This window comes from Pristis pectinata, chromosome 21 (assembly GCF_009764475.1).
Source record: "Pristis pectinata isolate sPriPec2 chromosome 21, sPriPec2.1.pri, whole genome shotgun sequence".
Lineage (NCBI taxonomy): Eukaryota > Metazoa > Chordata > Chondrichthyes > Rhinopristiformes > Pristidae > Pristis > Pristis pectinata.
In genome coordinates, this window is record NC_067425.1 from 15,468,269 (window position 1) to 16,390,334 (window position 922,066).

General features: G+C 40.7%; 3 protein-coding genes and 1 long non-coding RNA gene across 9 annotated transcripts; all 4 read left to right on the plus strand.

Annotated features, from left to right (window-relative positions):
* Positions 1-79,535: 79,535 nt before the first annotated feature.
* On the plus strand, positions 79,536-757,384 carry sez6b (seizure related 6 homolog b). Its single transcript, XM_052035955.1, is given in 19 exon segments — positions 79,536-79,919; positions 384,221-385,063; positions 396,248-396,381; positions 501,499-501,583; positions 501,586-501,690; positions 625,702-625,887; positions 639,701-639,869; positions 640,380-640,546; positions 651,133-651,327; positions 653,307-653,472; positions 660,200-660,337; positions 700,484-700,680; positions 710,518-710,712; positions 728,480-728,671; positions 733,790-733,984; positions 735,178-735,216; positions 738,294-738,411; positions 740,915-741,017; positions 754,651-757,384. Coding segments are annotated over 19 exon segments (3,345 nt in total). The 5' UTR covers positions 79,536-79,831; the 3' UTR covers positions 754,681-757,384.
* A 28,462-nt stretch (positions 757,385-785,846) lies between these two features.
* On the plus strand, positions 785,847-853,710 carry phf12b (PHD finger protein 12b). Its single transcript, XM_052035814.1, has 15 exons — positions 785,847-786,481; positions 786,818-786,999; positions 811,091-811,163; positions 811,675-812,092; positions 817,863-817,983; positions 827,513-827,645; positions 828,569-828,733; positions 830,968-831,126; positions 831,816-832,656; positions 837,106-837,240; positions 840,410-840,559; positions 845,020-845,118; positions 846,243-846,325; positions 850,819-850,957; positions 852,599-853,710. The coding sequence occupies exons 1-15, from the start codon at positions 786,416-786,418 to the stop codon at positions 852,925-852,927; spliced, it is 3,093 nt and encodes a 1,030-aa protein (XP_051891774.1). The 5' UTR covers positions 785,847-786,415; the 3' UTR covers positions 852,928-853,710.
* A 7,445-nt stretch (positions 853,711-861,155) lies between these two features.
* Positions 861,156-886,795, plus strand: LOC127581291 (dehydrogenase/reductase SDR family member 13-like). 4 transcript variants are annotated; one of them, XM_052035538.1, is made up of 6 exons: positions 861,156-861,387; positions 874,184-874,325; positions 874,563-874,681; positions 877,596-877,719; positions 881,510-881,821; positions 885,360-886,795. In XM_052035538.1, the coding sequence occupies exons 2-6, from the start codon at positions 874,199-874,201 to the stop codon at positions 885,623-885,625; spliced, it is 948 nt and encodes a 315-aa protein (XP_051891498.1). In that variant the 5' UTR covers positions 861,156-861,387; positions 874,184-874,198; the 3' UTR covers positions 885,626-886,795. The 4 variants fall into 4 exon arrangements, with proteins under 4 accessions (XP_051891498.1, XP_051891499.1, XP_051891501.1 ...); XM_052035539.1 differs by lacking the exon at positions 861,156-861,387 and adding an exon at positions 863,151-863,228; XM_052035541.1 differs by lacking the exon at positions 861,156-861,387 and having other exon boundaries at positions 874,065-874,325; positions 885,360-885,660; positions 886,560-886,795.
* Positions 886,796-895,393: 8,598 nt separating this feature from the next.
* LOC127581352 (uncharacterized) lies at positions 895,394-916,320 on the plus strand. 3 transcript variants are annotated; one of them, XR_007957936.1, is made up of 7 exons: positions 898,370-898,483; positions 900,212-900,380; positions 904,553-904,602; positions 906,366-906,508; positions 907,889-908,003; positions 911,531-911,643; positions 914,244-916,320. It is a non-coding gene; the product is annotated as an uncharacterized LOC127581352 (long non-coding RNA). The 3 variants fall into 3 exon arrangements; XR_007957937.1 differs by lacking the exons at positions 898,370-898,483; positions 904,553-904,602 and adding an exon at positions 895,394-895,463; XR_007957938.1 differs by lacking the exons at positions 898,370-898,483; positions 904,553-904,602 and adding an exon at positions 895,513-895,851.
* Positions 916,321-922,066: the final 5,746 nt, after the last annotated feature.

Below are 922,066 nucleotides of genomic sequence, written 5' to 3' on the forward strand. Positions count from 1 at the left end.
CTTGGGGCTCCTCGCTGTTCTTCACGCTCTCCCCCAGACTCTTACAAGAAGTTTCTGTGTAGCAGCGATAGAAAGTTTAGAAGTAACCCTTCAGTGTTTTGGAGACTGCAAATACTGGGGATGTCAGCTCAGGAAAGGGCAGTTTAGTATCAAGCGTTGGACCCATTTTCTACATACCATATTTGTGGTTATATTCCAACACCTTTGGCGTTCATTTAGTTTGAAAGCCCTTAACTAAATCTCAAAGCATTTGCCAATCTGGGGACTTTTTAAAAAGTAATTATCTTTACAATCCAATTTCTATAGAGTAGTTTCAGCTTTAATAAAGGGGAGCTCTCACCGGAGACCTGGCTCCGTCATATCGGTATTGTTAGTTTAAAAATGTTTACAGTCTGCTGCTGGCAGAGGAACATCTTGAACAAACTGAAGGGAAAATTCTGGCTTGGAATCCCCTGCATTCCTAACCTCTGGCCAGGGGTTCAGAGGCTCCTGCAGTTTTCCTCTCTGGAATATACTGCAAACCTTGGATGTTACTTATTTTTTAACTCAAAATATTAAGTCCAAACAAATTCCATTGTTCGGTTTATTGTACTTGCCAAGTTGGCCTTTCACTCCGTCGGCATGTTCCCCCCTCTGCTTCAGACCTACTGACAGTGAGCTTCAGAGCGATTCTGAATGTACACCAGAAGGAATTTGCTGAGGATCGCTGGAGAAATGGACACAACAGTAACCTGCTGACTGAATGAGGAGTGTGTAGATTTAAATTTGTTGGTAAGGTTTAATGAGCGAATGGTCGCTTGGGTCGGCCTTGTGAAGTCAATTTACAAGCATTTGATAATAAAAGAACCAAAATAATTGACTGATTTGGAAAGAATATTCTTCAGTAACAGATCCAACTGATTTCTGTATTTTGTTTAGTCTCACATTCAATGAGTGTGGTGACTTGATTAAGATCTCGGACAAAACCAAGAATCTAACATCTGACAATACTGGAAAAACTTAGGAAAATAGTAGGAGCAAGTCACCTGGCACCTCAAGCCTGCCCCAGGTCTCCTCATCAGTGCTAGTTCCACATGGTCCTCAATTCCCTCAGCTTCCAAAATATTACCTCCCTTTTCTTCAAGTAAAGTGGTTAGAACTTTAAGTATCCACAGTGATGAATAAGATACAGGTGAATGGGACTGCTTTGCTGGGAACCACTGGACTGCGTGGGCTTCCTCTGTTGTAGTAAGTAATTGTTCCACAACTTAAGAAAGAATTGGCCCGTCCAGGTTTCTATTTATTTTTGTGCCCAACTATAGGATTACATTTTGCTTGTATCCAGAATGCTAACAAATATGGCAAAAGAGTTAAGTGGCTCGTATCATTGCTAGCTTCCAATTCACTTTCGCTAATTTGTTCAGATCAGGAAACTAATTATTTTAAGTGATATTGCAGGCTTGGAGAATGATCCATTATGAAAGAACTGGTTGCTTTATCCAGTTCAAAGGTAGTGATTGATTTTTTAATCCATAATCATGCCAGAATAAGATATTTTATTGCTGTGTTTTCACATTTTTTCTAATTCTGTTGGTACAGGTTTCTCCTCTTGTGGATTCCTCATTCTTTTGTACAGTCATTCTTGATCAATCTATATTCCAAACACCTTTTGATGCACGTAATTGATTTACTGTACATATGTCATCTTCCCAATTCCCTTCAATCCTTCCATAACTTGAATCTGTTTTTTGGAATTTTAGCACTAGCCCATCAGTTGCAGTAGCTCATTCAATCAGGTATCTGCTCCCCACCTCTTTCCCATATCTCTGCAACTTTTCCTCCTTCAAGTATTTATCCAATTCCATTTAAAAACCTATTTTTGAACATGTATCCACCACCCTTTCAGCCCGTGCATTTCAAATCTGAACCAATCATTATTTTAAAAAACATCCTTTTACTCCTGCCATTTCTATAGATGGACATTCATCACTGATGTTTTGGAAGACTTACACCTTTAACCCAGAGGAAGGCAAGGTAATGTTTGACCTGTCAGTTTGTAAACTTGTGGTGGAATAAACTTGCCACTGTAGAATAGATTGGTTATCTGATGCTGCTAATCTGTCAATTAACCTAGGAGGCAATTTCTAAATTACTCTGACCAATTTGCATAGGTCATATGTAAATTACGCAGGTGGTAATCGTTAATGTGGATTCTTGCAATGCAACTGAACTACCTTTGTAATCCTTAATGTTTGTCAATGAATTATTGGTATTCATTATGTTTAGGGTGCTACCAATGATTCAGAAATGAACAAAATAATTCAGGAGCTTCTGTCTTTTGTAAATTTCACATGCAGGTCTTAATGGGAGCTCAGTGATTGCAAATGGTAATATTATTCCAATCTCTCTGCCTGAGCAAAATTTGGTTAATTCAATTCTTGGCAACAAAATGAGGGGTAAAACCCAAGAAGTTCCTTGATGGTGTGTACAGTGAAAATGTTAAAGATCCAGTTCTGGTGAATATTAAATTGTTTGTAATTAGATCTACAGGACCATTGCTTCTTCTGGAGATTTTATGGCAGGTCAGTGAAGAAGGAGTAGATTGGGGTTGGGAATGTATTGAATTTGCGTCATGGCAGTACTAAACTGGATTCAGTGGTTGATCCTTCTTCCTTCTATCACAGAGCCAGAAAATTATACAGCATGGAAACAGGCCATTTGGTCCACATTTCTGTCTATTTTTAATTCACCATTAGTTGGCATATTGTAAAAAGACTGTGGCCTAGCCCATTCGAATTTCATCCTCAAAACCAGCCTAATGTTCAAAGATCTAGCTGTACTAGATTTTTTTAAACTTTTCATGATCTTAAGAGCTATTGTTCCCTTAAAGTACAGTAAAAGCAAAAAACTTACAATTGTTGAGATGACATACAAGAACTAAATGTCAGTTTTCTAGTTATACTGAAGATGATGACACCCAGATGTAGCACTCAGGTACATTAGAAGATTCTTTTGTCTGGAACACTTGTGAGGATTAAATGAAGGAAATGAAAGTGAAATGGGTGCAAAAGGGCATTCATTGTGGATTAAAAATAAACATGAAGCTGAGGTGAAGTGGCATATTTTGTGAAGATAGTAATATATGCAAAGTCTAGTGAAACTGGGACTTAATCAAAAATCTTACACTAATCTGTGTTAAGGTGAGAGTTATTGATGTCAGGTTTCTGTTTCTTTTTCAGTTATTTGTACTCCTAGCAAATGCAATTTTTCACGTTTTTGTTTATGCAGTCTGGAGTTCACCTTTAGCTTTAGTTTTCAGACTGCTGAATGGATGCTGATAAAAGCCATAGTTAATGCTGAAAGCTAAATTCATTAGAAGGTATTGGAAAGATCCGTGATTACATTTGCCCTGAATACATTGATACTCAATCCAAAGGTGATTTGCCCATAAATTTCTTGTACGATATCCTTAACCTCTCAGTAGAAGCACTTACAATATTTCTTTTTATTTTATCAATCAGAAACATAATTTAGGCCTTTTATTAGTAGGAATTTGAACTCCGAAAGCAAAGAAAAATTAAGTTAGAAGCTTTTACCATTGGCTTCTATTTACAACTACAATGAGCAGTTGTAATCAGTTATCACACATAGCAACTTCCCAGAACTTGTCTTTGACTGGAATATTTTCAGCAACACATGTTCATAGCGTTGAACCTTATCCATTTATACAATTCAATTATTGACTGCTATCACCAGTGACAGGCTTTCCTACTAATGAAGTGAAGATCTAATGAATAAAAAACACCAAATACTAGTCCACTGTTAGTTAAATGATTGCACTCAGTGCTTAATTTAACAAGAATGACTTGTATTTTTGTATAATTTACTCTCTTTAACTTGAGTTTGCCCTTCTGCTAGAAATAACAGCAATCCATGCAACAATGTTTATCTTCTATCTCTGGACCAGATTTTATCATATCTAGGCCAAAGTTACAGATTTTGCTAAGCATAACGAGAAAGCAAACTCTGTGCTAACAAATTTGTTTCTATCTTACACAGTGATTATTTTTACCCTCCAAATATAGGGAATTAACATAACTTGGATGCTTAAGAGAAGCTAATTTAGCTTCATGTAGAAGTCACAGGTGAAGGCTTTATTCTTTCTCTTGTACACACGCAATTGTGTCAACCGGAGCTCAATGCACAAGTAACACTGCCTCCCTCTAGGCAGAACCATAACAGTTCCTTATTGATAGACCTGACATTGAAAGGCACATCAAGGCATGATGTTGCTGCCTTTCTGTGTTAGCTTCCTCATAAACATGACAAGTTTAGTCAGGGCTAATGTATTCAGGTGTAAGTTAACTTTTAAGGGTGTGAGAGTCATATTATTCCCAAACAACCCTTGACTGCTAAGTAGAGGGTCAGCTTCCTACAGGATTTATTTTTAACTCTTTCTTTTCCATATCTCTTAATCCCCTCTTTATTACTGACTCTCAATTTTGTTTTCTGCATGTGGTTTAAATCTTATTTGTACCTCTGGGTTTGTGTATCTGGATTTAGATTCAGTTTGAGGGGGCAGAAGGTTGGGAATTTAATGGGTTGGGTTAGATTGGCAAAATGGAAAGCATTCTAGAAGGCTCAGACCAAGCTCATTCCCAACCCAGCAACCTTTGGATTTAATAGAGCTGAGGTGGGAGATGGCAGCAACTGTCCCATTCACATGAGAGAGGGTTGTCATTTGGAATTGGAATTGGTTTATTACTTTCACATGTACCAAGGTAAAGTGAAAAACTGTATTGCACACCGTTCATACAGATCAATTCATTACTCTGTGCATTGAGGTAGTACAGGGTAAAACAATAACAGAATGCGGAATAAAGTGTAACATCTACAGAAAAAGTGCAGTTCAGGTAGACAATAAGGTGCGAGGTTGTGTGCCTAAGATCTGCCAGCTTTAACCCAGGCTAAGTAAGCATAGTGAAAAGGGAAGGTACCTTTAAAGTGCCATTTATAGGTCAAAAGAGGAACAGGCTTTTTTCATCCATTGCAACTTACCTGATCCTGCACCAGCCAACCAAATCTATGATCCAAAGACCCCTTTTCTGCAATCAAAGTCAAAGTGGAGTTTATTGTCATATGCACAAGAACATGCATGCACAGGTGCAAATGAGAAACTTCATCATCACAGGCACATAGCATCAGATAAGCAGGATTCAGACTCTGCCCAGGGAATTGTAGATGGAATCTCCTTGTGTCCTTGGGGATTGGCGGATCAGAAGCACACCCTGGGATCAGAGATTGTTGGCCTCACTCCCAACCCCTCATTCCTGGAATTGGATGTTGTGCCCCTCATCCCTTGCCCCCGGGATTGGAGAGTAGACCTCGCCACTTTCCAACACTGGGAGTCACCCCACCCCAAGACCCAGACCTCCCTCACTAAAGGAGATCTAACCCCGCTCCATATTTACTCCCAGCCTACTCTTATGGAGTGTTCACTGCCTGATCTGTGAATTGCTGCCTTTTTTGTGACAAAAATGTGGGCAAAATACAGATGGACACTGCAGCATTAAGACCACAATTCTTTTCTTTTCCCCTGAGCCCTGCCCCTTAGAATTCTAAACCCTTTCATGCAAATCATGGTGTCTCCTTGCCTCAGTGAGGATTGATTGGGGCCATGATGTTTTGTTTTAATCCTGTTTACAAACCCAGCAGATCCTATGTAGAGGGTATGGGGAGCGACAAGATGCCACTTAACAGTAAATCTCTACTTGGGCACCTCTGGCTGCTGTTGAATTAACAGAAAGGTCATTGACCTGACACATTAACTCTGTTTCTCGCTCCACAGATGCTGTCTGACTTCCTGATGATTTCTAGCATCTTCTGTTTTTATTTTAGAGTTCCAGTATCTGCAGTACTTTTATTAAAGGCTTCAGTTGTGTTCCTTATACGCTGTGTGGAAATTGGGACTAGCTAGGTGGACAACATGGTCAGAATGGACTCGTTGGGCCGTAGGGCCTGTATCTGTACTTCATTGCTCTATGACTCTATAACTCAATGCATAGTTAGTGTTGATCCTAAGCACTTAACAAATGCTGTAATGTCTCAGCTATGCGCTATTTGTCAATTGTGGTGAGATCTGATTACAGTTGTTTAGATTGCCCAACCATTCCGATACTCACCCCTATTATTTATTGTGTGCTGGAAACATATAGGTCATTTCCCCAGCACCTCCATTTAGCTTGTTAATAGAACTGTTGAAAAGCAAAGCCCCTAAAACTATTCCTTATGGAATCATGAGCTTTCAAGCATATCTTAATATGAACTCTTTGGTCTACAGGCTGGCAATTCTTGATCTGCTTGGAGCTTTCCAAAAAGTGTCTACTAATCTACTATGAGGTTCTTTATGACATAATTTCTGAAAATACCAATAACTAATGATCTGTCAAAATGACTCACAGAGCATACAACCTGTCTCTTTATGATGCTCCAGATGGGCAAATGGGTGAGAACCTGGCAAATAGAGTTTCAAGTGGGGAAGAATGAGGTCAAGCTCTTCAGTAACAAGAATCAAAGGATGGATTATTATCTAAATGGAAAGAGACTGCAAATGAGGGACATTCAGAGAGATCTAGGTGTTCTAGTGCATGAGTAACAAAATGTTAGTTGGCAGGTCCAATGAGCAGTTAAGAAGGCAAACAGCATTTGGGGCTTTATTGTAAAGGGATTGGAGTTTAAGAATAGGGAGGTTTCTTTACAGTCTGTTGTGAAGGCCTCACCTGGAATACTGCACACAGTCTAGGTCCCCTTGCCTAAAAAAGGATAAAGTAGCCTCAGAAACCATCCAAAGTAGATTCACCAGGCTAATTCCTGGGATGAGAGGGTTATCCTATTATCTTGAATTTATTCAAACGTACACAATCCTAAGGGGGCTTGACTGTGTAGATGTTGAAATGTTTTCACTAGTGGGAGAGTCACAAACAAGGGAACATAGCTACAAAATAATTTCTTCTCAGCGGGTAGTGAATCTCAGGGATTCTCTGCCCCTTTGGGTGGCAGAGGCCAGATCATTAGATAAACTTAAGATGGAGATTAAGATTGATAAACATTTGAAAGATCGAGGAATTGAGGGTTAAGGGGAACTGGCACAGAAAAAGAGTTGAAGCCAGCGGAGGTCAGCTGTGATCATATTGAATGGTGGGGCAGGCTTGAAAGGTCTGGTGAATTACTACTTCTCCTATGTCCTGTGTTCTTGTGACATCATTAAGGGCATATCACTGACTGCAGTGAAGATAACCATACAGTTCTGGATGTAGATAGTAATTTATAATCTGGAGGGGCAAAGAGAGGGGGAGTGCTTGCTTGAACACCCCAACAAGAAATAATTCAACCACCAACTCTCCCAATCAAAGGCATGACTGTTGTTGAATCTCCAACATCCAGGGGCTCACCATTGACAACTGGACCACGTACATACTGTGGCTCAAAGAGCAGTTCAGAGAGCATGGATACTCTGTGGTGAGAAACTCATCTTCTGACTGCCAAAAAGCTTTCCGCCATCTACAAGGTGTGACTCAGGAATGTGATCAAATAATTTACATTTGCCCGGATGAGTGAGCTCCCAAGAAAATCCAGGAAACTGTAGCCAATTGTTTGGCATGCCATCTATCACCATAAACTGTCAGGTGTCAACTCACCAAGGCATATTCAAAAGCATCTCCTAAAGCCATGACCTTCATTGGCCAGAAGACAAGAGGAGCAGGTGCATGGAAGGAACACCACCTGCAGGTTGTCCTTCAAGTCACAGGCCATCATAACTGAGATTTTGTCATTTCTTTGTCATCCTTGGGTGAAGATTCGGGAGCTCTCAATGAAACACACAGACTGCAATGTTTTATCATCACCTGTCAGGGCAGACATGAATGGGCAATGATTGCTGGTCTCACCACTCATGGAGTGAAAGAGAATTCTCCACTATCCTGGTCACTTTCCATCATCATTTGCAAGGAGGGAGATTAGTATTCCATGTTTTCCCATTGCTCTCACTGTTTTACATTGGCATCAGAACTGTGGTTGTTCAAGGACATTACTCTCTATCTCCTCAAGGGCATGCATTTGATTTAAGAGCAGATGATATTGATTCATGCTCTTGTAGATGTTGATCTTCTGGATCTACTTGGAACTGAGTAGATTTCAAACAAAGAAATTCAGTGTGTACGTGGATAGTTCATTGTGTACATGGGTCATAATGCACGAATCATGAACCCTGTGAAAAATATGGCCTACGACAAGTGGCCCATACTCCTGCGACCCACATTCATTCTGTACCTTCAAATACATTTGAACGCCTCTTACAATTCCCCATGACCACGCATTTTAGGGGGACACAGGAGACTGTAGATGCTGTAATCTGAAGCAACAAACAAGAAACTGGAGGAACTCAGTGGGTCAGGCAGCATCTGTGAAGGGAAATGGACAGTCAGCATTTTGGGTCGAGACCCTTCATCTGGATCATGTATTTTATTTGCAAACCCTTCAATTTCTTCATCTGACCAGTTCCGTCATTTTTGGAAAAACTAAATGTTGACCACAACACTGGATTCTGATTATCAAAAGGTAAGTACAGTGATTACCAAGTTGACTTTATAATTGCAGGAAGGTATGTGCTATTCAGACTACACACTATGTTCACCACCCTCTTAAAAACATGAACCAAAAAACCATTCAAATTAACTTTGTAGTTACATTTTTTGTGTATTTCTGATCAAATAAGTCAAATATAATTGGATCAGTAAGCATGTGCTACCATTTTTGACCTCTTGATGGCTCACTTCTTCCAGACAGCAGTGAGCACAGGCATTATCAGAACGGCTATCTGCTATGTGTTCAAGAGCTCCAGGGCCTATCTGTTCAAACAACAGCATATTTAAAACCACTGGAGCACAGAAAATTAGTGTATAATTATGTGAAAGTATAAAAATTTATGATGGGGCTTATCAAATCTACTTTGTAATTAGCACAATCAATGAGAAGAACTGAATATTCTCCCACTGTAATTCTTATTGATATCAATATAAATACAAAGTGAAGCTATGTGATAGGGAAGATATAAAAGAGCATTCATTTGGATAAACATGATGCCAAGTACCTGGACTCTATAATTACTGTTTTGTTCTTATGCGAGAGGAGGGATCATTCAATGAGGGTACTGATAAAAGGGATATTAAAGCGTTAATCTGCTGTTAAAAAAAAAGACAAGGCACTTCCTGGGAAATTAATCCAAAAATAGCCTCTGCCTTCATACCTAGAAGATTATTGTAAGGACTGATGAGTTGGGCAAACTGATTAAGATTTATATTCCATGTAGGTCTTCCATTGCAGGAATCTAAACTTCCATTTAGGCTTATCAGCATACGTTTACAATTAGGTCATAGCTTGAGTGTTTCAAAAGAGGTTGGGTGATTATGTGTAATGGTTTCCTTATAGGGAGATTAAGGGCGGACAAAATTACTGAGCCAGACATGGTGGAAGCTCGTTTTAGAAACAGGAGAATCAGCAGTGAATGAAACTGACAAAGGAATTAAATTCTTCAAGCACAGAAGAAAGTCATTAACACTGAAAGTGGTCTGATTTAGTTATGAAACCAAGCACAAATGCAGCAAGTTGTGCTGTGATTTTTCTTTGTTTGTTTAAAACATTTTCCTTCATTGATTAACTTCACGGAATCATGTCTGTGCCAATCAACAAAGAAGCACTACCCAGCCTAATTCCACCTGAGGTCCTGCAAGTCAAGATTCTTCAAGAACTCATCCAAGTACTTTTTAAATGTGCTGAGTTGTTCTGTCTCTACCACCCTTTATGGCAGTGAGTTCCAGCCCTCTAACACATCTGTTGAAATAATATTTCATCATTTCCCTTCTAATTGTTCGATAAATCACTTTAAATATATGTCTCCAGTTTACAACCTTCCTGCTCAAGGAAATAGGTACTTCTTATCTACTCTGTCCAGGCTCATTGTAATTTTATATACTTTAATTAAGTCTCCCTTTAGTCTTCTCTGTTCCAAGGAGAACAACCCAAGTTTATCTAATCCTTGCTCTTAGCTACGGTTTTCCAGTGCTGGGAACGTCTTCCAAATTTCCTCTGCCCCTTCTTCAGTACAACCACACCATGGTGTGGTGACTTGAACGGTACACAGTACGCAAGCCATGACCTACTAAGTGTGGCAGATTTTTCTAGCGTAACTTGCCTACTTTTATAGTCCAAACCTTGGCTATTTAAGGAAAATGTCCCATATACTTTTCTAACCATCTTATCGATCAGTCCTGTTACCTTTAGGGGTCTGTGGAGGTATAGCCTCAGGATCCACTGTTCTTCTGCACCACTTAATAACTTCCCATTTATTGCATATCCCCTAGTCTTAATGCACCTCCTCAAATGCTTTACTTCACACTCCTCTGGATTAAATTACATTTGCCAGTTTTCCATGTAACGGACCAGACCATCCATACCTTCCTGCTGCCTAAATCTTTTTTCCTCATAGTTTAATTTTTGTATCATCTGAAAACTTCTTTATCATGCATGTATGTCCAAATCATCAATATGTTTGCACTGAGTCCTTCAGAATCCATTGATAACATGCTTTGATAACAAAACATTCTTTGCTTCCTCCTATGGAGCTATGTTATGATCCAATTTGTTTCTTTCCTTTGGATCCCACGGGGTTTTGCTTTTCTTAACCAGCTTGTTCTGTGGGACTTTGTCAAAAGCTTGCCTAAATCCATGCAGGATACATTAAATATACAAGTCAGACATGAATTTCCCTTAAGAAATCTATGCTGACTCTTGCTGAACTTGTGTCTCACCTGGACAATTTTTCACACTCTTTGCAAGAACAGGCAAATTTGTCTCTTGTCACTCAGAACATGGGATGTAGCTAGGTTCACAGTACTTGTGAAGAACAAATCATTGACAACCAATAGGTAATAAACTGTAAACACAAGAGACTGCAGATGCTGGAATCCGAAGCAACCAAAAATATGCTCCAGATTCCAGCATCTGCAGTCTCTTGTGTTGCTACCTGACCCGCTGAGTTCCTCCAGCACCATATTTGTTGCTCCAAGTAATGAACTGTGGTTTAATTCTCATGGAGAAACGTCATACAAGAATCAAAGGTTAAGTGGCTGAAGCCATACTTCAAGTAAAACATTCCATGTTATCTCAGTTGATGCACTCCAGGGTTTGAACTGGGCTCCAAAATGGATTTAAGTATGGGAATTAAATGTAGGAATAGAGAGACCTGGATAAAGGAAAAACAGAGGCTGGCCACCCAAAAATAAGCAATGTCATTAACTCTTGTAACCAGAAATAGTTATCTTGAGTAAAAAAAAGTATCTTCTGTAATGAATATGGCATTGGGTGCCGAAATACTATGGTTATATTTCTGGATTAGAAAGCAAGATACCTGACTTAGTAATTCAGAGAATTTAAGTCTATATTCTGCTGTGGTAGTTTCAGAATTTGAATTCAGTTCCAAATTTCTTTTTAAAACGAAAAAGTAACAGAGAAAAAAGAATAGAAAATGCTGGAAAGACTCAGCAAGTCAGGCATCATCTATAGTTAGAGATACAGTTAACATTTCAGGTCTGAGACCCTTTGTCAGAACTTTAGAAGAGAGAAAACAAGTTAATTTTCAGTAGCAGAGAAGGTAGGGAATAGTTATGGAATAGGTCAGTGGACTTTCAGGAAAGTACATGCTTTAAATCATAGTACTGCAGTAAACATGGAAGAAAAGATTATTCTGATGTAGGAAGCAAATCTGTTCTTGGACAGTAAGTTAATACTTATTGTTGAACAGGATGGAGGAGCTTCTGATATACTATACCTGACCAAGGAGCTGGCAGAAGCTGCTTATAGTAGATAAATGCTCTGTTTTCCAGAACTGACATCCCTCACCTTCACAAAAGAAAATGGATATTAAAATCACATTAAGGGAATATTTAAGTCACCTCCCCACCAGATGTTTCTGATATGAGCTGTGATAGTTGGTGGGAAAATTGGCTAATCAGTAGAAGTTTGGCCATTTACCAATGTACAGATAATAGCCCATATACACGGCTATTATAGCCTAGAACAATTAATATTTATATTGGTAGAGGATTGTGTTCCCTAGATTTGCTGACTTTCTCTTGGAAGCACAAGCCAGGCTGAAGTACATTGATTAATTACTACTGTGCAAGTGCATTTATATTCATTTACGTGTACCATTGATAGTAATTTTCTAGGGGTATACCATATGACCATAAGACATAGGATCAGAATTAGGCCACTTGGCCCTTCGAGTCTGCTCCACCATTCGATCATGGCTGATTTATTTTTCCCTCTCAACCCTATTCTCCTGCCTTCTCCCCATAATACATGGAGAGAGTTCCCTCTTTTCCAAGCTCAACCCACATTGAATAAAATGAATCTTGGGGAGCCCTTCACTTCATGTTTTATTCTTTTTATCAATAGCTGTTTAAAAGCAAAAATGATTATTGACCTGCATCTCTCTGTGTTCATTTAATGATCCAGCTGGTTGCTAAATTTAATTCAGGGTGTAAACATCCCTCAGTGCAGGCAGATTTGTGTACAGGAACCATTCTGTTTAGCCTCCCCTGTATATAGGTTCACTTTCAATAGCTAGGATTTATTTTAAAAAATCCTTCTGAGTATCATTCTGAACACATCCTTTATATTCACTTTGGGAGGCAATGAATACCAGCAGTGTTTTAGTGAGTGAGAGGACCACAAAATTGACATTCCAGTCAGGTGCTGGGCTTTTTTTTAAAAAACCTGCCCACTTGTGCAGATTTGTTACATTTATTTGGAAATTACCTTGCACATAACTCTGAAGTCTGGAGGCAGTATTTATACAGTGATTGGCAGTTCATTTGAAAATGGACGGAGTTCTGGAATAAATGGAGCAAAAACCATAAAATGGAACTTGAACAATGGTTCACTTCTTGCCAGCAGAGATTTGTGAGAAATCCATCAACTGTACCATTATGACAAAATAACCCATTTGCATCAAATATATCAAACAGATTTTTAGATTTACATAAACTGCATTTTTTATTTTGATTGGTATACCAGCTGCTCGCCCATCAGAAGGGATGGATTAATGAGTAAAGAAGGTAAAGAAATTTTACAAATGAGAATTACTTTAAATTATGAATAATGGTTTGCTCTTTTATCAATTTGCATGATCCCAAGATTCCACTTGCAATGTTTTCTTATTCCTGGATCTCTGCATAATTCTTAGGTAGCTTGAAGGTATGAAATTAAACATGATTTGCCGAATTACTTAAAGTGGCGTGGGATTTTATTTTTGCAGAAGAGTGGTGTTGTCCTGTTAGAAGCAAGAATATAACTTCTCTTCTTCTTCCTACATTCCAATTACATTATCCCACATACTCTTCCTTACTGTGTTCAATCAAGATTCATTCAGCTTCTGATCTGAGTCAATTACTCTAAACTGGAACCCTATCTTTCTTTTTCAGTTTATTCTTCAATCCTGCAAGCCTTTACCTCCCAGCTTACATCATCTAGTCACTATATCTTGATTTAATGTAATTCTCCCTCCTCCTGCTTTTCCTCTTAGGGGTGAGCACACAATAAATTTTTCACTTTCTTTTGAAGTACCTCTACTTTAAAAAAAACAGGATCACCCCAGGTTGGAAATTCTTCAAGATGTTGGAATACATGTTGAAGTGACACAGCAAGGAGAAACTGCTGTTTGTTTTTGAGGATGCAGGGAGTGACATTCTAATCTGGACAATTTAGAATCCATTATGCTTGTTAAACTTGTGAAACCATGGGCTCATGCAGATAATCGTGCATAAACTGCATTAAGCCAACAGCGTAAATCATTGCTGCTACAGGAAAGAATTTTATAGTGACAATCCTTCTTATTCCATTATTGGAACAAATGACTGAAACTAAACAATCAAAAATTTGGTAGGGGAGTAAGTTATATTGGGATCAAAATAATAACTTAGCTGTATTCTGGTGGAAGCCAGTCTACTGTTAAAATTTACTAAAAGCATCATCAATCACATGAAATATCTGAGGTGAATTGGACAGAATAGAAATGGAGGGCTTCTGCACTGAGAAAGGAGAGGGTGAGATTAGATGATGGGATGCTTTACTTTGCCCAGAGAAAAATCAACTTTCAGAACAAGATTCTGAAAGTAGTAAAGTTAAGTTATGCTTCATATCCTTCAATTAGATGCTTGACACGTTTTTGGAAAACAAGTTGATTCTGAAACTCATATTAATTATTTTGCTAAATAAGGATCAAGGATCAATAAGAATTAATGTCTTCAGCTCATGGAAATGTGAAGACAACAATAAGATCTCTGGCATAGCAGTTAGTGTAACGCTATTACAGCGCCAGTGACCTGGGTTCAATTCTGGCCGCTGTCTGTAAGGAGTTTGTACATGCTCTCCGTGTCTGCGTGGGTTTCCTCCGGATGCTCCGGTTTCCCCCCACATTCCAAAGATGTACGGGTTAGGAAGTTGTGGGCATGCCATGTTGGCGCTGGAAGCTTGGTGACACTTGGGGACTGCCCCCAGAACACTCCACGAAAAGATGCATTTCACTGTGTGTTTCGATGTACATGTGACTAATAAAGATATAGGCTTGTGAACAGACTTAAACCAATTTCTATCCTAATACAATTTTACTGATTTGCACATGAAGCCATTCATCAATGGAAATCTTTAACAGCATTGTTAATGATTAAGATCCTGCTGACCTGGTCCCACTGCCTGGAGCCAACACCCTCCACCTTCACATGTCCGTGCTTAGCTGGTTCAGATTTGGAAAGAATATTCATTTTTGAGATCTCGCCATCACCAACAAGGACAGCATTTATTGCCCATCCCTAATTATCTTTGAGAAGGTGGTGCCGAGCTGCCTAGTTGAACTGCTACAGTCCTTTTGGTGAAGGTTTGTCACATTGTTGTTGGGGAGGGTGCTCCAGTATTTAGCCACAGAAATGATGAAGGACTGATGATAGATCTCCAAGTCAGGATGGCGTAAGACTTGAAGGGGAACTTGCAAGTCCGCTGCCCTTATCCTTCTTGGTGATAGAGGTCAAGAGTTTGGGAGATTATGTCTTAAACTCTGGGCAACAGACTGCAGTGTTTTTTGTAGAGGGTACACACTGAAGCCACTGTGGGCCAGCGGTGAAGGGAATAAATGCTTAAGTTGCTGGATGGAGTGTCAGACAAGTGGCTGCATTGTCTTTGATGATGGTGAACTTCTTGAGGTTGTTGGTGCTGCACACGTCCAGGCAGGTGGAGAGTATTTCATCATGCTCCTGATCTGTGCCTTGTAAATGGTGGAAAGGCTTTCAAGAGGTATCATTCTCAGCAGGGTACTCGGTCTCTGACCTGCTCTTGCAGACATGGTACCTCAACTGTGTTTCTGATCAATGGTGACCTCCAGGATATTGATGGCAGGGACTCAGAGATACTAATGCCATTGAATGTCATCAGCTTATGCCTGAATGTGGTGCAGGTCTTGCTGCACGCAGGCATGGGCTGCTTCATTTGCTGAGGAGTTGCAAATGGAATTGAACATTCATCATTCATTGGGGAATGTCCTTACTTCTGACCTTCTGAGGGAAGGAAGGACATTGATAAGCAGCACTGGCTAACCCAAAGTATCAAGGAATCTAGGGTGTGGTCTGAACAGAGACAAGGCCTCCAGCAGCACAGAAGAGTTCCCACCCCTGAAATTATCCTGGAAGCCTTCACAGATGGCAAAATCCCACGCCAGTTTTAGCAGCTGCAAGATGTCTGAGTGATCTCAATGGTTTTTAAATATCCCTGACATTCAAATACATTTTAACACTGTTAAAATTGAAGAAAGCAAACATTTCAATAATTAAATGTATTCTAAAAGTTTAAAAACTGTTGGCTTAGAGACATATAATTAAAAAACATTAAACTAAAATGAAATCATTAAACAAAAATAAGGTTTCTTCTCCTTTGCTACATAATCCACAGCCCTACAATCCCCAGGGAAGACAGTGGCATCTTCGATTCTGTGTCATGCCTTCCCAGTGTAAAGCTGAGGAGTCCCAGCAAGACTGAGCTTTTTTTATCTGGACTTTCTGGATTACATTGAGGACATCTAAACGGTATTTATAATCATAAAATCACAGACTTGGACTTTGCTTCTTGCACCAAAATTAAGGTGTTTTTCATTGATTTTAAAGTAACCCACTTGTAAAACTTCATAAGTCACTCTGGCACTCAGTCCACTGCCAGTCGCAATCAAACCAGGTGTGGTGTCCAGAAGCAGTGATGACATCAAGCTGGGTGAGCAGCCTATTAGCATGAAGAATTCTCACAAATTCTGGGGAAACCTGGGGAAAATAAAGTTCTAATTTTTAATTACTTTTGAAACTGTTTGCAGGGAACAAAAGTAATTATTGAGACACACAATAAAGAGGGTAAAAAAAAACTCAAAAATGAAAAACTCTAAATGTTTAAAATGTTAAAATCCGAGAATATTTAAAAAACTCATTCTTCTGAGGAAATAACTGACTATATATAAAATTAAATATCAGGCTTGAGGGTTTTTTTCAGCAGTAACTATAACATATTGCGCCATTAAAAACTCAGTTATACCTCATTCAGTAAGGCACAATTAATTCCTTTTTACAGCAAGGATAATTCATGAATTGTTTAAGTACTCTTCAATTTGCTACATTTGCATTGATTTCTTGGCTGAAAACTGCAAAAGTGCATTTTACAGTGGTGAAGAAATTAGTGACAATGTTACTGAATGTTTGCATTTAACTGTGCAGGTGCACACTCAAACTTGCAGTCAGATTTCCATTTTATAATGGTGAGTGTTGGTAGCCTCTTCAATAAATTCATTATTAATTCTATATCCTTAAATATTACATGCCTATCCCTTTACCATTTAAGATTGTTATATCATGTTCACCATTAGCTCTTAGTTACAAGTCACAATGTTTTTTTTTTATTAATCAGTTTAACAAACTTTTATTTGGCTGGGAAATTGCTCTGTTATGAATTCATTTTTACTCTTGCCTTCCTTCCCCTTTTCCATTACCAAATACTTCCAATTTCAGGTGGAGTATTTTTTTGTAGTAAGGGAGTTATGGATGAAGGGACTAGAATTGGATACAACTAAGCAGGACTATACAATTCTCCACTTGGAACATGGTATGGTTAATGTACATTGTGTATTGTAGCTGATGGTGTAAGATGTGTAGGGTGCAGATGTGTGTTTCCTCCTGCAGTCCAAACCATTTTTGTAAAGCTGCTTTTGCTGTGGTGATGACTATGCTCTGGCCAATGGGTTTCTTTACCGATCATGAGATCTGAGTTATTTACAGACTAATTCTGAAAAGCACAAGGACTAGCTGTCTTTGAATGTGGTCTGCTTCATGATTCAACTGATGGGGAAGTTTGATTCCAATCTACCCTTGATGTTAATCTGCAAGGTAGCTTGCAGTCTGTCAACCTTGGCTCAGTCGCAGCACTCAGGCCTCTGAATCTGAATGATTAGACTTCAACCCCTTTGGAGATCCAAAGATAATGCAGGCCAACACTTCACTGCAGAGCTAAGTGAGGCTGTAGAGGAGTCACACTCCTTCACATGGATCTTAAAGTGAGACCTGATTTGCTGTCTCACATGGACATAACAACCCTTTGGCATCATTTGGAGAAGAGCAAGGAACACTTCTGTTGTCCTCACCAACATTTATTCCTCAACCAAGCCCACTAAAACAGATCACTTGGTCATTCATGGATTGCTGTTTGTTAGACCATACCTTGAACAATAGCAACCACCATCACAGTAATGACAACACTTCAAAAATACTTCAGTGCCTGTAAAACACATTGGAATGTTCTGGGGGTCATGAAAGGTGCTGTAAAAATATATATTCTTCATACCCATGAGATCTCAATCATGCAACCCTTATCCTGATGACCCACTGATGGAATGGTTCAGAGTGAGGAGAAGAATTTTTAACCTACGTAGTTGAGGTAACGTAGTCAGCTGGATTGATCAGACGGAGTTCTCAATAGAAAATGAATTGTGTTTACTTCTAGATTGATGGTGGTAGCATATTAGGGACGCAATCGCAACTGCCCAGAATACTTGATAAAAGATGCATCTTCCATAATAGAACTGGTCCTGAAGTGGAACGATGCTCTATTGAAAACTTATTAAATTAAACCAGCTGGAAAATGAACTTCATGAGACAGAAACACTAACTACGTAAGATTTATAGCACACAACCCCTTTGGCTAATTAATGTAATAGCACTAAATATTGTACCTTGTCTTTGTCATTATATTTTGTGGGTTTGATATGGTTTGTTCAAATTTTCTTCAAATGTTATTGTTAATAACTTTGTTTCTGTGTACTCTGGTTAAGATTTAAGACAATGAGTGAAAATTACCTTCATTATGTTTTCGTTCTTTTCCTCCATTGTTTAATGGTGAAAATTTTAACAGGGATTGAGGTGAAGTATGAAATATAACCCTTGTCATTACGTCCTTGAGGTTGGAGCAGAGCTGATGTGAGTGCAATCCAGATACATTGAATCTTGCACATGCATGCAGGACAAATGCCGGACTGTGGAAAACTGGTCAACACTAGACAGCTGTGTGTTTTACCAGTGAACTTCAGATGCAAATCACTGCCTTGGAGGCAGCTCACCAGTTACAGAGGCGATGAAGGGTATTGGGAAGCAAGTATACAGTGACAGAAGTCTATAGTTTTAATGTGGAACCAGGAGAACTTTCCCATTACTCCCGGTATCCCAATGAGTCAAATATAAAGTTTTGTATTTACATCTATGGCACAACCTCCAGCACAGTCATTAAGAACCATAGGTTCAGCTGCTATGAGCCTAAGGATGCTTCCTTGTAAATTGTGTTGTGTTAGGAACCATTTTGATAAACTGGGCCTAAAACAGACCCTTGAATCACACAGGCAGAGGACCTATCACATACTTTACATGATCACCCTGGAGACTACAGGGCTCCTGAACAAACTGGCTTTGTGCAGACTGAATAGCAGTATCCCGTGCACAAAATTGGAGCCTACGGGTACCCTTTTCTTGCCACAAAACTTTACTTCCAGGCTGATATGTCTACTGGTTTTCAGTTTGAAAACTGATTTCTTCAGACTTCAATATTTGTTCCACTTTTCATTGGGTTTGCTATTTCCTATTGGGTATCTTCCTGCATCAGATTTGCCTTGAATGCCCCAGTCACTGCCAGACCTTCTTCATGTGTTGGCTGCTGAAACAGCTTCACTTTCAGTGATGGTTTCAACCTCCTCCCCAAAACACAAATATTGATGTTGCTTTTTGAATGGCTAGATTATGCAGCATTGCGTTTATCAAAAGATATTTTGTTCAGTCCTTGCATTCTGCAGAGCACCTCCTGATCTATCCCCATTCCAGAATAATAGCTTCAGTGTCTCAATGGTTTTTCAGAAGTTGCCCTTTCAGCTGCATTGTGTCACATTAATCTGATGCTGTGCAAATGTTTGCTCACAACAGTGGTACTATGAGCTGGAATCCACACTGGGAAAAAAATGAAACACATCATCACTCACAAACACAGTGCACACTGAAGTAAGACTGATACAAAATACCTTGGCCTGAATCAAAAACCTAGAGTCTTAAAATGTAATTATAAAGGCTTTATCCATCACCTGCGTTTACGGAATATTATGCTGGTAATGTGCAATGGTATACTTATCCCCCTGGCTACAGGACACCCAGTCTGGGAGATCCTTCAGAACTGATGACGTTTGAACAGCTACTTGGCACCCCTCAGATTCTTGAAAATGAATAGATTGGGAAGTTCCCATAATCAGTGCAGCTGTGCAAGGTTCAGGTTTGTAAGAAACAAAATGCCAGAACAATCAATCCCTGGTGTCTTTAAACAAATCTTTTGCTTAAAATTCATAGCTGCAGTTAGCGTCACAGCTTCAGATAAAGTAGTAGCTATTAGTAAGATGATTCTAGGTCAGCACTTAGCTCTTAACAGAATCAATCAGAACACATCTTCACTGAGGTGAAAGTCACACAACTATTGCGCCACTGTCAATGCCAAGTAGTTTACTCATGGCTACTGGATAATATAGAAATGAGAATCAGTCTACTGTCAGAGTCTCGTTCTTTCTCTCCTCTCTCCTTTGTTTGCTCCCTACCGCTGTGAAGCACTGATGGTCAAAGTGAATACACTTCTCACTTAGGTCATGAATAAAGTTGTCATCACTAAAGGAGTCATTTTGTCCTTGTGCCATTCAAAGGCTTTTCAGTTGTGACTTATAATGTGGAGTTCAATGCAAAATGCTACAGGTTATGGTTTAGTTAGATTTGCCCACGTATAAATTGATATTTCCAGTAAAAGAAACATATTGTGCTAAATACTAAGGATAGAAAGAATTGGACATGGAGAATTCAGTCTACATAGCCAACCCATCCAGTATTTCTAAATTCAGCAACATTGTGCCTTTAAATCTCTCACTCACTGAAAAAATGAAGAGCTCAGTGGAAGTGGTGACAGCTTAGAGTACAAATAGGGTAAGGAAAATAAATTGTTGCTTGTAAGAAATTTGTGACATTTAGATTGATTGATAACAGCAAACATAACTTAGCCTGTAGTGTCCTGAGCTCTTACTGAGTACGTGTCAGGGGAGGTGGTAGAAGCAGATATGATAGCAACTTTTAAGATGCATTTAGACAGACACATGTACAGGCAGTGAATAGATGGATATAGACCATGTGCACGCAGATGGGATTAGTTTAGATTGGCATCATGATAGACACAGACATGGTGGATTGAAGGGCCTGTTCCTGTGCTCTATTTTTCTATGTTCTATGTACTATAATGTTGGTATTAATTTCAGCAAAATGATATCAATTTACATGGGGAGCTTGTGGATGGGGCAAACCTTTCAAGATTTTTGCCGTTCATTGTTCCACAAACCACAGTCAAAACCTTGGACTGCTCTTCAAGCAAAGTTCTCAAAACCATGAAAATGAAAAAAACCCTACAGATGCTGGAAATCTGAAATAAACCGAGAAAATGTTGGTAGCACCCAGCAGTTGTGACAAAAGATCTTCAATCTGAAGTGTTAACTCTGCTTCTGTTCCCAGATGCTGCCTGACCTGCTGAGTGGTTCCAGCATTTTCTTTTCATTCTCAAAGTTGCTCCTCCCCACCTCAACCCTGAATATAAGCAGGCACATCCAAACATGATTATTCCTGCATTGTTTCTGGGGAAAAGTCTTGGAAATCCCAATTTAATAGCAGTACCTAAATATCCTGAGGGAACACCTAACTTACACTTTAGTGACTGTAGCAGTTTAAGGTGGCTCGAAAGCAGGTACGGGTAGGCAATAAATCTTGGTTGTAGCTGCAATGCCCACATCCCAAGAATGACTTTAAAAAAATCATTTTGTTAAAATAGTCTTAGATGTGCCATACGTAAACAAATTGCCATTCAATTTTACACTTCATCAAGCAAGCTCCTGACAGGTGAGGAGATCTGAGCTCTTGACAGTTATACACTGAAATAGAGTGTCTGTATTTTAAATTAAAACAGTGAGACAAAAGAATGTAAGGAGTATTTTGAATTTTAAACTGTAATTTTTGATATAAATTTATTGCTTGTACTTTAATATTCCATCTCAATGAGCCAGATGAAAGTGATTCTTCAAATTTAAAACATGTTCAAATAAGTAGACACACTAATGTTCTGTATTCAGTGCAGACAAAATACTGAGCTGCTTGTGTTAGTCATAGAGTCACACAGCACAGAAACAGGCCCTATGGTCCTTCAAATCATGCCAACCATCAATCACCCATTGACACTAATCCTACACTAATCCCGTTTTATTCTTTCATACAATAAAAGTCTCGGAGACGAAACTGTCAGTGCACCAAGGCAGCTCAGCATCCATCCTGTCTCCAGTTCCTTCTGGCCATTCTTTTTGGGTGGTACAGTGGTGCAACGAGTCAAGTTGCTGCCTCACAGCTCAGAGACCCGGGTTTGATCGTAACCTCCGGTGTTGTCTGTGTGGAGGTTGCATGTGCTTGTGACTGCGTGGGTTTCCCCTGGGTGCTCCAGTTTCCTCCCATATTCCAAAGACATACTGGTTAGTAGGATAGAGAAACAAAGGACTGCAGATGCTGGAATCTAGATGAAAAACACTATGATGCTGGAGGAACTCAGCAGGCCAGGCAGCATCCATGGAGAAAAGCAGGCGGTCAGTGTCTTGGGTCAGGACCCTTCTTCAGGACTGAGGATAGGAAAAGGGGAAGCCCAATATATAGGAGGGAAAAGCAGAGCAGTGATAGGTGGACAAAAGAGGGGAGGCGGGGTGGGCACAGGGAGGTGATAGGTAGATGCAGGTAAGAGATAGTGATAGACTCCCCCTCCTCTCCCGCACCTGCCTATCACTATCTCTTACCTGCATCTACCCATCACCACCTTGTGCCCGCCCCACCTCCACTCTTTTGTCCATGTATCACTGCTCCGCTTTTCCCTCGTATATATTGGGCTTCCCCTTTCCCTATCTTCAGTCCTGAAGAAGGGTCCTGACCCGAAACGTTGACCGCCTGCTTTTCTCCATGGATGCCGCCTGACCTGCTGAGTTCCTCCAGTATCATCGTGTTTTCTGGTTAGTAGGATAAGTGGCTACTATAAATTTCTCTTGCTGTTAGTGGCTGACAAGAGAATCAGGTAGGAGTTGATAGGCATGTGAGAGAGAATAAACTACGGGGCAATATGAGCGATGTTGCAGTTGCTGTCTGAGTTGATGTATTGAGGAATCAGTCCCTTTTCGCACAGTTAAAAATATTTTTGAATTTATGAGTGCCTAGGCCTGTGCTGAGGTCCATTTCCCAAGTGGAAATGTAAAAGTGGCTGTATTGCTTAAATGGAAGGGAACTACTCCCCCCACTCATGCTCAGTGGTTATGGGATGTTATGTCATATCTAAATTTAGAGAAGATTCGTTGCTGTATTTCTGGATCTATTCTGAACTTTCAAATATTATGGGGACCTTTTTTGAATTACTTTCAAAACCACTGATTCAGTGCTTAAAGTACAGATATTGGCCAATACTACTATGTCTTTAGGATGTTACTAAACAGCTTCGGTTTTGGTAGTGGGGTTAGATTTTTTTATATAATAAAATTATTCCAACTTATCAATACTAGTTAGTTATCATTTTTGTTTATTAATATGAAGCATTGTGATTTTTGGTGTGATTCAATACTATCTATTTTGTAACATTTTGTTTTTTTCCTTTGTTTCATGTACTTTGTACTTTTTATTTGGAATTAATAAAAATATTGAAAAAGAAAAGAAGGAAATGTAATAGGCAGGGAGGGAAGTCAGGAGGGGAGTCTGTGTGCTGTCTCTCTGACAGTCCCTCCTATACACTGGATGTACCTGCTGATATTCAGGCTTGAGGTGAGGTGAGGTGAATGGATTTTACTGGGCTTCTGGGAAAAGGGCAGGATTGAAGGCGTGGCAATTGTCTGAATCAAGAGGGAATATCTTGTCACTTGAATTACTCCCATACCTCATGGCAGCTAGTGGAAGTGTTGGCACCTTTGAGCAGAAAGAAATCCGCCAGAGGTTTTTGGAAGTTAATTCTAGAGGGAAATGCATTGGAGAGAGAAATTTTAATCAAGTGCCTCATTCTGCTGGAACTGCAAGTTTACACTTATATGCACTTCACTATCAATATGCAAATAATGATCAGAAATTTAAAGAAAAGGAATTAGTTAAACTATTAAGATTTTTTTCGCAATTATTGTCAAAATTGGAGGTGTTTAACACAATATTTCTTAAGAGAAGTTCAGCCATTCAGGGAGGAGCATTTTGATTATTTTAACAAAAATATCATCTCTCTCATGGTTTGTCTATGGTGTTCTCATGACAGACGGACATAACCAGGGGAATACCTAGTGGACACCAGTGCAATGTAACCTGCTGGCTGCCTGTCGCATTGTTCACAGGTAATCCGGAAGCTGTTTATGTCTGACTGCTGGAATTGAGATGGATGAACTTATTCCTTTAAAGGCATCACTCAATTATTTCATGTGGGAGATGGTCTAATTAGGCAAATTCAGGGGTCAGATTGATGTTAATTATTTATGTAGATTGGCAAGTAGTTGGACTAGCCCAGCACCTGCACAGGGAAACAGCTAAGTATCCAAGTCATGAAAAATTAAGAAGGAATGATTGACCTTCCTTCTCTTTTATTTCTATGTTTGATTCTCTAAATGTATGTTAATACAAGGTTTATAGCTATAATACATTAAAAGAAAATCTGAAAGTAGCTCCTGCCAATTTCTTTATCCATTTTAAACTCCCACTTCCTCTGTAATAGTGGAAACTACCTGTGCAAACCTGTCACACTGTAATTACACCCTGCAGCAGTGGGCCTAATGCAAGAGATTATCACCAAGAGGCATACGGCTGAGCAGAGGCATTGGAGCTGGCTGGTGTCAAAGGTTGCAGAAAGGTTGTGAAGTATCTGTGTCTGTTTTACATCTATGCAATTATGTTATTTCTGAACAATCACTATTCTAACCATCTATTCATTTTTTTCTTTGGTGTGTAATTGAGCTGCTCGTGTTAAAACAGTTCTGATCCACAATATAATGCTGTACCAGGCCTATTGTTTGGCCTCAACATCATTGTTATCCACCCATGCAGAATTATCTGTCCTTCTATACATGGAAACAAGCCCACACCGTACAGCAAAGAAGCAGATTGGGCTCCGAGCAGCGGCTAGTCTTTAGTTAGCAGGTACCAAGGCACTGTCCCGGCAACCTCTGACAGCTTGCCACTGCCAAAGGCTTTTGATTATACGTTCTGATTAGTTCAGTCTACTTGAATAGGTTTTTCATGGCCCTGATAGGTCGAGACATATAAAATTATTCAAATGCATCTGAGCTGATATCCACTGCAAGTTGCTGATAGTTGGCTGTTCCTTACAGAAACCTCTCTTCTCAGTCAGCTCGATTTGACCCATTGTTCATGTTTTTTTAGTAAAACAAAGGACTGCAGATGCTGGAATCTGGATGAAAAACACCATGAGGTTGGAGGAACTCAGCAGGCCAGGCAGCATCCGTGGAGAAAAGCAGGTCAGGTCAGGACCCTTCCTCAGGACTGAAGACAGGAAAAGGGGAAGCCCAATATGTAGGAGGGAAAAGCAGAGCAGTGATAGGTGGACAAAAGAGGGGAGGCGGAGTGGGCACAGGGAGGTGATAGGTAGATGCAGGTAAGAGATATTGATAGACAGGTGCATGGGAGGAGGAGGAGGCTATCACTATCTCTTACCTGCATCTACCTATCACCACCCTGTGCCCACCCCACCTCCCCTCTTTTGTCCACCTATCACTGCTCTGCTTTTCCCTCCTATGTATTGGGCTTCCCCTTTCCCTATCTTCATTCCTGAAGAAGGGTCCTGACCCAAAATGTTGACCGCCTGCTTTTCTCCACGGATGCTGCCTGGCCTGCTGAGGTCCTCCAGCATCATCGTGTTTTTCATCGTTCATGTTTCTTACTAAGGCTTTAGCTTGGCCTGATTTACCTCTCTGGCTGCAACACACCTTTATCACCAGTAGACCACAGAGAATGTGGATTGCCTGTGCACAAACTACTGGCTGTGGAACCTTGAATCAGATATCCCCAGCAATTTGTCAGAGAATGGATCAGTTTCCCTTTTGTTCTTCTCCACTGCAGACAAGAGCAAGGTCTCTATTTTGTCCTTGCTTATGCTGAAGAGGCTGAAACTGGGAACTCGGTAGCTTGAAGGATCAAATTGCTTTTTAGCCTCTGTAGTGATGCTTAATTGGCTCTGCCTGGATACATTGAAATTATAATTTGTCCCCAGCTTCTTATGAGATCAAAGCCTATCCAAATCTGTAAAGAAGCAAGAATTATTTTAAACTGCTTGACCAAATAAGTCTTCTTTCTATTAAAATACATATCTTCGTTAAAACATTCTCTCAAGTGTCCTTTAGCAATGTACAGTCTTTGCTAATGAAAAACTTACCTAAGACAATTCCTTAATAATACTCAATAATCTCCTTAAAGCATTTTTATACAGCTCTCTAATACAATGCAATTAATTGGATCTACTATATATGATGCATTAATAAATTGGATTTCAAATAATTTAGTCTTCTTTATAGAATCCAACTGCAGTGCAACTAAATGTACTTTATCAATCTTTTGCATTGCCATTCCTCAGCATACCGCCAATATTAGAGTGTTTACTGTGCATCATTTCTATGTTGTCAAACTCATCATAAACCTATTATTACTAACAAGAGTGTTTCAAAGACTTCAAGGGAAACTTAGGGTTCTTTACGTAGAGTTATATTGGATAAAATTACAGTTGACTGATTTATTGGAGTTCTTTGAAGAAGTAAAATGCGCTATGGATAAGGGGGGGACTAGTAGTTGTACTATACTTAGATTTTCATAAGGCATTTTTAAAGATGCTGAATCAAATATTTTTGCAAAAAATGAAAGCTCCTGGTATAAGAGGTAACATATTGGTGTGAATCAAAGATTATCTGGTTAACAGGAAATAGAGAGTCGGCATAAATAGTTTGCTTTCTCATTGGCAAGGTGTAACAAATGGTGCATCATACAGGAAACCAACTTTTTACAGTTTGTGTAAATGACTTGGATGGAAAGACCAAAGGTATATTGACACAAAGATGGATAGGGAAACAAGTTGCAAAGAGGACATAAGGAGGCTTCAAATTAATATAGAAGAGTGAGCTGGCAAAATTTGGCAAATGGAGTATAACATGGGGAAATGTGCAATTTTGGCAGAAAAATGAAGCATCTTATCTAACTGGCGAGAGATTGCAGAATTCTGAGGTGTAGATTCATGTAAGGCTAGTTGGCAGGAACATCAAGTAATTAGGAAAGCTAGCAGAATTGTCACGAACCAGCAACAAAAGAAACACACTGAGCATGATTCAGTGTTAAAACTATTTTATTAATCACTACTTATGATAATACGTAAAATAAAAGTAAAAAAAAAAGTTAGTATGTTAGAATTCAAGAATGTTAAACCTCGAACGTTAACCCCAAAACTAAACTCTTCGTGTGTGTGTGTGACAAAGTCCAAAACTCCCAGTTCCTGAATGGTTCTTAAAGTTCAGTTCCGCAAGCCATAAGGTGAAACATGAGCAAGGGCTTCTTCAACAACCACCATTGTCTGAAGATAAGATGTAGATGTAGAAAACATAGAGAGAGTACATACGAAATCCAAATGTTCCACGATGGAACCCAAACGACACTTCAGTGTTTACTCGGTAGTGACTTCCTCACCCCGAAAAGCATCCGAACCGTGGTCGTCCACACACAAATACCTGTTTCCTTCTACAGGTCAGCAACAAAGTGAACTCCACCGGATTACTTCCAACTTCCATACATGGATTTCAGTGGCAAACACAGTTATTGTTTCTCATCCATCGATAGAGAAAACAAGCAGGCTGGTGTCTCTCTCCCTTCTCTCTCTCTCTCCTTCTTCTTCTAACTTCTTCAACAACGTCATTACGTCCTTTATCTTCTATTGACGTAAGCACGCCCCACACACACATACACACACACTCTCTATCTTAAAGGGACTTTCACTGAGTCCGTAACACCTCCCACCTAAAAAAAAAATTTTCCCAAGAAAATTTTAACCGCGCATAGAGTTAGTAATGTTAATAATTATCATGCTACACAACTACAGACTATCAGATTAGTACAGATACATGTTTCCCATTTAACATCGGGAAAGACAATCAGCAATCACATTATCTTTGCCTTTAATGTGAGTTATCATGAGATCAAACTCTTGCAAAATTAAACTCCAATTTAACAGCCTTCTGTTCTTGTTTTTGACTCGGCTCAGAAACACCAGTGGGTTATGATCTGTATACACAGTCAATGGTTTCTGAGCGGTGCAAACATATACACTGAAATGTTGCAAGGCTAAAACAAGTGACAGTAATTCTTTCTCTATGGTGGAATAATTCTTTTGATGCTCATTAAATTTCTTTGAAAAGTAAGCTACAGGATGGTCAATATCATCAAGGTCACCCTTCTGCAACAACACAGCTCCTGCAGCTTCATCACTGGCATCTACTGCTAATGAAAATGGCTTTTCAAAGTCAGGTGTTCTGAGCACAGGATGGTAGCATAAAATGGCTTTCAGCTTCTCAAATGTTTCTTGACAAGAATCTGTCCAAACAAACTTTACTCCCTTCTTCAGAAGATTAGTTAGGGGAAGAGCAATATCAGCAAAACTTTTACAAAATTTTCGATAATATCCATTGCTGCTGGTTTCCACACACACAAGCCAATTCAAAAGAATTTATCAGACCTCCCTCAAAAATCTTTGGATTGAATCTCGAATAAATCTCGTCAATCTGGGGAACGATCCCAGATGACACTCGTTAACCTTGGGAACAATCCCGGACGAGCCCCCAATTTTGTCACGAACCAGCAACAAAAGAAACACACTGAGCATGATTCAGTGTTAAAACTATTTTATTAATCACTACTTATGATAATACGTAAAATAAAAGTAAAAAAAAAATGTTAGTATGTTAGAATTCAAGAATGTTAAACCTCGAACGTTAACCCCAAAACTAAACTCTTCGTGTGTGTGTGTGACAAAGTCCAAAACTCCCAGTTCCTGAATGGTTCTTAAAGTTCAGTTCCGCAAGCCATAAGGTGAAACATGAGCAAGGGCTTCTTCAACAACCACCATTGTCTGAAGATAAGATGTAGATGTAGAAAACATAGAGAGAGTACATACGAAATCCAAATGTTCCACGATGGAACCCAAACGACACTTCAGTGTTTACTCGGTAGTGACTTCCTCACCCCGAAAAGCATCCGAACCGTGGTCGTCCACACACAAATACCTGTTTCCTTCTACAGGTCAGCAACAAAGTGAACTCCACCGGATTACTTCCAACTTCCATACATGGATTTCAGTGGCAAACACAGTTATTGTTTCTCATCCATCGATAGAGAAAACAAGCAGGCTGGTGTCTCTCTCCCTTCTCTCTCTCTCTCCTTCTTCTTCTAACTTCTTCAACAACGTCATTACGTCCTTTATCTTCTATTGTCGTAAGCACGCCCCACACACACATACACACACACTCTCTATCTTAAAGGGACTTTCACTGAGTCCGTAACAGAATGTTCTTGTTTATTCCTGAGGGGACTGAATACAGAAGTAGGAAGGTTATAGTTCAGTTTTGTAGAGCATAGGTGAGACCATAGTATACTTATTCCTTGGTCCTTAGTTAAAATGTTTCAGGTCAAAGTCTCTTTCCCTGATGCTGTTAGACCTCTTGAGTATTTCTAGCACTTCGTATTCTATTTCAGATTTCTGGCATCTGCAGGGTTTTTTTTAAATTTTCATTTATTAGTCTAATGCCTGTCTTTTGAGGAAAGGTTGGACAGGCTGGGCTTACATCTGCTGAAGTTGAGAAGGGAGGGGATGTGATTGACACATGTAAATTCCTGTAGTGGGAGCCTTGTTAGGGTGGATGTGGAGAGCATGTTTCTTCTTGTGGGTGAATTCAGAACTAGAGGTCACAGTTTAAAAATATGGAACCATCCACTTAACACTGAGCTGAGACTTATTTTTTCCTCTCAGGGGTGATGAGTCCTTGGAACTTTCCTTCTCAAAGAGCAGGGAAAATAATATGTTTAAGGCAGTTTAAGACAATATTCTTCATTATAAAGGGATTGAAAGGTTACCATGTGTAAATGGGAATGTGAATTTGAGTTTGGCCTAATTGTATCAAATGGCAGAGCAGACTTGAGTGTTTGAGTGGCCTAGCCCTGCTCCTGATTCGTATGTTTTGATGAATGGTAGAGAAACAGGCCATTTGACTCAACCATTTACACTCCACTCAAACATTCTGCTGTATTTCCTAATCTAAAAGTATCAGTGCAACCCCCCATTTCTTTTTGCCTCATCTACTTATACAGCATCCTCTTAAATCCATCTATATATTTGTATCAACAATTCCCCTTGATAGCGTTTATCCACATTCTCACTACTTTTGGGTAAAGAAGTTTATAAATTCCCAGTTGGATATCTTGGTGATTTTCTTACATTGATAGCCTCCTTTTATTCTCCCTATATCCTCTCTATGAAAATCTCGCATAATTTCATCCCTTCCTTATACATATACCCTTACATTTCTGGTATCATCTATGTAAATCTCACCTTCTAACACATTGAGTTTTTATACTCTTTAGGTACAAAGATAATAACTAGTGATCAAATACACCTCAAATGTTTTGCATATGTACAGTTGGTTTCACAGAATTATATATTTATAATGGGAGCACATCCAAAATGCTAAGACCAAATTTGAATGTTGAAAAAACCTTTGTTGAGACAAGGTAGTTCACTATGGTATTCTAAAAGCTTCTGAGGACAAAGCCCAGGTATGCAAAATGTCCTGCATTTACTTCAGTATTCTGAGGGGTGGTTCTCTGGATATATAACACCCCCAGTACCAATTGACAGAGCAAATATGATATTGACCATGTTTGAGGTGATAAGTGTGCAAGTAGCTAGTCTGGAACATCGCTCCGTGTCATTCCAGGGTTGCAGACCCCCTTTATCTATTGTTTCCCTTAAAGATGAATGTAATACTTCCCTCTCAGTCGATGTGGCTGGGATTCTAATGTAATCCAATTAAACCAGCCCTGTTGTCTGTACATTTGGCCAGCGCATATGAAAATGTCTCATGATCATGTCACATTTTCTTTGCCTCAACATTTATCAGCTATCTTTATGCATATATCTGTTGAGAGATCAAGTATTGTCTAGTGATTTTCCAAAGCATATCTCTTAAGTGGCCTCCCACTGTGAGCCAGTAGCCTGTTCCATTCACAGATAACCATGTTTGTTAATGCGGCTGTTCTTGTAATTTCAAAACTGATTACTGCCTGTAAGTTACATTTGAAAGTAGCATGAAGCCTGGTATTAAGGAAATCATATATTTATACCTTCTGACCATGGAACACTTCAACTCCTTTGTATAACTGTATGCACGCACTACAAGCGTGGTCAAACCATGGATCGAAACAAGTTTAATGTAATGTCACTCCTTTGCAATCCTATACCTAAAGAAATAAGCTCTTGTGATTAGTTTACATCTTTCTGGCCTTGGTAACCCATGACATAATTTTTAGCGATTGTGTTTCAAGATCCTTTTGTTCCTCTATCTCACCTTCCAAGTAATAAGTCCCCTCCCTATTCTACCAGTACCAGTGTTTACATGTACTACTGGACATAATGTTGGACAGTATAAAATGATGTAAAAATACTGGAAAACACTTCTGCAAAAGACTGGTGAAAGAATGATCAGAAAACATAGAGCTAACAAGTGCAAAATTCAGAAAATATCTTCACAAAATTCCCTATGAGCAGAACACTTGATTTAGCTTGGGGCGAAATCTCTCAAAACAAAAGTGAGTGACCTTGCATGCCTATGAAGATAAAAAGATTGGCAGATATCCAAAGTGGAATAACAACCTTTCCAAAGCTAATCTTAGGGAGAACCTTTTCTTTCTTTTTGTCAGCCCAGTTCCTTTAGTCAGGGTACATCTTCATATATATGCACCCTCATCGATGAAATGGATGATGAATAATTTAACATGATTTTATTGTCTTCAGTTGATCCCTTGGAAACTTAATAAACAAATAATTCATATTAATATTTTTCTTGCCCTTGGCGAGGCTAGTTTTATGCAAATATATGTTTAGTTAGTCTCTTTGCTCCTGTGGACATCACTATTAACTGTAAAGAGTTTGTATGTTCTCTCCGTGTCTGCGTGGGTTTCCTCCGGGTGCTCTGGTTTCCCCCCACATTCCAAAGACATATGGATTAGGAAGTTGTGGGCATGCTATGTTGGTGCAGGAGGCGTGACAACACTTGCAGGCTGCCCCCACCCCGAATACTCTCCACAAAAAGATGCATTTCACTGTGTGTTTCGATGTACATGTGACTAATAAAGATATCTTATCTTATTACAGTTTTTTTTAATATGTGGGCAAATTTTTTGTTCAAACTGGCATAACCATAAATGAAAATTGTCATCGAATTATGACTAAAACACATATATGCATCCATACACAGACATGCAGACACACACTTGCTTCCATTCACTCTTGAACAATCTGGAGCATCTTCCAAAGTGTCCGTTCTGAATTTATTCAAAGTTAATATTTCTCTTCGGTGCAAGAAACAAAAACAAAATCACGGTACTGCAAAAGAACCAAATGACCAGCAGAAGTATGAATGAAAAAGTATATTCAAGAAATCAAATGATGTTGCTGTCTTCTGTGTTTGTTGGATCACCCTGGTTTCCTAACATTACTAATACACTGAAAGCAAAATACTGCAGTTACTGGAAACTGAAATAAAAACAAAGAACGTTGGAAATATTCATTAGATTGGGCAGCATCTGTGAAGAGAGATACAGAATTAACATTTCAGGCTAATGACCTTTCACTGTACTGGAAAAGTTAGAAATGAAATTTGTCTTAAGCTAGAAGCGAAGGTCTGTGATAGAGTGGAGTCCAGATTCAATAACAAAGTGATGGTATACAGGTATAGGGTTCTCCTGCCCTTGCCTTCTATCTCACCAGCTATCATATTTAAAGTTTTGCCCTCCACAATCTCAGATATCCCTGGCACGATTCCACCATCAGACATATATTTCCCTCCCTCTACATCTAGCATTCTCGCACTCTTTCAGCTCCACCAGTATTCACTTCCCTTCTCACAGCACCTTACCATACCAGGAGAGGCAACATCTGCCCTTTTGCCTCCTCACTTCTCATTGTTTAGGTCACAAACAGTTCTTTCCAGCTGAAGAAGCTGTTCACTTGCACTTCTTCCAATTTAACATACTGTGCTCGGTGGTCATTATGTGATTTCTCTGCATTGAAAAAACCAAACACAGATTGGGTGACTGTTCTAGTGCATCCACAAGGGTGGCCCTAGGCTTCTAGTTACTTTAGTGTTCCATAGCACTCCCACACTGACTTCCTTGTCTTTAGCCTCCTACACTATTCCTATAGAGCCCAACATGGCTTGAGGAACTGCTCTTCATCCTCTGATTAGGCATATTGCAGCCTTTCTGAATTGACTATTTAAATAATGAGCCATTCTAGTGCTTATTTATCTCCCTTCCTTTCTGTTAACTTCAAATGTCATTCATCGTCTTCTGTTTACACCTCCCATTTATATATTTCTATTATTTGCTAGCCTTCATTACCCTTTTTCAATTGACACCACACCAACTGTGTCATTTAATTTCTCCAGGTCTCTACCCTAAGGCACAGCTTCACTTTTCTCTCCACTCTTCCAGCCTTCCTCTGCAATTGGTTGGTTTTATTTCTAACTTTTCCCAGTCCTGACCAAAGGTCATGAACCTGAAATGTCAACTCTGCTTCCTTCTCCACAGATGTTGCCTTGCCTGCTTAGTATATTTAGCATTTCCCATTTTTTTGACAGATGTGTTGTCTGCTGCAGAGGAATGTGATGGAGAGACTGCTTCTTTGCCATAATTTGTGAACCTATTGCTAAAACCAATGGGGTCAGAATACTCTTCACTGTTTCAATTAGTTGGAAAAAAAATGAACCTCTTCCTATTTTGCATATGGATGATGAAAATAGATGTTCAATTAAGCCTAATTAGTTAGATCATTACCTAATTGAATCTGATAGGCATTTAGCACGTATCAATTTAATTTTACTGCATTGTACAACTAGGAAATGTAGCTCACCATTAAATATGCATAACAAAGTACTTTCCATGCTATATTTACTCATGTGGATCTGCAGTTTAATCTACTTCTTTAGTATCAAAATAAAATATCCAGTGCATCCTGATGGAAACTCTTATCATGGAGGATGCAGTATAATGAGACAAGGATCATGTAGGATCAAGGAAAGACCACAGTGAACATTCCTCTGTCATAATAACTAGATAATATTAGGCAAGCTATGTATCTTCCCAAAAGCTGATTTAGCTGACTGAGAAATTTGTTTTCCTTTCATTGAACTGTATTTTCACACTGAAACTTAAGGTGATTTTCCCCCCACCAATTTTCACAGTAGCTGACTTCTGTCAATCAACTGAAGTGGACCAATAAACAGAACTGCACTGGCTTCAGAACGAGTGCAGTGCTCTGCCCTTATGGGAAATCAGAAACCAGCAGCATCAATTTTATGAAATGACTTACCGCCCATTGGCTCTGACATCCACCATCATGAAGTGCTTTGAGAGGGTGGTACGCAATAACCCCAGCCTCCCAGACAACCTCGACCCACTGTAATTCACCTACTGCTGTAACAGGTCTACAGTGGACACCGTCTCCCTGGCCCTACGTTCATCTCTGGAGTATCTGTACAGTAGACACATACGTTAGACTATTGTTTATTCACTACAGCTCTGCCTTCAATACTATAATTCCAAGCAAATTCATCACCAAACTCCGAGACCTAGGAGTCAACACCTCCCTCTGCAACTGGATCCTTGACTTTCTGACCAACAGACCGCAATCATGAGGATAGGCAGCAACACCTTCACCATGCTTATTCTCAACACTGGTGCCCCACAAAGCTGCATCCTCAGCTCTCTACTCTACTCCCTATATCTCATGACAGCGTGACCAGATTCTGCTCTAATTCCATCTACAAGTTTACAGATGATACCACCGTTGTGGGCCGTATCTCAAACAATGATGAGTCGGAGTACAAGAAGGAACAGAGAGCATAATGACATGGTGTCATGACGACAACCTTTCCCTCAATGTCAGCAAAACAAAAGAACTGGTCATTGACTTCAGGAAAGGGAGGGGATTCTTAGGAGTGAACATCACCAATAGCCTGTCTTGGTCCAACCATGTAGACGCCACTGCCAAGCAAGCTCACCAGTGCCTCTAATTCCTCAGGAGGCTAAAGAAATTTGGTATGTCCCCGTCGACCCTTACCAATTTTTATTGATGCACCATAGAAAGCATCCTATCTGGATACATCATGGCTTGGTATGCCAACTGCTCTGCCCATGACCGCAAAAAAACTGCAGAGAGTTGTGGACACAGCTCAGCACATCACGGAAACCAGCCTTCTCTCCATGGACTCTGTCTATACTTCTCACTGCCTCAGTAAAGCAGCTAGCATAATCAAAAACCCACCCACCCTGGACATTCTCTCTTTTCCCCTCTCCCATTGGGCAGAAGATACAAAAGCCTGAAAGCACGTACCACCAGGCTCAATGACAGTTTCTATCCCACTGTTATAAGACTACTGATGGTTCCCTAGTATGATGAGATGGACTCTTGACCTCACAATCTACCTCGTTATGACCTTGCACTTTATTGTCGACCTGCACCACACTTTCTCTGTAGCTGTTACACTTTATTCTGCATTCCTTTATTGTTTTACCTTGTACTACCTCAACGCACTGTGTAATGAATTGATCTGTATGAACGGTGTGCAAGATAAGCTTTTCACTGTACCTCAGTATATGTGACAATAGTAAACCAATACCAATACCAATAATGTGTATCGAGTAATTTGTTCAAGACAAAATGAAATGGTTTCTAACCTAATGTCACTGCTTTGGTAAAACATAAGAATCCCAAAGTTGGACTTCACAGTCATCAGAGTCACAGATGTCAGCACACCCTTTGCTCTGCCCTGCTACTGGATTCTGCATGGAGTCCTGTGGTGGAGCCCTGGTTTGCTCCATTCTCAGCTTTGCCTCTTGTCAAAGGCTGTCACAGTGTTCTGGGTATGGAGCCTCAGGATGACACCACCTGAGGCCCCGCCACACTTGGCTGTCCACCGCTCCACTGCATGTTGTCAGTGGAATCAGCCCTCCACATCTGGACCAGGTGAGCATGGGCAGGTGGATGGAAGGGCAGTGACTTTGTCTGCCATCTGGCTCCAGCAAGATCCAACCCATTGTAAATGCAGTGAACTGCTCTTGATAGTGAAAAAAAAGCCAAAGATACCCAAAGGTTACTGAAGGGGTGAAGAACAAAACTCAGCCAAGACAACTGAAAAGACACGTGCAATCACACATTAACCAGAAATATAATGCTTCCACAGGTAAAGGAAAACAGCTTACTGAGAAAGATAACATGATTCATTAAAGCCTAACCGTTACACCAGCTGGAGAACAATAAGAAAGACTGTTGATAATTGCAAAGATTTTGTGCACAACATGGTGGATTTAAAAAAAAGTAATTCAAGTAATTTAAGTGTGGATTGTCACTTGCATGCAGACTACTAATGACATGCAGTTCGTCTTGTGCAAAACTGTACCATGTATGTGTGGCCTGTATGCAACATAGTTCTTAATTACTGAGGAAGGACTAAACTGGAGGGTTGAAGTGATCTTACCTGGGCCTTGCCAGGGAGCTCAAGGTGTCTCTCTTCTTGCAGGTCTTCATAGTTACCATCTACCCCTGCGCTACCCTTCTCCTCTTTGCCAAGGTCCTCAGACCCTTCATCCTGATTATCTCTCCAAGTGAATGTTCATCTCTACCATCTCCAAAGCTAGGTAGCCTTTCCAATTGTCCCTGTAGCAGAACCATCCATATTGAAACAACCATCTTCACAGAACGATCCTTTGCCCTCCTCCCTTATTGTTTGACAGCCAAGCATCCTCCCCAATAGTTTTCACACTGGGAAGCTTACTCCTCTCTCACTGGTCTCCCATCTTCTGCCAGCCACCTTCCCCAACAATCCTTGTGATCCTCTCCCCAGGTCCTGGACCTCACCTACCCCTCCACCAAGCATATCCCCTCTCTCATCTCCAATCTGATGCCAAGTTGGGGCATGAGGTCACAGGTGATGGCTTTTAGTTGAAGTAAAGGGAATTCTTTTTCGTGGAGACAATTACTGTGTGCATTCACATTAGGATTCCACTGCATTGCAAAATAACTCTTTTATTAAGAGGCTATTGGGTAAATCTTGAATATACTTTCTTTTGCTTTGAAATATTTAGAAATGTTAGTAGAGAATGGCTGACAAAACTGATCAAACAACCAAATGGTTAAAGTTTTTGGTTTGTGTAACAAGCTTAGTGAGCTATTTGTAACATTTCAATATTTAGAACTGCATGAACTAATAAAATTAAATTTAGTGCTACTAATTAGTTGCTGTTGAATATAAAATTAATTAATCTTCAGATGATAATATCCACTGCTCTCCATAAATATATAAGCATGTAAGGAAGCCAGCAAACTAAAATTGCAAACTAAATTGCAAACTAAAATATATGGAATCTGTAATAAGCTAATTAGTTATATGTTTTGATTACTTGTTTCCTCTTTTATGATTTTCTGGTTTCATCCTTACATCCCTTACAAGTAAGTTGCAAGCAGCTGCTGTCTTGATCATTATCTTCCTGAATGAGCCTGAGCAGCCAGTATCAAGGTTACTTTGACTGTGGGAACCCCGCAGGCAAAATCCAGACGTGCATTTTAGCAGGAGCTATTCAATGGTTTTACATTGTTTCTTCCCCTGCCCAGGTATTCTGATGCCAAATATCAGGAATCTATAACAAGCGTTACAAAAAGTGCTTTCATGAGACTAGATAATGTTAACAGGAAAAACATTTATTTTAAACCTTTATAAATCACAGTGAAAGAGTTTATAAAATAATAGAAATCTTGCAAGCAATTATTACTAATAACACAGTCTAATGATAATAGCAAAAGCAGATAATTCCAAGGCCAAGACCATTACCATAGAGAAATACTTAATGACATTGTGCTCTACTGTAACAGATAGTGCCTTTAGTGTAGACAAACAGATGATGTGGCTTTTTACCATGACTTGTATATGCTTACAGCTTAAATGGAGGTAACATTATTCTTAAGATTTGGCTCACTCATTTATCAAACCAACATCATTTTTTTTAAATTTTGGTGTTCTTTTGTGAGACCAATCAAGAGAAAATTGCATTGCTGTTGGGAGTTTGTGTGTCTTACAGCTGGCATTCAAATCAAGCAAGTCGTTTTGGTAATATAGAGGATAGTGGCTCCTGTCAGTGAATTGCAATCAATACAGTATTCAAGTAGTTCAGATGACTTCATAAGCAGTAAATAAAGCTGGAGTGGTTCATGTTAGTCGTCTGAATCCTAGGATTAGATTATTGTCTTAAATTCATTGAAACTGGTCCTTTTATTACTTGTACAAGCTACAAATTCTCTTTTTAACCTTTATGCTGCTGCATTTCCATTACTGCTTAAAGATTAAAGCAATGTCATGTGACATGGGGCAAATGCTGTTATTGATTTTCTGAAATGAAGGCTTGAAGGTATTTTGTAATAGTGACATAGGATGTGAAAGTGCAGCAAATTTATCAAGAGACCCACAATATAACCAGCTTATTTTCATGTCTACACTGAGTTCTCCGATAGTGCACAACCTTCTATATATTATACTTTGATTAGCAATGATACAAATCTATGTCCCTGCAACTCAGCTTAATGCCAATTCCAGTAAACATTTTCACCTTTGATACAAAATGCACATTTGTTTCTATTTTACCTTTTGTATTGCAAACAGCTGCTTGTAATCTTCTCTAGCTGAGCTTTTTTTTTACTGACTCTCGACCTCTCTGCTTCCAATGCCAATGGAATGACATGGTAAATTTTTTTTATATGGTGGAACTGGGCAAGATGACAGAGCTTTTCTCCATATCCTTGTGATGAAACACTTGATTACCTCAGCATGACAGCATGTTTTTGTGTTGCCATTCAGTATAAAATGAGTCACACTGAGCCTGCTTTTGTATCAGTTGGTAAATATAAAATCTCTATTAAAATTCTTCAGTTTGAATGTATTTCCTGTTGTCATCTGTTCTTCCATTGTAGATTCCTATTTTCACATTATAGAACATAGAACATAGAACACTACAGCACAGTACAGGCCCTTCGGCCCACAATGTTGAGCCGACATTTTATCCTGCTCTAAGATCTATCTAACCCTTCCCTCTCACATAGCCCTCCATTTTTCTATCATTCATGTGTCTATCTAAGAGTCTTTTAAATGTCCCTAGTGTATCTGCCCCCACAACCTCTGTCGGCAGTGTGTTCCATGCACCCACCACTCGCTGTGTAAAAAAAACTTACCCCTGACATCTCCTTTATACCTTCCTCCAATCACCTTAAAATTATCTCCCCTTGTGTTAGCCATTGTCGCCCTGGAAAAAAGTCTCTGACTGTCCACTCGATCTATGCCTCTTATCATCTTGTACATAATAAAAAGTGCAATGTAAACAGAGCATGCTTATAACTATACTCTCCTGTCAGTGATGGTACTGCAGAATGTCACGTTTACATTTATCTCCTTAACCTCTATTGTCAAATTCCAGTACTTGAACTAATTTAATAATTCTTCTCAAATGTCTATCTTTTGCTATTCATCTATAAATTATCATCTGAAGTGAATCATCCAAGCTTACATCTGGGAACTCTGTTCCACTTATCCAGGGTCCTTTAACTCTACCTGATGATATCTCTTGGTGTTAATCACTATAATCATTGCCCTCTTCCAGCCTCCCCTGCCCCACAGCCACAACCTGTTTAAACCATCGGAGAGGTTTTAACAGATAAATAAAATAATAGACTCTAATTCAGGTGTGCTTTACTTCATACATTTTGCTTACTTGGTACTATCAGAGTCCATAAGAATGTAATGCAGTTGACATATGTTATATTTAATTTCAAAAGGCATTCAGCAAACTACCACATAATAGATTGCATAGCAAGAGTAAAGCCTATGAGATTAAAATGAGAGAGATAACAGATACAAAATTGGCTAAAGGGCATGAAGTAGAGATTAATGGTAAAGTGTTTATCAGACTAAAGGCAAATGTACCGTGGTGTTTCACAGGTATCAGTGTTTTCTGTGATATATTAATAACCTGGACATTGGGACATAAGGCATAATTTCAAATAATATGAAGTTCAGGAATTAAATATAAGAAATAAGGAGTTTGAATCAATTTTCAGAAGGATATGGACTTGTGAAATGGACAATTACATGACAGATGGGCTTTACTGAGGAGAAGAGTGAGCTGATCTACTTTGGTAGTTGGAATGAGAGGCAATGTGAACCAAAATAGTACAATTTTGACAAGGGTGCAGGAGCTAAAGTAATTAAGGTGTAAGTAAAACACACCTTTAGTGTGCCAGTATGAGGTTTGGAGACTGTTTCTTTAAAAAAAAAGACCTTAGATATATTAACAGAGGAATAGGTTCACAATCAGACCTCTATAAAAGAATAATTAGGCCACAACTGGAGTATTGTGTTCACTTCTGGACAAGAGCAGTTGGCTCCAAAGTGGTATTAACCACTACTTCATCACATTTGCCACTTATGCTACAGAACAGTAACTTTAAGAAGAGAACTGTAAAACTGCCTGGAATGGAAAAAATAACACTGACAGAAATTGAAGGCTTATGGAAAAAGAGCAGCGGAAATTTATATTAATCAGTAGGTCTATCAATCATAGATTTGATTGGCCAAATGGATTCCTTCTGGCTGTATTCAACATCAGTGTATTTGCATTATAAAATGGTTCTGCAGGGAAAATCAAATTCTACTTTTTTATTTACTCCAATGGGCATTCTAGTATAATCAACATGACAAACTAAGTATGAATTTCGTTTTTTAATCATTTCAATTTCCTGCAACTGAACTCTGAAAATGAGCCTGGAATCCTCAACCTTATTTCACTTTTGAAATGAAACATGATTATGGCTGATCTTTTTGACTACGGATTGAAACTTAAGGTTCCCCTTTTATCTTGTGGCAATATCTTTTTTATAGTGCTATCATATTAATCTCTGGTTTGTGCAGCTATCTTGTGTAACTGCAGGGCATCAACAATAATTTTACACTTCATTTTGGAGCCAGATAATTGGATCTTGGGTGGTAGAGTGTATCACCATGATAACTCCTTCATGTTTATGGATTGCATATCAAGTTGTTATGTGTTGCATAGTCTGTACCTGAGGTTCTGAACTTCCACTTGACTATCAGCTGTCCACATCTTCGATGATTAATGTGGAGGTAAATTACATTAACGTATTTGGGAGGTCAAAGCTAGGAACATTCTGTGTCGAGTCTTTCACACGGTCTATATTTGTTCGTTCCATTCAACTTTCCAAACTTCACTAGGTTTGAAGCTGCCTCACTGGATATTGAGTGCATCGATTCAGGAGGACTTGCATGACTCTGGATGCTTGTTGGGAGTGGGGTGGTGGTGAGGAGAGGGGGGCTGGTGGAGGGAATTGCATTGTTGAATGGGACAGTGCCACCAAATTTTGTCAATTGGTTGGATTTCATGGAGGATTGCTGTGTCGTGCAGAATGAAGAGTGATGTTTGCCAACCCTGGCAACCACAGCCAGGGTACAGAAGCAGGCTTACATATTCCAGTAGCATTCCACCATTACAGCGTCAAGATTGTTATAGTGGCATCATGCCCACAATGGTGCACCATACTCAGCAACTGAGTGTGCAAGGACCATGACTAATGTCCTTAGCACTAATGCAGGTGCTCTCCTGCTTGTGCTTGTTAGCTTCTGGGTCTGGTTAACCCTGCAGATGATTTTGTTGATGACCTCCTTTGGCTGGTCCTTAAGGTCATGATATGGGCTAGCATCACTTCAAAACAACCAGAGTGGGGTCTTCTTTCAACGTTACTGCAAAAGGTCTCATTTCAGATTTATTTAGGACTTCTAGTATCAAGCTGAGAAGCAATGACTGTTGATTTCTGAGTATTTGCCTTACGCCTCCAGTTCTGATGATACTCTTCCTGGATATTTATGTCCCTGTTTAGGGTGAACCCAACAATGTTAGTGTTTATGCTTCTAAAGTGAGGATCTGTATTAATAAAGACAACTGTGGCTTCTGGAATTGTTTCTGTACCTCTGTATTCTCTTCAGAGTGCAATAGGCCAAGATCTAAATTCCATGTAGCAGGTGGTAAATCAGTTTCAATTTTTGTGTACTGGACCAATATTTAGCTAGAAATAGAACATAGAACAGTGCAGCACAGTACGGGCCCTTCGGCCCACGATGTTGTGCAACCTACATAAAACTTATTCCCATTCAATCTATCCCCCTCTGTACTTCACCGCCCATAACACCATCATGGACTTTATCAGCAAGTGTGTGGAGGACTGTGTACCAAAGAGGACAATCCGGGTGTTCCCAAACCAGAAACCATGGATGAACTGGGAGATCCACTCCCTACTGAAGTCGAGGACTGCCGCATTCAAATCAAGTGACCCTGACCTTTACAAGAAATCGAGATATGACCTCCGTAAAGCTATCAGAGATGCTAAGAGACAATACCAGTCCAAAATTGAGTTCCAGACCAGCTGTTAGTTGTGGCAGGGCTTACGTGCAATAACGGGCCACAAAACAAAGATGGGGCAGCATCGCCGACAACAGAGTATCCTTTCCCGATAAGCTTAATTCATTCTATACTCGTTTTAAACAGAAGGGGATTGGCTTGTCACCACCCACCCTGACAGTCTCCAATGCACCTGAACCCGTGGTCACTGTTGAGGACGTAAGATCGGTCTTCCAGAGAGTGAACCCGAGGAAAGCATCTGGCCCAGATGGTGTCCCTGGCCGTGTCCTCAGATATTGTGCTGATCAACTGGCGGGGGTATTTGCTGACATATTTAACTTCTCCCTGCTTCAATCTGAGGTTCCCACCTGTTTTAAGAAGACCACTATCATCCTGGTACTTAAGAAAAACAAGGTAACATGCTTTAATGACCACCGACTAGTGGCTCTGACATCCAGCATCATGAAGTGCTTTGAGAGGCTGGTCATGGCACTCATTAACTCCAGCCTCCCAGAAAACCTTGACCCACTACAATTTGCCTACCGTCGGAACAGGTCTACAGTGAATGCCATCTCCCTGGCCCTACACTCATCTCTGGAGCATCTGGACACTAAAGACACCTACGTTAGACTATTATTTATTGACTACAGCTCCGCCTTCAATACTATAATTCCGAGCAAACTCACCACCAAACTCTGAGACCTGGGACTCAACACCTCCCTCTGCAACTGGATCCTTAACTTTCTGACCAACAGACCACAAACAGTGAGGATAGACAGCAACACCTCCAGCACAGTTGTTCTCAACACTGGTGCCTCACAAGGCTGGGTCCTCAGCCCTCTGCTGTACTCCCTATATACTCGTGGATGCATGGCCAGATTCTGCTCTAACTCCATCTACAAGTTGGCAGATGATTCCACCGAAGTGGGCCATATCTCAAATAATAATGAGTCGGAATACAGGAAGGAGATAGAGAGCTTAGTGACATGGTGTCATGACAACAACCTTTCCCTCAATGTCAGTAAAACAATAGAGCCGGTCATTGACTTCGGGAAGGGGGGCGGTGCACATGCAGCTGTCTACATCAATGATACTGAGGTCGAGAGGGTTGAGAGCTTCAAGTTTGTAGGAGTAAACATCACCGATAGCCTGTCCTGGTCCAACCATGTAGACACCATGGTCAAGAAAGCTCACCAGCATCTCTACTCCCTCAGGAGGCTAAAGAAATTTGGCATGTCCCCTTTGACACCAACTTTTATCAATGCACCATAGAAAATATCCTATCTGAATACATCACAGCTTGGGACGGCAACTGCTCTGCCCTGGACTGCAAGAAACTGCAGAGAGTTGTGGACAGAGCCTAGCACATCACGGAAACCAGCCTCCCCTCCATGGACTCTGTCTACACTTCTTGCTGCCTCTGTGAAATTCAAAGACCCTGCCCACCTGGGAAATTCTCTCTTCTCCCCCTCCCATCAGGCAGAAGATACAGGAGCCTGAGGGCGCATACCACCAGACTGAAGGACAGCTTCTATCCTGCTGTTATAAGACTATTGAACTGTTCCCTTATATGATAAGATGGACTCTTCACCTCACAATCTACCTCGTCATAACATTGCACCTTATTGTCTACCTGCACTGCACTTCCTCTGTAGCTGTGACACTACTCTGTATTCTGTTATTGTTTTACCCTGTACTACCTCAATGCACTATGTAATGAATTGATCTGTATGAACGGTATGCAAGACAAGTTTTTCACTGTAGCTTGGTACAAGTGACAATAATAAACCAATACCAATACCAATAACCCTCTATTTTTCTTTTGTCCATGTGCCTATCTAATAGTCTCTTAAATGACCCTATCGTATCGGCCCTATCACCACCCCTGGCAGTGCATTCCAGCACCCACCATAAAATGGCATCAATCTCATTACAATTAGCTCTAATGCTATCTAAAACTGCACTTTAGAAAATGAATGGGGTTGGAGTAGAAACTTGCAAATGTGGTAGATTTCAGAACTTCAGGCAGTGGATCAGTACTCTAGATGGCTGAGTCACCACATTGTGGCAAATCTCTAAACTAATTGCCTCACGTACATCTCTTTGTTTACCTGACATGAATGTCTAAGGCTCCTGTCAGGATCCATTCTCTACCTCACTGGACAGAACATCATGAGAAGCACTTGGGTCGTTCTTCTTGAGCATTTTGCTTTTAAAAAACTGGGCATCTTTTTGGATACTTTCACGTTGAGCTTTAAAATAAAATCTATGAGTAATCAAGCCTGCCCTGCACATAGAATATTCTTTCAGTTTCAACAGTTAGTACCTGAAACACGATTTTCAGAATGCGACGTTTTCAGTGGTGGTGATATTAGGAGATGAATTCCTGATGTATCCATAGAGTATACCTGTCTCTGTTGTATTTAAATAAAATGCATTGATATTTATACAGGTTGAAACTCTTTAGTGCAGCACCCTTGGGACTTGAGTGATTCCGAACCACAGAAAATCTGGACCACTAATTTCATCCCCAATCATCTCCCTCTGAACAGGAGAACTGTTCTTTCTAAGTGTGGACACTCCCCAGATTACGCAAGGGTTCAGAGAACTATGTATAACCTAAAGTTTCCTTGAGTCAGAAACGCTGTCAGCTGAGATCACAAAAGTTGCACTGGTGGGTTAACTGGCTACAGATTAGTGCAGATCTTAGTTAATGTTAGATCTTAGCTAGTAATTAGAAATATTTAATTAGTATAGATCTATGTATATTAGTATATATCGACACATGAATGATAGAAAAATAGGGGGCTATGTGGGAGGGAAGGGTTAGATAGATCTTAGAGCAGGATAAAATGTTGGCACAACATTGTGGGCTGAAGGGCCTGTACTGTGCGGTAGTGTTCTATGTTCTATACAACAGACTCAAAACATGCCAGACCATGGGAGTTGCTGGACTAGAGAATTTCAACCTGTACTTAAAAAGCAGGTAGAAGTAATGTCAAGACTAGGCTACTAATACCACTAGGCTTTAGTTAATAGATGAGAATGGTACAATATGATCTTTCATGCACTGTTAACCATGAGCTTCCTTTAAGTGCATTGAAGTATTCATATTTGGCTTTGTTAAGTGATACACGGCCATACCTGTGAACACTCTGTTTGTCCCAGCCCTGATCAGAGAAATGGATGTTAGCTTTCATCTAAAGGCTCTACTATATATGGTAGAAGTAAGATGCTGAATAAGTGAAATACATGAAGGCTTGAATGATTTTTTTTCCCCATTGCTTGGTGGGCCTGGTTTTTACAACCCTGATTGAAGAGCAGGATTATGCCTTTCACAGGAAAGTATTCCTGTTCTAACTACATGTGTAAGACAAGTGCCCTTGTCATATCAGATACATTTCCTGTTGTTGTGCCTGTTGTGAGTGACATGAAATAAAAAATATATTTCTTCACTTGATATCTAATTTAAGCTCCGAAATATTGAAACAAAAATGTTGATTGATGAATTGGCTACCAAACCGCAGCAGTTTTGTGTTTCATCGATCTTTATTCTGTCCTAATGGGTGATATTATGTGAACAATGCAAGAAGTGTTGCACTAAAATATTTTTCAGACCCATTTCAGGAATTTAATATAATAGTTGATGCTTTAAAAAAAATTACAGAAAACTGGTCAAATCCTAATTGCCTAGCTTTTGTTTATGAAGTATCTTTGATAACTCAAAGAATTTTGCCATTGTTTGGATGCAATGTATACCTTAAAGATGTGGTGGCATTAAATACTAATACAATCAGCAGTACTTAAGTGTATATCTAATGGTAATGCATGCTGCCATAAAAAATGATACTTTAAAAATCACTTTCCAAGACCCAGCCTCAAGTAATGCAACTGCAGCATTTGCCAATGTTGAGTTTCAATTCATCACCTGGACCAGTGACTGATGACATCGGACTGTCAAGAAACTGACTGACAAGCTAATTTTTTTAAAACACTCTGGGCACCCTGGTATGATTGACAGTGATTGAATCTCAAGGACAGCTCATAATGCAGCAGACGGCAATAAAGAAAAATAACTGGAGCTGCAACATAGCTGCGGGTTTGGATTAAATTTAAAAAATAATAATTTGCACGCAGGCATAGCACTGTGTGGAAGCACACTGCTAATTTTCTATTTGTACCCTGATCTTTTTTTAACCTTGTTTATTTCCAATAATTAAAAGCAAGCTATTCTCTGTGTTGCATAAGCCACATATATAAATTAATAAAGGCTGAAGTGACAGAGTGCACCTTCCTAGCCCCCTCCAGGCACTAATACTGTTGCACATGGAGATACCACAATGCTAAATTTGATAGTTTCATCATTTAAGAAGTATTGTTAATCCGGGTGAAATGAAATTGCAATATTTCAGTCATAATTTTACATTAAATGCATCTTGTCAAAAGCCCCACTATGCTTTCATGTTAGCAAGTCATTTGTTAAATTCCTTTCCTGTTGATATGGCTTTTAATCATCATTAGAGGAACAAAACAGTGAATAGACTAAGTTGAGCTTTATGCCCCAGAAGATAGCCTTATAATTAATAATCTTCATCAATGTAGAGTCTTGGGACCATCTGTGCAAGACTGAAGGAAAAAAAAACTGCATGTTCAACAGCAAATGTGTCGAAAGGCAACAGGGAAATACTGAAACGAAACTAAGAAATAGACAACCTTCTGTGTTAGAAAAGATGAGGTTGTCAGTAGCAGCTCAATAATTATGTACTAAGAATAAATGCAAGATTTTATTTTAAATGTATCTACAAAGCAGGGAAATAAATCAATAAATATGTGTATTAGAAAGTTAACAGGTTGAAGTTTAACATTAAAACGGTTATGATTGCCATCAAAGCTACTTGTAAATCTTTTCATCTTCATTAAACAACTTCTACAGTGCTATGGTTCCAGCAATGGTTTCCCATAATATCCGTACACAGTTCCTTGATAAAATAGTGAAGGTCGGTGTCGATTTGAATGCCCAGGATTGGGATGAGTTGGCAACAAGCAGGTCATGGGATTAAATCCTGTCATGGCAAATTCTCAGATGAAATTCAATTATTTTGGTAATATGCAAATTGGCACCAAGGAGAACCTTTGACCTGAAGAGATGCAAAAGTGTTGTAAAACTCAAATGATTCAGTAATATCACTCCAACCCAGAATGATCTACTCATTAATATTAAGGTCTTTTATCCTAATCCTTCACTCATCCCCATGTTGGCTGGTTGAAAGTTAAACATTTTAAATTGCGAAGTGCCTTTCCCACCCCCATACACAATAAAACTCCAATAATCTGCTGTAGGATTATTTGGAAATCTGGATATTTTGGCATCTGGCTCAACAGGTAATGTTTTCTGTGCTTCCTTTACACTCACAAGGGCCCTGGTTCCCACACTCTCTGTCCATTCACTGGGGCCCTGGTTCCCACACTCCCTATCCACTCACTGGGGCCCTGGTTCCCACACTCCCTATCCACTCACTGGGGCCCTGCTTCCTACACTCCCTATCCACTCACTGGGGCCCTGCTTCCCACACTCCCTATCCACTCACTGGGGCCCTGCTTCCCACACTCCCTATCCATTCACTGGGTCCCTGGTTCCCACACTCCCTATCCACTCACTGGGGCCCTGCTTCCTACACTCCCTATCCACTCACTGGGGCCCTGCTTCCCACACTCCCTATCCATTCATTGGCGCCCTGGTTCCCACACTCCCTATCGACTCACTGGGGCCCTGGTTCCCACTCTCCTTCTATCAGTGTGAGGCCTCATTTCCTACTCTCCTTGTAACACAATGGGGTCCTGTTTCCTGCACTCGTTCTAACACACTGGTGCCCCAATTCCCTCTCTCCTTTTAAGACCTTGGGGCTACATTTCCCACTCTCCTAACACATTGGGGTCCCACTCCCCTTTCCACTCACCCAGGTTGCAGTTCCTGTGCTCCCTTTCAGCTAAGTTGATGCACTGGAACATTTAGTATCACTCTGTGCAGCATCTAAAAAAAGTGAATTCTGCAGGTCAGCAACATGTGATCCATCTGACCACTCCAAGGAAGAAATGTTATTACCTCACTGCCTATCATGGCGAGTGACAACAGAGACGATTGATACAAGCAGACCACTTTGGTTTTCTTATTTTCCCATTATCCCAATTCAGGCTGAAATAGGAATCTGTCACAGGCAACCATTAGTTTAAATATGAAACCAAAATGGTTTAGCACTTCATAAATTCACATTTTCTCTGCCTCTTTTTTAAAGTCTTTTCACAATCTCCGCATTATCAAGGCAAGGGGAACAAGAGCAAGCTTCAGATCTCTGCTGATACATTTGTGTTATGTTCAGCTTGAAGTTCGTGAAGGTTTCAATTAATGTTTATGCATTCAAGAGATATGGGCATCATTAGCAAAGTCCTTGAACAGAATGGTGTGCTAGAATGTTTCAAAGGCAGTTAAGAGACAATCACATTGTTGTACATCTGGTGTCACATGCAGGCTCAAACAGGTAATGATGGGAGATTTCCTTGTTTAAGGGACGTTAGTGAACTGGATTAATTTTTAGAGACACAAGAGACTGCAAATGCCAGATTCTGGAGCAACAAACAATCTGCTGGAGGAACTCAGTGGGTCAAGCAGTATCTGTTGGGGGAGAGGAACTGTCGACATTTCGGATTTAAACCTTGCGTCAGGACTAGGGGTGGTGTGGGAAGATAGCCAGTATAAAGAGGAGTGGAGCAGGGGTGAGATAGGGGCCAGAGGGTGATTGGTGGACCAAGGAGGGGTGAAGGATGATGGGCAGATGGGCAGATGGAGTCATATAGGGGAGGGGGAGGGGTGGAGTTGGGAGACGGAGGCAGGCAGATGATAGATGGAGGCAGACAAGAAAAAAAGCTCCACCTGCCCCTCTCCTCTCTATACTGGCTTTCTTCCCACACCACCTGATGCAGGGTTTCGACCTGAAACATCGACAATTCCTCTCTCCCGATGGATGGATTAATTTTTATACTAATCAGTATTTTCTTGGTCACCATTATTTATATTAGTATTGTATTTGAGAATTTAAATCTGATCAACAAATTTAATTTCTCCAGGTACCATGGTCGGATCTGAACTCCTGCCTCCAGGCTTTTTGATACCAGCCCATAACGACTGCGCTACCAATATATAAAGAAAAAGTTATTTAAAATAGAGCATCATCTTATGTGTTACTGAAATTGTCTTGAGCAACTTCAACCACAAATATCTAGCTGTGTAATTAAATCAGTAATTTAAAGTCCAGATTCTCTGATGACCATTTACTGTCTTGTTTAATGGCATCATTAGAACCTCTTAATTAAATTTCATTCTGTTATCTCACCTCCTGTCACCTAGCATTATACCTCTAAAGGTTACTTCCCTTTGAGACCCTGCAGAGACTAGGCCACTTTGCAACATGTTGAATGGTGGTAATCCCCATGAACTTGTGTGTGGCATATGGCATTGGTCAAGTCTAACCTGAGACAATGAGATTACACTTGGCCTGAGAAAATTTGTACATTTCAGAGAAAACAAACAAGAGCATAACATCAATCAGTGACCTTAATAGATTAGTTAGTGGTCAGAAAGTCGTAAAGAGTCACTGAAACTGCTTAAGGCTGCCAGATATTATATTCCCCTTACCTTCCCATCCACTGAATAAACCATTAAATAAATCGATTAACAGTCACTGTCATTGTAAAAACACTGCTTTTTGTTTGTGAATTTTCTGACAGCACTTTTTATTTTGTATTAGAGAGGGATTGAGAATCAGAATAAAAATCAGCCTTCAACCAGAATACAAAATTTCTACATTTTGAAACCACAGCACACCACTGGTCAGCCACAATCTTTTCAATTTGATTTGAAAAGCTCAAACAGCAACAACTTGCATTTATATAGTATCTTTAACATAATAAAATAGACTTGTGTAGAATCTGTTGATGGCGAGGTGCTGCTATTCAAATATTCAACATCCTTTCATTGAAAGGACTGTGATGAGCTCCATACCCTGTTAGGTATAGCTCATTTGTTCACATAAGCTTAGTGACAGCGGCTCTTCAAGTACATTATTTCCTGAGTTACCCACTTACATCTCCCAGGCCTCTGGCTCATTTTTCATGTTGGAACTCCTCGGCTGTTATTAAGATTGCTTATAGATGTTTAATCCCCAGCAGAACCCTGCAGTTCGCGTACCACGGCTGTTTGATTTCAGAGTAATCAGTAGTAATTTGTGCCGATTGGCCAGTGACAGAAACAATTCTCAGTTTAGGATTTCAGAAGTGACCAGCTCAAAAGGGAGGTTAGGGATCTGAGGAACAAAAGAAAATCTGAAAATTCATCATAGTTTTGTTTAGATTTTATCTTTAAATGCCAAAGTCATTATTTCTCAAAGGATCAACAATACATCACAATACATCACAATACATCACAACCAGTCCAGGGAAACCTTGGGCTATTAGTTCAATGAAGCATGCTACATAGAAGATCTTACTGATGCTTATCTACACTGTTTCAGAGCTTACCATCAGCAATTTGATTATCAAGGTCAGAATAGTTAACAAAGGAACCTAGAAGAAGAAATTCATTTGCTTATCTTCAGGCATAAAGATCAATGTTTGATATTGAAACCTTATTATTGCCACAGTTGAAATGCACCAGGCCTCATTTTAAATTGTCCAGAATGTCTCCTGAAATGGTATTTAATATCTTGAAAATAAAATGTGCAGTTCTATACTGATTGTAGCATTTGTTAAGCATTTGACAAGTGACACAAGAAAATTTCTGCATTTGTTTTATGAGTCCAGGACATGCAGGAGTGTTCCTTCTAGGCCCAGGAAGCAAAATTAAGCCCATTGCTGGTTCTTTAAAGACCACTCCACAATTACCACCATGCTTTCTTCACACCACCCCATCAATGAAGGCAACTCAATTCCCCACTCAACCAACTGGTGGGCTTTGAATTAATAGAGCTGTAAATCTTACGGAAAGTATGAGTAAGGAATTCCAAGCTTGCAATACATTGTTGTGATGGAAGCTGAGACCTAGCCTTTGGGTGACATTCACAATCAAGCGTCTTATCAATTTCAGTATGTCATCAGATACAGTCCTGATATCAGACTCTCTAACTTCAATGGCAATCCTATGTACTAAATGACAAACCCTACTTTCTCTACTTCAAAGACCGTTAAGGAAAGAACTAAAGAGGTGGATTTAAGAGTCTCTGCTGCAGACTTCTTACTGAGAATAACTATGCTATTACTTACAGCTTTTGAGATGTACAATGTTTTTACCTATCAGGTTCTTTCACTATTGATAACCTATTTGGGTGGAATACATTGCTTTAAGACTCAGGCAACTGAACTTCTTTATATGATGAAGAAAAGAAGGAAAGTTCTCTTTGCATTCTGTGTCTGTTGAGAAATCAGAATTTAGCTGCCGTAGAACTGGCAGACAGCTGATTAATTTAAAGCCTCTTATGATTTTCCTTCATTCATTTATAGGATTTGTGTGTCACTGGCAAGGCCAGCATTAATTACCCATGTCAAATATATCTGATGGAGTGAAAATCAAAACATTGCACTTGCTGGAAATCAGAAATAAAAACAAAAAGTGCTGGAATACATTCAGCAGGTTAGTAAGTAACTGTGGAAAGGGAACAGAGTCAACGTTTCAGGTTGAAGACCCCTTCATCAGAATTTGAGAAAGTGATGGTTAACCATCCTCTTGAAACCCTGTACAACATGTGATGAAAGTGCTGTTGTTGGCAGTTTTAGGATTTTAACCCAGTATTTCTGCATGAATAGAGTTGTATTTCCAAATGAGGATATTGTGTTATTTGGAGGAGGTTGCATCTCCATACACCAACAACCCTCACCCTTTTAGATATCCAAGAATGCTGATTTCGAAGGGGAGGACAAGACTTCTAAGACTTTTCTCTGTTTCTACATTTTCCAAGCTAGTTATATGATACCCAGTAGTGAATAAGCAAAGATTTTCTCCAACAATAAGAAGGCCAACTCTGTCACAGACTCTGAGCTCAGTCCATCATCTCCATTGTTTGCCCAGGCCACTGTACGACACTGAAACTGAAACAGGTGTTTGGAAATTTGGTGTCGTGTTTGACCCTGAGTTGAGCTTATCGACTTTAACGTCACTTTACTCCGCCCTGCCTCAGATCATGTGCTGTTGAAGCTGTGCTGTCTCCATTTCTGGCTGGCCTTCCTCATTCTCACCTCCAAAACCTTCGGGTCATTCAAATCTTTATTGTCCTTGTCCCAACTTGCATTGTTGTATTTACCCATCACCATCACCTTATGAGCCTCTGAGAAATCTGGGTTTCTCTCATTTTGGCCTCATGTTCATCCCTGAACTTAACTGCCCCACTATTAGCAACCATGCCTTTAGCTGCCAAAGTCTTAAGCTCAAGGAATTTTCTCCATGAACCTCTGTGCCAAGCTACCTCTCTTTCTTTTAAGACACTCTGTAAAATCTGCCTCTCTCACCAAGCGTCAGTCACCTGTCCTACTCTATGTTTTGATCACAGTTTTCATTTTCTCATGAAGCACACACTAAATGTGGTATGTAAATGAAATTTGTTCCTATTGAAGAAGCTTTGGAAAGTTAATGCAGTCCATCTTGTAAATAGTACATGATGGATGAGGTGCCAATCAGGCAAGTGGCTTTATCCCAAATGGCTTGGAGCTTCTTGGGTTTTCGCAACAGTACTCACGCAAGCAAGTAAAGAGCACGCCATCACACTCTTGGCACATGTGGATAGTGAAAAGGATTTAGAGGTCAAGAGATGTGTCACTCTCTAGCCTCTGACAAACCTTTGCAGCCACTGTATCTTTGTCACCAATAGAATCAATATCTGGTCAATATTGACCTCCAGGATTTTGATGGTGAGGGATATGATTACGTTAATGCTATCGGATGGCAAGATGATATTGTTATCTTTCCTATTGTTGGGGATAATCATTACCTACCACTTCTGAAGTGTGGATTTTAGTTTCTGCTTAGGAACCCAAGCCTGAATGTTGGTCAGGTCTTGCTGTACGCAGGCAGAGACTGCTACATTATATGAGGAGTTATTAATGGAAGTAAACACATGGTAGTCATTAGTGAACATGTTTCCTTCTGCTGTAGATGTCTGGAGCTAGGATACTGCCCAAAGGAACTCCTAGAGCAAAGCCCTGGGGTTGTGATGATTGCCCTCCAACAGCATCTTCCTTTGTGCCAGGAATGACACATGCCAGTGGAGAGTTCTCCCTTTGATCCTCATAGACAGCTCTTGATGTCAAATATGGTGAAATCCTACCAAGGGTAGTCACTTTCACCTGGCCTCTCTAATTCAGCTCTTCATTCATGTTTGGATCAGGGAGTAATTAGGCATTTGTGTGTAATGAGGCAGTACTACTTGAAAGCCCTGTCAATGACACCTCCTCATTTTAATTAATTCATACTCAAGTTTATTGAATTATCTATAGGCAAACAAAATAAAATCATTGCATTACATTATTGTTATCAGGACAGTGGAACCCTATGCAAATATTTGTGGCTTCCTTTAGGGCAACAATCATATTTGTATCCGTCTTTGATAGATTATCTTCACATGTTAATGTAACATAAGAACATATAAGAAATTGGAGCAGGAGTGGGCCACTGGTCCCCTTCTAGAAGACATGGCTAACCTCATTCTTGGATTCAGCTCCAACGATCCTGGTAACTCTCAGCTCTCAGCTCCCTTGTTAGCATTTCCTCATGCATTGTCCTGGTGCAGGGACTCAAACCGAAATGTCGACAATTCCTTTCCTCCCACAGATGCTGCTCAACCCGCTGATTTCCTCCAAAAGGTTGTTTGTTGCTTAATGTTTCCTCACTTTGTATTCCATCTGACATCTTTATGCCCACTCACTTCACATGGACGGAGTCCTTTCAAGGCTCTTCATGTCCTCCTCACAATTTATTTTTTCACCTATCTTTGTATCATCAGCGTCTTGGATACAGTACCCTCAGTCTCATTATATCTATCATTAAGATGAGATTGTAAATAGCTGATATCCCAGTACTGATCCCTGAGGCACCCCACTTGCTACATCTGACCATCTTGAAAATGAATCCAAACGCAGACTAGGTGACCATTTCGCAGAACACCTGTGCTTTGTCCATAACCACGATCTGCATCTCCCCGTTGCCAGTCACTTCAACTCCCACACTATCACTGAGATGTCCGTCCTCGGCCTCCTCCACTGCCAAGAGAATTCCAAGTGCAAACTGGAGGAACAGCACCTCATTTTCCATCTTGGAAACTTGCAGCCAAAGAGCATGAACAATGAATTCTCCCACTTTAAGTAATCCCCACCCACCTTCCCCACAACCACCCCCCCACCATACTTCTTTTCTTCTTCCCTTTCCTAGCCTATCTCTCTTTTTTCTAACCCCTTTTTTTCCTTTCTCTCCTTACCTTTGACCCCCCTGGTGGATCTGCTCTCCCCTCCTCCCCCGCACCTGCCTACCACTATCTCTTACCTGCATCTACCTATCACTACCCTGTGCCCGCCCCGCCTCCCCTCTTTTGTCCACCTATCACTATTCTGCTTTTCCCTCCTATATATTGGGCTTCGCCTTTTCCTATCTTCAGTCCTGAAGAAGGGTCCTGACCTGAAATGTTGACCGCCTGCTTTTCTCCACGGATGCTGCCTGGCCTGCTGAGTTCCTCCAGCATCATTGTGTTTTACATTGAAAATGAATCATTCATCCTCACTCTATTTTCCATCTGTTAACCAATCTCCATCCATGTTAATGTATCCTCAATCCCATGATCTTTTACAATAACCTTTTATGTAGCAATTTCCTGAATGCCTTCTGGAAATTCAAAAACTTACATCTATACTGCTGGTTACAACCTCAAAGAATGCTCATAAGTTCATTAAACACAATTTCCCTTCCATGAAACCACATTGACTCTGTCTAGTTATGCTTTTCTAAATGCTCAGTATCAGTCCCCTAAGAGTTGGTTCCAACATTCCCTGACAATTGGTGTTAACTGGCCATAGTTCTCTGTTTCCTCCCTCCTTCCTTTCTTGATTAGCAGCATTTTCCAGTCTGCTGGGACCTTTCCAGAGTCCAGGCAATTTTGAAAGATGACAGCCAATTCATCCACTCTCTGTAGTTTCTGTTTTTCAGTAGTTGGAGTGCAGGTCATTTAGTCCAGGGGATTCATCAGCCCTTTGTCCCTTAATTACCCTAGTACTTAGTCTCTGGTGATGTTAATTGTTTCAAGTTCTTCAATGTCTTTTGTCCCTTGGTTCCTTATTATTTTTGGGTTGCATTCAGTGCCTTCTACTGCAAAGACAGACACAGAATATACATATAACTTCCTTGCTATTTTATTACTCCCCTGTCTCAGCTTCTAAGGGACCAATGATTAATTTTTCTTCCCCTTTTTTACATACTTTTAGAAGCTCTCATAATCTGAGTTCTATGTTTCTTGCTAGTTTACAATTATTTTTAATTTTCTCTGTGATTATCCATTTTTTTTACTCATCCTTTACTTGTTTCTAAAATTCTCCCAATATTCAGACCCACATATATTCATTGTACTGTAACTTAGTAAGCCTTTTCTTTCAATGTTATCCCATCCCTAATTTCAGGATGGATCCATTTTCTCACTGAATCTTTAAGCAGAATTGAACTTGTTTTGGCTTGCACCTTGATTTGTCCAAACTCTCTCTGTGGCTGTACGAACCTGATATTTGACGTCCTGAACCTAAGGATCCTGAAACTGAGTGACAGAGTATAATAAGGTCTCTATAGTGAGTAGACCTCAACCTGTATACAACTGAGCTCTGTCTCCAGAATACAATGATATCCTTTATCAGGAGGCAAAGATGAGGTGGAGCCAGCCTCATCTCAAGTATTAAAGGTGTTGCAAGAATTTTCTAAATATCTCTGATGTACATTTATATTTAAAATTATTACAATTATCTCAAATAATGAAAAAGTATTCATTTTTCCTTTTTTAAAAACAGTACTTAGTAAAACTTTAATAAACAGTTGAGAACATAAAAATAAAACAAAAGAAATAAAATATAAATAACTGATCTTATTTTTCTCTTCCTAATTTCCAGATTGAGCATCACCTTGCAAATGATCCAGGACTTAGCTCTGAAAGAGGTTTGACTGGTGTGGGATGAGAGAGGTAGATTTCCCAGTGTGTTCTAAGGAATCCCAATGGGATTGCACCCTGCAACTGGACTTCTGTGGAATTTAGCTTGGGAGCTGAGGGATGAATGCCTCTAATTCTGGCACCAGGTGGTCAACACAGCCTTCAGGACTCAGACTTGGGGCTGCAGAGGCAGTAGTTATCTCCCATGGTTATGCTGTCTCTTCTCATTCCCACATCCGTTCTCATTTCTCTCTCCTGAATGGTCTGCTATACCATGGTGCCACAGTCAGATTGTCCATCCTCCCCACAGTCTTTGCTCACACTCCCTGAGGTAGCATGTATCTTGCATCTAACGGACAAGTTTAATGGCTGAGGCCACCCAATCACTACATCCTGAATCTCCTTACTTATCCAACTCACAGTCACATCCTTCAGTCTTTGACCATGGTCCAAATCCAGGCTACTACCAAACTTAAGGAGTATGACAGCCTCCTGGATCAAACTGTTCAGGTAGTTCTCCTTCCATGAGCAGTATCATGTAAGCAGCTCAGACTCCAGCTCACCGACACTGATTCAAGCTTCCTAAAGAGAAACTGCACCATTGTTTCTGGGATCTCCGCTAACGTGAACATGTAACGGCAACATCACTTACCTCCCTCCCACCTTTATCAAATCTTGTTTTATATATTCAATTAGTTCAGGTTTCAATTTAATTTTAACTGATATTTTAATTATTTTTTCCTATTAAAATTAATTTGTCTATGCTATATTTACCTACCTTTCAGTCTCTTATTATTTCTAACTAAAATGCATTAATTTATATTAAACACCAGATAAACTTTAAATACTTCCCACCTGCAGTGAGAACCACCATGAGTTCCTAAAGCACAAGCTGGCCGCTCCTTCCCCTTTGCACCAAATTCCCACACAGACCAAATTCATCACTTGCACTCTGTTCTGGCTGAGCCACACTTTATGCAATTTGCATCAGTGTCAAGAGAATGGAAATCATTCAGCCTTGGTTAATTTATTGATCATGTTACCTATAGATTACGTAAAGGCAATTAACCTGTTTAACTCTGCCATTGATCATTGATCTCCATCCTTCAGCCATCATCAATATCACTTATTTCTATCTTCCTAAGACTACCTGCTTCTGCCTCAATATCATCAAAATCTTTCTCCATGCTTTTGTTAGCTCAAAGACTTGACATTCTCCCACAGTGAATTTCCCCCACAAGCACAATGGTGCTTACCACACGAACTTGAACCTGTCTAAATATCTACATCCTATTTCACATTATATTCAGCCTCACTCCAACCTCATTGACTTTAACTGACTCCTTGCTTTCCAATGAACTGAATTTAAAATCTTTGAAGGTAATTTTAAACTAAACTCTTTGGCAGGAAACTGGCTTGATCAGATTGGTCATTGATGTTACTTCCTACATGCTTTTATTTTTCGTTGAAGTCAGTAAGATGAGGTGTCAAAATTGGTAGCTGATCAGATCCCACCTTTCCTATTTCCATAGTTTGGGTTAAAATGACTTCCTTGCTCATACCTTCATAACTTCCTGCCTCTCTGCCTCTTTCAGGATTAGGTTATGTGCAGACACAAGAGACTGCAGATGCTGGAATCTGGAGCAAAAAACAAACTGCTGGAGGAACTCAGCAGGTCAGGAGGGAATTGGCAGTCGACATTTCAGGTTGAGACACTTCACCTGGACTGCTGAAGGAAGGTTTTGACCTGAAATGTCAACTATCCATTTCCCTCCACAGATACTGCCTGACCTGCTGAGTCTCTCCAACAGTTTTTAGGCTAAATGCAATATCTTTCAGTTTTTAATTGATATTCTGTTCATGTGCATATATTTAGTTTAAAAATACTGTACTTGTTTGGTGTAGAAAGAATTTCATTCAAATGGTCCTCAGATAGATTCCTTCTGTTTCTTCCGAAGGATATAGTTCTCCATTGGCAGTTTAATGCAGTTTTGTGTATCTTGCTGAGTGAGTCTGCACATGACTTAAACATTGCACCCTGTAGACTGAGAATTTACAAGTCTTCTCCAAGTGTATTACATCACTAATATTTACATCCATTGCCAATAAAAGGGTGTCAAAATTATTGATGATGGTTTGGGCATCACTGCACTCCTTCTTATTTATGTCTGCTTCCTTATTACTGGTGCCTTACATCTGATTAAAAGTTCAATTAAAGGTGGAGAATGAAACAGAACATTTATTTTCATAATAAAATTGTGTCTTCGTTGCTTAAGCTCTGTTCCATTGATAACTCAGCGATTTTCTTATCGAGTAGGTGTTCTCATAAATGCAAGCCTTTCTTTCTTTTTCTCTTGAAGATGATTAAATTAACGATGGTGAAGGCACTCCAGACTGACTCTTTAAAACCGACAGGAACAAGGGAGCTCCATTAATGAGATCAACATTCTTTTCTTACTGGTTTCTTGTCTTCAAACTCTCCAGGCCTATAAGGATAGGCCAATAAAAAGGGCTGATCAGGAAGGAATGTATTACCACAATACACATGTGGTCTTCTACCAAATAAGAAACATTGGAAGTGCAACTTAATTTGGCATGAGAATGACTACTATAGAAGTTAAACTGGAATGTTTCTGAGAATAGATGTAAACCAAATGTCGAGGGTTCATCCTGAGCGTAACCATTTTAAAATGTGATTATTGTATTTGTTAAACAGGTGATGCAATGAGACCAGGAAACTCAAGATAATCAAATTTCTGCAGCCCAGTGGGATTGACTTGTAAAATGGAAAACATGTTGACAGATAAGTGTGGAAACACATCATCTGTTTTGCCATATGAAGTGGATCTAAATCTATAAGGCATGTGCTGCTTTGATTTAAACCAAAATAAACTACACCTAGTCCCTTTAGAAACAGTCAAAGCTTGTTTCTTTCTCATATTAATATGTTTTAATTAGGCCTACTTTTTTATTACTTTCCATGTCTCATTTGTATGCTTTAACATATCAATTTAACTCTCTTTATGGGATGAAGCAGCTAATGAGGTCTTTGTTTCTTCAATTTTATTTTTGCATGTTTTCATATAGGTATCTTGAAAGGTGCTTAGAAGGTCCTTCAAGGCCACATCTCAATTTTGATTTAGTCATGCTAAAAATTAGTCATATTAAGAAATAAGAAAAATTCACATTTTTCCAGTACTGCAGAATGAATGAAAATTTTTGGATTTTGCTTCAAAATCAAACCAAATGCAGAAATAGTAATAACATTCTGCATTACCGACCTTTTTGCTAACAGTGTTGCTTAGGTGTCCATGTGTAGCCTGATTTATTTTCCAATCAATTTTTTGTTCTTTAAGTGCACTGGCCCTATGTCACAAATCTAAAATATAATGAGTGCCTGGAAATCTAATGTTTCTCATCCCCAGCAGAGGCCAGATGTTGAATGAATTACAGTGACACTTGCAATTGGTGACCTTTGATCCTACAGGGGGATTATATCCTTGGGAAAAAAATAAAATATTGTATACATGGAAAAAATATTGGAAGAATATGATAATTTGAATGTGCATACCCATTGCAATTGGTGCTATTTCATGTTAGAGGTACTAAATGTTGCAAGAAATTTTGTTGAACTTAATATCTTTTTCCATATGCTATTCATTTCACTAATTGGAGGAGATTCTATAATTGGTCGCATAAACCTAATAATAAACCACATTATCATGCTATTTTAGCATAAACATACTTATTATAATAGGTCTGATATATCTCAACAGTGGTAAATGTAAATATTCAGAACATTGAATGTTAGCTTTTAAATATGAGTTACAGCATCATTACCATTTCCCATGGTATGACTAATGCATGGGATGCTGTAATAATTTAAATGATTTGGAAGATAAATGCTTATAAAATACTACAAGAATTCTTTTAATGCAGCACTAAAATAAAATTTTGCTTTGCTATGTAAATTTCCAACAGCTTTTCATCTGGCTCAAAAAATCATTACTACAAACTGCAGTTGTATGCATTAGACTCATGTGCATTTTTGTCAGGATCCTTTTCAATCTTGAATGGGTGGATTTCAGAATGTAGATAGGACGAGAATATGTAATAAGGAAAATGAGGCAGAGACGGCTAAGCAGTTGTGCTTGGATGCTGATCATTTTTCACAAAGAAAATGCATTGGCTTAAATTAAAATAAATCTTGAATCTCTGTGCTTCATTTGTCCTAGGACTGTACAAGATTAATTAAAGCAGAGAAGCGTGTGAGAATTCAGGCAGCAGTTAGTTTCTCATCTGAACTCTGCATTTGAAAGCAATAAGCTGTCTGCAAGCATCAGTTAACAGTGGCTTCTTGCTTTTTCCTGCATTCGGTGCATTTTATTTTGCAGAACGTAGCCACTGCAATAAAATGGTCGTCTTGAAAAATGGACACTGTTTTCAGAAAAAACAAATAACGAAAGAAGAAAAATCATTGCAATCTCGTCTTTAGCCTAAAGTCAATGAATTGTATCCAATTCACTTAAAATAAAACAAACCTGTATTGGTTTTCTTTTCTTAAGAAAAGATGGTACCACTACAGCACATATTCTATTGGTTGTGTTAAATGCTTAAACTAATGACAAGGCAATGTGTATAGCTTTGGGAGGAAACATTATATTGAGTAGATGTCTTCTAGTTTAATTTATGGGCCAGCTAGGTCTTCTGAATGATTGGTCTCTCTTTAAAAGGGAATGCTGAGACTTTCAGTTAATGACTGCCAATGCAAAGCCAAGGGAAATGTAATTTATTGGGATTAACAATTTGTTATATGCGGTTGTGGACCCTCTTCTGTTTTTCCATTGCCCTCATCTTTGCCACCCACTCAACTGCAACATTTGGTCATAGATGCAAATCCAGCACAGTTCAAGTTGGGAACTTGCCATTATTGGAATCCAGAAAGAAGCCTCAATGACTTTTTCCTGACAAAAGCAAGTTAAAGGACTATAGTCCTTGTACAGTAGTCTACCAAAACTGAAAAAGGAAGTTAAAATAATGAAGGAAACAAGATTAGACATGTATTATAACTAATAGCGATTGAAATCAGTGTAATATATGTACCTTATGAAATATTGGGTGTGTACCCTTTAGGAATTGAACCATAACCAGCTGCTCTGTGTGGATAGATTGTTACATTGTGAGTACTGAACTGACACAAATTGTTTGCCTGTCACACTAGAAAAGAAATGTTCCTCCCCTCTCTGTAAGTTCTTTTGATTAATAAAGCATTTTGTTAGTTTAACTTATTCGATGTCCTTAGAGAGAATACATGCAGATCTTCACTTGCAAGTTCACCTTCCAGTTGCTTGTCTGATATCTCATTCAACCTGTTTACATAATTATAACAATCACAGAGCTGAAGTGGATCCTGGATAAACCCAGTTGTTTTTGTTCCTCTACAACCTTGCTTTAAATAACTGTTGATGTCACATTTCAACTGCGATCATTTTAAGTTCCATAAAACCCTGTGTGTAAACAAAATGCCTCGATAATGCCTAAACAAACCTTCTGATGTCTGCTATCATCTCCACTTTATGATCCTTTAACCTTTCTGTTCTAGTAGCGTATTCAACTCTTGGACTGCTAATCAATTCTCCTTCATTTGGCTACTCATGAATTTATTTACTCTATCATGCATGAATAATTACTTTATGGTGGGGAAAAAAATGTATCTTTTAGGTGTTACTATTCTCTTGTGAGCAACAGAACTGCTTCTTTCCTGGGGCTGGTGTGTGTGATGCAAAGATCTCTTATCTTGTTAACAGCTTAAAAGCCTAAAGCTTCTTGTTTCTGTATTTTAAAACACAGACTTGACCAGATTTTACCTATCATTCCTTTTTCCGTTCATTTTAACTCTATTGTTGCCTCAGTTCATATTCCTGCTAAACCATTCCCCAATCCAAGGATTGACTTAATTTATTCAACCATTTTATTGCAATGTTTTTGTAGGGATTCAACAACATATAATTTAAAATTAATATCCAGTTACCAAATTATTAATAAAAACTCAAAACATTTTTTAATATTGTTGGTAGAAAATATTTCCAGATATTAATTCACCAAAGCTATTACTTATCTTAGCTTTTAAGTAAAATATTTTTTCACATTGGTGATTTCGCATTGGAAGGAAAGAACTGTGAAACATTTTGTTTAAGAATCTATTTCTCATATGAATGCTTAAAAATGGGTCTATTAAAAGAGGAGTGAAAAGATTTTGATCTGTTGGAGACTGTATATCAGAACCCTGCACAATATTTTTCAGGCTCATTTCATCTTGTAAGTGTCTTGTGCCTATTGGAAGTATGCGATCTGATGGATTTCATTGACCTAACCATCACTTTCATGAGAATGTTTAAGAAATTGTCAATATTTAATTTGCATTTTATCCGTAGAGCTATTCTATATATAAAAAAAATGTGACTTTTAAAATATCAGACTACATGACCATAAACTGGTTATCCACAATTTTTACTCTACACGACAGTTGACAATGAATGGCAAGATAATATTGCATTTGACAAAAAAAAAGCTAATGCTTTGGTTTACAATAATATATTTAATTATATTACATTAACTATAACTAATGTTGACAATACTGCATATCTCTTCAGAAGTAAATTAGAATGACTTAGTAGTCTTGAGACAGCTCACTTAATAGGATGGTGTATGAGCTTATCTGAACTGTAAAATTATTAATTTTGATTGAAACATAACATTAATTAACCTCACATCCATGGTCACTTTCTTTTTACCATAGATTGAAGTATTAATGCATTGGTTCAGATCTGACAATATTGCTCTGCAGTTTCTAAGCACATTAATGGATAGGTATTACAAGGACAAATTAATGACATACGGTGTTACCTATTGTCCAAAGAAAAACAAAATTCAGAATTAACAAATGAAGTTTATAAGACAAGATATCTTTATTAGTCACATGTACATCGAAACACACAGTGGAATGCATCTTTTTGCATAGAGCGTTCTGGGGGCAGCCCACAAGTGTCACCATGCTTCTGGCGCCAACATAGCATGCCCACAACTTCCTGACCCGTATGTCTTTGGAGGAAACCCACGCAGACATGGGGAGAACGTACAAACTCCTTACAGACAGCGGCCGGAATTGAACCCGGGTCACTGGTGCTGTAAAGCATTGGACTAACCGCTACACTACCGTGCCTGGCAATTGGAAATCAAGATTTAGGCATCACTCAATCAATAATTACATAATATTAAAAGGACTGCAGCTATGATTATTATTTGTCAAATATATTTTTACCTACCTTGTTGAAGCTGCAATATAGCTTACCCAATTTAGAAATTACTGAATCTTTGATTGTGATATTGATCCTTTCCACCAATGAAAATGTTGATGGCTATCAGTATAAACCTGGCTCTATTTCACCCACTTAGTTTAAGCAGTGTAGATAGTTCTCCCCTACACCTATTTTTTGTGATGACCCTGAACTTGTTGGGTAAAAGTAGTCAACACTGACAAAACAACACAATCCAGTAGTGTTAAAACTAAGTAAACTCTACAACTAATATAAAGCAACACAACCAAATATTACAATAAACTACGAAAGAATTTTGTGATATAAAATGCTACAAAATATGTGCACTGATAATCTGATAATTTTACACAGCTCCAACTCTTAATCATAATTTCAGCTCATATATATATATAGTTCTTTCTGATTCTGAATATGATTGCAATTCACTATGACGATCACTCAAATAAAGACATAAAAATTGCAGCTGCTTGAATCTGGTATAAAAACAAACTGATGAAGGGTCTTGAACTGAAACATCAACAATTCCTTTCCCCCCACAGAAGCTGCTCGTCCTGCAATGTTCCTCTAGCAGTTCGTTTTATCACTCACATTAGTTTGATCTCAACTGCACCGGTGATGAATCTTGTCCACAGTCCCTTGAAAGTTGCTCTAAGCTTACCTCAAACAACTCTTTTTAAAATACAGAAATGAGAATTGATTGATGCAAACCTCTCACTTTTGATTGTACCATTTGTGTCTGGTTTATTCCTGATAAGTCTGTGCATTGCTTGATTTAACAAGTTGTTGTCATCAGTTTTTACAGGAAAGTTGCTTTGACAGGGAAGAACAATTAGTTCAGTAGCACCTTGAAAAGTTCTTACTCTAGTGAATGTTCATGAACATTCGGTGGACTATCATACCACAGAAGTCCTGTGGAGCAAGCAGATAAGCAAAGAGTGACTGACAAAGAGTCATTGACTTGAAATGTCAATGCTGCTTCTCTCTCCACAGATGCTGCCTGACCTGCTGAGTGTTTCCAACATTTCTGTTTGTATATAAATGATTCATTTCACAGATGCTTCAGCTTGAGGTCTGTTTTAAACACAACTGTACAGGTGACAAATCTTGTCCACAGTCCCTTGAAAGTTACTCTGAGCTTACCCCAAACAACCCTTTTTATAATACAAAAATCATATAAATCACAAAAATCAAAAACCTGTTTTATCACAGTTCTCCATTGTACATTTGGGTAGCAATTTTGGCCAATTTTTGGTCAGAGTTGGTTTACCATGAGTTAAATTTTATTAGATATCACATATTGTTACCTACCTCGTTAATTCTGCTTTATAACTTGCTCGATTTAGAAGTTACTGACTCTCTAACTGTGATATTGATCCTTTCCACTAACGAAAGCCTTGATTGCTATCAGCATAAACCTGGCTCTGTTTTACTTATTGAGTTTAAACAGTGGAGATAATTTTCTCTTTATGCCTATTCTCTGAGATTGACCTGAGGTAAACATAGCCAAGATTTACAAAGGAGCACGATCCAAGAATCTTGCAAACGAGTTAAGTGCATTTGTGATGAAGATTTGGTCTATCTCCACAAATAAAGACCTTCTGGTGCTTTGTCTGTCGAAGAAAGGAATATTGCATTTTTCATAATTGACATTATTTTGAAATTAAGAATGCTTTAGGAATTTAACAAGGGAGGCTGACAAAGTGAGCATTGGAAAAGGCAAGTCTGGAGGTGGCAGAAGTTGAATCAGAATCAGAAACAGATTTATTATCACTGACTTATATGATGTGAAATTAGTTGTTTTGCAACAGCAATACAGTACAAAGACATAAATTTATTATAAATTACAAAAATAAAAGTGCTAAAAAAGGAATAACAAGGTAGTGTTCATGGGTTCATGGACTGTTCAGAAATCTGATGGCGGAGGGGAAGAAGCTGTTTCTGAATCATTGAGTGTGGGTCTTCAGGCTCCTGTACCACCTCCTTGATGGCAGTAATGACAAGAGGGCATGTCCTAGATGGTGTGGGTCCTTAGTAATAAATGTCGCCTTCTTGAGGGCGACATTTATGAGCGACTGTGATAAGACTATTGAACAGTTCCCTTATACAATGAGATGGACTATGACCTCACGATCTACCTTGTTGTGATCTCGCACCTTATTGCACTGCATTTTCTCTGTAGCTGTGACACTTTACTCTGTACTGTTATTGTTTTTACCTGTACTACATCAATGCACCCTGTACTGACTCAATGTAACTGCACTGTGTAATGAATTGGCCTGTACGATCAGTATGCAAGACAAGTTTTTCACTGTACCTCGGCACAAGTGACAATAATAAACCAATACCAATACCAATAGTAAGTGAAGGTAGGGACTGAAGTGATTCATGGAACTGGGAGTCCGTTGTGAAACAGAGGATAAGATTTTGATAGTACGGTGCAGGAATAAACAGACAAGACACAGAAGCTATACCATTAGGTTCAGCTGTGGTCAGGAAGAGAGGCTGGGAATAGATGGTGAAATTATTGGCAAGGCTACATAATTGCATATTCCAGACTCAACAATGTGATGGACAATTTCAGCATTCCCAGCTATTTCTGTTTTTATTTTGGATTCCCATCACCTCCACTGTTTGCCCTTTGTAAATTCAGATGATGGTCCAGAATCTGCAGTCAGCACATGCTGATGACCTCACTTTGCATGGTTCTCCCAGCAGAAACCTGCAAACAGAAACTGGCTGCACCCTCTGTAGTGAGGTCCTGCACAATGACAGGGACTCCTGCAGTGTTAAGACCAGTATGTAGCGGAGGGGCTGAGAGTGGGACAGTGAGGGCAAAACAAGTCCTGTCTACAAAGCAATCAAAGAAAACTTTCACAAGCAGCTGTCAAAAGCTTTCAATATGAGATATCAGAAGAAGTTTTTTTACCCAGAGAGTGGTTGGGACATGGAATGAGCTGCCTGGGGTGGTGGTGGAGGCAGGTACGTTGGTCAAATTCAAGAGATTACTAGATAGGCATATGGAGGAATTTAAAATAGAGGGATATGTGGGAGGAAGGGGTTAGATAGTCTTAGGCAAGTGAGGTTTAAAGGTCGGCTCAACATTGTGGGCCGAAGGGCCTGTATTGTGCTGTACTGTTCTATGTTCTATGTTTATGATGCTAAGAAAAACCAAAAAGTATTTAAATTATTCAAGCTATTAAAAATATAAAGAGCATTTAAAAATAATTGAAATAAATTCATGCTATTTAACAGTCTAAAACTGTTGATCTTTAGCCAACCCCTTGCACTGGTTCCACTCCCTTGAAGTCAATGGGGAAGCAATCCCTGAGCCAAGCCCACTTTGATTCACCTTATTCAAGCGGATGTGCCACTACATTTGGTAGAGAGTTGCCACAACCACGCTGGCACGTCTGATGGTGAGCAGTTTGGTGTCGGAGCATGGTTGTGAAAAATACCATGAGTTTTGGGACAAAATAGAATTTTGGGACCTTCATGTTATCTGCAAATTCCACGCCAATGATTCTGTTTTTCCAACGTGCCTTTTCTAGACTGATTTGTTGTTTTTTTTTACTTGTTCCATTACTGCTCTCTGTCGTCTCCCACTCCTATCCCTTATTCCATTTAAGTTCCCCTGCCATCTGCACTGTCACTAACCTTTCCTGTTAGCTTTTCCTTCCCTTCTCCCTTCCTCTGTGTCTTAACACTTCGCCCAACTCTGATGCAAGTCCATTGACCTGAAACGTTAGCTTCTCTTCTCTCTCCACAGACGCTGTTGATCTACTGAAGATTTCCAGCATTTTTTATTTTTACATCAGATTTGCAACATCTGTAATATTTTCCACATGTAGTTTATAGAAAGGGTTGAAAACAATTGTTTTGATTCCATCCATCATGGACACAATTTAAGAGGAACTGGCAGGTAATTTTTGAGGTTGGGGGTTTTGGCAGGTGACTTCCTTCTTTCTTAATCCTCTGAATTGACTCAGAACAAGTGATAAAAAGTCCAGTACAGTTAAATATGGAGAGGGGAAGCTTCCCATCCCATCCCCACACTTAAAAATGTCCTACCCACACTTGAAACTCCTACCATGTAATGGAAAACTACCAGAGCTTGCTCCAGTGACTCGTTGTCCTCCTTTGTCAGACCTGTTTCACTTCTTTGGGACAATGTGTGTGCTGAAGAGGTGCTAAAAGGCTCCTGGCCTGGGAAATGAGACAGCAAGAGTGAAACTTCAGGTGCTTGTGTTCTTCTGCTGCTTCCCATCTGACCCCAACTGGCTGACTTAAAAGAGTGTTTGGCTTTGAAAGGTTCTGTGTTTTATTTGATTCCTTGCCAACCCCCAAAAGCAGCTGCTCAGTGTAGTGTTGCATTTGCAAAGGGTATCCTCAATAGTCAGTGGCAGACAACCCAACTGAAGATGCACCTAGTCTGGGCGCCTGTCATGAATCTATAATTAACCTCATCCCAGGAAAACAGAACAGGATCATAGTGGAATTAGACGAGCAATAGAAGTCCCATCCTGTTCCACTTCTAGTGGGAACCCGAGACACTGCAAAGTTTTTAAAAACAAGTTATAACTCCATTCCCATCCTTTGAAGTTTGTCCATTATCCATAAATATCTGTAGATTATATTTTCCACATAGTGCCTATTGTAGGAAAACAGAAGAGCAGGTGTCCCTCTAAACCGAGAGTTCCTTTACTCATTGCACTTGGGTATCTTTTAATGAAAGGAAAATAGAAAAAAAGTCAGCAACGTGGCAACTGCAGTTCATTAAGCATTCACATTGTTTTCATAAGATTAATGAATAAGGCCAGACCTCCATACCATCAGGATGAAAAGAACCCTTTTCTTGGCAGGATGATGAGTTCCGTGCTGTAACGAAGGATCTGTCAAATCAATCACTTGCCTTTTAGACTCAATTTGACAGCCATTTTTAGAATTTCTCCTGAGGTGCACAGTGGTTAACATGACAGTATTAAAAAAATCCTGCATTTTATAATAATCAAATTCTTGAAACTTTCTATAATAATAATTCAGAACCAGCTACCTGATCTCACCAGTTAAACAATGATTCAGTCCTGGAGAGGAACTTGAAGCTGTGGCCTTATGCCTCAGGTGGCAGAGTTCTGCCCACTAAACATTTATATATCCATTAAGTAGATGGATACGATCTGTTGCAAGCACTTGAATAAGCATGTAGGTCAGGGAGGTTACCTGATTGAATTTTATAAAGTATGTCTGACCAAGTAAGCAGCTCCTGAGGTCTGGTAATTTAACTCTCTTTGCACTTTATTTTTTTGTTGCTGATTTCACATGCTTGAATTTTGTAAAAGGAGGTTTGTAAAAGGTTATTGATAGTGCTGATGCCACACTGGTGTATTTTTTTCAAAATCACATTATAGCAAATTAGTACAATTTAAACTTCCTGTGTGGTCTCAGGGGCTCCAAAGCAGCAACATAAGTGGATGATGGGAGGAAAAGCTTCGACACACCTGCTATAAATCACACAAGCCAGATCCGGCCGCCTATCTCCACTGCTTGTAAATTATTTCACTACTCTACCACTGGCAGAATGACATGTGCCATGTAGAAGAATCTGGTAATTTTCTTTCTATCCATCTGTTTATCAATTCCATATTAGAAATGGTAGAGTGGAATCTATTGATGTCACTGTCCACATGTTATATTCAATGCATTACTCTTTGTTATAGATGTGGAACAATATTAAGATGAGTATTTTTGATCTTCAGCCTGAGACAGCTCTCTGTTCAAACAACAATTAAATCCAAAGGCATGTCCTTGCATTTACTTCATAACCTTCAAATGCTGTGAACTTAGCAGAATAATATATCATGCATTGTAGAACATATTAGGTTACAACGAGCAAAGGTGCCTGAGGTTTCCCAATATTCTTAAAGACAGAAAGGGACATATTGGCTTCAATATTACTGGCATAATTGAAATATTGAAATTGGTATTGGTTTATTATTGTCACTTGTACCGAGGTACAGTGAAAAACTTGTCTTGCATACTGATCGTACAGGTCAATTCATTACACAGTGCAGTTACATTGAGTTAGTACAGAGTGCATTGATGTAGTACAGGTAAAAACAATAACAGTACAGAGTAAAGTGTCACAGCTACAGAGAAAGTGCAGTGCAATAAGGTGTGAGGTCACAACAAGGTAGATCGTGAGGTCATAGTCTATCTCATTGTATAAGGGAACTGTTCAATAGTCTTATCACAGTGGGGTAGAAGCTGTCCTTAAGTCTGGTGGTGTGTGCCTTCAGGCTCCTGTATCTTCTACCCAGTGGAAGAGGAGAGAAGTGAGAATGTCCCAGGTGAGTGGGGTCTTTGATTATGCTGGCTGCTTTGCCAAGACAGTGAGAGGTAAAGACAGAGTCCAAGGAGGGGAGGCTGGTGTCCGTGATGCGCTGCACAGGTGTTCCTTAAAAATGAACTCAACTGACATTAATAAAAATGAAAGATGTTGCACAATGTCAGAAAACTTCAATGCACCAATGTGCATGAAGTGTTTTCCAAGTATAGTCATTTTTGTAAAGTAGCAAATCTCATGCAGCAATGAGATAAACCACATCCTAAGTCAGTGTTCTTCGTTAACTGCTCTCTTATTCTTTAATAAGTGATTTTTATATTCAGCTGAGGAGGAAAATAGACCCTTTGTTTAATGCTTAATTCAAAATACACCACCTCCTGCGGTTAATTCTTCCTGTGCAGTGCATTCAAGCATTAGCCTAGATAAAGTGTTTCAGTTACAACAAGTGGATCAATATTTTCTGCTCAGAATAAAATAAAAGTGGTATATATTTAACACAGTCAACTTGATAACTGATAAAGTTATATATCGTTCTCTAATTATGACAAGAGTATTTATCAGGCAACTTTTTTTTAAGATGTTTATGTTGATGGTGAAGAAACATGCAAAGTTGAATGTGCTATGATGTTATCGTGATACCAAACATAAGAATATTTTTGCATCATTCCGGCAACTTCATTGACACTAATAAGGTCACCCTATGACTTTTTTTTGCTTCTACCCATTTTTGCCTTCCCACTCCACACCAATCTACATAATCTATGAATCTATAAGTGTTTGCTTAGTTCAATGGTAATCCCATTTTTTTACAACTTTCCTCTGGACAATGTGTGAGACATACCTCTTCTTAACACAGGTCTCTGTGCCCACATATGCTTTGCAAATGGAATTTCTCAATCTGCACATGAACATTTAGTATGTTCCTCCTTATGTGAATTTAAAAAGTGCTGCTATTTTTGTTGTTATTTAAAGTGAAAAGAAACTTCTTTTTGAAAGTTGGCTTCCATGCTTAATTTGGACCCTTAAAGTAAAAAGTATTAATGGTGAAATGGGAACTTGCTCACTTTTGATTTGAATGGCAACATCAAGTATGGGAACATTAGCAGTCCTGATGTGGGGCACAGCTTATTGTACTTGTGTCCTAATACTAAGGTGAACAGCCTTACTGAAGTATTTCTTTTTATATTTAACATTGTCTTCTTTTTTGGCAAAAACATTGAATGTGACAGCAAATGAATAAGATCAAAATAGGGATCATTCAAGACAAATTTGACAACCAGAAAAAATGGAGTGAGGATTGCAATGCATGAGTGTATTTATTAGCCAGTCAGGATAATGCATGCGGGCTGTTCATCAATTATAATGAGTGTGGTTGCCCAGCCAATAGTAACCACTCCATTTTTGGCTGTACACTTCAATAGAGGCTTCATATCATGAGGGACTACCACAAGTTAAAGCCAGCCTCCACTCTTAATGTCAGTATGTTTCTCTTAATTAGAAGGTGTGTTATGGCTGGAGCAGAACCTGCTGGGTGTTCCACGATGAAACTTATGCAGCAAGGAATGGCATAACGAAAGGTGCAAAATTAACAGGTTGTTATCATGGGAGACTTCACTTCCCAATATTGATTGTCACCTGCTTAGTACCAAAGGTTTAGACAGGGCAAACTTTGTTTAGTGTGTCCAGAATGGATTCCTGTCACAGTATGTTGACAGGCCGACTAGAGGGAATGCCATATTAGATCTAGTATTAGGTAATGAACCAGGTCAGATGACAGTGGGTGAGCATTTGGGGGACAGTGACCACCGCTCTCTAACATTTAGCATTGTCATGGACAAGGATAGGAGCAAAGAGGACAGGAAATATTTAATTGGGGAAGGGCAGATTATAAGGCTATAAGGTTAGAACTTGCGAGTGTGAATTGGATGACATTTTGAAGGGAATGTACTATAGAGATGTGGTCATTGTTCAGGGATCTCTTGCAGGATGTTAGGGATAAATTTGTCCTGGTGAGACAGAGAAAGAATGGCAGGGTGAGGGAACCATGGTTACAGAGAGGTGGAACAACTAGTTAGGAGAAGAAGCCAGCATACATAAGGTTTAGGAAGCAAGGATCAGATAGGTCTCTTGAGGAATATAAGGGTAGCAAGGAAGGAACTTAAGAAGGGGCTGAGGAGAGCAAGAAGGGGGACATGAAAAGGTCTTGGCAAGTAGGGTTAAGGAAAACCCCAAGGCATTTTTCACTTATGTGAAGAGCAGAAGGACGACGGGAGTAAAGGTAGGACCGATTAGGGATAAAGGTGGGAAGATGTGCCTGGAAGCTGTGGAAGTGGGTGAGGTCCTCAGTGAATACTTCTCTTCAGTATTCACCAAGGAGAGGGAACTTGATGATGCTGAGAACAGTGTTGGTAAGATTAATGTTCTAGAGCATGTTGATATCAAGAGAGAGGATGTGTTGGAGCTGTTAGAAAATATTAGGACAGTTAAGTCCCCGGGCCCGGACAGAATATTCCCCAGGCTGTTCTGCAAGGCAAGGGAGGAGATTGCTGAGCCTTTGGCTAGGATCTTTGAGTCCTTGTTGTCTACGGGAATAGTATTGGAGGATTGGAGGGTGGCAAATGTTGTCCCCCTTATTCAAAAAAGGTAGTAGGGATAGTCCAGGGAATTACAGACCATTGAGCCTTACATCTGTGGTGGGCAAGCTGCTGGAAAGGATTCTTAGAGGTAGGATCTATGGGCATTTAGAGAATCATGGTCTGATCAGGGACAGCCAGCATGGCTTTGTGAAGGGCAGATCATGTCTCACAAACCTGATGGTGTTCTTTGAAGAGGTGACCAGACAGATTGATGAGGGTAGTGCAGTAGATGTGGTCTACATGTATTTTAGTAAGGCATTTGACAAGGTTCCACACGGTAGGCTTCTTCAGAAGGTCAAAGGGCATGGGATCCAGGGAAGCTCAGCCGTGTGGATTCAGAATTGGCTTGCCTGTGGAAGGCAGAGGGTTGTGGTGGAGGGAGTGCATTCAGATTGGAGGACCGTGACTAGCAGTGTCCCACAAGGATCGGTTCTGGGACCTCTGCTTTTTGTGATTTTTATTAACGACTTGGATGAGGGGGTAGAAGAGTGGGTTGGCAAGTTTGCAGATGACACAAAGGTTGGTGGATAGTGTAGAGAATTGTCGAAGATTGCAGAGGGACATTGATAGGATGCAGAGCTGGGCTGAGAAATGGCAGATGGAGTTCAATCCGGAGAAGTGTGAGGTGGTACACTTTGGAAGGACAAACTCCAAGGCAGAGGACAAAGTTAATGGCAGGATTCTTGGTAGTGTGGAGGAGCAGAGGGATCTGGGGGTCCATATCCACAGATCCCTGAAAGTTGCCTCACACGTGGATAGGGTAGTTAAAAAAGCTTATGGGATGTTAGCTTTCATAAGTTGAGGGATCGAGTTTAAGAGCTGCGAGGTAATGATGCAGCTCTATAAAACTCTGGTTAGACCACATTTAGAGTACTGTGTCCTCATTATAGGAAGGATGTGGAAGCGTTGGAAAAGGTGCAGAGGAGATTTACCAGGATGCTGCCTGGTTTAGAGAGTATGTATTATGAGGAGAGACTAAGGGAGCTGGGTCTTTACTATTTGGAGAGAAGGAGGATGAGAGGAGACATGATAGAGGTGTACAAAATATTAAGAGGAATAGATAGAATGGACAGTAAGTGCCTCTTTCCCAGGGCACCAATGCTCAATACAAGAGGGCATGGCTTTAAATTAATGGGTGGGAAATTCAAGGGAGATATCAGAGGAAGGTTTTTTACCCAGAGAGTGGTTGGGGCATGGAATGCGCTGCCTGGGGCGGTGGTGGAGGCAGGTACATTGGTCAAATTCAAGAGATTACTAAATAAGCATATGGAGGAAGTTAAAAATAGAGGGAATATGTGGGAGGAAGTGGTTAGATAGTCTTAGGTGAGGTTTAAAGGTCAGCACAACATTGTGGGCTGAAGGTCCTTATTGTGCTGTACTGTTCTATGTTCTATGTCTATAACAATGAAGATAGGGTGTGCTATGGCTTTCATTTATTTACTCCCCACTACTGCAGGCTGAGGAATGGAGGATGGAGTTTCATTGAGATAAATGTGAGGTGTTGCATTTTGGTAAGACAAACCAGGGCAGGACTTACACAGTGAATGGTAGCGCCCTGAACGATGTTGTAGAACAGAGAGAACTACTGGTGCAGGTACATAGTTCCTTGAAAGTGGTGACACAGAAGGTGTTTAGTACGCCTGCCTTCATTGATCAGGATATTGTGTCGAGGAGTTAGGATGCCACGTTACAGTTGTACAAAACATTGGTAAGGTTACATTTAGAGTATTGCATACAGTTCTGGTTGCCCTGCTATAGGAAGGATGTCATTAAACTGGAAAGGGTGCAAAAAAGATTTAGGAGGGTGTAACCGGGACTGGAAGGTTTAAGTTAGAAGGAGAGGCTAGACAGGCTGGGGCTTTTTTGCCTGGAGGTTAGGAGGCTGAGGAGTGACCTTAGGTTTATAACATCTTGAGGGGCAGAGATAAGGTGAATGGCCACAGTTTTTTCACCAGGGTAGGGGTGTCTAAAGCTAGAGGTTTAAAGTGAGAGGGGGAAAGATTTAAGAGAGACCTGTGGGGCAACCTTTTACACACAGGGGGTTGTGCGTAAATGGATCAAGCTGCCAGAGGATGTGGTAGAGGCAGGTACAATTATGACATTTAAAAGACATTTGGAGAGTAACATGGATAGGAAAGGTTGAGAGGGATATGGGCCAAACACAGGCAAATTGAACAAGCTCAGTTAAGCAACTTGGCTGGCATGGATGAGTTGGGCTGAAAGGCCTGTTTTCCATGCTGTATAGCACCATGGCCTGTATCCACATCCAACAGCTTGCATATGCTGTCACGTATTCACTCGTGACAGACAGATAACCCAAACACTTTGCATGACACTCACTGACATACTTCCCCCTTCTCTAGGACAAGATGGTGCACAACCAGAGCTAGCAACAAACCAAAGGAGGAAGTTGAACCGACATGTGCTCATCCCAGGGAAGAGTCAGTGCTGTCCATCATTAGGAAACATGTTGCTCAGGATGAGGCTGAAGCAGAGCTGAAAGCATTGGTGATGACAGTATCCTCATGTCTAAAAGCACAGGCACCGAGTGTAGTTAGTTTATAGACACGTGGTAGCTGTACTGAATTGTAAATTTACTTTGGAGTGAATATTCTGTGCTGGCTTTTCCTTCTTATTGTGGGCATGGTCATTGTTTGAGACAATGGCAAAGAGGAGATGTAGTCTGGGACTGTTAGTGAAGAGGGGATTAGAGTTGAGGTTACTGGAATCGCACTCCCGCAAGTCCTGCAGACAGCTCAGATAAAATGGGTTGCCTCCTTCCTTTCTTTAAATCAGTTACTTCTTTCTCAGTATTTTCCCCTTCAGCCTCCTATTCCTGCTCCTTAGCTGTTCACTGCAGAGTCACCAGCTGTGGCCTCATGATGAAATGTTGTGCGGCATGCAGTAGGTCACAATGAAGCACATCATCCACTCTGCAAAGTAGTGAAAGGTTCCTCCTAAGTGGCCAAGGTAGTGGGGACATTGTTTCAACATGTCACTGACTAACCCTATCAGACTTCATGTGCAGGTAACTTTCATTGTACGCCTGCTACCTTTGTGCGAGTAGGTTATGCAGTGGAAACATCAGCCCTTTTGTCAGCGGATAGCCCTTTACCATCAGTAATGATCTTTAGGTTTGTGGTGGTGGCTCTAAAGCAGCTGGAAGAGCATGCTGCTGCAGAATTCAGGCAGTGTTTTCTGTTGCCTGGGTAATGGACAATGATCGGAAGGATTCACAGTCTATCACCAGATACCTGCTGCATATTGAGGAAGTGGAATCACTTTCATTTCTGGCACATGGCAGATTTGGCGTGGAGCACCCATAAAATGATGTGCATGCAGCCAATGACATAGTGCACCACAAGAGAGCCTGAAATCCTATTGGTCCTTGGCAAGAGAAAATGAAGGGTGACTCCTTGCATAGAGAGTGCCAAAGGCTTTCCTTGCACAACAGCAGACAAGCAGACCATGTGATTGTGTAAGTGTCTCCAGTGCTGGCTGGGAATGAGCCAGAGCCATAAATTTTAATTTCCATGATCATCCTACTTTTCTGTGGAGTGGTGGAGGGTGAGGGGAGACCTGATAGAAGTTTATAACATTATGAGAGGCATAGAGTAGACAGCCAGTATCTTTTTCCCCAGGGTCAAAATGTCTAATACTAGAGAGCATGCATTTAAGGTGAGAGGAGGCAAGTTTTTTTTACACAGAGTGTTTAGGGTGCCTGGAATGCACTGCCAGGGATGGTGGTGGAGGCTGATATGATAGAGGCATTTAAGAGGCTCTTAGATAGGCACATGGATATGCAGAGAATGGAGGGGTATGGATCATGTGCAGGCAGAAGGGATTAGGAGTCATTTGCTTAATTAGTTCGGCACAACATTGTGGGCTGAAGAATCTGTTCCTGTGCTGTACTGTTCTTTGTTCTATGCTCCAGGAATGTGGGCCTTATCCTGCTCTGAGCTTACACTTGCTGGTGTATCAGGTGAGAAAGTAGATATGGGCCCAGGATTAATTTTGATCTTTTTGAATATAGAACAAGCTTGAGGTGCTCTAAGGTCTATTCCAGCTCTTATTTCTTTTGGAGTTATTTGAGTGAGAGCTTCCTTACAGAAGTGCAGAGTTCTCCCCGTGCCTGCATGGGTTTCCTCCGAGTGCTCTGGTTTCCTCCCACATTCCAAAGATGTATGGGTTAGGAAGTTGTGGACATGCTATATTGGCGCTGGAAGCGTGGCGACACTTGTGGGCTGCCCCCAGAACACTCTACGCAAAAGATGCATTTCACTGTGTGTTTTGACTACATGCGACTAATAAAGATATCATCATATCTCACAGGTTGCTCCAGGTTGACGTTCAGGTAGGAGAACTGCTTGCAGAACACTTTGGGCAAATGTAACTGCTAAGGACTCTTCTTGTTCTCCTCTTCCTTCTTGCAGCTTGACCTGCCCTGTGGATCACTTGCTGTGTCTCCCAGTTAAACTCTGTTTGAAATGGAATTCGTATTTAACATGCCTATGCCTGAGTGCAAGTGGTTTGTGCACTACCTTGAAGTTAGCAAAAAGTCCTTTAGCAGCTGTCACACCACTCCCTGTAGACTTCCTGCAACTTGAAACTACTATAAAAAGCACCAAACACCTAAAATCCCAACAGCAGTTGGAGGAAGAAATCAATCAGGAGCCAATCTGTAAATTACTTCATGTTCCCTTAAAAAAGGCTGGTAGAGATGGGGTTTGGGGGCCTTTTCTGCTGAACAACATGTGTTCAACTATGTGTATTTAAAAGAGGACATTTATGGAGGATCTTCCTTCAAAATTGCAATATCCATGTCAAGTTAATTGAAAGTTGATTCATAGAATGTAATACTCTACATCTACAATATCGTACTGTATATGCCTCTCGCTGGAGTTCAATGTATATGGTGTAACCTCAATACATGGGTTTGACAGCACCCAGCCTACTATGGTGCCTCATCCAAACACTCAGCATCCACATAACGGGTGTCATCTCATCGGCTCAATATTAAATTCCGAAATATGTTCCTGTATAAATGGATGCATTCTATTTCCTTCACAAATATTAAAGGTTCGTGACAGAGTAGCTACCTCTTTCATGGCCAGGGAAATAATAATTAGATAAAATGCGATGAATAGAAGTTTTTCGCCTTTAGTTCAAACATGATAATAAAACCAAGAGGATAGGAGAAATAGAGATAGGAGCCCCAATGTTCTTTTAGGTACACACACCAGAATAAATGGGGAACAGTGCCCATTCTGTTTATAGTTGTATACATTATTCTGCTTTCATTTTAATGTATATTTTCTGGTTTTGACGAGCGGTTTAGTACTCTAAATCGATAAAGCGATGTGCCATTTCCCACTGAAATTTGTCGTTATGCCAACTTGATCATTTTATTTTAAGACCTTCTTTACAACATGATTTTATTGTAATGATTTATTTACACAAGATGCTGCATCCAAAATAGGCTCCGGAGAAAGTTGGTGATTAATCACCTGTTCTTTGCTTTCAATATCATAAAATTCCGATAAATAAACAAGCGCGTTTGTGTGCGAGTGGCAACGTGCATTTGCGGGGCCGTTACAACTTTTCTGAAATACATTTTGCGTGTTTGTGTGTATGTGTGTGTGTGTGTGTGTGTATGTATGTATGTATGGGGGGGGGGGGGTGATGTTCGATTTCAGTCCATAGTTTGCAAAGATGTTCCGATTTCCAAAGATTAGGGGGGCACTTTCTCGAGTATACCCACGATGTTAAACTCTGATGTTAGGCCCGGGAAATTTGCCGCTTATAATCAGCAGGCATTTGGTGACGAGGAAAGGAGAGGCTTCCTTTTAAAGGCGTCCAAGTTAATTTGAGAGGTGTTTTGCCTTGACGCTCTTGAGAGTAAATATTTATCTTGTTAACCAACCGTTTTCACGGGAAATAGAGGAGCTCGAGCCGCCTGCGACCTCGGAGCCCAACATCCTTCTGGAACCCAGATGTAAACAATGGACTGAAGCGAAAGCATCCAACCTTACCTGCACAGGGAACATGTTGATTGCAACGGGGAACAAAAACGGAGGTCCAGGAGGAATAATGGAAAATATGAATGTACAGACATGTTTAGATGTACTAGATTCAGGAGGTTCGAGCGGGGCATAAACCATTGGGGAGGAATGCCCCGTGATATAAATTCTTTATGTAGTTGCTGCCTGTGTATGCAGTTTAGGAAAATATAACCAGGGCCAGCACTAACCTCGGGTTAAGTCAAATACAGATTATTTAGTCTGGTGAAAGATGTATTAAAAAAAACATCAACTGCCACCTTAGTTGCGGGCGAGAAGATTGAGTGAGAAGTCGGTGATAAATGGAGGAGGGAAGGATCACGGTGCATTGCAACTTTAAACAGCAAGGGAAGGGGCTGCCGCTGGGTCAGTTTCAGCGGCGGCGGCACGTCACGGTACACGTGGTCGGCGGCAGGAGCTGGAGCTGTCCGCGGTGCTGACGGCAGCAGGAGCAGCGGCGACCCGCTCCCAGAGCAGCCCGAATAACAGTCTCCCGCTCGCCCTGGTGCCTCTCGCAGGCTCGATCAGCGTGTCTGCTCTGTCCTCTTCCCCCACTCCCACTCCGCCTCCCCACCCCCCTTCTCTCAACAAAGCCGTCTGTTCGAATTAAGACAAAAAAAGAAAATCTAACCACTTCTTTCGACGTCTCCGGTCTTGCTTCGAGGAGTGGAGGGCTCCGTCTCAAATAGCTCGGAAAGAAGTTGGAAGAGCAGATAGAAAGAAGCGACTCCCTGGCAACCTCTGGAATGAATAGAAGCGCGTTCTCTCGCTATCGATTAGAGATGAATGCGATGTACTTGCTCCTAGCTTTTCTACTGAAGGTCCACGGTCGAGGTAAGAGTTTGGTGGCGAGAGGAAATCTCCAAAAATGCTAACCTGTGTCTATTTAACAAAAACATCTCGAATGTGCTGATATTAGAGTGGACGCCTGAAGCTTCACGTGGACAGCATCGAAAAACAAATTGAGAGTATTTACCTTCCTACCCTCCATTTAAAGTACTTCCACGTAGTTATGTTGGATTTTGGTTGCACATGCAGGTAGACCCTGATCAAAGAAATTGTCGTGGTAGAGTCATTCGTTGAGCGAAGGTTATTGCCCTCCGTAGGTGCCCACAGCGGGCAAAAAGTGTCGAGTTGTTGGAAACTGTCAATAAACCCCAATTGTGAATTTACTTTCTTGTACTCCAGATTTCGTTTTTTTAACATTCGATGTTGTTTAAAGTGTTGGTGGACTAACTATTTGCTATTATATAATGTATTTGTATGCAAACACTAGTGTGACAAATAACCTGTTAACAAAATTCCGAGGAGCTCCCACCAAAGCAATTCCAACCCTATTGTTTCTCCCTTTTCACGAGTTTGATTAATTAGCATCAGATAATGAGACTAATTGTTAATTGTGTGAATTAGTCTTCTGTACTTGGATTCAGAGACAAGTTGCTGGTTTGGTGAGTGTTAAACGTTCTACCTTCAGAGAGCAAAATATTAAGTGGGAATTTATAACACGTAGAAGCAATTTTTCTGGAGTTTCCTTATCCCATGTAGTCTGCGATTGTCGATGATTTTAATGCGAAATTTTGATCAAGGGAACGTGTAATGTTGGAAGATTCAGTTTGGTAAAACGTTAAAGGCACAGTTTCTTTCTCTACCTTCACAAAAGAACGGCTGTTAGCTTGACATGAGCTTTGTGTCGAGGCAGGTGCCACCTGAGTAGCGAGCGGTTGTAATGAGAGATGGCTTGCTACCGCTGGCGCAATGTGGTCTAATTTCCTCTTCGCAAGTGCGCCCTCCACTGTGTAAACCGACTTATCAAGAATGTTTTGCCCAGCACCTTCTCAACCAGGCTTTCAAAATAGCACTGTACTTACTATGTAGAATAGTAAATGGACACCATATGGGACAATATCTATTTGTCACAATGCCGGCACAAGGGAAGCCATGTCGCTTTTGTGTTAGGACTGTTTGCTGTGGCCTTTAAACTGCCTGCTGAATGTGCCTGATTCATTGTTTAGCCTCCTTGTTGTCACAAGGACGTGTGCAGTCTTCTACAATCACTGGCAGGAACAATGGTTGAACGGAACAAACCAAAGAAAGAATATTAGTCCCATTACTTCCCTTACTGTTCTGCTCTTTCAAACATGCCGCATACAATCGCTTGGCTAGCAGTTTCATACTTGACACAAGTAGCTAAGTAACGGCGAGTCTCAACTCTGCAAACTCTATATTTGTGACTTCTGATTCCATTCAACCTCTCACTTGTCTTATAAAGCTTGAATTCTCCACTAACAGTTTGACATTCTTATGGAAGTTCTTAACTGCTTCATCTTAAAGTAATTTTTGAAGTTCCTTTGTAGGCTGTCTCAATCCCAGAACAAACAGAACTAGAAATAGTTAGTTTTGATTTACAGATCCTTGGAAAATCTCTCCGATGGATGTTACAAAAATGTATTTGTGCCATGAAGCTCAGTGTTTCTCAAAAACTTTCCATCTGATTTTTATATTTTGGTTTTGGCTGATAAACCTTAATGTTCTTATCTTCAATGCATTTTTTTGGACTGGGTCTCAAGCATTGTTGGTGAAATGCATTTAATTTATACATAGTTATTGTCATGAAAACATTTTTTGAGCTTCAATTTAGGAACATTTAATTACATACATTTGTTTAAATAACACGTGTGTGTGTGTGGATGGGGCAAATATTTTTGCAAGAGGGTGTTCCTGAATGCATACATCCTGAAGTAACATTGAATATATCAAACCAATACCAATAAATTCTGATTATTTTTAAAGTAAGGTTGTAGTCTTTGACCATTGAGAACACTAAAGGTATATGTTGTTAGACTGGTTTTGTCTTTAAGACTCAGAGAATCCCCTTTGCAAAAGAAGGCAGTTTACCTCAGCCTCTATTCCATTATATGGTTACAATTAATTCCAATGAGATTTCCACACTTTTTCTTTCATTGTAAATCCATTGTATTAAAGTGACAGGTGAGCACTGTAGAACTGGACAGGAGTTGCTGGAGCCAGGCAGATGCTAGTTATGTTTTATCACTGTAGCCACAACCTGCTACTTTTCTCTTTGTTTGTGAATTTGCTCTACAGTGTGATCCCTGCTGTACAAACAAGACTGGTTCCATCAAAAGATTGCACTTCTGAATGCTAAAAGATGAAATTTTCAGCTCTGGTCTCCAAGTGTAGACAAATGTGTCTGCTCTGAAGAACTGATAATATGCATGATCAATTATCTGTGGGCGACATAGCAGCCCTTCTGGCTCACATCTTTCTTATAACTAGCCATTAAGAATATTTCTTTTGCTCTTGCTTGCAAGGTCATTATTCACTCACTGGTCAAGAACATTTAAGTAATAGCAATAGCTCTCTGTCTGCAATGATGCTCCTATTCTAACTGCCAGGATTCTGCTGAAAACATTTAGCTTAAACTGTTCTAAATTGACTGGAGTTTCTGAAGGGACCATTGAGGTATTAATTCTTAAATTGTTCTAAATTGACTGGACTTTCTGAATGAGACTACTGAGATAAAAGTAAATAAATCTGAGTCCAATTAGTTTTGCAGCCTTAAGGTCTCAGGATCCCTGCATCTCATCAGGTTTTTTTTGTTCAAAATTGCTTTTCACTTGTATTAATGTTTGATTGCTTCTGTTTGATTTTGAATGCATTCCATGTACCAGGTGATAATTAGAGATAGTTAGCTAGTGCTAGAAATGGCTGATAAGGATTTTTTTCTCCGCACTGGGTTCAGGAACAATCCAAATTGCAGACAAATGCAAAAGAATCCAATCAGTCAGCCAAACCTGTTTGACTCGCTGATGTGCTTCTGGTAATGATATTTGCTCTGCTTACATGGCCTGTTCTATATATCACTCCAGACAAACAAGAAATGAAAAATCAAAAAAACAGTAGTTGCTTGAAATCTGTAGTAAAAGCTAACTGCGAGAAATACTCAGCAGATCAGGCAGAACCTGTGGAAAGAGAACCCAAGTTAATATTTCATGTCAGGACACTGATGAATTTCTGACCTGAAGCATTAACTACATTTTTCTTTATATAAATACTGCCTGATCTTCTGAGCATTTCTAGCATTTTCTGTTTTTATTTCAAACTAACAGCCATGTAGCTGACTATTAATTGTCCTTTGCTCAACGAGCTACTAGACTAAAACAAAACGCATGGGGAGAACATTTAAATAAGTTACCACCATCAATACAGATAGTGAACTTGGAAATGACAAAGGTACACCTGCAACAGTCAACTCTCAAGTTGTTGTTGTTGTCACCTTCTCCCTCCCCTTCCTCTCAAAACTCTAGTGACTTGTGTCTAAATTTGAAGAGCCTGACAAAGTATTCATAGAGTGGTACCTTTTATCCAATGTGCCAGAATGCTATGACCATCTCTGGGGTTATGCCTTGTCCCACAGGGCATAGTTTACACAATAGGAAGGACTGGCCCTGAGATGAAACATAAAACAGTAGAGCACAGGAACAGGCCCTTTGGCCCACAATGTTGTGCCGAACTAATTAAACTAGTAATTAAATGTTTATCTAAACTAATCCCTTCTGCCTACACAAGGTCCATATCCCTCCATTCTCAGCACATTCATGTGCCTATCTAAGAGTCTCTCAAACACCTCTACTGTATTTGCCTCCACTACCACCCCTGGCAGCGCAACATTACTGAGATGACTCAGCACAACGTTGTGGGCTGAAGGGCCTGTTCCTGTGCTGTACTGTTCCATGTTCTATGACTCAATATTGATACCAGACTCCAAGAAGTCTTCGAGCATGAAGTCAAACAGTGGTAAGATAACTTCCTGGTTGCCATCTGTCTCCTTAATGTTGAACATCATTTGAAAGGAACATTGAAGGTAGAAAAATACACTGAGTGGGGAGTTCTGTCATTCATCACCGAGAACAGTTTGATATCACTATCTCTGACTGAACTGGATGAATCCTGAAGAATATGGTGGCTGGTTTGGTTATATCACCATTAGCTGTAGGCTCAATGTGAAGGGAAAATCTACTTGCCGTATTCTCATTAATCTATTCATCACAGATGCATCTATGACAACATTGATAGGATTAACCACTGCACCATCCTTGCAGAGATTAACCTATCTCCCCACTGTGAATGTCTCCTGAGTAACACTACCATTAGTTGAATGGAATAGTTGGAACAGATCCAGGAGTTCAAAACTGGGCATGCACAAGCCACTGTGGGCCAGCAGCAGCAGGATTGTCTTCCACCTCAAAACCTCATGTGTCCCTCACTTCACTGTGAAGCCAGGGACCAACTCTAGTTCAGTAAAGATCATTGACCTGAACACCAGCCCAGAATGGAAAGGTGTGCTGAGTGCAGCTCCAGGTTTATCTAAAATGAAGTTGCCATGGAAGTTACAACATATGACTATATGCATGCTAAACAATGGAAATACCATAGGTTCAGGCAGAGCTAAACAATCCTTCAACCAATACATCAAGAATATCTCTCCTGTCCTGCCATATCCAGCTATGAATGATGAGGTTCAAGTAAACCACTAATGGGTGGATGTGGCTCCGTTTAACATTACCATTGATAATAGTGCAACCCATCATGTGAGAGCAAAAAAAAATGACACTTGCAATCAAACAGAATGGATCATCTATCCTGGCTTCTTCCAAAGGTTCCTGCCAAGACCTGATTTGATTTGTACCACCCAATATCACGTGGCTGAGTGGAATGGGAAATGTTGTGCGATTCAGCAGTATTCCCTTTGGAGCACTTAAAATTTTCACTCCAGAACTACCCTTGCCTTTCGTCCCGCTGTTACTGTACAGCTATCCACCTAACTATGTGGGAAGTTTCTGAAATGTGTTCTATTTAGTAGAGTAGACAGCCAGCACCTCTTTCCCAGGGCACCAATGCTCAATACAAGAGGGCATGGCTTTAAAGTAATGGGTGGGAAGTTCGAGGGAGATATCAGAGGGAGGTTTTTTACCCAGAGAGTGGTTGGGGCATGGAATGCACTGCCTGGGGCGGTGGTGGAGGCAGGCACATTGGTCAAATTCAAGAGTTTGCTAGATAAGCATATGGAGGAATTTAAAATAGAGGGATATGTGGGAGGAAGGGGTTAAATAGTCTTAGGTGAGGTTTAAAGGTTGGCACAGCATTGTGGGCCAAAGGGCCTGTACTGTGCTGTACTGTTTTATGATTCTATGATATTATCTATTTAAAAGCAGGACAAATCCATTCTGATCAATTATCAATCTAATTTCAGTCATTAGCAAAGTGATGGAAGGTCTCATGAACAATGCTATCAAGAGACACTTGCTCACCAATAACCTGTTCACTACCTAGTTTGGAAAAATGGCTCATTACAGTCTTTGCATAAAAATAGACAAAAATACCAATTTCCAGATCATGAGTACGTGCCCTTTAAATCAAGGCATAATTAGACTTTGTGTGGGATAAAGGAACCCAAGTAAGTCAATGGACATAAAGCAAAGACCCATACGGTGGCTGGAGTCCTAACTTGCACGATGGAAGATGGTTGACTGTTGAAGGCTAATTGTCTCCACCCTAGGACATTATTGCAAGACTTCCATAGGTCATTCTCCTAGGCCCAACCATCTTCAGATGCTTCATCAATGACCTCCTTTCCATCAAAAGGTCAGAAGAATTTCTTCAGTGATGGCATTGTGTTCAGTTTCATCTGGAACTGCTTGTCTAATGAAATGCTCTGCCCCTGAAAAGCAGCAAAACATTGAGACGTGGGCTGGTAGGTGGCCAGTAACGGATGCACAACACAAGTGCCAGGCAGCAACCATAACCAACATGAGAGAACAAAGCCATCTGGTCAAGACATTCAAAGGCATTACCATCAGTAACTTCCACACACCTCTGTAAATGACATACTGAAAGGGTCACCATTAACCAGGAATTTTGCTGGACTAGCCACATGTGTAATTTAGATACAGGAATGGGTCAGATGGTGTTCTGTGGTTGACAACATATCTATCAAAGAGTTTCATCTGTAAGGCACCCATCATGGATTTGATGGAATTCTCTCATTTACCTGGATGTGTAATGCTCCAGCAGCACTAGAGAAGCTCAATGACACTCAGACAGAATTGGCTGGCTTGCTCAGTACCCCATTCTCCACTACAAACATCTGTTGCCACTAGCGTACCATGCCTGCAGTGTATGCCATCTTCAAAATGCATGTCATCCTGCCAGGGCTTCTCTGATAGCATTTTGTGACATCTACCATCTCGAAAGTAAGGGATATCAAAATGCATAAGAATGCCACTGCCTGCAAGTCTTCCTCCAAGCCTGAACTGGAAATATATTGATATATATTCATTGTTTAAATCCTGAACTCCCTGCTCAACATCATTTTGGGAGCAGCTTCAACACATGGAATGCAGCAGTTCTAGATGGCAGCTCAGCACCACTTTATACAGGGCAGTTGGGAATAGTCAGTAAATGCTGGTGTTGTAACAACATCCCACATTTTTAAAATCTCAATTCTACTTTTTCCTTTTTTATATTGAATTGCTTTACTAAATTAGTATATTTGAGAATTATGCATTACTAAATACCAGGTGGCCCATCTAAACCTGACCAAAACTGCCTTATTGCAATGTAAGCACACCATAAATTGTCTATTTGTGGGGGCCCTGCCCCTGATTTTATGACAGTCCCCTGTCCCCTTCTGCCACTAATTTGACCCATCTGTAAATATTACAGAAAATTATTTAAGGAAAACAAAAGTGGAGCCAATTTTGGACTCCTGACTGTGATTAACAATTTCCTCCAACTACCCCCGGACTGCATAATAACCGCCTACTATTTTGTGTACAGAGTTGTTGCTCTTGTTCAGGAACTTGTCTTTTAAATCTTCTTGCAGTGAATCCACACTCAGTAAGCTGTGCTTAAAAGGTCAATTGCCTACTTATTTCTATGCTTTCCTAACTTTGGTGTTCTCCGAGTCTCCCAGTTCTATCTGGTGTAAATCGTCCAACTACATGAACCAGAACCAAGCCTTTCCTTGTATTAAAGAACTTAAACCTCAGAAGACTATTTACTTGTTTTAAAAAGCTTTGGTTCTCTAAATCAATCATGGTAACTGACGGTCTTTATTTTCCAATGTCTTTGAGGTCCTCTCTGATCCACCCCGAAGATCTCCTTTAGCACTGTGCATAACTGTAATTGGATGCAGTGTTATAACTGACACAAAATAAAATAGTATTCATTCTGTGGCTGATTTTCTGACAGGTTACTGGAAATGTATAATAATGGGAAAAAAAATCTATAAGTTATAAATACTGAGGGCTGCATTCTACTTGTGAAACCCAGATCTTTTGAATATGCACTGTGTACGCATGAGTAGACTTGCCTCTGTCTTAGTGCCAAATCATAGACAAAGATGATGAGGCCAAAACCCCAATGATGACTTTTGCAGGAGTCTCCGTGCAGAATGGTTGATGTGAGTAGACCTCGTCTCAGTAAATACCCATTCCTTTTTCAATAACTAAACCTTCAATATCTGTACTTATTTTGAAGCTTCTTGGTGCAGTATACACTTCCTCAACTTGTAAATCTGTATTATAATAGGAAAGTGCACTTCTCCCAGCAGAAATAAAGACCATCACTAGCTTTAGTTGTTTGTACCTTATATTTTGGTACCATGTATATTGCTGTAGAAACCAAATAGTAGCAGTCATGCACCACCTAAAGGACTGCTGTCACAGCACACAACTATTACAGTCTTACTGATGCTGGCAGTGAACAAGATGTTCAACTTGCTGCTGCTTGACTATTGTGACTCCAGGCTACTGTTTTAAGAATTTTCTTGCAACTAATGGAAAAACTCCAACACTGTTATTTTCCCATTTTTTTAAACTGGGGATTGGGGAGGGGAGGCGAGGAAGGCAACTGACTTTACTCACTACTTTGCTCTGCCCAAACCCCCCACTTTGGCAGTTGAATTATAGAACTCTGTGCATCAATGACCAAAAATAATAACTCAGTAAAGGTGTACAGCTACCAGTTTTAAAAGTAAATTGGACTACCACGCTCCTATTGAGAAGATATGCCATCTGCTATTATGATCTTCCCTCTCCCACCATCTGGCCAAAACTTCACATTCTCAGTCAAACTAGGATGAGCAGTAAATGCACTGAGAATTTAAACAAGCTCTGACTGTGCTTGAAGACATTGGCTCCATGGGTTTGGATGTTGTCCATGGGTTTGGTGAGCTTTGCTTTCATAGTTTAAAATATCCTTCAATTCCCAAAAGTGTATTTACTAAACAGTCATACCTGATAGATATTACCTAACAGTATCGTTGGATTGGTCATGAAAATGTTGAAAGAGTCATCATGATACAGCAGGCAAAAAGCACCAACATTACATGATGACTATTATTGAAGAGTAACATGATAAAATTATATTCCCTCCTCATGCTGTTGTTGAATTGGCAAAGCAGCTCATTCTAGCTGTCCTCAATGACAGAACACTTACATGCACTGGTCAGTTAAACTTTAAGTGGATGTTTCCTGTTCGTTACTGCAGTAGATCTATTGTGTATCATGTGTGTATGTATGTTAAAGAAAACCTAACATTTGGAAAAAGTTAATTTGTTTCAGCTGATGTAACGTTGAAATGGAATTAGTATTTTAAGATCCTTAACAATAACCAGTCCATCTCCCTTGGCTCTGATATCATTAACGTTCTGCAAAGAGGATAGGCTAAAGGTCAGTCCCAAAGGATATGAAGGTTGAATCCTCTGAATCTCAATGCAAATGCTTCTATGCTTTCAAGCATGTTGTGCAATTGAGTCACTCCTTACCATGTTGTTCTGAAGAATGCTCAATTGAATTAACCTTGTGTGTAGCTAGTTATTAGTGTTCAATTTAGCAAAGTTGTTGGGCAATCAACCTTCATCTACTTTTGCTCAATATCCCTTTTCTGAGAGCTTCAGCTAATGCTTTCCATCACAATATTACATTGGTGAACTTAGTTGGTAGAACTGCCAGAGATTTTTGTGGGAGAGTTTAAAATGTCCACTGTTTGTTGGAATGAATCTGAATAGCACCTTCACAAATATTTCCAGTACAAGAGTCAATCAGATCAACCCTGCTCAAATAAGGGCAACAGCTGTCCTTACTGAAACAACATAGACTTGTAGTAGTGGGGAGGGGTGCACAATGGGATGAGACCATTCTGTTACTTGGAAGCCAAGTAAAGATTTATTAGAGTAGCACATTACTAGATTTTCATTTAAGTAGTCTGCATGAAGATGAATCATCTTTTGTTTTAAGTATTGCGATATGTTGTGTGTGTGTGTGTGTGTTTATGGCTGTAAGGGAGGGAGTTAAAGATTCTAATTCAATATCAAGATTTAGCTGACATTCACAAACCACACAACCTGTGCTGTTAGTTTTATAATGTAATCAGATCTCTTCAATTATGTTGCATCCTTGAAGCTCCCTTTCAGTAACCTATTATTCTGTATGTATGACAATGCACTCCAGAATGGCAATTTACTTGTGTGTCCTCGCTTGCCTGTGAGTTTTTTTTTAAAGAAAGATATGTCCCTTTTAGTTTGTCTTAAAGGCAGAGCCATTCAGTTCTACTGCAACCAAAGTGCATCCATTAATATGAGTACTGTAATACATCACCATTTCATGAAATGAATAATTCTGAAATAATGCAATAATAATTTATTGCTACAGGGTTGCATTGAATTTACAATGCTTGCAGTTGGCTTGCTTCAGTGGGCAGTAAACCTCTGACCTACATATACCTATGGGTTTTATTGCAATTATTCCATGATCTACCAAATAGTAATGAATCACTGGCATTCAGCTAATCTTTATTAATATTTTCCTAAACTACTCGCATCAGCTTCTTATCTGGGTACTGAGGGGAAATGTGAACCAGCACACATAATGTGTCCCAATGTGGCACAAATATCAATGTGTTGTCTTTGAAGTTATAGGAGATGGGTTCAGACAGTTACCCTTGGGAGCAAAATTAAACACTGAGGGCAAGTGAACAAGATTAAAGATGTTGTCAATCATTATTTATCAGGGTTGATTTTGACTACATGAATACAAGTACTCCCAAGTGAATGCACATTTACATTTGTGTCTGACAAGCAAACGTAATAAATTGTCTGCTTGTCAAAATGCATTCTCTTGTAAATTTTTATATTGGAGCTCGAAGAGTAAACTGCATCATGTGGTTTGATTAGCAAATGTGTTACGAGCCTTCTATAACTCCTTTGACATGGTATATTGATTTCCAAAATTTTCAGCAGCCATGTTTTAGAAGAGCCTATTACCAAAGAGCAAAGCTGGCTGATTCTTTGAATTGTGTTTGTTGCAGGCTATATTGAATCTATTATAAATCACTGTGTTACTGCTTACCCAATCAAGGGGAATGTATAGCTATATGAAAGGACCCTATAAAATGCTGTTATAGATGCCAAGAGCTTTTACTGTCAAACAATTGGCAACTGTTGTCTGCAAGGAACCATTCCTTCTCAGTGAAGGACAGACAATTTTCTTAAATGTCAATATAAAAGGCAGACTTTTAAAATTGTTTTGATCATTTTATTTTCAAACATTAAGTTTATGGGACTTTCATAAAGTCTCCAAGCATTAGTTGTACACTATCTTTACTCAGAAAGTGATCACCTTCCAGAACTTGTCATCCAAATCCTTAGTTTTGCATGTGGGAGAGAGTTTAAATAAAACACTACAAATGGAAGCATTCAGTTGAAACCCTGCATTCCTTTTCCCCAAAGTGCATGGATTAAGAATCTGATTCCTTCAGAGGTTGAAACATTTGAGTTTGGACTCTGGCTTAGTTGAGTGAGGAATCTTTCCTCCACACTTTTGTTTTTTTATTTGTTTGTATGGCCAATGTTCCCTTCTGTTTCTGTTTAGTTTAATACCTGGAGATTGTCCCCATATTTTCAGTCAATGTACTTTGCTCCCTAGCCACTTGACTTCCCTTTGTGCCATCTCCCTCTGATCTTAAAATGTTCTGTTTTAATTTATCATTGTAAACTTTATATACTGCAACAGAGTGCCTTTATGTTCAAAATTTCTTCAAGCTTTCACCACTTTTTTTTTGAAATTTCAATGTAAGTCACGTTTATTTTTGTTCATTAATTCATGGCAGCGCACCTTACATTTGAACTATAATTCGTTTATCCTCCAAAGTACATTAAAACTGTTCACCTTCAAGTAATGGAAAATCACGTGGAAGTATCTGTTTTAATAGCTTTTGCTCATTGAACCCTCTTTCTAGGGATGTGACTTTCACAGTTCTATGAAGATTGCAAATGTCAACCAGTTTTCAGTTTCCCCCTCATCCAACACTGTTGCACTCCTGAGGGAAAAGTTCCTTGCGTCCTTTATTTTGAACTAGCTGTTGGCTCAGTTGGAAGCTATGGTGCTTCCTTAGTTTTGAATCTGGCTTGAGTGAAGATTTGTTGATACAAGTCTAGCAGCACAGTACTTCCACTACCAAATTAATTTTGCAGTGTCAAATAGCAGCACAATCGTAGGCAAAATCAGCAGCACACTTCTGCAAATACCACAAACTTGAATCTGGAGATTAATTATATGTCATTGTGTCACCTCCTTTTTCTCCATATCAAAACAATGTCATTTCTTGCTCTGACGTTTCCAAGAGAAATAGGGCATTACTTCAAGAGCTTAGTTAATGCACAGAGACATTACAATGTCTCTGTGTATTAAGTAAGTTCTTGAAGTGAATGTATCATTTTTTTATATTGTATTCTCTAGACTGGACCAACATTTAGTCTCCATTGCACAAAAGTATGCACTATGCACTTACTCTAGTTATAATTAAAACATATATAATAAAAAATATAATTTAAAAAAAGCATCATTAAAAGGGGTGCTTCATCAAGCAATCATTTTAAACTGATTGTGTTTATCTCACTGGAAGTTGATCTGATAAGTAGGATGACCAGCAAAACTAGCCTTAGACATTTTATGAATGAGAAATAATCTGTATAGTTCCAAAATGGAAGAGCAAGTTGTTTTTGCAATGTGAATATGTTGAGATTTTCAAAAGATATTTCAGGCATTCCTCACATATGCATATTTCAGCAAATTAGCAAAATTTCTATCAATAATTTCTGTTTACATAAAATTTACTGCACATCACAGAGTAATTATGTAAAGTGCCCAAAGATGTTTCACTGCGAAGGGATTTATACAAGTGCAAATATTATTAATTAGCTGTATGTGTCTAGAAATATGATGGCTATAAAAGTCGAGTATTGGTTTCTTGATGGATGATCTGGATGGTTTAGTGTTTAGACTTCCTCTAAGGGATTATTTGTTATTTTGTTAGTCCCAGCCAAGTTGGAGGATGTAAATTTGGTTTTGTGGGTGATAAAATGCTGGGGAGGAGGATGATGAAAATACCTTAATGTAATATTACTCTTGACAGCTTGACCAAAAGCAGTATTGATGCCCAGTAAAAATGTTGAAAGTGTCCAGTTAGAAACAAGCAGGCAAACTTGACAACTACTATTTTGAATAAGGGGGTTAGTAAAACAACCCTTGGGGGTTGGTGAATGGAAGGATGTGAAGAAACAGGGGCGAGAGGTGGTAACAAGTGATAGAATTCTTTCCCGGCAAAGCATTTAATTGTATGCAATATCTATTTTAGTCACATAATTTTGAGTTTTGCAAATCAAGTATAATTTATCTTGTAAAATTTATTCGCTAAGGTTTAGTAGGTGATTATTATTTTTTTCCCCTGAAAAACTAATGAGTGTTTAATCAGAAAAGTGTATTTTGCTGCCTTAGGCTCTTAATTTGTAAACTGAAACACCATCCAGGTAAGTAGCAACATCCTAGACTAAAGAGAAAAATAGCAAATCCATTACGATTAAGCATTGTAAGCTCCAGCACAGTCCATGCCTATCCTTTTCATTTGTAATGCCACATTTTATCTAGAAGGTAGTTCATCTAAAAATGCTGCAGTAAGTTCTCTTCATTTGCAGTTCAGAAACGGACTAGGTAATGACCTGAATGATATGTTTAGGGTTGTTGTGTGCATGTGTATGAGTTATTGTCTATCCAAAGTCGGCCATTCAGCCAATATACCTAACTTAATAATTTTGTTTTTGGACGCCAAAGTTATAGTAATTTAAGTAGGTCACGAGAAGGGTAACAAACTAATTGTGTAATTTCCTGTTTAAACACAGGATGGATGCCTGTAATTCCAAGCCAGTAATTACTAGGCTGTTAATTTAACATAATTGAGTGCTTTTAGAGCCAATGTCATTTTGTAGCTTTCAAAATGTATTATAAAACATTATATTCTGTTTGATTGAATGCATTTTTAAAAAAACAAATTCTGCAAGAAAGATGCAGACAAAATAGTCAGTTTCTCCAACATGGCATGTCTGTGTGAAGCATCTCCAAGTCAATTGTAATGAATTAGTTGCATAGTACACAAGCTTTAGCAGTACACAGTGAACCTTAATAATGACTCCTACTGGTCCAGCGTGATGCATCAGTTTGGTAGCTCGGGCTTCTTTTATGATTTTACCAGTTAGGGGTTTTATGGCTCCTTTGCAAGTAGTAACTTAATCTGCCTGGCAACCATTTGTCATCTTTTTAACCTTCATTATGCTGGACTTTTTGGGAGTGGATTTGTGCATTGTTACTTAAAATTTTCAGATCATAATGTTACATTCTGAAATCATGGGAGTTTTTCCATACAAGGTCTGCTGTGGTTACAGCGGCATAGTAGCAGAAAAATTGTTATACGTTTGTAACTCCTGTCATTTGCGATATTGATTATTCAAAAGGGAAAAATTGCAATGGTCAATGATTAGTCCATGATTAGATACCTTTTTAGAAGGTATCACTTGACATCAGTGTAAGGTCAGAGGAGGAGAGTTTGGCAGAGATGTCAGAGGTAGGTTTTTTTACACAGACAGTGTTGGGTACTAGGAATGTGCTGCCAGGGGTGGTGGTAGAGGCTAATACAATAGGGTCATTTAAAAGACTCTTAGATAGGCACATGGATGTAAGAAAAATGGAGGGTTATGTGCTGTGTAGGAGGGAAGGATTAGATTGATCAGGGAGTAAGTGTTTATATAGGTCGGTACAACACTGTGGGCCGAAGGCCCCATACTGTGTTGTACTGTTCTATGTTCTATGTTTATTTCATATCAGACAGTTGCACAATTTTTGAGATATTGTATTTGTGGTTTAACTTTTCCTAATAAAATTGTATTCTTACTGCTGATTTATTTTAATTTGGTGATTATGAAAATAAACATGAATATTTCCAAATATTGATTTTAAAATATTGACTAGTAAAGTAAACTCAGCATTTCGATCAGGTAGTGTATCAGAGATAAGGGGTGGTGGAACTGTATAACTTCATCATTTGGTGGGTAATGTCAGGTTTCCTGCCCAATCACCTTGCACTTGATTAACCTTGATCAAAAGAGGAAACGGAGAAGATGTTTAAAGGGTGACTAAACAAGTTTTGCCAATTTTACACTCGCCAGTCGTCAATTAGTGAATTGAATAAAATGGTGGTGGAGTTGTCACATTACCTGTTTAGTAACCTAGAGGCCTGGATGAACCATCCAGAGATCAGAGTTCAAATCCCACTATGACAAGTGTTGCAATTTTAAATTCAGTTAATAATCTGGATTTTAAAAGAAAATTAATGGGAGTGTTGACCACAAACTAGTAGATTGTCATTCAAAAATATACCCTGCCCCCAGGTGTCCTTCATGGAAGTAAATCTGTGCTCCTTACCAAAAGAAATAGGAGCAGGTACAGGCCATTCTGTGTCTTCTGAATGCTCCAATAAGATCATGACTCACACTTTCCTACACTAAACCCACATCCTTAATTCCCTTAATATCTGAAAATCTATTGATCTTGAATATACACAGTAACTGGTTGATATATTCCAAGGATTCACTATCCCCTGTGTGAAGAAACATCAGCTCCACGTCTACCTGTCAAGCCCCTTGAGAATTTTATACCTTTTCTTAATGAGAAAACTCTTGTTATTCTAAGCCATCCCAGAATTCCAGTGAACATTTACTGCACTTCCTCTATTGCAAGTATATCTTTCCTTGGGTAGGGAGACTAGACACGTACACAATATTCCAGGTGTGATCTCATCAGGGCCCAAAATAATTGGGTCCTGATGCAGAGTCTTGGCTGGAAATGTCAACTGTTCATTTCCCTCCACAGATGCTGTCTGACCCACTGAGTTCCTTCAGCATTTTGTGTGTGTTGCTTCTGATTTCCAGCATTTGCTGTCTCTCTTGTATCTCCAATATAATTGGAGCAAGTTGTCTCTACATTTGTACCCAAATCCTCTTGCACTAAAGGCAAGCATACAGTTTGTCTCCCTAATTACTTTACCTGCAAAGCAGTTATTAGTGTATGCGGGTGCCCTCTAGATCCCAACACATTTCAATACTTCACATTTTCCATTAGGGGAAAAAAGCCCTTTCAATTTTTTTCAATCAAAGCCTGGTGTTTTTGCAGATGGCATTCCATCCACAACATCCTTGCCCATTCATTGACATCCCCTGAAACCTCTCTCCGAATTTTTCTCAAGGCTTGCACTGCAACCTAGTTTTGTATCATCACCAGATTTGGAGATATTAAACATGATTCCCTGTTGCAAGTTATTGATATGGATTGTGAATAGTTGGATCCCTGTCACTAATCTCTGTGGCACCCCACTAGTTATAGCCTCCCAACCTCACAACGACCAATTTATTCCTACTCTGGAGGTTGTTTTCTGTTCATTGAAACAATTCACTCCAATGTATTACCCCCAATTATCACGTGCCCAAGTTTTGTTCAATAATGTCTTATGTGGCACTTCAACAAAGACCGCCTTAAAGTCTAAATATACCACATCAACCAATTCACCTTTATCTATTCTGTGAGTAACGACTTGAAAAAATGCCAATGCATTTGTCAAATACGATTTCCCTTTCACAAATCCATGTACACTCTGCCCAATCCTATTATGTTCTAAGTGCTCTATTATCACTCACTCAATAATTTCTAGGCTGACCTACAGGTGACCCCACATCCACCAATGTGGTTGACTAATATGGCCTCTGAAATGGCCTAGCAAGCCACTCTATTCAAGAGCTATTAGGAGTGGGCAATAAATGCCAGGAAAGCCCAGATCCTGAAAAAATGATACTGGGGTCCTGCTTGGTCACAATGCAAGAAGTATTTCGGACAATAACTCCACACTTTCAAATTTATTGTCTGCGTTTTGCTGGAAATTTCCAACTGCCTTCCACCTTTTTACTCTGCATGGTGGAGCAAGAATTTGCTGAGGTTCCATGCGTTTATGCTGGGGAATCTGCTCCCAGAACCCGTGCCAAGCTTCCACAAACATATTCATTTAACTGCAAGGGAGAAAGGGCAAGAACAAAACAAGTTGTATCTTTTAATTGTGTTTAGATTTAATTTTTGTGTGTGGTTTTTAATCTGTTTCTTTTAATATTTTTTTAAATTATTTCACCTTTTTGAAAGGGTTCAGATGGTTTTTGAATGTCAGAGAAATTCAGTAGCTCTGGAAAAATTGATAATTAATTTGAAGCACAGCTTTACCATCTGCTAAGAGGTTGCAGATAAATTTTCTTCCAGTTCTGGTTCACCCATGCTACCTGATTTTGAGGCCCTTTTGCTGCTCAGAATCTTGTCACCTGCTCTGAGAACTTCTCGGCTAGGGAAATCAACATTCTGGATCCAGGAAAGGTAAGTTCAGGAAGCTTTGGTGGCTGGTTCCACTCTAGAGATTCTGGGTTATTATGCTAGTTGGTGCCACACTCGTATGGGACTTCACTCTCATGAGCTTCGTCAACATTCAAACCCAAGACCTGGGGAACAAATGCTACTCTAACAAATCCCAATCTCCTGCAGCCTTCACAATTTCTCTAGTTTCAGTGCTCAATATGAGAAGGTAGAATACAGGCACAGATTTTTCTTTGTGATTCATATTTTTTCTTTAAAAGATGTTTACTATTCATGGAATTATAAAGCAAACTAAATAATATCACTTTTGTGGAGCTTTAAACATTGGAACATGGGAACTTTTGATCCACTTGGAGTATACAACACCCAGTAATTTATAACACAAAATTCCTTTTTAATTACAGTGCCGAATATGCTTTGTTAGACTTGTGTGAATGCAAGTCAAGAAAGGTTTCCAAGTTTACCATGTAAAGAAGGTATTTTTCTTTTGATGATCTAAATTTTTCATTTGTCTGTACTACGATGGAGTTTTAATAGTTTTTATACTGTTTGCTGAGTATATAAGGTGCTCCTAATTAAAAGCGAGACAAAAGACTGCAGATGCTGGAATCTGGAGCAACAAACAATCTGCTGGAGGAACTCAGCGGGTCGAGCAGCATCTGTGGGGGGGGGATGGGATTGTTGACATTTCGGGTCAAAACCCGATGCAGGGTTTCGACCTGAAACGTCAATGATTCCTGTCCCCCCACAGAAACTGCTCGACCCACTGAGTTCCTCCAGTAGAAAGTTTGTTACCCCTAATTAAAAGTTCTGTATTTAAGCATTTACTTGGTCCCAGGCAACAGAATCATAATTTTCATTGCAAAAGATTAAAAGCGATTTGCTGCATGCTTTTTCTTATCAATGGAATTTCAAACCCATTAGACTGTTAATAAGAGCCAAATATATTTGTTGTAGAAGGTTTTTTTTAACCGGCTGGCTTTCTGCATGAGTACTTTTATATGTTTATGCATTGGAAATGACAATTTTCTCCTGCCTTAAGGCGGAATATAATTTACCTGAAGACTATTTCACTATTCAGCATCTCCTTTGTTACAGCAATGGGATATATGTATGGCAGCTGCCTAACCAGTTATCATGAATGCTTTAAGATAAATATGCATTCTCATCGAAGACAAGATTTAGTTAACTATTTCTGGAAATGCCTTGTAGATCAGGCTGCATCTACAGAAAGAGAAATATAGTTAATGATCTGGGTCTAAAGCTCTTAAATAAAACAAATTGAAATTAATTTTTCCCTCCCCAGATGCTACCTGACCTGCTGAGCATTTCTAGCATTTTGCTTTTTACTTCAGTTTTCCAGCAGCTGCGTATTTTTATTATTATTAACTATTAATCACTTTCTTGACGGCTTCTAAAATTTGAAGACTTTTTGTTTTCGTTATTGTTACTTCTTTGGATCACTTGATACCTTATTTTTTGCCTTTCCTCTTCAAGGGCACTTTTATCAAACTGCAGTGTGTTTTTCCTTGGGGAATGATTGCATGTATAATTTAAAATCAGTAACAGAATTCCCCTTTTGTGATGGAAAAATATTCTCACCAGCAGGGTCTTAGAAACCAAGGTTCAAATGTCTTAATCCCTTTCCATAGGGTCATTACCTGTTAGCAGCAACTCCTCTTCCTTCTCCCCTAATGATTTCTGTAGAAGAGAGTGCAGGTTATTTAGGTCTATTTTTATCCACTGTGTAAAATTGTCCAGTCTCACGAGAGGAATGGAAGTAGATGGTTCAGCCTGTACATTTGAAATATCAAGTGACTTCATAGCTTTGTGTTGTATTGGATTTTTGTCTTGCGGGGAAAAAAATTGAATAATTTTTCTTTGCATAGTAGTCAGAGGTATTACATTGGTTCTACAAAGGAGGCTCAATGTGGCTGACAAAACTGAGGATAGTGCATGTAAGAAAAGCCTTCCTCTCCCCACTTCTGTATAAAGCAGGTTTATCCTTTTGCTCGAGTGGAGACGTCTTTGTCCAATGTATCCTAATCATTACCCTAATAATGCTCAACAGGTTGCTATTTAGACTTTTTTTTCCTGTTGGATTTTTGTAATCTTGGGAATGAAGTTGAGGATGAAAATAGTTAACCAGTTTTCACTTTTGAAGGCACGTAGTTAATGTAAATTGATTCGGCTGAGTATTGCATTTCCAAACCAGGACTTTATTTTGTTCTTTTTAGCTTTACATCATTCTCATCATTGTTGATATCTTTCCTCAGATCCTGGGAGCTGGAACTATATTTTGCCTACCTAAGGGAAGTAGTTATAGCTCAATGGGGTTCCAGTGTTACAGTTGTTATGTTACTGGATTAGTAATCAGAAGCCTGTAGTCCTGATCTGGAGACCTAATGAAAAACTAGACATGGAATTCAGCTCTGTGGTCCAGAGGTGAAGTAAGAATGATGGCCCGTGACATCAAGGCAGCATTTCAGTGCGGTCAAGGAGCTCTGGTAAAACTGAAATCAATGGGCATTAAAGGTGAGACTCTCCAATGTTCGGAGTCCATGCTCACCCGAAGGAAGATGGTTGTGCTTGTCAGAGATCACTCCTCCTAGGCTCGGGACATCACTGCAGGAGTTCCTCGGGGCTATGTCCCAGGCCCAACCATCTTCGCGTACTTCCTCAATGACCAACCTTCCATCATGAGGTCTGGAGGAGAGGTGTTAGCTGATTGTACAAATGTTCTATTCCTCAAGAAGTGAAGTAGTATATACTTGCATGCAGCAAGATCTAAACGGTTAGCCATGGGATAATAGATGGCAAGTAACATTCCCACCACAAAGGTGCCAGGCAATAATTATTTCTAGCAAGAGAGATGCCCACCTAACCACTTATTTCTGAAGTTCAATGGCCATTAATATCCTGGTGTCACCATGGACTAGAAACTCACTGGTCTAACCACATACATACCCTGAGTATAAGAATGGGACAGGTTGGGTATTCTGTGGAGAGTGATCAATGTTGTGGTGCCCCAAGGCCTTTCCACCATCTACAAGACAATGGCTAGATGACCAGCTGCAACAACGTTCAAGAAGCTCAACACCATCCTGAACAAAGCAGCCCACTTTATCAGTACTCATCAACCACTCTGAAGATGCATTTCCCTCATTGCTGGTGCACAGTGGCTGCAGGGTGTATCATCTACAAAATGCACTGTAGTAGCTTGCTCAGTCTACTCAGACGGCACCTCCCAAACTCACAACACCTCTTACTAAGGATGACAAGAGCAGGGGGTGCATGGGAACACCAGCAAATGCAAATTCCCCTCCACGTAGCACACTGTCTAAACTTGGAAATACATTGAAATTCCTTCATTGTTGTTGGATCTAAATCCTGAATCTCCCCGTTCAACAACACCATGGGAATGCCTTCACCAGGTTCAAGCTGGTGGCTCACTACCACCTTCTCCAAGGCGATGATGGACGGGCAGTAAACGTCGGCCTTGCCTAGGTCCTGAAAATGAATAATCACACCACCTGGTATGTTTTGAGACCAGCACTTTTAGTAAGACTCCTTTCTTAGTATTTTGATATATTTTTCCTACATAAGCTTTTGGTCAATAATGAAAGAAACACTAGTTCTGAATTATTCATTAATAACACTATTATATTTTTAAAAAATTATTGTTTCAAGTAAAGCTCTGTAAAATATGAACCAATGTGAAAATAAAGGCATCAATAAGAAGTGTGTTGAAATACATACATTTAATCTAACAAGCCTAATTTTATCAGACATCTCAGCAGTATGCAAGTCCCTTATCTTGCTCCCGTTTAAAAACATAAGGAAAGTTGACATACACCAATTTTTGGAGTAACTTTAATCCCAGCATGGCAGCTAGGAAATTGGCTTCAGCTAATTAAATAAATCTGATCATGAAAATCTTGGATTGTTGTGAAAAACCATCTGGTTCTCTTGCTTCTCACAGTGAAGTAAGTCTATTCTTTTTCGTTCTGGTTATGCATGACTTCAGGCCCACAAATTGTGGGTTACTTTTAACTATTCGGATTAAGGACAATTAGTGGGTGGTTAATAAAGTGCTGCCTTGTCAGTGACACCCACGTGTATGAATACAAATAATAGGAAGCCACTGGTAATGTCTAGTTTAAGGATAAATGTTAAGTTGTTTTATGAAATGTCTGTTCCCTTATTCATGGACTTACTCAAAGCATTGAAATATATAAATGATTGATTACAGAGGGAGTGAGATTACAGTGGCAATAAGGCAGGACCTAAACCATAAGAGAAGTTGGATGAGTTTGAAAACTAGGCTTTGATTAACACAATGTCTCATCTCCGCTAAATTTAGAAATGGTCTTTCTTGGCTTCTTTTACTCTAGAATGAAAATAACTATGTTGTGCTCTAGATTTCTATGTATAAATTTTAACAGTAAAGGTGACATTGGAATCAGTGTTGTTCATTCTCAATGTTGGAGGGTGTGTTTCACATTTCTTTGCTAATACTTGTGCTTTTTCCTTTAAACAATGAATTCTGCCATTTAAGGCCAGACTATCTATTAGCCAAAGCTGGCCTCTTGCTGCCTTTTTTTTACAAAAGTGTTTTTCTTGATGGATTAACAAAAGCATTGTAGCCAAGGTTTGCTACAGATAACCCAAAGGTTAGGAGTTTCACCAACAGAGTGCAGGAGTCCTTGGAAAGGAAAAGCAAAGACTATTAAGATGCTGTTCAACCATGTAGTGGACAGAGAACTACAAAGTATGATGACAAAACAGAACACACAAACAGAATGCAATAACTTCTGGTAATTTGCTTACTCTGTCTGATCATTTCTGATGTAAATCATTATCCTTGAAAATAAAAAAAACAATTAAGATGCTGGAAATCTGAAGTAAAAACAAAACACCATCTGGGCCATGCCATCTTCTCGCAGCTACCATCTGACAGGAAGTACAGAAGCCTGAAGTCCCACACCACCAGGTTCAAGAACAGTGACTTCCCTTCAACAATTTGGTTCTTGAACCAACCGGCACAGCCCTAATCACTAGAGTTTAGCAACACTTTGATCACTTTGCACTAAAATGGAGTTTGTTATTTTTGTTCTAATTGTGTTCTTTCTTGTAAAAATTGTGTATAATTTATGTTTTTATTGTGAACGCTGCTTATGTGCCTGTGATGCTGCTGCAAGGAAGTTTTTTCATTGCACCTGTGCATATACGTACTTGTGCATACGGCAATAAATTTGACTTTGATTTTGACCTCGAAGACGCTGGAAACACTCAGTAGGACAGTTGGCATCTGTGAAGAGAGAAGCATTTCAGGCTGAAGATCCTTCAGAACTGTAAAAAAGAAAACTTGCTTGAAATGCCATCTTTCCACAGATGTCCAGCCCATACTGACAACTAGAAATGTGCTATTATTCAGTGCCTATAACTAAAGTAAACAGGTAATCAGTTGCTGGGTTGCTCAAGTTGTCTCGTCTATTAAGTGGGCCTAAAACTGTCAAAGGTAACATGGCAGCAAAAGGCGATATCAATGGATCATTCCATTGGAAAGGAAAGTTGTACTATATTGGCATTTATTTACAGGTTGCTTTTTTAAAGCAAGCAACTCTGTAATCTCAAATTAATGGTTTTCATAATAGTACTAGCAGCCTGAACATTAACTTTCAGTGAACTTGACGCATAGCCCTAATTTCTGATAAATCCTTAAATCCTTTGTGTAGAAAATAGCCAGTAAAGAATGTGCATTCATTTTAAAAATTAAGAATTCTACCAATGTTGCATTGCTGTTGGGTTAACAGTCACCGAAGAAAGTGTGCAGTATGCTGATGCACATAATTCCTTCATTTTTTCCCCTTTTTGCATAATTTCAGTTAATGTGCGGCATAAAACTAAAATCTTCAATTCTTTTAAAGACTCAGCTGTTGGGGGGGGGGTGTGGCGGGGAAGATGCAAAGATTGCAAATCTGTGTTCCATTTAACCATGTTGGAGTTAATGTAATCAAAGCAGGCATGATGTGAATGTTAATACAGTTGACTCCACATAAAATTGTATCTGACCTGAGCACAGAATTCTAATGCAGCAAGCCACTTGTTTATGTGAATTCTTGCTTTAAGCATAACAGTTAACAACGAAATTTCAGTTGAAGTGCTACATATTTTGCTTTTCTTTTGTAGATGCTGAAAAGATTGAACATAATAAATTAAATAAAATTTTAAAATTCAAATGCCCCACTGGAGTGCAGGAAAAGTTTTACTGTGCATTAAGTGAATGATTTCAAACAAAAGGCTTGCAAAGACGTTTTCAAATGGACTACTTTTATCTGTGTTCACAGAAGTAGTGATCTGGGTATAATCCTAGATTAGTTTTGTGCTCAGTTGAATTTGAATGCACATGATGTGCTTGTCCTTCTGCACAATAACTCTTTGGGGTCATTACTTGGGTTCCCAAGGTTTGCAGTTTTTGACACAATGACCTAGCACTTGATGTCATTAAATAGCAAAACCATTGGCATTTGCCATATTACTCTGTGGAATGTATAACATTGTAAGTGTGCAGTTAAACAGATATTGCTGTTGATATATCCCTGCACCTCCATTGAATGGTCAATTGATGTCTTCACCAAGGCTGTTGACAAAGAAATGGTGAATTAATGGGAAACTTTCTGCATTCTATTCTCTTTCTTAAAACAAACATTGGAATTGCATAATTGCATTATTGTCTTATTGTGTATGAGTTGCCTTATTGTATGAGCAGCAGTTGAAATTTAACTGTATGCTGTGACATAATTACTGCTTACCAACACTGCTGGCCCAGAAAAACTAATTTTGTGTGTGGTGTCCTATTCCTTCAATGACCACTTTAAATTTGCATGAAGTTTCCAGACTGCTTCCAGTGCGTACCTGGCTATAGTAATGAGTTCATTCTGTTTTGGGAGGTCTACATATTGCAACTGGCTTCTGTTCCAGCATCACTTTGGTTTGTATCTTATACCATTTCTAATAGATGGTCTGCAATTTCTAATAGATGAATCTTTTAAGGTGCACACATCAAAAAAATTATATTATTGCCAAAAATTGGTAAATTGGTTTATTATTGTCACATGTACCGAGGCACAGTTAAAAAAAAATACTGTTTTGTATGTCACCCATACAGATCATTTTACATCAGTACGTCAAGGTAGTATGAGGGAAAAGCAATAACAGAATATAGAATATAGTGTTACAGTTGCAGAGAAAGTGTAGTGTAGGTAAACAATAAGGTGCAAGGCCATGATGAAGTAGATTGTGAGATCAAGAGTCCATCTTATTGTACAGGAGGTCTGTTCAATAGTCTTATAACAGTGGGATCCTCAATTTTAAAGTTTTGATATGACCACAGTGAGCTTAATATCAGCTATAATTACTCAACAATATTGGCCTAGATTTCCTAGTCTGTGATGAACTTTCACTTTAGCCCTTTATGCATGTATTAATTTTTATTTCATTCTCCCATAAAATGTTTGAAAAGTCATAAACACTCTGAGCATTTTACTTCCCAAGCTGTTGTTTGTCAAAGTGTTGTCCTTCAATGTGAACGTCTGGCCACGTAATATCAGTGTTACTGATCACTGGAGATTCCTTGCAGAAGGTGATTGACGATGATCCCTATATGGATAAAGGAAAATCAATTCCAGAAGACCTGTTGAAGTTTTGTGGGCTGCTTTATTTAAGAGAAATAAGGGAGGCCACCCATTCATCACTGACTGGAAAGTGCCGCTTTTTAAGCAGTTTCATTGATATTCTGCTTGAAGCTCTCATGTCTTATGACCAACAATTGTTGTATATTTACTCATTGTGAATTTATAAAACATAATTGACTCTGAGCACTATGTATACTACTTAATATTATAACCTTTTTCTAATGTGATTTTAACATTTGCACCATAGAAATGACAAAGTCACTGATTACAAAGCAAAATACTGCTTTGAGATTATACATCTGCAGAAACATTGTGATCTCAGTACTGAAACCAGACACACAGGTGGAATAAGCAAACTTCAAGGATTGCCTTTCAGAATAGGGTAATATTAAAAAAAAGTAGCAATGGGTGTGTGATGTACAACAGCTCTCAGTTCCAGTTCAACTATTAAAGTCAGACCAATTACTGTGGCTCAGCATATCAAGCAGTGAGGATCTAGGTCATGAGTATGGACAAGCTTGATGTTAGGCAATTGGGGTTGGAGAAGGACTCTATCATGAGGGGTGTAGAGGTGCTAGTTCATTGTATTTCCAAAAACAGGATTACGTTGCAGATGCATTCACCGTACTCTCCATCTTGATCAGCTGGGTAAATAGGCCGAGGAATGGCAAATGAAGTTTAATTCAGATAAGTGTGAAGTGTTGCACTTTGGGAAGACAAATGAGAGTTGGATTTTGACAGTGAACGGTAGGGCCCTGGGGAGTGTTGTGGAACAGAGGGACGAGGAGTTACAAGTACATGGTTCACTGAAAGCAGCGTCGCAGGTAGACAGGATGGTGAAGAAGGCTTTCGGCACGCTGGCCTTCATCAGTCAGGGCACTGAGCAGAGAAGTTGGGATGTTATGCTGCAGTTGTACAAGACATCAGTGAGGCTACATTTGGAATATTGGGTTCAGTTTTTGTCATTAAGCTGGAAAGAGTGTACAGGAGATTTATGAGGATGTTGCCAGGGGTCGAGGGACTGAGTTATGGAGAGAGGTTGAGCAGGTTGGGACATTTTGCATTGGAACGTAGGAACATGAGGGGTGATCTTATAGAAGTGTATAAAATCATGAGGGGCATAGATAGGGTGAATGCATGCAGTCTTTTTCCCAGGGTTGGGGACTCAAGAACTAGAGGGCATGTGTTTAAGGTGAACAGGGAGAGATTTAATAGGAACCTGAGGGGCAACTTTTTCACCCAGAGGGTGGTCCGCATATGGATGAGATAAGAAATTTACTTATTAGTTACGTGCACATTGAAACACACAGTAAAATACATCTTCTTGCGTTACTGAAAATGTGCTGGAGGCAGCCAGCAAGTGTCGCCACGCTTCCGGCACCAACGTAGCACACCCACAACTTCCTAACCCGTACATCTTTGGAACGTGGGAGGAAACCAGAACACCTGGAGGAAACCCACGCGGACACTGGGAGAAAGTACAAACTCCTTACAGACAACGGCGGGAATTGAACCCGGGTAGCTGGCGCTGTAATAGTGTTACACTAACCGCTACACTACTGAGCTGCCAGAGGAAGTGGTTGAGGCAGGTGCATTAATGACATTTAAAAGGCACTTGGGCAGGTACATGGATAGGAACATTTTAGAGTGATATGGGCCAAACATGGGAAATGGGACTAGCTTAGATGGGAATCTTGGTTGGCACGGACCAACTGGGCTGCAGGGCCTGTTTCTGTGCTGTATGATCCTATTTCCTTCCTTGTTAATAATTTTTCCCAGCCTGTGAACACCACAAAAGGATCTCCAAGCCAACCTTTGGTAACACCAGTTACAGCTTCAGCACCCCTTCCTTATCTAGCTCTTCCTCATGGCTTGACATTTGGCCTGAAAGTGTAATTATCAATTTTATCTTTGAATTAAATATGTATCTGAATCTGATATTAAGACCATGAGTGGAGGGTGATACAGTGTTCATTATTTTCTGTTCTTTGGCAAGATATCAACACAGGTATAAAGTGCTGAATATTATCTTTCTGCATTGTAAAATTCTGTGATCCTGTTATTTAGCTTCAATAACAGTGAGGCAATAACAAATGCATGCTAGACACTTGCCTTAGAATCAGGAATCATCAAAATAGAGTTGGCCATTCAGGAGTGAGATGGGAAGAAATAACTCAGAGGATGATGAATCTTTGGGATTTGCTATCCAAGAGGGGTGTGGGGATGGCTGAGTATATTTAAAACTATGATTTGATGGATTTTTTAGATATTAAGGGAACTGAGTGATTGTGGGGAAAATAGTGCAGGAAAATAGCTCTGAAGTAAAAGATCATCCATGATCTTATTGAATGGTGAAGTAGGTGTAATGAGATATTTCTAATGTTCTGAAGTGACTAGATATTTAATTGCTGTGCTGGTTTTTGCAATTGGAAAATTTAGCTAGGGTCAAATCATGCCAGTTATGAAATTTGACCAAGTGCATCTGGTTGTAAATCATTGTTGTGAACCCCTGTGTGATTATCACATTAGTGATGCATGTGATGATGTTATGCCTCATGAAAAGCTTCAAGGTATTGGGGGGAGGGCCACTGGACCACATTGTCCCAGAAGACTGACAGGAGAACCTGGTCTTAATCTTGTGGGACTGACCTGAGAGAACTGCAGGTAAGAAATACCACCTAAATTTAGCAGGCGAGTGAAAGAGAAACAGTTAATCTTTCAGGTATAAAACCTTCATCAGAACTGATGGAATTTTCCTCTACAGATGCTGCCTGACGTGTTGAGTGTTGACAGCATTTTTGCTTTTATTTCAGATGTGCAGCATCTGCAGTATTTTGATTTTCTACCTAAATTGTTGCTCTTCCAGCTACAATTTGCATGTGTCCACACCCCCCCCTCCCCTAGCCTGTAACTCCTCCCTACCCTCGTCCACACACCATTCTCTGAGTCCACATCGGCAGCAGTGTATGTCGCTGCCTCATTGTCCTGCCTTGTGTGCTGAGTGATGCCAAAAACATTTCATTGCATTATTGCCATTTCCAGCACACTACCCTTTCAGTGCACTAGCATTTTCTTGCACATGCAGTGTGTGTTTAGCTCACAAGCACCGCTCCGATTCACATCTGTTGCACACTCGGAAGGAAGGGGATCCCAAGGGTTGGAAGTTAACTGGGTGAATAAATTGAGTCTTTTTAAAAAAAAACAAACAGTCCAAATTCTTCATACTTGTGATTCTAACCTAAGATTTACCTGTGTGTATGTCCAGTCTGTAACTGGTTACACAGGCAGGTATGCATGAAATGTAGCTGAGTTAAAGAAACTGTTTGTGTTTAATTGATTCACTTCCTGACAGTTCAGCAAAGACCGACCGTTTTAGTTGCACCTTCCTGTTAGGAGTCCCATCCATTAGGTCGAATCAAGCTGACTGGGTCAAGTAAATCTCGGACCAACACAGGACGATTGCCGTTGCTGGAGATACTGAATGGGAAGAGAGAAATTGTGTTACTTCAAATTGGATTGTAATTATTCCTTAGTGTTTAATTACTGTTTAGTTTAAAATAAATTTCACTTTGTAAATATCAGAGACATTCTAAAAACAGTTGCAAAGCCTCTCTGGTTTTGGCAGGGCTCCAAGCTCAACCTCGCCTCTTGTCAAAGGCTGTCAGTGTGCATCCTGCCCAGGTAAGTGAGGACAGGATCCGTGGGCGAATCCAACTCCATTCAGTTTATAAACGCACTCCGTCCTGTGAGTAACAGATTTACAGTCACAGTACAGGCACGGTAGTGTAGTGATTAGCGTAACGCTATTACAGCTCTAGCGACCCGGGTTCAATTCCAGCCACTGTCTGTAAGGAGTTTGTACGTTCTCCCCGTGGACTGCGTGGGTTTCCTCCCACATTCCAAAGACGTATGGGTTAGGAAGCTGTGGGCATGCTATGCTGGCGCCGGAAGCATGGCGCCACCTGCAGGCTACCCCCCAGAGCATTCTACGCAAAGATGCATTTCACTGCATGTTTCAATGTACATGTGACTAATAAAGAAATCTTATCTAATTTGTTCTTCTTTTTGCTATCATCCGTCAGGAGTTGTGAAGAAGCTTATTCCGCTGCAACAGCCAGGAACCTCCCAGTCGCCAGCCACTTCAATTCCACATCCCACTCCCACACTGACATGTCTATCCACAGCCACCTCTACTGCCACATTGAGGCCAACTCAGGTTGGAGGAACAACACCTCGTATTCTGTCTTGTAAGTCTCCAACCTGATGGCCTCAACATCAATTTCTCGAACTTCCAGTAACCCCCACCCCTTCTTTTTCTCCCCCCCCCCACTCCTTTGTCTTCCCTTATTCCTGTGTTTCCCTTCCCCCGCCTTGATGACCTGCCCATGTTCTCTCCTCCCCTCCTTTATTCCATGGGCCACTGCCATCTCCTATCAGATTCCTCTGTCTTCAGCCCTTCTATCACCTCTCAGCTTATTACATCTTCCTCCTCCTCCTCCCCTGCCCACCTACCTTCCCCCTCTCACCTGGACTTGCCTATCACCTGAACTCACGTATCCCCTGCCTGCGTGTGCTGCTCCCCCTCCCCCCACCTTCTTATTCTGACTTCTGCCCTCTTCCTTTCCAGTCCTGATGAAGGGTCTTGGCCTGAAACACCGACTGTTTATTTCCCTCCATAGATGCTGCCTGACCTGCTGAGTTCCTCCAGAACTTTTTGTATATTGCTCCAGATTCCAACATCTGCAGAATTTCTAGTGTCTCATTTTGCCTATTTCTGTTCTAGCTTGTCACGTTCCCTGAAGATTTTGTCACAATTGTACTTACTTCAGTGCACCTCTTGTGTTTGGAGCTGGTTACCTGTTTCATAATGACTTAACTCTATACGTGAAGGTTGTTGTATTGTAGAAAGACTGATGTATTTTCAAAATACATGGTTTTCATAAGACGACTTCAAAGTGTTTCTATGCCTCAGACACCAGTGAATAATAAAATTTGCTGCTGACAGACAAAAAATGACAAGATTACTACTTTAAACTGAAACTGGAAACATTAGTCTGATACTTGGGCATGGGAACAATGGATTACAAACTATAAGTTTGATTGTAAAAAGAAATCTTTTATGCACTGAAGATTTCCTTTTGAAATATTTATTTGCATGTGCATTTGAAATTGTGAACACTGAAATATTGCCATGTTGTACTGATTGTGTAGAAACTTAAAAAAAATCTACCTATTGCTTAGTTTTTTACCTTTTACTTAGTTTTGCCATTTTATTCTCTCTCTCATTTATTAATTGGATGTTCTTTTATTAACTCACTTTCCCTCCTATCTTAAAGCTATTATTACATTACAACTCTCTTGGTTCTGCTTTTCTGCTGATTAGACTACAAATCAGTCCTTAACTAGTGCAGCAAGGAATAATTATCAGTTTTATTTCCTCTTGTCCAGTAGTATTATCATATAGCTAGAAGCAAGTAAAGAAATTCCTGTATCATATCCTCATGAAAAAGGGATGTGTACTCAATTAAGTAAGACCCCTAATTAAAACTGATGTTCAGAACAACACAAAGAATATTGGTTAGTTTTGAATCTGATCATTTCTGTGTGCTTCTGTTTAGACTACATTATCTCCTGATAAACAAATGATATTGATTAACATCAGAATGCATTTTCTTTCTGCACTGATTTTCTGGCTGGTCACCTCTGAATCTATCCAATTGGTTACTGACTGGTCATTAGAGTCACGAATAAGAAGCAAGTCATTGCTAGAAATGCATGCAACTATGGATATCTAGGAGATCAATGGCAATACTCTTGAAGAGAGAACTGAGATTTATCTACGCATTGGATGAACAGGATTTATGCAGTTTTATTCCAGCAATATAATAATTTTTAGATTTAGAGATTTATTGGCAGAATGCAAGGGGAGCATTGGATTATCTACACTTCAGGTTGATCGTTGATGAATTAGAAATTAACCCAGGTAGAAGTACAAGGTACAAAGACCTGAAACATTATCTGCTGCATGTTTTTATTGTCAGCAACCAGGATATTTTGCTTGTGGTTGGCATATTTTTAAAAACATTTTTTTTTTGTTGTATTCCTGCATAGAATTTTCCTTTTGAGCAATATAATTACATGAAATAAGCATCATAAATTTGTTGTAGGATATTAAATCATTTTAATATTTTTAATAAATTTGGAAGCAAAATATAACCTGAATTTTGCTTATAGAAGCAGAAAATGTCAGCAACACACAGCAGGCAAGGTGGAGTGGCACAATTATATAGCTAGTAGAGCTATTCCCTCTCATTGCAGCGACCCAGGTTCAATCTGACCTTGGGTACTATTTGTATGGAGTTTCCATGTTCTCCTTCTGACTGCAAGGGTTTTCTCCCAGTGCTCTGCTCTGGTTTCCCATCATATTGAAGACATGTGGCTTGGTGAGTGGTATAATCTGGGAGGAGATGTGGCGAGAATAAAACTGGATTGGTTTAGGATTGTGGTAAATTGGTGCCTAATATTTGGTGTGTGGGCCGAAGGGCCTGTTTTGATGCTCCATGACGATGAGAAAGAGAGTTAGTATTTTGTTAGGATTTCATAACAAGAATTTATTGCTACATTTGGTAGATTTAATCAAAAACAGTATCCGCACAGGACTTAGCAGATTGAAAGGCAGTATTACCCAACATTCTGGACTGCAGTTCTGTGTATAAAGTTTTTGTTAATAAATTTGGGTTTCATTCTGCAAAAGCTGATATGGGCATTTGAGATTGGCAGTGAGTGCAAATGGCTCATCGCTGGCAGGAAACTTGGCTCATTGCCTTAACACTATTTGCCTGAGTTAGATATGACATTGCCTCTAAGCTAATGGTTCTCAGCCTGGCTGCACAAGCTGCTTTCTCCATGAAAAATATATTTACATAATTAAATGTAGAAGTGAATGTGAATGAAATGTTCTACTTGTGGGTTCCGTACTATGATCAGTATTGGTGTGCTGACAGAGTAATGGATGTAAGCAGAAAATTGGTGGTGTGGAAGTACTGAATATTATAGTTCTGAGAAGGCATACAGGGATGAGTCAGTTTATACAATATCTGACAGTTGTTTGTCACATACTGTTTAAACACATGGACACTACAGGGGAAGGATGATGATTCCTTCCAATGCATTCCATGTATTAGTGCCACAGTTGGGAATAATGTGATCTACTGACCACTGAGTACAGTGATTAGGTCTGAACCTCCCTAGATATATTATGCTTTGAAATAAGATCATTCTGGTGCAAAAAAGCAAACTGCTGGAGGAGGTCAGTGGGTCCTGGTGTTGCAAATGGTGGTAAAAATGCAAAATGTGCAGTAAGATTAGACGGAAGTCAATGAAGCCTATGTTTCCTGATAATATACGATGCTAACTGCTGCCATACAACTCCCAGATATGCAAGGCTGTGGATCTTTGCTCTGGAATCCTTCAATGCTTTTGTGCACAGTTGCGCTGTACAACAGTTCACAAGAACGTACAAGTTAATTTATCTCTATGGCAACATATCTATAATATGCCACAAGAAAATAGTTGTTTGCTGATGTGTAACTCTTTGAAATATCAGAAATCCCTCTCCTGGCAGAGTTGAGTTTCTTAAAAAAAACATAGCTTTTTAATGCTATAGACTAATGAATCGTCATCTTAATGATGCAGGACTCTATTGAAGCATTTAAAACAAAACATTTTCCTTTAATCTTGGGGCTTCATTTATGGTTTTGAATTGCAAGTGTGGCTTTTATGTTTCTATGTCACATGTTGAAGATGCTCTGACTGGGTGTTCATCTTGGATGAATTTTATATGTATTGAATTTTAAATACCATGTTAATCCTGTAAGCCGTTACTCCACAGCAGATGCTGGTGAAGTCTCATTAATGGATGCCCCATAGGACAGATAGAGACAAAGTAATAACATTTTTCTGTAAAGCAGTTTGAATTTACATGATTAGATTTACGTATAGGTGGGGAATGAAAAATAGTGTATTAAAAGTTTTAAAATGTAAGATTTGATTGGAAGTTGGCTATTATCAAGTGCATTTGGGAATTGACTGCAGCCTGGAGAATGGAAACGTTCAGAGAATTATAAGACAGCAACTGAATAAAGGATTGCAGAATGATGAATTACAAAGTGTGATTTTGTGAGTGTCATGTGAATGCTGGGATCAGTGGAAAGTGAAATAGTAAGTGGTCTATTTCCCTTTCCGCCTCTGTTAATCTATTGGTTTTACTGATGTGTAAGGCTCTGGTTCATTCAAGCTTCATTGATAACTGTAAATCCTCTGTGGCATTCTTCATATGAAGCTGAATGTTGGCAGGTATGTTGACTGTAAGGTGTTGCAACAACCATACATCTTCCTCCCCCCACACCCCCACCTCTTCAGATACAAAACAGTAAAAGCAATCAGGAGTGCGAATCAGGCCACATGTTTTGTCCCCCTTCCTGTCACGGAGCAGAGACCATTTGTAGTTCCCTACAAATCCACTGAGGCAGTCCTTTCTGCTGTTTAAACTGGAGGTGTTTGAGGCCTATATATCATAGGTAGTCACTGCTGGAATCGGATTAGCCGACATAGGAGCTTACAACTGCGCTTTATAGTTGTGTGTATTTACTTGTTCAAATTTATTTTTAATAATAATATAGAGGTGCAGTAATGCACTGTAGCCAGAATCCTGTCATCCTCAGTAAGGTGTTGGTAGATGTAGATTTTCTGATCAGCAATGAAGGTCTGATGATGCTGACAAATCAGGTTCTGTGGGGTGAGTTCTGCTTGTTGGATGCAAATCGTAATCGAAGACCAGCTCTAAGGTAGCAGTGGCATCCAGTATCGGTGATATTATCAAGAAGACAAGGTAACCAATCAGTGCAAGAATTCTTACCTGGCAAACCAGAAAGCAAGAAGTGTTGGGAATTCTCTTTAGACTTGCTTGAATTGTTCCTGGGGTTCAAGATTAAGTGTATTGAATAAATGTAGGTTTATTACCCAAATATCTAAAGAACAGCAACCTCTGTGGTTGTACTATAGACTCCTGCAGCTTGGCCTTCTGCAGAACTAAGGTCACCAAAGTTGGTATCCTTAGTAGTTGGACTTCTGAATGTCCTGAGAGCTCTTCTCCAGAAGACTCTATTTGTGTTAAGTTTGCACTAAGTTCCCAGACTTTTTGAGGCCAAGACGATGAATGAAATGGGATTTCTCTTGACTAACACCACCCACCCACCCCCCCACCCCCGCCCCCACCCCCACCCAAACTATCTTGATTTATAACAAAGAAATAGGAGACATCTTGTCCTGCTTTTGGTCAACCAATCAGGTAATCTGTACCTTTTCCACCATCATTTAACAGTCAAGCTGGCAAAGTTCATGCCCATTCTTATCTGATCACGTCTCAGTAATATTGGTATTGGTTTATTATTGGTCACTTGTACGAGGTACAGTGAAAAGCTTATCTTACAAACCGATCGTACAGGTCAATTCATTACACAGTGCAGTTACATTGAGTTAGTACAGAGTGCATTGATGTAGTACAGGTAAAAACAGTAACAGTACAGAGTAAAGTGTCACAGCTACAGAGAAAGTGCAGTGCAATAAGGTGCAAGGTCACAACAAGGTAGATCGTGAGGTCATAGTCCATCTCATTGTATAAGGGAACAGTTCAATAGTCTTATCACAGTGGGCTGGAAGCTGTCCTTAAGTCTAGTGGTACGTGCCTTCAGGCTCCTGTATCTTCTAGCCGATGGAAGAGGAGAGAAGAGAGAATGTCCAGGTTGGGTGGGGTCTTTGATTATGCTGGCTGCTACACCAAGACCACAAGAGGTAAAGATAGAGTCCAAGGAGGGGATGCTGGTGTCTGTGATGCGCTGGGCTGTGTCCATAACTCTCTGCAGCTTCTTGCAGTCCTGGGCAGAGCAATTTTTAAAAAATTTTTACAGCGTGGTAACAGGCCCTTCCAGCCCAACGAGTCCACACCGCCCATTTTAAACCCAAATTAACCTACCCGTACGTTTTTTTGCAATGTGTGAGGAAACCGGTGCACTCGGAGGAAACCCACGCAGACACGGGAGAACGTACAAACTCCTTACAGACAGCGACGGGAATCGAACCCCGATCGCTGGCGCTGTAATAGCATTGCTCTAACCACTACGCTACTGTGCCGCTTGCCATAGCAAGCCATGATACATCCAGATAGGATACTTTCTAGGGTGCATTGGTAAAAGTTGGTGAGAGTCAAAGGGAACAAACCAAATTTCTTTAGCCTCCTGAGGAAGTAGAGGCACTGGTGAGCTTTCTTGGCCATGGCATCTACGTGATTTGACCAGGACAGGCTGTTGGTGATTTTCACTCCCAGGAACTTGAAGCTCTCAACCCTCTTGACCTCAGCACCATTGATGTAGACAGATGCATGTACACTGCCCCCTTTCCTGAAGTCAATGACCAGCTCTTTTGTTTTGTTGACATTGAGGGAAAGGTTGTTGTCATGACACCATTCCACTAAGCTCTCTATCTCCTTCCTGTACTCTGACTCATCGCTGTTTGAGATATGGCCTACAACGGTGGTATCATCTGCAAACTTGTAGATAGAGTTAGAGCAGAATCTGGCCACACAGCCCTGAGTGTATAGGGAGTAGAGTAGAGGGCTGAGGACGCAGCCTTGTGGGGCACCAGTGTTGAGAATAATCGTGCCAGAGGTATTGCTGCCTATCCTCACTGATTGCGGTCTGTTTGTTAGAAAGTCAAGGATCCAGTTACAGAGGGAGGTGTTGAGTCCTAGGTCTCGAAGTTTGGCGACAAGCTTGCTTGGAATTATTGTATTGAAGGCAGAGCTGTAGTCAATAAACAATAGTCTAATGCTTGTGTCTTTACTGTCCAGATGCTCTAGAGCTGAGTGTAGGGCCAGGGAGATGGCATCCGCTGTAGACCTGTTTCGTCGATAGGCGAATTGCAATGGGTCCAGGTTGTTTGGTAGGCTGGAGTTGGTGCGTGCCATGACCAACCTCTCAAAGCACTTCATAGTGGATGTCAGAGCCATCCAGAAACACTCAGAATTTTAAATACGATGAGGAAGTAACAATATACACATTAAATATATAATATACATTAAATATATTAAAATGTTAAATATATAATCTTTTCAAGATCAAGGTTTTTCTGCAGTAATTTTGTCTCTAAAGCCTCAGTTACCACATTTAGTAAGACTTTACATATTGTTGTAATATAGAAAAACTATAAATGTTAAGAGAGAACATTCACATCATATCATTGATTCCATATTTTAAACTGTTTTAAACTGTGCACACTTCAACAATGCAGCCTGTAGAACATTATACTCCCAACAACAGCCTGGGTTTCTGTGTTTTAACAGAACATGAGCAGACACCAAAAGTTTCTATTAGTTTTATAATGTCAACAAATGCTGACAGTTCTATTATTTTAATGCTAATTCTCTGCCATTTTAATGTTGTGCTGTAATATTCTAAAGAATATGCCATCATGCTACTCAGAGAAGGATATAGAGTTATATCCCATGATGAATTTAGACCAATTTATTTTACCCATGCACGTGCCTAATTGATCTTACAATGTTTAAAAAAATGCACTTATCATGACACATCTCAAAACTACTAATCCAAGGATCAGTCATTCAAGAGTTGTAAAATAACCGTAAGCTTGTACTTGTCCTATTATGTTCTGACATTGATACATGTAATACAAGACTGGTATTCTCATCTATTGCCATTTAGAATCAAGTATTGTCTCCTTGTATTGAAATGACCTATGAATTTGAAATGGAGACACAAGAGACTGCGGATGCTGTAATCTAGAGCAACAAGCAAACTGCTGGAGGAACTTAACGGGTCAAGCAGCATCTGTGGAGGCAGAGGGATGGTCTGTGTTTTGGGTGCAAGGTCTCGACCTGAAACGTTGACCATCCCTCTGCCTCCATAGATGCTGCCTGACCCGCTGAGTTCCTCCAGCAGTTTTTGTTTTGGTATGTATGTAAAACAATTGGCTTGTTTCTTCTGGCTGATAACTTGCATTCATTAATGAAAACCATGAACAGCACAATTATCCAATGCAGTTGGCTTACAGTGCTGGGAAGTAATGTTGCAGGTAGTTTGCAAAAACCCAATTTGAGCCCAATTAGGTTTATTTAAAATTTAGATTTTCTTTGTAAAAAGAAAACTTGGGTCTGCCATTTTAAGGAAGTGTTGAATCCTCAGTCAGATTTAATAGCTTCACAATGTCTTGGGTCTGAACTACAGTGTTGTGCAGGGTTTAAGCTGCAAAATTGTTGTGTTGATGGAAATTGTGCATCATTGAGAACTACACATTGCAATAGATATTGGCTGGAGTGGCAAATAGCAGGAGAAGTGTATTGTTTATATAAAAAATGCATTCATTGACCCTTTAACCACTTTGCTCTGGTTTATTTGACCTTTCATAGTTTAGTTAACGATGCAGTGGAATCTGCTGTGTTTCTTCAATTAGAAATAACCTCTATGGCAAAATTACCTTATGTCTATTATGTTGCTAAGAAATTGGAGTTGAGAGCACCAGCCCAACGTCCCCTTTGACTTGAGCACTATTTCAAAAACTGAGCTCTCTTTGAACAACTGAACAATGTGTGGGAAATAGAAATGCAGCCTGCTTATACAATTAAAAACTGATTTATTCCTTGGCAGCAATGCCCTCGTCAACCCCTCTGTAAAATATAGCTGAAATTTTGAGCATTAAGGTTAAAATCAAACTTCCTCATAAGGGAGCAATTAAAGCATTTCCATTGAACTGTTATCTGATCCTAGTTCAATAAATGTAAAGAAAGTTATTGAGTGTTTTTCTTTTGTGTGGGTTTTATTTTCAGCCAACTCCTATTGAGCAAATAAGATGGATGGAGGAGAAATCACTCAGCAGAGAGGCAGTCCCTCTCCTTGTGCTTTTATACTTCAATGAACTGACTGAAGTCAAAAGCTCTGTATATGGGGAATTGCTGATATCAGGCTTATGCCATTCTGTCAAACAAGAATTTGGAACAGCTATTTGTGGTTTAATTTTTACTGTTGTGTTTTCCTCTGTCATTCAAAGATCATTTATTGCTCTCCTTGAGTACTGATACGAAAAATTCAAAATGTTGTCTCCTGGTGAGAGCAATTTTAGTTAATGGCAACATTTTTGCTTGAAAACCCCACTTCTCTTTTGTAATTTTCAAAGGCAGAGTCATCACAATGAACATTCTAATAGACAGGACCATGTTTCCCCCTCTTACGTCTCCATTATTGCCATCAGTATTTTTTGGATTGCTAATAAGTTTATAGGACATGGTGTGTTCGTGAAATATTGTCGTGAAAAGGAAGATTGTAGAGAAATAATTTAAACAGTTATGTCTGAAGTGATGTAATTTGGCAGAAAGAATGTGGAACGTATAGGGTAAATGGCACAATTCTAAAGGATGTGCAGGAACAGATGGACCTTTGAGTATTTGTGCATAAATTTTTGAACATGGCGGGATACATTGAAGGAGCAATTAATAAAGCATGTGGGATTCAAGGCTTCATAAATAGAGGCAAAGAGAGTAAAGCAGGATAGGTTGAACCTGTATATAAAAAAAACTGTTTAGGCCACAACAGTATAGCATCCAATTTTGGTCACCACAGGGGTAACACAGTGACACAGTAGAGCCACAGCCTCACAGTACAAGACACCAAGGTTCATTCCTGACCTTGAGTGCTGTCTGTATGGAGTTTACACGTTTTACCCTGCAACCACATTGGCTCCCTCCAGATGTTCTGGTGTCCTCCCACATCCCAAGGATGTGCAGGTTGGACTTTGTAGGTTGCCCTTTGTGTGCAGGTTAGTGGTAGAACCTGAGGGGAGTTGATGAGAATGTGTGTGAATGTTGGATTAGTGTAAATGGATGGTTGGTGAACTGAAGGGCTTATGTCTGTGCTGTATCCCTCTGTGACAGTATGACACAATGTAGCTCCGAGAGAAGGTGCAGAAAAGAGTTCACTGGAAATGGGTCTGGGAATGAGGGATTTCATCCATGAGATTAGACCAGAGAAATTATGGTTCTCCTTGGAGCCAAGATGCTTGAGAAGATGTTTGATGGGGTTGTAAAAGATCTTTATGGGTTTAGACAGAAAAATAAATAGAAGCTCTTTCCATTAGCAGATGGTCTGACGGCCAGGCCACACAATTTAAGATGATGGAGAAAACAGGGGAGGATGTGAGGAAAATCTTTTTAACACAAAATAATGATCCAGAACTTGCCATTTTTGTTTTGAGGTTGGTGGAAGTGGAAACAATTGGGGCTTTCAAAATGGAGTTGGATTGAGGGAAAATAATTGGCTTGCTTTTTTAGAGAAAGAATGGAGGAACAGAATTGAGTAGATTACCCTTCAGGGGACTGGCCTGGCTTTGATGGGCTAAATGAATTCTTTCTCCGTAGTGATTCTGTTTCAGTGGAAAACCAAGCTTCTGAAAGATGATTTGAACACTTGCCATGGGCATATTGCATCCAGACTGAAAGAGATCATATAAAATGTGCTTAAAATGGGAAGTGAAGTTATTTTTTGAGAATTAGATAGATCCAACTACCCTACTCCCTTGCTGTAATGTGCTGCAATACACAACATTCCTTGCCTGCAGACTTGGACCCTGCCTCTGGCTTGGTATCCAAAATCAGGGAATTTAATTAAATCTAAGGGAAGAGGTGCTGGAGGAGAGGTGCTGCAGATGCTGGAACCTGGAGCCATAAACAAGATGCTGCAGGAACTCAGCAGGTCAGGCAACATCTGCGGAGGGAAATGGATAGTTGACATTTTGGGAGCCATTTCCTTCCTCTGATGCTATCTGACCTGCTCAGTTCCTCATGCATCTTTATTTGTTGCTAGAAAGAGCCCACTGCTGATGTGAGCAAGCAAGCTGCAATGCTTGGTGACTATGTTCTGAGTTCACAATGCAGAGACCAAAAAGAGATTATACTTAGCGTCTTTCAAGTTGATCCTGGCCTGCTGTAGGTGACAAATGTTAGTCCAACCATTTTATAGTATTTTTTTCTGTGTTCCAAACACATTAACCACAAAATCCTTTGGCCTCACACTTCTCCTTCTCATTTTCCAGGGTGTCCCATGGGGTAAAGATTTTGCTTCCATCCTGCTCCATGTTTGGCTTTTAGTGATGAAGTTCCCCGACCATCTACTTGCCCCCACGTTTCTTATGGGATTGGCTGGTGATTCTTCTGGGTGGAGATGTGTATTAGTAGTTCCTGATCAGTTTGTTACCATCTCACCCTCTTATTAAACCCTTTGTATATCAGAGGTTTTTGCATGGCCTCAAAGGTAGGTGGTTAGCCGAGTTGTGGATCAGTGAAAATTTATGGAATGAAGTTGGGAGACACCACATTCAGTTTGGAGAGCAATGGTGGATTGGAGGTAGGGTGGTTATAAGGGTTTGGGGGGGGGGGGGGGGATTACTCTTTGGAGAAAATGGCCGGTGAGGGGAGAGCATCGCAAAAGAAGCATTTATGAGTGTGCGAGCATGTGGAGTAGGAAGGGAATTGGATATACAATATTTTAGTATGAATAGGTTCAGGGGAGTGGGAAGTTGGGATACGAGGGCAAGGTGAGCTTAAAGGTCATGGGGTGGTTTTATTAGGAAAGTAACAGGACATGGGTATGTTTCAGTGCTAGGGCAAGGTGAACCTTGATTTGTGTTTGTGTATGAGAGGACTGGGAGAGGGAGGTCCTGAAGATAATGGAATGGGTGGTCCGGATGTTGGCGATAAAGTTGTAGCTCTTGGCATTTGGAGGTGAGGGGTGTTCAAGGGCACAGTTGATTCAGGAGATAGAAACCAGGAGCTCTCCATGCATTCCAGGGTGATTCTGGAGCAGAGGGTATCTTTCTGAGGAGAGTGGGCCCAGCAACACTTGAAGATGCTGTCCAGCTGCATCTAAGGGACCTGTGGCCATATCCACTGTCGGGTGTTGTCAGATTCACATTCTTTTCCTTTTAGGAAGCAGAAATAATGCCACCTTCCATTAAGTTGAATATGTCCTGCCTCAAGGCAACAGCTGAAAATAACAAAAAGAAGTGCGCAGAGTCAGCTGCTTACAATCAAACTTTGCCTGAGCACAAAGTCATTAGTTGGTCAAACAGATCCTTGAGAAGAGGGAATGGGAACCTATCTTGGTTACCTCGGCAACACTGTGTACCTTGGAGAGCAAGAGTTCACACCAATATCCCTCAACTCGAAGCACATTTAAAGCTTTATGAAGGAAACCGTGCCATATAATGACCCAACTAAACTGCAACATGGTGTATTGAAACAAACTAAATCTATTCTTTAAACATTAATTAGTAGTTTTGAATAGCAGAATGGGATCAAAGTTGTCTTTTCTCATCTTATTCATTGTGACTTCCCTGGACAAAAGATGATAGAGTATCCATTTGAAAGGGATGAATAACTAATGCAGGTTGTAACCAGGTAAATTTAATTATTTAATGCTAGTTTGGAAGAATTGTTGAACTTCCTCGCTAATGGAGGAATGTGGCTCTGAGAACTCTTTTCAAAAATACATTACAATCCATGTAACTGAAAACATTCTTCATAACAAATAATCAACCCAGCAAATCCCATCCCCAACAAAAGGGAACAGGGAATGATCACAGCTCAGCCAATTCCAGAAGATGTAGTCTGGAGTGGTTAAAAAGTCAAAATAAAAATAGAGAAACAAAGTAATTTCCATTGAGCAGTGTTGGAACAAATTATGTTAACGGGTACTACTTTGTTTTCCTGTTGAGAGCCTTGTGACTGTGTTTACTGAAGATAGAGCTCTTCAATGAGAGCACAGTTTTACTTTGAGTTCTAAATGTGAAAACTTAATTACTTGTGGAGTTGTGTGTTTGAGGGGTATTGTAGAGCTGGGATAGTGCTCAACATGGATGAGCAGTGGTAGGTCAAGTGGCAATCAAAAAACCTGCAGATGCTGGAAATCTGAAAGAAAGACAGAAAATGCTAGAAACTCTCAACAGGTCAGGCAGGATCCACGGTAAGAGAAACAGTGAACATTATGAGTTGGAGACCTTGTGAGAACTGGAGAAGAGAAAAGACAAGTTAGACTTAGGTTGCAGGGAAGGGGCAATGCATAGGAGAAAGGGAATATTTTTGAAAGGGTGATAGGGTCAGATTGTATCTACTGGGCATTTTCTACAGCACTGACTTGCATTTCACATATTTAACATTTTCTCTCTCTCACTCTCTCGTTATCCTCATTAATCTACTAACCAGATGGCTTCAACAATGACTTATAACTGTGGTAACCCTGGCCCGACCCTATCAGAGAGATTTCCTTTGTACTATTCATTTCTCCCTCTTTCTCTCTGGAAGTTAGAACAACCTTTTCTCCCTTTCCCAATTCCAATGAATGGTCTTCAACCTGAAATATTAACTTCGTTTCTCTTTTCACCAACCTGCTGAGTGTTTCTCACATTTTCTGTTTTATATAAGGCCAAATAGAATGTGTGTGGGGAATTTCTTTTCCTAAAGGTGAAGATATTCCAGAAAGCAGTACTGCTAAAAGTTCAGGATATTCCTTTCTCCGATTCGAACACTTTAGGAGGAATTTCAGAGAATATAACAAAGTTGTTTGGAAACACATGGAAGAATTTTGCTAGCACTGGAGGAAATGATAAGTCATTCAGGGTTGGAGTTATGGACAAGATAAGCTGGATGTGTTTGGCATAATACTAAGAAAAAGTATGAACCATTAATATTTCTAAGTGTGTATTGAACAAATAAAGAACAAATTTTTGCCTTTCTTAAGCACTCTACAGAATTCAACCAGCCAATGTGGATTATTTTTCTCTTTTTGAATAGAAGACGAATATAGTATTGGGAACACAAAACAATTGCTGCAGTGGAATTAATTGTATGGTAAATCTGTTCCTTGAAAACTGTCCCTTGCAATTATTGAGATTTGACATTTATTCTTACTGGTAAATGGTTTTCACTGCTCACTAATACGGGATAAAATATTGATTAGAACTGTTTTATTCTGTTGAATAAAATTAATTAAATTTCATATGCAATTTTTAAAAAATGAATTGTTGCTGCTTGTTCACCTGTGGAAACAATGGGAGTCATTGACCTTATATACAATTGCCAAGTGGAGGATTGTAGCTGAGTGCGTTGGATTTAAAACCTAGGGAAATATTCAGTTAAATTTGCACAATGCCCGTGAGGAGCTTTTCAGCATGGGGACAGATTTTCCATTTGATGAAATAGATATAAAATGGCTGGGCAATCTGGCAGCAATCAATTTCACTGGCTTCCCACGGGGATCACTATCCTGAAAGAGGCTGTTGTCCTCCAAGATGGTTATAAAATGCTCATACACAAAGTTTCAAAATTTTGTGATCTTATTTGATTAAGTGAAAGAAGTGTTTGTGCTGTTTCCTATCCTTTCCCAAGGGATTTCACAGTGAATGCAACCTTTCTGTGTACAGCAGCGTTAATAGAAGTTCCTGAAGAAAATTGGCATTCATTTTTGATTTAATTTGGGTGTTATTTTTCCCGAGAAAACAAGAAAAATTTTAAAAAATGCAGATCTTGGAAAACTGAAATTAGAACAGAATGATGGAAACAGATCAGGCAGCATCTGTAGAAAGAGAAACAAAGATCCTGGACCTGAAATGTTAACTGTTTCTACTTCCACAGATGCTGCCTGGCCTTTGGAGTATTTCCAGTAATTTTTCAAAAAATAATATCGATCTTTTTAAATTGTGAATGAGCCTTTGCTAGCAAGAAACAAAATTGAGGACAATTACTAATGTGAGCATCTCGCCCTTCAGTTTGAACTTGCTACAACTCTTTGTTAGCCACCACCAATTAGGAGTTGTATGGATGCCAGGTTTGTAGCTTGGAGCAATGATATAACTCAGGGCAATTGAAACACAGACTCTTAACAGCATATGTGCCAGGAAAGGGGAAAAAAAAACATACAATCAAATAAGGGTTGAAAAAAAAATCTTAACAGTTAGAATAGTTTTTCCAGTTTCTGAATGTTCACTCCCACATAGCAAAAAAAAAACCTTCAAGAATAAATGGCAAATGTAGGGTCTGGGTCTTCCCAGATATCAGAGTCAAAGAATCAAAGAGTTTAGAAGGAGTTGGAAGGCTAGGGGGGATTTTGGTCGCATGAAACTCTGAGGAATTGAAGGGGTTTGAAGACCAGCATAGCAAATTTTAAATTGGAGGCTTTGTGCCACTTGGGAGTCGGTTTGACTTGGCTGAATGCATAAGCAGCAGTTTCTCTATAATAGGCCAAGAACAGCAGAACTTTGGATGATCTGAGGTTTATGGAAGGGAAGTTGAAAAATAGATAATAAGTTAGAGAGGAGAAGACTGTAACAATTAAATCCTGTATTGAATGGGGGGATGGGGGACAAGGTTGGAATGGCCTGGTTGCCGGTTAACATGGGCTGAAGGGAGGCTGTCAGACACGTCGTCTTTGACAAGGAGTTGATGTGAAGGCCTACTCAGTAAAATGGGACACAGAAGATGCAAGCAGCTGGGCGATGGTGATGGCAAGGTGGATAATAGGCTCAATACCAAGGGTATATTCCAGGTTGTCAGAATTTTTCTGAAATATAAACATGATAAATAGGAGCAGGAAGAGGCCAGGCAGCCTTTTGAACCTGCTCTGCCATTCGGTATGGAAATGGTGATCAGACAATTTTCTGTCTGATCACCATAGCCTTGATTCCTCATGGCCCAAAAATCAGTCCTCTTGGCTTTGAATACACTTAAAATCACAGCACCTACAGCTCTTGTGGCAGTAGATTTAAACTGCTCTGAGAGAAGAAATTGCTTCTCATCCAGGCTTCTATCCAACCCTTCATCGTAAGACTGTGCCCCTTAGTTTTAGATTCCATCACTAAGAGGAACCTCCTCATAGCATCTGCATTTTCAGGACCACTTTCATTCCAGGAATTTAAGAAATTTGGTCAGGCTTAAAAATAAATGCACAAACAAGAACAGGAAATATTTTCACTGCAGAGTAATCTAAATGCTGGTCGAGGTGGCGACCTCAGTACAAGTGACAATAATAAACCAATGCCAATAGCAAATGCCTTTCCCTGCTTTTTATGGAAGACCTGTACAGCTGCTTAAAGTGATGCATTCCTAACAATGCAAAAGCCCCAAGGTAAATGACAAGAAATGAATATTCATGGTTAAATATGTGAAATGTTTGTTGCAAAAATATATTTTGGATAAACCTTGAAGGTTTGATATGAATTACTCTTCGGAACTTTTCTCTAAATATTATAGAGTGCTGTATAACATTTTTGTTGCTATTGTTAGAATTAAATATTCATGGCTAGAAAGTGGTAGACTGTAAACACAAGATGCTGGACATATTTGGCAAGTCAGGTAGCATCTGTGAGGAGAGAAGCAGAGTTAATGTTTCCGGTCAATGATCTTTTATCAGAACTGAGAGTTGCCTGATGTGAGGATTTTCAGCTGCTTCTACTTTCATATCAGATCAACAGTTTCTTTTTTACTTTTCGATATAAAGTGGCAAACCCTGTCCTTAGGATGAGGTGTTTAACCAAGGCACTCCCTGATTGTAGAACAGGACATAAATATCTTATTGCCTGTTTGAAGGGGAGTGGGAATCCTAACCTTGCCTCAGCTACTGTTTACTTCTCTGCAACCAAAAGCAGACTTGCTGCAGGCAAATAGTCTACATAACAACAATATCAATTTAATTGACTAAAAGTGCATCTTGGAATGTTCTGAGCTCTTGATAATATGCTTTATAAATAGTGTAATTTTATTTCTCCCTCTCCTAGTTGCTGCTGAAAAATGAGCAGAAAACAGATATACCCACACGTGAATACTTATCTGGTTTTTAACTAAGATTAAGTGAGAAAGTAGCATTGTAGTGCCAGACAGACAGTAATATTTGGAGTATTTTGCTGTTACTGACATTGTTGTCCCCTGACCTATCTCACAGAAGTCATCCTCTGACCTATCTCACAGAAGTCATCCTCATCAGGGAAACTACATAGACGGCCAGAAATGAACTTTTTATGGTTCTTTGTTCAGCCAATGTACATTCCAATGTATCACCAGCTTTTTTAAGATCTTTTTTAAGATCTGTCAATGCTTGGATAGTTTTATAGAACTATGAACAAAAGTCACTTCACAGTTGATGTTAATGGGTAGCCCAGTGTTTACTTTTTGACCAAGAACTTAACGTGCCAATTTTGACAGTATTGTGTTTTATTAAGCAGCAATAATGTGAAATCTTGAGTACATGCCCGTTTGGTAGAATGGTCCAACATGTCATTCTACATTTTAGGTTGACGTTTTTATTCTTGAAGGAGCTTGTAATAATGGAGTAAGTTGCAACTTTTGAACTCTTATCCTGATGTACAATTGAATGATTTTCTACTATTGTATGTGCGCTGAACAAGTTTTCAAGTTAGTTTGTGCTTTACTGGGAGATCAGCTTTATAGTGTGCACATTTTCCTTGGCTCCTATTTAAATAATTGAAATTTTGTTTGCTTCACTTATTTTCTATGGCAGGTGGATTCATTAAAGTCACATTCAGCAAAACACCTTAAATTCTGTTTAACTTTGCAAGGTCAAGGGTGGAGAGAAATGAGATTTTTTTTCCATTTTCACAATTTGCCAATTGTCAGAGATTTAGTTGTATCTTTTTGAGTTGCTTGATTTGCATCTTACTATCAGACCATTGCACTGTTAATGGTCTGTCAATGTGCAGGAAGAGATGCAGTTAATTTTCTGGATTGTACTTTTTTTCTGGTTAACCTATTTTAAGTTTAAAGAAATAAAAATATACTCTGCAATTTAGCAGAGAAAGGAATATAACTCTGTTTTAAGAACTCTCAAGAACATAGGAGGACTGCTTCACATCACAGCACAATAAGGCAGAATGATGAATGTGAATCAAATTTTGTCAGGATTCTTGTACCACTCATCATGTAATAAAAGAAGAGCCATGCAACTCGTTGAATGCTGCCTCAAATTCTCTTTGGCTGTTGAAGGTATTAATAAACCTCCCCTGTTCTTTACTGTTATTTCTAACTTTGGAGAATCAACATGAGCTTGTGTTGGGTTGAACTGGGGATACATACTGCATTCTTCAGTCAAGTGAATTGTAGCATGGTTATTGTGCAGAAAGAGGCCATTCAGCCCATCATGTCCCAATCTAATCAGCGTTGCAAATCCTTCTCTATATTTATCCATTTCCTTTCAGGCCACAATAGAACCTGCCTTCACTACGTCTGCAATCACTGCATTTCAGATACCAAACACATGCTATGTCTTAAATAAAGTTTTTCCTTGATGTCACTCTTAATTCTCTTCCCCTATATTTTATACCTGTGACTACTAATCCTTAACCCCTTCATCAGAGGGACCAGTCTATCACTAGCCACTGTTCATATCCCACAATGTTTTGAATACTTCTATCAAATCTTCCCTTGGCCTTCTCCAGAGAAAAGAATCCCAGCCTCTCTAATCCATTCCAGTACCTGTATCCCCTATCTCAGGATCCATCTTTGTGAGTCTTTACTGTACCCCTCTAATGGCTTCATACCATTCCTGTGGCACCCAGAATCGAGTGCAATACTCCATTTGTTGATGGATCTGTGTTTAATAAAAGTTCAACGTGGCTTTCCAGCTTTTATGTTCTACATCCTTCTGGGGTGGGGTTGGGGGTGACAGAATTACATTAGTTAGAATTGTTTAACCTACCTGTCACTTTCAGGTCTGGGGCAGGGTTTCGACCCGAAACGTTGACAATTTCTCTCCTCCCACAGATGCTGCATGACCCGGTGACTTCATCCAGCACATTGTTTGACACTCCCAGGTCCCCCTGCTCCTGCATATCCTTTGGAAACATATCCTTTTATTCTCTGTTGTCTCCCCTCATTCTTCTACTAATGTGTACTTTACACCTTTCTCTGCATTAAACTTCATCAGCATACATCAGCCCACTTTCCAGCCTATCCTGCTGCAGCATATCCTACTCCTCTTTGCAGACACAGAACTACCCAAGTTGTGTATCTGAAAATTTACAATTTCTGGTTTGCATCCCTAATTCTGGGTCTATAATATAGATGTGACATAACTAATTGCCTTTCTTTTGAGAGCTGTAATGTTTTTATTTAAGTTTACTTTCAGTGATTTTTAATTGCTTTCTGTGAAAGATTTTCACCAACATTTGGTGGCCCCCATTACACTGACAACTTTGCCTGAGAGTTTTTTCGGGAAGGGTTGGCAGTGGGAGTAGAGTGGGGCCATGCCAGCTCTCAAAGCTGTTCTGCGAGTGCAGCTGGCTGCCTTCACTGAGATGGACCTGCTTTGGACTGGAGCACTCAGTACTGGGATAATCAGCATGGCATAAGGAGAGCTACAAGCAATTTTGGGTAATGTTGTGCTGTTTGGGGTATAAGTTCAGTCAAACCCTGGTGTTGGTGAGAAGGGAGGCCCATATTGTGGAGTGATGAGAAAGTAGTGCTTTATTTAAACCCAGCCTGAACCGCCTCACCCGCAGTAAATCCGAACCAGAGTATAATTTTCCTTGCACACAATCTAATCCGGTGTGGGGTGCAAGGAGCTGAAGACTTGCTGCGATGCACGTATACTTACTGACCCAGGATACAGGCAGCAATACGAAGCAACTTATCCTGACCCAGATAAAGTACAGTACTGAGTCAGGTTGACACAGCCTAACCCAACTCAAACCCAGATGTTCCATCAGAAAACAGTACACCCTCAAACACAGCACACTTAGTCAGATCCTGTTGATCTTGGGTCAGGTAGCCAGGCTCTAAACCTCTGTTTGAAGAACTGATGATTCTCAGAAATGTATTAAAATACCACTTAAGTAGTTTACTCCACAAGATTTTACATAAACAATCGGAAATTCATAGTTAAAATGTAATTAGGGCACAATTATGTCTTTCCTTGGACCAGATTGATTACTTTTGGGACTGATTTTTGACTTTGACTCTTGGAAAGAGACCTGGCAATGATAAAGGGACTAGTTTTAGTCATGTAACAAATAACACACAAGCTGTACATAATTGATTGTACCACTTTGTAAATCTTAGAATGAGCAGCTTTGTTAAACATTAATATCAATTGCCTTGCCTAAGCAGTTATGTTAACATACACTGCAGTGAATAGTTGGTGGTTGTCATTCATAAGTGTCACTTGTAAACATTTGTGTTGTTAACTAGTCCCTGCTCACCAGTAGGTTTTGCAGAGGAATGGGAATTTCTTGCAGGTAGTCCGATATTGGTGAGGAAAGTTGGATCTCAGTATCTATTGTTCTCATTGTATAATCACATGGTGCCAACCGAGCACTCCTTTCCATGATCTGCATTCTACGGTCACAGTTGATAAGATAAGATATCTTTATTAGTCACCTGTGCATCAAAATACACAGTGAAATGCATCTTTTGCGTAGAGTGTTCTGGGGGGCAGCCCGCAAGTGTCGCCACACTTCCGGCGCCAACATAGCATGCCCACAACTTCCTAATCTGTATGTCTTTGAAATGTGGGAGGAAACGGAAGCACCCGGAGGAAACCCACGCAGACACGGGGAGAACGTACAAACTCCTTACAGACAGTGGCTGGAATTGAACCAGGGTCTCTGGCACTGTAATAGTGTTATGCTAACTGCTACATGAAATGATGTGCTATCACAGCTGAAAATCATAACATACTTCTTTCTGAAATAAAACTCAGATCGCGGAATTATCCAGACAATCAAAAAATCAGATGAATAAGGTTTATTATGTTCAGCACATCATGTGAACCCTTGAGAAATGAGCTCTGTTCAGGTTAATGAATATAATAACTTTTATTAACCCCAGTGGCTCGGCAATGTTAGCCCATGAAAACGGGCAAGGTATTGCTCTGGTTATACTGCTGCACTTAATTCAGTAGTTCAGAGGCCTGTGATCCAAATCCAGGGAATGAAGTTTTGAAGCAAAAAACAAATTGCTGGAGGAACTCTCGCTGAGATCTTCCATTGGATTGTTTGTTGCTCCAGACTTCAACATCTGCAGTATCTTGTGTCTCCTGCTGGAGGACCACAGCAGGTCGAGCAGCATCTGTGTGGGTTAAAGGAATCGTCGACGTTTCGGGTTGAGACCCTCCATCAGGACTTATGCAGTGTTCTGACGCAGGGTCATGACCCAAAACGTTGATAATTCCTTTCCTCCCACTGATGCTGCTCGACCCACTCTGAGTTCCTCCAGCAGATTGTTCATTGCTCCAGATTCCAGCATCTGCAGTCCCTTGCATCTCCAATGAGGATTTGAATACTTCTGTGGGAATTTGAGATTTTTAACTGAGTTCGCATAAGAAATCTATAGTTTTAAAAAAAATCTAAGAATCACAATTCAACAAGTAAACAATCCCCTTCAATGATCTTTCCTTCCTTATCCGACTGAGCCCATAGAATGAATATTGATGGTGCAGTAGATTGTACCACTGCTCACAGCTCCAGCAGTCTAGGTTTGACCTGACCTCTGGTGCTGCCTAAGTGGAATTTGCACGTTCTCTCTCTGACTGTGAGGGTTTCCCCGAGGTGCTCCAGTTTCCAAATGCATGCTGGTTGGTAGGTTAATTACCTATTCTAAATTGCCTCTAGTGTGTGTGTGGGTGGTAGGAGAATTGGGTGTGGGGGAGGGAGAGCTTCTGAAGAAACCTTTGAATCCATGCCAGCTGGCTGCATTAACATTGAATTTTCACTGCCCTCTGAAGCAAAAGCAAAGTAGTTTAGCTGCTGGAAATTTTAACAAACACATGGTAAGTAACTCAGCTACATCAGAATTCCTGCTGAGAATTGACAGCATCAGGCAAAGAAGGTGATGACTGGTCACCACCTCCTTGGGGATGGGTGATAAGGACTGGTCTTGTCACTACTGTCTACAGATTTTGAATAAATTCAAAATAAAATTGAAACATTGGGATTAGGAAGGTACTATGCTTGATGATGTGCGTATGGAACTGGGAATACACTTGCTCTGGTAGCCTGCACATTAACAATTAGCTGAAGTTTTCCTCACTCTGCCCACTGATCTTTTAAGAGAGCAGGGATCACCAAATCACACCGATGAAAGGATTATAGCAGTCACTGTATTTAAACATTCATTTAATATCTGAAGTGCAAAGATGGTTCAACTAAGTTGTAGTTTCTACAGATAATATTTTGACCTTGATAATGGCTGATGAATATTGGAGGCCAAGGGAAACGTTCTGTACCTTTCAGGAGAGGAGAAATTTGGTGAAATTTCAAAATTGCATTCTGTGTACAGATTAATGTGACAATTCAATGGGACATAACTGATATCAAACATGTTTATAGATGCTTGAAACATGAGATTAGAAGGAAATATTATTCTATTTGTAATTGTAGAAACTGTATTTTAAAATTTGGACATAGATAGTCATCCAGCAAGGAAATAGGCCCTTTAGCCCACAAAGTCCATGCCAACCATTATATACCCATTCACACTAACCCCATTTTATTCTCTCCACGTTCTGCTATACACTAGGGCAATTTACAATTGACAATTAACCTATGAATTTGTACATCTTTGAGACATGGAAGGAACTAGGAGCACATGTTGTATCAAGTAAAATATCTATGATACTAAATTACATATTTGTTGATTTCAGAAACATCCCCTGTACATACATGCGTGAAAAATTATTGTTTTTTTTACATGTAAAAAAAACAATAATTCTTCCAAGGCAAATTGGGAGGGAGGGATTAACCAACGTCATGTTAATCCAGTTCATGGTCACTTACCTTTTTTAAAAACTGACAAGTCTTTCATGGAGCTGAGATCATATCTCACAACTGTTTGGTGCTTGGAGAATGATGGTGAGGAAAATGTTGGTTGGAAAGATGAAAAGTAATCTCGTTGGTGTGTCTGAACTTTTATTCAAAGTTGTTAACTTCTTGTGTGAGTTTCTTAGCAAATGCACCCTCTGTTTAACAGTAATATAGGACTCTCTCTTCAAAGCCAACGTTTAGTTTTCTGAAGCTGTTGGGCAAAGCAAAGGAGAAAGTTTTTGTATTTGTATTCAGGAGATTAGAAACGGAGTTTGGTCTTGAATGAAACTTGGTGCCATTTAACACCTGGGTGTCCCTTTGTAGAAGTCTAATATTTTTAAAAAATATCCAATCCCAATTTTTTTTACAAACTCTGGACTTACTTGCTGCAGGATTGCAGTGCTGTAGTGACCTGGCTTGGACCTGGCAGGCAGTGAGGAAGTGTCAGTGTTTTTGTGGAATGTTCGACATAGATCTGGAATTTCAGTGTGTGGATTTCACTTTTTCCAACCTCTGTTGCTGTCAGACACTGGCTTTAGGGAATCGCTGGCTTTAGGCACTTGTGCTATCAATAGGTAGGCTGAGCATCCAATCACATTCAAGAATTCTCAAAAGACAGCAAAACAATGAGGAAGCAGCCATAATTTTTAACAGACCTTTTAACTGTTTTTCCAAGAGCAAAATGAAGATCAGGATATGAAATGGAAGCAGATGTTGAAATATGAATTTAGAAGCAATAAAAAATTAAAATGTTTTTGGTAGTTTTTGGAAATCTGAAATAATTGAGGAACCAGGATTGACAATCCATATGTACCATTGTCTTTCACAGACCCAGACAAGTTGTGATGCAATAATCATGGTTTAGTGATTCTATAAAATCTCAGTAAAACTTTGTGCGATGAGGTGTAACATTTTCAGTGTAAATTGTTGACCTTCACATCAGTCTCCCCAGCATTTCTGTTTTAAGATTTACAGCATCTGGAGTTTTTGTTTTGCTGTTCATTCATATCAGTCTACTGGTTCCTGTAAAAGACCAAGAAATCGCTGACATTTTCTGGAGTTCTGTATTTCAAGTGTGCTTGTGCATATTCCAGAAGTTGCTGTCATGTTTTCCTTGTTCCAACGGTAAGCCTTGCTGCTTTTCTTTCCCCTGTCATCATAAATTCCAGGCCAGTATGTTTACTGATGGTGTTTGTTCACAAGCGATGTGCATGTTGTCTGATAAACCTAGGGGAGAGTGGGAATGGAAAGCTTTGATTGGATACTTATCAAAGGTATACAGATCACCAAGGCCTGATTCAGGTTTGTACCCTGCAGGCCTTTGTTTCTTTCTATGTGTATAGAACTGATTGTTATCACCAGTGGACAAAGACACATATTGAAGTATCATCAGTATTTTCTATGTTGTATTAAATTAAGTATTTGGTAATATTGATCTTTTGGCTGGGTTTGTCATTGTTGATGGGAGTAAAAACTACAACTTCCAAAGCAGAAACTGGATAGTAAAAATCCAGCTCTTAAAACCATAAGAAAGAAGGAACATGGATTTTTATCAATCCTTATTACATCCTCAATCCTTAATAATCCTTATTACATAGCCCAAGGTATTTACAAAAGAATTCATTATCTTTGAAATTCAGTCATCATTGTTACAAAAGCAAATACAACAGACAGTTTGTGCGCAGTCAGACAATTCAAATGAATGAAAGACAACTCAAAATCTTCCTGGTTCTAGGGAACTGTCAACCAGTGGGAAAAAAAAACTCTCTTCTTCCCTGAGATGATAGTTTACAATGATGTGGGATTAATGAGGACCTTTTAAATTTTGCTGATCCCCTGGTTGAAGAACAGTTGATGTCAGATTGGCCGTTTATTGTACAGCTCTCTGACTTCTTCTCCACTGACTTTCAATGATAGAATGCAAGGAAAGAGCAGAAAAGAAGGAAGAATTTGAATAAATCCCATATTGATTGCTAATGCTGATCATGTTCATATGGATTATAACCCAAACCTCATACACAGGAAATCTATCTGTTCCAACAAAGTGCACAAAATTCTGGTGTCCTTTAAAGTTCAGATCTTGGTTCCCTCTTATTTTTCTTCTTGAAGCTGCTCGTTAGTGACATCTTCTAAAAGCAGCCCGTCAATGTCCATGTGTGGCTGCCGATACTGAACTCTACCTCCCTCAGACCCCTTATTGTCTCTAAATTCTCTGGCATCCAGCACTTGATAACTAGCAATTTCCTCCAGCTAAATATTGGGATGGTCAAAAGGACCCATTGTACTCCCATTCTATAACACTGGCTCCATCCCTTTCCTTGGCAATTGTCCAAGATCAAACAAGATTATTCATAACCTTGGTGTCATATCTGACCTTGTGATGAACCTCAGGTAGTGCATTACTAAAGATCACCTATTTCTACACCTATAACATTGCTTGTCTTTCACCCCTGCCTCAGCTCTAATTGTGCTGAAATCTTTATCCCTGATTATTCCAGTGGATCCCTGGCCAACTCACTCATTCTACATTTGTGAAGGAGAGGGAGTCCAAATTTTCCAGTCCTTATACAAAGTCATTACCCATCCTGTTTACCCATTGCCACTGTTCTCCCCAACCTACAGTGGGTCCCAGTTAAGCCATCCATTTTGTTTTCAATTGTTAGTCCTTGATTAGGAATATCCCCATGGCCTTGCTCCTCCCTGCCTTTGGAGGTTTGTGGGGCTGATGAAAGTTACTAAATATCTGGGTTTCTCAAATTCTGATCTCTTTTTTCCCATCCCTAAGTTTAATTATTCCACCATATTGTTGGTGCCTTTGCTGATCAATGTCCTCGGGTATGGAATTCTCTCTAACCTTCTTTCCTCCTTGGGGCACTTCTTAAAACAATTTGGCCCCATGCAAGCTAAATACATAGTTAATGTAAAATCAGAGAACAGTGGAAATGCTCAACAAATTGGGCAGTATCTGTGAAGAGAGTATTAGAGTTAACATTTCAGGTCAATGACCTTTTCTCAAAACTGATGTTGCTAAGTATTTTCAGTATTCCATTTTGATTTCACTTGTTCGTAGCATGTACAGTTTTTGTCAAGTAGTTGGGTGTTTTAATTGCTCTTCTTAAAAAAAAACCTGCTACTTAATAATTCTTTGCCCCTTTTGAACTTGTTAGGTTAAGCAAGATGAAAGCAGAAAAATCCCACGCGGCAGCTGATGCACTTTACCTTATTAATTACAGCATCGTATCTCCTGCACATGGAAATTCAGTTTTCCTTATCCATGATCTTTACAAAGCTCTTTTCTCTGCTCTTTGATCATTTGTACACAATTCTCTTCCCAAAATATTCTCTGTTCGTTCTTAGTTATAAGACTAGGAGACTTTTGAAAATGACTTTTCTCTTGAGGAAACAGCAAAATGTTAACATGAGGATCATTTCTGATGGTGAATCTTGGATTTCAAATTCTCAAAATTTTAACATATGACACTTAAAACAAAAAATATATATTGTTCTGCCATTCATTCTTGCATCATAAAAATGCTGAATAGTTCCACTGTATTGTCAGATGCAGTGGGAGTTACAGAAAAAACATGTAATAATGATAATGCATTGCTTAAGCTATGGTAATCTGTACGACGAAGTAAGTTCTTAACTCTGTGCTGAAAGAACTTAATTATAGCTTCAACATATTGTATAAACCACATAGGGTTTTCAAAGCCAAATTGCAGGGCAGTTTTACTGCCTGCCTTTTATAGGGCAGTTCTAGGTTCCTGGAAGTTCAGGAACTTGAGCAAGCATTTCTCATTGGGCTGCAGAAGGGCAAGACAATGGGAAGAGAACTGCTTGAAAATCTGCAGCCCAGGGAAGGGCAGAAAGGAATCTTTACAGAGCAAAGAGAAATAAATGGAGAAAAATCTAGTGAAAGCTGGGAAATGGATTAAATTCCAAATGAGAAAAGCTAATAACTCGAATGGAGTTGACTTCTGGAGATTCAGCGCAGGGGCTGAGTTGAATGCGTTCACTGGCTATTCTTTGAGTGCTGTGTTCTGAAACCAGTGGCCGAGAGTGGGAGATCCAGCTGCGAGTGCGCATCAGATCAGAGCGCAGAAGTGATGGGTAGAGTTGAGAGACAATGAAGTGGAACAGGAGTCATAGTTGAAGAAGACATGCGGGAGAATGACCAAATAGTAATGTGTGAAGAGCACCTGAACCAATGAAAATGAACAGCCCCTGAATCTGGAACCTGGTTGTAGCTGCATTACCAATGATTAAGCAGGAAAAGAATACTTCCATTGTTCAAAACAGTGATCCTAGATTTATTAGCTTATAATATTACTTTGAACTTGTGAAACAAGTTGACAGTATTACTGTGTGTCGCATTAATCAGAGTGTTCACAGTTACCGCTGTGTCAACTTGATGTCAATAACTGCCTTATAAATCGGGACTGGTCTCTGAAAGAGGGAATCTTCATTCCAGAGTACTTTCAAGGCCTGTTTCCACATTTAAACAGTAACCACCTAGTACTAGGATGAAACATTTTTGAAATGCAGTCATAATTTTTATATGCAACAACTTTGCAAATAGCAGTGAAGATACGTCTGGCCCGAAGTGTTGTCCCTTTTGTTTTCTCTGCCGATGATTATTGACCTTCTGAGTGCTTCCTACATTTTCTGTTTTTGTTTCGGACTGCTTGTGTCTGCAGTTTCCATCCATCCATCAGTAAATGTCAATATTACTGTTTACAGAATGTTTAGAATGAATTATCATGGGTTACATAATAAAAGTATAAACCAAGTGCCTACTTAATCCATCATGTGTGCACAAGGCTTTCCACTGATACACTTTGTGCCACTACCTGGTAATCTCTATTTTGATAGTATGCAGCATTTATTTAATCTGGGCCTAGCACTCCTCTACAATGCATTACGCTGAAGATGTGGGTTAATTTCGATAATGTTCCATTTAATGCTGATTCACTATTTTTTCTTTCCGCAGTGGCTAAACAAAGCAACTTGGGCACACTTTTAATTAGCTTTTCAGGGTTCCTGTTTTAGTAATGTTTGGACACTACCGAGAGAAGACATTAAGACTTTTGATGTGCTCTTTGTCAGCAGAAAACAATTACATTCTTAAATTACATGGAACAGTTGACGTAAACGCTGGCCAACGAAAAACAACTTTGTGTAGAACGTTGTTGTGTGTTACTGACCAGTGACAAAAGTTGCCATTGTTTATGATGTGTATAAATTCCTTCAGGAAGAAATTCAAAGTGCATTTTTGCTGATTAGTATTGAAATGCTTCTTTATGCAGAGTGTTCTATTTCTTATTAGAAACACAGTGAGCCTTTATAGCAGATGCACACTGTGCTGTAAATCTGAATGGGAACAGAGCAGTAGGAGCAGATTAACCTATCGAGCACTGACTTTAATCTGCTGCCAATCTGTCACCCTGCTGTGCAATAAACCCCTGACTAAGTGAGGGCGATAGACTGGATATCTCATTTATTATTCTATTTTTCTGCCATTTATTTTCCGAGGATGTGTTCAATCGTTCCTCTTGGCCCAACCATTTAAGTCCTTGGATCATGAACGACTGACAGGAGAGTAATGTAGCCTGGGATACAGATACTTCTCCTATGTTGTTGCTTCAATCAGCTGTGCAGGGATAATGCATTGGGATTAAGGTTTTTTTTAATTAAACCTTGCAATTTTTATTGGCAATGTCCAGTTTAGATTTCTGAATCTCCCCGTATATCTCAATTAAAATCATGGCTTGACCACTGGAAGTGTATTGGTCAAGCACTAGGTAGCTCTTAATTTTCAAGGAACTGAGGGCAGAAAAGGCTACATTTTAATGTAGTGCCAACGTAGCTTTATTTTACTATGTCTACCTCGTAAATTGAGTGACAGTGTAACAGCTTGCATCAAATTAATTGCCTTATAAAGTTGCTGTAGGAAGGATGGAATCAGCAGGATACTTTGAACTATAGTGGTGATATAATGAGTATACACACACATGGCTTTGGAATTAAAATAACACTGTACCAACATTCAATTTCATGTTGCATAGCAAAGCTGTTCACTTTTGAGGATTAAATACAGTGAGAACTGCTACTGCTTTCCTAGCAGTACAGCAAAGAAGCAGGAAACTTAAAGAACCATTATGTATTTATATGTGGGTGATTTACTCTTTAAAAATATCCATCCTCTGTTATTCATTGATAATTTAACAGCCACAATAAAATAATGCTTTTCCCTCCAGAGGTAGAGAGCTGATTCAGAAGACATATTCTTGGAACCAGATTCCAAGATTCCAGATTCTTGGAATCCTTCTGCTCTCTTCCTGGTTCTAGTTAACACCCTACAAATACTTGATAATGGCAATTTTCCAAATTTAAGGAGAGTATCAACCCATTAGAGGACTTGTCATAACATCCGGTCCACATCACCCTCGAATCAGTCCTGATCAGACCATTTCCCTGCCTGCCGTACGATGTAAGTAAAATACCTCCCATCGCAGTGCGTTCTACCTTTGCATCAAACTGAAGTTGCTGGACTACCTACACATCATGATGCTTCCCGTCCTATAACATGAACTAGGTTGAGTTAAACCTAAACTATTGAAAACACTTTAAACTTCTCTCCAACCGTGGCCTTCCACCTTCTGAAATTAAAGACAAAGACTAGCTGTTTGTATATGTTAGTATAAGGATTAAAGAATAACTTAAAACCACCCGATGTATGAATTTCTGAAAGCATCACTAAGTGTTTAAACATAAGTTCAGATATGCACTTGTTTAATATTAGCAGAGACTCTTGTACTTAGGCTATTATTCAGCCAAATGGAAAGATTCAGCTTGGTTGAATGTTGTGCTTTGACTTTAAGGTTTGTATTTATTTTGTTGATGAGATTTTAGTATTAAAATACTTTTAGGTTAGTATTGGTTTAGATACAACTTGTGTTGGTCAGAAGTTTCAGTTTAACTGGGAAGGACTGAGATCTGTCCCTCTTCATCCCAGCAAAAAATTGACTCTGGTAAAGACTTGATGTGTGAAATGGATGAAAATTGAATTTGCTCCTCAGAATTGCAGTGATTCAATTAGCAACCACTATGACAAATTGGGGGAACTGTGGATTGATCCTGTCCTGCAGATGTGAAAAAAAATGGTTTTTGTAGATAAAATGACTGTAATAGGGTAATAAAAATAACGCAAATTTTGTGAGATGGAGTAGTTGGAAGTAATAAAAACTTCGTTGTGCTGAGTTCCCATGTGGGGGCAATATGGAGTTGATGTGTTGTGTCACCTACCCCCCACCCCCGAATATTTTCTAATGTCCTGGTGAAAAACTCTTCACTTCATTTTCCTTCCACAATTTTGATGGAACAGGAGCTAATCCTAAAGTGTGAAAGCAATTCTTAGTGGCTGAGGATCATGTCAATTGAAGAACATCAAAAGGAAAAGATAATTTGGAAGAAAATCAATAATGCCATCGTAACACTTTTTAGAATGTGTGAGCCATGTAAGTTTAGTAGACAAATCCCCTGTTCAGTTATTGTCTCGGCAACAGGATTTTGTGGCATGAAGGAATTTGTGTAATCCCAAAGAGACCAACACCTTGCCTTCCAAACTAGTTGATAAGAATGGAGAGATGGAAGGATCAAAGATCACTTCAAAGAATTGTTCTTGTGGCAGAATGGGTGTTCAGGGATTGGGTGTGGTCCTTTAAACTAATTTAAATTCTCAAGGGGACGGAAAGAATGGAAGATCCCTGAGAACTCGTTCCCAAAAAGAAGTTTGAGAGGCCTTGTCCAATAAACTGATCAATGGAGAGTTTAATGAACTGGAAGGAGAGGAAATCTCCTCCTCTGTACCAGAGTCATAAGTAATCTTTTCACACTTTTTTAATAACTTGAGAATGACGGCCAGTAATTTTAAAAACAAAGGTTTATAAAAGAACCTATGCTAAATTTAGAGGCCTTCTGAGATAGACCTTTTATGGTAAGTTTTATCAGCAATACAGAAGAGTTGGTCCAATGCTTGAGTGGGGACAGAGCCAATTTTATATACGTATGCCTCGTATGTACATCCCTCTTTTAATAATGAAAACAAGGGAAAAGAAACAAACAAATAGCTGCCCAATCTTTGTGCTTTACTTTGCACAAAGTCCTCCATACAATCTTTCATGGAGCACGTTGCCAAATTAGGGTGAGCAATGCAAACAGTCGACAAGGAGAGCTTAGAGGTGGTCTTGTTCTCTTGTATCACAAGCAGTCATGAATATATTATAATAACAAAAAACTTGAAACAGCAAAAATAACTTTCCATTTATATGCAAAAATGCAATGAATCATTGTAAATTTCTTGCATTTCGATTTTTTTTAAACAACCTAGAAGGAGGCAATTCAGCCCACTGAGTCTATTGCTGGCTCTCTGAGTATTCCCTTTGGTCCCATTCCCCTGTTCACTTCCCTGTAACCAGTTTGATCACTCCACTCCTCCCTGACTCTCCAGCCACCCACCCATACAAGGGGCAATCCACTGTAGCCAATCAATTTACTGGCATGTGTTTGACACGTAATTGGAGCACCTGGGGACCCTACACAGCCCTGGGTGAATGCAAGACCTCCCCAAAGCACTGGAGGTCAGGACTGAACCTCGGTTGCTGGAGCCATGGGGCAACAGTACTACCTGCTGCGCCACTGTGCTGCCCTTGTTTTGTTTTTTACGAGATTTAATTTGTTTTTACGGAAAGACTAGCAATCTTTCTGTAGATCTGGAAATTTATTTTGATTTTGTTTTATTTAATTTATGAATTATTTTTTTTAATGAATTAATCATTTTTCTTATTCACAAGAATCACAAAGAATTGGAATTGAACATGTGTATTAGCGTAGATGGGCATCTTGGTTGGCACTGACAAGTTGGGCTGAAGGGCCTGTTTCCCTGCTGTGTAACTCTATGAAAATACAGGTCTGTCTGGCTCATTGATCGGTGCTTTGTTGCTTTATGATTTACATTGACTTATTTTTTCAAGCTACCCTTCTACTGAATATTGTTCCATTGACCCATTCAGATGGCAAGAGTGGCACTTACACTCCATCCACCTGGAGAAGAATGGAGGGATTGTGTACTTTGTTTACTTGGAAAATCTTACCTTTTTGTGACTACTTCCTGGCTTGTCTGTCTATAGCAAGAGAACTACCCTATCCCTGTATAGCAAAGTTTGGGTTCAGTGTGTTATTGAACCAATAGATCCTCATGTATCATTATGGTGGTTTGTATGTTGAGTCATTAATACATTTCCTTCCATTCTCAGAAATTGTGCTAGTTGCAGAAATCCATCATTTTTACATGACAGAACAGCTATAAAGTAAGCGAGATTTGTTGCACTCGTTTAAAATGTCTCTGACCTTCCTAAAACTCGAGGTGTACTGCAACCTACAATCTCCCCTGTTGGCAATAAAAGCTTCCCAAGAGGTTTCATTGGACAAGTCACAGTAATAAATGAGGTTTTACTCTTGAGTGTGTGTCCTCCAATCTGTATCATACACTGCTGAGTGGGTACATAGAGTTTCTCTACCCAGTTGCTTTCTTGCCAAGCCACATTTAAAACTGCACAGCAATGTTACTTCTGCTAGAGATGCTTCACAGGCACGCAGTAAACGGTTACACTTAGCACAGAAATAGGAAGATGAATTGCAGTAGGTAAGTCAAGTTAACATACTTCATAATGTTTTCAAAATAGAATTACCTTCAGCCAGAAAGCTGGGCTTCTGAAGATCTTGTTGAAGTTCTGAAGATGGTTACTTATCCTTCATGATTAAAAGACAATTGTTGTACAGAACACTTCCTCCTGCTTGAAAAGATTCTCAATGGGATCTTTTGCAGCCTCACAAAAGTCTAAGTGAGGCATTGGTTCAGCATCTCAACCAAAGCTGTTGTCCCCAACAGTGAAATGGGCAAATTGCACACAGTCCATTTGAGTTTATGTGACTTAGATTACATTTAAAGTTTCTACTAAAATTCATTTCAATGATCACAAATGTGAAATCCTGCATCAACCAGTGCGATTCAGCAGCATGATATAAAATCTTCTATAACAAAAGATCTTCCTTAATGCATTTATAACTGGTAGCCTGGTGTGGATGTATTAATACAGCTGAAAATTGATTTATCACTAAAATTAAACATTCCTATTGATGTTCAATCCTACACCTATGAGTAGTCAAATTTTAACCACTGAAAATTAGTTCCTTAATTTTGGTGGTTGAATTGTCATGGCTCTAGTGTCCACAATTTGATATGATCTCTTTGTGATCACTCTTTAATCACATACTGTAGTATTGGTCTGAGAATGGTAAGGACCATTTGTGGGTAGGCAATGGCCTGTTAATTTGTGCTCTGTCTGATTTTGCTCATCGTTAATCAAAACCCCAGCGCACTAGCTTTTGATAACCCGGTTGCCTCAATCATTCAGCTGTTGCTTTGTATTGGTTCTCCCCATGTTATGGCAGGCTTCTGTTCCTGTGAACTGTTCATAACCTGGACGGTTTGCAAGTCGGAAATGCGGCAAGGAACTGAATTCCTACACAGCAGAAGATGCCTGCAACCCCACAGTAGCCGGCAAATCTACCCTGCTGGTCTCCCAAGTGCTTGTTTGTATGTACAGGGTGTACATAAATTCAGGCCTTCATAATCTGGGGAGTAACTATACTCCTTCCAGTACAGAAACTGTCTCTGAGTGACTACAAAATTGTGAATCTATAATTTTCAATAGAGTATAGAAGCAAAGAGATAACAGGAAACCTGCATCCTGTCTGAGGCACTGTACTTCAGAAAAAATGTCAACTTTGTGTTGAAATACAAGAAGAAAATCATTGAGCTGAAAATGAGAGCCCTTTCCATGAGAAGTTTGAGGATCTGTTTATTAGAAGCCTGGAACCTTTCATTATAAGGTTGAGGTGAACAATTATGCTTGACAAAAGACTGTTTAGGCTAGGTTTTTTTTGGCTTTGCCACAAAGGAGAATAGGGGAAGATTTGATTGAAGTTGTGAAATGTGGGAGACCAGGGCAGGTTAATCAGGATCTATTTTCCACCATTAATAACTCATTGCACAAGTTTAGTAGCTTCATATGCTGAGAACTGTTCTCATTCCGCCATTTTGACTCATCCTATCACTTCCTTTGTTCTATACAACCTTTCCTCCTACTGAAAGCCTCCTTGCATCTCTCTTTTAACCAGTCCTGACAAAAGGTCACAGACCTGAAACATTGACAATGCTGCCTGCCTTGCTGAGTTTTTCCAGCATTTTCTGTGCTTTTATCAATTTCTCTTAGCAGAGAGGTCAATGATTAGAGGGCACAGATTAATTAATCAATCAATGGATTAGAAGGGAATTAAAAACATAGTCAGAGGGCTTGGGGATCTGGAACTCACTGCCTGCATGTGAGGTGGAGGCAGCAAACTTTAATTTAAAAATGTAACGGGATGAGCACTTGATGATCCAAAATCTGAGGGAGTGTGGATCAATGATCAGGAGTGACATTAATCTGAAGTCCCTTTTTATCCAGCACGGAGAGTGGGCCAAACAGCTTCTTTGTTGCTACAGATTTGTACGATTCTGGCTCAAACCAATCTCAACAGAGGTGGTGGCTTGAATTGGGAAATGTTCTTTGCACTGGTGACTTTTCAAAAAAAAATGTATTCATTCTTCAGGGAGTGGACATTGCTGCCATTTGTAGCCTCTGCCTAAATGCCATTGAGGGGATGTTGGTGAGCCACTTTCATGAACTACTGCAGTCTTTATATGAAGGTCCTCTTGCAATGGTTTTGGGAAGGGAGTTCCATTGGTTAGGACCAGCAGCGATGAAGGACTGGCAGTACATTTCCAAGTCAGTATGGTGCAAAACTTGCAGTTTCACTCCAACTGCTGCCCTTATTCTTATTGGTGGTATGGGAGCAAATAACTGCAATGCACTGCAGCCACATACTTGTGCTTTGTAAGTGGTAGAAAGATTTTGGGATGTCAAGTTGTTAGTCATTCATATCAAAAGAACCTGAGTGCACTCGTAGCCACAGTATTTATGTTGCTGGTCCTGTTGAGCAGTATTAAGCAACGAACAATCACTTGTGTGTGACCCCAAGGATGTTGCTGGTGGCTGACTCAGTGATGACAATGTTATATCATTATCACTAACAGAATGAAGTAAGGGGTTAAGAGAGTTTCCTCCTGTAGAATGATTGAGATATGAAATTCTTTACAATGGTGGAACGGAATCACTGAGGTTGTTTGATGAGATTGGGTAATTGACCATTTGGAATTTTGATTGACAATGGGAAAAGAGCAAGGGAATTGGGCTAAGTGTTCACCTCTCTCAAAAAGCTGGAAATCAATTTTTTCTGTTGCAAACTTCAGTGATTCCACACCCTGGCTCAAAGTCCATTCTAACTGATGACCACTTTATAAATGCTGACAGACTTGGTTTGTCAGTTTGATCATTTTCCACTTTTCTGTTTTCTCACTTACAGTATTATGTTTTCTCTGACACTTTTCAAATTACATTGTGTATCTTTTTATAAGGTTGCTTCTGTTCAATGTTTTTGTTTGTTGCAGAACAACTTGATTGGACGATCTGATGCATTCTGACGTGAAATCTTGTTTTATTGGCCCGGTTTGTTTTGTCAGTCCTTGGTCTGTGGAAATCAAACTTGGCAGGTCTTTAATATATTGAAACTCTGATTCATTTTTAATATCTGCCTTAGTTGCTTTCAAAACAATCTGAAGACTGCATGCCAACAAGTTTGTCCTTCAGTGATTACCACTTTTTATGCTTACTGATAATTATGGTTTATTTTCTAATTAGCAGAGGCTAACTTCAAAGAATGTTGCACCCATTAATCCAGCAATCTCTGTAGTGAGAACCTCCCCATTTCTGCTATCAGATGTCAGTTCTAAAGGATCTCAGACACCCAGCAGCTGCGGTGTTGGTTCTCTAATGCACCAAGTCTGGAAGAAAAAAACACACGCATGCATGATTAAGGTTGAGGATAAAAATCATGAACATTTATAGGAAGTGAAAATTTGAATCATTTTCACCTCTTATTTATCTATACAATTTTTATCTAAGGGAATTCCAAAGTTATTTTGGAAAGCAGCAGTTACACCTTTCAATGTCATTGAATGACTTGCTTAAGCACGTCTTCAGATAATTTTAGTGCGAGCTGTTCCTTAGCAGCTGAAGTTCCCATCAATTCAGCTGATTTCCCTTGATTCCGATGGTGAGGACTACAAACTAAAGTCTACAAAGGAGAGTGCAATTGCTGACAGCAACTTCAAGATTTCTACATTAATCACCAGACAAACAGTTGTCCCCAAGTTGTTGTCAATTTTACTGGGTAATGTCAGTGAACAACAATACTTTCTCCATTACTACAATTGCAAAACCTGGCACAATATTTTGTCTGCCTCTGAAACACCAATTGCATTGTTTATCCCATCTATTTTGCAAGTGATTGAAGTGATGTCTCAAATTCAGCCAGTTCTGTAACCCTCTGAAGATGGCTGTGTTCTATTAACTTTCTACAGTGGAGAATGTTGGATTAGCCTGCTTCAGAGGCAGAGCTGCTGTTGCTGATCTCAAAGTCTGAGATTTTTAAATAGTTGTCAAACCATAATACAGCTGTAATGTTTTTGATTCTCTTCATTGGCAAAACTGACAAACCATCTTAAACCCGGTTTAGTTTCCTCATGTCTAATATTACAGGCAGTTTAGCTGGAAGCCCTTGCAAAGTGAAAGACAAAGTTAGTTCTTTATTTCATGCTACATTTAATCTTGGGCAGATAGAACATTTAAATCTCAGGGAGCATTGAGAGGAGTGAGGGAGAGTGCACATGGCAAGGTGCTTCAGAAAATTGTAATGCATGTACTGTGATTAGGTTTTATTTCATGCTACATTTACGATGTTTTTGTTGTATTTTTTTTATTTTGAAGGATTGGGAGCTCAGTGCACAATTCCAGAGCTGTGAGGAAGCACCATAAGGTGCCGTTCTTTTTAGGTAGCTTAATTATTAGATATCTCAAATTGACATTCACAATGCATAGTTAAGGAAGGAACTTGGCACAGCCCTTTTGTTTTAAATTTTCGTTGGACTTGTGGAGGGTATATAATACTTCTGTCATCATTCACTTCCAGCTATAGGTTCCCTGATTCCAAAACATTGAGTCAGTTACTTGTGGTCATAGAAACTGTTGAAGAGAACATGTGCCCTGAAATTAATCTCTTTTAGTATCTGTCAGGAGACATGTTCATTTAAAATACACTGTCCACCATTTTAATGGAAGTATTAATCCATTTTTAAGTGGGTTTAAATTCTTTGTTGAACAAAGGGAAGGCATTTTCTACAGACATGTTAAGCACATATGTACACAGATATTCAAGAATCCTAATTTCAAGGCAAATATGTACTCACACCCTGATGCTCAGACTTGACAGAGTCTGCTAACAGATCCAACATGTGTGGCCATAAGATTTCATTCAGGAGTGCTCCATTTTAGGGCAGCAAGGCTTGAACTCAAAAGTAAAGCACTGCTCACAAGTGTCCCATGGAGGTCAATAAAATGCGATGGTTATGTATTATTATATTGGAATCTCTCCTGTTGCTTGGATACATGATTCAGATGTACATCAGAGGAGCATTTTGCAGTGATCTTTGGCCTCTTCACTTTTTAATGTGCTTACTTTTGGCTTTTGGATTAAAACACTGGTACTTAGAAATCCTGGGATTTATTTCAGACAGAATCTGCTTGTTCAGGCCAAGACTTGAAACTCATTCTAATGACAATGCAGCTATCTTTTTAAAAAAAGAGCCATGCATGTATGGGTTTGGTGTGATCTGTATGGAGATTGCACATTCTCTCTGTGACTGCATAGGTTTCCTCTGCATGCTCTGGTTTTCTCCCACATCCCAAACCCATATAGATTGGTAGGTTAATTGGCCACTGTAAATTATCTTGAATGTATAAGTGAGTGGTAGAATCTGGAGCGGTTAATGAGAACATTAGGAGAATAAAAATAGCATTTGTCTAAATGGCTGTTTCATGGTTGGAATGATCTTCTTGGGCTGAAGAACCTGTTTCCGTGCTGTCTCTCGCCATGAATCTTATAGATTCATAATTCAGAAAGATAATGCACTTACACCATTGTTATTGATTGGATTTTACTTGTTGCAAGATCGTACACAAGGAGCTATTTGTATGACCTGGCCTTAGTTTATGCATAGCTATTTTGCACAGATTTTCTCTGGAAGGAGCATTGTAACTAATTATGAATTTGTATTCCAGCTACATTTTGTCAACTGTTAATTATACCTAATTATCTGAGATTTATACTTGGAGCCACGAGTGCAGGAAGGAGTAGCTGAGATAAAAGAAAGAATGGAATCATTCACTTTTGATGGTTTTACTTTTAGGACTCATTTTATTCCTCTGCCTCTAAAGGCTTCCCAGGTTATGCACCATTCATTGGCTAAATGGCTTGGCAGGTGGTCAGCCCTGCTAATGCTGCTGTATAAGGATTTATTTGCAGATTCACAGTATTACAATACTTCATGTCAAAGGTTTGACAGGATTTTCCACAGCCCCTCTCCTGGATCCCTTGGAATTTTGCATTGGTACTTGCATCTTTTTTCAGGTCTATATGCAAATAAGGGCCTTGTAGACAAAATGGTAAATCGCAAACAACAGTCTAAATCTCTCCTCTGCCTAGGCAATGCTGATTTATGGTTCTTTGAACAGACATATGTTATGCACAGCTTCTTGTGTGCTGCCTCAATAAAAACACCTGGTATACATCATCAACAATGTTTTTGAAAATAAAATGCCCCAAGACCTTTTGTTGGAATGTTATCAAATATAATTCAACACTCAGCTGCATTTTGGGGCAGGTAACCAAAAGCTTGGCGAAAGAAGTAGGTTTTGAGGAGTGTTTTTAAGGAAGTGAGAAAGGCAGGGAGGTTTGGAGGCTTCCAGAGCTTAGATTCTTGTCACTGGAAGGCATGGCCACCAATGATGGAATAGGTAATTTTGGGCTTGATCAAAAGCTATGAAGTGAAGGGATGCAGATACCACAGAGGGCAATAGATTTGCGGAGTTTAGAAAGTAGCAGGAGTGAGACTATGGAGATTTGAAGATGATTTTGAGAAAACAGGCTCTTTGTCCCACATTGTCCTTCTGATCAAGAAGTACCCATCCTTTGGCACTGTCTGTGTGGAGATTGCATCTTCACACTGCAACTGTGTGGATTTCTTCTAAGTGTTCTGGATTCCCTCCATATCCCAAAGGCATGCTGCTTAGTAAAGTTAGGGTTAGCTTGTTGTAAAGGGGTAGGGTGAAAAGCTTGTTGTAAATTACCCAAGGTGTAATTGGATGGTGGAAGAATTCCAGGTGGAATTAATGGTTGTGTGAGAGAGAATGTTACAGGAAAACATTGGGAGAATTGAATTGGTGGGAATGCATTGAGAGCTAGCATAGACTTAATGGGCCAAAGGTCTCCTGGTTATAAGAAAATATCAGAATAATTACACTGCTGCCGCAACCTTTCTTTTTCCTTACAGTAACAACAGTCATTGCTGAATTAGCCTGGTAGGTTTTGCTTTGGAGGGACTGTTCACCAGTTTGCAGTTAATTTGAAAAATCTGGCAGTGACAGACCTTCTGAATTAGTTTCCAAGGGTTGTTTGGTTAGTGGTCGTAAATATTTGTTGTGTTCTTGGAGATCAGCTAGAGAAACAGCAGGAGAACTCCTGCCCAATTCAAGAAGAACTTGGAAGTAAAGGGTTGTCATGTTCTTTTGTTTTGTTACAGGGTTCTGGAAGTCCATTTAAATCAAATTAATAATGAACTCTAAATTCACCACCAAAACAAAAGTGTGGAGGATTGTGGAAGCAGCTTATCAAATTGAAAAGGGCGTGGTCTCACTTCCAGGGTAACTCCATCCCTTCATGGAGACTGCACATTTAGACATGGTGGAGACAGTCCCATTCATAGGGGAATGTTAATTTTGGGTTCCTGTGTTATACTGTTATTGGTTAGATATGGGTGAGTTGTATCCCAAAAACAGCAAGATATTCAAAGCAGTGACTGGTGCTATGGAATCCAGTCAAATCATTATGGCAGACCCAAATCTGTAAAATGCTGAACTCTTTTTGACAGTGACACTGACATTGACAACATGGGTGAACAGACTTCCAATATCTCCATTGTGTCAAAAGAATAATTTGTTTCTCAGGAATCCTAAGGAAAGGAACAAGAAAAAAAATTAAAATTTTAAGGTTGTAAATGTTGTAGCATAGTATGCCTAATAACTGTGAACAATTTGTTCTCTCTGGAGTTTGCTCATTTACTTCTGTAGCTAAAGGTCTCTTTCTCCCTGAAGACTCTTCTGACACATTTATATCATAGCTGTTTCCAATAGCAACATACCAATTTTGACCTCTTTTAACAGCACTGCAAAGCAAAGAGCATCCATATGATGTGAAGTACACAATGTGACGTTAATGACCTTTAGTGATTTCCCTGCATCTGACCATTTACTCTCTGCTTTTTGCTTTGTGAAGATTTGACTTGACAAAGAAATGGTGGTGGCTCATTCCCATGTGCATTAAATTCTGGTTTTTCAATAAACTTTGCAGATTGGTTTATAATTACACTAATCTTTAAATGCTGTTTGCTATTTTATACTTTTTGGAGAGATTTCCTGTTTCCGTGATGTATGACTCTATGGATATGGTAGGCAATGCAGATAAATATTCTGTATTCTTCTGCACTCCACACATTTATAACACTCAAAAATAAAGACGATCATTATTTACTTGTGTGTTAATTTCAAAATCTCAATTATTTTTATGAATTAACCTGAAATAAAATTAACTCCATTTAAAATGTGAAGTAACACAATGCATCTTTTAGAGTGGTGGACGATGAAACGTGTGCAAGCATTTGATCATTTCTGTCATAAACACAGTCTTGGTCTTGTCCTGATGTATTCCACAAAGTCTGGCTACAGTGCTGTAGTCCCAGCTCCTACCCATACTCCCAGTGGGGATACTACATGGAGCATGCGATTGTTTAATTACTTCTAACATGGTCTTGCACAAAGCTGGCATTTCTAATTCACATAATCACAGATAATGTTGTCTTAATACCTTTGTTTTCCAAATGTCCTTGGAAGAGTCTGCTGTTAATATGCTTTTGGGTTTAATGAAGCTTTTATGTTAATTACCCTTCTCTTGGTAAATGGACCTCTTATCAACTGAATGTTTTGACACTGGCATTCTGTGTTGCATATCTTGTTTTGTACCTCTCACTAGGTTATAAGACATACCCTAGGAACTGGCTGAAAGACTTTTGAAGGTGCAGAGGTTCAAGGTAGGAAATTTAGAGTTGGGCTGAGCTGTTTGCAGAGTTTGCCATAATGAAAACCAGAGTTCTCAAAGGCCAAGAGTGAGAATTATGAGACAGGAGGCAAGGAGCATGGCAGAAAATGATCTGAAGGCATGGCCAATGACAGGGAGCCAATGGGAGTGTTGAACAAATTGGGCAAAGTATCTGCAGCTGAATCCTGGATAGTTCAGGGAAGTTTATAACGTTTAGGAAGTTGTCCAACAAGATATTCATTGCAAAGGAGCAAAGGGAGAGGTTAGGTTTTCTTTAGCATTGTAGGTAAGCTGAATGTAAAAAGAACAATGCTGCAGAGATGGAAAGAATTATTTTGGTGATGAGTAGGAAATGGTGTTTGAAACTTGGATGTGAACAAGTGTTTTGCATTGAATGGTTCAGTGCTATCATATGACTGTGGAGGGGAATGCTGGCAAGGGAGCAATGTTAGTGGGATGATTCACTTTAACTTACAGCAAGCAGTCCAGCTGCAAACGATACCTAGCTGTCCTTGGTGCCCAGTGTTGCTTAGATGGCAGATTCCAGAAAAAATAACTTTGCATCTCAATTTACAATGGCAGCAATGAGTGCTGCCAGGAATCCAGTGTTTGAGCAACTATTTTGCCACCGTGCCAAGTGAACCTTTCCAAAGTTGCAAAGAATATTCCAAGGCAAGAAAATTGTTAGTGGTCAGGAGGATATTACTGTGTCAGGCAAAATGGTTAAGCATTTCTTGCAGCCCCTAGTTTGAGGAAATGGGTGAATATATGCTGACTTGCTATCCTCAGATATATATGGATACAGTAGCTATGGTATGGCTTTGAAATTTTACTAAATGGCTCTCCTGTTTTCTATTCAAACTGTTGATAAATAGCTGTAATTCATGCATTGCAATGATTTGATATGTGAAGCTGTTCTAAGATGTGATTGGGGCAGGTCTGAAGTTTGTAAGCTGCATTGTAAATATAGAAGCAGAAAAAGTAGGAGCAGGAGTAAACCTTTTGGCCTTCAGTATAATTATGTCAGATCCTCTACCTCAATACTACATTCCTGCTCTCTCCCTTGATGTCTTTGTGTCTGAAAATAAATCTATCTCCCACCTCAAATATATTGAGTGATTTGCTGTGGACCCTCCAGCCAGGGCAAACATTCTTCCTGCATTGAGTCCGTCTATCCCTGTCAGAATTGTGTACCTTTCAATGAGATCCTCTCGTTCTTTTAAACATGAGAGAATACAGAACTATCTGATTCAATCTCTCCTCATTTGTCTGTCCTACCATCTCAGGAATCAGTATGGTGAAAGTTTAATGCAGTCCTGCAATGATTATATATCTTCTTTCTTAGGTAAGGAGACTAAAACTGCATACAATCCTTTGGTGAGACCACACCTGCCTGCATAATCATAATAAGATATCCTTACTACTGTACCCTTGCAATGAAGGCCAAGTTACCAATTACCTGCTTAAGTGTTGATGTACCTGCATGTCTGCTTTCAGTGATTTGTGTACAAGGACACCAAGGACCCTTTGTACATCAACATATCTCCATCTATCACTGTTTAAACAGTACTCTGCCGTTCTGTTTTTCCTACCAAGGTGGATAACTTCACATTTATCCATGTTATATTGCATTTGTTGTGCATTTGCACACTCACTCAACGTGTCCAGATCACCTTGAAGACTTGTTGCGCCCTCGTGACAACTTGCATTTCCATCCAGTTTTGTGTTATCAGCAAACCTAGAAATACTACATTTTAGTTTGGTATAAATTGTGAATAGCCAATTGTGAAATTGTCTCTAGCATCTTCCCTACTACTGTCTGTAGTTCCCTGTTTTTGTTCTCCCTCTTTTTTTTTAAATGGTGGTGTCAAATTTGCCACCCTCTTAACTGCTGGAACCTATGGAATTTTGGAAGATGGCAGTCAATGCATCCACTATTTCCACAGCTATCTCTTTTAATACTTTGGGATGTAGATCATCTGGCTGAGAGCGGCTCATTGGCTTTCAGTTCCATTAACTTCTCCTGCACTCTTTTATTTTTAAATACCAAATTCCTTTAATTATTTTTTCTTATTTTATTTCTGGTTTCCCAGCATTTCTGGAAAGTCATCTGTGTCCTCTTCCACAAAGAAGAAGGAACTTGTTTAATTGCTTTACTGTTTCTTTGTTGCTCATCGTCAATTCTCATATTTCTGATGTTAGACCTGTATTTGTAAAAAGACAAAAATTACTGAAGACAATAACAAGTTATTTAACAGTCCATTTTATTCTCCTTGTACGCTTTCTTATTTTCTATTTTTCTCTCTCAGTCAAACTCTTGGTCTTTTCATTTTGCCGAATTCTAAACTGCTTCCAATTCTTGGACCTTCTGCTTTTTCTGGCAGTGTTGTATGCCTCATCTTTAAATGGTTGTTTTCAAGGATAAGATAAGGATACACAGGGCTGCAGTCAAAGACTTTAATCTGAGCAAATAGTTGGAATGAATTGTAAACGTGGAAGGTTTATGGGTGACATTTGCTGTGTGCTGTTTTGTGCTCTCTGATGCATGGTTCTGTTCCATTGCCAGATTCCCTGTTCTCTTGCACCTGTTCTCAGCTCCTGCAGGAATTGGAAACCAGATTCATTGTGGTTGCTGCCTCCTGCTAGATATGATGTCCTGGGAAAGATATCATGGAGTGTACCCACCTCATTTCACCAGCTGCTTATAAAGCTGATCTAATCTGTTATGCAGCTACACATTAGGTTTGCCTTGTTTTTGCCAGATGCCACACTTCTCTCAACTGCTTTCCTTTGCTGCACAGCCCTTTGCATTTGAAACATTTAAGTCTTTGCATTTCGTATCCGGTGATCATATCACTTCAGGTTTACTTTGCAAGCTGCATTTTAAGCCAACAAGTTGGGAAAGACTAGAATAATTTTGTAAAAGAAAATTGCTTTAAATACTTTCTGAAGTGTCCCAGTCAAGCGCTAAAGGTTTTCATTTTAAAAAGCTGGCTTTGAATTCACCCGGCAATTTTGTAAAGGCATTTAGCATACAAGTATTTTTCACATTTTTAGATAAATTTATTGCATGAGGTAAGAGGCTGGTAGCAAGTTTTGAAATTTGCTGAAATGAGTGGTTTTTGCACTGATTAGTAAAATCGTCCATTCACACAACGTGCATTCCCAGGATTTGAAATGACTTCAATTTGACATCACACTTTTGATTGCAAAATCAGCTTTTGAGCATTGTAGCCATTTGGATCCCTGGTGTCAGTGAAACTGGACGATCTGTATGGTGGGGGAAATACTGTGGGGTTTGCAGGGTCAATGACAATGACTTTCCTGGGCTTGGTTTTACCTACGCATTTCGTTTGAACTCTAGGCTCAAACAAGACTTAGAGGTGGGATAGGAAATTGTACCTTTCGGGAGTGGCTCGGTAAAGCTAATGGGAGTGGCAGAAAACATAAGTGATCGCATGTGGGCAGGATATAACAAAAATCAGATCTTTTAAGAATGCTGTCTATTCCCAAGCAAGCCAACTGTGTTCAGAACGACAGCAGTCTGTGAGGGCAGGTCCACAGATGATGAGCAGAGGAGACTGCCATGGGCTACAACATCAAATGCAGCAGTTTCTCTCCATTGTTTTTCTTTAATTATTCCTTTGTGGGATCACATTGGTTTATTATTGTGACTTGTACTGAGGTACAGTGAAAAACCTGCCTTGCATACCGATTGTACAGGTCAATTCATTACACAATGCAGTTACATTGAGTTAGTACAGAGTGCATTGAGGTAAAAACAATAACAGTACAGAGTAAAGTGTCACAGCTACAGAGAAAGTGCAGTGCAATGTCACAACAAGGTAGATCGTGAGGTCAGAGTCCACATGCAAGGTCAGTGCTGATTGTTCATCCTTACTTGCAAACTTGTTTATTTCAGAAGACATTTAAGAGTCAACCACATTGATGTGGGTGTGGAGTCAGACTGGAAAAGGATGGCAGGTTTTCAGGGTCTCAACCCAAAACGTCGATTATCCCTCTGCCTCCACAAATGTTACTTGACCCACTGAGTTCCTCCAGCAGTTTGTTTTGTGCTCCAGATTCTAGCATCTGCAGTTTCTTGTGATTCCATTTTCTTTCTTGTAGGTGCTTTCACAATTACTAATGATACCAGCTAGCTTTACGATCCATTCATTCAGATTTCCTGGCAGTGTGGTGGAATTTGAATTGGTGTTTTCTGATAATCCAGGTATTGGGACTACTATTCCCATAACATAACCACTGCAATAAATTTAAGGAGTATGATAGCTTAATGTTTACATTGAAGTAAAATGCCTGGATTTTACAATTGCTGATGACCTGCAGAAATGTCCATCCTTGTCTTGTGCAGATTTCCTCTGAGCAACCCCCAGTGGTGAGGTCACACAGAGCAAGTGAGTCTTGTGGACATTCAAGGCATCACATGATGCAGCAGAATAGGTCCTGCCTGTTAAACGGCTTAAAAAAAATCTTTGATACTTGTGAAGCCAAACCCTCTGGCTCAACCAGCTGTCAAACGTGATGAATATTTCACTAACATTCAAGAACAAGTCTAACAAAAAATTCCAACAATTTTAAAAAAAAAGCTATTCATTCCTAAAATATGGAAGAACACTAAATACTTACCTATACTTTATCATTGTAAGATATTTAAAGTTTTTAAGTGTACAAGTGACCTGATAGAGGTATATAAGATCATGAGGGGCATAGACAGGGTGAAAGCACATAGTCTCTTTCCCAGGGAGAGGGTACTAAAAACAAGAGTGCATAAGCTTAAGATCAGAGGTAAGAGATTTAAAAGGGACATCCGGGGCAGCTTCTTCACGCAAAGGGTGATGTGTATTTGGAATAAGCTGCCAAAAATAGTGGTCGAAGTGGGCACATTAGCAACATTTAAAAGCCATCTAGATAAGTACATGGATAGGAGAGGCTTAGAGGGCCAAACATGGGCAAATGGGACTAGCTCACTGGGCAACACAGTCAGTGTGGATGAGTTGGGCCGAAGGGCCTGTTTCCATGCTGTATGACTTTAAGTGATTTTTTTTTAAGTGCTGTAACTTAACTAAAACCAAACTTTGTCCTTTGTTCCATAAATGGCACTGGTTATTTGGGTGAGTTCCCCAGAGCAAGTCCGGAGGAATTGACACTGATGGCCTCTATGAGGAGCCCAGTGTCAGAGTACATTTTTGAAAAACACTATAAATGGCTGGAAGCTACTTCTGCATTGATGCAGAAGCCCAAAGTTACTGTCAGTTTGGTAAGGAACTGTCAGTAGTTATTTCCCTGCAAGATAGACCTTTTAAATTTTGTCTTTTTCCAAGAGCGTGATCTCTTTAAACCAAAATAGAATCAGCTACTTTAGCACAAAAAAATCTGCTCAGCCTAAAACTAATGCAAACTGGAGTTATCTGGATTCTCTCATCTGCTTATCTCCCCCCCTAAGCTTGGAAGCCTAAATATCTATTTCACCAGACCCTACCAAATATATGAAGGAAAATCAAAAGAAGTCAAGGCAGGAATACAGAAGCACTGAATAAGAATCGCAATATAATATGATAGAATATTGGACTTTATATTTCTGACCTAGTGTTAATGGTTTTTCTTGTAATTTGTCTTCTTTTTGGATTGTGGAATTGTGAAGATTGCATCAGTTTTACTTAATTTCAGTGGAATAAATACACCAAATAAGACAATACAAACATCTTCATTGCTGTTAATATTAATGAAGAAAAGTGCCAATAAAGGAAAGGTATGAATATAATCTTTAAATTGAATATGCATGGACATAATTCTAGGAATGACATCGCACTTGGAATGTATAGCTACAAGGTGCAACCAACAATGGTGCAATTTCAACATTTACAAAGGAAGTAGCCTTGGCAAGTATTGTCTTAAGTACACAGAACCAATGTGGGGCCAAGTTAAAAATTTGTCCATGCAGATTTGGATTTAACTGTGTGATCGGAATAGATTGAATGGTTTGAGGTACCTACTCATGCCACTTCATTATAATGTGGCCATCAGGATGACTGCAGGTTGCTATCAGCAGAACAGCAGGACTACTTTGTAGTTAATATGAAGGTGAGTAAATACCAGACACAGTCAAACCTTCATTATTCTCCTTCCTTGTATGTTGTCTCCTGACATCACTATTTCAAGAAATCTTTGTCAGGAACTGAGGTTGGGTGTTAGGGGCCATGGGGCTTTTTAATGATGTTCAAGCAATCCCAGTCAGGCGTGTAGTCATCAGTCTCTCAGAATGCTGACAAGATGCTGATTTCAGTATTAAAATGATCAGCTGCTGAGCAAAGCTCATGTATTTCTGGCTTTGCTTGAGACGTTCACAGTACAAGTGGCCATACTCATTCAACCATTTCAGAAAATAACAAAGGGACTTTCAAGCTGCACTCTCCAGAGTAAATGATATAAACAGCCCAACATTGGAAAGGCTTATATTGAAATTGTTCTTCATGTATTTGCCCTTTTCTAAAAAAAATACCAGGAGACATTCTGTAACTTGTGCTTGCTTCTACACTTGATGAAGATAAGGTACCTAGAAAAGGCTGGTGAGGGTACATTGTTCATTAGGTTAGGTCACATCATATTGGTCACTACACTGAGTTTCACATCTCTGACAAGGACTTTACGGCATTGTGGGAGTAGTACTGCTGGGCATCAGCAGGGGTTTGTGGTCCTTGATTCCAGATGCAGACATATCATCTGTAGTATTAATCATGACCCAGAGATACATGGGTCAAGAAAACCCTTGGCGTGTTTGGAATAAAACTGCCAAATAGTTGATGTTCCTGGAGATAATGAGAAGGCGCAGTGAATGCTGCAGGATTCCCTTGAGTTAAGAAGTACTTAGGCCTATTCCTATATTTTGAGACAACACCTAGTAAAGGCAACTCTTAGGTACTTTCCAAATCTGGCTGTGTATCACTACAACTGAGCACATGCGATGATGAGGATCAAAGTACAGCAAACAGTGGAGAACTTATAGCAAAGCTTTTGGCCTTTAATTGATCAGGATACAATCCTGTGAAAGTTTTGCACACCATCACTATGCACAGCTCTACAGCAAGGCATTCACAGGCACGTGTGGTAGGGCCAGACTCCAATATGCCAGGATGTTCATGAAGAAGCCTGGTACAGTCTCTCATAGGTCACATAATTAATTAAGTACCTCTCAGCACTCAATTTGTAGCATTCATCTATCCTATAGAATAGGCAACTGGAGCATTAGGTTTGCTTTCTCTTGGATGTTCTTTTGCATACAGAGGTGCTCGTCACTCCTGAAGGTGGTATAATGCTTTTCATCTTGGAGTATGTCCAGGCTACCCAATCACTCAAACTTTGGCCCACTCCTTCTCATGTTCCAAATGACAGAGAAACCACATGATATAAGAACAAGAAGCCCTTGTAATCCAAACATAATATTGGGTATTTTGAAAATGCCTACTTAATGCACCTCTCCAATCTTTGCCAAAGAAGATTGGTGAGATGGGGTTTAGTAAGTTGCTTTACACTTCAAAAGGAGTACATAGAGGAGTAACAGTGAAAATGTCCACAACTCTGTATTCCATTTCTCTTCTAAAATATCTGGATAAAATAATAAACTGCATGCCCTTTTGATTCTGTGGTTTGTCTTGATTTTGGCATTGCCTTTCTTTTGAACTACATCCAAATGTGAAAACTGTCCTGTATTTGTCATTTTTCAGTACCTCTCTCCTGCTTAAGTATTGCTGGACTAAGATTCTGATTTACCTCTCGTGGTGATTTGTCAATGAAACATCATCCTGGTCGAAGACAAATGACCCTTATAGTATCTGCGTGAAGCAGATTGTAAACTGTGACATTTAACAAACCAGCCTGGCTGGAATCAATCCACCTCTTTTATGGCTAGCCAATAGTCGTCTTTTGTTCTGAATCTGTCATGGTACACATACAAAATACAACACATGAAGAAAATATAATCCCAATATTCTTTCTGCTGGGGGGAAGAAACTTGATTAGTAGTACCAAATTGTAACACATACCCTTTACAACGATTCCCAAGGCTGAATCTCGATACTCATGTATTCCTTCACATCAGAAAAATCATTGCAAGATAATGAAGCATGCTTGCTGATCATGCTGAGAGTGCTTGCTGATCATGTTGTCGCTGAGTAGCTACCAACTACTTGTACATTGTCATAGTTTCTATGTAGACATGAGACTGCAGATGCTGGAATCTGGAGCAACGCTCAAAGCACTGTAGGAACTCTGGTCAGGCAGCATCCATGGAGGAAAATGGACAGATGATGTTTCGTGTCGAGACCCTTCATCTGGGCCCATCTGTCCAGATGAAGGGTCTCGACCCAAAATGTCAATGTCAATGTCCATTTCCCTCCATAGATACTACCTGACCCGTTGAGTTCCTCCAGCCTTTTGTGTGTTGCTCCAGAGTTTCTCTGTGCTATACATGAACCTGCCTAACTCAGCTTAATCTGTTGTGCCCTTATGAGCTAAAATTGTGAAAGTGGCAATGCTTGAGTGTGAGTCAGAGCCTGAGGTGGATGTTATACCTTTGAGCTGGATCATGGGAAAACCCTATTAGCAGACTACATCAGAGTTGCAGAAGCTGCGCAATAGTCTGCATGTGTACAGTTGCTGAAGGCAGATTGCAGGGAGTTTCTGCACGTGGAGATGTTCAGGAAAGCCCCAGCCTTGTTCTTGGTAGCTTCAGCCAGGACCTTACTTGATCATCTGGGTACCTGATGTCACCAGTGAATTCTGTCACTGCTTTGGTGATCAACCTAAAAATTGATGAGATTGTGTTGTTACGGAGGTCAAGACTTCAGTCAAGTGCACTCTATGACGGGTACCTACTTTTGTGTTTCAGGTTTATCTGGTAACTGCTGCTTTTCTCTTCTCCCAATTACTTTAACATCTTGCTTCCTTTTATAAAAAGCCTAGTATTTATAAAATGATATATGCTTCTTATGTGTAGATTTTATGTCCAGATATAGTTTCCTCAGTTACAGGTTGCTCTTAAGAATCTCTGTCAGTCTCCTTGCTTGCTTCCCTCAGTATCCTGAGATAGATTCCATCACGCCCTGGGGTCTTATCCACCTTAATGTTTTTCAAGAAATCCAACACCACTTCATCCTAAATATTGACAGGCCCCAGAATAGCATGTACCCCTTCCTGATCTTACTATCATCCATGTCTTTTTCCTTGGTGAATACTGCTGTGAAGTACTTATTTAGGATCCCGCCTCTTCCTCTGGCTCCTCTCTGTCCTTTGAGTGTACCTACCTTTTCCATAGCTACTCTTTTGCTCCTAATATATGTGTAAAATGCTTTGGGAGTCTCCTTACAGAAAACTAGTAACTAGAACAAGTAACTTTTGGCCCTTTTGAATATTAGTCCCAAAATGTCTTAGCACATTATTTGTTTTTAATTATCTTAGGGGTCACAACATGTGGGGTAGGTGAGGCCTTATTAAGCAGCCATGTTACTATATATAAAATGCAAATGTTGGATATTCTGCCATTCCAAGTGCTGTTCACTGTGAATGGAAGTTGGTGGTTTTGCAGTAGGTTTTTACTTCAGGAGTATGTACTGGATTGTGTGTGTCAGTGAAGGATTAATTATTTGGTCACGAAAGCACAGTTACTATAAATCGTCAGCATAAATCAATGGAATCTCCTTTCAGTTCATATTTGTCGCATCTTTCTTGTAGTGCAAATTAAAATCAGCTCTTTTATTCTACAGAAACATAATCTTGCCAAACCAACATTGTCAGACACTCAATTTGTTTACCTTTTATAAATGTCTGGTGCAAAGTGACATCTTATCAGTTGTGTTTTGATTCGTACCAACCTTGAGCCTTGACCACACTGACACTGTTCCAAAGCATGTGTGCACTGTGATTGGTCAGTCAGGTTTTATATATATAATGTGCCTATTTGCTAAAGGCTTTTTTAAAATTTTTGAAACCTGAGCATTACTGCGAAGGCCAGCATTTATTAACCATCCCTATTTGCCCTTGAGAAGGCAGTAGTGAGCAGCCTTCCTGAAGAAGTGGAATCCTTCTTGGTGAAGGTACACCCGCAGTGCTGTTAAGAAGTGAGTTTCAGGATTTAGACCCAGTGATAATGAAGGACCAGTGATTACGTTTCCAAGCCAGGACGGAGCGTGACTTGGAGGGAAACCTGTAAGTACTGCTGTTCCCATCCTCCTGCTTCCCTTGTCATGCTTGGTGGTTGCGGCTGCAGGTTTTGGAGTACAGCAAGTAACTGCCGTGTGTTTTTTTTAAAAATGATACACATTGTGGCCACTGTGGACCAATGGTGGCGGAAATGTTAGCCTGATTGATGAGGTGAAAATCAAATGGACTGCTTTGACGAGAGGGCATGGCTTTAAGGCTCAAGATGAGAGGGCATGTCTTTAAGGTTATGGGTGGAAGGTTCAGGGGAGATGTCAGGGGGAGGTTTTTCACCCAAAGAGTGGTTGGTGCATGGAATGCACTGCGTGGGGTGGTGGTGGAGGTAGATACATTGAACAGGTTCAAGAGCTTGTTGGATAGGCATAAGGAGGAGTGTGGGATGGGGGGATATGCGGGAGGAAGGGGTTAGGTAGTGTGAGGGTGGTTTGATGGACAGCACAACATGGTGGGCCAAAGGGCCTGTTTTGTGCTGTATGGTTCTATGGTCATTGATGGTGCTTAGCTTTTTGGGATTTGTTGGAGGTGCAATCATCCAGACAAGTAGAGAGAATTCTGTCACGTTCCTGACTTGTGTCTTGTAGATGGTGTAAAGGCCTTGAGATGTCTGGACTTGAGTCACTCACTGCAGGATACCCAGCCTCTGACCTGCTGTTGTCATCACTGTATTTTTGTGACTGGTTCAGCTGAGTTTCTGATCAATGATGAACCATAGGATATTGATGGTTGGGCATTCAGCAATGGGGATGCCACTGAATGTCAGATGTGAGTGGAAAGACTATCTGTTATCGGAGTTGGCCTTTCCTGTATGTGAATGGTGAACCTTGTGCTCCTCAAATTTTGTAATGGGTTCAGTGTGATCTCTGAGCCCATTAGTGAGAGCTGTTTTGTATACTTGACTGATTGCTACTATTAGTAGAGCCTGGTAAGAAAAAAAGGGTTTGTGGACACCAATCATGGAGGAGGGGTCAGTGAGGGTGGACATTAGACAAACATTGAGCCTGAATTCCAAATGCAAAGGGGCTAGATCTGGCTTAGCGCTTGGCTAAAGGACACAGTGACTCTATCCAATATAATGGGTAGTGCATTTCCAGGTAGACGTCTGCCCGTCTGTCCTGACCTATTTCCAGACCTGCTTCCCCTATTGCAGATTATCTGGTGAGTCTCTTCATGAAATTTCTGATTTCTGCAAATGAATATGACACATCCCAGTGATCATTTTTGCTAAAATTCCCTCCCAGCCTTCTGATTTTTGCAAAGCATATTTGATGAGAAAAGATAGCATGGAAGGTTAGCTCCTTTCCTGTCAACCACGTTCTTTTCTTCAGAACACCAGGGACACTTATTTCTGCTGCTCCATCAGAGAGAAAATAAGGCCTCGATGAAAGAACAGACAATCTTTCAGTAATTTTATGTGCCTGGTGAGGTTGCTTTCTATAACTGCACATTGAAAATTGCTCTCTGCAATTATTGCTCCATTAAATTAATGGATTGAAAAGTCACGTGAAGCTGGCTCCCAATTTCTTGATGTGTGCTCCTTGTGGGTGAGTGTCCTCATTGGAAGCACAGTTTTATAAATCAGACAGAAATGTATTACTGACTTATTTCCACATTACATTTGGAAAATTCTCTTTTCTATGGCACTTCCTACCCAAAGTGGGACTAGTAACCCATTCTGAAAACTGCTTTTCCCTGTCACCATTCACAGGACAGCTCTGTGACTATTCTAGATAACTATAGTGTAATTGAGCTAAATATTCAAATGGTTGACTATGGAAGGCTGGGAGGGAACTTTAGCAAGAAATGATCACTGGGATGTATCATACTCATTTTTTTTCAAGCATTCATTTAAGTGTATAGGAAATTTTACAGAATGCTTTAATGCCCCTGCAATTTCACTTTCACCTCTTGAGCACTAAGATCCAGATTGAGTGAGAGATTTGTATACCATGATGATATCCTAGAAATGAGGGATAACCTTCTGACAAACATTAAAAAATACAGTATCTATTTCACCATGGTTTACTTTAGTGAAGGACAAAATAGAGGAAAGGCTGCAAGAATGTCATATTTTTCTTGTGTAATTCAGGTTGTTTACAAGTCTGTGACAACATAGAATTAACCATTATGGTTCAGAAAGTAATCATGACGATTTTGCATAATCAGGAATAATGATAAGGTATAGTCTCTGTTATATATTTTCGGCTTCAGTGTTTCCTATCTGTAATACTAAAGCATGTTGCATTCATCACAAGCACAGAATTAAATCCAAACCTCAGCATTTCTTATTTTGAATCTTAGCTTTCAGGATGCTGTATATTGTAGATTAACTGATTGATAGGTTGAAGTCCTGTCCCAAAGAATTGAGCACAAAAATGTTTGCTGACACTTCAGTGTAGTAGTGAGGAAATGTACTGTTGGCCAAGCTTTTAACCCAAGGCCCTATCTGTTTGCTCCAATGAGAACACGAGAACGTAAGAAACGGGCAGCTACAAGCCAAATGGCTTCTTGAGTCTGCTTCACCACTCAACACAATTGTGGTCAATCCAATCTTAGCTTCCCAGCTCTTTCTCACTTCCATTCCACACCCATTCAATCTCTTAGAGTTAAAATGTTTGTTGAAATCTTACTTAAAAGTATTCAATGACTTTAATACTGCTGTCTGGGGTCAAGGATTCCGTAGATTTGGAACCCTCTGCGAGGAGTGGTTACTCCTCAACTCCTATTTGAAATGAGTAATCCCTTATTCAGAAACCCTGCCCCCTAGTTCTAGGTATCCCTATTAGGGAAAACTTCCTTGAGCATCTACCCTGTCTCCCCCTCTGAATCTTAAATGTTTCATTACAGTCACCTCTTATTCTTCTATAATAAGAACATGCTCAACCTTCCTTCATGCATTAACTGCTTTATGCCAGGGATCAACCTGGTGAAAATCTTAAAAAAAAATCTGCGGATGCTGGAAATCTAACATAAAAACAGAAAATGCTGGAGGTACTTAGCAGGTCGGGCTGTATCTGTGGGAAGAGAAACAGAGTTGGTATTTAACCAGAAATGTTCGCTCTGTTTCTCTTCCCACAGATGTAGCCTGATTTGCTGAGTATTTCCAGCATTTTCTATTGTTTATTATCAAGCTAATGAAACTTTTCTGCACTGCCTGCAATGTAAGTGTATCCTTCTTTAAATATGGAAACAAAAATTACGCAATACCTCAGGTAGCCTCACCTGTGCCCTGTAAAGTTGCATCAAGACATCCCCATTTTTCTACTCTATACAACTTGCAATAAAGGCCAACATTCCACTTACCTTCTTAATCACTTGCCGTTCCTGCATGCTAACATCTCATGTTTCATGCACTAGGACCTCCAGATCCCTTTGTACCACAACATTTTATAGTCTCATTACATTTAATTAATAATTTCTGGTCCCCTTCTTCTTTCCAAGATATCAAGATATTTATTTATTAGTCACATGTAGGTTAATTTGGGTGTTCAAAATGGGCAGCGCGGACTTGTTGGGCCGAAAGGGCCTGTTACCAAGCTGTAAATAAAAATTAATTTATGTACATCGAAACACACAGTGAAATACGTCTTTTTATCTTACTGAGAATGTGCTGGGGGAGGCCCGCATGTGTCGCCACTCTTCTGGCGCCAACATAGCATGCCCACAACTCCTAATCTGTACGTCTTTGGAATGTGGGAGGAAACCGGAGCACCTGGAGGAAACCCACGCAGACATGGGGAGAACATACAAACTCCTTACAGACAGCAGTGATAATTGAACCCAGGTCACTGGTGCTGTAATAGCATTACGTGAACCACTATGCTACCGTGCCACCCTGTGCAAAATGGATAAACTCACATTTTCCCACAGGTTCTTTGTCTCACACTTGCTAACCCACCTATCTTTATATCATTCACAAAGAAACAGATGGAAGTGAAAGTCACATTCCACTGTTTTGAAGGGCAGAGGAAACATCCCCATTTCTGTTCAGTATTAACAACTCAAACAACAATGAAAGAACAGATTATCAGCTCATTTTTTTTAGGAGGTTACTACATTGATTGGCATTCTCCTGAACAAAATGATGGCACTTTAACATGACTTCCTAGGCTGTGAAGCACTTGGGGATGTCCTGAGGTTCTGAGAAATGCCGTGTAAATGCCAGTCTGCTGCTTATTTTCTTACTCCTTTCTTCCATCTTCATTTCCTTCTACTTTCTAATTCATTTGTGAAATATCTGCACGCTAATTCATGAAAAAAACAAGTTGTGTAATTTTGCAGTTGTAACAACAATGTCAAAATTGTTGCTTTTCTAAATGATTGGGCTTGAGTGTTCGTTCCACTGACCTCGACAAGGCACAATAGTTGTATTCTCCAAAGATTTGATATAAAGGCCATTTTTTCTTTTTTGAAAATGTCCTTAAAATTGTGACCTAATCATTATTGCTATGTTTCAGTATGTGCCTGAAAATCTTGTGGCACAGCCATGCATCTCAGGGTATCTTGATATGCTGGTCTGAGCTGCGATGGTTGATCAAAAATCTTAGGTGCCCGAACCATTGAACTTATAAATTGTAAGTAAGTAAAAAGCAACAACAGGATCAACAAATATTCAGAGTAGACTCAGGGCGGGAGATCAAAAGGACAACAAAGATCTTTGAATGAGGAATTTGACAGCAAAATAATCACTTCAACTCTCCATTGGTTGCATTGTGATGATGCAGTTCTAGGCAAACGTTACTTCCTAAAACAATACTGTCCTCTTGGAAAAGGTAGCAAATCTGAATAATGCATACAAGAAGCCTGATACGAGAGACTAATCAATCGACAGAGTCCATTTCAATGAAGAAGGATGGCTGCATGAGAGAGAGAGATATGTTTAGGGTAACTTACATTTATTTAATTCAATTGAGTTTGATAATTCAGTTAATTTTGATTTTATACAAATTAGTTTTTTAAAAAAGAACTTTGAATGTTTGCAAATATTGATAACAATCAAGCAGTTTGACTACTAGTTCAGCCAGGGGGCATGGCTTAATCTACTTTAATGACATTCCTGTGAGATTGATCAGTGAGTGGTTGAGCTACTCACAGCATTGATGGTCTGGTCAGAGCTACCGTTTTGCTGATGTTTGCGCTGTACAATCAGGTTTAGCGGGCAGGCTGGCACCTACTGTGGATGGAGCAATTTTTTTTTAAATTTATGATTGTTGTTTGAATGATCACCCAGAATGCTGTTAAATCTGACCAGTTTTTTTTTAACCAAAGGCACGAAGCTCATACAGGGGAAGTATATTTGTGAAGAAGGCAGAGTATTAATAGTAAATGATGAAGTTATAGAAATGGTTAGTTGAGAAAAGGAAAAAGAAGTTCAACCTCCTACCTTCTGACACTTCTTAGCTTCCATCTGGCATGCAGTGTGCAACTGCTGATCATGTGTTTTGGCAATTTGGAAGAAGAAAAATTACTTTTGCATGACAATTTATTTCAGGATTACAATTTACATATTGTACTTCAGTATTGAGCAAAAGGTAATTGGAATAGTGGTGACAGAACTGCATTGAATTTGCATAACAATGGGAAGTAATCTGAAACTCCTATTGATTGGGTTGAAATATTGCACATTATTACGCAATACCAGTCATCTTTTCACTTGGTTCACTGAATTTTAATAAAAAGTTAGTCCTAATTATTTTTTACCTTTCTGCCCTTCAATTTATCCATTTACTTAAAAGGAAATAAATTCTGCAATGCACTGACACTCTCCCCCACCCCCCTCAACGCCAACGCAATTATTTTGACTGTTCAAACATTGAAGCATCTTGATTCAAAGGCTGAAAGTGAGAGGTCCAACAAGGTCAAGATCCTTCATTTCTCTGCTGGATGTTTGGTATTCCTCATAATTCCAAATGAAGACCAAGTGTCTGATGAAGGCAGTGCCTTTTGTAAGCACACAAAGAAAGGAAGGAAGGAAGCAATGTCTTGCATGCAAATATTTCTTGCTACATTAAGGAGAACATTTCCTCTAAGGGCTTGGGGTTGATTTCTGATCAAACTTACTTACAAAACACCACACTAGAGCAATGCAGAGAAATCAGGCAGCTGCTACAGAATATTTAATCTGGTGGTAGGTTTAAATTAATCTTCACAAAATTGTTATTAAAAGGAAAATTTTGAGATGCTGGAACTTAAACGTAATTTGGATTTTTCAGTCATACTGCACTCTATGCATTAATGACTATCAAAATAATTATGTTTTTAAAATACTTCAGGAAAGGTTTAGCAGAAATGTTAAATGTAACTTTTAATAGAGTGATGCTACAATGGTAATTCAGATTTCACTAAATGAAATCCAGAGATAGATTACAAGCTCTGTTGAACTGTTATGAATGATTATTGTGACTTTTAAACCCTGGCTTTTCTTCCTGACCTCTGCTTCCAACCATGAGTATGCAGGAGCCCGTGTATCAGACCAACATCAGTTGGTGTGCCTCAGACATCTCGTGTAACTGCATTGGTCCTGCAAACCCTGTGCAGTCTGTACTCAAACAACCCATTGCTGATTTGATAAAATATTGGGGACCATATTTCTTCCTGTTCTCTTCTAACTTTTCTTAAAGGAACTGACTGTGAACTTGGATGTGACCAAAATGAAAGACAAGTGAATCTGGAGGGACTTGGATCTTGTTTTCACTGATCCACATACATGTGTATTTTGCAGTAGCAGATGTTAGAGTGACTGCCCTGGACATCAAGCAGAGTGTAGCTTCAAAAAGAACCCCAGTGAAATTGAACTTAATAGACATTGAAGGGAATCAGTAGTTGCAGTCACAGTTTGCTCAAAGGATGGTGGACTTGGATGTTGGAGGTCAATCATCCCAGCCCCAGGACATCACAGAATGAGTTCTTGGGGTGGTGTCATGGGTCCAACTACCTTCAGCTACTTCATCAATGAAAGAACTTCCATCAGAAGGTTGTTTATAGCATGTTTATTCATAGAAACACTGAATCAAGACTGTTGCTGCTGTGTTTTTCTGGCTTACAGAACAAGTAAATTGTCACTAGTGTTAGTTTTCTTTGTAGAAGGATACTTGAGAATAAATTAGTGATAAATGTTCAACTCGGTGGAGTTTGTTGCTAAGTAGCAAATAATATTCATCCCATGGGACTGCCAGATACTGACCATCCCTAACGAGAAGGAGTCCAACCAACGACCATAGACATCCAGTAGCATTACGATTGTAGAGACCCTCACCATAAATATTCTGGAGCCATCATTGACCAGAAGTTCAAGACCAGCCACAAATACTGTGGCTGCAGGAGCAAGTCAGAGTGACTCGCTTTTTGACACTCAAAGGCCTTTTCACCATCTACAAGGGGCAAATCAGGAACATGGGATATTGTTCACTTGTCCGGATGAATGCAGTGCCAACACTCAAGAAAATCAACAGGATCCAGGACCAAGCAGCCTGCTTAACTAGCACCTCACTAACTACCCTAAATGTACATTCTTCCATCTTGGCAGAGTGTACTTTTTACAAATGCACCGCAGTTACTTACCCAGTCTACCCTAGCGTCACCTCCCAAACGTGCAAGGAGAAAGGAACATTACGATCCACAGGTTTCCCTCCAAGTTGTACACTATCCTTATTTGGAAATGCATCACTGTTCATCGTCACTTTGTTTAAATCATAGAATTCCCTGCACAACAACACTGTGGGAGTACTTCTGCCAGAAGAGCTACATTGGATCAAGAAAATGACTCACCAACACCTGCTAGTGGGCAATTGGGGATGGAAAATAGCTGCCAATGATGCAGAGATCCCACTTTAAATATGCTGGGTGGTAGACAGATGATCCTCCACTTTTCCTTCCTATCCTGGATACATACAACAAGTACATTGCTTGGACAGCTACCCCTACATGGAATTGGATCTCGTTTTGCATATCCATGTACTCAGGGCACATCGGGTGGGGGAATTCTGTTGTCAGCTCAGTAACACATAATATTCTTCTATTATAGCATTTTTATTCATAGAAACACTGAATCAATACTGTTGCTGCTGAGTTTTTCTGGGATACAGAACAAATAACGAGTCACATGTATTATTTTTCTTTGTAGAAGGATACTTGAGAATAAATTAGTGATAAATGTTCAACTTGGCAGCCAGGAATGATTTTTAAAATTGTTAGATTTGAACATAGACTTGGGAGGTAAGTGTGCTTTTATTGACATCCACTGTATTTTAATGATTAGACTAACTGATGCTGAATACTGTCTGTGCTGTATGGAAGAAATTGTTGTATTTTACTCTATATGACCTTCTATATGTCATACCATTTATATTTCCCATAATTAAACTAGTGGGACTTTGTAACTTAATTATTTGAATATGTTGTGTTTTATTTAAACTGAGATGGTGCCCAAGGATTTTGAACACACTGTGCAGTTAACTACTTATAGAGACTGCAGAATGATTTGAGAATACTTTGATTGTTTCTGGCAATGTTCAGTGAAAAGGTGAATGGCTGCCTGGTGATTTACTTTGGACTATTAAAGAGCAGAAGCTTTGTGGATTTATCATTCTTGGTGGAATGATAAGCAGAAGGTGGGGGGATCCCTGAAGTTCCTATCACTCAGCAACATAAAACCTAAACTCTGAGGGATTTGTTGTGTCTCACGCACTGGTAATCTTTAGCTGAGTATCCAGGCAATTATATTTGTGTTTCAGTGATAGCAGTGGAAGTAGATAACCAAACAGTCTTTTAAATGTCAATAAAGCCCAAAGAACACTGCAATTAGAGGAAAGTGAACTTTCTGTTCACATTACTATCATGCCATATTAAACATGTGTGCTCATTCTGTGTGTGTGTATCAAGAAGAATGAGTGCAGTCTTAAAATACTGCTGGACACACACAGGAGCTGAATGCCAGTGGTGGAATGGAAGGGGGTGGCATGTGATGGGGGTGGCTGTGATAGGGTGTGGGGATAAAATGGTTGAGGATGAACTTGGGGAAATTACATTAATTCTGCATTTCATAGTCTTATTCATTTATTCATTTTCATGTTTTTATTTTTAAGAAAGTTAATTGTGTGGCCTGGTATTTGCACAGTATCAACACTTGCTGTTAGAACAGAGGAAATTTGACAGCAACTTCTAGAGCAAAGACGCATGGAGTAAAACGTGAAGACCAAAAGTTACTGTCTGCAGTAATCAGTTGCTGAACTTTGTAGCTCTTTGTTGTAATTTGTATGTGCATTAGTAAATGGACAGAAAATTCCATAATTTGCAGACTGTTCTTGCAGCAAAAAAATTGAAAATGTTAAGTCTTGTTGAATGAGTTGAATTCAACTGCTATTCTTAATGGACCATAAATACTGTTGTAAAATCTAGTGGAGGCTAATTCCTCTTGAATATTAATTTCAAAATTCCATATTGTCTGAAGTAATGGCAAATTATTTGTTTTGTTCAAGGCTTTTCAATGTCTTCCTTAATGCCCTATAAGCTTCAATCTTGTGGCTCCCTCTCTGTAAAAGGTTTAAAACATTGGCTAAAAAATAAGAACATTTATCCTCCCACTTTGCTATCTGCAGGGGTTCTGCATTCTGATTGGCCTCTCAGCCAAGTTAATGACTTGACTGTTGGTGATGTCTCAGATCTTGTTCAGGAGAGTCTTGAACAGATCAGTGTCAGGAAAGTGGGAAATCCGCACAGCAGTACCCACAAGCACTTTGTGAGGGAGATTTCTTCACGGCCAGCAGCAAACAAAGCCCCTCAGAGAATCCTGGTCCTGATGTTATTGCTTTATGTTATAGCTAAGTATCAAAACTTGGCAGTTTGGGAAATGGAGAGTCAGAGCTGATTGGAGCAGTGGAGATGTATAGCAGGTGAAGACAAAAAAATAAAATGCAGTACAGTGACCACTAGCAGGGCAAATGCCATGCAACATCCAACTGTGGAAATTCCTATTATAAATATGGATGTGGGAATTTGTTGGAGAAAGTTGACAATTTAACACCAGCCAATGGTTCAGTTGCTGAATTTTGAATGTTATTTTCTGCCTCTCAAATATCCCAATCTGTTATAAAATAAATCCGTAAACAGTCATTGAAATCTTGAGAATAGTTTTCTCCATTTCTGTCTTTTTGGCAAATTTGGATTTCTTCGGTTAAAGCTAGTTATGTTTATTTTCCTACTTAGTTTATTCTCATCAAGGGTTGTTGTTGGATACATGAAAGTGGTGCCATGTTACTGGACTAGTAACCTGGAGGCTTGGACTGATGATCCAGAGACTTCTGTTCACATCCCACAATGGAAGATGCGGAATTTAAATTAAGTTACTTTAAATAATTTAGAGTTAAAATGATGAACAATGAATTATTTACAATTATATTAATATATTCTCTGTGGAAAAACAGCAGCCAGTTTATGCACAGCAAGCTCTCAAAAACAACAGATAATCTTCAGTTATTGCAGATCCAGGGGGTAACCATCAGCTGGGCCCCTAGAGTTAACTCCCTGCTCTTTTTCAAAATAGTGTCATCTGATCTTTCGTCTCTACTCCAGGTAGCAAACAGGGCCTTCATTCAGCTTCTCATCTAATAGTAATCTCCCACTGTATCATGCTCCTTTCATACAATACTAAAGCAACAACCTAAATTTTTGTTCTTGAGTCTCCTACCCCACTGCCTTTGGGACAAGAAAGCTACCACCTGAGCCATTGGTAACTGATGAAGGTTATACATCAGGAGAATACAGTAAAATTCCAATAATCCAGTACACTCAGGACATTGGTGCCAGATGAGTGAATTTTTGGACTATTGGGTGTAATTCCTACCTCCAACTCATTTTTTAAATTCACTTTTTTATATGTTACATGGTATTAGAATAAACTTCACGGTTAACTCAGTAAGTTTAAAGGGATAGTGGGAACTGGGGCCCATTGTATGTCAGACAAGAATGAGGGAACCAGAGGCCCAGGTGAGTTGAAAGCAAACAACAGCAAACATTACCTGGTGAGCCAGATGCCAAACCATTAGGATTTCTGAATAATCAGATATGCTTCATCAGAGCTTTACTGCAATGTTAATGCTGTTAAATACTGCTTCACAAGAATATGGTGGTGGAATATCTTGGAAACCAGTTGCTACTGACTGTATCCCTCTTTTGTTTTTGGAAGACATGGTTTCAATCAAATTATTTGTAGCAAAGAAAAAAGTGCTCATGAATTAAACAACAGTCTAGATTTAAGTTCAGAGAGATAGCAAAGCTGCAATCCAAGGTACTGCAGCTTTCCTTTAAAGTAAGCAGGCAAGAGATTTTAAATGGCTTAAGTTCATCCAAACGAGAGGAAAAGCTTAGCTCTTGATCTTACCCACTGATGTGGACAATATTTTGATTTTGAGACTTTTTTTTTCCATCAATTTCTCTCTTTTGAATACCACTAAACCAGTATATTCCAAGGAGAAATTTAGCATTCATTAGTGCGAATGATGGTCTGTACTATTGACCCTATTGCTGATAATTATGGGTTCTATTACAGCACTCGTGCACAAGCGAGGTAACTTGTGTGGTTGCCTCTGGAAGGAAAGGTAAAGACCTTGGTCTGTAAGTATTTATTCATGTAATAATAATGTCAGGTCTGACAAATGAGGCTCTACTTTTTGCTGATGTTCTTCTAAAATAAGATTGGAAAGACTTGAACTGCTGCAGTATTCCATGACATGCGCTTATCTTCCTTGTTACCGCAATTCCATAGAACGTAGAACAGTACAGAGCAGGAACAGGCCATTCAGCCCACCATGTCTGCACTGACCATCATCTGCTTCTGATGGTCCATATGCTTATTTGTGTGTCTGTTTAACTGCCTTTTAAACATCATTATTACCGGCGTGTTCCAGGCACCTACATTTTCTGTGTGTGTGTATATATATATATAAAAAAAAATTGCCTCTCGCATCTCCTAAAACCTTCCCCCCTCACCTTAAATCTATGCCCTATTTGACCTTTCCACAGAAAAAGACTCTGTCTACCCTATCTATGCTTCACATCATTTTATAAACTTCTATCAGGTCACCCTTCAGCCTCTGACATTCCAGAGAAAACAATCCAAGTTTATCCAACTCTCCTTTATAGCTCATACACTCCATTCTAGGCAACATCCTGGTAAACAACATCTGCACCCCGTCCAAAGCCTCCACATCCTTTCTATAATGTGGTAACCAGATCTGTACACAATACTCCAAATGTAGCCTAACCAAAGTTTTATACAGCTGCAACATGACTTGCCAACTTTTATACTCAATGAAGGCAAGCATGCTGTATGCCTTTTTTACCACCCTATCCACTTATGTTGCCCCTTTTGGGGAGCTATGGACTTGCACCCTAAGATCCCTCTGTACATCATGTTTCTGAGGGCCCTGCCATTTACCATATATATAAATATATATATATAGACACACCATTCTCTGATATTTGACCTCCCAAAGTGCAATGCTTGTCCAGATTAAGCTCCATCTGCCATTTCACCTCAGGCAGTGCATTCAGATTCCAACCACCCTCTGCTTGAAAAAAATCTTCCTCAAATCCCTTTAAATCTCCTACTCCTTATCCAAAGCCTGTGTCTTTAGCCATAGATGCCTCTGCTAAGGGGAAACGTTTCTCGTTATCTATCCTGTCTGTGCCTCTCATAATTTTTAAATTTTTCTTTAAATTTTATTTACAGCGTGGTAACAGGCCCTTCCAGCCCAAAGAGTCCGTGCAGCCCATTTTTCAAACCCAAATTAACCTACCAGTCCGTCTTTGGAATGTGGGAGGAAACTGGAGCTCCCGGAGGAAACCCACGCAGACACGGGAGAACGTACAAACTCCTTACAGACAGCGACGGGAATTGAACCCCGATCGCTGGCGCTGTAATAGCGTCGCGCTAACCGCTATGCTACCGTGTCGCCCCTCAATCAACTCCCCCCTCAGCATTCTCTTCTCCAAGGAAAACAAACCCAGCCTATCAAGTCTATCCCTACAGCTGAAATGCTGCATCCCAGGCAACATCCCTCTGAATCTCCTTGTCACACCTTCCAGTGTAATTACAGCCTTTACAAAAATTATAATATTGTGACCAGGACTGCGTGCATAACTTCAGCTGTGGGTTAACTCGTGTTTTATTTCGTTGTATCATAATCTCTCAGTTCTTGGATTCTGTGGCCAAGTTAATGAAGGCAATTTAGCCACTTTATCTTGTGTTGCTGCTGTTTGGGGTCCTAGGACATGTTACGCCAAGGTCCCCCAATAATGGATGCTCAGTCCTTGAGTCTATTTGTCTGAAATTGATGGAGTTTTAGGCAGTAATGGAATGAAGAGAACTGGGGAATTGGGCAAGAGCGTGGAGTTGAGATGGAGGATCTGGCATCACCTAATTGGATGTGAAGCAGGTTTCGCAAGGTGCATGGCCCACTGCAACTTTTTCTTATGTTCTATATTGTTATATCAGGGCTGTTGATAAATGACTAGCTGTCTTATGCCTTGGCTTCCAAATTTATTGCTGTAAAGCTTGTTTCTTTCAATACAGAAATTGACAGTGGCAAATTCTGTGAAATCCCACTGAAGCTCCAGTACATTTCCCTTGCACTTTCTCCCAGCAATGGTCAGCAAAATTGCTCTTGCATGAGATGTTCTATGTTTGATGGCTCTTTGTAAATTTCATGTGCCAGCTGTGTCAAATGGAAATGGCTTAGAACAGTAAAACATGACACAGAAGGGAGCCATTTGGTCCATTACCTGTAGTATTTCTTTGTTGAAATAATCTTAAGTACCCAATAGCCCTCTTCTATTCTACCGGTGCAATTTATTTCAGATCTCTTAACTCTTAACTTCTTCCTGAGTCAGAATAGCCTGCACTTTGTGTAGAATCCAGGGTTAGGTGTGTGGTTCCAAATTTTGCTCTCTTGTGGGGGGAAAGTACTGTGATGACTCAATTCCATATACCCACATGCATGGTCAAACAAACCACTTATTAATAAAGCCTCTGATGAAATAAATCTCCATCAGTTCTTTTCACCATTGATGTTATATTAAAATAAATTCCTCTTGAGATTGTCTGTTTTAACTAACAAAATTGATGATATTAGCATTTCAGTGCCACCAGAATTAATCAATGTTGATTGGATAAATAGATTTTGCTATGTTTTATTTCAAAATTGGCCTCTGTCTTGGAAATCTCATTAGAGGGCAGCCAAATAAGGTTTGAAGCAGTCATTTGGTTATCTTTGAATGTAGGAAAGGTCTGCAGTGATTGAAGATGTGAAGATGGTATGGAATTAAGCTTTGCTGTACAATTACAAAATATTGTTTGCTGTCCTTTGTAGTTGCAATGATTTGGCGCATTTTCAAACCTTCATAAATATACAATGGTGCTCAACTCTCCCAATGGGCATGACAAATATTTGCTTAATTCTATGCTAGAAAGATTGAAGAGCGTTGAAGAACGTTGCCCAGATTAGTCGTTAATGATTATAATGTCTTTGCCACAGAAAAATTTACTTCACTTTCATTAAGACTCCATTTCCAGAAATTATTGTGAAGGCTTCTTTTTCTGGCAGGAGTGATGGTGATGTTGCCAGCAATGCTGCAAAGCTTATTTCCTGCCCCTTGCTGATTAAACTGGCTGCTTATCTATTTCGAGAAGTTTCTATTTGCCCTTTCAAGGAAAGAAGTGGGGAAGAAATATCTGTAACCTGAGATTTTGTATGAAATGATTTTGAAAAATATTGGAAAAAGGTGGGCTGAAAGCTGTGCAGCGGACTCGGCTTGGGACAAAAAAAGTTGTCACTGACAGATGGTAACTGTCCTTGAGTGAAATTAATAGTGTCCCTGCATTTCTCCATAGGCATCAATCTGCAGCATGAATCTGCCCCCAAGTTCAGTATATTTGGCTCTAATTTAGCTCTCCTTATTCCAAGCCACCAAGAGGATAGAAATGGAGGTGAGAATATCTTTACGTGTGTTTTATTGGTCAGAGCATAAACTGAAGCCAACATAGGCTATGACATTTCGATAATAATAAGAATATGGAGAAATCAGATGGAAAGTGTATACATCATCTGCCAGCTGCTTTTAACTACTTTACCCTGACCTTCCATCATAAGGGGAGATGCTGTCTAAACAATTCCATTGAATTTTTTGAGAAGTTGATTAAGTGTGCCAATGAGAGTAATGCAGTTAGTGTAGTCAACATGGACTTCATTGAGGTCTTTGATAAGATCCTATGTGGGACACTGATCCAAAAGATTAGAACTCGAGTTCTGGGGCAATTTGGCAAATTAGCTTGGTGATGGGAGACAGAGGATGATAGTTAAGAGTTGTCTTTACAATTGAAAGCCTTTGATCAGTGGTGTATGACAGGGATTAGTACTTGGACACTTGCTCATTGTTATATACATTAATGATCTGGATGTGAACAGAGGAGGTATGATTAGTAAATTCACAGATTATATGAAAATTGGTGGTGGTGTTCATGATGAGAAGAGTATCCTAAGGCTATGGTACAATGATACAACTGTTAGTTAGGCTACACCTGGAGAACTGTGAGCGGTTCTGGCTACTGCACTGTTACAATGGCAAGGATGCAGAAGAGATTCACCAGGATGTTGCCAGGATGGACCATTTCAGCTATGGAGAGAGAATGGATAGGCTGGGTTTGTTTTCACTGGAGCAAGAAGGCCGAGGGTGAACCTGACCTGCATACAAAATTATGAGGGACATCGGGTAAATAGTGGGAAGTATTTCCCCTGAGCAGAGGTGTATGTGGCCAGAGTATACGTTTTAAAATGGGAGGTAAGAGATCTGAGGGGATTTGAGAGGGAAATTTTTCACCTGGAGGGTGATTGGAATTCTGGAGAGTGACTTGCCTCCTGACGCACCAAAATCTTTCTGTCAACAAGGCGTAGGTCTGGATTATAATAGAATACTCTCTGCTTGCCTGAATGATCACGGTTCCAACTACTTTCCAGAAGCTCAACACCATTCAGAACACAGCAACTTGCTTAACAGGAACCCTTTCCACCATCCAGAACATTCATTCTCTCCAACACTGGCACACACAGAATGCAGTGTTTACCATCGACAAAATGCACAGCAGTTACTCACCTAGGCTACTTTAATAGAACTTAGCAAACCCACAACTTCTACCACCAAGAAGGACAAGGGAAGCAGGCATGTGGAAACACCACCACCTGCAATTTTCTCTCCAAGTCGCACATCACCTTGACCTGGAAATATACTGTTGTTCCTTCATTGTCAGTGGATCAATACACTGGAACTCCCTCCTCAATAGCACTGTGAAAGTACCTTCACCAGGACTGCAGTGGGAGGGAGGGATTTCTCCCTAAATCCCTGAGGGATCCCTCCCTTCTTGAGGGATTTCTCACCACTCCCCTTCTCCTCTTTGTACCGGTCATCTCCCCATTGCATTCTCAGCACTGATGCAGGGTTTCAACCCAAAACGTAGACAATTCCTTTCTTCCCAGAAGGTACAGCTCAACCTGCTGAGTTCCTCCAGCAGATTTTTTTTGTTGCAATAAATAAAGAAAGCTTGCTAAGCATGATAAAAGGCATCATAACTATTAAAATGATCACCAAAGTTGATCTGAAAATGAAAATGACCATAATTGTTATTTTGGAAGAAGTTAGTCTTCTGAAGAGAAAGCAAGATTTTGCAAATATACTACCTCCAACAGCATCAAGGTGAATTATTTTTATAGTAGTTGCCATTTTTCAAATAAACACAGCAGCCAACTTGTCATTGTGAGGTCTTGGAAATGAGATGTGTGACTAGTATTGGTATTGGTTTATTATTGTCACTTGTACCGAGGTGCGGTGAAAATCTTGTCTTGTATACCCATCGTACAGGTCAATTCATTACACAGTGCAGTTACATTGAGTTAGTACAGAATGCATTGAGGTAGTAGAGGTAAAAACAATAACAGTACAGAGTAAAGTGTCACAGCTACAGAGGGAGTGCAGTGCAATAAGGTGCAAGGTCACAACAAGGTAGATCGTGAGGTTATTGTCCATCTCGTTGTATGAGGGAACCGTTCAATAGTCTTATCACAGTGGGGTAGAAGCTGTCCTTAAGCCTGGTGGTACGTGCCCTCAGGCTCCTGATGTCTTGGCAATGGTGTTACAGTGCAGTCTGAATAATGCCATGGGGTCTTTTATGTTCAGTTCTAGAACTGGGATGACACACTTATTTGACATTAAACTGAGGATATCCTAAATGGGATGAATTCAGAACAGATCTGGCAGCTATAAACTGGACATCTGTGAGACTCTCTGGGTCTGGACCTTCAGCATTGGCAGAAATATACACCAGCACATCTGTAACCTCACAACCTAGTACATCCTATACTCTACCATGACAATCAAGCCAGGAGATGGGCACTCAGTGTTAGCCTCCACAGCGATTCCCACATTCTACAAAAAAAAGCATAAAGTTGGCAAAGCTCCCATGACCTTGAGTCCGATGTTTCCAAAGAACATGCAATCCTTTTCATAGTATTTGTCTAGAATACATTTTCTGAGTAACCTTTTTAAAAAAATAATTAGCTTTATGAATCAAGGATAGAAGCTTTCATGGAATTGTGAAGTAGTACAGCATACAGGAAGACCATTCAGCCCATTGAGTCTGCACTGACTTTGGAAGAGCAATCCAGTTTGTCCAACTCCCTTGTTTTTCCTGTAATGCAGCAACTGCTTCTCCTTCAGGAATTTGTATACAATTCCCTTTTAAAGGCAAAAATTAAGTCTGCAGCTACCAGTCCATTGAAAATTACGTTAGCCACTTATTTCCTCATGTCTCGTCTGATCCTTTCATAAAGCATTTTGAAACTGTGCCATTTGGTTAGCAACCATTTGGCTTTTGGAAACATTTTCCCTTTGTTTTTTTTATAAATTAATCCTTTGTGATTTTAACCATCTTTATAAGTTATTTTAGCCTTATCTTTATTAAGGAGAACAATTCCAATTTCTCTGGAATATCCACATAACCATGATCTGTTATTTCTGGAGCTATTTCAGTAAATCCCCTCAGTACCCTCTGCACGGCCTTAACATCTGTCCAAACTGCCGAGTCCAGTGTTGAACACTCGTTCAGCTTCAGCTGGAGTATTGTGTAGGTTCAGTATAACTCATTGATTTCTCCACTTTATGCCTCAAGTCTATCCTGCCATTTAATAAGATCCTGTTTCTCAAGCCTGCTTCCTGGCTCGATCATTATATCCCTTGGTTGTTTTAACATTCAAAGTCCTTGGGTATACTTAATGGGGGAATTCACATGGTCCTCTGAGTCAAAATTCCAAAGTTTTGCAACCTACTGACCAAAGATTTTAGTCAAATTCTCTTTATCTTGGAGCTTTGCTGCCTAGTTCTAGGGGGCATAATTTTAAAGTGATTGGAGGAAGGTACAAGGGAGATGTCAGAGGTATGTTTTTTACACAGAGAGTGGTAGGTGTGTGGAATGCACTGCCGACAGAGATTGTAGGGGCAGATACATTAGGGACATTTAAGAGACTCATAGATAGCCACATGAATGATAGAGAAATGGGAGGGAAGGGTTAGATAGAGCAGGATAAAATGTCAGCACAACATGGTGGGCCGAAGGGCCTGTACTGTGCTGTAGTGTTCTATGTTCTAGATTTCCAAGCTGGAGGAAATAGTCTTTCATCATCCAGCCTATGAATTCTTTTCAGAATCTTCAATATCTCTCACCTGCCTTACCTTCAATGTCTTTATGGCAACCTTACATAATCTTTAAACTTCTAATATTCATGCTCAAGTATATCCAGGTCTCTGTTCTTACAAAATGTAATTGCAGCGTTTAGCTTGTATGATCTATTGTTTTTTTTTAGTAACAGTAATGTTATCTTTTCAATTTCTGAATTGACATTTTTCCACAGTGTTGACCCGACTTCAAATCTTGTGCCTTTGCCATTTTCCCCTATAACCCCAAGACCAAGTCAAAAAAAGCCATGAACTTTGTTCCCCAAGGTATAATTGGTGTCAATCACTCTCTGGCCCATGGAACAGGCATTTAGCTCCACTGTTATTATCACCTTGGCTAAACTTGTACTGGTACTATTATCGTACTCCTTATCCCATTGGCAACCTTGCTAAAAAAAAAGCTCAATAAGTGGTAGCAAAAAGCAAACCACTGGAGGAACTCAGGAGGTCAAACAGTATCTGTGGAGGGAGATGGATAGTCAATGCTTTGGGTCAAGACCCTTCATCTGGTACTGAAGTAAATTGAAGTGTAATTGTTTCTGGAGGTTTACATCTTGTTATAAATATTTGACCCTGCCTTGCCTCAGAAGTTGCTATTAACTAAGAGTGGGAGTAAAGTTGATGGGACAACTTTTCAGGAATCTGCTCTAGCTTCAATAAAGCCTGTTATGTGGCTATGAATTTCAATTATGTCACATTTAACACACAGAATTGTAATTATAACATGTATCAAGGGTAGTGCTCTACTGCAGTATTGTTGGGGTAATACACTGGGGGAGATTAAACATCAAACCATATCAATCTGTTGAAGTGGATATAGCATACAGTATGTGTGTTCAAATAGAGATTAGTCTTTTAGCCAAAATTTATCCTTCTACAAGTATAACCAAAATCTGGGTGAAATTGCCATTTATCACATTTGCTATTTTCAGGTGTTGCCTACATCTGATTTGACTACTGTATTTTATTGCACAGCTGCTCGTCAAAAATAGTTTATCTCCTGTGAAACATTGGACCTTCCTGAGATTGTGAAAAGTATAGTGAATGTCTTTCTTTGAATTCTGAAAAGTAAAGTCAATGAAGGTATTTAAAGTGACTATTTGGGAGTTGGCTCAATGAACGACCTACAGTTAGATTGTCCAACAAATTTTTAGTGAGGTATCTCTTCAATATGGATTGTCTTCTTCAGTTGCATGGTGTCCTTAAAAAGTACAGGTGGTGAACACTTCCCAGAGCCACCATCACCATCTGCAAGGATACCTATTTACCTATTCAGAAACTTTATTCTTTAAATCAAACAGTGGCAGGAAAGGCTTGTCCAGGAATGTGAGCTGCAGTGCCTATGAAAAATTCCCTCTTCCAACCACCTTTGGACATAAGGCATCCTGATGACTGCCACTTGAATAGCCAAATTCTGTGGATTAGGATGCATTTAAACAGATGATCAGTCAATAATAAAAAAAATCTTATTCCCTTTTTATCAAAAACTGAAAATTAGCATTTGACTTCATTAGATCTTCTAAAGTGTGAAGAGGTATAAGAGTGACAAATTAAGTTAACTGTAATTTTCAATGCAGATTGTCCACAATGTTCTGTATCTACATGGGTTTACTGCTGGTGATTTGAAAAGTCAGAGGGTGATTATTTGCATAGGAGAAAAAAAATTCAGTTCCAATAATTGTCCTTTGTGTCAGCCTTCCAAAATCCAGAGTTGTCAGTGACTTGAGCAGAATTTTACCCCTTTTGCTTTGTTTCCTTTCCTGTTTTGCAGCACTTGAACATCAATGGTCCTCAATTGACTGGTTAAGTGGTTAATTCACTTGAAGCATGAGTTGCAATTTACATGGGTGAATCCCAAATGGCAAATTTCTGTCAGTACGGGTAGGGACATGGACTGACTGGTACCACAGAACACTGAAAATGCTTTGTGTTATGGTAAGATAAATAAATTTAATAGACTTGTTTCTAATCCATCAATGCAATCTGGTAATTTCCAATGAACAATAAAACCAAAAGTAATGATCATCTAGTTTGTTACTAAGAAGAGCAGCACCCACCGCAAATTAAGTATGTTAATAGCATATTAGTAGATAAGACCTAATTTAGCCATGTCCTTCCACAGATCTTTAAAATTGCTTTAAAAATCCAATGGTGCATAGTTGTGTTATTTACACACACAAAACAAAAGGGTGAGTCAGAAGGTATTAAATTACCCAGACATAGCTGTGAATTAACCCTGCCTTTCTTTCCACTGACCATTGTGGGGAACTGTTGAATCTGGTAGGACCTTACATGTTGAGGCCTGTCAAGGAAATGCCAATGGGATTTGTTGAGAAAGCACTGATAACATCTGTAAATATTCCACACAGGCCTTTTTGACAGGTTTTGCTTCATCAAGTAAATGCGATGTCAAAATCTTTCTGCCAAATCAGTAGAGTCATTTTAATGTGCTTCAGACAATAGTTTCTATGTACACAGGAGAATGAGCCATTTCTCTTGTCTGATTTCAAGAGAGGAGCAGAAATACTCCAATAAATCCATAATGCACATTTAGCCCACACTTTTATTTTCAAAATAATTTTTGAGAGAATAGGAAGAATTTCAGACGTCAAAGCAACAATAAAAATATTGTTGAATGTAAAACTAATCTCACTTATTGACCTTGTATGGTAATATTTCTGCAATAATAAATCCGACATTCACCCAGATAATTGAATATATATTTTTTCAAAGCTTTTATTGTCTGGGGAAGGCATTTAATTATTAAAACAGAAAACTAAAAGTATTCAGAAAAAAATATTGTTAGACCTCTTGTGAAGCAAGAAATAGTGTTGCTTCTGTGCCTGTGGCCAAACGTCTGGTGAAGTCATTGCATTGGGAATTTGTTAAACATTGATGTTAAACATAGGGATTCCTATTCCTTGCTTTTGCATAATGATTCTGAGCCTGGTTGTGCAGCTGAGAAGATTCATCTGAGTAGATCAGGTATTTGTTTTCTGTTGAACAGTTACAGGTGTTGATAATGTACAAAACTATAACATACAACATGGTATATGTATTTCCAAACTTTTGGAAGGTCTGGAAGTACATATACCATATTTTCTGGAAGGGATGGCCATTTTCGACCACCCAAAAAAAACCTTCAGATCCAAATGGTGACACATTAAAATGGTGTGTTTACCGATGAATAGTCAAGGTATAGCTAAAGCTTTTTGTAGCATTAGTTTCAGATTTAGTTTGTGCTGTTGGAAAGTTTCCATTAAGAAGGATTCTAAAGCAGTACTAGAGAATGAAACTCCTTCCTCTTGGATCATATTGACATTGAGAGGTCCCAAGTCTGTGCAAAGTTGACAGAAAATTCCATTTGCACTGTCTCAGCAATATCTCTTTACTTTGGCTTCATGAGAATTCTCACTCGTAAATGTCATGCAAGAAGCTATCAAGAGGATGTCACTTGCATGAAATTATCAAGAAGGTGCCACTTTATGCTTTGATTTAAAGAGTGGGGCATCCAGATGTACTGAAACTTCCTTGGGAATAATGAATGTGCAATGGGAAGTATTCATCCTCAGCCTCGATTACTACACACGCTGATGCAGCCTGTGCCAGACAACCTCAAGTTGAGGCCAAGCTTGTATATATGCAAATCCTTTGTTCCTTTAAAATATTTGTTTAGCAAATAGAGCCCTGCTTCATTGCACAGCATTTCAATATTTTGTGATGAAAAGTTAATCCGAATAAAAATAAAACACATCCATCATTGTTACATTTCATTCCTTTGAAATATTGCAAAGCACTTATTATTTTTAATAAATTTAATTTATAAAATATTAGTAACCCTACAGAGATTTGCTGGCAAGAAGGAACAATAAAAGACAATCAGCTGGAATCGGCTACAAAACTACTGGGAGACCAACAACACTTTAGAGTTGCTTTGTGAGGTTATATGCAATCATAAATTACAAATGCTTTTGTTAAGTGGTGTTTAGGAACAATTAGACATTATAATACCTGATTAATTGGCAGAATTTGTCAGTTTGGATTTCAGATTTTTAATAAACTTGGTTGTTTTGGGAATTTTAGCTTCCAGTATAATTTTCAAAGACTAGTTTAATTTGGTTTATTTTATAGAAAAGACAAATCTAGATGCATCTCCTTGTCAGAAAACAAATTTATACTTGGTTAAAGACTGGAATAAATCTAACTCTGTGTTCAAAATGAGCAGGCTATAGGAGAAAGCACTTGTTGGAATGTGCAACGTTGATTTACATATTCAGATTTTAGGATTTGGTGAAGAAATGTTTGTTCTGGGGTAATAAGGTTTTAATACCTAATTATTAGTTGCATGCTATTTTAGTCTCATTGTATATGCCTTTCCCTATTTGCTAAGAGTTTGGGTAATAAATGTTCAAGGCAGCCAGCAATCGCTTGGAATCGATCATGTGACAATCTGACGAGTTAATCCTGACACATCACCTCACGTTAGCCCTCTCATGAATACTCATTCACCATTGGTAGAGGGATTTTTCAGTGTTTCCCTCTAAATTTTCAAAAGAATTTGACTGTTTTACAGAAGAGCCCACATATCGTTATGAGGAGATTCATGAGGATATTGCCGGGGCTGAAGAGTTTTAGCCCTGGTGCGGTTGCTTCCTTTGGAATGAATGAAGCTGAAGGGGGATTTAATCAAGCAGTGTAAAACTGAAAACTCAAGACATGTGATCAAGAGGTAGATTTTTCAGGTCAATAACCTGATTTAATGTGAGTGGTAGATTTAAGAGGTGTTGAAGGAAACATTTTTCACCTGAAAAATGTGGGCTTCTGGAGCCAGCTACCTAAAATAGTGGCAGAGGCAGAGCCCTAAATACATTTAAATCATGCCTCAATGACTATTTGGTGCTGTAACCTGCAAGGCTGCACACCTGCAGCTGGAAGATAGGATGACTAGAATGGCTCCTTTGTTGTTTGAAAATCAAAAACCTGCAGATGTTGGAAATCTGAAATAAAAACAGAAAATGCTAGAAACACTCAGCAGCCCAGGCAGCATCTGTAGAAAGAGAAACAGAGTTATTGTCTCAGGTTGAAGACCCCACAGCTCCTTTTATTTTGTTGTCAAATAGCCATCATGAATAATATGGAAGACCCTTTGCAAAATCTGCTTTATTAAATAGTGGAAAATAATATTCTAATTAGTGGGGAAGGTAAACCAGGAAAAAAGTTGATAAAAATTATTTCTTGAAGAAAGGATTTTTTTTTTCTGTTCACAAGGTAAAGGCAAATAAGATCATTGCTTCCTGCATTTTTCCCTTCAAGTCCTTTGGCTTGGAAGTACATTGCCATTCTTTCATTGCAGTTGGGTATGAATCCTGGAATGCCCCAGCTGACAGCACTGTTGGGGGTACATTGACCAGGAGGACTGCAGCAGTTCCAGTAAGTAGCTCACCACCACAATCTCGAGGACAATTGAGTATGGGCAATAAATGTTGGACTTGTCAGCAATGCACAGATACTGAAAAATGGATTAAAATAAAATTTCAAACCTTTAAACTGCAAAGGAGCCACCAGATGGTGAGATTCTGGGGAATTTATCCTGGCCAAACTGTACCCAGTGAACTGGGTCTTCAACTGGTTCTGGGCTGAACGATTTCATTGAAGTTGACCTTTTAGGAGAGGTTTGCAATGAGTGCGCTTCCATTGAAAGGGTTGAAAGCTTGCTCTTTGTCAGTCATCAGTTCCTTTGGTGCAGGCTTGGCTCAGCCAGTCCCATTCCTGCTTCTGATTCAAAACATTCTGCATCTACCTTCACCTTCTTATGTTGCTGTCTTAGACAACTGCTTTTTTCTCTGTGCTATCATCCTGCAGATGAGCATCAAATGGCTGGATGTTAAAATTTCAATGTTTAAAGGAGGGCAGGAATTCTCCCAGTTCCTCACCATAGTGATAGCTGTGTGCCTGTGATGCTGCTACAAGTAAGATTTTCATTGCACTTGTGCATACATGTACTTATGCACATGACAATAAACTCGACTTTGTCTTTGACTTTAGTGAGTACTTTTGGTTTAAAAAAAATCATGTGCATGGTATTCTGTATTAAGACATCTCATACGTGAAACAATGGGATATTTCTGACCAATGGGATAAAATACTGAAGAAGTTCATTTAAAAAAATCTTTTCATTGATTCTTTATAATATGGTATAGAATTCATTTTGTGTTCTTAATAACTTCCTAGAATAGGGCATCAAAAGTATTTGTTTTCTTTACAAAAAAATGTTGTTTTCTGTGCAAACTGCGTTTCACATCCTGTACTTTATCTGCTATTGATTTTCTTTCTTGTACTTTTTCCACTGTATGTACACTTTCATCTCTATGATTCATTTAAAGAAAAATCTTAGCATTTACTCCTCGGCAACAGTGTTACAAAATCTGGATTTTGGTGATCACTGTATAGGCATGGCATAAGACATTAATTGAATAGGAGACAGTGAAGGTCATTGCTTTATATTACTGCAACAGAAACTTTTGTTACAACATAGGTGCAATCGATCATTCTTCTGCCACATTACCTGTCAAGCCTTTCTTTGGTTTTTGATGTGCAGTATTGTGATGTGTGTAATTGAATATCAAGTTTACTTTAGATTTGTAATTTAACAACTTTTTTGTAAAAATTATAATTGTTTAAGAATTGAGAGGCTTGGAGGGCCTTTCAAGAAGGTTGAAATTGAAACGTGTGTTTAAATTGTAAAAATTTGTTGCTTTCGATGCTTTCCAGAAGCATCATGAGGGGAACCGTTCTGGTGGACTGACTCGGGTGCAATGTGCTAAGTGCGGCAAGGTGGACAATGTAATAGCCTGTCATTATACAGAGTGCAAGGTCAATACTGTTAGTGAAGTTAGGAACGACTTGGAACCAGGGGAACCGGGTTCTTCCCACGTTCTCAGTGCAGGATAGGGTTTCCCTCAAAAACAGGGCAAGGTCAGCACGAGCAGCACAGATACATTGTTTTACTCATTCTGAAAGGGGGATGAGTAGAGGTCCCTGCAGGGAAGATGGTACAATCAAGGGAAAGGGTTGGCCCCTGTCCCTTTGGACTGAGGGTGAACCAGCTAGGCTCTTGGAGCTGGAAAGACAGTTTGCTGGCAAAAAAAAAGTCTCCAATTGCTGTTGAACTCAAGACAAAGACATATAAGCAGTTGCCGAAATGTTGCACAGCTGACTACATTAGGAGGCATGTGGCACTTGAAGTGAGATCTCGTTTGTTGGTTAGCGTTGTGGAAACCACATTAGAAAGGATAGTGGTGCAGAAGATGATGCAAGTACTCCAGCTGCAGATGTTCACAGTGTTGTTATGCATTCTGATATGATTTTGGGCAGTATGGGTCCTCCCCAGGTTACGAAGGCCCAACTAATAGACACCCTATATATACGAGCGAGTGTTTGGGAGACCAGTGGGATGGATGGGGATGGATCTGCTGGTTGCTGTAGGGCTACAGGCATCTTCTGCCAGGTGAGAACAGGACATTTCCATGTGCCTTCTCCCCCCTCCTCCCCGAACTGCAACAACTGGGGGTTAGGTGGAGCCAAGCAGAGCTGGGAAGGCTGAGCAGACTCAGTTGCTCACTCACTGGGTCAGAGAGGCCAGCTGACAGCCACCCTTCCCACACCTGTTCACTCTCCCATCATAACCGTTTCTGTGATTCTCTCCCACACAATTTCAGTTCATTTCTGACTTACTAATAGTTCGGGTTATGAACATTTCTCAGGAACAGAACCTTGTTGTATCCCAGGGACTGCCTGTATCAGCATTAACATTAGAGTGTCAAGAATTAAGAGTGTCCCCTTTGAGACTTACCAACTTTTATCGATGCACCATAGAAAGCATCTTATCTGGATGCATCATGGCTTGGTATGGCAACTGCTCTGCCCTGGACTGCAAGAAATCGCAGAGAGTTGTGGACACAGCTCAGCACATCACGGAAACCAGCCTCCCCTCTCTGGACTCTGTCTATACTTGCTGCCTTGGTAAAGCAGCCAGCATAATCAAAGACCCCACCCATCCCAGATATTCTTTCTTCTCCCCCCTTCCATCGGGCAGAAGATACAAAAGCCTGAAAGCACGTACCACCATGCTCAAGGACAGCTTCTATCCCACTGTTATAAGACTATTGAATGGTTCCCTAATATGATAAGATGGACTCCTGACCTCGCAACCTATCTTGTTATGACCTTGCACCTTATTGTCTACCTGCACTGCACTTTCTCTGTAACTGTAACACTTTATTCTGCACTCTATATTGTTTTAACTTGTATTACCTCAATGCACCGTGTAATGAATAGATCTGTATAAACAGTATGCAAGACAAGTTTTTCACTGTACCTCAATACAAGTGACAATAATAAACCAGTTCCAACAATAAACCTATTCCAATTCCTATGTGAACAATAAGAATAATAGCTCTAGTATGGGTATCACTAGTGAACAACAGAAATTCTGTTGTTCAGCTTCTGAATGCGATGGTTGCTCTATGCGATAAGAGATGTAGGCAGCAAACAATAGTGTGTAGCCTTGCTCTCCAGAATCACAGGCATGCAAATGAAGTGGCCAATGACAACAATAAGTAAGAAGAGGCCTGATATGGGCATTTGTTTGCACGTTGATGGAGAGAGAGACAGACAGAAGTTTAATAAAAGTGGAAATTCAGTAGAACTCCATTGTGTCTTTGTGAGACAATGCAGTGTTAAAGCAATGCATGGGAAATGAGATGAAAAACAGGGTGCAGAGAACAAGTGAAATAAATAAGACTGGTGAAAAAGACAGAAGTTAACAAATGAGGCACTGCTTTAGCAACTTGTTGGTGTTTAATGCTGGATCTAAATTCTTCTCAAAGAGAGAAACAGAGTTTACATTGCAGTCAAGGGTAGACCTGCTGATTTTTCACAGTATTTTGTGTGTTAGTTTTGGATTTCCAGCATCTGCAGCATTTTGCATTTTTAAGTTGTTTATTTTAGTGATTTGATTTTTGCAAATGAAGAAAAAAAAAATTTTTTATTTAATACTTGAAACAACATGTTGTTATTAATATGAGAATTTAACGGAAGTGTGGCAGCCTATATGTTTGAATGTTTTGTGTAGTCACACATTCTGTCACTTTCTCCACTCTGGTGTTCCATTTCATTCTCTTGCTTTCTGAAACTGATGACTTTGGATGCTGCTCGTATCCTAAGCTCTGCTTTAGTGTGGTGACAGAGCCTGAGATGTTTGCATAAGTGCATTGCTTGATATATAGAAATTGAGCTGCATTACTGTCACTTTGTCACCCACACAGCCATTTAAAAGAAATCAGGTTTCAATGATCATTTAATTTATAGTAAAGAATATAGATTCAACAGCACTGGAGACTTGTTATGCTGGAGCATAAAAATACATCCATTTCAGTGATTGCTTTCTATCATTTTGAATAAATGGTTACAATTGGTCAGTAAACATTGATCCATGTTCTGAGCCTTCCACTTTTTCACTGGAGTCCATGCTTTTTTGTAAGGTGCTTAGGTTTCCTTGAATGCAAGTCCCATGAAAGAATTTTATACCTTGGTATTTTGGAGTGGAAAGGTGGAATTGGTCAATTCAATAGTTCACAGTGAACAGGTGTCAGCAAAGTAATGAGGTGAACTCGAGATCAAGAGTCATGTTCCCTCACCAGTGTACATAAACCAAGACTTGCACAGCACCCTAATGTTGTTTAAGGTTCAGATGACAAAGTGATTATCATGCTAGCAGAACAGAACTGCATAATTCCTGAGCTACATAATGACCCATTGTGTGATGGGTTCAATATTTTCTCCAGTTAGATGAATTACTCAACTGTTCAAACCACAGTGATTAGTCCTAATGCAAGATGCTTTGTGTCTAAGCTTGTGACTTTGCCTATCCTTCATGTCTATGCAGCACTCATTTCATATGTCAGCATGTGGACTGTATTGTTTTTTTAAACTTTCTCTGCCCTTCAGTTTATAGCCATTTCACACTATGTAACCTGCTGGAAAGTCATCAGCTACTGATTATCTGTTGTGTGGAATCAGCAGCAATAAAGTTCCTTCTGTGCCAAACCACAAGGTGAAATGCCTGAGTACTTCAAGGACCCCAGATCTTGCAGCTTCAGGAACTTGTAGCAAAAACACGGGTCAAGGCAAACTAGGAGGAAATTTTGAATCCTGGGGTGTGGAGAAAAGCAAAACCCTTTGAGATTAAGTACTTGATGTGTGTGAATACCTGTAATAATTAGCCTTAATCTCTGTGTTTGGCCCATTGTAGTTGGTGGCTTTTTCAAGGTAATGCATGTGATTGGTTCGGAGAAGGTGAGCTTTTATTGGATGATTGACATAAAATACAATCTCCTTCCTCACTACATAAACTTGTGATTTATTAAATTCCACTGGTGCTACTTCAATTTTTGTTGGCTGAGTGAGTGCTCCAAAAGAAAACCTTGTGAAGAGAAAAACATATGAACATGAGAGCAGGAATAGGCCATGTGAGGCACCATGAGCCTGCTATAACATTTAATAAGTTCATTTCTGATCTGGTCTTGACCTGCACTCCACCTTCCCACCTGTCATCATGCGCGGCTCTTCTATGGACCAACAATCTGTCCACCTCAGCTTGAATATATTCAGTGAATTGGCTTCCACAGTTCTAAGGGTCAGAAAATCCCAAAGGTTCACAACCTTCCAATAGGAAATCCTGCCTTATCTTCAACTTTAAATGGTTGGTCATTATTCTGACATTCTGCTTCTTGTTTCTTGACTCTTCCATAAGGGAATACAATGATACAGTTCCACCAAGTTACTTCGATCTAGGACTGCCTTCCACTTTTAACACAAACTGTATTTGTGCAGGCTTGTTTCAGGTTTTAAATTGTTACTTTTGGTGTGAGATATTGGTCACAAATTGGGAGCATGCTGGTGCAAGAAATCTGAAAAGCAAAAAACTGCAGATGCTGGAAATTTGAAATGAAACCGGAAAATCATGAGGGTACTCAATGGGCCAGGCAGCATCTGTGGAGAGAGAAACTGAATTGACGTTTCAGGCCAATGAACACTGAGGCATCATTGGCCTGAGGTATTAACTCTTGTTTTTTTTAATTTGGGTTTTTGGGTAATTTATTTTGCAGCCAATTATATCAGAAGTATTGCATAAGATAATTATTGTTGTGCTCTGAAAAAAAGATAGACTCACTAGCCTGTGATTCATAATCCATAATTTATTGTATATATTCATTTTGTGTCATGTTACTTATCTTATTCTTTATCTTATTAAATGACTTCATTCTCCCCTCCAGTAACCAAATTTATTTTCGAATCCACAGGTTCTTTCAGGAGTCCAGGAATGAGTTGAAAACAACTTGGTGCTTCACAAAGTTTTATTGGAAAGTTTAAAACAAAGAAACAGTCACAGAGCACATGGCACTAGCTTTGATGAGCCAAGACAAAGGGAACAAAAGATGAGCTCAGGCCAGGGGAGACGAACAAGAGAGAGATTAACAAAAAGTGACACCTTTTATACCTGAGATAAGAGATGCTCCTTAGCTAACAATAGTCCAATCAGGAAACCTATTAGATACTTGTAGCCAAACCAACCAATGAAAAAAACCACATATTCACCTGATGGACGAACCAATAAGCTAGTAAGCGGCCATTCCTTGTGCTGCCACTTGAGGTGTATTAAACATAATAATGTTAAAAAGCTAATTAAAAACGGTCGAATCCAACACAGCTCAATGGAAATTCTTAAAGTCCTCCTTGACGAAACTCAAACCCAGATTGGATTATCAAGGCCTTTGTTCAGAGTCCAATCTACACTCTGAGGTTTACATGAGGGTTTTTGATGTAACACGGGCAGCTTTTATTTTTATTGTCATGATTGCACCTCAGATGATGTGTGAAAAATCTTAAAGGATGAGATGAAGGTTCTTTATTTGCACCCCAAAAAAAAGTTATTTGGGAGGTAATTCCAATTACAGAAGAGCTGTCATTAGATGCTTTGGAGAGATTGTCATTAGATGCCACAAGCTGTATATCTGGGAAACTGTGTTGGAAAATTAGCTATCAAATGGGAAAGTTTTATTTGGGGTTTCGGGTAATTTATTTTGTACCCAATTATATCAGAAGTATTGCATAAGATAATTATTGTTGTGCTCTAGAAAAAAAAGATAGAATCACTAGCCTGTGATTCATAATCCATAATTCATTGTATATATTCCTTTTGCATCATGTTAATTATCTTATTCTATCTCCTGTCATTTTCCTGTGCCTGCTATTAACTTTGCCAGATTTGACCAATTAGAACATAGAACAGTGCAGCACAGGAACAGGCCCTTCTGCCCATGACGTTGTGCTGAACTAATTAATCTAGAAATTAAATGCCTAACTAAACTAATCCCTTCTGCCTGCACAATGTCCATATCCCTCCATTCTCTGCACATTCATGTGCCTACCTAAGAGCCTCTTAAGCACCTCTATCGTACTTGCCATAGCAATGCATTCCAGGTACCCAACACTCTCTGTGTAATGAAAAAAATGTGCCCCATACATCTCCTCTGAATTTACCCCCTAATTAGCGTCCAAAGACCTAGGAGGTGTTCACAATAACAATGTACATTAGTGGGGTACTTAATGGAATAAAATGGCCCAAGGTACTTTGGAGCATCAGATAAAATTGACACTAGACACCAAGAACCATTAGGCAGGTGACCAAAGGCCAGTCACAGTTCTGAGGGCCTTGTTAAAGGACCAAAGAGAGGGGTAGGGGTTTAGGCAGAGAATCCTGGTGCTTTGGCCCTTGACAGCTGAAAGCATGGGGGTACTGAGGTAATAATTACAACTGAGAGAGGTCCAGAGGGCAGAAATGGAAGAGTGCAGGTACCTCAGAGGGTTGCAATGCTGAAATTCTTCTTTACTTGTGTGCAAGTGATGTACAACTGTAATCACTGTGCAATTACTAGGTGTGAAACAATTAATCATGGGCTTCTTAAGGTGCACTCTTGTTCTTATATCTCTTCTCCCTCTCTATCCCAAAGCCCTTACATGCGCGATTTGAAAGCAAGGTATTTGGCTAACCCAATCTCCCAGCTCCCAGAAAATCAGGTCAGACATTATATTTGCCCACTTGTATTGCAAGTGAAATTCTATGAATTCCTTGTATAATCAAATAAATAACTTAAGGCAAGATACCTTAAAAGTAATCCCACTGACTGCAGGCTTTGTAACATGGCAACTTTGTTGATGGCCTCAGCTATAATGTTCTCTTTACTGATTGCATCAGCCATGATTATGATCTGATTGAGGAGAAAGATACTAACCAAATTGTTGCTGAAACTGTAAACATAATTGAACTGTTCTAAACAAATGGGTGTACAACTTTCAGTACTGAGAAGATAGAATCAATAATCATGACAAAGATTGACCATGATTATGCCTGCTCACTTTTATTCAGTGAGGTTTGAGACTTTCTTTGGCAGCAAAAGCAGTTAAGGCCTCGGATTAGTATTGGCATTTGATCCAACCCACACTGCATCACAAGAGTGATGAGAATGTCTGGAGGAGCTGGTGTATATGAAGCAATTCTGGAGAAACCATTGACTCATTTCTCACTGTGAGAGTTCAATGCTGTTAAATTTCTAGCCAGGTTATTGGCATATGTTCAGCAGTGTCTTTTGGTGTTTGTGGCACTCTCCCAATCAGTGAACCTGCTGACAATAAGGGGATCTATTTTGTCCATCTGACTGAGGCACTACAACATTACTATTTCGCTGCTGTACTTAGTTTGACATTGCCTGGAAGTATTCACACACAATCTGTGTGCCACTTGTCTTAATCTCTGGTGTCCTTTGTTTATCTTTCCATACCATTATCTGTCTCTTTTCCCCTCTCATATGGGATTTGCAAGCAAGGGACAGGTCTAACCCAGCATCCACAATGATCAATTAATTTAATCAGCAACATCAACAATCCAAAAGCTTCCCTCGCCCCCCCAACACCCCCCACGTAAAACATTAGTAGAAATGGCTTTTGCCCTGGACATTCTCAGACTGGTCCTTCCCTATCCCTCTGCAACAGACCTCTCAGTTGCAGAATCAAGAACACACTGGAGCTCATGTTATTTTGGGATAGCTGATCTCATTAATACACTGGTACAATTTCTCTGCAGCTTTCTGTGTTTTTTTTCTGCAGTCACCACAATCTTGATGCCCCTGTAAATTTACTATAGTGAAGACCCACTAATTAATCCCTGGTGTACTAGAGGAACTCTGCTTTCTGTGTTACTGTAGTAATAAATGGAATAAATCTTGAGCTAATGAATGCTCGCTAGTTGTTTGTCTCTGGAGTCTCCATCAATTATCTTAAGGATAATTTCTGCATAAGTAGGTTGAAGCATTTATAGCTACAGGTTTCTTTGCCTTCAGCAGACATTCATAATTATAAAACCAATGGAAAATTTACCTTGCTTACAAAAGCAATGTACCATAGATATTAAAAATTTGAGGTAAAAGTTCAGATGATAGATCATTGACCTGAAATATTAACTCTTTCTCCCTCCCCTGAAGCTGCCTCGCCTGACTTGCTGAGTATTTCCAGCATTTTCAAGCTTTATTTCTCCTCAATCCAGGTCATTGGAGTTTAAATAAAACTTGCTGTGGGACTTGTATGGGAATTGCTCTGGGTAGTCTGCACTTCAGATTATCTCAACAAACTATTGGTGCACCAAATGGATTCTACTGTTTGCTAGAACAGGATTAGTCCTATCATAAAACATAAGAGACTGCAGACCACACTCTTGTAGTGTGGGATGTTTATCCTCAACCGCTTGAGCAGTCCAAACTTGGACACCAGGAATTCTTGAGTCTGAAATTGTCTTGTTTCAAAAAATTTAATGGGAAATTGTTACAATTAATTTTAAAGGCACTTTTTAGTTGTGATTAAGATCACAAACAATACTTCAAACAATAAATTGCAGCTGTTTCATTGCTGGATACTTTAAATCTTTAAATCACGTTGCTGCTAAATCACTGATGCTGTTAATTACCAGTGTAGGTGACAAGTGGAAGAGAAAAGAGTGCTTTTGGGCAATTGGATATTGTCATTGATTTTACTGGGACTATCGTTTTAGTGAGGGTAGAAGTAGATTGGCATAAGTTCTGGGGAAATGGTGAGTGGCATGAGTAATTATGGAAGCTACTTGTTTCATCATTTACTTTCTTTCACTATATAAAGCATTCAGCAAATGTGTCAGAAGCCTCCTGAAAATCTTGGTCATTCAGAGTCTTCTCCTTGTTTGCTGATATTTTAAAACTATTTCAGGGAATAAGAAAGAAGGCCAATGAAGGGAAAGTGCAGGACCAAAACAGAAGGAATGTGATTTTCCATGACAGCAACTCAGCTGGACCATCCGATATCAAACTGGGCATTGGAACTGATTGTTCAAAGGGCAAAACTATTTAACTTATAGAATTCCTTTCATGACCTTGGAATGTTCAACAACACTTTACATCACAGAAGTACTTCAATGGTTGTAATTGTTCCTATAACATGGAAAACACAGCAGACGGTTTATGCACAGAGTGCTGCCACAAATGGTAAAAAATGATCAGATCATTAATTTAGATGTTAACTGAGGGGAAATATAAGCTCAAACACTAGAGAGAATGCTCTTTCTGCAGCAATTTCAAGGAACTCTCCAGAAATGACCAAGAGTCTCTGGAGCTTGGGATAATCTCTAAATTTGGTGTCCCTCTCGTCTTCCCTTGCATTTCTTCTGTAGCAGGCAAAGAGGATCCAGATGCAGTGAGTGGTGGATTTTGTGGTCTCCATTTTTAAACAAGCATAGCATCAATCATTTGGTTACTCTCAGAAGACCCTAAACGTTTGGAAATCAAGAGATGAAGAAAGCTCTTGTGCTGATCATAAGCAGAGTCATAGAGTAATACAACATGGAAACAGGCCCTTCAGCCCAACTGGTCCATGCTGACCAAGATTCCCATCTAAGCTACGTCCCATTAGTCTGCGTTTGGCCCTTGTCCAAGTGTCTTAATTGTTGTCATTGTACCTGCCTCAACCACTCCTGGCAGCTCGTTCCATTTAGGCAACACCCTCTGCATGAAGAAGTTGCCCCTCAGGTCCCTTTTAAATCTTTCTCCTCTCACTTTAAACCTATGACCTCTAGTTTTAGATTCCCTTTCCCTTGGAAAAGGAGTGTGTGGTCACCCCTCAGTCTCCTATGCTCCAAGGAATAAAGTCTTAGCCTACCCAACCTCTCCCTATAACTCAGGCCCTCGAAACCTGGCAATGTTTGCGTAAAGTAATTGGAAAGCAGGAAAAATGTTCAGTATTTTTGTTTAATTGTTCAGGCATTATACTTAAACTATAATTATCATAATTATAGTTTAGGTTTTGCACTTAATATAAGACTTAATTTTTTACTCTAAAATATATAAAATAGGAAATGCATTGATTTCAGTGGAACTAAGAATGTGGAATGAATACCACCTGTTTGAAGTTGGAAACTAATAGTCACCTTCTTTCCATTTCCTAATTTAAACTTTACAACCTATGGCAGAGATCAGAGCATCATCACCTCCTCAACCACACGCCCTCCCCTCCCCTCTTCTCCACCCCCACAACATTTACAGTGTTTGTGAACTCTTGTCAGTTTCCACCAAAAGTGAAACAAACAACAAAGGTTGTTTCCCCCACAGTAGGTACTTAAATGTACAATTCTATTTGATCTTGACGATTTTATTACAGTTGCCCCCATCTTCCTCGCCCTTGCACTTAAAGAAGCAATAGGTTTCCAGACCTTTGCCAATGCATCAATTGGCATAATGAGGAACTTGCCTCTGAGACATTCAAGGTGCCATTTTGCTTGTAAAATGGTAATTTTTGCTTAAAATTAAAGTTAGTTGTTGATTGCTCTTTGGATTGCAATGTTGTTGTAGTACTTTCCAGAATCAATCTGGAGGAACCTTTGGAATAAGTAGTGATGCTTTTCAGATCCCTTGGGTCTTGCTGAGTTTATCTGCAGTTATGAAGTGTTGAACAGTTGTTGAAACTGAAGCATGCAAACTGAAGGGTCATTTAAATGTTAGAGTTTGCACTTAGAACTTTTGTGTCCTCCTCAGTGAAGGGATGGGGCCTCAGTATAATTCCTCATCTGGGTTACCCCTAACAGTTCAGCACTTTCTCAGCATTGCATAAGGTATTATTCTGTGTGCAAGCCTCTGATGTAATTCTTGATCCCGCCCCACATCCTCACTGTTAGACAGCTACAAAGTAAGCCACAGGCACACGAGAGATTTTTAGCCAGCTCACTGTTATGTGACTTAGCTACTGTTACAGAGAAGCATTGGCAAAGGTCTGGAAACCAATTGCTTCATTGGGTGCAAGGTGACCAACATGTAATAGAATCAACAACATCGAGCACAATTGCACATTTAAGTTCCTTGTCGAGGGCAAATAGCTGGTGTCATTTTTGGTCCCACTTCTCTGCCAGCTGTTATTGTTGTAAACTGCAAACACAATACCTTCCAGGAGTCATTCAACTTACTGAAGGCTGAGATGGATAGCCCTTTGAAGTACAGGTGAATTGAGCTGACCAGCTAAGAATGTGAAGTTCTGGCCAAGATGAGATTAGTTATAAACTTAGTAAACGATGGACCAAGCTTGAGGGGCCATGTGACCTATTTTTGCACCTATTTATTACATACTTATTTCCTTTCTTTTGTTTTATAATTCCTGTTAAATGCCGTTAGATATTTTTCCTGTATTCAGGGTGTTAACTTGAATTTGGTGTATTTGGTTGTTCTCTGTAAACTCCTGACACACAGATGCAAAGTCTGGTTGCTAAGTGGTGTTGCAAAGCAGGTTTCTGTCATCACTGCTGAACTGGTGGGCCGAAGGGCCTGTTTTGTGCTGTATGTGCTGTATGGTTCTATGGTTCCCTTAATCTGGCATTGCAAGCAACCACTCACTATCATCAATGTGGATACTTCATTTGTTCTAAAGCATTACTATGAAGGGGCTTTCATGAACTCTTTAAATATCATACAATAAATGCTTATATTGAAACTTGAGCTTTGCACAGTAAAGGACAATGTGTGTATAATCATCTGAATTGCTGTATATGATGTGAACTGAAATTAATCATTCTGGTATTGATGGAAATTGGGTATTTGAAGTAACATAGATTTCTGAGAAGAGTTGAGTGTCCTTGTTTAGTAAGGGTGACTGCAGATCATGTGTTCCTCCGGGAACTCAGCTGCTAATGGAGTGACGGCTCTAAAAAGGAGTTAATAAGCTTGCCAAATTTTGGAAATCAAAAGAAGCGCAGAGAAAATAACCCTTTATAGTGACTATATTAGCCCTGTGGCTGGAGCAGTTAGTAATCTTGCTGCATGGAGGTCAGAAGTTCAATTCCTGCTAAATGAGTTACATCTTTGATAATGAGGGAAAAAAAGGTCTGGCAGTTTTATTATCAAGTACTAGAAGCAGTTTGCACACATCTTTACAATTACCGTCCCCAATGGCTGCTAAGTGATGCTAGAAGTGTTTTATATCAGTGACTCAATATTTCTTCTGTCAGTTATAATTTTGTACTTTAATAGAAATGCAAAATTATGTCAGTGGAAGTAAATGAATAGTTTACTTCAGTCACATTTATTCATTTGTGGGATATGGGCATTGCTGGCCAGGCCATCATTCGTTGTCCATCACCAGCTGCCCTTGTGAAGGTGCTGGTGAGTTATCACTGTGAACTATTGCCTTTCATGTATTAAAGGTGGTATTGGGCAGTCAGGATGGTGCATAACTTGGAAGGAAGCTTGCAGGTAGTGGGTTCCCAAGCACGCAGTTCCCTTGCCCGTCTAGATGGCAGAGGTGCAGCATCTTCAGCATGTAACGATTCAGCTTTCTGTTTAAGCTCTTAATTATATGATAGATTCATCCTCAAGTTTGACTGCATTGAGTTGGTGAAGGTCTCCATATAGCTAACTCTTTGTTGATTACAACAATCAGTAGATAATGCAAGAGTCGATGTGGGCAAAATTATTTTTGGAAGATATACAAAATCACTTCAAACATATTGTATAATGTATACACCACCCCATAGTGTCTGTGTTGCTGCAAACATTTCTCCATATATCTCGTTTATGACTCAAGCCTATGAGAATGTATTATTTCTTCCATTATTTACCAAATTTGCAGTCATCTATGACTGTTATTGCAGTGAACTGAGCTTTTTAAAAAGATGATGCTATTTCAAAAATCACGATTTTTAAGTATCAAAATTGCTCTAGATCACTGTGACTCTTCAGGTAAAGCAAAAGTTATTTTGAGAATATTTTCCTTGGGACGAGGCTGAGAGAGTGGAAAGATTTTTTTTATTTACAGCCCTGCATATTCCCACGTATATGTGGTTTGATTTAAAGGCATTAATTCCCCTTCTATCAGTTGTGGCCATAGAGCAGGCAGACAAACTCAGCACTGTATATTCCCACACTGGAGGTTAAATGGACAGGTTTTGCAGTTTCCTGTTTTGCTTTCCCCTCCATTCCTTAAAAGTAACAAAGGCATGATTCCTGAATCTTGACATCGGGGAAAATGGTGGCCCACTTCCATCTAATGTCAATTAATGCCCCATGCTAGGTCCTAGGGATTTGTTTTGAAGTCCTATTTTTATTAGATTTACCTTTTCTTCCCCCAAAATATATCTATTAGTTTCCTTATGTCAAACTATTTTTGGGTTTCATTGCATGCCTGGTATTTGTCCACTTCCTTCACTGTGAAGCTGGACGTCAATTGTTAATCCAAAACGTTTTTCCAATTAATTACTTGCTGAGGTTCAGGACATATTCCTGGGGGATACAACTTTTTCACATCCTGCCAATCAGACTACAGTTCCTTTTATCTGTCCTACCTTTCAACTATTTACTACCCTTTTCACAAGCTTACCTTCAATTCCATGTGCTTTTGTTTCATTTTATGTGGAACCTTTTCAAATGTCTCCTGGGAGTCTATATAAGTGGATTCAAAGATTTAACGAGGTTAATCAGGGATGGCCACCATGTACACTTCCTGTTCACCCCATTTAATCAATTCATATTTATTCAAGTGTTCAGTCACACTATCACCGGTGATACATTCAAGGTTAATAATGGGATTAGGTTGCATGGAGATATGTGGGTCAGGGGGACTGTTGGATGTGCTCTGAGAGACAGCATAGTGTGTCATGAGTACATATGAAACTTACCTAAAATGATGTTAAATTAATGGGTCTCCAGTTTCTTAAATAACATGCCTTTTGTAGTTTTCTGATCCAAATACACAGTCCCCAAATCTAAAGAGCCTTGCAAAATTTACACAGCTCATCCCCATTCCCTCACATATTTCTCTTAATACCCTTGATAGCTCAAGGGGCTGAATGACTTACTCCTGTAGTAATGTTCCCGCTCGAAGAAAAAATCACGGTTGAAAAAAACATTGCAGTCTAAAGTGTACAAAACTGAATTAACGAATTATAAAATGAATCTTAGTACCATTTTAAAGTTCTGAAGTTTCAAGCAGAAGATGCAAAGGGATATGAGGGTAATTTTGTTTTTAATCTGAGTGGTTACGATCCGGAATTCAATCCCTGGGGTGGTAGCAATAGTTATCTGAGGCTTTTGAAAAGGAATGCATTAAAGGAAGGGAAGACAGTTTACAGGATTATACTGTATGTAAAGCAGCAGTGCAATGGGACTGAAGGGATTGTTGTACCTGCAGCCAGCAGACTCGATGGGCTGAATGATCCTCAGTGCTGTAATAACTTTCTGCTAGTTTATGTGATGCTATGAGGGTAAGTGTGCTAGGAATTTGAGCCAATTAACAAATGATTGCACCACTTAATCATTACAGCTAATGGAACCGTTGAACCCTGCAATCATTTCTCATTATGACAGAGTGAATCACAACAAAAGAGAACCAGCACTGGGAATAAGGTAGCCTTAGCACCTAATACTTTGCATCAGATGGATATTGGTAACGCTAGTGCTCTAGTTTGAGGACTCTATTTAACAGTAGTGGCAGGCAAGTTCCATCTCTTTATCTTGACAATTTTCTCTCTGCTTTTCCTCCAATTCCTTGTTGGAGGGAGTAGCTGTCTGTCAAAGAAGACATAAAAGTGGGGCGGCATGGTAGCGTAGTGGTTAGTGCGACACTTACAGCGCCAGCGATCGGGTTTCGATTCCCATTGCTGTCTGTAAGGAATTTGTACGTTCTCCTGTGTCTGCGTGGGTTTCCACTGGGTGCCCCGGTTTCCTCCCACATTGCAAAAGACGTACGGGTAGGTTAATTTGGGTTTAAAATGGGCGGCGCGGACTCATTGGGCCGGAAGGGCCTGTTACCACACTGTAAATAAAATTTAAAATTTAATTTAAAAAAGAAGAAAGACGAGCAATGTATATATGGTTAATGTTTCCCCTTTCCTGAAAGTACTATTGCCCAGTGTGCTGTTTCCAGTTTAATGAGTCAGACATTTATATTTTCCCATGCTGTTTTAAGACTTGCTATAGCTTTTACGGCAAGTCAAAAGAAAGGTGAGAGGAAATGGGGGTCAGCTGGAGAGGTTGTGAGTGAAGAGATTTGCAAGCCTATACTACCAAGTACACAATCTAACCCTCTTGTTCTTTCTGCCATTGAATATTGAAATATCTGGATGAAGTGTTGACTAATGTAAAATATTATCCTTGGTTCTCACCCTATCCAAGGAAGAGAAAAATAGGGAGTGATTTTTTTTCTCTGCCAAATATTTTTGCTTAGTTTGAAGAATCATTGGGAATGCCAGCATCATATAATTTGTCCACCGACTCGGGTATTCAGAGAATTGAATCGATACTTATTTAGTGATTCATTCAATTTTGACTTTATTAGAGCAGAAAATTACAGGGGCAAAAGTGCAAAATTTTTCAGAAAAATGATTAAAGTCATAAATATGCTGATGAATTTAAATGAAAGTCTGACTGGACTTGGTGTTTGATCATTAATGATATATCATCCCCGTAAAGCTTCATTTGGCAAGCTCTCTGTTTTGTTTGTTGGACGCTTATGGGTTGGTACAGAGCAAAGCTTCATGTTTCATTTCTGTAGTTGCACAAATGCTGCAAGATTTGCTAAATTTACAGTTTTTGAGTGTGTGTGATAACTGGACCACACATCCTTGATCTTAAAACCACCATTCTAGTGGGACGCAATCAGTTGCAAGTAATGAATCATGAAATGTCCTCCCACCACACTATTGATCTTTATTTAATGGTGGTAGATTTTGAGATATCTGTGCACGTAATTAAAATAAGGCTCCAATAGTACACTGGTACTGTACCAGCCTCTCCCTGTTCCTACTGACCCCTCAGCCTCCCTAAATGGTGACCCTTCCTTCTCCCACCATTCTCCATCCCAGCTGATCACAGCCTGTATTTTTCCTGCTCCCTATGTCTCTTTCCCACATTCCAATTACAAGGCAACTTCACAAAAGATCTCCAGCTGTAGCCACATCCATCTGATATTCAGTCCCACCTACCATTCCATAAGACATTGGAGCAGAATAGGGCCATTTGGCCCATCAAGTCCGCTCCATCATGGCTGATTAATTTTTCCCTCTCAACCCCATTCTCCTGCCTTCTCCCCGTAACCTTTGACACCTTTACTAATCAAGAACCATCAACCTCCGCTTTAAATATACCCAATGACTTGGCCTCCACAGCCATCAGTGGCAATGGATTCCACAGATTTACCACCTTCTGGCTGAAGAAATTCTTCCTCATCTCAATTCTAAAAGGACGTCCTTTTATTCTGAGGCTGTGCCCTCTGGTCCTAGACTCTCCCACTACTGGGAACATTCTCTCCACGTCCAAATCTGTCCAGGCCTTTAACTATTCAGTAGGTTTCAATGAGATCCTCCCCTCATCCTTCTAAACTCCAGTGAGTACAGGTCCAGAGCCATCACTTGCATTCAGAATGTCCAGGATGGGAAACTGAACTTAAACAAAATGGGTATTAAATTCATCAGGTTCCACCAGGTTTCACAGCCTTCCCAAACTGTCCATAAATATCAGTGGCTCTTATCACTGCTGTGCCATTATTTATTGGGAGCAGGAACCTTTTCCAAGTGCATGTGTACCTATGACAGCATATATTTTCTTTTGGTAGTATTGCACCATTATATGGAAGTGATTTTAATAGCTTCATAACTGGAAGTGAGTCAGTCAAGGTAGATGCACATAGCTTTGTCCAAATGTAATGAGATGAAAAGTGTTTTTTTTAATGTGTCAAGTTTTGGTTTGACACCTGGCTTCTGTTCACAGAAAAATGGCACCTAGGGAAATTGGTTAAATCTGTATATTTTGTAAGAACAAATTCTCAGTTTGCTTCCTGCAGTTCATGATTCTTCAAGATTCATCTATTCTGATTTATCTTCCATTAACTTAACAGCCTTGTTCTTAGAACTAAACATGAAGGGGAGATTAGAAAAGAATTGTTTGGCAGTCTTCTGAGAGCTTTGTTAGGTCATAAAGTATTCCTTAATTTCCCTCTTGTCATTTAATTTTCACACTTTTATTTGTAGATCTGGCACTAAACCATTGTCCTCCACTAGAGTGGACTTAGATGTGGCCTTAAGGCTCAAACAGTGCTCTCTCCTAGCCAGCCACTTGGGTCGATTTCAGTTGTTGGCTCTTGTCAGGCCTCGATGTGGGAGAGCATGAGAGGTTAGTGCCTGTACTTTGGGTTCGCAGGGTAGTGGGATCATGGGATCAGAGGATTAGGCATGGCAGGAAATTCAGAGGCTTGGAGTGATAGTGAAGACAGAGGATGCAAAGCGTGGTGCAGTGTTTAGGGGAGTGGGCCAGAAGGAATGAAAGTTAAGTAAGGGATTTGCCTGAGAGGGTTCCTAATTCGTTCCTAAGGGTGTCGGGATGACCGAGTTATCCCAGTAGTCTCTGGCAATGGACTAAAATCGCAACAGCCACATGGAGACTTGACAAGAGTCTATGCTGATACTCCAACACAGTACTGAAGGAGTTCTGCACAGCCAGAGCTGCTGTTTATCAGGCAGCATGTTGAACAGAGATCTAGTTTGGGTTTGAAAGATCCTGCAGCATTGGCTTTGAGAGGGGTAAGGAAATGCTCCCTTTGTCCTGCCCAATAGGTGTACCTTGATCAACATCACACAAACAGGATATCTAGTCATTATCACATGGCTTTTTGTGGGAGCTTGCTGTGCACAAATTGACTGTCACTTTCACAGTGAACAGACATTAAAACTTTTGGATGTCCAGAGATGGGCAATCTGGAATTTGCATGATATTTTTCACAAAAAAAACTGGCAGCAATGCAAAGATAAACATCTTTATTCAGTGCGTGGTCAGGATTTGGAAATGCACTGTACACATAGTGTGATGGAAGCTAATGTAGTTTATGGCTTTCAAAAGAAAAGCTAATACATCTGAATAAAGGAATGCAGAAATCAGTGGAAAGAGCAGGATGGTGGGACTGACTGAATTGGTCTTTGACAGAGCCAGCATTGATTTGATGGGCGGAATAGTTGCTTCCTGTGCTGTAACGTGCCAAAATTCTGTCAACCTTTCCTGTGATATTTCTGGCAGGCGACAGTCATTTCTTCACAGTTAGCTCCAAATGACAACAAAGGGTAATCTGAAAGGAAAATGTCCCCTTCTGTGTAACAGAATGAGTTCTTCTAAAGCAGAGGTTTAGGTTGCTTTGTAAGAATGTGCTGAGTTGTCCAAGAGTGATAAAAGCCAGAGTAGCATCAGTGGAAATCAAACTGAAATAATCTTCCATTATTCAATGTATTCACTCTTTTCATTGAGCTGAACATAAATGTATCTGAATTGTGAAATCACAAAAGTTGTGCTTCTATCATCCCATCTGGAATTGCCTTGATCCAGTTGAAGAAAATGAAGTCTTTGAACTACAAGGATTAGTGAGAATTAACCACTAGAATTCCAAAGCAGAGACAAGATCAAATTTAGCTTTCTATTAGTAAGCAGGAAATCAGGCTCTTTTCAGAAGGGGATTTTTAAAAACTTTTTGAGGAAATAATTTGGCCTTCCCACGAGAACAAAATGAACACGTTTAATCATTATGCCTGATTTTCTTCAACTTGAAAGGAAAATTGCATGTGCTGTAAAAAGTGGTGTCAATTTGCAGTCAGCAGTAACAGTGAAATCTGTTTTCGCCCTTGTAATCTTTAATGCAGATACTACAGGAATTTCCATTGTCCAAAGTAACTATCAGCAAAATCAACTCTACTGAAAGTGAAAGTTATTTATTGTTGCAAGTCAGAAATCACTGATTTTTGTTTTGAATCACCGATATTTGATTCATAACCCAAGCAAAAACACTTTGCCGCACACTTCATTCCCCAGCTATTTCTAAGTTGTGATGGAACTAAGCCATTACACGTAACACCCAATAGTATCTGAACATTACCATAAATGATGACAACAGACTGAAGTTTGAGCCCATCAAAGCTCATAAGTTCTACCAGCAATTAAATGCAGTGTTATTTCTGTAGATATTCAGCTTAGTATAATTATCATCTCATTGTGTCTCAATTAAATGGTCCCAACATTGCACATAATTAAGGCAAGGTGTAAGTAATGCTGTAACTTGCTAGTATCTGTTGTAGATGCACCATTGCTATGGTGTAAAGTTTTAGGAAATTGGAAGATTGAGTTAGTTCAATCGAATTGGTGATATTTCAGATTTTGTTGGTTCTAGAAGGAACCTTGACATCCCAGAGCCATTAGTCATTGCTCAAATGGCTACTGAATGGCCTTAAACTCAGTTTCTGATATTAATCCTCCGTACTTCATGTAAACCTTCCCCTGGATAAAGAGTGGAAGATATTCTCTTTTCATTTTGAAGTGGAATTTATATTGTGAATGCTTAACTCAGCATTTTTATGAGTCTTTAACCAAATACTCATGATGTACAGGCTATAAATGACAAATTAAAGTCAATTTTATCATGGTCCATTGATGAGGTAGTGAAAAATGTTTGGTATCGTACATTGACACCTAAAACTGTAATTAAATTTTTGAATGTGCTAAATAATGCAAAACAGCAACATTCAGTGACCTATATCTTTGAAGAATGCATTGGCATGAACTTGGTACTGATTGTTTTGCGAAGAGTGAATCTTTCAACATGTTATTCTCCTGTCATCCAAAAATAAGGGAGTTGGTTTGTCTGCTGAACATGTTATTTATCTCAAGTGGAGTTGAGGAAAAAGTTTTCTGAATGAACATGCAATAAGTTCATGCATACTCTAATTTTCACAAACAGAATTACTGAAAACAGAGGGAACAATATTTTAAATAGCTGAATTTTAAATTGGCTAACAATGTAGAAGTTCCTGTCACTTCACATGCAACCACATATTTAAAAAGTTCAACTGTACTATAATTATCACTTATAGCATTAACTATGAATGGTTGCCCTGTGTGTGAAGTGGAAAGAGTCAATCAAGGCTTTCAAAAGGGAATTGGATAGGCACTTATGGAAAATTATTTGCGGGGCTATAGGGAATGAGTCGTGGAACGAGACTGATGGAACAGCCCTTTGAGGAGCTGGCATGGACTTGAAGGGCAGAATGGCCTCTGAATATGCCATTATGGGTTTGCAACAACAGGTTCTTTATCTTAATTGCAGGAATTGGTGCAACTTGTAGAATCTGCCTAAGGTTATTGATAACAAAGGATAACCATAGTTATACTTCAACCAAGTCATCTTCTTAATTCATGTGTTTGAATGTCCCTGGCATGAGCTGCATTTCTTGCCCATTCCTAATTGCCATGAAAAGATGACGATGCTGCTTTCATGACTGGCTGCAATCCATCCAATTGACGTTCTTCATGAGAGTTATTTTCTGTACATCAGCGTTTTAATCCAACAAAGCCAATCATGTCCCAACCGGTTGATAAAACTCACTTGCAATCAATGAATATAAATATGAATGAAAACTTCTGCTTCTGGTAAAATTTGATATCTGTGCAATAGATTTCCCTTGGACACAACCTGATGCTCATGTGGGTCCAGAGGTTGTGGAGGAAAACAGGAACTGGTGAGGTTTTTTTAAGGACTTTCTTTTGTCAGCAGCCCCTTAAGGTTTGCTGGTTGGGCCACAGAAGAACTGGAAAAAATGGAGTGGAGTAAGTGTTCAGTTTCTGCAGAATTTGGAAGTGAATTAAGCCCTTTAAACAATTTCTAAAATAATGTGATAAATTGAAGGTGGATGGCTTTGTTTGCTTTGAAGCAGCGGAGATGAACAAATTGAATTTTTTTTAAGAGCTTGAAGGAAGCTGATGAAATGGTTACTGCCAATTTATTCTCTGCAGTGAAGGTTCAAATAGAGGATTCATCGTGATAGTATAGAATGTCAGAGCAGGCTCGAAGGGCCAAATGGCCTACTCCTGCTCCTATTTTTTTTATGCCTCAATCTAAATAGGTAACGTGGCAGATTTTAAAAATTTCTAACCTGCAGTGAGAAAGCAGGTTAGGCTTAATTTTTCATTCTGAAGTCAAGAGACAATTACTTGAGTTTTTGAAATGAGTGAATTGTTGCTTGTAGTTTTTTTTTAATATCAAAAATGGCCAATGTTTGATGGTCCATCAGCTGCTTCCAAAAATGTTCCTGTTCTTGGCTCCAAGCTGTTGTAACTCTTAAGTATGTGAATCGGAGGCAGTGCAGAGTGCATGTAAAATGAATTATACTGAAAAAAAATCCTGAATAAATGTTCTGCATAAGGTGCACAGGGATTAATTGCATTTTGCAAGTAAAAATTGCATATTAAAGCCACAACTGGTATATTCAATTCGCAGTACTTGAAGATTAATGTTGTACTTTGTAATGTTCCAGTTCTAACCAGAAATTATAAAAGATGCTATGGAACTGCAAGTCTATTTTTTCTCTCTGCTGTCCTTCATGGTAATTTTATTTTGCGTATCACTTCTACTAAAAAAAATATACATATCAGTCAGTGGCATAACTTTGGCAAGTTCAACATAATCAGAAATTGTAACTGAGATAGGAAAAATATTTTATTTTTCTTGGCAATTTATATTTAATGCCCATTCACATTCTTCCCATGTAGGAGAACTATTTGTGTTTTTTGTTAAATGAAAATTTCACTGTTAACTGGAGTTTTATTAACCTGATTTTTTTTTCTTAGAGAAATGAAAGGTTCAGTAAATTCTACAACAACCTTTTCACTAGAATTGATTGAAAAGAATACACTAGAATCTCTACATTTCATAATCTTAAATTGATAGTTTCACATAGTATTGTACAGCAAAAGAGAATTGAACATTATTTTTCATTGCACATTATAATTTCCATCAAGACTTGCATTGTCTGCCATAACCAGTTCAACCAAGTCAAAGGCTGAATTAATCATTTAATTTTACCAATAAAAAAATGTGCACAATCTTGTTACCACTGTAACTGTATAAACAGTGCACTATATTACACACAAAAATGAGCAATGCAGACATTTTACATGGTAACTCATGAGAGTCAATAGGCTGTGAAGTCTGTAATGTGATACTTGTGATCATCAATAACTTTAAGGATGTCATACATCTCTGTAGTTTCATCATAACCCAGATATTGTGATTATGTTGCAGAAGGCTGCATGTCAGTTTCCTCTTTGACATTTTTTTGGATCTTTTGGAACACAAATCCTGTTAAATGACTGTTAGCAGTGGCAGTTGTAGCTTAGTTGGTAGAACAATTGCCTCTGCAGATTCGAAGTTTAATTCCATTCCAGTGACTTGAACTGCAAACTCTAGCCTGGCGCTCCAGTACAGAACCAAGAGAGTGCTGCAGAGTCAGAGGTGCCTTCTTTCAGCCAAAATGCCAAACAAAGAACTTTTCTCACAGGTTACCATAAAAGATCCCAGAATACTATTTGAAAGAAGAGCAGCCAAGCTCTCCCCAGTGTTGTAGCCCATAATTACTCCTTGCTGAATATTAAAACAAATAATCATTTTCTTATCGTGTTGCTGTTTGTCAGATCTTGCTGTGTGCAAACTGGCTCCGGCATTAGGCATTACGGCAGTGAATACACTTCAACAAGTTGCTGTGTTAGCAAGAGAATACTTCAGCCTACTTCAACTTAAAGAAGTAAATCTATTTTAATTACAGCAAAATGATATTCAGTGTTGGCATCAGATAAAAGATAAAAGTTCTGTCTGAATCCTTTCCATCAATTAGCGGTCAGTGCATTGCACCAGCACTGGCCCTACTGTCTTTTCTAAGTTCCAGTATTGAATTGATTTTCTGAACAGCTGAGAACCTCCCTGCTGGGAAGGGATTGGCCACCTTCTTTAAATATACATGTAGTGATATTTCATACATACTTTACCCATTTGGATGCAAGTTCCAGATTTGCTGTCGACCAAAGAGTCATCTCTAAGGCCAGCCTTGAATGGTGTCTGCTGTAGTTTGCAAGCTTTATGGCTCCAGATCCAGTCATTTTATTTAACCCAGGTCAATACATTTGGAGCTTATCAAATTTTCCATGATAAGGCACAAGTTCACCATTCAGTTTACCACTATATTAACTGGTTTGATTAATACCAGAAAGGTCATGGATGAGAAGAGGCCGTTCATGCCATTAATACTTCAATTCTTCCAGCACACTATGCAATTATAGTCGGTGTATTGCTGAAAGCTGCATTACTGCCATCATACATTGGAGATGTTTCTATCCTTTTGTGTTCATTGCAACACTCATTGGTGCATCTTTCCTGGTACTAGGGTAGATGCAGTAACCTCAGAAATATCACTAGTTTTACTCTAGATAATTGCTGCAAATTTCAACACAACACGAAAAGCAGCACAAAGAAAAATGCTTGCTCACTCCTTGGTGAATAATCTTGGAGACACCAAGATTGGTAGAAAAGTTTGCAAAAATTGAATCAGAGCAAGTACTGTATTATAAATAATATATTATTTTTGGTATATTCAACACTAATATTCTTCAAAATATTGTGGAAGTTAAGTGCTTGATTGTCCTTCACGTTCAGTTCAGGGTACTTAAGTGGGATCAGATGCTCTCCCAATGATACGCGAGACTCAATTGTTGGATTCAACCAAAAAAATTAGAAAGTATTGTGGGGAAAAGAGCTAGAAGCAGCATTAAATACATTTCTGTCAATATTTAGAGTAAATATACTTACTTTTAACATTTGGAAAGATAAAGGTGCATGAATTCATACATTACAACTGGAAGAAATAATTTGATGCATTAATCGATCAATTCCCTTCTTTAACTTTTCTATCCTTCGTTCCAATTGGCTACACTAATGAATGCCAATTATTATATCAATTAATAAGGAACATTAAAAGATCACCGTTTAATAGATTTTAAATGTGTTGCTTTTGTACTTGATGAAAAGGGAGGTACATAATTGTAAAGAGAGCTTTAAACAGACAAAACAAATCTTGAATAAATGTATTAGGCTCATCACAGTAAAATAAAGAAATAGGCCTTCAGTGTGCTTTTAGGATGCTAATGAGGTTGTTCTTATTGCTTATCTGTAGTTTCCGTGAGAAGGTTACCTCTCAAGTGCCATTAAAGATTTCCATATGATGGAGAAGGTTTGGTGTATCATATGGTGTTGCAATTTGCATTATACGTACCTGAAGGAGATAGTAGTTCTTTAAAATGTTGCTCTTGACCTCTGTGTTAGTGGTTTGCCTGGAGATGCTCGAATTGAAAATTAACCTCCAGGACACTTAGAGGTGACCTACAATGGAAACCAAACTGACTTTAAATAAATAATCTATATTCATTTTGCATATTAGTCATTAAAAATGGTTTAGCTGGGAAACAACAAATTTGACTGAAGTTCAAAAAACCTTCAGTTGAATAGTGAAGAATCTTTGCACTTTTCATTAGTAATAACATTGGACAACTAATGGATAGGTTGGGGTGGGGTCTGGTGTTATAGAATTTGGGGAGAAGTTTACAACATGAAACATTCAGGAATTCATCCAGCAAGAGTTGACAACAGTCTTGGGAGAAGTTGGAGTAAATCAGGTGCTTTGTCTAATATGTGGTGGTGCACCAGCATTTAGAACTGAAGAGGATATATGGAGATTACATCCTCTAACTTTGCCAGAATAGTTTGTCATATTACTTTTGTATCTGATCCAAACCTATCACTTTCTGGCATTACTTTGGGGAATAAATCTAGCCGAGAGGTAACTGGATATAAAGATATGCAAATGGTGGTTGACTCTAAATTGACAAGGGGAATTCAGCCATGTAATATGGTAGTCCTTTCGGAAACGTAATGTCCGTGCCAATACATGAATTGTATTTGATCTGTCAAACAATAATGGTCATGACACAATAAACCAAAACTTTATGGCAAACTAATAGTGAGTTTAACACATATCCCCTTTTAAGCATGCAAATTCCCCAGCAAATATTTGGCGAGGAAAAGCTAATTTCCCAGAAACTTGTACGGAAAGCACTGCAGAGGGGCAGGAGTGAGTTGTGCTTTGCCTCTGAAATTAATTCCAGTCAAGCCAAAGAAAAAATAGCTGTGTCAGAATACAATATTTGTGTCATAATACAATGTACTGCTATTCCTAAACAGCACATTTGGTATACCAGCTGGGGACAGAGTTGCCATCAGCATGAATATCTGAATACTTTGCTTCTATTAACCTCAAAACACAAACTTTTAGTTAGGCACTTTGAGTTTTAGGAAATCATTGCATTTGTGTCATTGAGCTAATACAACATCCCATAGAATATTAGTGTCGGTACGTAACATTGTTGGAACCACTTTAATTACAAGATTCGTTATCTTTCAATGCCGCTTGATCTCTGAGACCCAGAAGGAGAACAGCTGGAGTTTTGTGCATGTTTTGACCTAGATTTTGCAGTTCCCCTGTGACTATACTGTGGAGATTTCTGGGCAAATGTAGAAGTGTTGCTGTGATCAGGAGTTCACAGTAATTTTTGCCAATTGCTCTCTGGTGTTGAAGTCCTCCTGGAGGCCATGAATTCTGCACAGACAACACATCAACGTGCTTAAACCTTGTGCGGGATAGTCTCTGCTGATTGCTAGGGGAGAGGTTAATTTACATTTAATTTTTATTTTATAGATAATTTATATTTTTAAATCGTTTGACTTCTTTATTCTTCTAATAATTTGGATATTTTTTAATAGTTTGGAATGTTTTTGAATGTCACGGACATTGTGTAAAGCTACATTTCTGTATGTTGAGATTCATTTGAAATAAAAGTAAAATGGAAAGGAAATTGGGGAGCTTGTGGACTGACTATGAGTTCCACACTTGAATATCTGTGCGCAGAAGTCCATGGGTAAAATTCCCGGAAGAGGCATACAACACATGCTGTTGCTTGCCTCTTCCAGGACTTCTGTTCATGCATGTGTGGTTCATGGTGACTATTACAGGACACGTGAGCTATGCTTCGTTGTCATGCTCTGTGGGGATGATTGAGCAGGGCCTTGGACATGGAGCCTGGTGCTGGTAGTTCATTTAGGGTAGATTGCCCTTGAGTATTTCACTGACTTGGCTTCATTTTGGTTTCCTCCACTCACATCACCTCTACCCTCCCCAGCCTTAGTCGTGAAGCTCCAACAGCTCAGAATCTAAGCCTTAATCACAACCTCCCCCACCCCCATCAATAATCAGTTACTGATCTCCATATCCACCATCCCTCAAACACTCTGGCCAACCTTCCAAACTTTTGCTTCCCTGACATCCATTTTTCCAGTTCCTGGTCATCTCCCACCTGTGACTCCCACTTCTGGCAAACCCTAGCCTTGGCTCCAGACTTAAGTCGTTTTCTTCACACACCCTACCATGGCACGGGAGAGAAGCTTTTCATTGGGCTTGGTCTTTTAAGTAGCACATGACACATTGAGCCTTCCAGGCATAAGACAAGTTGAAGCATCTAAACAGGCACCATTCAATCTTGAGGCACCTGCAGTTTGACTGCTTTGATATTTGGCAAAGGTGGTGGTAGTTGGTTGGGTCAGGGGTGTGGGTGTAACTAACTTGCATTACCATAGACTGTGGGTTCTGCTTGACCTGGGTACAAACGAAGAAAGCATTTCCGTCTTCAGTAATGTCGCAACCTTCTTGCTAGCGAAATGCCATGGAGCTTGTATTTGGTCTCCATGAGTGTTAAATTAGTTTTTCTTTTACAAATCAAATCTTAATCTACACACACAGCTCTCTCTAATATGTAGCTACATTTGATTCAAAAAACCAAAATGCATAATTACTTTTGCAATAAAATGTTTTGAACTCTTGGGTCATTTATTACTGAGAGCAAAGACAACATTTGGAGTAATGATTAGAAGTTCACAAGGTTATTGATTTTCCTATGAAAATATGCTTTAAGCAAATGAAGGTGAAACACTCACTAAGTTTCCTTTTACCTCTATTAAGGAAGTTGAATTGTAATCTAGAAATGGAATTGAAATAAAATAGCTATATTTCTTCAATTTCATCTGAACATGAATATAATTTTTATAACTGGTGGGACTTTTTTTACTCCTACCAGCTCCTCTTTATTTCTCAAGTCTTCTCACAGTTAAGTTGACCAACTATCAGTGGTCCACTTCATGGTGTCCAGCAGGAAGTAGACCAAACTCTCTGATCATCTATTGGTGTGAAAATTTCTCTTTAAATGAGTCCTGAATGAGTGGTCTAGCAGCGCAAACTGCAATATGATAGGTCATTGCGGTGAATTTTTTTAAGATTGTATGATAACTAGTTGCTGGGGAAGGGAGAATGAAACAAGGTGAATTGTTTTTGCACTGTGGCACGTACACTATTTGAAGAGCTGCTCAATCCTACCAACTGAGTCTCTGCTTGAAGCATGTATGATTCCAATAAATTGCCTGGAGTCCAGCACATTGTTTTCTCATTTCCACTCTTCTGCTTCCATCGTTATGAAGTATCAATTGTTAGAGCCAGCCTCTCATGAATTAAAAATAACCTTCTAGGCCTAGGGCATGATGTAGTATAGTACGCTGGCTGGGTCGGCATGCCACCAGAGAAAAAGGAATTGATTGTACGTGAATCATTTTAAAATATCCTGAAGCATTTGTTAAGACTCTATTTAATTGCAGGTTTGTTTATTCGTTTATTTCTGTGTGTTGTTCAGCCATCTGTTTCTGGCTCAAATCCAGCCTCTTTGGGATAAAAGTCTTACATCTCTGCCAGACTTCTGTGTGAGTAGAGTGATTGGGCTTGACCCAGACTGGCAGTCTCATCAAGAGAATCATAAGGATGGCAAATGTGGGAAGTGGAAGAAACCTGTGACAACTTGCTCAAAGCCAAACAAAAGTGCAGCATCCTCCTGCATTAATACATCTCACTTGGAGAGACAATGACATCACTGGAAAGCATCATTTTAAAATAACTTTGGACTCGTTACCAATGGAGTTAAGATGCTAACATATCAAAGAATCCAGCTTTCCAGTATCCAAGGTGAAACCATAAACCAAACTGTAATCACACTGTAAACATTCATTCACTCTTTTAATCTCATTCTTGAATGAGATTAAAAGAGTGAATGAAACTCCCACCATTGTACAGCCTCTGTTCCATTCCTAGACATTGACTTTAGGTGATTGTATCAAAACGCTTTTCCTTCACTGATAATTCTCCAGATAACTTAAACAGCAATACAATGATTGTATTCCACAATTAACTGGGACTCAGGCGGCATAAGCAAGATTCAAAAATTAGCATCGATGTTCTCTGCACACACCAGCTCCAATGTATAAGCACCTCAAATTCATCAGCACTTTGCCAATTGACTATCCACTGGGCTATCATTAAATACCTACCTACTAACTTTGATAATCATGTTGCACAGTCTCAATTTGTTTTATTGCAAGAGGCTTCTAATCTCTTGAGACCTTGATTCTAATATTAGCAATAGGTGAATGCTATGAAAAACGACTTCTTAGCAGGTTTCACTTCAAGTGAGAACTTTTAATATGCCTTGATTCTTGGGAATGAAGCAATTCATCAGAACTAATGGGATGGCCTCTGGTACAGAGAGATTGAGTTTTCAGCCATGCTGTAGGACATCATTTTAATGGAACACTGACCTTAACCTCAAAAGGGCACCATGTTCTACATCAAGTTACAATTTCTGTCATCCATAATCTCACACAATCATCGCTCTTCATGTGCAACATATGCCTTTCAGTTCTACTCTACACTAGGGTTGCTCTGTACTGACAAGTTAATCTTCCAGAACAATTGGAAAACGTGTTTCAAGAGGTTTTTTATTGTTAAATGCATGATTTGGCACTCGTCCTAATCTGATACATTGTTAATTCTAATGTCTGAATTCTGTATAGTTTGATGGTGTACAGATAATTTAATTCTCTAGTCCACTTTGCATTTTGAATTGCTAATTCACATTTCCCACCAAGTCAAATAGTGACAATGCACTTCTCTGAGCAGTACATTGGTAGAAGCAGTAAGAGTGACTGGTTCAACATTGAGTGACATACCATTTATTCCTGGATAATATACTGCTGTTTGAGTATAGAAAGCAGGGTATAGGGATTATGGTACAGGACCAAGCTCCTGGATACTTAAATCCAAATTCCACTGTACGAGGCTGTGAAATTTATTGAAAAGAATTTGTTGATTGCTGACTGGCACCAAAAAGCTGAAGAAAAGAATAGTACTGCTGTTAAAGCCCCCAGATGGTTCATTGGCCTTGAGTACAAAGGTCTTCTCAGGAGGAAACCTTCTGCCCTTAACCTGTTCTAGCCTACACGTGATTGCCAATCATACACTCACAAATTTGACTCTGGAATAATCTGTCCATTTGTACAAACACTAGCCGCTTCACGAGTGTGACCTGATAAGGATAAGCAGAAACTAGGGATGTAGAACCAGAGTGATTACAGAACAAAAGGACGCTATTCAACTCATTCACTGCAAATCTCTCCAGAGCAATACAACTAATGCCATGGTTCCTCTCTATGCCTGGAGCCCTACAAGTTTATTTCCCTCAAGAGCCTATCCAATTTCCTTTTGAAGATCATTGATCATCTTCACTTCCACCATTCTCAGTTCAGCGGGTTCCAAGTCATTATAACTCGCTGCTGTAAAAAAAGATATTCCTCCTCAAGTTCCTCTATATGTCTTGCCCCAAACCGTAATCCTTCTATCTCCTTGGGAGCAACTTGGCCTACTTTAAAAATAACTGCCATAATCTTGTACACTTTCCATCAAATTTCCTTTAAGATTCCTGATTGTCCTCCAAGAGAACAATTCTGCCTTCTCCAACCTATCCTAAATAAAATCTTGCATCCTTGAAACCATTCTGGTAAATCTCCTCTGTGCCTTCTCGAGGACCTCCACATCCTCTTTAAAGTGTGATACCAAGAACTGAATGCAGAAGACTAATTGTGGCCTAACCAAAGCTTTATAAACGTTTATAATGGTGAGGTTCCAGCCTAGTGAGACTGACAGGATAACTTGGAGGTGAACAAAAATATCATGAAATAGACAGAGCCAAGCAATCAAACAATCGACAGATCAGATCAAAGTTCTGCAGTCTTCCCGCATCTATCCTTGGCAATAGTGGGTAATGAAACAGCTAATGGGAGGAGGAGACTCCAAGAACATCGCCATCTTCAACACTGACAGGGCTCGGCACGCAAGTACCATCACCAAGTCTCCCCCAATCAATAACCCAGGGGCACTGTTCTCCAGAAACTCAACTAAATGCCACATAAATGCAGTGCTCACAAGAATGAGTCAGGAGCTAGGTATCCTGCAGTGAGTAGAGTGACTTGCCTCCTATTACCCAATGCTTCCCTGCCATCTACAATGCACATGTCAGGAGCATGGTGAAATATTTTCCACTTGCCTGGAGAGTGCAGCTCTAACAACATGCAAGAAGCTTAACTCTACACAGGACAAAGCAGTCCACTTGATTGGCTCCCTACAATCAACATTAACTACATTAACGTATTGTTTTTCTGTTCAGTACCTCTGTTTATGAAGCCCAAGACCATATGCCCTTCGCCAGCTACACTCTCAGTATGTCTTGTTGCCTTCAAAGATTTCTCCACACGAATCCTCAGGTTCTTTGTTTCATCATCCTCTTTTGAATTGCACAGTTAGGACTTTACTACCTTTCCCCATCCCTTCTTCCAAAACACAGCACCTCACACCTGTCTGCATTAAATTCCATCTGCTGCTTGTCTGCCCATTCTGCTGCCCATCTGTGTCTTGCTTTTAGTTAATCTGCATTATTTTCACTGTTTGCTGGACCTCCAAGTTTGATACCATGGGAAACATTTGAAATTTTACCTTGTATTCCAATATCCATTCATAGATTTGAAAGTAGCATTGGGAGCTCCACCATCCGAGAAACAACCGTTCACTAGAGCTGTCATTTTCTATCCTGTGATCGTTTTTTTAAATCTAAGTTGATGTTGATTCTTTTATCCTCTTGATCCATGAGCTTCAATTATGTTAATCAGCCATTTTATATGATACTTTGTTACACACACACACACACACACACACACACACACATATAGATAGATAGATATATATAGGCCATATTCACTACTCTCCCTTTCTCAACCGTCTCTGCTACTTGCATCAAAAAAATTCAATTAGCTTAGTCATGTTGGGCCGGAGGGGCCTGTTACCACACTGTAAATAAAATTTAAAAATTTAAAAAATTTAAGTCTGTGCTGATCATCAACCACCTACTTACACTAACCCTACATTAATCCCATTTTTATTCTCCCCATATCCTCTCAGCTTCTCCCTGACTCTATCACTCACCAACACCCTGTGGACAACTTATAATGACTAATTAACCTACCAACCTGCATGCCTTTACATCCTGGTTCTCTTAAATTAACTCTAACCTCTCCAGGAGTCTTTTTTTTCCCCCTCTGTGTTGTTGCCAGAACGTTACCCACCACTGATGTTAAACTAACCAGCCTGTAGTTAATAGCAATGTTCTTTTACTCCTTTTTGAACAAAGGTGTTATTTTTGCCATTTTCCAATCCTCCCAACATGTGACCCTAACACAGCTAGCCACATCTTAGCCAGAAGTAGTGCAAGGAAGGATCATATTGACTGCACTGAAGTAACATCTCAGTGTAGCCTTGAAGAGATGATGTACATCAGCTTTTCATGTAACTATTGTCAATGCAATTGGAGTCTCAAAGTGTTAAAAGGAGGAAAACCGAGGTATGTAGAGTGGGAAATCAGTGAGATAGGTAAAACATGCTTCCTATTAATATCTTCCTGAAACACGTTTCATGTTTCCTAAACATTGAGAAAATAGGAAAACAAAGACCTGAGTGGTGCAGGGATGTTTGGGTATTGACTTTTCATTGTAACGTCCTGGGAAACAGATGGAATTAAAAAAAATACATTCTTTGATGCACTTGGTTCAAAGGAGTTTTCAGAAGTTTGACCCAGTTGTTAGTGGGCATGAGTTTACATTACAAAGCTTCCCACAACATCCCTAAGCAGCAATATGTTCAGACTGCTCCAGGGATAGTTATTCAAATAACCCAATGAGCTGTAATTGTTGAGAGCTTTGTGCAAGAACTGGGTAAAAAATATAAAACTTCCTATCATCAACATTGACATTGCTAATTTCTTAAAGGATGATGACAATCATCAAAATTACTTGAGAGCGAAAAGCACAATGTGAAGGCTCTGGGCAGCAGCTCTGCTTCCTTATGGATAGGCCATACACAGAAGTTGAAGCTGCCACCAATCCTTTTTAAAGTGATAGGCCAGAAAATGCATCTTGGTGTCAATTCCATGTAACATTATTGCCATCTACCTGTTTAAGTAGTTTAATAGTGAAAGTATATAAAGAAAATTTAAAAACCTGCAGATGCAGGAAATCTGACAAATTGGAAAATGTTCAGCAGGTTGGGTAGCATCTGTGGAAAGAGAAATAGAAATCAAAACCGTTGCCACAGATGCTGCCTGGTCTGTTGACTGTGTCAATAGAAGTTAATAACATCAGTTATTAATCTCCATTGTCATTTATAAGCAAAAATACAGCAAACTTATAACACTGAGATACAGTATCTTAATGAAAATTGTATGAGTTGTGCTTGATATGGGGGGGATTTGTTCTACCTTTATTTGCAATGTAACTCATTTTCAGCAGCGTTTAATAATGTCATACCCCTCAGTTCGACCTTCCTGTGGTTTTGAGGTTATTTCTGGGATTTTTTTTTTCTGTTGATTTGGATAAAAACTTTTGTTTCTTGCCTTTCTGGTTTTCAGTTCCATTCATTCAACGTCATCCTTGCTTTGGAGAAGGCAAATAGCTCAGGTTGAATTTCTTGGTTGTGACCTTTCAGAGATTTGGTGAAAGGTCACAGAACTGAAAGGTTGGGTTAATCATTTTGCTTTCTTCACAGGTGCTGGTGACTTCCTGAGTGCTCGAGCGCCCTCTCGTTTGGTTCCAACCTTAAACATTTGTAGTATTTTGCTTCTGTTGTCATTCTTCCTTTGTCAGTGTCCGTGTAAGGATGCTGAGCACCACCATGCCCTAAAGCTATGGATTATTTCAGATAGTTGAATGGCAGCTTGCCATTCTGAGTCTTAGTTTTGGCTATTTCTGTAATCACACATTTTATGGAATCCTCTTGCTGTGTATGTCAAATGAGCTCACTACTTTCCCCTGGGATATGAATTCACACCAACAAAAATCTTTGATAAAGTTATTCCCTTTCGAGAGAATGGAAAGTATTTCATTGTCTGTGAGAAATTGTCTTTAAAATTTGAATAAACTTTAAATCCATTTCATTAATATCAGAAGTAGTTTGCTGTTTACTTCTATTAAATGCGAAAAAAAAAGGCCAGTTAGATTGTGGCTATTAGGCTGGGTTTTATGTCTGTGCATTGAGCATAAGAATTTTTTTGTGACTGTGCTATACAGTATACTGCTGACAATCTGATTGAGGATACCTGATGTGTGGGGTGGATGAGATGTACATTTCCTGTGGTACACAGCATAGAAGCCTGCAACAGACATGAAACGGTGAGCTTGTCCCAGTGGGGGCAATCAGTACAAAAAAGACAAGGGGCTGAACATATCTGGGTGCAAAGCTATCTGTGTCTCCAAAGAAGTATTAGAATTCTGTGGGCTGACCCATAATGCATAGGCCATTTTATAATAGTGTGAAAAGTGTGCACAAAATTAACACCAATTTGATCTGTAATTTGCAGTCAAGTCATTAATGTAATTTTCTGTTGCTTTGTGCACACTTTTCACACTGTTGTAAAATGGCCTATGTGTTATGGGTCAGCCCACAGAATGCATCAGCACCTGAATTAAGTCAGTGTCATCCTACTGGCCCCTGAAGGTTAATCGAATAAACGCTCTACAGAACATTAGCAGCAAATTCTCACCTGACAGTTCTTGTGCTGATTGAACACCAACCCGGCATCATCACTTTCCTTTATATGTAGTATTACATTGGTATCAAGGTGATGTTCATATAAAGGTGAGCTAGGGATGCTGGAATTTGCTCCAGTAAAGTGTCACAAAGATCTAAGTCATTCTGTTTGGTTCCAATCTCAATCTCTGTTTGCTAGCAAGAAGTTTCTTGCTCCCTTTCTGGTCATAACCGTGCTGTCGCCTCTTAACACCAAGATGAGCTTTGGTCTACACCACATTAAAATTGCCTGCGAAACACAGGATGCTGGAGGAACTCAGCAGGTCAGGGAGCATCTGTGGAGGGAAATGGACAGTCGACATTTCAGCTCGAGACTTTTCACCTGAACTGTAGATGAAGATGACCTCCATCGATGCTGCCTGGCCTGCTGAGTTCCTCCAGTATCTTGTGTGTTGCTCCAGATTCCAGCATCTGCAGTCTCTTGTGTCTCCATTAAAACCGCCTATTTCCACCTCCATAACTGCATGATTCCAGCCCTGCCTCCGCATCTGGTCTTGACACCTCTAGACCTGTCTATTCTAATCCATTCCTGGCTGGCATATCTTGTTCAACTTTTTGTAAATTGGAAGTCATCCAAAACTCGGCTGCCTGTGTGATGATTCTCATTGTCTTCTCCCCACACTTATGTTTATCGGCACACAACATTTCCTGGTTAAGCTATGCCTTCGGGTTTAAAATTCTTACCCCTGTTTTAAATCTGTCGATGACATCGCCAACTCCTACCTTTTGTCCCTCGACATTTCAATATCTGCGCTCCTACAATTCCGGTGACCTTAATCACATCCAAATTTGATTGCACCAGCACTGACAGTGATGCCTTCTGCCACAGAGGTCCTAAACTCTGGAATTCCCTCCCTGAATCTCTCCATCTGTGTCCTTAAAACCAACCTCTTCTCATCTGCCCAAATACTGTGTGGCTCGTGAAACATTATGAATGTATTGTTGGTGGTGTGACGGGGAAATTTGTTGCTGCTGTTGTTATTGGAAAACATAACAGGTCTTTAAAAAAGTGATATGATAAGATGCTGTATGAATATAAATCTTAATTAGCTTGGGTTGTGCACTATTGCTACCTAAATTCTGCCTGTAACTATCAGGGAGAGATGATTGTTGAAGTGTACCAGAATTAGCAAAAGAAAGGGAATATTTTAATCATCTTGGTCATATTAGTGTTTGTGCTCTATTTAGTTGATTTGAAATATTTTCAATGGTTCCCTGTAAATCATTGGAAAAGTTCATTTCACCAGCTTTGGAGCCTTCTACTTATGTACAAAACAGCAGAAATGTCACCTCCAATGGGCAGATCACTTCCCTTTTCATCTCCTTGTTCTATTGCTGACAAGAAAGCCGCTTTCAGCCTTTGACCTTCCAATCCTCATAAATAATGCTACCATGCTCTTTGATAATCACTGAAGACCTGGCAACACAATTTTAAAGCTGAGAACTTTAAAAAATTAATGTGAGTGTGCATGTGGCCAGGATACCTGAGGGGAATGCAGAGCACAAGTACAGACTTCTCTTCCAAGATTCAAGGTTAGCTCAAATGATTTGAAATATTACACTTAAAGTGACATCAATGGGAGCAAATGGGAGATAACTTCCTTCCCCATTTCTGTCTTTAGAATAAGTGTTACTATTAGGATGAGCCCTCATGATGTTCAGTTTTATCGGACTTGACAGCACCTCTGGTATTCTTGCTTCTTTTCATTGTTTTACCTGTATCTGTACCGAACAAATGCCAAGTGGTGTTAAAGATAACTCTGAGTATTAAAAATTGATGCTGTTTGTAAGTCTGTTTGTGCTTCCTTGTTACTAAAATTCCTATATACGAAATGGAATTTAAGGCAGAGGAAAGAGACAGGCCATTCAGCCCATTGAGGGTTAATGTTGTCCCACCTTCAATTATCTGTAAACATGTCCTTCTATTCCTCCTCCCTTCAAGTCAAAGGCATGTGTTGGATTTTAAGTTTAACTTCTGGTGGAAACTACCTGAAATATCCATAAATAATACTCCTACATCTCACTGTGGATAATGAGGATTTAAGAAGGGAGCATTCCCCTGCAGGTACACCATTTTATCTTGATCCAGGTTCCCCTTAAATGACATCTATTATTCACCTCAGTCACTCCAGGTCACAGAATCGTAGAACTGAAATTGAAAAAAAAACCTTCAGATGCCGGCTTTCTGAAATAAAAACAGGAATTCTGGAAATATTCGGCAGGTCAGGCAGTATCTGTGGTAAGAAAAACAGAGGTAATCAACTCCAAAGGAAGCCATTCACCTCATTAAGCCTTTGTTAGTATGTGATTCCTGTATTAACTGCCTTTAGGATTTATTTCATCACCGCTTTGTTCTGATATTATCTTAAATACATTGCAATTTGTCCACAGAATGTATTGGAGAAAACTGACGTTCTCAGCACTTTGTTTATGAATAAAGTCAGTTAACCAGGGTTTCCCTTATTGAATGTATTGAAGTAATCTCCACACCCACCGATTTTCTTCAGTTTTCTGAAAACATTGGGCTTTATTTAAATCTGGCTCTATACCAGTAGTCACCTTTTTCATGGTCCTGAGGTCACATTGGCCCATGAACCTAGTCTAGGGTTTTTACTCTGGCTTCTGTACAAATATATAATGGCATATAAGTCATATTATAACTTCCAGTATGTGTATTTTTATCAGAGATACACAAGTTCCACTTCAATTCAGGTGCCATTGGAGACTTTATAGTGCCTAATAGAAAATGGCTTGGGTTTGCATTAATGTTACTCAGCACCAGATAAAAAACTGAGGCAAATTGTAGGTGTTGATTCCACCCCACCCATCAACAGAGCTGATGCTTAAACCACTTTCCCAACCCACCCCTCCAGCTTGTTGCTCTCCTTAAGAATATCTTGCATGTAATGTAGCTAAGCTCCTATATCTCTGATGTCCAAGAGGGTTTTAGGAGAATCTTCCCTCAAAACATGGATGTGCTGCTGTGAAACAAGTATCACTTCCATTAGAAGTTAAATTATGCTTACTTTTCTGCAGGCTTTATTATGAATTGACCGGATGATATTGATCATTTGACTAATGTACTTCTGATTCAAGATTCAACTGGGGAGTTGTTCGACATATATGTTAGATCTTCAGGACACTGAGAAAAATTAAGAGATAATCCTTTGTGCAGCATAATTGTCCACTTTCTTTGCTTTTTTTCAATTTGAATTTCATTGTCTTGTAATAAATTGTTCATATCTAATTCCTGTTAATTTGAAGCTGCTTTGTGTGCAGAAACATTTGAATTATTATACATTAAATGAGCAATTTAAGTCACACTGAAGTGGGAATATAATGTTGTAATTTAGTGGTATCATATTATTTGAGTCCAAGAGTCAGGATTGTATTGATTGTATAGTGATATTACAGTTAATGAAAATTAAATACATTTTACTTATTCATAGTTAAGAGTCTGCCAAGGCTGGAGAGAACAGCACTGATCTGCAACTAGCAGTGGTGACAGTACAGTCAGCATAAAATAACAAGTGTCGAATGAAATTTCCGTGTATTACTGATGAATTAAGATTTCCTTGGAAGGAATGGTTCCAGGACTTGCCTTTTCTTTGAAAGTTAGCTGCCATTTGCTGCCCTGCTGTAAATATAGTATGTCTCCAGTAAATGAAAGGTGACATTGCTAATTTAGGTGTTAACCCTCTGAAGACTCCAGGATGTAGTAACAACAAAACCAAGAGGTAGCAGTTTTATGCACATTTGCATCTGTGAATTTTTATCAAAGGCTTCAGGGCAGTTCTGGAATTGTGACCAGAACAAGCTACATCATGATAAAATCTTGAAACTTGCATTTGCTGGGACAGTATCTATTCACATTAGTTTTATTTGTGGTAGCTTGCAATGTCATTATTGAAGCAAGTTCTTGACACAGCATGGTATGGTAGTGTAGCGGTTAGCGTAATGCTATTACAGCGCCAGCGACCTGGGTTAATTCTGGCCACTGTCTGTAAGGAGTTTGTACGTTCTCCCTGTGACTGCGTGGGTTTTCTCCGGGTGCTTCGGTTTCCTCCCACATTCCAAAGATGTACAGGTTAGGAAGTTGTGGGCATGCTATGTTGGCACCGGAAGCATGATGACACTTGCGGGCTGCCCCCAGAACACTACGCAATGATACATTTCACTGTGTGTTTGGATGTACATGTGACTAATAAAGATATCTTGAAACTGAATACAGTGTAGTCTTCTTCCTGGTCAGTTGCTCGGGATTGAGAAGGACATGCTTCCACTTAGATTTTGAGTTCTGAGGAGACTACTAAGCCCATTGTGGGAACTGCAGACTCATCTGGTTGGGGGTGTGGGGTGCAAATTAGTATGAGGTTGTGGGTTGCTCCCTCTGCTGACGCAGGGCTTCCGTGTGCGTGGTCTTGAGGTTCTCAATAACTTTCCCAATGCTGCTGCTACAGTCTAAGAAGTCACGGGCCAGAGGTTCCTTGGAATCATTGGGGATGTTGCACCTTTTCTGGGGAGCTTTGAGCACATCCTCTGTCTGCCTGATGATCTCCTACCTTGACAGAACTCCAAATAGTTTGTTTCGGGAGTCTGGTGTTGGGCATAGGAATGATGTGGCCTGCCCAATGTAGCTGGCTGAGGGTAGCTAAGATGTAAATGCTGGGCGTGTTGACCCCGAACTGATTTTGGTTCGGGTATCCTTCCAGTGAATTTGAAAGATTTTGCAGTGGTGTTAGTGGTATTTTTGATTCAATGCCTTCAGCTGCCTGGAGGAGGGCAGTGATCACTGCTACCCATGTGGATCCTAGTTTGGTGCCACCTCTGAGGTCTTGAGTTGTATCATACCTAAACTTGGCAACAATACGGGAAGAGATTGTTTGGCCTAACCAGGCTTTGCTGGTTCTTTGTATTCCACAACATTTGTAACCTTAATTCTACCCTGTCATCAGACACTTGTCTTAAATATTTTTAAACATAATCTGCAATTCCAGTCGTGTAACTTTCACAATGTTACATGTAATAAAATCACCACCCTAAGCGTGATGTCCTTGTTTCTACCACAGTTTGTGCCCTTCCTATTCTCTTCCCAATAACTCTTTGCAATTTTTGATCCTCAGCATTATTTGTTTTGCCTTTATGTTTTAGGCACACCCCCTTTTAGCCTTGTATCCAGATCACTGGTGCATGCACTCAGTGAACAAAAGCAATCCCAAAGCAGGGGCATGTATGACACTGCACCCCACCTCTGACTGTTCTAAGCCAGTAGCTACTGCTCTTAAATTTTATCTTCTAACCAGCTTTTTTTGTACTAGTTTTGTGACTGAAATTCTAAGAAATACTTTAGAAGTAGAAGTTGGCCCTTCAGCCCCTCGTGCCTCTCCTGTCATTCATGAAGATCATGCCTGATCTTTGATTTTATTGTCACTTTCTTGCATTAACCCCACATCTCTTGATTCCCTCAAAATCGAAACATTTATCACTCTGTCTTGAATCTGCTCAGCAACTGAGCCTCCACAGTCCCCTAGGGGAGAGATTTCCAAAGATTCCCTACCTGCTGGGTAGAGAAACCTGCTTCTCGTTAGTCCTGAATGGCTAATCTTTTATTCTCAGAATGCAATCCCTGGTTTGAGAAACCCTAGCCAAAGGAAACATCATCCTTACATCTACCTTATCATACTTCTTGAGAATTTTATATGTTTCCATGCCATACTTATAAACTGGAGAATGTAGGACCAAATAAAAGCAGAATATGTTGGAAAGAGAAAGAGATTTAACTTTTCAGGTCGAAGATCCTTCATCAGACAGAGTTTTCAATCTGAAATGTTAATTGTTCGTCTCTCCACAGATGTTGCCTGAACTGTTGAGTGTTTTCAGTATTTTCTGTTTTTTATTTCAGCTTCCCAGCATCTGCAATTATTTTTTTGTTTTCAGAGTATGGAAATAGTGTGTTTAATCTCTCCTTGTATAACAAACCAACCACATGGTGAACCTTCGCTGCACTTCCTCTGTTGCAAATATATCCTTCCAGAGGTAGGGAGACGAACTTTGCACAACATTCCAGGTGCTGTCTCACCAGAGCCTTGTATAATTGGAGAAGGATGTATCTCATACTTGAGTCCTCTTGCAATGAATGCCGAAGTATGGTTAGTATTCCTAAATGCATGCTGTACCTGCATGTCAACTTTGTGATTCATAAATGAGAACATATTGGTCCCTCTGAAAACCAATATCATTCAATCTCTCAGCATTTACAAACAAAAAATTCCAGTTTTCTATTTTATACACCAAAATGAATGATCTCTCACTCTTCCACATTGTATTCCATCTGTCATGTCCTCTTCCTTCACTTAATGTCTGTACTTCTCTGAAACCCCTCTACATCTAGCTCAGAGCCCACACTTCCACAATGCTTTGGAAATTTTCCCAACCCTCTGGCTTGCTGCTTTCCTTTACAATTTTGTATGCCATTAACTTTGAGCTAAGGCTGTCTTTAAGTTCTCTTCTAGCCATGGCCAGAGCTCATTTCCTATTGAGCTTTATTTTTGTCTTAAGCTTGCAAATTATGAATTAATTCTTGAAATACTAACCATTGCTTGTTTACTGTTGTACAGTTTTAATGTAGTTTTCCCGTCTGCTGTAACCAATTCATAGCCCATGCTTTCAGAGTTTCCATTTTTCATATTTAAGATGCTAGTTTCAGATGCTCTTTAATCCCCCCTGGTGTGGAGACTGTTTTCTCCTCATCTAAGCATTTAGCGCTTTAATCTTCAATTCAAGATTTCAAAATTTATTCCTCCAAAGGCGGTAAACCAACTATCCTGGAAATAGCAGAAGAACCCGGGGAGAAAGAAATAACAGTTGTGCAGAATATTTGTTTAAGGGGCTTTAGAACAATCAATTTGTGAATGTTTTTGTAATAGGAAAACCAGGTGACTAGGATAACAATTCTCCCCATCCAATAAACTATCTCCAAATAGCAAGGGTCCAAAATTGAAAAAAAAGTTCTACTTATTCAACGAAATGTTTTATTAATTCTACTTTGATTAATTGATTACAATTACTTCTGTCGTTACTCCATGCGAGGTAGAGTTCTGTAAGCCGAGAATGCCTTCCAGTGTTTGAAGAGTTACAGGCACTAAAATATGCACTTATGCAGTTATGCACTAAAATATTGTGTCTGCTGGGAGCTGGATTAAGCTGCCTAAACCACAGTAAATTCCCTTTTGAACCATGTTAGGAGGATGAGACTTTAAACATGCTCTCTGAGTCAGTCCAACAATGGATTGTCGGAAAATGATAGGGATAGTGCCTCTCAGCTTTCAAATGCACAGTGTAATTGCTCCAGTTCTGCATAAAATCACTGAATTTGGTTTCCATTCAAGGCACCGATGACAATTAGCATTAAAAGGCAGCCAGACTCTTGAGATTTTGCACTGTAGTGATAATCAGCATATGGTGTACAATAGCATAATGTTCAAATTACTAGACCAGTAAACAGAGCTCTGGATCACTGGTTCAAGCAGAGGAGTTTGAATGCCACATAGACAACTGGAGACTTTTAATTTAAGTAAATATGAATTAAAAAAATAGATTCAGTGCTGGTAACCATGAAACCATAAAATACTCGCAAAACCAAATCTAAGGGAGTCCATCAATCCCCTAGAAAGTTTCTGTCCTTGCCTGAGCTGGCCTATCTGTGACTCTACAGCCCCAGCGACCCGGTTCAATTCCTGCCGCTGTCTGTAAGGAGTTTGTACGTTCTCCCTGCGTGGGTTTCCTCCGGGTGCTCCGGTTTCCTCCCATATTCCAAAGATGTACGGGTTAGGAGCTGTGGGCATGCTATGTTGGTGCTGGAAGAGTAGCGACACTTGCGGGCTGCCCCCAGCACATTCTCAGTAACACAAAAAGATGCATTTCACTGTGTGTTTCGATGTACATGTGACTAATAAATAAATATCTTATTTTAAACCCATGCTTAACTGCTGCCTCAGTGGCAATTGGGGATGGGCAATAAATGCCAGTACTGCCAGTGATTTCTTCATCCTATAGATAATCGAAAATGAAAACAACATTTCACAGCACGTTCGAAGGATGGAAGGAAGCCATTCAGACTATTATGCTGAGCTGGCACTCTGAAAGGACGAAATAGTTTGCCTCTTTTTCTTTCCATGTCCTGTAACTTATTTTATTTTCAAGTATATATCCAATTCTTTTTTGAAAGTGATTGTTTAATCTACTTTTTCAATTCTGTCAGGCAGCCCATTCTAGGTTCTTGTAATTGGAACTTGAGATACTACAATAGCCTTGATCTTATCAATGGCGGAGAGTTCCAATGAACCACATATCCTACTCCAGCTTCATTTTTTATAATCTTAAATCATGATTTCCTATTTAAAAAAAAATCTATCTAGCATTTGCTGCTTTTGCCATTTGTCTTAAATTGGTACCTGCTGCCTCTGAGAACTCTTAGAACTTTGAATACTTCTATATAATCTCTTTTAAGCTGCTCTGTACAGATGGGAACAATTCCAGCCGAAAAAACATCTCCACATAATGGAAGTCCTTCAGCCTTGGCAGTATTCTAACAAATCCCTTTCACAATCTTTCTAGGTCTTGACATCTTTTCCAAACCAAAGTTCTACCTGAGGCATAACCCTTCATTTCTAACGAGTTTGCAAATCTTCTTTGCTGTTCTGCTGTATATTTCTATAGTCTAGGATTACATATGCTTTTATAACCACATCAAGTTGCTCATTCACTTTCAAAGGTGAGGATAAATAGTGAGGTGCTGTTCTTGTTTGAGCAGAAAGGGTTAAAAGAAGATTTTTGTCGATCCCCTCAACATCATGAAGTGTTTTGATGGCATGAATAAAGACAAGCTATTTCCAGTGGCAGAAGACAAGGTAGCTGGAGGACCTAGATTCGAGTTAATTGGCTGTTGAGTCAGACGTTACATGGAGGTGAACAATGAATGCAGGGAGTTATGATCTGGAATGCACTGCTTGAAAAACTGGTGGAGAAGGTTAAATTAACACTTTCAAAGGAAATTGAATGCAGCTGGCAAAGAGGAATGTAGATGGTGGAGTGTGAATCTTTGTTTCAAGGTGGTGGAGTGCAAACAGATCGTACAGTTTGCATCTGGACTACTGCGTGGCGTTTTTGCCTCTGCACCCAAGGAAGGACATATTGGCCTTGAAGGCCATGCATGATGGATTCACCAGATTAATTTGTAGGGAGATGTTCTTTGAGGAGAGTGACAAGGTTTGGCCTTTAAAATTAACATACAACAGTACAGCACAGGAACAGGCCCTTTGCCCCATGATGTCTGTACCACCTGAGACCTATTCTTCATTTAACTATACTGGAGAATCTGAAACCAAGGGATGTTGTCTCAAGGTGAGGTGTGGCCACTTATGATGAGGAGAAACTTCCTTACAAAAAGGATTGTATGTCTTAGGAATTCTTTACCCTAGAGACATGTGGATGCTCAGCTGGCAATTATTTTCAAGGTTGAAAGTACTAGATACTTGGACACCAAAGGAATCAGAGGATGTGGGGAAGTGGATTGGGTACACAATCAGCCTCAATCATATTGAATAGTGGAGGAGAACAGAGGAACCATATATTTGCTTTAGGTTGTAGAAGATGGACATCTGTGCTTCTTGAAGATTCTGATCCAGGGCAGTCCATTCCGTTGTGCTGCCCGAGTAAAAGAAAAAGAGTTATCCAACCTAATCCCACTTTGCAACTCTTGATGCATTGCCTTGTTGTTTCTAGTACCACCTACCTCAGGATGTATAATACATAATCCTATACTTCTTCCCAGGAACCAAGAATGTTGGGTGAGGCAAGCTTTGGTGCACCAGGGAGAAGGTCTGTTGCAGTCATATTCATGGCCAGCTCTGCCCACTGACACGCTGAAGCTGGACTTTGAGAGTGTGCACCACTCTGGAGATTCCACATGCAAGTTAATACAATCGTGCTTTTCCACACAGCTTATTTTGCTTCAAACATCAGCTCACATTATCTTGGCCTACAAACACCTGAGGGGTAAAGGTGCCAGAAGAGTTGACTCTGATGATGATCTCCAGTCTCAGGACAAGAATAAAGAGAGCATTTGCTATTACTAGGTTGCATCGGTGTTGTGATTAGATCATTATAGCCCCTAATGATCTAATCACAAAACAGATGCAACGTAGTAATAGCAAATGGTTATTTCTCCTTGTGCATCTTCAGTTTAATGTTTAATAATAAATGCATGCAGATATTACTTGCTCTTACTTTATGGAATAGATGTACACAACAGAAAAAATTCAATGTGACTTTATGTGCACCAACAACTTATAACTATCGTTGAGATCTTCCAGTTCCTTTCCCACTGCTTAGGGAGAATGGATCACAGAGTGATGAGTTGTAGCTGTACGGGAAGTTTTTGTTTGTCTTTTTTTGCTTGCTCGGTGTGTTTTTCCTCATCTTCCTTGTTTTTTGTTGCACTTTTGCTTTCCTCAGGCTTCCTTTCAACCTTCCTTTCTGTCTGTTTGTCCACTACTCTGCCCCTAAAGGCACTTTGGGATATAGTTAGCTGGAAGGCACTGCCTATCAACTGGGTATTGAGGGTAATTGAGAGTAGAGAAGAAGATGTCTTTTGAGCATCACTGCAACAGACCTTCTCCCTGGTGAACAGGTAGTACGGAAAAGCTTGCCTCACCCAGTTTTCTTGGTTCCTGAGAAGAAATGTAGGATTATGTATTCTAAACCCTGTGGCAGAAGGCAGAAGAAACAACAAGGCAATTCATCAAGAGGTGCAAAGTGGGATTGGGTTGGATGGATCTCTTTATTTTCTTTCCTGCACCTTTGCATGGCAGGATGCAATGGTAAAGAACTGGGAGATCATCAAAAAAAAAATCTGCAGATGCTGGAAATCTAAAATAGAAGTAAAAAAAACTCTGGAAATACTCAGCAGATTAGATCACATCTGTGGGAAAAGAAACAGAATTGATGTTTTATGTTGAAGAACCTTCATCAGAACCAGGAAGGAGACAAAAGAAGTTTGCTGAGCTCCAGGTAGGGCGGGAGAGATAGATACCTCTGATGGGGTAAAACCGGGGTGACTGTGGGGATAAGATGTAAACAAGTTTATCTGGTCAATGAATGAATGGGAACAGTTAGAACGTGAGAATCTGTACAAAAGGATGTAGGAGTTGCAAAATACTGAGTAGGAAGACATGCCCGGCAGGTCAGACCGAGTATGCCCTCTGCTCCTAGAGGGTAAAAACAAAAGAGGTTCTTAAAAAAAAGTAGCAACTATCACAGATGGATGACTGATACAGACAGAGATCAAGTTACCTTAAGTTATAGACTTCAATATTAATTCTGGAAGGCTGCAACATGCCCAAATGGAAGATGAGGTGCTGTTCCTCAAGCTTGCACTGGATCTCATTGTAACAATACAGAATGCTACAGACCATTGGGTCAGAGTGGGTGCTCACTTTCTCTGCAGCTTAACAAGCTCCTTTTGTCTCCTCCCTAGTTTTGAAGAAGGGTCTTTGACCTGAAACATCGACTCTGCTTCTCTTCCCATAGCTGAGGCTGGACCTACTGAGAATTTCCAGCATTTTTTGTCTTTATTTTAACTGGAAGATTATTTCTGTTTATGAAGCACTCATTGCAAATACATGAATATTGGATTATTTTGGATTTGCTTTGGTTATTTCCCAGAACTCTTCAGCATTTTCCCTTGCTCTCAGACCCAATATAACAAATATGAAAGAAGAAAAGATTTTTCACTCATCAGGTTTCATCTTTATTACTTTGAGGAACCAAATAAAAATTGTTCTTTGACAGGCTCTATTCTAATTAAACAATCTCCTTGTGAAAGCTACCAAATTGTTTTCCCTGACTCACAATAAGTAACAGAGAGTAGTTGCAGAGTATCAGTGCAACAAATGTTAGATCACGCCTCTCTAATTATATGAGACAAATGATATGCTTAGGTTCCTAGCAGTACTATAGCAGTAAGGTTAGATTGGTATTCGGTAACAGTGCTCTGACAGCCAGTCTAAATCATTGGGGAAGAAAATTGGCCAGAATGTGTTTGTACGTTGTTGTTGTTTAAAGCAAGCTTCAGCCTCACTGTTTGATTTCTGGACTTGTTTGAACTTCTCTCTGATTCTATACAGTGAGTGGATGGTCGGCCCATTGTGTCCATTCTGGTTGAAAATGAATTACCAAGCATCCTATATTCCAGAATCAGGCCTTGCAGGTCAAAGTTCTTTGTAACATCTAAGTACTGTTTAAATGGGACTCAGGTTTCTACCTCCACAATCCTTTCAGGTAATTTTTTTCTCATCATCCCTCCACCACTTACTATGTAGTTGTCCATACAATACTCAATCCCATTTTTAAGCATCCACTTGCAGAGGAATCTACTAGCATTTTAAGTGCTTTGGCTTAATCCAGTAATGAGTTGGGAAAACATTATTCCATTGCTACTGAAACCATCATCCACACTTGTGTCACCTCCACATTTGATTACTTCAGAATTCCACACTGATATTCAATACAATTTTCTCCTAAAATCAGTGAGGTTCTAGGTGTAGACTTCCTGGTTCAGCTAAAATTGGCCAAATCGACCCACAAGATCAAAGAATTTCGTGCACTAGTTCTGTTCAGGTTTAGTCAAGTTATCAGAATCTTTTATTCTGGATTAGAAAATGGGAGCCTGGAAAGTGATAAGACCCACTTTCTCCTGAACAAATTAGTCACACTCGTGAAAGTCTGTTAATTACTTTCATTTGCAGACTTAAGTAGGCTCTTAAAGTCATTGCCTTTTTGTACAGATGAATGCTAGCAGTCATCTTGTATAAATTAAGTATTTTGTATTTGACATAACCTGACAAATCATAATAATGAAATGAGTGCATGGTTCATTGTAGTGTTTTGAAAAGTCATTTTCATTTTAAAATTGAGTTATTCTCAGCTAAAAACTTAATGGCTGTATTTTCACAATTAAACCCATTTCAGCCATTTTATTAATGCATGCGTTATGTTATCACCTTAAATAGATATCAAAGAATAATTTTTGACCCAAAAGATTGTAAAGGGCTGCCTAGATGCAGTTCATGAAAGATGTTATGAGTGGTGAAAAGTAAATGAGTTCAGGTGAGATTACCTGCTGTAACTTCCCTGGTCAGGAATCAGAGGGCCTCTCTTGCTGATCTCCAGCAACAAAGCCCAAATAAAACCTGTGTGTGAAACACTTCCAAAAGCCTCCGATAGCCAGTGTTGCCTTTGTTGACTGTGAAAGCTGTAGGGGGCTTTAAATGTTTCTGAATGCTTATTACGTTACTAAGTATTTAAAATGATTATGTTTTTGTTAAATTAGAAGAAAAAAATCAGCTTTAAGGTAGAACTTTTTTTTATAAAGTCAGTAGGGTTGTGTAACCTGACCCTGGTCTAACCTGGCACAAATGTGAGAGCCAATTTCTCCAGCATAAATGCTATGATCTATGCTACTGGAGCACATGAGAAATCCACTGGCAAAGAGTTTTGAAATGTCTGGCTGCAACTGTTGCTGAGTAAATTCAGGAATTCTGCCATTGCTTCTGTTCTGGACTGCTGGCATTTACCAGTGAAATCCAGGTCAATGTTTTCAGACTTATCAGTATTGCTGTACATCATAAATTAGGTTGACTGTAAATCATTTGTGAAAAGAAAATTCCATGAAGTATTCTTCAGTTAAATGAGATCATTGCAACTGGAAGGTGATTGTCAAGCCTTTTTCTTAACCAATTTACTTTAATGTGTTGTGCTGACAGTGTACATCATTGAGAGGCAGAAGTATGGCTGTTTAGCATAAAATTGTTTGTATAATTTTGAGGGAAACAATGCACACAAAAAGTTGTTATGATGCTAATTGGTGGTATAGTGGACAGTGAAGAACGTTGCATAAGGTTTCAACAGAGTCCAGATCAACTGGGAAAGTGGGCAAGGAAATGGCTGATGGAATTTAAATCAGTCAAGTGTGAATGTTGCATTTTGAGAAATTAAACCAAGCCGGAACATACACAGTAAATGGGAGGGGGAGTGTTACTAAACGGCAAGACCTTGCATACAAGTACATAGTTCCCTGAAAATGGCAACACAGGTAGATAGAAGACGTATAGTGTGCTTGCCTTCATCGGCCAATGTGTTCAGTGTAGGAGTTGGGATGTCATGTTGCAGTTGTACAGATCGTTGGTTCAGTCTTACTTCGACTGTTGTGTGCAGTTCTAGTCGCCACACTAAAGGAAGGGTGTGGTTAAGCCAGAGTGGGTGCAGATAAGATTTACAAAAGATTGCCTGGAATGGTGGGCTTGAGTTATAAAGAGAGATTGGATAAGCTGGCACTGTTTTCCCTGGAGCAAAGGACGCTGAAAGGTGACCTTATAGTAATGAGGAGCATTGATAGGGTAGATAGTCCCAATCTTTTTCCCAGGGTAGGGGACTCTAAAACTCGAGGGCATAGGTTTAAGGTGAGAGAGGAAAGATTTAGAGCAGATCTGAGAGGCAAGATTTTCACACAGAGGTTGGTGGGTTTGTGGAATGAGTTGCCAAAGATGGTGCTAGAGGTGGGTACAACTACAATGTTTAAAAGACATTTGGGCGAGGACATGGACAGGAAAGATTCAGAGGGATATGGACCAAATGCAGGCAAGTGGGATTAGCATAGATTGGCATGTTGGTTGGCATGGATGAGTTAGGCCAAAAGGCTTGTTTCCATGCTGTGTACTTCTGTGAAACCATGAATATGGAACCACTGAGATTAGGATGCATTTGATACATTTTTAAGCTGAATGCTAATCGTTGCAGCACAATGACTAATTTTGTTAGCTTTTCTAATCTTCATTTTCACTGCTCTTTTAAAGCTCTTGACATCTATATTCCCAGGCTGTTCCAAGTCCTAACTGGAACAGGAGGTCAATGTGGTAATTTCTTATTTGAACAAGTACTATTTAGTGTTGCTCTAATGATCAAGCAAATTTATGCCCAAATATTTTATTTATAACTGGCCTCTTGAGTCTCTCTACTATGTATTTAATAGGACAGGCTATTTACTGATTGACACTGAGTTATTATTTCCACAATTGCTGTTGAATAGTTTTTGGCATTTTCTGAACCTACGTAGCAATAAAAGTCATGCTGTTCCACATAAATCACCATTAGGAGTAAGGTGTGTGCAGAACTACTAGGTTGAATGGCATGAAGCTCAGTGGCACAGTAGGTAGAGCTGCTGCCTCACATCTCCAGGGATCCAGGTACAGTAGAGTATAACAGGTGAAAATTACTTCAGTATCTACATAGACACCTCAGCATGTTTAAACGTAGTTAGTGGGGTCATCCCAGTTTTATTTCATGTCTTGTACATCTACAAAGAGAGAGCTTATTGTATATATTACAAAGCTGTGTTGGATGTAACAATTTTTAATTTATCTGATTTCTCTTTGAAACCAAAGTGCTTGCTCCAAAAAAAAATTGTGCTATCTTGCAGTTTTGTGTACCTTACTGCACAGTCATTATTCAGTTCTATAGAAACCGTCTGGACTCTTAGAATGTGGGAATTTTGAGGCTCATTTACATTCTATAAAGTTCTTTTGGTAAAATGCTCTGAGCCTTCCCACAGGTATTGCTGACAGCTGAAGGAGCAATAATGGATTTTCAAAGGAAAATCATGTTTATTCAGTCATGCATCAGTACTTATATTATTATTTGCTGCGTATGACTTTGTGTCAAATGTATAACTCATCTGTCAAGTCTTATGTATTTTATGCTGATAACTTTATTCTAATAAACGCTCAGAACTTTGTTGGTTTGTTTATTTGCTTATCAGCGCTGTATGAAGTTGCATGAAGAAATTCATTATTGAGAAGTCTATTTCAATTGATGGTGGTGTAATGTTCTCAAAGGTAAAAAGGAACTGACATTTAATCTCTCCGTGTTGTGCGTACTAAGCTATCAACTTGTTTCTGGAATGGACATTATATATTATCCTGTTGAGAGTTGAGCCTGCAGCTATTCAGTGTATTAGAAATTCCAAACGTAGGACCGTCACTGTATATTTCAGATAAAAAAGCAACAGTTCAGTGTTTTGAGCTTTTAAATAAGAGACATGGTTCTGAATAATTTAAAAAATCTGGAAAGGAAATGCTTGGCTAAATTAATTGTGATTTACTCATGAAATTGTGCAGTGTGAAAATCCATGAACCAAGATGAGACAGAAGTATTACTCGGCTTTAATGTTTGACTCTCCTGAACCTTACATTTTCTGGCATATTGAATTATTTGTCTTCCAAGATGAGGATTTCATAATCATCTGCAAATTCTTAGATGTTTGTCTCTCTTTGCTAGAAGACCATTCAGCCATCAACTTGCCCAAATCATTTCTAGATTGCAAAGCTGAACTGTTAAAGATAAATTATTAAAATATGATTTCTAATATGCATAAAGCTTGAGACTGCAGTGAACTCAGGACCAGTAAGTAAAGGAATGGTGATAGGCAGTCTTTCTTTGGATTCTTGAACAGCAAGCTGTTGTCAGAGAATAATGCAAGACTCTTTACATAATTCCTGGGACTTGTGTGATTAAGATAGGCATCGGGTGTGTGAGTGACTGTCTTAACCAATCAGATTAAGCAATCTTTCCAGAGCAACAGAGTCTGAATCAAGAAGTGCAAAATCATTGTCGGATTGGATAGCAAGAGAAATTGAGAAAAGTGTAAAATTTGATTGGAAAGAAGCATAGAGAAAGTTAATTTTTTTATAAAAAATCCCATAATAGTTAAATTCTAACGAGAAGGACTGAGAAGGATTGAGAAGCCTTCCTTGCTTAGGTTAATTATGAGGCTGATTGTTGTAATTTGATGTTCTGGCTTCCACACACATCCTAGCTATGTGCTGCTAGGCTAATTAGCAAGTGTATATTACTACTGTTGTAGGTTAATGGCAAGAAGAATCAAATGGGAATCAGAATCAAATGGGAATGAGAATCAGATTTATTATCACTGACTTAGATGATGTGAAATTTGTTGTTTTGCCGTAGCAGTACGGTGCAAAGGCATAAAAGTAATATAAATGACAAAAGTAAATAGTGCAAAAAAAAGGAATAACGAGGTAGTGTTCATGGGTTCATGGATCATTCAGAAATCTGATGGCAGAGGGGAAGAAGCTGTTTCTGATTCGTTGCGTGTGGGTCTCCAGGCTCCTATACCTCCTCCCCGATGGTAGTAATGAGAAGAGGGCATGTCCTGGATGGTGAGGGTCCTTCCTTAAAACACTGCTAGATGCTGGGGAGGGGAGGGTTGCGCCCATGATACAACCCTCTTGCGAACCTGTGCGTTGGAGCCTCCATACCTTGCTGTGATGCAAGCAGTCAGAATGCTCTCCACCATACATCTATAGAAATTTATAAGAGTGTTTGGTGACCTACCGGATCTCCTCAAACTCCTCGTGAAGTAGAATCACTGGCGTGCCTTCTTCATGATTGCATCAATGTGTTAGGGTCAGGATAGATCCTCTGAGATAATCTAATAACCTCTGAATTGATGGATATGTGTGAGAGAGAATAAGTTGTAGGGATACAGAGAAACAAGGAGGAGGGCAACGAATGGGATTTCACCCCTGGGCTTTCTCCTGTGTCATTTTAAGTACAAGATTACTCTGAATGTATTGCTGAGAGATAAACATTAGTGGACTCTGGCTAAACGTAGCATCCTACTTCTAATTTTTTTGGACAAAAACAGAAAATGCTGGAAGTACTCAACAGGTCAGGCTGCATTTGTGGGAAGAGAAACAGAGCTAACTTGTCAGGTGGAAGACCTTTTATCAGAACCCGTGTCACTTTCTTGGCTCTGGGATCATTATGTAGAGTGAGATCTCAAACTGGGATTCCTACTATCGGGTGAGAAACATTGGTAGGATGGAAAGCTCCATTTTTGGTCTGTAAGGCGGAAGAAGGGTTTGTTGGGAACAAAATAGCCACAACTAAAAGGAATGTAATGTAGCGATGGGCTACACACTGAGCTAGGAATAACGATACGTGGTCAGTGGGTTGAACTCGAGACTGGTTTTTGCGAATCTTGCCGTGCTGGCTTTTAAGCAGTTAAGTTCCCGTGCTCAACGCACAGCGATGACGTCAGAGGTGCGCCAACCGAACCTCTTCCCGCGCGTGGGCTTTCTCCCCTCGCTGTTGAAGAAGAAGGCCCAGTGCCATTTTGTGGCTGGCCTGTCTGCTGACGCGCATGCCGACTTCTGAGCCGGTTCACTTGCGTTGAAGGTAGGTCGCCACATAACCCCCCCCCCCCCAGAACCGGCGATTAAACCCCCAAAGTCCACAGCCTGGATCAGTCGCTGTTTGGGTGGTCTGCCTCTGCGCCACGGAGCCTGAAACTCGGCCGGCTGCGCCAAGTCCACATGGGCCATTTTGAGCCAGTCCACCGTGAAAACCTCCTCTTTCCCCCAAATGTCTAGAACGTACGTGGACCCGTTGTTCCTGAGCACCTTGAACAGCTCCTCGTATGGCCGCTGTAGCGGTGTCCAGTCTGCGCCCCTCCGTACAAATACAAACTTACAGTCCTGCAGGTCTTTGGGTGCGCAGGTCGGGATCTGTCCGTGCCGTGAAGTCGGTACGGGGGCCAGGTTGCCGAGCCTCTCGCGTAGTCTGTCCAGAACTGCCACGGGTTCTTCCTCTTGCCCCCTTAGGGCTTGTAGGAACTCTCTTGAGATGACCAGGGGTGCACCGTACACCAGCTCGGCCGATGAGGTGTGCAGGTCCTCTTTGGGTGCTGTGCAGATTCCAAGCAGGACCCAGGGGAGCTCGTCCACCCAGTCAGGCCCTTTCAGGCAGGCCACGAGAGCCGACTTCAAGTGACAGTGGAAACGTTCCACTAGTCCATTCAACTGTGGGTGGTAGGCAGCAGTGTGGTGTAACCGTGCTCCCAACAGGCTGGCCGCGACCGACCACAGGCTGGAGGTGAACTGGGCGCCTCTGTCGGAGGTAATGTGGGTTGGTACCCTGAAGCATGCTACCCAGGTTGCGATCAGTGCTCGGGCGCAGGAATCGGCGGAGGTGTCAGTGAGCGGGGCCGCCTCCGGCCATCTCATGAACCAGTCTACCATAGTTAGGAGGTACCACGCTCTTCTTGACACTGGCAGGGGCCCCATGATATCCACATGAATGTGGTCGAACCTCCGGTGGGTGGGTTCGAACTGCTGCAGCGGGGCTTTGGTGTGCCGCTGCACCTTGGCTGCTTGACACTGCGCGCACGTTTTGGCCCATTCACTGATCTGTCTGCTAAGGCCATGCCACACGAACCTGCTGGAGAACATCCGGATGGTTGTCCTGATGGATGGGTGCACCAAACCGTGTATGGAGTTGAAAACTCGCCGCCACCAGGCTGCCGGGACGATGGGGCGAGGTTGGCCGGTAGCCATGTCACACAGGAGGGTCCTCCCACCTGGGCCTACTAGGAAGTCCTGCAGCTGCAAAACCAAGACTGCGGTCCTGTAGCTGGGCAACTCGTCGTCTGCCTGCTGCCCCTCCGCTAGTGCTGCATAGTGCACCTCCCGGGACAGGGCCTGGATAGCTGGTCTGGAGAGTGCGTCCACCACAACATTGTCCTTTCCTGAGACATGCTGGATGTCCGTTGTGTACTCGGAGACGAAGGACAGATGTCACTGCTGGCAGGCCGACCAGGGATCGTACACTTTTGTGAACGCAATGGTCAACGGTTTGTGGTCTGTGAACGCGGTGAACGGCCTGCCCTCTAAGAAATACTTGAAATGTCGGATGGCCAGATATAGTGCTAACAGCTCCTGGTCGAAAACACGGTACTTGAGTTTGGGTTGCCGCAGGTGCCTGCTGAAGAATGTCAGGGGTTGCCAGCGCCCCTCGATGAGTTGCTCCAGCACCCGACCGACTGCCGTGTTGGATGCTTCCGCTGTGAGGGCGGTTGGAACGTCCGTTCTTGGGTGCACCAGCATCGCGGCATCTGCCAAGGCTTCCTTGGCTTTGACGAAAGCGGCCGCGGCCTCTTCATCCCAAGTAATGTCCTTGCCTTTACCCGATATCAGGGTGAACAAAGGGCGCATGACACGGGCTGCTGAGGGGAGGAAACGGTGGTAGAAGTTGACCATACCCATGAACTCCTGCAAGCCTTTGACTATGTTGGGCCGGGCGAAGTGGCAGATTGTGTCTACCTTGGCGGGCAGGGGCGTTGCCCCGTCTTTGGTAATCCTGTGGCCCAGGAAGTCGATGGTGTCGAGTCTGAACTGGCATTTGGCCGGGTTGATCATGAGGCCAAAATCACTCAGGCAGGAGTAGAGCTGGTGGAGGTGAGGCAGATGCTCCTGATGATTTCTGCTGGCTATGAGGATGTCGTCCAAATAGATGAACGCCAAGTCCAGGTCACGTCCCACCACATCCATTAGCCGCCGGAACGTCTGTGTGGCATTCTTCAGGCCGAACGGCATTCGGAGGAACTCGAACAGGCCGAATGGGGTAGTGAGTGCTGTCTTGGGGATGTCTTCAGGGTGTACCAGGATTTGATGGTATCCCCAGACGAGGTCCACCTTGGAAAAGACGCTTGCCCCATGAAGGTTTGCTGCAAAGTCGTGTAAGTGCAGCACGAGGTAGTAGTCTGGGGTTGTAGCCTCGTTCAGTCGATGGTAGTCGCCACATGGTCTCCAGCCCCCGGCTGCTTTGGGCACCATGTGTAGGCGGGAAGCCCATGGGCTGTCTGACCTCCGTACGATCCCCAGTTCCTCCATCCTCTTGAACTCCTCCTTTGCCAGGCAGAGCTTGTCCGGGGGAAGCCGTCGTGCGTGGGCGTGGAGGGGTGGTCCCTTGGTCAGAATGTGGTGCTGTATTCCGTGTCTGGGTATGGCTGCCATGAACTGTGGTGCCAGAACCGATGGGAAGTCTGCCAGGATTCTGGTGAATTCATTGTCCAACAGCGTGACGGAGTCCAGGTGTGGGGCAGGCAACTTGGCTTCGCCCAAAGAAAATGTCTGGAAAGTCCTGACATGGATCAGCCTTCTGCTGTGCAAGTCGACCAGTAGGCTGTGAGCTCGCAAGAAGTCCGCCCCCAGGAGTGGTTGGGCCACGACGGCCAGTGTGAAGTCCCACGTGAACCCGCTGGTGCCGAACTGCAGCTGCACCATGCGGGTGCCGTAGGTGCGTATCGTGCTGCTGTTTGCGGCACTTGGTGGGTCCCAGCTCCCTGTTGCGGGTGTCGTACCCCGTCGGGGATAAGACGCTGATTTCCGCTCCGGTGTCGACCAAGAAGCTGCGTCCCGACTGTTTGTCCCAGATGTACAAGAGGCTGTCCTGGTGGCCAGCCACTGTAGCCATTCGCAGCGGCTGGACTTGGCGTTTCCCGAGAACTCGCAGGGCGGGCGACACCGGCGGGCTTCTGCACCCCACCGCTGGTGGTAGAAACACTACTGTACAGCGGCCTCCTCACTCCTGCCTCTGGGTTGTGTGCGCTCCGTTGCCGGGCCTGGTCTGTCCTGATGTTGGGCACGTGGCTTGGTAATCTGGCCGATGGACGCTCCGCTTTCCTTCTTGGCCTTCCACAGCACGTCTGCCCGAGCCACTACCTTCTGGGGGTCATTGAGATCTGCGTCGGCCAGTAGCAAATGTATGTCCTCAGGCAGTTGCTCTAGGAACGCCTGCTCGAACATGAGGCAGGGCTTGTGTCCGTCAGCCAGGGCCAGCATCTCTTTCATTAATGCTGACAGTGGCCGGTCCCCCAAACTGTCCAGGTGCAGCAAGCGGGCACCACGCTCCCGTCATGAGAGGCCGAAGGTCCGTATGAGCAGCACTTTGAATGCTGCATACTTGCCTTCCTCCGGGGGCGACTGTATGAAATCCTCAACCTGGGCAGCTGTCTCCCGGTCAAGGGAGCTCACCACGTAATAGTAACATGTGGAGTCAGAAGATATCTGCCGAATCTGGAACTGGGCCTCTGCTTGGTCAAACCACAAGCGTGGTCGCAGCATCCAGAGGAGTGGCAGTTTCAGCGAAACTGCGTAAATGGATGAAGAGTCGATCATCTTCGGTCCAAATCCTATTTGGACCGTTGGGGTCACCAATGTAGCGATGGGCTACGTACTGAGCTAGGAATAACCACACGTAGTCGGTGGGTTGAACTCGAGACTGGTTTTTTCGAATCTTGCCGCGCTGGCTTTTAAGCAGTTAAGTTCCCGCGCTCGACGCGCAGCGATGACATCAGGGGTGCGCCAACCGAACCTCTTCCCGCACGCAGGCTTTCTCCCCTCGCTGTTGAAGAAGAAGGCCCAGTGCCATTTTGTGGCTGGCCTGTCTGCCGACGCGCGTGCTGACTTCCGAGCCGGTTCGCTTACGTCGAAGGTGGGTCACCACAGTAAACCTTTGTTTGGCTTCATCTTTGGTACTTACCATATCTTATTCCTGGTGAATGGATTGATGTGTCAACAGAAACAACTTTCATTGGTATAGCATCTTTAAAATAAGAAAGCATTGTTTTGGTGCTTCACAGCAATTTTATCACATGAAAATTACCAGTGAACCATATTAGACAGATGACCAAAAGCTCTGTCAAAGAAATAGATTTTCAGGAATTTCTTAAAGGAGGGAAGAGTGGTTGGGAGGAATGAAGAGGATCATTGAGAGTCTATTGGCATGGCAACTAAAGGCATACCTACCAGTACAGGAGTGATCTTAAAATGGAGCTGGAGGCCAGGTTTAGTGGAAGGCTGTGAGGGTGGATCAGGTTGTAGAGATATGGAGGGATTTGAAAATAAAGATAAGAAATTTAAAATCATGATGTTGCTTAATCAGAGACCAGAATGGGTCCATAAACAGAGATGGGCTACTAGTATTTTCTTGAATGAGCTCATGAGCACTTGAGTTTTGAATGGCCTTTGTAAAGACTTCAAAATGAATTGGGGCATGGTATTTGCATGTAAGGGAGAGTTTATTTCTAAGACAACACACTAACATATTAAGCCTTAAGCTGTTGCTACACAACTGGATGTGAAACTCCATAACAATATTAGGTTGTTTAAGAAGCTGGCACGCCACGTGACTCTACTGCCCAATAGAATCACAATGTAAATATACACACTGAGAGATAGCAGGCTCCATGCTGAATAATACATGATGATCTCAAATTTAAGGAGACTAGAATAAGGGAGGCCAATTGGGTGTGTTGGAGTGGTTGAGTCTGGAGCTAGGAAAGGCATGGATAAGCAGAGGAGCCAAGTTGGGTAATGGTAGATAGGTGGGGGAAACTTCATCCCTGGACTAAAGATAACACGTATGATCAAATAAAGTCCTGTTTTGAGAAAAGTCTGCTTGGTTTGTATTCCTGAATTTTGCACCCCTTCAGGATGTGTGGCTGAAGGGAAGAAAAAAGCTTGCACACTCTGCACCCACCATCTGACAGAACTTTGCTTGTACAGTAGAATTCTTCACACCTGTCCTGCCTCTCATTTAACAGTGTGGGCAACCCTTGAAGTTGATTGGAAGCTTGAGCCATGAGCTTACACTGCAGCAGTTAACAAGCTAGCTTGTGTCTCTTAGAACCATGACAAATATTTCGGGAACCATATTGCCTAATGTAGGTACAGACTATTGTATCTTAAAAAAGGTTCTGAAGTGCCTGATATTCCTTGACCAGCAATTAACTTTTGCTTTGTCAACATCACTTTTTAAACTTTGACATATCACAAAATAAGGGACCTTCACATTTTATCTATAGACAGTACAAACATATCTTTTTGAAGACTATTTCTAATGGGAATTTAATTTTCTCCTCTCAGAATGAAACAATGCCAAAATGCCTGAAAGTTTGAATGTTTGTTTCCAGTTGAGCATCTCCATCCATCAAAATATTTCCAAAATGTTAACACAATAAACTTCTTGACAGGTGGAATTTCCCAAAGTGAGCAACTTATAAACATAACTTATTTCCCAGCTGGCAAACTGATCAACCTCTCTTGTCATCTTAAATACTTTTCAAAAACATCATCTTTGAGCAGATTATTGTTGGCACTGCTGAGGAAATAATTCTATCTGCCTCTCAAGTATTTGGAGAGCAGCCTTTGAATACTGTGCTTATGGGTCTGGAGTTGCTTATTATGAGCGAGCTGGTCTAAATATCAACTCATTTTGACTGCTTTGGCCACAATTGATGAGGTGACTTCACAAATTCAGTCAAAAGTAAAACTCACCATTTTGGGAGGCAGTTTCCAAAAGTGGGAGACCTATCGCTCAACTTTCTCAGCAAAGTAAGTTTCACCAATGGCGATGAACGGATTTGGCAGTGACATCTAAAAGAGGTCAGCCATACTTAAGTGTCCCCTTCCTCTCACTGATTACCTTTGTACATGGTTTTTATTTGTTTACAGGATGTGAATGTTGCTGGCAAGGCTGATGTTTATTGTCGATCCCTAAAATGTCCCTGAACTGAGGAGACATTTCTGAGTGGATTGAGTTGTGGGTCTGGAGTTGATAGTGTGCCATCTAGTTAGGGATGGCAGATTTCCTTCTGCAGGAAATTAGTGAACCAAATGTGCTTTTAGTGATAACCCAGCAGTTTAATAGTCATCATTACTGATGCCAACTTCTTTATTCCAGATTAATGTAAACACTTAGATGTATGGTGCTCAATTGCTGAGGTGAAATTTGAGTTTGTATCTCTAGATCAATGGATGCTAGTTCAGTAACTTTACCGCTATAAAACCATTACTCCAGATATGTGAAATGGAAGTCCCGCCCATCAGTGGGTTGTGGGATGTTAAGTAACAGGTTGCCAAAATTGATTCTATTCATGGCTCAACCCTGCACTGAGGAAATAGAGTGTCTGCCTGCTGTCTAGCATCTCAGCTGCTGCTCTAGAGAGCTGTCTTTGTTTATACAGTGCATCTTGTGATTTCAAAACCAATCACTACTGCTAAGTATCAGTACATTCAATGGAAATAGACTGAATGCTGGCTCTTGCTTTGATTGCACGTACACTTAAATTTCTAGTTAGTTATTACTATTGCATCACATGGTTGAACCATTTGGTTAAAGTGGGTCACCTGAAGCTTTAACAACCACTGATCCAGCTGTACGTTCTCCAAACAATTCACCACATCTAACCGACTCCCAGAACATTTCTTTAAAAAAAATCACAGCATCCTCATACAGTGGCTGCCATTTGCAGAGTATTTTAGAAACTTTGAAAATTGCATCTTTTTTTTCCTCCATCCTTTTTCATAAATGGTGCTTGTAAATGCTCCAAAAATGTGCAACTGGAAAAAAACAATTTCTGTCAAGTAAGAGAAGGTTTATCATGCTTTACAGATCTAGTTCTGTCCTTGATGCTTTCTCATCTTCTTTAGCATCAATCACTCCCAAATCCACTGAGCATTTTACTTTGATAGGTTTGCCATGTTCCTAATTCATGTGGTGGTGTACCAAGGGATGGAACAATAGCATCCTTTGAAATAAGTACCGGTACCTTTCAACGAGTGCTGCTTTAGATTAGCCGAAGACATTGGGTATGTTGCTAATCAAGCATGAGAAACATACTCATTAGTGCTCTGTTGAGCAATGAATGTAAATGGTTGGGGGTGAGAACCCAAAGTTTTATGTAAGATCTAACGTAAGAGACTATTTTTGTTGTTCACTTGATGTCGTATGAACAGCAGTATCCTTGTAATGCACGAACAGCACATGTCTAGGCTAAGTATTACCTGGGGTAAATGCAGAGTTGTGTGTAGTAAATAGTAGATTCTTAGAAATAATTACAATAATGTATTAGATTAATAAAACATGTCCCTGTGAAAGTCTGGTTTTAGTGTGTGTTGATTGAAGCATTGTCCCAATTTCACTTTAATTAAATTAGCCACACTTCGCATTTTATTTTTGCCTCCCGCAAAATCTTTGGCCAGCTTGTTTGAAATGCTTTGTTACTTCGATTGATCTTCCAGCATTTACTACCCATCCCTAACTGTCCTTCAGAAGCTGGTGGTGAGTTACCAACTTGAACTGTGACAGTTTTTCTGGTGAAGGGAGTCCCAAAATGCAGTTCCATCACTTAGGCAGAGACTCCAAAGGAACAGTGACATATTACTGCCATATCAATTTGGAGGAAAACTTGCAGGTGGTGCCACTCACGTGTACCTGTGTCTTTTTTCTTTAGATAGTAGAACTTGGTGAGCTGTTGCAGTGTATACACACTGAAGCTGTGGTGTATCATTGTAGTATGCAAATGCTGGAAAAACTATGGAGGTTAAGCAGGCGAGTTATTTGCTGTAGGATATCCAGACTCTGAACTGCTGTTGTGTGACTTGTTTATTTGAGTTTTTAGTTGATGGTGATGGTGGAGAAATTGGTGATGGTGATACCATTGACTATCAAGAGTAGGTCATCAGACTTGCTTCTGTTGAAGGTGGCTGTTGCTAGGCGCTTATGCCACACAGATGTTATCTGGCACATTAGTCCATGCCTTAATTATGCTCAGATCTTGCATGCAGGCATGGACTGCTTCATTATCTGAGAAACTGCAAATGGAATTGAGCACTGGGCAATCAATGGTGCACATACCTACTTGTGACCTTGAGATGGAAACAGGCCTTTGATGAAGCTGCTTACTAAAGTTGGGCTGAGGGGACTGCCATGATCAGCTCCTCGAGATCGTGGAGAGCTTTCACCTCGTTTCCTATTAACTTTAATTTTATGAAGGCACCTTAATGCCACGCATGGTCAAATGACTTGATGTCAAGCACGTTCTCACTCATGAGACCGCTAGGATTTGGCCTTTTGTGCACATTTGGGCGAAGGTTGTAAGGCAGTCTGGAGATGAGTGATGGTGGCCAGTCATGGCAGGCAATTGGTGTGTGCGTTTTGACCCTGCCCATCACTTTGCTGATGGCTGAGCGTGGACTGATGGGTTGGTAATTGGCTGGAAGGGATGTGCATTGCTTTTAGAGGATAAAGCGTACCTGGGCATCTTTTCACTTTGTCAGGTAGTTGTCAGTCTGATAAATGCATTGGAATAGGACAGCTGCAGGCATAGAGGGTTCCAGTGCAGAAGCAGAATTAATTACTTCAAAGAGCAAGTGAAATATTCATGTTTAACCTATAGATGTATTGGAGTTTGACTGCTGTAATAAGGAAAATTCAGAAATCTCAGCAAGCCAGTTTACTTTATGGCTTGTTAAATTACATGATCTTTCTGTTCTATCATAAGGTCAAAACAGGTTATTAATCTCCCTAAATGGAATCTAAGCCCTGACCGTTGGAGCGCTATAAGTTATCTCTGGAAGAACCATTTATAATGTCCCATAATAAAAATGCTGGAAATACTCAACAGGTATGGCAGCATCTGTGGAGAGAAAAACTTAGTCAAAAGATCTCATCTTAGAGTGTGGCAAGATAGATTTATGCCGTGTTGTTGAACATGTTGACATTGACTGTCCATCCCTGAATGCTGTTGAACTGAGAAGGAAGTTAATAGTTAGTCACATTGATGGGTCTGGAGCACCAGTTAAGTCAGACCATGCAAGGATGACAGATTTCCTCCCCTGAAGAATACGATGGGCTTTTGCATCAATCTGATAGTTTTTTTTGGTCACTGCTACTGAGTCTAGCTTTAATTGCAGATTTATGTAATTGTGTGAGTTTAAATTCCCCAGCTACCATGGAGGGTTTCAAACTCTTATGTGGGGTACAGAACTCTAGGAGCTGGTCTAGTAAGTATTGCTATGCTGCCGTTCCCCATTAATGTATGCAATTCCCTGAAAGATCTCTGCATTTGCTTTACTTATCCACAAAATGCCTTGCATTTTATGGGTATCCAAATTTTGGGTAATCCAAATTTTGGGTAATCCAAATTACCCAGTGCTACTGGCTCAAGTTGGTTCCTCCAAGAAATGCTGTTTTAGCTTTTGTCCTTTTGCAGGACGAATCTCTAGGAAAGACAGTCTTAATGAATTCCCATCCTGGGGAAAGTTGCTGTAATAAGTTGAGAACAGGTGCATAGACATTTCTCCACAAAGAGGAGGAAATGGGAGCTGGGAGCAGGAGGGGATTGTACACATTGGACAATGTTTTGGAGGGAATCTACAGCCAAATACATGTTCTCTACTTCGGTAGACAATCAGTCCATGAGCTTGGGAGAAGGAGGTTTAATAAACATGCAGCAGTAACAAGTTATTGGATCAGTATTTTTACATTCTCCCCATGTTTGCATAGGTTTCCTCCGGGTGCTCCGGTTTCCTCCCACATTCCAAAGATGTACAGGTTAGGAAGTTGTGGGCATGCTATGTTGGCACCAGAAGCGTGGCGACAGTTGCGGGTTGCCCCCAGAACACTCTATGCCAAAGATGCATTTCACTGTGTGTTTCGATGTACATGTGACCAATAAAGATATCTTATCTTATTGCTTTCAAATCCGTGATCTCACCCCTCCATACTTCTGTAATCCCCTCCTGTTTCTGTAACCCACTGAGATATCTGTGCTCCTTGAATTCTACCCTCTTCATCTCACTACCAATGGTGGCTGCGCCAATAGCTAACAAACTCCTAAGATCTCAAATATCCTCTCTGAACATTTGTTGCTTTTCTATCTTCTTGCTTTTAGAAGCTTTTTAAGACCTCCATCTTAGACCAAGCTTTTGCACATCTACCCTATGTATCCCTTTGTGACACACCATCAGTTTTTGTTTGATAGCTCTCCTGTGACAGGCCATGGGATGTTTTGCTACATCAAAGGCGCTGCATAAATTGAAACTGTCATTCTTGTCGACACAGTCCAGACTATTCCAATAATGGACAGTTAGGCCAGTTGTGCAACAGTTCAGAACTCAGGAGCAGTTACACAACGACATAGATGCTGACTGAACGGCTGAGCATTTTCCAGCATTAACTTCTTCTGTTTCCACATTAATCATGGTCAATTCACTGACACTGACAAAGTGGGCCTTCGGTGTGCTTTCGTACATTTTCCCGAGTGATAAGGATGTAATTAATTTATATGCCTGTGGAACATGCAGGTCAATTTTAAGATTATGGCAGGACAGATTATTGCCAGAGATCATTACTTTTTCAGTTTGTAGCTGACCTTCATTCCACTTTGGACTTGGTTCGTCTACAATCTCACTAGAGACTGCAAGCAGAGGGTGCAGGTGAGAATGGGAGCTGCATCACTGTAGTCTGCATGCGACCTGTGCTCTCTGCAAGAGCAGAGCAGAATTAATTTCCACATGTTACAAATTGAGCTGCAGAGGCTTAACATGCACCCAGATATGAAGCTTTGAGTTTTATTGTGCTTGCTTTCTGAAATAAAATTACATGAGGTGAATTGGATGTTACCGTACTTTGTAAGGACCATGTGTTTCCCGCTCTATCCTGCTACAGCTGTGTTTATCCAGCCCACTCTCTCTAATAACCAGCATAAATAGAAAACTGTGACTAATTGTAGGTTGTGTGCTGTTGGTGAAGGAAATTCACAATCAGAAGAAACAATCTTGAAATGGTTGGCTCCCTTGTTATATAAGGTATTTCAAAACTGTTACTGACTCAACTTTATACAGAGATTTCTTTTAAAAAATTATGACCTTGTGAAAGAGTAAAGTTTATTTCCAATCTCTGGTTTTATTGCCTCCTTGAACAATTGATAATTACAAACTGTATTCCACTGAAACAAGAAGGACTTGGAAAACCTATGATAAAACCTGTGATTTTCTTTTCATTTGTAACAGGCAGAATGTAGGTTATGAATACAGCAAAACTGAGTTAACAATTACATGGTGTGAAGCTTCTCTCCTTTCACTGACTCTGCTCGCAAAAGCTGAAGCTGATGGCATTTAGAAACTGTCTCAAGGGATCTGGCTAAATCCTGTAAAATGTAATGTAAATCCTTGGGGATTCTGTGGAATTTGTTCTGAGGATTTTATAGGAATATTTGACAGCAGGTGAGAATAAAAGGCTGTCTTCTCGTGATGAAGCCTGAACTTGGAGGGCTCCAGTGACCTTTCATCCCTGTCCTTCACACCCACCGCCCCGCCCAACCTCCCAACCCGCTCCCCCTCAGCCAGATACCTGTGCACACGTACAGATGACTCAAGTGATGCAGTGCTGGGCAAATTAGTTTGAGACTTTTGAGTAACCTCAACTTCTCCAAGACCTTTTATGACTTTTTAATAGCTCTCCAATTTGTGGATCTGTACAGACCTTTTGTGTGGAGGAGCAGGGTAACAATCACTGACCTGCATTGAGGGATTTTGTAATGTGAGCACCACTGAATCATAATCAGCTGCATGCTTCCTTTGGGTAAAGGATCCATCTGGGATGGGGCTATATGCTTTGTAATCCATGTAATTTTAGGCCGGCTGTATTTTTTTGTTCTTCACCATCCAGGTCTTCTTTAGCTAGGATCTGTCTTGGGTTGTTTTCATCAGCCAGGACTTCCAGCTCTCCTGCTGTACTTGCGTGATACTGCACTGCTTTCCTCAGCCAGCTCCTGAAGGTGCAATCCCCTGCCTCCTCAGCTGGGTCCTGCATTGCAATGCTTACATCAAGCAGGGCCTGAAGGTGCCCTCTCCTGCTTTCCACAACCAGGACCAGTAGCCATTCTTTGCTGCAATGGGAGTCCCCAACCAAAATCGTTAGATCTGAGTTTACGCTGAACTGAAGCCCTTGTTCCCTCAAATGCTTTTATGATGTAGGAGTGTAAATTATTGTGGAAGTATTTCTTGGACTACAGTTTTTATCAATGGCCATTGACCTGAAACATTAATTCTGTCTTCAAGTTAAACAGCAAGCCCTTTGACTCACTGAGTCTGGCACCCGTCTACACTAATCCCATTTTATTTCTCTCCCATTCCTGTAAGATTTTGTCACTCAACCAATCAATAATTGGTTGATTTGCAGTGACCAATTAACCAGTCTTCAATCTTTAGGATGAAAGATGAAGCGAAAATGGCAAGGAATCCACACAGCACAGGGTGAATGTACAAACTCCACATAGATAGCACCGGAGGTCAGGATTGAGTGCAGGTCGTCAGAGGCGTGAGGACTCAACTCTACTAGCTACATGACTGTGCCATGCACCGATGCTGCCTAACCTGCCAAGTACATCCAGCTCTTGGTTTTACTTTAGCTTTCCAGTCTCTCCAATATTTTGCTTTTGGGTTGAACTCCATAGCTCAATTACTTTGAAATAATACTATAGAAATGTGAATATACAAGGAAGTTTTATACCAGGAAATTAATTCCTGCACTTACACTCCATTAAGGTTACACCCATGATAAGTTTTCAGCTCTTCGTTCCACTGTGTAGTTCCTATGGCAATAATGTCTGAGAGAATTTCCTCTGTCCACATTAATGACAGTGGGGCCTCACATCAGTTTGTCGACTTGTAAAATGACTACCACAGAAGCAAGCAATTCTGTGCTGCAAAATGATCATCCATACCTAGTGTTTGATGAATATTTAAAGAAGTCTCTGCTTCATTTCTGGGTCCTTTTTTGCCTTTCTTACTTGCTGTGCTTGGGCTCCGATATGTTTGAAATTGCTTTCATAGATGAGCCCTTTCTCCCCTAGGACTGTCTTCAAACGTTCTGGTATCTAAGTGAGTTGTTGATAGTAAACTCAGGATGACAAACTGAAAACCTAATCTACTTAAGCCAATGACTTTCTGTATATCACTGGCACCTTTATCCATCTTCACAAAGCATTGGAGCATTACAGCAGCAGAATTTTCTACAGACTGGAATATCAAATGGGTTTATTAATCAAGTGAATTTATAACAGGATTATTTGTGTGATTACTAGATTCTAAAATCAAATATTTACACTGGCTCTTAAACTACTACTTTCTTGGTCATCATGTGCACAATACGGTTTTCTAATCTCTAACTGTAGTAAGCATTGTGGGTGTCAGAAACCAGCTCAGTTCAAGAGGTGCTATCAGTCACTTATGTAGCTGATTGCATAGAATGTATCTATGGTTCATCATCTTCCTTTTGTGCTGCATTCTCATTGCACAGCTACCCTTCTACCAGGCAGTGGTCAGTACCTCCTCCTGATGTGCAGGAGAGCAAAACATAGGCTGGAGGTTTGCAAAGTGCCTCTGTGGGGTGTGCGGGAAAAGCTGTGCAGTGGGAGTGAAGTGAAGGTGTCTCGTGTCTGACAGGTGAAGGACAGAGGAGATGTGTAGGTGGGAGGAGTGTCAGGTGGAGTGTGGGGGATCTGGGTGGGCAGGAGGCTGTCAGCTTTGGGGGGGTGGGGTGGCAGTGGGGGGAAGTGCAGGCTGGCAGGTGATGAGACCAGGCAATTGGCTGAGTCCAGAATGAACAATTCCATTCAGTTCACTTCTTTTTCGAAATCCATATGATCTTTTCTGTATGTGCACAGACCATGGAACATGGACCTTGGTGACTTTACATTCACTTTAAAACTTTATTTGCTTAATTTAATTTTGCTTTTAAATTTCCTTATCTTGTAGTTTTGACTTGCACCAATGTAAAATTATAAACAAGTAGTCATTAGTTACCCATAACTAACTAGAGTTAACTGAAATCGGGTGACTGCAAAATACTGATACCTAGGAAACCGGATCAGTGGTCCCAGCTGAAAGCACAGAGTTTCGTGAATGCACTGTGCAGAATGTGGACTTCGGTGAGTAAATGAGGTTAGGGCAACAGGGGCAGGGAAGGTGATGTTCTTGCAGCTTATCTTGTAATTGTCCCCTCCTTCAAGACTTTCCCACTGTTGGAAACCATCTGGGTTTTAACTTTCAAGACTCAAATGAAAAGGAATGTCTTTTCCTAGGAGGATAGCGAATCTTTGGAATCCCCTACCCAAGAGGGCTGCTGAGGCTCAGTCTCTGAACATATGTAAAGACAAAAATCAAAAGTTTTTTTTTGATAAAAAGGGAATCAAAGGATATAAAGTTTGTGCAGGAAAGTGCAGCTGAGGTCAAAGATCAGCTATGTTCTTGCTGAATGGTGGAGCAGGTATGAAGAACCTAAATGGCCTACCCTTCTATTTCTTGTGTTCTTATGTAAACGTTGATCAAGCTTTTAATGTAAACTGACAGGCAACCCAAAGTTGTTGTCCAAGCTAGAAAATAAAGAACAAAAACACCAGAGAATATGCTCTGTGCTGTACTCCTTATCCCAAGTTATTGCCCAATAAATAATGGAACACAAATTGTAGCCTAAAAAAACCCACATAGTCCACTTCTGTAATTCCAAATGCAAAATTTAAAACTACCCTACCAAGTAGGTATGGTCATTGTACATTAAATTGGTCAAAAAAAGTAACTTTAAAACCAGAAGCACAGAAGATTTTTTATTAGTATAGTTAAGGCATATATCTTTGGTTTTCATTGCTTTTGTAGTGTTTCACTGTTCCCTTTTTTATTTGTTTAATTGGGAACCAGTGTGGTTCTTTTGATGGTTTGTTCTTTCCAATGTGATTCCAATGTGATTGGGTGCAGTTGGCAGTTTGAATGTAAATTAGATAAATAGCTGGGCAGGACGGAGCAATAGTAAATAAGATTTGCTAGTGCTTGCTTTAAGCTAAACAGATAACCATTGAAAAAGTGAAGTGATATATAATTTTCAAGCATGACAGAACCAGGGACATTTTATGTTAAAATATGAAAAAAGATCCTGACATTTAAGAGGCTAAAATATAATGTACACTGGAGTGGAACATGGGCAACCATGTTGTATGCAATCAGTGATGTGGGAATGTTTGCTAACTTCCACAGTAAACACATTTTCCACTTCCCTACAGTAGAAATTTAACTATAAATAATGCTTTGTATAAACTTAAGAATAAATTTTATGTGTGATTTCATAAAATGCACTTGATTAAATCCATGCTCAGATTGCAATTATTCCTCTATTGTGGATTGTCATTCGCTTGAAGAGACTTGGTCTTAACTCCACTTGTTCAATGCCCTCAAGAGATTGGCAGTAACAGCATTTCCAACTGTTCCATGTAAAGGAGTAAGGAGAACAACATGGACAATTGATGAGGACTACAAATGTGTAATGTCTAGGTTCAGGCAATTTCACAAAACTTTAATTCACATAGACATGGAAAGCATTTAACTCCCTTCTGGTGCAGTGCCTTTTAAATTAAATGCATTACCTTTTAAATTAAATGCATTTTCTAATTCCCACCATTCCACACTCAGTCCCAATGGGACTGCAGGAAATGTTTTCATGAGGCATGTCATCTTTTAACAATTTTGCAGTCTAGGCATTCACCTGTCCTGCTAAAGGACAACTTTGGTGATAATAAGGCACTCATTCAGTACGGCACTGGAGTAGGGGTTGAAATCTTGAGTCTGTTATCAACTGGTCCATGCTGATGGGGAATAACTAAAGATGGAAAGGGAAATTATTCACTGTAAAACTCTTACATTCTGCTGAAAATATATTAGTTTGGGTAGAAATAAAATCATTAAACAAAAATATCCTGGATTTCGATTAGCTGTTTCTTCAAACCTAATTAAGTCCCAGTTCCTTTCTGAATACGCTTATCATAAAGCTTCCTGGATGATTAAACATTACCACTGGAGAAGTCATTTGAAGGTGTATATATGATGTCCACCCTTGGCAATGTAATAAGCTTTCATGTTTTGTGGTATTACTTTGTGGATGCAGCATTAGGAAGTCTAGCATTGTTCTTTAGTTGTAAATTGAACCTTGAGGCTCTAGTTTTTAATTGCCATACAGGATTATTCATTTTGACCTGTTTAATTGGGTAGCGTCTGTGAATTTCCAATGGCAGCAAGGCATAGTAGTAGTTAATTATAATCATCAATGATTTAGCAGTATTGTAATTTAGTAATTGCTTTGGAGAAGTTGGAAGAGAACAATCAAACTGGTTTTTGTATCATGAAGAAAAACGATATGTTGCTGCGTAAACTCCCTTTTCCCACTGGGGACTGGCATCATGCATGTTGTTTAAGGGTGTTTTGGGGATGCGACATCTGCCATAATGACCATATTTTATCAATTTATTTCAAGCACCAAGTTCATATCAGACTGGTTTGGCCAGATTGACTTTCCACAGTGCTGCCATTGTATCGGGATTCCCTTCGTGCCCTCAGCCCCCTACTCTGCTCCCTTTTCACTCAGGACTGTGTGGCCAGATTCTGATCTAACTCCATCTACAAGTTTGCAGATGATACTGCTGTAGTGGGCTATATCTCAAATAACGATGAGTTGGAGTACAAGAAGGAGATAGAGAGCTTAGTGACATGGTGTCATGACAACAACCTTTCCCTCAATGTCAGCAAAACAAAAGAGCTGGCCATTGACTTCAGGAAGGGGGGCAGTGCACCTGCTCCTGTTTACATCAATGGTGCTGAGGTTGAGAGGGTTGAGAGCTTCAAGTTCCTAGGAGTGAACATCATCAATAGCCTGTCCTGGTCCAACCATGTGGATGCCATGGCCAAGAAAGCTCACCGGCATCTCTACTTCCTCAGGAGGCTAAAGAAATTTGGCATGTCCCCTTTGACACTCACCAACTTTTATCGATGCACCATAGAAAGCATCCTATCTGGATGCGTCATAGCTTGGTATGACAACTGCTCTGCCTGGGACCACAAGAAACTGCAGAGAGTTGTGGACACAGCTCAGCACATCATGGAAACCAGCCTCCCCTCCATGGACTCTGTCTATATTTCTTGGTGCCTCGGTAAAGCAGCCAGCATAATTGAAAACCCCACCCACCCTGGACATTCTCTCTTCTCCCCTCTCCCATTGGGCAAAAGATAGAAAAACCTGAAAGCATATTCCACCAGGCTCAAGGACAGCTTCTATCCTGCTGTTATAAGACTATTGAATGGTTCCCTAGTATGATAAGATGGACTCTTGACCTCACAATCTACCTTGTTATGACCTTGCACCTTATTGTCTGGTTGCACTGCACTTTCTCTGTAGCTGTGACATTTTACTCTGCATTCTGTATTGTTTTGCCTTATACTACCTCAATGCACTGTGTAATGAATTGATCTGTGTGAACTGTATGCAAGATGAGTTTTTCACTGTACCTTGGTACAAAGTGACAATAGTAAACCAAAACCAAAAGGTTCAAGGAGGATCTCATTTATGGATTTGTCTTTTCTCTGGGGTCCGTATGTGACTGAGGAGTGCAAGAGATATTAGAAGGCAGGGTTAGGCTGCAACAGCAATGGTCTGCCCTTTTATGGTGTTTATCTGTGACATAGAGGCTGACAATTTTCCCCAAAGATGGTTACTCCTTTTCTGAGGTCTTTCCAAGATGGTCTCCCTCTCCATCTCCCAATGTGCCTTGAGGATGCCCGTGAAGTCCATTTACCTCCCCATTTTCTTTCTCCATTGCTGAGTTATCGTACTGCAATTAATTTAGAAGGAGTGCGTCAGGTATACACGCACATTGTACACTTCACCTCCATTGGTGCTGGATAATCAGGATAATTAGATGGCAGCTAATGGACTCCATTCTAGACGTGGAGGTACCACAAACCCAAGAAATGTCACCCTTCATATCATAGCTGTTATACCTCCGTTAGCTCTTGCATTAAAATGGTTTAACTCAGCTCAGCTTCCACAGCTACAGCCATGAAGTACACTGCTCCCTCACAGTGTTGAGCTTTAGTAAAAGTGACAGTTTCTGATGGCTTGTATCTGCATCCTATTCTCTTTCTTCTTTGTGGTTTAGAAGCTTGCTTGCTGCTCAGATGTTATCATTTGCTTTCAGAATCAATAAATTGACTTCACATGACAAAATGATTCAAATTCTGCAGAACCCACAGAATCAAGAATTTTTGAACAGTTGATTTTGCCCCATTGAAATGATTCTTTTAATGATGGATGAATATTCCAAGCCAAGCATTTATTTTTGTAGCATGTCCTCAGAGCAAAGACCCAAAGACTTGTCTGAAAATATAATCATGAGTGGAAGCTACTGCCCACAGGTTAAGCCACAAGACATTTTCAGTGCAGGTTACACTGAAGTATGTGATCTAGTCTGGGTGCACGTGAATTCTATCTTGTTGGCACAGATTACATCTGTTCCTGCACCTGTTTTTATCAATTTACCATGTAAAAGTAAAACAACAAATTCTGGAAATTATTTTGCTCAGTTATAGTACAAAGTGGATGCAAGCTAAACAACCGCATGTTTATGTTTTTATGCCTCACTACATTGAGGTCCTTACCGCTGGACATGACACAAGAATCCACTATTCATGTTGGTTCAAGTCTTAGTTAATCTCCATGAAGAATCCTCCATCACATGTCAATGCATATTGCTGCATCCTTAGAATTTTAAAGGTTTACAGCAATAATTCCAGAAAACCTTGCTACTCATTTCACCAATTCCTTGCTGGTGGAGACACAAGAGATTCTGCAGATGCTGGAATCTGGAGCAACACACAAAGCACTGGAAAAACTCGGCAGGTCAGGCAGCATCTATGGAGGGAAGAGGACAGTCGACGTTTCGAGTCAAGAACCTTCAGCTGGACCCACCATTTTGTGTTTTATTCCTTGCTGGTGACTGCAATTTATCTAATGAAAACATTATCCTATAATAAGCTCATTGTTCTTGGCCACTGACTCGTTCATAGCCACAGACTACGTTTGGAAATAGGGAATTATTGATTTTGTTTCTTGTGAAGTTTGATACACAGTATATTCAATTAAAATGAAATAGTATATTTAATTCCAGTATAACAATCGCACTAGATTGGCTGACTTTTATTTAAAAAGGTAACTTTAGTTAAAAAGGTAATTTTTAACATAGCACCATGGTTTGCAGGGTGGCACAATAGTGCAGCAGGTAGTGCTCCTGCTTGATGGCTCCAGTGACCAGCTTCAATCCTGACCTCAGGTGCTATCTGTGTGCAGTTTACATCATGCTCCCTGCAATCACATGGGTTTCCTTCATATATACCAAAGATATGCTGGTTGGAGGGTAATTGTTTCCAGTAAATTGCCCCTAGTGTAGGTGGGTAGTAGCAAAAATGGGTGGAATTGAAGGGTGAAGGAAAGTTGGTAGATTAGAGGTATAAGTGAGGAATGGGACTTATGGGATTCCTCCGAGAACTGGCACAGATTCAGTGGGCTGAGTCTACTTCTTTGTCATGAGGAAACACTGTAAAAATAGGGCACTAAACTCTTCTGCATGAGATTTAAGTGACTTTTTGATTGTGTCAACATTATGTTTCTCACACTACCTGGCCCTTTTTGTTCTAAGAAAACACTTTATGCATGTTGATTGTAATTCCCCCTCATAAATATAATAATTACTTAGAATTTCTTGTACTTTTTAAAGTTTATTTGATACTTCAGATTCTATTTGTGCATGTTCACCTCATAATTTAGCACTTTGTGTGTACCTAACAATATTAACAATAAAAATGTGACTTTTATTTCCTGATTTTATTTGTTTAAGAGAACTTTGCTGTATCTGGCTAACCTTATGTTGTTGATGTTGCCGGCAGGGCCAGCATTTATTGCCCTTCGCTGAAAGGTCCCTTTAGATTAATGCCTGACAGCAAGCAACATTGTGGGGTTCATGCCACAGAGACTGGTAGATCTATAGATGGCTGTCTGTGAGGCCTCTGGTAAATGGGGACATTTCATCACTGACTGTAAAATCCAGGCCATTATTTGTTATTCATTACTGATACCGCATCCGTTTTGTTTTACTTGCTTACCATGATGATTCCTGGATGTTTTATTTATTTGGTCAAAATAAAACCATGAATCTTAGAGCACAGAAGGAGGCCACTCAGTCCTTCTAAACTGCCACAACTCTTTCAGGGAGCTTTTGAATCAATCGTAACCTGTTCACTCGCACTCGGATTAAGCTTCGTAGGGACCTCTTGGTTAAAGACTTCATTTCTGCCTTCTCTGCATATAAATAAAAGAGCTGAATTCAAGAGGCAAGGTGGAGTCGTACAGCATGCAAACAGACCCTTTAGCCTGCCAATTCCATGCTATCAACCACCCATTTATAATAATTCCATTTTATTCTCTCCACATCCCCATCAACTCCCTTGGATTCTACCACTCACCCGCACACTTGGAGCAATTTACAGTGGCCACATTACTTTGGAATGTAGGTGGAAGCCAGAGCACCTTGATAAAACCTGCATTGTCACAGAGAATGTGCAAATGCCACACAGCAGTGGAGGTCGTGCTTAAAGCCAGGTCGCTGGAGCTGTCAGGTCGCAGCTCTGTTAGCTGCACCACACTGCCGCCCAAACTGTGACTGCCCTTGATTGAATGTGACATCTTGGGACTCTTGGTGAGATTGAACTAGTTGGGGATCAAAGGGAAAGCCATTTCATGATGAGCAATAAATGTTGGCCCTTGCCAGCAATGCACATGCTGTGAAAATCCATAAATAAAAGTAGTCTAGTACCCCTGACCTTGCCCTCTGAATAGTTCCTTTTCCTGTGTGTATCTAAATTTCTGTTCAAAAACTCAGTTAGGTCTGTTTCCATCACAGTGTCAAGCAATGGCCTTGGAATAGACAATTAACAACTCATTTGCGGGGAAGGGAATTAGACTTGAATTAGACAGGAGAGCCATAATTTACCATCTGCTCTCTAGTTTTCACCCCAGATTTAGGGTGGGGAGGAGAGGAGGAGCAGGTAATAGTGAAGATTTAAATTGCTGTACTATAATACAGTACACCTTGAAATGAAAATAATCAAAGCTAGTATTGAATGAATGGTGCAGGCAGAGCGACCAAAAGACCTTAACTGAGGTAGCATTCAAAATTTCAAACTGTGCCATCAGTGCTACTGTTCCTGTGATTGAGTAAGCACCAATCATGGGGACACTGACATTGTTGGTCAACTGAAGCTGCCTAGGCTAATGATTCAGGAATGACAGTCTTGGAGTTTAAATTCATTTTTGTAATGAAAATGGTACCCATGACAGTACAACACTGTTGTTCAAAACCTAACATGGTTCCCTAATGTCCCGAAAGGAAAGAAAACTTCTTCCCTCATTCGATCTGACATGCAAATGACTCCAGATAACAGGAATGTGGATGAATTTGAATTGTCCTCTGGAATAGTCTTTCAGCGGCATCTTCAAAGCCACTATTGCCTTCTGCAGGCAAAACTAACCAGGCTATTATCAAGCCACATAATGCTTTATTTGGACTACACCTGCAGTAATGTTCTACCGTCCATGCGTGAGAGAGAGAGAGAGAAAGAGAGATTGAACCATGGTCAAAAGCCTTGGAAGTCAATTGAAGTCTCCATTATGAGTCAGGAGTCCAGAAAATATGGATGCAGGCTTCTGAAGGAAAACTTTAGGATCAGTATGGAAAATAAAATTTAATAAAACTGGTGTAGAATACATGATCACAGGTCTAAACAAGAAAAGAGTAAATTTAAGGCTGCTGCCAGAAATGTTACTTCATATAAAACGTGATCATCATGTGGAATGGGCTCCCAGATAAAATAGAGGAAGCAAATCCTGGAATCATTTATTACAACAGTGCTGTGAATTAATCATCTCCCGTAATGTAAAACAAATGTTCTAAAATGCCTCATTGAGGCAACATTTGGGGAAGAAACAACTGCCTTCCTGCCTCGTTGCTTCCTTCTAACTGAAAATATACTTTAGACAAATATCTTGATTATGTTGAGCAGACGTTTTGAGATGTGCTGATGTGATTTTTGTGCTGTGGAATGAAAACTTCAGAATTGTAACAGAGTGTGCTTAGATTGTGTGAGTCATCCAAATGAATCAAATTCAGCAGTTTTGTAAATTTGGCTGATGCATTAAAAAACTGCATTTTAAAATCCCAGGTCAATTTCTCTACTCGTCTTCCCTAAAGTTCCCTTTATGTTGTCAATGCAGTATACTCCAACGTGAATGAAATCAGATTACTGTTACAAATTGGTTATCCTGTATCATTAACAACCCTTCAGGATTGTCCGATAGTTTCAGGAATGAATCCCCAAGACACTGCTGTAGACAACCCTGGAAAAACTTCATATGGGCAATAAGTAAAATGTCTGTTTTGAGTAAGGGGTAATTATGTCTTTTGGCATTTATTTATTAGTTATTAAAGTATCGGATGTGGGAGGAAAGAGTGACCAAGAGTCAAGAATAATTCACTACTTATGTAATGATTTGCTTCCCTTTTAGCCAGGAAGAGAGTTGCTTAGTAAGTGTGGAAGGCAACCAATGTCAAGAGAGTGGAGTGAATAGGGAAGATGGAAGCAAGTGGCCATGTGTTGAAACTTCAAGGAATATGTCCAATCAGAACTGGTAGTACAATGACACAGGCTTGAATATTCTATTCATAGCAGGAGTGCCAATCTCCTTTTTGTTGCACAATCTAATTGTGCAACAGCGAATTGCAGAGTGTAATTGGATCTGAACTGGATATTCTTTAGTGTGCAACTGTAATCTTTTTGGATGTGGAGTGAGTCTTAGGAGGCTGGATAGGAGTTATTAAGCAGCTTCATTTCACAGTAAGTGAACATAAGGAGCAATAGTTGGACCAAAGTCACTTATTTCAATCAGTGCAGCTTGCCTACACATGCTGGTAATGAGCGCACTATGTTTCCCTGATTAGTAAATTGTCTTGCTTAAACAAAATAACTCTTTAATTACCCTCCTCTAGGCGTCTTCTGAGTTTGATGGAAGCTTGCCCCTGCAGCTTTCAATTTTAAGACCCAATGCCTGCATGTTGATCTCGACTTTTTATTAAAATCAGTTTCAAAACCCAGAGGGAAACCTGTGCCAGGCACGTTGGGACCAGATACCTTCCAACACAGGGTGTGAGGTTAATGTTTGCAGAGACACATTAGCCAATTGCTGAGCATTTGGCACTTTGAGGAAATAATTCAGGAAGTTTATTCACATTTTAACCACTTTTAATGTGCAGTCATTTATCTTCTAAACCTCCCCATAGAGAAATGCCACTGGATCTTTTATGCCCATCAGATGAAACAAACAGAGCCTTCATTTAATACCTCATCTTAAAAAGACCATACTTTCCAGCAGTGCATTCTTGCCCAGTTCCGTGCTGTGCTGGCCTAGGTTATGTGCTCAATTCTCTGGTATGAAACTTCTGTCAGAAGGTTATGCAAACAAGTGAGCTACCCATTGAGGCAAGGCAGATAAGTTGTACAGAGCCTTGGTTGTGCCTCAACTAGAATACCTTTTCAGTTTCCAGCACTGCACCTCAGCAAAGGAACAATTCATCAGAGTGATATTGGGGCTCAAAAGGAGTGATATCACAGCTAAGCAGGTTAGATTATAAAGTTGCACTACCCTGCACTGTATTCCCTTGAACTTCATAACTTCAAGGGTGATTTAACTGAGGTTAATAAAATAAGTGGATTTACCAGCATTCATAGAAGGAAATTATTTCTACTGATGAGGGAATCAATTGTAAAGGATCATATTTACATTGGATTATGGCTATTTAGATTTGGAAAAAAAAAACATTTTTCAGCCACAAAGTGGAATGAAAATAGGTTATTCACTCTGAAAGACTATGGATGTTATATGAATTAAAATTCAAGCATGATATTGTTGGATATGTTTAGGATAGAGGATATGGAAATGAGATTGGTAAATGGAATGATGGTATTTCTTTGTCATTCTGTTAAATCATGACTGATGTGGTGCCATGGACTGAATGGCCTCTATGTGCTCCTTTGCTTGATGTTGCATCTTCAACAGATATCATTCAGTGTACTGAATTCAAGAAACATGTTCATCCATAGTGAGGGAATTGTAAAATTTCTGCCCATCAATGGCCTTCTCTATTATGCAGGAACTTGGCAGTGCATTGGAGAAGAATGCAATGTCATCGCAGTCAGTTTTAGGACCCAGTCAGAATTGGCCCAGGGGTCATTGTGACTGTTGGGACACCCTGGATTCTGCAGCATACTTTGCATCATAAACAGTTCTCAGGCCGAGATGCCTGGTGGCACCAATCTTTCCGGGTAAAGCCTCCTGCAACTGGTGTTTCTGGGTGGTGTCCCTTTTAAATACTAATCAGGCCAGATTTTGCTTAACTTCCAAGATCAAACAGCATCAGGCATCTCCAGGTGAGCACCAACCCTCAACACTTGAGCAAATGCAATGACTAAATAATCTTACCTTTTTAAAAGTGCCCATACTGCATTCCTACTCTAATTTCTGGATGGACCTATGGGTCAGATGTTTCATATAAGAAGCAACAATCAGTGCTAAATTACAACTCCCTGAAATTTGACCTTTTTATTTTAAGATAGCCTTTTGAATGAGTAGATTATAATTTCTTTCAATTTGCATTGAATTGTTGATAGATTACCATGATGTGGTTTTAATGGTGCTGTCCATGGTGTTATAGGCAAAGAATGTGTTTGAAAGAGGGTTTTTAAATAGGAGGTCATTAATTTATGTACAGTTTTCCAATGCTGCTGATGCATTAGGTCTTTGGAAGCTGTGACACACAAAAATAATAGTGTGGCAGTAATGGCCATCATTAACTTCTGAAAACATTGAAATGTACTTTTATGCTTCATCTGAAATTATGCAGCATTGATTACTTTTGCCATTATGTGCAGGAGCTGGTCAAATAAATGACACATCTCTGCTGCCAACTAATTTTCTATAGTGATGCGCAAGCAAATCATTTTTAACTCGTGTCTGGAAAGAATATTTCGTTAACAGTTGATTAATGACACTTGGTCTTTGGTCTCATAGATGTTTTATTGCTTTGTGTCCATGACCGATGTAATCAAACGCTGGAGCTTGGTAGTCAGCTTTATTATGCTGACTGCGTCTGTTTGATGTGCTTGGTGTTGCATGAACAACAAAGCACTAACGTCCTGAGTGACCGTGAAGATATCCCTGAGATTTTTCTGTGTTTATTCCTGATCTCCAAAGCATCTGAATGATGTATGTTATTTTGAAACATCTGAATGAATCAACATATGTGTGGAACTTGATGGTTTAGATTGATTGTTTGTTATGTTTTGGGATATAGGTATAGCTGGCTTTACTACATTTATTGCCCATTGATAATTGCCCTTGAGAAGGTGATGGTAAGCTGCTATCTGGTGACTGTACTCTCACAGTGCTGTTGAGTCGTGGGCTCCTGGATTCAGACCCAGCAAATGATGAAGGATGATGACATAGTATTTCCAATGTGGGATATTGTGTGACTTGAACTTTCCCTTATACGATGAGATGGACTCTGACTTCACGATCTACCTTGTTGTGACCTTGCGCCTTATTGCACTGCACTTTCTCTGTAGCTGTGACACTTTACTCTGTACTGTTATTGTTTTTACCTGTACTATCTCAATGCACTCTGTACTAACCCAATGTAACTGCACTGTGTAATGAATTAACCCATATGATCGGTATGCAAGACAAGTTTTTCACTGTGCCTAGGTACAGGTGACAATAATAAACCAATACCAATACCAACTTGCAAAATATATTGTTGCCATGCGAGTGCTGCCTTTCTTGATAGCAGAATGTGGGGACCTATGGAGGTCAGCAATGGAGCCCAGTCTTGTTGGGATTCCTCAGAATTATGCCAAGGAATTTCCCCTCAGATCCTATGGAAAATCAGAGTTAGTTCAGGGTCAGATTTGAATGGGCATTCTAGGTCTGCAGATTAACTCAGTAAGATATCTTTATCAAATTATTTTGCTTTAATTTAATGTTCTAAATTACTTATAGCTTTTTCTAGCTTTTAATCAACTATTTCAGTGTTTGGAATATTTTTTAATTATTTACTTCAATTCTCAAAAGTTTAAAATATCTGAATGTTAGGAAATATTGTTAAAAGACCAGTTTAAAATCAATGAGACCAGCCTATTGGCAAAGCCTTGTTGCAGATTTACCCCCTTTGGGGGTGTTTCTGCACTGCAAGTCACTTCCTGAGGTTCAGTGCTATGCAGACTGGGCTACTGGACTCCAGGGTGTCTGTGGCTTGGGTAAGTGGCATATCGCAGGGACCACAGAAGATGATTGGCTAAAGTAACTTCAGCTAAACTTCAGGAACTAGTTGTAATCTTTAACATTTGCTCCAGATTTCATAGTTGTGCCTCTTCTTGGTCTGAACTACACTGTCAGTAACTTTCACAGTTGTCATTTATTCCACAGAATCTTTCCTTGAAGAGAATTAAGCAATGCTTGCACTCAGATTCTTAAAACACCGGTTTGTTTAAATCTTAGTTCAAGGTTTTGAGTAGTGGACTTGATTTCCTTTTCATCATGAGAAATAGTCCTTTCCACTTTAGCCCAGCTTTGATTGTAATCCTCAATCACGTCTTGATTATTCCAGAGTCCCTCTCTCTTTCTATCTCTCTCTCTCTTTCTATCTCTCTCTCTCTTTCTATCTCTCTCTCTCTGTCTATCTCTCTCTGTCTGTCTCTCTGTGTTTCGATGTACATGTGACTAATAAAGATATCTCAAAGATATCTCTTACCTCCCACATCTATCCACAAAAGCTTGTCCAAAACTCAGCAGACCATTTCCCAACTCCCTTCTGGATGATCATTAGTGATCATCCCATTCCCAGTTAGTGGCGTTAATAGTCAAAATTTGACGTTTGATCCTTGTGTTTAAACTGTCTGCTCATACTAACTCTGCAACTACCTCTGAGTCAATGTTCCCCTTTTCCTCCTCAAGACAAACCTCTTGCACTAAGAGTTGGTCAAATCCCCGTTGTTTCATCAAAAAAGTTGTCCCTTTTCAGCTCTGCACTGAGAAGCTGAGGGAGGATTAATATCCTGATAAATTGTATCATGATTTCTTACCTTGTGTTTCAAATCTTGCTGAATTTTAGATCTACGTGTATGTAAAATGCTGAGGAATGTTATCTAAATGCAGATTGTCATTTAAGATTAAATGCATTTGCTGAGGACATCGCTTTGTGCCTGGTGCAAATACAGCAGCCAAATTGTGCACAGCAAGATCCTACAAACATCAATGATATCAATAGCTTGCAGAAAATGCAAATATTTCTTCAATATCTGACAGGCCACAGCCGCTCCTTTTAGAATTTTTTTAAAGGTCTGTGAGCAAGTCCTTGTACAAACCCTCCAGTATGGAAAATTATTGTCAGGCAAACATAATTCTGCTTTATGGTGCAGTAATTAGCAGTGTATAATAAATAAGGTCCACATCTAAATTTAGTGATTTGTAGAGATGTTGCAGCCAGTGAGTCAATAACTCCAATTAGCTTGAACAACCTGTGTTGAGTGGTAGCTTATCTGGATTGTAATATTTCTGGAACTTTGAGGCAGCATGGCAGAATGAAGTCATCAGGAGGTTCTGGTTCATCACTTCTTGTTCCCCAGACCACATAAATGTACTAAGTACACCCTACAAAACACTAGTACCCTTCCCTGAGGTGACACAGAGGAAGCGACATAACGCATGTAAAATACCCCAATATAAACACAAAGTATCTTCCTCATTCCTCTGAGGTATCTGTTCTCAATTTAAAGCACTTGTAGCGTGGACCTTGTGCAAAGTGTTGAGTGGGTTTGGTTGCTGCAGCTCTTTGTTTTCTCAGAGTGTTCTTGATACCTTCTTCAGCCACCTTTCTTGGCTCTGCTCCTTCAGTGCACTCTTAAAATTTTACTGTTGTTGAAAATGTCATATTATTGTCTAGTGGAGTTAGTTTTAGAGATAGCTAAGCACATTTTGAATGTTAGATGAGGCTGTTGTGAAATGAAAACTGATTTATGTTGATTTAATAGCCTAACGATTTAATATATAGCATCTTACAGCTTTGTAATGGAAATAATACATAACTGAAACTGGGCTCCTGTTGTGCTTGGAATAGAACTTTTCTTTTTATAAAACCTTATTATTCTGTATAATTCATTAAATTAGATTATATGCAGCTCATTTTATTTTATCATGTTGCTTTTCAAAAAGAGAAAAAAATTGCCCCCCTCTCCATATTGAAATTATTTCAGTGGGTTTCAGCTGCCCATGGAATTGATGGTAATTTTGTTTGATACTTATCTCTGTGTGTTCTATTAACACTCCATTTTTGTTCTCTTTTCCTCTGTGTTCCTACCTCTCTAGAAAATAATGATATGTATCTGTATGTACTTGGATCATTAAGGAACTCCAGCATACTGCTATCTCACACAAGCTTGCTTATTTTAGGTATATTTACCACCTGTCCAATTTATTTGTGCGTCTGTCTCCTGTAGATCACTTACGAGTGACCTATGTGTTCTATGTGGTTAATTGCTAGTCCCAATCATCTTGCTACATGGTCCATAATTTCAGGCCCTGCCATAGCCACTGGAACAGAACTATATGCTCCTTAAAGCAGTGTGTGCTAATGGCAACCAAAGTCCGCAATCCAGTTCTGCAGAAAAAACCCCATGGTGTGGGATATGGACTTGTGAACAAAATAACTTGGGCATGTCTCAGTATGAACAATGAACCCCCAGCCTCCCATTGATGATAATTATCCAGGTTACCACTACTCATGCTGTTTCTCCCTCCTGGTCATTCAGGCCATATATCCCATGTTATCCATGCAAATTCAGTTTATTCAAAAGCCAAATTCAAATCCAGCAAGAGTGCACAACAGATATTAGTAGTTTGCAATTCTTCATCTCATTCAAACTCAAATCTTGAAATCTGGAAGTTCAACTGAAACACCAAAATATATCCTAGCAGATGATTCATTTCTTGAAGGGCCCAAAGATGGGGCACCAGAGCTCAGGTTTGAACTTGGACTGCAGGAGCTAGGAGGCAGCAGCCCTACTGACTGTGCCACCTTGCAGCAAGTTCAGATATATGTACTTGCCATTCATAAAGAACCCTCCTTTGCTTACCACAAGATCCGGAAACAGTCCATCAGTCTTCTGTCTTCAGTACACAGTCACTTAGCTGTAGGTCTCAGTGTGCACTGGAAGGCATTCAACATTCAGGATGTTTTCGACTTCTGTTTTTGAACAACACACACATGGAGGTCTGATTCATTCTGGACAAAGAATAGCTGATAGCTGGCTATGTCAACCTTTCTGCCCATCTATACTAATCCCATTTGCTTGCACTTGGTCCGTATCCTTCTATGCCTTGGGTTGATGATTTTGAAAGGTACAGCAGCTGCCTTACCTATTGCATTTTTTCCCCTCATGTAATGTGTATACCTATGGAACATCATTCTTCAGAGAATCCATCAGCTACAGCTCACCCTTCTCCTCTTCCCTGAGGTGCCAGCATTGATAATAATGGCCACTGAGTCACTGCTAATTTGCCTTCCTGGTGCTTGTCAGAACATATCCTTTGAAATCTCGCTAACACATGTGTTGCAATTTATATTCCCCCCTGTTGCTATGAAATATGCAGCCTTCAGATTGTAGGAGGGAAAAAGATGGTATTAATGTTGTGCTTTTCATATTCTCAGAACATCCCATGGTACTTGTTAATTAATAAATTTATTTTGAAGTTGGTGGTGTCCTGTAAGCAAAGGCAGCAGCTGATTAGTGTGCACACAGCAAACTAAAACATAAATGAGAGGGGGAAAGTTTAAAGGAGATGTGCACTGCAAGTATTTTTACACAGAGTGGTGGGTGCCTGGAACTGGCTGCTGGGGTAGTGGTGGAAGCAGGTACGACAGTGCATTTAAGAGGCTGTTAGACACATGAATATACAAGGAATGGAGGGATATGGATCATGTACAGATAGAAAATACTTAGTTTAGTTCAGCATCATGTTCAACACCGTGGGCCAAAGGGCCTGTTCCTGTGCTGTACTGATCTATGTTCTCTAACCACATAATCTGTTTTTGCTGCTGTATGTTGAGGGAGAAATGCTGTCAGGGTAGTAGTAAAACTCCGTACTGGTGCTCCAGTGAAGTCATAGGCTCACAGCGCATTCGGATAGACACTGGTTTGGTTTAACACCTCGTTTGTTCTCCCTTAGCAATCAGCATGGATAATAGAAGACTTGCAATCTTCAGAATCCAATCTTAGACCACAACCAACTAAACCCAACTACAATATAATTGTAATCTCTCATTCCCAAAAGAGGTACATTAAAAATACAGAGGGCACAGCTTTTCTGTATTTTTTTGATTGATTTGCAACTGGGAGACTGACATTAGATACACCATGTTCCCTTTGGAATTTCTGGCCTGCAACTTCAGACAAAACATCCCTCCTGCTTAATGTTTCCACAGAGATGATAATGTCCCAAGAATTGCCGCTTCTTTCTTCAGTCTGGCAGCCATCTGTTCCATTTGGTTTGCCTACTTTGCTCTTGAGATGCTGTTGGTCTTTAGGGCGCCCACAACTTTTATGTCTACTGCTATGCCAGTTCCTTCCCAGCCATTTTACAAAATCAATGATGATTTAGGAGATTTTATACACCCATCAACTCTCAGTCACAGGGCATGGAATTCACAAAAAGTGTTATGTAGAGTTAGCTGAGCCTTTACAACATGCAGAGCCCAAACACCATTCTTCCAATGGAAAATTAATTGTAATGTGATCTATGGACTCCCCACCCTTGGATAATACAGCACCATTGTACTTAACTCATTCCATGTCACTAAGTGTTGTTTCCCTTGTTGCACAGGGTACAAAGTGGGCTCCAGATGGAAAGTGAATAGGAAGCAAGCTAGTTTATCTTTAAATAGGTTATTCAATACTATGTTGCAGAAGTGAGTTGGAGGCTGTTTCCCAGTATACCATTCATGATCGGTAACCTTGACTTCTTTATGATTCATCACCAACAATATGGAGGACCAAGAAGGTTTTTTCAATGTAATGGAAAATGCTGTTGATAATGAAATCAAACCCACCCTTTGAATCTCTAACATATTTTCATCCCTTTTGCCATTTTGATATTATTGATCATTTCACTTCAGCACCTCTCTTTTGCATATCTCGGTATTTGTTCCCCAAGTGTTCTGGGAGTAGAGGAAACTCAACATGACAAGCACAGCAGCCTTAAAGTCACTGTTAATTTGATGGGAGGGTTAGGTTACTCTTATCGACTAAATTTATATCATGTCATTGATCCATTTCATTGATTTCCTGAATTTCACTCCACAAGTACAACATAAGAAAATGTTTCATAATGGCATGCCAATCATAAAACACAAATAAAGCTGTTTTGTAAGAGAAAGCAAGAGGCAATGAACCTGTAGCAGAAACAATTAATGAGGCATTGGGGGAGTCATTGAGCCTCAATAAACCAGATTAAACATAAATAGAGAATTTGGCCTCCTTCTGTACAAACTCATTAAATTTTATAGCTTAATAAATGATTCCTATTAAAATTCATTTCATGCTGTGTGCATCTTAACCTCTTGGAAAGTTTGCAAACATGCTTATCATTGTGGAGGATTTCAGTCTAATAGTATCTTTATGGTATTCAATATGACTGAATCTCTTCAAACCAAAAGTCTAGGATCAACTAATGTTAATTATGAGACAAATCTGGTTAAATTCTAATTGGGATATTATGAAAAATTATATTGTAAAAGCTAAAATGTGTGGTTGGCATAAAAGCTTAGTATTTTCAATGCACGCACCACTCTAAAACAGTAATTACTGAGAGGCTATGAGATAAACCTGGAGGCATAAAAATGTGGTTGCACACACAAGAGTTCATGAACTTTTGAAGATAGAAGTCTCTTTTCAATTGAACACATAACTTGTTGGTCTGTTACAGATCAAATTGCATTCATCTTCTGCGTTTAAATACTGTGAGTAATAGAGTTACTCTGCTACAGTCGAATTAATGAATGAGGTTATATTGCTAACCCCTACCATGTGAGTACACTGTACTTGTTGCAGTAAAACTCGGGCAATCTTCTATCTGTTTGTTTATGGTAAACACCATATGTTCCTCCAGAGCCATTTCAATGGTGTCTGGTGAGTCCTTTTTGCCATGAGATGGAATGCATTTGATGCCTTGCACTGGCAAGTAGTGAAGCATCAATAGTTGTTGTGTGGTTGGAGCAGGAATTGGGCACAGGATTGGTGGGGGGGGGGCGCGGGGGTGTGTGTCGAGGGGTCAGGTAGTTAGTTCTAATTATTAATGTTACAGAATCAGGGAAGATTACAACTCAAAAACAAACTGTTGTGCCTATCTGCGCTTCATCTACTTTGAATCCTTCCCTTCTGCCCCTGCCCCTCTCTGTTGCTACCCCTCTCTTACACTTCTAATGTGGTGGACAAAGCCCATCACTTTATCATTCTTCTGTACCAACATTATCAAATCCTTTTGATAGTTTAGTGTTGTTGTTTAAGGTTTTTGTACTTTTCTAGCCTCCATCTGCTCAGCTTATTTCTACTGCCTATGTTTACAAAATCTACGGCTGTTCCACTCCTCCCTCTAAACGAAAATAAGCATCTTTATCACAAGATTTTCCATTCTCTGGCTGATTTTAATGATAAAGAATCCTGTCAGAGCCAAGTGCCAATTATCATATATTGCCTAACCGCAGTGAGTTATGTTTCAAGCAAAATGTTTAAAATTAAATCTGTTTTAAGTTTGAGCTTAAGATGGGCCTACATCCACTGGAGCTCAGAAACGTGACATTGAAATGCACAATATTCTGAGAGGGATTGAGAGGGTAGATGCTGAGAGGCTCTTTCCTAAGACTGGACTCTCGAACTAGGCAAGGTAGGCTCAGGATAAGAGGTCGTCCATTAGCAAGTGAGATAAAGATAAATTTCTTTCTGCAGAGGGTTGCAAATCTTTGAAATTTACTGCTACAGGGATGCTCAGTCACTGATTTTATTCAAGGCTGCAATCAATAGTTCTTTGGACACCTTGAGAGAATCAAGACGTAGGGAACAGGAGACAAAATGGACGTGAGAGGCAGGATCATTTATGTTCTTAATGAATGGCAGAGCAGATTTGAGGGGCAATGTCATCTATTTCTGCTATCTTTTGTGTTAGTAGAGAGTAGATTGCAGTATTTAATTCGTAATTGATAATTGGTTTATAATTGTCATGTAGACCAAGGTACAGTGAAAAGATTCATTCCAGCAGATCATTCCAAATATAGTATGAGGTAGTACAAAAGGAAAATCAATAACAGAGTGCAGAATGTTGTGTTATAGTTACAGAGAAAGTGTAGTGCAGGTAGACAAATAAGGTACAAGGGCTATGACAAGATAGATTGAGAGATCAAAAGTTCATCTTTATCGTTCAAGAAGTCCATTCAAGAGTCTGATAACAGAAGCTGACCTTGAGCCTGGTGGTGCATGTTTTCAAGCTTGTGTATCTTCTGCCCAATGGAAGGAGGGAGGAGAGAGAATGATCGGAGTGGGAGGGGTCTTTGATTATGTTGGCTGCTTTCCCAAGGGAACTGTAGACAGAGTCAATGGAGGAGATGCTGGTTTTCGTGATGGACTGAGCTGTGTCCACAACTCTCCACAATTTCTTGCAGCCTTGGGTAGAGCAGTTGCCGTACCGAGGTGTGATGCATCCAGATCGGATGCTTTCTATGGGCATTAACAGAAAATGCTGGAAGTACTAAGCATTACAGGCAGCACCCATGGAGAGGAACAGAGTTAAGATTTCATCCTAATACCCTTTCATCAGGAGGTTAACTCTGCTGCTCTCTCTACGGGTGCTACCTGACCTGAGTGTTTCCAGCATTCTCTGTGCTTTATTCAGATTTGCAGTATCTCTAGAATTTTGTTTTACTGGAGATAACACCTATTAATGGGACAAAAATTAAGCTGCAGCTGATAAACAGGAATTTCAAGGTACAAGATGGTGCATGTTGGAAAATATGGGATAAATGTCTCGGACTTTATGGTTCTGTACTGGGAATGGGCTGGGTTTCCTGCTGCTATCGTCTGCTCAGAATCTCCCATCTGAATGAAATTTCTTCATGTTGTATTAACCAAAATTTCTATTCAAGAAGCTTTTTTGTTAAGCAGTGATAATTCACATTTACCAGCAACCTTTTAAGGGGGTGAACAAAGTTTACTTTAAAAAAATGTGGTGTGTTTATTCATGTTAAGTTTTGTTACAAGGCCAGCATTTATGCCTCTGTGTGAATGCTCTCTCATTGTGTCACCCTGCACAGTATTTATCTCCCAGGGAAGCAGGATGTAATTTAAGATTTGGTTGAGATATTCTGAATAGTGTCAGAGATAAATGCTTTTTGACTGGGAAAAGAAGAACTGTAGATTCCTGAGGAAAAAGAGAGAGGCTGTGAATTTACATAACCAAGCCTTGGAAAACAAGCCATTCTATGTGCATCAGCATCAGTTGAAATTCCTGCACTTCACAGCTTAGTCATTGGTAATATATTAATTTAATATATTAAATTATTAATGGAAATCGATGGAACTCTTTCATCCTGTAGAATTTAACATCCTCTTTGCTATTTTTAAAACAAACAATTTGGGAACCTTGTTAAATAAGTAAGAATTTAGCTTGGATGCATTACACAGTGTTTCTGGCAGAGGGAATATTAAACCCCAAGATGCGTTCATTTCATTTTTTTTGGTGATGTATAAAGTGCTAAGGTCCACATAGTATCTATAAGCTTTAATTATAAATCAATAACAGAATTTCTAATATAACATCAAACACTTTTTAAAATGTAATCTCATAGAGAGAAAAGATGTATATTCCAGGGATTTCATAGAATCGTAGAATTGTTATGGCACACAAAACCTCTGCTGCCGATAAGGAGTTTTCACTTATTTGCTGGAGATGATATTCCAATGATCAATTTAAGAAGTTGGAAAACCATGTACAGAAGATGGTCCAAATATCTGGTGTGTGTCACTCAGCCTGTTAAATCTTTGTTACTTTTTCTGATTTTCTACAGTAAGTCTCAGAAATTCTCAAAATGACACAGTCTCTACCCATGCAAATAAGTAGCACAGCATTACTTTGCACTTGCATTGCCTCAATCAACATGCATCTGCTTTCTGTTTTATTATGCATTAAAATACCAATCAATTTAACATCACTGTTCAACCATAGAGTAATTAAAGTGCACATGCCATTGAAAGTAATCTGGCAATCAACTGTTTTACTTTCATTTGAAACAAAATTGGAAAGACATGATTCTGCTGCAGTCAGTTGATTGCACAAGGCTGGATTTGAACTCCAGCATTGAAGGATCTCTTCAGCCTCTCAATGTTACAGGGATGATTTTTCAAATTTGTACTTCCAGCAGGGAGCTGATAGCACATCCCGGAAATTTGGACACATGCTGGGCCTGATTTTGTGGCTATTTAAATTAATGGTTGGAAAATCATGAGCAGCACACAACTGAATACTCCCTACTGAGAACATCAAGTCAAAGCATTAGCTCTGAGCTGTCCTTTAACCGGTTGAATGTGAAAGGGAAATTTGCATTGCACTGTACTATCTTAATAATCCTGTTCTGCTGCAAAATGCGAACAAAATGTGATTAATTTTGATAAACATTATGAAATGAAATAAACACAAAGGGCAAAATGGTTTAAAGATTTGATTGTAGTGTTGGTAATGTTTTAAATGCATTTTTCTGATCAGTCTCTCAAATGGAATTGTAAATAACAAGCATTTCATTGACCCCTTTCAGCACAGAATCCATCCTGCCTGTGCTTATTCTTTGAAGGATCCAGTTAGCCCACCTCAACCCTGTAATACATTTTTCCCTTTATCCATGTATGGATCCATTTCTATTTGGGAAGTTAACATTGAAATTGCTTCTGTCACCCTTTTCAGCCTTCATTCCAGATCATATAACTTACCGCCGAATCAAAGTCCTCCTTTTTCTGCTTTTCTGCTCTTAGTCCTCTGGTTATCATTTGTCTCTTGAGGCAGTGGGCTATAAATTGTTTTACTACCTTTTAATTGTGGTAAAATTGTGATGCGGGTCACTCCGACACTGTTTATGAATGTTGCATAAAGGGAGATCATGAGGGATCAGAGAGGGATCTTTGTGAGGTTCACAGAACAGCATTGTCAGAGTTTCCTGTGTAACTGGAAGAAGGTGGTGGAAGCTAATACTTTAATTGCCAAGATGTGGAAGGCTGTGGACTAAATGCTGGTAAATGGGATTAGTGCACAGGGGTACTTGATAGCCACTATGGACACAGTGGGCTAAAGCTTCTGTTTCTTTGCTCCATGAGAATCAGAATCCAGAATCAGGATCAGGTTTATTATCACTGACATATGTTGTGAAATTTGTTGTTTTGCAGCAGTAGTACAGTGCAAGACATAAACATTACTATAAGTTACCAAAAAAAATGCAAAAGGAGGTAATGTTCATTGGTTCATGGACTGTTCAGAAATCTGATGGCGGAGGGGAAGAAGCTGTTCCTAAAATGTTGAGTGTGGGTCTTCAGGCTCCTGTACCTCCTCCCTGATGGTAGTAATGTGAAGAGGGCATGTTCCGGATGGTGAGGGTCCTTAGTGATGGAGGCCACTGCCTTGAGGCACATCCTCTTGAAGATGTCTTCAATTGCAGGGAGGGTTGTGCCCATGAGGGAATTGGCTGAGTCTACAACCGTCTGCAGCTTCTTTTGATCCTGCGCATTGGAACCTCCATACCAGGTGGTGATGCAACCAATCAGAATGCTCTCCACTGTATATCTGTAGAAATTTGCAAGAGTCTTTGGTGGCATATCAAATCTCCTCAAACTCCTAATGAAGTAGAGCTACTGGCATGCCTTCTTTGTGATTGCATCAATGTGTTGGGCCCAAGATAGATCCTCTGAGATGTTGATGCCCAGGAACTTGAAGCTGCTCACCCTTTCCACCACTGACCCCTCAATGAGGACTGGTGTGTGTTCTCCCAACTTCCCCTTCCTGAAGTCCACAATCAATTCCTTGGTCTTGCTGAAGTTGAGTGTGAGATTGTTGTTGCGACACCACTCAACCAGCCAATCTATCTCACTCCTCATCACCATCTGAGGTTCTGCCAACAACAGTGGTGTCATCAGTGAATTTATAGATGGCGTTTGAGCTGTGCCTAGCCTAGACTCTGACTCTTTGATAGTGTGGTATTCTCCATTGCTCTATGCACATCCTTGCAGCCACCAGTATTTGGCCTCACAGGTGTGATTTTTACATCCACATCTTAAATACATATCACAGTATGTGTACATAGTAAATCATACATATCACAGTACAAGCAATACTCTTCCAGCTCCAGAGTGTTGTTGCTCAATGAAAAATGCTCAATGATAGGAGGAGTGTTCCCAGTGGGACAGAAAGTCCTGAACACATTGGTGCAGAACAATTCTTGCTGGAGGCATGTTAATTGTTTATGAAGGCACAGAGATGCTCCAGAGCTACGATTGGGTGTTATCATGGGAAGCTGCTGGGGGGCGCGGGGGGGCAGGGAGCGAAGATTCTAAGGATGTGAATGCAGCCTCTGTATGCCTGCACTTTAAGGAAGCTTGCAGTAGAACCATACACCCCCACTTGCCCCGGTGGGCTGAAGAGGAGGTAGATGAATCTCTTCTCCTTGAGTATATGCTTTGGGTGACCTCCTTCATGCCACAAACTGAGAGATGTGGTAGATATCAGCAGCAGAACCTAGAATGATCCTGAGGCAAGAAAATTCAGAGTGACTGTGACTCTGACCTCCAAGAACAAAGAAGTGGAGTTGCAATGTGTGAGGTTGCTTTTAAGGTTACAATGAAAACAAAGAAAGTATTTTAGACAGCACAATATTCGGGAAATGGGACTCAAAGCCCAGTTGTGCAGGAGTGTTTTTTCTCAGACCAGTGAAGTTGAATATCTCACTGGTGACAAATTTTGGGCATTGGAACCATCTCAGGGTTTTCAATGACAGGAAAGACACTGGGAAAGTTCAAGTTCATGTTACTTTATTCATCCATGCTAATAAAAACACATGGTAGAACGAAATGAAAATCCCACTGCAAAGTCGGGAGTCAAATTTTGCAATAGACACCAAGATGCCCATGAACAAGCACAAAGCTGCTGTACTCCAGGATACGCCAATTTTCAACTCTATATCATTTTTTGTTTGGAGTTGTGTGAACAAATTTCTCAGCTTCTGTTTCTGTATTGAGTATCCTTTCATATCCCTTTAACAACTTGACTCAAATCCCCATTCTCCCTTCTCTACCTTGAGGAAAAGAATCATAGCCTCTCTTGCATGCTCAGGCACAATTTTGTAATGTGATCAGATAAAGGAACCTGTTTGGTGGGAGAGGAACCCTGGAACAAAGCTGTTTAGTGAAAAAGGGGGAAGGTTGGAGGGAGGGTCCTTGGTCACCTGAAAGGCAGAGGTGTTGCTGATTTTTCAACGTAATTTTTTTTAACTTGAACTCTGCAATAAAATTGAATGGTGTATCATCAATTTACATTGGGGCTAATTGTGTAAAATTCAAATTACACCTGGAATTAATCATGTTCATGAACACTCCTGGGTAAAATTGCACCAATCACAAAATTGATTTGGGTATTTAAGTATGCAGTCCTCATTAGAATGCCGACCTTTCCCTGGCATATGGCACAGAGCTAAAAGTGTAATCATCCACATAATGTCCATTTCCTCCTATTCTGGTTTAAATGGAGCTTAAAACTCCACATTGCAACTATGGTGGAGCAGTCTCAACAGAACCAGCAACATATTGTGCTGGTTCTTTGCTCTTATTGCTAATCAGATGGCACTCTGTTGATGTCAAGCACTTGACTGGGCATTTTCAGAACTGACTACAGGCTGCTAATATGCATCTCCAAATCCACAGTATGTACTTAAACTAACAGGAAGTTTTTATTTTCTCCAGTATCTGGCTACGAAAATATTAATTCCATGGATGCCTCAGTGCAAGGCCACTGGCATCATTCCATTAGTACAGGCTTTATTATGGGCAGGGTGGTCCCTCAACAGTCTGAGCCCAGGAGACAAGAACATGCCCTTCAGCAAAGTCTTCCTCCCAGAGAATCTTCAGTGACATCACTTTCTCTCCAATGAACAATGTATTCAGAGGCTCTGGATTTCCAAAACTCTCATTATTTTGATTTGTGCAATGGTGGAGGAAGACTTTTGGCCATGATTTCATAGCTGGGCAACTCATTCTATGAACATCAACGTCATGAAGACTCTCATCTTTGATGCCAGTTCTTCCCGGGAAGGTGTGTATTCTAATCAGCTGTGTCGCAGAAGCCACCCAAGGCAGTAAATTAATTAAAAAAATTATTTTTCTCCTCTCTGTGAGTGTAAACAGATCACCTTGATGTGTTTTATGAAATTTCATTAGTGTGGGGATTCTGTTGCCAGTTTCAGGCCAGGCTTTTCTTATGGATGGACTATATCCTCTTATCCTGCCATACAGGACTTGTTTTTGCAACGTATCTCATTGACCAATATTTGGGTGTTCATTTAAGTGAATGGGGAAGCTGTTTCCCTCTCCCCTGCAGCCTATGTCTCTTCCACATCAGCCAAAGTGTGTGTGGCTGCCGTGGTGAATGTGCCTTTGAGAATTAACACCCTTCTCTAAATGCTACACAGCGGTGTTGGGAGATAAATATAATGGAATGATGATTTGTTGGAGATAATGCAAGTCCCTTTTATTTTAGGGCTTGTTTCTGAGTGTGAACTGCCCTAATGGTGCTTCATGCTGGATTTTGGAAAATTTCACAATTGCGTTTAGCAGGGAACCACATTTTGGCCTGAATGCTAAATGCAACAAAGCTTTACCCACCAAAGTAAATGAAATCTAATTTCTGGGCAATAGCTCTTCTTTTGTGGCAGTTGCAGGTTCAATGGAGATTTTTAACAAAAGAATGACATCAGGATTGTATGCTGAATAAAAGCAGTTGATTTCATGGGAAGAAGCGACTTTGGTGGTTTGCTCTACTTTTATTAACATTACAAATTTATGGAAAGTAAATATCTTATTATACAATACAATTACTTGCTAATCTGTGGGAACTTTTCCAGTGGTGCAGTGAAGTGATTATTTAATTGGCCAATTTAAATTTAATTGCAACGTGAACAACTAAAATTGCACAATCACGTATATTCTCTCTCTCCCCCACCTCCCCTCCCCTCTCTCTCTCTCTCCCCTCCCCCCTCCCCTTCCCCCTCCCCCTCTCTCCCCCTCTCTGTCCTCTCTCTCTCCCATCTCTCTCTCCCCCCTCTCTCTCTCCCCTCTCTCTCTCTCCCCTCCCTCCCCCCCCCCTCTCTCTCTCTCCCCTCTTGCTCTCACACACAGCATTTCCTTCTGCAGTGTTGCAAGTAGTCACAGCTGTCAGCTTTTAACCCAGCAGGCACAACCTTTGCACACAGCTCGGAAAGGGACATTCTGCAATACAAGCAATACTCTTCTAGCAGTTGTTACTGAATGATGGGACAGGGGTTCATGAGTGCTCATGAGTGCTGGATTTGGGGGGATGTGCACAGTCTGGAGAAGAAGGACACCAGCAAGAAGCATATTCTTTGTGCAAAGGTGCCATGGAAACCCAGTCGGACTAAAGCCAGGTATTTCTGGCAGGAGTTGGCCAGTCAGCTCTCAGTAAGAAATCAAGAATGGCCTCCGATTATCTGAACATTGAGGAGACCTGCAGTGCAAGCTATTGTGGGTGTTGCTTGTCCACTCCCATGGGCTGGAGGAGAAGAAAATGAAGTCTCCTCTTTCGGAAGATGGAGTTAGGTGACCTCATAAGTGCATCAGTGAGCAGCAGAGTTTGTGGTGTGACAGAGATCAGCAACAGCGGTTTATATGGTCAGGAGGCTGTGAGCAACTCTGGTCCTGATCTCCTGGGTAAAGCAGTCAAGGCATACATGAGGTTATATTTGAGACTGTTGATCTGGATGATGGGGAAAAAAAAGTCTGTGTGCTGGCCCTTTAAATAGTTGCATGTGCAAAAAGCCTTTGTAAAACCAGATTGTTCTGCGAGTAAATAAGGACTGTCATTTTTCAGAGGTTGAAAATCTCAGCAGGTGAATTTTGTATGTGGCACAATTGCTGGCTTCATTTGGGAGAGTTTTATGTTGGCACAAAAAGAGCAGGGAGAATGAAAATCCAACTGAAAGATGCAGAGACAAATTTCCTGATGGGGAATAAACCATGTAGAAATGTGCACAAAATTATCCCACTCAGTGTTAAGCCAATTTCAACAGTACTTTTTGTTCCCCCCGAGTTGTATGAATAAATTTCTAGCCCCTGCTCTTTGGAATACTTTCCAGAGCACTAACGTTATTTTTGCCATACAGGAGATCTACTCCTGAACTGGCAACGGAGCACATTGCAGATGTGGAATAGTGGTGGTACTTTGGGCTCCATGTCATATAATTGTAGAGCAATTAATTGACTATTAACAATGTGACGTAATTGAATGATGGCATAACTCCATTTTGTGAACACAGAACAGTACAGCACAGCACAGGAACAGGCCTGATGGCCCACAATGTTGTGCCGAACTAATTAAAAGCCTTCTAAACTAGTCCCTTCTACCTACACAAGTCCATTTCCCTCCATTTTCTGCATATTCAAGTGCCCATCTAAGAGCCTCTTAAACACCTCGATCATATTTGCCTCCACTACCACCCTTGGCAGTGCATTCCAGGCACCCATCACTCCCTGTGTAATAAAAAAAATTTGCCCCACACATCTCCTTTGAACTTAGCCCCTCGCACCTTAAATACATGCCCTCTAGTATTAGAGATTTCAACCCTGGGAAAAAGAACATGTATAAGGGCACATGATGATGCACTGCTGCCTATGCAGGACAGTTATATGACGGCAAACATTAATGCCCTGGAACAAATACTGCTTTCTGCTTCAACTGGCTGTGTGAAAAATCCAGACGCTGATGTGCAAAACAATGTAAAAACAGAATTGTTTAAAGAATAGTTGAAGTGTTTGTGAGAGCCTTTTCAAAATGTAATGATCACAACAGTGGCATGTCTATATTAATGCAACTGATGTGGGGAGAAAACCTTCTAAATATTTAAGTAATTTAGAAAGCTTGTTAATTGCTGATGTGGCAAAACAATTCCTGTTGCTTCTGACAAGGTGCATCTTGTTTTATTGAAAGCTGGATCAATTTTTAATGGAATTTGATTATTTATGCAAACACAAAAAGCCATTATTGAAACAACAGGTGGTTATTATCAAAGTCAGGTTGCATGTATAAAAAAATGTCAATCTCCTTTTGTGGTTAGATTGCTGGGTGTGTTGGAAGAATGAGTGCATCTTAACTTGGACATTATTCTCACTGTAAATCAGATGGTGCAAGTTCAAGCACCAATCCAAGACTTGAACCTTAGATCCAGGCTGGCACTTTTGTGCTAACGCTGCACTGAGATAACATCTTTCAGATGAGACTTGAAATTAAAGCCACATCATCCAGTCCAGATTGCTATCAAATATCCACTGTGCTATTCAAAATCCTCCTCGTGTCCTGACTTGTGTTCCTTCCATCATCATATTTGTGTAAACAATTGAGTAGATCACTGGCGATCATGTAGGTTGTGCAATGTTCTCGTGTCCTTTTCTGAAGGTATAAAATACCATAGACACGTGCCAAGGTTATAGCCTGACTTATTTAAAGACTAAGTAATGCACAGAAACCAAATGATCTCGAAAGCTACTGAATTGGAGCAACACCTCCAACCAAGTAGGGATATAGACCTGGAAATTCTATGCCTTATTGCAACATACAGTATTTCATCTGAGGCACTCTGGACTTTTAGGTAAATTGTTACTTTGTGGGCCAGAAGGACACTTCTGAATTCCTTCAGTCCTGATGAAGGGTCTCGGCCCGAAACATCAACTGTTAATTTCCCTCCATGGATGCTGCCTGACCTGCTGAGTTCCTCCAGCACTTCTTGTGTATTGCTCCAGATTCCGGCATCTGCAGAATTTCCTGTGTCTCTGCTCTGCAGACAGTGGAAATCTCAAACATGAACAAAAGGTGCTGTACTGGTTAACAGGCCAGGCAGCATCCGTGGAGAGAGAAGCAGGATTTTGGAACCTTGAAGCAGGTTGTAAGCAGGTGGCTGAGGCCTGCTTCCACATTAAAGAATCAAACATTACCTGGGCCATTGTCATGGATTATAAATTGTCCACCTTCCAATGAGTAAACAGATCTTCTTGAAAATCAGTAAAACTGCAGATACTGGAAATTTACAATAGAAACACTCAGAAGGTCATGCAGCACTAGTGGAAAGAGAAACAGGGCTAATGTTTTAGGTTGAAACATTAGGTCTAACCCACAGAAGTCTTGTAGCATAGGACGAGGTTGTTGGACTTATCATACCTGTGTCAACTTTTCATAAGATTCATTCCAATAGTCCCATTCCTGGGTCTTTACACATGTATTGCAAATTGTTTCCCTCCAAATGCTTCATCAATTCCTCTTTGAAAACCGCCACTGGATCCACCTCCACCACCATGTCAGTGAATTCTGGATCCCAACTATTGTTGGGTAAGAGTTTTCCTCCCATTGCCTTTAGTTTATAGATAGGCACCTTAAACTTGTGTCCAGTGTTTCACAATGGTCCAACAATGAGAGCCATTTCTTTTTATTTTCTTTCTTTAGGCCCTTCATCCCTATCAAATCACTTCTCAACTGTCTTTGCTCTAATGGTTCTCAGGTTTGATGCCAATGACTACCATTTTTTATGCTCGCTACCATTTTTCTGCACCCTCCAAGGCCGTTACATCTTTCCTAAGATTTATCATCCAGATTTGCACACAATCCTCCAAAACCTGTGTTTTATAGAGGTTCAACATGACTTCTTTGCATTTGTTCCCATATTCCTATTTATAAATGTAAAAGTTCTGCATGCTTTATTTAACTACTACTTCAGCCTGGCCTGCCACATTCAGAGCTTTGTGCAGATTTAGACCCAAGTCTCTGTGCTCCAGCACATATTTGTCCTTTTAGATTATATCATAGTGCGTCAGTTTGCATTTCTCTGCATTAAATTTCCTTAGCCATGTGCACCACCTTTTCTACCAGCCTCTTGATGTCTATCATTATCCTCTTTGCACATTACTTCATTTCCATGTATCGTGACATGCAAATATTGAAATTGTGACCCATGCACTATAGAGGTGGTACAGTGGTGCATTTAGTAGACCTGCTGGCTCACAGCTCCAGTGACCAGGGTTCATTCCTGACCTGCGATGCTGTTTGTGTGAAGTTTACATTCTCCCTGTGCTAGTGTGGGTTTCAGCTTGATTACAGCTCTTCCCACCCTGTCTCTTGCGAGGAAGCTATCCCTTTTTCTCAATTTCTTCTCCTCTGCCGCATCTGCTCCCATGATGAGGCTTTCTAGTCCAGGACATCCAAGATGTCCAACTTCTTTTCTAACCAGGGCTTCCCCCACCCCTCTCCCACCCTGACTGTGGTCGAGAGAGCTCGCACCCGTATCTCTGCCATTTCCCGCACCTCCGCTCTCATCCCCACCCCTCCCAGACCCAACAGGGATAAGGTCCGCCTTGCTCTCACATTTCATCCCACCAGCCGACGTATCCAACGCATCATTCTCTGCCACTTCTGCCATCTCCAACGGGACCCCACTACCAAACATATTTTCCCCTCCCCACCCCTTTCTGCCTTTCGCAGGGACCGCTCTCTCCGCGAATCCCTAGTTCACTCCTCCCTCCCCACCCATCCCGCTCCCACCCCGGGAACTTTCCTCTGCCCCTGCCATAGGTGCAAAACCTACACCACCTCCATCACCTCCGTCCAGGGACCCAAACAGTCCTTTCAGGTGAGACAGAGATTCACCTGCACCTCCCTTAATATCATCTACTGCATTCGGTTCTCCAAGTGTGGCCTCCTCTACACTGGTGAGACCAAATGAAAACTAGGTGATAGTTTCACAGAGCACCTGTGCTCTGTCCATAACCGCGATCTACATCTTCCCATTGCCAGTCACTTCAACTTCCCCTCCCACACAATCACTGAAACGTCAGTCCTCAGCCTCCTCCACTGCCAGGAGAATTCCAAGCGCAAACTGAAGGAACAGCACCTCATTTTCCCTCTTGGAACTTTGCAGCCTAATGACATGAACATTGAATTCTCCCACTTAAAGTAATCCCCACACCCCCCTTCCCCACAACCCCCCACACCATGCTTCTTCTCCTCTTCCCTTTCCTAGCTTATCTCTCTTTTTTCTAACCCCTCTTTTTTCCTTTCTCTCCTTACCTTTGACCCATCCTCCGATGGATCTGTTCTCCCCTCCTCCCCCAGACCTGCCTATCACGATCTCTTACCTGCATCTACCTATCACCACCCTGTGCCCATCCCACCTCCCCCCTTTTGTCCATCTATCACTGCTCGGCTTCCCCTTTTCCTATCTTCAGTCCTGAGGAAGGGTCCTGAGCTGAAACGTTGACCGCCTGCTTTTCTCCACGGATGCTGCCTGGCCTGCTGAGTTCCTCCAGCATCATCGTGTTTTTCATCTAGATTTCAGCATCTGCAGTCTATTGTTTCTCTATTTCCTCCAGGTGCTCTGATTTCCCCCAAATCCCAAAGACATGCAGGTTGGTCAGTGAAGTGGCTGTAAATTCCAGTGAACTGTAAATTGCCTCCACATGGGAGTGTTAGGAGCTGGGAGAAGTTAATGAAAATGTGGGGAGAATAAAATAAAATTAATATAGGATTAGTGTAAAAGGGTGCTTGATGGTCAGTGTGGATGAGGTGGGCTGAGAAGTCTGCTTACTATCATGGAGAATGTGAAAACTCCAGGCAGACAGCACTGCAGGTCAGGATTGAACCCAGGTTTACATGCCATATCTGATAAAAGTCCAATTCATTAGTAAGTCTCAAGAAAAGTGTCCGTCTCTGTACCTGCTGCTAGACAATGCATAATTCCCCCAACCTGAAAAATAAATGACTCTTCACCCCGACTCTTTGTCTCCAGTTCCATCTTCATAATGTCACTGCCACTTTTATTTCATGGGCCCCTGTCTGCAAGGGAATAAAACACCCTTGGATGTATTTCTCTCCAGCTTCTGATATATGATAGCACTTTTAAATGTTGGTCAGGTTTTTCTCTCTCAGTGTTGTATGTAGGAGTTGTTAATCTTTCTTCATTCACAGAGTTCAAGTCTGCTAGAACTAAAGGCTGGTGGAAAATCCAGCAGTAATTATTCTAAGTGCATCTGAAATACATCATGCATGGTCAAAGCCCAACAGCAGAAGTTGTTGCATAGAATGTTAAAGAGCAGGTTGCCTTCAGATTGAGTTCTCACTACCTTTTTGTGCTTTAACTCTATTAAATTGAATTTGTGCCTGGAACAAAGTTCTGTAACCTGACCAATCTACAGATCAACCATCTGCCTCGGTCCTTCCGACCATTTGAAATGCGAACTTTCTTTTAAAACTATTAGTAAGTGAAGTTTGCATCTTGGTTACTTCAGCTATTTGCAAAGTGAATGCAGTGAAGCCAAGATCTCCTTATTTGTTTCCAGGACAGGAATAAATCTTAAAGCTTTATTTCTGGGTATTACTTGCTGTTAGGATATTTTTGTCATCATAATAAATTGCACCATCGACAAACATTCAAAAATAACAAGACTTGTACCTTTTGCTCAAACATTTTTAATATTTCATTTCACTTCACTTCAAGCTGTAGTGGCTTTGATATGTCGGGAATGTGGTAGCTATTTTCTCCACAGGAAAATTCCATATATGGTAATAAAATGTAAGACTTGTTAAACTGATTTTAGTATTCCATAACAATTTAAAACATGGGGACATGCCATTCAAGCAACTGTGTTAATTTTGAATGGTATCTTTTATTGCTCAGATCCCAGGCCCCTTTTCCTCCCTTTCTTTTAATCCTGGTCAGACAAGTTAGGGGAGTCTAGGAACTATGTTGTGGGACCCTTACCCTTTGCCTTTAGCTGACAAATTCTCAGTGCATGTTTGAGTGAGGGGTAAAATGCTGGGTGGATTAACAAAACAACCATGTCACCTTGTTACCCAAGGCCTTTCAAGCAAGGAAAGTGAAAAGGAACGTAGCAGTGGTGAAGGAGATTTTGGTCAGGGATGTCCAGGTGATCCAATGGTTCCATTGCCTGTGTGGTGCCTAGCTTAAGGACTGTTGTGAAATATTTTTATGTTACAGGTACTTGGATGTCTTAGCACTGGAATCTAGGGAAATCAAAATGCAGGAACCACAGTTAATTAGAAACACAGATTTTAACATGATTATGTGCAGCCTTGATGAGATATAATTTTGGTCTCCTCACCAAAGAGAAGAACTACTTTGTTCTGGATGAAGTGTATCAAAAGATCAATAGATTGATTACTGGAATGAGGAGAGATTCAGTAGAGTGGACTTACTCCCTAGAACTTGGAAGAACCAAAGTTGATCTCACTGAACCTTTTAAATTTCTTAAAGAGCTTGACTGGGATATATTGGGAGAATATTTCCTTCAGCTGGGCAGTCTAGAGATGGGGATTGGCCTTTTAGGGCTAAGATGAGAAATTCCTTCATTCATAAGGCCAGAATCTTTTGAAATTCCCTCACCTTGAAGCTGTGGTTCCTCGCCCATTGAACTTATTCCAGATAGTGAGGAGAAAGATGAAGTCAGGGTAGAAGGTCAATCACTCTGAGAATCCCAAGGTATTCTATATGTACATCAGGAGCAAAAGGGTTGCCAGGAATGAATGGGTACCCTTAGGGAGCAAAGGAGTAATCTATGTGTAGAGCCAGGGAATGTGGGTGAGGTTCAAAATGAATACTTCTCATTTGTTTCCCGTAAGGAGAAGGACACGGAAGGTAATGAGTGCAGGGAGGGGTACGTTGATAGAGTGGAGCATGACAATATCAAGAAGGGGGGAGGTCTTAGCTGCCTTGGGATGTGTAAGGGTTAATATATCCCCATGTCTCGATGTAATGTATCCCAGGAAGCAATGAGAAGCGAGAGGAGATAGCTGGAACCCTGACAGAGATTTTTGTATCTTTGTTAGCCAGAGGTGAGCTGCCACTAGACTGGAGGATAGCAAAGTTGTTTAAATAGGGCAGCAGGGATAAGCCAGGTAACTACAGGCCTTATGTCAATGGTAGGGAAGTTACTGGAGAAATTTCAAGGGATATGATTTATATACATTTTCAAAGGCAGGAGCTGATCAGGAATTATCAGCATGGATTTATGCAAGGAAAATCCTACCTCACTGATTTGATTAATTTTTCTTTTGGAGAGGTAACTAAGGAGATTGATGAAGGCTGGGCAGTAGACAATGTCTATATGGATTTACCAAAGGCATTTGACAAGGTCCCACATGGTAGGCTGGTCTAGAAGATTAAGGCACATGGGATCCAAGGCAAACTGGCTAATTGGGTCCAAGATTGGCTTAGTGACAGGAGGCAGAGGGTGTGGTAGAAGATTATCTTTGTGATTTGGAAGTTTGTGACCAATTGTGCACTGTGGGGAACTGTACTGGGACCAATGTAGGAGGAGTGATTAGTAAGTTTCTGGTGGACGTGAAAATTGGTGTTGTTGTGGATAGCGATGAGGGTTGTCTAAGGTTACAGTAGGATCTAGATCTGATGGAAAGCTGGGCAAAGCACTGGCAGATGGAATTCAATCCCATAATTGCAAGGTGATGTATTTTTGAAGTCAAACGGGTAGGGTGCTAAGGAATATTAATGAACAAAGGGACTTTGGGATTGAAGTCCATAGTTCCCTGAAAGTGCCAAAGGGTAGAAAGGGATTGTGGTGGATTTTAGGAAGTCAAGGAAGATAGATCTTGGTCCAGTGTTCATTGGTGGCGAGGCTGTGGAGAGAGCCTCCAGTTTTAAATTCCTGGGGTCATATATCACCAAGGACTTTTCCTGGGCAATACACACCTCAGCTGTCATTAGGAAGGCACAGCAACGCCTTGATTTTTTGAAGAAATTGAGGAGAGCCAGACTGCCTCAGAACATTCTGGTGAACTTCTACCGGTGTGTGGTGGAGAGCATCCTGACATACAGCATTACTGTTTGGTATGCCAGCTGCACTAGGAAGGAGCAGAAGGCTCTGCAGAGGGTCATTAAGACAGCCCAAAACATCATTGGGACTCAGTTACCAGCGATGGAGGACATCTATCAGGCTCAATGTCGGAGCAGGGCTTTAAACATCATTCAAGAACCAGCTCACCCTGCTCACTACCTTTTTAAATTACTCCTCTCTGGTAGGCGATACAGGACAGTACATGCACACACTACAAGACTGAAACACAGCTTTTTTCCCAAAGCTGTTAAATTGTTGAACATGGACTGACACTTTCTATACATACATACACACACATACTATGTCTTCCCCCCTTTACTGGCTGGACTCATCATGGTGTTATTTAATATATTGATATTGATATGCTGCTGATTATCATTATTATCATGGTTCATTTGCACGCTGCCTTTTATTTTTTTTATACTTTATATTTGTGTAATTATGTTTGTTTTATTTTATAGTTATAATTGCTCTTATCAATTTATTGTTTTGGCTTTTATTAGGCAAGGGAGTGCCATCGTAATCTTGTTGTGTTGTTGTTGCAACAGTACAATGACAAATAAAGAAATCTATCTATCTATCTATCTAAAGGGTGATGAAGATGTCTGGTTTGTTTGCCTTCATAGATTGGGGCGTAGAACATAAAAATTTGAAGTTATGTTGAAACTTTACAAAACACTAGTTAGACATTACTTGGAGCATTGTGTGCAGTTCAGGTCACCAGACTTATAGGAAGGATGTGGTTGCTTTGGAGAGAGTGTAGAGGAGATTCACCAGGATGTTGCCTGGATTGGAGGACTTTAGTGACAGGGAGAGCTTGGATAGTCTGGGTTTGTTTTCCTTAGAGCAAAGGAGGATGAATGGTGACCTAATGGAGGTGTATAAGATTTATAAGAGGCACAGATAGAGTAAGAGGTCAGAAACTTTTTTCCCATGCTGGGAGTATGAAAAACAAGAAGGTATAGGTTTAAGGCAAGAGGAAAGATTTTAAAGGGGGTTTGAGGGAAAAGTTTCTTTACACAGAGAGTAGTTGATATCTGGAACTCTCTGCCAGAGGAGGTGGAATCAGACATGTTTAACAGGTATTTAGACAGGCACTTGAATAGGCAAGGCATAGAAGGATACAGACCTAAACAGGCAAATAGAATTAGTGTAGGTTGGCATTGACGTGGTGAGTTGAAGGGCCCATTTCTGTGCTGTACCACTCTATGGCATGTGATTCAATACATGATATTGAATAGTGGAGTACACTTGGACCAAGTAGCCTCCTGCTGTTCCTGTTATTTAACACGTGAAGGATTGACTCAGTCTTGAAATGTACCAGGCCTTGCAAACTGCATTTCTTTCCTGATGCCCTGCATTTGGTCTGTTTTATTTTAATTATTCATTGTTAATGCAGTGCAGCATACGAAATAATTTATCGTTCAATGCAAATTGCAACTCTGTTATACACATGGGGATGTCAAGTTCCATCAACTCTACAAGATGGAAGGAACTACAGGAGGAAAATTTCATGGACTGAGTTGAATTAATGAAGAGCAAATTTTTTTTTACTCAGACAAGCAGAATTCTCTAATGGCAACTAATTTACCTTTTCAATTATTAAATAAAAGTCTTGCCAGCATAGTGGAAAAATAAGTGTTCTTGCTCCCGTTCTCTTGCTATACATTTCTAACCACTTAGACCATTTGTTTCTGTTCAAAGTGAAGCTGTTTTCCACCTGCAATTTATGATAAATATTTCTATCCAAGGATGCCAGACAATCAGCATCAATGAGAAACAGCAAGGGGACATAAATAATTATGCACAGTACTTGGAAATTTAGTGGCCATCTGCTGCTGCTTCCTTTCAATGGAAAAAAAATCAGGATTTTTAAATACATACATCTTAACGTAGTAAAAATGAACAAATTAACAATAATTGATAATATGGAAGCAATCTTTGATTTAAAAATATGGATTTAATCCTCTGAATCTGCTAAAACAACAGACTCTTGGGGACAGAGGAAATTTATGAAGCATGTTGCCTCCCTGAGAGGATGATGTTCAGGGATACTTGATCAGAAATGCCATTTGGTTAACTGAGTGGACAACACTGCAATGGACAAGCTGTAAAGCAGACAAACAACAACACTTTGTTGAGCTGCTGTCTGGAATATTGCAAAACCGGTTTCTGAATAGCAAATTGGAAAGAATGACATCAAAAGCATTCAGCACTTTCACTTAAGATCTTCAGTTTGGCTAGCGCAATATGCTCAAAATTTTTCTGGGCGGTTTAATTACCTGTGCTGTGAAATAAGTTGCTAATGTTTTGCATTGCACAAAGTGATATTCCATCATCATTTGAACTCTACTGCTGCATATGGGAGTGAAAAACTTACTTCAGTACTTCAACTGATACTTTGCAGTTCATTAAGTTTTTCCCTCCATCTGATTCCTTCCATCCAGCTCATTAAATGGGAACACACATTCCCCAAGTGTACAGTGAGAGTAAAAACCTGCACCAGGGTATAAATTATTCCTCACATTGTTAGATTGGATGCATAGCAAAGTGGAGTTGAATAATGACCCAATGACTGAAGTGCCAGTAGCGGCTGGTGTTTGTGTAATTAATGCATTTGAACAGAGTTCAAGATATTGTCATTTAAATACTTCTTGTATTCGGACATGCATTTCAGTGTTACGGAATATTTATCAATATAATTCAAACTTCCATTCTTTTTAACTCTCTCCACTTCAAATATTATTGACCTAGCTGCCATTCCTTCACTGAAGGTTTGGGTAATGTTGCTCTAAGATGGCTCTTACTGGAGCTGATAGCTGCTGGTAACAGTACTGTAACTATAACAGAATAGGCAAAATGCTGATGTCCAGCTAACTGCCCTATGGTTGATTATTTTACCTCGCAGGAACAAGCATATTATTAAAACAATGAGAAATTGCAGAGCTGTGAGGTGCAGTGGCTTCTGAGTATGCGAGCACATGATTTGCAAAAGGCTAGTAAACGAGTACAGCAATAATTAGGAAAGCTAACAGAATGTTATCATGTATTGCCAGGAGAATTGAATTAAAAAATCTGAGATTATGCTTTGGTTATGTATGACATCAGTGAGATCACATCTGCAGTATTATGACCACCATCCTTATTTAAAGAAGGATGTGAGTCACACACAAGCAGTTCAGAGAAGAATTACCAGATTGATGCCTGGAATGGGTGGGTTATATATTATATATAAGATCTTTATTAGTCATATGTACATCGAAACACACAGTGAAAAACATCTTTTGCATAGAATGTTCTGGGGGCAGCCCACAAATGTCACCACACTTCCGGCGCCAACATAACATGCCCACGACTTCCTCACCCATACATCTTTGGAATGTGGGAGAAAACCGGAGCACCCAGAGGAAACCCAAGCAAACACTGGGAAAATGTACAAACTCCTTATTGAACCCGGGTCACTGGCACTGTAATAGTGTTATGCTGACGAAATGGTTGTTTCCACTGGTGTTTAGAGGGTTGAGAGGGGACTTGATTAAAACACACGATCTTGAGGGGATCTTAATAAGGTGATTGTGCAGAAGATATTTCTTCTTATGGGAGAATCTAGAACCAGAGGTCATTGTTTAAAAATAAAGTGTCACCCATTTAAAATAGATGAGACATTTTTCTCTCTAAAACCAGTGAGTCTTTGGAACTCTCTTCCTCAAAGGGCAGTGGAAGCAGCGCCTTTGAATATCTTTGAAGTCGGAGATGAATGGGATACGCAATAAGGTGAGGTGAAAGGTTACCGTGGGAGACCAGCTGTGATCATATTAAATGTAAGCTAAAGGGGCCAAATAGACTATTACTGCTCCTAATTTGCATGTATGTTTATATGTTCTCCTTTGGTTGATGTTGGGTTTCCCTTTGGAATCTTTCCATCTTCATCGACCTTTCTTGAATCTAGAAAATTCTGAAGATCAAAACCAGATCCGTCACTGTGGCCACGGCTTGTCTGGAGGATTTTTCAGTGTTTACTCGTACGATTTCTTCAAGATCTTTACCAATAATTATTTTACGTTCTTCACTCTTAACTAACCTTCAGTGTTTTGCATTCTCTACTGCGAAGGTGGATGCAAGATATTTTTGAATACATCTGAGTTTCCTTATTCCCCTCTATATTTAGTCCCTTTTTTGCCTCTGAGGAGCCCAGATTTACTCATTAATCATTTCTCATGTGTGTAAGCTTTTTAGAATCTGCACATTTCTGCTGGTTTACCCTCAAATCCTATTTTCTAGCTCTTAACAATCTCATAGTCAACATTTAGTGATTTCTAAAGCCTACTGCTATTTCTGGCAATGTGGCAAGACTTTTTTAATTCAGTATAATCCTTCACTCTGATCAGTCAGTGTTAAACTGCTTTTCTCATGGAGCTTTCATTCCTCAAGGTAATATATTTTTATTGAGAATTGTGAAATTTTTAAAAATTGTTTGTTACTTCTTCTCTATCATCAGAAAGCTTACTTCCCCTCCTTAACTCAGCCAACAGGGCCCTCGAACCTCCTTATTTGTTTCTGTTTAGACTTAAGGCTCTGATTTCACACTTCACATCATTCTCAAATAACAATATAGTCATCATAATATGATCATTGTTTCAAGACAATCATTTACTTTGTTTCCTGATATGAAGTCTTATTACACAATGAAAGATCTGAAGCTGCAAGTTCCTTGATATATTGTTCCAACAATTGAGGCATTCTATGAACCCCTTCTCCTAGCTACTTTCGTCCATTTGATTTGCAAGTTGTCCATGAAGATTGTAATCCCCATAGTTGCTTTTTTTTTACATTCTCCAATTATTTTCCAATTTAATTTGTGCTCTTAAGGATGGACTTCCTTTCAACTTCTCTTGCCATATTTACTGCCCTTGTTATTTTGGAATTGCATCCACAATAATGCTATCTACTTGGTAAGGACCTTGTCTATCTTTACCGTTTATTGTAAGGCTACGCCACGGATTTTTCACCTATCTTTCCCAAAAGTCAAGTACCTTGCAGTGGTGAGTTCTCAGCAATGGCCACCTTTCAACCACATCCTAAAAATGTCTACAACATCAAACCTATTTATTTCTAATTATGCTATTTATCTCCTTGCCTTGTTGGAATGCTTCACACATTCATGTAGAGCATCCTTCATTGTACTCCTTGTTTTTTTTTCAGGTGTTATCTGAGTCAACAATGCCTGATTACCTATAAGTTCTTCATTCCTTCTTGACTGTGTCCAAGTTGGCACTCTGCTCCACAGCCTTGATGTTTCAGACTCATAGCTTCACCCTAACCTGAACCCTCTGACGTATGTGAATGCACAGGAGAACTCAAATCTTTAAGATCTTGATTCAAGCAAAGGTGTGGGAAATTTGGATGTTGAGGCATCTGAAAGACATTGTTGGGAGATGATCCTAGCATTTAATATGAAAAGCATTAATATCGGAGAAATTATACATAATTATCAAAGTAGTGCAACAAGTCACAGGTTTAGGGAACTTCTGATGCAACTTTGTTGGTAAGACCATGCTTAGAATATATGTAGAGTTTGGGTCTCCATATTTAAGGAATGATGTACTTGCATTGGAGGCAGTGCAGAGAAGATTTGCTATTCATCTCTCCCCTAATGGTTCCCATTCTGACCTCCATTAGTTATCAAATTCCAGCACTGGAAGCCATTTTGTTCCTGCTTTTCTCCCTCCAGCAGCTGTCTCCATCCTTCACACTCCCTTCCCCCAAGTCCCCCTGTCTCTCATTTTTTTTATTTTTTCTCTCTCTTTGCATCCATCTATGATTCACCTGCCACTGTCTCCCAACGTCACTCCCCTCTCCCCTCCCCTACCTGGTGCAACCTGCCTGTCACCTTTCATACCTCCTCAGTCCACCAATCACTGCTGTCTCACCACTGCCCTTCTCCTCGAAACTGGCCATCTTCTCTCTCCACCATTAGTCCTAATGCAGGGCTTCGACCCAAAATGTCGACAATTCCCTTCCTCCCACAGATGCTGCTCAACCCACTGAGTTCCTCCAGCAGATTGTTTATTGCTGCAGAGAAGACTTTACTAGATAGCTTCTGGGTATTGAAGGTTTTGCCGTATGAATAAAGTTTGAGCAGGTTGGGCCCAAACTCAATGGAGAAGAATGAGGTGATCTTAAATATATATGTAATTCTGAGGATTTTCTCCAACTGGCGTCATCTGGAACTATGGTGCATTGTTTCAGAATAAAGTATTATCAATTTAAGACTGAGATGAGGGATTTCTTAGAAGGTGGGAATCATTGGAATTTTCTACCCTAATAAACTGTGGAGGCAAAGTCATTGAATGTATTAATACAGAGACTGACAGATATTTGAACTACCAGGGAATTCAGAATTTTGGGAAGAGCAAGGGGAAATGTTATTTGGACCAAGCTTGGATCAACCATGATCTTATTGAATGGCAGAGTAGGCTTGTGAGGTAGACTGATCTACTCTTGCTGATGTTCTCATGTAAACTAGTAAAGAGCAGTTGCACAACTATTATTAACATGTTTTTTCTTTACATAAATATGATCATCTGACAGAGGAAACAAAAATCTTGCAATTATTTAAGAACCAATTAGATGCTCTGCTGGAGATGGAAGGTGAAAAGGACATGGGTTCATACTGGATAGGCAAGTGTGGTTAGCTCAACACATTTGCAGGTCACCAATTATTGCTGAACTAAGCTAAAATGACAGTCTACTGATAATTCACTGTCTTTGTGCACAACACTTTAAATCTGAATTGTCCGGCTATTCCAGTTAAGCAGTTGGGTTAAAAAGTCACAGTAGCCTTATGTTAGCACCATTAGAATTCAAATTAGCTTAGCATTCAAATTAGCTGAGAATACAGTCCAACTTATTTTAAATTAATGGGTGTAAACTGCACATTTTAAAACCAAATAGCACTCATTCCTAATTGGATAGTTCCCTAATTGTATTTGGACCATCTACCTATTTGATTTTTTTATGTTTTTATTTTATGTGAAATATGTCTGAATTAATTGCTGGGCCTACTCACATTATGGGTTCTTTGCCTCACGTTGAACACTAAAATAATGGCAACTGCGCAGCAGTGCACCAGGAATCAATTATATTTTTATTTCTCCTATTCAGTGGACCCCTAGATGATGTGCTTTAGAGCAGAAATTTACAATTAGTGTCTCTCTGCACTAATAGTGAACGTAAAATCAGGTTCTTTTCTTAATGACTTCAGTGTTAAAATCTTGCTAATGTATTTTCCAGATGAAATTGCCTTTGTTACTAACTTAGGTTTTTCTCTCTGGTCATTGCTGCCAAAAGAAAGTTAACTTTATCTTGGGACCGACCCAGTACTCTGCTGTATCAGTTGCTACTTTTACCATTTTCTTTTATGGGCTCTCTTTCAAATTCACCAAAGAAATTTTTAAACTGCAGCATCAAAACTAATATCTTGCCTTCCATCCTCATTTACCCAAGTTGGGCCAAATTCTTTGTGGAAGGCTAATTATTTTGGGTGTGCATAGAATTCTTTTGTTGAATATAAGATCTGCTACATTTATCCTCCAATGAGTTAATTTCAAGAGCCTACCTTTCTGTCATTTCCTCACTTTATGTAATACTTAAAAAAAAAGACCCATTTTGTTCATGTCTGCTTTGAAAGATGCCTTCTAAATTATCTGCAAAGCATTAGTAACACACGGCTGTTTAAAACTAGAGTTTGTTGTAATCACTGCATTTAACCTTAAAGCAAAATGTTTCTACCATTTCTGGTTTTAGTAAATTCCATTCTTCAGCCACCAAGCCCCCCAAGGCCAAAACATGTTATTCACAACCTTGATATAATATTTGAGCTTGAGATGAGCTGGAGATGATCATTAAGGTGCTGGATCCACCCGTGTAATCCTGACAGTTCTGCTCTAGCCTCGGCCCAAATGCTGCTGAAATGATCATTTATTGGTTCCAGATATAACTCTTCAAACATTGGCCTGGCTGGCTTCTCTTATTCTACTCTCAGGAACTTGAAGACTTCTAAAACACTGTTCTCTCTATCCTAATTGTCATCAGTCCTGTTCACCTATCACTCCTGTGTTCCTAAGCCTACATTAGCTTTTTTGCAACACTGCCATTTATGCCTTTATGGGCTGCAGATGACTGGCAGTTACACTCTTCTTCAAAAATTCAAACAAGATCCACGTGAACAGGACTTACAGAAGTGGGAAATTAACTAATTATCAGTTATTAATCCGGTAATTTTCTACAGGTTTCTCCTGCATCAAGTCAAAATTTGTAGTCAACAGAGTTGGCTTTGACTGCACATTATTACACTGTCTGATGTATCAAAAAAGATGAACTGAGATCAATGATGAAACTCAGTTCTACACATGACATAGAATTGGGCAAAAGCCATTGCCTGACATAACTCTACATCAGTGGAGCACAAAGTATTAAAAGTGTAGAGCTGAGATTGATGTTAAGTAACACTGCAAGGTAAAACCTCTCATCCTTGGTTTTAAACCCCACCCTGTGGTCTCTGCCTCCTTATATATCCCACCATCTCTAGCTCAGAACCTTCAGACATATCTGTGTTCCTCTAATTCTAATCTTTAAACATCTGAGATACCCATCGCTCCATGATTCAACCATGGGCCTTCAGCTTCACCTCACTGACCAACCTTTCAGGCATTTACCCTGCTATCACTTATGTGACTTGTATATTTTCTTTGACAATGCACTGGAATGCTTTGGTATGTTAACAGTGCTATATTATAAACAACCTGTCAGGCAAGATCTATGGGAAGAGAAACAGTTAATATTTCAAGTCCAAGACCCTTTATGTTCTGACAAAGGGTCCAGACATGAAACATTAACTGTTTCTCTTTCTACAGATGCTGCCTGACTTGCTGAGTGTTTCCAACACTTTTTTTAATTTCAGATTTCTAGCATCTGTGTTTTTATTTTCTATATAAATAAAAGTTGTAGTTGTTTCAGATGGATTCCGATGGATGAATTGCAAGTTTGATGTTTTCACAGTATGGAGTTTCTGAATGGAAAAAGTACAAATTCCCCTCCTTAAGAAAATTCCCAGTTTTATCTGGACTTAAACTGACACATTCTGTTTAATTCACCAGTGTGACTGAGCTGCCACTTTCAAATTGTATATCGAATCCATGACTCCGATACAAGCTGCACCCTATCGTTAACAAGCTGTGCCAACCAGTTCCCCAAGGGTTTCTCTTATTCACCTCTCACTTATATAGCAGCAGTTTCTTAAGCATGCCTTCAGCAATTTTCTGCTCCTTTCAGAAATATTCCAGCTTTACTGTGCTGAGCCCGTATAATGTTGTTGTAATACCTATAGTAGTTTAAGAAATACATAATTCCTGAAAATATAGTAATAATCTCATTTTGTTCGAACATTATGGTTATTATCAGCCCTGAGGAGTTAACTCAAAAGGGTTGATAATGAGGCCCTCAGGATCAGTAATGACCATAATGCCTGAACAGAATGATGTTCCATTATCATCAATCTCAGCTCTATATTTGTAATACTTTGTGCTTCATTGATGTCGAGTATGTCAGGCAAAGGCTTTTTCCCAACTCTACGTGATATGTAGGGCTGAGTTTCATCACTGGTCTCAGTACACCATTTTTGATAGTGTAATAATGTACAGTCAAAGCCAACTCTAATGAGGACATATTTTGACCTGATAGTTGCTACAAGAGAGACCTGCAGAAAATTACTGGATTAATAACTGGTAATTAGTTAATTTCCCAACTCTCCTGTTCATGTGGGCCATCTCTGAATTTTTGCAGAAGAGTGCAACATTAAGGCATGGACTGATAAATGGCGTGTAACAACGCCTAGCAACTGTGCGTTCTAAATGACCAACTACAACAGAAGAGAGTCAAAGCAATTTCCCTTGCTACTTCATGGCATTACCATTGCTAAATTGCCAATTATCGATCTGATGGAGTCGCCCTTGACCAGAAACTTAATTGGACCGGTCACATAAATATTGCAGCTTCAGGGATACATCGAAGTGGGGTATCCTGAGGCAAATGACTCACCACCTGATGACCAAAGCCTTTTCACAATTTGCAAGGTGCAACTCAGGGGCGTAATAGAGTGCACTCCACCTGTCTATTTGAGTACAGCTCCAGCAGCACTCGAAATGACTCAGAATAAGACCACTTCTTAAATTGGTATCCCATCCGCTGACTATCCTATACACAGCATTGGATCACCCTGGCTGCAGTATGTACTGTCTACAAAATGCATTGATGTTTTATACAGATGAATAAGGACGTGAAGGAATCACTCATCCAAATTCCATTGAGGACTTTTAACAAGTTGTGAATGAGTCTTTTTGTATGCAGTGTTTGGTGGCATTGTATGACGATCATGCTACCAAAAACGGAAAGGCATCCCTGGGATACAGCACTTCCAATAGTTTGCAATCCAAAATATTTTGATGATCTGGTTTTGGTTCAGATTGATTTGTTACTTTTAATAAAATGAATATTTAATACAAAGGAATGATAGCCATTTGTTGCACACTAGAAGTGGGATCAGATTGGAATTAAGACAGACTGTGTTCATTTGCTGGAATGGTGAAGGGTGATACACTGGTGATCCACATTAGGTTAATGGGTTGGATAATGTGTCCTGTTTCCATTGAAGTATTTGTAATTTGTTAAACACTGAGAAATTAATGTACCCTTGTATTTAATAAATGCATTTCATGTGCATACATTGTAGATGAATTACAAATTTGTTCAGCATGCAACCATCTTGATGTAAGTCGCCTTACTAATTCATGCGGCTAAAATTTATGCAAAAGAAAATTAGTGGGTCAAAGGGGTTTGAAAATGTGCTCAATGAACGTTGTTAATGAGGGCAGTCTCAGAAATGGGATAATGCATTCACAACATGGAATTAATGGGCCCCAAATGTACATGATCACAAAACCATTTTATTACCAAAAGTCTTGTATTTTTAGCCAAAACAAATAAAGCTGCAGAAAATTCTGGAAATACTCAGCAGGCCAGGCAGCAGTTGTGGGGAAAGAAACAAAATTAATGTTTTAAGATGATTAGGAAAAGTTAAACCAGGAAAGGGTGGGGTGGGGGTGCAGAAGAGAAGTAAAGAGAAAGTCTATGTTAGGAAGAGGGCAGGAGAAATTAAATGACAAAAGGGGTAAAGACGCTGGGTAGAAGAGTGCCCTTGAAGAATGGTGGACTAATTTATGGGTTGGTGCCATAAAATGCTAGGTAGAACCGCAGAGTGTCTACCAACGGCCTGGATACTGCAGAGTGCAGCAGGTGTGTTTGGTACTGAACTACACCAACATCATGAACTTGGCTCTGAGAAGGTCACACTGAGATGTGGACAAGAAGCGGGGCTCTGCATGGCATGATAGTTAGGTTGACTAACACAAGCTTTGCCCACAAAGCTCCTCAGAAGACCTTCGAAAGCAAAGCCTTCCTCCCGTTTTTGCCATCCCTTGGGAATGCAAACTCCTTTGCGTTGTTGCTTGCTCAAGTCCATAGGAAGTAGTCTGATTGACAGGATATTCTTTACTAAAGGCAAAAAAAACCCCAGCCATTCGCAGTGCCTGGAACAACAAAGCGTCAAAGTTGAATCACGTGATGTGCTTCGATCTTCCAGGTCCCCTTGCACTTGTTTGCACTCAACCATCTGTCAAAGCCGTAAAGGCCTTTTGATGCTTCTGAATGTCTCTGATATTCAGAAACACTTCAAAAAGAATTCCATTAAAAACAACTTTTAAAAGTTAAAATGTAAATGATTACAACAGTATGGCAAACTTTTTTTTAGAAAATACAACTTTCTTCCTCACATCTGTCAGGACATTCATTTCAATACAGATTTTTCTTCCAAAGATCTGTATTGAAATGAATGGCCCAGGTCTAACTTCCACAGGATCCAAAATCAGATTATTCTCCCCACCTGTGAAAATACTGAGGAATTCCAGCAAGTTCCTGCTGCACCTTCTGGACCAGCAAAGCAGTACATCTGGGAAATCATTCTAGCCAAGATCAGTCAAGTATTTGAGGATTTCGGCAATCCTGCGAGATGCCTGAGAGTCCTGATCTTGCCGGCAGATAGAACTTATGACATTTGTCCTTGATGTGTGGAACAACCAGCTGAACCCAGCAAGTTCAGGTCCAATAACTCTCCTTCGATGAGGATAGCCAGATCTGGGCCTGACCACTAATTGGAGTTCTTGTGTGGCATGAAAAGAAAAATTATTTATCAATCATCAGAAATGTTTTGAAAAAAAGGACAAATTCTGTGTCAAAGAAATTTTGTGCATTTGTTGTTATGACTCAACACACAGAACTTCGTGGCTTTAGACAATTTTTTCCCTTCAACAGAATAAAAACCGTGGCAAAAGAGGGGGCTTAACATAAATAACATGCCACGTCAAGGTATTAAACTGAAACTAAGTTAATGAGCTGACACAGAGGGAAGATCAAAGCTATAATGCCAAAACAAAGCAAATTCCACTTCTGGTGACACATTACCAATTTGTTACAACATTTTAAATTTCATTTCAATTCATCACACAAGAGTAGAGGCAGTGCCAATTAGATTTTGTTTTTGTAATGAATAAATTGACCATAGAACAAAAGTTTTTCTTGAAAACTTAGAGATCTTGATTAATATTGGGCATTAGCTCTATTTCTTGCTTTAAGCAAGCTTTGAAACTAGTACATGAAAGAATAATACCTAGACCCTTTTCAACTGTTACCTCTGGGTTGGAGCTATCAAAACCACACCTCCTTTGCTAATTACTATATCTGCAGTGTAAACTTTCTGCAGATGTCAGTGCAGGAATTCTGAATGCACCTGAACTTCCTTCATCACCTTCAGCCCCCACTTCGCTGAACCAAAATACAGGAGTTTCACTGCAGTGAGATGTGCTTTGTTGTGTGACATCCTTCATTCAAAAACATGCATAGAAATACTAATTTAATGGGAAAGCCAACAGTTCTCTTGTTTTGCATGAAAATCCTATTCTTTACTTTTATAGCAGTCTGTTCATGCTTGTCTGGTGTTCAATCCAAATGTAACCTCTATTGATGTTAATTTGTTTTTGTTGCCCAACACCTTAAAATTTCACAACAGGCCTCAACAATTTATAGAAATGTTTGAATAAAAACACAAGACATATGTTGTTAAATTTGCTTTGACACAAAGACGAGTAAAGTTGTGAAAAGGACATAAGGAGGCTACAAAAGGATATACATACATTAAACAAGTGGGCAAAGATATGGCAAATGGAGTAGAATGTGAAAAAAAATGCTGGGAAGAATAAAAAAAAGCATATTATATACTGTAAGTGTTGAGAGATTTTAGAGCACTGAGATGCAAGGAATCAGGGTATCGGTGCATTTGGTATACTATTAAGAAAGCTAACAGAATGTTATTGTTTATTACTCGGGGAATTGAATACAAAAGTAAGCAGATGATGCTCTAGTTAGAAGGGCATTGGTGATTGGAGTTGAATGTATGGTATTGGTCTCCTTGTTTACTGCATTGGAAGCTGTGCAGAGAAGGTCGACTGGATTGATACCTGGAGCAGATGGATTGTCTTCTGGGGATTGTATTAATTGGAATTTAGATGAGTGAGAGGGGACTTGATTGAAACATGACTTGATTGACAGAGTGGATGTGATGAGAATGTTCCCTCTTTCGGGGGAACTTGGACCTCAGGGTCACTATTCAAAAAACATGTGTCACCCCTTTAAAACAGATGAGGCAAAATATTGTCACTGAAGGTCATAAGTCTTTGGAACACTCTTCCTGAAAAAGGGCTCCTGAACATCAGAGATATCCAGAAGCAGAGCCTTTGGATATTTTTTAGGTATTGATGGTAAGGGGATGAAAGCTTATTGTGGGGCAGATGGGAACTTGGTTTTCATATTTCCTTGTGGTACAGGAGGAAGCCATTCAGCCCAACAGGTCTATGGTGGCACTCAGAGCAATCCCACCAATCCCATTCCCCCACGTATTTCCATATAACCTATTCTCTCACACATGCTCATTAACACCCTCCTGGTTCTCCCACCAGCCACTTAAACCAGCGGTAATTTACAGCAGCCAATTAATCTAACAATGAACCTGCAGCTGAAGTTAAAATTTAAATCAACTAGGATCTCATTGAACGGTAGAGTAAACTCATATATTCCTATGTATTCTCACAGAGAGTGGTGAATCTCTGGAATTCTCTACTGCAGAGGATTGTGGAGACTGGATCTTTAGGATGTTTAAAGAGGAGGTAGATAAATTCTTGAAAGACCAGGAAAATGAGGGCTATGGGAAACTGGCGTAGGAGAGGAGATGAGGCTAAGGCATGATCTGTAGGCTTGAGGGCCTGAGTTGTCTACTCCTGTCCCTATTTTCTTATGTTCTTGTGTATAACAAAAAGCTTGAACAGACACTGAATAAGTGGATTCAGCTACAGCCTCAATGCAGCCAAAAAGACACTTGTGTTGAGGCACATGTGCCAGATGCATTCAGCTAACTCCCTGCATTGCTGTCTAAGCTGCAGTTGACGTGGTATTGAGAAACACCTACAAGACTGTGCTGCACACTACAGTGACAATTCATTTCCTTCACTTTACTGCACTCTCAGCAATAATGATGGGATTTGGCAGGGAAATGCCACTGGTTACCACAACTAACATAAAAACTGAAAGTGTCAGAAGATACCTGCTAAACGTTTCCAGCTTTCTTGTTTTTGTTTCAGATTTTCAGCAAATGCAGTCTTTTAATTTTCAGATAACATGTCCAGAACAGTAGAATACAAGATGGTATAAGTTGCCGTCAAACTCTCCAGTGCTGTGGTGAAGCTATGCCTTGACTGCTGGGTCTGGTTCTGATTATTGACTACAGCCCCTCCCCAGTTAAAACGCCCAACTTGTGTACAGCCCATACACATGAACAAGCACCTGGGAAGCCAGCAGGATGGATTTGCCGGCAGCTGCAGGATTGGCATCTTCTGCTGCCTGTGAACTCAGTTTGCAGCTGCATTTCCCACTTGTGGGTTACAAACAGTTCACAGGAACAGAACCCTGCATAACCTGGGGACAACCTGTAATATATGTGACCATCAATTGGTGCAGGGAAGAGCTATGACTTGATAAGGTATATCGACAGAGAGTGGGCTGTTAAACCTGTGAAAGAGACTTTTGAGAGCTGGCATACAAGCAAAGTGCTGGGAACACTCAAAGTCATTCATAATTCTGTGGAGAGAGGAACAGGGTAAACACTTCAGATCAATGACCTCTCATCAGAACTGGAGAACTGGGAATACTAGAGAAACAGGGTCCTGACCCAAAATGTTGACTGTCTGCTTTGCTCCACGGATGCTGCCTGACCTGCTGAGTTCCTCCAGCATTTTGTTTTTTTTCGTCAGTGAGAATACTAATGCATTTTAATTTTTATAAGATAAGATTTCTTTATTAGTCACATGTACATCAAAACACACAGTGAAAGGCATCTTTTGTGTAGAGTGTTCTGGGGGCAGCTCACAAGTGTCGCCACGCTTCCAGCATCAACATAGCATGCCCGCAACTTCCTAACCTGTACGTCTTTGCAATGTGGGAGGAAACCGGAGCACCCGGAGGAAACCCATGCAGACACGGGGAGAATCTACAAACTCCTTACAGACAGCGGCGGGAATTGAACCTGGGTCGCTGGCGCTGTAGTAGCGTTACGCTAACCGCTACACTACTGTGCCTGGAGAAGCTGGAGAGGTGGAAAAAACAAAGGGAATATCTGTGATAGATGGAAACCAAGGTTGTCCAGGGTGACACATGTGCTTTGGATGGCATCTAGTTAATAGAGCATGAAGGTAGTTCGAGAGAGATTGGAGAAAAAACACAGCAGAACATGCTGGAGCAGTGAGAGGTGAAACAGTGTAGTTGCTAGTGAAAGAAAATTGGAGTTCAGGTGAATGATACTGCATCAAAACTGCCCAGTTCCACCACAAACAGGAAAAGTTGAATTCAGTATTAAGTCCTGAGGGATGCAATGTGCCCAGACAGACGGTTAAGGTGCTGTTCCTTGAGCTTACATTGTGCCTCATTGAACAGTGTAGGAGGCCACAGACAGAGAGGTTAGAGGGGGATGGAGAATTGAAGTGACAGGTGACTGGAAGCTCAGAAGTAAGGGCAACCCTGAGCCATCACCCGATCTGAATTTGATTTCTCCGATGTTGAGGAGACCACATTGTGAGCCTTTCAATGCTGTGCACTAGATTGGAAGAAGTGGAAATTGCTTTTTTGCCTGAGAGGACTGTTTGGGTCCCATGATACTGGGAAGAGGTGAAAGTCCAGGTATTGTATCTCTTGAGGTTGCATGGAAAGATGCCACAAGGACAGGAGTAGGTTTGTGGAGATAGGAGACTGAAGCAGGGATTTGCAAGGAGAATGTTTTTTACAGAATAGTGAAAGTGGAGTGGAGGGCAGTGCGGGGGGGGGGGGCGGGGGGGCCGTGGTAAAATGTGTCTGGCAGTGGCATCTTATTATGGTGCATGATCCCGTGAACATGCAGGCTGGTGGATGCAAGGTGAGGGCAAGGGAATCCCTATCCTTGTTCTGACTGGGAGGAGAAGAGTTGAGAGCAAATGTTTGGGAAATAGAAGAGACATGGTTGAGAACCCTATCTACTGTGGGACGCTGGAAGCCATGGTTAAGGAAAATGTCTCAGTGGCACTGGATCTGAAAGTCTTGTCTTCAAACAGATGTGACAGAGCTGGTAAAACGGAGAATGGAATAGAGTTCCTACAAGAGGTAGTGTGGGAGAAGGTGTCGTTGAGGTAGCTTTGGGAGTCTGTGCATTTGCAATGTACATTGATATTGCTAACTTATCCCCTGAGGTGGAAACACAGGGACTCAGCAAAAAAAAGCATCAGATATGAAAGTAAGAGCTGGGTGGAAATTGGCAGCAGCAATAATGTAAATTCTGCATTACCTTTAGCTATACCTTTTGATCAGGGGAATGTGAATGGTCACACCTTTGGATTTGGGGAACGTGAATGGAGTTGAAGGAGAAGTTGTTCAGTGTAAGAATGAGTTCAGCCATTAAAAATAGGGCGTGGGTTGAGGGGTATTATTTGGGCTGCTGTTCAAGGAAGAAGTGTTGGACTCTCAGACCATTCTAGCATTGGATGGAGGTGCAGAGGGATTCAACATCCATGGTGAAGATGAACCAGTTGAAACCAGGAAACTGTGAAAGTGGCAGAGGGTATTGGAAGTGTCATGGTTCTAAGTGGAAAGTGACACCACTGTTGTTGGCAGAATCTCAGATGGTGATGAGGAGGTGTACAGGAGTGAGATAGATCGGCTGGTTGAGTGGTGTTGCAACAACAACCTCACACTCAATGTCAGCAAGACCAAGGAATTGATTGTGGACTTCAGGAAGGGGAGGTCAGGAGAACACACACCAGAATTCATTGAGCGGTCAGCGGTGGAAAGGGTGAGTAGCTTCAAGTTCCTGGGCGTCAACATCTCAGAGGATCTACCTTGGGCCCAACACATCGATGCAGTCATGAAGAAGGTATGCCAGCGGCTCTACTTCATTAGGAGTTTGAGGAGATTTGGTATGTCACCTAAGACCCTTGCAAATTTCTACAGATGTACAGTGGAGAGCATTCTGACTGGCTGCATCACTACCTGGTATGGAGGCTCCAATGCACAGGGTTGAAAGAAGCTGCAGAGGGTTGTAGACTCAGCCAGCTCCATCACAGGCACAACTCTCCCTTTCATCGAGGACATCTTCACGAGGCGGTGCCTCAAGAAGGCGGCATCCATCATAAAGGACCCTCACCATCCAGGACATGCCCTCTTCATGTTACTACCATTGGGCAGGAGGTACAGGAGCCTGAAGTTCCACATTCAATGTTTTAGGAACAGCTTCTTCCCCTTGCCATCAGATTTCTGAATGGTCCATGAACACTACCTCGTTATTCCTCTGTTGCAGTACTTATTTATTTTTGTAACTTATAGTAATTTTTAATGTCTTTCGCTGTACTGCTGCCGCAAAACAACAAATTTTACGATGATAAACCTGATTCTGATTCTGACTAGACAAGGGTAAAAAGAACAAAGTTAAGGCAAGAAGAACTAAGGCAGGAAGAACTAAGTTCTATCGGACAAGAACAGGCTGAAGCAATGGCTCTACACATCTGTGGATTCTGAGGAGGACTATGTTAAATTGGGGAAATGCTAGGGCTGGAGGCTGTGGAGGAATGATCGCTGAACAAAATGAAGTCAATGACTCTCTGGAAAACAATTTCCTGATGTTCATTGGTGGGGTTCTGGTCCAGAGAGAAGTATAAGAAGGTGGCTGAATTGACATTTGGCCTCTTAAGTAGTTAATGAAATCACAAGAGCACTGGCTTAATGGCAGAGTTGAGGTTGTCCTTTGTGAGTGGAGTGTTGCAAGATTAAGGTGGGGTAGGTTTGAGTGAGTAAAAGCAGCAGAGAAACTGAGATGGTCAATGCCATGTTGACTTTTAATGATGAATAGAGGGTAAGAGTCTTGAAGGGTATGAGTCCAGAAGGAAGGATCCAGCTGGATCAGGAATTCTGTAGGTAGGTCCACAGCCATAAGTGAAGACTTTTGGTCAAAGAGGTGAAGGTAGCCAAAGAAGATTTCAGCATCATGTCGGGCATAGAATTCACAAAGACAAGCACATGAGGAATGAAAGTGCTGCCTCTGCTGAACCTATCTGAGAGGTGGCGTGATTCAAAATGGTTTGATAATGATTAGTGCTGAATGATGCATGCAACTAAACAACGGAATAGATCTTCATTTTATTTACTCCTTTTTTCTGGGGGAGTGGGCAGCACTGACAAGTCCAGCATTTATTGCCCTTCCCTAACTGCTCTTGAGAAGGTGGTGGTGATGTGGGATCAAGTGACAGGTAGCTTTGGAAGTGATATTAAGATGTTATTATTCCTGCAGTGAATGATTAATATCTGGGAAGTACATCTGGGCAACATTGTGGAAGCAAAACTTGGGACTTATTTCAGAAACAATTAGATCCAATCCTGTAGAATTGGACGGAACAGGCTAAATGGACTTCCTAAGTAACTCGTAAATAATTTAACACTACCTGGAGATCTGCCCTGTGTGGTTGGCATCCTGATGTTGCTGAGTGCTGAAGGGAGGCTTTTTGGAGACGGGCCTGGATTGCTGCTGCTGAGAATATGATAAGGATGCATTATGTGTTTGTGCAGACAGTACATAAATATCTTTGCACTTTTGCACTTGCTGAGGTGCATTTATATAAGGATGGTTTGCTACTATAATTAGAGAAAACAAGAATTCATCCCCTCTGATTTTTGCCTCACTTGCTCCTTGTGGCTCACAAACCAAAGATCTCCATGACATCACTTGCAAAGGTCATATGTAGGTTTAGGCTGCTGAAAGGCTTGAATTTTGAAAATTAAATGATGACAAAACTACTGGAGACACAAGAGACCAAAAAGCAAACTGCTGGAGGAACTCAGCAGTTAAGGAAGGCAGCGTCCATGGAGGCAAACGGATGGTCGATGTTTCGGGTCAAGACCTTGCATCAGGACTGGAAAAACCACTGTTGTTACTTGCGGACCTTATTCCACGAAACTGGCTGCATCCCAGGATTTTGTATCAAATTAATTTAAGGTGGAAATTGCAAGGTGACTGTGATTCGGCACCTTTCCATGGGTGACTCTGTTTGCAGCCGCCTTCACCATAACCAAGCTAGAACTGGTGTGAGTTCATGCTTTTTTTTTACAAACAAGATCTGTTGTTGAATACTCTAAAATCTTGCATTTAGGTCCAAGTAAGGTTTTATTGGTGTGCTGAAATTAAAATTTTCCTCAACAAACTATACAGTCCAGAACAAATAATTTTATTCATTTTGTTGCGAGTTCTCTATGTAACTATTTCAAAGGTCCAACACAATCAGAGGGCAACTGAATACTTGGCATGGCAAGACTCAAATTGAATTTGAATTTGGTGTCATTCTACCTTATCTAGAACTGATCCTTAGCTGTTTTCCTTTGTTTTTTGTCCATCTTCAATTATTTCGAGTAGACAGATGTAATAGGAGCCCAGAGATGTTGTAGCTTCACCACACTGCCCCAAACTTAGTCACTCTCTCAGTGTTCTGTGTGGGAGCAGACTTTTGGGAAGAAATGGGGTGGCAGTGGTGAAGGCAATCATATCTGTGCCCTGAGAGGAACTGATGCAGTCGCTAAGTAATGATCAGATTGCCCCACTTTAAATGGAGACACAAGAGACTGCAGATGCTGGAATCTGGAGCAACAAACAATCTGCAGGAGGAACTCAGCGGGCCGAGCAACATCTGTAGCAACCTAGATGCTGCTCGACCCGCTGAGTTCTTCCTGCAGATTGTTCGTTGCCCGACTTTAAATGTTGTAATCAGTAGGATTTGATCTCTGTTTTAGAGGAAGGGTGAAGGTTTAGGGTCCTTCAGATGCATTGCTACCAACTACTCTGCCTCACTTCAGGAGGCAGCCAATATGCCTGAGTGAAACGACCTAACTAACAACAAATCCCCACAGTCACTATCCTGAGAGTAAATGGATCTTTGCTGAAACACAACTGAATACTATAGAGCTTTTTGGGTGAATCTTGGTCTGCAACCATGTTCAGGATCACCAACAGAGACAAATATGTTGAAATGATGATTGAAAACCTACCTTCAAACCAAGCTTACATGGTGTGTTGTGGTGCTCTGCTACTCAGTGAGTGAGAGTGCTCAACCTCCTTGCAGGCCCCGTGCAGGCTGAGGTTTAACTAATGAGGTTGACTTCAGAAAATTGCAAGAGGTCCACTTTGATTCCTTCAGCTTACCACTTAAGCACCAATTTTAAAACATTCACCTTTTAATGGTTTAGGAGTGAGGTTTAAGAGCAGGAGGCTGGTGTTGAAAGGGTTACATCATGAAGGGGATTCTAATTGCCAAGCTGTGTAAAGGCATAAATTATGCAACAATAAATTGATTTGTTGGTACTCCAAGAAATATAATTGCGCATAATCTCTGAGTCCTGTTTATTGACGCATTTTTTTAACAAAAAGGTTCCAGTTTTCTGTTGGCTTTGTGAGACTGCTATTTTTAAATCACTAGGACTGTTCAGTGTTAACTAGATTATCTCCAAAAAAAATGCTTATAGTGTAACCTGTCAACCTGCAAACACACTGAAAAATACTGAAGAAATGTGATGTTAATTATCTGTCATTATAAAAATAGGTACATTCTGTCACTTTTTAAATTTGCTTAATAAGTCTAACAATGGCTGTGTCTTGAATGGAAAATAGACATTGAAAGACAGTGTTCAAAGAGAGTAGAACATTTGTTTAATTTTAGTACCTTTGGATACCAGAGCAATTAAAGCACCCAACACTGAAAGAGGCCATTTGACTCATCATTCCTGTACTGGCTCCTTTGCTGTACCAACATAGTCTGAATCTTTTGTGAATGGTTTCGATTTCCAGAGGATGGATGGGGCATTTTATGATGGAGTAGGGAGAAGTCGTAGATTATTTTCAGCATGTATCATACAGCATCCAAAAAATCATAACTTTGCAAAGTGAGATGTAGATCTTTTTGAATGCAGTAAAATTTTTTATTGGTAGAACTTGCAAACCCTCTGCTAGTGCATCCCGTGTGAAGCACCTACAGCTCCTTGGATTATCAGCGTGCAATAAAGGACAATCAGTTTCCTGTATGATGAATAGGTATGTATCGTTGAAAGAAATTGTAACAAATGATTACAATGCTGTTAACTTAAATGTTTTCTTTCTTCAGCTGAGCTTCAACCCTTCCTGGATTCCATCTCAGTCATCTACTTTTAGGGAACACTTTCATCATGGGGTGTTGGGGAGGGGCTGCGGTTATTAATGCAAAGAGTTACATCATCTATCATGGAGTGAGTCATCATGATAAATTGATACATTTATACATATACATTGTGGGACTGTTTGAATTTATGCATTGAATCAGAGCAGAACAAGCCTTGATCTGAACTAGGACCTTGCTATGATTAAAATTGCAAGGATGTAGAATACTCAGCGTCTAAAGAAACTGTGTTTGGCTCCTTTTCTACAATAGATCTCAGGTCAAGTACTAATGGAAGTTGACTTATTGAGGGAGGGAGTGGGAGGGTGCAGTTTGGAGTGGGAATAACTGGAGTGAAATTTAGCAAATGTAAATTTAAGAAAATTTTTTTTTTAAAATGGAAGGGAAAATCTGGTGGTTCTCGAACAGGGGGCAAATTTGATATTGACTCCTTGCTCACTGACTGGAGTTGAAAGTGGGCCATTAAATGCCTCCTTTAAAATGTACAGAGATAGCCAGTTAAACGCAGAGAACAAGACTGCCAAAATTGCAGTAAAGTGCACATTGATCAAAGCCATTGAACCATGGCTCAAGTAACTTCAATTAGTGTCTTCTGTTAAAAACAAACTTCTAAGGGAACTCAGCATCTGCCTCGTTGTCAGACAGCATCTGCAGAGAGAAATAAACAGTCAACATTTTGGGTCAAGATCCTTCATCTGGACTGAAAGAATAGACAGGAGATGACCAGTATAAAGAGGTGAGGAGAAGGGGTGGGGCAAGAACTGTCAAGCAATAGGTCAATTCAGGTGAGGAGGGGTAATTGGCAGATGGAGGAGGGAAGAGTGGAAATAGTGAGAGAGGCTGAGAGGTGATAGGATTGCAGATGATGGATTTTGATAGGAAAGGAAGGTGGATCATGGAACCATGGTGGGGTGGGCAGATGGGAACAATGGGGGGGTTGGGAGCCAGTGGCAGGAGTGTCTGGGGATGGGCAGATGGAGTAGGTGGAGAAGGTGAAAGAAATGAGATGATTAGGGGGTGGGAAGTGTTTGGGTGTCTGTTAGAGGAGCTGGGTAGACCAATAGGAGAGAGAAAGGAACAGAATAGGAGCAGGTTACCTGAAATTGGAGAATTGAATGTTCATGCTATCGGGTTGTAGACTACCCATGAATATGAGGTGCTGTTCCTCTAGCTTCTTGCTCCAGATTCTGTTTGCCAGCACTCATGCTGAGGCTGAAATTGTGATTAATATCCTCATATATTGCATTAATTTTTCTGAAACCAGCACCTAGAAATGTTGTTTCAGCATGTATTTCAAGTCTGGATTACCTTTCATCCCTACCACCTTTCTTTAAATCTGCCTCATCTTCAGCATGAGCTGTGCCAATATCAAAGCAAATCAGATTAAAGCGAGAACTCTAACACACAATCTTACTGGAAAATCAATAGGCTGTACTAACTACTGATCTGAGTCTTTAAGTAAAATCATTCCTTGGCTTCTGGGCTGGTTAGAGATCTTCTTTTCCATCGATTAGTCCCTGTGATCCAACTCCCCTCAGGCACATGTTTTGTTGTTTCTCTCATCCGACTCACACTTGGTGAGGATGATGAGAGCAGACTTTTTGGTAATGGAAACCATTTCCCTTTGGAAACTACTCAGAACTACAGGACACTGGGAGCAAAAAGGCAGCATGTGTTGACAGGCTTCATGTGGTTACAGACCTTTTAATACTCCAACATTGACTTCCAACAGTATTAGTTCATCTGGACAGCAGCATTACCGTGAAAGTGTCACTCTATCTCCACTGTGGTGTCATAATTTTACCATTTAGCATCTGACATGTTAAGATACTGAAAGGAATGGATTGCATGCCAATGTCATAAATGTTTTCCATCAGCTTGAGTGTGTCATGTTTTGCTGTAAGAAGCCACTATGTGGAAATCTTGTCACCATTTTTGGCAACCTTCTTGAACCATGATTGTTACTGTCACAAATGCATCCTCAACACTAGCTATTCTGTGTGCACAGAACCTTCATGTCAGTCATCATTTGCCCTCAAGTTAACAGTGTTCTGGTGCCTCCTTTTGAAAGCAAGCCACCTTTACTCCCTCTAGTTACATGCCTGACAAATTAATGACTTGAAACTGTTGATCCTCGGGATCTGCATGAAGCTGTGCTTTGAGAGGAAGTTTAATTTTTGAAGGCTATACCCTCTTCAGTAGTTAAGGGAAGCTCTACAAAGGCCTCAGCTGTAAATGCCAAGGGTAGAAATTCCACTGGATTAACACCAATAGAGAGAGAAATTTGTGGCAAATAGCGTAGAATTTTAAACCTGCACATTGTCAAAGTATCTTAAAAAAGGTTTCAACTGAGCTTTGGCACCCTTGATGAGCAGCACATTAATGGTAATGCAGCAAAGCAAATGGAAAGCTATTAAATCTGAGCAAGAATGAAAGTGCCAATAATGATTTGGACTGTACTTGCAAAGTTTGAAGGAATTGTTAGTTAAGCATTTTGCAAAAGTTTCATGAACAACAATTATTGGTCATGTTAAGAGCTAACATATCCAAGACTGTTAAGGAAACAACTGTGATATGGAATATTTTAGATCTAATATAGTGTGTAGAAGCAATTAGACATTTCTTAGTAAAGGACTCTCTGGCAAAGAGTGATCATGATGTGAAAGAATTTCTTTTTGAGTTTTTAAGGGTGACATGGTTAAGTTTGACATTTGGGTTTCCAGTTCAAACAATGCAAATTCTGAAGGTCTAAGGGATGATTTGGCTGGGAATTGGAAATGTATGATAGATAAATTATTGTGATCTAAAGAAATAATTTATAATTTTCAGCAAATATACAGTTTCTTGAATAAATTTCCATGGGAAAAGTTATCACTTTGTGGCTAATGGAGAAATTGTATCCCAATTTAAAATGGCTGAGGAATTAATTATATTATTAGATTGCGATTGTGGTGGGAAGTGATTTGTAATGTGGCCAATAGAGACTGTAGATCTTCAAATTTAGGAATTTATTAATTTCTTCAATGTGATTTGATGGCTTGTAGAGTGAAATATGAAAGCAAATTAGCATAAAATGAACGCCAAGAGATTTAACAGGTATTTAACATAGGTGAAATTAACAAATATAATTTGGGTCTGTTGAAGGCAAAAGAAGAAAAAACTATAATGGGGAGAAAGGAAATAGGAAAGTTGAACCAGTGCCCCATGACTGAGTAATTTAGGGCTCAGAACTAGTATAGAAAGGACTGTAAAATTAAATACGCTGACAACTACCCTGACTTGACGGTTCAGATCATTGTGATTTAAAAGAGGTAGCTGCAGTGATGCTAGATCCAATGGTTGACCTTTAAGAATCTCCAAGCTTCTGAAGCAATTTGTGTGGATTGGAAGTTATGAAATGCATCACCGCTATTCAAGTAAGGAGGGAAGGGAGAATACAAGGAAATTTGTACCAGTTAGACTGGTGCAAAGAGAAGAATTAATTATGAGGGTTGCTGGAATCAATTATGGGATTTATTAATGCAGAACATATAGAAGATTATGATATCAGTGGGTAGTGTTAACACAGTTTCATGATGGGATAATCGTGTCTCTGATAGGATAATTGTGATAAATCTATTGAGAATTTTTTTTGATGTTGGAACTTGCAGGGTTTCTAAGCAGAACTCCCAGCTGTACTATATTTGGATTTTCAAAAGAGATTGAATAATTTCCCCATAATGTCAATATGCAATATTAGAAATCTTGTGATTCAGTGTGGATTAGACATAAAGAAGAAAAAAAATCAGGTAATTTTTGAAATAGCTCTGGTAACACTTGGGGTACTGCAAAATGAATACTTGGGCCTTAGCTGTTTACCAACTGCATCAAAGATTTAATGGATGGAAGCATGTTTAATTATCTCAGCTTGATAATGATAACTAGCTAAGTGAGGAAGCAGACCATGAGAGGGACACAGAAAAAAGGAAAAGTTAGGTTAAATGAGTTGACAAGGAGGTGGCAGGGAATGTGTAATATGGGGGAAGATTGAAATTGTACATTTTTGCAGGAAAAATAGAGAAGTAGATTTTTTATGAAAGATGACAATTGAGTTCATGTTGGTACACAAAGGGATTTGTGTATTCTTGTACATTAATCACAAAGTTAACATACAGGCAAGGCAAGCAATTTACAAAGCAAATGACATTATCCTAGCCCTTATTGAAAGAGAGATGGAGTATGAGAGTAAGGAAGTTTGATGCAATTGTGTGGGGCTTTAGTGAAATCACATACAAAGCCCTGTATGCAGTTTTAGTCTCCTTACATAAGGAAGGTGTACTTGCCTTAAAGGGGTTGCATTGAAGACTTACGGATTCCTGATTCCTAGGATTAGGGATCTGCAGTAGGAGAGACTAGGTAGAATGGCATTTATAGCATCTAGTTTTTATGAGGGAGGATATTGTGCATAACTTTGGAGGACTTGCAGAGTTGAAATTGGGTGACATTGCTCCTGGCTTGACGGTCTAGAACGAGGGTCATTCAAATACCATTCAGATGAATTCTTCGCTCAGAGGGTTATGAACCTTTGGCATGTTCTTCCCCAGACAGCTGTGGATGCTCAGTTAATGAACATACTTGCAACTGACATCCTTGTCCTTGGACATCCTTTCGACATTAAAGGATATGGAAACAGGGCAGGAAATGGAGTTCATGTTTGGCAATGATATTATGTGCGGGGCAGGCTTCTCTAGCTATTTTTTGTGTTCTAACAATGGCGCTTTGTGCTTTATTCGGAATTGCCTTCTTTCATTTCCACAAATCAAAAATCCAATTAAAGGTCATTGTGAGCTCTGCATAAAGGGTCTTAAATTTTGAATTCTGGCAAACCTGGACTCGGCTCTGGAGTGTTCAATGGAGTTAGCAACAGAAAATCGACATTTATTAATGAAAATCCTTAACATGTTAGGATGATCAAATTTATGAAACTGTCATTTGAAATACAGCTTGTGATTTGAGGCTGAATTCCATATTAGGTAGGAAATAAAATGTTGAATACAAAAGATTAGCTCTTTGAATACAACAGTCTTACTGTTGATAACAATGGTCTTGGAACCTGATTCACTGTTCATTCAGAAAGATTTGATGACAGCTTTGAAAGTCTCTTCTGTATTCATCACAGTGGCTTGATTGACATCCAAGCCTTTGTGATATTTTCAGGAGCTCAAATGAGACAAGAATATCTTGACAAAAGTGCTATAGATTTGAGTTTTCCTGTTGGATACAAAGATTTCTTTGGAAAAGGAAGGGATAATGAAATTTGAGTTCTCAGGCAGTTGTGTTATCTGTTGCAGAACTGCATGACAATCATTGTATCTCAAAAGTCCTTGTCTTAAAGTGCCTCGCAGCCAATATCTCATGCTGTAGAAGGTGGTTTATAAATGCTAGGCAGCTAAAGATGGGGCAACAAAAATGAATTTCTGGAGTCAGTCTTATTTTGAGTGCACTTTGAGTAAGTTCCTACAAATGCTTCACAATGCAGCTTGAATCAGTATTGAGGCCAACGTCTCTTCTGATTGATGCTGATGGAACATTGTAATTTGACAAGCATATAAGATAGCAGGGTTACTGCTGCCCAGTAGACCCTAAGTTTTATGCCTGGTCTGAAGTCTTGATTTTCACATGTGCTTTCCCTGCATTGATCGACGTCTCTGGTGGCGCTTTGAAGGTGGTGGTGAATTTTAACATATCAATGTCATCGTTCACTGAGATGTGGCTCCCAAGATCTGGGAAATGTCCCCCTTCTCCAGGACTTCTCTACAATGTATTAATTATGTTATTCAAAGGGCAATGTTCCACCAGTAAAGCACTGGAGTGTCAGTCTAGATTCTACACTGAAATTGACAGGTAACATTTTTGGATAAACATATTTTATTGAATTGTTACTCTTTACTTCAAAGTAGCCCCTTATTCTTTAAGAGCAAAGCAATATCATCGAAGGCCAAAAGATATTAAATATACATTCTATCATGTTTTCTTTCCCTTTCTGCAGAATTCTTTCCAACAAGAATCTTCAACAACTATACTACTTAAGTCGGTGCCTACTAGGCACTGACATCCCTACCAGCTGAATATCATTGCACTTCACAAGTCCATGTTTGCCAGCACCAGGTCTGTTTTCCTGGCCCATAAACTGATGTACTGGTGGCTTTAGTGACAAGAATGCCCTGGAACCCTTTCAACTCCGGTTCAAAAGCAGCCGAATTGCCCCTTTGTTCCTTACTGCTGTTAGAGGACTTAAAGTGATCTGAAGCTGGGCCAGTCTCTGTGCTAATCTCAGCTGATGGGACTCTACAGCACAAAGCTTACTTTATCATTTTGCACATTATTGAGAGTCATGACTTGTCGTTCTCGCTTGGGGGTCACAAGCATGAAAGATCTGGGAAATGGGAATGTCACACAGTGCAGTTGTCAGTAATTTTCTGAGCTTCTGCTGAGGCACATTCTATGTATTTTCATGTAGTGGCCTGTGTTTTATTTGACCCAAGGTGGTAAAGGGGTGATGTAATTCAATCCCTTATACTTACATCACCAAGGAGCTTGTTTCCATGAAGAATAATTATGAGAGATGGAATGGAAGATCTTCTGTCTCTCAGCAAGGTCAGTGTTTAACTCCTTGATGTATGAAGTGACAGGAATTAGAGTGGATTTTAACTGAGCACCTTAAGGGATCAAATGAGATTTATTATTTATGCCTTCAGTTTAAATGATTAAGAAACTGAATCCAATATATTATCAGAACATGTTACTTTTGTGGGCTTAATTTTCTTGAGCTCCTTAATAAAGATGCCAAAGAACTCTGCATGGCTTTTTGTCTGTTCTTGTAATTATTCTGAAGTAATGAAAGCTCATCTGTTAACTGAAGCAATGAACAAAAGCAAGGTCCTGAGGTGCAGCTTTTAATTACAGAGGGCAACAGGCAGACACTAACAGTTGGAAATTGTAAGCTTCCCCTGGCACCTTGCTCTGAGACCACCACCTACTGTGGTATCTTAAAAGATGTGCAATTCTGCAGGATACTGGATTATAGTGATAAGGCCAGGTGCTGTTGTACTATAGGCACTGTTTTGAGACTAGTGACTGCTTAGGCGGTAGGGAGTCTGAACATCATAATTATGCTGCACTTTGCTCCTTGTGGGGATATTTACTTGAACATTGCTGTCACCAATTAAGGAATAGCTCTCGATCTAGCGCTCTGACCCTTTCTGTTAGGTGTCAGTTCAAAAGGATTCCTGGCTTCCAGTAGCTGTGAGGTCACCAAACAAGTATGAGCAGCCAATCAGATTCTCAGAAACATCAAACAAGAATAGAAAAGCACTATTTTAAATTAACTTTTGCAACATCATACAGTGTAAAATAAAAATTGGAAGGTGCACAATTGAGGTAAAAGTAGAAATATCAAACCTTAAAATTATTTAATTTTTATCTAATTATATTTTGAAATATATATGTGAGAGAATTACAATTACACATGGACTAAGCTATTTTTTAATGACCTGATAGTTTGCTTAGCAGTTGTTATGACTAAGTGTGTCATTAAAAACCAACTTACACCCCAATGCAGTACTATATTATCGGGATATTTTGCAGTGAAACTAGTTTGTAAACAGCATAAATTCACATCAGTGCTAGGGATTTCCAAGCACTGAAATCCTATGGTTCCTGTCAGCTTCACAGGGTAATAATGGCAAACCTGACAGCTTCACTTGCCTTACTCCTACAAAATTTGAGCCATTGACCTTTTATGCTTGTCTGCGTATGCATATGAACACAACTTCACTCCTGAGCCTCCAAATACTGACTGAACTGTGATGTTAATTTAAGTGGGAAAGAAGGCTGGCTTTAGAAAAATTTAATTCCTTTCTCAGTTGGAAGCGGAGAAGATTATTCCTTGAAGATTGTCACCAGTCCTAAGCTTCACTTGGTGACTTTTTACCCAGTTTACAGAACACCAGTATAAAATTGAAATGGTGAAAGGTGCACTGGAAATAGTTTGCTTCTGAACCTCTGCTCCCAATATCTCCTCTGGTTATCTGCTGAGTTAATTGCATGTCCATCAACATTGTTCATTTGATAAGATGCAAATGAGTTCAGAGCTGTAAACTGGTCTTTTATTGAAATATACTTGTGTGTTTCTGTATCTTGCTAATTATTTCAATTATACCAGCTAATTTGCTGGGGTCTAATTGCAGCCCTAAAAAGAATTAAAACAAAACATTGCAATTATGTTATTTTGTTGCATAGATGACAATTCCTCGTGGCACAGCTAGCTAGTTTACACTGGAAATTACTAATTCATACTGAAGACCTGTTCCTTTGCAAGCCATTACCCATGAGTTGAAGTCCTTGCCTCTACCAAGTAAAGACTGGTGTAAATTGCAGAGGAAAGGAGAGGGAGCCTGTCATGCATTTTGTCCCAGAGCAGATCAGAATTTAAGTGGGGTTTTCAAATAGTGCCTTCAGAATTGAACAGATCCACTTGAATTTAATCTCCACAAGCCTAATGAAACATCCTCTGTGTCTGTATGTCTCACGAGGACTTGTTAACTGGGGCAAATTAATTGGCCAGCCCTTTGTAAGTCAGATGTTTAAACTGCATCTGTGCACAATATCCTCTACAGTCTCATTTTTGTTTCACCTTTGCGAAGGTGCAATTGAAATGATTTTCACTAGGTGCGCTTTTGGTAATGTGACAATCAAAAATTAGCTAAGCATATTTTTTCTGTGAAATTGAAGACATTTTACCTGAACAGTCGTGATTAGTTTTCTTTTCTTTGGCATTTATGCTTAAAATAATCTTCCTCTTGCCATCTGCCTCAAGACTGGAGGAAATAACTGCTGTGCAGAATTTGATACCAGAATAAACTACACCAAAGCCAGTGGGCCAGATTGTACTGGACCTGACTGAACTCACCCGGGCTCATGCAGAGGGCTGATCCAACTAACTTTCTGCACTTACGGGTATAGTGAGCCAATAAACCTCACGTGGTGTATGTCTGACCAAAGTGCCCTAACAAGCCTTTGACAGGAGGCAAAGCTGAGAACAGAGCTTCACCTCCTGTCAAAGCCAGGGCTGTAATTTAAAAGCTTTAAGAACATAGAAGTAAGAGCAAAAGTACTTCATTTTGTTCCTTAAGCCTGCTCTGTGATATTCAGAGATGGTGGAAATACGTTGCAATGAATGTTAATGATATTGAAAAAGAAAAATGATTGGATTTAAAAAAGTAATAACATTTAATGTTATTATTTTTTTAAAAATCCGATCATTTTTAAAGTATTGAAGCAAATGTTGAAGTATTTGTTTCAATCCTTTAATCATTTCTTCATACTTTTAATGACAACACATTAAAAGGATGAAGAAATGATTAAAGGATTGAAACAAACTAGAGTAAAAACAAAATTAAAAGATGCCTTTTATCCTCTGAATCATCCAAATGTAGGGGAATCCCAGCAGGACAATACTCCACCCTTGCTTTCCATTCAGAGTCAGGTGGTGGAGCGTAGCAACGGATGGACTGGCATTGGTCCCTCAGTACACCCTGTGCATACAGATGGTCCATTTCATTCCAGGACAGCTGAACACTGGTGTTTTCCTTTGAAACCGTCAACAACAGTCAGCTCGATTTGGCCCAGTGTTGAGCTAAATGCTTGTAACTTGTCTGTTTGTAAACAACACTTTTCTTCAATTCATTTTTGCAGAACCATGGATAAGAAAAGGTGCCAACTTACCCATTTTAAAGGGGCAGCTATCCCTTCTCAGAAAAATGTTTGCATTCCTTGGGTGATGTTACATTGTGTGATGTTCTGTTAAAAATATTTAAGTGAAATTCTTCGGGCTGCTATTATTTACTGTATTCATCTACATCTACTACTTAAAGGAGAATTTATTGGCACTCGGCACAGTTTCAGGGAGGAATGGGTCTGAGTTCTTATTGCACTTTGAGTGATCACTTCGGCTTAAGTGGGTTGAGTCGGTACTTGGATGGGAGACCACTTGGAAACATCAGCTGCAGTAGATTTGTCTGGGCAAATATGATCCAATCGATGGATTGATTCCATGAATCGACATGAGTCTCAGTCATGATGCATATATTAAAACCAAAGGTGCAATTCTGATTTGGATAACAGGCTGCAGAGTGATGTTTCACCAGCTGGGGAATGACAGTTGTCAACTTAATTAGACACCTTTCTGGTGCTGTAGTATTCTGACCACCGCCAGGCTCCACATGGAGTCCAAAAACAGAGCCTGTCTTACTGGCTCTCCTGATCTGGAAGTTAGGAGGAAAAAGAAGTTTTTACTTCATTTTACTTCAAAATGATCATGTGAAAAGCCTCCCCTGTCAACATGTTAGGAATCACCTGCTTCTTGAGAAACATCTGTCATTTCCCATGAAATTCTGGAAAAAGGAACAATGCAGAGACCTGGTCCAATCTTCTGTTGCTGTTTCTGATCAGAGAAACCATGACTCTTTGCCGTTTCCATACAAGGGGCTGTTTAAGCTCCATGTGCATTGGATGAGCAAGAAAGGGATCAAAGCATCCCCACTTTATGTGCAATTATGGTACAGAGGTGATAAATCAGAGCTTGCCTTGAGAATCAACTGAATGTTAATGTGAACAAGTGTTAAATCTCTGAAGCGGGTCCACACAAAACAGTTAATGATCCTGAATACTGAGTTCACTCCTGATTTGTTTGGGGCTGGATAGGGATTCCATTGGCCCAGTTTAAATTTAATAGGGTTTCATTGCATGGGTTCATCCACTTTTTTCGAAATCCCAGAACCGTCTGTGCTGTCTAGAAAAAAACATTTTGATTTCTCACTTCAGCAGTCATTGTACCATCTCTGAGTTGGCAACTGCCAATTTGCTGTCAATTAGTCATGAGTTGTAGGCAGCTTTGCGTTGCAGACCTGCTTCCAAAGGGACTGGCACTAAGACTCTGGAAACCTCTTTCAATCGAGACCTTTATATATGATAGAAAGAGAAAATTTGTGTGCCACATTTACATTTAACCCAGGCCTCAGAGGGAAGAAAAAGGTCTTCCTGACATTTACTTTATTATAAGGAGTACAGATTTTAGAGTATCTTACCTGTTCCCTCTTGTGGATACACTAGGCTTGTGTTTAGCTGATCCTGATGTACTGAAATCCACTTTACTTTGAATACTTTTCACGACTACAAATTTTATAAACTGACCCTAGTTTACTTCGGACTCACCAGAACCACACAGCTCCAAATCCCATCACAATCCTCATCCAAATCAAGACCAAAGAGCAGAAGTCCAAAAGTGAGGGGAGAGTGACTGCCTTTGACATCAAAGTAGGATTTTACTGAGTGTGGCATCATGGCGTTCTGGTAAAACTGAAGTCAATGAGCATCAAGAGGAATATAGCCTGGGACCTGACATAAAGAAGATTGTTGTAATTGCTGGGAGGTCAATCATCCCAGCCCCAGGGCATCATTGCAGGTCAGAGTCAGAGTTCTACAGCATAGAAATGGGCCCTTTGGCCCAACGTGTCCATGCTGACCATTTTGCCCATCCAGGCTCAAGGACAGCTTCTATCCTGTTGTTATAAAACTATTGAACATCTCCTAGTAGGATAAGGATCGGCTCTTGACCTCACAATCTACCTCACTTTGGCCTTGTTCCTTATTGTCTAGCTGCACTACACTTTCTCTGTAACTGTAATACTTTATTCTGCATCCTGTTATTGTTTTCCCTTGTACTACCTCAGTGCACTGATGTGATGAAATGATCTGTATGGCTGGCATGCAAAACAAAGTTTTTCACTGTACCTCGGTACATGTGATAATAATAAACCAATTTATCATTTGCCTGCAGTAGATCCTCATCCTTCTATGCCTTGTCTTTTCTAGTGCCTGTCTAAATGTCTCTTAAACAGTGGTTGCATCCAATTCCGCCATCACCTCTGACAGCACATTCCAGATATTACCCACTCTCTGTGTTTAAAAAAAAACGAGCTTTCCCTTCAGATCCCCTTTAAAACTCCTTTATCACACCCTAAACCTATGCCCTTTTGTTTTTGATACACCTACCATGGATGGGAAAAAGATTTAAATCATCTACTCTATCTCTCTCTCATAATTTTATTTACCTCTATCAAGTTATAGCTCAGCCTCCTTCACTCCAGAGAAAACAAGCCCAGCCTATCCAATCTCTCCCAATAACTAAAGTCCTCCAGACTAGACAACATGCCAGTGAATCTCCTCTGGTTTTCCCCAGGGTAGTGACCTAGGCCCAACCGTCTTTAGTTGCTTCAATGACCTCCCTTGACATCTTAAGATCAGAAGTGTTCAATTCCATTTGCAACTCCTCAGAAAATAAAGCAGTCCACTCCAAGACCTGGACAATATTCGGGCATGGGCTGATAAGTGGCAAGTAACATTTTCACATCAGAAGAAGCGGGCAATGACCATCTAACCAACTACCCTTAACATTCAGTGACATTACCATCACTGACTGGCTCACCATCAACATCCTGGGAGTCACCAATGACCAGCTCAACTGAATAAGCCTCAAAAATAAAGCCACAAAAAATACTTTGGTTTCACTAGTAGGTCAGAGACTGGATATCCTTTGGTGAGTAAATCACTCCCTGATACCTTAAAGCCTTGCTAACGTCTGCAAGGCAGACATCAGGAATGTGATGGGATACTCTCCACTTGCTTGGATGGCAGCTTGAACATCTTTCAAAATACTTGACACCATCAAGGAAATGAATACACGTTTATGGTGGTGGATGTGGGCCCAGGTTGATTGGAGCCCCATCGATCACCCTAAACATTTAATTGCTCCACCAACTGCCTACAGTGGCTGTAGTAGATACCATCTACAAAATGTACGGCCTTTACTTGCTTCACGGTACCTCCCAACCCCACCACCTTTTCTGACAAGGAAGATAAGGGCGCCGGGCACGTGGACTGGCACTCACCCCTCCCACTGGCCCTGCCAATCGTTTGAGAAGGGGTGTCACCACCATCATTTGATGGGTAATTAGGGGTGGGCATTGAAGGCTGCACTGCTCTTGATGTTGGCATCACAATAAATGAGCAAAAAAGTAACCATCGGTAAATAGAGGGGCTGTGAAATGATTGGATGTACTCAACCACTTGGACGTGGGCTGATTTTAAAGCTTTCACTGGGCCCATGTGATGTTGGTAGTCATAGAGTCATTGAAAGATACAGAATGGAAAAAAGTCCTTCAGACGCCGAGTCCACACTGACCATCAAGCACCCATTTTTACACTCATCTGCCTCTCTTGTGAGGAAACAGAACTACCTGCTGTGCCACCTTCAATTCCATGATTGCCTCTTCAAAGAACACTGCTGATTTTGGAACTCCAAAGTTTTGAACCATTCACATCCTAGTTTTCCAGGCTGCCTGGAATGCCAAAATATGCAGTAAATCACATGTTCTGTAAAGTACCAGTGTTCAGGAAAAGTATGTAATAATAATTTTTATTCAAAGAATATCCCTGTAACAAAATGAAAAGAGAAGAGAATTGAGACTTGGTTGATTCAGTATAAAGTCATAGAATCACAGTACAATGCAGGCCCTTCAGCCCACAATGTTGTGCCAACCTTTAAACCTCACCTAAGACTATCTAACCCCTTCCTCCCACATATCCCTCTGTTTTAAATTCCTCCATATGCTTATCTAGCAATCTCTTGAATTTGACCAATGTGCCTGCCTCCACCACCAGCCCAGGCAGTGCATTCCATGCCCCAACCACCTCTCTGGGTACAAAATCTTCCTCTGATATCTCCCTTGAATTTCCCACCCATTACTTTAGAGCCATGTCCTCTTGTATTAAGCATTGGTGCCCTGGGAAAGAGGCACTGGCTGTCTGCTCTGTCTATTCCTCTTTATATTTTGTACACCTCTATCATGTCTCCTCTCATCCTTCTTCTCTCCAAAGAGTAAAGCCCTAGCTCCCTTAGTCTCTCCTCATAATGCATACCCTCTAAGCCAGGCAGCATCCTGGTAAATCTCCTCTGTACCCTTTCCAATGCTTCCACATCCTTCCTATAATGAGGTGACCAGAACTGGACACAGTACTCTAAGTGTGGTCTAACCAGAGTTTTGTAGAGCTGCAGCATTACCTCACGGCTCTTAAACTCGACCCCTCGACTTATGAATGCTAACATCCCATAAGCTTTCTTAACTACCCTATCCACCTGTGAGGCAACTTTCAGGGATCTGTGGATATGAACCCCCAGATCCCTCTGCTCCTCCACACTACCCAGAATCCTGCCGTTAACTGTGTACTCCGCCTTGGAGTTTGCCCTTTCAAAGTGTACCACTTCACACTTCTCCAGATTGAACGCCATCTGCCACTTCTCAGCCCAGCTCTGCATCCTATCAATGTCCCTATGCAATCTTCTACAATCCTCCACACTTTCCACAACACCAGCAACCTTTGTGTCATCTGCAAACTTGCCAACCCACCCTTCTACCCCCTCATCCAAGTCATTAATAAAAATGACGCAAAGTAGAGGTCCCAGAACCGATCCTTGTGGGACACCGCTAGTCACGGTCCTCCAATCTGAATGCACTCCCTCCACCACAACCCTCTGCCTTCTACAGGCAAGCCAATTCTGAATCCACATGGCCAAGCTTCCCTGGATCCCATGCCCTCTGACCTTCTGAAGAAACCTACCATGTGGAACCTTGTCAAACACCTTACTAAAATCCATGTAGACCACATCTACTGCACTACCCTCATCAATCTGCCTGGTCACCTCCTCAATTTCTAAATTTCTATTTTTTTTTCAATTGGAAATAAATCAAAACGACACAACATTAGGAAAATGAACTCAGTTTTTATTTTTTTGTTTTGATGAAGGTTCTTTGACTTGAAACATTGAATCTGTTTCTCTTCCCACAGATGCAGCCTGACCTGTTGAGTATTACCAGCATTTTCTGCTTTTATTTCAGATTTCCCAAAATCCACAGTTTCTCTTTGATTTTCAATTTTTAGGCGAAAGTTCTGATGTCAGTGTGATTTATTTTGGTCCTTTGGATGTTCCTGCTTTGTGGTGTTCCTTAGCTTGGCCTCACCCTGTTGTAGGCGTCCAGGCAAAATATGAGGGAAGGATTTCCACAAGGTCACTTCTGCCAGTTTGGCACGATGCTAGTTAAGTCCCTAAGCAAAGCAATTCCCCAACCACAGTCTGGAGGAGAAAATTACAAGATGAAAACCCTTAAGTGTGTTTTTCTGTGCAATTTGACTTCAAGACGAAGCACAAAAATGGTGCCATCTCTGGCATGGTCGGCTGCACAAATATAATACTCTCTTGTTCAAACATTGTTTTTGATATGCTTCCCCTAGTCTGTGACATGCTATCATCCTGTATGGTGTGAAAAGAGTGACTCTCACGATTTAATACAAAATAACAAGATGAATGAAGCCCACTTTATTTTCACCTAAGGAAAAATGAATTTATCTTAAGTATTCATTAAAAGGTGAGAAATTGTTGGCAGTGTCTGGAGGGCATTTAAATAACAAATGTGACAGCAATGTTGTTTCCAAGTGTGACGAAGTGTCAGAATCCTCTGCTGAGCTTCCTATCATCATCTGTTCTACGTAGTTTGCTCATCTGTTCGGCAATCTGCCATCTTTCCCATGAAATCTTTTGCCTTGTTTTTAGAATAACATTAAGCGTTAAAATCATTCTTTGTCATCACTGTTGAGGTGATTAATAGGAAGTTATCTTTTGTACCTCTGCAATTGGTGAGATGGAACCAAGAGGAGGCCTGGATAGCAATGTGATGAATGCATCAATTCCCAGCCTCCTGTTGAGCGAGAAGGATGACTTTGTTTAATTGTACCTCAGTCCCATTTATTTTCACCATTACTCACTGCCTTTTGAGGATACACACTCATTCTCTTTTATTTGGAACCATTGACAAATTGTCTGTGGATTTAAAATGAGTCTTTGCCCAAATGATCTGCAGCATGCTTGCTTCATTCTGTATGGCTGTGCAGGTAGTTTCCAGGAAGCCTTCAGCAAAAAAGTGCTGTTGGAATGCAGGTACATTCCACTTACAGTAACAGTTACAGGACATAGGAGCTTTGAACGACAGTGCTCACTTTATTCAACCCTAATGGAAGAGACCTCCCTACCAGTGATATCACTACAACCTCTGACCATGGGAATTGTGTACGTAACTATATACAAATACACCACACACAGTAAACAATTAATACCTAGTAATTGATGACCTGCTTGCCACCTGCTCTTTTATCTCCTTAATTGTGAAAAATACTACTATAACCTTTCCAGAGCATTAGCACACTTTGCTGTACCTGGGACTACCCTAAGGACCCAACTGTTGTATGGCATTCTTCAATAAAAACAGAAAACATCATCATCCTGGGAGTCACCATTGACGAGCTCAATTGAATAAGTTTCAGGTCAAAAATCTTTCTTCAAAACATATTTATGTTGAAAAGAAGAGGAAAGGTTGGAAAGAATAAAAGAAGTGTTTATGTTAAAGTGGAAAGTGAGAGAGATTGAACGACATAAATAGTGGTGCGTACTGAGAGAGTGGTGAAGGCTTGTTGATCGTAGATGATCTGGAAGAGATGAATAAGCATAGAGGAGAGAGTACAAAAACAATGATGGAGTTGGCCAGCCCTGATGCAAACTAGGAAGGCTGGTTAGGTGAAATTGTTGAATCCAATATTAACTCCGAAGGGCTGTAATATGCACAGTCAAAGAAAGAGATGTTGTTGTTCAGGCTCTAGTTGGGCTTCATTCAACCTTGAGTTTACAGTTGCCTGCCACTTTAATTTTCCATCCCATTCCCACTCTTACCTCTCTCTCTTTCTTTGATATTCTACAATGTTCCAATGAAGCCCAAAGATCAGCACCTCAGCTTCTGACAAGACACATTACAGCACTCAGGACTCCATGTTGAATTCAACAATTTAGATAACCATTGCTCCAGTTTCTTTCAGAAGTGGCCACTTCTGATGAAGGGTCATCGACCTGAAACGTTAACTCTGTTTCTCTCTTTACAGATGTTGTCTGATCATGAACAGCTGTAATTGATCGAATTTGGCATCAGAGTATTCTTTTCCAATTGGCATCAGAAATCAGTGTATTAATAGGATGTTGCAGCAATGGTAGTAGAGGCAGGAGGTCATTTGGTGAGCCTACTTCAGAAACACTTTGGCCATCTTGAGAAGAGGAGAGACAGAGGGACAGATGTTCCTCAGCGGAGCATCTGTCACTCTATTTCTCTTGATGTGGGTCAGAATTTGACTCTGAGATTGTATTGTCTGTGTTGACTTTTCTGTGAAGTACTTATTAATGACAGTTGATGAAGTGACCCTTCAAATGAAATGAGCCTAAACTAAATGAAAAATTAACATTTTAACCGTCATCCACGCTGAATCTTATCTGTTGGCTGAAACTTGCAAAGTCCCAATAATTTCCTTCAGAAGTAATTTATTCCACAGTACTGTGTGTTGTTTTAAAAGGAATCATTCAGTCAATATAATCTTTTCCTGGAGGATTAGCTATAATATTGCGTAAGCCTTTGAGAAATGAATTGTGGTACTGGATCATTTTAAACAGAGGTCAGTTCACTGGGAGCAGACCTTGGAATTGGGGAGGGTGGTTCTTCTCTACCCTTCCCCGTTCTTCCTTCCATGTCAACCTTCCTTGTTTTTTTCCTGTCACTGTCTGGATTCCTTGGCTGGTAAAGCTACAAGTTCATAAAATGACCACTTGAATGCTGATTGATGCTCCGATAGATGAAATAAGAAGAAGAAAGTTTTACATTTTTATGATGGACTTCGGACCACCTGTTATTTTTGAATTGTCAGAAATTACAAAGTAGGAGATATGGCAGAAAATATGGCGCAGCAAGCTCCCACAAATAATCAACAAATGATTTTTCTCTTTCTTTTAGTGACATTGAGTGGGAGATGAATATTGGGTGGGGCATTAGGGATGCCTTCAAACTCATGCAAATAGGGAGTGCCAATTTGAATCATGACTTTGATGCGATGATAGTGTGGAGATTTTTCCATCCTTTTCCAGAATGAGGGCCAGCATTTACTTCCCATCCCTAATTGGGGAAATGGTGGTGAGTCATCACCTTGAACCTGTGCAGTCCTTCTGCTGAAGCTTCTCCCATGATGCTGTTGAGGAGGGAGTTCCTGGATTAAGATTCAGCAACAATGAAGGACCGGTGCTATATTTCTAAATCAGAATGATGTGAGGCCTGGAGGGGAACCTGCAGCAGGTGGTATCCCATATGCCTGCCACCCTTATCTACCATGATGGTGGAATAGGGAAGTGTTATTGTTTGAGGGTGTGTGGTTAACAAACTGGGAGAACAGAGTATTATCTCAGGTTTAGTTGACATTCTCCCTCAAGACTGCCCAGGTGGCACGTTGCTTACAAGCAACCGAGTTGCCAGGGCAAGTATTTAGCTTTCAAGAGTTCAGGGAGTACAGTCCAGAATTCAATCAAGTGTTTGTAACAGTAAATTGATGTTACAGAAAATCAATGGCGTGCTGCTTCTTCCCAGTGTTTAGTTGAGTCTATTGCTTCCAGTATGTACTTAGCTGTGAATAAAATAAGAAGTGTTGATTAAGATATTCTGCAGCTGATATTCTTCGCTGTATATGTGTTTGAAGAAGTTGTAATATTGTGAGAAGTTACGCCAATCAAATCTTTTGCATTCGTACAAAATGAAATATTGAAATGCTTCCTCAACCTGGCAAGATTAATTTTACCAAGTTTGGTTTAGTAGCTATTAGTCATAATTTTAATGTTTGGTTTTCATGTTTGCATTTCTCCTCACTTTTCCTACTTTTCCATTGTGCTTCCAAAGCCCAGTCCATGCCTTCATCACTTTTGATTCTCCTAATCCTGTTCTTGCAAGTATCCTAGACTTTCAGCTCTTCAGGTAAGTTCCAGCTTATTCAATCCTTTCCTTTCTGGTAAAAGGTCATTGACCTGAAATGTTAACTATTTTTCTTTCCACAGATGCTGCCTGACCTGCTGAGTATTTCCAATATATTTGTTTTTATTTTGGATTTCCAGCAGCTGCAGAATTTTGCTTTGAAGTCCTTGCAGTCCACATTGTCACCCAGAGTGATGCCCTTCTCCCATCAGCTGGGCCAGCTGGGGCTAGTATTGCTAATCGATTGTCTGTGTTGTACCTGAAAAACGAATGCAAAGAACAGATGGAAAGTTTGTGCCTAAAATATGTTGATTTTGGATCAGTTCACAGCCCCTGTGAATGTCAACAGCCCCGGTTAATGTTTTCAGTGTATTTATCAGCCAGCTCTCAGCAAAAGCAGAGATGAAGTTCATTATCGCCTTCAATGCATTAGCACAGCCTTTGGGTTGGTTGAAGAAAAGGGTGTTTGAAGAGCAAGATTTTAAACCTGGTATAAAACTCATGGTCTACCAGGCAGCAATGATCCCTACATATCTACATGTTTCTGAGCCCTGGAATACCCACAGCAGTCACCTCTTGGCTAGGAAGGACACCACCAATACTGACTCTGCAAAATCCTCCAAATCCACTGGAAGAATGAGCAAACCAATGTGACTGTCTTCTCCTCAGAATTTATGCTCTGATTACACTTAGTTGACTACATTGAACAGGCCACCTGGTTGACAGGCACCACTACAGACTCCTGAAACAGGCACTTTGATCTGATTTGAGCTCTGTTACAGGAAGCAATCACTGGGCAGACAAGGAAAAAATTCAAGAATGTGTGCAAAGACTCCTGAAAGATTGTAATATCCCACTGACTCTTGGGGGAACCCTTGACCCATGGCCACATAAGTGGAGAACCTATATTCAGAATGATGTTGAAATCCTTGAGTCCATGTATTGAGAGCACAAGAGGCCCAGCATAAGAGCTGGAAGGAACACATTGCCTGACTTCCCATCAACCACCTCCCATCCTAAGTGTAGAAGAATATGCAGTTCCTACACAGGGCTACAATCACCTTAGAACTCACAAAGCCATAGTGGAAGCACATTATCCTCGATCCCAAGGGGTCGCCTCAGAAGAAGGACCTATCAGCTGATGAGCTGATGGGGCAGTGTGGATGACTCACACCAGCAGTGAAACAAATACAACAAACAAAGTCTGTTTACTCAGAGTGAAGAGTGAAGGCAGCAAGTGGGGAGTGGTTGCTAATAAATTATGTCCATTATGTCAGTTCCAGCATTGTTGTCACCACGTTTGACTTAGCGGGGAAGTAACTAATCATCTTCATTCTGGCTGGCTATAATGTTGTAACTATATGCAACCTAATTCCTCTTTTCTTCCAAGGCTTCGTGTAAGGCCAGGAGCAATGGAAGATGTGATTACAGCTCCTGATCCTCCTCGCTGTAACCCACTCTAATCTTTCCTCCAGATTGTCCCTCGGGGCAGCTGTCCTTCCTGGGGTGAGCCGCCTGTGAAGCTGTGGCCAGCAGTGAAAAATCAAGTGGAGCACAGGCTCTGCAAGCCAATTTTCATTGTTCCTCAGGCCTTTGACTTGGGTATGTGCTGGTCTACCAGTGCTAAGCCTCGTCCGAAAATGGCCACATTATCCATTCTCTGAAGGGTGTCTTATCTTTGTGCCCTTTTTAAAACAAAATTTTGCTTCCAGCTGATTTTCCCTGTTGAAGAGACAAGCTCAGCATGCCTGGTTGCTACTTATAAATGTGGGTTGGTCATGCTTTGTTTGGGATCTGACATGGATGTTGCCATGAGTGTGTATAAAGGCTGTCTTTTTTCTTTATTCCCCTCCTGCACTGTTGTAGTACTTCCACGATTTCAACTACAGACTTCCTTAGGCTCCTTCAATTCTTTGTTCAAAAATGACACATTACTCAAGCGACAAGCCTTTTGATATGTATTCTGGTTAAGTGGTTACTTGAGGAGCTTGCAGAAATAGCATTGCAATTGGCTGTTATTGTTCATTGCAGTAACAAAGTCACATGCTCTGAAATCGCACCCATTCCCTGCCAATTCGTTAACAGTTCCTTCATTTTAAGGATGAGCAAACATTTAGATTCCCTTACGTTGCAAGAGAAACATTGACCCTCTTTAGTTATGAACAGACACACAAATACAAGATGCCTTCACAGAATTGGTGGAGGTAAGGGCAGTGGCCATTTCATGTGGTAGAGGTGCAATCACGGCAAAGCAGGACTGTATACCAACATGATAATCTGATTAAATAAATGGAATAACTGCGCCATTTGATTCTTGACTCGGTCCTCAGCTATTTAGGCTGTAATAAGAATCTGAGCTGCCTTCGAGCAGTCTGAGTAATGAGCCATTTCTTTCATTAACTTTAATGTGATTGCAAAAGCAAAGTTACAGTGACTGAACATAACTAAGACTACGGTGTACCTCATTAAGGTTAGGAAAACGTGTATTTTGCTAAAGTATATTAAATTTTAAGATCCTGTATTACATTGGTTAAATTTAAGTCTTAATTATCTTGCTAACCCTTAATGGTCTGGAATGGTCTTCTAATAGAATATAAGAACACTCATGATGGTGGGGGGGGGGGGGGTAAAAACCTCTAAACTTAAAGTACTGAATAAATGAATGTAATATGGAGATCTTCCTATTCCCTACCTTGCAAGTAATCAACTGTACTGCTATACAAAGAAATTGCTTTCAAAACAGGAACCAACTGTACTGAAATCCCAAGGAGCCTTGAATTGAAAACCTTGTGTGACAGATACTAAATTTTGTGTAAATTTGGTTTGTTTCAATTTAATATGAATGTGGGAGATGAAAAGATGGGGTGCTGAAAATTCATTCACATAACTACAAAAAGAAAGTGCTGAAAAATCAGATTAACCCAGAGTACCACAATGTTGGGCATATTTCTGGTTGATTTTGAGAAATTTGCCCCTCATTTCTTGATGAGATTTTTGTTTGTCCTAACACTTTTTCCGATGTTAAACTCCCCCCTAAGTGATATCAACAGTGATACAACACAAAATTCATCTGCTGTGAGGTTTCTAACCTCACTGGTCTGAAAAAGTCTGTTCTTAATTCAGAACCACCAGAATTTACCAATCCTGACTCTCCTAAAACTGTGCTATTCAAAGGTCAAACATTCAAAGGCCCCTTGCAACCTCAAAAACATTTCCACACGTGCTTGGACTGCTTTCCTTCAGTGAAGTCAAGGTCACTGTTGCTCTCAGCTTCCCAGCCTTGGGAATATTCCAGACTGGTCCTGCTGATCTCTGCCATTTCTCAACTTTCTAACTGCCTGCTGCTTCAGAGCGGTCACCCAAACTCCTTACTCAAGGCTGCATGTAATCTTCCCTCAGGCAGAGTGGACACACTAGACACTGCAGATGTTGCAATCTGGAGAAAAAAGCAAGTACTGGAGGAACCCAGTAGATCAGGCAGCATCTGTGGAAGGAAATGGACAGTTGACGTTACGAGTTGAGACCCTTCACCTAGAAAGGTTTGTCTATTTCCCTCAACAGATACTGCTGACCTGCTGAATCCTCCAATAGCTTGGTGTTTGCAACAGAGTAGGTATGGGCAGTTGCTTCTAACACAGGCTTCTTCAAAGTGCACGTATTCAGATGGTGCACACGTGTTCTGACGGAGACCTCCATGGCATCTTTCTGTCAGGAGCATCTGGCTCTGTGTACCTGGAGCATCTCTTTGGCCTCCTTTGGGCACTGTTCTTCACCAGTCTGTCCAAGTCCCTCTTATCTCCGAGGCTAACTTGTTTCCTCTTCTACCCAGGTCTAACAAAGGGTCTTTGAGCTGAAACATTAGCTCTGTTTCTCTTTCCACAGGTGCTACCTGACCTGTTGACTGTTTCTAGCAGTTTCTTTTTTATATATTCTGACACTTGATAGATATTATCACACATGATTAACAATCATCCCCTAACTGAGGTATTGATGGTTTGTGATAGGCCCTCTCGCATGTTTTGTAGACTCAGTCACAGGTTGTGAGATATTGAACTCCAAACCAAATGCACCTGTTAAAACCAGCAAGTAGATTTATTTACACCAAGTTCTCATTATCCATGAGGGATAGAGAGACAGACTCCCAACAGGTAACACAGACACACCAAAGCCCTTTCCTATGTACTCAATACACCCTCAAATAAATATCATTAATATGCCCAATGCTATACTAAAAGCTGTAACATCATAAATAAGACACTTGACTACCTAAAAGGAAATGATATAAGCTAATAAACTACTTCCATTGAATGTATTGATAACTATAAGAAGTGATTGGTTTTGAAATCACAAGATGAAACTGTGCAAGCAATGATTGTTCCCTATTGGAACAATGCAGTGCAGGGAGCCTCTTAATACAAGTAGTCTGGAAGCTGATCATTGTACTTATATGGACAATGATTGGTTCCTCAATGTGTACATGTATATATACATGGGGTCCAGGGCTGACCCTGTGAATATACAGATCTGTGAACAACAGATCAGCGGATAATGAGGATTGAGTGTATCGATTAAGTGCAGCAATGAGACAAATACAATGCTGGGAAACATTACAGGTTTAGTTGGGGAAGTGGTGGGGGGAATTTAAGATTATCACCAAAAGAATTAAATATTTCTCTTTTGCAAAAAACACTACCCCTAAAACCTATCCTAGAAGCTGCGAAGGATAGGAGATCCATAACAGCTTCCGACAGGGAAACAGATCTTCAAGTATTCTCACTTTATAGGTTAATTAATTGATCCACTGAATTTGGACCTGTTCACAGAATTTAAAACATGAGCAAATCTTCTAGGATTTGGACTGTTCAAAGACTCTGGTGTTCTTTGCATTGGTACATCTTTAATTAAAAGTAGAGATTTGAACAGAATGTTGATAACTGAGTGATTTCCCCCTTTTGTCCCAGCCTGACATCCCAGCCTTCACATGTTCAAGTGCCTATATTTATTCATTCATCAGTCTGGGTCACCCATAGGTTAAAGCTGGGCTGATTCTACAGTCAACTCATCTTCTACCTCCTTCAAAACTATTTAAAAATGCTGTGTGCAAAAAATATGCTATGTGCCTGTGATGCTGCTGCAAGATTTTCATTGCACCTGTGTATACATGTACTTGTGTGTATGACAATTAACTCGACTTTGACTTTGAAATTGGGAAATGTTCCTGTTTCGTTCCATACTGAAGATGCATTTGCACATCACTACCATAAGAAGGCAACTCTTCATTCAGTGGAAGGTGTATGTTGGGAAGGATGAGGGAACCATGTGTGTGAATTATTTTTACTGAAGGATGTGAGGATTTGCATCAGATTCAAATTGTGGTAAATCGTGAAAAAAGGTAGTGATCTCAGGAGAAGCCAGCACAGCAACAGAATCACAAAACTGGAGTTGTTTGAGGCTGCAGTAACAGCGTGGTGCCAGTGTGAACTTGGTTGTTGAAGAGTACACTGCAGCTGCCAAATCTGCTTGGTTGTAAGTGGCAGCCTGCACATAGTCTTGGGAACACCAGCTGATAACTTGCTAAAAGTATTTGATGTCAATATCAAGTTTCCAACCTTCCACGAGGGAATTATTGACGACTATGCCATGAACCAGAAGAAGATATGGATTTTCAGTTACCTGTGGGTAATATTCCAAAATCCTGCAGGTTAACTCATTAATCTTACACCCCAAAACAATCTACTGAAGATAGCGCTCACCCCCTTAGCTGTTTGTTGTTAACACTACAGTGAGTTTAAAACAGTAGTATTCCAAGTCCTGATTGTCCTCCATTGCTATAATTTTCCACTACTTGATAAACAGTTTTATTCACACTCTGTAAAGATGGCTAGTACAAAAATTAAGAGCATTCTTATTGATCTTACAAAGAGTACCATTTGCAAGTGGGGTTAGTTTGCCTCTTTGGTAACTCAGGACATTAGCCTGCATATGGTTCACACTCCACATGACTTGGAAAGATTCAATGTGATACCAAAGGATAGAAATTCACACTGAAGTATGAATGAGTAATACCCCTATACTATTCCCGTGTGTGCTATTTATATGCAGGGAATATCTGTTCCTGCCACCTGTGAGTTGTTTCTGTTCACTTATCCAAGGTTATGTTACATATGCTGGAACAATGCTGTGCTTGATCCCTTAGCAAAATTGGAAGTGGTCATTACATACCAACAGAAAGGTATAGCCACAGAACATAAATGGACTTGGTTCAATTGCATCGCATTAGACTAAAATGAAGCCTCAGTTTAATAAAGAGAAGATCCTTGGGAAGGCAAGATGCCAACTGTAGCTTCTTGAGAATAAAATAGTTTTCAGCAACCATCTGTTCCTCTTTTCCTGTCAGAAATATGAATTGCAGCTTTCAGTGGAGGATTCTCCATCCACTGCTCGACTATCGGCTGGCATGTTGTGCTGCCTATACTACTGCCGTAATCAGATGGAACAATGGAAGAGTTGAAAAGGATAGGCTGGTAAAAGTTAACATTAGGACTGACGTGTGATGCCTGAACTAACCTTGACAGGGATTATAATAGGTAAAATACAATTGGCTCCGCTCTGTATACAGCTTTGAAGAAAAATCTAAAACATTTTCAGTTCTTACATCTTGAGTAGCCAGCTTATTATTAGTTGCTTTTCACTCATATTGGCAATGAGGAATACAGAGGAGAAATAGCTAATTCACCAAAGAAAGCAGTGAATGTAGTCAAATTTCCAAATGTTGGTAGTGGTTGGAACACCACCTGTCGCAATGATTTCCTCTGCTTGTGATATTGTCCCAAGGTCTATTGCCATAGCAGAAGAGGAAACGCTGTAAAGTTTTAGAAAAGATAACACAAAACAGACATTGTCTTATTTTATCTCCTCCAGTGTATTGACCAATATTTATATTTCAATCTGCTTCAGCGATTGTAATTAGGACATTACTTTACATATGAGCTTGCTGTGTGGAAATTAGCCGTGCGTTTCCTTCATTACAGCAATAACTACACTTCAAAAGGGCTCCAATGAGTGCAAAACGCTTTGGGACATTCAGAAGTCAGAAGTGCAAGTTGTTCTTTCTTTCATCTCTCATGTCTACTAGACACACTTGGCGTGCTCATTAACCTAAACCTATTATCTGTGATTTTCTTAGGGAATTAATTGTTAACCCTTTGTGAATTTATGATATATTTCTTCTCCCTCTTCATTTGCTATCTAGGATGCTAATTGTTAATCATTTTAAAGCACTTTCTCCACTGTAAGACTGATGTTAAACAATTAGGTAAATGATATGCAGTTTAACAGATTCAAAGTTTCTTTCGCTGCACGGTTTACTGTTCCAATAACCATAGCAGTTTGCACATCTATAGTCAGACATAAGAATGATTAACTTTTTAAACTAAATTTTACTTACAGCGTGGTAACAGGCCCTTCCGGCCCAATGAGTCCGCCCGCCCATTTTAAACCCAAATTAACCTACCTGTACATCTTTGCAATGTGGGAGGAAACGGGAGCACCCAGAGGAAACCCACGCAGACACAGGAGAACATACAAACTCCTTACAGACAGCGACGGGAATCGAACCCTGATCACTGGCGCTGTAATAGCGTCACACTAACCGCTACGCTACCGTGCTGCCCTGAAGTGAAGTAACTGAAAAGATAATTCAGTAAGATGTATGTTGGTACAGGAAAACATGCAGCAGGCTTGTGAGGAAGCAGTGTCAAAATGATTCTCTGATTATACTCATCAGCAAGGTCAGCTGGGTTTTGAGCTTTTCTAGTCTCTGTCTATGTGGGAGTATCACTAGAATCAAAGCTGCTCAGTAAAATGACTAGGTACACAAAGTTGCCCTGGCAAGATACAAGCAGATCATAAGGGAGAGACAGACAGACGTGCTTTATCTAGTTGTTAAGTATTTCAGCATATTTCTAAAACATTTTCAAGAGCAATAAAATATTTTACTATATCTCATTTTATTATTATGGAACTGATCTCTCTAATTAACCGTACAATGCAAAACCTAATTTAGGCAACCTAATCCCAACTGTGCATATTTTACAGACCACTGGAAGAATAGATCCACACTGGGAATTATTGCTTATATAATTAAAACATTAACTAATGAGCCTCCTGTGATCCTAAAGCAAAATTTTGCAGATGCTGAATATCTTAAACAAAATAAAAAATGTTGGAAATACCAAGCAGCTTGGGCAGCATCTTGGAGAGAGAGGAAAAAGAGTCAATGTCCTAGGTCTATGATGTGTGATGTTGCTCATTAGTAGTTCAAGATCTGCACTGCCTTAGAATTTGTCCATTGTTTGCAATGTAGCTCAGGACCATTGCCACAAAAATTTCTCATAATATTTAGGAGCCTTGAAAGTATAGTTTCAATGGTATACTAGTGGAGTTTGGGATTGGTGAGGGGATGGGGCTGTTAGAAATTTCTCTTTGTAGCTAATGCGAAAGCCAAATGAGAATATTAGCACATTGATCTACAATCCCTGCACATACTGGCTTTGATTAACTTCAATGGATGGCTGTTTCTTTGAGTGAGGCAGAGGGAAAATTGGCACCTAAGACTAAAGGGAGGAAATTACTGGATGAGTTTCAGCAGTTTTTAGGTTTGAGGTAGTTGCTGATTTTACAAGAATATATGCAAAGGGGAAAATCACTGATTGGCAAAGTAATTTCCAACCATCAAATCATTTTTGAGTTTCTGTGACTTCTTGTGTATATTATTTTTGTGTCAAGAGGATTATTCTTAGTGCAAAATCTAAAGTCAGGGGTTCAAATCATACTCTGGATACTTGAGCCATGACTTGTTGTCATACATTGGGAGTCTTGAATTAATGAATGTTTGACTCCAAGACAAAGAGAATGCTGCCAGCAATTTTCTTTTGCGGATGTGGCCATCGCCAACAACGCAGAACTAAAACAAAGTATGCCAGGATTACTCACCAGGTCAGGAAAAGTCATATTTTCCTGCATCAAAGAAGGAAGCCATTTGGCCTATCAAGTCTGTACCAGTTCTATGAAATCCTATCAATCCCACTCCCCCACTTTTTATCCCTGTAACCAATTCTCTCACACATGCACATCAACTCCACCCTGACATTTGAAAGGAGATTTTGTAATACATTTTTATTATTTATTCCATTTACTTCACAATAATTTTATAAGCAGAACATGTGCCTTGCTGCAGGTCCAAATTTAATGAGATTGACTCCAAATACCATCCTTTTTCTTCACAGTACCTTCTTGTGTCTCTGGTTTGTTTACAACCGCAAACTCTGAATAACAATAACCCTGAGGAGTCAGGACTTCCCTGTACATGAGATATCTCCCATCATATTAAGATGCATCACGTTCTTGCTGCTAATAAGCATGTTTTGTTTAGGGAGTGTTGAACACATCAAAGAGATTGCATGAATTGTCACGCCAGCAGAGTTTTCATGTTAGCTTTCTGGTTCACAAGGAGAGAAGTCGGCTGCTTTGCTGTTGCAGCAGTGGGCGGTATAAAGAGAGCAATATAAATTACCATTGGGATTATATTGGTCTCGATTAATTAAGTAAAAGCTAGATATTAAATCTAATCCTGTCCTGTCCTGTGCTTGAAGGAAATTTTTTGCTTTATTGTAATTATGCTCATGATTGTAATACAAAATTACCATTACAGCTGCAGACTTTGTGAAATGGAATGTGTTACCACTGTCTCACTGCACATAGCCTCTGTCCTTTTGTTCAAAACAGCACCTCAGCGAATTGCACTTGATCTCTTGTGTTAATAGTGAAGTGTTCTTCACTATGTGGAATCTGTTCTTGTGTTGAATCCTTCAGGTGATGGTGGGAGGAGGTGAGGAGCTTAAAGTAGGAGGTGCATCCGGAAGTTGGGAAAGAGCATGAAGGATTGATAGTTTTAGCCTATTATCATCTTGCTCCCCCTCCCCATTCAGGAGTGACAAGGCATGGTCCCATGATCTCAACCTTCTGTGCATGTTAGGGTATGAATAATGCTCTCAGATGCCCAAATTGTAACTTTTCAATGAGGCACCGACTTGCCTCTGAAAGTTAATGGAGATAAAATGACACTGGACAGGATTAGCGCAAAGTTCCTCTGACCGTCCTGTATGCATGGTGTGTCTGTTTAGTTGCCTCTCACATCCCAAAAACGTGAAAGTTGGTAGGTTAATTGGCAGCTGTAGATTGTCCCTGATGTGTAGATGGGTGGTAGAATCTTGGGAGGGGTGGGAAGAGAGGAGTTGATAGCAAAGTGGAGAGAATAAAATGAGTTAGGGTTGGATTAGTGTAAAAATGGCTGCTTGACAGTTGGCACAGACTCGCTGGGCTGAAGGGCCTGCTTCTGGTTTGTACCTACGATGGGTCTAATTGCCACCTCATGTCTGGTAACTTTCTATAAACTCCATTCACTTAATATTTATTCCCTTCTATTTATTCTTTCCACCTTGGAGCTGGGGGACTTCTACCAATGTCATTCATACATTTTAATATCAGCACTATTAAATCAACAATTTTATTGGTTAACTGTTTCTGAATTGCTTAATGACACTGTTTTACAGAGGTCTTTTGGGAAGTTCATAGTTCTAGTGTTATGGGAAGCTTACTCCTGTCCATCGTTTGTCACTGAAGTGTGATCATGTCTCCAATGGGGAGGTTGAGTTTAAATTTGCTCTATTCTCTCTTTCATTAATTGCACGACATAAGTGGTGCTGCCACCAAATATGTCTCCACTTTTTTTTGTTCTCTTCTCTTCTATCTCCCTCTCTTCTCTTTCTTTATTTTCTTATCTATCCTTTCTTATTCTCTTTCCCCTCTCCTGTCCTTCCACATTTTCTCCTTTTGTTCCTTCCTCATGCTCTCATTTCCCTCCCTCTATATCTCTAAACCTGCAATAGAGTGCCTTGTGCACCTTGTACTAGGGATTTTGATGGCTGTCCCTTAAGGAATTGATGTACAGCAAAAGTGATGCATGAGTATCAAATGCCTTTCCTTACTTCCTTTCCATTCCATCCTTGTGTGTAACTTCCCATAGCGTTCACCTATGCAGTGAGCTTACATGCAAATGTTTAAAGGTATAGAATTTTATAGATTTATACTTACATATCTATAGATTTAGGGGGATATGGGCCAAACACAGGCAAATGGGACTATCTTGGATAGATATCTTGGTCGGCATGGATGAGTTAGGCTGAATGGCCTGCTTCCATGCTAGTTAACCTTATGACTCATTCCATGAAGTGAAACATTGACAGTTGTTCCTATCATTAATGATTGTGTGATAAACTGAAGCTCTCAGGGTCCAACTGGCTATGTAAATAAGTTTCCACAGAACATTGACTCTTCAGCAGTATACTTGCTATTAGTGTTATATTTTTTTCTCTTTGAGGGTTGGACATCTCATCCAAACAGTCCAAGCCAATTTTGCTCATTAGCTCACACAGTCTTATCTAGCCAAATACTGATTCTAACCTGCATTAGAGTGCCTTCTGCACCTTGTACTAGGGATTTTGATGGCTGTACCTTAGGGAATTTATGTAAAGCAAAAGTAATGCATGAGTATCAAATGCCTTTCCTTACTTCCTTTCCATTCCATCCTTGTGTGTAACTTCCCATAGCATTCACCTATGCAGTGAGCTTACATGCAAATGTTTACCTACACGTATTAAATCCGTTTCATTTAGTGGTGATATCTTTCCCAATTGTGTAAGGCCAATGCAGTCCAGAATGGGTTAGGGGAGGGGTTATGTCTCTCAGAGGCTCAGCCTCAACTATAAAAAGCAAGGGAGCTGTTATCGCCTTGATGGCAACATCTCTCTTCGTCAATTCATTGCCACCAGGTTCACACCACTGCTAGTGCTGATAACAAACCAGCAACATAAATGTGACAGGACCCATAAGAATGATTTTCTCTGCTTGCTAATGTGTAATGGCTTTGTAAACAATTTTGTTTTAAGAACCAATTCAAGCAAATCATCCTGTTCATCCCTTAGTTATTTCCTCCTCACCCATTAAACAGCAAAAAGAAAAACACAAACATTAAGAAAAGGGCATAAATGCAAACGAATACAAATTCCTGAAAAATCCCAATGGATCATCACTTAACCAATGTTATCCTCATTGCAACGTTTGGGGTCATGCTGGTTGTTTTTAAATGCTGGTGCATTAAACAGACCCAGGTCTGCAGACACACAGTATGCTCTTCTCAGTAATGAGTATCCATTGCAGGAGGTCCAGATTGTTGTTTGCACATTCTGCCAACCACAGCTTGCCTCAGACTCCATACAAAATAAGCTGACTCTACAACTGGATTACCTGCTCATGGAGCACTGTCCTTCGAGGTCCTGTTAGAATGAGAAACCTGAACTGGAATCAAATGTCCTGGAGTAAAGCTACTGTGCAGTGTTGCATTGTCTAACGTCCAATCGTATTAGGCATGTTTAAATCCATTCTGCACAGAAGTCATTAGAAAGGAGATAGTTAAATACCAAAGAAAGGACATGTAAAAAAATAAAGGAAAGGACATGGTCTTTCTTTTTGAAAGCACAAACTGAGTACAAACAGCACTATTCTGGAAACAGAATACAGTACATCACACTGAAGGAAAAAAAAGCTTTATATCAAAATTTGAATTAATTCCATTGATGACAGTGGTTCATTAAAAACACAAAGTGTTAGAGTTCTTGCCTCAAATTAGTATTTGATTAGTTATCCTATGTTTAGAAAACAATTATTATTTACTCATTTGTTATATTTTGGTTAAATTTTAATATTAATTCAGCATAAAAAGAATACATATAAATCCTATGCAGACAGAGATGCTGCAAACTCCTGCTCCCCATACACTAAAGATCCTTTTCTCTGCACTGTAAGGATCCTGCTCTATGCATTAGTAACATTATGTCTCTGCAGTCTATGGCTGCTACTTTCTGCTATCTTCATTGTAGGATCAAAGCTGGGTGACGGTGCAAGTGCGAGGAGGATACGGAGAGACTTTAAGGGATATGGATGGGATAATTGAATGAGTGAGGCACGCAGATGGGATGTAATGAGGGGAGCCATCCTCTTTGGTAAAAGAAAAAGAGCAGAGTATTTTTTAAATGATGTATGATTGAAGCGTGTTGGTGTTCACGGGGTCCAGGTGTCCTTGTACTGTAAGATAAGATGAAGGTACCTCAAGCAATAAGGAAGGCAAATGGTAGGTTGGCCTTTATTACAAGAGAATTTAAGTACAAGCACAGAAACATTCTGCTCCAAATATATGTAGAGCTCTGATGAGACTACACTTGGAATATTGTGCACAGACTTGATCTCTGTACCTCAGGAAGGAGATACATGCAAAAGAGGGATACAAGGATTAATAGGATTGATTCCCGGGACAGGGGAATTATCCTGTGGAGAAAAGCTTAAGCAGACTTGGCCAAAACTCGCTGGAGTTGAGAAGAATGTAAAGTGATCACATTGAAACATACAAAACTTTATGGGGTTTGAGAGAGAGATGCAGAGGAGATGCTTTCCCTGGCTGGAGTGTATAGAACCAGTGATCACAGTCTCAAAACCAGGGGTCAGCCATTCAGAACTAAAATAAGAGGGAATTTCTATACCCAGAGAGTGATGAATCCTTGGAATTCTTTACCCAAGAGTGCTGTGTAGGTTCAGTCACTAAATAGACTCAAGATAGAGATAGATAGACTTTTGGATATTAAGGTAAGTGATGTTCAGGCAAAAGACCAACCATGATTTTATTGAATAGTAAAGCAGGAGCAAGGGGCTGTAGAACCTGTTTCTGCTTCTGCTTATTTTCTCTCTGGATTGTAGGCTCCTGCTTCCTGCACCATAATTCCCTATTCTCTACACTGTAACCTTCCCACTCTCTGCATTATAGGTTCTTTCTCCATGCCCCTTTTTTTTTGGAAGATAGAACATAGAACAGCATAGGAACAGGCCTTTTGGCCCATGATGTCTGTGCCAACAATGATTCCAATCAAAATTAATCCCGTCTACCTGCACATGGTCCATATCCCTCCATTCCCTGCCTGTTCATGTGCCTGTCCAAGATGTCTCATAAATGTTGCTATTGTATCTGCTTCCACCACTACCCCTGGCAGTGCATTCAAGGCACCTACCACTCTCTGTGTAAAAGAAAAATGCCTTTTAAATCTCCTTTAAACTTCCCCTGCCTACCCCCCCCCCCCCCACCTCACCTTATAGCTATACCTTCTAGTTTTTGACATTTCCACGCTTGGAAAAAGGCTCTGACTATCCACCCTTTCTATGCCTCTCATAATTTTATATACTTCTGTCAGGTCACACCTCAGAATGAGATATGCCGTCTTTTACAATTCCAAGAAGACATGAGCCTAAAATGCAAGGCACCTTTGGCAATCAAAGGGATTTTATAACATGGAATAGTGCAAACTGAGGCAGAGTTTCAAAAGTAAGATATCACTGGAATTTGATATTTCTACTACCTTTGTTTGAGCTCTTTAAGATTACAATATTCAAATCTCATCTTTTATAGATTAAGTGCCCTATTTTCACTTTTGCTTCCACTTTTCTGATGCATTGGCAGACTGGCTAATCTATTTGTTAGGAATATTGCACTGGCAAATCTGGAGGTGAAGGGTGAAGAAATATTTCATGCTAAACCAAGAACTTATTTCCTTTCAGATGGTACAGGTAGGTTACCATGAAAGAAGGCATCGTAAATGTAAGTTAAATTTTTAATAAATCAACTTAAAATCTCCTTCAATCTCCCCCAAATGTTTTGGCTTCTGCATATCTTATTTCAAGGGGTTACCTTGAAAAAATATTGAACATTAAAGTGACAGTAGTAAAATTGTCAACATTGATTGCTGGTTGTACTGACTTCAATGCCAATTAGTTTGTTTCTGTATCTCTCATTGCTGTTTACTAAGGAATGGATCCCAAGATAAAGCTATCAGGTTTATTGACAGGATTCTGATCTTATGCATTTCAAGTTTTGCCTCAGGCAGTTGTGAAATCAGCTTAGAACATGATACCTATCGAAGCTTATTCAGTCAGTAAGAGCTCAACAACTAAACAGGATCACAGCAATTCATTCAGCGAGTGAGAAGGTTTTATATACGTATGTAATACGTTCAGTACAGGTAGGAAAACATGCATTTCTTGCTGTGAATTCTGAGACAACACGATGGAAAACACCATTGGAAATTATGAGGGACATAGATCGGGTGAATGCACACAGATCGGGTGAATGCACACAGTCTTTTTCCGAACTAGAGAACTAGAGGGCAAAGGTTTAACGTGAGAGGGGAAAGATTTAATAGGAACCTGCGGGGCAACTTTTTCATCCAGAGAGTGGTCAGTACATGGAATGAGCTGCCAGAAAAAGTGGTTGAGGTGGGTACATTAACAACATTTAAAAGGCACTTGGACAGGTACATGGATAGGAAATATTTAGAGGAGTGTGGACCAAATGCGGACAAATGAGACTAACTTGGATGGGAATCGGTTGGCATGCACCAGTTGGGCTGAAGGGCCTGTTTCTGTGCTATTTGACTCCATGATTCAGCCCCTCCCTTCTCTGCAGGAACTAACAACAACAGACTGCTTTCTGGGAATCTGTAATGCTTTGCATCTCTGTGATTCACCTCATAAATTATTGAACACATTTAACATCAATTACTTGGTGTCAGAAAAGTGACTTGGTGTCTGGTGTCAGAAAAGTGTTTATATACCAATTCTCAAAATACAACTTTTAACGGCTGCAATCCGGTGATTATTATGTAAAGGCATTGTCCAAGATGATTCATCAAAAAAACATTAATTATTCTTGGATCAGCTGTGTTTTGCTCTTTGCTGGTTGTTGTGGGTATGGTTTTAGATGTTGCAGAGATCCAGTCCCAGCATAAGGGCTCATCAATGTGCCATTCAGCACTGACATCCACAGATGACGATATTGCAAATGTTATTCTCCTCTCAACCAAGCTAGTCAGTGGAGGGAAAGAATTACCAGATTTTGAAAAATGGCTGTTTGTCAAGTTGCAAACTCTCATAAAACTAAAGCAGAAAAAGAGCCAGAATTACTCATATGGTAAAGTAGTGGCTTTGGGATTTGGAAATTTGCATTGTAAATCTTAATCCTTCCCTTGGGACTAGGAGGTGATGCACACAGGCAGCATTTCAGAAAGAAATCACAAAATATCAAAACAGAAATGGACTGACCTGTGAAGTGCTTCAAAGGGGCCTTGGGATGTTCATATAGTTGAAGTGGTGTAAGCAGGAGACCTGTTGAGTAGAGTTCAAAACCTGTAAGGGATAGAGTTGCTCCTAAATGGGTAATGAGATATAGAAAAGGAAGGTGGCAAAGGCTTCAGTGGTGTGGGCATGGACTATGTCACAAAAAAATTACAGTCTACAATACCAGTGATTAATGCCAGAGAGAAAATGGAAGCTGTTAAAACTGAGATCATTATTGGCAATATTTATCTCAGAGTGATTCAAAGCACCTGCAAAAAAGGTGACAATCCAGTGATTATTATGTAAAGCATTTTCCAAGATGATACATCATGTTGTGTAAGTCTTGAAAGTTAAATGGAACTGCATTAGGTCAGTACAGGATGCAAGTGAGAATTGGCCCTTTGACTTTGATTGTTTGTTGTCCTTCCTGTCCACGTCGGTACTAAAGCTGGGTTAAGAAGGCCAGGGGAGAGGAGAGATTTTCATTCCTATTGAACTTATTGAACATGAACCGGAGTCTTGAGTCCCAAACTGGTGGCCTCGTTCACTGAACTCTGTTATAGAGCGAAAGAACTTAAGAATAGAAGCAGGAGTAGGCCATCTGGCCTCTTGCACTTGTCTGCCACTCAGTGATCTGGCTGGCATGTTAATTTATTGCCACTTTTAGCACTAACCCCATATTACTTGATTCCCCTCATATCCAAACCTGATGTTAGGTTGGCAGGCTGGGTGACTACTGGGTTACTGCAGGGATGTGTACTTGGGGGCCAGCTATTCATAATCTATATCAATGATTTGGCTGAGGACCAAATCTCATATTTCCAATTTTGCTAATGATACCAAACTAGGTGGGATTGTTATAGGGGGGAGGATATATAGAAGTTCACATTGAGTAATCAGGAAAATAGAAGTTTTAAAATAATGTGGGAAAAAATGTGAGCTTATCTACTTTGGTGCAGAAAACAGAAAGATAAGGTATTTTTTTAATGATGAGAGATAAATAAAATCGGTGTCCAAAGGGACGGGTATACAAATGATTGAAAAACAGCATGCAGGTAAAACAAGAGATTAGGAAAGCAAATGGTATGTTGCCCTTTATTATGAAAGGATTTGAGAACAGGAGGAATATAAGATAAGGTAAGATAAGTCAAGATAAGATAAGATAAGATATCGAAACACACAGTGGAATGCACCTTTGCGTAGAGTGTTCTGGGGGCTGCCCGCAAGTGTTGCCGTGTTTCCGGCGCCAACATAGCATGCCCACAACTTCCTAACCCGTACGTCTTTGGAATGTGGGAGGAAACCAGAGCACCCAGAGGAAACCCAGGCAGACATGGGGAGAACATACAAACTCCTTACAGACAGCAGCTGGAATTGAACCCGGGTCGCTGGTGCTGTGGTAACATTACGCTAACTGCTACACTACCGTGCCTGGATGTCTTACTACAATTATATAGGGCCTTGGTGAGACTGCACCTGGAATATTGGGTAGAGTTTTGGCTCCCTTAAAAAAGAAAATAATTGCCATATAAAGAATGCAGTGAAGATTTACTTTGTAGATTCCAGGTGTGGCAGGTTTGCTGTATGAAGGGAAATTAGTTGACTTGGTCTGTTCTCTGTCGAGTTTAGATGAATGAGAGGACATTGAAAGGTATAAGATTCATTTAGGGCTCAACAGGCTGGATACTGGCAGGAGGTTTCTCCTGGCTGATGGGTCACCGTCTTACAATAAATGATAGGCCATTTAGGACTGAAACGAAGTGAAATTTCTTTGTGCAGATGCTTGTGAATCTTTGGAATTTTCCACCCTGCAGGGCTGTGGAGGGTCCATCACTGAATTCATTCAAATCAGGGGTACTGATATGGGTATGGATATTAAGGGAATCAAGGAATGCAGGAACAGTGCAAATAAATGGTGGTGAGGTAGAAGATCAGTCACGAGTTTGATGAATGGTGCAGCAGGCTTGGAGGGCTTGATGTCCAATTGCATATTTCTTATGTTTTTATTTTAAATCTACTCAGAGACTGAGCTGTCACAGCCCTCTTGAGTTAAGAATTCCAAAGATTCAGTACCCTCTGGGTGAAGAAATTTCATTTCGTCACAGTGCAGGATGTCTGACCCCTTACTTTGAGACTGTGACCATGGTTCTATGTTCCTCAGGCTGGGGAAATTTCATCCATGAGAACTTTGTAAGTTGCAATGAGATCTCCCTTCATTCTTCCAAACTCGAGGGAGTACAGGTTCTCCCCAGGTTACGAACACCAGATTTATTGACACACGTACATACAAACGAGCATTTGGGAGAGCAGCGGAATGGATGGTGATGGATTTGCCAGTGGTTGCAGGCACCCTCTGCCAGTTGGGAATGGAGCATTTCCAATTGCCTCCTCTCCTCTCTTCCCCTCTCCACCCCACCCCACTAACCCCCCCCCCCCCCCCCCCCGAGCCACAACAATCAGGGACTGGGTCGAGATGAGCAGAGCTGAGAATGCAGAGCAGAGTCACTCAGTGAGTCAGTGAGGCCAGCCGGTGGCCACTCTTCCCGAGCCTGCTTGCTCTCCTATCAAGCTCTTTCCTTGATCCCTTACAACACACTGTTTTTGTTCATTTCTGACTCAGGAACAATTCAGGTTATGAATAGTTCTCAGGAACAAACCCCTCTTGTAATCTGGAGACTGCTTGTTTAGGAAAATTTTAAAAGAACTGCAGATATTGGAAATCTGAAATAAAAGCAGGATATTCTGGAAACACTGAGCAGATCAAGCAGCACCTGGTGAAAGAGAAACAGTTAACATTTCAGCCCAAAGACCTTTTGTCAGAACTTCATGACAAATGTTAACTGTTTTAATTTCAATGGGAGTATAGGCCCAATCTATGTAATCAATCCCCAAGCAACATTCTTCCCAGCCCAGCTATCAGTATAATGAACAGAGGTGAACTCTGCTCCAGCAGTGATTGGGAAAACTGCAACAAGTCTTATTTACTTTGGAAGAGAGAACATTGATCAGGTCCTTGCCACATTCACTATGTAGTTACCTCTGCGGTAGGTTAAATATCAAGTAGGCAGTCTGAGACTTCCAGTACCAGTGCTTTCTGCTCTTGCATGAGTCACCACCTTCTTGTAAGGAAAAATAAAATGTCAGGAAAAAAGTTGGCAAAGCTCTCTGCTTTTTCAAAAGGAAAACTGCTTCTAAAACAAATGAATAAGTGGATGCCATAGAGTGTGATTCTTGTGACTATATCAATTTAACACAAGACAACTGCACTGGTTTGTATTTCTTTCCAACTTTCCTGTCCTTTGGTATGTAATACTAATGCATGAGCACTTTGGAGAACGTGTGCCCAGTTCATTTTATAGATTTTTACATAAAGTCACACAGACCAAAAATTTGCTTTAGAGAGTGGATAATTACAGCTATTTACGTGCTTTTTTAAAAGAAAGAAGTGCAGTATTTGCAACCCGAATGCAATTAAGGACGGCTTGAAAAGTTCAGTATATGACATTTATGCTAGTTAGAATTGTGGTTATAATGATTGATGCACTGGCCTGTTTCAATGAATAATGAATATATTGATGTGTACTGAAAGGAGGATAGGCCATAAATTTGTCAGTGTGCACTGAGTTTGATCTAATGTGCATTTAAATGCACTTAATGATTTTATTTTTTAAATTTAACTGTGAGGTATCGTTATGTAAATTGATACCAGTGAGTAATTGGATAAATTTGTTACTCAACTTTCAGGAATGTTATACGTTTATGTAATTGAAGAATTTATTTGACAAAACCTCTATTTATAACTGCACCCAGTACATTAATCATCTTGTATGTTGTGGCCTACCATTCAGGAATGGATGGGCGAGGGGCGATGAGTAAGGGAAGAAATAATCTTGTCTGTATACAAGTTCAAATCATAAACTATGCTACCAGTATGAAGGGTTTAAAGCTTGGATAAGTCTGTCCTGAGTAATTTCCATTGTATGATCTCTAAGATCTGTATTACTGCTTTTGACCTTAATTACAGCTGCCTGCTTTATATGATCTATCCATTGTATATTCCTCCTGCATCTCACTGAGAAAAATGCAACTATGATGTTGTGATAGCAGCAGATGCAAATTATAGATTTTGACCCGTGTTGTGTTGTAAGCATGAGTAATTCATGAATTCTGCAACTGGTCACGCATTTCCAGATGCATTGTATTGGATTATATTCATGTATTCTGATGGTTCCAACTCTGAAGTGAGGATTTGGGCTTTTCAGAGGAAAATAAATATTTACTGCTTAAAATAGAATTGGATTAGAACTGGGGTTGGATAGTCTTCTTTGTTTATTGAACCTACTCTATTAGCGTGTAATTATTTTACTGCAGGTTGCTTTTGCATATCACATGTGGTTTCCCCCAATGAAGAATTGTACTTTTCCCTTATTGCCCCTCTCTCTGCTCTGTCATCCTTGATCCCCCCTCATAGCAAATACTAATCTAGCTTTGCAGAACAACAACTGCAGATTAGAAGCTGTCCATTTTGCAGGTCCTTTTTATGGCATTGATATTGGTTGATTGTTGTCACCTGTACCGAGATACAGTGAAAAACTTGTCTTGCATACCATTCGTACAGATCAATTCATTGCACACTGCATTGAGGTAGTACAGAGTAAAACCAATAACAGAATACAGAGTAAAGTGTCAGAGCTACAGGGAAGTGCATTGCAGGTAGACAATAAAGTGCAAGGTCATAACAAGGTAGATTGTGAGGTCAAGAGTCCACCTTATCATATACGGAAACCGTTCAATAGCCTTAGAACAGCGGGATAGAAGCTGTCCTTGAGCCTGGTGGTATGTGCCCTCAGGCTCCTGTATCTTCTGCCTGATAGGAGAGGGAAGAAGAGAGACTGACCCAGGTGGGTGAGGCCTTTGATTATGCTGGCTGCTTCACCAAGGCAGCAAGAGGTATAGACAGAGTCCATGGAGGGGAGGCTGGTTTCCGTGATGTGCTGGGCTGTGTCCACAGCTCTCTGCAGTTTCTTGTGGTCCTGGGCAGAGCAGTTGCCATATCAAGCTGTGATGCATGCAGATAGGATACTTTCTGTGCTGCCTCGATAAAAGTTGGTGAGTGTCAAAGGGGACATGCCAAATTTCTTTAGCCTCCTGAGGAAGTAGAGGCGCTGGTGAGCTTTCTTGGCCATGGAGACAACGTGGTTGGACCAGAACAGGCCATTGGTGATGTTCACTCCTAGGAACTTGAAGCTCTCAACCCTTTTGACCTCAGCACCATTGATGTAGACAGGTGCATGTACTCCGCCCCCATTCCTGAAGTTAACGACCAGCTCTTTTGTTTTGCTGACAATGAAGGAAAGGTTGTTGTCATGACACCATGTCACTAAGCTCACTGTCTCCTTCCTGTACTCTGACTCATCGTTATTTGAGATACGGCCCACTACGGTGGTATCATCTGCAAACTTGTAGATGGAGTTCGAGCTGAATCTGGCCATGCAGTCAGGAGTATATAGGGAGTAGAGTTGGGGGCTGAGGATGCAGCCTTGTGGGGCACCAGTGTTGAGAATAATCGTACTGGAGGTGTTGCTGCCTATCCTCACGATTGAGGTCTGTTGGTCAGAAAGTCAAGGATCCAGTTGCAGTGGGAGGTGTTGAGTCCCAGGTCTCGGAGTTTGGTGATGAGTTTGCTTGGAATTATAGTATTGAAGGCGGAGCTGTAGTCAATAAACAGTAGTCTAACATAGGTGTCTTTACAGTCCAGATGCTCCAGAGATGACTGTAGCGCCAGGGAGATGGTGTCCACTGTATACCTGTTTCGGTGATAGGCAAATTGCAGTGTGTCGAGATTGACTGGGAAGCTGGAGTTAATGCGTGCCATGACCAGCCTCTCAAAGCACTTCATGATGGTGGATGTCAGAGCCACTGGTCGGTAGTCATTAAGGCATGTTACCTTGCTTTTCTTAAGTACCAGGATGATAGTGGGAACCTCAGATTGAAGCAGGGAGGGGTTAAATATGTCTGCAAATACCCCCGCCAGCTGATCAGCACAATATCTGAACACACGGCCAGGGACACCATCCGGGCCAGATGCTTTCCTTGGGCTTACTCTCCGGAAGACTGATCTTCTGTCCCCAATGATGACCACCAGTTCAGTTGCATTGGAGGCTGTCAAGGTGGGTGGTGACAAACCACTCCCCTTCTGTTCAATCCGTGCACAGAATGCATTCAGCTCATCAGGAAGGGGTGCACTGTTGTTAACTATGCTACCTGACTTCGTTTTGTAGCCCATTATAGCATGTAAACCCTGCCACAACTGACAGCTGGTCTGGGACTCTATTTTGAACTGGTATTGTCTCTTGGCATTCCTGATAGCTTTACGGAGGTTGTATCTCAATTTCTTGTAAAGGTCAGGGTCACCGGATTGGAATGCAGCAATCCTCAACTTCAGTAAGGAGTGGATCTCCCGGTTCATCCATGGTTTTGGGGGGTGTGTTTCACAGTCCTGTAGGAGGAAGAAAATTGATTCTCATCTGTAATTTGCTGAAATGTTGTGTGAATTTTTTGCTTGTGTCCTATAGGCTTTTGCTCTTTCTTCATTTGAGTTTCTTTTCTTCATCCTCATCTGTGCTTATTTCATTTTCCCTCCTTAGTCTCTTCTCTGTAGTGAAAATAAGCTTGTTCAAGAGATTTTCATCTTAATCTTGCTTCCTGATGCCTGGAACATTTTGATTACTCTGGAGTAACTACTATCATTTTTGAAATACATTGACCAAAGCTGCATGCCGGTGATATCATTGATCTGTGTATTGTCAATACAACATGTTTTGGCTTAAAGTCTAATATCCGCTGTTGCTCCAAAACACTTTTTTCCTTATTAGTATCCATCTCACACTGGTAAGATGCATTCAAGTGTATAAATAAATGATCTCTTCTAAATCTTGTCCTTTTTCTGACCTCCACCCATCAAGGATACTTTGCAGAGAATGAGAAGTCTGGAAGACTCCTTGCAGGTGTGTTCATGGTCTGAGCTATCAATGCCATCTACTCCTTTAGAAGGTGTAAGATGACCTGTCAGACTTAGTTCAGCTCTTTCATCAACAATTATGAACCTGTAGGGTCTCTTAGCTTACTGGATGAACTTTTGAACAAGTAAACACTCAAATTTCCATTATTAATTCTGAAAACCTGGTTGGCTTTAGTTTATTTGTGTAAAAGCCACCACCTCAGGTAGTTATATTGCAGCTTTAACGTAGGAAAATGTCTAAGGCACTCCAATGGAGATATGGCAATTAAAAACTGACTCCAAACCCTGTAAGGAGATATTATAACAGGTGACCAAAAGTTTATTCACAGTTATGGGTTTTCGGTGGCCTGGGTAGAAAAGGGAATGGTTGAGGGGGAGGAATGGAAAGCGGGAATGGTTTGCTGAGATTACAGCTTAGATACAACCATCATTGATAGAGCAATTTAAAATTTGAGATGTACAGGAAACCAGAATTGGAAGAATGTAGATGTCTCTGCGGGTTGTAGGGTAGTTGGAGTTGAGGGGTGAGTGGGTGTCGGCGGGGACATGGATGGGTGGAACCAAGGGAACAGTTTGAAATCAATGATGGGAATTAAGGTGTGGCTGGATCCGGAACCCATCTGATCAACAAACTCAGATGACATAGGTGAATGGAACTCAGTGAATTAGAGGAGAAGCAATGTTTTAGATGAGCCCAATTTTATAGAATGGTGGGAGGTGGGAGGGAAGTTGAACAGGCAAATTTTAAAGACTTCCTAAATGGGTGACTTAAGTTTGCAACTTTTAGATAAACCAATATTGTCTTACCAATGCATGATATTGGTATTGGTTTATTATTGTGACTTGTACTGAGGTACAGTGAAAAGCTTGTCTTGCATGCTGATCATACAGGTCAATTCATTACACAGTGCAGTTACATTGAGTTAGTACAGAGTCCATTGAGGTAGTACAGGTAAAAACAATAACAGTACAAAATAAAGTGTCACAACTACAGAGAAAGTGCAGTACAATAAGGTGCAAGGTCACAACAAGGTAGATTGTGAGGTCAGACTCCATCTCATCATATAGTCTTATCACAGTGGGATAGAAGCTGTCCTTAAGCCTGGTGGTACGTGCCCTCAGGCCCCTGTATCTTCTGCCTGATGGAAGAGGAGAGAAGAGAGAATGACCCAGGTGGGTGGGGTCTTTGATTATGCTGGATGGCTTTACATCCTCACGATCAACAATTTGCAACTGTTCTGATACTTACTTAGTATCTGTGCATTCGATGTGCCATGGATGAGTTAAAATGTTGGTCTGTACTTACAATCTCACTGCACTTCATCTCAATTTAGACCTTTGAGGTGCTTCTGGCCATCCTGTCTCCTGAACTTGTGAAATTTGTCCCAATTCATGTAATCTACCTTCAGTATCTTTGGAAATGAGACTTCAAAATATTTGACCCACAGTTCTTCATGGGGAAAAGCACCTTTTGAAGTCGAATAGGGTAGAAGATTTTGAGTTGCTGCTTGTGTATAAGGCAATGCACAATGTAAGTGAGCTGTTTCCTTTCCAAGCAAGTGAAGCACTTGTCAAACCTCGATCATTTGGTTTGCATATTGTGGCACTGATGCACACTATATATGGCTTGTTGTGATGATTCTATTGATTGAATCCACTGCCTGTTCACTCATCTGCAAAGCAGGATTGATTGATATACTGACCAGCTCCAATGTTCTAATGAAACTTAATGAGCTTTGATCTAGTGACCTCAGACTGATAGGGATCAACACCACTTTACTGAAGGTGGTAACTTGTCATTTGCGATGTGGTGGCTCCATTTTTGATTTCTATTGCTTTGAAATCCCAAACATGCAACGTGCCTGACTTTGTTTGATGTTGCTCTTTGTCTGAACAAGCCTGATGCAGCTTGACTGGCTGAGTTCCTCCCAGCAGATTGTTTCTTGCTCCAGATTCCAGCATCTGCAGTCTCTTGTGTCACCCTGACTTTGTCCTTTGTCTCCTGCCTGGTTGATGCATCAGTGGCAGAGTTTATTGTTTGTACAGGGAGGTGTATTGGATTTCCCAGGGGCAGAGCTTAAGGGAGTACCAGACAGAGACAAATGCACATCCAAAAATAAATTGTCTAATTATTTTGTTCATCTAAATTAGTCATTCTCCATATTCTGAAGCAAGTTGGACTAGCACACAGCTGATGCAACCCATGTTTTTATAGTAGCTCTTTGAGCCAATTTGTTGGTCTTAGTAGCACCTCAGGCCAACTTCTTGATGAAGCAGCCTCCAAGGCCAAATCCTCACCAACATGGCAGTTTCCCACCCCTTTCCTTCACCAGCCGTGCAGCCAACAGGGTATCTGATGCTGCAGCCTACTGTTTGACGATAAAAATAAAACTGAGTGCATTTATAATATGTGCTAAGTAAACAATCAAGATTAGAGAAATACCAAATCCACAAGCCATATACATTTACAATCATGCCTAGTTTAACTTTTACACAAAAGGAAGCTTAATATAAATATTAGTTACTGTGTGAAGCAAGTTGAAGATATTTAATATCTTTACACATTTCAATAACGTCTCATATATGACCTGCAGTTGTCCATGAAACTCAAGATATCCTCCTCCAAATTTCACCATGTCCCCCAGCTAATTACTACTTATAATTTTGCAAACAGCATGTGGATTTGTCATTTTTATAGGTGAGTTGCTATGAACTTTGATTGCAACAAATTAAATGACTTATGTTTGTAAGAAATGAAGAGGGAAAATTTGCAATACTGAATGTTTCAAATGTTGGGGAAAGGATTGGAATTTGCTGTCACTGTTGTAATATCCAATAGCCTGGCCAGAAATAGTTGTTCAATTTTCCTCTGCGTTAACAGTTGGTATTGGCATGAGTGGAAAGGAAAAGCAAAGAGCCAGTTTAAAATGGCAGAGAGAAGAGAAAGGAAATTTAATTTCAAGACTAGTTTAAGCAATATAAGGAATGAGAGTCAGCCTTCAATGGGAGTGTGTGAGCTTTCATCTAAATTACGTTCACAGTCAACATTCTAGTTCCTTTATTTGATTCCAGTCTTTCCTTCGCCATCTGCTTTATATATTAATGAGATTCAGTAAAGTTTAGATATTTGGATTCTGAAAGGATATTTTCCCTTGTGGGGGAATCTAGATGCAGAGGCAACAATTTCAGATTAATGGGTTGCCAATTAAGATGAAGACAAGAGGTTTTTGTTTCCCCTACGGATGGTAACAGATCTTCGGAATTCTTAACCCCAGAGAGATGTGGAGGCTGAGTCGTTCAATATATTCAAAACTGTGACAGCTACATTGTTGTGCTGCAGGGGAGTTGAGGGGGGACAGACAGGAAGGTAAAGTCAAGGCAAAACTCAGATTAGTTTTAATCTAATGGTTGCGTAAACTCGAGGGTCATCCAGTCTACTCCTGCTCCTATTTCTTTCCTTCTTAGTCAGAGAATTCTTGCCCGTGAATCAAAAGGTTAAGGGTTCAAGCCCCACTCCAGTGTTAAAACAGTGAGCTTGGCATCCTAGTTCGGGATTGGGGGAATCACTGGAGCACAAGTGTGCTGTTTCTCAGGGAAGATGTTAAGTGGAAGCCAGCCCCATCTTTTTTTTTATTCCTAGTTTGATGTCAAGGATCCCATGGCATAATTTTGAAGAAGAGCAGAGGAATAGACCTAAATGTCTTGATCAATATATTTATCACTCACTAAACAATAAAAAAAACAGATTGTTGCATTATCATGACATTAATATGTATGGGGTACACAAACTGGCTACATTACAACAGGGAGTATGCTCTGTGAAGTGCATCAACAGCTTCACAATACTTTGATTTATCCTTTTAGAATTAGAATCAGGTTTATTATCACCGATTTAGAAGATGTGAAGTTTGTTGTTTTGTGGCAGCAGTACAGTGCAAAGACACAAAATGACTATAAATTATAAAAAATAAATAAATAGTGCAAATAAAAAGGAATAGTAAGGTGCTGTTCATGGATAGTTTAGAAATCTAATGGTGGAAAGGAAGAAGATGTTTCTGAATCATTGAGTGTGGATCTTCAGGCTCCTGTACTTCCTCCTTTATGGTAGTAAGGAGAAGAGGGCATGTCCCAGATGGTGAGGGTCCTTAGTGATGGATGCTGCCCTCCTGAGGCACTGCCTCTTGAAGATGTCCTTGATGGCGAGGAGGGTTGTGCCCGTGATGGAGCTGGCTGAGTCTACAATCCTCTGCAGCCTCGTGCTATCCTGTGCATTGGAGCCTCCATACCAGGCTGTGATGCAACCAATCAGAATACTGTCCAATATACATCTATAGAAATTTGTAAGAGTCTTTGGTGACATACCAAATCTCCTCAAATTCCTAATGAAGTAGAGCCACTAGCGTGCCTCCTTCATGATTGCATCAATTTGTTGGGGTCAGGATAGATCTTCCGAGATGTTGACACCCAGGAACTTGAAGCTGCTCACTCTTTCCACTGCTGTCCATTCAATGAGGACTAGTGTGTGTTCTCCCGACTTCCCTTCCTAAAGTCCACAATCAATTCTTTGGTCTTGCTGATGTTGAGTGCGAGGTTGTTGTTGCAACATCACTCAACCAGACGATCTATCTCACTCCTGTACTCCTCCTCATCACCATCAACAACAGTTTGTCTACCAACAACAGTGCTGTCATTGGTGAATTTATAGATGGCATTTGAGCTGTGTTTAGCCACACAGTCATGAGTGTAGAGAGAGCAGAGCAGTGGGTTAAGCACGCATCCTTGAAGTGTGCCTGTGTTGATTGTCAACGAGGAGGGGATCCTGAAAGTGTCACAGAATGTACAATAAACAGTGGTTTATTTCAACTGGATGTGGTGCCTGACAAGCTGATAAAAATGGGGATGTATGTTTCTTATACGTTTGATTCTTTTTTAAATTTGTCGTTTGTAAATGTGTTGCAAAAGGCTGCAGAAACAGTGTTACTTTATGGTGACATGAACAGAAATAATTGGCCACAAGGTTTGTTCTTTGTTGGATAAGGGGCATTCCAAGTAAGGAAAAAACAGGAAATCTTGAATTATTTTTGAACTATTTGGTGGTGTTTTCAGGTGATTAATGTGAAGACTGTGTAAGCACATGTCAGAATCCTAATGTAGGGTTTCAACCCGAAACATGGATAATTCCCTTCTCCCCGCACCCCCCCCCCCCATAGATGCTGCTCGTCCCGCTGAGTTCTTCCAGCAGATTGTTTGCCGCTTCATATTCCAGCACCTGCAGTCTCTTGTGTCTCCTCAGAACCCTTCTGTTGCTTTCCCTTTCAGGAAACAGGAAAGGTATGTTCCATGCTACTTGAGGGCAAATTGACACCACATCATGAATAAGTCATGAGAGGCAAGAAAGGCTTTGTTGCTTTATTTCTCCCCTTTGCTTGTTCTACTGTTTTATTCACCAATATTTCATCCCTTCGCATCTTTCTGTTAAAGCCATCGATAAGTTACATTGTTTTGTTTTAACAACACCAGCTTCTGCGTTTCTCACTACAATAGACATTATGGACAATTTGATTCCATACAAATTGGTATAGCTAAAAGCTACTTCAGTTAAGTGCTGTTCTATTGAGCCACGTCCTCAGCTTGTCAACAAAATATAATTTGGGTACACTGGGATTTATTGCTCTCTGCTCTGTGCCACCATCTTCTAAGTCAGATGGATGTTTGCCATTTCGCTGCTGGAGGATTGCAGTTCCTCATGTGTTTCAACATCGATCTGACGATGAAGGAGAAACACAAATGGCTGAGAAAACTCGAGTTAATCAGTAACTGTTGAGAGAAGATCCAGCTTACAAAGTTTTGATGTGACACCCTTCATTAAAACATGCACAGACACTGGACCTTCAAAATACTTGACATGTTAAATGCACTGATACCCATTAAGCTTATAAATAATCCCAAATGTACTTATAATGACAGCACTCTAATGTTGATGCAATATGAAGTATTAGGGTTTAGTAAAGTTTGGTTGTGACGGTCGGTGACATTGCGAACAGAGTTGACCATTGTAAATGGTCAATGAACAAGCCCCACTTCTGATTGGGAAAACATCATTCCAGGAATGTAAGAGATATCCTTTTGTAATATGGGCTGTCTTGACCTCAATCACCTGGAAGGCCTTTCCACTGATGCTTTCTTTGCTCGGACTCTCTGCTGCCGTAATCTGTTGAAGGCTGACATCACCTCAAGGGCAGCTGCTCTTCTTTCCCCTTTGATGTTCAAGCTTTACTTCTCTGCCTGGATAAAAGATGTGACAAGGTTTGAAGCTGTATTTCTATCACCTTGCTGATGATTGAGAAGAGATTAATCGGGCAGTAATTGTCTGGATTTGATTCAGTCATTTTATCACTGGAAACTATGCATGGTGTCAGTGTTGGCATTACACTGGAAAGCTTAGCTAAAGAATCAGCCAATACTGGTATATGGTCTTCAGCAGTGCAATGAGAATGTCATTGAAACCCATTGTCTAAGCTGTGTTTAGTGCAGTCGACTGCTGCTTGTTGTCATGAGTGTATCAAATTGCCAGAGTTTTCAGGACAAGGTGCATGAGAGCTTATGATATTTGGAACACTGTCTTAGAGTCATTGAGAGATACAGCCTGGAAACAGAATCTTCAGCCCACCGAGTCACACCGATCACAAATCATCAATCTTGAACGTAACTGTGATGTGGAGAGAAATGTTGATAGAACCTACCCTTCCCAATGGTTGCTTGATTCACTGTTATCAACATTAACTGAATGTGAGCAGGTGCTAAGAGTGTCACTGTCATCTGTTGGTTAGCTGTCCATGATCGCTCGTTTTTAGCATTTACTCTCTTCAGCATTGTGGTGTCACTATGTCATATTGCTGTTTCATTCTAAGAAGTGCCTGGTGGTGCTTTTGTACACCCATATATTATCATAATTGAATGATAGTTTTTCAGCTGTCTGGGATAAGGTGAAGGAGTGAGGCAGTAACGAGCCTTAAGGTTATGGTTCTGATGGAGCAAAGGATCGCTGTTAGCCTTAAAAGTCGATCCAATTTACCTCAAGAGAATAACGATTCTTTTTTCTGTTAACTATGCTGTGGTGAGTTTTAATGCTCTTTGCTGCTTCCCTCTTATTTTTTCTTGAAAATTTTCCCTGTTCAAATGTTGGTTTGGATCTGAATCTCCTTGGGATAGAGATTTGTTCATGGCTGCTTGTGCTTAAAGACCCTGATGTAATGGTAACTGTATGTTATACCTCACTTCTGGCTCAAGGCCCCATTGAAGGACTGAGGATGATCCCTGATGTTGCTGAGTATCTTTTGATGAGAATTTTGCAAAGTGTGGGTTTTCTAAGGCCCAGCTCAACATACTTGCAACAAAATCCTGATGAGCTGCTATTCTATCAACACACAAAATGCTGGAGAAACTCAATAGGTCAGGCAGCAACTACGGAGGGAGATGGACAGTCGATGTTTTGGGTTGAGACCCTTCATCTGGACTGAAAGATAGAGGGGAGTTAGCCAGCATAAAAAGGCCGAGAGAAAGAGCTGGTAGGCAATAGGTAGATCCAGGTGAGGGGGGTGATAGACAGATGGGAGCAGTGGGAGTGGAATAGCATCAGAAGCTGGGAGGTGATAGGTGGAAGCGACAAAGGGCTGAAGATGATGGAATCTGATAGGAGAGGAGGGTGGAGTATGGAATAAAGGGAGGGAGGTGGAGAGGGAGGAGGGGCGTAGTGGGGGAGGGGAACGAGTGGGAGGAGTTTGTGGGTGATTGAGAGGGTGGGGTAGGGGAAAGAGACATAGTGATGAGGGCTAGGTGGATCCAGAGAAAGGGGACAGAGGGGGAGCAGTTACTGGAAGCTGGAGAGTTCAATGTTCTTGACCTGAAACATCAACTGTCCATTTCCCTCCATAGAAGCTGTCTGACCCGCTGAGTTCCACCAGTGTTTTGTGTGTTTCTCCAGATTCCATTATCTGCAGTCTCTTGTGTCTCTATTATTCTATCATGCTGACTATCAACAAAACCATATGTGGATAGTTGTGGGAACAATGTGAGGTGGTTGCACTCATAACCTAACTGTTTGGATGGGAATTGTTCAGATGTGGTTGATCCTGAAGCAAGGGCAGATGAAGCAGATATTGAGACTGACAAAACCCGGGTTGGGCTGTCATGCATCCCAATTTACATTTCACATTTGGTACAGAGGGCCAGCGGTGGGGAATTAACAGAGAGGAATGAAAATCAGGATTTCCCATTATATTGCGCAAATCTTCCAGACTGTTGCTTGATGTTGACACAATGTACAATCTGTGATCTTGAACAGGATAAAACAAATACCTTGATCAGTCATTTGTTTTTTTGCTGTTGGATAGGTGAAGTCTGGATGAGAAGATTAACCACATCAGCAAGAGCTCAGGCCACTCTGTATTGCACTTTTTAAGACTGCTAGTGAAATCTTAGTTGAGTGTGAATGAAAGATGACTGGGAGAAAACCATCCTGATTTATTGAGCTGACTCTGAGGAACAACAAGGATCATAGATGTAGCAAGGTGCAAAGTTTAAGGATAGGATTCTTTTTAACTCCTGCTAGTGTGCAGTTCAGTTGGGAACATTCTTTTCCCACAGCTTCCTACAGGTGCTAGGGTTCAAGTCCCACTTCAAATGTTAGCAGAATAATCTAGGCTGATACTACACTTTTGGAGAAATTGCCTTTCATATGAGACTTGAAACAAAGTCCTGTCTTTTTTTTCAGGTGGATGTAAAAGATCCTTTGGCACCATTTTGATAAAGAGTTAGGGGGTTACCTCTGGTATCCTAGCAATACCCTGGCTGCCATGTTTCCTACATTATAACAGGACTTCAAAAGTACTTCTCTATTTGTAAAATGCTTTGGATATTCTGTAAGGAATGTGAATGACACAATATAAGTCTTTCTTTTAGTTTAACTTCCAGGTGTTTTGTTCTGTCTGTATTGTAAAGCTTTTATGCAGGCCAATACATATTTAATTTCACTCAATTGCAGACTGGGTAAGATTTCTCTATATAAAAAATAACAGATTGATATCTTTACATATATTATCCAAAAGACATTTAAACCCCCTTGGTGATTTCTGTCTAATTGCATTGCCTAATGAAAAAGAATTTACCACATAGTGAAGCTGAGTTAGGGAACCTAATGATTCCTTATGTGTTAAGTTTGTAAATAAGATATTTACGCCAGCAATTTAAGATTTTGTCTGCCTTTGTCTCACTGCGGGGCATTGCAATTTTACTTTAGTTTTCTTCCAAACAGGATAATGTTTTGCTGGCAATTTGTGTCTTGAGCTTATGTACCTTAATGCAAAAGTTGTCGTTTTGTGCTGAATAACAAGATATATTTCTCATGGGCTGGAAATGTGGGTTACTAATAGCATTGAAGGATTGGAAAACTGCTGTATCCATTACTTGCTTCATTGCCTATTCCTGTCCTCCCTCACACACACACACACACACACACACACACACACACACACACACACACACACACACACACACACACACACACACACACACACACACACACACACACACACACACACACACACACACACACCAACCATCCTTGCTCATCACCTTAATTACTATTTAGTGGAGTGAAATTGAGCATGTCACCCATTTTTGTCCAGCAGGCATGCTGACCCACCTGGGAATACCCAAGGCTGACAGTGCAAGGACAGAGCACAAAAATGTTCTATTAATCATTGTTTGAATATTTTTTAATCTTACATTTTTGAATTAGATGACCCTAAAACTGCCTTCTATGAACAGCTCTTCACCTGAGCATTCTTCTCTATTCTTCTGAATGAGTCCAATGAAGATTGGTGCTAAACTGGTTTAAAATTAAATCTGAAAGGCTAAATAACTATTTCATGAATGCTGTGAATGATTTGCCTTTTTATTACTGTACACAGATTTAATTTACACCCAACAAGCAGAGGTCAGGGTGATTTAATCTGTGTTTTGTTGTTTTTCCACTATCTCATTATAAAATGATCAATACAGCTTAGAACACAACAGCAAACCATTCATTTTATACTGCTTGTATTCGGAAACTCATAAAAATCTTAGCCCAGTTGAAGTTTTCTGCTTACTGATACAGTTTTGAATGGTAGACTATTGGGCAGCGGTCCACTTAACACATATTTAAGTGAGATAGCTGATTTGTCCTACAGCCCTCCTGAAGGCTTGGTGTGACCCTGTTTCAACGGCACGTCATTTCTTGATTCGTTGCCCAAGGGGCTATTCTTAAATTACAAATGTGTTGTGTGTTAGAAAGCCACATGGGACCTTTGGATCATTTCATGTTTGAGGCTTAAGCTTGACTTAAATTTCAATGATTATTTTCTACCTCTGTTCCAGGAGCACTGTGTTCAAAACTACTAAGACCAATGAGAGCAGGGATTGCATCATTGAGTGAGGCTCGAACTAGGGACCCCACAGCTTACAGGAGTCCTCTGACCCCAGTTACATGTGGCCTTTAAGCTGTTTCAGCATGATATTCACAGCAAACTTTGCAAGTCAAATAAGGGTTCGTTGTTCAACAACAGCATATCACATTCTCCAACAGCAGCGTTTTCAAGAGACCAGCCTTTAATTCATGCCATTACATAATGTTGGAAGCTGTTGTTAACACTGTTAGGTATTATTACATGCTAGATACAAATGAATGGCATCAGGGCTTTCAAGTACAGCTTTGACTATGAGGCTGCAAGAAGGTGAAAAGGGTCTGCTTTGTTGCATTCAATAATGTCTGTGAGGAGCAGGCACAGTGCAGGATTTAATCAAAATGAACAGAGGAAATTCAAAGGAACTTGCGCTATAGAAATAATCATTAGGCCCATTTTGTCCACGTCTCTGTTGATAACATGCTATCCTCCCAAGTCCCACTTCCTAAATCTTGGTCTCTAGCTTTGTCATCTAAGGCACATAAAGTGTTCATTATAATCATGTGCAAAATTTCATACTTTACCACCGAGAAGAGCAGGATATCAAGAGATGAATTCATTTTTCAGATTGAACCCAATAATGTTTCACAGTAGTCAGAAATTTGAGTGTTATGACTTCTTCCCATCCAAAGCTGAGTGATCACCCTGTGTGTCCTTGCTGATGCAATTTGTCAGTCAAACTGTTGAAATGCTGACAGCTTTGAATAAAATCTAGTTGTGTTATATGTGACTGTCCATTTCCAACACAGAAAGTGGGCTGCAACATTGTCACTTGAGATATTGTGTATGCTCTTGATGCTCTCAACATTTCAACACATTATTTCAGTTGTATAATCCAACAGAAAGAAGCATGTCAGAATTATCAGAGCCCTCAAAATTATAAGCTGTCTTTATGGATAATGAGAATTGGGAATGGTAATGAGGCCAAGGAGTTGTCCTGAGCCAGGGCCCCTGTGATCAGCATGAGTTCTTTGACTGTAAGCAGGTGATAACCATGAACCATCTCAGTTTTGTATGTACAGCAAACTTCCAACATTAAAGCTGCTACTCAAGGAGGTATTAATGACTCAACAATATATCATATGCTCTGACAGCTGTATTAAGGCCCGAGGGCCTTGTCCTGAAGTAACATTTGGTGCCATCCTTCTCCTATTCATTAAACTAAAAGCCAGGCATACATTCCACTGAAATGGTATAAGATCCACTTGTCCCATCTCAGAACCTCCTGTCACTAGAGGAGAGGTTTCACATTGGTAGGAAGGCGGGTGGTGGGAAAAGATTCTCTTGTAAGGCCATTGAAATAATGGCTGCCCCATGATTACCTCCATCTAAAGGGGAAACAGTGGATGTTCTGTACTTCCTCCATTTGGCTCCACCTGCCCATCATTTCCCAGCTGCCCCTCCCACACACCACCCAATCCCTCAGCCCCATCTGCTTCCACCTATTGACAACCAGCCTCTGTCTCACCCCTCCCTCTCACTTCTTGTCACAATGTTGAGTGAAGAGCAAGATCACAGAGAACCCAGATGCAACACACTGGTATGAGACTGGAGTCAGGATGCTTCCTCAGAACCAAACACAGGCAGCAACTGGAAGGAATCTTGCCTCAGGGATCTATCTGAGGTGGGGTCCCAACACAAAAACTGGATATCCTAGGAGGAACAGTGAAACCAGGACTGCTCTAAAGTTGACAACTCTAAGCAGCCAGGAGACAAAGTATACCCAAAGGTCAACCAATATTCTGGCAACTAGTGCTAGAGAAACCTGGGTACTTATGCTAGGCCCCTGATGGGGCTCAGGTGTGTGGAATGCAGGGAATCCATGTGCTGCCCAACAAGGCATCATCAATGGAGCCGAATCGAGGCCAGTACTTGGAACCATGACACTTCTATATTTGGTTGAGCTTCCCTCTATGCTCTCAATCCTGATGCAAGGTCTCGACCTGAAATGTCAACCAGCCCTTTGCCTCCACAGATGCTGCTCAACCCACTGAGTAACGTGGAGTGGATATTTCTTGTTGTGGGAGAACCTAGAATGAGGGTTCAAAGTTTTGAAGTTAAGGGGTTACCCATTTAAGACAGGGATAAGACAAAATAATTTCACTCAGAGTATGGTGAGTCTATGGAACTTTCTATAAAGGGTGAAATATGCAAAATTGCACTATTGTATTGTCATTAAATTGACTACCAGTTTGTTCTTGAATACTTCGCTTGGCCAGGGTTGAAAATTGCATTTTGGGCACTGCAGGTGGGAGCAGTCAGGCCAAGCAGAAAGTTTGTCCTGTGATTGTAGGATATGCAAGCTCTTTAATGTTACCCCTTACTAAGGCAAATAATAGAGATAGAGTTCCTCCAGAACATCCGAAGTCAATCAATTCTCAACTAACAGCAACAGCCGGTAAAATTTAATGAGATTAGTGTAAGATGAATGCATCTGGGTGGTTGATGTTGGAGTGTTCTCAGTGGGCCATAGGGGCCCATTTATGTGCTGTATCTCATGGAGTCATGGAGTTGTACAGCACAGAAAAAGGTCCTTTGGCCCACCATGTCCATGCTGACCTTTTTGCCCATCCACACTAATCCCATTTGTCCACATTAGGTCCACATACTTCTATGTCTTTCCTGTGTCTGTATGAATCTAAGCAGTATCAGAATTCATGCCACAGGGTTCACTCAGTAACCTAAAGGTACACTCGCCCTCAAATATACTACAATGGAAGTTAGTGCTCAGTCTCTGCTCCCAGTTTCCTTTCCCGCCCAGCATTTTTACTGAGCTAGCAGAGAGGGCTGCTTGGACCTGAAGTCTCTTCCTGCTTCCCCACTGGCCTCTTTGCCAGGTTTGGTGGACAGAGTTCCTTGCTTGTTATTTCTTGTAGCTGAGACTCAAGGCCATTCTCATATCACATCTTCAACCATTTTGTTCTTGGACTTTTTTTTAAAAGGATGTCTCTCCACTGTGAGTACTGAAATCCTGTTGTTATCACAATGTATCATTTTAGCCTAGCCTAACCTAACATTCACAGTTGATTAAAGAAACATAATTTTCATTTAATAAACTTCAATTTCACAACATCACACAGAAGAATTGAACTCAAGTTTCAAGGTGTTCTAATTAAGTTTTCCACATCTGTTTGAGTTAAATCCCTCCTTGTGGGTCCTTGTAATTTATGTTATGGCTGCTTCACTTCAGTTACACTGCAAATTTAGACTCACCTCAATCTAATTTAAATCAATTCCATTTACATTTCATTAAATTCCATTTAAGTATTAGTAGAAGTGTGAATGCAAAATCTGCAAGTGGTCGTAAAGTCTAAGCTTCCTTGCTACTTACTGTGTGCTTGCCAGGAGATTTAAATTTGCATAAAGTAAACAATATCAGGTCACTTTATACAAACTCAATTTTAATGCAAAGTGAGAACATTGCTTGTACTTTGTGGAATTTTATTGTGTGGTGGTTCAGAAAAGAAGTGGGAGGAATTCATCAGCTTTGATCTTAATTCTAATATTTCAGTTGTTAAACCTCAGTATAATATATGAATGGTGTTCAGTATCTATGACTGGTGAATTTAGTATTAAAGGCTAAATTTTCAAAAGTCCATCAGAAGGTCTCATCTGGCAATTTCAGTGCATTTGTAACTCTGAATCCCTTCCACATCCTAATTATTCAGTCCAGTGGAAATGATTTTGTAATTCTGTGATTGGTTGACCCAAGGGCATGTGGGACAAAGCCAGCAGGTTGAGGGAAGTTGCATCTCGATTCCTGTAGGTGAAAGAAACATTTTAACTGATTTTAAAATTACAGTCACTTGACTTTCTTTAGCTTTGGAAACTTACCAATATTAACTTACTGGTATTTGATCTTTAGCCAATTGTAGCAGACACATAATATAGTGAAACTTAAAAATCTTGCATGTATAAAGGAGAATAGAACATAGAACATTATAGCACAGTACAGGCCCTTCGGCCCACAATGTTGTGCCGACATGTTATCCTGCTCTAGGATCTATCTAACCCCTTCCTCCCACAAAGCCCTCCATCTCTCTATCATTCATGTGTCTATCTAAGAGCCTCTTAAATGTCCCTAATGTATCTGCCCCCACAACCTCTGCCGGCTGTGCATTCCATGCACCCACCACTCTCTGTGTAAAAAACTTACCCCTGACATCCCCCTTATACCTTCCTCCAATCACCTTAAAATTATGTCCCCTCGTGTTAGCCATTGTCACCCTGGTAAAAAGTCTATGCATGCTAGAGCTGAAAAAAGTTTACCAATTGATGTTACCAAGGTAGGAAAGGCTCCTAAGTAAGGTGGGCAGCACTTGCTGTATGTTAATGCATTTTGAAAAAAAGGCTTTCTCTCTGCTCTTGAAGCACCTGCATTTTTCAGACGATGGGCTAATTGTAAATAGAAACTCTTAGAACACCATTTCCTATTTTATGTCGGAAATGGCTGGATTGTATGCTGTGCACACTGTGGTCATTTGTGAATCTCACTTCTATGGTGAGAATCCTTACTTACCAACTGTTCAAAATTTGCTCCTGTTTACATCTGTGAAAATGGTATTTTAAGCTCCGCTCATCCCCAGCAGCTGCACTTTTAAAGAGCCATGACTAAATAATCATGTGACGTGATGTAATATCAATGTCCATTATGTAATTATATTTTATTGAAAAGTTTTAACAAGCTCCCCTCCCAAAAGCAGCATCTTATTAAAAGAAATCAGAGACTTGCTGCAAGTGTGGATTTTCCCACTGGGTCTTCAGTGGCTGGTGCTGTTTGCAGGATGTTTTATTTGTGGATGCAAAGCCCATGGATAGCATGACCTACTCATGCAAAAGAAGATCATTGCATCTCTGAGTCAGTCCTCGGCCTCCTCCACTGCCAAGAGAAGTCCAAACACAAACTGGAAGAAAAGCACCTCATCTTCTGTCTTGGGACCTTACAGCCTAATGGCATGAACATCGAATTCTCCCACTTTAAGTAACAATGCCCCCCCTCCCCACCCCACCATGCCTCTTCTTTTCTTCCCTTTCCTAGCCTATCTCTCTTCTTTCTCCTCACCTTTTTTTGCTATCCTCCCCTCCCCCCATGGGGAAACCTGCATCCATGTCTTTGACCCGTCCCCTGGTGGATCTGCTCTCCCCCGCACCTGCCTATCACTATCTCTTACCTGCATCTAACTATCACCACCTTGTGCCCACCCTGCCTCCCCTCTTTTGTCCACTGTTTTCCCCCTCCATGTAATTGGGCTTTCCCTTTTTCTACCTTCAGTCCTGAAGAAGGGACCTGACCCGAAACGTTGACCGCCTGCTTTTCTCCACGGTGGCTGCCTGGCCTGCTGAATTCCTTGTTGTTTTTTCATCTAGATTCCAGCATCTGCAGTCCTTTGTTTCTCTGCATCACATGCCAAGGGTGACCTGCTTTGTTGATAGAACTGGAAGCCTACTTAATTCAAAACAGGCACGGTAGTGTAATGGTTAGCGTAACGCTTCACAGTGCCAGTGACCCGGGTTCAATTCCTGCCACTGTCTGTGAGGAGTTTGTACATTCTTCCCATGTCTGTGTGGGTTTCCTCCGGGTGCTCCAGTTCTCTCCCACAGTCCAAAGACATATGGGTTAGGAAGTTGTGGGCATGCTATATTGGCGCCGGAAGCGTGGTGACACTTGTGGGCTGCCCCCAGAACGCTCTACGCAAAAGATGCATTTCACTGTGTGTTTCAATGTACATATGACTAATAAAGATACCTTGTCTTACATAGCTCCTGCAGCAGCTTTCTCTCATGTATAGCACACCCGATGTATAGAGCATTCTTACTTCCTCTCCCACAACAAATCTTGCATCATCTAGTCACCACCTCCGCCATCACCCCCAAGTGATGCCCTGTTCCTACTCCCTGCACCTCATCTCTCCTCCATAACCCCCACCTCACTATCCAACATAGAAGCCAGACCCAAAGCTTACCTGGCCTTGATCACATTAGATATGTAATGTCTGATCTATTGCACCTTGCTTTAGACCTTGTAGGATTATTATAAGAGATAAGATTTCTTTATTAGTCACATGTACATCGAAACACACAGTGAAATGCATCTTTTGCATAGAGTGTTCTGGGGGCAGCCCGCAAGTGTCGCCAGACTTCCGGCGCCAACGTAACCTGCCCACAACTTCCTAACCTGTACGTCTTTGGAATGTGGGAGGAAACCAGAGGAAACCCATGCAAACATGGGGAGAATGTGCAAACTCCTTACAGAGAGCGGCCGGAATTGAACCCGGGTCGCTGGCACTGTAAAGGTCATTGAGAGAATTATTTCTTAGCTGCCTCTATGCTCCAGTTTTTCAGTTGCTGAAGAACTTGTTGGCCTCTGGATTTGCAGTATATGATGCAGCTTGTCTACTGGCCTTGGTGAGAACTCATTCTGGACAGGGCACATTAGTGTAACTGAGGTAGTTATCTAGAAACTTGGAGTATTGATTCAGGGACATGGGATTGAATCCCACCACAGCAGTTATAGAATATATATTCAAGTCACTGAATAAATCTGGAATGAAAAATAATCTAGTTCTGATCATTGTATCCCTGAAACCCATCATGGATACAAATGATGTTCAAGAAGGAAATCTTCCAAAGTCTGACAGATATGTGTCTCCACATCCATCCAAGCAGTTAACTGCTAAGTCTCCTCTGAAATGTTCTGGCAGGCAAATAGCAATGGACAGTAAGTTTTAGCCTTGCCAGCAATGTCCACACCTTGTGAACAAATAAAGAAAACAGTTGGGTGGGCCTAAATATAACACATTCCTTCCATGCTAAGAGCTGCTTCATTTTAGTTGAACAAATGAACATTGTCTCAACATCCACCACGCTTGGCTTCCTTGAGTATACCTTTGTCTTATTGTCTGCATTCAGGTTGCAACTATCTATTTCACCAGGATGACCGTGTTCACATTTTGAATCGATCACTCAATAGTTTACAGTAAGATGTAATTCATTAGATGCTGGTATTAAAAGGCACTTCAGCCTCTGAATGTGTACCATTGATTCTCTGTACTGTTATATCAACCTCAAATTAACAAGGCCCCAAGTAACTTGTAATGTCATATCTGTCTCAAATTAACAAGGCCCCCAGTAACTTGTTTAACAGAAGCAGTAATTTCACTGAGAAACTTGTGATGAGAGCATTGTGTAATTGCCGTGATAGGTCAGTCTTTGCCTGGGGTTCTCTTGCAGGATGACAAATAACTCTGCCCTATCCTCAAAGATAAAACAGGGAAGGCACTGAGACACCTTTGTCAAGTCACCTTAGTATGGCACCGGGTTCTATTTGGGCTTTAGGGTGTGCTAGTCATTGCTGCTATACAGCTTGTGCCCTTACCTCCGTAATGCTGACAGCTCTGTCGAAATCGCAGACATATTGTGCTGCAAAATAGCAAACCTATCAGGCTCTCCGGAGAATCTGGAGATGTTCCAAACACTTCCTGACAAATGCAAGTAATAAATAACCTATCGCTGCACATATAACTCACTTTTGAAAGCCTGCCTCTATAAAAGTCAGGCCCATCTGTCAACATTTTACAGGCTGTCTCCATGCATATGGCATCGATGCTGTTACGAACAGAATGTTCCAGATTCTTATTACTGAATTTCTCCTCCTTTTATTCCTCCCGCTAAGCACAACATATCGAAAGAAGCAGACAATTTGGACAAGTTCTCTGATCCTGTGTCAATTGTCAATATTTGTGAAAAATGTAGTTGCAGGCAGTGTGAATTTTATTTGATGCCTTCATCTGCTGCTATCACGCCAACCGTCCTCCTCCGAACACCTTCACCGCGTACACACACACACACACACACACATACACACACACACACACACACACACACACACACACACACACACACACACACACACACACACACACACACACACACACACACACCTCTATCCAGTCTGATGATGCTTTTTCATGGAGAAAGCTATCTTCTGCACCATGGTTAATGTAATAACGTGTCACAACCTGGCCTGAGAGCTGTGGTTTGCCATTGCAAGGATTTCAAATTTAGCTTGTTTGCAAAGTGTCAGTTTTGCTTGTGACACACAGAATTTTTTGCCTTCTGTCCTATTTTAACTGTAATTACATTCATGAAGATTTCACCTCTTCACTTCTGCACGTGACAGGGCTTTTGAGAGAAGGCTTCCCTGAGAGAGCCAAGTCCCAGGCTTCCTTCAGTTTGAACTGAGTGATGTAATAAATTGTATAATTATCTCCTTGTTTTAAAAAGAATGATGCTGTGATTTTTAAGAGAGGCATTAGGACCAATTCATAAACAATATATTTTCATTTCTGTACATTAGTTTTATACAGTGGCAAAACATGGCATAATTCTTTAAGATTACTTTACAGGTAAACATTTGCTTGTTATAAAAACAGCAAATGCTGGAAACTCTCAGAAGGTCAGGTAACATCTGTAGAGAAAGCAACAGGGTTAACATTTTGGTTTGGTGACCTTTCATCAAACCTTTGTGTTCCGATGAAAGGTTATCAACGTGGAAGGTTACCTCCATTTCTCTCTTCATAGATTTTAATCTGACCTATTGAGTATTTCTGCGACTTGGGACTTTTATTTCAGATTTCTAACAACCTCAATATTTTGATTTATCTGTGCCAAAAAGCTGGTGCCAGTACCTTTTGAATCCAGGCTTCAAAAAAACCTTGATCCGAACACCAACCAAAGAGCTAAATTCCAGAGGTGAGTTGAGAGAGTGGGTGCCCTTGATCTTAAGGCAGCATTTGATGAACTGTGGCATTAAGGTGACCTGGTAGTACTATCCTCAAAGTTAAAACCCTCCAATAGATGGAGTTAAACCTTGCACAAAGGAATATATTTGTGGTTGTTGGAGGTCGATCATCCCAACCCCAGTTCATCACTGCAGGAGTTCCTCAGGTCCAAAGCTCAGTCATCTTCAGCTTTTCATCAGTGGTCTTCCTTCCATCATAAGATCAGAAGTAAGCAGCATTGCTATTGATTACACACTGTTGAATGTACAATTCACAGCTCATTAGCAAATACAGCAATCCACAATTGTGTGCAGCAAGATCTAGACAACATTGGGGCATGGGCTGATAAGTGACAAGTAACACTCATGCAGAGCCAGGTAATGATCACACTATGATCACACTTACCCACGACGTTCAAGAGTATATGCATTTCCCAGAATCCTGCCATCAATGTCTTCGGAATCACCAATGACCAGAAACTCAACGAACCCACATAAATACTGTACATATGACAGCAGGCCAGATTCACCTCCTGATACTTCAGAACCTTCCCACCAGCTAAAGGCAAAAGTCAGCAATGTGACTGAATACTTTCTACTCACCTGGAAAGGCCTTCGAGTGCCAGGAAGTGAATCACTCGCCCTGTTCTTGTAGTTACTGCCTGATGAACTTGTGGTCAAAGGTGTTTTCCTGAAAGGACTTTTCCGTGAAGGATAGGGTAGTGCAGCAAGGTTCAACTGAATGCAACATTGCGCAGCAATAAGGTCAGGCCCACCGGGCAGCAATAGAACATCAGCACTTAGTGATGCTTGATGCTTGTGTACTTTGGTTCTGCCTCTGCTTCTCTAGACGACCAAGGCTGGCAGTTCTAGCAGAGAAAACTGAGTGAGTTGCCATGATGCACATTACAGTCATGGTGTATTAGTGGTGGAGGAAGTAAATATTTAAAAAGTGGTTGTTATATAGATTGTATTACGTTCCAATAATTTAAATTTATTTACAAATATTTATGGTTCTATAAAATCTCCCTTGGGATGTGGAAATATGTATACATCCAATCTGCTGAGTGTTTCAGCAAGTGTTGAGATGAGAGATTAACAACAGCTGTTAAAATGAAACTCCTTTGGTGTATCTTGAGTTAGTTGCAGTAAAGAATTTAATACTATGGTAGGGAGAATATTGACTGCCTCTATATTTGTTGTCTTGTACTTTATTTAATTAAATAGCGGTGATTAAATTATAGTTGAGAAGGACTGAAATGCAGAGATGTTGGAATTGGCTCCAGCAGACTAATAATTCGCACAAGTGAAAAATCTGAGCGATAACAAAATGTATGAATTATCGCAGAAGAGCAGCCATGCACAGCAGTCGAAGATTAATTTAAATGCCATGCTAGGAGACTGGCGATCATTCACTCCCATAGAATAAGCAGAGTATTTAAGTGACAGTGGGTTCCAGAGGAGCTCTCAGTCGTGCAAAAGACTGTCATAACTCACTTCTGCCTGTGATACTCATGAATAATGGATCTCTCACATAGCTGAAGAAAGTTGGCTGTCACTGGTGACTGAGACAGAGGTATCTTCTGGAATTTTCCCCATAAGATGGTATATTTAAAAATAACAATGGACTTTATGATATTCCTGGATTGCATTAATTGTGCCTTATTATTAGAAGTGGATTTTCTCTTGGTTTTTAGTGTTGATTAACCTGTTATGGTTTTTACAGCAAAGAACACAATTAACATCATTATTTTGGATTGATGTATTACAGGGGAATTCAGATCCAGCACTTGAGTCTGTTTTTTTCCATTCCAGTCTTGGCAATTTTGTCTACAAAGTCCATGTGCCCCATATCCCTTCTACCTTCGGTTTATAAAATCCATCAATCTCAGATTTAAAATGATTATCAGCAACAGGATTCCAAATTTCACCCCTCCCAGTAATTTTTAGACTCTGTCATTCAGCTGCAACCTGTGGAAGTAGTTTTTTTTCTATCACCTTATCAGTTCCTCCAGTTCCCTAATACCTTGAAACTGCAATCAAATCACAACTTAATTTTCTAAATCACAGGGAATTTAACCCTAGTTTAATTACTATCTCCTTGCAAGTTAACCATTGGAATCCAGGTATAATTCTGGTAAATTTCTGTTCTACTCTCTCCAAGGCCGATACGTCCTTCAGCAATGATGTATTCCAGCAATGCAGTGCACTGAGATGTGCTATTCTGATATTGCTAAAACTGTATCTTTCTCTGTTCAAACTCCTCATTCTATTCAGCACACTGCAAAATAGACTCAAATGAGAAAACACTTACTTAATCCAGAACATCAATCCGATCAAATGTAACTTTATTGACATTCTGAGTGAGCATCTGAAACTTAAATTTGACAACTCTACTGAAGCCAGTACTTCTTCCGATGTGGTATTCCTTCAATGCTGCACTTTAATCTTCATTTCAAAGTGATATCTGAACATCAAGCTTGTAACATGGAGTGCAATCAGTTGAGCTAGTCTGATCATTGGAACCTGAACATTTATTGGAACCTGAAACATTGAAAATCAAAAGGGAACTATTGTTAATGGAATATTTGTGGACAAGCTGCATAGAAGCATTGGATTAGTTGGGACAGAGACACAGAAGTAGGCCTTTCAGCCCAACTGATCCATGCTGGCATTTATACTCCACTCCAGTCTCCATTACTCAATCTCTCAGCATAGTCCTCTGTCATTCTCTCTCAAATGCTTGCCCAGATTTCTCTTAAATCCGTCCATACGATTTGTTTCCTGTCATAGGGTATTCCACATTCTTTCCACTCTTTAAGTTTCTTATGAATTTCCTGCTGGATTTCTTGGTGACCATACTGATGAGTTCTAGTTATGCTGTTCCCACAAGTGGAAATATCCTTCTATATCTGTTCTGTAAAAACCTCTCATAATGTTAAAGAGGTCATTCTTCAACCTTAAGAGAAAAGGGACTCAGGCTGTTCACCCTTTCCTGATAAGTATATCTTCACATTTCTGTTACCATCATTGTAAGTCTTCTCCGCATGCCCTGCAGTGCCTCTATATCCTCCTTATAATATGGCAACTGGAACTGTATGCACGTACTTCAAGTGTGGTCTAACCAATGTTGATACATGGTTTAGCATATTTATTCAGTCCTCTTTAGTATTGGTTCTTCCACATTCTCCCCCATCATTTTTGTATCATCTGCAATTTTAAAAATTGTTTCGATTTCAGGCTCTGAATCATTTATGAAACTTGTGAACCATTTTACTACCAGCACTGATCTTTGTAGAACACTGCTAGCTGTCTACTATCAAAAGCTACCCTTTATTCTCACTCTCTACTTTCTGTCCTGAAGACAACTAGCAAATTGTCCCTTGATTCCTCATTCTCTCATCTTATTAATTCGTGTGATATGTGCTATCTAATAATTTTGGAAATCTAAATAAATTACATCTGCTGCTTTATTATTGTCTACTCTGCTATCTTTCAAAATAAAGGAATGATCCTCCATTTTAAAATCATTCGTTATTGTATCTCTTGTTTCTAGATGTTCTTCTGTTCGTTTCTTTGGTAAGAATGCCACTATCTTTCCTGCCACCCACATTCAACCAACTGATCTGTATTTCTCTACAGTCCGACAGCACAGAATCAGGCCTTTCAGCCCATTGGGTCCATGTCAATCATCGAACACCCATTTACAATAATCCTATGCTAATTCCATTATATTCTTCCCACTATCAACTCTTCCTCACCCCCTCACCAATTCTACCACTCAACTACACACACTAGGGGCAATTTACAGTGGTCAGTTAACCTACCAACCCACCCACACAAGAGGAAACCAGAGCACCAGGGGAAATCCCATGGAGCCACAGGGAGAAGGTGAAACATTCCCCTCCTTACATATAGCTCCAACATGAGCTATTTACAGTTCTTACACTGCTCCTTTTTCTAATAGGATAAAAATTTCAGAAGCTTGAAATCTAAAAGAGAAACAGAAAATGCTGGAAGCCTTCAGCAGGTCAAGAAGCATCAGTGGCAAAGACATGGGGTCAATATTTCAGGTCAAGGACCCTCCATCAGAATTAGAAAAGTGAGAAAGCAAGCATTTTTTAACTTGCAGAGTGGAAGGGGTATAAGCACAGAAGGAATGTCTCTGAAAGGGTGCGTACCAAAGTTGTCAATGTAACAATTACTTAAAACAAAATCAATTTGAGACATGAAAGAGGGAAACAAATTGAAACAGAGTGGTACAGTCACATCTTTGGAGAGAGAGAGAGAAAAAGGGAATGTTTGTCTGAAATTTAAGTTCTGAGGGTTAAAAATGTACAGAGCATGAAAGGGCAGCACTGCAGAGAAATTGATCCTCATGGGGGTTTGCTCCTCAAGTCAACTGAGTCCAGGCTTGGAGGGAGTATTTTGTGCCTATCAATCCAAAAGCAGTTTATATTAAATGGAAGGAGGAAAGGAAGACTCCTTTAATCCTGAAATGTTTTTACCAGAAAAGAAGGAATGAACAAAGAGTGGGAAAGTGAAGATGTTAGGGAAGAGTGGTAAAATTATGGTAGAATGGCACAAAAGAACCAAGCAATGAGTTCTAAAAGGTGTCAAAATAACAAGTATGTTTATGTGCTGAAAAGATGCAGGGAGGAATAGTTAAGTGATGGTCCAGCCATATAATCTGTCCCAGACCTATATTTGAATACACACCTTCTCTTCCTCCAGTTCTCACCCACAGTGCACCTCTCTTCCACTTGGATCACATGCTTCAACTATGATTTTGGAGACTCATCATCTTTAAAAAGCGTTCTCAAATGCATGACCTTTGGTGAACTTGCACAATTTCTTCTTGTTTGTCCCATTGTAAAGTTGGAATTATTTCATTACTTGAATGTCTGTGCATAATTCTTTATCCTTGTAGCAAAAGTTTAAAGAGGTTACTGCAAGAGTGCTTTAAACAAGGCTACCTCAACAATGTTTGTTGAAGGCAAGTCTCTGGAAAATCAATTATTTAGATGTAGAAATATATCAAATAAATAGGAAAACAATGCTATTTTGTACTTGGTGCCAGTTTAAAATGACTTAAAACATGACCTTGGGCAAAGATAAAACTGGTGACACAGATTGCAAAACACATTATCAAATATATTTTGGACTTGTTCAGAATTGCCCAGGTTTTCAAGAAGAAATAGAATCTCAGAAGAGCAAGATGGTGAGACAGACATAAATGTGGACACTTTTTTTTACAACTGTTCAGATTGTATTAAATGATGGTTCATTCTTCTCAGCAGCTGGAGGGCAGGCAATACATCCAAGTACATGGAGAAAAGGTATGCAAGCAAATTTGAAAATAAATATGAGTAATGAAGCAGTCATTAAAAAAATGGAAGTCATAAATTTTTACTAGGTTATATGACTAGCACCAATATATCTGATAGTACTCAAGGAAATGAAGATTGAAAAAAAGTTTTTAACAGAGTGTTGCAAAACTTAAATTCAGGGGTGTGAGGAAAACGGAAAATAGTTTTCCACGAAGAAAGGATCTAACTTGTCCTTAAAGTTGTGAACTGGTTAGCTGGATATCTATATTCCAATACCAATACCAGAGGGCATGCATTTAAGGTGAGGGGGGTAGGTTCAGAACAGATGTGAGGAGCACCTTTTTTAGTGAGAGTGGTGGATGCCTGGAATGTGTTGACTGATAGGGTGGTGGAGGCAAACTCAGTGGGTGCTTTTAAGAGGGGCTTGGATGGGCACATGAGTGAGAGGAAAATAGAGGGATATGGGCATTCTGTAGGTAGGAGGGAATAGCTATGTCAGTTCTGTGTTCTGTTCTGTTTTGTACTGTTCTGTTCTGTGTTGTACTGTTCTATGTTCTATGTTCTAGATGTCTACAGTCAAGACAATGTCATTCAAGAGCCCTTTGAAAAACAGTAAATGTCAATATAGAGTATAAAAACAGAAAATGCTGGAAGCACTCAACAGATTAGGTAGTGGAAAGAGAAACCACTGACATTGACCTGAATACCTGTTGAAGGGTCTTTTACCTGACACAGTGGCTCAGTTTCTCTTTCCACAGGTACTACCTGACCTGCTGAGTATTTCCAGCATTTTTTTTTAATTTCAGATTTCCAATATCTACAGTTTTCTTTTGATTTTCAATTATTCCCTACTTTGTAATAGGCTTTTTTGGCTAATGTAACTGTGAGGATAATTCAGTCCTGAAGAAAGGTCCTCACCCGAAATGTTGACTGCCTGCTTTTCTCCACGGATGCTGCCTAGCCTGCTGAGTTCCTCCAGCATCATCGTGTTTTTCATGTGAGGATAATTCTTCCTTTGTTACATGCCCTGAATTTCTAACATCAAAAAGTATACAAATTGAATTCTGCTTCTGATATTTAGCTCCATTGAAATCATTGTCAGAAAGTTCCAGGAAGTTCAACTTGCACTTTTGGTCCTAACTTACATGCTTCTCCCAAATTGAGGATTTAAAGTGTTGTAATCTAATAACTTAAATGGAAGAGATGGTATCTTTGGTATCACTTGTAAATTAAAATAATAAAATGAAGCAATGTTTATTGCTCTTTAAAGCAAGGTATGCAGTTTATAGAAAGAGCTGTAGAATGTAATAGTTTTAGTCTACATTTTTAAACCCTGACACTTCCTGTTAATTTGTGCTGGGACTTGTGCGTTGGAGTTGTTGGAAATGGGGACGTGGCTTCTGGGAGGTGAAGGAAATGCATCTTCAATGTGCTCAGAGGGTGGGGACAGGGTTAACCAATGAGTGCATCTGTCAGCTTTAAACCAACTGCTTGCTGCTTGTGACATTTGATTTCCACCTGCATTAGGAAGCGTGGGAAAACCCAGGAAGGTCTAGAGTTGGCGTGAAGGGAAAATTCGAATTTGCCTCAAGAGCCAGTACTCCATTCACCATGCCTATTATTCCTTCTCATCTCAGAAAACTAAAAGTAATAAAACAAGAACGTAGGAGCCTGAGTAGGTTATTTGGCTCCTCAAGCTTGACCTGCCTTTCAATATGATCATGGTTGATCTGGCCCAGGCCTCATCACCTTTTCTGTGCAGGTTTCCTATAACCCTCAATTCTCTGATCTTTCTACCCATTTGAATGCTCTCAGTGATTTACCCTCCACAACCCTCTGGAGTAGAGGATTTTAGAGATGCACCACACACTGCAAAAAGAAGTTCTGACATACCCCAGTTTTAAATGACTGCTGCCCCCACCAATTTTGTAACCATGGCCCTCGTTTGAGACTCTGCCATGAAAAGCATCTTGACATTTGCTATGTCATGCCCCATAAGATCGTTCCCCATCTTCTAAGGTCCAAAGAATAAAGATCTAATTTCTTTAGCCACTCGTGATAGGACAAACCTCTCATCCGAGGAGTTATCACATAATCCCTGGGATGAAAGGAAGTGGAAATCTTGATGGAAATAATTGGGAACAACACAACAGTAAGCAGAAACACCATAACATTTGGTGAACGATAATTTTGTAGCATAGCTGAATACATGTTTTAATGTCAAAAAAGTCGGCAGAACATATGGATGTATCTCAAACCTGGTATTCACAGTTTCATACTAAGGGATCAGCCATTCATTTAGAGACAAGAAAGAGTTTCTTCATTGAGAGGGAATTCTCTATCCAAGAATGTCATCGAGGATCAATCACTATATTCAAAAGAGAGTATGATAGATTTTTAGATAATAAGGGAATCAAGGCATGCGGTGTTAATGCAGGAAAGAGAAACTGAAATAAACATTCAGGGATTGCCTTATTGAATGGTAGATCAGGTATGATGAACCAGATGGCTACTTCTGTTTCTGTTTCTTGTGTCCTTAGAGCATAAGAAAACAAAATGAGAGTAGACCATTCAGTCCTCATGCTACTTCGTCAATCAGTAAGCTTATGGATGAACGTTTACAAAAGCATCATTTCCATGCACTGTTATTTTCCTACTACCCTGTTACCACTTTCAGAAATTTCCCTGCTGCTCTGTAAGGCTAAGACGCTTATTGTTTCCTACTTTCTTTCCCGCACTCCCTCCCCACTTTCTTAAATAGTGGGCTTATATTTACTGCCCTCCAATCTGCAGAAGCTGTTCTCAAATCCACGGAATTTTGGAAAATGCATCCTTTATCTCCCTAGCCATTGATGAAGGACAGAGGGGCTTGGGGGTTGATTCTCCTTCAGTCCCATTAATTTACTCATACCAATTTTTCAGTCACACTAATATCTTTGAATTCCTTATTCACTCTTGACACTCTTGTTTCTTGATATGTAGTTTTCCACTATTTCCAGGATGTTTTCTGCATCTTCTTCCATGAAGGTAGACTAAAACAAACACTTGTCTGATTTCTTGCCATTTCCTTATTCCCAAATTTATATTTTCCTGTCTCATTCTGTAAGTGGGCCACTTGAACTTTTGTCAATACTTTTCTTTTTCTATTTCTACAGAAGCTTCTGTGGTCTGGTTTGATGTTTCCTGCTAGAGGAGTCTTATATCCTACTTTCCCCTTCCTCATCAATGCCTTGGTCTTCCTCTGCTGAATTCTGAAAATTTCCTAATCCTCAAGTTTCTGACTTTTTGGTTTGGCAATGCTGAAAGCATTTTCCTTTCATCTAATACTATCTTTAATTTCTCTTGATAGTTGTGCAGGAGCACTTGTTCTGTTGCTTTTATTGTGTAAAAGGATACATATCACTTGCATACAAATATTAATGTTAGACATTGCTTGTTTATTGTCATATCTTTTAATGCAGTTTCCCAGTTAACCACGGACAGATCACGGCTCTTCCCTCATAACTTTGCTTTGTTCTGATTTAATACCCACATTTCAGATTGAACCAAATCACTTTCTTTTTATGTAAAATCATATTATATTAGGATTATTCTTCTTTCAAGACCCTATAACTACCAGGTTATTAATCAACCTTTCCTCATGACACAGTATCAGATAAAAGATGCCCAGTTCCCTTGTTGATTCGTCAAATCCTTTCACTGGATTGTCTTTATTCCATTTTTTTGCATCATGGCTACTCATCTTCTTTTTCCATTTTGCCTACTTCTACTGGTTAAATAAACAAAATATTTAATTCTTAACCTTGGCCGTGTCTGCCTCTCATACCTACAAAAGTTGCTGTCCAGTTAGAAATTAGCATATGGAACGTGTAATAAGTTATTACTGGAATATATCAAAGGGAATAGAAATTACATATAGGCATCTTATTCATCCAGCTGTGGAAAATGACTTTCTAAAAGTGAAGTAATACTCTTTTACCCTTCTTGCAACCTTTTGAGGAGTGTGGATTCCTAGAGCAATCATATTGGTTCCTTCAAATCAATTATATACAATGAAGTGACCACGAATTAAAAGTGATTGATAACATGCCAGTCATAAGTGTTCTAAATGGAGAAACAGATTCATTCACCAGATGAAGTGATACCTGGTGTGCACCTGTGCCAATAACACATGGTATCTCAGCATGATGCTTGGGTGTTTACTCTGCAGTTAAGCCAAGCAGCTAATCTATATTGGATTGCCCAGCAGTTGCTCCCATCTAAGAAAATGACAATACTTAGCAGCAATGACGTTGTCATTTTCAGGTTATGAGGTTTTCAATCAGTTCATTTCAATGAGTTGAACCATTCTCTATGGTATGTTTGATCATGATCTACATGAACTGAGTTATAAATAGAACCATAGAACCATACGGCACAATACAGGCCCTTCGGCCCACCATGTTGAATGAAGTAACATTCCTGCTGTAACATACATGGCAACCATTACACTTCTATGTAACTCCTCTTATGGAAAAAAATAAAATTTCAATCTAAGCACCAAATAATTCTTTGCTAGATAGATCTTGTATGGTAAGTATTTATTTATAGTTATTTCTTACCATGGAAAATGTTGTACTCATCTGAACTGCATCTTGTGGCGTGAAAACAGAATGCTGGAAGTACTCAGCAGGTCAGGCAGCATCTGTGGAGAGAAAGATTTAATGTTTCAGGTCAATTGACTTTTCATCATAAGGTGAAACATGAAATCTGTCAGTGCTGCCTGACTTGAATTTCTGGCATTGTTTACATTTATTTCAGATCTTCAACATCTGCAGTTTGAAGCTAGTTCTCAGATTTAGATTGCTACTTGATTTTCATTTGATTGAGATTGGGGAAGTGACCTGGACTTTGAAATTACACTGCAGAATACCAGAGATATTGAAACTAGTGATTATATAAAGCATTTCAAGACTCTCAAACAGTTCACAGCCTGAGAATTACATTTGAAAAGAAGACATGATTGTTTCATGGGTAAATCTTGGCAACGCTGTGTGCACAGGTAGAGTCCGTAAATGACAATTGTGTTACCTTCTCAGTTAACCTATGTTAATGATATCACTTGAGAAATTAAAGTTTGTTAGGATATTGAAAGAACATCTCAGGAATGATGTTTTATATCCACCAGATTAACAGGTTTAAGTACCTATGATGGCATCTTCAGCAATGCAGAATGCCCTCAGTACGACAGTAAAAGCTCAGCCTAGATTGTATGTTCCAACAGGTTAGAGGTCAGAAAGGTCAAGGGGACATGGACACACAACTCATTAAAAGTAGTGGCACAGATTAACAAGGCTGCTAAATGTGGAAGCAAGCATTGTTTTTGCTTGTCTATAGATAGAAATGGAAAGCTGAAAAACTATGCTCAACCTTAAAAAAGGATCCTTAGGTATGCCACCCTTAGTATACTTTGAAGAGTTCTAGTCTCTGTGCTACAATTATTGCACTATGGAAGGTTTGAATAAAGATTTACTCATTGGATCCCAGAATACTGAGATTCTGTGTATCAAGAAGAATTCAAGAGATTGTGGATTGTGCAGGGGTGGTCTGATGGAAGTCTTTATGAAGATGAAAGGCTTTGAGAAGATATTTCCACTGCAGTGGCTGAGGCCAGAACTGGAGTCCATAGGTTACAATAGATATAAATAAATTCCTTGAGGAATTCAATAGAAATGTCCTTGCACAGAAAATGAAAGTTGTTACCATGAGGACCAATTTAAGTGAGTACTGATGGATTGAAGGAGAAATGAGTTAAGTGTGTGGGGAAGAAATGAATAGAAGGATGTGTTGATGACTCAGTGAGACTTGTGTCAAGCATAAACGCCAATGTAGGCCTGTTGGATTTAATGTCATGCTTTGTATTTCTTTTGTATTACTTTGTAACACTTCATAACTTTGAGGACTCCTTAAGCAAACCGATGGAAGAAAGCTACCAGAAATGTCTGAATTTGAATTATAAGCATCCCATCATTTGAGTCAAATGAGTTTGAATAAAATTTGCTGCATTCAAACTTCAGCCCCAAAATTGACTTGGTGTTTTCAAACACACAACCATTTCATGATTTGTTCAGTTTTCACTGTGAGTTTAAAGTGATTTCAAGAAGGGTTGGGCACAGGACCCATGCACTTGAATTTTGTTGCCTTTCCAGGGACATGTTAAGTGCCTTTAATATGCTTAAAGGTAGTGAGGATGGGGACAAGCTCTTTCTGGCTCCACTGGGGCCAGTTGTTTATGACCCCAGGATGAACCATGAGTAGATCACTGAATGGAAGAGAGGCAAGTCAAATTATCAGCTTCAGAAATCCCTTTCATCTCAGCCTGTCTCTTCTTCCATGCTTGGGTTGAATGATGGCACACATTCGCAGCCATTAATACTTGAGCTGGAAATCAGGAATGTCCACAAAGCCAGTTGGCCAGTGAGTCTAAAATTAATAATGAAAATAGACTATTACTCTAAAACTAAAAGTATACTGAATTGCCTCATTTTTGTCGTATTGTGGCATCACCCTGTCTAACACAGTGCAAAATTGCCATTTTAAAATTGAAATTTTAATGCTTAGAGACTGTATAAAAAAAGTGGAATAATATCCAGCATATTATTGAAAATAACTGAGGAACTTCTCACTAAATGTTGCCGGATGCTCAAGGCTGCTGCGTGGCCAAGTTTAATTAATCCCTAATGTACTTCAGTCAAATTCAACTTGGTCATTATTTATAGCAAAGTTGTACTTGTGTTTTAGTGCACATTTAATATTGGGATAGGACTGGCAAAGCAAAATCTATTTGCCCCAAGTCCATTAATTCTTGATGTTGATGCATGCAGTCCTTGGTATGATCCTTGGTCCATGCAGTCAGCAATTAAGATCGTGCCATATTAAATATAGCATGATTGCTTAAGACATTAATCTTCATGTCCACTAGGAACTCTGCTAACTTGAGGTCCATAGCAGCTATGGAAAAGAAACGTCTTTTATCCCATTTTGAAATCGGCTGTTATGGGTCCTGAATTTCAAAGGGTACTTTCATTGTTTTAATTTATACTTATATTAAGAAGCTAGAATTGGAGTTCTAATCACAGGTTACAAATACTTACTGACTGTCTTCATAATAACACTGTTTAGAGCAATTTGCTCAGTGATATTGAAATCGCTAAAGTATGAAGATCGGAGTAAGTTTATTTTTTAGCGTAAGATAATGGGCCTGTGAACAAATTTACAGAGATGATTAAGTATCAGTTGTTGTAAAAATTAAAAATCTTAAAAATACTTCAATAGACTGGCCCTTTTGTTTTCTTCTCCACTTCCATCTTTCTCTGCATTTTAAAGCTTGTTGGTCATAAGTTTTTTCTAGTTCTGGAAAAACGTCACTAACATGAAACATTAACCCTGCTCATGGCCTCTCCAGTCAGCAAGAAATCTACTTGTACCAGGGGTTGGGAAAGAGCATCCTCCAAGGGCAGGTGACCGGAAAGTTTGGAGCATCCTACTGTTAGCAGAGATTTGATCCCCACCTTTGTTTTTCTCTCCACAGAGGCTTTCTGATCTGGGCATTTCTAATATCTTCTCATTTAATTTCAGATTTCCAGCATAATTTTGCTTTTTTATGATGGTTCAAAACGGAGTTGGATCATTAACTGTTTCAAGGGTGATTGAGGTTTCTCAGTCTCGGAAGAGGATGGAACAGTCTTTAATATGCACAGTAGAATGATGAAGAGAAACTGGGTTTAGATTTATAATCAGGCCTCTAACATTCACAACCAGTAAATTATGTTTGACCTGTTCTGAACTTGTATTCAGTGCTGTCACCCTTAAGTGATTGACCTTTTTGTTTTGTTTTTAAAGACTTGAATGCCATAAGTGGGAAAGGCACAAGTGATGCCAAGGAGGGATTTGGACATAGCACCATGGTGACCACCACTGAACCAGAGGACGAATTTCACTATGTTAGTACAACACTCAATATCAACATCAACAACCATCACCCATTGCTGGAAGAAATCATTCATGAATCCTTGCTGAAGAAGAATTTTCTTGGACAGGAACAGTTTTTTAACACAGGAATGAGACTTGGGACTACCACGCCGGCTTCTCGATCCCAGAATCCTCAGCATCCTCTGGTTAATCAGATAGCCACTGATAATACTCCAGTTTTTTCCGACATCACCACGACAACCACCATGACCTCGACATCACCGATGACAACACTGGGTAACGTGGCTGCTTTAGTGACAGATCCTGCCCCCTTGGCTGACAAGGTTGTTGAAGTCCTTGCAGGGAAAACTCCAGCAATGGTGCAGGCGACTGCCACCACAGACTCTCTAACGACAGCCATTGTTAAGACAGCTACATCTGAGATGGTGGAAACTGCGTCCCAACAAAGTAATACAGCATTCATTCAAACCGAGCCTGCCAGCTCCTCTGTTGCAACAGCAGCCCCTCAGAGCAAGTCGGATATCTCCCTGCACATCAGTGACCAAAGGGCAACTACTGTGGTAACTAATGACACTCCAACAGCCATGGCTGTAACAACCCCAGGAACACATCAAGTGCAAGGGCCCAGCACCGAGCAAACTGATAGTCCTGCACCAGACCTGACTGTCACATCAGCTGCTAATGAGGCTGATGAGGAAACCACGACGACAACCATCATTACAACCACCATTATTACAACTGTGCAGACACCAGGTAAGCGACTGTTGCTTTTGGGAGGGCTGGGTTGGGATACTGCAGTTAGCATACTCCAACCTTGTACCTGCTTAATATACCAGTTAAAAGCCAGGGCCAGATAGTCAGACTGTGTGGTGTCTCTAAATGCAGAAACCCGGGCCATTCCAATCATTCTTATTTGCTGGTAAAGTTGCTTTGAATAATATTGTGGCAAAAATACCAACTAAAATGCAGAGAGAATAGTTGTCCATATTGCAGATGTCATACTGCCTGCAACTGATGTGACTGGTAGAATAGCACTGACTACTGGGTTGTCCCTGTGCATCCCTCTTTGGGATCAAGTTGGTGTTATCTGGCACCAGGGAGTTTATCTGAGAGAAACCAGAAATAAGTTGCAAATTAAGGGTCATTGAAATTGTTGGATGAAATCTATCTAGTTTATTTTCTATTACATGATACAATGATACCAGAGTTTCTGACCAATCAAACTCTGTAACAGAACCAGAGAGAACCTAATAAAAATAAGAAAATCCAATAGGACCCAACTGGTCCATGTTGACCAGTATTCCCATCTAAGCTAGTCCCAAAAGACACATGTGCATCTTTTCTCAGGTAAGTCCAGAAATGAACACAGTGCTCATGTTGTGGTCATGTCAAGATACTATAAACTAGGAATAAGAATTCTTTGTACTTCTGTGGAAGCAGGTCCTTCAACCAATCGAGCACCCATCTACATTAGTCGCATATTTCTCCTCACAACCCCATCAATTTCACCCCCCACCTGCCACCCACCTGCACTAGGGCCAGTTTGCAGTGGCCAATTAACCTCAGAACCGTTGTGTCTTTGGAATGTGGGAGGATACTGCAGCACTGGAGATATCCAAGTGGTTTTGGAAGGAACAAGTTAAATCCACACAGCATCAAACTGGGGTCGCTGGAGCAGTGAGGCAGCAGTGACCTCTGTGCCACTCACTTAATCCGAACACACTACCCACTAATTGTTTGGTAAAGCTCATCTGTTAACTTTCCCTGGTTTGTATAAAAGGACATCTAGATTCCTCTGACCACCAACAGTCTGTTGTCCACATTTTGGCAGGTTATACTCCACCTTCCACCTTCTTGCCCACCCACCTAATTTGGCTACATTCATGTGCAGTATCATTGCATCTTTTGCAAAACTTCATGTTTTACTGAGCTTCATGTCGTCAGCAGACTTATTCTTGGTTCCTTCATTAAGTCATTGATAGAGATTGCATAAATCGGAGGTCCATGTATTGTTCTACCCCACTAGTTCCAGGCTGGCAGTCCAAAAATTACCCTTTTATTCTTAATCTTCATTCTCATTCTTCAATCTGTACTGAAAATCAAAAGAAAACTGCAGATGCCGGATAACTGAAATAAAAGAAAAAATGTTCGGAATAATCAGCAGGTCAGGCAGCATCTGTGGCAAGAGAAACAAATTAACATTTGAGTGGAAGACCCTTTATCAATCTGTGCAAATCTTTTACACCCAAACCCATAAACTTGCATGTTGTGAAGTAACCTTTAGTGTGGGCTTTTAGTAAGACTAACCACACCATGCTGCAATGGTTTCCACATTATTCTTCGAGCTAAAAGAAAGCTCTTAACTGTTTGTCAAACACTTTATCACTTTTGTAACCCACCTTGACTTGAGCTTTCTTTTGCCTGGTTGCACAACATTGAAATTCTGTCATTAGCACAATGTTCATGCATGATCCTCAATGGTTTTTATTTACCAGAAACTTAACTGCTGATTGAGTACTTGATGCATTAGTGGAGGACTTCAAGAATACAGATCTCACATGCATGTGACACCAATAAAAATGGTAGCTGCTGGGTATGTACAGTGGTATCAACAGGCATTCAGCAAGGTCTTCAATGAATGAAGCAGAGCTGAACAAGGGGTTCAAAGCTTCTGACTTTAAAGCATTTGGAGTATTGTGTGCAGTTCTGGGCACCCTATTGCAGGAAGGATGTGGAGGCTTTGCAGAGGCTGCAAAAGAGGTTCACCAGGATGTTGCTTGGATTAGAGAGTATTGGCTATAAGGAGAGGTTCAACTAACTTGAATTGTTTTCCCTGGAGTGTCAGAGGCTGAGAGGAGACCTGATAGAGGTTTGTAAAATTACAAGAGGCATAGATGGAGTAGACAGTTTTTTTTCCCCAGGGTAGGAATGTCTAATACTAGAGGACATAGCTTTAAGGTGAGAAGGTAAAGCTTAAAGATGATGTGCGGGGTAAGTTTTTTTTTACACAATGAGTGGTAGGTGCCTGAAATGGTCTGCAAGGAGCAGTGGTGAAAGCAGATGCAACAGTGGTGTTTAAGAAGCATTTAGACAGGCACATGAACATGCGGGGAATGGAGGGATGTGGATCATGTGCAGACAGATGGATTTAGTCTAATTTGGCGTCATGGTTGGCACAGACATCGTGGGCCAAAGGGCCTGTTCCCATGCTGTACTGTTCTATGTCCTATGTAACTAGGCTGCTGTTGGAAAACCTGAGGAGTCCATCTTCGTCAAGGTGATTTGTTCTTTGCTTGTGATTGTGATTGTGCTTCCATCATCCATCCCTCCCCCCTCCCCAATTCCTTATTGCCTTACATCCTTATGTCAGTGATCTGCCACTCCCATGCCTCCGCCGTCATTTCTGTCCAATGTCAGCTTAGTAACCATACGTTGAAGCAAAAAACTGCAGATGCTGGAAACCTAAAATGAAAACATAAAATGCCAGAAAGATTCAACAGGTCAGGCAGCATCTGTGGAGAGAAAAGCAGAGCTAATGTTTCATAGAGTAATACAGCATGGAAACAAGCCCTTCAGCCCAACTCATCCATGCTAACTGTAGTGCCCATCAAGCTACTCCTGTTTGCCTGTGTTTGGTTCATATCCCTCCAAACCCCTCCGATCCACATACTTATCCAAATGTCTTTTAAATGTTGTTGTTGTACCCGCCTCAACCACTTCCTCTGGCAGCTCATTCCATATATGCATCACCCTCTGTGTGAAGAAGTTGTCCCTCAGGTCCCTTTTAAATCTTCTCAGTTAGTTTCAGTTAGTTAGCTTCAGCAGGACTTTTCAGTTAGTTTCAGTTTGATGACCTCCATCAGAACTGAAAACCAAGCATGTTTGATGTTGCAGAGATGGTGGGTGAGGAGCAGGGGCATGGGGTGTGGAGACAACATGGAAGGGTGGAGACAGAGGTTGTCCAGGTGACAGCTGCTACCTCTCAGCTCCAAAGACCAAGGTTCAATCCTAACCCTTGGATCTTGTCTATGTGGAGTTTGCACATTCCCCCATGACTGTGTGGGCTTCCTCCGGGTGCTTCGGTTTCAGACCACATCCCCAAGGGTGTGGGTTGGTAGGTTAATTGGCCACTGTAAGTTGCCCCAAGTGTGTAGGTGAGTGGTAGGAGTTTATGAGAATGTGGGAAGAACAAGAAGTGGGATTAATGTAGGACCAGTGCACATGGGTGGTTGATGGTCGGCATGGACTCGATGGGCTGAAGGGCCTGTTTCTATGCTGTATTTCTCTGTGACTCTACGCTGAAATGGAAACAGTCTGGATTGGTGGGTGGGAGAAGGAGCTAAAAAAGTGCCAGCATTTTGCCACTTAACTGTCAGAAGCTTTGGGTTTTCTGTCGTGTAAACGTGAAGCTCCCCAAATAGCTGTCAGCCCTTGGGTGTTCTTCACCCATTGACGCTGGAATCCTCCTGGAATTCTGCAGAGAGTGGGAGGTTGCAGAACTTGACACCATCCATGATAGGGGATGTCTAATTGGAGATTCTGTGTCAGGTTCTAGCTGAGTGCTTCATACTCACGTGGGGAAGTGAGCTGGCTGCCAGCAATTGTGACATTTCTGTTAATTTAGACTTTACGTTGTTTGTGTGGTCGAAAATGCTTTCAAGCTTTTTTGTTTGTCTGAAACATTTGAGTCTTTGACAGTTCTGGCCAAGTCAAAGGGTGCTACTTAGTTAGTGGTGAGTTTTTTATCCACTTTTTTGTCAGCAGTACTTATTCTAACCTGGTTAAAAAAACAGTAGATGCTGGAAATCTAAAATAAAAACAAAAAGAGCTGGAAATACTCAGCATGTCAGGCTGCATCTTCAACCTGAAACTTTGACTCTTCACAAAGATGTAGCCTCAGCTGCTGAGAATTTTCAACATTTCATGTTTTTATTTTATGCTATTGCCGCATTTCCCCATCTCTCCCAGTGTTATTGCAATGGAAGTTCATTCACTGCACATGACCTTCCTTTGAAGGACCTTACTGTGATGGATTGGGCTGGCTTTCACCAGCAGGTCCATGATGTCCAGTCATTCATGGTAAGTTTGAGTTATTTCAGAAGTCACTGGTGGGTGAAACAGCTGAATAGGAATTCTTGCTCAATTTGTTTAATATTACCATTGGAACAAGAATAAGTCATTTAGCCTCTTGAGCCTGCTTCAATATTCATGAAACAATGGATGTTCTCTGATAACATCCATATTCGTCCCTTTGCCCATATTTTTTTCATGCAATCTATTAATAAGGGTTTAAAATTAGTGCTTGAACTCACATTAGCTGCCATTTACTCCTGAAACTTCAAGCTCCAGTTTCACAACAGTCCAATATTCTCTAGGAGAGTCAAGAGAATGCAGATGTTGGAGTATGGAACAAAAAACTATCTACTGGAACAACACAGTGGGTTGAGCAGCACCTGTTGGGGGAAAAGAATTGTTGATGGTTCGGCTTGAAACCCTGCAACAGGACTGCGCTTCCAATCTTAGAACAATACAGCACCAATACATCTTGCTGCAATTTCTCCATTGCCAATTATTACACTGAGATTTCTTCTCACAAAGAATGGTGAATGTCTGGAATTTTCTGCCCCATAGAGTTGGGAAGGGCAGTTCAATAGAAGCATTTAAAGTGGAGGTGAATACATTTTTGAAGGATTGGGGGATTGAGACTATGGGATCTGGCACAGAGGAAGAGCTGAAGCCTGGGATAGTTTAGCTATGGCAGGCTTGAGTGGCTGTGCTTGCTCTCCCTGCTTCCATTTTGTCATAAGGCAGAGTAAAGGACTCAAAAGGAGGGGGGCATTGAAGCGATGGTGAGTTTAGGGAGGGGGAGCAAGGAAGCTGGTGTGGAGATGGTAGTATGCGCGTGTGTGTGTGTGTGTGTGTGTGTGTGTGTGTGTGTGTGTGTGTGTGTGTGTGTGTGTGTGTGTCTTGTACCTTGTGTCTGCTTGCTTGCATGTGTACCCATTAATGTATGTGTATCTGTGTGTATGCTTTGTCTGTACAGCAGAGCCTGATCTCTTGGAGCTTGCCATTGGACCAAGTCCTCACTCTGTCAAACTCACATTGTAGTTGCTGTGCAACAGCCTATCCCATTTTAAAAGAAATCATGCAATGTTATCATCCACTCCTCAGAACTGGAGACAAAGCAAGTCATCCTCAACCTGAAAGGACTGTTCGTGTGTGTGTGTGTGTGTGTGTGTGTGTGTGTGTGTCTGTGTGTGTTTCTGTGTGTGGGGGTGTGAGAGAGAGGGAGAGAGAGGCAAGGACACATTTCTTTGTGCAAGCATCCTCCTTGCTCCACATAGTGAATCCTTTGGCTATTTGCATTAACCCTGCATTACAGCTTTAATGTATAAGAGCAGAGAGCTACACTGAATTGATGAGCTGAGTGCTTCAGTTTACTCACCCAAACCAGGATGTTGTTAGCCCTAATCCCTCACAAAACTATTGCAGTGTAAACATGTTCCAGAACTGAGGGAGGAAGTGTGGAACTTATGATTTTTTTTATTTAGTTTCCAAATCAGGCTTGAGCAGACAATTAACACAGTGGCAGCCTCTTAAAGGAAATGTCTATCAAATTATCTACTTATGGCTTTAGTCTGGCAATACATGCCCTGTTCTCTGTTAGGTGACCTTATGGTAATCAAAGTACTTAGCGTACCTTGTACTTCAATTAGAGAGTTGATGTTCTTTTGCACAATAGCTGTAATATGTGCTTGGTACTTTATAATTAAAACTGAGCTTACTTAAAGCTTTTGACCTTCGATGAACTTCAGTGAGAGAAGGGAAAGTGTACTGTCAGGATGTAAGTGTACTTGCTGGGACACTGAGATAAGTCCTTGTGGAATGTACCTTCCCTGGATACAGACATTCAGGAAGAATGCTTTGTACATGAATGTTACATAAAAGCAGTGGACACCTTGGCACAGCTACCTCACAGCTCCAGCTACCAACATTCAGTCCTGACCTTGGCTGCTATCTGTGTGGAGTTTCTTTATTCTCCCTCAGACTGCATGGGTTTCCCCAACTGCTCTGGTTTCATCCCAAAGACATGCAGCTTGGAAGGTTAATTAGCCACTGTAAATTTCTCCTCAGATATATGTAAGTGGCAGAATCTGAGAACATTTATGGGAATGTGGGGAGAATTAAATGGGATTAGTGTAGGATGAGTGTAAGGAGCTGCTTGATGGTCAGCACAGATTCGGTAGGCCCAAAGGCCGGTTTTGGTGCTGTATGATGCAACATTTGCAAGTGCAGGATGCTCTGGAGCTCATGAAGGAAAGTCTCTCTTCTAAACCTGGTTTTAGTGAGTGCTCCTCAATAAACTCAAAAGAACAACCAACGTCTGCAAACTTCACTGGAGACAATGGAGATATGGACAGGTCAAGGCTTGTAACTGCTCCTTGCTCATGGTGATTTCATGGTGTTCTTCACGGTTCATGGTATTTTCTTTTTGGTTTTATATTTAGTAACTTTTCCATTAAGAACTAAAATCTGTACCATAGGTAACTGACAGCATTATGGCAATGGTTTGCATTTTCTAGTAACAGCTACTGGTGATTGAAAATGATATTAATCTAATTTGCTCAGACTGATAAACACAATTTAAAATTCACTCTACATTCTTAGCAGTAGGTTCAGCTTAACAAAGATCAACCACTTAGAGGAAGGTTATTTGGTGAGATCTGGAAAACAGAAGTACAAAGGAAGTGTTTTCAATTTTTGTTCCATGCATGGTGGAAGTCTCCCCTGTATTCCCACTGTGTTACAAGACCAGTGGCACCAGTTAAAATTCAGAAGAGCAGTTTTCAAAACTGTTCTCCAACAATGTCAATGTGAATAATGTGCTTCAGTGAGGTGTGTACGGCATTTTAATGCAGCAAAACCTTTTTAGTTTTAGAGAAGAGGGATTAACCTAAAGCCAGAAACATAGTCGACAAATTTAAATAATTGGTTTTCAGGTCCTCTTGAGGCGCACTGAAATGAAGATGGATCCAAATGTATGAACTCACTTAACCCCAAACTACTGGCTGTCAGCTTTTAAAATTTTGACAAGGAACAGATAAGTTATTAAAAAGAAAGAAGTTCAGAGTTTGGCAATCCCTTGTATACTTTTCTGACACTTTATTGTCCATTTTATGTTGCATATCTGATCATTTATTGTGGGTTCTCTCATATCCATTTTATTAGCATCAAAATAATATTCAAGATCTTTACAAATACAGTTGAGGAATGAGGTTTTAAAAAAAGTTTAACGGTGTCAGCAAAATGCACGTTTGTATCATGACTTCAGTGTTAGCAGGAATATGGATTGATAGGGCTTTGACCTCTGCTCCCCCAAGCTCAAGTTCACAGTTGATCGATCAGGAGGAAGTTTGATGTGCTGCTTGTGTGAGAAGTGAGTTTGATAGTTTCATCCCATGTCCTGGTGTACGTGGGCCAAAAGCAGAAAAACAACCTGAATTTTGGGAAATGGGACAACTTTGTGCTCAGTGAAGGGGTGGTTCCTTGGGGTTAAAGTCGAAGGATATAGAACATAGGACAGTACAGCACAGGGACAGGCCCTTCAGCCCACCACGTCTGCACCGACCATGATGGCAATCTAAACTAATCGCATCTGCCTGCATGTGATCCATAGCCTTCTATTCCCTGCCTGTTCATGTGCCTGTCTAAATGCCCCTTAAGTGTTGCGATCGTATCTGTTTCTACCACCTCCCCTTGCAACACATCCCATGCACCTACCACTCCCTGCATAAAACAAACCTACCTCACAAATCTCCTTTAAGCTTCCCCCCTCTCAGCTTAAACCTATGCCCTCTAGTATTTAATATTTACAGCCTGGGATAAAGACTCTGACGATCTGCCCTATATATCCCTCTCATAATTTTCTTTACTTCTATCAGGTCACCCCTCAGCCTCCAGTGTTCCATAGAAAACAATCTAAGTTTGTCCAGCCTCTCCTTATAACTAAAACTCTCTTATGCAGGTGACATCCCAGAGAAACTCTTCTGCACTATCTCCAAAGTCTCCACATCCTTCCTATGGTGCGGCAACCAGAACTGCGCACAATACTCCAAATGTGATCTGACCAAAGTTTTATACTGTTGCAGCCTGACTTGCTAACTTTTATAGTCAATACCCTGACTGATGAAGGAAGGTATGCAGTACACTTTCTTCACCATCTTATTCATTTGTGTTGTCACTTTCAGGGAGCTATGGACTTGTATCCCAAGATCTCTGTATATAACTGTTCCTAAGGGTCTTGCCATTTACTGTACACATTTGCATTTGACTTCCCAAAGTGCATTACCTCACACTTGTGCAAATTAGACTTCATCTGCCATTCCTCCACTCAAATTTCTAACTGATCTATATCCTACTGCATCCTTTGACAATCTTCCTCACTATCCACAATTCCACCAATTTTCATGTTATCTGCAAACTTACTAATCAGACCACCTCCGTTTTCATCCAAATCTGAACTGATCCTTGCAGAACACCACTGGTCACAGACCCCCCCAGTCAGAAGTACACCATTACCCTCTGTCTTCTATGACCAAGCTAATTTTGGATCCAACTTAAACTTCTGGACCAGCCTACCATGAGTGATCTTGTCAAATACTTTACTAAGGTCCACGTAGACAACATCTGCCCTCCCCTCATCAATCATCTTCGTCACCTCCTCAAAAAGCTCAATCAAATCTGAGAGTCAGGACCATGTTGACTGTCTCTAATAAGTCCGTGCTTTTCCAAATGCGAATAAATCCTCTACCTAAGAATCTCCCCCAATAATTTCCCCACCACTGATGCAAGGGTCACAGGCATGTAATTTCCTGGATTATCCCTGTAGCCATACTTAAACAAAGAAACAGCATTGGCTAATCTCCAGTCTTCTAGGGCCTCTTCTGTGGCTAATGAGGCTACAAAGATTTTTATTAAGGCCCCAGAAATATGCTCTCTTGCTTCCCTCAGTATCCTGGGATAGATCACATTAGGCCCCAGGGATTTATGCGCCTTAATGTTTTTCAAGACACCTAACACCTCCTCCTCCTTAATATCAACATGCCCTGGAATATCAATTTGTCCCTCTCTAACGTGACCATCATCCATGTTCTCCTCCTTGATGAATGCCAATGTGAAGTATTCATTTAGGATCCCACAAGCTTCCTCTGGCTCCAGGCATAAATCCCCACCTTTGTCCTTGAATCAATTTCCCCTTTCCCTAGTTACCCTCTTGCTCCTAATATACATGTAAAATGCATTGAGATTCTTCTTAATCCTACTTGCCACAGATGTTCCGAGGCCCATTTTAGCCATGCTAATTTCTTGTTTAGGTTCTTAATTCCTTGTTTAAATTCTTATTAGAGAGAGAAAATCCAAGTAGCTTTATCCTGAACTAGAATATACATCTCTTGATGTTATTTCTAGGGAGCTGGTAAAGACGGGTGTAAAGGATGGATTTTCAGTTTTCCATAATTACCACTTGGCTGCAGTTTTGGGATTATGACATAATTGTGGTTCTAGGACACCATTTTTTTAAGTTCAGATAGACGTTCAAAACCACTGGCCTGGAAAGAGCACATTGTTTAAAAGTGGCAGTGTGTGGATACCCAGCCCCCTGGCAACAACTTTCCAACACACATGACGCCTGAGGTGTCGTGTGAGCTGCCAGATGCCCCACACACTGAGCCTTGTCTCCACCATAGAGGAAATTTAGCCCAAGAATGAACTGGAGTGGTGGAGAGAATATCATGATATTGATGTCCTGGGGGTAGTAAGTGATTGGTGGAGGAGGTGGTGATTTTGGAATGGTGGGAGCAATTACTATGAAAGGACAATTCAGAGGAAGATGAAAGTGTGGGACTTCCTAGCAGCAGCTCTCTTTATGTTATGCTGAAGCAAGCCTCAACCCTCCAGTTAATGTCTGCTTCAGTGTGAGGCCCATAAACAGTTTCACATAAATGATGTCCAAATGAGGTTTGTGCACCATTTAATATCACACAGCACTCATATGCACTGAGAATCTGATCCACAACTGCATGTGCTAAGAGTGCTTTGTGTTTCTGATAATTCAGTGCACAGAATCATTGCACTGCTCAACAGCACTCATATGCACTGAGAATCTGATCCACAACTGCATGTGCTAAGAGTGCTTTGTGTTTCTGATAATTCAGTGCACAAAATCATTGCACTGCTCAACAGAATTTCTTGACCATTTTGTTTCCTCAGTGAAAACTCTTACAATTGAAGCATCTATTTTGAGAGAGAGATAGAGAGAGAGAGAGAGACTCTTGCCTGAGGAAAATGTGAAGTAATGCAAGGAAAATGCAGAGAAGATGGACTGGTAGTGAAAGGTCTATTGTTGAGCTGTAATGATGGTGACTGACTGTCCTGCTTTTGTGCTGAAATTTGAATTAGGATGTAAATTCATAACCTGGCTTTGTGAAGATTATTTTTGCTGCCTTTCAAAAAGGTGAGGTTCCAGCTTATGATGTCCTTTGCAATTTTATTTGAACATTGCCACTGGGTGAACCATCTATGAAGGGAAGATGTTCATTATAGATTATATGAGGCAAAGGCCAAAATGAGGAGACCTAAGGTGCAATCTGACGTTAATGTTTCCGACAGTTAGAAATCTCCTCTGGGACTTCTCCATGTTTAATAGTGTAAGGAATAGACCAGCACTTGCGAGCAAGTGATGTGAAAACTGATTCATCACAGCTGGAGTCGCACTTCAGCAGTTTTACTGCAGTCAGTGGGGACAAAAAATCTTTATTGATCTGCACCGCAAGTCTTTTCAAGGAGTCAATTTGGTGCAGAATAGAAAATGAAGTGGGATCAAGGGAGACCCGACAATGTTTTGCAACTGCTAATTCTGTTGTCTATTTCCTTTTGCAGTTCCTTGCAGTTTAAATTTCACAGACTTTGAGGGTTATGTGGAATCTCCAGAATACCCAAGTCATCTGTTCTACAGCAACTTGGACTGCATCTATACCATTACAGTCTACGCAGGATATGGAGTGGAACTACAAGTGAGTGCTTTGTAATCCTGTCTTTCCTCACTTTACTAAAGCTAGTAGTCTCTCTACTTCTAAGGGAGAGCCATGCTTTGACCTTCAATAAACTGTTTGCTCCGGTTGTTCCCTATACTGCGGGATCTTGCCTCTGTTATGTGTCTGTGATGCTGCTGCAAGTAAGTTTTTATTGCACTTGTGCATACATGCACTTGTGCATATGACAATAAGCTTGACTTTGACTTTGACTTTGACTTACTGTTCTGCAGATGCAACTCAAGGACTAGACAATAACAGAACATTTCCTTCTCTTAACAAAAAACTCTTCCTGTTCACTGGCTGAAATAAACCACGAAGATTGTAATCAAAGAAGAATGTGGACAAGAAAGGACCACTGCTTTCTTTTATAAACCCCTTTTCTTTGGTTCATCCTCTTCCCCAGAATAAATACATTTTTCTTTTGAAACTCAGTAAGAAGCTCATCATTTTATCTTAAACAACAGGTATTGATAGCAGATATACATGTGTTACATATTTATGGTTTGGCCTTTGGTATTCCTTTAGGTACAATGTTGCACTTGTACTTGTCACACTTGTGTGCTGTGGAACATTTTGCTTGTATGGGTAGATCCATAATGTCAAATATCTAATCATGTTATGAGGTGACCCAAGAGAATAATAATGTCCTCATGTGATCTGAATTGGTTGCTTGCATCTTGTATCTCTTCATTTACCTTGAAGATAGACTGAGTGAAGCCAGTTATGAATAATTGCATTAATTTATTTCCCAGCTAATCAACATACAGAACAACAGTTACAGTCAAATTCACACTTCAGTCAGTATACCTTGTCTATGTATGATAAAATAATGAAGATGCTATGCTCCCCTGCATCAGTGTTCCTTGCCCTAAAGAAAATAATACTTACCTACTCTCCTAATGAAGCCTTCTCACAGCCTCTGGCAACCCCACAGCCACCCATTTAAAAAAAAACACATCTTTTTTTTAATTGCCCTCTGTTTATAACAATCCAATCATCAATATTTTAACCATTTTGCAGATTTTCTTTCTGGAGATATATTTTGCTCCATATCAGAATATTTATGTATAACTTTCTGTGCTATTCTGTTGGGGTTGAGTAGTGGGAAGAAAGAGCTCAAAAATTCCAAAACTCAATACTAAACACATATTTAATCCATATTATAACCCAAAATATAATAAAGAGTATCACTTGGTTCTTCACTTCCAGTTATTCCTATGAAGAGACTTCTCTAGCCTAAACTTGTCAATTCTTATGGGGATTACACTTCTCTCAAAATGTTACATTATTTTTCTTTTTCTGGCAGTGAATCATCACTGCAGCAGGTTCTTTTGTGATAATTCATAACATTGGCATTGACAACCACGTTTCTGCTAAAAGTAAATTAAGCTCGTTAAGATGAGGAATGATTGTGCTGGTGGATGCATTCTTCTATAATAGTCCTTGTGGATGGATTGATCAGATTAGACATGCTGAAAGAGGTCCAGAGGATAGATGTACCTGTTTTGTCAAGATAGAACTAGATTCTTTATTGGGAGAAATTCCTCTTGGTCAACTTCTGAGATAAGTTGCCAGCATGTGACATGAGCATAGGTTGGTTAGAAATTAGTGAAGGCAGTTGAAATTTAAGGAAAATATTTACCATTTGTTATGGTCTCTTCGTGATCAGCTTCCGTGATCAGGGAGGTTTATTTAAGCCACCATGATGACCTTGGATTCTTTGGCCGTAAATTGCTACTATTCCCAAGACAGCATTTGGATGGGACACGGTGAACAGGTTCTGCTATGGTGGTCCAAGGCAAGCCTTGTTTTCCTCTCCCAGTATCAGGAACAAATGGTCCTGGGCAGATGAAGCTCATCCAAATGCAAAGTAACGCTCAGGATGAATGTGAGTTTGTTGGATATGGCTAATGAAGCAATTTGGTTCCGGTTTCACGTTGAACGGTATTTCCAACATTTGGCCACTTCTGCAGGTTGCAGTGAGATGAAGATGCGATGGTACTTTGGGGTTTCTGAATGTAAGTTTTATTTAACTGCATTGGGTATAGCTGGCAACATCCCATTTCATAGATACTCAAACTTTCAGCGTGCTAAAAGATAAGGAGTTAAAAAGAGGGCTTTAATAAACTGATAAAATAATAAAAAGATGATCGATGAGGCAGCTGCTAATTTGAATTTTATTGAAAGAATAGTCTAAATGAGACATGTCAGGAGTAGCCTTACATTCAAGAATTGAAAGATAAAACCAATGTGGAGAAATAACTTCAAGGTTTGATAGCTAATAAATCTCTGTATTTTGAGAGCTGGTAAAAGATGGCTAGTGCTGAAGTTCTATCTCTGGGATCACTAGTTCCTTCTGTAATAGAAATTCGATTTGTTTTGGATAACAATATTTGTACACCATTGCAGGGAAATCAATATACATTCATGTTGGCTGAAAGATAAAAGCAAAAAGATTATGGGCTTCCTTCAGTGAAATGCTGGAAAATTTGTGGACCATTTTATAATCTTTGAGTATCCTAGTTATGAATATGACATTTCTAAGGTTAGATATAATTTTTCACAAAAAAATTCATGATTCTAATCAGTATTCTGTACTTAAATTTGGGTCTGTTCAAGAAAAAATGATGCATTAATCTTTCCAACACACTTTGTAGCTTAGTGTGGAAACTGAATTTATAATCAACTTCAAACACACATCCAGACCCTTGAAGTGCCAAGTGCTAGAAATTGGAAGTACTTGCCCTCAGTTTAGTGGTGGCTGATTTATTCTTGGAATGATTTATTTTGCGAATAAGCTTTAATGAAGTCTGCTGCGATGCTTTTTTTTAAGGGACAGGAGTGGGCATGCTGGAGAATTCAAAAGGGAATTTTGAAAAGGAAAAAGAAATTGCAGGAATGTAGAAGAAGAACTGAGTGAGTGAGACTAATTGGATAACTTTTTGAAAGTTGCCACAGAAACAATGGAATGAGTGATTTCCTTCTGTATTTAAAGAATACATGAATGTGGGAAAAGCCATTGGGTCAATGAAACAGGCATCAGCTGCTGTATTGCCTTTAGGTTGTGGAAATCTTTAGACATTCTTTTGATAGTTAAGCCATTAGGAGCCAACTACAAATTTAGATATCAATGAAAGGTCATCAACTTGAAACATCAACTCTCTAAAGATGTTGCTGACCTGAGTATCTCCAGCGCTTTCTGTTTCTTATTCCATATTTTGATATATTGGGGTTCATTTTGTTCTTATTTGTGAACTTAGACTCTGAAAGTTACAAAAATCTGCACTTACAACTGCATTTTGGATGAAAAGCTCGCACATTATTTTTTAATTATTGGAATGTTCTAAAATAGATTTGTGCAGTTCAAAAAGTTCAAATATTCATTTCCATTTCAGTAGTTATATGCAGCATGAATTATTTGCAAGTGTTATGCAGATATTGAATGTAAATATAAGCAAATTCCATCATGGTTGTGTAAGTGAATAATTTTTTGCATTGTTCCTTGTGAATGGGCTGTTCAATTTAAGTATGCCAGGGTGGACCAGAGGATATAAGTTCAAGTTTTATAAATGGAGAACTAGGTGATTTATTGATAGAACTTCTTCTTGAAGATATTGATCAATCTCTCTTCAAACAATATTTTTAGATAAAGTCCTTGGAACGACATATTTTGCTTGCTTGCCTCCTTTCACCTTCTTCTGACCATTATGTGGATTGGAATTGAAACACGACACCCATTAACTCTAGCTTAATTTTACAAAATCTCCTACCCAGCACAGCATCCCAATTCAGAATAAATTGACAAATTCTAACAACAATATGCATGTGTTCCAACATTGCTCCCCATCTGAGAGTGGCACAGTGGTGCAGCAAGTAGAGCTGCTGCCCCATGGTGCCAGAAACCTGGGTTCAATCCTGACCTCGGGTGCAGTCTATGTGGAGTTTGCACATTCTCCATGTGAACACGAGGGTTTCCTCTGGGTGCTGCGGTTCGTCCCACAGTTGGTTGGTTAGTTGGTCCACTGTAATTTGCCATTCATATGTAGAAGATTGGTAGAATCTGGAGAAGGTGGATGTGAATGTTGGATTAATACAGGATTAGTGCAAATGAATGGTTGATAGCATGGACCCAGTGGGCTTAAAGGACTGTTTCCCTGCTGTGTTTCTGTATGACTCCATGACGACCTCTAAGGATGCCATCCTCTTTGTCCCACCAGGGTCTGATCAGATTAGTCAGATAGTTGCTTTCCATCCTACTGTCTAATATTGTAACCAAGAGCACTGCTGTGGGAAATTACCCTCATCTCCCATTCATTTTGGTGAGAGGGACAGTCATGGAAACTAACCCTCAGCACTGACACAAAGTATGTGATCAAACATGTGGTGCTGTTTCATTCTCGTTTATCCATCCCAAAAATAACCTCTCTTTTTGTCGTAGATTTATCAGCTATATTAAATTTGCTTGCAGCTTGATTTGACCAAGCATTTAGCTGTAAAGGTAATTCCCTAAAAGTTTTGTACATGTATTATTAATGCTGGGGCAGAATTATTTCTGAATGCACAGAAGAATACAAACTGGGTAAATGACTGGGTATGGATGTGGCAGATGGAATACGAAGTGGGAAAGTGGGAAGTAATCCACTTTGCTGGACAAAATAGAGTCGAGGAGTAGTTATTTTATTGGTCAGAGATTGAAGGGCGGTGGTGTTCAGATGGACTCGGATATCCTACTTCTGTACATGAGTCACAAAAAATTAACATGCAACTAACAGCAAGTGATTAGGAAGCCAAGCGGCAGGTTGGCTTTCATTGCAAAATCTTCAATTATATAAGGCCCTGGCGAGACTGCATCTGGAATATCACGAACAGGTCTTGTCTCCCTACTAATAGAAGGATATATACATGAAAGAAGAAATGCAACAATGGTTTCCCAGTTTGTTACCTGGGGTAGCAGGGTTTTTTCTATAAGGGGTAATTAAGCAGATTAGGCCCATACCCTCTTGAGTTTAGAAGAACGAGAGGTGATCTCATTGAAAATGTACAAAACTTTTATAGGACTAAACAGGTTGGATGAAGGGATGATGTTTCCCTTGGCTGGAGTGTATGGAACCAGGGTCACAATCTTAAAATATGGAGTTAGGCATTAAGGACAGAGGTGAGAAAAAAATTACCTCACAAGAGGATGGTGAATCTTTGGAATTCCCAACCAAAGAGAGCTATGGAGGATTAGTCACTGAGATAGAAAGATGGAAATCAATAGATATTTGGAGGAATCAAATGATATGGGCACAGTGCAGGAAAGTAGCACTAAGATAAAAGAATGGTGGAGCAGGCAACGAGGAACCAAACGATTTTTTTCAATGTTCTTATGTTCTGATCCAATTATCTTGTAACATTTGACTCTTCTTCCCCTTGAGACTGCACCTAATCTACCTGCACAACCACTGGAGATTTATAATATGTTTGAAGTCTCATGTGTACCACATACTTCCTGTAAAAGTCTTCCATTCAGATGTACCTTTATTTATCCAAAAGCCATTTCCCTCACTAAAGAAGGTTCCACCAGCATTATCAAAACAAAATACTGCAGATGCTGGATGCTAACAACAGAAATTGCTGGAATGACCCAGGCAGTATCTGTAACAGAAACAGAGTAAACATTTCAGGTTGTTGACCTTTGATCAGGACTGGGAATAGTTGGAAATGAAGCAAGTGTGAAGCTGCAGAGATTTGGGGAGAACCAAAGGGTTCTCCCCAAGTCTCTGCAGGCATGTGATAAGGTTGGGACCTAGATGGATTGGATAACACAAATGATGGGAGTGCTGGCTGAAAGAGAGTGCTAGAGGCTGGGGAAGTACAAAGGGTAAGCCTGGGGTAAGTGTCAATTAGAGGAGATAAATAAAATCTGAAATTCCAGAAGAAAAGAGAGAAAAGAAACAAATAAAATTATGGTGGAAGTTTGAGATACGTGACTGAAAAGGTTGAATTCAGCCACCCTACACCAAACTCCATCAGTAGAAGATTTCTGGGTGAAGCTTGGGGAGCTCATTGCCTTCCTTGATACTCCTTCTCCATTTTAGTGATAGTGGACCAGAAGGTGTAACATTCCCATCGACTTAGAGAGATACAGCATGGAAACAGGCCTTTTGGCCCATCAAGTCCACACCAACCATCAAACACCCGTTTTACACTGATCCAACATTAATCCCATTTTATTTCATTCTCTCCACATTCTGAACTTGTGGGAATCCCTGCCCACAGCCACTCAAGCTGGAGAAAGGTCATCTGGGAAGGCACTGCACACCCAAGTCTCCACACACAAGCAGCTTGCGAATGTTAGCAAAGAGTGGAAGTACACAACGTTGCCAACAACTCAACCAGCCACCCCATTGAGCTCCCCCACCTGTGGCAGAGTCTGTGGGCCCACACTGGCCTCGACAACCACCTCAGAGCCCACAGAACTGGAGTGGAAACCAATTACCCTCAACCCCCAGGGACTGCCTGAGAAGAAGAAAAATTGCAAAGTTATTTTCAGCAGCATTTTCTTTCAAATTTGTCCCTGTTGCCCTTTCTCTAACACTACTTATTGTAACAATTTCTAACTTGCCACGAGCCACCCTAAGGTAGTTCTGTTGCTACCTATTAAAATAATGTACTTGCTTTTACAAACACATCAGCTGTTTTGGTGCGACTAATGCGATGCTGCTGATATTTACAAGACTTTACTTTTAACCTGCTGAATATTGCAATTTCTTTAATTTGATCTAATAAATCACTTACTAATTGACTTGAGTTGGCACAACATGCTGGGACTTCACTGTGAGTACCAGTGTGATGCCAAATAGTCCTCACCTATCATTCTCCATTCTATAAGCTCCTATTCTCATCAAGTCATAGAATTATACAGCACAGAAAGAGGACCTTCGGCCCACCACATCCATGCTCACCATCAAGTCACCTCCTATAATAAAGACACAAGAGGCTGCAGATACTTGGATCTGGAGCAACACACAGGAACTCAGCGGATCAGGCGGCATCTGTGGAGGGAAGTGGACAGCCAATGTTTCAGGCCGAGACCCTTCATCTGGATTTCTCATCAGTCCAGATGAAGGGTCTTGACCCAAAATGTCAACTGTCCATTTCCCTCCGCAGATGCTGCCTGACTGCTGAGTTCCTCCAGCACTTTGTGTGTTGCTCCAGATCCCAGCATCTGCAGTCTCTCGTGTCTCCACATGTAGTTTTTGGATAGCTGGCAATTCAGAAATTTGGCCTTTGCAAGGAGTGGGGAACAGTTTTCAGCTCATTAATTTGCAATGCTAGCCTTTACTCTTTGGTTGGTGCATGCAGGAAATTCTGGCCCCTGTCTCATTATAGCTGGATTGTCCACCTGTAGACAAGGAATGAGCATAATGGAGGAGGAATATTTGGGAAGGCACTGACTTCTTCGCTCTACAACAGGAGCTACGTGAAGGCCATGGATAAACATGGCTCAGGAGTTGCTACCTCCTGCTTCAATGTAGCTTTATTCACGTCCAAGAACCACAACTGAAGTCGGGACCACCAGCAACAACAGCAGTCTTGTCAAATGCAGGGACTGGCACCCCCTGAGATAGCATGAAGCTCTCAATGTCACAATTCTTCATGGCGAAAGCCTGCTCTAAGCCTCTGTCTAAACATCATTTCCCTGAAATATATTCAAGTAATAAACACACTGAACATTGTCAACTTATTAACAGCTCTAATACTTCTCATAATTGGAAAAAGTTTACTGGCATAATTTAATTTGGGAATTTATCTCTAGTATTTTATTTTGCAAGCACCTGCTGATGTGCGGTAACTATCCAGTCCACTGTGAAGAAAAAAAAAATCTGCAAATGCTATTTTATGTGGACGGGTCTGAGGCTGCCAAGCTGACTTGATCTGTATGCAGGAATTATAATTGTCTTCACCCATAGCTTCATATTCTGAGGGAAACTTAATTTGCCAAGTAAGTGTGAATTAAATTATTTAACTTCCCGATTCAACATCCTGGGGCCTTATTTAGTTATCAGTACCAAATTAGAGATGTTCCAATTTAATTTACAGGAATAACAGATGCAGAAGTAAAAGATAATTTGACAACATTCCAGAGAAATGGTTTGGTTTTTTTTTGTCACATTTTAGACTCAAAATAACAATGAGTTGTTACTTTAAGTGGAACCAAATCTTGCTGGCCTGGTCACCCTTCCCAGAAGCACCATTCATAGAACATAGGACAGTACGACATAGGAACAGGCCCTTTGGCCCATCATGTCTGTACCAACTGTGACGCCAATCTAAACTAATCCCATTTGCCTGCAATAAGTCTATTCCCGATCTGTTCATGCTTCTGTATAAATGGCTCTTAAATCTTGCTATTGTATCTGCTTCTATCACCTTCCCTGGCAGCCTATTCCAGGCACCTATCACCCTCTGTGTAAAACAAGAACTTGCCTCACAAATCTCCTTTAAATTTCCCCCTCTCTCCTTAAAGCTATGCCCTCTGGTATTTAACATTTCCACCCTGGGGGAAAACGACTCTGACTATCCATCCTACCTATGCCTCCCATAATTTTATATGCTTTTATCAGGTCACCTCTCAACCTCCGATGCTCCAGAGAAAACAATCCAAGTTTGTCCAACCTCTCCTTATACCTAATACTGTCTAATCCAGGCAACATTCTGGTGAATCTCTTCTGCACCCTCTCCAAAGCCTTCACATCCTTCCTGTGATGTGGCAACCAGAACTGCTCACAATACTCCAAATGTGGCCTAACCAAAGTTTTACACAGCTGCTACATGGTTTGCCAATTTCTATACTCAATGCCCTAACCAATGAAGGCAAGCATGCTGCATGCTGCATGCCTTCTTTACTACCCTAGCCACTTGTGTTGCCACTTTTAAAGAACTATGAACTCCAGGTATCAAAAGAGCAACAAAGAACCGTACATTCTGAATTGAATAGATGGAAGAATGCGTGTGATAGTGGGGTCTTCAGGACGGGTGGTTGATGGGTCAGTGCGGACTCAGCTGGCTGAAGGGTCTGTTTCCCTGCTGTTTGTTTCTGTGACTCTTCCATACACCACAATGACCTTAACTCTGTACTGGTAGTCGAATAAGAGAAAAGCAGGACTATAAGGTTACAAATGGCAGTAAAATACTATTCTGCTGCTGAGGCAACTGTGCTTCAAGGATGAACAGGTGCAAGCTAATTCATGTGTTATTAAGACAGAGTGTCTGTAAATAATTCTTGACAATTAGCGTGGTGGTTTTGCCGTACAAACACAATGAGGTCTTTATCATCCTGGATCCAGCCCACAGACCAAACTCACTGTGGTACCCACTCACCTGCCCAGACCTATTCCAGTCACAGTGGGCTGGTCAAACTGTCCTTCAACAACTGAGGCTCCATACTATGAGCAGGCCTCGGCCTTTGGATCCTGACGCCCTATCCTAATGGCCTCTGTTGACTTGGCTTTGTCAAAGGATTTTAGAACAGTTTACTTCAGTGCTTCTGACAATCAGATACATTCCCAAACTAACCATATAGATTTAAGTCATTAAGTAGTTAAAATTAGTTTAAAACCATTAAAATGAAATAAAAATAATTAAAGCATTAAAATTGGTGGTAAACAATTAAAAACATTAAGTAAACAAGTATCTTAACAAACCATCTTGCACATTGAGCTGCTGATTACATTTGAATGAATGGTGCCAATCTTCCCAGGTGTGAAGCAGCGGAACCTAATGTTAAGACCCTCCCTGCTCAGTACATCTGTGTCCCGTTCCTGGACTCAGTGCTGAGTTCAGTAGAGTGGAGGTCAATTTCTGCATTTCAAAGTACAGTCACAGAGTCAGAGACAAGCTACAGTGAGCAGGAGATATCCAACGGTGCCACACACAATGGTCAGCAAAACCTCACTTCCATTAGGAACATAGAACACTACAGCACAGTACAGGCCCTTTGGCCCACAACATTGTGCCGACATTTTATCCTGCTCTAATATCTATCTAACCCTTCCCTCCCACATAGCCCTCCATTTTTCTATCATTCATGTGTCTATCTAAGAGTCTTTTAAATGTCCCTAGTGTATCTGCCCCCACAACCTCTGCCAGCAGTGCGTTCCACACACCCACCACTCTCTGTGTGAAAAAACTTACCTCTGACATCCCCCTTTTACCTTCCTCCAATCACCTTAAAATTATGCCCCCTCATGTTAACCATTTTCTCCTTGGGGAAAAAGTCTCTGACCGTCCACTCGATCAATGCTTCTTATCGTGTTGACACAAGACTCTGCAGATGCTGGAATCTGGAGCAACAATCAGCTGGAGGAACTCAGACCTGATGCAGGGTTTTGACCTGAAACGTCGACAGTTCCTTTCCCTCCACAGATGCTGCTTGACCCGTTGAGTTTCTCCAGCAGATTGTTTGTTGCTCTCATTTTCATTAGGGATGGCACAGTGGTGCATTTAGCACTCAGGTCCAGGTTCAGATCATAACAAGGTGCAAGGCCATAATGAGGTAGATTGTGAGGTCAAGAGTCCAATTCATCATACAAGAGGACTGTTTAATAGTCCTATAACAGTGGGATAGAAGCTGTCCTTGATCCTGGTGGCACATGCTTTCAGGCTTTTTTATCTTCTGCTGGTGGGAGAGGGGAGAAGAAAGAATGTCCGGGGGTGGGTGGGGTCTTTGATTATGTTGGCTGCTTTAACCAAGGCAGTGAGAAGTGAATACAGAGTCTATGGAGGCAAGGTTGGTTTCTGTGATGTGCTGAGCTGCATCCACAACTCTCTGCAGTTTCTTGCAGTTTTGGGCAGAGCAGTTGCCAGCCCAAGCCGTGATGCATCCGGATTGGATGCTTTCTATAGTGCATCAATAAAAGGGGACATGCCAAGTTTCTTCAGCCTCCTGAGGAAGTAGAGATGCTGGTGCACTTTCTTTTCCATGGTGTCTGTGTGGTTGGACCACGTGCTTGAATTGCTAATGCTATGCTGAAATACCTCAGAGATTACATTAAACTTGAGGTAACAGCTGACATTCTTATACTTTCCCTTCCTTTCTAACACCTACATGTACTCACAACTGCCTGGGGTTTAATCTGCTGACAATACAGTCAGGCATTGACCACGTCACCCTTCTGCACTGTAACCCTTCTGTCAATGATCTACCTGCCAGGATCTGCTGGTGATTACACCACCCCGGTGGTTAGGAGGTCTCACTTTTAAGGTAAATCCCTTTTGTCATCAGCAAGCATAATTGCATCTTTCCATTTGATCTAAGACTAACTTTTGCACTCCCCATCCCTACCTGGTCCAAGCTCCAATCCTTTCCTCTCTCCCAACTGATATTTGTGTCAGCTGTGTGATACAGCTTTTAATATTACAATGTCATAATTTCAAAATTACATTCTGGATGGGCAAGCACTACTTCAATAGATACAATGGGATTGCAATTTTTACTTTAATAAAGTTTCAAGTGGAAAGACCAATTCAATGGAACTACGGATGCTCAACGGGGTACGTTCTAGGTGGAAATATAAAAACTTTCCATTATCTGTACTCTAGTCAGTCACATAGCTTCAATATAGCAATTTTGTTTGTTTGCACATCTAAAGTGCATTTCCTGAGGTCTCCTGACTCAATAGAGTTTGGCTATTTGAAGTTTACAACACTCTTCAGAATATTATTGCTCTGTGGACAATCAAAAACCACAAGGGCCCAGACACATCTCTCTCCCTCTTTCCCTTCTGCTTGATTTCTTTATTTGGTCCTCACATGCTGGGATATCAAACTTCGGGTCATTTCCCAGGTTTGTGTACCATAAATGATCTTTCCTGTACAGCCACCTGTACTACCACTGCTACAGCAGCCCATCCCCTTGAAGGTATCTGTAGTTAGCCGCTACTCCTGCAAGTATTGCTGCACAGAGTACAAGGCACTGACGTGACATGAGAAGGCAAGGGACATGAAATGGACAATCTGAAAGGGGTAAATCTGATAAGGAGAAAATCAGAGAGTAAAAGGTGTTTTCAAAAGGAATATAATAGATTCCTGCCATTTTGTGGGACAGATTCTTTGTTCCAATCCTAATTCCCTCTGCAGCACTTTGGTGCTACTTCCTACTCTTGCCCTCAAGGAGATTTTCACAAATTTCCTTCTAATTTTCTCATGGTCTAAGCCTTCCTACCTCTCCCTCAACTTCCCTAAATCCAGATCTGAAAATAGGTTGTCCAGTGAGATACACCAGTGATTCCCACATTGACCTTATATACTTCCCCAGCATGCTTCTGATATGTCCTGTTCCCACAAGTTACCATTTCCTCTCCATCATGATTTACAAGTCCTCTCCATCACATTCCTGGTCTCACCACTTCCCCCATATTATGGAAACCAAGGCTTCCCCTCAATCTGACGAAGGGTCCTCAACCTGAAGCATTAGCTCTTGTTTCTCTTTCCACAGATGCTGCCTGACCCATTGAGTGTTTCCAGCAGTTTCTTATTTCAGGTTTCCAGGTTTTTTTCATATAATTCCCCACAACCTCCATGTCTCCTGATGACATAGAAGGAGGTTATTTTAGTCCTTTGAGTCTATTCTGTTTACGTTCCCCAATAATTTCCATCCTCACCCCCATTACCATTAACTCCTGCAGATTCTACCACTCACCCAGAGGCAATTTACAGTGGCCAATCAACTTGTTTTTGGCACGTGAGGGGAAACCCACACAGCCACTGGGAGAATGTGCAAACACTACACAGACAGCACCAGAGTTCCAGATTGAATCCAGATTGCAGGAGCTTTGAGGCATCAGTTCTACTAACTGCCACCACTGTGCCATCCTCATCTTCTACCCCCAAGCCTCGAAAGTGAGCAGTTCAATTCCCACCAGCCCTAATGTGATGCCACCAGTAAAAATACCCTCTCCTTCCCTTTCAGCCTCCAGCAGGAATGCAACATGCTGGCCCACACTTAAGTCACCTGGAGAATCCCTTCCCCTCCAAGGGCACCTTGTGCAGGCAGAAAACACATACCACCTACCCTTTAATCCCCCTTCCCAGTTTCTAGGACCCCAAACTCTAATTCCAGGTGAAACTTACAATTCTTCCAAGTTAGTATATTGTCTTACATACATGGTGTGTGTGATGTAACACAGCAAATAGCTTGTACGTTAGTATTATCACAAAGCAGGTTGGCTAATTACATGGTAGAGCACTTTCATTTAATCCATGAAGCGCCTGGTTTTCATTTCAATTCTTCTTCCCAGTCCCACTCCCACTCCCACTCTACCTCTCTCTCTCTCTCTCTCTCTTCTCTTTCCTGCTCAGGTTCAGTGGCAGCTCGGAAAACAGCACATCAACTTTCAGTTAGGTACTTGTCAGCCTTCCAATTCAATTCAGCCACTTCAGCTCAGAACCACAGCTGCCGTTTTTCAGACAGCAGCTGCTAGCAACGGCTCTGCTCTTGTTTCCTTCGCCTCCTGCAGATTCATCTTCCCTTTCTTTCACTTCATTTTGCACCTTCAGCCCTTCTGTCACTTAACCACTGTGACAATGCCCTCCCTTTTGTTTCATCCTCTGCATCTGGACCTTCTCAAAACTTGTTCCATCTCTAACTTTGTCCAGATCTAATGAGAAATCATCGATCTACTGACACTTTCCAGCATTGCTTTTATTCAAATTTCATATTTCCAGCAGTCACAGTTTTTTGTTTTTGTAAGAGAGGAAGTGGATGATCTTGAGAACCTAAAAGATTGAAGATGCTAGAACCTGGAACAACACACAAAGTGCTGGAGATACTGGAGGATGAAAATGAAGGATCTGGACCAGAAACATCCACTGTCCATTTCCCTCCATGGATGCTGCCTGACCCACTGTGTTCCTTCAGCGCTTTGTGTGTTGTTCGATGATGTTGATGTTAAGTCCAAATCAGGCAGGTAAACTGCAAGGTGTTCACCCTGCTATCAAAGGACTGAAGGAAATAATGAGAGCTAAGTATCCCCTTAAATCACGGTAATTAGCTGCCTCCCCAGTTGTACCACCATGCACTGTGGAAAGACTGAGACTGATGGTGTCAGTGAAAAGATAGTGACATGATGACAACCTGACTGGTTTAATAACTCTTCCAGATGGGAGAGCTGGCGATTTAAAAAAAATACCGATCCCCTGCTCCCGAGATATTTCCGATTGTGACTCTACTGCTGTTGGTTCATGCGGAAGTGATACTGGGAAATGGTCGCAGAATAATTTCTAGCCTTAAATCTGAGTTTTATTTGTCTCTGCCAGCACTGATTGGAATTTGCTACCCAGCAATGTAACACTGCCACTGGGTACTGCAGCCACAGCTGTGAAGCAGTGAGTAAGAGATTGATTCCAGAATCTTGATGATAAAAGGAAGAGATAGCAGCTAATTTCCAATTTTTGGTAGAAATGAGCAAACAGAGAATCCACAAACAATATACCTTTTCCAGCTGATGAAATCGCAACATCTGCCCCTCTGAACTTTGCTTTACCTGTGATCTTACACAGAGTATTATGTGAATGGATGAAGAAGTGAGTTGTGTTTACCCTTCAAAAAGGGTTGGTTTTAACTGCTCAAAAGAGTGAAAAATAGACAGGGAGAACTGGATAATTGTTTCATGTGAAGGCAGTAATGGGGAGCACCTTTCCACAGGCAGCTTCCTGTGAGAAGGAACACCTTCAATCAGCCTTGCAGTCAGATAGCAACTGGGGTGGAAGGTGTAAATGGAAAGGGGTTTCTATTTGACCAAGCTGTTATTAGATGTGCTGGCTTGAGATTGAAGGCAACTTGTGCTAGCTAGTTGGCATATTGACTATCAAAGCTTGCAACTAGCTTTGATAGTTGTTACGGACTCAGTGGAAGTCCCTTTAAGATAGAGAGTGTGTGTGTATGTGTGTGTGGGGCGTGCTTACGTCAATAGAAGATAAAGGACGTAATGACGTTGTGGAAGAAGAAGAAGAAAGAAGGAGAGAGAGAGAGAGAGAGAAGGGAGAGAGACACCAGCCTGCTTGTTTTCTCTATCGATGGATGAGAAACAATAACTGTGTTTGCTACTGAAATCCATGTATGGAAGTTGGAAGTAATCCGGTGGAGTTCACTTTGTTGCTGACCTGTAGAGGGAAACAGGTATTTGTGTGTGGACGACCACGATTCGGAGGCTTTTCGGGGTGAGGAAGTCACTACCGAGCAAACGCTGGAGTGTCGTTTGGGTTCCATCGTGGAACATTTGGATTTCGTATTTACTCTCTCTATGTTTCTCTACGTCTATGTCTTATCTTCAGACAACAGTGGTTGTTGAAGAAGCCCTTGCTCATGTTTCACCTTATGGCTTGCGGAACTGAACCTTAAGAACCATTCCGGAACCGGGAGTTTTGGACTTTGTCACACACACCACACGACGAGTTTAGTTTTGGGGTTAACGTTCAAGGTTTAACATTTTTGAATTCTAACATACTAACATTTTTACTTTTATTTTACGTATTATCATAAGTAGTGATTAATAAAATAGTTTTTAACACTGAATCATGCTCAGTGTGGTTCTTTTGTTGCTGGTTCGTGACATAGTCAAGATGTCATAGAGCCTGGCATATGTACCTTGCAATAACACAGTCTCTAGGTGTAGGCTTAGGATCTTATTTGTGATGTTTTAATAGATCTATTCTAAATGAAAGCAGTTTGTTCATCTATATAACATCCTCTGTGTTAAACTGTGTGGGGTGAGTTTCAAATACAACATTGTTGGATGGAATTTCAACTGCAAATGAAAATTGAACCCCAACACCCCCAGAATGAAGCACGATAACTCCCAGTTCCAGATCATTTCACATCGCTCCAGAAATTCAACCAGGCACTTTCAGATGTCAATCATAATGATGGCACTGAAGCTCCATTTTGAGCATTGCAGTGGACTTGATTATGTTGTCCACCCACTTCTAGTCGCTGAGATACAAGAAAGAGGTTGACACTGTGCCAGTGACAAAGCATCTTATGGAGCCTACAGTGCCCCATTTTCTATCTCCCTTTTTCTTGAATGATAGCTAAATTCACCACTTTCTAACGTGTGGGAACTATTTGTAAGTCTGTGGAACTTCGGAAGACAATGCTTTGTGTGTCTACTATCTCCATAGCTATGGGATGCATGTCACATGGTCCTGCAGATTTATTGATCTTCAGGCCCATTAATATCACCAATATTACTTATTTACTAACACCAATTTCTTTTGATTCCTCATTCACTCTCGACCTAATGTTCTCTACTCTTTCTGTGAGGCTTTCTGTGTCCTCTTCCATGAAGGCAGATTAAAATATTTCTTCTGCCTTGGTCCTAAGGGGCCCACATCGACACTTGCCAATCTTTTTCCTTTTTTTTCATATCTACAGAAGTCTTCACAATTTGTTTTTTTCTCTCTCGTTGGAGTACTCAGATTTTCTGCTTTTGTTTTCCTTATCAGTATAACATAACCATTTCAAAAAAGCTTCATTTTTAAAAATTTTGTCAATCCCTAATTTCCCTGGAGAAGGTAGCAGTGATCCGCCTTCTTGAACTGCCGCAGTCCTCTGGTGAAGGTACTCCCGCAGTATTGCTGGATGCCTGTCTGGAATTCTTTCTCCATTTGAGATCAAAAACTTAGCACTGTGAATACTACTTTTGCGGCAATCCACTTTTTTTTATTATTTGCTGTTGTGATGTTCTTGATTAAGATTCAACCATAGATTGAAGGTCAGACTGGATAGAAATGCTCAGTCCAATCTCTCAAGGGCATTGGCAAATCAGCTGAGTTTTTATCACCCATCAGCAATTTTCACAGTCATTTTATCTTCTGTGAACGCACAAATTAGCAGATTTATTGAATTCAATTTCACAACTTGCCAGGGTGGGATTTGAACTCATGATCTCTCTGATGCTTGTCACGAGCCATAATTACTAGGCTACCATAGCTATTGCTCAGTACCGAAGTATACCACTAAATTCTTTCAAAAATGTTATATATGTAGACTTTGATGTGAGCAATTTGTTTAAATCTATTTGAATGACATTTCAGAGTGGAAAGAATATTCTAACCCATGGCTGCGCTTGCAAAAGAAAAATGGTTAAACAAAAGTGTCACCTTTTGTCAGTGTTGTTATCAGTCATTGGGAGTCAAGCAAACATCCTCTAAAATGATTTGCTGCAGCTCCATTAAGCTATCTCTACTCTAATGCAATCGTTTTTTATTTGCACCTCAGGACACTAATTGCATTATGCATTGTCAGTGTAAGAAGGTCAATTGCTTATTTATTAGAATTTTCCTAATGACAACCTATTGTACCTTCTATAAATTATCTTTTATTAGAAAATGGGTGCCATTTTAGCAGGACTATCAGTGATGATAGCAGTTAGGCTTTATGAGTCTATTCTGCAATAACTCCAAATGTACGCCTAAGAGCAAGTAGCAATTCTCAAAAACCTGCACTTGAATGAATTTGAATCATATCTGCATATGATGGTTTAATTCCCACATGAAGTTAGAATTTAAAAGGAGTGGATGTCAAGATGAGGTACTTCCCCTTTAGCAAGCTTACCCTTTAATGTTAAGGAAATTAATCATATCGTTATTATAGGTATAACAGCCGGTGCTCTTTGGGGGGACATATTTGAGTTCCTCAAGGAGACTTCGCAAATTGTTCCTTATTAATGTAATTTTTTTTAATTTGTAGGAAATTATGCTACATTCCAGGAATCAGGCTTGTATTCTGGCATAACAATTTGCTGGAGGAACTCAGCGGGTTGAGCAGTGTCTGTGGAGGGAAAGGAATTATCGATGTTTTGGGTTGAAACCCTGCATCAGGACTGAGAGTGGAGAGGGGAGACAGCCAGTGTAAAGAGGAGAGGGGGTGTAGTAAGACAGGAGCCCTCCTTCCTTCGCCCCCAACAGACACTGCTCAACCTGCTGATTTCCTCCACCAGATTGTTTGCTGCTCCAGATTCTAGCATCTGCTGTCTCTTGTGTCTCTCATGTACTCTGGCATTATGGAGAAACAAGTTTGAGGTATGGGTCATTTGTCCCTAACTCATCCATCTGGGAAAATTCTTTGGTTCCTCCACCACAGCCATGGCTTACAAATCAATTATTAAATATTTCCAGGGCTTTAGTCCAATTTCCCACCCTTGTGTTGTTCTCCCTTTCATGCAAAAGTTCCAACATTTTATTTATCTGCTTGAATCTGGTTGTTTTTTTTCTCTGTCTTTCCTAGTTTAATGGGCAGGAACAATCCAGATCATTCTTCTTCAGTTTCTGTCTCCACAGATACAGTCTGGCTTTATATCAGACTTACAGTATCTGCAGCATTTTGCTTTTCTGGCTTTCATTTGTTAATGGCATAGTGTGCTGCATATGGGCCTCTTTCCAATCACTTCCTTTCACAGCTGAATCAATTCCTGGTTCATGCAATTAGTGAGAGACAACTGCTTAGGTTCACTGGCACAGTGTCACCCTCTTTCTTGTATCTCAGTGACTAGAAGTGGGTGGAATCCTAAGGGTATGTTCTAACCAAAACAGTTTGACCCTGACTGCTGTCAAACTCTGAGTTTGACACTAACTACTGCCAGCTTGCTCCTGTGCAGTAAATGGACCTGTTGAATATCTTGTTTCCTTAAACACTTAAAACTCTATCAAGTTTGTACTTAGCTATTATGAGTCAATGGGCCACATCATAATGATAACCTAGTGGTGTGCTGTTTACATTAGATGCAGATGATTGGCAGAAAAATTAATAACAAATTTGCAGCCTCTTAGCAGGAGTTTGTGGGACTACTGAAAATTAGGTAGTTTCTAATTTATAAAGGTTACATTATCTGCAGTATCCTGTCTACCTGCTGTTACAACATGTCAATCTGCTCTCAATTAAATCTAAATAATAAGCTGGATAACACTTCAGGAATTTTAATAGATGGATTTTAAATGTTATTGTGCTTATTATCTGGTTTTAATTGAGACGAGATTCAGTCAGAAGTATGTGACAGAGATAGAGAGGAAAAGAAAATAGCTTTTCTGCAATTACTTTGAACTTCTGGAATAATAACCACCACAAGCAATACAACTGTAAATCACAATCTACAGACAGTGCAGGCACCACTGATGAAAGTAGTTGTCTTATCACTGTTATGGTCTCTGAAACCTTTGTAAGATCAGGATGCTTCTGTAAACAACTCGTTTGCACAGAGCAAATAATTATACTGTGAACCATTAACTACAAAAACTGCCTTTAGACAATTCACTTGCTACAGTGGTGTGGAGCAGAAGATTCAAGTTCTGCTTTGTTCAACATTCACTTTTCGTTTACTCAAAGTTACTTAAAGTTAGCCAAGATGCTCTGGGGAAGAAGGGAGCTAAAGACAATTCACCTTATGTAAAGCTCAGTTTGCTTTTGGTAGTCTGGTTGGCAAATGACACTGAGATTTTCCACTGCCAACTACAACAAATTCCATTGGAAAGCACCTGTTCTGTAGCAAAGCACTCCAATCTGTAACCAGACAAAACTGAGCCAGGAGATGTTAGGATTGATGGCAGCAGATTTACTCAAAGAGCCAAGTTTTTAGTGAATATCTTAAAGGAGGAAAGAGAGGTGGAGGGTTATAGACAGAACAATGTAAAGTTTAGGGTCTTGCCAGCTGTAGGCACTACCACCAATGTTAGAGTGACTAATATTAGGAATGACCAAGAGGCCAAAATTAAAGATCAGATACCTTGAAGGATTACAGGTTGAAAGAAGTTCCAGAGATGGAGAGAGGTGAGAACAAGAATGAGAAACACACACAGAAGAAATAGAAAGGTGTTTTCCCATAGTTGTTGGTGTCAACCAACTGCTCATTCTTTCTTAAAAAAAAACTGGCAAAAGTAATCCCTGAAAGTGTATTTTTTGAGAAAACTAGTGGACATCAGGTAAAATAATGAGCTGATAGTATGAGTGATCTAAGACCAGTGAAATCCATTGTATCATATTGAGCACAAGCGAACCCACAATGGGATTGCAGTTTCCCTAAATGTGGGAATATCAATGTGGTGGCAATTAATTTGACAAGAAAATGTTTCTACTCCTTAGTTGCTATATTGTAGTGTGCAAGTAAAGTGTGGCATAGCACTGAACAAATAATAAGCATTCAAGACAATTTACAATGTGTCTGTGACACATATAATGTATTTTATCAAATTTTCTACAGCATTGAATTGAAAATGAAATTCAGAAGGAAAGTTGCACTTGATATTTATTAAGTAATGTCCTTCAATACAATATGCTTTCATCCTTCAAGAGGAACCAAGGATAAGTTTCCAGGTTTATGTCAATAACAAAAACCTCCCCCCTCAGTTGATATATGTAGAAGTAGTTGGCAATTGTTTTTTAAATGATTCCATTTTGAGTAACCTTGCTAATTCTGCACTCTTTCACCTGGTTGATAAGAGTCAAATGGAGCAACAGACCTTTCATTTAAAAGACTTCTGATGGAAAGGACAAGGTGATTAGATTAAACGTATGTGTGCCTGCGTTTCTCAATCGTTTTCTACTTTTTAATCTTCGTGCTTAGGATATAAATGATTTTAGTGATGGCTATTTCCAATGCTCTTGTTCCCAATGTTCTCTAGTAACAAATTACAACCTTGGCTTTTATTCCTCAGTAATGATTTGTGCACCAAGAGATCACAATCTGTCGAGTCTAAAGATATCGAATGGGACTTGGAGGAGCCGATCCACTGATTTCAGCTTTACCTTGGCTCTTTGATGCTTGTACTCAGGACTGTGGCATTGATTCTTCCTCTTGTCAAGGGCATTCACTCCTGTGTCTCACCTCTGGAATTCAGTTCTTTGACTCAGCCAAACTGAGCGAGTAGAAAAGTACATGGCAGATGCAGTAGGGTGAGGATAAATGTGGTAGAGAAACAAAAAGGCAAAGTATTATTTAAGTAGTGAAAGATTGGGAAAAGTTGATGTGCAAAAGGACCAAGGTGCCTTTGTACAACAGTCACTGAAAGGAAATATACAGGTGCAGCAAGCATTTAAGAAGGCAAATGGTATGTTGCCTGCATTGCAAGAGGTTTTGAATACAGGAACAAGGATGTCTTGCTACAATTATATAGTGCCTTGAAAACAAAACTCGACTATGCGTGCAGCTTTGGTCTCCTGACCTAAGAAAGGATATACTTGCCATTGAAGGAGTGCAAAATGGGGAGGGAGGCAGTTCACCAGACTGATCCCTCAGATGGCAGGATTGTTGTATGAGGAGAGATTGGATTGACTAGGCCTGGATTCACTAGAGTTTCGAGGAATGAGAAGAGATTTCAGTGTAAAGTCCAAAACCTGATAGGGCTAGCCCGACCACATGTAGAGAGAACGTTTCCCCCGGCTGTGTGGTTTACATGAGGGGCCACAGTCTCAGTATACAGGATAAGACGTTCAGGACAAAGATGAGGAGAAGTTTCTTCACTCAAAGGAGGCATGAACCTATGGAACTCTCCACCACAGAAGAGGCCAAGTCACTGAATATATAAAAGGAGATAATTAGATAGATTTCTAGGCACAAAATGGGTCAAGCAGTGCAGGGAAAGAGTGGAAATTAGTACTGAGATGCACAATCAGCCCTGATCATTATGAATAGTGGAGCAGGCTGAGTGTCCTACTCCTGCTCCTGTTTATTTTGTTTCTATGAGATGTGAATCCAAGTGGTCCAGGCAGAACCCAAGGTAAGCATTGATGAGCAGATGTTGGTGCCACTTGAAAGCACTATTGATGAGTTCTTCCATGGTTTTGCTGCTGACTGTCTTGGTGCTATTGTTGTACTGGACTGGAACACATTGCTTAGAGGTCCAGCTGGTTCTGGAGTGCAACTCTTTCGTACCACATCAGGGATGTTGTCTGGGCCCATTGCCTTTGTTGAATCTACCCCCTTCTTGCTACTGCAAAGAGCCATTTGAATTGACCAAAGACTGGCATTTGTGATGGGGTAGACCCCAGAGAAGCAGAAATGAATTATTTACCCAGCAATGTTAACGTAAAGTGGTTGCTAAAATGTTGGTATTATCTTTTCCACTCACGTGCTGAGCTCCTACAAGTTGTTTAATTTTGCAATTGGATGCAGCAGGATTTCAGAGCTTTAGTCTCATCTGTTAGTCATAGTGTTGCTTAGCTCTGCCTATTGTTTATCATTACATCTTCCTGCATTGTAGCTTCACTTGGTTATCATGATAGTCATCAATGTACCTGGGGTTGCTTCAGGCATTCTCTTCCATGTTTCTGCTTGAACTGGGGTTGATCACCTAATTTGATGACAAAGGGAGAGTGATGACGTTTTTGGGCCATGACATTATAAGTTGTGGTGGAATGGTATCCGATTTCTGCATGGCATCTCATACACATTGTGTTTTGAGCTGATAAATCGGTTCTAAGTCAACTACATTTAACATAGTAGTAGTGACAACATGATGGAGGGAGTCTGAATTCACTCTGTGCAAGGTCTCTGCTGTGATCACTACTACTGATACTCCATTGGGCAGATGCATTCATGTTGGATAGACAAGTGAGAACATCAAGTAGGTTTTTCTTCCATGACATTTCTTTCACCACTTACCACAGGCCCAATCTGGCAGTTAGATCCTTCAAGACTCAATCGTACAACCAAGACTCTTGTTAATTGATGCTTCACCCTCCGGTGTATATTCAAGAGTGTATTCTTTGTCCTTGCTGTCCTATATGCTGCTTTCAACTGGCCTGTACCATGGTGGAGTGTGGATCATAGGATGGTAAGAGATAAGATAAGATATCTTTATTAGTCACATGTACATCGAAACACACAGTGAAATGCATCTTTTGCGTAGAGTGTTCTGGGGGCAGCCCGCAAGTGTCGCCACACTCCTGGCGCCAACATAACATGCCCACAGCTCCTAACCTGTACGTTTTTGGAATATGGGAGGAAACTGGAGCACCCGGGGGAAACCCACGCAGACTCGGGGAGAACGTACAAACTCCTTACAGACAGTGGCCAGAATTGAACCCAGGTCGCTGGCGCTGTAAAGACTTATGCTAACCGCTACACTACCATGCCTGTTCTCCTTGCTTAACCTGAATTGAGAACACTCAGTGGTAGCCCTCTGGCTGAAACAATAGTACTGCCACCTCGTCGGGTTTGCCCTGGCACTGGGACAGGACATTCCCAAGGATACTGATGGAGATCTCTGGGACTTTAGCTGATGGATATGACTTTGTGGGTATGGGAGAGTCAGGTTCTTGCTTTGTGTGTCCCATGGGACATCTCTCCAATTCTAGATGTGAATGAGTGAGCTCAGACAGACTGAACTCGGCCTGTCAAATCCAATGCTTATAGAAGCCAGTCCAGTTATCGTAGTGAAATAAAGGACTGCAGATGCTGGAATCTCAATGAAAAACACGATGATGCTGGAGGAACTTAGCAGGTCAGCCAGCATCCATGGAGAAAAGCAGCCGGTCAACTTTTCGGGTCAGGGCCCTTCTTCCGGACTGAAGATAAGAAAAGTGGAAGCCCAATATATAGGAGAGAAAAGCAAAGTCATTGTAGCCGCCTTCTGGGTGATGGGTGATGCCTGTGAGCAAAAATCACTGGGTAAGGGCAATGGGTTTTCTTCCCTGAAGATTTTGTAAGAATCCAATACTTTCAACGAGCATCATCACTGATATGAGCTTTTAACTTCAGATTGATACATTATTTTAAAAACTGAATTTGAATTCACAGACCTATGCCTCTGAATTATCAGTTCAAACTTCCGGACTACTGAAATTGCCAGGAAACTATCCAACTGGTGCATTGCTGTGTTCACCCTGACTACCATGAAAGCGCAGAGCAGGGACGCGATTTGCACCTTGAGTAAAGAGCAAAATAGAGACCCACTGCAGACTGAAACAACACAAAGGTGGCTGTGTCATTTTAAATATGCACATATAAATGCTAAATCCTCAGCCCTAGCCTCAGTGCCTGTTCTCTTTAACAATTTCACCAGTCGGCGAGTGTTACTGACTGAATGGCTGTATCTTTATATGGAAAAGCAAAAGAACTGCCAATGATTGAAATCTGAAGGCAAAATGCAGATATTGCTGGAAATGGGTTAAGGCAGCGTCTGTGGAGAGAGAAACAAGGTTAATGTTTCAGGTCATTCATTGACCTACAGCATTAGCTCTGTAACTCTCTCCATGGATGTTGGTTAAGTTGCTGAGTATTTCCAGCATTTGAAACCTTTATGTGGACTTCATGCTTCCATTATATTTTCAACTCATTTCCTTCACTTCTTGGTTCCCACCCTATCTGGGGGAATGGTGAAATTCTCGAAAAAATGACTGGAAGCAAAGTATTTAAAGTGTGACTGACCCAGTAAAGTGTGGTATTTTGGTGTAAGGCAGAGCAGAAGCAAGTTTTTCTCTTACTTCCCTCCAAGTAACTTCATTTCGATGTTCTGTGATCAGAAACAAAATCTTCACTGAGCGAATTGTTTCCACTGAATGTCTGAAAGCAGCAAAGTGAAATTTGTGTTGAATGAGACATAAACCGAAGCAAAGGGTAACCCCACTGGGCCTTCCAAATGATGGCAGGAAATATTCCTTCCACGTGTCTGATCAAATAGATGTATCACCAAGCATCTGAATAGAAAATCAGAGAGCAGTTGCCTTTGGTGAATGTTGGACAGTAATGCACCTTTTGGAATTCATAAAAGTGCAATCCAAAAGCTCTCCAGAAAAAGCCTGATAAATGTGTTAAATTAAATGCAAAGTTCTCTGGGTTACGTAAGGGTTCTGAGAACTGTTTGTAAGCTGAATTTTCTGTAAGTCGGAAACAATTTCTCCCAAAATTGTAATGTGAAATATTTAGCTTCAACAGCCCTTGGGGACTGATTTGCAAAGAATAGACTGGAGAAAGGGAGTGAAGCTGATAAGAGTTAATTCTGACAAATGTTTGTCTGAATACCAATCTGCGAGAAAACTGTCGGCAGTTTAATAAAAGAAAGTGTGCGCCAGTGAGAGATGACTCGAGGTTCGTAATGTTTGCTCTTACTTGAAGGAGAGTTTGGAGAAGGCATTGGCTTTTTCTCTGGGTGAACTCTGCATTGTTTCCTGGTGAAGAGATTTGAGTACTGTACCTGAGAGCTGAGTCTGGGGGAATTTGTGCAAAGTTGGACTTTTGTAAGTCAGGTCTTCCATAACCCAGGGATACCCTGTATTGAAACAGCTCCACCCCCATGCACAGACACGTACATGCACACACAGACACTAACACACAGACAGACACAGACACACATACAGAGGCACACATACAGACACACATAGATAGAGAAACACATACTGTATAGACACAGAGACACGCCCTCACACACACACACACACACACACACACACACACACACACACACACACACACACACACACACACACACATTAGTTTGCATGGGAACTGCCTCCATATGCCATAAACAGAGATCGTCTGTGAGAAAATTGAAAGTTAATTTGTACATGCATTATTCAGTTGGCCCCCACCAGTAACTGGGAGAATAATATGCCATGTCTGCTAACAGTGAGTGATGAACTCTAATTTACTCGTTTAACAGCTCAGTCATCCTTTGAGAATTCATGAGTTTGTACCTTTGAACTTGGGGAAACATCATAAGGCAACCAAGTTGCTCAGGGACCAATTTCCAAGGAATTTTGTTCTTCTATTGGTGCCATTTGAATCAAGTGTCATAGTGAGACAATCAAACTGAGTAGACACTAGGGTTTTGTATTGTAAAGATTTCAAGTTACTCATTCACGATTAAAACATGCAGAAGGGCATTACAGCAGGAGACGTGAAAAGGAAATTAAGTTTTATTTTAATTCCCTTGTAAATAGCTCTTATTTTGCCACAATCACTTGAAAAAGATCCATCATATTCAATCTTGTGGAAAAATACTTTCTCATTAAAATGAAAAAGTTGACCAGAACATCAAAGCGTTTGATAGTTTGCTTGAGTTTTGTTTGTGATTTTACCTCACTGCAAAATAAATACTTGTGTTGTCTTTCCATTATTTTTCTGATTAATTTTAATGATAGAGTGAGGTCTACTGGTTGAAATTAATTCAAAACAAGAAAATGTGCAATGGAATGATTGGAACACCGCAACATTAAATTGAAGATTGAAATGTTATTTACCAGGGTATTACTGCCTGGGTGTTACACTATTTGTGTTATTGGTGTGAACTGTTTGTAATACGTAAAACACGTAACTTGGGAACAGTAGGAGCTGCAATATGTTCCATGAATAAAGACAACCTCCCAACTGGTATTTGGAGTGAAATACAGATAGATTTGGCTCCCTGCAGGGTAATCCTGCACTGCGCACTGTTGTAAATTTAGACATGGAAGATCATGCAAATGAGATTTTGAATATTTATTTGTTGCAAAACTTGCTGCTTGTGAATGAGTCAATCAGAATCCTACCTGTCAATGTGGTTTAAATAAAACTGGTTAAAATCCTTATGAAACATTATTTGAGGCTTGGTCTGCAGTGGTGATTTTTCTCGTTCCCTCGGTGATATCAAGTGGTGACAGTGATCACCTCCTGGATGTAATGCTGACTGAATTGCCTCTAACCCCACCCTTCCCCTCCCCCTCAACCACCCCAATCACATCTATTCAGCAAGGCGGCCTGTCAGAAGCAATGATTGAAAGAATTTTCAGTGACAATGCTCCAGAAAAATCGAAGACTCTGTTTTGTCCCTGCCTGAAGTGATTCTAATTGCACCCCAGGCATTCAGGATAAGCACAACTCTGTGGAATCTGAGCATCATGTTTGGTCAAGGCCTGTACAGCAAAGCCCACGTCCTGTCCAACGCCAGCACTGTTTACCTCCACAACCTTCTTTGCCTCAGCGCTGATCTCAAACCCACTCTTTCAGTACCTGTAATTAGCATTTGAGACTCAAATATCTCCAATGTCCTTCTGCACCAATCTTCTGTACGCCACCTCTCTTAAAGTACAACTTGCCAAAACCTCTGCAGCCTATGTTCCTTCCCCCCCAAAATCTCTTTGCCCTTACACCCTTGTCAGGCTTAGGTTTGCTCTCAGGGCACTAATGTACTGAGATTATAAATCGTTGTCCTTGCCTTCCCAGCCTCACCTCACCCTTCCTCTGCAACATTTTTTATGTAGTTTCCCTCCTCTTCTCTTTGCCTTGTCACTGGTCAATGTTTAAATATGTTTGGTAAAACTTTTCACCCTCCTTTCCCACCATCACACCCATTACTTTTTATCCTTCAAATATCATTAGTTTATTCCTCTATCCTCTGTAATGATTTCAGTAGATATTTATTTAAATGAGTTGATTGCTTTGCATGCAGACTGGAGCGTGATAAGTTGTAGTATTTTCCAAAAAAAAGTGGCAGAAATCGCAGCGTTTTTGGGACTAGCTGCTACTAAAGTGAAAATTATCCACAATTTGCCTCTGTCAGGCAAAAGATTGCAGCTAATGGACTTCTCCTGTCCTGAAGCAGAGCAGAACGATGCTTGACTCGAAATGTTGCCAGACATTGGAGTAGGGCTCACCCACAAGTGCACACAAATGATTTCCAACAGGCTTTCCTGGGGCACTGGTTTTCATTTTTCTCGTGACCCTAATCCGCAGGAGGCACTACAGCATTCACTCGCTGCGAGTTGCTATGGTTACAACTTGAGCTTGCTGGTGATGGGAACAAATACACTGCTGCTTGGTTTTTTTCTCCCCTCCTCTCCAACTGCCAGTAGCTTCTGTAAAAATAGTTCCATTGAGCTGTAATCTCACGAACGCAGGGCTAAGTCTTACAGCGCAAAAAGTAGCTTTATCCTGCTGTGTCGTGGTGCCCAAATTAGATTGGCTTACTTGTTTCTCATTGACTTAAAGAACGTATCTTGCAGTTGCTTCTCAAGCTGCACTCCACCCTCCCCATCTTGTCTACTTGACCAAAGCCCGTGATTTCAGTATGGCTTTTATGTGAGACTGCAAGTTATGTGTACCCCATCCAACACAGTCTAATGCTTTCACTGAAATCTCATCTACGCTGACAAGTTGAAGCGTAGGTTGCCTGTCGAGCTCCACTTTGTGTGATTGTTACATTCTTGATTCAGGTTACAATGCTTCCCAATGTGTAGCTAGCCGGTTAATTTGAAAATAAAAGTTTATCCTGCAGGAGGTAACAAATTGGCATGAATAGAAGATTGGCTAGTGAACAAGGAAGAGAGTAGGCATAAATGAGTCTGATTCTGGTTGGCAAGAAGCAGTGAGTTGTGTTCCACACTGATTGGTGCTGGGACCTCAACTTTTTTACAACTTATTTAAATGTCTTGGCTGAAGGCACCAAATGTACGGTTGCTAAATTTGCTGACGAAATAAGAAAGGTAGGAAAGTATGTTTGAAGAAGTCATAAGGAGACCAGAAAGGGATATGGATGGATTAAGTGAGTGGGCAAAGGTCTGACAAATGAGATATAATGTTAGAACCTGTGAAATTGGCCACATTGGCAGGAAAAAAACTAGAAAAATAAAGAAGCGTATCTACGTGGTGAGAGATTGCAGAGCTCTGAGATGCAGAGGGATCTGGTTGTCCTTGTATATGATTCACAGAAGGCTTGTTTGCAGATGCAGCAAGTAATTAGGAAAGATAACAGACTTAATATTTATTCATTGCCAGAGAAAAGAATAAAAAACTGCAGGAAGATTATGCCTTCATTTTATGGAACATCAGGAGCACTATTTATATCATTGTCTTCTTATTTAAAGAAAGATGTTTATGGATTAGAAGTAATTCAGAGAGGTTTAGTGGACTAATACCTAAAATAGGTGGGTTACCTTATGAGGAAAGGCTGGACAGGCAAGATTTGTATCCACTGAAGGCTAGCAGAACATTTTCCGTTTTTATTTTAGATTTCCAGCACCTGATTTTTTAATCTTATTTTGGATTTTCAGCCATGATCTTACTAAATGGCAGAGAAAGTTTGAGGTCTCCTCCTGCTCCTAATTCCTTTTTTTCAGGAAAGGAGCAGAGTGTAGTGTTTTGCCACATATAGACATACCTTATATCTTGGGGACCGAGTCCATAGGACGCTCAAAGCAGCTGCGCAGGTTGACTCTGTGGTTAAGAAGGCATATGGTGTATTGTCCTTCATCAATCGGGGAATTGAATTTAGGAGCCGTGAGGTATTGTTGCAGTTATATAGGTCCCTGGTCAGACCCCACTTGGGGTATTGTGTTCAGTTCCGGTCGCCTCACTACAGGAAAGATATGGAAGCCATAGAGAGAGTGCAAAGGAGATTTACAAGGATGCTGCCTGGAATGCGGAGCATGCCTTATGAAAGCAGGTTGAGGGAAATTGGCCTTTTCTCCTTGGAGAGACGGAGGATGAGGGGGGACCTGATAGAGGTGCATAAGATGATGAGAGGTATTGATAGGGTAGATAGTCAGAGGCTTTTCCCCAGGGCTGAATTGGTGGCCACAAGAGGACATAGGTTTAAGGTGCCTGGGAGTAGATATAGAGTAGATGTCAGGTGTAAGTTTTTTACTCAGAGAGTGGTGAGTGCGTGGAACAGGCTGCCGGAAACGGTGATGGAGGCGGATACGATAGGGTCTTTCAAGAGTCTGTTAGATAGGTATATGGAGCTGAGTAAAATAGAGGGCTATGGGTAAGCCTAGTAATTTCTAGGGTAGGGACATGTTCGGCACAGCTTTGTGGGGTGAAGGGCCTGAATTGTGCTGTAGTTTTTCTATGTTTCTACTATGTGATAGGACAACAGTGTAGTGTATTTTCATATTCACTACATTACATTATATGGCAGTCATATAATGTATCTGCAGTGTAGATTAATATGAATAACCAGAGCAGTCTCATAGGAGTTGGGAGAATCCACAAATACATAGCTTGAGTTCCTAGTCTTTTGCAAATACATTATTTCTTTCATAGTTATTAACGACTCCTATTCAATCCTGTTACAACATTGCAAACTTGAATCTGTAACCTGATTCCATCTCCTTCAGCCCTTTGCCTCTTCCACCTATCACCTCCCAACTTCTCTCATCATTCCTACTCCCCCCACCACCTACCCACCTTTTCCCCCTCACCTGGATTCGCCTACCACCCACCAGTTTATGCTTCTACCCCCCCCCCCCCCCAACACCCTTTTATTCTGGCTTCTGTCCTCTTCCTTTCCAGTCCTGATGAAGGGTCTTGGACCAGAATGTCGACTGTTCATTTCCCTCCATAGATGCTGCCTGACCCACTGAGTTCCTCCAGCATTTTGTGTGTATTGCTCATGGATAAATACACTACCAACTGAGCAAAAGTGAACAACTCACTGCCCATCTACCACCTCCTATTCTGATTCACTTTCTCTCTTTTAGCTTCTGAATGCTCAATACTCAATGTTTGCTTTGGGGCGGTGTATTTTTCTTTCTCCTAAGCATCAGTAGTTTGATAATTAGCTTGGATAGCCGACTGAAGGGCTTTCTCTTGCTCACCTCCCCCCATGTTTTTTCCACTTTCTACTCTATTCCCCATTTTTCATCCCTTTTCCATACACAGCTGATTTCTGATAATGCAAGATTGATTTGCAAAGTTTTTAATAAGTGAACTGTCCAAAAATTAAAATTACAGAAGTTAAACAACACAGTAGTAAAAAAACAAAAAAAAACCCTGGAAACATTCGGCAGGTCAGGCAGCACCTGTGGAAAGAGGAACAGAGTTAGGATTTCAGGTCAAAGACTCTTCATCAGCTCTGTTTCACTTTCCACAGATGTTGCTTGATCTACTGAGTGTTTCCAGCATCTTCTGTTTTTAGTTATGATTTGCAGCATCTGCAGTTTTTTTTATTTTCATTCAGTGGGAATTTAATGCTACAAAAATAGAAAGTCCAATTTACATAAAGCAAGCCTCCCAATATCTGGAAAGGTAGATATTTTGGGTGCAGACATTGTCAGAAACAGGATTAAGCCAAACTGAATTAAATGACATTGGATTAAGAATATACTTTACTGCCCCTGCCCTTTCATAACTTTAATCATTTAAATTCCCATGTTTTAATGCCATTTCACTGCCTTGCTTTGAGTTTTCTTGTCATCCATCTTGCAGCCTTCTGGAATCATATTAACCTGTTAACTGCCTTGGTGTGATGACGGTCAGAATTTCTGACACTTATTGCTTAATGTATTTCCTTCCATCTTTTTCATTTTGTTCAGTCCCTTGATAAATTTGGTTTAATCCTGTTTCTGACAGCATCTGCTACCAAAATATCTCCCCTCTCCAGATGTTCAGAGGCATGCTTTCTATTTTTATTTCAAATTCCAGCATGTGCAGCTTTTTCTAAATTCTGTCCAGTCATAACATTTAGCTGGGGTGGCCATCTGGCATCTTGCAAGCTGCGTGTGGTTGCACTGTGCCAGGAATGCAGTTGTTTGAATGATCCATTCCTGCTGCCCTGGACCCCCTACATCCTCGCTGTACTACAAGTGCCAGATAACAAAAGCTCAGGTCAGCTACAAAGGGGCTAAGTGCGTGGGCAGAACCATCAGACAAGGCCCCCACTGAGCTGCTCCATGGCAGTGAGGAACACTAGTTTGTTTATTCACACTGCCACTTTAAGCTCCGTTTTCTCTGAACTTCAAAACATTGAACTTCAGTTCTGTAATTATGTGCTATTATAAAGGCTGACTAATTAATGGATCTTATCAACTAGGAATGCGATTTCAGCCCTGATTCTGTAATTTAGTCATTGACTGACAACAGCTGAGAGGGGAGGTGAGGCCTCGGGTTAATGTCTCATCTGGAACATACATCGAGAGATAAAGCACAGAAACAGACCCCTCAGTCCTCTGAGTCCACACCGACCATTTACACTAATCCTACATTCATCCCATTTTTTTCTCCCCATATCCCCATCAACTCTTCTCAGATTCTACGACTCATCTGCACAGTAGAGGCCAGTTAGAGAAACTGATTAAACTACCAACCCACACGTCTTTGGGGATGTGGGAGGAAAATGGAGCATCCAGAGGAAACCCACACAGTCACGGGGAGAACATGGAGATTCCACACAGATAACACCCGAGCTCAGGATGGAACCCAGGTCTCTGGCGCTGTGAGGCAGCGACTCTACCAGCTGCACCATGATGCCAGCATTCCCTCAGTTCTACACTTTTGCGGTTTAGCGCTCAAGTGCTTGGAGTACTTTCCATATTTTTTACTTATTTCCTTCCTGGCATAAAGGAGGTTATTAGGCCCCAATAGAATCTATGCTAGCTCACAGAGCAATCCTGTGCCCCGCTGCGTTTGCTGATAACCTATTCTCCCCACATTCCCTTTAATTCCACCAATCACCTGTACTTGGGGGCAATTTAGAGCGGCTGCTTAACCTACCAATCCACACTTCTTTGCGGTATGGGAAGAAACCCAGAGAAAATTCACACAGCCACAGAGAGAATGTGCAAAGTCCACACAGGCAGCACCGGAGGTCAGAACTGAACCCAGATCCCTGAAGATGAGGGTCAGCCTCTGACAGTTTGAACTCTCAACCTTCTGACTCAATTAAGTTTCCAGTTTATTTCCCGAAAATGCTCAGCAACTGCATCAATTGTATTGCACTGAAGCTATTTTTAACATGTATTTGAAGCATTTATTTTGACTACTCATTTATATGGAAATGTAGAAATACTAAACATAGCCTATTTGTTCAATGAACATTGTTGGTCCATCACTCTGATGGGATTGTCTTGGTTTGTGATCACATGGTTAATAAATAGGATATCGTCATCACATGGAATTTAACAGATGGGTTAAATCCTTTGTTAAATAGAATACCAAGAGATTTCATACAAATGCGCTGCTGTGTTCATCTCTTTTGTGTACAATGTGACTTCAATTTGTGTCTCCATAAGACCCTGGCAATTGTATGACCTTTTACATTTTGCAGTAGTCAGTTATGCCAGTAGGAGTTTGACATTACAAATCCTGAATTCAGATTGATTTTTCTGTGGTGAGTTCCTGTCTGCTGGGATTCATAATGGAACTGCAGGAACCGATGGCTCTACTCAACGATGAAAAATGAGACCTCCTCCACCTCTTTTATAGGAGTGGATCTGAACCCAGGTCTTAGACAATATTGCAGAATTGTTTTTTTTCTTTATTTTGCTTGGTGAAGGACACTGGTGCAGAGCAACTGCCCATCCAGAGTTAGCACAGGGCATCATATGCAGAAGCAACTTTCATTTATACAATGCCTGCCTTATCATAGAATCATAGAAAAATAGGAGCAGGAGTAGGCCATTCAGCCCTTCAAGTTGCTTTGCCATTCAATACTATCACAGCTGATCCTCAATTTGAACCTTCACTGCAGGGAATAAATTGGCAGTAATCATTTCCTTGACACTTTAAATGCTCTTAAAAAATTCAATTTGTTCACTTCAAAGTTTCCACTGCTCCAAAGCAAACAAGGCCATCTACCTTCAATTTTTCTCATTATTTTAGATATCATTCAAGTGGCTTGACTCACTTCCAAATTCTGCAGAAACTGGACACTTACTCCACTTAATTTCCCCTGATCTATTGTAATCAAACCAGCAAACCTTAAGGGGCTACTTTTAAAAGAAGCAGCTCATCCCATTGCACTTGACCACTGCTGGATTACTTACTAATCCATTCTCAGGTTGTTGATGCTGCTGTCAACACCAGCATTTATTGCCCTTTGAGTAGTTTGCTTGGTCATTTTAAGCATAGCCTATGTTATTTTGCAGACAATTTGTATACATTGCTGTAATGAGATAGATGATCGGTTATTCTGATGGTACATGGTGGGTGATAAAGGTTCATCAAGAGAACTCTTTGATCCTATCTGAGCAATACCACCACTTCACTTACAACCACCCAACCAGACAAAGGGAAAGCATTTTGTGTTCTTTCTAAACTCCCTCCATACTGTGCTGAAGCATGAGCCAAGAATGGGTCTTTAAGTCTTTGAGATGGGTTTGTCCACATGACCTTGTGACTCAGAGGCAAAGGTGCGACCACTAAACTGAGCTAACACTTGAAAGTTAAGAGCAAAGTAAGGACCTTGAATTTGAAATTTTCTGGTCTGGTAGGCTTGCTGCAACATTATCTACATAGTGTGTTTTTATTCACTCGGCTTTTAGATATCACCATTAAATTTAGCTTTGAAAGAAATTAGTCCAGGTGATTTTGACTGTGCAGTCATAGGACAATGAAAATGTCAAGGTTAGTGTTGTCTTTTCTACAAAGTGTGTCAAACTCTGAGGATTAAATGAATCTCTAACAGGGCTGTTGCTGCCCTGCATCCTTGATCTAAATTCTTCTTCATTAGAAGTCGGTGTATTTTATTCATTTAAAAAAAAAGAACATAAATGAACCCTCTAGTATCCTTGCTGGCACAGAGGTCTGCAATTGGAAATACATCCATTGAAAACCTGTAAATCTAATTCCTTGAAGCAATTTTGACTTGTTTTGCCACCTAAAATTTTGCTTACGCAAAGTGTACAGTGTGATCTCCAGGATAGTTACTGTTCTGTGTTGTACAGTGAACTTTTGGAAATGAAAATAACAACGTTTCCAGTTTATAAGTAATTTGCCTAAGTCAAATTGATTCTGGTAAAGTAAAATCACCATGACTGCTGTGAAGGTGTTATATTCATCAGATTTTTTTCAATCTAATATGATATGGCACCTGGAGAAAGCAAAATAAGCTCTGCAGTGTGATTATTTTTCTTGGAGGAAGGACTGAAATAATTCCGCAAGTATTTTTTGAACAAACTAAAACTGTGCAAGCAATTCACTTACCTCTTATATTCCATGTAATCCACTCCACTATCTTTTTGACACTGTCTTCCAGAGCTGACTCTGCGGTGTGTTATAACAAGAGGCAGTGTTAAATTTAATGTTGTGTGACACCCAGTATAATCTAAGAGGCTTGCAGCAGAAGCTTGGCAAGTGCATAGAACTAAATTAGAACTAACTTGGGGGTCTGTTCATAAGGTAGGGGAGTTCAATGTTGAGTAGTAAATGGCTGGGGAAGGTAGGCATATATTAGTTCTCAGCATGTTGCCTGATCAGTGGCTTATATTATCTCCTCTTGAAGTTCATGTGTCTAAGAGAAAAATGACTCCCATTTGTATCCAGGATGATCATAAGTGGTTTGATGCCAATGTACAGCCATTGTTCATAGAATCAGAGTTATACAGCATGGAAGCAGGCCATTTGGCCCACCAAGTCTGCACTGATTATCATGCACTCATTTACACTTATCCTATTTTATTCTCCCCCACATTTCCATCAACTCTGCCCAGATTTGACCACTCACATATGCACTTTACAGTAGCCAGTTAACCTACCATCCTGTTTGTCTCCTGAGATGTGGGAAACCCACGCAGTCCGCACCATTCACACTAATCCAACATTCATCCCAACTTTTTCTCCCCATATCCCCATCAACTCTTTCCAATTCTCCCATTCATCTACATGGTAGAGGCAATTTACACAGGTCAATTAAGCTACCAACCCACAAGCTTTTGGGATGTGGGAGGAAACTGGAGCACCTGGAGGAAACCTGTCCTGTCACAGGGAGAGCATACAATCTCCACACAGAGAGTACCCAAGGTCAGGATTGAACCTGGATCACTGGAGCTGTGAAGCAGTGGCTCTACCATAGACATGACTGTACCACCCCTATTGCAATGGAGGATGTCAGTCTGTGTACTTAAAGTACCCACAAGCAGCAACATACCGGATTGTGCTCAACCAGGGCTGCACTCCCCCCATTCCCGCACTTACCCCGCCCCAACCCTCAAGGATTTTTGGACCCTTTGAAATTCAGTTGTCCTGGGGGCCTTGCTGCCTCTTCTATCCCAGGAGACCCAGCAGTCTATGATTCATGACCAGGTCTCTGGGAGCAAAACCTGTCTACAGATAGTCTGATGATCAGAAACATTTAAAAACCACACAGATATAATTTTTGAAAAATTCTTTTTAAGTATTCTTCTTACTAATCTTCAGGTGCTAGACATTACAAATCATTATTATGATTGAGTCATAATAAAGAAGTATAAATACCCTCACCACTTACTTGCAAGTATCTTTTCAATCAAGGAAAGTCACCAGATTGAAATGAATGGGCTGCCATATGTACGTCAGCCCTCCCAGGTGCTTAGCAGGGGGGCCAGATGTGAAGTGCAGCCTAAGTCATATGAGCTCAGCCCCCCAGACTTGGTGACAAGCCCAACAGCAAAGCATCAGACCTCCGGCTTGTTTCTGACCTCCACGACGCACTGCATGGGTGCAAAAGTCAAGACTAAGCTGACCCACGCACTACAGCTAGCCAATTGTTGCAGGGAGAATACTGAAGGCTGATGATCTGGCTCAGTGGAATAAAAAACAGATCATGTAGACCATGACACCAGAGAAAACATCTCTGCTCTGCTTTAAAATGGTACACTGGACTTTACCTGAAAGTTCAGACTGGACCCTGGTTTACAGTTTCATGTGATATTGGCACTTCTGATGTTGTAGCTCTCCCACAACACCACCCTGCAGTGGGGACCATAATTATTGTGTTCACTCCTCTGGAGAAGGATATGAACCCACAGCCTTCATGTTTGGAGGCTTCAGTGCTGCCAATTGAACCATAATGATTAAGAGAAGAGTTTGAAGGAGTGAACAGCAATATATTTATTTTTTATACTTATAAAGTCCAGGAGCGATCAAAACCATTCATATATCTAAGGTCTCAGATGGAGCTTTAGATCATTTGGACTTTGGCCTTGATGTTTACAAAATTTGCTAAACACTCCACTTGCCTGTTGCTGCATTCTATTCCATTTGATGCAACTCATTTTGTTAACTATTAATGGAAAGTTGTGGCCTTGTATGTTCGTTATTGTTATGGTCCAGAGGAGAGCTTTGCTTTTCCATTGGTGACACTTGGGCATTGTGAAGGTAGAATATGCATGTTGGACTTTGGTGGTCCTCGCCTTTCATTTTAGGTAAAAAACCTGAAACTGCAGCCATCAATTAACGAAGGAAAAATCAGCTTTGAAGGATTAACAATGAACATTGTACAGGATGTAGGACTGAATCCCTGAATAGGTGCTCTCAGGAATAAACTGCCAAGAATTCAAGAGTTTATAGCCCCTAATTTTGCATTCAAGAATTAATGAATGTAGAGTCAGACTATGGACTTGTGCTGCTTGCCAGAAGCTTCAAATCAAGAATCCACCCTAATATACAGCTGAGGGAAAAACACAATTGCAGAGAATGTGGCATGCAGAAGAAATCTTGCCTACACTATACATCATTCAAATCAGCTGGACACCACAATGAGGGACTTGCCCTTGCTTCGAGAGTGAAGGTGCTGCAATAAACCAGGTGGGCTTCTTTCTTTGTGTCTGGCTCATAACCTTATGAAATTAATGCCCCGTGCCTTAGTTGTCATTTCCCAGTTTCACCTTTTATAGCAATGACCCTTCTTGTCATCACAGACAAAAAAAATGGAGCATGTAAAAATTAATGTACTCTCTGTCCAGCAGCCTCAGTTTGAAGGGTGCTTATCTGTCAGAGAATGGTGGAAGATTTTAATTGTCAGAGTTTTAGGTTGTGAATCCTTGGTTTCTGCCCCTGTAGTTCAACACTGGAGCAACCTTGGAAACATCAACAGGGATTGCAAAGAATTACACATTACAGGGGAACTGGGGCTGGAGAAGAGACTTTAATAGATTGCCTGTAGCACCCAAGAAGGATAATGGCTCAGAAAAACTGAATTAGATATTTTGATAAGAGGTAATCCAACAATCCTCTGGCACAAGTTCATACTGGGGAAAATTACTGACAAACGGCTGACTTCAATGATGAAGGAAATAACTTTTTAAACATAACCTTCAATCTACAAAGAGACCTTTTGTATTTCTTTTGTCAGATATTAGTAAAACCATGAAAAGTAGATTTTTAGCATTATTGTTTGCTGATGGTTCACCTGTTATTTTGGATTGCTTTCACTATTACCTATTGATTGCACATCATATAGTGCAGACCACACTGCCATTATTTTGCACTAAACTATCAGGATTCACAAAGTTGAGAGATTGACTAGATAGTGACCGGTTGATTGACATATGCCTATCTCCATCGTATCACTTAATTCTAATCTTTGATAGGGACCTGATTTCCCTTTAAATGTATTTCAACAAACTTTCCTGAGGGAATCCTCCTGTATCTCTGCTGGCCTTAATCTGTCGTTGAATAGGCCTGTTTGATGGGAGTAGCAACTCAAAGAACGTGTTAATGGAAATTGGCCAAAACAGGCAGATGAGGTTGGTTCGTAATGTGATAGGTTTGTTACAGTTTTCAGTGATGTGATGCTCTAAGCCATGCTCAATAGGAAACAGCCAAATTTAGGACTGTTTCCGTCATGTAAATTTGGAAATGAATACAGAGCAGAACAGCAATTGTTTGGTAAGAAATGGATGACACAGAAATATAGTAGAAAACATGCAGGCCTTCCAGTGGATTTTCCTACACCATACCTCCACAGGTCCAGACTCCCAGTTATTCCTGCACACTGACGTTGACCAATCACTTGCCTACATGTCACCACTAAGTCTGTGATGATTAGGGTATCTGTAATGAAACAGCCTCAAGCCAGGCTTTGGAGAGGATGTTTAAGAGGTTTACCAGGATATTGCCTGGATTAGAGGGCAGATGCAAAAAGGAGAGGTTCACAAGATCACAAGATGACAAGACAAAGGAGCATAAATAGGCCATTCGGCCCATCGAGTCTGCACCGCTACCTCACCATGAGCTAAACTATAATCCCCGGCCTTTTCCCCATATCCCTTGATACCTTGACTAACTAGATATCTATCAATCTCCTCCTTAAACACCCCCAATGATCGGGCCTCCACAGCTGTATGAGGCAACGAATTCCATATAAACGAGAGTTGTTTTCTCTGAACGCTGAGGGGAGACCTGATAGAAGTTTATAAAATTACAGGAAGCATAGAGTAGACAGTCGGTATCTTTTTCCCAAGGGTAAAATGTCTATACTAGAGGGCATGCATTTGAGGTGAGAGGGGGAAAGCTCAAAGGAGATATGCAGGGCAAGTTTTTTTACACAGAGAGTGGTGGGTGCCTGGAATATGCTTCCAGGGGTGGTAGTGAAGGCAGATCCAATAGAGGCATTTAAGAGGCTCTTAGATAGGCACAGGAATATTCAGGGAATGGAGGAATATGGACCATGTGCAGTCAGAAGGAATCACTGCAATTAGGCATCATTAGCTTAATTAGTTTGGCACAACATTGTGGACCAAAGAGCTGTACTGTTTGTTCTACGTTCTATGTTTTATGCCTCATCTAAAAGACAGTACTGCCCAACAATGCAGCTCTCCCTCAGCACTGCACTGAAGTATTAGCCTATCTCCTTGATCTGAACCAACAGCCTTCTGACTCACAGATGAGCATGTGCTCAGCAGCACAACTATCCCCTTCTGCTTCTGTTTATGAATTGCACCATTTAAATCCAGATGGCCCACCTTTCAAAGCAATTGATTTCTAAAGGAAAATCATTTCTCCGATTGGCACTGAGTTCCACCACATTCAGTGTGGTAAATTATAAACACTTGTTCATAACCTGCTATATGATTTAGTAACTCATTTCCCAGTGTTGACACCAGGCAAAGAAAGGGTACACAGTCAGGGGTAATTAGAAGTCATTTCGTCTTCCTTTGAAAGTTATGCACCCTGTATGTATTTTTGTGTTTGTATTATAAATGCTCACATCCACATTAAGGAAAATACCGATGTTAAATTTGATTAAGTATTTCCCAGGAGACTTCAAAATCATCAGCAAGTGGTCAAGGATGCCGAGGTCACACAAACAAAAGACCAGAAACTAAACCCAATATTTTTTTTATACCAGCAGAATGCAGTGAGGTCTCTGGAAGTCATGACACAGAGTAAAGTAAATTGAACTTCAATCTTCTTTTCACAAATCACATGTTAAGATGGACTGACAACTAAAGTTTGTTACAGTGAGAAATCATTATTGCCCTAGAATAGTGAGGAAAACAAGTTGTTAAGGAATTAGAGAAAAAATGATTATAAACTCCTAAAAAAGGTGACACAAGCCTAACCTTTATAATAGAGGATTCTTTGTGATTCTTTAGCACCATTTAAGAATATTGGAAGATAACTTCACTTAAAGAGCAAATGTTGATTACAGAAGCTGATAGTACCAAATTATACTGCTGGCTCTCCATATTCCAGCAAAACAAAGTTCTGCCTTTTTTATGTAAATACTCTAATGTCTAAATCCTGATGAAATTTTCATCCTTAACAAAAACTGACTATCCTGTCAGATTCTGCCTAACATTAAAAAAACATAAAGGATCCAGTTGACTGTGCCTTTTTTAAACTTAAAAAAAACATGACTTTCTGCTATTTGCAGCTCTTATCTCAGGTTGATGAGCACCAACAATATGACAGCACTATCACAAGACCTTGCACTACTTGCAAAAGATCAAATTAGATTAGCAGCCTCAGCCTCAGCCTCAAGTTATATTGCACTTGATGTAGCATGAAAGATTGTGTTGTATCCAGACCGAAACTGTAGCAGGACTGATCTAAAGGAGCACTTTTTGTTTCCCTTTGCTTTAAGTGTGTGTGCGTGCGTGTGTGCACCCACTCACCCATGCACACAAACATACACCCACAAACATACAGAAAGAAACACACACACACACACACACATACAGGAGTGAGAGCCGGAAGGAGTTAAAACAGGAAGTCTTGTTGCTGTTGAGTTGCAGTTACCAGGAGCGAGAGCGGGAAGGATTTAAAACAGCAAGCCTTATTGATTGGCTAACTGGCTAATTGGATAGCAGCTGCCAGTGAAAGGAAGGTAAGCTTAAGTGGAGCAGCCATTATGGAGTGGCCCAGTGTAAGAGTGGGACTTTGAGGCTTGGCTCAAAAGGCTTTAGAGAGCGGACCAGGTAAGACCCTTAACCATTCCTCTTTAAACTACTCAGACTTAGTCAGCTTGTAGTTGAGACTTAAACGAGGTTACTGACAACATAGTTACAATTAATTAAATAAAGTAGGGATGTAGGATCAGGTGATGTGTTGTAGCTGCATGATGTGGGAGCCGGTGGACCCCAATGTGGTTCCTGGTGACCACATCTGCAGCAAGTATTGGTTGCTCAAGGAACTCGGGCTCAAAGCTGATGACCTGGAATCTGAGCTTCAAACACTGTGATGCATCAGGGAGGGGGAGAGTTACCTGGATGCTGTGTTTCAGGAGGCAGTCACACCCATTAGATTAACTGTTTCAAATTCAGTCTGTGGTCACGGACAAGAGGGTATGACTGCGAGTAAGGCAGGTAGGGGGATCCAAGAGGTAGTGCTGGAGGAGCCTCAGCCCTTTAGGAAGGATGAGCAACCTAACCACGATAGTGTGGTTCGGGGAGCCATTCAAGACGGGGGAGAAAAGAAAAATGTAGTTGTAATTGGGGATAGTATAGTCAGGGGAATAAACACAATTCTCTGTCGCTGGGACCGAGAGTCCCGAAGGCTGTGTTGCCTGCCCAGTGCCCGGGTTCAGGACATCTCACCTGAGCTGCAGAGGAATTTGGAATGGGAGGGGAAAGATCTAGTTGTCGTGGTCCATGTGGGTACCAATTATGCAGGTAGAACAAGGAAAGAGGTTCTGTTGAGGGAATTTGAGCAGCTGGAGACTAAATTGAAAAGCAGAACCAAAAGGGTAATAATATCAGGATAGCTACCTCATCCACGTGCAAATTGGCACAGGGTCATTAAGATCAGAGAGTTAAATGTGCGGCTCAAAGATTGGTGTGGGAGAAGTGGGTTTGAATTTGTTGGACATTGGCACCAGTATTGGGGAAGGAGGGAGCTGTTCCGATGGGACGGGCTCAACCTGAACCACGCTGGGACCAGGGTCCTGGCAAACCGCACAACTAGGGCTGTAGCTAGGGCTTTAAACTGAATAGTAGGGGGGTGGGTTCAACAGATTAGAAAAGTATGGAGAAAGAAAAAGGGAAGGAGTGTGCAGGAGAGGTTATTGAAGTCTCCAAAATAAAGAATAAGACAAAGTTTAGAAAGGAATAAGAATTTAACTTCAGGCAACATGGAGACAAATTTGAGAAGACGAGCGGTGAATACAGGACTCAAGGTGTTATATTTGAAACCTACCGAATATTGAAAGGCCTGGATAGAGTGGACATGGAGAGGATGTTTCCAGTAGTGGGAGAGTCTAGGACCACAGGACACAGCCTCCGAATAAAAGGACATCCCTTTAGAACAGAGATGAGGAAGAATTACTTCTGCCAGAGTGTGGTGAATCTGTGGAATTCATTGCCACAGACAGCTGTGGAGGCCAAGTCATTGGGTATATTTAAAGCAGAGATTGATAGGTTCTTGATTAGTAAGGGTATCAAAGGTTATGGGGAGAAGGCAGGAGAATGGGGTTGAGATGGAAAAATAAATCAGCCATGATTGAAAAGCAGAGCAGCTTTGATTGGCCAAATAGCCTGATTCTGCTCCTGTGTCTTATGGTCCTGTAAACACACACACACACGAGTTCTTTCTCAATGGGAATACTGATGGTTTCATTACAGCCATTAAGCTTCATGAACTTGCTGAGTATGACTTATGCAGTGCTGAATTGGTTGTCATTAATTGACAATGGGTTAAGTGTTAAGTTCATCTCTGTATATTGTGTGCACCTCAGAGTGTGACGAGGGGTAAGGCAATATTTCTGCCAAAGCATTGACCAACATAGGTAATGTGAACTGCACCACTCAGTCTGCAGCGGTAACTTTCGAGCCCTTCTTTCCCCCTCTCTCTGTCAAATGATGGGAAAAGATGGGGATGCTGTATCGTTATGGGTCACAAGCCATTGGCAGACAGATAACTATCAATGCAGCTTGTGCCAAGTAAGAATTAGTTTTAGCTGGTAGCACTGGGCTGAATCCAGGCAGCATTAATTCAGCTGCCATTGTTTTGGAGTTCAGTTGCTTAGTTACAAGAGTATGATACAAGAGTGCAAATATTTCACTTTTGCACTCAAACGTGTAATGAAAGCTCACCCCAAAATGTTAGTTTCTACATTCTCTAGTTTCAGAATACATTCTCACTGTCAGTTTCCAGAGCACAGAAGCGGTGAACTTACCCTACTGCAATGTACTAGCCAGTTACCAGTTATTACTCAGTGTTAGGAAGTGTGGTGATGCAACTTCTCAGTTGTCGGGGGAGTGGCTAAATTCTAAAGGCATAGACAAACAAAGAGAACTTTCAATGAAAATGTTACCACATAAATATCTAGTTTGTGAAGATATTTTATGCATTTCTAGACCTTGTCTAATGGTCCATGTACATCACAACCTGGAACTATTAAGATCAGGATGAATCTCTCAGAATTCTCCATGTTATTTGGCATTGGTGAATCATTTTCAGGCTCCATGTGTGCATCATTACTGTCTTGCAAGCACAATAAAACCCTGCAATGAAACTATTTGATATGGGGGGATCCACTTTCTATGCAAACAGTAATGAGATAGTAAGGTTTGTGTTGTTAGCTGCGTGCATCCTTCAGTGTCTGCCAGCCCTTTAGCAGTAAACAAATACTATCGTAGAAGCTGTGAGATCATCGGGTAGCTATTTCCTTAATCGTGCTGTTGGCAGTTTCATTAACACGGTCAGTCTACCAGACAACAAACAGACACTACTGCTATTCATACAGCAACACATCCCATGACACTTCCTGTATTATTACTTCTGAGTCACATTAAGGCAGATGACTGAAAGCTCAGTCAGAGAGAGAGGATTTTAGGGAGATCCTAAAGGAAGAACGAGAGCTGGGGAGGTTTAGGGAGGGAATTCCACATCTTGAAAGCGCAGCTGCTCAAAATGGAGCTTATTAAATTCATGGCTAAACAAAAGGTCAGAATTAGATACATACAGAGGATTACAGGGCTGGATATATTGCAGTGATGTCAGGGAGGGAGACACTGCAGGGATTTCAGTACAAAGGTGAGAATTTTAAAATTGAGGTATTGCTTAACCAGGAAACCCAAGTGTGCCAGACGAATGGAACTTGGTGTGGGTTAGGGTGCACAGAATTTTGGGTGACTTCAAATTGATGGAAAGTAGAATGTGGGAGGGAAGCCAGGAGTGCATTGAAACATTAATGTTCTGAGCTAACCGAGGGATAAAGGAGGATTTCGACAGCAGGAGAGCAGAATCTGGAGGTACTGTAAAGTGCAAATAGGTGGTTTTGGTGATTGTGTGTAAATGATGTCTAAAGTTCAAATTTGTAGCTCATTGGATGCCCAATGAAGTGTATTTTTGTGTAATGACTCAGTTATTTGCTATTATTTAACCTTTCAGCTGATTTTTCACATCGCTGTCTTTGTATTACATGGCAGTATTTTTATTGGATCTCTTAACCAAAGACTTTAGGAACAATTATGAGATCAACTATATATGCAGCGCCAATGGTAGCATGTTCATTAAAATTCAAGGCCTTCCTGTCCATAAGAGCTAAACACGTTGGCAAAGATCCTAATAAATCTAAGAACTGATGTGATAAAGCTTTCAATAAAGTCCATTTGTCAGTGACATATGGGACTTACACCAAATGCAAAGTAAAGATAAAGGGCACGGATCACAAATGGTTATATGCAAATTTCAACTTGACTCATTAAATTTAATGATTTGTTTTGGGGAGAGGTTATGTTCTGAAGTACTTAATTTCAAAAGTATCATCTTCACAAAGCATAACGCATTGATGTAATTTTTGTTTGCTATTGGAATGGGGAGAATGCAGGACCAAACGCTGGTGAAAAGTTTGTTTATTAATGGAATATATACAATGGCACAGGAGCCAACAATTCAATCCTTTGACTGTTCTAGCATTCGGTTAGATCATCTACTTTGATAAAACTTAATGCCTTTCCCAAACAGAAACCTGTCACCCTCAGCTGTGAAATTTTCAATTAACCAAACAGCAACAGCTTTTTTGAAGAAAGTTCCACGTTTTGGTTGTGAGGGAGAGTTAGGTAGAGCTGCTTGTTGATATTGTTAAGTTGCAGCTGTGTAGCCGACTGATCTTTCTATCCTCCACGCGGGCGTCAGATTTACACACACCCATACATAGGACTAACAGGTTTCTGGGAAAGGTCTTATTCAACAAAGACAAAAGGAATGTTGTGTTGAGCAGACTATTATTCCTGAAAAGTACTGAAGGTTTGCATTCAATAGTGCTTAAATAACTTCATTCAATAAACAATGGTTGAAGAAAGATGACTGAGGAAGGATAGAACAGAGCTAACCTAAAATAAAAACAGAAACAGTAGAGTGAAAGACAGAGTTAACATTTCACTTCAATAACCTTCCATTAATGCAGGGAAATATTGGCGATGGAACACATTTCAAACAAGTACAAAGGCAAGGAAAAGGAAAAAGGAGGTGTGAATGATATGGAATTTCACTTGGGTGAAAGGAGAGAAATTAGTTGACAAAGAGGTTCACAGTGCTGTGTAAGGTAAAATAGGGCATGTTAAAAGAGAGGAAGTGTATTGCAAGTGGCAGAACAACGATATTGAATTGTTGAAATCAAATGGAGACACAAGAGACTGCAGATGCTGGAATCTGGAGCAACAAACAAGATGCTGGAGGAACTCTGGGTCAGGCAGCATCTGTGGAGGGCGATGGACATACGGCGTTTCGGGTTGAGACTCTTCATCTGGACTCAAGATCCAGATAAAGGGTCTCGACCTGAAACGTCGACTGTCGATTTCCCTCCACAGGTTGCTACCTGACCTGCTGCGTTCCTCCAGCATCTTGTTTGTTGCTGTTGAAATCAAATGTTGAGCCCACATTACCATAATATACAAATTGAAAGTTAAGGCATTGTTCCTCAAGCTGACATAGAGCTTATTGGAAAAGTGTAAGAGACTGAAAGCACAGAGGTCACAGTGGGATTGAAGATGTCAGGAATCTATGTTTGGATGCAGAGGATGTGGGTGAGGTTCTGAATGAGCATTTCTCTTCAGTATTTACCCAGGAAAGGGACGTGCAGGACGCAGAAATTGGAACTGAGGGTGTAAACATGTTAGGGTATTTAGAGGTCAAGGAGGAGGTAGTGTTAGGTCTCCTAAACAGTATTAAGGTGGATAATTCCTCGGGGCCCAATGGGATATACCCCAGGTTACTGAGGGAGGCGAGAGAGGAAATTGCTGGGGCCTTGACCAGTATCTTTGTGTCCTCTTTGACTACGGGTGAGGTCCCGGAGGACTGTTGAGTGGCTAATGTTGTTCCTATAATTAAGAAAGGAACAAGGGAAAATCCAGGGAACTATAGACTGGTGAGTCTCACATCAGTTGTAGGGAAATTGCTGGAGAAAATTCTTAGAGATAGGATATATGAGCATCTGGAATCCAATGGCTTGATTAGGGAAAGCCAGCATGGCTTTGTGCAGGGCAAGTTGTGTCTCACAAACCTGGTTGAGTGTTTTGGCAAAGTGACGAGAGAGATTGATGAAGGTAGAGCTGTGGATGTCATCTATATGGACTTCAGTAAGGCATTTGACAAGGTCCCACATAATAGGTTAATCAAGAAAGTTCGGATGCATGGGGTCAGTGGAGAATTGGCTGTGTGGATCCAGAACTGGCTTGCCCAGAGAAGACAGAGGGTGGTGGTTGAAGGGACTTATTTGGGCTGGAGGCCTGTGAGTAGTGGTGTTCCACAAGGATCTGTAGTGGGACCTCTGCTGTTTGTGATGTACATAAATTACCTGGATGAGTATGTTGATGGGTTGGTTAGTAAGTTTGCAGAAGGTACCAAAGATTGGTGGAGTTGTGAATAGTGTAGAATACTGGCGACGGATACAGCGTGATATAGATCAGTTGCAGATGTGGGCAGAGAAATGGCAGATGGGGTTTAACCCGGATAAATATGAGGTGTTGCACCTTGGTAGGACTAATGTCAAGAGACAGTGCACTCTTAAGGGCAAGACCCTCAACTGTGTTGAAGAGCAGAGAGACCTTGGGTGCAAATCCATGACTCATTAAAAGTGGCCACACAGATGGATCAGGTGGATAAGAAGGCTTATGGAATGCTTGCTTTCATTAATCAAGGTATTGAGTGTAGGTGTCAAGAAGTTATGATGCATCTTCATTGAACTCTGTTTAGGCCGCATTTAGAGTATTGCGTGCAATTCTGTTCACCTCACTATGAGAAGGATGTCGAGGCTTTAGCGAGGATGCAGAGGAGGTTTACTAGGATGCTGCCTGGATTAGAGGGCATGTGCTATCAGGAGAGGCTGGAGCGGCAGAGGCTGAGGGGTGATCTGTTGGAAGTGTATAAAATTATGAGGGGCATAGATAGAGTGGACAAGCAATATCTTATTGAGAGATCCAATACCAGAGGGCATGCATTTAACGTGAGAGGGGGTAGGTTCAGAACAGACGTGAGGGGTACGTTTTTTACTCGGAGAGTGGTGGATGCCTGGAATGCGTTGCCTGATAGGGTGGTGGAGGCAAATTCATTGGGAGCTTTAAAGGGCTTGGATGGGCACGTGAATGAGAGGAAAATAGAGGGATATGGGCATTCTGCAGTTAGGAGGGATTAGCTATGTCAGCACCTGATTGTGGGCCGAAGGGCCTGTTCTGTGCTGTACTGTTCTATGTGATTGATAGGTAGCCACAGGCACAGGATCATGCTTGAGGTCTGAACAATGTCTACAATGCATCCTTTTGGTTTCTCCAGAACAGAGGAAACTGCATTGTGACCAATAACAATATACTAAATTGAAAGAATTGCAAATAAATAGTTGTATCACCTGGCTTAACACACACTGGCTTGACTGTTTTGGTGTCCTGGATGGGGAGAAGTGAGGATATAAAAGACCAGATGGTGTGGTGCAAGAACATTATCAGACACAACTCACAGTCACCACCTTTCGACCAGCTATTCTCATGCAATGAATGTTGTAGCTTTGTTAACATGGATTTAAATGTTACTTCCGTCTCATTAATTGTCCAAGCAATTGGAATTCCTAAGTTTGTAGGAGTTGGTGGCTGTTGAAGGCTGTCTAACAGTTAATGAGACATTCAGTATAATCAGCGTGTATACAATATATCATTAACTGTGCGACAGCCTTCAACAGCCACCAACTCCTACAAATTTAGGAATTCCAATTGCTTGGACAATTAATGAGACGGAAGTAACATTTAAATCCAAGGCCACAGCACTCATTGCACGACAATGGCTGGTTTAAGTGTGGAGCCGATGAGTTGTGGCTGATCATTTTCTTCTCCCACAGCTAATAGAAAGCGGGGAAAATGCTAAACCATAATCAACAGATTGTTGAATAAGATCTCCAGTACCTCACTGCTATTCGGAGACTTGTGTAACACCAACACTCAACCCATTAATTACAGTTCGAATACAGTGTGTACAAGTCAGTCTGCTGGTGTTACAGTAAATCCTTATTACATCCAAGCAACAAACAACCTACTGGAGGAAATTAGTGGGTCGTGCAACACCTGTGGGAGGAAAGGAATTATCGACGTTTCAGCTTGAAACCTGAAATGTTGACAATTCCTTTCCTCCCACAGATGCTGCTCAACCTGCTGAGTTCCTCCAGCAGATTGTTTGTTGCCCCAGGTTCAAGCATCTGCAGTCCCTTTGTCTCCTTATTGCACCCAATTCAGCGTGCCACAAGGGAACACATTAACAATTGGTAGGCAGTGTCCAGAGATCACAACTTGCTAGCTTCAGGTGAATCAGCCCCGGTAGTTTTGGGTATTTGTGCGCATTCAGTTCACGCTTTTGGCAGCAGCTGTGCACCTCTGTCCACTGTTGCTCTTCACTGCAGGTACGAAAATTAGAGAAACAAACTTGACATCAGTTCTAATTCAGTGGAGTGTGACACAGATGTGTGCAGTGGGCTTGTTGTAACAACAGAGCAGAACTGAGACTGCAGACTGCTGAATGGACAGGTCGATGAGGCCAGTTCTCTTTGGGGGATGAGATAAACACTAAAGCTAACTATGTTTGAAAGCTGTTGTCTTGCATTGCCCATTTTTATTCAATAAGCTCACACTTTGACTGCAATTCCAAAACCACCTGCAGGTTTCAGGCTCCCTAATAGAGTTCCAGATGTATGTACTCAGTATGCCTGCAAGTTGACACCAACATATGTTAGACTGGCTGCCAGTGAGCATCAGCACTTTCGGTCAATGCCAAGGCAATGAAGGCACATCTGTGCATCTCTTTGAAGGTTGCATATCAGTACTGTAGCCTAGAAATTGGTTCAGTACCTTTTAATGGAGTTGAAACAGTATTGTTGATCACTCTGTTTCTGAAAGTTCAGTTGGTCTCCATTATGTAGCACTGCATCATGCCAGTTTCAGCGGCTGCTGGCATTTAGCCTCAGAGGTGACCAAAATGGATGAGCTCACATTTTTCTACTTTATTTTTCTACTTTTCACTGTCGCTGCTCTGGGCTGAAGGAAAAGTAGATGATGTCCTTTCCTGGAGTATAGAGTTTGGATGACCTCCCTAATGCAGCAATGAGCAGCGAACTCTGAGACATCTCAGAGATCAGCAGCAGCAACAGCTTAAATAGTCATGAGGCCAGGAAACTGAGTGCGACTGTGGTGGTGGCTTCCAAACAAGGCAAACATGGGGTTGCATTTGAGGTTGGAAGAGGTCGGAGATCTGGGTGATAAATCAGAATCTAGTTTAAACATTGTTCCTCTGAGTAGCGCAGTTTCAAGGGAAACACAACTAGTAATACGTGGTTGTTCAGTGAGTGAAGAGCTGTTTTTTTTTATTTGGACCAGTGAGGTTGAAACATCACGCTGAAGGTGAATTTTGCATGTTTCACTCCTGTTAATAAATTTTTGGGAGTTCTACACTGTGGGGGAGAAAAAGATAACTTGGGCAGACAAAAGTCCTGCTGAAAAGTCAGATTTTCAAAAAGCATATGTAACAAATTTTTGACCACACAGAGCAGATTTTACAAGCTGTGGAAAGAGATTTGAGGCTGTATCTGTGACCAGGTGTACTCGAAAAGACATCAAATATATTTTAGGAAAAGGAAAATTACTTAATACCTTTCACATTTCAAAGGACAAAAGAACCAATGAAATAATTTTGAAGTGTACTCATAGTAATGCAGGAAACTAGTAGGTAATGTGCACAGGAGGATCCCATAAATGGTGTGATGGTAGTGATCAGTTTTAATTGAAGGATTAATATTGGCCCAGGCCCGATGCACAACTTCCCTGCTCCTCTTCAGATTAGTCCCGTGAAACCTTTTACATCCAGTTCAGAAATTAGATGGGGCCTCAGTTAAACATCTTGTTGAAAGATAGCAGTTCCTGCAGTGCAGTAGTCCCTGAGTACAGCAATAAAGTATCAACTCAGATTTTTGTGTTGCGGTCTCCAAACTGAGATTTGAACCCAAACCTTCTGACTCAGAGTGCCACCAACTGACCTTCAGCTTGCACATAGATGAAGAAACTAAAGTTACCTTGGTATATTTGGTCTCAGAATTAATTAAGTGGATTTAAATTAATTTTTCCTACTTAACATTATCCTGTATCTGTTGTGATTTGTGTCATGGGAACATTGAAAATGGCTAATAACTTCACACACTTGGGCAGTGCAGTGTGTATTGATTACAAAGCAAAGATGAACTGAGAGGATTTGGCCACTTTAGTAACCTTCGTATTTACTTGCTTTTCCAATGAATTCAGCACAGCTGTGAACAATGGTAAATAGAAGTACTTCTGACGGATATGTCTTCAACTAAGTAGTTTCTGTGTCTTCTCACTACAGTTAGTTTGAGCTCTAGTATTTTTCTTTCAGTGATTTTCTACGTCTTGCTAAGCTCTGTACACATGGGGCTGGCCACTGACTCCCAAGTCTCACACAGCCAGCAGCTGCAAATTGAAAGAAAGTTCTCTGGGATCTTCTGGGACCCACTTTTTCTGCTTCTTGGGTTTCTTCCTAGATCCTGCTCCCTGACCTTAGCAAATCTAAAAAGAAAGCAAATGGGGAGGATTCCATTTAAAGAGCACCTTTTGTAACCCTTTCAGAAGCTACAAAGGGCTTTATTTTTACAGTTACTGTTGGACAGTAGTAAACTAGGCAGCCAACCTATGCACAGCAAGGTTCCATGAATACCAGTGTGATAGCAGATAATCTTCCAAGCATTTTGGTAGAGAGATAAAAATTGCCCTGGACACCAGGAATGACTTCCTTGCTCTTTTAAATGCCACAGAATCTTTCATATCCACCTGAGAGAGCAGATTAACATTTAAGTTAAAAGGCAGTGCAGCACTCCTTAGAAATACAATAGGCAGCCCTTGGTTTTGGTGCTTGTGTTTCTGGACTGAAACTCATAAGCAAAATGATAACCAATGTAACCACAGCTGGTGTATTGGAGATTTTGGCAAGTTTACCTGCAGGATAACATGCAAGTGAATTGCACGTCAGTGTCAATAGCCTATCCAGATATACCCAGAAGGTGAACTTGTATGTCATTTTTTACAGCATTTTATTAAGAGGGTTCTTTTAATGTCTATCAATAGCAAATACAATATGGCCTGAATCTGAATGACTGCAGTGGATAGGTTAACTTGAACTTTTTAAACCAAGGAACTAAAAGCAATAATCAGTAAAGCTGGCCAGTTGAGCTGATCACAAACTCTAATGGACTGTTGGAACTCAGTAATATAACACTATGTTTTCAAATTACTTCACGTTGTCATGACCTAGGTTGGACCTATTTCTGCCTGGTTGCCCTTTAACAAAAATTGCACCATGCATGTGGTGAGCAACAAAACTTCTTACTTTGAAAATAATTTACCCGACAGTACACCTGTCTTGGCACCAAGCAACATAAAAGTTTAGGGTTACACAAACAGCTTCTTTCATTGATTGGTCATTATTTTCATCCATCATGGTGACCAAGGGAACCAAGGAAAGAGTTTTTTTTTCTGAAATATTTTGGAAATATGTAGCTTTTGCATTCAGTTATCTGGGTTATTAGAAGCAAAGGGCTGTGGCATACTAGTTCTGATATGTTTCTGTTTACATCGGATATGTTAATAGCAGCAAAGCAAGAGGGAATATAACAATGGAGTGTGAGTCAAATGGAGGAATGACATGAAGTTAAGCATTGGCTCAAGCAGTTTACTCTTATTTTTAATCAACAAAGGTCTTGGTACAGCCAGAAATAAACGGAAGCATCTCATACTTCTGTTCCTTAATGTTTACAAATTTGACATAAACTCTGTCATTGCTAAGATGAATGACTGATATCTTTTTAATTTATACTGTAGTTCAATTCCTTCTTACCAATATTTTGAGCTCTTTTATTTTGTTCAACACGATTTTAATGTTAGCCCAGAATTATTAGTTTCAGCTTAATTTTTAGAAATTGTAATTTACTTTAAAAAGGAACTGAATTCTGCAAGTAATATTTTGAGCTTTTAAATATCTGTGGGGTGTATTATCCAATGGCACATCCATGTGTGGATGCTGGAAGTTGTAATATAAACAGAAAATGCTGGGAACAGCAGCATCTGTGGAGCAAGAAATCATTAAAATCATTTCTGATTAGACTTGAACATTTTGTAACCTAGCCTGGAGATTTCAGATTTTGATTTCCATGAGGTTTAAAATAAAAATCTTCAGATCCCTGTGTGATCATATCCCCAAATAGAATTTCACAGCTCTGAAGAGAATTGAACACTTGCATGAATATAGGAAAATAAGAACATAAGTAGATACAGGAGAAGGTCATTTGCCCTCTTATACCTGCTCTACTATTTAATAATTTCATGAATGTCCTCTTCATACTCCCTTCCAAGGTTCCCTTATCTCTAATTTTTTATTGATCTTGTGAGCCAGGGAGTTAACCATCCATAGCTAACAATAGGTGAGGTTTGTAGTTTTTATATAATCAGGATCTGGCAAGATCAGTATTTATTGCCCATCCCTAATTGCCCTTGTGAAGGTGGTGGGAAGCTACCTTGACTACTACTGTAGTCTGTCTGATCAACGTACTTTCACAATGAAGATACAAGAAATTCTGCAGATTCTGGAATCTGGAGCAATGCACAAAAAATGCTGGAGGAACTCAGCAGGTCAGGCAGCATCCCTGGAGGGAAATAAACAGTCGATGTTTCCAGCCAAGACCCTTCTCTGTCTCGGCCTGAAACGTCAACTGTTTACTTCCACAATGAAGTTGGGTAGAGGTTGCAAAATGTAGACCTATATTTCCAAGTCAGCATGATGCATAATTTGGAGGTTGTGGAAGAGGTCATGGATTTGGGTGGTGCTGCATCTGTAGTCTGGGCAAGTAACTAAGTGCATTTTGCAAATGGACACACAATTGCCACAGTGCTCCAATGCTGGAGGGAATGAATGCTTAGGGTAGTCGGTGAGATAACAATCAAGCGGACTGCCTTGTCAAGCTTCTTGAAAGTTGCTAGAGCTGCATTTATCCAGGCAGGTGGAGAGTATTCCATCATACTCCTGGTTTGCATGTTGCGCATAGAAGCATAGACAAACTGGTTGCACAAGTATGTTAACAAACACTTACCAAAAGCATTGCTAATTAAAAATGAACTAACTTTTAGGGACAGTGAAAGGGAGAGAGCATTGCAGTGAAGACCATTCACTCTCACTAATTCTGCCTCACCTGCTGAGGTACTTCCAGCTTCTCTTGTGAGGACTAAATTTTAAAGTGTTAAATTATTTTTAAAGAGACAAGAAATTAACTGAGATTTGGTCCAACTTTTCGTGTCTGGCTTATATCCAGATTGATCTCTCAAAGCCATTTTGGTATAATTCATAAGCAAAATATGGCAGATGTTGGAAATAACAATGTAAAATGCTGGAACAGCTCAGCAGGATGGGCAGCATCTGTGGAGAGAGAAACCCACTTGATGTTTCAAATCAATGAAAGCTCATTGCCTTGAAGCGTAACTCTGTTTCTCTCTCCACAGATGATGCTTCAGATGATTAGTTTAGGCCAGCGTGGAGATGATGAGGCAAATGGCCTCCTCCCCTACGGTGAATTTCAATGATTGAATAAACCATTTAAGTGAAGAGGAACATAATGCTTTCTGTCAGTTTCTCCTCTTCAAACATAGTTGACAATGCATATTTAAACATCTTAAATCAATATATAATTTGGTTATTCTCACATGTACAGTATACGTGGTTTTTTATCCATTTACTGAAACTTGCTGCAATGCCCAATGCATCAATATTAGCCAGAACAAACAAGATATGACTTTGAGAACTTTTTGATGCACTTCAAAATCTTTTTGACATTAGCAAGCTCTGAATTGTGACTTTCTTTTGAATTATCTCTGCAAATGAATCAACCAAGTTAATAAAAATGTTCTGTGATTGCTATTCCAATGCAACTCATCACCCCTTCAGTGCAGTTTCTCCCAGAGGTGCCCAATAGAAGGCAATCTGAGTACATTCCTGACTCCCACAATTTGTAAATATGGTAAGAATATTTTTGAAGGTAATATCTTTCTTTTCATTGGATTTTAAAGTACTTCACTTTTAAAGGAAGCTGGGAAAGTTGATCTTCATTTCGTTTGCTCTTTGCTATTTAAAATTGTTCTAATTATACAGAGATCGTAATAAAACAATTCAGCACTGAATTCTTTAATGCAATGTTACGCAAGCAGTGAATGGCTATTTGTTACTGATGTTTTGTTAGCCTAGATAAAAATACATTACGCATCATAAAGGAAGTATTTTCATGACTTTTGTAGATTATTGTATGATTTGTCAGCAACAACAAAGATGCTTTAGCAAGTGACAATTGCTTTATCTTTGAATTTGATAAGCATTAAAGGCAATGAATTAACTTCTTTTTTGAGTTATTTTTATGACTTAAGTAAGTTATTTGCTTTGCATCCTGACATCATTTCAAGCCTGCACATATTGAGAAGTTTTGTTTGCAATTTTTATTTTCATATGCTTTCTAATAAATACAATGAGTCAATATCACGTGTAATGGTGTTATTCTGAAATGGAAGTGAGAGAGAAAGTTGTGTTTGTTTTAAAGAAATAATAGCCAATATTTAATATATTGTAAACCTTATTCAATAACTGTGTGGATTTGTTGATAGCTCCCAGAACTTATTGTGCTGCACACTCTGAGATCACAGGTGCAATGTTATTCATAAATTTTAAATACCGAGAATGTTTCCTGATTTTTTTATTTCTCTATAGATGTAGAGAATGTCAGCATTGCCTTGAGGTTTAATCTATTCAAGCTGAACCAAAAGGACAAAAAAATGCTTTAGTGATTGCTGGCAGATAGGAAAAGGTTCAGGGAAAGTTAAAGTGTCTCCAATGATAAACAAGGGCAAAGTTGACCTTGCAGTGAGCCTTAATAAAGAACTCTCCAGTGAAGATGACATAAAACATAAAACTTTGAACATTGCCTTGCTTCAAGGATGAGTAAACAATTTGGAATTAAACGGCCTCCTGAAAGAGTTGGAATAGTTAGGTTCCCTTCTTTGTTTCCAGACAGTTAACAGTATTTTTGGGAAAATTATTTTATTTTTGTACTTCTCCTTAGGCAAAACCACACATGCCTCTGCTGTGGAAAAATGTAACCTGGGAATGAGCTACAATGGAGAGCTTCTCCTTCCAGTCATGGTAAAATTCAGCATTTCTGATCCATGCTGAATTCCCTCTTCTCTCATGAAGCAGCTTGATTTGAGTTGCCACTTGACGTTTTTTTTAAATATATTTGTGAGATATGAGTGTTGCTAGCAAGGCCAGAATTTATTGTCCATCCCCAACTGCAGAAATATAATGTATTGGTTTACATGCAAATGAGTGTCTCCCTGGCCCATTTCAGAGGGCAGTTCAGACCCAACCACATTACCTTGGATCTGGGGTCACAAATAGGATGGCAGATTTCCTTCCCTGAAAGACATCACTGGGCTGGATGGATTTTCCTTACAATTTGGTAATTTCATGGGACTGAGACAATTTTTTTTTAAATTTCCAGGGAAGTCATTATTATAATCATGACACTTGAAAAGTATGTGGTAATCACAATTCCAAACTGTTCACTCATTCTGTTTGGTTGATCAGGTTATACAAACAGGCTTTAAGTTTTTCACATGCCCACTTGTTATGTTTCTCTTGTTCATTTTAATGTTCTGAGACATCCCAGGCCGGTGAGAGCACAGAAGAAAATAGGCCATTAAATACAATGCATTTTCTCCCTTTTTTCTGCTCCTCCTGGGCTCTCCATTGTATATACCAAATGTGACTTTATGTTCATGGTATTCCTTTTAAGTCTAATTTGATCATCATATACACTGATCTAGCAGTACATTCAAACTTGAATGGTATGTATTTCATTAGAACTGGATAGAAATTAGACCAAAGTAACGTTATCTCTGACATTGGGCTTTGTTGGCTCTTATATACTTTCTCCTCCCTTCTTGGGTTAACCTATTTCATGCTATTTTTAATATTGTGATTTTATGTTTGGATTTTATTGCCAAAGGAATGCTGATTCCATAAACCAAATTAAATTCCAAGAATAACATCAATTTTAGATGAAGAGATCACCTATTAAAAGCTCTGAATGGAATCAAAAGATCTAAACTCCCTATTGAGATTTACCAGATAAGGGTAGCTAAAGTTGTGCTATCTCCAAAGATATTCAGTGTTGTCATCAAAATTATTTGTATTTGTTTTACATCCAGCCTAAAGCAATGAACACCTGTCTTGATATAGTTTCTCAAGCAGTGCTTCTCTACAGTATAACGTTTTCACATGATGCAAAACTAGAAAAGCATTACTTATCCAGGCGATGTAAAATTGATGTTTTTGTGCGGTTGGGAGGCTGTAGTTGGGGGTGAGTTTGACCCAGTAAGTATTTGTAAGTTTATTTATAGCTGGCCAATTTGGTTTCCCCAGCAATTAGAGTAAATCTGTAATCAAATTAACTCTAACCTTATAAAAATGGTAAAAGTTACCTCTTAACTTTAACCTTAATTGGCTAAAGGAAATATTGTGTCAAACATAGATTATCCTTAGTGCAATTTCTCTGCCTCACCCATGGAGGTATTTCAATGTTTTAGTGTAAAGCAGGAAATTAATTTGTGAAGAGAAGAGCTGGAACTGCTAGATTAAATAATTTTATAGAAAATGGATGTAGGAGCTGACCTATCCAACTCATTCATCTGGTACTTGTCTCTCCATGTGATGGACTGGATTCAAATACAGCTCACGGTGCAGTTTAGATGTAACAGGAAAAGATTGTAATTAAGACTGTAATAAATTACTTTTATGGTTTGAAGAGAATCTAACCTTCAAGGGTTCTTGATCAATTGCTCAGCAGATAACTAAACTTTACACAATCCTAATGAAGCTTGTTTCTGTCATGTACACTGCTGGGTGATGCCTTAACTTTTTGATTGATGATATGAAATGATGGACAAATGGTGGGTGTAGACTGGTGATTAAATGGCACGTAACATTAGTTTAGCGGTCAGCGTAACACTATTACAGCACCTGTGGCCCAGGTTCAATTCCAGCCACTGTCTGTAAGGAGTGTGTACGTTCTCCCTACGTCCGTGTGGGTTTCCTCTGGGTGCTCCAGTTTCCTCCCATATTCCAAAGACGTACAAGTTAGGAAGTTGTGGGCATGCTATGTTGGCAGCAGAAGTGTGGCTACACTTGTAGGCTACTCCCAGAACACTCTACGCAGAGATGCATTTCACTGTGTGTTTCGATGTACATGTGACTAATAAAGATATCTTATCTCATCTCTTAATACGGTGCCAGAGAGTGCATTTACTCTCAGCCACCAGAGAAGAGTGAATAATTTTCCAATAATGGAGGAGCACGAAGTTTAACAATATTGAGATTATATAACATGGAAGTAAATGTATATTGTTTGTTGGGACAGTTGGTTGGTTTGTTGAAAGCACAACTACGATCTGCCCTCAGTTCAGTCATTTATAACCACAATTTGATTGCTGTCTGATGATCTCTAACCACAATCTGATTTGTCCTGCATTGTGCTGCTACAATCTGATTACAGTCCCATATTGTGCTCCCACAATCCAATTACAGTCCTGTATTGCACTACCACATTCTAATTACATCTTAGAATTCTATGACCAGCATCTGATAACAGTCCTATATTTTAATAACACAATTTGGCTGCAGCCCAGTATTGGATTGTCACAATCGGATTACAATCCATTTTATTTATACATAGACTTAAACTGACTAAGAAAAGAAATTCTTGTGTTCATTCAAAGGAAAAGATTTGAAGCGGCAACCTGGGCACTTGTGAAAGAAAAGAATTCTACATGTGTGGGTATTGGCTGCCAGACGTTCTCACTTCCTACACATTCAGTTTTATTGAGTTCAGTGGAGTCCAATGCAAAGAGCTGAACACAGCCACTGTCTGATATTCGCACATATAGTCGCAGTGACCAAAAACAAATTAGTACACTTCAGAGTTTCACTTGGGGGAAAAAAAAATGTGATTGTTATTAGAATTTGATACAATTTTGGACTCATACTGTCAATAAAAAAATTACCAGTTGGCCAAACCTACTGGTTTACAATTCCTTAACTGAAGCAGAATCTTACAGTTTCGATTTAATGTAACAAATATTTCTGTCTAGAACTATTTCCACTTACGCCATTACTGGGGTCTCAAGTCCGGGAGGATACTTGCACTGAATGAAGTAATTGTCCAAAATGACAGGCAGAGAAAAATAAATGTCAAATAAAAATACATTATTTAGATTCTTTCTCCTCATTTGCTACTCAATAAAATTATAAATTATCAATTAAATCAATTACAGCTGTTGCCTGTGTGAATATGGGCTTTTAACACTCACTTAAACAGCAGTCACACTATTAATGGGACACTGCAGAGCTTGGAAATAATTAATAGAAGAGAAGGAGCTATTTTTCCTGACACAGACAAAAGACATGACAAGTCTTAATATTTCTGGAGAGCATTAATCATTTATAATGACTTGTGTGCAGCAAATTCCCCCTGAAATGGAAGGCACCAGTGATTAATTTCTCAGAATTTAAGGGTAGTTTCATTCAGACAGGATGTGCAGGCAGCAGAGTTTCAAATTCTATCCAACTGGCAGGTTCATTTTAAAAGTAATGGTAAGAAAATGGATTTTGGAGAAGAATGGGATTAGACTTTCCTTGAGGATCCACCCATCTCAATGTTCCAGGCTATTGTCCTTAGCTAGGAATCATTCAGTGTATATATGTTATAGAGTCATATAGCACGGAAATGGACCCTTCTGCTCAACTAGTCCATGCCAACCAAGATCCTCATCTAAGCTAGTCCCATTCACCCACATTTGGCCCATATCCCTCTAAACCTTTCCTATCCATGTACCTTTCAAATGTACCTGCCTCAGCCTCTTCATCTGGCAGCTCATTCCATATACTGACCACCCTCTGGGTAAAAAAGTTGCCCCTCAGGCTCCTATTAAATCTCTCTCCTCTCACCTTAAACCTATGCCCTCTAGTTCTCGGTTCCCCAACCCTGGTAAAAAGACTGTGCACATTGACCCTATCTATACCCCTCATGAGGGGTGTGCATGTGTGTTGTGGGGGGAAGAAGAGGGAATGGCCTGGTGGTGGGAGCTAGAGGAATCCTCACCACCTATAAAAATGTGGTATCTTGAGGGAGCAAATTTTAGCAGTATTGCAAATTTTACAGAAGGTGAATAAGGTAAATGCACATGAAGGTTACTCTAAACATGTGAGAGAGGCTCCCCGTGAACATTAGGCACGGAGAGAAGAAACAAAGGAGCTTGAAGGGATAGTGGGAGGAGACCACCAGAAGGTGTTTATTTAGCATTACACAGACTGAAGGTGTGCCGAAGCCCTTCTCTGATTTCAGTTGAAGTGGGATTCGGGGAAATTGGCTGGTTTCTCTTCACCCCCATCAAATGTGGTCAGAGGGAAGGTGATTAGCATTGAGACTGAGTCTGGGGTTGGAGAGAGGGGTCCTCCCTACTGTTGAAGAAGGTGGTGGTCTGCTATACCCCCATTTCATAGAAACCCCCCCAGGAGCATGAGTAGACATTCAGTCCTTTTGAGTCTGCTCTGCCATTCAATCTGATCATGGCTGATCATACAAATACAGTAGTCTGTTCCTGATTTCTCCCCATATCCTTAGTCATTAGTACAATATGTAACTCCGTCTTAAATATGTTTAATAATTTGGCCTCAACTGCTTTCTGTGGAAGAAGGTTCCAAAGATTTATCATTCTTTGGTCAAGAAAATTTCTCTTCATCTCAGTCCTAAATGGCCTTCCTCTTATCCTTAGACTGTGCCCCATGGCTTTGGACCTCCCTACCACTGGGCTCATCTTTCCTGAACGTAGAACATAGAACAGTACAGAACAGAACGGGCCCTTCAGCCCACAATGTTGTGCCAACATAGCTAATCCCTCCTACCTACAGAATGCCCAGATCCCTCCATTTTCCTCTCATTCATGTGCCCATCCAAGCCCCTCTTAAAAGCCGCCAATGAATTTTCCCGTATCTAGACTGCCCAGTCCTATCAGGAGTTTTATTGCAGTCCCCTCTCATTCTTCTAAACGCTTGTGAATATAAGTCCAGTTGTTCCAGTCTCCCTTCATACATTAGTCCTTTTGATTTCCTTTCCTTTCATATTTTGTTGCTATACAAAACACGGAAGGTTGGATGTCCAAAGGAGGAAAATCAAACTCCTGCTATAAGAGCACCTGAATGACAAATGCATTACCTTGCAGCTGTTCTGTCAGAGAGAATGATAGGAAGATGAAGGTTAAGAGCTGAATCATTTTCAAACAAGTAGTCAAGAAATTTTCAAAAGGATAGCTAAATACGTGAATTGTTTGGACAACAAATATCTGGCAAAAATGCTTGCTGCTGATCTCTAAGAAAGCTGTGCACTAAGACATATCGAGCTCTGTACTTGCCCTTGGACTTGCCCTTTCTATTGCTGTCAAGTGTCTGGAGACTCCTTGGTGTCTAGCAAGAGTGATGTCATCTAGCAGGCTGTGCAGCCAATCATAACAAAGTATTCTGATAGGCATCAAAATAGGAAGTAAAAGGTAATGTTCACCTTGTTACTAACCTTTTACAGAGTGCAAAATGAAGATTAAAATGTGCACATGAGATTAAGGTAGAAGCTAAAATTTCAAGCTTCATTTTTTAAAAATTACCTTTATTAGTTAAAACCAATGAATTTTGAAATGTTTGTGTGAGGGAATGAATTCCACACAAAGCTTTAAGTAGGAAATGTGATTCAGTAAACCATTAAAATCTCACCAGCAGTTCATGTAAACAAAGGTAATAGTTTCAGGGTTTTGTTCAGAGCGAGAATAGTTTGTAAATACTTCAAGGTCTCATGAGCTCACTGATTTCCTATCACGGGTGGCTAAATAAATTAGATCTATATTCTTTGGAGTTTAGAAAAATGAGGGGTGATCTCATTGAAACATATAAGATCCTAAGGGTACAAGATGTCATGATGTTTCCACCAGTGAAAGAATCTCAAAGGAGGGGACATAATGACCATCCCCTTATCTGGTAACTGAAAACTGAGAAGTATAGAAATTTCTTCATGTGGAGGGTAGTGAGTCTCTGGGATTTCTGGAGGGTCATGGAGAGAAGCTAAGAGGTACTTAAAGAGGAGGTAGATTGGGGAACTGAGGGCTCTGGATACTGGCACGTTAGAGTAATCGAGGGTGGAGAAGATCAGTCATGATCATATTGAATGGTGAGGCAGACGAGGAGACTTCTTCTGCCACCACTTCCTTTTGTCCTTGTGTTCTTGAAATTCATGTAATCAAAGCTGATACCAGAAATAATATTCATGAAACAACTCGGCTGTTGTAAGAACTTACCTGGTTTACTGATCTCCTTCAGACAAAGTAACCTGCCATCTTTACCTGGTCTAGCCAATATGTGACTGCAGACCCATCAATGTGATTGACACTTCATTACCTGCACTGAGGAGGCAAATAAGGATAGATACTGGCCTTCTCAATGATAGTCACACTCCGTGAATGAATTAAAAATAAAAGTATACATTGTATTCTTTTTAATTGGGGAAACAAAATGCATTTTGTTGAGGAATTTAGAGGCTGTCTCATTTTACCTCGTTCTGCAGCAGTTCTCATTACAATGTACTCTCTGTGCTTTTTTAATATGCTGTCTTATTAACCTGGTTTGACTGTTCACCTCTTTCTCACCTCACCCACCTCTCAAAATAGCTCCACTTAGATTATCTTACCACTCAATATTATTTCTCTCAAAGAGAATCACTTCCCTGAATGAAATTACTTCTACTGTCAGCTCATTTTGTCAGAAATCTGCCACCAATCTGTTCACTGGTTACTGCAATACCAACTTATATACTTACTAACCTGCAAACTTTGAAACTGTAATCCTTATATCCAAGTTCAGGTCCATTTATATATTAGAAAAGCTTAAGACCAAATTTCAACCCAGGACATGTCAATGCAAACTTATCTCCAGCCAATAAAACATCCATTCTGTACTCATCTCGCTAACTATACACCCAAGTCACCACTGTGATTTTTTTTCATTACATCCTGAGGTCCATTCCTACAAAAATGTTTCTATTCGGAACATGTTTTACTAACTTCACGCTGCCCTCAGTGTTCAAGAATTACTGCAGAGCCCTGCTTAGTATCTGTTACTGAATCTATCAATTATTCTGGGTCAAAATATTTCCTACATTTACTATTTACAGTACAGGCCAGTGATTCTGATAATAAAATTCATCTCATAGGGAAATGGTGAAGTTGATTAAAACAGGGGTGAGAGATGCTTCCTTTCACACTGGAAGCAGAGGTTCCCTTCAGCCTCGAGAGAAGAGATGAAGGCAGAATCAATTAGTGCTGGCAGTTCTGATCTATTCTCCAGTGAACCTGCCTTTCTAGCTGAAGCCTGCCATGAATGCAAATCCCCAGGTCTAGTTTCCATATCCATAGAACCAAAAATGGATGGGTGGGAAAAAAAGGGCATGTCCGTTTGTACCTGCAGGCTTTGGTCTGCTTAGCTGGGCAAACTCAGGCCTTCCACTGCAGCAAGGATCATGGGATAGCTGTCCTCTCCCTCCATTGGACTCTTGAGAAGAGACTTCCTCAAATTTCCCAACCAGTTGTCTGGGAAATCTTCCTGCTGAATCTGTACCGAGTTAATTTCTCCTAAATATTCTATGCCATCTGCCATTCCTTTCTGCAGTAAAACGAAATGTTTTTCAAGGATCTTAAAAGTCAAGGAGATTAAACGAAGAGTTGCATCAGTCAACGAAGGCACAAGATGTGACTGTCGCTGTTGCACAGCATGTCTAAAACACCTTTGACCACTGGTCATCAGGCAGTGGTCTGCACAGAATGTCCTGTGGGCCCTGTGGGAGAAAGAGACAGTGGATCCTGTGGGATGGTTCCCTGGGCAGACTGTCAATGTCATTTGGCAGAATACCTCAATGCTAGAACTTTTTCAAGCAAGCACCAAGACTTTGCTTGGCTGGTGGTGAGAAGTACCCTACCCATCAGATCATCATGCACAACTGCAGCTGCAATCTCACCGCATACTGTCTTCAGGTCAGCTGCAGTGCAGATAAGATGATCATCTACCTCCTTGTGAGCCCTGTTGCTCAGTAAGTCTGGAAGGGCATGCAGTGGTCTTTGTTGAGGTTTGTCTCGAGCAGCTGCTTAATGCAGCACTCTTGTCTATAGGCTACTCCCAGGGACACATTCTGAGACAAACGTTAACTGCTGTTGAAAGATCGTCAACTCAGTGAATGATGCATTTTAGTCTGCCTGAAGCTCACTGGTCTTCCAATGCAGGAAGATGTCTGCAAACGAATGCTGCTGATTGGCACATTCCAAGACGCACAAGCGTGTGCTGTGTGATGTACTGAAGCTCCGTGCATCCACTGCAAACTGTGGGGGTAGGTAAATTGCTGTATTATTGTCACATGTACTGAGGTACAGTGAAAAACATTGTTCTGCATGCCACCCCTACAGAGTATTTCATTACAACAGCGCATTGGAGTAGTATGAGGGAAAACAATAGCAGAATGCAGAATAAAGTGTTACAGTTAGAGAGAAAGTGCAGTGCAGGTAAACAATAAGGTGCAAGGCCGTAATGAAGTAGGTTGTGAAGTCAAGGTCCATCTTATCATACTAGGGAACCATTCAATAGTCTTATAATAGCAAGATAGAAGCTGTCCTTGAGCCTGGTGGTACATGCTTTCAGGCTTTTTGTATTTTCTGCCCGATGGGAGGGGGGAAAAGAGAGAATGTCCGGGGTCCTCTTGCCACTGGACACTGAGGGGCTGGGCCCTGTGTAAGCACCTCTTATACGATTCACTGGTGCAGTGTCTAAGGATGGAACATTAGTGGTGTTGGCATGCTGTAAGGGAAGGTATTGAATTGCTTGCTATAATGAGTGAAGATAATGACATATCCCTATGGAATTTATTGTATAAATTATGACTGAAGTATATTTTGGGGAAGAATAACTAAGCTCCAAAACTGACCCAGCTGAGGCATATTGCTGTACTTGTCAACGATGGGTGGAGAACATAGCCTGTGTATCAAGGAATGTAATATGCCAAATAATCCCAAATGAAGGTAGCTGCCCATTTTATATCTTCCCATTCTGGATAACAAAGACCAGTGTCAAAGTGAGCCATGCTTTACTTGGTGCATTTTATGTGTCCATAGAGGTTAGCTTATGTATCTACTAAATCCCTTGCAGCCATTCCATTGTAACTTCATTGCTACAGACATTACATGTGTGCCTTCATTATAAAAGTTGGAAGCTCAATTAATTTAAGAGTAAAATAAGATGGAAAGTGTTCTCACTTGTACTCAAAGGTTGACACGAGGTCACCCCTTGCTGTACTAATCAGCAGACTGAGGAGGGAAAGGCTAAGTGATTCCATCAGTGTTTCTCCACAGGAACTCTTAATTTTTGAAGGTTGGCATTTTCATTCCTGACCTCAACATTTTAACCGGAAGCCTCTGCCTCAGGAGTGTTTTCTTCTCTCCTTGGGACTTATCTCCTCATCCTAACAGATGTTGCTGGTACTACATCATTTACTTCTAGTCTGCTATAATTACACGGTTTAATTAATAGTCAAAACTCCATCTTCAACATGCAGAAATCCCCAAAGGACTCCTTATCCCACCAGCAGTCCATGTTGATAAAATACAATTAAGGATAAGATTTTTGTAATAGTTTTTCCTTAAACTCTTTTTAGACAAGTGGCAAGTATTTAACGGTAATCGTCTGATAGATATAATCCTTGGTATCAGCCAGCTTCTGTGTTTTCTAGATAATGAAAGAGTCATTACTATAAGCTGACAAATTTGCAAAGTGTGGAATCATTCGTCTGAGAAGCCTCACCAGGGAGGCATTGTTTTTGTTGGAAATCCATTTAAATTTTTTGGTTGGACAAGAACCAAAACAGTGGAGTGATGGAGTACACAGTTTAATGCCTCTACCTGAAAGGACCTAATTCTTACTTGAGAGGCAAAAAGAACAATTTTAATTTCTATACTGTGCCTTTCGCATCATCCCAAAGTGCCTTAGGCCAATGAAATTCTTTTGAAATCACTGCTGAAATGTAAGAAACTTGGCAGCTAATTTCTGTTCAACAAGATCCCTGATTCAAAAACAACCAAATACTCTGTTTTAGAAATGTTTAGTGAGGATTCAGCAGACACTTGTATAGTCATCCTGTTCCTCTTTGAAATAGGGTCAGGGGATCTTAATCTATGGGCCAACTGCTGGTAAATGGGATTGGTATAGATTGGTATTGATAGATGAGGTGGGCTGAAGGGCCTGTTTCTGTGCTGTAGGATTCTATGACTCTATGATTTCTCTTTGTCATCCACCCAAATAAGTGATAGAGCCTCGGTTTCACATCTCCACTGCAGTGTCGTCTGAGATTTTTGGGCTTCTGTTTCTGGAGTGGGACATGAGCCCAGATCCAAAAGTGCTACCAGCTGAACCACAGCTGATGGACACAAAAAGGAAGGAGGAGGACTTACTGTAGGCACGCCTTGGCATCTTCTAATCATTAGCACAACGCGGTCGTTTGTAAAAATCAAGATGTAGGACCTGGAGGGTAAGTGTTGTTCTCATTCTAAATGGCAAGGGCTTGTGTGACCCATGTATGACATAATGCCATCATGTGAGCAGATCCGAACAAGCCCGTTTGCTAAGTAGCTGTAAAAACTTTGAATTCTGCTGGTTATCCATCACATTTGGGGACCTTCAAAAATATTCGGAATCAATGAAACAATGGCAAATGGAACTTAAACCTGATAAGTGCAAAGTAATGCAATTTGGGAAGACTAATAAAGGTGGGACATTCATAATGAATGGTAGGGGCTGAGGGGATGTTGAGGAACAGAGATTCCTTAAGGTGGCAGTACAGGTAGAATAAGGTGGTGAAGAAGACACACGGGATACTTGCTTTCATTAGCTTGGGTATAAGAGATTGAAGAGCAGGGAGGTGATCATGCAAGTGATGGTGAATGACATATTTGTATAACTTAAACTCATTTTATTGTCCAATTCCTGAAATGAAAGGGTTCACTGTATTCATTATGTATATGAGCCCCTTAGAAGTACCTTCCTTAGCGCGAGATTCATGGTCCCTTGAGAATGTCCAGCTTCACATCCATTAATTGGCTGTAAAACTGATAGGGGGCAGCTCATCACATGCTTTTCACAATGATCTAAATGAATGTTGAGTTTAAGAGATTGGATCGGCATGAGGGGACAAATTCAGAATCAACAGCAGCAGGGTGGAAGGGAGCAAATTAGTCAAGGTTAAATGGGATGTGAAATCAAACTGTGGCGTTGATATTTTCCGAGCTTAGATGCTGGAAAGATTTCATAACCATCGTTTTCAATTAGCTTGTGCTGCACCAGTAATTTAAAATTTAATTTTGAGTTGTACTTTAATTGATGCCGCTTTTAGTGTTGAAGAACCTGCTTGATTACACGTTGAAAAATTCATAATTTGTTCTGAGATTAATCTAATTGTCACTTTCACAATTTTCAGCAGTCCTGTTGTGCCACTGGTTTGAGAGGAAGTGCAATGAAGCTATCTATTCAGATTACTCATAATAGTATTGTGATTTATTGTTAACACCCCAGATCGCTGCAGTAATCAGCCCAATTCAGGCTGTTGGTTTATTCTTAAGAGCGATCTGAATTTAGCATCACTGTAATTGTTAATTAAGCAAAACAGGGCAGAATTCAAGGTGTTGGAGTGTTGGGTTTAATTTGATTCTGTCATATTTATTGGACCACTTCAAAGGTTTGGGTCCTGTTATATCCCAATTGGAAGATGAGGTGAATGCCCCAATGAATGCCTTATGAAGTGAAGTTTGTGGTGTATGCCAGTTACAAAGGCTTCAGATTTTCTTGATTGTTTCTGATAAGCTTCCTTTTCTAAAAATACATTCTTAGGTATGGGCAATGCTGAAAAGGCTGGCATTTACTGCCTGTCATGAATTGCTCTTGGAATGAGTGGCTTGCCAGCCATCTCAAGTTGGCATTTGAGAGCCAATCATTCTTTTGATGATTTGAAAATACACATAAGACAAGCTAGGTGTGATTTCCTCTGCAAAAGGCCATTGGTGAATCACATATCTTAATTATAACCTCATTGGGAGTATGCAATTGACTTTAGGAATGCTATTGAGATTGTGGAATCGATAGTGGCCTTATTGATTACCAACCAGTGATCCCTGAATAAAAGTTATCACTTGAGGGTAACCACAATATCCTTCATCCTCTTGCCTACTTGATATCCTGCAGGCACCCTCATTTCATTGCTGACACTGGTAAGGAACTGGAACACTCATGGTATCAAATTCTAATACACATTATACCCTTAGGAGAAAAGAGGGTTGGAGATAGAAATTCAGGATATTAGGAGCTTTGTGGTCATGGAGAGATTTCCATTTGCATCTGGTACAATACCAAGTGAGTACGGGACAGATTTTGCATGTGTCACATGCTGTAAAGTGGTGCGTGTGTGCGTGAGTGTGTGCGTGTGTGTGTGTGTGTGCGAGTGCGCGCGTGCGCGCGCATATTTATGAAAGGGAACTCCAGATTCTGAAGTGGAAGGAGCAAGAAACAATCTCTTTGAGGAGTCTTGGGAAAACCCACAAGCTGAAAGCCTGAGTGCCTGATGATTTCTCATGCATATGTTATGCAGAGTTTGTCGATAGACTGTCTTATACAGTTAATGAAGCCAAATAATAGTCCCTAATGCCATTCTGTTGTCCCAGTATATTCCCCCAGTGACACATATTGACCCCATTTAACCCAGCACTCTCTGTTTTCTGTCAGTTTGTCATTGTTCTACTTATGGTTATGTATTAACCTGAATGCATACCCTTATTTTGTCCGGTAATGTCTTATGCATCACCTTATCAGATACTTTCTGCGTACCCAAATACACTACATCTACCAATGCCCCTTTATCCACCTCATTTGTTCCAGCCTCAAAACACCAGCAATTTCCTCAAACATGATTTCCTTTTCATGAGACCATTTCAACCCTGCTTAACTGACTTAATATTTTCTGAAAACCCTGCTATTACCTCCTTAATAATGTCTTCCAATATGTTTTGAATAATAGGCCAACTGTTGCCTCGTTTTAGTCTCCCTCCTTTCTTGAGTAGTGGTGTTAGGCTTGTGAGGAAGCAGCTCCAATAGCTGCACCATTGTGTCACCCTTTCTTCTTCTCTGGAATATACCTTTGTTATAATTCATGAAGTATCTTCTTAAATGAATTCTGATCGACCATCCAGCCCTTTAATCTATTTTCCCAGTCCACTTTACCAATTGCGTGGCGTGACGACTCATTGCAAACTGTTCTCTACAGATCTACTCATTACTTCTATTATAATCGATCTACTCTTTTGAATCTAAATTCTATATCCCTAAGAATTACTATGGCCTTGCCTGCACTGCCCTTTCGCTGTAACTTTAATACTTTATTCTGCATTCTGTTCTTATTTTCCCTTGTACAACTTCAATGCACTGATGTAATGAAATGATCTGTATGAATGGCATGGAAAACAAAGTTGTTCACTGTACCTCGATACATGTGACAATAATAAACCAATTTACCAATTCTGTCCTCATACCATAGTAATTGCCTTTATTTAGATTTAGGACATTAATACCAGACCCAAGTCTCTCACCCTCCAACTGAATTTTAAATTTTACCATGCACTGATCACTCCTTGGCATTAATGCATCTTGTGTCATGACATAATAACAGATCTAAAATAACTTGCTCCGTGGTTGGTTCCTCAACATATTAATAACCTATTTCAGAAATTAGCTCTATTACCCATAGGAAAGGCTAAAAAAGGGCAAAGATCCAAGCACCGCATCAGAAATTGATCTGGTTGCTTACCACCATGAAAGCGCCTTTGGTTTTTATTCCACGTGAGTTAATTGAATAGAGCCACTGAGCAGCAGAGAAGTCAACAGATTTTTTTTTAAAAGACTTCGATGAGAATGCAGTAAGGAAGTTGCTTCTTGTAACCTTTCCTGAAAGGCTTTTGTTAGCTGAAGAGGCCCTTGATACTGGTCTAAATCTTTGGCTTTTGATTGACATATCAAGGCCAATTCCTGTTGAGTTTTAGTCGTACTAAGGTAACCCTGGTGATGCTCAATATAAGATAACTTAGGAAGATACTGCACTTGGTAAGACCTATAAAGCTGCTTGAGATTACTGCTGATCCTTGTTACTCACAATTGAATCCTTTGGTATTGAGCTTTAGCCTCATTTATTCCTGGTTTGTAAATGAGAAATGAAGTGTTCCGTGTAAGCAGGGGTTTATCTGAATCCTAAGTGTAAATTTTGTGACAATCTGATCAGTATAAGCAATGGTTATTCTTGTTGCATGTGGTTCAGTTGACAACATTCTGAGTCAATGCATGGGATATGTGGAACTGATCACAGAAGTCTACAAAATTAGAAGGGGCATAGATGGAGTAGTTAGTAACAAACTTTTCCCCATAGCAGAGGTGTTTCAAATTGAAAGGCATAGGTGTAAGGTAAAGAACAAGAGGGATTCTGAGGAAGAAATTTCTTTTTCACCGAGAGGAATTGGAATCTGGAACGCACTGCCTGAATGAGTGATGGAAGCATTTAAGGAGTATCTAGGCAAGCACCTGAATCGCTGAAGCATAGAAAGCTCTGAGTTGTGTTTTGGAATATGGGTCAGTATAGATGGGTTCTTGATGGCTTCTATGGAAGTGGCGGGCTGAAGGGTATGTTTCTGTGCTGTTTGACTCTCACAACTAGCAAAAATCCAGTGCAGTATTGAGAGAGTGTTGCAGTGTCAGAATTGTGACACTTCAAGACAAGGTGGTCTTCCCCAGAGTCCTGCCCATCGCTGGTCCTTCACCCAAAGTTGCAAAATCAGGTCATCTGATCTTTGCCTCACTGTTTGTGGGAACTTGCTGAGCTCAGATTGGCTTGGTACGTGGATATTGTCTGCCGTATTTCCTCAATTACAACAGCAGACCCACTCAAATGTATTTCAATGACTAAAACCAAGTAGGGACTGCAGGTGACCAGTTAGTCACCCAGTATTTGATTACATTTCCATATTTCCTTACAACATAGAAGGGGTCTGTTTAGTTTATTGAGTAATCCTATTTCCCCACTGATTTCCCCTATAGTCTATTCTCCCCTTGTTCCCATCGGCTCTCCTACTACTCAGATTCTTCACTCAACTACACACTACCAGCAAAATACAGTGGCCACTGAACCTACCAACCCACACGTCTTTGAGAAGTGGAAGAAAACCCAAGCACTCAGAGGAAATTCACACTATCACAGGGAGACCATGTAAACTGCACACAAACATCTCTCCATTTTGAACTCAGGATGCTGGCTCTTTAAGGCATCACTGCTCCCTGCCCAGTGGCTCTACCCAACCATTGGATTAAAACACTACCATATCCATAGCCCTTCGAATGTGGCAACTGAGCCAAATGTGAGAGCAGTCCCAGACCCCCTGAAAGAAGGAAAGACGGGCACTTATAGTATCTTCCACAACCACAGGCCTTCCCAACAGGCTGTACAGCCAATGACTCATTTTACTAACGTTGTCAGGTTGTGGTGTAGGACTGGGCTCAGTGCAGTGTCAGGCAACAATATGTTTTCAGCTAAGGATATTGCCTGGAGAACAAAAATCAGTAATATGTACAAAGGTTCAGAGACTCAGATACTAAAATATTTCCCCTGGCATTGCTTAAAAATGATCCAGAGAACATTCTTTGTTATTTACTACTCTGCAACTTTAATTAAAATAGTACATCATTCATGGAAAGTAAAAGTCCTCACATATATCTGTCCATCAAAACAGATTAAAAAAACTTGTTCAAGGAGTAAAAATTATTCCTTGCTGCCATGTTATGTTCCCAGTTATTTATCTCAATTCATCTACATTTCAATTCACTTTTACTTCAGTTTATATTTAAAATAGAAAATCTGCAATATATTTATGCATCCCTCTTCAGAAATCCATACTTTTCTTGTTTATTTGCAATTATGACTTGCATTTAATTCCATAGCTGTGAATTCTTCAGATTGGTTCCCCCAAATCCCTGGTAGTCAGTGTGGTGCTACTATCAGCTCAGGATACTTGTTTCCATTGCCTCCCAGGGGTGCAGCTGTGTGTCTGTGCATGCATGTGGCTGCAGTTTGAGAAAGGTGGGCACTGAGTGTCAAGGTATAAGCCCATGGCCCCACCGACCACTGTCCCCCACACCCTTCCAACCCCTACTACCTCTGCCCACTTTTCAAATTTCAGACAGCTTCACAAAAATCTCTGTGCAAGTCTGGGCAGGATGCAGGGTTCACCAACGGTATTAAACGCTGGGTGGGAGGTAAAGATGGAGGAAGTATGATGACTTGTAATCCTTTTTTTCAGTAAATGTACAACTTTGACTATATTGGTCCAATGGGAGTCTCTAGCCTTTGGTGCCAATGTGCACTGTGCAGATTGCTACGAACAGTACCTGTTTTTAAAACAGAATTCAGTGAAAGTGAGTGCTCCTTAAAATGGCCAAACCTCCTGTTCAACTTAAATCATTTGTCCTGAACTCCATTAGGTATGTAGGTTTGTGCAGGCATCAGAAAGTATAGCTGTAAATCAATTACACCACAGAAATATTGTTCTTCAACATTCATTTCACCAGTAATGAATTATGCTCAGCTGGAATGGAGGGCTGCAGTTATAAGATTAGATAATAGGAATGGAGGGCTGTAGTTATAAGATTAGATAATAGGAATGGAGGGCTGTAGTTATGAGGAGAGGTAGGAAAGGCTGGGTTTATTCTCACCGGAACATAGGAGGCTATGGGGTGAGCTAAGAAGTTTATAAAGTTATGAAGGGCATAGAAAAGATAGATGGTTAGAGTCTTTTTCCTAGGGCAGGATAATCTCAAAGTTTAGGGTGTGAGGGGTGAAATTTAAAGGAGCTCTGAGGGGCAGGTTATCTGGAATGAGCTGCCAGAAGAGGTGATAGAGGCAGATACGATTACAATGTTTAAAAGGCATCTAAATAGTTACTTAAATAGGGAAGGCACAGAGGAATATGGGCCTAATGCAGGCACACAGGATTAGTGTGGATAGGCATCACAGTCAGCCAGGACAAGGTAAGCTGAAAGGGCCCATTTCTGTGATGTACACTTCTATGATTTTATAAAATTTGTACAACTTTAAAGTTGCCTATTAGATGTAAGATGCCTCAAGTTATTAGCACCCTGAATATCTGCAAGTCAGAATCCATTTCATAATTGCAGTCTGGAAGAAATACTGGTATAGGTATTGGTTTATTATTGTCACTTGTACCGAGGTACAGTGAAAAATTTGTCTTGTATACCGATCGTACAGGTATGCTCCAATAAGGAGGTTTAACTTTAAATAGTGGTTTACTGGTGTCTTATCCTTTTGTTCTAGAGTTGCAAATCCACAAATCCTTTTAAGCTTTATATCAAAAAGCAGGTTGAACATGATATGTAATTGCAAAGTGTGGCAAAATTTTGACTCTAAATCATGTCGATGGAATATGGTAAAATATTTTATTTATCAACGCTTGTAGCATCTGGAAGCCACGTGCAGAATCCTTGAACCATATCAGCAAAGGGCTAATTTGCATTTCTCATTTCCTTGAGGAAACAGCAAGTTTTTTTGCTATATCTCTTTGTCATCTTCTTTTGCATTTAATATGATATATTAAACTTTCCCGTTGTCAAAAGACTTAACAGTAGTGCTTTGCCATGTTAAAGTTGCTGTATAAATGCAAATTGTGGAAATATCCCCAGGATTTGAAAGAAACTGCAGTAGTTCACTTGCAAAGATCTCACCAGACCCCACGCGCTGCCTTCTTGACTTGCTAGCTTTAGTGCAAAGATTGAATAATCTGATTGTCATTTGAAATGAGTACCATATGATCGTAACTGTCACGTGAATTAATTTCACAATTTAACTGAGGCATGCAAGGATGGATTATGGCAATGCAAATTCAACAGAATGTCAGATGTGTTTTACTGAAGAGGTGGCCAAAACACAGTTGGGGTGACAAGCATGTAAAATAGGAACCTGCAGGTAGTGTGTTCCTGAAAAGTGATTTGAAGCTAATTAAATCCCAGGTTGGCAAAATAAGCAACATTGGAATCAGCAATAATTATTTTCAACCAGGCAAGGGTAGTTTCATTTGCATTTTGGTTCAGTGCTTCAAAGCAAGGGTGAGGAATAAAATTAAGTTAATTAACAGAATGTTAAAATGAATCATAACATTTTAGTGTCCAGTTTCATATTTTACATGGTCCTGGATGATAAACAACATTTCTTCTTTGCAATCGATAATAGAGAAGGGGGAGTTATAAAAGGCACCACCCTAATGGAGTGGAAACTGCTTTAGTTTTCTTAAATATTTTGTTCTATTTGGCAAATGAAAATATGCAGCCATGTGGAAGTATTAGCTGACACAATGGTCGATAAGGCAGAGTGTGATTGAACCAGAGGGCTGAATTATTCAGAGACATAAGAGACTGTAAATGCTGAAATCTAGAGCAGAAAAAAAATGAACTGCTGGGGGAGCTCTGCAGGTCAAGCAGCATCTATGGAGGCAAAGGGATAGTTGAATTTTCAGGTGGAGGCCCTGCATCAGGACTTGAAACACCAACCACTCCTTTGCCTCCACAGATGCCGCTTCACCCACTGAATTCTCCCAGCAGTTTGTTTATTGGCTGAATTATTCAGGCAAGCTATTGCTTCATCGAGGGATAAGAACTACAAAATGAAATGTCCTCCTCTGATCTGGTTAAAATGCTTAAATCCAAGATTGAGCAGGGGAAGCTTCAAAAGCAAGGAAAGATATATCTGGAGGCAAAGAGAGCAAACTGGTGGAATTCAGGGCAGTTGGAGATGGCCTTCGATTGACTCCTGGATCCCAAAGTGTGAAGAAATGAAAAAACACATTGTTGTCCAACAATTACATCCAGATCACTCCAACAGCAAACTATTATCCTGGTCTACTTTTAATTTAACAATGAAGTATTGACAGTACAAGTGGTCACATAAGAGACTGCAGATGCAGGAATCTGGAGCAACAAATGAGAAGCTAGAGGAACTCAGCAGAGAAATGGGCAGTCGACGTTTCAGGTCAAGACCCTTCATCTGGACTAAAAGATAGAAGGGAGGTAGCTAGAGGCCTATATATTATGTAGTAAACATGGCAATGTGATTACGTAAGGGTGGCAGATCAAAATAAATCAGAGTATTCATTCTAATTTGGTGTGACATTGTGGTTTAAGTCAGCCAGGGGTGTTTTCAATAGTCTGGTTCCTCTACACTTGACAAAGCAGAATTATTTTGTAATCAGGCTTTTCCACCCATTCTGTCTATTTTACCTATTTCTGAATAGATAAGGTGTAGTTGTTTATTGTGTTGTGAAAAGAAACTGATAAAAGTAAACACATTTAAATACATGGTTCTCATCTCCCCCTCCTTTGCATGGGCAGTTGGTGTTGTAGGGGCACATTACTTAGGAATTGATGGGCATTAAGGAGTAAAATCGTCGTCATCCTCATGGTCACCTTGAGAGTGGCTGTTGACCAGAAACTCAGCAGAACTAGCCACATAGATACAATGGTTATAAGAGCAGATCAGAGATTGTGTATTCTGTGGCAAGTGATTCATCTCCTGACAATTAAAAGCCTTTTCACCATTAAAAAGGCACAAGTCAGGAATGCGATGGAATACTTTTCATTTGCCTGGACGAGTGCAGCTCTGACAGCTCTCAAAAAGCTCGACACCGTCCAGAATAACACCACTTAACTGGCACCTCACCTACCATCCTAACATTTCATTCGCTCGACCACCAGCGACTGCGTTCTGTGCCATCAACAGAATGCACCAATCTACTTCCACAGCACCTCCCAAACTGTGACCTCACCCACCGAGAAGTGCAAAGGCATCAGGCACGTGGGAGCACCACTATCTGCAGGGTCCCTTTACCGTCCTGGCTTGGAGATGTTTCACCACTCCTTTATCGTCTAAATCCTGAGCCTCCTCTCCCTACGTCACTGTGGGAGGTTCAAGCAGGCAGCTCACCACTGCCATCTAGAGGACAATTAGGGATGGGCAATAAATGCTGCTCTACCAAGAATGCTTAGATTCCAAAATACGAATAAGTTAAAAAAAAATGTATGGTACTAAAAATGAGAAGGAAGTGGAGGCTGTAATTTGGGGAAAATAAAATGGAAACAGGGAACAGTGTCTCAGGGTGTGGAGAAACAGCCACATCAGTTAAGTAGGAAGAATGGAAGAGACAATCCTCTTGTGAACTCGAGAAGGAACGAGGAGGAGCAGCTGTTTACGTCCAGAAGCTCCCGAGCTGACCTCTGATTGTCGACTGAAGGACTGCGATGATAGAGCCTCCATTGCTGTAGGGAAGAGTGGGACCTTCTTTGGTGTGTTAGCAGATTCAAATAGATATGTGGGCAGGAAGGAAAGTACTGGTGGATTGAGAAGGAATAGATGAAGGAAAAAAGAAGATGGATGAAAGAGTAAGAGAAAGAAGAAGCAGAAACAAACAGCAATGAGATTTGAGGGGTGGGCAGTAGGATAAAGAGGAAATTTAGGCAGCGGTTAGAAACTGATTAAAGGAAGTGGATGGCAATAGAATGTCATAGGAAGCAGATACCAATGTAAAGAGCAGGGACTGGGGTAAAGGTGGAAGTCATGCTTTGTGGCTAAATGATACACAAACTGGGAGAAGTGTCTTTCGTGCATGGTGCTGGTATTAACTAGGAAGGATCAGAGAGTGTGAACTGGAGGAGAAGCAGAGGGTCAGTGGGGGGATGGGGGAGATGGGAAGGGAAAATACCAGTTTGGCCAAGGAAGTGGAGCTATAACCAGAATGGTCAGGGAGAGGGCAGTCAAGACTTGCCAAGGAAGAGGAAACACACAGAGGTGTGAGCTATGCAAAGTGGGATGGGATCATTTTCTCTGTGATCTGGTGCTCTTGTGAGGTGATATTGTTGAGGTTTGTTGAAAATAGCTAATAATTCATTAATTCCTCATGTCTTAACTTATTGATGGCATGTCTGGTTTTGTTCCTTTAAAGTAACAAAATGAAGTCTTTCCGCAGTTGAGATACGTAGGAATACACATCAATATGCTTTTAACGTCAGTGCTTGCTGTATTAGAATATTCCATTTTGCCTCTGCTTTCAGTAATTATACGTTTGTTGTAAGTAAGCATATGGACAATTATTATTTAACTTACATTCAGCAACAACACTTGAGAGCCTACTGTGTCAGATTCAGTGATACATTCAGAAAGCAAAAAGCTAGGGCAGTTTTCACTCAAAACAGTTTATTTCTTATCTGCATCTATCCATAAACATTCAAGCATATGTGCAGAAATGCATGAAAAAGATTCAACGGATATAAATATCACTGAGGAGAATATATCCCCTGAATTCTTCTCCCTGACCCCAAAATTAAAGTTTCATGACTAGGACTCAGTTATAAGAAGATTCTACCTGTTAACAGCGAGGCTAGACTGGAGAAGGTAGGATTGTCATCCTTGGAGAAAAGAGGTTGGAGAGGTGATTTAATAGAGGGGAGAGAAGATCATGACTGATTGAGACAGGGTAAATGGAAGGAAGCTGTTCCCATATGTGGGTGTTTCAAGGACCGGAAGACTTGGATTCAAAGTGATGAGCAAATGAAGCATATCTTTTTAACACCAAGAGTGGTGATGAACTAGAACTCACTATCTGTGAAGATGATAAAAGCAGGCTTTCAGAAGAAAATTGGATGTAACTTGTGGGAAAGGACAGGATTGAATGGATTCAATAAACTAAATGGCATCCCACTGTGCCGATAGGTCAGTTAGACTATTTCTTCCTTCTCCCCCATCGTTGATACTTGTTTTAAATAAGGATTCACTTGTAGCAAATCCATATTACTACTCTGCTGCTGTTTTAATGACTTCTTCCACATACCATGTGTAAGGTTGTTCTGTTTCAGTTTCCTCAAGAGAAAAAGCCACCATGGAATGTGTTGCCAGAACATGCAGAAAAATCCTGAAACCTGACATCATAAAAATGAATCAAACTTATTCAGTTACCTTGAAACAGCGGCCTTGGTACTAGGCATTTACTCAGGGGCATCTTCCATTTGCACCGTGTTGCTTGAGTCTGCTGTTTTTTGTTAAGATTTTGCATCAGCTTTTTTGAAGCTTGGTATGTAGGCTGCATTAATGTACTTCACTGTTGTCTGGTTATTATTCAGTTTTGTACTTTATTCTTCATCGAAGAACCTCTGTAAGTGGATGCAGTGGAGACTGTTTTAAAAAATATGAAATGTAGATCAGAATCAATGTGTGCTTGCTCAGAATCTATGGAAATATAAAGCAGTATTTAAAATAAGGAAATGAACATTACTGACTGAAATTACTCAAAGGTGTCCTGGGGGTTGATTTTAAGTGCTTACTCCTGTCAGGTTGTCAGCATTGTTTCATCTGGTTGTGACTTTGAAAAGCCTTTAACCAGTAATGTATATTAATTAGTATTAACGAAGTGGAATGCAGCTGTAGACCAGGATCTACAACCTTATTCGCCGTTCTTATGTGCCCTTATTGGCCCAGGGAACCATTCTTTTCAATATAATCAGCTCCATAATTGTGCTTCTCCTTTACAATTTGAGAAGTAATGTGAGGGCTTAATTACTTTGTGGAATATTCTGTTCATTTTACATATGCCACGAGCTTCATCTTTGCCATTTATTTTAGCTTATTACAGTTGGATTAAAAAACATCCTTTAAGCAATTTGTTAGAAATGTTCATGGTCCCCATGGTAACAGAGATTGGAAGGGAAGCAAGTCCATAGAACGGACTCCATGATGGCGGCTGAGTTGTCGTCGAGATTCCTTTACTGGGCTGACTCTAGCTGCCTGGTCGACATTGGTTCCAGAGGGAACTACTGAATGTCAGCCATGTACAGCTCAGTTACTTTTGGATTTCCACACCTGCTCAACTGAAAGTAGAAGCCCAAAATTACCTGGATGTCAGATGGTGCTTAAGAGGTTGAATGGTCCAGACTTGTTCCACTGCCTCTTCCTAAAATGAACTATTGAATGCCCACAGGGGTTCTAATTAAAATATAAAAGACAGTGTTGAAGGGTGATGGTGGGGGAAGGTTCTTTGCACTTCATTACATGAATGAAAGTGTGGCAGAGTTGACAGTCTGCCTGGAGTAATCCCTAGACTGGTTTCATCCAGGTAAGGTCAATGCAACGGCAATTTTAAAATAGGGAATCAGTTTGCTTCACCAGAACACTGCCTAGGAAAATGAAAAATTAACTTATGTAATAAACCAGCTGCAGTCAGTATCACACGTGATTGTTTTGAACCAGTGTGCTACCCTTGTTCAGCATCAGCTTGTGTTGTGTACAGTATTGACCTGACTGCTGATAGGCTGGGCATAGAATAAAGTTAGGGAGAGCAATCAAAAATACCTGGGCACCGGTGCTACAAACAACATTGAATGGAGGGACAGCTTGTTGCAGCCTAATGTGGTCTCATGTTATTCCTGAAGGGGTGTGGGTCCCAGTGAACTGTGGGCCATTGCAAAGCACAGGTGAAGCTTATCCGTGGCAGGAAGTGTTAAACTAGAAGGTTTCACACAGAATTTGCTGTTAAGTTCAGACCTCTGAGTTTGGAAACCCCCATTAAACTGTCCACAATCAATGATTACGAAAATGTGGAAGCTTAACGAATGTAAGAATACCTCAAGGATAATCAATAGCATCATAACTGAGGATTTCAGAACTTTCTACAGCATACTTGATAGCTACTGTATCATCGAGGAATAATTGATCCTCATAAACAAAGGACTTTACCTTGCAGCTTTTGGATTTTGGAAGTTGTTTAAGTCAGCTGGACAGCTTTAACAAATGCCGAGGTCAGTTGTAACATTTACATTCAAATCACGCAACAAAGCTTATCAGAGTGTGAACAATAACTGCTGATGTTTACGGGTTTCTGACACTGATAATTTGTAAACCTGATGGAACATGTGACACTACCAAGTTCTGAGGTCCTCAGTGATGCTCTGCTGACGTAAGCTGTTCCTGTTCATAATACAAGGCAGTTTTCATCATTTCATAGTGGGAATATAACACAGCCATTTCCTCTGGTCACAGTATAGTTTCCATTAAAATTGCAATTGAACCGATCTCTGAACCTTGACCCATCAACAGCATGTAAATATATCCAGAAGTAAAGTGCTGCTAATACAAGACGTCTGAAATAAAACTGAAAATGCTGTAAATTAAGCAGCATTCATGAAGAGAGAAAGAGTCAAGGCTTCAGGCTGATGACCTTTCATTGTTATTTGTGAGAATTCATTGCCCGAAATGTTAATATAGTTTTTCTACTTCCATAGATACTGCCTAACTTGCTGAGTAGTTCCAGCATTTTCTGTTTATATCATACTTAACTATATGTTTAATTAATCCATCCAATTTCCTCATCCTCAAGGTGTGATGATGTGTGCTTGTCAATGGCTCCATGGTTGCCATTTCCCCTTTGGTACCTAACCTAAGCTTTGGGTTGCTGTGTTGCTGATTTTCCAAAGTTTACCAGCAGAAGGAGTATGGAAGAGAAGAAAGAATAAAGATGGCTGCACCCAGGCTGACACAGCATATGGCTTGGGCTCTCTTTGTATTATTGCACCCACCCTAATATGAGACACAGAGTTGTGGAGCTGTCACCAATCAGCACCACTGATTAAAATAACTTGGAGATCACGGGTGGCAAGGTCTTGCTGTGGGAGTATGCCATGTTTTCCTCCATAACAAGTCTATCTTTTACATGCCTATGAATTGTGTTTCAGGAAGTGCAACAGTGCTTTAATATTACATACTTCTAATTGTTTTAAATTATGCAATTAAATAGTATGAATGTCAGCGACAGCCCAGTTATCCCTGAGTTGGAAGGTTGCGATCAAATTGCAGTCCAGAAACTTGACCATACAACCACTCTGACAATGAAGTTCTCTGTTAAGTGGGTGCTGCCTTTATAACAAGGTGTATCTGAGGCTGTGCCTGTGCTCTTGGATGAATGTAACCGTTCCTATGCCGCTATTTTCAACAAGGTGAATTCTTGATACCTTGGCCTATACAGTATTTGTCCCCAACCAATGTCACAATGTCATGTCACACCTACAGTGAGCTACATTTCAAAAAGTGCATCAATTGCTGTGAAGCTCTTTGAGATGCCCTTCCCTATCTTTGTAAAGACAAAATCTCCTGTGACATGATTCTGATAAATGATAGTCATAGAGGAGGCAGTTATTATAGCTACAAGTCCCCTGGGTGTAATTTCCTCTGAAATCTTAAAGGCACATATATCCCTCAACAGATGGCTTGAATTGAAGGACAGATTTTTTTTAACATTAACTAAAAAAGTAGCTGAAAGGAGAGACAAGAGATTGGATACATATCTTGAAGCCATGTGTGACAATTCAGTTTTGAGAGGAAAAAAATTAATCAGTAATTTTTCTTTGGGAGCTGCAGTCAATCAAAATGATGTCATTTGTTATTCACAGGATGAGAATTGAACTGAATGGCATAAGGCCAAGTTAAACCAGCATAATCAAAGATCCCACCCACCCTAGATATTCTTTCTTCTCCCCTCTCCTATCAGGCAAAAGATACAAAAGCCTGAAAGCACGTACCGGCAAGCTGAAGGACAGCTTCTGTCCTGCTATTATAAGACAATTGAATGGTTCCATAGTACAATAAGATGGACTCTTGACCTCACAATCTACCTCGTTATGGCCTTGCACATTATTGTCTGCCTGCACTGCACTTTCTCTGTAACTGTAACGCTTTATTCTGCATTCTGTTTTCCCTTGTGCTACCTCAGTACACTGATGTGATGAAATGATCTGTATGGATGGCATGCAAAACAAAGTTTTTCACTGCACCTTGGTAGATGTGATAATAATAAACCCATTTACCAAGTTCGGTAAGGTCGGCATATTTCCTTCCCTGAAGACACAAGGGAAACAGATGGGATTTTGCAGAATCAAGTGGTCATCATTACTGATGTTAGCTTTCAATTTCTTAAAGAAGTCAATAGAATGGATTTCAGAGGCAGAGTGCTATGTGGTGCCTTTAGCATTGAAAGATTGAATTTCTAGGCAATTCTTTTGCAGACATTGAACTCTACTTCAGAAGGTTTATCTCCTTTGAAGTACAGAGGGAGTAATGCATCTTAAAAGTGTTGTATTTCAGTGAGATATTAAACCAAGGTCTACCAGTTCAGATTTAAGACTTCTGTTACATATATCTGGAAGGAACATGAATCTCTCTCCCCATACTTTAGTCAACATTAACCAATTTACAAATCAACTTGGTTATAATTTTTTTCCTTTATCATTTGTGAGGGCTTACTTTGTGTCAATTGCCTTCAAAACCAGTGTCTACATCTCAAAAGAAGGTAAAAGTGTTCTTCTTTCTGACAAAATGATTGAACGTATGTTAAGAAATAAACAAAGTTCTAGTTTAGATTAGAAGCCAAACTCAAAACAAAATCACAAAATTACTAATAGCTTTTCATTTGTTGGTATTTTCTAAAGGATATTTCTGATATTTCAATTTAAAACAGATTCATGAAGTTTCATAATTGGAAATGCAATTTGATGGTTACAAACAACATAACAAGAGGGTGCTTTGAAACATTTATTACAATGGAACTAGAATGGAAATATTGTCTATGAATTGTAAAATATTTTACTTTCCAGGCAGACAGCCTTCAGAAGATACATAATTCAAAATAATAGAATCTTTTTGATAAAGCAAGACACGTGGTGAATTTCGAAGAGAAAACACTCTGTTTGGAGAGCCAGTGCGCTCTCCCAAAAATCCTGGCCAATGTTTATCCCACAGTCAGAATCATTAAAACAGGTTATCAGAAGAGGTAGTGTTAAAGCAGACCTGCTTCTACGTGGTCCAGGTCAACAGGGAGAGAGCAGCCAGTTCTAACTCCAACTTTAACGTTGACTGAAGACACCAAGAGTAAATATGGAGGCTAAAGTTAGAAACAATTATCTGCAGGAAGGCAATAACTGGGCATCAACATTGAGAGGAATATTCAATTATCAGAACTTCTAATTATTACAGGTATAACTGTAAAGAAAATTCCAATTCATGATCATCTGTGAGCAGTGTACCTTGTTGCCTTGGCTCTCTTTGAATAAACAAGTTGAGGGGAGTGCCTGTTACTCTTACTTGGGCACCAAGTGATGACCCCCTCCACCACACCTTAACGCATTCCCACCCCTCCCTCTCCTTGCATCCCAGATTGAGGCAGGGGCTCAGTTCTTTCCTGGGATTGCACTCAACCAGAGGTCTGCCACCATTCAGTGATCAAGGTGCATTTTAAAATGTTGGTAGAGCCTGCATGGTTGCCAGTGGAAGTCACCTACCGATGCAAAGGCAGGACAATCCTTGTTTATAGCACCCATGATAAGGGACAGGGTTCATAAGTGGTGGATCAGTGATCAGGCAGTCACAAGGCTATCAACAATAGGTGAGCGAGTCTGTCAGTCCAGCTGCTTTCTGAATTGTAAGTACCAGCAGTGGGTGCTCGTCGATAGGTCAGATGTTCCAAAGCCAAAGTGAAGTTTATTGTCATATGCACAAGTACATGTGTGCACAGGTGCAATGAAAAACTTTCTTGCAGCAGCATCACAGGCACAGAGCACCATATAAGCAGCATTCACAAGAAAGACAAAATGAAACATGATACCATGCAGGCATGGTAGTGTAGCAGTTAGCGTAACGCTATTACAGCGCCAGCGATCCAGGTTCGATTCCAGCCACTGTCTGTAAGGAGTTTGTACATTCTCCCCGTGTCTGTGTGGGTTTCCTCCGGGTGCTCCGGTTTCCTCCCACATTCCAAAGATGTACATGTTAGGAAGTTGTGGGCATGCTATGTTGGCACCAGAAGCGCGGCGACACTTGCGGGCTGCCCCCAGAACACTACGCAAAAGATGCATTTCACTGTGTGTTTCGATGTACATTGATTAATAAAGATATCTTACCTTATACACAATTTTTACAAGGGAAAAAGAGCACAAGTAGAACAAAATAAAAATAATGTCCATTTTGGTACAAAGTAATCAGAGTGGTCATTGTGTTACTGAGCTGTAGTGGTGATTAGGGTTTTGCTGGTTGTTTCAAGAACCAAATGGCTGAAGGGAAGTAACTGTTCTTGAACCTGGTGGTGTGGGACTTCAGGCTTCTGTACCTCTTGCCCAATGGAATCAGAATCAGGATTATTGTCACTGACATATGTCATAAAATTTGTTGTTTTGTGGCCGCAGTACAGTGCAAGGCATAAAAATTACTATGAGTTAACAATAAATAAATAAATAAATGATGCAAACAGGGGAAAACGAGGTAGGGTACATGGACCCTTCAGAAATCTGATGGCGGAGGGGAAGAAGCTGTTCCTGAAACATTGAGTGTGGGTCTTCAGGCTCCTTACCTCCTCCCCGATGGTAGTAATGAGAAGATGGCATGTCCCAGATGGTGGGGATCTTTGATGATGGGTGCCACCTTCTTGAGGCAGGGCCTCCTGTAGATACCACCAATGGTGGGGAGGGATGTGCCCATGATGTATTGGGCAGAGTCCACCACTCTCTGCCGCTTCTTACACTGCACATTCGATTTGCTGTACCAGACCATGATGCACAATCCAATAGAACAGATGTACCTCATATCTCAAAGCACATTCTTCTTGGGATCTCGGCCTTATGAATTGGTGCCTAACAGTGACAACCACGTACTTATATCTTTAACCTTATGAAAATATTCCAAGTCTCTCAGTCTTAAAATGTTAAACAAAGCTCTCCTCGAGAATAATTTTGGCAACTTTATCAGCTGGATATAACCCAGCAGCCATTATGGAAAATATTGTTTAATCTGAGTGAGCTTCCTTAATTTGAATATCCAATCTAATCCTAATTGAATATCTTACTGCATTTGTTACAGCCTATTGAAGTAAGACAGCTCATTGCCTGCAGTGCATATTTTGTCTCAAGAGGACAGAAATTGTCCCAAGTTTCTTGTCCCCTGTCCAAAAGAGAAGCTATGTCTGTGACTGTGAGGCTCTCACAGTCGAATAGTCAGCTGTCCTCACATCATGATTTACACATGAGGAGCAGACATTTGGTTGACAGAGCAGAGGTTCTGACAGTGCAATCGAACTGTATTCCAGCACAGAGGGCTTCAATCAGAATTAGGTTTATTATCACTGACATATGTCATGAAATTTGTTGTTTTGTGGCAACAGTACAGTGCAAGACATAAAGACATAAACAAAACAAAATGGAAGGAAATTGGAAAAATGAAATGTGGTGAGTGTTTAGAATCCTTGCTCTTTTTCTGAGTGCTGGTGTCTTTGTTTGAAACTCCACTTGCCTGGATGAGAGCAGCACCCAAACTCTTGAGAAGCTCAACGTCATCGAGGATACAGCAGTCCATCCATCACACGCAACATTCATTCTCCTTCAACCCCAGTACATGCAGCCTTGAACTGCTGCAGCCCTTCTGTTCAAGGTCTTCTCACTGTGCTGTTGGGTAGAGGGTTCCAGGATTTGGACCCAGTGATGTCACTCAGTGGGACAACTCTGGCAGCACTGCCCAAGCCCACAAGAAAGACAAGGCCGTGGGAACACCACCACTGATAGGTTCCCCTCTGGGTCTCACACCATCTGTGGAAATATACCGGTTCCTCATCATTATTGGGTCCAAATCCTGGAACTCCCCACCCAAAAGCACCGTGAGAGTATCTTGATGAGAAGGGCTGAAACAGTTCAAGAATGCGGCTTATCACCATCTGCTCAACAGCAATTAGGGATGGGTAATAAATTCTGGCCTTGCCGGAAAATCCCAGATCCCAAACAATGAATAAGTAAAATTCTCAGACTGCCACTTCCACTCTTAATCCGTGCAAAGATTTGAAGTTAACAGCAGTCACTAAATTTGTATTGATTGTATTTGTGAACACTGCAACATCACACCCTGTGGAGGAGCCGGTTATTACTGACATCAGCATCTGGATCTCTGTTTAACTATGCATCTGCATACATCAGAAATTGCTGTTGGTTTCTCAGCACTGTGACAGGATGTGCCAAAGGTTTCACTGCCATTCCAACTACGCATTCTGGGTTATTATATTTAAGGCACATGGCACCTTTTGTTATCCGGTGTGGACTAAGTGTAAGTATGTTATTTAAATATCACACTGTCAGATTTATTTGAAGTGCTTATTGCCTATTTATATCCTTTTTAATGTGAAACTCTTATGCATCTCCTTCAGAAGAGGATTTATAACTGGATCTTGCAGTTTGAATGCTCCAATGTTATTCCAAAATCAAAATCATAGATACCCAAGGCTAAGGCTTAGTGAAGTGCCATGCATTTCCTTTAATGGTTTTGCTGAATGTTTCATACATCTGAATAGCAGCTTTTCAGAATTATGTAGTATGAAAACACTTTGGAGAGCTTCCAGTGATTGCAGTGATGCAGGATTTTTGCCTATTAGCTAGCATGGTAAAGTTCAGCTAGCAGAAACTAATGAGGATAACTGTCTCAGGTGTTTAACCCTAGTGATTGCTGCAAATATAGAAAACCCCTGGAGAAATGTTACTATGGCACTCTTTAACAAGTGAGCAATTCCCACCTCCAGCCTAACGCATGCTCGGACCAGGCTGCTTCAGATAAAATGGGCTATTCCTGCATTTAAACTTGAACCTCCAAGGCATAGAGATCCCGGTGGTGGCACTGACTGGGAAATGGGGCCATGGATAGGAGACATAGTCTGTGAAGCTCTCCCTCTCTGGAACTCGATGCTAACATTTTAGATTGATCTAAAGAGCACCGAACTGCACCTGGAGCAGTTCTTCTGTACCTGGCATGCACTAAGTTCCATCTTAAATGCCAGATGTTGTTATGTAGTTGATCTGATCATGATCTTGTTGAGGGCTGACAGCCCAGTCAAGTCTTTCTGATATTATAGAGGATGAAAACTGGCAGCAAAGAGACATTGTCCTTGCCCAGATTGATCAGTTCAGAACAGAAGATGGGGAAGTTGTTAAATAGGACTGCAATACCATATCTTTAGTAGATTTTGGGAAAGTTAAAGAAACAATTTTTATCAAAGTATGAAGAACACTGTCTAATTTCTGGCATCTGATGATTGAGCATCAATGTGTAAGTCAATAGTGTAATTACTAATGTGTAATACTAATGTGTAAGTCAATAGTGAACTTACAATCAATTGTGTAAGTGGAGACATAAGACTATAGATGTCGGAATCAGGAGCAAAATAATGAACTGGTGGAGGAACTGAGAGCATTGAACAGCATCTGTGGAGGGAAAGGAATTGTCAACATTTCAGGTCAAAACCCTGCATAAGGAACGTCAATGCTTTCCCCCCAAAGATGCTGCTCAACTCACCGAAATCCTCAAACAATTTGTTTTTTGATCACAGTGGAAACAATTGCCATTTGAGCTATCAACCACATTCCCTAAAAAAAATATCTTTCCATCAAGGCTTCCATGCCCCGATTTAATTTCTTGGGGGAAAATTTTCCATGAGTGATCCCTGAAGTATTAGCAAATAAAACCTGGCATGTTCATCCATGTTTCCGCTCTAATGTTACACTCCAGTCTGTCATTCCCCAGACATCCCTGTCCATATCTTCCAACTGCACCGACCCGAGATTCAGTGGATTCTCTGCAGCTGTGTCTCTTGCTATCTCTAGCACTGCCAACCCTGTTTATCACTTTAGCTTTTTATTTTTTGAAAGACTTGATTAACCGAGAATCTATTTAACTGTTCCAATCTCATAGTAATTTTAAATCTGTATTCTGCACTTGGTGTCCAAGGCAATAGTCAAAATTATCTGTTTATTGAATTTTCCAGGGATTTAAAGTATTTTCCTTATCATTTTCCTGCAATATTGTTCACAGTGTAGAAGCGGTCCATTATGCTGGAGTTCTACAGCTAATCTTGCTGCCCTGTCTTCTCTCAAATATTAATAATCGACTTTATGAATTCAACATCCCCAATAAAAGCAGTACTGTAATAACCAATCAAAAGTACAGATTTATTGAAGATCTTTACCAAGTAGTCTATATAATTGCTTTATTCTTCATTTCAAGTGAACATACCTTGTCTGGAAAAGTAAGTTTTGACTATTGGATTAAGTATAAAAGAGCTGAGGATTAAAAGAAGACCATTCAATATGTTGGGCTGTTCAATGAGATCACAGCTGATAGATAATAGTTATTTATTTATTAGTCACATGTACATTGAAACACACAGTGAAATGCGTCTTTTTGCATTACTGAGAATGTTCTGGGGGCAGCCTGCAAGTGTTGCCACTCTTCTGACGCCAACATAGCATGCCCACAGCTCCTAACCTGTAATTTGGAATATGGGAGGAAACCGGAGCACCCGGAGGAAACCCGCGCAGACACGGGGAGAACGTACAAACTCCTTACAGACAGCAGTGGAAACCTGGGTCGCTGGAACTGTAATAGCATAACACTCAGTCTTAACTGTGTCCTTGCTAATGCCTTTATAAGCTTGACTAGGAGAAGTCTATCAATGCACACTTAAAATTTATCAATGTTCCAGCAGCCACTGTTTTTTTGGGAGAGAACATTCTAATCTTGTATCCTTTACATGAAAAATATTTCCTAATTTCACATATGAATGATTTGCCAATAAATTCCAAGGTTGTCTACCCCTGCCGTGCATGAGAAGTATTTCTCGCTGTCTAGCCTCTTATTTTTTTCCCCAAAACCCTAGTCCCTTCAATCAATTAATCCTGTAATTTTATAATAATCTTAAATCAGTATTACACAGTTTGCAGGTCTAATTTATGCAATCATTTGTCATATTCCAACTACTGGAACACCGAGGGGCAACTTCTTCATGCAGATGTGGACTGAGCTGCCAGAGAAAGTGGTTGAGGCAGGTACAACAGCAACACTCAAAAGACATTTGGATAAGTACATGGATAGGAGGGGTTTAGTGGGATATGGGCCAAGTAGGGGCAAATAGGGGTAAGCACCATGGTCAGCATGGACGAGTTGGGCAGAAGAACCTGTTACCATGCTGTATTACTCTTTGACTCTATGACTAGTAAAATTGTGGTGAATCTGCATGCTTTCCTTCCAGCGATGTGTGCTGCTAAGACTTGTACACACTACCAGAGATGCTATTTAACCAGACTTTAGAAGTTAGCTGTGGCTCAAGTTGGGTAGCACTCTATGGTTGTGAGTTCAAGTCCCACCTAAGCAGAAAAATGATGCTGATATTTCAGTGCATTTCTGAGGGAAAGCAGCCCTGTCATCTCTCCGTGGCCTTTCCGGTCTCCTAGCTGGATGTAAAAGGATCCCTGCCAAATTTTTGAAGTCCCTGTCAAAACTGTTCTGTTACTTATCTGGCCCCATGATCAAAGGGTCTCAGACCTGAAGCATTAACTCTGTTTCCCTTTCCACAGCCCGACCTGCTGAGTGTTTCCAGCATTTTCTGCTTTTATTTAATATTTCATTTTTCCCTTTGGTACCCTATCAGTCACTTGTTTGCTTTAACTACATAAGCACAATCACAGAATATCCCATGTCCTCTGTCTTCACACACCTTTCTCTGCTCCTTAACATGCCTTACGCCACCATTGGTTATCCTTCTTGCACTTTGTAAAATGTCTTTATTATCTTTGATTTTACATGGCAACAGTTTCTTAATTCCTCTCTTTGCTTCCTTGTTTCCCTTTTCATTTCACTCCTATACATTGCATACTCTTCCAGGCTTTCTGCTGTGTTAACCTCTCAGTATTTGACATAAACTTTGCTATTTTGCCTTAATCCACCTTCCATATCATCCAGGCATCTCAGGAGTTAGCAGTCCAGCTTCTTTATCTTAAATCTACTTATTAGACCATTCTTTTAGTTATCTGCTTAAATGGGGTTCTGCTGCCCCAGCATTGCCAGTTGTCTGCACCCTTGAGCACACTGCTCCTTCCACATTGTTCTGGTTGAAGTCATCTACACAGTGGCTAGTTCCCAGTACATCAGTGAGGTCCAAGTACCACGTGCCTGTCCCAGCACATGGAGCCAGCTGACCTGACAGAACAACTTTGACAGCAGTCGACATCCCTGTCCTCAGGCTTGCCGCCTGTCAAACCTGCCTTAGAAACTGAATGATTGACATTCACAAACATTCAGCATCACTCAGGACCTGTCAAAAATAAGAACAATGTGAAAAGGTAAAATGATCACACTCACATGTACAAACACACATATACGTATATGCTCTCTTAAAAATAAATGAAAAATGTAATCTTAGATAAAATAAAACTCCTTTATTTACTTTTCTCCTGGCAGCTGATATTTCCCATTCAATTCTGTGGCTTTGCTCTACCTAGCCAGATTAACCTGGTGCAGGTTCAACTGGTAGATTTTCCACCCCGACAGCTGACTAACCACAAGATGCTGCCTTGAGTTGGATTCTATGGGCAGTGCTTGGCATTGCACAGACAGTACTCTGCTGAGTGGATTACAGCCTTTCTTACTGAATTGCCCAGTTATGGGTCTTCTGCCCATAGACCTCAGTAGAACATTGATCCCAGTAACTCCTTCTATGGCTTGGTGGACAATTTTTTTTGTTAATTATTCCTGTAAAGCACCTTGAAGAATTTTACTAAATTAGAGGTGTTATTTAAATTGTTTCATAAAACATGACTATGAGCTTTGAGACTTTTGCAAAGTACAGCTACGTATTGAAGGAAAAAATTCTCCACGTGGAAATAAGAACATAAGTGCTTGAATCACAAAAGGTTGGTTTGCAGGTGCAACATATTATCAAGAAGGCAAATGGAATGTTGGCCTTCATTGTTAGAGGGATTGAATTTAAGAGCAGGGAGGTTATGCTGCAACTGTACAGGGTACTGGAGAGGCTGCACCTGGAGTACTGTGTAGAGTTCTGGTCTCCTTGCTTGGGGAAGGATATATTGGCTTGGGAGGCAGTGCAGTGGAGGTTCACCAGGTTGACTCCAGAGAGGAGGGGGTTAGCCTATGAGGAGAGATTGAGTCGCCTGGGACTATACGCACTGGAATTCTGAAGAATGAGAGGGGATCTTATAGAAACATATGAAATTATGAAAGGGATAGATAAGATAGAGGCAGGATTGTTTCCACTGGTAGGTGAGACTAGAACTAGGAGACAAGATTTGGAGGAATAGATTTAGGATGGAGATGAGGAGAAACTGCTTTTCCCAGAGAGTAGTAAATCTGTAGAATTCTCTGCCCAGAAAAGCAGCAGAGGCTACCTCATTAAATATATTTAAGACACAGTTAGATAGATTTCTGCATAGTAGGGGAATTAAGGGCTATGGGCAAAAGGCAGGTAGGTGGATCTGAGTCCATGGCCAGATCAGCCATGATCTTATCGAATGGCGGAGCAGGCTCGAGGGGCCAGACGGCCTACTCCTGCTCCTATTTCTTATGTTCTAAGTATCATACAGGAATGAAATAATTTAACAGTGCAATCTATTTTCCAGTTTAGATGGTGTTTATCCAGGAACTAAATTCACTGTCAAACCCACTAAAATTCTTCCAACATAATCTGTGTTTGACAGGCAAACACTCAATAGGAATAAACTAATTTAGTTAGATGTCTTTGATGCTAATTTTAGGTATTATTTGCATTAGTGGTGGTGCACTTTCATCTTGAATATATATTTAGTCAGCTTCTCTGACAATAGATAATCAATGAGCAGTTTAACAATGTTGTTAAGTCACTTTGTTTCTTGGCCTGTAGGAAATCAAAACCTCTGCTTGTAATTGTACAATGGAAAACAATATTGGCAGGGGAGAGAGCCTCATGGTTTTTAAGATAAGTACTCATTTAACCTGGAGTATATTTCCCTATAAACCTCACATGCTCAAAGGCAATTCATCTGATTTTTCTTGTCTGCAGAAAAACCTTTAAACTGGGGTAGGTGTGCTCTGAATTTATTGGGCTGAATTGAGCTGGTTGTGACCAAGGGTTTCAATCTGTTAGTGTTCAGACACGTGCGGATATGTAAGTCCTGGACCCCTAATGCTGACCAATTGTAGATATCTATTCTATTTATGCCTCTCATAATTTTATATACTTCTGTCAGGTTGCCCCTCAGCCTCCAACGGCCAGAGAAAACAATCCAAGTTCACCCAATCTCCACTTATAGTCAATATACTCCAATCCAGGCCTCCAAACTTTTATACACAGTGCCCTGATCTATGAAGGCAAGCATGCCATATGCCTTCTTTACCTTCCTTTCTACTTGTGTTGCCACTTTCAGGGGGCTATGGACATGCACCCCAAGATCCCTCTGTATATTAATACTCCTAAGGGTCCTGGCATTTAGTGTCTACTTTCCCCCACATTTGACCTCCTAAAATGCAACGCCTCACACTTTTCTGGATTAGAATGCATCTGCCACTTCTCCACACAGATTTCCAACTGATTTATATCCTGCTGTATCCTTCGACAACATTCCTCACTATCCACAACTCCCATCAATTTTTGTGTCATCTGCAAACTTACTAACCAGACCATCGACATGTTCATCCAAACCATTAATGTATATTACACACAATTCTTCCAAATACTTAATATACATTGAAAACAAAGTAGAGGTAGATAAATTTTTGTAAAATCGGGGGATTGAAGGCTAAAGGTCTCACACAGAATTGAAGTATGGGGTATATCAGCCATGATCATATTGACTGGTGGAATAGGCTTGAGGGGTCAGGTGGCCCACTCCTGCTCCTATTTTCTTGTGACCTTGTGGGGAACTTTCCCTGTTAGGGTGACAAAATTCATCCTGAAAAGGAGTGCAAGTTAATATTGCATTCAGCACTGCAAGACTTTCTCAACAGGCAGCTGTGTTTCTGCAAACACTGTTATACCAGCACTAATTTCTCAAAGTGTTTAAACTTCATCAGGTGTTCCCAGAATGCCATTCCAACGGCAAGTACAACCGAGTTGGACATGATTTTGTGAGGGTGAGGAAATGTGAGCCGCTCAAGTAGAACTTGTAGAACGATTCTCACACCAGCGCTGGCAAAGAGGCCCTCTGACGAAAGAGAGAAAGAGCTTTGAGGTTTGTCTGACAGCTGGCTGAGGAACACAGCCACCCAGAAAGGAGGTATCATTACAGCTCACTCTCAGCATTTTGTAAAGATGAAAATTATTGTATCTGGGAAGAAAGAGAAATTGCTGGTTTCATCCCGAACATTCCTTCCCCCTCAATGTGTCACTGCCTCCTAACGCTTGCCCCTCTCTTGGTAAACTCTTTTTGTGAACCCTTTTGCTGAGGTTCAATCACACTACCAGCATGAAGATCATCCCAGCCAAAGACATGCACTTTGTGACTGAGAGATTATACTCTGACACTGCTGTGACATTTGTCTTTCTGCCATGCATTCCTACTTAATCAGCAGCTTTGGCTCGGAAGCAGCTCTGACAGAAGGATATTGGTTCAAGTCACTGGTGTTTCACTGGAGGACTGAGTGAGTGCTGCCCTGTTAGAAGAAGGGTCTTTCAGGTGAAACTGTTAGTTGAAGCCTCATCTGACACTTTGGGTATCAGCACTGTTCCTGAGAAGACTAGAGGAATTCTCGCCAGTGTCCTGGCCATTGTTATCTCTCAACAAATATTGCTGAAAAAATAGGTTGTCTCTGGTCACTGGGTCTTGCCAGCCACACCCCTCAGCCCTTCCCTCACCTTCCTTTGGTCACCCCGCATCTGCCAATGATAACAGTGCATCAACACCACACCCATCCCCATTGATGAAACCTGTGTCCCTTAAAGTAGTGTAGCGGTTAGCATAACACTATTACAGCGTCAGCGACCCGGGTTCAATTCCGGCCACTGCCTGTAAGGAGTTTGTACGTTCTCCCCGTCTCTGCGTGGGTTTCCTCCGGGTGCTCCAGTTTCCTCCCACATTTCAAAGACGTACGGGTTAGGAAGTTGTGGGCACGCTATGTTGGCACCGGAAGCATGGCGACACTTGCGGGCTGCCCCCAGAACACTCTACACAAAAGGTGCATTTCACTGCATGTTTCGATGTACACATGACTAATAAAGATATCTTATCTCTTATCCTAGAGGTCTCACTTCCTGAGATCATGCGCCCAGCACTATGCTGACAGCCTGTTTCGCTGTTTTTAAGTGTCCCTCATAACCAGAGAAAGTATAGAGATGGTGTCAATGGAACTATGACCGGTGTAAGGCAGAGGGACCAGGTACAAGCTGTCTCCTGCCTCAAGACACCACCGAACACTGTGGGAGTATGTGGTGAATCCAAGGATGTAGTGGAGTACGTGGAGGACTGCCAGCTAAGTGATGCACTAATGCCTGGTGCAGCCAGCGTAAACGCTTTGTGGGGAAGGACTGCAGTTGAAAGTCCTATAACCACTCAACAATGAGGGACTGTGCCCTGTGTAACAGCCTGCAAACCCTCAAAGGTATATTGTTCAAAAAGGACACATAAGGGACATTGGTGCTTCGTACATAGAAGGTATTAACTTGATGACATTATGAATGTATAGACAGGTTGACATGGTGAACGTATAGAAAGCCAAGTACTGTTTTGTATTTCTTGTATTTTTTTTAAGGACAAAGTTTATTTTTGGAAAAAATATGCAGTGAGAAGTTAGGTGTGGCAGCGTCTGACTTCCATGTAATCCCCCAGTCCAGTGTTCAGGTGCAGAAATCCAGGACATGCTGCTCTGTGCCCTGTAGCTGGAGAGTGGTTCTCTATGGATCAGTCGGCCACCTGCCAGGTGATCCAGCCCATTAACTTGTTGCTCGTGGGCTGATGCTGGACACTGCAACATAGCGGGACAGTGGTACAGCTGGTCCAGCTGGTCCAGCTGCTGCCTAACCACTCCAGCAACCCAGGTTCAATCCTGACCTCCGGTTCAGTCTGTGGATCGTGTATGGAGTTTACACAGTCCCCTTGCGACTGCTCGTGTTTCCCCCGGGTGCTCCAGTTTCCTCCCACGTTCCAAAAGTGTGCAGGTTGGCAGAGTAATTGGCTGCTGTGAACTGCCCCTACTGTGTGCGTGAATCTAGGGAAGGTGCAGAGGAAGATGAGAATGTGGGGAAAATAAAATAGGACTAATGTCAGATTAGTAGAAATGGGTGCTAGATGCCCAGCATGGACTGGGTGGGCCAAATAGTTTGTTTCTCTGAAGTATGACCCTTTGACACCATATATCTCACATTTACTTCATTGGCTGTAAAGCATCTGTGGATGTCCTGAGATCAGAAAAGGATCTATATAAATGGGATAAATTCAAGTGTTTTATGATTGCCTTTTCTCAAAAGTCTTATCCGAGAACTGATCTGATTTCACTGTTACCCAACTAATGTGTTCAATGGGTTCTCTTCCCAAATCTCCCAAAGAACTATGCTCGAATCCCTTCTCTCCCTCATCTATGTGCTGCCTTGTATCTGCTACAGTTTTAGGATCATCTTCCATAAACCACTAAAGTCTGCTTTCATCAATCCTACATCCACCTTTGTGCTGCGAGGCTTGTAGAGGACAGCCACGCTCAAGGCTTACTTGGGTTAATCTGTCCTTAACAAACACTGGGAATCCAAAGCCATAAACTCATCTCCCTTCCCACCAACCCCATCTTCATCCCTGCCTTATCACAGCCAAACTATTGTGTCCTGTTCCAGCCAGAAATAGAGTTCCTGCAATTCCTTTAAAAATTAATTGTGCACCTCATGGGCATCTGCACCACTCTATCCCATGTGTGTCTGCAACCCTCTATCCCATGTGTGTCTGCACCACTGTACCCTATGTGTATCTGCACCCCTGTACCCTATGTGTACCTGAACCCTTGCTCTCCATGTCCTGTCCACACCCCTGCTCCCTATGTCCTGTCCACATCCCTCCACCCTCTGACCTTTCTACACCCCTACACCCCATATTCTTTCTACCCTGTTCCCCATATCTTGTCAACTCTTAGTCTCACTCAGTTGACAGATCTTGTGTGATCTGTATTTGACCAACTGTCTTTCAATGCACTCAGTGAACCTTTATCTTCATTTACAATGCCCTTCTCAACCTCAACCCCCTACCAATGCAACCTCTTCCAGCCTTGTATTTGGACCTCACCTCACCCTCCTCCAACTCTTGCCTCTTGTATATTTCTTTCTTTTTCATCTCATCTTTAGTGATTGGCTGGGATTGACTTTTTAATTCCTTTCTTTATCCTTCATCCTCTCCCATTTCTTTCCTCATGATTTAGAAATACACTGAAAACCAGACAGTGACCAAGCTTTCACTCACCTTTGCTAACTCTTGCATCTTAGAAGTATGTCCAACTGATTCATATTTTTTATTTTATTCCTCTGCATTCCTCAACTTAGGAAAACATTCTACACCAAAAGTACTATAAACAGACAACCACCTTCAGTCATTACATTGATTACTATCCATGCAATTATTGTATCTAAGTCCTTTCACCAGAAGAAGTTACCGACAGAGAAGCTGCCTTTTGTTTCTTCTACCCTGCGGGTAAGGGATGTCACAATAGATTCTTCATTTTATGGGTAAACCAATGCCTTTTTTTATAGATTGATAAAAGGCTTGTCAGGGGTAAGGTGGAATTTTACCAATTGCCTCAATGAGTGCAGCCCCAATGATCCTCAAGAAGCTCGACAACATCCAAGACAAAGCAGTCTGCCTGAATAGCACCCAGTGAACCACTTTAAACATGCATTTCTCCCCCCACCTCTTCCTCCGTTGGACTGTTGATCCAGAGTGTGCCATCTACAAAATGCACTGTAGTTACTCAACAAGTTGATAGCACCTCAGCACCTCCCAAACCCAGCATCTCAACCACTAAGGAAGACAGGGGCAGTAAATGTATAGATGCATCACTATCTGCCAATGCCCCACCACGTCACACCAACCTAACATGGAAATCACATAGATGCCACAGCCAAGAAAGCTCACCAGTGCCTCTACTTCCTCAGGAGGCTAAAGAAATTTGGTTTGTCCCCTTTGACACTCACCAACTTCTACAGATGCACCATGGAAAGCATCCTATCTGGATGTATCACGGCTTGGTATGGCAACTGCTCTGCCCAGGACCGCAAGAAACTGCAGAGAGTTGTGGACACAACCCAGCGCATCACAGACACCAGCCTCCCCTCCTTGGACTCCGTCTTTACCTCTCGCTGTCTTGGTGAAGCAGCCAGCGTAATCAAAGACCCCACCCACCCGGGACATGCTCTCTTCGCTCCTCTTCCATCAGGTGGAATATACAGGAGCCTGAGGGCACGTACCACCAGACTTAAGGACAGCTTCTACCCCACTGTGATAAGACTATTGAATGGTTCCCTTATACAATGAGATGGACTATGACCTCACGATCTACCTTCTTGTGACCTTTCGCCTTATTGCGCTGCACTTTCTCTGTACCTGTGACACTTTAATCAGTACTGTTATTGTTTTTACCTGTACTACATCAATGCACTCTGTACTTACTCAATGTAACTGCACTGTGTAATGAATTGACCTGTACAATCAGTATGCAAGACAAGTTTTTCACTGTACCTTGGTACAAGTGACAATAATAAACCAATACCAATACCAAATATATCATGGTTCCAGAGTCTAAATCCTAGAACCATCTCCCTGTCTTCACTGTTCGACTATATTCACCAGAAGAACTGAAGAGCATCAAGACCCCTACCTTCAACATTTTTCGGAGAGGTGAGCAATAAATGTCTTTTCAGAGGCAATGTAGGATGAGCAATAAATGTTGGCCATGTTGGCGATACCCATCTCACATAAATAAATTTTAAAGATCTGAAGCTTTGGTAGGGGTAGCGATGAGGAGGTGTAGGTGAATGTGGAACTGTGGGTGAAGGGATAAGTAAGCAAATATCCTTTGTTCTCCACAAAAACTACAGGCTAAATATGTAAATGAACAACTGACTCTATCAATAAACTTTTCCTCTTTCAAAGCACTTCCTTTATATTGCTAAAATAGAACATTCTTTTATAGGACCATTGTATTGGAAGAGAAGTGATACAGATTATCCACATTATCCACATTAATTGCAGGGAAGATGCATCTGGAGAGCATGCTCCAGAATTTATAAACAGGCCAGCGTGGCATAGTTCCTGAATATATCATTAGCAGCATCAGAAAGCACACCAGAGAGCAGGAAGATAAGTAATTAACTTCCTTTTAAAATTAATTGGGAAAAAAACTCCTATGTGACATTTCTCTAAAGAGAATTTGGGCTGTTTATTTAAAACTAGTTAAGTGTTTTGAACTCCTTATCCAAATGGTATGAGATTATAAGCCTCCTGATATAAATAACTTTGGAGTAAGCCTCCTGATATAAATAACATCTATAGGCCAAGTACATTCCTAATTTGGAGAGATTTTGGAAATTGGCCACCTGCGAGTCTTTATTTGCCTTCTGACCACTAATTCTCAACAGGAAGAGTTCATTGTAGGAAAGAAAGTAGCCTCAGTCAATGAACACAGAGCATTCTAACCGGAGGGTTAAGATATGGCTCAGGAATATTTAGCAGTAATTAAGTGTGGAATAGAATGAATAATTTAACTGAACAAATAATTTCAGCATTGGGATTTAATTCTCTTTCAAATCTGATACCAGAAAGTCATAGTTTAAGGAGGAGAACGCAACAGTCACATGAATTATCTCTCAGCCAAAAGGTAAAAGATTTTCTGGAACTGGTAAGCAAAGCTGGTAATGTCAGCAACTGTAAGGGCTCACTAGCCTTTGTAAGTCATTCTAGTGAAAGCACATTGATCAATGTTACAAAATCAAAAACAACTATGGCATAAACATGGCCATTTGGCCCTTTGTGTCTATGAAAACTAAAAAAGAGTTGTTTAGAGTATTATCACTTCCTAGCTTTTAGTCCCTCTGGTTTGTTGGTTACTGATGTTTCAGTGTTCATCTACATACCTTTCAAGTACTTCAAGGGTTTCTAAATCCGTCACTCTTGCAGTTTCTTGACCCACACCAGTCTTTGGATAAGTACCTTTCTGCTTGGCTCTCCTTCTATCATTCACTTTAAATATAGTTCTTTACCTCTCTGTTGAGAGAAATAGACCCATCCTTCTTATCCTGTCTGGGCCCCTCATAATTGTCTGTGCTCCAGATAAACCTCCATTCATTCTCCTTTCTCATCACATCCTGAAATGTGTTTACTATTCAGCATGGTGCCAACCACCTGGCTGATAGGGTTATCAACACAATGAAGCAAAGTGTAAAACAGGCAGCTCTTGGGTTACTAGATTTGCTTAATTTGGTGTCACAACTTTGCATGGCCGCTTCCTCTGAGTTGCTTCTCACAAGCCATGAATCACTCCCTTCCCACAACCACTATTATATGAAACGAAAACAGAAAATGCTGGACTAATCCAGCAAGTCAGGCAGCATCTGTGGAATAAGCAACAGTTGGTGTTTCGAGTCTGCGACCTTTTGTCAGTTATGATTCTCTTTCCACAGATGCTGCCTGACCTGTTGGATTTTTCCAGCATTTTCTGTTATTTTTTGTTTCAGATTTCCAGTTACTTTAATTTTTTGGTTTTCACTGTTTTGTAAGTCAGGACCCCAAATAAACAAACATTCATGTCCCAATTTATCCTTAACCAGATGACAATGTTCTGCAAATTCAACCCTAAATATAATAATCAAACAAAGCCTGCAAATGCTGGAAAACTAAAAGAAAAAAGAAAAACACTGGAAACACTCAACAGGCCAGGAAGCATCTGTGGAAAGAGAAATGGTTATTGCTCTACTGCTCTAAGCATAAGTGCTCCAATAAGTGATAATTGTTGCATCGTGGACCTTTAGCCTTGGCTTTTTTCAAAAGTTCATGAGCACAGTTATTCTGCATAAACCAGCCCCAAAATAGTCCATGGTTAAACTCACAAGGACTCTGTAGTCCTGAATTCTATTGATACATGGATCTCTTGAACTTTTCAGCATCAGATAAACAGAATCAATATTTATTAAGGATAGTGCTGTGCATGTGTGCACATACAGGCATAATCAATTAATGTGAAAGCCTTTGGAATTATCAGAAGATGACTGGTGGATCTCTGTGCAAAGCAGAGACCTATTGTGAACCCTGCAGAAATGCTTTGACAGCTGTCAAACAGCTTTAATGTTTGTGAATGTCCCTGACATTTAGAAACTATTAAAAATAAACATTCAACTATTTATAAACTTATTAAATATAATAAATTTAAAAAATCATTCAAAAATAATCAGTTCAAGAAAGGAGAAATTAACTGAAACTTACCTCCCTCTCTCATAGCCATTCTTCTCCATTAAAATGAATGAAATCACTAAGCTTGTGCTGGGTCTAACCTTGCACACATTCAGCACAATTTCCCAGTATAACTACTAGGAAACAGCAGAAGCTGCACTGGTGGAATCTAACATGGGAGTGTGGTCAGAATGACAGTAGCATGAACCTCAAAGGAAGTTCAGGACTTCTGCATTCACACACAATTGCACAAGATTCCCAAACTTCCCTGCACAAAGCTATCAGTTTCTGTGCAAATTCCTGTCTGCTTTCTCGCTGTATTGGGCCTCCACCAACTTCCCTTAAAAGACCTAGACTTTGGCAGCCCATTATCCTGTCATCTACAAACTGGAGAACTAATCTGAAATCTCCATTGGCCTGTTGTTTCACTGCTCTTGCTGAGTTAATTCTCAATCCAATATTTTCAGTATTATATAGGGACCAATTAGTGACTGCATAACTTCAGTCAGTGAAAAATATGATGACCCAGGGCACTGCTGGTAAATTGCCGGTATGGGAAACTTTGCAAAGCACACAACTGAATATCTTAGTAATAGTTACTCTTCAAAGTCCTGCAGTGGCTTAGTCTGCCAGATTTGAGTCATTCATGTTACTGGCTGAGCAAACTCTTCATGTTCACTGGCATTTGGAAGCTGTTTTGGTGGGAGTTCAGTGGACTCTGATATCCAATTAACAGAATAAAAAGATCATTATTTTCGATTGCCTCTCATTCCTAACTAAAGCTGAAGGGTTATTATCAAAATGCACATATGGCAACACATTGTGCACACCAGTGTAAATAAGCACTAATGCAATTCAAATAAGTTTAAGCTTCTGCAATGCTGAGAAAAGGGCTCCAGTTGTATTTGGCTCGTTTAAAACCACTTGCAGAAAAACTGGCAGTAGCCATGGTTTTGCTATTGTCACATACGCATCTGTTTATTTTTATCCTTTCAATTGAACTTGCTCCATCGTTTACATTCCCTGAGAGGATAAGACACTTCTAAATGCTCAAAACCAGGATCCTGGATGCTGTTCTGAATGCAAATTGCACATTAAGGTTGTGAAAACATTTATATTATCAGCTACAAACTTGACTTGGGCATTAGTACAAAATGTGCCCTTGATTGACCCTGAAGTTAATTGTTCCTAAAGGAGCATCAGTAATCTCAGCTGCCTAAAATCCTATGCTCTGGACTTCCCTTCCTAAACCTTTCTATATCTCTAGTTATTTCCTCCTTAAAACCTACCCATCTTTTAGTCCTCAAACTGAACGTTTGAATGTAGCTCGGCATCATCTTTACATTGATAATGTTCCTGTGAAGCACCTTGGCACACTTTGGAATGTTGATAGTGCTATATAGATGGAAACAATTGTTGGGCCAGTCCTCTAAGTTCTGATTTCCTTCACCGCGTTAAATGACAGAGGTGACCCAGGGGTTCTAATTTTTCAGCTGTACCAAAGGTGCATCTTCCTGTGCAAAGAAAAACAGTGTTTCAAATCTATTAAGTCTGTCTAATCAGACATCAAAGTGCATAGTTAAATGACCTTTCAGTTATCTAGAATAGAGTTGTTCTGAAAAAGTCCTCATTCATTCATAGGTCACAGAAAGAAAAGATACCGTGGCCTCTGAATTATTGATGGTGATATTCTCGAAGAAAATTTGGCGCTATTCACAGATCATTCCTTCATCCAGTCCCTTAATGTGGCTGTTGGTTTTAAATGGTTTCATGCTTCCACTAGAACAGTAGATAGAGGAAAGCCATCAAGATTCATTAAGCATTTGCCTGCTAACACTGGTAATTTCTAGACTGTTTTAGATTAGATCCTAGGGATTGGGTTCATAACCATTCCGCTTCCAGGATTTACTTAGTGTCCCATTGATACTATATTTATCCAGATAGAAGTGTATTCCAGATAAGCTAGAAAAGTGGAAATATAATCCTTCAAAGGTCAGAGTAATGAGATATATATCAGACTGCATTGCCTAAATATGAAAAGATAAATGGATTAGATTTCTCTACACCAAAGAAGTAGTAAGGAGAAGGGCAATGAAGTAGATCTTGCCCATTAGCACATGTCAATGCAGTAGGCCAGTTTATACATACATGCACATACCATAATAAACCTTTAAAATAGTAATGGAGCTAAATTAGAAGTTACGTTGTCTTAGAATTAAAAATACAAATGACTGGAAGCTGCGTGTGACATGAATAATCAAATTTTGCATATTTTTTCTACTTTACCATGTACTACTCTTCCCAGCTCTTTTGAATTGGTAAATAAGTAAAGAGAGTATAGGTAATGTTGTGTTGTGCTTGCAGTAGTATTAATATGTCTGACAAATACCCACTCCCTTGGAAGGCATTATCAGTGGAGGAGTTGAAGTGATAGGAACATAATGAATTTGAGAGTTTGGATATTACCCAAGAGCATCATTGTCAGTCACACTGTGTGACAGGGAACTGTTTTAGTGAAGGATGCTATAACATGTGATAAGTATTTATTTGAAGATCTTGAAGAAAAGTCAAAACAATATTTGCAGTATATGGTTAAGGCCCTATCTAAAATGCTGGAAGATCTTCAAAAGGTTGCTGCTGATTTTGTGGAGAAAATGGACAAACACGTGGGAGTGATGAGGACTGTACATTAATGCAGAAATCTTCAAAAGTCAGTCAGAATATTTGCTTCTGGGGCGAGAACAGTTTAATCACAGAAGCACTTTTAAAATGGTGGTTTCGTGTGGCTCTGCTTGAGAAACAGCCGCTGTCCTTCCTCAACAGTCAGATGACATTCTTCGGGGAGTGAGCAGGACAGCACATGGTGCCGATGGCCCAGAGGGTAGGGGATGGTTCTGTTTCCCCTCACACCCAGGCTGAGAAAGACAGAGCCCCAGTACTTCTGCAATCTAGACCAGGAACAGGTCCCAAAGGCCTAATGACGACTACTCTTCTGCGGGGGTAGGCTAACTGCCCATAACATCTGCACAATCAATCTACCTTTCTTCCCACTCTCTTATGCTCTTCCTTCGTACCACTGCCAGTGTCACTCCGCCATCATTCTCTCTCCTGTTCCAGACCAGTCATCAGGAACAGTGGCTTACTGTGTGTGTGTGTGTGTGTGTGTGTGTGTGTGTGTGTGTGTGTGTGTGTGTGTGTGTGTGTGTGTGTGTGTGTGTGTGTGTGTGTGTGTTTGACATAGAGACAGACAGACAGACAGAGACAGGGCATGAGTGTCTGAATAAGGCAGTACTCAACACTGACGGCTTGGACCACATTCACAAATTCTGCAGTATCGTAATTCTACTAGATTATTCTATCCCTAGGTTAGAATATCCTATCCTAGGGCTAGGATATCCTGAATGCTTTATTGTACTGTGGTTAGTGTTCGCTATGGCTCACTTTGTAACAATCTAGGTTCTCAATCAGGAGAACCAAGGGAGTGCCATCTTTTGAATGAGATATTAAACAGAGAGCTCTATCTGTTCCCACAAGTGGATGTAAAAGACCTATTTCCACTAAAGAACAACAGGGAAGTTCTTCTCAATGATATGGCCAATATTAACAGATCATGTGATCTGGCCATTACCGTGTTTCTGTTTGTGGGAGCTTGCTCTGCAAATAGGCTTTATGTTTCCTATAACAGCAATCACACTTGATTAGTACTTAATTGGCTGTAAAGCACTCTGGATATTCTGAAAAGGATGCAGTGCTACATAAAAGATCATAGAAACCTAGCTAAAAAGCACATTACCATTAAAACTATAATAAAATGTTTGGTTACTATTTGAAAATTTGACCATAATTAGACTAATAGTAAACCTTAATGTTGTAATGTCTTTAAAATTGCATTCAGATACAGTATATGGAAAACTATATAAATATTACACACACAAGTTTGCTGGTTTTTATAGGTTTGTGTTGCTAGCTGACATTTGTATTAGTTTGTTAGTGCAGGCAGCTGATACAGAGAAACCAGAAACCAGTGCTTGGTGATTCTCTAATGAGGATTCTTCTCCAAAGTTGCCATGCAGTGACTTCACAACTTTGGAAAACTAGGTGAAGCAGGGCCAGCCCTCTAAAGGAGGAATCTTTCTGGCATAGGTCAGTAACCTGCTGGTTATGATATTGAAATAGCAACATAGGGATCATGTGTTTAAAACAGACCAGGTCAGGTTTGAATCTGACACAAGGACTGAAAAAAGACCAACTGACCCAGAGAGGATAACATGATCTGACTTGTATGGATGAGTGGAGCTGAGCAAGAAATCCTGAAAACACTGGAAAAAAATCATTTAAGACACAGGCTTAGGTGACCTACTCCACTCTCTATAATGGACAGTCAGATAATAGAAGGTAAAAATCATGGGGAAATTGTGTTCTGTAACTTATATTTGCAGAGGTCTGTACATTCAATAGTTATGCACTCTGTGTTTTCAATCTTCCTTTTCCTATTCCTGACTTCAATCCTGCACAATATCCATAACCCAGAATAAGCTGGTTGCCAGTTCATCTGCTGTTTAGACATTTGATTAAACTGTACTGGGGCAATCTGTTACACTGCCTGCTCTTGTAAGAAGCAAAGATCGAACTATTGTGCCTTAACCTTAATTTGCACCAAATGTTTCTTTATCAACACAACTCATTGCCAGGGATCACTGAATTTGCATTTGACTAATATTTAACTTGAAAGGGTGGTAAATTTAACGTCTGTGCATGAATTCCTTGATAAAATTCAACTTGTGTAATCCTGGAGGACAAAATATATAAATGTCAGAGCTTTGCTGCTCCAATACTCATTCTGCTTTGCTCATGCTGAAAGCACATTGATAAGTAGTCATTTTGTAACTATATTTTCTATCCAATCTCTCTGCAGGTGAAAAACATCAGCTTGTCTGAAGGAGAGATGCTGACAATTGAAGGACTTGATGGAGATGAACCACAGTTTCTTGCCAATGAGTCGATTTAATGAAGGGGCAGGTGATTCGCAGCCCAAGCAATCAACTTTCTATCCATTTCCAAAGCATTCAACTTAGAAAACCAGGCTCATTCCAATTCCATTATCAAGGTAAGTGCTTACACTCCAGGACTGGAATAATAGGACAAAAGCAATGCCTGTATTATGTGACTGGGTTTTTTTTTCAAATCTGAAAGCAAGAATCTTATAAAAAAATGCTAGCTTACTCCATCTCACATAACTGAAAGTTTATATCCTGTGGAATGGGATTGTTCTGATAACTATTAGCATCTGTGAATGAAACATGAATGCAACACGGACTCGCACTTTCAATTTCAACGGCTTCCAATAAGTGCAAACTGAGCTTTTTAAAGGAACTCGAATGTAAAATACTTTTGCAATACTGGTTTGCGTCAACATGAAAATAATTGTTTTGTATTTATTTGGAAGGTCACTGAAGACTGAGATAGGTAGCTGTTATTTTGCACCATTTGGCAAAGGTGCCCAATAACAGCTTGCCATGTGGAAGCTGTTGTTCATGTGGAAAAATGTCAGGTCCTGCTTTAATGCATCTTTAGAGTGTTAAACCTTTCCGTTTGACAGCTTGATGATCTTGTTGAAGGTGAAATTATTGAGCATTAGCACCAATCCCAACAATGAGCTGGTACACCAATAATAGGCAAAACAAATGTCTAAGCCTGTGGCACTTCCCTCCACTCACGATACCTCCTCCAAAACATCCTCCTCTCCATTACCCTTCTCCCTCACAATTTTTCTTCATCCACTCCTGTACCTCTGCTCACATTACTTCCCAAATGCCATTACCAAGTTCGAGCTTAGTGTGTTAATTGCAAGTTGAAAATAGCACAAATTTCCCCATGGTTAACTCTAGTTGAATGCCATCAATATTTTTTTTCCCTATTTAGCTTGCTTTAGTTAAGCAGTTATGCTGCTAAATAAATACTATATATCCATCGCTGCCCCCACCTTCCCAATTACTTAACACTAACCTGTTTTCCCTCTTTCCCAGTTCTAGGATCTTTGATGTGAAACATTAAGCATTTCTCTTTCCACATATAGTGCCTAACCCACTGAGTGTTTCCAGCATTCTCTGGGTTTTTTATTGTCAACACTAGTTATTTCTTTGTTTTTTTTTCCTCTGATTTGTATAAAGTACGCTATTTTCCCAATAAGCAGCTGAATGCAATATATTTTCAGGCAAGTATATAGTGAATTTCTAAAAGCTTCTTCCATTGTGTTCCTCTTATGAATTGTGGGGGCTTGCAGGTATTCAATTACACATATACTGGTTGTACCAGTATATTGCCCAGTGGGCTATTCTTTTAGAATTTAAAATGTGTGCAGAAGGATTATGAGCATACTCCTTCAGGCTAAACAGTAACATTTGCATCTAAATTATTTTTACCTGTTTTTTAATGTTTGTCGGACCCCCGGTTGGTTCAGAGACACCTCCACTGCACAATAAGATTATGAACACTTCCTAATGTTTTAAGCGCTGAGGTAATTGAACAAGAAACATGCCAGAACCCTTTCCCTAAATAAAGCCTTGATCATGAAATACTCCAAATCCAAGACTCAAATGAACAAACTTACATAATAGCAAATCATCGATACACCACTTTTCAACAGTAACATTAATCCTGGTCCCTGACGTATTCCAAAAGTGAAGTACTGTGGATGCTGGGCAGTTGAAATCAAACAGAAGATGCTGAAAATACTCAGGTGACATCTGTGGACAGAGAAATTAAATTAATGCTTAAAGCTGATAATCTTTCATCAGAACCAAAATAATTTCCCATTTGCAATTATTTCTGCAATTTGCTGTGAATTATTTGTTAAGAATCCTGACAAAAGGTATCAACCTGATAAGAAAGTCAAGAAAGAAACCTATCCCTTGTTTAAACTATTTTGATTATGTTCATTCTTTGTTTTGTTCGGTAATGTTTTGATCTTTGCCTTTGTCACTCTACAAATATCTGTATTTCCATTGGTGCTGAGTACAACACAGTTATAATTGATTGTGAACCCAACAGAAATTTGGAACACTATCGTTGTGCTGTCTGCTGGAATTCAAGTTCTATTGCTAACTTTGTGCTATTTACAGTCAGCGGCAGATCCATGAACACTACCTCATTATTCCCCTTTTTGCACTATTTATTTATTTTTGTAATTTAAAGGTTTTTATGTTGCACTATACTGCTGCTGCAAAACAACAAATTTCATGTCATATGTCTGTGATAATAAATTTGATTCTGATTCAGAGCTAATGTCTTGAATATTAGACCATTACGTCATGGGGAAAGGCATTAATATTTATAATGTGTGTCTTTCAAAACTGACGTTTGCAATGCTCGCTCCAGTATGAATGTACTTCAACGTGTGGTTAAGTCAAAATATCCTCCAGTAAATTGTATAGTTATTGCAGAACGTCTGCTGCTTACGGTAAAGTGTTTGTAGTTTGTTTTATTGTCCTAAAATAATTTGAGAATGGATGAATAGATAGGTGGCCCGGCAAACCATTTTTCCCTATCTCAGAATGTTGTGTGGAATATTGAAAGAATATATATTGCAGTATTGCTTGACCAAGAGTATAAGGTTCAGAAAACTTGATTGGTTGATCTGACTGAAGTAATTGGGCAGAGACATACACCATTTGCCCACGACATAGTTGGATTTTTGAAAATAGTCTTCTGGGCACCTTTTTGTGTCTCTGTAATTTATAATCCCAATCTTTTATGTGAACTGAAGTCAGATTCTCAGACCTTGCTGCGCCAAATAAGAGATCTATTTAAGTCTACATCAGGTCATAAGTAGGCTTTATTTTTTTGGCAGTTGAAACTGACACAGGTGAGACCTTGCCAGCCACGCAAAGATTTTCTAGTGCCAAATCTGGAAAAATGTATGAAGCTTCGGATGCTGAAGCTATTCATCCCATCCCTCTATGTCAGTGTAGCTGGCTCTTGCAACAGGAAATCATATTCTACTGCAAACTGCATGCCCTTGCTATAGTTGGGAGTGGTTAAGTTTACTGGGCTGGTATCCAGAGCCTTGAATTATTGATCTAAGTTATGAGTTCAAGACTCACCACAACAACTGTGAAATGTAAATTAAAGGAGGTTAAAATATATGGATAATGGTGACCGTGCAAACTCATAAAAATCTGTCTGGTTCACTGATGCCCCTCAGGGAATTAAATCTGCCGTCATTACCCTGTGGTATCCAAGACCCACAACACTGGTTGATTCTGGAACGGCTGAACAAGCCTCTCAGTTTGGAGGTAATTAGTCAATAAATGCTGGTCCAACCCATTACATTTTTTTAAGAAATGGAGGCAGTCCTTAAGTTATTCCTCACCTAATACATAATTGTCAACCAGTAATGCTGATGATTTGGGATGTGTGTGTGCATATGAAGGATAGCAAGAGGATCACACTTTAAGGTTGTGTGTGAAGTTGTTGGTGCAACTCAGTAGGCCCATATTTGAGGTCATCATGAAGTTTGAACTGGCTGTATGTCAGCATTCGCTTGCGACAACATTGGCTATGTACATTCCAATTGGTCAAGGTGGCATCATTATCCACCACCAGAATAGGAACAGGTATTAAGTCTTCCCAGGCCACACTGGTGAGGTATTTGGGAGCCACCTTTAGTTCTTTACTGCTAACAAAGTGCCCCAAAATTTCATTTTTGGAAAGTATATACTTTGCTTCTGCATCCGTTGTGATTGGAAACCTTTCTCTGATCCAGTTTAAACTGGCTTCTTATGCTCCTCCAACCCTGAGGAGGTGGGATGTAAAAGATGACCATAACGTAGGTATCCAGGGAGGAAGTGACAGACACCATTAGTTGTGTAGTTTGCTGGCTTTGTGAGGAATCAGGCCAGTGGGGTGTCAAACCATTTTTGAAGAAAGTTAAAGTGACCAAGTTCAAATCGCTGCAGATGACATATCGATTTTTCATTCTTCCCCAATCACACTGATATTTCAGTCCAAGCACGCACTTTGAGACTGCAGCAGTCAGAGCACGTATTTCACTATGTGCCTCTTACTCAATCCAACCCTGACCCGAGAAGTTCAGAGAAATCTCTCAACCACAAAGCATGCCCTTTTTCAGCTAATGCTATAACCTTTTCACTTCACAAGTAAGGCAAATCAAAAGAGGTCTCAAAGTGGCCATTTCAAACTCCAGTGCTGTGATTGAGTGGGACAGAAATTATCCTGTTAACAATTGTTCATATGAACAAATGAAATTGGTTTGAATATTTGATAAGTGGTTCCAGTGATTTCAATCCTGACTTTAAATCATATACTTGACCAAGAAAATTGGCATTGAATAAAATCTGTCGCATTTGACAGTATACAAGGAAACAGCCAAATTAGTCTACATCTCATCAAAAATATGCAGAGGAAAGAATCAAACAACATCTTTATTGTCGCAAAACTCCTTCAGCCGCTTCACGGGGCTTTGAGGCCCCAAAGACAATGTTCAGGCAGACAGCCAAGAACTTGAGGAAGGAAAGTTTTCAGGACGAGAGAGCAGTAGAGAGGCAGAGAGATTTAGAGAGGGAAATCCAGAGCTGAGGGCGAGGTGGGTGATAGACACAGGTGGAATGTTTAAACTTAGGGATGTAGTAGAATTCGGAATTGGAGGAGTATAGATATCTCCAAAGGATACAGTGCTGGGAGAGATTACAGAGATAAAGAGGGATAAATTTGTGTAGGAATTTGAAAATGTGGACAAGAGTTTTAAATGTACACTCTCTAATATTCCTTATTGCTCCATTGCACAGCAATATTCCCTCCTAAAATTAACAGCTTGGTCCTGTCCCTTTGAAGTCTACATATATCCAAGCCTTCCTCTCTTTTAATGCAGCATTGATATCCAGATTTGTATTGACTTTTTCCCAAATCCTTCCTTCATTCCTGCTTCTGCCCTGCCTCCAGGAGCAAGGTTACATTAGCCTAAAACATTAACAATACCTTCTATTAGTGAGTGAAGCATTCATCATCATCCTCATCATCCCTTTCTCCACTCTGCATGTCCTCCATTCCATCCTGCTCTCCTCTGTGTTCCACTTCTTCCAGCCGTCTTCACTAAGTTTCCCTCTTCGCTTTCTCATTACAACCTATGGCATTTACCACTACTGGATCATTTATGGAGTGTCCTGAAATTCCAGCTTGATCTCGTTCTCCACATTTACATATGTTCTTCAGCAACTTCATCAGTAGAAGTGAGGTTAGTTTTCATGTGTGCTAATAACACACTGTTCCACAACCACATTTGTCTTACTGATATCAAAACATGGATGACCCTGAGTTTTGTCCCTTTGGAAGTAGTGATGTCGTTGTGGTTTTGCACATAAATGCTTTACTCCCCCAGCTCTGTACTTCACAGATGGAATCAGTTCTAACATCTGTGGGAGAGGTTCCTCTCAGTGATGTTATCAATTCCCTCAAGTAATCAGGTAACACCACAAAATAAGGTGGTTTTGCATGTAGAGAAGCACCTAGTGAAAAATGCTGAACCATCAGTTGTGTTGTCACTCGAAGTCTGCATCCATTGAATGGTGCTGTTGGGTAATGTTCAGTTTAACTTTGCATTGAGCTGGCGAGCAAACTGCAAACTGCACATCAAATCCATCACTAAGCATGCTTGCATTGACCTCTACAAAGCTAGCAAGGTCTGCCTGATCACAGCCATCTCCAGATTTGACTTCTTCAAGGCCACCATCACCAGTCTCCTAGAGACTGCTCTACATTGTACTGCTTGAAATATTATCCCTGTTTTCATTGACCTTCATTGAGTCACTGGCTTCAAAAAAAAAGGGATCATTTATGAACATAATTGCACTGACTAAGCTTGGATATTAAATCATTAAATAATTCCAAGATACTATCTTTTAGAAGAGATAGGCCAATTGGAAAAGGAAGATCAATGCTGGTAATAAAAGATGGGATAACAGCAGTGGAGAGAATGGACTATAGCTCTGGAAATCAAGGGGAATCATTGTGGGTGGGGCAAAGAAACAATGGGCAGAACACATGGGTGGAAGTTGTATACAATAGTGGTGATGTGGGGCATAGTATAAATCAGGAGCATGTAACACAAATAAAGTAATAATCATGGGGCCTTTAACCCACATATGGACCATTCAAACCAAATCAGCAGGAATAGTTTCAAGCCTGATTTCATGCAATATATTAGAGATGATTTCCTCAATCAATGTATGCAGGAACAAAATAGAAACAGGTTATTTTAGACCATTGTGCAGTGAGAGTGAAGAATGATAATAATTTGATAGAATTTCACGCAAAAATTTCAAGTGACTTAGTTCAATGTGAAAACAGGATCTTAAATCTAAACAAAGCAAACTGTGAGGTTATGCTTAAATTAGCTATGGTAGATTTGGAATCTACTTTAAAGGATTTGAAGTAAACAAGCAATGGCTAACATTTAAAGAACTAGTACGTAGCTTACAAGAAATATATTTTTTTTAAGGTACAAAACCCAACAGGAAAAATCATCCAGCTGTGGCTAACAAGAGAAGTTACTGCACTAGATCATAAGAAATGGCTTATAATACAGTCAAAGAAGCAGTAGGCCTGAGGATTGGAAACATTTCAGAACTGATCAAATGGGGACCGAGGAAATAATAAGGCAGAGGAAAGTAGAATACAAGAGTAATCCAGGGAGAAACAGAAAAACAAACTGTAAAAACTTCTATGGATACCTATAAAGGAACAGGGTAACAAAAGTTAAATGTGAATTCCTTACAGACTGAGACAGGAGAAATTATATTTGGAAGTAAAGAAAAGATGGAAAAGTTAAGCAAATATTTTGTCTGTCTTCAGGGAAGAAGACACAGAAGACCTCCCAGAAATAGTGGAGTGTAAGTGTCAAGTAAATGAAGAACTCATAGAAATTATTAGAAAATAACAAGCACTGGGAAAGTTAATCAGACTGAAAGCCAATAAATCCCCAGAATTTGATAACCTACTTCAAAGGTTTTGAAAGAGATGGCTATGGAGATAATGAATTGACTGATTGTCATCTTCCAAAATTCCATTGATTCTGAAACTGGTCCCACAGATTAGAATGCAACAAATTAAGAAAGGACAGAGAGAGAAAACTACAAAACAGTTAGTCTGACATCAGCAATTGGGCAATACTCTTCCTAAGGAAGTGGTAACAGAGCACATAGTTGTTCCCTCATTTAAGGGTGTGTTCCACACATTTAAGGGCAGTTATGAGGGCAAGAAAGTGAACTCACAAATTAGGTTAAGGTTTGGGTCAATTGAGACGTAGTGGCAGGTGTTTATGAGGATTTTAAGAATACTTGGAATTAATACATTCCAATGAGAAAGAAAACTATCCATGGTTAACTAAAAAATTAAAATTAGCATCAGATTTAAAGAAAAAGTTTATAATTGTGCAAAAATATGTGGTAAGTCAGAAGATTGGACAGTGTGTAATCACCAAAGAATGACCAAAAGGTGCATAAGGACAGAAAAAAAGTGCATAAGATAAAGCTTGCCAGAAGTATATCAGATAGTAACAATTTTAATACATATTTAAGGAAGGAAAGAGTTAACAAAGTGAGTGTTAGTCCTATAGAGAGTGAGTCTGAGGAATTAACAGTGGATACAAAAGAAATGGCAAATGGATTAAAGAGGTATTTTGCATTAATCTTAACTATAGAGATGTAAGGAACATCCCAAAAATAGCTATCAATCGGGAATTGGAAGGGAGGAAGGAACTTGAGCAAATGACATTTGTCAGGGCTGTGATATTGAGAAAATTGATGGATCTGCAGGATGCCATGTTTCTGGGTCCTAATAGTGTCCTGAAGTGATTGGTGAAATAGCTGATGCATTGGTTTCAATATTCCAAATTCCCTAGACATGGGGAAGGCTCCATTACATTGGAAAATAGCTCATATAACTATTTTATTCAAAAAGGAATGGGAGACAGAAAGCAAGAAACCACGTCAGTTAGCTTAACATCTGTCATAGACAACTCTTAGAAGCTATATTTAAGGATGCTATAGCACAACAATTAGAAAAAGTCAAGGTTATCAAACAAATTCAGCATGGTTATGTGAAATGAAAATCACGTTTGACCAATGTCTTTGAAGGAGTAATGTATGTTGTGGATGAAGATGAACTGGTGGATGTATAATATTTAGGCTTCCAGACAGCACTCGATTTGGGGATTAGGAAGGTTATTGTGGGAAATAAAAGTGTATGGTGTAGGAGGTAACAAATAGGTGTGGATAGAGCATTGTCTGGCAAATGGGATAAGTGGGTCATTTTTTGGTTGTCAAGATATGAATGGTGTGCCGTAGGGTTGGTCTGGGACCTCAACTTTTTACAATGTACATAAATGATGTGGATGAAGGTGCAATCGGTATGGTTGGAAAATTTGCTGATGATACACAGCTAGGTAGTAAAGTAAATTGTAAAGAGGACACAAGATATAGATAAGTGATTATGTAAAGATTTGACAAGTGCAGTATAATGTGGGAAAATGTGAAATTGTCTACTTTGACAAGAACAAGAAAAAATGCAAGTTATCTCAATGATGAGAGACTGCAGAGCTCTGAGATACAGAGGGTGTCCTAGTGCATGATTAGGAAAGCCAACAGACAATCATCATTTAATGCTAGTGATTGAATTAATTGAAATCAAAAATTGGGACGTTTTGCTTCAGTTATATGCAGCATTGGTGAGACCACGTCCAAAGTACTTTGTACTGTATTGGTCTCCTTATTTAAGGAAAGATGTTAATAGGTTAGAAGTAGTGCAGAGGAGGCTTACTGGACTAATAACCTGGAATGGCAAGATTACCTTTTGAGGACATGTTGGCCAGGCTAGGCTTGTATCTGCCTGAGATTAGAAGAGTGAGAGGGGGCTTGATTGAAACTTTTAAGATCCTGAGAGGTCTTGACAATGTTGGTGTGAAGAGAATATTTCCTGTCCTGGAGAAACCTAGAACTTGGGGTCACTGTTTAAAGATAAAATGCTGCCCATTTAAAACAGAGATGAGGTGATTTTTGTTTTCTCTCTCATGAGTCTTTGGAACTTTCTTCCTCAAAGGGAAGTGGAAGCAGCGTTTTAGAATACTTTTAAAGCAAAGGTAAATAAACACATGAAAGGTTACCATGGGTAGATGGAAAAGCTCAGTTGAGCTTACTGCCAGGTAAGCTAAGATCTTAATGACTAGTGGAACAGGCTTGAAGGGCCAAATAGCCTACTTCCATTTCTTATTGTATTCTTATGAAGCCCTCTCTAACTATAGTGTCAGCCTCAGCTCTGCAACCCAGTCTCTTCACTCTGCCACCAGCCTTCTATGCTTCCTCTCTGTCTACTGGTGCCAGAGCCATCTGCTTTCTCTGGAAATCTCTTCCTCATCCTCTCCAACTTGCTGCTTGTCTCCTGCTTTTAAATAGGCTGCTATCAACCTACATTTTCCACCAAGCTTGCCATCATTTTTTTCCTCACTCTCTTAACCCTGACATCTGTCTCTCTTTGAAATGACTTGGGACATTTACAGCATTAAAGAAAGATACTACATTAACACAACTAGCTTTAAACAGTGAGCTCTGTTAAAGAGAGAGCTTATTGAACAACTCCATATTTTAATAAGCTGTAATTTTTAAAAAATCCAGTATGAATAAAAAGTGCAGCTTCAATTAGTGAAGTTCATGTGGCTGAATAATAATCCTGTATGAGGACTAAATCAACATAACTAGAGGTCAGTGTCTGTACTATATTAATTCTCCGAGAACCATAATACATTTTAATCGTCTGCCATCTGGCATATAAGGGGATTCATTCTTTCACTCAGCAACTCCCTGTGCATCAATATTGTGAAGGGTCGAGCATTCTGTCAAGAAGATGCATTTAGAGTTTCAAGTAGTATGGGATTTTTACTTTCTCTGTGGTTGGGTATTGCGTATTTGTCACATTTTGACACAGCTACAACCTGTTGTTAGCAGGATTTATGCTCTTTAACCATTCCCATAGTGGATGTTGGAAAGGTTTGTAAATGCACGTCACACAGTGAGGCTCCAAATGCATAGAATGACAGTGTGGGGGAGGGGGAAGGTGGGACTGTGGAAAGTGAGGGAGGTGAATTTCAGTGTTAACTTCCAAGTGCTGAGGCAGATTTCCCTACAGAGGTTGGGGATGAATCTGTGAATGGTCCTAAAACAGATTTATTTCTGTTTCCAGCAAATCTTTCAGCTAGCTGTAAGCTTAAATGTGAAATCCGGGAGCTTGAAATTGCTCTTTTAATGAAACCATGGGTTTTTTTTTTGCGTAATTAAACATGAACAAGCAAAATTATACTGTCAGGAAACTCACTTCAAACCGATACAAGACCTATATTTATTTAAATGGGTTTTAGTTACAAAGCATTTTCCTATTCATTGCCAACAACCTGATTATACTCACTAGCTGAGCAAGGTGTTCCTAACAGCTCCACATTCTCTTCTGTGCCTGCCCTCATTAATCCATTTCTTTTTACTCATTCACAGAATGTGGGCAAGGCCAGCATTTATTGAGCATCCATACCTACTCTTTGGAAGGTGGTTGAGAGTCACCTTCTTAAACCACTGCAGTCTATGTGGTGAAGACTTTCCCACAGCCTCGTTGGGTAGGAACAGGATTTTGGCCCAGTAGCAATGAAGAAACAGCAACATCTTTCTAAGTCAGGATGATGTGTATTTTTTAATGAGGGGGTGGTTTTTCCATGTACTTACAATCCTATTGAAAAGCCACTCGATGACGGGCATTGGTGTTTCCATCCAGTGTACACTTGCTTCTGAATCACATTAATTGTAGAGGGGTACTGAGTCATCAGCTGAGGGAGGCTGGGAAATGCTAATCAACCAGAGGTCTCCTTGCCCAATTTTAACCTAATGCCTTGACACTTCATGAGGTCAAGATTTAACACTGAGAACTCCCCCTTCCCTCCTGGCTGTGTGCCAAGGATTGGCTCCTCCTACCAGAGTGGTGGAGCAGTCAGGTTGTTGTTTGACTAGTTTGTTGGGTTAGTTTTCCCTATTTTGGAATAATTCTTCAGATATCGGTGGGGAGGACTTGACAGAGTCAGCTGTGTTGAGCATGTCTTAGTTGCATCCCCTGCTTGGGTTAATAGAGTCATAGAATACTACAACATGGAAACAGGCCCTTCGGCCCAACTCATCCTTGCCAACCATGGTGCCAACCAAACTAGTCCCACTTGCCGACATTTGGCCCATATCCCTCTAAACCCCACCCATCCATGTACTTACCAAATGTCTTTTAAATGTTGTTATTAAATGTTGATGCTGTTTTTAATGCAGTTCTTTTTTATTTTCATTAGTAATAAACCCACTCAGCTTTATTACTAATGAACGTTTTAAAAAACTGCAAATGCTGGAAATTTGAAATGTGAGCAGAAAAAGCTGCAAATGTTCAGCCAGACAGGCAGCATCTGTGGAGAGAGAAACAGAGTTAACGTTTACGATGGAGCTCCCTGGTTTCATGCTTAAGTTTACAGCAAGCTGGAGGATTTGCTCGAAACAGGACCAAACCTGTTTAAGGACCATTTACAGATTCAACTCCAACCCTGGTCTAAACCCAGGCAGAGTATCTGGAGAAGAAACTATTTCCTTTGATCTAGAGGTCAAGAACCAGAGGACACAACTGTAAGACAATTGACTAAAATACCCAAGGCAACATGAGGAATAACCTCTTTATGCCGTGAATCGTATGTATGTGGAATGCATTGCCTCTCCATTTTAGTTGGATGAACAGGCATACACATTTGCAGCTGTAGGTGTGATTTCAGCATGGTATGTTGCGTTCATGGTGCAAATTCAAGACTGTCACTGCTGGACTCTAGATCACTAAATACATTTGATTTCCCTTGTAATTTGCTTCCCTGAAATACAGTATTATTTCTGGCCCTCTTTTTGTATATTTCCTACAAGTCTTTGTTAACAATATTTTTCCCAACTAATTCTTTACCCTTGTCCCACTGGCTGATGGCCCACAGAGTACACTCACTTTTGCTGGTAGTTGAGGTAGATTGAACTGTGGCTTTCAAAAGGGACTTGGATCAGTACCTGAAAGAAAAGGGGGTGTAGGGAAGAGAGTCAGATAGAATGGCCTCTTCTGGAGCTATGTCACCATTATATGATTCAGTGACTACTTGTGGTAAAATACATGTTCTAATAATGCACTTTTGAGAAAAGAAATCTTCCAAAGTCCCACTTCACAGACACTTTAGCTGGTCTGGAATTGAGATATATTTTCATATTTTTTAATGTTCATGTAAAGAAAGCATAAGCCCAGAGCAGGGTTTACTGCATATTAAGAAATCTCCTGTTATTTTGCATTGTTAGCAATGATTTGGATCAATCTCATTTCTTTTCTGCAGCTACCCAAATGCATTGTCTTTCCTCTTGGCACACTTTAGATTCCTGTGCTTACCTGTCTTTTCAGCTTACATTTAGATTAATGTTGCCGGAAGGGAATTACAAGCTGCAACACAATGGCAGCATTCAGATGACCTCTTTAAGCAAGAGATTGGAATGCAATAAGTTTATTAATGTCATCAGAGTCCTAGCTGTGTGCTTTTTCATTCCCTGTGCTGCACCTTTGGCGATGCAAGTGTCATGCTGAGATTTCTGGTGGTATTAGTTTATTGTCTTCATTTAAGAATAACCAATCCATAACCTTTCTAAAAAAAAGAATTGGCAGCTTGTCGTATATCCCTGAAGCTAATTCCAATTGGAAAAACATCTCATTGAGGTCAATAATCGGCATTTCATGCATGCACATTGAGGCCTGTCAGTCCTGTCTCAGAGGAATGTAATTATGTCAGTGACAACATGAGATAAAGCTCACTTTCACCTATTAGTTACTTAACGTATTTCATATAGGTAATGCATTAAATTTGCTGTGTTTGTCATGCACTCCTTATTTGCGCATCATGTTGCAAGGTGTTGTCTCAGTACTATTTTCCCCTTGTAAAGATAATGATTTGACAGTGAACCTGAGTCACACCTGCCTGCCGTTAGAAGATGTGCATCCTCACAACTCTAACTTCACCAATCCACACAGAGGGGATTTTGCCTTGTATTTACAGAGACACAAGAGACTGCTGATGCTGGAACCTGGAGCAACAAACATCTGCTGGAGGAACTCAGTGGGTCGAGCAGCATCTGTGGGAGGAAAGGAATCATCAACAGTTCAAGTCGAAACCCTGCAATTGGACTGAGAGTAGAGAGGGGAGATGGCCAGGAAAAGCACAGAGGGGGAGTGGTGAGACAGGAGCCCAAGTGTGATTGGTGGACTGAGGAGGGGTGCAAGATGACGGGCAGGTTCTACCTTGTAGGGGAGGGGGAAGGATGGTGGAGTGGGGAGATAGTGGCAGGTGAATGATAGATGGAGGCAGACAAAGAGAGAAAAGAAAAATTGAGCTGCAAATGGACCGAGGTGGGGTGGGGGTGGGGGGGTGAGTGTGAACAATTCCTCTCCTCCCACAGATGCTGCTCAACCCGTTGAGTTCCTCCAGCAGATTGTTTGTTGCCTTGTATTTAGTCTGTCTGGATGTTACCGTGAGAAGATCCACCTGCATTAACTTTCTCAGGCAGATTTTGTACAACATAGTTTCTGAAATTACAGTGCGGTATACCGATGTATGAATTACCTTTGAAAATGCTTTTTAATTTATTCACTGAAGCTTGATGTCCATTTTGAGGTGCTCTTTACAGCTTTAGTTGCCATTTACATTCAGGACAGTACAGCGGTAAACGAGGTGTTAGTAAAGTTGACAGTAACAGTGGACTTGAGGGAGCAGGGTGATTGTAGCTGCAGTCAAGTTCAGTTGAGTTATGGAGACTTAAAGAATGCTGTCTGCACAAAGGATTTCACCAGATTGGCTCTTGCCTTATGAAGAGTATTCACATCCAAGTTATAAAATGCTAGAAAGTTATGGCACATGCATTGTGTTCACGTGAATCAATGAAGGATCTAATCAGGTTAATTCCATATCCCAGCTGTTGACCCATAACCCTCGTAGGTTACTCTTCAAGTTTTCATCTAGATAACTTGTAAATGTATTGAATGTTTCGACAGTGCATTTTGGATTACCACTGCACTTAGGGTGCAAACATTTTTCCTCAACTATCCATTCTATTTCTATAATCCTAAAGTGTCATCCTCTCTGCTCAGGGATATAGATCCATCCCTTGAAAGACTTCTCAATTTTATACATCTCTGCTAAATCTCCCTTCAGCTAATCCCTCCTCAAATTTAACATTCTCCAGCAATAGTAATGTTCTTGTTAGTTTACAGGATAATTCTTGAGGCCTTATGACTGTGCTTCCAGTTAGCAACAACCTGGGTAGTGTTGCTGCCTCACAATTTCAGTGATCCAGGTTTGATCCTGACCTCGGGCACTGTCTGTATGGAGATTCTCCCTGTGACCATTTGGCTTTTTAACACCATCTTCTCTGGTTTCTTCCCAAAGACAAACTGGTTGGTTAATTGACTGCAAATTATCCTCAGTATGGATGGGTGGCAAGAGAATCAAGGCATGTGAAAGTGAAGAACTTGAGAAAATCTCCCTGGTCCTACACTCATATCTGGCACATCTGGACAGGAAAGACACCTACGTTAGACTCTTGTTTATTGACTACAGCTCTGCCTTCAATACTATGATTCCAAGGAAATTCACCACCAAACTCCGAGACCTGGGAGTCAAAACATCCCTTTGCAACTGGATCCTTGACTTCCTGACCAACAGACCATAATCAGTGAGGATAGGCAGCAACAGCTCCACCATGATTATTCACAACACTGGTGCCCCACTAGGCTGCATCCTCAGCCCCCTACTCTGCTCCCTATATACACATGACTGTGTGGCCAGATTCTGCTCTAACTCCTTCTACAAGTTTGCAGATGATACCACCATAGTGGGCTGGATCTCAACTAACAATGAGTCGGAGTACAAGACGGAGATAGAGAGCTTAGTGACATTGTGTCATGACAACAACCTTTCCCTCAATGTTAGCAAAACAAAAGAGCTGGTCATTAACTTCAGAAAAGGGGAGTAGTGCACATGCTCCTATCTACCTCAACGGTGCTGAGGTTGAGAGGGTTGAGAGCTTCAAGTTCCTAGGAATGAACATCACCAACAGCCTGTCCTAGTCCAACCACATAGATGCCACAGCAAGAAAGCTCACCAGTGCCTCTGCTTCCTCAGGAAGATATAGAAATTCGGCATGTCCCCTTTGACCCTCACCAATTTTTATTGATGCACCATAGAAAGCATCATGGCTTAGTATGGCAACTGCTCTGCCCATGACCACATGAAACTTCAGAAAGTTGTGGACACAGCTTAGCACATCACGGAAACCAGCCTCCCCTCCATGGACTCTACACTTCTCGCTACCTCAGTAAAGCAGCCAGCACAATCAAAGGCCCCTCCCACCCTGGACATTCACTCTTCTCCCTTCTCCCAACAGGCAGAAGATGCAAAAGCCTGAAAGCACGTACCACTAGGCTCAAGGACAGCTTCTATCCCATTGTTATAAGACTATTGAATGGTTTCCTAGTACATTAAAGTGGACTCTTGACCTCACAGTCTACTTCGTTATGACCTTGCACCTTATTGTCTACCTGCACTGCACTTTCTCTGTAGCTGTTACGCTTTATTCTGCATTCTGTTTTCCCTTGTACTATCTTAATGCACTGTGTAATGAATTGATCTGTATGAACGGTATGTAAGACAAATTTTTCACTGTACCTCGGTACATGTGACAATACCAAAATAAGTGGGGGAATGGGACTGACAAGAAAGCTTTGAGAGCCAGAATAAACTCATGGTCCTCAATGTCCTTCTTCTATCGTATGAAAAAATGAAATAATACGAAACTTGGATTGGTTTGATTTGTTATTGTCACATGTACTGAGGTACAGTGAAGACATGTTAGGCATGCCATCCATACAGATTGTTTCATTACAAGAGTGCATTGAGGTAGTACAAGGGAAAACAATATCAGAATGCAGAATGAAGTGTGACAGTTACAGAGAAAATGTAGTGCAGGTCATAACGAGGTAGATTCTGAGGTCAAGAATCCATATTATCATACTAGGGGACCATTCAATATTCTTATAACAGTGGGAAACAGTGAACCTGTTAGTACATGCTTTCAGGCTTTTGTAACTTCTGCCCAATAGGAGGGAGGAGAAGAGAGAATGTCCAGGGTGGCTGGGGTGTTTGATTATGCTGGCTGCTTTACCAAAGCAGGGAGAAGTATAGACAGAGTCCATGGAGGGGAGGCTAGTTTCTGTGATGTGCTGGGCTGTGTCCACAACTCTCTGCAGTTTCTTGTGGTCCAAGTTTCTTGCAATACCAAGCTGTGATGCATCCAGATAGGATGCTTTCTATGATGCATCAATAAAAATTGGTGAGAGTCAAAGGGGACATGCCAAATTTCTTTAGCCTCCTGAGGAAGTAGAGGCACTGGTGAGCTTTCTTAGCCATGGCATCTACGTGTTTGGACCAGGACAGGCTAATGGTGATGTTCACTCATAGCAACTTGAAGCTCTCACCCCTCTTGACCTCAGCACCATTGATAGAAACAAGAGCATGTGCACTGCCCCCCTCCCAAAGTCAATGACCAACTCTTTTGTTTTGCTGACATTGAGGGAAAGGTTGTTGTCAAGACACTATGTCACTAAGCTCTCTATCTCCTTCCTGTACTCCGACTCTTCATTAAGTGAGATTCTGCCCACTACAGTGATGTCATCTGCAAACTTGTAGATGGAGTTAGAGCAGAATCTGGCCACACAGTCATGGGTGTATAGGGAGTAGAGCAGAGGGCTGAGGACACAACCTTGTGGGGCACCAGTGTTGAGAATAATCATGCTGGAGGTGTTGCTACCACACCTGATAGCTTGCCTGGGTCTCAGTTTTGGACTGGTATTGTCTCTTGGCATCCCTGATAGCTCTACAGAGGTCGTATCTCGATTTCTTGTATAGGTCAGGGTCAACTGATCTGAATGCCGCTGATCTGGACTTCAGTAGGGAGTGGATCTCCCGGTCCATCCATGGGTTCCCGTTTGGGAACACCCGGACTGACCTCTTTGCTACACGGTCCTCTACACACTTGCTGATAAAGTTGCATTTATATAGCCATTTTAAGGTAGTAAATTTCACTTGCCTCTTCAAAGGACCACTTGAAAAACAAGTTGACATGATGCCACAAAAGTAGATCTCATGACTGGGTAGGTAGGTTTGAAGGAGCATAATGACGTGTGGAAGAGAGAGATAAGAAAAACAAAGAGGCAAAGGGAAGCCATCTTGGCTGAGGTGAGGTGAATAGTTATCCTTTTCCTTGAAACTCCACTTTCTTGTCTTCTTAACACAAAGATAGTCATGGTGCAGTATCTGTGTCAAATGGTGAAGAGAGGAATTTTAGATGAGCAAAGTAACCAATTGAGTGTTATGGGGACAAAATGGCTTTCAGTCAATACTGCAAAATCGTAGCAGTTATGTGTTCTGCTCCTTTTATGAAATTCTTCAAATGAACTGAACTTAAGAATCAGAATGCAATGCAGTGTCTACTGAACAGTGTGTTTAGTGCTATAAAATCAGACGTAATTCCAGGACCCATCCAATTCCTGAGCCCATCCCAATCACAGTTGTTTGGATTTGAATCGATTTCACCTGTCTTTTCCTTTGGTAAAACACAAGACATAGCAGACCATGTGCCAACAGACAAAATATCTAAAAAATCCTACAATAAACATTCATGTAATCATGGAAATTGGAACCATCTGGAACCAAAGTGAGGGAGATAAATATTTAGTTTTATTTATTTCCAACATGAGGAAAATAGGAATTGTCATTTGAATTTATATTACTTTGTGGTAAAATTGCTAAAATCAAGAGTGCTCCTTTACTCTAAATGGGTACTCAATGCACATTGCAATTCACTCACAGCTGCTGAAGTAACTTTGCTTGATCTATGAATCAGATGATATATTTAACTTGTTAATGCTGCTAAATCCTGTAAACTCAGCTAATGAGTTGTCAGTCGTGAGGTTTCTGTCCAAGTCTGTAACAGATTGGGTGTAATGGGTAAGAAAACAAGAAGTGATCTATCAGACTAGGTTTTGTTTTTTTCTGGTTTATATTTTGTGCCTTTCTCACAAGTTGAGATGTTGGATTGGTGGGGACAACAGACTGAGGCTGGAGCTTCTGTGCAATAATCACAATGCAGCAATAAAGTGTTAATAGGCCAATCTCTTGGAAATGCTGAGCAGAACGGGCGCCATTTACCCTCGCCAGTTTGGGACTCCTCTCCGAAGACAGGAGTGCCTTACCTTCTGCACAGTTGTCTTCTGCATTTGGGCTTCTCATGGAATTTAGCTGGGTAGTATGAACTTCTACACTTAAACTGGGAGATCTATTAGCTGAACATGGAGCCTGGTTAGACCTGGCACAAATCCAGGAGGCCCATTGATTTGAATGGTGAAGAATGGCTGTGAGGGAGAAGGGTAAATATAATTTACATTCACTTTTATTTCATTCAGTAGAATTAATTTAAGCCTATTTCATTGCTTTAACGTGTTCTTGACTGTTTCAAGCATCTTAATTATTTTTGTATTAATTTAAAGTGAGTATGTTGAATTTTTAATAGCATTTTAAAGTTTTTGAATGTCAGTCACACAAAGTCTTTGACAGCTGTTTCAGACTGCGGGCATGGCTTAATCAGTTCTTCCCATATGATCAGAAAGTCCCTGCTTTGTTCATGGCTTCACTAATGAGTTGGGAACCATCTCTCTTGTGGAGATTTGTGCCCAGTATTCTACACCGGTTGAAAGTGGATTTAGCAGGCAGTTGACCAGTGTGGCTGGGCACATGGAGGCTTAACAGAAGATCTGGGCTATTGTGCACATGTCCTTTCCCATGCTTTAGACAGTATCCACATTGTTTTGGATCAGACCCACATAAATAGGCATCCTGGATTACTGGACGTGAATTTAAGGGTTTCACAACTTACATAGAACATAGAACAGTACAGCACAGAACAGGCCCTTCGGTCCACAATGTTGTGCTGACATAGCTATTCCCTCCTACCTACAGAATGCCCATATCCCTCTATTTTCCTCTCATTCATGTGCCCATCCAAGCCCCTCTTAAAAACCCCCAGTGAATTTGCCTCCATCACCCTATCAGGCAATGCATTCCAGGCATCCAACACTCTCTCAGTAAAAAAACGTATCCCACCCATCTATTCAAAACCTACCCCACCTCACCTTAATTGTATGCCCTTCTGCATTTGTAACACATTTAACATTGAACATGCAAGCACTTCAAGGAAAGCAAAATAAGAACATCAACACAGTGATGTTAGGAGGGTTGAACTTGGCTTTGATTATTGGAGTGATTTTTAACAAGGGCCTTAGGAAAAGGAGAAGAGGCAAACAAATGAAGAAATTCAAGAGTGTGGACCCCAGATGGCCACCACTGGTGTGGTAGAGACAAAGTAATAAAGGCTAAAATTAAGGAAAACAAAACTGCCAGTGAGGGTACAAGTTTTGATTCTGATAAATTTATTGGAGGAATCTCTACCCCTGAAAGAGCTGGAATTTTGGAAGGGGAGGTTATAACCAAAGTGGGGTTTGACTGCTCAAACTCCCAAAATATCTCAAAGTCCAACGTACGAGAGCTGCAATAAAAGACAGTGGGAATTGAACAGTGATTAATGTTGTCAAATGAGCAAAGGGCAGAATCACAACGAATGTCAGTGATGGTGAAAACAGATGGTTGAGAGGCAGTGAACCATAGACGTGAAAAAAAGGCCAAAGAGAAATTCTTCCAAATTATTCAAATAACAAAACAGTGAAAATATATACCTGCTTCACCAGCATCTGAGAAGAAAAGGAAATATTAGCTTCTGCACCATAATATCTCTGATGGAGAGTCTACACTGCAATAAAAAGAAATACAGAAATACAATAGTGCAGGTTTCTTTTCAGATTTCCAGCCTCTGCAAACTTGCTCTTGCTATTTCCAAAAATTACTTAATGATTTTCTACACAAGTCCATACAGTGTGGTAGCACATGGTTAAGTTTTACTGGTTATTAGCCAGAAGTTTAGATCTTTGATCCAAAGACATGTGTTCAAGTCACACTGCAGAAGCTGAGAGATTTAAATTAAAGAAATTAAATAAATCTGGAATTTAAATGTAAGAGTGTCCATAGACTAGATTGTTGTAAAAGCACATCTGGTTCACTCATCTTCTTCAGGGAAAGTAATCTGCTGTTCTTCCATGGTCCGGTCTAGGTATGACTCCAGATCCAGTAACACGATTGATCCTTAATTGCCTCCTCAATTCAGAAGCAATTAGGGACGGACAATAAATGCTAACATGACGACTAACTTCCACATCCATGAATGATTAAATAAAATAGGTAAAATCCACATATTGTTTCTTCCAACAAACTTCCAATGCATGGATAATCTTAAACAGAGACTTGCTTTCCTATAACAGAACTGCACTATTAATGTGTGCCTCCCAAAGTTAACTCCTCGGGCCACACCGGTGATAAAAACCTACTGCTTCTAGTTGCTTGGTGACAGTGTGCAGTTGAATAGTCTAAAAAGAAACAATAACAGAATCATGGTTAAGTTTGTGAAAACACTCCACACTGAGAAAATGAGTTATCCAATGGGTAGCTCATGGCTTTAATCAAATAGTGTTTCAATTGTATAGGGGCTTGAATGTTCTTGCTTTACAATAGAACTAAGGTAAATTTTGAAAATTAGATTTATAATCACATCTGTGATAAACATAGCTGGCAAGAGAACTTTGTTAATGCTTTGTACAAAATTGTCAGCAGGAGCACAGTACAATGAAAATTTCTGCAAAAACATATCTTTCCCAGTTAAAGCCAAAATTCTAATTATTTATATGTTCAAGCAGAATGCAGATTTTAATATGTCATAATCTCCCTCTACTAAAAGCCAGATTCATCAAGCAATTCTTGAAATGGGGATCTAGTTTCCCAGAAGAATCAGAGGTGGACTTGGAGACTACCCAAGATTTGAACATTTAGTGATCTCCTCTGATAGGGGATTTGGGAGCATCGTGGTTTTATTGCTGGACTAACCATTCAGAGATTTGGACTGATGTTGTAGATGCTTGAATTCACAGTCCACCACAGCAGGTGGAGAAGCTCACATCCAGTTAATTAAAGAACTACTGGAATAAATATTGAACATGGACCCAATGACCTTTAACGAAAGAAATCTGCCAATCTTGCCCAGCCTGGCAAAGATGTGATACCAGACTCCCAGCGGTTCAAAGAATAGGTAAAAAAAAATTCTGGCTTTGCAATCCAACATCCCCTTCACCATCAGGTCCAACTACCTGAAGGTGCAGGGGATCTGATTCAGAAGGGCTGAGGCGTGTAACAGGAATTGGCTGGAGCGGATTGGTATTGGTATTGGTTTATTGTCACTTGTACTGAGGTACAGTGAAAAACTTGTCTTAGAAACCAATCATACAGGTCAATTCATTACACAGTGCAGTTACATTGAGTTAGTACAGTGTGCATTGAGGTAGTACAGGTAAAAACAATAATAGTACAGAGTAAAGTGTCGCAGCTACAGAGTGACACAGTGTCACAAAGTGTCACAGCTGGGAAGGTAAAACAAAAACTGGGTCTGTGGAAACAGCATTCTCTGTCAATAACTGGGAAGAACTTGATTATCAGGTGTGATATGCTCTCAGGGCTGCCGTACTTGGCCTGCTCCCTGCTCCTCTCCCTCAATAATCACCTGGGACATCTTCCAGTTTATCTGGGCATCCAAGATGGAGCGAGTCTGATGAGTCACGTTGTACAACTCCGCAGAGAATGGGGGCAAAAATGTACCCAATGTTGCCCTCATCCTGATGACCACCTTCGTATGTGGCTGTATCAGCCGGTGTGTGGACCCAAAGTACGTGGGCACCAAATCTCACTACATGCTGAGGTTCTACCTGTCCCCAGTGTTGTGGAAGATAGGCCTGGCCCCTCTACCGTGCAACATCCCAGCCAGCTGGAAGTTGCCACACTACCTCTCCTTTGTGGAAGGGTACTTCCAAGTAAACACCTTTGAGCACAAGTCCATCAGGCAGTGGCCAGTGCAGAATGTCCTGCAGATACTGCAGGACAGGAACACCATGGATACGGCAGGGTGGTTCCCTGAGCAGTCTGTCCAAACCATCTGGCAGAACGCCTCATCAGCAGAACTGACCAGCAAGCACCAAGACCTCGCTTGGCTGGTGGTGAAAGGAGCTCTCACAGTCAGATCCTCCTGTACAAATGGCATATCATCCCCAGCGCACGCTGCCCTCAGGACAGCTGCAGTGGGGAAGAGATGGTCACCCCCTCTTTGCAGACCATGGATTTGCTAAGAGGGTGTGGAGACAGATGCAAGGGTCTGTGTCCCGGTTCATCCCCAGCAGCTGCGTAACAGAGGACTCCCTGATCTGTGGGCTGTTCCCAGGGACACACACCGAAACAGACAGGAAGTGCTGCTGGAAGGTCATCAACTCGGTGAAAGATGCCCTTTGGTCTGCCCGAGACTTGTTGTCTTCTAGCACAGCGAGATGTCCGTAAGGGAATGCTGCCGACTGCCACAGTCCAGTCTACAGGAGTACGTGCTGTCAGATCCGTTATTTTTGAATCTGCTGGTTCTTTCAGGAGTCCAAGAATGAGTTGAAAACAACTTGGTGCTTCACAAAGTTTTATTGGAAAAGTTTAAAACAAAGAAACAGTCACAGAGCACATGGTATAAGCTTTACTGCTGGGAGATGAGCTGAGACAAAAGGAACTAAAGATGAGCTAGGACCAGAGGAGGGGGGGAAGAGAGTAAGAGAGAGATTAACAAGAAACGACACCTTTTATGCCTGAGATAAGAGGTACTCCTCAGCTAACAATAGTCCAATCAGAAAACCTATTAGATACCTGTGGCCATACCAACCAATGAAAAAAACACATATTCATCTGATGGACGAACCAATAAGCTAGGAAGTAGCCATTCCTTGTGCAGCCTCTTGAGGTATATTAAACATGATACATGTTAAAAAACTAATTAAAACAGTCGAATCCAACAGTGCTGAGGGACACAATGAAGCTCGACGCAGCCAATGCCAAGTCTCTGTGGGGAAGGACCACAGTATGCGTTTACGTCACTCTTGAGTTGTAACTGCTGGAACTTAATGTTCTTATAGATGTGCAAAAGAACAGGCAACATAATTTGATGTGGATTTGCACCCAAAACTCCACATACAGCATGCTCCAAAGTTCTCATTTCTGGTGTTTTATGGTTCAGTGTTTTTACTTTTCCTACACATTCCCCTTTTTAATGACATCAGTGTTTGTTATGTAAAAAAAAGAGAAAAGGCTCCACAATTGTGGTGGTGCAGCAGCTAGTGCTGCTTCTCACAGCCTCCACAGACCTGAGTTCAAACCTGACCTCAGGTGCTGTCTTCATAGAATTTGCACATTCTCCCTGCAACCGTGTGGGTTTCTGCTCTACTCTGATTTTCTCTCACACTCCCAAAGATTTGCAGGTAGTTAGCTACAGTTAGCTATCCCTATTGTTGGGTAATGGCAAAAGTAATCAAAGGGGATTCAATGGGCAAGCAAGAGAGAATAAATTACGGGGAAATAAACCAGGGTGAAGGGAACTAATGGGATTGATACATTGGCAGCTGGCATGGACCTGTTGAGCCGAATGGCCTAATGCTGTGTTGCATCAGTAACAACAATTACTTACACAAATTTCTGCTTGCTTTATTCCACTTTATGCACCGTGTTTAATTTGCTTCTCAAGATATTAGGGCATGTTTGATCAGCAATATTGGTGTAGAAAACAGTATATTTTAGCAAGGGTGCTATTCAGGAAATTGTGAGATAAATATAAAATACTGCAGATGCTGGAAATGTGAAATAAAAACAGAGAATGTAGGAAATGCACAGCAGGTCAGGCAGCATCTGTGGATGGAGTAACAGAGTTAATGTTTCTGGTTGTTTCATCAACTCAGCAAGTTGTGATCCTTCATTGTTGAGGGAGGAAAAACTTGGGATCATTCTTTTCCCCCTTGTCGAGTGAACAGCTACCAATGGAGCTTGCCTGCCACCTGATTGGCCCAGTGAGCAGTGCTGGTGGAATATGACCCTCCTTCAAGTCTTTCCCATGACATTGTGCACCACATCTGACCATGGGAGTTGCAACTTCCAGCCTGTTTTCTTTGGAAGAAAGGACACTAACAGGAGATTTAATTAAGGTGTGTAAAATAGAACATAGAACATTGCAGCACAGTACAGGCCCTTTGGCCCACAATGTTCTACCAGCATTTTATCCTGCTCTAAGATCTATCTAACCCTTCCCTCCCACATGGCCCCCCATTTCTCTATCATTCATGTGTCTCTCTCTTAAATGTCCCTAATGTATCTGCCCCCACAACCTCTGCCAGCAGTGCATTCCATGCACCCACCACTCTCTGTGTAAATAATTTACGCCCGACATCTCCCTGATATCTTCCTCCAATCACCTTAAAATTATGCCCCCTCGTGTTACCCATTGTCGCCCTGGGAAAAAGTCTCTGACTGTCCACTCGATCTATGCCTCTTATCATCTTGTACACCTCTATCAAGTCACCTCTCATCCTCTTCCTCTCCAAAGAGAAAAGCCCTAGCACACTCAACCTATCCTCATGAGACATGCTCTCCAATCCAGTCAGCATCCTGGTAAATCTCCTCTGCACCTTCTCTAAAGCTTCCACATCCTTCCTACAATGAGATGACCAGAACTGAACACAATACTCCAAGTGTGGTCTAACCAGACTTACTAACCAGACTAAAATTATGAAAGATCGAGATAGGGTAAAGCAAGATGACTTATCTCCATTAACAAAGAGGACAGTATTGATTTAAGCTAATTGGCAGAAGGTTTAGAGGAGAGCTGAGCGGTTTTATTTTCATTTGAGAAGGAGTGAAGGTCTGCAGCTCACAACCTGGAAAGGCGGTAGAGGGAGAAACCCTCACCTCATTTAAAAGTACTGGGTTAACCACTTGCAGAGCCATAACCTGCAGGGCTGCGGACCAAGAGCTGGGAAGTGGGATTAACGTTCAATTTGTTTTAGGCTAGCAGGCACATAATGGGCTGAACATGCTGCAATATATTTCCATGAAGCCACTTGAGTGGAAGGAAACAGCAAGGAACTTTTTCAAGCTTTCCTCACAGTGAATGTGTTTCTTCAGAGAACCTGACTGCAGTTGCTGAAATTTAATTTCAAAATGCGGGCAAGCACTTCATACAGTCTAGATCTTTTCGTGATGATTCATGGAGACATTTATGTTTTTTATTTTCACTGGAGTGAACCTTCACAGCAATAACTATGAGTGGCTGACTAGTAGCCATGGAATCGATCAGCGTTCATTTTCACAGTACAGGTTGAAAAACCTCCAGAGAGCAATTGCACTGCACTTTCTCAAATCAAATACCTTTTGCAGCAGGAGCCCACTTCTGTGAATGGAGTGAACTTTTTCAATCGGATTGATTTGATTGATTTGTTCGGGGGGGTGGGGGGGGTGGTGGTATTTGAATGCAAATTCCAAATTCCTGCTGCCTCATTGCTGGGGGATCAGGACATCACCTGTGTGGAGAAACAAAGCACTGCAGATGCTGGAATCTAGATGAAGAACACCATGATGCTGGAAGAACTCAGCAGGCCATGCAGCATCCGTGAAGAAAAGCAAGCGGTCAACGTTTCGGGTCAGGACCCTTCTTCAGGACTGAAGATAGGAAGAGGGGAAGCTCGATATATAGGAGGGAAAAGTAGAGCAGTGATTGGTGTTTCTCACTGTGTGTTTCGATGCACATGTGACTAATAAAAGAAATCTTATCAGTCGTTAAAGAGTTTGTGCTCGATGCACTGTGGCTGGAGCACTTAATGTGACAGTCCTCAGCTGCAAATGCTTCTGGATACGGCTTGAGCTGATCTGCTGGGCAGAGTGACGAGACAGACACAAGACCTTGCTTTCTCCACTGATGACTTGGACGGCCACACAGAAACCAGAGCAACAGGGCACTGCCACTGCACAAAACAATTAGAAGCGTCAACCTGAATAATGATGATAAATCTCCCAAAGCGAGTCCATCGTCACAGCCAGGCTGACCCCCATAGATGTCTTCTGTAACTGATACCCCAACCAAGATAGAAGTAAGGAGCTTCAAGCAGTGCACAGACTGGCCTGCTTCCTTCTGTTAAGGTCTGCTTTCCTTTGGGTGGCCCACGTTGTTTTTTCACAGGGTTTGCATTGTCTAGTGTGCAGCAACAAGGTAGACATTCATTATACGATGACTGACATCACTACTCCCTGCCCAGCATCTTACAGCTGTGCTCTTGTTAAGTGCACAGGAGCATGAGATCTATCAGCATGCACTAGAGTCACAGAGCCATCATACAGGCCCTTTGGCCCACTGAGTCTATGCCAACTGTCAACCACCCATTTATACTAATCTCACACAAAATCCATTTTATTCTCCCCACACTCCAATCAACTACCCTAGGTTCTCTCACTTACACAATAGGAGCAATTCACAGTGGTCAAGTAACTCTCATATCTTTGGGATATGGGATGAAAATGGAGCACCAGGGAAGAAAACAGGGAAAACTGGCAAACTCCACACACAGTCCCGGTAATCAATATTGAACCCCAGTCACTGGAGTTATAAGGCAGCAGCTCTACTGGCTGTGCTGCTATGGACAGTAACTTGGTTGTTTTCAATCCACAGTGGAATTCCATGCTGCATAAAATCATATGTCACGTAGCTGAATTCCCACGCTGATCTGCTGCAAATTTTCAACAGAAGCTAAATTCAGGTACTGAGTTCATAGCAACATGAGATTATTCCTTTTTCATTAGGCGGATGGCCTGATACTTCTGATGTCAAGCCAGGTTTAAGGTGAGAGGAAAGAGTTTTAAAGGGGATTTGAGGGGACTTCTACGCAGAGAGTGGTGATACCTGGAACTTGTTGCCAGAGGGGAGGCTGGACTGGCATACAGTAATTACATTTGGCAGACATTTAGACAGGCACTTAAATAGGCAAGGCATAGAAGGATAGGGACTGAATGCAGGCAAATGGGATGATTAGTGTAGATGGCAACAAGCTCGCATGGACATGGTGGGCTGAAGGGCCCGTTTCTGTGCTGTATAACCTTATCATTCTATTCTTAATTCACTTAGCAGGATTACAGATTGTGCTGCTCATCACTCTCAATGCTCAACATTGGACCCTGAGAGTTCATGCCTTCATAGGTTTTCAATCCAGCAATAACAGCCATTAAAATTGTATTTAAGCTCCCAGAACATTTTTAAGCACTAAATTCATCCTCCTCTTGATCTATTAAATTAGATCAGATTCATTGTCATTGCTAATATAGAAGGAACAATTCTCTTTCAGAGTGAATCCAATAAAATCAATGATGTTATGTTCAAATTGAATCTTTAAATAAAGAAGAACTTTTGGAGAAGTGTTAAGGTGTCAAAAAGGTATAATCCACCAACATGAATATTGATTGTTTGAATTGTCAATGAAACACAACATTGTTATCAAGAGAATAAATGATAAAAGCTTAACCCTTTTAGGATGAGATGTGTGGTTCACATTTCAATGTGATTCAATGTCCTCACTATTTAATACATATTGTCACTTGTTCCAGATAATTTATTGTTTCTGTAGGAATCCTTTGTTAAATTATTTTTTTCTAATTTTTTAATCATCTTCACACATGAGTGATATTGAGGAGAAATCTGTTAGATTCTGGCTTTGGCTTTGCTCTGACCATGGTCAAGGTCACTGCTTCCAATTCAGAGAATTCCCAATTTTCCAATGATAGCATTAAATCCATGTTGACATCTGGACATTTTTGTAGATATGGCATTGATATCTCCCAGAACTGCTTACAGTAATTGCTGGAATTCCACCCTGCTGCTCCATGTGAGAAGAAATGTGACTATCTGAATTTTCATTTAAAAGTCAATTGTACTGTTAAATCAAATCAGGCCAACATTTTGATTGGTAGTCATTGTCCAAGTTATGAAGCATTAGCAATTGTGAATGACATTGAGAGTGAATTATTTGCTTTACATGTAAATGTAACTATTCATGAAGTGATAATTGTCTCCTATTAAAAGAAGTAAAACATTTTAACCAGTTGGTTTACTGTGCAAAGCTCCTTATCCTTCTTTAATAGTGCCTTAAGATCAAGGATGACCTGTTTTCAATTGAGTTCTATGGAACCTGAGGTGACTAATGAGTTCTGTGGAGGATTTACAGGCTCTGCCACGTATTGGTCAAGTGGTGCTTCATGGGACATGTAGGTGGGCAGTGTGAGCTACTAGATACTCCTGCAGCTGCTTCCTCTGTTTAGGTACACTCATCAGAGAGACATGCAGCTCTCAATGCCTTCTTAAATGTTTATTAACACATTATATGTACCAGCAACTTGGAACCAACCATGTCCAACCATGTCAGTCAGCACATCCACTGCTGAACCCTCTTCTACATCTTTGTTTCTTATAGACTCCATCATTCTGGTGTTTTTCAAGCCAGCCTCCCCCCTTGCCCCTGGACCCAGATCTGCAGAAGGGATGCATTTAACTCACTGAAAATCCTGATTAAAGGGGCCAAGTGACTGTAAAGCAATTCCATGACTATTACACATAAAATTGACTGATTTTCGTATCCTAGCATTCTGCAAGGAACCAACAAATCTTTTACATGATCTTTCATTTGTCTAACTGTCTGTCGAGTCCACAAGGTAACAACCCTTGATCCACCTGCAAAAGCCTTTGGAAATGTTAATGTTTCAATACTTCTAAAGACATCAGAATTTCAAAATCTTAATGAATAGAATTTTCCCCATCAAATCTTTTCCAACCCATGGTAATAACCAAAACATCAAACAGGATGACTTTCCCTTGAAAGGACAATGGACTAATTCACAGACACGAGAGTGAGGTGATGATGATACCATCAAATGGTGGGGAACATGGGAGAATGAAGGTGTTGGTGTAGTGCCAATCAAATTACCACAGGAGTGATTTTTCTACTATAAAGAAGGAATGTTCAGAGCAAACTTTACCAACTTCCAAGGGAGCGCTGCAGCAGTACACATGGGTCCAACTCCAAGAGGTCACTGGGGCAAGTAGTATTTGAAATCCTCTCATGTTAAGTAGGGCTGAATGTGAGAATGTTTAAAGTTAAAGGGAATGGTGTGCTGAAGGGGAAGTGTTTGTACAATTTTTGTAAGTTCTGTAAACTATTTAAATTAATATTGTGTTTTACCAAACCAGACATGTTCAGATCAAATTAAGGAACCATAATATGAAAGGGGTGGAGGTTTCACTTACATACACACCCTTTGTAAACCTGATATCATCCCAAAACTCTGTCACCTTTATTCTAACTTGTACGAAGTCCTGCTCACCCATCGCTGCTGTTCTCGCCATTGCGAATTTGGCATCACTTCAGTTATGGAATTACAATTCTGGCTTTAGCTCTCCTTGGTCTCACCCTCTCCATCTCTGCAACAGCTTTCAGACCCACATCCCACCTGTACTTTTTCAATTCTGGCATCGTTTTCATCCCCAATTTTCATTTCTCCACCATAGGTGGCTCTGCTTTCATTTATTCTCTGGAATTTCCCTCCCTAAAATGTATTACCTCTCCACTTCTCTCTCTCTCCCCCACCCCTCCCTCTCCCTCTCCCTCTGTCTCTCTGTCTCTCTCCCTCCTCCCCCCCCCCCCCCCCCCCCCCTTTCTCTCCTTTAAACCTACCACCTTGACCAAGCTTTTGGTCATCTTTAGTATTTTCATTCACAAACTTTCCTGTGAAGCTCTTTGGGGTACTCTGCTAACTTATTTTTACATACGACTGCCAGGAAACATTTGTTTCAAGCGGGGCTACCCAATCCCCCAGCTTACACAGTGCTCCAGTATGATGAGGGATCAAACCTTTTTCAACCCAGGGCCTACTTGAGGGATTTAGGTCCACAAGATGACTGGTCCTCATTTTCTGGGATTTACTCATTTACCATGGCTGTCTTCACTCTTCAATTACCTGTGTCTCTGTAGGCCTGTGGAAGCAAACCTGTTCATTTTTTTAAGTCAATGGTTTGCAACATCAGAGTGGTTCTGGCTCCCTCGTGCCAGTGTTGACATATTTGGGTCATTCAGATATATTCCTCTTGCCTCTGCACAGTCAAACATCGAATCCTAAAACCAGTTAACTCTTTTGGAACCAAACTTTTTTCTTGAGAGAAAATACAATAAACCTATCAAAGTAACACTGCGTGTATTTTGTTATGGTGCTGGCTTCCTTTAGTGGGCTGAGTGATGGGGAGGAGAGGGGACTATGGGAGAGAAATTGTGCAGTGGGGTATTAGAAAGGTCTTGGCTGTTTACCATGGAGAGCACTGGTATGAGGGAGGAGATCAGAGACGGTAAGGAGGAGTTGGCCAAACAGATGACGACAGGGTTTTCTGTAAGTCGGCCAGCGGCAATGACTTTGGGCAGAAAGGTGGGGAGGATCAGGCAGGGAATACCCTGGCATTGCATCAGCAGAGATCAGGCAGAGGATCAAGGAAGTGCCAGGAAGCTGATAATCGGACAGAAGTAACTGGGGGATATTAGTTGAACAGATGATCTGAGGAGATGATTAAGGTGCAAAGAGTTGGACAGGTCATAGGATTGGGAAGGACAGATGAAAACTGACATTTAGGGAGTAAAAATATAAAACATGTTTGATGGAGGAACACAGGCAGTGATAAATGTGAAATGATTTAATCAATAAGGAATAAATTAGGACCCTCTACTCTAGAATGTAGAAGCAGTGGGAATCTAAATGAGCATTAATTCAGATCACTTGTTGTTATAAGGTGGTTACCTAATGAGAGAATTTTTTTCCCAGGGTAGGGGAGTCTAAAACTAGATGGCATAGATTTTAGGTGAGAGGGAAGAGATTTAAAGGGGACCTGAGGAGTAAATTTTTCACACAGAGGGTGGTGGGAATGTGGAATGAGCTGCCAGAAAAAGTAGTAGAGGCAAGTACAATATTTAAATGGCATTTGGACAGGTACATAGATAGAAAAGGTTTAGAGGGATATGGGCCAAAGACAGGCAATGGGACTAGCTCAGATCAGTACCTCAGTCGGCATGGATGAGTTGGGCCGAAGGGCCTGTTTCTGTGCTGTATGACTCTATAGGCATTTCGACCTGAAACACAAGGACTCTCTCCCTACCCCTCACAATACTGAGATGCAGCCAATTCTGGATACACTAAAGTGAGAGGATAGTTCAGGATAAAGCATGATGATTTGCTTGATCATTTTCAGTATTATTAAGAATTTAACTGGCTTAAATATGTTTTCCATCCTCCTCAGCTACAGACTGATACAAATTTATTCAAGTTTTGTTATTGAGAGAGGAAAGCCACAGATCCTCACCTGTTTAATTGCCTTCAATAATGCCAGAAGCAAAGTGGAGCAATTTCAGAGATCCACCCCCTCTCCTCATAAACAAGAGCCAAACCTCACAACTGGGTTCTTAAAGAGCGTGCATTCAGATCTTGTTATTCAGATAATGGTAATGCATCTGTAAGAAGGTTGCTCGGTGCACAGGATACTTTGAATGATTTATTATGTTTCTACCTTCATGCCATGTGAATTATTTTAATCTTGCTCTGTTTATGGCTCGATTTTAATAAACAAACAGGTTCATTTCCCCTTTTAAAAGTATCCCTCTATGCATTGACAGAGCTGACAGATGGATTGTTGGTTTCCAATGCATCTATTTGGTATCTGATTTTATTGCAGTTCTGATGAGTTGCTATTGAGCTGCCCTCCTTAAGGCAGATTTAATGTTGACAATTTTGATCTGTTTTGTTGATTTTTCAGAGATATAGTGGGACTTGTTGTGGTTTGAATTGCTCTCAAGTTCACTTTGTGCTGATTTATAATGACTCCCTCATTAGTCATTCTGCACTTAAATGGTACATGCTTCCACATCCCAAGGCAAGCACAAGGGCTGGTTTGTTACAGTTAGCAATAGTGAAGAATTATTTTTCTGTTTTCCTTGAGATGGCCAGTCAATTCATCAAAGGTTTTTAATTGAGTTGACATTTTGTTTCCCCTATTACCTGGCAATGTTCCATTTGTGTTTCTTGAAGGGTAAAAGGGCAGGAGACCTTTGGATCATAAGTATTTGGTGGCAGAGGTCCAATTTTGGACCTGCCATTCCATTATAATAATGTATTATCATTTTTATTGTAGAAAACTAAAGCCAACATTAAAGCATTGTCAATCAGATAGAAACATATATTCTTCAAGCCATTCATGTTCTGCCATCATAGAGGTTTAGTACTAATATTATCCGGACTAGGAGGCTTTTATTGGCACAGTTTTTGTATTTTCTTCTTGAGAAACCCGAAAGAAAGATGAATGTCTAAAGTGCAAATGCCAATGAGAACAACAGGGAATAAGCCAACTTGATTTCAGTTGCTCGAAGAACGTTTGTGATAACAGCATGACCATAATTGTAGCCTGGCCCTGGTTGCCCTGAGAAGATGATGAAAAGTTATTTTCTTGAGTGCCTGCAGTGTTTATGCTGAGGCTACATCCCAAGGTACATTGCATAGGAAGTTCTAAGATAATCACCTGGATATTCTTTCTTGGTCAGCAGTGTAAACACACAATATAGTTGTAGCTTCTGCATTTCTACCCCATTGATCCTTCCGTGACAAAGGAATGGAAATATATGTTTGAAACTGTGTTGTTCAACTCTGAGGGAATGTAGAGGCATTGATGTCCACTTGACTTTGCTGCCCTTGTTCTTCTAATGTTCCTCTTGGGAGTAGAAGTTGTAGAGCGGTGTGATGTAATAAGAAATGCAGCTGTTGTCTTCTGTTGAAGTAGTTGTTCATTGGTATCAAACTCTGATTTCAAATGTTCATCTGCTATAAGAAGAAGGGTCAGATTTGAGGAAACCAGGCTACCTTCTATTTCTGCAACCCATTTAACCCATACACTCTTCATTGCAAAGATGTCCAACTTTCACCCCTGTAATACCCCTTCCACCTGCACCTATCTTGCTAAACCAGCTCTTGAAAACCTCACCCATGGGTTGACTATTCCAGTCATCTTCTCATCTGCCACACAGTGGAAGTTCAGCTCCATCAAAGCCCTGTTGCATCAGTCCGATCCAACATCAAATCTCGCTTGCTCACCACCCTTATCTCTGGCAACTTCTGCTGACTGTTGGTTCTTCAGCAAAGCCAATTTAAAATTCTCATCCTTCTTACCCAAATGTCCCTCGCCCCATCTCTGCAACTCACATCACCCTCAACACCCTCTGAGAACTTTGTATTTGACTCCAGCTTCTTGTGCAGCCCGCAGTCTACTTGTGGATGTGCGTTCAGAATCTAGGCCCTGAGCTTCATTCATAAGTCTCCTTGGATTGTTCCTCTTATTACACTTTATTGAAGTCACCTGTTTCCTTTATAAACACACTGTATGGGTTAGACTATGTGCAGTGGGTAGTGAGCATGTGTGGTAGCTGGGCTCAAGCTATGAAGAAACAGTCATGACTCCATATTACTGAGCAACAATTTACATATTGAATGACTAACACAGGCGATAAGTTGTCATCGTCTTTCTCTCCTCCCCAGAAACCTCACTTTCTGGCCAAGTTTTTAATTGGCTCTCTTTTTTTTTGGCTTTCTGTTACATTGTGTCTGACAGTGCCTCTCTGTAGCTCCTTGAGATGACTCTGAACATTCACAATAAAATGTATCAGAGGAAAGGGTGAGATGATGGTTCAGTGCAGCCCTTCACCAGAACTCTTTACTACAGGTTTATTCAGCAACATGTCAATCCATTGGGGAAGGTTCAGCATTGGAAATCCTGGAAGTGCAAGCTTCTATTCTATACCGGTGTCTCTGCACACAACATCCAGACCTGTTGCAAACAACAGAATTCTGCAGTGCTTCAGTTTTCAAATCCCTAATAAAAAAGAGTGTGTTTTTATCTTATCTCTAATTACGTTCAAACATTTTGTCCCTGATTGAAGCCCTCGTGTAAATGAGTACAACTGTTAGAATGCTAATTAGTTGCTAAAGAACAGAATGCGCAGATGTGCCTGGCAGTGCTTGAGGGAGGGTTAATTACAAGATCAGGTCCAAGTCAAAGGGCAGTCTAGTTGGTCTAAACACGTAAATTATCCTGAAGTGCATATCTTTAGGAATGGAGGGTTATAATAAACACCATTAACCTCAGAAACAAATGGAAAAGTGTTTCAAACAATAAAGGATAAGCATGTTACAAAGGGCATTTAGGTTAACTCTTCCAAATTATCTGGGCACAGTCTATATCTCCAGCACTTCACAGCATCAAACATGTTTCCTTTCATATTTAAACTAAAGAGCACCATGTCCACAATTACATTGAGCTCGGTTGAATTTATAAACAGGTGGGAATAAAAATTCACTGGGCCTGTTTGTTCTGAAGCAAGCCCACTACCCGAACTATGCCAACAATGCTCAGCTGCCTGCATTTGTATTTCCGGATAAAGTGGGCAAGCTGACCCTCTGCCTTTGAGAGGCATTCTGTGAGGCAAAGCTGGCAATGGCTGGATCTCAGACCAATGACCAACTCCTGGAACACCCTGACAGACATTGACAGCTCACGGACAGTCAAAGTTCTTTTGACAGATTCAAAACATCTCTAAAGAGTCGAAGACAATAGCCCGAAACATACATCCCTGTGGCCAGCTGTTCCGTAGAAAACCTCTGGATGACCAGCACTTCTTTCACCGTACATTGCAGCTCAGGAGTGAGAGATCAAGCTCTGCCATTGGAGTCAACACAGAGCAGCAGGACTGGATGTACTTTGCACCTGCCCCTCAGCTCTATGCTGGGGTCTGCCGAATGTAGCACTTTGTTGGATGGACAGCTAGTAGTTCTTTTCTTAATTTTACTCAATGTGTTTCAAGTAAATCATTTATTTTGTGTTCATTTTATTTTTAAAAATTACTTAAATCCTTTTGAATTGTTTTTGTGATCAGAGATATTTAAAAATAGTTCAAAGGCCTTGGATGTTAAATGGACCTCAGGATGATCCAAGGGTGTGGCCTGATGATCCACTTCCCCTGCCCCCCCAAAGGCCTTCCCACTGCTCACGGGCTGCTTCACATTGTGAGATGGCAGCAACAGCAGAGTGTGTAACCATGGGGCTAGGCTGTGGGGCGATAATAGTGGGGAGGGTCTGATTCAAGTAATACAAAAAAATTTTAAATAAATGTAATTGAAGCACAAAGACATGGCAAAAATATGGCATCTGATCAAATGCATTAAAATAAAGGAAGTATAGGACATATCTTTCTCCACAGGATCAACATCGATCCTGCTGGGTTAAAGCAAAGTGCCTCTGGCATCTCTCTCCAGTACATTGCTGCTCTCCTAATGGGCTCAGTGTTGAGTCCAGTGATGGAGTGGACAATCCAATATGCCAGCACCCAACAGGTCTTGGCCTTCCGCTTTCACTGCACAGGCATGGAAGTCCATGATGAGCAGTGAAACAAATGGCTAACTGCTGGCAATCCCTTTGAAACCACCTGCTACCAGTGAGCAGAGTTAGATACTGCAAGGTAGTTTTATAACCGTAAGGCATTTTTCTAATGGGGGAAAAAGGTGGTTTAATATATTTTATGACTCTGATTGCATTTTTGTTGGTGGGTGTGTGTTAACACTCTTCCTGTGGTCCAGACTGAGGGATGGAAGAATGGGTGGTGTTTGGCTTCTGCTGTTTTCTTACTACAGAGAAGAAAGCCATGAATCCCATCAAGTCTATACCAGCTTCCATCAATCCAGTTCCCCCACTTATTTCCCTGTATCCTATTCTCTCACATGCCCATTATCATTGCCCTGATGCTCTTACTATCCACCCAACATAGGCATAAATTACAATAGACAATTATCCAGAGGCTTGACCAGGTGTATCCGAGGATGTTATGGGAAGCAAGGGAGGAGATGGCTGGGGTCCTGGCAGAGATGTTTGTATCTTCGTTAGCCACCGGTGAGGTGCCGGAAGACTGGAGTTCAGCTCATGTTGTGCCTTCATTTAAGAAGGGCAGCAGGGATAAGCCAGTGAACTGCAAGCCAGTGGAGGGAAATTTATTGGAAGGGCTTCTGAGAGACGGGCTTTATTTGCATTTGGAAAGGCAAGGACTAATTAGGGATAGTCAGCAAGACATTGTGTGTAGAAAGTCAAGCCTCATAAATTTGATTGAGTTTCTTGAAGAGGTGATCATGAAGATTGAGGAGGGCAGGGTGGTAAATGTTTACATGGACTTCAGCAAGGTCTTTGACAATGTCCTTCATGGTAGGCTGGGCTGAAAGATTAGAGCACACGGGATCCAGGGTGAGCTAGCCAAATGGATACAAAATTGGATTGGTAGTAGGAGGCAGTGGGTGAAAGAGGAGGGTTGTTTTTTTATATTGGAGGCCTATGACCACTGGTGTGCCACAGGGATCGGTGCTGGGCCCTCTGTTGTTTGTCATTTATATGAATGATTTGCATAGAAGGTGACATCATCTGCAGATGACACCAAAATTGGTGGTATAGCGGATGGTAAAAAAGATTACAACAGGACATAGGTCAACTAGAAAAGTGGGCGAGGGAATGGCGGATGGAATTTAATTTGGACAAGTGTGAAGTGATACATTTTAGGAAGTTAAACCAGAGCAGAACCTACGCAGTGAATGGAAGAGCCTTCGGGAGTGTTGTTGAACAGAGACACCAAAGGATACAAGTACATAGTTCCCTGAAAGAGGCAACACATGTAGACAGGGCGGTGAGGAAGGCACATACCACGTCTACCTTCATTGGCCAAGGAGTTGGGACGTCATACTACAGTTGTACGAAACATTGGTTAGGCCACACTTGGAGTATTCTGTGCAGTTCTGGTCACCACACCACAGGAAAGACGTGATTAAGCTGGAGGGGGTGCAGAGAAGGTTCACAAGGATATCACCTGGACTGAAGGGCTTAAGTTATAAGGAAAGATTGGATAGGCTGGGTCTGTTTTCCATGGAGCAAAGGAGGCTGAGTGGTGACATGATAGAGGTATATAAAATTGTGGGAGGTGTAGATAGGGTAGATAGAGTCTATTTTTCATGGTAGGGCTGTCTAAAACTACAGAGCATAGGTTTGAGGTGAGAATGAGGAGGTTTAAAGGAGATCTGAGGGGTAAATTTCTTAAACAAGAAATAGTTGGTATCCGGAAGGAGCTGCCAGAGGAGGTGGTGGACGCTGGAACAGTAACAACATTTAAGAGGCATCTGGACAGGTACTTGAATGAACAGGGCATAGAGGGATATGGAATTAATGCAGGCAGGTTGGATTAACATACATCAACATGGAGGTCAGCATGGTGGGCTGCAGGGCTGCTTCTATACTGTACAACTCTGTGGTTCTAATCTACCAACCCGTCGTCTTTGGGGTGCAACCAGACGAAACACACACAGTTACATGAGGTTTTTGCAAAATCCACACAGATGCCACCCAAGGTCAGGGTCAAACCTGAGTCACGTGAGCTATGGGAGAACAGCACTACCTGCTGCACATTATGCCATCCAGCTTTAAATGGATTCATGGAACTCCACCATCCTGCATTTCAACTAAGGGACTTTGAACCTTGAACAGCAGGGGTCAGCCCCAATATTAAATTCCAATTAACATCCACAGCATCTCACTTTGACCCCACAGAATCATTCAATCAAATATACGAAAATTGCGAATTCCATTGAATTGTAGGAAGCTTCTTTATCAAAAGCATTATCTATTCAAGCAGAATGGAAATGAAACCACACACATTTTTCCCCATTTATAGGATTCCTTCAAAGTGAGGAGTCAAAGAAAGATAATATCAGGCATAATGACCAATCTGAGCCTGTTAAATTTCTCCTCTAAGACAGGGCTCAGGTGAGAATAAATCTCATCATATTTTATAGAAAATCCATATGCAAAGACTCATTGCGATTGAATATTGAATTTAGAAATGTCTGTGTACATAGTCTAATCAGACTTAAGTGGAACTGACTGTACTGTTCATGTATGTGTATTAATATGGTACAAGTAGACTTAAAGGGGGCTAACTGTGCTATTAATAAATGTATGTGCAACATAATAAGATTTAACCAGAAATGAATGTATGTGTATATAGATTTAACCAGGACTGACTGTACCATTAATGAATGTTTGAATATGTGGTATAACTGAGACTGAATATAATATTAATGAATGTGTGTATATAACGTAATTAGACTTGCACTACTAAACACTGAAAAAATAGGATTGGTCGGTAGTCTAAATGAACATTTTGAAGACCATCTGCAGAATTTTTAAAGCAAAATATAAATTCTGCAGGTTTGATATCTTTTATCAGCAGAAAAAAATAAACTAATTTTCCAAGTAATCTTTGGGGATGTTTTCTTAAAGTTTTTTTTAAAAGAAAAATTTCAAGACCTAAATATAAATAGACTTAACCAGGACTTACTGTATCTTTATTGAATATGTCTACTATATAGTACAACTTATAGTATAATTTTGTCACAACTGATTATAAAATTGATGAATATGTTTAAATGAAGTATGATTAAATTTAACCAGGGTTTACTGCACTAGCAAAGCAACTGGTGTGTGTGTGTGTGTGTGTGTGTGTGTGTGTGTGTGTGTGTGTGTGTGTGTGTGTGTGTGTGTGTGTGTGTGTGTGTGTGTGCGTGCGTGCTTTATTAGATTTAACTGGGGATAAAAGTTTTCTTAATGATTATGTCTGTCTATATTGAAACGAGACTAACCAGGTCTGACTGTTCTGTTAGTGAATGTGAGTTATGCAAACTTGCATGCTTCAGGACTAAATTATCTATTCCCTCTATTTTTTAAGCAGGTTTTCTACCTATTCATAGCTTGCACACACTCTTGGATTCTGAGAAAGTGGGTGGGCAACCCATAACCAATCATCTGCAAAGTGACTGTTGGATTATCAACCTCAACATGTCCCAAAAAAGTATTAAACATAAAATTAAAAAGAAACTTGTTCTTTCAACCAATCTGTGGAGGCTCAAGGTATGGTGTGTCTTATGTGATTGTAAGCCACTACCCACACTACAGAGGTGCTGCTGCCATGGAAAAATAATTAGTTAGTTTTTTGAGAAAGGAATGATTTTATTAAGATATGATTCATAAAAAAAAAATTGGCATGAAACTGAAGCTCTTTAAATGCAGTAATAAATGCAGCTCAAGCTTTGTCTTATGTTGCCATTTTTGACTTGGGATTTGGTCAATCACTTTCTTATAGGCCAAGCAACAGGAAGCCAAGATCACAGTAGTCAGATTTCTCCAGTTCATTGCCCCTTTCTGCATAAATTTGGTGTTTTCAGCATAATCCACGATAATTTTCCACTGAATGCCCCATTGACTTCCTACTATTCTGCAGCAAATGGAGTTCCTAATTCTTTTTGAGAAGACTGTAAAAAAGGCTTGTCAAAATACATTATGTGTTCCTGATTTCAACAGTGAATGGACTGCAATTTTTTTTTATTATTATGCACTGGTGTTCTGAGATACTTTGAAGGAAACATTATCACAGCTGGGCTAGGCAAGTGGAACTCCCAGCAAAATGAGAGTTCCCTTATAGAAGGGAAGCAGATTCAGCCATGGTCCAGACTATCTGATACCATCTTTAATATACGCAAAAGAACATCACAGTAGAGTACAGGCCCTTCAGCCCATAATGTTGTGCCAACATTTTATCTTGCTCTAATATCTATCTAACCCTTCCCTCCCACATAGTCCTCAGTTTCTCTATCCTTCATGAGTCTATCTAAGAGTCTCTTAAATGTCCCAAGTGTATCTGCCCTGACAACCTCTGCTGGCAGTGCATTCCACGCACCCACTACTCTCTGTGTAAAAAAAACACTTACTTCTGACATCCCCCTAATACCTTCCTCCAATCACCTTAAAATTATGCCCCCTCGTGTTAGCCATTTTCGCCCTATGGTGTTACGTTGCAGTGCTTGATAAAGTTTACTCTTCGCCTTCCTCCAGGTCATTAAGTATTAAAGAGTTACTGTAGGATACACCCAAGAGTCAATCAGTTGTACAGAAGTTCTTTGATGGTTGCAGCCTCCTCGTTTTTTCTGAATATACCTCTGTACGACAATCTAGCTAAAAATATAGCATGTTGTTACCCTCCACATTCTAGATTCTTGTTTGGTGACCAGTTTATTGTTATGGTTCCATGCTGTTAATTCAGTTGCATGCAAGATCTGGAAGACCAAGATCAACTTTCCTTTTTATTCTTTTGTTCTGATCGGTCAGGGTCACTGGCAGGGCCAGCATTGGTTACTGTTGTGTGAAATGGTTCTTTTCTGCCTTCAGGATCAAGGACTCTGGACACGAGCTTTGTAGACCAAAACTAATTGAATCACAAAGGCAAACGCGGGACAGAATGGATGGGAACAGACACACGCTCACTCACGCACAGAATACCACGAACACGAGAGGGGAAGTGCAACTGGGGTAAAATACACTCACACACACACACACACTAATACACAAAAGCACACAGTAACAATGTACAACTTCAGGATATAATACTTCAATGCCTGTCCCACACTAGCATTGGCCCTTACCGCTCCCTGAGTCTGAATGAAATGCTCCCTGACCATGTGGTGATGCACTCTTACCAATGATCTCTGCAGCGTTGTCTCACTACTCCTGGGATTGTCAAAAGAGGAAGGGCTAGTGGATGCAGCCCTTTTTAGGGTGCTAGGAGGCTGGGTGGAGCCTCACTGTTGTGATTTAAACGAGCCAATGGTGTGGGAGTCAAAGACAAAGGTTCCTGCCACAGCCAACGGTCAGGCAGGTTCAGAGATAAAGGGTACTGGTCAGGCAAGTTCAGAGACAAAAGGTACTCCCACACCTGAGGGGTGGGTGGAGCCGCACCTTGATTGACAGTAGTATCACTTCCGATCAGAGGAGCAATGCTGTCCTCCGGTCAGCGGGGGTCATTGTCGTTACTGTCACGTGACAGCCATGTGGATTTCTCACAACAGTTACTCATCCCTCATTGCCCTAGAGAAACCACAGTGAGCTGCCACCTTCAATTGTTGCACTTTTTCTGGCCATTGGCTTGGTGGATCCTTGATTTGGATCGAGGGTTGAAGGAATGGCAATATATTTCCATGTCAGGATGGTGTACAACTTGGAGAAGAATTTATAGGTGGTGTTGTTCCCCTTTGCCTGTTACCCTTGTCTTCCTTTGGTGGTACAGATTGCAAGTTTTGGAGATGCTGTTGGAGTTGCCCAGAAAAGTTGTTGTTGTACATTTGGTAAGATTGTGCACACTGCAGCCAAGATATACGAATGTTAGAGGGAGTGAAACAGCTGTGATGTCATTGAATGGCAGAGCCCATTTGAGACACTGAGTGAACTACTCCTGCTCCTAATTTGTATATGTGCATATTCTCACTTGTCATTCTCACATTTCCTGCAGTATCATTGGCGAAGCCTTAACAGGTTACTTTCCTCTCATTGTATCTGTCCATGGTGTGGAATGGCGCAGACTTTTATAGCCTTTAATGATGAATCCTATTGCCTGGCCAGAGTGCAAGATGTAATTTACATGACATTTTCTGATAACTGTATCCTTTGAACTTTCAAGCTAAGCAGTTTATTCTTTTAGTCTCATGGTGCATGAAATAATCAGGCTTAAACCCTAAAAGATAGAGCACAAGGCAAAATGAATCAAAACTCTACATAATTTACATAAACCACAAGTTCAACAGAAACTATTCACAAATTAATTTCAGACATGGAACAGTCATTATATAGTACGTGATTTTAAAAGTTTTTTTTAATTGCAACTTTAAAAATAACAATTTGTAGTTTCAATTATAAGTATTTATAATGTGCAGCTTATGAAATACATGAAACTGTTCAATAATAATTCACATTAGAATTCTTTTCCATATTTTAATGCAAACATTCTACTGCTTTCTTCGGAGGACTTGATTGCAACTTTAGGAAGGCTGTAATAAATATGCTACATTTTTCATTGGAAAAAAATCAAAGAAAATCTGCTTTTAGTGCAAGTCATTGATTGATAGAAAAAGAGCACTCAACTCTTCCTGTATTTTTCACATTACTATAGCAGAACTCAACTAGGAAATTTTCCGAGAATTTGGAAATGGATGGTCTTGCTCAGAAATTTGTATAATTCTGTCAAATAATAGGGTTCGAAAGCATTGACTGATTTTTATAGAAATTAAGCAATTTCTTTGACAACTATTATTACTAATAATTACATCTGTAATTACAACCATTAACAATTGCACATATACTTAAAATCACACTTCCAATGCCATTAACCTTTTAAACATTTCTCTCCACCCTGCAATGTCTCCTATGTTTCACAGAATTACCTCATTCAATTAACTGCAAGAACTTTAGTTTTAACAAGAATCATTCCCCAAGTGTTTGCCATGATTGAACTGTCAATCAAGACATTCAACTGAAGAGGATGCAAGAGCTCTTGACTCCCCAGCAGACAAGTTATCACTTGCCTTGTGCAGGCATGCCCTTGGAGGAGTGGGTCTCCCAGAGGATAGCAAAGATCTTTGGGAGTTGGGAGATGAGTAGTGGCTCTAAGAAAGCTTGCAGTTGAATTCTTATTATCTTAAATCTTGGTCTGGTAAAAGATATCAGGCAACAATTAATGAGGGAGAAGTTCATCTTCAGGCATAGCGTTGTGCGAGGCTAATGATTTACTGCATTCCACTCCAAATTAAAAGGCTATCGATTGCACTTTGCATGTGGGTTTTGTGTGGCCTATATAAACCCTATGCAACTAATCTCCCTTAACCCATGTACATGTGTTGTTAACTATACATGAGGCTTAACTGGCAACATTTCCAGGGATTTGGGACTTTTCTGAGTAATGTCAGGAGGGAGGAAGCCAGACGAAAGAAGCAGTTTGCCAGAATTTCTCACTGAGGCAGGAAAAGTGCAAAAATCAGATGGAATTGGTCTCTTCTCAGTTTCCTGCCCCTCCTAAAATTGGAAGAGATTATCACACTGTCTGTTCATACTCTGGGATTGTGTGGTTCACTGAGTTATCACCCTCCCCGTTCACACAGTGGGACTGGGTGATACAATGGGTTTACGCCCTGTCCACTCACATTCTGGGATTGAGTTGAGGGAATTATAACTCCGTTCATTCATACACCAGAACTGGGTGGTACAGTGAATTAACAGTCTGGGATTGGTACTCTGGGATTGTGACAGCGGGTTATCCCCATCCATTCACAGGCTGGGATTAGGTACAGACACTTATCACTCTGTGCTTTCAGATTCAGATTAGTTTATTGTCATATGCACCAGGGCGCAATGAAATTCGTTGCTTTCGTGAAGCTCACAGAGCAAACAGTATACACAGTAATAATAAATACAACAAAGAGCGCAAAATAATAGAATAGTGCAAAGTATAGTAGTGCAAACTGAGGTAGTGCAAAAGGGAGTGCTGAAGTGACAATAATGGAAGAGATAGAACTAAGGGTTTGAGAACGTGGCAGCACCACTGGGAAGAAGATAAGAAAAAGGTTTTTAGTCCATAAATCTGATAACAGTGTGGAAGAAGCTGTTCTAGAGTCTGGTCCACTGGGCTTTCAAGCTTACGTATCTTCTCCTAGAAGGTAGAAGAGAGAAAAGGGAATGGCCAGGGTGGCAGGCATTCTCAGTGGTACTGTTGGCCTTCCCAAAGCAATGCACCGTGAAAATGGACTGGATGGAAGGATGTGATGAGTCTGTGAAGAACTGGGCAGTGTTTCCCACTCTCTGCAGGTTCCAATGGTCCAGAGCAGAGCAGTTGCCACACCAGGCTTAAATGCAACCATCAGGATACTTTCACACTCTGAGATTGTGGTATAGTGGGTTATTGTTAACCCTTCAAACTTTGGGATTGGGTAAAGGTATTATCAATTTATCTTTCACACTCTAGGACTTAATTATACAGGGGATCCTCATGTTATCTATTCATACACTGAGAAGAAGTAATTATAATTCTGTTCATTCACACACTAGGACTGGGTGGCACAGTGTCCTTTTGCAGTGGGATTAGGCATTGGAAAATATTACCAGATTCATTCACACTCTAGAATGGGTGACACGGTGAGTTATCACTGCCCTATTGTAATCTGGGTTTGAGTACTGCATGTTACAACTCTTTCCTTTCATACATGGGGATTGGACACATTATTATGTCCATTCTCCCTCTGACTAGGTACAGAAAATTACGACTCTTTCCCTTCACACTTTGGGATGGGTGTTACAGTAAATTGTCACTGTTCTTTGAGAATTTCAAAGAGTGTCGAGGGGATTAATGCTCTGTTTTTTCTTACTCTGAAATTCGGCACAATTTCTCACTCTGAGATTGACAGCAAAGACAAAACTGCATTGTCTTTTCTGAATCTACAGTTGAGCGTAATTTCAATTACAGTTGAGTGCAATGACCTATCATAATACATTTTTAAAACAAATCCATAAGGTTATGCTTAATAATTTAGTTGTTATTTCAGTTAAAGGACTAAAAATTTTCTGTGCTCAGATGTATTTGAGGGTTTTGAACTGATTGATTAATGTAGGAACTTTATAATTTTGCACACTAGATGTTAATCCTATCATTAGGAAAGAGCTGGTACAGGCAGGATGGACTCATCTACTATAAATTTTACTTGTTCGCCCTTCTTTGTTGGTCCTCATTTATAGAGCTGGCATCTCCATCCACTCTGAGTGCGGAGCAGCCACATCGACACCAGGAATGCAAAGATTGTTGCACTGAAGGTTAACTAATCTTGTGCAGTGCTCTTTCCTATTCATTCCAAATCAGCAGAATGCGCTTCACTGTCAATACACATTACTAATGAGATGCGCATAACAACAGTGCCAAGCTTCATGCCAAATGCATTCTGATTTAACTCCTAAGATGCCAGCCATTTTTCACATATGTGGTCCCTGAGGTCCTTCAGTGGCAAGATATGATGTTGGAGAAAATGAAGGAGGAAGTTAATGTGGAATCCAGTCATACCTGGCTTCTGACCTTGTCTTGTTCTGTTCGGGTGGACTATACCTTGTCCTTTCCGTTCAAAGTGACTAAACTGAAGCAGAAAACCAATTTAATACTCCATTATCTACTCCCTAGACTGAAAGGATCAAAATAAACCTTGGGGTCGCTTACAGGCCAATTGATTTTGCTCAGTGATTTCAGAAAAAAGCTGATCTCCACATAACCAGTTCATATACAAATAAACACCTCGCCCGGATCCCTGCCCTTCCCCAGCTAAATTCCTTGGCTTAGTGTGAATTTTCTAGTTTTCTTCCAAGTTATTACTTTTAAAAGCCTTTGCTGTTTGATTTGTTTTGTTTTAAAGGCTGTATGCAAATCATTCCAATGTTTGGGCTTTTCTAGCGTGGAAAGACACAACTCTCTAAACCTGCTGTGAGAAGAGAAGAATTCTAAGCGACCACTCAAGCTCATCCCCCTCCACTGCAGCTTTTCCAGGACCTTTCTGTTACCCACCATTTGTGGGGAGCAAAAGTGAATTATAAAATAATTCACACACTTAAGATATCTCAAACCACTAGAGTCCTCAGGAAGTCAGTGATTGTTGTAAAGTGGGGAACGCATTCGACAATGTACAAAAATTGGTAATTGGTTTATTATTGTCACGTACTGAGATCCAGTGAAAAGCTCTGTTTTGCATGCCATCCATACAGATCATTTCATCACATCAGTGCATCGAGATATTACAAGGGAAAACAATAACAGAATACAGAGTAAAGTGTTACAGTTACAGAGAAAGTGTAATGCAGGCAGACATTAAGGTGCAAGGCCATGACGAGGTAGATTGTGAGGTCAAGCGTCTATCTTATCGTACAAGAGGCCTGTTCAATAGTGGGATAGAAGCCGTCCTTGAGCCTGGTGGTACATGCTTTCAGGCTTTTGTATCTTCTGCCCAATGGGAGGGAGGAGAAGAGAAAATGTCCAGGGTGGGAGGGCTCTTTGATTATGCTGGCTGCTTTTCCGAGGCAGTGAGAAGTGTAAACAGAGTCCATAGAGGGGAGGCTGGTTTTCGTGATGTACTGAGCTGTGTCCACCACTCTGTTTCTTGTGATCTTGGGCAGAACAGTTGCCATACCAAGCCATGATGCATCCAGATAGGATGCTTTCTATGGTGCATCGATAAAAATTGCTGAGGGTCAATGGGGACACGCCAAATTTCTTTAGCCTCCTGATGAAATAGAGGCACTGGTGCACTTTCTTGGCCATGGTTGGACGAGGACAGGCTATTCGCAATGTTTACTCCTCAGGACTTGAAGCTGTCAACCCTCTCAACCTCAGCACCATCAGAAGGCTCATGATCAGAACCCTCATAAACATCAAAAAATCTGGGTCCTTTTTACTAGTATGAGGGCTAAGTATTAACCGAGATGCCAATCCTATTCCTTATCAAAATAATTTATGCCCATCGCAGGGACAGATGGAATTCTGGTTCAACTCCTTGTCCAATAGATGGCACATCTGTCAGTCCCACACTTTTCCAATGCTGCACTGGAGTTTGTATTCAAATCCTACTCTTGGGATTGAAGGCAAATTGTAGGCTGAACTCAAACTACTGACAATCACACCTGTCACTGTGTATTGAACCCCTGATAATAGAACAGTATCCTGGAACATACTGCTCTGAAGCAGTCTCTGATACACATTACATTAAAATAGTTTGAAGCCCATATTTACTTGAAACAAAGAATCTAATCCTATTCTTTATTTTACATAAGAATTCTCACACTATTTCAATCCATTACTCTTCCATACATTTTAAAGCTTGACATCTATTCAGATGCTCATAGCCAAAACAAATGACCCATTTGAGGATATTAAGCTGGTGGTTAATTATATTTTAGAAACTATTGTCATGCTCTGACAATTGAATGCATACCACATAATACAATTTAAACAAACTAGTAATGTCTAGAAAAATAAAATTGTCTCATATTTATGTGATAGCTTAGTATATATTCCAATACTGTCTCATTCTATTTCTTGTATCCTGAAGTGCTTTGAATGACATGTCAACAAGTGAAAATATTATTTCATTTACCAAGAACTCACATACAGCAACAATATTAATAATCAATTTAATTTTACTTTTTCTTGAAGGACATGTACCTTTAATCTATTAGAATGAGAAGAGGCATCTGGATAATTTGTAGGATTTATTCTGAAGCTTCACTGGGAGACAGTATCTTCTCCAAAGGGCTGATTTTGGGACAGTGTGATGCTGGTCTGGAGCTTCATCACTGGAAGCACATTTGGAAGTCACAAGTACATTCGGTGTGAGTTTATCTGATTTTTGTTGAGGCAGGGAAATGGACCATGAATTCCTTCCTTGAGTATTATCAGGCAGCAGCGCCACACCAATCTTTCCATCATTTCTTTGGCGCCAGGTTAGGTAATTTGGGAAAAATGATGAGATCAAATACTGCTTACAAATCATTGCTACTTGATAGCTGGCTTGGTGTGATATGAAGAATTGTCTCTACTTGTACAGTAATTTCTATAATTCTATGTGATATGTGCCACCTGCTAGTATATTGATTGTATTGAAGGCACACGATATTTGTGTGAAACTCTTTCACAGATTTTTTTTATTGTGGGAGAAGAGCATGAATATTATGTTTCATTCCTTTAACATTAGCACTCTGGTACCTGGACCTGGTGATTATCATCATGTGGTGTATTTGCAAAGATGAAAAATGTTTCCCAACCTTTCCTTGCAAACCAATCCCCTTAACTATACAGAATGAGAAAATGTCACTAATGGGTACTATATGTGTCAGCAGAATTTAATGTGATACTCCAGTGGGGTAGGCATTGTTGACTCCAGGGTGGGTTGATTTTATGCAAGTGTGCTTCTTATTTTGCAGCACATTTGGAATAAGCAAGAATGTTCTCCATTACTTTCTGTTCATTTGTTTCCAATTCACCAATCTGCCGGCAAAAATCGATCCTCATTTGTAAGGTTTCCCCTCAGGTCCCTATCAGGGACCAGATCTATAAGACCAACACAGCTGATGCTGTTTTTTTTGCTCCATCTTGAACTCTGTGTAGTACTCCCCTAACGCTTCAAAGAAACACCCAAGATTATTACATTGAAGGTTGTCACCTACAGTGATTACCCCATCATGCCAAGGTTTCAGCAGGGCCACCAAGTGAGGATTGTGAGGGAAGGGGTAGGCATTTTGTGACCAGAATGGGGCACAAGATGGTCCCACTTGGGTAGAGTAGCAAAGTGGTTATGTTACTGGCCTAGCAACCCAGAGACCTGAACGAATAAATCTTAAAGAAACATGAGTTCAAATCCTACAACGGCTGTTGACATGTTTATATTCATTTAGTTAAAACTAACATGACCAATGGCAACCATAAAGATCATAATTAGAAAGGAAATATTTTGGTTCACTGGTGTCCTCAGGAAAGAAAAGCTGCTATCCTTACGTGGTCTGGTCGATATGCAAATCCAGACCCAAGTTGGTTGATCCTTAACAGCACTTCTGAAGGGCTCAATCCATGAAGCTGCTGGCCAGATTCTGTGACTGAATAAATAAAGGTCACCCAGTCCTTACCCATTAGGGGGTGATGTTGACCAATCAACTCAATGAAAAATGCAAACTAATCGATGCTGGAAAAACAGTTTGAAGCATAAATTAGTAAAAAAAAAGGCCAATGGACAAGTTATTTTGAATTGTGAAATGATGTAACTGCTGACAAGTTATAATGATATAATGCTCAAAAGAACATTTAGTCAATTAGACTGAATAAAAATATATGTAAGTGGTAAACATAATGTTCTAAGAAGCGGAATTCTTACATTCCCTTCAAATTTATGCACAAGTATATACTAAAACCATTTTTAAATGGACCTGGACTCTGCAGTTGCTGTTTTGTACTTAATAAAGAATGTTGATTACAGTACCCGGTCAGACAGTTTCTGCTGCAGGAGACTTGTAGGATCTGATATTTTATGGGAGTGTATCACAACAAGATTTTTCAAACTGTTCTTTCATTAGTCTTTATACCTTTGACTCTGAGTTGTGGCTTTTCACAAAAAATAAGGAGAGTGGTTTTGAATCAGGTGTCCTGAACATACATTCAGAATAATCTTTCTGACTCACCCTGACCTCTCAGATGAACTCAGTTGATTTTGAAGCTGTCGTGGGATGACTGTGCCACCAGACAGTTGCTGAAGGCGTGGGCAGCCAGCCATTCAGAATGTCAGCCTGCTCTTCAAAGACACAATCAAGCAGAGCTGCTGTTTTCTTTAATTGTGGCTCATCATTGAACCCAGTGATGATGTCTCAGGTCGAAGCAAGGATCCTATTGCCGAGGTTGCAAAGATGAGTTCAGATTATTGAATGTAGATTGATTGCTGCTTTGTGCATCTTTGTCAAAACATTCCCAGAGACTGACCTGAGTGAATGGCAATCTTGCTGAGAAAGTATTTCTGAAGTGCAATATCACAGAGGGATAAAATTAAGTTATCATCTGTGATCTCTTTCTGGTGACTCCCATTGAGTGGGGAGGCAGGATTGAATGGAACTAAAGCATTTTATTACAGGGGAGGAAAAAAAATCATGGGGAATGTTATTTCCCAGCTGGATCATTCCTCCATGCTTTCAGTGTTACAACAAGAGCAACTTAATGCATTTAACATTGCAAAACTTTCCAAAGGAGTCCAACTTGAGCATTACCAAACAAGAAAAAAATGATTCTAAGCCACACAAGGATACGGTAGGACAGATGACCAAAATCTTGGTTGTCAGGTAGGTTCTTAAAAGCCTCTTAAAGGCTCCAGACCTTAGAGCCTTGGCAGCTGAAGGTATGATTGCCCATGGCACAATTAAGCTCGGAAATGCTGAAAAAGAATTGGAAGAGTGCAGAAATCTCGGGGATCTGCAGCACTGGAGGAGATTACAGAGGTCTGTGGGCTAAGCCCTTTGGAGGGACTTGAAAACAAGTGTGAGAATTTTAAAACTAAGACTTAACCATGAGGCAATAGAGTAGAGAGTGTGGCAGTGGGTTGGGGTGAGTCAAGGTCTCAGTTGAGGAATAGTAAAATAGCATTTTAAGAAATGAAAATGTTTTCATAAAATGAGTTTTCTAACAAAAATTTTCTGAAGAAGTTCTGATAAATAGTATTGGTTTATTATTGTCACTTGTACCAAGGTACAGTGAAAAACATCTTGCATACCGATCGTACAGGTCAATTCATTACACAGTGCAGTTACTGTACATTGGGTTAGTACAGAGTGCATTGATGTAGTACAGGTAAAAACAATAACAGTAGAGTAAAGTGTCACAGCTACAGAGAAAGTGCAGTGCAATAAGATGCAAGGTCACAACAAGGTAGATCGTGAGGTCATAGTCCAACTCATCGTATAAGGGAACCGTTCAATAGTCTTCTCACAGTGAGGTAGATGCTGTCCTTAAGCCTGTGGTACGTGCCCTCAGACTCCTGTATCTTCTACCTGATGGAAAAGGAGAGAAGAGTAGAACCAAGGTCCTAACAAGGGACTATAGAGCATGGGAGGAAGGTGGAGATTGAAGGTAACCCAAAGGTTCTGAACATTGTTCTTTGCATTGCTGTTCTGCACTAGTCACAGGCCCTTCGCAGTGGCCTGTGTTGTAAAGACATTGACAATGGAAAACATTTCCATTAGGGATAGCAGTAAGAAACTGCACATCACTTCCAACAAAGTTGTCATTGCCATGGAAACGACATGGATATCTAGAATAACAATATGATTTCATCTCATTTGAAAGGTTAACGTGAACTTTGATATTTATTAAGAATTCCATTTTGTGATTGCAGTTGTTTGATCAGTGACAAAAGGAAACCTCAAGGATTAGGAAAGCAATATTCTATTTATATGAGCAAGTTCCATTCTGATTTGTTTTAAATTTAAAATATTTTAATAAAAATGAATGGTTCAGCACCTTTGGTTCATGTTAAGTCATGCTTGCAGCTTTTTATTACATTACAAGGACAAAAACTCAGCTCTTCCCCTTCAATGATTCAAACTGCAGCATTCAAGCAGGTAACATTTGGAGAACTTTGAAAATTAAGTGGTGCTTTCCAATGAGAACTTTATTAAGGTCATATTTCAACAATATTCATGGGTCTCATGTAATTGATAGAAGATTTGTGTTCTTCATAAATCAAGGAGTAACCATTGGGGAAAAATATTTGTAAATATTGTCACCTCTGAGATGGGTGTTGTGAGAAAAGGTTCTTTCGGGTCTTAAAGATAGAGGACTCTAGATACAGTCTTTGTATTTTTAAAAAGGAATTTATTTACAAAGACATATGCAGGGGCAGAATGAACGGGAACGAATGCACACTTGCACACAGGTAATTGCAGAACATGAGGGGAGTCGCAACAGGGGTGAAATGCGCACATGCACACACACACAGAGTGAACTGGTCACCAACGATCAGGGAAGAAGCAATACGGTTACTGAACCCCCTGATTCTGGACAAGCAACGGCTCTATGCTACTGGGAATCTACTTAAGACGCTCCTAGACCCCTGTGGAAACACACATTCTTACCAGTTGTCCCTCAGTGTAGTTTCAACCCCGGCAGCAGTCAGCAAAGAGAAAGAGCTACGCACGTGTAGCATCCTTTATAGTGCTGGAGAGCTGGGTGGAGCTAGCTGAGGTAATTCAAACAAGCCAATGATTTGGGGTCAAGGACAAAGGTGTGTTGCAAAGCCAATCCTTAGGTGTGCACTTGATGGGTGGGGTGGAGCCAAACCTTTGATTGACAGTGGTGTCGCTTCCAACTCAATGAGCAATGCTATCATCCGACCAGAGGGGTCAGTGTTGTCACTGTCACATGACAGCCATGACCTTTCACACTACAATGGGTATGCAAGTTTATAATGCAGCTCAAAAATTCACAGTGCAAATAGTTAAATTGTGTTCAAATCTCCCACCATCTTCCCAAAACAATTATGCCACATAACTGCAGAGCACTTTCATTTTCTCCAGCATTTTTTTCTGTAGGTGATCTAGTGTCAGACAACATTGAACAATCTGTGGTGGAGTAGGACTATTTTCTCATTCTGTCTCTCCATCCCTCCCGCAATTCCCCAGAGTGTGTTTGCATTTACTTGACTTATCCATTAGCACAGTGAGATCGGGAATCAACTTGAGTTGGAAGCTCCATTGACATGGAAGATCATTGGCAAAGCCACTAGAATTTGCAATGAAAAATATGCAGACTAATGCAACTCAGACAAACACTCTTCATTATACAATCACAAAATAGAGCATAAATTAAGCACATAAAATTGAACAGAAGTTCAGGCACCTGCTGACTGGCCTATTACCAAATGCTGCTACATTATTGGGCGTTCACAAGCACTTTTGTCTCCTTCATCCAATTTTCTACCTCAAGTTGTGTCCTTTCTATTCATTGAGAAATGGCTGTGTGACGTGAACATTTATGTTATCTGGCCATTGTTACAAAGAGTAATATTTTTTCTCCTTCCCTAATTTCTTTTGAGAAGATGGTGGTGAACTTCCTCTTTGACTTGCTACAGTTCTTTTGGTGATTGTGCTCCAACCATGTCAATGAGTAGAATGTTCCCAGATTTAGGCCCAGTGACAATGAAGGAATGTGATATATTTCCAAGTCAAACTGGTGTGCAATTTGGAAGGAAATCTGCAGATTGGGGTGCCTCCAAGAGCCATCTGCCTTCCTCTTCCTTGATAGAAGAGGCTGCAGGTTTAGGAAGTGCTGATGGAGCTGCCTTGGTGAGTAACTGCAGTGTATTTTCCAGAGGGTACATGTCGAATGCACAGCCTGCCAGTGGTGGAAGGAATGAATGCTTAGGTAATGTATGATGTAAGTTTTTGCCTAATGGGCATGAAATAGCCAAAGTCCATTGATTCAGGAATCTCTTATTTTTTTGGGATCTGGGCATCGCTGGCAAAGCCAGCATTTATTGTTTGCCTCTAGATGCCCTTGAGAGACCTCTCCAGTTGAACTGCTGCAGTCTTTTGAATGAAAATACACCTACAATGGTTTTGGGCAGAGGGTTCCAGGACTTCCAGTATTCTATAGGTCCCCCAGGTAGCAGAAAAGATACTGAGGCGCAGATTGGGGGGCAGATTTTGGAAAGGTGCAAGAATAACAGGGTTGTTATCATGGGAGACTTCATCTACCCAAATATTGATTGGCACCTGCTTAGTACCAAAGGTTTAGATGGGGCAGAGATTGTAAAGTGTGTTCAGTATGTTGACAGGCCAACTAGAAGGAATGCCATATTAGATCTAGTATTAGGTAATGAACCAGGTTAGGTGACAGATCTCTCAGTGGATGAGCATTTGGGGGACAGTGACCACCGCTCCATAACCTTTAGCATTGTCATGGACAAGGATAGGAGCAGAGAGGACAGGAAGATATTTAATTGGGGAAGGGCAAATTGTGAGGCTATAAGGCTAGAACTTGCGAGTGTGAATTGGGATGACATTTTTGAAGGGAAATGTACTATGGAGATGTGCTCGTTGTTCAGGGATCTCTTGCAGGAGGTTAGGGATAAATTTGTCCCGGTGAGGCAGAGAAGGAATGGTAGGGTGAAGGAACCGTGGGTGACAAGAGAGGTGGAACATCTAGTTAGGAAGAAGAAGGCAGCATACATAAGGTTTAGGAAACAAGGATCAGATAGGTCTCGTGAGGAATATAGGGTAGTAAGGGAGGAACTTAAGAAGGGGCTGAGGAGAGCAAGAAGGGGACATGAAAAGGCTTTGGCAAGAAGGGTTAAGGAAAATTCCAAGGCTTTTTCACTTATGTGAAGAGCAGAAGGATGACGAGAGTGAAGGGAGGACCGATTAGAGACAAAGGTGGGAAGATGTGCCTGGAAGCTGTGGAAGTGGGTGAGGTCCTCAATGAATACTTCTCTTCGGTATTCACCAAGGAGAGGAGCCTTGATGACACTGAGGACAGTGTTGGAAAGGTTAATGTTCTGGAGCATGTAGATATCAAGAGGGAGGATGTGTTGGAGCTGTTAGAAAATATTAGGATGGATAAGTCCCCGGGGCCTGACGGAATATTCCCCAGGCTGCTTCACGAGGCGAGGGAGGAGATTGCTGAACCGTTGGCTAGGATCTTTGAGTCCTTGTTGTCCACGGGAATGGTACCGGAGGATTGTAGGGTGGCAAATGTTGTCCCCTTATTCAAAAAGGGAAGTAGGGATAGTCCAGGGAATTATAGACCAGTGAGCCTTACGTCTGTGGTGGGCAAGCTGTTGGAAAAGATTCTTAGAGAGAGGATCTATGGGCATTTAGAAAATCACGGTCTGATCAGGGATAGCCAGCATGGCTTTGTGAAGGGAAGATCATGTCTCACAAGCCTGATAGGGTTCTTTGAGGAGGTGACCAGGCAGATTGATGAGGGTAGTGCAGTAGATGTGGTCTACATGGATTTTAGTAAGGCGTTTGACAAGGTTCCACATGGTAGGCTTCTTCAGAAGGTCAGAGGGCATGGGATCCAGGGATGCTTGGCCGTGTGGATTCAGAATTGGTTTGCCTGTAGAAGCAGAGGGTTGTGGTGGAGGGACTGCATTCAGATGGGAGGGCTGTGACTAGTGGTGTCCCACAAGAATCGGTTCTGGGACCTCTACTTGTCGTGATTTTTATTAATGACCTGGATGAGGGGGTAGAAGGGTGGGTTGGCAAGTTTGCAGATGACACAAAGGTTGGTGGTGTTGTGGATAGTGTGGCAGACTGTCAAAGGTTGCAGAGGGATATTGATAGGATGCAGAGCTGGGCTGAGAAATGGCAGATGGAGTTCAATCCGGAGAGGTGTGAGGTGGTACACTTTGGAAGGACAAACTCCAAGGCGGAGTACAAAGTTAATGGCAGGATTCTAGGTAGTGTGGAGGAACAGAGGGATCTGGGGGTTCATATTCACAGATCCCTGAAAGTTGCCTCACTGGTGGATAGAGTAGTTAAGAAAGCTTATGGGATGTTAGCATTCATAAGTCGTGGGATCGAGTTTAAGAGCCGCGAGGTAATGCTGCAGCTCTACAAAAGTCTGGTTAGACCACACTTAGAGTACTGTGTCCAGTTCTGGTCGCTTCATTATAGGAAGGATGTGGAAGCGTTGGAAAGGGTGCAGAGGAGATTTACTAGGATGCTGCCTGGTTTAGAGAGTATGCAGTATGGGGAGAGACTAAGGGAGCTAGGGCTTTACTCTTTGGAGAGAAGGAGGATGAGAGGAGACATGATAGAGGTGTACAAAATATTAAGAGGAATAGATAGAGTGGACAGCCAGCGCCTCTTTCCCAGGGCACCAATGCTCAATACAAGAGGGCATGGCTTTAAAGTAATGGGTGGGAAGTTCAAGGGAGATGTCAGAGGAAGGTTTTTTACCCAGAGGGTGGTTGGGGCATGGAATGTGCTGCCTGGGGCGGTGGTGGAGGCAGATACATTGGTCAAATTCAAGAGATAGTTAGATAAGCATATGGAGGAATTTAAAATAGAGGGATATGTGGGGGGAAGGGGTTAGATAGTCTTAGGTGAGGTTTAAAGGTCAGCACAACATTGTGGGCCGAAGGGCCTGTATTGTGCTGTACTTTCTATGATTCTATAAATCTATGATTTGACCCAGCAACAATCGAAGAACCACAAGATTTATACTGTATATAGGTTTCTAATTGTAATATTTTTCCAGGGCTTTTACAACAGAGGCTTTATTTTAACTATTTATTTTGTAGAGGACTTAAACCAGTCTAGAACTGTGAATTTAAGCTTTGATATGCCATATGCTACACAGACTTGCTGAACGATTTCAGCTCTCAGTCCTGACAAATACCATTTAATCTAATAAGGTCGTCAGTCATCCCACTGTACATAAACAGCTGATATGGAAGTGCTGTGAATTGCAAGCAGCTCAAATCAAGTATAAACATAAAAGGAAATTTGAATATTATTGCACAATAATAGGGTAATTATGGGACCACAGTTACTTGTGATAAATGCAAGCTGGGAATGATCACCCTCTTTCATAAAATAGGCTCATTTACAATCCATTTCTGCAATTTAAATAAACTCTTTTTAAATGCTATTCGATAATTTTCACAATCAGAGATTTGCTTCACCATTTTAAATCTTTATTTATTTGTTGCTTTATCAAGAAATGTTATGAAGTTATTTACGTCGATGGAATCTTAAAGCAAACACTACCAACTGCTTCCTCAGGACTTAATGACTTGAAATTTCAGCATTTTCCCCACAGGAAAAGCCTTGCATCCTCAATGGCTTTACTTAATGAATAAGTGTTACGCATGAAGGAGCTTTTCTCCATGTACATAAGTATAAAATGGAAGGTTGGGGATTCACCATAATTAACATTAGCAAATTAGCAGTAATGAAGAAAATAATGACACTAAGGCGTGACAAATCCCCAGAGCCAGATGTTTTTCATCCAAATATTAGAGATGAAGTAAGTGAAAACATTACAGGTGTCCTAACTATGGTCTTCCAGTTTCCTCTTTGTTCAGGATCTTTTCTATTCAATTGGAAAATTGCACATATCACACTAATATATTGGGAAAGAAAGAGAGAGAATCAAGGAGTTGTATATTAGCTACTTCGTTTAACATTCTGTTTGGAAATTATTACCCTTTACTAAAGATGAAATGGCTGAACAATTTGAAAATAATTCTCCTCTCAGAGAGAACTAGTGTGGATTTATAAAGGGCAGGTCATGCCTGGGGACCAATCTGATGGCTTCATTGTGGATGGAGGAACTTCTAGGAAGGACACAATGAAGGTGTTTGATAATCCCACAGAAAAAAACTGGATGCTAAGATGTAAAGCTTATGAATTTGAAGCCTGTTGGCCCATATTGTTTTTACCTCTCCCTCACCACTGCCAGCCCCCGTCTGCTTTTCCTAGGGCCACATTCTCTGCAGCTGTACGGAACCAATCAAGCAGTGAGCCTCTAGGCCTCAGGCGGCATAGTCTGAGGTTTTGCTTCTTGATAATGAGAGACATTTAAAGCAGTTCAAATAAAGTTAAATATTTTAAAAAGTGAAAATTAAAGACAACTTAAAAATGAAAACAATAAATTTACATAAAACACCTTAAACTAGTTTAAACAATTAAAAATATAAGGATAGAGTAAAAAGAAATGAACAAACAATCCAATTGCTCTTACCTTTAGATAAGAAAAGATAAGATAAGATATCTTTATTAGTCACATGTACATTGAAACACACAGTGAAATGCATCTTTTGTGTTGAGTGTTCTGGGGACAGCCCGCAAGTGTTGCCACGCTTCCAGTGCCAACATAGCATGCCCACAACTTCCTAACCCATACGCCTTTGGAATGTGGGAGGAAACTGGAGCACCCAGAGGAAACCACGCAGACACAGGGAGAATGCACAAACTCCTTACAGACAACGGCCAGAATTGAACCCGGGTCGCTAGTGCCATAATAGTGTTATGTTAACCGCTACACTACCGTGCAGGACAGTGACCCCATTCAAATAAATGGAGTCACATGACATATGTAGCTATGGCTGGCATGCAAAGGGCATCAGAGCCCTCAGGTCAGGGTGTTTGTACTGTGTCTTGATGCTGCTTTGTCCAGTGCCCAAACAGAAGGCCAATTGTGCTGACACCTGACTTCCAAATTGTTTCTGACTTCCATGATACAGCGTTCAGGTGCAGAGGTCAGAGAGGAGGAGAGAACATTGCCAGTGGTTCTCTGTGGAACCACAGTTAATATGCTTAAGCCTATTATTGGCCAGGTTAGAGAATAGCCGAGCAGTGTGAGACAAAGAGAAGGAAAAATGGGCAGTCAATCTAATTGCCAGTGTGTCGCTGGTGGGTTCCCCCAAGGATCTGAGTTGGAGCCTGAACAATCCACTGTATTTATTAACATCATAGGAAATGGAATTGAGAGTTAAATATCCAGGTTTTCCAGAGAGAAGCATTATATAAAAAGCAGTATTAATAGGTTGCAGAAGACCGAAACTGTGACAAAGATCTTTCAAATAGTCCATTGAGAAGCATCCACTTTAAATATAAAAATTATGCATCAATGTACATTATATATGGTGAAAAGGTAAAGATCCAAAGAGAATTAGTGATCTAAGCACATCGGTCATTTAAGTGTCCAGAACACCTCCTAAACTCTGGAGGACTGGGATATAGAGTTAGATAGATGGGATATGATTTGTGAGATTCCTGAGCATGCTAACCTAGGAAGGATATATGATTTTTACTGGGATTGCAGTCTGGATATTCAGAATGAATTGTATTTCTAGGATTAAGTCTTGCAGAGATTACAGACTGTGGTATGTAATCCCTAGACATTAGAAGATTAAAGAATGATTTGATCAAAATTTTCAAGATATTAAGGGAAACTAGTCTGAAAAAGAGAGGGAAATAGTTTTCAGTGTTTGGGGAATTTAGGACTTGGGGTAAGTAGCCTTGTCATTTGAGTCAGGCTTTCAGGAGTTAAGTTAAGAAATGTTCCAGCATACAAAAGATGGGAGTAATTTAGTAATTTCTTAATTAATACTAGATCATTTTTAACCTGATATTGATACATTTTGTCAGTGTTATTGACCAGAAACTCAATTGGACCAGCGACATAAATACCATGGCAACAAAAGCAGGTGAGTCAATGTATCCCCTGGCAAGTGACTCACCCCCTGACACCCAAAGGCCTTTCCACAATCTCCAAGGCACATACCAGGAATGTGATGGAATATTCTCCACTTGGCTGGACCAGTGCAGCATCAACAATTCTCAAGAAGTTCAGCATCATCCAGGACAAAGCAGTCCAGTTGATTAGCAACCTATCTGCCACCCAAAATACTCATCCCTCCAGCAGTGGCACACAGTGGGCTGCAATGTGTACCATCTATAAAATCTATTGTTACTTGTCCAAGCTGTTCTGACGACACCCCCAAACCCATGACCTCTGCAACTAAGAAAGACAAGGCAGTAGATGCATAGGGACACAACCTGTAAGCTTCCTCCCAAATCACACACCATCCTGACTCTGAAATACATCAACCATCCTTCATCGTCACTGGATCTAAATCCTGGAACTCGTTCCCCCATAACACAATAGGAGTACATTTGCCGAAAGAACTACAGTGGTTCAAGAGGCAGCTCACCATCAACTACTCAGAGACAATTAGAGATGGGCAATAAGTGCTGGCCTTGCCCGTGATACTCAGATCACAAAAATGAAATTTAAAAATGGGGGAGGTGTGGGTATGTCTGGTTATGTCACAGATGGGCCATGGTCATCTGAAAGGTGAAACAGGTTCAAGAAGCTGCTCCTGGTCTACATTCACCCCTGACGATTTCAAGAACTCCTGGCCTTCCTCCCACCTCTCCCATTTGTACTCATCCACGACTCCACCCTTATCCCAATCACCCTTGTGCTCCCTTTGCTCCTGTTTGAGCAACACCTTAATATTAAAGTTCTCATTCTTCTTATCAAATCCTTCCATGGCCTCTCCCTGCATACAATTTCCCCTTTCCTTACAAACTCCCACTCCTCCCGTTCAAGTTTCTGGTGTATCCCTGATTTTAATTATTCTTCTGTTGGCCCAAAGGTCTAGGCATCCTTCCCTGAACCTTTCTTTTCTCTGCCAATGCCTATTTAATCAATCTTCTGGTCATGTGTCCTAATATCTCCTCAGTACAGAGGCACAGAGTTATAGAAACAGGCCCTTCAGCCCACAATGTCCACGCTGACCACTGTATTTCTCTATACTAGTCCCATTTATCCATATTTAGTTTGCAAACTCATAGATCTTGCTGTTTCAAGTGCTTCATCGTCAGTCCAGATGATAGGTCTCAACCCGAAATGTCAAGTCCATTGCCCTCCACAGATGCTGCCTGAACCACTGAGATCCTCCTGCAGTTTGTATTTTGCTCCTCCAGATCTCAGCATCTGCAGTCTCTGGTGCCTCAATTCAAGTCTTGTCCAAATGCTTCTTCAATGCTGTGGGAGTACTTTCCTCACTTCCTCCTAGGGTGTTCCAGATTCCGACCACTCTCTGTGTGGAAAAAATTCCTCCTCAGATCACCGCTAAACCTCCGATCTCTCAACTTATCCTGTTTTAGAGAGCCCCACTATCTAGCGCCCTCATCATTTTATATGTCTATATATTTTGTTTCATTATATTGCTGTGAAATGGCTGGGAGCATTTTTCTCTGTTGAAGTTGCAACTTAAATGTTTAGTTATGTTTAGTTATGTTTATTTCCTCCAATGGTTAAGCAATTACCCTATTTCATTCTTTGGGCTTGTGTGAAGTCCATGATGTTTATCTCTTTGTATGAATAACTCATCTTGCATTATGTTCACCTCACAACTCAAAAGTTCATTTAAGATTTCCTCATGGCCTGCCAGGATATAAACCTTGGTCAAGTTTTAAATGGGGAGGACATAAAACTGAATTTACAGTGCAGCTCCCTGACTGTTTGACCATTGTTTCTTCTGAATAAAATGCTTTCCTTGCAGGCCTATCTACGTAGGTGAGGAGGTGAGAGAAGAACTTCCAAAATTATGTGAGACATACATAGGGTAGATGGTCAGAATCTTCTTCCCATTGTAGTGAAATAGGGTAATTGTACCACACAAAATTATATGTGTTTGTTTAAATTTAGCTGTCTGCTTTAGTCAATGAACTTCTGTAGTCTGATTGTCAACAAGATTTATGAATCAAAAACAAGAGGTCATCGGTTTAAGGTGAGAGGAAGGAGTTTCAGACAGGATCTGAGAGGAAAATTTTATTCAGAAAGTAGTTGATATCTGGAATGTGCTGCCAGTGGAGATGGTGGAATCAGATACAATCACTACATTTAAGAGACATTTAGGTAGGCACTGAATAAGCAAAGTATAGAAGGAGACAGACATTGTGGGTTTTGTGTGGATGGGCAAAAAGGTCAGCATGGATGAGATGGATAAAGGGACTGTTTCTGTGCTGAAAGACTCTGCGACTCTAAAATTATGCCTCCCCTGCCCCCAAAAGATAGGTTCGGGTTTTAGCTGGTTGTAACTCACAAAGTTTTGTGTGGAGTACTGAATCTTTGTTACTAGACATGCACGTGGGCCAGAAAGCTCTTTCCTATCTATCGTTGCTTGCATGCACGAATCTTCTTTTCCTTCTCACTGCCATTGGTGGCAGAGACTTTAGTCATTCATGCTGTATTCTTTCCTGTTCACTCTCTGCACCTGGAAAGCTATTCTCAAAAGCTATCTTTTTGTCTGAGCTTTCATAGCCTAACCCCTTTCTCCATGTCTCACCACCTATTCTCTTATTTACTTCTCTTATATTCCTCTGGAAAGATCCTGGGATATTTTGTCATTACAACTATATAATGCAACTTGTTATAAACAGCGAACAATGTAAGTGCACAATCTCATTTGTGCCTAATCACATAATCTTACTTCAGACAATTAAAGGGCTAATTTTCTCAATTTTGGACAAGTCTAATGCAGCGCTGATGAGGGTGGTCAAGACAACCTTTATTTGAAATTGAGGTGCTGTAACTTTGACGTTATTTGAATTGACAATTCTCCAATTTTCCTTGCAGTCTGGTTGTAGAATAAATGAATTTGTTCTGCCCTTAATAAATGTAACCAAGGGAAACTTTGATCATTTGTTTACAAAGCTTGTCACTCAGTATAGTCATCTAAAGTGTGGTCCCAAAAGATGAGGTGTTGGCGGGAGTAAACAGTTGGTGCCTGCCTTTCTGTACATACTCAATGCACCTCACTACATTTCTTCTGGAGCTGTGTTCCTTCCTCATCTGTCAGTACTTTTTAGGGAGAGAACTGGATGTAGCTTTGCTTGTAACTGTTATGTGTGCATATGTAGGTATTTGAAATAATGTACATACACTAGTGATATAAGCTTAGAAGCAGAGGAGTTACGTCTATATGGTTTCTAACAAGCCCTATTCAGGATTTTCCCTAACACTTTATGGTCAATGAAGTACTTTGAAGTGCAGATACTTTTTTTAATATATGAAGTGTGTTAACTTGTTTATGCACAGCAAGCTCCCACGGACAGCAATTTGATGATTTTTCCAGTAATGTAGAGTAAGAGATGAATATTGGACAGAAACCCTTCTGTTCTTCTTACTTCAATCCCTGAAGTTACGTGCATTACTAAAGGTACAGATGATAGTACAGAATGGCATAACTAATCAGTCCAAATACAATGGTACCTGCAATAGTAGGTAAATCTTACCCCTGATTAATTGACTTGCTACAGATGTAGTAGGAGTCACACTCATTTGGAATGTTCCTTCATAAAATCCCTAAACCCTGTGATCCATTACAGTCATCCTGTAGTTGTAAGTTGAAAGAGAACAAGAAACTTTTAGTTTCAATCTCATGGACTGGACCATGAACTGAAACCACAAACGCATCAACTTGCACAGGAGAACCCTCCTGTTCTGGGCACTTCATAAAAACATAAGAAGCAGGAGCAGGCTGATCAGCCTCTCAAGCCTATACCTCCAGTTAATAAGATCTTGCTGATCCAATCTTGGCCTCATCTTTACTTTCCTGCTCTCTACTCATACTCATTGACTCCCTTGTTGTTCAAATATTTGTCAAACTCAACTTGAATATTTTCAGTATTCTACAGCTTTCTAGGGTAAAACATCATAACCCTTTGAAAGAAGAAATTCTTCCTCATCTCTGCCTTAAGTGAGCAACCCTTTATACTGAAGCTATGCCCCCTTATTGCAGACAGCCTAACTAGCATTCACCCTATCAATTCCCCTCAAATCCTGATATGTTTTAATGAGATTGCTTCTCGTCCTTCTGCCTTGTTGTGATTTTGCACCTTATTGCACTGCATTTTCTCTGTAACTGTGACACTTTACTCTGTACTGTTATTGTTTTTACCTGTACTACCTCAATGTAACTGCACTGTGTAATGAATTGACCTGTATGATCGGTATGCAAGACAAGTTTTTCACTATTTTAGTACAAGTGACAATAATAAACCAATACCAATACCAATAACTGCTAAAAAAGGTATAGGCTCAACTGGTTCAAATCTCTACATACATCAACCACCTCATCCCACGAAGAAACCTAGTGAACCTTATTCTGCACTATCTTGAATACAAGAATATTCTTCCTCAAATGAGGCCAAAACTGTATGCAATACTCTCGGTGTGGTCTCAACAACATCTCTAAAGATGCATCAAACCTTCCTTATTTTTACACTCTTTGCAATAAAGATCAACATTCCACTAGACTTCCTAATTACCTACTGTACCTACCTGCTAACTTTTAGTAGGTCTCCCAACTCCCTTTGCACAGCAACATTTTGTTATTTGATTCTACATAAATTATTTACTTTTACATTCTTCTTTCCAAAATAGATACCCTCACATTTTCCTGCATTATACTCCATCTGCCAGATACTTGCTCACTCGTGTAATCCATATGTATCCCTTCTAAGGGTCTTAATGTTCTCCTCATAACTTGCTAACCCACCTATTTTTGTATCATCACAAAATTTGACTACAGTAGCCTTGATCATCTACGTCATTAATATAAATTGTAAATGATTGAGGCCCTGCCCTGATCCCTTTGGCACCCTACTAGTTACTGTTGCCAATCGGAAAATGACCTATTTATCTCAACTCTCTGTTTTCTGTTCATTAGCTAATTCCCCATGTCAATATATTACCCCACCCCATGTGCTTTTACCTTGTGTTGTAATCTTTTCTCGTATTTAGTCCTCATGTTTTCTTAGGACGTGTAAGGAGGCCATTTGACTCATCAAGTCTATTCTGGCTCTCTGAGCATTCCCAGCAGTGCCGTTCTTTCACTTATTTCCCCATAACTTAAAGTCTGTCATGTGGCCATCAACTGCTGCAAACCACCTACCCCTATTAACCAGCATGTTTATTTTTTGGGACGTGGGACCAAACTGAGCACCCTGGGGAAACCCACATGGTCATGGGGAGAATGTGCACCTGAGGCCAGCATCAAACACAGGCCCCTAGTGCTGTGCAGTAGCACCACAATCCGCTATGTCACTCTCAGTCCACAGTGGCACCTTATTGAATGCCTTCTATAAATCCAAATACATTACATGTTCCCTAAAACTGGTTCCTCTTTATCCATGCTGATTTTTACATTCTTCAAGAACTGTAGCAAATATGTGAAATAAAATTTCCCTTTCATAAACCATATTGACATTGCATGATTTCTTTACGATTTTGTAAACATCCTTTATTAACTTTTTAATAAATGATTCCGGCATTTTTCCAATGGCAAATTTTGATGGTGACCCACTTACTATCTCCTTCCTTTCTTGGATAATGGTGTTGTATTTGTGGTTCTCCAGTCTTGGGGGACCTCCCCAGAATCTAGGGAATTATGGTAGATTATAATCAATGCATGCAAAATCTCAGTAACCCTGCATATGAGATTAAAGAGACCTCTGTGCAGGTTATCTCATTACCCTGTTTGCCCATGTTAGGTTATCTCATTGGAGTACGATGAGAACCATTGGATGGGGAAGTATATCCAGCTGATGAGCACAATCTTTTATTATTCACTGCACCAGGACATATTCCAGAAAAAAATCACTCTTGTATTAGTAAACTGTAAATTAGTTTATCATTGTCACATGTACCGAGGTACAGTGAAAAACGTTGTTTTGCATTGCCGTCCATACAGGCCATTTCATTACAACAGTGCATTGAGCTGGTACAAGGGAAAATAATAACAGAATGCACAATAAAGTGTTACATTTGCAAAGAAAGTGCAGTGCAGGCAGACAACAAGGTGCAAGGCCATAACGAGGCAGTTTGTGAGGTCAAGAGTCCATCTTATTGTACTCAAAACCATTCAACAGTCTTACAACAGTAGGATAGAAGCTGTCCACGTGCTTTCAGGCCCATTAAACAGCCCCAGTGTCTAATTTCTTTATTTATGCTTTATTAGATATTTATTTATACATCAATTTTCTTCAACAAATTTTGCATCAATGTCTATTCATGAGTGTTCTATGGCCTCACTCCTCTGGCCCTACTTACCCAGTATAATTTGCAAATTTGTGTATGTTAAAGCAATTCACTCCACTTTATGCAAAATCTATTAACAAGTACTCAGAAGTTGATATCTGTGTATAAGCAATGCATATAGGCCACATGGGGTCATTGGAATCTAAATAGTTGCTTGATTGCTCTCGATTAAGACTCTTGTAAATGCATTGCCTCTTGTCTGCCTTCTTTGTGCTATTCAAGGCAGATGTGAAATCCTTATGTAAAATCGTTAATTATATTCCTATCTTGAACACATCCCTGTCTGTGCTTCATGTTATATCTTCATGAGTTCTTATTTGGTTTCCTATCTAAAAACAGGTTTTATATTAATTATCCGGTAAATATTGATTTTTTTTGTATATTTTTAATACATAGGTTGCTTCTTGGTTGTTCAATCCCACAATAATGTGAAGATGTCACATTAATTTAAAATGCTGTACTTTTTTTTAAATCTGGGAAAATAGAACATAGAACACTACAGCACAGTTCAGGCCCTTCAGCCCACAATGTTGTGCCGACATTTTATCCTGCTCTAAGATCTATCTAACCCTTCCCTCCCACATAGCCCCCCTATTTTTCTATCATTCATGTGTCTATCTAAGAGTCTCTTAAATGTCCCTAACGTATCTGTCCCCACAACCTCTGCCGGCAGTGCATTCCACGCACCCACCACTCTCTGTGTAAAAAAAAATTACCCCTGACATCCCCCTTATACCTTCCTCCAATCACCTTAAAATTATGTCCCCTCGTGTTAGCCATTGTCGCCCTGGGAAGAAGTCTCTGACTGTCTACTCGATCAATGCCTCTTATCATCTTGTACACCTCTATCAAGTCACCTCTCATCCTCCTTCTCTCCAAAGAGAAAAGCCCTAGCTCACTCAACCTATCCTCATAAGACATGCTCTCCAATCCAGGCAACATCCTTGTAAATCTCCTCTGCATCCTCTCTAAAGCTTCCACATCCTTTCTATAATGAGGCAACCAGAACTGAACACAATACTCCAAGTGTGGTCTGACCAGAGTTCTATAGAGCTGCAACATCACCTGGTGGCTCTTGAACTCAATATCCCGACTAATGAAGGCCAACACTCCATACGCCTTCTTAACAACCCTATCGACCTACGTGGCAACCTTGAGGAATCTATGGATGTGGACCCCAAGATCCCTCTGTTCCTCCACACTGCTAAGAGTCCTGCCATTAACCTTGTATTCTGCCTTTGAATTCGATCTCCCAAAGTGTATCACTTCACACTTTTCTGGGTTGAACTCCATCTGCCACTTTTCAGCCCAGCTCTGCATTCTATCAATATCCTGTTGTAATCTACAGCAACCTTCTACACTATCCACAACACCACCAACTTTTGTGTCATCAGCAAGCTTACTAACCCACCCTTCTACATCCTCATCCAAGTCATTTATTAAAAATCACACAGAGCAGGGGTCCCAGAACAGATCCCTGCAGAACACCACTGGTCACTGACCTCCAGGCAGAATACGCTCCATCTACCACCACCCTCTGTCTTCGATGGGCGAGCCAATTCTGAATCCACACAGCCAAGTTCCCCTGGATCCCATGACTTTCTGAATAAGCCTTCCATGAGGAACCTTATCAAACGCCTTACTAAAATCCATGTACACCACATCCACTGCTCTACCTTCATCAGTGTGCTTTGTCACATCCTCAAATAATTCAATCAGGCTCGTGAGGCATGACCAGCCCCTCACAAAGCCATGCTGACTGTCCCTAATCAGCCTATGCTTCTCTAAATGTCCATAAATCCTGTCTCTAAGAACCTTCTCCAGTAATTTGCCCACCACTGAAGTAAGACTCACTGGTCTGTAATTCCCAGGGTTATCCCTACTTCCTTTCTTAAACAGAGTAACAACATTTGCTACCCTCCAATCATCTGGCACTGCTGTGGCCAGTGAGGATGCAAAGATCATCACCAAAGGCACAGCAATCTCTTCCACAGTTTCCTGTAATAACTTTGGATATATCCCGTCCTGCTCCGGTGTCTTATCTATCCCAATGTTTTTCAATAGTTCCAGCACATCCTCCTTCCTCACATCGATATGCCCTAGCATATCAGTCTGTCATACGCCATCCTCACAAACATCAAGGTCTCTCTCTCTGGTGAATACCGAAGCAAAGTATTCATTAAGGACCTCCCCTACCTCTTCCGACTCCAGGGACATATTTCCTCTTTTATCCCTGATTGGTCCTACCCTCACTCTAGTCATCCTCTTATTCTTCACATACGTGTCGAACGCCTTGGGGTTTTCCTTGATCCTACTCACCAAGGACTTCTCATGCCCCCTTCTAGCTTTCCTAAGTCCATTCTTAAGCTCCCTCCTGGCTACCTTGTAACTCTCCAGAGCCCTGTCTGATCCATGCTTTCTAAACCTTAGGTAAGCTTCTTTCTTCCTCTTGACAAGATATTCTACACCTCATGTCAACCATGGTTCCTTCACTCTACCATCCTTACCCTGCCTCAATGGGACAAACTTATCCAGAGCCCCATGCAAGTATTCCTTAAACAACTTCCACATTTCCGCACTGCACTTCCCCAAAAACATCTGTTCCCAATTTACGGTCCCAAGTTCCTGCCTAATAGCATCATAATTTCCCCCTCCCCCAGTTAAAGACTTTCCCATATCGTCTGCTCCTATCCCTCTCCAAGGCTGTGGTAAAGGTCAAGAAATTATGGTCACTACCTCCAAAATGCTCTCCCACCGAGATCTGAAACCTGATCAACTTGAAACAAGTAACCTTGAAGAAACCACATCCACTGCTCTACCTTCATCAATGCGCTTTGTCACATCCTCAAAGAATTCAATCTGGCTCATGAGGCACGATTGAAGAAACAAAACTGAAATTTGATTACAACAGTCTTTTTTTTTAAACTTAGACATTGTCTAGATAGTGTGATGGATGGTAAATGGCCCTTCTCCTTTTGAGCTTTTGTTCAAATTTAGGCAAGGGCATACAGGTCATTGCTGTACGCTACTGAATAAGGCCTGTGATGGTCTTAGGCCTATTCCCAATGGAGACAAGTCTGACTGTGTTAATAACAGAAGGGTCTCCCTGCTGTATGCCAAAGGAAGGTCATCATCGGAGTCCTCCTCAACTGCATCCTCCTCATAGCCAAAGGGCTGCTCCCTGAATCACAATGTGAAACATCTCATCATTAGGACAGATATGACAGAGAGGGAGGAAGTAGAAGAATGGAATGGAGATTGTATAGAAGATAGTGTGAGAGGAATTACGGTCAAGATAGCTGTGGGAGTCTCTGAGCTTGTAATGGATGCTTGTGGCTAATCTATCCCCTTAGACTGAGATAGAGAGATCTGAAAGGGAAGCGTAGAGTCACAAAGCAGTTATAGGTGAACCAGAGAAAGAGTTGAGGCAGTGGGCCTGACTAGGATAAAAACAAGAAATGTTCCATGTATTCCCCAAAAAGACAGGCTGAGCTTGGATCCATGAAAAGATAACAGTGAATTCAACAATAAATGAAAATCAAAAGGTTGGAGATGTTGGAAAACTGTAATAAAAATAGAAAATGCTGGAAGCACGGCATGTCAGGCAGCATCTGTGGAAAGATAAACAGGGCTAAGGACCTTGGTCAGAACTGAGAGAAAGGAAAAACAAGTGAGAGTTATGTGTCCTCGTCTCAAAACAAAAAATTGACAATTTTTACACTTATATGTGACATTGTTCATTCACAGAATTGTGAATCTTTGGAATTGTCTAATCCAGAGGAATTTGGATGTATGGGCATTATAATCAATGCAGAGATCAATAACTTTTTAGGAAGCAGGCAAATCAAGGATTTGGTGAGAGTGCTAGAAGCTGAAATTGGATTTGATCAGCTGTGATATCATTGGATAGTATTGCAGAAATGAAGGACCAAATGGCCTGTGCGTGTTCCTATTCCTATGTTCTTACATCATGATAGTCCACCATACTTAGATATACTTATAAACCTCTCTGTGTGGAAAAAAAATATGTTCACACTGCATTCATCTTACAGGGTATGTAGAATGAGAGGCTTTGTCTTTCCCTTATTGCAGTGCTGTGTATGCCATTTTCAAACAAAGAAATTCTGGCAGCATTTCCAATTTCCAGCATTTGACTGCAATCATAATTTTGCAGCCACCCCGGCACATTTTCATCACATCACATTTTCATGGTTTTTTTGTCATTCAGAATATCCATTAATTTCTGAGAGTTTGTGCTTGTTAGATTGGCAGCAAACTCTTTGCAGAAATCAGAGGTGATGGCACATGAGATTTTGTTCTGTATAACTTGATTAATATTGAAAACTGGCAGATGCAAGCAGGCAGAAGGTAATAATTATAAAAACTTGAGTTGCTTCTCCTTGCTTTCCCAACTTGGACAGCTTCACCTTCGATAGCAAGATGGTGAGAAGTGATGTAAGCACTACGTTCTTTATTAACTTTAGCATTTGGGGGTGGAATTTCCTATTCGATCATGTGGAGTTATGGCAGAAAAAAAGAAAGATTTGCATTTCTATAGCTCCTTTCACATTGCTTTCAAAATAACCGAGTGCTCCAGATTAGAAGTGTGGCCACTGTTCTAATTCAGGAACTGTGGCTGCCATCCTATGCACACAATGTGACAATGACCAGATAATCTCATGCATGTGCCCATTCTGCCATTGCCTCCTTGTGACCAAATTTCCATCGAATCTCAGCAGCGAGCCCCAAAACGTATAAATGGGCATAATCAGTAAGAATCTATATCAACGCTAATGGGAAATGTGAACTCTCACCATTTCAAGAATGAAAATTCAATCCATAAGACAACCAGTAGGTGTACAAAAGGAAACACAAGGGATGGCAGGTGCTGGAGGCACTCAGTGGGTCAAGCAGCATCCGTGAGAGGAAAGTCCACCAACCAGCTTGGAATCCTTTCTCACCACTCCCCTTCTCCTCTTTATACCGGCCATCTCACCTCTCCACTCTCAGTCCCGATGCAGGGTTTCGACCTGAAATGTCAACAATTTCTTTCCTCCCGTGGATGTTGCTCAACCTGCTGAGTTCCTCCAGCACCTTGTTTGTTGCTCCAGGTGGACAAAAAGCCCAGCTTGTTTAGGAACATTCAATTGTTTAATTAATATTGTTTGATATTAATAGCTAATAATATTAATAATTGTACAATTAATATTCTGATTAGGCTAGTTCACAATTTTTTGTTTACCTTAGAATCAAAGTTGGTAAATTTAAATCGGTAAATTGGTTTATTATTGTCTATTGTTACATGTACAGTGATAAACTTTGTTTTGCATGCCATCCATACAGATCATTTCATCACGTCAGTGCACTGAGATAGTACAAGGTAAAAACAATATAATGTGCAGAATGAAATGTTACAATTACAGAGAAAGTGCAGTGCAGGCAGACAATAAGGTGTAAGGCCATAACAAGGTAGATTGTGAGGTCAAGTGTCCATCTTATCGTAGTAGAGGATTGTTCAATAGTCTTATAACAGCAGGATAGAAGCTGTCCTTGAGCCTGGTGGTATGTGCTTTCAGGCTTTTGTATCTTCTGCCTGATCAGAAGGGGGAGAAGAGGGAATGTCCAGGATGGTCCAGGGTCATCAGCCTGGCTTTAAGTATCACTGGATGCACTCAGGCAATTTGAATATCTTTCCATGCTTGTACCTATCTGGTTGATGCAATCTCCCTCTGTGATATAGCTGTTTTTCTATTTTGTCACCTCAGATATAGTCATCTGAATCACAAGCATGCTCAAATAAAATAAGAAATCCAGTTAAGCTGAAATTTTAACCCTGCTCAGGTTCCATAAATCAGCATTCCAACAGAAAGTAGACACTTATTAGATTCCATTCACCCAATTAATATGTGTGAATTTACATCATGGTGCTGTGTTTTCAAAAGAATGCTTGCAAATAACCACAGATCAACTTTAATTGTTATGTTCCTGCTTGGTCCATTGTTTTCAAGGCTTCTTACTGCTGCAAGATGAAAGGAGCCAGCAGGAGAATCTTAGTTTGCTCTTCAATGATATATGGGCTGTTCATGGAAGCTGTGTGAGTGCTTGATATAAGCCATGGTGTAACAGGAGGGGTCAAGGCCTTTACCCAGCAGACTGACTTACTTGCTTCTTCTAATTATGTATTCCCTTTCTGTTGCCATGGTGATTATTTGACCTGTTCTGTAATTATTATTTAGTCAGCAGTGATATTGAGCTTTACTAGACTTCAAGCTGCAAATTCTGTTCATCAAATGCAACTAGCAGTGACTAAAGTAATAATTGGACACACATTTCTGACAACCCTAATTTGCCATTGGAAAAGTTGCACAGTGGGAATGTTGCCCAGCTGTTGTTGCATCCACTTCAAATCCAAAAACAGCCATCACCCGTCATTGTTCAGCAAGGACTGGGTAGTGAGTGGGACGGTACGTGACATTGATGGCCCAGAGGATAGGGAGCATGATCTGCTTCACTCCATCTCACATCTAGGCTGTGAGAGACACCTATGCTGATCTAACCCCAGGAGCAGGTCCCAGCTGCCTGCCAACTCCCCCTCAAAAACAGGTCGGACTCACTCACAAAATCTCCGTTGGTGTCCACCAGGCTCTCCATTCTTCCCTCGTTTTGACAGTCACCAATCCAGTCCCATGCTCACAGATCATTCTGCATGCTACTCCCCCACACTACCGCCATTGTCCCCCTGCCGTGTGTGTGTGTGTGTGTGCGCACGCGTGCGCGCGCTCTTCCCCCTCTCTCTCCACCTCTCTCCCCTTTCCCTCTCTCCCTCTCATTCTCCTTGCATCTTCTCTCCCTCTCCCTCTCCCTCTCCCTCTCAATCTCTCTCTCCCGTTTTCTCCCTCTCCCTCCCTCTCCCTCTCCCTCATTCTCTCTCCCTCTCCTTCACTCTCCCTCACTGTCCCTCTGCCTCTCTCTCTCCCTCTCCATTTCCCTCTCCCTCTCAATCTCTCTCTCCCTCACTGTCCCTCTCCCTTTCCCTCTCTCCTCCCCCCCCCGCCCCACCCCCTTTCCTTTGTTTGGAACAGTGACACCCAACATCTGTGAGTGAGGGAGGGTGAGTGCAGGAGTCGGGCTGCTCTCAGCAGTAATAGCCAGGGCCAAAAAAATTGCACCAGGGGCCTAACGTTGTAGAACTGGCGATTTAGTTGTGGCCTTATGGTGCTGGTGTTACAGGAGGTCCAGCAGATTTTACACTTGTAAGTTTTAACATTAGTTAACACAGGCAAAAAAAAAATAAACTTGGATTTTTCAACACCAGCTTAATACCTTGTTTACCATAAGCAGCATTCAAAAGCACTGAACTCTGCTGAGAATAGGAGACAAAAAAAATCTGAGGTGGAATTCAAGTGAATCAAAGTGAAAATGTCATGGAATGTATCATTGATGGATAAACATCTCCTCTAAACAGCCACAATAACAAACCGCAGGATTCCAGATGTTATTGTGAGGATCCTTTTGTGAATGGGCTTGTCTCAGTTTATTCTGTGGAGCAAAGCAGGAAGGAGAAGGGGCTGCAAATTAACCTTCCGTGATTGTGTCAGTCAAGAAGCTGCAATGGAAAAACTGTGAGGACCAGCTCACTCAACCCAAGAATTAACAGGCATTCTTTAAAAAACACTGTTATGTATTTCAATGTAAAACATCTTCGAATTCAGAATGTTCAATTTTAGAATGCCCAAATCGAACATCTGTCACTATTAGGCTGTGTGCTTCCTACAATTTCCAATTGAAAAAAGAAAAGGGAATAAATGATTTCTATGTTCCCTTTGGTAAAATTGACTGACCAGAGCAGATCTCTGCAAGAGATGCCAATTAATCCCATTTTCTTAAAAGAAACAGAAAACATTGGACATATTTCAGATTTCTGATACTTGCAGATTTTTGCTTTTCAAATCCCATTCCCTTGCTTTCTTCCCTCACAGCCTTGCAAATATTTTCCTTTATTTTTAAAGTGATTATCCAACTCTCTTTATGAATGTTATTTTGAATTTGCTTCCGCCATTTCAAATGATAGTAATTCATCATTTTCTTGTAAACTCACAGTGCAAACATACATTGCACATTACTCCCTGGTTGAATAAAGGTTCCTGAAATCAAAGACTATGAGGAAGGAAAACGGGTAACTTTGAGAATATGAATAGAAATGAAAATATAGATGTTCGAGTGAGACAGAATGGCTTCCAGCATCTGAAAGTCCAATATGTGTTACATTATTAAGAATATAATGCATTTCAAACGAGTAGAATTGGGATTCATTAATTCTATTATTTGATATATTTCTCAGCAGTACAAGCATGTTATTTTCACATAGGTCTGCACCTTTACTGTTCAGTAATTTCTTGTTTTATAAATGCAGTTTGACAGAGAAATGCAATTAAATATGTACGCGCTAAACAGACTTCTATTGAACCAAATCAGCAACGACAGATTATATGTCGTCTGAATTTTTAATTGCATCTGAGCTCTTTGGTTCAGTCTTGAACCAACAGAATTCAGAGTCACTGCTGCATCTGCTATGTTTTCAGAATAAAATTAAGTATTTTAATCTGGAGCCTTTGCAAGATTTCCAGCTGATGTTGCTATAGCTATAGGTTCAGAGGGTCGAAGATAAAAGGTTTTGGAAGCATAAAGATAAATATTAGCTACTCATGCTAAGGGTACCTTTTTAACCACAATACCCAATAACAAGCACAACCTTCCCGTAATCACACCTTCTGTCTGATCCCAAAAACAATACATTTGAATCTGAGTCTAGTGAATTACTCTGACGCTAAATTATTAATTACTTTTATGTGCTATACTAACAATATCTGGTGCCTGTTTCTTGTAAGGACCAACTAAGTACAATATGTTAGTTGATGCACAACAGTAAAGCACATATCCAGTTAATCAGTGTCTTTCCCTGCTTGTGTTGTCAACTAACCTGTGACATGTGACATTCAGTGAGACTCATTACAGGTAGCATACTTATATCGTTTTCTATTGATCTAGAAATCTATGCCTCCGGCCAAATATTTCACTTGGTGAGTTCATGGCAAATTATCCCCAAACTAAATTCCCCAGTATTAATAATGTGAGTAACCTAACACTGAAAACAAACTGTGGAGTAATTCTTAGTTCATGGCCTTCAGTGAAAATACAGCTGTGATTTAGTTTCTTTGAGCCAGGTGGAGGGGTGGGTGGTAGGAATTGATCACAGCAACAAACAGAATGCTGGAAGAACTCAGCAGGTCAAGCAGCATCTTTGAAGGTATACGTCCACATTTCGGGTTGAGACCCTGCATCAGGACTGAGAGGGAACGGGAAAGATTGCTAAGAGGGGTGGATGGGATAAAGGCTGCTAAGTGATAGGTGGAACCAGATGGGGAGAGGATGATGCGCAGATGGAACGAGATGGGAGGAGAGGATGGAAAAGGTAAACAAAGGGAAAAGAAAACTTCTGGCTGAGTTTGTGTGGGAGGACAACGAGAGGTGGGTTACCTAAACTTGGTAGATTCAATGTTCATACCATTGGTCTGTAAGCTACCCAAACAGAATGTGAGATGTTGTACTTTCAATTTGCGATCATCTGGTTCAGATTCCAAACACTTTCAACCACCAACAGTCCCTTAAAAGTAGAACCAACGAGAAACCTTGGGGATGGGTAAGTCGCTAAGGTCAGCTATTTAACCAGCATAATTGTTAGCCAATATGGTGAATGAACCAGTTGGAAGGAGCAGTGTTTTTCCTCATATCATCCATTTGATAATTTCAGTCTATTCCCTGAACCTACATTAGGGAAGGGAGGATAATTTTATTAAGTGGTCAGGTTCTTGTGAGGGATTATATGAATTTAAGAAAATTAAGCTGTCAAGTATACTTTGCCCTTTTTGTTCATTATGGTAGGTCTATCTTTTTATCCCTGAGTCTCTGCCTTGACTTCATATATTTCAGAGAAAGGGTTAACCAAAGTATCCAGGAAGTCCTCTGAAGCAATAATAGTACTGGGTTGCTGAGAAGAAATTGAATCAATCTTCTTGTCAGTAGCTATTCCTGACCTTGAAGAAAGCTGCAAAGATCAAACTGAGGGAAATGGACAGTAGACCTTTTGGATTGAGAGCCTCATCTGAATTTCTTAAAAAAAAAGATCCAGAGAGGATGGATGGCTTTGTCCTCATTAAAAAACAATTTAGTTCTCACATGATGAAGTGTAGCTTTCTTACAGTGGAAATAGTTTCATAAATGTCCAAGGTTCTTGTCAAATTATTGATTTCCCTTCATCTTTCCATGATTGCAACCACGACATCTGGACCATTTGACCAGTTACCCCATACTGTTTCATTGTTGGTAACTCATTCAGTCCCGCTCTTTTAGCAGATTATCCATGGGGCAGTTGTCAAGACAAAACAGGATCAATGCCAATTTGGCAATCACACTCAAGATGCATTCCACGTTCAGCGATCTGAACGGCTAAACACTGCAAATTTAATAAGGGATGTGTCACTTGTCAGAATTGGGAAGAGAAGATGACATGCTGCACCAATCAATGCTCCACTGATTCTCGTTAGGATAGGAGGGAATTGGAGACACAGTTACTCTGTCCATTTAACGTGAGCAGGGTCAAATAATTACTTGTGAAATGGAATAAGATGTCCCTACTGCACAGTATAGGCTGAATTAAATGAAGATATTTGGCCCCATGATGAATGAGAAATGACTGGAAGTGTGTGTGTGGCATCAAACAAAAAGCATAATGTAGCAGTTCATCAGTGTGAAGAGCACCTCCGCTTCCCAGTTGTTCTGTTTGTTCCAGGTTTAATTAACAGCAACTTAATGGAGACAACGATTATTTAGGTCCCAGTTATAAAGTATAACTAATGCCAGCTATTTGTGTTTTTTTAATATTATAGTTGTTACCTGCTGTAAAAGGGGATATTTTGCTGAGAAGGGGAATGCTTTACCATTTTGGATTGATATTTCTGCAGGCAAAGAGTTGCAGCCTCTGGCACCCTTTATGTAATGTCTGCTTGTTACTGTTTAATGATCAAGGTCAGTTCCACTGTCAGTACCATAACATGTGTGTCCTATATAATATCGGGTATGTCCCCCTTTGAGGATTGTAATTAGTGACCCTACTGCTCTCTGTGTGCATTGCAGCAATATTTAGAGATAAGCTTCCAAAACAGCTCTCTAGTACCTGTGCAGCAAATGTGCACCAGTCATCAGCTGTATGCTTCTCTTTTCTTTGATGAAGCACATTGTTAGCTCCTCCAGCATCCTAGAAAATGATAGTGATGCAGATGCTGTCCTGAAGTAACAGCCTCAAGATGCTGGGTAAAGGCATTCATAGAGTCACAGAGTCATACAGCACAGAGAAATTTTTGGCCCAACTTGTCCATGCCAACTATCAAGTAAGCATCTATACTCTACTTGTGCATGGGGCTGTCTGCAAGTTGGGGGTTGTCGCCCAGTTCGCTAGTGCAGTGGTATGTAATCACAAGTGCTGAGCCCTCTGCTTCACTGTGACAAAAAAAATTGGTAACAAAAGAATCAGTATTCAAATTCTGTTGTGTGAGTAGATAAATAGGTTGAAGGGAGGATGAGAGAGGTGACTCTCATATTAATTTACCACACAATGTGCTGCCATTATATTCCTTTCCACTTGCTCCAATCTATCTACCTGTGACACCACTTTCAAGAAAATATGGATCTGTATTTCCAGGTCCTTTTGTTCCACCGCACACTTCAGAGCCCTACCATTCACTGTATAAGTCCTACCCTGGTTTGTCCTCCCAAAGTGCAGCACCTCACACTTGTCTTTATTAAATTCCATCAGCCATTTTGCAGCGCATTTTCCTCGCTGGTCAAGATCACGCTGTAAGCTTTGATACCCTTCCTTGCTGTCGACTATGCCCTCAATTTTGGTGTCATCCGCAAATTTGCTGATCCACTTTGGCACATTATCGCTTAAGTCATTAATATAAATAACAATGGACCCAGCACCGATCCACGTGGCACACCACTAGTCACAGGCCTCCAGTCAGAGAGACAACGATCTCCTACCACTCTCTGGCTTCTCCTGCTAAGTCAATGGGTGTCAAGGGGAAAACACACCAATGGCTGGAGTTAGACTTCCCTCAAAAAAAGATGATTATGGTTGTTGGAGATCAATCATCCCAGCCCCAGGACTCCAGCATTAGGAGTTCCTGAAGGCAGTGTCCTTGGCCCTACCATATTCATTTGCTTCGACATTGCCTTCCATCATTTTGTTGATGATTGACAGTTGACGCATCGGGGGCTAATTAGCCGGACTAGAATACCCCTGCTTTTAGTGAGCAGGATATACCTTGGTAATTTTCTACACTATTCAGTAGATGCAAGTATTACAGCTGTACTGAAACAACTTGGTGAGTTGAGCGGCTACTTCTGGGGTGTAGGTCTTCAGTACTGCAGCCAGGATGTTGTCTGATCCCATTCCAGTGGAGAATTTGTTGGAAGGCTGATAAATGGCCTCTGTACCTCTAGATTGGAGGGAAAACGCATGCCAGACTTCCATATGGCAATGTCCTCTGTGGTTTGGTGGAAGAAGCTGCCAGCATTCATCATCACATATACCTGAGGATTATCAAATATCCATTGAGACAGAGTGTAAGCTACTTTCCCAGCTTTGTTCATCCCAGTATCAATTGGACTTTACAGAGAAAAGCCAGTTACCTGCAACTACAAGTTATCAATTGGTCGATATCAGTTGAAAATAAATCATCTTAAGGCTCCTTGCCATCACTTCCTATTATTTCATAGCCTATTGTACACAATAGACTTTTGTCTTCACTCCAAGCTGCTTAGTTCCTGGAAGAGCCTTTGAACTGCTAGGTCATCTTTCCAGTTACTCTGTAGTTCCACTTAATATTACATCAAACACACACACATACCTATGACCACTTGTTTTGGAAGATCAGCAGCACCCCTGCTCTTAGGCTCTCTGGTCATCATCTCGGCCAGTCTTGGAGTCTCAGCCTCCCTTTTGGCTGCCTCCAGTGCCTCTGGCTTCCTCCTTGGCTGGTACCAAGGCCCTTGACCTCCCTCTTGGCCACTCTCATGGTCTCTGGACTCACTCGACAACTCCTAGGGTCTCTGGACTCACTCTCGATGACCCTTGAGGTCTCTGGCCTCTCTCTCTGTCCCAAGGTCTCTGAACTCCCTTCCCAATGACTTCTGCAAATTCCCACATTTTGTTTTAAAGTTTATCCTGGAATTTATGTCAAGCCTTAAGCATGTACTGCTCTAGTGGGCTAGACTTAATCACTGACTATTTCCAAACTTGAGATGCTTTATTATTTTCGTATGGTTTCCAATTCATCTTCTTAATTCAAAGTCTATTCACCTTCTTGAAACTTCAGCAGGTGTATGGCTCATGCTTGAGGCTGATTTTGCCTTTGCTTTCTAAAGTACAAAAATAGATTACCAGTTGTACTCAACACACCTGCACTCTCTGTAGGCTCAGAGGGGTTGGCATGTGAGTGGTACATTATCTTGTCCAAATCACCTGCAGGAGAAGCACTGATTGCAAAATTCAAGCTGTCAGATTTTATTTTAGCTTTCTCTCTCTCTCCATGGGAGATTAGTGCCCTGTAGAGAATGTTATGGAAAAGTAAGTTTGTCACACACTGCAGAAAAGTACAGGCCCTTCAAAGGTTCAAGTTTAGAAAATTGAAGGAAGCCTTGTAACATTGAAACGCAAGAAATATAAAGAGTAGCTGATCTTTACCTCAAGGTCACCTTCCTGCACTCACCCCATAATCCCTTGATTCCCTTAAAACCAAAATAAAACTATTACGTATAGTCCTAGACATTGTAGTACTCAGTACCAAAGGAAGGGCATTGTCAGAATACATTTAAGTTTTGCAGCATTTTCTTTGAACATAAAAGAGAATGCATTCATGTAATGTGCTGTCTTCCTTCAGTTAAGATTCCAGGATTTTCCCCAGTATTTTAAAATAGATGGCAATAATTTCAACAAAGTCATATAACTAGATGTAATATTCATTCTAAGGTTCTGGGTCAAAATTCTTTTTCTATCAGAGCCATCTGGTCAGTGTTAAAAAGACTCTGAAAGACAACCAAATGTAGTGCATGTTGCGACTCGAGAGAGACGGCAGAAGATGGAATTTGGAACAAAAAAAAACTGCTGGAGGAACTCAGCCGATCAAGCAGGATCTGTGGAAGCAAAAGGTCAGCGGACATTTTGGATCATAAACTTGCTTCAAGACGAGATGGAGAGTCTGAACCTGAAATGTTGACCATCCCTTTGCCACCACAGATGCTGCTTGACCCATTGAGTTCCTCCAGCAGTTTGTTCAGTGTTTATTAAGTGTGTTTATACCTTTAAGAGCTATGTACACCTTGCAGTTTGATTTTGGCACACTGTGGTACCAGCCATTGCTGTTAGTTGGGTATCTTCAATAAAGAAGGTTTGCTTAATAGTTCTATTATTGTAACTAGCAATACAAAAGAACTTACAGATGCTACATCAGCTGGTAAATTTCTGGCAGAAGTCACTAACACAGCAGTGCCGTTCAATTGATATTGTGAATTCAGCATGAACGGAAGCTTGAAAGAATATTTCCAGCATTTGAAATGTTCCCGTTCCTAACAAATAATCCACAGGAATGGATTTCCTGTGTTGCCCCTGACCATTGGGTTCGTATTTCAGTAATTGTTTTCCCATCTTGTGCTTCTGCAACAAACGCACACACGCATATGAAATTGTTACATGTGAACATTTATTATAAGCTGCATTTGCATTCCAGCAGAGAACAATGGAGGCATAAAGGAAACAAACTGGCATTATCTGCTGTGGTTTGCAATCACATGGTTGCAAAGCTCTCTGATCAGTACCAGTTCCTCACCCTGCTGAGCAAGGCTGTTGTTTTGCCTCCTCGGTCTCCCATGCATCCATAAATTCTTAATAAATTCAGCGTTGTAAACCCTTCCGTGCTGACAGATACTACTATGAGGAGTTTTGTTAACAGCCTCTACCCCTCACGGACTGGGAGTGGGTGTATGTACAGATTTGAACTTCAAAGTTTACAGTCCTCATGATGAAGAGAAATTTTGGTGTAGAGTATTGAAGGAACATGCACCATCCTTTTTGATTGGAAAGGGAATTGCACTCGCACAACATACTTGTTTCCATTCAGTTAAGACCAGTATTTTCCCTAGTATTTTAAAATAGGTTGCAGTGGTTTCATAAAAGCAAAATCATCAGTTAGTTTTAATTTTCTTTCAGCTGCTCCAAAATGAAAAAAAATTGTTGTCTTTTCCCATTGGTGCAGTCCTGTCTATGCTTAAACAAAACTCTGAAATGTAAACTCTGGGTTAACCCAGCTTCCCCATCAATATTTGGACACAATATTTGATCCTGTGACATTTTTTTCAGGCCAGTTGCCTCATTCTCTTGCTCCTGCACATCTTCCATCAGCCACTGTATAAAGCATGATCTTATCCCCTTGTAGATTGGAGAATGCTGGCAGATTGTACACGTGAAACAACATTTGTCACTCTGCTGAAAACAAATCAAATGCAAGTGAATTATATGCAACAGTTCATGAGTCCAATGCAACTTGCCACAATGAACAAAATGACACTGTGCATTGGAAATGAATTGAATTTGGAGGGAGTGGATTGTAAGAGGTAAGCTTTATCTGTGTGTGTGTGTGTGTGTGTGTGTGTGTGTGTGTGTGTGTGTGTGTGTGTGTGTGTGTGTGTGTGTGTGTGTGTGTGTGTGTGTGTGTGTGTGTGTGTGTGTGGTAATCAAGACCTCATGTCATCTTGAAGCTCTTTACACCTAATGTAATGCTTTTGCAAGTTTAGACATAATTGTAATGTGGGAAACATAGCTGTTGTGCACAGGAAAATCTCTCAAACAGTAATATAATAATAACTAGTTAATCTGTTAAATAATATTAATTGAGTGATAAATATTGGTCAGGGCACTGGTGATATCTCCCATGCTCTTATTCAAAATGGGGTTGTGGAATCTTTTGTATCCACATAATAGAGGAGCCAACACTTCAGGTGAACAACTCATCTATGATAATGGAGCACTCACTTCGTACCTTGTGCTGCAGCAGAGTCAGATTTGACTTTTTCAATAACTGATGGACAAGTCACATCCTGTAAACGAAGTCTGATTTCAGCCCAGCAGGTGTGTACGGAAGAAAAGAAATTGTGTATGCTGTAATTGGCAAGAACAGGATCGTACAAGGAGGACTGCAATGAAAGGAAGGACTCAGAATGATCTCTGTTATGACCAAATCATGAATCCTTCCTCAGAGAGATTAATCGCTAACAATATTAGATGAAGACTTCTTCAACAGAAAGAGATTTGATGTAATTTTAAAATGACTTCTGATCATTTCACGGCTTTCTAAATGATTAGTTGTTTTAAGATCACATCAAATTTTAACATTTGATTGTTGACAAGGCAGCAAACAGTGACAATCCACAAGTAGTCCAAATAATTGCCAAAAGCTACCTTTAATAACGTTTAGAATTACTTTTCCCCTCAGGTAAATGGAGTCTGTAGATTTATCCAACCAATGGACAATGCCACCTTCCTGACCTTAGAAGTTAATTCCAATGCAAAACACTAAATGGGAAAGGAACTGTTTTGCAATATTTTGTTTTCACAATGCAACCAGCGCTGTACTGAGATGAAAATACAATGAAATCTGCATATCGTTAACAGAACTGTAACGATATGGCACATTTGAATGATAAATGAAATACTGACTCTCAATCTATTTTTAATTTTATAAAAAGATAACTTATTTCAGTAAATTCTGAACATTAGTACTGGATACTAAGAATTTGTTTATTAAACACTATGGCGCAACTGGAGTTATAGATCAGCATGAATGCAAAGGAAGCTGTTTATTCATTATAATTATGTCTTTATGGTCCCTGTTGATTTTAACCAATCGTTGGACCACAGAGTAATATATTGTTTGCCTTTTCATGTACTTTCATTAAGAATAATCAATTGCCTTACTTAAAACAGCAATTAAATCCCTGATCTAATAATCACCATCGTTGCACTGTGATATTGTTTTATTAGTATAAATAGGTTAAATAATTCAAGAATCAATTAAAGTGACAATAGATTTGATGAAGCCAGTAACAAAATGACTAGCAGTACCTTAGTGTACTGCATATAAAGTATTTTACCAGATTAATAAGGCAAATACAGTAATAACCCACATCCCAATAAGCATTGCACTGAATTATTTCATTATTTTGTCTTTCATTATCTTCCATTTATATTGCAGATCATTATCATTTAAATTACTTATGCTTACATAATGAAATAGAAATTGATTTAAAAAGAACAATTGTTGCTTGCTTTCTCTTTGAAAGACTGTCACATTAACAAGTCTAATTGGCTGGAGTTTGAAGCTACCGTGACTCATCCAAAACTGTGCCAGAATTTTATTGGAACCAAATTTCAGGAGCAGAGTCCAAAGCACTGGTCGGAAAAGTAAACCAACATCAGCACCCTCTCCCAGGCCAACATTCCCACTGAGAACCCAATTACAGTCATTTGACTCCAATGGACAGGCCACATTGCTTCCTTGCCCGACATTCTATCCTGAATTCTGTTATGGTGAAAGATTAGCAGGTGGGCGGGGAAAGAGTTCATGGATGTCTTCTTTGAAAAGGTGTAACATCTTCATCTACTCAAGCAATGCTTGGCCTGTTACTGCCCAAAGAGGAAAAGTAATATGGGGAATGGCATTGAGAACCTTGAGTCCATTCTTTGGGAGCCCATATAAACGCAGCTTAAATTGCAAATGGAGCACACCACCTCCCAGACTATCCTGCTGCCTACCCTACCAGGTACCTCCTGCCCAACCTGTGGAAAAATCTGCAGGACTCACATTGGTCTCATCAGTCACCTCAGAGCCCACAGAACTGGAGTGGAAGCAAGTCAGTCTCGACCCTAAGGGACAGATTAACAGAAACCTGGAATGAGGTGGTCGTTGAAATGAACCAGGATCACCACTCAAGTGAAATGATGCTCAGCAGAATTGGATGAGATATTGGTGGGGGTGACATTTATTGCACTACATTGTCAACCAGTTAATGCTCCCTTCATTTGTTTTACTGTCACTTTGGTGCCACTCTTGCCTTCGAGTTAAAGAGTTCTGGGTTCAAAGACTTACACCAAAAACTAGGCTGGCACTCCACTGTAGTACTGAAGAAATACGAGTTAAGTTGCACTCTGCTTAAAACACTTGAAACTCCTGCAAAGTTAACTACGTTCCACTTAATATTTTAAGTAAATGCAAGATTCTAATTAACCCTCTTAATCAACAAACTAATTGCCATTGGTTTTGTTACGTATGCACGGAGCAAGAACAATAACAGCGCAGTCGAATAAACGTTTTTACGGAGTCATTTTAACCAAAGCAAAGAAACTAAGTGACTTACAGTTGGAGATCAACGAGAAGGCCAATGGAGATGAAAAGCATGCCAGTCCCCAAAGTCCTGCGCCGAAAGTAGAGTTCCACACGAAGGAGAGTGTCATCGCTCTGCGGACTGATCGACTGACAGGCGCGCACATGCGTACTTGCTGCGTTCTCGCAATCAATCCGCTGAGCGATCAACTGACAGGCACGCACATGCGCATTCACCGTGTTCACTGTGTTCTCCATACCATTTATCCCTCCCCATTGTAGGAGGGAACTGCAGCGGAAGAAGATAAGTTAAGGTGAACATAGAAAACAGATGAAGTGATTTTTCCGGCACTATCCTGCCTGGTGTCGGTCGACCGGCTGACGCACCCTCGTGGACCACCACAGGGAGACAGCTTCTCTCTCGGTGTCTTCCTGATTAGCTGATGCCGATGTTGGTGGGCTGTAAAGGTTCTCCTCTCCTGACGAAGCGTCCATTGGTTCATCAGCAGGGGACACTTCTGTGTCTTCGCCGGGTTCTCCGTCAGTTCGCCAGCGTACATGATCCAAATGTCAGCTAACAATTTGTCCGTCTGTCAGTTCAAGTTCTGCAACTTGACTGTGACAATGTCGGATGACGGGCGGTTGCCAGTTTTCTTCGTGCGTGAGTCGAGTGTAGACCTTATCATGAGCACTAAACATTCGCGGCCTAGTGTGGGTATCATCGTTTTGTTTCATGGCCTCTTGTTTGCTGCAAATTTGCTCCTGGACAGCCGGCTGTAGGAGTTCGAATCTGGTGCGTAAAGTGCACTTGAACATTAATTCGGCGGGGGATGCACACATTAGTTCGTTTGGGATGATTCGGTAATGGAAAAGGAAATGGTTTGATATCGTCATCAAGTTACCCTGTGTTTGTTTAGAAAGGCCTTGCTTCACCGTTTGCACTGCTCGCTCAGCCACGCCGTTTGAAGCTGTGTGATATGGAGCCGTTGTCAGGTGCCTAATGCCATTCTCTTCCACAAACTCCTCACGTTCTGCACTCGGGCTGTCATCGGATACAATCACTTCCGGAATACCAAATGTAGCAAAGACAGACCGTAGTTTAGTTATAGTAGTTGTTAAGGAACACAACGTATAAGTAGGTAACGCCTCCATCCACTTCGAATGGGCATCCACAATAACCAGAAATGTGTGTCCCCAGAATGGTCCAAAATAATCGATATGACTGCGTTTCCACGGGGAATCGGGCCAGGCCCATGGATGAAGAGGGGCCTTTGGTGATGCTTTTTTTGCATCTTTCTGATGAATAGGGCAGATACGCACCATATTCTCAATATTGGTATCACTTTTTTGGCCACCACACACAGCTTCTTGCAAGTGCTTTCATTCTGACCACCCCAGCGTGAGCATCATGCAGATCGCGGAGTATGCACTTGTGGCCTTGAGAGGGAACCACTACTCAACTGCCCCATAATACGAAGCCATCCAGTAGGCTCAATTCATGTTGGCAATTTGTAAATGGTTGAAATTCAGGTAAAGGGCTGGCGGACCAACAGATCTGCAGTGCTCTTTTTACCTGTGATAGGAGTAGATCACGGGCTGTCCACTGCCTAGTGAGGTGACTTTTGATCGCTGTTTCATCTAAGCTTTGTAACAGGTGAACAACCTCGAACAAAGTGGTGTGCCCTCAACAACTGGAATCTGCTTAAGGAATCGGCAGTGACATTTTCATTTCTGGAGGTATACTTCATTGTGTAGGAATAAACGGATAAGGTCAATGCCCACCTTTGCATTTTAGGTGATGTCATTTATTGGATACCTCGTGTCTCCCCCATTAGGCCCAGCAGAGGCTTATGATCTGTGTGGATTTCAAGAGGCCACCTAAATAAATGGAAGTGCTTGATGGCAAATATAATAGCTGGGGCTTCTTGGTTGAGCTGTGAATAATTCATCTCCACCTGAGACATTGTCCTTGAGGCAAAAGCAATAGGCATTTCTGTTCCCCAAGGCATTCGATGTAGGAGGGCAGCCCCCACCCCATATGGTGAGGCTTCATATTTCATAACTACAGGTTTTTCGACATCATAATGCTCCAACACAACTGAAGAACCAAGGGCAGTTTTTATTTGTTCGAATTCCTTTTGCTCAATTCTTGACCATTCCCAGTGTTGGCCCTTCTGGAATAGCCGGTATAGGGGCTTTAACACTGTAGCCGATTGATTTAAGAACTGGTTGTAATGCGTGACTAGTCCCAGGAATGAGCGTAACTACATCACATTTCGTGGACGTGGAGCCTCTCCTAAGGCTTTGATTTTGTGATCCTGCGGATGGAGACCTGTTTCGTCGACCTTGAAGCCCAGGTAATCGACTGAGTCAGCCAAAAACATGCATTTCTCTTTCTGTAGAGTAAAGCCAGCTTCCTCTAAGCGGGAAATTACTCCATCTAGTCTCTCAAGATGATGGGATTCTGATGTACCAGTTATGAAAATATCATCAAGGTAAGCACAGACGTGAGGAATATCCTTCACTAAATTATCCATAAGGCATTGGAATATATCAGGTGCAGAACTCACTCCAAATGGCAGCCGCTTGTACTGAAACAGACCTCTGTGTGTATTGATTGTCATAACATCCCGAGAGTCTTCATCCAGGGTGGCCTGCTTGTAGGCGTGTTTCAGGTCTAGCATTGAGAACTGTTGGCTTCCTGAAAGGGCTGCATACAAATCGTCGATCCACGATAGCAGATACGCATTCAGTTTTGTTGCGGGATTTGTGGTCAGTTTGCAGTCACTGCAGATGCACACCGATCCATCGGACTTGAGGACGGGCACGATCGAGTACTCTGAGTACTGCACCGGCTCTATCACATCTGCTGTCTGTAGTCGGTCTAGTTCTTCTACCTTTGGACACACAGCACATGGCACCGGGCAGGCCTTGTAAAACTTCAGCTGGCAGTTCTCCTTAAATTTGAACTTAGCCACCGGACCGCAGTATTGACTCAAAACGTTGGCTTAGAACACACTTTTGTAGTAGAGCATTCAATGCAGGTTTTCCCCCGATACCATTTGACATAGGATAGCACTGATGGAATGATTTTAATCCAGTTTCTGCTCAGCAAGTTCAGCCATTGGCCTCCCCTGACAACGTGCACCGGTAGGTGGAACAGGTCTCTGTGGCGGACCACTTCTTCCGTGAATACGCCCCGTACATCGACGCTGTCTCTGGTGTAGCTGCGGGACACCGAGTTTGGAGGTTGTAGTTTTGGAATCAGGCGTAAAGATGATTTGCTTACCAAGGTGATGGCTGACCCGGTAATCAGCTCAAATTTCACGGGCCGGTTGTCCACTGTGAGCGTAACCAAGTACGGAGGCTGGTTCCGGTTACCCAGTTCGTGGGTTTGGAAGATAGTGTCCACTCCTTCGCACCGGCCGTCTCCTTGCGTGGAGTTGATGGTCGAATTCTGTTGCTTTCTCACGCCACGTTGCTTTGCGAAGCACACCTTCTCGAGGTGCCCTACTTTCTGACAGAACCAGCAGATGGTCCTTTGATTCTTGCAGTGGGACCACTGGACATGATGTTCACCACAGCAATGGCTTCTCTGTGAAGGCTGACGTGATTTGGACTGGAAGCTGTGGGTCTGCAAATGCTGGCAAACATTGATGTTTTCAGGAGGGGTCTCTTGCTCCAGTACTGCCTGAATAAGTGGTGATGGAGGTGGTTGAATCTGAGTAAGGCCTCTCTCGACTGCCTCCCTGTGACGAACTGTGAACGATGCTTGGTCTGAGGACAAATCATACTTTTCGGACAGGAGCTTCTCACGTGTGTTCTCATCAAAGACTGATAATCAACACTTGGATAAGCATCCTTCGAATTTGTTCAGATGGATATATTTGTATTTGCATTTCTGCACAGCCAGAGTTAATCTTGTGATGAGATCATCTACATTCTCGTCGGGGGTCTGTCGCAGCTGTGGGAACCTGAAGCGTGCTGTAAAGACATTGTCCTGCGTCCCCAATACGTTGCCTAAAGCCTCAAACGCACTGGCCAATTCAGCCTTGTTCTGTAAGTGCAGAATGTCGAAGTATTTCTGCCCGAATTCTCCCAAGTACATACAAAGCAGCTTGGGTTTCGTAGCTTCCTCCAGTTCCACCGTCGGTGTTAAATTTGGGAGAAGTTCAATGTAGCCCTGGAAGGTTTTCTTCCATTGTAGCCAGGGTTCCAGTGTTGGTTTTGCCATAGTTGCGGCCCAGAATGGATTGGTTGCTTGAAGTAGAGAGGCCATTCTTGTTTTGATCCTCATCGCCAATTGTTACATACACAAGGAGCACGAGCAACAACAGTGCAGTAGAATAAACGTTTTTTCTGAGTCATGTTAACCAAAGTAGAGAAACTAAGTGACTTACAGTTGGAGATCAAGAAAAGGCCGACAGAGACTAAAAGCGCGCAAGTCCCTGAAGTCCTGCGCCAAAAGTAACATTCCACGCGTAGGAGAGCATCATTGCTCTGCGGAGCGATCGACCAGCAGGCACATGCGTGCGGACTTGCCGCATTCTCGCAATCGATCTGCCCAATGATTGACCGACAGGCACGGGCATACGCACAGACAGTCGCCACACTTGCCGCATTTTCCATGCGGTTCAGCTTTTCTGTTCATGTTCACTGACACTGTAAATTATTCAGTATCAATGCAAACCACTATAAATTGAAAACCTGCCCCACGTTGGCTGAAGAACAAACTGATTTTGGATTCTAATTTCAAAAAACATGGTAGAACTTACAAAGAGCCCAATTACAAGGGATAAAGTCTCAGAGAAACTCAGGGGATTAAAGGCAAACAAGTTTCCAGGACCTGATGCGCTGCATGCTAGGGTTTTAAAAGGGAGTGGCTGCCGCAATAGTGGACCCATTAGCTGAAATTTTTCATAACTTGCTGAACTCCGGGAGGGCACCAAATAATTGGAAAACAGCCAATCTGACTCCTTTGTTCAAAAAAGGAGAAAGGCAGAAGGCTGGGAAGTGCGGACTAGTTAGTTCAACAGCTGTTATTGGCAATTTGCTAGTGTCAATAATCAAAGAGGAAATAGTGAATAATTTAAGAAAGCTGAATACAATTAAACCTAGTCAACATGGTTTTATGAAAAGTAAATCACGTTTCACAAATCTGGTCAAATTCTTTGGGGAAGTAACAGGGAGAATTGATAGACAGAAACCTGCACATGAAGTGTATTTAGATTTCCAGAAGGCACTTAACAAGGTGCCACACAAGATGCTGGTGCATAAATTAGAAGCCCATGGTAACAGCAGAAGTGCGTTAGAACGGATTGAAAACTAACTGTCTCATAGAAAACAGAGAGTTGGAATAAATGGGTTCCTTTCAGACCAGAAGGGGGTAACTAGTGGAATGCCACAGGGATCAGATCTTGGCCCACGAGTGTTCACTATGTATAGTAATGACCTGGAGGAAGGAAGAACACGTAAGGTTTTCAAATTTGCCAATGATATGAAAATAGGTGGAAGGGCATGTGTGATAAGGATACTGTGACTCTGCAATGGGACATAGATAGATTGAGTGAGTGGACAAAAGACTGGCAAATGGAATTTAATGTGGGGAAGTATGAGATCATGTACTTTGGAAGGAGCAATGATCTAAATGAAGAGAGACTGCAAATGAGTGAAGTACTGATCGAGATATTAGAGTGAATGTATCACAAAAAGTGGCAGCTGCTCCAACAAGTAGTTAAGAAGGGAAGCAGCATGTTGGCATTCAGTTGTGCAGGATGTTAGTGAGGCCGCATGCAGTTATGGTCCCCTTACCGAGAAAAGGTATAATAGCATTGGAGGCAGTACAAAGGAAATTCCCCAGGATAGTTCCTGGGATGAGAGGGTTTTCCCACCAAGAGAGACTCAATAATTTGAGCCTGTATTCCTTGGAGTTTAGAAGAATGAGGAGTGACCTTATTCAAACATGTAAGATCCTCAAGGGGCAATAGGGTAGGGGCTGGGATGTTTTCACCAGTGAGAGTGTCTCAAACAAGGGGACATAACTACAAGATAAGGGGCTGGTTATTTAAAGCTGAGGTTTTCTTCTCACAGGGAGTGGAGAATTCTTTGCCCTGGTGGGTGGCTGAAGCTGATCATTGGAAGTATTTAAAGTGGAATAATATTTGAAAGATCGAGGAATAGAGGGGTGTGGAAAACTGGTACAGGAGAGGAGTTGAAGCCAGCATAGATCAGCCATGATCATACTAAATGGTGGGGCAGCTTGAAGGGCCCAATGGCCTACTCCTGCTCCTGTTTTCTTGTGTTCCTTAATGTTCTCCTTTAAACCATAACACTCAGCTATCCTGTGATACTGACTCCCCACCAGCATGTTTACAACCTCTAATTTGGCAACATTGAAAATGCATTATTCACACATTTTGCTATTAATTTAGCACTTGAAATTATGTGGGAACTTCCCATGTGATTTTTTTACGTGCTTAAATTTCCCTCGTGAATAGTGAGCATTGAACAAAACTCTCAACTTCCAGGGCTCATGAATGAATTACAATCCCTTTTAAGATTCAACCGCACAAGGAAATTCAATCTGACTCACAGAACTTGTGTTTTAAAGATCAAGAGTGCAGCCTGATGCAGAAACCATGAAATTGCATCAAACATACATCACAGAAACAGGTTTGTTCAGTCCATGCCAGTTATAATGAATGGCTCACACAAGCACTGCTTCTTAATTTAAATATTTGCACCAGATTTGTGGGATTTCTGCTGAGAATGAAAATTATACAAACATTTCACCACACAGAATCAAGCCAATAAGAAAATCTTGGGCAGAAGGAATTTTGCACTGGTACAACACTGTAATGGTGTTGATGGTGGGGGTAGGAGTGGCGGGATGCCTCCTATAAAATGAGAACATGTAGCAAGGCTCAGTTGGTGTTTTAGGTTTTAGTTCAACAATGAATGTCATTAACTTCCATACTGTAACTATGTTGGAGCTTGTGGGGTGGATGTCTGTTCAGTGTTCCCTCAAACTTCTACCAACGTTCAGTTGTATGCCATTTGATCGCTTGCTGTACCTGCACATTAATTTTCAGTGGTTTATGCACAGGGGTATGCAGATTGCTCTGCATAACAGCTCCTTTATCTCTGATTAAAAATCTCCACTTTTTCATTATTTTTATATCAAAGTGCATAAGCTCACATTTGGTTGTCTTGTAGTAGGTACTTATAATTGATTTATTATTATTGTCGAATGTACTGATGTACAGTGAAAAGCTTTGTTTTGCATGCCGCCCATACAAACAATAACAGAATGTAGAATAAAGTGTTACAGATATGGAGAAAGTACAGTGCAAGCAGATAATAAGGTGCAAGGCCATAACAAGGTAGATTGTGAGGTCAAGAGGTTTATCGTACAAGGGGACCATTCAACAGTGGGATAGAAGCTGTCCTTGAGCCTGGTGGTACGTGCTTTCAGGCTTTTGTATCTTCTGCCCAATGGGAGAGGGGAGAAGAGAGAATGTCCGGGGTGGGTGGGGTCTTTGATTATGTTGGCTGCTTGACCGAGGCAGAGAGAAGCGTAGACAGAGTCCATGGAGGGGAGGCTGGTTATTGTGATGTGCTGAGCTGTGTTCACAACTCTCTGCAGTTTCTCGAGGTCACAGGCAGAGCAGTTGCCGTACCAAGCTGTGATGCATCCACATAGGGTGCTTTCTATGGTGCATCGACAAAAATTGGTGACTGTCAAAGGGGACGTGCCGAATTTCTTTAGCCTCCTGAGGAAGTAGAGGCGCTGGTGAGCTTTCTTTCACCTCGTCCATTCACTTTACTTATTTTTGAAGTTCAAGTTTAAGTTTATTGTCATAGGCATTTGTACTCAGGGTATAAATGCCATAAAAGTTAGCTTTTTGCAGCAGCAGCACAGTACATTACAAGCATGACAAACATAAACATAGACTTAAATTAGCATAAATTATACATAACTCACACGACAAAATAAACTAAAATAAACAAAACAACATTACTGCAAGTTGAGAGAGAAAAGAAATATAGTCCAAGGTAGTGGGCTTCAGGGTCCTGTACCTCCTGCCTGATGGCAGCACTGAGAAGAGGGCATGGCCTGGATGGTGGGGGTCTCCGATGAAGGTTGCCGCCTTCCTGCAACATCGTCTCTTGTAGATGTTCAAAGATTTAGAGGGGACCTAAGAGGCAAGTTTTTCACACAGTTGGTGGTGGATGCCAGAGGAAGTGGTAGAAGCAGGTGCAATTGCAACATTTAAAAGATATTTAGACAGATACATGAACAGAAAAGGTTTAGAGGGATGAGGGCCAAAGGCAGGCAAATGGGACTAATTCAGGAATGCACCATAGTCAGCATGAACAAGTTGGGTCGGAGGGCTGTACAGCTCTATGACTTTACAGGAAACGAGCTGATAGTGCATCTCACAGAAAAGGCACCCGGAGGTGCAACTTCAGAGATAGAAGTCATGATTTTACACCTCTGTGTTATTCCAAGTTGGTTTGTTATAAATGATTCTCAAGGCACAAATACTTTTCATCTAACTGGGCAGTGCTGAAAATATCCAGCGGTGCCATCTCCACAAGGATAAAGGGGTCATGGGTGTTGCCAGGAAACATGGCAACGACCAGATGTGCATTTAGTGACCGGGAACAGCTTCCGTTCATTGAAGATCCGAGCTATTAATGGGAAGCCTGGTGACAATCTGAGTGGCTGCTTCTGCTGATGGGAAGGAAGCCAGGAAGGCTGATAGGTCCCAGTGCCCAGGATGCCACCTTCTTGCTGAAATCCAAAGAAGTAAAGTCATTCCTTGGTGACTAGAGTGCAGTGAGCAGGAAGTCAATGATCCGGAGCTCTGTACCACGCGGGACAAACCAATCTGATTGATTGACACTCCACCCACCTCCTTGAGCATTCATTTCCTGCTCCACCATCTACAAAATGAACTGCCGTGACTCACCCAGGCACCTACTTCCCAAACCTGTGAACTCCACCGCCAAGGAGAACAAGGTGCACCGAAACAGCGCCACCATCTGCAGGTTCCCCTCCAAACCTGATTTGGAAATATAATTCTGTATGGGCGCAGGATGAGGCACCATTGCAGTTATTACTGTGATAGAGAAAGAGTTAGGGGAGTGGTCCCAAATAAGCCTGGAACAAGGACTCTTCCACATATCCAAATAAAAGACAGGCACAGCAAGGGCCCTTGCAAGTTACTCAGGGACAAATTAATAATAGTGTTTGTTAGGGGATCAGTCTGATATCAAGTTTTAATTTTTCTAGACACCTCTAATCACCAAGCAGTTGGTGGAAGTGGGCATCCTTTATACAGGCAGCAGAGCTTCTTTCTGTTCTGCGTTTATCTGTAAGACATTGTTCAGTCCATAGCACTCCAGTTCTCATTTGTGATTCTATTCAAAGGCCTCCTTGTATACGCTTGGCTTAACACATGTTGTTCTATGGCAGGCAGTGCATTACAATTGTCTGGAAAAAAAATACTGATACAGAAATAATGAAAGACCATTCTGGGAATACGAAGAGGCGTCAGAGAATGTTTCCATGCAAACAATTCAGATTGTCTGGTCTTCTCCCGGCTTTCTATTATAGGTGTCTAGTGGCTCTGTCTCAATTTCTTTCTGTCAATTAAACAGCACTTTAGTGGATAAATTTCTAGTTCAGTGCCAAGAGCTTCTACCGATGCAAAATTTTTGTTTACATTTTCTTAACATTTGGAAGATCTGTTCAATGAGGTGCGAATGAATCAATGCAGAAGATTAATGATGCTATGTGAAGTGTTTTAGGATCCTTCAATAACCTCTTTGTGATCAATGAAAGTCTTTTCCTTCTTGTCTGACTAAACAAGCATGGCTCTGCGTCTGTCTGACGCCCATGTCTTGCAGTCAATGACACCATGATGGTAGGAGAGTGATCCCACATCAGGCAAATCAGGTGTTTGACTAGTTCATCTCTATTTTAGTTTTATAGCTTGTTTTTCTGTTCATCTAGTAAATTCACTAACTTGTATGTAGTAGTGCCATAATGATGGGTCTTCCATCAATTCCTCCCTTGCAGATTCATTGTGAACAATAGAAATTCAAAAGACTTTACAAGTCTTCTGGAATAAGCCAAAATGAGAGCATATATTTATTGACACAAGAGAGACTGCAAATGCTGGAAATCTAGAGCAACACACATGAAATGCTGCAGGAACTCAGCAGATCAGGCAGCATCTATGGAGGGAAACGGACAGTCGACGTTTCGAGACCCTTCATTAGGACTGGAAAGAAAGAGGGCAGTAGGCAGAATAAAAGGGTGGGGTGGGGTGGGGGGGGAGGAGGAGCATGAGCTGGTGGGTGATAGATTAATTCAGGTGAGTGGGGGAAGATAGGTGGGGTGGGGGGGGAGTGGGAATGATGTGAGAAGCTGGGAGGTGATAGGTAGAAGAGGAAAAGACTGAAGGAGATGCAAACTGATAGGAGAGGACAGTGGACCGTGGAATAAAGGGAAGGAGGTGGGGAACCAGAGGGAGCAAGGTGTGTGTGATGGGCAGGTCGTGAGGGCAGGGGAGGGGAAACAGAAGGGGTAATGGTGCCAGAGGGATAAGGGAAAACAAAGGGAGGGGGAGGGGAGGCAGAGGGGAGTGGTTAGAGAAATCGGTTGATGCCATCAATTTGGAAACTACCAAGACGGAATATGAGGTGTTGATTCCTTTTGCCTATTTGATTTTTTCATGATATCTTCTTTCAGCCTGCAAATTTCCCTCACTGTCAATCATCATGACAACTTTGGTATCATCTGCAAATTTCCTATTTCCAAATCATTGATGTATACTGTAGAAGGCACGGTTCCTGTTACTGAGTCTTGTGGAACCCCACTACATGTGGCCTTCCAGTCACTAAAACTCCCCATAGGGTTGCCTCATCCAATTTGCCTTTTTTCCTTGGATCCTGAGTACTTTTCTGATCAGTCTGCCTTTATAAAACAGGACTTTATCAAACATCTTGTTTAAATCCACGTGAACTGCAGCAAATGTTCTGCCTTCACCAACCCTCATTGTTACACCTTTAAAAAAAACAATTTTATTTCAGCAAGACCTTCCCTGATCAAATCCATACTAACTCTCTTTGATTAGCCCATGTTTTTCTAAATAATGATGCAGCAGCTCATGCTATTGCCTCATAACTCCAGAGTCCTGGGTTCGATTCTGATCTTGGGTGCTGTCAGTGTGCAGTTTACACATTCTGTCTGTGACTTGTGTAGGTTTCCTCTTGGTGCTCCAGTTTCCTCCCACATCCCAAAGACATGCTGGCAGATTAATAGACAACTGTAAACTGCCCCTTCGTGTGTGGTAATGGGAAAAAGGGGACGTGATGGGTATATGTATAGTTATATGTATAGAATAGTTGTCGGGGTACAGGCAAAGGAGAGCGGGAATGGGACTAATGGCATTGCTCCCTTAAGAGCCGGTATGGACTCTATCCTTCTGTGTCATCGTGAGTATGGGTTGAGATATTATCCTCAGACCTCTTCCCAATAAATTGCCCAATTTAATGTTAGACTAACTGGTCTGATTCTTGAACTAGTCCATCCCTCTCTCCCTTTTTTTAATAATAGTGTCTAAAACTATTTTGAAATGGATCCTCAGAGACTGTCTTGCTTCACCAAGTCTGGGCCTTGCTTTATTAAAGCTTCTGTCCTACAAGACAGTGCAATCACTCTGAGCTTAGACTTGCGTTCAAATGTGCTTCCACATAGCATGGTGTGACCACCATTTCTAACAATGTAGACCTTTGCAGCAACAAATATGCAAATTGTAACAGCATCATCTCCATTTTTAATGCACAAATTTAAGTGTATTGTCATCAACTGAAGAGTTTCACGGAACACAAAAATAAAATTGTGATTTTCTCGAATATCTTAAGGGTTCTAAAGCGGTCATCATTATCAGAACACAAGAAAAATACTGCAGATGCTGATCATCTGAGATAAAAATCTGAAGGTGCTGGAAGTACTCAGCAGCTCAATTCTGATGAAAGATCATCAACCCGAAACATTAACTCTGCTTCTCTCTGCACAGTTGTTGGCTGGCCTGCTGAGCATTTCCAACATTTTTGTGTTTATTTCAGTATTATTGGTACAAGGCTGATTTACGGACAGAGTCACTAGATACTTCTTGGGATAATAACATTCATGTACGGTGACATGGAGTATTTTCCCTGCATTAAGTGTGCTGTACAAGTGAAAGCTCTCATAGGTTCCAATGAAAGGCCATTGACTTGAAATGTTAATAATCTTTCATTCTCAAATTTATTTTTTAAAATTGTATTTCCCTGTAATGTGGAAGGAGGTCATTTGACTCTCAGGTCAATCCCATTCCCCCCATTCATTTCCCAGTGATCTATTCTCTTGCACACGCCTATTAAACCTTCCCCCTCCACCACCAGATTTTTCTATCACCTGGGGCAATTTATAGTGGCCATTTAACCTACTAATCTGCACGTCTTTTGCATGTGAGAGGAAATCCCTGTGGTCACAGGGAAAATGTGCAAACTCCACACAGACAGCACCCGAGGTTAGAATTGAACCTGCACTGCCACTGTGCTGCCTAGGATGCTCCTGACTGCTGAGCTTCCCAAGCATTTATTTTATTTTAATTTTATGACAGATGTTCTTTTTCCCTCCAGCATTCTTCTACAAGCCTACGCCATCTACAAAATAGTCTTTTGGTTCCTCTCATGCTGAATATGAGGGCAAATCTTAGAGATTCTTATCAAACACGAAGATAAACTTTCCATTGGGCTGGAACTCTGCAAAACGTCAGTTAGGTCACAGCCTGAGAGTGGTGCACAGTTCAAGTCATCACACTGCAGGAAAGATGTGATAGAACTTGAGAGGGTGCAGAAGAGATCCATAAGGATGTTGCTCGGGCTGAGGAATTGTACTTGGGAGGAGAGGCTGTCCAGGCTGTTAGTGGTTTCTTTGGAAACAAATGAGACCAAAGAAAGACTTAACTGTGGTGTATAAGATTATGAGAGGCCTAGGCAAGGTAACCACAAAGAGCTTACCTGCCTCAGCAGAGAGATCAGTAAGTAGAGGGCATAGATTTTAGTTAGCTGGTGGAAGAAAGAAAAACATTTTCATTAAAAGATCAAATGTTGGGAGTGAAGAACTCACTGCTTGAGAGGTAGTGGGACAGAAACTCTGGCACTTGGCTGAGCACCTGAACAGCCATAATCTGAGAGATGGAGACCAAGAACTGGGAAATGGGATCCACTTAAAGTCTATTTTTAGCCAGACCTGGACAGGACGACAGAACAGTTTCCTTCTGTGCCAAACGTTTATTTTATTCTCTGAATGTATTAGTTTTTTGATCTAAATTGATTCTTGGGACGAGGGCAAAGGTGGCACTTACTTCACGTCACCAGTCGTCCCAAGCATGTCAGAGGTGGGCTGCCTTCTTGACCTGTTGTAGTGGCTGAGGACAGATCAGAGCCGACTGTGTGGAAGTGTGGAGCATTCATCAGGTAATAATGACAATACTAACAAGCAACTTGACATTTTACAAAATTGCGACAGCTTCATAGTCATTTTGTTTTAAACTAACAACAGCTTATTATTTCCAGATCTATTTTGAAAAAGTTCATTTAAGTTTTCAAATCATCAGAGGCTTATCGTAACCAACGACGTAATGACATCAGACACCACTGAGCAGAGGCAAGGGATCAGCCATCAGGGAGTGAGGGAAAATTGGAAAGCTTTTCTTATCCATATCTCAACAGACAGCCATAGTCACAACATGTGGTTTGAACCCCTTTTTTCTGGATTGTTAGCACCAGCTTCTGAATTGCTGGTCCAGCAACATAACAATCACTTTATTACACACTAATAAAATAACAAAACTCTACAAGCTTTTACGCCTGAAAGAGGCAAACAAGTGAGCTGGACGAATGCCACTCCAAGGAATAATGGACTATTTTCCACTGTGTTGTGTGATGGATGGGTAGTTAGCTTTAGGCACCCACCTAGGCTTATCATAACCGATGATGTAATAGCGTCAGACAACCACTGAGCAGAGGCAAGGGATCAGCCATCGGGGAATGAGGGAAAATTGGAAAGCTTCTCTCATCCGTATCACAACAGACAGCCATAGTCACAGCATGTGATTTAGCAGAAGTTGCAGAATTCTGCACTTAGCTGGCACACTGTGATCAGTTGTCCATGTACAACAATCCTGAAGAAGTAGTCCCAGAAGCAGTGACATCCCATGCTATTGCCACAACAGCTCCCCGTGTAACTATCTTTGGCAGAGGTCTGGGACAGGGCCATTGAAACATCAATTGTTCCATATTAAGCCACCTTATTCAATCGGAATTATTACTTTAGCACTTGGGACTCTCAAAGGAGAAAATGAATTGGCATACCTCTAAATGGATAACAACAAATATAGGCATGGCTTTTTCTTATTTCAATAGATGCTTGATTAGTCTTCAGTAAAGATGTGCAAATTGCTCACCACATTTACTTTTCTTTAAAAAAAACAGAGTTCAGAGACCAGTGGAAAAATACACAGGTATTTTGAAATTTACTGCACTGTCCCAAAGTATGTTTTGGCAGGGAACTAAACCATTCTCTGCAGGAATTGCCAACTATGAGTGTAGCTGATGTGTGGATTCTACATCCCTCATGATATGACTATGTGGTGTCATTCAAGGATCTCTGCTTTTTCTAGGAGGGCTGCCTCTCAGGTCAGGAGTACTTCACAGCAGGGTCTTGTTTATACATTCTGAGATGGAAATTGTACAATGCTGACCACCTGCCCAGGATACCTAACATTACTTAGTTTCTGATCTATTTGCTGTGCCTGCACAAATTGAAACAAAGCTTAGCCATTTAGTATTGGATCACTAGTCATACTGTGTGGTCCCGTCGCTAGTGAAGACTTCTGATTGTTTGCAAGGAGAAATGTAGCTTTGCAACAGGATGTTAACTTTGTAGTGTAAATGATGTTTGTAGTTTGACTTTGTAGCACAGACTCAATGGGCTGAAGGTCCTGTTTCTGTGATCTGCCTCTCTGTGACTCCAAATATGGTCTAGCTTGAAGAGTAACTTAATGCATTGAGACCAACACCTATTCAGATTGAGCACAGGTCAGCACCTACTCAGATTGACCAACTAGTGTGCTTTACATCAGTTTTACTGAAAGCAAGACCAGCTCCAAACTAACTTGTACCTCAACAGACAAGATGGCATTCCTTCAGCTGGGTTCCTGAAGTGAATCTTCAGGAAGATGGGGAATACACCTATTACATGGTAAAATGAATATAATTATTGGAGAAAACCTAATCTCCATCATCCAATGATAAGAATGGGAAAGTAAGTCATTGGAAGGTAAGTCATTGTGAGGCCTGCCGTTTCAAACTGAGGATAAATTGAGTCTGCCAGGAACCATATTAGTGACCTCAGAGAAAGTCACCAATCTCTATCACTTGTAACACAAAAATAATCCAATTGGAGCAAAATGTAACCAATGGCTGTGAGATATGTGTGTGTTGTAATCACCCAGATCCAGATGGGACTGACCTTATTCACCCCAATTAAAGAATGGTTTATGCTTCCAATTCACTTGCAGACAATGACTTCAGTTATGGGGATCAACCAAGGGGATAAAAGATTGATGGAGGAAACAAAGTGAAGAATTAGACAGTGAAAAGCTATTTTAAAAAGCACCCCACTTTTCCATCCATTTGAAATGACTCCTGCTACTAATAATTTATCTTAATATCATTGCAAGAGGCCTGTTGGACCATGCTTAGGTTCTATTCTTCAAACACTGCAGAAACAAATACAAAAATAGTTGTCAGTAAGGTGCTAATTAGTATGGCAAGAGCTGCAGATTTAATCAGCCTTTATGATCTTTAATGAAAGAACTAGCAGATCACTAAATTATATTATTTTTTGCGGTGATACTGGCAGCTTTCTGACAAACCTGTTTTCTGATCAATTTTCTGTGTCTCTGCATTAATTGAACCAAAGCTTAGCCATTTAGTATTGAGTCATTAGTCATGCTGCATGATTCCATTGCCGTGAAGACTTATGATTGTCCACAATGGGGAAATATAACTCTGAAACAGAACATTAACTTCATACAACCTCGTAGTCTAGGCATAGACTAGCTTGAAGACAAATGTGTGGCCAAAGTGAAGTTTCAGATATTAACCGGGTGAATGATTTATTTTGTTGATGATGTAGATACCACTTGTCCTTGATCATGCATTTTCTTGAAAGTGATGGCTTATCCCTGGGTCTCACCTTATATTATTTTAAGAAACAAAAGCTTGAGGACATGTTCCAGGCTCAAGAACAGCTTCTGTCCCACTGTTATAAGACTCTTGAATGGACCTCTTATACCATAAAGACGAACTCTTGATCTCTCATTCTACCTTATCATGGCGCTTGCACCTTATTTGTCTACCTGCACTGCACTTTCACTGTAACTGTAACACTATATTCTGCATTCTGTTATTGTTTTCCTTTTGTACTATCTTGATGTATTGAAGTATGGAGTGATCTGTCTGGATAGCATGCAGACAAAAGCTTTTCACATTATCTCAGTACATGTGACAATAATAAACCAATTATCAATTACATTGAGCTGCCAATGATTATGTAAAAATAGCCCATTAATGACTGCTATGTTTGGGAGCAGAGATTGGAAGGAGATTCCCCAGGTGTAAGGGGCAAGGAGAATGGTATTGTAGACACCATTGGTGCGATTTGTTTACAATTGGCAATCTCGGTTCCCAGTCAGAATCCTCTGATTCCAAGGATTTGAGCACATAGTGAAGGTGGACACCTGGGTGCTGGGAAGGTAATGCTGCATTATTGTGTTGTCAGAGTTGTCATTTTGGAGATGTGTTGTTAAACCAAGGCTCTGTCAATTAGGTAGGATGGAAATAAATAATATCCTCAAGGAACATAGGAATACTCCTGGTGTCCTGGCCAGCATTCAGCCCGAAGCTAACAACTTCAGATAGGTTTGCTGGTTGTACAATTTCTAGGAGAAGCAGTTCCTCATTGTTTTCAAATGTTCTCTCTGGAACTCACAGCCTGAAAGGGGGTTGGAGCAGCGACCCTCACTACATTTAAAAAGCACCCTGATGAGTATGTGAAGAGTCATATCCTTCAAGGCTACAGATCAAAAGCAAGGATATGGGAGTCACGAAAATGGCTCTTTTTATGCCCAGCATGGATATGATGGACGAAACACCTTTTTCCTGAGCTGTAACTTCCTATAAACTTATGATTCATTGACCTTCTTAATTGCGTACTGAACTTACATGTTAACTTTTTGTAGACACAAGAGAGATTGCAGATGCTGGAAATCTGGGGCAACACACACAAACTGCTGGAGGAACTCAGCAGGTCAGGCAGCATCTATGGAGGGGAATGAACAGTCAACATTTCGGGCCGAGACTTCTTCATCAGGACTGCTGAAGGGTCTCGGCCTGAAAGCCTGACCTGCTGAGTTCCTCCAGCAGTTTGTGTGTGTTGCTGTTAGCTTTTTGTGATTTGTAAACATGTTTACCCAGATCCCTCTGAATATTAATATCTCCACTCTCTCACTATTTAAAAATATTCTGCTTTTCCATTTTTCCTACCAAAATTAATGTTCCCATTTTCCACATTATACTCCAGATGGTATGTGCCTGCTCATTCACCCACCCTGCCTACTCCTTTGCATCCTATTTGTCTTTTCTCAAAGCTTGCCTTATCATCTTGTTTAACATCACCAGTAAAAGTGGGCACAATATTGGTCGTTCCTTCATTTAAGTTACTGTCACAGACTGTAAACAGTTGAGTTCCAAATGTTGTTCATTGTTATACCTCACTATTATATACTGTCAAGCTGATAATGACACAGACATTCCTATTTTCGGCAGTAAACAGATATTCAATCCAGGACAAGATTTAATTCATACACATATCGACCTTATTTTTATACAATAACCTCTTATGTGGCTCTTTACAGAATGCTATCTGGAAATTCAAATAAATTGCATCTACCTTTTGCTCCTCTGCTAGTTACAAGAAAGCTCTTATGAATTTGTCAAGCTTGATATCACTTTCAATAATCTAGGTTCACCCCACCCAAGGAATATTATGATTTTTCACTTCACTCGCAATAATTATAGCATTTTCATTATTGCTGACAGAAGGACAACTGGTCTACAGTTCCCAAATTTTTCACATATTCCAAACTATCCTCAAGTTTCAGGATTTTGAAAAGACTAAAATCTGCCTCTCCCCATTGTCAGTCACTTCAGCTCCCTCTCCCACACTATCACTGATATGTCAGTCCTCGGCTTCCTCCACTGCCAGGAGAATTCCAAGCGCAAGCTGGAGGAACAGCACCTCATTTTCCATCTTGGAACCTTGCAGCCTAACAGCATGAACATTGACTTCTCCCACTTTAAGTAATCCCCTCAACAACCCATATTCCACCCCATAATCCACCGCCCATATTCCACCCTCCCCAACCATGCCTCTTCTTTTCTTCCCTTTCCTATCCTATACCTCTTTTTTCCTCCTTACCTTTGACCCATCCCCCAGTGGATCTGCTCTCTCCTCCTCCCCCGCACCTGCCTATCACTATCTCTTACCTGCATCTGCATATCACCATCTTGTGCCCACCCCACCTCCCCTCTTTTGTCCACCTATCACTGCTCTGCTTTTCTTTCCTATTTATTGGGCTTTCCCTTTTCCTATCTTCAGTCCTGAAGAAGGGTCCTGACCCGAAACATTGACTGCCTGCTTTTCTTCACGGGCGCTGTCTGACCTGCTGAGTTCCTCCAGCATCATCGTATTTTTCAACTAAAATCATGATACCCCTGACTTCTGTAGCCGCACATTTAAAAGTGCTGGGAGCAGGTCCAGGGATTTGTAGTGTTCCACCTGTTCCAGGCAATTTAGGGAAGGGTGGGAGGAGGGGATGTGGGTGATCAATCCGGAAAGGTGGACTTTTGAAGGGGAGAAGAGGAGATGAGCCTTGGGTATCCCAGCGACAAGATACGGAAAAATTGTTGGCTGGTCATGGCATTCGACTGGTCATGAAACAGTAAGAAGATTCCAAAGATACAATTTCAAGAGTGATCATCATATTCATGGTCTTAGAGATACAGCAGGGAAACAGGCCCTTCAGCCCCTTGAGTCCGTTCCAACAATTAACCACCCATTTACACTGATCCTACATTAATCCCATTTTATTCTCTCCACATTCCCATCAACTCTCCCCAGCCTCTAACAACCATCTACACGCTCAGGGCAATTTACAATGGCCAATTAACCTCCCAACCCGCATGTCTTTGGGATGTGGAAGGAAACCGGAGCACCCAGGGGAAACCCACGCAGTCACAGGGAGAACATGCAAACTCCACACAGACAGCACCCGGGGTCAGGATTGAACCCAGTTTTGCCTGCTGCACCACTGTGCGAATTGACATGAATTGACAATCCATGATCTGTACAAAAAACAATGTACTTCCGAATCTTGTTTGCTTTTTCCACTGTTCCACATATGTATATGTGGCTACTCAGTGAATTTTGTTTCATAAGCGAATTCTTTGGAATAGCATATAGATGTAATCCAGGGCAAAGTTTGTCTGTGAATAGATGTTGTCGTGATGATTATATTGAAATTTATCTGTTTACTATCAGCTGTGGTTAAAATGGTATTAGAGGTAATCCACTGAAAATGCTGCATTATTCTGATTTTAATAGACAGCAAGTTCCTATTTGAAGGCTGGTAAATAGCAGTCCTCAAAATACCAAATGAAAGGAAGCCCTGCTGGTCAAAGATGATAAAGTAATATTATACAAACAATCCAAATTGCTTTGAGTTTATATTACTTTACGTGCCAAAAATGCAGCATGCTGCTATGAATTTTAAATGGCTGCAAACTATATTCAATTGTAAGTGTGTAATGTTATGTAATTTATTGTCCAAAATGATGCTCAACTAATTCTTCTGTGGTAGCAGAAGGAAGTTAGGTTTAGTGAAGATTGAATCTGTTGTGAAGAATTACACCACAATAAATTGAAACTCTAATTTATCTCGTGAATTCAAATAATTCATGCCTTGAAAACAGCAAAAGAATCTTTTTACTGGTTCTAGCAAGAGGGGTAAAGAAGCAGAATATATCGCAGTGGAAAAAAATCCATGTTTTATCTGTTCAAAGTAGTACAATCAATAAGGAGCATGATATAATCTTCTACAGAGCCTCCCTCCAGCATCCAGTGAATATCCTTCTTGGGAAGATCATCAAACACTCATATCCTTTTGCATTTATCACAGCCATATTTAAATTCAACTTTGATGCATCAACGTCTCCACCCTGTACATAACCCTGTACATTACTTCAACAACACCTCACCTCATATGTGGGACAATCCATAAGGGAATGAAGAAGAAGGCAGGTGAACTGTGTCAGACCACAAGCCCCTTTCCCAAACCCATAAAAAGGCAAAAGTGCCTTTCCAAACCTTCAGACATCCCATGGCGTTTCAGAGCTGAAGAAGTACTTATTGACGTGCTGTTTTAAGACAGGAACTCCTTAAAATTATTGACTTCGAGAAACACTACACGAAACCGGTAGAGTGGCAAAATGTGACGTGGCTGGCTTTAAGGATTAATATGTGGTGTGCATAACTGAACACTGAGTCCTACATTTTGCACAAAAATGATCATTGCAGGGAGATTTTTTTATTAGTAATTTCAATGGAGCCTGTAAGAAAACCAATAGGAATCAAAACACATCTATAAAACGTAGAGTGCACTGAAAGTTAATTCTTTCCATCCAGTGTTACAAAATGCTTCAAAGAATGAATTTGAAGTGGTCAAGTGCAGGACCATTTAGCAGGGTCCCACGCTTTGCCAAATAGAAGTAATGCCACCATTTATCAAACAGTGGTTCAATTTGAAGAAAAGCTTTGCAAGCAGAAGCATTTCACTGCAGCATTTGGTTAGGGTCAATGCATTTCATCTGATTCCTTGAGAAAGCAGAATTATTCGTGGAACCTAGAAAACTTGCATACAAACCAAAAATACATTGCTTTATTGTAAAGTGGTACAGCACAAAGCATATCATTTGACCCATCATTCCTATGCTGGTCCTTTGAAAGAATCAGTCAATTAGTTATTGTTCTCTCTGCTGTGTTTTTTTTCTCTCTATTGAACACTTATTCAATTCCATTTTTAAAATTGCTATTGTATGTACTTCCAAAACACTTCCAAGCATTGCATCCAATTGGCAACTGGGCTGGATTTATTCTCACTGGAGCATAGGAGGGGTGACCTTACAGAGGTTTCTAAAATAATGAGAGGCATAGATAGGATCGATAGTCAGAGTCTTTTCCCCAGGGCAGAACAGTCTAGAACCAGAGGGCACAGGTTTAAGGTGGGACGGGACAAATTTAAAGGAGATCTGAGGGATACGTTTTTCACACAGAGAGTGGTGGTTATCTGGAATGAACTGCCAGAGGACATGGTAGAGGCAGATACAATAACATTTAATGGGCATTTAGACAGGTACTTTGATAGAAGGGCATAGAGGGATACAGGCCCAATGCAAGCAGATATGATTAGCATGGATAGGCATCATGGTTGGTATAGGTGAGCTGGGCTGAAAGGGCCCATTTCTGTGTTATATGATTCCACAATTCTATTGCCACCATTCTTTTATTTTCCAATTAGAATGCATTTGTACTTGCTTTTATTATTTTAACAGGCCTGCCGCTGGAAGAAGGGTACATTTATTTCTAAGTACCCTTCAGAACTTCAGCAAAAAACACGCTGCTGGAGGAACTCAGTTCTGATCTCAGGGTCTCAGCCCAAAATGTTAACCGTCATTCTTGTACAGCGCCAGCAACCCGGGTTCAATTCCGACCGCTGTCTGTAAGGAGTTTGTACATTCTCCCCGTGTCTGTGTGGGTTTCCTCCGGGTGCTCCGGTTTCCTCCCACATTCCAAAGATGTACAGGTTAGGAAGTTGTGGGCATGCTAATTTGGTGTCGGAAACATGGCGACACTTGCGGGCTGCCCCCAGAACACTCTACACAGAAGATGCATTTCACTGTGTGTTTTGATGTACACGTGACATTATAATAAAGATATCTTATCTCAGCTCATCTTATCTCATCCACAGACACTGCCTGACTCACTGAGTTCCTCCAACAGTTTGTTTTATGCTCCAGATTATAGCATCTGCAGCCTCTTTTGTCTTCAGTATTTCAGTGTTGATTTGGCTTAGCTGCTAGCACGTCAGGAGACAGGTGACTACAACATTGTGCCACTTGAGAAACCTGACTGCACTAAAAGCAGGCCGAGATACTCGGGGAGCAGCACACTGCCAGGGTCACCGTTTTCAAATGAAGTTTTAACTCAAATCACCATCTTCCCTCTCAGGTCCCATAAAAGATCCCAAAATAAATAGGATTGTGACAATATGATCCATTTTCTTGCCTGTTCCCAGTAACTTTCTCCATAACCCTTGACTCCCCTGCAGTCTCCCTCCCTCATTCTTGAATATTATCAGTGCCTCAGCCTCCACAGCTCTCTGCGGTGGAGAATTCCAAAGACCTTATCTCCCCCTCACAGCTTTCTTAAAATGGGCCTTCCCTTATGCTGAAACTATGCCCCCAGTTCTGGATTCCCCCATGAGAGGAAGTAGGGCGCTACTTCAAAAATAAGTCAGGGAGTTATTCCCAAAAGACAAGCCAATATTTATTCTTCAGCAAACAGCTAACTTGCTCATTATCACATTGCTGCTTTTATGGGAGATTTATGTGTGTAGATTGGCTGCCATGTTTCCTACCATCAGAATCAGATTTATTATCACTGACATATGAGGTGAAGTTTGTTGTTTTGCAGCAGCAGTACAGTGCAAAGACATAAAATTTCTATAAATTACAAAGATCAATAAATAGTGCAAAAAAAAGGAATAACAAGGTAGTGTTCATGAGTTCATGGACTGTTCAGAAATCTGATGGCGGAGCAGAAGACGCTATTTCTGAATCAGGCTCCTATTTGTGAGTCTTCAGGCTCCTATTCTCCTCCCCGATGGTAGTAACAAGAAGAGGGCATGTGCCGGATGGTGAGGGTCCTTAGTGATGGATTCCACCTTCTTGAGGCACCACCTCTTGAAGATGTCCTCAATGGTGGGGAGGGTTGTGCTCATGATGGAGCTGGCTGAGTCTACAACCCTCTGCAGCCTCTTTCAATCCTGTGTACTGGAATCTCCACACCAGGCTGTGATGCAACCAGTCAGAATGTTCTCCACCGTATATCTATAGAAATTTGCAAGAGTCTTTGGTGACATACAAAATCTCCTCAAACTCTTGATGAAGTAGAGTCGCTGGCGTGCCTTCTTTGTGATTGCATCAATGTGTTGGGCCCAGGATAGATCTTCTGAGATGTTGACGCCCAGGAACTTAAAGCTGCTTGCCCTTTCCACTGCTGAACCCTCAATGGGGACTGGTGTGTGTTTTCCCAACTTCCCCCTCCTGAAGTCCACAATCAATTCCTTGGTCTTGCTGACGTTGAGTGCGAGGTTGTTGTTGCAAAACCACTCAACCAGCCGATCTATCTCACAAGATCACAAGATCACAAGATAAGGGAGCAGAAGCAGGCCATTCGGCCCATCGAGTCTGCTCCAAGGAAAAGGGAAAAAGAAATGGGGTGGGAAAAAAAGAGAGAGAAAAAAAAAACTATTCTAATCCCATTTGCCAGCCTTATCCCCATATCCCTTGATACCCTGACTATTTAGATATCTGTCTATCTCCTCCTTGAACACCCCCACTGATCTGGCCTCCACTGCTGTGCGTGGCAAGGAGTTCCACAATTTCACCACCCTCTGGGTAAAGAAACTTCTCCTCATCTCTGTCTTGAAACTGTACCCTCTAATTCTAAGATTGTGCCCTCTGGTCCTGGACACGCCCACCAAGGGAAACAGCCTAGCCACATCTACTCTATCCTTACCTGTCAACATTTTAAATGTCGCTACGAGGTCCCCTCTCATCCTTCTGTACTCCAGCGAGTACAGTCCAAGAGCCGACAAACGCTCATCGTACTTAAGCCCTTTCATTCCTGGAATCATTCTCGTAAATCTCCTCTGAACCCTCTCCAACGTCAGCACATCCTTCCTAAGATGCGGGGCCCAAAACTGCGCACAGTATTCCAAATGAGGCCTCACTAGCGCCCCGTAGAGCCTCATCAACACTTCCTTACTTTTATACACTATACCTCTCGAGATGAATGCCAACATAGCATTCGCTTTCTTAACCACCGATCCAACCTGGTGGTTAACTTTTAAGGTATCTTGTATAAGTACCCCCAAGTCCCTTTGTACTACCGCACTATCAATCTTCTCTCCTTCTAGATAATAATCTACCCGCTTATTTCTACTTCCAAAGTGTACAACTGCACATTTCTCAACATTGAATCTCATCTGCCATTTTCTTGCCCATTCTCCTAAACTGTCTAGGTCCCTCTGCATTCTTTCTATTTCCTCTATGCTCCCTACTCCTCCACTTATCTTGGTGTCATCCGCAAACTTAGCCACACAACCATTTATTCCATCATCCAAATCATTGATGTACAAGGTAAAAAGGAGAGGCCCCAACACCGACCCTTGCGGCACACCACTAGTAACCGGTAACCAACCAGAACGAGATCCTTTTATTTCCACCCTTTGCTTCCTGCCAACCAGCCAATTCTCCACCCATTTTGCTACCCTGCCCATAATTCCATGACCTCTCATCTTATTAATCAGTCTCTTGTGAGGCACCTTATCAAAGGCCTTTTGAAAGTCTAAATACACAACATCTACCGCCTCTCCCTTATCCACCCTACCTGTGATTTCTTCAAAAAACTCCAATAGGTTGGTCAGACAGGACCTCCCCTTCACAAAACCATGTTGACTAGGTCCTATCTTGCCTTGCGCCTCTAGGTATTCGGTAACCTCCTCCTTGAGGATAGACTCCAATAATTTTCCCACCACTGACGTCAGACTAATAGGTCTGTAATTGCCTTTGTGCTGCCTCCCACCTTTCTTATATAACGGAACTACATTCGCTACCCTCCAGTCCTCCGGAACCATGCCAGAATCTATCGATTCCTGAAAAATAATCGCCAACGCCTCCGCTATCTCCACAGCCACCTCCTTCAGAACCCGGGGATGCACCTCATCCGGTCCGGGAGACTTATCAGCCTTAAGCCCCTTTAGTTTTCCAAGCACCTTCTCCCTATTAATCTCAATTGAACTCAGCTCCAATTCGTGAGACTCCTGACTAATGGGCACATTGCTTATGTCCTCCACGGTGAAGACCGATGCAAAATATTCATTCAATTCCCTTGCCATCTCACTATCATCCATTATAATACCTCCTGCACCGTTATCAATTGGTCCTATGTCAACCCGTGTCTCTCTTTTATTCCTTATGTATTTAAAAAAACTCTTAGAATCCTTCCGAATGTTGTCCGCCAGCTTCCTTTCGTAACTCATCTTTGCTTTCCTAATGACCTTCTTAGTTTCTCTCTGCAGATTTTTAAAATCGTTCCAATCTTCTGTTTTCCCACTAATTTTTGCTACTTTGTACGCCGCCCCTTTTGCTTTTATTTTATCCTTCACCTCCCTCGTTATCCACATCTGTGCCTTTTTTCCATTCAAAACCTTCTTTTTTCTTGGAATATATCTGTCCTGCATTGTCCTTATTTCCTGTAGAAATTTCTTCCATTTTTCCTCTGCCGTCCCTCCAGCTAACTTACTCCTCCAATCAATTTGGGCCAACTCATCTCTCATACCTTTGTAATTTCCCTTATTCCACTGAAATATCGATACACCAGTTATCAGCTTCTCCTTCTCAAACTTGAAACTAAACTCAATCATATTGTGATCACTTGTTCCCAGTGGTTCCTTTACCTTTAGTTCCCTAATCACCTCGGGTTCACTACACAGCACCCAATCCAAAACAGCCGATCCCCTGGTGGGCTCCTCAATAAGTTGCTCCAGAAAAACATCCCTTAGACATTCCACAAACTCACTCTCCTGAGTACTACCGCCTTGCTGCATTTCCCAGTCCACCTTCATGTTAAAATCCCCCATAATTATCTTCACATTGTCACTCTGACATGCTTTTTCTATCTCAATCTGCAACTTATGGTCCACTTCCTGACTGCTGTTCGGGGGCCTATATATGACTGCTATTATTGTTCTTTTACCCTTGCTATTTCTCAGCTCCACCCATAAGGATTCCACCTCCTCTGACCCAATGTCCTTCCTTTCTATTGATTTTATATCGCTACTAACCATCATGGCCACACCTCCCCCTCTGCCTACCCTCCTATCCTTCCTATATACTGTATACCCCTTGACATTCAGTTCCCAATCACATCCATCATGAAGCCACGACTCAGTGATTGCAACGATGTCATATTTATTAACCTGTAGTTGTGCCACTAGGTCATCTACTTTATTCCTGATGCTACGTGCATTTAAATATAGTATGTTTAGACTGGTATCTGCTATTGATTTTATTGTACCTCTATTGATCAGCAGATTATCCTGACTTTCTACCTGTCCATCCTTCTTACTATCTTCGCTACCTACTATCTTAGACATGTTCGTGTAGACCTCATCCCCTATCCTAACATTCGGTATCCGAACATCCTCATCCCCGATCCTAACATTCTGTATCCTAACATCCGGATTTGTTGTACTTCTATTATTCAGTAAATTATCCTGACTTATCACCTGCCTGTCATTCTTGCCATCCTCAATGGATTCGTTTCTATACACTTTCTCCCTCACCTTAGCATCTTGTAACCTAGCATCCTGGTTGCCTCACTCCTGTATGCCTCCTTGTTGCCATCTGCCAACAACTGTGGTGTCTTCTGCAAATCTATAGATGACGTTCGATCTGTGCTTAGCCATGCAGTCATGAGTGTAGAGAGCATAGAGCTGTGGGCTAAGCACGTATCCTTGAAGTGTGCCTGTGTTGATTATAATAAACATTATAATAAGCATTTGTGAAGTACATCATTAGCTCTAAAATGCTTTCGGATGGTTGTGGAAGGAGGCCTTTCTTCCAAACACTTTGTTAAATCACTCTTCAGCTTGTCCTCCTCAGAGGAACATGATGTGAAGCAGCTTCTCCAAGTCCTTCATCAAGAGTGGTACCCAGAATTAGATGATACTCCATCTGTGGCCTTGTTTATATTCAGTGTAACTTCCATGCCTCTATCCTCTGAGCTTCCATTTATGAAACCAAAGGTATTGGACACTCAGGGATGAAAAATACTTCTATTTCTTACTGCTGTGGTCATTTTGTTAACATTGCCATTTTAACCCATTTGTCCAAATTGCGACAGCAACATTCTTCCTGGTACTCTGCAACCTGCCCACATTGGCTTACTGTCACAAAGGTGAATATGACTTTAACAGCCTTCTCAGTTTTCCTTCTCGCTTACAGATATTAGTATGCACGAACCTCCCTATCTCTCTGTTCCTCCATTCTCTTTAATATTTTATTTATTGGTTTACATTGCTTCCCTTCTTTTCAATGTGCCCATTTCACCAGATTGCCCATATCTTCTGGAGTCCTCCATCAAATACCACGTTGTTTCCAAATTTTATGTTTCCTGCAAAGTTTGAAATGATGCCCCCTCTATCCAAGTCCAGATCCTCACCATGGAAAAAAAACACTGTGGTTGTGATACTGAGCCCTGGGGAACATCACTGTTGTTCCTTCAGTCAGATAAACAGTTGTTTGCAGCTTCTTTACACTTTATACTTCTGACCCAGTTTTCTATTCATACTGTCACTGTTCTTTTCTTTAAGTCTATTGGCTTTAATTTCAGTATTATGCAGCACTTCATCAAATTACTTCTGAAAATCTAAGATAAATCTAGAACACATTGAGAAAGTCTAGCATCACCCCTTGAGTAAAAGGTTCAGGTCAGTTGTCCAACATGAATATTCATCAGTCTTCACTGCGATTTCCTCAAGGAACTCAGACCTGATTGTGCTTCAACAAATCTGTGTTAATTTCCATTGATTAACTAAAAAATAATGCAATTGCTGAAAATCTCCACCTCAATTCTTTAAAAGCCTCCTGAACTTCTTAAACAAGCTATAGGTCATCCATCCTTTACCCTCTTTTGACTCACTTTCTCTATAGCAACATTCATGTGAAGAAACTTAGGATGTTTACTACCATAAGGGCATTCTGGAAATGTAAATGATTTGTTTGGAAGGCCTGAACTATCATATAATTTAATCTTTGATAAATCAAAGCCAGTTCCAATTATTTTGTGAGTGATCTCATCAAAAGCACTCTTTATCCAGTTTTTATTGAAAGAATACATTTTAATCCTAGTTGACAGCAATTTGTATGTATTGGGATAAGTCTCAGAGTCATTGATAACAGTGGATTTGCTGCAACTGATAGGGATTTAACCTCACCCACAGAGTTTTACAATAGATTGCCTATCAGAAGCAGAAGGTCAGAGTTTGACTGCACATGCTGCATAATACTTCTGTAAGTTGTGACCTGGAATTTGCAATGAGAATGACAGTGAAGCTTTCAGTTCTCACAATTATAATAGACGTCATCTGACAGCAACTTCAGAAGTAAGAACATGCACAGTCAAACACATAAATACAGAACTATCGTCAGTGATTCCCTGCTCCACAGAGTGCACTGCTGCATCTTATCTGGGGCAGTCAACAGAGAGTTAGGGAATTGACATGAGCTTCATCATTTTATGGATTCATCAAACTAAAACACAAACATATAAGGACATGAGAAATGGAAGCAGGAAAGACCATCTGGCTCCTTGTGCAAGCTCTGCCATTCAATAAGATCATGGCTGATCTTTCACCTCAGTGCCATTTTCCTGCAATAACCTTGTATCCTTTGATTCTCTCATTATTTAAGAGTCTATCAGTCTCTGTCTTCAACATACTCAGTGACTGAGACACCACAGCCCTCTTTGGTAGAAGATTCCAAAGATCCACTAGGTGAATCCTCTGGGTGAAGAAATTTCTCCTCATCTCTATTCAGAATATCTGTCTTTTTATTGTGAGTCTGGTTCTGCGACCCTGGTTCTAGATCAGGCCAGAGGAAAACATAAACTCCTCATTTCCTCTGTCAAGTCCTGTGAGAAATCTGTATGGTTCAATGAAATCTCCTGATATTCTTCTAAGCTCGAAGAAGTATAGACTCATTCTTAACCTCTCCTTACATGATAAATCTGCCATTCCAGAAAACAATCAGGTGAATCTTCACTGCACACCTTCTATTGTAAGTATTTTCTTTAGGGCGGGAGACCAGACCTTTACACAATATTCCAGATGTAAGTTCAGAAATATCACAAATACTAATCACAAATATTTGGATCAAGACCTCTCCGCTCTTGTGCTCAGATCCTCTTGCATAAAAGACCAATTTATAATCTACATTCCTAACTGTTTTATTTGGTTTATTCATTTTCCAGAACCTGGGCAATGTTGGCAAGACTAGCATTTATTGTCCATCTTTAATTGTCCATGAGAAGGTGGTGATGAGCTGTCTTCTTGAACCAGTATTTCCATGTTAAGATGGTGTGCAACTTGAGGAGCATTTGTATATATTGGTTTTCTCTTGACTTCTCAGTGGTAGAGGTCACAGGCTTGGAAGATGCTGTCGAGTATCCTGGACAGGCAACTTCAGTGCAATTTGTAGATGGCTATGGGAATGAAAGTTTAGGGTGGTAGATCAAGTAGGCTGCTTTGTCCTGAATGGTGCTGAGCTTCTTGAATGTTGTAGGAGTTACACTCATCTAGGCAAGTGAAGATTGTTCCACCACTCTCCTGGCCTTTGCCTTGTAGATTGTGGAAAGGGCTTGAGGGGTCAGGAGTTGAGTTACTTGCCACAAGATACCCAGCCTATGATCTGTCTTGTAGCCATAGGTATTTATGTGGGTGATCCAGTGAGGTTCTGCTTAATGACAACCCCCAGCATTGTTGATGGTGGGGGACATTGTGATGGTAATGCCTTTGAAATACATTACCATCGCCTGCATTACCATCACAATTCAAGTCTCTCTTGTCAGGGCTGGTTGTTGTACGGCACATTAGTGGTGAAAGTGTTCTGTGCTACTTATCAACCCATGTCTAAATGTTGTCTTAGTTTTGCTGCATACAGACATGGGCTGCTTCATTTGCAGAAGAGCTGCAATTAGCATTGAACATCAGCAAATATCCCCATTTGTAATCTTATGATGGAAGGGAGGTCAGTGATGAAGCAGCTGAAGATAACCTAGCCCAAGACACTGCCCTGAGGAACTCCTGGGGTCATGTATTGAGACTGGGATGATTGACCTCCAGTAACCACAGCCATCTTCCTTTGTGTGAGCTTTGACTTCAGCCATGGTGTGTTTTCTTTTTGACATCCATTGACTTCATTTTTACCAGAACTCCTTGATGTCACTCAGTCAAGAGCTGCCTTGACGTCAAGGTCAGTAACTCTGAACTCACTTCTAGAATTGAGTTCTTTGGTTCCACCTTTAGGCCATGGCTATGATAAGGTTTGGATCCAGGTGTGCCTGGCCAGAGCCAAATTAGCCATTCACATGCAAGGTATTTGAGAGTAAGTCCCATTTGACAGCACTGTCAATGACTTTCACTCTTATCACTTTCCTGATGATTGAGACTGATGTGAGAGGTACTTAGCCAGATTGGAGTTATCCTGCCTTTTGTGAATAGGACAAACCAGGGTAATTTTCTCTTTTGTTGACCAGAGCCTGTGTTACTATGCTGGAGCAGCTTAACTTTCAGTGATTCTTATAACAGGAGACCTAGCTACCACTGAATGCCACCACCTCACAATCTTCTCCATTTTTTCCAGCATGGTAGATGACCTAACATGTTTTCATATTAAATTCTATCTGCCATTTCCTCATCTATTCAGTTAACCTGTCTACATTCCCCCTGAAACCTTGCTGTTTCCTTATTATAGCTCATGTTACCACCCCGCTTTGTATCATCATTAGACGTGGATATACAACACCCTTCCTAATCATTTATATAGATTGTGAACCACTGGGGATGTAACACCAGTCCCTGTGGCATCCCATGGGTCACAGTCTCCCAACCGAAAAATAACACATTTATTCTTATTCTATGCTCTTTATTAGCCAATCTATAATCCATGGCAATACATCACTCCCCTACACATAATCATATACACAAACACACACGCACAGACAAACACACACACGCACACACTCTCTCTCTCTTATAGTTATAGTTATAGCCTCAAAAAGTACTACCAGATTTGTCAAACATAACTTCCCTTTCATAAATCCATGTTGATTCAGCCTGGAACTGTTCTTATTTTCCATATGGTCAGAAACCACTTCCTTAGTAATGAATTCCAGCATTTTCCCTACCACTGATGTCAGGTAAGTTCCTTTTTCTCTCTCCTTTTGCAAAGTGTGCAAACATCCAATTTGTGGGAACTGTTCTTGACTGTATGGAATATTGGAAAGTGACAGCCTGTGTTTCCATTTTCTCCTTTGCTATTTCCTTAAAAATGTTGGATGCAGGTCATTAGGTTCTGAGAATTTATCATGTCTTAGTCCCACTAATTTCCCCAATAATATTTTTTTCACTAGTGCTAATTTCTTTGAGCTCCTCATTCATTATAGACCCATTTTTCATTATTATTTCCTGGAGGTTTTCTGTGTCTTTCATGTAGATGAACACAACTTTTTTGGTTTGATTTCTTTGCTATTTCTTTAGGCAGCAAATCTACCAGCTTTGTTGCAATGTTCCCAATCCTCAGACCTACTTCATTTTCTGGCAACACTATAGGGCCTTTTCTTTTGGTCTGATATTATCTATAACTACTCTTGATAGCTATAGGCAGTCCCCTTTCCCTCCTCATTTGGCTTTCCCTGTTTACATGTGGACTAAAGTATTATCCTTACCACGTGCACTTCTAAGTCACTGATTTGTAATATACCCTCACTGTCACTGTCGTTATTGGAGCCATTTACAACACCAATATTTTCTGACCCTTGCTGTTCCTTGGCTCCACTCAAACTGATTCTACTTCTTGACTTTCTGAGCTAAAATGCTTCCTTTCCACCATATTTATCCCGTTCTTTAATATCAGGAATATCCCAGCTCCTTTTCCATTTTGATCATTTTGTCTGAAGGGTAAGTGTCCTAATAGTGTAGCTTCTTGTGGATTGAGGTGTAGCCGTTTCTAAAGTCTCACCGAGCCATAATTACCATTACTATCTTTCTGGTGCTGAAACATTAATTCTATACATGTGGAGTCAAATTTCATTGAAATGACCACTTCATGATTACATAGATTCAAAATTAATTATGACAGTTGAACTCCTACTTTAATCTATGTGCAAATCCACACTGTTATTTTTCTCCAGGCAAATAGTTTGAAAACAAAAATCAAACTACTGCAGATGTTGGAAATCGGAAATAAAAATGGAAATGCTGGAAACACTCAGCAAGTCAGGCAGCATCAGTAGAAAGTGAAACAGAATTAGGATTTCAGGCCAGAGGCCTTTGTCGGGTGTTCTTTCATGTTTTAAAACATTAGTTAAAAATTAGACATTTTTCTCCCTGGTTTGTTGTCCATCAGAATTCTTCAATCTGGCTGTGTAGCCACCTTGATGATATAATTTTTGTTGCTTGTCACATATCCATTAAAATTGTTGCCAAATTGCAACTAGTGTAGGGAAAGGGGGAATTCATACCTAATATCCTCCTTGAAGTTTTGAAGGCAACTTTCTTCAAAGTCAGGATAAACACCTTTGCTTTGCCACACTTGGCAAATGTGGGCTCTTGCAAACTTCTTAGATAGCAGATGAGACCAAGTGGATGTCATTGGAATACTGTATGAGAGCAAATCTAGTGTGAAATATATTGGTTTCCACTGGTAATGAAACCACAAAATCTGCAAAGTTACTGACACCATTCGGAGCTAAGATTTCTAAATCAGAGAATATTTTGGGATGTTTACACAGTGACTTCCATTGCTCACCAGTTTGCACTTTTAGTTAGATACCTGAGCTCAATGAGTTAGGTGGTAAAATGGTCAGAAACTGGGTGCCCTTGAGGGTGGTCAGCAGTTGGATTGATTGCTTGTTATTTAAATAGGATAGTTTACTGGCAGCAGGCAGATAATTGCTGGTACATTGAGTAAGTTTTTGAGCCAGCTCTTTACTATAAATGAGGTGTTTGCCTCATTATCCTGTCAAACCAATGATCACTGAAATGGTATATTAGCTTGTCAATATTCAGCTTAGTTTTGTTTCAGAAACTTGTATTCAGACATGTTATTGATAATAGCTTTAGGGTTATTTTGTTTGGCAGACACTTGGCACATCACTGCTGTCCTTTGGATCATCTTTTATTAGTGCAATTATGTCCAGGGCAATGATTCCTTTTTTTAAAAAAAAGACAAGTATTGACCAGTCTTGTAAACTTTTCAAATTTCCATTTCACTGAGCATTGTCTATAGTGGGAAATGATACAAAAAAAAAGGTGGATTTTTTTTCCAACTTCCAATTTAATTACAAAACAGACAAGCATTATTCTGTTCCTGGGTGTTAAAACAGCATTGAGTGTGGCTGAAAAACATTTACGATGCTGTCAAGTATTCTGCACATTAACGGTCATGAAACTGTATCTCTTGCCCGACTGAAATTAACCCTTGGAAGGCTGAATATTTTTTTCAAGTTAATCAGCAGATTTTTTGTGGCACGGTAGCGTAGCAGTTAGCGTAATGTTACTACAGCGCCAGCAACCCAGGTTCAATTCCCGCTGCCATCTGTAAGGAATTTGTACGTTCTCCCCATGTGTCTACGTGGGTTTCCTCCAAGTGCTCCGGTTTCCTCCCACATTCCAAAGATGTACAGGTTAGGAAGTTGTGGGCATGCTATGTTGGCATCGGAAGTGTGGCAACACTTGCGGGCTGTCCCCAGAACACTTTACACTAAAGATACATTTCACTGTGTGTTTAGATATACATGTGACTAATAGCGATATCTTATCTTATCTTATTTAGGAACATAGGAACTTAAATGCTCTGTGAGGAAGGACCAAGAATGGGCTCCCAAGGAAACTCAGTGTTCAAATCCTCAAACAATCTTTCCCTTCTCTGCCATCTGTAATCTCCTCTAAGCCAAAAGCCATTTGGCTTCTGTAATTCTGGCCCCTCAGTCACCTTCAAATTTAATTGTTCCATCATTGATGATCATGTTTTCAGTGCTAAAGCCCCAATATTCCCACTTTAAACCCCACTCTTTAAGATGCACCTTAAAGAGTTCTCAATGAGTGAGTTTTTGGTCACATGCCATTATACTATTCTTACCTACCTTGGCATGTTTTGCTGCAGTAAATATACTGTATAAGTACAAGTCTCTGTTGTATTTGACCGCAAGATGAGCTATCACTCATAACCAAGGCTACCTACATTGTAGTAAAGCCTAACAGTGCTCCTTTCTCAGTTTATCCAATGAAACCTTTATCTAAACCTTTGTTACCTCTAATTCTGACTATTCCAGTGCTGTCCCAGCTGACCTCCCATCTGCCAATGTTCTGAAATAAATTTTGGAGTCCTAAACTCTGCTATAAAATAAGCAGTACAGCTGTTACGTTCAGAGTAATGCATCTTAAGGTGAGAGGGGAAAGATTTAAAAGGGACCTGAAGGGCAAGCTTTTCACACAGAGGTTGGAGAATATATGGAATGAGCTGCCAGAGGAAGCCGTAGAGACGGGTACAATTATAATGTATAAAAGACATTTAGACAGGTACGTGGATAGGAAAGTTTAAAAGGGATAAGGGCCTAACACAGGCAAATGGGACTAACTCAGGTGGACAATTGGGTAAGCTTGGATGAGTTGCGCTGAGGGACCTGTTTCTGCACTGTATAACACCATGACTCTTATGACTCTACAAGTGGGTTGAAGTACAAGGGTAGTAAACCTTTGGTGCAAATGTACTTCAGGTTTTTGGTGAGGCTACACTTGCAGTATTGTTTCCATTTTGATCTCCACACCATTGGAAGGATCTGCTTGTGCTGAAGGTGCTGCAGAATAGAAATCCCTGATGTAGTTGTAGAATCATAGAGAGATACAGCACAGAAACAGGCCCTTCGGCCCACCAACTCCACGCCAACCAAGCACCCATTTATACTGATCCTACACTAATCTATTTTGTTCTCCAAACATTCCAATCAATTCTCTCCACCCACTTACTGCATACTAGGGGCAACTTAATCCACCAACCAGCACATTTTAGGGATATGGGAGGAAACCAGAGCATCTGGAGTAAATCCACGTGGTCACAGGGCGGATGTGCAAACTGCACACTGACAGCAGCAGAGGTCAGGATTGAACCCAGGTTGCTGGAGCTGTGAGACAGCAGCTCTGCCAGCTGTGCTACTCTGCTGCCCCCTTAAAATGGTTGGGCAGATTATGAAATAATTACATCAACATGTATGAGTGAGAAAGGAGACCAAAATGTATGCCTCATTGCAATCCAGTCAAATTCTTTTAAATGCTAAATAAACACAGAAAATGCTGGAAACGCTCGACGGGTCAGGCAGCATCTGTGAAGAGAGGAACAGAATTAATGTTTCAGGTCACAGATGCTTAGTTAGAACTGAAACATTCACTCTGTTTCTCTTTACACAGATGCTGCCTGACCTGCAGATTGCTTTGTGCATTTTTTGTTTCCAGATTTCAGTATTTTTTTCATTTGCATTTTCCTTTTAAATGCTAACTGTTTTGCCAAGATTGTTGCCATTTTAAGCAGGAATTTTAAAAGCATGCAGATAAAAGGAAACCAGTTTATAATACAGCTTAACTAATCATCACCTTAGCAACTCTTGACGACAGAAAAAATTCTCATACAGAACACCTGCAAAAAACAGCCAGTTATTTTAGGGTGAAATGCACAGTGCTGTCCAAGCAACCCCTGAGTTGGCTGAGCTACACAGATTCCCAGTTTGAGAATTCTTCATTTTAAAATTCACATTCTTTTTTCAAAATCCTCTCCTGTCCTCCTTTCTTCCTATCCCTGCCACCTCTTCCAGTCCTACAAGATGCCTCACCTTCTTCTCCACTTTTGGCCTCTTGCACATGTCCAATTTTAGTCACCCCATCATTGCTTTCAGAGCTCAAGGTCTTGAGTTCCCTCCTCCAATTTCCCTGCCTCTCTATTTCTCTTCCTTCCTTCCTTTAAGATGCTTCTTAAAATCCATCTCTTTAGCCAAACTTTAAGATGCTTCTTAAAATCCTTGAGCGACTTAGTGTCAGGTTTATTCAATAGGTACTGCCTGATATTATCTTACTTCATTAAAAGTACTGTGTAAATGCAAGTTGTTATGGCTATGGGGCAGTGATCAATGGTTGATGTATAGGAATGAGTGACTCCTTCTACATTAGTTTTAAAAATCAAGTCATTCTTTTTTTACAGCGTGGTAACAGGCCCTTCCAGCCCAAAGAGTCTGTGCCGCCCATTTTAAGCCCCAAATTAACCTACCCATACGTCTTTAGAATGTGGGAGGAAACCGGAGAACCCGGCAGAAACCCACGCAGACATGGGAGAACGTACAAACTCCTTACAGACAGCGACGGGAATCGAACCCTGATCGATGGCGCTGCAATAGCGTCGCACTAACCGCTACGCTACCGTGCCGCCCCAGTAATCTGCCGAAGTAGATTAAATAACAGAGATACAGTTCACACTGGGGCAGATGGTGTGTGTGGGAGGTATCTGCGGACAAGATGTCCACTCAATGCCTCCTTAGATAATTCTTTGTTCATAGAAAATCATGGCTGGCATTTATCAATGAAGCAACGCCTTTGAATGGATACATTGAAGTAACAGTGCATTCTGGGATTTATATCCTGAGGGACTTTACATGTCTATGTTGCAACTTAGTTTTCCAAAACAATTTAATGCGATCATTCAGGTTTTAAGAAATTGCAGTGTGTTTCATATGAATTCAGTTTACGTAGAAAAACTTTATGTTGTCACTTAAAATGATTGGTTGGAATATTAAATAATTACGTTAACAATTCTGAGTGAGAAAGAGACTTACTGTGAAAATTTATGTTTAGCTGCAGTTAAATCCTGTTACTTACTTAATGCTTTGCCAAGATAACAACCAAGTACTTAGGACTTTTATAAGCATACAAATAAAAATAGCCAGCCTGTAATACAGTCTAACTAATCATCCCCTCAGCAATTTACTGCAAGTAAAAGACAACAGATAAATTAAACTTACGGATTAAACTTACTCAAATTAAGGAAATGAGGAAGCGCATTCATCATATTTGAGTGGTGACTCAGAAAATATTCTATACTTTGGCTTCACAAGTTTGTCTCCTAATATTACGAGTAAGGAGTTCCAAATGGAGTAAGGGTCCCCAATGGCTTATTGTTGGGGTTGGACAATAAGAGCAGTGAAGTCTTGGTGCAAGTATCAAGGCACTGGTGGGGACGTACCTGCTGTATTACTTCCATCTCAGTTTCCACCCTGAAAGAAGAATATCCGAGCGTTGAAGGTGCTGCTGCACTGAGACACCAGGTTGACTCCTGGGTGAGTAAATTAATCAGAATGGCCCAGACTCACTGGAGTTCAGAAGAATTAAAAACAATCACACTGAGATTTACAAGATTCTATGTGGGATTGGCAGTGTAGATAAAGAGAAGCTGTTTCCTTTGCCTGGATGATCTTTAACCTTTTTGAATTATTTTCAAAATCTCTGATTTGAGGACTAAAATGCAGATATTGGCTGACACTGTTACTTTTTTAAAGGTTTTTCCTTGCTGTTTCTTCTATCTAACAGCTTCAGGTTTTGGTAGTGGGGGTAGGTTTTTTTTTATAATAAAATATTTCAATTTTTTCTTTCCTTATTAACTAACTACTATATGTGATTATTGATTTAGAGTATTGTAATCCTAAATACAACTTAATACAATGTATTCAGCAGTATTTTTACTTTCTTTTTTGATGCATGTACTCTGTATTTTTTCATGGATTTAATAAAAATATTGTAAAGAATGATCTTTAACCAGGAGGTAGATGAAGAGAAACTTCCTAACACAGATAGTTGTTAATCTTTAAAATTCTCCACTCCACAGAGCGCTTGATGTTCTGATATGGAGCTATGTTCAAGACTGAGATTGATAGATTTTTGGACACCATTGGAATTGAGAGACAGGGATTGGGCCAAGTAACTAAATGAAATGGATGATTAGCCAGGACCTTACGAAATGATGGGTTTCTACTCCCCTGAGTTCCTCATCAAGCAATCCACTGCACCAAAGACCAGAGTGAGGCTCTAGTTCTAATTCTAATTACCTCATGAGTTAATTAATCCCACTCAAAGTGAAGTAAGCTTTGGTAAGGGGATAGTCATTCTCGGTTTCTGCACATGATAGTTGTTGATATCGGATCAGGGCTCTTGTGACAGATGACCAGTAATCACTTGCGTGAGGTCATAATGAGAAGATGGTAGCTTCCAAAGGAGGAAGGTGGGGAAAGGGGCAGTATTACCCAGGGAAAGAAAGTGCATGGGAGTTTTTTTTCAGAAATAACTACGTGTCTGCTTATTTTGAGTCGATCTGTGCAGTTATTCAGATTATCATGCACAAGATAAGTTCTGCCATATAACATAATGCAAATTCTGCAGACTTTCTTTTTGAAGTGTAATGGAGGAAAATATTTATGCAAGTGCAAAGCCAATGGATTTAGAGAAAAAATAGCTGTTTCTGAAAAAGGGATATCCTCAAAGAGAGGCAAGGCATTTTCCCCAGCAAGCAGCAGGATCAGAGAACTCTCCAGTGCTGCCTTACACTTCGAAGTAGATATCTGCAGGACTGCATTGGCAGTGGGCCAGGTGTCCTTTATTTCAGTCAAGGAAGGTGATTCACGGGTAATAACATTAGGAAAAAAGAGTTTGGGTTGAAGTGGAATCAGAATCAGGTTTATTATCACTGACATGTGTTGTGAAATTTGTTGTTTTATGGCAACAGTACAGTGCAAGACATAAAAATTACTGTAAGTTACAAAAATAAATAAATAGTGCAAAAGAGGAATAAGGAGGTAGTTTTCATGGGTTCATGGACAATTCAGAAAACTTATGGCAGAGGGGAAGAAGCTGATCCTGAAACAATGAGTGTGGGTCTTCAGGCTCCTGTACCTCCTCCCTGATGGTAGTAACGCAAAGAAGGCATGTCCCAGATGGTGAGGGTCGTTAATGATGGATGCCAGCTTCTTGAGGCACCGCCTCTTGAAGATGTCCTCAATGGCAGGGAGTGTTGTGCCCGTGATGGAGCTGGTTGAGTCTACAACCCTCAGTAGCCTCTTTCGATCCTGCACATTGGAGCCTCCATACCAGGCAGTGATGTAGCCAGTCAGAATGCTCTCCACCATATATCTATAGAAACTTGCAAGGGTCTTTGGTGACGTACCAAATCTCCTCAAACTCCTAATGAAGTAGAGCCGCTGGCATGCCTTCTTCATGACTGCATCAATGTATTGGGCCCAAGATAGATTGTCTGAGATGTTAACACTCAGGAACTTGAAGCTGTTCACCCTTTCCACTACTGACCCCTTAATGAATACTGATGTGTGTTCTCCCGACCTCCCCTTCCTGAAGTCCAAAATCAATTCCTAGGTCTTGCTGACATTGAGTGTGAGGTTGTTGTTGCGACACCACTCAACCAGCCGATCTATCTCACTCCTGTACACCTCCTCATCACCATCTGACATTCTGCTCATAACAGCGGTGTCATCAACAAATTTATAGATGGCGCTTGAGCTGTGCTTAGCCACACAGCCATGAGTGTAGAGAGACGAGAGCAGTGGGCTAAGCACGCATCCTTGAGGTGCGCCCGTGTTGGTTGTCAGTGAGGAGGAGATATTACAATTAGAATTGCACATCTCCCATAAAATAATCCAAGTAGAATATGAACATATTTTCATTTCTAGCTATGTAACTTTTACTTCATTTGATTTTACTTATCTTTCCCCTTTAAGTGGAATAGCAAAGAATAACCAGTGATCTTAGAATGTCCTTCGAACTTTTTATTAAAACATTGGTAGTTCTGACTTTCTTTCCTGATGGCTTTCACTGTCCTTTTTTGTGCCCCTTGTCTTTCTGTAGCTTATCTGCTGAGTTGTGGATTTCCCCAGAAACCTTCTTCAGGCGATGTGTCCGTCACCAGCCTCCATCCTGGCGGAGTGGCACATTTCTACTGCATTACTGGGTACCGGCTGCAAGGCTTATCTTCCCTCACCTGTGTCAATGGCAGCAAGCCTCACTGGAGTGACGCGGAGCCCCAGTGCGTTGGTAAGGACGATGAGAAGCGTGGTTTACCATCTGCAGCAGAATGAGTTAAATGTGCTGCTCAAAGACAAGATTGCCTGTGTTTAGAGTTTACTCCTCACCAATGGATAGCGTTCTTCACAGCCCTCTACCTCTCCTCTTTCAAAATTAAGCATCTCTGGTCAGCAATTTGTTTAATCATCTTCTTATATAAATTGGTGGAATCAGAAACTCGTTACAGCATCACTCAGTCCATCAACCTATGCTGATTGTCTGCAAGAGTACAAAGAAAAATTATGAGAGTGCTGCCAGGGTATGAGTTATAGGGAGATGTTGGGCAGGCTAGGACTTTATTCCTTGGAGTGTAGGAGACTGAGGGATGACCTTATAGAGGTGTATCAAATCATGAGGGTCATCGATAGGATGAATGCACATAATCTTTTTCCCAGGGAAAGGGAATCAAAAACTAGAGGGCATAGGTTTATGGTGAAAGGGGAAAGATTTAAAAGGAACCTGAGGGGCAACTACCTTATGCAGAGGGTGGTGAGTATATGGAACGAACTGCTAGAAGAAGTGGTTGAGGCAGGTACATTTAAAAGACACGTGGACAGGTACATGGACAGGAAAGGTTTAGAGGGATATGGGCCAAACGCAGGCAAATGGGATTAGTTTAGATGGGCATCTTGGCCTGCATGGACAAGTTGGACCGAAGGGCCTGTTTCTGTGCTCTATTACTGTATGACTAAGGGCAATCCAGTCAGTCCCATTACCTGGTTCTTTATCCACAGTCCTGCAACTCCCTTCTCCATCACCAATTTATCCAATTCCCTGTTGAAGTCAACGACTGTATCTGCTTCCAACACACTTTCAAGCAGTGAATTCCAGAACATTGATATTCCCAATGTGAAAGCATTACTCCTCATGTCCGCCCTTGTGTTTTTTGCCTTTGTCATTTGGTTCTTAACCCATCTGCCTCTGGTAACAGTTGCCCTTTATCCAAGTTATTTAGAGCCTTGGTGATTTTGAGCACCTTTGAATGTTGGTGTTAAATTTTGTTTAATAACATTCCCATGAAACAACGTTGGACGTGTTAAAGTAGCATGTAAATCCATGTAGTAGTCATTGCACACATCCATATAATTTAACTCTTTCAAAAAAAAAGGTACACAGCAAATCCCATTGCATTATAAATATATAGAAGTGCCTGAAAAGTTAGTGGAGGTAAATTGTCAAGGGATTTCAGATCCATAATTTTTCAAATCAATTATGTTGAATTCCATGCATTTTCGATTTTTTTTTACTCATGATGTTTATATTTTTTCTCATTTTAAGTGGCTCAATAGCTCTGGCATTCTTGCATTTACTTTTGAACTTTAAATTTAAAAAATTTTTTAAAAGATTTTATTTACAGCGTGGTAACAGGCCCTTCTGGCCCAACGAGTCCGCGCCGCCCATTTTAAACCCATATTAACCTACCCGTACGTCTTTACCAATCAATTTTCTTTTAATTCATTCCACTGTTATTGTTGTTCATATTTTGATAGATTGCTGATTTTTCACAATTATTAATGTATTGGTATTGGTTTATTATTGTCACTTGTACCGAGGTACAGTGAAAAACTTGTCTTGCATTCCATTCGTACAGATCAATTCATTACACAGTGCATTGAGGCAGTATAGGATAAAGACAATAACAGAATACAGAGTTAAGTGTCACAGCTACAGACAAAGTGCATTGCAGGTAGACAATAAGGTTCAAGGTAGATTGTGAGGTCAAGAGTCCATTTCATCATATAAGGAAACATTTCAATAGTCTTATCACAGTGGGATAGAAGCTGTCCTTGAGCCTGGTGGTATGTGCCCTCAGGCTCCTGTATCTTCTGCCCAATGGAAGGGGGGAGAAGAGAGAATGTCCAGGGTGAGTGGGGTCTTTGACTATGCTGGCTGCTTCACCAAGGTAGCAGGAGGTATAGACAGAGTCCATGGAGGGGAGGCTGGTTTCCGTGACGCACTGGGCTGTGTCCACAACTCTCTGCAGTTTCTTGCGGTCCCGGGCAGAGCAGTTGCAATACCAAGCTGTGATGCATCCAGATAGGATGCTTTCTATGGTGTCTGGATAAAAGTTGGTAAGTATCAAAGGGGACATGCCAAATTTCTTTAGCCTCCTGAGGAAGTAGAAGCACTGGCTAGCTTTATTGGCCGTGGCGTCTACGTGGTTGGACCTGGACAGGCTATTGGTGATGTTCACTCCTAGGGACTTGAAGATCTCAACCCTCTCGACCTCAGCACCATTGATGTAGACAGTACATCGCCTCCTTTCCTGAAGTCAATGACCAGCCCTTTTGTTTTGCTGACATCAAGGGAAAGGTTGTTGTCATGACACCATGTCACTCTGCTGTCTATCTCCTTCCTGTACTCCAACTGATCGTTATTTGAGATATGGCCTACTACGGTGGTATCATCTGCAAACTTGCAGATGGAGTTAGAGCAGAATCTGGCCATGCAGTCATAAGTGTATAGGGAGTAGAGTAATGTGTATATTTTCCATGTGAAATTACAATCTCCTGTTGTATTATTGTTGCCAAGAGCTGCCAAAGCAGCTCCCCATCCCTTTCCCCCAACCTCCCATTTCTTTGATCTCTGTTCTGAATAAAGCTTCATTACCTCCACTATCTTTGCTGTGAAGTTCCACAAAACAGCAAGTAAGTGAGAAGCCCATCCTCTTTTCCCTGGGATTTGTATGAATAGAGTGTGGATGGATCTGTCTGTTCTAAGCATTCTTGATGCTTATCATTGCATCAGTGGACACACAGTTTGACATAAATGAGCAACATCACCCGGAAGGCTATAATCCTGGCTGAGAGAGGAATCAAACACACTGCTGCAGTAGCAGGTGCTCTTCTGACGTTTGAGTTGGCGTATTAGTGAACCAGATTTGAGAGAACTTTACAGTGTTTCTTACCCTGGAGTATTTCATGCTATCAATGAGGACATAAAGAAAAAAAAAATTCAACTATCAGTGAAAATAAAGTATTTATATGTAACTTGTAAGTATAGAAAAACGCTAAGCAAAAATAGATCTCATGAAATGAACACCAATATGAATATTTGAAACGGAGGCAGATATTCCTTTGAAAGGGCCCTTTGAGAAGGTGATCTACCATCCTAAGCCTGTGATACCAGACCCACAGCAATATGGTTGACTTTTAACTGCCCTCTGAAGTTTCCCAGTAGGCCACTAAGTTGTACCAGGATGCCACAGCAAAACACAATGACCAGGATTTTTCCTGTGAAACACCAGCATTTCCACATGGAACTCCCAGCACTTCCCACAACACACTGCACTACCTACCAGCCCACTTCCAACATAATGTCAGAAGGTTGACAAGTGCTCACTGGGGTTTTGCAGCCATGCTTTTGGAATCCTTGTGGAGTCTAGTGGTAGACTACACTGAGAAATATCTCCACTGAACTTGCTCCAGGATAGACCTGGCCCAGGACCAGTGACTCCCTTCAGTTCTCTGGAGAGGAAGGACTATTAGTGACCCAGGTATGCAAAAGATAATTTTTTTCTGATTCTTTGAATTTACTTAAATTTTTTGATCGCTTTAACCCTTTGAATGTCGATGATGTCAGAGACATTCCTGATGTTACGTCAACCACGCAAGTGGCCGTGGATTAGCCGAATATCAAAGTTGGCAGGGCTTGATCTGCCCCCTGTGAAGCAGTTTAAGACTGAAGGACTGTATATAACCCAGGGTTCATCACTGAGGATCAGGACAGCTGGAAGAAAGTTCTCAGCAGGATATCCCATACAAAGGAAGTGCAAGCCTAACAGGTAGGTGAGTGGGGTAGGCTTGCTGCTGTCAGAAAATTCTGGGCTATGAAGAATAAAAGCATCAACCTAACTAACCAGAACTTGCTACCTAACATCAACCTGTGACTACCTTGACCACAGGACTGAAACCATTCACAAAGACATCCTTCCCAATGGGGGAAGGCTGATTTCAATGGCATAAGAGAGAACCTGACAAAAGTACGTTGGGAGCTGATGCTTGCAGCTGACAAGTCAGAGTCTTTTAAATGAGGGCAACTAAGAGTTCAGGACCAGCATGTTCTGGTAAGGGTGAATGCCAAAGATGGCAAGATTAGGGAACCTTGGATGACAAAGGATATTGAAGGTTTGATCAGGGAAAAAAAGGAAATATATGGCAAGTGTAGGCAACTGGGATTGAGAGAGTCCCTTGAAGAATATAGAGATTACAAGAGAGAAGAGAGAAGTTAAGGAGGTAAAAAGGGGCCAAGTAAGATTAAGGGAAGTACCAAGGCTTTCCACAAGTATGTCAGAAGCAAGAGCGTAACCAGGGAAAGTGTGAGTCTCTTTGTGGACCAAAGGTGTCATCTATGTGTGGATCCAGGTTGATGTGGGTGAGGTCCTAAATGAATACTTCTAATCTGTATTCACCAAAGATATGGACATGGAAGGTGGTTGGTTCAGGGAGCAGTACATGGATAATTTGAAGCAGGTCAGTGTTAAACTGGAGGTATTAGATGTTATGGGATGCATCCAAGTTAATAAGTCCCCAGGGCTGAATGGGATCTATCCCAGATTGCTAAGGGAAACAAAGGAATGCATAATGGGGGTCCTGACATGGATTTTTGCATCTTTTCTTAGCCACAGGTGAGGTGCCAGAAGACAGGAGGATGGCTAATGTTGTTCCTTTTATCTGCAGCCGGCGTAAGGCGGGTAACGACAGGCTGGTGAGATATCGGTCAGTGGTAGGGAAATTATTGGAGAAAATCCTAAGGGATAGGATTTATTTACATTTGGAAAGGCATAGGCTGATCAGGGATCTGTCGCGTGGCTTTGTGCAAGGGAAATCCTACCTCTCTAATTTGATTGAGTTTTTTGAGAGTAACCAAGAAGATTGATCAAGGCAGGGCAGTAGACATAATCTGTATGAAGTTTAGTAAAGCATTTGACATGGTCAGGCAGAATTAAGGAACATTGGATCCAATGTGAGCTGGCTAATTGGATACAAGATTGGCTTGGAGGCAGAGGCTGGTGGTGGAAGGATACTTTTCTGATTGGAAGTCAGTGACCAGGGGTGTGCTGCAGGGATCAGTGCTGGAACCTTTGTTGTTTATGATATACTGTACATAACAACTTGGATGTGAATATGGGAGGTATGATTACACAGATGACACAAAAATTGGTGGTTTTGTGGGTAGCAAGGAAGGTTGTCTAAGGCTACAGCAGGATATTGATCAGATGGAAAGTTGGGTGGAGAGTTGGGACATGGAATTTAATCCTGAAGAGCGCAATATGAAGCATTTGGGGAAGTCAGATAGGGGTAGGACATATACAGTAAATAGTAGGGTGCTAAGGAATATTGAGGGACCTTGGGATTCACGTCCATAGTTCTCTGAAAATGGCTACATTGGTAGATAGGGTTATGAAGAAGGCATACGGCATGCTTGCCTTCATTGGTCAGGGCACAGAATTTGAAAGATCAAAGTTTATGTTTCAACTTTATAAAACACTGGTTAGACTACACTTGAAGTACTGGGTGCAGTTCTGGTTGCCACACCACAGGAAGATTTGACTGCTTTGGAGAGCGTGCAGAGGAGATTCACCAGGATGTTGCCAGGATTGGAGGACTTTAGTGAAAGGGAGAGATTGGATAGTCTGGGTTTGGTTTCCCTGGAGCCAAGGAGGCTGAGGGGTTATGAGGAAGAGGTGTATAAAATTGTAAGAATCACAGACAGAGTAGATGGTCAGAATCTTCTTCCCATGATCGGGGTATCAAAAACAAAAGGACATAGGTTTAAGGTGAGAGGAAGAAGTTTTAAAGATACAATCACTGTGTTTGAGAGACTTTGAGACAGGCACTTTAATAGGCAAAGCATTGAAGGTTACAAACAGTGTAGGCAACTGAAGTTAGTGTAAGTAAGTAAAAAGATCAACATGGGTATAATGGGTCAAAGGGCATGTTTCTGTGCTGTGCAACCTTATGACTCCAATGGCATTTAGTGAGTGGTATTAAATGCTGGGTTTACCACTAATGCTCATATCCAATGTGAATTAAATATAAGTTTACATTACTGACAATATATTTTAATTATTTCAATAAATTAGCTGCATTGAAGTCAGATGAGATGACATCAGTCTTTTAGTCAAAGTACAAGAATCTATGTTTGAATGAGTTCAGTTGTGCAGCGGTTCAGTTACTGAATTAACAGCCGGAGTTCTGGATTATTGATCCAGAGGTGAATACAAATCTCACTGTGGCAGTTGGAGAATTTAACTTCAAATAATTAAATAAATCTAGAAATTTTCTTTAAAAGCTGGTCTTGGTAACCACAAAATGACTGGATTGTCATAGAAAACCGTTAGGTCCACTAATGTCCTACAAGGAAGGAAATCTGCTGTTCTTGCATAATCCAGCCTATATCTCACCAGCACGGTTGATTTTTAAGTGCCTTCTCTATTCAAGTACAATGAGAGATGCTTAATAAATGCCAGTATGGCCAACTATGTTCACACTTCCTGCGTAATTATAAAGACAAGAAATCTCTTCTGTATCTGTAGAATTCTTATGGCCTTTGCTTTATCTTGTCTTAAGCAAAAGTGAATAGACACCAGGCGTTTGATTGGTTATATTCCATAGGGAGCACCCATGCCCTATTATTGCTGACTCCTTTTAATTCAAGTCTGTCGAGCAGCTTCTCCCTAATTCCTCTGAACAGCATAACGGAGAAGACAGTAGGATGAAGCATGAGGTGAAAAATTTGATCAATTAAAGTTAAAATTCTGATTTTCCCCAGCTAAGTGGTTCATTCACAGAGTCATTATCCATCACATAGATGAACAATACAAGTCCAGACTCAGCAGGCAAGTGGGCAACACTTGCAAAATAACCACCTTGATGTCTTTTACTCACTTTAAAATAAATTATTGTAAATAAGCACCAAGAGCTATGGCTGTATCTAGGTGGTAACTTCCAGTAACATAGATGAAACATCATTACGCAACTCAGTCGAGCTGCAAATGTTTTTAGCCAGCTCAGCTGACTTTTCAGAATAAAAGCTGCAGAACTTCTTTGAAATGAATTTATTGCAATAACATCCCTTTGTGGAATATTGGTGTCACCAATGGTGTAATACAGCAAGAGTCAAATGCAAAGTAAAGCTGCATTTGTACTGAATCATCAACAAGTTGTGCCTTTCCATGCACGTATTCCCTCTGGTTTTGTCCATTTTACTGACAGCTTTATGCTGTGATTTGTATTCACTAGGGAGCAGGGTTGGCGGCTTGTGAACTCGATTTGAATTCAACAATATTGTATGAAGAGTACAATTTTGCAGTTATCAGAAGGGGTCTTTACCTCTTTGATTTAAGCTACATTCAAACTAGAGCCCAGAGAGGTCAAGGAAAGGAATGAGGGCTAAATCCAAAAAAAATCATCTGAATTAGCCAACAATTTGAAAATGATCTGCTTCCAGTACAAAATTTACATCTATCTCAAATAAAGTGGATAAGGTTGTGACACCCATGAATTCATTCCCTCAGTTCCAACACCCCTCCCCCCCACCTCATCTTCCCCCAGCACCACACACACACACACACACACACACACACACACACACACACACACACACACACACACACACACACACAGGTTTGGATTTTACAGGGAAACACCAGCAGTTCCATGAAGAAGTGAACTGCTGCTGCCTTTCCACGTGGGCACCAACAAAGTCAGGAAGCTCACTCATGCACTACAAATGTGGAAGTCCCAAACTTGCAGGTCAATCTTCAACTTTTCCTGACTGTGCTCCATTATTGGATTCCTCATGTCCTGGTGGAGTTGAGAGCTGGTATGCAAAGCTGTCAGAACTCCTAGTAATTTATGAAAGGGAATCTGCCTGAAAACTGCAGCTTCATTCATTTGAATGGAGAGGAGTTGCTGCAAGGGATCAAGGTAAGTATTTGGCCACTTACTGTTTCTTGAATTAGTTGAGTTTAGTTAAATATCATTAATTCTTTTTAAGAATATTATCTTTCTCAAACAGTACTAATTTTAAAATTTCATTTTTATTCGGTTTACAATTTTCTTCCACATCTCTGAATACCAGAGACATTCAGAAACATACAAAGTATTTGTTTTGTTTTTGAAGTGAAACAACTTAACTGGTTTGCTGTCTTTATTTTCCACAATATCAGTGAGTGCCATCTGTCTCACCCTTAATTCTATGGCAAAATTTGGACTATTATACTGTTAAGTACAGACCTCAAATCATTAAAAGAAAACTTTATTAATCACTCATACTGCTATGTAGACAGCTGTTCTGTTTTTTTCCCAAAATGGAAGATTCAGAAGAAATGCATCCACCCCTAGTGTGAATTACAATTGTTTATGGAAATCTGAGACCTGGAGCAAATAAAACCACTGCGACAAGCCCAGTGTCAAACACTTTCTGTGCAAGAAATTTCCATAAATCCACACAGCTGTAGATGAGTTCGTGTGAGAGCAAATGTGTGAGCAGCAAGGTGTTCTAAACTACAAACGCTCTTGCAGATTCATCAGCCTCAACCATTTCCTCTGGCAGCTCATTCTATTTATGGACCACCCTCTGGATGAAAAAGTTGCCCCTCAGGTTCCTATTAAATCTCTCCCCTCTCACCTTAAACCTATGCCCTCTAGTTCTCCATTCCCCAACCCTGGGAAAAAGTGTCTGTGCATTCACCCTATCTATGCCTCTCATGATTTTATACACCTCGACAAGATCACCCCTCAATCTCCTACATTCGACTGATTAAAGTCCCAGCCTGCTCAACCTCTCTCCATAACTCAATCCCTTGAGTCCTGGCAACATCCTTGTAAATCTCCTCTACACTCTTTCCGGTTTAATGGCATCTTTCCTATAGCAGGGTGACCAAAACTAAACACAATATTCCAAAGGCAGAGTCACCAACATTTTGTACAATTGCAAAGTAACATACCAACTTCTGTACTCAGCACCTTAACGGATGAAGGCCAGTGTACCAAAAGCCTGTACCACCCTGTCTACCTGTGACACTACTTTCAGGGAACCATGTCATTGCACTCCAAGGTCCCTCTGTTCAACAATACTCCCCAGGTCCCTACCATTCACTGTGAAAGTCCTTCCCCGATTTGTCTTTCCAAAAGACAACGCCTCGCAATTATCTGAATTAACCTCCATTTTCCACTACTGGGTCCGCTTACTCAGCTAATTGAGATCTGATCTTCCTCTTACATCTTCTTCAGTGTAATACTACCCCGGACCTGGAATAAGTTGCTCACAGGAAACGTTTACTGTCTCCACTCCGGAACTACGATCACCCCAATCTCAGTAATCAATTTACGGTACACACACAATACCTGTGCTGAAGATCTTGTGCATTGCTGCTCTTGGTGAAAGAAATTGGATGGCGACATTTGAGAGGAGATCTTCTGCCGATGGGAGGAGGCAGTTGAGGAGAATCCTTGCTATCGCTTTCCCTTCTGCCACCAGACTCATCTTGCCCTCTACTTCTCTTTCAGCAGACGGAAACATTTCCTCCACTGCACTCTGGTTCAATCTTCCACCTCCATCGACCCTGTTCGAGGCACCTTCCCATGCATTCTCACCAGATACAAAATCTTCCCTTCTCTTCTCTTCCCATGATCAAGAGGCCAAAACATTCCTTTCAAGAGAAGCAGAAATTTACGTGCACTTCCTCCATTTTAGTGTCTTGCACTAAGCGGTCAAGATGTGGTCTCCTTTGCACTGGAGAAATCAAATTGGGAATCATTCATTCGGTCATACCTGCATTCAGCCCACAAGGATAACCCTGAGCTTCCAGTCACCTGTTGCTTTAATTCTCTCCCACCCCCACTCTGATCTCTCTGTCTTTGGTTTCCCAAACTGTTCTAACAAAGTGCACATCAGCTTGAGGAACACCACCTCATCATATTATGGACATAGGGCTTGGCTTTGGATTCAACAATTTCAGGCAACCAGCCTTTCCTCTTTGCGTCAGAACTGATCAGTTCCGATGTAAGATCATCGTAACATTAACTCACTTTTTCTCTCTCCACAGCTGCCACCTGATCTGCTGATACTTGCAGCATTCTCTTTTGTTTTCAGATTTCACACAACTTCTGTGTTCTGCAGCTCAAAGTTCCAGCATGTTGTGTTATTCTTCTCTCTACTGCACTCACACCTGCCTCTGTTAAACCTGCTCCAAATGGATCAGTTCCCTCTCTTAGATGGCACTGAAAGCAATTGTGTCAGCTAGAAAGCCTTGGTCTCCATTTCATTCCTTTGTTCGCTCCACCCTTTCCCCTCTCTACAAATTAAGATGTACCTGTACATTAAGTACATTAAGATGTACTTCTCATTTTTCCAGCAGTGTTGAAGGTCATTGAACCTGAAACGTTAACCCTGTTTCACTCTCCACAGATTCTGCCTGACTTCCTGGGTATCCCTGGCATTTTCTGTTTTATTTCAGATTTCCAACCTTGACGGTATTTTTGCTTTTCAGAAATAACTCCTTCTGTCTTCACCATAGTTAGCGTTAGAGCCATAGAGTAATACAGCACGACTCATCCATGCTGAGCATGGTGTTCACCAAGCTAGTCCTATTTACCCACGTTTGGCCCTTTCTTGAAGCAGTTATGTTTATGGCATCTCTGAGGTCCCCTGGCACTTGTTTTCCCACCAGTGGGAGATGAAGTCACATATCGTTACCATGTACTCTAGCCGGGAGTTCATCTGGTCAAAAGGCCCTGTCATTTTTCTACTTTTCAACCTCTTTCCTGGTTGGGGTAGGGGTGTGGTTGTTGTGGATAATATGCTGTGGGATGGAGTTGAATATGTTCATGTTAAAGACATGGTAACAGATGTCTGAAGTGCTCTTCACATCCAGTGCTACCTCTCAGTCCTTGATGAGAGCTTTAGGAAAGGAACATCAGAGCTCAACGCCCTGGCAGCTGAAGGCAAGGCCGCCAATGATGTAATAATTAAATTCAAGATTGATCAGAAGCCAGGATTAGAGGAACATAATCAGTAGATGAGATGGTTTAGATTAGATAGATGAGTAAATAAATAGATTAGAAGAAAATTCAATCACTGTGGCCCAGATGTCATGCTGCTACATTAGACAAGAAATGTATTGTACATTGACATGATTTATTTTTTCTGTTATACGGAATAGATCAACAGTCAATTGCATTTAAATAACATCTTTAAAGGAAACCATGTCAAAATGCTTCACAATGAGGAAACATTGACTACAAATTTTAATGTGAGGTGGTGGGGAAGAGGTGGGGTTGTGGATGTGATGCAGAGATGCTGTCCAGGAGAATATAAGGGGAATTAGTCTTAAAGCCACACATGAAACCTTTTATAACAGAAGGGGGAGATGTGAAGACAAAGGCAGGCAAGATGGTGACGATGGAGAAAAGCAATTATAATATTAGAACAGCGATGGCTCCACTCAGTAAAACTGTGCCTTGAGGCCTTGAAGTTATTTAAGGCCTCCAATCTCAAGCCTTGTGTTCAGCTAATGTTGGCAAATGGCAAACTTTAAGCATGATTTTCATTTGATCGACTAGTTAAAAGCACTCACTATTGAATGTTCAGGATATCCTGTGGCATTTTGCGAAATTAACTTTGGGAAGATGTGTGGGGTAAAGATTTCAGGACCCTTATGAGAAGAATGAATGTTTTATGTGCACTCCATGATGGGAAAAATTAGACCAGGTCTATGGAATAGCCTCAATCAAATGAATAGGTTTTATATATCTATATACCATGATTTCTTTCAGTTTAAATAATTGACTGCTTTGTAGTCGCACCATGACATCCAGTATGTTCCACATTTGCTTTGTTTCTTTCTTTGCATCTTATTAAATGTAATTTTACAACGTTTGAAACTTGAACTATGCCTTTCAGAATAGACGTCACTGTTGACAAGCAGGACACTGCAAGCCATTATTCATACATGTATCTTGTGAACTTGTTTTCCATTCTTATCTCTTCATTCCCTAAGGCAAAGGATTTAATGTGTTGCTTCAGTCTGTAGAGACTTTAATTGGTCTTCACCGAGGAATGCAAAGAAATGTTAATCAGTTGTGAAATGAGATCCAATGGGGTGCTGTTCCAGAGCCATTGGAATGGAGGGCAGTCACCCTTTCAGTGCTGGTGTCTCTTCTGTCCCTTGGTTAAAAATGGATGACATCATTATTTTCTCTATTCCTTTAATGTGGCCTTTGTGATCTTTCAGAACAACATGGGATTCACCTCATCAATCCAGCAGTCTAACACCAAGTTCTGAAGAAGAGTCTCCAACCTGAAATGTTGACTCTGTCTCTCTTCCCAAAGATGCTGTCTCACCTGATGAATATTTCCAGTATTTTCTGGTTTTATTCTCATACTAATCCCCACTTAAGGTCATGTGATCATTAAGATGGAACGGCGCAGGGGGACCAGGCCAGATAGCCCATCAAATCTATGCCAGCCCCAAGCAGAGCAATCCAACCTGTCACAATCCTCCACTCTTTCCCCAAAGCCTTGAAAGTTTTATTCCCTCAAGTTCATATTCCAATTCCGCATTGAAAACCCTAATTGTTCCCATTACCTAACCAGCAGTGAATTCCATATCATTGATATTGGTTTATTATTGTACTGAGGTACAGTGAAAAACTTGTCTTCAATACTGATTCTACAGGTCAATTCATTACACAGTACAGTTACATTGAGTTAGTACAGAGTGCATTGAGGTAGTACAGGTAAAAACAATAACTGTACAGAGTAAAGTGTCACAGCTACAGATGAAGTCCAGTGCAGGTAGACAATAAGGTGCAAGGTCACAACAAGGTAGATTGTGAGGTCAAGAGTCCATCTCATCATATAAGAGAACTGCACAAAGTTTCTTCCACCTTCCCTTTGTCACTTTTGGTCAAAACTTTAAATCTGTGCCACTGCTCCTTGGACCATCTGCTGATGAAAGCAGGTTCACTCTATCTGCCCTATTTCAACAGTTTTTCAACTCTACAGCAGTGCTGACATTATCCAACACTTGTGATATGTAGTGTGGTGTGTGTGTGTTTGTATGTTGGGTAATAACTCAACTACACTGGAATTTAATTTTATAGAATAACATTTGGACAAAAAAGTCTTACCTACTAAGTGGTAACTGTGCATCAGTTGTGTTTCAGGCTGTAGCGTTCTCACCCATGTCAGAATGTTGTGAGTTCAAATCCCATTCCAGAGACTGGAGAACAAGCAGCTGGCCTGACATTGGTAGTAAGGAGGCACACCATGTTAAAGGTGCAATCTTCTGGATAGGATGTCAGACCAAAGCTCTCTTAGATGGATCTGAAAGATCCCAAAGCACTGTTTTGAACAAGAGTGGGAGCAGTATTCCTGTGCACTGACCTATTTTTAAGCCCTCATTCAACATGTTGCTGTTTGTGGGAGTTTGCTGTGTGGGAATTGCTATAAAGTCCTCTGAAATGTTTCAAGGTTGCAAAAGAGGCCATGCAAATGGAAGGCTTACTCTTCTTTATGAAAGGTAATCTGATGAATTTTGCTGAATCATAGCGAGATATTAGAACTCCTTATGAAACATTGAACAGTATAAAAGGTGCCATGCAGGGTTCTTGGACATATAACACTCTCTTACCACAGACCAGCAAAAGCATGCTAATATTCTATTACAAACATGACACAGAGGCAATGAATATACATTTGAATTTTGGTTCATTCTACCTTCTTCCGGTCAAGACTTAGGGCACAGAATAAACCTGGAACCTTCCTCTTGCAGCTACCTGCGGTGGATTGATTAGAAACGCAACCGTAGGTCGCATCATATCGCCCAACTTCCCAGGTAACTACAGCAACAATTTAACCTGTTATTGGTTGATTGAGGCTCCTGAAGGACAGAAGCTCCACCTGCACTTTGAGAAGGTTGCATTGGCTGAAGATGATGACAGGTAATTTCTGCTGTATACTTAACTTCTTGCTTAAAAATAACTGAGACTCAGCTGTGTAAACAAAAAGCTCTCATGAAGTATAATGAGCCCAGGGTTCTGATTGTGGGCCACAAATGGAGAATGAATCAAGCTTCATAATTCAGCAGCAAAGTAAGCTGCTACAGATCTATGATGGTGATTTGTAAAGGCATACTTTGAACAAGCTTGAAAAGATTAATTATATACCAGTGGGCTTTGAAATGACAAACTCTTGATAGAAAAAGAACTTGTATCCTGTTGGGCTGAAAATGAATAGGAAATTAAAATGAACAAATCCATTAAGGGAAATACTTGAGATGCCAAGTTTCTGGTCTACTATGTTCCTAATCAAAGTAATTGTACAAAAATATTTATCTTATCATTTATTTGCATCGAACAAGGAAATACATTTATGCAGTGTGCCATGAACAATGTCATGGGTATTTGACCAAAGTGTGGTGTTTATTTGAAGAGTTATTTTCCATTTACCAGACTCATCATTCGGAATGGGAACAATATTGATGCTCCTACAGTTTATGATTCCTATGAAGTGGAATATCTGCCAATTGAAGGCATTGTCAGTGAATCTGAACATTTCTTCATTGAACTGACTACAGACAGCTCTGGTACATCTACTGGACTGGCTTTAAGATATGAAGGTAATGGTTCAAATCTTAAAAAGTAATTTGTAAATATCAGTTATTAGTCTATTATTGTCACATGTGCCAAGATACAGTGAAAAACATTTTTTTGCATGTTATCCATGCTTATTTTTCTATATTACAAACTGCTAGACTTACTATTAAAAATAGAGCAAAATGTGTGAAAGATTGTGTGCTTGAAAAATTCTGTGGCAAATGCATTTAGTTAGGCAAATATGAGATAATCCACTTTGGCTTGTAAAGGCAGAACAGACTAATTTCTTAATGGTGAAAAGCTGGAAGTAACTGCGGACCAAAAAAATAAGTTGGGATTCATTAAACACTGTGAATTAGAATAGAAAAAAATCAACATGATATTGAATTACTGGTGTTTCCACCTTGAAGAATGTAATGAACATAAGTACAAATATTTGTTAATGTCTCAACCACTTCCTCATTTTCTATTACAATTTCTCCTCTGTCTGCTTCCAAGGGACTCATATTTACTTTATGTATTCTTCATTCTGCAGAATTTCTTACAATTTATCTTTATATTTCTTGCTGGGTTATTCTCCTCTTTTTATCATATTTCAGATCATCCTTTTTAATAATTGTCCTAATCCTTAGGCTTCCTACTCTACTGCACAATGTTGTGAGGCACTTAGTTTAATGTAAAACTATTCTTGTTTAGGAAGCTAAGAATGGAACATTTTTGCAGTAAAACTTATATTTCTCAATATAATTTAACTTTGTTGAGCATTCTTTTTTCAATGTGTAACATTTAATCTAATTAATTAATTAAATCTGACTTTCCCATCCACCCTAGCAGCTCATCCCTCATATCTTTGTAACTTACTCTGGTCAAGTTTAAGACTCTAATCATTGTTGATCTCAATCATATTACAATTACTGTTCCTCAGAGGATTCGTTTCTTTGTGACTACCAACTAAACCTGTCTTGGTACACAAGATGAGTCTCTAAAACTATATAGGTCCCTGGTCAGACCCCACTTGGAGTATTGTGCTCAGTTCTGGTCGCCTCACTACAGGAAAGATGTGGCAGCCATAGAGAGGGTATAGAGGAGATTTACAAGGATGCTGCCTGGGATGCGGAGCATGCCTTATGAAAGCAGGTTGAGGGAGCTCGGCCTTTTCTCCTTGGAGAGACAGAGGATGAGGGGGGACCTGATAGAGGTGTATAAAATGATGAGAGGTATTGATAGGGTAGATAGTCAGAGGCTTTTCCCCAGGGCTGGATTGGTGGCCACAAGAGGACATAGGTTTAAGGTGCTGGGGAGTAGATATAGAGGAGGTGTCAGGGGTAAGTTTTTTACTCAAAGAGTGGTGAGTGCGTGGAACGGGCTGCCGGAAATTGTGGTGGAGGCTGATACGTTAGGGTCTTTCAAGAGACTGTTAGATCAGTACATCGAGCTGAGTAAAATAGAGGGCTATGGGTAAGCCTATTAATTTCTAGGGTAGGGACATGTTCGGCACAGCTTTGTGGGCTGAAGGGCCTGAATTGTGCTGTAATTGTTCTATGTTCTATGTTCTAAAATAACCTGTTCTCTGTTGGATCATTCCAGTTTTTACAAACCTTGTATGCATTTTGTGAGGTTTCTCTCCATTTTGGTTTGTCCTGTCAATATGAAAATTACAATTCCCTTCAGTTATTATATCACCTTTCATACAATTTCTTGTCATTTCTTGATTAACAGTCTATCCAATGGTGTAGCTGTGACTAGAAAACCTCTAAATTGCTTCTACAAGTGTTATGCCCCTTATTTCTTATCTCAGACTTATTGACTCTACTTCCTGATTCTCTGAGCCAAGAATATTTCTGACTGCTGCTATAAATCGTCCTTTTCTTATTAAGGCTGTCATCCCCTACCCTACCCCACCCCAACCCCCTGCTCCTTTTCCATGCGTCTTGTCTTTTAAAAATGCCATCTATCTTGGAAAGTATCTGACTCCTGTGACTGCATCTCTGTCATAACCATTAATTCAAACACATTCATCATTATTTGTGCCACTGATTTGTCCAACATTTTATACATGCTTCTTACTTTAAGACAAAATGCCTTTAATGCTGACCTATTGCCATTTTCCTTGGACCACTTTTGCTGATACATTGTTGTCACAAGCCTCGCAATCCCTCCTTGCTTCTTGCTACCAAATTCACTACTCAGATCTTTTGTCGTGACATTATTTTTCAAATTAGCTTATGTCCCTTCACCTTGAATTCCCTCTGAACCATTTTTAGTTTAAATCTCCCTCTTTAAAGTCCTGTTTATTTTATTCTCCAGGACTCTAGTTTTGGCCTGATTTAAGTAGAGCCTCTTCCCCATTATGAGTCCAAGTGAAACCTTTGTTTCTTAAACCACTTTTCAAGTCATACATTTCACTGTCTGATCTGTGCCATTTATATGTGTTTTAGGTAAGAATCCAGAGACTATTACCTTTGAGGGTCTGATTTTCAATATGGTCCTTTGATCTCAAACTCTAGTAGCAGAATCTCATTCTTATCTTGTTGGTTCCTGTATGAAACCTGATGATCCCCCTCCTACCCCCAAGTTCTTCTCCATCTACCCTGAGAGACTCATACACTTAATACCAGGCAGGAACTTGAAGGGGGATACATTATAATGACAGGGAGTGCACTGTGGATTTACTAGATTGATGCCTGGATTCCAAAGGATAGACCGCGTAGCAATTTTTTGACTTGGAAATTGAAAGGTTATAGGCTGAATTTGATTGAAATTCTCATGGCACTAACTGGAACTGATAGGGTTGATAGACTAAAACCAATAATTGGATATTTTCATTGGTTGGAGAGACTCACATTAGGAAGATATTTAGTCTCAAAATTAGAGCAAAGCTTTGCAGGACTTGAGGAAACACTCCTGAATGCAAAGAATGGTGGAAATTGGAAACTATTTTCCACAAAGAGCAATTGATGTTAGGTCAGTTGTTAATTGATAGTTTGATAGATTCGCATTAAGGAGTGAGGGAGAAGGAGCTGGGTTACAGACAAGCCATGATCCCATTGAATGGATGAGTTGCCTAATAGGTTTAACTCACTCCAGTTCCCGTGTTCCTATTTTCAGAAGAAGGTTTGGTTTACAGATGTTAGAAAGGGCATTAGGAGTCTTGCTTGAAAGAAGAGACTTAAAGAATAACCTTTGGTAACCAGGAAGAATGTGCAAAACTAAGATCTCTAAAAGGTACAAGTTGCCTTGAATTGTTAACTATTCTTGTCTAATCCTCAAACAAACACTTTCCAATTTGAATTTGAATTTGATTTTGGAGGAATAGCAGGCAACTGAAATTAGTGCTGTAAAATGCTGAAAATAGGCATGAACTGAACTCCAAACTCATCCAGCCTTCTAGATTTGATTCAACAGAGTCACTTTTGAGCCTTTGCCAGCTCAATTTGGTTGGGTCACTTCAGCAGAAATGCATTTATTCACCCGCTGCAGAAAAGTAATTGGAATGTTTTTAAATCATTTCCAGTTGCTGGCATGAAGTTCAGAATCTGAACTTTGGGTCACTAACAAAATAATCCATTAAAATTTTTCCACTGACTTTCCCATGGGCCTGAACCTCCTGCAGTCTTTTCTGGAATTAAAGTGGTTGTGCTGTCATTTCATTTTATATAAATTGACATGGATTCAGGCTGCAGGAAGGAAAATAAAAAAAACTTTTTTTATGGATATATCTGATTATTGGACCAAAACTTTGAATCTGAACTTCATAACAGTAACCAGAAATCTGTTAGTTTTGGACATCTTCAGTATTCTCTCCTTCAGTGTCTTCTTTTATTCCCAGTTTTGTTTTGCCTCTAGTTCATTCAAGTTGTAATTGTATTGAGCAATGTTGTCCAAAATCTCATGAACAGCTTCACATGAAATTCTTTTGCACATAAATTTAATCATAGAGTCCTGGATGATTTCAGTACTGTTCACTGCAAACTCTTTCTCTAAATTATTAATATATTTTTGCACCTGTTATTAACTTTACTGAAAGGATAACTTTCAAGCCTATTTTGTGGAGTTTCAGCCTTGACTATCAAGTAATGAGAATGATACTACCTTTATAATGCAAAATAAGTTAGTGCTCTGTGCATTTTCTACCCAGTAACCATTAAGCACGTGAATGTGATATATTGCCTTGTCAATCACAAGGGTGAGGATATGATTCAAGTGCATGAGGTCATAGAATCGTACAGCATGGAAACAGGCCCTTTGGTCCAACTAGTCCATGCTAACCAAGATTTCCATCTAAGCTAGTCTGATTTGCCTGCGTTTGGCCCATATCCTATAGGAATACCCAACGGGAAAGACCTTTAACCTTTTCTATCCATGTAGCTGTGCAAGTACCTTTTAAATGTTGTTAATGTACCTGCCTCAACCACTTCCTCTGGCAGCTCATTCCATATACTGACCATCCTCTAGATGAAGAAGTTGCCCCTCAGGTTCCTCTTAAATCTTTCCCCTCTCACCTTAAACCCATGCCTTCTAGTTCTTGATGCCCCAGACCTGGGAAAAAGACTGTGCACATTCAGCCTATCTATGCCCCTCATAATGTTATACATCTCTATAAGATCACCCCTCATTCTCCTACGCTCCGATGAAAAAAGTCCCAACCTGCTCAACCTCTCTCCATAACTCAGTTCCTCAGGTCCTGGCAACATCCTCGTAAATGTCATCTGCACTCTTTCCAGCTTAATGGAATCCTTCCTTTAGCAGGGTGACCAGAAGTGAACACAATAAACCAAAACTGAACACAACTGAACAGGTCTCAGTCCTCTGGCCAGTTGACATGCTAAATGAACCAATACAGAAGATGTTGCCCAAGAGATTCAAGATAAATAATTGACCAAAATGCCACATTACAATCAAGCAATTAAATATGTCTCCTATTATAAATTATTATATAATTTATATAATATATGAGATATTATAAAGTAACACTACGCAAAACAGGCCATTCAACCCCATTATTCCATTCTGATGTCCATTCTGATGTTTATGCTCCGAGTAAGCTTTCTTCTGCACTTCCAGTCCCATGAGCATATAACCTCTCTCCTTTTCTTCATCATGAGACGTTTAACTAAATGCATGAAAAGGATAGAAGGTTTTGCTTGTAAATTTAGAAAGATGAGAGGGAACTCTTTCTCAAACACAACTCAATATTTTGCCACTATTCAGTGTGACAGTGAGTTTCACATTCTAACTACTTTCTGGGGGGCAAGGGGGTGGGAGGAGGAACATTCTCTTGAATCCCCTGCTGGGTTCATTAATGACTTCTTTCTATTTATTTCCCATTTTCATTCTCACCCACTTGTGCTGCATTAAGTATGTGCTGCATGAAATCAGGGGACCTGATAAAAGGCACTAATTTGCAAATATTAACATGTGTTTCCCTCCATTTCACTGCACTAAGATGCAACCTGTGTGATTCCCAGTGACAGCTGCCTGCAGATATAGCAGCTACTTGTGTCATTGCTGCTAGGAATCATGGGAAAGAGTTTCCAACCTTGAAGTGCATTCTCCATGGCATTGACAGCAACTGTACAAAAAAAGTCTGGCCACATCCCCTCCCCTGCCCCTTAATCTCTCCAAAACATCATTTCCATGCTCCAAACCATCATGAGACATTTGCTTCACAACATAGGCAGAGGTCAAAGCACTAATCACTGCAGAAAATAGCTATTGGAGGCAGTGGACACACAGAGGTGATCTTCAGCTCAAGCAGATCAGTGGACAGTCAAATAGATGCAGTCGGAGAACAGAACATCTACGTCTCAGCAGGGACACACTAATTTGTGCATTGTGGGTGACTTTGTGCTCCTTGTTTTACTATGAGTGGGTAATAAAGCAGGTCATAGGTTGTACATTTTTGAATTAATTTCAAATGTTAATTCATGAATGAACACTGTGCATTTTGGTGACATTATCACCAACCTGAATGACGCTGAGGAAATGACACTCTCACAAGGGTGAATTATGCCTGGTCCAATTTCCCAATAAGCAGGACTTCCACTGACAATGGGCAAAGATTATTCAAAATATGCACTAAGTATTTTGCATGCATTTTATTCATAAAAAAATTGTACATGTGTCTATTTTCTAGGCAAGAAAATGGCCTATTTGGAACTGGTCATTTTTTTCAGAAGTCCTGTCCCCTATCCATAGATAACCATATCCCTTAATCTGTTTCCCCTGAAAAGTGCATCCAGTTCTCTCTATCCTATTTATATTGTTCTTTTAATGGCCTTGCTTAATAATGAATCATGATTCTAGATTCTTTGCAAACAACTGTTTAACCTGACTTCCCGTCCAGATATTATGCTTCCTCAATTTTTTAACTCTTCAACTTCTGAAACTTTCAACAGAGAAAAACATTTTGTCTGTTCCCTTTATTCCCTCGAAAACTTCAATTAAATCATCTCTTGGTTCCTTTTTTGCCGAACTTTCTTGACACAAAGGAGTTTGATAGTAAAATGAGTAAATTAGTTGATGAGTTTTCTGAAGACCTGATCTGACACTCTTTCATTGAGTTGAGTTGAGTTCAAATCCCATCATAGCATCTGGGATAGTTAAATTTCGACGAAAATGTTAGTAATGATAATGGTGATTGTGTAACTACTGGATTGTTGTAAGAAAAACAATTACCTGTGGGTTTCGACAGGGTGCCGTGCACAGGATGTTTCTTCCTGTGGGAGAATCTACAACTAAAGGTCACAGTTTAAAAATTGGGGGGGTCACTGATTTAAGACCGATGAAGCAATTTCTTTCTCACAGAGGGACAGTGGAATTCTTGTTCCACGAAGGACGTATGAAGCAGAGACTGAACGTTTTTAAGGCAGACGTAGATAGGTCCATGATAAGCAAAGGGTGAAAGGTCACCAGATGTAGGCTGGTATGTGCAGTTGAAGTTACAATCAGATCAGCCATGATCAGCCAGTTCAGGGTCAAGGGGCAGAGTGGCGCACTCCCACTCCACATTCATGGTTCACTTGTAACATCCTTCACTAACTTTCTCCTTTTAGGGAAGCACATCTACTGTGCTGTAAATGATTCTACCCCTCAGTGTGGTTGACTCTGACCTGCCCACTAAAAGGACCCAGCAAGCCCTACAAATCAGAATCCAATTTATTATCACTGACTTATATTACGTGAAATTTGTTCCTTTGCAGCAGCAGTACAGAGCAAAGACAAAAGTAATTAAGGATGGGTAATGAACGTTGGTCTTGCTGCTGATGCCCATGTCCTGTGAATGAATGGAAAAAAAATAAAACCTTAAATTCCTTTTATCCAAATAATTGTCTTAATATTATCTCAATAGCAAAGAGTGTTTGTGGTGACTATCTTCATTTAAAATAGCAACACAGTTCACTTTCATTCAATTGTTAATGTGATTCCAGAAATGCCACCAATTCAACAAATTAATCATTCTTTCTGCAAGCACTGAGGCTTGACAAACATCGACACCCTTTTCTCAATCTGTATCTTTTCTTTTCTAACAACTGGGCCTGCACAGTATCACTGCTAATATATGCCTGAGAAGCAAGAAGCTGCAGATGCTGGAAATAAGATATGAAAGCCGAGTCTGTAGGAACCACCCCAGCAGGACAGATAACATCTGTGGAGAAAAAAGCAGGGTTCACATCTTTGATCGATGGCCTTTTGAGATATGCATCATCACTAATATATGGCACTTTACACAATTGAAATGAAATTTATTTTTATTTGGCACCACATTGACAAATTCATACCCAAAGCTATGTGCTCACAGAGTAGTAGAACAATATGTACAGCACAGAAACAGTCCCTTCGGTCTAACTTATCTATGCCGACCAAACTGCAGTTTCATCAGTGAATCATTAATGATGGCAGTTTCCATTTAAATGGGGGTTTCAAGCAATTAATTTCAAGATTTTATTTCAGTTGGTCCAGTTTTCAGGCTCGATTAGAAAAGACTGTGGAATTAAACTTTTCCTGAATGCCTACGAACAGTGCACACCGAAATTTAAATAAAGATTGCAAAAGCACAACAAGAGAAATAAGCAAATGTTATGAGCAGGGGAATCAGCTTTCTTTGTTAATGGTTAAAATTGGCATCTCTGTGCTAAGAAATCCCAAAAAGAGAGGGATCTCTGGAAAGTAATAGAAGTGATTTGAAAAGCAATATTAAAAATTGTTACCTCAAACTTGCTTTAGGCAGGAATATTAGTAAAGATATTTTTTCTGGTGTCGAAGGTTTGAGGAATTACCTCTGGGCTCTGCAGTTTAGCTCACTGGTGGAATATGATTGCATTTGTCCCCTTTGGGAGTGAGTTACCTGTGAGACATCACACTGTCAGTCCTTTCCCGTGATGAAGATAGAAATGGATTCACTGATGGGAACAAAGAGCAATTTTCACCACCTCCTGCAACAAAACCCTTGAAGGTCAGTGAAAATAGCACAACATAACCCAGGAGCTATCAATATTTTGAAAGAATCTTGATTAAAGAGTTCAAAATCTCTGGTAGTACCTCTGGCAATAAATGTCGGAGGCTGCTCTTTGAGAGTCACAAAGGGAATCAACTGGCTCATAATATCATAAATTAATCAATTAAAAGAAGTGGAGCTGTTGTTCTCCAGCATTAAAACACAGAAAGAGAAAATTATATGTCCATGCAACCTTTGGGGATGGTGGCGATGTAAATTTGATCTTCAAAATCTCTTTGGGTACATATTAGTTTGCAATGACAAAAATGATCTCAGCACATCTTCAATTCCCTTCCAGCTATTTAATCTTTTCAATGAATCTTGCTGTTACATAGTTTACGTTTGCAACCTAACTGAATTACAACTTCATTAGCTATAAAGTTCAGATCACTGAAGCAAGTCCACAAATAATAGTTTGTCAAGGATTATATGTTGAGAATTTCAATTGCCCCAAATCGTGTTACATAAAATTTAACGACACCCTGATGACATTGAGCTGTTTTGCCAGGGATAAAATAGTAACTTGTTACTCATTTATGTAGTGTCTTTCATGACCTCTGTGTATTCCAGAGTGCTTTACAGCCAAAAAAGTGCTTTGAGGGTGCATTCTGTGTTGTCGGAAATGTAGAAGCCAATTTGTGCATAGCTAGATCCTCCAAATGTCAATGTGTAAATGACCAGATACCTATTTTCTTTTAGCTCAATGTTACAGCTATTTCCAATGTGGAGCCTGCAGTCAGTCACAACTGAAGTTTTCTGAAAATGTTGCCAATACACTAGCCATATCTCTAGGACCTAGCATGCATGTATCAAGCACTCAAAAGCGTGCATTGCATTGTTTAGAACAGCAGTGTGTACAATGTTTTGTATATCAGACATCGTAATATATTGAAGGGTGTGAGGGAGTACTGTAGTTCACTGAAGAAAATTAGCTTGCATCATGAATACCTGAGACATAACAACACATACAGCACAGAAACAGGCCACATCAACCATCTCTATTAATGCCATTTAGCAACAATTGTTCTGTAGCCTTCTACTTTGGTACACACTTTGGCCATCGTCATCATTCCCTCTTCTCACCCTCCCTCCAGTCTTTCTCCTGCTCCTCCTGCTCAGAGTGAGGCTGAGGGGTAAAACCCAGCAAAGGAAAGACAGAATGCGCGTATATTGATAAGTTGCATGCAGAACACATTTATGGTGATGCAGCATGGACAGTAATAAGGGTGTCAACTGTTGTCCAAATCAGATGGGATATAAGAGATACAGTGACCACAATTAAACAGTTTTAATGTGTATCTCTGAAAAAAAAATGCCGATGCCAGAAAACAGAAATAAAAACAGAAAATGCTGGAAGTACTCAGCAGGTCAAGCAGCATCTGTTGAGAGAGTGATGAAGTTAATGTTTCAGGTTGAAGACCCTTCATCAGAACTGGAAAGAAAAAAACAAGTTAGTTTTAAGCTGCAGAGAAGGTGGGGGAGAGATAGATGGGACATAAGGAATACTTCTGAAAGGGTGAGGCCAGGGTTGCCATAGGGATAAATCTCTAGGAGCGTGTGTGAATCTTGGGTGTTGAGTGTCCTGCAGTTTATCAGTGACCACACTTCAGAAGGTGTCTCAGTGGCTGTCATTATGAAAGGTGATATGGAAATACATACCTTTCTTTTAGTGAGGACAAAGGATTTTACAGGGATAAGACTTTTTGACTAATCTCTGCATCTTTTGAGGAATGCAATTTGTAGCTAGCACTTTAGTTTTCGTGTACCAAAAAAATAGGTGAGGTACAACTTCTACTTTTGTGTGGTTGACATTTATTGCCAATGGCACTTTATTGGTGGAAAACTATAAGTTGATTCTCCAAATAACCCTTGGAGGACATTATCAGTGGTTAAAGCCAAAACAAATTGAGCCCTGTGCATAAGTGATTTTGTGACTAGTGTGCATTGCTGTTCATGTCACACTTACTTCATGTGACACATTTCTAAAGACATTTCCTTATTTTAAGGACTCTTGCCATGAGCAAAGCCATTGTAACTATTGACTGTAAGCATATAATTTATTACTTCTATGTGTTTTTGTTATTAATTTTGATTACTTCCTCTCTGTTTCAGCCTTTGAACAGGGGCATTGTTACGAACCCTTCATTAAGTATGGAAACTTCACAACGGGTGATGCATCGTACCATGTGGGAACTGTGGCTGAATTTTCGTGTGATCCTGGATACACCCTGGAACAGGGGTCGGTGATTATTGAATGTGTGGATATTCGGGACCCACAGTGGAATGAAACTGAGCCAGCCTGCAGAGGTACAACTACACCAGTTTATCCAGTGTCACTGAGTCTAGAGACCTCAGTGTCAAATTATCTAGACTGATATATCAGTATTGAGAGAGTGCTACTGTCAGAGATGAAACAACAAACCAGATCTGCTCTCTCTGCTGCAAAAGATCCCACAGCACTTTTTCGAAGAGGGGCAGGGGAGTTATCCTCAGTACTCTGGCCAATATTTATCCCTCATCAATGTCACTGAAGCAAGTTATCTAGTCATTATTTATTTTCTGTTTCTGGAAGCTTGTGTGTAACTTGGGTGTTGAGTGTCCTGCAGTTTATCAGTGACCACACTTCAGAAGGTATCTCAGTGGCTGTCATTGTGAAAGGTGATATGGAAATACATGTCTTTCTTTTAGAGAGGACAAAGGATTTTACAGAAACCAACAGCAGGAATAATTCTAACAGCAAGATAGGATATTGGCATAATACATTACACACAAATTATAGCAGGGAGTATTGCTCAGCTCTCATCATCTCTTCACAGCTAATGGGTATGAATTACATATTTATTACAAGTCAAAAATCTGTTGCCCAATTGGTAAAACCCAACCAAATAAGCCTGCAGCAACAAGACCTTAGATTGTACTTAAATTGGTCCCAGACCCCACACACACCAGGGTTCTGGGCCATTGCATTTTGACTTAAACAAGACTGATTGCCACCTCAGGGACTTTCTTGTCAGAGCCCAACAGTGGGAATGAACTTCACAGACACTATTGTTGGTTAAAGAGCCTGCTGATTCTCATCATTTTCACTCATTATCTGTTTATTGCTTTAAAATAGGGTCTTATTGATTAGAACAGTTGAAAAAATAATTATGAACAGCTTATTCATGAATGCAGTGATCCACAGGTCATTTCACACAAAGCTAAGAATGACTAGTAACATTTTGTACAGACAATGGGAGGGTCAAGAGGTTTTATTTGTGATCATAATGATGTAGTAACTACCTGGGGATTTTTTATGTGACTTTTATCTCCTCAACCACGGTGGTATAGCTCGTGTGGCTAATTGGGTAAACATGGGCCAAATCTTTGACTGTTTCTCCACGGGCCCCAAATAACCAGACTGCCCCTCCAGCTCTTCCATCATTTCCTCATCATTAATTCTTAGACCGTATACAGGACTGAGGATGATTTGCTTCCACTCTGGTTCTGTGGGTTCTTTTATGACCGATGAGCCCAATGTGGGAACTTCAGATCCTTCCACAGATTTGGCCAGAGGTGCATGATGTAGCAAGTCATTTGTGAGGTGTTCGCTCCTTGTGCTGTTCAAGCTGGGCTTCTGTGTGCTCCCGATGCATGAACTTGAGGTTCTCAATACCGACTGCTCCTTTTCCACTCTGAGTTGTCAATAGCCAGGGATTCCCAGGTGTTAGTGGGGATGTTGCATTTATTCCAGAAGACACTGGGAACATCCTTGAAATTTTTCCTCTGTCCACCTGGTAATCTCTTCCCCTGATAGAGCTCAGACTAAAATGCCTGCTTCAGGAGTCTGGTGTCAGGCATTCAAATAATGTACTCTGCCAGACAGCCCAGAGCTGACTGGGTGTAAATAAAGCCTCAGTATTGAGAATGTTGATCTGGACAAGGTATCACCTTCATTCATTAATAAGGTACGTACAACAAACACATTGGCTTATGTTGTATTTGATGGCCAGGACAAGGTGGGCAGAAAGGCCTGTTTCTGTGCTATGTGAGTGTATGACAGTATGACTCTAATCCCGCTGTTTAGTAGCCAAGAGCTTCCACACCATGTCCCGTCCTAGGACACATAATCACAGCAGCTGCAAACCCAACATGGGCTCAAGCCCTGTAATTAAGGCAAGGAAAGAAAGGAACTGAAGTAAAAATAGAAAATTGTAGAAATGCCCAGCAGGTCAGGCAGCATCTGTGGACAGAGAATTAGATGCTGCCCTGCCTGCTGATATAGCCAGCATTTTCTCCTATTTCAGATCTGCATCATCTGCAGCTTTTTGTCTTGCTTATCAAGAAAAAGGCTGGTCTCGCTAGTGAGATCTTTTTGGCTGCATGGGGAGACCACCAGTCAGAAGGACCAAAACCAAAGGAAAAAGAGAGAAATGGTGGAGAAATCGCAGATGAAGTTGAATCTGGCCAGATGTGAGGTGTTGTACTTTGGGAGATCAAACATAAAGGGACAGGACACAGTTGATGTACAGAGGGATCTTGGGGTCTAAGTCCATAGCTCCCTGGAAGTGGCCACACAAGTCGATAGGGTGGTAAAGAAGGTGTATGGCATGTTTGCCTTTATTGGTCGAGGCATTGAGTTCAAGAGTCAGGAAGTTACATTGCAGCTTTATAAAACTCTAGTTAGGCCGCATCTGGAGTTTGCATTTAATTGTGGTCATCCCATTATAGGAAGGATGTGGAGGCTTTGGAGAGGCACAGAAGAGGTTTACCAGGATGCTGCCTGGATTAAAGGACGTGCTATAAGGAGAGGTTGGACAAACTTGGGTTGTTTTCTCTGGAGCAGCAGGGGCTGAGGGGAAATAAGATTATGAGAGGCGTAGATAGAGTAGACAGCTGATATCTTTTTCCCAGGATCGAAATGTCTCATACTAGAGGGCGTGCATTTAAGGTGAGAGGAGCAAGTTCAAAGGAGGTGCTTGGGGCGTTTTTTACACAGAGAGTGGTGGGTGCCTGGAATGTGCTGCCAAGGGTGGTAGTGGAGGCAAATACGATAGAGGTGTTCAAGAGGGTCTTAGCCAGGCACGTGAATGCGCAGAGAATGGAGGGATATGGACATTGTGAAGGCAGAAGGGGTTAGTTTAGTTAGGCATTTAATTACCAGTTTAATTAGTTGGCCACAACATCGTGGGCTGAAGGGCCTATTCTTGTCCTGTACTGTTCTATGAGAGGGGGGCAGAAAATATCTGAAGAGATCTTCAGCCTTCCCCCAGTAATCTTGGTGCTCCCATTCCCAGCCTGAAGGGTGCCAATGGCAACCCGCAGCTATGTCTTTTTCAGGTAACTTTTTGCTGGGACAATCCCCATATTTTATATTTCCTTACAACACAGAAGGAGACTATTTCAGACATTCCCTCATTCCCCCATGAATTTCTCCTGTAACTAATTCTTCCCTCATTCTCATCAACTCCCCCATATTCTACCACCAACTTACACTAGCCAGTCAACCTATCAACCAGCACACCTCGTGACAGGAAACTGGAGCATGCAGGGGGAATCCATGAGGTCACAGGGAAAACGAGATCAGGAGCGAACCCAAGTTGTTGGGGCTGTGAGCCAGCAGCTCCACTTGCAGCACCATTGTACTGCCCTGCAGGGAGTGAAGACCCTCTGCCACTTTACTTAAATAGCTCCCTTGTGGCCAGCACCCACCGGGTGTAGGCTAGGCCATGCCTTGCACAATAGGTCTCTGGGCCTGAATTAGATGACAAAAGAACATCCTTTTTCTATGATTCACATTTTAGTACATGGTGCAAATGCATGAGAGATTCTGTTTCAACTGAAAATTAAAGTAGTGATTCATGGCCCAAAGGTGAGTATTGTAATTTGTAATTTATGCCCTCTGTTGCAAATAGTTGCAGAACTCATTTGACTTTCTATCTGCACCATGTGAAGATGAAAACCAAGAACAGATGCTTCTGCTAAAAGAAACTTAATGTGCAGTTGAAGGGTTGTACACAATTTTTGCACAATTTTCATAGCCAGTTGACTCCCAACCCATTGCATTTTAATAGTATGGCCCTCTGTCAAGCTCTCTACTCTCAAGAAACAGCTTGTGTTAACTGTTAGAGGACAGGTCTGTGTATTTTCCTTTATGTTAATAGACATTGACTCTAATCTTAGGCTCCAAAGCTCGATAGAAGAATGTGAAGGTACTAACAACTGCTCAACTGCCAAATGATTTTTGGTAGGTTTTATTGCAAGTTTGGTACTTCCTTTGTACTTCCTCAGAAGACTAAGGAATTCATCACGTCTCCGTTGACCCTCACCAATTTTTACAGGATGTAACCATTAAAAAGCATCCTATCCTGGTGCATCACAGCTTGGTATGGGCAAATGCTCTGCCTAAGACCGCAATAACTTACGAGGGTTGTGAACATGTGACAATAATAAAACCAATCCAAACCAGAGTCCGATATGTTATAAAGTCAAAAAGTCGTACAGCACAGAAATAGGTCCCTTTGGTCCACTATGTCCATGCCACCTTTTATACCAATTTACACTGATCCCGTTAATCCACAATAGGTCCCTGAGGGTTCTATGCCTTGGTGATTCAAGTACTTTCCTAGCTGCTGCTTAAAACGTCATGAAGTATCTTGCCTTCACTACCTGTTCAGGCAGTGTGATCAGACTCCAACCACCCTCTGCATGGAAGGATTCTCCCTCAGATCTTCTCTAAACCTCCTACCTCTCAACTTAAACCTTTGCACTCTTGTCTTAGAAACCCCCACATGGGGAAAAATATATTTTTATTATCTTTCTTACCTATCCCCCTCATAATTTTATATACTTCTATCAGGTCACCCCTCAGCCTACTCCACTCCAGGGAAAACAAATCCAACCAATCCAACCTCTCTTCAGAACTGAAATGCTCCAATCCAGGCAAGACCTCGGGGAATCCGCTCTGCATCCTCTCCAGCGCAGTCACAATTGTCACAGATTGTTTGGGCTTTTGAGCATGGCATCAATGACATTCTCAAAGACCCTTTGAAACAAATTTAACCTTCCAGAGGGACTCATAGCAATCTCTCGCCTGTGGCTGCTCCAAGCACCTCAAATCTTTATGAGGAGAGTAGAAGCCATGCACAAACAGTGATGGAACACATGACATCACAACCAAGCACCATTTACTAATGGCAGTCTGTGGATTCTGCATGGACTCATCATCCACCTCAGGAACCCACAGAACTGAAGTGGAAGCAACTCACGTTTGAACTCTTGGTGACTGCATAAGGAGAAGAGTGTCACTACTTCTGTGGGAGGAATTGGTCTTTCACATGATGAAAATCAAAAAAAAAACTGCATATGCTGGAAATATAAAATAAAAACAGAAAATTCTGGAAATACTAGCAGGGTCAGACTGCATCTGTGGGAAGAGAAACACGCTTCTGGCGCCAACATAGCAAGCCCACAACTTCCTAACACGTACATCTTTGGAATTGTGAGGAAACTGGAGCATCCGGAAGAAACCCACGCAGACACGAGGAAAACGTACAAACTCCTTGCAGACACTGGCGGAATTGAACCTGGGTCCGCTGGCGCTGTAATAGCGTCATGCTAACCGCTACCATGCCTGCCCGTAATCTATCAATAATATCGGCTCAGATTTTTTCTTTGCGCTACTACAGCCTGACATGTGGGACTTTTCTGCAGATCTGTATTTCGCAGTTATTATTTCCTTAGTTCATGCTCTCTTTCAAACTGTCCTCATCTCAGTAATCTTATATTCCTTTGTCCGTGTTCTTTTCCCTAATTGCTTTCAGCATCTATCACCTGATAGCTTTATCCACAGCTTGTCCCCGATGGCAACCCTAACGTCACCCTAAGGAGATATTCCCATTGTCCTATCCATCCCTCCCGCACACCTCTCTGCAACTTAATCTGACTTGTTTTCTGTCTTTCCAGTTCTGGCGAAGGTTCTCAAACCCTTCTACCAATTTTGATCTGCTGGGCTATTCCAGCATTTTCTGTTTTATTTCAGATTTCCAGCAAATCTGCATTTTTTTTAATTTTCATTAGTGTTATGGCTATTTGCTATTGACAAAAGAATGCATCTTCCATTGTTTTATGGCACCGACAAATCACTTCTTAACAGATACTGCCCTAAACAAATAATTATTTAATTGGAGACCATTTAACCATTGAGCAAATGATTACATATAACCTATTTCTGTCATTTTCTGAATATTGCTTAGCAATGGAGCTTGGGCACATAGTGAAATTTATTCACTCAATGAGAAGAATATGTAGATCTACCAACTAACTAGCAGCACCATGATGGAGTGTCAAATCTAAAGTAACACAATACACGTGGGATAAAAGAAGCTTTTGCTGGGGAAAAGAAGCTATAAATGAGGCCATGCTATTAAATGGCGATGGGTTAGGGTCAACTGAAATTATGCCAAGATTAGCATACAAACACTTAACAACACATTAAATTCCTTGTAACAGAGGCACTCAGCTGTTAATTTTAATCTCTGTGTGGTGTAAATTCAAAATCTAATGGGTTCTGGCAATAATTTTCATTGCTAACGAAAATAAGAGCTAATGATGAAAGCTATTGTATTGCTGCAGTGTACTGGAATTCTAGTGGCTCGTTGAATGATGATACAATGGTATGCACTGAATAGTGTTCTGCAGGAGGGGGCATAGTGGAAAGGAATGGTGTCTGACCCTTCTGTCCAGCTTGACAGGTGCTGGTGGAAGATGGGGACCAGTCATAACTACCAATATGAGGAACATCAACCCCAGCGCCCCTCGAACCTACAATAGGAAAACAGTTCTGAATGAAGACTTCTTCACCACATGCAGCTGGACAGAACACAAGTGGAGCCAATCCAACAGGGAGAACAAGTTACAGGGAAAAACTAGTGGGAGAATGGATTGCTTTGTAAGATGACACAGACACAAAGGCTGAAGAGTCTCCTTTTTCATGAGGAAATATGGAACAGTAACTTCTGTTTTACAAGGAACTATGAAACCATTTACCAGCAAAGTTATGTGCTATTTGTTGGTGTTCTCCACACCATGTTACCACTGTTCCTATCTACTGTACCCTCCAGTAATAGGACCATTCATTTCTTCCCTATTTTCCCTAGGTGTTGTGATGGCAATAGTTAGAAGTGAACCTTTTGTGTGTTGTGCCTACTACAGCAGTGCCCTTCATTCAAGGCCAGCAAATAACAGCTCCGATTGACACAATGTGCAGCTCCTACTGACTCCGTGACTGGGACATGGGCATGTGTGCCCAGAAAAGGAAAGGGTGAAAGGGCTGAAGGGAGTGAGTCTGTGGGAGGACAGGAGCAGATTAAAGTTGGGGAAAGGAGAGGAGGAAACTAAGTGGATGCATACAGAGGCAAGTTGGACTACAGGTGTGAGGGGTCAAGGGAAGCAGTGGACAGGGGCACCTGTGCCCAAACCCACATGCTTGTGTATATATATGCGTGTGTGTGTGTGTGTATGTGTGTGTGTGTGTGTGTGTGTGTGTGTGTGTGTGTGTTTGCATTATTCTGCACTCAAAATATTTGCCTCTATTGGTGTTTTAATTCCATATATTTTCCTATGTTTCTTTTATCAAAGGAGTATTGTTGCATTGTACAAGCAGACATTGTTTTAGTTACACTTTTTCTTAATGAATACATGCCATTATCAAGTTCACAAACCTGGGACACCCAAAGTGTTTTTCATTGCTACGTAGTTTCCTATTGGTTGGTGGCCACGGAACTGAGGAAAACTACCGTGCACTGCCTCAACTTTTACCTCATGAGGGAGAAGGTTTAGAGGGTGGGGGAAGGAGGATGGATGGGGAGCCGCCAACTTACTTTAGAGGGGTTTCAGTTTGGTGCTGTGCTATACAGATCCAGGAGTGCCCGATGCTGATAGCTCCTTGGAGCAGCAGAGTCCATTTTTTGCTTGGTGCTGTTCCAAAAGTGGCTTTGGATATAAAACAACATAACTTGATGTGCATGTGACACAGAAATCAGATTAGAAATGCAATGTCGGTACATGCCAAAAAGCATCTGGTTGACTTCCCGGGAAATGACCTGGAAATTGTCATCGTCACATTTCACTGTGCAGTACAAGCTCAGCTGCGCTGTGCTGCGATGTACAGCACTGCATAATCTGCTTGCTTATACTGGTCTCCTCCTTTATTTCTTGCCTTCCAGTCTAGATTTCCTCAGCCCACAAAATCTTTGTTCTTTTATCCTGCCGCAGCTCTGCAGCAATCCAAGAAGGTGGCTCAACACCACAAACCTTCTCAAGGGCAAGTAGGGATAGTCAACGAATGTTGGCCTTGTCAACAACACCCAGAGCCACCAAAGAGAATATTGCTCCAAGGGTTCTGCTACACTACAGCTAATTACTCAGAGATGCTCCAAGTGGTCAGAGTCACCCCTACCTCCCCACCCCTCAGGAGTAGGAATGTTTTAACTCTGTGCACGATGCCCCCAAGAGCCGTCATTAGCAACTCACTGAGATCCAACGCAATCCTCGTGACCTCCACCTACATACAAGCTTTGACTTAAATAATCACATTCACCGTTCTGCTCATTTAAATTCAGCATTGGGTGTTAATGTAAAAGATGACAAGGGAGAAATTAGTCTTTGCTCACCAGCAGTAACACATGTGAGATGTACATAGTCCTGGCCTTCCAACCCCTTTTCCCTACTTCATCTAGCACCCCTCACCCCTCTCCACCCCTTTCCCTCTCACATCCAGCTCTACTGGCTGCAGTGTGGAAGTGGACTGTGCAGGGTCAGAGTCCAACCATCTACTGATACTCTAGTGCATGTTTGTGCCAGTGAGAGGTGACAAGATACCCCCTGTTGACTTTATGTTAAGGATTATGTGGTTACCAAAGTGATCAGACCATCTCATCTCCATTGGATTAAAGGCGAGAAGCCCTTGAAGGTGAATAAAACAACAGGTAAATGTATTTTAAAAAATGCAAAAGAGATTATAAAATTCCATACAGAAAGCCATATGAAGAATAACAATGAGGAGATTGAAGTAACTTCAAAGAGGGTAGAAAGTAGTTAAAGAGCTGCCTGGCGATACTGAGCTGTTAAGAGTGTCTATATTGTCTTGTGTCCTGCCTGCAGCTGCTCGAGGATACTGATGCTGTTTATTTTATTACAGCTGTCTGCAGTGGGAGATTACAGACTCCTCTGGAGTTGTGCTATCTCCCAATTGGCCAGAAGGTTACGATAAAGGTCAGGACTGCATTTGGGGGATTCACGTGGAGGAAGACAAGCGGATCATGTTGGAGCTCCAAGCGTAAGTGAAAAATATCCCAATGTGTACAGCACACTCAAGGGCCTTTGAATAATTTGGGAATTGAAAATATGGTTCATCAGATGGAAAATTGGTGGAAAATGGACTCTGCAGGGGTGCAAGTTATTAACTTCAAATGTGGTGTAAGGATTTGGGAGTGTTTGGACTGTAGTTATGCATACTAACCCATTAAATGCCATCAGTTTCAATTTTGGTGCCATTAAGATAGGATAAGATATCTTTATTATAATGTCACATGTACATCAAAAAACACAGTGAACTGCATCTTTTGCGTAGAGTGTTCTGGGGGCAGCCCGCAAGTGTTGCCACGCTTCCAGCACCAGCATAGCATGCCCACAACTTCCTAACCCGTACATCTTTGGAATGTGGGAGGAAACCAGAGCATCCAGAGGAAACCCACTCAGACACGGGGAGAATGTACAAACTCCTTACAGACAGCGGCCAGAATTGAACCTGGATCCATGGTGTTGTAATAGCGTTATGCTAACCACTACACTACTGTGTCTAAGCAACAACAATTTGCTTTTCCATTGTGTCTCTAATGTAGTGAAATGCCCCAAACAACTGCACAAGAAACAATTTTCAAATAAACTTCCACAGTGAGTCAGATGACCGAAATTTGGTCAAGGAAGTAGGGTTTTAAGGAGTTTCTTAAAGGCAGAGAAAGACGAGAGGTAGAGACACTGCCTCAGGCTTAGTTCGGAGATGTAGGACCTTGGGGTAATCAGAAAGACTTCCAGTTTCTTGCTCTGCTTCAGATTTCTCACCAATGCTGTTTTCTTTCAGAACTAATTGCTGCTACTACCATCACCCATACACATCAACCCTTGGCTTCTTCAGCACTTCCATTCTGGTCTTCCAACTTTTATCATTCTTTAAGTTACAACTCATCAAGCATGCCGAACCCCATGTTTGAAGATCCACATCTCCAAACCACCTTCCCACCAATTTCCACTTGTTATGGGGAACTGACCTTAAGATATTTGTTCTCACCTTCAAATCCCTCCAACCCAATGGCAACCTTCAGCTCTGTCCCTCCCCCATGCCTGTCCTCTTCTCTGAGCCTGTTTCCTACCCTGGTCCCACCCCTTCCTCCATCTCTTCCTGTCTTCCTCTGCCCCTCCTCAATTCCTGTCCTGTCCTATTATCTATTCCATCTCCTATCCATGTCCCCTCACCCATTGCTGCCCCCTCCTCCAACCTCAACTCCCATACATCCTCCAACACCAGTTTATCTCTTAATCCAGCCTCCACCATCCTTTTCCCTTGGGCTCTGGAAAACCTCCTCATAACACCTCAGCCTTGCAACTTTCCCATCCAAAACCAAATTTTGAGAGTCAGATTCAGGGTCTTGTCTATGGACAACAATTTCTGGCCAGCATCCATTTTAAATCCCAGGGGTGCCCTAGAAATGAACAAGGTTAACAGCTACACCCCCAATATAATGTAGCCTGCACAAAGCTTTGCACGTCCAGTACAGGTGATCTCTGTGTTACAGCGGTCCGAGTAACAGAAATTCGCCCTTACAGAATTCACAAATCACCACCCAAACAATTTGAGATACAGAATAAAATTCACTCTTATAGAATTTATGTGAAAAAAATAAGTATGCAAGACAAAATTTATTTTCTTTCCGGTCGTATTTCTTGGTGCATGAGGCTTCACATTATGGAAAATCGCATTACACTCCGTATTCTAGTAATGCAACCCCCCCATAACATGGGGGTCACCTGTCTTACTTTCCATTGGATCTCTGATTATTATGTTCTTCAAAGAGTGTTTCTTGTACCTTCAGGCATCTCACCAATGATCTGTACAATTGATTTGATAACAATGGCACATTCTCCATTTGCACCACACATACTGGCAACCCTGTGATTACCCTATACAGTATGTGCATTTTTTGGGAAGCAAAGTTAGCCATCTGGTAAAATATCAGCAACCAATTTAGGTCATAAATACCATACTAAAAAATAAGTGATTATTATTTTGCTTTGGATAACAAATCTTCACCATCTTGAACAAAGATTGGCTGTATCCACCTTGTTAATACAGAAACCACATTCATAGATGGTTTGTATATGTCACGTGTCAAGTTATTTTCTGCTACACCATGGCTCAGTAGATCCAATAAACTCTCCGGTCTTTCACTTCAGGATGTTCACCTTATTAATACTTCCTTCTGAAAGGATTATTGGATTTAAGTTTGTTATATGAATTGGTGCCTGAAAATGCCTGAAGAAAATCATTAAGCATTATATTTTAAGTAAAGAATGTCTTGTTTGAGGAGAAAAGCTGCTTTCCCTTTACTGAAATCTGGCTTGAGGTTCTGAATGTTTAATGCTGGATTTGCTTGTCTTCATGACCCCTGCCTTCAACCTCTGCCCCCCACCTCCATCACCCCACCACTACACACCAAGTGTTTCAACCTTCTTCAGAGCACTCTCACATGACCTGACCCCATCACTGTTGTCATCGGCTCTGGGCCCCTGTTCAGGTATCAGATTGATCACCAAATCCTTCACCAGCATTTATCTAATCTTTCATCACGCCAGCTTCATGCATCTTACTCTCACCTTTGTTCCCTAAGTTGCTCTTTTACCAGTGCTTTTATTCTCAGAAGCAGTGGCTCATGTAGACCCATTTGTCACCTTGTTCAAGTAATCATCTTAGCCCCATATAAGACCCAGGTGTTGGGTGTCAGAGGGCTGCTCAAGGTAGGAAGCTTCATCACTCAACCGCAGCCTCCCTCCGTACAGAAAAGCTCACTCAGGCATCTAGTGTGAGCACTCATGCATGAACTGACTCCCATCACCTTCCATGATACATCAACCTGCACAACCCTATTCGCTACCTCAGTATAGCAACACTATGACCACTTTGCACTACACTGGACTGTTTTTTTTGTTCTAATTGTGTTATTTCTTGTATAATTTTGTATAAGTTTATGTTGTTAGATTTATGTTTTTCTTGTGAAATGGTAGCGTAGCGGTTAGCAGAATGCTGTTACAGCGCCAACGACCCGGGTTCATTCTGGCCCCTGTCTGTAAGGAGTTTGTACGTTCTCCCCCATGTCTGCGTGGGTTTCCTCCGGGTGCTCCAGTTTCCTCCTACATCCCAAAGATGTACGGGTTAGAAGTTGTGGGCATGCTATGTTGGTGCTGGAAATGTGGCGACACTTGCGGGCTGCCCCCAGAACACTCTATGCAAAAGACACATTTCACTATGTGTTTCAATGTACATGTGACTAATAAAGATATCTTATCTTATCTTAAACTTGTGTATCTAATTCCATGTGCCTGTGATGCTGCTGCAAGTAAGCTTTTCATTGTACCTGTGCACACATGTACTTGTGCACCTGACATTAAACTCAGCTTCAACATTCTGACCACAAGTTTTGCAACATGCAATATAGGCACTTCAACCAAAGACCAGGCTGAATTCAAATTGCTGCACTCATACCCAAATCTTTTTTCTAAAATGGACAAGAAAAACGTAAAGATACATCTGTGAAGAAACTTAAGTGAAGATAAACTTATTGCACATGGTATTAGAGTTTGTGGTGTATCATATTAACCATACTGGGTTGCTCGAAAAGCATTAAAAGCCATGGGAAGGAGATTTGGGGATTGAACTCGGTCTGGGGATCTGGGAAATAATGTGTTAAAATCCAGAGGCACTACCACAGAGAGAGTGGGAAACAACTTAGTTTAGCCTCCCCTCACTTCTGCATACTTATATACACACATACATGTACACGCGCGCGGACGACACACACACAGCACACACACTCACACTCACACTCACACTCACACTCCACACAGAGCAGGCAAGAGAGAACCTTTGTTCAGGTATCAGCTTGACATCACTGGCAATGATAGGGAATGAATGGCTTAGTTTTCCTCTCTCTAGTCTGGTGATTCTGTGGCTAGACGAAAGCCCATGAGGGGTACACTTGAGATCAAATCTGGTGTGCCTCCTATGTGGATCAGTGCCCACATTCACTCATTGATAGAACAAGATTGCAACTGCACCTTTCCAGGAGGATGCAAAATCAAAGTGGAGCATCACTGTGCAGAGTGCTTCCACTTGTGAAGGTGTTTCTTCTGCTTTCCAAGCTGTGAGCCACCAGAAATGCCAGAGGGAGAATTCATGGAAATCAAGTGTACTGGAAAAAAATGCAGAGTTTGAAAAGTTTACAACAGTTTAAAATCATGGCCATTTAAAGATGGCAAAATGTTAAAAGAACATTGCTGAAGAATACGAGACGAGGAGAACTGCAATGAATAAAGCCTCTGGATTCAAACAAATGGAAGTCGAGGTAAGATATGTTGCTAGGAAACCTTGGGGAATATTGAGGAATCAGAAGAGCTTTGAAAGTAAACCTTTGTTGAATAAACCTAAAGCATCAGTAAGCTGTCATTTCCAAATGGTTGAGCAGCAAGCATCTGTTCATGTTGCACCATTTCAGGTTATCCATTAAGATGTACTTTAAAAATCTATATATAAAATGAAACTTCGTCCATTTAAGTGTAAAATATAACAAGACAGAAGGGAGCGATGGTTCTACTCTTGTCTGCATCAAGCGTTCCAGGGCTATTTGTTGTGATACTGAGCAGAAAATGAATCCTTTCACTACCTCACTACACCAGGTCTAAATAATCCCTTGCAGCCAGCTGTAGCATGTATTAAAAAAACAGAGAATACTAGAAGCACTCAGCAGGACAGGGCAGCAACTGCAGAGAGAGAAGTGTGGTTAATGGTTCAAGTTCTGTCGAAAGAGTCATGCACCTGAAATGTTAACTCTGTTTCCCTCTCAGGAGATGCAGCCGGAAGTGCTGAGTGTCCCCTGTATTTTCTGCTGTTATTTCAGATTTCCAGCATCTGTGTTTTTTATGTTTTACTCTACCAATACTCTCCACTTCCCTAACTCTGGATCGCATCACAGCCCCCATTGTGCTCCCAGAGTTTAGGGAGCTCAGGGATAGGATTATGCCCAAGCAGATAAGCATGATGCCCATCCTCGGGCACTAATCTGAAGAAGATTTATGAGGGATAAATTGAGGGAGCTAGGGCTTTTCTCTTTAGAGAGAAGGAGGATGAGAGGTGACTTGATAGAGGTGTACAAGATGATAAGAGGCATAGATTCAGTGGACAGACAGAGACTTTTTCCGCAGGGCAACAATGGCTAGACACAGAGGGGACATAATTTTAAGGTGACTGGAGGAAGGTATAAGGGAGGTGTCAGAGGTAAGTTTTTTACACAGAGAGTCGTGGGTGCGTGGAACGCACTGCCAGCAGAGGTGGTGGGGGCCGATACATTAGGGACATTTAAGAGACGCTTAGATAGCCACATTAATGACAGAGAAAATGAAGGGCTATGTGGGAGGGAAGAGGTTAGATAAATATTAGAGCAGGATAAATGCCGGCACAACATCATGGCCAGAGAAGAGCCTGTACTGTACTGTAGATGTTCTATGTTCTGTGTAAGAGCAACTTAGGGTAGAATTAGTGATTGATGGTCGGCATGGACTTGAAAGACATGAGGGGCTGGTTTGAAGCTGTATCCCATCTATGTCATCTATTTTAAGGAGGAGCATTAGTATAGTTGGCCAGTATCCAGCCAATATATATCCATCAATGCAGACACTGAACAGAAATCATCTGATCATTTAAAACTTGGCAAATATTCTAGTGCATTTCACAGTCACTTTGTTACATGAGGGTTTGAGAGCCAAAAAATCAGAATATCACCATTGAGTGCTAAATGGAGTTAACTGACCATTAATAAGACAAGTACTGAGCGAGGCTAAGAAGTTGAATACATCTCCTCTGCCTTGGAAGGAACGAATATTCAGCCAGGTCCCTGCCTCTGTGGCTTTTACTGAAAGGGCAGTTGTCAGTGAAGGTTGGCACCAAAGCTCAATTATAATGCCAAGACGGCCTGAACTCCTCATTTTCTTTGTATTTCTGGTTCAGTTCTGGAATGTTTCTTATGCTTTTGTTGGTATTCAACAAAATTGGATATGATCAGTTATTGAAAACTTCAGCTGAAAGATGCATCAGTCTCCATGAAGCACAACTAAATTGAAGTCAGTAATAAAAGTTACAGCCTAATTCAGATCTTATCTTAATTACTCTTCAACAAAATAGAGCCATAGAGTCATACAGCAGCCCTTCAGCCCACCTGATCACACTGATCATCATTTTACACTGATCCCACATTCATCCCAGTTTTATTCTCCACACTTTCCCATCAACTCCCTCCAGATTCTACCACTGAACTACATACTAGTGGCAATTTACAGTGGCAGTTAACCTACTAGCCCACACATCTTGGGGGGTGGGAGGAAACTGGAGCGCCCAAGGGAAATCCACACAGTCACAGGGGAGATCGTGGCAAACTCCACACAGACAGCACAGATTGAACTCAGGTCACTGTCTTAAAAAAATTCTTTTGTATAATTGCAGACACCTTTTATTTTTTTGCCCTATTTCTGTTCACACTTACACCCTTCCTGTCTATTTCACCACTGGCCAACATCCCAAAAACATGGATGGCCAGTCACCCATAACAGCATGTTACATAAGATAAGATAAGATATCTTTATTAGTCACATGTACATCAAAACACACAGTGAAATGCATCTTTTGCGTTGAGCGTTCTGGGGGCAGCCCGCAAGTGTCGCCACGCTTCCGGCGCCAACATAGCATGCCCACAACTTCCTAACCTGTACATCTTTTGGAATGTTGGAGGAAACCGGAGCACCCGGAGGAAACCCACACAGACACAGGGAGAATGTACAAACTCCTTACAGACAGTGGCCAGAATCGAACCCAGGTCGCTAGCACTACCGTGCCTGCCCCATGGCATTCTTAGAGTATAAGGAATGAAAATATAAATTCTGCATGGTTGACATTTATTGCCAGCGTAAAGCTTTATCATTGAAAATATTTTTGGGGTAGGTCCTTGGGTAGAGTTTTTCAATTTTTGTTGGCTGAAGCTGCAAAATTCAAGCCCTGTGGAATGCCATACCGACCTTAACTGTTGAGGTGAACACTTGAAGGACTACAATTGCAAAATATTTTATAACTGTACCCCTGCAGGGAGATTTAATGCCTTTGGGAGGGTTACAAGAAATGTAAATCTTGTTGAGGCTGTGATGCAGACACATCAAGTCTTGGACCACTGGATCCCAATTCAATTCCAAACAAATTTCAGCCAACAGCAAACTATTTTTATGCTGTTCTCCTTTTATAATGTCACATGAGATTGAGCAGCCAATAGGAATGGCTATTTTAACAAGCGTACCACGTATTCGGGTTACGTTAAAGTGTGTAAATTTAAAATAATAAGAGGAAGAAGAGAATTAGAGGAGGGATTGACATTAGTTATTAATCCTTCATTCCAGAAGCACACTCCTAATGTAATTAGTAAGTTTGCTTCTGACAAATGAATGGCTTTATCATTGCATGAATTAAAACTGCCAAAAGAGCTTAAAGCCATGGGAATTCAAAGACCACTCAGGGAGCTGGTAAAGGTTCCAAAACTCATGAATGCCTTGTTTTATTACAGAAGATGCTGAGTGGAATCCCACAGTGTTCACATAAGTGCCCTGGATTCTGAAATAATCTGCAGATGACACCGAGAAGGAGACAAGTAAACACTTTTAATGCAGATAAGAGGGGTTTAGATCATTTCTGCAGCTTGGCAGGCAGATGGCAAGTAGCATTTAACACCAAGTGTTGCACATTTTATGAGATGCTGCAGGTCATTTCCTGATATAGTGCTGGTGGCATGGAGCCTTCCCCACCAATATCAAGCACCACACAGACAATTTGTCACAGTGTGATGCCAGCAGACATTTTTCCTTCGACATCCTTGGAAAATTACCCCAGGTATGCAACGTAACTATAATATCATGAAGTCAAATGAACTTTCCCTCTCAATATAATCTTGTCAACGATATATAGGCAATGAGGATTCATAATTAAAAAGCAAAACAAAACAAGATTCTCTGCCAGAATAGTAAGTGAGTGCTCTGCTAGGATAAAGATGCACCAGTAAAATAATATCATTTAGAGCAGTCTTATGGTCACCGAGCTACAACATTAATATGCCACAAAAGGAAACAATCCCAAGGGAAATGTGGGAGAAAAGGTTAATGAAGTTCAGTCTATGGAGCACAGAGAGATGACAACTAAAGTGGAACTCGAACTATGTGTCAGAGCAAATGGCTCATAAAAGGTGATATCTGAATATTGCTTCAGAATAAATGGAGAAAGGGTCAGAGGAGGTCATTAAACCAGTGAAAAGTAAATTTGAATTGGACATCATGATGAGTTTCTTAACACAAAAGACAATAAATGTCTGCAATAATCTTGCAGGCAGGACAGAAATGTTTGTGAGAATGAGCATATTAAAGGGACAAAACTCCATTTGATCAAATGATCATTTTGTGGCCTTGATGTTGATCATATAATTGAGTGGAATTTCCACTGTGAGGAATGGAATTTCATGAGTGATGATCGAGATTTCTCAAATTTTGATCCTCTGCACATGGTGCTAGACTATGTTAAACATCGGAATGAGAACCAAATGTCCAATAAAGCAACTTGAATTGAATCATTCTTTGAACCATGACACAGAGTATTCAGAATCCATGGTCAGGACAAGCAAGTGATGGTTCAGGTGGACAGTGATTAGAAAAGGTGTACACAGAGGGAATCAGATTAAAGATCCTCACAGGAGGCACTAGTGGAATAACGCTCAATAATGTAACAAATAAGAGGAGAAGGTCAGTTAGACAGAGAACTTTTGAATAGCTATGTCAGTGAAGTTCAAAGGAAGTTACAGAAAATGCACAAGACCTGACTTTACAAAGTAGGTGACCGCTTACTCAAACACCAACATTTTGTCTGAAAATGTGACCTTGAATTTTCTTTTGGGTTTACACTTTGACATTCTGTCACATTCATATTATGACTTGTCTGTCTCACTATTCTTTTCTATTGAAGTTCAATGCATGGAACAACAAGGTAAAAATGTGGAATGCAATGCCTGTGTGAATGTGCAATATAATAGGAGCCACAAGTTGTGTTCCACTACTGAAATTTGATTCCATTGACTTCAAAGGAACTGAACTTCCAAGGAGTACAACTTATGTTCAGAGACAGAGTGGGAATTTCTTCCCCAATATCTCATCTTCTTTCAAGCTTACTTGCAGCCCCCTGGTCTTTATCCTAGCTTCCCCCCACAACCCCCCTACCCCCCAACCATGCCTCTTCTTTACTTCCCTTTCCCAGCCTATCTCTCTTTCTTCTACCCCTTTTTTTTCTCCTTACCTTTGACCCATCCCCCGGTGGATCTGCTCTCCCCTCCTCCCCCACACCTGCCTATCACTATCTCTTACCTGCATCTACCTATCACCACCTTGTGCCCACCTCGCTCCCCTCTTTTGTCCACCTATCACTGCTCTGCATTCCCCTCCCATATATTGGGCTTCCCCTTTTCCTATCTTCAGTCCCGAAGGAGGATCCTGACCCGAAAGGTTGACCACCTGCTTTTCTCCACGGATGCTGCCTGGCCCGCTGAGTTCCTCCAGCGTCATCGTGTTTTTCATCTAGATTCCAGAATCTGCAGTCTTTTGTTTCTCTCTTATCCCAGCTCTCCAACAGGAGTTGCCAGTGAGGCAGAGGTGGGTTTGTCTGACTCCTGATGTTTTCGATATGAAGAGTTCCTTTATCACTTGTGGCACGGCAGTTACTGCTGCTACCACACAGCTCCAGTGACCCAGGTTCATTGCTGATCTCAGATACTGATCTCACAATCTCCTGCAACCCCCCTGGGACTGCTCCTCCCATGTGGCTTCATTAATTGGTTACTGTAAATGCCCCATGGTGTAGGTGAATGACAGGATTATCAGGGGAATTGATGGGTATGTGTGGGAGAATAGGTTGCAGAGAGAGTAGCGGGGGAATGGGACTGATGGGATTGCTCTGAGTGCTGGCACAGACTCAATGCACTGAATTTCATAAGGAAATATGAACATGAGAAACAAGCTGCATTTGAGAGATGGGGAGATAATCCATCTTGTTGTTATCTGGGTATATCCTGTGCATAAAGTGGCTGCCACATTTCCTGCAACACAGCAATAACTATATTTCAAAGGTATTTCATTCACTGTGAAGCACAGTGGGATGTCTGGAGGTTTACCCTCTTGACCATTTCTGCTTCATTTTCCCACAGATGGTTTAACCATCCATTGCCACCTTCCTTCATTTAAATTTTGCTTCTTTGCAGATTTCCATCTTTCTCTCTCCTTTTTCCCGATTTCTTGACATTACCTTGTGTGACCACTTGTTTCTTTAATATCATTAATTTCTTTTGTCCATCACTGTTCACCTAACTAAGATGATCTGATGCATCCTTCACCAATCATTCAGCCAATACTCTCCATTTGTTTTTTTAAGATTTTCCTCTCCTTTTTTCATTCTATTAACATGCCTTACTTCATCGGAGAAAGTTACAAAGCCAAAGTGCTGATTATTTTCTTCACAGAAGCTGACTGACCTGCCAGTCATTTCCAACTTTTCCTTTTTATATTTCCAGCATTTGCAGTATGTTGCTTTCATTAATCTTCTTGCGTGGTGAGCTTGATTTATGTTAGATGGCAGGAGATTGGTGCCGATAGCTGTGCAGTGAAGTGATAAGAGTCCTGCCAGTAATTGGATTGCAAATAATTGAAGTCCCAACAAATTAGGGTACCTTTCAGATGAGTGAGCTCAAAACCAGGAGCCTTGTTTTTAACCAACAGTTGACCAGGAATTATGATTGCAACCACTAACAGAGCAGAGATTTTGCAAGTTTGAGAGTATAAAGAAAGGTCTGTTGTTCTTGTGTGGATAGTGAAAGGGTTGAAAATACAAGTTTCTTGGTAGAATATGACTTATGGAAACAGTACAGTGAAGGTTCTAACTTTTTTTACCACCTTTGCCAAATATATGTGCTAGTGTTCCATTTGCAACATGCAATCAGCTGGAGTTAATCCAGTTAAGATTACCAGTTTTTGTTGGACATACTCTTGGAAATTTGATTGTGTAGCATGTGATCATATTTCATTACATTAATTAATCAGCTGATTAATTGGTCAGCTGATAGTATTGTAAATGTTGACAGGCCAGAACTTGCAGCCAGCAGTAAGCATCCGATCCAGTCCACTGACACATGGAAAACGATGTGCTCACCTTTTATGCATCTCCCAATGCTTTGTCCTAATCCTAAATGGAAAGGCACTTAATGCCGGTGGACACAAAAAGGCAGGAGAAAAGCTTTGCCAGCTGTCAGTGCTGAGCATGACTATGAATGTTTCTGATTGCCCCTCCTACTCAGAAATATTTAAGAAAGATTAAAATTAATGTACCTTTTAAAAACTAATCTTAAAACAGTTTTGAAGAATTAAAAACATTGAAACAAATTCTCGTAATGTAAAAACATAAATGATCTTGTACCTACACTTGTCTCACATAACTGTTTCTCTCTACTCAAACTCATGGGCACATAGTTCCCATGCAAGCTCTAAGCTGGTGTAACTGCTAGGCAATTACAGCAAGTTAATGCAAATGCAGCAAGTTAGTGCAAGAGTCTAGCATCAGTGCACAACCTGTAAATTATCAGTGAAACTTGGCCAGCGAGCTCAGGATTAGTGTTGGAGTCCTAAACTTGAATACACTTCCAGGGGGTGACACAGATGTACAGTATAAATGCTGCCTATTCACCACAGAACTGCCAGCATTTTCCAATAGATTCGGGGCGATTAACTTTGTTGAATTTCTAATCTCAGTTCTGAAAATTCCTGATTAAAAAGTGAGCTAATTTATAATACAAAATAAAATGTTTCATGGTAAAATATTTCATGGTTAAAAAAAATCTTCCATAATTGATTGACCATTAACAAAGAATAAAAACATTGCACTGATTCAAGATAACTTCGGGCTTTGTGCCATTTTGTTGGACTTTTTCCAATAAACACAAAACTTTAAATTCAACAAATATAAATTTAATATCAAACTGAATTCCCCCACACCCTCGTTGCTTCAGGAAGGTGGATCACATCCTGGGATGGCATCACCAAAGCTGCTTAACTTTGTTTGCTCAAACACAGTATGTAATAAACTCAACCTGACATACATTTTCCACCAGTTCATGGAATTCCTTCCTGTCTTCTCCTGGTGGATGCTCTTTCTTCTCCCCCTTCACAATTTGGATGTCTTGCTTTTTCCTGATTTGGTACATCTCAATGCTAGTTGATACATCTTCTGTTTATGTATGTTTCTCTCTCCCTGATTTATATACATCTCTATTTCTTCCCTTTTCATTTTCTGTATGTGTCACTCACCAATTTGCCTGTGTCCTTTCTTCAGTCCGCAGTTTGTCTGCCTCTCTCTCCCTCCCCAATTTGTGTGCATGCCCCTCCCTCTCTCCCCAGTTTGTCCTTTGCTCAGTCTCTCTTTGTTATCCAGTTTTTACTGTTCTTTCGCCCTCCACAGTTTATACTTCTCACTCACTCGCTCTCTCTCCCATCAAAGTCAATGGGCCTAACTGTACTTACCTGCTGGCGATGGACCTGTGAAACACAGTCCCTGACTGTCGTCTTCAAGGGTCTGCTTGTCTCAGGCTTCCACACCTGTGCATTGCAACGTTGGATGACATCGATACCAATGTTCCACAGGTCCACCGCCAGTAGGTATGTACAGGTCGGTCCATTGACTTCAATACAAGAGAGCGAGAAGCATAAACTGTGGAGGGGAGACAACATGAACTGGACAATGAAGAGAGACTGGACAAATGACAAAATGGCGAGAGAGGAAATAGCTGGAAGCCAGATGTCAGTGCACCAGATTTGCCCTCCATGTTCAGGCAGAGCACAAACCTCCTGACCATCTGGCCTTCAGCTTTTTAACTATGGAGTGCAGATGTATGAAGTGTGACCCCATCCATTTGAATGACCTTGATTGAAAAGGTAGTGGTTTGATAATTTTCCTTTTTGCTTTTATTTAATTTCTAGCACTTTAATGTTATTTTAGGTTTATCTTCATTTTGTTAAATATTTTTAATTAATTGAATGGTTGTTAGCAGTCTCTGATTATCTGAGACATTAAATGGTCTTAGTCAAGAAGCCATCGTGGCAGTTAGGGCAAGGACTCTGGGGTCCTCCATTAGAGGCCTAGCCGCCACTTGCTGTCTGCTCCACCTCACTGGATCGCCGAGGTGACCAAGCATCTTGTCTGATTGGTCCTGCAGGGCTGGAGAAGGTAAGTGTGGCTGCTTGTAGAGTAAAGTGCAGGGGAGTGGCGAGTGAACACAGTGGGCAGGATCAGGTGGAGTCCAGTCAAAGGGATTCAGATGTGTAGAAGCAGTGGCCATTACCTTTTACCGCCAAACTGCTCTCGTGACCAAAGGCAAATTTCTCTGGCTGTGAGCTTGGAATATGTGGAGCCACGAGCTGTGAGAAAAGGAACTTTAGTGTGCTTTAGTAAGATGGAGATTAACCAACATTTTACAATCTGAGACCATAAGATATAGAAGCATAATTAGGCCATTTGGCCCATAGAGTCTGCTCTGCCATTCAATCATGGCTAACTTTTTTTCTCAACCCCAATCTCCCCCTTACCACTCAAGAACCTATCAACTTCTGCCTTAAATACACCCAATGATTTGGCCTCCACAGCCCTCCGTGGCAATGTATTCCACAGATTCACCACCCTCTGGCTGAAGAAATCTAAGATGGACATGGAGCTTTGACAGTCAGGGAAACATACGTGGGGGCAGTTGAATATAGATATATCAATGTATTCAGAAAAGCAACTGTTTGAGTATAACCTGTTATGCAAAGTAACCAAAATAAATGTCTTATTTAATTATCATGTCATGTGACAGCTACAGACGAGTGACTGGAATGTTTCCACTGTGATAGATTATTCATGCAACCAATTTGTTTTGCCTTTTAATTAGGACTTGCTCATTTACATTTTTACTGAGTGATGGAAAGAGTGTTGCAAAGCACACATATAATAAATAGTGTTCCGGATGGGCATCTAAACTTAATTAATATACCATTGTTTTTGGAAGAAAACATCTCAACAATTATATGAAGTGAACTAGCAATTTGCGCAGTGTGTTATTTAAATCAGATTAATTCTATTCATACATTAACAGCATTGCACATCCACAAGTCAGTTTGGTTTTGCTGGACCCCAATGTGCAGAATCCTAATGACTTTCGAGTATGCACCCACAGAAGGTCCCTAGGTTGTAACTAATCAGGCAGTCAAACCAGGTAATGTATTGCAGAAGGGTGCTGCAATAATAAAACCTCATGGTACTCTGCAGAGATGCCCTGTTCTTCGGCCATAGTGTAAGATTGAATCATTGTGCAACAGAACCTCTATTCTCTTTCTCAGGGAGGTGACCCAACTGAGAAGAACTGAAAGAGCTGTGTGATCCCTAAATTTGGCCTTGTTTGCACAGCACTCCAATAATCCACAGGAATAAGGAAGCATCACATAAGTAAATAAGGAATAAAAAGAGAAAACGCTTGAAACAGTCAGTAGGTCCAGGAGCATCTGCATTAAGAAAAGTTGAAGTGCATTTAATGTATAAAGTTAATAAAAGCAGAAAATGCAGGTCAGGCGGCCTCTGTGGAAGGTGAAACAGAGTTAATGCCTCAGGTCAATGATAGCCTTCATCAAATTTGGAAGTTACTAAACATTTAGCAATTTATAAACAGGTGGGGAGTTGTGGGTGAAGAATATTCATGTATTAGAGTGAAAGGCTGCATTGATTTTGGTGCAAGCCAAAAAGAGGGTGGTAATGAGACAGAAAGAACCATGGAGGTGTACGTGGTTGCAGTAAAACCATTGCCATCACCTGGTGTCCAAGAACAGGGAAGGAAGGATACAATCTCATACTATTCAACTCAATGTTGAGGTGAGTGAACAGTGAATGAAAGATGAAGTGTTGTTCTTTGAACATGAGGTGAGTTTTGTGAGAGCAATGGAGCTGGCAGAGAGGTTAGTATGGGAGAGAGCTGGAGAATCAAAGCTCAGGTTTCTTAATTTATCTAATAAGACAGCAGAGACATCTACTTCAACCATGTGCAATATCTATAGGTATAGTCCTTGTCTTTTTATAGGCAAGTAAAAATTTTAAAAAATGCTGGAAATACTCAGCAGGTCAGGCAGCATCCACAGAAAGAGAAACAGTGTTTCAAGTCTGGGACCCTGCATCAGACTGAAACGTTAAACATTTCTCTTTCCAGAGATACTGCCTGCTCTGTTGCATGTTTCCAACATTTTCTGCTTTTATTCCAGATTTCCAGCAACTCCAGTTTTCTGCTTTTCATTTACAGTGGTGTTATGCAGGAGACTCTGTGAACCATGATGACATGAATGACTCTTTCTTCTATTTGAACAAGTATCAGTCATGTTGTTACTGCTTGGCTTGCTGAGGATTGTTCATTGCTGTACCAAATCACCGGTATTTAATCAAACCATCAGAACCAGTAGATATTCCCATAATAGTGTACTGAAGTACCTGTCCATATCATGTGTAGAAATGGTGCTTGAACCCGGGACATCTGAAACCTATTGAACCAGTACTAAAACTGTAGCAAACTAAAATCAGGCAGAGACATACATTGAAATGATGTGTGGAATATTAACATATTATTCAAAACTTTTATCCCCCAACTGCTTCCCATCCCAATATTGAAACGCCTCAAAGGTCTTCTTTGCTTGGAAAAAGATTTGATGCGAGTTTTGTGTGACTGCTCCGGTGAACTTACACGATCATAAATGGACAAAAAAATGTCATATTCACATCATTGCAGAGTTCCCCAGGTCATCGTCATTGAAATTGAAAGTGATTTTCTTCTAAAAGGGTGATTTTTATTTTGGTTTTAATCAATAAAATCCAAATATCACCCTTGAAGGCCTACTTGGAAAAATCATTTTCCTTCCACCAATAAAACAATGGTAGCAATAAATGTCAACCATGCAGTATTTACATTTTCATTCATTTTTCTCTAAGGTTACTCTACACAGCTATCATAGTGCTCCTATAGACTGCTGACAACTCCCATAGCTTGTGAGGAACGTTGGTCAGTTATGTGATGGCAGACGGTGGTAATTCTTAATAAGTTAATATGACTCTGAGTTCATGGAGCTTTGTTATTAGTATTGAGTTCAATTTAGATGCATTTTGCAGACACTGAATATTAATGGACATTTTTACTGAAGCCATTCAATAATAGAATATACTTGACTTTGCCTAACGATAGTAAAAACCGAAAGAACTACCCAGACAAAATCAAAAATAAAAATCAAACAATTCAAGCCAAGCCAAGCATTTATCTATTGATTACTTTTGCATGTTTTACTTTGTATCAAAATATTTTGAAACAAGAGCATATTGAAGAAGTGTAAATGTGTATCTTTTTTAAATTCCTTTAATATAAAAATATTTAACTTCCATTTTTGTACTGACTGCCCCAACTCTGACGCACTTAGGTTTATGGACAAGTCGTAAATTTTAATGCATTATTAAAACTGCTTCAGGTTTCAAAATAAAAGAGCCACAAGGAAATAGATGATGCTTCTCAACACACCTCACAAAGATAATAACTGTTTGGTAATTTTTCTTTTTCTTGGGGGAGAAGATTATTAACAATTCATGCCATGATATGTATTGCCTTGAATTCTGTCACTCTGATATATGTTTGTGAATGGATGGAATATATGTCTTAACTCATGTCAGGCATTCATACACATGCACACAACTACACAGAGTTACACACATTTACCCAGACTCTCAGACATAATTGCACACAGACACATACAATCAGTCACGCGCACACTCACACACAAATATGCACACAAGAACACAATCAGATGTACACTGACACACAAACATGCATACACCTTTACTCATACACACACTCAGATATACATTCAGACATTTGCACACAATTATGTACTGTATCTCAGTGTACATATCTGAGTTTGTGTGTGTGCAACTGCCCTGTGCAAACACCTTCATTCCAGCTCTTCACAATCACAGGTCAGAGGGGCTTGCATAGTTGCACACATGATTACACACACCACTACACACTTGCATGCACCTGGACATACACACCGGCTTTCTTGAGTGGGGTCTCCCACCTTGTCAGCCACTGGAAAGCCGGAAGACTAGCAAGGGTTTTGGTACCTGGCACCATCACAACACATGCAAAATAAAAGCAGCTTATGCCTCCTATTGTCAGCAGAAGAAAATAATTTGCTTACTGGATTGGATCTTCTTCATGTTGTTCAGATGGATAAATCCCAGTTCAGTTTGAGGAGACTTGGCAATATGTTCACTCAGAACCACAAATACTGAGTTTGGTTCTCGTGTTGTGCAATGGCTTAAACTGACAGTCCTGTGCAAACATTGTGACTTATGCTTAAAGACCGACGAACCTCATGAAAAAAATGCTTTATTTACTTTGAGAAGGGTCAAGACATGTTTTCCAACATGCCATGTGGTTGAAAGCTGATGTGCTGGTCTTTATATCTATGATTCAGTAGACAAGGATGTCGGGAGTGAGGGCACAGGGAGGCAGGGTCGATGAAGGTGAAGGCAACAAGTAAAAATATGTGCGACTTCCTGCCTCGTAGACTTAAAGGGTGAGTCACTATAAGGATAAACCTTTGAACACCTGTAGTGAACTGGAGAAAGAAGAAGGCAGGAACAAGAATGAACTTTTGACGATTTGGTGCCTGAAACAAAATGTATCCAATAATAATTCTCACTGGAAAATCACCATCAGTTTTGACATTATCTTATAGTCAAAAATCCAGTATTCGATACACAGTCGGCATGGGAATTCTGCAATAGCTTCTTTCGCCTGTTGCTCCGGATGGTGGTGACAGGGTCTGAAAATGTGCATTCTGAACTTCATTCAAAGCCGACAGAGCTCTTGTAGTTAACAAGACGCAGGGTGGTAGCCATATATTCCATAAGTAACCACAATGCTGTTTTGTCATGCTTCAAGTTCTCGCTCAACGTAGAAATGGACTCCAACGCAACATGTGGCCTCACGCATGCACTCCCTGGGCTTCAGTGCAAGGCATCATTCACTTTCCAATGTAAAGTTATAGACTATACTGACGACTTCTGCTTCGGCTACCATTTGCTTACCCTTGGAACCAACTGCAGAGGCTTGCCGTGGTTCCTATTAGTTTGGGAGGTGCATTGTTTTCACTCATCCATGGGAGGTTGGCATCACTGGCCAGTATTTATTGCCTGTCCCCAACTGTATTCCTTCTGGTGAAAGTGCTCCCACAGTACTGTTGGAGAGGGAGTTCCAGGATTTAGAACAAATGAAGGAAAAATATACTTCCAACTCAGGATGATGCACAACTTGGAGGGAAACCTTGAGGTGGTGGTGTTCCACATGCCTTTTCCCTTGTCTTTCATGGCAGTTGTGGTCATGGGTTTGGGACATGCTGTTGAAGTAGCCGCAGAGCATTTTGTAGATGCCTCGCACTGCAGCCAAGGTGCGATGGTGAAGGGAGAGCTGGATGCTGTACTGCTTCATCTTGGATGTCCAACACGACCAGCTAATCAAGACCAGGAAGAGAGACAAACGAGAAGGGAAAGTAATGTAACAGTAAGAAGCAAAGAGATATTTATTAATGCCACTTGGGGCTCCCTGTGGGCCAAGTGATGGATGAGAGTGTATTATTAAATCATACTCAGTATGTAGAAGAAAATCTCACACCTCACTTTGCCCGGTGCAGACAGCTCTGTGGCTTTCAATCATCGACCTTAAAATGCCACAGTTCTCTTTTCCCCAGCTCACTGATGGTTAAAGCTCCAGAGTCTGCAAGGTGTGAATTAAGAATTCTGCAATCACCGGTTGCAAATTATTCTAAACAAAAGTAGTTAAACAGATGCTGACAATTTAATTGAGAAGTGGGAACATTATAATCCATGTGTACAATTAGCCCAGTGAAGTAACGACAATTTGAAATTACAATGACATATGCAAAGAGTCTGATTAAATGAACTAAAGCCACAGCTTCCTTAATGATGTTAGCATTTGCCGTTCATTGTCATAGTTTTTCAGTTTTTACCTTGTGATTATTTTGGCCAAAATGCATCATAATTGCTGATTGATTAGTGTAATTCAGCCCCCTCCTTGGTTTCTAACACAGAGATTCTCTGTCAGGTGATGGTCCCTATGTGCACAGGAATGTTTCATTACCATATTTCTTTATTGTGGTTGGTTGGCTGCTTTTGAAAAGGCCATGGACCATCCTTTTTATTTGTTTGCCCCTCATTTTTCTTGTCAATCCCCCAGTTTCCTTTTTTACCCCCTGCTTTTTCTGTAACTACCACTACTCCCATCCCTCCACCCACAGAACTCTCTGTTCCTCAGCCTTTATTCCCTTTGTCACACCTTCAGCCCTGGCATCAGCCTCGTGGATTCCACACTGTGCATTTCCCTCACTATACCTCTCTGCCTCTGATATCAACCAACAGGGACCAACACAACATTACCACTTAGTTCACACATGACAAAGAAAGGCATAAAGATACCTTTAGGCACAACCTGCCTGTCATCTTACACCTCTCCTCAGTCCACCAATCACATCGGGCTCCAGTCTCACCACTCCCCCTCTCCTCTCTATACTGGCCATCTCCCCTCTCCACTCTCAGTTCTGATGCAAGGTTTTCACCCAAAACGTTGTCAATTCCTTTTCTCCCACAGATGCTGCTCGATCCACTGATTGTTTATTGCGTAAAGGTGAGAAACTTGATTGAAGACAGACTTTATGATATACAGTATTAGAAATTGTGGAGTATAATATTAACCATAGTGGGTTGCTCGAAAAGCTTTAAAAGCCCATGGAAAGGAGATTTGAGGATTGAACTCCATCTGAAGATCAGGGAAAGAATGTGTTAAATCCAGAGACAATACCATGGAGAAAGTGGGAAATTTAGTTTGGCCTTTCCTCTTTTCCGCATCCATATATACACTATATACACATACTCATGCGTGCACATGCCCACACACACACGCACGCACGCCTGCCCTTCCCCCCTTCACCCCCCCCACACACACACACACAAGCACACACACCCATGCACATGCCCCCCCATACCCACACACACATGCATGCACACACACACATGCACACGCACACGCACGCCCACATACACACATATTCATGCACGCATACACCCACACACACAGGCACGCACGCCTGCTCTTCCCCCCCTCCACCCCCCCCCCCCCCCACACACACACACACACACACACAAACAGAGCAGGCAAGGAGGGCAGATATTTGTAGGTTAAACCCAATATGGCCATGCCCACTTCTGATTTAGCACAGCTGGGTTGGTGAGTGCTCTCCTAAAGTTGGTCTTGCTAAGATAGTAATGAGTTATTGTGCCACAAATTTCAACAGACATTTTTGCTTTAGCATTCCAACATTACTTCAGAGTGCCCTGACCTTTTCCGCAGAATGATCCTGCTTCCTTCCCTTCCTGCAATCTGAAGACCTTCACTGGAGACAAAGGTTTCACCCTCCTCCCCCAGCATAGACTCTCAACCTTACCCCTTGCTGTCCTCTCCACCATCCCATGGGCACTCCCGCCCTGCAGAGGTATGTAGTCTCTTCAATCCATCATCATCCCATGCAATCAGCCTCCCCACCAGCCAAAACCAACAGAACCTTCAACCTCCTCCAGTATTCACACAACAACAGCTTGCATTTGTATGGTACACCATTGCAAAGTGCTTAAACTGGGTGAGACTTCCAAGCAGCTCCCTGTGCTGGTTTGCCATTTGTTATCATTCCCACCCCCATCCCACCTCCCTCCATAAATACATGTAGCTGTGAATCCTGATTTCAAAGGATTATTGAATTGATCTGAAGGAAAGGGCTCAGCTCAGGAATGAGCACAAAATGACCACGCTTATTTACTGTAATCAATTTGTACCATAGAACTGTTCATAGACATCATCCAAGGTGCTGCCTTTAGGGGAGTGTTTCACGCTTTTTCACGTTTTAAAGTCTGCGTCTTTGAAACTGTCTCAAAGAGAACATTTTTCCACAAAAATATATACAGATCATTTTGATATGCGCTGCTTATATTTTTGTGCATTGCTCGAAGCAAAGGTTGTTAGTGCTGGTGATAAAACACGTCCATATTTTTCACCCTGAGGGGTCAAAACTCATTTGTGCCCCAAAGGGTGATTCCAATGAACTGCTGTCAGAGCCGAGATAGAGAAATAATTCATTCTCAGGCCTCAGCGTTGTAATTCAGTCCAGCAGCATGCACCAGGCAGGGCCCTGAAGCAACACACCGATCTGAACCATAAAATCTTTGCCAGTACTTCGGAAGAGCACAGCGGTGCATGTGGTAGAGCTGCTGCCTCACTGTGCCAGAGAACCAGGTTCAATCCTGACCTCTGGTGCTGCCTGTGTGAAATTTGCACCCTCTTCCTGTGACTGCGTGGGTTTCCTCCAGGTGCTCCAGTTTCCTCCCACGTCCCAAAAAACGTGGATGGGTTAATCAGCCACTGTAAGTTGTTCCTAGCGTGTAGGTGAGTAGAAGAATCTGGTGGGAATTGATGGGAATGTGGGAAGTATAAAATGGGATGAGTGTAGGATTGGTGTGGATGGGAGCCTGACGGTTGGTGTGGACTCGGTGGGCTGAAAGCCCTGCTGTATAACTATAACCATAACTCTGTGATTCAAGGGAAAGTCTGATGAGGATGGAGGTGGGGAGAGGTGACTGAGAGAGGGCCATCTACAAGTGTTGTACTTGCACTGTAGAGCTTTGAGGAGATCTATCCAGCTCTTAAAAACATGTTGTTTGTTTTAAAACTTGTCTTCTGAACAGACCCTTTAAGGACAGCTGTCTTGACAGCTCAAGACCTGGAGGTATGTAATGGGAATGGGAGCTTATTTCAAGTTGGCAGCCACCGAGGCCCTGATGGGTTTAGCACTAACCATGGTGCCTGTGCAGTTCGTCAGATGACAATGTATTGCCAGAATTCTTCTCGTTGTGGTCCATTATACCCATAAATCTTGTGTATGCTTCTGGCCTCCCAAACCAAAAGGAGCCAAGGGATGTCAGTTCTACTGTCCCAGTACCCACAATAGCAACCTGCTTCCTTTTGAATCACGAGAGGCTCTCAAACTGCCCAGAATGGGTGAGACCTCCACTGCACTTATCATACAGGGCAAAGGTATGAGTCAGTTTCAGGGTTGTGCCTGCTACCCATGGGATGGGTATGCTAGCCACCCTACTTGACCTGCCGATCGGTAGTTTGTCCATTTCGGGGAAAAAGATTTGGGTTGAAGCGATGCCACTTGAATGCAGCCTGATCCTTGTTGAAGTGCCTGTGCTGCACGTTGCAGAACCGGTGGTCAGAGTGCAGCATGAAAGGTGATGGGAGAGTGTTGCCACGGCAAGTAACCCAGCCAGAGTTAGAGCAAGGTATGGGAGCAGGTGAATGCACAAAGCACATGTCATCATGGACCTGAGAGCAGCTGTAAATCAATTCAATGATTTGATCAAAAGTGTTCAGGTAAATGTATCCACACATCCCTCTCTCTGCTGAGCACCTTCGTCTCAAGTGCAGTTAGGGAAGGTGCAATAAATGTTGCCGGGTGTTGTACCAAAGTTTAGCAGGATTGTTCACAGATCCGATCAAAATAAGCCTTGCACACACAATGCTGCACACAACACACTTTATTGCTAAGTTACTTATCTCGGAAGCACGCCTGAACCCATTTAACTGCAGTGCCCCTTTCCAATCGGTCCACAGCGTCTGTCGTGGCCTAACCTGTGGTGAGCCCAAATCCAAGAGACCTCACCACCGGTGTGCTCACTCCTTTATACCCTGGTCACTTCTCTCTGCCCCCTACCTGGGTCGATCCTTTATCCAGGTCGACCCATCACGTGACCGTTGCCTCGAGCACTGCAGGTTCATGTCTGCAGAGACAATACCTTGGTTACCTAGCACCCAGGTTACCCTTCCCCTACGCACACACACAGACACATTTGAACCCAGCAATTGCTCCTTGCACTCTCTGGCTGACAGTTCCGGATTCTTACTACACCATGCCAGTAATAAATGCCTAATCCCCATTTGCCTCTGACAGGAGAAGGCAGATATTACAGCCGAAGACATAAATGGCTTGCAATGCCTCATCCTGTGAATTTTAAGTAAGTGCTGATTCTTACAAGTACCATTCAAACTGAGCAACCCCGACACCTGCATTTTCACAACAGTTCAACAGGTTTCAGTCCTCCCTTCTCATAGGATGAGATGGTTCATTGGCACATCCTATGATCAAACAAAAAAATACAGCCTTCTACTTGCTCCACAAAGCACACTTGATACTAAACTAATCAATTATGTTTGACGTTACTGTAACGAAATTATCAAAATGCTCTACTCCATTCCCATGCTAAAAACTTCATTCAAATTAAACCACTTTAAAGAAGCAAAAAACGAGAAAAATTAAAGGTTTGTAACACCTCATTTAAATCACACTTATATCTCATCCCTCTGTTACTTCATGTGATAAAAATAAAATTGCTCACTTGCAGAAATTAATTCTATCCGCAATGGTGAGTGAAATGTAGTAGTCTATGACATCAATCAAGTTTGAAGGGAACAGAGGCTTTGTCAGATCTTCAACAGTTATGTGGGTCATGTCGCTCCATGGGGAACATGAGGGGCACCTTTGCAGTTCTCAATCACATTCATTATCACATCCGAAGATGCAGATAGTTTGCTGTGTTTCTGTGGGTGACTAGCGTGGTCTGTAGTTAGCATCGTGGCTTAAATGGCCCTTGTAATCACAGGAGGTCTTTCAAATGTATTGCTTCGTGTTAATGCAAGGAAATGGGCTGAGAACCTGCTCATATTTTTTAACCACAATTAGATAAGCGTAGGGCTCAAGTGTGAGACACAAGAGACTGCAGATGCTGGAATCTGGAGCAACGAGTAATCTGCTGGAGGAACTCAATGGGTTGAGCAGCATCTGGGGGAGGTAAGGAATTGTCAATGTTTCATGTCCTGATGCAGGATTTTGACCGGAAACGATGACAGTTCCTTTCCTCCCACAGATGCTGCTCGACCCACCGAGTTCCTCCAGCAGATTGTTTGTTGCTAAGGGCTCAAGTGAGTTGAGCAGTGCAAACTCGAGGTGTGCCAGTCAACCCTGGATCTTAATGTTCCTAATGTGCCAGGCAGCTCAGGACACTGAGGATAATAACTCTGTTCTTCAAAATAGCAGTGTGGCTTTTTTTGCATTGGCTTGAGAGACAGGGCCTTGGTTTAATGATACCTCTCATGACATGAGAGGAGGCCATTTGGTCCATTGAGTCTATGCTGGCTGGATCTCAGAGCAATCTCCTCAATCCCACTCCCCACCTATTTTCGTGTTATTTATTCTCTTCCACAAGCCCATCAACTCCCTACCATTTCTCCTACCGCCCACATACACCAGGGGCAATTTTACAGTTGCCAATCAACCTACCAACTAACATGTCTGTGGGAAACCAGGGCACCCAGGGAAGACCATACAGTCACATGGAGAGCATGCAAACTTCACACAGGGAGCATACAAGGTCCCTGGAGCTGTGAGGCAGCAGCTCTACTTGCTGTTGGAAGGCACTGAAAGCAATTGTGTTACCCGGACAACCTCGGTCTCCAACCAATCACAGACATTTCCTCTGTTCTCTCCAACCCTCTCCTCTGCAGCTTCTCACTTTTCCAGTTCTGAGGAATGGATCTGAAACGTTAACTCCTGTTTCTCTCCCCACAGATGCCAACTGTCCTGCCGAGTGCTTCAAGCATTTCCTGAATTTTTTTCGAGTTTCCAGCATCTGCATCTTTTGTTGTTTTTCAGCCACTTTCCATCCTCTCAGATGAATCTCAAATTATCCCAGGAGCCCTGACCAATGTCTCTTAAACAACAGCACTTAAAAATGTCCAGATTAATATGGTCAGTGAGTTTGCTCAGAGCAAGATAACTGTCACACTTAACACATTTCAACAGAAACTCCGATATAACTTCAAAATGAATTGAGAAATCCAGAGAAAATGCTATAAAAATGCAGATACCTTTAAAGCAGTGTGTAACACATTCAAATAAAATTACTTTCTGCATTATTTAAATATATCCTTCCATTTAAATGAAGTCTGAAACACCTTTAAAATCCACAGTCAACAATGGCATTGAAATATGTCAATAGACTACTCATAAACAACCACCAAAATTAAATGCATTGCTGAGAAGGATAGAGTTTTTGTAGAAACCTATTGGAGATAAAAGAGCAAATGCTTTTATCACTGCTCTGTAATAACATGTTTTTTTAAATGGGATGTAGAATTGGCTGATCAATATCTAATCAAAGAATTGACCTCCATTGCGCCATTTCTATTAGCTCTGTTATTGAAGATTTTCGCTTCCCTCCAGTGTTCATATACTTACCGGGATTTCACTCCGTTTTTAATTAAATGTAAACAGCGCACTTGCTCATTTCTTTTACTTAATACTAAACACTGGTTATCACATAACTGCACAGGGTCCCTGCAAGATGATCACAAAGTTAATCCAATGAGCAGAAAGTGCTAAAGACTGATGTAGGGTTTTGGTATAGGCAAAGAAGCTAATTAAACTGCTACTCTTGCCGTGTGTGGTAATGACTCAGTGGCTGGGACTCTAACTGAAACTGTCAATTGGTCCATGTTTCAGTGATGTGGGAATGAGGGTGGCTGCCTGATATCTTCAGGTTTAAACATTGAAGTGGCTCTTTGATCGAATCAATTTTTAAGGACAGTGGCAACTTTTGGAACAAAACTGCTGTTAAAGCAATGTTCCTCTCCAACGTGGAAGGGAAGGGATTATTAAATTCTGTTTGTTCCTTAGGCCCAGTAATCTCTCAGCAAAGGCAAAAAGTCTTGCATCTATAAAGCAGTATTTCACATCTTCAGGACATCCTAACGCACTCTACGGGCAATGAAATACAAGCAGAAAATGTTGTAAAAACTTGGCAGATCAGGCAGCATCTGTGGAAAGGGAAACAGTCAACGTTTCAGATCTGCGACCCTTCATCAGGACTGGTAAAGAGGAAGATGCAAGTTAGTTTTTGGTAGGAAAGAAGGTGGGGAGGTGTGTGTAGAACAAAGGGAAGATCTGTGATAGGGATGAGTCGAGATGGCTTATTGGTGGTAATCACAGCACATTCTGGATCTATGTAAAGGGTTGTTAATGGTACGGTGGTGGGACCTCCCATGTAGGCTAGACTTGTACATGCAGGATAAGAAAAACTGAACTAACATGATATAAAAACAGAAAATGGAAAATGATGGAAAAACTAAGCAGGTCAGGCAGCATCTGTGGAAAGAGAAACAGATCATGTTTCAGATGAGGAACCCTTCGTCAGACCTGAGGAAGACCCACTGCACAAAACGTTGACCGTTTCTCTTTCCACAGATGCTGCTTGTCCTGCTGACTTTGTCCAGCATTTCTGTTTTTGTTTCAGATTACCAGCATCCGCCTTTTTTTTATTGTCAACCAAAGCCAATGAAATCCTTTTGAAATAATGTAGGAATTGAGGCAGCCATACTGGGCACAGCAAACTCCCACAGAGAGCAAGATGATAATGACCTAGATTACCTGTTTTAGTTCCATTGATCTGGAGACAAGTTATGGAGATAATTCCCCTTCTCCTCTTCAAGATATTGTGATGAGTTCTTTTACATCCAAATGAGGCCTCAGTCTAACGTGTGTCATTTCCGACAGTGAAGACTCCTTCAGTACTGCGCTGCAGTGGCTGCACAATTTTTGTGCCCTGGTTCTTCTGGTGGTACTTGAACTGGAAAGCTTTGCATAGAGAGGTCAGATTACTACCAACAGCCTTAGACTACTCAGGGAAATGTGGCTGGGTTGCAGTTGCAAACACCAGTGTCTCTTCAGTGATGTTGGTAAATACAGACTAGAACACCTTGGGAATAGACTTAAAATGCTGGAGGAACTCAGCAGTTCAGGCAGCATCTATGGAAGGAAATGGACAGCCACCTTTTCAGGGAAAGGGTCTCGACCTGAAACGTCGACTGTTTATTTCTCTCTGTGGATGCTACCTGACCTGCTGAGTTCCTCCAGCATTTTGTGTGTGTTGCTCCATATTCCAGCATCTGCAGAATCTCTGGTGTCTAGGGAATACGCCTGCTCTTTTGGACTACAGTGCACTAGGACCTCTTGTGTCCTCATGATAGGGCACTCAGGATCTCTGAAATCTATACACCTGACAACACAGCACAGCCCCTGTGGCACAATAGTGTGAGTGCCTGGATTATGTGCATAGGGTCTGGATTCAGACTTGAACCTGCGACCCTCTATCTTGAGTAATGAAGTCCTAGAATCATTGGAAAATTGCACCAAATAAGGAAGCCACCTGATCCATTATGTCCATGCCATTCGAAAAAGAGTTATCCAGCCTAATCCCACCTTCCTGCACAAGGTCCATAGCTTCATAGATCATGGCTATTCAAGTATATATCCTGGTTCTGTTTAAATGTGATGGGAGATCTACCCTTTCAGGCAATGAGTTCCAGATACCCGAGCACTCTCTGGTTGGAAACGTCCTTCCTCACCGTCCCTCTAATTCTCCTACCAATTACTTTAAATCCATGAACCGTAGCGGTTAGCATAACACTTTACAGTGCCAGCGACCCAGGTTCAATTCCGGCTGCTGTCTGTAAGGAGTTTGTACGTTCTCCCCATGTCTGCGTGGGTTTCCTCTGGGTGCTCCGGTTTCCTGCCACATTCCAAAGATGTATGGGTTAGGAAGTTGTGGGCATGCTATGTTGGCGCCGGAAGCGTGGCGACACTTGCAGGCTGCCCCCAGAACACTCTACGCAAAAGATGTATTTCACTGTGTGTTTCAATATATATGTGACTAATAAAGAAATCTTATCTTTTTGACTCCCAGCAAGGGGAAATAGGTTCTTCCTATTACTCTGACTAGTCCCCACACCCCCCAATGATTTTATACACCTCAATTAAATCTTCTTTCCGTCTCCTCTGTTCCAAAGCAATACCAGTCTTATCTAACTTTTCCTCATAGCTATAGATAGCTATAGTTTCCCATTCCTGACCACATCCCTGTACATCTATGCTGCACCCTCTCCAATGCAACTGCTTCTAACCTGTCATGTGCACAGAACGTAAACAGTACTCAAATGTGATCTAATGAGTATTGTGTACAGCTCCAGCATAATCTCCCTGCTCCTCTATTCTGCACCTCAGTTAATAAGGGAAAGCATTTTATAAACCTTTTTAACCATGTTAACAAACTGTCCTTTAAGGATCTGCAGACATACAAGGTCTCTCTATTTGATGGCATCTCTCAGTATCCTTCCATTTGTTCCCTTGCCTTGTTGCACCTCTCCAAAGACATTACCTCGCACTTTTCCAGATTGAATTCCATTTATCGTGTTCCTGCCCAGGTGACCTATCTTTCTGCAGTCTAAAGCTTTCTTCCTTACTGGGGAAGGCCCACCCCTAGCAACAAACATACTCAATGAACAAGGCTCACCACACGTCAGGCAGCAAGAGATCAGAGTACTCCCCACAAATGAGCCTGTGTAAATTTTAGCAAGTTGTTTGGAGGGATGTGGTGAAGCAGCCGGGAGGTCGCAGCGTGTGTCTGTGTATGTGTCTCATTTCATCTTTAAGCTGTGGCTTTGTGACCAAAGCATGTATTTTCAGTGGGGAGTGCATTATTGAACTGTTTCTTTCATTACTTGTCTTGTATTGAGTGTCCAAAAAAGCAGGCCTCCCACTACTGCTATTAGTTTGTTTCCTGCCCGAGTGATGTGTCAACGAGTCATCAGTGGAACAATAATCACATAGAATGCTACCTCCTACCTTAAAGCAAGGATGTAAAGCGAAGGTGGAGACACAAGAGACTGCAGATGCCGGAATCTGGAGCAACAAACAAGCTGCTGGAGGAACTCAGTGGGTCAGGCAGCATCTGTGGAGGGTGATGGGGAGTCAACATTTCGGGTCAAGACCCTTCATCTGGACTGAAAGATACCTCTTTATACTGGCTATCTCCCCTCTGTCTTTCAGTCTAGATGAAGGGTCTTGACCCAAAATGTTGAGTGTCCATTTCCCTCCACAGATGCCAGCAGCAGTTTGTTTTTTGTTTTCAGCTTTGTAAAGCAAAGATGCCGCCCTGAGAGAATGAATGGTGTGAGTAATTTGTGTAACATCCATTTTACTATGTCTAAAACCATTTTACAGTCAATGAAGTAAATTCTTGCTTCTGTCACTAATGTAATGCAGGAAATGCAACAGATGATTTGCACATAGCAAGCTTCCAAAAATAACAATGTATTAATGGACAGGTAATGGCCCAGACATTGTGGGGATTTTGTCGACAGATTTCTGTCTATTTGCCACATTCCCCTGCCCCCGTCTCTGTTCCCGTTCCCCTATCCCCCCCCGACCCCCCACCCCCACCTACACATAACTGTCACCAGCCTTGCCAACACAGAAGTCTCAAAGTTGCAGGTTGCTTTCCTAAATTTTCCTCATGGAATCCAGCAAAGGAGCACAATGTTCTGGCAATTCCCAAGGCCTACAGAGGGCCTGTACAGAAACAATTTACATCAGGGAAATAGTTATGAATGACTAACATAAATGTTTGTTGACTAATGTTCGACTTTAAATTGTTTAAGCTAATTTACAGTTAGCTACGTATTTTAAGTTATCCTTTGTTTATAATATAACAGTTAATCTTTCTTTAACAAAATAATAATTTGAATAGTTTGAAATAGATTTTGGTAGTTTTGAATATTTCTGACATCAGAAATATTTAGGATTTTTGACAGTTGACTAATCTGAAGGTCATATGGGTTGTAATTTAGTTGCTTATCATTTGGATGTCCTTTGGGAGAGGCTTGTTCTACCTCCACCCCACCCACGGGATCCCTTTACCTCATGGAAGGTCCTGTTGCCACGTAGGGCCTGGTCATGGTGGGAGGGAGTTGCTTTTATCCACAACTGGGGCAAGTACATGAGGTAACTTATGGAGGTTGGCAGTGCGTGCAGACTGCTCATATCTGATTAGAAACCCAAGTCAATCACCTTAAGCAGCACTGATTGGGGGATGTATGTTATCCAGGTCACAAGGGGTAACTGCCTGACTTCTTTGGAATAGTGCCAAGGGATCCATCACATCCACCCGAAGGGGCAGTGAGCTCCTTAGTCTAACATCCTCTTTGAAGTACCTTGTGGTCCAACAACAGAGTTCTCACTCAACAGTGCATGGAATTGGCAGCGAGGCTCAGAGAAAGATGTTAAAAGTAATGTTTGATGAAGATTTTTGATCAACCAGATTGACATACATGTCTCAAGACTCCACTTTAAGGAGTATTATTTTCAGTCTGAATTCACTGCTTTAGTTTTGGATGAATACTGTTTGCACCACACTTGCATGAAACACTGCAAATTTAAAGTGGCATTGAACAAAACGGTACCATCACTGCTCGTTATTTAAAATAATTGCCTAAACCACATCAAAGATAAATATATTTATTATTGAAAATATGTTAGGTTGGTTTTTAAATTGATCACAGGAGTTACATTTACTGCCATGGCTCTCCTGTTCACGTCAGCTTCCTGCTACCTGATGCACAAATTAAGATTCAGGTCATGCTACCTGATGCACAAATAACACAGGATGCTGAAACGTGCCCCTCCTTTGTCTCTGCCAGGGTAGCCTCAGCTTTCTGTGGGTGATGAGATGGTGAAATCCTTTTGTTTGACAGCTGTACAATGAGCGCCCTCTGATGGCAAGTTGAGGCAAGCCACACCACCCAAGTTTCAATTTGTCACGTTGGATTTCCCTGCTCTTTCATCTTATCAGATGAAATGATAACTTGCATGAAGAAGCCAAGCATGACATTAACAACAACCGAACAGTGGTACTTCCTGGAACATGAATCAACATTAACATCACTGACAGAAGAGGTACTTCAGAGTGCATGCTTCTCCTTGTCCACTAAAAGGCCCCTTCCTGATGCAGTGGGAACCTGCGAGTTTGACGACAAATAATTTGAGGCAAACCACTTGAAGGATGAAAAGATTCAGGTCCATAAGTCATCCTTGGGCAAGAGCTCTTTGCAATCTGACGCTCTCCAAATTACAATACACTGGATGAAGGATGGATTGGGACAGCGTATTCAGCTACTAACTGAGAAGAGAAAAAATAAGAAGACATGACTCTGAAGAGCACCTGCCAGATCGAACTAGAGGATCCAAAGGATTCCCCAAGAAGTATTGTTCGAGTTTAATTAGCAGCAAGTAGCAATTACTCACTGGCATTTCCCATCTGAACTGGCAGCAGATTTAAACTACCCAGCCCTCAGCTCGAAAGGGTCAATGTGGATTATTAGGGTCACTGCTTACACTGGACCAGTGATTGCAACTTGACTGCAAACTCACCAGAAGCATTACAGCTGCATCATACTTATCAGGGAAAGCAACTATGTCTGTAGGTGGAGCTTGCCAAACTGCTGCCATGTGCTTCTGGCACCAGGCAGTTATCTTGTCTTTAGTTGATAAAGTTTGATATAAAAACAGTCACTGGTACAAATAAAATGTACTTATTACAACCTATTGCCATAGATTAGCCCCGTAATGAATTCTCCCAGCCACACTTTCAACATCAAAACAAAGCCATAAACTGGCAGTAGTTTGTGAAGCTGTGTTTTTCATTCACCCCTTGAGCAACCATGAGAAGCAGAAAAGTAGACAGTGAGTTTACAGAGTACATGTTATGACATGCTGTCAGGGTAATTAATATCCGGAGGCTTTTTTATGATGTAAGTTAAACAGTGGTAATAGGTCACAGAGAAGCCAGATATATAATGGCTTTTCATTAATTTTGGGGGGGAATTTGACATTGTGTGCAGCCTCTAATCAAAAGTATGCAGTGTTTCCTGACATCTTGTTCTTGGTAGACATAAAACCGAGGTAAATTATAGGGATAAAGCAGGCGAGTGTTGATAGCACAGGCAATTTTTCATCAGAAGTCAGGACTGAAGATTATTCTATGGAAATTTATTTTGTTAAGATTGGAGGCACCCTCAGGTCTCGAAGATTTGTGGCTGTTTATAATATAATGTTGTCAAGGTGACACTTGGACTATATTGGACAATCATGCAATGCAACTTCCATCATCACGTTATGACAGCTTTTTTTCCCTGACTGGAGTCAAGCCCTGGTGCTTACGTGTATACTGAGCGGACTCCTGTGTGGCTGCCAGTGGTGTATATCGTGCCATTTATGTCCGATGCAGTTACAAGGAAATGCTTTGAATGAGTCAACCTTTCAAGAGAGATGCTTAAGGACTGTAGCATTACAACACCAAGCTGTGAGGGCAGTCCAGTATTTTATCACTACCCCTCAAATGATACAACAAAACATTGGTCTGCATCACATACTTAGAAGTAGCTTAAGAAAGGATGTGGATTACAGTGAGACGATATGACAAAAATATTTTTTATGAAGAATTTTTAAAGAGATGATCACGTATTCTTCATGGCGTCAGTGGATCCTCGCACCGGTGTGACAGCTAGTGTTAGAATCGTACAGAATTATACAGCACAGAAATGAGCCCTTCAGCCAAACTCATCCGTGCTGACCAAGGCACCTTCTCGAGCTAGTCCCATTTGGCCCATATCCCTCTCAACCTTTTTTGTCCATGAATCTGTCCAAATGTCTTTTAGTTATACCCGCCTCTACCACTTCCTCTGGCAGCTCATTCCATATACCCACCACCCCAGAAAAGCTGTACTTACCACATCTCCAGGTCATGCTCTTCCTCTGATCAGACTTGACATTTCTTTGGACTGACTACAGTTTTTCAAATAAATTATATATATTTGATGGATCCTGTGACCTATCCTACGTTAACTTTGGTTTTGTGCTCGTCTTTATATTTAATCTCTGCTCTATGGACAGCCCGTTCCTCTCATCTCTCTTTACCTCAATCTCTCTCTCATTAGGATCCTCCCTGAAACCTATCTCATTAACCAAGCTTTTGGTAAACTGCACTGATAAATCCTAGTTTATCCGGTGTTAATTTTTACTTCATGATTCTACTTTAATATGCCAAGGGATATTTTACCTACACGAGCACTGAAGAAAGAAAGCTTCTGAAATGTGGCTCTGGCTTTGTTGAAAGCTGCTATATAAATGTAAGGTGCTGTGTTATGGAAGCTGTTGGAATATGAGAAGCAGAAACTGATAGGCTTGCTTCAAGAGCTCTAAGAAGAAGTACTCAAAGACCATTTCATTCTGATTCACGGTAGTGTAGTGGTTAGCGTAACGCTATTACAGCACCAGTGACCCCGGTTCAATGCCGGCTGCTGTCTGTAAGGAGCTTGTATGTTCTCCCCGTGACTGCATGGGCTTCCTCTGGGTGCTCCGGTTTCCTCCCACATTCCAAAGGCAAACGGGTTAGAAGGTTGTGGGCATGCTATGTTGGCGTCGGAAGCGTGGCGACACTTGTGGGCTGCCCTCAGAACAATCTATGCAAAAGATGCATTTCACTGTGTGTTTCAATGTACGTGTGACTAATAAAGATATCTTATCTTATCTTACTTGGTTCTGAGATCCAGGTGCTTCTTTCTCTTGCAGTTAATGAATAATGTAGGGAGATCACAAAATCATAAGAAAAATAAGTTGGTATTATAATGTCTTTGGGAGGAGATAGTGGGGCAGTGGGACTGGCCTGTAACCCTCTCACCTGTCAAGCCCAGTCTGGCTTCAAATGGTTTGGAAGATCTCTGTGCATTCCCCAGTGAATGATTTGTGGATGAATTATACCTTTGTGGATGATTCCTGCCCTGCCTCTGATGACTTCCAAATACCAGAGCAGATTTTGGCCAGGAGTCAATCCAGGCTAACTGAAGATCACCTGACAAACTCAGCTGAGAGGTAATGGTTCATTAAGTTCTGATTAAAGCACCATCCGTGCAATACCCAACTGTAAAATCATGCTTGACAAGTTTTATTCTTTGATTGTAACTGGAGTATTAGATTAAGGGGAACCAGTTGTTGTGGTATATTTGGACATTTTGGACGTCTAGAAGGCCTTTGATAAGGTGCCATGCAAGAGGTTATCAGATAGCATGAGAGCACACAGTGTGTAATACATGAGGATTGTTTAATGGATAGAAAACGAAAAGTGGAATAACCTGGATTATTTTTAGGTTGGGAGGCTCTGACCAATGGAGGGCAGCAGTGACTGATGCAGGTGCCTGAGCTGTTTGCCATCAATATCAATGATTTTGTTGAAGGGACAAAAGATAATATATCTACATGAATGGTAGAGAAATGGAGGGAAGGGTTAGACAGGATAAAATCTCGGCACAATATTGTGGGCCGAAGGGCCCGTGCTGTGCTGTAGTGTTCTATGTTCTATATCCGAGTTTGCCAATGATACAAAACTGAATGACAGTGTGTGTTGTGAGAAGGATTCTCATAATTTAGTACTTATGGGTAAATTTTGCAATCCAGTTTACAGATAATGCATATGCACAGTTGTCAAGGGATCATCAGGGTTCTTGGACTGAGCAGGCTGGTGTTGCTGTGTGTCGTATGACGCAGCCTGTTTTTTTATGACAGGCTCTGTTGGGTTCCCCGGGAGCCTTCACTCTCGGTACCTCACTCATCTTACCACAAAGTCTAGATCAAGTTTACTTTTAATTCATTCTTCCCTTTGTCACTGTTATCAAAACCTGACAACCACTCAATGTAAGAAAAAGCTGAAACAGTATTTATCCCCACGTGCAGCCAGTTACTTTAAAGCTTTTATTTTACATCTTTCAAAGGCTTTTGTGTTACATGGCACTCAGGGCTAACCAAAACTGGATGGGAATTTCTGAGTGATGATGCAAGTGAGTTGACCTGTGGTTGTGAGCTGCCAGCTGGAATTTTTAAGCTCATTTACAGCAGTAGACAGACTGCAAAGTCTCTCTCCTCTAGTGCTTCGGCAGTCCCTTAGAATCAAGGATGACTTCCTTCCACACTTGTTCTGAGGATTGCAGATATCTTGCATGAATTGTTAGCACAGCAGCTATCACATAGTCTTGGTCCAATGACAAACAAGGAGGTCCAGAGATTGAAGACCAGGCTAAACCACACAGATTATGCACACACACACACACGCACGCACGCACGCACGCACGCACGCACGCACGCACACACACACACACACACAGATTTGCATACCAATATGCATATACATGGACATAATCCCAATCTAAACACACAAATACACACACAATCTAAACACACAAATACACAAACACACAATCTAGTTACACAGATACACAAACACACACACAATCTAAACACACAGATACACAAAGACACACACAACCACCCACACGCAAAGACACACCACACATGCACACAAAATCTAAACACACACACACACACAAGCCAGCAAAGTTGTTCAGATAGTAAAACTGATGCCTCACAGCTCCAGCAACCTGAATTCATCCTAACCTCATGTGTGAAGCATGTTCTGCCCATGATTCTGTAAGTTTCCTCCAGATTATTTGATTCCCTTCCACATTCCAGAAATATGCAGAGAGTTAGGTTAATTGGCCACTCTAACTTGCCCTGGATGTAGATGAATGGTAGAATCTGGGGGGAGATGATGGGATCGCAGGGAGAATAAAATGGGATTAGGGTAGGATTAGTGGATGCTCGATCAACAGCACAGACTCGATGCGCCAAAGGACCTGCTTCTGTGTTGCATTTCTATGACTCATCCAAGTGTAAATTTAACTACACAATGGGCTTTTTAGGACAATCTCACTGAGATACAATGATGGCTGTTGTTATCGACAGAAGAACTTGTACCAATGTATTTATAGAAGTCATTCTGTTGGGGTTAATGATCTTGTTGAGCAGAATCAAAAGACCTTTTGCCGGTGTGAGTCCTCTCCTTAATAGATGGGAAAGTATTCCATTCAACAGCACATGACAGCACCATGAAATGTAACACATCTAAAAATATCAGCTTTGACTACTGCTCATATATAGCTGATCAGAGAGTCGGTACATGCTTTATGACTGCCGCAATTGTTATGAATTTGGAGTCAAGTTTTAATCCTCGGTCCAGTATAATGGAAAAATCTCTAGTTCAGGCTGAAAGGTGACTGAGTTATATTTGTTTAGATTTACACCTCCCGCTTCAGTGATAAAGTATCAGTGAGCATGCATATCAGGCTGGTAATTTTATTCTGCAGCTATAAACTCAGGGGGTACAGATTGAGATTTGGATCATCCTGGTTTGTAGCCAATAAAATATAAATTGATTTTAAGTCTCTAACTTTAATGTTTGCTTTCCCATGAATTTTGTTCCTTTATTATTAATGCATTTTATTTTAATTAAAGCGTGTAAGAACCATAAAGAACAGAGATAGATGATTTTATAGTAATACATGGTGCTCCATTTTCATCAAGCTTCTGAGCTTAAGAGTACATCAACACACCAGCCAGCAGTGTCAGTGAGAGAGAAACTGTCTTTGTCAGGTTGCTTTCTGACAGTCAATCACAGCCACACATCACTAAACATTGCCCCCAGACACAGTCGCTGAGAAATCATGGCTAGCACAACAGCGTATCATGTCCTGAGACTTTGCAACGACCTAGGTAATTTAAAAATGGAGTCATATCTTACAAAACCTGCCTCATTTTCTCAAACAAAGGACACAAATCTTTCATTTGTTCCGTTATTCTGCGAAATGATCAGGGCCAGAAGGAATAAGTCAAACTGAACTCATACTGTGCAAAGGATAATGGACTCCTGAGAGCCATTATGAGGCACTGTCCTCAACATAGATTTTCAGTGGAGGCTCCCAAATATCCAAGGATATCAGCTTTCTGTCTGTCCATGATCAGATTTATCAATTTGCTGGTGTAATATATTTGATGCAGAACACATTAGTTAAAAACGTCATTTGTCCAGGTTTGGTTTTGTTTCGGGCTTACTCTTTAGGAAGTAGGGCATGGTATTTACAAGAAATTCCCAATTACACATTTCACATAGATGATGCCCCACAAGTTGCACAACACTCATCTGGTTGTGAGTGGAGTTTGCAATCATGAAGTTACTTGTGTACTTTTGGAGAAAATTTTTGGTTACATGATTAAATCATGACCTATTTTGTTGATGAAAGATATTGATTATCCATCAGAAGGCTGTGTGCTCCATTCATTTGTAGTATAATTGATCATACCAGAAAATTAATGGTTGGGCTAGATTGGGTATATGACACTATAAATCATCATTGATTCTTGGGGATCAATAACATTGAGAAACACAATTGTAACATAAGCATTGTACGACTGACATTCATCAGCATATCCCTTGCTCTGCAATCAAGCCACACAACCGATTCTGATTCTCTATGAACTGTAGAAGAACAAGCCAAATGCAGCAGCAGGCTTTACCTTGAACTGAGGTGTCAACCTAATGACATTACGATTCAGGACTACATACATGTACTTGCTAAGTAGCAGAAATAAATTGCTTCAGATCCTGCAACCAACAACTCTGCAGTCCTGTGGTATACAGCCATGAATAATGGTGGACAATTAAACAACCAGCAGAAGCCAGCTCTGTGAGCATTATCAGTCTCTATGATGGCAAATTCCAGAATCTGGATGCAAAAGAGACAGGTGCTGCCTTCAGTCAGAAGTGCCAAATGAACGAATCCTCTCAGCTGAGGTCTGCATTGCCACCGATATTGGTCTACAGCGAGTTCAGCTTGCTTCATTTGACACCAAGAAATGGCTGAGTACACTAGAAAAAGCAGAGGAATCAACCCTTGATAATGTCTTGGCTTGGTCTTGAAGATCTGTGCCCAGACTTAGTCAGCAGACTTGGCTGAAGTGTTTCAGTACTGTCATCTATTCAACAGAATGGGAAATTTTTCTAGTGAGGATTGATCGCAAGGCAACAGATGCACAGGATCAGTACGTACAGGCTACCCAACAAGTGACACACCATCCTGATTTGGACATTGTTCATCATTCCACCATTGCCACTGATCCATGATCTCGGGAATAGTTCCATCAAACAGACTGCTGTAACAGTTAAAGAAAGCTTCCTCAGCATCTTTCCAAAGCCAACTTCGGATAGCAAACCAATTTAACCCACACCAATATTGCTGGCATCCCAAATGAAACTTTAGAATCATAGAGCAATAAAGCATGGATACAGGCCCTTCAACCCAACAAGTTCATGCCAACCACAGTGCCACCCAGCTAATCCCAATTTCCTGCATTCGGCCCATATCCCTCAAAGCCCCGCCCCTCTATGTACCTATCCAAGTGCTTCTTAAATGATACTATTATACAATGAGATGGACTCTTGACCTTGCAATCTACCTTGTTTGACCTTGCACCTTATTGTCTACCTGCACTGCACTTCCCTGTAGCTGCGACACTTTACTCTGTATTCTGTTGTTGTTTTTACCCTGTACTACCTCAATGCACTGTGTAATGAATCGATCTGTATGAACGGTATGCAAGACAAGTTTTTCACTGTACCTCAGAACATGTGACAATAATAAACCAATACCACTACCTGCCTCAACCACTTCCTCTGGCAGCTCATTCCATGTACTCACCACCCTCTGCATGAAAAAGTCGCCCCTCCGGTCCCTTTTAAATCTTTCCCCTCTCACCCAAGTCCTATGCCCCGAAGTTTTGGACTCCCCTACCCTGGGGAAAAGACTGTTACCATCCACCTTATCTCTGCCTCTCATAATTTTAAACACTTCTATAAGGTCGCCCCTCATTCTCCTATGTTTCAAGGATTAAAAACCTAGCCCGGCCAACCTCTCCCTATAACTCAGGCCCTCTAGTCCTGGCAACATCCTCATAAATCTGCTCTGCACTCTTTCCAGTTTAACCACATCTTTCCTATAACAGGGTGATCAAAACTGTACACAATACTCCAAGTAGTCCAAAATTTTATTTAAATTTTATTTAAGTACTTCCCACCTCTATCCTGGATATCCACAATACCCCATCATTTGCTAATATCACTTCCAGACAGGGAAAAGAGAGTTTTGAATTCAGTTTTGCAAAAAAGATTTTTTTAATTCACCCTCTCTAAGAGCTATCTCATAACCATAACCCACACTCAGACTGTGAGACTGCTCTCAACCTTACAATAATTTTACAAGATTGTTAGTTAAAATATTTCAGGGGCTGTCAGAGAGATATGAAAAAGTGTTCCTGAAAACTGGCCATGAGCAGCTAATGCTTATGTCAGTGGGTTGCTGTGGAAACAAGATGCATTCTGCCAGTGACTGCTCCAACCTGCTCTCACTTGAGTGGCAGTGTTTTCTAAGGTTATTAGAATGGCCTCATAGATGAAAAATGCTCCGACAATTGATTTAAGAACTTGTCTGAGTTCTCTTTCGTCACATTACACAATTAAAACTTAAATTCAGTAATTCTGCTGCAATGAAAATAACTAAACCATCTTGTCTAACAGGGAGAGGCAAATTCAAATGTTTCTGCTATCTCCAGCAAATGTTTTTGTGTTCAATTTTACCTCATGACAAAGTATGTGATCTTCTTAAGGCCCTCTACAAGGAAGCATACACCAGAATGCGAAATTGGCCACCCACTTAATAGGTTTGCCAGTTAAAGCTTTCGGGATTGCTCTACATTTGGCTACAGTGACCACAAGGAAAGATGACATCATGGTTCAGGTATCTTTGTCAGGGCAAAATTAACCCTTTAGCTCCCTTTTATTGCTGCTGACTGGACAGCATATAACAGGTTATTATTACTTTTGAAGCATTGGTAACAATAAATTAGTAATCAACATTTGGTTTGTTGCTGCCTTACCATTAGTTTTTTGGGATCACACTCCAGTATACTGCAACAGGGATTAAATTGTTAACTTCAAGTATGATTGATGGCACTGTGCCTTTTACAGGTTAAATCTGGGAAAGAATGATGTTCTCACATTTTATGATGGAGATGATCTAACAGCAAGAATATTGGGTCAATACTCCGGGACCCACCATCCCTTCAAGCTCTACACAACCATGGCAGACGTTACCATCCAGTTCCAATCTGATCCAGCGAGCAATGTGTTCGGATATCAACAGGGATTTGTCATTCATTTTGAAGGTGAGCCATGTGATTTTTGTCCAGTCAAACTTAACACTTGCTAACTTTGACCCAAAGCAAGCAGGTCCCTTTAGGTAACAGCAGTAAAGATTTTCACCACTTTCATTGGGGATTATATCGTATTTAAGTGTTAGAGAAAAATCACAAGTTGCATAGTGCATAACTCAGACCTGTAAACATCGGCAGCCAGGAAAAATATTGCTGTATCTGCCGCAGTATCATTTCAAAATTCTTCCATTACCATGGTGGGATTTGAATTCTTGTCTCTGGATTACAAGTCCAGTAACATAACCACAAGGCTATGTTACTGGACTAGTAATCCAGTAACATTGGAGGTAACCCTTATGAGTCCATTACATGTGTCCAGGATTTGCCCCGTGATTATTAACCTTTTGCCATTGTGGAATGTAGCTCATGGGTCGGATGATGGAAATGAACAACTTTGGATCTCCAAGTTTGAACACTTTAACAATGGCAAATTGATAGGCTACCATAACTACTGAGTTGCCTTTGTTAAAGTGTTCAACCCTTGAGATCCAGAGTTGTGCATCTCCATCATCCGACCCATGAGCTACATTCCACAATGGCAAAATGTTAATAATCACAGGGTAAATCCTTTACACACATAATGGATTCATAAGGGTTATCTCTAAGATATCTCCATTGACATCACCAGTTGGCTTTCTCACCCTCATAGGTTTTGCAGAAATGTGATTTTCTGAAGCAAACTCATTGAAACACTCAAAGCTGGAGGAGCTTCATGTGAAGTATTAGGTTTGTGCAGGAATTCATGTTCATTTTCCAAGGATTTAACATCATGGTTGCCGGACTGTTTTCTAAATTAGCTGCTGCATCCTTTGTAATTGTAACATCATTATGGACCATCGGTTCCTCCAGTTTTGCCCTCATGCTTTATTCAAGAACAGTTCCTCATTGGTAGAAAGTTTTTGCAACCTTTAAAGGTCAATCCCGTAATTTGTTACCGTGCCAGTAATTGCCTTTGTTTTTCATTAGGTATAGCCAATTTGAGAATTGTTCTAGCAAACAGATTTGACACATAATTATAAAAATCACGGCTGAGGGTGCCAATCAAAATAATTAAAATTGCAGAAACTGTGGTCTAAAGAGGACCTGCTTTAGTAATCTGAATGATTGATTGTACTGTTTAGTGACTGAAAGAATAGCTTTGATTGCATCGCACAAAGTGAGTTTGGCTGAGGATTTCCAAGTAAAATTAATCAAAATTCTCAGGTTTACAGAGGCACAGAGAATTGCTTCATCTTTGATTTCGATGTGGTATGATTGTGCACTCCGACAAGCTGGACCATCTTTGCTTTTTCTTCGATTAATTATTCCAGCATCGCCGATTATTTTTTACATTCATCAAAAGAATCTGAAAGTTTAACCGTGATTTTTCACAATATATTCTTCTTCCGGGCAATCTCCAAAAACCTCTGCCCATTAGATGAGATTACTGCTGGTCCAGTAGCTAAAATGAAGTGCTGCTTTGTTTAAAGCTGGTGTAACAACATCATACATTGTGAATGTAAATTGAAGGAACAGGGTCACGTCTGGGAACTCTCCAGATTTGATTTGAAGCCTACAGAAACTGAAGAAAATTACTGGCATTCTGGCAACTTCAGAAGGAACTGTAAGTAACTGACAGGCACAGGGACCACTCCACACACATACCCCCATCCCTGAACCGCCAGCGTCACCCTCCCTTTCCTCCAAAGCAGCGACTGCACTTCCTCTGTAGCTGTGACACTTTACCCTGTACTGTTATTGTTTTTACCTGCACTACCTCAATGCACTTTGTACTAACTCAATGCAACTGCACTGTGTAATGAATTGACCTGTACGATCGGTATGCAAGACAAGTTTTTCCCTGTACCTCGGTACAAGTGACAATAATAAACCAATACCAATATAATGACACAGGAGGAGAATATTTAGTCCATTTGACTCATGCTGGCTCCCAAGGGAGTAACCCCATTAGCTCTATTCCTGCTCTCCTTATTCCCCTGTAGCCTTGCAACTTATTCTCTCTCATACAGGCCTATCGCCTCCCCTTTGATTCTTTTTGCTGTGCTCACCTGGCATTGTGCCTGTGCCAAGCTTGACCAGTGGCCTGAAAGCTCAAGGAGATGGGAGTCTGCTAAATGCTAGAGTTCCCAAGGCTTCTGCCCACTGTCAATTTCAGCACCACCTTACAAATCTCAACCACTGCTGATCTTGTAATGGAACTGTGGCCATTGAAAGCCAAGTCTGGGACATGCAAGCCCTCAGAAAATGTTGTTTGTTTCTTGTACTTTTATGATGTATTTTATAGATAGACCTTATAGACATAGATTCGTACAGCATGGAATCAGGACCTTTGGTCCGCATCATCCATACTGACCGAGACAACAATCTGAGCTTGCCCCATTTACCTGTGTTTGGCCCATATCCCTCTCAGCCTTTTCTATCCCTGTGCCTGCCCAAATGTCTTTTAAACATGTAATTTTACTCTTCTCTACAACTTCCTCTGGCTCTGGCAGCTTGTACAATACACCAACCACCCTCTGCGTGAAGAAGTTGCCCCTCAGGTCCCTCTTAAATCTTTCCAGTCCCACCTTAAATCTATGCTTTCCAGTTTTAAGCTCCTCTACCCTGGGAAAAAGACCATGAGCATCGACCTTATCTATGCTCCTCATGATTTTATATACCTCAATCTCCTGCACTCCAGGGAAAAAATTCCCAAGATATCCATGTGCTGCAATAAAGTGTTTCTGCAGTGAATCTACATTGCATCCTCAGAATGGGTGATAGAACGGGGTACAATGAAACCTCAAATTTCTACATTCATGACTATCTGTAAAAAATGTGGCATTCATCAGGATTGCCAACAATTTCTTTCAATGAACCACATCCCTTCCATTGGCAGCTTACGTTTACTTGAGTCTATGCCCAATTCATTGGCACAGAAGCATGTTTGAACCAGACAGGTTTTCCATTCAGTGTAAGACTGACAGCTCTGCTGAGGTCAGCAGTGCGTGGGCTGTTGCCAGGATTGATGGATGTGAAGGCATGCTGCCAGCAGAAGAAAGGAATTTGCATTTATATAATGCCTCTCATGTCTCAGAAAAATCCCAAAGCGCTTCATGGTCACTGAATGTTTTTGATCTGCTCTCACCATTACTGAGGAGGCAAGTAGAGCAGCCAATTTGTGGGCAGAGAACACAGCGAAATGAGAAGAGATGGACTTGCATTTATATAGCACCTGTTATGTTCCTTTCAGATGTCTCAGGTGCTTTACAACCACTGAATTATGGTCACTGGTTCGAGGTAAGATGCTAGCCATTTTCGGAGGTACGTTAGAGGCAGCCACTTCCCCGTGTGGGTCTGAAGTCATATACATGCCTCACCTGATGAAGATATCAGATTTCCTCCCTAAAGGGCAGTAGTGAACCAAAATGGTTTTATAACAATCCAGTAGTTCACCTTTACCAATATGATGTTATAATAAGCAAAAAAAGACCAAAAATGTCACTTGCATTTCTCTCCACAGATGCTGCCTGACCTGCTGAGTTCCTCCGGCAGATTTTTTTCCTCCAGCTTCTAGCATCTGCAGTATCTTGTGTCTCCTCTATCTTATAATTGCACTGAGGGAGGCTATTCAGTCTATTGGATCCATGTTAGCACCCAGAGGAACAATCCCATTAGTCCCATCCCCCTGTCACTTCCCTGTACTCCAGCATCTTATTCTCTCTCACACATACCTACCAACTCCCCTTTGATTCTTTTTGCCATTAACTAAGGCACAATATCCAGTGGCCAGTTAGCATGGCAGCACATCTTTGAGATGTGGGATGAATTCTGGCCCTCTGGAGGACACCCACACAGAGAATATACAAACTCCACACAAACAGCACCCAAGATCAGGATCGAACCAAGGTGTCTCGTGCTGTGAGGTAGCCACACTAACTGCTCATCACTGCCTTCCTCATCCAGAATTATTTAATGGCCTGAATTTAAATTCCTCAACTCCTGTGGTGGGATTCGAACTTGTACCTCAGGACCATGGGTTTACATTCCCATGACACAGTTTCTGATGCTACTATTACCACTGTTGGTGATGTCACCTCAGGATGTGGGGTAATAAAATGTTTCTGGAAGTACTTACTGATTTCTGACTTGTGTGACCTGCTGTTTCTTCCTTCGTTCTCACCTCCCTCCCCTCTGTGAGCCATGGTTGGTCAGAGAGCTAGTGGCTTGAGTCCAGCCAGTTCCAATCTGCTCTGAACAGCCTGTTCTGGCAGATGTCTATTGACAGACAGCAGCTGAGAGTCTGGCCCCATATTTCACACTCATTCAACACTGGGGCCCTCAAACCACATCCCACTTTAATGTCGAGCATGGGACAAAAAGATAAAACACTTATATCGTGCCACTCACAATCCAAATGCCTTGTAGCAATGGAAGGGTATTTCAAGTATTGCAGGAAACACAACAGCCAATTTGCGCACATCAAAGATTCATGGACAGCACTCTGAGAATAGGCTGGATTGTGCTGATGGCAGTGTTTTGTAGCCACGAGGTTCCCTGCTGGTATTCCCACTGTAGCCATTCCTCAAGACACAGAGGACCAAAAACATGAGCAAAAAGGCTCTGCTTGCAGACAGCTCTGGAGGTCTTTTAACAGAACAGATTGGAATTGGCTGGGCTTAGCCACTGGGACTCCATCCAACCATGGCTAATAGAGGGGAGGAAGGTGAGAAGGATGGAACAAACAGCAGGTCGCACAAGTCAGTAGGTCCTTCCTGTCCTGCATCCTGCGCTGAAGGCCTTTTAATACCTCAAGCTGCCAACAGCCTTTTCACTGTTTCCAAATGTTTCTGACAATCAGGGGCAGCTTAAGAAGAATTAAACAATTAAAACATATATAAAAAAATTTAAAAATGCAGGAAACAAAACATTTATTTAAAGTACTGTTAATTAATAAAAAAATAAATAAACATTTTAAATAAAGAAAATTATGCAAAAAATCTTACCTTTTTAAATTAACATCAGGATCTCATTCCAACAAATGGGGTTGTAACAGATGCAGCAGATATTGCTGGTGTAAAGCTGCAGGTCAGATAATAAGTGTATCCGGTCCCTCGCTCAGCATCTCAGTGGTGCCTTGGGGTGAAGGGAGAGTTCAGAAGTGCAGACACCTCCAACTTTCAGTGTATTACTGACTTCCGAATTATCGACGTTTCAAAACCCTGCATCAGGACATATGCAGGGTCCTGTTGCAGGGTTTCGAACTGAAAGGTCGACACTTCCTTTCCCCCCACAGATGCTGCTTGACCCATTAAGTTCCTCCAGCAGATTGCTTGTTGCTGCAGATTCCAGCATCTGCAGTCCCTTGTGTCTCCACTCATATTTTAAGGTTGTTGCTTTGGTTGGGGACTCTAATCATTGCATTCTATCAAAGAGAAAACAATCAAACCACGAAGGGGTAGTTTATGCACCAGAGTTTCTAACCCCTCTAGACCTTTAGGCGCATGGATGTATTATTTTCTTTTCTCAATCATTTTGCTTCACATACTGCACTTTCTTTCCTACATTTCAGTGGCTATCCAGACATGATGGTTTCCTTCTATGTAAAAGTAAGCACCTCATGCAGGAAATGTTGCAGGTGTTTCGTGTCTTTTTTTATAGTGTTTGGTTTTGGACATTAACTGAGTGTGACTCCATTACATTAGCAAAACAAATATGTTTCAGAATCCAAAAGGACATTTGGGTCTCCTGGGTTTCGAGCTTGTACCAATGAACAACATCAAGGGCAACTGTGCTCACTGTGCAAAATTAAAGGCCATCTCGCTTTTTTTTATTACACTGCCCTTTAATGTTGGTTCTTGAGAAATATTGCTTGCTCAAAGTAATTTGCCTGCAATAGTAAAATAATAGTCATCGACATCCATTACTGAACTATATGATGCAGAAAAAGTCAACCACATAAATTGCACATTCATCTTTTGCTAATACAGTGCTATTCATTCTGCTTGCCCTACATATCAACGGATTAATTATTGCAATGTTAATTGAGCCAGATTGAATTGTAACCATTAGAGCGCCTTAAACAGCTAATTGAGCATAATTAGTCTGCAAGTTAAAATATTTCACAGCTTGTACAACGTGCGCATAAATTGCAGGATACATTTAGGAGCCAATTATACACGAGAGGTACTTGAACAATAACAAATTGATGAAGTAGAAATTGCATTGAATGTCCTGGAAGTTGCAGCCTAAAATCTCCTTATCCATTCAATGCCCCGGTGTTGGTACAGACATCTATGTATGGGTGACATAAACATTGGGAAATGTGGTTATTCAAAATGAAGATGAGGTTAGACACACCAAGCAGATGTAGAGGCTGAGAACTATCAATTGAACATAACCTTCCTGAAAGTTAGGCTAGAAGTTGTGCCTACAGCAAGTACGTGCCCCAGACACTAGTCAAAGCCAAATGGTTGGTGTTCATAATTTTGGTCAGACGTCCAGCTCTTGGAGCCTTAATGAAGTGGCCAAAGCTTAGGTTTGACTGGCCTCAAGGGCCTGTTCTATAATAACATTGTCAGTGGCCTTGAGATGTGTGCAGAGTTAAGGAACTTTTTTTTCTTTTGTTTTAAAATCCACACAAGTTATGACACTCCTTTATTTTTAAACACCCCTGCAATGCCCAATACCAGGATGTTACTTAGGGAGTGGTATATTGCTGGAGCTGATTCAGAAAAATCAAAACCTTCTCTACTCTCATAGTTAGCTGTGAAATATCCCAAGGCTCTGCTGTAAAATTGCAGAATAGTTATGGCACTAAAGAAGTCCACTCAGCACACTGAGTCTAGGCCAGCTCCCCATCAGTCCCTCTCCCCTACTCTTTCCCTGTAACACTGAAAATTATTTTCCCTGAAGTGTCCATCAGTTCCCCCATGAAAGTCCTGACTGAAAAATAACTTTATTGAAAAATGGAAAGGGAGTTGCTCCTGGAGTCCTGGGCAATACTTTTCATTCCACCAACATCGATAAAGCCAATTATTTGTTAAATTTCTCATTGCTGGGTCTGGGCATTGGCATTTGTTGTGCACAAATTAGGTGGCTGTTATGATTCCTATATTACAACACTGGTTTCACCTCAAAAAACTCTGAGGTATTGAGCACCTGAAGAAGGGTGCTCAATAAATCCAGGTTGATATATCAGCATGTCTTGTACTTCAGGCCCCGGTGTTAGGAGGTACATTGTATGACACACCAACCCTTATACGTCAATGTCACCTCTGGTATAAAGCAGCAAAGGTGAGGAGGGAGCTCCTACAGAACCTCTCGATGCTACCAGCCAAGGTTGCACCCCACAACCAGTATAACCCAAGCAACATATTGAAGCCCGAGATGAAGTTAGGGCCTGGGTAGGCAATTAAAAATATTATCAGTGGATCACGAGTTGACACGCATCACTTAAAACTGACACTGTTTAAACTCCAAACAAGAGTATAGTTATCAAATGACAAACTTTTCTTTCGCATATTAAGTTAAATTCATGTCCCTCATTGTGGATTAGTAATATGACCACCTTGGGCAGGTTAGAGGTAGATTACGGGCAGGCACAGTAGTGTAGTCATTAGCATAATGCTATCACAGCGCCAGCAACCCAGGTCCAATTCCGGCCACTGTCTTTAAGGAGTTTGTACGTTCTCCCCTTGTCTGCGTGGGTTTCCTCCGGGTGCTCCGGTTTCCTCCCACGTTCCAAAGACGTACAGGTTAGGAAGTTACAGACATGCTATGTTGGCGCCGGAAGCGTGGCGACATTTGTGGGCTGCCCCCAGAACGCTCTACACAAAAGATGCTTTTCACTGTGTGTTTCGATGCACATGTGACTAATAGAGATATCTTGTCTTATCTTAATTTAATCCAGGGAAAAATAAAGGGTACAAATTTGTTTTCCCTTTCTTGAAGCCTCTTGTCCATCACACTTCCAAAATTAAATTCAGGTTGTCTATCAAAATCCAAACCTTTCATTAATTGAAGGACAGACAGGTCATGTGTTAAGAGATAAAGGTGGACTTCTGAAACACTTAAAAATAGAGTAGAATTTTGCTTCAATATCTGCAGCAACTAACTTGAAAGGTTTAATAGTTTGATATCTTACTTTGGAAGCTGTAAAACAGGTTCCTGATTCCCTCTCTTTAATTGCCCATGGGGAAGGTTGTGCAAAAGGCCAGACCTTCTGTAAAATTAATGGTAGGACTTTGCTGTAATTTATCTGCAAATTTCACTCCAACTTGAGGCAAGCACAAATCCAGTAAAATGCAAACATCTGGAAATGTACTGCCTCTCTGTAAGCTTCTCCACAATGTCATCTTGCCAAATAACATTGAGCCTTTGATGCACTTTTCCGATGTCACAATGCAGGCTAGACTCGCCACAGGACGGAAGTGTTTCTCTGTTTCACTCTAAGTACCTTGTGTTACGAACCAGCAACAAAAGAAACACACCGAGCCATGTATCAGTGTTAAAAACTACTTTATTAATAACTACTTATGATAATAAGAAAAATAAAAGTAAAAATGTTAGAATGTTAGAAGTAAAAATGTTAAATCTTAAACATTAACCCCAAAAACTAAACTCGTAGCGTGTTTGTGGCAAACTCCCAAACTCCAAGTCCAGGAATAGTTTTCAAAGTTCAGTTCAGCAAGCCATAAGGTGAAACGTGAGCAAAGGCTGCTTCAAAACCACTGTTGACTGAAGACAAAACATAGATGTAGAGAGAAAATAGAGGGTAATTACGAAATCCAAATGTTCCACGATGGAATCCATACGACACCTCAGTGTCTACTCAGCAGTGACTACTCCACTGCATCTGCCTCACCCCGAAAGACACTCGAATCGTGGCCGTCCACACAAATACATGTTTCCTTCTACAGGTCGACAACAAAGTGGACTCCACTGCTTTGTTCCGAAGTATCTACCACCCCGAAAGGCATCCGAGATGTGGCCGTCCACACAAATACCTGTTTCCCTCTACAGGTTAACGACAAAGTGGACTCCACTGGATTACTCCAAAACTCCGTATGTGGATTGTAGTGACAGACAAACTAGCAGGCTGTTCTCTCTCTCTCTCTCCCTCTCCCTCTCTCCCTCTCCTCTGACTGACTCCGACTGACTGCTCCAAAAACATCATTACGTCCTTTATCTTCTGTTGTCGTAACCACGCCAACACACACACAGCACACCACTATGCTCTATCTTAAAGGGACATTCACCAATAGTAACCTAGTCCGTAACACTTGTCAGTGGATTGTGAGTCTGCATGGCTTAAAATCACTCTGGAATTGAAAATTAACCTTACAGTGCAAAATCTTATTCCATACACCCTTAATTGTTGTTGGAAACGTGCCATATTGTTCCATATTGTTCCATATTGTTTGCCTTTTTTTCTCTCTCATTCCCATCCATATTTGTGCATGTACCTAATTTGGCATTAAAATAAATACTCTCATTTACACCCATTCATCTGATAATCCATTGGTAAAAGAGATTGCCTATTGCAATTGATTGCCCAGGTCATTTGGGTCCCAAATACCTCAAAGTTGTTTCAGTGTCCCACCAATAATGAGCATGTAGTTCCTGTGGAAAGACATCAAGTGAGAAAGGACAATTCTAAAGCAGGCTGGCTTCTGTGCACTTGTTCATCAAGTGGCCTAATATCTCTGCTATCACAGGAATGAGGAAAATGTGATTAGAAAAAAGATTTTTCTCATGCATTCTATAGATTGTTGTTGCCTTTCTGACCACGGTGTCTCTCTTCTACAGAAGTTTCCAGAAATGATACCTGCCCAGAAGTGCCAGAAATTCTTAATGGCTGGAAAACGACTTCCCATCCTGAATTAATCCATGGGACTGTGGTGACGTACCAGTGCTACCCAGGGTTTGAACTCATCGGGACAGATATCCTCATGTGCCAGTGGGATTTGTCATGGAGTGGGGATCCTCCAAGATGTGAGAAGAGTAAGTTAAATTAATTCTTAGATTTATTCCTTTTTCCCATCCCACACCAATGTGATTATGCTATTCATCTCCTGATATTTATGTAGGGCAAAGGGTTGTCTCAGAACAATTCAATCCTCCTTCAATATACAATATAGGCCACAAATCTGCTGCCTACTCAGCTACAAGGTCACTGCCTATGAGTATCGGTGCTGAGAATGATCTTCTAACAACTAGAAGATGTATGAATTTATGTTGTTTGTGCCTTTGTGGCTGCTGCAATCTCAGTCGTTACCTCTCACATCAAGAAAGTCGCTTTCCTTTTGTAAAATCTCAGCTGAATGACATGAATTCCTGTGTTCAGATTATAAGAACAAGTGAAATGGAGACCTTAGTTGTAGTCTTAATCAATACATCGCAGTAACACAAGGCACTTGCCTCTCTCTCTTTATCTCTCTAGCATATGCACACCTACATACACATAGATACATAAACACATGAATGGGCATGCATATAGAAGCACATGTACATGTACCCAGGAATACAGGAACATCCACTCACACTTAAAAACACACGCAGAAACACAAATGCCACTGTAAATCACACTAGTGTGTAGGTTAGTGGTAGAGTCTGGGGGGAGTTGATGGGAATGTGGGGAGAATAAAAAGGTGGGATTGACATCGGATTAGTGTAAGTAGCTGGTTGATGGTCAACACAAACTCAGTTGTCTGAAGAGCCTGTTTCCATTCTGTATCTCTCTGTCACACACACACACACACACACACACACACACACACACACACACACACACACACACACACACACACGTGCCCACACACACATATGTTCCCACATACACACGTGCCCACACACACACATGCTCACACACACAGATGCATGCACTGACACACATACACACATGTGCCCACACACACAGACACATGCACACACAAACACATGTGCCCATACACACACACTGACACACACACATGTGCCCACACACACACACACACACACACACACACACACACACACACACCCATTGGTTGGTCCATGTAAAATATTAAATAAGGACAAAATAATGTAAAGTCCCTGCTGTGTATCATGCAGAAGGTGGTTCAGAAGAGCTGTCTGTTGGATATTCTGATCAAGAATTATGCGTTCACACAAACAATAGCTCAGCGTCCACATCCCGGAGATCTCTCAGTCCAAAAGGACTCAGCACTTTGGAGCATCTCGTCCCCCGATCCAAACTGTTAGAGAAAGTGCAATCCGATTTCCTGTTACTGTTCCATTGGATGTTCAGCTACCTATAAATTGGATCCATTCCAGAATCAGAATCCGAATCAGATTTATTATCACTGACATATGTCATGAAATTTGTTGTTTTGCATCCATTGATTGATTTGCATCCATTTTAATGTATGTAAAGCATTTTGTGTATTTTAATACGATTGCAGCCACTGTTGGTTGAAGCCCAACCCATTGAGAAATTGGACCAGGACTTCCAGAACATAGGAGGCTACAGTCTTTGTGCTGGAATGTCATGGACATGGACAGCTATGGGCCAAGTTCTGGAAAATGGGATTAGTATAGATGGATACTTGATGATGGACATGAATGTAATGGGCTGAAGAGCTTGTTTCTGTGCTGTATGACCATGGCTCAGTGACTTCTGACCACAAGATGACATCAACATGGTGATGGCACGGTAGTGTGGTTCGCGTAACGCTATTACAGCACCAGCGACCCTGGTTCAATTCCCGCTGCTGTCTGTGAGGAGGTTGTACGTTCTCCCCATGTGTCTGCATGGGTTTCCTCCAGGGTCTCCGGTTTCCTCCCATATTCCAAAGGCGTACGGGCTAGGAGTTGTGGGTATACTATGTTGGTGCCGGAAGAGTGGCGACACTTGTGGGCTGCCCCCAGCACATTCTCAGTAACGCAAAAAGATGCATTTCACTGTGTGTTTCAATGTACATGTGACTAACAAATAAATATCTTAATATCCTCAAAAATTACTGAAATAAATTACTGTACAAAGCTGTGCTGCCTACAACCTGCAGTTTACCATCGCTGTTCAATAAGCAGCAAATCACCTGACAAAATCAACATGAATTAAAGTGTTTTAACTGGGACATTGAAGTTCAGCCTTCCTGTGTGGGAATGGTGACCAATCTGCTTCAGCGGCTGTGTGTCTGTGAGTTTGCAGCAAAGATCTTTGCTCATATTATCAGCCCAGAGCCAGTCAGGGCTCAGGAATGGATGAGTGAACACAACTGCTTGGGAGGGGGTAAGAGGAAGGAGAGAGACATTGAACAGGTATGTTCCTCTCACCTCATCTCACTCCAGATGAAGGGTCTCGACCTGAAACGGCAACTGTTTATTTCCCTCCGTAGATGCTGCCTGACTTGCTGAGTTAGAAAACCTACGGCACAATTCAGGCCCTTTGGCCCACAAAGCTGTGCCGAACATGTCCCTACCTTAGAAATTACTAGGCTTACCCATAGCCCTCTATAGAACATAGAAAACCTCCAGCGCTTTGTGTGTGTTGCACATGTTTTCCTTCACCTCACGGCAGCCTAATGCTGTAGGACTGCATGCTGTAGTACTTACAGCTCTGCTGGGAAACCTACAGGTCACCTCTTCACAAGGAAAATATGTGCATTCCATCCTAAGGATATTTTAAAGGTCAGTTGTAACAATTATGCAATTTTTTAAGGGCTGCACCCTTTCACATACCAAAGATGGATGAAATCCAATTTCTAGGCAAGTTACTTTATTTAATATACATTATATATTTATATATGTATATATGTATGTATGTGTATATTTTACACATATGTATGGTATGTGTATATATATATATATATATATATATATATATATATATATATATATATATATATATATATATATATATATATGCACACACACACACATTTTTATATATGTGTGTGTGTGAAATACACACATACATACATACATATATAACATACATACATATATAAATACACACACATACATATAAAAACATGTGTGTAAGTGTGTGTATATATATATATATATATACCATACATATGTGTAAAATATACACATACATACATATGTAAATATATAATGTATATTAAATAAAGTAACTTGCCTAGAAATTGGATTTCACCCATCTTTGGTATGTGAAAGGGTGCAGCCCTTAAAAAATTGCATATATCTATATATCTATATATATATATATATCTCTAGGTGTGGTTTATTTTATATATATAGATATAGATATATATCTATATATATATAGATATATATAGATATAGATATATATATAAAATAAACCACACCTAGAGACTGGGGAGGGAAATTTTTGAGAAATCGATGTTGAGGCCAGACACAGGTTGGAGGGACAACACCTCATATTCCGCCTTGGGAGTCTCCAACCTGATGGCCTCAACATCGATTTCTCGAACCTCCGGTAACCCTTCCCCTCCTTTTCCTTTCTTCCCCTCCGGCACCCACTCGTCCCTTATTCTTATGGCTCCCTTCCCCCACCTTGATGACCTGCCCATCTCTCCTCCTCCCCTTCCCCATCCTTTATTCCATGGTCCACTGCCCTCTCCCACCGGATTCCTTCTTCTTCAGCTTTTTGCCTCTTCTACCTATCACCTCTCAGCTTATTACATCCCCCCCCCCAACCCCCCGACCTACCTTCCCCCTCTCACCTGGACTCACCTATCCCCTGCTTGTGTGTGTTCCTCGCCCTCCCCCTCCCCACACCTTTTTATTCTGGCTTCTGCCCTCTTCCTCTCCAGTCCTGATGAAGGGTCTCAGCCCAAAACGTCGACTGTTTATTTCCCTCCATAGATGCTGCCTGACCTGCTGAGTTTTTCCAGCACTTTCTGTGTATTGCTGAGGGAAATTTTATTACACAGCAGCGCATCAAAGAGTGACATGATGTTGTATAACTCTGACCCTTCCCATTGAATCCTCAGCTCCATTCATTCAGACACAGTCTTAACGTCACTGCACGTGACTGAACTGACAATGGGAAGGGGAGGCAGCATCAGCTCCTACAAAGGGAAGACAACACACGGTAGAGACAAAATCAAACACACATAAGCAGATCCTGGGAGGGATATTCAGTGGAGGTTGAGGGTGGAGTGCAGTCGGAGACCTTGTCAACTCATTGACGTTAAAAGGAAGTGAGGGAGGCAGTTGGAATTCAGGGAGGATGGGGTCATGGTAGCTTTGGGAAAGAAACAAGAATGAGTGGATTCATAAAATAGCTGAGGGTTTGGGGGTGTGGGCAGAGGTTATAGGAGTGGAGGAAACACAGAAGTGGAGATATGGATCAGCTGAGACCATAAAGGAATTTAAATAGACAAAGAAGAGTTTGAAGTCGCAGTTGAGCAGATTGTTGACCCACAGGATAGAGTGTGGTGTTTGATGAGCTGAAGTTTACAGACGCTGGGGAATGAGAGGACAAGTAGGAACAGCCAAGTCTGGTGGTTACATGGACACAACTAAAGGGTTCTGCAGCCGCTTGGCCGAGATGGGGTCAAGGTAAACGACAGCAGGGTAAATGGGCACGGTTGTGAGAGGAACTGGGTCACACAGGGAAAACCCACACTGTCATGTGTAAAATGAGAAAACTCCACACAGAGAGGTCAGGATCAAACCTGGAGTGGCAATTATCAAGTCTTTTGGCCACATTCATTTGCAAAGACTCACTCAGTGTTCTCAATGCTTGGTATCCACAGTTTCAACACTACAACAGCTAGCATTGTGTTGGTTGTAATAGACATGGTTGAAACAGGGAGGGAATGTTTTGGGTGGTAAGTGGGATGCCATTTAAGCTTTTTGCAGCATCTATGACATGACATTTATCGATGACGTTTCCCATCTCCGGAAACTAATCAAATGAATGGCATGTATGATGGTGCTTTATGTCAATCCTGACTCACATGATGAAGACATCAGAATCAGAGTCAGTTTTATTATCACTGACATATGTCGTGAAATTTAAAGTGCAAGACATAAAGACATAAAAATTACTATAAGTTACAAAAATAAATAAGTAGTGCAAATGAGGAATAACGAGGTAGTGTTTATGGGTTCATGGACTGTGGGTTAGAACATAGAACATAGAATATTACAGCACAGTACAGGCCCTTATACTCACAATGTTGTACCGACATTTTTCCTGCTCTAAGATCTATCTAACCCTTCCCTCCCACACAGCCCTCCATTTCTCTATCATTCATGTGTCTACCTAAGAGTTTCTTAAATGTCCCTAATGTATCCTCCCCCACAACCTCTGCCGGCAGTGCGTTCCACGCACCCACCACTCTCTGTGTAAAAAAAACTTACCTCTGACATCCCCCTTATACCTTCCTCCAATCACCTTAAAATGACGCACCCTTGTGTTAGCCATTATCACCCTGGGAAAAAGTCTCTGATTGTCCACTCGATCTATGCCTCTTATCATCTTGTGCACCTCTATCAAGTCACCTCTCATCCTCCTTCGCTCCAAAGAGAAAAGCCCTAGCTCACTCAACCTATCCTCATAAGACATGCTCTCCAATCCAGGCAACATCCTGGTAAATCTCCTCTGCACCCTCTCTAAAGCTTCCACATCCTTCATATAATGAGGCAATCAGAACTGAACACAATACTCCAAGTGTGGTCTAACCAGAGTTCGATAGTGCTACAACATCACCTCGCGGCTCATGAACTCAATACACCAAGTAATGAAGGCCAACACTCCATACACCTTCTTAACAATGCTAGCGACCTGCATGGCAACCTTGAGGGATCCATGTACGTGAACCCCAAGATCCCTCTGTTCCTCCACACTGCTAAAAGCCCTACTATTAACCTTGAATTCTGCCTTCAAATTCGAAATTCGATGAACCATTAGGAAATCTGATTGTGGAGGGTTCCACTCCAGAGACTTGAGCACAAAGAATCCTTCAGGACAGCATGTTTCCATGCTGTGCTGCACTGTCAGAGGGAGTGATTCTCAGATGCAAGGTAAAAACCATCTTCACTCTCAATCGATGCAAAAAGTCCTGTGGCAATATTTTCGTGAAGACTGATGGACCTGTCCTTGGGGTTCTGGTTAACATTTATTCCCAACCAACATCACTATAATTGGGGAACCTCTGGGCCTTGTCACGTTGCTGCTCGAGGGTTTTTTTTGTGCAACCTTGTTTCCAACATTGCAGTAGTGACTGTGCTTTAAAAGTACCTCGTTGGCTGTTAGGTATCTCAGGATAGTTGGAGATCATGAAAGGTGCTGAATAAAAGTTTTATTAAATGATCTACAAGTGAGATAGTGACCATAACTCCTTGAACTTTACCATCGCCTTGGAGAGGGATAGGAGCAGATGATATTGGAAAGTATTTAACTGGGGGAGGGGGAGTTATGATGCTATTAGGCAGGAGCTTGGGAGTGTAAATTGGGAACAGATGTTCTTGGGGTAGTGCACAGCAGAAATGTGGAGGTTGTTTAAGGAATACTTGCATGGGGCTCTAGATAGGTTTGTCCCATCGAGGCAAGGTAAAGATGGTAGAGTGAAGGAACCATGGTTGACAAGAGATGTAGAACATCTTGTCAAGAGGAAGAAAGAAGCTTACCTGAGGTTTAGAAAGCATGGATCAGACAGGGCTCTGGAGAGTTACAAGATAGCCAGGAGGGAGCTTAAGAATGGACTTAGGAGAGCTAGAAGGGGGCTATGGGGGAGGGAAGTGTTAGATAGATCTTAGAGCAGGATAAAATGTCAGCACGACACCGTACTGTGCTGTAGTGTTCTATGTTCTATGTTCTCAATGCTGATTTCAGGTAGTGCTGCTGCTGCTGCAGAGCTCCTACATCCCAGGTTCAATCCTGACCCCAGGTGCTCTCTGTATGGAGTTTGCTCGTTCTACTTGTGACCATATGGGTTTTCCTCCATGTGTCCCTGTTCCTCCAACAACCTAAAGACTCGCAGCTCAGTAGGTTAATCGGCTACTGTAAGTTACCCGACACGTAGGTGGATGACAGTAGAAATGGGTGGGGGGGGGCGTGGTCAATGGGTATGTGAGACAGAATCAGTTTTATGGAAGTAAGAGGGAGATGGGATTGGTGTGATCGCTCTGAGATTGTTGAATGGTCTCTTTCTATGTTGTAAGAAAATATGAAGAGATTATGAGGAAAATTTAGTTCATACAATGGATAGGATGTTGCAGGTAATATGACTACCCAGCCAGGACTTCTGTGCATGTGTGTCAAATGCGAAGTCCCAAACTTATTCACTGATAGTCAGTGGAATTGCATCTTGCTGAGACTCCCGAGCATTTATACCCAGATCCTGTGCAGGTCAAACCTGCCTCTGGATCTACAAATCCTTTGATTCCAGTAGGGATTGAAGAGGTGTGGTAAGAAGGTGGTAAGGTGGTTCATGACTTGTGATTGGTTGAATGATTTTAATAATTTAAGTGCTTATAGGAGCTTATAAGTTGGGGAAAAAAAACCTCCAATAATTTTCAATTTTTTAATTCATTAAACCACCAGACATAGCAGAGTGTTGTTCGCTGAGTAATGGGCTTCTATGAGGAAGCAAACAAAGAGAGATGTCACCCCATCACCATTGTAGGAAAGTCTCACTTGGTTTGTTGCTTCAGACCCGTTTAATGAAACAAATTCTCTGCCAGGTTTCATGATAAATCTCTTCGCTCAGTTTTCAATAAATACAGTGCTATTCCTGCGCAGCCACAAGTAAGGCGTGTGTATCAGCAAGTACACTGAGTGACGAGCTCAATAGGGGCAGTCCCATCCCCTTCCATTTGCTCTCCCCCCTGCACGCTTGCAAGCCTGGAGCGAGTTGATTCGCCTTCCGCGTGAATCCCCCTCCCGTGTCCAGCACACCAGGCGAGCAACGTTTCATTTAGCAGCTACAATTTTACAGCCTAAACCTAGTCAAGTGGCCAATTAGCTAATTGACTTGGAGCAGGGAGTGTTTTTCATCGCCTTCAGTTTTACTGTCTCAGTTCTTGACAGTCTGAGTGGTTAAACAATGAACAGCCATTCTCTTGTGAAGCTCGAGGTTGTTGGCTCAGTGGTAATTCTAATGTCTTTTGGCCACATTTGTTTGCAAAGGCTCGGCCAATGTTCTCAGTGCTTGGGGCTTGTAGGTGAAGTTGCCCACAGTTTCGGCACTGCACCAGCTGACGTGTTGCCTGTAATGGGTGTGGTTGAAACAGGGAGCAAATGTTTCGGACGGTAAGTGAGCTGCTTTGTTTTGGATGGAGTGGAGCTTGTTGACGGTTTTTGAAGCTGCGCTCATCTCGGGGATCAGACAGTGAGCTCCACAACTGACCTGCTGCAGGTCGGAGGGACTCCACGATCTTATTGAAACCTCTGTCCCGACAAATGGAGGCAATGGTGGAGCCGAGGGCCAGTGTGACGATGATCTGACCGTCCCTCCTGGTATCGGAGACTGCATGGAGAGGGGACACTGTTGGTTGGATCAGTGAATGACTGTAGTGTGAAAACCTTAGGCCAGAATCTCAACACAGAAGCTCCTCTGACCTCTGGTCAGAGTCCTCTGGACTCTGACCTCACGATCTACCTTGTTGTGACCTTGCACCTTATTGTACTGCACTTTCTCTGTAGCTGTGACACATTACTCTGTACTGTTATTGTTTTTACCTGTACTACCTCAATGCACTCTGTACTAACTCAATGTAACTGCACTGTGTAATGAATTGACCTGTACGATCAGTATGCAAGACAAGTTTTTCACTGTACCTCGGTACAAGGGACAATAATAAACCAATACCAAAACCAATACCTTGAACGTTTTCTGGAAGGAGTCCTATGCGGTGAGCAGTTGGTGATGCACAGACATCGTCCTGGTTTTACTGGTGCTGTCCATCCCACGACAGGGACATGAGGTTCCTCTGTTACCTGGGCTTCCCTCCTTGCCTGTACTTCACCCAGTATCCCATAAGCTTACCCCCTGGAGCAAATGGCGCTGGCACTTGGGAAGTTGAGAATTGGAAGGGAAGAGTAAGAATGCAAACTTGAGGTGCGGTGCTGAGGTCTGAGGCATTCAGTGGACCCAGAAGGAGAGGAAAGGCACAAGTGTATGGCTGTGGTGACACATATGTGCCTGGCAGCATACCATGTCCCCAGGTGGTCTTGCTGAGTGTGAGAGAGGGTGGAAAGATGCCCAAACACCCTGCCATGTGTATCGCAGTATCTCCGTTAGATAATATTGAGCTCCAGTTACTGACACCTCCTCCTCCTTTGGCAGAATCTCTTGAGGGGCCGAATGGCCTCCTGCTGTCCCTTTCTCCCTTCATTGTGCTGCAGAAGCATAAACATCACAAAGACTGGTGAGGTGCTGTCTGGAGTCCAGCAACACTGGCCAACTGTGATCAGTTGGCTCAGTCCCCTGGCTGACTGCCTCGTCGCAGGTTTTACTTTCTTATTTCCTTACGCCAGAGAAAGAGGCCATTCTGCCCGGCGAGTCTGTGCCAGCTGTTAGAGCAATCCCATCAATCTCACTCCCCGCCACTTATCTCCCAGAAACCTGGTCTCTGCCACACACCCACCAACTCCCGCTGGTTGGGATGTTACAACTGAGCCCCTTGCATTGCTATGCTCTCTATCAGGAGAGTTGGAAACTACAGAACCATTACTAAGTGGCAACAGATACTGAGGAACCCAACGGGCCAGGCAGCATCTGTGGAGGCAAATGGACAGTCGACGTTTCTGGTGAAGGGTCTCAACTGAAACACGGACTGTCCATTTCCCTCCGGAGATGCTGCCTGGCCCGCTGACTTCCTGCACCATCTTGCTTGTTGCCCCAGATTCCGACATCTGCAGTCTTTAATGTCTCCATTACTAAGTGGCATAATCTACAAGCCTGGCCTGTGCTAAGTGGCACTAAGTCTAGAGCATAATCTTTAATGCATAGAAATGAAAAAAAAAAGCCAAATCCTTGTTTCCTGAGCTTATTCCTAATTTCTCCATGTCATGGTCAATTTGGCAGAATTGTAGGAAGCAACTTTCAACAGGCTGAATAACAGGAAATCTGATGGGGACTTACTGCCACCTGCTGGCACTTCTGATTCATTACATCCAACGTTAATTTTTGGCAGCACTGCAATTCGGCTTTGAAGCAAAATCTCTTCCCAATTGATCCACTATTGTTGGCTGCAACACCTCATTTAGATTCCAGTAGCTTGATAGTTAAGTTACAGGACTAATACCTAGAGGATTGGACTATTGACTTGGAGATGTGAGCTCGAATTCCACCACAGCACCTGGGTAATTGAGCGAATCTTCTGCATAAATACGGGGACAACACTTTTGCTGAGATCCACGTGGATCTGCCAACTGCTTAGTACATTACTCAGCTATTTCCAAATGGAAGCTGCAGAGCAGCTTTCTGCCCAGTAGTATTCTGGTCCTGGGACACCTGCACTGTTGGACTCCTCGTGGAATCCAACAGGGCAGTGTGAGCTTCTACAGACTGCCCAGCTCCTAGGCTGGGAAATCAGGTTAATGGTGCAAATACAGCAGGGAGCCAATGGGAATGAATGAGAGAAACTCACTGTCAGGAGGAAGGGGAAGTTTTTTTTATTAAACTTAATTAACTTAGTTTAAATATTTCCTTTTTTTTGAGTAAATAGCCTAAAATCTGAATCAAGCTAATCGAAAATAATAAGCAGACAGACAATTATAGGGCCTCACTCGATCTCTCAGTCTGGTCGCAATTTAAGATAAGATGAGATCTTTATTAGTCACATGTACATCGAAACACACAGTGAAATGGGTCTTTTGCGTAGAGTGTTCTGGGGGCAGCCCGCAAGTGTCGCCATGCTTCCGGCGTCAACATAGCATTGCCCACAACTTCCTAACCTGTACGCCTTTGGAATGTGGGAGGAAACCAGAGCACCCAGAGGAAACCCACACAGACACGGGGAAACCGTACACACTCCTTACAGAGAGCGGCGGGAATTGAACCCGGGTCGCTGGCGCTGTAATAGCGTTATACTAACCGCTACACTACTGTGCCTGCATAAATACTTCCAATTTCCCATCAGAGTTTCACAATGGAGTTATGATTCTGTAACTTGCTGCTGGCTATCCATGTCCTACATTAGTCCAGCTCAGATTACAGAGTCACAAAGTTATACAGCAGGGAAACAGGCCCTTCAGCCCAACTTGCCCATGCTGACTTACGCAAGCATGTTCTATTTGCCTGTATTTGGCCCATAAACATTTCCTGCGCAAATGTCTTTTAAACATTGTAATTGTACCCACCTCCTCTGGGGGCTTGTTCCATTTACCCACTGCCCTCTGTGTGATAAACCTGCCCCTCACATCCCTTTAAATCTTTCCCTCTCACTTTAAACCTATGCCCTTAGACTCCCCTACCCTGGAAAAGACTGACAATCCACCCTATCTGTGCTCCTCATGATTTTGTAAACCTCTATAGGTCACCCCTCAGCCTCCTTTGCTCCAGGGAAAACAGTCGCAGCCTATCCAGTCTCTCCTTAAGCCCTCCAGTCCAGGCATCATCCTTGTGAATCTTCTCTGCATCCACTTTAGCTTAACCACATCCTTCCAATACTTGTCAAGCAAAGCTTTCGTCTAACTAGCTGGGGTTGGAGCTTGGCCTTGGGTCGCAAGCGAGGCCTCCGGTATGCGCGGCTGAGGTGTGAGTAAACCTTTCAGATCACAGGATGAGGAGCATTACATGGCCAAAGTCACCGGTGTTTCTGACAAGTCTGTCATTTTGGGCTTGGGGATGTGACCTGGACATCATTCCCAAGTGTGAAATAATCCTGAGTCAGCCTCGAGTCACCAGTTTTCAGCATCTGCTGGTGAAAAGCTTCAATGACATTCCTGGCAGTGGACAGCAATTAAAGATACCCCAGATATGTGATATTCAGCACAGAGTATGCTCAGAGGAGAACGGCTATGGGTTCCGGAGTTGAGAGGTCACATTTGGTAGTGAAGTTGCAGGTGATTTTCCCAGAAGGAGCATTGTACGGACCACCATGGATTGTAGGAATGCACATACAATGACTGAAAGCAGAAAGAGTTTGCCTTACAAGGAGAAGCTGGGTAGTTTTGGTGTGTGCTCATTGGAATTTAGAAGAATGAGAGGTGGTCTTACCGAAACGTACGATTCTGAGGAGGCTTGACAGGGTGAGAAGATGTTTCCCCAGGTGAAGTTTTGTAGAACCCCGGGGCATAGTTTCAAATAAAGAGTTACCCATTTAAATGGAGCGGAGGAAGCAGAAGGTCACTGATGTTTGGAATTCTCTAACTCTGGAAAGCTGTGGAGCCAGTTCAAGTTCAAGTTTATTGTTGTCAGGGTATAAATGCCATGAAGATTAGCTTTTTGCAACAGCAGCACAGTACGTTACAAGACGAGGACAAACATAAGTTAATGTAAGCTTAAATTAACATAAAGTATACATAACTTATACGTGTAAAGTGTTAGGGTTTTTCAGGTGGGTTCAAGAACCTGACGGCAGTGGGGAAGAAGCTGTGGTTGAACCTTGTGTGGGTCTTCAGGCTCCTGTACCTCCTGCCTGATGGCAGCATTTCATACCAGGGTGTGATGCAACCAGTCAGAATGCCTTCCACTGCACAACGATAGAAGTTTATCAGAGACTTTGACGACTTGCCAAATCTCCTTAAACTTCTAAGAAAGTAGAGATGCTGGTGTGCCTTCTTCGTGGTTGCATCTGTGGACAGGTTTTTGAACCACTGGGGAGTCCAGAGTTATGGGGACTATGCAGGCAAGTGAGGCCAAGGTCAGATCAGCCATTGCGTGGCATGGTGGATGAGATGGGCAGAATGGTTTACTGTAGCTCTTATACAGGTGCGGCTTTCTGTTTTGGGCTATTGAGTGAGGCCCTTTGGAGACAAGCACTACACAGAGGGTCATCCAGGATCTCAGCTCTGGAATACTCCCCTCACCACCAAGACCCACTCGTAATGCCTCGCCTGAGCATTTGGTCTCCAATCCCAGGCTCTCCCTCTCTGGCTCGGTGACAAATTGCTTCTGGGATTTTCTCAAAGTGCTGCGATTGCAGTTAAAGTGGAGCCACAGGATTCTGTGCCACGCGGGGTCTCCTGGCCAACTGTGCCTCTGCCAGCGCTCTGAGTCATTCGGTCGCAGTTTGCTTCGGTATTCATGCCACACCACAGTGCAATGAGAACACTCTGCCCCCGCAGCAGAAGTGGTCCTGGTGCCCTCAGTCAACGGAGTTCAGCAGTTGGTCAGCGGTGGTGGCGATGCGTGCGGTCTACAGGCCAGGAGCTGGCAGTGTCGCAGAACAATAAAAATGCTTTAAGGACGCCTCAGGGAACGCTGAAGGGAGGGTAATGGATTTCACCTCTGTTCCCTTGCACCCCAGCTCATGCATCTTAGGTTACTGTCTCCAATGTACAAATCAAATCATAAATCTAGATCAATGTTGGAACTCTCCAGGTAGCCCTTTATATCACATAAACAGCTCGATGATGGCTTGGCTGAGGAGAAGGTAAATCAGCTGAAATGTTGTAATAGAAGCTGTGTTCAATTCAGGTGAAAACCTGCTTTACCCTCCTTTTAATGGCAGGGATTACATTTTTCTATATTTCCTCGAAAGGTGCCATTCAACCCATCAAGTTTATGCCAGCTCACAGAGCAATCCCGTTCCCCCACTGATTTTCCCAGACTTTTCCATCAACTCCCCTAAAGTTCTACCTTTACCCCACACACCAGGAACAATTTACAGCGGCCAATTAACCCACCAACCTGCACGGATTTGAGATGGGGGAGGAAACTGGAGCACCCAAGGAGGACCCACATAGTCACAAGGTCCACACAGACAGCAGCGGAGGTCAGGACTGAACCTGGGTCTCTGGCACTGTGAGGCTGCAGCTCTACTAGCTGTGCCACAATGCGGCCCACGATGTAAGACCAGAGATTTCTGAGTGTGTATACCCTTCAGCTGGGTCCACTGAAACCGCTGGAGACCATGGGGTGAAAATTGGCCCTGATTTTCCCCTCTCTCCAACAGAGAACAGCCCTGGTCATGGATGAAGGATGTCATACATGCATGTGTATTGCATGAGAGCCCATGTGACTGGACAGATTCAGGTAAACAATTCATTGCCCCAAACACAGCAGTGAATGGTATATACCCTGATATGTCACTGTGCCGTAGAATCAGCCCTGTGCCTTGTATCGTGTGCAGTGTAGGAGACAAGCAGCCAGGGATGGGATCTGGGACTGAACCGCCCACCACTCTGACCTGCTACCCCCTGCACTTCCCCTTTCCAGAAGGAGAGGGCAGAATGAGCTAACCCTCCATGCTGGAAGATCATCCCAAGAGGCCAAGCAGGGTCCAAGGGGCAACTAGGCCTCAGGCATTGCCCCAGTCCACCCCTGCCTTCAGAACACCCAGACAAGCTGTCAAAGGCATTTGAACCGTTTCCAGATGTCTTTTATTGAGACATTTCATAACTGCTCAAGTTGATTTAAATGATTTTTTTAATGATTTAAAAATAAACAAACATTAAAATGCTCACAGATAATTAAACACAATAAAATGAAGTCAGATGGCTCAAACATCCCAAAGGGGTGCGGGGTGAGTAAGTTAGTTGGCCACTGTCCCAGTGTGTGGGTGAGTCATACTGCACAGAGAGGGGTCTTTCAGCCCACCATGTCTATGTTCACCTTCTGTCCATCTACACAATCATCCTCTCAGTATTAATCACCAAGCATCTAAACCTGGGCCTATGTACCTCCCTCTGCAACTGGACCCTCAGCTTCCTCATCGGGAGACCACAGTCAGTGCAGATCGATGATAAACATCTTGCTGACAATCAACTCAGGCACACCTCAAGGATGCGTGCTTAGCCCACTGCTCTACTCTCTCCACACTCATGTCTGTGTGGCTAAGGACAGATCAAACACTATTTATAAATTAGCAGATGACACCACTGTTGTTGGTAAGATCTCAGATGGCGATGAGGAGGCGTGCAGAAGTGAGGTAGATCGGCTGGTTGAGTGGTGTCACAACAATAACCTTGCACTCAACGTCGACAAGACCAAGGAATTGATTGTGGACTGTAGGAAGGGAAAGTCGGGAGAACACGCACCAGTCCTCACTGAGGGGTGGAAAGGGTGAGCAGCTTCAAGATCCTGAGCATCAACATCTCCAGGGATCTGTCCTGGGCCCAACACATTGATGCAATCATGAAGGAGGCACGCCAGCAACTCTGTGGTGGAGATCATTCTGACTGGTTGCATCACCGCCTGGTATGGAGGCTCCAATGCACAGGATAGCAAGAGGCCGCAGAGGGTTGTGGACTCAGCCAGCTCCATCACGGGCACAACCCTCCCCGCCATCGAGGACATCTTCAAGAGGCGGCGCCTCGGGAAGGCGGCATCCGTCACTGAGGACCCTCACCATTCAGGACATGCCTCCTTCTCGTTACTACCATCAGGGAGGAGGTACAGGAGCCTGAAGACCCACATTCAATGATTCAGGAACAGCTTCTCCCCCTCCGTCATCAGATTTCTGAACGGTCCATGAACCCATGAACACTACCTCATTGTTCCTCTTTTTTTTACACTATTTATTTATTTTGTAATTTGCAGTTTTTTATGTCTTCACACTGTACTGCTGCCACAAAACAACAAATTTCACATCATATAAGACAGTGATAATAAACCTGATTCTGATTCTGACACTGATCTTGGAGATAGATGTTGATGAGAATGTGGAGAGAATGAATAAAATGGGGTTAGAGTCGGATTGGTGGAATTGGCTGGTTGGTGATCGGTGCAGACTCTGTGGGCCGAAGGGTCTGTGTTTGTGCTCCCCCTCTTTATGAGCCTGTTCAGCTGTCCCAAGGGCTGGGGGGGCGGGTCCTGACTCTCCCTGCTATAGATCTGAGGGCCAGGTATGGAGTGAGCCCAAACTCAGCACATCAGGATTCCTCTGCTGGCCTCACTAGTGCCTTCCGACCACCAGCTCACCTTGGACCCTCACTTGTCCAAATGCATCCAGAAATCTGAAACAACAGGAGACCCCAGCTGCCAGTCAGTGACCAACACGATTGGAAAGCATTGCATTTATGTGCGTGATGCTTCGAAATTCCCTGGAAAAATCTTTGCTCAATGAAATCAGGGATCTACCACATGAATCACAGTCAGCCATTCTCTTCTGGGGTGCTAACCAGCTGAGAGTTAGCAACGCAACTGTGCATACGCACTGCTGTGGCATGTGACTGGCTGGAGGACAATGCATGTCGCTTGTAGAACACTGTCATGCCATGACACTAAGGGTCCTGCTTCTTTCCCCTTCCCACTGCATGGTTCCCTGATCCTCTACTCCCCTAGTCCACACCTTCCATCAGCAACCATCCTTCAACCAGTAACAGGCCTGCGTACTCCCTGCTCTCCTCCCCTGAGTCAGTAGCGGCAGACTGTGGATGAAAGGCCTCTGGTGTAACTTGATCTTCTCACATGAGACCTGATAACATTTTACAGCAAGGAACCCATCCCGGCCCTCTCAGGGCTTTGAGTCGAGTCAGGGTCACACATCTATTGGGCCTGTTTCACCTTGCTGCCATTGTCCACTGAGGCTGTTCAAAGGGAAATGCAGTGATGTTGATAGTAATGTTGCTGCCTCAAAGCTCCAGGGACCCAGGGTCGATCCTAACCTCCGCTACTGTTTGTGTGGCATTTGCACCTTCTCCCTGGGACCTCATGGGTTCCTTTCCACATTCCAATGACAGGCAGGCAGGTTAATTGGCAACTGTAAATTAACCCTTAGAATGAGTAACTGGCAAAAGAATCAGAGGGGGGTTTGCTGGGCATGTGAGACAGGATAAATTGTAGGGCTAAATGGTGGGGGGAGGGGGGGCAGTAGAACTGATGAGATTGCTCTGTGATAGCTGACATGGACCTGATGGGCCCAATGGCCTCACATTGTAATAAATAATTAAGTAAGTTGTAAGGAAGCTTCTTATCCAAATCCGCTCTACATTTGCCCACTTCTCGCAGGAATTTCTTATCAGGGATCAGTGCAGGGAGTGGGTCCCTGGTCAATTTTCCCGCAGCTAACCCAACTGCACTGAGAACAGTTATAGCATTCCCCACATCGCCTTGTCTGATACAAGTGAATTCAGCACCAAGTACAGGACAGGTCTTCATCAGTCGTTGTTTGACCACATCCCTGTTAAATGCCTTAAGTAGTTTAAAAAAAAGGCTTTCATTTATTTGATGTTTTTCACATTCTTCGGGCACCCCACCTCAATTTACAAACAGCTTCTGAAGTGTGGCATTGTGATTGGAAAAGAAACAGCTATTTTGCAGACAGTCAGCTTCCACTAACAATGTAATAACCGGATAATCACCATTATGTTGATTAAGGGATAAGTATTGCCAAGACATCATGGATAACTCCCCTGCTCTCCTTTGCTCTGGTATCTAAGGATATTGTTCCTCTGCCAGCCATGGGCTTACATTCATCATTTCACCTGAAAGTCAGCGCCTCCACCAGTACACTATTGATGTGTCAACCTAGATTTTTTGCTCAATGTCTCGCATGGGTTTTGAACCCACACTACTAACAAAGAGGGAAAGGTGTTGTAGTTTCCCACTGAGGTGGGAGTGTTGTGAGTGTTGAAGAGGGGTGGCCTTTGTTTTATCCCCCAGTCAAAGACAAATGAAACACAGCTAACCACAGGCTTTGCATCTCAATGTCTTTCTCTTGTGCTTTCTTTTCCTAGTTATATTCTGCACCGACCCCAGTGGCATCGATCATAGTCGCAGAATTGTTTCAGATCCGAAGTTTTCAATCGGTTCCACAGTCCAATACATTTGCAACAAAGGGTACACCCTGGCCGGGAGCAGCATACTGACGTGCTATAACAGGCAGTCTGGGAATCCTAAGTGGAGTGACAAGGTCCCAAAGTGTATCCGTGAGTACAGTAATCTTCACCAATTGTCCATTGCATTCTCTACTTCATGCCAGACTTGTTGCATATAAAACCTTTTAAAATGAGAGCCCTTTCTGTGCCTGCATGGGGTAGAAACCAACAATTCACCTTATATTGTATGAGAAATATCAGGATTACCTCCCAACCACTGTGCTTTGGACTGGTTATATTTGAGAGAATATAAATTACATGAGAGAATTGTTCATTTACTTAATATGTAAGATTTTATCTTATGCAATTGCCAATGACACAGTTAAGGTGCATTTAGTTTGATTTATTGCGTAATGTTGGTGCAGAATATTATTGAAATGATAGTTGTTAAGTGGTGCAGTGGTTAGTGTAACACTATTACAGCGCCAGCGACCTGGGTTCAATTCCCGCCGCTGTCTGTAAGGAGTTTCCTCCCACATTCCAAAGACGTACGGGTTAGGAGCTGTGGGCATGCTATGTTGGCGACGGAAGAGTGGCGACACTTGCGGGCTGCCCCCCAGCACATTCTCAGTAACGCAAAAAGATGCATTTCACTGTGTGTTTCAATGTACATGTGACTAATAAATAAATAAATATCTTAAAACAGATGTTACGCCACATTCTCCTTTCCAATGCTGTGCATAGCACTTTGTTAATTAGGATCAAGGTAACCAATTATCTCTCAGCCAAGCCTGACCAGGGTTTGCCTTTTTCCCAAGCAACCTAAAAGGGAGATTAGGCTCCATTCAGCACCAATCCTTCTCGAATGACTCAGATTGTTCTTAACTACAAAAAAAGCTGCATTTCTGCCATAAACTTAAGCTCAAGTTTCACCAAGAAATAAACTAAATAAAAAGTGAAAAACATGTTTTTCCTCTGAACCATAAGATTGTTCTTGTCGTGTTGTCAATAATCTCATTCTCCCCCACTTTGTGTTTTTCAACAAAATGACTTTTAGTAATTTGAAGCTTGGCCTCCTTCATTTAATCTATTTTCACAGTGCTCCTCTACCTTACATAGCTATTCTTACAAGTATTTCCAACATAATATTGACCACCTATTATACCACAGCAAACTGTGAACTGTATATTTTTTCTTACACAGATGACACAAGTTGCTTTGAACAGGGCAACAATTGATACCCATTCCTAATTGCCCTTGCAAAAGTGGCGATGAAACACCTTCTTGAACTACTCTGATCTTTCTGGTGAGGCTATACCACAGTCGTGTTAGGTGGGGTGTTCTGGTACTTTGGTCCATTGACAAGAAAGGAACGGTACACTTTCACGTCGAAGGTAGGCAAGTTGCAGGGAAACCTGCACACAGTGGTTTTCCCTGCCCACCTCCTTCTGGACAGTCAAGGTTGCAGATCTAGGAGGTGCCTTTAAAGCCAGATGTTCTCCATTTTAAAAGAATCTGAGTTACTAAAGATCCTTTATGGTAGCCTTCTGAGTCATGAGACACTCACGACTATGTGCAGTAATTCTCAACTGATGCAGAATTTTGACTCCAGTTTCGCAGAAGCTGATGAACTTCTTGGGATTTTTCTCCAAATGTTTTAAATACTTGTAGTTCATCAAACTGCAGATACCGGAACTTGGAGATCTGGGCAGCATGGTTAGTGCTGTTGCCTTCCAGCTCCAGTGACCCAGGTTCGGTCCTAACCTCTGCACGGAGTTTGCACATTCTCCCTGTGTCCATGTGGGTTTCCTCTGAGTGCTCCAGTTTTATCCCACATCCCAAAGATGTGCTGGTAGATTGATTAGCTACTGGAAATTACCCTTTAGTGAGGGTTAATGGCCAGTAGGATCCACGGGGAGTTGCTGGGGAAAGGAGAGGGGGAACGGGACTAATGGGGACCCTTACCTGGGGGCTGGCATGGGTCCATTGGGCTGAATGGCTTTCTTCTGTGTCATTACCAGATGGGGTAGAAGATACAGGAGCCTGAGGGCACATACCACCAGACTTAAGGACAGCTTCTATCCCACTGTGATAAGACCATTCGACAGTTCCCTTATACAATGAGATGGACTCTGACCTCACGATCTACCTTGTTGTGACCTTGCACCTTATTGCCCTGCACGTTCTCTGTAGCTGTGACTCTTAGTAAAGAGTACTGTTATTGTTTTTACCTGTACTACATCAACGGACTCTGTACTAACTCAATGTAACTGCATTGTGTAATGAATTGACCTGTACAATTGGTATGCAAGACATGTTTTTCACTGTACCTCGGTACAAGTGACAATAATAAACCAATACCAATACCAATACCAGAAGACGTAACCAGTCAGCCAGCATGAAGGAGATCTTTGAATCAAAAAGTGATACAACCCAGAAGGAGACCATTCCACCCATCAAGTTCCACATTCCCTCTCTTTCCTCACTCTTTACATGCTTGCTTCTTTCAAATTCAATTCCCTTTTGACGGTCATGGTTGAATCTGCATCCGGAAGACTCATTCCAAATCCTAACCACCTGCTACATGGAAAATGTTTCACTAATGTCAATCACTTAAATCTTCTCCTTCTCATTACTCTGCACAAGGCCCTGTGTTACCTCACAGTCAGTGGCTAGCCCAAGCAGTTCACCAATACCAACAAGTTCTGAACAGTTCTCATAAAACCTCGCGAGGCTTTGAACGATATATTTAAAGTCATGTTGGCTTAGGAAGAGTATATGAAGATTCTGAAACCCGCAAGGGATTTTCTGCTCTCGTTATTGTTGTTACTATGATTATTATTCCTTCTCAGCGATTCAAACATCAATAGAGTATCAATCATGGTTCCTTTATACTATTGTCAAGTTTGAATGAGAAGGTCAGGATCCAGGTTTGACTGGCACACATTACTCAGGCTGCCATTTCAGTGCAGTGGTGAGGGGCACTGCTCTAACTGCAGGTCCCATCTTGGATTTTGGGGGTTTGGGACGAGGGAGGGAGAGAAAAAAATGAATGCCTCCAGATTAGCAACAGCTGGTTAATACAATAAAGGCTGTCATTTTAATCCTCTACAGGAGTGGGAAAGTCCAGTGCCTAATTGATTATCATTCACTAATAAATGTCATGTCTGTTGTGATAATGAAAAGAAAATTGAAAAATTTTGCAAGGTCAAGGTTATTTCACAACTAGCTGAGGGAACTGCCAAGGCCGTTCCTCCTGTGTGTGCTTTGAGGCTGATGAATTCAGATGCCACATAATTGTTATTTCCAGCAAAATAGATCGTGAAGATAAACTTTGTGGTTAAAATAATTGTTTTTTTATTTTACGCTGGGTTCCTGGTAAAGTTCACCTTTTTATCTTGCTTTCTTGGAGCATTGTTTCAGGTGTGGGCATGGGCGGTGTTCTTGCACTGGATTGGACCATGCCTCCTTCTCTGCCAGGAGAAGACTTGGGTCACCTTTTTAAAACGGTGCTTGCAGAACACGTGCCCTTCACAATCCTGGCTTTATTCCATCTCCTTCAAGCATGACCACAGAGGCATAAATTCTGCAGTGAATTTAAAACCCATATCAGTTCAAAACTGGGCTCACATCAAACAGATTTGGGTCTGATCACTCAACTTAAATTAATCTTTAGCTTTAAAACAAAATATCTGGTTGCCTATGACCAGCAACACTCTTGTCATTGTCGTGTTGGTCATGCCATCTCGTGCTCTCCTCCCCCACTCTGATTGACACAAATCTCTAACAGGTAGCAATGAGCCTGTGTGTGGCCACACTCTTACAAGCATCAATCACCTCCGCAGGCCAGCCCACCTCCAAGGCCTGGATTCCAGGACTGAACAAGCAACCCCTGCATCCTGTAACCAGCAGTGTAAATGAGGAGCAGGCAATTAGAGACTGTGTTTTCTCCATATACATGTTGCTGGCATACGCTGCCACCCATCTTGAGCCCCCAACCCAATAACTTAATAGCACTGGACCCTGGGAGCACAACAGAGAGTTGGGAAGCAGCTAAGTGAGCAACCTTCCCCTCCTCTACTACCAGGCCATCTAAAAAACTCTCAAAGCAGTGCTGAAATCTCTGTGGGTGACAGTGGTGCAGCAGTTAACACTGCCTCCCAGCTCCAGCGACCCAGTTTTGATCCTAACCTCTGGTGGTGTCTGTGTGGAGTTTGCACGTTCTCCCTATGACCACATGGGCTTCCACTGGTGCTCTGGTTTCCTCCTGGTTGGTAGGTTAATTGATGACTGTAAGTTATATCTAGTGTAGGTAGTGGCAGGAAAACAGGGGAGGGAGGTGCTGATGGACAGGTAAGGTTACAGGGAAATAAATGGGCTCATGGTATTGATGAAATTTCTCCCAGAGCTGGCATAGAGCCGATGGTCCAAAAGGCCTCCTTTATTTTAAGGAGATAGGAAGTACAAATAGGTAGAGTTAATGCCTTTGTCTGAATTTCTCACACTAGCACCTATAAAGGAAAAACAGATATTTAAACATCAACCTACAACGAACAAGGTGTAGCCTCTCCCAAACACTGTAACTTAACTGATGTCTAAGTGCGAGTACATTATCATCTCAGTAAACTAAATAGTAATGTTCCAAACTATCTCCAGAACAAAGCAATGCTGATGGGCAAAACAACAGTGTCTGTGGAAACACAATGCACTCACCCAGAAATGACTCAAATGTCCAAAACTAGATCAAGAGCCACCTTTGTCCGCACATGTTCGGTTGCCTTGTTCCCCTGTGTACTCAGCCTATTCTCTTCTGTCCTCTTTGCCCAGTTCTGCATTTCAATCCTCTGGTTGTCTTTCCCATTTCACCCACTTCTTGTGAACTTCAGCTCCTGACATGTTCTGTTTGATGTAATTGCACATTTTGGCCCTGTAGGAGCTTTTCTCCTTTCTGCAGTGCAGAAGACCTCTTGACTAGAACGGTGCAGATAAATTGAAGAGATGCCTCCGACACATAATGCTTGTCTCAGGCCATTCTATCTAATGCCAAGGAGCTGCCTGACTGCAGGTGGCATTTTACACATTACCACAATGGTCAATGAAACTGCCCATGTTGCTGGCTCTGTATTTCATCCTGGTTCATCAATTCTCACTTAACATCTTACATCACGTGCATCCTAAATGTTCTGAAATGCTTTTTCCCTCTGATTAAAAGTGTATTACTTTTTGCAGCGGAGGTATTTGAACCTTGCCACAATCCTGGGGAACCAGACAATGGTTATCAGACTACAGAGAAGAGGCTGTACCAAGCAGGGGAGATCTTGAGGTTTGCCTGTTATGATGGCTATGAGCTAGTAGGTGAAGCTAACATCAAATGCCTTCCAGGACACCCCTCAGAGTGGAGCAATCCACCTCCATTCTGCAAAGGTAATATTTGGAGTTCCTGATATGCAGATTTAAGCCATTTTTCAGCAAAGCTCTTGATTTTATGGATAATTGTTGATAGATGTTTAAGCATCTTATTCACGCTGCATGGTTTGATTGTGTTCTCTGATTTGCAGTATAAGGCAGGTGCTCATGCTTTACCACACCTCCAGTTATAAAGAAGTTATGGGTATTGACTGCTAATCACACAGGGTCCAGTCTACCCTGCTTCAATGCATTTCCCACAGGGCTCTCCTCTGATACTTCAAGTACAACTGGGAGCTCAAAGTGCTGGAGAGTGTTCAGCAACGTGTGTTCTGTCACTCTTAGGTACAAATGTGTGAGCAGTCGTTCAAAGTTCAAAGTCAAACCTATTGCTGTGTCTTGTGTTTAACAGAAAAGTGGAAATGATTATTAAGTTAAATATCCTGTTAAAACTTGTCTGAGATCTGCCAATCTGTTGGTTATTACCAAGGCTTTGATCTTTTTTTGTTTCTATTTTTTATTTGGTTTGGAGATCCTTCATGCATGTTAGTTCATCAAAATCAGATATCTTCAGTTATTAAAATTCACTTGGGATGCATAAACTTTCAGCCCTTGAATCCAGATTAGCAAACTACTCCAGCTTTACCTTAGTTATTTTCTTAATCAAATCTTAATTTATTTTTAATGTATCCGCAATCACCTTTTACTTCTGCTCCATTTCTGGCTGGTTTTACTCATCCAGCCTTTTTCACAACTGCCAAGCACATTCCACAAATAAACAGGATTAATCAATCACCTATATCAGCATTTTGAAGCAAAATACACAAAAGTTTACGTTTTGTGTGTTTGACGTTTATTGCTGACACATGGTTCTGTCAGTCAAAATATGCTAATATATTATATCGGCTTTCAAGGGAGTGATTTTGTTCCTTGTCGAATAAAACTGAAAAGAACAAACAGCCGAGCTCACAAGGTTTAATTTTAGAGTGCTGGTAAGAATCCCTAAGTCCCACATAGAAGAACTGGGGACACAAGAGACTGCAGATGCAGGAATCTGGAGCAAAAATAAACAAACTGCTGGAGGAATTCAGTGGACGAGCAGCAACTGTTTGGGAGACTAGAAGAACTGGGACTTATTTGGTCACTATAACGTTGGCCCAACTGTCTGTGCATTGCTCCTTAAAATTATATCCATCTGATTTTTATTTCAGTTACTTATGATGAGTACTTCAATGAACGAAGACTTGAAGGTAAGAGAATATGCAAGGCAGTGTCTTCCATGAGAATGCTTTGACAGTGTTGCCCATATTTTGAGAACAAATTAATCCACTGGATGCTTCTGTTATGAGTAACTGAGCCCCATTACCATCCCTAACTCCCCCATCACTAACTAGGAAAAGCATCAATTGGTTTTATATCCCAAAGACATGAATGTTGGTAGATGAATCTTCCAGGTATCTGTTATTTGAGCAGAACCATTCTATGGTCCGGATCACAAGTTCAAAGGCTTGACCTGTGTAGAGTCACAACGGAACATCATTTGGCACTGCATTCTGATGGAGAATTCTGCTTCTTCGGTAGGGAGGAAGCAGCAAAATTCTAGACCAGAATACCATGTCAACTCATGTTCATTTGTGATCCATTCAAATAGGACCCACGTCTCGACTAATAAATGAGTTACTTATTAATACTTGGACTTATGAATCTTCAAATTAAACCAATCATTCACGAATTATTAAAATATTTTTCTCGAATGAAGTCACATAACTCACAGGGTGCCACTGGAAGGTAAAACAGGCAACTGAGAGTTTCTGAACTTATATTATTGCTGGTGTTAATTTTAAACTTTGTTGTGATAAGTAAAACTTCCTGCCATGTGCTCCCTGTGCCCACCTTTATCCTTTGTTCCCTGCACAGGCATTGAAGGTGACAGATCCTTCTAACTTGGAATGCCTCAGAGCTCAAACTCCAAAATGTACATTACTAACCCCAAATAGTTAGTCCAGGTCATTGCTTTCAGTTGATAATGTTAAAGGTTGCACACACGCAGCTCTGAATCTTAGTTCCACCCACAATTTTCCATCAATTACAGCTGAGCTAATGGAAAAGAAGCTGGAGACACAGATCCACCTTCCTGATACTTGCTTCTTGCTGGTGAAGCTGTGCTGGGAGGAGCACGACCAGTGGTCGGTGCAGTGGGAGAACATGCTCCTGCCAGCTGAGGATACACAGGTGATGAACATGCATCCATCTTAAAATTCTCCTCCAAAAATGATCACCTTGAAGATCCTTCACAAACCCCTTGTGTTTTGGGAATGTGAATTCATAAAACGGCCCCTTACCAGATACCCCATTTAGGAGGATTGTGCATCATGTTTCCAATAGAGATTCAAAAATGAAGCACTGGATCGATTGTGCTACTTTGACAAACAAATGCTTTAAACCTAGATTGGAAATGGAACCTCTAATCTATGTTCCTTTTACTGCACTTGAAGCTCCAGGGAATATGTGATTGCCAGTAATGTGTTGTACTCTCAGCAATTTATGGTCTATAGAATCTCCTGCTGATTTACTTGCAAATCTGCATTGAGTGTTTTTTGGTGGTGACTATTGCCACATGTCGTTCAAAAGATCAACTACTGATTTAGACCAGTCACAAATCATTGTAGCCCATGACCTGCTTTTGGGAGTCATGAAAAGTGCTGCTGGTTGAAATAGGAAAGAGAAAATAATGTTTATACTGAACAAATTCTACTTGAACTAAGCCTGCACATTGTGGAACTGACTGGTCCCAAAGAAATATATCACCAGGAGTCTTTCAATGACAGGAAGGGGACTTCTGAACAACTCAATAATAAATGGTCCATCATTAGAACATACACTTACTTTAGACTCCTCAGCCCTCCTTTGTTGACTCCATATGCAACATGAAGGGGAACGGACACGAGCCAGAAAGTGTCAAAAATGTCATATTCACACTCCCTCCTTCTTTAAATGTAAGAGCTTTAAAATAATTCTATAGGAAAGTGTTCCGGGTAAATGAGCAGAGATTTTTTTCCAGACTTTGATCTCCCAGTTAATTGGAAAGAATTTGGGGAAATTAATGATTTTCTTGGTGGAAAAGAAAATTGAAGAAGACTTGTGATTAAGGTATTGAAATCCTGAGAGTCTCAGATGCACATTGAAAGAAAGATGAGGCATTTCTACAGAAAGGGCAGAGATGAGGACAGGACAATTGATGTGGTACCGTCCCATTGGAGGAAAACTGAAGGAATAGAAGGGAGGTGGGTCTTAGAAACAACATTTAACTACTTACTGAACCTGGGAACAGCTCAAGAACCTGATATTGCAGAGAGACGTTAGGACCAACATTCACAAGGAGAGATCCCGAGTCTGGGACTCAGAGAACAAAGGGGAAGCCACAAGTCTGACTGAGAGTGATCACCTCTTGACTTGATGGGTAACATACTGTGTAAGGTGTGAGTGCTTGTACTTCACAATTAAGAGTTTGAATGAAGTTGAGTATATTTTTCACCACTTGTTGGTATGATTCTAGTATAAGTGGAAATTCAGCAGAACGAGTTCCATCGGACAACTTGACCACTTTCCTAAAGGCAATCTGTCCACTGATTTCGATCAGATTTCTTTTGTGCAAATTCCAGGTACGCCAAGTCTTATTTTGGAAAAATAATGGAGAGGGAACACAAGTGTTTGCGAAGATGATAAGCAAGCTTATATTGAGTGAGAGGTTATTTTTACTGGTACAAATGAGATGAAGAGGAAAACCAATAGAAGTGTTCAGAATTGTGACTTTTCCTAAAATTATTCCACAAAAAGTGATTTCTAGTGATCAATGAATCGGTAACTGGAAGGGCAAAATATTATCAGTGAAGAATGGGAACAAGGGACCAGGAGACTTTGGTTTCCATCATGGATTGTTAGGATGTGCAGTACCCTACTCAAAGCAGTACTGCCCATAACCTTAATCCACAACAGCTCATAAAATAGGAGGCAAATAAATGAAACTTAAAAAGGAAATTAAAAGGAATGATAATAAAACAGGGACATGAACTAAGTGATAAGCTTTTTTAAATGACCTCCTCCTGCGCTGTAAAGTTTTAACTTCATGGAACCAAGGCTCATTTGAGGGAGAAGATGTATCAGTGTATATCCAGTTTTGAAGCCAACTTTGAATTCTTCACTTGGCTAGATTTGGTAGACCTGGGAGATTCTCTTCCAACCTCTCCCACTGTAAACCTCACAGTGTGACAGTGGTGTATGTGACCATTCGGGGATGCATATTTCTTCACAACTACTTCTCTTGCAGTGGCCAAGGCAGCAGCATCTGTGAACCAGATGGAAGGAAGTAAGATTGCCATCGCAGTATTTATCCCCATGATTGTCGTGGCTCTGCTCATTGGTGGAATCTATTTCTACTTCACAAAGTAAGTGATTACAGAAAAGGAAAAGCAGACAAAGCTTCTAAGGCTGCTTGGTGAATTTAAATAAAAGCTAGAAAAAGTGAAGATTGTAAAGAGTAATTCTGTTGAAAAACTGTTGGAAGACAGCTTCCAAATTTGCTTGACTAGTTGCATTTTGCTTAATGCTAAGCCCATTCATTATTTTCACATTGTTATGGCAAAGTATTTTCTGAATGGACAGAGTTCATTACTCGGAAATCCAGCATGTGTCTCTTAATTTTGTGAAAGTTTTAATGGGGATATTCTTCCAATTTATTAATAGTGGGATACCTCCACCTTAAAATATGCTCCTGACTTAACAAGTGGCACAAATTTCCAGCCCTGAATGAACTTCACCTTCATCTTGGTGGTGACACCTGAGCTTTATTTAAGAACAATGGACTAGATGCCCTGGACCCAGTCCACCGCTGGCATTCAGCACTGACTGTCACCCTGACTGTCTGTGGCCACTTGGCTCCCAGCTCCCTCTTGGCCTTGATGCTGCTGCCATTCCATGAGGTAGAGCAGTCTATATTCAGTGACTAGGGCTAGAGGCCACGCAAGCTGAGGTTCCCCCCCTGAACCACCCCAATGGCCATCTGACAGCTTGTGCTGATCACAAACATAGAGCATAGAACACTACAGCACGGCCACAGGGGTACTCTGCACTACCTGCCTACTCTCCGTCCTTCTCCTGACAGTCACCCAGCTACCTGCCTCCTGCAGCCTCGGAGTGACTGCCTCCCTGTAGCTCTTGTCTATGTACTCCTCGGTATCCCATAGGAGCTGAAGGTCATCCAGCTGCAGCTCCAGTTCTCTAACACAGTCTGTAAGGAGCTGCAGCTGGATGCACCTGGTGCAGATGTAGTTATCAGGGAGACTGGATGTCTCCCAGATCTCCCACATCTCACAAGCTGAACACACCACTGACCCTGGAGCCATTCTCATTGCTCTACACTACAAGGAAAACCAAATCAAAGAAAGAAACAAACATTTAGGAACAGTTGAAATATATTTAAATAATTTTAAAATATTGATGAAAATCTTAAAAGGTTGTTTAAACCTACATTCAACTCATGTAAATTAATTTAAATTATTGATATTAATTAAAATAACAATAAACAAGCCACTTACTTTCACTTGGTGACCCCAGTCCAATGAATGGGGTGACACTGGATGTACCAGCTGCAGATGCTGTAAAGCTGGGGCCAGATACAAAGTGAATCCAGCCTTTTAGGTCAATAGTCAAGTCAAGTTTATTGTCATGCGCACAATTACAGTGAGGTACAGGTACAATGAAAATTAGGTACAGGTAAATGCAGGTACAAATGACATACAGAATATAAATTATACGTAGGTTATACAAGGCAGTGAAGAGAGAGAGGAAAAAGAACTGTGCAAAAACAAGACCTTAGTGCAAAAAAAAAGACAAATCAGAGACAAGTCCATGGTAGTGCAAGGGGTGGTCCGTATTGTTCCATTACTGAGGTAGGTTTAGGGTTTTGCAGGTCAGTTTAAGAACCTGATGGTTGCAGGAAAGTTGCTGTTCCTGAACCAGGTGGTGTGGGATCTCAGGCTTGATACCTCCTGCTTGATAGTAGCAGTGAGAAGAGGTCATGGCCTGGATGGTGGGGATCCTGGCAAGATGAGGACATGACCCAGATGTTGGGGATCCTATATATACGCCATCAAACACCCTGGACTCGGTGGAGAGTTCAGGACCACAGCAAATGGTCAGGTGTGCCCAAATCTGATCTCTGGCACATATTGTACCTGGGCGCTAACGTGCTACATTTAAAAGAGCGCCTTGTTCAAAATCCGTGAAGAGCCAAAAGGAACTTTTAAATCCCTTACAGAACTGTTTACAAACTTATTGGTGCATTTTTGTTAAGTTTTTAGGAAATTAGATATCTTTTTAACATTTAGTAAATTTTAAATGTTGCCTTGAGCCAACTAAGGCTTAATTGGCAGAATTTATAGAATCCTCATAGAGCTTGGTGCCAAGTTTAGATTGATAATGCCTTGAGAAAACTTCCATTGTATAGGATCTTTCACCTCCCTTTCAGAATGTCCCAAAGCTCTTCATGGTCAATGAAATACTTTTTAGAAGTATTGTCATTTTCCCTGTTTCTGGAAATACAGCAGCCATTTTCTGCAATAGCAAGATCGTATGACAAGAACCAAGTTATCTGTTTTTAGTATTGTTTATTGAGGGTGAAATATTGGGCAGGACACCAGGGATAAATCCCCTCTTCTTCTTCAGAATAATTCCCTGGGATCTTTTATATCCACAGGAAGGAGTGGACAGGGTCTTGTTTTAATGGTGCTACATAAATGAAAGTTGTTGGTTGTATTTGGAGTTTAAAGATGTACCAGCATTCAGTTTGAGTATTTGCAACTTCTGCCTGACAGATCTTCCTTCTTCCATCTGTGAAAAGATTTGACCAAACCTGAGGCAACTTGATTTCCAATTCGTTTCTCTTCCCAGGTTCCAGGGAAAGTCAACATTAAGGCTGCCACTGGCTGGTCCTCATCCCTACAATCACATCACTGTGGAATCAGCCTTTGACAATCCCATATATGAGACTGGAGTAAGTAATGAGCCCCTCCAGCTGAGGGACTTGGATCCTGAAAGTGCACCTGTCCTAACCTGAGCAGCTTCCATCACATCACTGCCGTCCTCTCATTGGCTGCATTTCATTGGCATGAAACTGTACTGACACCATCCCATGTCGTCTCACAAGTGTGTTGTATTATATATTTAAAGATCATCACCATCCTAATTTATTTTCAGTCTTAAGTTTTGGTTCGGTTTCGGTGTGACATGTTTGATGTCTATTTTCCTTTTAGTTTTCTGTTTGAAAGCATGTTATTTTATTAGAAGACTGCAGAAAAAAAGAATCCTGTGTAAGTTAGAATGTTTGTATTTATATTCTTGCCAGCATCTCTGGGTATGTATTGCTTCAGGATTGATTACGTAAGGTGGAAATGTTAGTATGGATCCGTGCCTCTGGATCTTGGGATACTGAAGCAATATTACTGTATAACTGAGTAAGAACGTACATTAAAAGCGTGTTGGGTGATTCAAAAGCCCATCACTCTCGATAACGTTTGAAAGACCTGAAATGGAAATCCAATCTTTATTGGGCCACACAACTGAGTTGATTGGACTCACAGCTTTCTCCGAGTCCTGTAAACAGCAGCTGCCTCAGAGGGAAACAGAAGCAGCTGATGTACTGGCGATCTTGCAAACAGAGCCTGTGTCATCAGTAAATAATGAATAACTTGTGTCCAAAGCTACTCAAATAAATTCCGACTATTTTCAAGAAGAGTGCAGATGTGGTTTCCAACATTTTGATAATTCTGGAGTATCTGCTGATTACTGGAGGACTGATGAACACTTTTAGGCTCTTAATAAACTTCCTGCAAGCCAACCGAACTTGATGCTTTATAATTGACCTCAGGGAATTGTCATCAAATACTGGCATCCCAGGTTAAAGTCCTTGAAAGCAGCAGGCTGTGATCACCTGTTCAATACTTTATGATTTAGCTCATATTGTTCTTATCCAGCTTGGGCCTGAGGCCCTTGCCCTGTTCACTTCAATTTAAGAAGTGTTTGATCCTCAATCTCAGCATTTTTCCCTGTTAAAATAATCGTACAATACACCCTGTGGTCCAGGACTTCACAGTGCTGTAAAATATTTCACAGATACTCTTTCAGAAAGAAAGGCCCTAGTTTCCTTTGTTCACTAATCTGAGCAGTATAAAGCAAGGAGTAGCACCTGGAATTCATGCCAATTCTTTTGCTACCCCTGGTGAATGGAGAGGGAAGCTTATTGAATTTGTCTTCATTACACAAAGGTTAGGTATTTTACACATTCTCTAATATGTAAGATTTTTTGGCATTACTAAACCTTTCCGTTAGTGACTCCTAACTTCTTTATGTTCCATACTTTCATATTCCCTGATGTTATAGAAGGAGACTGTTTGGCTCATCAAGTCTATGTTCGCTCTTACAACATCCTCATTAATCTCATTCCTGCACTTATTTCCTCTCATGCGCCCATTAATTCCTCTCCCCAATTCTCCAATACCACCCAGCTACACGGAGAGAATTTACGGTGGCTAATTAATCTAGCAACCAGCAAATCTCTGGGATATAAAAGGATTTTTAGGAGGTTTAGCCTCCTTATTCTCACCAAGGAGAAGGCAAATTTCTCACCTTGCAGATTGCTGAACAAATTAAAGGGCTGGGGATGACAATTTCCAGCCCACATCTCTCACAACCCACCTTCTCCCCTCTCCTCACTGCCAGGAACCACAGTGGTGTATTGTATGCTCTTCACCAAAGGTACATCATTAAAATTATTGCTGGGCATTTTACATTTGAATCAGCTGCACTTGCACATCAGGAGATTTTTAACCACTTTTCACCATAAATGCAGCATAGCGTAACTAAAGCGGAATAAAGCTCACTGCTGCTTTGTCACTCAAGTCTCAGCTGGAGCCTTGTTCCACCTGCCAACTGGTATTCACACTCAATACAGGAGAGAGCCTTATTACTCTATTTAAGTGCATGTCCAATGACCTAGGTTGGAGCCTTCCACAAGGTCAGAGGGCATTCAACCAGCATCTCCAAGGGAATTGATAGAAGCCATTTGAATATTGCTCTAATCACACTTACAATCTGATCATCCCCCGCCCTGATGATCATACATTCCTGCCCTTACCTGATTACTGAGGGTTTTGCTCCACAGTTGAAAAATTCGACCTTGGTAGCCCCCACTAAATGTGCAGAGTAGTAGCATCCATTGGATCTCACTTCCAGAATCAAGTACAATGCGCAGCCTCTACTACATTACATAGCACTCCCCTCCAATTGCTGTGCAGCCTCTCAATGGGCATAATGTTCTGGCAACACAAACTGATCCAACATTCCACCAACATGAGGTGACAGTGCGATCCAACCAGTCTGCACCCAAAACAAAATCAACCCATCTTTCATATGTCAAGAAGGAATGGCCTCTGTATACCCATTTTTAATAAATTAATTCCTAATCCCTCTTTACGGACTCTTTAACATGTTGAAAATAATTGGGTCCTTGCCTCAGTTAATGATTAAACAAATTAAACTTCATTCAAGCACATTAATAATTTGATTGCTGACATTGCCCAAAATCATTTATCCCAATCACCCCTGCGTACACAAGAACACCAGAAAATAGGATGAGTTGTTGATCACTAGGCAGCTCAAGCCTGCACCAGTATACAACGGCTGATCTGTGCTGGCCTCAACTCCTCTACAATGCCAGTTCCTCATAGCCTCAATTCGCTGAGCTTTCAAAAATGTATCTGCCTCCTCTTTACCTCCAATGATCCAGCTTTCACTAGAGATTTCCAGAAAGTAACCATTGTCTGTGAGAGGTTCATACATGCCTCAGTTTTAAATGACCACCTTCTTCATTTGTACCTATGTCCCCTTGTCAAGATACTGCCACTAGTGGAAACATTTCCCACAGCTACCCTGTCATGTCCCCTTTAGATTTTATACGTTTCAATAAGATTACCCGTCATCTTCTAGACTCCATGACAGAATACGTCAATCTTCTAGATTGTCCGTGACAGAATACCTCAGTGGGGCTGAGGCTACAGCTACTTAATACCTTCCACATGGAAAAAGGAGACCACATGGTGAGCTGGCAGCCTTGCCATCTGGTTATAGAGAGGAAGTAGTATTATTCCTGATTGAAATATGCCATTTGCACCCTTAACTCTGGGCAGAAAATTGTATTCCATGGAAGAAATTTTCTCAGATACCATTCCAGTGGATTTAATGGACAACCCAGCATTTTTCAATAAGCCCATCACGATGTGCAAAGCCCACAGGTATGAACTGGGATCTTAAAAGGTTTTGACCTGATATTTAGTGCAGGGTCAAAGAATAAAATGACCAGCACCATCTTAATTAGTCCAAAACCAAAATATTAAAGCAGTGACTCCTGCATCCATCTGAACCCCAATTAAAGATAAAATAAATATTTCTATAATTTTAGACTTTCACTAATTTGCAAATAGAGCTGGTATTGAATCTTTATTTATAGTATTATGCACAACCAGACCCTGTGGAAGATAGTACTGCATTTTGAATCCATTCTCCACTTGTTCAAAATGACTATTATTTCTCAAACCACAATGGCTGGCTAATGAAGCTCTCAGATACAAATAATATTGACCAAAAGATACTGACGTTATTGCTGCTTAGTCCATATATTCTACTTACATATTCAGCATTATTTTCTTTGTGAGGCACAGATAAAATACGTAATAGCAAATGACCAATGGAGTATCTTTATATTCAGTCCAACAGCTTTAATTGCAATGACAATGCCAGTTTGAATATTAAAAACATTAACATTATAAATATCTAATGACTGTCAAATTCAAGGATTATGCAATATGCTCACTGATTTACTCCCAGCTTAATTGTATAAAGAAAACTGCACCAAAGTGGATTGTGTGGTCGCTGATCAATATGATCTCTCGTAACTATCGCTGAATACTAATTCGTCATTAAAGTGTGTGGCATCTGTTCATTTTGTTTACTGTTTCTTATTTCTTATTCATCTTCAGTTTTTCATTATGGACTAGCTGGAGACAGATTGTGAAATATTCCTGGCATCGTTTTCTGGTGCAGTGGTCAAGCAGAAGTTAAAAGCTCACTGCTGCCCAGAATTAACTCACAGCCAACAGCATTTACTCTTTGGTGTCCTGTGAGCTTACCTATTACATGCAGTGATTGCCATTTACACTATAAGATAGATCACGAGACAAACATAATCTTTTACTCGTGTTGTCATCTCATTTGACTGTGGAGTCTGATTCAACAGGACAACAAAAGGAGTCAAATAGATTGACACAGGCTACACTGGGCTGACTCCTGACTGGACAGGAATTTGGCTCAAACTTTACCAGATTTTTGATCCAAAGTCAATTTCAATTACATCAATCAAAAAACAAATTGTTGGCTCTGGCCTTAGCCAGCTCAGATGTTTTTTTGGTTCCAGTCACACATTTCAGCCATTAGTTGTGGTTGTCAAATGTAAACAGTTTAATCCTGAACCAGCTATCGCTCCATTTCCTTGTCAGTGTTTCATTTTCATGCTACTGAAGCAGTCACAACTGCCCCTTACTGATGGTTGGGAAAATGCCTCCGGTCAGACTGATTTGAATAAAAACAATGCCAAGTTGTCAATAATATAAGCAGCCCCATTTCAGGAGGGTCATTCAGTCATTCAGTCCAGTCACTTCTGTTTAACAATCATGACCTTTTAGTGTCTCCGTGATGGTAATTCGAGAATACCTTCTGGAAGATCCAGCAATATCATATATTGATGTTATATGAAAGACCAGACTGACAAAACAGACTTTAGTGATGCCACAAGTGGTATGCTCCTTCACTATAACAATTGTGGTCTCACTATGCAGTGGAATTAGTTTTGAATTGCTCCAGCAAAGAGCTGGCACAAAAGTAATGGGCCAAATGGCCTCCTTCTGTGCTGTTAAATTTCCATGGTTCTCATTGAATTTTTATACACAAGACTGTAGCATGATTGAACATCCCTGGGATAATATTGCTTTATGTTATACTCTTGTTAAGCTGATCTTCCACTGACAAGTTTATCAGCCTCTTACAATATTGGCAACTAGTTAATATGTTGATGCTCATCGGAGCAGGTAAGTCCTAGAAGGATAATCCCTTCTATTGAAATTTACAATAAAACAGCATATATCAGGCCACGTCATCTCTGTTGTCTCTCAGTTCACCTTCACAGTTCACCAGTTTGCTTTCTGCAGGACTCATTTGCTGCACAGAGCATCATCATTTCTTTTCTGATTTTGAAACAGATAGTGAAGAAGCATGCTGTCACTTTTAGAAATCTGGATCAAAGTGCCAGAAGCCAGCTTCAAGATCACAGCACTAACAGCCCAAACCACAGTCCAAATTCAAGGTTAATAACAAAAGGTCACAGAACCAAAATTACATTTTAGATGTGCAGGCAGACTGCTACCAAACAATGGCACTTACCAGCTCCTGATGTCAGGACCACCCATGATATGATGAGTGGTCCTGATACCTATTTAACATCAGATTTCATCCATCGGAAAATGGCATTGAACACATGAACTCTAAATGTTGTGGTGCTGTAGCATTGCAAATGCAAGTTTTAACATTACTAACCACAGCATTGGAAACATTCTCCACACTTTATGCTCTAACATTGGTTATGCTATTCAATCGTTATTCTCTTATGTCAGAAATTTCTTCTTCAGGTTGCTTTACATTGTCCCTTTGTAATGGTTCAAAAACATCTAAGTTCTCTCTGTGCTATTGGCTTCCATCTCAACTTCTGACTTCCTGCCCCTACCTCAACACCCATTAATTTTTCCCCTCAATGTCAGATGCTTCGATCTGTACATAAGTAATGCTGTGGAGGGAGAGAATGGCATAATTTCTTGTCCTAGAGCTTGAAATACATGTTTAGAGGGTTGGGCTTGGGCAGGAGAACGTGATGCGGCTGACACTGAGCTTCGCAGGTAGTAAGCTTTGGCACAGCCAGTCATGTGCAACCTGTGCAGTTTTGTATTTTCACAGGTGAGAAAATAAATCAGGCTGCAAACCAAGCAAGTGGACCTCAACCGAATTTCCAATGTGTGTGCTGGAATCATAAAATACACTTAAGTTAAAAGCTTTGTGTTTGTCCTTCTGTTGAAGGCACATCTAGCCATTTCTCATGCTGGTAATGCATCATCCAGCTGTGTTTTAATACTTAGTCCAACAGCAGGCTTAAATAATAGTGGATAATGGGGAAAGTATGGAGGTTTTCAGGTTTGTATTTTGCTTTAGATTGAAAGTCAACATGATGATTAAGTGGATTAAAACCAGGAAACTCTGTCTTAACCCATTGGTGCCTTTCCTTTTTCTCTGCTCATTTTTTATGCTATCGTTTTACACAATTATTCAATATCTTGGTAACAAGACAGGATGGAAAAAAGGCAGTGCATTTTTAACCTGTGATCATGAAGCTCAGTGAACTAGTTTTAAGCAACAGTGTGTTTAAATTCTCTTTATTCACCCACAAAGAAACGTCGTTTTGGCAATGAAGTCCATCGTCAGCAACTAAATCCTGCTCTCTTGCTTAAATAGCATGACCACAGGGCCAGAAGTCAGAAGGCAAGCAGGAGGCATGGCTTATTGAACCAGTTAGTTAAGCTGCTGCCTCAAAGCTCCAGCCACCCAGTTCCGATTCTGACCTCTGTTGCTGTCTGTGTGGAGTTCGCACGTTCTCATTGTGACTGCGTGGGTTTCCTCCTACATCCCAAAGATGTGTGGGTTGGTAGGTTAATTGGGGGGCTGTAAATTGCCCCAAGAGTGTAGGTGAGTGGTAAAATCTGGGGGAAGTTGATGGGAATTGGGGGGGGGGGGGGGGTGGTGGGAGAATAAAATAGGATAAGTGTAGGACTCAAAGGACCAAAAGGCCGATGCTGTATGACTCTCTGACTCTAATGCTCTACAGGTTGGAATTCCAAGAGGCAGGTCAGGATAGGCAAGTAGGGTTGGTTCTCATGTGAAGGGAGAGAATGGCAATAGGGCAGTACTGTAGTGAGGTAAATCCGACAAATTACAACTGAAACCACATCTGTGTCACTAGACAACCACGGTCTCCATCCTCTCACAATCATTCCCTCTGTTCCCTCCAATCCTCTCCCACTCTGCAACTTAAAACATGTTGGCTTTCTCATTCTTCCAGTTTTGGTGAAAGGTCATTGACCTTTCATGAATACTTTTTATCTCTCCACAGATGCTGTCTGAGCTTAATAATTGTTTCCAGCTTTTTGTTTTTATTACAATACAACTGAAAGCAGCTTGAGTTTGAAGAACCAAACTATGTGGGTTTTAAGCTAGCATTTAGTTATTTACCTCTGAAGGCATGAAGTGTAGAGATGGAGAAATCACTGAGGTCTTCCTGACTATTGTCTTTCAGTTGTTGTGTCCCAGTATTTTTGACAGGGGCTCCTAAAGCAAAAGGATGACAGTTGTGTAGAAAAATGCCTCTGTGTGTGTGTGTGTGTGTGTGTGTGTGTGTGTGTGTGTGTGTGTGTGTGTGTGTGTGTGTGTGTGTGTGTGGGGGGGAGTGGGTGGGTATGTGTGTGGGTGTGGGTGTGTGTATGGGTGTGTGGGGGATGTGGGTGGGTGGGTGTGTGGGTGTGGGTGGGTGTGTGTGGTAACTTCATCCAGTTTAAGACATAGGAATTTACAAACATATAGTTGCCTGGCCAGAGAGCGTCAGGTAGTTTTAGTGCAAAATCATCTGTCACCTTAAGCTACAGAACTAGGTTGCCCACTCAGCATGTTTCTACACTGACCCATTACACCACCAAGTGGTAGGAGAAAATGCTCCACAAGTATCCTTCAAATCATGGAAAATGTTGGGGCTGTTCGGCCCATTGCATCCATGCCAGAAAAAAAGCAGCTACCCAGTCCAATCCCACTTTCCAGCACGAGGTCCATAGCCCTGCAGGTGAAGGCTCTTCAAAAGCACATCCAAGTGCTATTTAAATGTGATCAGAGTTTCTGCCCGTGCCTTTCCTCCAGGCAGTGAGTTCCAGGCCCATACTACCCTCTGGTTGAAAAAAAATTTCTGCTGATTTCTCATACTTGCATGTTTAATATATTTTCATATTTCTGACCAACTAAGTTAAATCTATGCCTCCTGGTTTGAAACCTACTTCCAAGGGAAATGGTTCCTTCTAATTTACTCCATCTAAGACTACAATTAAGTGTCCCCTAACCCTCATCTGTTCTAAAAGTTACAGCGCAGCTCATCCAACCTTTCCTCATAGCCACAACTAACATCCTCATAAGAAGCCCGAGTAGGCCATCTGACCATTCATCATGCTCGTGGAGATCTTCTACCATAGGGATATAGGGCTATTTTTCAGGACTATCCCTATAGCCCTTGATTCCCTTAATAGAATGAAATCCATCAATCTCTGTTTTGATCTGCATCCTCTGTTGTGTCACTTCCTATAATGTAGTAAACAGAACTGCATGTAGTACTCAAGCTGTGGCCTAACTAGCATGGTATAAATTCTAGCATAGTCTCCCTGCTCTTGATTTCTGTGCCTCGGCTAATAAAGAAAAGTATCCTGTCTACTGTTTTGCACATCTATTGACGTGTCCTGCAACCTTTAAGGATCTGTGGATACATACTCCAAGGTCTTTTTGTTTTTTCACACCACATAATATCCTCCCATTTATTGTACATTTCCTTCATCCCTCTCAAACGTCACTGGATTAAATTCCATTGTCCACTCTTCTGCCGAATTTACCACACCACGTATATCTTCCAACGGTCCAAAGCTTTCCTCCTCAGGCCAATTTTGTATCATCTGCAAACTGCAAGGACTGAGTACAGTGTCTTGTGGAATCCCACTAGTAAGCAAGCCTTACAGTCACAAAAACACCCATTATCCATTACCCTTTGCTTCCAGACACTGAGGCAATTTGTCACTCTCCCTTAAATCTCATGGACTTGTACTTCTTTTGACTAGCCACATGTGGGACTAGAATTTATGTAGACTACATCAAATGCACTGCCCTTATTGATCCTCCTCCTTACCTCCTCAAAGAGTTCAGTCCAGACATACCCTCCTTTAACAAATCCAAGCTGACTGTCCCTGATTAACCAGTGCCTCAATGAAAGGAGGATTAAACAGTTCCTTAGAATGGATTCCAGTATTTTGCTCAATAACTCTTCACAGAAGTTGGGGATTTAATTAACCTCAAAGTATGATCAGTCAAAAAAGAAGCAGCTAAACATTTGGCAGCAGGTAGACTTTCCTCCTGCTCAACAAGATGACAATTTGTCTTGTAGGGAGATGGAAGATAAAAGCAAAAGAGAGGAGGCTGAAATGGGAAAAAGTCAAACAGAGATTTGCAAAGTCCCACTTTTTGACCATTACATGGCATAGTGTAGTTTCAAGCTATAGCAATGAGTTTCTGAACTATTTCTCGTGAGTTATTGTCATCCACTTAAGATTTGGAAAGAAAGCCAATCAAGCTGAAGTTGTTTTGGTGGGGACAACAAGCAGCTAATGTTTTAGACTCATGCCCCACCTCCGAACTGTGAAAGGACATAAACCTGAATTCAGTCTCTGTGGTCTCTGACTGAACAACGATAGAGTTCAGGTTTTCTAGCTTTTGTTTCAACATGAGTCAAACTCATCTTTTGTATCATAATGCTCTCTCAAATCTTTGCTGGATGTGTCCACTACATTAAAGGTCCTCTATAAATGTAAGTTGTTGTTTCAGGCTACTCGCATGAATGTACTTTGTCTTAAAACAATTGTTTGTTCCAGTAAGTTTATACTTTTTGTACCCTCCACACAATGCAATGAAATTATCTAAGTCAAAACAACATAACCAGGTGGCCTTACTATTCAAACTAAAAGGCAGCTTGTCAGTCATGATGTTAATCCACTTCAAAAATCTTTTAGGTTATCTCACTCCCTGCACTTCCTGCAACACAAGTGCTTTTGTTTTGCATAAATTGCTACCCAAGCTTTTTAACATGAGCAGAAATCCATTTGGTTTAAAAAGACACATTAACTATTTATTGAAAAGAATTATATTTAATTTCAATTCTGTGTTTAAGTAAAATGTGAATTTGATGGGTATCTGTTTTCATTATATTTAGTACCAGTTGACAATTTGATCAGGCATTCATAGTATTTACAGCTATTTGTTTACAATGGGATTTTGGTACACTTAGTAATAAGTGACAGCACAAATCTTTGAAGTAAGTCTTCCTCAGATGTGGTTCCATGTAGGACCTGGGCTCACAAGGTAAGAAGATCATGGATAAGACATAGTGGCACGAACACAAAGCAATGGAGGAACTCAGCAGGTCAGGTAGCATCTATGGAGGGAAATGGACAGTCGATGTTTTGGGTCGAGATCCTCCATCTGGACCTTGACCCAAAACATCAACTGTCCATTTCCCTCCATGGATGCTGCCTGACCTGCTGAGTTCCTCCAGCGCTTTGTGTGTTGCTCCAGGTTCCACATCTGCAGTCTTTTGTGTCTCTACTGTAGCACTAATGTTTACTGGGAGTGTAGGATCATGTAATCACCCCTAAAGGGGTATCAGGAAACATGATTAGGAAACTTAGACACTTCCTTATGTTTTAGGTGGCAGCTGAAGCCTAATTGGTCGAGTACAAAATAAAAATATTGGCTAACACTCCAGTGCTGTGCTGAGGATGAACTGCTGACTTGAAGAGGCAATTTTTCAAATGCAACAGCAAAGTCTAGTATGTGATTTGAGACTAAGAGGTTCCAAGGAATATTTTGAAGTAGATCCTGGAAGTTACCCCAGTTAACAACAATCCCTCAACAACATGATCTTGGATGCCTATATTTTTGTAGCATAAAAAAATGGCACTTCAGTTTGATAATGAGCACACATTTCCTCTATGCCTGGCATTAGGGTTCTCCTTAACTTCAAAAAGCGCTTCAGACTATCTACTGGAGGAACTCAGTGGGTCAGGCAGCATCCGGAGGGGGAAAGGAATTGTCGGTGTTTTGGGTCAAAACCCCACATGACTTCTGATGCAGGGTTTCGACTCAAAACGTCAACAATTCCTTTTCCCCACGCAGATGCTGCTCAGCCCACTGAGTTCCTCCAGCAGATTGTTTGTTGCTCCAGATTCCAGCATCTGTAGACTCTTGTGTCTTCAAAAAGAACTTGAGCAACACACAGTGGAACTCAGTGGGTCAGGCAGCACCTATGGAGGGAAATGGACAGTCGATGTTTAAGGTTGAGACCCTTTATCTGAACTGAAAAGAAAGAGTATAAAAAGGTAGAGAGAAGAGCTGGCAGGAGATAAGTGGATCCAGGTGAGGGGGGGGGTAATAGGCAAATGAGGGAGGGGAGAGAGTGGGAATGATGTCGGAAGCTGGGAGGTGATAGATGGAAGTGACAAAGGGCTGAAGATGATGGAATCTGATAGGAGAGGACGGTGGAGCATGGAATAAAAGGGAGGGAGGTGGGGAGGGGAACCAGTGGGAAGAGTGTGTTTCTTCTCAAAAAGAACTCTTTTTTTCAAAAATATAGTCACCAATTTGTTGCAGGAAATACAGCTGACAATTTGCACTTGGGAAATTTGCACAAGTGGTCATGTAATTGAGGGATTGTTGTTAACCAGGAGGCCATGGTTACCGTCCATGATCAACTTCAAAATATTTATCGGATCCTCTCAGTCTCAGATCGCATACTGGACTTTGCTATTGCATCTGAAAAATTGCGTCTCCAAGTTGGCAGTTCATCCTCTGCTCTGCACTGGAGTGCTAGCCAAGATTTTAAAATTTGCAGCCTTTGGACTCAGATCAACTGGGCTACAGCTGTCACCTAAAATATAAGCATGTGTCTTTTAGTTTCCTAATCATGTTTCCTGATACCCCTTTAAGGGGTGATTACATGACCCTACACTCCCAGTGAACGTTAGTGCTACAGTTCTTCAGCCATGATCTACTTACCCTGTGAGCCCAGGCCCTATATGGGATCACATCCGAAGTGAAACTTCCTTTAAAGTTTTGTACTGCCACTTATTACTAAGTGTACCAAGTTCCCATTGTAAATAAATAACTATAAATACTTTCAATGGCTGATCAAGTTGTCAACTGGTACTAAATATAATGAAAACAGATAATGATCAAATTCACGTTTTTTTAAACACACAACAGGAATTAAATCCATTACAAATGTAAATAAGGACTCTTTTTAAGGCCTCCTGTGGAAAGTAGGAAGACTGAACATTGCGATCATTGGGCCAGCTACACTCTGGAAATCCAGGTCAGACCAGTAGTCCAGAGAGCATGACTGAAGGCTGCCATAAAGGTAATTCTTTCATAAAAATCACACCTTCCCAGCCGTTGTATTTCCCAGTTGTCTACCTTCAACTCTTCCCAGTAAGTGGTATGGTAATATGATGGCTAAGCTACTGGTCTGCAAGTGAGAGGTCTGGACCATTCATCCAGAGCTGTGAATATGACTGCCACCATGGTAGCTAGGAATGGAAATTCAAGTAATTAACTAAATGTGGAAATACAAAGGAAAAATTCTCATCTCAGTAACGGTAACTTTGAAACAACCGGATTGTTGTAAAACTCATCAATTTTCCTAATGTCTTTCAGGGAAGGAAATCTGGTCTGGCTTATACGTGACTCCAGACCCATCAACATGGTTGATGCTTAATTACTTCCAGAGCTCAGGGGACATTAGGGATAGACAATAAGTGCCAGCATTGCCGGCAATGTCACATCCTGTTCTCCAATAAATAATTAATCCCTTGATGACTTGCTAGTAGCTGACTGCTGGCAACACAGCCTAAAATTCCAAACTTCCACTGGCAGGTTGCCTGGGAGAATTTTCTGAAAAATATTTGCAGGGCTCTGGTATGAATGAAGTGAGGCCTGAAGCTCAATAACAGGCCTACCCAATCAGCTGCAGGGTTCGGCAAAGCAATTCTCCACGCCACTGTATTTAATGTTCATTGTTTCCAGCAACCAAATACACAAAAGCAAATAGTCCAATAGATGCTGTCATGGCAATATCTGTTGACACACGCCTTTCTGCACCAGAGCTGGTGTCAAATGGAGACAACAACCCTAGACAATTCCAGCAGAAACGTATGATTCCCAACAACTGGATGAGCACTACATAAGCACAGATTTATAAGTTTCAAAGCTTTTTTTGTCCAGACATGCCAAATTCAGGAGATTTTGGGTTTGAGGTATGTCATTCTTCTTTGTGAGTGATGTGCATGTGAACATCACATAATTTTACATTTCCATTAGCTCTTTCATGCATGTTGTTCTTTTGCAATATTTCTTCTGAATTATTTGTTCTACCTATGTTAGTATTGCAATGAGGAGAATATGCTTTAAATTAAGTGTCCATTTACAGGTGCACAATTGTGTTTCACAATGGATCACTGATTGTCACCATGGAGATCCTGGCAGGCAATCAGGGGATGTGGAGTGGGGATGGCACATTTGTGCGAATCAATACTGTATTCAATGATTTCATTAATAATGCCTATCATTAGTGCTTTTGTCATGGAAACACCACTATACCCTGCTGTATGTTATTTGATTTTCAGGAGGCACGGGAATATGAGGTTTCAATTTAAAGATGGACGATTCTTGCTACAGAAAAGCCCCCTTGCCTTCTAGACACTTTCTCGTCACTTCTTGTCCTTCTGTCCCTCACCACTCTTAGAAATCAGCTTTGCTTTCTGAAACCTATCATTGAACACAACCTTTCCGAAGCCTAGTTATGAGAACAATTTTTCTCTCCAACAAAGAATAAAGACTAAAACGCACTTGCGTCTATCAATCTGCTTGTCCAGTGAGTTCAAGTTAAGTAATAGGTGTACTTGTACATTTCTGTGTGCATTGTAGACACAGCCACATAATTATTCTTCAATGTTAAAGAATGCCATTCTAGTAGATAAAATCAATCTAAATTATGAAGATTTTACTATGTATTTATTCACTTGTTTTAACATGTAAAATGTTATAAGATGTAAAATGGTGATATTGATGCATTTTTATCTTTCTTCCCATGGTGCATTAGAAGACCTGGACCTGAGGGACTAAAATAGGCACAGCCAGGGAAAATAAACCTATTTCTCTATTCTCAGTAGAATCTGTGTTGGTGAAAAAAAGAAACATTACAATAAAAAAAAGTTTTGGTGGAACATACAAATACTCAACATCATATGGTGGCCCACTAGCCCCTACTGATAAAATGCTCCAATTTCCCTGAAACTACAGAGCTAACATATCCAGACACACTAAAAGAATGTACTGATTATTGAAAGGCATTGAAATTAATTATTGTCTTCCTATTGAACCTGAATTAAGGAAGAGGACGATGCTTTTTTCAGGTCATATTGCATGAATACTTTTTAAAATAATGTAATTTGATACAAACTCAATAGGTCATGCATTTACAATGTACTTAGTTATCCAACAATTATTATTTACAGGTTATGGCATGCACTTTATCCTAATATATCCCACTCACATACATGTAAACATATATCACTTTTGCTTATTAGTTTATGAGTTTGATTGTATACTTTCTTCATCTATATTCTCTTTTATTCATCTCCCCTCTTGCCAATTATCCTCTGTGTACTTATCTCCTTGGGTCTTGTAGCTATCTGCAGAAACACAAACAATACTGCACCATGCTGGTACAGAGTGTGGTGTGAGGATACTGTAATGGGGTCCCTCTACCCAGCTACCCTTCCTTCTTTTCCTTCATCGAGACTACACCATCAGCAACCTGCAACATTACCCACTCCCCACCCTACCCAAAGGCCAGACACACTCAAAATCGTATCTATTGTCAACCATGATGTCAATCATCTATCCATTGTGATTTCTTCCCATGCAGAACAGATTATCGTCCTGCCATTACTACTACCCCCTCACATCCCACATCCAGAGAATACTGAAAAGGAAAAAATTCAAAGGTTTTATCTAACCATTCCTGCAAGTAAAGTGGAACTAAGCTTAGACATTAATGAGACTAAAACACAATGAGCCAGTTCTCCCTCTTACAAATAAATTGTATGAGTTAAGACACCAAACCACCTCCAAAAACACACAAACACTGCAAACATGTCTTCTTTTTATAAAAGAGTATCATATCTGCAATAAACAATTTTTGCTGAAAATGTATGATGTGCCTCTTATACAACCGTGGTCATGATTTAATGGACGGTGTTGCACTCATAAGAGGTATTTGCTGATTTGACAAAACAATGATGTTTCTTATTTCCCAGATCCTGCTTGACTATAACCTTGAGAAAACGAATGTAGTAATTACAAGTTTTAATAGGCTGAGTGACTTTGTTTGAATAATGAAACACAAAATGCAATAACAATTTGCAATCTACAAGAAAGAGGACTAACACTTAAATGGCATGAACTGATCATTCTGCTATAAGTTATTGAAAGCTGTGCCTTCATACACATTGTGGTTCCGTTCTAAAAAATATTTCAACTCTTGTCAAATCATGTCACCTTCAACAAATGAAAGTTGTTACTTGAGGGGTTTAATCGAGTTGAAGCCTGGAAAATCATGATCAGGCAACAGAAGATTTCAGGCTAATTGACCACTGCAAATTGCCACTTGTATTTTGGTGAGCGGTAGAATCTGGGGGAGTTGATGGGAATGTGAGGAGGATAAAAATGGATTAATGTACGATAAGTGTAAATGGTGCTTGATGGTCAGGCAGACTTGGAGAGCCGAAGAGCCCGCGTCCTTGTTGTGTGACTCTATGAATCTAAGATGTTCATGCAATATTCAAAAGAGGTAACATTGTTCTGTAACATCATACAGCTGGAATGTTTTCTGTTTGTGTCCAAGCAGCCATTAGTAATTTCAGAAGTAAAAACAAAATTGTTTGAAATACACAGTAGAATTGTCAGCATAAAAGAAACAAAAAGATAGGTTCATGATTTGACTTTAGATTCTGCTGAAAACCCAGTGCTGAGCTACCTTTAAAATTTTCAGATGCTGGTGGACTTCAAATGGCCTAGAAATTCTTTCATATGGCTTAGTGGTTCAGTGTGTGGCACAAAAGATTTTAATCAAAATCCCAAACTTGCTGCACATTTCCTGTAGGATGCCAAATTGGTTGAGGGTCTTACATGTGTATGAGGCATCCAGGCGTTTACAGTATCATCATACAGCACGCAACACACGAGATGTCACTCACTTAAAATTCGTCTGCAAATGGCACAGGCTACTCATTCAGAAGTTATCCTTCACGAGATATTTGAAGTGTGCTTTTGCACTACTTGTAGGGTTGTTGGAGAACCTGGTCCATCACTATGGAACTCAACACTTGGATCCTGCTTCAAGTAGGTCCCTTTTAAGACTTCATCTTACTCCCATGAGCTAATCCATCTGTCCCATCCCACTCCACCCCAATCATTCTGCATGCTCTTTAGACACCCCCCACCTGCTCCCCCCCCCACCCCCCACCACTCCCCGGGACAGTCTGGGCCAATGACATTCCTGCACCTCACTCAACCTCCACAGCAGCCAACCACAAATCCTTTCCCCATGCCCTATTTTCCAAAAATTCCATAAATTAATAGCATGCACTTTAGAGCTGCTAAACTTGACTCTTCCAACGCAGTCATAGAGTCATACAGCATGGAAACAGGCCCTTCAGCCCAACTGGTCCATGCCGACCAAGATGCCCATCCAAGCTAGTCCTATTTGCCTGTGTTTGGCCCATATCCCAGTCCTGGCCAGCTTCCACCTTCTCTACCCATTGTAAGCCTGAGATCATGCGATACTCTGCCATTATGTTCTGATGCGCCCCATCTATTGCCCCCAAGCTTACTGATCTACATTTGGCCCTGCTTGGGCAAAGACTTGATTTTAATGTTTACATCCTGCATTTTCATACCTTTTCATGTGCTTGCCACGTCCTCTCCAGCCCTGCAGCTTCCTAAATTATCTGTACTCCACCAATTCTGGTCAAACAAGTATTCTCAATTTTAATTGCTCCACCAAATTCTGAATTATCCTCTCCACCTCTCTATCTCTCTTCCCTTTACTTTTTTATGATACTCTGCACTGATATTACTGTCAAATTTGATTTGATACGACTCTCATGTAGCAGCTTGGGATATGTCATGATGTTAAACAAAATACAGCATTTGGCTGGTGTTGCATTTATAAAACATTTGACCTTTCAGAAATATCCTAAAACACTTAATGTGAACTATCTGGAAGTGCAACTTTTATAAGCAAATGTAGCAGCAACTATTGGTCACGTAGCATAATGAATGATCAGTTATGGTGTTCATTTTCGTCAGAACACTGGAAGAACTTCTTGTCATTCTTTGAATGAGTAATCTTCACTGAAATTGCTATGAGACTAAACAGATGGGAACTTGCGTTTAACATCTCATTCAAAAAATAATAGATCCAATACACACCATCCTCTCTGTTGGTGGAAAGCCTCCCTTAGTTACACGCTTATCTCTTGAGATGAAGCTTAAGAGCACAAACTAACTCAAGTAAAAATACTGCCAAATAAATCAAGTTGCCAAATGTTCTACATTGGATTAGAGTCACAGAGTAACACAGCATGGAAACAGGCCCTTTGGCCCATACCGACCATGGTGCCCACCAAACTAGTCCCATTTGCCTGCATTAGGCCCAAATCCCTCTAAACCCCTCCTATCCATATGCTTATCCAAGTGTCTTTTGAACATTTTGTTGGACCTGCCTCAACCACTTTCTCTGGCAGCTTATTCCATATACACACCACCCTCCACATGAAGAAGTTGCCCCTCAGGTCCCATTTAAATTTTTCACCTCTCACCTTGGACCTATGCCCTCTAGTTTTTAGTTTCCCTTCCCTGGGAAAAAGACCACTCTATCTATGCCCCTCGTGATTTTATGCACCTCTGAGGTCACCCCTCAGTCTCCTAAGCTCCAAGGAATAAAGTCCTAGCCTGCCCAACTTCTACGTATAACTCAGGCCTTTGAATCCTGGCAGCACCCTCATAAATCTTCTCTGAACTCTCTCCAGTTTAATTCCCAACATCATTCCCGTTCTTATCTGCCTATCACTCCCCTCACCTGGATCCACCTATCACCTGCTAGCTCTTGCTCCACCCCTTCCCTCCACCTTTTTATACTGGCTATCTCCCTGTTTCTCTCCAGTCCAGATGAAGGTCTCAACCCGAAACATCGACTGTCCATTTCCCTCCATAGATGCTGCTGACCCGCTGAGTTCTTCCAGCGCTTTTTGTGTTGCTCCTGATTCCAGTGTCTGCAGTCTCTCGTGTCTCCAGTTTAATGATGTCTTTCCTATAACAGGGCAACTGTGAAAACTGTGCACAATACTCCAGGTGCATCAATTAAAACAATTGAACATTTTGCCTAATAGTTATCTGCACTGTACGACACTGAAATGAATGTCTTCATTTTCAGCCATATGCTTGAATAATATGTCAATTTTCTATATTCGGTTACTAAAGAAACAAATCCATTCGGGTCCAGGTGTCACAATCAGTTAAAACATATTATTCCATTGAAGGCTTTGTCTTTGAAGAGAACACCAACAGGCAGAATAATAATTTCTTTCTTATGACAGCTGTTGGGTTCTCCCATTGAAAAGATTCTGTGCCATCTCAACCAGTCATTTAAATCTACTCTTTGGCACTATAAAGGTAATCACAGTCCATTGGCTGCTGTAAGAAGTGGAAATGTCCTTTTGAGCCAGCAGGGGAAGCACTTCTGAGGTTAGTGTTGGCTGGGCAGTGCAGAGGAGAACGTCAGCTGCTTCTGACCTGAAAGTGTTTGATGCTGGAAGGTGAATTCAGATAGAAAAACTGTTCCATTCCCCATCGGAAATTCTTCAACTTAATCAGCAAAAATAAATTTAAGGAACAGTAAAGGGGATATGCCAGAACTACTTCCATTTACTTCTGATATAATTGTTTTAAGCAGATTTTTATGCTGATAATTACTTATGAAGTGACAAAGCAGTGTTAGACAAGGCATTGTTCTGTAACAAATGCTATCTTTACATGTTTGTCACATTGCATGATGAACCCAAAATTAATTTCAATAGAAGTAAAAATGGGTGAGATGTAAAATGGGGTGCCAAAGACAATCAGCCAAAGTCAAGACCTGCACCACTGAGCTGATATTGCCTCTTTGTTATTTAAACAACAGTTCAGTTCTGCCAGTGGTAAACATTGCTCTGTTTTCCTGCAGTTTTGAATGCAATCCAAACTTACCAAATACGCCATAAATTAAAACAAGGGAGATGATGCATAACCCTCCACTCCAGGGAGGTATGTAATGGCCTTACTCTCAAGCTCATTGTCCAATTGATTTGAGATGTTAAGATTCCCATTAACAGTGAACCAGATTATATTTACCCTTAGCCAATGGTTCTGTAGGGAAACATTAGGTAACTGCCACATGCTGTTCAGCTTTTCTCTGCTTCCCACACTTGCATCTGACCACCAGGTCACACCTAAACTCACCATTGAGCCAGCAACAGAGCACAGATGTGCTTGGCATCTGACCCTTCAGCTTTACTTAGGCTTGTTGACTCCATTTAAATGGGGTCAATAACTCTGAATGAAAAGGTAAGATTAAGGAAGTCATTTCACTGTTTCCTTCATTTAACATTAGATTAAAGTTTTAAATTAGTTTTTCATACTTTAAGATGTTAATTAAATTTACTTTTGCATTTTTTAGGCCTATTTTAATAGTACTTAAATATCTGAATAGCAAAGACATTAAAGGCAGTTCAAGGGCAATCAATGCAGTTGAGCTGATAAAAGACCATCAGGACATCCTGGGGTGGGGCCTCAGGATCCACTGCCTAAGGCCAAGTCACCACACACAGCCTACTCCAGCCCACAGTGATGAAGGGTCATCTCAGCCAGCTGTCTGGATCCTAATTAGTTTGACCGGGCAGGCATGGCTGGTAAGTTAGGCAGCAGGCCAGATCTGGGATGATCCAGTCTTTTGGCAAGGTCCCACACGACAGGCTGGTCAATCAAGTAATGGCCCATCGGATCCAAGGGAGAGTGATGATCCAAAATTGCCTCAGTGGCAGGAAACAAAGAGTAATGGTTGGCGATCTTCATCTGACTGGATGCTTGTTACCGGCATAGGGCTTGGTGCTCGGAAAATGGAACTTAATCCAGAGAAATGCAAAGTAATGCATCTGAGGAGGTGCCAGAGAAGAAACAGTAAGTAGCTGAATATTGAATAGCATGCAGGAACAGAGAGACCTTGGAGTACATGTCTACACATTCTAAACTGTCAATAAGATGGTTAAAATGGCACACAGATAATTTACTTTGTTAGGCATGGCATAGAATTATAGAAGTTATGCTCAAACTGTATAAGATTTCTTTATCAGTCACATGTACATCGAAACACACAGTGAAATACATCTTTTGTGAAGAGTGTTCTGGGGGCAGCCAGCAAGTGTCGCCACGCTTCCAATGCCAACATAGCATGCCCACAACTTCCTAATCTGTACGTCTTTGGAATGTGGGAGGAAACCGGAGCATCCGGAGGAAACCCACGCAGACACGGGGAGAACGTACAAACTCCTTACAGACAGTGGCCGGAATTGAACCCAGGTTGCTGGTGCTGTAATAGTGTTACACTAACCACTACACTACCATGCCTGATACAACTCTAGCTGTGTCACAGCTTGACTAGTGGGTACAGTTCTCACCACCATATTACAGGAAAAATGTAATTGTATTGGAGAGGTGCTGAGATTTACAAAGTTGTTGCTAGGGTTAGAAAACAAGGAAGATTACATAAGCTGGAGTTGCTTCCTGTGGAACAAAGGACACTGAGGCGAGATTTGATTACGTTTAAAATTATGAGGGCTTACCTACAGTAAGCAGGAAGAACAGAGTTCCCTCAGTGAAGGGGTCAAAAACTAGAGGGCATAAAGTTAAAGAAACTGGTAGAAAGACAAGGGGGAGATGAGGAAAAGTTGTTTTTCACCCAGATGGTAGTAGGAGTCTGGAACTCTCTGCCTGGAAGGGTAATGTAGGCAGAAACTCTCATGACCTGAACAGCATGTGAACAAGGCAATGGACGTAGTGCTGGTAGGGTGGGATTAAGCTGGGCAGCTGCTTTTTCTCTGGCACAGACATGATAGGATGAATGGCCTATTTTTGTATAGTAAATTTTCAATTTGATTCCATTTAGCCCAATATTGTGTTTGGAGAGACAGGGCGAAGAAACAGATTGTTAGTCAAGTTGTCTTGGCATAGGATATGACCGCTTTAAAGTCTGTGAAATGTGAACTCACTGTAACAACATAATCATTGCACTTGTATTCAAGCCATAATAAGTCTCAATGTAGTTACACAACTGTTATTAGGAGTTTAGTACATTATTCTAAAAAGTCTTGGCTGCAGAGGTCATTCCTAAATATCTTACCAGTTTCAATGCTACTTAATGCATTAAAACATTTTGATTTAGTGCTGTATAGAAAAGATAATTCTTTTTCTATGCCCAGGTGGTATGCATGAAAATGTATTTGCATTGTTGAAAGTCTAGCGTAAATCACGTTATACAAAGGCTTCTCTCTCTATCCTTCGATTGTCTTCTCTGCCAGTTTTCTATTCATTTTTTTCTTGAATTTTAGTACAATCATGTCTACTGCCTCCATACGTTACATCTATAAAATAATTGACTCCAAAAATCTTCAACCTTTATATTTCAATGTGAGAACAGTGGGGACACTGACTTTCACCCTGACTCCATTGAAGCATCTTGATTTAGGGAATGTTTAATAATTTCTTCGCTGGAGCTCCCACTTCCACCCTTACAGCAACCTATTGCTCTGGATGTACCTGGTATCCAAGTTGCTAGGTGGAGTCAAGGCAGAGGTGCAGTAAATTCACCCTTCTCCAATTTAAGCACCATGTAGAGAATAAACTAAAATTCTAAGTTCCACAGACCTATCAGAAGCTCTCACCTGAGTCACCTGTGATCCCACTTGCTTGGGTGACAATGAACTTCAGGTTAATTACATTGTCAGTGTCCCTGCACAGGACCATTTTGCTTAAGTTATTTGCTATCTGATTTCAGTTTGCACTTTAACCTGCTCTGAGGATAAATAAAGATGGGGAAGTGATTAGATCTTCAAGTTCACAAGCCCAAATCTAATCTGCTGCAATAGTATGTCCTGCTTTAATCGTGGAAACACCGTTGTGTAAAGGTTCCCCTCCAAGTTGCATAATGTCGAAACTTACCTTTGTTCCTTCATCATCGCTGAGTCTAACTTCCGAAATTCCCTCCCCAACAGAACTGTTGAAGTACCTTCACCAGAAGTACTGCAGCAGTTCAACAATGATGCTCACCACCACTACTATTTTAAGGACAATTAGGGATGGGCAATAAAAGATGGTCTTGCCAGTGATGCACAGATCCCAAAACATGAACAATTTTTTGTTAAGTTTCAGGCTCTCTCAGTTCTAGAGAGACCGTTCCATCTTTAAAATCTCAGTTAGGCTTCTGAATTTATGGTGGGGATTTGGAGTTGATGCCCTCTCCTTGGAGTTTGGGAAACTCATCAGTGAAAGAGTATTGCACTTAAAGGGCACTCATGGAGTTAAAGGTAGATTCCCAGCTCTTCAATAAGATCATGACCAATTTCCTCTTGGTCTCGATATATGGCTCTGGTCTCATGACATTTTTGTATGTTCTCCCTAATCCTTGATAGATCCAAAATCAATATGAAAATATCCAATGACTCAGCTTCCATAGCCCTCCAGGGTGGAATTCCCAAGATTCACTCTCCTTGGGAGAGGATATTCCTCCATCTTAAATTGATGATTCATCTTAGTTCTAGATTCCATTTTTTTTAATACCAGAATAAAGTCTTTAAATGTCCTTGAAACTTTCCCCGCCTCACATAGAGCTATGCCCTCTAGTATTTGATATTTCCACCCTGGGAAAAAGACTCTATCTATCTTATCTATGCCTCTCATAAATTTTATATATTTCTATAAGGTTGACACTCCAGAGAAAACAATCCAAGTTTGTCCAACTTCTCCTTATAGCTAATACTCTTTAATCCAGGCAACATCCTGGTGGACCTCTTCTGCACTTTCTCCAAAGCCTTCACATCCTTCCTTTAACGTAGCAACCAGAACTGCACACAGTACTCCAAATGTGGCCTAACCAAAGTTTTATACAGCTGCAACATGACATCCAGACTTTTATATTCAGCACCCCAACCACTGAAGGCAAGTATGCCAATATGCCTTCTTTCAAAGGTTGAGGTTGTTATATTAGGTTGACGGAGATGTGGGTGACATTCTAAATGAAGACCTGCTGAATCTGATGAGCAAACATTGCTAATTTTACCAAACTTCTCTCTTGAACGTCCAGCTCTTATTTTATGATTATATCCCCTTGTCCTAGAGTTTCCTTGTATCTACTCACTAAACCCTTTCAAAGTCTTAAAAGCTTCAATCAAGTCACCCACAGCCTTTAATATTCTAACAATTACAAATCGAATATCTGTAATCTCTCCTCAATATCTATGACTTAGAGCCTTGGTAGCATTCTAATGAAAATTAGTTATGTTCTTCCAAGGTCATTCCTTCTGATGTGCAGTGCCAGTACTCCAGATATGATCTTACTTAGCAAGAAGAAAAATTCTTCTCCTTTATATTGCTCTCATTATAAAGGCTAACATTCCATCAGCCTACTTCAACATTTTTAATACCTCACAAGTGATCTCATTGCATCTCTGGACTTCCACTGTTCTCTGGCATTTGAGAAATAATCAAGTCTTATCTTTTTTTGGTCCAGTATGGATTGCTTTCAACACTTTCAACCACTCACTTAATCTATCAATGTCTTTTCGTAATTTTATGCTCCCATTTACACATTTACACTAATTACTATACCATTAATCTCTGTGTCACTGGCAAACTTGGATGTATGGCTCGCTATTGCATTCTCTCCTTCATTAATAAATTCAGTGAATGGTTAAGGTTTCAATACAGATCCTCATGGGACAACGCTTTGTCACTTCCTTCCAAATCAAGTGGTCTGTTTTCTCCAGAACATGATGCAGAGGGGAGTACGAGAGGAGCAGAAGGAACAAGCCACTCAGCACTTATCATCTGATGAGGATTCCAATGGGGAGTAGGAGGAAAACAAAGATGGTGTTGTGATTTGTATTGTGTGAAAAAGATTTGTATTATGTGCAATTCTGGTCGCCCCCATTACAGGAAAATTGTAGAGGCTTTGGAGAGGGTGCAGAAGAGGTTTACCAGGATGCTGCCTGAATTAGAGGTTATGGGCTATAAAGAAAGGTTGGACAAACTTGGGTTGTTTTCTCTGTAGCAGCGGAGGCTGAGGGGAAGCCTGATTATAAAATTATGAGAGACATACATAGGGTAGACAGTCAGCATCTTTTTCCCAGGGTAGAAATGTCAAGTACAAGAGGACATGCATTTAAGGTGAGGGGGGAAAGTTTAAAGGATTTGTTCAGGGCAAGTTTTTTTTACACAGAGAGTGGTGGGTGCCTGGAACAGGCTGCAGGGTGTAGTGGTGGAAGCAGATACGATAGTGGCTTTTAGATAGACACATGAACATTCAGGGAGGAATATGGATCATGTACAGATCAAGTAGAGGCAGAAGAGATTAAGTCGGCATCATGTAGGGCACAGACATCATGGGCCAAAGGGCCTGTTCCTGTGCCGTACTCTTTTTTGTTCTGTGTGTTCCCATCACTGATCACTCTGTTCCTTGGCTTGTCAGGGATATTCCAAGAGCTCAGTAACTGGCCAAAGTAATGATCAGATCTTCCCTCCCCTCCCTCGTAACACAAAGAAATAATCTAATCAACCAGCCAGTCATTACAGAAGCTCCAGTGAGACTCAGTCAGTTCATGTTTCCAGACTCATCACCAGGACACTGGAAGTCATGATTGGGATTGGTCCAACAAGAATCAACACGAGAAGTGGAACAAGTAGGTAATAAACACACATGGACAGACCCCCATTAAACAAGAAAGATTTTCTTTTCAATCATATGCTACTCTGCAAATACCTTCAGTGGCCCAGCTTTGAGTTCTGGATGCTAATGGCTGAGAGCTCAAAATGTTGGAGCCTGAGAGGGCCTGGGCAAAGAATGCTGCAGCTGCATTGCACACAGACAGACCACCATCAGGGGAGGAGACAACATATTGGACACTGTCTGAAATGGAGGGTGAGACGTGGACATGAGCAAGTCTTGGTGACTTGCACCAATTTCAAAAACGTATCTGGCAAGAAATGGTACATTGCATGGTAACACATGTTAAAAAAGTGTTGAAGAGTAGACTCACTATAGTTTCCCCTGGGATATCAATGAGTGATATTCATGCAAGCACAGCATTCAAGCCTTTGGCTAGGGATAGTAACCACACATAAGTTAAGGATTTGCAGGAGAATCACAAACATACTTATGTTAACTCCACACAGTGGGAGCTCATCGGCATCAGTTTTCAACGAGAAACCCTGCTCCAAAAAAGAGGGTAGATTCAACTGACTTTATGCAAGAAATGGTGGAAATATATACTAGAGCTAGCTGCCTGCCTTTCTGGTGCTTGATTGGACATTGTGGCTGCGGAGGTGAACAAGGATTGGAATGGGTAGCAAACACTCACCTTTAACCTCAAAGGATGTTGTGAGCCCTACCTGCATCAGAGAAAAATCCATTGCTATTTTTCATAGTGGACTTCCAATAGCAAATTAGATAAGGACTACTCTAGTGAGTAATACCCAAGCAGACCTTCTTCACAAAATGAAAACAAAAATCGCTGGAAACATTCAGCAGGTCAGACAACATCTGTGGAAAGAAACAATGAACGTTGCTACAATTACATCAAGCATATCTGGCACTCTGATTGAAGTCATTCTAGTAGCCTTTGTGCACACAATTCTATTTTACACTGTCACCTTGCACACTTGGAAATGTTGACTGCATTTATCAATCCATATCACACACTTCCATGCAATCACATAACATAGAAAAACGTGCTATGCCATTGACTTCCTAGGCCATTGTTTTCACCAGGGGAAATGAAACACTTCAGTACTTGATGAACCCATAAGATTTTAAAGCTTATCTGCGCTAAGGTCTGTTAGTCTAATAAGAGGTATCATTAACAACTGCTATCATTATCGGTGTTCTAAATAAGGCTGTAAATGATTCGAAGATTAAAATAGTGTACCTTATTTAAGGTTAAAAGATAACACTAGAATTTGGGGGTCTCAAATTTATTTTTTTATTATTTTGCCAGTTCAGTTTGATGTAATTCAAGTTGCTTGTTATAATGATTAAAGGAACTCATGCAAGTAGATCCTAAAAACAATAAGCCAATATCTAGTAAAAGTCAAATAACAAATACTGTATATTTGACATAATATCACTATCTCCAGCCTGGGCTGCATGTCACAGAGAAATGCATTTCTCCACTAAAAAGTATACAAATGAATTCATAACAGGTTTAAAAGCCAAGTTTTATCTACTTAAAGGGCAGCAGTGTGCTCAATTGAGTAGCATCAAATGAGAAGATACAAGTTCAGGGTCCTACTGCATTCAATTCTTGGCGTCAGCATGCAGAGCAAAAGGGCGTGAAGATTGTATGTTTTATTCCAGTGTAGGATGAGGGAGCTAAGAAGAGGGAGTAGTTTGCCTCTTTGTGAAAGCTAAAGCAGATATTGGCAAATGGAAACACCAACTGCTAGAGGAACTCAGCAGGTCGGGCAGCATCTGCAGAGACAAATGGATGGTCAATGTTTCAGGTTGAGAACCTGCATGAGCCAAGTGTTTGGTAGCCAACCACCCATCTCCACTCACAGAGATAGAGATCTGGAACAATAATGTTTGTGAATGATAAATGGTTATCTATAATTTGACTACATTTTCTGTGGTAGAGGTTTGTGGCAATCTCAGGCATGTTACAAAGATGAAATATTATGAATAAAGAATGTTTCTTAAAATCATTGCTTATTGATGGAAAATATGGATGAACATTTGAGTATTTTCACCTTGTTGAACTAGTACATGAACAAAATATCCTCTTTCTTTGTTAATATCCTCTTCCAGCCTATACATTAACATTCTAAGGTCTGGCCTAGAAGATTGGCAAGTTATGTACTGTATTCATGTAGAACTAATGTCCCTCATATTGGCTCTTGCCCAGAATTGATATTCTTTTGTGAAATGATCATTCTTAATGACTATTACCTGGCCCATTATGACAGTGTGTCAATGATTTAATACTAATGAGATTTTCTGACAGATTTGTAGTGAACTTAATTAGACCGAAAGCAAAATGATAAGGAATTCTCTCACTAGTCTCTCTAAAAAGTTAGCTCTTTATTTATGAGTGGGTGTCACTGGCATGTCCAGCATTTATAGTTCACTCCTAATGGCCCTTAAAAAGGTGGTCATTAGCTACCTTCTTGAACCATTCATGTCTGCTTTAGTCCTTTAGCTATCCATTTATAATCAGTGCTATCCAGAATAAAAATGTATGATTAGTTTTCAAATTAATTTGCATGCTTTCTGGTCCACTTTGCTTGTAGAGTTATTACAATCCATTTTTTTTTAGAAATTTGACAAAATTGATTGTGAGTACATTTCATTTAAAGGCCATCCGCAAAATATACAGCAGTTATTCCCCTAGGCTACTCTTCCAAACCCATGGTCTCTAACACTGAGGATTGCAGGCAACTGGAACACCACTACTTGCAGGTTACCCTTTAAATCAAACAACACCCTGATCTGGAAATACATTGTCATTCCTTTTTTGTCATTGGGTTTAAATCCCCAAATTCCCTGCTAAACAGCATTATGGGAGTACCTTCACCGGAAGGACAGAAGTACTTCCAAAAGGAAACTCTCCATCTTCTTCTCAGGGACATTAGAGAACAGCAATAAATTTTTCCTTGCCAGCATTGCCCACATCCTGAAAAATGAATGTCAAAGCCTTGTGTCTAGCATTTATCATCCAAAGTGCTTTGGTTAAATAATATAAAGAGCAATTTATTTTCTTAATATGTAAGTACAATGTGAATTTTAAATTATCCTGTAAATATTCATCAAGGTGTGATTTTAGAATGTTGTATTCATTTAGAGTGAGTACTTATTTCGTATGGGGAGCACACATAATTATGTTAATTCAAATTAATTTGTTATAAAATTTAATGAGCAATTACTATATTTTATCTTAAGTATTAACAGCCGTCTTGTTCCAACTACATGATAGAGTTTGTGTTTTATTAAAATTGCATGAAGTTATTTTATGCAAGAGATTTCTTGTCACTTCCAATTATTTGAAAGGAAGTTACCCCATTGTAATGGGATTTGTAAATTATTCTTTGGGGTGCTCATATTGAAATCGGGAACTCTTTTCCTTTTATGTATTCTCCACATTCAGGCATTTATTTGGTGTTAATGTTAACATGGGCTTTTAGAAAAATTGAAGAGAAAGAGATTTTTTCCTTCTTTAATTGTTATTTTGCAAATGTAAGACATATATAGTAGTAAAGAAAAGTATTAATTTACTCTTCATGTAGTGGTAGACTACAAGACATTCAATGTACAAGGTCGGAGAAACTAGTGATCTGACTTCATGCCAAGAACTGCAGAGCTCCTGGGCCAATAAATTATATCCTGGAATATAATCAGAAAATTGCTCTGGTGGCATGACCCAGTTTACACACTAATACACAGAGGTGTCGAGACATCTTGCAGATGCAGGTCCTCAAGAGAAACAGTTTGCAATACTTGTTCAACAGAATTTTCCAGGCTGAAGTATTTCAAGGCTCTTGACACAATAAGTTAAGAGATGGTAAGTAGAGACCAGACAAAACTACAGAGGAATAGGGTATGGTCAAAGGACAATCAGCAGCAGATTTGTTGACAGATGTATGGTTGGATAGTGGTTATGTTGCTGGACTAGTAATCCAGAGAAATGGCTTCAGTGATCTAGAGATGTGTTCAAATCCCATGCCATCACCGCAGCTGAAGAATTTAAATTCAATTACATAGTTTTTTCTTAACTCCAATAGAAGTTGGCATCAGTAATAATGACACTAAATTGTTTGAAAAAACTCACCTGGTTCACTAATGCACTTTTCAGCAAAAAAATCTGCTCTCCTTACCCACATATGAATCCAAACCCAAAAAAATGTGGATGGCTCTTAAATGCCCTTAGAAATGCATTGAAGTCACTCAGATGTAACAAGTAGCTCAAAGAAAAATCACTACCTCCTCAGGTTGACTAAAGATGGGTGATAAATGTTAACACCTTGTGAATAAATCAATAGATCAAAGTTTGGTCATCTTGCATTTATTCAACCTGCCAGCTCAGACCTATTAAAACCTATGAATAGACCAACAAATAATTGCTTTTATTTTATATTTTATTTATTAGCCATAGTTTCCATTATACTTTTTAAACCTTAAAGCTAACTCTCGAGGGGAGAAAATAAATCTCTGAAAGTAATATACACATTCCTTCATTGTTTATAGTTAAAAATCATCAGGAGAATTTTTGGTTATGTACCCAATAGGAGCTGGTGCAACAATACTTCAGCAATAACAAAACACTTCCAGGACAAAAGGAGAAAAAGTAAGGAGAAAAATGATTATGATTACAAAAATAGATTAGTTCTAAAAATGCATCATATATGTTTTGTGGTGGAGTGCAACGTGGTCCAAAGTTTAGAACTGCAGTGTTGAATAAAAAAATGAAGCATGGTACAAATTTCTGTTCTTTGTAATAAGTACACTGTTATAGCACATCAGCTGTTATTTTCTTAATGACCCAAGCATATTGTTTTTAATGTCGCATGGAAATAATAGATGTAGACGCTGACATATTTCGTGCTCAATTTTTTATGATTATATAATAAATACTTTGCAACTTTATTTTGTCTTGCTATTTACAGTGCAATTTATTCCTCAATAAATAAATATTAATGCCAATTTTTATGTTAACCAAACTCCATTATGTTGTTTCCACCATGATTTAAATACAGAGTACATTTATTACTTTCTGTTTGGAAGCCATCACGGTTAGCACTGAGCAATACTTTCCATGGTCTAATATTATAAATAAATGCCATGAATTTTGTATTACACAGTGATTTCCTTATTACATGGAAGCATTTATTTACAGTAGACATTCATCTCAAAAATATTCCTGCTGGAAAACATTTTATGGATATTCTCAGTCGATTGCATTACAGTTGCTGTGACTCATCAGCAGTTTGCTTAGTTCATAGTTGCATTGTGCCTTCAAAGCCCATTCCAGTGATTTGAGCATTTGATCTAGGGTGATAATTTAATACGGTACCAATGTTGTCAGCAATGACATTTATGGATCAATCCACCACCACCCTCTGTTACTTATAACCAAGCCAACTTTGGATTCAATTAAGCAGCTTTCCTTAGATCCCATATGTCTTAACCTTCTGGATCAACCTACCATGCTGGATCTTGTCAAATGCTTTACTAAAGTCCATGTGGACAACATCTTCCATCCTGTCTTCATCAATCATCTTAGCTACCTCCTTAAAAATTCTGTCAAATAAGGGAGGCAGGATTTCTCCCACACAGAGCCATTCTGAATATTCCTGATAAGCCCCTGCCTTTCCAAGTGTACATAAATTCTGTGTGAAGTCACCAAGCTCTGATATTCTACACCAAAACCAACCCAAGGCAATGTGCGTGTTAGGAGGCACGCACAATAGTTTTTCCTCCACAACATTGTGGAAAGCAGAGATCATGGAAGAAGTGTGTAGGAGAATGAGTTGGGGGTGAGGGGAGACAAGATGATTTGGAGTAGATTGGAGGTGTGGGGCAGGGAAAGAATTATGGGCAAGGAGATCAGTGGTAGTGGCTGAAGTAGACCTGGGTGTGCAGGAAAAGGCAATCTTTCAGGGAGCTGATCAGATGAATTGGTCAAGGAGATAATCGGAGGATCAGGAGATGTTGTGGAGGGAGTTCCATTGGGAGATGATAAGCAGGGGTGCGAGGGTAATGTGGTGACAGTCAGGGAGATCTACCGGTGGAAGGGAGATGATGGTGGGCAAAATTGGGGAAATGATGAGAGGATGCAGGACAGGGACAGATATATGATACAATCACCAACTCTAGCCGGGGGAAGCTGGAGCCCTCAGACTCCCCAAGTACAGTACAAGTAAGGTCTGTCTCTTTAACACCCACGGTGAAACATACCTCAACCCTATGGTTAAGACTTACTTCAGTGTTTGATGCCTAGTCCGGTAGTTTACCTCATTACACAGAAGCATTTTGCACATTTTGTATGTTTGAACATTATTTGTTGTATGCCTTTTAATGTCACTGCACACACCATTGTGCATTTGCATATCCCCTGCACAGAGGTGCAAACACCAGCTTGAGAAATGCACCACTTGTTCACAGTTATTTTTTTTAAATTCCATCCTGCAATGCATAAAAACATTGCATTGTACAAAAGAACCTCTGGGTGATTAATATTGTTTATGTCCTGGCTTTTATGGTACTTCATTACGTGTAAAGTTCTTGACCTGTTGGCCTACTCTACTATAATTACTACACTTCAAAATAATCAATTGGCAGTGAGGAAACTTAGGTCATCAAACATGCCATATAAATGCATTAATTTCCTTTAACCCTTCCTGTAGTCTAGACTTTGGTGTGGAGGTGTTGGGTGATGGTGTTGGTGGAAACTAGCACAATTCTTTTGTCTGCAGTCCTTCTAAATTACTTGAGGTGATTTATTTCGTTTGTTCTGGGGTGCGACAAGGTGAAACCTACTTGTTTAACTCATTACTGTTTATCTCTTCACCATTACACTACCCTATGCTAAGATATGTGTAACTTGATGTTTGACTTCCAATAAGTTATTGTGAATTATTGTGTTGGTAATTCCACTTCTGGAAGAATAAGAATCCAGTGGTTTCCTGTTCTTCTCCTGCTGATCAGCTGTCGGTCTCAATTCACGTTTCCAGTACTGCCTCACTCCCCCTCAGGATATCTAAAACTCAGAAGTCCTTTCACTATCACCTATCACTGTTTCGGCTTCCTTGACTGACCACAATTGTGATCAATGGTAGCTATTCCCTGACTTAGGGCAAAGGTATTTTTTTTAAATGTTGCCACGTAATTTTATTCCTTCATATGCTTTTACATTTCCCATGCAATTTATTTCAAGATGAATGAAGCAGTTTGCTTCACTGAAGTACTTTCAAGTTCTAAAGTACTTTTGAGGAATTGGTTCAGTGGGTTAACATTCAGATTTAAATGTGCTAGCCTAGAAATTCCTTAGCACAACATCAAAGAAAAACTGATGACCATTTGGAAATTAACTTAACACAGATTAGAACTATATTCCACTCCTACTCTTGGAGATTTTCATTCACCAATGCAAACCCCTCCCCCCAAAAAAAATGTCAAAATTGGGCAATATTCACAAATCTTCTTCACAGTAATTTCCACCCTCACTAGTCTGGAAAATGTCAATTCTTATTTATTCACAGAACAACCAAGTTTCTTTTACCATTTTTCCCTTTAAAGGGTTAACTCTCAAAGTGCGTTCTTTCTCCTCCTAGATCTATGACCTCTTGTGACCTCAGTACCTGGACTACTTTACCCATGGAAGTCAAGGCCACGATCACAGTCAACATCCGAACTTCAGGAGCATTCCAGATACCTGATCATGTCACATTACACAATTTGCTGCTTATTCGCTGTATTTGAAAAGTCACACACAAGAAGCCAAGTCATCATCGACTTTTCCTTCAGCCTACATAGTAGACACGGGCTTCCACAACGTGCAAACATTCAGAGACTACAGTCCTGTAGTTTATTCCATATGGAGACATCCCCAGCAACCTCCTGCCCAGAGCACCCAGCTGCAACTCTGGAACATATCCATGACTCCCTTGCACAAAGAATATACCTCCCACTAACACTGTTCCTCACCAACCTTTCCAGGTATCTTTGATCCCCTGTGAACACTCTCTCACTCACCCACCTCCAAATTTTCACAGCATCCATTCATTAATTAACAACACACCTTTGCAACTGGAAGAGAGCTGCTTGTACTTTGATATGTCCCTTTAAAAGCTGGTTGCAGTGATCACACATGCAAGGCTAAATACTAGCAGCTGTGAGAGTTTGGATCACTGAAATTGACACAGCATGGTGTTACACAAGAAAACCCAACAACTGAGAAACTCGCAATTGAAGATCTCCCTTTTCATGGGACATCCACAAACAATGTTTTAACACCATTTAAAGGTAACAAAGCCATTTCTTGTCTAAGGTAGATTTGCTATCTTCAATTTAGAGATTGCCAGTTTTATTATCATTAGCACTATCATTTGACACAATTAACAAACAATTTGCTTAGGTGTGATTCAGGAGAGAGAATACTGTTAGTTCAGGGCTTTTATCTGTCTGGATTTCAATTTTAATGAAACAGCACTAGCATTTTTGTAGGTTTCAATTTCAGCAAATAAATAATTGAATTCAACAATCTCAGAATTAAGGTGTGTGGAAGCGGACCAGTAGCAGCAAATAGACATGTTAGTATCCTCAGCTATGAGCCGCTTTTGATATTCAGTCTCCTGAAGCCAGTGCATGGGGACTATGTGACGATGTCCATTCAGTGATACAAGCCAAGACAAATAACTTGGTATTGAAGGGTGTGTTTGAATAGAGATTGAAAAAATCCACATGGTAGTTCGCAATTTTGCTGCACATCTTTCCCACTCAGAAATGAACCTGATCTCTTGCCAGTCATGCTGATTTGCTTTATAAAGTGCTGAATGAACAATGCAATGTATCTTGGGAAAACCAACCCCGATGGTACTGAGACTCCCAGTGTACAAAGGCTTTGTCTCACTGCTGATAGGAATCACAGCCTTACAAAGGCACTTTTAAGGATCAGAACTTACTGGTATGCCCTTACTGTTTGAATGTCACCTGCTTTCTTTCTTCCAATCAAGAAAATTGTCAGCTGGCAGTCCAATGTTGTGATATCATTAATGTACATAAATAACCTCAGATCAGCTGCTGTCCACCCAGTGGTGGCTTCAGGCTGAAAATTGATACTATTTGGTTACCATTAGTATTGGAAATGATCAAGGCTGCTTTGTCGGTCTAAAGTCCATTCAAAAGGAGACCTCTGTGAGTTAGAACAATACAGAAAAGTTCTTTTTAAATCACATTGTGCTTTAATTTCTAACTGCAGTTATTAGTTCTCTGAATGTACTCTTGCTGATAATCTAAGTAATGTATTTGAAAAATTAACCGCAAGTCCACTCTTCTTAATTAATTTAAAAATATATCAACATTCTTTATTTTCTCTCTTCTTCCCTCTCCCATCGGGCAGAAGATATAAAAGCCTGAAAGTATGTACCACCAGGCTCAAGGATGGTTTCTATCCCACTGTTATAAGACTATTGAATGGGCCCCTAGTATGATAAGATGGATTCTTGACCTCGCAATCCACCTTGTTATGGCCTTGCACCTTATTGTCTGCTTACACTGCACTTTCTCTGTAACTGTAACACGTTATTCTGCATTCTATTATTGTTTTCCCTTGTACTACCTCAATGCACTGTTGTAATGAAATGATCTGTATGGATGGCATGCAAAACAAAGTTTTTCACTGTACCTCAGTACATGTGACAATAATAAACCAATTTACCAATTTCATCATTAACATTGATGTTTCTTTCAGTTGCAGTATATTTAAAATAAACTATCAACATATTTGGAGCAGGGAATCCAGGAAGGTCTTATATCACATGAATGTACAAATTAGGAGCAGAAGTACACAGTTCCACCCCTCAAGCCTACTTCATCACTTAAGGATGTCACGGCTGATCTGACTGCAACCGCAATCCTGCATTCCCATTGCTAGCAGTAACACAGTACAGAAGAAGTAGGAAAAGACGATTCAGTCCCTTGCACCTGCACCACCATCTGCTAAGATTATAGCTGATCTATTACATCAATGCCCCTTTCCTACACAAATCCCATATCCCTTAATATCCAAAAATCTAGCAATCTCCGTGACAAATCCTCTGTAGCCCACTCAGATACAGAATATCAAACAACTACTACACTCTGGGTGAGGAAATCTTTTCTGATCTCACGGTGCTGAATGGCCAACCCCTTATCCGGAGACTGTGAACCCTAGTTCTAGATACCTCCACTAAGGGAAATATCATCCTTACATCTACCCTGAAATGCTGTATGAATTTTATATGTTTGATAGAATCAAAGAACCCTCGAATAATAGAAATGTGCAGCAGAGAAATGGGCCCTTTCAGCCCACCTCATTCATGCTGATCATGATGCCTGTCTACGCTAATCCCATTTGCCCTTATCCCTCTATGCTCTTCCTATCCAAGTACCTGTACAAATGCCTTTTCAATGTTGTGAGTGTATCTGCCTCCACTACCTCCCCTGACAGCTTTTTCCAGATATTCACCACCCTCTGTGTGAAAAACTTAGATCTCCTTTAAATTTCTCCGCTCTCACCTTAAACCCGTGCCCTCTAGTTCTAGACTCCCCTGCCCTGAGAAAAGGATTCTGACTACCTATGCTAGCTATGCTCTTCATAATTTTATAAATCTCTATAAGGTCACCCCTCAGCCTCCTATATTTCAATGAGAATAAACCCAGTCTATCCAATTTTTACTTATGACTTACAGCCTTTGATTCCAGGCAACATCCTGGTGAATCTTTTATGTACCCTCTCTATTCCTGCAGCATCCTTCCTGAACTGTACACAGTACTCTATGTGTGGTTTAACCAATGCTCGTTCAGTAGCTACATGACATCCCAACTCTTATACTCAATGCCTCGACCTATGAAGGCATGCATACTAAATGCCATTATTACTACCCTGTCCACCTGCATTACCACTTACGGACTTGCACTCCAAGGTGTCTCTAAACATCAACTCTCCTAAGAACCCTGCCACTTATTCTATTGTCACACCAGAATTTGACTTCCCAAAGTGCATTACCTCACACTCGTCTGGCTTAAATTCTATCTGCCACCACTCTGCCCAACTTTCCAGCTGATTTATGCTGTGCTGTATCCTTAGACAACCTTCTTTGCTATCTATGTCTCCACTAATTTTCGTATTGTCTGCAAACTTACTAATCATACCACCTCCAGTCTCATTGATTTTGATATTTATTTATCAGTCACATGTACATCGAAACACACAGTGGAATGCATCTTTTGCATCGAGTGTTCTGGGGGCAGCCCGCAAGTGTCGTCATGCTTCCGGCGCCAAAGTAGCATGCCCACAACTTCCTAATCCGTATGTCTTTGGAATATGGGAGGAAATCAGAGCACCCAGAGGAAACCCACGCAGACACAGGGAGAACATACAAACTCTTTACAGGCAGCGACAGAATTGAACCCGGTCGCTGGTGCTGTAATAGCGTTATGCTAACCGTTACATATTCAAAAGGCCGACATAGGCACACATTTGTTCCTTTGTATGGCAGAACTAGTTTCCTGTCTCTCTCCACCTTTAGTAATCGCTCTTTCTTGTCTTATGTGCTTTTAGTGCCATTCATTACAATACTATAGAGGTATAGTTACCATATGGAGTGACCTTTATGTACTTTCTGACTTACAGATAAAATCGACTCATGGATGTCTATAAAATTGGAACCTGTTCATTACCCAGGATGGCTGTTAGTGTCAGTGGTCTACGTTTATTCAGCCTCATAGCAATATCGTCATTCAAACCATTTCTAAACGTTACAAACAACGAAGTTCCTAGCACCAATCCCTGTGGTACACCACTTATTACAGACTTCCGGTTAAAAAAACACTCATCCACCACTACCCCCTGCCTCCTATTACCACGTCAATTTTGGATTCAATTTCCCAACGCACCTCAGATCACTTGTGCCTTAACTTTCTGAACTAGCCTACCAGGCGGGACTTTGTCAAACATCTGTCAGATCCTGTGTGCCTTAGTGAGATCAGCTCTCATGATTCTGACTCCAGAGAGTATGACTTCAGTCTGCTTAACCCCTCCTCATAAGACAAACTCCCCATCCCTGGAATCAATCTGGTGAAATTCCCCTACAGTCCTTTTAAATAAGTTATAAAATGTTGATTCCCCAGCACCAAGCCCTATGGTTCACCACTTGTTACATCTTGCCAACCAAAGATACCCCATTCATGCTTGCTTTCTGTTTCCTGTTAGCCAATCTTCTATTCACAACAATATGTCACCTCATATACCATGAGCTTTTATTTTCCACAATGACTTTTGACGTAATGTCTGAAGAGATGTCTTCTGAATCTATCTTCTCATCCTTTCATCTGCAGATTTCCCCTTATCCAGAACCTATGTTATGTTACTCCTTCGATGTTACTCCTATGTTATTACTCCTATGTTAACCTATGTTACTCCTGCGAAGAACTCCAATAACTTGGTCAAACACAATTTTCTGTTCACAAAACCATGTTGGCTTTGCCTGAATACTTTGAGTTTGTTTTTCCAAATGCCTTGCTATAACATCTTTAATAATAACTTCTAACATTTTCCCCATGCCAAGTGTTGAGCTAACTGGCCTGTAGTTTCCTGCTTTCTTGTCTCCCTCCCTTTTTGAATAAAGGAGTTACATTTGCTACTTTCCTCTCTAATGGAACCTTGCCTGAACCTGGGGCATTTTGTAAAATTAAAAGATGTGCTTCAACTATCTCATGAGCCACTTCTTTTAAGAATCTCAGGTGAAGTTCATCAGAACCCAGAAACTTGTCAACCCATACTCCGGCAATTTTCTCAGTACCATTTTCCTTGAGTTCCTCCTTCCCTTGTAATTTCCAATTTACAGCTATTTTTGGAATGGTACTTGTATCCTCTGTAGCAAAGACTAATGCAAAATACCTGTTTCATTCATCTGCCATTTCCTTTTTTTCCATTATTAATTCCCCAGACTCACTTTCTGAAGGATTAATGCTCACATAATTAACTCTTCTTTAAATATATATTGAAACTCTTATGCTCTATATTTCTAGCTAGCTTTACCACATACATTTTTTCTTCCTTTTTGTTTTATAGTCATTCATGTTTTTTTTAATATTCAGTACATTCTTCTGACCTGCCAACAATCTTTGTGCAAATTTATGCTTTCACTTTAAATTTGATAACATCTTTAGCATTTCTTTAGTTAATCACCAGATAGTGGGTTTCCGTTGAAATTTTTCTTTCTCATTGGAATGTGCCTATTCTATGCACTCTACAAGATCTCAGCTGATCTATGGAACACAGGTACAAGGTTAGGGGATGATCATTTAAAACTAAGGTAAATAGGAATTTCTTCCCACAGTATCTCTGGAATCCTCTGCGCTAGAAGAATGTGAAGGCTAGGGTATTAGAGCTTAAATTTGGTTTTGGAGCCATTCTTTTCTCCCACAAACTGAATATGAAATTTGATCATAATACCTGGGGTATCTTCATGATGAGGTCATTAATTAACCCTATCTCATTGCATAAAACCAAGTTGAGTATAACCTGTTTTCTAGCTAGCTCCAGAATGTGCTGTCTAAGAAACTATCCTGAAAACACTCTATGAACTCCTCAGCTAAGTTACATCTGCATATCTGATTTTTCCCGTCTATGTGTCCAGATTAAAATCCACCATGATTATCACCATATGTTTCTGACAAGCTGCCTTTATTTCTTTCTTTGTGCTCACTCCGACTGTGTGGTTACTGTTAGGGGGTCTGTCTGTACGTCACTACCACAAATAAGTTCTTGTCTTTATTATCTCTCATCTCCACTCAAACTACTTCCACATGCTGGTCATCCCTCTCTATCGCACTAAGACTCACCCAGACTCACCCCTCCACCTAGCTTCCGGTCCTTCCTAAATGTCATGTATCCTTCTGTATTCAGGTCCCAGTCTCGGTCATCTGGCAGCTGTACAGGCTATCAGACTAGATTTATTTATTTCTCCTTTGCTCTTAATTCATCCATTTTCTTTTGTGTCAGAGCTTAAGAGTCCAACCAAAGTCATTTGTTCGGAAGTGGTACTGTTTTAGACTAGTCAGTGTGCAGAAATGAACTGGCTGTACGCCAATTATGTTCTTGTTTTGTTTAGAAGTGGCCAGATTAATTGTTCACCTACTGATTCAATTCAATCCTTTTTCCTGTTAGGAAGTGTAGAGCATTCATTTAGTACCTGACCCTCATGGCAAGCAGGGATTGGAAATAATAGGCATACCCAGTTGCGCAGTGACTCAAATCTTTGCAGCACCAATATGCTCAGTTAACTTTCACATAAGTGAGAAACTGACTTCCACTAAAATAACAAATCTAGATGCTATCAAAATTATTTTAGTGATGCTAGGAATGTATTACTCCAGTAATTAATTAATTTTTTTCTCCTCCTCATTCTTTGAACAGATATGACAGCCAAGGCTTGTGTAAATATTTTAAGAGAAAGGGCAATATTGTAAAAGGTGGGTCCATTGGAGAAAGATTACAGAGATGATAATCATAGAGAGATACAGCATGGAAACAGGCCTTGAGTCTCCACTAACCATCAAGCACCCACTTACACACTAATTCTACCCTAACCCATGTTATTCTCTCCACATTCCCTTCAACTTCCCCTGGATTCTACTGCTCACCCACATAATCAAATTTGCAGCAGTCATTTTACCAACCAGAATAATTTTGGGATGTGAAGCAAACAAGAGCACCCAGGGAAAACCCACAGAGTGAAAGGGAGAACATGCAAACTCCACACAGACAGCACCAGAGGTCAGAATCGAACCTTGGTTGCTTGAACTGTCATATAGCAGCTTTACTAGCTGTGTCACAGTGTCGCCCCAATATGACATATTAAATTTGATACTTTGCATTGTTTTCACAATGGATAAAGACAACAAAATAGGGCATTGAAAAACTAATCAATTGATGAAATATAACTTTAAACAAATGATAATGGAAATCTTCATTGGTGTAAGAGTCTGTCTAAGTTAGTGGGTTGCCAGTTTAATGGGCAGGTCATGATCAGTAATTGTCTCTTGATTGTGATAAACAGTACATGGTGTAGAATGTAGATAATGTCAGCTCTTTCCTTTCCACCAAGCGTGGCGCCTTCAGTGTTACACAGTAACATTGCTGGTACTGTCCAGCAGGAAGTCATTATTACCATAGTTACATCACTTTTGTTGTGAAACTTTATTAATATTATAATAAATATAGCTGCCTGCTAATACACATATAAGGAAGTAAATTACAGAAACATTCGTCTGCAAGTCAAAGAGATTGAGTGAAGGAATTGTGAGAGGATAAATAGAATGGACTAGTTTCCATTTGCAGAGAGGTTAGTAACTAAGGGGCACAGATTTAATTTATGGTCAGTTTGGAGGAGAGTTGAGAAAACGTTATTTTACTTGACTAGTGATGAAGGTTTGGAACTCACTGACTGAAAAGGTAGCAGAGGCAGAAACCTTCACCGCATTTAAAAAGTACCTTGATGAATGTTTAAAGAGCCTACTACTACTTCCAACTGCTCTGCCTGAGGCTGCAAGAAACTGCAGAGAGTCTAGGACACAGCTCAGCACATCACAGAAACCAGCCTCTCCTCCATGGATTCTGTCTACACTTCTCGCTGCCTCAATAAGGCAGCCAGCATAATCAAAGACCCCACCCACCCGGGACATTCTCTCTTCTCCCCTCTCCCATCAGGCAGAAGATACAAAAGCCTGAAAGCACGTACTACCAGGCTCAAGGACAGGTTCTATCCTGCCGTTATAAGACTATTGAACGGTTCCCTAGTACGATAAGATGGACTCTTGACCTCACAATCTATCTCATTATGACCTTGCACCTTATTGTCTACCTGCACCACACTTTCTCTGTAACTGTGACACTTTACTCTGCATTCGGTATTGTTTTCTCTTGTACTGCCTCAATGCACTGTGTAATGAATTGATCTGTATGAATGGTATGCAAGACAAGTTTTTCACTGTACCTTGGTACAAGTGACAATAATAAACCAATTCCAGTAAAAGTAGGGACGTCTTGCTGCAATAGTTCCAAGCATTGGTGCAATCAGACTTAGAGTACTACATACAGTTTTGGTCTCCTTGTTTAAAGAGTATAGTTGCATCGGAGACATTTCAAAGAAAGCTCACTCAGTTAATTCCCAGGCTGAAAGGGTCAATTGGAGAGTAAAAAAATGTGACTCCACTTGTTAAGAAAGGGTGAAGAGAGAAAACAGGGAATTACCAACCTATTGGTCCGACGTCAGAAAAAGGGTATATGCAGAATCTATGATGAGGGATGTGATGATAGAATGTGCCAAGTGAGAATGGATTTATGAAGGGAAAATCTACTGGATTTCTGTGAGAATGTGATTTGTAGAGTAAAAGGGGAGAATGAGTAAATATGGCGCATCTGGATTTTCAGAAGACTCCTGAAAAGGTTCCACACAGGAGGTTGGTCAACAAGGTTAGAGGACACAGACTTGTGGGTAAAAAAACTGACAGAGATTGGCAGTTGATTATTGGATAGAAGGCAAAGAGTGGGAATAAACTTATCTTTCTCAGGTTAGCAGGCTGTTAGAGGTACAGCAGGGATCAGAGTTTGAATCCCAGTTTTTCATGTCCTATATCAACGATTTGGCTGAGAGAACCAAAAATCATATTTATAAATTTTCAGATGATAGAAAACTGGGTGGGATTGTGATTAAGGAGTAGGATGTAAAGAAGCTTCAAAGGGGTATACACAACCTGAGCGAGTGGGCAAGAACATAGCAGATGCAATACAATATGGGAAAATGTGAAGTTATCCAACTTGGTGCACAAATCAGAAAAGCAGAGTATTTTTAAATGGTGAGAGATCCAATGTTGTGTTTATTGTCATATGCACAAGTACATATATGAACAAGAGCAATGAAAAATATACTTGCAGCAGCATCACAGGCACATAGCATCAGACAAGCAGCATTCACAAAAAAATTTAAACATAAATTTTACACAATTTTTACAAGAAAGAACACATTTAGTACAAAAAAAACAAAGTCCATTGCAGTGCAAAAATGATCAAAGTGGTCATGGTGTTGCTGTACTGAGGTAGTGATTAGGGTTGTGCAGGTTGGTTCAAAAGCTGAATGGTTGAAGTAACTGTTCTTGAACCTGGTGGTGTGGGATTTCAGGCTTCTGTACCTCCTGCCCAATGGTAGCTGTGAGAAGATGGCATGGCCTGGATGCCGGGGATCTTTGATATTCGATGTTGCCTTCTTGAGGCAGCACCTCATGTAGATACTGCCGATGGTGGGGAGGGATGTGCTTCTGATCAATTGCGCTGAGTCCAGTACTCTCTGCATCTTCTTGCGTTCCTGCGCATTTGAATTGCCATACCAGACCATGATGCAATCGGTCAGGATACTTTCAACAGTACATCTGTAGAAGTTTGTTAGATTGTTCAGTGACATGCTGAACTTCCTTAAACTTCCAAGGAAGTAAAGATGCTGGCACGGTTCCCTTGTTATTGTACCTATGTGCAGCGCCCAGGACAGGTCATCTGATATGTTAATACCCAGGAATTTAAAGCTGCCGACTCTCTCTACCACCAATCCCCCAATGTAGACTGAGCACATTCACCCTCCTTCCCCTTCTTGAAGTCAACAATCAGCCCCTTAGTATTACCGATGTTGAGCAAGGGGTTGTTGTTGTGACACCACTCAACATCTATCTCTCTCGAGATTGGATAATATTAATTTTCAAAGGCATATACATAGGTGTCCATGTACCCATGTCACTAAAAACCAACACCCAGGTGCAGCAAGGGACTAGGAAGGCAAGTAGAATATTGCCCCATATTATGAGAGGGTTTGAGTACAGGAGTAAAGACATTTCACTGCAATCATCTAGGACCTTAGCGAGATTACACCTTAAGTACTATGTACAATTTTGGTCTTACTCAAAAAATAATATACAGCACTTGCTATTTAGGGAATGCAGTGAAGACTCACAAAACTAGTTCTGGGGATGGGTGGTGGGTGGGGGAAGGTGAGGCACAGGGGTGATGGTTGCTGTGTGAAGAGAGATTGAGTGGACTAGGCCTGCATTCTCTAGAGTTTAGAAGGATGCAATGAGAATTCATTGAAGCTTCAAAACTTCTTGCAGAAAATGGCAGATTTCTGCTTGGAGGACATTTCTCCCCACTAAGGAGTCTAGAACTAGGGTTCACCGTCTCAAATCAAGGGTTTGATCAAGGGTTAGGGCAGAAATAAGAAAAAAATTCTTCACATAAAGGATGGCAAAGCTTTGGAATTGTCTATCGTGAAGACTGTGGAGACTCACTGACTGAATCAATTGAAAATAGAGATCGATACATTTTGGATATGAGGGAACATCAAGGAATGGGTGAATAGTGCAAGAAAATGGCACTGAGGTAGAGGATCGGCAATGGTAATGAATGGAGGAGCAGGCTTGAAGGGCAGCTTGACTCCTGCTCCTTTTATGTGGTCTCATGGGGAAAGCTTGAGCCTTTACTCATTTGGGGTTAAAAGAATGAGAGATGATTCAACTGAAACATATAAAATTCTGAGGGAGCTTTACATGGTAGATACAGAAAGGATGTTTCCCCTCAAAGGGATTCCAAAACTATGGAACATGGTTCAGAATTATGGCTTGCCATTTAAGACAGTCGAAGAAGAATTTCTTCACTCCACAGAGAGCTCTGGATATAGAGTCACCAACTATATTCAAGGCTGGAAATACTCAGCAGCATTGTTCATGTGATTGGGGAGAACTTGTGAAGAGAGAATTACAATTAACATTCAAGTAAATGAGCTTTCATTAATTCCATCCTCAGATGCTGCTTGAACTCAAAGTCAAAGTTGCATTTACTGTCATTTGCATGTATGCACAGGTGCAATAAAAAAACTTACTCGCAGTAGCATCACTAGTACATAGTATCATATAAGTAGCATTCACAAGAAAAAACAAATTATACACAACTTTTACAAGAAAGAACACAATTAGAACAAATACAACTGCTGAGGATTTGTGAATTTCATTGCAAATTTGCATGCATAACCAGATATTGTTATAAAGAGAGTTAAGTGACGCTGGGAGCAACTTTTTGCATAACAACCGTTGCCAATTCTGCAAAAGCCGTAGTTTGCGCGCTCTGAACACGGTTGCTAATTCCTCCCACAGAAGAGGCTGTTGACACAAAAACTACAACTCCCAGAATTCCACGTACCGCAGGACCCATCAGGTCACATGCTGCCCCGCTTTGCGAAGCCAAGCATGCGCAGTAAAGCAGCTTTCTTTCCGGCGTATCGCGCCTGCGGAGTGAGGAGTCTGCGCTCCCTTCTCCGACCAGCGGCGTCAGCAGAGAGGCGGGAGCCAAACTGTTGGCCCAGGGAACCAATTGGCCGTGAGATGGGGTCTGACGTCACGCTCCTCCACTTGACGCGTGCGCGGTGGGAACCCAGTTGGGGGTGGGTGGAGGAGGTGGGGACGCGCAGCTGCGGGGTCCAATCGGAGCGCGCAACCGGCAGCGCCGGAGCTCGGGCATGCGCAGTCGCCCGGCTGGCGGTGGCGGCACCGCGCCTGCGCGGTCAGGCCGGCTGGCGAGAGCGGCACCGCGCCTGCGCAGGCGGTGTCCGTCTCCTTCCCCCCTCCCCCCCGGCCCCCTCCCCCTTGGTGTGACGCCTGCGCATATTGTGTGATGTGTGTGGAAAGTTTGCGCCAAGTTGGAGGCAGAAAAAAATGTAAAGCGAGCAAGCCCGGGCTCCGAGTGTTTGTGTCTGCGCTGGCGGGCTTCAGGCAGCCCCAACACCCGAGGAACCGAGCGCCTGGCAGCCGACGGCCCGGGTCTGCCGAGCGCCCGTCCGGCGGCGGGATTACCCACTTCATGGTTGTGTCTCTGGGGCTTTCTGGCACCGATGGAAACCGAGCGGCTCGACGCGAATATTATCGTCGCCCAGGGAAGGCTTCATGTCGGTTAGGCCCCGGCCGCGGCCTGGCTCTACTGTGCCCCCGTTGAATGCGATCGGCTGGGATTACCCTGGATTTATTCTCGTGTCTTTCAAGCCTCCCTTTTGTGTGTGTGTGTGTGTGTGTGTGGTGTGTTGCTGTTGTTGCTTCGGCTCGGTTGGTCGGCGGTGGATCGCGGGCCTTCGCCGTGACGGCTCCTGTGGGTGTCTGTGACGGCTCGGGGGGCTTCCTCCATCACGGGGCCTCTCTCTGCCTCTGCACGCTGAAGAGAAGCCACCGTGTGTTGAATGTGGGATAAAATGGAGACCAAGACCATCGTCTACGACTTGGATACCTCCGGAGGGCTGATGGAGGTGAGATACCCTCCTTCCTCTCTTCTTCCCCCCCCCCCCTTTCCTTTCCCCTGATCGCGCCGAAACAAGCCGTGCACCCCCGGGTTAAATTAAAATTAATTAAAAGCTGCAAAAATCACCTTAGCATAAATGGCCTCGATCTTCCTATCAGCCCTTTTGTTACACCCACTGGAAATATCCACATCAGGGTTCAGGGTGGGAGGAAAGGGTATGGAATAAACCTTTCCATGTAATCTTGGGCCGCTCTTGCTGGTCGATCTTGCTGATTTTTGTCCCCCCTTCCCCCTCTCTCTCGTTAAACCACTCCACCCCGACCTGTTCCTCCCGTGGGTGCAGAAAATCCAAGCCTTGCTGGCCCCTCCGAAGAGCGAAGAGAGCGACAAGAAGGCGAAGAAGCTAGAGAAGGAGCCACGGCGGAGCGGCCGGGCCACCAACCACGACACCTGCGATAGCTGCAAGGAGGGAGGCGACCTGCTCTGCTGCGATCACTGCCCGGCCGCCTTCCACCTTCAGTGCTGGTCAGTGACTGTACAGAAGCCTCTTGCTCGCGGCGTTTTGCTATCATTTGCAAACCTGATTTTCACTGGAGGGCTAATCCAGTGAAACCCTGTTGCAGTGGCCTGGTTTATTTTTTTTCTCTCTGTTAGCTTAGGTACTGCTTGTGTATTTGAATTTGATTTTCTTTTCCGACTTAAGGCTTCGACTCGAAATTTACTTGTGTCATTGGGTGGCTGTTTTCTGTACAGTAGTGGCTGCGGTTCCCTGGCTCATTTCCTAACCTCTCTTGTATATTGGGGTCGGAATGAGACCCGGAGCCCCCATTTGAACTTTAGATGTATGAGAGACTGGAAATGCTTAAATGTATAGCCAAACCCATTATTCAGGCGAGGAGCTGCTGTCACTCGGCCAGGGCCTTGGCTGCTGTGGAGGCATCTTTCTCTATAGGCCTCCCTCTTGACTTTGCAAACAAGGGTTGCAGGGAACGGGTTGTATATGTGTTTTGGTGTAGGGGGTGTTACTAAGCTCTCGTGTCTGTGTTTTTCTTCTTCCCGGCCTTGTTTGTAGTCGCAGATTGCTTCCTGTTGTGCTCACAGGCCTGGTCCCTGAGCACTGTTCTCTGCGCTGAGGCGGATGCCTTCCTTTCCTTCACTTTGTGTGTTTGCAAATACGCAACATGGCGACCTCCGTTTAAATTATATTTTCGATTCGCAGCGCCATTTTAGTTGACTTCTCGTTTCGTGTAGTTACTGTCAGATTTGGGTTGAGTTGGCAGCGTTCTTGATGATTTTAGTAGGAAGTGCTGGAGTTTTGAGGAAGGTCTGAGGAGCTAGTTTTCCTTTATTGAGATAGCAATCTCAAAATAGCTATTTTAGTTCAAAATATCTTCCTTTGGAAGTACTCGTGCTATCTTTCAGTGTAGCGTGGATCATTTTTGTTGGTATTTCATGAGACATTTCTTTCTGGTTGATGTAAACGCATCTGTTTTTGGTACTGATGCAGATTTTTAAAAACTTTTAGAGTACAGCCAATGTAAGTGACATCAAATTCATTGTCTTCAAAATATTTGCATCAGGGAGGGCAAGTGATATTGGTGCTGGGTACAGTAATACAGGAAGCTTCAACCAGGGGAAGAGATTTTTTTTGAGTTAGGCTAATTTGATGCCTGAATAATCCATTAAATAACACCACCAGTCCCCACCCCACACACACACACACTTTTATTAAATTGATTTAGTAGATATTTGAAAAAAAATCAGCTTTATCCTACATGGGTAATTAGCTCAATTCTGATAAGTTGGCATTTTTCAGTATCTTGAACTATTTGGCAGTGTTGAAATTCAGAATTGTTATTTCACTATATGAGGAATAACAATGAGAATTATGGCTTTGTGTGTCTATGAGTTGCACACATTTATATTTCCAGTAGCCTGGGGGTTTAATTGATCAATTTTTTTAAATAAAATATCCTTCATTGGTATTTGCTGCTGCTCCTGAAAATACCAATAAACTGAGGCTTATCCATTCTTGTAACTGGTATGTAGGTTGGCTTGGTTTCCCAATTCTTCAGTATGTTCCCTATACTCTGTATATGCTCTGTTAACCCATCTTATATTGATGAGAAAGTAAAGGTTGGGGCTAAACTAAAATTTTGCTGATCAGCTTCTGTTTTTCTCAGCTTTGGGCATTATAACAAATTTGAGTCTTGCAACATGGTGCCATTTCATCATTTGGAAATGTTGATGCAGGATTAGATTGAGTTTTCAATTAGACAATAAGAACATAAGATAAAGGAGCAGTATTGAGTCATTCGGCCCATCGAGTCTTCACCATTCAATCATGGCTGATTTTTTTTTAAAATCCCATTCTCCTGCCTTCTCCCCATAACTCTTAACCCCTTTACCAATCAAGAGCCTATCAATTTCTGCCTTAGACACCCAATGACTTGGTCTTCTGCCCTCTGGCAACGAATTCCACAGATTCATCACCCTCTGGCTGAAGAAATTCCTTCTCATCTCAGTTTTAAAGCGACATCCCATTATTCTGAGGCTGTGCCCTTGGATTCTAGACTCTCCTACTAATGGGGACATCACTTCCTTGTCCACTCTATCCAGGCCTTTCAGTATTTGGTGGTTTCAATGAGATTTCCCCACCCCATCCCATCCTTCTGCCATCAAGTGCTCCTCATGTTAAGCCTTTCATTCCTGGGATCATTCTTGTGAACTTCCTCTGGACCCTTTCCAGGGCCAGCACATCTTTCCTTTGATACGGGGCCTAAAATTGTTCTCAGTATTCCAATCTGGTCTGACGAAGGCCATAAAAAGCCTCGGCAGTACACCTTTGTTTTCATATTTCTAGTGTTCTCGTAATGAATGCTAACGTTGCATTTGCCTTCCTTACTACCCACCCAACTTGCAAGTTAACCTTGAGGGAATCCTGAACTAGATCTCCCAAGTCCCTTTGCACCTCCGATTTCTGAATTCTATTCCCATTTACAAAATAGTCTCCACCTTTATTCTTCCTACCAAAGTGCATAACCCCACACTTCCCTAAGCTGTATTCCATCTTCCAGTTTGCCCACTCTCCCAACCTGTCCAAGTCCTTCTGGAAACTCCCTGCCTCCGCGACACTACCTGTTCCTCCGCCTATCTTTGTATCGTCTGTAAACTTGGCCACAATACCATCAGTTCATTCATCCAGATCATTAATGTATAAAGTGAAATGTTACGGTCCCAACACTGACCCCTGAGGAACTCCACTAGTCACCAGCAGCCATCCTAAAAAGGACCCCTTTATCCCCACTCTCTGACTTCTGCCAGTCAGCTAATCTTCTATCCATGCTAGTACCTTGCCTCTAACACCATGGGCTCTTGTTTAGCAGTCTCATGTGCGGCACCTTGTCAAAGGCCTTATGAAAATCCAAGTGAATAACATGCACTGACTCCTTTGTCTAACCTGCTTGTTACCTCAAAGAATTCCAGCAGATTTGTTAGGTGAGATCTCCCCTTAAAGAAACCATGCTGACTTTGCCCTACTTTATCTTATACTTCCAAGTTTCTTTAAATTAAAAAAATTTCATCCTTAATAATGGGCTCTAAAATCTTACCAACCACTGAGGTCAGGCTAACTGGCCTAAAATTTCCTGTTTTTTGCCTCCCTCTCTCCTTAAACGGGGTGTCACATTTGATATTTTCATATTTATTATTACGTTAGGGAATTTGCTGGATATTGGAAGCAGTGTCTGCTTCATGTATGGTTCCAGTAAATGCTAACTGTTTTAATCATTCAATTCAGACAGTTTTAATCTATGATTCAAGTCTTATCTTACAATGCAATTATAAGTTATGGATTTTTGCATTAACAATTTCTTTCAAGTTTTTCTTCTCATGGGGCTTAACTCTCAGTTGTTTGAGTAAAGCAAGTTGCTCAATTTTTGTACTATATGCTGCTGTGTAAACAATGTCAGTTTTACATTTTCAAGACTCCAGGTAAAGTGTTCTTTATGGAACTTGGTTAACAGGCATACATTGTAATACAACAGGCAAACTGGTAAATGACAGTAAATGTCGTATATTTTAAAAAAAAATCAAATTTGGTATAATCACCATTTTTAATCATGGATTTCTAACCATTATAGTAAGCTCAAAGTTGTATGCTGCTGCATTCTCACCTCCTTGAGCAAGTCTGACTTTGATTACTTCTGTTTATAATATGTATATACACGTGTGTATGCAAGGGGCTACACCTTGGTATTTGCCACACGTCTGACCTGCACTAGCTCTTTCCTATCCCTTAAAACCTGCCTCCCTGTCAAGTTTTGGTACTCCCTAGTTACTCCAAATATATAGTCCAGATTCACTTTTGTTCGATAACACTCCTGTGAATGTCTTCAAATGGTGCGCTACATTAAAACGTGCAATATAATTAGAAATTGCTGTGGTTAAACCACTGATTGTTTTAGAACACTTGGATTGAAAAAATGTTCTGATCATTGGCAAGCATGCCAAGGCTACATTTATTGCTTGTTAAAAGTTGCTTTGAGAAGATGGTAGTGAGCTGCATTGAACTGATGCATCAGTCGAGTTCATAATTGTTCACTATCAACTATATATTGCAGTATTTACACAACATTAATGTGCTCATTGGTGGCAACCTCATTAGTTGGACTCCTTCCTATTTTTAACATCTATCAGATTGCATTCCCCATGACATATTACAGATTTTCAACATACTTTTTTATTTTTGATGAAATTAGATCTGATGATATATACTGTTTTGCATATGTCAGTCTTCTTGGAGGATGTGGTTTATCATCCGTTTCATTGGCTTTGAAAGATGCTGTATCTACATTTTAAAATCAGTACACCTTTTGCAAAATATTGCAAATGCCAAATCTGAAATATGGAAAATCCTGGAAATATGAGGATCAGGCAGTTTAGTAGAGTGAGGAAAAGTCATTATTTCAGGCAGTTGGAAGTTCATTGTTATATTGGTTGTGTTTTTGATGCTGAGTTTCAGTGAAGCAATGCACTCTTGTACTTCAAAACTTTTTCCACTTGTTTAAGCTGAGTGATTATTTTGTACTGAAAGGAGGTCATAACTGCAGTGCATTAGTATAAAATTTGAGGTCATGCATGGCATACTTAAGATGGGCAGGAGTCTTAATAAACTTACTGTACTGAGTTCTATCATTTGCGTATCTCGATGTGATTCCAAGGCTTGCAGGTTCATACAGGAAGGTATGATTTCTGTGCCAAATTTTGAAGTAAATGCACAATACGTATGTTGTGTTTTAAGATTAGCTGGCAGATTTACATGGTTAGGCAACTTAAGTATTCTTCTGTTTGATGAACAAATTCGGTGCCAGAAGTATTACCTGAAGTGCTGGCCTGTGCTTCATAGTCAGAAATAACATTCGATACACAAGTGCCAGGGAATGACCATCTCTAAAATGAGAGTTGCCACAATCATTGGCCCACATCAACATCCTGGGAATCCTATTGACCACCAACTTGCCTGGACCAACCACACAAATAATGTACCTGCAAAACTAGGTCAGAGGCTGCATATCCTGCAGTGAGTGATTTTTTTCCCCCCTCCTGATACTCTTAAAGGCTTTCCACCATCTATAAGGTTGCAGTGTGACGTGATACTCTCTGCATCCCTGGATGTGTGCATCCCTGGATGTGTGCAGCTCAAATGGTATTCAAAAGTTCAGCTCCTATCCACCATCATTCATGTCTGCTAACAGTGGTTGCAGTGTGTGCAATCTATGAAATACACTGCATTTACTTTACACTAATGACGGCAGCTCCAAAACCCATGATATCTACTGTCAAGAATAGTGAGATACTGCGGTTGTGCGGGAACATGACCACTTCACAGTTGTATGCACTGATTTGAAAAAGAAATGGCAATATTTTCATTGTTGAGTTTAAATCCTGGAGTTCCCTATTCAACAGCAGTCTGCAGAGACCTGCAGCAATTGATGGTGAGCCAGTACCTTGTGCATGGGAACACCACCATCTGATCCTGACTTGGAAATGTACCTTCATCACTGGGTCTGAATTCTGGAACTGCCCAAAGCATAGTGAGGTTGCCTTCACCAGAAAGACTGCAGCAATTCTAGGTGGTTTACCACCATTTTCTCAGACAATTAGGGATGGGTAATAAGTATTGGCCTTGCCAGTGATGTCCAGCTTCTGAAAAACTAATAGTAAAAAAAATTTCTAAGTACAACTTATCAAGCTATTGGTCTATAAAGTTTGAATTTTCAGATACTACCTGTTTCATTGGGAAAGAACTTTAATGCTGCAAGCGAGACAGCTTTGAGGCAGTGATTTAATGTCTGGAAAACTTGGCGTTCTATAGTCTTGGCAGATACATTTCTCTTTGCTGTCTATCATTGCTGCTGTTTCAATTTATTGGAAGCTTGAGATTAATTTTGGTATGTCTGAAGTACTGAGACTCCTTAACTTTTAATAAAGCCAATATTTTACTAGCAGTCACATACAACTACCAACTGGAATCTAATCGATGGTGTGAAATACATTATTGAAAACATTTATCTTTTGGTATTTGCATGGTGATTTTAGTGGAGAAACCTTTTTAACCAATTGAAGTATTTGGGAATGAGCTTCAGCTCAATTTTATTTGGTAATAGCATCAACTAGTTAAACTTTTTTGTAAATGTTTGTAACTGGCATTCATTTTTTGTCTTCACTGTGATTGGATGAGCTGCAATAGTTGTAACAAAATTAGGTGGCCAGATGTTTAAGTCTTAAGCACTTGAGGGGAAAAAAATTGTTCATTCTGATTCTGTAACCATTATCACCTCCATTTTAAATCTGTGCCTTTGGAAATGAATCTGCTGTGCAGACTGTTTACACAAGTTGTGATGAGAAAGATTGGAATGTAAGGGAGCAATTTTTTTTTGTGTGGCTTCTACCTTAGAGCTTCCATAGTATTGTATGTGTTAGTCAAATCCATTTATTTCTCTACTCCCACCTCAGTTACCAATCTGGGCCAAGAATCTAATCTAGCAGAACAACTTCTTTTGAAGTTTAAAAGTTCCAGATGGACTAACAACAGAAAATGTTTGGGATTTTAGCTGTAACAGTTGATCACTCAACCTGCCTGAGAGCTCTTTGTTGTTCTTGTCCTGTGTGACTTGTCAGCATTTTCTGTTTTATGGTTAATTGTGGTTTATCTTCTGAAGAGTTAATTTTTTAATTTGAAAGCCAAAACCCTTAAGTAATCTCATATTAACCTCTAATGAGTGCCCATGTAACCTGGTTGTGCCGTAATGTGTTGCATTAGATCTGGCTCTACACGACTGAAGTACATTAATACATCATTAAAAGTATCACCACAAATAGGTAGACATTATGATACCAAAAAAGGACACACAGACCTTTAGTTTAAGAATACAACTTGTATAAACTCTGTATATTTGTTTGGTAACTGTTAAGATTTATCTCCCAATTAAATTCACTGTTTCATTTTGAGCAGTACCACAAAGGTGGTGGTCTAATGCAGGTCATTGTGACCACTGTGCTGTGAAGTTGCTTTGTGTGCTGCCACTATACATCTTTTTGTGTCTAAGTGGAATAGGTTTCATTTTTCAAAAGAAGTTTTTAATCTTCTTTAAAAACTTAAATTATCAGTAAGTGTTACAATTGAAACTAATGTTTTTTTTAAATTTACTATTGAATTGTTAAGGTTTATTGGCTCATGTAACGTTTTGGGATTATTTGCAGAGACCACAAAGAGTTTGTTTTTTGACCACCTATTTTTTTAAATGAAGTGGGATGCACTAAACCTGTAGAATTGAAGAGGAAAAAATAGTGCTGTATGGTTGTCATTATATAATATGCATTGTTTTGAAAGTTTATTCGTCAATTTCAATATCAATAGGATTTTGAGAAAGCAATCTTTGTTTTAACTATAGAGTTTAAGAAAAAAACAATTCATGCTTCTTTGTCATTAATCATCAGCATTATTTACATTATCCCAAAAATGAAATTAATCATGATTCTTAATATTCAATTTAAAAAATAAATTGATTGGAAGCAATTGTGTAATGAACAGAACTAATCTATCCCTTTTTCATTTGAATACTTTGCATCGACTTTATTTGGCAAGTGGTACTTTTTGAAGTTTGGCCATAAATGATTGATGTCATTGGGCTGCCACGTAATGGAAAAACAGGAGACTTCCATTTATATAATGTCCTTTGTGTTGCTTTCAGAGCATCCCAAAGCATTTTTACAGTTGATTAAATACATTTTGAAGTGTAATCACAGCAGCCAATTTGCCCACAGCGGACTCCACAAATAGCAATGTGATAATGACTTGATAAGCTGTTTTGTGATGTTGGTTAAGGTTACCAGGGATAACCTCTCTGCTCCTTAAAGTAGCCCTAGGGGACCTTTTTCATCCGAGAGCAAAAGTGGTACAGTTTAATGTCTCATGTAAAAGTCAGGAGCTCTACCATTGCAGAATTTTGGACTGAAGTTCCTGGAGTTGAGTTTGGACTTATAACATTCTAATGCAGAGTATTGCTGATTGAGCTACATCTGACACTAAAATAATGTGATTGGAAAACATGAACTTAATGTCTTATGGTTTAGCTAACCTTGTAACTTTTATACCTCCCTGGGAGAGATGTTATGTCATTTTAAATATCCAATTGATAAAATGCTTTTCTTTAAAAGAAGAAAGTTTACTTAAATCATTTTATGCACAATTAACAATCCTGCCAGATTGAGGAAAGTGTTTATTTATCAGATCTGGTTTTCAATTTTTAATACTTACTGAATCCTCATAGTTACTGAATCCTCATAGTTACTGAATCCTCATAGTTACTGAATCCTCATAGTTACTGAATCCTCATAGTTAGATAAGCAGCTGCTAGCATGTTTGGTGGAAGAAAATACTTGTAGTTAACTAACCCTTTAATTAGATTACAAAGCAGGTGATCAAAATTGAATATTTTTTAACATTGTTGTTAAAACCAATCTCAAAGAGCATGAGTAAAAATCTAATTTGAACATAAAATAACTTATTTTTGTTATTTAGGTGCTTTAGATTTTTTCCTGCACTAAATGATCTGGATGGGCATATTGTTTTCTCCCCTCAAGTGCATTATATTGAGTCAAAGTCGATTTTACTGTGGCTTCAGTTCTGTAGTTTGTTGAACTGATAAGTGCTGCACTTGCCTTCATTTTCCACAGTCTTCAAGAGGTCTTGAGTTTATTTTAGTTAAGTCTGTTTTTGCTGATTTGCTCTTTGCCTTTTATAGTACAGCTTTTTTTTAAAAAGTCTTTAAACTGAGCATCTTGTAGCAACCTCAGAATAAGCTTGTTAGATTTGCTGAAGAAATGGCTATTTCCAAGTCTATAAACAAAATTATCTGAGGTTTAAGCACTGGGTTCCAAGGATGATGGGGGGGGGGGAGGTGAGGGGGTGCTGCATGTGGCCAAGTATTACAATGTACACTCCTTACAGTAAAAACTAACTGGTCCTGGAGAATTTCTTCTTTTGTGACATTGGGTTACACTTAATCAGTAGTAGAGGAGAAAGTTAAATTTTGTGATATATTTTGTGCTTAATGATAGTTTGTTGTAAATCAAGTATTCGGCATGTAATGACACAACTAGTTTTCTGGTGTCCCCAATCTTTGGATGCAATGCAGAAATTGTGGAGACTGGGTTTTGGAAGCCAGATGACCACATACTGTAATAATTATGATGAAATTAATTTATTTTTCAAAGGTATCCAGAAGTTTTTACAGTTTACATACTACAATTGTTTCATTTTTTATTTTCTGTTAATTCTGGTGCATTTTGGATTATGATAGAAATTGTTGCAATAAAATCTAACAGCTAATCTGAAGCAAATACAAATCATATAAAAAGAGTCATTACTGTAAACAGACCCTATGTTTTCTCTATCACATAGACTGCCTATTTCCCCTCCATCACATCACACCACTTTAGCTCAGCTGCTGCCCAAACCCTCCTCAATGCTTGTGCTACCTCTGGAATTGACAATTTGAAAGTTCTTCAAACCAGTTTTTCATACTTCATACTTCCTAAAACTTTACCTAAAAAAAAAAGCTCCCTTCACGTCCACTTCAGAATATCCCAAAGTGCTTTTCAGGCAGTAAATGACTTTTAATGTGTGGGAATATAGAAAGGTAATGTTTTGTATCCAGTGATTCATTTGTGTGATCTGAAGATTATATATTACCAGTTTGGAAAAGATTGCTCATGATTTGTCATTGAAGCTATTGTCTTATTTCTTGAATTTTTTTCCGTGGTGATGAGCCATGTCGAGCTCTGGGGTATGTAGTGAAATTCTGAGTGCATTTCTTGCTGTCAGTGGCTTCTTAGATATTATTAAATTAATATTGAACATGGTACTGAATAAAGTCAATTGGAGATTGGAAGAATATTAATAGATTGCTGTCTGTCTAGTTTGCTGGTTGGTCAGCCAGTTGACTGATGGAAATTGGATTAATGTAGATGAGAGTTTGATGGTTGGTGCAGATACTGAGCCTGTTTCCATACTGTGTGACCTTATAAATGAGCATGACCTCTGATTATTTTAGCATCGTTTTATTGTGCAGCATATGTTGCAACATGGCATTTGGGAGCAATAAAGATTAGATCTGATCCTTATCTGATCTTTATTGCTCCCAAATGCCATGTTGAATAAAGTAAGGTATTGTGTTCAAAAATCTTGGTCAGTTTGATAACTATTACTTGTGTTACTGTCCTGGCATTATTTACTTAGGTGATCCTACCTGTTAGAGCAAAAAGGTGCTTTTGTGTTCTGAGGTTCTGATTAATTTTTTTCCAAATTACGTTGCAAACATTGATTAGAGACTAGAACTTCTAACCACGAGGTTTTCAGGTTCTGTATCATCCTCTTTGCCAGTTTATCATCAAGGAAATGTAGGAGAGAAAAGCATAACACTAGTTTCTCTGGGAGGGTATTGGATTGGTTTTCAAAGAAGTGTTCATTACTGGACTTGATATTGACATAAGATGACTGCTTCCTATCCACTTCCCTTGTACCAATTTTGGTCACTTTGTCAAAATTTCCCTTTCAGCTTCATAATGTTGCACCCTTGGGGAACTAGTGGCTTTAAGTCTCTACACATATGAAGGCTGTGTCTCTGGATAGCACCGTAGGCAGTTTTGGGATTTTTGATGATATGTGAAGTAGATATAAGAGAATTTGAAGACTATCAAGCAAAAAGAAATTTCCCCAAATATACGGAAGCCTATTGTAATCCTGTCTTAACTCCCTAAGGTTCATTGCAGTCTGGATCATATGCCTTGTGGCTAAAAACTAGACTAATTTGTTGTTTGGAAATCCTTTCTCTATGTAATTGAATTATCTGTGTGTAGGGGTAGGGGGCAAATTTCTGGTAATCTTTTGCCAGTGCTTTTCTCAGTTTTCTACTGTGAACTTTTGTAAAGTTATGATGTGGATTGCCATCCAGATCTGCTAAAATATTTCAATTGTATGCATGGAACCAGATTTTGCTTGCAGTTACTATTTATCTTTATAGACTGTTAGAAGTACAATTGCCAACATTGAGGCAAAAAGTTCCAATGGAGGGAATATTTTAAAACTGGGTTAAATTGTTTGGATAATACATTTTTTTTCTCAGCCTCATTCAATGAGAAACATTATAGCATACAGCTCATAGCATACAGCTCATAGACAGTTAAGCATTTAATATAAATTAAACTACACAATCTACCCAACTTCAGTACTATTTCCAAGTGACTTTATATTAAATACTTAACTGTCTGAGTTGTATGCTGTGACATTTCTCATTGAATGAGGCTGAAAAAATCTAATTGCTTGTAGTAGCTGTAAATATGCTGAGGAAGTATCCCTCCAAGATTATGATCACAGACAAATGTGTGGACTAAGCATTTTCTAAAAGTTTGCCATGGTGTTCTTTGACTAATATGAAGTGAAAATGTTTTATTAGAGCTTTTATTTAATCAATTTGCTAAACTTCAAATTGAGAATTTGAAGCTGCATCATTTTCTACTTCACTGTTGTTCAAGCACTGCAAATAACCAAATGGCTCAGATGGATTTGCACTAGTGGTTTCTGGTTTTACTGATCAGTAAAATCTGGATGATCAAGTCTGTAAATTAGTTGTTTTCCATCACTGATTCAAATCACATGTTCCTACTTTCCTTTCACTTTTTTGCCTCCCACCCAAGGGACGACTAGCTGAAGTTTTACTTCTGCAAGTGGTTATAGTTTATCTCATTTACAACAATTGGTTGAATTTGTACTGAGCCGTTTACTTAAATAATGTATCCCGAGGTCGTCTTAAGAGCAATATGAAGGAAAAGATAACACCAAGTCAGAAATTAGAAAGGGTGGTCAAAACGTTTGGGAAAGAGGTTTAAGTGTTTTCTCTTCCTTAGTGAGGTGGAGAGGTTTAAGGTGGATGTTCCAGATCTTGTGATCCAGAGAGCTAATCTGTTTTAAAGCAGATTTGGAAGAAGCCAAAATTGATAAAGTGCAGATATCTGAGCATTGTAAGTCAGGAGTTTGTCACAATTTTAGTCATCATCCAATGTGAACTTCAAAGTTTCATTAGATAAGGAGCATTGTGTCATTGAAAGATAAAGGTGGTGGAACATGTGATTTGGCAAACCATTCTGTAAATGCCAGTTCCTATAAAGTTTAGTGTAGGAACAGATTCCATAGAGACTTGATTGTGGTTATCCTTTATTTCTAAAGTCTTATCTATTGTTGGGTGATGTGACATAGTATTGCAATAGAATTGATGTTAGGTCCGGTCAGTTTGTATTTTGTTTTTAGTAAGTCACCCCCACCCCACCCCCCCCCAATACCACAGAATTACTAAGCTAAATGTTTGTATATCAACAATGTTCATGTTTCTGACCTCTGTATATAATTGTAGTACAAATATATAGACATGTTGTGAAGGATCTCTACACTTTTTAAAAAGTGGAGCAAAGCTAGGTAGCAAAGTAAACTAAGAAGGTTGCTAAAGGACTGCAAAGGCATTTAGAACTGTTGTGGTTGGCTGAGGGTCAGCAAATGAAACATGACTTCATGCTTTCCAAATTATTAACTTTGGTAGGAAGATTGGAAAAGCATAATTACTAAAAATTAAGAGACGAGTAAATGATACTAAAGGGAATTGTGTGCCCTTGTGCACAAATTGTAAAAGAATAATACCTAGATATAGAATACAGTTAGCAGCAAATTGGCCAATGGCTTTCATTGAGAGTAAAGTATGAATGTGTTCCTGCAGTTACACAAAGACTGCACCTGCGGTACTGTGTGGTTTTGATCTCTTTGTCAAAGGAAAGGGAGTGCAATGAAGGTTCAATAGATCCCTGAGAAGAGTGGGGCTGTTCTAGAAAGGGAAATTGAATAGAAATAGGCCTTTTGTCTCTGGAGTTCAGAAGAATGAAAACTGATCTGATCCAAACATGTTATGTCTTTGGAGAGTTTTGCTGAGCAACACTTCCAGACATTCTAGCCATGGAAATAAGGGACTACTTTCAGGATAAGTGGGTAGCCATTTAGTAGAATTGCCACTGAATAGCAGACAGGCTTGAGTTGCTGGATGCCTTAACCCTGCTCCTTTTTTTTGTGCTTTTATTATAAATAATGGTATTTGGCGATCGCTGCACATACTTTTAACTCACTTGTCAAAATTATACTTAATTACTATGTCAAAAGACAATTGAGCATACGTAAACCTTTTAATCTTGTATCATTGGAATTTTAACATCCTCTTCCTTTTGAACTTCCTAATGGCTACACAAGTAACAGTAGGTGTTTATTCTGCTTGCGCAACATCCTTATTGGAATTGACAAATATTTAAATAGCAAATATTTAATTTGCTATTCTTTTAGGTTGTGATTTATCATGTTAATCTGTTAAACATTGTAGCCTCTGGTTGCTTGATTATCTTTTATAGGTAAATGCACTTTGTGATAGTGAAGTATAACCTACTTATTTTTGAATATCCTCAAGTTCATTATTATAGGCATATCCTTTAATTTCCATTATTTCAAATAATTTTGTGTGGCATTGTTGGAAATTAGACCCAGGTGTAACTAAATTGTTAAACTGTTGCCTCTTAATTCTACTGTGCCATGATTTACCATTTCCAAAATTTGTATAAATGCAGTCTGCATATACATTGAAACTATTAATTTATTTGCTGTTGAAAGCCAAAATTACTCAATCACTAAGTAATAGATACATGAGGACCTCATTAAGAGGTAAATTTCAGAGGTAATTTTGCTCTCTGGTTGTTTGCACTAGTGTCTGGTTATGTCACAATGACCACATTGATTGTAAAATTTGTCATGTATGGTTCCCTGCCACCTCTAATACATTTGGCCACATGCACACCCACTACTCAAATTCCACACCTTTCCAAACTCTGCCACAAAGAAGAAAAAATAGACTACATATCTATCTGGTGCATTTCATGCTAAAGGTACCTACAGTGGGTAAAATTGTATATAACTAAAAAGTTTAAAAATCAGAGGATGCGTTGCATTTGTTCAGTGCTGGCTTCTATGTTCCTGAAGTTTGTGATTCTATACACTTGGTTAAATTTAATAGAATTTGGAAGTTGCAGGTTTTAGAAATGGTGGGCTAACATTTAGGTGACTTGTTTCGCCAGCATTGTTAGTTTGGGATTTTGCTTTTACTGTTATCTTTTTAAAAATGTTCACGGTTAACACCATTTATTTGCTTCCTTGCGCATTTAGCTTGTTTTTTTTGCTTCAAATTCAACTGAAACTTTTTTGACAATTGAAACAGAGCATTAAAGGTGAAGCAAATCTAATGTAAGTATTTATTCATAATAATTGCTAATTTTTAGAAGGAAAGGTAACAGCCATCAGCTTTCTCATGCTGCATGAAGATCCATTAAATTGCGTGAACAGAAATTTCCTCCAGTGACCGTTGTCTTAAGTTCCCACCATAAGCGCTTGAAACTGAACCAGCGTATTAAGAACCTTGTTTTCATATTTCCTCCTTTTGAGCTTTGAATTGCACAGCCACAGCATGATTTAAAAATGTCTTATTTCCACTAGTGTAACATGGCCTGTTTCCACCATTGTCTTAGCTCATCTGTTAAAATTCATTCACATTAGAGAATCCTGTATTCAATTGTTGCAATATACAGCTGACCAACCTCCCTTGTTCTGTTCTGTGTAAACTTGATACTGAAATCCCTGGCTCTCTGTATGAACTTGCACAGTTCTTTTTGCCAATCACTCTTTTGCTTTTTGACCTGGATTGGTTTCGAGTTAAGTGTTATCTTGTTTATAAAAAATCTCATCGTTTTCAAGTCTTTCCATGGCATCTCCTCTCCTTGTCTCTATAATCTTCTCCAACCCCATAACTATTCCTCCAGTTCTGCCCTCAGGATCTTTCCTTACTAACTTACGCCACAGTTAGCTTTGATACCTTTGACTGCAGCAGCCCTAAACCTCCTGTGCTTTTCTATTTTTTCCTTTTTAAGATGTTTGTTTTAAGAGTTAATGTCATTTGCCTTAATATCTCTTGTAATTTTCATGGTACCTCAAGAGATTTATTAAAAGTCTTGGTATATTAAAGTTGCTTTTGTTGTTGTGAAGCAGGCTGAAGGGACGTCACTGGGGAGTGTCTCAGAGAACTTTGATAGCAATGGGATCCATTATTTTGGGTCGGTTTGGACCTTCCTGGCCCAGAGGACCCTGGAAAACCCATTGTGCAAGCCTATATTTGTCAATTGGGAAAATTTGACATCAAAACTAAAACCCATTGTGGTTAGGTATATAAGATGCAATATACTATTAACTAAATGTACTTGGCCACTGCCTTTCAGACCCAATAAATACTTTAAGTGTCATCACTTTCATAATGTACGAAAATGTAGTAGGAAAATGTAGCAGCAAAATTTTGTATGACAAGACATTACAGATAACAAAATAATTAAAGGCTTGAGCTATTTGTGCTCAATCCTTGCATTGTCCCATGCTCCTACCTTAATAGGGCCAATTAAAGTTCACCTGAAAGAGTACACAGGATTTTGATTTATTTTCTCATCCAAAGGATAACATCTCTGCAGCAGTCCTTCATTACTGTACCAAAGTATTGATTTAAATTTTGTGCTTGGATCTTTGAAGTAGACCCTGAACTCACAACTTAATGTTTCTCTTGAGTCAAGACCAACCTCTAGGCCTCTCTAATGACAGTTTTGCCTTGTGTGGGAAAAGCTTCATTAAACCCAATGCAGGAGAAGTTATGTCTGCTTGAGGTTAGTGTATGTCTACCATTGAAAGAAAGCACGCCAATAATTTGCACAGATTGCAGAGCTAGAAAAAGAGGAATGGTAGAGGACACTCTTTTCAAAAACAAAAACCTGGTTTTGATTTAGGGCATGATCCTGAATAAATTTGACTATGTGGTTAATAACCTCTGATTTTTAAACTTGTCACTTTTTACACCAGTGCCAAGGCTGCATGGACCATTGGAGCAGCATTGATACAACAACTGCTTCCTTCATTCATTTTGGTTAGTCTGTTTTAATCACCAATTTTTTGGTATTGGTGCTCTAACTTGACTTGGATCATCTTTTTCTACTCCGTCCATAAAGCAGCCTGCAGGATATTGATAAGAATGTTGCAGCTTCTTACAAACGTACAACCTAGGTGTAGGACAGGGTCACTCAGTCCCTCGAGCTTGTTCCAGCATTTAATGAGATTGTGGCTGATTTGAATTGTGATCTTCATTCCACATTCCTGGCTTCCCTGAACCTTTTTATCTTGCTTATTAAGAACCAATCTTCTCTGCTTTTAAAATATTCAGATTCTTCCTTGGGATGATCGAAGCAGAGTTCCAAAGACCCTCGATCAGAATGAAAATTTTGTTTCATGTCTGTCTTAAATGGGAACTCTTATTTTTAAGATGTGACCCTTCATTCTACGTTCTCCCATAAGAGGATGCATTCTCTTCCCATCCACGTGGTTGAGACCCCAATCCGCACACACTTCTGGACTCTGCCACAAACAAGTCACTACTCACTCTCTGAACTCTGATTGCAACACTAGCTCATTCAACCTTTCATTAGACAGCCTGTTGATTTCGGGTATTAGTCAAGTAACTTTCTCTGAACTGCTTGCAATGCCCAAGTATCTTTAATAGTATCGAACATTGCATTTCAAATGTCTTGGCTTGATTTTTGAATGCTTTAGTGAGTTCTAGGTCTTTCAGACAGACCTAATGAAATGGTAACATATACTGGTGAAGTTTTATTTCCTTTGTGATGCTCCTGCTGGTTCTTTAATTTTGCTAATACTCCAGTAGCGATGAATAAATATTGGAGTGATGCTAATATTCTTGGTAAATGCCTTTCAACTGCTCAATATGTAATCTGTTCTGTATTGTTTTGCAATAATAAACTATTTTCCTCAGTTGAAGGGATTTTTCCCATTTAACTTTTTTTTTTGCAACGTTTGTGATTTCTGCATCAGTTTTATTGATCTTCTCTATCCACTCATCCATGAATTAATTTGCATGTTATTACTTAAACTACAAACTTTTGGCTGATAAAGCATTATTACTGAAGACTGCAACCAATCCACTGGTAAAGACAATTATGACCATAGGAATCCTTACTACATGGATGTAAACATTCTTATACCCATATATATGGTATTGATAGCACAGTATGTTGCATTAGCAATTGAATTGGATACACAGTCCCTGTATGTATGTGCATAATTGAATACACAGCATGGACATTTCCCCCAATTACCTAATTCTATTTTTGCTTTGCAGAATTTTGATAACCATTTCCAAAGTTCAGGGATTGTTTCATGTTGCTTGCACTGCAATGTCTTTTTTATATTCCTTTGCTTTATATTTGTAAATCTCTTGTCAGGTTGTATCTAGAACACTATCATTTTCGTACAACAGCCATGATTTTGATTAGTTGTCTCATTTTTTCAGATGCATTTTTTTCCCTTAAATTTTCAATTGGCTACAAGCCATTTCTTCCCTTTCTCTTTCTAAAATGCCTGTTTATAATGACAGTCTTTGGTTTTATTAAAATTGTTTTGGGGAACAAATGAAGTAAACACTGCAGCTGCCAGAAGTAGTTTGTGTTTAATAAACCACTTCCTCAATGCTTCTTCCCAGTGTAAGTTCACTGAGCTGTTTCTAAGTGCAGACTGCTGAAAGTACCAGTACTGCTGATTGGTACAGAGAGAATTTAAAACGTTTCTGCTCCAAACCAGAGCTACGATATTCCAGTGACATTTTTGCATCTCTGTGCATCAAATGATTTCAGGCTTGATCCAGGGTTCTTGCATTTGATCATTTAAAAAGTTTTTTTTTAAATAGTGCAATGATGTTCAAAGTACCACTTAATTTTTTGTCTTATGTAAGCAAAGAAGCAGTACTGTGGCCAGAAAGCAATGGGCTGGATTGTGTTGACATTCTGCAACATGTAGTCAGTGGCAGAGCCCAGGCTTTCAACATAGATCCTGCACCAAGTCAGCCTTGGCACAGATGTGGCACCCTATTGATTTCAGTGGAAATTGCAGACTAAGGATGTAGGAAATAAAGGGGAAGCCAAGATACTATTCAGTTGTTATAACTTTAATGTTTCTGGTTTTCTTTGCATTTTTATTTAACTTTTGTTTCAAAATATTTTAATTTTTTTTAATGTCAGAGTCACTAATTTGAACGTTCCACAAGGATAACAGAATCGTCTTCTGCTTAAGTAGTCATTTGCAGATTGTTCAAACTAACCTGCCTCTCAAGTGATGGACAGTAAAGCTGTTAAAATCTCTGATAACTTTCACAGCTATCTAAGCTTTGCTTGCACCTTTGCCAGCTGTTTCGGGTGAGATCTCCCAAGGCCCTGTTGTCATTGAGGCCATGCTCCTGTACTTGGGGAACCAGTGAGATAGGACCTGCTCATCCTGCCAAAATAAGTATAGTCATAGTCAGACCATGGGCCACACTTTCAGGCGGGCGCAGATGAGCACCAACCAGCTGAATATCACTTTTGGTGATTTGCCTTTCCAGAAGGTGAGTGAAGTGTGGAAGATGTGTAGGGAAGACCACGAACTTCATTCCAGTATTGTAAGAAATCTTGCTATTTTCAGTATGTGATAGAATACATGTAGTAGGAAATTGAGGCGTGTGGATCTCACCATGCATTTGTAGCTTGACTAACAGATGATTTCGTTGTTACGACCAAGACTTGTCTAGTACAGTAGGACAATGCTGCTCGAATTTAAATGCATAAATGAGACTGTGTCCTGTTTCTTATTCAAAATGGATGAGTGTTGCAAATTGAGTTGCTTTGAAGATATTGGTAAGTGAATGTGATGTCTGGAATACCAAGGTAGTGAAGGTACACAACTAATGGGCCCTTTTTAATCTTGTCTGTTATCCTGTTAAGGTCTGTGCATTTAAGCAAATTTTTAGAAGTGATCAGAATTATTTGTATAATGTTGTAATGTAATATGAAGAACACTCTATTTAATTTTGCATATATTGAAGGCAAATTTTGGTCAATGAATTACTGTCAATGTCATGATCTGTAAACTTAGCCTTTATTGTCACTTGCACTGACACTGTTGAAGAAGCAGCTCCAGTATGTATGCAGTTCAAAGAATATCTTGAAGTAGAAAAATAGAGTACAGCAGGACCAAAGAATGACGTATTTCTGTATTCTCACACAGGACCTTGGTTTAAATTTGAAAGTTTATAAAGTTCAACTTTGTATATTCATTTTTGCTTTGAGGAACCTGTAATGTGCATTGACACAAAATTCAACCAACAAGATTGCCATTATTACAGTTGTATTAGAATACGCACTAATGAATGATATAATATGTCCATCACTTTGGAGAGGCAGGTTAATTTGAACAATCTGCAAATGACTACTTAAACAGAGGATTCTGTTATCCTTGTGGAATGTTCGAATTTGACAACTAGGGATCATTAACTTTTAACAAGGTATGTGCATATGTTCACAGCACCATACTAACCCATCCGTCTGGTGTAAAATCCGTATTGTATCTTTTGTTAGAGTACCCATAATCCTTGAAATTCCTTCTTGGACCTTGGTTTAGCATCTTGAGATGTACTTCTTGTGTGAAAGGTGCTGTATAAATGCAAATTGGCTGTTGATGCCTACATATGTATGGCAGCTTTAAGGTTGAAGCTCCGTACAGTCATTAACTCCATTTCCAAGTTGTTTAAATTTTCTGGTGATTGGATTTCCTCAATATTTGTTTAGATAATTCAACAATTGCATTTCAAGGTATCGTAATTTTTATTTTAGCTGAATAGGTATTGGTGTGCAAAGTGAGGGGAAAATGCTTTGTGCATTTGAGTGTAATTAATAGGCAACTGGATTTTTTGAGAAGATAAGGAAGTATGGTGATAATTCAGATGTAGGTCTTGAGGATTGCTGATTGACTTATTGGGTAGCTAATTTTGCTGCACTTCAAAGGCTCTTCATAAAATAGAATTATGGCAGTTGGCTTGTGCTAATCATCCAGCCTACCTGCAGCTGATTTTAAAATGAAGCTTAGAAACAATGCTCAGCTGCCAAATTACAAGTATCAGACTTGAGATAGTTTTAAGATGACGTTTCTTTCCAGCCCCCTACTTTTTGTCAAATGGTGTCTGTGTGAAAAGCAGCTCCTGGCTAACACACAACCCCGCTGAGAGCACATCCTAAAGATGTCTTACTGAATAGCTTGTTACTCTGGCTGACCTGTTTTTTTTTCCCCCCTTTTTTTTAGTTTTCCCCTGCTCTTTCATGCTTCACTGAGTCATTGTGATTTAAAGAAAATAGTCGATCCATTGCTAATTAGGTGTGTTTTTTAAAAAAAAATTACCTGAATTACTTAGTTAAGAGCAGGGCAGCTGTTTAATATTTTAAATTTGGAGAAAAATGAAGTTGCATTGCAGGAGGAGTTGAAGGTGGCTCAGGTAGATCTTATGTCCACTAAGATGCCAGTCAAAGTTGAGTCTAAAATATATTCTTTTGCAAATTTGTGTTTATGGTGCAGTTTAGAATATTAACCAGCAGGAGGAGTTGTTTGTACAGTAATGGACCTGCAGTCAAAACTGCTTCGTCAATGCCTGAGGAATAGTTGGGGATAAGTGGAATGTATTTTATTGCACTTGCGTATAGAAACAAAAATATATACTGCATGACAAATATTTTGCCATTGTTCTTTTAAACATTAAATTGACTACATGTAAATTTTGTTTTTAATGTAATAAATTGTATTCTAATTGGAAACCAAAAATCTGAATGGGCAAGGAAATGTTAAATGTCTTTAAGGCTTCCCTATCATTTTAAAAATAAAATTTCTATATGCTGTGAAACTTTCCATTTTATTTATTCCAATGAACATAGGGAGATTTATGCATGTTTATCCAGCAAGGCCCTGACTAGCTGGCTAATGAAAAATAATTGTATCATTTATACCTTTTTAGCTTTTGTAATCTGACTGATTTAGTCTCCCAAAAGACTTGAGTAACCAAATTGAGAACTGTGGATTAGTGTTGGGGAGGGGATGGTTGTGGTGGTCAGAATTTAGTCTACATGTTCCTTTGATCAAGCCCAGAAAGCCCTTGCCAGGTCATTCTTTGTCTTTGTGCACAATGCTAGTTTTGGATTCGTGCCTGGAACTTTAAAATGTTGGGAGTGTGGGAATGGCTGCTTCCTAATTGCAGTTGGGACAAATCAGAAAACACTCATTTTACTTGAAATTAGTGTCTATCTTTACTACTACACAGGGTCTGGGAAACCTTCACCTTTTCAATCTCTCTGCTTTTATTTTTGAGGATGGATTTTTGGATAGATGGGAAATCTATTTCTGTTATGTAACGGGGTGTTGTCTCGTTACATAATGGGCTATCCTGCCATTTTTGGCTTTGAGGTGGTCTCTTTTTTTTTGGTTATGCTATCTTGTGCAGGCTGTTTGGTTTAGCAACCTCTGCTACCCACAGATGTTGCTGATGTTTCATCTGAGGTTTTTTTTAAGGAAATCAGGAAATTCTGAGGAAATTCAGCTGTAGCAGCACTTTTTTCTCTGGCTTTTAATTTGAATCGTTTGGACCATATCAAGTTTGTTGCAATTTACTGTAATTTATTTGCTGCCATATTTCTTTCCATCCATCACCACGACCATGCTGCAAAATGTATGAAGTGCAGATTCTTGCACGCACTGTGGCTAGATTGTTCACCCTTTCACTTTTTGTTAGCTTGCCTAATCTTTCCTTATTAGGGATTCCTGATGAATCTAAAACCTGTTACTGATTGCTTGTGATACAATTAACTACTCAGCAAATAAACTGACAGAATGGGCAACCATTTGGTTGCACAATATATTTAGATGTACATATTGTTTGCCTTTCGTATCAAAAGTAAGTGTATTGAATAAGACATAATTTAGGTGCAAGTTACTCAACAGTAACAGTAGGTTGTACCTTTGCTTAAAAATGGATGCTTAACAGTTAGATTGCATAAATGAAACTTAACTGCAAGGGATAGCAGTTGCTTAGTTTCACAGCTTTTTAAAAAAAATCTTAGATCCATGTGGTATCTTTTTCTTAAAGCTGCCATGAGTTTAGTGGTGCAAATTAAACTCCAGTATCGGTGACATCTGCCATGTTTTGTTTCTAGTTACATAGAGTAAAATGGTCTGTGCAATCAGTAACTAAGTATGTTTGTCATAATACAGCATTTATAACCCCACGTGACAAAGCTTTGAAATTGAAGTGGGAAAAAAAAACCTTGTTGCATTAATGAATTGTTGTGGGATCGGTAAACACCAACAGATGGTTCAAGGTTGCTCCTTACTATGATAGCCAGCTCTTCATGACTGAACTCTGCTCGATCCAGAGAAAAATAACTAAAGACAACCGGAGTAACACTTTGGTCACCTCAAGCAATCGGACCCAGCTTTTTGAAATCACGCAGACCAAAAGATGCCTACTAAAACCACCCATCGTATATAAGGTGTGATTTCTGTCCCAGTCAATGTCCTTTAGAGAACACGCATCATGTGGGCATGTACCACTTTTTGCTGAGGTTTGCTGAACTAAAGAGAAAAGGAGAACCTGTTAATATCCTCTTTTTATATTGCTTAATATGGTGTTCCCTGACTTTGCCTAATAAATTAGAATAATCTATTAAGAGGGGCATTCTTTAGTTCTTTAAATATCTTTTACTTCTGTCAGGTCAACAAGTTTAAGTTGCCATGAAAATATATTTATAAATGTTCTTAACCCTATCTGTTAGAGGTTAAACAAAGCATTATCCTTGCAGCTCCTGCCTGAACCTTCTCCAAGACTACTGTAATGTACCATGCTGTGGAACCATAAGTGGACACAGCATTATAGCTACAATGTGATCATCAAGCTGTCGACATGTCAAAAGTGTATTCTTTTTCAATTTGTGCTTGTATTATTGCAGCCCAGTTCTCTCATGATATTGGCTTCAGTTTCTCTACAGCGCTTATGAACCTTCTGTGCACAATAAAGCTCAGATAACATTACCTCTCAACTAATTTTCAGTATTTCTTGCAAATAATTATTCTTGGTTAGCCCTACCAGCCTGCGCAACACTTTTTCTGCCTACTTGTATCTCCAAAATCTCAAATCATTTCCAATGGAAATTTAGTGTATTTTGGCACTTGATAACAACTTGGCTTAGGGGTTTTAGAATTCTAATTAAAAGGTATTATTTGATTCTCCTGAGTAGTTGAACCATAGAAGTTAGAATTCGTTGTTGATATCTCCTGAGTTTAGAAGTTTCAATGATTGGAGTGCACCAATTTTCTTCAGTATTTTCAAGTTGGAAAGGACCAGATGTATGTAATTGTGCTTATTGGTAATCATTAACAGTGTAGATCTTTTGGAGAATTGTCTGTTGATATTTGCTATCACAATTCTCAAATAATGGTCTTGAGAGGTTTCGAAAAAAGCAGTTTTGTAAGCAATCTACAGTCATTCAGTGAAATTTATTCAACTTGTAGCAGTGGATGTTTATGGTGGATTGCTTCACCCTGAAATGACTTGAGTTTATGTAGCGCTTTATCATGTTACAGAACCTTGACAATTATGAGTAATATCTTGTCAGGCAGGGTTTTACCCCATCATTATTGTGCAGGAGTCCTGAACTGGTTAGATGCATGTTAGTTATGATATGGAACTTAAAGCTGTGGACGCACATGCTCTCTCACATGTGCACGCGCGCTCTCACACTTTGCAACTGCTCTGTTAATCCAAGGTATCATTTTGAGATTGGAAGAAATGTTTACATAGTGCTTTCTTAAAGTGGCATTCTGAGTTTATTAAATTGATTGGAATGTGCTGAATTTCCAGTTTCAACATTGCATGGCATCAACGATAGTCTAGTAGATATATCAGAATTTTCATAGTCTTTTCTGTGGCAAAGAATGCCACAATGTATTTAAAATTAATATTTAAACCATGTAAATTTCCAGACACTTCCAGCCAGCTGAATTTTTTTTTTGTCTTTGCAGTAACCCTCCCCTCAGCGAGGAGATGCTTCCACCTGGGGACTGGATGTGTCACAGGTGCACAGTTCGTAGAAAAGTAAGTAAATATTTTCTTTAAAATAGAAAAAAATCATTTGGTTCAAGAGAGAATACATTGCACCTTCTCATTTTCTTCCAAGGCCAGCTTAAAAGAAATTTGTAGCTCTGTTAATTCATACCAAATAGCCATTCTTATGTGTAAGTCTAAGAATTTCTAAATTTTTTTGCACATGTCAGCTGATTCAAGTCCATGCATTCATTTCCAACAATGGTCATTAAAATGGCCAAGTTTCCTTTTGCCGTATGACATTTTGTAATTTGGGGTACTGAGGGTTTGCCTGAAGTTATTGGCTCATTTAGCTGTGCAGACATTGGATCAGGAATTTAGTGCACAAAAGCTCCATGTATTGCCATTTTGGACCCTCCCCACTCCCAATTCAGAGGTTTTTTTTAATTTCAAGTTCAAACCATTTTAATTTTTGTTGTCTGACCTGTCAATATTTTTTTACTTGTATTATGAATTATGTTTTATTTTGTAGTCTCTCGTGAATAATATTCTTTTTTTATAGAAGCAAGAGAAAAAGGAAAGACTAGGCCAAGTAAATGGAGTTATGGACAAGCAGACGGTTAAAAGGACAGCCTCCCCTACTGTGGACATGGAATTCCCTGACAAGCCCCACAATAAAGCATTGGATTCCAGGGTGGACAGTAACTGCAGAGCATTTGCACAAGCAAAAAATTTGGAAAGGCGTGTTAGCCGGCCCGGCACGCCGACGTCTAATGCAAGCACTGACACGCCCACCTCTGAGCAGAATGATGTGGACGATGATATGATTGATGTGGATGATGAAAATGCTGCCATGGAGATGGACTGCTCACAATTGCAAATAAGGAATCCATTTGAAATACTTATTGCAGCAGCTATGGAGCGAAATCCAACTCAATTTCAACTCCCAAATGAACTGACGTGTACCACAGCACTTCCAGGTGAGGGAGTCAGTGTAACTACACAGAATTGCTTATTTTAATGAAAATCATCAAGGCTTCATCTTCTAAGTTCCAAAAACACACTTGCAATCTGTAACAAATACAGTACAAGCATTATAAAAGTTGCATGTTCTGTGCATTTATACAAACCATATTGGTCATTTGGTTATTCTTCTGGCAAATATTTCAATTGCCACATTGAGGTTTTCAGTTGTATGAATAACTTTGCATCAGTGTGCTGTTTCCATATATTTTCTGCGTCTATTTTACTTGGGCAATCTATTTATGACAAGGATGCATTTAGTTTGCTGAGATTATTTGCATCAGGTTTGTATTTGTCCAGACTTCCTTTTAAATCATTAAGACAATTTAGAATGAAACTGGTTTGCCAACCCGTGAACTGGAGTTGATGTTCCAAATTAAAATGTTTGTGTTCTAAAATAAGTGGCCATATGTTAAACAGCATGCTAATGAATCTTGAGCAAAATATAAACTGCTGAAAGTACTCATCTTGATGAGTATATAGTTCCTGATTCCCACATCCATGCTAAATGTTCAGAAGAAAGTCATCCACATTGGATGCGCTTGTCTTTAGGAAAAGTTGAACAGCTGTCATATTGCTGTTTGTCACATGAACATTTTTAATGAGTGCAAGGACACAGAATGGGAGCAGGAGTAGGTTGCCTGAATTGTTCGTGTGCCATTCCATATGATCATGGCTGATCTCCCCCGTTTTCGTCACCTCTTCTGTGTCATTTCCATGTCATTCATTCAAAAATTTATCCACCTGTCCTTTAAATACCTCCAGTGATCTTTCTTCCACGTCTTTTGGGTAGAGAATTCCAGAGATTCGCCACCCTCTGAGAAGAAATTTTTACCTACCTCAGTTTTAAATGACCGTCCCCTTGAAACTGTGCCCCCTCTTTCAAAAGATTACCCCTTGTTCTTCTGTGGTTTAATGTTTTTTTTTAATCAATGATGCTTTTAATGACAGCATGAAAGAAACTTGCATGTGATTGGCCTTGTTTATTATATATTTATTGCTTTATCTGTACAGCAGAAATGATCAAATTCTGCAGCTGTGGATTAGTGGGAATTGAGCTTATTTTCAAAGGAACTATATAACTATATAATGAAAACTATATAACTATATAATGAAAATCATCAAGGCTTCATCTTCTAAGTTCCAAAAAAAGTTCCAAAAGTGGTTGATCCAGAATTAGTAGCATAATCTTCATGTAATGTCAGGATCTAGCACTTCATTTAATTTGATTTTGGTGTGATCTTCCAGTAATATCAGGAGTACAGTTTTAGGTAATGTTCATGAAACATCTAAAGCAACTGTACATGAAATATACCATAATGTACAGTGGATAGTAAAGCTGGCATTAGTCTGGTGATATTAACTTCTGGATGAAAATTTTCTGGTAGGGATTTGGATTTGAGTTGGTGTGCAAGGCTACGAGTATAAAGCCTTCAGTGCATACTTGAGTCTTGTGGTTACCCAATTTCTTTCAATTCAGATCAATTGAGACTAATTGGCTTGAATTTTTGCAGCTGGGCAGTGGGCAACAGTAAGCATAGAAAACGTGTTCAATAGAATTGTTGGCCTCTGTGCATATACTTAAATGGGTCAATATCATACATATTTCATAAAGAGATCATGTGTATCAATGAGATTAATTGAGCCCAGACTTCCTTTGGATTTCTGCTTCTATTATTAAACTTATCACTGACTCTCCATTTCCTTCCCCACCCCCTTAACCTGGAATGACATCACTCCTTAAAATCAAGTACTTTTGTATTATCTCCCACCTGCCATAGCTTCTGCTATAATACAGTTAACAGTGTGATCCTGTTTTATATCAGTGTTGTGAATCACTAAAACTCATTTGCAAAGGAAAATTTCAACATGGTGGAAACTTGTTTTAACTCTGGCACACTTGTTATTAGAACTTCACTATGTGGTTTAATTGCAGTATTTTCCATCTGGTTTCTCAACAATCTTCTGAAATATTCCTATCAAGAAGGGACTCCTTGCAGCTGCAGGGGAAAGGAAAGGGTTAATCGTTCTGTGCTCAAAGCTGGTTCACTATTTGGATTAGAAAAGCAAGTCAGTCAAATGCTTACCACTTTGAATTTGTCTAGCAGATTTACTTCATTAGAAATGTTTAGAATCTGAGCATGGCAAGATCCAAATTCATAGTTTACTGAATGTCTTGATACCTTGTACAGTATTCCATGTTGGAAGGTACTTGATTATGGGTTTCAAAGGATGCTATGAGATAAACTGGAATAGTTAAAAAGTACAAGGCACTCATTCTCTGCATACATCAATATGGCCTTATCCCATTTCCCTTTTGCTGGTTTAAGTCACCATCTCTACTCTGGAAAGAATGTATAAAACAACATTTTTAAGTTCATATCGGCTGATTCGCTAAGGTTTTTCCTGATTCACTGATCCTTTTTCACTGTTGCCATTTTTGAGCACTTCCATTAAACCTACATTTCCCTGAAATGACCAGCCAGTAGTTGAGCAATGACTTGGTAATTTGATGTGTTTTTTAAAAAAAAAGATGCCTTGGTGGTTTCAGCACTCTTTCACATGTTCCCCATTATGTTAAAACTATTGGTTATAGTTCCATTGATTGTAAATTGTTGCAAATGCTAATCTTCAGCCTGCTTTTGGTGAGATGATTGTCTGCAGGCTGCATGTTTGCAACGATTGGTCAGAAGACAACAACACTTGTACAGGCTTGCTGTGCTCCAAGTAAAATGATCAACTAAATTGCAATAAAATAGTAACTGATCAATACAAGAGGAGGAAATAGTCACTTAGCCTAGCTGTTGTGGTTTAGCAGCAGTTGACTGTCATTGATGTAGATGAATGAGATTAAGTAATTATTTGTTACTTTGTCAGTTAACGAGGTGTTTACATTTCTACTGTTTTAAGCCAGTATATTTGGAGTTGGAATGCTTTCTACCTGGTCAGTAGATTACTATATGAAAATGCATATCATCTCCCACAAACTAATTTAGTTTCTCCTATCTATGTAAGAGAAGCACAGAACACAGAAGGCACCTGACATCTTTCTTGGTAGTCTTAAATTGATGAGCCCTAGTAACTAGCTTAAAATCATGGGAGGTAGTCTTGTCCGATTATTCTCAATCAAAAATCGTATATGGTGTATTAAATGTCATGGAATTCTACCCTTAACTTCACTCTAATTCAGTTGTCAGTTTTCAATCCTGCTTAATTGTGTCAATGCATTTTTACTCGACTGTTTTACCTACCTGCATAATTTTGCTGTCTGTTGAGTGGTTGATTTAGTTTCATGATTTCAATGTGTATGGTTGCTATGTGAAATTATCCTGTTGGCGCCCCTCAATTTAAAAAGTCAAAAGGCTGTCATAATGTTTAATTAGCATATCTTAGTTGTAGTGGTGCTAGATTTGATGTTGGGTGGGTGATGGAGAAAACAACCATGTTTGTGTTCCTGATTGGTTCTTACATAACTGTGTGCGCTTCCTTGCCAACCTGTGAAATCAACAACCAACTAATACTCTTGTACGGCCACTTGTGTGAGGTACCAGAGGGGAGCAGAAGACCAAAAATTGATATGCCATGATGTGCTTTCACCTGAGGTGATAATTTTGTCTTAATAATTTGTCAATATACTATGCAATAACATAGACCATGCATAACATCTGTCAGACTTTTGCCTTGAAAGGCATATAGTAACGTGATCTTTGTAGATGTTGTCTATTCAGAAAATTGCTCATTTAATACTTGGTAATGGAAGTGCATTCAAAATCAAAACTGATTTGTTTCATCAAGTATAACACTTCAATCAAAATCCAGCATGAATTTGAAAAGAGGCAGACTCTTAAGAGACTTTTTGAGTATGCCTAAACATTTAATTATCTACTTTCAACTTGTATATCTCGCTGCATTATGTCAGGTTTCTCTGCTCTTGAAAATCAGAATACAAGGGATAATTACATAATACATCCTACACCTGTAGGAAATATTGTTTAGGCAATAATTGCAACAAATCAGTGGATTTTACTTGTTCTTTTTCAGCCCATTTAGCATATTTGATTTTCTTGCTCTACTTTTCACTTCCTAAAAATACTGTGCCCATTTGTACTTCACCTGAGTGTCCATTCTCTGTCAGAGTATGGATGGGAAGTTGGTGCTTCTGAAAGACACACTGCACCTATGTTAATTCTTTCTGAATGTGTGCACTTTTGATGCAGAGGTATTGAAACAAATTATGGTCATCCGCGAGGTTTGAATTGGAGGAAAGAATATATTGTAGATTGAACAGAAATTGAACAGGCCAGTTCTGTAGGGCATTTTGACCCACGACCATCTGTAGAATGCGCTGCACTCTCAACTACCTTATTTGTTCTCATACAATTGCACAGAACAGAAATGAGCCCTTATGCCCATCAACACTAATCCCAGTTATCCACATTAGGACAGTATTCTTCTATGCTTTGCCTATTTAAGCGTCTATCTAAATGCCTTTAAACATAGTAATCTTATTCCACCATCTATGCAGTATGTTCCAGATATTAATCACTCAGTGGGGGGAGACTTGCCCCTAAGATCCCTTTAAACCTCCTACCTCTCGCTCTAAAAATATGCCCTCTTGTTTTTTTTTGAAACTGCTACCATGAGAAAAAGATTTTGACTATCTACCCCATCTATTCCTGTCATTAGCATGTATGTCAAATCCCATATAACATATTCAATATAATTTAATTTTGAACTCATTTTGTGCAATTACATTTTAAAACTGAAGAAGCTTTTCTGATCAATACAATTGAGAATTTTGAAAACTTTGCAAATGACTTAAGGGCTTCAGTGTTTAAATATTGTAGCATGATCATTGAAGGGAACTGAAATATCTGGCTTCCATGCAATTGTTTTGGGATATTATTCCCAAAAAGCAGCTGCAACATAGCAACTAACAGCTGTATTGATCTCTTCATTGGAGGTTTGGTTCAAATCATCCCCTTAACTGGATTTAAATTTGACCATCGTCAGCAGGCAAGTTTCCTTTAACTCTCTACATGGTTACTTATTAATGGACCAAGGGCGTATCTGGAGATCTATGAAAAATAAATCCCTACTTTCTTTGATTTGGATCCATGCAGGGAAGGAGTGACCTGTAGTCTGCCTTAATTGGTTGAGAGTGCTGGTTGTGGGAACTCAAATTGAAAGGAAATGCATGTGTTTTTAATTCTTTCATTCCAATTTGTCGCTACTGTATTATCATTAACGCTGCATTTAAATTTAGATATTTTCCTTTTGGAATTTTTTATAAATCAGCTTTTTCATCTTTGTCCCCCTCCTCTCCCAAGGATTCTGGAGTGGAGAAGTTTCAATTAAACCTGCAGGTTAAACTAATATTGAAAGTTTGGAGCAGTGTGTGTTCAATAATGAAATAGGTAGGACCTTGGTGTATTTCTATGGTTTCATGTTAAGGTGACAGCAAAGATGAGTATCCCATTTTGATTGTAGATGTGCTTTGAGTCATCTGCTGAATCATCTGCAACATGTGGAAGACTTTTGCTACTTTTTTTTATATAAGGAACAGTACAGTCCATAGAAATACAGAGTCTCTGTTTCCATCTGCTGATAGTCTCAACTTATTTTGTAAAGTCGGAGTAAGAGTTAAAGGAGGCTTAGCCACAGGTAGCAGTAGTCACGTAAATCAAATCAATATTTGCAGATAATGACACAAACTGTATCATGCAGGTACCAGTAAAAGGAGAAGAAAGGAAGAAATGACGGGGAAGAATGTGAAGAGGGCACAGCATGAACTAGACCACAATGGCCTAGTCCCATTGCCTGTCAAAGTTTGCTTCACTTGTAACAGGTGGGCATTTCATTTCTATTTTTTGCATATTTACAGGTGACTCTCAAAATTTAAAATTGACCATGTTAGTAAAGTGTGTGTCAAATTTCTTTGCACTGTTGAGCATTCAGACCAGACAGTTAACCTTGATGATCATGATGCGCTAGATATTTTCAAGTCGTGTGCAAATTTTCTATGATCCCTTGTCAACTCTTAAGTTGTTTAATACTTAATTTGCATGATAACAGCTCATCAATTCAAGATTTTGTCCATGCAGTAATGTTCAGGGAACCACATATAGCTGGCAAGCTGATTGATTGAACTTCTAAAATGCTAGACAAAACCTGGGTTTTGTTTCTCGTGCTCCATCCCATCTTAATCCCAAAATAGACTTCTCTAAATTGATAGGATGAAAAGGAACTTGGCTTTATGAACTGCTGGAGGTTATCCAACTAGGTACTTCCATAATGTTCTTTTTAACAAAAACCTTTTCTCATGAGCCTTCACACAGTCATTGTAACCTTGCTTTCTTCAGAATTGCTGGTGTGAAAATAGCAAGCATTTTGTGCTTGAAATATACTATTTCTATCATTTGAGCTACTGACATCCTCTGGTGCTAATTTTGCACACTCAGCAAAATCTACTCAATCTTTCAGTTGTAGATAAATCGGTAATTTTGCATTGAATAAAATTGAACTTTTGCAGCTTCAGTCTTATAAGTTGTATATTGATAAATGATTTGTATGAAAGAAATGTGATTATTTTATTTCACTGGATGTCAATGTGCATCCTCTAAGCCTTAAATTATTTAAATTTTGGGTGACTTCTTTCCTTCAGGTCTCTGGATCCCCTTTGAAATGAGTGTCTGGAAATACAGTTTACTAAACACTAAACAATCATCTCATTAATGGAACTTCTGGAGGATAATTAAAGAATGATTTAATGTGGATAATCTTGACTGAGTTAGCTCCTTATTCTCATTTAAACAGAGGCATTCAAAGGTTAATTGGCCATACCAAGTCTATGGCTTGACTGTTCCAATTTTATGTGAATTTCCCTCCGTTAGCTTAAATAAGTTAACTGACCAGCTTCATCTACCAGTGTTAGTTTCAAAGAGAACTTGTTCAAATGTCTAGAAAGAACTTCATAATGAGAAAGTTTGGGAAATATAGGGAAATTTATTTTTTAAAAATAGTGGGAAAATGAATAGTAATAGTTTTTATTTTATTTTTTAAATTGTCTTTGTGGGTAATACTTCAACAGAGGGTTAGCACTACAGACAGAAATATCTTATAGAATTGTTTCACTGTCACAGTCACAGATATCCCAGTTACCTGAATGCGTGGTTAGTTGGCCTATCCAAGAATGCATCACTCTCTAAATCCCATTGTTGTTCCTTGAACCATCAAAGCCCCACTCTGAGAATTTCTTTCTGTATCCTCTCCACCAACCTCTCCTCTTAAGATCCACCCCTTTTTAATAAAGACCAATGTATAGTTTTCCCTTTGATTTGGTGTCCATTCCCTTCACTTATCTGTGAACTCCCTGTGAATTTTATTTTCTTATATCAAAAGTAATGCAGATGAAATTACTAAATGGCACAATCTAGTCCATTTTCAGGACATTCAACACTTGAGAATGTTTAATTTAAAGAAGTGGACTGTATACTATAAGTAAAATATTATAAGACTCCGGGTGAAAATCCACCACATGCCAAATGGTACATAAAAAGAATAAACTGTACGTGTATTGGGCTGGCCTCTTGCGTCTTTTCAGTTGCCACTCCATCTGCCACATATTAACATATCTGTCTAAGTTGGATATATTAAAACATTGCTAATTAGCTTTGCATTATTGTTGCTAATACAATGCATTCTGATCATTCTAGTAAATGTTTCAGCACAAATCAAGCATTTTTTGGTTAATAACATTGGTCTAAGTGACTTAATTGAACAGCAAAATGGTTTGGATGATCGTGGTGTCTGAAGAGCATGCAGAATTGTATGGTGTACAAGTTTCCTTGTACATTGACTAAATAGGCTTGATTCTGCAAGGTTCTTGTGCCTTTTAATGTAGCATAGATTATTTATGAATTCACAAGAACAGGCCCTTTGGCCCAAGATCTTCTTGTGATGTACTGCTCTATGATAGGTTAATTGGCCACTATCAGTTGTCCCTAATGTGTAGGTAACTGGTAGAATCTGGGGAGAGTTGATGAAAATGTGGGGAGAATAAAACAAAATAAAAATGGAGTTAATGTAGGATCACAAAACAATCCCACAATTCCATTTCCCCACTTATTTCCCTGTAGCCTATTCTCTCTTAGATGCTCATCAACTGATCCTGATTTTTATGCCACTCACCTACACTTGGGACAATTTCAAGTGGCCACTTGACCTAGCAACCAGCACATCTTTGGGTGTGAGAGAAAGCCAAAGCACCCAGAGGAAACCTAAAGTGGCTGTGGGAAGGTCATGCAAACTCCCTGGCACCATTTACATAGTTTTAGGATCTTTTAGACAGAATCTCACCATGTATTCCCTTTATATATTTAAAATAAAAAGATATAAACCAAAATATTATATGGAATGTTTGTTTCATCAATGCCCAAAATTGCTGAATTGGTATCAGCAAAAAAGTCAAAATGCATTGGTAACAAAGTGCACAAGTGATTCAGTGATGAATAAAGTTTTGCAATATTAATAAAAAACCTTTGGGATTTTTTTTCCCCAGCTTGTTTTTTTTTAAGGTATTGTAATGGTCTTTTAGTTTGCTCAGTTGAATCAAAGTGAAGTTGGAACAATGAAGAAAAAACTGAGTGTGTCCATGCCAATATTCAAACTTCAGAACAGTAAAATCTCCATTTTGGCTTTTTAGTACATTGCATAAAGTGACATGTCAAACTTTCTGATTCTCAAATATTTTTCTCACATCCTGCAATAAATTTCAAATTTGTTTAGTTTTTAGATATCCTTGTTTTAATAAAAAGAACATTGCACAATTTGTCTTGTGTTTGAATTGATACTTTAAGAATGTAATGTTGATTTCAATTTGGACTCTGAAGTAACTCCAATAATTATTGGTACAGTAAAAACTAACTTTTATGCACTTATCTTAATTTGTCCATGCAGATCCATAGGGGCATTCTGAACATTTTTGATTTTTGTTTCGTTTGATCTGGCTTCTGGACCTGAGTAGAGATCAGTTTACAAACTTGCACCCCAGCTTAGGTACCTAGATATTCAGTTACATAAGCACATTTTTAAATTGAAAATAGATTTAACCCAGATTAAATTCAATGTGAAAATGAAATCATATGACTCAAAATTCACCAGTGCATTTCTAGTTCTTGAGTCATCCAAGCATCCCCAGTTGAATTCCACATCAGAAATACATATTCTACCCTCATTCTCTACACAAACCCCAGGAAAACTTGAGCCTTCTGGGGCAAAAAATATTGCTTTGAATCCTGTGGCACCAATATGGGAGACCAGCAGATAAATTAGAAACTTGCCTTAATCCTTGGTCACCAAGTCCACAATCTTTTCTCCTCTTCGGTCTTCCCCCTTTTCTCAATATTTTTTTTCTCCGCTGCTGCTGCTACAACACCTCTGCTCTCACATCCTGATGTCAATATTTCCAAAGGTGCTTTGGATCTGAGCCTTCATGAACTTTGTATCCTTGGCCAGCACGATCCCTCACCATCTGACCAGACCTGTGGCCAATTTCCCAAACCTATCTTTGGGAAAAGTATCTGGTACATATTCATTTAGACATCTGCTTTGCCTAGCAGCAGGGGATTTTGAAGTGGTTTGACAGTAACCAAATCGGTGTCTTTGTCAACACAATGCATCCAGTGCACTGTTTAATATCAATGCTAATATTCTCACAGTAAATGCAATTAATTGCAAAGCGAAACATATTGAGTATGCTAGAAACGAAAATGAAAGTGTTGAGAAGAGTAAATCTGCAGCATCCATAGAGAAAAAAATGTTTCATCAGAGAAATGAGTGATTGCAGATGCTGGAATCTGGAGCAACAAACGTCTGCTGGAGGAACGCAGTGGTTCCTGCAGCTTCTGTCAAGTGAGAAGGAAGTGCTGATATTTCAGGTCAAAATCCTGCATCAGGACTAGGGGTGAAGTGAGAAGATAATCAAAAGACCAGTTGGGAGGGGTGAAGGACAGTGGGTAGATGGAGCTGAGGGGTGGGGGAGTGGAGTTGGGAGACACAGGCAAGTGGGTGATAGGTGGAAGCAGACAAAAATAAAGATGGATGGAGCCAGGTTGGGCGAGGGGAGGATGAAGGTGGATGCAGTTTTTGGAGACCGATGAATGCAAACACACAGGCTACCAGTACTGGAGGGTGATAAGGGGTTGCCATTATCACCTTTCTTTCTTAACAGATCCAGCACTGATTGCCTTTGTGTCTCCTTTTATCATACTCCAGTAGCTGTCTCCGCCTTCACCCTCGCTTTCCCTCACCTGGCTCTATATTATCCTTCACCCCTCCGTGGTAAAATTTATCACCTACAGGCCCCTGTCTCTTCTCTCCCCTCTCTTTTCACTGGCTATCTCACCTCTCCAGTCTTAGTCCTGCTGCAGGGTTTCAATCCAAAATAGTGACAATTCCTTTCTCCTCATAGATGCTGCTTATCCCACTGGTTTCCTCCAGCAGTTTGTCTGCTGTTTCATCGGGGATTTAGAACATAGAACAGTACAGGAACAGGCCCTTCGGCCCATGATGTTGTGCCAAACTAATTAAACTAGGAATTAAATGCCTAACTAAACCAATCCCTTTCGCCTACAACAATGTCCATATCCCTCCATTCTCTGCACGTTCATGTACCTATCTGAGAGCCTGCTAAACACCTCTATCGTATTTGCCTCCACCACCACCACCCCTGGCAGCGCATTCCAGGCACCCACCACTCTGTGTAAAAACAAAACTTGCCCCACACATCTCATTTGAAATTACCCCCCCCCCCCTCACCTTAAATGCATGCCCTCTAGTGTTAGACATTTTGACCCTGGGGAAAAGATACCAGCTGTCTACTCCATCTATGTTTCTCATAATCTTAAACTTCTATTTGGTAAAAAGATCCCTGCAACATCAGTTTTCTCTTTCCACAAATTCTTCCTAATGTGATGAATATTCCCAGCATTTCCTGTTTTTAATAAATGCATTAAATTGCTTGAAAGCTCAAATTGAAATGAACTTTTCTTTCTGAGCCACACAAGTATCCACATGGAATCTCAAAAACTAAACTGAGTTCATCATGGTCTTGACATTGCTTTTATGACTTATTTATTTGTTGACAAGTTGTAGACCTTGCAAGGAGTGTGAGCATTTATCTTCCTTTCTTTATTACTATAATCCTCATTGTTAATGTTGGGATAATTGGCAAACTTAATTGTGTCTCCTACATTTAAGTCCAAATCATTTGTGTACCTTGGAAAAACAAGGGGCCTAGAACTATTGCATGTAGAATCTTACTGCATACAGCCCTCCGGATGCTAGAATTCCCTTCTGAGAGTTTTGTATGTCAGCGTCTGTTATTATTTTGGTGTCCAGCACCAGCACTTTGAGGGCATTTTGGGATTGATGATAAACAGAGGCTTTGCCAGATATGGCCATAAAGTTGCAGAAGAAGTAGCAGGTAGGCCTGAAAATTCTGAGCAATTAAGAATTCAGCAAAAAGAGGACTAAAAGCTGATTAAGATAATGAAGCCTGAGTACGAGGGTAAATTTGTAAAGAGCGTAAAGGGTTCTGTAAAAGATAAATATGTAAAAAGTCAAGGATTAGAGATTTTGGTCCCTTTTAGTCAGAAACAGCAAAATTTATAATGGAAAACAGAAATATTGGAAATTCTTCAAATACGTTGGTTCTGCCTAAGAACATAGAACAGTACAACACAGGAACAGTCCTTGCGGCCCACGATGTGCTGAACTAATTAAACGCCTAACTAAACTAATCTCTTCTGCCTACACCATGTTCATTGCCTAAACAGTGTTCATCTCTGCATATTCATGTGCCTAAGAGCCTCTTAAGTGCCTCTATCGTATTTGCTTCCATTGCCACCCTTGGTAGCGCATTCCAGGCACCAACCACTCTATGTGGCAAAAACCTGCCCCAGTCTTTGTGGAAGAGGACACAAAGAAACACTGGGGAACCAAGGGCCTAATAAAAAGAAAGAACTAAAGAAAATTAGTAAAAATAAAAGTGCTGGGGAAGTTAATGGCACTAAAATCTGATAAATGCCCAGGGCCTGTTAAACTATATCCTAGAATACTAAGAGGTAGCCTGGGAAGTAGTTGATACATTTGTTACGATCTTCCAAAATTCTGTAGATAATGGAATAGTTCCTGCAGGTTGGAGTGTGGCAAATGTAACCCTACTCTTGAAAGGGAGGAGACCCAAAACAGGACACTTAGAACTTACCAGTGTGGATCTATGAAAGGAAAATTGTGTGTGATAAACCTATGGAAGTTATTTGAGGATGTAGCTTGTAAAATAGTAAAGGATGGAACCAGTGGATCTGATGTATATTGGATTTTCAGAAGACCTTTGATAAAGTCCCATGTGAGAGGTTAGTGTGCAAAATAAAAGCATATGGGGTTAGTATACTGGCATGGATTGAAAATTAGTTGACCAATGGGAAACTTGGGAAAAATAAGATTTTCTCGGGGGCCAGTGGTGATTGGAGGGGAACCACAGGGATCAGTGCTTGGCCCCAGCTATTCTCAATAAACAATGATTTAGATGAGGAAGCCAAATGTAGTGTTTTGATAACAACACAAACTTTTATGGGGTTGTGAAGAGGGCACAGGCTTCAAAGTATTTAGATAAGTTGACTGAGTGGGCAAATATGTGGCAGGTGCAGAATAATAAAGTTATCCACATTGGTAGGAAAAGCAAAGCAGAGTAATATTTAAATTGCGATAGAATAGGAAATGTTGATGTACAAAGGGACCTTGATGTCATTGTACACCAGTCACTGAAAGCCAACAGTGCAACAAGCAGCTAAGCTGGCAAATAGTAACTCCATTTTGAGTACAGCAGCAAATGTGTCTTAATAAAATTAAACAGGGCCTTTGTGAGAGTATTGTTTGCAGTTTTGGTCTCCTTGTCGAAGAATGGATAGATTTTCCATTAAGAAAATGTAGTGAAGGTTTGCTAGATTGATTCCTGGGGTGGCAGGACTGTTGAAAGAGGAAAGAAGGAGTTTAGAAGAATGATCTCATTGAAATATTAAAAGTTTGTAATAGGGTGGTACTGTATATGGGAAATATGGTTTCTCTTGGCTGCGGGGTTTAGAACAAGAAGTCACAATCTTAGGACACAGGTTGGACGTCTAGAAAAAGATGAAAAACTTCTGTACTTAGTAATAAACCAAGAGAATGTTCACATTGTGGTGCAGGTCAAGTTACTGAAGGAGATGGATTAATTTCTAGATACAAAAAGCATCAGGAGGCTTGGAGCAAGAATATGATATTGAGATAGAGGATGGTGCAAAAGGATCAAAGTGCTAAATGGCCTACTATTTTCTGCATTTCAGCCCTGTAAGTAAATAATCTGGGTGTCTCTTCGCAAAAAAATGAATTTACATTAAATGGAGACCCCATTTGGTTGTTAGATTAGCTCAGAGGAACACTTAAATTCTCATCAGATGAATTTGGAGAAGATCAAGTAATATTATTGCCCTGGATAAGGTTTCTTTCAGTCAATGCCACCTAAAATCAAACTAATTGGTTATTAATTTTTACAAGTGTTTGTGCAAAACATTTATATTATTTGCCTGCATTAATTTCAAAATACACCCTCATATATGGGATTTCAGCATTATTTTCAAGATAAATGCCCAGGTATTCTCCTGGTATTCTGGCCAGTATTTATCACTACCACCATCACTAAAGCATTTGTCATAATTGCATTCCTGTTTTGGGGTCTCTTGCTGTTTAAATTATCTGTTCTGTTCCTTTATTTCAGTGGTAGCAACTCTTCGAGCATGTTTGATTGACTGTTAATCACTTGGGTAACAATGGTGCAGTGCATCAGATGGGAACTGAAGCTACCAAATGCAAAGAATACTAAATGCACCTTTATTTCTATCTGCCATCTTGTGACTGAGTACAAGAGGAAGTTGTTGACAATGGAAATGATTTAATCTCTAGTTTTGATGCATATTTGCAGGCTCCACTGGTTAAATACCTGAGCAGTCAGCATGCTTATGAATTCTTCCCAGTTAATCTAACATGGTTGAAAGTGCAACCTAATGAGTCCATATTCCTTAGTCAATAGTTTGACTGTTCTGTAACTCCTGTTATGTTGGGTTAGGAATAATATCCCAGCCAGTTTCTTCTTTATTATGCTTTTTTCATTCGAGTGAGATGAATGTCACTACTTTTAATTTGCCACTTATATGCTTGTCCATCACTTTTGGAGTGATTGATCTAAGTGCATGGCCCTTGTCTTTTGGAACACTGGTAATGATATATTGGGAAGTAGCTCTTTGGATAGAGACGTCTTATGTTGGACTGTGACCTGGAATTCTGCCTCCAAGACTGCCTGACATTGTGCAGTACCTTGTTGTGCAGAGGATGTTGATACAAAAAGTTTAATCAAAACAACAAGGTGAGATGGCAATCCCAGTGTTATAAAGGGCAGATTTAAAGCAGAATGCAGGAGTTACTTTCTCATAGAGACGAATGACCAGTGGATGAAGTGCAATACCTGGAAGGTCATTTGAGACGGAAAGTTTTAAAAATAAAATGGGAAGACAAAATCAGTATCTTGTAAAAATGAATTCACGTGGACCCAAGTGTCATCTTGATTCACACCCACTTTGTAATCTACACTATCTGTTTGAAAGAGCTTTGAGAGATGTTTTGTCAGTAGTTTGTAAAGCTTTTCCCATGTGGTTAAATGATGCACGCTGGGGGGAACAAAAGCAGAAATTATATTTGAAGAGTTTTCCAACAGATTAATACTGAAGAAGGACTGTGTATGGTTTTTAATCAATAGCTGACAAGCAAAAGATTTGTTAATTATTTTTCTCTTCAAGATGCTTGTACTGTGAACAAAGTTTGAGAGGTGCTCTGTATTGGAAAGTGGGGTACAATCAGACCTACTTAAGCCACTTGTTGCATAAGATTAACTTTTATTTCTTTGCTTCTAAATGCAATTTTGGTCATGCAAAGAAAGCAGTCTGTGACTTGCATTAATTTCAAAGTATCTAATTTCCGGATGATCGCCTCATTGAAAAATTTGCCATATGATTGGGAGCAGATGTTCCTCCTCTTCATATGATCATTTGATTGAAGCACACAAAAAAAAATCTCATAGGGAAGATCAGGAACATTTTTAAACCTGTAGGCAAAAGATTAAAACAACACAGCTCCTTTCCAACTTTCATCTTTATGCTTCAATCTTAGCCAACAATCTCTCATAGCAAGCACAGGAGGAGAAGAATCTGTACCCTTTTGTTTCTTATTTTTGTTTCTGTTTACAACAAAGAAATGACAATAGCAATGTGATACTTGCTTTCTAGGAGTTGCAGAGTGGCACCCCTTGTCCAGTGTGATTACTGCCCATTATTGTTTCACATGGACTGCCTGGACCCACCTCTTACTGCAATGCCAATGGGAAGATGGATGTGTCCCAATCACATCGAACATGTGGTGGTAAGTAATTTTGCACTTCAGACAATTACTTGCACCAGAATTGTCTATATGTTAATTTTATATTTCACGATGTTATGTAGAATACAATGATTATGTGTTGTTTATTCTTAAATTGCTGTGTGGTTTGTGTATATACTGCATAAGTTTGCTGATGTTTTGTAGGATGGAATACGCAAACTATCTGGAACAAAGTTTGGGGGGAAGGGTAATAACAAGATTTTTAAGATGAGCAGTTACATTTTGTTTCATAAAAAGGCTTAAATGATGTTTAGTATTGAAACTCAGCCTCACTCTTAACCTTCATTACTTTATATTTACACTCTACAATAGGAGCATTTCTGATAGATTACTTGAGAGGCAGATCAGCTTCACAGAAAGGTCTACAAATTGGAGATTTGATGAAGCCTGATACAACTGACTTTTCCTATGAGCTAAATTTTCTTGCAGCCCTGATCTCATTGTGGCCATTATTACACACTCTGATTCAGTTCAGGATAGTGGTGTTGGGAAAAGTTATTTTTCTTTGTTCATCCTTCACTTTGCTTTGTCGCACTATGATGTGCTGATTTCTTCTAGTGATGTTAAGATTGAAAATATATTCCCAGTTACAGATGCTATGCTTTGTGCCGATCAGTCCATCATCTTATTTTCCTGGCATTTTAGGAATGGGAAACTCGTGAGATAAAGTTTAAAGGAAGATACTGTGACGCTGTCCAGGGTGTAATATATCCAGGATGTTTTTAATTTCCTTATCTCGAGAAAGCATTGTTCTACTCGGGTTATCACAACGTTCTTTTTGTCAATTTGTGTATGCACTTCACAAACTTTAATTGTAGATGACAAATGCATTTACGAGAAACGCAGATGTTTGACTCAAAATGTCTGTAGAATTGTACTTCAATTTTGATTTCTTAATCATTCAGCTTAATCAAAAGAACATGACGTTGAGCAATAGGTGCAGGATATTTGACAAGTTTCAAGACCGAATATCACAGCATGCAATTAAGATTGACTTTCTAAACAAGATCCACAGAAAGCATCCACCCAATCGCAGACTTTCAAAACCAGTAAAGAGGAAAAATATGAAGGTACGTGATATTCTGTAAGGAATCTTTTATAGTGTATTTTGTAATGCAGTATTAAAAAATTAAGTCATCTATATTGTACCCATCTAGGTTGAATTGCCTTATTCCATATAGATGTTAAAATTGTGCATTGAGTTACTTTACATTCATTTTGGCATGATTGGTACCATCTGAAAACTGATTGTTTAAGATAGCTTCAAGATTATGTGAAAAATATTGTTAATACATACCCTTAAAGAATGCAGAGTAGTAATTTATACAATGAACTCCTGAACACTGAAAACAAAAAAATTTTAAAAATGCAGACATAGAAGCTCAGACTGTGCATTGACCAGCAGCTTAGTCTGGGACTGTCTAGTCAGTGTGGCTCTGTTACATATTGACTTCACTAGCTTGAACCATCTGGAAGCTAATCAATAAAATCTTACTTTCTGCATTCCCTTTAGCTTTGCTTTATTTATTTTTGGAGTGTTTTGAAAAAATACGTTCCTTGTGCGGATTCTGTAGTTGAAACTACAACCTGCAGAGCATTTTTGGTTGTGATTTCTGGTCCCTTACTGCTCAATATGATTGACTGGTATTTAAGTATAATGGGAGCTAGCTAATTTTCCTAGTGACGTAAAAACACATCAAAGATAGAAGTTGAATTTTCATTCAGATCTAGCATTCATTGTTTACGCTTCTCAGATTCAATTTAAGATACTGTTGCACTATTTTCAGCTGATAATTCTGTGCCTGCTGAATGTTAGGAACCTTTTTAAAATACAGTATATATTTTAGCATTTATAAAGTAGGATCACCCACCTTGTTGTTAGAAATCACTATTAGCTTCAAGTAGGGTAGAGTAGATGGCTTGGCAGCTAAATCAGCTGGAAACATCTGTTGATATTAAGCAAATACTGGATTCTTCAGTGTTATTTTATCATTTTAAGGATCCTAACATTTGCAGAGGAACTAAATGCCTGAGTGGAATTCCTTTTGTTGCAGTTAATATTTTCTCCATTCAGTTACTGTGAATGTTTAATTATTGTTCCTCTGATCTAAGCACTCTATGATCATTTATTTAGGCTACCTGGGTTGCCATGACATTTTTCCTGCTAAGAATTATGGGTAAGTGATCAAGGACACAAAGTCCTGTGCAAGTCCCCTTCTCTTCCTCCCCCTCAAATAATTAGTAGTATAGTTAGATTAGGATGGCAGTCACATGAGGAAGAATTTACACATTAATCTTGAGATGAGTGTGATTGGTCTAGCAATGATTCTTAGCAAGGGTAGGTATCCCAAGTCAGGTTGCCTAACCAAGTGAGTGCTTTTACCAGAGGAACGAGAAAGTAGTGAGGAAGTTTCTCTGACATGTAGTATATCTCTAAATATCAAATTCACTTGTGAAAATTTAACTCTAATATTTCAAACTAACTTCCTGGAATTTATTTTTTTACATGAGGCTGTTAAAGATTTTTATGAAATTTAAGTATTAATGATCTCTTTTGCTACTTGGTTTTTATGCCAGATATTGGTAAAATATGTGGGAAATAATTGAAATTGTATTGCTTAAAGATGGAGCAAAATTATATAATGAATATTTTCATCAATAAGATTTAATTCTCTCTGAAGAGTACTCCTCACTCATTCCTGATCAATTAAATCAAAATTTTGAAGGGAGGTTGTTAATCCACAGTGAAAATTGGCTGTGAAACCTGCCATGTATAATGTATAAAGTGCTTGTGATAGAAACTTCTGGTTGGAGATTTATTAGACCAAATCTAATATTGGTTAGATTGAAAAACTGGCAGAGCCCAAAATTGTGTATTTGATTGATAATGCAGGGTTGTAAAAGAAACTGCCTTTTTGCCTCCCCCTTTGTAGAGAAGAGATTCATACTGTCTCAGTGTATGTTTAGGTTGAAGATTAGTGAATATACTATTCCTAAGATGGTAGATATCTAAGAGTTCTGGCGTAAATTGAATACGTTTTTATATGGTTGTATAAATGTAAATACCTTGGGATGGTGTTTGACTCGAACTGCCTAACTTGGGCTTTGTATGCCTACAAATTTGAAATAATTTAGAGATATTGGAATGGTTTGCCTATAGTTTCCAATGCCAACATGCACTTGGCTAACTTAAAACAAAACCTGCTCATGCAACAACTAATTTTCTAAGTCTGTATTTTATAGTTCTAATTTGGTTAATCTTTAAATTCCAACTTATAACTGATTTTATTTACATTTTCTAAAGGTTCCTGAAGCAATTAAAGCCCAGTACCAGTATCCACCTCCTCTCCTTCCACCGGCAGGAATCCGTGATGGAGAGTTGATATGTAATGAGACTCCTACTGAGTCACAAAAGCACCTTTCCAACTATGAGCACTTTGCTACTGAAGAAGAACAACAGGAGGTAATGAGGGAAATAAGAGAGTGAAATGGGTTATGAAACTTCATTGGAATATTTTTAGCAAGAAAATGCCATTCCTCTTGTTGAGAAAAATCACAAAATAAACCTGTTTGATCTGTTATCCGATTTTCTTGTTGGTAACCTTGAGTGTAGGAGGCTGAGGGGTGACTTTATAGAGGTATATAAAATCATGAGGGGCATAAATAAGGTGGATGGTCAGTCTTTTTCCCAGAGTGGAGGAGTCTAAAACTAGACGGTACAGGTTTAAGGTGGGAGGGGAAAGATTTATAAGGGATCTGAGGAGCAGCTTTTACACACTGTGTGGTGGGTATATGGAATGAGCTGCCAGAGGAAGTGGTAGAGGCGGGTACAATTATAATGCTTAAAAGACATTTAGACAGGTAGATAGAAATGGGCCAAACATGGGGAAATGGGGCTAGATCAAGTTGACAACTTGGTTGACATGGATGAGTTGGGCCTCAGGGCTTGTTTCTGTGTTGTATAACTCTGTCTCTGACCTTGAAGAGTTTTCACTTGATATGCCTGACATATTGTGTATACCCTGCATTAGAATAGAGATTTATTCTTGCTGTTCAGCTACAATGATATAATGCTTATTGGTAAAGTACTATACATTTCTTGAACTAACTACCCTTCCTTTTAACAAGTTTTATTTCTCCCCTTTCCTCTAGTGGCTTCGTAGTGTTGTTGCACTTCAATGCAGCATATTCAAACATTTATCTGCTAAGCAGATGCCATTATTTTGGGACACTGAACACACTGAAAAAGCGGATATTAAGCCATGCGTCACAGCCCAGTGTTCAGCAGACAGCTCTTTAAGCAGTGCGCATCAGACAGCTGGAAAGAAACCATCATCCCCTACATGCACCTCAGGGACCAATAGCCAGAATTCTTCAGGTTCCTCCGTATCACAGCAGCCTGGTGCTGCAATCGCACAGGAAGAAAATGCCCGTACTTTATATCCCGAGACCTCGTGCAAGTCTTCTAGCAGTGGAACTTCAAATGGACCTTTGTCAGCAGAGGTGAAAGTAAATAGACCTTTCCCATGCACACTTTCATCAGAACCGTCCAGGCAGCTGGCAGACACACAGAGACCAAAGGGACAATTAACACAGGTGCCAAGCCAGGTATCTGGACAAGCATGGCTGCATTCTCAGCTGAAACCAGCTACGCCACCAGCAGCCAGCAATCTCCAAAATCATTTTGTGGGAGCAGTTGTCAAGACAGAGAATGCAGGAGGACCTGTTTCGTGCTTGCAGCGAATTCCTGTCAGTGTGACAAGTGTTCCCGCTTCTTTATCTACTTTGTGTGCCAGTTCTGAGATCACCAGCAGCTCGCAGCTTAAAAGCATCGCCTCAGTGCAGATAGCTGGACGACCCACCACATTCATGGCAAAGGTTGTTACGACATCCTCTGCTATAGCCAGGGCCATTACACCTCCGAGAGCAGTGGTAGATAGTGTATCAACACTGTTGGGACCTTCAAGGAACTTAATTTCACCAGCAGCTACAGGTGGATATCTTGTTCTTTATCCAGTTATTGTTTACAAATTATACGTTTCATTCAAAATGAAATTATTTTAAAGTGGTGATCAGTTAATTTAATGACATTTGAACAGAGTCTGTCATGACATCCGAAGACTTAAGTTGCTAAAACGCTGAAAATTTATAATGATTACTCTTCAAAATATCCCTAAATTTACCTACCTAACTATTTATGTCATGAGGCCATTTGGGTCATTGGGTTCATTCCAACTTCCTGCAGGGCAATCCCATGTCCCGTCTTTCCATGTATTCTCCCTCACGTGCCCATGCATTTACCTTTGGGTTTTTTTTTGCCGCTTACCTGCACCAAGTGGTACATTAATCAGCTGTTACAAATTACCAGCCCGTGTTTGGGATGTGGGAGGAAATGGGAGCACCCAGTGGAATACACAGTCACAGGGGAAAATGTGCAAACATCACACAGCCACACCCAAGGTCAGATCAAGCCTGGGTCCCTAGAGCCCCGAGACAGCAGCATTAACTGCTGTACTACCTTGATGAATTATTAATATGTCTGTGTTAGGGGCTCTTGTGCACTCAAGGCAGTTTCAGCTGCTTGTTTCTCAGAGTAACTCCATCCTTTTTTCATTGGTATAGTGGAGCGAATTGGAAGCTGTCCTATCACAGCAAAACATATTGCTAGGAAAGTGTGTCACAGAATTGTAGTGTCCTGGTTTAAATGATGTTGTTTCAAATTAGATTTGGTTGTTTCCCACGTTTTTTGTGAGATGAACTTTTTAGTACAATATAGTTTTAAAGTTGTACGGGATACACATTTTAGAACATTAATAAGTGGACATTATAACTATCACAATCCTTTAATTTAGTTCTTCAAATTGTGATCAAAATGGCTAAATAGACTGATGTTACTGTTTAGTTAAATCCTTGTGTAAATATTCATAGAATTGAGATTCAAGTGTATTTGCTCAGCCTGCTGGTATTATATTTAAGACCTGTGAAGCCAGGCATTGGGTAAATGATAGAGTAAGCATGATTTCTTCAGAAGCTCACACTGAGCAATCATCATTTATTGAAAGTTGTTCAGTGCTGAATTTATGACTTTAAAAATAGATAATTTTTTACATGGGCATCCGTGCAGAAAGACAGGGAAGCAAAGCAGAGATCAGAGCAAAAGTTAAAAAAGGGAAGAGTAACAGTGGAGTACAGAAAAGTCAAACACAAAGGACACAAAGGTTACTAGATTCTAAAAGGACAATGAGTGTAAGAGCACTGTATCTGAATGGCTATAGTATTCCAAACAAGGTCAGTGAACTTGAGGCACAAATCAGTACAAAGGGGTATGATTTAGTGTTCATTACAGAAACGTGATACCAGGGTGGAGATGAGTGGGAATTAAATATCCAAGGGTATCAGGTAATGCGGAAGGATAGGCAGGAAGGTAAGGGAGGCGGGTAGTGTTCTTAATTAAGAATGAGATCAGGACGATAGTGAGAGACTATATAAGATCTAGGGAGCAGAATGTTGAGTCCATCTGGGTAGAGGTTAGGAATAGTAAAGGGAAAAAAATCACCGGTGGGAGTTGTCTATAGGCCACCGAATAATAACATTACAATGGCACAGACAACAAGAAATATTTGATGCATGTAAGAATGCAACGGCAGTTGTCATGGGGGACTTTAACTTCCACATAGATTGGGTGAATCAAGTTGGTCGAGGCAGTCTTGAGGAGGACTTCATAGAACACATCCATGATAGCTTTCATGAACCGCATGTTAGTGAACCTACAAAGGAAAATGCTAGCTTAGATCTGGTCCTGTGCAATGAGACAGGTAAAATTAACGATCTTGTAGTGAGGGATCCTCTTGGAAAGAGTCATCATTGTATGATTGAATTTCTCATACAAATGGAGGGTGCAATAGCTCGATCTAAAACCAGTGTATTATGCCTAAACAAGGGAGACTACAGCAGGACGAGGGAGTTGGCTATCGCAGACTGGAAACAGGTTATGTGGTGGGACAGTTGAGGAACAGTGGAAGACTTTCAAAGAGTTTTTTCACAGTGCTCAAAACAAAGTTTTTTTCAGTTAAAAGCAAGGGCAATAAGGGTGGGGAGAGCCAGCCTTGGATAACTAAGGAAATAAAAGAAGGCATCAAGCTAAAAGCTCATGCATACAAAGTCACCAAAAGTAGTGGGAAACTGGAAGTTTGGGAAAACTTAAAAAGCAACAAAGAACCACTAAGCAAGCAGTAAGGAGAGGGAGGATAGATTATGAAAGTAAGCTAGCGCAAAATATAAAAACAGATAGTAAAAGTTTTTACAATTATATAAAGCGGAAAAGGGTGGCTAAAGTGAACGTAGGTCCCTTGGAAAATGAGAAGGGGGAATTAATATTTAGTAATGTGGAAATGGCCGGCCGAGGCCGTGAACAACTATTTTGTGTCGATCTTCATGGTAGAGGACATATCTAACATTCCAAAGAGAGATGTTATGTATGCAGTGGGAGGTGAGGACCTTGATACAATTGCTGTCACTAAAGAGGTTGTAATGAGCAAACTAGTGGGACTAAAGGTAGACACGTTCTCTGGTCCTGATGGGATGCATCCAGGGGTACTGGAAGAAATGGCAGAAGTTATAGTAGAGGCGTTTGTGATAATTGACCAAAATTTCTAGACTCTGGGCAGGTCTCGGTGGATTGGAAGACAAAGAATGTCATGCCACTGTTTAAAAAAGGATGTAGGCAAAAGGCAGCTAACTATAGTCCAGTTAGCTTAATGATTGTAGTCGGGAAAATGCTTGAAGCTATCATTAAGGAAGAAATAGCGAGACATCTGAATAGAAGTGGTTCCATCAGGCAGACGCAGCATGGATTCAGGAAGGGCAGGTCCTGTTTGACAAACTTACTGGAGATTTTTGAGGATATAATGAGCATAGTGGATACAGGGGGACAGGTGGATGTTGTATACTTGGATTTCCAGAAGGCATTCAGTAAGGTGCCGCATAAAAGACTTATCCATAAGATAAGGATGCATGGACTTGGTGGTAATGTATTAGCATGGATAGAGGATTGGTTAACCAATAGAAGGCAGAGAGTTGGGATAAATAGGTGTTTCTCTGATTGGCATTCAGTGGTGAGCAGGGTGCTGCAGGGGGTCAGTCTCGGGCCTTCAACTGTTCACGATATACATTAATGATTTGAAAGAGGAGACTGAGTGTAGCATATCTAAGTTTGCTGATGACACTATATTGAGTGGAAAAGCAAATTGTGCAGAGGATGCAGAGAGTCTACAGAGAGATATAGATAGGTTAAATGCGCGGGCAAGGGTCTGGCAGATGGAGTACAATGTTGGTAAATGCAAGGTCATACACTTTGGAAGGGAAAATAGAAGATTAGATTATTATTTAAATGGTGAAAGGTTGCAGCATGCTATTGTGCAGAGGGACTTCGGAGTGCTTGTGTATGAATCGCTAAAGGTTGGTTTGCAGGTGCAACAGGTTATCAAGAAGGCAAATGGAAAGTTGGCATTTGTTGCTAGAGGGATTAAATTTAAGAGCAGGGAGGTTATGCTGCAACTCTACAGGGCACTGGTGAGGCCACACCTTGAGTACTGCATGCAGTTCTGGTCTCCTTACTGGAGGACAGATATACTGGCTTTGGAGGCAGTGCAGAGGAGGTTCACCAGGTTGATTCCAGAGATGAGGGGGTCAGCCTATGAAGAGAGATTGAGTCGCCCAGGACTATACTCATTGGAATTCAGAAGAATGAGAGGAGATCTTATAAAAATATATAAAATTATGAAAGGGATAGATAAGATAGAGGGAGGAAGGTTGTTTCCACTGGTAGGTGAGACTAGAATTAGGGGACATAGCCTCAAGATTCGGGGGAATGGATTTAGGATGGAGATGAGGAGAAACCGCTTTTCCCAGAGAGTAGTGAATCTGTGGAATTCTCTGCCCGGGGAAGCAGTAGAAACTACCTCATTAAATATATTTAAGACACAGTTACATAGATTTTTGCATGGAAGGGGAATTAAGGCTTATGGGGAAGAGGCAGGTCAGTGGATCTGAGTCCACAGCCAGAGGAGCCGTGATCTTACTGAATGGCAGAGTAGGCTCAGATGGCCTACTCCTGCTCCTGTTCCTTATGTTCTTATGGTCAGTTTGAGAGCTATTGTTCTCTAATGATGTCAATATCTTTTACTTATAGAACCAAGAGTCGGAAATGGTAGTGTTGAAAATGCATTTGGACACTGGCTTGGAAGATTAGAATTTGGATGGCTGAGCTTTGAGTTTTTTTTCGTCTCTGTCAGCTGTATTTAAGAATCTTGTACAATTTTTGTTCAAGAATAATGATGTGCAGTGCCAGCTTTTTGGCATGTTGTGTTGTGTTAATTCTCACTGAACTTAACCTGTTTTTGAACATAAGCTGTTCATAACCATTATTTTTTTTTCATAAAAGGTAAAGTGAGTCCAACTGTGCTGTCTACAGGTGTGTCAATGGGAAACAAACCAGTTCCCTTAACTTCTCCATTAAACACTTCAGTTATGTTTGACCTTGCCAACTCTCTGCAGGCAGCTATGGAAGGAAGTGGAGGTAACTGTTTTGAAAATTCCTCTATCTGAACACATTTTCTCCTGTTGACTTGACTTTTGGTTGATGAAAAGATTTGAGTTTTTTTGTCCATACCATTCCTACCAATTGATCCTAAGTTTGTTGCAGATACTACATTGCATGCATTCCAATATGCCATTTAAAGAAGCAGGTTGTCTGAAGAGTGTACTTTGGTGATGTACCTCACCAGACGCTTAAGATCTACTTGGCTTTTTCTACAGCCTGCCTTCAGGCTTCAGAGGACATACAGTGGCATGCAAAAGTTTGGGCACCCCTGGTCAAAATTTCTGTTACTGTGAATAATTAAGTGAGTAGAAGATGAACTAATCTCCAAAAGTCATAAAAGTTAAAGATGAAACATTCTTTTCAACATTTTAAGCAAGATTAGTGTATTATTTTTGTTTTGTACAATTTTAGAGTGAAAAATGGAAAGGAGCACCATGCAAAAGTTTGGGCACCCCAAGAGATTTGAGCACTCAGATAACTTTTACCAAGGTCTCAGACTTTCATTAGCTTGTTAGGGCTATGGCTTGTTCACAGTCACCATTAGGAAAGGCCAGGTGATGCAAATTTCAAAGCTTTATAAATACCCTGACTCCTCAAACCTTGTCCCAACAATCAGCAGCCATGGGCTCCTCTAAGCAGCTGCCTAACACTGAAAATTAAAATAAGTGACGCCCACAAAGCAGGACTAGGCTATAAGAAGATAACAAAGCGTTTTCGGGTAGCTGTTTCCTCAGCTCATAACGTAATTAAGAAATGGCAATTAACAGGAACGGTGGAGGTCAAGTTGAGGTCTGGAAGACCAAGAAAACCTTCAGAGAGAAGTGCTCGTAGGATTGCTAGAAAGGCAAATCAAAACCCCCGTTTGACTGCAAAAGACCTTCAGGAAGATTTAGCAGACTCTGGAGTGGTGGTGCACTGTTCTACTGTGTAGCGACACCTGCACAATTATGACCTTCATGGAAGAGTCATCAGAAGAAAACCTTTCCTGCGTCCTCACCACAAAATTCAGAGTCAGAAGTTAGCAAAGGAATATCTAAACAAGCCTGATGCATTTTGGAAACAAGTTCTGTGGACTGATGAAGTTAAAATAGAACTTTTTGGCTGCAATGAGCAAAGGTATGTTTGGAGAAAAAAAGGTGCAGAATTTCATGAAAAGAACACCTCTCCAACTGTTAAGCACAGGGGTGGATCAATCATGCTTTGGGCTTGTGTTGCAGCCAGTGGCACGGGGAACATTTCACTGGTGGAGGGAAGAATGAATTCTATTAAATACCAGCAAATTCTGGAAGCAAACATCACACCGTCTGTAAAAAAAAAAGCTGAAGATGCAAAGAGGATGGCTTCTACAACAGGATAACGATCCTAAACATACCTCAAAATCCACAATGGACTACCTCAAGAGGCACAAGCTGAAGGTCTTGCCATGGTCCTCACAGTCCCCCGACCTAAACATCATCGAAAATCTGTGGATAGACCTCAAGAGAGCAGGGCATGTGAGACAGCCCAAGAATCTCTCAGAACTAGAAGCCTTTTGCAAGGAAAAATGGGCGAAAATCCCCCAAAGAAGAATTGAAAGACTCTTAGCTGGCTACAGAAAGCGTTTACAAGCTGTGATACTTGCCAAAGGGGGTGTTACTAAGTACTGGCCATGTAGCGTTCCCAAACTTTTGCTTCGGACCCTTTTCCTTGTTATTTTGAAACTGTAAAAGATGGAAATAAAAAAGTAATCTTGCTTAAAATATTAAAGAAATGTATCATCTTTAACTTTTTGCCTTTTGGAAATCAGGTCATCTTTTACTCGCTTAGCTATTACAGTAACAGAAATTTTGGCCAAAGGTGCCCAAACTTTTGCATGCCACTGTCTGTAAGTTCTCTGTGCCACTATTGAACTGTAGAGAAAATTGTTCTTTGCCAGGTATCTCATGCCTCTGATATCAGTTAAGGCATAAAAAAAAAGTATATATGTTGAATTGAAAGAAGCCAGAAGTAAGAGAAGCTCCCTAGAGAAACAAGAGAGTGGAAATGCTAGAATTTGGAGGGAAAAAAAAACGAGCTGCTGGAGGAATTCAGTGGGTCAGCGAGCATCTCTAGAGGGAAATAGATAGTCAACATGTCAGGTCGAGATCCTTCATATGTGTCCAAAGCTCCTTAGTTCTCAGGTGCCTGTGCCTGCATTACCAAGGGGAAGGAGTAACTATTCTTAGAAACTGGTGGCACAAGTAGCTGGGACTGATGAATGGCCTTCAATTCCTGAGAGTTGAATTTAGGGCTTTGCCTTTCCACTTCATTTGTCCTGCTACAAATGCCAAGTCTCCTTTACATAAGTTGCTGCATGCATAGGTTGTATATTGGCAATTTATCTAGGGAATAACCAGCTAAACATGGCTGTTAATTTTGTTCAAACTTGGAATTTGTTCTCATGGTGCTTGTTGTTAAGCTGCTATTATGCTAAAATGATGTTGATTATTACAATAATTTTTTTAAAAATCCAGTTGTATGCCACTTGATCTGAAGTTCTACTTATGGGAAGTCATTGTTCTACTGATGACAGTTGACTTGTTTTATTTTCCTATTTTAATTTTAAGGAGAGATGATTTTAATTGTACAGGTACCAAAAGTGAGATATTAATCAGCTTCATAAAGAATCTTCCTTTGTATTTAAAATTATGGCAAGAATCCACAAATATTTATGCCCAATAGGGTACCAAAGTTAAGTTTTACATTGCATTTGATGGAAGCTTAGTGATGGTGGAGAAAGAACTTTGTTTAACAAGTGATCAATTTTATTTATTTCTTGCTTTGAGTCGATAATTGTCAGCGAAGGTGACAAGGGAACCATGTTGGGTGGGAAGGGAAAAGTACAATCAAAGATGTTTACAACAAGGGTATTTACTTGCAAATTGGATTACTCAGTAAGGATATCAGTAGTGATATCAGTTTGAGTTTCAAAAGGTTGGAATAAAAACAAAGTTGCTGGAAATGCTCAGCAGACCAGCTATCACTTGTGCAGTGAAAAACAGTTAATATCTCAAATTAATTGCCTTTCATCTTAGCACTTTGTATTTTTCTTTGTTAATTGCAATTTTAAATAGAAAATATGTTAGAGACCTTATAGAGAAACTTCAATATTTTTTGTCTTTTGTAGAGATTGAACTTAGTAAGCTTGATGAAAAGTTGATCCAGGTACTGGCTTGGCAGAGAATTCAGCAGCTGTTTCCTCCCAAAGCATCCTCTTTACCATCAGTACTTAGCACCTCAAAGACCCAAACGAGTGCGGCAACAACACAGACTGAAGGTATGCATTTATTTTGCCACTCTCTCATTTCTGCCACTGTTTCAGCCCATCTATTGCTATAATCCTGGTTGTGCCTTGTATCTCTGTGTTTCAAGATGGCACCAGAGAGGGGCAACATTTTGTGTGCCGCTCCCCAGGGAATTATAAAAATACTCTGGTTTAAATTACTACAGTTGAAATCTGTAGCCACAGACCCTGCAGTAAGTAACGTTGTTCCAAGCCATTTGAAAAAACTAGCGATCTTCAGAACCGGCAGACTCAGGCCTCCAGACCACGCAGGGAGTGAGTGCAGCAGCTGGAAGCTCGGGGGAGGGCTGAAACACAGGGCCCTAAGGCCCCCCCCCCCAACCACTGCTTTTTACCATCCTCATGGCTAATATACAGACTCTGGAAAATAAAATTGAAGATCTCAGAGCAAGGCTGCAGTACCAGAGGGACATTAGGGCCTGTTGTGTACTCTGCTTCACAGAGACATGGTTCCCTCCCCAGCACTCCGGACACAGCACTCCAGCCCAAGGGCCTCATCATCCACCGCATGGACCAGACAGTGGCATCAGGTAAAGGCAGAGTCGGCAGTGTTTGCTTCGTGATTAACTCTTTGTGGTACACAGACGTGGCGCTACTGTCTCAGTCCTAACCCCCCACCCACCCAACCTGGAACATCTGGCGGTCAAATGCCGTCTGCTCTATCTGCCGAGGGAGTTCTCTGCCATCATCCTGGTAGCGGCGTACATTCCACCCCGGCAAACGTCAATCTGGCGCTGGAGGAGCTGAGCACCCTGATGCCTTCCTGATCATCGTGGGGGACTTCAACCAGGCCAGCTTGAAGAAGTCTCTGACAAACTACCACCAACATGTCACCTGCGGAACCAGAGGAGCCAACACACTCGATCACTGTTACACCACCATCAAGAACACTTACCGTGCCATCCAGCGCCCACATTTTAGCAAGTCCGATCGCCTGACTGTACTTCTACTTCCAGCATATGGGCAGAGACTGAGGACCGCGAAGGTATGGTAAAGGGAGGCGGAGGAGCGTTAACAGGACTGCTTTGAATCGGTGGACTGAACCATATTCAGGGATTCATCTTCAGATCTGAATGAATATGCCTCAGCTGTCACCGACTTCATCAAGACCTGCGTGGATGAGTATGTGCTAGCGAGAACATGCCAAGTTTTCCCAAACCAGAAACCGTGGATGAACCAGGAGATTCGCAGTCTGCTGAGGGCTAGATCTGTGGCACGCTAGACTGACAATGCAGAACCCTACAAGAAGTCCAGGTACGACCTATGGAATACGATCGTGAGAGCGAGAGGACAGTTCTGTGTGAAGTTAGAGACACAATCGGACGCACAACAGCTATGGCAGAGTTTGCATGCCATTACTTCCTATAAAGCAAAACCTAACAGCACAAATGGCAGTGATGCTTCACTCCCTGATGCGCTCAATGCCTTTTATGCACGCTTTGAAAGGGAGAATAACACTACACCTGTGCGAATCCCCACTGTATCTGGCGACCTGTGATCTCTGTCTCGGAGGCCGACGTCAGAACGTCCTTCAAGAGGGTGAACCCTCGCAAGGCGTCAGGCCCCGATGGTGTACCTGGCAGGGTACTGAAAACCTGTGCCGACCAACTGGCTGGAGTGTTCAAGGACATCTTCAACCTCTCACTGCTACAGTCAGAGGTTCTCACCTGCTTCAAAAGGGCATCAATCATACTGGTGCCCAAGAAGAGCAGGGTGAGCTGCATCAATGACTATCACCCGGTAGCACTCACATCTACTGTGATGAAGTGCTTTGAGAGGTTGGTCATGGTTAGAATTAACTCCTGCATGAGCAAGTATCTGGACCTGCTGCAATTTGCCTACCGCCACAACATGTCTATAGTAGACGCAATCTCACTGGCTCTCCACTTGGCTTTGGAGCACCTAGACAACAGCAAGACATACATCAGGCTGCTGTTTATCGATTACAGCTCAGCGTTCAATACCATCATCCCCTCAGTACTAATCAACAAGCTTCAAAACCTGGGCCTCTGTACTTCCCTCTGCAACTGGATCCTCGACTTCCTTATCGGGAGACCACAGTCAGTGCAGATTGGTGACAATCAACACAGGTGCACCTCAAGATGTGTGCTTAGCCCACTGCTCTATTCTCTCTACACTCATGACTGTGTGGCTAGGCACAGCTCAAACGCCATCTATGAATTCACCAATGACACCACTGTTGTTGGCAGAACCTCAGCTGGCGATGAGGAAGCGTACAGGAGTGAGATAGATCGGCTAATTGAGTGGTGTCACAATAACAACTTTACACTCAAAATCATCAAGACCGAGGAATTGATTGTGGACTTCAGGAAGGGGAAGTCAGGAGAACACATACCAGTCTTGACTGAGGATTCAGTAGTGGAAAGGATGAACAGCTTCAAGTTCCTGGGCATCAACATCTAAGAAGATCTATTTTGGGCCCAATACATTGATGCAATCACGAAGAAGGCACGCCAGCAGCTCTACTTCTTTAGGAGTTTGAGGAGATTTGGTATGTCACTAAAGACTGTTGCAAGTTTCTACAGATGTACAGTGGAGAGCATTCAGACTGGTTGCATCACCGCCTGGTATGGAGGCTCCAATGCTCAGGATCAAAAGAGGCTGCAGAGTGTTGTAGACTCAGCCAGCTCCATCACAGGCACAACCCTCCCCACCATCGACATTTTTGAGAGGGTGGCATCTATTATTAAGGACCCTCACCGTCCGGGGCATGCCCTCCTCACGTTACTACCATTGCGGAGGAGGTACAGGAGCCTGAAGACCCACACTCAACTTCCAGGAACAGCTTTCTCCCCTCCGCCATCATACTTCTTTTAAGATATAAGATATTTATTTACTAGTCACGTGTACATCGAAACACACAGTGAAATGCGTCTTTTTGTATTACTGAGAATGTGCTGGGGGCAGCACGCAAGTGTCGCCACGCTTCCGGCGCCAACATAGCATACCCATAGCTCCTAACCCTGTATGTGTTTGGAATGTGGGAGGAAACCGGAACACCCAGAGGAAACACACACAGACACGGGGAGAACATACAAACTCCATACAGACAGTGGCAGAATTGAAGCCGGGTTGCTAGTGCTGAACCCATGAACGCTACCTTGTTATTCCTCTTTTGCACTATTTATTTATTTCTGTAACTTATAGAAATTTTTATGTCTTGCATTGTACTGCTACCGCAAAACAATAAATTTCACGGCATATTTCAGTGATAATAAACGTGATTCTGATTATCTCAAATTCAAAGATGCTCTTCTGGTCACCTTATTATCTTCATAAACATCAGCTCACCCAAAATACAGAGCTCATAACTTATTCTGCATCAATTGCCATTCTACCACATTCCCTCTGCTCAGTGAACTAAAATAGTTCCTGGGCTCAAAATTCTTATCCTTGCGTTTCAAAGTCTTCTTGTTTCCTCTCCTCATCTTCTCCAGCCCCATACCCTCACCTCTCCTCAGAAATCGGCCACATGTCCATCCCCATTTTCTCTCTGCCCCTTCATTTGTTATCATGTCTTCTGCCACCTGTACACCATGTTCTAGAATTTCCAGCAGAATGCCTCTCATCTCTGGATCCATATCCAACTTTAAGACATTTTATACCGTCTTCTTGATTGTGTCCTTCTAGTTATAGTATTTTTTTAAAGTTAAACTTATGTTAAATTATTTGGAAACTCTTACATTAAAGTGCTTAGTACAAGTTCTTGCTGTCTTTGAGATTGGATTAGAATGTAATCAAAAGCAAAAAACTGCAAATGCTGGAAATCTGAAATAAAAACAAAATGCCGAAAACACTCAGCAGATCGGGCAACATCTGTGGAAAGAGAAACAGTATTAATGATTCATCAGAACAGTTCTGATGAAGGGTGAAAATTTCTGGAGAATTCTTAAATTGTTGCCTTTTTGGTGCATTCTGACTCCATGACATGTTGTCCAAAGAATGGGACTATAGCCCAGAGCTTGTATTTAAATTCTATTGTAGCAAATTATGAACCTAGTTGCCAGTGAATGTGGTAAATTTTGGGATGACTGCAGAGAAAATCCATCAGTTATCAAGTTGGGAATATTCACTCCAACCTGATCTGGCTCCTGCTAGCCCCTAGTTGAAACTTGTGTGTTTGATTCTTAATGCTCCTTTGAATTGGTCATTGATTTGACAGCACATTGTCAGTGAAGGTAGGATTGAATTATAAATATAACATGTCCAGCATGCACAGAGCAGATATAGTTTTGCATACATTTTGTTACATGCTAAGTATTGTCACCTTCTTTATAAAGTCATTTCTCAATCCTACATAATGAAATTATTAGCTTTTAAGTAAAATTGAATTTAGGAAGTATTTGCTGTTTGACACAAAAGGCAATCACTGCAGGTTCTAACATTAAAAAAACTTTATTTTTATTTTACAGTTCCAGTGAAAGAAGTTCAAGCACGAGCTGTGTTTTATCCTCTCACGGGTAAAGGTCAAGCTGTTAGTATGTGCTACAGAACACTTTATATAGGAACAGGTGAGCAAAAACCATCTTTTAACTTAAATGGCGAACTGAAAATAATATGCTTTGTAAATAGCTGAATATTGTCGTACATCCTTGTCTGTGCAACCTTGTTGTTTTACAACCTTTACCAATATTGTTTGATATCCATTGCTTAATAAGTCTCCTTGAAACGTCAAAGAAAAGTTTAACTTTAATTTGGAGAGATAAGTGTTTGACAGACGAATATGTTTTAAGCTAATAATTGCACCCAAACTGAAAATTATGCCGATTTATTAGGTATTCAAAGCAGAATCCATAAATGATATATTCCTCCAATTGCAAAAGCCAGAAACAGTGAGTTACAGAAAATTCCTCTGGTGCTTGGAGGCACATCTTTGCTTGATGTTATTTGTCTGATACAAAGCAAGGAGCTGGCTGGAGAAATTGATGATCTGTCCGATCAGTTTACTTTTAGAGATTTAGTTTGAGCAGCTGATTTAGCCTGATTTACCAAATTCACCTAAATAAAGCACATCTAGCATGCAAACTTTTGTTGACTAGTTGATCTCCTGTGGCATATAAAATATCTCTTTGTCCTTCTGCTTGTGCCCCCTTCTTATTAACACCTTCCTTTCTGACTTCTGATCTTTTCTGTCTGACTGAGACATTAACTCTGCCTGTAGCTGCCTCTCGCCTTTTCTTAGGTTTCCATACTGTCTGCAGCGCTCTCACTTTCTCAGTTTCCCCATCTCTGTCTGCAGCTATCTCAAGCTTTTGGACCATCTCTTCTACCTCCTGTGTGCCGCTCTCACACCCTAACTGACTAATGTGTTGACTCCCTAATGCCAGCAGCTGTTTCTCAGTTATCTTCTCCAGGTCTACAGTTGTCTTACTCTTAGTCTCCCTCTCCTCTTTCTTTGGTTGTTTTTCACCTTTTTCTTCTCTTGCTCCCCTGTTGTATTTTCCGTCTCATTGACTCTGTGGTATACTGACTCTGTTTTTGATTTCATTTTCCAATCTTCAGACATATGTTCTCTGAATGGATGTAGCCTGTTCCTGAGAACTTGTCATCCCTAATGTTCCAAATAATTTGAGGGCAGGTGGTAAAATGCAAGCTGACTATTGCAACTGAAATTTGCTTTCTTGTTTCTTTTCAGGTGCCGACATGGATGTGTGCCTTACAAATTATGGTTATTGTAATTATGTTTCAGGCAAACATGCCTGCATATTCTATGATGAGGTAAGGTTCCTATCCTGTCCCTGAGAAAGAAATACTTCATTTTACAGTCCTCTTACTGAAACAGTATCTTAAATTACTTGGAAGTTTTGTACGGTTATATTGCTTACTGAGTTGTTAGAAAACTTGAAGCTTGCTGCACTTAACTGGAAAATCTTGCAGAACATAAGTATAATGCTGATGTGCTAAACCATAACTGGAGCTTCTCCAAGCTGGTCGGAAGGAACTGGATATTTTTAACAGCAGTTGTCTTAAGGAAAATGAGAATTAATTGATGGCAAAACATTTGTAAACAAGTTAATGAATGCGTCGTGGTAAAAGACTTTCAAAGGAAATATTCGTGGATTGAGATTCATCAGCAGAATGCAATTACGGCTGTTAAACCATGCAATAAATTGTTACCAAGTGCAGCTAAGAGAAGGTAGTTACTAGAATATTGAAGTGTAATTATCATGGGAAGAAACAATAGGGAGTGCAAAAAGTAATTGTTAGTCTTGTATATTTTTTGGCACAGAATAAGTGCCCGTGGGAGAATGTAATCATATCCATTCAACAACATTTGTTCTGTATTCATATTAACTCACTGTTCTTTTGGAGGTGATTAACATTTGTATTTTTGATTATTGTAAATTATTATTGCTAGCAATGTTCTTTCCACTTAAGTGTAGCTCATTCCAAGTATTTGCTGTGTTTTTTTTCCCTTGGCAACAGATCGTAAGGTAGTTAATAACTCTTCACCTATGATTTAAAAAGAAAATATAATTGTGGCAGATTTGATAAAGAAGGGTTACTTTGAGGTCAATGAAGAAATATAAAGTGGGATCAAATAGCTATGTTCAAAGAGTTCTGTGTTGTTCAAGTTGTTCTGTGTTCAACTTTGCATACAAAGTTGCCAAGAGTAGTGGGAAACTAGAAGATTGGGAAAACTTTGCAACAAAGAACCACTAAGCAAGCAATTATGAAAGGGAAGATAGATCATGAAAGTAAACTAGCACAAAATATAAAAACAGATAGTAAAAGTTTTTATAATTATATAAAGCAGAAAAGGGTGACTAAAGTGAATATAGGACCCTTGGAAGACAAGAAGGGGGGAATTAATACTGGGTAATGCAGAAATGGCCGAGGCTTTGAACAACTATTTTGTGTCGGTCTTCACGGTGGAGGACACGTCTAACATGCCAAAAAGAGATGTTATGGATGTGATGGGAGGTGAGGACCTCGATGCAATCACTGTCACTAAAGAGGTAGTGATGAGCAAACTATTGGGTCTAAAGGTAGACATGTCCCCTGGACCTGATGAACTGTATCCCAGGGTACTGAAAGAAATGGCGTAAGTCATAGTAGAGGCGTTTGTGATAAGTTATCAAAATCCTCTGGACTCTGGGCAGGTCCTGGCAGATTTGAAGACAGAGACTGTCACGCCACTCTGTTAAATGTGTTAAAAAAAGGATGAGTGCAAATGGCAGGTAACTATAGGCCAGTTAGCTTAACATCTGTAGTCAGGAATATGCTTGAAGTTAACATTAAGGAAGAAATAGCGAGCCATATGAATGGAAGTGGTTCCATCAGGCAGACACAGCATGGATTCAGGAAGGGAAGGTCCTCGTTTCACAAACTTACTGGAGTTTTTTGAGGATATAGTGAGCGCAGTGGATAGAGGGGAACAGGTGGATGTTGTATACTTGGATTTCCAGAAGTCGTTCAATAAGGTGCCGCATAAAAGACTTATCCATAAGATAAGGATGCATGGAGCTGGGGGTAATGTATTAGCATGGATAGATGATTGGTTAACCAATAGAGGCAGAGGGTTGGGAATAATATCAGTGGTGAGCGGGGTCAGTGCTGGACCCGCAACTGTTCACAATATACATTAACGATTCGGAAGAGGGAACCAACTGTAGCGTATCTAAGTTCGCTGATGATACTAAATTGAGTGGAAAAGCAAATTGTGCAGATGATGTAGGGAGTCTGCAGAGTGATATAGATAGGTTAAATGAGTGTGTAAGGGTCTGGCAGATGGAGTACAATGTTGGTAAATGCGAGGTCATACACTTTGGAAGGCAAAATAGAAGATCAGATTGTTATTTACATTGTGAAAGATTGCAGCATGCTGTTGTGCAGAGGGACTTGGGAGTGCTTGTGCGTGAATCGCATAGGTTGGTTTGCAGGTGCAACAGGTTATCAAGAAGGCAAATGGAATGTTGGCCTTCGTTGCTAGAGGGATTGAAATTAAGAGCAGGGCGGTTATGCTGCAACTGTACAGGGTACTGGTGAGACCACACCTGGAGTACTGCATGCAATTCTGGTAGTCTTACTTGAGGAAAGATATACTGGCTTTGGAGGCAGTGCAGAGGAGGTTCACCGGGTTTATTCTGGAGATGAGGGGGTTAGCCTATGAGGCGAGATTAAGTCACTGGGACTGTACTTGCTGAAATTCAGAAGAATGAGAGGGGATCTTATAGAAATATATATAATTATGAAAGGGATAGATAAAATAGAGGCAAGAAAGTTGTTTCCACTGGTAGGTGAGACTAGAACTAGGGGACATAGCCTCAAGATTCAGGGGTGTAGATTTAGGACAGAGATGAGGAGAAACTGCTTTTCCCAGAGAGTAGTGAATCTGTCGACTCCTCTGCCCAGGAGACAATAGAGGCTACCTCACTAAATATTTTTAAGACAATAGATTTTGTATAGTAGGGGAACTAAGGGTTATCGAGAAAAGGCAGGTAGGTAGAGCTGAGTCCACAGCCAGATCAGCCATGATCTTAATGAACGGTGGAGCCAGCTCAACAGACCAGATGGCCTTCTCCTGCTCCTATTTCTTATGTAAAGGGTAATTTCTAAAAGGATAAATGATGGACATTGTCCACTAATCTTCCAGTCTGTAACAAGGGGCACAGTTGCAGTTTATTTTAAAATCATAAAGGGGAGAAGCTAGAATTTTCAGTGTAATGAATTATTAGAATATAAATAGAATTAGAATATGTCAGATGAAATGGTTGAGGCACATACAGTAGTATCATTTAAGAACTTGGATCGGTACATGGAGGGGTGGGGCTCGGAGGGATCTGGGCCAAATGTAGGAAATTGGGACTAGCTGGGTGGGCATCATGGTCAGCATGGACTCGTTGGGCTGAAGGGCCTGCATCTGTGCTGTATTGCTGTATGATGCAATGAAATATATTTTGCTGTACTGTCTGCTGTAGTCAAATAAATTAAGACAAGAAAATTACTCCACTAAGGGACTGGCTCTTGCACAGGTATGCTGAATAGAATGGCCTACTGTGCTGAAATGTTTTTATATCCCAGTAAATAGCTTTGTGCATCAGGATTGTTAGCTATTTCTGAGATTGAGCCAGCCAACAAAAGTATTTTTCTGGTCTTCGATCAACTCCTTTTAACCAGCCCCTCAAGCCTCCCCCTTCTCCCTAGTGAAGATTGATGGGTGATGCAAAAATGAATTATTTATGATGTTAAATATTTAGAGCCTCTACTTAATTGCAGATTGTCACTTGGCTTGAGTGGAGAATGTGGTTAACTTTGTCAGTAAAATGTTTGATTTACAGTTTTCTTCCAAAGTTTAAGGAAATGTGAGCAGCTGAACTGATATGGCTTCTGATGAAAATGCACAGCTTAAAAGGTCTAATTTCCAGTGATAGACTGACCTGTTTCAAAAGAGGAAAAAGACTTAAAGCTGGTAGAATACGGGGAGTCAAGTGAAGTTCATTTAAAAGAAAATGACCGTAATTTTCTTGTGTTGGTTAGGAAACTTGGTCTTGAATTTTTTTAAAGAAGATTTTCCACTAAAGCTACTTTAAACTTGCTTCCCAGTAATCAGTTGATTTCATTGGCAGTGTGACTGTATGAGATGGCTTTGATTTTTTTGTAAGATATAACTGGAAACACTTATTTAAAAAAATGGGATTCGTGTAAATGGGTATTTGATGATCAGCACAGACTAACTGGGCCAAAGGGTCTGTTTCCATGCTGTATGACTCTGAATATGGCCAGGAGCAATTTAAATTAAGTTTTAAGGGGGAGAAAAATGTAAGCATTTGCTATACCATTTGCCTTTTTCCTGGTGTTGCACTTCAACTGATAACTGAAATTCCTATTGAAAGAGTAAAGTGATTGAGTAATGTCTGACTACAAAGTGCCACTCAGTGACTTATTGTGTATAAATATCACTTTTTTTGAGCAGAGGAAATTTAAAGCTCACAGTACACCATTTATAAGTTATAGATAAGTAAAGCGGTTCTTGTTTGCATTCGTTTGCCTGAAGCTTCTCCCTTTGCTTTTTATGATCAATGACGATAGTTCTGTTGTGGTCCTGATAAACAGCTCCACTTGGGTTAAATATGGACTCGTCCATAAAAATCTAAGGGTAGCTAACTCCAAAAGCATTGAACCCTTCATTTGCTAATAACAGAGCCATCTAATGTTTAAAACAAATAGTTGTTGACAATTTAAAATTTTGGTATATTTTCTGATCTTAGAACACAAAACACTATGAATTGCTGAACTACAGTGAACATGGGACAACTGTTGACAACGTACTCTATTCATGTGACTTCTCTGAGAAAACTACACCCACTCCACCGAGCAGTATTGTTGCCAAAGTTCAAAGTGTAATAAGTAAGCATTTTCTTTTCATATTTCCCAAAGTTAATTCAAATTTACAATAATTGTTACTAGGTGTTCCATACTGTCTTATTGATATAAAAGAAGGCCATTTAGCCCACCAGTTCTAACTTTCCATGTGACTTATTCTCCCTATTTACCCTTAATCCACTGTGACACACGTAGTTCTGTCATAGTAAACAAAAAACCCATCCATACATCCATCGTTGAGCAGTTTTGCAATATAATCAAGTAGAGCCAGAAATATTAATGTGACCACAATTTATTTTAATAAATAATTATACATAATAAATGAAGAAAGATTAAATAGGAGATGTTTTCAAAAGAAAAACAACAGACTATGCGAACTTGTAATAACCATCCGAGACCAGAGGCAGCTCCTGGATCATGGACTCTTCCCTTCCCTGGTACCAGCAGGCTCTCAAACCATGGATGCGTCTTTCTCCATCCCAGCCTTGCAGTGGCACACCATAAGAAACCCATTCTCTACCACAGTCTCCACAATCACAGAACTGAGCAGCTCCATGCTATTGGTCTCCTCCCAGCAGCCCACAGGCTTTACCCTCCTCGCCCAGTGCCAATCGACTGGTCGATCACCCAACTCCACTTCCCCATTCCTGCCTTGAAGCACAGAAGTGAAGGTAATCCTGTTTATGCCAACAGTGACTAGAGGAGGATACAGGGCTTGGGATAAGTTCACTGAATCAAACACAATGAGAATTTTAACTTGTATCCTTTGGAAGTTATTAAGGCAGTGCATTTTCCTTTGGACCAATCAAAAATGCGATTTGAAGCTGATTAACTTGTGAATAACAGTTTTAATTGCCTGAGAACAATTAAATAGGGGCGGCACGGTAGCGCGGCGGTTAGCACGACGCTATTACAGCACCAGCGATCGGGGTTCGATTCCCGTCGCTGTCTGTAATGAGTTTGTACATTCTTCCCGTGTCTGCATGGGTTTCCTCCGGGTGCACCGGTCTACTCCCACTATCTAAAGACATAGGTTAACATGGGTTTAAAATGGGCAGCGCAGACTCATTGGGCCGGAAGGGCCTGTTACCATGCTTTATAAATAAAGATTTATAAAGTAAAGCCCTTTAATTAAGCCTTTTAAACTGTGGAAGTGATAAGGAAATGCAAGTATGAAGTATACTGCTGTGCTCTAGGCAACAGAAGCTTAATTATATTGGCGAACAGTCTCACTTTCAGAAATACTCTTTGAGTTCAAACTGTTAAGATGGAGAGTAGCCCATTCCTGTTTAGTTGGAGCCCCTGTTGAAAGAAATAACAACAAAGACAGAAGGAACCTCCCGTAGAGTGACTGGCATCTCGCTCTGTGCTGTTCTACTCCAGAAGGCTGTAGCAGCAGAGAAAAAACTACAGGATTGCTCACTATTAAAATTGCTAGCAAAACCTTAACTCAAATACTTGATGATGTGCAGACATTTTCAGTGGATGATTCAAGTTCACAGAATTGACTCTGCTGACTTGTCCCATAATGATTTTGTAATGAATTAAAGCTGATTTTGAAGTGGAATTTTCTTGCAGAACTTGTATATTCCAACAATGTGGACACACTGGGAAATTTCATTTACTGTGGTCTGGCATGTAAATATTTTTTTATATTCTTTGCAGAATATTGTAAGAGCAGAAAGGAAGAGGAGGAACAGGAAGAGACGGTCATGAGTTCCCAAGGCCAGGGACTGCATGGTAAAACCTGTAACTGCAAGGCCAGCAGCTCTAGTCTAATAGGTGGCAGTGGAGCAGGCTGGGAAGGGACAGCATTGTTGCATCATGGGAGCTATATCAAGCTTGGTTGCCTGCAGTTTGTTTTCAGCATCACAGAATTTGCATTGAAGCAGCCAAAAGAGGAGGAAACCCTAGTACACGATGCTGACTTAGAACAGAAGCATTTGATGAAACTTCATCAAGTTCCAGTTTTACGATCCAACTCTGTTCCATGAGGGTTTCTGAAATGTACATAGGACTAAACAGGGAACCACGAACCGAAGAAGCTGTCTTTATATTGCATGGAATGAAGTATCTTCAGCATTTTTTCCCCCTTTTTTGCTCAGATTTTGTGGGCAGTTGCACATAGAATTTGTATAATGACTTCTCTTTTAAATATGTAACTTGTCATAGTTGTAAATGTTGACTGAATGAGAAGAAGCAGCAAAGTCCTGTTTGAAGGTCATGGCAAAGCCCTAAGTAGAACGAACTGGAAAAGCCTAGGATACATTCAGACTGCATCCCTAAACATGTACAAATAATCAAAGACTTGTTATATTTTGTGCCAGTGACAATAGTTTTTATAAATATGTGCAAAGTTTTCATAAAAGGATATGTTTATCTACTCTGATCATTGTTTTATTTAATGTATCTGGAATCCTATGACCCAGATGTTTTCTGCTACTTTTGCACTACAAGTAGCTGCTGTGTACTGATTAAAGAGGAAAAAAATCTTTCAAATATCAATGGTATTTTATTTGACTGAGAAAGGAGAAGTGTTAAAGTAGAGTCTGTGTCAATGCACCTTTAATGGTGCCAGTGGTTTTTAAATGTGTAACACGCTAAAAACTTGTGGTATGGCACCTGCTGCCGTTGTGTTGTATTGTAGTGTAAAAGTTTGTCGTAAGCTTGTTAAGGTCCTTTTTCACACAGTAGTTTAAATGTAAATAGTTAATGTATTGTTTCAGATTTTACAACAGACACTTTCATGTATTCTGTATATAAAAATTTGACTCCAAGTTCCTGTCTCTGCCTGTCTATTATGACTGTAAATACATCAGATTTTTTTAAAGAAAAACTTTTGTTGCATTTGAATATTTTAACGTTGATTACTATCATAAGTCATTATCACCCATTTTCTTCCATATCTAGTAGGTGATGTAAAATACAAGGGACAGCTTTTCAGTATTCCTCTTCCTAACTTGTGTAATCCATATGTTTTTGTGATGTCCTCAGTTTTTCTTTCTGACCAATGTTATTATTGTTTGATTTCCTTGATTCTACCTCAATTAACTTACAAAATTAACTTGAGTATTAACTTTAACTTGTAGTTATCTCAGACTTTTCAGTACAGAGGAAGGTCTGGTCAACAGATTTTAATGGCTGCGGATGTTACTGCCCGGAAGGCCACTGTGATTATGTTTTGCAGTTATTCTTCAGATTTCATGGAAGTTAAAAAGCCATTATAAAGGAAAAGATCCAAAAATCTGAGCTGCACTGATGTCTTTTGTGTCTTTTGGCTGTAAAAGTACTTGGTTACTGCATAGCTGCTTTGGGTTGTGGAAGAATATTCCGGAGCAAGGAGAAATGTTGATTGAAACATTTTAATGAGATTTCCATTTTTTAGCGCAGACTGACAATGCAATACCAGTTGTTGGGACTGATTCTAAGCCAGGGATCTTGGAAAATATTGATTACACCAAGATCTGCCCTCTTGTCTATATCTGGAACTTATTGTTGAACTGTCACGATTGCCAGCAAGGGCAGATTTGAAGCTAATAAAATGAAAAGCTAAAGCTCTCAAGCACGTTGATTGGAAATAATAACTGACAGCCTACCTCTTGATAAGTTTGCTGAACTTGTGCTCCTCGGACAGAAATGAGTCATAGTTATACAGTGTGGTAACAGGCCCAACTCATCCAAGTTGTCCACCTGAGTTAGCCCCATTTCCCTGAATTTGACCCATATGCCTCTAAGCCTCTCCAATTCTCAGGTCCTTTTTAAAATCTGGTTTAATTTACCAAAGTGCAGCACTTCGCACCTGTCTGAGTTAATTTCCATCTGCCATTATTTGGCCCACTTCCCCAGCTTATCGAGATGTTGTTGTGACTTCAGATAACCCTCTTTACTGTCCACTATACCACCAATTTTGGTGTCGTCCACAAACTTATTAACCATGCCAACTACATTCTTATCCAAATTAATATAGATAACAAACAACAGTGGACCCAGCACCAATCCCTATGGCACACAATTGGTCACAGGCTCCAATCTGAAAAACAATCCTCCACTACCACCCTCTGACTCCTTCCACCTAGCCAATTTTGTATCCTTTTGGCAAGTTCGTCTTGGATCCCATGTGATCTAATCTTCCAGATTAGCCTACCATGCAGCACCTTGTCAAATTCCTTGCTAAAATCCATGCAGACAACAACCACTGCTCTTCCCTTGTCAATACCTCTTCAAAAAAACTTGGCTTTGTGAGACCTGATTTCCCATGCACAATGCCGTGCTGACTATCCCTAATTAGTCCTTGCCTTTCCAAACGCTGGTAGATCCTGTCCCTTCAGAATGTCCTCCAGTGATTTTCTCACCACTGACGTTAGCTTGTGCCACCACCAGCCTGTGGCTCCCTGGCTTTTCCTTGCAACCCTTTTTCAATAAAAGCACATTGGCCATCCTTCAGTCTAACGGTACCTCAGGATGATGCAAGCATCTCTGCCAGGGCTCCTGCAACTTCTTTCCAAGCTTCCCACGATGTCCAAGGATACACTTGGTCAGACCCTAGGGATTTACCCACCTTAATATGCTTTAAGACTGCTGACATCTCTGTTGTAATGTGGATATTTGCAAGACTTCTATTCATTTCTTTTAATTTATTAGATTCATGGCCTTCTCCACAGTAATTAAAGAGGAGAAATATTTATTTAAGACCTCACCCTTCTGTGGCTCCACATATAGACAGTCACATTGATCCTTAAGGGGACCTATTCCCTCCCATAGTTACCCTTTTGCTCTTAATATACTTGTAGAATCTCTTGGGATTCTCCTTTCTCTTATCTGCCAGAGCCATCTCTTTTTGCCCTCATGATTTCCCTCTTGTGTCCTTCAGGGATTCACTTGATTGCAGCTGCTGATACCTGACGTATGCCTCCTTTCTCCAGAGCCACATTATCCTCCATCAACCAGGGTTGCCTAATCCTGCCATCCTTGTGCTTCGTCCTATGTTCCTGTCTCACTTTTAAAAGCCTCTCACTTGCCAGATGTCCCTTTACTTGCAAACAGCCTCTCCCAATCAACCTTTGCAAGTTCCTGTCTAATGCCTTCAAAAAATTTGCCTTGCCCTAATTTAGGACTAACAATGTTTTTCCATAACTATTTTAAAACTAATAGAGTTATGGCCACTAGTCCCAAAGTGCTGCCCCACTGACACTTCAGTCACTTGCCCTGCCTCATTTCTGAATAAGAGTTCCAGTGTTGGCCCCTCTCTAGTAGGGCCATCTACAAATTGTTTGAGAAAACTTTCCAGGACACATTTAACAAATTCAGTGCTATCTAAGCCCTATCCACCATGGCAGTCCCAGTCCATATGAGGAAAATTGAATTCATCTACTATTACAACCCTATTATTCTTACAGATTCAAGTGATCTGTCTATATATTTGGTCTTCTAATTCCCACAGACTATGTGGGGGGGGGGGGGGGGGGAAGCTATAATACAATCCCCTTCTTATTTCTAAGATCCACCCAGAAAGCTTCACTGGGATGATTCCCCCCAAGAATATCCTCCCTAACTACTACCCTGACGCAACTTCCTTTCCTCTCTTTCCTTCACCTCTATTGTGCCTGTTCTCTGGAACATTGAGCTGCCAGTCCTGCCCCTCCCTGGATCATGTTTCTGTTATGGCTATAACATCCCAGTCCCATGTACCAATCCATGCCCTGAGTTCCTCCGCCTTACCTTTCAGGCTTCTTGCATCAAAATAAATGCAGTTTATCGTAACTTCCTCGCTTCCTGACTAGCCCCTGCCTGTCCCGTTCTAGTGAACTTGCTCACCTTAATATTTGTCTCAACTTTCCCATCTGCCTCACCACTGCTTTGGGTTTTCCCCTCCTGCTGGACTAGTTTAAACCCTCCCAAGCAGCACTAGCAAATCTCCTCACCAGGATATTGGGTCCCCTCCACTTCAGGTGCAATCCATCCCCCTTGTACAGGTTCCACCTGCCCTGGAAGAGAACCCAATGGTCCATGCACCTGAAGCTTCCCCTCCTCCAGCTCCTTAGCCACGCACTTAACTGTACTATCCTATCAGCTTGTGACACAGTGAGTAATCCTGAGATTACAACCTTAGAGGTCCAGTTTACTAACTTCCCACCTAACTCCCTAAATTCTCTGACCGCTTCTCCTTTCTTGCCTATGTCGTTGTGTTACCCATATGGCCCATGACCTCTGGCTACTCACTCTCCCCGTCCTGTACCCGCTCAGAGACATCCTTGACCCTGACACATTCCCATAGACTATAAGATTAAATTATAAGATTTCTTTATTAGTCACGTATGTTGAAACATACAGTGAAATACATCTTTTTGCGTAGTGATTTGGGGGGCAGCCCGCTCACGGTCACAGAAGAACCAGTCTGTGCCCCTGACTAAAAGAGTCCCCTTTCACTATTGCTTGCCTAGGCTTTGCCCTACCCTGCTTTACAGCAGAGCTAGTTGTGGTGCCACTGATTTGGCTGCTGCTGTTGTTCTTCCCCAGAGAGTCCATCCCCCACCCCCCAAGAGTATCCAAACTTGTATACTTATTTGAGAGGGGTTCAGCTGCAGGAAACTCCTGCACTGCCTACCTGCCTACTTCTCCTGGCAGTCACCCACCTACCTGACTGAATCTCTGCTGTGACCACCTCCCTGAAATGACTATCTATGACTCTCTCTGCCTCCTATATGCTCTTCAAGTCCAATTGGACACAATTCATGCAAACAGAGCTATTAGGGGCACTGGACTGCTCCCTGATCTCCCATATCTGATGGGAAGAGCATACCACCCACTGACCAACATTACTGTCCCTATAATAAACTAGCAGACTGGGGGAGGGAAGAAGAAAATCTTACCTTGCCCTTGCATTGTTACTGCTCAGCCTCCTCGCTGAAGCTCAGTGTTCATTGAAGCCTCCATCTTGACCACCAACAGTGCTTCTCAAAATGACCACTCTGCCAGAGTCTGTCTCCATTTTATTTGCTACTGGGATGGTCACTGCGGAAACTAATGAACCACTTACCCGCAACAGACTTTTCAAATCTCCCACACTCCTCCTCCTCGCCATCGTTAGTGAAATTGATGGGAAAGATGCTTAAAGTTGCTGCTGACACATCTCAAGGTAAATGAACTTTTAAGTGAATATTATTTGCCCTCTAGTTACTGGATCTGCTGGTGACTTAAATCTATTGTCACTATGAACGTTATAAAGGACACATTCGCTGCTTTATTTTATACTGAGCAAATGCCCACTTTCATATAAAAGTGTGGAAAGTAAGGTCCTTCATATTGCAGATCTTAAAGCAATATTCCTGTGGTATTTTCAGCAAAATGAAAGGGAAGATACACTGAATGAGTTTAACATTGTGATGACCATACTGCCTCGAAACAGCGCTCGGGTGTCTTTTGATTCCTCTAGAGCAGAGGTTTTCAACCTCTGGTCCGCGGACCCCTGGGGTCTGCGGCGGGTTGCCAGGGCGTCCACGAGCAAGCCAACAAAAAAATGGAAAAGCGACCTGTTACAAAGACGTAGCTTACTTGCTTGCTCCAGTTTTCCACTATTCAGAAAATCAGCCATATCTATTCTATCTGTTATAGGCCACAATCTTAGAACATAGAACATAAAACACCTACAGCACAATTCAGGCCCTTCACCCCACAAAGCTGTGCCGAACATGTCCCTAACCTAGAAATTACTAGGCTTACTCATAGCCCTCTATTTTACTCAGCTCCATATACCGATCTAACAGTCTCTTGAAAGACCCTAACATATCTGCCTCCACCACAATTTCCGGCAGCCCATTCCACGCACTCACCACTCTCTGAGTAAAAAACTTAACCCTGACATCTCCTCTATATCTATTCCCAGCACCTTAAACCTATGTCCTCTTGTGGCCACCAATTCAGCCCTGGGGAAAAGCCTCTGACTATCTACCCTATCAATACCTCTCATCATCTTATACACCTCTATCAGGTCCCCCCTCATCCTCCGTCTCTCCAAGGAGAAAAGGCCAATTTCACTCAACCTGCTTTCATAAGGCATGCTCCGCATTCTAGGCGGCATCCTTGTAAATCCCCTCTGCACCCTCTCTATGGCTTCCACATCTTTCCTGTAGTGAGGCGACCAGAACTGAGCACAGTACTCCAAGTGGGGTCTGACCAGGGACCTATATAGCTGCAACAATACCTCACGGCTCCTAAATTCAATTTCCCGATTGATGAAGGACAATACACCATATGCCTTCTTAACCACAGAGTCAAACTGCGCAGCCACTTTGAGCGTCTTAGAGACTTAAGAGACTTAGACGGTGTTCCCTTCTGGTAAGCAGCCGCTTAATATTCAATTTGTGTAGTCAGAGTAGTCAGTGGTGTTCACTACTCACTACTATTCTGTTGTGCACTGTAGTGTTAGCGAGACTGAGTGACGTTGTTGGTGTGCCTTAATAATATTGCTTAATTACTGTGCATTTACGCCACAGTGACATCACTGTTAAACGAAAAGTGTGCAAGCGTGTAAATTTTAGACTAGTTTTGATAATTTTGTTTCAGTAATAGTAATTAAACTGTGCAGCGTGTATTGCTGAGTATGGAGACATTTCTGAAGAGAAAAGCTGACCAGAAACCAGAAGATTCTGATGACGAAGGGGATAAGGGTGACCGAAAGAGAAAACAATGCAAGTACGATCCAGAATACATTTCATACAGCTTCATCACAGTGGGGACAAATGTGGACCAACCTCTCTGTGTTGTGTGTTTGCAAACACTGTCCAATGATGCAATGAAACCAGCGAAATTGAAGCGCCATTTAACAACAGTGCATCCAGATATTGCCAGTAAGCCGAAGGAATATCTTGAGTGGCAAAAGGAGCTGTACCTCAAGCAGAAAGGCAAAATGACAGCCTGCGCCACTGTAAGTGAGAAGGCTCTTCGCACATCATATTTGGTAGCATTATGAATAGCACGTTCGAGAAAGCCTCACACAATTGGAGAAGAGCTTATACTGCCTGCAGCAGTAGATATGTGCGAAGTTGTACTGGGAAAAGAATCCAGCCAAAAACTGAAAGCCATTTCACTGTCTGATAACACAGTAAGCAGAAGAATCGGCGATATGGCGGAAGATATACAGAGCCAGCTGATAGCATGTCTTCAGCAAGTCAGATTTGTGATTCAGTTCAATGAAAGTACTGATGTTGCCAGTGCTGCGCAGTTGTTGGTTTATGTTCAATATTGCTGGGAAGGAGAGACTTTGGATGACTTCTTGTTTTGCGAGGTACTCCCAGGGCGTACAACCGGTGAAGAACTTTTCTGTGTGCTTGACACTTTTTTTGTACAACCGGCACTGGCGTGGACACAGTGTATTGGAGTATGCACGGATGGTGCTGCCGCAATGGCGGGATGGAAGTCGGGTCTAGTTGCACGAATGAAAGAAGTAGCTCCACGTGTAGCAGCAACCCACTGCATGATTCACCGTGAGGCTTTGGCTGCAAAGGATATGGATGAAAATCTTGCGGATGTGTTTTCCACATGCACTAAAATCATTAATTTATCAAAGCCAGGGTGCTCAATCATCGTTTGTTTGAAAACATATGCCATGAAATGGAAGCCGAGCATAAGCACTAGTTGCTACATACAGAAGTCAGATGGCTGTCACAAGGCCGCGTTGTGCAGTCTGTATAAGAATTGCGAGATGAACTGCTCATTTTTCTAAATGAGCATAACGGATCATTGGCACAGTTCTTGACAGATAAGATGTGGGTTGCCAGATTAGCTTACCTTGCAGATATTTTCAACATTTTCAACAGCTTAAATCTATCATTGCAAGGACCTGGCTCAAATGTTCTAAAAACGCATGACAAAATCAATGCCTTCCAGAAAAAACTCCGTACCTGGAAGGGAAGATGCGAGCAAGGCGTCTATGATATGCTTCCGTTGCTGGCTGACTTTCTGACAGTGAACGAGACTGAGACAGAGGCCATTGCGAGCACCATTTTGAACCATATTCAACAGCTGTCACATTATTTCCATGAGCATTTCGGCGATGATGACACGAGCATGCTTGATTGGATTCAAAATCTGCTTGAATGCATGTTTACTGATTTAACTGGACGTGAAAAGAAGAATTGGCTGAACTGTCATCCGACAGGACTTTGCACTTGCAGTTCAACTGAATGTCACTGTTGTCGTTCTGGATAGCATGTTCCCAGGAGTATCCACTGCCGTCCGGCAAAGCCGTCAATGTTCTGTTACCATTTGCAACCACTTACTTGTGCGAAATAGCATTTTCTGCAGTCACTGCCATGAAAACCAAATACAGATCAAGACTGAATATTGAGGATGACATACGCGTATGTTTGTCGCACATACCACCACGTTTGGACAAACTCTGCAGTGCAAAACAGGCACAACCTTCATATTGAACTGAACACTGAAAGACACCGCTGGTAATTATCGGTGATTGAAATAATCACTATTTCAATAGGGCCTATGTGCAGTAATTTAAGTGTTGTATGCATGAATTATCGATTGTTTGATTTTGTGCTTTGGGGGTCCGCCATCTAACAAGGACATGTTCTGGGGGGCCACAGCATGAGAAAGGTTGAAAACCACTGCTCTAGAGTGACAGAGTCAGCGATGAAAGATTCAAGTAAACAAATAATTTGATTAAGTAACTTTATTTAACTTTTAACTAAGAGAACAAAGAAATTAGTAACTCAAGTCATTTTATTTAACTCTTAGCTGCACTACACTACACACTACACTTGATTAGCTACAGATCTAGTTTAACTTTTAACTACAGATGCAAGTCTAACCCAACTCAACTAAAAGAACAAAAACTCAAGGCTTCTTTATTTGATTCTCCACCAATAAATCAAGCCCAAGGTTGCATGCAATTCTGGTAATACTTATCAGCAATTGACAGTAAGTAGTACTGCTTGTGTATTATTAACCACTCTGTCTTTAGCTGCTGGGGAGCCCCCTCACTTCAACGAGATGTGAAGAGGTATCAGTGTGGTCTGATCCAGCCCACAGAGAAGCTCCAAAAATCCCTTGAAAAGACCTTACTATTATACTTTACAGGGTCTCCCTTATCTCCTCTACAAGTGAATAACAACCCCATATCAGGCAAGACCACTGATACACAATTTACTTGAAACAACCTCAAGATTTCCAGTAAGTCCTCTCAGACAGGCCTACCTATGTAACCAGAGCCTAAAATGAAACTTAAGTCAGCCATCTTGTTAACATATTTGGCCATTTTATAGCTATTGCAACAAGGAAATCACTAACTCTGTTCCATTTTACCACACATACTTGGATTTCAAGTAGGATAGTTAAAATGGTGGATTTTGTTACTAACCCAGTTTACAATGGGATACTTAGTGTTAAGAGCAGAGAGTGTAAAAAGTTTGTAAAATGTACCTGGGACCGTTTTCCAGAGAACTAAGATTCTTGTCCAACAAGGAAGGAGACGTTGATTGATCTGATTCTGGAGAGTGAGGTGAGTTAAGTGCACAAAGTTTTAGTAGGGGGAACATTTAAGAGATAGTGATCTTAACGCCAGAAGATTCAGTTAATTATAGAAAAGGAGCATTGCAAAGTAAAAATAATTTATTGGAGCAAGATCAATTTAAATGGGATGAATAGATCAGACCCAAGTAAATTGGAACCTAAAGTTTGCAGGCTAAACTAACGGACAAATCCAGAGCTTGCACGATGAAAGAACTACAGAGGAAGATAAAACCGAAAAAGGCTGCTTCTGACAAATAAGTTTGCTAATACCAGGGAGAACAAGACTGACTACAAAGAATCAGTGGGGAAAAGAAAATTAAAATAGAGGTAAGTAGAAGATATCAGATGACATTAGCTGTCAACATCAATGGGAATCCTCATGTTCTTTAGACATAAAAAAATGGTAAAATCATGGTACATGGAGGAGTAGAATCTATTAAGAGAAAAAATAGGAACTTGCACAGGGTCTGTAAGGGTACTAAGTGAATATTCTGCATTTATCTTCAAGGAAGAAGGTGATTCCAAAGTAATAGTGAAGGAAGAGATAGCTGAGTCACTGCATAAATTAATAATTGAATCCTCAATGCTCTTTGATACATGGGTGATGCAAGGGAACCAGAAATTAGTGACTGTTACTCCCTCATTCAATAACGGAGTAAGGATAAGCCCAGTAACTACAGACAAATCCATTTAACCTCAGTGCCAAGAACTTTTAGAAACATTAATTTGTAACAGGATAAACAGTCAACTGGAGGAAATCGCGTTAATTAGGGTAAGCAAGCATAGATTTGTAAAGGCAAATTGTACATAACTAATTTTATAGATTTTTTTGGTGGGGTTACAGACAGGGTTGGTCATGGAGATGGAGTCAATGTGGTGTAAGTGGACTTCCAGAAGGCTTTTGATATGTAACAGTTTTATCAACAGAGGTGAAGTATGTGGCGCTAAAGGGATATTGAGAACATGGATATGAAGCTGGCTAAGTAACAAACTCAGGGCAGGGGGGTTATGGTAAATGGTTATTTTTTTGGATTGGAGGAATTTGATCAAAGGTGTTCCCTAGGAATTGGTGTTAGGACCTTTTATTGCTTTTCAAAATTTGCAGATGACACAAAACTTGGCTTTACTGTGAACTGCAAAGAGCGTAGTAATAGGTTGCCGCAAGATACAAACAGGCTGGTGAAATGGGCTGATGCCTGCAGATGAAATTTAATGTGGAGAAATGAGATAATGCATTTTGGTAAGAAGAATGTGGAGAGGCAATATAGAATAAAGGATACTGTTGTAAAAGGGGTACAGGAGCAGAGAGACCTGCAGGTATGCATGCATAACTGATTGAAAGCAGCAGAGAAGATTGAGAAGTTGGTTAATAAAACATGTACAATTCTGGGCATTATCAATGGAAGCACACAGTAAAACAAAACAGAAGTTAGACTGAACTACCATAGAAGACTAGCCACAGCAGCAACTCACGTTCAATCCTGACCTGTAGTGCTGTCTGTGTGGAGTTTGCACTTTCTCCCTGTGATCACGTGGGTTTCCTCTGGGTGCTCCAGTTCCTGCCCACCTCCCAAAGGTGTGTGGGTTGCAAGGTTAATTAGCCACTGTAAACTTCCATAGGGAGGTGGATAGGAGGTGGGGAGAGAGTTGATGGGAATGTGGGAAAAACAAAGTGGGATTAGTGTAGTCGGTCAGTTCAGAAGTGGTCGGCTGGAGGACCTCTTTCCATGGTGTATGGCAGCCATGTCTCCAGCTACCAAAGCTCTAAGTTATGGAATTCGCATCTACATCTCCCTATGTCTCTACTTCCTCAGAAGGCTAAGGCAATTTGGCATGTCCCCGATGACTCCTACTGATTTTTATTGATAAACTATAGAAAGCATCCTACCCAGATGTATCACGGCTTGGTATGGCAACTGCTCTGCCCAAGACCTATCATCCTAACCAATGGGTCCACCATGGAACCAGTCCTAGTGCAGGTTACGATCAAGCAAGGCTGTGTTATCAATCCAATTCTTTTCAACCTCCCCCTTTGCAGGCCTGCTCCTTATTTCCAACACGCTTAGAGTTAGAATGAGGTTAATCTACAGGATAAGTGGGAAATGTTCAACCTTCATTGCTTCCCAAGATCACCCATCATCAGTCATTGAATTCCAGTATGCAGATGATGCTTGCATATGTGCATATTGAAACTAAATTCCACTAAATTTGGTGACTCTTAAATGTTATGGTAAACATCTGGAAGGCAAGTGTCCTCTAACAACCTGGCCCTGCCACACAACAACCCCTGACAATCAAAATCTGTGGCAAGACCCTGGAAACAGCATCATTTTTCATTTCTTGGCAAGCTTCTCAATGAAGGTAGACGCTGATGACAAAGTGCAGCAGCATAGCCTTGTGCTGCCTGAGGGAAAGGATGCTTGAATATCTTGAGACATCTTGGTCAGCATGGACCAGTCGGGGCAAAAGACCTGTTTCTGTGCAGCGTAACTCTAAGACTCAAAACCTGTATCAAGATTACTGAGCAGCACCCCTGTGTGCTTTGGAGTCACAGACAACTAACCATCTCAAACGACTGGCCAAGTACACCAACACCATTTGTTTGAAGTTCTCCAACTCATTTGGCAGGATAAGCATATGAATGCCAGTGTGCCGTGCTGGCCAACATTCCCAGTATGAAGATTCTGACTGAGCCCGACCACATCCAGTGGATGAGTCACATCGTCCACACACTCAACAAGAAACTCCTAAAGCAAGTGCTCTACTCCAAGCTCCATCACAGGAGAAACTTCCAGGGGTGAAGGAAACACCTCAAGAGTCTTAAGAAAATGTGACCTTCTCACAGACTCATGGGAATCCCTGCGCTGCAGCCCCTCGAAATGGATAAATAGCATCCGGAAAGGCACTCAGCAATTTGAGTCTCTTCAACTCTTAGACTATTTGCAAACAGCAGAAGAGGCACAATTTCACCCACTTGCCTCCCTTGTGCCACAGTCTGCTGACCTGCATGGGACTCGTCAGTTACCTCAGTCATTGCACTCGACACAGGCTCATCACATCCTTCCATCCAGTCCACCTTCACAGTGCATGGCATAAAGAAGGCTAACTGTATCGTCAAAGATGCCTGGCCATTCCCTCTTCTCTCTTCTGCCTTCTCGGAGAAGATACAGGAGCTTGAAAGCCCAGATGACCAAAATCAAGCACAGCTTCTTCCCCACTGCTATCAGATTTCTGAATCAATCACCTCTTTCAGATTCTCTTCCCGGTTCCACGTTCTGGAACTCTTAATTCTAAACCATTTTGTCACTTCAGCATTACTTTTTGCACTACCTCAGTTTGCACTACTTTACACCATTCTGTTGTTTTTGCATTTGTTGCTGTAGTTATTGTTGTAATTATTTTTACCATGTATACTGCTTACACTGTGAGCTTCACATGACGAAGGAATTTCATTGCACCCAGGTGTATATGACAATAAGCCAGTCTGAATCTGAGCTGAATTAGAGCCAGAAAACCAGAGTGAATTACCTGTCTAAGGAAACTTGGGCACATTCCCATATTAAAAATCATAGCCACGCATCTGCAAGTTATCTTTGCTCTGAGAAGGGGAGAAGCTGTATAGCCAAGCAACCTTCATTTTACAAAACTTTTGACAAGTCACAAGTAGGCTTCCAGAATTATTGGTAAAGTGATTGTTGAATGTAGATAATCGGACATCTTTTCTAAGGGAATCTTTGCAGGCACTTCTGTTGGTCATCACACCATACACTCTATGTTGGCTACTATGCTGCTGGTTCTAATGTCGGGCCCTATCTGTACGCGAAATGGTGGAGAGCAGTGGGTGGAGTCACAACAGATAAAGCTGACAAATGCAGGAAATATTTTCAGCTTTTGTCTACAAGCCTCTGCTGGGTAACAGTTGGCTGCCATTCAGCCAAGAAGTCTGTAGCATGAAGTTCTTGAACCAACCTGCACAACCCTCACCCTGCCTCAGCAATGGAACACTATGGACCGCCTCCTGCACTACCGTGAGCAACAGCAGTGGAGGAACTCAGCAGGTCAGGCAGCGTCTATGGAGGGAAATGAACAGTCGACGTTTCAGGCCGAGACCCTTCATTCAGGACTGGAAAGGAAGAGGGCAGAAGCCAGAATAAAAGGGTGAGGGGAGGGGGAGGAGTACAACCTGGCAGGTGATAGGTGAATCCAGGTGAGCAGTGGAAAGATGGGTGGGGGAGGGGGCAAAGGGGCTTGGACTACTATGGACTTGTCTCCGATTGTGTCTTTTCTTTGCACTGAGGTCTTGTTTTTGCACAGTCTTTTTTTCTCTCTCTCTCTTCACTGTCTGGTATAATTTAAGTATAATTTATCTTCTGTGTATTGTCTGTCCCTACTTGCCTGTGATGCAAGCAAGTTTTTCATTGTACCTGCACCTCACCATTTTTGTGCACATGACAATAAACTCAACCCACTTAAAGCTGGAAACATGCAAATAACTTGGAAATATATACATTCATCAAGAGTGGGTCTAAATCTGACCCAGCACACCGTGACTACACCCACACCAAATGGATTCACCATCACAATCTGCTCATGGGGAGTCAAGATAAAGGCTCTCGAGCTGAAATGTCAGCCATCCATTTCCCTCCACAGATGCTGCCTGACCCACTGAGTTCCTCTAGCAGTTTTTCTCCGCTCTAGCTTCCAGCATCTGCAGTCTCTTGCGTCTCCTGCTTGTGGGGAACTGGGAAAGAGCAATGAAAGCCCTTGCCATGTGCTGAGAAATAATGAACTGAAATCTCACCCACCTGTCTGGGTGAGTAAAACTGGTATCTTGTGTTACGGACTCAGTGAAAGTCCCTTTAAGATAGAGAGTGTGTGTGTATGTGTGTGTGGGGCGTGCTTACGTCAATAGAAGATAAAGGACGTAATGACGTTGTTGAAGAGGTCAGAAGAAGAAGAAAGAGAGAGAGAGAAGGGAGAGAGACACCAGCCTGCTTGTTTTTCTCTATCGATGGATGAGAAACAATAACTGTGTTTACCACTGAAATCCATGTATGGAAAAGTTGGAAGTAATCCGGTGGAGTTCACTTTGTTGCTGACCTGTAGAAGGAAACAGGTATTTGTATGTGGACGACCACGGTTCGGATGCTTTTCGGGGTGAGGAAGTCACTACCGAGTAAACACTGAAGTGTCGTTTGGGTTCCATCGTGGAACATTTGGATTTCGTATGTACTCTCTCTATGTTTTTCTACATCTACATCTTATCTTCAGACAACGGTGGTTGTTGAAGAAGCCCTTGCTCATGTTTCACCTTATGGCTTGCGGAACTGAACTTTAAGAACCATTCAGGAACTGGGAGTTTTGGACTTTGTCACACACACACACGAAGAGTTTAGTTTTGGGGTTAACGTTCGAGGTTTAACATTCTTGAATTCTAACATACTAACATTTTTACTTTTATTTTACGTATTATCAATAGTAGTGATTAATAAAATAGTTTTTAACACTGAATCATGCTCAGTGTGTTTCTTTTGTTGCTGGTTTGTGACAAAATTGGGGGCTCGTCCGGGATAGTTCCCAAGGTTAACGAGTGTCGTCTGGGATCGTACCCCAGATTAACGAGATTTGTTCGAGATTCAATCCAAAGATTTTTGAGGGAGGTCTGATAAATTCTTTTTAATTGGCTTGTGTGTGTGGAAACCAGCAGCAATGGATATTAAGGCATTTTTGGAGTCACCAACCCAAAAGGGATTGGAGGTGGCGAAAAAGGATGATTTGATAAAGATTGCTACAAGGCTAAACCTTACAGAAGTAAAGCAGTCTATGAGAAAGGCAGATATTCAGAGACTGATAGCTGGCCATTATGTGGAAAAGAAGGTGTTTGAGAAGGAAGTGTTAAAACAGTTTCCTGGCAGTGAAATAGCAATTTCTGAGGCACAGGTGCAGCTGGCAAAGATAGAGGCTGAACGAGAGCAAAATAAATTAGAAGCTGAACGAGAACAAAAGAGATTAGAGGCCGAACGAGAGCAAACCCAGTTAAAGATAGAGGCCGAGCGAGAGAAATTAGAGGCTGAACAAAAGCTAACTCAGATGAAGATAGAGGCTGATCTAGCAATGAAGCAGATGGAATTGAAGAGGATGGAGCTGGATAGTGAGGAGAAGGAGAAACAGAGGCAGCATGAGTTACAAATGAAGCGTAGGAGTTCGGAATCTGATTCTGATGATGGTTTTTCAGCCAGCAGGGAGGTTCGATTAGTCCCTCCGTTTGAAGAAGATCAGGTTGATCAGTATTTCCAACATTTTGAAAAGGTTGCTGTGAGTTCAAACTGGCCAAGGAAAGGATGGGCTCTTATGGTACAGAGTGTGATTAAAGGTAAAGCTCAAAAAGCTTATTCTGCTTTGTCTGTTGAGGATGCAGCTGATTATACCAAGGTAAAACAAGCTATATTGAAGGCCTATGAATTGGTCCCTGAGGCTTATAGACAAAAATTCAGAGACTTGAGGAAATCTGCAGATCAGACTTATATGGAATTTGCCAATGGAAAGAGAATATGTTTTGAACGATGGTGCCTGGCTAAAAATGTAGATGGGGATTATGATAAATTGACAGAATTGATACTAGTGGAAGACTTTAAAAGATGTGTTCCAGCTGAATTAACAACATATTTAAATGAAAAGGCAGTGGAAACTTTACAAGAAACTGCTAGGTTGGCAGATGATTATGCTTTAACCCATAAATCCAAATGGGGACAACCTAAAACCTTTCAAAGTAGTTACAAAGACAATCCAGGTAAACCAGAGATTAAATTGGGAGGTAATCAAAAAGGGAAGGATGAAAAGAAGCCAGGGCTGGAGAAACCTGTTGAGCGTACTTGTTATTACTGTAGGAAACCTGGCCACGTGATATCTAATTGTGCCCTTTTGAAGAAAAAGAAGGAAGCTGGGCCCAATGCTTGTTTTCAGGCAATTAAAAATCAAAAAGGTTTAGGAGATGCTGTTAAAGATCAGTCCTTGCAAGAGGGAAAAGCGGAAAAGTTGGAGGAGGTGAGAAAAGAATTCCGTTCTTATGTATCAGAGGGTTTTGTTTCACTGAATGATGAGTCACCCCAGGTGCCAGTGAAAATTCTTAGAGATACTGGGGCTAGTCAATCTCTCTTGCTGGACAGTGTTTTAAATTTTGGTGAAGAAAGTGACACTGGTGAAGTAAATCTAGTACGAGGCGTTACAGGTGAGACCATGTCTGTCCCTTTTCACAGGGTGATTTTAAAGTCAAAGTTCGTAGAAGGACCAGTCGAGATAGGGATAAGACCTAGTTTGCCAGTGGAAGGAGTTTCTTTATTATTGGGAAATGACCTTGCAAATGGAGAAAGTGATCCTGTGGTACGGTTAACAACCAAACCAAGGATTGATGAGTCTGAGGATGATTCAGATGTTTACCCATCATGTGCGGTGACTCGAGCTAGAGCTAAAGAATTAGCCAAGACAGACAGTCCGGTGCAGTCTGATGTAGTTCCTTGTGACAGTCCTAAACAGGAAGAAAATTTTGATGCCTTATCTGAGACTTTTCTGTCTTCACTGGAGGATCAACATCCTTATAGTGAGCCTGAATTTAAAGATTTGTCTTTGTCGAGGAAGGATTTTATGGTGGAACAGACAAAGGACCCTGAGTTGACAGAATTGAAAGAAAAAGCTCTCTCATGTGAGGAGATTGAGAAAGTGCCAACTGGATACTATGTCAAAAATGGAGTGTTAATGAGGAAATGGAGACCTCCTCATGTTCCTGTTACTGAGGAATGGGAAGTTATTCATCAGGTTGTTGTTCCAAAAGTTTATAGGGATGAGATTTTAAACCTGGCCCATAGTATGCCTTTGGGTGGTCATTTTGGGGTGAATAAAACTGTAGGGAAGATCTTGAAACAATTCTATTGGCCTGGTTTGAGAAAAGATGTGGTGAAGTTTTGTCGAACCTGCCACACATGTCAGATGGTAGGTAAACCAAATCAAAAACCCCCTGTGGCTCCTTTGAAACCAATTCCTGCTTTTGGTGAACCCTTTTCGAAGGTGATTGTGGACTGTGTTGGTCCATTACCAAAGTCTAAGACTGGAAATCAGTATTTGTTAACCATCATGTGTGCCACTTCTAGATTTCCAGAGGCAATACCCCTTAGAAATATTAAGGCCAAGACGGTGTCAAAGGCTCTTGTAAAATTTTTTACCTTGTTTGGTTTGCCAAAAGAAATCCAATCTGATCAAGGAAGTAATTTTATGTCAAAAATTTTTCAACAAATAGTCTATGAGCTGGGAGCCAAGCAGATTGTATCATCTGCATATCACCCAGAATCTCAAGGAGCTCTGGAGAGATTTCATTCTACTCTCAAAAATATGCTGAAGACTTATTGCTTTGAAAACACCAAGGATTGGGACGAAGGTATCCATTTACTTTTGTTTGCCGTTAGAGAATCGATCCAGGAGTCAATCGGATTTAGTCCGTTTGAGCTTGTGTTTGGACATAGGGTGAGAGGACCTTTGGAGTTGTTAAGAGAGCAATGGGTTAATGAGGAAGTTCACTTGAGTCTGTTGGACTATGTCCAAAAATTTAAAACTCGGTTGGAGAGAGTCTGCCAGCTAGCGAGAGAGAATCTGAAAACAAGCCAGATAAGAATGAAGACATATTTTGATAGACGTGCTCGGCCTAGGACATTCGCAGTGGGGCAAAAGGTGTTGGTATTTTTCCCTAGCCAAAATAATCCCTTGCAAGCTCGTTTTTCTGGACCCTATGTTATTGAATCTCGAGTGACTGATCTAACATATATAATCAAAACACCAGATAGACGCAAGAAAACACAACTCTGTCATGTAAACATGCTAAAACCTTATTATGAGAGGGATTCAGTTGTGGCCTTGGTGGATGGTGAAAAGGTTGTTTCTAGAATGCCTGATGTTGATGTTGAGGAAGGCCAATTTAGACCAAATATTGTTCCATCGAAACTGAAAAACCAAAATATCATGGAGAACCTTGAAACGAAGTTGGACCATTTACAAGTTTCACAAAAACAACAGATGAGAGAATTAATTTTAAAATTTAAAAATCTGTTCCCAGATGTTCCAAACAGAACATCGATAATTACCCATGATGTTGATGTTGGGGATGCAAAACCAATCAAACAACACCCATATCGAATGAATGTGGAAAAAAGTAAACTTGTTGATCAGGAAATAAAATACATGTTGGAAAATGATATTATTAGACATTCTACTTCAAATTGGAGTTCGCCCTGTGTTATTGTACCTAAACCTGATGGAACTGTTAGATTTTGCACAGATTACAGGAAAGTGAATGCTGTAACAAAGTCAGATGCTTACCCTATTCCTAGAGTGGATGATTGCATAGACAGAGTGGGAAAGGAAAAATTTCTTACAAAGATTGACCTATTAAAAGGGTACTGGTGTGTTCCATTAACAGATAGAGGAAGGGAGATTTCAGCCTTTGTAACCCCTTCTGGATTGTATGAATACAATGTTTTGCCATTTGGAATGAAAAATGCTCCGGCAACATTTCAAAGAATGATTAATTCAGTGATTCATGGGTTAAAACATACAGATGCCTACATTGACGACTTAGTGACTGGGAATGATACTTGGGAAGATCACATCTCTGCGTTAGAAAGGTTGTTTGAAAGACTTTCCAAGGCTAACCTTACAGTTAACTTGGCTAAAAGTGAATTTGGCCATGCCACTGTGACGTATCTTGGTTATGTTGTAGGTCAAGGCAAGCAAGCTCCTGTTCAGGCAAAAGTTCAAGCAATATCTGAGTTCCCTATTCCCACAGGTACGAGGACTGTTAGAAGATTTTTGGGAATGGTTGGATATTATCGAAAATTTTGTAAAAATTTTGCTGATATTGCTCTTCCCCTAACTAATCTTCTGAAGAAGGGAGTAAAGTTTGTTTGGACAGATTCTTGTCAAGAAGCATTTGAGAAGCTGAAAGCCATTTTATGCTACGATCCTGTGCTCAGAACACCTGACTTTGAAAAGCCATTTTCATTAGCAGTAGATGCCAGTGATGAAGCTGCAGGAGCTGTGTTGTTGCAGAAGGGTGACCTTGATGATATTGACCATTCTGTAGCTTACTTTTCAAAGAAATTTAATGAGCATCAAAAGAATTATTCCACCATAGAGAAAGAATTACTGTCGCTTGTTTTAGCCTTGCAACATTTCAGTGTATATGTTTGCACCGCTCAGAAACCATTGACTGTGTATACAGATCATAACCCATTGGTGTTTCTGAGCCGAGTCAAAAACAAGAACAGAAGGCTGTTAAACTGGAGTTTAATTTTGCAAGAGTTTGATCTCATGATAACTCACATTAAAGGCAAAGATAATGTGATTGCTGATTGTCTTTCCCGATGTTAAATGGGAAACATGTATCTGTACTAATCTGATAGTCTGTAGTTGTGTAGCGTGATAATTATTAACATTACTAACTGTATGCGCGGTTGAATTTTTCTTGGGAAAAATTTTTTTTAGGTGGGAGGTGTTACGGACTCAGTGAAAGTCCCTTTAAGATAGAGAGTGTGTGTGTATGTGTGTGTGGGGCGTGCTTACGTCAATAGAAGATAAAGGACGTAATGACGTTGTTGAAGAGGTCAGAAGAAGAAGAAAGAGAGAGAGAGAAGGGAGAGAGACACCAGCCTGCTTGTTTTTCTCTATCGATGGATGAGAAACAATAACTGTGTTTACCACTGAAATCCATGTATGGAAAAGTTGGAAGTAATCCGGTGGAGTTCACTTTGTTGCTGACCTGTAGAAGGAAACAGGTATTTGTATGTGGACGACCACGGTTCGGATGCTTTTCGGGGTGAGGAAGTCACTACCGAGTAAACACTGAAGTGTCGTTTGGGTTCCATCGTGGAACATTTGGATTTCGTATGTACTCTCTCTATGTTTTTCTACATCTACATCTTATCTTCTGACAACGGTGGTTGTTGAAGAAGCCCTTGCTCATGTTTCACCTTATGGCTTGCGGAACTGAACTTTAAGAACCATTCAGGAACTGGGAGTTTTGGACTTTGTCACACACACACACGAAGAGTTTAGTTTTGGGGTTAACGTTCGAGGTTTAACATTCTTGAATTCTAACATACTAACATTTTTACTTTTATTTTACGTATTATCAATAGTAGTGATTAATAAAATAGTTTTTAACACTGAATCATGCTCAGTGTGTTTCTTTTGTTGCTGGTTTGTGACACTTGATTTTGAATGCAGTAAATATATTGCAAGGAATAATTTAAATTAGATCAAAGGAATCGGGGGGGTGAACAAGTAAAGAGTACAAAAATTAGTGAAGAATCACAAGGCTGAAATAGACAACAAAATTGAAAGGAAAATATAGTGTTATTTGCTGTATCTTCCATATATTTATACCAAAGGAATGTGCAAAATAAGTGATGAAAAAGTAACTATTTCCGTAAAGAAATTGACCTTCATTTACTGTAGGGGGAAAAATGTCAAGGAAGCAGTTTGCAAAAGCAACCGGAAGAGGGCAGCTGTTTCTGTGTTTCTGTGCTTCCCACTGAGCGAAAGAGATCAGTTTGCAGTGCAGACGTTGAAGCGTTTGGTACAGGAAGCTTTTGCTATCTTTGTTAAGTTGGATTTTTGTCTGTTCTGTCGCAAATTTCAAGTGCAGCTCAGTAGACAAGCGTGCAACCATTTTTTAAAATTTAGATTACAGGAACAGCCATGGTTACATGGATGGTAGCTTCAGCAATAGTGATCGCCTTGTATATTTTAATCTACTACAATATCCTGAAGGGGGTTCCATGTCGGAGTGACACTTCGCTGAAAGGGAAGACGGCGATAGTTACAGGTATGATCGCTTTCTTGCGAATGGAGCCGGCTATCTTAAATGTCAGGCTATCCTATCTGAGTAAACTTCGGTCTTTGTGCACATCCTAAGATTAAACATAGTCGTCGTACAAACGGTTCACATTTCTCCCACTGGGAGCATTGGTTTTTGTTTTTTTTTGGCTTAACTCTCCCAGTGCAGTTGCAATGTTTGTGTGAAATCGATCTATTAATTGCATTTTCTGTGTGCGTGCATCAGGTGCAAACACGGGGTTGGGGAAGGCGACGGCGCTCGATCTTGCTCGCCGGGGAGCCCGGGTAATTCTGGCTTGCAGGAGCAAGGAGCGAGCAGAGCCGGCGGTCTTCGACATCAGGAAGGTAAATGAGCCGACTCCCGGTGCAGTAACTCCCGGTGCAAACTGTCCCGTGCAATCCCAGCCCATTGTTCTAAGTCCCCTCTCTTTCAATAGAAGTTTTGAGTTGAGAGAAATTTATATTAGAGAGACACAAGAGAATTTATATTATGTCTATGTAGAGAGGGGTTTTAAATTGAGGAAGATTTCAAGGTTTTATTTTGGTGAGGATTTTAAATCGAATGGCCTACATTGCAAGAACTTCATCTGCTGACCCCCCCTGAAAGGGGCGTAGAAGGCGCTATATAAATGTAATTCTTTGCAACAGGCATCAGTGCATGATTTTTATCCGCATTTCGCAAGAATTTTGAACTGAATTTCCATTACGCAGCGACTGTACGATCTACGCACTTTATCTACGTTATCGCGTCTCGTGAAAGGGACGTGAAAGGCGCTATATGAAGGCAGGTTTTGTTTCAGTCCATTTTGTGATATTTTAGTGCGGTGTTTGAACCAGGATTTTTCCAACATAATTTTAGTGGGGCGTTTGAATTGGAAACAGTTTTCTGTGAATTAAAAGAAAGCATATTTGATTGAATGGGGCTTTTGAATTGAAAGAGGTTTAATTGCTTGTTATAACTATCTGGGTGGTAAATTCAGCTCCTCACAGCTCAAGGAGTTTCTGTTCTATAGTCCACCTGCTGATTCTACTCGGTAAACAAAAGAAATTTTCTTTTGCAACTTCAAGACCTCTTGAGACCTCTAAGGCCAATGAAGTAAATTTGTGCTGCAATCAATGTTGTAATTAGAAAATCCGGCATTGAATCTGCACAGCAAGATCCCACGAAGGGTAATGTCACCGTGACCACATAATCAACTTTTTTGGGTCATAAGTGATGGCTAAATATTGTTCAGGACACTAGGGAGAAGTTCCTTGTCCTCTGTTATAGTAATGCATGGGGATGGTTTACCCCTAGTTGACCAGACAAGGTCTTGGTTCGACACCTTCTCTGGAAGACAACGCTCGGTGCTCTGGTGCGGGCTGAGTTCAGATGATGTGCTTCCATAAGTCACTACCTTCTGATTTCAGAGTATGACTAACTCGGCTCTCAGAAAGCCCTAACCACTTGACCTGTGCTGACTGCTGTTTACAAGGTTTGACTTAAGTCAAATCTTGTTATTTGGGAATCTGGGAATGTTTGGGTGAATCACATTTTGGAATTCTCTCTGGCTTTGATCTATATTCACTCACATTCTCAGGCTGATGTGAGTCATGATTTACACAGCTCTGTTGTTTTCCTGATTAAACGGTCACCTGTGAATAGTTTGTCTTTTACTCCAGCGACATGGAGCCAGTTGTGAGCAACTAGGGTACAGAACAGTGACCCGTCATCTGCAACAGCCTCTAACACAAGGTTAAGAACAGAAACCTGCTGGGACAATATCTGTGGAAATAGAAACAGGGATGAGGTTTTAGGTCTGAGAGCCTTTGTCGGCTTCTGTTAACCTTGTTTCTCTTTCCATGGCTGTTACAGACGTTTTTATTTCGCATTTCCAGTATATGCAATTTTTAAAATTAAGATTAATTAAGATTTAATGCCAGTTACTATCTCCCCTCGATGCTCTAGTCTTGTTACAGGGTCTTGACCCGAAACATCAACTATCCCTTTGCCTCCATAGGTGCTGCTCAACCCCCTGAGCTCCTCCAGCAGTTAGCTTGTTGCTCCAGATTCCAGCGTCTGCAGTCTCTTGTGTCTCCATTTTACTGGGTCTGTGCAAGCGTGCATGGGTGTCCAGTGAGTCACGGGCAGGATCCTTCTTCCACTCAATAGCAAAACCTTCACCCCTGTTAAACTAAGTCTGTCATTTTGCCAACAGTAGCTCTCCCAAGTCTATTTAGACTTGTATATGAGAGGAGATAATGAGTGGAGCAGAGTAGAACTACATGTGCCGTAATTGGCCAAAGTCTCGATGCTCCCACTAGCTACTGCTGAGAAAAGCAGTTAAGATATTTCTTTATTAGTCACATGTACGTTGAAACACACAATGCAATGCATCTTTTTACGTTACTGAGAAGGTTCTGGGGGGGCAGCCCGCAAGTGTCGCCACGCTTCCGGCGCCAACATAACGTGCCCACAGCTCCTAACCCGTACGTCTTTGGAATGTGGGAGGAAACCGGAGCACCCGGAGGAAACCCACACAGACACGGAGAGAACGTACACACTCCTTACAGGCAGCAGTGGGAATTGAACCCAGGTCGCTGGCGCTGTAGTAGTGTTGCGCTAACCGCTAACCGTACACTTCTGCTGAAGGCAGGATTTGATTTAGCAGTTTTACTACGGGGCTTTAATAATCTTCAGACCCTTGTGTATGGGAGGAGATGGCTGCTTGGCAGCGGTGGGGCGGGAAGTTGCTTCTTCTATCCTGGAAACACGAGACTGCAGATGCTGGAATCCGGAGCAACAAACAATCCGCTGCAGGAACTGTGGGTCGAGCAGCATCTATGTTGGGGGGGGAAAGGAATTGTCGACATTTTGGGTCAAAACCCTGCATCAGGACTGAGAGGGGAGATGGCCGGTATGAAGAGGAGAGGGGGAGTGGTGGACTGAGGAGGTATGTAAGATGACAGGCAGGTTGTGCCAGGTAGGGGAGGGGAGCAGGGGTGGAGTTGGGAGACAGTGGCAGGTGAATGATAGATGGAGTTGAAAAAAGAGGGGGGATGGAACAAGGTGGGGGGAGGAGGAGGGTGAAGGTTGGAGACAGCTGCTGGAGGGAGATGACCGGCAACACAATGGGCTACCAGTGCTGGAGGTGAGAATAGGAACATTAGGGGAGAGGTGACTTCTGATAGCTGTATGGAGGTTTGAAGGCTTTTTTCCATAAGTCATTCACTGTAATGATATTCAGGATGATTTAATATCTACATTTGTCATTTACAGAAGAGCGGCAACAACCAAGTGATCTTTATGCACCTTGATCTTGCGAGTCTTAAATCAGTGAGGGCTTTTGCAGAGACCTTTCTCCAATCAGAGCCCCAGCTGCATTTGCTCATCAATAATGCAGGCAAGTATTTAAACATTGTAACCAATGTTTAACCTTAACAACTGCCCATACTCATGATAATGAACTAAAATCACTGACCTTCCGTATTCTTTCTGAACCAGGTGACTTGCTTACTTTTAACATAGCCTTATGAATTTGCATCTGATCGTGCCTACCCTAACCATTGTGTCGGGAAAGGTTTAACATCATTAAACTGCATAACACCAGGCTTCCAGCAGCGGACGTATTAACTGTCCTCCCAATTTCCAAGATTGGTCTACAAACTGGCCTACCTATTTGTCAGAATAATCCGTAGGAGCAGTGCAGTGGTGCAGCAGTTAGTGCTGCCGTCTCACAGCTCCAGTGAACTGGGTTCAATCCTGACCTCGGGTATTGGTTTATTATTGTCACATGTACCGAAATACTTCATTTTGCAAGCCATCCATACAGATCATTTCATAATCATCAGCACCTTGCGGTAATACAAGGGAAAAGCAGTAACAGAATGCAGAATATACTGTTGGGGTTACAGTTAAGATAAGATTTCCTTATTAGTCACATGTACATTGAAACACACAGTGAAATGTATCTTTGCATAGTTCTGGGGGCAGCCCGCAAGTGTTGCCATAGAGAATTATAAAAAGAAAGTGCAGTGCAGGTAGACAATAAGGTGCAAGGGCCATGATGAGGTAGATTGTGAGGTCAAGAGTTCATCTTCAACATACAAGAGATCGGTTCACATGAGATTCTGCAGATGCCGGAATCTGGAGCAACACACACAAAATGCCGGAGGAACTCAGCAGGTCAAGCAGCATCTATGGAGGGAAACAAACAGTCGACGTTTCGGGTCAAGACCCTTCATCAGGTCCGTTCAAGAGTGTTACGAGAGTGGGACAGAAGCTGTCCTTGAGTCTGGTGCTGTCAGTGTGCAGTTTGCATTTTCTTCCTGGAACCGCATGGGTTTCTCCCAGATGCTCTGGTTTCCTCCCTCATCCTCTTGGGTTAATTGGCTGCTGTAAATTATCCCTAGTGTGTAGGTGGGTGTCAGATGGAGCTAACGGACTGTGAGAGGGAGTAGGTTTTGGGGGAACAAGTGGGGGAACGGGACCGATGGGAGAGCCAACAAAGACTCAGTGGTCCAAATGGCTTTCTATGTTTTTCAGAGAAATCCATTATCTTTACTACATCCGCTGCTGGTGAGAAACTAGCAGCATCCTATTTGGGGAAAAGACCAATTCTGGGTATGCTGGAGTGTATGATGAAATGCTGATAGATTACATTGCCATTACTGAGGAGGATACTGGTGGTATCTCAGTAGAAGTAATGGCTGTGGTGAAAATTGATAAGGAAGTAAGGAAGAGAAACTGAAAAGGTGACTGTACTTACAAGTACCTCTGTTTGTTTTCCCCATTACAAATTCTCGAGTGGACATTGTTGATGGAAACTGTCAATGTAAACATTTTGTGGTGTGATTAGACCCTCTCCCAGCAGAGGCACCACTGCATCACCACTGGCTTCAGGGAGTAGTCACGGTGAGGCAAATTGCCTGTGCAATTTCCACTACATATACAAGGAAGGTAATTTCTCCAGGCAATATGAGCGTGGCAGAATCGATGACTTTAAAGTACTAATGATTAAATTTTGTATGAAATTGAAGCAAAAACCTGCAGTAGTTGTTAATTTGAAATGTGGAGAAAATACTCAGCAAAAATCTATTTCTCTCTCCACAGATGCAGCCTGACATGCTGAGTATTTCCAGCACTTTCTGATATTATTAAACTGTACCTGTGCATCAAGTTTAAATTATCACATACCCTTGCATAAAAGACCTCTTATGCAAAGCCTTCACTCTCTGTGTTCTGAGAGATTGAGTAATACTTAAAAGTGTAATCAGTACATTTCAGACCCACCAATTTTGTTTTGTCACAGATAGGCTAAGAAATTGGGACATTGCATGAAAAGCTTCATATTTTAATCTCTATTTAGCCTTCAAAGATTTAGTGTGATTCATGATATCTGTAGAGAAGTTCTTCTCATTCATTGGCTGACACAGTGCTGCCTCACACTTCCAGCAGCTTGGGTTCAATCCTGACCTCCAGAGCTGCCTTTGTGGAATTTGCACATTCTCCCTGTGACTGCATGGATTTTCTCCAGCTGCTCCGATTTCCTTCCACTTCCTAAAGTTGGTAGGTTAATAGGCCACTAAATTACCCTGAGTGTAGAATCTTGAGGGGCTGGTGGGAATATGGGCAGGTTAAAATGGGATTAGTGTGAAGTGGGTGGTTGATAATTGGAGGGGTCCTGTTGGGCCAGAGGGCCTGTTTCTATGGTGTAGCACTCTGTGATCCTATGAAAATGAACAGGATCAGAATTTCAAGCCTGATGTTTGCCGCGTTGACAGTTACAGCACACAAAAGCTTGTATCTACATTCATCACCTCCTCTGAAAACAACATAGCAGGGTTACACACAGGAATTACAGGCAATTGAAAGCAGCTTACAAGCATTCTATAAAGGAAGGGCAGTGTTGGTCGGTCAGAAGCTCAGGACAAGGTGTGAAAGTGAAGCTCCCCATTATCCACACACGTGCTTGTGTAGAGGTAGATTAAATTGGTCAACTTCTAGCCCATGGGTCTGGCATATTTGCAAAGGTCAACATTTTTGCAGCACTCAAACAAAAATGATGTAATTAAAACATGAATAGTCATGAAATGAAGTGCGTCAAAGATGCCTAATGTTCAAGTTCAAGCTTATTGTCGTAGGCATACATACACAGGGTATAAGTGACATGAAGATTAGCCTTTTGCAGCAGCAGCACATTACAAACATAAGCTAACATAAACTTAAATTAACATAAATTATGCATAACTCACACAACAAAATAAACATAATGCCACTAGGGCAAGTTGAGAGAGGGAAAAATACAGTCTGAGGTAGTGCTACGGTTTTTCAGGTTGGTTCAAGAACCTGATGATCACTACTCAGGCACGGTAGTGTTGCGGTTGGCATAACGCCTTACAGCGCCAGAGATCCGGGTTCAATTCCGGCCACCGCCTGTAAGGAGTTTGTACGTTCTCCCTGTGTCTGCGTGCGTTTCCTCCAGGTGCTCCGGTTTCCTCCCACGTTCCAAAGACGTGCAGGTTAGGAAATTGTGGGCATGCCATGTTGGCTCCAGAAGCGTGGCAACACTTGTGGGCTGCCCCCAGAACACTCTACACAAAAGGTGCATTTCACTGTGTGTTTTGATGTGCATGTGACTAATAAAGATCTTATTATGACACCAAAATACGAAAATCATGCAGTTGGATAAGAAACTGCATTTTAAAATCAAAAGTAGTTAGTAAATTGGAAAATGCTGGGGTTGCAGCATCAGAACAGCTAAACAATCATCAGCCTGAAACAGGAATTCTGTTTCTCTCTCCACAGGAGCTGCTTGACCTATTTCCAACCTTTCTTTCAGATTTCCAGTATCTTGCTTTTGGAAGAGCAGGGGCTAGTGAGCTGGAGTGTTGTGTTGTGCTGGGGTTTGCTGAATCAAGATCTTAGCCTGACACTTTGTTAGGGACCAGGCGGACCTGTGCACTGCAACTTGCTGGTGGTTTCCAGGGTACCGCTGGCTGCCCATCGGTGCAGTGTGGACCAGGGTTCCACCTATACTTTCCAACACCACCCATCGGTACAGTGTGCAGCAGGGTTTGATCTAAACATTCCACCACTGCCCGTCAGAACAGTGTGGACCAGGGCTCCATCTAAACTTTCCAACCTCCACACAAAAGCTAATTGAGAATTAATGGAAATGTTTTCACTTGCAGGCACTGGATCAATTGGCCTGACAGCTGATGGATTCAACATGGCTTGGGGAGTAAACCATTTGGGCCACTTCCTTCTAACTAACCTGCTGTTGAACCGGCTGAAGCAGTGCACTCCAAGCCGCATCATTATCATCTCTTCTTTGACGTACTGCATGGGCAAAATAGATTTCAGTAACCTGAACACTCCTGGTGAAGGCTTTGTCAGTGGGCTACGGAACTATAGCTTCAGCAAGCTCTGCAGCACACTTTTTGCCAGGGAACTTGCCAATCGTCTGGAGGGAACAAATGTCACAAGCTATGCTGTGCATCCAGGTGGGCAGGAAGTTACTGGGCAACAGACGTTACGTGTAAATCTTCTTCAGTGTGAAGCTAGAAACTCAGTGGATATGCTTATCATTTGGTGGGGCGGGGCAGATGCCTGAAATCCTTATTCCCTGTGTTAATCCATATATGATGTGGCATATGGATCTAGTTTTGTTTTCAAAGTGTCCTTTTAAAAGACAGTTGGACAGGTACATGGATCAGAAAGGTTTAGAAGGTTGTGAGCCAAACACTGGCAAATGGGACTAGTTTGGATGGGGCATCTTGGTCGGCATGGACCAGTTAGGCTAAAGGGCCTGTTTCCGTGCTGAATGGTGTGAACTCTGAGTGGTGTGTGCGGGTTGCTGATGTACGTGAATCAAGTCCTGCAAGGGCACAACATCAGCAGCAGAGGTTGAAGCTCGCCGTAAAGCCCCTTGAGCTTCAATAACACTATAACCGATCGTGCACCTTGTCCACTCTTCTGGCTCTTGCACATTACCCTCTATCGACAAAAATCCACCATATCAATTCAACAACTAAACGTCTACCATCATACAGAATAGAGAATCCCAAAGGTTTATAATCTTCTAAATGAAGAAATTTCTTCTCATCTTGGTCCTATGTATCTCACACATTCTACCGAGAGGAGGACAACATCCACCCCTGTCCATCCCTCTCAAAGTCTTGAATGACTCAGATAGATCACCCTTGCTTTGAAACTTGAGTTTAGGCTAATCTCTTGTCATGGGGCAACTGCCCCATCACCAGGGGTCAATCCAATGAGCCCCTGTGGTTAATTCAGGAGGAATGGAAAACATTGAATAGCAATGTCCAACAGCAAACATCAACTCAGTGGAAAGGGTAAGTAAGAGTTGGGGCCAAGAACTTGCCTGAAATGTTGAACCAGATCCACAGGTTGTAGAGATACGACTAGGTGACATGGTTTGTCACACTGCATTTGGAGTATTGTGAGCAATTTTGGGCTCCTTATCTAAGGAAGGATGTGCTGGCCCTGGGGAGGGTCTAGAGGAGATTCACAAGAATGATCCCAGGATTGAAAGGCATAATGTATGCGAGGTGTTTGATGGCTCTGGGCCTGTGCTCGATGGATTTCAGAAGTATGAGGGGGGATCTCTTTGAAACCTACTGAATATTAAAGGAGCTGGATAGAGTGGACATGGAGAGGATGTTTCCATTAGCAGGAGAGTCAAGGATCCAAGGGCACAGGCTTAGAGTGAAGGGACATCCCTTTAGAACCGAGGAAGAATTTCTTCAGCCAGAGGGTGGTGAATCTGTGGAACTTATTGCTGTGGAGGCCAAGTCATTGGTATTGTTTTATTATTGTCACTTGTACCGAGGTACAGTGAAAAACTTGTCTTGCATACTGTTCGTACAGATCAATTCATTACACGGTGCAGATACTTTGAGTTAGTACAGAGTGCATTGAGGTAGTACAGGTAAAAACAATAACAAAGTACAGAGTAAAGTGTCACAGCTATAGGGAAGTGCATTGCAGGTAGACAATAATGTGCAAGGTCATAACAAGGTAGATTGTGAGGTCAAGAGTCCATCTCATCGTATAAGGGAACCATTCAATAGTCTTATCACAGTGGGATAGAAGCTGTCCTTGATCCTGGTGGTTTGTGCCCTCAGGCTCCTGTATCTTCTGCCTGATGGGAGAGGAGAAAAGAGAGAATGACGTGGGTGGGTGGGGTCTTTGATTATGCTGGCTGCTTCACCAATGCAGCGAGAAGTATAGACAGAGTCCATGGAGGGGAGGCTGGTTTCCGTGACGCGCTGGGCTGTGTCCACAACTCTCTGCAGTTTCTTGCGGTCCCGGGCAGAGCAGTTGCAATACCAAGCTGTGATGCATCCAGATAGGATGCTTTCTATGGTGCATCAATAAAAATTGGTGAGTGTCAAAGGGGACATGCCAAATTTCTTTAGCCTCTTGTGGAAGTAGAGGCACCGGTGAGCTTTCTTGGCTGTGGTGTCTACATGGTTGGACCAGGACAGACTATTGGTGATGTTCATTCCTAGATACATTGGGTGTATTTAAGGCAGAGGTTGATGGGTTCTTGATTGGTAAGGGGGTTGTGGGAAGAGGCGGGAGAATGGGGTTGAGAAAAAAAGTCAGCCATGATTGAATGGCAGAGCAGACTGAATGGGCCGAATGGCCCAAATCTGCTCCTATATCTCATGGTCTAAAACTTGGAGCCATGCCTATCAGGAGTAAAGATGGGAAGGATTTCTATACACATTGAGTAAAAAAAAAATTGGAGGACTCTTTCATAAAAGGGACAATTCTGAGATAAAGCTAACAAAAATTTGTCAGAGGTATAAACTATATGGGGAAGGAGGTGGATATGTGGAAAAGTGATAGATTAGCCATCATCTTTTTGGATGGTAGATGGGAGCATTGCATTAGTCTGACAAGCCTATCAGAGGTGGAACAGAAAGCAAGTTGACTCAGTGTTCCTACATTAAATGTCAACAAAAGAGCTGATCATTGACTTCAGGAAAGGGGGTGGTGTACATGAACTTGTCTACGTCAGTGGTGCTGAGGTCGAGAGGGTTGAGAGCTTCAAGTTCCTGGGAATGAACATCACCAACAGCTTGTCCTGGTCAAATCACATAGATGCCACGGCCAAGAAAGCTCACCAGCGCCTCTACTTCCTCAGGAGGCTAAAGAAATTTGGTTTGTCCCCTTTGACTCTCACCAACTTTTACCGATGCACCATAGAAAGCATCCTATCTGGATGTATCACGGCTTGGTATGGCAACTGCTCTGCCCGGGACTGCAAGAAACTGCAGAGAGTTGTAGACACAGCCCAGCACGTCATGGACACCAGCCTCCCCTCCTTGGACTCTGTCTTTACCTCTCATTGTCTTGGTGAAGCAGCCGGCATAATCAAAGACCCTACCCACCCGGGACATTCTCTCTTCTCTCCTCTTCCATCGGGTAGAGGATACAGGAGCCTGAGGGCACGTACCACCAGACTTAAGGACAGCTTCTACCCCACTATTGAACGGTTCCTTTATACAATGAGATGGACTATGACCTCATGATCTACCTTGTTGTGACCTTGCACCTTATTGCACTGCACTTTCTCTGTAGCTGTGACACTTTACTCTGTACTGTTATTGTTTTTACCTGTACTACCTCAATGCACTCTGTACTAACTCAATGTAACTGCACTGTGTAATGAATTGACCTGTACGATCGGTTTGTAAGACAAGCTTTTCACTGTACCTCGGTACAAGTGACAATAATAAACCAATACCAAATCAGTACAGAGTGATGGGGAAGGGGAGTTTTCATTCAAGAGTTAATATAAAATGTATTTTTCAAATTGGTTTGTCTTAATGTCTGTGGAGGGATTAAATGGCTCTCCTGGTTTCTATATTAAATCATACTTGTGTGGAATTTTGTAAATTGCAAAACAATTAACAGAATCATTCTTATTGTACATTCATTGATTCAAAGTTAAGAACATCTCATCACAAAATCTGGATTTAATACTTTCTTTTTCTTTCCCTTCCACAGGTTTTGTGTTCACTGAAGCTTTTCGTGAATTGGGACTCTTGATTAAATTAGTGTTTGTCCCCATAGGTTTCCTTTTCTTTCGAACTCCGACTGATGGGGCTCAGACAGCCATTTACTGTGCCGTGCAAGAAGGTATTGAGAAATTCAGTGGCAGGTACTTTGCTGACTGTGAGGTTCAGAAGGTCTTTCCTCATGCACGAGATGATGCAGTGGCCAGGAAAGTCTGGGAAATCAGTGAAAGGATGGCAGGGCTCTGCAGCCATTAACTGAGGAAGAATCACCAGCTAATTTCTAAACTCCTGTGAGCAACTTTACAAAATGTATATGTGAAAATGCTTGAATATTTACAGCTTTTTTCCAATTTTATAACTGCTAAGTTGTAATACCAACCAAATTGAAAGCATGATCAGTTTTCAAACTATTTTTCACATAATCCATTCTTCCCTTTCTCTTTCAAACAACAAACTCCACTGGCAGAGATTATGACAAACCAACTTGGAAAATATATTTTACACTAACTCTTGAATGAAAACTTTACCAATTAAAAACATTAAATTGTTTTAACTCTTCATTCCATGCAGGAGCTCTAAGCTAATTAGATTTATATATTTTTATATTTTATATTTCCTTATGCCATAAAAGTAGGCCATTCGACGCATCGATTTTATGTCAGCTCTCAGAACGATCCCATTCACCCACCTCTCTGTTCCACAGGGACGGCACAGTGGTGCTGCTGGTGAGGTTGTTGACTAATAGCTGCAGTGACCCATCTTGACCTCTGGTGTTGGCTGTGTGAAGCCTTCACATTCTTCCTCTGACTGTGAGATTCCTCCCACATCCCAAAGACATGTGGGCTGGGAGAATATTTGGCTACTGAAAGTTATCCCTAGGGTGTAGATGAGTGGTAGAGGGGAAGTTGATGGGAATGTGGAGAGAACAAAATGGGAAATGTATAATTGGGTACTTGATGGTCAACATGGACTCAGTGGGTCAAGGGCCTATTTTATGTTGTATAATTTTGTTACCTCTCAGTAGGTTTGACAGCCCAATGCAGGACCTTCACGTATACTTTCTAGTTCGGTGTTCGGGATCTGTGTACCTTGAAAGCTGTTGAATTATTTGGTCTGGAAAATGTATGCTTCTTGCTTTGCTTGTGGCAGTCTGAGCAGCAGCCGCTGAGTTTTCTTTTCCTAACCTCAGGTTCTCCATCTGAAGACGTTTCAGTCTGGACATTGTGGTCCGTCAGTATCTTGTCAACTTAGGCCATTCTCTCCTGTGCCATCAGGCTCCTGAGTTGAATTTAGTCCTCGCTTCATGATTCTAGTCAGGGCACTGAGTGGTGACAGAGGTTGAGGTTTTTTGTTTGATATAACCAATGCCAGGACTGTGTGGCCAAGTACTAACCTCCCACCACCCCCTCCCACCCCGCATGATAACCTAAAGGCCACTGGCCCTGTGGGTCTGAGCCAGCCCCCTGCGAGAGCAATGCAGTCAATTTCTCCGCTATGCCCTTTCCCCATTCCCATGCTTTTATTTTTCTTGTTCAAACCCATTACCCTTTTGAAACCTACAAATGAATGTGTCTCCACTACCCTGCAGTCTAGGTGCTAACTACTTATTGAATAAATAGATTTTCCTTGTGTTCTTATAATACCTCTGCCAGCAGTTCATTTCCAGGTAACCAGTTGACTCTACTGGACACCCACCCTCAATCACGAGGATGCACGCAGGTTGGTCCCAGTGTTGCTACACTGTTACTCCAACCTACAGTATGTTCAGATGCCAAACCAGACTCTTTTGAGGTTGCAGTAACCTGTTTCAATCTCGAAACCTGAAACAAGCAGCCATCTCGGAGGATGTGGTAGAGGAGGTATCACTGAGGAAATCCACAACATGGTGAACATTGGGCCAGAGGTGGGGGGTGGGTGGGTGGGGGGGGGGGGGGGGGAAGAATCGCAGACTAAACTGTGCGTGTGGGCTTCAGCAACACTCATTGAGTAGGTGGAGAGAGCTTCTGATGATCGGCAGTGAGGATTTCCCTGGAAAACACAGAATCCTGTGCATTGGCGATGACTCATCTTCATATATTTCCATACAACGTAGAGGCTATTTCGGCCCAACTGGTCTGTGCTGGCTCACACAGCAATCCCATTTCCTTCCCCCCCCCCCCCAAACTAATTTTTCATTCTCCCCATATTTACATCTCAGCCCTCTACCCAAATTCTACCACTCACTAGGGGCAATTCACAGCGGCCAATCAGTCAACCAACCAGCATGTCTTTGGGATGTGGGAAGAAACCAGAGCACCCAGAAGAAACGCACGCCTTCACCAGGAGACTGTAAATTCTACACAGGCAGCACTGGAGATAAGGATTGAACTCGGCTTCCTGGAGCTGTGCATAGGTTGCCACTGTGCGGTCTCGATTAAAAATTGTAAAGCAAATGCCTTAATTGATTTATAAAATAATAACATTATTTCTTTATTCTGGTAAAAATGACGTGAATAGATAACTGAATTTACGTAAATAATGTGCTTAAATGAGCCATTACTGTATTATTCTAAATATTCAGAGGTTAAAAGTGACTACTTCTTAAAATAACAAAATAAAATGATGGTTTTCTTTGGCTGCAGTTCATAATAGTTGCTTCAATAAACAGAAATCATATAAATGGATTTTTCTGTCAAAAATGTCTTCTATTTTCATCCATTTATGTGAAATAAAGTCTGTATTGTAAATTACAAAACAGTCTTTGCTAGTTTTGCATTACTTTTTACCTCAGAAATAATGATGGTGTGGCGACTCACCGTCTAGTTGGGCGAACCGGCTCGGCAGTCGGGTCGCGCGGTGTCGGAGCGACGAGGCCCAAGATGGCGGCGGGCCTCATCTTTCCGAGCGATGGGGAGAACCCGCGCGCGGGAAAGTCCTGATGACGTAGGACTTATGTCATTGCCTGTTTTTGGGCGGGATTTTTCTCCCTTAAAGGGCCCGCGCAAGGTGGGAAAATAAACCAGTTCTGTTTGGCAATCCTCCGAGTGAGTCTTGTTTTATTCCGCGGTAGCAACCGCTACAATGGGCTGTATTTATAAACTGCATATTCCTTTGTATTTTGGGGAAAATCTCTCAAGTAGAAGTTATGTACCTGAACAAAAAGTTCAACATTTCATATACTTAAGGTTTATATTTGACCTGACTGCTCATTTGCCACTGATATGCCCAGCAGCATTTAAACCCTTTTCCTTGTCATTGAGATGTTGGAGACTTGAAAATCCAGCAAGCTCAATGAAATATTTTAAGTCCAAGGTGTTGATACAGAGCTTGGCCAAGAGTATCACACAGTTGTTCCATCATTGCTGTGACTGTGGAAGGAATCTTGTACCCATGTTGTATCTGGATCGTGAGAAATAGTAGTCGTGGTTGTACGAAAACCAGGTAAAAACCACAGTATACAACACTTAGAAATTACTGACATATAAATTCTGATCTTCATAAACATTTTGGAATGAAGTATTTGTGTTGTGCCTTAATTGTCCTATTGGTGAATGCAGAGTTGAATTGGTACAATAGATGTAAGTGTGGATCATATCTTGGTATCTGCACCCACGGGTGAGTCCAGAACAATGGGTCATAAACGGAAGGTAGTCACTAATTCAATCGGGAATTCAGGAGAAAACATCTTTACCCGTGGAGTAGTTGTGGCACTGCGCACTGCAGGGAATAGTTCATTCGAATAAATGGATGTATTCAAGGGGAAGATGGATAAGGACAAGAGGGAGAAATAAACAATATTTTTTCGTTGAGGGTAGACGAAGAAATGTTCTCGTGAAGAACAGAAACACTGACGTTGATTCATTAGGATGAATGGCCCGTTTCTTTGTGGTAGTTGCTGTCCTCTGACATTTATATGACTTGCTTTTCACAATTCTAAATTCAGATCAAATATTTATATTTTTTATTACTTTCTGTTCACACTATTGTAGCTTCCTATTGAGATAAGCGTTCGCCAAAACCTACCTTACCTTTGACCATTAATATTTTAAGAGGTAGGTACTGTTGCTAAGTATTTTGTGGTTGAAGAAACCGTGACACAAAAAACTGTAGAGAGTTGTGGACACAACTCAGCAGGTCATGGAAACCAGCCTCCCCTCCATGGATTCTGTCTACACTTCTCGCTGCCTCGGTAAAGCAGCCAGCATAATCAAAGACCCCACCCACCCCGGACATTCTTTCTTCTCCCTGCTCCCATAGGGCAAAAGGTACAAAAGCCTGAAAGCATGTACCACTAGGCTCAAGATCAGCTTCTATCCCCGTTATAGAACTATTGAAAGGTCCCCTAGTATGGTAAGATGGACTCTTGACCTCATACCTCATGGCCTTGCACCCTATTGTCTGCTTGCACTGCACTTTCTCTGTTACTCTAACACTTTATTCTGCATTCTGTGATTGCTTTCCCCTGTACTATCTCAATGCACTGTTGAAATGATCTGTATGGATGGCATGCAAAACAAAGTTTTTCACTGAACCTCAGTACATGTTACAATAATAAACCAATTTACCAATTTAATTTACCAATTTACCATCTTAATGGTCTGACTGAAAATGATGCCATCCTTGTGGCAAAGAATGGTACAACTGAACTTTTTAACTGTTGAGGATGAAGGTCCAACAGACCTTGTAGATGAAGCACTTCAGACAGGTCATTCTCTCTTCTACCCACTTCCATCAGGCAGGAGATACAGAAATTTGAAAACACATAACACCAGGCTCAAGGACAGCTTCTATCCTGCTGCTATAAGACTCTTGAACAGACCTCTTATATGATAAAGATGAACTCTTGATCACTCAATCTACCATGTTGCGGACCTTGCATTTTATTTGTCGGCGTGCACTGCACTTTCTCTGTGATTGTAACACTATTCTGCATTCTTTTTTTTTCTTTTGTACTACCTCGATGTACTTATGTATGGAATGATTTTTCTGGATGGCATGCAAACAAAAGCTTTTCACTGTACCTTGGTACATGTGACAATAATAAACCAATTACCAGTTACTAAAACTGGTGGCGTTATCCAGACCTGGGGACACCCATTCAGAATAAGCAGTTGCCAGTTAAGATGGATGAGGAGGAATTTCTTCTTTCTGAAGGCCATGAACATTTGTAATTCTCTACTCGAGAGAGCTGTGGAGGTAAAGTTATTAAATGTTTAGAAGGAGGAGAATTGAGAGAGATTTGAATCACAAGCGAGTCAAGATGCTGATGACCTGAAATTGCTGAACTCGATTTTGAGTCTAAAAGGATGTAATGTGCTTAATGTCGTTTCTCAAGTTATGTTGAGCTTCATTGGAAGAGTGTCAAAGACAGAGGATAGAAAGAGGTCAGAGTAGAAGTGGGATGTGAATGTCCGGAGTTGGCCTTTTGTTTCCTTACTTGTCCATTACAAACCTCTATCATTATGTGACCTAAGGGGAGAAGGAAGAAGTGCAGTGTGTCTGCAATTAGACCACAACTAGATGTTTTAATTTTGCCTTTTGGATACTATGTTAAAATAGCCACTCCATGCGTAAAATGTAATTATTTTATCCTATAAATAGAATCAATATTTCAGTTTAGGAAATATATTTTTAATTGTTTTAATATAAAGTGGAGAAAGGGAGAAACATCTTCCACTGTTAAAAATCTTGTCCCTTGTTTTGATTTCTTCAGCTGCACAGGAAATCTTTTGTTCATTTGAAAAGTTAAATTTCACTTCAAATTCCAAACTGAATCACATGTGCAGGAACCCTTCTTGCCATTCATGTTGTCCAGAATCACATGAGTGTCTAATTCAGTGTGTGAGCATGGGAGATGTGTGTGAATGTGTTAGTAAATTGATCTTTATTCACATCAAAATTAGCTGATGTATAAGTGCCATTTTTGTGTTTCTGTTCAATTTAAAAAGTTAGTGTGCAGAATTAATTTTGCACCAATATTTTTTGAAACAATGATACATATGCTACATGTCTGTTCATTTCAACCTACAAAGTCTGAAAGGTTGATTTGCTTAAAAACTGGAAATTGTTAAATCTTGAAATAATATTGGTGTTGGTTTATTATTGTCACTTGTACTGAGGTACAGTGAAAAACTTGTCTTGCATACCGTTCGTACAGATCAGTTCATTACACGGTGCATTGAGATATAGGACATAGAACATAGAAAAACTACAGCACAATTCAGGCCCTTCGGTCCACAAAGCTGTGCTAAACATGTCCCTACCCTAGAAATTACTAGGCTTACCCATAGCCCTCTATTTTTCTCATCTCCATGTACCTATCCAACAGTCTCTTAAAAGACCCTATCATATCCACCTCCACCACCATTGCCGGCAGCCCATTCCATGCACTCACCACTCTCTGAGTAAAAAACTTACCCCTGACATCTCCTCTATACCTACTCCCCAGCACCTTAAACCTATGCCCTCTTGTGGCCACCATTTCAGCCCTGGAGAAAAGCAATAACAATGCAGAGTAAAGTGTCACAGTTACCGGGAAGTGCAGCTACAGGGAATAATCTTGATTGAATGTAGTTTACAAGTTTAAACATAAGCTTAGGGGAGCTGAATGGTTCTACATCGTTTTTGTGTCAAACTTGCATTCCCAAAAGATAATTCTGTTAGGAAATTCGGCTTTTTAATTTGAAGCAATGGATTTTGGGAATATAACAGTTCCTTCATCAATCTTGGTAATGACAGGACTGTTTCAGGTGAGGAATATGTTTTCATTAATACTTTGCCTAATGTATTTTGAATTGCACAATGTCCCTACCTTTCTTTCTGAGATCTGCTTCCATTCCCACTCACTTTGGAAAACACATGGAAGGACTCTGCTCAGAGAACTTGGGAGTAAAAGTGTGAAGGGTAAGTTCTGTTTTAACACAGACTTGTCAGATTATTTTCTAGCTGTTTTCTAATTGAATGGAGCCAATTACTGGAAAGATAGATTATAACTTGTGGGAGGTTGCCATGCCTAATAATATTTTCTGATTCAGAGACTGCAGGTGATGGAATTGCCTTTGTCCCATTGTGGAGCATTTTTGGTCAGTAACGGAATGCTACATTTTAAAAAGGGATTCCTGAAGCTGTAACGATCACAAAAAAGATTCAGATAAGGAGCATTTCCAGAAACTTGACCTTCTTATTTTAACATCCAGCTGTTTAATAAGTAAGTCCAATGACTAGATTTCAGCCTGCCTTCCTGCCAAACTACCTCAGCCATTGAACGTCGCAGTATTTTGGATACATTGGAGAGACCACCCGCCATTATTCTCTCTGCCTTCAGTGGCTAGATGTGACTCTATAGGCAATGGAGAACAGGCAGTCCCTGGGTTACATAAGGGTCCTATTTCTTAGAACTGTCCATTAGCTGATTTCTCCAATCCGTTTTCTTTTGTAATCCACATTGTATCACTCTACAGACACTTGCTATTATTCTTTCATTTTGTTCAATAATAACCCTAACACTACCTATAATTAAATTAATGGAATATATACTATATTCAGTCACTAATGAATACCATGCAACATATTACTAGTTTGAAAAATGTATGAGAGAATTTGGCTAAATTTGGATTTTGGTAAGTTGGGTCACTTGTAACCCGGGGGGGAGAGGGGGAGAGAGAGAGAGAGAGAGAGAGGGAGGGGGGGGAGAGGGAGGGAGAGAGAGAGAGAGAGAGAGAGAGTGAGAGAGAGAGAGAGAGTGAGAGAGAGTGTGCGTGTGTGTGTGTGTTCATACAAACAAAATTTAATCGTGGATAGGCATCACAAGGAATCCCAGTTCTTTCCTTACCTTGGTTAAGGATGGACTTTGCAACAGAACCCTGGCTGATTCTACAGCCTTAATATTTATGAAGTGTGATGGGTAGCTTGTTATCTGTACTGCCAGCTACTGCACTTTCAGGTTGCCAAAGTTTACTCTTGTGATTGCTGATTGTGTAGCTTGTTATCTGTATTGTTTTTACAGAAATCATAACTCCATCATCAAAAGCTGAAAAATAAAGGCATTGAAGCAGATTAACACTGATAATGCAGCAGTCCAGTCAAAGTGTAATTGAACCTAATGCAGCAAGCTTTTTATCCCTTTCTCCTCCCCACTTACCACAAGCCTTATATAACCAGTGCTTTTATTGTAGGTAAAATGTTGAACATCACCAGGCGCTCAAACATATTGAGATCAAATTATTTCGTTGTGCTAATAGTTATAACTGGAAGAATTATTGGACACATATCAGATTAAACTCTGCAACTGAGCCTTCTGCTCATCAGAAATTACATTTAACATGTTAACTAAATCCAGTGCATTAATAAATTGTTGCAAAAGCAACGTCTGCAAAGTGTTTGTAGTTCCCATGGCAATGGACTGTCTTGTTCAAATTTGCATTCAAGCTTTAATAAAATCAGGATGCAAAGGAGAAAGGTTCGTATTTTAACATTTGTGATAAAATGTACAAATCATTACTTATTCATCTGCCATAAATTTCTCAATACATTCTCATCTTATTGCAGTGTTGCTGCTCTCATACCACTTACCAGGGCTCTTTACTGCCAGCTACTGCACTCTCAGGTTGCCAAAGTTTATTCTTGTGTAGTATGTGTATGTGTGTCTGGCCCAACACTAATTATATGCTTTTGTTGGAGACAGGACAAATGTTGTATTTTCTAGCAGTCAAAGCAAACAAAGCCTATTCACAAGGTCTGGTTAAGAAGACAGCTTACAAGTGCAACTAATAGGACTCTTGTACAATAAAGTGAGTCCTTTAGAGACGACTCCAGGGCCCGTCCCAAGTCCTGGATAGCCTGATACCGAGGTCCAGCTGAGTTGGGACTGGTGCCGTTCTGATGACCTTTCTCATGCGGCAGCTGTGGAAGGCAGTCTTCCCAATGTGCACATATTGCTGAACTGGGGATTGACAGAGAAGTAGTTTGCTGCTAGCTTTGAATCAAGAATCTGTTCATTTGGATTTGGCTGTGTTCTGTAGTTCAGTAGTTCTGTTTTTGCCTTCAAATTTGTAACCCATCCAATAAAGGATTCGTTGAGCATGTAATATGGAAACAATGCAATTCTCACAGAAGGTGGTGAATCTCTGAAACTCTCTACCCCATAAGGTTGTGGAGGCTGGGCCATTTAAATAGGAAGTAGATAAATTTTGAACGATCAGCAAATTGTGGGGCATGGAGAATTATTGCAGAAGAGGAGATTTGGCCTGGGGCAGCACAGTAGGGCCAAGTGACTCTCTCCTCCTAGGTTCTAAGAGTGGAGCCAAGCTTGGAAAAAGGACATACATCCTTTAACATAGAATATGTCTCTGTGTAGCATGGGGGGAGAGGAGAGGGATATATTGGCAACCTGTAATACTGGTTTATTCAACGTTTCTTTGGTAGTTCTCCCTGCTGCACAATTTCATGCTGGGTAATACAATCAAATCAGTATGAGCTTAGTACTAATTTTGTTTAATGAAGCTCTGAAATAAAATGAATGAAACTGAGGACTATTTCTGAGACTCACTCTTTTGGTAAAACCATGACCTAAGAAAATGAACCTTAGTTCTTTGATAGGTTGCTCTGTTGCTCTTAGTTCTTTGATAGGGGACTCGGTTGACCCAACATGTTTCACTTTAATCCATTTTGAGTGACTATATAAACAGTACAGGTGCAAGTGTTGGCCACTCACCCCATCAAGCTTGCTCTGCCGTTTCATAAGATCATAGCTGATCTTTGTTTCTATATTGAAATGGGCACCCCTCCCCCCGAGTTTTGGATTCTCTCATATCCACCTTGTCAAAGACTCTGAGGACCTTCCTTGAGTCAATCAAGTTGCCTCCAAGTCCTCTAGCCTCTGAAACCTTTCTTTATCAGACAACCAGCCCACTCCAGGTATTCGTCTAACAAACGTCATCTATGAGGACAAGAAGTTAGCCTCCCGCCCTCCAGTTCATTGGTTAGTGTAGTGACGGCGATCAATACGTTGTATAGCCGCTTCCTTCCTGCTGAGCGTGGTTGCTGGCGACCTCTACGGAAGAGTATGGGAGGAACTCCGGGAATGGAAGCAACCTGGAAGAAGGCTCCTCTCAAGGTTGTCCCTTTTAAAGTGAATCAATGCAAAATTTACTGGTTGCGTAAAATAAATGAATGCATGTTGCAAATCAGGAATTGGGGTACACGGATCCGGGACCCCGGAATGGGATGGTGAGGCTGTGCTCCACAAACGAGCGTGGAGAATTACTGCGACGTTGTTCGCTGCCGGACCAACGAGGAGCGGCTGTCGGTTGAGAGCACCAAGCGGGGTATCCGCAGTGCGGCCGCCTGCTACGTGTGTCGGGTCAGCGGGCGGCTGTGGGACCGGCACCGGGACAGCGGGCGGCTGGCGGTGGTGGACGAGCAGCGGCGTGGAGACATCATCAGCCGCCACCACTCCCGGGACCTGATCGGCACCAATGTCAGCAGTGGCTACTGGTGGAGGGGTGAGTGTAGGCGGCTGGGGGCAGAGAGACAGGGGGACGAGAGGGGGGATGGAAGGGGGACGAAATGGGCAGTGGGGGTCGATGGAAGGGGGTCGGGGAATGGAAGGGAGATAAGGGGTGGAGTAGGTGGCATGGCACAAATGGGAGACGAGAAGGTAAGGGCACGGGGAGGGAGGGCTGGGGGAGAGGAGGCAAGGGGACAGGTGAAACTTACAAGCTGAAACTCATCAGATTCTATTTCCTGGTCCCTTTAAACTCACCGGGTTCACTGCAAAATGTATTATATTACCGTGTAACAAGTTTTTTTTAAATAAAAATCAGATTGTGTTTGGCTATTAATAAGGGTAACATCCACTAGTCTGCTAGACTGGCACCATCAGAGCCCTGAGGTGCTGGATTATTGGAATTTTACTTTAGTATGAATGGTATGTAGCCAATGGGGTTAGGCTGCAGGTGGGATGGGGGGGCGGAGATTGGGGGAGGGGGGAGGTTGAAGCCATCTAGGATAAAGCAGACTATTGCCAATGTCTACAAATAGAAATGTAAAGTAGTAAATGTCCCTACACAGGAGTTGTTCAGAGAGAGTTAGAGGTATTGTATGTACATTATTCATGATGTTTAATAAATGCAATACCTAGAAGCTGAAGAGATTGATCGCAAGTATATGAAGGATCCAGAATATTATGAGTTCTTGCAGATGCTGACAGCACTGCAGCATTCACAGTGTTAGTTTTTGTTTGCAGTCGATGGATAGAAATTTGTCCTTTGTCTAACACGTGATATACTAGTGGCTGTGCATTGTACTTTGCTTTTGAAACTTAGTTCCTTAGACAAGAAATTTCCACAAACAAGCCAGCATTTCTTTGTGGAACTGCCAGTATTTATACCCTAACAATCAGGAAGTTAACAATTTGAGTGCAACCATGCGTGAATATGAAGATCTTGAACTTCCTGAGGCTGATTGCTGCTGTCATTCAAACTACAAGGTGACTTCGTCAAAATGGAGTTGATTATCATATGTACAGGTGCAATAAAAAATTTACTTGGAGCAGCATCACAGGCACATAGCATCGTATAAGCAGCATTCACAAGAAAAACATAAATTAAACACAATTTGTGCAAAAAAAGCAATTAGAATTTTAAAAAAGTCCATTTTAATGCAAAGTGATCAAAGTGGTCATGGTGTTGCTAAACTGTAGTGATTGGGGATTACTGGTCCGACCATGTAGATGACACGGCCAAGAAAGCTCACCAGCACCTCTACTTCCTTAGGAGGCTAAGGAAATTTGGCATGTCCCTGTCACCCCTCACCAATTTTTATCGATGCATCATAGAAAGCATCCTATCTGGATGCATCACGGCTTGGAATGGCAACTGTTCTGCCCGTGACCTCAAGAAACTGCAGAGAGTTGTGGACACAGCTCAGCACATCATGGAAACCAGCCTTCCCTCCATGGACTCTCTCTATACTTCTCGCTGCCTCAGTAAAGCAGCCAGCATAATCAAAGACCCCACCCACCCCAGACATTCTCTCTTCCCTCTCCCAGAAGATACAAAATCCTGAAAGCATGTACCACCAGGCTCAAAGACAGCTTCTATCCTGCTGTTATAAGACTATTGAATGGTTCCCTAGTACAATTAGATGGACTCTTGACCTCTCAGTCTACCTCGTCATGACCTTGCACCTTATTGTCTACCTGCACTGCACTTTCTCTGTAGCTGTTACACTTTATTCTGCATTCTGTATTGTTTTACCCTCTACTACCTCAATGCACTGTGTAATGAATTGATCTGTGTGAACAGGATGCAAGACAAGTTTTTCACTGTACCTCGGTACATGTGACATAATAAACCAATTCTAATTCTAGTGATGAGGTGACTTTGGATTCATTGTGGAGTTCAGTAGTGGAGCACCAAATTACTGCAGTTTGTATGTTTTTCCTGGGAAATATGACAGTAGAATCTATAGGCTGGGTGACTCCATTCATTGTAATGAAGAGGAATGATTGCTGAGAACAACAAGATGCTGGAGGAACTCAGCAGGTCAAGCAGGAAGAAGAGTCCTGACTCAAAACGTTGACCGTCTGCTTTTCTCCACGGATGCTGCCTGACCTGCTGAGTTCCTCCAACCTCTTGTTTTATTCATCTAGATTCCAGCATCTGCAGTCCTTTGTTTCTCTGTGATTGCTTAGAAAAGTTTCAAGGAATTCATTTTGATTAATTGAGTCAATAAAAACCTCTTGTTTTAAGTTATTTTCCCATTTTGTTTTACTATTAATGAAAAAGAATTTAACAGTATGTTTAATTTTTAATAGATTTTGGATGTTTGTGAATGTCATAGCCATTAAGACATGCCTTAACTCCCATCTTTTTGACCAGTGTTTGCTTGATAATAGTCCTGTGCAGCAGTTTTGGATATTTTGCAATGTTGAAGGTGAATAATAAAAATCATTGACTGTTGTTGCAGGCTCATCAACAGTGTCCGAAGTGATGTAGACATTTGTCCATCAGGTTGCTTCCTAAGATAAAGGATGAAAAACTTAGTAGTTTTGACTGTGGTGACTGTGGTGAATCTTGCAGGTCAGCATGGAACCTACAAAAGCACGAGAAAACAAAAGGATATAAGTGTGCAGTAAGTCCGTAATGTGAACCACTTACCTTGCTTTTAGTTGCAGCAAGTTTTGCAGTCACTGATTAAGTTTAAATGTTGTTGTCTTAGGCACACATACACAGGGTGTAAATGCCGTGAAAATTAGCTTTTTGCAGCAGCAGCACAGCAAATTACAGGACACGGACAAACATGGGTTAACATAAACTTGACATAAATTATACATAACTTGCATGTGTATAAAATAAACATAATGACACCAGTGCAAAATTGTGTGTGTGAGAGAGAGGGGAAAAAATATAGTTCGAGGTAGTGTTAAGGTTTTTCAGGTTGGTTCAAGAACCCGATGGCAGTGGGGAAGAGGTTGATCCTTGAGGTGTGGGTCTTCAGGCTCCTGTACTTCCTGTCTGATGGCAACATCAGGAAGAGGCATGGCATGGATGCTGGGACAGGTGATCTAGTGGTTGGAAGTGCTGCAAATTTTTTGATGAACTGCATGCACTAAGTTTAGCTGCTTGGGAAATGCAATTTTTGCATTAAAGAAAAATTGGAGGGAGTGAAAGAAAATCAGCATATTAACACTGATATTACTTGCCCTACAGCTCCACCTACTGAAATAAAAACAGAAAATGCTGGAAACAGCAGGTTAGGCAGCATTTGTGGAAAGAGAAACAGATAACATTTTTGTGTGTCTGAAGTTTTCTAATATTTGCTACACCTACTGAGTTAGATTTACCTTTTTGCTTTGCAGGCACTTGAAGCCTGGAGAATTTTTGTTTTTAGGTTAATTGGCAACCTCTTGTATCATAACAAGTGGCTTTTCTTGTACTTAGCTTTTGGAGGGAGGAGGAGAATTGGGCATTGATTGGGAGGGTGAATTCAAATTATTGGTTGGCAGCTCTCTGGCCACATTTTAACTTTTCTCTAGCTATAGCTGTATGCTGGCTTCCCAAATTGCCACATCCTCTGTGCTAGGGCCGGGAGCCTGTCTTTGGTGCAACAACTGCATTTGGCAATTAGATCGAAATTTCAAAGGTTGAAGAGAAATCTGTACTTGCCTCAGTTCTGCTGGTGCAACTGCTAGTGTAGCAAGTCCAGGGATTTTATTTGTTGATGCGGATTCTTAAATTTTCTGCCCAATTGTACAGTGAACTCTACCTATTATAAGGCAGCCTTTGATGCTGGTATTCTGCGTTTTGGGGGTGTTGTATTCACTCTTGATGTGGCTGAAAGTCCAAGAATAGATTAGCGTGAGTGCCTTTTTATCACACTGCTGCACTCATTTTGCTAGATTTCTCCTTTTCTCACCTGAAATAACATAGCAGTCAGTTAATACTACCCATTGCTTAGAATTCCTGTGGCTGGGGATCAGATGTTTTGTCAAATTAATTCCAAGTGGCTCTTTGTAATTGTTAGCAGATGTCAGGCTTGTATACTGACAAAGAATTCATTGTGTGTAGATGGGCTAAGCATCTGATTTTAAACTTTTTGTAAAGAAATTGCTTCACAAGGTAGGGTTTGTGCCTTTTGAGTTGGGTTTTCCTTTTGAAAAGGAAATGCATTTTTGGCATATGTTTTATCTCCAATTTCTTCAATTCATCTTCCTGTGGGGAGCATTACATTTTCACTTGATGCCTTTCTGGCAGGCAATTGATATGTGAAATGTTTTACGTCCCATTATCTAGTGACAGTTTAGACAACACCTATGCTGATGGCTGCCTTTAACAGAAGCTTAATGCTGTACCTTTACAGGAAGGATCTTTCATCACTGAAGAGACATGCCCCTGAAGAATGCAGGTCCAGTTCTGGTGGTTTGAAACATAGGCAAATAAGTACTACGTCTGGGAAACTGAGCCACAGCCTTCAAAAGCCTAAGATGCACGAACTGAACCATGGTGGGAGCAAACCACGTTAATACATGGTATAGTCATGTCTTTATCCTTGCATGTTCTGATGGATAAAGTTATGTTATGGCCACTGTAAGGAACTAACTCTGCAATTAACGGCTATCTACCTAACCCTTCCCTCCCACATAGCTCCCCATTTCTCTATCATTCATATGTCTATTTAAAAGTCTCTTAGATGTCCCTAATGCATCTGCCCCCACAACCTCTGCAGGCAGTGCGTTCCACACACCCATCACTCTCTGTGTAAAACAAAAACTTACCCCTGACATGTCCCTTATAACTTCCTCCAGTCACCTTAAAATTATGTCCCCTTGTGTTAGCCATTGTTTCCCTGGGAAAAAGTCTCTGACGGTCCACTCGATCTGTGCCTCTAATCATCTTGTACACCACTATCAAATTGCCTCTCATCCTCCTCCTCTCCAAGGAGAAAAGCCCCAGCTCACTCAAACTATCCTCATAAGACATGCTCTCCAATCCAGGCAACATCCTGGTAAATCTCCTCTGCACCCTCTCTAAAGCTTCCACATCCTTCCTATAATGAGGCGACCAGAACTGAACACAATACTCCAAGTGTGGTCTAACCAGAGTTCTATAGAGCTGCAACATCACCTCGTGGCTCTCGAACTCAATACCCTGACTAATGAAGGCCAACACTCCATACACCTTCTTAACAACCCTATTGACCTGTGTGGCAACCTTGAGGGATCTCTGGACCTGAACCCAAGATCCCTCTATTCCTTCACCATGCTAAGAATCCTGCCATTAACCTCGTATTCTGCCTTCAAATTCTATCTCCCAAAGTGTATCACTTCACACTTATCTGGGTTGAACTCCATCTGCCACTTTTCAGCCCAGCTCTGCATCCTATCAATATCCTGTTGTAATCTACAGCAACCTTCTTCACTATCCACAACACCACCAACCTTTGTATCATCAGCAAACTTACTAACCCACCCTTCCACATCCTCATTCAAGTCATTGATAAAAATCACAAAGAGCAGGGGTCCCAGAACAGATCCCTGCGGAACACCACTGGTCACCGACCTCCAGGCAGAATACACTCCATCTACCACCACCCTCTGTCTTCTATGGGCGAGCCAATTCTGAATCCACACAGCCAAGTTTCCCTGGATCCCATGCCTTATGACTTTCCGGAAACGCCTTCCACGAGGAACCTTATCAAACGCCTTACTAAAATCCATGTACACCACATCCACTGCTCTACCTTGTGCTTTGTCACATCCTCAAAGAATTCAGTCGGGCTCATGAGGCATGACCTGCCCCTCACAAAGCCATGCTGACTGTCCCTACTCAGCCTATGCTTTTCCAAATGCCCTTAAGTCCTGTCTCTAAGAATCTTCTCCAGTAATTTGCCCACCACTGAAGTAAGACTCACTGGTCTGTAATTCCCAGGGTTATCCCTACTTCCTTTCTTAAACAAAGTAACATTTGCCACCCTCCAATCATCTGGCCAGTGAGGATGCACAGATCATTGCCAAAGGTGCAGCAATCTCTTCCCTCGCTTCCCGTAATAACCTTGGATATATCCCGTCTGGCCCTGGTGACTTATCTATTTTAATGTTTTTCAAAAGTTCCGGCACATCTGCTTTCCTCACGCGGACATGCCCTAACGTATCAACCTGTCGTACGCCATCCTCACAAACGTCCAAGTTCCTCTCTCTGGTGAATACTGAAGCAAAGTATTCATTAAGGACCTCCCCTACCTCTGCTGACTCCAGGCACATGTTTCCTCTTTTATCCCTGATCGGTCCTACCCTCACTCTAGTCATCCAATTATTCTTCACATACGTGTAGAACGCCTTGGGGTTTTCCTTGCTCCTACTTGCCAAGGACTTCTTATGACCCCTCCTAGCTCTCCTAAGTCCATCTTCAGTCTTTTCCAAAATGAGAGCTGATTAATCATGAAATGAAGCTCGTTGTGACAATGTGCAGTTTCTTTTCTATCACTCACTCGTTATTTGTTCTTTCCATGCTTTACTGGTTTTCCTCATTTTAAAATACTTAGAAATAGGAAATTGAAAGCTTTAACTTTGCATTATGACATTCCTTGAGCTGTCCCACTATTTATATGCACTCTTACACAATCAAGAACTCAAGACACAAAGAATTAAACATGTGAACTTGAACACATCACACTGCAATGTCCGTCTGACCCATTTAAAAATGGGTTCCTACTTCCTGAAACAGCAAGAGGTATTTAGTGAAATACGTTTTAGCTTTCTGCAAGTAGCATTGTGGCACATTTCCACTTGGTGCCTTCAGTGATTGAATTGTTAACATCTTATAATGTTCCATCACCTGTTATATCAAAGATTAACTTCATCCAATTCAAAAATTTTTTTGAAGTAATTTACAACATAAAGTATTGCCCATTGACAGGGGCATTGGATCAGGTGACTATAAAACAGAATGAACTATCAAGTCAAGGTCATTCCTCTGCTCGTACACCTAGCCGTACAAATATTTCCTCCTTCAAATACATATACAAATTCCTTTTGAAAATTGCTGTCCTTTCTGCTTCAATCACCTTTGTGGGCAGTTTATGACACTTCATATGTCCAGAAATTGTCTCTTCAACCTCCTCCATCTCCTCTGAAGTATTTAACAGCATGTTAATATTTTTTAGATTTTGCTATTAAGTTTGGGAGTGGTTTTATTCTTTTGTCCTTTTTGCTGGATATTATTAGGTTTTGTTTTGCTAAACGTTAACGTGATGTTCTGTTTAGAGGCTCACAAGTAGACATCCATGAGGAAATTTCAAGAGGCCTTTGATAAATACACCAGTGTTAACTTCAGCACACCAGGAGCCATGGTTGAGGCATGTATCTGAGTATCTTTCCTTTCAGATCGTTCAAACCTGCAGCCTTTGCCTCTCTTCAGTCTTGTATCAGTCAGTGACTCAAATCCAGTACTTTACTGTTTGCTCTAAATCTCCAGACTCTTAACCCAGCTTCTTCCTGTTATGCTGAATTTTGTAGCATTGATTGTCTGGGTGGCTGAATTTTTTGTATTTTCTGGTTATTTTCTCCCTGTGATCTCTGTGGGTTGTCTGAACACCCACACAGTGGCTCTGATTTGGATTCTGAAGCCAATTTCTCTTTGCTGGGGGGTCTTGTGCACAGATACAGTTTAAGTGCTGAGCGTGTGCAGTATGGGCTGATTGGTTGGAGACAGGAGCTCATGGTGGAGTCACTTGAACTTTTAACATGGGTGTTGAGGCTATTTGGGTAGTAAAATAAAGTTAAGCACCATATGCCTTCTGTGTTGTGTTATTGAGATGAAGAAAAGCATTGGTGGATGATGAATTACATGCCTGTTTTGCACACATGTTTTTAAACTCTCCTAGATCACACATAACACAAACATGCATAATTAACACCTCTCTTTTCTGTGCTCTACAATATAATTTTAACCCACCAGAGTGAATATTCCTGCTTCCAAACCAACCACTCTTCTGCTAAACTGTGGGCATCAGTCTGTTGTGGGTTCTTTGTGGGCACACCTTTGACTCACCAGTTTTATTTCATAATGGCTGCTTATAGCTAGTAGACAGGAAGCAAAGCATTGTTCTGGGCTGAATTCAGAATTGTGTCAGGGAAGTAAACAGGCAGTGGTTTTGCTCCCATTATACAGTCAGTTCTCAGCAAGCCCTTCTAGTTTATTCAAGGTAAATATGTAAGGTTATGTATTCTGGAACAGGGAGAGTGACAGGAGTAGTGGAAGGGTATGGATTGTAACTTGCACCATATGTGTATTTAATGAGCATCTGGAGGAGCTCGTTAAACATATTATACACATGAAGCATTTTTGGTTAATATAAATAATAATACACATTAAGGATGCTTTTTTTGTTTAATGTGCTTGATTATTATGTATATTGCTGGGGAAGGCTTAGTACCTTCATGTACACCCATTGAGTAATGCCATACAGCATCTTCACTAATACATTAATGAAATTTGATTTGATTTTAGGTTATGGGTTGAAAATTATTGATAACTGGGAAGTGAAATTGTATTCTGTGTCTCTGATTCCTTTATTGTATTAATCTGACCATGTTAATTTAGTTTGGAAAATAGGAGAAATAAAATAGTTTTGTATGGGAGCAATTAGTTTTTAACACTTTTAATCTCATTATACATCTCTGAACTTTTTTTACTGCTTCAGCTGCGGATCAAGATTGTGTGTTCTGTGTGAGTTGTTATAACTTCAGAACGGTGAGGAATAGATTAACGTTCATTATCACCTAGAAAAATGTGTCCAAATATTTTCTGACTACTTTCTAAACGTACTATAACTGTGCTATGATTTGTTGCCATTCCGTTACCCCGTTATAAATCTTGTGTAGTAACCCATTACAAAACCCGTCAGTCCCCATATTTGCTTGATGCAAATATAGAAGTTATTTGGCCTAGATTTGCATAAAGTCCTGGAAGTGCAATTATGAGTGAACCTTAGCGATAAATGGTCCTATTATGCATATGGGGATTTCCTGTTTGGAAAAACATTTTTACCATTGGTACTTTTGTACTTTGAACCCATGAAAGAATGTAATGCTACCATTCATAGATGAGATAAACTGCAATTCCACTTGATCGTTTCGGTTGCTTAAATTATCTGCGTTATTGTCTCCAATCGAATGAATTGAGGTATCTTAGCAAGGATTAACAGAGAACTGATTATGCCACTGCATGATAAATCGCAGGCTTGTGTCCTTTTTGAGAAAGGAAGTGAACCTAAATGAAGGTTGCATATTCTCAGAAAATATAAGCGAGTCAGCCTTAATCAATTCATCTACACTCCCTTGCTGACCAATTCGGAGAAAAGCTTATGCAGACCTAGTGTATATTTGGATGACTGCCAACCAGTCATTGCTGCTGGAAATGGCTCGGTTCAGCTCTAGATGCTAGATTTAATGGCTTTTTAACATTTCCTTGTGTGTTCTGTTGACATTTCTTAAGGGATATAATTGAAGATAAAATGTTCAATTGTTATATCCATTAAAATTTGTGTAAAAAAAAATAGATAGATAAAAGTGTATATTTCATTAAGTTATCCTTTCCAGTAGTGGCCTTCCCCTGTAACACGAGCACCTAAATAGGGTTAAGTCTGTCTTGTTGCTTAAGGTCATTCTGACCTCTCGTTTAAACAAAAAAAATTATTAACTGCGGGCACCTCTGTAAATCCTAAAGGCTCAGCCTGTGACCTTCTAGATCATCTGACTGCCATCCAGCTACAAATCAGACAAACTGCCAATTTTACACACAATTCTACCACAATTGATCAGCAACTTAAGTTTTTCAACGTAATCGTTTTCAATTTCAAGGCCCTGTTAGTAGATGTACTTGCCAATAACATTTTCTCCAGAGATGATTGTTGAACTATTGGAGAAAATCAGATGCAGGGTAGGTGGGTAGACGTTACATTGTGATGGTCTCTGTCGTAACAAAATGGTGAGCCAGTGATTTTATGACTGAGTCTTCACCAAGTGCACTTAACTGAAACTGGTTCCTTTGCTGTGAATCAATACAAAGGGTCCAGATTCTATGCATGCTCTCAGTTGCACTGTAATATCAGTAATCCCCAATTTAGTATAAAAATAGAAAATGGTGGAAATATGCAACAGGTCAGGCAGCATCTGTAGAAAGAATCCCCAGTCCAATATTGCCTGAGAATGAAATATTAATTTCTTGAATTATTTTCTGAATCATAGTGGTGTTTCACAAATCATCCGAGTTGGATGATAATTTGTGAACCTAATCCTACATGTTGTAATTGCAGAACAGTTGGCCACTTGGCTCCACAGTTCAGTGCATACCCCAGCTCCATTGCAATTCATGTAACTGACCAAACTGACATCAATGTTGTTTCGATAGCTTCTGGCTTTGAAAGTAATTTCGTTGATCAAAGCAACCATCTGCTCTTCACGGTTTTTGTGAGCATTTCAAAATGGGCTGACTGTTCTTAATTACTTTGACAGATCTGTAACAAGTCTTTCGCTGACATGCACATCTTGAAGCTTCACATGTAATATCAACAAGGTTCAGAGGACTATCATTGAATTTTGTGGAAAAGAATATTTCAATGCCAGCTCATTGTGGAACCACAAACTTGTTCATTCAGGTATGTTTTCAAGAATGCTTATACCCTTTTTATGGTGTGGGGCCTGAGATCAGAGGTCTAATCGAATCATCTCTTCAGTAAATCAGAGGAATTGCCAGGAATTTGATGTACTAAGGTCAAACCAACAATTACACTCAATTTTTTATGAAATCTATCGACTAAAGTTTCTAGTAAATTCTTTTCATTCAATGATATGGGCCAGTGTGCAGAGATCCTTTCAGTATATGCAGATGATATAAGTGAAGGATAATGGTAAACTTCAAAAAGATATAAACAGACAAGTGGATTAGGTAAATATGTGGCATATAAAATTTAATAAACAAGTGGTAATTGCTAGACTTAGGCAAATGAAGGAAGCCATATAAAGAGTAAAATTCTATGGGGTCTGCAAGAATAGAAAGAGCAAGTATATGTGGGTAAATCTTGGATGTTTATAAAGTGACTGGGGACAGGGATGCTTGTGGCATTTTGGGTTTCATGAAAAGAGGCACAGAGTGTGAAAGCAAGAAGGTTAGGTTGAACCTCTATAAACCTCTGCTCCGGCACCAGTTCAGGATTGCATCCAGTCTGAAAACTGATGTTAATGTCCTAGAAAGGACGCTCTACAGGATTTACTGGAATGGTTACAAGGATGAGGGACTTCAGGAGATGGACAAGGGAATCTCATTTTGCCACGTAAAACAGAGTAAATTTAGAGATGAGATTTGAAAGGGTTCTGAATCAGTAAGGGTCCAGACACATTGAATCATAAGATGCTTTTTATTGGTGGATAGGTAGTTGGAGGAGAAAGAGATTTAGATGGCTACAGGGAAAGCAGAGTTAAGTACTGCCTTGCTCTTGCACAGTCCCAGCGCAGACGCAGTGGGACGAATGACTTCCTGTTCTGTGATTCAATTAAAAAAAATGTACATTCTTGTGGTACCTTTCATAGCCTTAGGACAGCTTATCCAATGAATTGCTTTTGAAGTACAGTATGGTCATTTTATAAGTAAATTCTTCAGCCCCTATATTTACCAAAGTCGCACAAATAGCAAATGTCATGCATCCCTTTTGAGGTGGTAGATGTGAGATTCTGCCCATAAATAGAAGTTAACCACAATTATTAGAAAAAAAATGTCACTAGATGTTTTTAAGTGCATCTGGGCAGCTATTTGTGGGTTCTGTCTAGCATCTCATGTAATAGATACTTCTGCAGCAGTTCTTTGATGCACTTTTTTAAAGCGTGTCTGAGTCTGGTGGGGTTTGAACCCCAAGTCTTTCCAGTTGGGATAAGTGCCACCAATTAAGCTAAACTGAACCTAGGTTTTTGTTCCATTTGTTTAAATGTGTATCTAAATTTTTAAAAGTGTGCGCTTACAATATTCTTTTCTCTTTGGTTAGATGAGCTGTGGCATTACTGCCTATTGTGTGGAAAGAGATTTAAAATGCGTTCAGGGTATACCCGTCATAAGAAAAAACATCACTTGAAAAAAGAGGAGAACTTCCCCTTTAATGAGTTGAGTATTATTTGGAATATTGGCTGTGCATTTCTTTTTAAGTGCTCGTATCATGATCAGCATAGTTGAATTTAAACAGTTTTTAAAAATTGCAACTTTTAAAATCTTTTTTAAGTCATTTAGTAAAAACAATGAGACTGCTGTTAATTTCCTTCTCGGTATCCAGTCAATGTTCAGCTTACTGGCAATGGTGAAAGTGTTACAGAAATTAATCTGATCATGTTTCTGGCATTGTGTGTATGCAGCTTGTTTACTTCTGAATGAAATCTTTTCCAATTAGGGCAGGTGACAGCCTCCTTGGCAGCCAATCATATGAATGTGCTGATGTCCTCATTTGAATGCTGGACAGCGGGAAATTGCCAGTGATGCAAATATTGACGTGTTCGCAGCTGCTTTTGAGGTGCTGGATTGTGAATGTCACATGATATCATGAGTAAAACCCAGATGACCTCTGGCACAATGTACTAAATAAAAAAAAGGGAGGTGTATTCTAGTGTTCAGTGCTGGTAGCGGAATTATTTTTGCTTCTACCTTTCTTTAAACAGCTTGAAGATCTCCCAAGTAGATCTTGGGCCAAATACAGTGCGTCCTCCACATTGTCCTACTGATCAGTTCCTTAATTCACTGATGTGAATGTTTCCATCTCAAAGGCCAATCCTCATTGCAGCATTTTAGTGAGAGATGGCCAATTAAACCTAGTGACAGGCAGTTTTTGTTTGGCTGTGGTTTCACATCCACTTCAGTGGATGTGACAGCTCAAACTAACTTAATTTAGGACATGTAGAGCTGGCAGAAAGAGGAGACTTTCAGACCTTCAGTCTGGCTTGGAATGACAATGTATTTAACTCGCTGTGATTCCAGTTCTCCGTATGCTGTTCTAATGAAAAATAGTGCCTGTATTCATCATCAAAGTCAGTGCAAACCTAGTTTTTTTAGTGCCTTCTTTGGAACAAAAAGTAGCCTTAGATATTTGCTCATTAAATTCTGCTGATGTAGAATGTCTTCTTTGTTTAAATCAATTTTCTCTTACTTGCATTATCAGTTGCATTCTCTTAGTATGAACCAAGAAAAATATCGCAAGATCTATTTTATGCATGTTACTTTGCCCATTGACTCAACTGTTTTTGCATGCTTTATCAGTTTGTGATTTATTTTCTCCCCCCACCACCCCCCCCCCAATACTGACTGATTCTGATCTAATGCTTCCTGATGTTTCCAATTCGATTTTTAAAAAACAATAAAAATGATGCAAAAACTCAGCAGGTCAGGCAGCATCCATGGAAAGAGAAACAGTTATTGTTTCAGGTGAAAGACCGTTCATCGGAATTCATTTCTTCTTGGTGTCTGCGGCTTCTTTTTTGATTTTTCCTTTTATTTTTTCCAGTTGTATATGCCAGATGTGCTGCTTTTCTAACTTGATAAGTCATACGGTAATGCTCGATCTAACAACTTTTTCTAATGGGCATCTATCTCCCATTGTCAGTACTTTTCATCCTAATCCCCATTTGGAAGAAGGCAGCTGCTAATACCCTCCATCTGACGAGCCCTGTGAAGTTCCCCTTTCCTTCCATTCCCCGTCTACCTTGCATCACCTTTTTCTGCCACGTCCTACCTTTGAGATGTCCACCCATGTTGCCAAAGTCGAGGTGAAAGTATACATGGGGCAAACAGAAAATTCTGCCCCATAATAGAACTAATGCCTTCCCTTTACCAATTGGCAAAATTATTTTTGTGCACTTTGTCAGGACGTGATTTTCCCCTCACGGACTCATTCTGATCAAAATGACGTCCCAGTTGGATAAAAACAGAAAATGCTGGAAATATTTATGGAAAGATAAATATGCATTCCATTCTTTCCACAACAAGACAACTTGAAAGGTTGCATGTCAGGCATGCATTGTGAAGCTTGTGAATTTGGTCCCCTCTCTGTCCTGCATGAACAGTGCAGGTGCATTGCAGCATTTGCAAAACAATGTAAGTAAGAAATGCTGAAAAGGTTAGAAGGTGAGAGAAAGATTGTGTGGAGGACACATGCCAACATGAATTGGTCAAAGTAAATGACCTGTTTCTGGGCTGTAGACGCTCCAGATGATTGAATTCCCCAAAGGCACTTTTTTAATTCTATTTCCTGTGACTGATCCTGATCTATTGATGGATGCTTCCTGATGTCTCAGTTTGACTTAAAAACTAAAAATGATGGGGAAAAGCTCAGCAGGTCAGGCAGCATTATACCAAGTAAAATCTTCAGGTGAACTGAGGTTAGAAATCGGAGATAATCTCGCGTAATTCAATCCACATTTTAAGTTTATACAGTCTACCTCATTTTTCAGTTATTTGTTTAATTTCTGTTGTTGAATATTTAAATCGCAAAACTTAAGCAGATAAAGTTTTTGGAGCATCAGAGAGGCTGAGGACTTAGCTTGTCACCACTGAGGGTGCAAATACAGTGAAACAGGTTTACACAAGGGAGTTTGTATTACAAATATGGATGTGGAAGTCTATCGGGTAAAATTGGTAATCTGGCAGTAAATACTCAGCTGTTAGTATTTGAAATATATTAAAATGTGTTGCTGAAATGTTATTGATTGACACTATTCTAATAAGCAAACTTTATTTAAGTTGATAGTATTGTGGCACAAGTGCACTGTGATGTTGGAAGCAGATTTGAACCACAAATTATTAATATTTGGCTGCTTTTTCTCCTGAATTGGGAAATGAAATCTCCCTGCCTCAAATGAGAGTAGATGAAGATGTGGAGAGGATTTGTCAAGAATAGGTTATCATTGTTTTTTGGTTATTGTCAAAGTTGTGTAGCATAGTTACATGCCCTTCCACCCACTAAGTCAGTGCCCACTCCCATTTTCATTATTTCCAATTATTTTCTCCCCACATTCCCATAAATTGTCCCAGATTCTGCCACTCGCCTATACACTAGTAACAATTTGCAGTGGTCAATTAACCTACCAATCTGCACATCTTTGGGTTGTGGGAGGAATCCAGAGGAAACCTGCATTGTCACCGGGCGAGCCTGTAAACTTCACGTAGACGGCACTGAAGGTCAGAATGGAACGTGGGTTGCTGGAGCTGAAGCAGCAGCTCTATTAGCTGCACCACTGTGGAACATAGGGGTATTGAACAAATGATCCAGAGGCCTGTACTAATGATTTGGATACCTGTGTTCAATTCCCACCATGGTAGCTGGAGAATTTTGAATTCAATAAATTACCTTTTTAATTCCAGTTTTTATTCAACGTCAGTAATAATAATCACAAAACTATTAAATTGTGGTAAAATCACATCTGGTTAACTGATATCCTTAAAGGAAAGAGAAATCTGCCATGCTTATCCAGTCTGGCCCATATGAGACATCACAGACACCTAAGTAGAAAAAAAATAAATGCTGACCTTGCCAGCATCACCATATCCTGGAAAAGAATAAACAATATCTTTTGGAATTATGATTTTTGTACAATGGCTTGTATCTTTGACTATTATAACAACAAATAAAATTGATTCTCTTGTTCAGGTGCAATACATGTGGTAAAGAGTTTTGTAACTGCAAACAGACGAAAAGCACAATGTGAAGTCAGACCGCGAATCAGTCAAAGAGCAGAGTGCATTTGTGAGCACCCTAACAAGGTATTCAACCAGATTGAGCACTATCAGAAGCATGTGACTTAATACACTGCTACCATCTGCAGTTGGAAAAATGACTGGCTGATTCTAGTGATCAACCTTCCTTTACTTGGTGTTCATACTTCGTATATTCAACCAGATTGAAATATAGTTTGTCAACATGTATAAAAAAAAAAGTCATGTTTTAAGTTGTAAAATTGTTCTGCTAAAAGGGTGCTGAATTTTCCCAACTAGGATTTTGTAATGTTATCATTTAAAAACTTGCTGGCTTGTCAAAGTCAAGGCCTCTAGTTGGGATATGACTACTACTACCTGGCTGCTACAACACTGCTTTTGGATACATTGGTTTACATATGCGTCTCATTCTTGATATCTGTCCCTTTTGACTCTGCTGTCTTTACTTTGGATCAGGCCTTAAATCATTCCAGTGCTTGACCTGTGGCTTGTCCTGGGCTGACTCTCGCTCACTGCGACATCACATTCATGAGCACTCTAGGGAAAGGCCTTGCATCTGTTCTGTCTGCCTGGATTCTCACATTGTTGCATGGAGTTTGAGGCTGCACATGAGAAAGCTCCATAAAAACGCTGTTCCAAAGCACATTGCACTTAAAAACGAACTACTGCCACTACACAAGCACTTAACACACTTGACCCATGATATGGTTATGTCACCAGTAACAAGCCAGAAGCAGAAGACCGACAATTCTGTGAAGGAGATAAGACAATGAAGCAACGATGTATTGAGATAAGGGAAAACAAATCCAAGCAATCCAGGTTAATAAAAAAACAATTGGCAAGCACTTTAAAAAAAACTTACTTCCCTGTCTGCTTGATCTTCTAACTTCCAAATGCAAAGGTCCAGGCCGTGAAGTGTCTACAGGATCATTTGAAAACCAAGTGTCGGGTACATCTTGTGTAAAATCCCCAAATGGAAAAGAAAGTAAGATGCTTTTTCTGAGACGTTTTTGAAAAAGTATACATTTAAAAAATGAAACAACCTTTGAATATTATGAAAGAGTAAGGATTTGTAAATATGTAGTCAATATACATTGAAATTTCAGAGAGCTTAATGCTACACTCTTCCCAAATCTATACAAACACAAATTTAAGACTTGTCTGTTTATGAAGTCAAAATAAGTGACAGTGTTAAATGTAATAGATAATGGGGAAAAGTTTTTGGTTTTAATATTGTTGTCCTGGTTCACATACATTGCTCCTAACATGCTATTTCCTAGACCAAATGTGCTGTATTTTGCTGGGTCATTTAGTACAACCGTTTAGCTTTTAATTTAAAAACAAAGTGTAAACGTTAAGTTTGCTCTTGACCGTTGCTTTCGTACAACATCCAGCCTGTGAGTACAGTTGGGCTAAGCAAAGTTTCTGTTTTGTCATCATCCTGCATATTTTGTTTTTGTCACTGAACAGCTAGAGCTAGTTTTGAGATTTGCTGATTAGATTTGGCCATTTTAATGTATTCAATGAAGTAGATGCAGTGAACTCTGGTGAAATGTGTCTTCAAGCAAACAGAAGCCATGTCTGGACAATGTTTCTGTTTTGGCTGATAGCCAGAGTTGGAAAGGAATGTTGGACTGGTACACTGCCAGGGATTCCTGCCAAGGAAGTATTCTCTTCAGCAGTTTGAAAGTGGTTAAAGTGTTTATCTGCAGAAGCTAAGCAAAATTTAGATCTTTTAATTTTATGACTTGCAGTATTTTCCAGATAGACTGTCATCCATTTCATTGAACACTGTGTCTCAATTTTAATTAATATTTAACATTAAAAACATAACTGATTTACTTATGTAAACATGGATCTCATACCTTTGAAAATGGTTGGGTGTTGCTACAAAGATAAAGGGGGAGAAATTTGTCTTTGGCCACCAGCGCTAATATGTGCAGAAGTATTGACTGTCCGTTGTACTTGCTTTCACATCCTTTGTTCCATTGAGACCAATGCAGAGGTGCACAAGTAGAATCAGCCACCCATGCTCTTGTGAGTATTTGGTGCAAGTGATAAAAGACCAGTAACCCCCCCCCACTTTGCCATATCCATTAAAAGTACTTTGCAGAAACTTGTTAGTGATCAAAGGAAAGCATACATTCACTTTTAATGTATTTGTAAGCTTTGGAATTTGGCTTTACGTTAAGAATTGCTGATAACTTTATTGACAGATTTTCTTATCGATGAAGCTGTGTTTATGTAAGGTGGTATGTTCCTGTTTCAAGCTGTAAGGGAACTGCTACTTTTATAGTTAAATAATTCACATCTATGAAATTTGCAGGGTGTCTGTTATAAAGCAGCATTTTATGCACATCTGCACTAAAAATGGAAAAGGCAAAAAAAATACTGAAAAGTAGATTTAAATACAAGTGCGATTGACTTCCAGCTCTATTGAATTTTTGGCTGATGTAAATAGTGTTACATGTTGATATTGCTCATGTCATTGGCCTCCCTCCTCATCCATGTTGACCATCTAGATCATTAAATGTATTGTACACTGCCAGACCTGAAAAAAAATTACTCAATTTTATTAAAATTGTTTTTCTTTACATCAAATGAGAGTTATCAAAATAACAATTAAATGTAACTTTTTTTTTCTCCAGGACTTTTTCATTTAGGTACTTCATTGGGATTTTAATCATTCTACCATTCGTGTTGGCGGCTTTTGGTTCCCAAGACATTAAGAGCTGGATCTGGATCCTTAAATGTCTCTCTCCTCTTTTTAAGATGTTTCTTTAACGGTTGCCTCTCTGACAGGTTTTTGGTTGTCTGTCCTTGTATTTCTTTGTGACTCAAATCATCATCATGTTCCTATGAATGCCTTTATGTTTGACCATGTTGAAGGTATTACATGAATTCAAATTGTTAGTTGCTTCATGGTAAATGATAAACTTCTATCTTGATTAAACACAACATGTACGCTTTTTTTAGTCTATCATTTCCAGAATGTACATGAATGAATGAATTTCAATTCTGTGGAAATGCATCCTGTTTGAACTGTTTGTTACAATCTTGTTAACTTGCATTTTCTTTCAAAGACTTGAGACTCCAAGACCCTTTTGCTCCTCTACTATGTTCAGACTTTCAATTTTTGAGAGAGCACGTGTTCCTCCCATTAAGCACACAACTTTGCACTTCTCTATATGGAATTTAATTTGCCAGGTGCATAGTCATTCATAAAGCTTTTTGTATGCTGTTGAAGTCCTCTTTTTGTATTAAATATACCCCTAGAATTGGGTTTCATCTGCATATTTGAAATAGTCTTCATGAGTCTATGATTTCCAGCTCAAAAATAATTTATGGGAATGGTGAAGAGTGGCAGAATCAAACATCATATCTCACATTATTGCTAATCCAGATACCTACCATCATCCCTATACTCTTCTGCAAGCAGCTTGCTGTCCATTCTACACTTTGTCCATTGTCTCTGTGTGTTCTGAGACGATCTCAGCAAATAATGATGGCCTTGTATAGTTTTTGAAATGACATCATCTTTTACATCAGCATGGCTTTGTGCAGGTCAAGTCGTGCTTTACTAACTTCATTGAGTGATGAGGTGACAAGGGTGATTGATGAAGGTAGAACTGTAGATGTTGTCTACATGGATTTTAGTAAGGCGTTTGACAAGGTCTCTCATGGGAGGCTCATCCAGAAGATTAAGATGCATAGGATCCACGGTGAATTGGCTGTTTGGATTCAGAACTGGCTTGCCCATAGAAGACAGAGGGTAGTGGTCAAGGGGACTTATTCTAGCTGGAGGTCTGTGACTAGTGGTGTTCCTCAGGGATCCGTACTAGGATCTCTGCTGTTTGTGATTTATATAAATGACCTGGATGAAAATGTACATGGGTGGGCTCGTAAATTTGCAGATGATACGAAGAATGGTGTGGATAGCGTAGAAGACTGGCAAAGGATACAGCAGGATATAGATCAGTTGCAGATATGGGCGGAGAAATGGCAGGTGGAGTTCAACCCGACCAAATGTGAGGTGTTGCACCTTGGCAGATCAAATGTAAAGAGACAGTACACTGTTAATGACAAGACCCTTAACAGTGTTGATAAGCAAAGGGATCTTGGGGTCCAAGTTCATAGCTCCCTGTAAGTGGCTACACAGGTTGATAGGTATCTTTTCCCCAGGTTTGAAATGTCCAATATCAGAGGACATGCACTTAAGGTGATAGGCGGTAAGTTCAAAGGAGATGTGCAAGGCAAGTTTTTTTTTTACACAGAGTGGTGGGTGCCTGGAATGTGCTGCCTGGGGTGGTGGTGGAGGCAAATACGATAGGGGCCATTCAAGAAGCTCTTAGATAGGCACATGAATGTGAGGGAAATGGTAGGATATGGACATTGTGTCGGCAGAAGGGATTAGTTGGGCATTTTATTACTAATGTAATTGGTTTGGCACAACATTGTGGGCCGAAGGGCCTGTTCCTGTGCTGTACTGTTCTATGTATCTTTAACTGAGCCAAAAATGACGGTTTTTGTTAGGCTGGGAGTAGATGCAAAAATTATCAGTTCATGTTTTTGTTTATGATATGTGGCAATTAACCAGTAATAACAAAGTGTATGCTTTTCTTGTACTTGTGTTTTAACAATGATGTGTATTTTGAACTTTTTTTCTACCTGTAATTTGTATGACAAATAGTTTTACATTTTAAAATAAAAAAAGGAATGACTGCAATAGGATTTTTGTTAATTGTCAATTGTATATTTGCACAGATGATTAAAAAGGCACTAGTTACTCTACAGTTACAATCAAGGTTGTTCATTGCTCAATATCTAACCACGTGGAGTGGTCTGTTACAGTGACATCCCAGTGTCCAGTGAACTGGACTTCGCAATCTTCACTCATTCTCGTGTACTCTTCAGTTTTTCTAGTTACTGGAGATGGTGAAGAGATAAAGTTGGTGAGAGATCAAACTAAGAATATTCAGGAATAAGCTAATTACAGGCTAAAATTACATCTGTAGAACTCGTCTTACAACATGGCCCATGCTGTGTTGAACAGTAACTAAAGTAAGTAGCAAAACAAGCAAGATTGTAGAGGCAGCCTAGGAGCTGTGCCATGTATGAAGCTTACACCCCAAGGTCACAGCAAGAGAAAACAATATTGAGCATTTATTCCATTTCCTGATTTTGACAGTTTATGCATGTCCACTGTAAATGACTTTTTTTTTATTTGGCCTAATAGCCATTATATGTATTTGAAAACAATGCATTCCTACCATATTGTTAGCAATTCATTAAATTAGAAGCAATTCACCCACATCTAAAAGGCTAAAATTAACATGGATTGTCAATTTTTTAATTTAAAAATTGGCATTTTATCTATTTCTGCCTATATTGCAACAGTCTGTGTTTTGTATTAGTGTTTTTCGTTCAACTAAGGATTGGAAAAGTCTAAAAGCCAGACCTTCAGGGATGGAGAGCTTTACAGCCAAACTACTTAAACTGATAGACCTAAAGACTAGAGTAATAAGGGAGATTGGTGAGGATGTGCAGGTACTGTTGAGAGGACTTGTGTCCAAGCCTGGCCAGCATGATGAGTCGTGTCTTTGAACAGCTACTATATTAGACTGAAGATGTCAGTTGCTGCATTTAAATTTATGAACTTATTTTAAGAGTTATCCATATAATCACAAAACTCAATAAGTAATAATCCAGACTAATGCAAATTTTTAGGAATATTCATTAAAATTGAATGAAGTGGGTATTAATATTGGTTGATATTTCGGATGGAGACCCTGCACTAGTCCTGATGCAGGGTATTGACTGGAAATGTCAACTATCCCTCTGCCTCCACAGATGCTGCTTGACCTGCTGAGTTCCTCCAGCAGTTTGTCTTTTGTGGCAGAACAGCATCTACAATCTCTGTGTCTCTAGGTATTAATATTGTTGATTTAAAGCTAATGCTAGACTTTAAAATGCATTTGGATATTCTAGACATTTGCTTCTTTTTTTGGGCACTTTTAAGTCACCTTGATTCGCAAGAGCTGTGCTGTCAGCCCCTTATTAACTCTGCAGCATGAGTAAAGGACTTTGTCTCGGTGCTCAGCCTCTTTATCTCCATTGTACACCACTTACTGGCTGCTATCCAGAATTCAGTGGTGCAGCAAATCATGAGCAAGGATCCACTGCACCCCAGGGAAGTATGCTGCCAGTTCAACACCAGCCTTGGTATCGGTGGAGGAGAGGGGAGAGGGTACCAATGTTACCCACTGGTGTAATGAGGAACCATGTTAGAATCAAATTATAGCCTAAGTTTATAGTGTGTCATACGTTTTATTAATCAAAACTGGTCATTGAGTCATACAGCACAGAAACAGGCCCTTTGACCAACTGTGTCCATGTAGACTATCAAGTACCCATCTTTACTCATTCCCATTTACCAGTACTTGGTCCGTAGTCTTCCATACCTTGGTGATTCATATGCTTGTCTAAATACCTAAAATGTTCTTATATTCTTTTCTAGAACTCCACTGTTTCATTCACAATTGTAGCAAGAAATAGAAAGTTATGGAGAGCAAAACTTCTATGCGAACATCCACATTTTTTTAGATTTCTAGATCTAGAATCGTTTATTAAAAAAACATTAAGAACTGCAACAGTAGTTTTTAATTAAATTTCAACTGTTTAAGATGAACAATGATAAGTAGATATTGTAACAAGCAGAAATAGCCAGTACACAACTTGTACTCTGATAACCTTGGTCAATAGTTTGTGAATGGGTCTACCTAAAAACAAATGTAGGAGGGATAAACTGAAGACATGCGTCAACATGAGGCCAAGGCTCTTTTAAGATTGCAAGTCATTTGCAAACTGCCACCAGATGGCATCTTGTTTCAAGTTCAAGACCTCCTTTTGAGAAAATAGCTAAGTTTAAGTTTTGAGGGATGTCTTGTGCTAAGAGATTAAGTTTTTAAAAAATGATGCATTTTTCCCAAAGAATTACATTAAGGACAATGATCATTTCTTTTGATGAATAAACAATTATTAAGGCACCCAATGTTGGATAGTAGTGTACATAAAAATTCAGAATGGTAGAAAGCTGGCATGCTAGCATTGTAAAGTTGGTCTGAAAAATTAGGAAGAGTGAATCCACTGAGGTGTATCCAAACAATAAGGCTGCATCAGAATAGTTTGTTCATAACATGTTAGTACAGCAACTGGGTTACATTTATGGGTGTTCTTTGGTTTATAAACATTCCATTCACAAATGTTTGGTAGGACATTATTAACTCTCTCGCGTATGTGTCTTTGATTTTTAGCTATAAAGAAAGTGCACTCTCCATCCACAGGAATACATTGAACTAAAATTCCCACAATGCATTTTCCCAGGCTTCATGATGAACAAAATTTTGTTTAACAATGTTTTCCAGGAATGCATTCCTATCATAAATAAAGAAATAGTCAGCTTGAGGCAGTATGACTAACACAGTGAATACACATCCCCTTTATCAGAATGTGAATATTTCCACACTATTATAACTACATTTTTTTTTATCGACCTGCTTCCATATACACGTTTGTCTGAATTTGAACCTGTATCAATCACAGAGGTGAGGAGGAAGTATTAATTGTTTCTGTCTTCTAAATGCTCAAAGAATATACATGAAAGGTAGAATCTTGTGCCACAAAATAGGAGACATTTGAAAGGAGTGATGGAGTGAGTGGCAAGGACAGAAAACTGTGAGACTTTTGAATTGAAGGCTGTGATAATGCAATTGTTCTCAGAACTGATGGATAAAGAGTTGGCCAGTTTATCCATTCTTTGCAGAGCAAATGAGAACAAAATCACCAACGAAAGGTGGGAAGGATTAATATTATATGAGAGGAACACATTTTTCTCTAATTATTTTGCTTATTTCTGCATAACATTTGGTGTAGATGAGCTGCAGATGCACAGGTTTTTTTTGTAGTTGGAGATGAAGGCAATCCCAGGCCTTTTGAAAGGGACTGGCACTGACTGAATTCCAACATCTCCACTTCAGACAAAAGAGGGATCTATGTGGGTTTGATCCCGACAACTTTCCTTTTATTTTCACATGGAAGAGGTTGGCTGTGTTGGCCAGAACACATTTGCAAGACTTGATTTTGGTAAATGTTGTTGGCATGCATTGCTAAACAACGTCCACCCAATGCTAAAACAAGTAATAACATTTGTTTAAGTGCTATAAACCATTTCATTAACTTCAATGTGCTATGGACCAAGTGATGGTAAATGGGATTAGTACAGATCAGTACTTGATGGTCAGCAAGGACATGGTGAGCCAAAGGGCCTGTTTCTGTGCTGCATGACTTTAGAGACCAAGAAAGGTGATGGAATGGTGACTGAGTAACATGCTAAGTGTCTTGAAACAAAATAAAACTAGCAAACAGCTAAAACCCTTTCCCAATTGTGGTCACAATTTCAGTATATTAACAGTAAATTGGGCACTAGCAAAAATGTGCTGTCATTTAACTTGAAAGACTAACAAAAAAAGAAGTATCTTGGATTCATTTGACATCTCAACCTCATGGCTGTGAAGCAGTACTCACAGAACAAACAACAAACAAACACACCAACGTCTTGCAATCATAGCTTCTGACCCAGGTTTATCTCTGAATAATAACTAGGAAAAGGTGCTTTTATCAGAATTCATTCCAACTATTTGTTTTTATTGGTGAATGAGTGTATTTTGGAAGAATTTAAGGTACAAAATGCCACTCTTCTGATCATCTTTCAGTTGGAGAGGGTTGCAAATGTGTTAGGAAAGTTCTTGGAAGTGGCCAGAGGTTAAAAGAATGCTCTAAATAATTATTTCTTTGGAATTCATTTGGTGTTGGGCAGAAATCCAGTTCAGGTTGGAACACTGCAATACATATAATTGTCAAGTATTTCTTACAATGGTTTGTGTTTGATGTTGTGACAGCATTGGCTGTCTTCTAATTAGATGTTACTTAAATAGAGGTTACTATTATAGCAATATAAGGATAAATAAATAGCAGTATAACATTAGCAGTCTTCAGAACAGTCTGATAATTATTCTCCACCAAAAGGATGAGCCAGAATATTAAAATGTTACTAGAAGCTCACATAAAATGTAATCAATTATCATAGGAAACATATTCATGGATAGGAATTAGCAAAGATGCCCAAATGCCATACATGTAATCCAGGTAAATTGATCCAGGTTACCAGAATCAATAGGAAGGGATGGAGGAAGATACAAACACACATATACACTAAACCAGGATATTCAAACACATACACGGAGCTTCAATACTGAGGAAGGGATGCATTGTTTTTATAGAGACAGAGTCACACAACATGGGTCACAGTCTGCTCCAACTATCAATCACCCATTATTGTCAATCCTATACTAATCCCATTTTTTTTTGTTATTCTCCCCACCTTCTCATGAACCGACCCCCCAGCTTCTACCGTTCAACTACACTCAGGACAAATTACAGAGGCCAATTACTCGATCAACCCACCTCTTTGGAATGTGGGAGAAAACCAGAACACCCTGAGGAAACCCACATGGTCACAGAGAGAACATGCAAGCTCCACAGAGACAGCACAGGAGATGAAGATCAAACCCAGATCGCCAAAGCTGTGGTTCTCATTTATGAAGTGCATGGGAATAGTTTGTATAGTAGAGAGCAAAGCAAAGTCAGAAGGTATCCTACAATAAGGTGAGGAGAGTGATTCAGTGCAAGAAGAAACATCTGTGCTTCTTCGCACTCTTCCTATTATCCTAACCATTATTTTGCTAACTTTTCATGAATGGAATAACACCATGCAGGGTAATAGAAGGAGCATCTTAAGCAAATTGTACATTGAAAAATACATAATGGCTGTTGGGATGTTAATGCATGTTTTCATTACATTATTTGTGATCTTAGCCAAAGAGCTAACACATTTAAACTAAACAGATTAACATATAATGAAATATCAGATGGAGAAATATTGTACTGACTTTTTGACTTACAGTAATTTGCAGTTACACTCACACATAACCCAAGGCTTTCATCAAACATAAAGGTGCGTGAGTGGATCAAGAGAAGTTGAAATGATCAGAAAATCCAAGAGCAAAAGTAAATACTAGAACATCTAGAAAGATGAACAGTACAAGTCAAGAATCGCACAGGAATGAAAATGTGCAGAGGTGGAAGCCGCCCATTACCACTGGAATGAAATGGTCTATTATGTAGTTGATTTTATGCTTGGGTTTTTCACCCTCCACTGGCTGCATTTGTTGGAGCAGGCATTCAGAAACTTTGAGTGATACTGAATGCGTTTGCCACCTACTAATCGAGGCCTCAACAGGCCTGTTGCACATTCTGATGCTTGAGCTGTAAAATAATTGTTACCAGGATCAGTGAGAAGGTTGCTGTTCATAAACTCTTTCTATAGAATTGGAATATCCTTAAAGAGGATGAA

Coding starts and splice junctions, on each gene's coding strand:
- phf12b (XM_052035814.1), top strand. CDS start 786,416: ATGTGGGATAAAATGGAGACCAAGACCATCGTCTACGACTTGGATACC. Junction 786,482..786,817: donor CCTCCGGAGGGCTGATGGAG/GTGAGATACCCT, acceptor CCGTGGGTGCAG/AAAATCCAAGCCTTGCTGGC. Junction 787,000..811,090: donor GCCTTCCACCTTCAGTGCTG/GTCAGTGACTGT, acceptor TTGTCTTTGCAG/TAACCCTCCCCTCAGCGAGG.
- LOC127581291 (XM_052035538.1), top strand. CDS start 874,199: ATGGTTACATGGATGGTAGCTTCAGCAATAGTGATCGCCTTGTATATT. Junction 874,682..877,595: donor CGGTCTTCGACATCAGGAAG/GTAAATGAGCCG, acceptor TGTCATTTACAG/AAGAGCGGCAACAACCAAGT. Junction 881,822..885,359: donor AAGCTATGCTGTGCATCCAG/GTGGGCAGGAAG, acceptor TCCCTTCCACAG/GTTTTGTGTTCACTGAAGCT.